The 1,102,849-nt window shown below is 40.9% G+C and overlaps 1 protein-coding gene and 3 long non-coding RNA genes across 14 annotated transcripts; 2 read left to right on the forward strand and 2 right to left on the reverse strand.

Moving 5' to 3' along the window:
• Positions 1-207,264: 207,264 nt before the first annotated feature.
• Positions 207,265-702,805, reverse strand: LOC311521126. The gene is made up of 15 exons (XR_014711803.1): positions 702,717-702,805; positions 553,403-553,500; positions 487,807-487,909; positions 486,464-486,537; positions 486,165-486,351; positions 485,369-485,467; positions 473,307-473,412; positions 472,599-472,674; positions 464,917-465,156; positions 449,321-449,396; positions 446,872-446,949; positions 361,339-361,442; positions 321,886-321,962; positions 208,941-209,812; positions 207,265-208,533 (listed from the first exon to the last, which is right to left on the reverse strand). It is a non-coding gene; the product is annotated as an uncharacterized lncRNA (long non-coding RNA).
• Positions 702,806-768,300: 65,495 nt separating this feature from the next.
• On the forward strand, positions 768,301-771,871 carry LOC311520564. The gene is made up of 3 exons (XR_014711642.1): positions 768,301-768,376; positions 769,093-769,142; positions 771,629-771,871. It is a non-coding gene; the product is annotated as an uncharacterized lncRNA (long non-coding RNA).
• Positions 771,872-848,539: 76,668 nt separating this feature from the next.
• LOC311521381 lies at positions 848,540-1,009,607 on the reverse strand. Of its 10 annotated transcripts, XR_014711870.1 has the most exons (10): positions 1,009,468-1,009,607; positions 1,004,277-1,004,422; positions 918,384-918,452; positions 897,703-897,785; positions 890,127-890,219; positions 868,100-868,232; positions 864,878-864,977; positions 855,147-855,342; positions 853,431-853,533; positions 848,540-849,474 (listed from the first exon to the last, which is right to left on the reverse strand). It is a non-coding gene; the product is annotated as an uncharacterized lncRNA (long non-coding RNA). The 10 variants fall into 10 exon arrangements; XR_014711869.1 differs by lacking the exon at positions 897,703-897,785; XR_014711871.1 differs by lacking the exons at positions 918,384-918,452; positions 1,004,277-1,004,422; positions 1,009,468-1,009,607 and adding an exon at positions 866,559-866,639 and having other exon boundaries at positions 897,703-898,177.
• Positions 919,842-1,073,553, forward strand: LOC311521380 (uncharacterized protein). 2 transcript variants are annotated; one of them, XM_084629689.1, is made up of 4 exons: positions 919,842-920,119; positions 949,326-949,598; positions 1,070,465-1,070,551; positions 1,071,357-1,073,553. In XM_084629689.1, exons 1-3 carry the CDS (start codon positions 920,093-920,095, stop codon positions 1,070,525-1,070,527), a joined length of 363 nt encoding a protein of 120 aa, XP_084485815.1. In that variant the 5' UTR covers positions 919,842-920,092; the 3' UTR covers positions 1,070,528-1,070,551; positions 1,071,357-1,073,553. The 2 variants fall into 2 exon arrangements, 1 of the variants encoding a protein (XP_084485815.1); XR_014711868.1 differs by lacking the exons at positions 919,842-920,119; positions 949,326-949,598 and adding an exon at positions 1,065,704-1,067,177.
• The last annotated feature ends 29,296 nt before the right edge of the window (positions 1,073,554-1,102,849 follow it).

Raw genomic sequence — 1,102,849 nt, forward strand, 5'->3', positions numbered from 1 at the left:
AGACACACCTTAGATGATTTTTATCCAGTTTGCCTTTAGTACCATAGGAGGGTATTATAGTGGGGATTACTGTTGTAGTAAGGTTTTCTTGTGGAGATTTAGAGACGGTCTTGTTTTATTAAAATATTTGTTAATGGCTCTCTCTTATTGGGGCTGAGCTATATTTGATATTCCTGAATAATTTAATGTTACACATTTATATTTTTAAGATCCGATAAAGGGACCCTTGATTGCTCATACTGAGTAACACTTACCCCTCTAGTACTCCAAATGAATAAGGGCTTCAGAATTGGGTCCAATATATGTCATACCCCATGCACACCACTACTTAAAAAGTAAAGAAAGACTCAACATGTAATCATTGTGACCTTCACAATTTAGAAAAGCTGTACATGAGGGTGTTGAAGCACAGAAGACTTCCAGGGAATCAAGAAGAATGTAATAACCTGATCCAGTAAGTAGCATTGAATAAACTCCTCTTTGAATGATGCAGAGATAATTTCAAGGTAGTTTTAAGGAGAATCTTCCAAGTGGGTTAGTTTGAGGTAAAAGTAAATAGTGTTACTTAGTACTGCTTTCCCATTTTATAGTTATTAGAGGCCAGTTAGCCCTCCTTTTGGCCTGTGAAATGTCATGCATGCACATGGTACAGTAGAGATAAAACAGGAGTATGGTCAATTATACTTTTAGTATAATATGTTATTATATTACCTCTTAAAATACGTATGATATTTCTGCTTAAACATGTATCTTCAAATTGGAGGGATTACTAGTAGTTCATCATTAGCTTTTTGGAAGAGCAATGCTCTTGGAGTAGAAGGTATATCATCATCATCATTATCAATAAAGATGCTACCATTTGCTTCCTCTGTAGTTTTCTACATTTGGGGACTCCTCAAAATTTAATCTCGAGTCAGTGAGATAACCTTTATTTGCAGTGATAGCTGCTCTTAAATCTCAGAGAGCATGTGACCTCTGAGGGAAGACTGAAAAAATTGGGTTTGTTTAGTCTGGAGCAGAGAAGACCGAGAGGGGACATGATATCAGTTTTCAAGTATATAAAAGGTTGTTATAAGGAGGAGGAAGACAAATTGTTGTTCTGAACCTCTGAGCATAGGCGCCGACTCCATGGGTGCTCCGGGGCTGGAGCACCCACGGGGAAAAATTGATGGGTGCTCTGCACCCACCGGCAGCTCCTCGCCCCGCCCCAGCTCACCTCCACCTCCGCCTCCTCCCCTGAGCACACCGCAGCGTCCTGCTTCTCCCCCCTCCCTCCCAGCGCTTGCTGCGCAAAACAGCTGTTTTACTGTGCAAGTGCTGGAAGGGAGCGGGGAGGAGGAGGAACACGGTGCGCTGAGGGAAAGAGGCAGGGCTGGGGCGCAGATTTGGGGAGGGGTCCAGTAGGGGCAGGGAGGGGGTGGAGTCGGGGCGGGGGTGTGGGAGCCTGTGCCTTTGAGAATAGGACAAGAAGCAATGAGCATACATTGCAGCAAGGGAGGTTTATGTTGGACATTAGGAAAAACTTCCTAACTGTGAGGGTGGTTAAGCACTGGAATAAATTGCCTAGGGAGGTTGTGGAATCTCCATCATTGGAAATTTTTAAGAGCAAAAAATTAGACTAGGTTAGACAAACACCTGTCAGGAATGGTCTAGATAATGCTTAGTCCTGACACAAGTGCAGGGGACTGGACTACATGAGGGGGGATTTGATAGCTGCTTTCAACTACCTGAAAGGGGGTTCCAAAGAGGATAGATCTAGACTGTTCTCAGTGATAGCAGATGACAGAACAAGGAGTAATGGTCTCAAGTTGCAGTGGGGGAGGTTTAGGTTGGATATTAGGAAAAACTTTTTCACTAGGAGAGTGGCGAAACACTGGAATGCATTACATAGGGAGGTGGTGGAATCTTCTTCCTTAGCAGTTTTTAAGGTCAAGCTTGACAAAGCCATGGCTGGGATGATTTAGTTGGGGATTGGTCCTGCTTTGAGCAGGGAGTTGGACTAGATGACCTCCTGAGGTCCCTTCCAACCCTGATATTCTATGATTCTATGATTCTATAATACATGAACTATCAAGGTCCCTTTCAGTTCTGTGATTCTATGAGTGCTGTTGAACAACAGAAACATCATTGGAAGTAGAATTCTAAAACCTTTCTTGGAAGTTTCTAGAATATTTTAAGAGGAGAAACCTAGCCTGTCCTTGGATGCATAAATAACAAACTGCATAAAAACTGTTGAAAATATCATTAAACAACTATTATTTTGCTCGTATAGGACATATTGGCCTCAGAACCTAGATGAAGTTGGTATGGCAAAGTTGCCTCCATGGCAAAGGGGGGCTAACTGTAGGAATGGGTCCACTAAAAAAAAGGGGTGGGGGGAATTCTCTCTATCTTCCAACCTAAATCTTTGTCGAGAACCCACATCCAGCCTGAACAGAAATTTTTGCAAGATTCAAAAAGGTACCTTAGTTAGGATTTTCCCCCTGTTGGCTTTTGTTTTTAAATGTTACTGCTTTTAAAAACTTGCTACCTTTCTGAGCCTAGGTAATTTAACAGAATCTCATATAGATGTCTGTTTTTATGAGATTTCCAGCCCAAGTTCAATTTCACAATATGCATTTTCCAAAGGAAATTGTAGTAGAATATAACATAACAATATTAACATCATAACCATTTCCAAAACAATATGGTTCAGTTATTTTCAGTTAAATAAGTGACTATTTGGGTGCTTATCGCAATCAGTCTGACTTCCTGAGGTCACCCACCACTTGCTTTTATTAGGGTGAATAGAATTGTGCTGATTTTGCAAACTGATCTGTGTATACAATTTGGAAACTAAATAATTTCAGAAAAAAAGTATGTCCACATTCAGACAGTGCACTGACTTGCTGATGCACATCATGATTACTGTGCATGTGGGTTTTTAAAATACCAATATCCAGTTTTAGAAGTACAATGCTGTCATAAATATAAAAGGAAGGGTAAACACTTTTAAATCCCTCCTGGCCAGAGGAAAAATCCTTTCACCTGTAAAGGGTTAAGAAGCTAGGATAACCTCGCTGGCACCTGACCAAAATGACCAATGAGGAGACAGGTCAGAACTCCTGTAAAGGGTTAATAAGCAATCTAGTTAGATATGTGTTAGATTCTGTTTTGTTTAAATGGCTGATAAAATAAGTTGTGGTGAATGGAATGTATATTCCTGGTTTTGTGTCTTTTTGTAACTTAAGGTTTTGCCTAGAGGGATTCTCTATGTTTTGAATCTGATTAGTCTGTAAGGTATTTACCATCCTGATTTTACAGAGGTGATTCTTTTACTTTATCTTTAATTAAAATTCTTTTAAGAACCTGATTGCTTTTTCCTTGTTCTTAAGACCCAAGGGTTTGGGTCTGTGTTCACCTATGCAAATTTGTGAGGATTTTTATCAAGCCTTCCCCAGGAAAGGGGGTGTAGGGTTTGGGAGGATTTTTGGGGGAAAGACGTTTCCAGGCAGGCTCTTACCCTGTTATATATCTGTTAGACGCTTGGTGGTGGCAGCAATAAAGTCCAAGGGCAAAAGGTAAAATAGTTTGTACCTTGGGGAAGTTTTAACCTAAGCTGGTAAAAATAAGCTTAGAGGGTTTTTCATGCAGGTCCCCACATCTGTACTCTAAAGTTCAGAGAGGGGAAGGAACCTTGACAAATGCACTTATTTCATTTCAGAACATGATTTATCATAAGAAAAAATAAACATGAAAAAAAGACATCTCTTCTTAAAAATCTTTTTTAGTTGATGAGTCCTGTCATTCTGAAGTCATATAAGTTGATTTTTCACCCTTCCAATACGCAGATATTTGGGGGCAGGGGAGACAGCAGGAACGCACAGTTTTAGCCTGGCTTTCAGAGAGTTTTTACAAAGGTTTGCTCTTTCCAGGGAGGGGTAAATGCTAATTCCTTTTTAGGGTGGTCTCTAAACTGGATTTCAATTTGTGGTTAGTGCAAAAATACAGTGTCTCTCACAGGTGGCTTGCAGTTTCCTATGTATATGCCTTTATTGCAAAACCATTAAGACCACCAATAGAGAAGACATATACAGGCCTTCCCTGGGAAGCTGTCAGCATAATTGCTGGGTTGGCATACGCTGAAGACTCAGCTGTCTTTCCATTCACCTATATCAATATATTCCTCTCAGGCTCCTGGACCCCCTGGCTACTAACTTGCAGCTTCCCTTGCAGTCTATCCTTCAGGGGCTGATACTGAAAATCAACCCTGCTGCTTTTAAAGATAGCATCTCTCCTGAAGGCAAATGATCACCATGAGCTGCATCCGATACTGGAGAAACGAAAGAAAAAAACTCTCCAAAATGAGTTCATCTATTTGCAGGCTCCAATCACCTCTGCAGATCCTGAGATCAAATGTACACAGCTTTTTATGCCTGCAAATCAATCTCTTTTCAGGGAGATTCAAATTAGAGTCCATGAACAGTTAGGGAGACCAGGCAGAAGCATCTGAGCATTCAGTTCTTATTGCTTATCTCTTTTCTGTCATTTGAATTTCTCAGCCTTTACTTGGCTGTGAAGCTGAATCCCAAATACTCTGCTTGTATGTTTTCAAACAGCAGAAAGGGCACCTTAGTAGTGGTACAGTGCCTCCATTTCATTTTGGGTTAATACGTTCCCTATTATACTTATTGTTCTACATTTACTCTATTGCCTGGTACTGTAATACACTGCTCTCAGTATTCTAATGGGATTTCATGGGGTTGCCATCACTAGCTTGATTTGTAACAGGAAGCTAGGACAATAAAGGCTTTGAGAAGATTAATGTGAGAAATGCATGCCTCTGTAGAGGGGCAAAATGAAAAACAACACTGTCTCCCATTGCTTGCTACTGCCATCTCATTTTCACCAGTAAATAACTAGTGCATTTCGCTCCACAATGAACACAAACAAAGGGAAGACAGCCTCTATCAACAATGAATGCACTATAAGAGGAGAGAGAGAGGGCAGCATTCCTTTGGGGCATTTAATATTCACCTATCAACTCTACCCTCTCCCTAGACTTATATGTTTAAAGAAATGTCCTAATTTTGTATCCAAGGAAACACCCTTCTTCCCCTAAAAAACAGCAACTTTCTATCAGAAAATGCACAGCATGTTGTAATTGGTCTAACAAAAGATTGGGCAATTTAGCAGCAGGTTACAATTGTAAGCTCATGTACATACTCTGCTGAAACCACTTTGTCTCCCAACATAGCTTGGATGAGAAATTGCATTTGGTAGCACAGCGGGCACAACTGTGTTGTTGACCTGAAAGCAAATAGCCAGCCCCAGAACAAGGTGGCCCCAAGAAAGCAGCCTCTTGTCTTTCACCAGGTATAAATTATGGTTATGCACGATGCACACTAATAGAAAGTCATTGGGTGTTTTTAGGGTTTCTTAGTTAGTGTCTCTGAAGGTCTTTGAAAATGTAAAGTGCTATATAATTTCCAAGAATTATTAATTATTATCAATTAGAATTTCAGCTATGATATTACTTCTGGACAAAAAGAGAGGGTGGGGGACAGAGAAAGGGGAGAGATGATACATTTACTGTTGTTTTATAAGGAAAGTCTCTGTGGGTATGCAGAAATCATCATGATTACAGTTCAGATCATCGCCTGCAGTGTCACACCAACCCCAGGGTGACCTTCTGTAACTTCTCCTTGAGAAACAAGAAAAAAAAGTTTTCACACCAACGGAATAGTTGACTGGTAACAGACTGATCAATCTGGGCTACCATTGAGCCAGCTCAGAACAGAGCTGATTACTTCTCTGTGGAAGCAGCCATGCCCTTGTTACCTGCAGGTTAGACTACTGCAATACAATTCACTTGGAGCAACCCTGGAAAAAACTGGGAATTTTCAGCTAATGTAGCCCACCTGCTCAGCAGTGTAAGTTGTACTGAACATATTGCTCCACTTCCTTTTTATCTGCTTCTGAGTGCATTTCCAAGTGCTGGTTTTAATCTATAAAAGCCTGTGGGTATGTCTATATTACAAGTGCTAGAGTGGCAAAGGGCTTTTCTTTCACTATAGTAAAACCACCTCTCGGAGGCCATAGCTAGGTCAACAAAAGAGTTGTTCCATTGATCTAGCTTAATCTACATCAGGGGTTAGGTTGACCAAATTACGTTGCATATTTTTCCACAGCCCTGAGCTAGGTGAACCTATGGCTAGGTGAACTTAAATTTTAGGTTTACACAAGGCTTCCAGAATTTGGGTTCAGGCTAATAAGAAGGTCACACCTTTTCCTGTGTGCCATTTCTACCACTGAGATATGTATAGATGCTTCTGTTGATCATCCTTGAATCAGACTCTGGGAATCTGGAGGCAAGACATACTCAATAGAGAATCCTCTTGCTTTCCACTGGTTCACCAAAGTCGGAGTTTATTAACCCATGGTACAAGAGACATGTTTGCTCAAGTATTTGTTTGAGGGTGGGTTGGATTACGTATCAATTAGATCCTCTGAAAAGTTTATATGATGGCTGTATGCTCATAAATTTCAGTGTAAATAAATAAATGATGGGGAATTCAGAGAGCAGAGAAACTTTTGCCTTCTCAATGCCAGATGGCAATGGATGCTGGGAAAAGCATTGTAGGTCCACTCACTAATTACACCAACACTGAGGTATGTGCAGATACCATATTTCTTATGCACCCTGTACAAGTGTTCCCCATCACCACACCCATAATATCTTGTTATGAAAGCAACAACAAACAAGCTGCTTTGTGATACATTCCTTTCCTGAAGTCAGCTAGAGGGATCCTAAATTGATTTAGGTATAACTTGGTCTTTAACTGGATTAAAGTCTGCACTCCATTAAAAACCAATCAACTGATATGCCTTGCAGGAATTTTACTTTATGATCTGTACTCTGCTTTAGAGCCCGCATTTTCCAAAAGACTGATTTTGTCCCGTTTTTTTCCTCATCAGTTTCCTACCCTCGAATGAGGGCATCAGTAAATTACAGAAATCCTCTTGGCTATTTCATTGTTTTTCTGTGTGGAGCAGAATTCACTGCATATTGCACAGGTGTGGTAATGCAAATTGCAGTTGATTAGTATAGTCCTAGGAAAGTTTTGGTTAATAGAACATCATCAATAACCCTTTGAGGGCCTGACCCTGAACCAATGAAGTCAGTGGAAAAACTCCTGATGACTTCAGTGGACTATGGCTCAGCCTCTTAAATGCCTTGCTTCTGATACAAACTTGGGGGGGGGGACAAAAAAACAAACAAAAAACAAACAAAACAACAAAAAAGCCTATAGCAATACAGAACCCAAAATAGACTGAATTTTAAAGGACATTTAGAACTGTTTGTTGATTGGAAACCTATAACAATAGTTGATTTTGTAAAGCAGAAGGTTCTTTGAGGGGGCAGTGTTTGTACAAGCTTAAAATACAACTGAATTCAGAAATGCAGCTCCTCGGTGAACTCTGAGTGTATATACTTGAAAGTGTTAAGTAGAGCATTCCAGAGGAATCAGAAATTGTCATATACCTGATTTTTTGTGTGTGGGGGAGGATGGACCAAAATAAATAAATAAATAAATAACCATCTAGTCCTTTCATTAGCAGGTGGTTTTTACCAAGCAGCAGTTAGAATGAATTTAAGGCTGCATTAATTGCACTGTCATGTGCTTTAGACTGTTCTGGTCGGTTGCCAATTTGTTGCCAAGTGATACTTTGAAGTATGCCTAGCCCGGAAATGATAATAAATAGAACTCCAATGTTTCCCTGTTCCTTTTTTACAGTATTTTTATTGGAAAGTTATTTTTAATTTATTAGTTTTTATTTTTGTAGTTTCTATTTTGCTTGGTAAATAAAGTACATCTTCCAGAACTGAAAAAATTTAAATACAAAAGCCTTGGAAAGAATAAATGGTTTGCATACAATTTCAGGGAGACAATTTCAGGAATTCTCTGTTGAAGGGGAGCGCTTCTCTACTACCTTTCACTTTCTACATGGAATAAGATCTTTGTACACCTAACTGTACCTTTGTTTACAGCACTTTTCTTGATTACATTGTTTTAATGGAGGAAAAGAAATTTGTATCCAGAAAACCTTCTTCTGCAGTTAAAAAGAGTGGTCAGAAACATATCACATTACAAAGGGAAGAAGACGACTCTGTGTGTTGCTTTGGACCAAAATCCTCCAGGTTGCATATACCTATCTACCTAGGTCCGCGTATGGCCCCCCAACACCACAGCATCTGAGTGCCTCACAGACATTCATGAATGTATCCTCACAAGATGCCTTTGAGGCAGCAAACTGAGGAACAGACACATTAAAGGCAACATTTTCTAAAAGACCTATGTGATTTAGGAGCCTAGGGCCCTATTTTTGAAAGAGATTTACGCACCTAAGATTCTATATCCTACTGAAAGTCAGGCCAAGTGCCTAAGTCACCTTTGAAAATAGGACGTAGGCTCCTAAATCGTGTGTGTGCTTTTGAAAATGTTACCTAAGTGACTTACCCAAAGTCACATAGGAAGTCTGCCGAGGAGCCAGAAGAGCTGGGTTCTGTTCCTGAGTGCCAGTCCAGTTCCTTTCTAACTAAGTAATTCATTGTATTGCACAGGTGTTATAATGCTGCCATGCATCCCCTTCTCCCATTTATCCTTTCCTATATGAATAACCCTATGCACTTGTGTATATAGGGGTTCTCACTATTCTGGAAGGGTACAGGCCTCAGCATGAGTATCAAACATACCCATAGGGATTTCTGGAGCAGAGGCTGTGTGCGAGCCTGGTTTTACAGCACACTCCCAAACGGCCTGGAGGACACCTTAAAGTTTTGGATAACTGGATGTTCGGATAAATGGAAGTGCTATTAACTATCATAGGGTTACATGTGTGACACACTGGATCTGGATAACTAGGATTTTTGGATCAAGGGAATTTGGGTAACTGGAATTATACTATATATGCAAAGTAGATTTTCATCTGATATTTCACCCCACCCCCTTTTTTTTCTCAGTCTCAGACTTTAAATAGTGACCTCCAGAGGCGGTGCTAGCCTATTTGGGGCCCTAAGCAGGAATATTTTTTGGCCCACAATACATCGTAAAAAAAGCAAATGGGGGTAGGGGGTGGGGGTAGGGGGTAGGGGGTTGGCCTTGAGTGGCTCAGGGCCCTGAGCAATTGCTCTGATGACCTCTTGTCTGGTCAGGCAGCACCTGGAACATCAGTGGTAAGAATGAAGCACTGCTCTATTTGGAGAGCCTAACTAAAATCCTTTGTGCCAAGAAGGGATCATATGTCTTTCCTGGGTATATTGAACACTGCTCTAATTACTGTACATTTTGCATACATTCACAAGTTCTGAAAAGCTTTAATTGGTTTCTCAGGATAGTTCTCAAACTGAAAGCAACTTCATATTGAGAGAGCCTGGCCCTGTTATACAGACAATCTGTTATCATTTTTTTACATGCCTCACAAATCTGGGGGATTAATTTTTTTAAACTCTGTGATACAGCAGTTTTAATGAACATGAACTAACTAAATAAATAAATTAAACCACTAAAAGCCATTGGCATTCTCATGTACTCAGAATGCTTTGATAGTGCCTCTGATCTACCAAGGGGATTATATATACCAAGAGCGTATGGTCTAACTGCACTTTTAAGAGTGCACGGATTATTCATATCTATAGACTTGAGTCTCCTTTCACAATGCTGACATAAATCAGCAGTTACTCCACTGATGTCAATCAAGGTACACAGATGTAAAACCCATTTTAAATGAATAACGCTCATATACACCTGCATACCTACAAATATATTAGGTCTGATTCTCCTTTCACTTATTCTGGTTTTATGCTAGAGCAAGTCCATTGGCTTCAGTGGAATTTCTCCTCATTTACACTGGGATAAATTAGGGGAGAATCAGGCCTTTTGTTAAACTCACAAGAACAGATTCTTTGCCATTGCTCTGCTCCATTTGTACTGCTCACGTGGTGCAACCAGGAGTGCAGACTGTCTGCAGCCCCCCAGCTGGGGATACCCTTGGCACGAGGATGACTCCTGTACATAGTGATCCAGCATAACTAGCTCCTATGTCTCCCTTCCTACTTCCCCATTACCAGGGTAATTAGGGGTGTGTGAAGGGGCATGCTGGGGGCAGGAAGGAGGAATGGCTAGCCTGATGTGGTCCATCAATCCCAGCCATGGGGACCATAGACAGCTGCCACCGGCTACAGTAAACCCCAAGCTACTCAAGCCTGTGTCTGGGGCTAAGGAGAGAATCAAGGGGTAATAGTTAGTTCCCTCATGGTCTCTCTTCACTGTTTCGCTAAATATAAGCCAGAGAGATTCTGACCTATACTTTCTGAAAATATGGCTTTATAACTGGAAATATTGGCCCTATTTTAACTATAGCAGTGTGTAGTGTGAACAGTATCACTGCAATATATGAGGTTAAATATCTCATTAATGCACAGCTCAAGTTTTGTCACTTTTAATAATAGAGGACCTAACTTGGGACCTTGTAGCTTTACCGTGCTAAAATGATCAGATTTTTGTTCTGTCTTGACTGTTTTCGGCCTTGCTGTGTGTCCAGAGTATAACTGTTTCTCTGAGATACTCTACCTGTTCAACTGATGGAATTGAGCAGTTGCGAGATCAGTATTTACTAGCTAGGCTTCAGATGCCTGAGAATGTGGCAGTGCATTACTTTAACTGCTCCTTTTGTTAATTAGCATTCTTCAGGGAACGATTGCTAGGTGTGTTGTGAAAGAATCAGAGATTTTGTAATTAAAAAATACCAACAACTAAACCAGCTCTTTAATTTCTGTGAAAGGCTGGAGCTAAGAAGTGAGCTAGCTACGGGCAAGTGAATGTCCTTCACTTAAGCTAATCACACAGGGACAGATTCTGATAGTTTTACTCACATTAAATTGTACCCTGTTCTGGGACACACACCACTGATTGCAACCAGACCGCTTGAGGAGAAGGGAAACAGTCTGAGTAAGGATATCAGAATCTGTCCCTTAATACTTCTTTGTGGTATATAAAGATATTGGGCCTGGTTCACCCTTGGGTTACTTGAGTTTTATGTCAGAATAACTCCACTGAAGTAATGGAATTACACCAGCATAAAACTTGGGTAACATAGGGCTGAATCAGGCCTAGTAAATCTGGAAGTTGGTTTCTTTCTTTCCTTTTAAATGTAGTGGCTTGTGAAAGCAACCAGCCTGACAGCTTTGGACACTGTGGATTAGATCCTCCACTTGTGTATATTGGCCTAAGTCCATTGACTCCAACAGAGCTAGGCTGATTTACCCCAGCTGCGGCTCTGGTCGCCTGAAATTCTAATTATCCAGCATGGACTCTGGAGGGACCACCTTTGATGCTGAGGGTTCAGCCTCAATCTCATTTCTGTCCTTACTTTCTGCCAAGAGTGTAAAGAAGAGTGCATCAAAGCTACCACCTCGTTTCCCATACTGTAAGCCACCAGACAGCCACTGATACTATCTGAAAGTTAGTACTATCAGGTAAAAGGCTCTGTATCCCATTACCCATTCCTGGAGCCATCCAGTCCCTCCATCATGCAGTTTTCTCTAAACTCATGTTTGCACATACATGCCGCTATATAATGTATATTCCACAGTAGCTTTTAGTTTAATCCATCAAATATGTCTCAAGGTCTGGTGCTTTTTGCCTCTCTGTAAAATTGTGAATATATTAGAGACGTTATCCCTAGGTTTAAATCATGCTTTTTCAAGAACTCTAGCAAGTTTTGTTTTCAGACTATCACATTTCTGTCCTACTTTCTTCCTTCCTAATTTCACCTAATTAACATCACTACCAAACTTACAAATAATGTAGAAAGCTTAGCGACATGAGGGGTCAGATTTCTTCTTGGTCTTCAGTTTCTGAATATTTAATACTCAGTTCCTGCTTGAACAGAAAGCTTTAATCTTTCCAGTCCAATAGTAAAGTGACTTATTTTTTTTCTTTTCAGGTACATAATTTGAGAAAAGAATCATTCCCACTGCTGATGACTAGCACATAATCTAGAACTAGGAGAATTAAAACATGTATTATGATAAATTTAACTAGCAGTTTGAGTACTGTTTTATTTCAGGCCTTGTCTATGCAAAGTTTTTGTAGGAATGTAAATAGTTTAGTTAGGGGTGCGATTTTCTACCAAACTAGCTGAATCAGTACATCCCCTAGTATGGGCACAGTTACATGAGTCTAAAGGTGCTTTATGCTGGTATAGTTTATTCTCCTTCCATTATGAGAATAACCCATACAGGTATAAGTACTGTCATAGTAGTACAACAGCCAGTCGAGTTAAAGCAGCATGATTTTTGAGTGTAGACAAAGCCTTAGTTTTCTCTTGGTCTCTTTTTCTCTCACATACACAATACTAACTAAAATTATATATGGCATACATATAAGCTTAATTAAAATGCAGTGGTATCCTGTTAAAAGGAATTTTTAAAAGGAAAAAAAAGATAAAATGGAAGTTTAATTTTAAATCAACTAGCAAACCGGAGCTGCTAATGGGAGATTTGCGAAGGACTGCTCCAGGTGAAGGAGGAGCGATTATGTGATCTTTGGGGTAAGTTTGTTGTCTGTTGTGTGTGTGTTTGTTTGTGTTGTGGTGTGCTTGCTGCTGGACTGAAATATACCATGTGGTCTGTTTGTTTGGGGGAACCGTGTGCTGACTGTGTGGGTGCAAGGCTGAGAGCTTCTTAACGAGGCTTTGATCCCGATGCCCTTTAGCACCCATCAACCCTTAACAAGGGGGTGGAGCTACTCAGGAAGACCAGGGATTTAAAAAGCCTGCTCCTAAGCGACCAGAGGAGTTAGTGAACAGGGGAGTTTTGTGAGGGGGAGGGCCTACATACACTTAACATTCCTTAAACTTCTTTAAACTTAAGGTAAAAAACACCCCCTGATAGAAACAAAACAACAAAGGAATCAGCTGCAGGAGTAAAAAGAGAATGCAGGCAGAAGTCCAGCAACAGAGTGGGGGCTACTCAGTTTATTGCACCCAATGCAGCATGTATGATTACCTGCCCTGTGGGCAGGTGACGTATGTGTGCATTCAGTGCAAGGAGCTCCTGGCCCTCAGAGACTGTGTATGGGTTTTTGGAGGCCAGGATGGCTGAGCTGGAGGAGCTAAGGGGGATAGAGAGGTACATAGATGAGACTTTCTGGGACACAGTAGAATGGTCCCACCCCCGGTCTGAGAGCCTCTGTGCTGTTGAGGAGGATGAAAGTCTTAGGGAAGGAGAACATCAGTTAGAGATGAGGGAAATGATACCACAGTTGGGACCCTCCTTCCAGATGATGTTGTGGTATCCTCTCGCACTGAGGATACCCCTCCAGGGGAGGGAACTCCATTTATTGGGAAGAAACAGGTAATAGTAATGGGGGATTTGATCATTCGAAACATAGACAGCTGGGTTTGCGATGACTGGGAGAACCTCATGGTGACTTGCCTGCCTGGTGCAAAGGTTGTGGATCTCTTGAGACATCTAGATAGGCTTATGTGGAGTGCTGGGGAGTAGCCGGTGGTCGTGGTACATGTAGGTAACAGTGACATAGGGAAGAATAGGAGAGAGGTCCTGGAGACCAAATTTAGGCTGCTAGGTAAGAGTTTGACATCCAGAACCTCATGGTAGCATTCTCTGAAATAAGTCCAGTTCCATGCGCAGGGCCAGTTAGACTGAACTGCAGGGTCTCAATGCGTGGATGAGACGATGATGTAGGGAGGAGGGATTTAGATTTATTAGGAACTGGGGAAACTTTGGGGAAAGGAGGAGCCTATACAGAAAGGATGGGCTCCACCTAAACCAAAATGGAACCAGATTGCTGGCACTTAATATTAAAAAGGTTGTGGAGCAGTTTTTAAACTAAGGGCTGGGGGGAAAGCTGACAGGTGTGGAGGAGTATGTGGTTCGGAAATCCCTTAGGGGAGGATCTATAAATGGAGATTCCCTATGTCCTAATAAGGAGGAGAGGATGGAAGATGATAAAATACAGGTAGGGTCTGATGAGATACAGTCAAATGAAAAAAAAATCCCATTCAATTACATCATGTAATGGCAGGCAGCTAAAAAGTAACAAGTTTTTAAAATGCTTATATACCAATGCTAGAAGGCTAAATAATAAGATGGGTGAACTAAAATGCCTCATATTAAATCAGGATATTGATATAATAGGCAACACAGAAATTTGGTGGAATGGGGATATATCAATGGGACACAGTAATATCAGGGTACAAAATATATCGGAAGGACAGAACAGGTCATACTGGTGGGGGAGTGGCACTGTATGTGCAAGAAAGCGTAGAATCAAACAAAGTAAAAATCTGAAATGAACCAAACTGTATCCTGCAATCTCTATGGATAGTAATTCCGTGCTTTAATAAGAAGAATATAGCAGTAGGGATATATTACAGACCACCTGACCAGGATGGTGCTAGTGACTATGAAATGCTCAGGGAGATTAGAAAGGCTACTAAAATAAAAAAAACTCAATAATAATAAATGGAGCACAGGATCAGGTCCAAGAGGTGAATATAGCTGGACTGCTTGGTGATAGTGACCATAATATAATTAAATGTAACATCCCTGTAGTGGGGAAACCACCACAACAGCCCAACACTGTATCATTTAATTTCAGAAAGGGGGACTACACAAAAATGAAGAGGTTAATTAAACAGAAATTAAAAGGTACAGCATCAAAAGTAAAATCCCTGCAAGCTGCATGGAAACTTTTAAAAGACACCATAATAGAGGCTTAACTTAAACGTATACCCCAAATTAAAAAACATAGTAAGAGAACCAAAAAAGAGCCACTGTGGCTAAACAATGAAGTAAAAGAAGCAGTGAGAGGCAAAAAGGCATCCTTTAAAAAGTGGAATTTAAATCCTAATGAGGAAAATAGAAAGGAGCATAAACTCTGGCAAGTGAAGTGTAAAAATATAATTAGGAAGACCAAAAAAGAATTTGAAGAACAGCTAGCCAAAGACTCAAAAAGTAATAGCAAAAAAATTAAGTACAACAGAAGCAGGAAGCCTGCTAAACAACCAGTGCGACCATTGGACGATTGAGATGCTAAAGGAGCACTCAAGGATGATAAGGCCATTGTGGAGAAACTAAATGAATTCTTTGCATTGGACTTCATGGTTGAGGAAGATTCCCAAACCAGAGCCTTTCTTTTTAGGTGACAAATCTGAGTAACTGTCCCAGATTGAGGGGTCAGAGGAGGTTTTGGAACAAATTGATAAACTAAACAGTAATAAGTCACCAGGACCAGATGGTTTCACCCAAGAGTTCTGAAGGAACTCAAATGTGAAACTGCAGGACTACTAATGTCGTCTGTAACCTATCCTTTAAATCAGTTTCTGTACCAGATGACTGGAGGATAGCTAATGAGACACCAATTTTTAAAAAGGGCTCCAGAGATGATCCCGGCAATTACTGGCCAGTAAGCCTGACTTCAATACTGGGCAAACTGGTTGAAACTATAGTAAAGAACAGAACTGTCAGACACATAGATGAACATAATTTGTTGGGGAAGAGTCAATATGGTTTTTGTAAAGGGAAATCATGCCTCACCAATCTACTAGAATTCTTTGACGGGGTCAACAAGAATGTGGACAAGGGGGATCCAGTGGATATAGCATATTTAGATTTTCAGAAAGCCTTTGACAAGGTCCCTCACCAAAGGGTCTTAAGGAAAGTAAGCGGTCATAAGGATAAGAGGGAAGGTTCTCTCACAGATTGGTAACTGGTTTAAAGATAGGAAACAAAGGGTAGGAATAAATGGTCAGTTTTCAGAATGGAGAGAGGTAAAGTGTGGTGTCCCCCAGGGGTCTGTACCGGGCCCAGTCCTATTTAACATATTCATAAATGATCTGGAAAAAGGGGTACACAGTGAGATGGCAACATTTGCAGATGATAACCATCTTGAGTAGTTTTGTAAGTCCTAGGCAGATTGCGAAGAGCTACCAAAGGATCTCTCAAAACTGGGTGACTGGGCAACAAAATGGCAGATGAAATTCAATGTTGATAAATGCAAGGTAATGCACTTTCGAAAAAATAATCCCAATTATACATATAAAATGATGGGGTCTAAATTAGCTATTACTACTCAAGAAAGATCTTGGAGTCATTGTGCATAGTTCTCTGAAAACATCCACTCACAATGCAGCAGCAGTCAAAAAAGCAAACAGAATGTTGAGAATCATTAAGAAAGGGAGAGATAATAAGACAGAAAATATATTGCTTCTATATAAATCCTTGATACGTCCACACAATGAATACTGTGTGCAGATATGGTCGCCCCATCTCAAAAAAGATATATTGGACTTGGAAAAGGTTCAGAAAAGGGCAACAAAAATTATTAGGGATATGGACCGGCTGCCATATGAGGAGAGATTAATAAGACTGGGACTTTTCAGCTTGGAAAAGAGACAAATATGGGTCGATATGATAGAGGTCTATAAAATCAAGATGGGTGTGGAGAAAGTAAATAAGGAAGTGTTATTTACTCCTTCTCATAACACAAGAACTAGGGGTTATCAAATGAAATTAATAGGCAGCAGATTTAAAACAAACAAAAGGAAGTATTTTTTCATACAACGCACAGTCAACCTGTGGAACTCCTTGCCAGAGATGTTGTGAAGGCCAAGACTACAACAGGGTTCAAAAAAGAGCTAGATAAGTTCTTGGAGGATAGGTCCATCAATGGCTATTAGCCAGGATGGGCAGCAATGGTGTCCCTAGTGTCTGTTTGCCACCAGCTGGGAATGGGCGACAGGGGATGGATCACTTGATGATTACCTGTTCTTTTCATTCCATCTGGGGCACCTGGCATTGGCCACTGTCAGAAGACAGGATACTGGGCTGGATGGACCTTTGATCTGACGCAGTATGGCCATTCTTATGTAGTTTATTGACTTAAAAAAATACTTCAGCCAGCTTTGTACTCCAGATCTGAGGTGCACAGCAGCTGAAAGGATATGGGCGATAAGACTTTAACCTATATTTTTGGCATGGGCAATAGACCAGCTCCCAATGGCCTCATACTGTGACAAGACTCATACAGAGAAACACATAGGCCCCAAACTGTTCCCCAACTGTATAAGTCATCAAAGGAATTTTAAAATCAATTTGATGTTTGACAAAGAGCCAATGCAGCTCCTTCAAGATTAGTGACCGCAGCATTTTGACAGTGCTGGAAGCTATGCAGCATTTTCTCAGGAAAGCCATAAAGTAAAGCAGTATAATAGTCTATTTTTTAAGAGATCAGGGACACATGCACTACATCAGTCTGTGATGATAGCATTGGCTAAATTCCAGCTGTGTTCTGTGAGTGACAAATCAGACAGATAGAACAGTCTGTAGCACAGCCTTGCCCACATTTTAAACAGCAGAAGGAAGAATATGATCAGTTTCAACAGATTGTTTATATTGGGGACCTCCATTTAGTCACGCTATATGTAGGGAGCTGGAAAAATAAGAATAATTTTGATCACCAATTCAAGCTCAAATCCTTTTCTATATTCTTATTGGATTGGTAGTTTGGATAAATATAACTCTATGCTAGCAAAGCACAATTCTTTCCATAACGACTCTGTACTTATGCCAATACCCTGCAGCTTCCATTGCAGCATCTGAGCAAATCTGATATCAGCTAGTCCAATAGAGATTACATCATGTGATAATATTACAGAATCACCAAAAGCTGCTCCCTTCTAACACTGAAGAAGGAATTTTTATTAGAATAAGGAAACAAAAAGCAGTGTAATTGCTCTTACTCAGGCTCTGTCTGCTTTACTGTACACACAGCATCTGCTTAGAACCTTCCCCAGCTTCTTCCTCATTAGCTTTGTGTTACAGTTTTAAATGAACAGTACGCATCCTCACTGCTATTTTCAGATCTCACAGGCTCAGAGTTTTCTGCAGTAAAAGCTACGTCAGAATCATTATGCACCTCTGACCAGGGAGACAGCTCAGAGAATGAGTGTTTAGAAATACAAGGGTCACACACTTGTGCTGGCCAGCTGCATATGAAATAAACAAGGGAAGGCCAATAAAAGAAATTTCCTCTCCATTAAACCTAGGCAAATAACTGCAGACATGTTTTTGTGAATATCTGCTTGACTTTCTTCAATGAACTCAGCCTTGGCCACGTTTGTAGCCCATTCTGAATTTGCTTTTCATGAACATTCATGCAAAATTATTTGTCTGTTGAGACCGGACAATAAAGTATTTTTAAAAAATTATAAAAAATATTGTGAACTATTAATACTGTTGAGGAAATCATGCTATTCTCACCAATAATCCAGAAGCTAAAAAAAAAAAAAATTGAAGCTGCAAATTATTTCTCTGCTCACATACATGTTCTAGATTTCCCAGGAGGATTCTATAATCAACTGTGTTAAATGTCGCTGACACCACTCAAACCAATACTGAGTCAGAGATAACAGCACTTCCTCAGTATTTTGTGCTCATTGCTATTGTACACTTCTGAGAATTCAGTTCAGAATTTTCCAGCCTGGATTTAATCAGATGAACCTCATTTTTAAAAGAGCATTGATTTTTCTTCCATCCTTGTTCCCATATTTATAAATTCAGATATTCTGCAATACTAAAGCTTTATGAGACACATTCATATGGATTCTCCAAACAGTATGATGGCTTGTTCAGAATATGAAAAATGTAGTTTTGAGAGTTAATTATCAGTGTTATTCAGAGAATGTTTGAAAGCATTATTCTAGGCTGGCATCGTGGTAAAGAGGTAGGGCTGGTTGAGATCCATAGTCAGAACTGCCAATTATTTTTAAGCATTAAGAAGATGGATAGCAGGAAACTAACTAAATTGAAGTACAAAACAGTAAGAGTTAAGTAAACATGATAAGAAAGTGATCAGCAAATCTATACGCAACACAAATTAATAGAAGCAGAACCAAATATCAAAATCATTTCAAGACTATCCAGCGTGTAGCGTGTAAGGCGAATGGGGAACATCATGTGAAATCAAGCCATTTCATAAATAAAGTGAAGTATTTTGACAACAAAGTTGTGTTATGTGTCAACATGAAAGATGCAATATTTTAGTACTGAAAGAGTAGAAGACTTCATAGCATTCATGGGAATAAAATCTGATTATTTTTATATGACTCATAAAGGACTTTAGAGGGTGTGTCATGGAAGGTTAAAGGCAACAGGAAGTTATTAAATATTCAAAGAGCATGTGAGGAAGATGCACAGTAGAAATAATAATTGTAATAACTTTACAATAAAAACAATCACAATCTATGCAAAAAATACAGGCAAGTAGAACATGTCAGATAAAAGGAAGATCATTAAATGACAGTCTAGTTGTTTGAGTGTAATCATTTATCAGTAAAAAAAATTTTTGATTAGTGCTAGGCAATATCAGACTAGTCTTAATGGTGATTAAGCAGGAGGATGAAACTCCATGGCCAGGCAGGGCTCTATGGTGAACTCTCAAGTACTCAAAGGACAAGCAGTATAAATTATTGCAGAGAGAATCTTCCTTCTACGTGTCATAGAATCATAGAATAACTGAGTTGGAAGGGACTTCTGGAAGCCATCTAGTCCAACCCCCTGCCCAGAGCAGGACCAATCCCAACTAAATCATCCCAGCCAGGGCTTTGTCAAGCCTGACTTTAAAAACTTCTAAGGAAGGGGATTCCACCACCTCCCTAGGTAACACATTCCAGTGTTTCACCACCCTCCTAGTGAAAAAGTTTTTCCTAATATCCAACCTAAATCTCCCCCACTGCAACTTGAGACCATTACGCCTTGTCCTGTCATCTGCTATCACTGAGAATAGTCTAGATCCATCCTCTTTGGATCCACCTTTCAGGTAGTTGAAAGCAGCTATCAAATCCCCCCTCATTCTTCTCTTCCGCAGACTAAACAATCCCAGTTCCCTCAGCCTCTCCTCATAAGTCATGTGTTCCAGACCCCTAATCATTTTTGTTGCCCTTCGCTGGACTCTCTCCAGTTTCTCCACATCCTTCTTGTAGTGTGGGGCCCAAAACTGGACACAATACTCCAGATGAGGCCTCACCAGTGTCGAATAGAGGGGAACGATCACGTCCTTTGATCTGCTGGCATGAATAGAGGGGAACGATCACGTCATGTCATGTTTTCCCCCTTGAGGATTCTTCCCAGAGGCAAGTCAGGTTGGAGAGCTCCTGACAACATGTCTTCTGGGAGAACGGTGCTCTCTGTGGCAGCCAAGGCCAGGCGGCAATGCAGAGGTAAGGAGTCCAGTTCAGAAACCCGTTCCCTCTTGGGGTTCTGCAGCTGGGGTGGGGGGGAGAAACTGCCCCAGTACTTCTCCTAGATGAGAGAGAAGGCAAAAGCACCTCTCCCAAATGAAGGAATCCCCATGAGTTGAAACCCAGGGAAGGTTGGGGCCTTAAATTACTAGAGATATCTATTAGAAATATTACTGTAGCCTTTCCTAAGGAGAAAGGCTGGGGTGGAGGAATAGCATCATATGTAAATCCATAGAATCTGAAACTATGACTCTGCCCATCTACACCAGAAAAATGGGTAAAGCACAATGATAAACTGTGTATGTCAGCCCTTGCCGTCAGAGAGTTGCTGGATGTCTGCTTTGTAGGGTTGGGGGAGGAGAGGGGGGAGAACCAACAACCCACCAAGCCCACAGAAAGGCCCCAGGGTTGGGGGGCGGAAAGATGTTGGAATTTGATATTTAGTATGGAAACCCAAGGAAACTTAGCTAACATGTGTGTCAGAACAAGAAATCCTCCACTCATTTCAATTACTCAAAATCTTGGTTAGCCATTGAAAGTGCATTTTTGAAACTTATGTAATTAAAAGGAGAGCAAGAGCCAAAAGGGAAATTACAAAAACTTGTAAGCCGCATTGAGAAACTAAAATCACGATTCCTTTACATATCTTGCCACCTTCTTATACAGATTTAGACAATCAGAAGAGAGCTTTTGATGGGCCAGATTTAGACCAATGTAAAACTGCACTAATTCTATTGGTTTCAGAAAACTTTACTTTGCACTTACACTACATACCTCACATCATAATCTGCCCCATTGTTAGTAGAGTGCTTTGAACATGTAAAGCATTATATAAATGCTCAGTTTTACTAAACTGGAAACACAGATCAGGCCTGTTGAAAGGTTTGTTAAGGTTTACAAACTTTTAGGGATGAATCTGTAGAGCACATTGGGAAATGCAGAGACAATAAGACAGGGCTTACCACACACCTTTCTGCCCTCTCCAATATTGGGAGCAGCTGCGAGTCCTGTTAGCCATGTCAGAGTTGCTCTGAATTGTGCCATCTTGTATCATTCCCTCAAGGACTATCAAGCTGGTGGAGTCTCCTTGAGCACAACGCACTGCATCTGTGCTTTGACCCCTTTCCAACACTGCCACTATGTTGGGGGGCTGGGAGAAATCTTCAGCCTCTCACTAAGAGCAGTTTTGATTCCTCTGTCTGACAAAAGGGACTCCGCGGGGCCTAGTATCTCGTGAACCTCTCGGAAGTTTGAGTGAATCTGGGCTGAGTTATAGTTTTATGGAAAGTTGCCACTGTGACAGTATTTAGCCTTGAAACTTTGGGTTAGTTTGAAACCCGCCTGAATTGAAAGGGAAGAAACAATTCTGCTGACACTCTGCAAACAGAACCACAGAACTTCACTCATAAGTTTACCTAGAAGTCACACTTACAGGCAAAACTACAGTGTTCCCACAAGGAAGAATATTCTTTATATTCTTCTGCTAAAAGTGCAAGAGAAAAACTGTACCAAGTTCTTCACAAAGACTGTCACCCTTTATGCACTGATAATTACATCAGCTGAAAATTAAAAATCTAGATTACTAAAAGCACGTTTTCCTCTGCTGTTTTCAGTGGAAGGGTTTGATTTCTTTCTGGCTTTGCAGCATTTCATATTTGTTTATAGAATTAGTAGAAATGACAGACCTCTCTCTTTTTCCATAAATAAAATTAATTAGTAAATGTAACTTGCAGAACAAACAAAGACTCATTTTGGGTAAATATTAGAAGAATGGGAGAGAGAGAGCTAAGTGGTCTCACCAAGCACTGTGTACAAGCAGAAATGATAAGATGCATTTTATACCACACAATGAAAGCTCTCCAGTTACACACAGTATTTATTGTTTGAGTTTCTGTTGGTGAAATGGACTGCTGTTTTTTTTTTCTAGTTCATATCTATTTGATTGCTATTTTGTTTAGTTGCAGTTTCAGTGCATTTGGTGATTAAATCTTCCTGTAGGATGTGTTTTCCAAATGCAAACAGGCTAGCGAGGCTATCTTTGTGTGTTAATTTAGATTTGGTATATTTTGGCAGGTGGCAGTTTTATGTATTATTACTGTATATAATGAAAAGAATGTCTGGACTGTAGATTGGGAGAATTACTGGGTCAAGTTGTCTGCTGCTATAAATAATCAATAGAATTACGCCCAAGGGAGAATATGGTGTGTTGAGTCCGAGGGCCTTATTCTATCTCACTTACCCTTCAGTCTGCAGAAACTTAGCTGAGTCAAAAGAGTTACACTGGGTAAAACTGAGGAAAATGAGATTGGATTCAGGTCCTGAGTGCAGTACAATCAACTTCCAATTACGGAGCGCACCCATTCACAAAAGAGCAAAATTTAGCTTTTACTATGTGGAGTCAGAGATGGGAGGAATGGACCAGTGTTGACTAGTTGTTAGACCTCAGAACCATCTTTCCTGTGCAGAGCACTCATTATATGTCACTGAGCATGGGGATAGGAATTAGGAGGGCAAGGGGGAAATGAGGCAGTCAACATGATGTGAAGTACAGCTTACCTTTTAAAATAATCAGTGTGTACAACTGCCTGGTGTTTGCTGCACACTATAGCATGCATGCAGGGGAGCTGATCATTCACCCTCTCAAACACCTGGCTTCACCAGCCAGGCAGTAGCCACTCTCTCTCCCTAGTGTTTGATGGTAAACCTGATACGTTCCTGGGTTGGTGGGGGTGGAAAGTGGCTCCCTTCACCCTCTTCCTCAATTAGGGCACCCATGCAGCATCAGAGGACTGGGATGTGCCATTACTGTTGGGAGAATTACAAAGAGCTCCTTCATAATTCAGGTATATTATAATATACAATTATATATCATTAAAATGGTATCACATCATTTTAAAGTGCAGGAGTTATCATGTAATTAATTTGGGATAATATGGAATAAATTGTAGGTTAATATCCTAGGGCTTTATTGACCAGGACATTTTTCCATTCTTTCTTGGACTGATACCTGTACAGTATGACACTGTTTCAGGAAATAATGGGCTTTCTTTAGGGTGAGCACAGAGGTCTTGCCTTTTCTACCCTCCCTTCTCGCTCAGGTTGGCTGTGCAAATCTGCTTCTAGCTGTTAGGTTTTCCAGACAAAAGAGCTACTATGTACTTTCAGTCCGAATGCCACTTATCTTAAAGAGGAACAATAAAACAAGATGGACCAAGTGGAGCTACACCACCGTATATCAGCTGAGGATCTGGGCTAAAGTCTCTTTGTATGGGTCCTCTCTGCAACTGGGCACATATGAGCTCAACACAAAATGGCAGAAAATCATAACAATTACAAAGCTATCGACATCACACTCATTAATTAAAAAAAAACTTACAGAGCCAGTAGCAATGCATTATTGAGTGATTTGCAATTAATTTTACAATATACTTCTCTATACGTGCAGCCAGATATACCTCTCAAGCTTGAGTGTTGTCAGGTTTCGACCCATGCAGACTCAGGCCAGGTAAATGTTTGCATAGGGACAACTTCTAGGAGAAACACAGTGGCCGGAGGAAGTAGTGATAGTGACTCAGTGGGAAGTACTCTTCCCTACAAGGTGGGGCATTAGTTAAAAGCTTTCATGGTGGTTGGAGGTATCAGGGATGGCTACAGCAAATGGGTCAACCAAACGTTCAATAACTATTTTAATTTATTAACTTTTTAGTACCTGTTTGTAGGTGTTACATACTGTGGGCTCAGTTCTCAGCTGCCCCTAATCAGATCTGACACAGATGAGGAAGGGAAGCTGTGAAGGTGATTGTGCTGTTCCCTGATCTTGCAGCTGGTTCTACTCTGTCCACATGCCCAGCATATTTTTACCAGCCTCAAGGCTGATCTCATCAGGTGGGGTTTGCCAGAGAGCAGTGGTGCTCCTGCTACAATCCCTTTCTTTCTGGTTATATGCCCAACACATGCCATAGGGGGATTACTGAAAAATGCTTGATTGTGCAGGATGATTTTCTGACCCTGTTGTGTTACTGGAGCAGTGAAATGGGTGGGAGCAGGACCCTGAGAATCTGACCTAGCATTTGCCAGTTTGCCTAGAACATAGAACCCCTGCAGCTGACACAATGGTGTTTGTTTTTGTATGAGTCATAAAATTGTGACCCTGACTACTTGTGGTAATTAAAATCCAATGATTGAAGAGCCCAAAGATCCTTACAAACTTCTTCTTTCTGAAGGAAGCACTTAAATGTAGACATCTCTGGAGCAAAATGCACCAGCCCGTTGAAGGTCGGCTCTGACTTCCATTGACTGGGTTTTGGATCAGGTCCAAAGCAATGCTGTTCCTCAGTTGTGGACAGGAAATGAAGAACACCATATCCTATTAAAATTTCAGGGGAAATTTACTGGAAGTGGGCAGAACATAATTACCCAAACTGGAATTCGACTATGGCACTAGGATGAAAGCCGCTACTTTTGTCAAAAATGCCACGGGATTTTAAGTAACCACAAGCGTTCAAGACCTCTGTTTTACCCCTCATCCAAAAAACAGCACCACTATGCCAGCTATAGCAATTCTGCTTCCCTAGGCAGTCTGGCAAACACGTAGCTGCCACAACTGGCCAACAGTCTCCCACAGCATTAGTGAATGCTCCAATGATTCCGAGAGTCAGCATCCCACCCCTTTAGTTACCATCTGATGGGGGGAAGAGCCATAGCTCAGGTTACAGCTTTATGTGACATCACTATGGACAGTTCCAAGAGATTCCCAGAATACCTCCGGCAGAGAGAGAAATACAGATCAAATATTTCTCATGGAAAATGCAAACAGAAATGTTTTAAAAAAAACATACTTTGCCCAGCCTCTATACATGTTAAAGAAATAACAAAGGAAAAAGGAAAAACCTTATTTTGCATTGCATTTCACTCTTAAAACTTTAAAGCTGCAGAGAACCTTAAAGTTTATATGAAGCCTTTTATAGTGACAGTATATTTATTATGGGTGAGCCAGATTCTTTGTTGGTGTAAACTAATGTAGCTTCATTAAAGCCAATGAACTATGCCAATTTGCATTAGCTGAGGATCTGGCCTATTATTTGTTGATAATGCTCAAAATGGACATGGTACTGTCCAGAAGACACAATCCATGGCCCAAACAGTTTACAGTCTAAGGCCCCAGTCTACAGTCTGAGCTGCATGAATGGACTTTTGCATCTGTGGGTAGGGTCCTTGACTTCCACGGAACTCTGTCTGTGCACAATGGTCTGACCTTATGGATCAGATTGTGGAACTGGGGTCTAAGAAGAGAGAGAACATATGGAGATTGGTGGGAAAGATAAAGTCAAAATATGTATCCATATTTTATATGCATTAAATACGTTTTATATACATTGTTGGCCTGATTTTCACAGGTGCTAAACACCACAGTTCCCATTGACTTCACTTGGAGTTTTGGGTAGTCAGCACCTTTGACAGTCAGGCTCTACATAAAGTTTTTTGGCTAAATCAATTTGCATGAGCTATATCTTACAGCCTCCCACCAAGATAATTATTACAGCATTACAATTTTGTGTACCCCTCACAGAAAGAGTGGATCTGAAAAAGCTGTTAATTTACATACACCAGTAAAAATAGAAACATACCAAATAAACAGTCATCCTGATTAGCAGAGGTTCACAGACTGCATTGTGCTGTTAGATGCTCACTCTTATTTCATTAATTGTTTTAAAGATACACATAGTTGAAATCAATTAAAAATAAATGTTTATGTAAAATCAGCAACAAGTCAGTCATAGCATGATTTAGCAGCCACAACTGAACTAAAAAGCAGCATAGAATCATAAGGCCTAATTCACCACTGAGTAACTCATGTCATGCTACTGTAACTCCACTGACTGAAGTCAAGAGGGTTACACTGACACAAAAGTAGACTAAGAGAGTGGTGAATAAGGCCCATAGAATCATTTAGGATACAAAGAGACCTCTAAAAGACTAGTTCATTCCCTACCTTGTGGCAGGATCCTAATATCCCTTAAATCATCTAGATCAGCTGATCAGAAGGGTCTTGACATGAAGACATCCACTGATGATTATTTCAACATTTCTTTTTCAACCCTTCCATACCCTAACTAATCCTCTGGTCCTAAAGCAATGATGTGCTGAAGAGGTGGGGAGAGGGGTGTCCTCAGGGCCCCTTGCTAAAATGTTACCACCAAATAAAAGGTGAAATTTCCCTGGGTAATTTCCTGATTCTAATAGAGTTTATCTTCAGTTACTACTAAATTATCCTTGCTAAGGAGAGAACATTGTGATATTGCACCACATATTCTTCACAGTGATATTATGATATGATTATAGCATAATTATGATATATTTAATGCAAGATGGGTAGTGTGAGGTGTCATTGGAAAAGTTATGATTTGCTGAATATGATTTTCCTATTTGTATGCATGTATCATTTTTGTATCTGAAGTTATGATATTAACTAGGGATCTGTAATTCAAATGGTCTTACTCTGGAAAACACCCACAGCCAGCCTTTCAGGTACAACAATGAAGCCCATCAGCAAAGACAATGGACTGTGGAATAGCTTAATCTGCCTGTGGGCATTTTGACCAGCCTGTAAGGAATGGCTGCTATAACTCTACAAGGATACGTGGCCAGGTCACATGATGCTGCACTCCATCTTGGAATGTCAGTATTTTTTCACAAACTGGTCTGGGAACCAAAGGGTTCCCACCATATGGTAAAGCTGTATAAGGCAGGGAGTGACATCATTTGTTGTTCTTCACTTCACCCACAAGAGGACTCCTGGAAACACCTGACGAATAAAGACTGAACTAGGGAAAGTGCTGGGCCCAGGCTAAAGGAATTTCTAGCCTGTATATGAAGACCTGAGAAACCCAAGCTCTAACGCTAATGCAGCTTGTGCCTTAAGAATCTACAAGTCTGCCTGTACCATCAATTAGGGTGAAAATCTGCTAATTCATATCCAATCTATCTAGTATATTAAGCTTAGTTTGCATTTTTGTTTATTTGCTAGGTAATCTGCTTTGATCTGTCTATCACTTATAATCACTTAAAATCTATCTTTTGTAGTTAATAAATTTATTTTATGTTTTAATCTAAATCAGGGAGTTTGGAGTCAAGTGTGTGGGAGTCTTAGCTCAGAGGGGCGGTTGCACTTCCTCTCCACATTGAGGGGGGTGAACTCAAGGAGCTTGCGCTGTACAGTTGTGCAGTGCAAGACAGCATTGTGACATTCTGTACCTTGGGGGAACACCTAGCACCCCCATGTTCATCCTTATAATATGATTGTGTGGTATCTAATGCAAAGTTTGTCATGTCGGGTGTCTTCAGAAGGCTCATGATTCACCGAACATTGTTGTTATAGTAATGTTATAGGTTGTAATTTCATGTATATAGTTATGAGGTGATATACATAAGGGGCAGTTCACACCTCATCAGGGCATGTATGGGACAAACCCAGCCCAGCCTCACAGAAACAAAGAACACTGGCCTAGGCAACAATAAAGGATTTATTGGACTCTTGAGTGAGTCACCCCCCTTCCTTTGGTCAGTTTGGGACTGTGATGAGGTAATGCTCACCTGACTCTGAAGGGGGGAGAGAGGGCAAAGCCAAGAGTGAAGAAAGGACATGATAAAACGGAGAGATGTTTGCCATGCTCTTCCTCTCTCTTCCACCTACATCTACAGACATCACCACTGAGCGACTGAAGCGCTGATCAAAGGGGAGAGCCTGCCTGAAGGGGCAACCAGCTAGCTTGTGGTGAGAAGCATCTAAGTTTGTAAGGGCATTGAAAGTCTTAAGATCAGCTTAGAATGCATTTTGCTTTTATTTCATTTGACCAAATCTGACTTGTTATGCTTTGACTTAAAATCTATCTTTGTAGTTAATAAATTTGTTTATTTATTCTACCTGGAACAGTGCGTTTGGTTTAAAGCATGTCAGAGACTCCCTTTGGGATAAAAAGCCTGGTGCATATCAATTTCTTTGTTAAATTGACAAACTCATATAAGCTTGCAGTGTCCAGTGGGCATAACTGGACACTGCAAGATAGAGGTTCCTAGGGTTGTGTCTGGGACCAGAGATATTGGCTAGTGTCATTTGGTTGCACAATCCAAGGAGCAGCTTACATGTCAGAGGCTGTGTGTGAACAGCCCAGGAGTGGGGGTTCTCACAGCAGAGCAGGGTAAGGCTGGCTCCCAGAGTCAAGGATTGGAGTGACCTGGCAGATCACTGGCCCAGATAACACCAGGGGAACATCACAAGTATAATTTTGGGTTTATGCTCCAGAGAGGGTGCATGATTGAGGAGCTGAGAGTTACCTTGGCTTTAACCTTTCTGCTGTTAGTCCTAGGCTGGAAATCTGGTGGTTATTTTGGCAGTAGCCTCTCTATTGTTGGTTTGTGCAGAGGCTGGTCAGAGAGCCTGCTTGTAACTCCACCTGGGTGTGTCCCTACCTTTATGTATGCTGGTGAAAGTGTAAGAGTATGTCTACACTATGAAATTAAGTTGAATGTATAGAAGTCAATTTTTAGGAAGGGATTTTATACAGTCAATTGTGTATGTCCCCCCTAAGCACATTAAGTTGGTGGAGTGCGTCCACAGTACTGTGGCTAGCATCAAAGTTCAGAGTGTTGCACTGTGGGTAGCTATCCCACAGGTCCCGCAGTCTCCGCTGCCCATTGGAATGCTGGGTTGAGCTCCCAATGCCTGATGGGGCAAAAACATTGTTGCGGGTGGTTTTGGGTACATGTCATCAGTCGCCCCTCCCTCCATGAAAGCAAGGGCAGACAATCGTTTTGTGCCTTTTTTCTGTGCAGATGCCATACTGCTGTCAGCAGACGGTGCAGTAAGACTACTAACCGTCATCATCCACCGCAACTCTGCTCTCCTGGTGCCATGAATCCATTTTGCAGGTCCTCTCGTTGCTCTGTATAAATATCTATTCTCATGGCATCCTTCGTCATCCACTGCTTCTGCTGCAACTCTGCTCTCCTGCAGACGCCATACCATGGCAAGCCTGGAACCTGCTCAGCTCACCACTGCTGTTGTGAGCATTGTAAACACCTCGCACATTATCCTGCAGTATGTGCAGAACCTGCAAAAGCAGGTGAGGAGGCGACGTCAGCACGATTACAATAGTGATGAGGACATGGACACAGACTTCTCTCAAAGCATGGGCCCTGGCAATTTGGACATCATGGTGGTAATGGAGCAGGTTCATGCCGTGGAACGCTGATTCTGGGCCTGGGAAACATGCACAGATTGGTGGGACTGCATAGTGTTGCAGGTATGGGATGAGTCACAGTGGATGCAAAACTTTCATATGCATAAGGGTACTTTCATGGAACTTTATGACTTGCTTTCCCCTGCCCTGAAGCGCAAGAATACCAAGATGAGAACAGCCCTCACAGTTGAGAAGTGAGTGGCGAGAGCCCTCTGGAAGCTTGCAATGCCAGACAGCTACCGGTCAGTCAGGAATCAATTTGGAGTGGGTAAATCTACTGTGGGGTCTGCTCTGGTCCAAGTCACCAATGCACTCACTGAGCTGCTGCTATCAAGGGTAGTGACTCTGGGAAATGTGAAGGTCATAGTGGATGACTTTGCAGCAATGGGGTTCCCTAACTGTGGTGGGGCGATAAATGGAATGCATATCCCTATCTTGGGACTGGACCACCTTGGCAGCCAGTACGTAAAATGCCAGAGGTACTTTTCAATGGTGCTGCAAGCACTGGATGGTGGATCTTTTGGGATATTTCACAGACATCAACGTGGGATGGCTGGGAAAGGTGTATGAGGCTCACATCTTCAGGAACTCTGGTCTGTTTGAACAGCTGCAGGAAGGAACTTACTTCCCAGACCAGAAAATAACCATTGTAGATGTTGAAATGCCTATAGTTATCCTTCAGGACCCAGCCTATGCTTTAATGCCATACACAGCCACCCTGGACAGTAGTAAGGAGCAGTTCAACTATAGGCTTAGCAAGTGCAGAACGATGGTAGAATGTGCATTTGGATGTTTAAAAGCTCGCTGGCGCAGTTTACTGACTGCGTTAGACCTCAGCGAAACCAATATTTCCATTGTTATTGCTGTTTGCTGTGTGCTCCACAATATCTGTAAGAGTAAGGGGGAGATGTTTATGGCGGGGTAGGAGGTTGAGACAAATTGCCTGGTGGCCGATTATGTGCAGCCAGATACCAGGGCGATTAGAAGAGCACAGCTGGGCGCCCTGCGTATCAGAGAAGCTTTGGAGTTTCATGACTGACCAGGCTACAGTGTGACAGTTCTGTTTGTATCTCCTTGATGAAAACCTGCCTGCTTGGTTGACTCTACTTCCCTGTAAGCCAACCGACCTCCCCTCTTCGATCACCACTTTCAGAGGCAAAAAAGTCATTATTGTTTCAAAATCATGCATTCTTTATTAATTCATCACACAAATAGGTGGAAAACTCGCAAGGTAGCTTGGGAGGGGTGGGTGAGGAGGGAAGCACCAGGTGAGGTGGTGAATGAGGGGAGGAGGGAAGGACAATCCTTCCCTCCTCCCCTCATTCACCACCTCACCTGGTGCTTCCCTCCTCACCCACCCCTCCCAAGCTACCTTGCGAGTTTTCCACCTATTTGTGTGATGAATTAATAAAGAATGCATGATTTTGAAACAATAATGACTTTTTGAATGCCAATATTCTATTGCTTGGGCAATCCTCTGGGCTGGAGTGGCTGGGTACCTGTAGCCTCCCACCCCGTGTTCTTGGGTGTCTGGGTGAAGAGGATAGGGAACTTGGGGAGGAGGGCAGGGAGTTGTATGGTGGATGAAGTGGTGGTCTGTGCTCCTGCTGCCTTTCCTGCAGCTCCACCAGACACCTGAGCATGTCAGTTTTCTCCCCCATTCGCTCAGCATTGCATCCTGCCTCCTCTAAGTGTGCTCCTTCCTCCTCTCCTCGTGTTCATTTAACACTTTCCTGGACTCTGCCATTGTTTGCCTCCACTCATTCTGATGAGCTCTTTCAGTGAGGGAGGACTGCATGAGCTCTGAGGACATGTCATCGCGAGTGCGTTTTTTTTGCCTTCCAATCTGTGCTAGCCTCTGGGACGCAGATGATAGGGGGAGCGTAGAAACATTTGCAGCTTTGGGAGGAAAAAAAAAGGGAGAGTAGTATTTAAAAAGATACACTTTAGAGAACAAAGGGAAGACTATTTCACACTGAATCAAGTGATTCACATTACATAGCATATGTGCTTTTGCTACAAGGTCGCATTTTGCTTCTTATATTGAGTGCCTGCCGGTTTGGTGTGAGACATCACACATGCTCAGCTGGGCAACAGAATTCAGCTTGCAGGCAGCCATGGTAAGGCAAAGGTTTTTGGCTTCTTCAACCTTCATAACATGTGGGAATGGTTTCAAACAGTAGAGCCCTCCTTTCCCATACCAAGCAAAGCCCATTGGGTTGGCCATTTAAAAGGAGGGATTGCGGTTTTAGGGTGAATGTGCAGCACAATCCAAACCGCCTCCCCAGCAATACTCTGGGATGATTGCCTCCCCTCCCTCCCCCCCGCCCACCGTGTGGCTAGTATCATGGAAGATCCCTGTCAGCCAAATGCGAACAGCTCAGCACGAATGAGCCTCCCCCCACCACGTGTCTAACAGGGGGGGTGATTTCTTTTCAGCCAAAGGCAAACAGCCCAGCAGGAACGGGCACCTCTGAATGTCCTCTTAAACAAATTTCCCATATTTCAACTAGGTGACCATGAATGATATCACTCTCCTGAGGCTAACACAGAGAGATAAAGAACGGATGTTGCTTGAATGCCCGGGCCCATTCGCTGCAATGCTTTGTTCTGCAGTGATTCCAGACTACTTGCTACTGGCTTGGCGTGGTAAAGTGTCCTATCATGGAGGACGGAATAAGGCTGCCCTCCCCAAAAACCTTCACAAAACCTTTTAGAGTACCTCCAGGAGAGCTTCATGGAGATGTCCCTGGAGGATTTCCACTCCATCCCCAGACACGTTAACAGACTTTTCCAGTAACTGTACTGGCCTCGAATGCATCCCAAGTCTTTAGGGCAAATTAATCATTAAACACACTTGCTTTTAAACCCTGTATTATATTTACAAAGGTACACTCACCAAAGGTGCCTTCTCTGGCTTCATGGTCTGGGAGCCTGCCTTGGGACGGTCGGGAGGGTATTGGCTCCAGTCTGATGAACAGTTCCTGGCAGCTGGGGAGAAGGGATTCTCCACTTGCCTGCTGTGCACTATCCTCAACCTCCTCCTCCTCATTTTCCTCCTCCAAAAAAATCCTTGTCCCCGTTGTGTGAGATTCCCCCCTTGCAAGTGTCCATGGATAGTGGTGGGGAAGTGGTAGGGGCCCCCCCGAGAATTGCATGCAGCTCATCATAGAAGCAGCAGGTATGGGGCTCTGACCTGGAGCGACCATTTGCATTCTTTGTTTTTTGGTAGGCTTGCCTCAGCTCCTTAACTTTCATGCGGCACTGCTGTGTGTCCCTGTTGTAGCCTCTGTCCATCATGCCCTTGGAGATTTTGGCAAATATACTGGCATTTCGTCTTTTGGAATGGAGTTCTGCCTGCATGGATTCTTCTCCCCATACAGCAATCAGATCCAGTTTGGTCCATGCTGGAGCTCTTTTGCAGTTCTGGGACTCCATGATTACCTGTGCTGATGAGCTCTGCATGGTCACCTGTACTGATCAGCTCACCATGCTGGCCAAACAGGAAATGAAATTCAAAAGTTCCAGGGGCTTTTCCTGTCTACCTGGCCAGTGCATCTGAGTTGAGAGTGCTGTCCAGAGCGGTCACACACTACCCCAAATTTGAGCCAGCAAGGTCGATTTTAGCGCTAAACCCCTCGCCAGGGAGGAGTACAGAAATCGATTTTAAGAGCCCTTTAAGTCAACAGAACAGGCTTGGTCATATGGACGGGTGCAGGGTTAAATTGACCTAATGCTGCTAAATTTGACCTAAACTCGTAATGTAGACCAGGACTGAGAGTGGGTCTGCAGCTTGAACAGCAGCAGAGTGAGAAAGGGATCCCAGGCTGGTAGGTCAGATGGCTCAGCAGTACCCCAGTTCCAGGTGGCACCCTGGGGGAACCCATCACAAACATCTCTGGAATTAAAGTATATCTGGATAACAAGTTTCTTGCAGTTGGGATGTACTGGACGGTTTTGAAAAACTGACCATTTTTTTGGTGCCTCATTGATAGCTGAGCTCTTTTGAAAATCTGGGCTTGATTGTAGAGGCTGAGCTCTCGTAAAAATCTAATACTGTGCTTCTTTGAAAATCTAGTGCCCATCAGCAGTATCAAAGCTTCAGAAATTTGATACCAATGTGCACTCCTCAAGTTCACTTGGAGGCATCATGAAGTTATTTTGCTCTGAGCTAGTGACAATGTAAGCTTCTGTAATGGCATGAGAGTATTTGTATTTGCAATACAACCATTGTACCCAGTTATGTTAGCCTAGACGTACTGGATTTTGGTCCTGTACCTCTCTAGCTACTTAAATATTTGCATAAGAAAACCAAAAAAGTATTTTCTGAGAGATTTGAAGGCCCATTGTTGTCATCCTTACTCATGAGTAGTCGGTTGGAAGTCAATAGAACTACAGGCATTGTAAGTTACTATGCAATTTTAGTAAGGCTGGCAGAATTGGGCCCAGAGAGATTATATGGTTAATTGTAGTCTGTAATCAAGTATTATCCTAATCTCGCAGAAGGTGGATTGCACAGAATTTACATAGAATTCTGCAGTAATCCCCAATAAATTGTCAATTTTACAGGAATTGCAGATATATGTCAGTTACTGGCTAATTAAAGAGAAGGGGCATCTGTGTATAGTACTATAATGCCATATCACATATTCATTGAAGTTCAATGATGTGCTGTCTGACTTGTTTCCCATAAGACTCTTAAAGAGAGAAGATATTGTGGAAAAAATTTTCAGTGCATCTTCATTGTCAGCTAATTTATAACATATGGGGTGAAGGAGCTACATATATGGCGAGTAGGATCTCTTCCCCCCCCCTTCCCCCAGCTGCATTTTCAGCCTGTTGAAAAAAATCAAGCCCACAGCAGGGTTTAAGTCATTAATACATTTATTAGAATATATCTCCTATTTGAATGGTTATAAATCAAACCTTGGAAAAAACAGGGAAACTGAAAATGGGCACATAGAGTTTCATTCTTTCTGTATTCACAACTAAATGTATACTGTAATCTAAGTCAGGATTTAAATAGCTGATTGTTGCTGGGTGTGTTTCCTTTTGCTATCACTACCTATATGGATTTCAGAACTATATAGTGTTTTCAGCCCCATAAATTTCACAATCAATAGCTGTTTGTTTTAGAAAAGACCAATATACAATAAAAAGAGCTTCCTCGTTGAACGTTAACCACTTCTGTCCAATAGAGGAGAACTAATACAGTCCTACGTATACACACTAATCCAACATCACCCTAATTTTGAAAGGTATGGATTGGTGCCAAGGGCAGAAGAAAGGGTTTAAGATGAAATAACTATTAATTTATGTTTACCATTGTGAAAGTGGCCACCAGACTTCTAGGAACTCAGCAAAACAAAACAAAATTCTGTGATCTCCATTTATTAGAGGAGTAGCAAGGGCATGTGAAAGACATCCTAGAAACACTCCATACCATAGTTCTGACTCCTAATAAAACGTGTTACCCTCACTCTAGCTGGCACAGCATTTAACAATACATGAGGAGAAAGATGCAGAAATAGGTTTCTCGGCTGATTTCTCAGTTTTTCATTCATTCACTGTGGTCCGAACAATGGCCTTGTCACTTCATGCAACTGTATGGCCCACACAGCCTATGCCATGTGCTTTGGATTGCAGGAAGGATTTAAGACTAGAATGTGCTGTGTGTGTGGCAAGCATAGCAGTTTACAATTCATGAGCGGTTGAAAATCTCTTGCTTGCCAAAAATGCTGTGCCTTTGTTTGAGACGGCCAAAGGGGATACTACTGATTCAAGGGTCACTAGCTCAGCAAGGAGCAAATACTTGCTTCAACAATAAAATAAATACATGATTATAAAATGCATTATCTTTACTGCACACTGTGTTGTAATGTTGCAGCCTGCCAATAATTTGTGGTCCCTTACCTCACATTCATAGGAGGTGTAGCAGCTGAGTGGTTCAGGTGCTTGGGTACAATCCTGGATGTTGTAGGTTCAAGTCTTGCTGATCTCACGCAGAAGGACAGACAGTCTCCTTTGTGTACTTGTGGCTTTAGAAGCCAGCATGCCTTAACGTTATCAGCCACGTGAACTGCATGGGACAGACTGACTTTTTGACCTCATGTTCCTGTCACTTCATGAGGTACCATGTATTACAGGGTATAATGGCATGCCTTTCGGGTGGCTCAGTGAGGAAATGTCTGTGTTGCTTGTATTCTAGAAAGCATCAGAGTACTGCTGCCACAAGTCATCTGTTCCTACATGACATTTGTTTCACTAAATAAAAGCGGTTGATGAGCAGTAGGGCATTATTGATACCTGAAACAACCCCCCCCCCCTTAAGAAAAAACCACCCACCCCATTATTCTCCGTGAAGTGCCTTAGCCAGAACTCACTGAAGTCAATAGGAATCTTTCCATTGACTTAATGGCTTTGAATCAGGTCCTATTTGCACAAAACGTTACAGTGAAATACGGCTTTACTTTGTCAAGTGTCATTCCTATGAATTATATCCCACAAATGATTACAGATTCAATAAATCAATTACAGAGATAAATATTACCAAAGGGGGAGAGAAATGAAGAGTTACAGGCAAAGGAGGAAAGAGACTTTCAAATCTCAGCTAAAACTAAGGCCTTGTCTACATGCAAATTTGTGAGTGGCAGGTTAAGAACAAAAGAACATCCATACTGGGTCAGACCAAAGGTCCATCTAGCCTAATATCCTGTCTTCCAACAATGGCCAATACCAGGTGCCCCAGAGGGAATGAACAGAACAGGTAATCCTCAAGTGATCCATCCCCTTTCGCCCATTCCCAGCTGGTGGCAAACAGAAGCTAGAGACACCATCCCTGCCCATCCTGGCTAACAGCCATTGATGGACCTATCCTCCAAGAACTTATCTAGTTCTTTTTTGAACCCCGTTTTAGGGCTTGTCTACACTGGCAACTGCCACGGCAGCGCTTTAACATGGCTTGTGTAGTTGTGGCAGAGAGCTGGGAGAGAGCTCTCCTAGCGCTCTAAGAAAACCACCTCCACAAGGGGTGTAGCTCCCAGCGCTGGAGCACGGTCTACACTGGTGCTTCACAGCGCTGAAACTTGCTGTGCTTGGGGGAGGGGGGTTCACACCCCTGAGTGAGAAAGTTGCAGTGCTGTAAAGTGCCAGTGTAGACAAACATATAGTCTTGGTTATAGTTATCACATGGCTGCCTTCTGGGAGATTCTACACCCTCCTGATACATCTAGTACTTTCTACTGTCAGAAACAAGATACTGGACTCAATGGCATTTGAGTCTGGACCAGTATGACAATTCCTAAATTAAACTGATTTAATTAATCTGGCACTAGTTTGTGTGTAAACACCCTTATTTCAGTTTAAGAAGAGTTTATTTTGGTTTAGCTTAATTAGTACAGGAACCAATTTAAAAGTGACACCCTTGATCAATACACTCACAGACCTTAATTTATGTTAATTTAAACCACACAAACTCAAATCATAATGTCTACACACAAACTTGCACTGGCTTAACTAAATCAGTTAAAAATATACCTTTAGTTTGTATGTCAACAGCCCTTGGGGTTAATGAGGTTGAGATGTACTTAGATTGTGAGCTCCTTGTGGCAGGACCTATCTTTTTTGTTACACTTGTTTAGTGCCTTGCTAAATTGGGTCACAGTCAATGGTTGGGGTCCCTATGTGCTTCTGCAATACAAATAAATTCTTCTTCATAATAAAAATAATAAAGGGATTCTCAGATGACAAGAAATGCAGAAGCAAAGGCTCTTGCACTGCCAGTGGCCAGATTACACAGTGACAGAGAGGAAGCCAATGGTAAACGTATAGTGGGATGTGGAAGGGAAGTAGAGAGAAGGACTGGGAATTCCCCCCACCCTTTAAATTAAGAAGGGATATATTAAATTGGATCCTGCAATCAATGAGGAGCCAGTAAAAGTGTCAGGGGATGGGAATCATATGGTCATGCTTACTTGCATGTGTGAAAATGCCACTAGAAGCAATTCACCACATGCTGGTCAGTGGAAATATGAGATAAGAGAGAGATTTTTAATAGCTAAGTAAAACCATATGATTTTACCAAGTGTTCTACCTCAGTTCCTTAATCTGTAAAATCGGGATAATAATACTTACTTCCCTATGTGACAGGGATTAATTAATGTATGCAGTGTTGTTGCTTCCAGACTATTAAAGAAATAAGGTGGATGAGGTAATAGCTTTTATTGGACCAACCTCTTCTGGAGAGGGAGGGAGAGAAACAAGCTTTTGAGCTTACATAGAGCTCTTCAGGTCTGTGAAGAGCAGCTCTGTATAACCTCAAAAATTTGTCTCTCACCAACAGAAGCTGGTCCAATAACAGGGATTAATGAGTGTTTCAAAAGTGCTTTTAAAAGGAAAAGATGATGCTATAAAGTAGTAAGGATTATTATAGCTTTATTAAGTATTATTTTTAAAAATAAGTGAATCTTTTTGTGAGCCAGGGCTTCCAAAAGCCTGAAATCTCTACATTAAAGAGTGAACCAAATGGAATCAGCTTGAAAGTACAACAGTTAAATAAGCAAAATTTCTACCCCCATAAAAATGCCTTGTAACAAAGAGTAAAAGTCTTATGTAAGCATAAAGCATCAGCTGTATGTCTTGTTTAAAAGGAGGCAGTTGCCAAGGCAAGTACTCTGCATTTTTGTGTTGATGTTCATTTTCCACGTCAGCTCTAGCCCATAAAAAAGTATGTTGACTACTATTTGTGAGCAGCTCATTAAAAAAAAAAAAATAAGGAGGAGCTTGTAAAATTTACAGAGTCCAAAAAGCCTTTGTGCGCCAAGCTGAATGTTGGGAAAGTAATTAATTGCAGGGCAGCTTGAATACCCTGTCCCTTTTGTCCAGACAGTTCGGCTGTGTTCTGTCCCAGAACGTGGAATGGTACAATCATCATTTATGGCCTGATGATTCTGTGCCTTCTTGACACTTGAATGTTTTACATTGCTAATACAACTTTAATGCAATATAATTAATTGGACAAGGACCACCGGAGTGAGTGGTTACAGCAGCTCAGGTGGAGGAGTGACTTCCCCTCTCCTTCCCCACCATCTCTCTCACTTTCACTCCTGGATTTTAATTATGCTACAACACCTTGCACAGAGATGTGAAAATGCTATAAAAACCCCTATGCTTGCAAATAAAGTTAACCAGACACAGTAATTAAGGAGGAGAGGAGAATAGCTGCAATGTGTGTTTTCCAGGGGTTAGGGCTCATGTGTGGGGAAAAAAGAAAAAAAGATCAAACCCCTCCCACCCCCAAAAAACAGACTGATTAGAACATCTGCAGCCAATCAAGAAGCAGCTAGAATCAATTAAGGCAGGCTAATCAGAGCACCTGGGTTTTAAAAAGGAGCTCACTTCAGTTTGTGGTGCGCATGTGAGGAGAAGGAAGCAAAAGGCACTAGGAGCTGAGAGTGAGAACACAGACTGTTGGAGGGCTGAGGTGTACAAGCATTATCAGACACAAGGAGGAAGGTCCTATGGTGAGGATAAAGAAGGTATTGGGAGGAGGCCATGGGGAAGTAGCCCAGGGAGTTGTAGCTGTCACACAGCTGTTCCAGGAGGCACTGTAGACAGCTGCAGTCCACAGGGCCCTGGGCTGGAACCCGGAGTAGAGGGCAGGCCCGGGTTCCCCCCAAATCCTCCCAACTCCTGGTCAGACACAGGAGGAGTCTACCTGGACTGTGGGTTCAGAAAAACGGCCAAGCTGAGGGCTGCTGTGAAGCTCTAAGGTGAGCAAATCTGCCAATAAGCACAAGACCCACCAAGGTAGAGCAGGAACTTTGTCACTATATTATATATATATACACACACACAACATGAAAAAATGGGTGTTGCCAATACACACTATAATGAGTGATCAATTAAGGCGAGCTATTATCAGCAGGAGAAAAAAAACCTTTTGTAGTGATAATTAGGATGGCCCATTTCCAACAGTTGACAAGAAGGTGAGAGTAACAGTGCAGGGGGGAGGGGGATAAGGGGGCTCCCCCCCACTGTCAGAGGCTCGTTCACCTGCACATCTACCAATGTGATATATGCCATTATGTGCCAGCAATGCCCCTCTGCCATGTACATTGGCCAAACTGGACAGTCTCTACGTAAAAGAATAAATGGACACAAATCAGACGTCAAGAATTAGAACATTCAAAAACCAGTCAGAGAACACTTCAATCTCCTTGGTCACTTGATTACAGACCAAAAAGTCGCAATATTACAACAGAAAAACTTCAAAAACAGACTCCAACGAGAGACTGCTGAATTGGAATTAATTTGCAAACTGGACACCATTAAATTAGGCTTGAATAAAGATGGGGAGCGGATGGGTCATTACACAAAGTAAACTATTTCCCCATGCTTATTTCCCCCATCCCCCCCGCACTGTTACTCTCACCTTCTTGTCAACTGTTGGAAATGGGCCATCCTGATTCTCACTACAGAAGTTTTTTCTCTGAGGTGCCACAAGTACTCCTCGTTCTTTTTGCTGATACAGACTAACACAGCTACCACTCTGAACTCTGTATGTGTGTGTTTGTCTACACATGAAATAGCGAGTGGGGGTGGGGCTGCTCACAGCCTTAATTCAAGATCCTCCTTTTTATCAGAAGAGAATAGCAACATCTGCTACTTTGTCCACTGAGTGCCTACTCTAATTTTCAGTCTCATTCCTTTCTACTTTATTAATATTTATATCTTTAGATACAAAAAAGTGATCTCAAAGCAAAACAGCTATTTTCCACCTTATTTTTCTTTTAATTCTGGTTATCATGTGTCATCATCATCTTGTTTCATGACAACAAGAATTATTGTATTATCATCCCATATACCCTGACTCCTTTGGGGGTGGGATACCTATATTCACCAAGCAAAAGGCAAATTAAAACAACTTACAATCCATGATTTATAGTCCAATTCTTATTAACCTGATCTAATTTTGGACTGTGAAAATCTTCTACAAACTATAATTTTGTGTTAATACTGGATTTATAAAGATTAGGGGGAGAAAAATCCACTTGGGAGCAGTTACTACTGCCACTGGAATTGTGCTGAATTTCTCATTTCTGTCCATTTGATTGGAAATTTAAATCATCTTGCATTTCAGGATATTGGTAGCTTCATAAGATACAGAATCTGACAGTTTATGGCCTCAGTCTATATCTTGCTGTCTTTAAAGGAAAGGTAGTAAAAAATGAAATTACGGAAAACAGATAAATGCCAAAATCCTTTGATGGTGTATCTTGTAATTATCACATCTGCTGCAAAGCATCTGAAAAATGGCTCTGGAAGCCTGCCATGCTCCAAAACAACTCACACAATGAAGGGGAGCAGGACAGTAAAGGACAACTGATAATGAGTTTTTTAAATGAAAGTTTAACCTTGTAGCAGTAGGTCTTGCTTGCTCCCTTTTTTGTTGTTGCTTCTGTTGGATTTTCAACTAAAATCCATGATTCGCCCCTCCCCCCCCACATTTTGCAATGCCATCTGATGGCATGTTTAGGAAATGTAACATGGGAACAAATTCATCCTTGAAGAGGATGATGGGCTGGGGGGGGGAAAGAGAATGAGCTTTGTCTTTTCATTCCCCTAAGCTGCATTTTTTCAATATTATAAACTCATCTGTAAAGCTAGAATCTGGCTGAAACTTCTCTGCAGTAATTTTTTAAATTTTTTGTTACATGTAGTTTAGATTGGCTAAGCGTGTGTGTGTGTGTATGGGGGGGAGGGACGGGACGATGATTTAAACATTATGTGATTTAGAGTCTGCAATAAGAACAGCCATTTTGGGTCAGACCAGTGGTCTATCTAGCCCAGTGTCCTGTCTTCCAACAATGGCCAGTGCCAGATACTTCAGAGGAAATGAACAGAATAGAGTAATTATTGAGTGATAGAGGTTTAGGGGGACACAGATCATGGTGTTGTGTCCCTGACCAACTTGGCTAATAGCCATTGAAGGATCTTATCCTCCAAGAACTTATCTAGTTCTTTTCTGAACCCATTTATAGTTTTGTCCACTGGTTGACTGCTCATTGTGTGAAATATATAAATAAAAGCTTATGCTTCTAAAGGGGCTGGAAAGCACTTTATTGAGCAACTTTCTTCAGAGGAGCTATCTGAGGACGTGATACTGAATTCACTGCCCATGGATAAAGCTGTTCAGCCACATGCAATGAATTGCAGGATCAGGGCTGAGTGTAGAGTACAAGCTATCAGTTCAAAATATATACTAATGCCTCTGAGTATTTTCAGACCAAAAAAAGTTGGTTGAGCTACTGTAGTATAAAAATCTGCCATATGTATCCATAATTCCTTCTAGGAGGACTTATACTTCATCTATTTACTGTTGGCCTAATTCTGCCACCCTTACTCAATGGAACTAACTAGGGAGCAAGACATTACTCATCCTTGAGTAAGGGTGGCAGAATTAGGCCTCATGGAAATAAAGAGTTGAGGAGATAATGGAAGTGGGTTGTAGACAGTGGATTTAAATATTATAGGTGGGGCAGGAAGCACCACCTATCATTAATGTTCTTAAACTTCCCATTATGATTCCCTGTTTTCAATTGCTTATAGCTAACTGTTTAGGCTGAAAGTTTCCAGCTGGGTGTCTCCCTCAGTCTGAATACTTTTGGAAAGTTTCAGCCAAACCAGTTCAGCCATTTCTGACAACAAGGCTATTTAAAGCAAGTCTGGCAACCTTTCCTTTGAGAAGTTCTAGCGCCCCCATCATTTCGGGCAGGGATTTGAAGTTTGCAAGGGGAGTGGCCTTCAGATCTGAGACATGACTTTTGCTGTTCCTGTGAAAATTCTGCCAAATTTAGCCAAGTTATAAACCATTGAAAAAAAGTCAGTTTATACATGCTCACTAGAGGCAGAGTTTGGCAGCTAAAACCTCAGAATATTTCATCCTCACTAAGCCTCTTCCATCCCCTCACAGCTCCTAGCGCTGACCAGACTGTCGGTTGACTTGTAGGTGACCAGAAAAATCGTTTGTAGTTTTCAGTGGGTGGGATGTAGACTTCAGGGGACTGCCGGAAGAGAAAGGATGGTCTTGGGTTTATCAAGCAGTTGAATAACACCTTACAGTTTCCAGAGAATTGGAATCTATTCCTGCCACTGCCAAAATTTTGAGAGATGGTCACTAATGGTATGTCCCCATGCCTGATTGGCACTCTCAGCTGTAACTGAATTCAATGGGAGCCGTGTTTTGAATGTATGAAATGTAATATAATGCTAAGTAGTCAGGTCCTAATCACCTCCAGTTGGGTACCCAAGATTAGTTAGTAGACACTTTCAACCTTAATTTCTCCGCTTCCATTCCCCATCTGTAAAATGAAGATGATACAAACACATTTATTTTCACAACACTCCTGTGATATAGGGGGTAAGTCACGTAGAAACTCTACAGAAATTCTGTCTTCACAGTAGGGTTTGAATCTTGTGTAGTAAATAAGGCATGGGGAGGAGAGCCAAAGGTTGAAAAATAAACAGAAAACAAAACATCGATTAGCTTTTTGTTAACTGAGCACCATCCATTGCCTGCACTGAATGAGGCAGGACTCCTGTGGAAAATATAGTATGTGATCATGTAATTAAACACTGTATCATAATGCATAGGCAAAAGGGGCTAAATTAAAGTTGAAAAGCTAAACAGCCATGTAGGATCAGACCAATGGTCCATCTCGCCCCGTAGCCTGTCTGACAGTGACCAGGTGCCGGATGCTTCAGAAGGAATGAACTGAACAGGGCAATTTTGAGTGATTCATCCCCTGTTACCCAGCCCCAGTTTTTGAGAGTATAACCTTAACCCTAGCATTCCCTAAATTTTGAGTGCTTGATATTGCAAAAATTAATAGTGCTCTTGTAATTGGTGTACATAATATGTACATAAAATGGTCTACACTTTGAAATGGAAAGGGTGAAATTGTAGCATTTTGCTTGCAGCACAAATAGGGAACAGTGTGCTGCCATATTGTCCCAAGTGGTCTGGTACACCTCTTTCTCCTTCCTTTATTGCCCCTTGTGGGGTGCCAGACACTCCCTGGGACACACTGAAGGAATAGTCTAGGGATTGCAACTGTGGCTAGCTCATGTGGATTCATGGAGGTGTTGAAGAGGCTCTTTCCTTCACAAACCCATGTGAGGGCATGTCACGTTCTGGTGCAAACAGCATATAATCAGCACTGTCCAAAGCCTCTGAAGCCATTATTAGTGTATATGCTGTTTCAATAAGCAGATTTTGGGGAAAGATTTGGAACATTCTGGTTGTGTTCTTGTGTTTTGTCTTCATTTGCATATTTGCTTGTTTTATTACATTTCAAAATATGACTAAAATATTAATATGTAGATTAAACACTAGGTGTGACACTCTGTACTTCAAAGTAGCACCCTGGAATCCCCATATTCACTGCTGTCATATAATTATGATGTTTTGTACAAAGTATGCCTCATGAGGTATCATTTTAAAAGTATTTATCTGTTAAACATTAATATCCTGGTGGACTTTATGTGCTATCATTATATGTGAACTTATTTCAGTAGCACAGATAGTAATGTTTCATATGTGAGAGGCTGGGAGATGTCCACAGCCAACCTTTCAATTGCAACAAAGGAGCAGCCAGACACGTGCTGATGGCTCATGCAAGGGAAGCCACTCTCTTAATGGCTATTCCAGAGACTTCTCAGAGAAAGCATGTATGCAATGGAGACTGCTTGACTAATGGGGACTGCCTGATCCCCACATCACAGCAGACCTTTCCAGCAAGCTGGAAGAAAATATGAAAGAGGGGAAGTAATATCATCACTTGGTTTCACTCCCCTCTGGAAGAAAGAGACTTTGAACTCGTACCAGGCTGGAAAAAGAGTCCCAGTCTGCGTACTGAGGAACTGCAACCTGCTTGTGCCATCTGTCAGGGTGAGACACTGCTTGATTCAAATTCTGTTTGGTTTGAATAAAATAAAAATAAATTCACAGTCTAAGTTCTAAAGTGACCAACTTTGATCTCTATGCTTGCTTATAATGGCTTAAAATCTTTCTATAGTTAATAAATCTGCTTTATATTTTACCTAAAAACTGTGTTTTGATGAAAGTGCTTGGGAAATCTCAGCTTACAAAGGCTGGTGCATGTCCACTTTCCTTTGAAGAAGTGGCAATCTAGGTAATGAGCTTACACTGGCAAGGTTTCTGAACAATGCAAGACAGTACAGTTCTGGGGTGCAAGGCTGGGGAGCTCAGAGGAATTAGCTGGAGCTTCTCTATTGATTATTCATGAGTGACTGGGAGATCATTCATATAACACAGTTGGGTGTGTCCCTGCCTTTGGATGTCTGTGTAAGTGCAGTGCCCATCAGAGATTTATAGCTTGACATCCGCATCACAGTGTGAGAGGCAGGCCAGGTTGGCGGGCTCAGCAGTCCCACAGTCCAGGTTGCACCCTGGGGGCCCATCACACGAGGGGGTCTGATTTTGAACTCATTATACTGATGTAAATCTGGAATAAGTGCACTAATGACAGTGGAGTTACTCTGTATTTACACCAATAAAACAGATAGAATCTGTCCAGCTGTCATACACTTCTTTGAAATTGAAGCCATTGCATTCTCAATGGGGGAATAATGTTGTTCATAATAAGGTGCCATACACTATCTCAAAGACAATTTTCCTCCCTATTTCTTTTGTACAACTCTTTCTCCTCTCCCAAATGAGATTAGACACAAAAGACCAGATAATGCTATCCTTATAATGGGAACTTGCAGAGTTGAATGCTACCGAGCATGCTACTGGGCTCAGAATCTGCCCCAAAACAGAGTGGTGAAATAGCCTTACAGGCATCCTGTGAAAGGCAGGAAGCTTATGTTTACAGGGTCTTTCTATTTCCTAGCCTTTCATGCAGAGGTGCTGCAGGAATCAAAGAAAACACTGTTCTTCCATACCGTATGTTACAGCACAACACCTTCTGCCGTGCCATGGCTGCAATGGTGTGAGCACAAGAAGGCAGGAGAGCCATAACTGTGAATTAATTGGCTGTGTGCAGAGCTAAACCAGACAACATTCAGCAGCTTTTCCCCTGCTTAATTATAGACACAGAATAGGCATGGCAACATCAAGCAGCATAGCTCAACACAAGGGAAAGAGAGTGTGTGTTATCAACTGTGTGTGGCAATTTGGGGGTCAGGGTCTGTTTATATTTCATGTGTGTGAAGTGCTTAGCACAGCCTGGCCCCTGCTCATTCACTGTGGCCTCTAAGCATTACAATACAAATAAATGATAATGCTAATTGGAGCTAGGCAGTAACACTAATGCTGTTTTAGCAAAGGCCGAAGTTGAATAGTAAAATCAGGATGTTCCAGGGCTGGTAGTGTAGGAGGGTTTATTTTCTGCAGTAACGGTTGTGGTAAAAGTGTATTTTTGCTGCTCCTTCAACTTTTTATGAGAAATCCTAAAAGCCACCTCTCCAAAACTAGAGACTTGGCAGCAAGACAAGAGAGAATGTTGCCCCATTCTCATCCAAGTGGTTTCTGAGAAGATGGCCAAGGGAATCATTGTGCATGATAAAGGAGTCAACCTTTTGATTTTAATGTAGTAAGTAAAAATCCTAGAATGAAATAAAGATGTTTGTATCTCTCTCCCACCATTTGCTTTCGGGAAACACTGAGCACCTCCTTGTAAATGATCCTGAGTTTATACAGCTGACAAAGGAAAAAAAAAAAAAGTGTTCAACTAATTCTTTTAATTGATGCAGTACAGACAGCACAGGCACCCTTTATGAAGCCTGAAGTGAATAGTCAGGATGTTTCTAGAACCTATTCTCCCCCCTTGTTTTTCCACTCGAGAGGCTTGGTGAAGATGCATCTATGACATCAGAATGCTCTCAGAAAAGCTGATAGTGGTGTAGCAATGAAAACCTGCTTGAAATCATTCCTTGATAGGTCCGCTCCGGCTTCAGAGTTCCCATTGTAACATTAATCTTAGTGGTGTTTTCTGTAGCGTACCAAACAAAGCCAATCTGATAGGAAAGCAACACTGATGCTGTATTTGGTTGCAAAACAATAATCAAGGTAGAAATAGAAGATAAATCACTTCCTCCCCACAAACATGTGGCAAGCTTTGTACTTTTACCATTTTGCATTTAAGTTGTTTGTCTCTCATCTATCTAGATTGAGAGATCTTTGGGAAGGACTCAAGGGGCTAGATTTTTAGATGCCGAAAAATGCAGATAGGCATTTAGTGGAATTTTCAACAGCAGAGTGAGTTTGGGGGGTGGGGAGAAAACCTGGATTTGTGTTGGAAATGACCCACCTTGGTTATCATACACATTGTAAGGAGAGTGATCACTTTAGATAAGCTATTACCAGCAGGAGAGTGGGGTGGGGGGAGAGAAAACCTTTTGTAGTGATAAACACCCATTTTTTCATAGTCTGTGTGTATAAAAACATCTTCTGTATTTTCCACAGTATGCATCCGATGAAGCGAGCTGTAGCTCACGAAAGCTTATGCTCAAATAAATTGGTTAGTCTCTAAGGTGCCACAAGTACTCCTTTTCTTATTAGGTACCTAGGTACTTTTGAAAATAGCACTAGGTACCTCTCTGTCCCTTTAGGCACAGTCATCAAGCTATTGCCTGGTGGGACAGGATGACCTGACCACTGTAGGGGAAAAAAAAAAAAAAAAGATAGGAGGAAGGAAAAGTAGAAATAAGGTAGATACTTATAAAAGGGTATATCAATTTTTAGTTTGTCATCTACACCCAAAGTCTTTAGTCATTTCCCCACAAATTCTCTTGCCTCTCAGGCAAGTCCACACTTTTCTAGGGAAGCAGGCCCCACTTGATGTCCCACCCTCCCTAAACTCAGTACCTTCATCCTAAGACAATGAGCTCTTCTCCTTCCTCTTTCTGGAGCTACCCACCTTCACACTTCTTAGGACTCCCAGTTTTCACCCTGACCACACCACACCATCCATCGTCTACAGCCAAGCTCTGCGATACAACCGCATTTGCTCCAACCCCTCAGACAGAGACAAACACCTACAAGATCTCTGTCAAGCTTTCTTACAACTACAATACCCACCTGCAGAAGTAAAGAAACAGATTGATAGAGCCAGAAGAGTTCCCAGAAGTTACCTACTACAGGACAGGCCTAACAAAGAAAATAACAGAACGCCACTAGCCGTCACCTTCAGCCCCCAACTAAAACCCCTCCAACGCATTATTAAGGATCTACAACCTATCCTAAAGGATGACCCAGCACTCTCACAAATCTTGGGAGACAGGCCAGTCCTTGCCTACAGACAGCCCCGCAACCTGAAGCAAATACTCACCAACAACCACATACCACACAACAGAACCACTAACCCAGGAACTTATCCTTGCAACAAAGCCTGTTGCCAACTGTGTCCACATATCTATTCAGGGGACACCATCACAGGGCCTAATAACATCAGCCACACTATCAGAGGCTCGTTCACCTGCACATCCACCAATGTGATATATGCCATCATGTGCCAGCAATGCCCCTCTGCCGTGTACATTGGTCAAACTGGACAGTCTCTACGTAAAAGAATAAATGGACACAAATCAGACATCAAGAATTATAACATTCAAAAACCAGTCGGAGAACATTCAATCTCTCTGGTCACGCGATTACAGACATGAAAGTTGCGATATTACAACAAAAAAACTTCAAATCCAGACTCCAGCGAGAAACTGCTGAATAGGAATTCATTTGCAAATTGGATACTATTACTTTAGGCTTAAATAGAGACTGGGAGTGGCTAAGTCATTATGCAAGGTAGCCTGTTTCCTCTTGTTTTTTCCTACCCCCCCCCCCCCAGATGTTCTGGTTTAACTTGGATTTAAACTTGGAGAGTGGTCAGTTTGGATGAGCTATTACCAGCAGGAGAGTGAGTTTGTGTGTGTATGGGGGTGGGGGGGATGTGAGAAAACCTGGATTTGTGCAGGAAATAGCCCAACTTGTTTATCATGCACATTGTGTAAAGAGTTGTCACTTTGGATGGGCTATCACCAGCAGGAGAGTGAATTTGTGTGGGGGGGTGGAGGGTGAGAAAACCTGGATTTGTGCTGGAAATGGCCCACCTGATGATCACTTTAGATAAGCTATTACCAGCAGGACAGTGGGGTGGGAAGAGGTATTGTTTCATATTCTCTGTGTATATATAAAGTCTGCTGCAGTTTCCACGGTATGCATCCGATGAAGTGAGCTGTAGCTCACGAAAGCTCATGCTCAAATAAATTGGTTAGTCTCTAAGGTGCCACAAGTACTCCTTTTCTTTTTTCAGTTTTCTTGAGTGTCACTCATCTTCCTCTCTCCCTTTGAAATGAGCTGGATCTTATTTATTTAGGTTCAGACCCCTCTCATTCCCAGCAGCCTCGGTGAGGACTGGCTAATTGAAATCAGCTGCTTAGGGACTGGTTTTCTCTCCCCCACCCTCATGTGACATTTCACTGAGGTCATACCTTTAGCAATCTGGCCCCTACCTGATAATCAGTCCTGAGTGCATAGTTGCACTGCCCCCCAAGCAAAACAGATTTAGTCACGCTTCAACCCCAGCTTCTCCCATACTCCAGAAGAGAAGTAAACTACATGAGCTCTTTTCCTGGCACAGCTCACTTTCTTCTGTTGCTTGTCTCAGCTACATAAGGTAGTTTGGTAGGGGTCGAGCTAAGGCTCAGCCCACTACCACCCCTGCTCTCCCACTCATTGCACACCTGTTCAGGGCAGTGCTTAGCAGCCCAGTGGCAGCTCCCTTCCCCACTGCCTTATCACTCATGATACAAGTAGCCTATGCAGGGGCATGAAGTGGCTTCTTCTATTCACAGCTTCCTCTGCACAGGAATGCAGCCAGGGTTACATTCTGCCCCTGTGTTTGTACAATGCCTAGCATAATGCTAACTGCTACCCCATAATATTGATTAGAGACTATGTTTATTAGTTTGATTACTAGAGTTTCCTATAGATGAGAATGTTGTATCTCTTCGGGCATGGCTACACTGGAAACGTTAAAGCGTTGTCGCGGGCGTGCTCCCATGGGTGTGGTCACACTCGAGCACTGGGAGAGAGCTCTCCCAGAGCTCCTGGTAATCCACCTCCACTAGGGGATCAGCTCTGAGCACTAGGAGCCTGGCTCCCACCGCTCAGAGCCTGTCTACACTAGCACTTTAAAGTGCTCTGACTTGATACACTCAGGGGGGTGATTTTTCACCCCCCTGAGCCAGCAAGTTAGAGCGCTATAAAATGTAAGTGTAGCCAACCCCTTAATATCAGTTAACTAACCTATGACTCTTCTGAGAAGGAATTTGCAAATGAACTTTAGAAATTTCAGAGGAGGTGATAACAAGCAAGATGTGAGCACAGTGGCATTTACTGTATATTTGTATAATCAGCATTTAAAGAGCATATCTAATTGCACAGCTTCACCTACTAGGCAGGTCTGATCAGAAGGAGAACAGATGGATTTTTCCAGATTGTGGGTGCACCCTGGAGTGGCATTGAGTGGGGTTATTGCAAAGAGACATCTTACACACTGTGCAAGAAGCAAGCAGAATTCCACTTTCTGAGCTGAGGAGAGTGGCATCTCACAGCCAGGAGACAAACACTGAGTGTAGGGGGATGCAAAGGTGCTGGGGAGAGATCTCCTTTTCCCAAGAAGCCAGGAGATATGGCCAGGTTCTGCCCCCTTTTACATCCTTGAGAAGTGAGAAAGAGAGTTGTGGGCCAGGGAAAGGTGGGGTGTACAGCCCATGCTTAAAGTGGTCTGTAAGGAGTGATAGTGTGTGTGTGTTTGTATGGAGCCGGGGGGGGAAGGAGGGAGGAGAGGGGTTCTCTCATAATCTAGGAGCAGTGACATTGGTAAAACAATGCTTAAAGTACACTCCCAGCTCAATTAATAAGGTTCCTTTGCCCCATGTCTGCAACCCCCTGTGACACCCTCTTTTACTATTTCCTCACCCCTCACAAACTGTAAGTGCCGGGAACATGCACCAGAAAGTTGAGAGGATCAGACTTCTGCCTTCCTGCAGGGGACAAGGAGTGACAAAGTTCATCGTCCTTGCAGGCAGCCAAGGAAACATGGGGGAAGACAGAAAAAGTGATCAGACATTTATTCATTAAAACCAATACATTAGATGGAGTCTCTGGGCAAAGTTAGGACAGCCCTCCCGGTGGGAATCCCAGTGTTTCTCTCCCAGAAACCGGAATTTTTCACCAGAGCTCTGCCCCTGAACTCAACTGGTGGAGCTCCCATCTTTCATATCTGCTAGGCTACTAGGCTTGGGGTCCAGGTGTGTAAGCCTGAGTTCCAGGGTTATTCCTTACTTACATGAGTAGTTGCATTGAGATAGAGTCCCATTGGGGCTACTCATGTGAGTAAGGGTACCAGGACTTGCACCAGGAAAGTTTCTCAGGCCTTGTCAATAGGAAATATAAATGCCTTTTCTTTGTAAAAATTAGGAATGTGAAAAATGTCTTCTTACTAATTTACTCACCTTATATATCCTTTTCACAATATTTCATAATTAAACTCTCCAGTAAGGAACAATGTTCCAACATTTAAGCAAATACTTTGCAAACCAATGTATTTCTCCAGAAAATGGACAAGAGAGGTGTTGTGAGATGCTGTGAATAAGAAACAACCTTCATGACATTGGCAATAGAGTGGACATTTAAGAGGACTGGATGGCTCAGGAGACTGGTAATAGACCGTACAGCCTTTCAGCTTCAAGACTGGGATTCAAATTCAAGCTAAATAAGAAGTGACTGAGCTTGGTTGTTTGCTAACCTTTATGAAATGAGTTCTGTGGTCTCAAGCCAATTTCCAGTAGTCAATGGCCTGGTCCAAAATACCTAAAAGATCCTCACCGACTTCTTTGGGCTTGACTAACAAATAATATTGTGTCCTGTTCCCTAGTTAGGTGAACTAACATTATCAGAAAGGTAGCAGCATGCTCAGCTCAGCAGGCCTTTGAGGGGGGAAGTTGGGAAGACTTCAGGAAGATAGAGAAAAGAGGAGGAGATGAGACTTGGGGATTTTAGGAAATTTTAAAATCTTCATCATCCACCTTGAAACCTTAACATTTTGTTGCTTATTTGAACCCTTCATTTTAATATACTTGGATTCCTTCCTTACCCTGAGAGATATAAACCTCTTTATACTGACTGGTAAGCAGGTAGAGTTTTAATATTCAATTTTTCTCTTGTCACACATCAAGTGGTTGCACTGTGTTTATGTGTGCATAATCTCATTTGCAAGAGTGCTCTGCAGCTCACTATAGCTCTCTCTGAGTTGATACATTGTCCCAGGAACTGTTTCTGGGGGCAGAACTGGTGTATTGTGTTCTATCCCCATCCTACAACAATGGAGTATTCCTGTGAAGTTCAATGACTGAAAGACTGATCTCCATTTCCTGTCACCACTCACTGCCATCATTTTTATGTAGTGTAGTAGTCACATGTATGAGTGTGGTCCTATCTGCAAAAAGCATGGGGATCAAATGAATTTATAGGGTCTATTTTTTAAAAATACCTTTTTTGCAGTGTTTGTTCAAGTTTATCTGATGGAGACAAAGAACTTAGCAGGCTTCAAAAAAGTAGACATTTATATGTATAAAAATAATATCCACACTTACACTAGTGGGGGGGAGGGCAAAAATTATAAAGTAGAATCAGTCCTCTTGCTTTAGGAGATCAAACATAAGAGATTAGGCTTAGAAATAATAGATTTCCCCTCTGGCACATTATTGCCCAACTGTCTCTTACACCTTTCCCTAAAGTATCTGGTACCAACCTCTCTTGGACACAGGCTACCAGATAAGATAAATCATTGGCCTCATCTGGCATGGAAACTCTTATGTTTTTAGCTCCTGACAGGCTGAAGTCCAGAAAGGAAGAGTGGAGCAGGGTGCTGGAACAATTTGTATAGTGGGGGTGCTGAGAGCTATTGGCCCAAACTTTAAACCCCTTATATGATGGAAACCACTTCAAGCCAGGGTTGTGTGGCACTTTTCACCAGTGCTAAGTTTACACCATTGAAAAAAAATAAATGAAGAGTTGACATACTACACAGGGAACATTTAATATGGTGCAGTTAAGTGAACACTGTCATTTGGGATTTGTGCACAGGACACACAAGCCTACATTTTCAAAAGTGACTCGTAATTTTGCAGGCTCAGATTGAGACACATTAAAGAGACTTAATTTTCAGAAAGTGCTGAACACCTATACACTGAAAAACATCTGGCCTTTTTTATGATGTCTCAAATCGAGCACAGAAAAACAAGAGCACCCAAAATTACTGTTCACTTTTGAAACTGTAGACCTTTAATATGCTTGCATTTCTAGGGACTTCATCTGTCACTATAGCTGAATCATGACAATGAAATCTCCCCACAAAGGAAACAATTTCAAGAGGATAACCAGGAACAGTTTATTGTGTTCTGAAGCTGATGCTCTTGCACTTGCATCAAAAGCCCCTAATGAGCATGCTGGCTGGAGGGTATCCTCTCATGGCCACCTGTGAAAGATTAATGGAATCAACTGATGCAGCAAAAATGTCATCACCAAACCGTATGCTTTTACTACTCAGTATCATTTAACCCTCCCAAAAATGTGAATGAATAAACAAACGCTTCTTCCTCTGCCTAACTTAACACAACAGTTTGAATCAAATCCCTTATCCTTTATTTTAAATATTCAAAAATCTGATTTTCAGGCTTATTTTCTTCATTATAGCAAAAGAAAATAATTGCTTATTTGATTCGTAAACTGTTTGTGTCACTGCTCCAGTTTTATTTTTATATATTATATATATGAAAAAATAAGTTAGTGCAGTAGTGCACACAAATCAAATAAGCAATTATTTTCCTTTGCTATAATGAGGAAAAGGTAGTGTATAGATGGCGAGAGTTTAGGCAACAGATATGTGTGCATGTCCTATGCTCTGCCACCTATACAATTAATCAAAATATATACAGGCATGGTCAGAACACAAGAGAAATGGTTTGACATGCTAGATTCCAGAGCCAGGATCCGTTCATTAATTTTAGGAATACTTTTAAAAACCTCCCTTCACACAAAACCAGGACATCATGGCTGGCAGACACTTTAACCCTTTTTGTTGTTGAAAGTGTATTTCACACTAAAGGTCACTTAACCCCATGCCCCCGGGGTTCTTTATGTTTAGATGTTGACTCTCTCTTTACAAAGAGGAGTTCTTCATTAACTTGTTTCCCATCTTGAGTTAAATCTCAAAATGAGAAAGCCAAGAAAAAAAGGCTACAAACCCCATGATGACCTCTATGTTGGTCAGAGTGTGCACAGTCTGTCTTTGGTGTTCCTATTTCTTCCTCTTGTTGGAAAGGGGCTATGAGAGTGCACTCAGCAATAAACATCCACATAAACTTGTGTATCAGCATAACGCACAAGCTCTGACTCCCTTTCCCATTTTGCTGCACTGTGTATCCTGTATGGCAATTTAATTTTGTCACTCAGTACTATATTTAATATGTAATCCCTTTCTGTGGAAGTTTATCAACCTTGGCAGACTTATATGAGAAGCCTTTTGGCAACTTTTGGTCCTATGCTAGCTCTGAAGACATGTCAATATCGTACAAAGCATTTCTCAGGATATGTCGTGACCAGCCATACCCAATTAGCTACCAGCTGAAAAGCCTCAGAGTAATGAATTGGCTAATCAAGATGAAACTTCAGAGAAACTCTCACTTAGGTTAATTGTCATCAATATAACTCTTTCAACTGACTTGTTCATTGTCCTGCTTCACATTGATTAATGCATCCCCAAATGAATTAGTCTGAGATACCTTTTACTTGGATTTTCTCCCATGTACTGTATCCATTCTCTAATATGTCTCTGTTTACACACTAGGAATAACTGGGTGATGTTCTGCTTGCTACACTGTCAACACATTTCCATTTAAATGTAAACCCAGCTGCCTAAATACATTAATTAACTTGAAAGCAAACTGGAAACCCAAAAGCTAGAAGTCAATTAATGAACATCAGTTTCATTCAATACATGGGAATATTAGAAAAGCACTTAAAGACATCATGGTCTGCTAGAACAAACCCTTTGAATCCATATACATGTTCTTCTTCATGACAAGCAAACCTATTGTTAATGGGTACTATCCCCTCTATTTATAAATGCAGCAAAAGATTCTTTTCACAGCATTCCCCTTTGTAAGATGAATATTCCATCCCCTTTTCACACTAGGTATAATTATCTTAGGGAATGTTTACTACTAACTCTCAGAACACATTTTTAAAAGGAATGGAAGGCAAGCAGTTAAATGTCTTAACTTCTCCAGTTCACTCATATCACCCCACTTATATATATACTTCTTGAACAAAAGGAGCGCCAAAAGGTATCCCTACAGAGAGTCAATCTGTCCCAGCTTCTCTAAGCAGACAGGTTACCATAAGTCAACATATGGGATAGAAAATAATTAAAAGACCTTTTGAGCTTCATAGTACTTTAGTGTGAATAAGCCAGTGGACCAACAAAGCAGGCCCCACAGCACCTGGAAAAAGGAAATCCCTCTGGGACGGTCTACTATGGCCAGTTTAATGTCTCCTTCAAAGTGAAAAAAATCTGCTCACTGTGAAAAAACATTTAATATGCAGTTGTGGTTCTTTAAAAGTGCATGATGAATAAACTTTAAAACAGGTTTCAGAGTAACAGCCGTGTTAGTCTGTATTCGCAAAAAGAAAAGGAGTACTTGTGGCACCTTAGAGACTAACCAATTTATTTGAGCATGAGCTTTCGTGAGAGCTCACGAAAGCTCATGCTCAAATAAATTGGTTAGTCTCTAAGGTCCACAAGTACTCCTAAACTTTAAAACAGTTTCCATTAGTTGATTTCTTTCACCTTACTTTAGAGGATATATACAGACAGCTTAATACAAATCAGCAATCAATGCATTTTGCTAAAATGTGCATGCACAACCATATATTTAATTTACAAGTATCTCTTAAAAGCATGATTAGTAGTTAGATTGTTTTTTGTTGGCAGTACAGAATAGGTGTTAGCATGACTCTGTATGCTTTCTGCCCCTGGATGTCATAGGTTCCTGTTGCATAACAGGATTTGGGTTCATATCCAGAGTTTATGCTGCCCTACAGTACTAGAGGGGTGCCAAGCTCTTTGTTGAGAAAAGACAAAGTTTACTAAAGAAACCACCCATGCATTTATGACAGTCAGCGTGATCTGGGGAAGCTAGAAATGCACTGAAGTCAATAGCAATGGTAGTTGATAATTTATTCAGGTGCCTAAACATTGGTTTAGGAGCCTAACTTTAGGCATCCAAGTTCAGAAATTCTGGACCTCACCATTTCTTTGCAAAGATAACCTGGAAAATGCAAACCAGATTAAAATGATATATATCAATTACAAGGTCTGAAAGAACAGTAGCTTGTCTCCACTTTTTGATGAGGAGGAAGAGGGGGACCTAAGGATCCCATGCACACTTTCTTTAAGACGGATCAGTTAACTTTGGTATCTATCCCCTAATAATCATCTCACTGATTCTCAGCATAATTCTTAGTCTAGTTTTATGCATAGCAATATGATGATGGTGGACAGGCAGGGGTGACATTTGGAGATGGACAACAAAAATACGGTTTCACAGGCTGTCCAAAAATGCTAAGGGGAGCTCTGTAGGTTAGCATATCTAATTACCACAATAGCATGCACAAAACATATATTTATATTGCACATTGGGATTTAAGTGTTTAAAAACCCTTTGAACATGTAAATACCCAATGAGCATATTCAGTTATGTTAACTATATGTGAAAATATAAGTGCAAATGCACCTTTCACCTCTATAGTACATTAAAAAGAATCAAAGAATCAATCCTGAAGCACTTGCATGAGAGGAAAGTGATCAGGAACAGCCAGCATGGATTCACCAAGGGAAGGTCATGCCTGACTAATCTAATCGCCTTTTATGATGAGATTACTGGTTCTGTGGATGAAGGGAAAGCAGTGGATGTATTGTTTCTTGACTTTAGCAAAGCTTTTGACATGGTCTCCCACAGCATTCTTGTCAGCAAGTTAAGGAAGTATGGGCTGGATGAATGCACTATAAGGTGGGTGGAAAGCTGGCTAGATTGTCGGGCTCAACGGGTAGTGATCAATGGCTCCATGTCTAGTTGGCAGCCGGTATCAAGTGGAGTGCCCCAGGGGTCGGTCCTGGGGCCGGTTTTGTTCAATATCTTCATAAATGATCTGGAGGATGGTGTGGATTGCACTCTCAGCAAATTTGCGGATGATACTAAACTGGGAGGAGTAGTAGATATGCTGGAGGGGAGGGATAGGATACAGAAGGACCTAGACAAATTGGAGGATTGGGCCAAAAGAAATCTGATGAGGTTCAATAAGGATAAGTGCAGAGTCCTGCACTTAGGACGGAAGAACCCAATGCACAGCTACAGACTAGGGACCAAATGGCTAGGCAGCAGTTCTGCGGAAAAAGACCTAGGGGTGACAGTGGACGAGAAGCTGGATATGAGTCAGCAGTGTGCCCTTGTTGCCAAGAAGGCCAATGGCATTTTGGGATGTATAAGTAGGGGCATAGCGAGCAGATCGAGGGACGTGATCGTTCCCCTCTATTCGACATTGGTGAGGCCTCATCTGGAGTACTGTGTCCAGTTTTGGGCCCCACACTACAAGAAGGATGTGGATAAATTGGAGAGAGTCCAGCGAAGGGCAACAAAAATGATTAGGGGTCTGGAACACATGACTTATGAGGAGAGGCTGAGGGAGCTGGGATTGTTTAGCCTGCAGAAGAGAAGAATGAGGGGGGGATTTGATAGCTACTTTCAACTACCTGAAAGGGGGTTCCAAAGAGGATGGCTCTAGACTGTTCTCAATGGTAGCAGATGACAGAACGAGGAGTAATGGTCTCAAGTTGCAGTGGGGGAGGTTTAGATTGGATATTAGGAAAAACTTTTTCACTAAGAGGGTGGTGAAACACTGGAATGCGTTACCTGGGGAGGTGGTAGAATCTCCTTCCTTAGAGGTTTTTAAGGTCAGGCTTGACAAAGCCCTGGCTGGGATGATTTAACTGGGAATTGGTCCTGCTTCGAGCAGGGGGTTGGACTAGATGACCTTCTGGGGTCCCTTCCAACCCTGATATTCTATGATTCTATGAAAAATACCAGCCCTTAACTTCTCTGTCCCAGCTTCCCCATTGGTAAAACAGAGATAAAACATACTTTATCACAAAGGTTTGGGGCCCGACTGGGAACCTTTTACTTTCATGCCCATAAGTAGTCCTATTGGAAGTAAAATGACTCATTGTGGGAATAATTGTTCACTTTAGGGAGTAGGGGTTTCACAGTCTTTGTGAGGATTAATGCATTGTTTGTAAAGTGTTTTAAAGATATTCAGCTTTGAATAAGTGCTTTATTACTGACGATGATATGCCCTGCAGTTTCCCCTGGCTCTGCCACACAATTAATTGCATGCATACTTTAAGCCCCTGTCCCCTCATCCGTGGTGCTTGTCAGTTGAAAGACAAAGATCCAATTGCTATTTTCTAAATGGACTGGTGACAGCACCACAACCCTGGCCAATGTTCTTTCTCTCAATAAAAGCAGTTTCTAATGTCAGCATCTAATGTGTGAGCTATTGTTGAGTACATAATGACTGCTGCGTTTTGCTTGCATAGTCACCGCACTTTTAAGGCCTAATTCTGATCTCACTTTCAGCAGTACACAGTGACTTAATTCCATAGAAGTAATCTGTGGTACACCTGATTTACATACCAGTAAACAAGGAAAAAGGCCTCTAATATTTAACTCATCATTTTGGAAAGCAGTATATAAAACCTGTCTATTTTCTTCTCTTCTACTATGTCACTGCATGATGTCTATTAGTATTTTAGATGAGAATGAAAATTTTAATGGTCAATAAAGGTGCCCAGAACATGAAATGAGTTTTATTGATTGAATGCATTGTTTACAAATCAAAATAATTAACTCAATAATTCAGTAGAAACTGATAAATATTTAAAGGTAATTTTTTAATTTGATTTATGGAGGAGATTTACATGAATAAATCCACAAGCAACCACATCAGATTATATACTGCACAGGTCTGTGCAAAACTTTGGTAAAGAAACTTCTGCTTTTCATTGTGAAAGTGGATTTTGCTGAGGTTCAACAAAAGGCCTACTGAACTTGTACTAACTAGTAAGCAAACTCCATGGAGCTTCACACCAGGCTCATACAGAAAAATAAGTGAGTTTTACCTGGTTAGATTTAGACCTAGCCAGCCTGGGATCCCAGCATACCTTTGTTTCTCAGCTCTAACAGTTAGCAGGCAACTAAGCCTGCCTACTCAGAAAATGGGAAAAGGTAACAGGAAAAGTCAAGGCCTGTTACGTATAAGGAATAAGACTTGTGACTCAAGTCTTCTTACCCCATGTTGTGGACTGGGATATAGGTGGTCAACAGCAGTGGTCAAAGTAGGATTTGGCATCCTGGAGTCTCCCACTGGAGTCAGGGGTCAAGACCAGGGGTGGGACATAGGAGCACAGATATGGAACAAATCAGAAGGGCAGGATGCATGAACCAGGAAGAGAACAGAACTGGAAGGCAGAAATCAGGAACAAGGCAGGTCTCGAGAGTCAGGCAAGAAAACAGGATCCAATGTAGCAGCCAGACAGGAATTTAACTAGTTGCTCAGACAACTTCCTGTGCCTCCTTCTGGCACAAATAGTGAATCTGAGCCAGAGAGGCTGGGTGTCTCCCCAAATTATGAGCTTCATGGGTGGTGTCTCTTGTGAGCTAGGGTCTACTAGCTGACACTCCCTGCTGGTACCAGCAAGTTGCCAGGTGGTGGCTGCTATTTGAGGACTGCCTAGGGACCTGTGATCCCTCACTCCCCAGCCCCTTTGTGGGTCTTCTCCTCTGTTCCTGTTGATGGCTGCTCAGGGCTGTTGTAGATGATAAAAACCAAGAAAAATATGGTGGTTTTGGTTAATTAATACAATACAATAAGAATAATGGGAATGAAGATCATATTAACAGTGGGGATAATCAAATATTGCAACAATTTACAGAGGGATATGGTAGATTCTCCATTGCTTGAATTCTTTAAATCAAGACCTGATTTCTTTCTAAAAAATATGCTGTAGCTCAAAGAGAAGTTATTGGCTCAATGCAGAAATTACTAGGTGAGGTTCTTTGGCTTGTTTTATGAAGAGGGTCAGACTAGATGTCAAAATAGTCCCTTCTGACTTTAAATGCCATGAATTGCAATTTAAAAATGTTGGGTAGTTTTGAACTGGAAAAAAAAAATGAATTGAACCCAATATAAAAGGAAACAACATCATTTTCCCCAGCTGTAATTCTATCCATCAAGGTTCTGTCTATGAACAACTCAAGAACTTTACACAATGGGTTTCTAGTATAATGTGACCATAAGAAATGTAATATCCACAAATACATCCAGACCTGCTATTCCTAGTCACCATCCCTATGAGCTCTGTCTAACTTTGCTCCTGATGAATGAGAGTACACACTTTAAAAGGAGAAACAGGTTGTAAATGTGACTCTCCCTGTTCTCATGAACATGCCCTCTTTCTTCTTTGAGTCCCATGCTGATGTCTGCTCTGTAGGACCTGAGGATTGGTGCCAGCTTGCTCATTAGCATTATCCTTGTTCCCAGGTCATATTCTGAAATTCATAAGCTGAATAATCATAGAGAAACTGCTTAGATACTGACACTGTTTTGGAATAATGGTGCCATATATCCCACATAAAAGGAGATTTGTGTTTTACTAATTAATTAATCAGTGGAAGTGTGCTTTGATGACAGATTTTTTGGATGAGGTTCAATGGCTCACTAGCATTAACCATATTAACCTAGTGCATTTATTTATATCAGGCAGAATAAAGTGTGACACTAGATCACAGGAAAGTCTTCAGGAAGAAGGACATCATTTAGGAGGAAAATGAACCTGGACTTCTCTGATATTGCCTCTTCTTGCTAGTTAAATAGCATGATGCAATAAACAAACCAAGAAGAAATCACCATCCATGCCTCTTAGGGTTTGTCAAGAAGCAGCTACATAAAACCAGCATTGAGGCTGAGAGTTCTGACCTCCCACTTTCTGAAAGATAATAGTTAAACCTTATTGGATTACCTTAAAAGTAGACACTCGCATATTTAATTTTGGTCTAGATACAGCGTACAGCTGACATCAGGGTTCTGGACCTCAGCATCTAAGGGTCAGTACTCACGAGCCAAATCCAGTGTGCTTATGAATTTTGCCCACACCCCCAATAGGTCCAGTAAATCATCTACTTGGGGTATGGAGTAAGGATCAGGCTGGGTGATAGCACTTAGCTTCCTGTAAATCTACACAAAAGGTTTTGTCCTTTTTAGGTACCATCACAATAGGAAACATCCAGGGGCTTTTTGACTTAGTGATTAGCCCCATTTTCAGCATGCTTTCAGCCTCCTGCTGGATCTGCTTCTGCATTTCCCCTTTGGCTCACTATGCTCTGCTAGGAGCAAGGGCAGGGCCCAGTGGTTTGAATGGAGTGTAGAATCTTGTTAGTCAAATCTGGCCAACTGGAAAATACCTCTGCGTTGTGCTTTAAAGGGGCCAGCATTTCCTGCTTTTGGGTTAGAGTTAATCCCTTCCCAAACTCAGTGCTTTCCAGAGGAGTTTCTCCCCTGCTCTCTTTGACTGAATAAATTAAAGGGGTGGAGAGGTTTCCTCATCAGTACAACATATCATGTTTACTGCTATCTCCCTTTAGTGGTAAGCTTTTAATCTGTTGAGATGCACTGTTTGCACAGATACTCTGGCAATAATCGGCAAACGCTTCTGATGTAAATCACAACTTTTGCAGTAATTTTTTACTGTTTCAAACATAGGAGGCCAATAGAATTCTGCTTCAGCCTTTCTCAGGTTTTTTCCACTACCAGCTGTCCTGTGAATGGGCTATTAGGGCCAATTCTCTCCTATATGCCTCAGGCACAACTACTTGCTTGCAATTCTCACTCTTCTTCCCCACAGGGGCTTCTCAATACAACAAACCTTCTTGCATAGAAAGAAAAAAATCTACCCTTTCCTTCCCCAGATGGGGTATCATTCTGCGCTGCACATCTCTCATGTTCCAAAGTAGGATGAGTTTGCTGAGCAGATACAAATTCCCTTTGTGCTTCACTTAAGTCCAGAGCTGATTCTGGCACAACAGAAGAACTTTACAATTCCTTCTCAGCAGGAAACTGCTATTCTCAACAGACAAAGGCTTGAGGGGATTTTGCTCCCCTTCACAGCCTTCTTCGCTGACTACAGAGAAAGCAGGTGTTTCCCTGGGACCTGATTATAAAACATTAATATGCTTAGACATTGCTAAAATGTTATTACCTAAGATAGCAAATTCCTAATGCCAACCACAACATCACCCTTAAAATCTTCCCACTCAACATGGCTTTAGCTGGAGGAACAGTCACAGAAAATTCAGCCAAAGCTAAAATATTCTGACTTGCCAGGTAGTCTGTCTTCTTACCTCACAAAACTTTTCTTAATTAAAGTGACTTGAGAGGCAGTGTCCCTCCACCCAGTACACTCTCACACTCTTAATAAATTCTTCACTACCACCCCAAGACTCAGTTCTAATATAGTTTATGAGGTCACCCTCCTACTCCACAATTTCCTTTGGGATCAAGGTGGTAGCATTGGCACGTATGGTGAGGGTTGGGGGTGTAAACCGTGGGGTCATTAAGTTTGAGGCAATTTGGTTTTATATGGCCAGGAACCCCAGAATGATGGCCGATTGTCTGTTTTCCCTTAGAATAACAGGTTCTAAAAAATCTGGATTTCCTTGAGGTTTTTTTTTAACAAAGTTGGGGTTTGAGAATAAACCTTTCATCCCTTCTAATCTGGAGAACAGAGGGATTACCCTTCCCCTTAGGTTTGCAGCCCTCCCAAGTTCTTGAATCAACATATTCACAAGCAATTTCTGCTGCCACCAAAACCCTGGAAGGTTTTTTTGTCACAGGGTATGTCTATACTGGCAGAGTTACATTGCTGCCAGTTACAGCGCCACTCAGAGCGCGCTGAAGGGAAACCACTGTTGTGGGTTCACACTATCAGCTGCCTGCGCAATAATGTCTCACTCGCGGCACTAATCGGAGCAGTGCACTATGGGCAGCTATCCTACAGAGCACCTCTTTCTCTTCTGCCGCTAAGACTTGTGGGAAGGCGGAGGGGGTCGCAGGGCATCCTCGGTCCTGTCCCAACGACCCGTGATGCATTGCTTCGCATCCCAGAAATCCCTGTGCTTCCGGCTGCATTTGGTGCCGTATTTCAACGATTTGTGTACTGCGTGCCCTGCCTCTTTTGGCTGCAGGAATGGATCCCAAACTGCTGACCAGTATGCTGCTCGCTCTGACCAACCCGTCACGAGTGGCAGTGGAGTTATCCTTAAGCTACAAAGGCAAGAGGAGTGCGACATTGATCTCGCTATGCATAGTAGCTATGACATGAGATTGCTTGTGGCATTCACGGAGGTGCTGATCACAGTGGAATGCCACTTTTGGGCTCGGGAAACAAGCACTGAGTGGCGAGATCACATCGTGATGTACGTCTGGGACGATGAGTGTGGCTGCAGAACTTTCAGATGAGGAAAGCCACATTCATGGGACTGTGTGTGATGAGGTCATCCCAGCCCTGCGGTGCAAGGACGTGAGAATGAGAGCAGCCCTGCTGTTGGAATCAACCAGGGGCCATTCTCCTTTTGACCTGCTGATTACAAACAGGGAAGAATTGGTAGGGGAAGTAGAAGTGGGTGGCAATCTGGGCAGCAGTGACCATGAGATGGTTAAGTTCAGGATCCTCACAAAAAGAAGAAAGGAGAGTAGCAAAATACAGACCCTGGACTTCAGAAAAACAGACTGACTCCCTTAGGGAGCTGATGGGAAGGATCCCCTGAGAGGCTAATATGAGGGGGAAAAGGAGACCAGGAAAGCTGGCTGTATTTTAAAGAAGCCTTATTGAGGGCACAGGAACAAACCATACTGATGTGCAGAAAGAACAAGTATGGCAGGCGACCAGCTTGCTTAACAGTAAAAGTTTTGGTGAGCTTAAACTCAAAAAGGAAGCTTACAAGAAGTGGAAAACTTGGTTAGACAACTAGGGAGGAGTACAAAGATATTGCTCGAGCATGCAAGGGTGTAATCAGGAAGGCCAAAACACAACTGGAGTTACAGCTAGCAAGGGATTGGAAGGGTAACAAGAACTGTTTCTACGGGTATGTTAGCAACAACAACAACAAAAAAAGGTCAGGAAAAGTGTGGGACCCTTTATGAATGGGGGAGACAACCTAGTGATAGATGATGTGGAAAAAGCTGAAGTACTCAATGCTTTTTTTTGCCTCTGTCTTCACAGACAAGGTCAGCTCCCACACTGCTGTCCTGGGAAACACAGTATGGGAAGGAGGTGAGCAGCCCTCAGTGGTGAAAGAACAGGTTAAGGACTATTTAGAAAAGCTGGACATGCACAAGTCCATGGGTGCAGATCAAATGCATCCAAGGGTGCTGAGGGAATTGACTGATATTTATTGCTATGCTCAGGAATGCAGTACTTGTAATGCTAGGAGGTGATTGTGATTGGTGCAGATGATGCACTATGAAGGTTTAAGAAAATTGCCTGTTGCTTTGCAGGGGTCTGTTTGCTTTCAAACCAAAACAATTTTATTAAAAATGCCACAACCAACAACTGGAAGAGAGAGAGAGAGAGAAACAAAAACAAAAAACACATCAGCACTGTGGGGAATGGGGGGAAGGGAGGGTCCCAGGAGGAGGTGGGGATCTCGGGATGATTAAAGATTTGTATATGTCCAGTACCATATGCAACCTTCTCCTTTGGAGTACAGGACAGCGGGTTCTGTACTTCAGCAGGGCTAAACTGCAGTGGGTAGTGGGAGTCCGCAGGGCTGGAGTGGAATGCAGCGGGTACAGACTGGAGCCAGGAGGTTGATAAGAGTATGTTGGTGGTGTCTGGTGGGAGCATGGGAAAGAGTTTTGCGACAGCAGCTGCACGGGAGGGCAGGCGCGGAGCTGCTTGGTTTGCAGTGCTAGTAGTGCCTGGAGCATGTCCACGCAGCGCTCCATAATATTTAAGAGCTGCTCTGGGGCTTTGTTCTGGTGTGCCACGGTCTCCTTTTGGTCCCTCTTCTTACTGTCCCGCAATTCCTTCAATTATTGTTTTTCGGATGCGGTGTGCATCATGACATCATGCAGAAAGTCCTCTTTAATTCTTCGTGGCCACTTTCTAATTCTGCACAGCCGTTCAGCCGGCAACAACAAAGAGGGAGGCTGGGCTCCCAAGGTCATCTCTGTAAAGCCAAAAGGTAAAGCCATTTTACAGAAGCAGTATTGTTTGCCGCAGACAGATCACTGGTTCAGTGATTTAAAACACAGCCACTATTCACACACACCTGTCACTAACTGGCTGACCCCAAGCAAGCACGCATGAGCCACAAGACCCCAAAATAGTGAGTAACTGCAGGGGCAGGAGAAATCAGTGTTCCAGGACTGCACTGTACACTGGACACGTGGCTCTTAGAGAGAGCCAACACTGTAGGATGGGTCTGATAATCATAACTGTTCCCATATTTTCCACAGGCTGTGTTCATTATGGAAGATATCTTGCTGCTGAGGGTGAGCAGGGAATCCAAGGAGGGTCTTCTCCAAGACTGCAGCTTCTGCCCTGGCCCTTATGCAGCTTGCTTGTGTGCAGCAATGGTTTCCCCCCTTCCCCCCACAGTGATGGCAGAGCGGTACGGGAAAGTCATCCTTAATGGGGCAAGAAACAAAACATCTCTGCCAAAGAACCTGTGGCAGCAAATTGCCCAGTATCTCCATGAGAGTTTTGTGGAGATCTGAGGCAGATTCCCATGAAGCGAGGGAGTAAAAACACCCTGTTCTGCCACTCAGACTAGACATGTTGTTGTACGTACATCATATAGACACAAGCCTGCTTTCTGCAACCCTCTTGCCCCCCAAAAAAGTTGCTTCAACTTGCTTCCCAAATTCAAAGCTACTTACCAGGGGCCTCCTCTCCTGTTTAAGCTTCGCTAAGCTGGGACAGCTGTGACTCGCTAGACTCCTCTGGGATAGAGAAGAGCTCCTGGATGCATGCATCTCTGACCTCCAAGTCATCCTCTGCCTCTGGTCCCCCTCCACATCCTCGTCCAAGTTTTCCTCCTCCTGGCTTGGTCCACTCTCGATTGGCACACAAGCCACTGAAGTATCCACAGTGGCCTTTGCAGTGGAGGTGGGGTTACCACCAAGTATCACTTCCAGCTCTTTGTAGAACCAGCAGCTCATGGGCACAGCACTGGAGCAGTGGTTTGCTTCCTGCACTTTGTGGTAGGCGTTCCGCAACTCCTTCACTTTGACACTGGACTGCAATGTGTCCCAGTCATGGCCCCTTTCTGTCATGCATCATGAAATCTGTCCTTAGGTATCATAATTCCTATGGCTGGAGCGCACCTGGGACTGTACAGCCTCCTCTCCGCAAATGCTGATGAGGTCCAGCAGCTTGGCATTACTCCAAGTGGGGGAATCACCTGGTGCTTGGAGCAGGCATCACCACCTGCAAAGATGCACCGAGACCACTGCACACGTCACCGAGCAAACAGGAAGGGGACTTTCAAAATTCCCAAGGAATTCAAGGGGGGCTCATGGTTGGTCACTTGAGGGCAAGGCAGTAGAGTTCAAACTGATGACCAGAGAGGCGAGAACAGGCATTGTGGGACACCTGCCAGAGGCCAATTGCAGCGCTGTAATCGACCAGGGTGTCTACACTGGCACCGTGGCACTGTAGCCCTGGCGCAGAAAGCTATACGCCTCTCATCAGGGTGGGTTTTTTTTTTTTTTTTTTTTTACAGTGCTGCAACTGTGCAGTTTCTGCGCACTGAGTGGCTTGGCAGTGTGTACACCTCGGGAGTTACACTGCAGAAAGCTGCTGTACTGCACAGAAACTCACCAGTGTAGACAAGACCATAGATGGCCACTTTTACTTCATCAGTGACCACCAATAATAATTGCTGTCTCACCAAATCTAACATCTTGTCAAAGCTACCATCAGCCCCTGTCTGAATCATCCATTTTTTTTTAAACATAACTACACACTTAATGCACATATTCCATGAGTACGTGAAGTTATGAGATTTTGCTGTATGGTTGTTTACTGAAATATGTTGTAAGTTTGAGAGTCTATTACTAGGTACTGATTCACTCCCAGGGAGGGTGTTAAGTGACCATTAATCAGCAGGGGAGCTGTAAAAAGGGATTTTCAAACTTTAAGAGGGCTGCACAAGCATCACACAATGGGGGATTGCTCAACTGTGACTCGGTAAAGTCACAGTAAAGTCAGTAAAGACATGTCTGGGCTACAGTCTTCCAGACTAAAGCTATAGAATAGGGGACAGTGGCATCATGTGTTGGGCTTTCTCCTCCCCCACCTACAATGGAAGCAACAACAATGCTGGGAAGACAAAGACTTGAACTGAGGACATTGACCTGTTCACTTCATTCTAAAAGTAGCAGCAGTGTGACCATACATTCCACATTCTGCACCTGTTACATGTTTGTACACCCCCCTGCCACGACCCAACTCTAGGAGGAGCCAGAGGGACCTGCCAGATGCTTCCTGGGAGCTGCCCCAGGTAAGCACTGCTAGGACTCCCCACCTCGCCCCCCGGCAGGTCCCTCTGGCTCTTAGGGTCAGGTCAGGTGGTGGTGGGGGGAGGGGCGGAGGGCTCTCTGCGCACTGCCGGTGCCTGCAAGCCCCACTCTGCGGCTCTGGCAGCTCCCATTGGTGCTTTCCCCAGCCAATGGGAGCATGGAGCTCACACTTTTGGTGGGAGCAGCACATGGAGACCCCTTGGATGCCCCTGATCCTAGGAGCCAGAGGGACCTGCAACAGGAGGGGTGAGTAGGCGAGTGGGGTGGGGTGAAGAGGTGAGCGATGAGCCAGCAGTGAGCCGGGGGCGGTGGGGTGGAGAAGAGGCGAGCGGCAAGAGAGCCAGTGGCTGGCTGGCAGGCAGGCTGGGAGGCAAGTGGCGTGTGGGGAGGGTGAAAAGGCGAGCGGCGAAGGAGCCAGCAGTGGGTAGGGTCCAATGGGCATGGAGGGGGTGGGGACTTTGGGGAAGGGGTTGGAATGGGGGCAGGGAAGGGGCAGGGGCATGTGAGAAAATACCACCCCCCTGGAGTGTCCTCTTTTCTGAATGTTCAAATATGGTAAGAGACAAAATGCCTCATTGTGCTCCTCCCATGCACTTTCTGCAAGGCAGAGCAGTGGCTAAATGCTACAATATTACCCTAAACAATACAAAATATGCCACAGACCTCTGCAATGTATTTGAGAGGGGACTAAGGACTTGATTTTACCAGACTTGCTCATACGGAGAAGTCCCCTATTCTGTGAAAGGTCACATTGAATTAGGTACTATTCATGCATCAGGGCAGCAGAGTGAGACCTAACATTTGAATTGTTTAGTTATCCAACATTAAGCATTAGTCTGCAGGGTAGCAGTGTTCAATGACCTTTATAATCAGTTCTTCATTCCTCTGAGCGCTAAAGTTGGGCTTCTTTATGTTTGGGCTGCAAAGACCCAAACAGAGACAAATGTTTTGCAGGCCTGCACTGAGGGAGAGCAAAAACAGCAGGAAGCTTAGAAACAATGGAAAGCAATAGGTAGAACAGGCTGCAGAACTGAATTCTTATGTGAGAATGCTTTGAGCAGTGCCTGTTCAAGTGCTCTAAAAGGGTAACTAAATGAAGAGAAAAGATATTTCATAGAAAGATTTGTGCCCAGTATTATAAGTTTACCTTACTGATGCTTTGTCTTACCTATATTTTATTGGTTTGGCACAATCACTAGTTAACTGCTTTCAGCCTTACATGTCTCCCTCAGCAGCAGAAATGTCAAGGAATTCTGAAAAAATGGGCATGGCAAGAAACAAACCAGTTTTCTCCAATGCACTCAAGCATGATCTGCTTTTCTTCCCTGCAAATCTTACCCCTCACGGCATACGAAGGGCCTGATTCTCACCTTCTGTATGTTGCTGTAGGTCAGTCGTGACTCTGTCGAGGTAAAACTAGGGTACACGTTGGGAGTTTCTCAGTGGTATTGATTCTAAGTAGATACAGGTGTGGTAAGTTTTGACATGTTAAAATGCAAAGAAAAAATCCTTTACGAAAAAAGTGAGGCTCTTTCATGATATTCTGTCATTCCTTGTTTAGATCCTAACGGCAGTGCACAGTTCTCAAAGGAGAGGGGCTGGAAAGGGCAAGAGTGCATCTAAAACTACCTCTACACCTCCCCTAGTCCTGGTGGTGATTGAAGCTGGTGGTGATGCAAGCCACAGGGCCATTCTAAGATAGAATAGATAGAAAAGCCTCCTAAAGACAGTTTCACTGGCCATGGTTGGGTGGAACACATTGTGATTCAGCTCTGCCTCTTTTCACGTCCAGAAAATACCCACTTGGTCCTGAGTGGCCCTGACATCTCAACAGCGGTGGAGGCAGTAGGGACTACATATATAGTCAGCTCTGCCAGCTTTGGACAGCTTCCTTAGGAGGAGACAAGCATAGTGAGGGATGGCACTCAGAGGGAAATGGACCTGCCCAACATTGTTTGGGGGTGTCCTCAGCTGCCCTTTGAGAGCAGCTTTAGCTGAGTAGAGAATCTGACTTGGCGTTTTTGCCCATTACGACTGCTTACAAGTGAGTTTCTTTTCATCCTCATGAACGGTCAATGGGCCACCTGTCTGTAGTGTTTGAGCAGCAGTCACTCTCTCCCACACACAATAGGTCCTATAAAGGTCTTGTCTTCACTTCTAAAAAAAAGGTTTGTAATAGTTACCCTGAGGTAAAAAAAATACATGAGACAATGAAAACCAGGCAGTTTAGTTTTACCATGAGGTAAATTCATTGAGGTCAACCCATGGAGAAGTAGAGGGCTTTTTACCTCAACATAAAACTAAAGTGCCTGGTCTTCATTGTATTTTTTAATGTCTGAATAGCTCATACAGGTTAGTTGTCCCAAGCTGTGGGGTGGGGGAGAAGAAGAGAAAAATCACACCTTTTTAATCAGTGAAGACAAGGCCTAAGACTTTGACCTGGTGGGACCTATTTTAGTGAAATTTCTCTTTCTAGCAGAAAGAGAGAGTTTACTGAGACTGAAGATGTTCCATACACCCAAAAGCTCAAAGAATTTGGCATGTGCAGCACAATTATTAAAATGCCCAGAATAATCATAAAGACAACCATTATCACCCCTAACTGTGAAACCTGAATCTCCTACTGGCTCACCAGCGTAGCCATTTTCTGCGGGCAGTTGCTCTTTTCCAACTTGCATCCTTATAACAGGGTGGGCTGTTTAATCAGTGGGCCTAGTGTTCCAGGCCTGACTCCAGTCTGTCATATTGTCACAGGGTGCTTTAGTCAGCTGGCAGGCCCGCTGGCCTTGGCGTCCGACTCCAGCCCTTTTATTAGTCTGAAGCAGGGTTGCGTGGGTAGTCAGCAGGCCCTTTGGTCTGGGCCTCCAACTCCAGCCTTTAGTTCATGGTATCCCCATCCACTGCATGAAATCTTAGGTGGACTGGCCTCTTTGATGGGAACCCCCAGCCCTTTCCTCCTTGGGATCAGAGCTGTAGTTCTAGGCTGGGTAGGGGGACCTGGGCCCTTCCTCTCCACCAGGTCCTGGCCCAGCACCCCGAAAGTCAATCTGCATGCACCAGCCTAAGTTCAGATGGTTCACTTAGTCACCTTCCCCTGGGCAACTTCCAACCACCCCTGCATCTCAGTTTGGGGGGTGGTCACAGTGCACTTCCAGCCCTCCCAAACTATGGCTGGTGCCTGCAGCCTTCTCCAACTCCTGCCCTTGACTCTTCCTCCCTCTTGAGGCATGACTAAGAGGATGTGGGAGGCTCACAGTCAGGTCCCCAGGATAGAAGCTTACTCTCCTGTTGCTACAGAGCAAAACTCCTCTAGGAAAGGGCCACCACTACCTGGGAAAAAGATTTGGGGGTCATGGTGGATAATCAGCTGAACAGAAGCTCCCCATGTGACACCAGCCAAATGAGCTAATGTCATCCTGGTTGCATAAAGAGGGGTGTCTCAGAAGTTAAGATGTTCTTTTACCTCTGCATTTGGCACTGATGTGATTGCTGCTGAAATACTTTGTCCAATTGTGCTGTCCAGAGTTCAAGAAGGATGATGATGAGTTGGAGAGTGTTCAGAGAAGAGCCATGAGAATGATAGATGGTATAGAAAAAACATACCTTCTAGTGATAGACAAAAGGAGCAATCTATTTAGCTTAACAAAGAGATGGCTCGGGGTGACTTGATTAAAGTCCATCAGTATCTACATGGGGAACAACTTGATAACGGGCTTTTCAATCTAGGATTATGTTGTTACACCTTTCTTTACAATGGTTGGAAGCTGAAGCTACACAAATTCACACTGGAGATAAGGCCTAAATTTTTAAGTGAGGGTAATTTGCTCTTGGAGCAATCTCCATCACTGACAATTTTTAAACCAAGATTGGATGTGTTTCTAAAAGATCTGCTCAAGGAGTTATTTGGGGGGAATTCTATGGCCTTGGTTATACAGGAGGTCAGACTAGATGATTACAATGGTCCCATCTGGCCTTGGAACCTGTGAAGAGGTTAGAATTATATTAGGGATATCGCCTCATGCTTCAAGGCATGTTCAAGCAGGCTTCTAAACTTGCTCCACCAAATGTTGTGTGCTTATTCAGGCAAACAGGGGGGTATGAGAGTTTAGAGGCTCATTTGAAAATCTGGTACTTACTGTCTATTTTAGTATGTTTCACTAAAAGCACTCTCAGCAGCTTTCATGATGGGTTTCACAGCTTCCGTCTTAGAATGTGATCAACAGTCCAGATGCTACCTCCAAGCAGAGAGAAAAGGTGATGGTTCTTAGTCTGGGAACAGGTTCTGATTTGCATGAATATAACTGCAATCAGAGTCTAGCCTTGTATGTGATAGATGGGGCCTGATCCTAAAATGTGCTGAGGAACTGTAAAATTTGAGAGAGCTCAGAACCAGTCTGGATTGGTCTTCATATGACTACGGAGTCACTCCCTCACAAATGTTGGCAAGGAAGTTTCTTTTTAGATCCATCCTCTTTACCATCCTAACAGGCACATTCAAGCTTTGTGAAAGAAGTTTTCTTCATGGGAAAATAGTATTTAATTTGTGAACTTTAACAGGATTGTTTTCCACAGTTTGCTGTAGAGGTGAACAGTTCACTGAAGCTTTGATGCTCACCCAAACTCACCCACATGCAATTATGCGGATTACTAACAGCAATTCTTAATTTTTAATTGCGTGCACACAAACCGTGCATTCATGTTTCACCATAGATCCAAGACAGAGAATAACAGAAATTTTTCAGATCCATGAAGCCCATGCAGGGTTGGAAAGGTCAGAAAAAGCTAGATTTTTTTCCCCCACACAGCAGATTCAGATTGACTGTAAAAGAGGTGGATTTACTACAATGACAAAAGGACCCCTTCCATTGATGTAGTGTTTTACACTACAACGGCACAGCTACAATGCAGCTGCTGTAGCATTTCTAGTGTAGACATGCCCAAGAAATTTAAAGTCTAAGATGCCCAAACTTGCACTTTGATCCCTGTGTCTAGATCCCTGTGTCTACATAGAATCCCACTGTGGTCAATGGGGCCGCAGGGGTCAGGCTTTTTGGATTAGATTGCAGAATTGGGAGGTGTGTCAGACAAGAGGCAGTGGAGGGGTACAAAAAATGATGTGAAGCAGTTATGGGAGAAAGTATAAGAGCTAAAGCAATGAGGTTAACAGAAGCTAGCATGGTGGGACACAATTTTTTTTTTAAAAAAAAGATCTAAAATGCCTTTGACGACTCATTTCTTGCGGGTATCATGGCAAACAAACGTGACTGTAGCAAACATACTTAAATGAGGAGTGCATAGTGGGAAGAGGGCAGGGAGGCTAGTTAACAGATAACTTTTGCTCCTTGTATTGGACTACAGTGCAGAATGAAGAGTCACTACATACTTTCTGGGAAACACCCTTTTCCTTACAGATTATAATTGAATAAAATACTTTTATTGCTTCATCTTAAACTACCCATGATTGAAACTGACTGCATAAGTATCCATTTTAATCCAAACAATTACCTTTTTCAAATTAAAAATTGCCAATATATTTAGCAATATCTTCATACTAAGAATATCTATGTGGCTAAAGTGATCTGCCACATCAATGTTTAATATGTGTGTGTTTATCAGAAGCACAGGGTACATCTTTTGGTTTACAGTATCTTTCCTTAATATTAGTATATTGCCTAATTGCATATGATTGATTTTATTGTCCTAGGTTATGCAAGGCATCAAGGGCAGGAAGACAGGCTGTGACTCTAAACTACTCCCATAACTATGCATGGACAGACAGCTGTAGCTCAGTTACAGCTCAGTTGGATGTCATCGTTAATTGAAACTGAGAAAACAGATTATCGGCAGAAACCATTATAAATAGAGAGACTTAACATAAATTCCTTAAATATTTTGTGTTATACTATACAAACTAATTGGCAGGAGCACACACACAACTACATTTAGAAAAGCTCAGAAACCAAGTGATTTACAGCTTGTGTGTGTGCACAAACAAGTCCCAGATTCTGCCCTGAGTTATAATATTGTGATTCCTTGACTTCAATGGAGCTCACTTTCTCTCCCTTTCCTCCTGGGTCTCAGGCCCACTCTTTCTCCTTGCAATCACAAGTTGGTCAGCTCCCCACTCCCTTTGCCTCTACTTTCTCCCAGTTGAATCCCACTGCTGCTCCAGAGGTGTGGGCAGAGAACTATACTGGGGCTGTGCTTACACCATCACTCCTTGGGGATACCCCCCGATTCTGCCCCAAAGAGGAATGAGAAGGCAGCCAACGTGCATGTGCAACTCTTAGCACTGTTGTATACTTTCAACGGAGGGAGGAGCTCTCAGGGACTGGAGTGTACTAGTCCTACTTGCTCCTCCATTCATGGACTGCATTTTATGGTACTAGTATATTGGATATGCTAGGAGAGGAAGTCAGCCCCTCCTTCTCTGACTGCATTCTATGGCACATATTGAAGGGGCTAGAATCTGTCATTCCTCCTTCCACCCTTTGTGGTACTGCTGGTGAGGAGAAAGGAGCAAATTGTCACCAAGGGGTTTTCTTTAAAGAAATAAAAACAAGTGGGGCTTAGCTCCTTGTTACAAACCACCACCACCACCGAAAGGGGTGAATTTCACCCTTTAAGGTGTATTGTGGTGATGCAACCATGTTGGTAAAAATATCAGAATACTTTTTGCAGACCGAATGACACTGAAAAGCCCCTCACCAGGTTTCTTACACCACAGTGGTCACAGTAGACTCAAAGCAGTGAAAAAATATTTCAGTCAAAACAATTCATTAAAGTCACTTATGAAAAACATCTAGTTATTAGGCTCAATATAAGGCAAGTGAGTGCTGTTCTATGGCCTATATCAGAGTAGATGATCTAATAGTCCCTTCTGGACTCAGGTATAGGCATCTCTTAATCTCTTCATTGACTATGGTGTTTTTCACCAGCTGATGATTTGCCCCTTTGCCTTTGGTAGAGCTGAGCAAATAATTTCTTGGTTTCATTTCCCCTTTGTTTGTGAAAAGTCGAGAAGCACCTTATGATTGTCTCAGATTTATTTGCTAGTCAGTCAGATCAGAGCTAAGTTTATTCTTGAACTGGTACGCTGTACTGTGAGCATTTAATATTCAGGAGCAGAGCTGAGTGGCTGGTCACCTACATCACATGGTAGGCACCTGATCAGAATTTAAGATTTGCCTTTTGTGATCATTTTCCAATAATTGCTTAGTTGTCTATTTCCAAGAATATTCCTGCCAGCAGACTTATTCACTAGACTATTTTCAGAAAATGAACATAAAAGGGATGTGTACACCCCCAAGGTGAATCTCTTGAAAAATATGAATATATGCTTAGCTCTAACTTTATGCTAACGATGGTCTCATGTTAAGGTACTAGTAGCTGAAAGCCTGTGCTGTTGCTTGGTTGTGGTAGTTGGGCCAAGTAATCCAACATTTCCCTCATACAACCAATGAAATTATTGCATGCAAGTTAGCTATAGGGTAAGGGTGGTGATTGATTGAGTTACCTCTGATATCAGAAGGGTCTAGAACTCTTGGCATGGAATAGATTCCTGCGTTACAGAAGTACACCATGTTGGTGTAATTTCAAAGCAAAAATGAGAGTGTTAAAATTGGATGGCAATAGATAAATCCCAGTAATGATCGAACCCGGTGATATTCTGAACAAAGAGCTCTTAACCATGCTTATACCCGTTTCCCTTACTTCACAGACTCCGACATTCTAGGCTTCAGAGTGACGCACAGACAGGTATAGAGTCTATTAGGAATATTTCTCCTTTTATTATAGGCAGAACTAATAGAGACACCTGTAATGAAGGCTGCCCTACACTTCCATCATAAGACACTTCCCAATTGCTTACAACTTTCGCCAGAATGTAACCATTTGGGCTGCATAAGGGGCGCCATCCTCAAGTGTGCCCTCTTATGGCCCTGAAGGCTTGCTGCTCTCAGCTCCCTCTTGGCACCTGCAATCCTTTACTCAGAACCAAGAACAAGAGGACCCCTTTGTGAGTGCTGATTTATTAGCTCCTTTCACAGAATACAAAAGACCTCCTTGTTAGCCCCCCAAGTCCCTTTTTCTGTCCCTAGGCAAGTGACAAGTTCAGGAATCCCTAGATTTCTGCCTGGAACTAGGTTATCATCCAAAGTCTCACTCTCCATAATAATCATGAGTGCCCAGAACTGAATGATGCTTCAGATCAGCTATAGCACCCAGTCAGCTGCTTCCTAACCGACCTCTTTTTACTCACTCTTTTTGCCTGTCAGCTTGGCAAGGGGCAGGGGAATAAGTCTCCAGATTCTCTGCCAGCTCCTGTCCTTAAGAGCACTTCTCTCTTAATGGAGCACTGGTACTCTTAAATAGGTCCAGGTGCTTGTTAATCAATTAACTGCCAATCAGCCACTTAGTCAATAAGTTGTTTACAAGTGGACCAAGATGCACTTGTTCCTCTTAATTTAGCCCATCACAAGTAGACTGGGCCCTGGCTTCTCTTAAGGGGGTCAGCCACCTGGTGGCAGGCTGAAATTGTCCATGCTGATGGACCTTAGGCTGGGGTTTTCTGGAAAGTTTCAGTAAAAAAATCCAGACATTTCTGAGTGAGAATGGTGGGAAAAAAATTTGTTTTTATAATACTTTGACTGATAAACTCTAGCAACTCTGTGCTTTGGAGCAAGGACTTGAAATTTGGCAGGATGGTCCCCCTGGTGCCTTTTGCTGTTTCTGTGAAAAACTGCCTAAATAGAGACGAGTTAAAAGCCTTTGAAAAATCACAGTTCACATATGCTCAGCAGAGACTGTTTAGGGTTTGGCAGTTAAATTCTTGGAAAATTCCATCTGTACTGAACATGCTCCAGCCCAGGGCTGTAGGGGCTAAGCAGAACTCTGTACCATTGCTGTTCCTAGCAGCCATTGTGGCACTGGGCACCAGGACACAGAGCAGTGAGGCTGTTGCTCCATACTCCCACTGCTGGCATCCAGGCAGTGAGGAGGAGGAGGAAACACCCTGATTCAGCTCTTGACCTGATGTAGGGGAGAAACTGGGACTGAGAGCTGGTGGGTTGAGGGTGGAGTCTGGGACTGGGAGCCAAGAGGTGAGAAAACAGGGGAAAGGAAGGCTAAGATTGGAGGAGGACTCCTCTAGGGTCAGAGGAGGAGAGTGGGACTGGGTCGGCTAAGAGACTGGGAGAAGGATCCTGGTGAGGAGACAGGGACAAAGAATTGGGGCATGGAGACAGGATGGAGGGAGGGAAGAGACTTGGACTGGCTGGCCAAGGAAACTGGAACAGAGTTTTTTTGGGGGGCAGACTGTAATGAGGATCTTGAGGAAGTGGGGTGGGGGGGGGTGGAAGGATAGCTCAGTAGTTTGAGCACTGGCCTGCTAAACCCAGGGTTGAGAGTTCAATCTTTGAGGGTGCCATTTAGGGATCCAGAGAAAAAAATTGGGGATTGGTCCTGCTTTGAGCAGGGGGTTGAACTAGATGATCTCCTGAGGTCCCTTCCAACCCTGATATTCTATGATGTAGACTGGAATAAGAATCCAGGGTGAAAAGAGATTGGGATTCAGATGGAAAGTACTGGAGGGAGAATGGGACTGGCTGGGCAAGGAGGCCGAAAGTGGAACAAGAAGCCTGTGGGATGGAGACTGGGACTGGCTAGGTGAGGGTACTGGGACTTGGAGCCACGTGGGTAGGGGGAAAAGAGACAGGAATGGGACATGAACAGGGACAGAAGGGTCTGTGGTCATGAAAGAACACTTACTTCCTGAACCTGGAATGGAAACCAAGATTCCTGACTCTCACCATTTCTCTGCTGTGAGCAAATATTGATGAAATACACTGGCAAACAGTGGGTCTCATGCCCATCTAATGGCTGGTCCACACAGAGGATGACAATCTACTACTGCTATCAATTACTTTGTTAAAATGCTTCTAACTGGTGTTTTTGTTAAAGCCTCAGATATAGTAGTCATGGCATTACCTAAGAATCTCAGCTTTCACTTTTTTAAAAAAAAAAAGTTTGTGGTTTTCCCTCCCAGTTATATAGAAAAGCTTGGAAACATGACCTGAGTGCCCTGCAAAGGCTCAGAAAACAGAAGTCAAATGAAAAGAACCCCAAATGCATTTAAAAAAAAACAAACACAAGATGTGATTTTAGGACAATCTCTTGATTTTTTGGGGCCCTGACTCATGCATTTTGAACACTTGAGGATGGCAATTCTGCCATGAGCTTGGTACCAGAGGTCTGAGCTGTGGATCTAAAGTTCCAGTCCTGCTTATGACCAGTGTGGGTATCATGCCACATAATGGCATTTCTGTTTGCTTTTCTAAAAACCTAGAAAATTATGTCCAAAAAAACTACATTGAAAGAATTGTAAAATTTCTAAGTCAAGCATTCAAAAGTGAGGAAATGCCAGCATTAAAGGTTGTCCGTGCATATGCATTAACATATAGTCTTTAATTACACGATCATAGTTTATTTTCATAGGACTCTGCCTAGCTCAGGATGGACCCGCTGTGGGGACGAATCAGAGTTATGTAGTGAAGGAGGCTGTTGTCTGTAGGACTTCTGCCTCCTTTGTTGCATAAGTTGGAAGGTTTCTGGTGAATGAGCCAGGAGAATGCAGGAAGGGAAAGGATGGTCCCCTAGTTAAAGCAAATGATGGCACCTGGATAATTGCACAGGAAATGCCAGAACTAGTTGCCCATCTTTGAGACATTGACTTTGCAACCTTACTATTTTAACAGTTTTCTGGGTGTAATTGAGATATACACTGGGGCTGATTCTGCTCTCACACTGATATAAAATACTCTTAAAGTTACAGTATGTTATTCCACAGTGAGAATGGAGTAAATTAGATTAAGATTATATTATACAAACATCTCATAGACCCAGTTCTCCCTTGCAGCTTGTTCCAAGTGAATGCAGGGTAAATGGAAAACACTAACACTGATGTGAGGTGAAAATTTTGGTTTGGTAGATTTACACCCAGGTGCAAATGACTACATAGTGTGTGGGGCAGTGAAGATTCGAGGCCAGAAAGAGCATTTGGTTAGGAGAGCATGCTCCTTCTTCAAATGATTCATGTCAATGTTTTTCTTGCTAGAGTCAGTAAAAAGCTGTTTGTTTTTACCCTAGTTTCTGCCAAACTTCTTTTCCTGTCTCCTGCCTTGACTTTAGTTCAATGTTTTGCTTCTGTCTGCTGTTCCAGCTGGTAGGCTGCAGTTACCTCAATGAAAGAGGCTCTCTTCATACGCATATTACCTACACCCACACCACTTTCCATGCACACACATGCTGTGGAACACAATAGTTTTACGTACAGGATGCTCTGCATCAAGAGGGCAGGTCACACAACCAAGGGCCTGGCAGAACCAAGTGTATTGCATGTTTTAAGGAGTAAGTTAGTTGCTATCAGTAAAAATCAGTATCCTGGAAAAGGAAACCATAGTCCCTACTTCAGCAGCAGGAAGGAATCTCCCATCCTGAGGAAGAAAGATTACATTCTCTCTGTGTATGATGCCCTGGAACAACTTCTCAAATTACAGTGCATGAAAAGTTCCCAATTTAGTATGTTATCAGGGTAAGACTATTGAACTGCATGCAGAATAAAGAACTCACATTCATTATTATTAAGAAGTCTAATTTTAGTAACAACTGTTCTACATGAATCAAAGGCAGAGCTATGTTAAAATTGGATAGAAAACTGAAGAAAGGTCATACCTACCTATGCTTTAGATATAGGACACAGTAATAACAATGTGATTAAATATTAAAATGGCCTGTGTTGATGGAACTGGGAGTTGAGTACATTTCTCTCTCTCTCTCTATATATATATAGATGAACACACTAATGTGCATGTGTGTTTATGATTGAATTTTACAGGATATTTTGATGACTCTCAGTCTTGTCGATGATTAAGTCATGTATGAGGAAGGTAGAGACACCAGCCTCCTCTTTGGTAGATAAGAGTCAGAAACCCCAGCTGTCCAGGCTGTGGAGGTTGTTGAGAGAATAATCATGGAGAATAATCTTGGGAGAATTGTTCTGGACGGGCACCGAAAATAAAAATATAGAAACAAAGGACCACATGATATGAAACTCAATGGCGCTTCTGAGAAGATATTTAGGGGGAAGTAATCCAGCTCACCATTTTTAAAGGTGTCTTCCCAAGTTTTGTATTGTCATTAGGCCTAAGTAAAACAAAGAATTCCCTCCCACCCCCCGCTGTTCCTCAGACGTTCTTGTCAACTGCTGGAAATGTCCCACCTTGATTATCCCTACAAAAGGTTCCCTCCTGCTGGTAATAGCTCACCTTACCTGATCACCCTCCTTACAGTGTGTATGGTAACTCCCATTGTTTCATGTTCTCTGTGTATATAAATCTCCCCACTGTATTTTCTACTGAATGCATCTGATGAAGTGAGCTGTAGCTCACGAAAGCTTATGCTCAAATAAATGTGTTAGTCTCTAAGGTGCTACAAGCCCTCCTTTTCTTTTTTCTGCTACAAGAGCTCAAAATCTTTCATATAGTCTTTTCTTCATTACAGAAATTGTCTACTCTTTCTGCCTAATTTGAGAATGTTAAGTCAAGCACTTGAAGATGGAAGGTGTATATATATACACCTACTGCTTGTAACAAAGCCAATGACTATTAAGGTTGGCTGATTAAAGCCATGGTTCTTGATGATAAATGGCTTGGAGTGTGAGATAAAGCAAAGGTACTTCCAGTGAAATCTTTCATGCCATAGAAGAGGAAGCAAGATTGGCAAATTTCAGAGAGGACATAAATGATTGTGATTGGATGCTATTTATAACCCATGGCACAGGAAGCTAATTAGTTGCTTTTCATTTGCACTCAGTAAGCTGAATCTGATAAGACATACGTTCATACAAGGTTTTCTCAAAAGATAAATAGAAAAAGGAAGCATCATCACCACCGACATGTACACTACCTCTAATGTCAATACTGAGTGAAGTCAGAAAGGGAAATTAATTCAGTTGCCACAAACTATACAAATATCTATTGGAAAAATCACTGCATTTCATTACCTTTGGAAAATGAATGTGTTCTATGTAGGAAAAAAAAATCATATATTGGATTCAAGGTACCCTGCAATATCAAATGAAAAAAATTGGGACTTTCTAGAAGAAGCAGTGATTATACACTGTTGTAGGAGAAGAAAAAATATTTCATATCATAAGTAAAAATTTTGAATCTGAGAGACTGGAATAGAAATGCTATAGCAAGATGAATGAGAAGAGGTGCAAAAAGCTTAGATAGGAGACTTTCTTCTTACAGTTTCATGCATCAAATTACTTTTTACAAGAGAAACTGGTAGGAAATACATTTTCTGCTTATATAATATTATGTACGAATGAATGAATGCAATGAAGGTAACATACATCTGTTGAGTATATTTGATTCTTCACTGCCTGGTGCCATGCATTGTCATTTACATCTATGCAGAGTTTGCATAAAATGCTATCGTCAGTAGTATTTTGTACCTACTATGAGTAGGTGTAAATGACTACACAGGATTCAAGGTGGTAGATAATCAAGCCCACATCTTCTCTTGTCCTTCTTGTTTTATATTAGACTAGTGCTTAGGAAGAATTTTCATTACTGGAAAATGGAGGCTATCTTCCCTGCGAGCTGGTGTATGCTCCTGAAGTAGTTCTGTTCTTTATGAGAGAGGGGGTCACAAGCCCTGGTCAAGATTTTCACTGAATATGGAATGCATCTCTACAGAGAATTTCAGTCTTATTTCTCTAGGCAGCTGTCAAGAGAAATGCAGCCACAGCGTGTCCCAAACAAATGAATGCAAAGCATTTTCCTCAAATTTCAACTGATTTATGAATGCATCAGTGAATTTTTAATGTCATTAAAGATTTCAGATGAGAGAAGTCATTCAATAAATCAGAACAACCAAACGATTCAAATGAGAACATTTTGGCTCAAAAAAATGTTATTGCTTTTGATGAGATTACATTTTAGCCTTTCACTTCAGCTAACATTACATTTTATTCACCAGGATTCTATAAACAAAATGCATTCAGTTAGGATGATGACTAAAATGTAATATTTAAATCAGCACAATCTATAACAGATCCCCCATAATAAAATATATTATCCATCTCCTTTAGCAATATGCAGAAGCCAACATAAAGCAGCTGCAAGAATTAATTTTCTGAGTTGGTTGACATTTCTGAGCCGACTGCCTCTTAGAGAAAATGATCTCATTCTCCAGCAGACTAATGACAGTTGCCAGACTGACAAAACACACTCTGGTAAGATTCATTGCCCACCCAGCCCTTCCCTTTTTGTTGCAGTTAGAAACTGACCCAAACAAAATCCTGCATCAGAATATCAAAATCTGTGAAAATTCATACTTGGACTTACATTTTGGGACTATTTGTAGTGACAGTGGAGATTTCAGTGGAACGTATTAGCATTTTTGTGTTGCTTTTTTACAGGAGAGAATTTCACTATGTAGAGGGCCCACACCATGGCTATGCACTATTTAAGGGCTTGTCTACACAGTCAGTTAGAGCACAACATCCAGGGTGCATATCTACAGCGCTCGAGCCTGCCACGGCCTAACTAGTCATGTGAAACCTGCTAATGCGCACTAAAAGTTCTGTAGCATGCTTGGACTTACTGCTGTTTCAAAGAGCAGGACGTCAAAATGCACTACAGAATATTTAGTGCATCATAGCAGGGACACAGACTTACTGTATGGCAAGCTAGTCTGCTATGCAGTTCAAAGGAAGCTACAGTGTGACTAAGTCTCCATGTGGAGAAGCCCTCTGCCGTTTACATCCTCAAAAAGGGGCTTGTGTAGGAAATAAGTGGAGCATAGGCCTTATTAACAGGAGTGGATTGCATTCTTACTGCACCATGAAAGGGACAACAATTTTTGTGGGGAAATCAGCATAAAATATTTTTCTTGTGTTCCAGACAAATTAATTCCCCTAAAATTTTGCTTTTCTGCAAATTTTGAGGAGAAGGTTACTCTTTTGCTTGGTAACAGGCAAAAAGCTATTTTCCACTGAAATTTGTGCTTGTGTAATTTTGTGTGAAAGTGGCTTATTTTTTAGTTCTCTTTTTATAGGGATTCATGAAAACAAGTTTACAGTGAGCACACAGGACACTAGGTAGACAAAGCCCCCATCAGACACCACACTGTTTAAGGCATGTGTACACTACAAACTTAAGTCGGCCTGTGTTAGGTCTACTTACAGCCACCACAGTTGTTCATGTCCATGCTGCCTTCCTTCTGTCAGTGGTGCATGTCCTCATGAGGAGCACTTCCACCGAATTAAGAAGGGCAAAGTGGGGGACTGAGGGCCCAGGCCCTCAGCTCTGTGCAGCTCCCTGCCGGGAGCCTGGTTTCCTCTCCTCCCCACAGGCTCTCGGCTCCCTGCAGGAGCCCAGCAGCTGCCCGGGTTCCCGATGGGAAGCTCCGAGTCTGGGCACAGGGAATCAGAAGCCTACCCCAGGGGCAGCTGGTCTCTAGCTGGAGCCTACCCCAGGGTGACAGCCCAACCTGTAAGTGGCTTTCTTGTTAATTTCATGGCTCCAGCATGAAGGTATGAAATTGATAGCTATCAGCAGTTGTAAGTAACCCACAGTGTCTACATGGACACTGCGTCGCCCTAACTACATCGACAGAAACCCTACACCTCTCATGGAAATGGAGTTATGTCAGTGTAGTACAGCACTTACATCAGCAGGAGCATGGCTGTAGTGTGTACACCGACATAATTAAGTCTACGTAAACTGCCGTATGTTGACCTAACTGTAGCGTAGACCAGGCCTTACTTTGTGGCCTAAGGTCACAAACTCAGGGAACAATGAGTAACTGGTCAACCATGCATCTGTTGTCTCACTCAGCTCATGCAACAGATTACATGAAATGGGCCAGATTGTCCCTAATCAGAGGCCTGCATTAGGGATTGTGTGGATCGGTACAATCCCAGTAGGAGCTGGGCAGGGTTGTGTGTTTTAGGAGACAATAATCCCTCCCTGACATGGGTGGCGCAGAGAGCACAATCTCAGAGAATGGTGTGAATTGTACTCCTCACTTTGAAGCCAGCCAGATCCACTGACGGATCTGGAGGATAATCAGAGATGTAAGGCTGGAAGTGACCTTGAGAAGTCATCAAGTCCAGGCCCCTCTGCTGTGGCAGGACTAAGTAAACCTAGACCATCCCTGACAGGTGTTTGTTTAGCCAGTTATTGAAAACCTCTAGTGTTGGGGATTCCACAGCTTCCCTTGGAATCCTTTTCCAGAACTCTACCACCCTTGTAGGTAGAAAGTTTTGCTAATATCTAACCTAAATGGCCTTTGCTGCAGATTACACCCATTACTTGTCTCACCTTCAGTGAACATGGAAAACAAGTGATTACCAATCTCTTTATAACAGCCTTTAACATATTTGGAGACTTATCAGGTCCCTCTCTGCTGTTATACTCAGCTGGCTAACTCCCTTAGTCTCCCAGCTGCCTTTGTCTCACCAGCCACATGTCTGGTGGCTCCAATTCCTCTCATCTCCCTGTTTTCCTTGAGTTGGAGTATGTCCTCTGTGGGACAAGTGAAATCTTTGCACTCCCATGAGTGCAGTAACTGTGATTATACACCTGGATCTTGCCTGGCAGGGTGCATGAAGTGGAATGGGTTCCTTGTGCCATACTCTTCTCCCTCGTTTGCCCTACAACCAGTGGCCAAGCATAATCACAGAAAATGTACAGTGAGGCCTTGTGACGGGGTTGGGGCTCACCACCACGGCACCTCCTGTTGATAACTCTGGGAATTAACTCCGTCCATGTGGAGTGCCCTCCACTGGTGGTGTGCAGTCAGTCTCTCGCCCTTTGTCGGCATCCAGACCCACGTTGCTCCCTTCTTTTGGCAACCTCTTCAGGACACTGCCCTTTGGTAGTGCCCCCTAGTCCACGCTCACCCCCTTCCAGGGGCGGGGTTAACAGCAGTCTTTTTGCTTCACCCCAGCCACAGTGGCTAACCACATCCCCAAAGTCTAACCCCTCCTATCAGGGGTTGGGTGCAGTCCGCTATGGCCACTTCTAACAGACAGGTGTAGTACAAGGGGGTAGGGGGGACCCAGGCCCACTCTACTCAGGGTCCCGGCCCAGGGACCCTCTGGCAGCAGCCTCTCTACCCTCCTTGTCAGCCTCTCCCTCCCTGGACCGCTTCCCCTTCAGCCCCCTTGCACCTTGTGGGCCCTGGCCCCTTCACTCAGGAGACAGACCTTCTCCCTTGAAAGTGTGAGAGAGACTGCCTGCCTCTTGCCTGGGCAGCCTTCATATAGGGCCTAGCCTGGCCCTGATTGGCTCCCCACAGGACCTCTCTGACTGCCTGCACAGCTGCTCTGGCCTGCTGTAGCACAATCTGGCCTGGGCGTGGGCACCGCCCCACCACAGGCCTCCTGCTGAATATTGCTGCTGTTGCACTATGGCAGTAGTACCCCTTCTCCCTGTTCAAATTTCAGCTCTGAAATCTGGCCCTGTGGCTGCTGACACATACAAGATTAGAAATCATCCAACAACCAGCCCATATGCTAGGGTTGTGAAGTGAATTTCCCCCCACCCAACCCTTCCTACATCAACAAATAAAGATGGCAGTAAATTGAATACCAGCATTCCTGTTGGTCTGCCAATAAACACAGAGTCCTGCACAGGGTCCTGAGTGGGTATAATGGAATTAAGATCAGGCAAGACATAGTGATCAATAGGATAACTCTGCTGCAGACAGCAGCTCCAGAAGGATGAAAAGAGCATGCAGAGATTACATGAGAAGACATACGTACAGTTTCACAGGCTGAACCAGAGCAACTCTTCAGGGAAGTGGCTGTGTCTTCGTATATGTTTGTACAGTGGGGCTGTAGGCTGCTGGCATGTATCTCTAGCCCAGGAAGGATTAAAAGCTCCTCCTAGATCTTTGAGGCCCTTCCTGGAGGGTACAATTCAAACAAAAAACCCTCAAAGTAACACAAAGCAAAGCTATTCTGTCCTGACCCGCACAGGCTCCAAGGGCCCAGAGGCCTTTCACTCTGTGCCTATCTCTCTACTCATTGGGCAACCTCCCTCCTGCAGCTCTCTTCCCACTGTCTTCTTTCAGTCCCTTATAGGGATGTTGTGAGCCCTTCCCAGCTGGGTCTGACAACTGGGTAGGGCTCACTGTCCCCCAGCCCTTAAGGGGCATACCACTCTGTTACAGGGCGCTGTTCCTGAATGGGGCCTGTCATAAATATAAAGGGAAGGGTAAACTCCTTTGAAATCCCTCCTGGCCAGGGGAAAGCTCCTCTCACCTGTAAAGGGTTAAGAAGCTAAAGGTAACCTCGCTGGCACCTGACCAAAATGACCAATGAGGAGACAAGATACTTTCAAAAGCTGGGAGGAGGGAGAGAAACAAAGGGTCTGTGTCTGTCTGTAGTCGTCTTGGCCGGGGACAGAACAGGAATGGAGTCTTAGAACTTTTAGTAAGTAATCTAGCTAGGTATGTGTTAGATTATGATTTCTTTAAATGGCTGAGAAAAGCATTGTGCTGAATAGAATAACTATTTCTGTCTGTGTATCTTTTTTGTAACTTAAGCTTTTGCCTAGAGGGGTTCTCTATGTTTTTGAATCTAATTACCCTGTAAGATATCTACCATCCTGATTTTACAGGGGGGATTTCTTATTTCTATTTACTTCTATTTTTTATTAAAAGTCTTCTTGTAAAAAACTGACTGCTTTTTCATTGTTCTTAGATCCAAGGGTTTGGGTCTGTGGTCACCTATGCAAATTGGTGAGGCTTTTTATCCAACATTTCCCAGGAAAGGGGGGGTGCAAGTGTTGGGAGGATTGTTCATTGTTCTTAAGATCCAAGGGTCTGGGTCTGTAGTCACCTAGGCAAATTGGTGAGGCTTTTTACCAAACCTTGTCCAGGAAGTGGGGTGCAAGGTTTTGGGAAGTATTTTGGGGGGAAGGACGCGTCCAAACAGCTCTTCCCCAGTAACCAGTATTAGTTTGGTGGTGGTAGCGGCCATTCCAAGGATAACGGGGGTAATATTTTGTACCTTGGGGAAGTTTTGACCTAAGCTGGTAAAGATAAGCTTAGGAGGTTTTTCATGCAGGTCCCCACATCTGTACCCTAGAGTTCAGAGTGGGGGAGGAACCTTGACAGGGCCTTTGGGCATTATTGCAATAACTATAATAAGTACCAGGAGGGTTGGATCCTCCCAGCATTGTCCTCATGAAAGATCCCACTCTTAACGGAAGCATCAGTGACCTGTGCATGGCACTCAGTGAGTGGAATGAACAGCTGCCACTACATCAGCAATGATTCCGAGAATGAAAAGCAGAGAAAGAGAAATGGCACCAACACATGTTTGAAGGATGTGATGCTGCTGGTGCAGTTTTTCCTCTGCTTTCTCAGTAATGGACATGTCTGCTGTGACATACAACATCTGGGTAAGATAGATTCAGCTCTACACCACCTTTTTTATGGGTTCCAACTCCTCACTGTTTCCCTCCTCCTCCATCTGAACAGCTCTTGCACCCCCATTTTTCATATTAGTCCTGAACCCTCAAAGGAGATACTATCCAGCTTTCCAAGGAAGGAGACTGGAAAAAAGACTCCATGAAGACCTATCAATCAGTATTGCTCTAGAGTTGGCCACATGGGTATTCTCTATTCCTCAGGAGCAGAGTGCATTGCCATAGTACTCCAAACTACTATCAGCCAGTCAGAGAGCAACCAAATTCAGATCTCCTGAGCCATAAGTAGACCACCAGACTGACAAAATGGTATGGGCCTTTAAGAAAAAAAATAAGAGGAACTCACTTGCACGTTTGGGGTAGAGGAGAACAAGGTTGTTTATAGCAATTATGTCAGAGAAGATATTAGACTAGACTGTTTCAGCTGGAAGTCCCATTGTGCACCAGGAAACCCTCAAGTATGATGAATACTGAACATTTGCACTCCTGAATCCTTTACAAGGAAAATTACTGATTTTGTGTAACTTACTTAAAAGTCAAGCTGTTTATAAATGTTGATATAGCGCCTTTCACAAGCATCAAGACCCTTTACAGAATGACAAAATAGATCTGTCTATGCAGTTTTTACTATGCTCATCACCTTGGTATCTGAACATCTTATAAATCCAAAAGATGCTATAAATGATCTCTTAAACAGGGATTGTGGTACTCATTTCATCCACTGCTAATGCCACTAGCATGGCAGGAGGCAGGGTGGCTAGGTGTCCGGTTTTTGACCAGAAAGGATGGTCAAAAAGGGGAACTGACAGAGTCTAGTCAGATCGACTCACCAGACAGGCAGGCATCACCTGCGCCAGCCTCTGCTAAGCTGGGGCAACCTCTTACCTGTGTCAGGCAGCTGCAGCTCACAGCCCTGGCTCCGCAGGCAAATCCCTCCTGACCCAGGCAGAGGGGAGGGAGGGGGAGAAGAGAAAAGCAGCGAGCGATTGGGGAGTGGGGAGAAGAAGAGAAAAAGGAGAGAAGAATGAATGGGGGGCAGGGACGAGGTGGCCTGCTGGAGTGGCAGGTTTTTGAATATTACAACGTTGGCAGCCCTAGAGGGGGCAGCCATTATAACAGCTTCAGCAATACTACATAAATTAAGGACAGGAAGTGAAGAAATATCTTCTCCAGTTAATGTGACAGAGGAATTTAGGTTGGCAGAATGTATTTATTCATAAAGGGGGCAGAAGTCATTCACCCCTCTCCTTCTGCCCCCATACGGTTGCACCTCCACTGTCCACACACTTCTCATTTCCTAGGAGACCTATAAGTATTGGATGGACAGCCTTCACTGAGAAAGATTTCTTTGGTGCAAGAAAGTCTAGCACACAAGAACAGGAAAACTTAAAGCTGTTTCAAGGACAGGTGGAAATTCCGATCTTAGAGTATTCAGTAACTCTAAGAATATCCTTCACTCAATAAAACAGCAGAGCTTCCTTTCTCTCTGATTAAAGGAAAGGTTTTAAATTGCTCAGGTAAAAAGAACTATAGTGATGCCTTCCTAATCATAGATAAGTATCAGCTACTTCTGATCTGCTATATTGTCAGCTAAGTAATGACTCATTTTGTGCATTGTTCTCCCAGTACTGAAGACAACAGAAGAGTAAACCTTATCCACAGGCTCCTGTTACACTTAGACATTCCTCTCAATCAGAGGTAGGCATTACGAAACCACAGTTACTGCATTCACAAATTAAAAGGAGAGAAACAGTGAACATTTACATAGGCTCTTGATATACCTATCTGATTGTCCCATTAAACTTCAAGGCTGTATTGGAACATTTGGTTGGCTTTAAAAAAAAGGCAAACCTAGGAGACAGATGTATTAAGTGGGCCTGCAAGCCACATTAGTGACTGGAAACTATTTTTCATTTTAAGCCTGGTCCCATCCCCTTTTTTTGTAGATATAACCTGCACCTTTTTTTAAGGTGGGCAGGATATAATTTTTTGCAACCTCATGTTGCTAATGCCATTCATATGCTGCTGAAAGCTCAGAGAGGTCAATAGCAGGTGAACCTTCTTGTGTACCATAGACCACTCAGACTGCATACATCACTTTTATGCTACTCAGACAGAATCCCCACCAGCCAGAGAAATGGGAGCACAAATTGTGGCTCAGTCACCATGATTTCCCAGTACCCATGGCCACAGTGGTCACTATTAAAGAGTCAGCATTTGCCACCGGTTACCACACACTTCCATCTGAGATACCACAATTCCCCTCTGCACTTAAAATGGGAAATCTCATCATCTCCCCAAAAGGGCTATACACAAGATTCTCCTCATGGCTCTTCCCTGTCCCAGAGAGATGAAGTAGGAGTGGTCCAATAAACTGGTGATCTGTGGCTAGGGGGAGGGAGGCTGAGGAATTAGATGGGTAACCAGAATTCCACTCTGCTTCGGAGACTCCCTAGAGGGGGGCTTTTGGGGCAGCCACTGGTTTAGAAGCCCCTAACAATGGTGTTTGAATGGACTTGTGGTGCCCAGGAGCAGGAGGTCCCTTGAAGTATTGCAAGAAGCAGCACCTCTAGGTATACAGCTCTGAGCTCCTGAAGAAGCCATTGGACCTGTGAGCCTTGAGGGCTGAACTGCTCCCCATTTGGAGAGGGCAAATCTCTCTTCCAAAATGGAATGATTCAGTGAAAATTCCATGTGGAATGCCTGAAGAGCCCCTCCCCCCCAGTTCTATTGCAGGGACATTTCCTCAGGAAGGGGTGATTTAAGTCTATGGTAACTGTGTGGGAGTTATTGGCAAATGCCAAGTTTTTAATACTTACTGTATATATAGTAGCAGTGGTTCAGCCTCCTCTACACAAACTCCTTGTATTTTGAATCATGCTCAAACATGAGGCTTTTCCTAACTGGAAAAGAGTGGTTCATAGTTCTACCCAATCCTTTAATTTCTTACATTTGAAACCAGAACTGATGTCACATCATCTGCTAAATTACAGGATTAGATTTCAGGTTTCCCACTGCTCAACTTCATTTCCACTCTCTGCACTGGAATAACACAGGAACCAGATATACCAGATTACAAAAACTGTATGTGTGTCAGTCTCACTTTGCTGTCACATTGCATTTTACCCCCGGGTTATAATACATATCCTGTTTAAGATGAATTGGTTCCTTAGTGTGTTCATTTTCAGAGATTCACAGCTAACTAAACAAACTGCTGAATCTTGTTCTGCAAGTTTAACATGGTAACTGCTATCTCTTGCTTATACTGCATAAAAAAAGTTTTTATCCTGTGGAACAAGACATTTTAAAAAAGAGGCAGAGCAGTTTTGAAGCTACTGTGTTACTAGTGCTCTCTATGCTGCCAACTAGAGTATGCTTTACTGGCAAGAAAACAGGTTATGGTTATTTATATGGAAACATTCATTTATTTTCATTCAGAACTGCAAACAATTATTTAGATAACCAGTAGTGAAAGCAAGTAAATTTCCACCTCAATAGTTTGCTTCTACTTGAGAAGAAACTCAAGCAATTTTGATAATGCATTATGTGTCTACTGAAGTAATTTCTCTGTTCCTGGCTTTCAAAGAAGATTTGTAATTAAATAACTGTGGAGGAAAGTACTGAAAGGAAAACACAGCAAAGAGTAAAACATGTATTTGCTATATGAATGCCAGTATGGATGGTCACTCAGGCAGCAATGCCTAATCCTGCTTTATAACATGGCATCTGTACACTGTCCAAGTTTTGCATGCATACCTCAGAATTGGCAACACAATGGCTTTGTAGACCTTCAGTTTTGTTTGACAACTAATGCCTCTGCACTCTCACATTTGCACGTAGTCTGCCATAGGCCACACTTTGGCAATTCTGGAATTGGTTTAAGAGTCGGTCTGAACTGCACCTGACAGCATACTGCCAAGGTAAGTGAACTTGTCCACTGCCCGGAGGGTTTGACCATTCACTGTGATAGTGTCTACATAAGGCTTTCCTGGTTCAGGCTGGTACATCACTTCTGTCTTCCTGATGTTGATTGTGAGACCAAAAAAGTGTCAGAAGCTGAAGAGAAATAGTCCATACTCCTCTGCATGTCAAACTCTACTCCTTGGACCTTTACCTTGTTATGGTGGAGAGGCGTGTGTATCCCAATGACCCTCAGAACTTAGTCATCTGGAGTCTTGTACTCCTGGTAGGTCACCCTTGATGAACAGGTCTGAGGTGTGATTCCAGATGAAGCACAGTTCAAACTTATCAAGACAGGTCAGGCTACGCCTGCTACCGTAAGTAACAGTAGACAGTACTACCTGCGACTTTTGACAAGAGTGGACAGCTACACCTGGCTCCCTCTAGAAAGATTTCTCTGATGGACCAAGCAATCAAGCAGATATGCTTATCTCCCCAGCCATGAAAGTGGATGGTAAGAACTGTGTAGCCAGCCTAGGGCATCAGTTCAGGTGCAGTAGGACTTGATGGCCTCCTACCGCATCCAGACCTGTCTCCAGCCGTCTTGACATCGTTGTGCCAGTGGATTCAGACAGGCCTGGATGAGAGAGAGGGCGAGACTGTACAACTTTCTGTCACTTAAATCCAATTCACGTGCTAGTCATGACATCCAACTACTAGACACCTACAAGTCTCTTTGACTTCAGGATTGGGTCCTAAAACAGCTAAACAATCAGACTTCAGTTTCTGAAGGTGATATTACCAGATAGTAGTAGTAGCATTGTGTGGGGTTACACAATCTGCTATTTTTCCCATGAGTGGCCTGATCCTATAGCCCTTAATCATGTGAGTAATCCCATTTAAGCTATTCACCATTTGAATGAGAGCTGCGGAAAATTGTTTATGGAAGCAAAACTCCTATGCATGTATTTATGCAGGCAAAACATCCCATGGGAGTTCCTTGGGTGCCATTCACCTCTGTGCAGAGGCTCAGCACAAGACTTATGCAATACTTAAGGACTCAACTGGGATCTGAACAGTGCATAGGCTTTGTGTTCAGAGATGAATTGCACCCAGTATGCTCATGGACTGCAGGATTGGTTCCGTCTGATTAAACAATGTACAAAACCAAATCAGAAAGATCAAGGAAAAATATTTTTTTAAAAAGGAAAATGCTCCATTGTTTTCTCTTTTTGGGGGGAGGGGAGCTACAATGTAGTTGTAAAGATTAAAAATAAAGCAGTCATAAAATTAATTTACTTAAAGATTTTGATTAGATTTTAAGAAAAGTTTCCTTTGAACAAACAAATCAGGGGAGGGAAATACGTTAAACATTTGAAAAAATATGCACCTAAAATTCCACTTCCTTCTGACTTTGTTTTGCATGTATCATTAAGAAAAGGGCTATAAATGAATAGGAGACTCATTCATAATGAAATATGATCAAAACTAGATTTATTACAAACGATGCAAAAGTTCAGGAAGCCATCATTAGGGTGTGCAAAGTGAGGCCTGCCATTCTATTGAACTGGTGAGGAGTGTTCCATTCAGCAGAAAGGTAGGGAGGCAGAACTCCGCCTAGCACACCAACAATCATTCTTATTCTCATTATAAGATGACCCAAGGCTTAGCACAAAACTTTTTTTGCCCCAGAACATAATGAGCTTTGTACCATAATGAAAGTGCTTGCCATTGATTTGACTGCAAATGTTATAAAAGTATCAGATCAAAGAAATCAGCAAACACCCCAAAATGGGGTTAAAATGTACTTTCAAAATGGGAAGGTGTGGTGCTATTAAAAAAAGTAGGAAATATATCACATCAGGCATGTTGATCCTATCATGTTTATTGTGGCTAACTGTATATCACTCACAAACTACCAGAGAGTGCCAGATGAATCCAAGGATCATTAGTGAGAGGAATATTCTGAATCCTGATTCCATTTCAATCTCATTCCGTAGTGGTTTTGCATTGGTCCTCTATCCATGTCCTGGGGTGCACCCCTCCTCCCTGCCATGCTAATTTGTAAAACAAATTTTACTGAATGCCATCTAATCGTATTGCCATAGTTACAACCAAGAAATCGAAGATTGCTGCACTGAGCTGAAAATAGCTGACTTTATACAAGAAAAGGACTAATTCTTATGCAAAGCTCTGTACTCAAATACAATCTCTTATTCAAAGAACAATGGGAAGTTTGCTCTTTGGAAGCACGACCTTCTAATGTCTTTTCTTTCTCCAGCACTATGCTGCAAAAAGGGCTGAATGAAATGTGTAAAAATGATGGGAGGTGTGCATCTCTGAAGCCCAATGTTCAGAATACATATTATTCAATCATGAAAAAAAATTAAAGCAACAGTAGCACCTACCTTTATAAGGGACAGAGTTTAACCATTCAACTCCTAATGACTTTAATGGGTGTCAGCTAAAAACCTTGCACGATGCTTTAAACAACTAGGGATAAGGGGCTGATTTAAGCCTATAAAAGTCCAGAAATTCAGCATTTAGGCTGAAGTTCAGTTCTTATTCCATTTCTTCAGACTTTTGTATTGCAGTAGTTTTAGTACATTATGAAGAGGATGCAAAAATGGTGCTGCATATTATTCAAATTATCCTTGATTCCAGTGGTTGAAGTTCCAGAGGAGAAAGGGCCAAATCACCCCACCCTGTGCAAAGCTTGTTTTGAAAGCTCTGTGTGTCTATAGATTCTTTGGGGAGACCGATGTGGGAGAAGTACTCTCCCCCAGGCTATGAAGTGCTAGTGGAGTACCTGGGACTGCAGCCAAGGGACTATTGTAGTTTCTGCAGTCACTGTAGCCCCCCACTAAGTAGGGGATTTGGTCCATGGATCCAACCCCTGAATGCAACCAAAAGCTTGCATATAATAAAGGGAGGAAAAATAATGAAAGGAAACTGAGCAGAGGGGAAAAGAAGCGGCTGAAGGGCAAGGCAAAACTCACAGAATAAAATATGTCTTGGAGAAGAGAGGAATAAATACTCTTAAAGAAAAAAAGATTTAACAATTCCTTTAACATTAAACATTTTAGATAGATAATAAAATAAGTAAAAAATACCTAGCATTTATTTAGATCTTTTAGACCTCAAAGTGCTTTACAAAGGTGGTCAGTATTTGTGAGTAAAGCGAGCCACCAAAAAAGGAGCCTTCCCTCACCTGAGGATAAGATAGACAGATCTAGGAGTAAAGAAAACAGATAGTACTGTTGCCTATATAAGTGTAAGATTTTAAAATCCCCTTTATATTTTATTATCATAAACAATACTATTTTCTTGTTGGAAGAAATCTGGTTACACTATGTGGAATAATCTAACAGCTAACTGAAATGTTACTGTAGCCAGTTTAGAAAATTATGGGTTCAATTCAGCAAAAGGCTGAGCACTTCCGGAAGACAATGGGAGTTGAGGGCTCTGGGAAGGAGATCAGTACCTCACGGGATCAAGCCCAAAGCTAGAAAATTGTCTCCGTTTTATTCAGTGCAGTAGCACATCATCCTCGAGTTCTATATTTTTGTGCTAATAGCACCACACTTCATGCTTTAAATCTCTTTCATAGTTCAAGAATCCCACACAGCAAAGGGAAAAGAGACCAGAAGTTGTGAGGCGCAGGCATTCCTTTAAATGTGTGACGCAGTACGCCAGACTTTCAAACTAAATTGCTTTGTGCCCAGCCTGAGTGTGTGTCCCTAAAGGGGTATTTCGGAGTATAAAAGGAGTTGATTGTGCCCCTATGGGTTACTTTGCCCATACAAATCCCTTTTAATGTGCACCAATGTATATTTTTGAGTACAAATGTAAGATAAAATGTAAGATATCAGAGTGGAATTTTGGGTAGTTTGGACTCAATAGATCAAGAAAAAAATCATAAAATCATGCAGTAGTGATAGTAAAAAAAAGGCATAAAGCTATTTTTAATGAAAATGGTGCACTGCACCAAAATGATTTGGTGAGAATATATAGTACCATTCTGTACATTCCTTGGGAAACTATTGCATGGTATGTATTAGACTGTTTATATGGGAAAGTTATACTGCTTTAACTTAAATTGGTTTTTAAACTGGTTTAGTTAAACTGAAATAAAAGTATCCACAGAGGGATTTAAGAGTGGCTTACTTAATGCTTTAGCTTAAACGGATTCCTACTTGGTTAAGCTAACCTGAAATAAACCTGTTTTAAACTGAAATAAGAGTGGGCCAGTTTAAATCAGTTCAAAAACAATGCCACTTTGTCAGGCAGAAAAGGCCTTAGAAATCTGTCTGTAGTTACATGTAATATGAAATGCTACATAACATGAAACTCCAAGGCAATGACAAAGGTTATAACAGTTATTGCCATTGTAGGCAGTATCAACCAGTGTTTGGATAGCTGTGCCTTGCATATTCACATCAAGATAACATAATGACTAGCCAGGTGTTGACTTCAATTTCCCAGGTCTAAATGAAGTCATCCCCATGATATTGATTTCAAGTAGCTTTGGTTTGTTGATGACTGCTGTCATTAATTTATTCACAGGGGTGAAATTCTTCCTCGCACAGAACCCAAGCAAATGAGTTTTGTGCTGGGAATTAAGCAGGTGACGGGAGAGGAATAAATGGAATCCCACCTTCTCCACTCTCAGCTCACCTCCCAGTCTGCTGCATGGTGCAGGGCTGCTGCACAACCCACTGACTTAGTTTCAGACTTTTGGCAAGAATTGTGGCTGCTGCCCTTCAGAACTCCCAATAGGGGATTTCACTGTAAGCATAAGTCCAGTGGCCTGTTTGCAACCTCTGTCCATGTTGGCCAATTTCAAGCCTTCAGAACACAAGGGGTGCGGAAACTCCCTTGTGCACCTACTTCATTTTTGCCACTTCAATTAAGGCAGCTGGGGGGCTCCCATGGCATAAGGATAATGTGGAAGGGGGTGAAGTTTCCTCAGGAGGTATTAGTGAAAGCCCCTAAAACAAACAAAAGCTGCTTAGAAATGTTGTTGCATTTGATGGATGGATTAAAAATGGACTAAGATTGCTTTAATTTCATGAGAAATTAGCTGGAAGCTCTAATTCCACAGATGTTTACATTTATGAAGATAAAACAAACTATAATATGACATTCAAAGCATTGGGTGGGGGGGAACAGTGAGTTTCTTTATATTTTATTAGTCAAAACAAAAATTATGAAACTAATCTTTGAGAATGTGATAAGATTTATCACATTATGTAGCTCACCCCTTCAGGATAATTAAATAGCTTCATTTAAGTTTTACATATCAGAGCTAGTGGGAGAGAGTGAAACAGATGTTTGGATAACAACGGGTAGCTATGCAGGCTCTTCAAACAGAGCCAATTATTCATGAATTTTTAGTAGCACTTTGTATTGTAGAGACTTTAATTACACTGTTACTGCTCTGACTAGCATTACATACACGTGTATGAAGGAAGGGAGAAGGGGCATTAAACTGAGGAATAAGACAGAGTGAAGATTAATTCTTTACCACAATATTCTGTCCTGAATCACATAGTTAGAAATAAATCTTATCCTCCCCTCTCCCCATCTTGGCTCAAAAAGGAAGGAAATCTCTATTTTAGACATTGTGTTCTCTGTATTTATATAGTTTTTATTTAGAAACTGAGAGATTAATATTTTTTTAAATACAGACTCCCCTAAGACACCAATCCTGAAAACATTTAATCACGTGTTTAACTTTTCACAGCTGAGTACTCCTGTTGAAGTCAATGGATATTCACATGTTTATAATTAAGCACATACAAGAATGTGTGCAGGATCAGATCTAAGGGCCTATTAATAACTAGCTCGTATGAGGGGTAAGCTTAGTTTTCATTATGTGTGGACAAAGCTGCCTCTGACAAGTAGTAGGTGGATTTTCACTTAACGGCTTTCTTCCTTTGCATGCTCTGGGTCTTCTCCTGTAAATGACAGGCATTCTATACTTGCAGTCAAAATAGACTTTTAAAGATTACGAGTCTTCAATCCCTTCAATAGGTCCAGATATGCAGTTCTAACACCTGCTGATTGCTGCCATTTTAATATGGGGTCTATGTAATCCTACTAATAATAAACCTTTTGACTCTTAAAGACTTAAGGAGCTATGTGTCTGGTCTCATAACCATTGTGAAAATGCTTGGAGCAACCATTAGCAATATCATTACACTCCATTGTTACAGGAGTCATTTCAGAGAGAACGTTAGGAATCACTTGTAACTGAGTGCATGGAGACGCTGAGGAAGGCTTTACTTGAGTCCATATTTGCTAGGAAAGTCCTTTTGCAAATAGTACTTCAGGCCTGGTTCTCATTTACACTAAAGCCTCTTTATATGTTGCAGCAGTATAAAGTAGCTTAGTGTAAGTGAGACCCAGATCCAGGGACTTAGGTCTTTGGGATTCCCCATGAAAAACAGCTGGGTAGTTTTGAATTAGTTTGGAGGTTTTATGTTTAAAAGAGATGAAAGCCCTCAGTGGACTTGCAAACTATTAAACTGGTGTTTATCAACTTCTCTGAGGGCTTGTCTACACTGCGAAGTTGTCTTTCCTGGGTACTTAAAAGAGCCCCCCCACGAAAGACAAAAAAGTTTTGCCAACGCAAGTGGCAGTGTGAACGTGGCTTTGTCAGCAGGAGCACTCTCCTGCTGACAAAGCTAACGCTGCTCGCAGGGTTGGAAGTATTTGGTCGGCAAAAGTACCAACAAAGTATTTACACACGCTGACGCTTAGCGACAAGGCTGTGTTGACACAGCCTTGTCGCTAAAAGCCGCATGGTGTAGAGAAGCCCTGAGTATCGCTTTTGAGTTTCAACTTACCATGTCTACACTTACAGCACTTCAGTGGCATAGATGTACCAATAGTGGTGAAGACACTATGCTGATGGGAGAGAGTGTCAGCATAAGAAAAAAAAAACTCCTGTGAGCGGCATAAGCTATGTCAGTGAGAGAAGCTCTCCTGCTGACATAGCACTGTGCTCACTAGCACTTATGTTGGTGTAACTTATGTTGCTCAGGGGGTGGAATATTCACACCCCTGACTGACATAAGTTTTGCCAAAATAGGCGGTAGTGTAGACATAGCCTCAGTCTCTGAAGATATTCTCCTTTAGAAGGTTGTGTGTGTCTTAGTTTATTTGAGAAAGCAGAAATTTGCAGGGCCAGAGACTCAAAATTGGTCCAGTATATGGAAGCAAAAGAGGCAAATTAAGCTATTGTACTGCCCTCATAACCAGGGAGTTCTTCAAAACAGAACTGGTCTCAATTGAATGTTTCTTTTTTGTTCATGCTTAAAAAGAGTTGCAATATCATTATCTGATTAGATATTTGACATTGGCTGTTTGGGATGTGCTGGCCAGACAAATCACATGGTATTTGCTTCTGTTCTGAGCTTAAAGTGACTTCAAATTTGAATATCCATGTGTGTGATTTTTAAATTCAGTTTCTATAAATACCAACATGTGACTGAAATTTCCTTTTCACAAATATCCAGGTCAGTAAAACTTCAGTGTTTGAATATTTGTTCTCTGCAAACACAAAGGGTATGTCTTCACTGCAATTAAACATCTGTGGCTAGCTCTTGTCAGCTGAATTGGGTTTGTGAGGTTAAGGAGCTGTTTATTGCAGTGTAGACATTCGGGCTTGGGCTGGAGCACACACAGGGTCCCCGAGCCTGGTGTCCAGTTGGACCCCAAACATCTACACTTCCAATTAAGCAGCCCCTGAGCTCAAGCTCAAGTCAGCTAACACCAGCCAGCCACAGGTTTTTAATTGCAGCATAAACATACCCTAAAGGAGGATTATTGATGTGATTTATTTTTAAAATTTGAATGAAGATTTGTGAGAAACTGCTTGCATAATATAGGTATGTGGGAACAGGGACTTTATCTTCCTTCATGTTTGTCCTGAGTGAGCAGATTATGGCACTAATGTATTGTAAATTATTATTCCCTCCAACTGTAAACATCAGCACAAAGTGGTTTGACAGTGATATGAAGCATAGATGTTTTATCTAGCACTATTGGAGAGCGGATGAACTATTTTTGGGTCCTGAGCCAATGCCCATTGAAATTAATGGACAAACTCCCATGGAGTTAAATGGACTTTGGATCAGCCCCTTTATAATTAATAAACTATAAAATCTGTTAAGATTTGCTTTGCTTCCTTATCGGATCAAAAGGAGATTCCTTCTGCCAGCATTATAAATGCTTAAGTATAGGGTCAGGCAAAGCCAGCCCTGTTGCTGCAATGGTGCCACATATTTTGGGACTTCAGGGGATGAATATAGTGTTGCCAACGCATCCATCTGTCCAAACTGAAGAATCATGTAAAAATGAAGATCCACCCACATAAGTGATATGTTGATGAGCAGGGTCCTAAGTGTTGTTGAAACAAAATTTCACAGGGCAATTGAAAGAGGGAATTATTTATACAAAGCGGCTTGTATTTGCAATAAAAATATTTGTGCTCTCTTGTCGCATTGCCCACTTTCTGTAAATGTGTGTTTACTGCTGTTATTTCACACTGAAGGAAAAAGGTCACACAATGCATGCTGTGCTTTTTATCCTATTAGTTCTGTCATGGAGATGCAATAGACTAAAACAAATCAAAGATGTACAGCCCAAGCATTTGAAGGGTATTCAGTGAATTTAGGAGTGAGCAGGTGTTGGTTACAGTGATGTCACGGGCACATTAAAAACCTTTTGTTAAGCAATTAACTTGACATCCTCCAGTAGCATGAAATATGGACAGGTTTCCAGTATTTTGTAATCGTTCCTTTGTAGGGAGGCAGAATTATCTGAACTGTAGTGCAGTCACTCAACTCTAATGATTACAAGGGATATTACATCTCATGCTTCAGGGCCTAAGCCAATCTCTATTAGAGATCAGAATAAAGACTGGATGTGGGAGGCAGATTACCCCACACCTGCCTACCACTGGGTAGTTACATCTTCCTCTGAAGTATAGGATACTTGCCACAGTCAGAGACAGGATACTGTGTAGATGCATTTCTGATCTCATTCAGGACTGCATGTCTGATGTTCCTATGTTTCTATGTTAGATGGAAAAATAGACCTAAGAATAAGATATTTATATTAGCACGAGGCAAATATTGGAAAGATATCCTGAAAATATTCCTTTCCCTTTTTAAAGGAATTCACTTTGACTATGTTCATGCCCTTGTTGTGACTATTGGAGGCTGTTAGTGAGAAGCACATTTGAAATGATCTTTTTGAAGAGAATTCAAACAGAAAATCAGACTCAGAGTCAAGCAGAAACCTATGCAGGTGACCAATCATACAGCTCACATTTTAAATATCAAATTCTTTCAACAAAGGGCTTGCAAATGAATTATAGACCAAAAATTATTCACAGAAATTTGGTGAACAATTTCAAATAATGAATAAGTGAGGGGGAAAAAGAAATAATTCTCCACTCATGGTCAATTTGCAATTGCAACTTGAAAAAAAATGCAAGTTTTGTTGATTACATTATTGTGAACTATTCATTTAGCTCAAATTCAGATATGTGGTAGGCACACACTATTTTTATCTATGCATATGCACATGGGTAAAGAGAATGAAAGTGCCCCTTCTTAAATGAATTTATGACAAAGGAATAAAAAACCCTAGGAATTTGTTCACTCAGGTAAGTGCTCAAATCATATGGACTTGCTCAAGCAATAAACTTGATAAATGTTGCCTTTTACTGACCATGAAAGTTCTTTTTCAGCATCTGTGTTATAGATAGAAGAGCTTTCAGCTTTGAAACATATATGCTTGCTGGCTGGCTGGTTGGTTTAAAAACAGACAAAACACTAAGATTTTTATGAATGAATTTCCCACAGCAGATAAAAGCAAGAGTCCTGACAGTGATCTACACCAACAGAAACAGACACAGAAGGATGAAGAAAAGGGATCAACTTCTATCACATGAAGATTGAGTAGCTGCAGCCTGATGATTGCACAACATGAAGTTTACCAAGCCGTATTGGAGCAAATAATGCAACCAGAGACCAGTGCTGCTTGGAAGAAATTATGCCAGGAGCATACTACTGGTTCAAGGAAGGCAGGGTTTTCTTGATGACCCACTGGTGATTGTAAAAAGATAAAAGAATTTGGGTTCAGCTGGAAAGTCTAGAGTCCTGACAGCTAGATTACCCAAATTCAAAAAGAGTGCTCTGCAGATACCCCAGGAAGAACCAGTTTATTCTCTGATCAGTCCAGGAGGAAACAATCCTTTGAAGTCACTACCAAGACAGTAAGAGTTCAAGGGCTATTAGGAGAAAACTTTTAGGACTGACTTTGGGGTGTGTGTGTGTGTGGGGGGGTGTTAGGTTTTTGGGGCTTGCCATCTTCAGGAGTTGCGCTTTGGTAAAAATATTTTAGGAACCATCATTGTCCTCTCTTCCCCAACACTTCTAATTCAAATGTCTGAGTTGCTTATCGCTACATATTATCATAGTATAGTTGTAAAATACAGTACAGAAAATTTGTCCCCTGCATTTCCCTAGCAGGGATACTTGGTGGTATATTTTTTAAGTCTTTGTGTGAATGTATGTGTGTTTTTAAAATCAAGAATAAAGTGCTCCATGATGCAAAGAATGATTTCTTCCTCTACTTCCTCCCCTCTTGCTCTTGGGCTGCAGAGCCGAAGGAGAGCTATACATCTTGAGGAACTTAAGGAATTGATGCCTTAAATAAAGGGAAAAGAAGAAATGTGTTTGTGAACTTGATTTCACTGAAAAATTGAGACAATTTAATTTAAGAGAGCCATGATTATAGATTCATTGGCTATACTGCTGGTCATAATGAATTTGTTTAGTATTCATGAGATGCTATATTCATTTCCACAGATTATACGCTTGTGAGACATAGCCTCACTTAACTATTGGCTATTCCTAGCTAGAATGTTAGAGTAAACAGTTTCATCAAATGGTGAATTCCATCTATTGCCAAGTATTTAGAGTGCAATTGTTCTGCTCAGATAGCCAGAAATTTAGCTTCTTTCTGCTATGGAAGTGAGTGACCTCCCACACAAATATACGATTAACCTAAGGCTATCAACAAATGATTAGGGTTGACCTTTTTAAAAAACAAAAAAACAAAAAACCCTCAATCATTTAAGAATTTTGGCTATATTTAAAATCACTGTGATTACTGTCATCCTGACAACCTAGCATGCACAGATGCTAGAGCTGGATTGCTTAATGTTGTTACTGAGGAAGTCAAGTGGTGCTCCTTGCCATCAACTCCCCAGTCTTCTCACATGCAACATAGCAACGTTGACACTCTTCTCTATCACTGTGATAGTACGGCCCCACCATGTGAGTTTCTCTGGAGTTGGAGGATTTTTTCCATGAGACAGGGAACTTGTACTGTGTATTTTACTTGCTTGACAGATTTGTATATCAGTCCAATCAGCTAGGGCTCACTCCCTAGTCCTGGACGTAGTGCACAGAAGCTGGAAAGCTGCCCTTAAAGAGTAGCAGATGATTCCTCGAGTCTTGACAAAGAGGAATTCTCAGGCAAAGTAGAGCTGATGTTATTTATAGCAATCCGTGAAGGACTGTTCTGTCCCCTGGCCAGGTCACAGGTGGCTTAAAGCCCCTTTCCCCCCACCAATTCTCTTCAGCTGCACCAAGAATCAAGTCAACCCAACTGAGGACTGTGTGCCTAGAGTAGCAAAAGAATGAAAGCACCAAGGGTAATTGTAAGCTAGACCTTGACAACTGTCAGGAACAAGGGCTTGCACATTAACCTGGGACTAGCTGGCTTAGTCTCCAGCAGCAGATGATCACAAGTTCCTTGATGATGACACCTGCAGTTGAACTCATTCCTATGTTTGCTTTGTTTCCAGCCTTGCTCCAGGCATTCTCCTGATTCCAGCTATGAGCCATGGCTCCAGTTACTGGCTTCTGATTCTGGCTCTGACCTTTGGCTCCAAATTCTGGTTCCTGGCCCTGGCTCTGGCTCTAACCTCTAGGCAGGACTCCAGCTCTAATCACTAGTGCAGACAATCCACATCCTGCTTGTGAACAGCACCTGAATATACTGATGCCCCATCCTGTGAAGGCAAGCCCCCTCCATTCTCATTGACTTCACTCAGAGCAGAGAGCATTTAGCATGTCTCAGAAAGTTCTCAGCACCTCACAGGATCAGGCCCATCATGAGTATTTTGAATGCCTCTTCTTCCTAAGTCTTTGCAATAGACCACCCGCTATAACTACATCCTTGTTTTCTTTCTTGATGCTCCATGTTCACAGTTGAGTTGCAAGTTCAGATATGCTGTTGAAAGTACACTTTTGTGGAAGTACTCTTTTGTTCTCATTGTGTTTGTCCCTTATCTGTAGGCTATTTTCTCCACCCAGCCACCCTTAAATTCACCAAGAATATTCCACTGATTGATAGGCTTCCTTTCAAAGACAGGAAGCCTATCAGTAGTTTACTAGTAGGAAATGGAGCATAGGTGTCTTACTGCTTAAGGGCCAGTTCCTGAGACTGAGAAGTCATTAGACTCATGAGCTCAACTGAACTACTTATGTAAGTAGTCCTTACTCAAAGGCAGCAAAGGCTACAGCATCAGGCCCTGAAACTTTAAACTTAATTTCATGTGTGTTAATGAATAAAAGTCTAATCCTCTATGGACCAGATGTCTTAAATCCCCTACTCCTTATTTTAAATACTGCTGCATGAATGACTGTTGTCTAGGTAGCGTTTGTCTACCTACCTATGCATTTATCACTGCCCTATATGAGCATCCTACAGAAGAGACAGGAAGGTAACAGGAATTCCGCCACTAAGTGCTGATGGCCCAGTGATTTATGTTTGGGAGGTGATCAGCCATCATGCTACTCTCACACTGCACTAGTACCCTAGTTTAGACATTTGTATGTGAGCAACCATTGTAATTTCAGTCCTGAGTAGTGGCATCATAGTAATTACCTTGCGTGAAATTCATTCCACTGGCATAAGGTCAGAATAATCAGGCTCACCTCTGTATGAGAGTGAAATGAGAAGATTTAGGGTGGTGAAATCCACACTTCAGGACAGTTTCAGTGAGAAGCCCTGGCCTGGAATAGCAGTCATAACACCTCTGTGCCAGCTGTCTGGGGTACTGGGGTCTTAGAATCCATGTTTACATGGATCCTGCAGCCCCTCCCCTACAAAAAGGTAACTCACCTCCATCATGGCCTTGTACTTCCTGCCCCTTTCCATTGCATGTGCAGATGGAGCACCACTTACTGCTGCCTAGCTACTCCTCATATATGCCACTGAATAGCCCCTCTTTGGGATTAAGTGATGGTAGGGCTTTGCGCTGGCCTTTTACATCACAGAGATATTTCACTTCTTGATTTTATGCTTATTAATGAAAATATAAAATACTGGAGTCCAGTCTCCTGCCCTCCACGCTTTCCCGTGTTTGTGTACAGAGACTGGTGTATATTTAGAGAAAGTTACATTAACCCTATCTTTAGGCAACTTAAAGAAACTGGTTGCTTAAGACAGATTCTCTAATACAATTGGAACAAACTTTGTCCAGCAGCAGCCTCTTCCTCCCCAGTTTTAGCAGAGCAAGACTGGAAGTTTTAATACATTCACCTACTGTCACTATGCTTCTCTAAAGAAGATTAGTGTGACCAGTTATTGGTTTAACTACGACAGCATCTCTCTCTGCCAATAAGATCAACTGGCAAAACAAAGGGGATACCTTTGATGGCAGCTGTGAGGCTGGTAGACCACGTGCCAGCTCTTGCCAAATCTGTAGGTTTCAGCTGAGCACTGACAGATTCATAGCTGGAAACCAGACCAGCTCACCTATATGCTTGTATTGTTCAAGATAGGTGTTAGATTTATAAGGATGTGTTTAGACTCTATAAAATGCCTGTAAGTTGCTGCATGCATTAATCTTCCTTGTAATGTCTGTATCCTTTGATAAATTAATATGTACATTTTGCTTTATAACTAAAAATGACCGCTCTGACCTGGCGAACCCATTCAGGAAGAGGGGTTCCCCCACCCCTCAAGAAGGGCTATCAAAATTAAATGGGCCATTGTGGAACATGATACAAAGTCTTGGTTAATGGCCCTTTCACATGCATCAAGGTGCTACTTGCAAGAGAACCCATCCCATCAACTTGAATACTGGAGGAAGGGGATAAAACATGGACACAAGAAAATCCCCTCTCTCTTTTGATGTTTGGACTGTGACAGGGCCAGAGACACTAAACTGAAGCATATATACCCAGGGTTTCCTTGGGTCTGCCCTGAAAGACATTTTGAATTGGCAGATTACAACTGTCACTTTTTAAAACAATAGATTAACTTGTTTGCGTATAGATGTTGCCTTCTTTAACCTGTAAATAAGATTTCTTTTTCCTAGTTAATAAATCCTTAATTTATTATAGGATTGGCTACAAGTGTTTTTGATGAGACATCTGACATACAAATTGACCTGGGGGAGGTAACTAGTTTCTTGGGACTGGAAGCAACCTGAATCTTTTGTGATCTTTACAGACATGCCAAACCCCTGGGGAAATACCCCCTTCCCTCCCCACACACAGAATTTGGGCTTGTTTTTGGTTTATGAGTTGCTTGTTGGCTAATTTGTAGCTTGTAGCATGTTTGGTTTGCAGCTTGTTGCAGGTTCTGTTTTTTTGGATTAGCTCCCAAAAGCAAGGGCAAGGCGGGGGAGTCAGGGGTGCACAGCAGGCCCATCGCAGTCCCAGACTGCACACTGGGGAGGTGGGGGGAGATCTAGTCACACAGAGTGTTGGGGTTCTTAGAGATTGGCTTGTTTTGAAATGTGATTAGCTTGATTTTTGGCTTATTGTGAAAGTCAGGATGCTTATTGACTACATTAAAGGTGGCAACTGTGGATCTTTGGAGTATGCCAACCAACTATTACTAAGTGCAGCTTGCTTGGATAACAAGATAGACGGGAGTGCCCAATGAAACTGTGTGACAACATGGTAAACCTGTTACAGTGCTTCAGGAGTTCACATTTGTTACTGGGTTGGTGCAAATCTAATTATAGAACATAAAATCAGTTAGCCCTGCTTTTTGACAGTCTGCTGTGAGGTTGGTACTCATGGTTGTGAGCCACTCCAGACATTGTGACAGTGACTTCTGGCAGGTAGTCACAAGCTAACAGTGGTCCATATTACGAGTCTGTCTATTCATGTTAATGATTGATTCACATTAGAAAGAGCTTTATTACTACTCTGTTGTATTGCCAACTGGTGGGCATGGCTTTGTAGTCCAATTCTCAGTTTATAGAAAACCCTGGACACCATGGCACTATTCGCTCAACCCTTCATTTTTCCAAGGTAGACTGTGTTGGGCCTTACAATTTTCTTTGGGGGTGGAGGGAGAAGTCTTTCAGATGAGACTTTAACGGCCAGGCTCAGTTCTCTGTTTCTGGACATTAAGATTGCCCATGACACTTTTCATAAGAATAAGTTTATCCTGATATGTTTGGGCAACTTCAGGGATGTTGCTAAAAAACTCAGGCAAGCAAGAACCCATTTTATCCCTGCAGGTAGATTACTCACCATATAAACCTTAAACAATAAGTCCTTAAACTTTATCCTTTCAATGATTTTGCACAGACCCAATTACTCTCAATTCCAGAATCATTTTAATTGGTGCCACCTTTTAGCTATAAAAATCTCCAGAAATGTTGGGAAATCATTATTCTTCATCTCCATCTCAATTTTTCTAATTAAATAAAACACAGATTAATTCAATTTATTAAATTTTGTACACACAGAAGAACAAACTAAGGAATATTCTTTATTTGAATGCAGCACTTATTTGACTTATTAAATTTCCCTATAATTTTCAATATTCTCTTTAGGATGATACCTCTATATATCCCTATGGCTGTTAGCTGTGCAATATGAGCAGCCTAGTGGATAAAGAGACCCTATATATTACAGTGCTCTTACAACTGGGGCAGCTGCATTTTTATTAGACTTTCCATTATCAAACTCTACTTCATTACGCCAAAATAGGCTGTTAAGGGCCAAATCTTGCTCCCATTGAAGTCAGTAGCTAAATTTCCATTGGCTTAAATTGGACTAAGATTTGTCCCTTAATAAAAATCTTCAAACATTTTTCTTCAGGCAAAACTGACTATTCTCGCAAGTTTAACTTTCATGACATTTTCTATGCACTTAGATCTTTATATGAATTAGGGAATAGGCTTTGTTTGAACTGTGTCATTCTTATATTTGATTTCTTAATGATTTAACTTGTTATACTCTAAAGATTGGTTATAATGAGGGAATGTAGGTGCAGCTAGCATACCACCCAAAAGCTCTTCGAGCTAGGATAAAAGACTATGTAGCCATGTGGATAACATACCCGTTTCCTATTTCTAAGGGTGGAAGTTTAGAATTGCAGTTGTACTTTTATTAAATCTTGTATGAATTTTGTTTCCATCTAGGCCGTTGTAGATTAGTCTCTGCCACTATTGAAAAATTGCTCATTTGCATTTAGGGTTGGGTAAGAGTTTTTGTACATAAATTAGAAGAAAAAAAATAGAAGCAGGTAGTATATCTACATTTGGATCCAAGCATAAAACAATGCAATTATTTAACAGAAAGAATAAAGCAACAAACTGATTTCTAGGTGTTGTAGATTTTAGTACAACAGCCTGAAAAGTAGAAATTCATCATAGCTGAGTATTCATGGACTTGTTGCTCCCCTTCTCTTTATGCTCATATAGGGAACTAATGTGTAATGCGTAGTAGGGGTGGTAGCAGCAGATCTGCAGGGAAAGGAAGCTGCGATTCTCCATCATACTCCATCCCCTTACCTGTAGCAGCCCCTTGACATTAAAGACCTGATTTTCAGGGATGCTGAGCACCCCTACCTCCACTTGTATTGGAGCTGTAGCTGCACATCAGTCCCTAAGGGCTGGTGGTGTTCGAGCCTGGAGCATAGTCAGTAGAAAGAGTCAGAGCTAGATAGTGTAAGCAGCTTGCCCTCCTGGGAAAAATGCTATATCTGTGGAAGATTGTAGCAGACAATGCTGGTTGGGCGGGAATTAACGCTTTTGCTGTGTCATTAATTTACCGCAGTGGGGACTGCATTATACAACTGCAACCGGGGAGCATATGACAGCATAGCTTGGGAGCTGGACCCGTGGGGACAAGGGTTGTCTGACTCCTGAAGCTGTGTCATCAAGCATTTGCTGTCTGAGCCTGATTTTACAGCAGATTCCCCACCTAAGCCTCCCTACCTCTAGCCTGAGGCTATCATCAACTCATATCTGAAGGAATGGTGCAGAAGACAAGACATGATGAAGCACTCATTTTTAGGGTGACTAGATGTCCCGATTTTGGGGGGCTTTGTCTTCTATAGGTGCCTATTACCCCCACACCCCCATCCCAATTTTTCACACTTGCTGTCTAGTCACCCTATTCATTTTAAAAATATCCCCACCCCACATTCTGTGGTAGTTGTTTTAGGGGCAGCGCTATTCTACTTAACAAAGGTATTAAGATGCAAATACAGATATATACTGCTGGAGAATACACTACATAATTCCACTAAAAATAAAAATTAAGTTCTTTTGCAGAGCAGAACATGCTGTATCAATGATCAGAAGTTATAGAGCACAGGCATGCTTTGCTATCCAGTATTCTCCAAGAGACAGATGTTTTCCAAGGGTTCAAGACTTAGTCTCAGTGGAGAAAATTGCCTGTCAAAAACAATAGACACAATACACTTTGCTACTCTATATGGAATCCATGTGTTTTTGATGAAGACTATTTTCATGTTGTACAACCTACTTTGAGTTCAGATGACCAGGACTGATATGCAATATAAACCCAGGTTAAGGTTTAGTGTTAATATGTCTAGTACATGTACCATTTTTCCTAAATAAAAGCAGACCCAGAATATTTAATATGCAAAACAGATTCAAATTAGAAGTAGATCAGTTCAGTTATATCAATATGTGATCATTGCGACAGCCCCTTGCAAGAGTAAATGGTCAAGTTAATGTGACAAAGTTAGAGATAAGAGAATTAAATAAGTTAAGGACAGTGCCAAAGCCCCTGGAAGTTAATGGGAGTTTTACTACTGATTTCTAGGACAGTTGGGCTGAGTCTTGAGGCCCTGATCCAAATATTACTGAAGTCAATGGGAACCTAGTCATTAACTTTTAGGGGAGTTGGACTGGATCCGTAGAGTTTAAAAGCCCACATGTTAGAAGGAAACACATTAGCATGAACGGTGTTTTGATTACAGAGCTTGTAAAGTGTATCTGTTTTTAACCAGTTAGATGTTTACCTTCTAATTTCTATACATAGTGCTCTATTAAAGATCACTTAGTTTAAAATGCCTCCAGTTCTTATGATTTAAGTATAAGACAATATAAATGCCCCATTTTGCTAATTTACACTTGTGTGTGAGAAAGATTTTAAATGTTTTATTGAATATATAATTTTCTCTTACACACATTCAGAAATTAGATAATACCTAAGATAGTATAACTAGTAATCAGCTTTGAGAGATCTTGTGAAAGGACTAGTCTTTTTCTTATGTCTTCCTATATTTTCAGCCCACTGGAAACCTACAGGGTTTTTTGTGATTCCCCCCCATTTTGGCTGACTAATAAGAGGCAGTTCTCTTAGTGGTATTGATTGAGCGTCACTTTTATAGCATTTAAGAATTTGAACTCAATCTTTGATCTAATTCCACCTATATTTAACTTGGTTGCTCTAACCATGAAGGAGTCCTCCCCCACCAGCTATTGGCCTGGTATGTGCCACCACAGTCTCTCAAACAGGTTTATACTCTTTCTCAAGCACATAAAACAAACAAACAAACAGAAACTCACTCTTTGCTGTCAGGACCACCCATCCCAGGGGTCTCCAGCGTCCTGCTCCTGAAACCTTCCCAGTTCTGCTCCCTTCCTGGAGCAGTCACACTGGGGTTGCCTCCCTAGACACCTAGCCCTTGCTTTAGGATCTCTCCCTTATGGCTTTTTCCTTTTCCAGATATAGATTAGCCCTATCACTTACTGCCTCTAATGCCCTTTATAGGTTCAGGTGTAGCCCCTTTTAATTGGTTGGATTGGTCTCATCTGCTCTGACACAGGGTGTGAGTCCAGTCTACTCACAGGGGCTAGCTACCCTGTGAAAGTTGCCCAAAAGTATAACCACAGCTTAGTCAACGCTTGTTGTCCATTTTTCTTCAAGAACTGTAATGACATCCTGGTGCATGACTGCAATACAAATAATAGATAATGCTGTTTCATATGACTCTTGAGATGTGCTTATCAGTTAAGTCTATCTATTTCTGGGGTCTTTGTAGTACTCTGTATAGTTTATTCTTGAAAGAACTTTCGTTTTGAATGCTTGTCTGCTACCTAGTAAAATTAAGAAAAGAACATCCTGTCTATTTGAATCATTGTTTATTTTTAGGGATAATTTACTGTAATTTTACTCAGTGTGAATTCCTTTAGACTCTTTTAATTGGCTCATAATATAAATATCCTCTGGATTCCTGCCACTTAGAACCATACATTGTCTTTGTTTAATTTATCTTCCTGTCTATCCAGAAATGTAGCCATAGCTTTATTGTTTTTAACAGTCCTGGGTCTCAGCAGAAACAGGCAACTCCCTCCTAAAGGGATCTTCCTTCCCAATGGAGTCTTAGTTCATGGGGGACAGGCTGAGTCACAACCAAGTAGCAGCTCTTGGCCTAACTACTGGATTTTTGGGGTCTTTTATTTTTATCATCACTCCGTGTATTTGTTGCTTCTTAAGAATGATGCAAAATGATGGACTTCTATAGGAGTTGGGGATGCTCTGTACTTTTGAGAATTGGGTTATATATCATCTCACATTGTCATATTCAAAACATGCACCTGTCCCAGTCCACTGAACAGCTCAGACATGGTAAACAAAGATAGTGGCCAATCCTGCAGTGTAGTCTCTTATGCACCTAACTAAACCTTACTCAAGCAAGTGATTTCACTGACCTCCAGGAATGACGAGGATAATGTGAAATAAGAGTGTCAGGGTTGGGCCCTATCTTTACTTAGCCTGTCCGAGTTGTTTAGTTTTTAATACTAAGAAAATCAATTGACTCTGAAGGGACACCCTTCTTTCTCCCTAAGTATGTGCTGCTGCGGTTAGGTTCACACCTTGTTGAGCTGCACACTTGCAGTGGCTTGAGTGTCAGATTGCTGCATCAAACCCATAAATCTTCACATTTGTCCTTCTATAAAAAAATCTGGACACAATCTGCAGGGACAAAAGGATGAAAGTTAGCTGAAAACAAACTACAAAGTCTTCTACTTTTTCTGCAGCACTCATTGAAGTGCACAATGAATTTCCTTTCATCCTATTTTGAGCCAATTCCTGACAAAAATATCAGCCTCCAGTTTCTTTAATAGGCTTTATTTATGGTTTTTTAATGTTAAATAAAATATAATTATTTTTAAAGTGCCAGTTTATAGTTGTGTTTAAAACAAAGTAAAGTGATTCTGGAGTATCTGAAAAACATTGGCATTTTCTTTTAAATGTTTCAAGACTAAATGTTCAGGAGTGACAGGAGATACAGAAATGTTCACAGCCCTCAGATAGTCCCTCTCTCTTTTTAAGTTGTTCAAGTACAGTAGCTGACACAATTTCATATAACATGTCTTGAAAACACTTTGGTACATGTGACTGTGTACTGCAAATAGGAAGTTTTCACAATAAGGGAGGCAAATATTTGGCTGGAATACAGCTATCTTTGCTTTCTCTGACTCAATTAGGAGACAACCAATGAGCTTTGTTTCAGTGTAGCCATACATTTTCTTATTCGCTTCCTGCCTGAATTAATATTACATTAAAAACTGTTTGTTCCCTGGATAGGAAATTTACTCACATTGGGCTTAGAAGTACAAATTGGTTGTTGGATCTGGAGACAAAGATGAAGAACACTTCAATTAGTTCCAGGAAAATATGAAGGAAACTAATTTTGTCATATTATGTGTACAACGGATACCACAGTGAACATTGAAGAGTTAAAGCAGAACTCTTCATGAGCCAAGGCTGCAATGCCACAAGGCTGGTTAGAACCAGCTCTGCTAAGTAAAACCATAAAGGCTATCTCTTCCCATCTGTTTACTTTTACTTATCACACAGAACTTTAAGAAAGGGAAGAGACTAGCAGGCACAGCACAGATTGTGACAGAAGAGCGAAAGAGGCTAGAAGCATAAAAATACTGAAAAGAGCTTCATCAAAATAGTTGGAAAATGCCACTTCGATGAAAATGAATTTTTCCCATAAACTTGTACAGATTTTGACATTTTGTTTTGAAAAAAAAATGGAAAAAATATTTTGAACTCATCAAAAAAGTCTCATTTCAACATTTCAGAATGAAACGTTTTGATTTTCTGTTTCAAAAGTTTTATATAATCCTGAGATAGATGCTTTGCGGGAGGAAAAACCATTTTCCCAACCAGATCTACTTAAGATGCTCCTGAGCACTTATCGGCTGAGCATAAATGCACTGTGCCTTCCGTGTCTTCTCAGTCCTATTTATCCTTATGTAGTCATGTACAGCCGAACTGTGTCATGCTGTTCTGCAGGTGCCTAGGACAAGGGAAGGGCACAAAGCGATTCTGTCAGGTTGCACTGATTGGCAGCAGGGCACATTAACAGTCCCCGTGCTTCCTGGAATGCAGGGAGTACTCCCTCTGTGTACTCCTTGGGGTTCAAGATGTCTCAGGAGTGGAGGAGCCATTGCTCCAACCCCTACACATCAGCCAGAAAAGCTAGGTAGTCACACAAGAAGGAGTGTTTTGCACCTGCTGACTGGGTTTAAGAGAGTGCCTCCTCCCTCTGTGCACCAGAAGCTCAGGAATCAACCTCCTTGAGAAATAATTCCTGCAAGAGCTCCCCCTGAGAGGGCACATCTCTCTACCAACCCCAAGTGCTGAGCACTGGAAAATTTGATCCTGAGTGCTTTTGAAAATCTTGCCCCCGAGGTACAATTAGGCCCTTAATTATTATTATTAATCATAATTAATTGTTTCTCCCCATAATCTAAAATGGTACTTATTATTTATAGGGTTTCAACATATTGAGGACAAACCAAAGAATTAAGCACGGTGAAGTCTCCTAAAAATATGTTTTTTAAAAAATTATACACCATAATACCTGAGGGTTTAACTTCCACAGCTCTTAGTAATAGGACTATTTTTATAACCCAGAAGCTGCTCCAAGGATTAGAAATGAAAGAAATTGCAGTGACACAAAGACTTGCCGTGAATTTTTTTTTCAAAAATGTGCATTGATTTTTTTCATGAACCATCCAAACTATGGGCTATTAAACAAAGTCCTGAATTTCTCAAGGAGTCTGCCTAGGACTTGCACTACATTCTGTATTCCAGGCCGTAGCTTTTTTTTAGAATTTGTTAGATCCTGAAATGTTGAGAGTCACTTTTACTAATATTTGTTTTTAAAAGAGCAAGGATCATCCATCTACTTCAGGGTTCGTTTGGTGAACTTTTAAGTAGTGATGGATGAAGCTACAACAGATTTAGAGGTTTTGGTATGAATTGGAGGAACCCCTGAAAAATTTAGATACTTTCTATGGATGTGAGATAGTATTTACTATTCTGAATTTAGGATGATTGTGATACTCACAAAAGCTGAAGCTGTGACTGAGTTATGAAGGTCATTCAAATTGGTATTGATAAATTATTTCTCTCACAGCATTATTTTTTGTCATACTTTAAAAAAGAAGTTATTTTTGAAATGTTTAGGGAATTAAAATATATTTGGTTTAAGTTTTTTTTATCCCTCCACTTGTAAAGCAAATACCTTAGCACTCGTATAAAAGAATTGTAGAAACAGAGGGAGGAAAAGTGAAAAATAATATTTAAATTCTAAAAGTGATATAAAATAGCTGAATTATCTCATGACTGATGAGGGCTAGAAACCAATCACTGCTCAGCATGGAATTTCAGCTCCCAAATAGGATAATTAGGTAGATGTTTCTAGCTGGAACGGTTTACAAGATGTCAGACCTGTTTCAAATTTCAGTAGGTCTATGGTTGAGTTTTTTCAAAATCAGCCTGGAGAAGAAGGGATATTCCAATCTTGGGAGAAAGGAAGATTTTGCTTGGTTCTTTTTATCAAACACAGTAGCAGCTGTTTTAAGTTGTCCAGAGGTTTGAATTTTAGTATCATAGAAATGTATGTCTGGAAAATACCTCATGATGTCATCTAGTCCATCCCTCTGCACTGAGGCAGGACCAAGTATACCTAGATCATCTCTGACAGGTGTTTGTCTAACCCGTTCTAAAACACCTTTAGTGATGGAAATTCCACAGCCTCCCTTGGTAACTTATTCCGGTACTTAACTATCCTTATAATTAGAAAGTTTTTCCTAATATCTAATCTAAATCTCCCTTGCTGTAGGTTAAGCCCATTACTTCTTGTCCTACTTTCAGTGGACATAGAGAACAATTGATCATCATCCTCTTTATAACAGCCCCTAATATATTTGAAAACTGTTACCAGGTCCCCCCATGTCTTCTTTTTCCTGGATTAAACATGCCCAGTTTTTCTTAATCTTTCTTGATACGTCAGGTTTTCTAAATCTTTTATCATTTTTCTTGTTGTCCTCTTGACTTTCTCCAATTTGTCCACATCTTTCTTAGAGTGTGGCACCTAAAACTGAACACAATACTCCATCTGAGGCCTTGCCAGGGCTGAGTAGAGTGGAATAATTATGTCACCTGTCCCCCATACTCCTCCTCCTCTTCCTTGTCGAACACCTCCTCACTGATCACTTTGGGGGCATGAATCCAGCTCACCTGAAGTATCCATGGGGCTCGTTGGGGTAGTGGTGAGGTCGCCGAGGAGGATGACATGAAGCTCTTTATAAAAGCAGCATGTCTTTGGCTCTGCACCAGAGCAACTGTTAGCTTTCCTTACCTTCTGGTATGCATGCTGCAGCTCCTTGATTTTGATGTGGCACTACTGTATGTCCCTCTTGTAGCCCTTCTCCATCATGCCACAAGCTAGCTATTTGTAGATATCTACGTTTCTGTGGCTGGATCAGTGGTGTCTGCACAGCCTCTTCTCCCCACAAACCCAGGAGATCTACCACCTCCTGTGTACTCCAGGCAGAGCACGTCTTCAGTGTGGAGCAAGCACGGTCAGTTGGGCAGTTGCTAGGTGAGTGCTCCACGTCAAGCAAACAGGAAATGGAATTTCAAAAAATTGCAGTGCTTTAAAAGGGGAGGGGCATGTACCTGTGTACCTGGCCATTGGGCAGCGGAGTTCAAAATGGTAACCAGAGTGGTCATGGTGGGGCATTGTGGGACACCTCCTGGAGGTCACAAAAGTCGATGCAAGTAACACAGTGTCTACACCAGGGGTGGGCAAACTTTTTGGCCCAAGGACCACATCAGGGTGCAAAACTGTATGGAGGGCTGGGTATGGAAGGCTGTGCCCCCCCAAACAGCTTGGCCCCCTGCCCCCTCCCACTTTCCGCACCTTGACTGCCCCCCTCAGAACCCCTGACCCATCCAACGTCCCCCTGCTCCTTGTCCCCTGACCACACCCTCCCAGGCCCCCCTGTCCCAAACTGCCCCCCCCCCAGGATCCCATCCCCTATCCAACCCCCCCTTCTCCCTGTCCCTTGACTGCCTTGACCCCTATTCACACCCCCGCCCCCTGACAGGCCCCCCCCGGGACTCCCACACCCTAGCCAAGCCCCCTGTTCCCTGTCCCCTGACTGCCCCACCCGAACCTCCGCCCCATCCAACCGCCCATGGCTCCCTGTCCCCTGACTGCCCCCTGGGACCCCCTGCCCCTTATCCAACCACCACCATCTCTGCCCCCTTACCATGCTGCTCAGAGCAACAGGACCTCGCAGTCCCACTGCCCTGACAGAGCAAGCTGTGCTGCCTGCGCAGGAGTGCAGCTGCGGGGGAGGGGGGACAGCAGGGAAGGGGCTGGGGGCTAGCCTCCCCAGCCAGGAGCTCAAGGGCTGGGCAGGACAGTCCCACAGGCCATAGTTTGCCCACCTCTGGTCTACACTGACACTGAGTCACCCTGACTGTGTCAACCTAAGTGCAATGCCTTTTGTGTAGGTGGAATATTAAGTCAGTGTAGTGGGCAAGTTACATCAGTGGGAGCAACATTTTAGAGTTGACGCTTACGGAGTTAGGTCAATGTAAACTGCTTTGTGTTGACCTAACTCTGTAGTGTAGACCAGAGATCTGACTTTCCTGTTAATGAAACCCAAAAGGTCATTTGCCTTTTTTGCAGCTTAATCACACTGTTGGCTCAATGTGTGATCCACTATAACCACAAGATTATATTCTTTCAAAGTGCTTGAATCCCCAGACTCCGAAGCATGGTGTCATCTAAAAATTTTATAAGTATACTCTTCATTCTATTATCCAAGCCACTAATGAAAATATATAATGGTACCAGATACATGTGGGAGTCTATTAGAAATCTCCTCCGATTTGGACAGTGAAATATTGATACATACTCTCTAAGTATGTTTTTTCAACCAGTTATGCATCCACTTTATAGTAGTTTTAACTTGACCACATTTCCCTAATTTGCTTATGAGAATGTCATGAGGCACTGCATCCAAATCTTTACTAAAATGCGGAGAAATCATGAAGAAACTCCAGGTTGATGAATAGACAGAGTGTAGGTGAGGAGGTGCAAAACAAATGGAATTTAGCTCATGATACCATGAGCACGTGTGCAGTGTGTACAGTATAGTTAATGGGTGCGGTTGTGTGATATATAGACTGCATTGTATGTGGACTTACAAGTTTTACCTGCTCACCAGCTGGACTAATTTTTGTAAAGACAGAAACCCTCTGTGTGCTCCTGTAGATTTAGTGATAAATACATTGAGAGGCAGCAAAGAACAGCGAACAGAGCATGGGACTGGGAGTCAGGAACCCTTGAGTTGTAATGACTGCACTGGCATTGACTTGCTGTGTGGTCTTGGGTAAACTCACCTGTCAGTGACTCTGTCTCCCTCTCTGTAAAACTGGGACAAATATACCTCACAGGGCTACTTTGTTTGAAAGTGCCAAGCCCTATATCACTGGATAGTAATTCCATGCTCTAATAAGAATATAACAGTAGGGATCTATTATCAACCATCTGATCAGGACAGTGAGAATGACTATGAAATGCTAAGGGAGATTAGAGAGGCTATCAAAATAAAAAAAAAACTCAATAATAGTGGGGGATTTCAAAAAAGCATTAGAAAAGGTTCAGAAAAGGGCAACTAAAATGATTAGGGGTTTGGAACGGGTCCCATATGAGGAGAGATTAGTCCTACAGAGGCTAGGACTTTTCAGCTTGGAAAAGAGGAGACTAAGGGAGGATATGATAGAGGTATATAAAATCTTGAGTGGTGTGGAGAAAGTGAATAAGGAAAAGTTATTTACTTGTTCCCATAATATGAGAACGAGGGGCCACCAAATGAAATTAATGGGTAGCAGGTTTAAAACAAATAAAAGGAAGTTCTTCACTTAACGCACAGTCAACTTGTGGAACTCCTTGCCTGAGGAGGTTGTGAAGGCTAGGACTATAACAGGGTTTAAAAGAGAAGTGGATAAATTCATGGAGGTTAAGTCCATTAATGGCTATTAGCCAGGATGGGTAAGGAATGGTGTCCTTAGCCTCCATTTGTCAGAGGGTGGAGATGGATGGCAGGAGAGGGATCACTAGATCATTACCTGTTAGGTTCACTCCCTCTGGAGCACCTGGCATTGGCTACTGTTGGTAGACTGGATACTGGGCTGGATGGACCTTTGCTCTGACCCAGTATGGCCATTCTTATGTTCTTATGGCCTAGTATAATTAGTCATCAGTATTATTAATGGAGTATTTGTCTCCTTGCCTGTCCTCTTCCCCTCTGGCAGCAGCATTGATGGCAGATTTGAGGGGGATCCTTTAGAGATTTGCTTTTTCCACTCTGTTCTCATAATACTGCCAATATCTACTACTTTTATTTTTTCTTCACCGTTACAAGGTCCTCCTACCCTGCTCCCACACCATCCGCACTCTCACTGTTTCTACAACCACCCAGCATCTTAGGCTCTCCAATGACCGACCCCATAGACCATTCCTTGCTTGGTTGGCTTACTGGACTCACTATGAAGGACCAGAACTTCAGAAGACATTATTTTCTTTTAAGTGAAGACTTTCACAAGTCGGACAGGAGTTCAATGGGTACATGGATGTCCGGACCCTGGATATATATTTTTAGGAGAGGGCTGTTCAGAGTTTGAAGGAAATCTCACTGCAGCTTTAAATTTAAATCAAATTACCCCTTTGTTATTTATAGTTTGCACCAATTAGGGGAAACCTAATTGCAGCTTGCAGAGACAGGTACTTTTGTGAAAAAAAAATAATGTGCTAAACTATGCTTAATATATACAACTGCATGTGAAAACATTTAGTAAAATAGAGGCCACAGGCCACATTAGTTCGTAATTGGATCAGTCATACTGTAAACATGAGCTTAATTTAAAAATGTACCAAAAGCCACAGATGGAGACCCAGATTCTTGGCTGTGCTGTGGCTGCTTCATGCTGACAGACCAGCACAGGGGAGCCATAAGCCCAGCAGATCCCACCTGTGGAGAGTTCCCTCCTGAAAGGGCAATCCTCAGGCGATATGGGGCTGCCATAACAACTCCTGTGGTGCCCCTTCTCCAACTCTCTGGTATAAAAATGTATAGTGAGGGGAAAAAGGTATGTCTGGGTTGCCTGAATGGGTTATGGAAGCCATTGGAAGCTGGCATGAAGTAAAGAGCTGTGAAGCTGCTTTTCCCTGCTCTCAGTACTGGACCAGCAGTCAGTCAGCACCAGTATTGCGTGGTGTTGAGCACAGATTGGACTCAGCCCAGAATCTGGACCAGACTCTTCATTTTATAGAGTAAATAAGATTTTCTCCTTAATATAAGCTATTGGCAATCATTCCCCATCATAAAATCAGAGTCACAGGAATTAAAATAGCTGATTACATCTCAGCTAAGTGATATCAGTCAAAACCCTCAAAGAGATCTGTACTAATTATTGTGCTCACTGTCCTGCCACAACAAAATGAGAATAATCGGACCAAGCATCCCCCAGATTCAATCAACTTACTGATTTATTTACTTATTTTTGGTCATGGCTTAATATGTTCCTACAGGACACACATGTAGGTGCTTCATTGATGTCTTTCATTTCCTTTACTGAATTTAAGACCTTAAAAACCAACTTATTTAATGAGGCCTTCAGTAAGTAATTTTATAATTAAAAAACACATCTATATCTCCCTGACCTCTGGATATCCTCGAGTCCCTTCCTTTTAGATTGTAAGTGCTTTGGGAAGGGACAGTATTTTCATGTAGCGTATAATGCTAAACATGTTGTCCTAACAAGTAATAAAGAATAAGTAACTTGCTGTTTTGAGATTACATTTTTGACATTTCATGACCTATAAAATGTAAAACAAAGAACAGAAATGAGTGACTCAGTACAAGCGAGCAGAGAAGGAAGCTTGCAATTAGGTGGGATTCTTTTTTCAAAGTGCAAGAATATTTCTATAATTTGGCATTTGTTCTCCATTTACAGCGATAGATAGTCAGACAAGACTAGTTGGGAGGGGTGAAGAGAAATTTCAGTCTAAAATGAATCATTGTTACATGTTCAGCAGTATGTCCACACATGCCAGTTGTAAGGAAAAGGTGTACACAGGATTAGATACATTTTTATACAGTACTCTTTATTTCTAAGTTAGAATCTACTAGTGAAATGCATTTATTGGCAAAACACTATCCAACAGATGTTCATACAGAGGTGTGCACATTAATAGGTGCATTGTGTCTTGTACTACACATCTGCTCAGGGGAATACCCCCAACCTCACCCATACCTCTTAGGCCCCAGTGTAGGCTACCTGGACTTTAGTTCTGGTGGCATGCGGTAAAAAAGAGTGCCAGATATCTGCTTACTCCCTCCATCGGGCAAGCAGAGCAGTGGGTTGATGGTCAGGCAATGAGTGAAGCCAGGACTCCACCCTCCTGTACTTGCTGGCCAGTGCAACTGCGTTGGCACAGTAATGGTCATAATGTGCTCAGGGTTGTGCCTAAAGTCACATCTAGCTCTTAGAACTTGACCTGAAGGAGGACAGATGTTGGTTAGCAGAGACGAGCATTGAGCCACTAGTAGAGTTGCTACTGTGCATGGACTAGGCTCTTTAGAACCGTCAGTGAAGAAAGATCGTGTGTATCCATATAGTGTGTGAAGTTTCAGCAAGAATATTGTAGCCCTGCCCATTGTGGCAGATGCCATAAAGCTTTCCAGTGTTTTGAGACATTCACTACCAAAGTTGCTAAAAGCTGCTGGGTAGTATTTTGCACATTTTGAAATAAAGTGTTCAGCAGAGCTGAAATTTACAAATGTTGAATACTTAGCCATCTGGAGCATTAGATACTTAATTACAGCAGAAAGAGTTGTGAATGAACAATAGGAGACAGTTTCCACTTTACATTGCAGGTTACTGATTAGTTTTGAGCCTTTTATGCCTTATTAAAAAAACAAACTATGCAAATGATCATGTTTTGCTACTCTTAAGACTTTTGTGCTTCTTTTTCTTTTCACAAAAGCTTAGGTTAAAAAAACCTATCTAACAGTGCTAAAATGCTCTCTTTTTACAAAGCAGTGAAGACTAACAATCACATATAGATGGATTTGGAACAATAGTCAAAGAAAGGTATTTTGTTTCTTGGTTGTAATTACACTTCATGTAATTCTTCTCCCCACCCCACACTCCCACCCCCATTGTAAATTGCTTGCTTTTTTGTGCTTTCACCATTTTCAACTATGGGCTTGTCTTCACTACCTAAGGGTAAGTCAATCTAAGTTACACTACTCCAGCTACATGAATAATGTAGCTGGAATCGATGTAGCCTAGGTTGACTTACCATGGTGTCCTCACTGCCCTGCGTCAATGGCAGACACTCTCTGGTCAACTTACCTTCCTCTTCTTGGAGAACTGGAGTACCAGGGTTGACAGGAGAGCATTCCGCCGTCGACTGAGTGCGTCTTCACTAGACCTGCTAAATTGACCCCTGCTGCATTGATTGCAGCAGTGTAGATCTTCCCGTAGTAGTGTAGACAAGCTCTATTTTTCATCCCTGGGCCAAACTCTTGAAACAATATCAAATTAATGAGTTTACTCTGATTGAAATAAGGAAGACTTTGTCCCATATACCCTAGGCAAGTCAAAGTATCATACCCGTCCCTTGTTTGTCCATGTGGAACAACAATTAGGCCTAACGCATTCAAACATGACATTTGAAGTAGAAGGAGCATTGAGGTGTATGAACTATGCACTGTAACTATAGATAGTTCTTTACAATACAGAGATAAATTTACAAGTTGTTGCTTCAACCAAGCACTTGTCATTGTTGTTTTTCTTTTGTCATTATTTTGTAATAAAGAATGAAACCTACAAGTTGCTTACAGCAATTTTTAGTGTTTAGTATGGGTGAGTGAAATTTACAAGTTGCTTATTCAGGACTGCCATACAAAGCATACTGGCTTTTCTTGGTTTTCAGAAAGTGAATTTTACTAAATATCTTACAAACCTCTTTTATTTTCAGTGTGATCATACTGTGCTGATTATTGGACTCTCCCACAGTGGCCCAGGGCATATCTTGGGACTATGAAACAGTCCCCTGCCTGCATTTTGATAAATGGGGAACACTGCTAAAACAGGTTTTTCCCGAAGAAAAGTTGTCTGATAAAGCAGATTCCTCTAACCTTCAGTGCAGAGTTTCAATCCAAGAGTCCCAAAATGGTGATGCATTTATTTTGTGGTGTCCAAAACACAGTATTTGAAGTGGCATAAGCTGCCCACAACCCCCACTGTACTGGGGTATCAGGAACCGGCAGACCCAATCCAAAATGAACTGAGGCCAGACTGGCCAGATGATGCACTGATTCTGCACATCTACTGGGGAACACTGAACATAAATTAAGCTCCCTTGGAAGAATATGAGGGAAAGGTTTGGTAGTACTGCCATCTGGCCTCTCCCAAGAATGAATATCCCCACTAGGCAGCTGCTTCATCTGTTTGCAGACCTCCCATCTATGCTACTAGGAGTGCCATAATCTGGATCAGTGGTACTGTGTAGACTATAATAATATTAGCAGGGAAGTGATAGTTCAATATGGTAAGGACATCTAGTTGACAAAAATGAAGCATATAACAAAATACTCTTTTTATGTATCAGAAATGGTCCACAGGCCATTTTTCCCCCTTCAAGAGACAAAACCACATACTGTATATTTTTTAAAAAGCAGTGCAAGTATTCCAGCGGTACACAGAGAAACATACTTTTGCTCTAGTTTTTGGCCATTCACTGATAGAGAGGGGTTTTGGGGGTAATACTTAACTTTGTAAATCACTCATCATCACTTTATGAATAGGGAAAAGTAAGAGATGTAAAGTGACCAGCCTTATTCAAACCACTCAGCTGGTCACTGGCAGAAGCAGAGGTATAATTTAGATGTTTCCTATTCTCCGTCCTGTGCACAAACTACTAGTCCAGGCTGACTCATATTTCGCTATCTAACAAATCTCACAGAATCTTCTATGTTCTCTTCTGTGGCAAAAGGTTCTTAGTGGATTAAAAAAGCTATATGGTGTGAGATATTAGGTTACACTTTTTTGTTAGCTATTAGGTATTAGTACAAAGGCGGTGTCTTCTGATAATGGTAAAATGGTTTTGTTATATTTGCACATTGCACAAATTGAGGGAATATATTTTTTACTGCTGTCGCCCTAAATCCTGAGATACAAATTGTGTGCTAACTGCCTTGGGCAGGATAGTGCAAAAATTTAATTTGCACTCACTAGCCTGAAACAAGGGGAGTGCAAAATATACTTGTCACACCAATTTCACATTTTACAGTAATTCACCCAGCATGACTTCCTGGAGTTGAACCAATTGTCTTAAAACATTCAGAACTAATGCCACAGCATACAGTAACAGACAAACTCCCTAGCAACACAAGAGACCTCTAAGAGAAGACAAGAGTTTCTTAAAGGCCACTGAAGAGTTCTCTAACAGATCTCTGAAATAAAACATTGTAACAGGCATATTACATGTTATGACAAATATTTAACAGGTACAAACATTTTAGGTGCCAGATATCCAGCAACAATCTGAGTTTTGCCGGGCATCCTGAAGGTATGGTTGGGAGTATGGTGGGGAGAGAGAAAGAAACCTGACATTTAATTGACTGACTATTAGCCACATTCAGGGCATGAGCCCCCTTCCCTCACTTTATCCCCTTTTCATTTGCTACCCTTCCCTACAACTGCCTTCAAATTGAATCATATGATCAAATATTCAAAAATGGAGGCGCAAAGTCCATGTACAACAAAACTGCCCCTGTAATTGCACACGTGGCTTCTGTCAGTATAAGTGCAAATGGGGCAAACGAGCATGTAAAATGCTAGTTCAGCACTTCTCACCCAGTGAAGCATTTAAGCACATGCTTATTTTTAAGCATGTGAGAAATCCTGAAGTCAAGCGATATTAAAGTCAATGGGACTACTCTCATATCTAAAGTTAAGTACATGCTTATGTGCTTTACTGGATTAAGTACCTAACCAGCAATTTGTCCCACTTGCTTAATCACCCACATTTTTTTTTTTGCACACTGATTTTGTGTTTATGAAAGATGTAACCATAGTGCTTAATGCTGCCACTTTGTAATACCTGAGAGTTCTTTAGCTCTTGAATTTCCTCAGCGTGGTTTTGGTCTATTTTTTAAAACTAGTTCATTTGGTTCTGCAGGAGAGGAAAAAGAAAGGGAGAGTGTTTGTATTACTCAGCAGTCTCTTTGGTTTTTTTAGACTGGCAAACAATGCGACTGCTAAGCTTTTCTTCAGCATGTGTCATTTTGCTGGATATTGCCCAAGTGAGAGTGGAAATAGCAGTAACAGCAGGAAAGGTTTAGCAGCAATAGGATTACCAGATTTTCCATGACAGTTTTTGGGGGCTGATCTTTCCATTGTGTTCCAGGAGAAGAGAGCTGTGACCTGCTCAGGAAAGTCTCAATTTCAATTTCTCTTCATCAGTGTCCTGGTTTTTCTTTCAGTGTGGCACAGATTGCCATGTTTTCCTTCCCACCTGCTTCACTCTTGCATGACTCATTTCCCTTATTCTGGTGCTGGCACACACATTGTTTGATCTCTTGGATTATTATGCTGTGTTCTCTCACTCTCCATTTAGAATATGTTGCTTAGTGCTTAAAGTAGTCTGAAACGTGACATGTCTATCATCACTCCCACATCTCCCAGTCCCTCTGGCCAGCAATTAACTCCTGCCCTCCAAAGCCCAAATCAGTCCCTGAATCAGTGCTGTTCCCTCATCAATTCTGTTCCTCTAGCCTCACTTCTGCTCATTCTTAGATTCTTCATTCCCCTTTCCCAGGCCTGGGGTGGTTGCAGCAGGATCTCTCTCCCCTCCCAGGCTGCGTGTTGCAGGGAGGGAGGAACAGAGGAGTTGTCCCAGTGCTAACAAGTAGGGACAGGGAGAAGGGAGGGAGCCACCTTCTTTCTGCTTCTCCTCCACTCCTGTGAGAATGGTGTCCATTCCAGAAGAAAGGGAGAGAGAGCACTGCCTAGTATCAGAGGGGTAGCCATGTTAGTCTGTATCCACAAAAACAATGAGGAGTCCAGTGGCACCTTAAAGACTAACAGATTTATTTGGACCAAGAAGTCACCGACTACAGAACAGGCCCAACAAGGAAAATAACAAACCACCACTGGCCATCACGTACAGCTTCCAGCTAAAACCTCTCCAGCACATCATCAACGATCTACAATCTATCCTGGAAAATGATCTCTCACTCTACAGTCCTTGGGAGGCAGGCCAGTCCTTGCGTACAGACAGCCCCCCAACCTGAAGCAAATACCAGCAACTACACGCCACACCACAGAAACACTAACCCAGGAACCAAACCCTGTAACAAACCTCGTTACCTACTCTGTCCCCATATCTACTCTAGCGACACCATCAGAGGACCCAACCACATGAGCCACACCATCAGGGGCTCATTCACCTGCACATCTACTAATGGGAAATATGCCATCATGTGCCAGCAATGCCCCTCTGCCATGTACATTGGCCAAACCGGACAGTCTCTACACAAAAGAATAAATGGACACAAATCAGACACCAGGAATGGTAACATACAAAAGCCAGTAGGAGAACACTTCAATCTCCCTGGACATGCTATAACAGATTTAAAAGTAGTCATACTTGAACAAAAAAACTTCAAAAACAGACTTCAAAGAGAAACTGCTGAGCTACAATTCATTTGCAAATTTAACACCATTAATTTGGGCTTGAATAGGGACTGGGAGTGGCTGTCTCACTACAAAAGCAATTTTCCCTCTCTTGGTATTGACACCTCCTCATCAATTATTGGGAGTGGACCACATCCACCCTGATTGAATTGGCCCTGTCAGCACTGGCTCTCCACTTGTGAGGTAACTCCCGTCTCTTCATGTGTCACTATAGTTATGCCTGCATCTGTAATTTTCACTTCATGCATCTGAAGAAATGGGGTTTTTTTTACCCACGAACGCTTATGCCCAAATAAAACTGTTAGTCTTTAAGGTGCCACTGGAGAGCTCTGTCAGTTTTCTACAGCACCTCTTATTAGTTGCTCTACCCCAGGAGGCTGGCAAGTGTGGAAAGCAGCCAATCAGAGGGGTTTTTCCTCCAAGTGGTGCTAAAAATGGGTGCCCCTCAATGACCTGGCTCCAGTGGCACCCACAGCTATATGCAAGTTACACACAGTATATACAATAGGCAGGGGCAGAGCTAGGGAGGGCAGCAGCTTCTCCTGCTCTCTCGAGCATACTTAGTGGCTGCAGAGTTGCTCAGGGAGAGAGCACTTGGGCAGGCAGGGCTGGAAGGAGGGGCTGACTGTGGCATGGACTCAGGTGGTAAGGTGCTGGGGCTAGCAGTTGCAGCAGGGATGGCTCCACAGGGATTGGCTCTCATTCCTGGGATCTCCCCGGCTCCCCCATGCAAGGCTTGGGAACTGCTCAGGGGGTGGGTGACTCCATTTTGTTTCCTTGCTCTGGGTGGGAGTTTTGTGGGAGAAGAGACTTTGAGCTATAACCCCTGGAAGTTCCATGTGTCGTGCGTACCATATGAAAAATTTCTGGACAAGGCCTTGCCTGGCTTACTACTTGGACATTTGATTTTCCAGGTCAGTGGCACTGACATTTCCACATCTGCCATCTTGCTGAAAAGTGACATCATGTGAACAGCCAATGCCCTTGACTACCATATTTTCTTTCCCACCAAGAGAACGTCTTTATGTGGAAATTGTCTTACTGGTCTCATCCAAGTTCTGTTTTCAGATTTTCCAAACTACCTATTCTACTAATGGCTGATCAGTGAATAGCAACATGCCCCCAAATACCCCAATTAAACATCGCCTTACCTAAACTTTTCTAAGCTTGTTCCACCGGCCTATTTTTGCTTAGACAACTCAGACTGCTTGGTGTCTTTTTCAGCATTATCAGTTCTGAAACATTACCCTTCCTGTTTTTTGGAGTGATATCTGAATTTGAGTTTTGACATTTGAAGCATAAACACAGGGTTAAGCCTTTGGCATCTGGAGAAAAAACTTCCCATGCAATATGCTAATGTAAAGGGAATGACTAGTGCACTAGCAGTGGAAATGAACTTCCGTTTGACTCAACCGTTGCCACTTCCAATGTGATTTTATTTAATAGCAAACTATAATTTGGCATTAAAACCTAAAATTAGAGGGACAGGGAAAGGAAGTCATGCTTTAATTCCGAGCAACGTCCAAGCCTACATAATCCTAATATCACCCCCGAAACACTGGAACAAAAAGGTTGATCCCTATATTGACTTAATCTCCGGGGGTCTGTGGCTAAGAATTCCATATCCATGCTATTCCACTTACTATGACAGATTATTTGGATTTTTTTTTAAAATTGCTGTTGTTAAAAACAGTCTCTGGATGATTGCCTCAAGAGGTTACTCAATTATTTATGATGCTGATGCAGAAAAGCAATATATCCTGAAGATGACATGCCATTAATTAATGTATCTTTGTGCTTATCACTGCCTTTTTCACATTTTAATCCCATTGTCAAGCCTGTTCTAATTCAATAACAATATGTTTTACCAGCAACATTTATTGTCTGGTATAAAAATAAAAGTGACTGGTAAATTATCTCAGTTTGAGGAAGAGTCATCGTTTTAACTTGATGGCATATGCCATTACACCCTCTGCAGTCTTTCTTCCTGTTAGTTGGGTATTTATCTTGACATACAGTGGTAGGCTAGACTTAAGCAGTGGTTCCATGACATTGTACATGCTGGAGAGAAATAAGGCTGGAATAAGTCCTCTGCCTATATTGTAACTTTTTTTTCTTTAGGGAATTGCATTATTGATGGCCCTCCCTTTCCCTAAGTCACAAATCACTCATTTCATTCAGATCTGCAATCGTATTGCCCAGACTAATCAGTCCCAAACCACCAATTCAATCAGTGATGCTGAGATAAACTCATTGCCCTTGTGTGCTGAGCCAACCGTTTCACCAGCTTGCATTTGATTTGTGGCTCCCTAAAATGTTTAGAAAGTTGAAAACGTAACGTTTCCACTTGACATTTTATATATTAAGAAAATGTCAATTGTTCCTTTTAGCTACTTAATCTGTGTTAATTTAAATGGGGATAAAAAGCCGCCAGCCACCTGAGGGCAATAACAGACTCTATGCAGAGATGTCTTCATCCTGTTCCATAAACAATGCACAGTGGGCTCAGACCCAAATGAAACAGCATTTAGGACATTAAAATGAAAAGAGACAGCATGTTTTGGTCCAAACTTTTTGCAAGTGTGCCAGAGGATGAATAAGGATGGCAGAATCTGGCCTTTTCATTTTTTTTTATTCATCCAGATAATCCCTAAGACTGTACAGAAATTTTTACTTGGAAAAATAAAATGCTCCAGATAAAATGGGTCAAATTCTGTTCCCCACTGCAACCCCTTCAAATCCCCCCCTTCATAATGGAATACAGGAGAATATTATGGTATATTTTCTGGTGCTAAGAATTCTACAAAAAAGCCAATTTCCCCACACAGAGTTTCTATTCTCTTTCAGGATAGAGCCACAGGATCTATGCTGCATAGAGAAGAGGAAGCAGATAAAAGAGTCCTGAGGTAGTGCAGAAACACAGGGCTTCTCTCCAGATCCTGAGGGGGCAAACTACTTATTCATGCCATGCTAATGCAGACCCTGTTCATTAAGGAAATAATCCGAAGGAAACTCTGCAAATGGAAGCTCATGGAGTTCTCTGTCAAATATGTCATTCCTGCCTAGGGAATGATCTAGATCAGTGTTCCCTGAACTCATTTTTTAAATGGACTGAGAATAACACAGGTTTAAAGGTTTAGTTTGTAGACAAGACAGCAAATGTACATTAAACCTATTTTGATATCATCAGGATAGCACCCAGCAAAACACCATATGCCGAAGAATAGCCTGATTGAAAGACCCTGCTTTCACTGATACCAGTCCTTTAAATTTATTCAGGCCACAGTATTATAACCTCCTCACACACAATTTCTTCCCTGAGCCTTCCTTTGGCCTCAGGGTCCTAAGGGCCCAAACAATCTGCTGATCATTCTAGCACAGTGCAATATAATGGCCCCATTGGAACAGTTACAGTCTAATATATCAAGGCCTTGTTGGGGACATTTGAATTCCAGTATTAATGACACAATCGGTTGTAACTGTTCTTATGGAGCCATTAAGATCTACTGTGTCAGACTGTCATGTATTAGCCTTAACTCTGTGTACTCAGGAGCCATTTTATGTTCCCAATTAAAATAAATAAATACATAAATAACGTTACTGGGCATGAAGTGTAGCTGCTTTTCCAAATGAAGTAACCTGATCAATTTTAATTTATTTTCCAAAGTAGGAAAACCAATTAGTTTCCCATGGAACCAATCACCTGCAAAATTCCATTAAAAAAAACCCAAACAAACCCATTCCCCCCCAACTGTTTTCAAGTTTTCTCAGCACAAAAAGCACCTGAAACCATAAAACTTTCACAGAGTTCAAAAATAGGCCAAAGAGATTTAAACTCAGTTCATAAAAGAATATTTCATTCACCTACAGAAACCATGGGTTCAATTGTCTCCTCAGTGATGTTTAGTATGACTTGATCACAAATATAAATGGGAGGAGATATATAACTACAACAATCCTTTCAGAAATGCACAGAGTTAACCTGATTTTCAAATTTGGGATTGGAAAGAAATTTCTCTCCCAGCCACATTGGCATGGGCTTTATTTTTTCTCTATTCTCCTTTGGAGCAAAAGGTAGAGATTAGGTCAATATATCCCTCAGAGTCAATTTCCTACATTTACAGGGGGATGTGAACACTCCTGGCCCTTGGCCCTTCCTGTTTTTCTTCTTCTATATCTCCAGTGAGAGTCATGTGTACATATCAAAGGGATCATATTTTAATATGCACTTTTGCATGCCAAAGCTGAGCCTCAAGCAAATTTTTATGATTGTAACCCCTGAAAATAAGAAATTCTGATGGAAATGCTGACAGACCCTTACTTGTAGCATCATGAAAGGGTGGGGTTTATGGCAATATTTTTAGCACAGTGCTTGGGAAATAATTAGACCATTTCTCCCATAATCACTTCTGATACTTTCAACTGAGACACACCTTTCTTTCCTCTAGGGGTGAAAATGGTATATAAACATCTCTTCTAATACAGGGATTACAGGAGTTTTGAATACAATAGTAAAATCATCTGGGTCTGTTTCCTGTATTTATTCCCTGTTAAAGACCAGGTGGCTAAACTATAAACTGGATAGCATGAAAATCCAAGATGATGACTGAAAAATAATTACAATATAGCTTAGTACAGTCTCACTAAATACAAACTGCAGACTTTCTCTCTCTTGATTCAGTTTGTCTTACAGCTCACCTATGCTTTTCATATTCTATGCTCAAACAGTCCCAGCATGCATGCAATGCAGTTAATCCTTGGCTACTATCAAATGTATTTCTGGAACATTTCACTTCTACTCAAAACATATAGCTTTTTGTTGTTGTTTAAATCTTGAGTGCTTTCTAAAGTTTGCACCTTGGTGTTAGTACTACAGTTTTAATTAGCTGCATTTTTGGCACTTATTAAATGAGTCTTTTACTCATCACAGCATGATGGACTGCTGCACCATCTCTCCAGCATATGCAAAACCATGCATCACAAGAGATTGTAAATTGCTTTTCCCAACTACCCTAACAGAATTGCAGCTTGACATTTTCTGTTATCAGAAAGGCAGCTCCATTGAGCTAGAGGTCAGGAGAAAGTATGTACATAGACTTGGGACCCTGCCCTATCTACCTCAACCCATTGCTCTTCCAGTAGTTGCTTATTTAAATGTATATTTGGAGCATCAGACTCATATGTGCATGTATCTATGACTTAGTATTGCTAGAAATAGAATTTTCCTCAGTTGTTTCGTTCTGATTCTAAGAGGGATGACTGCTTTTTTCTCTATAATCTTTGGACTTAATCTATGACTGTCTGTGTTTGGCAATGCAAGAGGGAACAATATCAGCTAAAACACCTCCAAACCACCCCAAATATCTTGTAATTTCAGCATTTTGAGCTATTTACAGTAGTAGTCATATCACTCCCACTCAGACAGCATCGATATGTCCCTCAAAAGGCAAGAAAACATGTTAAAGTTTCTCTATATGGTTTGTTTTCCCTATTTTCAATGTGTATAAAACACTGGCACCCAGGCCTATCCATTTAGTGACAGCAGATTGTGCTTTCATATGATGTGAATTTGGATTCTGAGCATGGTCCCTTATTCCTGATGCTATAAAGAAGCTCTGTGGAAGCAAAGTGATTAGCCCTGAGGATGAGGCAGGCTCTCTGTCTGGATGCTCTCAAGTGACCCTTTCTGACTGATCCTGGAGCAGTTTAACAGGCTATGAAGACACACAATTAGTGGCCAAATATCCCTATTGTTTCCCCACAGGATCACTGCCTCATTCAGAGCACAGGATGGACTGTGATCACGATGTGTAACTATTCAATATTACTTTTTGTATTCATCAATGTGGGCTCCATCTCTAGAGTACTTAAGGCATATCATCCAAACCCTACACTGAATACAGAATTGTTATTTTCCTCATGGGCTTTCCTATGGTGCTTATCGCTCTAGAACATCTGAGTGATTCACAAACGTTAATAACTTTATCTTCGCAACACCTGGTACAGGATGTGGTTTTATTTCCCTCATTTTACACCCAGGAAACTAAGGCACAGTGATGGTAAGGCAAAAGTTGTCAAAAACGTTCATTAATTTTGGGTGCCCATTTTGAGATGCAAGGGGCCTGATTTTTCAGAGTACTTACCATCATTAGCACTTTACATTTCAGAGCCGAGCTTCCATTGACTTTGCTGGCAGTTGTGAGTGCTTAGCACTTCTTAAAATCTGACCTTACATATTTCAAGTCAGGCACCCATTAAAACAAGGAATACACAATTAGTGGCTACCCGTGAAAAGTTTTGATTTATGTGACTTGCCCAGCATCACATAAGGACTTTCTGTGTCAGAGGCAGGGATGGATTCCAGTTCTCTAGAACAGCATTCCACTTGAATGGGACAGGAACTAGCTTTTCCATTTTGCAAGAAATTCCAGAGTTTGAATCCCCTCCTTTCTCCCCAATTTTGTGTGAAAAGAAATTCTGGAAAAATATTCATTTGGGGTTGATCAAAGCATTTTGTTTCAATAAAAGCACCGAATATTGTTCAATCATCCCTGTAAGAGAAGCCTTATCCCTGAGGCTCATTAAAATAATTCTTCAGAACACACAAGTATTGGCAGGTATTTAAAAAAAAAATAAAGTGGGAGAATACATTTAGACCCACAGATCCATCGTTAAAGTTCACAAACTAAATGCTGTGCTAGAATGTCAATACAGTCAGTCGATTTTTCAAGAACAAGATATAAACATTTTCAGCATGTGGCACTTAAGGAGTGGTTTTCCAAGTGGCAATTTTGACTTCTTTTGTAATGAGATAGGAGTTTTGTTTAAATTAACAGATACGCACTACTGGTCACAGGGAAAATGTATGGTAACTATTGTTAAAATACCTGCACTTCATCTCTGCAGTACTAGTGCACTAAGGAGAAGTGGTAATGACATCTTAAGGTTGCACACTGGAAAGTGTAGGATCCAGAATAATATTTTTGGATTTTTCCCCCGAAGCAGTGTTTACTCTGAGCCCAGAGATAAATTAAATGATTCCAAGATACCTCCAGAAGTTCTCATAACAAATTTCAAAGATGAATGAAAAATATGAGAAATATGGATACTAAAAACAAAATCATCCCTCCCAAAGAGAAACAAATATTTGCTTAGGACTGTGTCTCAAAAGAACATCTGGGGAATTTGGATGATCTTTGATGAGAAAAGTCGGGCACACTAAAGATTTTAGCCATCTTAGTGCCAGAGTTTTTTCTTACCACTCTCAAATCCCTCTTTAATACAAAATCCGCCACACACTAATCCTGGAACCAGAAAAAGCAGTAGATTGGATGGATTTTCCTAGGAGAAAGGGATAAAAAGCAGTAAGTAGCCTTTTGGGGGAAAAGCCATAGACTTGGGAGGTCTGTGTAACAGTAACACTATCCACTAGAGTCAGTAGATGCTGACCTCTGCCATATAGCAGTGGTATAAACTTGTCATGTGATTGGGGTTAGCGAAATAAAGACTAGTCTCTTACCAGCATTCCTGTCTCTTTCACTCTTACAGGGGCGGCGAGTTATATGGGCCCATGGTGCCCATGCTCCAGCAATATTCAGGGCATGGGGGCTCTGCTCCACCAATGTTCGGGGCTGAGTCTCTCCCCCGGCCCTGCCTGCCAGCCCTGCGCGCCACCCCCAAGCATCCCTGCCTGCACCCTGGGTAGAGGGCAGCTGTCCTTGAGCTCCACACTGAGCTCTATTCTGCCGGCTCCTGGCATCAACTGCTGCCGCAGGGTCCTAGCGCTTCCCAACCACTCATGCCAGGGCAGGCTGCCCCGGGCTGCCCCTGCCCTTCTGCCTCGGACAGATGGGCCCTTCCATTTTCTGGCGGGACCCTCCACCAGCACACGGGCCCCCCCGCTTGTAGTCACCACTCCTGCCCCACGCTAGGCAAGGGGCAGCCCCATCCTCTACCCCCAGTGAGGCTACATTGAGGGGCAGCAGCAGGGGAGGAGGTGCACACATGATGGCAGCTCCCCCCCACCCACACTCACCACAGGGGAGGTGAGGGGGCTTCCTGGACCTGAGAGGGGCTCTAGGAGCACATGCAGTGATAGTGGTGTGAGGTGAGTGTGTTGCCGGGCGGAGAGGGGGGTCCCTCCCCCGGAGCTCGCTGCTGCCGGCAGGAGAGTGCTAAGGGTAGTCCTCCTCTCTGACCCCAGCTGGGGACAGCCTGCCTGTACCCCAAACTCCTCATGCCAGGCTCCGCCCCACCCCACAGCCCGCACTCCCACCCTCTGCCCCAGCCCTGAGCCCTCTCCTGCACCATGAACCCCTCATCTCTGGCCCCACCCCGCAGCCCTCATCCCCACACCCCAACCCTCTGATCGAGCCCCTCCCACACTCTAAAACTAAAGCCCACCCCAGAGCCCTCACATTTTTACATTATTTTAAAAAATATATATTGGCTTACAAGGCAGGTGTGTGGGGGCAGGACTTGGACCTTGCACCCTTATAATGGATGGAATACCCCTGGAATCATTGAAACCCAAAACTTAAAGCAAAATGTGAAGGTGAAAGAGACGGGTGCTGCAAATCCACAAGCATAAGAAAGGAAGAAAACACTGGCAAGTTTACAATGCTGGACTCAGAAGGACCCTGAGGTTCTTATAGCTGTCAGTAGCTTGCTGAACTTGCTTCTGGTACATGCCACAAGCTAAGCTACTGTTTCCTTAATATATCTTTGAAAATAACTCAGCTACGAATGAAGATTCTCTTAAAAAAATTAATAGTAATACTGTTTTTTTCTTTCATCCTATAAAAGCTTCCTCCCTTTACTTATTGCTCAGTTTAACTTTGACAGTTACTTACTTTTAAATAAGAAAAGAACAATGGTTCTGGTATGTAGCCAAGTTTACTGGAGGCTTTAGGATCCTCAGGGTCCTGTGGCCTCCAGTGCATTTAAATTAATTTTAAATATTTAAATACCATTAAAATTCAAATATATAAACATATGTGTTCTCATTAAACCAGATCATTTTATAAAATATACAAATGTTCAGAACATTTTTAAAGCAGATATTTTACGTTTTCAGAGACCTACTCTATATTAAAAACAAAACATAGCAAACAAACAGCATTATTCAAGATATGAGGCACTGGGTTTTTATCTTGTGCTTTTCAGTACACTCAAGGAATATTTATACTATATTAAAACAAACTTCATTTATCTCAAAATGTAATGTGTAGGGTTATATCCTTCTGTAATATGATGTATATGAATGCCCTTAACTCAAAGGCCACTGAAATTAATGGAAAGGCTCACATCAATTTCAATTCAATGTTGGGTCAGGTCCTAAAGACTTACAAAGTCCTATGCTTACCTGAAGTCTTATTTATCTGAATTAGTGTGAATTTGTTCAATGTACTGCATGATAGTTATAGTATGAAATAACTTCACACTGGTAAAACTAAACTGGCTCTTTATTAAGAGAACTCTTTACAGAAGTGCTGGAAATACAGCTAACATTCCAATGATGTGTACATAGACTGACTTTCTGTTGTCTTCTCCAAACTCTTCCCTTCTGCAGTCTGTCCTTCTCCCTCCAAGTTCCATGCAGCTTGCTACATCTTTCCCTTTAACAATGTTTGTTGTTATGTCTTTTGTGCAATGAATTGCTGACTTTCTGGGGCCTGCAGTTACTATTATATAGCCCACCGCACTATGACTTGTTAGACCTTATATTCCTTCAACACAATACTGCTCTTCGAACCAGTCTCCCACTTCCTGTCTTACTGCCATTCATGGGGTACTTGCTTCTACCCAGTTACGGCCTTTTTTCTGTTGGATGGTGTCCTGTTGGTCCTCTGTGTTACTCATACCTTGTTTTAATTAGTTACTCAGCGGTTTGCCGCTTCTCCCCTGTTGGTTGGAGGGCCGGACAAATGGAAGCCCTGGGCCAGATCCGGCCCGCGGGCCATAATTTGGAGACCCCTGACCTAGACAGTTATTCTCCATTTGTAGGTGTACATTTTATTTTTCCTTCCTAAGTGAAGTACTTTGCACATGTCTTTACTGAATTTCAACTTGTTGAATTTAGATCAATTCTTCAATTGGTCAGGGTCATTCAAAGTGCTTGCAATCCCTCCCAGTTTGGCGTCACCTGCAACTTTTATAAGCCGACTCACTATTCTATTATCCAAGTCATTAATGAAAATATTGAAGAGTACCAGACCCAGACAGATTCCTGTGGGACCACACTAGATTCGCCCTCCCAATTTGACAACTAATCATTGACAATTACTTTTTGAGTACAGTCTTTGAACCAGTGTGCACCCACCTTGAAGACCGCATTTCCCTAGTTTACTTATGAGAAAGTCATGTGGAACTATGTCAAAAGCCTTACTAAAATTAAGGTTTCCCCCTATGCAGTAGGTCTACTGTTTCCCCACTATGCAGTAAGTCACCCTATTATCCTCTAGGTGTTTACAAATCGATTGTTTAATAATTTGCTCCAGTATCTTTCCAGGTGTTGAACTTCAGCTGACTGGTCTATAATTCCCCAGGTCTTCCTTTTTCCCTGAAGCCTTTAAGCTGGTACAGAGGGTTCTGGGGGATGTACCAGAATCCAGGACAGTTAGGAGGGATGTGAAAAAGCTTTTGCAGATAAACTTATGTACTTAAGGTAAACAAATGTACTTAAGTTCATGGGAACACAGCCTGCTGCCCAGCAGTGCATGGTACTCATGTGTCAACAACTATAAACACCAAGCAATAATGTCTCATTTCATGGTTTTCTTATTAACAGCTGGCATTTGCCCACTGGCCTCAGAGTGGGGTTTTTTTGTATATCACTGGCCCCTAGTCACATTTCTCCAGTCTAATATTGCTGTTTATCAGTGTTACTGTAGTCCAGCTGGAATTTAATTAGTCTCTAATATCATAGCTGTGAATATGGCAGTTTAATGGGTGGCAGCCTTCTTTTGCAGTGTGTGCACATTAAGCATCTTTGGATCTGCTGAAGTCACACTGCAGGGATCCTCTACACTGGAAGTCTCTATATCCTCAATTACTGCAGATACTACTGCTTTTTATTTCCTGGGATAGTTAAAGCACTGGGACAAATTCCCACAGTCCTTGTACCTGTGCCCATAGGCTGGGCATTTTTCTTTCTGCCTTTCATGCTGCTTTTCACAGTATACACACTAGACCAGGATGCCAGCTTTCTCAGTAAGTCTCTCGCTGTCCTGCTGCCTGGGTTCCTTTAGGTTATCCATATGTATTTGTTGTGCGCTAGTGGCTGTTTTTATTTTTATCTTCTCCCTTTACCAGTTCACCTGCCCTTGCTGTTTGGAGGGGTTTCTCTCAGTTTCTCCTGTAAGCAAGTATCAGCCTCCCTTTAATTTGGAAATCTTTCATACTTCTAAAGTTGCATGTGAATTCCAGAGTTCTAAGCTCTGTAATGTAAGTATTTATTCCCTCTTTCTATTCTTTGTTTTGGTAACACCCCCCCACCTCCCCAAAACAGTATCTCGCTACAGTACCATTCTGTCTTGTGGGTAACAGTCTTCAAACACCTTTATCAGCTATTGCAATGTCTAGGGCATTATTCTTGGCCCTAGAGTCTCACTCACTTTTCATTTTTTTACCCAATAAGATAATAAAACAGTTTTATCTTCATTGTCTCATATTTATCCCATTTTGTTATCTCTGTTTAGACTACATTCTTGCTTCCATGTTTATGTAATGTCTTGTCTGGAAATCCAGTATTCCTGGTGATCTCTGTCCCTCATGCTACCTGTTTTCTCTGTTTCTGGGGGTGCTTTGTTTGCCTATTAATCACATTCTCTTCCTTGCTGAGAGTCTCACTACACTGACTGCTGCCACCATATTTCAGGTGCTGCATAAAAACATGACAGGTGTCTCTGCTTCCGAAACTAAACTGGCCCTTTATTAAGAGAACTATTGACAAAAATAGTACAACTACAGCTAATATTCAAGTCATGTCCCAATAGAGTTCTTGGTACTTCCTTGAAACTCTTCCATCCTGCTACCTATGCTCTTCCCTTCAACTGCCATGAAAGTTCTCTCAGTCTGGGGCTTATCGACAGGGTTTTCAGTTGACAGAAAGAAGGGAGAAATGCAATGGGTATTCATTCAACAGATGTCACTTGTCATGCCAACATTCCCAGAATTGCCTAGGTTTGACACCCTCTCGTCTCATCTACCCACTGCTGATATGAAAAGAAGGGAGCTCTGTACTGTCTTGGCTACTGTTTGTAGCTGGAGGAGGAAGTGGGAGATTTTCCTCATTTCTCCTGCAGTTTTAAGTGCTGGGAGATGAGGAAGCAGTTTCTTTCTCCATCTTCTTTCTCCTTGCTCTCTGTCTGTGTGTGGCATCTCTCTCTCCCCCTACCCCACTTCATTTCTTGAGCTGTTCATGGCTCTGAGGGTGGGAGGTGTGCATGGGTACTCCATCCTACAGGTGGGAGTGGAGTGAATGATTCTCATATGTTTAAATCAATGCTATGCACAGTGTGCCTGAAAGGAAAGGGGTTGTTCTAGTGATAGGTCTTGTGCTTGTGACCGATCAGCAGAGCTCTCCCTTGTACTGCATTAGGAGGTACAAGCTGCACTGGAGCCAGTCCAGCTTCCCTGCACTGTTCTGAACAGATGGGAAGCTGCTGTCTGGGAGTAGATGGCTCTGCTGCTGCAGCTTTTCTGAACTCCCTCCTACTCGCTCCCCCTTAAGAGGTGTGGGAAGAAGCCTGGGGGATGACAATATTTCAGGTAAGACAAAGGAGGGGCCAGCCAACATTCATCAGGGGGAATGTGGAGAAGGAAGCAAGATGGCTCTGAGCTCTTATTAATCCCCCTTTGCAAAAGTCAGCCCAGCAGACATGCTCTCTTCCTCACCTTAAATTTACGGTTGGTTCCTGAGCACTTCCCCTCTTTTTCTGCCAGGTCTCTCTCTGCTTGCAGGAGGGAGATGGGCAGGTAGCCAAGAGTTACTGCAGCAGCAGCTCCTTCTTCCTGGAGAGGGACAGAATCCCTGAGCTGCAGGCTGTAGTAGAAAGAACGGCAGCTGCAAATATGGGGCCCCAGTCTGCCCTACAGCAAGCCTAAGACGGGGGATAGAGGCAACCAGTATTTACTGTGTGTATGCAATGTGCGGGAGGGGAGAGGGATTGTGGACAGAGGCAGCCCATTTTCATGAAAGGCTGCAGGGAGGACTGGGGCCAGCAGCTATTATTCATTTGGGGATGGGGTAGTTAATAGTATTAATTGTATTGGGTGTCAGAGACATTTCATGGGGTAGGCCTGTATGAAGTGAGGTTGAGGGAAACCGTATCAGGGCCCATCCTTCTCACCCCTTGCACGCTCTCTCCAGTGTATCAGCAGAAGCATGGGCATGGACCCTCCCTCACCCATCTTCCTTAGTGGCCGAACTCGGAGAGAGGAATATTTTGTTGCACATCAGGCTATGAATGACGGTGTAATAGATATTAAATGATAAAACCTCATTTATAAGGATGGCCTCACTAGGTGTATGAAAGAAATCAGTTTAGCAATCAGTAACAGGCACCCCACCCCACAAATAACCTGGCCCAGTTTACAAAACTGCTTTCTTTCATTCATACATGGAAAAAACATTTAGAAACAGCTTTTATACTTGCATTGCACCATAACTGGCAGATTAAAATGCTTTTTAATAGACACGTTCCACATTTGGGTAATTTGTCACGTTGCAATGTTTTCTGTTACACAGTGGCACGTTTGAAAGTTAAGAGGTATGCTTGTCAGTATTCACCCAACAGCTCACGAAGAAATGCCCATGCTTTGGGAGAGAGGCAGGGAGTACTTATTTAAATCCACAAATTAAACCTATTAACTCAAAGGGCAGTTTCTGGGATGGCAGGTGGGTATCAGTATTTTATTGCTAAACTACCGATGGTGCTCAACAGAATAGAAACATCTAACCAGGAGTGTTCTAGGGACTTAGCTAGGATACCTTGCTTCTGACCAGCTCCAGTTATTAAGGGTAGGTCTACTCTACAATGCTACATGCTGTTGTAGCATAGACATTTCCTACAATCGATAAAAGAGGTTTTTCCATCAGTGTAGGTAATCCCCTGCTCCAAGAGGCGGTACTAGGCTGCTAGAAGAGTCCTTCCATTGGCCGAGTTGCATCTACACCTACTGTGTTTAGGACACATTTTTTAACAGCTCTGAGTAATGAGTGACATTGACATATGTTTTAGGTATAGCCCAGACGTATGAAGGTAACTTCCAGAGCTGGTCAAAAGACTTGTCAATTTGTTTCAAACACAAAATGGCTTTTTTTCTTAACAAAAAAAAAACAAAAACAAAAAACAACAACCCACACCTGACATTTTTGCAGTGAAAGGCAGTTATTGAAAAATTTTGGGTTTTCAATTAATTCACCCCTCCTTTCCCCCCTCAAAAAAATGAATACTAATTCTTTGCCAACATTTTTCATGGGGAATTTTTTTCTAAATAGTTCTACTAATTTATCAATTTATGGTAATACAATACATACTTATAGAGCTGTACAATGACAGCACTTTACAAACCCAAAGTAATATGTTTTCTACCGCTAAGACTCTAGAATATAAAGATGGAATACCGCTGTCTTTCGAATCTTCATCTACTTTAAAGCCTAGAGGGGAAATTAGCACGTGTTAAAGGCAGTGTGCATTGTCTACCCATGACTTTTCAAGGATGTTCGCTAACATCACACCTTTTTTACCCAAGCCAGACAAAGCCATTTACATAAGCCTTATAGTGGGGAACTATATATAATAAATAATTTGCACACATACATTTGTCACATTGCCACTGAGAGATAGGTTTGTTTTTCCATCTTTTGGCAGATGAAGTGGGGGCAAGCAAAGTAAAACCCACCCTCTTGAAAGAGCCTACACCAATCCTACTATACTCCACTTGAGTCCCATGCACAGCCTGTGTGTGGCTCTGCAAACCAGCCAGAGTTCACTACATGAAAGCAGGAATTAAATGCACATCTCCTGCTTCCCAGTCCTGGGCTTGAACCACTAACATGCTCTAATCTCTACCATACTCTCTGCTGTTTAGTACGGAGATCTGAGGATCAGCCTTGCCAACTAGGGAGGGAATGTAATGTTTACAATGCATACTGTCATATCTGATGAATCTGAATGGTATTTGTACATCAAGCAATCAAAAATATAATTGTTTATTCATTCCACTATTCTGTAAAAATAGTCAATTTAACTTAAAGAGCTGAGATAAATGACATTAACTGTGACATGTGTGTGACTACATGTGGATCATAGAAGGCATATGGCAGAAGCTAGAAGTTTGGCTCGCAGTTCAAAGGTTAAAAATCCTTGTGCAGACTCACAGAGCATTCACATTAATTACTTTTCAAACATCTGAATGTTAGTTGGAAATTTACTTGTGGGACTGAAACTTTTTTTAAAAAAAATTGTTTTATGACCACAGCCCATTTAAATGTCAGAAGAGCTTTAATAGGAGGGCTAACTTGTACTAAACTCCAATGAAAGCATGGGTAGTTCCTTGAGAACAAAAAATAACCCCAAAATTGTGGAGTTACCAGGATCAGCATGGGAGATTTTATGGCACATAATAAGGTGGAGTGATTAGCTCTGCTGTAGGGAAGGAGAATGGTGAGGACAGAATTGGTTTTGTGGAGGACAAAGAAAACAACCTTGATATGTGAGAGTGAGGAAAGAAGGAGATAAAGGAATGTCATAGATGGGAAGGAAAGTTAGAAAGAGGGGGGCTCTAAATCCAATGGGAAAGGTCTCTGGAAGTAGGGCTCATACTGAGCCATGGACATGACAATTGAAATGAATATTTATTAATTTGGGCCTGATCCTGATCTCACTTCCTTTGGTTTTCTACTGGAGTCTATTGATTTCAACGGGATTACTCCTTATTTATAGCAGTTAAGTGAAATTAGAGTAACTTATCTCAGACATATGAAAATATGGTCCTTGTCCCAAAGAACTTACAAAATCCACAAAGAAGCACGCGTGAAACTAAGATCAATTTACCGTGGTACCTCAGAGTCCTTAATGGTGGGTATTTTCAATAATCAACCCAAGAAATATTTTGGGAGTACAAAGTGAAAATAAGCGGCATTAAAGACAAATAACTTGCTTGCAATAGATTTGGTTTTAGATACTAGTTTGAACCAGAATATTAATGATCTGAATGTCCTTCTAGAAACTTAGTATCCCTCCATAGCACTAGACTGTTTCAGTAAGAAGTGAAAAATTGAATTAGGGTCTTCTAAAGGACGGTACAGAATGTCACCCCAATTAGCAGGGAGCAGAAGTTGGTCCACAATAAATATTTGGATATCAATTTAAACAGTCTAAGCAGTAACAGGGGTTACTGTATATGCTGTGTTGGTGAGTTAATAGTCAGGGCCTGCAAAATATTTCCATCATTCCCCACCAAAAAATGTAACCTATTCCTGTCCACAGTTCCCATACTCCCCCACAAAAATGTGATGTATTCCAGTTCATACAGCATATGGCCAGCCTTGGAGAGGACTTGGAGAGGTTCTTGGGAAGATTCTTTGGGATGCACTCCAGATTTAACTAACTCCTCTTTAAAAAGTGTGTTTATTCTATAGGACCCTATCCACCCACCTGCTACAAAAATAGATTCCAAACAGCTTGTTTCTTTCAATTCTAGTTATAAGGGTGGTATTTAACTGGTTTACATTTCTGAATATCTCAGCAAGGAAAAGGGCTAGGGTTGTATTTTTTTCATGACAGCAGAGATTTCTCTTTATGTTTCTAGGCCTCTATTCCACAAAGGAAACTGTGCAGGCAGACCCTTTGCAGCATCAGTGTCCCTATTACCCCCAAAATTAGAGGGTTCCACCACCGTAGGTTTCATGGTGTAATAGTGTTTAATGGTAGTACATTATTAATCTGCTAGATGCTATGTGCTGTATAGAATTCCAGGTAGGCCATGGTCTCTGGTAAACAGCAGAGACAAAGCTGTGTGAAATCTGTAGCTGTTTTCTTTAATACACTTTCTGTTTAAGATTAGTGATTCCATATACAATTAGAAGGCAAGCTGTGGTGTTCGTCTTAATTTTTTCTTCATTTCTTGAAATGTATGTTTAAAGTTGTATCCCTCATGTTGCATTAATATTGTCTCTGTATTATCCCAGATTTAGGATTGTGCAGAAATACATTCCGTTATCACTGCTGTATCACAGTTCTGATAATCTGGAACATTGCAAAAATGAAAATCAAAATTTTATACCACATCCTATATGTTCCAAAGGGACTGACTTTTAAAAAGGAAACAAATCATTCATTTAGAAATTAGAGACCAAAATCATTGTCTATTTTTCTAAGTATTACTTAAGATCTTCTATAAACCTGAGTCATTTGTTTTTCTTGCTGGCTTCCTGTTGCTTTGGTCTTTGTTTAGGTTCACCATATGTACTTCATTATTACACTTCCAAATCCCCTGCAAGATTCCTGATACAAAGGGTTGCCAACCCTCCAGGATTGTCCTGCAGTCTTCAGGAATTAAAGATTAGTCTTTATTAAAGTTTGTCATGTGATGAAACCTCCAGGAATATGTCCAATCTAAACTGACAACTCTACTGATAGAGTCTACGTTAAATATACTCAGTTTCTCTGTTTTATGAGAGCAAGCTTTCTGTTTTACCCTGCGGGGTGGGGAAGATAGTTATCACCATTTTGTGAAATTCAGAAAACTTGAACTGCTCATTGTGGAATATGCAATAAGCAAAGAAATACCAAAGGGAAAGGGATTAAGTTTTGAAACAATAAATCCAAGAAATAATCTTACATTTTAAAGAGTTGTCTGAGATTTATCATCATCAGCCAGCCATATACTATACAGTCTAGTCTGCATAGTGCAAGCTTTCTTAGTCTATTTGCATCCTCAGAATACACTGAAAGTAGGATGACAAAAGAAATCAAGGGTAATATTTTTATCTTTAAGAAACCATATGGCAATGTTTGCAACATGAAGTATTCAAGCTGAGAAAGCAAGAGAGTGGCATGAGAGAAAACATTGCATAGTTGAGATAACTGCTACATAAAGTAGGTGGGTATAAACCCCTATGCTTAGAGAAGTGTGATTTAGAGACCAGCTCTGCGTCATTGAAGTAAAAGGAGAGTTTTTTCATGGAGCTCAAGGAATCATGATCAGGTCTTTGCTGTGGCTATGTTTGTGATCAGTCAGGATTACCAACTGCATAAATCACCACTCTACATAACACAGTTATATAGTCCTCCCCCCATATATTTGTTCTAGGTTTGATCAGATACATTTTGTCTAAATGTGTGTATACATTCTATGGCATATCCAGCTAATCATGGCAGAGTGTTTAAAATATATAGTAACTGTACATTTTCTAATCAATAATATGCCTCTTTATATTCAGAAATGATTGGCCTGAGTCTCTATTTGCTTTCTAACCACCCAGCACTCTTGTGGAATGAATTGAAAGACTGTGTATATTTTCTAATTAAAAACCCCATTAGATCATTACCATTTATTTTCATTAAAACTTGAAATTAATCTTGCAGTAAAATGCCTAGGGACAGCTTGGAAACCATTGGACATTTGCTTTTCCCAATCATTCATTTAGCCTCTGATCCTGGCAGATGCTGAGCACCTCCCATGAAGTGCTGAGCATTCTCCATTCCCTTTGACTTTCCTAGGAGTTGATGGAGCATAGCACCATTGAGGAGGCCCTCAGCACCTGGCAAAATTGTACCCTAAATAGTAAATTTGCATTTGAGTTTTTATCCATAGCAGATTTTTTTTTAATCTCCATGTGGCTGCAAATATGATTTACTTCACATCCAAACTACAGCTTAACCAGTTACCAGAGGAACAGAATTTTGCCTCTGAATGAGAATGTGCACACACATACCGTAGGGCAGTGTCTGGATTTAAAAACAAAAGCAAACAGCAAGCTTTGTTTTCTAGTGGTTATAAATATTTTCTTGCATTAGACCAAGTTCTGTTCACCTTACTCATATTGAAAGCAATGGGGTCAAGTCAGTGGAGGAGGGTTTGGTTTTATGACTACACAGTCAGTTTTTAAAATCAAAGATTATGGGGGAAAAAACATGGGCTATCTTTGGAAGATCTAGTCCCATACCCAGCAATATGACAATCGGATTTCCCTTTGCTAAAATTCCTCCCCCAAACAGGAAGAAGGTTGGGGTAATTTCCCTGGCTCTGACTGAGTTGACTCCACTCTGGCTACTAGATAATTCCTGCAAGAGGTGAATTATCTTTGGAGTTTATTATAATACTTCTGAAGAGCATATTCTCTAGTTTGGAATCAGTTTTCACCAAATTATTGATCAAGCACCCAAACGTGCAATAGGCAATTGACAAGTATAAATACAGACAGATTGTTGCCCTGAAGATAGAGCAGATGGTATTATTCAGGGAGGAATTGTACCTTTTCACCTCACCCCATCCTCCTCCAGTGTTTGCAAATCTACAGAATAAGCTAGATGGTCAACATATCTAGTGTACCTTTTTAGGAACAAAGTCTGAATGTTTCCAATAAGTGGCACCTAAGGTATGGGTATGCCCAGCGATGCAGTCTGCTTCCTTGGTTGTAAGCCAGTGAATGTTTTGTATATGAATAGATTCTGCAGTCATGCATCCAAGTAAATGGGGTTTGTCAGAGTCTTAGCCCTGGTCTACACTAGGACTTTAGGTCGACTTTAGCAGCATTAAATCGATGTAAACCTGCACCCGTCCACACAATGAAGCCCTTTATTTCGACTTAAAGGGCTCTGGACAGCACTCTCAACTCAGATGCACTGGCCAGGTAGACAGGAAAAGAACCGCGAACTTTTGAATCTCATTTCCTGTTTGGCCAGCGTGGCAAGCTGCAGGTGACCATGCAGAGCTCATCAGCAGAGGTGACCATGATGGAGTCCCAGAATCGCAAAAGAGCTCCAGCATGGACCGAACGGGAGGTACGGGATCTGATCGCTGTTTGGGGAGAGGAATCCGTGCTATCAGAACTCCGTTCCAGTTTTTGAAATGCCAAAACCTTTGTCAAAATCTCCCAGGGCATAAAGGACAGAGGCCATAACAGGGACCCGAAGCAGTGCCGCATGAAACTGAAGGAGCTGAGGCAAGCCTACTGGAAAACCAGAGAGGCGAACAGCCGCTCTGGGTCAGAGCCCCAAACATGCCGCTTCTATGATGAGCTGCATGCCATTTTAGGGGGTTCAGCCACCACTACCCCAGCCGTGTTGTTTGACTCCTTCAATGGAGATGTAAGCAATACGGAAGCAGGTTTTGGGGACGAAGAAGATGATAATGATGATGAGGTTGTAGATAGCTCACAGCAAGCAAGCGGAGAAACCGGTTTTCCTGACAGCCAGGAACTGTTTCTCACCCTGGACCTGGAGCCAGTACCCCCCGGACCCACCCAAGGCTGCCTCCTGGACCCAGCAGGCGGAGAAGGGACCTCCGGTGAGTGTACCTTTTAAAATACTATACATGGTTTAAAAGCAAGCATGTGAAAGGATTACTTTGCCCTGGCATTTGCGGTTCTCCTGGGTGTACTCCCAAAGCCTTTGCAAAAGGTTTCTGGGGAGGGCAGCCTTATTGCGTCCTTCATGGTAGGACACTTTACCACTCCAGGCCAGCAGCACGTACTCGGGAATCATTGTACAACAAAGCATTGCAGTGTATGTTTGCTGGCGTTCAAACAACATCCGTTCTTTATCTCTCTGTGTTATCCTCAGGAGAGTGAGATATAATTCATGGTCACCTGGTTGAAATAGAGTGCTTTTCTTCAGGGGACACTCAGAGGAGCCCATTCCTGCTGGGCTGTTTGCCTGTGGCTAAACAGAAATGTTCCCCGCTGTTAGCCACAGATGGGGGGGAGGTTGAGGGGGTAGCCACGCGGTGGGGGGAGGCAAAATGCGACCTTGTAACGAAAGCACATGTGCTATGTATGTAATGTTAACAGCAAGGTTTACCCTGAAAGAGTGTAGCCACTGTTTTATAAAATATGTCTTTTTAAATACTGCTGTCCCTTTTTTTTTCTCCACCAGCTGCATGTGTTTCAATGATCACAGGATCTTCTCCTTCCCAGAGGCTAGTGAAACTTAGAAAGAAAAAAAAACTGCACTCATGATGAAATGTTCTCCGAGCTCATGCTGTCCTCCCACACTGACAGAGCACAGACGAATGCGTGGAGGCAAATAATGTCAGAGTGCAGGAAAGCACAAAATGACCAGGAGGAGAGGTGGCGGGCTGAAGGGAGTAAGTGGCGGGCTGAAGAGAGTAAGTGGCAGGCTGAAGACAGGGCTGATGCTCAAATGTGGCGGCAGCGTGATGAGAGGAGGCAGGATTCAATGCTTAGGCTGCTGGAGGACCAAACCAGTATGCTCCAGTGTATGGTTGAGCTGCAGCAAAGGCAGCTGGAGCACAGACTGCCACTGCTGCCCCTCTGTAACCAACCGCCCTCCTCCCCAAGTTCCATAGCCTCCACACCCAGACGCCCAAGAACACGGTGGGGGGGCCTCCGGCCAACCAGCCACTCCACCACAGAGGATTGCCCCAAAAAAAGAAGGCTGTCATTCAATAAATTTTAAAGTTGTAAACTTTTAAAGTGCTGTGTGGCATTTTCCTTCCCTCCTCCACCACCCCTCCTGGGCTACCTTGGTAGTCATCCCCCTATTTGTGTGATGAATGAATAAAGAATGCATGAATGTGAAGCAACAATGACCTTATTGCCTCTGCAAGCGGTGATTGAAGGGAGGAGGGGCGGGTGGTTAGCTTACAGGGAAGTAGAGTGAACCAAGGGGTGGGGGGTTTCATCAAGGAGAAACAAACAGAACTTTCACACCGTAGCCTGGCCAGTCATGAAACTGGTTTTCAAAGCTTCTCCGATGCGTACTGCGCCCTCCTGTGCTCTTCTAACCGCCCTGGTGTCTGGCTGCGCGTAACCAGCAGCCAGGCGATTTGCCTCGACCTCCCACCCCGCCATAAACTCTCATAAACCCTTACTCTCACAGATATTGTGGAGCACACAGCAAGCAGTAATAACAGTGGGAATATTGGTTTCGCTGAGGTCTAAGCGAGTCAGTAAACTGCGCCAGTGCGCCTTTAAACGTCCAAATGCACATTCTACCACCATTCTGCACTTGCTCAGCCTGTAGTTGAACAGCTCCTGACTACTGTCCAGACTGCCTGTGTACGGCTTCATGAGCCATGGCATTAAGGGGTAGGCTGGGTCCCCAAGGATACATATAGGCATTTCAACATCCCCAACAGTTATTTTCTGGTCTGGGAATAAAGTCCCTTCCTGCAGCTTTTGAAACAGACCAGAGTTCCTGAAGATGTGAGCGTCATGTTCCTTTCCTGGCCATCCCACGTTGATGTTGGTGAAACGTCCCTTGTGATCCACCAGAGCTTGCAGCACTATTGAAAAGTACCCCTTGCGGTTTATGTACTCGCCGGCTTGGTGCTCCAGTGCCAAGATAGGGATATGGGTTCCATCTATGGCCCCACCACAGTTAGGGAATCCCATTGCAGCAAAGCCATCCACTATGACCTGCACATTTCCCAGGGTCACTACCCTTGATATCAGCAGATCTTTGATTGCGTGGGCTACTTGCATCACAGCAGCCCCAACAGTAGATTTGCCCACTCCAAATTGATTCCCAACTGACCGGTAGCTGTCTGGCGTTGCAAGCTTCCACAGGGCTATCACCACTCGCTTCTCAACTGTGAGGGCTGCTCTCATCTTGGTATTCATGCGCCTCAGGGCAGGGGAAAGCAAGTCACAAAGTTCCATGAAAGTGCCCTTACGCATGCGAAAGTTTCGCAGCCACTGGGAATCGTCCCAGACCTGCAACACTATGCGGTCCCACCAGTCTGTGCTTGTTTCCCAAGCCCAGAATCGGCATTCCACAGCATGAACCTGCCCCATTAGCACCATGATGCATGCATTGGCAGGGCCCATGCTTTCAGAGAAATCTGTGTCCATGTCCTGATCACTCATGTGACCGCGGTGACGTCGCCTCCTCGCCCGGTATCGCTTTGCCAGGTTCTGGTGCTGCATATACTGCTGGATAATGCGTGTGGTGTTTAATGTGCTCCTAATTGCCAAAGTGAGCTGAGCGGCCTCCATGCTTGCCTTGGTACGGCGTCCGTACAGAAAAAAGGTGCGGAATGATTGTCTGCCGTTGCTCTGACGGTGGGAGGGGCGACTGACGACACGGCTTACAGGGTTGGCTTCAGGGAGCTAAAATCAACAAAGGGGGTGTCTTTACATCAAGGAGTATTTCAGGCAAGACTTCACGGAGGGTTCCAATAAGAAATGGTGCACCTAAGTAATTGTTCTTATTGGAACAAGGAGGTTAGCCTGGCCTCTGATTGATACATGGCTAGATTTACCTCGCTGCACCTTCTCTGTGAGTGACTGCAGTGTGACCTAGAGGAATGAGTCCCCTAGACAGGGGAGGAGGCAAATGAGAACAAAACAGATCTGGTCTATTTCTTGTTTTGATCCACTCCATCTATCTTTTACATCTTTGGCTAGCAGCAGACAGTGCAGAAGGACTGCATGCCATCCACATCTCATGGCTGCTTGGCAGAAGATGGTACAGTACGACTGCTAGCCATCCTCATCTCTTGCCTGCCCGGCAGAAGATGGTACAATACGACTGCTAGCCATCCTCATCTCTTGCCTGCCCAGCAGAAGATGGTACAGTACGACTGCTAGCAATCCGTATCGCCTGCCTGCTCACCATAAGATGACGGTTCAATAGGACTGACTGCAGGACTAAAGAGAATGACCTGGTCAAGTCACTCCAAATTTAGTCCCTGCACCCATGTCTGCCCAGGCGCTCCCAGCCGACGTGGCCAGGAGCACCTCGGACACGACGAGGACAACTACCATTCGTACTGCACTGTCTGCTGCCAGAAGGCAATGGGTTGCTACTACTGTGTAGCAATGCCGTACCGCGTCTGCCAGCACCCAGGAGACATAGGGTGACGGTTACCTGAGCGGGCTCCATGCTTGCCGTGGTATGGCGTCTGCACAGATAACTCAGGAAAAAAGGCGCGAAATGATTGTCTGCCCTTGATTTCACGGAGGGAGGGAGGGAAGGGGGGCCTGACAATATGTACCCAGAACCACCCGCGACAATGTTTTAGCCCCACAGTGCTCCATTGTGACTGCTCTGGACAGCACTCTCAGATGCACGATTGTTTGCCGTTGCTCTGACGCAGGGAGGGGCAACTGAGGACACGGCTTACAGGGTTGGCTTCAGGGAGCTAAAATCAACAAAGGGGGTGGCTTTACATCAAGGAGTATTTCAGGCAGGACTTCACGGAGGGTTCCAATAAGAAATGGTGCACCTAAGTTATTGTTCTTATTGGAACAAGGAGGTTAGCCTGGTCTCTGATTGATACATGGCTAGATGTACCTCGCTGCACCTTCTCTGTGAGTGACTGCAGTGTGACCTAGAGGAATGAGTCCCCTAGACGGGGGAGGAGGCAAATGAGAACAAAACAAATCTGGTCTATTTCTTGTTTTGATCCACTCCATCTATCTTTTACAACTTTGGCTGGCAGAAGACAGTGCAGAAGGACTGCATGCCATCCACATCTCATGGCTGCTCAGCAGAAGATGGTACAGTATGACTGCTAGCAATCTGCCTGCTCACCATAAGACAGTTCAATAGGACTGACTGCAGGTCTAAAGAGAATGACCTGGTCAAGTCACTCCAAATTTAGTCCCTGCGCCCATGTCTGTCCAGGCGCTCCCAGCCGACGTGGCCAGGAGCACCTCGGACATGACGATGACGGCTACCAGTCGTATTGTACCGCCTGCTGCCACAAGGCAAGGGGTTGCTGCTACTGTGTAGCAATGCCGTACCGCGTCTGCCAGCACCCAGGAGACATAGGGTGACGGTTACCTGAGCGGGCTCCGTGCTTGCCGTGGTATGGCGTCTGCACAGGTAACTCAGGAAAAAAGGCACAAAACGATTGTCTGCCCTTGCTTTCACGGAGGGAGGGAGGGAAGGGGGACCTGACAATATGTACCCAGAATCACCCGCGACAATGTTTTAGCCCCATCAGGCATTGGGATCTCAACCCAGAATTCCAGTGGGCAGCGGAGACTGCGGGAACTGTGGGATAGCTATCCACAGTGCAATGTGGAAGTTGACTCTAGCCTGGGTACTGTGGAAGCACTCCGCCGAGTTAATGCACTTAATGTACTTAGAGCATTTCCTGTGGGGACACACACACTCGAATATATAAAACCGATTTCTAAAAAAACGACTTCTATAAATTCGACCTTATTCCGTAGTGTAGACATACCCTTAGAGGAAGGAGTGATGGGAACCACTTGCAAAGATAGTTGCGAGTGCTATCTGATCAGATGATTTAAGATCAAAATTCTTTGCTCCATATTGTGGGGGTCACATTACAAACATTGAAAGATTCCATTCTTTAAAAAAATAAAGTTAATTTATTGTTAAAAAAAATTGGAAGGAGATTGACCTTTTGATTGTGCTATGAGTGAGGTAGGATTTGCTGCCTCCCCACTTGCAGTACAAGAAGTGGCTTTACCCCCTAAAGAGCTATGAAATCGGGACTACCATGGGGCGGGGGGAATCTGCTTGCGGCACAAGACTGTGCACAAGGAAGCCCTGTTCTTCCACATCAGCTCAGGGCTTCCCAGCGCCTCTTCTTGCTCCCTGGCAATACAATTCCACTGGATCAGCCAGTGAATATTCCAGGAAACACCCACACTAAAGTTGGTGTCCTCTCAAAGTGGTTTCTGAAGGGGATATAGAGAATAATTTACATATTGCCCTATCCCTTGTCTCCTTTTCCAGTGTGCATCTCCAGGCCTATAGAAGTTGTTGATGGACTTCCCTTTATACCACAAGTGAAGGCAGGGGTGGGAAGGGAGATCTACACATACAGGGTCATTTTCACATAGAGATTCTTGGGAATAAATCTCCCCTTTCCCTCCAAAACACTGTGTTTAAGGGACCTGTTATTTATTTCATGCAATTAGGGACAATTTCAGGATTGGCAAGTAAAAGATGAATGTGCTATAAAGGTGAAATACTTAGTCTTTGGGTTAATGCCAGCTTTATCTCTGTAGAAATCCTTCACTGAAATGCTTGGATTTTGAGTCCTTTGAAAGGTCTGTAAAAACAGGCAACATCAAGGCAAGACACAGGTAATAAATATGGGTAAAAGATGACATAGGCACATGAATATTTTATGTAAGAAGTGGAATGTGTTTTAGACATGTTCATATAATTAATACAATCAAGTACAGTGTTTATGCTATTGTTTTGTTTGTAACATTGCAAAAATCTGTTCTACTTAAAAATAGAATTATGATGATGTGTTCCTGTCTTATAAAGGTATCAACCATAAACATTTTGGCACAATATGTAGGAGCACTTCTGAAGCTGCTGTTACCAAAAACCAGACGGGCACATTTGTCAAGATGCATGAGAGAGAAGCAAATGAGCAAAGTGAAATAGCACTTTTTTAATGTTTACACTGACTATTCAAAGTGATCCAAGATAGTTTGCTCAGCATGGAAGACAATTAGAATCTCTGTCTTTAAAATCGAGTAAAGTAAGCTCACAACAAAGACGAGAAAGATTGCTATTTTTCAAAGTATGTATAACCCATTCATCAAAATTAAGCCCCAGCAATGACTGAGCCCAATCAAATAGAAGGGGTGAGCAAAACCACGTATCTTTTCAATCTCCAAGTCAAATGTATATAAATACAGCACATGCTATCTTTGATGCTTTTGAAATATAACTAAAGATTATTGTAGGCCTGCAGTATATACTTTGCAATTCTACAGCACCAGTTCATAACAGTGAACCCATCTAAAAAATATATACATAATGCTCACATATTCTATTTTTATTTTATATTTTTGCCTCTGCCGATAGTGTGAACACTAATGCACAGCCAAGCATGAAGCCTTTGTTTTCAGGAGAATCAGGATCCTCTGAAGTCTCACCATGACTAACTATTTGTCCTGTGACAGCACTCCAACCGCCCCATTCAAGAGTAACAGCCGTGTTAGTCTGTATTCGCAAAAAGAAAAGGAGTACTTGTGGCACCTTCGAGACTAACCAATTTATTTGAGCATAAGCTTTCGTGAGCTACAGCTCACTTCATCGGATGCATACTGTGGAAAGTGTAGAAGATCTTTTTATATACACACAAAGCATGAGGTATTTTTTCATGCTTTGTGTGTATATAAAAAGATCTTCTACACTTTCCACAGTACGCATCTGATGAAGTGAGCTATAGCTCACGAAAGCTTATGCTCAAATAAATTGGTTAGTCTCGAAGGTGCCACAAGTACTCCTTTCCCATTCAAGATTGGAGCCCCATCATACTAGGTGCTGTATACATAGCAAGACATGGTACCTGCTCCAAAGAGTTTACAGTCTAACAACTGTGTCCCAGAATAGGACTTTTACATTTGAAGTCGTGGACTAGAGTAGCCAAGCCAAGTCATGTAGAGACATTGCCTCATATCACTCTGCCATAACCCCACTAGCTGATTCACAGGCTCCAGGGGGAACTGCATTCAACACTCCTCTTCAATAGTAAAGATGGTCACTATGATCTGGGGTTACAAGAAGGGGAATCAAAGCAAACTCGGGTGTGATCCTTGAGCGTGCAAGATAAAGTGGAGTATTTAGGGAAGAGGAGACTGGTTAGGAAACAGGTAGAGGAAAGAGCTGTATAATGCCCATCCCTTGATATGATCTCACTGTTACCTTGTACTCTCCCAGTTTGTTGTATCCACACATCTTTTATCAGATTTTTAGATAGTCCTAGTGCCCAGAATGATTAATCTTATATGTATGAACAGCACCTAGCACAATGGGGCCCCAGTCTCTGATTGGGCCACTGAGGAGCTGCTGTAGTAATACAATAATACAAATAATTGCTTTTATCTAGCCTTCATAGTTTAAAAATAATTTTATTTAAAACCTATTGCTGAAAGGAGTAGCCAGTCTTCCCTTTAAAAGTAAATCATATGGAGTATGGTTACCACCAGCAGAGCGGATCTTTTGGGGCTACCCAGGAAATAAGGCTTTTTAATACCTATCAATTTTTAATGCTGATGGATATTGCTTTAATACACAATATATCAAACTAGTAATTGCCCAATACTTGACTGACAATCTGGCAGGTGAGGACTAATTTGTTCAACTTGAAACACCTGACAACTTTTATGGTTGTTGAGACATTGCATTTGTTTGGCTAGAGCGCCAAACACACAGTATGAATGATGCCAAAAGCCAAATGTGAGACAAAAGAACCACCCTGCAAAGAAAAACATTGAAGAGGAATGTTTGTAATCTCTACTGTTTGAATAATTTTAAGGTCTTGATAATACCACAGGATATGAATGCTTTTCAACTGAAGTATGTGTAACAAAAGGTTATAGATATGCAAGTTATCTCTGCTGGATCTCTATACTAATTCCTTATGAAAGATAAAGTATTGTGGGATCACTCAAGCTATTTTTAATCAGTGAACTTGGATATTATGACAATATTCAAATTATGTAGCTTTATTAAAGGGTTTATCCCAGCACAAGGGGCCTGCTCAAGACTTAAAAACACCAAATAAGCTGTTCAAGAAATATCTTTCTTCCCATCTCTCCTAGTATACAGAGTTATATCACTTATACTGTGCATAATTGAAATGGCTAGTACATACATGTCAGATATCATACAACTAATTAGACTGAGATTATTGGACCAGATCCTCAGCTAGTGTAGTTAGGCATAAATTGAGGTCATAGAATCATAGAATCATAGAATATCAGGGTTGGAAGGGACCCCAGAAGGTCATCTAGTCCAACCCCCTGCTCGAAGCAGGACCAATTCCCAGTTAAATCATCCCAGCCAGGGCTTTGTCAAGCCTGACCTTAAAAACCTCTAAGGAAGGAGATTCTACCACCTCCCTAGGTAACGCATTCCAGTGTTTCACCACCCTCTTAGTGAAAAAGTTTTTCCTAATATCCAATCTAAACCTCCCCCACTGCAACTTGAGACCATTACTCCTCGTTCTGTCATCTGCTACCATTGAGAACAGTCTAGAGCCATCCTCTTTGGAACCCCCTTTCAGGTAGTTGAAAGCAGCTATCAAATCCCCCCTCATTCTTCTCTTCTGCAGGCTAAACAATCCCAGCTCCCTCAGCCTCTCCTTATAAGTCATGTGTTCTAGACCCCTAATCATTTTTGTTGTCCTTCGCTGGACTCTCTCCAATTTATCCACATCCTTCTTGTAGTGTGGGGCCCAAAACTGGACACAGTACTCCAGATGAGGCCTCACCAATGTCGAATAGAGGGGAACGATCATGTCCCTCGATCTGCTCGCTATGCCCCTACTTATACATCCCAAAATGCCATTGGCCTTCTTGGCAACAAGGGCACACTGCTGACTCATATCCAGCTTCTCGTCCACTGTCACCCCTAGGTCCTTTTCCGCAGAACTGCTGCCTAGCCATTCGGTCCCTAGTCTGTAGCTGTGCATTGGATTCTTCCGTCCTAAGTGCAGGACCCTGCACTTATCCTTATTGAATCTCATCAGATTTCTTTTGGCCCAATCCTCCAGTTTGTCTAGGTCCTTCTGTATCCTATCCCTCCCCTCCAGCATATCTACCACTCCTCCCAGTTTAGTATCATCCGCAAATTTGCTGAGAGTGCAATCCACACCATCCTCCAGATCATTTATGAAGATATTGAACAAAACCGGCCCCAGGACTGACCCTTGGGGCACTCCACTTGATACCGGCTGCCAACTAGACATGGAGCCATTGATCACTACCCGTTGAGCCCGACAATCTAGCCAGCTTTCCACCCACCTTATAGTGCATTCATCCAGCCCATACTTCCTTAACTTGCTGACAAGAATACTGTGGGAGACCGTGTCAAAAGCTTTGCTAAAGTCAAGAAACAATACATCCACTGCTTTCCCTTCATCCACAGAACCGGTAATCTCATCATAAAAGGCGATTAGATTAGTCAGGCATGACCTTCCCTTGGTGAATCCATGCTGGCTGTTCCTGATCACTTTCCTCTCATGCAAGTGCTTCAGGATTGATTCTTTGAGGACCTGCTCCATGATTTTTCCAGGGACTGAGGTGAGGCTGACTGGCCTGTAGTTCCCAGGATCCTCCTTCTTCCCTTTTTTAAAGATTGGCACTACATTAGCCTTTTTCCAGTCATCCGGGACTTCCCCGGTTCGCCACAAGTTTTCAAAGATAATGGCCAATGGCTCTGCAATCACAGCCGCCAATTCCTTCAGCACTCTCGGATGCAACTCGTCCGGCCCCATGGACTTGTGCACGTCCAGCTTTTCTAAATAGTCCCTAACCACCTCTATCTCCACCGCGGGCTGGCCATCTCTTCCCCATTTTGTGATGCCCAGCGCAGCAGTCTGGGAGCTGACCTTGTTAGTGAAAACAGAGGCAAAAAAAGCATTGAGTACATTAGCTTTTTCCACATCCTCTGTCACTAGGTTGCCTCCCTCATTCAGTAAGGGACCCACACTTTCCTTGGCTTTCTTCTTGTTGCCAACATACCTGAAGAAACCCTTCTTGTTACTCTTGACATCTCTTGCTAGCTGCAGCTCCAGGTGTGATTTGGCCCTCCTGATATCATTCCTACATGCCCATCATTCCTACATTGACACAGGTCAATGGAGCTATGCTGCTTTTCACCAGCTAATGAGCTGCCATTCTATTTCCACTGTGATTTCACAAAAATCTTGTTATATCTAAGCTTCCTGACAACTTCACTTACACTTCAGAATTGTAGTACTTTGTTCCAAGCCTGGTTTTGATTTCACAGCATTCTATTCCCTTCAAGGTTTAAGTCCAGCGTTGTAGATATTGACATCAGAAGGTTACTCTCTCGTGCACTAAAACTAGGCTTTATCTCCTTGACATGTGACAACCCCAAGGTTGCACCTTGAAACTCATGCCTAAATACATTCAATGGCAATGGCAGCACCAGATGTGGCAGCAGCTGGAGAAGCCTTTGTTCATATTTGAAACTGATATTCAAGTACATGTTGAGCCAGACTCCTTGAGACAAACGTGAATTTTTGATGATGCCTTTAATTGTGCACTAAAATAATCTTTCTATCTATCATTGATGCCTGCCATTGATGTAAGCACCCACTGCAAAGAAGAATTTGATAAAAAATGAAAACATACAATTGTATACAGATGTTTTGATCTACCATGACCTGGAACCACTAAGTGTGTCATATTGTGCTAGTGCAAATTAGCTGGTATAAAAGGCTACCGAAGCGTTCCCTTAACATTAAAGGACTTCACTTCCAAGATGCTATAGAACCAGCATAATGGCTCTTTGTCGTCATCCCCCACACAACCCTTGGTGGAGGGTGGGAAAAAGGGATCCCCAGCTCACTGCTGAAATGGCTCTTTGGGGGATACTACAGCTGGACAGAACAGAGCAGCTCTAAGTAGTGCCAAACTAGACCCTGGCCAGCCCCAGGATGAGGTATACACAAAGGCAGCCCAAATAAAGATTTAGCCCAAGGAGTTCAAGGCTTTATTTATTTCCCCCTCTTTTTTTTTTAAGTATAAAGGTTTTATACTTGAACATACAGTGGTACACAATTTTACTGACTGAGCAAGTTGGGCAAGACCTGTATGATGAAGTCTCATTTTACATGAGCAAACAAAATGGTTGGAAAACAAAGGACAAAAAACCCCCAACCCTTTAACAGCTGGCACTGACAAAGACCCCCAGGGAACAGACAAAAATGCTATCATGCTTTTATGCATCAAGGATCTGCATACTCCCCCACACCCAATCCTAGAAGTAGCTCAGGGCTAGTTCTAATTTTTGGCCAACTGCAATGCACTTAGAGCTAATTTTGGTAGCATGGCTCCCGTTTCCCAGCTGTGCACCATACACTTTGAGATCCCTTTCGCTGGTGAAATTCTACTGGTTTCTGTTTTTGCTACAAATCCCTAAACTAGGCAAAGATTTCTGGAAGGCCACCATGTTTTGAGTAGCACTGGGGTAGGACCAAACAAACCATGTATGATAGTGAGGTTACATGAGAGGCTGCCCTTTGAGCAGGCAGGAGATTCTGAAGGTGGTGTCTGATAGAATTGGTTTAATATTTTGTTCTGAGATTGAGATAGGTTGGGCAAAGAATCCTGTAAAAAAAAAAATCTCATAAATGCTTGTCTGCTAAGATCCAGCATTTGAGAATTTAGGAAGCAAGATATTTGAGCACATTCTACTTTCTGGTAGAGATTTTACGTTTGTTTATTCCTCCCTATTTTCTTTTTTAAAAAGCAACAATTATGAAAGATTAGACTTACTGCTGGAACACCTCCTTGTAGCCATGGGTAGTATAACAACTGTCTTCCTATCTGGTGCCACCTGCCAATGGCTGCCCTGGTCCTCCAATAGTCCACCTCTTCTCCTGACTCAGCCCTCTGGCCAGGTCACGATTTAAGTGTACCCTTCCAGGATAACACAGAGTCCAACAGAAAATAGTCCAAACATCCTCACACAACATCTGTGGCTCCAGCTCTGGGCCCCATGGATCTCAGCTTTCTAACATTCTTATCTCCTGTCAGGATAGATAGCTGCATGCTACCTTCTCTGGTGGTTACTAGAGGAACCTGGACCCTCCCACTACAGTGGGTTCCAGCCCAGGGACCCTATAACCAGCAACGAAGGTCAGTTCCTTTCAACTCCTTGCTGCTACCTCCCTGGGCATCTTCCTACAGTGGCCTATCTGAGGCCTTCTCCCACACGACCTTTCTAGTTTCACACTTCCCTCAAGGCCCTCTCCTAGAATCCCCCCCAACAAAGTCCCAAACTAAAAGTACAAACCTCAACCAACCTTTGCTCTCCTCTGGCTTGCTCTTTTAATCATCTGTACTACTTTGTTTTACCCAGCTTTGTTTCTCAACCAAACTCCTATGACTCCTTGGAAGGCCCTAAGTCTCTTCCAGCCTCTTAATAGACTTCCCTACTGAGGATGGGATCTCAGGGCTAACTCTCTTCCCCCGCAGGGCTTCCTCCTCAGAGCCTCTCTAATCCCAGAAAGTAATTACAGAATTTCTCTCCTCCCTATAGCCCCCTCCTGTTCTCATTTTCCTCATCTTATAGTCCTCTCCCAGCCTCTCCTCATCTGAGCTTCATTGTCTGTTAAGGCTGGCCCATCCTTTAGGTGCAGCCTTGTATGTTAATTGGCCTCTCAGGCCCATATTAATTGATTGAGGGCATGTGCAGGTATACACCTCATCACAGTAATCTTAACTGAAAATCTATGGTTTGTTCTCTATTTATGGGAAACACAGAAGATACCTACTTTCTTAAAAATATGTTTTCTTAACTTTTGTATATTTGCAACACTACTAGAGCCTTAAGTACAGCAATTGTGACTACAAGTTTACGGCTGTAATAATTACAGATTAAATCTTGGTTCCAATGAATTCAATTGCAAAACTCCCATTGACTTCAATGGGGCTGGGATTTCACTGTGCCTTCTCTGATCCCCAGACTTTCATGGTCATAGTCGGTGTAAGAGGCCAGACAGTGCAGCAATTGGTCACATTAGGAATGAAGCCAGCACATAATTTTTGGCAGCTCAACGCCTAACAAATCGGAAAGCCCTTCCCAAAGTTTAGAGTCTACACAGAAACAATCCATGCTGTCTTTCTTCCTCCTCCTCCTGCTGCTGCTGCAGCGGTGGTGGTGGTGTTATATTACCCTGGGACTTCAGGTACCTGGGGCCAATTAGACGTGTCCACATTTCCAAAGGCTGCCCTGATATCCTATTAAGATGAAGTGATTCATTGCATCTACAGCTGCACATGCAGCTACAGGTCTTCTGGCTGTTAATGACATGTAATTAACCCCTTCCTTTCCAGATATCATGCCAGAGTACTCCACCCCATTGAATCAAGTTAAAAAAAATGAGAGTCAGAGACTTGGTTTTATATCCAGTGTTGCTGTGTGACCAAGGACAAGTTACCTAATCTTTCTGTGCTTCAGTTCCTTCATCTATAAAATGGTGCTAGTGGTGCTTACCATACTTTGTAAAACACTTTGAGGTCCTAGGAATAAAAGTGCTGTAAAAGAGCCCAGGGTGAAATCCTGGTCCAATAGAAGTCAATGGGATTTTGGCCACTGACTGCCACAGAACCAGGATTTCAACCCAGTTGGTTTCATTAGTGTATTATAACAGGGATACTCTTAAGCATCATGGTTGTCACAGTCTGTATGCAGGTTTTATGAGTGAAACATCTCTACCTGTGCAGAATTCTGGAATCATGCATTTTACGCCTTCAAAATAAACAAAATCAGTGATGGAACCACAGCCTACTCAACAACTTTTGCCTTCCACTCTGGGATTCTAAAGCCATCTTTAGAAGTGTTCAGCTTTCTTTGTTCAAGATGGATGCTTACAACAGAGGAAATCTTTCCCAAGGGTGAAACAACAGAGTCATTCATATGAAAGGCAGCTTTCCATTTCATTTGGACAGCTTTCTGAGTTTTCATAGTGGAATCTGTGACAAAGCTCTGTCCTTGCCTCCGTGGGTCCGACGTTTCATGGCAGATTTCGCTAGACTCAGAGGCTCACTGTGACCCTCCACATAACCCTTCTTTCTCTAGAGACAAGGGCCACAGTCTACTGAGCCATTTTCATCATAAGCCAGCAAGGGAGGTGAGGAGAAATTATCCTTCCTTGCACAGTCTCTGTTGTCTCCCAGTCTCAGTGATTAACCAGGGGGGCAAAAGTGGGGGGGGGAGCCCGGGCCCACCCTCTACTCCAGGCTCCCTAATAGTATCAGCTATGGTAGATAGCCTTTTAGAAACATGACATGTACAATTCCCTGGGCTACTTCCCCCACAGCAGCCCTCACTTCCTCAAGCTCCACTTCACCCTTACCTCAGGGCCTCCTTCCTTGTGCCTGATATGGTGTATACTGCTCAGCCTCTTCGACAGCGCAACTTCCTCCCACAGCTCCTGACATGCACACCCACCTGACTAACTGGGAGGCTTTTAATTAGTTTCAGCCAGCCCCTGATTGGCTTCAGGTGTGCCAATGAACCTAGTATTCTCCCTGCCTTCTGGAAAGTTCTTAATTGGCCCCAGGTGTCTTAATTGACCTGGAGCAGCTTCCATTTCACTTAACCTGGTACCAGGGATTTGTTTAGCCTGGTGCTACTATATCTATCTCCCACTACTTTTCTATAGCCATCTGGCCTTGCCCCGTCACAAATCTTAAACCTGGTTAAATGGTGCTGGTTTCCATTTTTGTTGCAAACTCCCCAAATCAAGCAGAGATTTGAGTTACACTGGGTCAAACTTAAAGCACATCTGGGCTGAGTTTCTAGTCAACTTGGCACTACGTATGGTTTATGGTAGAAATAAAACTAAGGCATTTTGCACAGGTCAGACTCCAAACCAGACAGGATACAGCATTTTTGGCTGTTTGGAATTGTATATCAATGCATTACTTTAAATTTCTAGCATTTAAGAAAAATTGGTCCTTGCAAAGCCTTTGTGAGGCAGAGAAGTATTATTCTTAACAATTATTATTCCTATCTTGCCAATCAGGAAACTGAGGCACATAGAGATTGTGACTTAATCACAGGCCATATGACAAGGCAGTCTTCTTAGGATATGCGCAATGTGCCTTGGGTGGCACATGACCAGGATTCACCACTGAATTTGGTCTGCTGGTTGGATTATTAGTTTTTCCAGCTTGGGCCAGGTGCTGATGGGGAGTGCGTCATGAATGCTAATCCATGCCTGAGGGTGGTGCCTTAAATAAAACCCAGAACTCCTAATTTATTGTCCCATATTCTAATCCTTTGATGATATTCCCTTGTTTTTCATTTGACCTTCCTCTTAAAATCCAAAGTGAAACTCATGTACATACCTATGAAGACAAAAAGGAAACAAAGGTTCATGCAAGCCCTGTGTCAGCTAAGAGTTCCACACAAATCTTTACTCCTGTATGCAAGGATTTCTCACATAAATAAGGATTTACACAATCTGCCTCTAAGTATTTCCCCACTCCCCTGATATAACATAGACAATGAGCCTTTTGATCAAGAAATAAAATTTAAATCTTTGAGTAAAAAAAGGCCCAACACTGGACACTGGCATCCATGTTCCAAATGTAATATAAATTAGACGTAATAGATACGAAAGCTATTGTGTGATACACTTCAGTAAGGTAGTCATCAGTGCAGTCAATGGGGTATTGCAGTGCCAGGATTCATTATCACTCTTTCCAACAAGCAGAGGCTTTTTCAAAGATGCATGTTTTTATTTCTGTAGGAAAAAGGGGGTCAAAACACATCTCTCAAGGGAGAAACATCTCTGCGGAGAACTGCATAGGATATGCAAAGATAAAAGAGTTCAGATAAACTCTGTGTATGCGGTTCAACAAGAACGCTGTTTTAGTGCTGTAAACTCATTTGTCAAGTGGAGGAGGAGATGTAAGTTTACTTCCTCCATGAGTGACCCTTATGTCCTCTCATTATCCCTGAGTGATTAAACAGCAAAAAGTTTAGCATATGCCAAGGAAATATCTCAACACGTTATGGGTCATACATATATACATGTGGCGATTCCAGATCTTTCGGTCACATTGTTTTCATAGTTGTTACTATAATAATTTCTATGTCTGAACTGCTGGGGGAAAAAGAAATTCAAAGAATTATCTTCAGCCATGTTTGTGCTGTGATCTCAACTATTTATCTATATATAGCAGATAAAATGGGTTAACAATGGATATGCAAATAAGCTGATTCTACTCTGGCATAAATCCATTGACTTCACTGGAATTATTTCTGATTTACATGGATGGAAGTGAGAAAAGTATCAGGCCCAGTGTAATCATTTATACAAATGCAAAGGGATTTACAGAGAAGAAAGAAGAGCTCATAATCCCATGTGTGCTGGGGTTCTCTGATTCTGGAGCTTTCTGGGAACTGAATTGGTCCCTGCCATATATCGGAACAAGCTAACAGCTGTTCTAATTTATGCTGGATGACAGCAGCCAGTGATGACTGGAGATCATATGACATTTACTTTGTGAAGCAACAGCAATAATGTTGACCATGTGTCATACTTCTTACCTCTAATTTTTTGTGGTGTCCATACTATATTATGTAGCAACATACATTACCTCCTGCATTATTGTGATAATGTAAGCCCACAGTCCAGCAGGCCAGCTTCATTTGTCATTGCTATGATTTCCTATAAATGCAATACCTTTCCATGGAGGTGCTGCTGGATATGACTGGCATACCATTGGCACCAGTGCTACAGGGGTCATTTTGGAAGCACAGACTCTCCAAAGCTACATATTGAAAGAGTTTAAATGGGAGCCCATTGCAGGTGACTGGGCTGGAGACAGCTTGGTTTCACTGGGGTCCAGTATTGGAATATCCCAAAGGAGAAGGACAAGACATGTGAATGTTCTAGCCTAGTACAAACCTAGGAGGTACCTTCATGCCCCTTTGGTACTTGCAATGCATGTGTTCAGAACAAAGAGATAAGGGGTACACCATAGTACCAGAAAAACAAGGTAGAAAGCTGATTGGTTAAATCTAGTTTCAGATGACGTACTCAGTACCTTTTACTTGTAAAGAGTAGAGTATACAAAGATAGCTTTAGGGGTGTAACTTTGAGAGCACACCTACTACTTAAGGGGAATGTAATAATGCTGCAAGAGACGGCTTCCTGGAGACTGGTGTCATATAGAACCCTTTTTCCTGTAGTCTGTTGTTGGCTTACAGCAATCAACCTGACTGACAGTGGTTGCTTGGTCTCTTGAATATATTTCATAATGAATCAAAATGTGGTAAAGCAATTGACTATACAATATATCAACATGTGTATACATAAAACCTACTGCTGTTTAAGGGACAGTTGAGGAGGACTGAGTCCTGCATTGGCAGTTTATTTTGTTCAACACTTTTGTCCTTGCTATTTTTAATTATAGTTTTAATTATTGGAAAACAGTACAAAGACAAAATAAATCAAATTAACTTTTTTATTTTCCACATTCTATTACATTCTATTTCTATTACCTCAGAGTTATCAAATAGGAGATGATAGCTCTAATTACCTTTTCAATGTATTTGTCACATTGGATTTAGTTTTCTTGGCGGTTTTGCCCTTAATACAACGGATTATGAGGCGACTCTGGCTACTTGAGCGTGCCTCTGAATCCTATGGGTAACTGAAACATTGTTTGGGTGCCTGTAATGGTAATTACAGATAAAGTGAAGATATATGCAAAACTTGTGTAAGAGAAATTATAGGCCAATGTTGTTTATGTCATGCCATTTCCACAGTGATGAAAGAAATTGCAGTTCATTACCAGATTATTAGCATATTTACTTCTGATAATTCTAGGCTATCAAAACAATATTTGGAAACACAAATCATTATTTTGTTCTTCCAGCAAGGTGGCAGTACCGCTCCTATATCACTAGCTCTAAGAGTGCTGTCATTTTTGTTAATGAATTAATTTTTCTTCCTTATAGCTGCTATTCACAGATTAAAAATTTGCCTTGAGAAGTTAAACAGTTTCCCATCTGAGTGATTTACTGATTCGCATATGCATATTTTCTCTTGAAAGCATCACTTCTAAGTTTCAGTGTAGTTATTGCTCTTCTGGCTACATTCTTTGGGATTGATACTGCAGAGTGGGAGTTGGCAATATTCGTCAACTATCAGGCAGAATTAGGCTTCCATCGCTACCAAGAGGTATAGCTCCAAGTCTAGAAATAGAAAATTTCCTTCACGCTGTTGTTGGGAAGACAGAGCTATGACACAAGAGTAGTACTGGGAAATGGATCAAAATAACTCATTTTTCATTAAGACCTAATTTGAGAAAGCATCTCTATTCAGCAAAGCACATACTTAACTTTAAGCACCTGCAGCCAGACAGGGGGAAGTTGTACTCAGGAGTGGGAGGGGGCAGGCCAGGGGGAGCTGGAGCTAGGAGAGAGTATGCCAGAGGTGTGTTGAGTGTTAAAAAGATTTTGCAAGGCTCCAGACTGTCAACCAGCCCATAGACAGCCCAGTAGAGGAAGGGAGAGAGATGGGTCTGTAAATACTATTTTTGCTACATGAACCACAATGGCAGAAAAGCTTGAACATTGGTAGAGAAATTTGCCCCAAATAATTCATTAAATGTGAAAGTGAAATAAAAGATATTAAATACTTTTTGCCCAAAGTGGGATGTGACATAAGCATTACCTTGTGCTGGGGATTCAGTATTTTATGTTGAATGATCATGTGGCTCTGACTCAGGTAAGGAGGACATATTCAAGAGTACCTAAGAGATTTAGGAACACAGTGAGCTTTGTATCCCTAATGTACTTTTGAAAGTCTCATCTGAGACAGGGCCCAAACTCACAAGGTGAGATTCTGAGGAGATTTAGAGCCATAGAGTTTAAGACCAGAAGGGACCATCAGATCATCTAGTCTGTCTTTCTGTATAACACAGGCCACCAACACCACCCACACACTAAACCCAACAACCAAACTTAGGCCACCAGAGACTAGACTATTATGTGCCACAGGCAGAGGCCCCTGCAGTTTCAGGAGGTGCAGCACAGAATGCGCAACCCAGTGGGAGTGGGGCGGGGGGATTTCAAGCCAGAATCTCAACCTGCATGTTTGGGGTTTCTTTACCTAGGGGATTTAGGAGCATAAATTCCAGTGACTTTCAAAAGTGGAAACAACCCAGGGTGCTACAATTAAAAGGAACAATTTTAAACTTGTCAGGTGTTGCCGAAGAATGTTTTGAGCCACAATTTCAAATTGATTACGAGGACCTACTGTATAGCAGGTGACAGAAACCAAACCTTTCTCTAATATGTATCTGTGGTGATTGTGTCTATTATTAGTTCTTCTATTACAATTACTTTGCACTTACATGGTCTTTTAATCTGAAGGTCAGGAAGTTCTTCACTGTAAATATTATTATCTCTGCTATGCTGATGGGAAAACTGAAACACAGGGACGTTAGGCAGTGACCTTGTCCAGGTCACACCGGAAGGCTGTAGCAAAGCTGGATGTAGAACCCTGATCTCCTATTTGAATATCGACACTGCAAGTGAGAAGTGTGGTTGTAGCACACAGACATATCAACGTTAGGTTCAGAGTAGCTAGTGAAGGTAACAATAGAAGTTCAGATATAGGGCAAGAGCTTCAGCATTGGCTTGCAACCTGGGTACATACCCAGGATCTCAGGGCTTGTACTTGGGTTGCTAGCCCATGCTGAATCCCTCACCACTATGTCTACACTGCTATTGATATCCATGTTAGCTGGAGTAAAACTGGCATGGCTATGCCTATGCGTGCTACAGTCACACCTTTCACTTGACATAGACATAATCAGTTCAGTCTATTGAAGTCAATGGGAGTCTTTCCATTACTTTCGTTGGGTTTTAAATTAAGTCTGAATGGGGTAGGCTGCCTCAGATAGAGAATCTACAGCAGAATGTAAACGTTAGTTAGAGAATCCTCAGCAGAATATAAATGAAGCTTCTGTCCACAGATACATTTTAAAGGCAATAATAAAACACAGAAAATACAGTTTTTAGTTTGTGGAAAGCTAGTGCAAGGCACAATAATTCCCTTAGTTTACTACTTCTGGAATAAGATCTTATTGTTGATCTTTTTTTTTTCAAAAACCAAGAGTTTTCTACTATAAACCCCACTCACATGTCACATTAGAAAATAAAGTGAGTGACACATCCTTAAATACTGCCATAAACCCGAGCTCTACCCACTCATGATGCCAACATGAGATGCCACTAACAGGATGATTCTGGTATTAGAAGAATAAAAAAATTGCCCCTCTTCTGTCTTCTATGCTTTGATCAGCAGTGAAGCGAGTTAACAGTGATGACATCTGAATTTATCCATTAGTTTTCAGAGTTAACATGTAGTTGACTTACACATGGAAAGTTCAGACTTCTCAGAGCTATTTTTACAGGTTGACATCACACTCAAGCAAACAGCACTGCACCAGTTTTCATCCAGTTCAGATTTTTCTCCCAGCATAAAGCTGAAATATCATTTTTTAAATTATAGTTTAGATTCTGGATCATAAAATGAATCCTGCAGAGGAAACTTAGGCACCACTAACCGGCCAACTCATCCCTCAGTTTATTCCAAACATTCTATATAGGTGGTGATTTTTACTGTATTATACAGAAGAAAATTTTAAACACTTAACAAGGACTGAAAAAAATTATTTGCTGACAAGAAAAAGCAAACCTAGAGAAATAATTAATCACTGAGAATTTTTTGTGTATGTGTGGTAGTAGCAGAAAAGTTAAAAGCTGGCTAACACACAGTGAAAATACTTCAGATTAAATTTCCATCATTAGAGATGATTTTTGTACCCTTCTTGCATCTCATCAGAAAATGGTGAGAGATGTGAGTTATACCCCTTGAGTAAAATATTAAAATTATATATTCCATCTTCCGGTGGGTTTGAAACAGACACTGTGAAATCCTCTATTATTGTTTGAAAGGAGTAAGGGATAACTACCAGAGTGCCCTTGTTTATATTCCCTCTGAGTTAATAGCACTATAGATTAATGTAGATTGCACTAAAACAAATGATCCTCACTATAAGTGGGCACTTGCTGAATATGCATTGGTCGCTGCATGGGTTTCCATGCAATCAATTCATATCAGACTAAAAATACCCACAAAGTGCTTTGAGATGCAGTATATGAAAAGCACTATAATACTGCAAGCCAGAACCATATATTATACTTTCCAGTCTTTAATTCTTGAATGATTGAGATCAGTCCAGTACCTCACAGTGAAAACACACAAGCTTAAGGCCACTCTGGTTTCAATGTGCCATGCATGCAAGCTCCTTGCAAAGTTGTCATTGTTACACCTCTGCTAACAGAATGATGAATTGACTTACATGAGCTGGAAATCAGTTTCTTCAAGTGTCAGTGCTCCAACAGCCAGTATAGTTATTTTTCATCATTTTGCTAGAAGTTTAATTCAATTCTAAGATATTTTGTCATGGTTTACAGTTGGGTCTTAACTCTTAGTTGCATCTTTTTGCTGACTCTCTCTCTTCTATTCATTTGTGATTTCCATTTATTTTCATTCTGTATTCTTTCTAGTAATTATCCAGCATGCACATGAATTAGAGTTCTTTGGGTGCACAGGCTTAATAAAAAGGTCATGAAAATTACACAGATGATTTGTTGATTGTCCATAACTGAATTTTTATACAAATCAGCATTTACACTATCCAGATAATCTGGTCTCTTCTGGAAATACAATTTTCCATCTGTGTTACAAAATTATAACTATGATTAAATGTATTGAGCCCAGTCTACCTGCAGTTCACGTGAGAAGGGGACCCTCCATGGATGGATCTTCCCCCGCAAAACAAAAGTGCAAACGTCTGTTCATCGCTTCCCAGAATCTTGTGGGATCAATTGCAGTTGGACCGTAAAGGGTGAGGGGGATTGGGCAAACTGCGGGTGCATGGCCCTATATGAAGTGGTGATGGAATGTCCCATGCTATGTTTCCCACAGCTTCCATCTACAGTGGGTGGTCCCCATAGTAGCCTTAGCTTTCTATTACAAGGTGTATATAAGAAGCTAATTAGATTGATAGCCCATGACAGTGCTCAGTGCAGGGATGGCGGGTGGAGGGGTAGCATTGGAAGTAAAGATCTGGTGTAGAGACAGAAATTCTACCTGGAGGCCCTGACTTACCAGCATCTGTAGCATTTAGGGGTGATCCCTGTGGTCTATTTCACAAGGCACACTTCACAGTAATTTCCTGTCCCCGTGCTCCATCCGGGACATGGATTTTAATAACAATCAAAAGTAAGTTCCCAGAATGATGTATAAATTGTAAAAAAAAATTATTTCATCTGATATTAACAAAATTACTAAAGAAACCCATAGCGTTATAACAGGTTACAACTGTTACATGTTCTCAGTGGTAACTACATAATTAATAATAAATAGAACCGTAGAATCGTAGAATGGTAAGGGACCTCGAGAGGTTATTTAGTCCAGTCCCCTGCACTCACGGCAGGACTAAGTATTATCTAGACCATCCCTGACAGGTGTTTGTCCAAACTGCTCTTAAAAATCCCCAATGATGGAGATTCCAAAACCTCCCTAGGCAATTTATTCCAGCGATTAACCACTCTGACAGTGAGGAAGTTTTTCCTAATGTCCAACCTAAACCTCCCTTGCTGCAATTTAAGCCCATTGCTTCTTGTCCTATCCTCAGAGGTTAAGAAGAACAATTTTTCTCTCTCCTCTTTGTAACAACCTTTTATGTACTTGAAAACTGTTATCATGTCCTCTCTCGGTCTTCTCTTCTCCTGACTAAACAAACCCATTTTTTTTCAATCTTCCCTCAGAAGTCATGTTTTCTAGATCTTTAATCATTTTTGTTGCTCTTCTCTGGAATTTCTCCAATTTGTCCACATCTTTCCTGAAATGTGGCGCCCAGAACTGGACATAATACTCCAGTTGATGCATAATCAGCACGGAGTAGAGTAGAAGAATTACTTCTTGTGTCTTCTAACAATACTCCTGCTAATACATCCCAGAAAGATGTTTGGTTTTTTTTGCAAGTGTTACACTGTTGACTCATATTTAGCTTGTGATATGCTATGACCCCCAGATCCCTTTCTGCAGTACTCCTTCCTAGGCAGTCATTTCCCATTTTGTATGTGTGCAACTGATTGTTCCTTCCTAAGTGAAGTACTTTGCATTTGTCCTTATTAAATTTCATCCTATTTACTTCATACCATTTCTCCAGATCATTCTGAATTTTAATTCAATCCTCCAGAGCGCTTGCAACCCCTCCCAGCTTGGTATCGTCCACAAACTTTATAAGTGTACTCTCTATGCCATTATCTAAATCATTGAGGAAAATATTGAACAGAACCGGACCCAGAACCGACCCCTGAGGGACCCCACTTGTTATATCCTTCCAGCATGACTGTGAACCACTGATAACTACTCTCTGGGAACAATTTTCCAAATACATAATAAATAAGTAATATTTCCTAACAGAGTGCTCTACTTTCCATTTTCAAACTGCTTTAAAAACATTAGGCGCCCTACTCCACTTAGAGATGTTGGGTGGGAGGAAAGGAGAACTAAACCCAAGAATGTATGAAGACTGGGCTAACCAGAGCTCTCTCTTCAGGAAGAAAAGGTTTGTAGCTTCACAGAAGAGGCACAGTGATGTTTTTCCAAGGCATTGAGCTTAAAGCTTTGCATCATTCTTGTGAATCTCTGACTATTAGCATAGAAAATCAGTGTCTTCATGCAGTGTCCTGCTGCCTAGATCGTCAGCATGTCTGGCTCTGTGGCAAGCTGCAGTTGGCTCCACAATCTGCAGCTACATGCTATCCTTTCTCTGTGAAAGGTGAAGCATTACCACCCACTGGAAATTCCAACAGAAAAGACTCACCTCTCTTCTAGCCAACCAAAACCTGCGGTGCTCATTTATTTTAAGAATATAAATAGTCGGGCTTTGTGAAATATTTGCATTGGAACATGAAGTGCTCAGCATTTGAGATTTTCACATTTTATTTTGTGTTCACAAAAATAATCCATTTTTAATGTGTATCAGACATGCTTCCTAAGTTTTACTCAAAAATAGAAGTAACCATTTTTGAATGCTAATGAACTATTGGTTCTCAAAAATGGCCCTGTACTAGACCAAAATCCTAATTTCAAAATTTTGTTTTGAGAAAGGCTAATTTTTATATTGAAATGCAAAGCCTTTCTTAAATCTTGCATGTTTTGACATGAAACTACTATTTTGAAAAACAAAAACCAAAAAAGCCCAAAGTGAAATCTTTGAGCTGCAAAATGGTCTAGAATAAAACAGTGAGGGGGAGGGGCAGGGAGAAGAGGGGCCATGCCATTTTGCTGTTAACATGTAGGTTTGATTAATGTATATTCTCTGGAAAGGAGTGAGGCCCACAACCTTTCCAACACACACGTTGGGTTAAATCCTGGCCTAGCCAAAGTGAAGGGCAAATTGCCTTCCAATTGCCTTCAGTGGTACCAGGATTTCCCCCATTAACTTTATGCAGGCGAGTAGTGCCACTGAATTCTTATAACTTCAAGGCTTTATTCTTTTCTGGTTCTTTGCAAACATATTTTGTAACTTGACAGCGATATGAAACCTCAGCTATCTGACGTATGTGTAACTAATGGGAAACCCTCAGAAAGATACCGTCCTGAAGCCAGGCAGAGCTTTAGACTTAATTAATTACATTAATTTTAAAGCCAATGACATGAACAAATTCATTACAGAACTTCTAAAGGAACAGAAGTGGAATTTATGGCCCTCACTGGTCAAAGACCTAAACGAGTGCTTAATTTTACACTGATGGTTAGTCTCATTGGTTTCAATGAGCCTACTCACATGCATAAATGTAAGCACATGCATAAATCACTGCAGGATTGAGGCCTACTATTTTTACAAGCCTACTGTAAAAGATGTTATGATTGGATATATACTGGAAATAAGGTGCACATTTTTAAAACCAAGACTGGATGTTTTTGTAAAAGATACGCTCTAATCCAAATAGGAGTTATTCTGGGGAAGTTGTATGGCCTGTGTTATATAGGACATCAGACAGATGATCACAGTGTTCCCTTTTGGCCTTAGAATCTATGAATCTGTGAAATATTACATGATGGCAGAGAGTGTAACTAAACACATATGTCAAAAAACAATTTTTTTGAAGGTGTTGGGTTAAAATCTCCGCACCACTGAAGTCAATGGCAAAACTCCTATTGACTTCAGTGAGGCCAGAATTTCAAACTTTGAAAAAACAGTCCCCCAATCCTGTTTCTATTGAAGGCAATGAACTCTAAAAGCTTGATCCAGACAGCTTGTGTCAAATATTGTATCGCTCAATTTAGTCACATGGGTAGTCCCAGTTGAAATGAGTGCGACAACTCACATGAGCAAGGGTGTGTCTACACTAAGAAATACGGTCGATTTTATAGAAGTTGATTTTTAGTAATCGATTTTATACAGTCGATTGTGCATGTCCCCACTAAGCGCATTAAGTCGGTGGAGTGTGTCCTCAATACCGTGGCCAGCATCAACTTACGGAGTGGTGCACTGTGGGTAGCTATCCTGCAATTCCCACAGTCTCCGCCACCCATTGGAATTCTGGGTTCAGCGCCCAATGCCTGATGGGGCAAAAACATTGCCAAGGGTGGTTTTGGGTACATGTCATCAGTTGCCCCTCCCTCTTTCCCTCCGTGAAAGCAACAGCAGACAATCATTTCGCGCCTTTTTTCCTGGGTTACCAGTGCAGATGCCATACCACAGCAAGCATGGAGCCCGCTCAGCTCACCACTGCTGTTGTGAGCATTGTAAACACTTCACACATTATGCTGGAGTATGTGCAGAACCGGGCTAAGAGACACCAGGATGAGGATGATTGTGAGGAGGACATGGACACAGATGTTCCTGAAAGCACGGGCTGTGGCAATTGGGACATCATAGCAGCAGTAGGACTTGTTGATACAGTGGAACGCTGATTCTAGGCCCAGCAAACAAGCACAGACTGGTGGGACTGCATAGTGTTGCAGGTATGGGATGATTCACAAGTGGCTGCGAAACTTGCTCATGCATAAGGCCACTTTCCTTGAACTTTGTGAGTTGCTTTCCCCCTCCCTGAAGCACAGGAATACCAAGATGAGAGTGCCCTGACAGTTGAGAAGCGAGTGGCAATAGCCCTGTGGAAGCTTGCAATGCCTGACTGCTACTGGTAAATCAGGAATCAATTTGGAGTGGGCAAGTCTACTGTGGGGGCTGCTGTGATCCAAGTACCCAGCGCAATCACTGACATTCTGCTACCAAGGGTAGTGACTCTGGGAAATGTGCAGGTCATACTGGATGGCTTTGCTGCAATGGAGCTCCCTAACTGTGGTGGGGCAATAGACAGAACACATATCCCTATCTTGGCAGCAGACCACCTTGCCAACCAATATATAAACCACAAGGGGTACTTCTCAATGGTGCTGCAAGCACTGTTGGATCACAAGGGACGTTTCACTGACATCAACGTGGGATGGCTGCTTGCTGTGTGCTCCATAATATCTGTGAGAGTAAGGGGGAGGCGTTTATGGCAGAGTAGGAGGTTGAGGCAAATCGCTTTTAAACCCTGTACCCTGTAGTTACAAAAGTGCACTCACCGGACCTGCCTTCTCCGGCTTCAGGGTCGGGGATCCCACTTTGGGAGGGTATTGGCTCCAGGGTGAGGAAAAGGTCCTGGCTGCCGGGGAGAATGGATACACCGCTTGTCTGCTGCGTATTCTCCTCCTCCTCCTCTTCCTCTTCCTCAAAGTCCTCCTCCCTGTCTCGTGAGACTCCCCCCTTGCAGATGTCCACGGACAGTGGTGGTGTAGTGATAGGGTCTCCCCCTAGAATGCCATGCAGCTGATCACAGAAGCGGCGTGTATGGGGCTCTGACCTGAAGTGACCATTTGCTTCCTTTGTCTTTTGGTAGGCTTGCCTGAGCTCCTTAACTTTAACGTGGCACTGCTGTGTGTCCCTGTTGTAGCCTCTCTCCACCATGCCCTGTGCGATTTTGGCATATATATTAGCATTTCTTCTTTTTGATCGGAGTTCAGTCTCCACAGATTCTTCTCCCCCTACAGCAATCAGATCCAGTGTCTCCCTTTTGGTCCATGCTGGAGCTCGTTTGTGATTCTAGGGGGACTGCATGGTCACCTGTGCTGCTGAGCTGGCCACGTTGACCAAACAGGAAATGAAATTCAAAATTTCCTGGTGCTTTTCCTGTGTACCTGGCTAGTGCATCAGAGTTCAAAGTGCTGTCCAGAGTGGTCACATTGGAGCACTCTGGGATAGCTCCCAGAGGCCAATACTGTCGAATTGCGTTTGCACTACCCCAAGTTCGACCCAGCAAAGTCGATTTTAGCACTACTCCCCTCACCAGGGAGGAGTACAGAAGTCGATTTTAAGAGCCCTTTAGGTTGACGGAACGAGGTTGGTTGTGTAGACGCATTCATTTTAAAATCAACCTAACGCAGGTAAATTTGACCTAACTCCATAGTGTAGACCAGGGCTAAGAGAAGTAGGGTTTGGGTCTTTGTTTCTAAAACTCTATTGCCAAGCAGTGAAAGAGAAACTGTCAAGAATATTAAAAATTGAAAATCTGGTTAAAAATGATCTATACTTTTCCTTTACTGGAAAAGTCTGAAAAAATACTGCTAGTGTTTTATGTTTCCATTATCTGGCTAAAAAGTTCATTTTATTGCATACCAAATGGCCACCGTTTACCTTTCCATACATTCACAAGTTATTTTTCAGCTTTTATGTCTGATTTATAATCATTTCCATGTGCTTAAATAAAATTAACTATTTTTCTAGCTCTAACCAATTTGCAAAAAAAAATCTGTACAGTCACACAGAAATAGTTTTTCACTTCTAAATACTTTGATTGTGTCTTTTAGGGAAAATAAAAAGAGTCTGAGCCAAATGGCTGTCAATGACTGTGTGCAATTACATCACCTGTTGTGGCTAATTTGTCTCCAGAACTGACAGTGAATATTTTCAAAAACTGAGCTTTTTGTTCATTACAATGATGACAATGTATCTTGACACAAAGACCATAATTTCAGGAGAGACGGCCCCATCAGGCAATGCACTACTTCTACAAGTAATACAATGGGCTTCAATGGGAGTATTTGCATGAATAAGGACTACTCCTTAGATGAATAATGATAGCACAAAGAGACCCATAACCTCTCCAACTACTGACATATTGAATAGGGATTTTCATAAGGGAGAGTTTTGTTTCATCCTCCTACTAATACATTAAACATAATTTAGTGGCCTGTAATTCTACAAGTAGATGACTGTAGGGGTGAGTTCTTCACCCCCTACTCAGGCCCTTTAAGCTGGGTAAAAAGGGCCAGAGTGGCATAAATGGCCCTAAAAGCTCCCTGTCCAGGTGAAGGAAGATTCCCCTAGTGCAGGCACTGTGGAAGACAGCTATAAGGCTGATTCCTGAGGACACTTCTGTAATCCACAACATAGAGGGCATGCTCCGTGGTCTGGAGGCAAGAGTGGTGTGACAGCACTGCAGCCCACAGGGCATTCATATATTAGACAGCCTAATTAGGGGTGTTTAAATTATGCCAGAGCCTTCTGAGCAGCCCAGGATTGGGAGGGTGCAAAAGTGGTTTAAAGCCAATTTAGTGCCTCCTCCCTCCCTTGGCTGCGAGTTCTGTGCTGCATGTCTAGGAGGCGCAGCACAGAATCTCACCCTTGAGAAATGCATCCTGGAAACTATTTAATTCAGGTTCACCTAAAACTGAAAAACAACAGCAGTAAAAATTAATAACTATTTCATTGAAATAGAAAAAACTATGGCCTTATATATTCGGAAAATGTTACAACTGCACACTTAAACATTTAAGAAATGGAAAAGTTAAGCGCAGGTTTCTTGCCTCAGGAGGTCTACAGGAAAAGTGCAACCTCTACTTATTCTGTGGAGCATAGATGCTCTGCAGGAGCCCTCTCTTATCCCCTTACGCAGTGCATATGGGCTGAAGCAAGAGCTCCTAAAGAGCCAAGCACACCTTCAAATCTCTCTTTGAGATGCCACTAAATAACCCATCTATGGATTTGCCCTGCAACCTTTCGTAGCAGGTGAATTTACAGGCTTAGCAAGAAATTCCATTCAGAACCTACTGCACAAGTTCCAAGTGCAATTTTCAGTGGCTTATTGCTCACTGATATCCAAACTAATTTTCATGTAAGCACTTAAAGACGCTTCTCCCCAGTGAGCGCTATTTTCGGTCTGTCCATACAACCCCGCGCTGGCTGCTGTAGGCTCTACCTCACCACACCTACAAGGCATTCGGATAAGGTGTTTAAATGGGGAGCACAACAGCTCACTTATGGGACAAGGAGGGAACAGAACAGACCTTCAGCTCTCAGATTCCGAGGAAAGGGCTGACTGAAGGCAGGAGCTTCCCAGGCAACTACTGCCTGAGGTAAGGGAGGGACCTGATTCTGAGAGGGTGGCCTCTGCCTGCCACTCCGCCCCTTCACTAACTCAGTTTGCGTGTGTTAATCCACCTTCCCTTTTATTTCTGGATGGCCCTGGAAGGGGAGAGACTTTGAAGTGACCTTGCCAGAGGGCCAAGTCATAGGAAGAGGCAGGCCACTGCAGAGGCACAACAGCCAGCAGCAGCAAACCTCAGTGAAGAGAGAGCTGCCATATTGTGACCACCCATGAGGAAGTGCCAGAAGTGAGTCACCCCCTTCACACCACCCCAATGATCCATATTGAGCAATTCATTAGATATGTGAGTTTCCACCTACTGGATGTGGATGGATACAGAAACAAAGGAAAGAATGATAGAGCCCTGAGTTATTAGCTCTTGAAACTTGCCTACTATGTTTTAATTTACCTGCCTTTGCAGTGTCTGTCCAAGCAAACCTACAAAACAATGGGATTTTTTACCTATGTTACGATGGCAGGTTATCATATGTTTCTTGTCACAGCAGAAGTGTCACAGTGCATTTTCTCAATAGTGAAATAGTTACATGTTACAAAAACATTAATTCCTGGATATTGTGCCTTGTGGTGTATGTCCTGACAATCCTGGAATACTGCATTCAGTTCTGGGCACTACATTGTCAGAAAAATATTGACAAACTGTAGGGAATTCAGAAAAGGGGTTGGGGGGCGGGAAATGGATCAAGTGGCTGGAGAGAATGCCTGATGGGAAGAAACTAAAGAGCTACATATCTAGTTTTATTAATTAGTGATTAAGAGCAGTAGGAGGCAGAATAACAGACTACACATATTTGAAGGATATATGCACCAAGGAAGGTCCTGATCTACATGTGAAAAAGGACATTTATAGATTGGATTGGGGCCTAAGGCTTTAAAACAATTACCCAGGGGTCTGTGGTGGACACCCTGGTGCTTGTGGCTTTTTGGATGACCCTAGACAAAATGATAGAAAATGAACTGTAGGTAAAACCCTAGTACCAGCATGCAGTGCAGGGTAGTCTAATGCGTCTTTGCGATGTCTTACTTCTGTGCTTCTACGGAGTGATGTGATTCTAATTAGCAATCATCACAGTATAGAAAATATGGCATACGTCACAGTGAAATGTCATTGAAATAATTGGAAACATACCAGCTGTGATCATTATGGTCCACAGAGGATATTTCTAACATTTCCACTGAAATCATGTTTCACTGTTAATACATATTAGTTTGAGTATGCAAAACCTTTACATAATAAATCAGTAAAACCATACTAAAAGTACCAAAAACTAGAATCTACATGGACTTACGTCCCTGCACACACTGACGTCAATGTGGTTGCACAGGCTGTAAATCAGTGAACATTTTGGCCTTACAATGTGGCAAAAGATTAAAATGACAACTGACTGTACCTCATTAATCTGATAAATAAGAATGTGAGATTTTTTTCCTTATTTATTTTAACATTGGAAATTAAAATTAAGCACGAAAAGCAAAATAAAATCAACATGAAGGTTCATGACCTTATTGCAAAGAAAGACCTGTCTAGAATAAGAAAGATCAGTAAATTAACAACAGTTGGGAAAGGATTTTGAGCCTGATCCGGAAGTCAATGGTAGTCTTTCATTGGGCTTTGGATCAGACCCTTAGGGCATGTGTACACTGCAATAAAACAGCTGTGGCTGGCCCAGGTCAGCTGACTTGGACTCATTGAGCTATAAAATTGAAGCATAGCTGTTCGGGCTCAAACTGGAGCCCAAACTCTGTGATCCTGCCCACTCGTGGGGGTCTCAGAACCCAAACTCCAGGAGAAACCCAAACATCTACCCTGCAATTTTATAGCTCCATAGCTCAAGCCCTGCAAGCCTGAATCAACTGACCAAAGACCAGCTGTGGGTATTTTATTGCAATGTAGACATATCCTCACATACTCCAAACTCTGCTTCCATTGACGTCAAATGCAAAACCCCCTTTGACTACAGTGGCCACAGGATTGGGTCCATATTGACAAATAACTCTTAGACTATTGTGGGAGTAAACTCATGCTTGTTGATTTGGGCTGAATAGATTTTTGGGGACAGTGGGAGGGTTGACGGAAAGATTTTATTTGATATTTTGGGTCATTAACAATAAGACATTACAATTACATTGTCTTGACACATATAGGGACAGATCATACAGCATTAACAATATTAAGCAACATATTGTATATTGACCATATTTTGTTATGTCATTAATGTTTCCCTTTTTTCGTCTCCAAAATTATTTAGACCTTAACAAGGGGTAGGGTTAGTGTGTGTGATATAACCTTTTAAGGTGTTTTGCAGTAAGCTGAATGTTATCTGGGCCCGATAGGGGAGAGGAAGTCTAGAGAATAAAATGAAAGGAAAGCTAAGGGAGGGAGGAGGGATGTAATTAAATTATTTTCCTCTGTGTAAAAACAACAAGGAGTCGTTGTGGCACCTTTGAGACTAACAAATTTATCTGGGCATAAGCTTTCGTGGGCTAAAACCCTTTGCCACAAGGACTCCTAGTTGTTTTTGCTGATACAGACGAACACAGCTACCACTCTGAAACCTATCCTCTGTGAGTATCCTTCTTGACTATACTGTAATATAGGATAACTGTGTCTAAATCAAAGCTTCTCAATTATTTTAGTATTTCTACTGTATTGTTTTCCTGTGCAACGTATGCTATTACATTTATCCTTTTGTGTGTGTGTGTGTGCACTCGTGCATGTGTGACCTTCTTTAGCATTGTTCTTACAAAATGTGTTAAGTCTTCCATTACAAAGCTATTCTATTAATAGCTTTCTCCAGTAGGATTTGTTGCCTGTGTCCACAATTTAAGACTGTAGCATAAAAGCAAAGAGCGCAATCCTTATTCTTGGTTTGAATCATTTTAAGAGGCCAACGCCCAATACCTTTCTTTCAATCCTGTTCAAGTTCTCCTTCTTTATTTCTTTCATTCAGGCTGGTTTAAAAAAAAAACAAAACGATCCAGCAATCCCATATCATGTGTATAAAAGAGGGCCTGACTGTTTTGCATTTGTGGGACAATACTATGTATTTTGTTATATAGAGATGGAGAAACGTACATTCTGCAAACTAAAAAGTACGGAAATTGTACTACTTGTGTAATATTAGAGCCAATATAAATCAACTGCATTATCTGATTCCATTCATTGGCTGTTATTTCATATTTACAGTCTGCTCTCCATCACTTAATAGCTTTGTCCTTTAAAACACAGTCATGAGATCACACATTCTAGACATAACCTTGATTGCTGAAATTTAAAGCAGTTTTCAAATATAGACGGGAACCAACTAAACATTCTTCTCTGAAAGTTTTTTTTTTAAATAAAGTAAGCAATTTGTATTAGCTTATATTGTGCATGCTTTCTCTTTTTAAATACATCAGCTACATCTGTTTGTTTTAAAGGGTTGACACCCCTAAATAAATCCTTCCACTTATTTTATTCTAGGGCAGGGTTCCCTCACCTTGCTCCAAACAGTCATGCACACCAGTGGCAAGTTCAACAACACCATGTGCTTGATTTTCAATGGGCTTTACAAGTGTTTGTTCCTCACAGCATATGGCTTTTCTCCAAGTAGTAGGCTTTTATCTACTACCAGAGCACAGGGCAGGAGGGGGAGCAAAATCTCACCTGTCTGAGATCCCCCCATCTTTTGTCTTTTCTTGTCTCTTACCCATCAGCAGCTGAGGGAGTTGAATCCCATTGTTGAGTGGTTAATCACTTGTTACTTAAACAATGATCATAATTTTGGCTCATTTGGGGACACTTAGCAAGTGCAGTCAGCCTTAGGCTACTCACACTCTGGCACATGCCCCAACATCTAAAATCTTCCTTACTCAGTCTCAAAGCACTATTACTTCTGATTTTTGATATCACTAACCTATGTTCTTTTTATTTGGGTGCCGGAATGTTGGAAAATGAGTCCAGCATTCAATTATATAGTGAGATCAGGTTTGCCACTTTCTGTTTTAACAGTATCCATGATGGATTCTCTCTATTAGAAATGCATTGCAGTACCAGTCTAATTTGCGCCACCCTATAGTATCTCCTGAAGTCTGGTAGGTCTCCCATCTCAACTGAATGTTCCATCCATTCCATTTTCATTCTCAGTTTCTGATTTGATTATAGGAATGTTTGAATAGTTTTTTTAAAATTTCTTCAAGAAATTTTTGCCGGGTGTAAAGGAAATCATGGAAAAAAGATACAAGACCCTGGGCAGGACATTCATTCTCCAGCCACGCTGGATGAAAGACAAGAGGCAATGGATGTGGTTTAATTAGGCTGCAACTTTATTCACTTAAAATTTCTGGGAGTCCCCAGAAATAAATTGCACAGTACAGGTCATCATCTTTTCCCTAATAATTTCCACATAATACCCAACCTGGTCCCAGCCAACCCATTGCTGGGATGCCGCCAACCTTTTCTTGTATGAGGATTAAAGGTGGCTGGATAAGGAGGTGGGATTGGCTTGCCACTGTGCCAGGTGCAGGAGACCTGGACCCCACTTCCTTAGCACCCTTAAGGGATGCTTTCCTTTAAATCCTTCTCTGAGCCATTTTATCCGATAACCTTATCGCAGCCATGAGTACCTGTACTGGACACCTGCCATGAGTTTTACGTACTAAGTTGCAACATTATAACCAGAGGTGGGCAAACTACGGCCCACAGGACCATCCTGCCTGGCCTTAGAGCTCCCAGCCAGGGAAGCTAACCCCCAGCCCCTCCCCTGCTGTCCCCCCTCCTCTGTAGCCATGCCGCCAGCGCTCTGGGCGGTGGGGCTGCGCACTCCTGCAGGGCAGCACCGCAGTGTGTCTGGCTCCGGCCAGCCACGCAGCTCCAGACAGGCTGCTCTGAGCTGCATGGTAAGGGGCCAGGGCCAGCGGGTCCTGGGGGGCAGTCAGGGGGCAGGGAGCAGTTAGATAGGTGTGGGAGTCCCGGGGGACCTGTCAGGGGATGGTTGGATGAGGCAGAGGTTCTGGGGGGGCAGTCGGGGACAGGGAACAAGGGAGGTTGGATAGACGTGGGAGTCTCAGGGGGCCTGTCAGCAGGCGGGGGTGTGGATAGGGGTCATGGCAGTTAGGGAGCGAGTGGGTTGGATAGGGGGTGGGAGTCCCGGGGTGGCCTGTCAGGGGCCGGTGGGTCCCGGGATGGGGCAGTCAGGGGAGAAGGAGCAGGGGGGATTGGATGGGTTGGGGATTCTAAGGGGGGCAGTCAGGGGGCGGGATGTGGGAGGGGGCGGATAGGGGGCGGGAGCCAAGCTGTTTGGGGAGGCACAGCCTCCCCTACCCAGCCCTCCATACAGTTTTACACCCCGATGTGGCCCTCGGGCCAAAACGTTTGCCCACCCCTGTGATAACCCCTGTTATAACCTAACTCCCACCCCTCCTCACTGATTTCAGGCAGGTTTGTACTTGGCATAGCTCAGCCATGCCTCCACTGCTATCTGCGCTACTGTGGCTACACTATTTGTTCTCGTACTAGCTTGGTGAGATCTAGTGTAAGTGTGTGTACACAAGCAGGGAAACCACACCCCTAGCTCATGGTGAAGACATAGCCTTAGAGTAGTTTAGTCTTTACCTTGGTTCCTGACCAACCACTTCAATTATTTCTTGAAATACTGGGGAACTTTTATTTACATCTTGTATAAAAAGCATAAAGGTGTCAGCATATAATGAAGGCTGAATAGAATTACTTGATCACACGGATAATGTTTGTTATGATGATGCTTCATATAGTCTAATATTGTCCTTAAAAACAAACCTGTGCTATGAAGCCTTCCAGTTAGAATGACCATGAGGTGTTTATTCAATTCAGTGTTGTTTCCACACGTCTTCAGAAAAGAGGTTCTCAGGATAAATTGTTCGTTTGCCTCAGAGTGCGGTCCCCGCCAACTCTTGCTGGTGGCCACTCCCCCACTTTTCCCTAAAATACTTAATTAGCTTTAGGAAAATCATTCATGTACACACATCCAAATCACTGTAATTTATTTATTGCTAACTAGAAAGTCTGTTGTGAAAAGTGATATTAACAAACATGCAAGTATCACTTTTTACAGCAGACTTACTCAGCCTAGCTAAGCCTGGGGACAAATTAAGCCCTGGATTGGGGGTAGGGGAAAGCAGCCAGGGCCAGGGGCAATGGAGGTTGGTCGGTGGGGAGTTGGGGGAGGCAGTGGGGGGCTGGAGCCCGAAGCCCCACAGCCAGATCCCAAAGCCCCGTGGCTGGAGCCTGGGGTCTGCCACCCTATAGCCAGAGCCTGGGGCTGGAGCCCTAAGCCCCTTGGCCAGAACCTGCCACCCTGCCAAGCCAGGGCGGAAACCCAAAGCCTGAGCCCCACTTCCCCGGGAAGGTGGAGAATTCACTTGCTGTCTGCTCCTCCAGAGTTGTGTCCTAGGTGTCTCTAGAGCGGGGCGGCCCTGGCAATCAACACTAAGGCTGTGCATCCAGGAGCAACAGGGAGGGAGGGGGCCAATATTTTGCCACTCATCCTCACCCCATCACAGCCCATGAGGCTGAGGCTGCAAGAAAAGCCCCTAGTGGCCACATGCAGACATGGTGGCCGCATTTGAGAAATGCTGCTTTAGACTGTAATCTGTCTGGGCAGGGATTTTTTACAGCACCATCTATATGTTTGGGGCTACTTAAGGTCCATATGTGGTAGGGGTATTGATGGGAAGGGGTGGATGATAGGCAGCGGATAGCGTATCAGGGAACATACGTTGCATCAGATAAAAGGCTGGAGCAGTGTATGTTCCTATTCTGTTGTAGAGAGGTAGGACTGTGAAATTATGCACTGCCTCATACACAAGTCTTCTGTCAAAGCTACGTTTTATCTCCAAATAAAGAAAAATGATACTCCTGAATCATCATTGGCATTTTAAAATATTAGTGTGTTTTTTATAATACACTACAATGTATACAGGGAATTTGAAGCAAAGTATCATTTGATTCTGTATGCTTCAGTGAGACAGAGGAAGGTGAAAAAACAGATGACAGTGCAGCACAAAGTATTAGAAAGATTATTACACTTTTAAGACTCTTGTAGTATCTAGAAACAAGTGAATGAAGTAAAGACGGGGCCTGATTCTGATCTCATATATAATAGTGGATCCTAACTATAGCCATTGACTTCCATGGAGTTACTCTGGGCCTGAACTGGTGTAGCTGAGATCAGAATTTGGTCTTAGGTGTTCATTGCTAATTGTTTTTAAATTAAGAAAGTCACACTTAATTTTTTTGATCAGCCATCTCTGTAACTTCTATTTTTCCTCATGATTTGATGAGTTAAGAAACAGCCTCATGTGTCCTTGAAAATAGAAATGCTGACAGTGTGTTTTTCTTTTTCTGTTTTTTTTTAAATGAAGATTGTTATGATCATCATTGCTGAAACGTCAGGATGTATTTAACCAAGTGCAAACATGTAGCCTGGGACACCCTAGCAGATAAAATATTTTAAATTGGAATACACACACACACACACGTAACCACACTTTTAATTGTGACACTGGGAACTTTGCTTCTAAGTCAATAGAAGTTCTTACAGAAATAAGTAGTCTGTGATTTTAATAACCATTTGAAACAAAGGGGACAAGGAATGAAGGGTCATAGCAAAAACTAATAACAAAATTTAAAATTTTTGTCAGATGCTGGATTTTGACTGAACCCCTTTGGCGTTTCCTTTGAAAGTTTAATTTTGACATTCCACTGATATGGATTTTTTTTAAAGTACTCCATAGCTGAGTAAAGCTCACATGAACATCTGTTCACTGTCGTAGAAGTTTATAGTGACCCGTGAATCTGAATTTTAAATCAGATACCATTTCAGGCTATAACTTTTAGATTAGAAAGAAACAGCATTACATTCTAAATGAACCAATGTTGGCAGAACAATTTTTAACATAACTACCTTTTTACCTTAAAACAAAAAGCATATGGGCTTGATGTTAGCCAATGTCACTTTCTTTTTGATACAATTATATACATCTGTTATTGCAATAAAGAAAATGGTCCTTCAGCAATACACATCTGCTGGCAGGAAATTTTCCAAACTACTATTAAACATGTAAGACCTGCTCTTCTGCTAATATTTTTCAAAAGTCATGTATTTTTTTTCAAAAGAGGATGTCCTCTTCATATTTCAAATGTCCTCTTTGTATTTTCCTCCATTTTACTGCTGCTGATTTCTCTTAAGTGTGAACTATACAGCACTAAGTCCTGCTCACTTCACTCACACAAATAGTCCCATTTGGCATCCAATATAGACTGAGGCCATATCTTCACTGCCCCCCCAAAAAGCGAGTTTTACAGTGAGATAACTATGCACGATAGCTATCTCACAGTAAAATCCTAGTAGAGACAAGGCAGAGGGAGTTTTTACCAAAATGTAGGTAGGTGAGCTCAGGATATACTGTTGACCTTGCCTAGCTACCTAAATGGAAAAACTGCCTATGCCTTTTCTCCAGTAGAATTCAAAGTGTGAAAACTAATTCATGGTAGTTATCCCAATGTAAAAACCACACCTTTTTTTTGGCAGTGAAGGCATAAGTTATGCTTTCATTTCCCAGGCTGATATACAATAGTGATTCTTTTACCATGTCAAATCACTGAGTGACACATAGTCCTGAATCTCCAGGCCTCTCAGTGAGGGGCATCATTCATTTTAGTCCTGAAGTTACTTATATGCCATACAGATTAGGGGTTCCCTCTCTTTTATGGTTCATAATTACATGGGAGATAGAGAATCATGAGATTGAGGGTATAGAAAAAGCCATTTACACCAAAGGAAGGAAACCCACATCATTTTAAGTCTTCTGCACAGATACACTTTCTGTGCCCCTCATTTGGGGTTTTTGCCGCACATTGAGTCCCACATTTGGGCCTTGGCAGGTTGGGGAGAGGAGAGTCTGCATTGCTTCGAAGCTGCTGCTGTAAATGCTGACCCATGATTTCATTAGTTTATGCTCTACAGTTTGGCATTGTTTCATCTGGACCACTGACAAACTTTATTGCCCACATAAATCATTTTCATGAAGCCTTCTTTAGTGTAAAACTTTTCAACAAACCAAGAAGCACCCATCTTATAACAGATAATTCTAGGTATTTCATATCTGGAATAAATCATGGCGTTTTCTTTGTCATTTAAGTTATTATTACACAGTTTGTTAAATAATCTTCAGCCCTAACATTTTTACAGCTAGTCTTTCACTCCACTACAGAATAAACCCTGTTTATCTAATGGCATTTTTATAAGACATGTATTTTGCACCTTCAAAATAAGGTGATTTATATATATATATAAATATAATTGTAAATATACTGATTTATATATATATATATATATATATATATATATATATATATATATATGGTTAAATAGTGGATACAATTATTTACTGAAAAATATAGTGAATATGTTTTTCAATGGACATTTTTCATCCAGCTCTTCAGCTAGTCAAAAACCCCCAAAACTTATTTATCCAATATATTTCTTGACACTTAGTATTCAGCCTGATTTAATTCTGTGTGACAGTCTGTCACTTGGCATCACATGGTTTTGTAAGTGTGCATCAGTGAAACATTATTCTGAAGCCTGTGAAATGTAGATCTGCCTTTTAAGTTGCACTGCAATTGTTTTTTCTAACTTTTAAAAACATCTTTTGATATTGTCAATGGGTTTAACTTTTCCATTTAGGATCCACTACGTGTGCGCCCACACATACAGAGCGGTAGCCGTGCTGAGGTGTTCGGGTAGCGGGGGAAGGGCAGTGTGGCTATTCCTGGAAATAATCTGTTTTCCTGTAATTTTCATATAATAATGAGTGCACACATCTTCACAATCAGGATTTCACTGTGCCTGGTTCCACATATAGCTAGTCTTGAACTAACTAAGCTTGGGGCTGTCTAGGTACTCTTCAAGCATCCAAGATTTTTGCACTATGGGGAATATGCACTAAAATAGTTGCTTTCCTATTACTAATTCTCAAAAGCTGAAATTCACCCCTTACCTGAACAGAACCGAAATAAGAAGGTTTTGTACATAGAAAGCATCAGTACTAAGATGGACAGATCTGCCCCTGAAAACTCACAGACAGTGTATGAGGCTACTGTGCAGCTTTGCTGATTGTTAATTTTTTCATGGCTTGTCACGACATCCTAGGATTTGCTGGAGGTTCTGTTGTCCTAATTATGTGCTACTCAAACCTATGTAACCCAAAGAAAATATAAGCAAACTTTAGGGCGAAATGGTAGTGTGTAGTGCCGTATGTGAAATTATTTGGCCTATGTATCTGAGGTTGATCCAGAGGGCTCATCAGAACCTAGAGGGGCATTTGTAAAAAAGGAGTTATAAAAAACAATCATATTTTATGTTATTCCAGGAATGCTACTGGTTCCTAATCAGACATAAAACCATTACATCATTTGTAATTGGGGGCTTGATGTATAAGGGTGGAGAGCTCCAGCACATAATTACTGCAATAGCACTTTCAAATCATCTGATCTTGTCTGAAGATTTATTTGACCTTGTTTAGACTCTGCATTAATTCTGTTTGTTTACTTTTAGCATTAGCAGTCTAATCTTCCATTAACACCTGTATGCTGCACCAAAACCCACAAAGTTGTACATTGACAGTGCATTGTAATAAGGTACAGAGCTTCTTACTATATAAATCCTGACAAATGGAACTATTAAGACTTCTGTACAGAGCAAATTGTTAGGGAATAACAAATAATAATGATGAAATGAAAAAAATGTAATGAAAAAATAAATTTTAACTTTCTTTGTCATTATTATTTATGTGCAAATAACAAATCTTCCTTCAAAATGGAAGGACATATGAAAATAAAGTTCACAGATAATCACTCATGCAGACACATGATAAGAAGTCCTGAAACAACAAATAGAAAATATAGTTATCTACATATGACAGAGTTCCTAGCTTTCAATTGGAACATAATTTGTCTTCTTGTAAACCTTTTCAAAAAATGGTAGACTATATTTTTGGAAGCTTTCCAGAAATAGTAGACTTTTTCAATAATAAAAGGAGCAGCCAAAGGATTATAAGATGCACCACCAGTATTTCAGCAGAGATAAATCAAGCATCCCATCAATGCGCTCTAACTAACTTTCTGTGAAGAAACAAATAGTCTTGCAATTCTGATCAATCCATTTTTAGTGATCTGTGAGCCTGTACAAATACTCATTATGTATATTATATATACTCACACATACACGCTATAGGAACACTGCACTGTATACCTATCTATAGATATACATGGCTCTGCTATAGTGAATTTGTCTCACTATATTAAATAATAAATGAATGCATAATTTACACGGGCTGCCATGTCAACGCTAAAATTTATCATAAAGTTCAGATGGACTCTAAAGATTCATGACAGTAAAATATAAACTATGGAAAATTTATTTCAACCTGAGGGAGCAAGCCCTGGTAAAGTGCCTTGAAGAAGATTGTTCAGACTTTTTTTTTAAGTGAATGAGTGTTTGCACATTTGACAGATAAGGCAATAGCCCTACAGTCTCCCTTCCCAGAGCATTGCATGTGACTTCAGTGTGATCTTCAGGAACTACAGTCCTTCCAGTCATCTCATCCCTTGGTTTCTGCCATGAAAAGACCATTGTTGCTAAATTGTGCAGTATTGTATTTGAATATTTTGTAAGGTGGATATTTAACATACCGTATATAGGCCAAATGCTGCTCCTATTTACACAAGTGTAAATCCTAAGAAACTCAAAAGTAGAATGTTTCCCTGTAGCCTTTTCAGTACTGCTTAACAAAAACTGATGGTCCAAATTCAGCTCTGATGTAACTTCATCCCACTCCCTAGTCAATAATAAAATCACATTGAGTTAAAAAAATGTGATGATCCTGTTGTTTCTATGAGAAAATAAAGTTTAGGGGAAAAAAGGCTATAAAACTCCAGCAACAGGAACTGTGATGTTTTAAGTGGTCTTATTGATGTTTGAAATTCAGTAGGCTGTGTAAAATCAGTTTACATAATTTGTAAGTGACTGGTTTCAATTTCTTTCACAAAAATAACCCAAGAATACAGTTGGGTTACATTTCCACTATATAAACTTGAAAAAGAAAAAGGAAGGAAATAATTTGCTGAGTACTTTCCCCTATGAAAGCATATAGGAAAACAGAAACTTATATAAAGGTTGGGGAGAGTATGTGGAAAAGCTAGACCATCCCTTTTTTGATGAAAATAAGAGGGGAGGCCATTGGCTAAATCTTAGGCTCTTTTCTGATGGCAGCACAAAGTCACTAGAAAACTGCTGTAAAGGAGCAGCTAAGGATTCACCATGACCTAGGGGACTCCTCAGGGGCAGCAAAGATGGCATGGAAGGAAGTTTGAGGGGTGGGAGTGGGGGTGGAGGGGCAGGAAAGCACACAGTGTTCCATAGATACTCAGATTGGGAAACTGCTGTCTGTAGCTGGGGTAATTTAGAGCAGCCTCAGAGCCACTTCAGCTCCCAGTCAGACTGGGATTGGGAGAGTGGAAAGCTGTTTTAGAGCTACTTTTCCACTTCCACCTTCTCAACTGCACTGAGTGTGACAACACCCTCTGCCATGTGTTTTAAAGAATAGGAGCATCAACTCGCAGCAGCTGAGGAGTGAGCCCCACATTTCTAGATTGGAGGTGAATGGAGGCATATACCTGTGCGTATTTGGTGCAAAATGCTGAGCACCTTCAGTGTCATGGAGTTGAGGGAACTTGCAGATTCAAGCCCTTATAACCCACATCTGCACTCTGAATGCACATGCCACTAGTGTCCTAAGAGTTTCAACATAAAAAAAAGAAGAAATGTGTGCTTTGGTTAAAATATGCCTAGCTACAAAGCCAATGAGCTCTGAAAGATGTGCATTACAGCAAAGTAAACCAAACAAGGTGATTGTTATTCCTGTTGTTAACAGAGCTAAGATAAATGACTGAGTATTACCACTTTGAACAATTATTAGAGGAGCTATAGAAAACTCTGCAGGATAAATCCATATTAAAAACAAAGAAAGCTTCTAGCCCAAGAAAAATGAACAGAAGAGTTTGGATGTTTATGAGCTGTGAGTCTGTAGAGAATCAGCCTAATGATTTAAAATGTACAGCGCCTAATTCATGAGGTAAACTAACACAAGTAAAATGTTGTCACTGAAGCAAACAAAAATATCCATGTGATGTATGTTGTTATACAAATGCAAAATGTCATGGGATTGGACACTTTAGGTGAACACACAAAAAAAGCAAATCAGCACAGAAAATAAATAAATGCCAGCTAGGAAGAAAGAAACAAAGCAAGTTTATACAACAAACAAACAAAAACATCAAGGTATCCAAACTAAAACAAGTACAGACTAATAGCAAGAGTAAAGAAACTTGCTGAGAAAAGGGATTCAGTGAATTGTCTACTCCTATTTTGAAGACTGTAAAATCAAAAGGTTACACAAGTTATTACTGAAGATAGAACAGAGAGCCAGCCCACTATTACGGAATTGGACACAGGAACATTTGCATCATTCCTTCCTGAAAAACTGTATAAGAAAAGTTTAAGAAAATGCCACTTCAAGACTTGAATGACAAGCTAAAAATGTTTATAGTTCCAGCAGTGTCTGAGATTGGAAAACTAGAGGTGGCAGTGACCTTCCACACTCATATGACAAGGTTGCCATGACAAATAATGCATTGGCCCTGTTAGAGCCAATTTCTGCCTATCTTCTAGTTATATCATCAGAAGGTTAAATCTCTATATAGAAAATATTGCTCTGCAGATACTATTGGAGAAATCTTGGCCCTACAGAAATTAATGTAAGCTTTGTCATTGACTTCATTGGGTCCATGATTTCACCCCATGTTTTGCACAATAAATTGAATACTGTTAGTACATTTCAGTATGTAAAATACTGCAGAAGTACATCAATGAAATATTCCAAATTGTTTAAAACCATACTCTGTGCCATATGTTCTAAAAAATAAGAGAGCAAAACAGCCGAGAAGGCTGAAAAAGTTCAGATGTCACAGGGAAAGCAGGTTATTTAGAGTGGGCTATACAAACAGTACTAGTCAATACTACACTGGTCCACTCATTTATGTAGTGACTATAAAGTGCATCAGCCTGGACCTGGAAGTGCATCAAAATCTATATCCACACCAGGGGAAGTGTTTATGGGGGACAGAAGTCCTCTGATTTAAACTCTCTGGTTTTTTTATATCTATAAAATCAATAATGATTGAAAAAATCCACAGATACCGGTGACATAAACATTCATATAGATCTATATCACTGTTTATATCACAAACTACCCTATGGTGTGGCTTTGGTACCAACTGTTTTCCACTTATTAATAGATAAGATTCTGAAAGGTCTTCCAGTGAGATGCTACACTGGTCATTTTAATGGTTGCTGAACAAAATGGTTGCTGAACAAAAGCACTTCAAAAATTTGGAGGTAGCTTAAAAACATTTACGTAAGTATGAAAATAATTATTTTAAAAGTCCAACTGCCTTTCTACAAAACTGTTGAATATCCTTGATTCATTGGCAGTTCACAAGAAAACCACCCAGTGTCATCTTCCGCAGAGGTTGTTGCAAACCCCAATCATTGTGAAATATTGAGGGCTGTGAGAATGCAGGGCTGAGCCACTCGTAGTGCTATGGAACATAATGCTTTGTTCCTCATGAACCAATAAGATGAAGTAAACTGAGGGAAAATAGCACTGAAGTCTGGTGAGACAAATGGAGTATTGTACTGGCTTACGTCATGAGTCACTGAGCTGCTGGATGTGAGAAGTTCTGTGACGCAACAATGGTCAATTTTAAATGCAGTGTTTAGGCTAGTTGTCAGTGCTTTTGAAAATCCCACCCCATGGCTTTTTTAAAAAAAAATATGGCATTTAGTTCTGACAAGAGAGTGGATTTTAACATATTACAGAAACCAAGATTTGGGGAGGAAGAAGTTAAATGTTAGGAGAATCAGCAGCGGTTTTGGCACTGCAGGTTGACTTTGGTAAAAGAAAACAGTTAAATAGAATTCAATTCAATTGAAACAGACAGTTCTGACATTTAAATGAAATTTCCAAAGCATGTACTGTAGCTAAACAAGCAGGGTGGCTAGTTTCCAGATACATATGGTAATTGTGAGGAAGCAGTTTTATTGATGACAATCTAAGCTGGCAGGAGAATTGCTGGGCCCAGGAAGAAAAAGAAGAAAAAGCCAGGACCCCTGTACATAATCTACGTCCTCTTCCTTTCTCCTTCAATATCTTCCCCTTCCCCTTACTTTTCATCCCTATCCTTCCTGTAACACTCCCATGCCCTTCTTTCTATTGCTTCCCTCTCCCATTCCTTGTCTTTTGCTTACTCCACGTCATTCTCTGACCCTCACTCGTTCCACTATTCCCCCTGGCATTTCTCCGGCCCTGCTGGAAATGCTGATAGACCTGGAATGCATTAGCACAATATGTAGGAAAGATCATCTGAATCTTAATGGGATCACCATACTTGATGAAGACGGAGGTAAAAAAAAATCACATGTTTAACAGCGGCAATCAATCAGACATATGTCACCAGGAGCAGATTGATTTTATTTCTACCTGCAGCACTGAGCCTTTTCTTCAAGCACACACGGTTCAGGAAAGTGTCATGCGACACAACTGCTTAAAGATCAGTGTTGCCACACAAAGAGCAAATGTAACGAGCAATGTTAGACTGCATTTGGAAACTCATTTGTAACCAGTTATTTTACTCTATTATGTATTTCTTTTCCTCCTATTCCTTTCTGTGATGGCAATCAGCGTAGCATGTGGGCTTCCTGTCTATGATACTGAAACACAGAAATTCTCCACCGTGGTGGAACGTGAGCACCTCCTCCTAATCTTTGTTTAAAACTGCTTATGTGGAAAACAGAACAAAACATGATAGCATCCGATAGCATTGGCAGGGCCACTCTAAAATGCAGGAAGGGGAAAGACAGAGCAAAGAGATGAGTCTTTTATTTTATCCTACACTTTTGCTCAGATGGATCTCCAGTTGGAGTGAATTCTAGTCAGTGGGGTGCATGTGCATCCTGCCCCTGCAAATTCTGCCTCCAGAATCACAGCCAAATCCTCCTTAGGAGAGTGGAAGAAGACAGGCAGGGCCAGATTTAGGGGCAGGCCACCCAGGCGACTGCCTGGGGTGTTGTAAGATATTCAAAAGTTAAACAAATGGAAGGGGGGGGCACCAAAGACGCTTCTCACCTGGGGCACCATTTGATCTAGGGCCAGCCCTGGAGACAATCATTGTGAGACAGTCATCTGTATAGCCCTAAAAACCTAACACCAGAACTTAGAATTAAACACTGAATTGAACTGGCAGTCAGTGGAGAGTACAGAGCACTGGAAAGATGTGGTCTCATTGATCTGCCCTGACTAGAAGGAAAGCTGCTGTATTCTGAAACTGTAACAGTTTCTAGGCAGACTTACAGGTAGCACTGGCTAGGATGTTGTACTGTGGTGTAGTCTGGAAGTGAAAAGGGTATGAATCTTTATTGCTAGATTTCAAGGAGAGAGCCAGTCTTTTTGCTTTCTGAAGTTGGGAAGAGAAGTAGTGGGGGGAGGCATTCTTAGCCCATGTTGCTATCTGTGAATTCCAGGAGCAGAAGGGAGTCTAACAGCACCTTGAGCTTACTCACCATCTTGACAAGGGGAAAACAAATACCCTAAAGCTGAGTGTGAAGCCAGAATTCCTGTCAGTTCTTCAAAATGCTTCCCCATGCTGGCCAGCATCACTTCAGTCATACCTAGTCGAATCTGAACCAACTGTCCAATCCCTTCTTCACTCAGATACTGAGACAGAAAGCAAGCAGGGATACCATTGCTTGACAAGGATCACCATATTATATAAAATAAAAATGTGTGTATCTTATTACCTAATTGTGACTTTTTTCCAGATAACATTTGGTAACAAGTAAAGTGATATATAATTTCAATCTCCTCTTTGGAACATTGATGCCTGTACCAAACTGGATTCTGATAAAGAGAGGATACAGCTTCAATGAAACGGAAGCAGATTCAGCTGGGAGAGACTATTATGAATGAAGTAGAAATAGATGCACACAATTCAATGAACTCTGAATACTTCTGTAAATGGGGAAATAGAGGAGTCTGTGAGAAGCACAGGTATTTAGCTACCAAGCAAACAGGTCAAACTTGCCATGAAATGATTACAGAAAAGACGAACTTTACATATCCCCCCTTATTTCTGCATCTGTGGAGTTTTTCTATGATGTCCTGGAAACTCTTGCTAAGTTTGTCTATGATTGTGAGACAAGTAATCATATTACGCTTATGTTGTTGTGTTAAACATGGCCAGGCCATCCTGATCCAAATCCAATCTTAAACTGATCTCCTTGGAAAGCTACATGTCAAGATTGAAATCTCTGATCAGGAAGAAGCAGAATTTAGAACCTCTAGCCCTGGTAGTCTATGGCTTTACCTACAAACCCAATAGCTCTCTCCAGAAAATTAAATCTAGGCTTCAGTCTGCATTGCCACATAAGACTAGAGAATATCTTCCAAATATCATTTTATTTTTTACCCATATTCACAATTAGAATGCTACTTTCAGGAAAGGTTGTCTGGGCACTGCTGTCTATTGAATGTAATCTACACTCATAAACCATGGTCATCACAGTGTCTGTGTGCTTCAAAAAGTTATAACATGTACAGACCTGCTCAGATGTGTCTCTGCAAACTCTCATGCCACTTCAAATGAAGGAAGAGATTCTCTTACTTATCCTTTACCTCTGTTCATTTGGGGAAGTAATAGCTGAGCTGTATCTCTGCTTGTGACTGAAAAATCCCAAGTGACCCTGTTGTAGAGTAAAATGATGACTATCAAGTCTTAGGCAACGGGGGGGGGGGGGGGAAGGGGGGGAGCAATTACATAAGGTACATAAAAATCCTGATAGCAAATAAGCATGCTCTGATAGTCTGATATTTAAAACTATGGTCTGATATTTAAATATAAGGCATCAACTTAAATAAAATTGCTGCAACTCTCCTTATCTTTTCCTAAACCTGTCCTGCCCGGTTTATATAGATGACAACTAATACTGTAAAACTGAACAAACCTTGTGTGAGGCAGATAGGCCTGCATATAAAAATTGAGTCCTGATATAGAGTGATTAGGAGGAAAAGACTTTTTACTCCGATAAGGTATAGTCTAACATTTCACCCAGACTTTCGGTTTAAAAATTATGTTCAAAATTGAGTCAAAGTTGGTATTTGGGTATCAAAATATAAAAGAAAGTTTTATGTATTGATTATGTATTGATGTATTATGTATTGATTGTATGTATCAATTTATTTAGTTTACCAAAGAGAAGGTCTTCACCTTCTTAACCTCCTTTAGGGTGACAATTACAATCTTTAAGTACCGACATGGGCAATAAATATTTGCTAGTGGACTCTTCAGTCTAGCAGAGTAAGGTATAACAAAATCCAATGGCTAGAAGTTGGAGTTAGACAGATTCAGACTGGAAATGAGGCATACATTTTGTTTTAATAGAGTAATTACTCACTGGAACATACTAATGGTTGTGGTGTCAAGATTGGATTTTTTTTAAAAGATCTGCTCTAGGAATTATATCAGGGAAGTTCTATGGCCTTTGCTATACAGGAGGTCAGACTAGATGATCACACTATCCCTTCTGGCCTTGGAACCTATGAAACTGGTGCCCAAATGGGAACACAGTTTGTTTTGGCAGGAAAGTTGATTTATGAATCAATCAGTTTGTTCAAAAAACAAAATGGGTTGCATAATCTCAGAGGGACTGGGCTGGAGGAGACTAGCTAATCAATCCAAAGGCTTACTAGTTCCCTATAATAAGACTATGCTTCTCACAGTTAGAGTATTTATCTTCCTGGTGGTCTTCTGCTCCTTTTTTCTGGCAACAGAAGATGGTGATATCCTGATAAAACATCCTCATTGTTTCTTTTTAAAACATACATTATTGTGCTATGTGCTCAAAGTGATATGAAATTGCACTTAACTTGCCCTCCAGAGCCATGCATTTTCTTTATGATGATGACCATCTCATGAAGGCTAATAGGCCAAAATGTTGATTATAGCCATTATCTCCACAGAGAGCAGAGTTCATGCTAATTACCTTTCTTCCTCCTGTTTGAAGGATTCTCATTGTTAATATGTTAAATCTTTAATTGCCCACAGCTGGAAGTTCCCTTAGGTAATTATGGGACTTTTTCTTGCTTTGTCTGGTTGATTGTCTTCTCTGCAAACATAGTACTCTAACATATTTCTCAACCTTCTAAAGCTCAAATGTGTGACAAAGACCCACAATGTAGGCACAAAAATGTATTCACATCTATTCTTATATGTATCTATTCTTATAGCCACATTTTCTGATGAATGAACAAGAGGGGTGATCAGATTTCTGTGTGATGCAGGTAACTTTGGGACTAAAGTGCGTGATGATGTCCCTTGAAATGAGGCACAGTTGAGAGTTATGCATCCTAACATACACATTCATGAGTAGAGCTGACCCATGTCACTATATTCTTCCTCAGACTATCTTCTCCATAAAAACTAAGTAAGTTTATGGAGCTGCATGGAAGAAAGCAACACCATTACATTCTCATCACCACAGGTATGTGAACTAGCTCTCAAACAGTCAGTATCTTTCTCTGCTGTAGTACAGAGGACAAGATGCCCTGCATAGTTTTTAAAAAGCAAAGTTTCAAGAAATATATAGCAGGGTGAATTAAATATTTTTCAGGGTTGGGGATTCACAGAAATGAAATTAATGCCAGGATTGGTACATTGGTTGTATTTGATCCTCAGGTTTCCGAGGTTGTGCTTTATTTTCAAAGGCAATAATGTCAATGTAATACAATATACAGTAAGTAATGGTGGCTATGTATTAAAAGGATGGAACTAGACAACACAGCAAATTGTCTACCCTACATCCAGATGCCTCCGAACTAACACTTGGTAGTAATTAGTTACCCAAATGGCACAACAACAGACGTGGGATGGGTGTTCAATAATAGATATTAATATAGAAGCACAAAAATCCTTCAGCTGACATGAATAATTCTTTCTTACGTAAGAGAGAAAGCATCCTCCTAACCTCTCCAAGTGTTCCTAGTTCAATATTTGACCTCTTTCACTACTCAGCACTTGTACTTTTTATGGGAAACATGTACATGAATTGGGAGCTTCTTCAAAGGTTAGTAAAAGCCTTGTTCTCTCGCGCTCTTTCCACCTCTTAAATATGCATACAAAATCCCATCAAAATGAATGAGGCCATTATTCTGTGTATCGGGTCACATAGCATTGTACCAGCCAACCCTAAAGGGAACACCAGACTCAAGCCATGTGCTTGGAGTTTAGTATTCTGCCATCATTCCAGAAAAAGAAATTAATCATAAGTAATGCCTATTCATATTTTACTTGAAAGCCCCCTTCTCCTCTCCTGATAGGTTAATTTGATTATACTTGTCACATCTCGATCGGATATGGAGATAGATGGGCTGACTCATTTACTTAATTTTTTTTATATAGTTTTATAAATATTTTAATGTGTCATTTTCTCATGTGGCAGGTTTCAGAGTAACAGCCGTGTTAGTCTGTATTCACAAAAAGAAAAGGAATACTTGTGGCACCTTAGAGACTAACCAATTTATTTGAGCATAAGCATGTCTTCTGCAGTTTCCACAGTATGCATCCGATGAACTGAGCTGTAGCTCACGAACGCTTATGCTGAAATAAATTGGTTAGTTTCTAAGGTGCCACAAGTACTCCTTTTCTTTTCTCATGTGGGTCATTTTGATATTTTGTTAGAAGAAGAAAAATTGAAAAATACAAATTTGAATTTGCATGGTTACTTGAAGTACATAGTATAAGGCAGAGCTATCAAACTATTCATTACGAATGATATTCGCTATGAATGTTGCACCTTAATATAGTTAAATCATTTCACAGGTGATCTTGATCTTCTTTGAATATATTTTTTATTTGTGAGTATTCAGCAAAGTTTGGGTGACTAATTTCCCATTAGGATAAGTCTGTGGACTGGTTATGTTGGCTGGTCACTATTTATTTGTTGTGCATGATTGGTTGCCCAAGTCACATGACACTATTTCTTCTCTGTAGGTGAATGACACGTTTTTGAAAAAAGAACAGCAAATAAAACACTACTAGTACGAATTTTGGAGAGAATAGTCATTAGTGCTAAACTTTGCAAAACTTTCAGGGTTTGCTAACATTTTTACAGCTAGCTGATTGCTGTCCAAGTACTCCCAATTAATGAATAATGTGATCCCACCAATCACAAAAGGCTGGTTGTTACTATCCAGATGAGATATTTAATTAGTATTTAGGAGTATTATTAAATGTCTGTTTACTTAAGATGGGTCCAAATCAAAACCACAGACTGGAACACCTCTGAAATTTGGAAAAGTTTAGATCTGGTTCAAATTTTGCACCTCAGAACTACCTCTGATATTGACAGAGCTGTTGGTTAATAATATGATAAACAATTTAAAATACAAGACACTATTTTCTCTATTAGCTAGACTCCTGTTCCCATTGGGTTGAATTTCAGACAGATGGCATTAACAGCTGGGAAGTTAGCCAGTGAGGAAATATTACAGACCCTGCAGCTATGTTTTCAATAACTTATGGTCATTTCAGTGGTAAAGCATGCATGGATAGATTCCTGATGGTGAGTTAAAAGGCACCACTTTAAAAAAAATCATATATGAGAGGACAGTCTGAAATGGAAACTACTGATTGATATGAGAGGAATGGCAAATTTCTTCTTTATTCCATTTAAAAGAGCGAGATGACTTATTGTTTTCTTTCTTTCTTTTCCTTCTTTTTAAAGAAGAGCTATTGCTGACCTCATTATCAGTGGTCTTGAAGCATAAAAGACAGTCACTACTCAATCCACTGTTCATAATACTTGTGCTTTCCCCTTTCACTTGATCCTGTAATCCAAATTCTCATGTTGCATAGCACTTTACTCCAAGGGTAGTCACATTGAACTTGCTGCTTGAAAAGTGAAGTATTACTCAATCTGAGTATGGACATCAGAATCCAGCCCTTAGACAAAACTATAGAATTGATTCCTTTAGAGGTTTTCTAAAGTAAAATGTAATATACTAAATAAATTATATCTATATGACAAAGAAAACATCAAAATGTGACAGAGAGAATTGCATAGAACCACAAACCCAGCACCCAAGAATTTGTTTAATCTAACAGACCATGGATAATTTATTCATGAATAGATCTGCAAGGATACTCAGGTAAACAATCCAAAATAGTCATGAGGCATTTATTAACTCTGCAATTCCGATGGAATGTCTTAGAGTCAGTAAACAGTATAATGAAGAAATGCTGTATACAAGATACATGAGACAGTGAGATAGTGTGGTGAGAAAGAGGGCCCCTTTAAATAGCTCAAGCATGATTTACATCTTTAGAGCTGTGTGTGTAGTAATAGAAGGTGTCGAGCAGTCATTAGTCAATTCCATGATAGTTCAGTACAGGCCTAGACGTAAGGGGATCTTGCATGGTGATACTAGGAACCACACATATTTACTCAACCTGAGAGCCAGAGAAAATTGCAGAGTTTCAGGCGGTGTCCATTAGCCTAAAGAATCACAATCACATTCACTATAATGGAGTCCTATTTTTCTTCTCTGCCACAAGGTGTGCATGTGTGGTGGGGGTATGGGAAGGAGGGAAGGTGCACAGCTGTATTTTGAGTGTATATATATTAAAAATAGCATAGTCATCATTAATCATTAAAGGTAAAAAGCAAGACTTAATTATATGACTGAGTAGTGAGAGATCTTCCTAAAGGAACAGAGAACCATGCCAAAAATGTAAAAAGAAAAGTTCAATTAGGAATTACACCTGACAGGTAAATAAGCCAAAAATACCCATTAACTATTTTATCTGTATAGCCTTTTCCCAAGTGAGCTCATTAAAGATAACACATTTTCAGCCCATGCTTTGGCAGTACAATTAAACTTTTAACTCTAAATATTTAATTTAATATAATCTTTATGAAAGGTGCCCAACTGATAGTGTTGACAAGTAAAGTCCTTTATATATGCACAAAACAGGTACAACATTGCTGGCATTGGGACAAGCTTTCCCACATCACCTTACCAATGTACCGCAGTCCTAACTGACAGGCAACAGAATATTTGAGTTTCCAATGCCCATTTGATCCTTCACTTCTTCACAGAGAATGCCAATAAAGTTGCCATTTGTGATGTGGATTCCTGTCTCCTAAAAACTGGACTGAAACTAAAATATTATGCTACTCAGGTCACTAATCAGCCATCATATGTATCATCAAAAATGGTAACAAGTTTGTCGTTATTGACTGTGTCCTCATTTTGGCAAATTGACTTGTAGGGGAAAGGTTTTTGTTTGTTCGTTTTTGTTGTCTCTCCCCCCCCATCTCTTTAGCAATTCCCTGAGCCATAAATTAAATTTACCAACTAGCCCAAATACTGCAGTATATGTGCCACTGCATTAATGCCACAGTTGAACCAGCTTCTTAAGGATATAAAGGTCATAAGTTGGTGTTCTCTCTTTTTTCTTATGTAATCATTTTGATTTTTGGATCTAAAATTTAAAACCAAGAGACTGTACAAAGAAGCACAAGGCTCTGTAAAATTCACGAGTGACTAGTTTGTTCAGTTCTACAGGGAAAATGTATAAAAATATTTTTTCAAAAGTCTAGGGAGCGCCTCAGAGCAAATGTTAAAAACAAAAGTGGGGAGGAGTCTTTGAAAATACTAAAGTCAATACAGAAGAGACTGAACTCTTTTTTTTATTTTATTTTTTCAATTTTTTCCCTCCAGGGTCAAGAGCAGGTGGTTCTTTTGATCACACAAAATTAAGCTCTCTTTTCTTTTACCACTGAATATAGGTGAGGAAATAATCTTCAACAAAGCTTGTACCTTGCTAGATTAGGTATTAGACATTTGGATGTGTGTTTTCACTTTTGTTTGCTTGTAACCCTTTCTAACTTTATTTCTTATACTTGAATTCACTTAAAACCCTATATTCTTTTGTTAATAAATTTGTTTTACTATTAATCTAAACCACCAGCACTGCGTTTGAATTGAAGTAAATGTTAACTCCAGTTAATGTGGCCAGCTGGTGGGTTGTGTGTCTTTAGAGGAACAAACAAATTTTTTTATTTCTCAGAACTTCCTAGGAGAGGGCTGGAAACTACAGAGCTCACAGGTTAGGGAAAATTCAGGACCGGGAGTGTGCTGGGGTCACCCTACAAGTAGTCACCCAGGGTGGTGGAAGTCAGAGTGGGGCTGTAGGGTTGTAGACAGGCTGCTGGGGTCAGGGCTGCCTAGCCTCACAGACACTCAGGCCTGCATGCTTGTAGGCTGGCTGAGAGCATCTCAGGTTGGAAGCTACAGCAGCAAGGTATTGTGAGGCACCCAGGGCTGTGGAATAGGTGGTGATTCAACCCCTCACTGGTCTGGAGTGTTCCACTGAATACTGTGACAAGCTCACAAAAGGAGAGATAGGAAAAAAGTCAAAGAGAAATTATTAACTTGAGCATTGTTTTGCTGAAAACATTTTTTTCAGGTGAAACTTTCCAAATTGATAGTGATTTTCAACAGCTCCCACATTTTAAAATGTACAGAGATCACTTGGCTTGTGTTTATTTCTAATAATAAGAGATACAATTCCCAATATGTGGAGATAATTTTTCAATTCTACAGTACCCATAGCTTTTTCATAGCTATTAAGGAACAAGGAACATCTGTTTCCTGGTATAAATCTGTCATGCAACCAGTAAATCCCAACAAGATGACATTACCAGTTTATAACTCAAAACACCGCAGTTGCATAGATAAAAACAATATATCCTGCTGAACAGCTACCATGTCGCCTCTAGTTTATTTGAAAATATGACAGCTGAATAAAACACTTACCTTTCTCACTTGCAAGAATTAAATTCTACTGCAGATACTGTATATAAGCAGATTTCAGAGTAGCAGCCGTGTTAGTCTGTATTCACAATGCATCCGATGAAGTGAGCTGTAGCTCACGAAAGCTTATGCTCAGATAAATTTGTTAGTCTCTAAGGTGCCACAAGTACTCCTTTTCTTTTTGTATATAAGCAGGCGGTCTTATACCATAGTTAAGAGGCTGTACTTAGTCACTAGCTACTATAATTCCAGTATTTTAAAGGGAGCTACCAGTTTAATGCAGTCATGTATTACCATCAGTTTACTTGTCAAAGATGGAGGTGACCAGATGTCCTGATTATAGGGATAGTCCTGATATTCGGGCCTTTTTCTTCTATAGGCTCCTATTACTCCTCACCCCTATCCCAATTTTTCACACTTGTTATCTGGTCACCGTATTTCTGCTTGCACAACTGGGGGCCTACGTTTTGTTATTTTATTATTTATTTTGTTATTTTTGTTATTATTTATGTCTATTACCGGCATCATTTTTAATGTAACCTATTCATAACCTCTGAAAAATACTATGAAAATGCTCTCCAGGATGTCTAAGACATTTGCTTCCAAAAATTACATAAAATTGGACAAAACTAAGATTTTCCATGTAGGCAATTCAGTATATTCTCCCTTACATGAAAAAGAGCTAAAGAAAATTTGCTTGGTGGTCAGAACAAAGTAAGAACTGTCTTTCATAATCTCTTATTCCTTGATTTATCTTCTCATATGGTACCACATACAGTGCTTGAATCGTATTTAATTACAACAATATATGTGTAGTCTGTGGCCTTAATCACTGGTTAGTATGGGGGATGCAGTGGAAAAATGGTTCTGCCTAACATATCTGATTCACAGTTGTAATGTCACATGAAAAACATAAATTAAAGTAGGACTGTAGCGGAGTGGTCACCCGCTCCTTCCCCGAAATCAGCCCTGGGAGAGGGCTGATGCTGGGAGCAAGCAATTCCCAGGCTGACTGGGAGAAGCAGGCTCAGCTGTGGCCACCTCAATCAGGGCTCAATCAGGCCACCTCAATCAGGGCTCAGCTGGCCCTTATAAGACGGCAATGGGCCAGGAGCAGACAGAGTCTCCTCTAGCTGTGAAGGGAGATTGGCCTGGCTTCTGGGGAGCTTGAGAAGGTACCTGGAGCGGAGCTGGGGAAGGTCAGAGGAGCTGGGAGGCTCCAGACTGGAAAAGCCCCAGGCTGCAGGCCTGGCAGATGGCCTAAAAAAGGGTACTGAGGTTGCAGGGGGCAGCCCACGGGTAGGCAGAGGCAGCAGGTCCAAACCCTCCTTGCCTGTAATGATTGGCTTATACACTGCAGTCTGCCCCAGTGTGCAGGGGCTCAATGATGACTGGCAGTAGCCAAAGACTGAGGGGAGGTGGGGATAGTGGGTGAGGGTTCCCTGGAGAGGGGAGATCCAGAGACTGCGGGGGGGGGACTGCCAGGGGGCAGCACCCTTGGTAAAAGGGGCACTATGGTCCAGGAGGGACACGGGGGCCAACGGCAAGTGGGACACCGGCCTGCAGAGATGCTTTGGAGGCTGGAACACTAATTCCCTGGATGACCAGCAGGAGGCGCTGCAGAGGTGAGTCCCATCCCGTGACATTGACTAATGAAGTTTAAGCAATCTTTAACACATCATTTAGATGAGTGGTGTTATTTTTACCTGAATGTTGTGGAAATACATATTGGAAATACTCATTGGGCTAAACTATCTCTTACTCATTTTTCTGGCTAGACTCATGGTAAACTCTCCTCTCAGGAAGATCAAAAAGTGTACTCAGAAATAAAAATGCTATTTAGGGAAACCTGTATTTGTAACAAGTTTTCATGAACTGGATGGGGAGGGAGAATTTATCTGATGAGAAACATCCAGGAACTTAATGTGGGTATTTGTTTACTCTTTAATTTGGGAGAACTTCTATACCTCTTTTTTTTTTCTTCGATGAACCAATGAAATTCAAGAGAACTGGGGACATTTATTCCAGTGGAACTGTTTATTCCATTAATTCTAGTGGTGGCTTCAGCACGGGATTGCTAAATTGCCAAAAGATTGCACAAACAAGCTCTTGTCTGTGTTCTGGATTTGTTTATGTTAAGTTTTAAAAACTATGGTTATTTTCAGCTGTGACAATTAGATCTATAGCTGATTGATTACTTAAGATGTTTCTGAGGTTAGTAAGTATAGAACTCTCTCTGGTATTGTAACATGCTGCCTCTGGAAACCATTTTCCTTGAAGCACCATTCATAGTAGAGGATATATTCTCTGTTGCATGTGTGAGAATAAGGAACTATACAATGTCTGAATGAGATTCCAGTACACAGAAGTCAAATTTATCTTTTACATAGCTATTGCGATTGTGAATGCTGACAGTCAAATTAGCAGTTTGTTCATGCTTCTACATTTCTTGTATGTTTATGTACAAAGAGAACAACGGGAAAAATACGTCAAGAATGCCATTTACTACCCATTGTTGTTTTCTCATTTTCACTGTACTAAATTTACAAAGTATTTAATATAACCAAGTAGCAATATAACTTTGCTCCCTTCCCACCCCACCCCGCAACAAAAACATAGCAAAAGTACAAAGTGGTTCCCGAGCCACTGTTGATCAAACACAAGGTATGATTAACTTTATTCAGCTCAATGATAATCATAAATATTAATAGCATTTGTACCACTCTACAGGAATTCAGCTTGAATTATTGAAATTGACCTACCAAGTACTTAAAGCATGGTTTTGCTAAGCCTATCGATGCAACCACAGGTAGTCAGAGTGTACTTGAAAGCATGGGGTTCCTCAATTGTGTAGAGAGAGGGCTGTTGTTTGTCACAGCAGCTTGTAACATCACTGTTCAGATTCTTCAGACATCATGCCAATTTCCACACACAATAACAGAAATTTGCTTTCTTCTTATTGCGCATGTAATGGAAGAAAACAAATGATTAATGATGTTGAAATCCCTCTTTATACATCATAACTGATAAGTAATGGACAGAAACAAAAAACTCTTGCATTCTAGTTTATTTTATTAAGGAAAAACAAACCAGGTCACTTTTTTGTGTGTATTATTTCTTTTATACAAACATTTAGAATGTTAACAAATTTCAATGTTAATGAATTTCAAACATATACAGATTTTTTTAGAAGTGAACATGGAAAGTACTTAATACATAACTTTGTGGTATCTTCTCCCCATTTTGTACATGCACCATAGTACTTACTCAACAGAGTAGGTATGACACTATTCTTCTCATGCTCTGGAGGTTTTAAGGGAAGACAATGTTACATATCAGCTACGCAACAATATTTCAGCAACAATATTGCTGTGAGAAGATTTCTGGTGATGGAGGTGAAGTATTAACAACATAACCATATTCCATCCTCAGTAGATACACAGAATGCATCACTGTCTCATAAGAGAAAGTTCTCTTCTTCCCACTAGTCCTCTACCTCTTTGAGGCACTAAATTCTTTGACTTGTTAGTACATTGCTCACGTTAATGGTTTAAAATAGCTTGAGTTGGACTCTCTAGTATGCGAAGGCCACCACTCATGATATAGCAGCATACAGCAGCCTTAAACCAGCTGAAGAGCCAGTGGAAAATTCCTTCTTCACAGGAGAACTCTCAAGGCATAATGATTTCTGTCTAGATGTGTTCTCTCTCTAAACCAGGAAGGGCCAGGCCTTCCTGTCACAGAGTCTTCTGCCTGTGATTCAGAAGCTATTGTAATGAGTATTAATTAGGGGAATTCCCTTATTTTTTCTCTAACATTGGGAATAGATGTTCTGATTTTACCTAATACAAAGCACAAAGTAGTATTTTTTCAGACTTTTTTTATTATTTTGAATTGGGATATAGTTTCTTAATGGAAAGTTTGATAAAGCCTTGAGTGCAAAAACAAACAAAACTTTTCATTCAGATATGACAATGTAATAAGATTATAAACACCATACTTCAAGTTGTTTTTTCCTGAATTTCCTTACTAAAAAGTGGGATGGGAGGCCATTAAGATAAACAATAGTTATCTGCTTCTGTCCTTCACTAACAACTTCCACATGTACCATGCTGACATATGTATTTGTACCTTAGAACAAGGTTGGCTGCTAGATGGCTTTAGGGAACATTCCCCACTGCTGGAAATTGAACAATAGAATTGGAAGGACTGCAAGTTTTGAAATATATATATATTTTTCTCAGGTGCCAATATACACAATGCTACAAAGTTACATTAATCAGATTTGGACAGAGATTCAATATAATAGTCAACAATTCATAATCTATATTTTCCTTATTAGAGGACTGGCAAGCCAGAGACAGCAGTTGCAAATGAAATAGCTTGTAGCCAGCAGGCTGGCATATGGTATGATCTAAGTTAGCCAAGTTCTTGTAAACACTGATTATGCCAAAGCAATAAGTAGTGCTCAGTCAATGGAGATAGGGGATATTAATGGCCCTGATCTAATCAATCACTGCTTTGTTCACCAGAAGTCTCAATACTACCAGTCTCTCTGGGTTTATTTTTCTTTTGCAATGTGTGTTTTTTGTGTTTGTTTGTTTTGGTAATGTAAGACCTACCATGTGTCAGGGTCTGACACACAGGCCTCTGCACCTGCTTGAACAAAAGATTTCTCTACAGGAATAACAGCATCTCATGACGGGCATAGGTCACTGGCTGACATCAAGGATAAAGGAGGGCCTTTTCTCAATTATTGTTAAGTTTAGTGATACCATGGTGCTTCAAATATCACTGTGCTGACATTTAAAGGTTCAAATTAAAAGTGTGGAAAAAAAAGGAAAAAAAAAAGCTTTCCTTCACTTGGTCAGAGAGGACATTTGTTTAGGATTCCTCTATCTTTTAAGTTGGGGATAACTCTAACTTAGTTACTGGAGTTAGACTTTAAGAATATTTGTTGTCATAAGCATTTTCTGTTGATTCCAGATTTCCCTTTTCTTACGGATAAAGACTTCTCTTATACTATTGTCTACAGCTAAGAGCAAACAAACACAAACAAAGAAAAACAAGAATCAGCAGTGACCTGGGCCCCAAACACAAATTAACTAGTTAATCTCTGCCCAAAAGCCTGAATGACATCATTCAGAGATCCCCATAGAGTTGACAGTCACTCTTAATACTCATTGGGTCCAGCTGAATTTATATGCAGTTTAGGTGCATCAGTATAAGAAAGATATTAACTAACTCAAGGGAATTCAGAAAATGATAAAGATGATTAGGAATATGGAAGAACTGAGGTAGGAGGAAAGGTTAAAAGAACTAAATATAGCTAATTACCACTAAGAGGGAATATAACTGTGTACATATATTTGAAGGCCTTTATGTAAGGAGAGCCATTTCAGAGAATGATTTGGACTGAGAGAGGGAATAAATAGGTGTCGCAAGATGAACATGCTGATTTGGCTGGACATTAAGACATGTTGTTTCATTTAGACTATGGAATTCTTTCCCAAGGGCCCAATCCAGCGTCATCTTATGTGGTTTTGTTAGCACGACAAGCAGCAAACAACTCTCTTTCAATTGTGCTGTTGGGTAAAGCAGCAGACAACCTGTACAGTGGATCTCTACACTCACAGCTATGCTATGGATATGACCTTTGCGGCAGGTTTTTGCAAGGGAATTTAGAATGAGAAAGGTGAGTGTGACCCCCACAGGCAGAGACATTGCCAATGGAAATCTTGTCTGGCCCAAAACTGGCATCTGCTTCTCTACACCTTATATCTTATCCAGCAGTAGCTGCCAGTTGGCCAGCCGTGTAGGTGGCCTGAGCTTTATTACAATGGTGTGGCTGTGGTTTGCAGGTCCATAAAATCACAGCCCTTTTAACAAAGGCATGCTTTCTCAGAATGAGGCCTAGGGGAAGTAGTGACAATTCTATCACTAGCCAAAAGTAGACTGGATAAAGCACTCTTTAATGCACTGTAGAAAACAGTCTTTCACTGGCAGGGGGAAGGATTAAATGACCTAATTGTTCTTTTCTTTCTAATTTCTATCATTTCTAGCTATCTGAAGATAAAAGTGGTAAGCTAGATGCTTTGAGATCTAAGTATCCCTTAACATGGGACATCATTAAGGAAAGGATGCTTACTACATCAAGGGGTTGCTGGCAATTCTCTATACTGTATGCAAGAGGGATCTAAACTCCAATCATCCCAAAACAACTCAATGAAATAACAATCAGATCTACTGCAATCTAACAAGAAAATGCTAAAACAAGAAAAGGCATAGTAAGTTCATACAAGAAATTGCAATTTGTACATCAACTTTAAAACAAGAAAAATCAGATCACTTCACTAGCAAGCTATGTGTATTATAACTGCTTCAATCTCTATCAATAATAACCCCTTAAAGCTTACATTTTTTGGTGTGAAACTGACTGGTTTTGGTATTATTCATATTAGAATGAGAAATACAACAAATATATGGTAAATGTAATTCATAGAGCTGGTAAATGTCCATTTTGGACAGTCAACTGTAAATGCTCTCTACTCAATATAGCATTTATGTCTTGTTAATAGTAATGAGAGACATCTTGGTGACTAGTGGAAAGCAGGCTTCTGTGTTTTTGTCTGATTATATCCTGTTCTGACACACCAGATCATGGGGTACTAAAAATTTGTTAAAATCACCATAAAGTTTGATGCATAGCAGAAATACTGTACATACAGACACATGATGACACTTTGTGATATTTATTTATCAGTAGAAATAGACTTAATAAAGGATTTGTCTTCAGAAATAACAGTTTAATTACTGGTATCCTGATATTAATACATTAAGGAATATACAAATTTAAAAGTTTAAATGCAAAGGCTTTATCTCCAAACTACAGAATGAAATGGGATCCCTAAACCAACAAATATGTATCAGGCTTGCTATTATTTGCATGATTTCACAATGTGAGAGAGAAGAAAACAGGAACAACTGTTAACATGACTCTCAGTAGCTTTCAAGAAGTAAGCATGATAGACATGGTAAGGTAGAAAACCACATGGTTGATTCTGCTTTTGTTATGCCAGTGTTTCTCCACTGGGCTTCAGTTTCTTAAGTCTCTCTATTGTCATATGAGCTTAATGTAGTGGAGATTCAAACCCAAGAAAAGTCAGGATACAAATTAAAATGATTTGGCAATATAGTTGCCAAATTGAGACATCTGAAAAGCCTTTGAGTTTCTTTCTACCTGTGAATATTTGTTCCCTGCAAAGTGAAAAGCCAAAACACGTTTGCGGTCCTCGAACAGGACACTACAACAATGTTCTCCGTCTGCATGGAACACAGCAGTAGCAGTTAGCAAGAAGAGGGGAGAGAACGCTGATGAAAATTTGGTGTTTATGAAGGAATCCTTAAAGAGAAATGTCAGAGCCAAAGAAACACAGGGCCAGATCCTCACCATTTATACCAGTTGAGGATCTGCTTCACATTGTTAAAAAATACAACAACAAATAAATGTGAATAAAAACCAGGGTTGAAGAGAGGTAGATGGTGATGTATGTAGGAGGAAAAATTTGGAGAGGAGAAGGATCATACCAGAAATAGACCTAGAGAAAACATCTGCAACAAGCTGTGCCAGTTTAAAGGACTGAAAGGAATGCGGCAGAGGATATAGGAAAAGTAGCAGCATTGGGGTAGAATGTTTTTTTTCTCTTTAAATCATTACTACAACAGAAACACAATCTCTTTATTTCTGTAGAAAACGTGCCAGAAAAGTGAAGGAGGGCCTGCTACACACGGGAACACTGTCTGCTCCAAGAAGTCATTCAAATGAGAACCCCCATACCGGTGTGTGTGTGTGTGAGAGAGAGACAAACAGCTGTAGAGTACATAATCAGAAGCAGGAATAATGGAGTTGGAACATAAGGAGGGTGAAAATGAGACTAGAAGTATCTCAGAAGGGAGCAACTGCATGTGCCTTCTTGAGCTCCTGCATTTGCAATACGCCAAACTTACTTTTCCATTAAAGAGATGTCAGAGTTCTACAAAACCCCTGCCAGCAGCAGTACCCAAGACTTAGAACATTTCAGAGGCTCATGTATTCAGAGGCTCACAGTTGCTTTAAGAGGTTGGTAGAGCCATGGCTCTCAGGAAATTCTGCAACACAGGAAAAGAGGTACTTACAGTACATGGCCATTACTAGAGGGTGCAAATCATTTCACGAGGGTGCTTAACCTCTGGTACAGCAAACGGTGATGGCAGTTCCTCGGGTCATATCAAAATACTATACCTACCATATGAGGCAGAACCTCGTGGCATTTTGTCCCTCACAGCTGGGTACAATGCTTATCTGTCAAATGATTATAAGGCAAATTTTGTTCTATGTATATTAAAATACATATTTAAATATAGATCGCAGGACATTCCATGCATGATAAATGGCACAAAAGAAGTGCAAAGATGTTTGTAGGAGATGTAGACAAAGACCACTGATGATGGCAACATAAGCTGAGTTAAAGGGGCACTGCTGTTTTTATATTTTTTGATGTTATTCAAATATTTACCTTTATTGGCAAGATCCTTGGCCCTTGATCCAGATGCTCCATGCTATTGATGTATAGCCAGCTCTATGCCACCTGTTCTGACCCTCAGTGTAGGAGTTATGGAAAGTACATGGAGAAGGTGAGAGGAAGCCATTGTCACTGACATAACTCAGAACAACCTAAAGATCCAGACCTACCCCAGGACTGGGTGAGGAGATGGGTGGATCTCAGCAACCTTACTCCAACCCTTCCTCAGCTGCTGTCCAGTGTAAGCATGACTGAGCTGAGAACTGAGGCCTATGGGAATGTATTTTCACATAGCTTGTTCTGTTTAAATCTTTGTGAATATAAACTTTGGAGTCTGCCTTCTCCTAGGCCCCATCCTATAAGATTTGTGAACAGGCATTTAGGAAAAAGTAAACACTTGTTTTTGATCTTTGCAGAGACTTATTTTAAATTTTGCCTACAGATGGTAAAACCCACTGCCAAGTCTGAGTGCAGATAATTTTATGGGATAATTACCAACCTTACTAAAGTTTTTAGAGGCTAGTTATGAGGAGACTAAAGAAGTCTGAATTATAACTAACCACCTAAAATGGACAGGTAACTCCTTTTGACATTGGATCAGATTCTGGGCTGCATCTGAACTGTGCTTGGCTCAGCTTAAAAGGAGCAAGAGGAAGGAAACATTTTCCCCTACCTCAGTCCTTGGATGAGCCAGATGCTGGGTTGCTCTCCTGTCCTCTGTAAAGTAGTGCAGCATCAAGGTTGAGCTGTTTTATGCCAGTTGCTAGAGATCCCTGAAGGGCCATTCCAGCAGCTGATGATCACTGGGGGCAGGGACACCCCAGCCACACCTATTTCCCCATAGGTGCTCTCTCTTCACAGGGGAGCTGGAAGAGAAGATGCAGAAAGGGTAGTTGTGGGGATGAAGAGCCACTATGGCAGTCCTATGCTACAGGAAGATTTCCATATACAGGGGAGATCTTTCACTGGCTGGGTTTGCCAAGTTTACAGCTGTCTGTGTCTGGTAGACAGACACAAAATGGCCCCAGTGCAGCTGGGAATCTGAGCTTTTATTCTGATCTGCAAATTCATCATCATCATTATCACTCCCATAACTGTATTGGTCATTGGGGCATCATCACTGATGAGCAATCAACCAATTGTCTCCACTCCTGATGATGGTGTCTCAGTGCTTGAGTCTCCGTGAAGTCCACTCCTATGCACTCTTTTATCTTGTCAATCCATCTCTTCTTCTGCCTACCTCTTCTTCTCTTCCCCTGTACTGTCCCTTGGATGATCTTGGATAGGCCAGATCTTGTTACATGGCCATACCACTTCAACTTGCGCTTCTACGATTGTCAGAACGTCTTCATATGACCCCGAGCATGGGGTGATAATGTTGCGGACCTCTTCATTAGTGATGTGGTCAAAGTAATAGATGCCAAGGATTTTTACGGAAGCATTCATCTCTACTACCTGTATTTTCCATTCAAGTTATGCTGTAAGGGTCCATGTCTCACACGCATACAGAAACATGGAGATGAACAATGCGTGCAGCAGTTTCAGTTTGGATTCCAGGGAGATATTCTTATTCCTCCAAATTGGCTTTAGCTTTGCCACTGCTGCTGTTGTTTGTGCAGTTCTTGCCCGAATTTCTGCCTTGGATCCTTCATCAGTGATGATTGCCCCCAAATACTTGAACTGTTTCACTGTCTCCAGCTCTTATCCATTGATATGTGAGCTGATCCCATCATGTTTGTCATCAGCTTGATTTTCTCTGCACTGATTTCCACACCATATTTTGTGGCTAAAAGGCAAATTATTTTGACAATTGCAGGTTGCCTTTCTTTGACAGAGTGGTGATTAGTGACTGTGTCCACGTGGAGGGACACTCACCGGTCTGCCAGATCTTGTTGCAGATCTTGGTGAGTACATCTATTAATAATTATCCTCCAAATGTCATCAGTTTGGCTGGGATTGTTGGAAATACCTGTAGCCTTTCTGTTTTTGAGTGATTTCACAGCTGTCTCCACTTCTTCATGTAGTATTGGAAAGTCATCCTCTGTTGAATCTGGGCTGTCTAAGACACTAGGATCTCCATTTGTCTGGTGGTTGTATAGATCAGAGCAGTAGTTTATCCACCTATTGATGATATCCCTTTCTTCTGTAAGACTGTTCCCTTCTTTGTCTTGAATTGCATTAGTTTTGGTCCATCTTTCCTTTGTCAGATCTTTTACAACCTCGAAGGCTCATTTGCTATTTTTATTATTGATACACTCCAATTTTAGAGCATTGTTTTTCAATCCATATCTCCTTGGCCACCTTCATACCTTTTTTGATCTTTCTGCCAATAATACTGTATTTATCAGTTCCCTCATTGCTGTTCTTGACTCTCTTAAGTTCTCTTCTAATGTCACACATTTGTAATATTTCATTTGTGACCCATGGTTCTGTTGTCTTACCATGTTTCCAAGGATGTCCATTGCTACCTCATTCATTACAGCATTGAAATTGTTGGTCATTGTTTCTATGACTTTCTCTAGAGCAAGCAGCAGGGCAAATTTTCCATCGATCATTGCTTGGAATGTCTCTGCAATGTTTCGGTCTCTGAGTCTTTCTAAGTCAAACTTGATTCTGGTGGACTTTGGCCTGACGATTTTCCTTAGCCGCAGCCAAAAATTTTGCATCACAAGTCATGAACACTTCCCATATCAGCACCGTGAAAGCTCCTTGTTTTAGCTCTGTTAATCCCAGAACGAAATTGGTTTTGCACCATGATGTAGTCAATCTGGTTGTGATGTAGACCATTAGGTGTGTGCCATGTTGATCATCTGGATGCTTTATGTGCTCCTAATGTGTTTGCAAGAACCAGATCGTTATAGCAGGCAAACTCAAAGTCTCAATCCTCTCTCATTGGTTACCGCATTACAGAAAGGGCCACAATAATCTCGCCAATCTGCCTGTGCATTGGTACCCACTTTAACACTCCAATCTCCTTGTACAATCAGGATATCTTTCTTGTGTACTGTATCGATGATGTCTTGGAGCTGATTGTAAAAGTCTTCAATTTGCTCATCATCATAGCCTGTTGTTGGGGCGTAGACTTGTACCACTGTGATATTAAATGGTACTGCCTTTAGACAGATGGAAATAAGCCTGCTGGACATTGGGCAGCATCCTAATACTGAATTCTTGATATCTTTATGCACAAGAAATCCTACACGGTTGACATGTTTGTCCTCTCCATTGTAATAGAGTACACGGCCTTCTTCTGTTAGTGCCTCTCCAAAGTTCTTTCATCTGACTTCAGAGATTCCTAGGAGATGCCAGGTGTGTTTCATTTCGTACGTGAGTTCTTTCAACCTCCCTATTTGTCTCAATGTCCTTACATTCCATGTGGCTATGGTGATATCTCTTCCATAGATCCTCTTTGTTGGGGTTACACCAATAGTATACTTGTTGTGTCCGCCCTGGTGGGAGATAGATGGCGTGGTCATTATTAACCCGGGCTGCGATCAATCCAGTATGGACATCCTTGATGCTCATCATATGGTGTGTCTTGGGTAAATTTCTAACCTGGAAGAGCCCTTCCTTCTCCAGGTAGCCCCCTTTTAGTCACAATAATTTGCAAATTATTTCCTTGTTAAGAAGAAAAAACTTCAGAAAGGATCAAGTCACACATTCATTTACAACAGTTAAAACCATTTCCTTTTTGGACACAACAAGCTGTTTCTACAGTCAAGTTTACCTGTTACTGTGAACAGTTCTTATCTCTGAACAGTTTTGAAGTATTAAGTTCTCTAAATAATACATGCTTTTTTAAATATAGCAAACAATCATTTGCAAGTGCATTTGTTCCATTAAGTGAATCAAAAATATTTTCCCTTCTCTCTTTCTCAGGATTAAAACCTTTGGTGCAATATTCAAGAAGCATCTTAAACTAGTCCTATGATTCTAACCATTTAAAACCATTACAAAGTCTGCCTCTGACTTAATTATTTATCTGATTTAGATTATTTCAGAATAGGTGACTAATTCTCAGCTATTAACATTAATAACTCTTCCAAACTAATTAACATTGAAACTGCCTGGTTATCCCCAAATAATCCAACTCTCCATTAGAATCCTTCCAAAATAATCTGCACTGACTTTGACAGGGCTTTTTGTTATTTTGAAAATATAATGTGAGGCAAGATTTCTTTTCAGAAGTATTGACAATAAGGACTTCAGTTCTCTCACTGAAGGTTAATACAAAGGCTGAGATTGAAAGCAGTCTCCAAAACAGTACAGAACATTTTTTTTTTTACAAATTAAGTGGTTATTCTGCTTTGCAAAGTCTTCTGATGGAGATGTTCAGCTGACATTTAAGGATCAGCTGGCAACTAGAGCCGCAGATTTGTGTAGCAGATATGAGATTGGAGCTATATCATTTCTAGTTGTCCCCCTGATTTCTCAGTCTGAACACTTATCTCTGTCCCTCTCAAAGATTGTCTGGGATGATCTCTGGCACTCCATATTCTGGCTTTCTTCTCATCCTCAGACATTTTGAGTCTTTGTCATGCCAAGGATATGCCTCCCAGAACTCAGACCACCTCTTTGCCAGTCACATCTGATTACACATCTGCCTCTTGTACCATACTCCACCACTGGAGTCCACTCTGAAACTACACTCTTAGAATGCCTCATGCCACAAGAGGCTAATCTTTGATTCACTCAGAACTCCTCAGGTTAACATGTGCAGGTTTAGGAGTTTTTCTTTCCAATTTCTGGCAATTTCTCAGAAGCATACACTGTTTTTCTTGCTACACCTATATTCCTCTTAAGTTTATTTACATGTTCAGGCAATAAAATTTCTTTGCCATTTTCTCAAATATCCTTTAACCGTTTTCCCTTTATGTATTATAGTGTTAACCTGGCACCTAGGAGTCCTAGTCATGGACCAGAATCCACTGTGCTAGGTGCTGTACAAAGACAGAACAAAAAGACAGGCTCTGCCTCAGAGAGCTGACAATGCAAGTATAAGACAACAGGTGGATACAGAAAGACCAGGGAGTACAAAGAAACAACAAGACAACATTAGACTGCACGATAGGCAGTGGTATCTGTACACCAGCAATCTAATTGTAATTTTTGTAGGACTTATGGCGAAGAAGAATTTTAAGGAGGGCTTTGAAGGAGAAAAATGAAGTGGCTTTGCAGATATTTACAGGGTGCTTCTCCCAAATATGAGGGGCAGCAGGAGAGAAACCACAAAAGTGCTTTTTTGAAAACGTAACCAGTGGGCAATAGAAGTTGCCATTATTGGCCAGTCAAAGACTGGGAACTGCTCTCTCAATAGTGAATGAGAAATGATAGGTAGGGTGGGACTGGGGATAGGACATGAAGGCCTTTGAACTTGAAGACAAGGGGGCAGTGGAGGGATGCAGAGAGGGTGACATGGTCAAAGGAACGGTCTAGGAAAATAATCTTGGCAGCAGCATCCTGAAAGGATATGGCGGGGGGGGGGGGGAATGCATTTGTCAAGGCTAGAGAAAAGGATGTTGCATTAATCAAGGTGATGGCAGCCTGACGAGAGTTTCAGCTGTGTAGATGGATAGGAAAGGCCGTATCTTTGAGGTGTTATGCAGATGGAATCTGCAATATTTAGTCATAGCCTGAATGTGAGGAGTTAGAGAGGTTTGAGTTGAAGATGATGTCTAGGTTACAGACCTGAGTGACTGGCAGGATGGTGGTGTTGTCTTTTAGTGTGAGGACTTGGGCTGGATTTAAAGACTATCATTTACATAAACTGTTATAGAGCAAGATGTTACTGATGACGATATTTGAGCATCTCTCTTTTCTTCACTGGTCACCTCTGGTTTGCTGCTAAACTTAGCTGAGTCCATTTTAGCCTCCTCTCTGTGAAGAGATGGGCTAACAAACAAGACTCTTGCTGCTGACCTTTTCTTTCTTTATTTCATTTTGTTCCTTTCTTCTCTACCTAGTGCACCATAACACATACTTTCTCCAGGCTTCCATCTATTATTACAATTTATTTGTATTAGAGTAGCACCCAGAGGTCCAATGAGGTTGGGGACCATATGTGTTAGGCACAGTAGAAATAGTGAGTGCCTCTGGTCTGTATTTCCTTCTATAGCCGATATCTATAGGGTCAATTTCTGCCTTCATGTGTGTACACATAAGCCCTTTTGTATACAAGGGAAGCTGAATGCTTAACTAGGGCAGGGTTTCACCCATAGTACATATTTCATGGCATAATGTCTGTATTTCATTATTAAAAGTAAGTATTTTATTATAATGTGACTATAATTTCCATATGCTATCTATGAATTCCCCAAAAGCATCTCAGACTTTTCTCAGCTGAAATATCATACTCTACCAAAATAACTAGAAATTCAGAGCAGCTGGCTTGTTTGCAGAGAAAGATGCTTCATGTTGAATTTTTGAATGAAACACAGCCTCAGAAACGTGTAGCAGTGTTTCACTTGCATTTTAATACTGTGGCTAATATACAGCTGTGATGTGTCTCAACTCCAATCTCACCGCAAAATTCCTGAAAACAGTTTTACAGAAATTTTAACACCTTCTAGCACATGTACAATTTTCCGGTGATTTGGAAAAGTATCAAATACTCTCTCAAGTCTCTGAAGCATTCCAGAGGAACTCCGAATACAGTATGAAGAAAAGTATATTTCAGCCATTGTGTCCACCAAAGAAGGACAAAACACTGAATATGGATTTCCCCCTAAACCAGAGCTCTCAGAGACATACGCTATTTTGCCATTAAAACTAAGCACATGGGGCCAGATTTTGGCCCCCACTAAGCTTTCTGTATGCTGCTCTAAGGCCAGCAGAAAGCTAGCTTAACCAACTCCTTGGAGATTTCCTCACTGTAGGGAATAGAATGTAGCCAATGAATTGCAGGTGAAGGAGGCATGACCGGAGCATTAATCTCCAGCTGTTGGAATGGTCTCTTGGACTGCTTTAAATGACACTGGGAGGTGAACTGGCTTCTGCCAAGATTTGGGGGTGGGGGAAATCAGTGGGATGTAAAGGTATCCTTAAACCACATTTTGCCCTCACTCTTCAGCTGAATGACAGGTTTCAGAGTAACAGCCGTGTTAGTCTGTATTCGCAAAAAGAAAAGGAGTACTTGTGGCACCTTAGAGACTAACCAATTTATTTGAGCATAAGCTTTCGTGAGCTACAGCTCACTTCATTGGATGCATACTGTGGAAAGTGTAGAAGATCTTTTTATACACACAATGCATGAAAAAATGGGTGTTTACCACTGCAAAAGGTTTTCTCTCTCCCTACCCACTCTCCTGCTGGTAATACCTTGATTATCATACACATTGTAAGGAGAGTGATCACTTTAGATAAGCTATTACCAGCAGGAGAGTGGGGTGGGGGGAGAGAGAACCTTTTGTAGTGGTAAACACCCATTTTTTCATGCTTTGTGTGTATAAAAAGATCTTCTACACTTTCCACAGTATGCATCCGATGAAGTGAGCTGTAGCTCACGAAAGCTTATGCTCAAATAAATTGGTTAGTCTCTAAGGTGCCACAAGTACTCCTTTTCTTTCTTCAGCTGAAGCTGAGGATTCAGCCTATTATTCAGATTTAATTTAAAACAGGGTGCATAACTCCTCTTAGCAACACAATATCTCGTTGCTGTTATCTCAGGTCCACTGAAAAGTCATATTTTCTTCTGCCTTTTAGTTTTCTCTGCTAGTCCTTGACTCTATATGTGATTTCTAAGGATTCTCCCAGGACTTTTATGAATCATTCTAGTTGTGGTCTTATGGAGAGGACACTGAAGAAATCTCTCTGGGTGATAGGATCTGAATGGGGTCCAAACCAAAACTTCAGATCAGAACTGCCCTAAGCTTTGGGGAAGTTTACATCTGAAGCCTATGACTGAAACTCGGGTGACTTGCTGTAAACAGTGAGCACACAGACCCAGCTGAACATTCAGATTTACAGACTTTTGAACTGTTCTAGAAATTGTTAATGAGTTCCAGTGGAGTTAACCCAACACACAAGTAGGAAAGTCAATGATCTAGTATCAAAGTCTATGTGCTACTTGTATCTCTAAATTGTTTAGACTACTAATATGTTTACATGGAAAAATATTTTTTACTTTATCAGGACTATGCACATGTGCTTGTATGGAATGGGCCCTGGATTAATCAGAAATATACTATTCCTTAATGCCCAAGGCTACAGTATGTAGGAACTACAGTGAGCAAGATTAGCACTCATATATGATATGTATCAATATGAAATATTCATATTTTAATACCTTACCAGTATCTTAGCAACTTTTCTGGCCCCTTTATTAGCTCAGTATGATATAGATCTTTTAGATCTTTTTAGATCAATGCCAGTATGATATAGATCTTTTCCTTGTCACTTTCACCATACTGCTGCACTATACAAATATAGTAGTAAGCAATTTATACAAGTAAAGAGCCATATCATGCTAATATTTTGATAGTAAATTAGTAAAGGTTTATGCAACTGATTCAAGAGTGAGGAAAAAATGGTAATTCAATAATTTGTTTGATTGATCAAAACCACCCAACTGTGCTGCTGTTAGCATAAGGGTTGTTTGTTGAAAAGGTGTTGGAAGAAATCTGGCTGGGGGGTAGCTTAATTACTTTGAATGGCAAGATAGATTTTTCCCTGGCTGACTCTCTGAAACTGCCAACACCTTGCAGTGAATGCACTAACTTGTCACCAGTGGTGACCTGGTTTTAATCCATTTCAAGTGAAATGGTTTGGGAGGTCTCAATCTATCCCCTCCTGTCATATTTATCCACATTCTAAAACTACATACCAATCTGAAACAGTAGACAGGACCTGCTGTAGGTAAGGAGTAAGGTAAAGGGTAGGAAAGGTAAGGTGCACTTACAGAGATGTGGGGGGAAAGTTGCACAATGCCATAACCTGCTCTCTGCCTCTGATTTTCAATAACCCCACAATATCGTTGAATAATATTAAGGAGATTCTGGACATAGTGCTCTATCATATCTACAAGCATTTCATTGTATTCTATTATACTACTGAATCATGTTTGTAATAAACACAGCTTGGAAAATGACTCTTGTATTTTACAAAAATATGTATGTACAAGTAGTAGTACAGGAACCACTTGGACAATTAAAGTACAGATGTTCTTTTTCTGTTACTTGAGCAACTGTCATATTTTGCTGATAAATTTAATCTTATTGTCCCTTTAGCAAGTTGTTTTTTTTAAATAACAGAGACTTCAATCTTCCTTTCCCACTGTGTTAAAATGGAGGTTTCCTTTTGTGCATACAATCATGTAGTCAAACCGCTTGGCTCACACTTGGATGTGTGAGAAGAATATACATACAATCCTTGAGTGTAGAGACAAAAATAGCTTCTTGAATCCAATACGCTTCCCACACCTACTGCTGAACCAGTCCCATGGCAGGCAGGCCTTTCTGGGGCTGTGGAGAAAGTGGCAGGCTCTTTCTCAGAGGAAGTAGGGCTAGAAAATACCACTTTGATTAACCTGGATTTTACACGCTTGCTCACTCCATCATTCCCACTAGCGGTACATTTAAGGTTTTTTTTTTTTTTTTTCTTGAAAATTTCCATTTAAGGTGTCTTTCCCCCCTTCCTTAGTCAGTCTGTTCTGTTGCCCAGTTGTGCTGAAAATATCCTTAATATCTGGGGTGATCATATTTTCCCAAAGGGAAAACAACACTGCAAAGGGCTGGTCTGAGGACCTCTCTCCCCGCCATGCTCAGCGTTTGCCCTAGCCCCTCTGCCGCCCACCTGCATGGGGCCAGCCTGAGGTTCCCTTCTCCCCCCGCCCCCCTCCATGCTTGGGCCTGGCCTGAGCCCCCCATGCTGCCCCATCCACATTGGGCTGGCGTTGTTGCTTCCCCCAGCATGTTCCTTTGCACCGTGCTAAGGGTTGCACCCCAATTTTTTGACAAAACTGTGCATTTCTCCAGTTTGCTTTTGCCAACTGATGATCAACTGGCAAGAGTAAATGGGACAAATGCCCAGTTTTGCCAAGGAATTTAGGCTGAATTTAACCTTGAAGGAATTTAAGCTGTGATCACATGGACCCTGGGCCTTCTTTTTTCTAGACTATAAAAATTTAGTGTCTTCAGTCTTTCATCTTATGACATTCTTTGAGCACTATAACATCTTTGTTGCCTTTCCTTGTATTTTTCTTGTTACTTTTATCGCTCCATTCAGACTAGTGCGGATCTGGGCCGCAGTGTCTCGTCTGGCCAGTTCTTGGATGCTAATTCTCCAAGGAAAGCACAGGTGGGATCCTTTAAGATGAATGGCAATATATAAATGTAAACTATAATTATCTCCTCATTTTTATTCATGGTGATCCCCTATTGATATTTCTGAGAGCAACACTGGCCCTTTTTTTTTTTTTTTTTGCAATGATTTTTGCATTGCAAGATTGTTAATCCGAGTCCTCAAAGTCAATGTATTCACTCCATGATAACTTTTTATAGTATTTCTAACTGGCAGCAGAAGCCCAAATTCTATGTCTATACTACAAAGATAAGTCGAACTATGGTAGGTCAACTTATGGTCACCACATTAATTAGTGGAGTAGCTGATGTCTACACTACCCTCCTGTCAGTGATGTGCATCCTCAACGGAAGAGGGCAGTGTGGGGGGCTGAAAGCCAGGCGTTTCAGCTCCACACAGCTCCCCACCGGGAGCCCAGCTTCCCCTCAGGGTTTCTCACTTCTGGGGTGGAGCTTCATATCGGGAGTCAGGTCCGCTGCCGTGCTCCACGCAGGGAGGCGGGACCTCGGGGGCAGCAGGGCTCCCAGTGGGGAGCCCAGGTGGCAGCTCAAACTTGGAGATTGGACGGCTGCCCGGCTTGAGGCAGACAGCAGGTGGCAGCCCGGGAGCCGGCTTTCTTGTCAATTTCACGGCTCCAATGGAACTCTTAAATTGACAAGAATGACAGCCAACAGCCCATGTAAGTAACACAGTGTCTACACAGATACTGCATCACCCTAACTACACCGACATAAGCCCTACACCTCTCATCGAGGTGGTTTTATTATGTCAGCATAATAGGGAGTTACATCAGCAGGAGGAGGGTTTCAGCATGTACACCTTTGCTGCTCAGTGGACAAAACCTTTTGTTAAGTTTCAGAGTAACAGCCGTGTTAGTCTGTATTCGCAAAAAGAAAAGGAGTACTTGTGGCACCTTAGAGACTAACCAATTTAGTTGAGCATAAGCTTTCGTGAAAGCTTATGCTCAACTAAATTGGTTAGGCTCTAAGGTGCCACAAGTACTCCTTTTCTTTTTGTTAACAAGGCCCACCTTTCCTCTCCTCTCTCCTTTTCTGATAGGCTTTTTATTACATTGCCCAGTTTGCTGACTGATGTATGAGGCTTTGAGTTATTTCCTTCCTCCAGAAGCAAAATACATTGAAAACAGACTCTGTAACAAAATGATCCCCCCACTACTCAGTCCTTGATGTATGTAGATGTTGGGTCTGAGTTCTGAATGGTTAACTAGATCTTGCCTAACTAGCCTGTACAGCCTCACACTCTCAGCTTCCAGATGCAAAAAGCCAATTTACTTGTCATGGCTTTGTCCTGAACCCCTGTAAGTGCCTTCTAATGACAGCTTGACAGTTTTAGTAGTATTTTTAAATTGCTAAAAACAGGCCAAGTCTGTCTAAACATAGCCTATTCACCAGCTCTCGTCAAAACAATTCTGTTTTTTTTCTACATGACGATCCAGCAGACCATGGAAACCGGCTACACAGATTCTATTTATTTTAGTCCAAAACTGGGCCCTCAGGCTAAGAGCAAGTCTACCAAGCAGTGGTCACATTAAATACTGTTTCACTGTCTCATACAGAAACAGGGCCTCTCTTTGAGAGGGAAATTGTCAGCAAAAGCAACACAATCAGATGCCATGGAGCAGACTATAAAACATTACAGGCCAGATCTCCTACTATAGCTGAGGATTGCTTGTGTAGCCAAGTATGGAGGGGTGCCAAGGTGTCTGTAATCTATTTTTGCCCCCTCCCACAATCCTCCTGTAGCCTGTCTGCATTCCACTAATGTTCTGGTGCAAGTTAGAGCTGCCTAAAAGGCAGTTGCCCAAGAGAGTTGTATACACTTTAGTTCAAGCTATTTCTTCTAGTCTCCCCGCTAAGTAAAGGAAAGGGAATGAAAAAGGAGACCTCTATTAAGAAAAGTGGAATAGAACATACAAATAATGTATTATTGCTTTAGTGCTGGTCCGGAGAACCTCATGTAACCAGGATCCTCCTTTGTGCAGGGGAATGGAATCGTGGTTTAATATTAAGAGCTAAATTGTCAGATGTTCTGTACATGTGGGAAGCACAACAACAGGCTGCCCTCAGGAGCAGCCTTGCCTCCCTGTTCCTTCCCTGTTCTGGAGAGGACATATGCTGGGCCAACCCTATAACTATCTCAGTGTGTGCCCCCACACTCACTATGGGGTGAAGTCAAGGCTCTGCCTATTCCTCACTCCTTCCTCTTGCTCCCCAAGCATGGGGGTGAGATGAGGTAGTAGAACTCTATGGAAGCTGTTTTCCCCCATGCGTCTCTCTGCAATGTTAGTAGCTGGTGTAACACAGTAAGGAAGCACCATATGCCCCCATACTATCCAGCATGGGCACCCAGCACAGGCCATGATCTGGCCCTAAGGGAACATCTGGGTTATTTTCTTACTCACTGCAGCTTATAATAGTATATGTTAGTAGCTCCAAGTGGCAACAATGGACATATGTTGAGGAAAAAAATAAGGCCTGAGGTCTAGATGAAAGACCATGTGCACAATTGCATACTTATATATTTTAGGCAAATATCACAAATGTGCATGCAAATACATCTTAGATATCTGATAGGTATGAGAGGCTTTGAGCAATTTCTTCTAAAAGGATACTGTTACTTTATGGATTATGTTATACTCCTTTTTATGAAGCACCAAGAGTTGGAGACCAATTTTCTAAATAAATAAATCAATTAATAGCAAAGCCCAGTTTTCCAGTTTTCTGCATTCAAACTGAGCAACTCTTCCTCACAGTATCTGATGCACATGGTTATATATAACCACCTGAGAGCTCAATCCAGCACCAATAAAATAAAGGAAGCTTTGCCTTTGAATTGTATGGGAGCAGGATCAAATACAAAATGTCCATGTGTGAGTACTTTGTCTAATCCATAATAATTGGCTATGCAATTATTAGGTGTAAAATTGTGTGCATATCACAGATTTTTTCCCCAAAATGGCTAGAAATGATTACAAAACCTCCTATTATTAGTAAGTAAAAATGAATGCTCAAAGTTAGAGATAAAATAGACATGCTTGGCCATTGCCTTCTTCCCTTTGCCAATTCATTTTGTTGGTGGAGGATAGGGAAATGATAACATTTGCCAGGAGAAATAACCTCCAACCCAGACTGGAAAGCATGCTTGCTGTTTCACTAGGTTCTAGAAAAGAGAATCAAGGAGAAGCCTCACAAAAATCATAAGGAAGAGCATGAGATCCCAAAGGAAGTGACTCCCAGGAAAAGTTGAAGAGTCTGCACATAAATATAGTGGAAGGGTAGACTAGACTGAAGTCTAATACAACACAATACAATATTAATTTTATACAGATGAAAAGCACTAATATAAGAGATATTGGAATCATACCTATCAGAGAATAAGTAAACAAAGCCAAAATGTAAATGAATTTCATTGTTTTGTTTTAATTATTTCAAATTACTTTCACGACCATGGAGACCCATTAAAATTAGTGGAGCAGTTGACCCATTGCACAAAGCATTTTTGTGAACATCTTGTGGTTTTACAATGAAACTCTAATATGGGAGTTGGTAGCAATAAATACAATAGACACATTGATTATATCCACTCTAACTGAAGGACATAGGTGGGATTGGTTGCATATTTCTGTGTGTAGAAATCAGCTCGAGGCACAGATGAAAACATTCCCCACTCTTGGCTGGAATTTTATTTACCATTTTTCCATGTTCTCCTGCCAAATAACAGGACTAAACTGGAGGAATGGCTGACTCATATGTGGGTTGCATGCTGCCCTTGTCAAAGACCACTGAAGCAGTGCAGGGTAATTAGAAGTAAAATAAAGCAAAAAATTATTTCCAGAGGAGGACTCAGTTTTCAATGAATTGGCTTTATCTTTTACACCCTCTGTGCAGGGAACTCCTTTTGACTTCAGTTGGAATTCTGCATGTGCACACATTCCGAGACCAGTCCCAATGCCTACTATGTGCATTCCTCCCAAAAAATCTTATTTCCTTAAACACAACTAAAATGACTAATGCAGCTGAAAATAATAGGCCAGTCCTGCTTTAACTGCTCTTGTCCCTGTTCTGATGAATACCCAGGTGGCATAAAGCTGCTGTAGCAATTCACTAATGTCTGACTGACGCATTGTATTGTACTTGTGTGTAAGTAAAATTGAGAATATGCCATTCTCTAAAGATTACTGTTGTTGCTTGTATTCTGACCTCAGATGAGTTACTGTCATCATTCAGATACAGTGACCAGAGGATGTGAAAACACACACACGCTTCCCTATAAGGAAAAACAGTTAGAGGCTGCACATTGTTTAGGTGCGTAGTTTTGTTCGATATCATACCCTCCTTAACCCTGAAAAATGTAACCCAAGAATTCTTAGTAAAAACTTGAATAGAGTTTTTTTCTCCTAAAAATACTTTTGATCTTTTCCTTTCCCATATCCATGTATCTGGATTCCATGCAATAGACATTCAACTTTTATACTATAGATGCTTTAAAAAACAAACAAACCCTGAGACATACATGATTTTCAAATACAGTTGTGGGGGCACAGGTCCATAAAGTAAGAAGTGTGCAAAATCCAGATGGTGATCATGTTACAAGGAATGAAAGGAAAGCATAAAAACCAAATGCTAATATTTTCTCCCGCCTCCCTCCCCATTCAGAAGAACAGGTACATTGTGCTGTGAAAAGGCTTACTGAAGCATGCAACTTGATAATGCTTTAGGCAATACATCAAGTTCATTGAAAATTTTTTATAAAGCACAGCATTCAAAAACACTTCCTTTTTTTGTCTTCAATGTTTTTGCTTTGAGACAGATTTAAAAATAAAACCAACTAGAGATGGGTTCAGGTTGCTTGAGATCCAAAATATTCCCCAGTTCCCCCAGACTTTGGGAAAGTTTGCATCTGCATCCAAACTTGGCAATTTGGGCACATCTTTAAAATTAAGATTTCTAAAATAGTTACTAAATTCCGACAAACGTTACATTTTATGTCATGTGTTTAATTGGCTCAATCCTTCAAGACCCTGGCCTGTTCTGTCCCCAGTCCAGCAAAACACTTAAGTTCATGCATAACTTTATGCACATCTCAGCACCTTGTAGAAACAAGCCCTGTGACTCCAAAAGTCTCTCAATAATTTGTCAGAAGAGATTACTTCCATCAGTTTGTCTTCTTGATGATCTAGGGCTATATTCTCCGATGCATACTTACACTGAAACTAATAAACCTAGTAGTGGTGGAGTAAGATAGACTCAAGTAAAGGTGAGTAGATTCTGGCCCTTAAGAAAAGTACTGTTGCTATATCCCTGTTGCTATTGAAGTGTTTCCTTCACAACTAGTTTGTGAGCTCACTGCTGTTAGCTGATTAGGCTTGCTCTTTTCTTTATTAGTTAGATTGTGGAAGCAGCCAAAAATATGCTGTCACTTTCCAAACACAGATGTTGACAGAGTCCCCGCCCTGATGAGCATTCTGTCCAAAATGACAAGACACAGAAGGCTGGGAAAAAGGGATACATCATCTAAGCAAAGTGATCATGGTGCAGAAACTGGTAGGAACACATGCTCTCAATTATGAGTAGGATTTTCAAAAATACCTGAAAGAATTATGTGTCCTGCAAGACAATGGGAGTTGGGTGACTAACTTCCTTAGTTGATTTTGAAAATCTCTACTTATGTGATTGCTTGTTATTTTTATTTTCAAATAGATACAGGAAATTCCCTTCTACATCTGAAGTCTTAAAGTACCAATGTGGCTTACCATTAAATTTGGATTGTCAGGAAATTCAGACTGACACCACTCTGGTTTATCTCATAATTTTTCTTTTTAAAGAGTATCTGGCCTTGCTGGATCTCATTAGAAAGAGTGCAGGTCATTTAGGGTCCAAACCAGCTTCACCTAGAGTTAATGGAAAGGATTCCCATTGATTTCAAGGAGAGTCTGACCCAAATGCAGCCCCTGGAATTTGAAAATCCAGCCCAATCCTTTGGGACTGGAGCAAAGACACAGAAATACACAAGGCTGAATCACACTAATCTAGCATAGAGGGAGTCAGGCTCATAGAATCACTGAAATTGGAGAGAGAAACAAACAGCCATCTTATCCATTCCCTGCCTATATAGGATTGTTCCCTCTAACATATGTTTGAGCGCTTGTCTGTTCCAGTTTTAAAATGTTTCAGGTAATGTCACTTCCACCAAATCTCTCGGAAAGCTACTGCAGTTTCATACAGCTCACTATTTTGAAACATTTCCTCATAGCCTAACTTTTGCTCAGATTCTTTCAATTATTCCTAAGCAACTTCTTTACTATCTTGGCATTTTCACCCTTCAAATTACTTGTACACACTTAAAAGCTGAAATTATCTTGCTCTTTCTTACTTTCCTCAAGAGTCCCCCTCCCCCGCCCCCCCCACAGTGACTATCATTTCTGTTGCCTGAATTCCCCAAAGGTTGAACATACCTTGCTGGTGCCCTGGACTGCTGTATTCTAGGTACAGTGACACCTGCTGGATCCACCTCTGACAAATCAGTAGGGAAGAGCAAGCAGTGGGGACCAAGTGGAATCTTTTCAAGTCTTTCCAAAAGGGTTCTGACAGGTGAGGACTGAACCTCAACTCAGCATTTTTAATGCTTTTTTGACATGGTAATTTCTTTGCAAAGAAGATACCAGGCAGGGAGAGAAAAGGATTGAATTATTTAACACAGTTTGTAGAAGCACCACATTCAACTACTTCCCTCCCTCCCCTGGTCGGGGGGTTAGTTTTGTTATATCCATCATTAATCAAGGAGAGGAAAGACTTACGGAAGCCTAATAAACAATATTTATATTTACTTACCTACCTGATTTTCTTTATTCTTGTCCTAGCCCATTCCCTATCTCCATGAGCAAGGTGATGGTCAGAAACCACTTAGATGTTAGAGTACAGCCAGGATTTGCATAAACACCAAGCCTCACTGTTGGAATTCCCTGTTCCTCAGTGGGTGGTTTGTTAGGGTTTCATACCTTCTATGATTCTATGAATACATGTACATGGAGAGTCTTCTCTAGTCTGGCCTATAGATTCCAAGTCTTTTCCAGGATTCTTACTTTTATCACAAGATTGAAGGATGAAGCTCTCTATGCACAATCAGTGCCCTGACTCCACATGTACCTTGCTTAACATAAATGCTGTTCACAGTGCTACTGTGGCTAACTTCTCACGAAGGGCCAAATCTTTCTTCTGGCAGACTCCCACTGAAGTCACTGGGAACTTGCCTGAGTAAGGACTCAGGAAAACCTGACAGAGAACCTCAGAGTCTGGTCCAACATGAAGGGATGGTCCTTAGCTTCCTAAAAGGCACAATAATTGATAGAAATTAATTGTCACAAATGCCAACTGGCACCTGGCCCTTCTGGACTTATTACAAACAGGCTGATTTTTTGTACACGTATAGATTATTTCTTGCTGTCCTAGTGTTTTCTCACTTTTAATTTTTAGTCTGATTTTAATAAAACTCACTAAGCAGGTTTTCCCAAGTTACCATAGCGGTAGTAATAACTTTCCTCAGTCTACAAGGCAAATCTATACTATGCTTCCTATGGCAGTCCTGGGGAATGAGACCATTTGGATAGAAGTTGGTTCACAGCATGATTGAATTGAAGGTCTCTGATTTCAGTTGCCACAAGTACAGAAAAGGGTACCAATTTCCCTTAAAGTTTAGTTCATGACCTAACCTATTTTTACTTGTTATACCAGTACATCCACATAAAAACATTCACCTCCAAAATGGTTGGTCAGCAAATAATATAAGATTATATTACATTATATACATTAATAAAGAGTATTTAATCAACCCCTGATGTGGGTTTACATTTGGATAAATAATTGGGATATTCAGCTGAACACAAATTAACATTCTTGCCTTTCACAGTTTTAGCTGTAATGTGCATATTGATATTATAATTTCATCTTTTTATATTTGAGATCTTTCAAACCATTGCGAAGTTGGATAAATCAAATGTATACGTATACCGCAGGGTCTCAGTGTTTGGAGGACGTTTCTAGCAGAGATCCATGTGGGTCTGATACCATGCAATATTTTCATTAACGGATCTTGGAGTGGAGAGTGTGCTTGAAAAATCTGTGGATGACACTAAGTTGGGAGGAGTTATAAGCACTTTGGGGGACAGGATTAGAATTTAAAATAACCTTGACCAGTTATCCAAGAAGAATTCAATGAAAACAATTGCACAGTATTACACTTAGAAAGGAAAAAAAAAAGCACAAATACAAAATGGGGAATAACTGGCAAGGTAGTAGTTCTGCTGAACATTATCTAAGGGTTACAGCAGATCACAAATTGAGTTTGAGTCAGAAATGTTATGCTGTTGCAAAAAAGGCAAAATACACTCTAGTATAATAGGAGTGCTGTATGTAGAGCATGGGAGGTAATTCTTCTCATCTACTCAGCACTTCTGAGGCCTCAGCTAGAGTATTGCAGTTTGAGTGTTGCACTTCAGGAAAGACATCACTATAGGGAGGCTGCCTCCAAAGTGAGCCCTCATGATCTCAGAGTGGCCCAGCAAGTGGCCCCTGCCTTGATTTCCCTCTTCTAGGGCACTCACAGTTCCCCTCTTCTTAATTGGGGATCACCTACCTGAATTTTCCACCATATGTGAAAAGGCGACCCCACCTGGAACAGCCTCTAGCATCTGGCTGCGGCAGAACAGTTCTGCCTCCGTTTCCCTGCACGTGGAGTCCCCAGTAAATCCGTGTAAGCTTCCTAAATATAAATAGCCTGTTGTGGGATTAATTTATTACAAAAATCCTCGAACCACAATTCATAATTCTCAGTAAAGTCCAAACAGTACATTTAATCTTTCCAGTCTCAAAAGTCCATCAACATCACGTACAGCTCTGGCATCTCATGCCTCATTTCTCACATACAGCTCTAGTATCTGTCACTATGCATCACCTCAAGCTCCCTAGTTGGGGTGCATCTTTGCCCCCTTTCATTCTCAGGTCTGCCCCTAGCCCTCACCTGGAGACATCAGTGGGTTCACCACTCTATCATTCAACCCTCTCTGGCCCTCTGACTTCAGCTCTTTGGCTCAGAGAAACAGCATGGATCCACCTCTACTGCTTTCAGCCCTCAACCGTCTCTGGCCATGGCTGTCTGGCCTGGGAAAGTTTGTAGGTGACGCCCTGACTACCTTCTGCTTTCACCAGCCTGACCTGGATCCACTGTCTAGCTAGGGACCTCTCACCTCTCCCTCCTTCAGGGACATCCCTTTCCTGAAGCTCTTGGCCCAGCTCTGCTCCTGAGCTCCCTCTCTCACTCTCTGCTTCTCTAGATATCCGCATCTCTTCTCTTGCTCTCTCTGGACTCTTGCTTCTGAACTCTCTCTTGCTTTTGGGTCGTCTCTCATTGATAATTCCCAGGGACAGCCCTGTCCTCCTCATTATACCAAACTAAGGCACACCTGGATTGCAACAAGAGAGCCGAACCCAATTTTGTTTCAAGGGCCAGTTATGCTGTTACTAAGGGGACAAATTGGAGAGAGGCCAAAGGACAGCAACAATATGATAAAAGGTTTAGAAAACCTGACATATGAGGAAAGGTTTAAAAAAATTGTACATGTGTGGTCTTGAGAAAAGAAGACTGAGTGGGGACCAGATGGCAATCTTTAAATATGTTAAGGGCTGTTATAAAGAGAAAGGTGATCATTATCTCTGTCCATTGAAGATATTACTTCTTGTCCTTGGCTTAATCTGCAGCAAGGGAGATTTAGATTAAATGTTGGGAAAAACTTTCTAACTATAAGAATAGTTGGCCCTGGAATAGGTTATGGAGGGAGGTTGTGGAATCCCTGTCACTGGAGGGTTTTAAGAACAGGTTGGATAAACACCTGTCAGGGATGGTCAAGGTTTAGTGGTTCTGCCTCAGTGCAGGTCCTGATTAGTGCAGGAGGATGGACTAGGTTATCTCTTGAGGTCCATTCTAGCTTTACATTTCTATGATTCTGTGCTGCACTTTGTAGTGGGAAAGAGGTCCCAGTACCTGGATTATATTTCTCTCCCTGTGAAACTTGCAGTCCCACCCAGCCCAGAGAACAAGAGATGGGGACTGGGCAAGTAACTGACCTACATCAAATTGTTTTCAATGTTTAAACAATAATCCCTGTTGTTGGGGACTCTAGTTTCTATAATCTTTTAAAGTCCCTCAGAAGAAAGGGAGACCTTATTTTATCAGGTGGGGAGAAAGAATCTAAGGGATTGAAGTTTTGTCATCTTCAGTCCTTTCGTACACAAAATGGAAAGTGAGTATATGCATTCTAGTAGCCATCCTTTGAAAACTAGGCATCTTTAAGATGTCTCAAACTGGGCCCCCCGAGCTGAGACTCCCCAAATCATTAGTTACTTTTGAAAATGTGGAGGCCTCTCAGTCTGATATGGGTTAATACTGAACTTTTCCCTTTGAAGCAAACTATAATGAAGCAAAATCCCAATTACCCAAAGATCTCGGGGGAACCCAAAAGCTTCAGATTGGCTATTCTGATTATTTAAACCTCAGTCTATGTGTTAGTGGCCTGCTCCCTCAATTATTTATGATGGAAGGTGCCCAGAAAGATGAGTTTGGGAAACAGGGCCTTACTAAATCACACTTGGTGCTCAGACTCCTTCTCTGCATCCCAGCCCTTTTTCCTTGGGAATCTCTCCTGGCAGATAATTGGAAATTGGCCAGTAGGATTTCCTGGTTATTCAGATTTAATTTATCCAAAGCCCCCGTTGTCCAAAACAATGTCACATCCTCAGCTAACCCAAGAGAGCATGGCTCTGCTTCAGAGAACGAATGTTATATGTGTGATTCACATAATCATGTTTGCGCTGTAACTAAACCGTTGCTTATGTGTACATAAGAGGGGGAGGATGAGGCAATACCAACTTTCAATTTCTATTGCAGCCTTAATTCCTCCACCCTGCGAGTGATAAGTCACAAAGTACTTCCTCTAAATCCAGCTTCTAACATGAACTAGCATTGACTAGATATGCACAGGGCCAAGTGGGTTTGGTTTCATTCCCAGCAGATGGAAGCATGAATCCTGCAAGAATCGAAGCAGTTCCCAAACTAATCCCTCTTCCCCTCTCTGCAGCCCTATATCATTGTGTGGTCCATCTGGTGGATATCAAGCTTTGGCAGATTTTTCACATTTTTAAAATATTAAACAAGCATTTTTGCAATAAATTGAATTTGATAATATGTGAGTACATTGGTGTATTTTGCAATGATGTTTTGGATGCATTCAATGACTAAAAATACATTGTGTACAATGCAGTTACATTTATTTTGTTCCTTTTGGGAGTCACCCCCCTTGGAACAGCTCACCTTAACCACAGTTTTTCCATCACTTTCACTGAATGTACAGTCTTTAATTTTACCTCATTTTGGCTAACCAGTGAGTATCTGACATTCAAAAATGTTACCCACTATAAATAGAACATACATTTAATCTGCCATTTCTATTAAAGATGCTATTCTGTGCAGTGAATTACCAGTGAAGTATTACATCATAAACTTGAACCAGATGAAATATTTACTGCTTTCCTTAAACTTAAATGTAAGATCTCAATAGCAAATTAAGTTTGGGTTTTGCCAGATTAGAGATCTGATCTGTCCTAAAACTTAGAGCTGTGAAAGTTTCCAGATTTCATGATGATTTGACTAAAATATATTAAGCCCATTATCACAGTTCCTCCTTTATACATCTACTGATATTTCAAAGACTTTAGAAAATGTATATTTGTTCTCATTAACAAATTCTTCATTTTATTTTGATATTAAAGAAATAGTGGAGAGGGACTAATACTAAAATATCTTCTGTTTTAGTTTATCTGTGGTTATCACAAAAATAGCCCTGCATTCACCTTTTTTCAAATAGTGACATAATTTACAGAAACAGCCTATTCATTCTGGCCTACATAGTAATTTTCCTTTCAGAAATGGTATCTCCAGCTATGACATTTAAAGGAATTATATAGAAACATGGTGCTGGATACCAAGGTATTTAGAGACTGTGAATGTCCAAAGAACTGCTGTATCTAAGTGTAAAATCAATAGGTAAAATTGAGAACACCAAAATTTTAGAAGCATGTGTGCAATACTGTATCTCTAGGGAACAACTTGCAGATTTTTAAAATGCAGCATTTTAATATTTGTTGAACTGTGAAATATTGCAACCGCATTTCCTTTCTGCTTCTTACAACCAGTGTTGCATTTACCTTTTCTATGAATTTGTGTGCTGTAATGGGAGGGACTAAATCACAATGCTATCCTGTGAAGATGGCTGACTCCAGCTGTTTAGGCTGGCTGTAAGTTCAAACCCATCCATTGCTAGATAGCTAAATGCTTTTTGGTGAATTTTTCTCTTGACCTTTCTTGTGGCTCAGGATTAAGATTCAAGGGTTTGTATGCAGAAAGATCAATACTAGTGCTCCTGGAGCAATGAGCTGTAGAACTACTGCACTGCCTATTTTAACTCTAATTAGACACATTAAGCATCATTAAATAAGAATCCTCTGGCCTGATCAGCTAACATTTGAAAGTCATGTTAACGCTGGTTCATGAATTCTGGTGAATGTTTTGTAATTAATTCTGGGCATACCTAGTTGTGCTACATGAGCAGTGCACAAGTCCCTTAAGTAGAGCAAGGCAGAACGTGAACTTTTTTCTCATTTTCACCATTTCTTTGGTTGACACTCAAAGATTAAATTATATCAGTCTTCTGAAGTGTTATTATCCCTTAGAATCTAAAACCATCCTGTAAAGGTTTCCATTCGATGTATTATCTGTAAAGAGCTCATTTTCTTTAGAATGAATTTACGAGAATCTTGGATATTAATTCCAAACACTAAAATACTTGTAAAAGACATCATGTCAATCTTGCCTTGTATATAAAAAGTTCAAGTTCAGTCAGAGCAAAATTCATCTTCACATAAAGATTTGATGTTGGTATTTTGAAGGAGTTAGACTTTAAAAAAAATGCTACTGGAAATCTGAAATGCAGTCAATTAACAGAGAAGACACTATACATAAGTCCAACAAAAGAAATATCAATATTGTAAGATAAAGGTAATTTATCAATTAAGTGTACAATTGTTATAAAAATGTATTCATAGGTCCCAACATAAATGCAGTAACAACCTATCTCTTTGTTCTCCTTAAATATGTTTAATAGGAATAGAAGTACCACTCTACAGTCTAATTCCTGAAAGAGCTTGACAGCAAGCATGGTAGTGAAGAGGATAGGTCCATCAAGGGATAATAGTCAGGATGGGCAGGGATGGTGTTTCTAGCTTCTGTTTGTCAGAAGTTGGGAATGGGCGATAGAGGATGGATCACTTGATGATTACCTGTTCTGTTCATTCCCTCTGAAGCACCTGGCACTGGCCACTGTCAGAAGACAGGATACTGGGTTAGATGGACCTTTGGTCTGACCCAGTATGGCTGTTCTTATATGGTATTGTGTTAAGAGAATACATTACTCTTTTGGCTAGCAAGGGGGAATGCTAAGGGACAGGTTACCTGTGAAAGCATAAAGGAAATTAGAGGAAACTTTGCAAGCTGAGGCTGAATCCACATAAAACCAAGATTATATTGGTAGACTAGAGGAAGATGTGGGGAAGATGTGCTGGGGGACATGGAGCTTTGTTATTGTAGTGAGTGGGTAATTATCACAGTGAGATAAGTAGATTATTATATTGTATCTTGAATTTGTTCAGCTATTAGGCCTGATCCAAAGTAATTAAAGTCAAAGAGAGCCTTTCTATTAACTTCAGTAGGCTTTGGATCAGGCCCATTGTGAGTTTTAAAAATGTAAAAGTACATACAGAGTTTGAGATGAACACTTAGGGCCAGATCCTAGTTCACTTACTCATCACGTTGAGGGGTCCCGTACTCCATAAGTAGTTTCTCTGAAGTCAGTGGGGCTACTTGTTGAACAAAGCAGTACTTAGTGTGAGTCAAAGTACAGAACTCCGACCCTAAATAAAAAACTTTGTGGAAGTACATGTGCAAGGTCTAAGGAAAGCTCTCTCTTTAAAACAAAAAACAAACAAACAAAAAACCCACCCCACTCACTGAATTAGATAGAGCAGCAGCAAAACTGCTGAAGATTTAGGTAAGAGTGTCCAAATTATTTTTACTTTAAGTTTGCCTGGAATCACTTTATCACTGTGCTTCATCATTTCACTTGGAAAGTTTGTCTGAGCCCAGGCATGATCTTAGGACTCAAGTTTTCCTAGCACGTGGAAGTAAATATGATGGTCATTGTGCAGGGTAATGATCTTATATTTCTTACAGCAGCTCCTGTGGCTTGCTAGTTCTTGGGAGTAAGTCATACATCCTGCCTTCTAGGCTGGAGGACATAATCTCAACATGCCAGTCATGAAAAATGACTGTCCTGTAAGGAATAAAGATGTCTGATATTTAATTGTGTAGGGGCCTTAAAAGAACTGTACCAGCTATGTGATTTATAGAGTTAAGTTAAGAATGTCCTTAGTGGAAACACAATTTGTATGTGATTATAACTATATTTTCAAATATGATGTATGATGTTGTGCTGAACTTATGGGCAAGCCCTGACGTTTATATGCATAAAAATTGAGGACAGAGTATACAAGCAACTCTTTCTTTTCTCACAGTTTGGAAAAGGATAGCCAACAGAGGATGACAAAAGCTGCATTTCAAAGGTGTTATGTTCCCTAAAATCAGACCAGAAGGAAACAAAACAACTTTTCTATAAATCCGGGAGTCACTTCCAGGATAAATTGGGAAAGAAGGGTGCACAGAGACACACAGCACTTGGGACATTTGATATGGAACTAACAGGACACAGATACTGAGGAGAGACAGCCTTACCTCTCAAGAAGATATAAATGATATTGCATCTAAGTTATAGGACTGTGATATCCATATCTGGTAAATTAAGGCTTTTGTCTGCTCCATGATATTAGTCTGAGGTTTGTTTATATTAACTAATTTTTATTTTAATTCTGCTTTGATTTCAAACAATCTGAATTTGAATTGGTGACTGTTAAGCTAGATGATATTCAGTGCTAGGCACTCCTGGAGGTCCTCGGTACAGTCCTGAGATGGGCTACACTCACACTTTGTGCAAGGGAAGGCAAAGATGCTGCTAAGCTTCACGTCTCCCCCAGTGCTTGTGACGGTGGTGCAAGGCAGAGCAGTCACAGGGTGCTCTAGTTCCTGACAACAAGAATGGCCCCTTAGGGACCATTCTGGCTGCAAGAGATCAGTCCTTGTGGAATTGCAAAGCTAAGGATTTCCCCTTACTGGGGAAATCTTCAGATGTCCTGATAGGGCAACTTTAAAGTCATTTTGCATCACACTGGTGGAATAAAGTAACATGAGTAGGGGCTGAGGATGTGGCTCAGCATCTATGATTCTCCACTGCCTTGCCCCTTAGGTAGTTTCTCTCCTCTGGGCAAAAAGTGCATGTAAGCTGCTACCAAAAATGGTCTTAATTTTACAGTCAATTCTAGGGGGAAGGAACTATCTATCTGTGAGCACTATCCCCAACAGAAGCCACAAGGAAGATGGCATAAGCCACTATGTACATGGGGAAAGCTGTAAGGCTGAAAGAGTGGTAGGTTTGGAGAGATGACACATACTAAACTTTATTCCTATAAGTGACCTGATTTTCAAATATTTCTAATTTGCAATGTACTTAATAAACTATCTGACTAGTTTAGGCCAAATCCAAACTTTTAACAGTAAAGGCAAAGAGTGTTGAGAGGCTGATGTCTCAGCACCTGTAGAAGAGAGAGAGGAAGGTTTTAAGTGCACATCCTACAACTTTTCACCATCTGCATATAGAGTAGAACAATACTGGCTGAAGCTGTTTTCCCTTCAGTCTGCATGTAGAAAAGTGAACTCACCACAAGAGCCCCTCCTCATGCGTGGACCTGGCATAGCAGCCTCTCTCCTCTTTAGCACCTCCAGCTGATGGCTACTCTGGAGTGATCTCTCTTCCTATAACTCAGCCTTCCAGCCAGGTCATGATTTAGTCCCACACCATTCAGATTAACAACATCCAACAAATAAAAGTCCAAACATCCTTTCAAAAGGAGAATTCGTCCCCAGCTTTGTGCCACATGGTCTTCATCCCCTATTTGCTCAAGGTTTTCCCATGTTCTTAATGGTTTCAATCAGGGGACAGAAGGGACTTAACACCTTCCCTGATACTCGTACCTGTAGTGAGCAGGCAAGGTCTTCTGTTCATATGCACCCTGCTACCTCTCTGGGCTTCTTCCCCTCATAGCTTTTTACCAGGCCTATTCCCCGCTACTTTTCTAGGTTTATCCTTGTCTCAGGGCCAGGACTCACAACTGGAATTCCCCAGTAAATCTCCACCCAGAAATACAAACAAACTTCCTTCTGTGCTGCTCGGGTTTCACCTGTCATCCCTCTTAAGTTTCCCTTGAGCAGTTTTTCAGTTAACAACCTCCCAGAGCTCTTTCTCAGGAAATCCTGATCCTATCCCTTTTATCAGGGCTTCCCACCAAAGCCTACTCCACTCCAATAGCTGCCTTGTCTTTCTCCTGGTGGCTTACTGGCATTCTGTATTCCAGAAAGGATCCCAAGTTTTACTCTTTCCCCTTGATTCTCCTGATTTCCCTATTCTCTAGTCCTAGAGAGTGACTGCCAAGTTCTTCCCTTTCCTCTCTAGACTTCCTCACTTTAAACTAGCCACCCAGCTCCTTCCTCAACTCGGACTCAACTTTCAATTAGTCCTGGCCCATGCTCCAGGTGCAACCTGGTAAGTTCACCGGCCTCTCAGGCCCACATTAACCCTTTTATTGTCTGTGCGGAGTAAACACCTCATCACACTGTAAAGTAAAACATACATGACAAGAGTTGTATAAGAAGGGCAGCTCTGTGTTGTGTAATGGTGCTTAGATGCCATGATTTGAATAGATTCATAGATTATAAAACTAGAAGGGAACACTGAACATCTAGTCTGACTTCCTGTTTAACACAGGCTGCAGAACTTCCCTGAATTAATTCCAGATTGAACTAGAGAGTAGCTAGTAGCAAAATGTTCAATCTTGATTTTGAAGTGTTCAGTGGTAGAGAATCCATCACAGCCCTGGTAAGTTGTTCCAATTGTTAATTACCATTGGATGTTAAAAATTTGCACCTTATTTCTAGTCTAGATTTCTATAACTTCAATTTCCAAACATTGGATCTTGTTACACCATTGTCTGATAGTTTGAAAGCCTTCTATTATCAAATTTATGTTCCTCATGTAGGTATTCACAGACTATGATCAAGTCACCCCTTAATCTGGTCTTTCATAATTAAATAGATTGAGCTCCTTGAGTCTTTCAGTATAAAGCATATTTTGAAACCCTTTATCATTTTCATGGCTCTTCTCTGAACCATCCCCAATTTTTCAACATCCTTCCTGAATAGTGGACATCAGCATGGGACACAGTATTCCACCAGTGTTTGCACCAGTGCTAGATAAAGACACAGTAGAGCCTTTCTACTCCCTTCTTGATAATCACCTGTTTATACATCCAAGGCTCATACCAGTCCTTTTGGCCACAACATTGCACTGGGAGCTCATGATCAGCTGATTATACACCAGGACTTCCAAGTCTTTTTTCAGAATCACTGCTTCCTAGGATAGTGACTATCTTTTAAGTACAGCCTGCCTTATTTGTTCTTAGATGTATGATGTAACATTTGGCTGAATTGAAACACATTGTTTGTTTGTGCCCAGTTTGGCAAGCCATCTAGATTGCTCTGTATTATGGACTTGTCCACTTCATTATTTACCACTTCCTTAATATTTGTGTCGTCTTTAAACCTGATCAGTGATGGATTTCATAAAAGTGTTCAATAGCAAAGAGCCAAGAACCAATCCCTGCAGGACCCCACTTACAATCATATTTTATGGCCTATCAGATAGTCCATTTTTAATCCATTTCATATGGGCCATATAGATTTTGTATTGTTTTAGTTTCTTAATTGAAAATGTCATGCAGTATAAAGTCAAATGCCTCACAGATATATACACAAATAGCCCAGGAGAACACGCTTCCATACAGGAAAAAAAAACCCACTGACCCCATGCTCCTAGCCCCTCCCCTACCTAGAACCTATATGTAGTATCAAACAATTACAACCAATACCTGACGAGGACCACATCCCAAGAGAAATCTTTTCTGAACACCTTCTTCTGGCCTTAAAACAATCCCTGAACCTTGCCAAGCTCATCATCAGAAGCAAGTTCCCCACAGACCAGAGCAGACCAATTCAAAGAGGCAGCAGACCCTGTCAGAACAACAGATGCAAAACCTACAGACACATCTCCACTCCTGCAATGATCAATACCCATCCCAACACACCTTTCAAGATCCATGGGCCCTACACATGCCTGTCATAATATGTGTTGTACCTTGTCCAATGCACCAAATGCCTCAACAAATATGTGGGTGAATCAATCTCTACACTCTTGAATGAATTCACACAGAAAAATGATTAAAAAAAAGACAAAACCCCTGTATTAGCCAAGGGCATACACTTCCCCAAATGATCTCTCCATAACTGACCTATCATTCCTCATCCCCAAAGGAAACCTGCACAACACCTTCAAAAGATGAGCCTGAGCATTTAAATTCATAACTCTGCTGAACACAAAAAAGGACTTAACAGAAACACGGGTTTTATGGCCCATTACTACAACTTAGCTTTTAAGGTCAGAAGGGACCATTATGATTGTCTAGTCTGACCTCCTGCACAACACAGGCCACAGAATCTCACCCACCCACCCATTCCTGTAACAAACCCCTAACCTATGTCTGAGCTATTGAAGTCCTCAAACCGTGGTTTAAAGACTTCAAGGTGCAGAGAATCCTCCAACAAGTGATGCATGCCCCACGCTGTAGAGGAAGGTAAAAACCCCCAGGGCCTCTGCCAATCTGCCCTGGAGGAAAATTCCTTCCTGACCCCAAATATGGTGATCAGCAAAACCCTGAGCATGTGGACAAGACTCACCAGCCAGACACCCAGAAAAGAATTATCTGTAGTAATTCAGATCCCACCCCATCTAACATCCCATCACAGGCCACTGGGCATATTTACCTCTAATAGTCAAAGATCAATTAATTGTCAAAATTAGGCTATCCCATCATACCATTTCCTCCATAAACTTATCAAGCTTAGTCTTGAAGCCAGATATATCTTTTGCCCCCACTGCTCCCCTTGGAAGGCTGTTCCAGAACTTCACTCCTCTGATGGTTAGAAACCTTCATCTAATTTCAAGTCTAAACTTCCTGGTGGCCAGTTTATATCCATTTATTCTTGTGTCCACTTGGTACTGAGCTTAAATAATTCCTCTCGCTCCCTGGTATTTATCCCTCTGATATATTTATAGAGAGCAATCATATCTCTTGTAACATGCTCTGCTGCCTACTAACCCTACATTGTCGTGTGACTCCCCATCTAGTTTCAGGGATAATTCTTCAGTGTTCACATTATTGAAATTACCTACTATATACTTTGTTTTTCCTTGGCTTATTCTGAGCCCATGACTCTCTAACACATTTCTCAAGATCTTCTTCTAAACTATCTTTCTTCTCACTGCATAGAATGATGTAATCTGCAAACGACATGAACCAAGGTGCCTCCTTTTGTATGTTCCCTCTGAGGGTATCCAGATTGAGACAAGAAAGGGCTTAGTGCTCATGCACTCCCACCTTTACCAATAATTTGTCTGTTTCACCACTAGAAGTTCTGACTATTGACTTTGCACCTAAATACATGGTGTGAACAAGCCACATGAACAATACTGGTACCGTTTTCTCCCTTAAATACCACCAGATGACTTCTCTTGGAACTTGCTCAAAAGTCTTTTCCAGATCAGTGAACACCATGTGAATATTTTCCCCTTTCTCTCTAAATCATAGTGACAAAATATCATAACCAAAATAATTCTGATAATGCTGCTTGAGTTTTAGAACATCTCAAATATATTCATGCCCTTTGTCCAGAAGCATACACCTTCCACACAACATTCATTTCATGTGGCGGGGCGGGGGGAAGCAATGATTACAAAATGTAAGTAAGTTATATTACAGTTTAGATATGTCAGTTTTAACCTGGGTGCTCAATGTTTGCATATCCAAGCAGTTGAAAGCAACCCGGAACAATGTAATAATTCTTTTTAGAAAAATTGACTAGTTGCCACAGGGAATTTGTTTCTGTCATTTGAGGATATATGGAAAATAGCTGCAACCTGTTATAGCTTTCAGTTCAATGCAAGCCACACAGAACAGGCTGATTAGGTATTTACCACTGACTGAAAATAGTTATGTGCATATTCAGGACAACCAGCACAAAATTTATAAAGTATTAACATGGTGGTGGGAATGGTGAAGAAAGAGAAAATAAATCTGCTTCCAAATACCTTGCTGAATGCTTCTTGTTGAATTTTTGTCCTTACCATTCTGAGAAAAATAAATGACATCATCAATAAGGGACTCTTCACCAATGAATCCATTTCTAGATTGTTATGGTATTGTAGAAATATATGGAATATATTAGTCTTTTAGTCTGAATCCAGAGGTCACAAATCCCTCACCAATGTAATTACTCACTAACTGGAAAGTTCTAATTCCACAGCTGCACCCGTCTGGCCAGAATGACCCGCCAACGACTGAATGAAGTGTCTGTCACAGTGTGAGACGGCTGCAGCTTCAGCATTAAAGGAGTTTGTTATGTGGCTTTTTGAGAGAGAATAAGAATTAAAGGGAAAATATATTGAAAGTCAGAGGCTAAGAGAAGCAATGTCTGAAACAGAAATATGCTATAGACACCACAAATGATATCTCCCCCCTCACACACTGCTCTGTTTATAGCTTGGTAAGAGAAAGTGAATCTGTGGCATGGAAATGAAACTGGCAGTCCTGTAGAACCAGAGAGATTTTCAGCTTCTAAAGAGAAAATATGATCAATTTAAAATATAAGTGCTAGTAAGTTTTATCCACAGTTTGGGATATTATGTTGGCAGTAGCCAATGGCAGAATAAATTCAAGCACGTTAACTGGAATGAATATTTTCCCCTTCATCTGGAATGCAGGGAAATCCTTTACCACAGGGAATGAAAGGGAGGACATGCCTTACAAAAAGGGAAAGTTTCTGTGGATTTCACTGGGAACTGGAGAGTGGAAATAAGGAATTTCATACATCTCATGAGTACTGAATAGAAATATCAATATGTAATATGATGTCCAGCCTCTAAACCCAGCTGTTTAAATAAGGCTTATAATAGAACAGCAGTAAACTGTTTCCCAGCATGGTAAATTTAAGTGACCAAAGCATCCCAGTTCCAGTTAGGTTGTCTGGTAGGTTCTCTATTTGTTATTAACTTTAAGAAGTGCCATAGACTCCTTATGCATTGAACTGTTGGCTGAGTAAGGGTCCCATTCTGAGGAAGGATCGTCTAGAGAGCCACAATTTACCTCAGGCAGTGTAGGTTCAATTCCATCTCATCCCAGTTCCCCATTTATAAAATAGGGATAACGCTTCCCTACCTCACTACTGTCTTGAGATGATAAAAATCAATTAATGATTGATATTCAGGGGATATACATAGAAAGCTGCTGTAAATATGGTTACAGCTAAACTGATTTTGGCCAACTTCTGTGGATGAGGCGGAACCGTGTTAAAATGTGCTTTCCCCTAGGACCTTAGCTCGGCCACACCTGCTTATCTAAACCATGTAAAATGTAACGGAAATGTTGTTTAAATATGGCTCTCTAATCCAGTGAAGGGCCTCAGTGCAGGTGGGGGGAGTAAGGGCTAAATGAATTGAGGAAGTTATACCCTATGAGGGATTTAAATATTCATAAGCACAGGAGGCAGTGGAAGAGCTGAAGAAACACACAGAGGGTAACAACAATTACAGCAGCCTTGCTGTGTCATGATTTCTGCTTCTGATTTAGAATGTGATTTATTTTGGTGACTGTGAAGTAAGCGGAGGCCAGAAGAACAGACTAGCAGAGGAAGATGGAACAGAGGGGAAGTATGTTTAACTTCCATACAAATTTTTGAAGTACATTCTTGTTTTATAATTATCTAAGATATAAAAAGAAAAAGAGGGAAAAGTGGGAAGTCCCCAAAACAGCCCTGTCAGTCTGATGGCCTCAGAGAGATTATTTTGTATAGGTTCTTATACTGCCCTAATCCTGGAATCTGAGTGCCTTGCAGTATTGCAAAGTCACAAGACTAACATCTGTCATGAGTGGTTTGTCCTCTCTTCCCCCAAAAGAAAAACTTTGTGTGCGGTGGAGTGTATAGTTTTGGTAGGGTTTTAGTTTTTACATGTACAAGTTGCTGTGTTTTAGATTAACTTGGGCTGTTTCAAGAAGTTTTATCATATGTGACTGGGATACAGAATGAGACAATTCCTTCCCCATTCTGTCTCCTACTGAAACAATTACACAGAGCACTTCAGAGATTGGGATATTTTTACTTTCATTCAGCTGCTTTTAGCATGAGCAAAGCAGTATTGAGGAATAGTGCAGAGCATACATGGAGACAGACAACTACTTTGTGGAAGGAAAATCATATAGCAAAGGAGAAGGACAAGAGGAGGAGGGAGAGAGAGAGACACACACAAACATACAAACACAAAATGAGGGAAGAAGAAAAGATACAGAGAGAAAAAGGATTTTCCTACCTTGAGTGGCTGAGCACAAACAACCTGCTCTCTTCCCCTATTTTGTCTCTGCCCACATCCCCATATCATGTTGTTCCTTCCTCCTCATCACAATGCTAGAATAATCCCCAGGCATCAATGTCTGACATAACCATCATTGTGAACCTAGATAAAAGGTTCTAATTGTATGGCAATTTTTAACCCCACAGATGTCATTCAGTCATTTTCTGGTTTGTCACTTGCTTGGAGGAGCACTTGCTGACAGTACTCCTGTGAATGACACTAAAATTCTCTTCCAACTTCCAATACAATACACTTCTGTTGACTTGTCACTGATCACATCAGCACTTTCAATCTTTTATGAAACATTATTACTCCTCTTATGAGGCATTCAGCATGAGATGTTTGGGTTCATTTCCTTAGAACTTAGTTGAAACATGCCAGGCTATTTTGATTACAATATATACAAACCTCAAGGATCAAAAAGTAGGAAAGACAACAGCAATAATGACAGGTTTCAGAGTGGTAGCCGTGTTAGTCTGTATCAACAACAACAACAAAAAAAAAACCAAGGAGTACTTGTGGCACCTTAGAGACTAACAAATGTATTTGGGCATAAGCTTTCGTGGGCTAAAACCCACTTCATCGGATGCATGTAGTGGAAAATACAGTAGGAAGATATATATACACAGAGAACATGAAAAAATGGGTGTTGCCATACGAACCGTAACGAGACCAAACTAATCAATTAAGGTGAGCTATTATCAGCAGGAGGGGAAAAAAACTTTTGCAGTGGTAATCAGAATGGTCCATTTCAAACAGTTGACAAGAAGAGGTGAGTAACAGTAGGAGAAAAAAATTAGCATGGGGAAATAGTTTTTACTTTGTGTAATGACCCATCCACTCCCAGTCTTTATTCAAGCCTAATTTAATGGTGTCCAGTTTGCAAATTAATTCCAGTTCTGCAGTTTCTCATTGGAGTCTGTTTTTGAAGTTTTTTTGTTGGAGAATTGTGACTTTTAGGTCTGAAATTGAGTGACCAGGGAGGTTGAAGTATTCTTGGTGCCGTGACTCGGATGTATTGCATCGGATAGGTGAGTGGCAGCCTGTAAGTCCCCCTCCGCAACAGTCCGCACAGCTGCTTGGAGGGGGTATAGTGAACTCTTGTGATGGTAGTTGCAAGTTCTGGCAAGCCAGGGTAAAGGATTTTTTGGATAAATGAATAAAGAAGAACCAGGGCCCATACCAGGCGCAGGGGTCAACCTGGGATGAGATTAAAAAGGAAATGGAGGCAGTGTTAGGGGACCTAGAGGGATGGGGGGTGGCTGAGGAGCCCACCCTCCTTTGGTATATGGGTAGTGGAAGAAGGTCCCTACCCATAAGGACTGGATGCCTTCCAGGGAAAGGAGGCACTTCAGTCCACTTGTGAGAGGTCTGAAGTAAGGGCAGCATTATGGGAAACTGCCAGGAATCTTTCAAGTTTGGTGCTTCAGCGAGGGCTGCTGAAGGGTTGTAAATTAGTTAGGGGTGGTTAAAGATTTGGCACAACAGGGTTTAGAGTCAAAAGCAGAGTTAACAGACTACCTTTAGAGACTGGAGCTGTGACTTGGTCCTGGGGGAGTGGAGAAAAAAAAAGTTTCAAAGTTAAAAAATGGCAGGGTTTGCAGGAGCAGGTAACAACCCCCACTCTTCTCCCGGACCCAGGATGAAAATCTGGGGCCTGGGGGTAAGGATTCCCAACTGTTTCAACCCAGGGAGCCTCCTCTTGGCTCAGAGCTACCTATATCCTTTTCTTCTTTTCCTTCTTCTTTTTCTCAGTTTGCTTAATTTGCTGCTGGTAGCCTATACTTTAAACTGACCTGATAGGCGTAATTGGTTTCTTTACACCTCTTCCCCTTCTCTTCCCCTGCCTTTCCACCCTTTTGTTTTTCTGAAGTTTTAATTGAGAGTACTTTGGATACTTATGTAAAATGTTTATGGTTATTTTGGACAAAGTATGACGGAGGTCTGCTGTATTCCACTGGAGTGGAAATAAAAAGTAAAAGATCCATGGGTAACCATGGAGACAAATGTTTTACTGCCTTTTTGAACTGTCTCAGGGTAAAGACAGCACAGGTTAAGGCAGCTGTGTAGCAATAATTGTACTTGGTGGCTAAGTTGTTACAGACAAATTGCACAACCTTAAAAAACTAAATGTAGGAGTAAGTGATTTAAAGAAGTGAGTGAAAAGTTACAAATACTTTTTGCAAAAAGTAATAATACAACGTTTGGAGGAAAGTAAACATTTGGAAGTTGTGGAAATGTTAAAAGGTAACAGTTGTGAAGATGTTAAAAAGTAACAGTTGTGGTGTGACAAGAAGGGAGTTTTTGTTTAATGATAAAACCCAGTTATATAAATGTAACTGTATGTGCAACTCTGTGCAGTCACATTAAATTATCCAAAGGGGTCAGGTAGAGTGGCTACTACCACCACTATGACAGGTTTCAGAGTAACAGCCGCGTTAGTCTGTATTCGCAAAAAGAAAAGGAGTACTTGTGGCACCTTAGAGACTAACCAATTTATTAGAGCATAAGCTTTCGTGAGCTACAGCTCACTTCCTCAGATGCATATCGTGGAGACTGCAGCAGGCTTTATATATACACAGAGAATATGAAACAATACCTACTCCCACCCCACTGTCCTGCTGGTAATAGCTTATCTAAAGTGATCATCAGGTGGGCCATTTCCAGCACAAATCCAGGTTTTCTCACCCTCCACCCCCCCACACAAATTCACTCTCCTGCTGGTGATAGCCCATCCAAAGTGACAACTCTTTACACAATGTGCATGACAATCAAGTTGGGCTATTTCCTGCACAAATCCAGGTTTTCTCACATCCCTCCCACCCCCATACACACACAAACTCACTCTCCTGCTGGTAATAGCTCATCCAAACTGACCACTCTTCAAGTTTAAATCCAAGTTAAACCAGAACATCTGGGGGGGGGGGTAGGAAAAAACAAGAGGAAACAGGCTACCTTGCATAATGACTTAGCCACTCCCAGTCTCTATTTAAGCCTAAATTAATAGTATCCAATTTGCAAATGAATTCCAATTCAGCAGTTTCTCGCTGGAGTCTGGATTTGAAGTTTTTTTGTTTTAAGATAGCGACCTTCATGTCTGTGATTGCGTGACCAGAGAGATTGAAGTGTTCTCCGACTGGTTTATGAATGTTATAATTCTTGACATCTGATTTGTGTCCATTTATTCTTTTACGTAGAGACTGTCCAGTTTGACCAATGTACATGGCAGAGGGGCATTGCTGGCACATGATGGCATATATCACATTGGTGGATGTGCAGGTGAAAGAGCCTCTGATAGTGTGGCTGATGTTATTAGGCCCTGTGATGGTGTCCCCTGAATAGATATGTGGGCACAATTGGCAACGGGCTTTGTTGCAAGGATAAGTTCCTGGGTTAGTGGTTCTGTTGTGTGGTATGTGGTTGTTGGTGAGTATTTGCTTCAGGTTGCGGGGCTGTCTGTAGGCAAGGTATTGTTTCATATTCTCTGTGTATATATAAAGCCTGCTGCAGTTTCCACGATATGCATCTGAGGAAGTGAGCTGTAGCTCACGAAAGCTTATGCTCTAATAAATTGGTTAGTCTCTAAGGTGCCACAAGTACTCCTTTTCTTTTTACCACCACTATGCTTCTGTCCCCAGAAGCCTTTACAGCTATTCTGAGGGAAAATGGGCCCCTTTTCCCACAGAAATGGTCTATAAGGGATTGCTGCAGGCGGCAGGTGGAGAGATAATCTGATCAAAATTATTTGACTATTGGGTAATGTAATCAAAATCACTAAAGGAATGTAAGGGGTTTCTATTGGAACTTAACTTGGCTGCCCATGGCTGTCTCTAATTGTACAAGATGGGAGTGTAATCAGGGTACAGTTGTGTAAAAAAGAGTAATCGCAGTGCAAGGGATGTTAGGCAAAAGAGAATTTTGTGTCTGTGCACAGGAAAAAGAAAAGGAAAAGGGAAGCAACGATGGAAACACTGAGTCTTGTGGGGGATTGAACTGTCGCTTTGGTGGGGGTGCATGAAAACTCTGTGGGCACGGGGGAGGCAGTTACACCTTGTGTAAAATTAATATGACTAATATAATGGAGGTTAAACTATGGAAGGAATGTGCATTTTCCCAGGACGTGTGCAGTGTATATTAGAGAAGGGGTAAAATAAATACAAACAAAACATGGTACTTAATTAAAATCCTATTAGGGCCCCAAAAGGAGCCACAATAGGTTGTGCTTTCTTTTTCAGATCTCTGTGTGTTTTGGAGCAGGAGATGAAAGTGGAAAGTAATCAGAACTCTGGTAGAAGTAAAATGTTTCCCTTTTAAGACAGTCTCTGAGCTGCTCATGGCTTTGGATCCAAAAGCAAGCCAGAAAGCCTCTGTGTGGATGCAGTTACCTAGCTGATGAGGAAAGGGAAGAACTGCCCATAAGTAGCAGCACAAAGGACCTGCAAATAATAAATACATCTGATCAGCAAACCAGCTACTAGCTGTCTCTCAGCTATTACCTGAGAATAAACTTAAAGCTTGGTACAGCAGAGAAACTATTGCAAACCTGGTCTGTTGTACAAGAGGGGAAACTGAGGTACACCACCGCATGAATTTCATAAATGACCAGTGAATGGGGTAATTCACTAGCCTGGAGGTAATTCTTCTAGTTTTCCTGCAATTAGCCAGGAGATTTGTAAAAGGAAGTGGTATTATTATTATTAAGCGATAATGTGTCCCCACCAGGGGGGGTGGAAATTGTTTCTTTTGTTTTTCAGACACTCTACAAGCAAGCTGGCGCAGCAGAAGAATAACCTATAATAGCATGGATCTATGTTTTGTGTTGTTTGTCTGTGGTGTTTGTCTTGTTGCTAGCATTGTTGTGTTTTAATTAACAGAAAACCTCATGATGTGGGTGGGGTGGCTTCAAAAGGCTGACCTAGCAGGGGAGATGTGTATGGGAATGCAAAATGCTCAACTAGGAGGCTAGCACCTGTGTAATAGCTACCATGGTATGTGGAAATGGAACGGCAACTAAGGTGTTCCCCACAAGCCCTATGGGAATAATGAGAAGCAGAGGAGCTCACTGGGAATCAATGGAAGGGTGTGTAAAATGGTGTAAATCAAGAGAAGATGTTTGGATGTGCCCCTCTCCTATGGCTATGGAGGAGCAGGATCAATGGCCTATGGCAAGGGGTGCACAATTGGGTGTACAGTATATGAGGTGTTTTGCTGGGAATGTACATATTACTAGGGGGCACAATTACACCAGCCCATAACCAAACTACACAAATCTAAACGTGGCTATCTGAACTTTGGTACACAAATGGATCTGTGAATCTTATTGCTTTAAATAATCAAACCAGTGCATACTGCCTGATTCCATACCAAGTGGTTAAGTTGGTTTGGACAATAACCCATTTCTCTGTGGACATTCAATTAAATTATGATATGGAAAAAAGCATGCAAAATCTGTAGGGGCAGCTTGTTGCAACTGCCAGCAACTGGACACATTAAGATTGTGACCCTGTTGAAGGAGGAGAGGCAGTGTTTTGGTGGTGGTTTGGATGTTGGACCATACTGCAGTGGTCAGAACTCTTGGTGTTGCTATGACTTATTATAGCAGCTGGTGTATTCTTAACTGTATTTGTGTGTTACGTTGCATATGGAAACGATCAAGGGGGACACAACCCCCTTGAAAACAGCGACTAATTATAACCTATAAGTAATGTAGTAAGCTCTCCCCACCCCACAGTGTATGAGACAACCCAGACCCAACCTTCTTGGGCCTAATATAATGGAAAGTCTGGAACACTAATTGGAATAGGTGTGGTATGCCCGTACGAAAGAAGGTGCAGGGCACTATACTACACAAGGGGCAGTGGGACAAATGGAATATCGACACCTTCCACCTTGATGCAATGACACATTCCATGTCTTTATCTTGATTTTAGGTGAAAAGGCACAGAAGTAAGCCATGCACTCACCATGGGCTTGGTCCCTCCCTGACTCTCTTTTCACTTGTTATAAGGAAGGAGTGGAAGTGTGTGAAAGGGTAATCGATGAGCCATTAATTATATTTAGCACTATGAGAATGAGCGTTATTCCATTAGCCTGATGTCTGTTGCCAACACTTTCTAACCTGCTCTTTGTAGGCAGGATATCTTGCAAGAAAATGTCCATCTCAGATTGAGATACCAAATTATTGGTCCATGATGAGCCAGCACTCTGGAATCTATAATTGGACAAGGTGGTCTCTGAGGCAAACCCAGGGGAAACTGAACGCTACAAAAGAGTCTAACCATATGGAAGGAAAGTTGGTGTGAGTGGGCCCCCCCGCATTACCACCTGAAGTTCTATCTTGCTCTCTTTCATTTTTCCTCTGGACTGGCCATCCAGAGGAAAAATGAAAGACCCTAACTCTGAAGCCCACAACTAAGAGAGAGAAGAGACGAACCACCTTCTGCATGTGAAGCAAGATGATGATATTTGCAACATCAGGACTAATTTGCAGCTAAGACGAATCACAAGAGTTAGAGACTCCAAGAAAACATGAGTGTGCTTTTGCATTGTATTCAGAGCATTCTGAATTCACCGTTCCATTAGAAATGTATTTTTATGTGTCACTCACCATTCCTCCAGCTAGACACTAACCCCGCCTCCCCCACAAATCAGTTATCTAATTAGTAAGAGATTAATTTGGGTTAATAGTGTGTTATTCCAAAGCTGCTATAACAGCCTGACTTCTGCATCTTTGTAAGAGTTTCAGAATGATGCAGACATTGAATTAATTTGGGAAGGAGAATAAGCTAAGTAAACAGAGTCTAACAGAAATTGTAAGGTGGAACAAATTGCGAAGCTTTAAACTATTAAGAAGTCATTCTAAGTGTTGTACTTCCTTAAAACAAAGGCAAGAGTCAACTGCAGACTCTTAATCTAAATTAGATTAGAAGAAATATGTTCTTCCTTAACTTTCCTATAAAGTATTAAAGTAATTCTTGTATTAACCTTATACATTGATTTAACTACTCATTGTAGTAACTTGTGAGCCAGATACATTGAACCTTTGATCTACTGATTCAATTTCAAATGTGCTGTTAATCTGATCATTGAATTGTGTTATATTTGATTAGTTTAGGGAAATTAGAAGTAAATTAGTATCATATTTGCTTTGCTTTATATTTGTTTGTTTATTCTTTTAATAAATCCATAAAAGCACACTATACTGGTTTCTCAAAAACTCAGTGTAGGAAAACAACCTAATTAGAGGTAAAGGTAAATACATTGAATAGCTGCTGGACCTGTTTTTTAATTATTTGATTAAAATCCTATTTCCATTATATACAGTAGGAGCTCCATCCCTCTTGTTAATTATAATCTTCCAGCCATTCTTGCTCATTACAGTCACAGACAGCAGGAGGGAGCACTTCACTGGATTGAAAGCCAAATGTTACACTGTAAGCTAAATTCTGCTTGTTTTCTTTTATTCAAGTGATGCCCATAAGTTTTCAAAAACATTTGAATAAGACCATAAAACCGGCCATCGTACGTCAGACCAATGGTCCATCTAGCCCAGTACCCTGTCTCCCAACAGTGGCCCATGCCAGATGCTTCAAAGGGCATGAACAGAACAGGGCAATTATCAAGTGACCCATCCCTTGTCATCCAGTCCCAGCATCTGGCAGTCAGAGGCTTAGGGCCACTCAAAGTATGGGGTTACATCCCTAACCATCTTGGCTAATAGCTATTGATGGGCCTTTCCTTCATGAACTTGTCTAATTCTGTTTTGAATCCAATTATAGTTTTGGCCTTCACAACATCCCCTAGAAACAAGTTCCACAGGTTGACTGTGTGTTGTGTGAAGAAGTACTTCCTTTTAGTTGTTTCAGTTAATAGGTTGGGCCTATTAATTTCATTGCATGACCCCTGGTTCTTGTTTTACATGAAAGGTATAAATAATACTTCCTTATTCACTTTTTCCACACCATTCATGATTTTATAGATCTCTATCATACCCTCCTTTAGTCATCTCCTTTCCAAGTTGAATATTCTCAGCCTTTTAAAATCTCTCCTCATGTGGAAGCTGTTGTATACCCTTAATCACTTTTGTTGCCTTTCTCTGTATGTTGTCCAATTCTAGTATATCTTTTTTGAGATGGGGCAACCAGAACAGCAGACAATATTCAAGATGAAGGCATACTATGGATTTATATAGTGGCATTATGATACTTTCTCTTATCTCTCCCTTAGTTACTAACATTGCTCGCTTTTTTTGATTGCTGGACACACTGAGTGGAACCACATTGCGGATAGTTTTCAGAGAACTATCCACAATGACTCGAAGACCTTTCTTGAGTGGTAACAGCTAATTTAGATCCCATCATTTGGTATGTATAGTTGGGACTGTGTTTCCCAATATGCATTTGTATGCACTTAACATTGAATTTCATCTGCCATTTTGTTGCCCATTCACACAGTTTTGTGAGATCCCTTGGTAACTCTTTGCAGTCTGCTTTGGACTTCTTTATTTTGTTGCATAATTTCTAACAGTGAGGCAAGGTTGTACCTTGGGCTATGTGGCTGCTCAAGGGAGATAAGGTAATTAAGAACTCCTCTGATGCTCCTTCCTAGGCTACCTGGACTTTGGGTTTGGTTATTATAGTTCTGCTTCCTGTTAACTCAGAGCACATGAGCAGAGAGTGGGGGGAACGGTGGAGAATAGCAGTGGAGCTTTGGATTCACTGCCCATTCTCCCAGGGCAGTACTTCTGAGGGGTTGCCAACAGCTTGATTAGGAGGCTCTGTATCTGTGAGACTGTTCACACATCTGGGCAGACCTCCATTGGGCAGCATCCACTGACTCCCTTGAATCTTTTTGGAGTGATAAATATTGTCTGGGATTCTCAGCACAGGCCCACTCCTGTCATGCCTCTGACCTCACTGCCAACCCTCTGTTTTTTAGTTTGCTCTGCAAACAGTTTACCTAGCATTCTCTTTGGTTTCTCCCCTCTTCTGAGACAGAGGGTATTGTTATCTGTGTGGTATGGCCCTTTCCAGAGCCCTGCCACTGTCAGCTAGCGGTCAAATATACTGAGCTGGCAGAAGGGCAGGAGTGTCCGTGCACATATGCTAATTTACGGTTGGAATAGGACAATAACAAATTACCACCCCCATCACAGAGAGAAGAAAGCAGGGGAGGAATTGTGATTTACAGAGGGTGTCTCCAAGTTACAAAGCCTCCTGGGGCTACTTATGGAAGTTATACCTTATGATAGGATGCTCTAAGTATTGCTGGAGCAGTTTTAGCAGTTACACCCCATCAGTTTCTGCTCTGAAGCCCCTTTCTTGCTCTCAGGAACAGCAGCTATTCTCTGTGACTCAGCCATCCAGCCATGTCACTATTGTGGTTTCCCCTTGTGACATTATCTGATTAAAATATGACCGTGCAAAATCATGGTTGCTACCAATGTTATATAATTGCAACAAATCTTATATCAAGTGTGACACTTGGCCAGAAAGGGTTAAGCAGCTTTCAGGATAAATGGCCCGAAGTCAACCATTAGAGACATGTTAAAAAACATATATGAAAGGTAGAGCCATTCCATGCTAGATAGGATAGAACTTTGAAATGCAAACCTGTATTGTTAGAAAATTGGAGGTGACACTAATTGTATGTGTGTACTTATATCTTGTAGGATGTTAGCCATGTATACAGACAGTTCCTGTCTGTCACTATAACAATTGATTCAGAGATCAAAAGGACATACTAACATTTAGATGAACTGTAAACATAGTAACATCACTGTATTCATCTCTCTTTGAAATGTATAGCAAATCATCTGCAAATGGTGGGAAAATGGGCAACTGCCTTATGTTAATACATGTAGCTTATTACCAGTAATGTTTAGGAAATAGGTCCATTTCAAAGTATCCACGATTGCCTATTGTTCGCCTAGGGACTCTGAGCTGTCAAGGAAGACCTGGAAGTGCATAAGAATGTCTGGGGTCTTGATCCTTTTTATCTCAGATCTGCTTGATGCTTCATGCAGGGAAAGCTTAAGCCCAAGATTGAGATCTCTAGTCCTAAAATGGAATATTCTGAATATGAACATTGGACTATAACCCATGGACTAAATCTGAAAGAACTCTTTGGAACTACAAAGCACACCATCTCCACTATGAATCTGATCTCAAACTGTACTCATGTCTGTATGTATACTTATCTTTTAACCAATACTCTCTCTCTCTCTCTCTCTCTCTCCTTTTTTTTAAAAATAAATGTTAGTTTAGTTAATAAGAATTGGCTGTAAGTGTGTATTTGGGTAAGATCTGGAATATTCATTAACCTGAGAGGTAATGTGTCTGATCCTTTGGGGTTGGTAGAACATTCGTATATGATGAATAAGATTTTCAGTAATCCTCATCATACTTGACTTCAGTGTCTGGGTGGAGGCCTAAGGCTGGGTTGCTTTAAGGGAACTGTGTGGTTGGCTTCTGGGTAACCAGTAAGGTATTATAGAAGCTGTTTTGTGCTGGCTTGGTAAATCTAAGTATTGGAATATCCACCAGCTTTGGGGATTGTCTGCCCCATTCTTTGCAGTTCACCCTAATTGAGTGACCTCAGTTGGTTCCCCCGGGAATCCAGGTACACCCCTTCTCGGTGGAGTGGATCAAGATTCCTGCTCTCCAGCAGCCTCCTGCTTCATGTCGCCATTTCCACAGTAGCTGGCAGGGGAACATATGCCCACCCTCTACTCTGGATTCTGGCTCAGGAACCCTTTACACAGCATCTAAGATCCATTCCCTGCACCTTGCTGCCTTTCTCTGAGCCAGTTCCATGCCTACTAGCCTTCCTTACTCCTCTGGGTTTGCCAGTCTCTTCACTGCCTCCTCCCAGAGAGTAACTTTAGGCAAATTGTCTCTTTAGCCCCTCAAATACACCTCCCTTCTCCCAAGAAGTAACTACAGCCTTCTCCCTGCTACCCCCTTCCGTTTCCATTTTCCTGTCTTTTATAGGAGGCCTGCCTGTCTCTCACAGGTGAGTTTATCTCTAATTAGCTGCCTCCAGCCTAAAGCTCCCCCACCCATTGCAGACAAATTAGCTGACCAGGCCTACCTGGTCCAACTCAGCTCTTACAGGGCCAGTATGGAGTGCACACCCCATCACATACCTGCTCAGGACTGGGTCTAAAGTCACAATCTAGCTATTAGATTTTAACCTCTTCAAGGAAGGGACTTTGCCTTTTTCCTCATTCTGGAATATAGCTAGCACACTATTGGATACTTTAAAATTAAGACATAACAGTTGAAAGGAAGAATAGTGTGTGTTTAATTTTAAAGAATCAGCATTTACCAACAGCATTCACACAGTACTGAACTGGTCACCCTTAAAAATGGCCAGACTTGATTTAAACATGTTTCCTCCTACAGAGGGGAATATATTATTTTTTAAATAGGGAATACCCAAACTACTGCAAACACTGAGATCAGGCTATTTAGCTAGAAAGGAAGGAGGGTCTAAGAGAGGAAGGCTAATCTTTTGGTTAAGGCCGTTGTAAAGATTCAAGAGATCTGGCTTCAGTTCCCAGCAGTTATATACTAAAGATGCAGACAGATTCCCAGTGGGATTTCAAAAGTACTTAGGCACCTCACTCCCATTGATTGGGGTGGGGCAGGACATACTCTAAGTAAGAGTTTATAGAGCACATAGTGTCAATGGGTCTCAGGCTTGGCTGGAACCCACGGGTGCAGTTGCAATAAAAATAATAAATAGATTTGGACAAAAACAGACTAATGATTTTTGACCTTTTCAATGAAAATTGGGAGAGTATGTTGGCTAAATTTTTGTTGCAAAAAATATTTCTTTTTTGACCATCTCCAATAATCATCTCAGGCATTATTTGGCAAGTGGCAAGTTTTTAATGGTGACCAATACAAGAGGGCCGGGGCTCACTGGTTCTATTGGGTATTGGGAAGTGGGTGGGCAGCAAGTTTCAGCTGGCCTGACCTGATCAGTGTACTCCACTTCATTAATCACATAACTTGTATCAAAAGTGTGTCATATAAGATATCAATAGAAAGCTAATATCATATTGCTCATTAATATTATTGCCTGGTGTATATACAGAGGAAAAGATCAAAATTACAAACATATTGGGAATTATGTTCTTAAGGCTTGTCTGCCAGGCAGGACTAAAGTTCCCCACCCTAGAAAAGGAATGTGGTTCTGCCACCTTAAAAGGTATTTCGTAGGTACATTGAAAGACAATGGTAATGCAATTTACATAGAAGGTAAACAGGAACAGCATACCCACAACAGGAGGAAATAACCACTCAGCAACATGCCAGGGGGAAGAGATTTTAGGAAACAGATCATTTTGCATTTTAGCAAATACCAGCAGGGGAAGAAACCACCATGAAAATTTCCTTCATGAGCATACTCCATGTTACCTTCCTCACAGCTTGAATGAAATTGTGCATGTGGTGGGGGGTAATCTTCAGAAGAATCCATTTCCAATGTTCATTGGACTATAAAAAGAGAGGGGCAAGGAATCTAAGATGACAAAGCAACCAAGCATTTTGGACCTTTTAGTCAGCCATATTGCTGGAAGATAGATTGTTAAGGAAACTGCCTTGAACAAAGGCTTATAACCATTTCTAAATCTACCCTTTATAGTTGAACTTACTTAAAATCCTATATTATTCTGTTAATAAACTTGTTTTACTTTTAATCTAACCCATGCCAGTGCTGTGTTTGACTTAAAGTGATTGCTATGGTAGCTATGCATTTTGTCTCTTTAGAAACCTTATAATGCCACTAAATGGTCCTGGAAAGGGATAGATATTTCCCAGCACACCATTTTAGGAAAACTCAAGACTGCGAGTGTGTGGGGATCACCTCTGCATAAGGTAACTGGGTGACAGAGATTAGAGTGGGGTTGTTGTGTTGTAGACTGGATGCTGGAATGAGAGTTGCTGAGTCAGACCTTCTTAACACACTTAGTGCATGCTTGTATACTGGCTGGCAAAGCAAAACATTTTCAGACACTCAGGATTACAGGACAAGTCGTGACAACCCCTCACTAATATGGATAGCACCTCAGAGTGTGACACCACTGTATATGAGATTACCATACATTTCCTTACATTTAGAATTACATATATGTAGGACTTCTTTGGCAATGATTGGCAAATGTTGACACTTAAATAATTGTTGGGTTTTTTATGGAAATAAACCAGTCAGAGAAAACCTCAATCTCTCTGGTCACGCGATTACAGACATGAAAGTTGCTATATTACAACAAAAAAACTTCAAAGCCAGACTCCAGCGAGAAACTGTTGAATTGGAATTCATTTGCAAATTGGATACAATTAACTTAGGATTGAATAGAGACTGGGAGTGGCTAAGTCATTATGCAAGGTAACCTATTTCCCCTTGTTTTTTCCTACCCCCCCCCCCCAGACGTTCTTGTTAAACCCTGGATTTGTGCTAGAAATGGCCCACCTTGATTATCATACACATTGTAAGGAGAGTGATCACTTTAGATAAGCTATTACCAGCAGGAGAGTGGGGTGGGAGGAGGTATTTTTTCATGCTTTGTGTGTATATAAAAAGATCTTCTACACTTTCCACAGTATGCATCCGATGAAGTGAGCTGTAGCTCATGAAAGCTTATGCTCAAATAAATTGGTTAGTCTCTAAGGTGCCACACGTACTCCTTTTCTTTTTTCATCAAATTAGTGAAGCTGAAAGAGTAGTTAATGTTATGGTAACATATGGACAAGCAGCCAAACAATTCATACCTTTCTACAGCACGCTGATTTAGCTTTGAGCCTAGAAATAAGGAAAGGGTGTTATTTTTAACACTGATTGTTAGCCTGGCATCAGCATTTCTGTCACCTCCACTACAGTGACCACTACCACAAGTAAAGAAAGACACCTGCCACACACACTTAGGAAAAAATGGCTGTGTTCCAGGTAAAACATTTTCTGCAAATGCATACAGCTGATAGCATTCAAAACCAGCTGGAATGTCTAGTTACTGCTTCGATAATCAGTCAAACCATTGTACTGTGGACTATAATAGCAATGTAACACACTCAGTGAGGACCTGATTCTGCAACACTTGTGTTGAGTACTACTTTTTATTCACATCAGTAAGCCAGTAAGATAAATAACACTATTTGTGTGAAAGCCAATGAACAAGAGTAAGGGTTACAAAACTGGGCTGTGGATGACTCTAACCAATGTCCATTGCTTTATCCATTAACTTTATTTGTCCATCAGTAGAACTGGTTGGGAATTTTACATTAATATTTTTCTCTACAGAAAATGTGGCTTACTGAAATTTTCTGGAGGAAAATGTTGGTTTTGTGTAATTCTTTCAATTTGCTACAGGGAAAATTGAAACTAAACCTTTTGTTTCAAGCCAAGTTGACCCAAATCAAAATATTTCAGTTGAGATCAGTTCAAACTAATCTGGGAATCTGACTGAGCAGCTACAGCCCCTCAGGGGAATGGTGGTTTGTGTACCTCATACCCTTACTATGCCCAACTGGACTACATCTCCCAGGACGCACCAAAGAAATTCATCCAGAGGGAGAAACTGTGGTTTATCATGGAAGACATAGTCTGGCCAAGTAGTTTGATCTATAGTGGGTGCATGAGATATCTGAACTGCAACTTCCATAAGGCATTGTAATGACTTAAGTGGATGCTGAGTAATCTCAAGCCAATCTCAAATGAAATGTTTCTTCATTTCCAATTTTTTTGTTCTCAATTTTTTTTTTAGACTTTCCATGCCACATTGGGAAAAGAAAACAAATCTCAAAAATATTGAATATCCTGCAGGACTGGGATTTCATTTTTCACTTAGCTCTAGTAATCTGTGATGTTTCTGACAGGGATGATAGAGTGAGCATTATAATATGTGCAACATAAGGATTTACTTTCTTTTTAACCCCTCAATGAAGGGCCATGAGAAAACTTGCCATAAGACAGAAAGCAAGCTCTTTTACTTCAGCATCCCATTCTTGATATAAAAGCTAGTATAAATTCTACCTACTATGGTATATATTCAACTGCTATGTAAATTCAGCAAAATCTGATTAAATGTCACTCACCTGAAGTAGCAATAAATGACTGTATTATGACAGTATGAGGTAAAATTCCAAAGTGGGTAGACAGAATTATTTGTATCAGAACAGTTGGGGGAAAAGAAAATTCACACACACTAGAAGCTTTGATTAAAACAAGTTTAATTAAATTTATGTGGTCCCATGGGATAAGTCTTCACTGCAATCAGACACCCACAGCTGGCCTGTGACAGCTGAGGCTGGCTCATGCCAAGGGGCTGTTTAATTGTTTTGTGGACATCCAGGCTCAGGCTGAAGTCCAAGCCTTAGGACCCTCCTCCTTCACAGGGTCCCAGAGCTTGGGCTCTAGCCCAAGCCCAAATGTCTACACTGCAATTAAACAGCTCCTTTGCCCATATCCTGAAAGCCAGAGTCAGCTGATCCAGGCTGGCCACAGGTTTTTAATTTTAGTGTAGACATATGCATGGTGTCCAGCTGTTGCTTAATAATCCTTCCACCAATGAGCCCCCCTATGCAGGGGGTAGCTATAATTGCCACAAGCAGGTGGTCCCCTAAGCACAAAATTTGTTGAAGTCTAACAAAGGGAAGCCCCTGTCTTCACCCCACTCCACACCTGGCAACAGAACAAGTTGGTCTCCTAAGAAGGTAGGGCTTCAGTTACACTTTCTAGGCATTCCAAGAAGCATCATGCCTCCCTGAGGAACAATGCTTCCAAAAGTTCCCAGTGTGTCAATGCAGCTCTACATTGTCCACTACTACAGATTGTACCTTATTGGCACCCTGTGACCCAAAATAGAGATGAAAGGTCAACTAAGATGTGCTTAAAGAATGAGTTTGTTTTAAATGAAAATCTCAGATGAGTCTTCAAACATTTGTTAACTTTTCTTGGTAAAGTACTTAAGAGTGACAAACATTTTAAGTATTTTTAGTCAATATTAAAGCGCCTACATAAGCCTAGACTCCAGTGAGGACCTTGAAGTGCTGTATGGATGGATAACCAGCTAGAAGGATGGTAAATGTTTTACTTCATTATTATTTTTAAAAAAATGCACAACTTTATGTATTTTATCTATTCTTTTTCTTATAAGAAAAAGCTCAACCACTAAATCTCAGGCTTAAGCCATTTGAATCGTCATACAGTGAAATGGTAGAATAGCTCCGAGAAACGTTTTATTTAAAATAGGTGATTGGTTTGGGTTTTTTTAAAAATCATATACGATGTGTTAGACCATAACCCATTTTATTTGTTATTCTCAGAGCAGGCTGTTGACAGAGGAAGACTCCAATGTATGTTGAAATTGAAGGGCAAATTTTTTATGGACAATTGCCCATTGTTAGGATATAGATATTCAGGCCTGTCTGCAAAGGCCTGTACTTTAAGAATTTAGGTGCATCACTTGGCTAGTTAGAGGTATAAAAGAAAGAATCAAAATCACTGTCTGCCAGTGTAAGGTCCTTCTCTCACTGTGACAGTCTGAGGACCTGTTCTTAGGCTAGGGCCTTTGGCTAAGCAACAGAGGCAGCCATAAACTGGGAAGCGACCGGTCACATCCTCACATTCCAAACTAGTCACATATAAAGAAAGTGCTATTGCGCTGTTAGGAATACAATCCTGTCCTGATAATGCCTGTCACCTCCAGAGAAAGGGAAGTGCCTAGAAGATGTAAAAGTAAACTTCGTTTGATAGCATCCTCTCTGGCAAGAACTCACTTATCAATAGCTGGGATGTGAAATCCTCACTTCTGTATTGTTTTGTCATTATAGTTCCCACTTTGCTATTGTTTGTCTGTATAATCTCTGTCTGGTTCTGTGATTGCCTCTGTCTGCTGTATAATTAATTTTGCTGGGTGTAAACTAATTAAGGTGGTGGGATATAATTGGTTACATAATCATGTTACAATATGTTAGGATTGGTTAGTTAAATTTCAGGAAAATGATTGGTTAAGGTATAGCTAAGCAGAACTCAAGTTTTACTATACAGTCTGCAGTCAATCAGGAAGTGAGTGGGTGGGTGTGGGGAGGGAAAATGGGAACAGGGAATGGGGGTAGGGAAATTGGAATCATGTTTGGCTAAGGGCAGGAATGCGAACAAGGACACAGGTGTAAGGCTCTGTGGTGTCAGAGCTGGGAAGGGGGACACTAAGGAAGGAAACTAGAATCATGCTTGCTGGAAGTTCACCCCAATAAACATCGAATTGCACCTTTGGACTTCAGGTATTGTTACTCTCTGTTCTTGCGAGAAGGACCAGGGAAGTAAGTGGGTGAAGGAATAAGCCCCCTAACACCCATTTTGTGCAAGCTCACCTGTATGTGAACTGAAAACCCAGGCTGTGCAAATGTAGATCTAGCTACTTGATTTACATGCATAAATACAAGTTGTGTGTTCAAACCCAAGCCCAGACTAACCACTATGTAGTTGTTGCAATAGATCATAATGACATGCACTCAAATTCGGCCTGACCCACTCTCTGTCATGACAGAGGAGCAACAGGGTCAAACCTGAATGGTGTGGGGCAGTGTGAATGTGGGAAGTCTGGGACTGAAAGGAGCCCCCCTAACCTTGGATGGGTGTGGATCGCTGAGCAAGGTGAGTATCCACGAAGGTGGTAGTGGGTAAGGAACTGGGAACAAGTTGTTAGTGGGTTATGAAGTGAGAGGGGAGAGATGTATGTCAGGGCTTCTGGGATGCATGTGGGGCTGGTATGGGGCAGTCTCCATAGTGCATAGAGCCCCAGAATTCTTTAAATTGGGCTTGTGCGAATCTCTACCTAATATCCAAATTAGGGCCAGATTTGCCTGCACATTGATCTAGATTATGAAATGTTTGAACCTGGACAAAACTATAAGCCAATGGGTACAAGGTAGGATTTATTAATGAAATTCCAAACCAGACAAGTTTTATGTTTTGTTACAAAAGGCTTCCAGAGCTCTTGAAAATATCTTGTTGGAGTCTGGTGATGGAGATGGTGATGGAGTCTTGTTGGAGACTGATGATGCACTATAAAGTGCATACATACACACCCAAAAAAAAAAGTCCTTCAAACAATTATAGCTTATGATTAAATTTGAGAAAGAAGGCCAAGCCACAATTTCAGACCCAGACTCTGATTTTGAATACCTATTATTTGAGGATGTTCAGATCTGGAGTTTTAGATTATAATAAGGCTCATTTGTAAAACTTGTAACTGAATCCAAATTTTGCTTTTAGTACTCCCAAAGTTTGCATATGCTGGGATCTGTGGTTCAGACCATGACCCATCTCCACTTAAAAAAAACAAAAACAGGTGAGGGAATAGATGCTCAAAGAAAAAAGAACAAGCCACAGGACATTGAAACCCTCTTTAAAAGAGACAAAGGAAGCATCTTTGTGGTTTTAGATTCTTATTGAGTATGCCAGCTTTCAGGCAGTTTGGACAATGTGAGAATGTCCATTCTGGTTTAAGAAAGAAGTTTTCTTCTCAAAAATAGAATTAAGGTACAAGGTCTCAAAAGAAAATACCCTGGGAAAAATTGTTCCGATGATATTTTTATTGGCAAGCAGATTAGAACAAAATTTGTTCTGGTTTATTTGGTTTTACTCCATAGGAGTTGGGGCTTCTGATTATAATCTAAGGGCAAGATTTTGCAGGGGTGTTTAGGTGCTTAAAAGACTGGGGAATTAGGCACTTCCACTAAGCACCTAAATACTGTAGAAAATTTGGCTGTAAGTAACGTTGCATGCTCCCATTTATAAGCTAATTCACATGGAAGCAATGCTTTTTTGATTATGGCATCAAAGTGCTTACAACTGAATCACCACAAATATATATATAAAAGATGAAATGCTGGGCCCATGGAATTCAGTGGCAAAACTCAACAGGGCCAGAATTCCTCCCACAATGCATAAATCAAAGAAGAACTGGATATCAATCTCTATTTAAAATTAAGGAGTTACAAAGCCGCTAGGCATTTCCCATGGTGGCACAGCCCTTCAATGGTTTTAAAACAGTTACAAACTGACCAGTCAACCACACCCTCATTTGGAAATGGAAGTACACAATCAGACAGCAGCAGCAGAGACAAAAAAAAAAAGCACAATACTGTTAAATGTAACCTATTAAAAATAAAAGGGAAAGCAGCATTTTTGTTCTGCATACTAAAGTTTCAAAGTTTTATTAAGTCAATGTTCAGTTGTAAACATTTGAAAGAAGAACCATAATGGTTTGTTCAGAGTTACGAACAACCTCCGTTCCCAAGGTGTTCATAACTCTGTGGTTCGACTGGAGCTTTAAGCAGTACCCATAGCTCTGTGTTATTTCAGGGCCAATAGTGGGTTTCCATGTATTAAATAATTACTCTCAAGTATGCATAAATGAAGGCTGTAATTCCATTTTTGTGGATGAACACTCTCTAGCATCTCCAACTTTTGTTTTATGATGTTTGAAAAACCCCTTGATGGTACTGGATGTTCACTGTATATGCTTTATGGTTATATGCTATACATTTGAGATACACCTTATTCCTTGGGAATGGTAGTGTATGTAGTGAGAATTAGATTTAAAAATTGAAACTCTCAAGCCATCAAATTTTATTTGAAATGATGATGATGAGTAAAGTAACAAAAGGATCACTCCAGTATAAGAGAGAGTTTTCTGATGGGCCACATAGAATCTTCTACACTGTCATAAATATAAAGGGAAGGGTAAACACCTTTAAAATCCCTCCTGGCCAGAGGAAAAACCCTTTCACCTGTAAAGGGTTAAGAAGCTAGGATAACCTCGCTGGCACCTGACCAAAATGACCAATGAGAAGACAAGATACTTTCAAAGCTGGAGCGGGGGAGGGGAAACAAAGGTTTCTCCTTTGTGTGATGCTTTTGCCGGGAACAGAAAAGGAATGGAGTCTTAGAACTTAGTACGTAATCTAGCGAGATATGCGTTAGATTCTGTTATGTTTAAATGGCTGATAAAATAAGCTGTGCTGAATGGAATGTATATTCCTATTTTTGTGTCTTTTTGTAACTTAAAGTTTTGCCTAGAGGAATTCTCTATATTTTGAATCTGATTACCCTGTAAGGTATTTACTATCCTGATTTTACAGAGGTGATTCTTTTACTTTTTCTTCAATTAAAATTCTTCTTTTAAGAACCTGATTGCCTTTTCATTGTTCTTAAGATCCAAGGGTTTTGGGCCTGTATTCACATATGCAAATTGGTGAGGATTTTTATCAAGCCTTCCCCAGGAAAGGGGGTGTTGGGTTTGGGAGGATTTTGAGGGGAAAGACGTTTCCAAGAGAGCTCTTTCCCTGTTATATATTTGTTAGACGCTTGGTGGTGGCACCAATAAAGTCCAGGGGCAAAAGGTAGAAGTTTGTACCTTGGGGAAGTTTTAACCTAAGCTGGTAAAAATAAGCTTAGGGTTTTTTTCATGCAGGTCCCCACATCTGTACCCTAGAGTTCAGAGTGGGGAAGGAACCTTGACATACACCAATACCTCTTGCTTCCTGAAAAGGTAACATGACTTGGGCTTCCTTACCTCACCCTATAACCAGCTACTGCATTGGCTTCTTGGGCCTGTGGACAGCTGGTGAAATTCAAGCTAGGTCTATGGTGGTGACTTGGCATGGGTCCATGCATGTGGTTGTGCCAGAACCCCTGCCCCCTTCCACATCTTAACCACATATGCATGAGTTTCAAGGCATGTACTGGGTAAGAACTCTAGCATTTCTGAGGGGTATAGCCATGAACATGCTCTGGGCTGTGGCATGGCTCCATACTTGTACCATTTTGTAGCATGGATGGAATAAGGGGTGCATACTGTTTCCTAAGTTCAGTAGTCCTCCAGCCTTGTTCCCACAATGCACTGACCCTTTCCTGCTTGACACTTACCCAAATCTATAAAAGGTTCCAGTCCTCCCTGTTCTTATTAGTACTAGCATGCTCTGATGACCCCTTCTGAACAGTTATTCACTGTACTCTTTTCACCAGTACAATGTGTGGTGAAATTCACTGTTATCCATGAATTCTCCCACCATAAACTTACATTTGTAGTGGGAAATTTTGGATAAGCTGGCTCAGGTGGACATTATCCATTCCCGGCACTGGGCCAGAGTATGGGGAAAGTACCTGAGATGCTAGTACTGGAAGGTAAAAAAGACTCCAGCAATCACTCCAGGAGGGGTCCTCCAACATGATCGTTCTTTGAGAAGTGAGGCAGGGTGCTTGCCAGGGTTCCTAGTATTAAGTGTGAGTTGATGCAACCCTGCTAACCTTATGATCTGATGGGATGACAATAAGGGCCAGGGCATGGAAGCAGCAGACACCAGGGAGGAGGCAGCCCTAGAAGACCAGGAGGAAGAGGAGCACTTTATCCTTCATCTCTACCCAGAAAAGCTGGCTCAGCAAGCCCTTCCAGGTTAGCCAATAGGGACCCTGAGATTCAACAGGACCTGGAACCTGAGGATGCTAAATTAAAACCCCACCTCCATGGCAACATCCCCTCCCTCTTTCTCTGAAGCTGTATGCAGGAGTGGAAAGCTCCCCTCCCACTGGTCCCCATCACAATGTCAATTAAGTAAGCAGGTATGAATTTCAATTCAGAAGAGAAGGTGTTGCATAATGACTTAAAAAAAGTCCCTTTTCAGAGCAAAACTGCACTTTAAAAATCAATATAAAAAAGCAGGTAGTGAAGAAATTTAAGAGAATAATATGCCAATTTGCTTTAATATCAGGAAGAAATGTATGTGGCATTTCAAGCCAGTTACAACTCATATCTCTATGGAATAGCAGAATAGTGAGAGGTTTCAGAGTAACAGCCGTGTTAGTCTGTATTCGCAAAAAGAAAAGGAGTACTTGTGGCACCTTAGAGACTAACCAATTTATTTGAGCATAAGCTTTCGTGAGCTACAGCTCACTTCATCGGATGCATACTGTGGAAAGTGTAGAAATCTTTTTATACACACAAAGCATGAAAAAATACATCCCCCCACCCCACTCTCCTGCCCCACTCTCCTGCTGGTAATAAGCTATTACCAGCAGGAGAGTGGGGTGGGGGGATATATTTTTCATGCTTTGTGTGTATAAAAAGATTTCTACACTTTCCACAGTATGCATCCGATGAAGTGAGCTGTAGCGCACGAAAGCTTATGCTCAAATAAATTGGTTAGTCTCTAAGGTGCCACAAGTACTCCTTTTCTTTTTGAGAATAGTGAGAATTACAGACCCCAATCTCCAGAGAACACAAAACTATCTTCCTAATCTATTTTAGATAGCATATGTCCAATCCACAAAGTAGTCAAAGATAGTAAAATAAATCTGAATATTGTTTCAATCTTGGAGGAAAGATACATTGAATATCTTTGATTTCTTTATTTTCAGCTTCGAAAATGAATTAAATAACTAAAAGCAATGAAGACAAAATATTTTCCTACAGACTGATTGTCAGATTGTAATTCCCCAGCTGCTACTTATGGCACTGTCTAGCTGTACACAAATAACTTCCTAGGTATGGAATTACTTGTTTCTTGTCCAGTTTTTCAGGCATGCTCCTTGTCAGGGAGTTAAAATTCCCCCTTTTCCCCCCACAACCACTCCAGTGAGTAATCAATGTGTCTATAAAAATTAAGATCAGCAAAACATGCAAAAGCTTGCAATCGTATTTTAAAAGCCACTTGGTTAAAATATTGATGATGGCTTAGAATAATAGACCTCTTGTGGTGAATTTTTATTGTCAAGCCTTATCCTTTGCTAGGTTAATCCATGTAGAATTGTAGAGTAATTCAGCAGCACTGGAAAACAAAATAAAAGAAAATCTTATCTTCATTTCAATGTTTTCAGAAAGGTTTAATTCTTGTTTTTGTGATTATTTTTCTCTAAAAAGCTTTAAGAACAACCTGTGTGTGTGTGTCAGACATTAGAAAGTTTTGTTGAGAAGGGCAAAGAAGATGCCTCTTTACCTCAACTAGAATTTAGAAGAGGACAAATGGGCAGCAACTTGAGGTTTTGATTCAGGAATATTGAACATTTCATTTTAATTGAAAATGTGTACAAGTTGGCCTACTTCTATTTCATTTCTTAGCTGAACATGTGGACAAGGGCGATCCAGTGTACATAGTGTACTTAGATTTCCAGAAAGCCTTTGACAAGGTCCCTCACCAAAAGCTCTTACGTAAATTAAGTTGTCATGGGATAAGAGGGAAGATCCTTTCATGGACTGATAACTGGTTAAAAGACAGGGAACAAAGGGTAGGAATAAATGGTAAATTTTCAAAATGGAGAGAGGTAACTAGTGGTCCCCAGGGGTCAGTCCTAGGACCAATCCTATTCAACTTATTCATAAATGCTCTGGAGAAAGGGGTAAACAGTGAGGTTGCAAAGTTTGCAGACAATACTAAACTGCTCAAGATAGTTAAGACCAAAGCAGACTGTGAAGAACTTCAAAAAGATCTTACCAAACTAAGTGATTGGGCAACAAAATGGCAAATGAAATTTAATGTGGATAAATGTAAAGTAATGCACATTGGAAAAAGAACCCCAATTATACATACAATACGATGGGGAGCTAATTTAGCTACAACTAATCAGGAGAAAGATCTTGGAGTCATTGTGGATAGTTCTCTGAAGACGTCCATGCAGTGTCCAGCGGCAGTCAAAAAAGCAAATGGGATGTTAGGAATTTTTAAAAAAAGGGATAGAGAATAAGACAGAGAATATCTTATTGCCCTTATATAAATCCATGGTATGCCCACATCTTGAATACTGCGTACAGATGTGGTCGCCTTATCTCAAAAAAGATATACTGGCATTAGAAAAGGTTCAGAAAAGGGCAACTAAAATGATTAGGGGTTTGGAACAGGTCCCATATGAGGCGAGATGAAAGAGGCTAGGACTTTTCAGCTTGGAAAAGAGGAGACTAAGGGGACATATGATAGAGGTATATAAAATCATGAGTGGTGTGGAGAAAGTGAATAAGGAAAAGTTATTTACTTGTTCCCATAATGTAAGAACTAGGGGCCACCAAATTAAATTAATGGGTAGTAGGTTTAAAACAAATAAAAGGAAGTTCTTCACTCAGTGCACAGTCAACCCGTGGAACATCTTGCCTGAGGAGGTTGTGAAGGTTAGGACTATAACAGTGTTTAAAAGAGAACTGAATAAATTCAGGGAGGTTAAGTCCATTAATGGCTATTAGCCAGGATGGGTAAGGAATGGTGTCCCTCGCCTCTGTTTGTCAGAGGGTGGAGATGGATGGCAGGAGAGAGATCACAAGATCATTACCTGTTAGGTTCACTCCCTCTGGGGCACCTAGCATTGGTCACTGTTGATAGACAGGATACTGGGCTGGATGGACCTTTGGTCTGACCGAGTATGGCCATTCTTATGTTCTTAGGAACCAGTGGAGTTCTGGACTGATCAGCACAGCTTGACATGAGATGACTTCATAGGGCAGCAGAGGCAATTTGCAGGTTAAAAACTCACTGAAATAACTGATATTTTGTGAGCCTTGTAATGTTCTTGAAATTACCATAAGAGTCTAAATCCTTAACCACACTTAATAAAAGTCAAGTTTCTGCCTCCTTTAGATAAGACTTAAGCCACAGTTGGTTTTGCTTAATATGTTGAACTGAAGTCAGACCAATGTTTTGATGATAAGAACAGACATTAGCCAAAGGTCCGCTGAACTCATGAGAGGTGTAGCTCAATCTGGCCATTTGAAAAGTGGCACACTTAGTGAGTCAGCAGTGCAAATGTTTATGATATTGACAGAATCTGTATATAATCCTCATCTGTTTACTTCAGTGGAGTATTTTAGCTCTTTCACCATTTCTAAAAATTAAATCAGAATTTATTTTAATATCTTGTATTACAGAATACATTAACTCTAAGTATGGACACAATACAGGTATCCTGGGCAGAGGAACCGCTATCCCTATCGCTATGAGAATTAACCCTGAACCTTTGTCCAAATCCTGAACTCAACCTTTGCTTTTTCATATCTGAAATTGTTTAGTTTTAATGTAACATTTATTCCATTTTCCTTTGCCTGTATGCTTTCCTGTTCCATCTGTGGCTGAAACTGACCATTCCAAACTAATGTGAACCGCCATTATCATGGTGTGTCCGACTCAACCAAAGCCAGAGACAACCTTATTAAAATACAGCAACAACATTCTAATATGACTTTCAAAATGGCTAGGACAAAAGAGCAACTTCCATCATCCTCTACATTTCAGGTCTGTCAGGGGTAGATTATGACCCCCTCACAATGATGAACAATTACTTACAAAAATTAGCTATTTAAACCCATCCATTTAAATTAGGGTTTAAAAACAGTAAGTGACAGACTGAGCACCTACACACATTGGTGAGCTGTAGCTCACATGGGTAATAACAGTCACTTTTTGACTGAGCAACAAGCACAATACAGACAAATCTGCACTGGAGATAACATACACCTGCACGTGTCAAGCAGCATCTATTCCAATGAGTACATGCTCTAGTATACACATCTTTTAATTTTGTTATGCAAGAGATACAAAGAATGGAAAGAATCTCATGAAGTAATAATAATAAAAAAAAGATCATCGCGGGACAGAAGATAAGAGAGACCATACTCCACAAATACCCATGTTCCCATTCCTTGTGATGACTGTAGGAAATTGGTCATGTGGAATGTGCCCACATTAATAGGTGATACTCATTCAAAACAACAGGTAAGTCCTTTAAGTTACTTTCACCCCTGAAGGCACCCCTTCTTTAACACAGAAGAAGCAAAGGGTTGTCACCAACATACTCTTAACAATCATGCTCATTGGGTAGTAATAAATTAACTTACAACTGTCCAGTTTATTTGAATGGAAAACAGCAGGAGGCTCTGAGCTACAATCCACATGATCATCAATGCTGTTAATATCTGTTACTGTATTTCTTTAAGTTGATTAAATGAATGAACCAGTGGTCTTTCCATGTTGTAAATTATGGATTCATTTACTGTGATGTTGCCTCTAACATTACTTTGGAATAGCATTGGCTTCTTGTTCAAATCTATTTTGCATTTTGTGATTTCACTGATGTGATCCAGTTTGATCACATTTTTATCCCAGTAAGTTCTAGCTATTATTATCTGTTAATTGCATAGCACAGTTAATAATAGGGTTCTCAGGTCAAGGGCCAGTGAAACAATAAACATCTTCTTACTGACTTTTAAGAAACAATCAGGATATAGAACAAATCTCTTTGAAGAGATCTGGTTGCATTGTCCTCAATCATATGTGAAAAAGCCTTCTTGGGTGAAACAGTGCTACTTCACTTGGGCAGGGATTGGAAAACAAAAGTGAACATCAGTAACAATATTTACTTTTGATCATTTGATCATTGCACTGTGAGGATGCTGGGGCAAACTTATCACACTATTCCAACAAATGATACTTTTACATAATGGGCGCTACTAACATCATTCTAGGCATATTTACTCCATTATAGATTAGCCTCCACTAATAAAAGAATGTGGGATAAATCATGTGACTAATCAAGCTAAGCAAATTTGTAAAAGTAATCATTTTATTTGAAAAATACTGTGTAATTTGCCAAATGTATATAATTACTAATCAACAAAGCTGGCAATAATAAAGGGCAAATATTCATCCTGTGACCCATGTGACATAATTCACAGAAGTGTTATGTTGAAAGAGACACTTCTAGAATCATATTTCAACAAGGGTATTTTAGATATACCATAGGTAGAAGTTTATACGTGGGGAAATAAATACCAAGACATCAGTAATCTAGACAGGTTTGTCTTCAACAAAGAAAAAGAAAATTAACTTGAACCAATCCTGCGAAGACCATTAAGCATTTTTTTAAACCAAATAAAGCATGTGATCGGTTGAATAAAAAATTTCCTTCTGCTCCCTGTCATATAAATCCTTTCCAAACTTAACTTAATATTTTAAGCCACACACAAAAAATTATCACAAGGAAATGGGACGTATTCATTTCAAGGATCATGCCCTCACCTGTATAATATCGTAGCCAATAACTGAAGTAGTATGTGAATGGAAGTACCATGAATATGAGAAAGGTCTGCAAAGCAGCCACAACATTATTTTAAATTTTAGAAATTGAAAATCAGAGTTAAAAGAAAAACAAAATCAAGAAGCAAGAACATGTAAGTTAAGATAAAAGTCTAATGGAAGAGCAAAGATGCTTAAGGCGTACTTGAATGTAATAGGTCTTTTTTCTCGCTCAGATTTTCTGACAACCTTTATGTAAAGGTTGCCATAGACTCTCACCTAAATCTGTCCAAATCCAAGGGCGAAAAAAAGAGACAAACAAGAAATGGAAAAGTCAGACTGAGGTAACCAAGCGCAGGTGTCTGGCATATTTATCTCCATTACCTCCTCGCTTCTAGACTTTTCCTTAGAGACACTAAACAAATGAGCAGTAAGTTTTAAAGAAGGTATGAAAGTGAAGCAAGGAAGTACACTGGTTGCCATTTGAAAAGCTTGTTTTCAGACAGGACCTACAAAGAATACAAGGCAAAAATATAACTCTGTAACAGATTGGTAGCTTGTGCACTTTGTTGGGCCTTGATAAGAGAGACTGGAACTGAACATTAAAAATGCACTTTCGCTGAGTACTTCACTGATGTAAGAACTGTACTGAAACATATTTCTTCTTCTACTACTGCTTTAAATGATTAACTCTAATCTCTTAAAGTGCCAGGTTTCAACAAATAGGAAAAAAATGTTTACATTATGGACCAAATTTTCAAGAAGCCTTAAAACTCAACCTCTATTATTGTTTTAATTTGCACCCATGTTTTTGCACTTGCAAAAGAAACTGCAGAAGCAAATATGAGCACTTGTGTCTCTAACTACCCAAATTACAACCACAATCAGTTATTTAGATGTGCAAGTATTCAGATTTATGTCCACAATTCAACACTGGCTGCAAATTTGATGGATGAAAATGGTGTCTGGACAAATGGAGGCCTTTCTTTTAACAACTGATTCCCATCTGTCACTTTTTTTGCAAGTGGAAACTGGCCTGCACATTAAATTCTCATGTCAATGAAGACAACACAATTTCATATGGCCCACAGTAATCGGGGTTTAGAGCAGAGCATTTCCTTAAACAATACAAAATGGCCTGCAAATAAGGATAGAAAACTGAGTGCAAACATGCTTGCTTTCTTACATAAATGTTTACCAGTTTGTATTAGCAATACACTAATGATTTAGATGGGTTTTTCCTCTCCTTTATATCAGAATGTCATTTTTGGGGCAGTGAGCAAGGGACAAGGAAAATGTATTACATACAGATGTGTGGCCAAACTTCAGTGTCTCCTTTGGGTATTTAGTATTCTAGCCACAGCATGTTCCTTGACATTTCTGCTAACATCCCTTTGAATCATAATTTTTCTGAATATTGCTTGGCATTTCAGGTAGCAGGGAGTTACAGCTGGGCCACAAGGTTGCATCAGCAGAGCTGGGAAAGTGATCTCGATAATAGTCTGGGTGCAGGAAAGGAAGGCGGAGGGCCAACGTGGCTTTAAGCTACCTCTTTACCTCCTGAATTCTGGCCCTACCCACAGAACTTCTTAAAGCAGCACCAAGTCTGCTCTAAATTGTACTGATCTGTAATGACCTCCTGTGGATCAACCCTGCTGAGACTAGCCATAGTGCAAAGTGACCTGGTCATGCCCCCTACCACTCCAGCATACCACATACACCATTCCACCAGATTTGTGATGCAAGGAAATCCCTTTATTATGGGTGGGGGATGTGTCCCCTTTATATTGCTGGTGTGGTTTAAAGCTTTTCAGTGCATGGACTGTGTCCATATGTGCTTGTACAGAGTGACTGATACTTTTTGAGAACTCTGGGCACTCCTGTAATGTCCTGTTATTTATCATATTTAATATTTATATTGCAGCAGTGCCTCAGGGCCTCCACCAGGTCAGGGATCCATCATGTACAAACATATAATAAGTGACAGTCCCTGCCTAAAGGAGCCTACAGTCTAAAAGACAAGCCATAACAAGGTGGATGAGACAAGTGGAAAGGAAGGCAAAGAGTAGCAGTGAGGGTGATCTCAGGGCTTGTTTCCACACCAAATTAGCATGTGGCAAGCTAGAGTGTGAATCTACAGTACACAAGGTTATCACACACAAACTTGCATCCAGAAAATTGTTATATGCCAAAAACTACTTGTGATCACTGCTGCTGACTGGCTAAGGCCTTGTCTACATAGCAAGTTAGTACACAGCAATCCATGGTGGGCACGAAATGTTCCCTAATGTGTTTTGATGTATTCCAGTTTGAAACTAGCTATTGGCACAGTTTCTGGATGCAACATAGCAGAGGTGAATTTTTCCAGAGGATAAGGTGATGGCTTTATGGATTTTGAGTGGTTGCTTGTCTCACATATAAGGGGCAGGATGAGAGAAAGTGCAAAAGTGCTTGTGGGATAATTATAGAAATATTAAATAAAAATAACAGTAGTAAAAAGCCTGCATTGGAAAGATTAGCGATCCATATGACTGTGAAAAATCAAAATGCCATATACAAAACAATGTTGATTGTTGATTTTAAAGAGACCCTGAAAATCTTGTTCATGTCTATTCTTACAACATTCATGGATATTTTGGACCTGATTTTTCTCTCGCTTACACAGGTGAGAATCAATGGAATTACATCAGCATTAAAATATGTAAGTGGGATCAGAATCTGCCCCTTTCTACTAGGTAATGACCTTGATCTAGTTGTGTAACTGTATGGATGAAGTTATTTAATATAGAAGTCAGCCTTATTTTGAGTAATTTTGCTGGTCTTTCGGATGAATAATGAAAATTGAAAACAAACAAAACAAAAAATTGAAAACAAAATGTAATAACATATTGATTTTACCCCCAAACTAAATTAGAGAAATGCTGGAGACAAACCGATGGAGAGGGGGGAGAAGGAAATCCTGGAAGAGGAAATGGAAAAGGAAGAACAAATAATTCAGTTACTCAGCCCTGGATTCTCTGGATTCTCACTCATAGCTCCACATGTCCCTCATTTATCCTATGTGCTATGTGGAGAATGTCGTTTTATGAAGCTACAAATTGTAGGGAGGACACTCTGCCTCCTATATGCACACATAAAGGGCAGAGCAATACAATAATCAAAAGTGGGGAAGAGGTCTCCCCTCCATTGACTTGATGAGCATTGCAGTACTGTATATTTATGGCCACACTTCTGATTTGCATTGTCCCTTTACTCATTTTATGTGGAGATATTGTATCATTCAGCCCAATAAATCACTGGAGAAAAATACAGTGAGGAGCAGGACTGAGTTATGGACTCATTCAATTAAATATTCTGGAGGGTTTGATTGCTTTAGGCCTGAAATTGAACAACATCTTAGTAAAACTAAAGACATAAAGGAATGAACTCTGGTAATTGCTTATTAAATTTTCAAACCCCAATGACAACAACAAGTTTAAACTGATTGCTCAATATGTTTAAAATAGACATTGCTAAACATTCAACAAAACCACACCAGCACAGCTTACAACTAAACCTTATTGAATAGATAAGTATGACACTACTTTGTTACCTCTGGAGAGTTTAAGACAATTCAATAAGGCTGACTGGAATGGATCAGATTAAATTGCTCTGTGGCAAATGCATATAAGCTCAGTTTTTGTAGTGAACCTTAACTCACTTTAGTGTTTAGGTAGAATAATATAAAACCTAAAATCTCCCTATATGCACATTATGGCTTTTAACAAATGCAAATCAGTTTGAAAACGCTCCCTACCTTATTTCCATTTTAAATACATGGTACAAGCTTTCAGATGACTTGCATTCTGTTAGCTATTGAGAGGAGCTGCTGCTTTCACTAGAACAGATTTCAGCATAGCAGGTGGGGGGGGACGGGGACGGGCAGTGGATCAAGGATAACTCCAAGCAAAGCATTTTAAAAATCACTTTGATGATGGGAGAAGGAGAAGACAGAAAGGCAGATGGAGGAGTAAGAGGAAAAAATATATGGGAGAAGAGAAGAATGGAACTGAAAATAGATTGGAGGGAGATTTCAAAAAGCACCTGAGGGATTTAAAGCCCAAATTCCATTGAAGTCATTTAGGAGCACAAGTCCCACTGGTTAAGATGTCCCACTTCTCATCTGCAGGGAGATTTTCAAAATGCCTAAAAGATAAGGGGAGCAAAAGTCCCACTGGTTTTCAAAAAGTACTTTTGCTCCTAACTCCCTTAGGGATTTTCAAAATCTCTCACCCAAGTTGGGAAGAAGTGGTGAAATAAACAAGGAAAGAAGGAATTGAGAAAGAGGACAGGAAGACATATGAAACCATGCACATTTCGATAATTAGGCACAAAGGGGAAGCTAGAGTGCTAGCCGTAACTACTGGTATTTTTTTTTCTTGACATATCACAGCCTTAATGGAAATCAAATACAGTTTTCCTATAAGTAAGCAGTGTACAGACTCTCTGATCAAGCCTGTGAAGCTAAATACATTTGCTTGACTGTTCCTCACAGGACATGCTATATGAGACACTGTCCAATAAATATAACAAAAGATATGAAAGAAATAAACTTCAGCTCTGCCAAGTAAACTAAGCAGCTTGAAGACAAGAACCAACATGCACTCCATTGTCACAGCAGGAATACTTCCACTGCTTTGAACATACCAAGGACTGAATTATTTGGCAAGCAATGTGGGGAACTATAGCTTGTTGCCAACTGCTGAATTTAAGGCTGCTTTAGATTAGATTGCAGATGTACAGCATTTAAAGTTCATTGTTTAAACATGGATTCATGGATCACTTTAAAGGCAGCCCAACCTGTAAAGTTAAGAAGTGAATGTTGACTAAATTACAGATTAACTGGATGTCTAAAATGCATCAGAAATTGCTTTGCATTTATAGTAAAGACAAAACCTTTTGAGCTTTTGCTTTACACTCTGGTTCCTGACAGATGACCCAGATGAGTTTTTATGTACAACGGTGGAATGAGTTGTCTACAAGGATCATTCTCTCTTTTTAACTCTTTTGTATCAAGGAATGAATAAAATTGCTAGTATAGCTGTTTAGGAGAAATTAAACTTTCTGCACAGAGGAGAAAAGGTAACAGCCTTCTTATGTTTTTATTTTCCTCTGATAGGACTCCACATAGGAAGATTAGGATATTGATTTCAGTTTTTCATGGCTGACGTATCAAGGGAATGTTCAGTTTGTTATTAGGCTGACATCTATTATTTTTGACATTACTGGTTTGAGAAAGAGCAAGTGGCAAGCATAAACTAGAATCAAAGTCTAATTTTTAAACATAAATTGAACTATTATTCTCACCCTCATGGGTCAGAATATAGATTTCAGTGTCTCAGTAGATCTGTATTTTATGTGCAGTAATTCAGCTACAGAACAGTTAGGAGCTTTCTTAGGTTATCCATGTAAATGGTTTTTAATCCTCTTCCTTTAATGACTCAGACCTTAAGTCCTTTACCAAGTTTCCTCCCTCACCACATCTAAATAAGTCCATCTTTTCCTTGCAAAGCGGTAATTGTATCACACTGTTGCCAGCTCTCATAACACTGGATGTTTTACTTCAAGCCCCAGCTTGTGGAGATAAGTGATTACAAGAGAATTTCAATATTCATTTTTTTTTAAAAGTAACTTTCTAGCCTTCATGGTTGTGGAAATAAGCTTGAAAGTGTGACCCTATTCCACCTTCAAGACCCAGAAACCAGAAGGCAAATAAAAAACCTAAAGTGTGTTTAAAAAGAAATAACCTTCCATGATTTTTAAACCAAACTCATGATTTTTTAATGTTAGCAATACTGTGTTATACATATTTTGGGAATTGTACGTTCAGAATGTAACCCCCTCCCCCTTTCAGTGTTGCTTCCCTCCACTGTCTTCCTTCCTTATTGTCTGGGTACACCGCAAGAAGGACAGGAGACACTTGTAATGGATTTTAATCAGGCCGCAACTTTATTACATAGATGTCTGGGACTACCTGGCAGATAAAGTGTACGGTGCAGCCAAATCCATGTTTATTCAAATCAATTCTCCAAGCTTTTCACCAGCCCCCCTTTGTTTCCATCCAGGTCCCCCAGCCGACCCATGGTTTGGACCTTACCATCCACCACCCTCGTAAGAGGGTTAAGGTGGGCTATGAGAATGGGGAGGGTGGAAAAGGGGGTTGGCTCCCTGCCGTACCAGACTTGCCCCACCCAGGTTACGTACCTTTATGCCCTTCGGACCTCACATTCTTGGGGGAGGGAGGGCGAGTCACTGCTGCAAAGCTAACCACCGAGCACCTTTTTTACAGCAGTTTCTGACCTCCTTTCTCCCCCCACACCCATGCATCATAAAGCAGAGCTGTCCTTCCTGGGTAAGCCCCAGACAAACTCTGCCCCACCTTAGTTGTGGTGCAGTCACTCTCACCTTTCACCAGATTCCTGCCCCTCAATTTCACTTCCTTCCTATTTCTGTTTTGGGAAGGTAGCCTTTCTGCTTCCTGCTCCATGGTCATCTATCTTCTATCTCTTCCTGTCATGATGTGTGCTATTCCTTCCTATCACTTGACATAAAACACAAGCTTAAAGTCTCCTCATTTAACTTCTTTTTAGCTATAAACCCAAATGACAATCCCAGATCTCAACGTCTCCCAAACTTTGGCTAATTTTTAATCTGAACTTCATAGCTCAGGTTAATCTCTGCTTTCTTTCTTGGACAATAGCATTGATCAGAGTGAAAACTCAACATCACACCTTTCTTAAGAATAAGAGAAATTCTCCCCACCCTTCCTCCTACAAATACTAAGCTACATAGAATATAGCTTCTCATCTCTACAAAAGAGGGAAGTTGTGTTTCAGTAGTACCCAAGAGTTTTTTATTTGCAATACCAAAAAAGGTGCAGTTCAACTGGCATTTAATATATAGAAAGGAGAAAACAAAAACCCCAAACCACACTGCTCTCATTTGATAACATACACAGGGACAACTCATTGTAAGCAACAGCAGGGGAGCTACCTCTCAGACTGAATTATTTTGACAGTAGTCATGGCCTTTGAGAATAAAGAGTTTGAAAGAGTGAAGTAAAAATGGAACATACAGTAGTCAGGCCAAGAATGGAAAGCTGCATTTTGTTGTGTGCCTTTCAAATCTTAGGCCAATGGAATCTATAGAAATCTTTACTGGAACATTTTACCAGAGTGGTATTGGCCTGAAGAGGATATTATTTTTATTACTCAATTTAGTTAGAAAGCTCCAAGTTGTGTCAGTGGCAGGTTAAGTCTGAATTAAGTGATATAGCGGTGCTTCTCTCCTGGCTTAGCAGGTAAAAATGTGTTTCCTCCCTTCTTTCCTTGCTTTTGATTAATATTTCCTCTCAGGTCCAGAAAAAATATTTCAGGATTCGGCACAGCTACTTATACTCTTAAGAATTTCCTCATTTATGATTGAAATCAGAATTTCCCTGAGTTGGATTCAGATTTTACATATGGTATATACTAACCTTAATTGTAGCAAGTGACTGGAAAGGATTAAGTATTTTCCATATCAAGGATATTCCATAAGTGAAGTTCAAAACCAACCAAGCATTTTGTGCTAACATGAAGGATCTAATTTAAACCTATAAAATCAGGGAGAGTTAGTTATAAATGGTTTCAGAGTAGCAGCTGTGTTAGTCTATATTCGCAAAAAGAAAAGGAGTACTTGTGGCACCTTAGAGACTAAGCAATTTATTTGAGCATAAGCTTTCGTGAGCTTTTGTGTTATCACCCATTTTTTCATGTTCTGTGTGTATATAAATCTCCTCACTGTATTTTCCACTGAATGCATCCGATGAAGTGAGCTGTAGCTCACGAAAGCTTATGCTCAAATAAATTGCTTAGTCTCTAAGGTGCCACAAGTACTCCTTTTCTTTTTAGTTATAAATGAGACTCTATGCTTAACTCATTCCCCTGTGTCCCTTTTTAAAGTAAGAAATAAACGGTTTAAGAAAACATCAACAAAATTGGCATTGAAGGAAAGGTCTCACTATAGTAGATGACAACAGTTTGTTGTAGGCTTTCATGTAATTTCATGAACTTCCTGAGATGATTGTTTACCTAATTACACATTGACAGTACACAGAGGCTTTTTAAAATATGGATTGTTGACACAATGGACAGTAATGGCTGTATAGTCTCGTGTATCCCTGCTGCTTACTTAGGGACTCTTTAATAAGACTACATTTCATTCCTTAGCTTTTGTACTATCAACTGATTATGAACACAAAGCAGCTGGTCTGGTTCATTGCATTAGTGAAATACTATGCACATGCTACAAATACTCACGAAACATTTGCTGAAAACAAATAATTGGACATGGAATAAAATAAGGGTCACATTCAGCGAATCTCACTAATGCTTACTCAATGAGTAGCTCAATGGTGAGTTTTTAATCTTGTCCACAAGGCTATATGCTGAGTATTACCTCACTCCGAAAGAGTAATTGTGACAGGATCTACACAACACGAGTTAAGGTGCCAAAAGCCATACATTTCTAAGGGTTTTCCCCACCTATCCAAATGCACTGCATTTAATTGAGAGTGAAAGTAAAAACAACACAGACTGAACAATCTCATTTTAGCAAAGGGTCTTCCAGATCCTGAGATTGCTAGAATTAGGAACATGTTACACTTATTTTTTGTGTCAAGCCTGCTTTTCTTTTCCTGGTGGGTGAATGGTTAATAGGGAAAGGGTTAGTACTGCTACCCAATATAGACAACTGAAAATGAATGTTTGTTTCTTTGTGATGCCTCCAGATGCCAAAGTAATGGGCACATTATAAGTGAGTCAGTAAATATATAAATGATAAGTGCCTTGCAAAATTTGACCAATAATCAAAGACATCAATACTTGGTTAAAAATAAATAGAACTTAAATGTAAGAGCTTTAAAAATGCCCTCTGGGAGTGAAGTCCCATCAATAACCTCAACTCATTTCCAGTATGGCAGAAAAATGTCTCCACTAAAACAGAAGAGCAAACATGAAAGTGGTAAACATTAAACCAAATTTACATAAATACTAGGTCCTTGAAGATCTTTTGCTTTTAGGAAGATGGAGGTGCAACCCAGGTTGAAGTTGAGCCAGAAAACATAACAGTGTTTATTGTTCACAATTGTAAGGATCAGGTTGCTGGTTTTCAAGGTTTCAGACATTAAAGGCACATTTCTAGGGCTCACCTTTCCTAATTATCTTTTAAGCAGCAGTCACTGAGCAGAAATAAAACTGACAGGTTTAAGAAACAGATAAGTCCCAAGAAGGTCTCAGATTCATTCTTCAAAGGAAAAAAAGCAGTCCTTCAGGACAAGACTTACATAGCATGACCTTGTTTTCTATAATCCCCCATTATATATGCTGAAAATATTTTAGAAGTCTTTCATATGATGAAATAGACTGGCCCTGTGATCACTGGATGAAGGTCCTGATCCAAAGCAGATAAAAGTCAAAGGATAAGACTCATTAAACCTCATTGTCATCAATAAAGTAGTAATAAATAAGAATAATAATGCTCTTATACCATTCAGAATGCTGCTGCAAAGATTATTTTCCTAGCCTGAAGCTTCAACCATGTTACCTCTTTCTTTGTCTCCCTCCAGTGGCTGCCTCTTCTCTACCATACTAATCACAAGCTACTTAGCTTCACTATCAGGGTTCTTCATGACTTAGCCTCACCCTACCTATCATCTCTCATTCACTATTGAAAGGTCAACTCTGGCCTCTGATCAGCCAACAATACCAGCCTCCATTGCCGACTTAAGTTTTCAAATAAGTACCTTTGTATTTTCTCCCCTGCTGCCCCTCATGCTTGAAAGGAGCTCCGCGTAAACATCCACAAAACTCACTCATTATGCACTGAGATCACTGCCTGTCAAGTTGACCAGTATTGTCTCACTGTTTGCTTATCCTCCCCTGTGTGTATCCATCTGTTCTCTCTTATCTGATACTTAGAGTATAAACTCTTTGGGGCAGGGACTGTCTTTTTGTTCTGTGTTTGTTCAGTAACTGCCAAGGTGGGGTCTGCTCCTGGGGCTTCTAGGTACTATGATGATAAGTGATCCTGTGCTTTCCATCCGTAGATCTCTAAACACTTTAAAAAGGAGTTCCATATCATTATCGCCATTTTATACATGGGGAAAATGAGGTACAAAGAGGAAAAGTGATTTGCCTAAGGTCACTCAGACCACTGGAAGAGCTCAGAACAGAACCCACATATTCTGAATCCCAGTCTAATGCTCTATCCACTATACAATGCTGCCTGCCAACAGGAGCCTAAGTCTCAAGCTCAGCTGCTCTCAGTTTTACACTGGCAAAATTGTCTATGTTCATATCAATTATATCAAGAGAGTCTTAGAACTTAAGTTTCTGAAGAGCCTCCATGCTGTAATCTTCAGAACTACTTGAGGTACAATCTTTCCTCTGTGGAAAGCACTGAGTAAGTTTTCTTTAAGAGCATAATCCTTTCCAATTGCTGATTTTCTGATGGCTTTCAGGGGAACTGAGGGTACCCACTTACTTGGAGAGTTGGGGACTGAAGTTATTTTCTGTTCTGTTACTCTCTTCAGTATTATATCAGGCAGGTCATTCAGAAAAAGTTGTGGAATTATAACTGGAACAAAGTAAGTATAAAATAAATGAGAGAACTGAATATTCAACTATCCAGATGCATTCATGGTCTTACAGCTATTAAGCTAGCAGGCTGAAAACTATGGTGGGTCAAAAATTTCCATTTAAACTTTTTCAAAGAAAAATTGAGTGGAAAAACTGATTTTTCATCAAAAACTGAACACGCAAAAAACCACCCCAAAATACTGTATATTTGGCTGAATTTTTTTTTTTTTGTGTTTCTATTTCTGCCTCTTCTCTCCCCACAAATCAAAATTTTCCATAAAAAATGCAGATCAAAATTATTTTTGTTGTCACTATCCAGATTTTCCATGGATCAACAAAACCCAACATTTTTCTACCCACTCTACTGAAAATAAAATGGGGTAAAGCCAATACAATGTTCAGACCTTTATAAATGTAATAAGAAGGTCGACATAATTTTAAAAATATTTCATTATTTTTAAAAAGTCACCTCAGAGACTGCACAAGTGGCAGAAGTTGGAGCTGCAGCTTGTCCTCCCCACCACCTCATTGTGTCTGAGCTCTGCTCACTCACGGTCAAGAATCTGTCCCACATGTATTTTACTAAATATTATGTTCTTGAATTAATCATGTTTAAGTGATACCATCCTCAATAGTTTAATCTGGTTCAATGGTTCTAAATACAGATTTGCTCCCTGTCTTGCAAGAGATAAGTGGAAGTTATCTGCTGTTGCCCTTGTTTAATGTTCTGACTTCAAAGGACATAAAAAGGGATGCATAAGTCACTTGAGAGTGCTGTTGGAGAATCCCACTTGAAACATATTCATAAACCATGAATCATGTAACATAATCTTCAATGTGAACTTGGAAAACCATGCCACCAACCTCAGACTGATGGCAGACTAGACAGATTAGTTTATTTTCCACTGATCCACCCATGGAAGATACAGGATAGATATTTATATAGCACATATTGGAGTGTGCAAAATCTCAGATGCCACATTGTACATTCTCAAATAGCTTTATGCTTACAATCACTTCCCAGACCAACCCATTCTTCTTTATCTCTCTTGTCTCTTTCTCAAAGCACAAGAGTCTTCAAAGGCAACCACAACATCCTGTCATACCGCAGTTAAATAAAATGATACTGCACCATACTGTAGATTCAGTGTGTATATTTGGGAGTCTCCTTTGGGTCTTGGCAGCCTTTAGAATGGAAAAGCGACAATTATGTATGTAGCTAATGTTAAATGGGAAGAAACATTTCAAATTACCATGATGATATTAGTGCTTTATGTCATATACCTGGAAGGAGAACACAGATATGTGGTTTCACTCAGCTCCAGCCATATATCTCTAGCTATAAAGCTAAAGTGCTTTATTAGGCCTTGTCTACGCTACGGGGGGAGATTGATCTAAGTTACGCAACTTCAGCTACGTGAATAACGTAGCTGAAGTCAACGTACTTAGATCTACTTACTGCAGGGTTCACACTACGCGATGTCGATTGGAGACGCTCTCCCGTCGACTCCCCTTGTGCTTCTCGTTCAGGTGGAGTACAGGAGTCGATGGGAGAGAGATCTGCAGTCGATTTAGCTAAATCAACCTCTGATGCATTGATTGCCACTCGTCAATCCCTTGGTAAGTGTAGACAAGCCTTTAGTAAGAAATAGGAAGGGACACAGAAGCATCAACATTACCTCCAGGTTTACTGAAGCCTACACTATTAACCATTTAAGGAATGCTTAATTTTGCCATGCAGTCATTTCAAACAAGACTCTTGCTACGACTCAGTATCCTTTGCCTTCAGATATTTACATGGCTGCACTGCTAGCTATCACTACATCTATTAGGAATTATTTTATCTTCCTTACAAGTAACATAATTGAGAAGGGGGGAAAAAAGCTGTTTTTTGTTATGATGAGAAAATAAGACAAGATAACTCAAAAGCTATGTCTAATAGTTTGCTGGATGTCTTTGTTCACTGCATGACACATAGCAAGGATATACTGAAAGCAAGGCAGATGTCATTAAAAGCACAGGCTCAGATCTGATAGGAACTTATTTCAAATAGGCTAATTGGGAATGGAGACTTTTTGCTAAAATGAAAATAACCAGTAGATTAAGATCACTGGTAATCTATTCAGGTGAAAAAGAAGTAATAACATAACAAAAAGGCCCAGATTTTGAAATCTGCCATGTACTGTATAAGATACACATAACTGTATGAAGTTGCAAGAAAGGATAGAAGCCTATGAAAACCCATCTCTCCACTTATGTGATTGCATTAATTGGCAGAGTTCTCAAGTGTAATTGAACCTGTGTGAAAATATGTGGTCACTTTGTATTTCAATATAGCATAATGTAAATAGTGTATGATAACTCACTGCAATTCACTTCAGATTTCTTTCTAAGCAGAAACATGCTTGCCGGAATCTGCCAAAGTCAACATCTGAAAAAAGGGGGCGGGCTTTTACATATTAGACACATAGAAATATCACTTATTTATCTCTTTGACAATTAGAATGAGTAGCTCTAGCGATAGATTCCAAGTTTCTTCATGTGCTGAAAAACAATACATAATAGATATAGATAATAGCACTGTTCAGCCTTTGCTATGCATTTTTTCCCTAAAAGTATAGCTTGTATCTTATCTCTAAAATTAATTGAAGATAGAAGCTATGAATTCTAGGTTTGAATTAAATACACAATTTGTGATCCCTCTGAAAAATCCATTTCAGGCTTGACATGATGGTAAAATACATCTGAAGATAACAAAACCCAGGATCCTCTGAGGCTAGAGACATTGTACTTCGAAACTCACAAGCACTTCTCTTCTAGTTCTTAATTGTGTTATATAAATAACAAGGACACCTACGGTATGCAGAGTGACATCACATACAGTATGAGAAAGGGTGATCACAGCATTACATTAAAACATGGCAAGTGTAATAAACAAGCACCTCAAAGCTATAAAGATACCCTTATTACACTATATAAAACAGATGCTACTGATGCTTTTAAGGGGTAATAAGATGATCTGAAGAGAACACCACAAGAAAAGAGATGCAGTAAATATTTTGGCCTTTGTAAAATGATTACAAATATAAATTACTTTTTCCTGGTGAGTTATTATTTAATAACAGTTTTATGTCCATGGATGTGTGCTGACTACAAATCTGACCGCTTTCCATATACACGGTTGCCTTTGAAAATAGACATATTTGTGAAGATTTACACTATTAAAATTATGAAACTTTTCTATAAAAAATCATCATAATTAATCTTGAGAGCAGCACATGGTTTTAAAGATCATGTGTAAAGTTCTTCTTAAAACCTGTAGTTCCCACTGATGTCATAAGAACATACATTGCCTTCTATGATGAGATAACTGGCTCTGTGGATATGGGGAAAGCAGTGAATGTGATATAACTTGACTTTAGCAAAGCTTTTGATAGGGTCTCCCACAGTATTCTTGCCAGCAAGTTAAAGAAGTATGGACTGGATGAATGGACTATAAGGAGGATAGAAAGCTGGCTAGATCGTTGGGCAAAATGGGTAGCGATCAATGGCTCCGTGTCTAGTTGGCAGCTGGTATCAAGAGGAATGCCCCAAGGCTTGGTCCTGGGGCCAGTTTTGTTCAATATCTTCATTAATGATCTGGAGGGTGGCGTGGACTGCACTCTCAGCAAGTTTGCAGATGACACTAAACTGGGAGGAGAGGTAGATATGCTGGAGGGTAGGGATAGGATACAGAGGGACCTAGACAAATGAGAGGATTGGGCCAAAAGAAAACGGATGAGGTTCAACAAGGACAAGTACAGAGAGTCCTGCACTTAGGATGGAAGAATCCCATGCCCTGCTACAGACTTCAGCACATGGCTAGACAGCAGTCCTGCAGAAAAGGACCTAGGGGTTACAGTGGACAAGAAACTGGATATGAGTCAGTGTGCCCTTGTGAACTAGGTCTTATTGTGATCTTATAATTCACTTTTGTGAGTGTTCCCACTAGTAAAGCCAAGTACTTGAATGGTCCCAGAAGGTAAACACAAAGAGGCTGCAAATGTAGCCAAATAAAATGTTGCTATAGAACTACTCACAGAAGTTTCTATACCTATTTGTTGAATCCTAACAAAACACATAAATAGTGATTAGCTGCACATCTTGCCTTCTGCCTTCATTTATTTTCCAGGTAATATTTTCAACAGGAACTAGCTATGACAGCAATGGTGTTGCACAAGCCTTCATAACTTCCCTCCAGTCCATCAGTGAGTGATTCACCATTTACCAAAAGCCCATACATCACATCTACCAAAAGCCCCTACATCATCACAGTTATTTTCTGTTCTAAGTCTGCTAGACTAATTCAAACACCAATGTTGTAATGGCTGGAAATGTTACTTTTCCCAATCACAAGCTTGGTAAGACTATGTCTTAAACCTACATCTTTCTCCCGTGGAAGTCAACTGCAAATTTTCAATTGACTTCAGTAGGACAGGGTCAGGTTTAGGTGCAGGACCTATTAGGATCAGTGTTGAAAGGGCCATGAGTTTTTAATAACCAGAGGCTTGTGACAGACTAGAGGACTTTTACAGCAGGTCAAATACCAGGACAAAAAATATCTCTCTATACAATATTTAATAAATATTCTGTCATTCATTGACTAATTTATTTGACAAAGAGCACCTGTGCCACTATAAAGCTGGTTGAATATCACAAATAAAATTATTTGAACAAATTATGTGTATAATATTGGCAACATTTGTGCTCTTCCATTGCTTTAGAAAGATAAGAAATCATGTAAAGTTGTTTTTAGAGAAATGGGGATCTCTTGTATTCACTGAGAAGCAGAGGTGTGAATGCAAAGGTTTAGTCACGCAAAGAGAATACCCGAAGAAGTTCTGGCTTATTATGATTTCTGCTTGGGTATGGAAATTTTTGCTATTAAAGCAGGAATTTTCAGATAATTCTGTAGAAGAAATCCTTTGCCTCTCACATATCCCTGATTTCAAACAAGATTTCAAAACTCTTTATGGCATGGTCTGTCAGACGAGATACAAGCATTCTGCCACCAGTGGTCTAGCCATCTCCCCTCCCACCTCAGTTGTCACAGATTTTCTGTAAACCAAACTGACAAAGAAGATATTTAGGTGCCAATTTACTGATAAACCCATTATAGGGTCCTAACAACCCATTAAGAGAGTGAACAATGGAAAAAAAAGGTCTCCCTCAGAACATTCCAGAAACACTCTAGTTTTATTAATCTCCATGAATGGATCATCAAATCAGGCCCCTACCCATAAAAGGAGAGGTGTTCCCAACTCCAATGGCAGGAAATAGACTCATAGAATTTAAGGACAGAAGCAACCATTGTGATCATCTAGTCTAACCACCTGCACATTGCAATCTACAGAACCTCGCCCACCCACTTCTGTAATAGACCCCTAGCCTCTGGCTGAGTTTCTGAAGTCCTCAAATCATGGGGGGAAATTCCTTCCCAACCCCCAAATAGGGTGACCTGTTAGACCCACCAGCCAGACACCTGGGAAAGAATTCTCTGTAGTAACTTAGAGTCCTCCCCATTTAGAATTCCTGGCCATAGGGCATCTTGGGAAATATAGTTTGGTTGGGAAACTGGCCCATAGAGGAGAGTAGGAGCATAAGGCACTCACATTACATCTCCCAGGAAGCACTATAGCAGCATTTCTGAATAATAATAAAAAGTCAGTTTTAGATAAAACCCCAAAACTGTGTTTTTCAGGTGTTTGGTATTTTTTTCTCTCCAGAAAGCAGATACGTCACGTACAAAATTAATGTAGTTCGTTTTAAACCCAATTATCTGTTAAAAACAGTTTTGATGAAAACTTTTCATCAAGTCCTAGTAGTTTGTTAGCTTCATGTTGAGAGTTACACACAATTTCTTTATTTCTTTAAGGTAAGCTTCTCCTTAATGCAGAGGCATTCAGAAAAGCAATAAGGAACCAGCTTTTCTAACCTATTTATCAATATGCTTGCAGTTTCCATTTCAAGGTATTGTAGACAAAGCAGTAATAAATCTTGGGCAAATCTTTACCCAAGGTATTTTGATAGAATGTTTTTTAAAAATCAGTTCATACCCATTGACTCTTGCCAAATTTTGTTTCCATAATCTTTCTTTTGTTACTGAACACTTTGGTCTTGTGCCAAACAATACAAATGTTAAATGTGCATGATATCCTTTTGGCTTTTTTGCATCCTTACAGGTCATTATCTGAAGCCATCCATCAAAGGAGCAGAGATCTGTGCTTGTACTATAATGGGTGTAAACAAAAAACATGAATAAGAAGATTCTAAACTACTGAAGGAGCTTTTTTAAAATCTGAATCCAGGATCTGAATTTCACGATCAGTTGACTTAAAATCTGAGAGTCAAACTGTCAGAAATTATGTGGAAGAGTCCACATGTAACTATCGCAGCCCAGGCCCATAACTAATTTTGAGTTTGTTGTGATGTGCAATTCCGGATTTTAAGCAAAACAAATACTATCAAGCTTGTGCATTTCTTAAAAGTGTAAGTGTCACATAAAAGTGCTTCAGCTCCTGACACTCTTTTCTGTAGCTTCCTGGCCAGCTGATATGTTCTGCATTTCACATCTGTATTCTACATTTTATAGGTTCTAATCTATCTCTGGCAGTAAAACTGTTCAAGAAGTATTCACCTCTATTATCAAAGATACTGCACGTACCCTAGAAGCACTGTCTCGGGCAGGAATATTAAAACTTAGCCAGAGATTTTAAATAAAATTAAAAGAAAAAAAAGCACTCCATAAATAACTGTAAATAAGACTGTAGAAGGTTCAGGACAATGGATTCACAAAGAAGGCTTACAGTATGAGCTACAGAATATGCCTCCTCTAGAGATTCCCTGACATTAGCTGTTTGTTTCTTTTTATTAGGAAGTTTTATGATGCATATAGTTTGCTTGCTTTTTTTGCTATCTTATAATTATTACAGAGATTTCATTTTGGAGGATTCATTTTTTTGTGGCTCCCACTGTGTACTTAGGCTTCCTCCTTGGGTGGTATCATTCTGTTATATATTGATTCTGACCCGGCAGGATACTGTGGTATCTTGCTTTGGATTGGATTACATGTTAAAATGGATAATGTAATGCTGTAATGCCATTTAATCCATAAAAAGGATAGGCCAAGACAGAGAGAGATAAACATTTAAAGTAAGATAAAAAATAGTTAACCTAAAGCAATTGAATGGCACCAACAAGCCATATACCATCTAAGGCATCAACAAAAGTTCACAGGGGGAAAAAAGTGATTGAGTCTTAAACTATACACATGCCTCACTCTAAGCTCAAATGGATTTACCTGATTTAGCTAATTAGATAAGAAGAGCAAGCAGAAGTTTGACAGCCAGCAAAAACATATCATTTGATTGCAAGAGTTCTAAACAAGGCAATGGAATTCAGTGCTTTCTAACAAAAGATTCTATATGAATCATAATGGTGGTATTGTAGATCTGCAGATGAGATATATCTTAGTAATTTGGCCATGTTGTTATGTAACACCTTGTCATCCTTCAGGCCATTTGGCTGTCTCAATTCCGCTAGTTTGCCTTATAGCACCGTTTGGAAAGAAGGTCACAAACCCTTTCTCCTTTGACTATTCCTTCACTCCTGCTTCCACCCTCCTTAAGGTCAGAAGTAATTTTCTCCCTTTCTGAAGGATCCAATAGTGCTTACCCTTGCTTAGTTAATGTTGCCAAATCCAGGTATCTCAAATAGAAGAGTTTAATGGGCATAGGAAAAAAAACAAAGGGAAAAAAACCCAAAGTGATAGTTCAAGTCAGATACTAGAAGAAACACACTGCTGGATGGGGACAAAGTCTGTGTTACAAAAGTCATTACTGTGAGCATAGATGAACAAAACAAAAAAATCTCACTCTGAAGGCTGCCAGGACACTTCTCACATTGTCACCTTAGAGTGCCCCTGTGCTTTATACCTGAGCAAGGTACGTGTTATATGCTACAAAGGAAAGGTGCATCTCACCCCTCCCTTGAGATCTCATCCCATTCCATTTCACTGGATACGAAAGGCCAATCTGCAATTACTTTGTGTGTGGATGAAAAGTGTTGAGGAGTACAAGGAGTCATCCGTCATCTTGCAGAGCAGTATCTATACCCAAAGGGGGTGTGGAGATGGCACAAAGCCTCTCCAGTCTCCCTTTGGGTCAGGGCAACTCTTACTTGGTAAATAGTTCAGGATACATTGTGCCAGACACAGACCCTATTGTGGAGGGATGCCACTAAACCCTGCACAGTAATACAATGTGCTTCTTCCTGTTGTCCAGACACAGTTCATGTTACCTCACCAGTATTTCTCATGGGTTTTATATTACGTTCCTGTTCCAATATTTACAATAATACTGATTTGCACTGAATAAAAAATCCACTGTCACCCAGAGTTTTGTGTAAGGGAGAATGTCCAGCAGTTGATTCACAAAATCTCATTAGCCTCTTCGATTTTTTTGACAAGTCTTGGAAGAGAACTGTTCGTTACCATGCAAATGTAGATAACCCCTATCTCTAGGCTAATTGTCATACAGTACTTCTTTTCATTCCAGTTAAATCTGGCAATTTTCAAGCCAAATCAATTTTCCAAGTCTCAGATGTAATGGACTAAAATAGACATTTAAATTGGAAGATGGCTGCAACCTTAACTACGGTGGTGCTACTGACTCTCCATGGAACAACTCCATAAAGAAGCTTATTTGTACATGTCTTTGCCCCAAAAGCCATACAGTTCAAGGGGGATAGGTGCTACTTAACAAGTTTAAATGTTACTCCCAAAGTACATTTATAGACTTCAGTGGGACTTCATGAAAAGTAAGCATATCAGAACCTGGTTCTAAATAAGACATGACAACAAAGAGATGACAAGAAATACTAGATATTAGAAGACAAGCATTACAGTAGTGACAGATCATGAGTTGTGCTTAATATTATATATTTTTAAAGTTTCTTTATAAAATAGTCTATTATATTAGAGTTTGTGGATAGAAAAGGACAGAAGACAGACTATGATTCCTAATAAAGGTGTTGCACATAGCTTTTAACAGAAGGCATAGGAATGCAATTAACGGTTGCAAAAGATAATTTTCATATAGAAAACACTGATGCTGCCTATTTGCCAATTAGGAAGCTAAACTCTACTTTCCATGATCACTTGGGCAAGCAGATCATTTACATAAATGTTTGTGGAAAGTGAACACAAAAGGGATGTGTGTATGGCAAAAGCAATTTCATTTTTAATGTGAGTGAATGTTAATGGCATTTTTTTTTACAGTTTCCCTGACATAACTGTTACCACTGGGGCCGTGATAAGTTCTGACTGTAAGGTATTTTCAATTCCTTTAGGATAAAAATCTCAGAAACCACAAGAAGGTCCTCAATGCAGCAGAATCACTGCATTTCCACTTCACAAAGGGACTAAGAAGTTCCACACAGAATAAAGAGAAAGCTCCCTGGTGTCTAAGGGGTTGTTGGTCAGTTGGTGAGTGATAGCAGCATTGCCCTAGGTGAGACAACAAGCAGTCTGTATGGGTGGCTTGGCTTATGTTTGTATTGGTAGATTTATTCAGGCTCTTCTTTGTGTAAAAGATTTTTTTCCTGTAATCAAAAATATTTTTAGCTAAACAAAAAATATTTTCCAAGTATATGCCTCCCCATAATAAACCACCCTGTCAGATTCTGATTACAAGATGCTGCATTAATAGCACTCCATATGGTGTCATGTTTTGCTTGCAATGGTACATGTTGTTTCTAAGGTTTGTGAATGCTCAGATTTTTATATATTCTAACTCTCTGCCTGTCCTCGGTCTTTGGAAAAATGTGACACTTTTGGAGGTTTACCCAATGCCATCTAGAGCTGTTATATGGAAATGATTGAGTTTTTAGACAAGAACTTAAATTTTTGACAAAAATGAAGGATTATGTGCTACTGCAATTTACATCTTCTACAGCTGTTTTGGGAATGATGGCTTTTCAAAAATTCTACATTATATTCACCTAAGGAATTTGTAAAACATTTTACTCTTTACACAATGACTGGTTCCAAAATAAATCAGACTTGGTTTAGCTCTTATTTTCCATCCAAAACCCATAGATATTTTTATTCCTTTATGGTTTATTCTTTTTGTTTTAGAATTTATTTGTACTGAAGTTCTTAGTTAAGCAATGTTATTAAAAAGTATAAGAAGTAAGATGCTGGCAGAACATAAAAACCCCAAATAATATCACTGGGGTGTATGACTTCCATGAAACGGTCCCTCCAAAATTTAGTTACAGTATCATACCATCAGAGGAAGATTAGCCAATGAGCATTTTACTCAGGGGGGAAATTCTGCGCACCCACTGATTTTTTTTTTCTCAGCAGAAAATACATTCTGCTGGAGAGATGCTGGAGTTATGCCTTTCGCCCACCATGGGCTGCTGTGGCACCAAAACAGCGGACAGCTGCTCACCAGCAGTAACAGCTGATAGAGAGAGAGCAGAAGGGGTGAGGACAGAGTGGGGCACATGGGACTGCTGGGGAGGGTCACAGACTGGGATTCAGAAGAGCTAATGTGGGGGCAAACTGAGGCGGGGCAGAATGGGAGTGGGGGTGCAGGGCCACATGGGGTGGGGGGGAGAAGGGGTTGAGTGGGGGTGCAGAGACATATGGGGACAGGGAAAAATGTGTCTGACTGAATGGGAAAGGTTAGGAGTCAAACAGGGTCTGCATGGGAGAGGTTCCCCAACTCCCTAACAATCCTTTCTCTCCCCCCTCAAAAAACCTGTTCCATACTTTTCCCACTCATACCCAACAACCTTCCAGGTTCAAACCCAGACTCCTTCCCAGAAATTACTTCCCTCTCCCTCAGTTCCTCCATTCCCCAAAGCCTTTGCACTGCTTCTGAGGGGTGCAGAAAATACGTTTCTGTATCGTAGTTTAAATGAATAATTACGCAAAGTTCTGTATTAATATGCCTAGCAAGGACTATATTTGTCAACAACAAAGACACAAAAACATTTTCTGAATCTTTTTCATTGCTTGTATTGTTATAGATATACTTGCTGAAAAGGTCTTTTGAAATAAATTACCAAAATAATCGAAACTGGTGTGATTATATTGTGTTATTTTGACCAATAAAATATGAAGAATTTAAAAATAGTGTGTGCAGAATTTTTAATTTGTTGGTGCAGAATTCCCTCAGGAATACCCTTTGTTGTAGTGATGTGTTAAACAGAACATCACTGCTATTGCCACCTAATGACTAGGAATGCATGTTACAGGTTTTCTTCCTACCAGATGCTTCCCTTTCTTACTACTGCTCCACTCTGCAGTGGACTGTCCTTTCAGGGACTCAGCCCTCCAGCCAGGTCACATGTTCAAGTCTACCCTCTCAGAGAATATATAAAACAGGACAGTCTTGGAGATTAATCAAGGGTCTCAGGGCTTTCCTTTTGGTTGGGAGTCATGTGGTCCAGATCCTGTATTTCCCCCAGCTAGATTCCCTGCATCAGGGAGAGACTTCTGTAGTTCTCCCTCTTTAGGGTTTGGTAGAAGAACTCACACCCACACTCTCAACCAAGCTCTGATACAGGACCCAATGGTAGGTAGCTAAGACCTGCACTGTGGAGTACTATGCAGCCACCTCCTTGGAATATTTACTACCAGTCCTCTCTCTTCCCACCTTCTAAAGTAAAGAATTAAACTCCAAGATGAAGTTTTTAACCTTCAGAGAAGCAAGGTCCTTCCTTTGGTGGCTTTGTAAGGTCACTATCACCAGGCCTCACCTAGCAAGAGCTCCTCTAATGCTCCTTTCCAGGAGCTCAGGATGTAGGTCAGCTCATCTCCCCTGTCTGCCAGCTTCTAAACTACTCTGGTCCCCTTCTTAACTACTCCTCTAGCCTGGGCATGCTTTCCAGGTGAGTAGGGCAAGGCCACCTTGGCCCAGAGTAGCTCTTTAGCCCTTTCCTTTCCAGAGTGGAGTTTGTATACCCCATCACATGATGTAATGCTTGTATCTTGACATTGTAATGTATTGAAGAATGCCCTCGACTGGAAGGCATCAGAATTTCTCAAAGTATGGCATAACAAATACTACTACAGAGTAGAATCCTATGCTATTGCAGCAGAAGGATCTGATTTCTACCCCTGCTGTCACTATGAAGTCCTGAATGTCATGGTGTGCATTATAGTGACAACTATGACAGTGCAGGTGCGGATAGAACTGTTAAAAAATTTTCTGAGGAGGTTTAGTGGATGGACCAGGCAAAATTGGAATTCTTCCTCTCCAGCTGAATTATGTAGATTCAATTAAGTTCAGTTGAATTAGTCTCTTGTTGTTGATAATGTTGTTGTAGGTTTTTTGTTGGTTTTTTTGTTTTGTTTTTCCTTTCTGTCTCATCTCTGGACTCTTTGGGCCAGATTTCAAATCCTGACCTCTGTATTTGCCCACACTGTACCCAGAGTTTTGTCATTTAGGTGGCTAAGTAGCTAATTATGCCCACATTTCAGATAGTAAGAAGCATGAATCATCTGAATTGCACCTGTAATTACTCAAGTGGAAAAAGGGAGGCCTAGTTTAAGGCCAGACTGAAAATTGGGCCCTTAAATACCATTATTCCAGCTAGGTATTCAATGATATGTGAATCAACATGTAACAAAATAAACAGAGTTCTGAAATAAATATCTCATAATAAATGACTATGCAAAAATAGGACTGATTCAGAAATAGAGTATTTAGGAGTCAGGAACCTTTTTATGAATAATATTGTACTTATGACAAGGGAAGAAAAAGAAGTGAATGTGGACACCTATTTCACCAGCCAAATCAAAAAATAATTCATGAAGTAAATCATAAAGAGCTGACACTATCCTGCTAGAACACAAAACTTGTGATATGTGAGAGAAAACATATAGCTAGGTAAATGGTGGGGCCAATAAATCAGTGCAAAAATCTAACGATTGCTAAGCTGACAAGAATGGAAAGTAGTGCAGCTGACAGAGAAGTGTAAATGACTGCACTGTTTAAAGCTCACATTTCACTCAGTTTTAGTACCATGGAAGATATAAAAAGCAGGGATATTTACAGCTGTCTTATCTAAAGAAAACAGATTCAGAGAAAGACTTTCCAGCTGTTTTTAAAAAAACTTTTCCCTCTACCCTCCTTTGCATTAGTGCAACTTGCTCACTTTCAGGAATCAGAGTTTTGGTGCCTTTGCTGAGATTTCAGAGCCAACAAAAAAAATTCGGATGTGGAAGTCGTGGAGGTGGGTAGGCAGTGGGTCAAGGGCATGCACAGACGAACGTGCTCTCAGGCTGTACTGCGTCTGCACTATTTGAGGGTTTATCAAAAAGTAAGAATGGCAGACGTGAGTGTGTCTTTGTGATTAGTGCTGGGGAAGAGGGGTTCAAATCTGTGAAACTGCTATGGCCACAGCTGGGTTGGTACATGAATTTTATTCTTTTGTGTAGCCTCTTATAAACCTTACCACCTGTGAATTAAAACCTATGCAGAAGATCCTGCTATAGAAACACTAATCATGTGACCTGTAGGAAACGAGCACGATAATTTGGTTCCAGTCAAAAGATTTTCCTTTGTTTTGTTTTTTCGGGTAGCAGTTTGATTTTGTGTCTTACTGACTTAAGTGTTCTGTACTGCCAAAGTTACTGCTGGATTATGTGATGTACAATTTTCCCCACTGTGCTTCGTCCTATTATGTTACTTTTAGAATGAGCCCACTAGAGCATGAAGCCATTTGGGGCCTCTGCAAGGGTGGTCTTGATGCACAAGCTACTGTACTACTAAAAATCAAATAGCCTCTAATGTAACAAATTTGTAATGTCCAAACAATCTGAAACAGAGCCCTCTGATAATGTTTTAATGTGCATGAGGCTCCTATAAAAAAATCTATGATGGCATGGGATATTTGTCTGTTAATTGACTTCCGAAATAATGTAAAATGAGAGAGAATGAGAGAGAATGAAAGTTAGAAAATATGTGGTTAGACTGTTAGAAAATAGGGATTCTCTTGTAGTACTGTAGAAAGCTGGAAGTGAATAGAGGAATTGTTTTAGAAAGGATGTATTTAAAATAGGGCAAGCTTTTTTGGCATTGTTCACATGTTTTATAATAATGGAACATCTTTAGCATTAATATGACATCCATATCTGGCAACAGAAGACATGCAAGAATCAGAGTTGTGGTAGAATGCAAATCTTAGCTCGGTCATATTCAGATACTTTACAATGCTAGAAGAGGAAAAGATCAAGCAAAGACCATTGTCTGCTCAGAGTCCTATCCCAGTTTGTGGCCAGGAATTAAATCTGCTGCAGCCTTTTGCAATTAATTGGCCAGTAACGTTATTGGGTCAGTCATGGTACGCTTTGTGTGCCAGGTCATTTTCCAACCAAAACCTAGGGCTTCAGTTTCAGTATAAAACTAGCCCCTGACCTGTGTAAACAGTGCAATTCATCAAAAGCCATCAGTATGCTGAAATTGTTTTATCTACCTCTATATATGAATTTCATTGATCTACTGTTTATTATGATTTGATTCTCTCTGTTGACTCTGCTACGACTGCTAAGTACTTGTCAGTGCATCAGTTAAATGTCACCATTGGTGGTGAGAAACGATAACAGCAAACTGCAAATGTCTTAAATGTAAACATGTATCTTTTTTTTAAAAACCAACTACTTAGTTTTTAAAATATTGCTGTATTTTAAATATTGATATGTTTTAATTTTAGCCTGAGGAAATCATTGCTCCAATGTATTTTTGGACGAGAGGTTAGTAGGATTAAATAAATTATCAGACCTTTTCACAGACAATGAGGAATGTCCACAATTAAACAGGTAGCTGAACATTTTCACAGAGAACATAAAGCCTTATGCTTCACTGAGGATGGTACTGTTGTTAAGGCTCTAGCCTGATGCCCATGAAATCTACATTCCATTCCTGATGGCTCTTCCATGAACTTACCGTGTGGTCTTTGATAAATCACTTAATCTTTCTGTGCCTCAGTTCCACATCTGTAAAATGATATTTATTATCTCAAAGGAGTGTTATGAGAATAAGTTGTGACAAGGTGCAGTGCTCCATTAATGAGGGCCACAGAAAAAAGTATAAAAATGAATTCAGGATATAAGCCAGCTACTAACTGCCTGGGGTTATGAAGAAATTTCCCCAATGGCAGGGGTCATGAACTTTCAACACGTGGCCCATCAGGGTAATCCGCTGGCGGGTCACGAGACATTTTGTTTACATTGATCGTCTTCAGGCACGGCCCCCCGCAGCTCCCAGTGGCTGTGGTTTGAGATCTGAGTACAGCTGACCTGGGGTAAGTGACTGGTCCTTTGGGACTGGGAGTAACCTGAATATTGTGATTGTTGGTATAAAGTGACCATCTATCCCATAATCCAGCTTGCTTGGGTGGCAAGATAGACTGGAGTGCCCAAGGAGTTCACAGTGTTACAGTCCTTTAGGAGTTCACACTTGTTACCGGGTTGGTGAAATCTAATTATAAAACATATAACCGGTGTGGGATTTCTGCCCTGCTTTTTGACAATTTGCCCTGAGGTTGGCACTCACGATCATGAATAAGGTTGCCAACACTGTATTTCAAAAGTAAGGGATTATTTTCTCAGCACCTCTGCCTCAACCCTCCTCCTGATATTATAATTATCATCAATAATAATAAAATAAAGAAATAAAGAAGCAGAGCTCTCAGATAGATTCAACAGGAGTATTTATTGCTGCTTTTTGCAGCACTCAGCAACTCCTGATCTTGTTGTATGGAGATGTAAAAAGAAGGGACTGTTGGCAATCCTCGGGAGCCACTCCAGACAGCAAGATACCCACATGCAGAGGAGTGGTTGGGGCTGAGACCCCCTCTTTGGGGGTGGATCTGAGTCTCCCTGAAGAGTGGAAGGTGTGGCCTGGGAAATGGGAAGGCTCAGTCTGCTCAGATAGAAAGATGTTGTGCCAACCCCCAGCTCAACAGATGTCTTTTGTAGATTGTCCCTGCTGCTGCAATCCTAAGGGCTAGGTCCATGGTGTGGGAGACATGCGTGTGCTAAAAGGGCATTGCCAGTTATGATAGGGCATGGTCTCCCAGTGAGGTATATCTAGGGCCCCAGATTGCCTTAGTCCACACTGGTGTGATCTGGTTTGGCAATTCCTATAAAAAAAAATGAAGTCCCATTTCTGTGCGTGCTATAATGTATGTGCAATATCTCAGCTACAGTTCCATGTCCAATTCCTACTGTTGTATAGACACATCAGATATACATACAGCCAGGTGGCCAGTTAGGCTTCTAAATAATCTTTTTATTAATGCATTTGTCCCATATGCATGTGTGATAGCGGTAATTGATCTTACCGGGGGCTTCTTTTATTAAAAAATAGGCAATGGAAATTATGTTCACCAGAACTGGTTTTAAAACCGTGCCTAGCTATTATATGGATAGTTTTCATTGAATTTGGCATTGTAGGTGCTGCATGTGGTTATGTAACAGCTAGGGGATATTATTTGATTTTCTGTGTACTGCACCCATAAGTATACAACAGTCGCTCTCCCTACTGCACGGGTAGCTGGTCGTTTTGTATTTCAGTTCAGATGCAGAATGTTTAGAGCAAATCACAGTACTCCCTCTCATCTTGACTGATGGTGTTTTGTTGTTGTTGTTGGGTTTTTTTTGTGGATGGCCAGGTTCTGGCCCCGAAAATGCACGAGGAGCAACCCCCATCCATTGCATTTCTACAAAGGGACAGATTGTCATTGAGGATGCAATGGTTATCCCTATTTGCATTCTTGAAGAAGCTAATATTTGTATCCTGGGACGTGTCCATACTAACTTTTACAAAACTGTTAATTCTCTCAAGTTAATTGGCAATCAGTCAGTGAAGGTTAAAAAAACCTACCCTCTAATGAAGACAAGCTCTTAAAGGGAAGAACTGAGAATGGAATTAAAGTATCTCTAAAACTGTGAACCACCCTCTTGTGTGAGGAGCATGTTGCCACCTCTGACACACTGCTAGAAGCGTCATTCTAGCATGCATCCCCAGGAACCCTTGGGAGGAATTTTGGCTGGCTGAGCCAAATTTCTCGCCTCCCTTCACAAGACCTCCCCCCACTTACCTGTGCTGAGGTGCCTAAGGGAAGAATCCTATCCTTAAATTTGTCTTTTTCCATAATCTAAAAGAAATGTCCCTTAGACTTAAAAATGTTTGGCTTTTTATGGCTGGGAAAACAAACAGTTCCTGTTAATTACATTGTAAACTGAAGACTATACTTAAAATGCTTATTTTACATGGGATATTTACCCTAGAATACATATGCTCAACCTATTTGCTGAAAAAAACCAGCATTCAGCAAACTGCTTGAGTGTGTGTATCTGTGTTTCATTTTCAGCTTCTAGAATACAAGGTTAATGTATCTGAGTCACTGAAATAATCTACAGTTACATGAAATAACTGGACTGTATGATATCACATTGTATATCAAGGCAAGTCTTGTAATTTTTCAATAATTACTACTTTAAATAGTTTCTCATGGAGAATTTTTTCCTCCTCAATGACTAATTGACTGTGATTTGTCTCCATTTGTTATTTTATTTTTATGACCCTAAGTTATTTTCCATATGCAGCTTGTTGAGATATCACTTTTTCCAAACATGGAGCATTTTTTCTACAAAGAGCCTTTTGACTCATTCCAAAACAGCGCAGACAACATTATGGTTGTAATAGGAGATATACTGAACTTCTTCCTCTTCATTCCCAGACAATCACTTTGGCACGTAGAATATTTTGTTTATTAAATTCAAATCAGTTCATATTAATGATAGGCCAAGTGAAGACCCTCAGGTATGAACCCCCTACAATTTCAAAAGTTAGGATTTGAATCTATGCATCTGATCCCACCCCTCGGGTTTGGAATGGGATATAGATCAGATCCTAAAGAGACCCCATTTTCTTATTCCACTTCAGACACAGCCAAGAATGCCATACAAATAATTGTTCTCTTAATGTTTCAATCCAAGATGTCAGAAATATTGCAAGATAACTGAGTTCATGTCATGAGATTATCTTACTCTATCTTAAACCTTCCCTTTCTATCTCTAGTTAATATGAAGCAAGCAGTTTTTCACTGGAAAGTCATATTGCTTATAAAAAAGAAAACAACCTTTTTTCCCCCCTAGTTCAAGTTTTTAAATGGTGAAGCCAAGGGCCAGTACAAATTACAGTGCAACATCTAGAAGTATCTTGCATTTTCAGAGGAAACTTTTAAATGAATTCCCAAAGCCGAGTTGACAGCACACTATATGCTAAATTGCAATCCAGAATTTGATTTTTAATGGGTATGCTGGGAAAAAGTCACAAAATTGAGTCTATTCATAAGCATTCCACCTCCTTTCCTATCCTATCCTTGCAAGGATAAATGTATTCAGGCTTGAGAAATTCACAAACAGGCCAGACAGATAGATGCTGTCCATGCTAAATCTTCTTTATCTCAAACTTGTGTCCATGATTCATGTTACTATTAAAAGAAATATACTTGCATATACGATAGTCTTCTTTGATACTATATAAAAATAGGTATTTCCTGTCACTGTAGAATTCCTTGAAAGTCTAACTAAAATAGAGATCTGATTTCAGGGAAAATGCTAACATACTGTAAACTATGAATCACAATTCATTTTTGTTTGGTTGGTTTTGTCTGTTCATTTGTATTTTTGCTGGTCTTATCTGACATCATCAACACTAACTTTTTGAGCTGGCATGCTGTTATCCACGGATGAGTTGTTGAAAAATGCTGTTTTGATTTGATAAATACTGTGGGAATATTACCCAATACTGTAGAAAAATATTTTGATGCTCGTTCATTTCTCATCTTTGCCAGAGTTTTAATATAAGAAGGCCCACTAGGGATACTAAACCTGATGATGTTGCTGCTGATAAAATTTTTTACATGTTTGGCATGTTATGGTTTCTTCTATCCTCAATAAATGTAAATAGAATTTGCACAATGGAGTCACTTTGGGTGGCAGCCTTTTATGTTTTCACCTTGCTAGTTTCAAGTCCATAACCCTTTAAAAGATTCAAGCAGCATATGCAGGTTCCTCTTTGTTAGCTGTTACTAGATGCCAGGATATAGGATGTCAGTAAGAATTATGACCCTGGTTCTGCACATTTTCTTCCTGCTGCCACGGATGGCAAAGGAACTGTACCATCCAGGCTTTTTCAAAATGTAACCAGTGGCTGAAAAGATGGGTCAATAAATGGTGTTGGCCAAACTCATAACTCAATTAATTTGGTTTTGCAGCTGAATAAAGCACTCAGTAAACAGGATACCAAGAGTGGCACATTGCTGTATGTGAAACAACATGTTTTGTTCATCTCAGATACTGCCACCATCAGCACAAGCAACAAAACAGTATTCCCGGATGAGATGAGTAAATTATGGCATGTTATGCTGCTTACATGACTATGCAGCATTTCTTAAGTGTATATGATTCTTACAAAGATTGTATGTTCTCTTTAGAATGGTGATGTGTTTAATAAGCATGTAAATTATTTCTGAAATTAATTATTAGATATGTGAATTGCATAATATATTTACTTAGTAACTAAAGGGTTAATTAGTGCACATGTTACGCATACTTCCTAAACTAGAGTCCACTCAGCTGGATTGTTATTCACTAGAGGAGCCAGGGAACTGTAATAGGGTATTTTTATTGCAACTAATGTTATAGTCTGCACCTTTAGCAGTGATTTTGTCCAGAGACGTAGCTGTGTAGAAGCAGAGCTTGAAAAGAGCAATGACAATTGTAATCTTTTTAAACTGGTTAGGCTGCTGGTTTGATCTCTACCATGCTGTAGAAACCTTTACTTCATTTAATAAGCATGTGTTAAAAGAAAAACAAGTATGCGCTTTTGTGATTGAGTAATATGCAGAACACTATCAGCCAGGTTCTCTCATGAGGTCAGCGCTTTGGGCCCCTCAAGGGGTACAAATAGGCTGTAATCTGATTGTTAGTTCCTAGAATTCCCCTGGTGAGGCGAACTGTCTGCTACTTGTAACTGTGCCAGATCCAGTCCGTACCTCAGGAGTATAGGGAGCATGCTACAGTGTGGAAGGAGCATGGTAAAGTAGAGCTCCATTACCTCAATCCTCCACTAGATTAAGGTCTATTAAGAATGCTACATGTGTGATGCAACTTAATACTGTCCAACTTAACAGTAGCTCTAGGTGGTGTCAAAATGGAAGCCAGTCCTCATACTCAGAGAACTGTAACCAGCAGTTAAGAGTTGCAGTTAGTGCTCATATATATTCAATATACCACTTTGTATATTGAAAATATTGATGTACCCCACAAAGCGCTGTTGCAGGGAAACCGCTGTATGCCCAGTCAATTCTTTTGATCTTTAAGTCATTTTCTTGACATTGCAAATTACCATTGATCCTAAAGATGTGCCAAAATAATTTCAGTTCACTATCTTATGTTAAGAAGAATCAGGAATTCAGCTAACCAATTTAAACATTCTAAATATATCAAATCATACATTAGCCTATGAATCATATTCATACTGAACCTCTCTCAGGGTTAAAAGTCCAGAGCCATAAGAAAGAACAAGATTAAAAGCTATTTTCATCAGTGAGAGATTTCCCAACATTTCCATATGGTTTGACATTGTACTTGTTTACTCTCCATAGCTAACACTTTGACTATTAGGATTCTTAGAGTCTAAACCTGGTGGCTGAACTTTGTGATTTTGTCCTCACCCATAACTATTTCACATTTCGGGACAATGTATACCTTCAAGTCAGTGGCACTGCTATGGGTACCCGCATGGCCCCACAGTAAGCCAACATTTTTATGGCTGACTTAGAACAACACTTCCTCAGCTCTCGTCCCCTAATGCCCCTACTCTACTTGTGCTATATTGATGACATCTTCATCATCTGGACCCATGGAAAAGAAGCCCTTAAGGAATTCCACCATGATTTCAACAATTTCCATCCCACCATCAACCTCAGCCTGGACCAGTCCACACAAGAGATTCACTTCCTGGACACTACGGTGCTAATAAGCAATGGTCACATAAACACCACCCTATACTGGAAACCTACTGACCGCTATTCCTACCTACATGCCTCCAGCTTTCACCCAGACCACACCACACGATCCATTGTCTACAGCCAAGCTCTACGATACAACCGCATTTGCTCCAACCTTTCAGACAGAGACAAACACCTACAAGATCTCTATCAAGCATTGTTACAACTACAATACCCACTTGCTGAAGTGAAGAAACAGATGGACAGAGCCAGAAGAGTACCCAGAAGTCACCTACTACAGGACAGGCCCAACAAAGAAAATAACAGAACACCACTAGCCCGTCACCTTCAGCCCCCAACTAAAACCTCTCCAACGCATCATCAAGGATCTATAACCTATCCTGAAGGACTACCCATCACTCTCACAAATCTTGGGAGACAGGCCAGTCCTTGCCTACAGACAGCCCCCCAACCTGAAGCAAATACTCACCAGCAACCACACACCACACAAAAGAACCACTAACCCAGGAACCTATCCTTGCAACAAAGCCCGTTGCCAACTGTGTCCACATATCTATTCAGGGGACATCATCATAGGGCCTAATCACATCAGCCACACTATCAGAGGCTCGTTCACCTGCACATCTACCAATGTGATATATGCCATCATGTGCCAGCAATGCCCCTCTGCCAGGTACATTGGTCAAGCTGGACAATCTTTACATAAAAGAATAAATGGACACAAATCAGATGTCAAGAATTTTAACATTCATAAACCAGTCGGAGAACACTTCAATCTCTCTGGTCACTCGATTTCTGACCTAAAAGTGGCTATTCTTCAACAAAAAAACTTCAAAAACAGACTCCAAGGAGAGACTGCTGAATTGGAATTAATTTGCAAATTGGATACAATTAACTTAGGCTTGAATAGAGACTGGGAGTGGTTGAGTCATTACACAAAGTAAAACTATTTCCCCTTGTTTATTTCTCCCCTCCCTCCACTGTTCCTCAGATGTTCTTGTTAACTGCTGGAAATGGCCCACCTTGATTATCACTTCAAAAGGTTTTCTTCCCCTCCCCCCCCACACTCTCCTGCTGGTAATAGCTCATCTTAAGTGATCACTCTCCTTACAGTGTGCATGATAAACACCCATTTTTTCATGTTGTGTGTGTATATAAATCTCCTCACTGTATTTTCCACTGAATGCATCCGATGAAGTGAGCTGTAGCTCACAAAAGCTTATGCTCAAATAAATTGGTTAGTCTCTAAGGTGCCACTAGTACTCCTTTTCTTTTTGCGAATACAGACTAACACGGCTGCACTCTGAAACCTTAGAGTCTTTCCTGTATGTAATATCTCCAGAAACACCAGTACCAAAATTAATTAGTTGAACTCTAATTTACTGGGGTGTTTATTACTTTGGTTAGATGACTGGACATAAATTCTGGTTGAAAGGTACAATCCTGCTTCTATTGATGTCAAGTGGAATGTTACCATTAACTTCATGGGGCATGCGGGATCAAGTCATAAGTGACTGGGTATTAAACTAATGCTTAGCATGGACTACCCAACAACTTCTCAAACTTTATATAAACTTTAACAATTTGATTGAAGTTACTCTCTCTAAGCATCCTACACTTTTTGCCATACATCGGTACAGAGAGAATTGGAATAGATTTATTTTTTTAAAAAAGACTTATTGACGTTATTGATTTAATGGTTCAAGTTAATTACAACTTTTAAAATAGACACCTAATTTAACATATTTTCAAATTCTTCACCATTAATTTCTACATGTCTGGCACTCAAAATAGTAAGCTTAAATGGAGGTTTCTCTTTCATGGGGAAAAATATGTTGAATTCGTGAAGGTTTAGAAATTCCAAGGCTGCTTTTACAACATTCATGAGCAGATTTCTTTAGGGAAAGCCATTTTCTGTTTGAAATCTGATCTTTCTTGACAGATATTTAAAAAGCAGCATATCAGATGTTTTCAAATCCCCTTGTGCTGCTGCTTCTTCAATTCTATACGTATGTGGGCATAACAGGAAAAAGGAAGATTATTTATGCTCTGTGAGGAAATACTAAATAAGAATCAGACCCCGTTGCTGACTTCTGCAGATTTTCCCAACATTTCCCACAAATATTGAGTATTTGGCTCTTGGCATGTTAACAACCACCATAATGGATTAGGTGTACCTGTAATAAAACAAAGCAACCTGCATGAATCCAAACGGATGATTTTTCAATACTGCAGAATATTTAGTCTGAGAAGAAAATACATTCTTAACCTATGGGATACCAAAAAAATGGAATTTATAATATCAGCCCATAATAAAAAGTCTCATGGTTTCTTGTACATATACAGTGAGCATAATTAAAATATTTCAACTGGGGTGTAAGATTTTACCCATTTAAGAGTTATTTCTCTCCCTATACATATAGTTCCTGGATTAAGAAAGCAGCTATGCACATGCTTAATTTCATGTGTATGCAGGACAACACTTAAGCATGTGCTTAACTGCTGTAGTGAATAGTGATCTTTTCCTGAATATCAGTAGAATTGATATCTTTCAAAGCAGTGAAAATATACTCAGTACATATCACAGTTACCATCTCCACTTGCTGCACTTGTTAAAAGAAATTATTACATTTTCTATTTTTTCAGTAAGAGACTATAGAAATTATAGGGAAAGCAGCATGACCTAGTGGGGAGGGACCTGGCCTGGAAGTTAGGAGACTTTGATTTTATTTCTGGCTCTGTCACTGGTCCGCTAGGTGGACTTGGGCAAGTTACTTCACTTCTACATGCTTCAGGTTCCCCATCTGTACAATGGGGATAATGCTCCTGACCTCCTTTGTAGAGGGCTTTGAGGTCTACTAATGAAAAGTGATATATAAGAGATACATACTGTTATCATTGCTCATCATATAACCGTAAGTGTGAGAGGCCATAGACTTCCAATCAGCAGCTATATGGCTACGTTCAAGGAGTGTGGATCCCTGTTGTTGTTTTGTGATAGGAAATTTGGACAGGAGGATACACGTTTATTTCAACCACCTACAAAAAATATCTCTCCAGCTAGTGAGGGATGATCAAAATAACTCTAGCCCATTTTTTTTCTTTTGCACACCTTGTCTGAGGACAGTAGTAGTAGGAAATAAGTGCAAAACTACAGCTCAAACTGCCATTATTTTTGTGACAATGTGTCAACTACTTTGTATGCTGGTTCCTGGAGATATATATTTGTTCATGGGGCTCTCTGCAGAGGTGAATAAGTTGATTTTGCTCTACTCAAGGGAGTTCATCAACCTGTGTTACACTGAAATCTTCAGGGCCAATTATTCTGTTAGAAGAGACTTCTCACTCAATTTGTATTTCAAGTACCTTCCACCTGTATGTTTGCAATTTGAATATGTGCTCCTGTGCTTTCTGGAGTTGTGGAATTGTTTCTTGATGTGGTAAAATACTTTGAGACTCATTTTTGGATCAAATATGACACCATGGTTGTATCATCTGTAGTGACTAGGACATGTTGATTATCATGAAATGGATGTAATTTACTGCCCTGAATTGCAGGCAATGATACTACCGTATTTCACATCTCCAGATCAAGCCTCTGCATTGCCTCTCCACCCTGGTAAACAGTCATCTGAAAATCTGATTTACATACAGGGGTCACCCATACTAGTGAATCTATCACTGTTCTGGGACTGGTTTCAGGGTGGTAGCCATGTTAGTCTGTATCAGCAGAAAGAACGAGGAGTACTTGTGGCACCTTAGAGACTAACCAGTTTATTTGAGCATAAGGTTTCGTGAGCTAAAGCCCACTTCCTCAGATGCATGCACTGGAAAATACAGTAGGAAGATTTTATTATATATATATATATATATATATATATACACACACACACATACACACACAGAGAACATGAAAAAATGGGGGTTGCCATACCAACTCTTAACAAGACCAATAGATTAAGGTGGGCTATTATCAGCAGGAGAAAAAAAAACTTTTGTAGTAATAATCAGGATGGCCCATTTCAAACAGTTGACAGGAAGGGTGAGTAACAGTAGGGGGAAAATTAGCAGGGGAAATAGTTTTTAGTTAGTGTAATGACTCATCCACTCTCAGTCTTTCTTCGAGCCTAACTTAATGGTGTCCAGTTTGCAGATCAATTCCAATTTTGCAGTTTCTCGTTGGAGTCTGTTATTGAAGGTTTTTTTTTTTTGGAGAATTGCGACCTTTAGGTCTGAAATTGAGTGACCAGGGAGGTTGCAGTGTTCTCCAACTGGTTTTTGAATGTTATAATTCTTGACATCTGATTTGTGTCCATTTATTCTTTTGCGTAGAGATTGTTCAGTTTGCACAAGGCAGAGGGGCATTGCTGGCACTCTATGGCATATATCACATTGGTAGATGTGCAGGTGAACGAGTCTCTGACAGTGCGACTGATGTGAATAGGTCCTATGATGGTGTCCCATGAATAGATATGTTGACAGAGTTGGCAATGGGCTTTGTTGCAAGGATAGGTTCCTGAGTTAGTGGTTTTGTTGTGTGGTTGCTGGTGAGTATTTGCTTCAGGTTGGGGGGCTGTCTGTAAGCGAGGATTGGCCTGTCTCCTAAGATCTGTGAGAGTGAGGGATCGTCCTTCAGGATAGGTTGTAAATCTTTGATGATGCGCTGGAGACGTTTTAGTTGGGGGCTGAAGGTGATGGCTAGTGGCATTCTGGTACTTTCTTTGTTGGGCCTGTCCCGTGGTAGGTGACTTCAGGGTACTCTTCTTGCTCTGTCAATCTGTTTCTTCACTTCAGCAGGTGGGTATCGTAGTTGTAAGAATGCTTGGTAGAGATCCTGTAGGCGTTTGTCTCTGTCTGAGGGACTGGAGCAAATGCGGTTGTATCTTAGAGCTTGGCTGTAGACAATGGATTCTGTGGTGTGGTCCGGATGAAAGCTGGAGGCATGTAGGTAAGTATAGCGGTCAGTAGGTTTCCGGTATAGCGTGGTGTTTATGTAACCATCGCTTAGCATTGCAGTGTCCAGGAAGTGGATCTCTTGTTTGAACTGGTCCAGGTTGAGGTTGGTGATGGGATGGAAATTGTTGAAATCATAGTGGAATTCCTCAAGGACTAATTTTCCATGGGTCCAGATGCTGAAGATGTCATCAATGTAGTGCAAGTAGAGTAGGGGCATTAGGGGACGAGAGCTGAGGAAGCATTGTTCTAAGTCAGCCATAAAAATGTTGGCATACTGTGGGGCGATGCGGGTACCCATAGCAGTGCTGCTGACTTGAAGGTATACATTGTCCCCAGATCTGAAATTGTTATGAGTGAGGACAAAGTCACAAAGTTCAGCCAGCAGGTTTGCCGTGACATTATTGGGAATACTGTTCCTGATGGCTTGCAGTCCATCTTTATGTGGAATGTTGGTGTAGAGGGCTTCTACATCCCCAAATAAATTTGCTTGTTCTGGGACTGATGCTTATAAGTGCATGGAAATACATGTTTTCAACCATTTTGTTAGCATGATTCTCAGAGGGTTTGAAAGCATTTACAAAAAGGAATAGTTGGTGCTTGACTCATGTCCCCAACAAGTAAAGATGATTTTATCCTGCAGCTTATATTGGAAGATATTAGGGTTATCACTACCTGATCTTTGAGAAATCTCTCCTTAGTGAAAGGTATGGCATGACACCCATATTAGTTTTCTTCTCTACAATTTCCACTCCCAGATGAGTGACTGAGATGGCACCAGACTGCTCTTCTTGAAGTTAGTGCAGAACCCTGGCTTCACAGTTATGATTAGGGTCAAATCCATGGCTAAATGGGAGTTTATCCTTGACATGTCCCACGTAAAGATGCCACCCAGAAAAGGATGTTTTCCCTGTATCTGCAAGTAAGCAATAATTACTACCTGCACCTTGGCAAGAAACTTGTGGGCGGTAGCCAACTTCGCAGAAAGGTATGGTAATCAATGCAGATGTGTAGGCAGGAAGAATGAGCTTCTGGAGGGAAGATATGATTAGAAGATGCAGGTACAGATTCTGTTTTTGCGAAAGATGGATATCATAAAGTTATCTGGCTGGATGTTGGAGAGGTTAGAGATCAGGGGTTCCACTCAGAATTTCCCATATATGATAGATTTGCTCAAAATACTTAATATCCAGAATTGTTTTTATTCTACCTGATTTCTTAAGAGCAGTCTCTTATCTTGTTAAAATACTGAAAAGTAGATTATCCAGAATCTCTTAATGAGGACCTGGTTAAATTTAAGCTGTCTGGATCAGATGATTGAATCAACACATGTAGTCCTGGGTTCTAAGGTGTTCTTGATCATCTGAAGTGAGCTAAGGGCAGCTGAGTAAACTCTGTGACAGTGTCTGCTCATAATTTCTAGGACCTGTTTGTGACCAGTTTTTTCTCAGTCGTACAACAAGGAGGATCATCTCTGGGCAGAATGGGGTGCTTATCCACTTCAGCGATATTTGTGGTGAATTCTTTTCTGATACGAAGAAACGATGGGATCTTGTGAATATCTCACTTCTGTTTCCTTTGTATCAGGGTCTACTCTCTCTACTATTGGTATCATTTTTATGGTATCTGGTACTGTTGTAGGGGCAAAAGGACCACCATTTTTGTTGAACTACTGATGACTTCTCAGCTTTGGAGGAGGAGTATATGTAATGCTAGTCCTTTTCTGAATTCTCTACCATCACTTTGTCAAGGGATTCCCAAAACTGATTTCTTATCTAGAAAACCTGACAGAATATTGAAAAAAATACAGATCGGAAAAAACACCTGTCAAATAAATTATTCTCCTATTACTATGTGATCATCTATGGGCTAGCTGGTTTGTCAAATACTAAAAACATGTGCAAACAAATGGTTTGAAAAAAATCATATAAATTATCCTTAATGGATAATTTGACAGGCTATGGCCCCTGAAAAAGAGCTGTTGGAGCCAGCTGGTTGTCTGAAAATCTGCTTCTGCAAGAACAGCCACAGATAACTCCTTGCAGCTGTGTTTGTGGCTAGAGAGCTGGGGGAGGATAGTATCCTGTCTTACCTTGGATGCATTGGTGGTGAGGGACCAGATCTTTTATTGCTGGATGGACTCCACCTCCGTAGTATTAGAATTGCATTTACCACTGATTGACAGTAGCTGTAGATGCCTATCTTCACTACAGTAAAGGCACCCCATGTATCTATCACAAATTAGCAGACCTTATATTGGGAGAGAGAACCAACTTACAGGCAAAATACTGTGGAGTTTCAATTATAATTCCTTTTAAAATCATTACTGATATTACTATTGAGTAAATTAATAGTTTATAACTAATAGCAGTGGGAGGCTGGGTATATATAAAAATGTTTTTGAAGCTAATTAAATGCAAATCCAAATTATCTGTGTATGGGTTTTCTGTAGCTCTCATCATTGTAGTATCTCTTCCCCTTATGTATAATGTCTGTTCTTTCTCATTCAGAGCAAATACCTGGAGACTGCTACTGTAGTCTAGTCTGCCTCTACCTCCTTCGGACTCTCTTTTTCTGTCTCAGGTACAGAGTTGAAGACAATGGGGCTTATATTTAGTTTGGCTATGTCAAAATTGATTGGGAAGGTAAAACACCTTGACTCTTGATGTCTCAACTATAATGCAATGAGTGGTAAAAATCCAGCCTGATCCCATGTCACTCAGCATGACAATTAGAGACAGCTAGATTTATATTTACAAGGCTTTGGTTATATACAATACCATGGTACCTTCCTTCTTTTCTCTTGGTCTTGTAACAACTGTCTCACTGTTGTTACACTGTTACATGTGAAGAACTGAGTAACTTGCCTTATTTGAGGAAAAAAACTTAGCATAGTTCTAAAGACTAACACCTGAATCTCTTAAATCTATCAATTTGTCTTTCTTGTGAGCTCATTTGTTTGACTTGGGGTTTGGGCTGTTTCCAGTAACAGAAACATACCTGTTTGGTTTTTTATTCCTATTTCATTTGTTGGCTGTTGTTTCAAATGTCATTTGTCTCCACACGTGTTCAGGGACTTATTTCTCACACCTCTTTCACCACTGATACAGAGAAGTCTTTCCTGACCTTAAAGATGGCCTGGGAGGCAAAGTGAAAATTGGCTTGTGACCTCTTTTTTTTTTTTTTTTTTTTGTCATTTATGATGAATAAAGAAGGTCTGAAAGGTTTTTTTGTCAAAAGAGAAATTAAATAAAATTATAATTCTGCTTGTTTTACATTAAAAATTTAGGACCAGCTGGGAAGACCTTATGTGATTAGAGAACTAGTAAAATAACATCACAAGAAATAAGAAACAAACCTGAACAGTCTAAAGGGGAAATAATTTTTAATCAAACATTTAAAAACTGTTTGTGTTAAATGCCAATTGCTAATGAAGACTCAGGAGAAAAGAGGTCTCTGTTAAAGATTCAATATCCAGGCCCCTTTAATTAATGAGTGAGAGCTCAAAGAATACCTCCCTGAGACCAGCAAAAAGTCCCCTGCATATCCTGAAATGACCAGAATTAGCATTCCTGCTATTTCTAAAAAGGTGTGTGGAGGGGGGGGGAGGCAGAAAAAGTGTCCTCTGTTTAAAATAAAAAGAAACAAAGCTTTCAGGCCTCTTTTCTATATCACAAAGAGCCACACACACACACACAAATATAGGGGCACACAACCCCAGTTTAAAGGAAAAACCTTTGTTGATCAGGTCACCTTTAAAAGTGGAGAAAGACCTGAATCAAAACACTGGATCCAAACATCCCCAAAGTTCAGCAAGATCATAATCCTGATATGGACCAAATTTTACTGTGTAGGTCCATCTCTAATTAAAATGATATACTAGACAAACCTCTAATTGAGTCAGCCCATAGGAACCCCCAAGTCCAAGTGTTGGGTATAAGAAATAGGACAAAGGTGATGCCATACTGAATCAAAGCATTTTTCCATTGAGTCTGTTAATCTGTCCCTAATATTAGCCATGCTGTGATACTTCAGAGGCAGTCAATCCCCTCTTCTTAAGAGACCTAAACAAGTACACTATGCACACTTTATGCACCAGAGGTTAGTAAGTGGGTCTGTCACCCTGGAGAAAAGACAAAGGTCCATCATAGGGACAATCACCAGAGCAATACTTTCCCCAGTAATCCCTGCTCTCTGACCCCTAAGAACAATCCTTTTTCTAGCTTCATTTCTCAGTCTTCTCCTGAGTTGGGGGGAGGGGGGGAAAGGTTACTAAAGTTACTAAAGCTTCAGTAATTTCTGCAGGGCCAGAACAAGAACTGACAGAGGACTTGGGAAGTGTGCAAGGACTTGGTTCATATAAGTTATGCATCCTTCCTGGTGTCTCTATAACTTGCCCCTCTGCAGTCAGTGCAGACCCCACTCCACTCCATTGTTCTGGGGATTGGTTATCCTGATGTGCTAAGGGACGCCTTAGTGCTCTTTTACATAGGGATCGCTTCACCCATTACTAAAAGTCATGTATCCATTGCTGAGGTGGGAGGCAGCAACCGTTAAAGAGTGCAAAGCAACACTATACAAGCCAAATGAAGAATGATTTAACCCATGGAAACTGCAGAAGAATTTTAGGAGCCAAAGGTTTGATTCGTCTGACTTCCTCAACCACCACATTACATCAGCATGGTTTCCTGTCCATTTAATTTCTTTGATGTTTAAAAAGAAAGAAAAAGAGATGCGTGATTGATTGTGCATTCGAATAAACACACATTGAGATCCAAATAAGCACTCAGAGTGTAACTCTTGAACATTCTCACAAGCATAGGGGAGCAGCTGACTTTACGTCAATGTGTGGTGAGTGGTGGAGCTCTGGATACAGGCACACTTCGGCACATTGTTAAAAGTTAGTGAAAAAGCACATATTGTGCATTTGCGTGTTATTTCAATAACTTCATTATTGGTCAACCAAATGCCTTCAAACATGTCAAAGTCCTTGTTCTCCTCGAGTCTAAAGTCCATGGCAAATGTAAAGTCCATGGCAAAGGTTTACAAATACGTACAATGGAGTTATCTGAGCATGTTTCTTAACTAGTGAAAAAGTTTCTTACTGCTTAAATGACAAAAACAAGCTCCTGACATTTTACCAAACTTCAGAATACTCATCATGAGAAATGTCATTACAAAAGTGCATTTTTTAAACGTTAGAAAGGTCTGCAAACAGAGCGGCTCATAAAGGAATTTCCTCATCAATTTTAACAATAATGCTCAAAAGAGTGTAAATCCAGTTACAGTCTAGCTACTTGAGAGTCTGCTACTGTTGGTCTTTAGGTTTAGATGTAAAACAAAACTATATTTTACAGAAGTAGCCCCTAGAGGCCAAGGGGAATACTGACATCTCAGGGTGACTATTCATTCTATCAATCCTCTGATTATTCATTCATTCGCTTTCTCATTCATTCATTTCTGCTAAATCAGTAGGAGAACTTATTCACATGTTATAGCTGCAACACTGACAGATCAGCTATGAATGATTTTATATGTTAGGAAGATGAATACATAGGAACAAGTGAGGTAGTGCAATTAAAACAACAAATTCCAAGCAAATAAGTTACTTCAGAAAATTCAAAAGATTAATCATTTGATTATTTTTTAATAGCAATGTGGAGTTCTGCATTTATCGCCTGATGGAACTCCTGAAATGCATTGTGTAGCTTCAAAAGCAGTCTAGCATTCTGAATAGGACACTATAAACCTGATTTCAACAGATTGAAAACAAGATGTGACAAGCAGTTTGACACTGGCCCTCTACTAATTTCCGCTATTTGTAAAGAGACACATCTGAATGGAAATAGCTCAGCAGAATGGGTCAGTATGGTTGAGGCCATGTCAGTCCACACATAAAAAACTCAGAACAGGGGAAAATAAGCAGGCATTGATTTCCAGTGAAAGCTGCCAGAGTCTGGGGAAAGCAGCCAAAACGAGGCACCAGCTGCTCTCTGCTGGAAATCTTTTGTGGAAGAGTGAGAGGAGGGAGAGAGAAAGCTAGGGAAAGCTGGTGGGTCTGAAAGGGGAAAACAAGACAGAAATCAAGATAGAAGATGTGCTGCTGACTGCCTCAGTAATGCTTTATTCCCCAAGCTTAACATTCTCAGAAAAAAGATCCCACCCCCTCAAATTTTACATGTATGCAATCTATTGGGAACAATTCCAATGGGGATTTCTCATGCTCCTTCACACTCCCTGAATTCAGTTGTGGTGTTGTGTTTTTTGTTTGTGTATTTGTGGGGGGTTTGTTTTTGTTTTTAACTGCTCTGATCTAAACATGCTACAAAAATGGACGAAAATACTCAGTGTGATTGCAGCTCTTCATTTGCATAATTGCATTATGACAACAATTTTAGGGAGATAATAAATGGAGGATATTCTGTTTGAAGTTTTCTGCCTGTAATAAGAAAATCATCCCCAGCTTCTTCTTAAGCACTTCCATAATGAATGCATGCTATAAATGAGAGTGAAAAACTCTTTAAAGTTTTAGCAGTGAGTAATAACTCTTTTGTTTCAATCCTAGACACTGCAGGCAGTACATCCCGCAATGGAATAAAATATTCATGAAAGGGCTCAAAGTGAGCATATATCAGTAAGTTTCAGATGGCCTCCAAAGTTCCAAATGGTTTGCACTCTTACTTCTCTAATTAGGCCAATATATGCTCTCCACAGTACTTTAAAGAAGAATAAGGCCTAAACTAAAACTCTAGTGTCATACACCCAATAATTTTGGATCCAGATCTGAATTTTGAAAATGGGGAGCCTCTGTTGAAGGGACCAATCCATCTGATTAGATTAGACGGTAGTTCAAAAAAGGCCACTTTCATGGTAGGTCTTCAAGACTATTTAACAAAGCTGAGTAATTCCACCCCAGTGTTTGAACTTTGCATGAGAAACTTTCATTATTTTCCTTCACTGGGAGACATTGCTCACCTCTAGTTACTGAAGTTAACAGCTTAAGGGTTTTGTTTGATCTTTTCTGGACCTCTGGAAGCCATGGTGGCCAGAAGTTTGAGATCCTTTCTGCTGGACAGGTATCAGTTTTACATGCTTTTGTCCTCTCCAGATGAAATTACTGCAATACATTGTACTGGGGCTACACCTAAAAAAGCCCTCTGAAACTTCATCTGGTGGCAAAATGTCCCCTCACTTAGTAGTAGGGTTTCCCCACAAGAACATTATGTCTGTGATCAAGTCTGCAGTTCCAAGTGCAATTTAAAGTTTTATTTTTTTAGTCTATGAAGCCCTAACTGTCCTGGACACTGGCTAATTTAGAATCGAACCTTTTTGTCTGTCTGATACCGAGAACTTCAGATCACCTGGGGAACCTGAGCTAATAACTCCTCCCTGTGTGTAAAGGGGCAGGGGGAAGCTGGTGACAGCTCTTTTTAAGTAAATGGTCACTGACACGCATTCACTCCCCCATTCCTTAGCTCAGCAGTTTGTCAAACTTCAGAGCATCCTGCAAGGTCTGCCTAAGGGCTGCTGAATTTGTGCTCTCTTTCTTTTCTTTGGATGGTACAATGGAAACTAATTTAAGCAAGCAAACAAAATATCAACACAGTTAAAAATCTGTCCTTAAGACCTTCCTGTTATGTCTTTTCCGCCCTCCTTCTCCACATCTCTACATTGTCATATATCTTTCCTCTGCTTTCAAGCCTCAGAGCAATGTTTTCTCAGGCTGTAGGCTCACTTGAGTTCCAACCTCTCATGCTTTCTCCAACAGAGCTGCAATATCCTCATAGTGATGGTAAGCGCTGAAGAGAAATATGGAGGCTGCCAGGGAAAGGCAGAACATGAGTGGACCTGCAGGTATAGTACTCCCCCAATTGATAAAAATGATGGAGCCCCATCCTGTTATGGTAGTTTGGGAAGGTAGGTAGGTAGGTGGTGTGTGAGTGTAAATTTTATTCCAGATTCTGCCCTGATTTGAACAGGAAGGCTGTTGCAGTTCATAGGGCTCCACAGAGGTGTAGCAGTCTGCTAACATTCATCTCATTGTAGGATCTGGGCCTCAGGAGAACTAGAGTCTTTAGTAATTCAAGACTTCTGAGTAGCAACAACTGCTATTCACTCAAACAGCAAAAACACTTTGATATGTAAGAATTAGTGCTTATTCTTTTCATTCTCATTCATGCTTCAGGCACCCTGTATACACAATATTAGCGTTAGAAGGTTCAGCCAATCTAGTGACGTGGTTGTCTGAAAACCCCTAAGTGTATACACTGCCCAGAAGGTACTTCCTTTTGTATCACTGGCTTCAGACAATGAACAGTTTGGGTTTTGGCTGGGCAGGTGTAAAATAAAGCTGAACAAATTTTGCTTCAGTAAACCTAAACTGCAAAGAAGAGCAGGCCCAGATTGCACGGAGGGGCTAGGTGCCCTGGGAGCAGTCCAAGTATTTATTAGATAACAATTTAAAGATTAAAACAGTATGAAATACATTTTAATGGAAGAAAGTGGCATTCCCTCTTGCCTCCAGTTCAGACAGTGAAATGAAATATCTCACAATATAGTGCATCACAATACAATCATTTATAAAACTCACAAAACTCCTCCAGAATAATCTATTTCCCTACTGTCTTGTTATGTAGATTCATTGGAAGGTGCCTTAAAAATACTGCGGTTGTTTAGCAATCATCATCTTCATTTTTTTAAAAAGGTGTCATAATACTGTATACTTGGAGCTGCTAGAACATAAAATCCATAACTTCTGCCCCCCTCCACAGATTTTCATGTGTCCACAGTTCATCCAAATTATTTTCCCTATTCACTTTCTTTCTCATCAGTCAGATGACTAATTTGACAAAATATACTACCACCACTTGGCCTCTAGTTTGTCTTTTCATTGCATACGGTATCCAAAAATGGCTGATAAAACTAGCTAAACACTATACTGCAGCTCCTCAACTTGTATAAACTGTTGTAGCTCCATTGAAGTCAATGGAGCTGGGATAATTTATGTCAGCTGAGGGTCTGGACCTATATCAGGACCCAAGACTACATGTTTGAAAATATAATTTGATTGTTGTAGAGCAAATGAAGGTCACCTTTAATATAAGGCCTCTCAGATCAGTTATAAAAATGTTTTCTACAGATTATAGGAAAATAGCTCACCACTCAAAGATAGGTTTGGAAAGGATGGAGTTGGAATTCATAATTGCTCCTTAGACGGCCTACTGTGCTGACATTCATGCCTCTGTCACTAAAATGTTTGTCATCTTTCCAAATTATATTTCTAAAAATAAAATGTCTTGTGCAGGTTAATTTGCCTCCACTTACTTTCATATTTCCCCTCATAGAGGCTTCCTAAAGGCAGAGTCAAGGACTATAAAGGTTAGGGCAGACTAGTTACAGTAAATAGATCAGTTTTATCTAATGGGAAGCAGTTAACTGGAAATATCCACATGAAGCTTAAAAGTATCTTAAAAGAAACTGAAAAAAAGTTGAGCATATTGCAGTATGGGGAAATTCCATGTTGTGCTCCACACTCACATTCAGTCGTTCAGCAAAACACACAGATATTTCAATTTATGGTTGCATTCCTTTTGGACTACAGATGAAAGGATCATCATGAATAGCAGAAGTCAGAGGAATGAAAACAACATGATTTTTTATTAGGTTTATTTTGTTGGATGAATACCTTCCCCACCCTCCGGCCTTTGACTTATCAGCATCAGCTTGTGGAACATGGACTAACACAGTTCCATCTCTTGATCTCAGATTCTTGTAGCATATAGAAGTTTTAAGAGCATCACAAAATTTAGAGGTGTAACTGGCCTATTTTATCACGTCTAACAACAATGAACTCTGTACATCTGCTACAACAAGAGAAAGTTTGTTTTGAATGAAAACAAACTTTATTGAAATTTTTGCCAGAGCCTAAAGTGGTTCCTGAAAGGCAAACTGACATCATGTAATTATCTTGGCTATAATCCTATAAATCCTTGCACCACATAAGGGACTGCAAAGTTGTTGTGGTCCAGCCGAACTGTAAGCAGCTTATGATTAAAATTCTGTGCCACATATCCAGGAGGAGCAGCACAGAAAGCACTGCCGAAAGGAAGGGGGAGCAAAGCCAGCTTTTGGAATTGTGTAGTATTGCAGAGGCTGGTGTGGTCCCCAGCATAAATGAGAGAACACAGGGGCTACTCAAATTTACAGCAGCTTCCCAAAGGCCACCTGCAGGCTGCTCTAGGGCTCAAGAACAGCCCAGAATCCCCTGTACTGGTCTGCACTATGACCCTACCCCTTTAAATCCCCAGCACTTGCCCCTGTTTTAGTATTTATGATGGGGACAGTCTATGAGCATATAGAGTGGCCCTATGATGTGCTTATGGAGAGGCAATTCTCCTCTGCTCCTCTGAAGAACAGTTCCAGCCTTTGAATATTGATGCAGTTGCATATAGGGACCAGATCAGGGAACAGAAACTGTCCCTATGGGTGGGTATGAGTAAGGTTAATGCATCTGTGGTAGGTGGAGAGTCTCAAGCCCCTGGTGATCCCACTCGCTTACACTCAAGAAACAGATTACAAATGGTGGCAGGCAAAGAATGGGCCTGTCTGATGAGGCATCAGCCTGCCAATAAGGGCTTAGTTGTAGAATCATAGAATTGTAGGACTGGAAGGGACCTCAGGAGGTCATCTAGCCAATCTCCTGCACTCAAGGCAGGACTAACTACCCAGCTCCTTAGTCTGTCTCCTGTTAGTAGGCAAGAGTGATTCAGTGGCTGCTCAGTGGCAGTCTCATCAATGCAGGATCAGGTTTCCCTGCACTACATGCTGGGCATCACTTTTTACTGGATACTGTAAGCTTTGTGGGGCACAGAGAGTCAATCCTCCCCACTCTCTACACGGAGAGAGCAGCAGCCACCAGAAACAGCTTGGAGAGGGCAGTTTTGGAGCCAAAAGGCAGCTACAGCCCAGGACTAAGCCTTCCGTCCACCCCCACATCACCCCTAGAGGGACCACATGAGGTATCAGGGCACTGGGCCCAGTGGCCTCCTCATTCCCCTCCACCTGGGGACCAACAGCAGCAATTAGGCAGAGTTTACAAAGGTGGACATGGAAAGCCCCCAGCCCTCAGTGCTCCTTCCCCAAAGCATCTAGCATCAGTGGCAGGGTCAAGTTCCCTTTCCCTACATTAGACCTAGGGCAGGGGACCTTCACAGCTTTCTGACATCATTATACTCCCTCACCTCTGAAACTGGGGCTCTGGATGTATATATTCTTTCACAATTATTCTGTGCCATTGGTTGTTGCTCCTCCTTTATTCTGCCCTTCGCAGGCCACTGCAGCCCTCCATTTGCCCAAACTCTCACTTTTTCTCCACTGTACTTGTCACCCCCTTCTCTTCCTCCTCTCTTACCTTTTATCCTCCCTCCCTTTCCTTTCCCCACTCTCCACTCCCATATCTTATTCCCAGAATCACTTCCCTGTTCCACCATTCCTCTCAAGTGCTGCCCCAGTAAATCCTAGTGGTGCAGTTCTGTGCTGTGCCTCTGAAAGGCATGTTAAGGGGCAGAGGAGAAAGTGAGGATTTCACGCTAGATTCTATATTTTACTTTACACACACACTTACACACACACACCGAACTAACAAGATACGAGTCAGTCATCATCCTGACCACTTTGTTTATATATCCATGCCATATCCCTTTCTCCTACCCTTCATCTGTTCTTTAGATCACAAGCTCTTCGGGGACATGGAATGTGTCTTCCTATACTGCATGTAATGCACACAGCACATTTTGGGAAATACTGCATTACAAATTAGCAATAATAATGTGCTTATAAACTGCTATGCATATATATGGTGCTAAGTAATAAATAATCATGAACGATAACTTGTGTTTATACAAGCAACACTCTCTACCTGTGCTATGAAGACTACATGGTACTATGATGATGTGTATTTCAGCTTCCATTTCAGATTGTGCAGGGAATATTCATCAACAGAGGACAGCAAAATTACATGCTGTAGGAATCATAATGTAACTGCTTACAAACAGAAGCAAAATGCCTTCGAACTCTGACACTGTAATAGAAGCTACTGGCAGAAGGTTCTTCCTGCTGCATTACCCCTACCTACTTTATCAAATTGTTGGATGCAAATATTCTATATTCCATTCTAGCTCTTCATGATTTTATTTTCAGTATATGTGGTCCTTCAGCCAGTTCTTATTCAGATAAGATTTCATTCAGGGTGATGAGAGTTTTGCCTAAATAAGAAGGATTCAGGATCAGGCCCTCTCTTGCGATTAAAAGTCAAGCTGAAAGAAACTCTAGAGAGAGACATTATCTTCCCTGACATGCATTCCATTATGACTAAACATTCTACAAACTATACTTTAGATGGCTATCTGAAAATCTCCTGGGATTCCAGCCAGAGGTCTCATATTATTGAAGCTACCTAACCTCCTGCAGCTGGCATTCCACTCTCCCTCCTTTCCAGATAGAATTGTAAACAGAATGGGACTAGCTCACCTGCAACTTTGAAAGGTGCCAGCACTGTAACATATTTAGGCATTTAAGCAGGACAGCACTGACTTTCACGGGATTAATAATTCATATATTTGATCTCATTCAGGGCATTTCAGAAAGTCCATTATACCTATATTTTCGGTACAGTCAGTAAATTTTGTAGCTCTTAAAACCCATGAAATGAAAAATAGGCTTGAAAAGCCATAACACTATCAATACATTAATATTTATGTAGCTCTTTTCACAACAAACATTCCAAAGTGCTCTACAGTAAAAATAAAATGAAATAAAGCATGACCAGAATGCAGATGATTGCAAGTCAAAAGGTCACTTAAAAAGACAAATCAAATGAATCTGTTTGGCAAAGAGATTGACTAAGTTCACACAGGCAACAAGAGCAAATCCTGTGCTCCATCCTCAAGCTTCAGCAAGCCAAGTTCCAAAAACAACCTGTCGATAATCAAAAAGCAATCATAATGAATAAGGTGGACCAGCTGAAACCATTTTAGTTCAGACAGATAAGATGATGCTGTTCCAGCCACCCTATAAAACATAAACAGTACTTCTCTCCCTGGGTCATTTACATAACTCTATTAATATGGCTTTGCAGCACCAAATATAAATAAAGGTAAATAAGCTGATAAAAATGCAGTCATAAGGGCTTTTTTAAAATTTACAGTGGAATATTATTTTATTCACACATCACTGCAAAATATTATTGATATAAATTATGCTAATTGCTTTCCATGATGCAGTTATTCATGAGTGAAAAATAAATCTAGAGAACAAATGATCTCTAATGTGCACCTCCTGATTCTCTAATAGTAGATTGTCTCTATCTATTTTCCATTGTTTTTTTTTAAAAAGAACCATGCTCCACATAAAAATATCCTCCAAATTCAGATGAGTTTTTCCATCACCTCCTGAAGCTCATGATTAAAGAAAACAAATAAAACCAAACCCCAACAACTTGGAAACATTCATGAGCAAAAAATCAGTTGAGTTTCATTAGAACTCCCATCATGTTTCCCTAGTTTGGCAGTTTTGTGTACCAAAGCATTAGGTTGCAATGATGTATATCCTCACAGTGTATAAAGTCTCTAGATTAGGGACTGGAATTTCTGCATCAGTGGTAGACTATAGATCACGTGTTCCTTTTCTGAGTTAATGCTGAAGCAGAACTAACATACAACGATTAAATCAGTTATCTGTACACATCAGTGGCCAGATGTGGTCTTCTTTTATACCCTGCACACCACTAATGAAATTAAGAGGGTGGCAGGGAAGAAAGAGCAAGGGTAAATTTAGCCCTTAGTATGCCTACAGATTGCTAGAAGATTTAGACTTAACTAGACATATATACAAGTAAATGAAGGACCTGTTTTCTGTTTTTATATAGAACTACGTGAACCATTCACTTTATTATACGTATTGACTTTTCACAGTCAACTCAACTCCCTAATTACTGGTATTGGATTTTGGGTGGGTGTTCAGTAGCTGAATTCAATACCTTCAAAAATCCTATTGAAGTCTAAGGGGGAAAGGTTTCATTCCTTTTAATTGGAGATATTTTAATGATTCTTTGGCTACACAGGATCTCATAGTAGTGAGCAATTCTGCATAATGGGTTAGTGTTGATTTCATAGCTATAACCAGGGATAGAACTCAGACAATCAACTCCAAATATTAAAGCTCATCTGAGGTACCAACCCATCATGTCTAGCTATAGTAACATTAGGGCTTATATCCTCAGCTGTACTTGTACTATTGAAAGTCTGCCTTTCCATCCAGTAGAGGGTAATAGTGGTGCACATACATTCTAGCCAGACTGTTATAAGATATAGTACAAATAAAAGGGGTGAAACTTTTTTGCCTAAATTTAAAATGACTCAAATATTGTGAGTTCAGAAGTTCCATCACAGAACAGTGTTCAAATGGATTTGCTAAGTAAGGGGAAACAACTCCCATCAGCCCCCTCTCCACTACACATGCCTTTCCTCATGCCTGGTAGCAGAAAGTAGTCAGGATGTGCCTGGAAAATGGGAGCCGCATGGCAGCAGGGAGTGAAGAGAAGCCCCAGGAACTTTGAATAAAGCCACGGGTGGAACAGGCTGTCGGTGCCAAACAGACAGGTCTGTTGGCACTTATGGGGGAAGAGCAATGGCTGGGCAGGGAGCCAATGAAGAGGGGCCTCAATGAGAGACATTAACTGAGCCAGGCTTGGAAACCTGCAAGCTCCTATTCACGGGAATGGAGAAGGCTCCCCATACACTAGGTCGGTCAAACCCCGACTCTTGATTGGATTGCCCAGCAGCCCAAACAGAACTGCTATTACTCACTTTGAACTATAACTGTTTAAGCCTCTGTCCCTAGGGTATTTGCAACCTATCCCTTTCCTGCCAGTCTCATAAAATAACTTTTCCACTAGTCACCTGTCCAAGTGACTATTGAGACCCACCAGGGCTAGTGCCTACAAGACCTAGCTGCTGAAACACCCAGAGGGCTTGCCCCTGAGTCATGGTATAGCTGATATGCTACTGGCATGCCTGGAGTTTGAGGAACAGTCGTCCCAGTAATTACAGCTGAGCTCATGTTCTGTTTACAAAGCCCTGCAAAGGAAGGAGCAGAAAGGATGGGAAAAAACTGCTAATGCAAAATAAAAATATAGTGTATATACTGTATATATGACACTCACATATACTGGCCTCTTATTTAGAGGATATTTCCGTTCCTAATGTGAGACATAGCACAAGTGATTCTTTAGTTAGAAAAAAAGACATTATTAAAACTGCATGTGTAGTATTATTTATAGAAGTACTATCCTGGAAGGCTAAAATGATATTACCGCATCAGAGATGATGTGTTCAGAGTGCCGCAGCACATGGTTTAGAATAAGATTACGTTCCCCATGCCAAACCTGAATAGCCAGGCTAAGCTATAGGGTGCTCTTTAGGAGAAGGAATTCTCCCATTTGGGGAGCAGTGGAAAACCATCCCAGAGTTTCTAATGCAGCCTCAGACCTACTACACCTCCCGTTTATGCTGTGCTATGCTGATGTTGGGGTAATGACCAGTGGATGTGCATAAGAATGGATCTACTGCTATGTCTCCATGAACACACTGGCAGTGTAGAAAAAAAATCCTCTCTACCTTTATTTATAGTACTGCTATTTTATTATTTATTATGTATATTGTGGTAGTATCCAGAGGTCTCAGCCAGGATTGGGATCCTGTTGTGCTACGTGCTGAACAAAATGGAGACAAAGTCCACTCTGAAGAACTTACAATCTTAGGCCCCCATGTTGCAAAGACTTATGCACATTCTTAGCTTTGTTCATTGTGAGTTGTTCCTCTGAGGTCAAGGGAACTAGTTATTCACACAGTGTAAGGTTAAGCACATGAGTAAATCTTTGCAGGATCAGAGCCTAAAAAGACATATGATAGACAAAGGACATATGGAAAGAGATGCAATCATATATACAAATTTCTGTATATTCATATATACATTTACAGGGTTTAAAAATAAAGCAAGTGTCAACTCACCAAAACTGTTCCTCAAGCCATCATGGCTATTGCTGTCTGAGCACAATGCACATGCAGACTCCTAGCATCCTGGTCGCCTGCGTAACAAAATCACAATAGTGCTGCTATGAATCAACAAAGGGGCAGGTTTGTCCCTTAAAAACTAAAGGGTTTCAAAGATGGTACCCCAGGAATAATAGTAAAGAACATGGTGTCATCTCTGCAGGTGCCATAGCTTCTGGTCTATACATTGAAAAAGATCTGCTTTATCACTAAGTCAATCTTTGGTGGCTGTGTACATCTTTGGAATTACTTGAATACTTTTACAACATCATCTGGAGTCTATTTTTTATTCATTACAATTTTGAGTGTATTGCAAATGTATGGTGCTTTTAATATTTTATGTATCAGCTCCATGTGGGAAACTTTTTAAAAATGCAACTTGTATAATGAATATGCACGATACAGATATTCCTACAAAGCCGTATGTGGGAGGGTTGCCACATTGCCAGAAGGGTTTTGGTTTGCCTGCAGAGACTCATTTTTTAAATGTGGAAAATGTGATAAGAGAGGCACAGCATCTCTGAGTACAAGAAAGTAAATTTCAGGAGTTGCAGATTCTCTGCTTGCTGAATTGGTACTTTGATGACCACTCCACAAACATACGGCCAGATTCTGAGCATCATCAGCACCAACTTAATTCAACATCGTGCTGAGCATGAACACCACCACTGAATTTAACTGAGCTCAGCTCCCCGCAGGATCCGGCACAAAAAACATTTGCAAGTATAAGAGCAGGACAGTATCTGAGTTCCACCTTTCAGAACTGTTCATTTTCCTTTTCATATTTGTGCTGCCAGTAAAAGAAAATAATTGAGGCAATCCAAAATGTCCTGGCACAAAACACCTATTTTAGTGTCATGATATTAGAAGCATTTTAATGTTGAAAGCATGGACATTTATATTTCTAGGGCCTGATTCTTCCCCCTCTGAATTCAATTTCCAAACTCACATTAAGTTCAATAGATGCTGGATTGGGACCTTCAAACTTAAATTTAATGGTGAAATCAACTGCTTTCAAGTGAACGCTTACTTTCTTATTTGCCAAAAATACTAATGCCTCTCATAAAGGAATAGAAGCATGCTCCTTTTAGGATTAGGCAGACCCAGGGTGCTTAAGGAAGCAAGACTTTTTTTTTAATGGGAAACAAAATATCAAATGCAATGAAGTTCACTCTGCAATGCATATATTTTAGATATAGCCATTTAAACTCATTTTTAGACTAAACACTTTGTGCTGCCCTCCAGCTAACTCCTCTAGAGATGAAAGGCACCATTTATAAACCAGTCTCTTTTGCCTTTGAGGGCACAAGTTCTCACTCCTTTACATATCTACTTGAACACAAAAGATTGGTCTATCTAAAATGGGATTTTTGTAAATGTTGGATCTCTTCTGGTGTGATGCAAACGGTATTTTGGGTACTTTTTTCAATACAAAGATGAAATTCCTTCTTCTTGTATTACTGTTTGACTCACACTGCTGTTGTGAAATGATATTATTTATTAGTGCAATACTTCTGATAAACCTTTGCCTGTCCTCAGAGAAGGCTTTATAATCTCCCAAGACTATTGAACTATATGTTTCTAAAGTCCTAGGACAAGTATGCATTAGCAGGATTTATACAAGATGTTTTGAAATTGTAGGTGCAAAATGTATAATGCAAGTTTGAGTTTTCTTACACGAGATTCCCAGATCTGGGGCAGCAATTTTGAAGATGTATAATGGTCCCAATGCTCCCTTTCTCCCTGCCCCCTCTCTCCTCACATCCTCATCATCAAAAATGCAGAAAATAGTGCATTCAGATTTCCCTCTGGCAGAATAAACTACAGCTGAACCTTCACGTGATTATCCCAGAGTGAGTCACTTAAGCACGAGACTGCTTCATAAACTTCAGGGACTTCATTTGCATGTGAATATTGATTCTTCTTACACCAATGGTTCATCCTTTTATGTTTCTTTTGCATGAATTTCCCAGCAAGAGTATTGATTTTTTTTCTCTCCGTGCTGCAGCAGGGTGTTACTGCTGTTCCAGTCAAAAACACTTCCCTTAGCTGAAGCTGAATCAAATGGAGACTGTGTAGATTACTCACAGTTCTTCCCCTGTCAAGCATAAACAATTCACATTTCCTTCCAAGGAACCAGTGAACATTTGACCTTTCTTTTTTACATCATCAGATAAGCAAGGAGGGGAGGCAGGAAGATGCCCATCATTTACCAAAAGTAATTAAGGACCATATTTCTTAAGTGGTCCGGACCTGCAGTACTCTTTGATCACTAAACCAACAGCTATAAAGTATTCTTGTTTTCATGATTCACCCAAGGGCCATACTCACCAATTGCATGGAATAATTATACTGTATGGGCCTGATCCCAGAGCCCTTACCCATATGAATAATCCTAAATCATGTGAATATTCCAATTAAAGTCAGCAGAACTTCTCAAATGTAAGGATTGCTCACATGGGTTCTGGTTTCAGGTCGCATTTGTTTGAGGGAGCCAGAAGGGGACAGACATTCTGTGTCAATCTGCTCCCCCCTGCACAATGTGATACTTGGTCAGGGGAAGGAAAGTTCTGCCCAATTGCCTTGTGGAGTTTCCGCAGATCATTTTGTCAGGGGACAGTATTTGTCCTCACAAAATGTAATCTCAATGTATCTTCTAAAGCACAGAGCCACCATCACTGTGCCTCCACATTGGCTCCAATGCCTCCTGGCCCCCCTCCTCTGGCTTCCAGCAGATTCCTGTGAGGGCCCTTAAAGGAGGGTTCCCCAGCACGGAGCGGACTGGGTAGGAAAGTTAATGTATCCTCAGCTTCATTCTTTGTGCGGTTGGTGGGGTAATAATGAGCATCTCCTTTCCTCTCCTCTGTATGCCGGGACTCTCTAGGCTCAGCGTAGATGGGGAGGGGCTTTGTAGGTGTTTGAATCACCCTTCCATGAATATAGAGACTAATCTGGGTGAAAATATAATCTGGATTTTTGTTACTAAATGATAGCACAATATAGTGAACATTTATTCCACCATTCAATAGATATGCTGTACTGGATTATGATTGTGTGAGATGCTGTGATGATACAACACTAAGTGGCATCACATTGCTATGACTCAGACACATAGTGGAATGAGACTATTCATTTGGAGTATCAGACTTGTCTGTGAAATAAGGACTAGAGTAGGGCTCTTGCATTTCACCATGGAGGCATACCAGAGGAGCTGTACAGAGAAAGCTATGAAAACCAGTTAGCTCTATCCTGAATTATGCATTCACTCATTTTTCATAGGAACTAAAATTCACTACCATTTTAAAACATGAAATTCTGTTGTCAATACTAATGTCTATAAAATATATGGGAACAAGCTGGAGAAATATTTACTTTGTTTCTGAATCCAGCTGTTAGTAAATGATAGCTGGGCCTAATAAAAAAAGTTCTTAAATTCAGATTTATTGGAGGAAAGATAGCTACTGTATACTTTCTTCCTCAGAACTGGTTTCCAGGCTCCACAGCACTTCACTGTATTTATGTATTTTGTTTGGAGACCAGGTACCTGCAAAAAAGAGCCACAGTATATAGCACCGAAAAATCCATAATAAATTACAGAACTATTAGTGGTTATTGGTTTACAGTTCTACATGTGGTTCTTAAGCAATTTCTTATATTTTCTCTGCCCTTTCCCATGCTGCTAGCCAGATGGTATTTGACATTGTTTTGCTAAGAGTACTGTGGATTTATGAATGAAAAACAAGGGGGGGAATTCTCTCTTTGTTCCATATCTGTGTTCATGGTTTCACGGTCAATAAATCTTTTCTGGTTTTATAACAATATAATAAATTGTCTCCACTTTCTTCTGTGTTTCTTAGGTTCCTTTGTAACTCTAGAGCTCACAAATCTCTTACTTTCAAATGGTAATGTTGTTATTTATTTATATTACTATAGTGCCTAAGAGCCCGAGTCATGGACTAGGACCCCACTGTGCCAGGTGCTGTACAAACACAGAACAAACAGATGGTCCTTTCCCCAAGAGCTTACAACCTAAGAGTAAGACAAGAGACAACTGATAGATACCAAGGATGGACATGATAACAGCCTTCAAATATGTAAAAAGTTTTTATCAAGAGGATGGTGATCAACTGTTCTCCATGTCCACTCAGGGTAGAACACGAAGTAATCAGCTTAATTTGTTGCAAGTTAGATATTAGGAAAACTTTTGTAACTATGAGCATAGTTAAGCACTGGAACAGGTTATGTAGGTAGGTGGTGAAATTCACATCCTTGGAAATTTTTAAGAACAGGTTGGACAAACACCTGTCAGGAATGGTCTAAGTTTATGCAATCCTGCCTCAGTGTAGAGGGATAGACTCCCTGATCTCTTGAGGATCTTTCCAGCCCTAGATATACAAGGGAGTACAAGGAAACAACAAACACGGGTAAGCGGGATAGGTAGTAATGGCAGCACAGCAGTGGCCTTACCATTGTTGATTGTTTTGTATGCATCACAGAAAAGTAGAGTGGTAAGAAGGGTTTTGAAGGAGAATAATGTAAGGGATGTTTTCTTGTGAAAGAGTTGACCCAAGGCAATATATTATACATTTATTTTATATATACATGCACAATGTATATGCAAGATTCAATTCAAGTAGCAGTGTTGCTGGGATAAATGTAAATATTAATAAAAGATGCTTTTCAGAAGGGAATATTCAACAATCCCTTTTCACCTGTCACACCTGATGCAATCAGCTCACACTTTTTGCAGATCTAATGTTTACAGCATCATAAATTACTTTTACCCGACAACTTCTGTATCCCTTCCAAATGTCTTCATTTTCTACTGACATTTCAAGGATCGATTTGAAATATTAGCACAATATTAAACAAGTAATTTCTTCAAATTTACCTGTAAATCTAAGATTAACTCTCAAGAGTAGCCCCTTATTTTTTGGGAAGATACATTAACTCTGTTTAAAAAGTCATTCCTGATTAAGCAAACTGAGATTAAGCCTAATAAAGAATCTGACTATATATCCTATGATTCCCCACAGAACTGACATCACTATAGATTCCATCACTACAGAATAGTACGGCCATGCTACTTTACTCTCCTTTAAAAAAAAAAAAAGATCAATTGCTATATTCTCCCAATTAGCTGCGGTAGGGATTCAGTTGTGCTGCAGGCTGGGTGGGGATTGAGAAATTTAAAACTCACCAACCTCTCCAACTGGTTGTTCTACCAGTTTCGTGGCCTAAAAATCACGGTCTTGAAAGGAGTGTACACCCCCCCCCTTTTTTTTCCCCACCAGTCCTGCCCCCATAGGTCCTTCTCAGGGCAGTAAATGTTGGGTTGGTATGGACATGGATAAGGTTTGGGAGCATTGATTTCTGCTTACATATACAAAGCGAAATCAGAAACCTGAAATCAGGAAGGGATTTCCCCCGAACAATGTAGGGTGAGGGCAACCATCTGGGAATTCATCTTCTGGTGCATTCCTTGTGGGGCAATAATCAAGGTGAGGTAGGTATGTCCTTAGCACTTCTGATGTTTTCATGCAATGTTTTTTGGCTGTCACACTTTCTTGTCAATGCTGGCGCATTTCCATTAGTGTGCCCTTAACAGACAGCAATAGCTTTGTTCAAGTTAGCTAATAATGTAATCTTTCTTCTTGGTGGGTAGAACTTTCACATTCTAGACACTGGGTTGTCTTTGCCTCTTCTTCAAAATTTTGGTGTAGGTGTGGGGGAGAGTAAGACCATATGATCTGACATGGGTACAAGGCTTCCCTCAAAGGTGAGCCTTGTCCCCTCAAGAGAAGAGTTGCAGTCTGCAGCAAAAGGAGGTGTGATTCCCATTGTTTGGGGCTGTGGGGGACTTTAAGGTGTTTGATTTCAAACACAGAGACCAAAAAGTCCTGAGTAATTCTGAGCTTGTATGAAGAATATAAGATTTACCATACAAGATCAGATGAATGGCTCAATTAAGTTCATATCCTGCCTTTGACAGTGACCCATACCAGATGCTCACTGTTGGACAGGTCCCTGCTGGCTCAGGACTCAGTCATTGCTCTGGAAGATCAGGCCTCTGGTGCTCTTCTCTGTTACAGTCTGATCACCTCAGTTGCCCAATTCAGTCTACTCACTCCTGCCCATTCTCTCTTTGGTCCTCTGTTCTCCTCTGGCTGCTAATCTCCATGCTGCCTCTCTGGACTGAGCGTCCTTTTTCCCACTCAAAGTCATAAACTGGGGATGGGAGCAAGAAGGAGAAGAGGCAGGAATGTGTGAGGAGCACCAGCTGAGAACTGCAATACCTGCACTCCTTGAGGTATTAGAATGTAGCCTGTTGATGGTATCCTGCCCACTGACCTGTCCTAATTTTCCCTGGGAGAATGAATTACTCCAAGGCCTCCATGTGTGCACGCACATCCCGTGCTGTAGTAATACAATTAATATTTCCAATTATGAATATGTCTTTGTAGGGCTGGAGTCCTCAAGCCCTGTATTGGTGCAAAAGATTTTCTTCCACCCTTACAGTGATGTCAGGATGTGAATTTCAAAGTGTGTTTCAGACATGAAAGGGCAGCAGAGCTGTTGCTACTGTGGATAACATGCTTCTTGAAAACATTAACTTTCCAAGTAATAGGCCTGCAATTTTCTTTATTTATATTTTTATTACACCGAAACAAGATGCTGCTTTCTTCTTTGCTACCATTTTCTCTCCTGTAGTCAGGTTAGGGCTTACAATTTAAACTATTTTTGCAGTTTGTGATTTTACCATTATTAGAAAATTAAGAGGCTTTTCAAAACCTGCATAATGGCAGAGGACCTGGGTAATTTACTTGTTGACAATAAATGCATAATATGATTCCAACTGACAAAAAAATTATACTAATTCCCCTCCATATTGGCACTCCAGAACAGCTTTATCTGGTCTTACTATTGCAGTTAATAGTTACCTGGATTTATTTCTCCTGCCCCTTTTTCTAAGTGTGTTGCAGGTAGTGCTATCCAAAGATGAAAGAATATGCAATTGAAAATGTATATACATTCATATACCTTCATTTTTTATGTGAATCCCAAATACAAAATCTACTTTGCAGACCATTTCCCAACTATTTTAACAGGATATAAAACAAACTTAGTATAGTACTTGGATTGTGTTGTATCTACCTCAACACCTACTTACTAGAAAAAAAGTGACACAAAACCTGCTCGATTTACTTTTCCACCGCCTTCTTCTCAACCAGTACTGGATTATCGTAGATACTTGTAAGAAGTTACATTGACTACAGTGGTGCTGTCTGGTGTCAGGGCATGACACTGCAGTCTTCACCTCTAATGACCGCTGGATCACCTCATTGGCACTGCAATGGCTTGATTCAGTCTATGAAAGTACTCTAACACCTGCCATGGGAAATAAATAACTGTATATTTATTCCAGATTTGTGGTGGTATTTCTACTTTTACCAAACAACCAGAGTGCAGGTTAAGTGAGATACAGTAACTCCATGGCACTGCCTTGTTCTATATCCTCCTTCCACAAAATATTAAAAGAGGAGCAAGATTGAGACGTGAAATGATAAAGATGAGAAATTCATATGCTATATGTTCTCCAGCATTAGACACAACAGGATATGTCAAGAGAATAGCTGCGGGGGCATCCAGCTGTGTCTCAGTTCTGCAGAACCTAGGAAATGTTTCACCCTTATCTGTATATTTCCTGCTGTTCACTGTTGTGTGTGTCACTGCTTTGCCATTCATTAGTACAGTTTTTGGATGGTGGAAATTTGTAATATACTTTTAAATGAATACGCCAAAATATTTTAATACAAAGGCAAACATTTCGTGTATGGATGATTCTCTCTCTCTGAATGAAGCAAGAGCTGATTAATGATTTAAGATATAGTCAAGACGACAGAAGTTTACTTCACAAAACAAAGCATAGCTATAGATAAACTAAATCTTTAGTGTATGGATGATACCTGCAAAGTAGAGTTGACCTCTTATGATAGTGAATTTAACTGGTTAAATACATGCATAAAGCAGTATTTCCTTGTATTTATTTTAAATATTAATTTCATCAGGTGTCCCCTTCTTTTTACACTGTGTGACAAGGTGCCCAGCTGTAAGTGTCCACTGACACTTTTCTTTTCCAGTCTAAATAGTCTGCCTCTAGATTTTTTCCATTTTAAAATATTTTAATAATAAATAAAGCTAATAGCTTAGGTAAAAAATAAATACTGTTTCAAGAAATAATGTAATTTCATTTTTAAATTATGAGGGTTTTTTTTTAAAAAATGCATATTTCTTGCATGTTTATTACTCAAAAATAGTAAAAACAGATTTTCTTCAAATTCCATTCCCTTCTCTCTCAGACTAGGGAAAAAAAAATAAGTCTGAAATATGAAGTTACAGTCCAGAGAACATTTTTACAACTGACACATAAAACCCTGGAAAGAGGTGTTTTTATGATGGAAAGTCTGACACTACCCTAAGTCCATAGAGCCACAAAAACAAACACTAGAATACATGTAGCTTAATAAAAACTGATGGTAGATCAAACCTGAACTGAAGGTAACTAGCAAGTTGTTACACTAACATCTGACAACAATACTATATTTGGCCCAGTCTTGCAAATAAAGCTTCCATTGGAGTCCTTGAAGCCATCAAATTCAATGGGAGTTTTGCCTGGATCAAGACAAACACTTTTCCCCCCCTATAGCGAATGAGGTCAAAAATCCTGGCCGCAGAACACAGCTCTCTAGCAACATAGCTTTAATAGATCTGTTCTGCCAGCGGCCTCCCCTTAAAAAAGGATATTTCCCAAGGCAGAGGAATTCCATAGAAAAGCTAACACATTTCTGTCAATCCAGTCCACAAAACATTCATCCAGGCACTTTTCATCTCCCATCTTGAGTACTGCAATCTTTTTCTCTTAGGTCTTCCTGATGCATGTATTGCTCCTCTCCAATCTATGCAAAATACAGCTGTCAAGATAATTTCCCTCCAGATTATGATAAATAAAACACAGAACAAACTCCCATCACATTAAGCAAAGTATGAAGTGCTTGTCTAAAAGAATTATGCAGGAGAAAACCACTATGGTTAGAGAATGCATAGCTTCTATCTTTATAGCACTATACAAGCTCTCAGTACAATTCCCAGAACAGAAGTTTCATCTTAAAGGCTAATGTGTTTGCAATTAACCAGATATAAGTTAAGGCCTTCCCTCTGAAGTAATTATTGTTATAATTCCTTTTTTTAAAATCAGCTGGTACACATTGTGTTCAAAACCTTTGCATTTTTATTTAATGGGAAAATCAAGGAAGATGTTTATTGTCTCCGTCACATGGTTTCAAAGTGCAATTTTCAGTTACAGACCTCCATGTAGTGCAGTGCACTAGTTTCAATGCCTGTGGATGTATTAGTTCAGAACATGGGCCAGAGATTTCCCATTTCCCAATTTACAGCCTCTCTCTTCTACCTAAGCTAAAACGATTTGAATATAAAAAGGTGTGATTACTGTCGGTATTGCAAAGTTCAAAGTAACTAATGTGTCTAAGGGAATTCAGCTGAGGTTTTTATTCTTTATTTCTATGACAAGACCTTTAAGCTCTTGGCATCATCCCCCACAAAATTTCTATCAAAGGAAGGTGAATTTCTAATATGCAGTAAACTCATCATTTGTAGGCAAACATTCCATTTGTTTAATCATCTATTCAGAAAGAACTTTCCACTCTATGCTTACAACTACAAATCACACCAGCTTCTTACCGCAAGCAGCAATGAATCCTGAAGAAGTTTAGCAATGGATACAGATTTACAAATGGTTGAAAACTCCCTGAAGTGTGTATGTGTTTGCTAACTGATAAACTACAAAAATAACGCAAGAAAAAACCTAGGCTTTAAACATGAATAGAGCTTACTGTGTACAATTGTCTACGATATAAAATATGAAGAAAACACTGAATATTCATGCATTTATAGGGAGAGATTTTCAAAAGAACCCAAGTGATTTAGGAGCAAACATCCCATTGATTTTCTATTAGGAGCTTTTGAAAATTTAAACAGTGCTGATCAAAATTGGGATGCTTAAGCATTTTTTGGCTTACGTTTGCATCTCTCTCCTACTCCTATTCTAGTGAATATTCGTTATAGCAGACAGGTGCATCAACTGCATGATACTCTCCTGACAGATGTTACTGTATACAGTACCCATTCAGAGTTTGTTTGATGAGGTACTGGAACACAGACTTCAAACATAAGTATATCTGGCTACAAGGTATGTCTGCAGGCTTAGAGACAAGTATCGTTTTCAGATGCATTATGAGTCAAGGCAGGTGTTGGTGAGGAAGGGCTCAATTGTAGCATCCAAACTGTGGTGGTGGGAGTGATTAGATAAAGTTTAGCCCTAGTGTAAGCAGATGTCATACCACTCTAGTCAGTGGAATTGCATCCACTTACGGCAAGTCTGAATTTTTGCCATTATGTCTATACAAGACACAGTGTGCCATATTTTGAAGTGAGGTGAATGATTGAGTAAGTTGTATGTTGGTAAATCAATGTATGTCAATGAAAGTGGGTCTTATTCTGATCTCATTAACTGAGATCAGAACCTGACTCACTGAGTATGAATGGGTGCATATTATATGCTGAGAGGGTAGAAGGATGGGGTTACATCAGGAAAACCAACTAACAGGAAGGTGGAGAAGTTATAAGATAAAGCGGGCCATCATTATTTTATGTTATACCCTCATGCTTGCTTTTCTTGATGCTACCCTAGCCTCCCTTCATTTCAACATGTAAGTTACAGCAACATACACCAACACGCACAGATTTACCCCATTTTACAGATGCATATAACTCATACCACCCCTTTTAGAACCTCTGAACATTTGGTCCAGTGCCTATAGGGTGCTGGGGAATGAGCTCAGTAGCGGCACTTGCTACTTATGGAAGTTGTAATGTGCACTTCATGTGGCAGTGCCCTCCCCTAGGATAGCTGGTGAACATGGGGTTTAGAGCTATAGCCACTATCTGACCTACTCCAATATGACACATTCTCAGTGCATGGTATTTGCAGCATTCAAGCAGATTGCCCTTCATCCCTTTCCCTTTACTAAAAAGAAGGGCCAACCATCATATTATAGTTTTCCCTCTCAGTTGGATGGATGGGGGCGGGGGGTGGGCAGGGGAGGGTGTGGAGGGAGAAAGATGCTCCCTGTGCCCTCTCTACAACATTCACAACCATGAGCAGCACTGATTTGTCCTTCAACATACACTTTTCATAGTATTATGCTATTCATATGCAGCCCTCATCAGTGAGTGCGCACAATACCTGCGTAGATGTCCGGTAAATAAATGGTGGAACTGCTTTTCCAACCCCATCCCAAACATATTTTTGTAATGCCTAAATAGTCTGCACATGCTCATCTGCCAACATATATGTTTTTTAAAGAATTAAAAAATAAACAAAATATTGGAACTAGTCATAGAAAAGAGAAAAAATAAATGTGGAGAGACCATGACAACATTTGGATTTTTGGTTGTGCCACCTTCATAGCCCACACAGCAGAGAATGACTGATAAATTACAGTTACCCACAGATTATCTAGTGTGATGACTTGATTCACACTGTTCCACAGAGTGTTGCTGACTAATTCTGTATGGAGTTCTAGGGGTCATGAAATATAATAAGGTGTGTTGTGAATGAAAAATATCCAACTTGTGTGGTGTGTCCAGTTAAACTAGCAGCTGGTTCTGCAAACAGTTACTATGGTGTGCAGTGCTTACTCCTGTCTCAGTGGGGACACTGCCTTCATGTGGAATGACAACTGTCAAAGCCCTTCACTCATCTGTGTTTCCTTGGTGAGGACCTTGCTTTGCTATGATGGCTAATTTTCCTAAAGTTTAAGACTAGAGATAGCCTGAGACAAAATGTGAATCTGGAATCAGCTCTGAATGCCCTCATAGAAAACTTGTAGAGGTTCAGACCTGGAAGTTTGATTCTGATGAAGTGAGCTGTAGCTCATGAAAGCTTATGCTCAAATAAATTGGTTAGTCTCTAAGGTGCCACAAGTACTCCTTTTCTTTTTACAGAAATAGTGGCTAAGTCCAAGGTTCATATTTGGATCTGGATTTAGATTTAAATTTCTCCAAGATTGGATATGTTCAGATGCAGCATTGTGGTGTAGGCTTCTCTCTATTTAAAATTATCTCAAGCATTTAAGTTTTTATTCCTTGAAGAGGTTTTTTAGTCACTAAAAACCTTGTTTTTAGGAAAAAAAAATTAGATCACGTTAATTCAGAGCTGGCTGCAGTCTGCATCCTTCTCACTCCAACTGTTGCTGTAATGTGTGCAGCCTAAGGAGCAGGTAGACAGGATATTAATTCTGAGTACGCTAACCTCCTATTATCCTGCACTGCTAGATCTGAACAGTAATAATTTAGCGACCTTAATAGTACTAAGTGAAAAGATGTGTCCTGTCTGGTTGTGCAAATAGGCTGGTGAGTGTGAACAGTTGAAGCAGTGAAGTAAAAGATCTTGGCAAATCATCAGAGTCAGTCTCTCACAAACACCCATTCAATGCTCACCTGGAGAAAGTTCTAAACTCCTTGACACTTGCCTGTCATGCATACTTGTCAGAATGAAACCCAAGCCTGAAAGCTGCCAATATTTCTAGCTTTCATTTTGGAGATTCATTTGTTTTATCTGTAAAATAAAACCAAAAGATGGATTTGTCTGCTAGGAAGAAAACCAATGAACAGTAATGGGGCTCAGCTATTGTAAACATTGGAGTGTGCGCTGAGGTGAGGAGGAGTTGCTGTGTGAATGTAATTAATCTCCCTTTCGCCTTGAAAGCTTGGGGTGCTTCAACTTTATTTACTTATTTATAGATAGAAGCACACTCTTCAGGTGGGATTTCCTGACTCTCAAAGCTTCATTAATCCCAATCACCCTCGATTGATCTGGTCTTACTCCTTACAAAATAAATCCTGTTGGGCAAACAGATGTTAATTTTAGTACAAGTTGTGATCCACTGAAAGGAAAAGCACTCCATTAAAAATGTAGGTATGGCTTTTAAAGCATGAAGTGCAGTATGTACAATGCTTAAGGATTTAAAATAAAATTCTTCATCACCAAATTCCTATTGGTTAGAAAATGTTTAACAAAGCTGACAGGCTTTCAGTTAGACACGTGCTCAGTCATCTCAGGATGTGAACTAGGAAAGCGGCACAGGACAAACATTCTCAGTTCACAGACCACTCATGGTATGACTGTGATGGCATGTATACACTGCTTACCCAGGGAAGTGAAGAAAGGATTAAACTGCTTCTCTACAAAAGAGCTGCAAGGGATTAAGATTGGGTCGGTTGCGGGAAATCAATGTTCTTAAACAGAGAGCAGACATATGGCTCCTTTTGGGCAGTGAAAAACACTCCTGGGTGAGTTGGTTTGCCGTGGAAATAGTCTTACCCCTAGCCAGGTAGGCTGAGGCAAGCCCCGCTCATTTTCCTTTCTTGATTAAATTTACATTTAGAGGGCTTGGTTTGATTCCTTAAAAATACAGGACACTCTTTTAGCTTTGTTACTTAATTATACTTCATAACTAGTGACTGAGGAGGCTTGGCAAGTTTTATTTTTTTATTTTCCAGATCTGCATGTGTCGGCCGTTGTTCAATGTTCAGCAATCGTCACTCAAATGTGACGATGATACAAATAACAAATGTATTAAAAGAAAATCTGTGAATGATTCGCTAAATGAAAAAGGGGGCAGATTCATGATTATTATTCAACCAGTTCTACTCATGAGGAAGATGGAAGTGTTGAGTTACTTTTTGAGTACAATTTACAACCTTTAGAAACTCACTTTCATAATTCTTCATGTATTTTAATATGGAGATATATAGATGCTATAACATTCATCATACCTATAATAAGTAGATATTAACTTCCTTTGACATGAATATTACAATCTATTGGCCCAGAAGGTAAATATTGACTGAGTGAAGCTAAAGTCAAGATTTATCTCCATGCATAGTTAATCTTGATATTAACTGAAACAAGAAATTAATGTTAATATTGATATATCCATTCTAACAGCCTGATTCATTACAAGTGTAATTCATTACAACTGACATTACAAGTATTAGGATCAGACACTTAAAATTTTAACCAGAGGTATGTGGAAGCCTCTCTTGTGGTTAAGGTTTTTCAAGAAGCAACAATTTTGCCTTTAAAAATAAAATGAAGGAGAACAGCACAGTGACATCTAGGGGAAAAATACTGACCTCCTGAGAGGCAAGAAGTATGCAGTTAGAATGAACTTATTATACATCAACAGATTTCATAAGCTTCTCTTGAGAATAATATGTTGGTGAAATTTAATGGAAAAATGAAGTTTGGGGTGTGTGAAATACCTTAGAAAGAAATGGGCAAGACATTTACAGAAAAAATGTGTCACCACTTTCATTCAGCACTGCATTTCAGTTAATTTTGGGTCAGGGATGTTCTTTCCTACCATATCCATTAATACTATACACCTCATTTTGCTATGAACATTCTGGGTCCTTGAATTCCATGTCTGTTTACAGGAGCTCAGTGTTATCCAATGCAAACAGAAGGATAAGAACTTAAATTTGACTATGTTTGCACATTTTGCCCATATTTTATTTTCTATAGGTCTGAAACTGCACCATTCAAGGTAATAGGAGTTTTGCTGCTGATTGCAATGGATGCAGCATTGAGCTTTACCTATTGAGTTTCCAAGCTTTCCTAACATAACTAGTCACTAAAAAGAAGTGTGTAGCACAAATGATCAAATATTTGCCAAAAACTAATTTGAATTGTATTTTTAATTATAACATTTTCTATTCAGTTTGTGTTGTGTTGGTTACTTATAGACACCATATTGTAATTTTATTGATAACTGATTAGATGATTTACAAAAATCTTCACAGTGTGAATATGAATATTACAATTAATTGAATATATCATTTGAAATTCAGTGAGTTAGGAAGTTAATTACGTAAATTATAGTTGCCTAGATTATATAAATTCCAGTACAAATTACATTCATTTGTGATAATCACAATTTAAATAAGCTGTAGAGTAAGACTATTTCACTGAAGAAATTCAGGAATAATTCTAATTAATATATTTGAGAATTTTGAAATCTGTTTCCAAACAATTCATTAATAGAACAAAAGGCTAAATTAATTGTATAAAATATTTATTTGCTCAAGCTATAAATAGAATCAATTCTTCAGATCATGGGGAAGCCCATGCAGAACACGTAGAATTTGAAGGATCTAGGACTATATTTAGAATTCACATTAGAGTGAGCTGGCACCATGAAAAATAATTAAGGGTGTTTAAAATGTAACTATTTAAAAGGAAAATAAGTCCTTTGTGGCAGTGGGTATCATAGAATCATAGAATATCAGGGTTGGAAGGGACCTCAGGAGGTCATCTAGTCCAACCCCCTGCTCAAAGCAGGACCAGTCCCCAATTAAATCATCCCAGCCAGGGCTTTGTCAAGCCTGACCTTAAAAACTTCTAAGGAAGGAGATTCTATCACCTCTCTAGGTAACGCATTCCAGTGTTTCACCACCCTCTTAGTGAAAAAGTTTTCCCTAATATCCAACCTAAACCTCCCCCACTGCAACTTGAGACCATTACTCCTTGTCCTGTCCTCTTCCACCACTGAGAATAGTCTAGAACCATCCTCTCTGGAACCACCTCTCAGGTAGTTGAAAGCAGCTATCAAATCCCCCCTCATTCTTCTCTTCTGCAGACTAAACAATCCCAGTTCCCTCAGCCTCTCCTCAGAAGTCATGTGTTCCAGACCCCTAATCATTTTTGTTGCCCTTCACTGGACTCTCCAATTTCTCCACATCCTTCTTGTAGTGTGGGGCCCAAAACTGGGCACAGTACTCCAGATGAGGCCTCACCAATGTCGAATAGAGGGGAACGATCACGTCCCTCGATCTGCTCGCTATGCCCCTACTTATACATCCCAAAATGCCATTGGCCTTCTTGGCAACAAGGGCACACTGCTGACTCATATCCAGCTTCTCGTCCACTGTCACCCCTAGGTCCTTTTCCGCAGAACTGCTGCCTAGCCATTTGGTCCCTAGTCTGTAGCTGTGCATTGGGTTCTTCCGTCCTAAGTGCAGGACTCCGCACTTGTCCATGTTGAACCTCATCAGATTTCTTTTGGCCCAATCCTCCAATTTGTCTATCCTATCCCTGCCCTCCAGTGTACCTATCATTCCTCCTAGTTTAGTATCATCCGCAAATTTGCTGAGAGTGCAATCCACACCTCCTCCAGATCATTTATGAAGATATTGAACAAAACCGGCCCCAGGACCGACCCTTGGGGCACTCCACTTGACACCGGCTGCCAACTAGACATGGAGCCCTTGATCACTACCCGTTGAGCCCGACAATCTAGCCAACTTTCTACCCACCTTATAGTGCATTCATCCAGCCCATACTTCTTTAACTTGCTGACAAGAATACTGTGTGAGACCGTGTCAAAAGCTTTGCTAAAGTCAAGAAACAACACATCCACTGCTTTCCCTTCATCCACAGAACCAGTAATCTCATCATAGAAGGCAATTAGATTAGTCAGGCATGACCTTCCCTTGGTGAATCCATGCTGACTGTTCCTGATCACTTTCCTCTCATGTAAGTGCTTCAGGATTGATTCTTTGAGGACCTGATCCATGATTTTTCCGGGGACTGAGGTGAGGCTGACTGGCCTGTAGTTCCCAGGATCCTCCTTCTTCCCTTTTTTAAAGATTGGCACTACATTAGCCTTTTTCCAGTCATCTGGGACTGGTAGGTAAATTTGAGTCTAAAATGAGAAAGATCTTCCGTAATGAGGGACAATTTGGGCACTGACATACAGGGTTACATGGCTCTATTGTGTCCCTGTCTGAAATACTTGTGTGATTTTCCATGAGATATCTTGGTGCCATAAGACTTCCCCCCCCCCACCCCCGCCCCAGGTAGAAATAATGTCACATGACCACAGTCACCACCAGGAGTGAGTGATATTCCTAATGAAAGATTTTGTGACAGGAATAAAATAATCACTCCAACCTTGAATCAAGTGGTGTATAATTTGTCTAGTGATAAAAAACAGAAGCTGCTGTATCAAGTTTCATTAAAGATGTTAAATTATGCTCCATTTTGAGTTGAAAAATGGTTCCAAATGTAATCTTCAGCTCATAGCAAAGCAATTCCAAGTGTGAATATCTAAACCAATTTTTGTAGATAATAATCAGATACATTGTTTGCAGTAATTGGATAATTTCTTTGTCCACAGATAATTCACCAGTGCAGCTATTTCACCATTTGAATATATCAGCTGCCAAGGTTCTGTTATCATAACAGTTTATGCAATATATTCTATACAGTAAACTCACTAAAAGTGGACTGAAGACTAAGTAAAGTACTTGCATCTCCTGTTAATTAGCTTACAGTGATTGAAAAGGAAAATATACTTGCAGGCCAAACACATCGGATTATTTCATTTACTTATTTAGGTCATCATGGTGATACTGAAATGAAAAGTGTGGCTGACATGACATTGCACATGATTAAAAGTTACAAGTAATCAAAATTAATGAGGAGAGCTGTCTAATGTATGGTTTAAAAAAAAACAATAGTTAATGCTTTTTGTGACACTTTGAAAATGGATATATAAATGCTAAAAATTATTATTTAGTTCTTATGAAAGGTGCCGAACAGACAGCACTGAAGTTTGAAATCCTTCATTTACAGAACAGATAAACACACACTTTTCATGGGGAGTGATTTTGTAAGCTTCTGCATGCTATTTTCAGTGGGGTGATCCAAAGCCCAACAATGTCAGTGGACCAGGCTCAACATGCTTCACTTGTGTTCTTGAAGGGCTACCTTTGGATTAGAGGGGGGAGTCCAGTCTCACAATCATCTGGCTGGTCTGTCTAGACAGCCAACAGAAATACTTAGGAGTGAAGATCCATACCTCATACAGCATACTAGACTTAATATATGTTCAGAACTCCAGAATTATTCCGACACTGTCCCTCAGACATCTTTGTCCCATACTGCCCCACTACTATGGTACAGTCAAGGCAGTATTGCCTTTTTATTTAATTTAGATATAACATTCAATTTTAGACTGACTGAATTTTCTAAATTATGAATTTTTAATTTTTTATAAGTTGAAAATTCATAAGTATGTAGTGAGTGGCCTCAAACAGTAGGAAAGAGAAAGGGAGGGACAGAAAAATATCAATATTTGTTAGAAATCAGCAGCAAAGTGCTAAGAAAAATATATAGTTAACAAAATTCTTGTCATAATCCTCCTCTTTGGTCTGTTTATGACTAAGGCCCTGATGTGACTTTCCTGCTCCCCTAGTCTTGCTTCCTTTCCTATATTCTTCTCCTTTAACACTGTCATGCCTGGTCTACACTAGAGGGGGTGGGAAATTGATCTAAATTATGCAACATCAGCTACATGAATAACGTAGCTGAAGTCACCATACTTAGATCAACTTACCGCAGTGTCTTCACTGTGATAAGTCGACTGCTGATGCTCCCCCATCCACTCTGCCTATGATTCTCACTCCCGTGGAGTACCAGAGTTGATGGGAGCGCACTTGGCAGTCGATTTATCATGTCTTCACTAGATGCGATAAATCGACCCCCGCTGGATCGATTGCTCCGGAGGTAAGTGTAGGCATGCCCTCAGAGACATAGAAGTTTCTTGGCTACTCTTCTAACCCCTCTATTTGCTCTAGTGATCTCATTCCAACATCCCCCTCACTCCCATACTTACCCCCTCCATTACTCTTTCTCTTACAATACAAGGGTGCCTTAGCGTTTCTCCCACTTTAAAAGCATACTTTTGGTTTCACGTTCCCTCTAACTACTGCCCCAAGTCCCTTCTCCCTTTCATGTCTAAGCTCACAGAATACCTTGTCTGGAATTCCTCTCCTCCAGTTCCATCCTAGACCCTCTCCAATCTGGGCTTCCATCCCTTGCACTCCACTGAAACTGCTCTTGCCAAAGTCCTCCTTCAAATCACTCCTTAAAACCCTCCTTGACACGATACCCATAAAAATCTCATTAACGGTTAGACTATTTGTGTGCTGAAACCACAGCCTATCATGCTGACCAATATTGTCCTACTGTTTCCTTGTGTCCACCCATCAGTCTGTCTGTATTCATCTGTTGTCTTTTGTCTCATTCTGAAATGGCAAGCTCTTTGAGACTGGTGACCAAAATATTGTTCTGTCTTTGTACAGTACCTAGCTTAATGAAGCCCTGCTTCTTAACTAATGCTCCTAGGTGCTATGTATGGTAATACAATAACTACAACAGTAAGATACTTGAGCACATGCCTAATTTTAAGCATATAAGTAAGTGACCCTAAAGCTCCAATGATAATTACTATAAAAAAGATGCTTCAATATTAGCACTTCACTTCATTCTTCTTTGTCAATGACCTCTCTCTTACCGCCTCCTTGTTATATGAGGTAGGCTGAATTGAGAGAGTCTTGTATAAAGAAGTTGTGACAATAGACTCCATCTGACCCATGCACCAAAATCCTAACTCACTCAAGTAGCGCCATTTACTTCAATACTACTGTTCAAGTGAGTAAGGCTTTGCAGGATCAAATACATTTTATAGTCTACTTTGAAGTGATATTTTTTCCTGGCACAGTGAATCCAAAAGGATTTACGGAAATGAAGTCAGCACACACTAGTTTGTTGAGCTAATAAAAGCAGCCTTGATATGGGATTGGATTCTCTTTACAATGGGAATGAGAAGTTATCAAAGAAAAGAGGATATGGTTTATTTCAAACCCTGCCCTCCTTCTGGACAGCCAAGCACAGTAGAAACATCTCTTTTTACAATGACAGTCCTGTGACATTATTGACATGAACTGTGACCGTATAGATCATTGTTGCAACCAGGGTCCTATGGTTGCACCAGGTCGTGTACAGAGGAGGTCAAGTGGGGTGTCTATGGAAAGGTTGTAGTTTTGCTAGTTATGATTACGCAGTCTGTATGTGTGTATCATTTTTGTATTTGAAGTTATGAATATTGGCTATGTACGTGTATCTCAAAGTGTTTGATTCTAAGTAGCCTCAGAGAAGCATTTGGTCAGCTTCTTGAGAATGGGCACTTACTGAGAATAGTCCTATCAAGAAGCACTTAACTGACAATGGGCTTTGGGAGATGCCAATCCACACCTGAGCTTTCCTGGGAGCGTTCAATATGTAAACAATGTAACGTGTAAACAGTAGCATTGGCCTGCAAAAAGCTGAATGATTCATGGACATGTGACTTTCCCAGGTGGTTACAAACTCCATCTTGTTGCTGTGATTTTGCACAGGAGAACAAAGGGGTTTCTGCCCACAAGAGAAATAATATAAAAGGCCCTGGAAACCCCTCCATTTTGTCTTCAGCTAGCTTAAGAGATGGCCTCTCCACCCCCAAGAGATGCCTGAAAGAAACTGGAACAAAGGACAGTAACTACGAGGATGAGAGTGATTGCTGGTCCCAGACTAGGAAGGAATCTAGTCTGTGAAAGAAGCTTATTGGAACATCTCTAAGGGTGAGATTTATCTGCAATCAGTTTCTTAATGTATTAGACTTGCATGTTTTTGTTTTATTTTGCTTAGTAACTTACTTTGTTCTGTCTGTTATTACTTGGAACCACTGAAATCCTACTTGTTATACTTAATAAAATCACTTTTGTTTATTAATTAACCCAGTGTAAGCAATTAATACCTGGGGGAGCAAATAGCTGTGTATCTCTCTCTATCTGTGTATCTCTAGAGGGCGGACAATTTATGAGTTTACCCTATATAAGCTTTATACAGAGTAAAACAGATTTATTTGAGGTTTGAATCCCATTAGGAGCTGGGCGTCTTCGTGGTAGAGACAGGAGCACTTCTTAAGTGGTTTTCAGTTAAGTCTCCAGCTTTGGGGACACGGATCAGACTTGGGTCTGGGTAGCAACAGGCTAGTGGGTCTGGCTCAACAAGGCAGGGTTCTGAAGTCCCAAGCTGGAAGGGAAAACAGGCTCAGAGGTAGTCTCAGCACATCAGGTGACAGTCCCAAGGGGGTCTCTGTGACCCAACCCATCACAAGTTCACCAAAGGAAACAGCAAGAATCAAAAGTAAGATCAGCTAAGTTTGATAAGCAGAATGAAAAACATGAATCTCACCTGAACTTTAAAAAAAAAAAAAAAGAACTGAGTACCTAATTCCATTTCTATTTTTTCCACTATCATAAGTTGAGTGCAACAGTTTTTCCTCTTGTCCGTATGTTACTGTGTTTCTGATTACTATCAAAAGCATTGTGCTGACAATAACTGTTCACTGTAATTGTGTCCAATGTGAATTTCAACCTCTTGATCTCAGGCTATTCATTCTTTATTCGTATCTATTAGCGGCATGTGTTGAAGCTATCCTGTTATTAAATCCTCCGTTGCATTGAAGATGAATGGTTCCACTATGCTCCATTTTACTTAGCACTCAGTGGAGAAGACACCATCTCTTGTTTTTGAGTTCCCTTATGTCCAATTTGTACACTCTCAAGGATTAAGAAAAACACACAATATTTTATTGGGAACTTCTTAAAGTGCTGCTGGCATAATCCAAAGATAGTGTTCTTTAAAGAAGGTTCCAAACCTCAATTCGGGTTACACATGATTCTGGAGACCATCTTTAGAAAGACTGAAGACTCATAACATGACCTGAGTATCCAGTGAGATCTCATAGTGTGTAACATACACACAGCAAGTCATTTTTGTATAAAGTAAATACTCAACTCAGTTCACAAATGTATCCTTATTAAGTATGTCAAGGTTCCTTCCCCACTCTGAACTCTAGGGTACAGATGTGGGGACCTGCATGAAAGATCCCCTAAGCTTATTCTGACCAGCTTAGGTTAAAACTTCCCCAAGGTACAAACTTCTACCTTTTGTCCTTGAACCTTTATGCTGCCACCACCAAAGTGTCTAACAAAATAACAGGGGAAGTGCCCACTTGGAAACATCTCGCCCCCCAAAATATCCCCCCAAGCACTACACCCCTTTTCCTGGGGAAGGCTTGATAAAAATCCTCACCAATTTGTACAGGTGAACACAGACCCAAACCCTTGGATCTTAAGAACAATGAAAAAACAATCAGGTTCTTAGAAGAAGAATTTTAATTAAAGAAAAAGTAAAAGATTCACCTCTGTAAAATCAGGATGGTAAATACCTTACAGGGTAATCAGGTTCAAAACATAGAGAATCCCTCTAGGCAAAACTTTAAGTTAAAAAAAACCCACAAAAACAGGAATATACATTCCATTCAGCACAAAACTTATTTTATCAGCCATTTAAACGAAACAGAATCTAATGCATATCTAACTAGATTGCTTACTAACTCTTTACAGGAGTTCTGACCTGCACTCCTGCTCTGGTCCCGGCAAAAGCATCACACAGACAGAGAAGACCCTTTGTTTCCCCTCCCCCTCCAGCTTTGAAAGTATCTTGTCTCCTCATTGGTCATTTTGGTAAGGTGCCAGCGAGGTTATTTTAGTTTCTTAACCCTTTACAGGTGAAAGAGTTTTTCCTCTGGCCAGGAGGGATTTAAAGGTGGTTAGCCTTCCCTTTATATTTGTAACAAAGTAATATAAGCATTGTCAAGGATACCCTTTGGAAAACTTTAAAAATCATTCAACATCTACATTGTATGGTCTATAATTCTCCTCCTCATACACTTCTACTTAGGGTATTTACATTAAAACAGGATCTTTGGACTAGGTTTTTAAAGGTATCTAAGTGTTTACAGAGGCAGATAGATGCCAAAAGGGAACGAGTTAGTTCCCTAGACCTTTAGTAATTTTGAATGACTATGAATTTATTGAGACCAAAAAGGAATAATTTGCATGTCTCTGTTATTCAATTTTCATAGCTTTTTAAGAATTGTTATGGTCAACCTACAAAACAGATCTGATCACTCTCTAAGTAACTTATCTTTTCCTTTAGTGAAAAGCATTAGCTCTGAAAGCAGACTTAATATCAAAACATATAAATCAACTACAAAACAGCACCAAAACAAAATAACAAGAGTGGCGTTTGAGCAGAGTTTCATGGACAAACCAGATTTTTGTACCCATACCATACTACTTTTCATTCTGCATATTTCCTCTCCCAGCACTGTTGTAGTTGGATCTGGGAGCAAACAAACTCCCCTAAAAGAAGTGCTGCAGGCAAACTGATGGTTTCTGTGGTGAGCAGCAAAATAAAAGGGTTGGAGCTGTCAATATTTCAACAAAGGTCTCACACAAATAACTGTATTTTAGGTTACTAGATCATCCACTCACAAGCACTTCCTATTTTTCCCCTCCCCATACCTCTCTCCCCCACACTTTCTCCACCATGGTAGCTGCTCTCAGTTTTTCCTGTTTTGTTCCAGAGTGAGATCCCAAGTGTGTGAGGTCCACCTCTTTTCCAGAATATTATCTGCTTTTCCTTTGTACCATAGTTAGTTTTTTTCCTTTCCCTGATGGATGTTTGCCCTTTCCTCTCACTTTTCCCTCTGTTGACTATTACTTCCCTTGCTTCCTAAGGCCTAAGGCCACAGAGTAATATTCATAATGCTGCTACCTGGCAGGGGCCAGCGGGCATGCTATTGACTGTGTTTTAGCTAAGTGAAGAACAGTGACTGAATTACATTACTTCTGTGAAAGATGTGTGACCCTGGTTAAAATGTATCTGTAGAGGGGGTCCCTGCAGTGAGGCTTACAAAGGAGTAAAGTGGGAACCACAGGATTCTATGCTGGAATTTTTGTGACCAGACCCTACCTACCTGTTTGGAGAGGAAAGAAGAAGAGAGAACAGAGTTTCTTTTGAAAAGAGAAAGCAAAAGCACAAGACAGAGAAAAGAAAGCTCCTTTTGGAGTGCATGACAGCACATGCATGGGCTGGCTAGAACTGGAGTGCTCCAACCTCTAGAGCCAAGTCAAAACCTTACAGGGACTTTCCAGGGACTGGGACCTTACTGCAAAATCAAGGGAAACTCTAGATTCATTGGCAACAGAGTTGTGAATACCATTACCACCAGAGACTCTGGATTGTTACACCCTACTTCCTTCACCCCAGTAAACCCCCTTTTCAGTGGAGACTAAGACTCTTGTGTTTGGGAAGTCAGGCCTGGCTGAAAGACATTTGTCCTTGACACTGCAAAATACCAAGAGGGCTGGAGGTACCATCACATGTAAAAAGCTGTAGAATCCCCCCAGAGGAGAAGACAACTAGCTGGGTAAGGTGGTAGGGAAGGGCAAGAGAAGGGGAGGGATACTAGGGATGATAGAGGAGTAGGTAACTGCAATCTGCAGCTACTGCTGGCTCCAGAGGCACTAGACTGAAAATTTAAATCTCCCATCTACTTCCAGAGCTCTCCTACTGGCGGGGCCACTGTAAGACAGGCTTCCCTCTTCCCAAACTCCCCTCAAGACCTATATCTTGGCCACTGAAATGCTGTTTATCTACCCTAACAATAATACAATAACACCCTGTGCCAGGTCAGCACCTTGCTGACCTATGGACTCAAGCCCCTCTTATACCTGGTGGAATAGAGGCTACAAATAGTTTTCAAAACTGACAGATTTGTGATTCCTCCATCTCAAAGAGTCGCGACTTAAATCTTACTCTGAACAATTCATCAAGAATTTTCATCAACCTACTTAAGTTTACTGCAGGACAAGATCCAAAACTCAAGGATGCTCTGAAAACCATTCCAAAAAACCCAAAGTATATCTCCACTGAAATTCAGAATGAAATAATTCATCTTATGAAGAAAATGGACTAAAATTATTGAAGATATTCAGAAAAAAATGGTGAGGTCAAGTTCTCCTGCCTGAAATGTGACACTACAAGGGATGCTGTGAATGGAAAAAGTTTGTCCACTATTTTGTGCTACTTGATGATGAAGGCAGACTTTCTAGGGTAGCCCAACTTCTATGGCCTCACTGCTGAAGATATTACACACCACATTTTGAAAGACTTCTATGAACAGGGTCTTGACCCTCAAGATAATTTATGTTCTTGCTTTAATGATGCCAAAGTTACATCAGGGTGCAAAGGAGGTGTGCAAATGCTTTTACAAGAGAATTTAAACAAGTAAATATTTTACACACACTGTTTGACTCACCAGTTACATCTGCAAAGACCAGCACTCCAAAGATTCATAGAAACAAGATGGCCTTGCCACCTGAAAACATTGGAAATAATTTGGAAGAGATTCAGAGTGTTCTGTCAAAATGGGTGTGTGTGTGAATGCATATGGCAATTTGTCCATTGAAGCAGGAGGGCTGTTGATTACAGAATCATTCAAATTCTTGTTCTTAGCTGAAGTTATGAGACTGGTTCTGAAAGTTTTTGTTCCTTTGAACAATTACTTTCAAAAGGAACTAATGCACCTTGCTAAAGGAGTTGAATTGGATTACTGTTGTTGCCAGTGAAGAACGTCAACAAAAGAGAGCAGTTTTAAGATTTTTTTGCATAAATTTAATCCACGCAAGCTGTTTTGAAAGATGCATATGATGAAGCATCAATATAGGATCTGCCCCCTAAAGAGCTAAGGTATTGCCCCCAAAGCTTCCAGATTCCATGGTTACAGAGCACTTACCAGGATTCCAAAGTGTAGCATCAATTATCCCAGATTTATCATGAATTGATGAAACCAGTGGTGAACTGCAAAGGACATTTTTTGAAATGGTAGTCACTTGCATACTTTGATGGACTTGCTTGGATTAGATACAAAAAAGGAAACGTTGAAATGGCTGTATTTAAACCACTGATAGATAAGAGAAACTGCTAAGAATCTGAAGAAGTTCTAGGTGTTGTCAAGGAATTGAACGAGGCTTTCCCATGTATTTTTGGGATGTTTATAGTGATCTTGTTTGGAGCATCAACTGCACCTTGTGAATTCCTTTTCTTGTGTGAAGAGAATTTTTTGGCACCACAGGAGAAGCATGCCCAATGAAAGAAAGAGAAACCTAATTCTGCTGTCATTTGAAAGTGATTTCACTTCAAAACTGAACCTGGATGTCCTTGTGGAAGAATTCAGACATCATCATCTAAGACTACTTCAATTTTGGTTTCATGAACGGACTTTACATTACATAGCACTTTCATGTTCAGATCTGTACTTTTATATTTCTTATTTTTTTTTGAATTCTTGAATATTTGTTATACTGTACAATCACAGAAAGAGGTATATTTTTTCTTATTACATAAAAATAAAGTTTTTAAAAGGCTTATGACTGAGGCTGCATTTTTCACTAAGTACGTGAACTTCTGAAGGCAAGCACAACTTTCCCTTTTGTCATGAAGTCTGCTCCCCATGTTGATGTCTTAGCTATGGACATCTAGATTCAAGACTTCACTTCTTCCTCCCCACAATTAATACTTAAACTATATTGGGATGACTAAAGAATTGACTCCTCTTGGAAAAGAATTATTCAGACTAGCACATTTACTACCAGAGAAAATTATTCACACTGTACACAAGTACTTAAAAACACCTTATTTAAAAAAAAACATCAATTGCTGGAATCTGTATATGCAGTTATAGGTTTAAGTAGTATAACCTTGGCTGGGATGTAATTAGAAATGGGACCAAACTAAAGGCTTTGTGAAAGCTTGCATCCATGTCCAAATACTGTGGCTGGACCCTAACTCTGTAATGTGCTGACCCAAAACCCTGATTCTGAACAGTCCTGAACTATGGGAAAGTCTCCATCTGGCTTTAACTATTTTGTTTCAATCCCATCTGTAAAGATAACTAATTCATAGCAATTAACTCGTAATTTCGACACATTCTGCAGTGTCATGTTGTCAGTTAAGTTCACTCCAGGTGACATCTGTACTATAATGCTAATGATATTTTACAAAATCCCTACTAAAAACAAAACAACCCCCCCCCCCCCAACAACAACAACAAACCCCCACACACATTATGGCAGTATGTCAGAAACCAATGAAGTCCTTTATGGCTTATGGCTACAGAACTTACTGACGCCTAAGATACAAAGTATATTCTGTTTAGAAACACTTTCTTGCTTCAGATTTTTTCTGCTGTCACATAAAAGTTGTTTTTCTCCAAGCAAGAAAAAAAAAGAAAGATGTGCCACAGAAGTGCTATGCCTGCAAAATCAGAAACATTTTACTCTTTTCAAGGAAATATTTCATCCTAATAGCAGTAGAAAACTATAAACAGGCTCCACTATCTGGTAATGACCTTACTTGTCCAGCCACATTAGTCATCATCAGGTTGGTAGAGTTGAGTGAGCCCCTAAAGATATAAATACAAGTTTTTACATCTTTCAAGTCTCATTTCTGTTTTCTGTGTTGTGTGTTTTGCCATCTCACATTTTCTTCTTGTAGGCTAACTAATGATGATGACAGGTCAGTCTGCTGCGAACCTGTCACAAAGTTATCATCTAGGAAAGGGACTCTTGTATTCATGGGGAAAATTTGCCTAAATTCTTCACTTTATACATTGATCAGTCATTCCTTATTGAGACACCACAAATAGAACCTGATTAGGATCACAGTTTCCAGAAGTCTTGTTGTCATATGCTACAATTATCAGGTTTGACCAAATGGAGGATATGCAACTGAACCACATTGTCTGGTGTAACCACTATACCATACAGGTTTCAGAGTAACAGCTGTGTTAGTCTGTATTCACAAAAAGAAAAGGAGTACTTGTGGCACCTTAGAGACTAACCAATTTGAGCATAAGCTTTCATGAGCTTCACGAAAGCTTATGCTCAAATAAATTCGTTAGTCTCTAAGGTGCCACAAGTACTCCTTTTCTTTTTGCACTATACCATACAGTTCTTCATTCTTCACAGAAACCAGATTTCTGACTCCTTAACCAACAGCTCAATAGAGTCTTACTGTGAGCAGCTGACTTTATTAAAGTATAACTGCTTCTGAATTTAAAAGGATATCTGGCCCAAGCAATATATAAACAAGGTAATACAAAATATGGACAGGCATAATTCATGTTCATATTGATATTGCATTTATTAACATGGCACATCATGCAACACAGATACTCTGGCATCAATGCTGGAACATTCAGCATATTCCCATAAATGTCAGAAGCACCAGTACAATTGCAACAAAAGTTTTCTTGCTTAGGATTCTAGATTTGCCCCATCTGTCCTAGGTTCCACAGTCTCACTCTGACTGAGTCAGAGATGGAAACTCCTGGCTGACTAAAATACTTACTCAACATCAGTCAAATGGGTGATAAACTTAGAAAGTTTAACTTAAAGTTTAAACGATAACATTCGGAGGGCTACTTCAAACTATGGCTGCTGGCTTTGTTTGACCCTCTTTTCTATAGGATGTCAAACTTCCAAGCAAGATATTCTCAGAGACACCAGCTGTTATTAGGCCTTTATACTCTAATAGCTCTGATGAATCTGTTTCATCTGTGTAGAAACCTACGGAGATGCTAGAAAACCCCCTATATTTATGTTTAATTTTTGGAAGCCTAATTCCATCTCTCCTGCCTGATCTGGCCGTGATAATATCAAGGCTTTTATATAAATACAAAAACAAAAATGTCCCCTTGAAGGATCTTCCCCTTGTAAAAAAACAAGCAAAAAAACCCTCTGACAATGCAATCCCCAGTCATGTGTCATTGAATGTATCAATTACAAGCACCGGGGAAGTCTCCAACTTTAAATTTACTCTTCCCATTTTCTCAGTGCATCTCCACTTCATCTATGTTTAATTTCTTGGTAGCCTTACATCTTTTCTGCCTGATCTAGGCATGGTAATAGTTAAAGTTTTCATACAAATAAATATACAAAAATTATTTTTGTATATTATCTCACACTTAAGAGTAGATGCTATCATTAACTGACTTTATTTTTAAAGGTTTTACCTTCAGCATTTGTCTCTTTTTCCAGGACCAAAAGAATATCCTTTGTGTAGTTTAGTGTGGGATATAAAGGCGTCAGCACAAAACCCATCAGCCTAGGTTGATTGGTGCTTCTGCTTATCATGTTATTTATGGTAGCAAATCTCATAATTCTGAGACTGGCATAATGGACACATTGACACTTGTAAAAAAACGTATTTCTCACTCAAGACACAAAACATTTGGAAATGTAGATGTCTGAGGCAAAGATCCAGATCCTCAAGGTACTTAGGTGCCTATCTGCCTCTTTAGGTGGCAAACTCCACCATTGAGGCACCACTGACATTTTCAAAACTGCCATTCAGCTGCTGTCCTACCACATAGGCATGTAAATCCCCCTAAGTGCCTATGTTTCTGCCAGTCAGCATTTCCATTTAGGTGGCTACCTAAACTCAAATGCTGTCTCACAGCTAACAAGGAGCTCAAAGCCCTTACTCTAGCTTAAACCTTGGAGGTCCTAAAATAAGATGCTCAGACTAGATGAGGGAAAGTCTATTTCACAAATAGGGCCTGATTTTCTAGGTGTGCTCAGAGCACACCTAAAGCCTGACATGTTTCAGACCCCAGAACAGGAAGGTTTAATGCAGGCCACCAATAGGTGAGGTGGCTGCACATCATCCTCAAAAAGACACACAGGGAACCATAGGGTGAGCATAAGAGAAGTATTGAGCATGAGCAAGAGACGGCTTTTGCTACATAAGTGGCTGACCTAGGTTAGGTGCCTAACTCCAGAAGAGCGTTCACAACTGAAGATCCTGACTGAAGGGAGCTGCCCATCTCTGGCCAGTCAGCCAGATACGTCAAGTTAGCTACTTAGGCATCTAAGCCCCTTGCCTCTTCCATTTCCTCTTTGTTATTTCACTCTGGCTAGGTTAAGTGGCTTCCCACTCAGCGTCCTCAATTCTTTTCTTTTGCACTTAACTTTCCCCATGTCTTGTATGTGGAGGCTGGCTGATGAACCCACAAGGCGGCAGGTGGCCTAGGGGTCAGGCATTGCAACTCTGAGTGAAGCAATGCCCAGTACTTTTGAGGACCTGGGCCATAGCTCACGTTAATAATTATTCCACATGTTGCACATTAGTAACATGCCACATTGATTTTAACTATTTTTCTAGCCATCAGTAGTCAACAAGTGACTCTATAAACGTATTAGTTACACCACTGATTAGAACTGAATTGCAGTTAATTCTCACCACAGTACAACAGAGGGCTGAATATTCATACCTACGTAGTTGTACGATAGAAACAAGACAGTGCTTCTCTGAAACATGGAACAATTTTTCTGCATGAACCCTCACTAATAGTATATGATATTTAAACTGCCCTTTTAGAAAAGAAACAGTTTACCGCAATGATTCACTGGGGTTGGGTTGTTTTTTTAAAATGCTTTCTTGGGCTTTCATAGTTTTGACACAGATCAAAGCTAGATGGCAACAAAATAAAATGTCTTTGATATACAGACATCTAAAATGTAACAATAGGCCTCAAATATGTAAAGAAAGAGAGGTAGTCAAAGTACAAGTATCCTATATTACAATAAATTTTATACTATTATATGTTCACCTTTCAGGCATGGAGCTTGACATATCAGGTGACAATGGGACAAAATTGTTATTTTATTTACTAGCAATTACAGTATCCAGAAGTTTGTTACTTTAATATAAAGAAAAACACTGAATGATGCTTTTTAACATCTGCTATTAAGGTTAATCATGGTAGATCTAATACTCCTCTCACTTAGACCAGTTTGCCTACTGTTTTACTTTGTAAAAACATTCTCTTCTGTCTTCAGAGCAATTTTTTGTCCAAACCGATTTCCCAGTCCATGGTTATGGGAAACAAAAATATATCCATATAATGGAAGCTGATTACATCTTTAACAGTGGAGAGGCTTCCCTCTCTCCATGGTGTACCATTTAAATATATAAGAAGAAACTGTAGTCCCACTGAAATCAAAGGGAGTTTTGCTACAGGATTTCACCAATAGTGCCTATAAAGAATTGGTTAAAAAATAGTGAAAATGTAATAGAAATATTTTCACTGACATTTCAGAAAGTTGAAAAAGATTCAACCAGCTTTGGTTTCTAAACACTGAGCCTCCAAACACTGACAGCACAATGTTTGCACATTGTATAGCTAACAGAGTACCTCCAGGGTAGGCATTTTGAAGCAACTGAAAAATATACCTGTGGAAATGTACTTACACCGCATGCTGAGTTTCTGTAATTGTGACACAGTACATTTGGAAATTTCAATGTTAAACTGCCCAGATCCCCATGCACTTCCATGTAGCACAGCGATGCAGTGTTACTCTATTAGACCATACCAATAAGTCAAACTAGCTCCTGGTTTAAGAACTTCTGCAAGTTATTCTCTCTCCGCCCCTCCCAACTGCCCAAACATTGTCTCTATTTTAATCCTCTGTACTCTTTTTCATTCCTCCCTCCCTCAAGCACTATCTTTCTTCCATTCCATGCTAAAAATGACTTGCTAAACTTTACCTTATGGGTTCTTTTTTCTTTCTTTATAAAACACTAGTTACAAAAAATGGGGTAAGAAAAGCAAAATTTGCTAGGCTGACACTGACCCTGAATCTCTCTCACACTGCAAAGGAACACATTCTTTACAAGCAGCAGGTGAATACCACATGAGCTTGTGAAAATGGGAATTGGAGGAGTGTGATGAGTGGTCTTGTCTATAATGCATTTATCTCACACAGCCCTTGTAAAACTGTTATAACTAGCCTAGGCATATTAGGAAATTGCTAATAGTTTTGGCAGTGCAGAGAAGAAAAAAGAAATAGTTGGTATAAATAGGGCAGTTACAGTCTAGCATATCTCAAGTGTTAATATGTTCTGAAAAAATGTACTTTTGTTCCTGTGTCTCCATCTTTCTTTTTCCAAATTTAAAGCATTGAAGCTTATTCTTGATAGCAGTACTACAGCACCTCTATAAATCCCTTCCAGTGCCTTGTCAATACTTGCCATAATAAAAGAGGAGCATTTCAGACTCCTGCTTCAGGATATGCCCCAATTCCCCAGATTATCCAGAGCACTATCATTCCATCTACAAACAACTGCTTGTTTTATTTGAAGTTGTATGTAGAGAACTTGGGTGATCTGTAAGTAACTATGCAATGCAAACCCCCAAAATAACTGACCTACTGCATTATAATGCTAGAAAGTATATTACCAGAAAATTAAGCCTTTCCAGTTTTGCATCATCAAAGAAAGGAATTCATGAGGAAGTTATCCATAACATGCTTCCAAGAAACTGGAATTTCTGTGAACACTGTGGTTCAAGTATTGTATTAAACTACAAAAGGTGATGTTCATAATTTTCCATAATGGAAAAAAATGTAAAAACTAATTAAATTAATTGCAATTAATTGCACAGTTAAACAATAATAGAATACCATTTATTTAAATATTTTGCATGTTTTCTACATTTTCAAATATATTGATTTCAATTACAACACAATACAAAGTGTACAGTGCTCACTTTGTTTATTTTTATGACAAAAATTTGCACTGTAAAAAAATAGTATTTTTCAATTCACCTAATACAAGTACAGTAATGCATTCTCTTCATCATTAAAGTGGAACTCACAAACATAGGATATGTACAAGAAAGCCTGCATTCAAAAACAAAACAATGTAAAATTTTAGAGCCTGCAAGTCCACTCAGTCCTACTTCTTGTTCAGCCAATTGCTCAGACAAACAAGTTTGTTTAAATTTATAGGAGATAATGCTGCCCGCTTCTTGTTTACAAAGTCATCTGAAAGTGAGAACAAGCATTCTTGTGTTACTGTTGTAGCCGGCCTCATGAGATATTTACATGCCAGATGCAGTAAAGATTCACATGTCCCTTCATGTTTCAACCACCATTCTAGAAGACATGCATCCATTGTGATGACAGGTTCTGCTTGATAACAATCCAAAGCAGTGCGGACTGATGCATGTTCATTTTCATTATCTGAGTCAGATGCCACCAGCAGAAGGTTGATTTTCTTTTTTGGTGGTTCAGGTTCTGTAGTTTCCACATCAGAGTGTTGCTCTTTTAAGACTTCTGAAAGCATGCTTGTAGTGGGGCGGCTGCCCCACTCTCTGAGAGGATGGGCTAGAACAGGCCAGAGGGGCTGCGCTGATCAGCAGCCAATCAGCAAGGGCCTGTGGAGAGCCAATCAGGGCTGGGCTGGGTCCTATATAAAGGCTGCCTAGTAGTAATGAGGGCAGTCTCTCCCTGACTAGAAAAGGAGGTAGCACCTTGGTCAGAGCAATGCTGGACAGGCTTGGGGGAGCAGAGGAGAGCTCTGGCCCAGTTAACTGCCAGGCTGTGGCCCCTACGAAAAAGGGTCGAGAAGGTGCCCGGGGCCAAAGGCAAAGTGGCCCAGGCAGGATAGGCGGACAAGAGGGGAGCAAAGGAGGGCAGAGAGAGGCTGCCACTAGAGGGTCCCTGGGTTGGAACCCAGAGTAGTGGGTGGGCCTGCCCCCCCACCCCTTACACTGCATCTGGCCACAGAGGAGTGTGGCTGAGACAGACTGCAATTTTCCCTTAGGTGAGAGCTAGACCTGGGGTTGTGGTTGGCCACTGAGGCAGGTGCATGACGAAGGACTGTTGTTACCCCTCCCCCCCCCGAACGGGGTGAGAATGGAGTAGTGGGCACTACTGGAGGGCAGTGTCCTGAAGAGGATGCCGCTGAGCGGGGAGCAACGCAGGTCCCAGGGCAGCAAAACAGACAAGGGGCGAGACAACATGTGTTGAGGGTGCTCTGCAGCTGATGAGCTAATTCCCAGAGCAACTAGCAGGAGGCACCAGCGGTGGTGAGTCACGACCCTGTTCCAAAATCTGAGAGGGATGAGGTGTGGAGCATTGTAAGGCACTTCAGATTTTTAAATCTTAGTTACAGCACTCAAACTAACTTTAGAAATCTTACATTGGTACCTTATTTGCGTTTTGTCAAATCTGCAGTGAAAGTGTTCTTAAAACGAACAACATGTGCTGAGTCATCATCAGACTTCTATAACATGAAATATATGGCAGAATGTGGGTAAAACAGAGGAGGGGACATACAGTTCTCCCAAATTCAGTCACAAATTTAATTAAACACATTTTTTTAATGAGCATCATCAGCATGGAAGCATGTCCTCTGGAATGGTGGTTGCAGTGTGAAAGAGCATACGAATGTTTAGCACATCTGGCACATAAATATCTTGCAATGCCGGCTACAAAAATGCCATGCAAATGCCTGTTCTCACTTTCTCGTGACATAATAAGTAAGTGGGCAACATTATCTCCCTTAAACGTAAACAAACTTGAACAACAAGTAGGACTGAGTGGACTTGTAGGCTCTCTTTTACATTGTTTTGTTTTTTTAGTGCAGTCATGTAACAAAATATCTACATTTGTAAGTTGCACTTGCATGACAGATTGCACTACAGTACTTGTATGAGGTAAATTGAAAAATACTATTTTTACAGTATTTGTAAGCAAAATATACGCTTTGATTTCAATTACAACACAGAATACAATATATATAAAAATGTAGAAAAACATCCAAAATATTTAATTTCAATTGGTATTCTATTATTTAACAGTGCAATTAAAATTGTGATCAATCATGGTTATTTTTTGTAGTTAATCATGTGAGTTAGCTGCAATTAATCAACAGCCCTAGTAAAATCACTTCTGAACAATGTATCCCGAGGAGATTTATTTCTTACCAACTGAGGAAAAGTGAGTAAAAGTAGCTATCCTTAATCTCATACAAGAAAATGGAAGTGCAGTTTATAGGAGCAGAAGTACCAGCACACAGACATTATAGGGTCATTTGTTTCTGTAATGATAGAGAGGAAATAAAGTTCAGGCAGTGTTTGATTTAAAAGGTCAGACTTTACATATTTCCAGATATCATGCCACAATATTGGTTTGAATTTTCATTGCCTCTACACAAGGCAAAAAACATGTCCAACAAACCAGAAGACACACTGAATATTTTCTTAGTCATTAAAAATTAGACCCTTAACGTGGTACCTAAGGGTAGCAGAATTCTAAGTTGTGAGTCTAAAATACAGAAATATTTTTAAAAAAATTTCCTGAGTTACAGATGTTAACGTGCAGTTTTCCACATCTGAGTGTTTGAGAGTCATGTGTTGTCTTATTGCAAAGGGCCAGTTCTCTGAGACCCACCAAAAATGAGACCGTCCGATTCATCAGGAAACATCTGTGAAAATCTCTACCAATTACTGGAGAATGATGGTGAGTGCTACATCTGATTGTTAAAGTGTCTTTCGGGGCCCTTGCTCCTTCATAGTCAACACTTCTCTGGAGGAGGGGAAAATGAGTATATGGCCAAATACATGTCTTGCTTCCCTCATCTGTAGAATTTTAATCTCATGGACTTCAGTGAAATTTTTAACATGCTAGAACTTAATCACATGTTTAAGTAATTTGGTGGATCAGGACTTAAGAGCTCAAACCTGCAAATAGAATTGGTTGAAATTTTCTCATAAAAAAACTTGTCTTTTTGGATGAAGTATTTGTTTTAAAACAAACCACCATTGACTTTTCTTTCTGTTACCCCCTATACACACATCTCCTCGCCTCTCTTTTTCAAAAGAGGTGGGGGAAAGAGAAGTATCTTTCCCCCCAAATGCACACCCTGGAACTGTGACATGAAGCAACACACCTAATTCATAGACAGGAACATAAAGAGGTGGTTATGAGTGAAGATCAAAAGGTTCAGCTTTAATTCAGTTTGGTGAATCATCCAAAAATTCAGATACTTATCCAAACTTAATTTTGGAATCTCTCTTTGGACTCAGGTCAAGCATTTCCAAAGATGATCTATGCTGGCTGCTTGGGAACAGAGTAAGGGGGAAAAATCCAATGGAAAATGTGGAGATCTAGAATAGGGCAGGTATTTATACCCCTGGCAGGTGATGTTCCACAAAAAGCCAGTAAGTTATTGGGAACATTCTGCTGGAACTTTCCTCTGGAAAGCTTATTCCAAAATGGAGTGCAGACCTCCTCATGTTCCCTTCTCCAGAAATCTCAGGTTTTTAAACTACTGCAATATTGTTAATCCTCATTATGTTAATCCATTATGGCACAAATCATATATTCTAAAAGTATAATTCCACTGTGGCATAAATCTAGAGATGACTTTTTGAAGAACTCTCTTAGCAGTCATCTCTTATAAAACCATTGTGTTGCAAATCATTGAGTCTAAAAATCATAACATTATGGAGACTCTTTACTATCAATGACAAAATAACAACATCATCATGGGAAGAAACAGTAAAATGCTGCAGTTGTCCTACATCTTTATTAGTGTCATGAATCATATTTATGAAAATAGAAAGTTATAAACAGTTAGTGAACAGCGGTCCATTTCAAACTCAGTATGATTTTATTACTTCAGTGGACAAGCATTACAATTAAATAAGAAATTACAATATACACTTTTTTGGGCGGAAAAAACAATGGGTAACAAAAGGTCAATATACAGTACTGTGTGGATTTTTTTTTCCCCATGAGCCACAATAATCATACTGAATACTTCCAGAAATACATGGTCAGAACTGTTCCATAAAGGATATCTGACCTTGACTCCACCAGAGGTAAACTAATATGGACTATATTTTATCTGAAATAGACCTCTCATCCATGATGGAGAAACATGGGTCAAGAAAGTGAAGAAAAACCTGGCTTCAGTCTTCATGATTCTTCCACTTATTCAGTAGCATCCAGCCATTTGATCATTTCTAGCATTAGCAATTTCTGTTAAATTATTGGAGTCAATTATACATCTTGGATTTATGACTGAACTTATGATTCTGCATTTCAACATGCCAGTCACTTTTCATCTAGAAAATAGGAAATGTTGTCTTCTGTCTCCACTTTTCACACATTCAGTGGTCACTTGTCTTGGCTGAAGGTTCTTAGATAATAAAGCCATGGCATTGTATTCCATACCTAAAGCTCCGACAGTGTCTCTATGCTGTTCCTTGAAGTGTTTTTCCTGATATAGCATTGACTCAGGTTATACCGCTGAAGAGAGGAATGTTTGGCTCCTTGACTAAAAAGAACAGATGTTCTCCTAGAACTGCATAATGTCTATGTATTACAACAATGGGTATGTGAAAACCTAACCATTTGGTGCTGATCTATAGTAAGGCCAAGAAGTGGTATCTTGTCAGACCTATTTTCCCTTTGTATATCTGACAGCCTATTTGTATGTTGTTCCACAGGGAGAGCTGACCTTCACTACAACTTTACCTTGAAACCTGACTAATGGCTTTGTCGTACCAAATTAATGTGTCTGTGGCAAGTAGGTTTCTTGTCAACATTGCAAAGAAATGTATGGCCTGGCTATGGTGTGAAAGTTGTATACATCCCACTCCTCTTTTCTCAACAAATATGAGTCTCCTGAAATGTGTCTTTCATGCTGTCCATTGTCCAATATTCTAGAGTTGAGATATTATACGATATAAGTGGCAAATCATTAGAAAATAATTTAGACTCTTAGTTTTTGGTCCTTTCTTGCCCAATCATTCAGAGATTTGTCCAACTTTTCAGGACAAGCTGCAAAAAGGGTAATTTTCTCCCCATCAGCTACCAGTTAAACAGATTCCTCATGCCCTTCTATTTTTCTGTGATTCAGTCATTGATTCCATCTTCTCCTGCTGCACCTTATTCCTGACCTGCTTATTCCTGAGCCGCCTCTGCATCTTATCCATCTGCATGGATTCAACTAGCATCTCTGTTAATGATCCACAAATCTGCTTCTCCAGATGTGACTAGTCTTCCAGTCCAGCACATCTGACTGTGTCCCTGACATTTTGCAGGGTAGCTGTCTGACAAACAAAACAAATCTCTTTTCCTCCTCCCTTTCACTATCTCACGTCTCTATTGTGATGGACAATACCATCACCCTGCATGCAGTCTTGTATTTCTGAGGTCCTCTTTAAATCCTCACTCTCCTCCTTTCCGCATATCCAGGCAGTCACTAAGTCCTTCCACATTTGTGATACTTGGTACAAGGGTAATCCTACCAATATCATATTATTTCCCCCCCCCCCCGCCAATTCCTTACATTCTGCCAGACTGTAATGCTAACCTGCAACCAATCTACTTTGAATCATTCTACAAAAACTCCTGCTTCGGTGCTTTCTTCCATGCTATCCTCCATCCACATAACATCCCATTCCCAGAGTCCCAGGCCCCCACCCTCTCCTCATTCAAACCCATGTTAAAGATTCACTTCTTCCAAAATCCCCAAACACTAACTCTTGCCAGTCAAATACCTTCTGCTCCCAAGATTAAAAACCAACCAGTAAACAAACCCTAAGTTAATACAGCTTCCTCTGGGTCTCCTTTCTTGAAGGCAGATTCAAATAAACCCTAACACCACACAAAAGCAGCACCCCCTCCCCATGTAGACACTCAGATTAGTTTACACATACTTATATGAATGTATCAAATAGATTCCTCACTCAATTGATTACACTGATGTAAACTGATTTAAGAGTCTACACAGGAGTCCACACTGGTTCAACTAAATTAATTTAAGAAATCAATTTAGTAAACTGGTAAAACTTTTGTATGTGGACTGGGCCTTCACCTGTAAGCTCCTTAGGATAGTGCATGTTTTTCTTGGTTGGGCCTTGTGCAGTAATCAATGCTTAACACATAGAGCCCTGCAAAGATACAAAACTTGTATCTGCATCAAATCCACAACAATGGTCCATGGATATCCCTGGATTTGCAGGGCTCTACTAATACACGTATACATGCCCAAGTATACTTGGACATAATTGTCCACTGAAGTCTCTCTTACACTATATTCAGCATTATAGTTTCAATTACAACTATTTTTCATCTTTATTGCAGGTTTCATCATAGTCTGTGGGCAGAATAATATTTTATCCAGTACCTTTAGGTCTATATTTTGAAGTGATGAGAGAAATTTTGTACTGATCTTTTGACCAAACCTGGGATAAAAGATCAACTCAGGGGAAGTTATTATCAGCACAGTATAGTATAGCACAGTACTGCCTGTTTTGTGGCCCATCCTTTGGAAGCTGCAAACATATGGTGCTTACCATTTCTGAGTAAAGAAATATTAATATTTCAGAGTGACTATATTTTGGGGCTTCCAAAGCACCAGCACTGAATGTTAGTCACGTCAGTGTATTTATTTATTTGTAAAGGAATCAATGTTTTTGTCATGGAACTGCTCCCAACCCTGTATTTGATAAGCTGGAGAGACAGGAATAAGAACAGTACCATGAAACCAGCATAGTGCAGAGGCACTTGATATAGACAGATGGGGAGTTTGATCCCATGTCAGAAACAACTTTTCTGTGCTAAGACTGTTAGCAGGGCTGTGGAATACAAAAGTGAAATTCCCACCTCTTTTCAGTAGGTTGTAGAAGTATTTGAAGTACGACTCCCCTCCTATTTGTCTGCAGCTCCTGCTTCCTTTATCTTACTGTCTCCACTTTCCAGGCTCCTCTCTGTAATCAGAAGAAATATGGCAGTGGGTGCTACTCATATGCCTGCGCCTGCCAAGGGACCATCAGGAGCACAGCTATATACACCCCATGGGAATAGATGCAGGCTGTTCTGTTTTCAGCTAATTGCTCTCGTGGCGAAGTGAAGATTATCAGCATAAGTGATACTTTACTTTGTATCCTATGAGCAGCTCACTCAAAATTTACCATCCTGATATACTTTTCCCTCAATTTCCTGGAATAAAATGTTTCCAGTTCATATTGATTGCAAATGTCTAGCTTTGAAATAAAACCCAGATTAGAGCAGACTGGGATAGACAATTGTTGTTGACTATGCCACATCTGCATTAGTTTTCCTAGATGCACTTAGGAGTGATAAATGGCAAGTGCCTGTGTGGGAAGGTGTGGATGGGGAGGGGAGGGGTGAAGAGCCATTACTAATATAGTAAACGAGGGTTGAATTAGTTTTCTCTTTATCTAGTGCAGACTATAACTCCCCCTTCAGAGCTACAGGCTGAACCAACCATTAGGACTGGCAAGGAACTCTCTGATCTCAAACAACCCATTTGGAGTGTCTTCACTTTTAAATGGCCAAATCTCTTCAATGGAAAGCTACTCTGAGCTTATGAATATGGAATAGCAGAAAGAAAGGAGGACCAGCCCCACCAATTAAAATAATCAGTGTTGCAGAAATAAGTCTTCCATTGTGCCATAGAGGCTTTAGCCTTAATCAAACTAGTGACAACCTAGGGAACTGGATATTAGGGGGCTCCATGTCCACCTCTGCCAACACCACTGAAGGTGATTTTGATAGTGTTTGTTCATACCCGTTCCTGTGGAAATAAACCCAAAAAACTACAGAAACAGGGAATTAGCCAAAAAGAGGGGAAGGAGGGATGTAGCTTTCTGAGTCACTGACATGGCACTTTTTGACTGACTCATAAGAAGTGTCGGCACCTTATCCCACTCTCAATTCAGTCTCCATCTTTATCCTACTACCAAGATGATGGCCTGATTTAAGTAGCAGGGAACACAGGGCCAGAGAAGAGTAACTGAACTGCCAGCACTGAAGAACCTGACAGGTTCGGTGTTGTGTGGTTTTTGTTTTTTAAAGGGGGGGTGGGAGAACGACAAATATTTAAGAGGAAAAATTAGGCCAAGGCCCATTTGGCCCATTTGCCCTGAAGATCCTTGCACTCCTTCCCTTTCTGGGAGTAGGGGGTACTACTTGTAGGAATGCAGACTGACTACAGGTGAGCTGCCAGCTCTGAAAATTTCTGAGCTCTGCAGGGCATGGGCCTATACTGGTTCCAAGGGCAGACTCATCTGAACCAGGTAACTTTGGGAAGTTGAGAGGATTGTGTGTGTTTTGTGTTAGATTCAGGTAAGATGTTATGTTAGGGATGGACAGGAAGATTCAGGATAGGAAAGTTTGTGTGTGTGTGCCTCAGACACATAGGGAAGGAGTTGCTTGTCTTCCTGGTTTTGGTCATGCAACAGCCCTGAAAGAGAGGCCTGACTTGCTTGCCAGAATAAAGAACTCCCATTCAGGATCAGACTACTGAGCATGAAACTTGATGAAAGTATGACCACTCGGGTAGTAATTGTCTGTGTTTTTCCAGTTAGGGAGCTCATGGGATAAAGGAAAGAAGTTGCCCTGATGTGGAACCCACAGTTCAATTGAGAGTTTGTAGCCATTCAGCATTCATCCTAGCGCTGCATGCTACTAACCCCCTGAAAGCGGTTGTCTAGAGTGTGAGAGAACAACATTTTTGAAATATCAAACCCAGGAAACACATGATGCAAGAAATAAATCCCTCCATGAGGAGAAAAAGCCTCTGGGAGATTCCTTTCAAGACAAAAACCTGCAAGGGAAAGTGCTTCAGGGAAATGTCTAAACAAAATCCCTTCTCTAGCTGTCTCTCTCAGCTTCCAACTTGAGGCTTTAGGAGACTCTTCTCAAAACACTGTTCACTGCTTTTACAAACTGCCTATTGGTACAGTATATCACTCACCCCCTCAGAAATCTCTGCAGTGATCCTGCACAGTTGGCCCTGTGGCATAAAACTCCATGCTGCCATATCAAACAGCCCGCAGGTGAACAAAGTCCTCCTTATTGCTATACTCCAATTAGGACTAACAAGAGCCCATGGAAAACTGGGCTCAGTTGTTCTCCTATGCCTCTATTCTGTACCCAGAAGAGTTGGCAAGTTAAAGAACCACTCAATAGCAAACAAGTTTTTTGGTTTTAAAAAAGAACTATGGGATTGTTTTTAATTACTTTAGAGAAGAGAGGGACAGTACTATACATTTTGCACACTGAAAAGATAGAAAATTGCCCAGAAGACTGAGTTCTGAGATATAGTGAGCTGTATGGTATTACTCTCCTGAGAACATTTCCTTCAATAAGTTGCAAATGGTAAGAGAGGAAACACCACCATCAAAACCAGGAAGGCTTACTTAAGTTGTAAAAAGAAAAGGAGTACTTGTGGCACCTTAGAGACTAACCATAACCCATCTTTAACTAAGTAGCTACCATCTAACCAAAGTCAAAGAATTCACTATGTGGCCTTTGGAAATTGGAACCTCTGTAGGTGAGCTTGAATTTATTGTTCCTGTTTGTTTTTATTGCAGTAAAGTATGTCTACACAGTGTTTTGGAGACCAGGGGAGTTAGCTTCCAGCCCTGGCTGACAGACTTGAACTAGCAGATTTCACACTAACATTCTAAAAATAGCTGGGTAGACAGTGCTTTGAAGCTGTGGCTTGGATTGGAACTTGAGCTCTGAAGCCGACCCCATTCCTAGGCCTCAGAACCTGAGCTCCAGCCTGAACTGGAATTTCAAAGTGCTGTCTATACATCTATTTTTAGAGCACTAGCAGGAGCCTTGCTAGCCTGAGTCTACTGACCTGGCCTAGAAGGCTCACTCTTGCGGGCTTCACAATGCTGGGTAGACATGCCATAGGAGCCCCAGTCATGGACCTGGAGTTAAATTTAGAATTATGCTGCCCTGGAGCTGCTGGGTAAAGCATCAGTAAACATTAGTTGGGACACACACAGGGTATGTTGAGAGCTAGATTATTAGTTAATGAATTAAACAATCTTTTTATTCTGTAGCTGGCAGACTGTGATAAAGCAAAGCTTTATTTCTCATGGTGTCTTGAATGTGGTGACTGCTACTATAGAATATTGTAATTTCTGGCCATTGATCGGAGGTAATGGGCAGGCAATGAAGCTACACCAAACTGGTGCACAGAGGTTATGTGATGTACCACCATACACACACAAACTCACTGGTAATTACCAGCAGGAGAGTGAGTTTGTGTGTGTATGGGGGTGGGGGGGGATGTGAGAAAACCTGGATTTGTGCTGGAAGTGGCCCACCTTAATTATGCACATTGTAGGGAGAATGGTCACTTTGGATGAGCTATTACCAGCAGGATAGTGAGTTTGTGTGTGTGGTTTTTGGGAGGGGGGTGAGCGGGTGAGAGAACCTGGATTTGTGCAGGAAATGGCCCAACTTTATTATCATGCACATTGTGTAAAGAGTTGTCACTTTGGATGGGCTATCCCCAGCAGGAGAGTGAATTTGTGGGGGGGGGGGTGGAGGGTGAGAAAACCTGGATTTGTGCTGGAAATGGCCCACCTGATGATCACTTTAGATAAGCTATTACCAGCTGGACAATGAGGTGGGAGGAGGTATTTTTTCATATTCTCTGTGTATATATAAAGTCTGCTGCAGTTTCCACGGCATGCATCTGATGAAGTGAGCTGTAGCTCACGAAAGCTCATGCTCAAATAAATTGGTTAGTCTCTAAGGTGCCACAAGTACTCCTTTTCTTTTTGCGAATACAGACTAACACGGCTGTTACTCTGAAACCTGTAGTGAAATAATTTCCTGGTTCTCTGTGGTGAGATTCCTTTGTATCACTGTGGACATCAGCACATTAGAGAATAGTCATGTGTGTATATAGTACCCACTAGACTAGAACAGAACGTATAATAGATTAGAAGGACAGAACTGCTCCAACATAAGCAGCAAAGTAGCTTCATGAATAGCATAAATATTATTCACCATACATTTGTAACCCATATGATTTTGAAACTTTTTGTCCTTTTTACACCTTTGGTTTTGGTCATGTACCCAGCAGCTTTGTGCTCTGTCAGATATTGTGGCATGTGATAGGGTTTAGCACTCATCTGATATTTTATTCTGAAGCTGAGTTTGCCACCAGGTTCTCCAGTTATGAAATTTTTGGACCCACATAAATGAAAACAGCATTTGGTATAATTTCTTTTACAGGGCAACAGGGCACCATGTGTCTCTGGGACATCCTATTTAAATTGCTGAATGTTTTCTTAGATGAACTACAGTAGTTCCTTTTCTCCCTAGAAAAAGATTGCCAGTATGTGCCTTTACAGCATGCTCATCAAGCCTTTACCCCTAACACAATGACTTCTCATGGTGAACATCCTCCAGCAACGAGAGGTATCATCCAGCAATGACAGGACTTACCTTTCCCTTTGTACCAAACAAAACCCACAATAGTAGCACTTACACATGATCTTTGGCCATGTGTAAGTGCTCAAATATAACTCAGCTCAATATAACTAATTAACAAACTGAGTGATAGGATAGCAAAGGAAGGAGCACAGAAATATTCTAATGGCATCTGTGCCCAGTGCCAGCATAAGTAACCTGTCTGTAAATCTGCTGAAGTTCTGCAGTTTTCTCTGGACTATTTATATAATTACAGTTAAAAAAAACCCCCTATGTTAGAGGAACATTAAGGTTGCAAAGTCCAACACTCAAAAGTTAGGAAACTTGAGAGAAGGTTGTTTGCGTAACCTTAATTCAACCCCATTGTTCAGAGACATTATGATACAACTTTTAATTACATGAACAAAAGCTTGTTCCTTCTCCCCCCGCCACCTCATGGGACAGTGCAAAGAATACATGGTACTTGGGGTATGAATCAAAGTTGTGAGGTGAGTGAAGCTACCTTAAAGACCCCTGCCACATTTGTTTCAGAAGTTGGAATGTGGGGAGTGACTGAGGTAAAGGAAAGGATGATCTTATGGTCGAATCCCAACCCTGGAGAACTGGATTCTAACCCTGCCTCTGACAAAGTTTCTATATCATGCTAGGCAAGTCACTGAAACCAAAAACTTATCACAGGTGGCCACTTCTGTCATTTATACAGCAGAACTGAACACCACAAGCAAATATGATTTAGTTTTTTAAGAAAAGCAGAAGTTTTGGAGCTTTAGCAAAAATCTGTCATCTTGGCCTCTCTCATCATTCCTCCAGAATTACATATGATGATGGATAGAACTGGTCAAGATGTTTTTTTTTTTTTCAGGGGGTGGGGAGGCAAGGACAGAAAATGCACTTTCCACAAAATAAAAAAAAAATACTGATTTTGCTGAAATATCTTGATTTTCCATTTGTAAATCTTAAACAAAATGGTTTTGGATCATTTTGACCCAAATTGAAATATTCCAGTTTGTTGAACTAAGCTGCATTATTTCATTTGGCACCACAGTTCACTATACCACACTGCCAAGATGTTGGCTAGGTTGTGGGTGGGCGGGGGGAGAGTTAGACATTTAATCTATGGCAGAATTAATGCATTTTGTACTACATCTGGTTACATACAGTTGCTGTCCTAAGTTTAAAAACATTTGGCTGCCAAAATGCATTATTATACTATGTTGTTCATCATACATATTCTTATAAACTGAAAAGGTTTTGTTTTTTTAAAAAGATTACTTTACATGCATTCTGCTCAACATTGTCTCTCCACCATAAGTTGTTGTTACCCCTGGAAATGTCTCTGGCCTGTCATTTTTCTTGCAGAAGGAGACAGATGCCTCCAGGAGTCCCCAATATGTTTCTGCAATTGTCCTTTGGTGCAGTAGATTTCCTTAAATACCATTTCTTTTTAATTTATCAGTGATTTTTTTTGTTTACAACTAAAGCATTAAACTCCTGAAAGTTTATGTACATTTTGATGTGTGCTTGAAAACCATGGTCATGTTACAAATAGTGAGAATTATCTTCAATTTGTTTAGCTTCTTTCATCCCAAAGTATCACACACTGACACATGAACTCAACATAGGATTCACATTCATTCACTGTTGAAATGCACAAACACTCTAAAAAACAGCACATCTCAAAGCAACATATCAATTTTGGACAGGAAGAGAAAGTGTCCTTATCCAATTAATTTGCAGGTGTAATTTTAGTAAACAGAATTTAAACAAACAAATTTGTCCAATGCATAACTCTTTTACACTTGCAAAGAGTCCTTTGGGCTCTATAATGGCCATAAGAGGTAAAGTTTTGGTTTTACATCTCATACAAAGTATGGCCCTTCCACCAGTACTTTGTCCATACTGCCAGGCTCCAGGAGAAGACTGACACCTACTGAGTCATCAGCACCTAATGTTCATTAGAGGTCTCCTATCAAACTACTGACATGGCCTGACCTTAGCTTGTGAAATCTACAGAGACTACTGATCCTCTTCCTACTGTTGCCCTTTGTTCCAGGCTACCATTCTCTTCCCCACCCCTTTACTACCTTTTCTGGGCACTTCCTCTACTTTCCTTCATCCACCCCCATGGATCACTTACTAGACCCTCCCGTACTCTCTTCCTTCCTTTCTGCTGCTGTCCTCTAACCCTTATGTAACTTACCACGTTCTCCATTGGCCCAGATCCCATCATTCAAGAATTTGAATCAAGCCTGCGTATGATTTCTGTAATCTTTACACTAAATGCAGTATTTTAAATATAGCAGTCCATGTGAAGGAGCTACATGCTGGGCTGATAACACTTGAATTTACATCTACCTTTGTCCACCCATACTTGGATTTGTTACCTTTTGGACACTACAAGGCTAATCTGTTTCCCAGGGCTTTTGTGATAAGGTCAATGGATATTGGGAGAAACCTGGTGTTTAAGCGGATAATTCAGGGTCTTAAGAATGACTGACTGATTTTCTTAACAGATTTTAGGCAGTCTATTTGACTATATCTATAAATTATATAATGTGCTAGTATGTATTTTAATTATAGCTGGTGGAAAGCATTCAGATGAAAATTTCTTCTCAGAAATTAGTTTCATTGAAATCCATATTTTCCATAGGGGAAAAGTCAATTTCAACAAGCTTTAAAAAACTGCAAAATTAACATTGCAAAATGAAACATTTCATCATTTTGAAATGTAGATTTGAAGTGAAATTTTGTTTGAACATGTTGATTCAATTTATGACTTGATATAATTTTAATGTGATTTTAAATCAAAGTCCATTTTAAAACAAAAATGATCATTTCAAATGAATATTTAGAATCTACACTTGCTTTTGAACTATTGAAGCATTTTATTCCAATTGAAATGTCATTTCCTAAACTGACTTTTTTTCTGAACTTTTTACTCCGAAATATCAATGTTTAAAATTTTGGCCTGACAAAGGACAAAAACAAATTTCCCATAGGACAAAAATTCCATTTTCTGACAAGCTCTAATTTTAGTATATTGTTGGGATGCCAAAAAACATGAGATGGGTGCCTATTTGCACTACTTTATAAAAGAAAATTAACTCCAAAAATAGTGAGAATACAACTTCAAAAGGAATTTCATGGAATCATAGACATTAAAAATAGAAATGTGATTACATTATTGAGTGTCTCCCTGCCTATCCTAGATAGGCCCCTCCCTCCCCCGCAACTAGTTTTAAAAGTTTAAAACAAAATCTGCTACCTTCCTTGGATCATCATTCCCCAAATACAGCGTACTATCAGGAAAGATCTTGCTGTTGGGATATATGCATGTGGTACACAAACTAACATGCTAAATTTTCAAGGGCATCACTAAATTTTTATGCCTTATTCATGATATTCGCATGTACAAATCAGGTACAAAACTTTTTACAGAGGCGTTAGAAAATTATGACCAGTACATTAAAAGAAACAGAAGTATGCCTTTAATGGGAAACATGCTACAAAGCTCAACTAAGGATTCAGGAATTTATCTCCTGTAATATTTGTTGCTTTGATATCTCACTACTTTCATTGCTGGGAAAGAACTACACTTCCCCAATAAACTAAACTACACGTGATAATACAATAAAATACAAAAAAAAAAAAAATCACAACCACTAACCACAACCACTTTGTACAACTCAAGATTTCTTCAGATTAAACATATGAAAAATCAGCACTTCCATCTCATGCTCAAGGACACCCTAACACTACAGCTTGGCTCCCCACCAAGAAATGAATCTAGACCTGGTGAATCTCAGAAATGCTGCCCTATGATGAGAGCTTCTAGGCCTATGAAAAACTTAAACTTAACTCAGTGGAAAAAAAATTCTCAAACACTTAAATTCAGGGTTTGGAACCAGAAAACACAACATTGCTGCAATACGATATATTCATCCATTCCTGTAGGTGGGATTTGGCTTTCAAAAATATTCCACCTCTCAGCCAAATCTACCCTGTTTCTTCACTCCCTAAAACTCCTTTCTGTCTTCAGGGGCTAATTTGACCAAATAGAAAGAGAGTATACATCTGAGGGAATGATGGAGTCCTAAGTGTCTCTCATTGACACACTTCAATTCAGCTTCAGGCTAACTGGCTAACCTCACACATGTCAAAATAGTCATTTGTTCAGCAGAATGATCTCTCATGATTTAGTGATATCATTCAGAACATTATTGTACTTTTCATTTTAGCAGCTCCATTAGTTCCTTTTCTTAGAGCACTTTGAATTTCCCTGTGCCTTACTGGAGCTATTCTCAGCATTATCTTTTTTAAGCTTGCTCTTCATCCTTAGCCTAATGGCCACATTGTGACTTGAGCAAGCCCACAGGGCAAATACCTGTAGACTAGGCAGGCTAACTTAGCTCCTATATAGCAGTATCGTGAATAGAACAGGTATGTATAGCATTATAGGCCTTTCTTGAAAATTCTGGAAATCTCAGATGATATTTCACAGTTCAGGCTTCTTTTCACTACCATTTTTTTGGTAACTGTCTGCTACTGTAACAGAACCTTAGGTGTCATTATGGCTCTGTATACAAGTATAAAATATTTGGTTTCACTAGAGGAAGATCAATTCTCTTTGTGGAAGAAAGAGACCTTATGTGATTTTTCTAGAAACTGGATACTTTCTCTCCTGTGGCACCTTAGAGACTAACCAATTTATTTGAGCATGAGCTTTCGTGAAGTGAGCTGTAGCTCACGAAAGCTCATGCTCAAATAAATTGGTTAGTCTCTAAGGTGCCACAAGTACTCCTTTTCTTTTTGCGAATACAGACTAACACGGCTGTTACTCTGAAACCTCTCTCTCCTGTGGCATTGGGGACTGAGGCTTTAAGGGCTGAGCTTCTCAGACAGGGTGTGGACTGAGCACTGTGAAACTCGTTACACACAGCCACCTGGAACAGGATACAGAGTAAAGCAGATCTCTTGCCAGTACCTTAAGCACTGAGTGATCACTGACCACCACATCCCCAGCTCTACCATGGCCAACTCCCTGCCATGGTGACTTAATTTCATTTCAGCCAGCAGGTAGTTACTGAAACTCCTTAATGTGGACAGAGATCCCCTTCCATACATAAAATGTGAAGGGATGAGATGGTAGCAAAAGCTAATTTCTGTACTAATGGCAGAGAAAGAGTTTGAGAGCCCAATAATTCCTGTAAATTTTGTCATACAAAAAACATTGTTCCACAGAAGGATGGGTTTCTCATCATTTTCTTTCTGCACCCAACTTTGTTTAAAATAATACAGTATTTCCCTAGCCACTTTAAAAGTCTAAATGGCAATGGGTTGCTGGTTAAGGAGGATGCCCTCTTCTACCAATCAAAAACAAAAGTTTTGTATAAGAAAAGGACTCTTAAAAATTCCTGCCTGCCCCCAAGCAGGAGATCCTTTCACTGATCACTTGCCCAAAGCATCTTTAAAGCCCCATGAGTGAGGCTGCTCTAGCACCATAGAGTGAGTCAGCATGTTACATCAGGTCAACACACCTTTTTTTATTTAATCTACATTAACACATGAAAGTTAAGTACAATAATTCTATTTTTTTCTTTTCTGTTACTGTTTTAAACACTTTATATTTAAAAAAAATCATGCAGAAGAAATTTCCAAACCCGCAAAAGGTTTTATTTAGGGTTGGTTTATAACATAGTAGCAGTGTTTCTTAATTGTAGCACCTAGAATCACCAGTTGGATCAGGTCCTTAAAATTAAGTTGCACTACATGTAATGGTCCTGGCCCCCAAATTGGTTACAAACTAACTTAGGTCAAGATGGATTAAGTAGGTGGACAAAATAAACTGATAGGGTCTGGTTTAAAATAATAGCTTCAGTGGTGGGCTTCTCCTTCAGGGCTCCTCCCTATTTATATCAATTGATATTAAATAACTATTCTTACTATTATTCGAATTCATCTCCTCTTCCAGATGACCCACAAAGTTTATCGCATGTAAAATCTCACATGTTTTAGTAGGTTACAGTTTAATAGAGGTTAAATTCTATCCAAGCACTGTTCCAATGACACCCCACTTGACACTTGCCCCTGGATTTTTGTTACTATTAATCTCTTGTTTATACTCCTGCAGCCAGTTTTCTGCCCATGTGACATGACAGTTCATGTTCAAGCCAATTTGAATTAAATTTTTCTAGCGAGATTCCTTGAGGCCATGTATCAAATGCTTTCATGAAGTCTACATTTGTTACTGCTATGGCATTCTCTTCTTCCCATAGCTTAATAATTCAACCAAAAAAGCAATCAAGCGTGGCATGATTTGTTCTTTATAAACTCATGATACTTATTATATTGTTATCCACAGAATGCTTAGGAATAAATATTTTCCTAATATTGGTTCTAATTTTAATAATTGTAATTATGGTGTATCTCTGATATAGAGCATATCATGTGTATGTTTATAAACTTGTTAAAAACAGCCACTTATTTAGCACAGGTTTCAGAGTAGCAGCCGTGTTAGTCTGTATCCGCAAAAAGAAAAAGTACTTGTGGCACCTTAGAGACTAACCAATTTATTTGAGCATAAGCTTTTGTGAGCTACAGTTCACTTCATTGGATGCATTCAGTGGAAAATTCAGTGGGGAGATTTATATACACAGAGAACATGAAACACCTTAAAGTGATCACTCTGGTTACAGTGTGTATGGTAACACCCATTGTTTCATGTTCTCTGTGTATATAAATCTCCCCACTGTATTTTCCACTAAATGCATCCGATGAAGTGAGCTGTAGCTCACGAAAGCTCATGCTCAAATAAATTGGTTAGTCTTTAAGGTGCCACAAGTACTCCTTTTTCTTTAGCACAGTAGCTGTACATGGTATTTTGTAAACTAAGGCCTCAATCTTGCAAACTCATATGTATGAGTAGACCCACTGAAATGACTGTCTCTACTCTCTGCAACCCCTTTTACTGCAACCCCTTTTATGTGCAAATCAGGATGTTAACCTACTTATATATTTCTCCTTTAAAATTAGTCTTCTCTTCTTCTCCCCCCACAAAAAAAAAAAAAAGGCTGCAGTGTGTTGAATAAAACCATTTCCCTGCCCTGCAATGGGGGGCAGAATTTTAAATGATCGTAATAGTGAATTGCAGAGTGATTAATCTGTGGTCTCTGAACATGCTGGATTCTCCCAAAGGATAGAAAGGTAGCCCAAAGTATAGCTGAGAGTCTGATTCATCGCCAATCTGTACACATGCAGGCCATTACAAATAGCTGTAAAGATGGCAAAATATGAGTGGTTACATGACATCTGGAGAATGAGAGCCATGAATTTTCAATCCACTATGTTTCTTTATTCCTTCTTATACCATTCATCCTGCCCTATGTGTCAGCACTATTTAAAATGTATTAATTTTTTTTGTTCTAAAAATTTATATTTTCTTTGAAGCCAGGCAAACTTTTGACATAAACTAAAGTGTTGCGATGCTTGATTTGAAGTGATTTGAGACAGCTATTAATGTGTAAACCCTAATGTCAGAATAGTTTTAATTTATTGTATCATTTTAGGTCCATTTGTACGGAATATGACAATCTCTCCCCAGTTTGTGGTTGCTCCTGCAAAACTCTTGCTCTATACTTCAAAAATGTCATATTTTCCTTGTGTGAGTGATATAGCCCTACAAGTAAAAAGAAAAGGAGTACTTGTGGCACCTTAGAGACTAACCAATTTATTTGAGCATGAGCTTTCGTGAGCTACAGCTCACTTCATTGGATGCATACCGTGGAAACTGCAGCAGACTTTATATACACACAGAGATCATGAAACAATACCTCCTCCCACCCCATTGTCCTGCTGGTAATAGCTTATCTAAAGTGATCATCAAGTTGGGCCATTTCCAGCACAAATCCAGGTTTTCTCACCCTCCACCCCCCCCCCCACACACACACAAACTCACTCTCCTGCTGGTAATAGCCCATCCAAAGTGACAACTCTCTACACAATGTGCATGATAATCAAGGTGGGCCATTTCCTGCACAAATCCAGGTTCTCTCACCCCCTCACCCCCCTCCAAAAACACACACACACAAACTCACTATCCTGCTGGTAATAGCTCATCCAAAGTGACCACTCTCCCTACAATGTGCATGATAATCAAGGTGGGCCATTTCCAGCACAAATCCAGGTTCTCTCACCCCCCCGCCCCACACACAAAAACTCACTCTCCTGCTGGTAATAGCTCATCCAAAGTGACCACTCTCCCTGGTCAATTTGGATGAGCTATTACCAGCAGGAGAGTGAGTTTGTGTGTGTATTGGGGGGGGGGTGAGAAAACCTGGATTTGTGCTGGAAATGGCCCATCTTGATTATCATGCACATTGTGTAGAGAGTTGTCACTTTGGATGGGCTATTACCAGCAGGAGAGCGAGTTTGTGTATGTGTGTTTTTGGAGGGGGGTGAGGGGGTGTACCTTAATAAATTGTACCTTAATGTATTTATCTATTTTAATTTAGGAAACTTATAGTAATTGTCTAACATACTTGCTTTGTTTTATATTTACTTATTTTAATAAAATATATAAAAAGTACACCAAACTGGTTTTCCCCTCTCAAAACTGTAACAGAGGTCAAACCCAAGGGCAAGTCTACCTTTGCTAAACTGTTAAGTTGGTTGGCTCTGCCCTAAATTAAGATCTACATCTGACATTTTCCACTAGTGTATTTTACTAAATCAGGTGTGAACTGCATTGGAAACATGGTATTTGTGGCCATACAAATAAACTAGTATTCCCTGAGTGATATTTGCATGTTCAGTAGATACATTAACAAGGATAAACCTATTAAATAATAGGGCTATCCTAAAGCAAAAATTATATTTGTTTTTTGCTATTGCTGCATTATTCAGACTTATGCCTCTAAGTATTGCTTTCTTTTTTTAAAAAAAGCAAAACACTATTTCGTTCCCAGGCTGTAGGTGGGTGATTAGTGCAGTTGGTACTGCATGCATTTCTTCTATAAATTATTGGGCTAGAACCTCAGCTGTACATAATATCCACTTGGTATAATAGTGTGTGATGGGGGAGGCAAAGGGGCAATTATAGTTTATTTCTATATTAGTAGCAGCATAATTTAGTGAAGTCTCTTCCAAAACACCACTTTCTCTCCTTTTCCTAGGGGCTGGAGAAGGGCATGGTCTAGGGACAATCTTGGAATGCCTCCATGCCCAATGAATCCTCAGCTAGGAAGATTTGTCAGCTTTATGCCCAAATCTGGCCAATTCTGTTTGTACAGTCACTCAATTCTTAATTTTAGTAGATAATTGAGTGCTCAGGGACAGTGTCCAATTTTATCTTCCTTTTCAGCATTCTCCTTCCAGTTGATTTTAGTGACAAAATAATATATACGTGTTGGATAAGTGCCAACCAGTAAGAAACCTCCTAAAGGTTCTCACTAGTGAAAAACATATTTGAGACCTGTCCAAGTTCTTTCTGGTGGTCACTATATTATTTCTTTCGGTGATCATATTTTTTCCTGAGCCTCACAGCCTTCCACCTTGCCCTTCCATGATTTCCCATCCATTGATTTCTCTACTTTCCATGAATGTCTTTATTCCTTCCTTATCTCTCTCTCTCTCATTAACTTCTTGGTCAACTCTACTACTACCTCCACTCCTCTTCAAACTTGTTTTCACTTGCCCATCTCCTCCTCACCTGCTTCCCACATTGTTCATAGCTCTCCTCTTTTCCCCAAGTCCCTACTGGTATTGCCTTGCCCCTGAATCTGCCCACGTACGTGGATATCAGACAAAAGAGAATGAGTTGGAAGGCAGTAGGCAGACAGACATGCAGGCAAGCAGCTCCAAAGGATGCCAGACACTTTCCCATACCTTAGTACCAGCTAGAGCTTCTGGCTGCTGTGAAGGTAGAATAGGAGAACTGACAAAATGTAACTTTGGTAGAATAATGTCATTTTATGTTTTTCCAGATAAATAAACGCTGGACTAGTATGAGCTTGCTCATTTTTTTCCCACCCCCCCACAACTTCAAAACTAAGCCCCTCTGTCTGCCAGAGTATAATGGTGTTTTGAAATATTTTCAAGAAACAGTGAACAAGCATTGATCTTGGTGACAATAAGGAAACTGGCAGTCAAAATACCAGGTTGAATGTGTACACGTCTCCCACCTAGTAGTCACTGATAACCTATGATTGATCATGGCTCTGGTTAATATATGGCTGCTGACTACAACATTTTTTGCAATTTACTTTGCTTTTGTGATTTACAGAACAGTCCCATAGGTAAACTTTACCTTCAGCATTATGGTCTGATGCTTACTTGCAGCATATTTAATTCAGTTTTTAAAACATCCAAAAACAAAGAAGCATCAGATTCATCATTCAAAAATTTGACCTTTAAAATAATTAGTAGGCATTCCAAATTTTCAGGTTTGAAATTTCAGACTTAAAAGGTCATCTGTGTTTATTAGGAATACTGACTTTTGCACCAAAACATTTAAGTACAATTAAGGTACTTGACTGCCAAACTCATTTGAACGAACTGTTAAAAATGGCTTTGGTGGAGTCATGATGTATCCTGGTAAAACTTGCAGTATTAAAACAAAATAAAATTTGATTTGTGGCTGGTATGAAACTGGTTTTAGCTTGTGGCAAAGTCAATTGGAAGCTACTTGGCTGTTGCTATGCAGATTTAACTGAAGATTCAAAGTTCTTCATCTCTCTCACTTACTTCAGTCACTATTCCACTTTAAGGTATCATTTAAAATATCATGGCATTTCTACTTTACCCATGAGACTTCATCAAGGCTTCCTCTTCAATGAGATGTGGAAGCCTTGATGGAGAATTTTCCTTGGTAGCAGGATGTTAAGTAGCAGGTGTACACAAAACCAGCAACAGCTTCAGTTACATTTTCAGAAACTTATTGTAAACCTGAATTCCTTGGCTACTCCTTAAAAATTAACCTTTGGTTAACCCTATCTGTCTCTCTTTTTAGCCTTTTTGACCTGAGTGCTGCATCTTCTTATTTCAATGCACAGCATATTTCTTAACAGTTTGCTTTTATACAGTTTATTGAAACATTGAGGACCTCATTTCACCTAGCTTCTTTCATGGGACTAAAAAGTGTCTACTCTGTGCTCTTTTAGGTTGTCTTCCCCCACCCCTTCCTTACTCATTCCTTTTCCCTACTTCTTTTGTGAATAAAAACATTCTTCTCTACTCTGGCATTTCCACTACTTTGGCTGTTTCCACACTTTCAGCCTGCTTTGGTGACTATTCTGGGCATGTATTCAGAGTAGTAGGCAAGAAGAACAAGGAGAGTCAAGAGTTGAGGAAGTGGCAGAGTTGCTCAAAAGAGGCAGTGGGAGTGAGGGTGGATGGGATGAGACTGAAGAAGTTCGAGGTGGAAGAGAACTCAGGGAAGTCAATAGACTGGAAATCATGAAGGAAGCAAGTGGGAGGGTGAACATAATTGTAAGAAATAATACAGTGATCAACCACCAAGAATCTGGGAGGAAACAAGAAGCTGCTTCCATGATAGGGCACTACTACACAGGAGGCGGCACAGAGAAGCTACTCTCCAGGACTGAACCAAGAACTGGAGTGGCCAGCATGAGAGGAGGGAGGAGGGGAAAACCCAACCAATGGGATTGGCACCAACATCCATACAGGTACATCCAGGGGAGAAGGGAGCTGGGTAGAATGTGCAAGGGAATAGTGAGGGGAAGATGACTTGGACCCAGATCTGTAAAGGTATTTAGGCATTTGTGTGCTCAGTTTTGCAATGGCTAACTGATTTATGATCCTAAATCTCATTTTCAAAAGTTTTCTGGGCACTTAGAACCTTAAATCCCAATGACTGACTGAGATTTAGGATCCTAAGTACCTAAATCACTTTCAAATAGGAGACTGGCATCACAATGCAAAGCCTAAAACACCTTTAAAAATCTGGGGCCTGGTGCCTAGGCAACATGTCCAAGGGAATAGGGAGTCAGGCAAGTAATCCGTATGCCCAGGGAGTGGGGAAATCAGGCATTATGTAGAGACATGGGGAAATAGGGAAACTTGCTCAGGGAATTGTGGAGAAGAGAGAAAGGAGCAGATGAATACAGGAGATAAAAAATGAAGAGCAAAAGAAATGGCATGATATTTTTCAAAAAGGAAAACTTCCCTTACAAACTGTAAAAATACATTAGATACTTCCCTAATCATTTTTTCCCACATACACAATTGTTGCAGCTGCCATAAGGATGTTGTGCTCTCACAAATAGAGTTATGAGTGGGGAAGGGATCTGGTCTATAAGGGAATCTCTATTAAAATGTGTTCTGCACTGTGGAAAGATTTGAGAACCCCTGGCCATCCAGGAACCAAATTGTGAAATATCAATAAGATGAAACTAAAACAAAAACAAAAAAGCATTTATTATGTTTGATTTCAGTTTGCCCTTAGTTGATGGATTCTTGTTCTGTGCTCCAACCCCTATAGTGTGTTTGACAAGTAGAATACTGAAATCTCAGGCTTTTCAAGTGATTTAACACAGGAGGACAACCCAGTGAGACACAAGGGCCAAGACCTCTATTTGGCATGGTTTCAAAGGCCATTTGTACATTTTTCCTTAGGCTAAAAATCTCACGGATGCTACTGTGACAGAAACTTTTCTTAGAAGCCTGCCTGGCACTACAGTGAGCCTCAGGATGAATATATGAAATAAACAAACTGCCTACAGAGTGAAGGGACACAACATTAAATTAAAAAAAAATTAGTTTTTCCATTATTGGCAAGATTTTGTCTAATCCCTAAATGCTACTAAAATTTAAAGAGGGGGAAACAGTAAAAATACAGTCAAATTTTCAGAAGCGTTGTAGCATTTGTAATAAACATTACATATTAGTCTCAATGGCATGAATTCTGAATTTGGACAAGTTAAAATTGGTTTATACAAACAAGGTAAGTGTTACACTGCATAAGGAACTGGGTGTAATTGCTTTACTGCTGCCAAAGAAAACAGGATATTCAGAAGATTGGAAATCAAATCTACTGTCTGGTGAATTCCCTCAGCCATTCTGTCACATGAGGAGAAAGTATTGTAAAGTGGTTGTCACTGTGCCGCAGTGGGTCACAGCTGAGAATATCAGATTCAGGACAAGCCACTGAGAAATAGGGCAGACTCACCCCAAATCGATGGTTATTCTAAATAAAAGATATCAAGCCAGTTTAAAAAAAAATACACACTTCTGTGCCACCACACTGGCTAATGAGAAGTCAAAAACTGTCTCCTTAAACACTCATTTCACCACTCAGACACTAGACTTTACGATGAATGTTTTTTTTTTAAACTCCATTTAATCCAAGAAAAGGGTCCTTCTAATCCCAAGAGATCAGCCACACAGCCAGGTCAATATATAACTCAGATCTTGCCCAATAATCATGCTGTTGCCAATCCTTTAGTATCTAATATCTAAAGGTTTATTTATAAGAGAAAAGGAGGTGGCAAGAGATAAAATGGTGAAACCATATACCTGCAATCATTGCAAAGTTCTTGGATCAGCTTTGTAGCAGCAATTTTACAGACTGCTGGTTTATAAAAGTCTCCAGTAACTTCCAAAAGATTGGAAGGTTCTCAGTCCATTCGTTGGAATGCTCCTTTTAGTGAAAGTCCATAGTCCAGAGATCAGAATAGGAAAAAGGCAAAATTTAGATGCTTCCAGCGTCCTTTACACATTTTCCCATGTGGGGGGACTGCTTTCAGTTTTAGTTTGTGGAAAATTATGGGGACAAGATGAAGTCTAGAGTTACATGAGCTAATCACATTCCCTTACATAGTCTGATGACTCGTAGGAGCAGCTATTACCCATATTCTGGCTAAAATGTCCACAGGAAGGCTCACTGGGTGGAGATGAGCTTTTTCTATGACCCATTGTGAGAGCTAAGTATTCTTTGAGGGGTCATCAAGTTGAATAGTTCATTCACAAAGTGCTGGCCAGACTGGATGTAAAACATCTACCAGGTAATACCACAGGACAGACATTTGAAATACTAATACATAAAACTTTAGATATAAAAGTATAAATGCATATAAACAGGATACTTATACTCAGCAAATCACAGCTTTTCCATTGACACCTTACAGGACATACGTCATACAAGATTTGTTACAACTGTATAAACAGTGGTAGCAACAGTGATAGACATGGTCGTATTTCAATCACACAGCATCACAGTAGTTTGGGAAACACTCATATATAGTAAAGCCAATAGCTTCCACAAAATTTTGAGATCCCCAGAAGAAAGTAGGCTTATAAATGAAAAGTATTGTTGCTTTGAAAAGTAGTAATCATGGATTGTTCTAAAATTAACTTTCAGATATTCTGCATGTGTGACCATTTAAAATAAAACTACCATATTTATGTATGAACTAAAAAATTACTCATGGAAAACAAAGGAAATTAAGCTAACATTTTTAATGTTGTGCATGTGAGTGATCCTGTTGTCTTCAATGGAGCTCCTCATACTGGTAAAAAATTAATTACACAAGTAAGTGTACACAGGATTGAGGCCAACATTTGAATGATTCAAAGTCAGAAAATGCCAACGTGAGGATTACTTGTACCCCAGGATGGGTGGGAACTGGGAGGCATGAAGTTGGAAGAGCGAGCCACTCTTTGGGAACCTCAGAAATCAAAATTTGGGAGAGGCAAGAGACATGTTGGGAACACACATGAACAAGAACGTGTGTCTCAGTTGCGAAGGGTTTGTGAACCTGAGCAGTGAGCAAAGATTAACAAATGCAATAAACCTTGAACTCATGTGGCATTAAAGTTCATTGTGAATGTTTTTGAACAGCTCATTACAAGAGATCCATGGTTCCGCTGTCAACCTTTGAAGAAGGTGGTAATAATAAATAAAATACCAACTGCCTCTTAAAAAGGTAAAGGAATGATTATTTTTCCTCAGAAAAAGGAAAAGAGCATAATGGTGGTAATTTAATGGTCTCCTCACATAGATACCCTTGCCAAAATATTCTACACATTGACTCAAGAGAAGGTCTAATATATTAGCAGACAGCCTTTAGATCACATGCCTACTAAATATTACACCTGAAATCTACTTTGGAAAGTTGGATTTCTCAGTTGATTTAAAGAAGTCAAGTTTTGTAGACACTTTTCTGAGTAAAATGTACCACAAAAAGACCGAGGAATAACATTTATTTATTTCTCTATTTACCATTTTTCCCCTACACGAATAATACAGTCACTAGCATAAAGAGCTAATAAATGCAATCTAAATTCAAAACAAACAATGTGCTAATTATAAAAATAAAAAGAAAGGCAAAATGAAGAGAGACGACAATCCTACTAAAAGTACTTTGAATTACATTACACTAATTAACTTAAAATCTCAGCCACAGATAATCCTAGGATGAAGATGTAAGCCTAGGGATGTTCTACACATACTCAGTACAGGCAATAATTTAGCCAAACATGTGAGCACAGGCATAATCTTATTGATTTTAATGGGACTATTCACTAAAGTTAGGCACATTTGCTTTGTTGGATCAGGACCCAATATCTCTAAAGGTATTTCACAAAACCAGTACTATGAAGAAAGATTAGCAACCCAATTAGAGCCTATAAGGAATGGTGGTCAGTGTTGCACAGTGGTGACTTTCAACCCAGTTCTAGTGGGGAAAAAGTGAATTGTAAAAAAGTGCTATATTTTGAAGAGTGATCATGCACTTTTGTTTTGCTTGATTTTTGTGCTCTCAGTGCCCCAATAAGCACGCACAACTCTAGTTCTCATTTCCATTGCCATAAAGTAAAGATTTCCCTAGATTCTGGTCTTAGATTTGAAGAAAAGACTAGTTAGTGATTGCATGTGTCTGTTTGGTGGTAGGGTGTCTAATTCAGTGCATCTAAAAAGGGTCCGATTTTCAGAAAGCATTTAGTATTTCTCTTGTGGAAATCAATCCCCTTTAAACTGTTCAAGTGGGTCACTATAAATTAGACGGTCCACAATTGCTAGTCATTACTGAAGATTTAGCCCAAGATTTTCAGCATTGTAAGCTTAGATTGATTCCCAAATCTAGGCATTATGGTCTTACCAAACCATCTACAGGAATTTCTCAAATATTCAAAATGAACCCACATAACCCTAAATGTTTCACAGGAAGTGTCCCCCAAATGTTGTTTACACATCAGAAGAGTCTTCATATATGCAAACTCCCACTGAGTTGTAATAAGAGGCTTGTGCGTCTGCAACTCCTTGCAGTAATAAAAACATTGAGGACATTGCTTTGGGGAGGGGGGGAAGATTACACTTATCCAAAGAACTGAATTCTATCCTGCTCTTTTTTTCAGCCATGAGTTGAGAATCTATGCCTTCTTTGGAAGGAAAATGCAAAGCAAAGCTACTTTGTATTTCAATTAAAACAGCAACAAATGCTAATATGCTGAAGAGAAATGGAAAGGAAAGGAAAGGAAATGTAATATAGGAAAGATCAGTTATATCTATGGTCTAATTACTGCTATTTTGCAGTGCTCTCTCAACTACCTATATATCTCTCCGCTCTGCTCCCTAGCTCAAGCAGCACCAGGTGTATATAGAAGCTCCTCCACTTTTACTTTGCATTTTGAGTGATGATCAGATATTTGGATTTTAGAAACATTAAGCTAGATTTTGACCTGCAGCTAAGCTGCACTTGGTGCAGGCAGGATGACCAGACAGCAAATGTGAAAAAAATCAGGACAGGGAGTGGGAGGTAATAGGAGTCTGTATAAGAAAAAAGACCCAAAAATCGAGACTGTCCATATAAAATCGGGACATCTGGTCACCCTAGGTGCAGGGGATGTTAGGGAGCCAGTTCCACCTCCCTTATGTTATGCCACCTTGCCCTGCCATACATTAGAGCACCCGTGGAGCTGCTGTGACTCATGCCACTAGTGTAAGTTCCCCCAAGTGACCTTATGCTAGTAGTGGAAAGGCATAGCAAGTTCTGCTTCACTACATCCTCTTCAACCCTTGACACACCCCTGATGTGGAGCTGGGAGCCAACTACGCAACGTCTGCCAGTGTCACACCAGTGCAGAGTTCCCTTATACAAGGAGAATTCTCTACAGGCTCTCTCCTGCCAGAATATGTTTTGTGCCACTGCAGCAAAGTGAAGTGGACCAGAAATTCCATGCTCTGGTTTTCAGTTGTTACTGAGCGAGTTTTCAGTACGAAAAATGTTACTAAACTCAATGCAATACCTCGGTTACCAAAAAACAACCCTCAGTTTTAAAGTATCTTCTACTGGAAATTCCATGCATTAAAACAATTGTGTGGAACAGGCCTCTGCTTTTCTTGTTATGTTTCCTGGGAGATTTAGGGCCAAATTTTAACACTGGATGAATATGAGGCCACAGCTGACTCTAATGGGAGCCAGATAAGTGCATCACAGAGTAGAATCTTGCTAACACACATTTTATCACAAGCATTTGCTCATGGTGATCACAGGAAAGGGGAGGAAAAATCACTTAATTTGTCATGGGAAAACAAAGAATTAGGATGTAAACCTTATCTGAAAGGGATTCCCTTCCAGTTAGCAATTTCCAAGGGACGTACAGTACGAGGTCACCATTCAGAAATTCTACAGAGGATCACCATTGGGGTCAAGGTCAAAAGAGATTGGGTTTTAAGATTTAGAAAGTGTGATTGGAGATTTAATGCATCTGAACCAAAGTGAGAGTAGTAAGAGATCCTGAGAGATAAATATATTTCAGTTTTATCTCCTCAGCATGGGGAGGGGAGGTGACGAGAGAGGGCTAATGCAAGAGCTCTCAAACTTATGACCTTGCAGAGACTCCCCAGGGTCAAATTTATTGCAAATTCAGATGTTTCACAGTTCACTCTGCCACTTTGAGTTCTTGCAGTTAACAAGATTTACATCTATGAACTAGAATCTGTACATTTCCATAAATGCCACTCAATAGGATATCATTCTGGTTTGCTGATAGTTCATAAAGAAGTCAATAAGTATCTGTTATTTATTGAGATGTCAACTGCACAAACCTTTGTGTAAATGGTAAGACTAGCAAGTCTTGTTCTTTTTAAAAGACCCATTGGTCTCCTGCAGGGAACACTTCAAGGAGTTTCATTCATATAATCAATATATTTCTATATTTATGCACCTAATCAGGGCACATCTGCTTTCCTGCTAAAGTACTATTCAATAAGAGTCACAATCAAAATTATTAGCTTTATTACATTGATTTTATGTTCTGCTGGTTACTCAAACCACAAAAATAATTAAATAAATATTTTTCTTTCAATTACTACAACTGGACACAAAATCATTTCTGTAGAAAATATTTCCCTGGTGTCAAGTTCAAGGCATCTTAAACTACAAATGCTGCCATTCCTCATTTTAGTTATTAGAACTTAACAGTTCCATGGGTTATTTATTTTTAAACATATTTTTCTATTCTAAAGAGAATATCTGTTTCCCAGTATGTGTAGAGAAAAGCCTGTCACTGCTGCCTCCACCAGAACCTGATAGAACCACCAGGAACAACTGAGGGACTAGAACTGGCCCTTTCCTCTCACTCTACAATGTAGCTTCACATAACAGCCAGCTCTTGCAGGGTCAGTTACACAGATTGCTTCCTTTGTTAGTAGCACCTTGTAAGTGTCATTAATACAGAGCACTGATAAAAAGTGCAAAAATTGTATTAAGTTGTCCAGAACCTGTTCTCAGGTACACTGGGTAAATCCAGAGCAACACCTGGAGTAAGACCATTAACTTCAAAGATTTGCCCCAGTGTACAAGTGGCAACGTGCACTTTGCTGCAGGGGTTGAATGTGTTTTTATACACTGCACATAGCTCTGACAATGTGTGCTCAGCTATTTTAACAGCTCATACTAGACCTACACGTGGAGAGTACCCTGCGGCCATCTAACTTGTACACTGAAAGTTTGCTTAGTCACATCTCTGGTACCATCCTACCCCTCTGGAAACTGGGGAGGTCCTAGCCAAAGCTAGTACAGAGGCACGAGGCCTCCACACAGGTGCCCTGGCCTCTTGTGGACCCCTGGGATCATCACCGTTTTTCCACAATCTAGAAAGTTTGATAGGGCCTGTTTTATAGTAGCCAAGCCACTCGGAGGAGGAAAGATGAAAAGTTTGTATTTCAAGATCAGTTCAGTATCTTAAAATGATAAACATTGGAATATTTTCGAGTGCATTAGAAGACATAATAATTCAGAGCACATTTAAGCTCCATGGCTATAGAACAATGGGTATGTACTAGACAGTGTAGAGAGTGTTGGAATCTGTTCAGCAGAATGTCTCCTCCATCCCCCCAAAGATGCCATTTCATGGACACCAAAACACTTCAAAACTTCTGCTGAAATCAGTATATTTTGTGATGGATGTTTTGCTGGTTCAGAAAGTCCATCCTGAGAGAGGGGAGATGGGGCAGGGATGGGTATTGAAAATCTTACCTGTTCAATCTGAAAACAAAAATACTGTATCATTTCGCAAAACTTCAAAAAGATTTTGTTTTCATCCCAATGCAGAATAAAGACATTCTGAAATCTTGAAAGTTGCAAGGGATTGCCTCATGCAACAGAATTGTCATTCTCCAATCAACTCTAATGTGTACATTTAAAGGTACTTAAGTTAAGGCTGCTTTAATTTAGGTCATTGATAAAAATGGCACATTGTTAGCTGCAATTAGCAACAATGCAGTAGCTTTTAAATATATTTTCCACTGCTGAGGTGCTTCTAAAAATCTCTGTAGGGTTTTACTTTATGGAATAGGTTTTGAAATTATTCATACTTCAAAAAATTACATTAAGAATCAAATCGGCAATTTCAGCAAACATGCTATGGGGTCAATCATCAGTTCCATTGCATGCCCATTCAGAGGATTAAAGAGGCCCCCCAAAATCCCCTTAGTTTCCTCTGTGGTCTACTCAGCACTGATGGACACAGTGCTGTAGGGAAAGCAGCAGCCACCATGATGCTCATCTTCCTTGGACTGTATTGTCAAGTTACTATCCAGTCCTGGATGATCAGTTTCAGAAGCTATCACACTGGATTGGGAGTCCGAATACTTCCCTGTTATTCCCAGATCCATCATTAGCTTGCTCGGTGAATTTAGGCAAGTGTTTTCACCTCTGTGCCACAGCTTCCATATCTAATGTGATGATAATACTTTGAGATCTATAAATGAAACATGTTTTATAAGTGCTAATTCATCACTATTATGGGTCCAACTAGATTTGACAAGGTCAGATACTTTGCATGCACGTGGGGTGTGAACCTATGGGGCAAGAGCCTTTTGTTGTGAGGCCACACTTTCTGCTATGTAAAGCATTTCTGATGTATACCTTTCCCATCTCATTTTGTGACAATTTAAGAGACTTGTGGAAAAATGTAGACATAGCTTTCCAAAAAAAAAAAAAAAAGTTTTTTAAAGTACAGTAAAACCTGTACAATATTCCACCCTTAATAGGCAGTCTGTCTTAAGCCTGCCCAAAGCATGGATTAGGAGTTCTCCTCCTCCTAATAGGAAACCAGTTTGATTCAAATCCAATTTTTGCTGATCCTTTGAATAGTTGCTTAAGGCAGTTGGCACTGTATGTTCTAGGGGCCAAATCCTCAAGTCTTTGCTCAGTTTTTACTCCCCTTGCTCAGGCAAAAAACTGTTAAAAACTCAAGCCTACTCAGGTAAAACTCCTAGTGATATCATTAAAAGACATTAAGGAGACAGGGAGGAGGTAGTACAGCTGTGTCAAAGGAAATGACCTCTCCTTTAAGAGGAGAAAAAGAAAGTTGTTGGTATTAGGTGATGCTGTAAGGAAGGGAGGAGCACTTCCTAAAATCACTAAGTATTTATTTTAATAGTTTGTTTTGGTAGTCAGAATTGCTGGATTGTCTGTGTCTGATCTAATAGCCACATCTGAATATCCATGTCATATGTATTCCATATATGGCACACAGCAAATAGAGCAAAGCTATGGGTAGTGGCTCTACATCATTCAAGGATTTTTACTGCACACTGAAATACCAGTGTTCCAGATTTGCACCTGTGTTGTAATCTTGCTATTGGGTTTAGGAAGGCTGAGCAGGATTGCCTCGGGTGGAGCGAAGGTCCTCAATGCACTGACAAGGCTTTTCCTTCATCTTCTCTGTGTTGGAGTGTGTATTTGTATATGTGCCAGCAGACAGCTGCAGTAGCAATGTTGATTGCTAACTAGGCAAAGTTGGGTGTAACGCCAAGTAACCGTTTTGCATGTAATTTTTTTTTGATGACTGAATACCTAGCCTGCCTTTTCACAAGTATCAGGTCAGTCAAAGTCATAGCCCCACTCATCCAATATTCTTCCCAATGGGAAATATTTGGCCTTTTTTCAAATCGTGATTGTGGTGTCCTTACAGGGATTGTAGCTTCTTTAGCTGGAACAGCCTCTCAGTGTAATTCTTTTCACCTACCTAGCTCAAAGTCGACTCACTGCCGTTCAACCATTATTCAATAATCCACAAGACCGACTACAGAGCCAAAAAGATGAAGTTTCCCCCTCCTATTTAGGAGATGATTCTTTGTTTGTTCCATGAGACTCCCACTTGCAAACAGACCAGGCTGGTCTGGTGAGAAAAGGGTTTCACCTTAGAGCTGGTAAAAAGAAAACCATTTGTGAATTTAAAAAAAAAAATCAATTTTTCCTAACTTTGAAATGCAACCCTTCGGCTACATTTCCAACACTGGCTACTGGTTTTCGATCTCTTGGTTTGTGGGAGCCCAGAGGGAGACAGTAGGTGTCCTGATATTTAGAGGCACTAACTGCAACGGATCCTATTAAAGCCAATGAAAAAGTGACACCCAAAAGAAAGTTCCAAAGCATCTCAAGGTGGGCTCCAAAAAGTTGGCACCCTTCCCCTCCCCACAAAAATTAGAATCCATGCTAGCAGGAAGCAGCAAATCCAATTGGACTTTATCTTTATGCTCCGTTCTAATAGCTGTCTTCCACATACAGAACTATGAAGTAACACATCAGGCACCATGTTTCCAAGAGTCGTTCCAGTACACGACTTCATGAGGCACAGCATCTGCCGGAGTGCACCACAATGAGCTCTGCTCTGTCCTTACGGTGATAAGTGTAAGGGCAGGAGGGTAGTTTTCTCCATGAAAATAGGTCACGAAGTCGTGGAATTCACAATTCCTATAAAGTCTGCAGCTGTCATTCACCTACATAAGACATGTATTTTCTGCCCTGTTCTTACAGATGAAAAATGAATGATTCCTGCAGTTATTCTTAAAGGCTTATATTCAGTGGAGCATTTCCGGATTTCACGTACGGCAGTCAGTCTATGTGATTTTAATTAACCAACCAGTGAATTGAGCCTATTTACTAGTTTAATATTTTTCCAAAAGGTTAGAAAACATCTTCAGACTATTGATTAGATATAAAGATATGGGCAAATTAAAATATTTTCCAGAACATTTATTTTAGAATTTGAAGTTTTACAAAAAGCGGACATGTTAAAGATAGTTTAAGCATAGAAATAAATTAACATTTCCTGATACTCCACAAATGTCACATTAAAATCAGTTGTATGCAGTGTTGCGGTAGCCATGTTGGTTACTAGGATATTAGAGAAACAAGGTGGGTGAGGTAATGTCCTTTATTGGACCAACTTCTGTTAGTGAAAAAGAGACAAGCTTTCAGGTTACCTGAAGAGCTCTATGTAGCTCAAAAGCTTGTCTCTTTCACCAACGGAAGTCATTCTAATAAAAGATCATGCCTCATGCATCACAAACCAGAAGTGTCTATATTTCATTTAATTTAGTTTCAAGCTCTTTAGATCAGGTTTTCTTAAAAATGTTTGTTCTATAAGAACCTCCTGCCTTACAAAATTTTACATATAACCATCACATTCAGATAAATAAGGGATGTTTAGAATACACTCTGTCAGTGCCTCAAAGGAGAGGCAGACAAAACCAAATTAGAAGTCTGGAGAATTAGGAGCTTTTGTCCCAGTGTTAGCATCACTTCCTCTCCCTGGGTCAACAGAACTATAGGACTTGTACTCTTGCTTGTATTATTTCATCTGGCACATGACTGTCTGAAAGGGTTTATTTTCCACTTTCTCCACCTCAGCTCCCAAACAAACAAGCATTGAAGATTAGGGTTGGAAGAGGCCTCAGGAGGTCATCTAGTCCAACCCTCTCCTCAAAGCAGGACCAACACCAACTAAATCATCCCAGCCAGGGCTTTGTCAATCCGGGTCTTAAAAACCTCTGAGGATGGAGCAACATAGTGCTGTCCACACTGGTGCTTCTGTCAATGTAACTTATGTCGCTCAGGGGGGTATTTACGACAGAAGTGGTAGCATAGACAAGCCCATAGTGTAGGCCAGGATTTTACTCCTTGTGGGTGCGTACACTATGAACTTCATTTACACCCGATATGGAATATAGTGTTTTGCCTTGTCTGTACTGTGTCATTTATTGTGCTATTAGTTTGATGTTGGGACAGAATTATAGGCCACCCTGCATCTCTGTCCCTATTTTTGTTTTTTCAGTGTTACTCTCAGGTGTGTGTAGGGGGGGGTCTTTTGCCACTCCTATTTAACTAGAGTGGAAACCCATGACTCTCCACTCTTAGAATGACACCAGAGTATAGTGTCTTGGTTCATAGGCCCTTGTAGCTTTGCAGGCCCTCTGGGTTGGGTACCTGTTCAACACTCTCCTAAAATGAATGACCATCATGAATTTCCCAAACTAATGTCAACTCTTATTTTTAAACTAAGTTACTTATTTTGTAGTGAACAAAGCATAGACAAAAATAATTTACAAACAAACTAAAACAAACATTCCCTTATCAAAACTTCAGTTTTACTATAGGCTTTCTAGAGAAGGTATTCTCATAAGTTATATAAATGAAGATATACAAACTAGTAACATACCGTTAGAGAGCAAAAGGTCATCCCCCCATCCCCCATTCCCATAGGTCCAGCCCACAATCTTATGCTGGGTTAGAGAGAGAATGTCTTACTCTCCCCTTGTAGGTTTGTTTCTATGAAGGAGCCTGACTATCCCCTCTGTGAATCCATCACCAAATGTCCCAATCTCATGAAGATTTACCATATTTGAGAATCTTACCCCTCACTCCTGAAAAGTCATCTCACACTAGTCTAAGCATTCCTTTCTGAATCAACCTGTGTAATATCCCTTCTGATGTTTTTGTTTAGTGATAGTCCCTTCTCTTGATGTTGCAGAAGTAGTTCACATGTCTGGGGGTCTGTCCATAAGCAACTCTCATCTCTTGGTTTATAACACACTATATTAGAAATTCAGCATAGACTTCACATTTTGATTACATACCCAAGTACTATTTCACAAGGGGTCCCTCTATCTCAGTCAGGCATGGTGGAATTTTTATGCAAATTTTGGAATTCACTAATACAATCTTGGAGCCCATAGACAACAGATGGAGACTAATAAGGAATGCTTGCACAGTCCATCCCACTGTCAGTACTCCATTATTTCCTACGATCTATTCTGATATGCTCTAGGCACTCCAAATTTCAAATGACTCGCTGATTGGATGGGGCTTCCATCAGTTTGCTTCAGAGTCTATTTTAAGTTCTAATAGATTTCACTATGTAGAAGTATTTCCTGATGTTCAGTCCATGTTTTCCTGGGATACATGTACTCATTACCCCTATTCATACCTGTTTCAATCACTAGCAGATTTCATTTATAAATATTTAGTTATTTTAATTTTTTCTCATAAATCCAATCTTTTTGTCAATCATTTACATTGCACCAGCAAGAATTGCTACTAATTAGCTGTCAAAGGGACTTAATGAGACTCTGGGTAATAGTGCTTTGAAGGTGGGAGAATATTTCTTGAAATAGCTTGGGGGGGGATATACAAAAACAAAGTCCATTTAAAGCCCAGATTCTGCCTTCTTTACTCTGAGTCAAATGCACTCTGTGACATAAATGAGACCAAGATCTCAACCTTTAAGTAATCCTTCATTCCACAATAGACCTATCAACTTCAGCGAAGTCCTCCTGAAAATCAAGCAGGCAATGATTTTAACGTAATGTTGATGGTGTTCAGATGGACAATACAGTGAATGCACTTCTGGAAGCCAAGCTTTGAGTGCCCCAGAAAGAGGCATAAACCAGACTGACCAGGTTCAAGGGGCCCAGGACTAGGAGGGACTTTGATAATGATAAATAAGTTTTAAAAAGAGCCTGTGAAAATCAGGAGAGACAAATGGGGGGGGGGCGGCACTGGGAAAGGAAGGGTGAAAAGAGAAGGGTGTCAGATTGAGTGAGACTGCATGGAAGCATTCTGTGTTTCTCAGCCCTGACTCTGAGGAGACTGCTGTGACAAGTGAAGACTCACGCAAGGAATGGGTAAGATTTAGTCAAGGTAACAAAAGACCTTGAAAGTATGTTATTTTAATCGTTTCCGTTCTATATGTTCTATTCCTATGGATAACTAAATACTACTTAGACAACAGCTTGCTGAAAACAGTCACTGCATTTTCCAAACTGATCTTGTAAGTCCCAAAGGGAAATCTATAGCGGGTGCCAATATTAAGTTGGCCCTGCTGAGGAATCACACATGGTGAATTGGGGTGCTGTGACTTGGGTATCCTGTCTAAAATTTGAGTAGATTGTGAAATTCTATCCTGAGGAGTGAAATGAAGGCACAGGCCTACCACTTGGAAAAGGTGGCTACAGAGAGACTAACTGATGGATCAAAGGCACAGTTCACCTTGGAACTGGGACGAGGGGTGTAGAGGGGAAACAGGCTTTTAAAAAACAAAAAAGTGAGACACTTCTAAGGAAAAAAAATAGCTGGAAAAAATGGAAGAGTAATCCATTCACAGTACAGCCTGGCTAATTGCTAAGATGAAATTCTTTCAAAATATTACTAAATTATGCCTATCCCTGTGAAACTGCACTAGCCTGGGCAGAGAGGGAACAACAAGATCTTTCTTCCTCTACATCAGCCATACAGGAGCCAGGCATAAACTTGCCTCATATTAAAGGGACAGAAATCAAGATTGCTAGTGCTGCCAGGATTTCTGGAGGCCTCAAAAGGATTCTAAGTGGGTAAATGGGGGCAGGGGTGATTAGGGTTGCCAGTGCTCCAGGATTGGCCTCAAGGCTCCAGGAATTAAAGACAATCTTTAATTAAAGATGAAATATCCCAGAATACATCCAACCAAAACTGGCAACCCTAGGTGTGACCCACTCCCTCCCTGCTTTAGGGGAATACCTGCTGAATTGGTATACTGGGACACAGCTGTCCATACTTCCCTAAAAAGTCATCATTTTTCCAGGCTCTGCCCATGCCTCCCCCTCTCTTTGGGAAGTCTGATTTCCAGTGAGAGTAATTAAGCTCAAATGAATAGTTCTACAGAACTGCTGTTCAACTGGGCTTTACACAGAGAAAATCAAGTTTTACAATGTCAGCCTTTTCAATGCAAACATTTAGGCAAGGGCAGATGAGGCTAGCACCCCTCCCCCTGGAAAATACTGCAGGGAGAGGATCTATTTGTCCCCCAAAAAATGTTTTACACCCCCACAATCTCTCTGAGGCTAGAGCAGGACCAGCTATGTAACATACAGTCACCAGGAAGGCAGGGGAAGCGGCCACTATAATGCAAGACGTAAAGCTGCCTGCTGGGAAGCAGGTATGACTCCTTGGCCCAGTACAGTCTCACATTCCAGACGCTCCAGGTCCTGGTGGAGACACCTGACCCAGGGGAGGGGCAGGAGCATATGCGCCAGCTGCAACATGGCTGTGGGGCATATCATCACCCCAAGAACTCTGGTGAGGAACGACCGGGACACCTTTTCCCCTACAAACTATCTCCCTCACCTCCCCCACCAGAGTCTCAGGATCTCCCCTCCTATCCCTTGACCTCCCATTCACAGGAAGCTTCCACCCCAACCCCACCTCCTATATTTTTAAGGTACAGCCCATATAAAGAAACATTCAGAATGTTTTGTTGCTGTTGCTAGAGCTCAAGTATATAAAATTATAGCAAAGCAGAGCTCTCCCTCTCGCGCTCCACCCCCTCTCCGTTAGATGCATGCCCAGGAACAAAACTATTTACCTAAAAGAAAATGCAGTACCACAGGCTCTATTACACCATTTTGCACCTTAAACACACCCAACAGCTTTAGCATATTTGAAAACCCTATATAATACCTTCTATTAATGCTATCTTTTTCTTTCCTCTGTAGGCATCACTGCATGCCATTTTTATTGATATCCATTAATACACAAATAAAATATTGAATGAGAAAAAAAGTCTACACAATGGAGCTAACACTTTAAAATTTCTTAACAACTAAAACCACCAAATCCCAGACCCATTCTTATTGACATAACCTAGTGGCTATGGGCCAAATTCTGCCACGCACATGCACTCTTAGGGTATGTCTGCACTACGAAATTAGGTTGATTTTACAGAAGTCGATTGCGTATGTCCACACTAAGCGTATTAAGTCAGCAGAATGTGTCCTCACTACTGTGGCTAGCATTGACTTGCAAAATGGTGCACTGTGGGTAGCTATCCCACAGTTCCTGCAGTCTCTGCCGCCCATTGGAATTCTGGGTTAAGCTTCCAATGCCTGATGGGGCAAAAACATTGTCGAGGGTGGTTTTGGGTACATGTCATCAGGCCTCCCTCCCTCCATGAAAGCAATGGCAGACAATCATTTTGCACCTTTTTTCCTTGATTACCCACGCAGACGCCATACTATGGCAAGCATGGAGCCCACTCAGCTTACCGTCACCATACGTCTCCTGGGTGCTGCTGACAGACGCGGTACTGCATTGCTACACAACAGCAGCTCTTTGCCTTTGTGGCAGACACTGCAGTAAGACTGATAGCCATTGTATGTCTCCTGGGTGAGGTCAATCAGGGGTGCCTGGACAGACATGGCTATTCTTCTCTTAGAGCACCAAATGGGAGCCAGAGGCTCCAGGTCATTCTCTTCTTTAAGTTTCCTCTCATGGAGATTCAGGCCTGCCTGGAATATCCTATGAGCAGGAGGCTTCACCTCAGGCTGCTCTCCCAGCCTGCAGCATCATGCTGTCGCACCTACCCTTTGCTCCCATGGCTCATGAAGCCTGGACAGTAGTAAGGAGCAAATCAACTATAGGCTGAGCAAGTGCAGAACAGTGGTAGAATGTGCCTTTGCACGCTTAAAAGCTCGCTGGCACTGTTTGCTGACTAGGTCAGACCTCGGCGCAACCAACATTCCCATTGTTATTACTGCTTGCTGTGTGCTCCATAAGATCTGTGAGAGTAAGGGGGAAGACGTTTAAGGCAGGATGGGAGGTTGAGGCAAATTGCCTGATGTCCGATTTTGAGCAGTCAGACACCAGGGCAATTAGAAGAGCACAGCAAGGTGCATTGTGCATCAGAGAGGCTTTGAAAACCAGTTTCATGACTGACCAGGCTTCGGTGTGACAGTTGTGTGTTTCTCCTCGATGCAAACCCTCTCCCTTTGTTGATTTTAATTCCCTGTAAGCCAACCACCCTCCCCTATTCAAAATAAAGTAACTATTGTTTTGGAGACCATGCATTCTCTCTTTTTTTTTTTAAATTTAATAAAGAGATAACAGACAAGGTAGCCCGGGTAGGGTGCAGGAGGAGGGAAGGACAAGGCCACATTGCTTATTGTAGCCACACTAAAAATCAAATTGTTTGAATGACAGCCTTCTGTTGGTTGGGCCATCCGCTGGAGTAGAGTGGCTGGGTGCCCGGAGTCCCACCCTCCCGCATTCTTGGGTGTCTAGGTGAGGAGGGTAGGCGGTTATACAGTGGATGCAGCGGGGGGTCTGTGCTCTTGTTGGCTTTCCTGCAGCTCCAACAGATGCTTCATCATGTCCATTTGCTCTCCCATTAGCCTCAGCATTGCATCCTGCCTCTGCTCTCCATGCTCACTTAATTCTTTCCTGGCATCTGCCACTGAATGCCCCCATGCATTAAGCTGTGCCCTATCAGTGCAGGAGGACTGCATGAACTCAGAAAACAGGTCATCATGAGTGCATTTTTTTCACCTTCTAATCTGCGATAACCTCAGGGATGGAGATGATAGGGGGAGTGTAGAAACATTCTACACTCTATGATTCTGGGCAGACTGCATGGTCACCTGTACTGCTGAGTTCACCACGCTGACCAAACAAAAAATGAAATTCAAAAGTTCCCGGGGCTTTTTCTGTGTACCAGGCTAGTGCATCGGAGTTCAAAGTGCTGTCCAGAGTGGTCACAATGGAGCATTCTGGGACAGCTCCTTGAGGCCAATACCATTGATTTGCGTCCACACTACCCCAAATTCAACCCAGCCAGGTCGATTGTAGTGCTACTGCCCTCATCAGGGAGTACAGAAGTCGATTTTAAGAGCCCTTTAGGTCGACAGAATGGGATTGTTTTGTGGATGCAGTCATTTTAAAATCAACCTAACCTTGTAGTTTAGACCAGGCCTTAGTAATACCTTACTGCTTGAGCAGTCTCACAGGAGTAATGATTTCTCAGAGGGAAATACTATTCAGCATGAGTAAGGGTAGTAGGATCTGGTCCTATTTTAAACAATTGCAAGATAAATAAATATTTGTTTCCTGTGTACTGCAGTTCTGCAAATCACACTGGTTGACATTCCCTTTTCTGGGAATAAATGGGAATTAGGTTGTATATAAAAACTTTGCGCTAAACATGTTGTGTTTCTGCTTAATGTTAAGGATGATACAAGAGATATCCTTGAGGATAGCAAGTCTTTTGTAATATGTACATACAATGAGGTTTATTAGTCTGAAACAGTCTAAATCAAGTTAGAAGTGTTGTGTGACAATTGTTTCAAAAGGGTGTTAGGCATAGACCTCCAAGTGTGGGAAATGTCCTGCAGACAGGCTCTCTTAATCCATCTTGATTTTTCTGATGAAGAAATAAAACAATAATGGATATTTCTCTTATGTAGGTCAAATTGTGATCCAACATGACAAAAACTACCAGTAAGCCTGTCAGTACCGGAAACTAGGAAACACTGTTCCCAGAACTATGTTAATATCATTGACGGTAGTACTCAAGAATTCAGGAAAACAATTGCTTCTTCAAACACTGGGACAAAAGCCTGTTATCAGATCTGCAGTGCAGACCTCACATACAATATGCAACAGAAGCCCACTTTTAAAACTTGGGAGGCCTCAACTTAAGCAAAATCACCTAAATACCCATCTTAGACACACCCATTTGATTTCTAGAAACCTAAATCATTACTTATCCCTAAAATGAGTATTTTAAATACCAAATAAATATTTAGAGAGAGACAACTTTGAAAAATTTGGTCCTCTCTTCCATAAAATGGACTCAATCAATAATCCATATTTCCATACCAATGGTAATGAGAAATTAGAGGTATAAACAAAGTTTGCACCTAGCAAGAGTTGGTTTGCAGATACTTTGTCTGATGTACAAAATAGATGTCTATGGGACCTGTAAAACACTTTGCTCTAAATCACCCATGACTTATGTCGTGACCCCCCCGCAACTCAGATGAAAAGGTCTGAACCATCACATCCTTGTGTGAGGCAGAAATATTATTCTACTTGATCAGCAGCACTGCTATGGGTACCTGCATGGCCCCACAGTATGCCAACATTTTTATGGCTGACTTAGAACAACGCTTCCTCAGCTCTCGTCCCATAATGCCCCTACTCTACTTGCGCTACATTGATGACCTCTTCATCTGGACCCATGGAAAAGAAGCCCTTGAGGAATTCCACCATGATTTCAACAATTTCCATCCCACCATCAACCTCAGCCTGGTCCAGTCCACACAAGAGATCCACTTCCTGGACACTACGGTGCTAACAGCTAATAAGCAATGGTCACATAAACACCGCCCTATACCGGAAACCTACTGACCGCTATTCCTACCTACATGCCTACAGCTTTCATCCAGACCACACCACACGATCCATTGTCTACAGCCAAGCTCTATGATACAACCGCATTTGCTCCAACCCCTCAGACAGAGACAAACACCTACAACATCTCTATCAAGCATTCTTACAATTACAACACCTACCTGTTGAAGCGAAGAATCAGATTGACAGAGCAAGAAGAGTACCCAGAAGTCACCTACTACAGGACAGGACTAACAAAGAAAACAAGAGAACGCCACTAGCCATCACCTTCAGCCCTCAACTAAAACCTCTCCAACGCATCATCAAGGGTCTACGACCTATCCTGAAGGATGACCCATCACTCTCACAGATCTTGAGAGACAGGCCAGTCCTTGCTTACAGACAGCCCCCCAACCTGAAGTAAATATTCACCAGCAACCACACAACAGAACCACTAACCCAGGAACCTATCTTTGCATCAAAGCCCATTGCCAACTGTGTCCACATATCTATTCAGGGGACACCATCATAGGGCCTAATCATATCAGCCACGCTATCAGAGGCTCGTTCACCTGCACATCTACCAATGTGATATATGCCATCATGTGCCAGCAATGCCCCTCTGCCATGTACATTGGTCAAACTGGACAGTCTCTATGTAAAAAGACTAAATGGACACAAATCAGACGTCAAGAATTAGAACATTCAAAAACCAGTCGGAGAACATGCCCATCTCTGTGGTCACTTGATTACAGACCTAAAAGTTGCGATTCTTCAACAAAAAAACTTCAAAAACAGACTCCAAACGGGAGACTGCTGAATTGCAATTAATTTGCAAACTGGATACAATTAACTTAGGCTTGAATAGAGACTGGGAGTGGATAGGTCATAAACACAAAGTAAAACTATTTCCCCATGTTTATTCTCCCCCTCCACCTCCCACTATTCCTCAGACGTTCTTGTCAACTGCTGGAAATGGCTCACCTTGATCATCACTACAAAGGTTTTTTCCCCCCTGCTCTCCTGCTGGTAACAGCTCACCTTAAGTGACCATACACACTGTAACAAGAGAATGATAACACCCATTGTTTCATGTTCTCTATGTATATAAATCTCCCCACTATATTTTCCACTGAATGCATCCGATGAAGTGAGCTGTAGCTCATGAAAGCTTAGACTAACAAATTTATTTGAGCATAAGGTGCCACAAGTCCTTTTCTTTTTGCGAATACAGACTAACGCGGCTGCTACTCTGAAACCTATTCTACTTCTGGTACCTTTCCTCCTATTTAAAAAAAAAAACAAAAAAAAACAAACACCACACCACATCAGATTAGTTTCTTAAAAGCAAATGCATGCCAACATTATGGAACCCCCAAAACAGCAACAAAATGTGAAAGATCATAAAGTCACGGAATCAAAAATCTCTGGTAAAACTGCGTAGCCTAGCATATTCCATTTATATGCTCCAAAGATCATTGTCACTCAGAGCAATTCTTTTGCTCTGAGAACAGTTGGCCAGTGGCAGTCCTGCCACCAACATATCTCCCTTGTTTATCAGCAAGAGCCAAGTTTTCCTATGAAATATTCATTCAGTAGATCAGGCTGCTCCATCCTGTCAAGTGGATGATGGTAGGCCTCGAAGGTAGCTGTACATGTAAATTAATCACTGTTTTTATTAGCTCCAACTACAACTCTCCAGGGTGGGATTTTTCTTTTAAATATTGTCTATCATTCTTCAGTCCACCTCACAGAATGCAGGAATACAAGGCCTGAATTGGCTGCAGGAGATTTGTGCATATGATAATTTCCTATCATTTGGTATCAGAAAGGTAAGAGACAAGACCCCCCCCGCCAAAAAAAAAAAGTAGTTTAAAGGGAGAAAGTAAAACCTGGATGTATTTTTGAGCTCATCTGTGATCCAATTTTACCAGTAGAGCTGCTGGGGATTAGTGTAGCTGATTACTTGCATTAGGGAAAGTTGAGATATCCGGTACTATAGATTTTGTCTAAAGAGAAAAAGCTTTAACTTTTGTTGTTAGCTAACAATGTAAAAGTATCACATTGGGAAATTGTAATTTCTGTTGTGGGGGAGGGGAGACAGCGACAATAAGATCTATGTACTATTTTCCTGGATATTGCCTATTAAATCAAAGTGGAAAGTCTTGAAGGCAGATATGCTAATTGCCATCCAGCTGTCATTAAGCAAAACTTTATTTATTCATTTTTACTCCCATTCAAACACTCTTCCCCCTGTGGTTATACTGTCTGAACTTGATGTAGATCTGTGATACAACTTGAGCTCTTGTTGCAAAGCAACTTGACTGACTACTATATGGGGAGCTATAGAAACATTTTTTGCATATTTATGGGGCTAGATTAAGCCCAGGGTTATGTTGGCTTCTGTCAATTGTAGGCAGAGAAAACAGAACCCAGAGAGGGGTAGCAACAATGTCCAGCATTTGCATCCTTCTTCCCATCATTAAACACTCTAAAGCAGGTGATGGTGACCATTGAAATAAGCTGACCAGGGCAGCATGGGGAATTGTTGATTCAGCAGTCTGTGGGCAGCTTCTGCAGGTGAGGTTCTTATAGTAGCCTGATCAAAATTTACAGCTGCTTTCCCTTGGCAGAACCCCCAGTAGAGAACAGTGGTACAAGCATATCCTCTTCTGGAGTGAGTGATTCCTGCACTTTAACAGTTCTCATTGCTGCAAGGAAGTATAAATTGCACCTTCTTGCAACAGCATCTCTTTAAGCCTATTTAAACAAGTATATTCAAAATATGGAAGACTTCTCTCCCTCCACCATATTGTATCTTTACATACAACCCTGGGGGCCTGATTCTACCTCCCACAGAACATACTTGACTCTGCTGTAGTTCCAGGTCTTCTTAAAATGATCTCAGGTCCTGTACCTGAGACAGCAGCCAGAGCCGTTAAATAAACTGTCCAGAAGCAGTTTTCAAATGGTATTTGCATTTGGGCACATTTTTTGTTGTACTTTGCTTAATTGTACCAATCACAGTGCCATAGTATGACACTTTCACTACATTGATGTTACAGGCTCTCTTAAGTAGACAAGTTGCAAGACAGTGACTTGTACAAAACCAGACTTGATATGTATGCCTGCACAACATTCCATTTCTTTCATGTGTTTTTTCCTCTTGCTTTCAGTCTTTGTGTTTCCTCCTGTCTTAGTATGCATGCATGAAGTAATGATGGCTCTCACGTCTTATGGTTGTGGAGTGCACTTGCACTGAGACACTTCAATTATTGTATCTTTATCTATTGGACTTTAAAATCAACATGTTAGATATTGATTTCTAGCACCACAGTCTGGGCTACGGCTTTAGCCATTCCATCATACCCAAAAGTCAATTCCACACCCCTCTTTTCTGTCTCTTGCTGACTGCAGTATCAGCCACCATGAAACTGCTGGCACTTGTGTGTATCAGCACAACATCTGTAAGATAACGTGAATTCCCAAATTAAAATTGCGATGATTAATTACAAAATTCAAGTCTGGAAAGTGTGATTTTTATGAGAATCTTTTCTTTTCGATGAAAGATTTTAATCATTTCCAACATTTCTTAGAAATAGTTTGAAGCTAGAGTCCAAAAAAGAGATACAGAGATGCTAAAATGTAGAATATTTATAGCTGCAAATAAACAATCAACTAACTGGTAGATGCATACCTGCAATATGCGGTGCTGGCCCTTTAAGGCTCAGAAAGGAAGCCTCTGGGTATGTCTACCAAGCAAATTAAAACCCATGGCTGACTTGGGTTCACACGGTTTCATCACTGTGTGGATGTCCAGGCTCAGGCTGGAGCCCTCCTAAGTCTCAGAACGCAAGCTGGTGCCTGGAAGTCAACACAGCAACAAAACTACCCCACTAGGTTTGAGCCTAGGTGGCAGGCACTGGCCAGCCATGGTTTTTCTTTGCTGTGTAGACATTGTCTAGGGCCTGTTACTGTGTTCCAGGTGTTTTTCTGTGAAGACAAACCCATTAAACAAAGGAAACAAACTAGTGAGAAAAAAAAGTAATCCCAAGAGGACAGTTTGTGATTTGAAAACCCATGCTGCTAACTCTGTCCAGAGCCTGTACCTGGAGCCTTGAAATATGGGTGGATCAAGGCTCCCTTTTTCTTAGGTGTACTTTGACTTCTGTATTTGGGGTGGGGTGGTGAAGGGAAAGGGGGCTTAATACTGTTAAGAATAGGTATAGGTCAAACGTCCAGATTTACCAATTGTTGTGGCACATAAAGTTACAGTGTACTTAATGAGTGAGCTGGGGCATGGAGCAGCCTAGCATTGCTGCTCACCCTGAACATTTCTCCATGCCCCCCATAGGAGAGGTGTGCCCCAGTTTGAAAACCTCTGATATATAGTTGGGGGCAACACCCCTCAAATCTCTGCCCATGTTCTTCTCTGCCAGCCAAGCAGAAGGCAATTGGGAATTGTAGTCCCAGAGCTGCTAGGACCTGTTCGCTTCCCCAGTGGTGTACGATTGTTAATATCCAGCCACTCTCCTCGTCTCTTTTCCTTATAAGAGGATAAAGTGGAAGGATTTCGACCTACAGGCAGGATCTCCTAAAGAAAATGAAACTGAAATGGAAAGATTCTGCACTGGCCCCTAAGAGTCACAACTCCAAACTCACAGCCTAGGGGGGAGGAGGCTAAGGGATCTTTAAGCCGTTGTCATGCTTAAACTGAAACATCTCTGGATTCTATTTAGGCTACACCTACACTTCCGCACTTACAGCTGGATCTAAGGTTTTTAAGAACTATGTTATGCTGCTGCAGTTCCTCTATATTGTGTCAAGTGCCACAACTGGGATGAGAATTTTAAACAAGCTGTCTCCTTTTTACTTTGACTACTAGATCCAGTGAAGAATCTGGACTCCCAGCAAGAATTCATGGGAGAACGAAACCCTTGAAAAGGAGGCTTTGTTCTGACTTTAAATAGAAGACATACTTTTCGTGGCAAGATGTTGCATGGGAGCTATCATGATCCACATGTGATGCTAAATTTTGAGACCCCCCCCCCGAAACCAAGAAGCACATCAAGTTATTTAGGACAGGAATTTCCAGCCACCAAAACTACATTTACATTTGGAGCTGCGGAGTGAGATTCTCATCTTGAGTAGATATACTAGCTTGATGCTAATGCATTAACAATAATAGTGTAGCTCCAGTACCCTGGGCAGTGGTGAGCGGGGACATAGGCTAGCTGCCTTGCACTGTGTGACAAGTCTGTTCTGCTCGTTACCACTATCAGTGCTGCCAGCATATGCTATTTTTAGTGTGCTAGCTCTCCTTGAGCTAGCATAAGAATGTCTACTTGAGCTTGAAGAAGGATTCCAAGTGTGGACGTAGCCTAAGAGTACAGTTATGATGGTTGTGTATCAAACCCTTCAAAAAGTAAAGTGCCAAGGAATGTTTGTACAAAGGAAGAGAGTGACCTGAATCATGTACGGAACATGGAATGTAGGGGGGAGAGGAAAAAATCTCACCACTGTGACCAAAGAATTGGAAAGATGTACAAAAGATATATGTGGAATCTGAGAGCTGTGACAGAATGGTTGGGGTCATTTCATGATAATGGATGAGTGTACTGTTCAGTTTTCTCTCACTTTCTCAGATCCTGAGTTACATTTATCTTATCCCAGGAGACAAAAGTGTGATTGTATATAATCCAGTGACAGAATCATTACAATTTGCCTTTGGAAAAGACAGTTAATGTCAATCATATTGGTTGGTGCTCCTATGACTGCAGCTGACAATGACACAATTGAGTTCCATGAACTGTTTGAAGATACCCTTAGTGTTTTAATGAGTGTATGGCTACACTTCAGAGCTTACAGTGGTGCAGCTGCACTGATGCAGCACTGCTAATGCAGACGCTCTAAGCCAACAGGAGAGAGCTCTCTCGTTGACTTAATTACTCCATCCCCTGCAAATGGTGGTAGCAGCTGTAACAATCGGTGAAACTTACCTCACTCAGGGGGTTGATTTATTCACTGCCCTGAGCAACTCAAGTTTTACAACCTAAGCTGCAGCACATAGCAAAGTCCTGACCCTTGTAAATGGAGACCTGAACGCAAAACACCTGAAGCTGTAAGCGATCAAAAGGGTGTTGGAAAACATTGTCTGGTTTTATGAGAAGGAGACACACATTTGGTTGAATTCTCCTCCTCTAAATCAGCTGGTCATTACAAATGCTATCTTCACCCAACCTTCTAGATGTTTATATGCATGGAGGTCACCTACTGTGAAAGGACCAAAAAATTGCCAGTGTAATGTTACAGAGATGCTCGAGATCAAGAATCCAACGGACAAAGACTTTCCTGAGTGCAGACTGCAGGTCAGACCATCAAATGCCGCCTCAAGCACAAAAAATAAGAGAATATGTTTCGCAGTTTCACTGAGCCTGGACATGTCCAGAATCAATTCAAGCTACACAACTTCTGTCCAGAATGGGTTTAAGGCATTGTCACAGGTGAATGAGACCACCACCCCAAACTGTTTTTTTTTGGGGGGGGGTGCCCGCAGGGCTGTTGAGAAGAGTGAAAGAGTGGCTTTGAATCTGAAGAATGTAGGAGACAGTCTCAAAGGCAAACAAATTGAGACAAGAGTGAACACATCAGAGCAAAACGTGGAGAACTTCAGAATTAGAAAGATAATACCGAAGGTATATTCACAATGGTCAGACTACTTAGTAAAGAATTTTCCTCATGACTGAGCACAATAAAAAGATCATGATGGCAGATGGAGCGAGATTACTGTACTATTTGTAAGTGGCTCTGAGGCATACCAATACTGAACGATGTGGGGGGAGGGGGAAGAGCATGGAGCCAGAGCCATCAATCCTGCAAGGGGAAGTGGTGCATGCTGTTATGAAAGAGCACCAGGTGTAAATACCTGACCAGTAGAATTGCTAAAAGCAGTTGGTGACTGCAGTACTAATCTCACATAGTTTTCAATGATGTGTGATTGAACAGAAATTGGCTGGATGACTACACAAAGGGAGTCTCTGTCCTTACCAAAGATGGGGATAGTTATGGCATTTTGTTGTATCTCCTGGAGATCACACATGAATAAAGTGCAGGGCCACATAATTCAGGAGTGCATGAAGCGAATGAGCTGGTTTCAGAGAGGGAAAAGGCACACAAGGAAGTTGCAAATAGCCAATCATATTCTTGAAAAATGCAGAGATTGAAACACACAAACAAAGGGTGTTTATGTAGATTGTTCCAAAACATTTGATACCATCTGACAGGATAGTCCCTTGGGAATACTGGCAAACATGGGGATTCCAGAGCATTCTCTGAACTCATCAGAAGTCTCTACTGTCAAACAGGCTATGGGGCAAACAGCAGTGAGTGACGAGTGGTATTCCACTGGCCAGGGTGAAAGAGACAGGTGAGACACAAAGGTGCCTTTTGTTCCCAAATATTTTCAATATGTATGCAGAATTTTATATGAAGCAAATCCTTGAAGGTTCTGATAAATGGAAAGAGCTGGGATTTCCATTGGAGGACACCTCTTAGCCAGTCTCAGATATGCTAAATGATACAATGCTCTTTGCTGCAACTATCGAAGCGATACAACAAACATTGGAGTCTGCAAAAACAGGTTTGATGAACACGGACTCTCTCTGAAAGCGGTAAAACAAAATGCATGTATGTTCACATGATCAAGAACAGCAACTACTTGTTATGCTGTAGACTAATTTAATTATCTGAGATCATAAATATCCAAAGAGGATACTTTAAAGGAATCGGAAAGTGACCAGGGATGGCTTACATAGCCATGACCTTTCTTTTGAAAATGTGAAGAAAACATGCCATCTTGAAAAACAATTAATTGTTTTCCAGAGCAACTTATGGATGTGAATTCTAGGAAACTAATGCCGCTGACAAAAGGAAAATTGAGATGTGACACTCAAAGATGCTGGCATATATCCCAGACGGAAAACAAAAACAAATGCTTATGTTAGAAATATTATTGGAGAGAAACTGACTCCGCGGTCAGAAACAAACAAGTACTTTGGTCCCATCAGGTGTACATATGGAAACAGAAAGTTATCATAGTAGCAGATGACCAATGACATGGCTATATGGTGTGGAGCAAGTAACCAGGAAGTCAGCTACTGGGCTTGTGTAGTTAATGACAGATCAAGAAGTCTGAAATTTCTCTTATGTCAGTCTTTACCTCAGAGGAAAATGAATAAGGCCCAAAATACAGCAATACCTTTCAGCTGCCTGACCCAGGGCCTGTTCTTGTGTCCACTGAAGTCAATGGAACAACATTCCCTTTGACTTCAATGAGTACTGGCCCAAACCTGTTCAGATAAGGATCAGCTCCGCAAATACAGAAATAAGGGATACCATCCCTCCTCTCTCCCCCCCCCCCCCAAAACAACCAAAAACCAATGGCAGCCTTTGTCAAAGAATGACAAAAGACAGAGGCTATTCATTTCAGTTGTTAGATAAAACAAGCCAATACACTCAAACCAATATCAGTTATCTCAGTACAAGAGGACATTTTTAAATCCCAGTGATTAGTGAGGGACTCTGGCAGATGAAGGAAGCTTTAATACAAAGTCAGGGTGGTCCAATGTGTCAGAACAGGTACAGGTATGGAGCACAATAGGATCTGTGTCTCTCTCATCACAAAGCATAATAGAAATTAACTGAGCATTGTGAAATATGATGTAGTGTTCACATCTGCTTTACATTTCAGTTAATACTTCGGCAGATACTCTAAACATTCATGTATAAATTAAGGCCTTCTGCATGTTACCACTGTCTTAGTTTAAAAGCTGTAATAAGATTCTGCCTACTGCATTTACTGTTTTTCAAGTGAGTTTCAGTCAGCCCATTCCCTAGCAAATGAGGACAAATTCCATAATTATAATAAATTTATAAAAAGTACTGTAGACAATTTAATTTTGAAAGTTGGCATAAATGTTACCGTATTCACTGTCAAGCATTTTGCTTTGTAAAGGATTTTTTAAAAATAGTGTGCTCAAAAAAAAAAAAATCAATAAGTCTCAAGAGGCAGCCCGAGATCAATTAAACTACAAAGGATTTAATATAGATTTTCAAAACAGAGTTCCATTACCAACATGTCATATATAATAATTGTGGTTCTTCAAAGCAATGTCCAATGGGACTTACAAAACCAAATATACACCCAATAATGAAAATAGAAGTAGGCAACATTTTCTACCAGACCTTATTGGCAAAAATACAGATTCTGTTCCAGTGAAATATGTCACCATTGTGTGTTGATTCTGCCAAATAGTTTTAATAAGACATTTATATTTTTTTAATCTCTCACTCTCTGTATCTATAGATAAAATATATAGAGAAATCAGGAAAAATCTAAATGTTTAGTATTGATATTTCTGAAACAGTTTCATTTTTCTATTAAAAATGTTTTCTAAATTTAAATTAAAAAAAAAGTTAAAATGCTCAAAAATGGACCCCAAAATGTTTACTTTTCAATTTAAAAAGTATCCAAAAATTTTGAGTTTTCCCCAAAACAAATCCCCCTTCCCCCCCCCCCCCCCCAAAGCCAACAATCAGTTATTTGCCCACCTCTAAATGAAGATGTTAGAATGGATGAGCAAGGAACTCATTTGTAGGATTTTATTTAACAAAATTAGTTACATAGAAAAACTACTTTGATAGATGGAAGTTAAATATTTTGGAAGGTCAATAATTTCTTTTTAATACACACAATTTGACTTGTTAGAGATACTCTTTGTTAAAGTATGGTTATTCTCTGGTAATTGCTGTTAAAATGGCATAAAAATGGTATTGTAGCCTGCATGTTTATTGTTTCTGTGATTTTACATATCAAGTGTGCTTAGTTTAAATGGAAAACCACAGGTGTGTCTCTTAACTGCCCTGAAAACCCAACCTTGATCTGAGAATCTAGCTTGGTCTACACTAGAGAGTGATTGTAAAAAATTTCTCCATTTGAAATTACTTCTACATGATAGGGAAGCCACAGTAAATTTATATTACCCCAACATCATGCTGGGGTAAAGCTTCAGTTGACTGAGGTTCAAATCATTGTACACCAGTACACCCCTCACTGGCTCAGTCAATTCAGTTTACAGACAGCTGTGTGTGACAGCTGTCAGAGAAATTAGCACTCTTAGACAGCACACTGAAGGGTTTAGAGTTAGGCAGCTGAGAGTTTCCTCTGCCCTTCTCAGAAATGCCTCCAACTCCAGTCCCACATGTTATCTTACAAAATGCCTCACATAGCTGTTGCTCTGCAGCTCCTCCTTACCCAACCTCAGCCTGCTCACCCTAGTCTATAGTGTACTTGCTTTCCCTGTCCCGCTTCAATGTTCCTGCTGTAATTCCTGTGCACCTCCTGAGAATGGAGAATCTGATCTTCAACCTCTCAAGACAGGCATGTTCTAGAAAGGTACTGCTAGGTTTTGTTCTTGTGATAATATCCCTGCCTGGGTACACAATTCATTTCCCCAAAAATATTAAGCAATACACCAGGGAGGGGAACAAATTCCACAAATCTAAGTCATCTGTGGGATTTTAATAGCTTCCTGATAGTTTACCGGTTCAAGAGAGCAGTTTCAATGAGATTATTATATTGCTCTTACATCTTTATATGTTCTGCATACTCCAGTATGACAAAGTAAGTAGTTTAAGCTGGCTCTCAAAGAAATTCTACAGTGTTAACATTTGCCATTTTATCATTTAGACAGTTTCTCTAGAAACTTGAGGCCAGTGAAAGGCTGCTTATCTGAGATGGTGATCTGGGTACAGTATGTCATACAGCTAATGTACACATTCCACTATACAGAGGACTGTGATGTTCTGTACCTTAGGGGAGCACCCTGTAACGCCCCCATATTCCTCCTCATCTGTATATAATTGTGATCTTACATATAAAGCATGCCTTGGAAAGTACCAGGGGAAAAAGTTATGACCTGCTGAAAGTCATTTCTCTATCCATATACGTATATTATTAATGCCTGTGAAGTTGAGAGATTGTATTGAATTTCCTTGACTTTAGCAAAGCTTTTGATATGGTCTCCCACAGTATTCTTGCCAGCAAGTTAAAGTATGGGCTGGATGAATAGACTATAAGGAGGATAGAAAGCTGGCTAGATTGTTGGGCTCAATGGGTAGCGATCAACGGCTCCATGTCTAATTGGCAGCCGGTATCAAGTGGAGTGCACCAAGGGTCGGTCCTGGGGCCAGTTTTGTTCAATATCTTCATTAATGATCTGGAGGATGGCGTGGACTGCACCCTCAGCAAGTTTGCAGATGACACTAAACTAGGAGGAGGAGTAGATACGCTGGAGGGTAGCGATAGGATACAGAGGGACCTAGACAAATTGGAGGATTGGGCCAAAAGAAATCGGATGAGGTTCAAACAAGGACAAGTGCAGAGAGTCCTGCACTTAGGATGGAAGAATCCCATGCACTGCTACAGACTAGGGACCGAATGACTAGACAGCAGTTCTGCAGAAAAGGACCTGGAGTTACAGTGGACGAGAAGCTGGATATGAGTCAGTGTGCCCTTGTTGCCAAGAAGGCTAACGGCATTTGGGCTGTATAAGTAGGGGCATTAACAGCAGATTGAGGGATGTGATCATTCCCCTCTATTCGACATTGGTGATGACTCATCTGGAGTACTGTGTCCAGTTTTGGGCCCCACACTACAAGAAGGATGTGAAAAATTGGAAAGAGTCCAGCGAAGGGCAACAAAAATGATTAGGGGACTGGAACACATGACTTATGAGGAGAGGCTGAGGGAACTGGGATTGTTTAGTCTATGGAAGAGAAGAATGAGGGGGGATTTGATAGCTGCTTTCAACTACCTGAAATGGGGTTCCAAAGAGGATGGATCTAGACTGTTCTCAGTGGTAGCAGATGACAGAACAAGGAGTAATGGTCTCAAGTTGCCGTGGGGGAGGGTTCGGTTGGATATTAGGAAAAACCTTTTTCACTAGGAGGGTGGTGAAGCACTAGAATGCGTTACCTAGGGAGGTGGTGGAAACTCCTTTGAGGTTTTTAAGGTCAGGCTTGACAAAGCCCTGGCTGGGATGATTTAGTTGGGGATTGGTCCTGCTTTGAGCAGGGGGTTGGACTAGATGACCTCCTGAGGTCCCTTCCAACCCTGATATTCTATGATTCTATTGCATGGCTGACACTAAAACATGCTGTAAGTTAGGGAATCAGCCAGATATTAGCTCCCAGAGGCAATAGCAAGGAAAGTAACCAGTGTCCGGGCGGGCTGTGAAACAACCCATCTGCTGCCATTATCAAGCAAGGGAGCTACAATTCAATGACTCACCTGCATGAGGCCACACCAAGGGGATTGCTGAACCTTGCCTGGAAACTCAGCAATGCCCCCCAGACATGCCTGGACTTGTGTTCTACAAGCAAATAGACTGAGGGTATAAAACTGAAACACGGAGTCCAGACTTGGCCCTTCTCCTGCCCCACCTATGCTGCAGGCAACTAAGACACTGAAAGACAAGACTCCAACAGAGGAGATTGGCTCAGGTTTAAGGAAGGACTGCAATATCCAGTGGGGTGAGAAACTTCTTAATCTAGATGTTGCCCAGTCTAACAGGGTTGGGAGTTTAGACTGCATGCTTACATATTTTATTTTGGTAACTGACTTTTTGCCTTTTATAGTCAATAAATTTAATGGTTTATATCTTTACCGGGGAGTCTGTGTGCAGTGTGTGGCAAATCTCAGGTTTTGCAAAGGCTGGCATATAACCACTTTCCATTGCTGAAATGGTGAGCCAATAAATAAATCTGCAGTGCCCATCTTGAGCAGTGCAAGAGGGTATATTCCTGAGGTACAGTGCTGTGAGCTGGGGGGGAGGGGGGGAGGCAGCACGGATTTGGCTCTGGTGCCTCTCTCTGTGAGATTCAGGAATGGCTCTGGGAGCATTCATGCAATCTGTCTGGGTATGTGGGGCTCCTTATGCTGAGTGATCACAGTGCCTGGTGGGGCTTGCTGCTGGTCACTTGCAAGGCACTGAGAGAGTCAGCCCAGGCTGAAGAGAGTAAAGGGGGCACAGCAGTCCCACAGTCCCAGGCTGCACCCTGGGGGATCCCATCACAGGACATTTCCTGGTAATCAAGGCATAGAATCATAGGACTGGAAGGTCCTTGAGAGGTCATCTAGTCCAGTCTCCTGCCCCCATGGCCGGACTAAGTACTATCTAGACATTTCATCAGCATAACCCCAAAATGCTTAGAATCTTTGTGGATATTTCCAGTGGAGGGAAAGAAGAGGAAAGGTGTCAGATATTTTCCTGACGTGTATTCAGTGTGTTATTAAAACATGACTAAGCCACTGAGACTCTGCAATACTTTCAAAATGAATTTGTCTTTGTTGTATAGAAAATTCTGAATGAATTCTTGTGCTCTCCCCATCAAGAGTTTAATTTAATCCAAAAACATTTGCCCTGCTATGCTTGGAGGGAAGCAAGCTAAGCTAAAACTAGTAGTTTAATTTTTTTCTGGCATTGCTTGCAAAAATACACAGCTTTATTGAATCATAGGATCCTACATAATCCTAAAAAAACCCTGATTTTTCTTTATATCCACATCTTGGGGTTTACACTTTACCTCAGAGAGCTCAGTTTAGATCCAGTGTGTACATAGCTCTAGGAAGTAGTGTTCTGAACCAGAAAACAGAAAGGAATATTAATCAAATGTGAAAAGGTTGCTGGAAAGAACTCAGAAAATGCTTTTAAAGATCACTTGCCTCATGAACGCTATTATTTCTTTGTTCTATCTTATGGCCAGCTTTTGAAGAAAATGACTGCAAATTTTTAATTCCAAAGTACAGTATGTCTGTGTATTCAATGGTCTGCAGTGTTGTTGTAGTTGTGTTGGTCCAAGAATACTAGAGAGACAAGGTCCTGTAAAAGATATTATCAGCAAAGGTTGGTGGGTGAGGTTAGAAAAACAAGCTTTTGAGTGGCACAAAGCTCTTCTCCAGGTCTCCAGATGTATTCCAGAGACTTTCTATAAATGGTTGTCCAATGCTGCATGAATTGAGACAATATGGTGAATATTTTTATGTGATCCAAAAAGATGTAATACTGTTGATAAGAGACTATCATGAATGTGTCTGATGAGTAACTAGCAGTTGTAGTCTGCATCAGGAAGACTACTCAACATACCTTAGCAGGGCTGATACTGAAGCTTTAAGTGAGAGCAGTTCCTATCCTAACTCAGAGTAGTGCGAGGGCCTAACTGGCTTTAGAGCTGCTTTGTACTGGAGGAGCAATGCAAAAAAAAACAAACACACCCACACACACACACCAAAGAGCTCTGATACTGGGGAGAATTGGGCTCTCTCTCAAGTAGCTTCTAACACAGAAGGCAAGAGGGGTTGGTTGCACATATGGAATGATGAGCCTCATTTCCACCGCAGATAGGTTTACTCAACGAACAGCAGTTCATGTGCCATTTTATAGAAATACACTCGTGATACAGAATTAGTGAAACACACAGGCCTACATAAACACTACAGAAATCATAACTACACCAGCACTAAAATTTAAAACTTAACACTGGTCAAACTATCTTGATTTATAGCACAGTAGAAACTTTGCCTGCTGAAAAAGAAAAGAGCAACTTTAAAGCCTTTTGAAGTAAGAACCTCTACAGAGTGTATTTTATTTTAATGTACTGTAGCCCCATCTCTGCTTATGACCTTCCCTTCACATGAAAAAGTCTGCATTACACATGGTTACCCATTTGGTGTAACTTTAATTTGTTCTCACTGGGCCCTATTCTGCCTTCCACTACTCATATGAATAAATACTAGTAAATGGAAGAAAGTATTTACTGCTCTAAGTGAGTAAAGATGGCAAAATGAATCCAACGTATTTACAATTTCTGATATCAGCTCATGACAAATGATGCCTCTTCCTATTTGATTCACACACTGCTACTTGAATAGATCGTGTTGTCTGTAATTCTTTATGTCTCCCATGAGTACGTGTTAATTAGCCACACAGTTGTATGGCTAATGACTTTATAACACTTTTGTAGTTGTTGATTATTGTGCAAAGAGCATCAAAATAGGGAAATATCTTTAAAAGAATACACTGGTATATGCACAATTCAAATTAAAATAATTTAGACAGAAAGTTAAAAGAGGGAAAGTATGATAGGTGATTATTCCTGCTCTCTCCCTTCCCCTGACCCCCCATCCCATGTTCAAACATATCCAGGAATACACTGAAGTTTCTCAACTGTTGCTCAAAATGATTCATTGTTCACTCACTCATTTGCAAGCAGTTGATTATGAGCATGCAATATTCTAAATTTGCCCTCATTTGATATATGAGCACAACACTTTTTTGCTTCCTGATATGTTGTTAGTTATGCTCATCTTAACTGCATAAATCAGTGCCAATTTTTTAAATATTCAATAGTTGCTTAAAATTCACTGAAACAGTGAACTAACATTCCCTAGTGTTCCTCAAAGAGAGCAAGCTGGAGAGAAAGTCACGTCAGCTGTTAAGACGTAAAGAGCAATATTTTGCTGACCTCACATTTTTCCAAAGGTTTTCCACAAAATGAAAGGCAATTTTCAATGGAAAGATATGTCTGTCTTCTACAAACATTCTGAAATGTCACTGCATATTTTTTCCTGGACCAAGTTTGGGTTCATTTTAAATTTTATTCCAGGATTCAATTTTTGCCTTTAGCATAGAATGTTTGGCTGTGGGAATATGGAAATATATCTGTTTTAATATTGAGTAATTCTTCACCTTTATGGACATATTGGGGCCTTTTAAATTAGGCCCCAATCCCGCCAAGAGTTACACACAAATGTGCATAAAGTTAAGGATGTGTGCAAGTCTTCACTGGATTGGAGATTTACTTTGGAACTTTGAAGTGTGAAAAATAAACTTTGCAGGTCATGGAGATTTAGAGTGAAAAGTTAAAATGCGAATCATCCTCATCTACACTGTTTTTGCATCTCCTACCGTTCTAGGTTATGGATGCCAAACAGGGCAAGTGAACAACATGGGTCTCAAATTCTGTTGCTTCACTCCCTCATGGTTCAGCTGAGTCTCTGATTGTGCTATCTTGACAAAGGATTGATTGTCTGCACACAGAGTGGCTGCAGGCTGTGCTCTCATGATACATGCTGTATTTACTGACACTCCAAGTGGTCTTAATGAGTTTTCAATTCACCAGCTGCAATACAACCTGTCTTGTTGGCGGTCAGCTGTGCCTACGAATTCCGTGTCTTCATCTTCCCCTCTTGGCTTGGCTTTTCGTTTTTGGCATTGGAATATCAATAGGTGTGAGGAGGCATGCAGTGCCAGTGCTTCAGCACTGGTGCCACGGTGGGTCTTCCTACAAAGGCGAACGCTGGCAGTATGAGCAGACTGCCCATCTAAACCCTCACTGCTTGGCAGGGCGCATATTCCTTGCGAAGGATGCCAGGTCTAGGCAGATGTATATGGAGCAGAGACCATGTACAGTATGTGTATTGCCACCGGTATCAAAATTATTCCCCCATCAATAATATTTAGATAGCTGTCTGGCTTGGTTTTCATAGTGTATGACTGTGCCATTAAAAATCCATCTGAGTTGGATTAAATTTCAATAAAACAATGGGTCTCACACACACACACACACACACACACACACACAGAAAAAACCTCTCTTCAAGACCCTGCATTCATCCCAACTCCTTTATGCAGCACTGCTACACTTCGTATGGATGAACTGGCAGAGGGAAGAACCCTGCACACATTCTTCCATAGACTCATTACACAGAAGGAATGGGGGACATCTCTACCTCTCCAAATATCGCATTTCTGAAATTTAAGTGCAAACTCCATAAAAATATGGGCGGCCACGGGTATATGTTTGGCCAAAGACATCTATCCAGCATTTTTCCATCTGTCCCTGCTCCCCACCAAGTCCCTTGGTCTACCTACTTCCTGGTATTAGCTCTCAACTGAATACTTTGAACTGTGTCAAGACCGTGGCAAACTCTGCATGTCCAGCTACCATAGCTTAATGCAAGCCCTCCATTTAATGGATAATTGGCTGAACACCAAATACTGAAATATCCAGCTGTTTGAGTCAGGGTTGTTATAAGCTCGATGTTAAGAGCACAGTGGGGAAAAAGGGATCGTCAGGAAAATGAGAATGTGGTGAAAACCACAACCCATTTATGTCAATGCAGTAAAGCATGCGTGGCTTTAGTCAATTTAACAAGAAAATGGGACCATATGAACAGCAGCAAACAGACTCATTTAGAAGAGCCTCAAAGGGGATATGTTGATTTTTGCAAATTTTTGCTGAGCAGTTAGGGGGGGGGAAAAAAAAGGACAGGCTAACTGCTGCTGACTTTACTGTTGTAAGTAGTCAGAGCTGAACTTGCAAGAAACTTTTGACCTACTTTTGTATCACTAATAACCCTCAAACTTCCAGATACTAATCTTAGTCAAAGAAGGGAGTATAATTAGATAACCAACCTAATGTAACTATCTCTACAAATGTGCTTAATAGGTATGGAAAAAGGTCTCTGCCATCAGAACATATATATGTTAAATTGAGCCAATGGAATGAAACACCTGCCGTTTATTAATCACAGGTATCATATGGCACACAACATTTGTCAATATAGTCATAAGCAGAACACTAATCAGGTGTAAGAGATTGAGTGTTTAAGACCTGTGCTTTACTCTACAACATACAATGTTGTTCTTTGACTCAGTTCTGTCCTTGGATACAAAATACATTAAGTTGTAAGAGATTTTTCAATATCCTTGTAACCCTAACAGCACCTCTCAGAATAAATTCCTTTAAAACTCCAATGAAATACATAGCAGTAGTGTTTTAGGTCATGCTATTGCCACTTGTAAGTCCAATGAACATGAAAACACCTGGCTTAATTGAGATGGAAATGTGTCATTTTGGTTACAATTCAGAACAAGCAAGGGTATGGGAAGAGTTTTTAATAGTGGGGGTGCTGTGAGCCATTGAACCAAACTGTGAACCCTGTATTTGATAGAAATTACTTCAATCCAGGAGATGCAGCTGCACCCCCAGCACCCCTAGTTCCAGCACCTATGAAGACAAGTGTTCCTTGTACCTGGTGAACAGAAACTGAGTAGTTTGTTCTGTAGACCCTCTCTTCCTCCAACACAGATAGCTTGTGAGAGGAGTGGGGGCTGAAAGAGGTTTTACAAAAGCGGTGATAAAATAAGTATCTCAGAAATAGGAGGCTCACACTAGGCTTTGTGAGGGGCTTTGCAGCCAATACCAAATCACTGTTCAAAGAAATGGATTGTGCTGGAAGTTTAAGAAAAAAAGAAAAGGGGAAAAAAACCTACAACCCCAGCTCCACACCCCCACACATACAGCAGCCCCAGCCCACACATTTAAAAAAAATAACTACAGCACTTCCTTTTAATCCAACTGTAAACAAATTAACAGATTTGGGCATAGATGCATCTGAAGAAGTGAGTTTTTTAACCCACGAGAGCTTATGCCCAAATAAATCTGTTAGTCTTTAAGGTGCCACCAGACTCCGTTGTTTTTGTGGATACAGACTAACATGGCTACCCCCTGATACTTGTAAACAAATTAATGTATTACAAATCCATCAGAGGAAGCTTAATTGCCAGACTAAACAGAAGTGATTGATGTTCGTGCCAGGAAATTAAATATATTGACCGCTCCACCACACTCATTTCTATAGCTGAGCCCTGATGGTCAGATTCGGATAGCTTTTACACCACTGTAAAGTCAGAATGTCCCCACTGACTTCAAATGCATGAGATCAGATTTGGCCAGGTATGTGTAACAGAAGAGATTTTGAAAATCTTACATTTAAAAAAAAAAAAAAAAAGAAACACCCATCCCCACCCTCCATTAGAGGCTAGAGGCAAAATATGAGAACATTTGTTTTATATATCTTGTCATTTAGGATCACAGGTCTCCTCTTTGTCATCTAGAGTGGGTCAGTACACTGGTGCAATGAAGAATGAATAGTTAAATTTTTGAGATAATGGAAAATTTGAAGCTGGAGTGATGTCTACTTATATAAGCAGCGTAAAAACTCGAGAGAGACTGAGGGCTTATCTACCCAGGACGTTATTGCACAGCAAACCTGGGTATGAAACAACCACTTACTAGATTGGCACTGTCACTATGTGGCAGAGTACTCCATGGAACTTTTAGTCTGCATGGGATGTTATTGTGCTGCAAGCTATTGCTTTGTAGTTCACACTCTAGTTTGCTGAGCAGTAAAGTCCCATGTGGGCAAGCCCTGAAAGAGCAAAATCAAAATCTTAAGTACATAATCAATGGTGAAAGACACATGGAAGAAACAGAAGTTAAAAAACAAACAAAAAAAAAAAACCACAAAACACAACCCCATACTACCTATAAGGCAACACCATTGACTAGATAGCAACAGAAGAGCAGGTGGAAATATAACATAGCTACAGACAGACAAAGTGTCAGCATCATGTTCATATCGTAAGTTTTGGATGGGAAGCTTCCAAATCAATGCTCTTTGCTGAAATATTTTCTAAATTGCTTGATCTAGAGATTGTGAGGACTTTAATATATTAAGTGTCTTTATAGACCTGCTGGAAAAGTATGTCAAAATAGCAGATATTAACAGATTAAAAACAGAACACAGAGGACCCAATTCTGAGTTTACACCAATATATTAAATCAGCAGTAGTCCCATTGAAGACAATACAGTTCACTAATTTTTACACAAGTATCAGAGCAAAATCTGGCCCTGAATTAGTGGGCCAGGAATAGTGCAAAGAATACAAAGGACATACAGTTCCCACATGTCTATTAACCAGATTGGAGAAGAGGGAACACACACACACACACACACACACACCAGTAAAGCAGGATTTCCCAGATTAATACATCACATTTGCTCAAACAATCAGGTCACTTACCAAATTAAATTATTTTGGAGACAAAGACAACATACAGTCTCAAACAAATGAAAACTGAACTCACATTAGATGGACATGGACTTTTTAAGTTAATGCAACAACAACAACAAGAATTCTTGGTACTGTTTGCGGCATCAGTTCCAAGTTAAATGCTTACTGCTGTGATGGGCATTATAGAAAACCCTAGACCTTGAAGAGAGGTTCATTGACTTCAATAAGATTATTCATAACAATAAACAGTACAGTCAGTTGACCAGTGTGATATAAGAATATTAGATTGTTAGTACTGTATTAGAACACAAATCACTTTAGACACTATCTATATATAGAAAATTAAATGCCTTACAGTTGTGTTGAACTGTTCAGTAGTTAATATCTTCATTTAAATGTGAAGCACCCACTGTAGATGTCAGACTTTATTCCTCTGCAACAATATACTAGACTATTAACTTCAGTTCTTGGAAGACTGCATAAACGGAGATTGGACATGTTCTGTTGAAATGCTTTCTGAGTTGGTTATATTTTCTGCTCTCCTATCTTGCCCTCTGCATTAACAGACTGCTTGAAAGCCCTATAAGTGCCAACATGTTTGCAATGCCATATGTTTCAAATTGTAATAGAGGAAAAACCAATACTGTACTGTGAGCCTGTACTATAAATTTTACAAAATCATAACAATAAGCTTTAAGAAAGCAGCCTTTTCTGATCACTATATTAAATAATGCATTTTCTTTAGTCTCAACTGTGAGAGCAGAATTTCATAATGTCTGTCTTCACTTTTAATTCTTCTGGATGATCTGTTTTACTCAAGGTGACAAAGGAATGCAAGAATTTGTGTTCTTGCATTATTGAAAATTCATATTTTTTGCAAGACAAATGTCTACAAGCTTCTCTGAATCTGGTCAGTTGTGCTTTTTACCTGCATAAAGCATGGAAATACCCAAAGATATGGTATGAGTAACGAAAAGATCTATTGTTAGTATAAAGATGACAAAGATGCTTGTGTCAATGTTTTATTAGCTTGGTCAACAGTCAATACCATTGACTACAAAGCTCCATTGACTTGTTTATAGCCATCACTTGCCAGGATAGATAGAATAGCCCTACAATTGTTTCACTCCTTCCTCTTGGAATGGTCCCAGAAGATAGCATCAAGAACAAACTGTGACCTTAAAAACGCCTCAATGTCAACTGGCAAAGGGTTCACTGTTCTACAACAGCAACTCATCAGGTCTAGCTAGCTTATTACACTGAACAACTTAGTATTGATGCAAAGAGGGCCATGTGAGGTGTAAGAAAAGCTTATATCATACTGATCTTAATAAGGATTGTGAGAAGTATGTACAGATATTTAAGGAGTTGTGTGGAAGTATTGAAATGTGGGTCGAAAACAGAGCTGACAAACCGGTTGTGGGGACAAAAGATGTTAATTCAGTGGTTGGAGTCAGCTATGTAGATAAAGCATGATAAACCAGTACGATGGAAGCCAAAACTGCATGTGGAGTAAACAGGAGTATATGAAGATATCTTGGAGCGATCACCACAGGAAAGGAACCAAGGTTTCATCCAGGCTCTGGGGACAAAGACACTTTGGGGTCTAAGAGGAAGGCAAAAGGACACCTTTTTAATCCATTCATGGAGAAAACCCCTTGAGAGGCACAGTGTTCATAAAAACTGGACCCTGGTTTTGACTGAAAACCAGCAGTTCTGTCAAAGACTGAATCCTTGGGAGGAAAATATCCATATTATTAAATAGGAAAGGTAATCACTGATAAGTGTTTACCTAGGATTGTGTGTGTGTAACCATTTGTTTTCACTTATTCTTATCAAAGGTAATGCTTTGAGATAATGGGCAATAAAAACTGATTGTTGTTTCACTATAAACATATTTCAGTGTTGTAATGTTATAAGGGACCTGACCCAGAATTGTGCCCATCAAGCAATGTGTACATTGTCTCTTCAGGGGCAGCTTACCTGGTAATTACTTTGAATGTCCAGTATCCATGCTGCAGGGAGCACTTCAAAGCCTCAGGGGTTGGTGTGCACCTACCACTAGGGCGAGGTGACCGAGGAGTCAGTTCTTGTGTGGCCTGAGGCTGGTGGTTTCAGGGTACTGAGCCACGGCAGGCACAGACAAGACTTCTTCATAATAAGATTCATACATTACTCCCCAACCTACCTGCACAGGTGGCATGAAAGAAAGAGGGCATGGCCAGGACATTTTTATTTCTTGCCATTCCTGCTTGTTGCAACAGCTCCTGGGGGTGGGGGGGGAGGGGGCGCTGAGCAGCAAGTGTAATATAGAACAGATGAATCCAAGCAAGACAGTGAGGCTGGAAGATTAGGTAGAGGAATGGGTCTTCCATATCAGTTGAGATCAGACAGTCACCCTTTCCCAGTAGTACATGGACTCTCAGGTACTGTTGGAATTCTTGTTCTTCTGGATATGCAGTCAGCCACTTTGCCCTATAGTCTTCTTTTCCATTTGTAGCTGCCTCCTAGATGGTGACCTATCTTTCTTTATAGATGCATCCCTTATCCAAGTGATGCAGGCCTTTGTCACTCCCAAAGATTATTATAAGGAGTTTTAGGTCCTTGATTAAGCTCTGAAAGTTCAAAAGGTTGCAAAGAGACAGCAAACCTATGACAGGCTCATTTCCTAGTTTTCATTTAGCCATGGTTGGCAATGAGCTATTCTCAATGAAGGATGCACTCTTTTGGAGACTCACTCCTCTGGGTTTGGAGAGATTCAGATCATGGTGCAAGACTGAACACTAATTATTGCCTTGTGATAATGGCAGATGAGATTTCTATGATGAGTGGGACATAAAGGCCAGTAGTCTAGCAGAATTTAAATAAAAGTTATAATAGGAAGAATTTAAAACAAGCAAACAATGTTATTTGGAAGGGATCTGAACTCTTATGCTCACATGAAAGCCAACCTTTAACTATTGGGGATTAGGAAAGAGACTCAATTGTGGAAAAGCAGCATCACTTGCCCCATAACCTCAGCTGTGCAGAACACAACACCATCCACAGCCTCAGAAACAACTCTGACATCATAATCAAAAAGGCTGACAAAGGAGGTGCTGTTGTCATCATGAATAGGTCGGAATATGAACAAGAGGCTACTCGGCAGCTCTCCAACACCACTTTCTACAAGCCATTACCCTCTGATCCCACTGAGAGTTACCAAAAGAAACTACAGAATTTGCTCAAGAAACTCCCTGAAAAAGCACAAAATCAAATCCGCACAGACACACCCCTGGAACCCTAACCTGGCATATTCTACTACCACCCAAGATCCATAAACCTGGAAATCCTGGGCACCTCAACATCTCAGGCATTGGCACCCTGACAGCAAGATTGTCTGGCTATGTAGACTCCCTCCTCAGGCCCTATGCTACCAGCACTCCCAGCTATCTTCGAGACACCACTGACTTCCTAAGGAAACTACAGTCTATCGGTGATCTTCCTGAAAATACCATCCTGGCCACTATGGATGTAGAAGCCCTCTACACCAACATTCCACACAAAGATGGACTACAAGCTGTCAGGAACACTACCCAGATAATGTCACGGCAAATCTGGTGGCTGAACTTTGTGACTTTGTCCTCACCCATAACTATTTCACATTTGGGGACAATGTATACCTTCAAATCAGCAGCACTGCTATGGGTACCCGCATGGCCCCACAGTATGCCAACATTTTTATGGCTGATTTAGAACAACGCTTCTTCAGCTCTCGTCCCCTAATACCCCTACTCTACTTGTGCTATATAGATGACATCTTCATCATCTGGACCCATGGAAAAGAAGCCCTTGAGGAATTCCACCATGATTTCAACAATTTCCATCCCACCATCAACCTCAGCCTGGTCCAGTCCACACAAGAGATCCACTTCCTGGACACTACAGTGCTAATAAGCGATGGGCACATAAACACCATCCTATACCAGAAACCTACTGACCGCTATTCCTACCTACATGCCTCCAGCTTTCACCCAGAACACACCACACGATCCATTGTCTACAGCCAAGCTCTACGATACAACCGCATTTGCTCCAACCCCTCAGACAGAGACAAACACCTACAAGATCTCTATCAAGCATTCTTACAACTATAATACCCACCTGCTGAAGTGAAGAAACAGATGGACAGAGCCAGAAGAGTACCCAGAAGTCACCTACTACAGGACAGGCCTAACAAAGAAAATAACAGAACACCACTAGCCGTCACCTTCAGCCCCCAACTAAAACCTCTCCAATGCATTATCAAGGATCTACAACCTATCCTGAAGGATGACCCAACACTCTCACAAATCTTGGGAGACAGGCCAATCGTTGCCTACAGACAGCCCCCCCAACCTGAAGCAAATACTCACCAGCAACTACATACCACACAACAGAACCACTAACCCAGGAACCTATCATTGCAACAAAGCCCGTTGCCAACTGTGCCCACATATCTATTCAGGGGACACCATCACAGGGCCGAATCACATCAGCCACACTATCAGAGCCTCGTTCACCGGCACATCTACCAATGTGATATACGCCATCATGTGCAAGCAATGCCCCTCTGCCATGTACATTGATCAAACTGGACAGTCTCTACATAAAAGAATAAGTGGACACAAATCAGATGTCAAGAATTATAACATTCATAAACCAGTCGGAGAACACTTCAGTCTCTCTGGTCACGTGATTACAGACATAAAAGTTGCGATATTACAACAGAAAAAACTTCAAAACCAGACTCCAGCGAGTGACTGCTGAATTGGAATACTATTAACTTAGGCTTGAACAGAGACTGGGAGTGGCTAAGTCATTATGCAAGGTAACCTATTTCCTCTTGTTTTTTCCTCCCCCCTGTTCCTCAGACGTTCTTGTTAAACCCTGGATTTATGCTGGAAATGGCCCACCTTGATTATCATACACATTGTAAGGAGAGTGATCACTTTAGATAAGCTATTACCAGCAAGGAGAGTGAGGTGGGGGAGAGCAAACCTTTTGAAGTGATAAACACCCATTTTTTTCATGGTCTGTATGTATAGAAATAGCCTCATTGCGTTTTCCACTTTTATGCATCCGATGAAATGAGCTGTAGCTCACGAAAGCTTATGCTCAAATACATTGGTTAGTCTTTAAGGTGCCACAAGTACTCCTTTTCTTTTTGCGAATACAAACTAACATGGCTGCTACTCTGAAACCTCTTGGTTGGCAATTTATTCCGTAACTGCCAACTGTTGTGTTTCTTGCATCTGCCCCTGACACTGCTGGTACTGTCCACTGTTGGAGACAAAGTTACAAACTAATCTAAAAGAGCAGTTTGTAGGTGCTATATGGTAGGAACATACGTTTTAGCATGTACGACACCTGGTAAGTTCCATATTGGTAGTATTCAAGGTACTGTATTGGTTAAAAAAAACCTGTAAAATACTCAGAGGACAATAAGAGAAATAATTTGTAAACATTCTGTATTTGAAGTCTGCAAAAAAAAAAAAGCGCTACAGAGCCATTATTCAGCCACATTTTTAGTAGTTCTGCAGCCTTGATTTCTGTTTAAAATTGAGAGCACACACATTTATGGCACTATTCTGCCTATACTTCTTTATCCATAGTAGTCCTAACTGACATCAGCTAAATTCTTGCTTAGTTAAGGACTCCTCATCCATGAGAATTTTGAGATATTGGTTCCTAGCAAAATGTTACTCATAAAAATGGTATTCCTGTAAAAGTAAATTCTGTTGGAACCCGGGGAGGCTTGCACACAGACTCCTGAAGTATTGAAAAAATACTGTCTCTGGTGGAGCTGAAACAAAGAAACTTTAACTTGCTCTGTGTGATCTAGAATACATTGAAAACATGCCAGAAGCAAAGAGGTCAGTCACCTTAGCTTCAGAGAACTGAAAACTGTCCCTCAAGACTGACAGCTCAACTATTTGGTATACTCCTCAGGCAACTCCTGCCTGGTCTCTGTTCATTTATTACTGAAAACAAGACTTGTGCTAGGCTGCTGAGAAAAGACCTCGATGTGTTACATGCATAGATACGCAAACACATGTCAACATGAAAGCTTCACACTTGTAAAATAAACACTGACATTGCTATTTACATACATAGGGTTTGGAGGTTTGTTTGTTTACTTACATAAGCTGAAACAGTAGTTTTGAATAGTGGAAAGGGAATTTTGCAATAGTACAGGTAATATTCCAAAGAAGTCAAAGAAACAAGGCCACTGAAATCAATGGGAGCAGTAGAGAGCTGAAAAGAAGGCTAGCTACTTAGGAATGCTTAAATAGGAATCCAAGTTTAGGTAGCCACACAAACATTTTGGTGGAGGAGCCCACAATGAAATACTGAGAATTAAGTGTAAAACAAAATCTATTCATTCAAATTGCTCAGTCAAGCAACTGGTAGTCAGAAGTGTGCAGATTAGAGTTCTGTGCTCTCCCCTTCTGTATGTACAGAGACTAGGCAAGTTAACTCTTACCATTTAAAATTTGCCAGAAGAATACAACCCCAACAGCTAGTTTTCTTGAACAGAAAGAGTGAGTGGGATACAGAATCTATTTCCTCTTTGATTCTGAACTCGAGAGCCCTTTAATGGCTGAGCAGACAGGTTTTGATGCTGAAAAGGTCCAAATTCCAAGTTTGGGTTAGAACTCTCTAAAGTATATCCTTACTCCTACACTGGTAAAGACGACAGACTACAGTGCTTTTGCCTGCTACCTAATATATAGTCCGATTCCAAAAAAGCATCCCTAATCAGAACAGCATGCTTAGACACATGCCCAACTGAATGTGCTTAAATTTAAACATATGCTTAAGTGATGTCCTGAATTGAGATGATTTCCTGAACTGGGGCCTAAATGATTGCGGAATTATGATCTTTCTTCCTTTGGCTTTTTATTCTGTTCTGTCTGTTTTGGGCTATCTGGGGTGATCTGTATGGCCCAGCAGCAAACCAATGCAATGCTACACGAACCTCATCAACTGCCAACTGCTCCCCTGCATACACAAACTCTTCATCCTTCCAGTAACGACAAGCTTCTGAAAAATGAAACTCCTCAAAATGGGGTTTGTAATCAAGTAAGAAGTAAACAGTTTGGAGACTCCCTTCAAACCCTATTGGGTGGGTAATATGAACTACATTTCTCAAGGTATTTTTGCTTGCCACTTCCTTACCTGCCCCCTTTTTATTTTGCAATCCATGTTCTGGGGTGTAAGCAGTACCTCTGCTCCCCTAGAGAAGAGGGAGCATGGATAGTAATATTGCGGGAATCCTGTAAAAAGTCAGGCAAAAAGAGAAGCTTCTTCCGTGCTCCCAGTTTGGCCAAGGAAGGCCAACACATTATGGCTCCTTATTTTGCATTTAATCTGTATAAATCTAAATAAAGCTCCTGTCCAGGGCTCAAAGCACCCATAACAAGCATTCCCTGTGCAATCCAGAAATACAAATCCAGCACTGTAGCGTCACTGTGTCTGAATTTACTAGCCAGAAGAAAAAAAACACAATGATCTCTTCTCCACCCCCAGCACTGGCCCTCAACACTCCACCCCAAAAACCAATAATAGAGAATGAAATGCTATTTCTGGGCAGCAGTTTCAAGGGGTTGTTTAATATTTAGTGAGGATTTAAAAAAAAAATGTACAGCACATCTGGGCATCACTGCACATTTTTAAGGGTTTTCATGGCAATCACAATGTTTCTCTTCAAAAGACTGTTTGAGGCATTTCATTCAGAACAATTTACTTTATCTCCACAACCCCCAAAGATGCCAGTGTAATTACAGGTGGCATGTAACCTGCCTATTGCTTCACTCTTCATACATTTATAAACCAAAAATCTTTAGGCAGTGTGGATACTTTATGAGCAAGACACTTAGAAACATATTCAAAGCTACTGGTGAACATTATGAACTTCTTCCAGAAGAATTTTCAATATGCTCAGCATTGCCCTAACTTTGCTCCCATGGAAAAAGATCAGTGTTAAAACTCAGGCCAACAGTGAGTGCGACTTAAAATCCCACCATTCGTGTTTTAATCCAAAGCCTTTTTAAATATATGCAACCAATAAGAATCAAGTGTATGTTTTTAGTAATCCTGTACAAAGTAATGGACAAAACACAAAGAAAATAGCCCCCACACTAATTGTTGTTATGGCAAGCTTCAGCCTGGAGGGAGTTTAAACATAAGAATGGCCATATTGGGTCAGACCAATGGTTCATCCAGCCCAGGATCCAGTCTTCAGATAGTGGCAGGTGCCAGATGCATCAGAGGAAGTGAACAAAACAGGGAAATTTATTGAGTGATCAGTCCCTTGTTCTCCATTCCAAGCTTCTGGCAGTCAGATGTAGAGGTGCCCAGAGCATGGGATTACATCCCTGGCCATCTTGGCTCAGAGCTATTGATTAACCTGCTCTCCATGAACTTAATTCTTTTTGAATCCAGTTATACTTTTGGTCTTCTTTGCACACCACACAGTCAACCGGTGGAATTCACTGCCAGGGTGATGTGATGAAGTACTTTCCTTTTTATTTTTTTTATTAAACCTGCTGCCTATTAATTTCTTCAGGTGACCCCTGGGTTCTTGTGTCATGTGAAGGGGTAGACGCTCTTATTCACTTTATCTACATCATTCATGTCATCTCTTTTCTATAGGACTAGTCAGCAATGCTTTTAATCTCTTGTATGGACTCCTAGCCATTTTTGTTGCCTTCTTTGTACCCTTTTCAATTCTAATACATCTTTTTTGAGACTAGGCATACTATGAATTTACATAGTGGCATTATCTATCCCTCTCCTAGTGGTTCCTAACATTGTTAGGATTTTTTTTTTAAATACACACACACACACACACACACACACACACACACACACACACACTATCGAGCAGATGTTTTCAGAGTCATTGTGCCTAGTTCTCAGAGATCTTTCCAGAATGGTAACTGCTAATGTAGACTCCTCATTTTGTATGTATAGTTGGGATAATGTTTTCCCAATATAGATTAGTTTGCATTTCTCAATATTGAACTTCATCTGACATTTTGTTGAACAGTCACCCAGCTTTATGAGATCCCTTTGTAACTCCAAAGCTGACTATAAAGAGTTAACTAGCCTGACTAATTTTGCATCATCTGCAAACTTTACCACCTTATGTTCACCCCCTTGTATACATCATTTCCGAAGACGTTGACCAGCACTGATACCAGTATAGATCCTTGGGGAACCTCCTATTTACTTCACTCCACTGGGCAAACAGACCATTTATTTTTTGTTTCCTGTCTTTTAACCAGCCACTGGATCCATTAGAGGATCTTCCCTTTTATCCCATGACTGCTTACTTCGCTTAAGAGCCTTTGGTGAGGGACTTTGCCAAAGGCTTTCTTGAAGTCCAAGTATACTATATCCACTGCATCACTTTTGTCCATATATGTTTGTTGACCCCCTCAAAGAATTCTAATGGACTGGTGAGACATGCTTTCCAACAGCAAAAGCGGTGCCGACTCTTGCCAAACATATTGTGTTCATTTAGGTGTCTGATAATGCCATTCGTTAGAGTTTCAACTCATTTGTGAATTAATGCTCCTGACACTTCATCTCTAGCGCAAAGGTTTCCAGATGGCTCCTACTGTATGTTGCACCTTACTATACAAGAATTTTCTTTGTAAGTCAATCCTTTATCACTTATATATATATTAGATATAGTGCTATTTAATAAGAGCTTTAACAACAGCAAGTCTACCTTTAACCAGATCTCCTAAGTGCTTTTTATTGGGGCAGAAAAACTGGAAATGCTTTAATTGTTCTTCCTACTTTTCTTAAGCCAAGCCTGTTCTGTGGTGGTGATAGCAACTCTGCACCTAAGAAATTATTCCAGTCAGAATGGCTCAGGCTTTAATGGGGACAACTTCCCCAGAAGAAGTGTACCACAACTACATTTCTTCCAAGATCTGATTGTACATACATTTAGTTCAACAGAACTTACAAAACTATCTACAGATCCCCAATAAGAGTACATCAGTCCCTTCCTACTGGGAGGCAGCTACAGTCAGTCACTGATTTCAATTGATGCTAGGAGCCTAAATACCTTGGAGGATCTAGGCCACTGGATGTACAGAAGCAAAAAAAAGATGAAGGAAGCAACCAGTAAGGGAACGAGACTATGAAAAGTTAGGGATAGGCATAATTAATGTTTTGTGCTATTGGAATCAGAAGTAAGTGAAAAAGTTACTAGCATGTGTTATTCTTTTACCAATATGAAAGCAAAGATAACTTGATAAAGCCAGATTTACAGGTTCTGAAGTTTTATTGCAGTTAAGGAAATTAAAAGTATGGTTATATCACTGAGAAGGCGGCTAGAGATAGCAGATACTGAATCAGAGGCTAACTTTCTACAACACTATTTGCAGGTCTCCACTACATATTTGGGCCTGCTCCTGCTACCATTCAAGTCAAAGTTTTGCCATTAATGTCAATGGCAGCAAGATTGAGCTGAATAGGAAGTAGTGAGGTGTGCTCTTAGGTAACTAACTCTTTGGTTAACAGCCAGTATAAACAGGGAATCACAACATTAGTAATAATGTGTTTGCAGCCTTAAGCTGAATAGTGCAAGTGACATAGGTGCTTTATCAGAATCATGCCAAAGCACCCACTGTAGTCACTGTCTGATCAAAAGGAGCGACTCATCTGGAGAGAGGTAGTGAGGAGGAAAAAAGCTTTAAGTTTCATAAATTTAGTTTAAGCCATGCTACAATTTAAAATTCAGACACTAAAATTATAATAGATTGAAAAGGTAGGAACAGGATATTATAGGCATCTCCTTACTTTCCTGATCTGCTTACCTTCCATTCTCACTGCCTTCAATTCTAGCCTAGTGATGCTGTATTCACTTTTCAGTAGATCCTCCATAGGGCTTGGAGGTAACAATACCCTGCCCCACTTGCTCCCCATAGACAGCTGATCTTATCATGGGCCTTCTGGAACAGTGCAGAAGGTATCACTGCAATAGAGGCAGTCCATCACTCCAGCATACATAGGAATGGGGACTACTTGCATGAGAATACAATCAAAGGGCAGAATCCTATTAACAATTTTGGGACAGGCGCATTATACGTATAATCACATGCAAAGCACTTAGCACTCATTTGGCATTATGGAAATAAAAACCACCACTCATACAGCAGTCCTCCACCTCACCAAAGAGGAGGTTTTTATGACAGCAAGAGAGCTGGTATTTTCACTGGAAAAAAAAAAAGGATTCTTAAATTATAATTTATATGCTTTTCTTCTCAAGGGGGGAGAACAAAACAAAAAAAACCACAATAACTGTAGTTCCCTCCATGTTTGTGTTTTTGTTAATCTGGTCAAGACAAGTAGACTAGCTGGCTGTTAATCCCAAATCATACATCATAAATTGTAATATTTCAGCATCCCTGATGATAATCACATCAAAATAAAATGTAAGGCAACCTAACAAGATAGTTCAGTTACTGTTTTACAAAGGTAAGGATCTTTGAATGCAAGCATTTTTGAGTTATATTGTATGTAACTATTCTAAATACTACTTCTTCCACAATGGTCAGCAAGAGGGACTGATCCTGCAAACACACTTACACTTGTACTTGACTGAACACGAATAAGCATTGGGACTACTCAGCCACATCAAAGTTCGTCATGTACTTAAATACTTCTCTGAACTGGGGTTAGAGCTCGTCAACAGTTGCCTCCCTTCCCCCATAGAAAATTGTGATTGAGTGGAAGTTCAAAAAAAATTGAAGTTGCATCCAAAAACCCAACAATTTCGTCTGAAAACTAAATTATCCTTTGGAAATGCTTCCATGGTGCCTCATGGGAGCTGTAGCTTGGATGCCTCTACCTCCCATTCTCTTCCGCAGGCTGAGCTCCCTGGTCAGATTACATCTCCCCCACAAGTTTTTCTGAATTGGAGCCCCCCCCATTTGTGTTAGGGTTTGCAGGATTGTGGGTAATGTCTGCATTTGAAATGTGAGTATGCTCACGCAGACATACCCCATCTCAGCTCTGCTCAGGCTAGCGTGCTAAAGTTAGCAGTGTAGCACCATGACAGTGATTCAGGCTAGACACCCAAATACACATCCAGGGGATCCGGCGGGGTACGTACTCTGCTGCCTGTGCTACTCCAGCTACACTGCTGGCATGGATACATCAATGAGAGCTATGATTCCCAGCTCCTAACTAAAATATAGATGTAGCTTTAGAACCTACTATAGTCCCCTGCACCTATGCAGGGCCCAGTTAAAATAATGGGATTCCACATAGATGCAGGAAGCTGTGCTAATAGATCTCATGCAGGACGGGGACCATGATTTTTCATATAGACCTTAATAATTTATCCGATTTTTAAAAAGTTCTGTTTTCTGAATATTACAAAGCATCTAAAGAGATAGGATATGGATAGTAAAAACTAAAAAGAATGACTGTAGAATTATGGTAAGGGTACAAAATGTCACCTAGTTTAATACTATAGTTGCAAAAAATGATAAAGATATGTCTATTGCATGATATCTAGTGTATTAGAAAACCCAGATTAGGGCTTCTTGCATATTACATTGCTATTTATTATTATTTGACAAATTAAAGTGTGTTAACTGACTGAATATATTCAATATACAATTTTTGGTGGTGACCATCAGTTATGTGGCAGATCTAATATTATTTAGTTAATATATGAAATATACACCTATACATATAATGTACAAATATTAAAGACATAATACACATTATATGGTAAAATATTTTACCATATAGTCAATGAAGATTCAACATGCTCAGACTCTAAGGTCTCATTGCAGTCCATAACAAAGCTCCCCTTCACTTCAGGGAGAGACAGATCAAGAGACAGATCAAGAGAACACAGACTGATTCCGTCCTGCCAAAACTTCTGCATGTGCTTAACTTTTAATGCACAAAAAAGAGTTCCATTGAAGTCAATGAGACTACTCACATGCTGAAATTTGAGCACGTGAGTAGGTGCTGGCAGCATTGGGGTCCTAAACATATCCTTTAAAAAGTGAAGGCTCTTGTAAACTCCCTCACATGACCAGTCCCATGTAAGTCACATGAATAAAGGTTGAAAATACTGCACCTGTGTGTTTCGATTTAGATCCAGTCTATTTATTAAGTCCTAAATAGAAGAACCAGGCCAAATGTTTATCGCAATCATGCTTATTTCTTATATAGTCCTATTCGTCACTAGATCTCAAAGGACATCAGTATTATTCCTGTTTTTTCAGATGAGGAAAGAGGAAGAGAGGAGAAGTGAGATGCCCAAGGTCACCCAGGCAGCTGGTGTTGGGAGACCTGGAGTCTATTCTTGGCTCTAAGTCCTACTCCAGTATTCTAGCCACTAGGTACCATTGTCTCCCTATTATTTCCAAGTACCGAAAACCCAAACTGTTGGCCTGATCCTGCAGGAGTTTCACATAAGACTGTTATTGGCTCCTCTGACTATTTTACATGTGCAATTGAACTGTTTCCCCACCCCTGACTGGATATAAATATTCATCAGTGACTTAGCTGCTTCTTGCATCTCAGTTCAAATTTTTATGATAAACATATTACTGGGGACTTCTGTTGGGAAATATATGTGAAGCTAGAGTAATTAAATGTGCAGTTTGGCTGCAATATATTTTTTTAAATGTTATACAATATCATAAAAGTGTTATACACAGCACCATCTGTTGGCCGAGGTAGCTATAAGATGAAAAATAGGTTATGCAGATTATATAGGAAGTACATTAAAGTTTGGATTTGGAAGGGGGAAAGAAACCAAGTTTAGAACAGTGAATTTAAAAAGTTACTCAACATGTCCTTTTAGTTAGGAAATATATTTTAAGTGCTACTGAAAGTAAGAAGCTATTCCACTTTGGAAAAGTTTGAGAAGCTATTAAACTCATCTTCATGTCAAATGATAAATAGTTGAGAGGAAAAAATTAATCTACAGTATTCTAGATCACTGTGTACTTTGCCTCTGTGGATCTTTAGTGCTTTCAAATGGCAATAGCAAGTTTTTAAAAAAAAAAAATTTAACCACCACATACCTATCCTGAGAATTTGTAAGAATTGTCTATAAGTGTTTCTTCCTTCTGTAGGCTTAGATTATGCCTGGCTATGTAAGAGTGGTCATGAAAGCAACCATCTCCCTCTTATGCCTCTGTACCTATACAGTGGCCAGCCACAACTGCAGCTTCACCATAATTCTTGCTCCAGGAGATTGTTAATAGTTTCCTTATGGATACCTTTCCCGTAGCCAAACAACTTTGTTTTCTTAATGTAGCTTTTCTCCCAACTGTGGGAAATACATTAGTGAGTGTAGCCCACACTCCTTGCACATGGGTCATCTAAATTCCTAACGAGCTTCATAGTTCTGGCCAAACATGCTCCTATAGTAAGCAATATACCATTCTCCCTGAGATTAATGTTAGTCTTCTTAAGGAACCAATACAGTTCTGCCTATGGCTCAATTTTCCATGCAATAAAAAAAAAAAAAGTGTAGGTCTTCTTCTAGGATAACTGAAACAAAAGCTACAGCACAACATGGTTTCTCTTTGATTTTACAATATTGCAATTCAGCAGTTTGCCAATTGATTCAAAACATTAGGCTGCAGATCTGTAACGTATCACTGAAATTGATCATTATGTGCCATGCAACATTTGTGCTTCAGTAATCTTAAATCCACTTATGTTAGCACTCAAACACCTGCAGAGATCTGCTCAGGCTCCTTCTTCCCTACAGGACACCTTTCAAAGTCTTGGCTCCCAAATATCTAGCATTTAGATATTGCTCACCCAGTAGCCCTTCACTTTCCTTCCCAAAATAAACTGAACAGTTACTTAAATTATTCATGTTCCAGCCATTGTATTTATGTATCTGACTATGATTGATGGAGGCTGGATCAAAAATTCTCTTAACTCCCTACACATCTAAATATGTGGGGGCAAGAGAACTAGAAGGGTCCTTATGTATTGGTCAGTAATATTGTGGGTCAGCAACTCTCTCTTCCATTTTACAATAACACCAAGATTGTTTTTTTTCTGGACACTTCAGAACAGCAGCAGCTAAGGTAGCAGTAATAGGGCTATGCTTCTGTAACTCCACTTTAACATGACAACATGGCTATTAGACAAAGCTATTTGTAACAAGTGTGAGGTTCAGAACCCATAAACCACCACGGATGTTTAAATCCTAACCTAGGGTGACTATTTCTAGAGATGAAGACAATTAAGTCATCATACCACTATTTCTTGAACTCACTCCTTAAGGCTCCCAACCCCAAAGACAGTTTAGCCCAATTATACTGAGGATTCTTTTCAATATGTGGATACTTACATTGAGCACAACCAATACTTTCACGTGGACTACCAAACAGCCATCATTAGATATTGGCTATTTGGAGACATTATAATTGACTGAGATTCAAAGCACTGATGGAAAAACCAAAAGCTTTTGCAATTCTATTTAGTCAATCTCTGGACCCAACCAGAGCCACCATCAGGTTTTCCTCCGCCTGCCCCAATTAAAAAAGGGCTCTTTCTTTTTTTCCCACCCCAAAGCCACCTGGATCTACTGACTTAATCTAGGACCACTGCCTTATAGAGGAAAGGTCATACATATTAAAGTTAAGGGCTGATGTACCCTAGAGGACTGCACTGTATCAGTTTTAAGGGTTTTGCAAGTGTCAAAAAGAATCAATGATTGTGTCTCCTGACTGTGTACCAATACAGCGTGGTGGAGATAATCTGTGAAAGGAATGATTTTTGTCCTCTCCCTTCCCTATCTCACTTAGGGATCAAACGAATTGTTGTCACCCAAATCAAAGACCAGGATCTGGCAGCAATAATAGTGATGGATTTTAAATCCCTGCTATTGTTGTGTCACATCTCCACAAGCCACCCCAATCACTTAATAACACTGAACTGAAGAGGGAATGTAAATTGAGCAAAGCAGCATTGTTCAGCAAGGTGGAAAATCAATTATTAATGTTTCTCTGGTATATAGGACAGCTCTGATCCATTTTCACTGTAAGTAAAATTCTTGAATCCTGCAGAAAGCCTGAGTGCAGTGATTGAGATTTATGCAGCTGTCCTGTTCTGGCAAAGATGGAGAGGAAGTGTGAAATCCACCTTCTAAACAGAGAGCAGCCTGTGGGGCTCCAGTATGGTTTCATTGATGCAGATCAAATGCCTAAATTTATGGGGTATAAGTGTGGTTCCTCTCCCAGCCTGGCCCTAATGCTCCCCTCCAAGCATCATAGTCCTAAATGGGCACAGAGCTGGGCTCTTTCCCTGCTGTTACTCCTGCAGACTACATTTTGAAGCCAGGACTGGAGAGCAGTAGGATCACATGGCTTTTTGAATACTGCCAGGCCCATCCAGACTGAAGCATTGCCTCTGATCTTTCTACTTCTAGATTTACTAGTGTATATTAGTTGGCCAATTTCTTATACACACACACCACAGAACTAGTGGGCCTTGAGGAAGGAGAGTATATATGCCTTACAATTTGAAACATAGTTGGACTCTTCTCTTTGAAGACCCTCACTTTTCAGCAAACCCAGGGATAAAAGGAATAAGTGTGTGATTTGGTTTGATGTGGGTTAAAAAAAAAAAGTAGTCTTTTGGGTGGGCCCCAAGTCACTTGCTGCATTTTCCACCTGGAAGCCTTGCCCCTGCTTTGAAAGATGTGTTTGTCAGCATGAGGGCAGAGGCTACTTGAAAGAAAGCAAGCTGATTTCTGCATCAAAAGAGCTGCAGCAGTCTGATGTACAGGGGGAGGGATGAGGTGGAACCCTATCTCTGGCCTCTGCACACATATTCTAAAAGATCCGAGTGAGGGTAAATGGCAAGAGTCCTTTCCCTGTCAAAACTAGGAGACAGATGACCACCACATGATTTCAGGGACGAGGAGGGAAAAAAAAAACAACTCACCACACATATTCTACTTCCACAGATACCTTGTAGTCTGGTTGAGGGTTAAAGAGAAACAATGCTCCTCTGACCCCAGAAATATAAGCCACACAGAAGAGCTGGCTGAGGAGAGAAAGTTCTCCTGATTCCCCTTTACCCCCCACCCACACATCCTGCCTGAGAGCTGGCCACCTGCCTCTGTTCTCTTCCAGGCAGCCCTTTGATCTGCTACTGGCAGGGAACTTTGCTGTCAGCAGCACTTCCTTTCCTGTTCCCACAGCCACTTAACACTCCCTTCCTAATGGGCGAGAGGCAACACTCCTGCTCTGCGAAGCAGCCAGGGTGGGGAAGTCAGAGTGCCTTGCAGCACAACAGCCTCCTGGTAACAAAAGAAGCAAAAGCTGATCTATTATCTGCATGTTCTTCTTGTCTCCTGTTTTACCTATAAGCCTGCAATGTCTGAGGCAGAGTGTTTCGTAGCTAGTTCAAGGAAAAAATTAATTTGAAGTAGCGCATTCACTTAGGAATACCTTCCATTTGTTCCACTAGGTGTGTCAGTGTGGATATGATTTATACTTCATTTCTTAAGCCAAGTAACATTAGTTTTTTCTGAACATCTGGCTGGCATCTGGGAGATCCACAGTACGCATAATTAATCAGAACATCATTGTGAGGTTTGGTAATGACAGATAGAAACGGCTAGGTTTACTATATTGATGTTCAGCAGGGTACAGCAAAGCAGCAGTTTTCAACATATATTAAAAAAAGAATTGCTTTAACAGACTAAAATGTAGTACTTGTATTTAACAAAATCATTTAGTGAACACCTGTCTACCTTTCACATTTTTTTTAAAATAAAGTGGATCTGATCATCTTCATTTCCTGTCCTAAAGTGCTATGCAGTGTTAATGCCCATTGTTGAACAGCTACCATATTTTAGGCCAGAAGTGGCTACTTCTCTGAAGCAATTTCTATATACAGACCCTGTTCCTGCAAACACAGACTTTTGAGCAACTTTCTGCGTGTGTGCTTTAAGAGCTTGCAGGATCTGAGCTATAGTTTTTAAAGTTCTTTACAAAGGGATCTTTTAGGATGACGGACTATATATAAATGTAATATTTTGACTAATAATAATGAGGCCTAACCAGTAACCAAAGTTTGAAAACAGTTTTTCTTCCTATATTTCACTGTCAAGACCAACATGAATCAAGGCCCTTTTGATTAAAGATAGACCAGAAACAGACAGACCATCCTGACAGATCACCCATCTTACCAGATCTGATCCCCTTTTCTCCAAAATACAGGATTCAGTTTAGTATCCAGTGACCAAGCCTATTACACACAGAAATTGACTGAAAGGAATATGAAAGGATAATGTGGTAGCCTCTGAACTGAGTGCACTATTTTACTCTTTTAGGGTCACCACACAGACTCTCAGCCCTTTGTGAGCTTCTCTTTTATGTGATGGTATGGGAGATGGAGATGGCCACTTGCTTACATATCTCTAAAGTTACAACTGAAGACAGAGCCATCCCTAGGGTATGGCGAATCGGGGCAACTGCTCTGGGCCCCGCGCGATCAGTCCTGGAAGTGACAGATTCATACTTCCGCCCTGAGCCCTGAACCTGCCCCCCTGCCCTGAGAAACAGCCCTGACTGAAGAGTATCTAAATTCATAACAGATTAACAATTGCACTGGGGGGCGGGGGAAGGGGAGAAGAGTCACAACTGTGGTGCCCATCTCAGAGATATTGGCAACATGCTTCACATATGGAAAAGCAAATTTCTACAATTAGCTACATGCTGTATGAAATGTGTTGTAGGTATATTTCAAAGGAGACTGTAAACTATCTAGAAATACAGTGTTATAGAATTGGCCACTTATGTGGCATGACATAGTAAAAACACTATTTTAATACATTTGTTTTGGTGCCCCAACTGTGCATTTCTTTATTTCAAGAAAGGTATACCTGTCAAGCTTCCCATATCACACACAAGCATGCATTCCAATCAAAGTCCACATCTAGCATGATAAAAGACCAACTACCAGCTTCTCCACCCATGCCAGGAAAGATCAACCAGGTTATAATCGGCTCTAATTGGCACTCCTATGGGTTGTAGCTTTATTTACTTGCAGCCAAGTGGAACTCAGATGAAGTAATTTCTTTTCAATCTTTGAAAACATCAAAAAGTTTGCTCCAGTATACTAAATCTGGCTTATCAGTGATGAGCAAATATTTGTCGACAGAAAAAGAGAGAGAGAGAGAGAACCTGCACTTATCTTTCATGTCCAGAAATATTCATACTAGTTCATTTGACACCATCTTATTTAAAGATTTTTCAGAGATCTTATTTTAAATTGGTATTTACCTTCAGGGCTAGGATCACAGTGGTATAGCACACTGCTCCCAAACACCCTAAAATCGGACTTGTTCTGTTCCCTCTATTACTACAGCCAATCCTTCTCTTGTGGGTAAGAGATAACTTCCCTCACAATACTGTCACTCCCTTGTCACAGGTGACTACCCTAGAGGTTGAATGTAATTTCTCTCACAACATACCGGATAGTAGGTAGGATCTTAGCTCTGCTGGAGGGATGACATTTATAACCAATATACAGAAAAGTGATACTTCTGTCTTTCTGGCACGAAGAGCTGCAATCATAGTGGTAGCTTAAAATACAGAAGCAACTATTGATTAATACAAATGTCAAAGATAATACTGTGAGAATACATTGTGGAATGTGAAAAGGAATACAGAGGGAGACACAGCATGCAGCAAACAGTTTCAAAATAGCCACTATAAATTGCAGCTGCAGATCACTGAAAAATTTAAAGGGCCTCATAAAAGGGATGCTGGGAGAGAGTGTTCCTATAAGAGGACAATTCTCCACTGGGGAGATTTCAGGCTAAGTAACGATGAAGGGAAAGGGTTTTCAGCTGCCTCTATATTTACTTTAGCACCAATACTCAATTTGAGTCTACTTAAAAATACTCAGGGTGAGAGAAATTAATTTTTGTTTCTGAACATTAGTTTTCTGTGTAAACAAGCTACTATGAACAAGCCTAACGCTAGTTTAAATCCCTGTATTGATCATTGTTTAAGTTGGAGCAGGTTGCATCTCTCTAGTGTTGAGGAAACATTTACTATAAAAGGTTATATTATTCCTCCCCTTTATCTTTAAGTGTCAGAGACCTGAGCTGCCAAATTATGACAGATGTTCTTCTAGAATCTTCCTCTAGTTTCTTGAGGATTTACAGTGACAATTGTAGTAGAGCACTGGAGCTAGAAATGGTTTCTCTCTTAGAGAGAGAATCAAGGAAAGAATGAAATAGTGGTGCTGGCTGATTTCCAATAAGCCAGGCAGACATTTTTGCAAAATTATGCCCAACTCTATGCCAAGAAATCCTCTCTCAGACTCTGCATCGGCCCTTACAGCCTTTCATAGCCGGATATTACCACTGTCTCACAAAGAGACCATATCGAAGAGGAATGTAAAATAACCAGACTTTCTATTATAACTACCTATTTTGATGGGTCAATGTTTAAAGTGTTTCTTTGGGAATAAGCCTCCCATAGTTATCTTTAAAACTTTAACATGTAGTACAAATAATGGTAGTCTGGGAATCTGTTACACAGAATTCTAACTTCATCTGTTACAGAGAGCAAGCTTTACACAATGCACCAACACATCACAAACACTGCATTCATTTGAAATGCTAAAAAGGAATATCCAAAACAATAGGGGGAGGGGGAAGGGGAGGGAGAGAGCAAACAAGAATAGTTACCAATACTATTTTGCGGTTATAAATTTGGAGGTGTTTTAATATCCAGACTCAAACTGAGTACCCAAACTGAGTACTGCAAATAGGCCCTTTATAAAACAGACTGAACCAAAATGTTGGCTCTGAAAATTTCATAATTTTAAGGTGTTCAATATCCAGACCTGATTTCATGGTTTGAGCTCATCCCTGTCATTTGTTTTATGTCAAGACTGTCAAAGATCTTTACTAATAATTAAGCAGCACAATAGCCCTGTCAGCAGCACTAGGAAATAGCATATTCATTTCAGAGAAGGGTAAAATGAGACATGGCGTAGTTAAGTGACTTGTCTAGGGCTATATAGCAGTACTCAACAAAACTAGAGTCCTGGCTCCCAGTTGTTTGCTGTGACCAAGTGAACAGTTGAATTTGTCATTGCAATACCAAGACAAATGATAGATAAAAAGTATTGCCATATTTTTATTATTTTGCACTAGCAGACTCCAAACTAAAAAAAAAAAAAGTGTTCAGAGGTCAGGCCCTCACAAAAATATCTACAACTGACTGATTGCTCTAATGCTAAGACTGGGCTTCTGCCATGGATTCCAAGGTCCCAATCATAGCAACAAGAATCTCCTCTTCGTAATCAAAGGAAGTACTTATTTTTGAGAGCAATGCTTTAAAGAACGGAGTCATTGCGCAATAGAGTTTAGTTTAACATAGCTTTCCTGGTACCATATCAAAACACTTTAGCGAGTTTGATACCATCGGTCTCAGCAGCAGCAAGTCTCCTACATCAGTGAGTTGGGTAGAAGTAAAATATAAATCAGTGCTGAAATATGAAAGCAGAAGAGGAGAGACATGCTACTAAGTATTCCTGAAGTTTAGTCAGATAGCGCAGACTAGAAGGATTCAATAACAGGGGAAGGGAAAGGTGAGTAGGGTTAGAGTCAACGTACCTAGAAATATTTTGGTGTGATAGCATATCTGGAGAAGTAGTGAATCAGTGGCCTGAAGGGAGGGAACAATTAGAAAGAGAAAACCTCCCAACTGTGGTTAATTCTTTAAAAAAAAATAATAATAATAAAAAAAGGAAACCCATGTTTTAGGACTAGAAATAATGAGTATGAATATGGGACTGGGAGCAAATTAACTGGTGGACAAGTACATACTACAGGTGCCTACTCAATGAATAATGATTGCAAATAAGTCTACCACCACCCATTTGTGAATTTGGCCTGAGTGCCTATGTGAGGTACTATGTTAAGTGAAAATGTGCATACGTTTTTGTAACATGCACAAGATCAAATGGACAGTTGTCATACTATATGCAATATTTCGGAGCAATAGCATCTGCTCTGATCGGTCACCAAACCAAACCAAGGAGTTGCAAACCAAAATTTTAAAGAGGTACAAGTACTTCAGAGGTTTTTTTTAAATATACTAGTGATCGAAATTAAGGTCTACCTTCTTGGAAGCTGCAAGAAAGAAACATTTCATCTGTCTTAGTCTCTCAGCTGCAAAATTTCTTGAGACAAGCCTTTGCACACTTGTAGCTTCCCTCTAAAACTGAGTCTTGAACAAGACCCACACAAACCATGTGCTTGGCATTTTAACAATATATATACAAAGACAGTCCTGGACCTAAGAGATTTACAATCTAAGAGACAGACACATGGATAAGGCAAGATGGACTGGAAGATCCAGAGGATGAATATAAGGCTAGATCACTCACCAACCCAACTCCAGAACCACCACAGAAAAGGGACAGGGAGTACGAGGCTCTGGGGAAAAACTATGCCATTCACTTTGCAGATGTTGTGTCGTCATTTGCCACAATCCCAAACCGATATTGGATTCATCTACCCAAAGCAGTAGACCTACAGAGGATCTGCCTAGGAAAAGGCTATCTATGGAGATGGATTCCACTCCAAACCTGGGATTTCTGATTCCTAATAGTTTGCTCTGCTAGAGTGCCCCAGCCATTGCTGTCCCTGGGAACTTGACAAAAGAGGTTGGCCAAGGGAAGGGTCCACAGCATGGAGGGGATTTAATACAGATGGAGTAGAGGGATATCAGCTTCAGGATGATCAGTGAGAGAGGAGGCGGTCATAATCCAGGCAGAAGAAGACTAGTGTATGGATGTTTTATGAATTTTAGTGTGACAACACTGCAAACTACATAGCAAGCAGACTAAACATCTCATGAATAAAACTTCAAGCATTCATGAGCTATGTCAGCCTCAATATTAAACTAATCATTTATTTTTATTTTGAAAATTTTAGAGATTTGAGTCCATTTGCCGGACTAACAGAACACACAATTTACTGAAGAGTTAAAGCTGTCAAGTCACCTTCATAGAAGCGGCTGGTTGAGATGGAAAATATAGCCATTATAAAAAGATCCCTGTGACTTTTTGGAGATGACCTCACTTCTCCATTGTTTGCAACAAATCTCCTTGGGCTACAGAGTGCTTTTTCTTTCGTCCCACCCCCCTCAATCGTATTCCATTGGAATGTCAATGTTAAAAATCCCCCATCTCCTTTCCACATGAACAATATTGGCAGCATGAAAAAAAATTGACATTTGGAGGCCAGGCCCACTTCACCAAAGCAATAGCAACGTACTACACTAGGAACCACCACTAAGATGGTAGAGCAGCTGCACCAACAGTAGCGGAGAAGAGAGACGGCTGGCCTCCTCCCACTATGTAAGCCGTTGGACCCAACACATGCCCACTGCCGTGCCTCTCCCTCCTGTCCCATTTACCCGTCACCACCCATGGTCACTACATGGGCAGGGGCAGAGAGAGAGAGACAGACATACAGACTGGCTCACAGGCCTGGCTCCTCCTAGTCACCTTCTAAACCAAGCATATTATGCCAGTGACCAATCCCATTCTGGGCACAACACCCAGGGAAGGAGCTCACTCAATTCCGGACAAAAAGGAGAGACAGCATGGCCAGACTGAGCTCCCCAAGCCACCAATCCAGCTCTTGGACTCAGGAATCCATCCTCGTGATGGGAAAATCGCCTTCTTGTACTGCCAGCCAAAGTTGCTAGACCTGTAGCTCAAATAGCAGCAGCACAATACGGAGGACTCTTGACTCAAATTCTGCACCCTAAGGCTGCAGGGGTAAACTAAATCTGGCATGTCCACCGTGCTTGACTTATAAGTGATGCTCTTAACAGGTTTGGGACTCTGTAATTATAATATTTATATTGCACTTTGCATTATTATTTATTATTGCACTTAAACATTGTCATGTACATTTAATCCAAGTCTGACTCCAAAACAAGTGTTCGGACCTTGTTAAAATTTCTGGTCAGCTAATATTTGAGGGAGGATTTGAATCCTCCCCTCAGATAATTACAATATAGCTTGTAATTTTGAATGTCATGTTTGCTTGGCTTATGGGAAATAAAAATAATAAAAAAAACCTTGCCCAAAAAAGCTTATGCCCAATTAAATCTTAGTCTTTAAGGTGCCACTGGACTCCTTGTTGGTTTTGTGGATACAAACTAATACAGATACCTCTCCGATACAAGATTTTCAAGAAATCATATATGTAACCATGTGAGCTTGTGCAATTACTAAAGCCTTTGAAATTACGATGTCCAATTGCTACATTCCAAGACTATGATGGAAGAATAGAACACCTGTGTGTTGATTTAAGCAGTGTGTGGCTGATATGCAGTTTCCAGCTTATCACACTGTATAACATTCTAGAAGTTTATACCTCTGTCTTGTTTTTCCAAATATCAAGACTCACATTAAAAATCAAGTTCTAAAAAGAAACACCATTGGTTATCAGAAGCATCTGCAAAATTCAGTGTATACTCAAGTGGATTCTTCCCCCCGACCAGAGCAATGTAAATGAACATTGAATTCACAGGGTGACAAACAAGCTCATTGCCTAGTTTTCAAAGGTGCTAAGCTTCCACTGAAGTCAATAGGAACTGCAAGTACTCAGCCCCTCTCAAGCTCAGGCACTAAGTGAGAATATGATTCTTCACCAGCAATCCCAACACCACAACTAAAAAATAATTTTGTTTCATAAAATGAAAGTTTGACAGCCTATGCCAGGCAAGAAAATTCACAGTTAATGGGGTAGATCCTGAGCTGGTGTGAATTGTCAATGCAATCAGTGGAGCTAAGGCTTTGACCTTAATCTCATTCTTTTGTGCCTTATTACTGCAAGGAGTATTGTATGCAATTATGAACTGCGGGGAGTACAGAGATTCCTGCACTCTTTTAGCCCCAGCATTTCTGCTTTTTCAAAGTTGCATCTTGGCATTACTATAGCTAGCAGACATCTAACAACCAGTGCATAGAAGATGAATACCCCATGTAATTTTGATGTGAGAAAATAGCCAGACAGAAAGAGAATGCGAAAGAAAAGAAAAAAGATAGTGCTGAGCTCCATGAAATTACATGGAGTGACAGCAGCAGACCACTGATCCATCTGGCAACTTTAATCTATGCATCTGGCAGTTTATGGGCAATAACTCCACCAGTCTTGATAAAAGGCAGAAATATTTCTTATCACCTCTGAACAAGACACCTTCAAGCCCAGAATTAGCCCTTATAAATCTAGATGCAAAAGTGTCAGCTGGCAGTCCACAGTCCATGTAAACAGCCTATATTGACCTTTAAAGAATTAGAAATTACCATTAATCATCCAGAAAGAAAACAGAAGATTCTCACTTGTGATGGTACATTACCATGTTTAACATTTCTAGATTTGTATATTTATTTCTACGTACAAACATACAGAAAAAGGAGTGTGTATTTACCTTTGACAGAACACAAAACCACCCAGTTGTTCAAACCAATAACTAATCCCAAACAAATTAAAGTAAAACCTAGCCTAAAAGAAAGAGGTTCCCCTCCACCACAATCCTCACTTTCATCAGAAACCCCCCTCTTCAAAAGCCTACATTAAAAAGTAGTTGGCCATGCAGTATGTCAAATGACTGAGTACTTGAGAACCAGAGTGGAAGCTGGTTTTCAAGCTGAGGGCTCCTCATGAAGAATATTCTACTGCTAGCCCTTGCCTTTTATATCAAGTGATATTTAAAGTGCCTAGCTACCACAGGAAGAGACTCAGTAGAGAACAGTTATAATTATGCTCAATTTATAGAAGTGTCAGATCTTCAGATGCCACACAATTTTAAGTCTGCAATTTTTCCAAAAAAGAATAGAATATGAGCAGGACAGTGGAAAGACTATCACACTTTTCAAAATAAAAAATAGTGAATGAAAGTCAACGTTAGTTTCATAGACCACAAAGCTGTCTCTATTGGTACTACTCGTGAGCCACTTAGCTTTAACTCCTCAACTTTAGCTATCCAAGAAAACCACAATATTGTTCAGATTTCCTTATTCCACTCAATGTTTTTGTCTTTTAAAGTTTGGACAATTTCACTTTTCCATCCTAAACTGGAGCACAGTCCAAGGATGTAACACAATATCTCAATTGTTAGTTATAACAGGACTGTGTGATTATTTTGTTCTGCTTTTTCTTGACTTGATATAGCTGTAGTGAGTATTCAGACAGCTAAATCCAAGTCTTTTTTAGACACAGAACAATTTTACAGATATCTTTACAGGAGAGAAGAGACATTTAGGGAAAGTATAATTATATTCAGTCAAACCACGTGTAAATCAATCTACTCACTAGTAGGCAACCCCTCATAGCCAGGTGTAGTGTAGCAGCTCTTGTTTTTCTGGCACCCCCAGCCAGCAGTCTCTCCAGCATTGTGATGCTTTTCTTCCAGTGACTCATCCTTGAAGCCAGCTCACTAACTTAAGTCCACCCCTTCCAGGAGGACAATTATCCAAACTTAAAACTCCAAAAAAGTATCATTAACACAAGTAAAACCCATCTGCCTTCACTGGGGCTATTTCTCAGCCTGTATTCCAGGCTTAGCCGGCAACACCCTGCTGGGTTCAATAACCCTTGCATTAGGCTTTGTATGCCACATTCCTTAGCACCAGTAGGGGAACCTTCTATTCTAGGTTCCAGGATCTCTCCCAGGCCACTGTCTGAAGAGCTTTTCTTTACTCTTTGAGGTTTCTTCTTAGTACTCTTTCCCCAGCTGGCCTTCATCATCACTTAAGCCTGGTTCTTCCTCTTTATTGCATCCATCTTCTGCTCTTTATGGGGAATTGCCAAATCCCTCTCAGGTGGGGCTCATTCTGTAATCAGGTTGGCTTAGCCCTAGGCTCTCCATATGTTATTCCACCACAAGTATGAGAATGTTGAGCAATGTATTTCTAAAGGTAATGAAATAGTGCATCTTGACTGACCTTTTTGTTTGAGACAAGTAGAAATATAATCAACACACATAAAATTACAAGTTCATGAGGCCAGAGATGAGTGCTGCAAACATTAGCCTGCTTAACAAGAGGGGTTACTTTACTGTGTCTTTGTACCTGGAGCGGGCATGGTACTCTCCTGGTTCCCTGGTCCAGAGTCCCATGGAGGTCTCAGCTAGCTCTCGTAGCCAGAGCCAGGTTGGAGTTCGGTCACTCTGCAGGGCTGGTATTGCCTGACCCATACACAGAAATCTCTGGCAGTCATTATTGTTGTAGTCCATATGGCAGGACCCCCTACAGGCTCAGGCCAAAGTTCCAGGAGCTGGCAAACTCTAGCTGGGGTTTGTATTTATTTCTCTGACTCTTAACTGAGTTGATTTATAATTCAGTGATTCAATGCTACTTAATGGCTTTATCTGCATATTTATGGATGAAACCTCAATGCTTCCCACCATTTTCTATTCATCCAGAGGAAGAGCAATAAAAATTGGTGGATCCCAACCTACTGCATTGTAGAGAAAAGCAATGGCTAGCACTGGTGTTGGAAAGCTTCCTGAATTAGAAATTATATTCGATGGAATGGCATTAAAAGTGTTACCCAATCTAACCTGGATAGTTTATTCTGATCAGTAAATCGAGATTGCTATATATAGGAATCCATTCAGAACTGAAATTGGGAATGCCGTGGCCACCATATTCCTTCCAATCACCCATCAGAAAGTAGCCTCTTGAGTAACTGACCATTATGCAGCCCAGAAAAAAGACACTACAACCAAATGGAAAACCAAACAAACCACAAATAGACACCCTGATTCTGAATAATTCTTGATGTAAAGGACCTAATCCATTTGGCTGTAGGAAACTATCTTCCTCTAAGGAGATTAAGCTTTTTTTATTCCAGTCATATAGGTAGTGCATATGGTAGTGCAGACAAACTCATACTAAGTGTGATTCTATTCACCATATTGTGGATGCACTTGGCCCATTGAACTGCTAGTCTTGTCTTCACTCTGTTCTAGTTCTTTGCTATTTTATCCGGACTACTTAACAGATTGCAACCAATTTTCAAACAATACCAACTTGGGTAACCTCGGAAAAGGGTGAGCAAATTGAAATTTGTTTCCAACTTGTATAAAACAGTTGAGTATGGACAATCTTTGTTCATTTACAATTTATGACTTCATTCTAATCAAAATCCAAGAGACTGAAGTCCCTTAGTTGTAATCTTCAAGAGAAATTTTACCAGAAAATGTAAGAATATGTGCAGGAATTTTTTTACTTTCTTTCTCAAGAGACAAGGACATAATATTGTTAGTGCATGTTATATACATCATACAATTTCAGTATTTTCCCCGAAAATTTAAAAGTCTATTTTAAACTTGTATTTTTCTATGTCATTGGGGAGCAGAGGGAAGCTGTGGGGAGAGGGGAGAATTATAAAGCTAATACAGTTCTGCAGCTGAAAGCTAAATCCAGTGCTTGTGATTAAGGGCCCTGATTCTCTCTTGCCCTGCACTTTCTATAGTCATTTCCACCAGTGCAAAGAGAGTCTGAAGTTGGTGTAACCATTCAGATCAGGAAGCATTTTATACTCATTTTGCATGGGAATAAACGACTGTACAAAGTGGTCCAGGTCCTTATGGACCCAATTCTTCTCTCACTTACCCTGATGTAAATTAGAAGTAACTCCATTGGTGTCAATAGAGTAGCATCTGGGTAACTCCATTGCTTTACATTTACTTTTCCTAGGAACATACTAGTTTACTATGTTATATACTACATTGAAGATAAATGTTCAGACTAGCGATTTAAAGATAATTGCTTTTGTCAGCTGAAGCCATGTCCCCTTCCCTTCTTCTGCATCCCTGTGACAGGTACACGTTCCATGTGCGCACAGAAAAAAAACCGCAAAGAACTGATTAAGTTACTTAAACAATCGGCTGTTCAGAATGAACCTCTTTAACATAAAGAGGAGTTTGGCAGGTAGGAGAGATTCTATTGATTTGTTTCTCCACAGAGAGCTGGTTGCAAACTTCTTGAATGTAAGGCTATTACAGTTCAGCACTGTGTGGATCAATTTTATCAATCCCTTTTACAATTTAAAAATCTCTAAATTAGGTCATTACGAACTCTCCTTTCCTCCAGTGAGAATAAGTTCAACTTTCTTAATCCTTTCTTATAAAGTAACTTAAGGAGACTTGCTATCATGCCAGACTATTATATCTATGGTGAACAGTGATGTATACTGTTCTTTATAGTGTTTCTTTAAATCTCGTCCTTCTGTATATTTCTCTAGCAATATTTCTGACTGCTTTCTTCATTGCAGCTGACAATCTGATGACTTTTAATACAACATTTTCGTCCAATTTCTTTCAAATCTATTTTCTTGTCAGTTTATTACCCTGCCTTACTATTTATCTCATATCTTGTGGCTCTTTACTTCAGAATTTACTAATATTTGAATCTGCAGTGAACTCCATTTGCACTCTATTAGTCAGGTACTTAAACAATTCCAGTCATTCTGAATCAGATTACATTTTACATTGTCCTTTATTAGTTAATGAGTCTTCCAGTTCAGTATCATCAACAACCTTGCCTGTGACATTATCTGTTGGAGCTTTTCTGTCTTCCGCCTTTTCTTAGAGGGCTATAGGATGCAAATTGTTTACACTAAATGTCTTGTCAGGCTTAAGAGCCTCTTCTGTTTTCAGAAGCATTCGCCAGAAAAAACTGGAAACTCTGAGAAGCAATTTTGTCTGTTCACCATCTCTCTTCCGCTACAAATGTAGTGTACAATGTAAAACATCCTGGTATGTTATTGACTCTAGTGTGTCCTGGAAATAAGGAAACTGAATTTTGGTAGAACGAGTCCAGGTGAGATATTACAAAAAACACAGTGTTCTCTTGTATGTGGAGAGAAAGTAGCAGCCCCATGATGAAGAGAAAGAGGAGGCTTCACTTACTTGATCTTATTCCTTTTTCTGATTATTTTCCCCTCTGGTGATACACATTGTTCTTATCCTCAGCGCTGCTGTCTTGATCTAAAATTTAAAACTAAGATTATAAAAGAGCAGAAAAAGATTTGCAGAGCACATTGCTTAATTCATTTGCTACGTCGGGAATCTACATCAATTTCAATTTCCAGCCAAGTATCAAACATGTATGGACATGAAAAGGTAATGTGATACCTATTCTACATTGCCAATACAGAGTTTAACAATGGCTAGTTACATGTAGTTGTGATTGAACCAGTTTGGCCTGGTCAATGTGAATGGATATATATGTGTTATTAACCAGGTTAAAAAAAAAAACACTATTCACTATCTTAGGTGTGTACTTGAGCAAAATCATGGTATGGTCCTAGACACAGTGTCTGAATACAGTTCATTCGCAAACAAGTTTAAAAACTAATGTTAAACTCAATAGATTTTATACTGTAGTTGGGAGATTTAGTGAATCTCTGAGACTATATAATACTTTGTTAAAACATAAATGATTTCTTCCCCCCCCCCCATAATCTGCTGAGAAAAGAAAAGAAAAGAAAAGAAAAGAAAAGAAAAGAAAAGAAAGCTTTCAGGCTTTTTGGTGAGATTTTAATGAAATTAGTATGACTTTTTCTAGAACATTCCCTGACCAGGAAAATTTTAAAATACTGTAGGTGAGATTTTGTGCTGTGCCTCTATGGTCCACAATGCTGCCCAGAATGTCTACAGGGCTGTATGGTGTAGTCCCGCTCCCTCCGTTGGCATGAACCTTATGCCATGGCTTGCAAGGGGGCCCTTGGAAGACACCCTTACAGCTATGTCTGTGGCTTGGGATCCTCCCTTAGCTGGGACAATGACTTTTAGATCCCCTCTACACTGCTTAGCACTAATACATGTAGAAATATGTATAAAATTATATTATATATTTTAGGTTAATAGATAAAACGTTACAAATAGTGAGAGGAAAATCACACAAATGATATTTTTAAGGAATTCTATAACAGAGGTTCTGAATTATTAGCTGCTTAGTGAGTTAATACAGGAAGTAAATTTGCTGTTTTTAAATGTAATTTTAGTTGACTATGTTACAGCAATACTTACAAAGTCAGTGTTAAGCATTTTCCAAATAACAATATCAACGGGACACTACAACAAGCCAAAGGGAGACAGGGACACTTCTCATCTAGTAAGTCTAGAAAGTTAAGCAAGTGAAATATGTCTTCCATATCCCCTCACTAAACTAACAAGGAAATATAACGTGACTTATTCAATATCCCTTCCTGCCCCTTATAGCAGCTCTAGCACAACCTAGAGGAGTTAGTATTGAGAAAATGTACCAAAATATCTCACACATCCATTTTATTCAGGTTGTAACATTTCTCTCTCTTTCACATTCATCTTTATACATATGTATGGATAAGTATAGTGAGATCCAGGTTCAGAAGAAACATAGAACTAATTGCAAAATGGAAAAACAATTCCCAAAACATCTCAAAAATTTCAAAATCATTTTCATTCCACAAGTTTCTAAACAGATCTTATTTTATTGATTGAAATGGTTTCATGAAAACTATAATTGATATAGAAAATGTTCAATTTGGAAAAGTTTCAGTTTGAAACAATTAAAATTTTCCTGTTTGCTTTGCTTTTTCCCCAGTGAAGAAAAGAGAAAGGGGAAAACAGTAAAAAAATTGAAAAACAAATTAAAAAATAACCTGAAAAACTTTTTTTTTGTTTCCAGTTTAAAAAAAAATTGAGAAAACAAACAAAAGAATTCATAAAAATACCCAATTTTGAAAAAAGCTTGGTATATTTATTTTTTAATAATTGTATGAAAACTTTCTAATAGCTTTTATCTCACCTAATGTAGCTGTAAATAGGCTTTTAACTAGGGCTGTTGATTAATCGCAGTTAACTCACATGATTGATTCAAAAAATTTAACTGCAATTAAAAAAATTAATCGTGATTAATCGCACTGTTAAACAATAGAATACCAATTGAAATATATTTAATATTTTTGGATGTTTTTCTACATTTTCAAATATATTGATTTCTATTACAACACAATACAAAGTGTACTTTATATTATTATTTTTTATTACAAATATTTGCACTGTAAAAATGATAAAATAAATAGTATTGTTCAATTTACCTCGTACAAGTATTGCAGTGTAATCTCTTTATCCTGAAAGTGTAATTTACAAATGTAGATTTTTTTTGTTACATAACTGCACTCAAAACAATGTACAACTTTAGAGCCTACAAGTCTACTCAGTCCTACTTCTTGTTCAACCAATTGCTAAGACAAACAAGTTTGTTTACATTTACGGGAGATATTGCTGACTGCTTATTTACAATGTCACCTGAAAGTGAGAACAGGCATTCGCATGGCACTTTTGTAGTGAGTGTTGCAAGGTATTTACATACCAGATATGCTAAACATTCAGATGACCCTTCATGCTTCGGCCACCATTCGACAGGACATGCTTCCATGCTGACGATGCTAGATAAAAAATAATGCGTTCATTACATTTGTGACTGAACTTCTTGGGGGAGAATTGTATGTCTCCTGTTCTGTTTTACCCGCATTCTGCCATAAATTTCATGTTATAGCAGTCTTGGATGATGACACAGCACGTGTTTGTTTTAAGAACACTTTCACAGCAGATTTGACAAAATGCAAAGAAGGTACCAATGTGACCCAACTTGACCCAACGTTTAAGAATCTGAGTGCCTTTCAAAATCTGAGAGGGGTGGAAAATGCTTTCAGAAGTCTTAAAAGAGCAACACTCCGATGCGGAAACTACAGAACCCGAACCACCAAAAAAGAAAATCAACTTTCAGCTGGTGGCAACTGACTCAGATGATGAAAATGAACATGCGTCAGCAGGGGCAGCTCATCCATAGAGGCGAACTAGGTGAGCGCCTAGGGTGCCAACTTAAATGGGCTGCCAAATTCGAGGGGAAAAAAATCAAATAAAAAAAAATAAAAAAGCTGAAAAAAATACAAATAAAATAACAAATATGTCACTATTTCAATTCCTGTGTGCGTACGGAGGAAATATGAATTATAATTAATTTTTCTACATTTCTGAGAATTTATTAATATGTCAAATCTTTTATTTACTGAAAAAATAAATAATATTTTAGCAAAAAAAATTTCAATCTGTGACGTAGGGTCAAGATGACTCACTCTGCAATTTCAGTAAGCAATAACTCAGCCACAATGAAACACATCGGCCAGCAGCAAGAGCTGTAATGTTAGTGACACCTAACTTGAATATACATCAATGTCGCATAGACGAAAATTCATGTAGAGCAAAGATATTGCAAGTTGATACATGTCAAATGGTCATTTTAACACACTTTGCAGGTAGATGGTTAAGAATTGAGCAAACACTGTGGAAAATTGTGTTTCTTGGTGCCAAAGAATAAAAAATAACATCTTTTAGCATTATAAATCCAAAATGTAAGTATCTTTAAACCTTAGTGTTATTATTGGGCTGCATAATTATTAACTTTTCTTTGTTATAACTAGTTCACATGTAATAAATAAGGTCCATAAAGGAAAAAAAACAACATTAATGCTTAATACACTACAAAAGTGATGACATCACACTCCAATCGGGTAACTGTGAGGGAGTGGATTACTTTCCAAACAACTGGTTTCAGGTTATAACATCGAAAAAAGTCATTTTGTTCCTGAGTAAACGCTGTAACTAACTGTTTTGATAGGTAAGTGAGTGTATGTTACTAATCATTGAACCTTTAAGCAGTGAAAAGATGTGTTGGGATGGCTGCAATGTGGTTTAAATCGCCAACCATGTGGTGTGTCAGCCATCCTTAATGCTAAAATGCTTGCAGTCAGGAGCACAATTAGTACATAACAATATTCAAATGCCCCATGGCAGAAAGAGGAAAAAGAAAACCCTCAGGAGCTGAGTATCGTAAAAGAAAGGCTGAGAAGGAAAAGGACCAAGCAAAACAGCAGATATCCTTCCTGAAATATCTTCTCTTTAATCCAAATAAAGATGGAAGCAGTTCACAGCATCCAGATGAAGGAATTTTACTTGGATAGGAGGTTAGCTCACATCTGCATGGAAGCAGTTTGGAAACTCAAGATGATGGAAACTGATTTCTAGATGAAGGCAGCTCACAGCATCAGACTGATATGGAAGTGGAGAAAATTTATTCACCTTCAGAGAGACATGCAGAAATTGAAGTAAATGAAGTAGAAGGAAGAAAGGATGAGGAAGTTACAAACAAGTTACAGTATGGGGACCCAGCTTCATGGCCCAGATGTGATGACAGCGTGTGGCAAATTCTCATGGAACATGGACCTGAATAAGTTCATTAATTTCCCTTCCCTAAGGATGGAAATAAAAGAAAATTCTCTGCTCAGCATTAAAAGACGAAACTCATTAATGGGGAAGAAATTAATCAAAACTGGTTACAATATTCAGTGTCAAAGGACTCTGTGTTTTGCTTTTGCTGCAAGTTGTTTAGAAATCAAACAATTGGTACATCACTTACTGAAAATAGTTCAAAGGACTGGAAAAACATATCTTCAATTCTTTCTTCACATGAAAGAAGTACAGAACATTTGGAATGTTTTCAAAATTGGAAAGAACTTGAATTAGGATTAAAAAAGGAAAAACTATTAATGAAGAAAATTTATGTGTGATCAAGGAAAAAGAATATTGGCAACAAATATTGGAGCATCTGATTGCTTGAGTGAGAGTTCTCGGTGGGCAAAATGTAGCATTCCACGGCCACAGTAGAAATGAAAAATTATACACTCCAGGTAATGGAAACTTTTAAAAAATTGTTGAATACTTAGCTTTGTTTGATCCAGTCATGAAGGAGCATCTATGTAAAATAACTGATCATGAAACACAGGTTCATTACTTAGGAAAAAATATGCAGAATGAACTGATTCAAATCCTAGCAAATGTCTTTAAAAAGAAAATTGTAGAGCTGCCCATTCTGCAAAATACTTTTCAATAATACTGGACTGTACACCAGATGTGAGTCATGTTGAACAAATGACAACGATCATTTGTTTTGTGGATATGGAAAAGTCTGCAGATGAAGATAATGTTTATGTCTCATAAAGGAACATTTTTTCGGTTTCATACCACTGAAGGACACGACTGAGCATTTATGACTCATCCTAATCTATAAGAGCCTGAAACAATGTCATTATCTGTTCAAAACTTACATGGCCAAGGCTATGATAATGGGAGTAATATGAAGGGTAAAGACAATTGTGTGCAAAGGAGAAAGATGGAAATCAATCCTTTTTCGTTCCTTGCAATGCTCATTCTCTGAATTTGGTTGTCAATGATGCAGTTTGGAGGCAAGCAGTTTCTTTGACCTGGGGCAACGTGTTTATGTGTTTTTCTCAGGCTCAACATGTCATTGGGAGATTCTGACTCGGCATGTGAATTCTCTAACTGTGAAACCACTTAGTCAGACAAGATGGGAAAGTCACATTGATGCTTTGAAACCTCTTCGCTATGAACTTGGAAACATTTATGATGCCCTAATTGAAATTTCTGATGATACTACCTTTACTGGATCATCTGGCAATACAGCACGTTCAGATGCAAAGGCTTTTGCAAATGGCCTTTCCAAGTTCTAATTTATGACTTCACTCATTTTGTGGTCCTTTTCGAGATTAACCTAACTAGTAAGCAGCTTCAGGAAAAGAACTTGAACATACAGTCTGCTATTCAAAAACTGCAGCAAACTAAAATATTCTGGAGGAATTCAGAAGTGATGAAGGGTTTGAAAGAACACTGGTAGATTCTCTTGAGCTTGCTGAAGAAATAGACTTTCTGACAGAATTTGAACCAGAGCCAGTTCGCATTCAGCAAAAGAAACAGCAGTTTTCATACGAAAGACGAGACACACCCATTCAGAACCCAAAACAAAGGTTCAAAGTGAATTTCTACTTCGCAGTCCTTGATACTGCTATTCTCTCAGTTGAGGAAAGATTTCAACAGATGCAGCAGCTAGAGTCAGTATTTGGCTTTCTATATGATATCCACAGCTTGCAAAAGAAAACAGCAAAACAGATAAGAGAATTTCGTATAAAACTGGACTCGGCATTGACTCATGACAATTCAAAAGACATTGATGCTACAGATTTGTGTAGTGAGCTTCAGGCTTTTTCAAGATGACTTCAGAAACATTCCACTCCTGAAGAAGTACTGGAGTTTGTCTGTAAAAATAAACTCACAGACAGTTTTCCAAACATTTTTATAGCTCTACAAGTTCTTTTAACTTTGCCAGTTTCCATAGCTAGTGGGGGAACATAGTGTCTCAAAGTTAAAATTGATAAAAACATATCTGCGCTCAACAATGGTGCAAGAGAGACTTGTTGGACTTGCCACAATGTCAATAGACCATGAAATAGCTGGAAAACTGGATCTAAAAGACCAAGTGCCTGAATTTTCAAAACTTAAAGCAAGAAAAGTCATGTTTTAAGAGCACAGAGTGTTTGTTTTGTAAACACAGGTTAAAGTTCATTGAAGAGTTTCCTTATTTCTTTCTATATTGGATGTGGTGGTAATGGCAGTTAAAGCAGGATAGTGTAATGGATGATTTTGGATTTGTAATAATAAAATTATAATTAACATTTTTAATGCATTTTTATTTGAAATCGGACTGAAATATCATCTAGCTGTCGTGTACAAATCTATTCTGAAAATGTCATGTCTCTATTTTATCTGATCTCAGAAACATTGGTTGCACAGACTGATGGACGGACAAGCCGAATAATTAAGCCTCTGTTTAAAAAAAAATGCTTAAAAAACATTACAAGGAAAAAAGGGGCAAAATGTTTCCCAGTTTACCAAAAACCTCAGCCTAGATCTGCCAGTTTGGGTGTGAGGGTCATTGATTGCATGGTTTGCCTAGGTGTCAGTTGCTGGCAGCTAGTCTAGGGCCGCCTCTGTGCATCCGTCCACTTTGCTTTCTATCATTATCAAGCAGAACCCATCATCAGTATGGACGCGTGTATTCTGGAAGGGTGGCTGAAGCATGAAGGGACATATGAATCTTTAGTGCATCTGGCACGTAAATATCTTGTGATGCCGGCTACAACAGTGCCATGCGAACACCTGTTCTTACTTTCAGGTGACATTGTAAACAAGACATGGGCAGCATGATCTCCTGCAAATTATAACCAAACTTGTTTTTTCTGAGCGATTGGCTGAAGTAGGACTGAGCGGACTTGTAGGTTCTAAAGTTTTACATTGTTTTATTTTTGAATGCAGTTATTTTTGTACATAATTGTACATTTGTAAGTTCAACTTTCATTATATAGAGATTGCACTACAATACTTGTATTTGGTGAATTGAAATATACTATTTCTTTTGTTTTTTACAGTGCAAATATTTGTAATAAAAATAAATATAAAGTGAGCACTGTATGCTTTGTATTTTGAGTTTTAATTTAAATCAATATATTTGAAAATGTAGAAAGCATCCAAAATATTTAAATAGATGGTATTCTAGTATCGTTTAACAGCATGATTAATCACGATTATTTTTTTGAATCGCTTGACAGCCCTACTTTTAACTACCACTGGTAATCTAAGCATCCAGTAGCAGCTTTGGGTACAATAAGACCCCTTCAAACCTGTGTCACAATTGACAGCGGCACTCCCTCAGACAAGGATGTTGACAATTCTTGCCACCTCCTCTGGCTTCATTCCTTACCTACCAACATTATTTCAGTTTCCGACTAGCCCTTGCCTAAATCTAGGTTGCCAGCATGCACTGGGTAATCCTACCCAACTGTATTGGCCAAGTCAGATGAAATGGAAGCATAAAGTTAGGTATCAACTGCATACCAAAAACAGCACATCCCAAATCTCTTTTTAACCTCATCCTAAATGGCCTCATTGCTCATGAGCATAAAACTCCATTATACTGAGCTCAAGAGCTGCCTTGGGGATAGATGTGCAACTACCTATAATTACCCTCTAGTTCCTATCATATTAAAAATAATTGAGTCATTTCAAAGAACCTCCATCTATCCCTGCTAGGGACCACTACAGTCAATGGTATCAACTGCTGCTTACAGATCTTAAAGACTCAGCATGGGTACTGTGTCCTTTTCTATTCTTAGAAGATCTATCAGTACAATATTATATACAATACTATACTGTTATTTTTAAATACACACTGTTATTTTAAAAAGTTAATTAATTAAACATTTTAACCTTAATTAAATTTTTGTGTACATATTTATTTTATGTATTAATTATTATTATTAAAAACACCTATCCAAAGCTCAAGAAACCCTGATGTACATTGGCAAAGCACTTCCAGCTATTGCAGTATTAAAACAATTCATCTGGAGCTCAGCCAGTCACCTACAAACACTCCTTTCTGCTCCTTTATTGTCTAGGCAGTGTACCCTCAGTCTTCTTCAAAATGCAGGCAAAAGGTGCTTTTTGCAGAATGCCCAGAAGGTCACCAAATTTGAGCTATTCCTGACTGTGGGGTGAAAGGGGAATGCCAGTTCCAGAGTCTCAGAATACTCACAGAGAAACCCCAGCCACCTGCTCCCACTCTTTTATAATGAAAGGGCTCTGTGCTAAGTGCCCTGGCTAGCAGCAGATGTGGCAGGATGGCCTGGAGCGAGAGGCAACGATTTCAATGAGAGTTAGGTACCTAACCTGCTTAGATCCTTTTGAAAATCCCACTCAGCACAATCTACATCTTTACACACCTGAATACCTTTGAACATTTGGCTGCGTCATTTCAAAAATTGGACTTCAGCTCCTAAATCATTTAGGCACTTTAGAAAATTTTACCTTATTTTTCAGAAAAATGGTTTGGGAGCCACAAAAATCTTGGGTTCTAATCCTAGCTGAATTTAAGAAAAAAGTCTCTTAAACCCCTTTTGCCACAGTCAATATGCTTTTTAAACAGGGGCTTTTTGATTGTTTTTGAAAAAAGTGATTTCCTTAAAATCAAAAGTTGCATCCGTGCTTCGCTTTCCTGTGTACGTTAATCAAATTTAAAAAATTAAGAAGAACTTGGAGTATCATGATGAAAATATATGTTCAAAAAGGTTGTGGCTGGGGGCATTGCATAATGATATCTATTGATGGTAGAATTGGTAGGGAGTCTTTTATCTTTTTTTATTTCACTGTGTTCACATGTTTATGCAATTTACCTTGAACATATGGCTGCTGAAAGAAATTGAATGATGCAAGTATACCAGTTAAAATAGACACTTAAAACACTTGATCATTTTCACAATTATGTATGCTCAGTTTATTTACATGCATTGGCTACATTTAATACTTTTGACTATAAGCTGTTGTTGAGACATCTGTACGTCTCAGATGAGATGGATGGAGGGAGTCACTGCTGAATAACATGGCTCACTTTAATGGAGAGGATCCCACGGGGTATATTTGGGCAATTCTTACTCTTCACAGAATATCTCTTATGGGGGTTCCTACACTCTTGCATCTTGCTACTGCTTCTGTTCAACATGTATGTGAAGGTCTTAAGGAGATGTGCTGGAAGGCAACCTGGGCTGTGATGTCATCAGTATGCTGATGATACTTAGTTCTATACCATCATCATTGCTGCTGTTGCTAGTGCTTACATGAAATGGACTTGACTAAGGGCCAGCTGGCTGAGGCTCAAACCAGAGAAGGAGGAAGTAGTGATGATAGGTTGGGAGGGAATCATCTGGATGACTTGGTGAAGGTTTTATCTAGACTCCTGATTGAGGAAGTATGGCTACCATTTGTAATGAAGTTTCATAATTTAGGGGTCTTATAAATGCCTCTGCTGATCCTAGATGCGCCGGTAGCATCTGTGGCTATGAGATGATCATATGCACATGGCAAAAGAAAAATGACCATTTCTCTCTCTCTCTCCTTTGCTGCAGTTATTTATGCCTTTGTTGATGAAAGACTAGACTAGTGTGATCTCCTCTGTGTGGGTCTACACATGAGATCACCCGGAAGCTGAAGCTAGAGGAGAATGCAGTGCCTCACTTATATTATGGGCAGCTCATCAGAGATACTAGGAGCTAGCAGCTAGATCCTTACTACTTGATCTAAAGTTAGCTAGTAGTAAAATAGGGACTAGTAACTATGTGAACTATGGAAAACAGAACAGCTATTGTGATTCTATTCAGAAGAGGGCAGAAGAACACAAACACATTAACTATTTCCCTAAAATATTGTATGAATTCCTCCATCTTATTGTGTCAGTACAGAACCAAGAAATTCTCTCTCATGTTAACTAAAATTTTAGGAAAAAGAATATAAAGTGTATGAGCAGATCCTAACCCAGTACAGACGGACATATAACTCCACAGAAATCAGTAGAGCTACATTCATTTGTAATTACTGAGTTTTGCCCCAGATATGTTAAGGAATGAGATACAAAGGTGAAATTTTAAACAGACTTGTAACATATTCCTGATTTTTTCCTGCTACTACCTGATTTTGTTGATGATGGTGACAGGACTTTATATTATTATAGTTTGATTATATAGGACAATGTGCTACTGGGATTTGTTTACATAAAACTAGATAACCCCTTATAATATCTTTCCATAATATACTTTCACAAATACAACATTCCCCTTCCTCATTCCTACTGAAAACATATCAGAGATGAAGAATGCATTTCTCTTTCATAAAGAGAAAAGGGGTTTGAACTGACAAGATGTTTCTAAACAAATAATAGGTTGCAGAGTTTTACTCAAGAATTCCATTGGAATTATGGAGAACTTTACATGTAAAATGGAACTTATTAGAAACAAAAGTAGAATTATGAGGATTTTTTTTCTGTGCACTGACATATCTAATGCATTCTGCATAAAAAAATAAGCAATAAGGAGAAAAATATTTTATAAATGTTGGTTTTTAGTATGCATAACTATAAGGAGCTCAGAGTTGCTTCAAATGAAAAATCAGTAAATCCCTAATGCTAGAAATTCATACCCATGCTTAACTTTAAGCATATGATTAGTTCCACTGAGAACTTGTGCTTACACCTTGACTTATCTAGTGATATGTTACACACCTTAGCCCTTCCTTGCAATATCCCAGTGTGAGAACTATTACCTACTTAAAGTTAAACATACGCTTAAACCTTTGCAGGATCAGAGCCTAAATTTCTAAAGGTGGGGTTATGGCATACCACTTTTTAAAAAAATTCCTCTCTATTTTCAGAGTTCCAGCCTCCTTTTGCTCCTTTTGTAAATTTTCTCCCCACCCTGCCACCCCCAGTTAAAGGAAAGACTCAAACATTCAAAATTCAAAAGTGGAAAACCAATAATTTCTGGTTTCAAAAGCTGAAACAAAATGTCAATTTACATATAAACAAAAACATTTGCATTTTTTCACATTAAAACTTCCCATGGAAAACTGAAATTTTAAATGAAGCTATATTAGTTTAAATTTTCTTGTGATATATATATATATTAACTATCTCTCTTAGATACATATGGACTGGTGGGAGTTCTGTTTCTTTAACTCTGTGGCTGGAAGCCAGGCAAGAGGAATCTATGGAAGACACTCAGCAAGGAACAGAGACAATGTGTATAGCTTTAAGGATATTATTTTCCTTATTGTAATAAAGCTCCAGTGTTAGAAGAAAGCATTTCTTTTCATGAATCTTCACCATTGACACATTACAGAGATCTACAGCCAGGAAAGACAACAAGTAGTGTACTGTGCTCACTAAATAAGTTTGGGAGAAAGATACTTGTTTCTGGAGGGGAAAAAAGTTTTTATTGTACAGATGATTGTTTATGTTTTGTCAGAAGGAACTGTCACCATGCTTATGGATATTAGTGATTAACGGACCTGGCCCTGTGGTCAAGTAGGCACTTTAATGGGTGGCAATGGTAGATTTCCAGATTAAATCATTTAATTTATTTGTGTGAACAAAGACTATATTAACTCATCCAAATGTTTCCACTAGTACAAAAACATAATGGTGGGGAGAGAAAGGAAACATCTGCTGTATGTAGAAGCAGCTTGTGGGCTAATTTCCATCACTGAAGCCAAGCCTGCAGTTAATCAGCTCTGCCCTCACCAACAGATGCCACTGCAGCCAAAAGGAATTCATTGGTGAGGTAGGTTATGGGGCTCAAGGAGCTACAAACCCTCCTGAAAATCCAAATGTGAAAGAATTTCTCTTTTATAGCATATGGTCAGATCTCAGTTCCTCTACCACAAGCTGGGAATTGGCAGCAGACAGATTTGTAAAAATAACAAAAAAGAAAAAAAGTTCCAACTTGAAGCAATGTGAAACAACTGAAATACATCAAAGCATAAGGCAATACTCTGCTTTTAATTTTGTGAATGATTGAACTCTGAAAACTTAATCTGTTCATTCATTATGTGTTGTTTCCCCAAGGCACAATGTAGAAAAGTAGCCATTCCCATTCATTTGACCCTGTGGGAATAAAAGGGATAAGGAAAGTATATGTTTAATAGTAGTATGTTGGATTTGAAGGTTACAAATATATGTATATAACTGGGCATAAAAACGGAGCAGAGAGCATGACAAAGCTGTAAAGTCAAGCCCCTGAAAGTTAGGAAATGTCAGAATTAAGGTTGCTTGTGCAACCATAATTTGCCCCTGTTGTGCATATGCATTATGACACAGTCTTTAATTACATGATCATATGCTATTGTTTCTCTAAAGCAACCCTGCCTCATTCAGTTTTTTTGTGTAATATCCTAGATTTTAAAAAAGCAAACAAAAAAGAAAAATTCTATCATATAGAAACACATTAACTCCCAACATGATTAATCAGTAAGGTTTGAATCTAGAGCCAAACACAGAGCTCTGCTATTTGAGCTAACAGAGCAATTGTTAGCAATACTAGGTTGCCATTCTCTGTGTGGCCAGTCACTAGAGGAAGATGAGGCAAATACTTTGCCAGTGGATTTCACAGCTATTTGCTGATAGCAAAGAGATGGTAAGACTCAGGAATTTGGGATTTCATTTCAGGTTCTGAGGGAAGTGTTCTCTAATGGTTACAGATCATTCTGTCACCAGGCCCCTTGGCTCCTTGTCCCAATCCCACATTGCCCCAGACCCCTTTATTCCAGTCCTCATCTCTTAGCTCTGGTCTACACTAGGACTTTAGGTCGAATTTAGCAGCGTTAAATCGATGTAAACCTGCACCCGTCCACACGATGAAGCCCTTTCGTTCGACTTAAAGGGGTCTTAAAATCGATTTCCGTACTCCACCCCTGACAAGTGGATTAGTGCTTAAATCGGCCTTGCCGGGTTGAATTTGGGGTACTGTGGACACAATTCGACGGTATTGGCCTCCGGGAGCTATCCCAGAGTGCTCCATTGTGACCGCTCTGGACAGCACTCTCAACTCAGATGCACTGGCCAGGTAGACAGGAAAAGAACTGTGAACTTTTGAATCTCATTTCCTGTTTGGCCAGCGTGGCAAGCTGCAGGTGACCATGCAGAGCTCATCAGCAGAGGTGACCATGATGGAGTCCCAGAATTGCAAAAGAGCTCCAGCATTGACTGAACGGGAGGTACGGTATCTGATCGCTATATGGGGAGAGGAATCCGTGCTATCAGAACTCCATTCCAGTTTTCGAAATGCCAAAACCTTTGTCAAAATCTCCCAGGGCATGAAGGACAGAGGCCATAACAGGGATCTGAAGCAGTGCCACGTGAAACTTAAGGAGCTGAGGCAAGCCTACCAGAAAACCAGAGGGGTGAACGGCCGCTCCGGGTCAAAGCCCCAAACATGCCGCTTCTATGATGAGCTGCATGCCGTTTTAGGGGGTTCAGCCACCACTACCCCAGCCGTGTTGTTTGACTCCCTCAATGGAGATGGAGGCAACACGGAAGCAGGTTTTGGGGATGAAGAAGATGATGATGATGAGGAGGAGGTTGTAGATAGCTCACAGCAAGCAAGTGGAGAAACCGGTTTTCCTGACAGCCAGGAACTGTTTCTCACCCTGGACCTGGAGCCAGTACCCCCCGAACCCACCCAAAGCTGCCTCCTGGACCCGGCAGGTGGAGAAGGGACCTCCGGTGAGTGTACCTTTTAAAATACTATACATGGTTTAAAAGCAAGCATGTGAAAGGATTAATTTGCCCTGGCATTCACGGCTCTCCTGGATGTACTCCCAAAGCCTTTGCAAAAGGTTTCTGGGGAGGGCAGCCTTATTGCGTCCTTCATGGTAGGACACTTTACCACTCCAGGCCAGTAACACGTACTCGGGAATCATTGTACAACAAAGCATTGCAGTGTATGTTTGCTGGCGTTCAAACAACATCCGTTCTTTATCTCTCTGTGTTATCCTCAGGAGAGTGAGATATCATTCATTGTCTCCTGGTTGAAATAGGGTGCTTTTCTTCAGGGGACATTCAGAGGAGCCCGTTCCTGCTGAGCTGTTTGCCTGCGGCTGAACAGAAATGTTCCCCGCTGTTAGCCATGGGCAGGGGAAAGGGTTGAGGGGGTAGCCACGCAGTGGGGGGAGGCAAAATGTGACCTTGTAACGAAAGCACATGTGCTATGTATGTAATATCAACAGCAAGGTTTACCCTGAAAGAGTGTAGCCACTGTTTTATAAAATGTGTCTTTTTAAATACCGCTGTCCCTTTTTTTTTCCTCCACCAGCTGCATGTGTTTCAATGATCACAGGATCTTCTCCTTCCCAGAGGCTAGTGAAGATTAGAAAAAAAAACGCACTCGTGATGAAATGTTCTCTGAGCTCATGCTGTCCTCCCACACTGACAGAGCACAGACGAATGCGTGGAGGCAAATAATGTCAGAGTGCAGGAAAGCACAAAATGACCGGGAGGAGAGGTGGCGGGCTGAAGAGAGTAAGTGGCGGGCTGAAGACAGGGCTGAAGCTCAAATGTGGCGGCAGCATGATGAGAGGAGGCAGGATTCAATGCTGAGGCTGCTGGAGGATCAAACCAGTGTGCTCCAGTGTATGGTTGAGCTGCAGCAAAGGCAGCTGGAGCACAGACTGCCACTACAGCCCCTGTGTAACCATCCGCCCTCTTCCCCAAGTTCCATAGCCTCCACACCCAGACGCCCAAGAACATGGTGGGGGGGCCACCGGCCAACCAGCCACTCTACCACAGAGGATTGCCCAAAAAAAAGAAGGCTGGCATTCAATAAATTTTAAAGTTGTAAGCTTTTAAAGTGCTGTGTGGCATTTTCCTTCCCTCCTCCACCACCCCTCCTGGGCTACCTTGGTAGTCATCCCCCTATTTGTGTGATGAATGAATAAAGAATACATGAATGTGAAGCTACAATGCCTTTATTGCCTCTGCAAGCAATGATTAAAGGGAGGAGGGGAGGGTGGTTAGCCTGCAAGCGAGTGAACCAAGGGGCGGGGGGTTTCATCAAGGAGAAACAAAGAGAACATTCACACCATAGCTTGGCCAGTCATGAAACTGGTTTTCAAAGCTTCTCTGATGCGTACCGCGCCCTCCTGTGCTCTTCTAACCGCCCTGGTGTCTGGCTGCGCGTAACCAGCAGCCAGGCGATTTGCCTCAACCTCCCACCCCGCCATAAACGTCTCCCCCTTACTCTCACAGATATTGTGGAGCACACAGCAAGCAGTAATAACAGTGGGAATATTGGTTTCGCTGAGGTCTAAGCGAGTCAGTAAACTGCGCCAGCGCGCCTTTAAACGTCCAAATGCACATTCTACCACCATTCTGCACTTGCTCAGCCTGTAGTTGAACAGCTCCTGACTACTATCCAGGCTGCCTGTGTACGGCTTCATGAGCCATGGCATTAAGGGGTAGGCTGGGTCCCCAAGGATACATATAGGCATTTCAACATCCCCAACAGTTATTTTCTGGTCTGGGAATAAAGTCCCTTCCTGCAGCTTTTGAAACAGACCAGAGTTCCTGAAGATGCGAGTGTCATGTACCTTTCCCGGCCATCCCACGTTGATGTTGGTGAAACGTCCCTTGTGATCCACCAGAGCTTGCAGCACTATTGAAAAGTACCCCTTGCGGTTTATGTACTCACCGGCTTGGTGCTCCGGTGCCAAGATAGGGATATGGGTTCCGTCTATAGCCCCACCACAGTTAGGGAATCCCATTGCAGCAAAGCCATCCACTATGACCTGCACATTTCCCAGGGTCACTACCCTTGATATAGCAGATCTTTGATTACGTTGGCTACTTGCATCACAGCAGCCCCAACAGTAGATTTGCCCACTCCAAATTGATTCCCGACTGACCGGTAGCTGTCTGGCGTTGCAAGCTTCCACAGGGCTATTGCCACTCACTTCTCGACTGTGAGGGCTGCTCTCATCTTGGTATTCATGTGCTTCAGGGCAGGGGAAAGCAAGTCACAAAGTTCCACGAAAGTGCCCTTACGCATGCGAAAGTTTCGCAGGCACTGGGAATCGTCCCAGACCTGCAACACTATGTGGTCCCACCAGTCTGTGCTTGTTTCCCGAGCCCAGAATTGGCGTTCCACAGCATGAACCTGCCCCATTAGCACCATGATGCATGCATTGGCAGGGCCCATGCTTTCAGAGAAATCTGTGTCCATGTCCTGATCACTCACATGACCGCACTGACGTCGCCTCCTCGCCCGGTATCGCTCTGTCAGGTTCCGGTGCTGCATATACTGCTGGATAATGCGTGTGGTGTTTAATGTGCTCCTAATTGCCAAAGTGAGCTGAGCGGCCTCCATGCTTGCCTTGGTATGGCGTCCACACAGAAAAAAGGCGCAGAACGATTGTCTGCCGTTGCTCTGATGGAGGGAGGGACGACTGACCACATGGCTTACAGGGTTGGCTTCAGAGAGCTAAAATCAACAAAGGGGGTGGCTTTACATCAAGGAGTATTTCAGGCAGGACTTCACGGAGCATTCCAATAAGAAATGGTGCACCTAAGTTATTGTTCTTATTGGAACAAGGAGGTTAGTCTAGCCTCTGATTGATACATGGCTAGATTTACCTCACTGCACCTTCTCTGTGAGTGACTGCAGTGTGACCTAGAGGAATGAGTCCCCTAGACAGGCGGCGGGGGGGGGACACAAATGAGTACAAAACAAATCTGGTCTATTTCTTGTTTTGATCCACTCCATCTATCTTTTACATCTTTGGCTGGCAGCAGACGGTGCAGAAGGACTGCATGCAATCCACATCTCATGGCTGCTTGGCAGAAGATGGTGCAATATGACTGCTATCCATCCTCATCTCTTGCCTGCCCGGCAGAAGATGGTACAGTACGACTGCTAGCAATCCGTATCGCCTGCCTGCTCACCATAAGACGGTTCAATAGGACTGACTGCAGGACTAAAGAGAATGACCTGGTCAAGTCACTCCAAATTTAGTCCCTGCGGCCATGTCTGCCCAGGCGCTCCCAGCCGACGTGGCTAGGAGCACCTCGGACATGACGATGACGGCTACCAGTCGTATTGCACCGTCTGCTGCCAGAAGGCAATGGGTTGCTGCTACTGTGTAGCAATGCAGTACCACGTCTGCCAGCACCCAGGAGACATACGGTGACGGTTATCTGAGCGGGCTCCATGCTTGCTGTGGTATGGCGTCTGCACAGGTAACTCAGGAAAAAAGGCGCGAAACAATTGTCTGCTGCTGCTTTCACGGAGGGAGGGAGGGAATGGGGGCGTGACGATATGTACCCAGAACCACCCGCGACAATGTTTTAGCCCCATCAGGCATTGGGATCTCAACCCAGAATTCCAATGGGCAGTGGAGACTGCGGGAACTGTGGGATAGCTACCCACAGTGCAACGCTCCGGAAGTCGACGCTTGCCTCGGTACTGTGGAAGCACTCTGCCGAGTTAATGCACTTGGAGCATTTTCTATGGGGACACACACACTCGAATATATAAAACCAATTTCTAAAAAAACGACTTCTATAAATTCAACCTTATTCTGTAGTGTAGACATACCCTTACTCCCACTCTCAGTTCCTTGTCCTAGTCTCCATCCTACACCAAAACCCTTTCCAATTCTCACCCTTTACCGTGCTCCTAATACCTGTGCATTCCATACAGGCTGTTTTCGCCTTCTCTTCTCCATTGCCTTGGCACCAGCAGAAGGACCAGTGAGAATCGTCTTTCTCCTCTCAGTTCCTCGGCCCAGCACCACAGCAGGCCCTGGCTTCCAGGATAAACCTTTTCAGGAAAAGTCCTCTGGCTGGAGCATCCTCAGTGCAAATGGTGTCTTTGGAAAAATTATCTGCCAAACTCTAACAAGTCTTTATTGAGCATCTGTGAACTGAGGTTTACAGAAGGTCATAATTTGGCTAAATTTGGGTGGATTTCCACAGGGAAGGGAGGGGGGAAGAGAGAGATCCCAGTCACCAAGGGACCATACCCCTTGCACATTTCAAGTCCTTGATCCACAGTATGGAAGCACTACAGCTTTAAAATGAAATTTTTGTGTACATTTTTCAACATTATATATATTTAGCTCAAATGGTTAAAGTCTGGCAAAGTCATCAGGATCTGAAAACAAGGTTTTACAATAGAAAGTACTGGCAACATTATGCTAGATGTATCACCTCTAATATACGTAGCCAAGATTTTAAAAATGGGAACCTACAATTAGATTCCTAAATATGTGCCTGAACGCTAGGAGATCGTTTTGGCTTCAGTGGGAACCCCCGGGGCTCTCAGCACATCTGAAAATCTGGTCACTTAGGCCCTGATCCTGCAGACAGCTATTTACATAAGTAGTTCCATTGATTTTAAAGGGACTACCCACATACATAGCATAAAGCTTGCTGGACTGGGGTCTGACTTAAGAAATTCTTCTTGAAAATCTTTATATATCTCACACACACACATTTAACTTGCACACACACACACACACGTGTGTGTTTCATGAACACTTTATATAATGATGACTTTATATGGGATACAATAAAAGATGATTTTTCTCACTGAACATCTGCTTTATGTCTTATGATGGGACAAAATAATTACATGGAAAAAAATCAAATTTACATCTATATGTATTTCCCAGATCTGAAGTCTGTGAGATGCTCTAGGGCCTGAACAGGAAGCTGGACAATTGTTTTCTCCTACGGTTTTATATTTATGCAGTGTATGTTTTTTCTTTTCCATCTCTTCACTACCATGAACACCCCCGCCCCCATGTATGTTTCCTTCTCAGCTGCCAAGCAATAACCAGTTCTGATGTCAGGCAGCTTCTCTCAATGCTTAGGCTCTGCTTACTGACTTTTTTCTCCAAGATTTAAGGGGGGGAAATTGTCAGGATTCCAGCCAAAGCTCAGGAACATATACATTCATTGGTACTTTTTAACTTTTAATTATTTCCTATCACAAGACATAAATCAGTAGTTTAGTAAGAAAATCATCTTGCTATTGTATCCCACATAACATAATCATTTAAATAAAGGTCTACGCTCTTTCCCAAAGTATGCCAGTTTTCTTCATTTAAACAATGCTGTGTAAGTTATAACTGGAATTAGTGATACATTTCTCTTGCAATTTTCCAAAGACCTCAAAGGAAATTATTGTACATCAAAGAGTTCAGACACTTTGACATATCCATTTATATATATAAAAACAACCAGTAGAGCTTCAAACAAAAATCTTTGTTCTCCCATGGAGGTGGAAAAAAAGATGGCATCTGTATCAATGTATTTGTTTGTCTATTTAACAAAGGAAATCAGGCTGTAGTTTTGAAGGCTAACATTTTCAAAAGCTTATGTTACTGAATTTAGCAGCTTGGGTGGCTATAGCATTTTTGTTGTTGTTTGGTTGGTTGCTTTTTACTCATATGGGTGTTTGGGGCATTTTCAGTGCAGTTATGGCATTCCTTTAAAATAGGGACAAGAGGTTGGGTGCTCTTAATGGGATTTCAGAGCTGCCCAACAAATGCAACAAGATACTTCTCTGATAGCTATGCCTAAGGAGGTGCAAACAGACACCTCTATAGCCATCACAGCCTCCCACCTTTTTCAGATCTTGCCCAAGAATATACAACCATATCAAACTACAGATATGTGACATTAGGGAAGGTAATTCCACATTTCAGGAAGAATTAGGTTCTGTAAATTACAAATAAAGTGGCAGCTGTTTGGAGATGCTCAAGTTTTGAAATATTAGAAGGCAAATGGATTAGTGGACAGAGTGCAGGTGAGGTGGTCAAAAGCATAAGAAAAATGCAGTTTATCATATGGATGTCACTACAAAGGTTTATGCACACACTTAACTTTCAGTAATCCCTCTGAAATCTAGTAGTCACATTAAAGTGAAGCTTTTGTGGGATTGGGAGCTAAAACTGTATTTTTTCATGGAAATAAAATCTTTTGCATGGAGCAAAAAGGCAAATTGCAATGGTGAGCATTACATTTTAGACCCTGATTCAGCAGAGCATTTAAGCACATACCTAAGTCCCACTGACTTTAATAGGATTGAACGCGTTCAAGTTAAGCACATATTTAAAGTTCTTTGCTGAATCTGTGTCGATGTGACCATTATCATTAAACAATGCTTGTTGAATGCGAGAAATGTTTCAGTACGTCCCTTCAGAAAAAGGCAAACAATTTCATGTGTTTTGTTTTTTTGCTTGTTGGGGCTTTATAGTGTTAATGGAGTCATTGTCTCTAGTGGACTGTGGAATGTGAAAGGGATGGGTCCTGTTTCTCTTAGGTTCTTGCTTTATTTTATTTTAGTTAGTTAGTTTGGCTGCACAAATTCTGAATGGTTTAGTCCCCATCATGCAGCTAAAAAAAAAAAGCAGGCAGCTTTACGCATCAGATGACAGAGATGAGCAGAAAGATGCAGGAAAAGAAAACACAATCATTTAAGAGAAAGCGGTCCAAGGGTTCCCTTTCCCCCAAGAAGATGGTACAGAGTTATTTGTTTGTTTTTGGAAAGTTAGGTCTCCTTTCTCCTCAACTTCTATTTCCTTTTCTCTCTGTCTACCAGTGGGCTGGAAGCTCAGTATGAGAGAGCATAAAAACTAGCCAGCAGGCAGCAGACAAGGCAACCTCTATACCTGTTTCCTGCACTAAGATCACTCACTCAATGGCATCCACATCTCAGGCTTTTCCCTACACATGTACAGTAAGCAAGAAATCTGATAGAAATTTTAAATTTCACATCTTTTACAGCAAATAATCAATTTAAAATTTCCTCTGCAATCCATGATGACTGTGAAAATAATACAGCCTTAGACATCATCACAACATGTGTATATATATATACGAGATCAGAATTTGGATCCAAATTTTGTGTGTGATACATAAATGTATGTAAATAGAGAACTCTAAACTGATTGGAAAGTTCAGTTACTTCTCTCTGAACATCTGCTTTCCCATAATCTAGGCAGACTTCTTCCCATTTGTGTACTAGACAGTGATTATATGACAGACTGATTCAGCTACCATCACACTATATATGCCTAAAACATGGTTACATTTTCTTGATTGAAAGCTTCAGTCCATCTGCCTATTTCTCACTAAAGTTTATTTTACAGCATTTCTGTTTCCTTCTAAGAAAAGAACTCAATTTGGACAGTTTTCGTTTGAGAAACAAGGTCAATTTTTTGACATCCATTACCCTGGACAAAAAGATTAGAGTGATATAAATGTCAGCAAGGGGCCTTTTTTCCTTGTACTAATTCACAATATCTAGTAATGCCAGCTTGTTGTGTCACTGTTTACCACATAAAATATGTGTAGAAGGGTCCCTAAAAAAAAAAAAATCAATAGCCATTATCATTGTTATTTACCATCATCATAATCCATCATCTGCTGTTGTTTCACACCACATTTTCCATGCCAAGTGTGGGCGTGCAGTACCATGCTGATGAATAGCTGCAAATTGCCATTCCAGGACTGCTGAGTTTCTGCTAGTTGGTGTAGCAAAATGCTTGCCTTCATGGTGGGAAGCATTGCACTGTGCTATTAAGAGGGACCTCAGCTGAGATTTTTCTCAATTTTTACACATTCTTCTTGCAAGACACCACAATAATTAGCCCCTGTATGTAGTAAACAAGAGACGTAAAATCCTAGACCAAAATGTTGAATAGGGAGAATAACTTCTCAGTGTGAAAAAAAGTTAACCAGTTGGAATTCTTTGGTTGGTTAACTGTGTCAAACAAACAGTAAGCTCTAAGATATCAAATCAAAAGATAGAGTGTGGGGTCAGGGGGGCGGGCAGGTTGCATGAAAGAATCTTTGAACTGGCTCAAGAAAAATAAAAAAGAGGAAAATTCAGCCCCACCCAAATCTTGAACGTAATGCAAAATTCTACTCTGAAAGATCTGAAGTGCTTGGCTAAGGTCATGCATAGGTGGGAGTTGGGAGAGGGTCCAACATATCCTCAGCAGTTTACTATTATTTTGCCTTCTCCACTTGTTCTCAGTTGGGACAGGGCTTTTGGAGGCACCTGATGGCTTGCTAGCTCACCAGCCTTACGTTCTTCTCACCTGCAAGGTTAGTTTACTGCTATCCTTCTTGCTGTTCACATCATTACTCCATGACCAATTCCTTACGCTAGCCAATCCATGGATTGGCATGGAAGCCTTAGAAAAGGTTACTTGACTCCTCATCTCAGGAAGAGGGAGAAAAAAAAAGGCCCTGATTCAGCAAATCATAGAATCATAGAATATCAGGGTTGGAAGGGACCCCAGAAGGTCATCTAGTCCAACCCCCTGCTCGAAGCAGGACCAATTCCCAGTTAAATCATCCCAGCCAGGGCTTTGTCAAGCCTGACCTTAAAAATCTCTAAGGAAGGAGATTCCACCACCTCCCTAGGCAACGCATTCCAGTGTTTCACCACCCTCTTAGTGAAAAAGTTTTTCCTAATATCCAATCTAAACCTCCCCCACTGCAACTTGAGACCATTACTCCTCGTTCTGTCATCTGCTACCATTGAGAACAGTCTAGAGCCATCCTCTTTGGAACCCCCTTTCAGGTAGTTGAAAGCAGCTATCAAATCCCCCCTCGTTCTTCTCTTCTGCAGGCTAAACAATCCCAGCTCCCTCAGCCTCTCCTCATAAGTCATGTGTTCCAGACCCCTAATCATTTTTGTTGCTCTTCGCTGGACTCTCTCCAATTTATCCACATCCTTCTTGTAGTGTGGGGCCCAAAACTGGACACAGTACTCCAGATGAGGCCTCACCAATGTCGAATAGAGGGGAACGATCACGTCCCTCGATCTGCTCGCTATGCCCCTATTTATACATCCCAAAATGCCATTGGCCTTTTTGGCAACAAGGGCACACTGCTGACTCATATCCAGCTTCTCGTCCACTGTCACCCCTAGGTCCTTTTCCGCAGAACTGCTGCCTAACCATTCGGTCCCTAGTCTGTAGCTGTGCATTGGGTTCTTCCGTCCTAAGTGCAGGACCCTGCATTTATCCTTATTGAACCTCATCAGATTTCTTTTGGCCCAATCCTCCAATTTGTCTAGGTCCTTCTGTATCCTATCCCTCCCCTTTTACTGAAGGATGTTCATAACTTTAAGCAAATGAGTAGCCCCAGTTAAAATCAAGGAGATTTCAGTTGGGACTATGCACGTGCTGAAGTTGACTTCTTTTGGTCTACGTATGTGCTTTAAAGTTACATGCACAGTTAAGCACTTGCTGAATTGGGACCCAAACCACTGCCAAGAGAAGAAAGGAGGGAATGGTTACTGCTTAGAATGAAAGAATGTGATGCCAGCCTCAATTAGACATCAAGGAAACATCCTTGAACGGCTAAGAAAAAATTCATTGCCAAAACCACAATAATAATAAATAATAATAATAATAATTATAAAATAACATTTTACAATTTATTCATAAAATGAGTTATTCTTAATTCAGAATATGAAAGTACTTTTCAGAGAGGGGTAGAAAGGAAAATAGTCTTTAGGGGCAAGATATAAAGATAATGCCATCAGGATCAGCGTTATGTTAAAAAGTCTGCATTTCTTATGTATATTCATATGGCAGCAGAGTTTACATTTTCCTGGCACCTTAATCTGGCTACGTTCAGATCTTCAGGGCTGCTTTTCTCAATGCTAACTTTAATTAATTCAAAATGATAATAAGGTAATTCACTGCCCCTGCAGAGGCACAGAACAAAAGGGCCTGAACCATGAATTTATATTTTAGGTATATTATTTTGGGGTACAGCATTTATCATCAACATTTAAACTCAGTCATAAATTGAGGCCCTAGAAGCTGATTAAGTATACTAAAAAACAAAAATCAGCATCTTTATTAATCTATGATAGTAACCTGTTCATAGTAGAATGGATACAGTATGGCACAAACATTGTTTGTTGCCTCCTGTAAAGGCATAAATAAAACAAAGTAGGAACATGGAAACTTTTTCTGCCATATCACTTAAAGAATGACCAGCATAGGGTGCAAATTAAATATATTTCCCTTCTTAGAGTTGAAAAGTGGATTTTTCCCCCCTAAGTAATGGCCATGATAGTGCTGAAAAAAATAATATTTTGGGCCAAGGAGCTGTGCTTTATAGCAGCTGAGCATCTGGCCCTGAATGTTTAAGGTTTATAAATTGAAGACACAATGTAGTAAATTGTTTTTAGCAATTACTGTGCATATCAACTGGCAGAATGGATGTATAAGAAATATCCATCAAGGACCACAAGTTTGCTATTTAAAGACTGAAATGAGAATAGAATAAAATTACTGTGGTAATAGTATCTTTCATTGCCAAGGTGTCAGAAAGCCTGAAAAAAAGTCATACAGTGATGCTTATTTGTTCAGTTATACAGACTGATTTAAGGGCCTTTATTTTCTGACTTTGTCTTCTAAATCTATGGGCCAGGGTGAAAGAGTCAGGTAGGCCTTGAACTGAAGAAAACAGGAAGACTACAGGGTATGGGGGGGAAATAGTTCCCCTTATTAAAATGGACTGGTTAATATATTGGGATAGATCCTGAGCTGGTGTAAATCAGTGTAGTTCCATTGACTTCCCTGGATCTACACCTATTTCAGCTGAAGGTTTGGCTCTAAATGTGTAATGTTAGAAGAAGACGGAATGGAAGGCAAAAGTTCTCTTTCTTAAATGTTTACCACTTGTTTTCTGGGGTCAGCCAATCAAGATTTAGAATGTTTACTTTGCAGCATGCTGAACTGTTGCCTTTTACAGATTACACTGGGCATTGCATTCACATATCTATCATTCATCACAAAGATTGTCAGAAGAATGGGAAAAGGAACAAAAGGAACATTCTTAAAGGAAAACTGCAGTGATTAGATAGATACCTGAATAAATATTTACTATATAAGGACACACATTTTTAAAATGGCTCTTAATGACAAGTCTCCTTTATCAGTTAAAAAATCATGTAAGTGGATTGGTTTGGACATCTGGAATATTCTGTTACATTTATCATTTGTAAATGGATAACTCAACCTTTGTTGGTGACAAAGTGTTTTAGGGGAAATTTCAATAAGGAGAGAGAGTGGTGACTTTGCAAACAGAAATTGGGAGGACTTTCCATACATGGGGGCAGCATGCAAAAAAAGCCTCGAGATGGGTGTGGAAAGAGAAGAAAAGGGAAATAGTGTTAGTGCAGCACAGGGAGAGAGGAGAAATGTGAGAGAAGAAAAGGTCTCCTCAGTTAGCCAAAGACTCTCTAAGACTTTCAGGAGATTGACTTCTATGTGTGTTCTGTCATCCACTGTGCTATGAACAAGTTTATGAAAAAGATAAAACATACCTTTAAATCACTTTGAAACTGTCTGGCCTCAGTTCCACTCCATTATGTTATCCTACGTCTTCTCATTCTTCCATTCCTAATATGGATAATCAGATTAGCAAATTGGTCATATCTCCTTGATTAATTATTTTTGTTATATTTAAAACACTGAATGTTGTACTGATTTACTGCTCTGGCCCTGGTGAATAAAATATCTGTTATATTATTTTGGAATTTTCCTTTGGAATGCAACTCTGATTTAGAGTATGTGTACTGTGGAGTCCCGGAGTGTGATTGCAGCTTGTGTAGACATACCAGACCAAGTTTGAATCCACCTAGTTTGTGTACCGTAGCAGTGAAGCGATGGCAATATGTGCTTCACCACAAGCTAGTCATGTGAGTAATTGCCCAGGGTTCTCAGTGGACTTATACCACCCATACGGCTGCAGCTTTACTGCTTTGGTACCCAAGCTAGTAGTTCGATTAAACATAGCTGGGGTATGTCTACAGGAACTGCAATATTTAAAGCACAGTGGTTTTATAGACACACAAGTGATACAAAAGCAGGTGAATTTTGGAGTTTGACCAAGAGTGAGGTTTTTTTAAAGGTTTTAGATTTGTTCAACTCAATATGCAAAGTGAAACCCAGTGATTGTGAGCCCACATTGATTAAAACCACTGGAAAGCTTCTCCTTGAAATGATGCCAATGAGTATGTATGCAAATTAACCTTCTGAAGTCCACACACTTCCAGTCAGGATGATAGCGATCAGTTGAACAGTATCTGTCTCTTGAAAACACCATGGTTTATACAGTCTTCCCTTTCTCTTTTATTTCTATAGTAAACAAATAGACATAGGGAAAGAAAAACAATTTATATCATTTGGGTACAAACCATCTGACAAAGTCCATAAATACCTGCTGTTGGAACATGGCTGAACAAACAACTATACATATAATTTTAAAGGCATATAAAGCAGCACTATAATATAGTTATGTAATTGTTTGGGGAATTATATTCCTTGCTGATGTGAACTACTATCAGTTAGTCACTGATCCCACCGGGCATTTAGTATGAAGTGGAATTAGTTAAAAGGTAGCTTTCCTATTCAGGTATTAATTTCCAGGGCTCTCCAGCCTATGTTTTGAGACATTACAATTACAACGGTCTTTCATTTCTACCAAAACAGACTTAAGTAACACTAGAGTTTAAAAGAGGAAAGAAGAGGGAGAGATAGAAAGAAGGAGGAGGGGGGACTGATGGGACAGCTTGTTATTTTTATTTATTTTTCCTCCTTTAATAGAATACAATTCTTGTCTATCAACCAGACAGTTCAGCCCTGCTTAAGGCACAATCTCTGTGAGAAAGCTCTGAGGCTTTAAACTTTAAACATAGCTGTCACAAGTTGATGCACACACACACATGCATACACATACACACAAGTGATCATTATTGCCTGGCAGTGAAAGACCCTGCATCCAACTGACCTAATGGGTCACTCACTGTATGAACTATGTCATTTAATTTCAATAGAGGTCTCTTTTTTCATATAAGCAGTAATACAGCATACATTATGCAAGTGGACAAATGCAAGACATAACCATCATGAAGGAGAGCTTTAAAAAAATGTACACAGCATAGCCAGAGTCAGTTGAAAAAGGATTTATATCTCTTGAGTGTCTGGCCTTGAAATAGATGGGAAATGTCAATCAATTAGACAGTGGTGAATGATGGGTATGATAGAAGAGAATCTAAAGAGATAATACATGTTAAATACAAAAAGGCTACAGCATACTGACCCAGGAAGAGATCTGGGAGATATTCCTGAGATTGCCTGAAGCCCTGAGCCCAATCTGAAGGTGAGGAAGACACAAAAAGTGCTGGTGTGTTATTCTGTGAAACTAAGGCTTAGTCTCTACTACAAACTTAATGTCAGTATTATTACATCGCTTGGGAGTGTGGAAAATCCACACCCCAGAGCGAGGTAGTTATTCAGACCTAACCCTAGTGTAGACAGCGCATGGCCAATGGGAGAAGCACTCCCATTGACATAACTACTGCCTCTTGCAGAGGTGGAGTACCTGTGCCACCAGGAGAAGCTCTCCCATCGGTGTAGGTAGTGTCTTCACTAAGCGCTACAGCGGCACAGCTGACCCGGTGCAGCTGTGCCGCTGCAGTACTGTAGGTACAGACATGTCCTGGGATGAGAAGACAGTATGTACTACATAAACTGCACCCAAGGGAACAAAGCACCTAGTGAAAGTCACCTTATTTAAGAACAGAAAATACTTTGCACTGCCATAATATCTTCATCCTAAGGGTCTGATAACTGGACCTACAAATGTACCCTAATTGTGACCTCAGCTGTGAAAAGTGAATGTAAGTTCATCAAAGGTCACAATAACTGTAATAACAAATGTTGATGGTAAAAGGTGCAAAAGCAAGACAGAAAGACTGAAATAATCCAAACAAAAAGGCCTACTGATATAACTCAGGGACTGTGTTAAGATCCTGGTTGGTAGATAAGAAAAGTATGGAACTGGAAATCAGTGAACCAAAACTGGTCTTTCAGAAACTAGGCCTAATTGGTGGACAAAATAATGAGAGGACAGGGTATTCCACCCATCACTCCTATGGGTATCCTTAAAGAAAAAAAACTTAGGGAGAAAAATTGATTACTGGAGCAAGCTTCACCATCATGGCTGACACTCCTACGATTTCCTGGGGCCCCGGGCTTCATCATCCTGACCCTGAGAGATGTCCTGACCAGACCTGGCCAAAGAGAGGGACCCAGATGACATTGCCACCTCTACCAGCTCCGGATAAATCCCAGCCACCACCTGGAATATGAAACTTTCTCACACAGCCCTCCTTGTGTTTTTTCTTTTCCTTCCCTACCTATGTCTTCTCTTTCCTATCCCTCTACCTTTTTCCTTCTGTCTAACAACTATCTGTCTTAGCCAGCCAATATTTTTCAACACTCAGTTGGAAAGAGGCAGCTAAATGCCATGCCCTAAACAACCCAGTGCTGGTACAAGTTTTCCAGACCTCAGAGTGGCTGATAAGACTATGTGCTCAGCCCATGTTTTTCTTGCATTCAGGCTGCTTCTGAGACAGAAGTTGTGTTTTCTGTCCTTGCTGTTCTTTTCTCTCCCTCTTTTGTGTGTGTTTATCTTGTTTTGTCTTCTAGGAAGTGGGATCAGTCTTCAACAACAACAACAACAATTACAACAGCTCTAGCCCATCTCAACTAACTTTTTCTCTTTTCCCCAAAGGGACAGTTATTACAATCTTTGATATCATCTAAGAGAGGGTCAAGCAAGGGTTTTTTTTCTTTCTAAAAACTCTCTACAGCCAAAGTTAAAGGGAACAATGTTGGAACTGAAAACCTTACTTAATACTTTATATTTCAAATGCTTTAGTTGTTTTCCCCTCTTTTCTATATCTTTAATAAAAAGTTTAAATGATTTTTAATGGTGTGTTTGCCATGGCAGTGAACAGGCTGAGGACTTTGTATTCTAAACCCCAAATCTTGTTTAAAACGTTTTAATGTTGGACAGTCAGAGCCATGTTTACACCTTTGACTCTTTGAGCCTTTTTATTCCATCTAAATTAATACTATAGATCTCAAAGCATTTTAAACATTAAGGAATTAACTTTTACACTCTTCACCCTTGTGAGCTAGGGACTTATTGTCCCTATTTTACAGATGGAGGTGTGAGGCACACAAAGGTTACACAACAAATCTGTAGCACAGCTGTAAACAGACCCCCCTGACTCTCACCTCTGTGCTTTACTAAGGCCCGATCTACACTACAGACCCGTAATTGGTATAACTACCGTACATCCCTCAGGAATGTGAAAAATCACCATGTCTGAACGACATAACTATACCAACTGAACCTAACCCTCTGTGTAGACAGTGCTATGTCGACAGGAGACCTTTCATAGGCCATCCTGGATGCTTCCTCACACTGGAATTGGCCACATAGATTAATAGAAAGTTAGAGCAGCTAAGACCTATTTTCTTTAATCAGCTGCTTGTGGGTTCAGAGAGTTAGCAGGTTTTGCACTTAACCCTGTGGCCCATGCGTTGCTGCGGTTGATGATGAATGTGGAGGGTGTCTATTGATGAAGGCCTTTCATAGGCTGCCATGAAGCTATCCCTACTTGGCCTGCTCATGTGCATGTTGGAGGTGGGAGCCATTTTGATTTGGTGCCTGAAGGTAGCTTCTGGCACGTCTGGTAAGGGGATGACGGAAGGAAAGGAAGCAGCCCTGGACTTAGCCCCACTTCCCGATGGCTTCTGTGGGTGATGGTTTTAGAATTAAAATTATAAAAGTGATTCAGATAAAGCTCTGATGTTTGTAACCTTTATAAAGTCATGTCTGTTTAAGTTATGTGGGAAAATAACATTATCTGTTTCTACCATATAAACTAACAATGAGAGGACTCCAAAGCATTTTCTTTGGATAAGGGCCCAAAACTACAGATGCTTATCTAAGCCCTCTCAGCTCTTTGCTTTTCCTTCTATCTTCCCCCTGTGTGTCATCCTTTGAAGCACAAGAACAAATCCACACAGACACACCCCTAGAGCCCCGACCAGGGCTATTTTATCTGCTACCCAAGATCCATAAACCTGGGAATTCTGGACGCCTCATCATTTCAGGCAGTGGCACCCTGACAGCAGGATTGTCTGGCTATGTAGACTCTCTCCTCAGGCCCTATGCTACCAGCACTCCCAGCTATCTTTGAGACACCACTGACTTCCTGAGGAAACTACAATCCATTGGTGATCTTCCAGAAAACACCATCCTAGCCGCTATGGATGTAGAAGCCCTTTACACCAACATTCCACACAAAGATGGACTACAAGGTATCAGGAACAGTATCCCCGATAATATCACGGCAGACCTAGTGGCTGAACTTTGTGACTTTGTCCTCACCCATAGCTATTTCACATTTGGGGACAATGTATACCTTCAAATCAGCAGCACTGCCATGGGTACCCGCATGGCCCCACAGTATACCAACATTTTTATGGCTGACTTAGAACAACGCTTTCTCATCTCTCATCCCCTAGCGCCCCTACTCTACTTGCGCTATGTTGACAACATCTTCATCATTTGGACCCATGGGAAGGAGGCCCTTGAGGAATTCCACCATGATTTCAACAATTTCCACCCCACCATCAACCTCAGCCTGGACCTGTCCACACAGGAGATCCACTTTCTGGACACTACAGTGCAAATAAGTGATGGTCACGTAAACACCACCCTATACTGGAAACCTACTGACTGCTATACTTATCTTCATGCCTCCAGCTTTCATCCAGATCACACAATCCATTGTCTACAGCCAAGCCTTAAGATACAACCACATTTGCTCCAGTCCCTCAGACAGAGACAAACACCTACAGGATCTCTATCAAGCATTCTTAAAGCTACAATACCCACCTGGGGAAGTGAAGAAACAGATTGACAGAGCCAGAAGGGTACGGAGAAGTCACCTACTACAGGACAGGCCCAACAAAGAAAGTAACAGAATGCCACTAGCCATCACCTACAGCCCCCAACTAAAACCTCTCCAGTGAATCATCAAGGATCTACAATCTATCCTGAAGGATGATCCCTCACTCTCACAGACATTGGGAAACAGGCCAGTCCTAGCTTACAGACAGCCCCCCAACCTGAAGCAAATACTCACCAGCAACTACACACCACACAACAAAACACTAACCCAGGAACCAATCTCTGGAACAAAACCCGTTGCTAACTCTGTCCGCATATCTATTCAAGGGACACCATCATAGGACCTAACCATTTCAGCCACACCATCAGGGGTTCCTTCACCAGCACATCTACTAATTTGATATTCCATCATGTGCCAGCAATGCCCCTCTGCCATGTACATTGGCCAAACTGGACAGTCGCTACGTAAAAGGATAAATGGACACAAATCGGACATCAAAAATTGTAACATTCAAAAACCAGTAGGAGAGCACTTCAATCTCCCTGGACACTCAATAACAGACTTAAAAGTGGCCATTCTTCAACAAAAAAACTTCAAAAACAGGCTTCAATGAGAAACTGCAGAACTGCAATTAATTTGCAAAATTGACACCATCAAATTAGGCCCGAATAAATACTGGGAGTGGCTGGGTCACTATAAAAAGTAATTTTCCCTCTGTTGATATTCATCCCTTGTCATCTGTTGGGAATAGGCCACTTACACCTTGATTGAATTGGCCTCATTAGCACTGACACCCCCCCCCCACCACCACTTGGCAAGGCAACTCCCATCTTTTCATGCGCTGTAATATATATACCTGCCTAGTGTATTTTTCACTCCATGCATCTGATAAAGTGGGTTTTAGCCCACAAAAGCTTAAGCTCATGCCCCAGTAAATTTGTTAGTCTCTAAGGTGCCACAAGGATTCCTCGTTGTTTTTGCTGATACAGACTAACAGAGCTACCCCTCTGAAACCTGTCATCCTTTTGTTTGAATGCCCTGGCATAACAAGAGAGACAAGGTGGGTGAAGTAATATCTTTCATTGGATCAACTTCTGTTGGTGAGAGAGACAAGCTTTCAAGACACACAGAGCTCTTCTGCAGGTCTGGGAAAGGAACTCCCAGCATCACAGCAAAATGCAAGGTGGAACAGATTGTTTAGCTTAAGTAGTTCACATTAATTTTGTCCTATGACTGCAGAGGTGTTAACAGGTCACATTATCTTAAATGGTCCCTTACAATATGTGCTAACTATTTATGCTAAACAATCGGTTCTACCTTGCAGTTAGCTGTGCTGCTGGGAGTTCCTTTCCCAGACCTGAAGAAGAACTCTGTGTGGCTCAAACACTTGTCCCTCTCACCTACAGAAGTTGATCTAATAAAAGATATTATCTCCTCCACCTTGTCTCTCTAATATCCTGGGACTGACACAGCTAGAACTGCAGTGCATCCAGCGTAATAAGATATTTTTCTCTCTCCTGTTCTCATTCTTCCATTATCAAACCCAACTATTTCCACAAGTTTCAGTGATTCTCTAGGTTCTTCCATCCTTTCTGAAGCTCCACAGTCCCCATCTTTCCTGGTAATTCTAATAGTGTGGGGGTCTCAGATCTGCAGTCTCTCTCTTCTTGGTCTTCTGTTCTCTTCAAAATGGGATGCTCTGGTTAGAAACTCCCCCGCTTCAATGCATTGAAACTGCAGAGTACATGGTATTTTAATAACAGCTGGCCAGAGACTCTGGTCCTGATAAAACCCTTTATCTTTCATTTGAGTGTATGTTGCAGAGGAAGACCAGTAAGGGCTGGATGGATATGAGGGACAATTAGGTCTGGAGCCTTTTGAGGAAGATGGAATTTGAGGTTAGTAGAGTGTTTGTTCCAATTGATTTAAATCTTAAATAAACTCATCTTAATATGGAATAAAATACTTAAATTTGGATTAGTTTTCTTTTTTTTTCAAGACAATTCACTGATCCAAACCAAAAATATGTGTTTATCAATACAGGCTGATGGGCACTGGACTTGTGTGTAGCCTTGAGTAGGTGCAAGGCCAAAAAAAAAAGAGGCATAGAAAAATTGAAGTTCTAACTCATACAACCAGCTCTTAGGAGATAGATAATCCTTCCTGCAGCAGACAATGAACTATACAACATTACAAGACTAATCTTTACATACTGTGCAGTGGTTTATGTTTAAAAGGAAGAATTTATTTTGTCACATGGCTATCAACTCATGATAACATTCTAGGAAGAGGAAGATAACACAAATTAAAAATATTACATTAAAATAAGTATGTCCTTTTAAATATAAACCAGTGTAGTCAATTTATTCTTCAGCACTGTATTAAGTAAAAACTTTCTTCACTTCAATTTGTGTTGAGTTATTATTGTTCTACTCTTTGCTGTTAAATCTATCTGTTCACTACAATATGCAGGAAGCTAACTCAAGTCAAGTGTAAAGTGTACTGCAGAGATGGTGTAAGAAGATGATGACTGGATCCTTATCAGGACTAGAGCTAGACTATGGTCCAGGTGCAAGATTGAACCACGGTTACAGTTAGGGTTTGGGATTCACAAGTGCTGAAACCTCCGGAGAAGTTTTTGTGGGATTTTGGTCCCCACTTGAAGAAATCCATGGGTTTATCTATCATCCAGAATGTTAGGAATCTTGTGAGAATAACTGCTGTTGTGCTATTTCTGCCTTTTAAACTTATTGCAAGTTTTCAGCTGCATCCAAACAAGAAAATAGGCCCTTCTACTTTTGGATACAGTACGGAATGAAAATCCATGGGCTGAATTCCAAACTGCTCTTTACCCCCAAATTTTGTGGAGATTTGAAGTGTTGGCTTTGGACAACACTCTGGGACAATTTCTAGTACACAATTAATTTTTCAGTGAAAAGGAAGGGATCCCTTCTGCCCATACTTGAATTCTTTTCATTTGATCACAGAGCCAATCATTCCTGTCCACACTCTCACACCATATACAGATGTGTTTCGGGTTCCCTTTTGGGTGAATAGCATGGAGCTAGTGCATTCACTCAATCACAAAGAAAAATCAAATGAAAATGACAATGGGCTTGCAAAATACAAGCAGTTATGGCTAGTTTTTACCCTGGCCAAATACATCCATAACGAATGAAAGGGCATAAGATAAAAAAAAGTGGGGAATAAAATGTAAATTTTAGTAAATATTTTCTATGTGACTGCTATGTGTCCTGCTCAGCAACTGATCTTACAAGATATGAGGTGATGCATAGTTCTGTATCTCAAAATAGGATCTCTTAGTTTTCAAGCAAGATTCCTGAACATTGATATATAATTATGTATTACAGACAAACCATTAACTAAAAGGGGTTATTTTTGGAGGAGTTTACAGGGGTATGGGGAAAAGGGAAGGCATTTCTCCTAGATTTAAGTCCTTATTACACAACAGTACTTTGTTCTAGTTTCCTTTACAAAATATATCCACGTTTCACTGCAACTTCTATTTCCGACCTTTCTGTATGTTTTTTCTACAAAACCATTTTATCTTTCCCCCTAACATATAGGGCGCACACAGCAGATTTTTTAAATCTAAAAGTGTATTATTTTCACAGTTGTTATTTTCGTCACATAATGCAGCCAATAATATTTTCCTTTCTTTGTTGATTTCCCTTCTGTGTCACAGAATCATAGAATCATAGACTATTAGGGTTGGAAGAGACCTCATGAGGTCATCTAGTCCAATCCCCTGCTCAAAGCAGGGACCAACACCAACTAAATCATCCCAGCCAGGGCTTTGTCAAGCCAGGCCTTAAAAGCCTCTAAGGATGGAGATTCCACGACCTCCCTAGGTAACCCATTCCAGTGCTTCACCACCCTCCTAGTGAAATAGTGTTTCCTAATATCCAACCTAGACCTCCCCTACTGCAACTTGAAACCATTGCTTCTTGTTCTGTCATCTGCCACCACTGAGAATAGCCTAGCTCCATCCTCTTTGGAACCCCCCTTCAGGTAGTTGAAGGCAGCTATCAAATCCCTCCTCACTCTTCTCTTCTGACTAAATAACCCAGTTCCCTCAGCCTCTCCTCATAAGTCATGTGCCCTAGGTCCCTAATCATTTTTGTTGCCCTCTGCTGGACTCTCTCTAATTTGTCCACATCCCTTCTGTAGTGGGGAAACCAAAACTAGACACAATACTCCAGGTGTGGCCTCACCAGTGCTGAATAGAGGGGAATAATCACTTCCCTCGATCTGGTGGCAATGCTCCTACTAATAAAGCCCAATATGCCATTGGCCTTCTTGGCAAGAAGGGCACACTTCTGACTCATCTTCTCATCCACTGTAATCCCCAAGTCCTTTTCTGAAGAACTGCTGCTTAGAATTATAGAATTGGTCCCCAGCCTGTAGCGGTGCATGAGATTCTTCCTTCCGAAGGGCAGGACTCTGCACTTGTCCTTGTTGAACCTCATCAGATTTCTTTTGGCCCAATCCTCCAATTTGTCTAGTCACTCTGGACCTTATCCCTACCCTCCATCGTATCTACCTCTCCCCCTAGCTTAGTTTCATCTGCGAACTTGCTGAGGGTGCAATTCATCCCATCACCCAGTTCATTAATAAAGATGTTGAACAAAACCGGCCCCAGGACCAACCCCTGGGGCACTCCGCTTGATGCCAACTAGACAACGAGCCATAATAATAATGACACTGAATTTTGCCTTTCAAGCTGCTATTTTGTGGAAAGTTTGCCTATAATCGTGAGTGAAGTTATTTCACAACAAAAATATGTCATATGGCCACTGTGACAGGGCACACTTGTCCCGCACTGGTACTGAGAGGATTAACTCCACTCTCTGGGCTGAGTTGGCCACAGTCCTGTGGCCCTGCTGGGAATGCTCTAGCTGGAGACTAGGTATAAAAGGGAACAGCTGAGCTCATTCAGGGCTGACCGCCGAAGAGAGAGGATACACATTGCGAGCTCCAGCCCAGGAACCACAGAAGCCCCAGACAGTGAAAGCCAGGGATGCTGAGACTCTGGAAGATGCCCAAGGAGTGGCAGAGCTGTTGGGAGCCGCACTGACTGAGCAGCCCAGAGACCCCAAAGATGCCAGGACCACAGCATCAGGAACTGGGGAGGAAGTAGCTCAGGGAGACTAGTTGTGGTGCTGAGTGGGGTCAGCATGTTTCAGGTGGATTCCCTGCTGACCCCATGGTGGGCATACGTGCCACTGACTGAGCTGTAACCCAGTGGAGCAGGGAGGGCGTGGGTCCCGCTACCCAGCCACCACCCATCCTGGGGTGATGGCCCACTCCCCTGACAGGCCACCAGGCCACGCAGCCCCATGGAAGGGGCAGTTATACTGACTCTGGCCACTAGGCCATGCAGCCCTGAGAGAGGGAAACCTTACTGACTCTGGACACTAGGCCATGTGGCTCTAAGAGAGGGCGACCTTCCTGACTCTGGACATTGGGCCATGCAGCCCTGAGAGCAGCCCTGAGAAAGGGCAGCCCTACTGACTCTTTCAGCTAGGCCATATTGCCTTGAAGAGCCATATGGCCACACCAAGTCTGACCACTAGGTAATACATCCCGGACGAACCGGGAAGCCATATTGACTCAGGTCATTGGGTCCCACAGCCCTGTGAGAAGGAGCTGCCACCCTGACATTGGCCATTGGGCCACACAATCTTGAGAGCGAGAGAGAGAGAGCAGCCATATTGACTTTTACTGCTAGTCCACACTACCCCAAGACAAGGAATGATCATAAGAATGCAATCACGGGGAAGTAATTACCCTGCCCCAAGAGGGGACGAAGCGCACTTGCCCTGTGACATCAAATAAGATGAATCTTTCTCCTACTAGTGAAATCAAAAGTTCTTACTGTTCACTCCTTTTTTAATTTTTATCCAAAACTGAAAGGGAGTTTAAGGTTGAACATCTGGCTTTGTTTTCCTGTTGCTATCAGTATCCTCTCCCCAAGCCTTCAAGCTAACCATTATCATTGTCTTTGGAGAGCTAAGAGAAAACTGTATTTCTCAGTCAAAACAGAAGTTAAAACTCTGTTGTTTTTTTCCACATTATATTTTATAACATGTTTTATTCCAAACTCAAGCAGCCTGATCTCTCTTACATCTCTCTAAGTTCATTCACCTTATTGGAGTTACTCCTAATTTGAACCACTGAAAACAGGGTCAGAATATTTCCTCCCTCCAACACGTTTGTAAACTCCATTCACATAAATGAGACTGGTGTCAATGTAAGAATGGAACCCCAAGTCTGATCGCATACTAATTCAACACTGGTGTGAGTCTGTAGAATTCAGTGGGTTTGATCCTGGTTAATACATATATACATACATACAGATACACTTTGTTTTGAAAACAAATAGTTACACAATGACTTTTCCAATTCCCTTTGGAAGAGAAATGATTTTGAATGTAATGTCGGCTGCTATGATCCTTCAATCAAATTCAGGCCTTCTCCCCCAAAGCCTCCCCCTGTGTTAGATTACTCTTCCAGGAAGGCGGATTGAAATGGGTAAGAATATTTATCAGCTGCTTGATACACACAGTGCCAAAGCACAAGGTCAAACTACTTTCAGTACAAAATACAATTAGAGAGAACCTTAGGGTTTAGTGTTTTTAATTTCCTTTTCTTGTAGAAAGAGATTGTTTGAAGAGAAGAATTTAGAAAGTAACAAAAACCCACATTTAATTCTTAAAGGGGCAACTGGAGAAGAAATAAACCTTAGAAAAAACTATTTGAATGAATGTTCTGTAAATGTTTGATAATTTTCAGGAGAGATAAAATTTCAATGTCTTGGGCCAGATTCTCAGTCCCTGGTCAAAGTCCCTGGCACCATGGGAGCTGCCTAACAAGGCAGCTGAGGATTCTCCTTGTTTAAGAGAATCCTCACCTAGCCTCCAGCAGTATGCCCGACAGTGGGTTGGGGATGTCAGCTTTGAAAGGGACATCAGTGGAATCACTGCATTGGAAGAATGACCTCTATGGGGCCATTGAAATTGGAGTACGTTAAAGCAGCCGGGTCATTGTACTAACTTACACTGGGGAGCTGAATCAGTTTCCAGCTGCTCCCAGGACTGAGGGGAGTGCAAAGGTGGCTTTAAACAGAACTCAAACAGTGCAAAGGATCACGTCAATTTTTTTAAAATCAGCAATATGTATAACAATCTTTAGTGGGAGACTCCAAAATACTTCCAAGAAGAACAGCATTTAAAGAACAGTTTTATATTAGATTGATACTTAATAATAATTCCTCCTTTATTCAGAATGATACTTACTGGTAAAATTACAGTATCTGTTTCTGCGGGTTGTATGGCATAAAGGGTCATGGTTCCAATGAGCTTATAAAAGTGTTTATTTGTTCCTGCTGTTCATGACTGTAAACCAATTGAATTTGCAAAATGAAAACGATTAATCCACCACTACCATCACAACAAAATATCTTACTCCTCCTCCGGTTATACACATTTTCTCCTACAGACTTGCCCATTCCTCTTTCCAAAGTTTCCCATTTCTCATCCCTAGCACCTTGTTTTCTGACTCAAATATAATAATAGTAACTTAAACAGCTCATTCTATAGGATGTTAATGGCTTATAAGTAGAGCTGTGCGAATAACAGGTTTTTCAGTTTTCTGGCAATTCGGAAAAATCAGGGGAAAATAAATTTGAGACAAATAAAACATTCTGTTTCAATATTTTCTAAATGCAACATTTTACTTTTGACCATTTTAAACTGTTTTGGTAGGGGGTTATTCAATAAAGTTAAAGGAAATTTTGGAAAGAAAAATAAATTTTGAATGGAAATACTGAACTATTTCATTTTAAAAAGTCAAAATGTTCAGATTGGGGGGTGCTATTTTGTGGAGGGTTGTTTGGGTTTGGGTTAGGGATTTTTATTTTGTTTATTTTTGACTGAAACAATCTCACAAAATAGACAAATTTATTGTCACCAAATCTGCATTTTTTGTTAGAGAAAAATTTCATCAGAAACATTTCACCCAGCTGTACTTGTAAGTGTTGTAGTAGGACAGTCACTCACTATGGTGAAGGAACAGCTTAGTAACAGTACTTACAAAGGATTGAGAAATGAAATTGAGAGACTTCAAAAGGTGTCCTGTCCGTACCTTCTCAGCCAGAAAGGTGATGGCTCTGATGTGGGCCACTGAATATGGGATGAAGGGTGGTCTAAATAAGGTTGGATGGCGAAGAGGAGGAGAGAAAAAGAACCTTCAGAGCCCTGAAGGGGATGTGGAGGAACACCTGGAAAAAATGGGAGGCAGGAAAAGGTAAAAATATATTAATCTGACTGCTGGAGCTGCACCTATAAAAATTACTTTTCAAAGTCTTTATCTTTTTCTTTAGTCTTACTCACCTTGTCTTTTCTTAAGTCAGTTTGAACTCTCTCTCCATATACATATATAAAATCCTCTCTTACACTCTTCTTGACTTTAAGAAAGAAACAGATACAAGATTATTCTCCATAGTTTCATCAGATTCTCCATATAAATATCGCTTTCTGTTTCTCCTGTGCAGCTATCTGAGCATCTGCAAAGCATTTGGCATTGTCATACTCATAAAAAAAACACTTTGCAATTCTAGTAAATTATGCAGAGTTTAGCGAGGTATAACAATGCCACATCTGTTTTGATTCTAATAAATTCCAGTGTAAGGGTGTTAAATCCACAGAGTCTTGGCTGAGCTGCCCATGCCATGTCTGGAAAAAACATTTTTTTATTCTTTGGCTCTATCTACTGCTTTCAATTTGCCTTCACAATCGTACAGTACAGAAGAAACAAAATAATCAGCCAAAGTTTCCTCTTGATTATGGGTGGGGTCTGATCTGTTCGGAAGCTTTAGTAAGACATGATGCATGGATGGGGAATGGGTCACAAAGTACTAACAGTTAACTATTTTGGATCACTGTTTGTGATCATTAGGCATTTATAAAGTCCTATGAGATACAATACTGCATATTTGTTATGGGCTATTATATGTGTGGGGGGGGTTCAGATAAAGAACTGGAGTCAGAACCTTTACAGTTTGCTATTTCTGGGTGAAGATTGGGTCTGATCTGAAACCTAATGACATCAATGGAAGAACTGTCATTTTCTGTTACGCTGGAAGGACAGGAGAAACTGGATGTGGTTTCATTAGGTCACAACTTTATTCTTAAATCTCCGGGAGTACTTGGAAGATAAAAGTGTACAGTTCAGGTAATTTCAAAATCATTTCCATATATACCCAGGGGGCTTCTATCAGCCCTCCACCTTAACCATCCTGGTCCCCCGCCAACCCATTGCTGGGACCTCACCCCCACCTCAAATGAGGGTGAAGGGGAGTGTGTAAATTAAGGGGAGTTGGATCACTGTCATATCAATCGTAAGAGCCCCAGCCCCCGCATTTTCTTTCCTTTAAAGAATACATCCTGTAAATCTTTTACCAATCCATTTTATCTGATCACTGTATCCCTTCCCTATGGAGTACCTGCCCTGGACATCCACCCTACATTTACATAATGAGCTGAGACATCCTACCCTAACTCCCATTTCAAGTTCACCTCAGTTAAACCCCCCTGGATCCACTGTGGGGAAGTAAAAAAACAAACAAAAACCACTCTACCTTGGCCAGTCTAGCGGCGAGGTAAAATACCTTCCCAGTCCCCCATGAAAGGAACTAGCACAGTGCCCACAGCAGTTCCTGTATTTCACCACTTACATGGTTGGGAGGGTGGGTGCTGCTCTGTCTTATCCAGGCTTTTCTTGCACCAGTATGGACCTATGCAGTCCTCCCCCTGCCCTCCTGCCTGTCTTCTGGTCACCTGGGAGGGAAGGATAGGTCAGCATCCCCATGCGCACCTGGTCTTCAGCTGCAGCAGAAAGTCACTCCCTGGTTCTTGCACACACTTTTTCCAGCAAGCCAGACAATGGGCCCCCACCACTTAATCTGTAGTGAGGTCATTGTCTTTAATGGGCTTTGGAACAGGTCCATTATGAATTTGCTTGAGTTCACTATGCTTCTCTGCTAACAGCAGTCTGTGTGCAAAAGGGAGCCTGGGGCCAAAGTGATAAACAAAACCATTTCCATTTTGAACACTGGAACACAATAAGTTCCCAACATTCCACACAAAAAGCTCTGATTCATTCCCATATTGTATCTTTTTCTCTCTTCCTTTCACCTGAGTAGGGAATCACCACTATGTAGGTAACCACTCTATCACTGTCAGGCTGTGTTCTTTGAAAACTCCATCAAGCTAAAACATTGCTCTCTTTAATCAACACTCCCCTCCCTATCACTGTTAGTTAAAGTGCAGGATCTACACTGGATATTGCCTACTGCTTCATGGCAGCCACTCTAATTTTCATACCTTTCAGTTGTTGGAAAAATGCTATTTTTATACTTTCCAGAATGTGAATGGCACTGAGGATTTTACTTTGAGTCCAAATGGATCATCTGGACTCCTAACTTTGTACAGTGCTTTGGGAGTGTATAGAGGCAGAGGAGCCCCTATGACTTGGTTTTGCTCCCCTTTCTCTCCCAGCCTAATAGGAAAATAACAAGGCCTTCACTTAGCAACATTTCTTGAGTACTATTTGTTAATATATAATCCAGGAAGAGGCAGAAGGAAAAAGCTCTCAAAGTGACAAGCTGAAAAGTCAGTCGTACTGTGAAAACAGTAAGATTTTCCAAACATTTCCCAAGCAATTTCCAAATACACAAAACAATCCCCTATAGCCACTTTCATGCAGTCTTGGATCATTCTTCCTGGAGTGTTAACAGAAAAAAAAAAACTGGCACACTCTCTTGTTTTTGAAACAGAGCCTTAGCAGAGCACTCCCTATGCACTCACACACATAACCATGACCCTCTACTTACTCTCCAAAAAATACATATTTTAATGAATGTACTCTACCTTGTAATGTTTGCTTCATTTTAAATTTCTAAACTGTCATCCATTTCTTCTTTGTCTTTCCTCCCACAACTCCCCACCCCCGCCCCTCCACAAGTCAGATCCAACATTTATTGAAGTCAATTGAAAGACCCCATTTATTTCACTTGGGTTTTGAGTCAGACCTCTAACAAATATAGTTTTGAAAGAATATGTAAAATGTGTTGTGTTGAGAAAGAATGGAATGTGTGAGGGACCAGCTGAGGGAGGAGAGTAGTCTAAGAATGTAGCTAATGTGTGGATAGTAGTTAGAGAAATGAACCTTGATACTATGAAAAGTGGTCTTCCTCACTCCGCAGTATTCCCCTCCCCAGCCTTTCTTCACCATATGTCTCCCTTCTTTATCCCTTTCTTCAGCTTTCCCTTCCCTCTTTGCTTGTTTTTCCCCTACTTTTGTTCCCCGCCTCTAGTGTTAATCCAGATGTTTTTGTTCTGCTCCTAATTTTGACAGTGACCACAGGGTGTCAAGTGTAGTGATTTGCTAAACCAGGTGAGGCTAGCATGAAAAACTTGAACCAACGAAAGGGACAAAAATACCTGTTACTTGTTTCTACCCTGTTGGTATCACTGGTACTGGCTGTTGGGAATCTTCCATCAAAATGAAAAATGTGGTGTATCATGTGAGTCTCAAGACACTTTGTTCATCATGGGAGATCCTGTCTATTCAGAGGGAAGAATACTGACATGAGGCAACAGAACTACAACTCCCATGGGGTACTATGGCATCCTGAGGCAGAAAGAGTTTAATGTCAAACTGACTCAAAATAATTCTTTCAATATTCGGGTCGGCTATGAGTGTCATTCTCTGCTCTCTATCCTTGTGTTTACATTCATGCTTGAATATGCTAAAAGCAATGATGGTTCCAAATATCATCATGTAAAGCAAAGTTTCAGTGTGTCCAAACTGCCCTTTACCCCTTGATACTCCCCCTGTGTATTAGTGGACACATTCGGTCTGTGATATCTTCTGTAGTGTGCATGCACTAGAGTGGCTGAAGGGTCCAGAGCAAACAGGAGATGAATTAAATCATGCTCATCGTTCTTTCTCGGGGCCCTCATCGAGCCCATACCTGAGGTCTTGTCTATACTATTGCTTAAGTTGATGTAACTTACGTCGCTCTGCAGTGTGAACAAACCAAGCCCCTGAGCAACACAAGTTACATTGACTGACATGCTGCCCACACCAGCACTGAGCTGGCAGGAGACCCTCTCCTGCTGACATAGCTTTCACCTCTCATTGAGGTGGAGTAATTATGCCGATGGGAGAGTGCTCTCTCATTGGCATAGCATGTCTTCACCAAACGTGCTACAGTGGCGCAGAAGCATCGGTGCAGTTGTGCCAATGTAGTGCAGTAGTGTAGACTAGCCCTGAGACAATTTCCATATTTAGTCTACTCCCCTTTTCTGATGGTGGATTTTGTTGAAGTTCAGGTACAAAAATACCTGTTGTTTCTTTCTATCCTGTTGGTATCACTGGCACTGGCTGTTGTGATAAAAACACAGGTGGTGAAAAACACAGTTGGTGAAAAATCACAGGAAAATCCACAGGAAAATTTTTGTTTTGCCAATATTTTTCAATTTCCCAGCCAGAAAATTGAGATGTGGTTGTATCGTGTCTCAAGCCACGGAATTCATCGTGAGAGACATGGTCTGTCCCACAGGAAAAATAGTGACATGAGGCACCTGACCTACAACGCCCTTGGGGCACCAGGGCATCCTGAGGCAGATGTAACTGAATGTCAAACTGATTCAAAATTAAACATTTTGATTCCATTCAACTAACTAAATCAAAATCATGAATGTTAAAACATTTCATTTTAATAAAAAAAAACTGAAATAAAATGTTCCCACTTTGCCAAATCTAAATTTTTGGAACTTTCTGATCTGTGAAAAATGTAGCTATTTTGAGGTTTTTGTTTTGATGGGGGGGAAAACAAATTTTGAAATATTGGAATTTCTGATGGGACACAAATCTGATTTTCACTCCGCTCTACTCGATGTGTTTTAGAGAGAGTAAGCTGGTTTGGATAAAAGCCATAATGTTAGGCATAAGTTTAAGCATCTTACTGAATCAGTACCATAATACATTTTTAAAGTAATGAAGTATGAAAAAACAGATGATGCTTTTTGCAAAAGTAGAAGAAAAAATCCATAGTTAGTTTAGAAGCCTCAAACTTTCTGATGATTCTATATGTACAGCACTAAAGATTTTACTAAAAACAAAGTAATCTATCCATTTCATTTTATCATAATTAAGGAACCTATTCTGGCAAATAGATAGCTCATTAATTCTAATATAGGTTTGGTCAGAATTAAGCATACAGGTATCCTTTGATAATCGTTCAAGTTCAGGTTGATGCCATGATGTAAACACTCTTTCTATTTACAGAGTAGCAGCCGTGTTAGTCTGTATTCACAAAAAGAAAAGGAGGACTTGTGCCAGGAAGTCATTGCAACAAAACATTTCTGACCAGCTCTACTATTTGCATGTATTTCCCCCTAGATGTTTGGATATTTGATCCGTTTGGTCAATTAAGGCAGCAAGAGCCCTAATTATAATTTTTTTTTGCCAGAACAATTTTCTGAAACCAAAGACCATCAAAACCAATGGAAGCACTCACCATTGACTTGAATGGGGTTTGGATCAGAGCCATAATGTTCTGACATCCTACAGAATATAGAGTAAAATTATGGAAAAGCACATATACTGAAAATAACATAAGAACAGTCATATGGGGTCGACCACGATCCATCTAGCTCAATATCTAGTCTTCCAACAGTGGCCAATGCCAAGATCTTTAGAGTGAATAAACAGAACAGGGCAGTTATCAAGTAATCCATTCCCTGTCATGCACCTCTAGTTTCTGGCAGTCAGAGGTTAGGGAAACCCAGAAGACAGGGTTGCATCCCTGACCATCGTGGCTAATAGCCATTGATAGACTTATCCTCCAGGAACTTATGATATAACAAGATGAAAAATGCTTAGTAACTTAATATGTAAGTTTTATTGCTACTTTATCTATTGTACTGTTTGTTAATGCTAAAAATGCTCTCTCTTACCATATTTTCATCCATCTCTCTGGTGAATAAGGGAATTGTATAGCAACAGGTACCTTCATAAATAAAGTTTCTTGCATGTTCCACTTGCCATTACAGTGCCAAGCTGCCTGTAGCTGCTTTTTACATTAATGTGCACAGAGGTTTCTGCTTCCCAGGAACCTGTTACTTGTCACTTACTAGCCAAGATTTCCTTTATAACTCAGTCAGGAGTATCAGGTACAGGCTCAATGCCCTGCAGTGAACCAGAACAGACTTTCATACTGTCAGCTATAATGATATAGGTATTCTTTTTCATGGAATAAAAGTTAATAGAATTCTTTCCACATAGGATAGAAAATTCCAAAGAAACTGCTTGCATATATAAAAATCAAAAATCTTCAAATAAAGACTACTACTGAGGTATTATTGGCTAAAATAAAACAAAGACATTTATCACCCCTATGTGATCATTCTAAATGCGAAAATGTTAGCATTCTTTGATTTGATCTATGCAGTTTAATTTATTACTTCCTGAAAATACTAATATAAACAGGGGATTGTATCATTTTTATGAATCAATCATAGTAAAATTTTATTGTAGTATGTTTAAGCAATTAACTGACACACTAATTGACTGCACTGTGTGTTAAAAAGAGAAGCCAAAAAAATGAGAACTGTTTTAATGGAGCAAAGCACTAAGAAATACTTTCCTGCCAAGCACTGTTTCCTTTGCAATAAGCCCTTGTGAGGGGACCTAGCCAGAGTAAATATTTTCCTCACATGAGGAACAGATTGTGTAATAATGTGGCTGAATCAGAACAGTGCTGGTCCCAAGGTTACAAAACAAAACCTTTCCCTCTCTTGACATTTTTTGTACTTATCATAGACTTAGATTTTTGTTGAATTCGTGCCCTAAATCTCCAAACTCCCAGTTCATAGGTTACATTGAATGAAACAGGTGCCAATACTACTTAGCCTTGAAGTTGCTCTGTGCCTCAGGTACACTGAAAAGCTTTTGGTGCTGTTCTACAGGGCTATTAGAGTAATTTCCCTTGGCACTCAGAAATCTAATCACGACAAAAAGGTGATGTTTGGCCTTTGCTGCTTTTGAACGTACTTAACTACATAGGATTAAATATTGTTCCTGGTTTGCCAAAAAAATGTGAATTAGATCTTTATACATAATTCAAATAAAGCCTTTTGAGATTGTGCTTATTTTTTGCAAGATTAATACCAGCTGTGATCAGTGAAGTCAAACTTCACCACTCTAGTCACTTCTAGTTTTGAAAGTCCAATAGATTCAAGAGAACAATTGGCTACATTAGGAATACAGAGCCAGTAATGATACTTTTTGGATAATTATGATGCTAGTGTTCACATGCAATTGCTGAACTTAAATGACTCAATCTTAAAAAAAAAAAAGTGTTGGTGGCCGGCTTACTACTCACATGTCTACCAAAGGAGTTAACACTATACTTTAAAGTAATCATCCTCATTTAAAACATTGTGACAGCAGCAGCATATCCATGATTACATTGATATAAAGTAAAGGCACACAGTCTGTGTAATGATAAATGGCCTGAATCAAAATCCATTGAAGTGAATGGAAGATTCCCATTGACTTCAATGGGTTTTGGATCAGGCCTGAAGTGAACAATCCTTTGAGCCAGTGTTATGCTGGATGGAAAGCTTTGGGTCTGTCCTACATGAGGCTTTCAGAAGGAAAAAGACATGCTGCATCACAATCAAGTGGATGGGACAGAGAGTCCAGAGACCTGAGTTACATTCCCAGCTCTGCTACTTATAGTTTGTGATTTGGGGTGAATTACTTGAACCTCTTGGTTCAGTTTCTCATCAGTGAAAGTAAAGTAATAATACTTTCCCACCTTTGTAACTGATCTATATGTCTAGGTTCTTGCATAATATTCTACTGCACTTCTTTGCCACAGGGATGAATTTGGCCCGAAATACACTGGTTTTAAGTTTTATGTATTTGTTTTTCCTCCTCTCCTTCTGAATTGACTAGTCCCACTCAGGCAGCTGAACCAAGGAACCTGAGGTTCAGAGTAGACTACTAAGAGAAGGACCAGCTGAAGAGGGGAAAACAAAAATAAAGTATTCAGGAATTCTATTCATCATATAAACAAGCTCCTTAAAGTCAGTCAAAATTGTTTTTTGAAGATGAGAACAATGCTGGAGATATGGTAATTAATGGAATGGAAGATGCTGGGGATGATTGCATTGTAAATAATTCTGAAGCACTTCAGTGATTATTGTTGTTGTGTTCATAGTCCTGACATCATAGATCTGTTCAGAGCTGACCCATACCACTCACAAGTTGATACCTCTCATGGACAGAGTGTAAGAGGAGCCCTGATGATATGCTATTACTATTTCAGACTAATAAAAAACTAGATTGTGACTCGGAACAGATGCTCATGCCAGGAACTAACAACCCATCTTTATGCCCCTATTCATGTGGACTGGACCTCAATTTAGGCAACATAAGAGGAAATTGGGATGTTTGCCTATGTGCTCCTTCTCTAGAGCATGAAGGCAAGAAGTGGTATGTGTGGGAATCCACCTTTACTTAGATCCACCTTTACTTTCTGGCTACATCATCTGAGGCAGCATGGATGGGCCCGTGATCTGCTGTTAGAATAGGCTAGCAGTAAATTACTAACTCGTGTGAGCAACAAGAAGAACTGTAACTCAGATGGATGTCTGTGGCACAATGCCCCCAAGAGCTGTATTCCTAGGTTAGTGCAGTTTTTTCAGCACTGTTCCTAAAGTAACAATCTAGTAAATCTGTTTACTTAAAACAAATAAAGTAAAATATGCTTAATTTTTTCTTCTGTGCTTCTTAATGTTTTTAATGGCCAGTAGTACTGATAATAAACTGACACACACACTCTCACTTTAATAGAGAAAAAGACCTGAAGAGCTCTGCGTAATCTTGAAACTGTGTCTCTCTCATCAACAGAAGTTGGTCCAATAAAAGATATTACCTCATCATTTTTTCCTCATTTAACACAGTTTTTGTTTTTGTTTTTCCAGTTTTTATATGCATCCATTCATGTGATCTGAACCTTGGAACGATTTGAAGTTCACTCTGTAGATGAACAATTACAAGGAATTTGAAATGCTCTGACTCTTTTTGTTGCTCTGGGCCTCATAAGGCTTAGCACAGAACCCCCTATATTTCAGGCATTTACAAACAGTAAAAATGCTCTGGCCTGTGACCTTGTTTCAGTGAACTTCTTGTCATCTGAAAGAGGCATTTCAGTTTTGAAGTCACTGAGTAAAAGCTCTGGTCAAACACATTATTTGTCATGTTAATACTTCAAATGGCTCTTTATATAAGCTTATATGCGTATACAACCTTATAAATCCTGTGTATGACAGTAGTGAAATGCCAGTAAGTCCCCACTCAAGCCTACTGAAGGATCCATATTTCTTTATTAACGTTTCATTTAGTAACCTTTATATTTAAAAATAATTATTTGTATTTTAACAGACACTTACAGATAGATGCATAGAAAAACTTGCATGTTGTAATATGATAGATCAGTTCAAAAGCGTGATTTTTGTAGGGCATAGGAGTGAGACAGTGCGTGTTCAGTGTGGTACTATTATATATGGGTAGGTATCAATACATGGATAACATGATGCCATGCTCAAAGGGTTCAGTATAGTGTGATTTTAAGTTCTGGTCTGTTGCTAATTGTTCTTCTCATTTATATGTTGTAAATAGAGTATTGACTAGAACCTAGTAGTCCACAAACAGTCCTTGAGAATGTTGAACTCAGTTGTGATTCATTCCATTGATTTAATTTCTTAAACCAGACTCAATTCAAGGGCTTTCTTTAATGATGTGTAGTAATACAATGCATTTTCTTGCAGCTATTCATTAATATTTTGAATACCTATCATCACTTGGCTGTTGTGAAGGTTTGGGGGAATGTCTCCTAAATATCTGCTGGGACAGATCCTCAGCTGGCATAAACCATTTAGCTCCACTGAAGTCACTGACATTATGCTGATTTATACTCGCTGAGAATTTTTCCCAGTACATATTTAGGACTTGAAACTTCAAGATGTTATGCACTCAAGCAACAGAATTACTCATAGGTCTAAAGCTGATCAGATGCTTAACTTCTTTGTTGGACCATGGTCAGACTGCTTAGCAAGATCAATCTCACAGTAACTTTTTGAAAAAAACAAAACAAAACAAAAACATGAACCTCAATAGACTCCCACTATTTTTGCCTCTGTCTAAGATGTTTGTATAAAATAAAAAACATAGAGCAAACACTATGCAACTCCACGGAAGTCGTTGGGGTTGCCCAGGGGGTATACTAGTGCTGAATTTACTCTCTTATTGTATTGTTTTTATATTTTATAACAAATATATCACCTCCTTTATTTTATTTTACCAGATCACTCACTTGTCTTATGGTCATGAGGGTTTATCTCAAAACTAAATAAAATAAGAAACCCAATTCTGTGCTGCTGCATTGCAAATATATATTCTACAGTGACTCACTTATCCTGTAGCAAATGTTTATAAAATGTGCCAGTTCATTTAATCTATCTTGAATGTACAATTTCGTCCACTCTTCTAGCTCAAACACTAGGACTGATCTCTGAAAAACAAGCACACCCTGTAAGGGAGCTGAATAGATATATTTTGTTGAATTATTTTTCCTCCCAGCTCTAATCCTTTTTCTTAAACTATACTTTGAGTACCCAGAGTATTTTAAACCCTATTTCCTTCCATCCCCTCACACCAAATAAAATTAAAAGGTAAGGGTTTGGGGTTTATTTTTTTTTATTCACACTGGAATTTCTAGAAAGGAAAACATACTTTATTTTCATCTGAAACTGTTACAGTAATATAATATTGTATTCTCAACCAGTAAATTATGAAGCTGTATTATTGAAGGCCATCAGTTTAACATCACTTGAGAGATTTGATTCATAATTATCTGGATGAAATCCAGTAATGACATTTTTGTGTACACATCTGTGCCAACAGATGCTGACACACCTCATTAAAAGAGTATGGATTAGTGTATATCAATTCATATTTCAGACTGCACAGAGAAGCCAGAGGTGGGGTAGAACACCTAAGTCGCTACCCTTCCCCAATTCAGTGTCCTGCCAGTTCATAAAAGCCAGAGATGGGAAAAGGTTCATTAGATCATTCAGTCAATGAAGGATTGTTCTATTCAGCCGAGCTAAAGAAGCAGTCATATTACCAGAAGAAATCAGGGACTCTTTTTTCATCATCCACAATCCTTTGCAGTACTGCAAGCTGATGTATTAATTTAACGTGTAAAACCCAGTGTTTTTTTTCATTTATTGTGCATTCACCTATAGTAAACATTGAAAAATAACCAATAAGAGAGATGGGCAAGTCAGATCACATAAAACAAGGACCAAATCCTACAATCTAAGTCTCTGAATAAAACTCAATATAAACCCAAACCAATTTCTTCTGCAAGCTCATAATGATTTGAATACATTTTTCCCGACTTTGTTTCGTTATCATGTGCGTTGGCATATACTGGCTCTTGCTGAGATCAGAAACTGTAGAATGTGGAAGCCTGTTCTTATAGTTATTCCTGCCCAAGTGGAAGCAGAAGTTTTTGGAAATCTTGCAAAAACATTTTGCTGAATTTCTTACTAAGTATCTCTTCTGTGATAAGATGGAGAAGGTCTTACAGACCATATATTATACATATGGCTCCATGTTTGTTGCAGAGGTTGTGGAAGTCATGGAATGATGTGGCTGCCCGGGGACCACCTGAGCAGCAGTCCTGGGGGTCGGTGGGAGTAGCCACAGCTCAGCGGCTCCGAGCACTGATCCCGGGGCGGACGGAGCAGTGCGTGGGCCCAGGCTCCTCCCCATTCCCCCTGGCGGCAGCAGGAGTGGCAGCAGCCCTCCCCGGGCTCCCCCCGCCCCCGGCAGCAGTGCTCTGGCCACAGCTGGTGCTGGTGACTCCCCCCACCCAGTTCCCCCCCCTTACAGCACCCCGCCTACAATTCAATCAGGGGTATTTATGGTATAAGTCATGGACAGGTCATGGGACCGTGGTTTTTTGTTTCTTGCCTGTGACCTGTCCATGACTTTTACTAAAAATACTCATGATTAAATCTTAGCTTTAATTATACAGAAATAATTGAAGGTGTGTAACTCACAAACTCATAACTGTGTAACTCATGGCTGTCTCAACAGAGACGTCAATGATTCTATGGACATGGATTATCATACCATGAACAACTATTCATATTCATAATAGACTTTCACTGTGCAACAATCACTTATAAAATCCTATCTTTACCAGTCCTTCAACCAAATCAACATAGGCAGTTTGTTGTATCACTATAGAGCCTGCTGATGTCAATGCAGCTCTACACAGACACAAATAAGTACCTGCACAGATTCAGTTTCAGGATTGGTACCATATTTTATCCTATTAGAGAGAGTGAATATGCTACAGATCGTAGAGGAGCTTGTTCAGAAGGAAGACTGCAAACAGGAAGTTCCATTTTAGTAGATAACTGTCATTTTCTGAACACATCAGTATAATAAGAGTTATCAGAGTTATCTCCAGAAAGTGAGAGAACCCTTTTCTCCTATAATTCTGGATTCACCATAGCGAAGATATAATTTTGTAATCTTGCTTAGGTTAATCAGACCAGTCACTTTTATCACTTTTCAGGCTGATGCTCCCCAGTTCTGTTTCATATGGATATTGTGTTTTCCACTGAACTTTTACTTCATTCTTTATAGTTTTTGCTTTCAAGTCACCTTCCAAAGTTTAGCAAATATGTTCAGTAAACTTTCAGGTCTGAGGTAGTTTAATGACAAGCTGAACATGCTGCAGAGGTTGCATATTAGTTTAAAGGAATTGTCAAGACTTATTAATAACAAGAAGTAGATCAGATAGTCTCTGACAGGAATAGCATGCTTTTTGTGTGTGTCAAAAATGCTAAGCATTCTTCTTTTGAATACGATTCTTCCTTCATTGCATTGTAGTACTGGATGACCACATTGGCCAGTTCAATAACTATGTTACACTGGTTGTGAATAAAGGAGTACACAGACTCCACATAAGAATTTACACCCATATAATACTGTATGTGGACAAAACAGGTTAGAAATTTTGTCATATAATTCTGTGTGGCTGGCCAAAATGCATTATGTGTAAACACATCTTAGTGTATTATGATGATTCAGCAAATGGACTCATTTTACAAGTCGCACTAGAATTAGTCAAATGCTAACAGAGTTCATTTCATTTTGGTAAATAGGCCTCACTAACCAAAAGTCTGTTTGTGGCATGCGTACAGAATAGTTTATTAAGGGTGTTGAACTAACATGAGCCTTGTACTCAAACTTTAATATATCCTTTGTACAATATGTAAGAATTGATTGGCAATTTATTTCTTATTCACTATTAAGAACACTATAATCCTGATATGAATGACAGAGGCTTAACAAAAATACAGTTACAGACAAGACATTTGATGTTATATGGAAGATTCACTCTACTGTCAAGGGGAAGATCAGACACCAAAGGATGAAAATATACAATTCCTTATAGATATAGTTTCCCTTCACAACAGAAATTAACAGGTGGGATTTTCAAAAGTACCTAAGTGACTTTCTAAACTCCCACCATACTTCAATAAATATACACCCGGGAAATAAAACTACTGTAAGAACAGTATAAGACATGAAAAAGTAACATGCAAGAGACTACACAAAGATGATGGATGGTCCAGTGGCTAAGGTGCTAACCTTAATCTCAGGCGGCAGATTCATTTCCTGTCAACTTTGCATTAGTCGTATAATCTATCTGTAAAATGGAGATAGTAGCATTTCCCAGCCCAACAGGGGTATTATGAGGATAACTGCATTCAAGATTGTGAGGTACTCAGATGCTATGGTAATGGGACTACATATGTATCATAGCTAGATACATACATATCTCCAGTACTGGAAAAAATATTTCATATTATAAACTTTATTTTTATTATGTTTTGATTTACCAGTGCAACAATAGCAAGTCATTAAATATACAAAGTAATAACAAATGTATCACACATCCCCCCTCTTCCCCGCCATCAGAAATACTAAGAGAAACATCCTTAGGCAATAGAAACAGAGAGTGGCTTTCTCCGCTCAAGAGAAAGTTTTGGCAGTTACAGATATCCAGTAGGAAGGCAATCTAGTCAATAATGCCAACTAAAATTAAATGTGCTAGCCAATACCCTATGCTGTAGTCCCTTTGAACTGCCAGAATGATACAAAGGGACTGTACAGCTGTCCTAACTGGATAGTTAAGATTTCCCTCGGCCCGGAGGGAAAAAAATCCAACTAGTGTAAATTCAGCATTTCCAGTCCTAGGCCCCTCCCTTTTCATCCCCGGCAGTAGAGGGAGAATGTCAGAGGAGTGCCTGAAGGAAGGAGTCTTTCAGAGCCCCGCATCTATCAGCCAGCATAAGGAAAAGCAATGACCCCACCAGGCCCAGGAATCAGGGGAGGGTGAAGATGGAACAGCCACCTGCATCAGCTGCAGCTAGGCTGAAACTGAGGAATAGGGAACAATATTCTCAGTGATCCAAAATATAATTAGAATCCAATTATTATATCCACAAATCAATATTAAATGTTAAACCATCCCTAAGGTACTTGCATATCATTCAAAGGATCAGCATCAACAAGTTCCTGTTTTCATAGAATCACAGAAGATTAGGTCTGGAAGAGATCTCAGGAGTTCATCTAGTCCAACCCCCTGCTCAAAGCAGGACCAACACCAACTAAATCATCCCAGCCGGGACAAAACTAAATTTGTCAAGCCGGGCCTTAGAAACCTCTAAGGATGGAGATTTCACCACCTCCCTAGGTAACCCATTTCAGTGCTTCACCACCCTCCTAGTGAAATATGGCACACATTGTGTGTTATGGGCATGCCACACAAAGCACAAGTTTGATCATTTAAAATCTCTTTCAGCTGATTAGGACTCTAAAGGCAATAGATTTTGTTGTCAAATTTTATCTGACAACCAGGATAGTAAAGTTGAAACTCAACCTTGGTCTGATTAATTTGAGAAATGAATGCAATCAAGAGCTTATGATGTCATAAGCTCTTGATTTAGTTGGGGATTGATCCTGCTTTGACCTCCTGAGGTCCCTTCCAACCCTGATATTCTATGATTCTGTGATTCATGATTGGCTGCATAATATCTGGCATATCAAGACATTATGACCACAAAAGAGTTTGATGGCCAAATCTCAGAATACATTCCCTGCCCACCATTACAATCAAATAATGAATATTTTCATTAAAATATATTGCTGACTTTTTTCTATCTATCTATAGGTGTGTGCACATATGTACACACACATCTATGTTATTTTATATTTCAGAGTGTTTTATGGCTCCCTCCGAGTCCCATATAGCCATTTGTTCTTTCAATACTTTAAATGAGGATCTCCCTCCTACATTTTCCATCCATCCCTTAGCAGCTGTGGATGATGGAGGAGTCGGTTTCCATTGGCTAGTGTCTGGGACTTTGCCCTGGCTGGTAGGTGAGAGAATAACACTACAGCCTCCCTCCTAATATAGATTCTTCTGACTCTGAGGTGAGGCTAAGCAGACAGATTCTGGTGGAAAGAGAGTGGTGAGCTGCAGTGGCTGGACACCCACTTAGTGCAGCAACATCTTGGCTCTGCCTTTTATCCTTTGCCAGTGTTGCTGGCATGGTAAGCAATGGAATAGTGGGGGATTCATTATCAAGACTATGTGATGCATCTCCCCATGCATATTAGAGGTCCTGCTGCTACCATCAAAATAAAACCATTTTTGTCTAGATTATCAGGCCACTATGCACAGTGACAATCTGACTGTGGGGAGGTTCAGTGAGACTATTCTTTGGAATTTCACCTGAAATTTAACATGCCACATGTAACTGGCTCATTTTATATACAAGTCTGTTGTGGGGAAAATCTTTAGCTTTCCCCTCCCTGACAAGCCACCTGGTGCAAAAGTGGAACCCAGTTACATGTCCCTTTCCAACTTTATAATTGGTTGACTTTAGCTTATGGTTTCAATTCCATCTTCACAAAGCAACAGACCAGAGAAAAAAAAGAGAGAGAGAGAGAGAGATGAAAGCGGAGGTTGTCCTTCACAATCTGAAAGGATGGTTCTTTTAACAAGAAGCATGCAGTAGTCCCTCCAAGTACCCTCTGATTAATCAGTCCCATAGAGATGAGTCGTAGCTTTATCAACAGAAAGAGAAAATAATTCCCAAAATATTTTTAAAACATTTTCAAAATATTTTTTCCATTACATATCATATTTTATGTATATACCACATAAGTGGTGAGGTAGAAAGGTTTTATCCGTACTTCTTTGGGATTCACCCATCATGAATAGTGTGCAAACTAATATGGAAAAACTTTAAAAACTCATTACACCATGATACATTATTTTCTCTCTCTGTATATCATATGTATATAAAGTGTGTGCACGTATGTATGTTTCTTTTGTTTTCCATACGAGCGGTTGGAAATCTAAGACTTAATGCTTAAGTCTCAAATTAATCCACCCTTCTAAAGCTATATAGAGATCAAAGGAAAATGGGAAATTGTTGGCATATTTGGCAGATCATCTACAATTGTCATTAAAAAGAGAAGGATTATGAAAGTGTGAAGATTAATTACTTATATTTTAAAAGGGCATACTCTGTTTTTCATGGTTTTGCTTTAAAAGCATGTTTTGAATAAGGTTTCTGTTGTTCTAGAAACACTAGATTCTTTTGCACTAACAGTTTTAGATTGTCCTGCTGTCATTGGTTAGCAGCAAGGAAATAATATTTGACTAGATTAAGATGCACAATTCAATATTGAAAATGAGCATTCTAGCATCTTGTATTACAGCTTGAGGAGCGGCTTCACTAAATTACTTGGTGCCTATAAGTGTCTATCTTAGTTCTTTCAAAAGTACTCATGTTCACATATGACATTGACCCTGAAATCCAAATTCAAGATGATTATGTGAAGAGTGATCAATTTTCAATGTAGCAACAGAGCAGAAAATGCAAGAAAAAAAATAGTCTCATGTGACTTGGCTGAACACTTCAGAGCTGTGTCTTTAAAAAGTGAATTGTTTATGATGCCGATTAGGTATTCTTCATATTTATTTTAGAACAAGCAGCTCACTGCAAAATCTTTAACAGGGAAAGACAGAAATCATGTTGTTGGTAAGATCCTGATAGATAACCTTTGCTTTCAGATTGCTAGATAGCAGCTATAGCCCAAGGTGCCTTTTTTCTATATTTACACATTCTTATATGGCTCCCATCACCATGGTATCTGGGTGCCTTTTTTCATCCATGTCTATTAAAGAGTTTGCTCTATTTCCTTTTAAGTAGGGACTTCTCTATGTATTTATTCCTTCAAATGTGGATTAATGCAATGGACTTCATTTGGGGCTGCAATTGCAAAGCACTACGTCTCGTATAGAATTTGGCTCTCCACTTACCTGATCTTGTTTTTTCTGCGATCATCTGACAGGTATGCTTCATAATCTATACTGTCTGAATTTACCTGAGACATCTTCAGTGTTGGTTAATGAGGGGGGAAAGAAGGTGGTCATTTGAGGAAACAGCACTAGATTCACTAATGAGGTATATCAAACTTGATGACAGTGGGAATAAAGCTACACAAAACCTAACGTGCAAGAATCCCTACAGAAAGGGACAGAAGATGCATCAATAGAAGAGAGAGAGAGAGAAACCCAGTGATAACCCCAGAAGGAACAACTTCATAATCAGCTAGATTCTGACCTCATGTATACTGGTGTAAATCCAGAATAACTCCATTGGCTTCAACGGGATAAACTAAGATAAGAATCTGTTCAGAAGTGACAGAACAGAAACTAAAATTGAAATACTTTCTATTTATCCTGAATATTTGGCATTGTTTACATTTTATTACCCTAGTTTACCCAGGATATGCAATTTATATTTTGAACTGAAGTATATTAAATTGGAATCCCTGAAAATGATAGGTCCTAATTAGAAAGAAGGTGAAGCAATAGCACTGCACAGTGTCAGAATTAGCACGATATTTGAGAACAATGGGCTAGGCCACTAACCCGCACGCCACCCCAGGTTTAAGTTTCAACATCGTCCTTTCCTCCTACAATAAATCTGACAATATTTCATGAACAGATGGAGGAAGTGGTGCAGAATGAGAAAGTGATCTTCATGTTACAAATAGTGACAAAATGATAACCAGTGGCTCAGATCCATCTTGCAGCACTTTTACTCTCACCCTTTTACTCTGCCTTGCTCCATACCCCTTTCTGCTTGAATTAGTTCAGGTAAGGCACCAAGGGTAAGAGAGTTTGTGGGTTCAAGTTAACAGTACTTTCATTGTTTTGGGGAGAGAGATACGAGTTTCTGGATGGCTCCCCACAGATAGCCCCCACAAATTAAAAGGGTAAAGTTGGACTGGAAGTGTGTTTTGAAAAATGTTCATTTGCTTGTATATAATTCTTATGACGTGTAGGAGTGATTTATGTATATATTGGGGAGAGTGGATATTCATGGCTGGTCTTAGAGAGTGTGAACAAGAATATGCACAACAATGTGTGTGTGCTTGCTTTACTGTCACATTCATGTAAAAGGGGGAATGGTTAAATTAATCGAGTGTGGGTTCATTTGCAGGATAGGAATAGCTAGGAAACAAGTGTCTCAAAAATGGCTCAATTCATCCTTATAATATACAGCTGGTTCCTTATGAAATCAGCTACCGTAAAATTGCAAGCACAGTAGCTGACTTTTCAAAATACTGCAATGTGTGCTGGCTATCAGTCAGCAGGCTCAAGTCTATATTGCTTCATTGTTACCTTTATTCGGGTCTCCTTTGCTTGGGGCAAAGCAAAAAATTAAACTCTCCCTAAACAAAAATGTCTGATGTATTTTCATCTTTCCCTAATAATTTTAGAATGCATGTTTACAAATAGTCTGGTAAGTGGGTCTTTTTACTTCCATGTACTTGTTGTCGGTAGCTAGCGGTGTGGTCTGCTCTTGTTCGATGATGATAACAGGCTGTGTGCATGTTCTTTCTGTGTGCTGCCCCAGCTCTGTGCAGATAGCTAACACAGCAGACCCCGAGAGAACCCCCCAAAACCACAGACGCTAGTAAGGTACGGAGGAACCCGAGCCAGGTTTATTGTCAAACGAAGCACAGTAATAGTTCCCTATAGACTCTACAGGGCATCCTATGAATTTGTGCTCCCTGGCACTGGATACAGCTCAGTCAGTGGCGGGACACTCCACTGCCCCCTAGGCTGGACAAAGATGTGCACTCCCGGACCTACTTTTATACAGCTGCAGGACAGATTACTCATCATAGTTCAAATGAATCTATACATCATGTTGTCCTTTTGACCCTGTCTTTAAGATGCACCTGCCTGTTCCTTGTTATGGTTGTGGAGTGTTCTGATGCCGTCTGGGCTCAAGTTCCTCTCATTAGCACTTGTGTGTGTGCACGTGCTTCTAACAACCTTTTCTTGCCAACTTCTGTGAGTGGGACCTGCCTCTGGCTCACAGCCCAGCTTTGCTTAACATTGCCTGGAAGTACTTTGATTCAGGCTTCAGGCCTCAGTCTGGGCCTCTGATACAAGAGTTTATGTTTCAGGGTCTCCTCTTACTACAGAACTGACAATGTTTCTAATGAGGACTTCAATACTGAATATTTAGACTACATCCTTGTTTTTACAGCTATTTGTATTACATACTATGTATTTTTTTCATATTCACATGTATGAATCAGCTAGCAATGTCTCTTACCTTCCTATTCTTGTGCTTCTTGAGAATTTCCCTCTTTACTGATACTGAGATCCCAAAACTGCTAGCTGCTCTGAGTAGGCAAATGTCTGTACCCATTGAATCAGTGGGGCTCCATCTGGTCACAGTGGCTTATCTATGCAGAAGAGAGTTATGCATGCTTGCTAGGAAACAAAGTCAGTGGATTAAGTTCTGATCTAATTTATAGAGATATAAATCTGGAATAAGTCCACTGAAATCAATGAAGCTACTCTAGATTTGCACCAGTGCAAATGAGATCATAATTTGGCCCACTGAGTTTAAACAGTGCTCATAAAATGTGTTATGAACTTTTTCAGAACATAGGAATGGCGATACTGGATCAGACCAGTGGTCCATCTAGCCCGGTATCCTGTCTTCTGACAGCAGCTAATGCCAGAAGCTTCAGGACAATTAATCACATGATCCAGCCCCTGTCATCCAGTTCCAGCAGCTGGCAGTCAGAGGCTTTAGAGACACCCAGAGCATGGGGTTGCATCCCTGACCATTTTGGCTAATAGCCACTGATGGACCTATCCTCCTTGAACGCATCTAATTCTTTTTTGAACTCCGCTATAGTTTTGGCCTTCACAAAATCCCAGGCACAGCATTCCACTGATAGACTGTTCATTGTTTGAAGAAGCACTTCCTTTTCTTTGTTTTAAACCTGCTGCCTATTAATGTCATTGGGTGACCCTCGGTTCTTGTGTTATGTGAAGAGGTAAATAACACTTCTTTATTCGCTTCCTCCATCCATGATTTTATAAATCTCGATTGTGTCTCTTTTCCAAGTTGACTATGGAAGTTGTCCCACACCCCTACTCATTTTTTTGCCCTTCTTTGTACCTTTTCTATTTCTAATATATCATTTTTTGAGATAGGGTGACCAGAACTGTATGCAGTATTCAAGGTTTGGGCATACCATGGATTTATATGGCGGCATTATTATATTTACTGTCTTATTATTTATCCCTTTCCTAATTGTTCCTAACATTGTTAGCTGTTTTGACTGCCAGTGCACACTGAGTGGATATTTTCAGAGAACTATCCACAATGACTCCAAGATCTTTCTTGAGCAGTAACAGCTAATTTAGACCCTTCATTTTGTAAATATAGTTGGGATGATGTTTTCCAGTATGCACTACTTTGCATTTGTCAACAATGAACTTCATCTGCCATTTTGACAGGTTTCAGAGTAGCAGCTGAGTTAGTCTGTATTCGCAAAAAGAAAAGGTGTACTTGTGGCACCTTGCTGACGAAAGCTTATGCTCAAATAAATTGGTTAGTCTCTAAGGTGCCACAAGTACTCCTTTTCTATCTGCCATTTTGTGCCCAATCACCCAGTTTTGTGAGATCCCTTTGTAACTCTCTATGTGCTTTGGACCTGCCTATCTTGAGCAATTTCATCTGCAAACTTTGCCACCTCACTGTTTACCCTTTTTTCCAGATAATTTGTGAATATGTTGAACAGCACTGATCCCTTACAGATCCTTGGGGGACCCTGCTATTTACCACTCACCAGTTTGAAAATTGACCATCTATTCCTGCCTTTTGTTTCCTGTCTTTTAACCAATTACTGACCCATTAGAGGAACATTCCTCTTATCCTGGGTCTGCTTACTTTGCTTAAGAGCCTTTGGTAAGGGACCTTGTCAAAGGCTTTCTGAAACCAAGTACACTATATCAACTGGATCTCCCTGGTCCACATGTTTGATGACCCCTTCAAAGACTTCTAATAGATTGGTAAGGCATGATTTCCCTTTACAAAAGCCATGTTGACTCGTCCCAGAAAATCATGTTCACGTATGTGTCTGACAATTCTGTTCTTCACTATAGTTTCAACCAGTTTTCCTGGTACTGAAATTAGACTTAATGGCCTTTAATTGTCAGGATCACCTCTGGAGTTTTTTTTGGCCTCCCATTAGCTATCCTCCAGTCATCTAGTACAGAAGCTGATTAAAGTGATAGGTTACATATCACAGTTAGTAGTTCTGCAATTTCATATTTGAGTTCCTTCACAACTCTAGGGAGAAAGACACCATCTGGTCTTGGTGGCTTATTGCTGTTTAATTTGTCAATTTGTTCCAATATTATTTCAGGTAAATTTGGAGGAGATTTATTTATAAACTGATCATTATCAATAAGATGGTATAATACCATCTGAGTCACTAATAGCAAAAGAAAGGAAGAAAGGATTAATGCAAAACTAAGAACCAAAAGTGAATCTTTTTCATGTCCAAATACTGGATTTCATCTAGTTAAATAGTTGTAAATATAAATAAACAAAAGACGACTGAGTTTTCCCTGAACATCTGAGTTTCAGCTGAATGTGATAGCAATTGGTCCTTCACATAGGACCAATGTGAGATTCTTAATCCAGGTCCCTACTGTTTGGTCCCTTCAGTAAATTTGCTACCAGACCCTTAATCCTTACAGTCTCCTACAAAAATGGATTTATCTTCCTTTCCTATTTTTTCCGAAGCAAGAAGTTCTGCCCTCTGGCTTCACATTTTTATCTTGGCTTACAGCTTTTCTGACTGTCATCTCCTGCTTGTTTTTGCTACTTTTCCTACAGACTGGGAAGTTTGGTGGTTTATGACTTCCTGGTGTGAGGTGAGCATCACAAAGTGGTGACAAGCAAGTTATTAGTACATAACACAGTACATTATCAAATCCCACTGAATTTTAGTAACTTCTGAATGGGAATGATAGCTTGTAATAATATGACCCATCATGTGCGATTCTGACAGATGACTCTAATGTTGCATGCCACCAACACAGCAATCATTCTGTGGATTACACTATATTAGCATTCCATTGTGCTTCATTGATCAACATGTGAAAAGTACTGCTCCTTCCACAAGGTGCCTCACACATTTCATCTTGAAAGTATATCAAGATTTTTTGCACTCCCTCAAATGCCAGTAGAGAAAGATGCCATACTGGCACAGAAAAAAAATAATAATAAAAACTGGAAGTTCTTTCAAGGTTTTTAGGTCTTTGGTTATCACAAGAGCTTGGCAGAAAATGAATCATGACAAAGTCGAAATCATGAACATTTTTGCAAATTGAAAGTCTGAAAAAAGTTTTGGATCAGGTCAATAAAAATGTTTTGTCTAAATAATATAAAAGTGTTTCATTTTGATTGACTTTAACCTTTTTAACTATAAATTAACAAATTGTATAATGAAAGGTCAATTTGACCTGAAAAACAAATGTTTCATTTAGAAAATGTCAAAACATCTCATTTCAACAATTTTGAAACTTTTTTCAAAATATTTTTAAAATGGGAAATTTGTTGAAACTGACCCTTTCTTGTGAACAGGTTTCTGTTTCAACAAATCAGAATTTTCCAAATGAAAAAATGTATAACTAATACAATACCCAAACAGCTCTAGTTATCACATTTTTAGTGAAGACTACCTGTCCAATTCCAGTTTGCTGCTCTCCTAAAAAATTTAATATCTTATATGGTTCTAGGGTAGCAATTTTATCTTGCACAACTTGTATGGTAAATAGAGTTGGATTCTGATGTCTATAATTTGCTTCTACATGCTTGCCTAAACTTTTACATATCATGGGGCTTCATTCTAAAATCAGGTTAACATTGCATTCACAAAACATTACAGTATTGTAAATGCCTGTTTTATAGCTATACCCTTACCTAGAGGTGTGTGACCTGAATGTCACTATACTTAGAATTCAGTGTGAAAAATTACAAATGGATTATTCTGGTACGTCCTAGATACAATACTACCTATAAAACTAACACTGCCAACTCTGCTCCATTCTCTGTACTAAATAACAAATTTGGACTATCTGATAATGAAATCTAACTCCAAGAAAATTTTAATTTGGGGAATTCAGTAGGAGATTAATTCAGTTGAAACTGGTATGTCCTGTAGGTCAGTCCTTGGACCACATTTTTGCCCCCCAGTGGTATATTAATGACATACTGAAAGTGTGCTCAGAATCAAATTTACTACCCTGAGCAGATGATACAGCAATTCTTTATTCACCTAGGTCAGCTGCCTCCTACCATACAAAAAGTGCTGTCAGATCAAAAATGCTGAAATATCTTGTAGATGAATATAAATACCTTAGACTTACAGTTGACCAAAGTTTGTTCTGACATCTTGCATCCCATTCATCAAGCAAGATTACATAGGAGTCTGAAGAATTCCACACAAAATATTCTAGAAGTTTCACACAAATTAGAATGTTTAGAATTTTTCAAAAATCATAATTTTGATTAATATAGAAAATATTCTCATTGGGGTGGCAAAAAGAGTACATGATGTTGTAATAAAAATGGTATTATATATATAAATAAATGAAAAGAAAATATTAAAATTTTTCAGAATCTGCTTTCTTAGTATTAGATTATGCAGAGTAGCCTTTTGTATTTCTCTTTATAGGTTATATTTTCTCTATTTTCAGTTCTCTCTCCTTTTCCTTAAAAACATACACATGCACATGCACACACACTTCTACATATCATTATTATTTTAAAAATGGATATTTTGCATTTATATAGCATCTTCCAGTCAAGGATCTCAAGGCCTTACATATATTTTTGACAAAAAATTTTAAATGAAAATGAACAAAAAAATCCTGTTTACTGGAGAAGTGGGGGAAGCATTAAAAATAATTTAAACATGACAGAAAGTAATAATTTCTCTTACTTTTCCAAAGGTAAACATTTTTTAAAAAAGTTTTAAAAAAGGGTGAAGAAATCTTGAAAAAACTACAACAATTTCTGAATGAAAAAAAAATTAAGTGTTTGCAAAAATGTATATAAAATATATCATTTCTAGTTTGATATGTACCCCAAACCTTCTCTCACTAACACCTCCCTGCCCCTTCCCTAATACTCAGGCCAATGGTATGATCATGGTGGATAAGAATCAGTAAATATTTTTTGAGAGGCAGAAAAGATGGTACAAGAATCAGAAATGTATATGTGTAGGAGTCATGGGAGGTGCCATGCTGGCAAAAAGGGCAAGACTGCCCCTGGAAGTCCCTTGACTCCTAGTCCTCTGCTTTTACCATATCACGTTGCAATATGGGAAAATGTTTCAAATACATCTTTTGCAAGGCAATTCCTGCTTGGATACAGTGGTTTTTTACTTACTCTACATAAGTATCAGGCGAGGTGGCATGTTAACACATCTGGAAATGCTGTTGCCACATTATGTTACTGCAGTTCTATGGAAGTTGTAATATTATTTACACTTCTCTAATCTTTGAAAGAACACCAAGCGATAACACATTTTTGGTGAGTGGAAATAAGGATTTTTTCTTTTATGTCATTATCAGAAGAGTTGGGAAATTAATCCCTAACAAAAGAGTAATTATGTCAAAGGAAAAGATAGCAGAAAAGGGAACTATTTTTTTCATATTAAGGACCAGGTTTTCAAAAGGTCCAGCCTCTCCGTTTGTTTGGTAGTACAAGATAGGATGGGAAACAAAGATATAATCAAGAGATCCTGAGGCTCCACAAAGATATTGAAAACACTTCTAACCTCACAAGAAGAAAGATTATATCAGATGACAAATGATAAAATAACTTTTCAGGTTTCAAGATCTATTGGGCTGACTGAGAAGGTCTGCACTTCAAATATTTGGGAACTGAAAGTCCTGGAATAAATTTCTAGAACCACACAATACAGACGATTCTGTTGCAGGAAAGCACACAGTACTGTTGAAATCTTACTTTTGTGTCTATATCTGCAGAGCCAAATTCAGTGGGACATAAGCGGAAGCAACTCTCATTGCTCCAGTGAAACTCCAGTTATACCTTATTTACACCAGGGCTAAATTTTATCCTAAAGAAAGATAGGAAAGATATAGGGAAGGGTAACCACCTTTCTGTATACAGTGCTGGAAAATCCCTCCTGGCCAGAGGCAAAGTCCTTTTACCTGCAAAGGGTTAAGAAGTTCAGATAACCTGGCTGGCACCTGACTCAAAATGACCAATGAGGGGACAAGATACTTTCAAATCTGGAGTGGGGGAAAAGGTTTTTGTCTGTCTGTGTGATACCTTTGCTGGGAACAGATCAAGGATGCAAGCCCTCCAACTCCTGTAAAGTTAGTAAGTAATCTAGCTAGAAAATGTGTTGGGTTTTCTTTGTTTTGGCTTGTGAAATTCGCTGTGCTGGAAGAAATGTTTATTCCTGTTTGTGTCTTTTTGTAACTTAAGGTTTTGCCTAGAGGGATTCTCTATGTTTTGAATCTGACTGCCTGTAAGCTGCTCTTCCATTCTGATCTTACTGAATTGCTCTTATCTTTTTTTGTTCTTCTAATAAAGTTCTGTTTTTTAAGAATCTGACTGGGTTTTTTGGGTCTTAAAAATCCAAGGCTGGTTTGTGCTCATCTTATTTATTCTCAAGCCTCCCTAGGAAAGGGGGTTTAAGGGCTTGGGGGGATATTTTGGGGAAATAGGAACTCCAAGTGGTCCTTTCCCTGATTGGGTGTTAAATCACTTGGTGGTGGCAGCGTTTACCTAATCCAAGGGCAAAGACTTTGTGCCTTGGGGAAGTTTTAACCTAAGCAGGTTAAACCTAAATTTAGGGGTCTTTCATGCGGGTCGCCACACCTGTACCCTAGAGTTCAGAGTGGGGAAGGAACCCTGACAGTCATCAAGTCAGCTCCTAAGCTTTTCTTGGATGATGTAGATTGATTAGAAATTTAGAAAACATAATTTACAGTGAGAGATTAAAGAAGTTCAATCTTTCATGACTTTCTTTATTGAATTCTCTCGAATTTTGAGACCCTCTTTGAAGTATAAACACCAAAACTGGACACAGTATTACAGAAGTGGTCTCACTAAAACCATATACAGAAGTAATACCACTTCCCTATTCCTATTTGATATTCCCTTCCTTATACATCCAAGAATTGTGTTTGCCTTCTTAACCACAATGTTGCACTGGGAGTTCATGTTCAATTGACTATCTACAATGAACCCTGCATCCTTTTCAGACTATTGTTAGCCAGGATACAGTTTCCCATCTTATAAATAAATGTGACCTACATTCTTTGTTCCTAAATGTTTGACCTGGCACTGACCTCGAATACCACTCCTGGGACCAGTACAGAGCATGAAGCCCTGCCTGCCTGAGAGGCTGCTTCTTTCTCTATGTATTAGTCACAATATAGTTGAAATCAGATAGGGCACTTTTGCTAAAAGTCCCTTGATTGAAATGTCTGGGACTGGAGGCAAAGTATTCTCTGTGGAGGTAATGTGTTAATGACTGAACTTACATTTCTTGACAATCGTTCAAGGCTCATGTATTTACTCAGCCCTTTGCTTGAGCAATGGGTAATGTATAAAGCAGCATTCTGGAGTCAGAATCTATAAGCTGACTTTTTGTCAATAATGATTGAGTAATTTGATGAGAGTACATGGCTGCTTTTCCCTCCCCCGGCAACCCCATGGTAAATTTACTTCTCTGTAGTTGCCTCTATTTGAACTCCAGAATTGATTTCAGGAGAGGGAGTGTTCTTGTATGGGTTGCTGGCCAGGTTTATCATAAGGCAAACCTCCTCTTAAATAGGCTTCTTGAGGGATCCTAGAGTGTCCAGCTGCCTGTCTCCCTATTGGCCCAGGTGACTGAGCTTTCCTCCACCATTCCAAATTACCTTTGCCACTTCAGATCATTCAAACTGTGGAGAGGGCACTTGAATACAAGTTCATTTTGGTAGGTCAGATAGGCTCCCCCTCCTCCAAAATATACCTCAGAATCCCAATAAGTCATTCTTTGTTCCCCAAAACTCTGACCAGAAATGTAGAGCTGCACTTGTTGCAATGACATTGCACTATTGTACAACACAACTGTTTGGGATATTCTATTTCATGGGGTTACACAGAGATATTGTGCTCCTAACAGGTGGCACCTAGATAGTACAATAATGAAGATATTTCTAATATCTTACCTTGGCTCCTGAAACCTGGGCTTGGCTTGCCAAAAAGGCTGGTGAACCTTTGTCAACTTGACCTTAGCTTTAGTCAGTTTGTTATTCAAAGCCCAAACCAGACAAATGTTATCTGGTTTGGGTTTCCGTACAGAAGTTCTACATGCCTCTAGTTGTGATATGTATATCAATTGCTGACGATAGAATTTGAAAAAACAAAGACCTGGTGAATTGCTGACACAAAGGGTCACTACTCTTGGCCTAGTATTAAAAGGAAGAACCCAAGAGTATGGTATTTCCTGTGAGTGCAGTTCACGATTTGAATAATGAAAGATCCATTTACTTGTCCTGGAACAAAATACTACAGTACTACAATTTTAACCAGAAGTCTATAATGAATAAGATATAAAAATAAATTCAATGAATAAGATATAAAAATAAATTCAAATCAATTCATTAAAGAAGAAAAAAAAATCCCCACACATTCAACAGTCTTGCTAGTTATACATAAAGATAATTGTGCTCTCCTTGGTGGAGTGAAATAAGAGCATTTTATGTTTTTATAGGATAAAAAGCTTTTGAAAATTAATGTTTTCCAGGAAATGGGGGTTGATTCTGCTGTGTATGTGACCCAGAGCTGAGAACACATCAAGTAATTTAATTAGCCAAATATGGTCACATTGTTAAAGAAAAGTACACATGGCCCATGTTCAAAAATGTGCTCCTATAGTACATTTACATCTCCAAGTGAAATACTGTGATGGCAGAAACAAGCCAGATATTTGTTCATGCATCTGTAAGTGTCCCAGAGCAGACATACTTTTCTTATGGACCTCAGGTCTTCTCATTAAAAAGTTGTGACTCTGAGAATACTTGCCAAACCATATACATCAATGTAATAGCATGTTTTGATCATTCTGGCAGCAAGAATTAGCTTCCTTTTTTCCATTTTAAAAGTATTTTTCATTATCTGATTGGCTAGTCACCCACCAAAATTAATGGCTTAGGTTATTTAATAAGTTACCAGCTCAAAAGGTGACCAAATTTTAAACCATACATCATATTTTAATATCCTTTTCCTAACTATATCGCCTGTGGTGTTAGACACTGGCATGATAAGTCCATACTGGATTGAAGAATGTAAATTTTGAAAACAGCTGACAAACCAAAGCTTTTAGGTTTGTGACTTTGGCTCATGTGCATAATGGCATCCATTCAGTAAGCTTTGCTTGCCAGAGTAACCAAGAAAGCACCTGATCCTGAAGCTTCAAGAGAAAATTTTGCCTCTGAGGTGCTAGAAAATTTCCAAATAGCCATTCAAGACTCAACATATTTGCTGAAATGTACAATAACATTTTAAATAAGATCACTACACCATTAATTGTGAATGTACATTTTTCTATGAGCTAAATTCTGTCACATCTCCAGGTGCACTAGGACCAAAGAGAACAGAGGAAGCATCTTTTCACTCACCACCAATGCAACTGCATGGAGCCATGCAAATTGGTGTCTGGAGCCAATGGGATCTTACAGAGATGCAACTGGACTGAGATTCAAAGATCTGGGTTGTCTTCTCATTTCTGCTACACAGACCTGCTTTGTGACCTGGGGCAAGTCACTTTCCTTCTCTTTGCCTCATTTCCCACATGTAAAATAGAGATAATGACAATGACCCTTTGTCATAAAGTGCACTGAGACCTACAAGTGAAAACCCTATATCAGAGCTAAACATTGTTATTATTGAGTGCTAGGCCAGAGGCCTGGATAACTTGTGTGGCAGAAACCCTGACCACACTCTTGTCTACTCTAAGAACGTGATAGTACCTGGAAGCATTTGCAAGATGCCAGCCAATAGGCTTGTCATCAGAAGGGTTGCTGAGGAAGTTACCCTCCACCACCCAGAGTCAGTCTCTCTGGATTGACCAAACAAAGGCAGCATGGCTCAGAGAACATCTTCATAGACTACTGTTCTTTTTGTCCCCTGTAGGTCAGATAGGAAGTGCCAGAATTTAGTCCCATAGCCAGTACTTATCTGAAGATGAGTCTGTGTCCAGACTACTAAGTACTCCACTGAAGTAAAGATGGGTCTGAAAAACAAAGTTCAGATCAAGATACAGATCCACAGCATCATAAATTTCAAGGGTAGTTGAGATCCATCTCTGTATGCAGATAACTAGAGATAATTGTTCTTTTCTAGCACTTTCCAGCAGTGTAAATTGTAACACTTCAAAGGAAAGAGTCCCATCATGCACCCAACAGCACTTGACACATGAGCAGGACTCCATGTGGTTCATTGTTTGTGTTATTTATTTTATAGCACCTTACATTAAGCTATGTGCCTCATGATACTTGTTTCTCTCTCTTTTCTTTAAACTCTCTTCAAGTGTTTCATTATAAAAATAATTCAGTAGATTGTAAACACAAAAACATCTTTGCCATACATGTGATATGTCAGACATAGTTGGAAGGGGGTTGTTATTTTTCACTGAAGAAACGTATGACCTCAAATAAGACAGGTATAAAAAAATTGATAATATTTTATGATTTTGTTACAAGAAATGTTAAGAGTGTGCTCATTTTTCTTTTCAGCCTCATTTTTATTTTCAAGCTGCATTTGATTTACAGTAATGGCAATACCCAGACGTTATCCATTAGGTACCAAGAGGCTGAGGCTAATGAAAGTAACACACGCTCAAAGTAAACCCTGATGCAAATCCACACTGCCACATGTGATTGTAACATGCTACTTAACACCCTCAATGGGGACACTCCAACCATGGTTCTCACAGCAATGTTAGGAGAATGCCAGACAACTATTTGGCAAACAATTCAGACATGCACTTAGAAAACAAGACAAATGACGGTGTGGCCTGCTTGGCTGGATAATAACAGCAGCCTTCTGTGAAGGTTCTCAAGAGGCAGGAAAGGTGTTGTGTTTTACAAGCTATCAATATCATATTATCCTCTAACCTCAGATCTCTGAAACATACAGTCACACATTTTTACTGGGGCCTTACAACTCACAGTAATATATAAAATTATTCAAGTGCAGTGTTTATGTTTCTTTAGGACACCTATGCTATTTAAGTGTAAAAACAAAAACAATGGGTTAGTCTTTGCAAAGAGGTGATTTCTACCTCTTTCTAGAGCTACTAGGGAACAACTGAATGTATTTATTATTTTTACTAGAAAATAAATTGTGGCCCAGTAAAAACAGCAAATAAAGAATTTTTACCCAAATATGTTCATTCAGTTGAATGCTATTCTCACCCTCATCTCCTTTCTTAGTATTAAGATTAAATCCTTCAAGCCATGCTGCTGTACAGTTTAGATTGTCACTACTCTATATATCCAGTGACTGATGTAATCATTGTGCAATCAGTGGGGTCTCCTTGGCAAATTGTCTAACACCCTAGAGCACAGTATAGCATTGTGCTGTGAAATACTGTTTAACTGTTCCTGTTTTCAAATGATATCTGCAGTCCCCATTGTATCTTTGAGAACTGACTACATGTATTTCCATGGATGGATTCTCCAATCTCAAACAGAGGCCTGTCACAGCGGGTACACTAAGACATCACTTAAATCTATTTTCAGTGGATTCTTATGAAACCAAGAGAGATTCCTGATCCTTACAATGTACAGCCTGCAGCTGTTGTGTAAGCTTTGTTTCAGAGGAAACAATTTAATTGTGAGCTCCCTGCAACAGCACCCTTGTTTCATTCCATGCACACTTGCAACAGTAGATAAATATTACTACAAGTAATATATGTGTCACTTTTTAAGGTAAGAAGATAAACCATTTTATACTGCTGTCTTCCTTACTATGATTAACAATGGACACATACAAAGAAAATCATGTAACCTTCCTTTTTAAAATTTTCTTGTGCTATTAAGTTTGTATCCTTGAAGATTCTTTTTGTGGAAAAAGAATAGTCCCATTCCTCCTTTCTAGAGGTAGCTCAAGAGTCAGTTCTTATGAAACATGAAAATGCATCCTGGGATTTCCATATGGATGGTCAAATGGAGACATTAATGGAATCTTACTGACTGAGACCAGATGATAATCCACAATTAGAAAAGTAAAAACACAGCATAAATGAAGAAAAGCAAATATGATTTTCAACATTTTTTCAGTATTAATAAGGTGGTATTAGTTGTACAGGCAGGGAGATTTTTGTGCATGGGTATGATTAGATTTTTAACTTGACAGTGTTTCTTAAAAGAGAAGAAAAATATCAATTGGATTTGTGTGTGTTCCCTTAAAATAATCTAAGTTCCCTAGCAATTTTAATTTAAAAGCAACCAAGTCCCCAGTTCAGCAAGGTACTTAAGCAAATGTTTAATATTAAACATGTGAGCACTGCCCTTGAAATTAATGGAATTGGGCATGTGCTTAACTGCTCTCCTGGATTGGGTCTGGAGATTTTTGTCTGTTAATATCAGGGATGAGGAACTGATTTTCTCTGCAATATGGGGTGGTGATGGGTTCGGTCACAGAAACCCCCTTGAGACTGTCACCGGATGTGCTGAGATTACCTCTGAGCCCATTTTCTCTGCCAGTTTGGCCTCCAGAACCCTGTCTTGTTGAGCCAGATATGCTAATCTTCTGCAACACAGACCTATACAACGAGTGGGGAGACAGGCACCTAAGAATGCAACCAACAAAAGCCGGCACTTAGGTAGAGAATGGCCTAAGCTTGCCAATGGGAGCTGCCAATGAGAGGGGTACATCTTAAGCCTCCAGTGACTATTAATTGGAAGTGAAACAGTGTCAAGGAGTGATTGAGGGAACTTCACATTAGACTATCCTATAGCCAAGTGGTTAGAGCACTCTTCTGATGGGTGTGTGGGAGACCCCTTCTAATCCTTTCTCCCCATCAAGCAGAGGTAGGAATTGAAGCTCGGTCTCCCACATGCTGAGTGAGTGTTCTAACCTGTGGGCTAGTTATAAGGTGGGCACCAGGACCTTCTGCTTTATCCAGCTTTTGAATGAGGTCTGAGCTGGTAGGCATGTTTTCAGCAATCAGATTAGGCTATGCAGGTAAAATAGGCGCTCTTCTGCATATCTTCGCCAGTATGTGGAACATGCTGAGGCTCAAGCAGGAGATAAAATGCCTGGAGTGAAGAAGCAGTGCACATACCTAGAGGCAGAAACATCTGCGCTTGGGGAATTTTTACTGCAAAATTTAGCTGCAGAGACTTAGTTTATGAGGCTACAGGGTGGCAGCAGCAAAGCGGGAGTTTTGTGGATAGCAGTGGAGACTAAAACTGGGACTAAGGCTCCTAAGATTGGGGGCAACTAAGTCCTTTTGTGTCCCTGGGCCTACCTCTCTAAATATTACAGGTCATATTCAGGTAAACAGCGCTCAGAGAGCTAGTGACATTTGTAGTTTGCACTCAGCATCTTTACCTCAAAACTACAACTGGAAAGTAAGTCTATGACTAATACTTCAAAATACCATTAATATCAATGGAGCCTAGCTAGCCTTTCACCTTGGAAAAGCTGCATTTATAACTGATGCATGCATGCATTTATAACTGATTAAGTGGTCTGGCTATGGCCCACAGATACCAAGTCAAAACTTGACCATCTCTACATTGCCACACACACCGTGGCACAATTTGTTACTCATGATTGTCCACCAAATAAGCTGAAGACTAGAATACCAAGGGCCAGATCCTATGTGAGCATGCAGAGAAGGGAGTAGTAAGGAGTCTCCCTCACCATGTGCACATCCTAAGCTAGGGCCTCTCACAGCTGGAAAAGTGCAGAATCTGTTCCACCAGGGCTCTCCAAAGAGGGCAGAGTGAAATAGGTAATGCTCTAGCCCCACTCCCACGCAGCGCTAGCTTAGCACACAGTGGGGAGCAGTAGTCTCCCTGCACATGAGGCTGCTCAGGGAAGGATTGTGCCTGCATAACCTGGGTTAACTCCAGGTGCTGTAGCTTAGCATTTCTATGAAATGTTCAACAGCTTAGAAACCTTTGTATGAAGAAATGGAGAATGTAGCATGAACATATAGAATGCATCACAAGAATCAGGAATGCTTTTCCTGAGATGGATGGTAAAACAAAACATCTACGTTAACAGGCAAAGCATAGGAATAAGCAATGTTGCAGTTGAACTGTCAGCTTTGAAAACATGCAGTGCTCACGTAGGAAATAGCACTAGTGGAGGACTGTCTCTATGGGTTTCCCTCAGTTTATTAAGCTGAAGGACCTTAGCTCACCTGTGCCCTAATGATATTTTGCAAGTTGTCTTCCCTGTTCAAAATAAAACAAAAGAAGCATTCTTAGATGAAGTCTGAGGAAGATCTCTAGGGCATTTACTCCATATGAATTTGGTGATGTTATAGAGAACGTCTTAATTGGAGACCTCAGTAAGATTTCCCCCCCCCCAATTCCGTTAGGAGCTCTTGAAAAGTTCTGCTAGCTTCTTTCAATTCAAGTGGAGGAGGCTGCTAATTTACTAGAGCAGGAGATTCACAAGGGGCTCCTAATATTTCTACAATGGCATGTGTTCTAGAGTAAGCCCAGGAGGATTGTGAGCTGGGGAGAGGGCTTGGCAGGTTTTCTACATTTTTGTTTTATCATGTCTATTTCTGTCTTTACAACACTTATTATACCAAAAATTTATAGGACCTAAGAGTACACACAATGGGAACTGTTCACTGTATTGCCTTACTGCACTGCAAATGTATTGTACCTAATCCATGTTTTTATGCAATAGGTACCAATAAAGATTGTTTTCCCAAATCAGTTTTATCCATTTTGAGTTACTTTTTTAACTAAGCTGGCCCTTGTCCATAATCTGCTGGGTGTATTGGATGAACATTTTCAAATTACATGGTTTGTAGTTCCTAGTTCCTCTGAATTTAGAACTGCTTTCAGACACAGTGAGCTGCATTTGATAAGGCTCTATTTGGTCCAGAACCCTTCTTTAGGTACATAATTGAAACTGTTCTACCAGATCTGTTTCACTTAGACAGAACTATATTCACATCATTCTGCCAGCCACTCAAAAATATCTGATACAGCCATGAACACTTAGGACAGTGTTATAATGTCATTTAATCATTTTTTCTCTAAAGCACTGGCACATATGAATGCCACAATGCAAACCGTGTAGGTGTCCAGACAGAAGAACTGGATATTCCAATGTGTGCTGTCTCATAGTATTATAATTATAAATTCAGAGACACAGATGTCACATTAAGGGGTAGTCCAGCCTATCCATTGCCATTTAGAGACTAGCAGGTGTCTGATAAAGCACTCAGTGGACTCTTCCATCTGTTTGACCATCACAGCTCATGCAGCGTATAGTTCTCCCCTTCCAACAGTGGTATTATAAAACATCAGAGGTTTTTAAGGGCTGTATAAACATGGAGTATGATGAAGGTGCTTTATGAACATATTTTTGCTTGTAGAGTCTCAGTGTGATTTATTTCTTCCCTAAGTCACTCCACAATAATACATTTAGCCCCAGAGTTTATCGCTGTGCTGAATAACAGACATTTTCCTCCCTAGGTGATTTCCAGTTCTCTTCCAGCAACAGATGTTAGTGAAAAAAGAAAAAGCTAGCTCTATTCACCATTCCACCAGAGGAATTAATAAAAAAGGGCTTAGTGAGTGTTTTTTTCCCTGTTTGTTTTTATAGATCTCTTTACCAAGGTGTACAAGAAGAAAAGTGGATTATGATATTATAGTCAAAGTAAATGAATGAAGGACGGATGGAGCACTATCTTTAGATTATAGCCATTAGAAATGTTATAGAAGAACAAGCAGCAATCTTCCTAGATAAAAATGGGAGTTCTAGAGGTCTAATTCTGTCTTCTATATTAAGAACAGTAATGCTACTTTTATTCAATTTTGAAAATAAATGTATTTAACCAGATCATCTGATGGTATGTACTATTTGAAGAACCAAGGAAACAAGATGTGCTGATGCAAGGCCTTAGGCTTCTACTCTTTCCCATGCCATCATAATTAAGAATCACTTTATTATTTAAGCCAAGGACATTTGGGTTAATTTTTGTACAGTGAAAGGGATTTTCAACAGTGCCTAAGTGACTTAGGAGCACAAGTCTGACTAATTCCATGGGACTTGTGTTCCTAAGTCACTTAGTGCTTTTTCAAAAAGAAAAGGAGTACTTGTGGCACCTTAGAGACTAACAAATTTATTTGAGCATAAGCTTAAAATACAGTGTGTATGGTAACACCCATTGTTTCATGTTCTTTGTGTATATAAATCTCCCCCCTGTATTTTCCACCGCACGCATCTGATGAAGTGAGCTGTAACTCTCGAAAGCTTATGCTCAAATAAATTTGTTAGTCTCTAAGGTGCCACAAGTACTCCTGTTCTTTTTACGGATACAGACTAACACGGCTGCTACTCTGAAACCTGTCATTAGTGCTTTGGAAATACCACTCAGTTAATTATCTAACAACTGAGCATTTGAACACCTTAGTTCCAGAGAGAAAGTGCCAGTTGTCCTAAGACAGTGAGCAGAGCTGTACAAATAGTTCACAGTGAATAATTCAGTTGAAGAATTTCACCAGTTTGAAACCGAAAAAATGTTTGTGAACAGACAGTGAAATTCTCACATTTATTCTGTATTCAAAGCTCTCTGTGAATTTCTTCAGCAAATAATTCTTGGGCTGCATTCTTGAGAAGACAGAGGCAACTAACCAGCATAGTGCAAATTGCAGAGCTGAATGTACTATTTTCAGTTTCCTTTTAGTAATTGTCAAGTATTTGATCTTAAAACTCATTGTCTGTGAGTATTTGTAATAATAAAGCTTGACAGTTTGGAATGCAAACATGACAGGGTTGCAAATACATTCAAATAGAAATAGACTTTTGAATTTGCATATCTATCCATGAACAGTTGCCCTAGTATCAGAATCAGAACTGGTTGTCAAACCGTGGTCCATAAAGATTGCATTCTAGATAATGAGACATTTTGAGAATGATGAAATCAAGGGCTGAAGGGTGAGAAGATCTTGCAAAGTTGTCTACAAAATCCACAGGTTGGAAGAACCATTGCCTCTAAAGTATGAATCCATCACTGCTCGACCCTCTCCACAGTACTCTTTCTTTTGGGAAATATAGTGCACTTGCACTATGGGGCATGCAGAGATAAGAACCCCCCACAACCCCATTCACAGCTTTATAGAGCCTACTCCAAAGATGGCTTGGGTACAGTGAGGGGAGGGGAGGGACCATAGGGGTTTATGTTCAGTATTCCCAATCTCAGTGAGCAGGTGGTTGGACAGGGGTAGTAGCAGAAGCTCTCTGGTTGCAGAGAGGAGAATTAGGTACATCCAACATAAGGGTGTTGCAACTTACTTCCTCTGGAGTAAGAAGGGAGCAGAGGAGGAACTGGGTCTGTGCATCACTCAAGCTAATGTCTGAGACAAAAAGCTCAATTTAGCCCTTTTTTTAAAAATTAATTGTATATTTATACATGCAACAGATTTGTCATGATCTCATTATTACAATACCACAGAACTGATTTTGCATACTATCTTTTATACAAAAAGTATCACAAGCATTTCAATTATATCACAGCAGTGGCATCTGCAAATATTGTGGGGCGGGGAGGAGGGAGAAGGGATAAAGGGTAAGAGAGATTGATTGAGTACCAGGAAACTGAGGATAGGATTTGATTGTTTTAGTAGAGAGAAGGTTAGGGGTTATAAGACAGGGAGAAAAGATAGTTCTCCAGATGGAAAATGAAGAGAGTCATGGAATCAATTAACTGCACAGAGGTGGTTCCAGATGGTGGGGGCAGCGTGGGAGAAGAGTCTGCTGCTAGAAATGGGAGGAGGAGGGAAAGGGTTCAAGATGAGCTTATCAGCACAGTAAATCATGGATATTGCTTCACTTCCACAGAATAAAGAATGAGGTCAGTAGTTGGGATGTGGGGGGCCTTGCTTCATGCTACATGCATTTTTTTTACCTTTTCATTATCCATCTATCTATCAGGATCCTGCAAACAACATTGTCTGTCACAGGCTGGATTTGTTAACCTTCTGGACATGCTGAAAGGGACATTCCCCCCGCTGCCCAAGAGTTCAGAGAGGGAGATAGGCTATGAGAAGAGGTATGAAGGGAGGGGATACTTAAATATGGGCTTGATATTATGATTGTGGTTATAGGGATATATATATATATATATAAATATTTCTGTGGTGGGAGAGGTTATTTTGTGTATGTATAATTATATCTGAAGCTCTCTATAGAGAGAGATATAGCTCTCTTTTCCCATCGTCTGAAAACATAACATTAGGCTGAGATTTTCCAGTTAATGGGAATTGGCTATCCACACCCATGATGTAGCTTTGATAGTCTCACCCTTAATGTTTGCAGTGTCCAGTATATTTTTTGTAATTGAGTCCACAGTATACAATGGGGCCTTGAAGTAGAGCCTAAAAACCAACATGAATACAACCGTATAGTCACATTGATCACCTGTATGTGTTACTGCCATATGGGGAGAGTGTAGATTTTTCACAGAGCTCCCTCTGTGTACCAAACCTCTCCCGGTGGAGCAGGAACACATTCAGGTAGCCAGGACTGTATCCAACCAAAAAAAAAACCCAACACACATTCTATCTAAAAATTAACCCAATTTTGGGGCAGGGTTAAAAAACAAAACAAGCCACACTTCTGCTAACATGATAAGTCACTATTATCTTGAGCAGTAGTGGCATCCACAGATATAAATCCATATGCAAGATAACATTTTTAGCAAATCAGAATAAAGTCAAATGCACCATTATTCTGGTACTGGAATTGGGTGCAACCAGAATCTTTATGTTGTGGCAGAGTTCCAACCTTGTCTCAGTGGGTCCCGTGCTTCCTGGCAGATTACGCTAGCCTCGTAGGCTCACTGTGACCCTCTACGTAGCCCTTCTCCTTCTAGAGGCAAGGGTCACAGCCTACGGAGCCATTTTCATCATAAGCCAGCAAGGAGGTTGGTGAGAGAACTCCCACAGTCTCTGTTGTCCCTATGGGCTTATTGCAGAACAGTTTAGCCTCCTGTCCTGACAGGGGCCCGTCTTCCCCTCCCAGGAGGTGTTTCCACAGTGGCAAGTTGGGGGGAACCTGGGCCCATCCTCTACTCCAGGTTCTGGCCCAGGGACCCTAATGGCAGCAGCTGTTGGCAGCCAACCTTTCACTGCCAGAGTTGCTACTTTTCCCTGGGCCACTTCCCCACAGCTCTCCCGATTCTCTCTCTCAACACCTTCTTCACCCTTACCTTAGGGCTCCCTTTCCAGTGGCTTGAGCGTGTCTTCATTACTCAGCCCTTCAGCCACACTTCCTCTCCTCTGGCTCCCCTCAGCCTGAGGCTGGAGTGAGCCCTTTTATAGTATCAGAGGGGCCCTAATTAGATTCAGGTGTTCACATTAGCTTAACAGTCTCACCTGACTCTTTGCAGGTTAATTGGAGTCATGTATCCACCCTAGCCTGGAGCAGCCCCTGCTCGGGTCACTCAGGGAACAGAAAACTGCTTATCCAGTGGCCAGTAGATCTGCCTTCTAGTAGATCTGCCTTCTACTACTCTGCTGTACCTAACTATCACAATGTTAACTCTTGTCCCCCCAAATCTTTCACATTCTAACCAACACCTATATGACTCTGAATGGTACAAACCTATAAAAGGACAAAACACCCATGTACCAACCTTTACTATTTCCTATTATCCTCATTATTTTGAGTGTGTTTATTAAAGCTGGTAAAACGGGAACCAGATAGGAACTAGCAGGATGTGATAATATTTAAAGGCTTATTTAAACCTTGGTACATTTGTCAATATAACTAAAAATCACAAGTGTTTCTAGTGGTTAAACCATGACACTGAGTCAAGACAACTTGGTCTTTTCCTGGATCAGTCACTGAATTCTTGTGTGATCTTCATGTTTTGATGACTTAACAAGTTTGATTGAGAAAGGTAACTGATATATTGAGACTTTTTTGACTTGGAGTTTGACTTGGCATGAGATTGATTAAAAATTAGCATCATACACTAGAATTTAACACCCATCAAATGGATTTAAAAGCGAGTCAACTGACAGATCTCAAGAAGTGGTTCTTAATGGTGAATCAGCATTGCTTCCAGATAAATAATACAAATATTGAATAGTGTCAGGCTAGAACCAATCCCTATGTATCCCTAGGAACACCCTCATTAAAAAAAATATCACTGTCAAAATTGGCAGATGGCACAATTAGTGAAGCAGTAAATGATAAGGATAGGAAAAGTTATACAGAGCAACCTGAATTACTTCATGAACTGGGCCCATTTAAACAAAATCCATTTTAATATAGCCAAATGCATGGCCATACATCTAGGAACAAAGAATGCAGACCATAGCTACAGAGATGGGGACCGTGTCAAGGAAAGCAATGATTTTCAAAATGACTAAGGGGTGTCAGGGGACAAGGAACTCAACATGAGCGACCAGTGTAATGCTGTGGCAAAAGGTCTAATACACTCGTTAGATGTATAAACAGTAGAGTAGTGAGGAGGATAAAAGAAATAATATCTTTGTGCATGGCGTAATGAGAGAGATACTGGAATGCTATGTTCAGTTCTGATGTCTACCTTTTTAAGAAGAGACAAAATGAAGAGGGTTCAGAAAAGAGCCACAAAAATTATTTAAGAGGTAGATAAAATATCTTCCTAGTAAGAAGTTCTAAAAAGAGCTCAATTTGGTTAGCTTCTCAAAGAAGATGAAAAGGTGACTTGATGATAGGGTATAAGTACTTTCACAGAGAGAAGATACTGGATACTAAAGAGCTCTGTACTTTAGCCAAGAAAGTTGTAATAAGAACCAATGGCTAGAATTTGAAGCAAGACAAATTCAACTTAAAGATAAGGTACACATTTTTAACAGCAAGGGTGATTAACCATTGGAACAAACTATCAAGGGAAGTGATGGATTCTCCATCCCTTGTTATCGTCAAATCAAGTCTGGATGCCTTTCTGGAAGATTTGCTTTAGCCAAAACACAAAAGTTATTGGGTTCAATGCAGGGGTGACTCAGTGAAATTCTATGGCTTGTGATTTACAGGAGGTCAAGCCAGACGTCGCATGGTCTCTTCTGGTTCTAAAAGATCTATGGATCTTTGACAAGATGTAATTTATTTAATGCTTGTGGAGTTCTCAGAGATCCTCAGATAAAGACTGATCCATAAGTAAAATGTATTATAAACATTTAAGTAGTCTAATCAAGTACTAAACAAACATGATACAAAGAGGATACCTAAGAAGTACATGTGTGTACAAACTGTTTACATGCACCCCAACAAGCAAGGAACCTCGACTATTATGCCTCATCAAAGAGTCATAGCATTTTATTGCATGAAAAGTAAAACTAAGTATCAGCCTCTGGCTTTAGTTTTCCCATTCTTTTCTTTTGTATGGAGCAGTGTGACTTCTTTCTGAAAGGAAATGAAAACATCCACAATCTAGTCTTTAATGGAATACTCAAGATGTATTGTTTCATTATAAAAGATAACAGTTGTAATTTTCAGTCGGTACTGCTAAAGAGTGGCCATCTTATTACAGACTCCAGGTACGCTCTATAGCAGCTATAGCTGCAACTTCCCAAACGTACAATGCAGCAGATCCTCACAGGAGATGTAAAACCATACAGCACGAATAGGCTCCCTCAGAAACTGTCGAACTGTGAGTGTTTCCTGCACGAACCTCAGTGCTGACAATTTCCAAAGAGAATTCTATCTGATCCTTCTGGCTAGGGGCTGTGTAGGAGTGTTGTTGGAACATGACAGAAAGAATACCTTTAAAGGAGATTGAAATGTTAGATTCCTAATGATTTATCTTTATTATGCGTGTTTTCCATTGATCGAACAGAGACCTTTCTAGGGGAGTATGGAGGGAATTGTGGCCCTCTTGAGATTTAGGGAAGAGGAAGAAGTTTTCACGTGTGAGAGAAGAGAGGTAAAAGTTGATGGGGGAGCAACAGCAAAATCTATTTGAACATGGAGGAAGGTGTAGGGCTATATTGTGCATTAAAGGCACAGACCTACTTTATGCTAAAACAAAGCAAGAGACCCAGGAAGGATTCACAGGTGGGTTCTAGTTAGCTAAAACATCAGAAGATTCCCCTCCTATTAAATATATACAGCATGTTCTCCTTTTTCTGCCTGGCCTGCTCTGATGGGGGACAGGACCATGGCACCCTTTCCCCTTTAAGGAAGCTGGTACTCCACTGTTCCTAGTATGGAGATGCATTTTCATACCACCCACATTATATATTTATAGTGACTGTATCCTGTGCAAAGGCACAATGCTGGGAGGCAGGCTCCTTGTGCCAGACAAAACCAGTATGGCCCTCACAGTGATTTACAGCATATTTGCAAGACTGAGATAGAATAAGAACCTATTCGATCCAGTTCTCCCATCCCTCATAATAGCCCTGTGGAGACTCAGAAGTAAAATCTGTTACTGAAACAGTTTATTTTTTCCCCATTGAACATGAATTCTAGGTGGTTATTATAGGGGTGCTCCTATGTGCGAGGCTGCAGCCCCCTCCCTTTAATAAAAACCTAATATGTATAAAATTACATGGATTTTAAAAAGTATGTCAATTAGGAGTATAAACATCCTTGATGCTGTATCTTTAACATTTACACTGCCAGGCACAGACTATTCTCTTCTCGACTGGTAGAGTTTTGATCTATTTTATCTAATGTAAAATATTAGGGAAAAAAAAAGGTTGTAGAATAGATGCACTCTATATCCCAACACTAGCAGAACCACCTACCCAGAAATATTTAGGATGCCACTCTCCAATAAATAATTTTGAAAGTATTATATTTTAAAACATCAGGGATATCCATGTTCCCTTTGGACTGCAATTTCACCGTCTTATTTTAGACAGATTTATTGGAGGCATGATCACAAACTGTACTGCCAGTGGAATGATTTTAGCACTCATGCTAAATAAAAGGAATCAGAAATCTAAACCACCCTACATTTGCAATGTGAAAGAAATTTAAATTCACTGAATGACCTTTTAGGTCCTTTAATGCCCTGGTTAACATGTGACAGTGATTACGTTTCATAGTATGTTAAATGTAATTCACAAAGGTTATGTAGCTAGCACATTTTAAAATAGCCTGGTAGTTGATAATACCCAGCATATGTGACATTTAATCAACTTCAGTCTGATGAAACTGTAACAGTGTCTGTCCCTCAGGCGATTTGAATGAGCAAAAAAGGGGGAAAAGTGCTGGAAATGTCTTGCCGTTAGGCTGCTAACTCCCCGTATTCTCTGCTAATGCACTTGAACCCTAACCTACAGTAATCACAGAATGCACACCGAGAAGGTAATGGAGTTTCACTCCGTTCAAGGTTGCTGTACAGCCCCACGCCATAACTTGCTGTTTTAGAGATGCGGATGTGAGACCGTAGTAAACTAGATGAAGAGGAGCTGGATTTATTTGCCCCTAGCCAGAAGTAACAGTTACACAGGAAAAACTAAAAAGTCAAGAGGAGAATATCATGCATTAATATTTAATCATAAAGGATAGTAAAGCAATCGAACGGCAATTGTGATGCACAGAAAAATCAGAAAGAAGGTTTCCAGGAAAATACTATGGGTGAGGAGAGCCTCCAGAATGACCTACTGAAACAACAACAATATATACACTGTATAATAGCTGCTTGTTTATGAATCAGTATTATGCCTCTCTCTTTATAAGTGTGGCAGTATGGGAGCTGTCAAACAAAACAACCCTTCAATTTCAAGGGTATTTCAATGAAGCACTCACTCAGAACAACACTGTTGGCTTTTTGATACAGAAATGAGTCAGAAATATAGTTCATTCTACAAGGAAGTATTTTTTTTCCTTCCTCCCCCTCCTTTCTTCATTTCTAGAGCACATCTCAGCATGAAACAGCTACACCCTGAAAAATGGCACAAAGAACCTTAACAGTGGCATTTTAACAAGCCTAAATGATTTAGAGTCTGTACAAATCTTATTGGATTGGGTACAATTAGTATGAGGGGAGCATTGCCTGAGTGCATTGAGTTGTGAACTCTCTAGGTCTGACCCATTAAGAGACTTTGCTATGTACTGTATGCTGCAGTACTGTGGGAAGACAGGGCATTCATTAATTTCAGTGGCATCACTGAGTAGGACAAGAAGAGGGAGGCACTCAGGTGATCGCTCATTTAAAAAAAAATGCACTTACTTTTATCTGTTTTTACTGTGTCTATAAAATCCAGGAATGATGTATTGGTGAGTAATGTGGAGGGAACCAGAACCAAAAGGGAAAAAGTCATACCAAGCTACTTTACATAGCTCAGAAACAGGAGCATAATATCATACTATAAATAGAAAACTGGCTTTTTAAAAAAACGCACTATAACACTTTCCCCCTCTCTCATTTCATCGAAGCCTTGGTGTACTTTTAGCACTTTGGAGATTATTTGTTTGTCGTCCTCTCTTTTTCAAATGGGTTGGAACTGGAAGTGTCAAAATATATCAGAGAAGTGACATGCCAAGGATCAGAAAAAACAAATCAGGTTTCATGAGAAAGCCCGATCTTATGAGATTTCCAGCTCAATTCTGTGGACTCCAGAAGTTCAGATTGTTAGGTTACTGTCAGGCTGCTAGCATGCTGAGACCACTGCCTGTCATGCTGACCAATATTGTCTCATTGTTTCCTTGTAATCTCCCTTTGTATACATCTATTTCTCTTGTCTGATACAGAAATAAATTTCTTTGGAGCAGGGACAGTCTTTGTTCTGTATTTTTACAGGGCCTAGCACAATGGGGGTCCTGGTTCCTGACTGGGGCTCTTAGGTGCTACAGTAATATAAGATAAATAATAGGCCAACTCTCTGGACTTCTGGATGCTTTTCAAATTGCATGCAAATCTATCTCAGGGTGTGAGTGTATACGCTCCCCACATAAATTATATTATAATTTTTCATTGCTTTACTATGGCCTCACAGTTCTTTAAAGCCCATGAAAATCACCTTCATAATCCTACTCCCACTTTACAACAGACAGCATGCTTCACTGATTATTGTGTTACAAAAGCTTCTGATTTTCACCCTTGCAACTCCATTGTCCTCTCAGAATTTACACCTGACTTTCACTGGTGTACTTGTAATCAGAATCAGGTTCTAGCAGTGGATCCCGAGTCCTCATTCACCAACAGGATAAGGCTCTAGAATATGCTAGGTCTCTGCCCAGGGGTGAAAGGTGAAGATATTTTCTTGTTTTTTCTCTGCTTCCCTCCTTGGGCCTCCATATAGGGCTAGGCCATAACCTACACACATCCCCAACAAGTTATCATGAAGCCTTTCTGTAATTTTGCTTTAATATAACCTAAGATGGACTATGGCAATATAGGCAACTCTGGACAATGGCAATGCAGGGATGTAAAGGGGTACAGGCACCCTGGGTAGCAGTATGGCAGTTGAAGTAGGCTGTGTCAAGCTGTTATTTCTTATCCCCCCTGCCACAAATGGACTGGAGGGGGCAGAACTGGCCTTAACTTTCTGTCCCACCACTACACAGGGCTGTATAGCTGATCTTGGCACATCAGGCAGTGTGAGTTGTGGTGGGTATATAGACCTAAAGCGGTTTACTCCCTCCCCAGACCAGCAGGGGGGAACCAGAAGGGAGATTTAATCAACTCGGAGCCAGACTCCCTTCCGGGGCTGCTCCAACAGTGGCAAATTAACACTCTGGCCTTTACTCTGGGCATACAGTGATCTCATGATCTAGCTCTAGATTAGGCTCTCAAAGAACAAAGCAGCCAGATGGAGAAGCAGGAAAACCGGTATCTACCATATAAACGTAAAGAGAGCCAAAATGAACAATTCTGTACAATAAGAAAAATAAAATAAGTAGGGAAAAAGCCACTTAAAAATTTGTAAAATCATAAAATTGCTTGGTAAATTAGGATGATATCTTTCACTGTTGTTTTCAGCATTGTAGCCATAGTAGGCCTATGAAATTAGAGAGACAAGGTGGGAGAAGCAAACTTTTGAGCTGCTGACAGGCAAAAAAAAAAAAAAAAAAAAAAATTAAAAAGCTCTGGCAGTCAAAAGCTTGCCTCTTCTACCAACAGAAGTTGATCCAATAAAAGGTGTTACCCCACCCACCTTGTCTTTCTGGTAAATAGGCAGAAAGCATGTCAGAGACTTAAAGGGGGTGGCAGGCAGAAGGTGGAAAACTGAACTGACTGTTCCAAACCTGAAGAGCTTTAAAAATATTAATATTTGGGTAGAATGATCATAGCAGGCATTTGTTCTGGCAAGGGTTATAATTATTGCTCTGAAATTTTCTGAAAAACCTGGGGGATAATTAGTTGCAATAAGATGGCCTAATAACTGCAAACATTTTTGGAGATCTGGTCCCAGCCTTTCTGAGTGGTGACTCCCTCAGACCCTATAAATCTACTAGGCTTTCCTGCATTGGCAATGGGAGCACAAGTATCCTGTTGGATTATGCTCCATTAAAAAAAAAGAAAAAATAATGCCTGCCTGGGTGATTTCTATGAATACCTGTGTCTCAAGAAGAACATAAAAAATGAAAAATCCTGAAAAAAATAGCTACTCATGAATTAGAAGATGTTAGTTTTCCCCTTTAAAGCCAAAAAGTACATCAAACAAGATGTACTGTGAAAATATGCTCATAATCCCCACGATCTTTGTCCCTGACCCCATCCTATGCCAAAGTGAGTTGTGTTCCTAATCTGTTATAGATGGGATGAAAATGAAATTGTTTCAATCCAAATTCCCCTTAAAATACTGGTTATTCAGCTGTCATTAACTCCGATTGTTGGGATCCATCAGCCATTAAGAAAGCAGCATGTGTGTGTAAAAATTGGGAATGCTCAAAGTAATTGCACCAAGCAAGTTTGGCGTGTTTCTGTTGACAAGGTAGTCGGTCAGGTGTAACAATTTGTAAACTTGCCTGAATAAAGACTGGGAGTGGCTGGGTGACTACAAAAAGTAATTTGCCCTCTGTTGATATTCAGCCCTTCTTGTCAACTGTTAAGAATAGGTCACTTCCACCTTGGTTGAAGTGGCCTTGTTAGCACTGACTGCCCACTTGGTAAGGCAACTCCCATCTTTTCATGTGCTGTAATATATATACTGTTTACTGTATTTTTCACTCGATGCATCTGATGAAGTGGGTCTTAGCCCAAGAAAGCTTATGTCCAGATAAATTTGTTAGTCTCTAAGGTGCCACAAGGACTCCTCGTTAATTTTACACTTGCTGTCCAAAAACTAAGTATAGCTAACTTGATTTCATTAATTTCTCATGTTGCCATGTTGTACAGGAAAAAAAAAGCGAGAAAGGAGACATACGATGCCTATTAAATAATCACCTACAAGGAGCAATTACATAAACTGAAAACTGAATGTGGATTCTACTGCTTGCAGAGTCTGTCATGTTCTCATGTTACTAGGCAGAGCACTGATTTTCACTAAATCTTAGGTTTCAGAGTAACAGCCATGTTAGTCTGTATTCGCAAAAAGAAAAGGAGTACTTGTGGCACCTTAGAGACTAACCAATTTATTTGAGCATGAGCTTTCGTGAGCTACAGCTCACTTCATCGGATGCATACCGTGGAAACTGCAGCAGACTTTATATACACACAGAGATCATGAAACAATACCTCCTCCCACCCCACTGTCCTGCTGGTAATAGCTTATCTAAAGTGATCATCAAGGTGGGCCATTTCCAGCACAAATCCAGGTTTTCTCCCCCCCTCACCCCCATACACACACAAACTCACTCTCCTGCTGGTAATAGCTCATCCAAAGTGACCACTCTCCCTACAATGTGCATGGTAATCAAGGTGGGCCATGTCCAGCACAAATCCAGGCTCTCTCACCCCCACCCTTTTTTTCCCGGGGACACACACACACACACACACACACAAACTCACTCTCCTGCTGGCAATAGCTCATCCAAACTGACCACTCTCCAAGTTTAAATCCAAGTTTAACCAGAACATCTGGGGGGGGGGGTTAGGAAAAAACAAGGGGAAATAGGCTACCTTGAAAAAAAAAAGGGGGGGGTGAGAAAGCCTGGATTTGTGCTGGACATGGCCCACCTTGATTATCATGCACATTGTAGGGAGAGTGGTCACTTTGGATGAGCTATTACCAGCAGGATAGTGAGTTTGTGTGTGTGTTTTTTTGGAGGGGCGTGAGGGGGTGAGAGAACCTGGATTTGTGCAGGAAATGGCCCACCTTGATTATCATGCACATTGTGTAGAGAGTTGTCACTTTGGATGGGCTATTACCAGCAGGAGAGTGAGTTTGTGTGGGGGGGGGGGGGGCGGAGGGTGAGAAAACCTGGATTTGTGCTGGAAATGGCCCAACTTGATGATCACTTTAGATAAGCTATTACCAGCAGGACAGTGGGGTGGGAGGAGGTATTGTTTCATGATCTCTGTGTGTATATAAAGTCTGCTGCAGTTTCCACAGTATGCATCCGATGAAGTGAGCTGTAGCTCACGAAAGCTCATGCTCAAATAAATTGGTTAGTCTCTAAGGTGCCACAAGTACTCCTTTTCTTTTCACTAAATCTTACTGTACTTTCCTTGATCATGCATGTATGGTATGCAGGATATCCATTTTTGTTTTGTGTTATAGATCCAAGTTGCATTCAATGAAGTAACATACATACAGCAAAAGCACTATTAATCCTTTCAGCTCTGTGGACACCTAAAGCTGTGTGATCTGACATCAGTGTGTGTTTTCTCCATTCTATATTTAAAGCACTTTCTAAATTTAGTAAGCAGACCTTTAGATCTCTGCATCTTTTCTTTTGGCAAACTAACATTATCGACCTGAAATAAAGAGGAATTGAATAAGAAGTTATCTGTAGTAAGACCCATCATTAACCTATTCACTCACTGCTGACAAAAAGCAAAATCTTTATGTGCCATATTATTTTTGATAATCCAAGCAAGGGCAAAGAGCTTCTTTTAAACGGGTTATACTTAGATTCAATAGGTGATATCAGTGAAAAATAATCCAGTGCTTTATCAGAAGCATCCCAGCTGATTTGAAAGGCATCAGAAATCAAGCTACAGGACTGATTTACATCTTCAGTTCTACTGAAATTGATGTCTGTCTCACAGATGTTTTGCCAGCTGGTTGGTAATGGCTATTTATCTTTAATGTGTAATTGATACCTATAGGTCAAAGCAAAGCACAGTAACTTGTTTATTACTTCAGGGCTGTGAATTTGTTTGTCATTGTCTCCATCATCAGCTTTAGAGTTTCTTTGCATGGCAAAGTAGGTGATGCAGTAACTTTGTTTCCCCCCCCCCCACTTAAGATTTTGTGCCTGTATAGAAGAAAATGTCAGTGTTGATTTTCCATGTCGAAGTCTAACATGTAGGTATAAAAACAGATGTAAAATATGCAAAAATAACTTAGTTTGGCAGCAAACTAAAGCAGAAAATTAAAAATAACTGTCTAAAATTATACACACATACTTTTCTGTATACGCTCTCTCTATACACACACACACACACACACAACTATGTTAAAAGAACATTAAGGTTGTGAAGTCAAGCACCCAAGTTAGGAAATGTCAGAATTAAGGTTGTCTGTGCAACTTTAATTTAGTCCCTTTGTGCATATGCATTATGATAGTTGTTAATGACATAATCACATCCTATTTTTTTTCCACGGAACACCTGGCTCTTTCAGTGCTCAATTAATGAACAGCTATTCAATATTGTGTTTTCTTCTCATTGTTCAATGTATGGCCCTATGCCTTATTTGCTGCACACTATTCAAACCCTGCTCTGAAGACAGACGTATTAATTTCTTCATGGCTTTTCTAGGTCTTTCATCACTCTACTATTTGAGTTCTTCACACATGTCAATGAATTTATTTTCAAAGCGCTCCTCTGAGATGGGTAAAATTAGGATGATGATAACAGGAGAGGAATTGAGCAACAGAGATATTAAGGTAAAAAGTATCCAGTAATTTTGAGTGCCTGATTGAGATGACTGACTGGATTTTTTCCAGTTACTTACCCTTATATAGCATCAGAGCATCACTCCCACTGACTGCACTTGCAGCTGTGAGCACTCAGTATTTCTGTAGTTCAAGCACCAGGGTCTCAAGGCAGGCACCCAGAAAATGAAGAGCACACAATTAGTGACCACCCACAAAAATTTGGTTTAAATGATTGGCTTGGCATTAGACAGGAAAGGTATTCCCACACCTTGAATACTGCATGCAATTCTGGTTATCCCGTCTCAAAAAAAGATATATTAGAATTGGAAAAGGTACAGAAAAGGGCAACAAAAATGAGTACGGGTATGGAACAGCTTCTGTATGAGGAGAGATTTAAAGTACTGGGACTTTTCAGCTTGGAAAAAAAAGAGGATATGATAGAGACCTATAAAATCATGAATAGGGTAGAGAAAGCGAATAAGGAAGTGTTATTTACCACATTCACATAACACAAGAAATAGGGGTCACCCAATGAAATTAATAGGTAGCAGGTTTAAAACAACCAAAAGGAAGTATTTCCTCACACAGTGCACAGTCAGCCTGTGGAACTTGTTACCAGGGGATTTTGTGAAGACCAAACTATAGCAGGGTTCAAATAAGAATTAAATAAAGTCATAGAGGACAGGAGTCAAGGTGGTCAGGGATGCAACCCCATGCGTTGGTCCAACTTCTGTTGGTGAGAGACAAACAGGCTTTTGAGCTTCAACCAAGCTCTTCTTCAGGTCTGGAAAACTAACAAAGAGTTACTACTAAATATAAGATTTGAACAGATTGTTCAGCATAAGTAGTTAACACATTTCAAGGGTTGTCACCTACCACCCCACACTGGATCCCCAAAAAACTTCAAGCCATACTCGATGGGGATCCCATCCTGAAATAAATCTTTTCTAAACCCCCACTTCTGGCCTTCAAAAAATAAAGGGGGGGGGAAATAAGACACCTAGCTCAACATCAGAAACAAGCTCCTCATAGACCAGGACACCAACACAAAGCAGACCAGACCCTGCCAGAACAGATACAAAAACTGCAGTGCTACAATGATCAACACCCCCCACAACACTTTTCAAGATCCCTAGGTCCTACACATGACTATCACAACATGTGGTATACCCCATCCATTGCACTAAATGCCCCATTATCAACTATGTGTCTGAAACCAGGTAAACACTATGCTCTCTAATGAATTCACACAGGAAAATAAGACAAAATCATCTGTGAGTGAACATTTTTCACAAAACAATCACTCTATATCTGCAAAAAGAAAAGAAGTACTTATGGCACCTTAGAGACTAACCAATTTATTTGAGCATTAGTCTCTAAGGTACCACAAGTACTCCTTTTCTTTTCGCGAATACAGACTAACACGGCTGCTACTCTGAACTCTATATCTACAATTCTCACTCTCAAAGGAAACCTGCACAACACATTCAAAAGACAAGCCTGGGAGCTTAAATTCATAACTTTTCTAGACACTAAAAATCATGGACTGAAGAGAGGCATTGGATTTGTTGTAATAAACCGTAATAAGTAACCGATTTACAACTCCCCCCAGCTGCTTTCCATTCCACCCTTCCTTTGCGCCTTATGACTGGAGGGGTGTTAATGGGCCACTTCACCTTGAATGGTCCCCTGAAATATGTGTTAACAACTCACATTAAACAATCTGTTCAAATCTTGTATTTAGCAGTGATACTAGTTAGGCTATGTCTACACTACAGACCCTACTGCAGCACAGCTGCGCTGCTGTAATGTCTCCCATGTAGCTGCTTCTAAGCGGACAGGAGAGAGCTCTCCTGCCGGCGTAATTAAACCACCCGCAGTGAGCGGCAGTAGCATCTCCCACCAACATAGCGCTGTCCACACTGGTGCTTTTGTTCGTGAAACTTCTGTCAGTAAAACTTTTGTCGGTCAGGTGTGTGAAAAACACGTCCCTTGACTGACAACTTACACTGACAAAAGTGCTGATGTAGACATAGCCTTTGTTTCTCAGACCTCAGGACGAGCTCTGTGTCAACTCAAAAGCTTGTCTCTCTCACCAACAGAAGTTGGTCCAATAAAAGATATTACCTCACCCACCTTGTCTCTCTAATATCCTGGGACCACTGTTCCCTCTAAGCTGTGTGCGTGCACACACAGATCCTATACCCCACGCACATGGCAAAACACCGTGCGCACAAAAATTTGCACAGAAGCACAACAATTTGCACAGAAGAAATTTTTTGTGCACACAGCCTGTCAAAAATTAGAGGGAACATTGCCTGGGACCATCAGGGTTACAAGAACACAGCATAAAGGAACTATGTGGCTGAGGCAGGGATGGAATTCAATTTCCTAGGGCATCATTGAACTGCCTTAAGTATGAGGCCTTCTTCTCTTTCTGAATCCCCTGCCTCATTCACTGGAGGCCTTTCAATTTTTGCAACAAATGAGACAGGGTACAGCTTCTTCTGCCTATTCCCACCCACTCCCCAAGTTTTACTCTCTGGCCTGCATTCAAATGATGCAGCACGTGCTTCAGCACTAGCAGGGAGATCATTGAGGGTATGTCCACACTGAGGGGGTTTGGGTGAGAAGACAGTGAGTCTCAGAGCCCAGGTTAACACAATGGGGCTAAAAATAGCCATTAGCCATTCCTACTTAGCCTTGAACCAGGCTATGAAACCCAGTTAGGGAGGGAGGGTCTCAGAGCTCAGGCTGCAGCACAAGTGGAAATTTTACATGCTATTTTTAACCTCGTAACACAAGCCCAAGTCAGTTGACCTGGGCTCTGAGACCCACTGCTGTGGGGGGCTTTTTTGAGGGGGAGAGAAAGAAAAGGGGGTTGCAGCATAGACATATTGTGATAAATGAAGGGGGGGAGCTACCTTTTATGGACACCCAGCCAGCCAGTTCCCATAAGATCCCTGTTAGTAGCTGTGCTCTACTTGCTTTACCTGTAAAGGGTTACAAAAGCCCATAGGTAAAAGGAAGGGAGTGGGCACCTGACCAAAAGAGGAAATAGGAGGGCTAGAACTTTTTAAAATTGGGAAAAAACTTTCCCTTTGTCTGTCTGTTGTTGTTCTCTGGAGAGAGAGAAGACACACAGCAGGAACAGGGCTGAACTGTGCTGTAAGAAGCTTTAAACCATGCAAGAAAAACCATCAGATCATACATAGAAACTACTTATTTGAAACCCCCAGATATGTAAGTAGATATGGGAATGTCTAAGATGACGTGATTAGGTTTATCTCTTATTTCTTTATGGCTTGTGGACTCCTCTGCGCTAACTCAGGTGCTTTTGTTTTGCTTGTAACCTTTAAACTGGACCTCAAAAAAACCATTATTGATGCTTAATTATTATATTTGCTCTTTTTAAATCTAACAATAGCCTAAGTTCCAGATGTATTTCTTTGTTTTTAATAAAAATTACGTTTAAGAACAGGATTGGGTTTTTTTGTATCCTAATTGGTTTGTGCATGTTGTTTAATTAGCTGGTGGCAACAGCTGATTTCCTTTTTTTCCCTCTCTCAGCTCTACCCCGGGGGGAGAGGAGGGGAGGGGTGAAAGAGCTTGAGGGTACTCCACAGGGAGGAATTCTCAAGTGCGCCTTCCTGGGTCAAAAGGGGTGTTTTTGCACTTGGTGGCAGCATCTACCCATCCAAGGTCAGAGAGAAGCTGTAACCTTGGGAGTTTAATACAAGCCTGGAGTGGCCAGTATTAATTTTTAGAATCTTTCAGGGCCCCCACCTTTTGCACTCAAAGTGCCAGAGTAGGGAATCAGCCTTGACATATACCCTGACAGAAGAAGAAAGGAAACTACCCTGCTCTCAGTTCTGGAGCATGGCCCTCGCAGAGCCTAAAGCACCCCGGAGCTGTAGCTGCCAGGAAAGCTTTGCTCTGCCCTAGCTGGGAGCATGTGTAGTGCCAATGGAATCTTCAGGGATTTTAGCTAAGAAGCTCAAGCAAGTCTCTATTGAGTAAGTGAGACCTGTGATTTTTCAAAGGCTCATAACGGAGTCAAATTTAGGTGGATTTGCACATCCCTGACAAAGACTACCCCTTGCCAAATTTTGACTCCCTGCTCCAAAGCATGGGGCTACTAGAGCATCTCAAAGAAAAGGTCACCAGAATTTTAATGTGGGCAAAACAATGTATTATTCACTGTTCTCATTCTCAGAAGTGGTCAAACCATAATGCCTGAAATTTTTCAAAATGATTGAACCTGATGCAGACATTAGGCTGATATTTTATATGCACAATCAGCTAAAATTTGGCAAAGTTATAAGCCACCAAAGACAGGTTCTTATAATAGGAAGTGCCAGGCAACCTTAATAGGCCTATAATAAACATGTGTGATTTAAATACTGGCTGACAGTCCTTTGAGCAGATACAGCTAGCAACAAGATGCTTTTGTTCCATTATGGGTGCTCAGCTGATTGGAACTGGGTGCACAACTGGTTGAAAAAATCATACTCAAAAGAGTAGTTATCAATGGTTCTGTTGAAAAAAGATAAATCAGATAGCAGACACGATAAGTCTTCAAATATGTAAAAGGTTGTCAAAGAAGTAGTGATCAATTGTTCTCCGTGTCCACTCTGAGGGTAGTAATTTGCAGTAAGATTTCAGTGGGATTTCAGGAAGAAAATTCTAGCTATAAGAATAGTTAAGCAATAGAACAGGTTACCAGGGGAGGCTCTGGAATCCCCTTCATTTAAGGTTTAAGACAGGTTAAATGATCTGACAGGTGTTTGTCTAGGTATAATTCTATATCAGCATTGGGAGAGTTAGATGGGAAAACAGACTAGATGACTTCTTGAGGTACCTTCTAACTCTACATTTCTAGGATTATCTCTTCAGCCTTTTAGTAAAGCCGCTTGTGATTTTAGCATATGAACCAAATGGCATAAAATCAGACCTTAAAACAGTGTATACTGGTAGTCACAAGTACATATTAGTTGTGGACAAAATTTATGGAAGGTCTGTGTTGGCTGTGATACCATTGTTTTGCCACTAAAATAGTGGACCAGATTCTCAGCTCCAATCCAACCCCCATGCACTGCTCCAGTGGTGGATAAGGATAGAAAGCCAGCCATCCAGGAACTCCTGAAAGGTGTAGAACCAGCATAGCAACTTAGTCCTCAACACACTTTACATCCATCCCAGGGGAAGAGGTCATGGTTGATGAACATTAAAATGAATATAAATAGCTATATGGTTAATGTTTTTACACACACGTCTAATTTAATTGTAAGAGAACACTGTGTGTGCAATAATTCATTCCCACCATTGAGTCCATCAGCACTTCTCCAATGTGTCACAGAAATGAGGTATATATTCTGATCAGATTTTCAAAAGAACTGAAGGCCAGCACTCATCATTGGGATCAGATTTTCAGAAGACCTCAGCTTCCATTTAGGCACCTAAATAAAGGCTAGTCTTTCAGAAGAACTCAACACCCAGTAGTTTCCTCTGTGACACATTCAGAGATCTGGAATGTGTTATTGTTTACATAGTGTTAAATCCTGCTGAATCTTTATCCTGAAATGGGTTGTGTAAAGAGAGGTTTTGCAGGTATTCCAGGGAATGGAATCCTCCCTTAGAGGAAAGAGCAACCGCAAAGCCATTCCACAGATACTAGGTCACCTTCCTGTCCTGTACACTTCAAGACCGTCTCCAAATACCCCACATTGGAGTGGATGGTCCACTCACTGACTAGTGCCCTATGGCAGGTAAGGATCATGGATTGACCTGACTGGACAGTCCATACTGCTCCCCTCACCCTGACACAGCAGAACAACATTAGTGGTAAAAATAGTAATAAATATATTACTTCTGCTGCATGAACATGATGGAGGTCTGAACTTAACCTCAGTTTGATAGTTTGTCTCAACGTGTATGTGTGTGTGTGTGTGTGTGTAAGTAAATAGGTTCAAGGTATAGCAGAAAACAGTTCTCCCACTACAGTGCCTCATTCTGACCACTGAAGTATATGTCCCCACCCTGTTGGATCATATTAAAGAAGTTCTGTATTAAAATCACAAATGAGTTTGATTCCCCATAGTTTAAATTCCAGGGTATTACGAATTAAGAGGGAGGTCTCTTGGTTTTTGGCTGCTAATTGTGTTAGTACATCCTAAACAGAGTCTGCTCTCAAAGCAATACTTTGTAAAAACAGAAACAGCACACAGAGACTCCCCGCCCTTTTGTTGTATTTATCTCACTTTGTTAACAATCGTGATTAAAATAGAGATAGAGGATGTATGTGGATGGATGCTTGGTGTGGATAATAAATGAATGATCAGGGAAGTGCCAGCCTAAGAATCCAGTATCCATCAGCCAAAGAAGGCATCAAGTGGAAACAACCAGAGGACCCCGGAGGGCAGACTGGAATCTACCCAACAGTCTCAAGGATGGGAGAACTGAAGAACAAGATAACATCTGGCAACACGGAGCCATCAGGAATATGACATCTGCTGATTGATTCAGCAACCAGCATGATGAAGCAATTCCCATAGACTGGTATAGGAATAAATTCCTATAAAAATGGACTGTAGAAACTGAGAACTTTGGGGTCTGATTCTGCAAACCAACTTCCTGGAGCATCAGATGAGCATCTGACAAGGCCCTGCTCCCTCCTCGTGTCCAGGCCACCTGGCCAGTGACTTGGCACGAGCAACTCTAAGGCTGGTGTCAAGGTTCCTCCCCCACTCTGAACTCTAGGGTACAGATGTGGGGACCTGCATGAAAAACCTCCTAAGCTTATCTTTACCAGCTTAGGTCAAAACTTCCCCAAGGTACAAAATATTCCACCCGTTGTCCTTGGATTGGCCGCGACCACCACCAAATTAATACTGGTTACTGGGGAAGAGCTGTTTGGACGCGTCTTTCCCCCCAAAATACTTCCTAAAACCTTGCACCCCACTTCCTGGACAAGGTTTGGTAAAAAGCCTCACCAATTTGCCTAGGTGACTACAGACCCAGTCCCTTGGATCTTAAGAACAATGAACAATCCTCCCAACACTTGCACCCCCCCTTTCCTGGGAAATGTTGGATAAAAAGCCTCACCAATTTGCATAGGTGACCACAGACCCAAACCCTTGGATCTGAGAACAATGAAAAAGCATTCAGTTTTCTTACAAGAAGACTTTTAATAAAAATAGAAGTAAATAGAAATAAAGAAATCCCCCCTGTAAAATCAGGATGGTAGATATCTTACAGGGTAATTAGATTCAAAAACATAGAGAACCCCTCTAGGCAAAACCTTAAGTTACAAAAAAGATACACAGACAGAAATAGTTATTCTATTCAGCACAATTCTTTTCTCAGCCATTTAAAGAAATCATAATCTAACACATACCTAGCTAGATTACTTACTAAAAGTTCTAAGACTCCATTCCTGGTCTATCCCCGGCAGAAACCAGCATATAGACAGACACACAGACCCTTTGTTTCTCTCCCTCCTCCCAGCTTTTGAAAGTATCTTGTCTCCTCATTGGTCATTTTGGTCAGGTGCCAGCGAGGTTACCTTTAGCTTCTTAACCCTTTACAGGTGAGAGGAGCTTTCCCCTGGCCGGGAGGGATTTCAAAGGGGTTTGCCCTTCCCTTTATATTTATGACAGCTGGTAACTATGATGATAACCTTGCAGAACCCCTGTGTGTGTGTATGAATGAATTGTGAATAAAGATGAAATTGAATGGAATGTTATAGCTATAACTAACTGCTTACTATGATTCTTTCTGTATTCACAATAAATGTGGCATTTTGCCTTTCCCCCTTTAATAAGATCCTGCTGGTTTTTATTTTATTGGTATAACAACCCCACACGACACACATATCCAGTGTGACACACAAGACATTTTACTTTCTGAATCAAGAATAAGTTCAACAGAAATACAGATGGTTTGTAAATCCTGACAAAACTGGTGAAGTGGAAGATCTTTCTTCTTTTTTTGGACTCTGGTGAGACCTTTCATCAAGTGGTAAAAATGGGTGCAAAGCCTGAATTATGCAGCTAATATGGTCACCACCTTATGGATATTATCACAAAGACCACACAGGATCAAATTAATACGGCGTCTGAAGCAATATACGAATGAGACTAGAACTCCCTCTGTGCTCTTATTACACTGCTGCTATTGTCCACATTCAGGAGGCCACACATGAGGGAAGCTCGGAGGTGATCCAAACATTAACCAGACCTTATTGCTGACTTTGAATGTTCTCAGTGTGTTTTTTGTAGCTAATGTGTTACTTGGACTGCACACGTGTGCGTGCACATGCACGGTCAGTGTCTTTTCTTATGGTTGCAGTGACTGAAATGTTGATCAACATTCTGAAGCAGTATGAGAAATACTCACCCCTTTGCATATATTTCCCTAATCGTATACAAGACAAACTTCAAGCAATCTGTTTGACTGCTTATCCAGATACTGGTAGGAAATAGGACTTCACTGATGGACTACGAGTGCATCTCTCATTTGTCTGGCCATGCGAGAAGACAGACAGTAGGCAATGAATGTGGTTCAATTAGGCCAACTTTATTCACTTGGCGTACCCAGGAATAAGTTGCACAGTGCAGGTCATCTTCTTCCTTAATCATTTGCATATATTCTCCAAACTGGTCCCAGCTATCCTGCTCCTGGGACCCCCACTGGCCTCCCTTTACATGAGGCGAATGAGGGCTATAAAAGGAGGGGGGTTGGCTCTCCACTGTTCCAGATAGAGAAGCCCAAAACCCACTTCCTCAGATCCCATGTGGGGGTGTATGCATGCAGGACTGGGGAGGTGGGAGGAAGGGCAGTCAGCTCCCTTCTGTAACAGATGTAAGAGCCCCCAAACTTTCTTGATCAGCTCCCTTCTGGGACACTCTTTCAAATCCCTTTCCAATCCATTTTATCGAATAACTGCATCCTTTCCATAATATGCACATGCACTGGACACCTGTCACAAGTAGGCACCAATAATTAGGCTTGGCTGGCTTCCCCTTCATCCCACCCCAGAGTTCCCAAATATTCACTGATTCCTTCCTTAATACCAGACAAAATTATATCTGCTCCCTGAGCCCTATCAGGTATACCCCATTCTCCCTGAGTAACTCTGATGCTCAATATGATATGCACCAATGAAGAATCACCAAAGTTCCTTGGTTACTATGACAGACACTCAATATCCTAATGAACTTATTGAATTAAGTTTAGTAAACTTGGGGTCAATTATAGTAAAATTGCAGTTGTGAATGTGTTATTATGGAATTTTATATATGCACTAGTCATCTTCCTAGAGAATTTACAGTCTGTGGAAGGTATTAGGAACTTAAAAGGACTTTTTGGAACAATACCTTGGCAGAGAATTTCCTGGGAAGTAGTTGAAGGTAGGGAAAATACAAATGACCACTTTGACTCCACCCTTTTGAAACTATGCCCTGGGGAGGAAAAACATATGGTGTACTAATTACCTGGTCCTGGAAACTCCAGAAGGGCGCGGAGGCAGTGCACGGTAGCGTGGCTCGACCTGGCTAACGCCTTTGGGTCCATGCCCCACCACCACATCTTTGCTACGCTCCAGGAGTTTGGGATGCCAGAGAACTTCCTTTGTGTGATCCGAGAGGTGTACGAGGGATGCAGCACCACCATTCACTCAGTCGAAGGGGAGACCGCCAAGATCCCAATCCGGAGTGGAGTTAAGCAGGGCTGTCCCCTCAGCCCCATCATCTTAAACCTCGCCATGGAGCCGTTGCTGTGAGCGATCTCCAATGGCACAGATGGCTTCAACCTCCACGGTGAGAGGGTGAGCATTCTGGCTTACACGGCTGACCTGGTCCTGACTGCGGACGACCCAGAGAGCCTCCAACGTATGCTAGATGCCACCAGTTGAGCTGCCGACTGAATGGGGCTCCGCTTCAATGCAAACAAGTGCTTAACTCTCCACATGGACGGCAGCAAAAAGGACTCGGTGCAGACGACGGGGTTCCAGATCCAGGACGAGCCCATCATCCCCCTGGCAGAGGGGCAGGCGTACCAGCACCTCGGCACGCCGACGGGTTTCCGTGTCTGGCAGACACCCGAGGACACCATCCAGGAGATCTTGCAGGATGCCGCCAAGATCGCCGCCTCCCTGCTAGCACCGTGGCAGAAGATAAACGCCCTGAACACCTTCCTGATCCCCCGCATCTCATTAGTCCTAAGGGGATCCACCGTGGCGAAGGTACCCGTCAACAAGGCAGACAAGATTGTCAGGCAGCTGGTGAAGAAGTAGCTGTTCCTTCCCCAGAGAGTCAGAAACGAGCTGGTCTACAACGCCCACAGGCACGACGGTGCCAACGTCCTCCGCATGGGCGATCTGTATGACATCGCGGTGATCACCCACGCCTTCCACCTGCTGACGTGTCCAGACGCCATGGTAAGGAACATCGCGGCCAACACCCTCCATGACGCGACAAAGAAGCGGATCGGCAGAGCACCCTCCAACCAAGACAAACGTTGCAGGAAGTGCGGCTACTCCAATGAGACCCTTCCCCACATCCTGTGCAGCTGAAAGCCCCACTCCAGAGCCTGGCAGCTGTGCCACAATGCCATCCAGAATCACCTGGTGAATGCCATTGTACCGTGCCTGGGGGAGATCACCGTGAACTGCGCCATTCCCGGGACTGACAGCCAGTTGCGACCTGACATGGTAGTCACTGATGAGGCCCAGAAAAAGATCATCCTCGTCGATGTCATGGTCTCCAGGAACAGGACCCTGGCTTTCCACAAAGCCCAAGCTTGTAAGCTGGAAAAATACGCCCTCCTGGCCGACACCCTGAGAGCAAAGGGCCACGAGGTGCAGATGGATGCCCTGATCGTCAGAGCCCTGGGCGCTTGGGACCCCTGCAACAAGCGTGTGCTGCAGACCTGTGGGATCGGTCGACGCTACGCACGGCTCATGCGGCGCCTCATGGTCTCGGACACCATCCAATGGTCCAGGGACATCTACATCAAACACATCACTGGCTACTGTCAGTGCCAGGAGGTGTGAGCCGGAACGACATCGTGCATCAACTATGAAAAAGGGACCGAGAGACTTTTTCCATTGGACCATATGAACTGGAAACTTAAACTCACTGAACATTAAATCTCACCAAATGACGGTAAATCCATCATCATCCTATCCACTCATTATACTCCACACCTGAACATAGCCATTATATGAACAACATACCCCCATATCTCAATGTCTATACTTTGACCCATTAACCTTTTACCCCCAATCAGGGAGATTGCAGATTATGTATTCCGTACGCCACCCGTTCCTAAATCGAATTTCGCACCCCTTGATAATTTGTACCTTATTCCCTGATAACCAGAAACTTCTGTACTGTTTTCTTTTACTTCAACATCATCTTAATAAAATTACCTGGTCCTGGAAACTCCAGATCAAAGACCCATGAACAGCATAAAAGGTGAAAAAAACATGTTATGGGTGTGCTTGTTTTGTGCTGAAGCAGTGATGAACTAGTGATCACAAAAGAAACCCCCCTGGGTGGGGTTTGAAAGGACTATTCCAGCCAGAGCCCAATTTAGGGTTGGTTTGATCTCTGGGAAGATTATTAGCATGTGTGTGTAGATTCTTTTATTGTTTTTAAGGTTCTCTCTGTACTGCTTTTGTTTTGTTTTTTTAAAAAGGTAGGTTTGCAATCACTCTGTTATCAGCCTCTAAAGAGAGCAAGTAAGCATTCTTGGGGGAACCTGCCTCTGCTGAGAACAAACACAGTGAAGCCAGGGAACTTTGCAGCCTGGAAATACCCTAGTCAGAAGAGAGAGATGCTGGTCTCCACTCAAGACAGACAATGGCTAGGGAGCAGGAAGCCTGGGAGTTGGTACCCTTGCTGGACCACTGAGGGAAAACAAAGGTGCAGTTGGCCTGAACTTGACAGGTAGGTATGAATTTAGCCACCTCTTTATTTACGGGCCTCCTGGTCAGATTACCCCTTTGAGGCTCCACAGCCCCCCTGCCTACCCTACACTGCTACATGTCAGACCAAATAATTGTCCCCCAAAGAACAATTCCTGGATCAACCCTAAATCCCACTTTGCTCTGACCATCAGTTTGACCCCCTCACACCTTCCCACATTGTGTTAACCAAGGTGAATAATAATGGCATCTGGTGTCTCCTCTTGGCCTTTACTTTTGCTCAGGCTCCTCCTGTTGTAGCTGTTGTTGCCAGTCCTATTAAGCTAAGAATGGGCTTCCTGATTTTTCCCTGTACATCTTCTCCCCCACTTCCCCTACAGTACGTAGTGTAGCGGGGGTTGCCCTCAAGGAGGCAAGGACCCCCTTTTCCTCCAGCAAATCAGTCAAGGACTCACCCCATGGAGACTGCAGTGAGCACATTTGCTGATTATGGCATTGGCCATGCAAGATACAGAAATAGTGGAGAATAATTTTCTGCTTGGGAGTTAATATGTTAGTATGGCTCAATATCTCTAAGCCTTGGAAGCCAACACTCTTTACAATTGAGTATGGCTGTAGACAGGTATAGTCATTCTTTCTATTTTCCAGTCAACAGTGAAAAATGTGTGTATTAGAATATATTGAGAGATTAATCTGCACCCCCTAAATTCCTTGTGAAAAAAATTATTTTTGCTCCATAGAACATAGCAAAACTCTATTGGACTTTGAGGTATCGATGCTTGATGCCTATGGTAAAGCAGAAATAGGTGATACAGTTGAACTGTGACTGCAAAGACCAGTTCCTTCCTCCTCAGGCTCTTGTGTCAGATCCTCAGCTGGTGGGAATCAGTGCATCTGTGTTTATTTCACTGAAGCTACACCAATTTACAACAGCTAAGGAGATGCTCTGTGTTCCTGTTTCAGTATATATTCTACTGTATTACAGTAAGAGGAAGACAGCTATCATCCAAAGAAGCATAGCCAAATATTTAATTTGGATGATTACACCAGGAAGTCCAGATAAGCAACTAATTTCCCCTTGATGTATGTGCACAGAAACCAAAGTGTAATTTTCCCACATGAAAAAGCTTTGAAGGTCACTCAACATTTAATGCCTCAATGAACCAAATGTTCAGTACTCTGGTATTACTTACGTTTGGATTTTTTATCCCCCAGATGCAGGCATTACAGCCAAATAAGAATAAAATCATAGTGTTGTCTAATTTATATATCAGAGAACACTTAATTGAAATGGCTTGGTGAAGGATGAAATAAAACACTCTATTAGTTGGGAAGTTCATACCATTAGAGTTAAAGTTGTGTCAGCATTTATGTTTCCCTTATCAATCCTGTTTTGCTGGGGATTGTAACAGCCATGAAATTCATATGGGTTGAAAAGGTGTTTAAGGTCTCACAACTTAGCCACAAACCGTGCTTTTAAATTTAAGCACAACTGATCTACTGGCCTAGTCAGAGCTCTGTATTGCCCTGTGGGAAGACTTTGGTTCACATAACCCCTGCTATTCACAGGTCTAAATTATAAGTCTAGATTCACAGGTCCTGCGATGAGTGCAGGGGACTGGACTAAATGACCTCTCGAGGTCCCTTCCAGTCCAATGATTCTATGATCAGAAAAGTCCTGCTTACATGCCAATTGAGTAGTTACAATGCAGATCCTTTGTCCAACTGGAGTGCCATTAAAATCAACCGTCTCCCACCTATGCAGTTCAGCTTGTAGGGTCAGGGCTTTAGTGAAGAGTGGGGTAACTGGCTAGGACATGGAATCTTAAGGTTGGGGTTTAAAATTGAGAAGGACGTGAAGGAGAATCTCAGAGCTGCATCAAAGAAACAGAGGATCCTTGAGCGGAGAAAACCCTACTATTTATATAATTAGTTTGGCTGCCATTAAGTTGTAGAAATAAAAATTAAAAAAAAAACAGAAAAGGGAGGGGGAGTAGATACTATAACGCTGGCTTTTATATTCCTAAAATTCCCAAATTCCATTTTTTTAAAATGCAGTTTTACAGGGAAATTGCTCCACAATGTGGATTATTGCATTGGGCAATTGGGGGGAGGGAACGGGGACTAATAATGATTGAGTTAAATATGATTTCATATACTCTAACATTCCTCAGAACAAGTTTCCTAGGTATATTTAGTAAAAACATAATGCTAAGGTGCAGGAGCCTTACTGACATTATGGAACATAACAGAGCCTCAGGTCAAAAATCTACATTCTAGCTAGAAGCTCATGGAATACATGCTTATGCAACAAGTGAAATACAGTAATGAAGGAAACTGTCTCACACTGATGAAATGACAGGTGGGGATTATATTTTCATGAATTAGTCCAATCAACAGTTTAAAAAATATTTTCAACTCTTTTGCAAAACCCAAAAGGTAGAAATATTAGTTTTCACATGCAAATAGTCACCAAAGAAAAATTAAAGGTCGATCCAAAGAGTATTTGTTTGATCGTTAATTTGTCATAGATAAAACAAAAATCTATAAAACATCTTTTCTTATTCATACAGTTTATGGAGCTGGGCAAATAGTTTGCTAGTGACAATAAATTTACATGACTTTTAAAAAAAATTCAAATAAAATATTTGAAATGTAAATAACTGATTTTTCAGTTTGCTGGAAGTTCTACAATATTTTCAAACAATTGAAAAAGTTGGAAAAAATTGTTTTGGGTCAAATGAAAGATTGTATTAGGTAGTTTTAATAAATGCAAAGGAAATGAGACACCACTCACAAAACAGAAGTGGCACCTCTTAAAAGCTAGTATTTAGGGCACTCACCTGGGATGGGGAGACTCAAGTCCACACAAGAGATCCACTTCCTGGACACTGCGGTGCTAATAAGTGATGGTCACATAAACACCACCCTATATCGGAAACCCACTGACCACTATGCCTACCTACGTGCCTCCAGCTTTCATCCAGACCACACCACACGATCCATTGTCTACAGCCAAGCTCTACGATACAACCGCATTTGCTCCAACCCCTCAGACAGAGACAAACACCTACAACATCTCTATCAAGCATTCTTACAACTACAATACCCACCTGCTGAAGTGAAGAAACAGATTGACAGAGCCAGAGGAGTACCCAGAAGCTACCTACTACAGGACAGGCCCAACAAAGAAAATAACAGAATGTCACTAGCCATCACCTTCAGCCCCAACTAAAACCTCTCCAACGCATCATCAAGGATCTACAACCTATCCTGAAGGACGACCCATCACTCTCACAGATCTTGGGAGACAGGCCAGTCCTTGCTTACAGACAGCCCCCCAGCCTGAAGCAAATACTCACCAGCAACCACACAACAAAACCACTAACCCAGGAACCTATCCTTGCAACAAAGTCCGTTGCCAACTGTGTCCACATATCTATTCAGGGGACACCATCATAGGGTCTAATCACATCAGCCACACTATCAGAGGCTCATTCACCTGCACATCTACCAATGTGATATATGCTATCGTGTGCCAGCAATGCCCTCTGCCATGTACATTGGTCAAACTGGACAGTCTCTACGTAAAAGAATAAATGGACCCAAATCAGACATCAAGAATTATAACATTCAAAAACCAGTCGGCGAACACTTCAAACACTTTGGTCACTCGATTACAGACCTAAAAGTGGCAATTCTTCAAAAAAAAAAAATCTTCAAAAACAGACTCCAACGAGAGACTGCTGAATTGGAATTAATTTGCAAACTGGATACAATTAACTTAGGCTTGAGTAAAGACTGGGAGTGGATGGGTCATTACACAAAGTAAAACTATTTCCCCATGTTTATTTATTTCCCCCTCTTCCCCCCCACCGCTGTTCCTCAGACGTTCTTGTCAATCGCTGGAAATGGCCCACCTTGATTATCACTACAAAAGTTTTCTCCACCCCCTGCCCCCGCTCTCCTGCTGGTAATAGCTCACCTTACCTGATCACTCTCGTTACATGTGTGTATGGTAACACCCATTGTTTCATGTTCTCTGTGTATATAAATCTCCCCACTGTATTTTCCACTGAATGCATCTGATGAAGTGAGCTGTAGCTCACGAAAGCTCATGCTCAAATAAATTTGTTAGTCTGTAAGGTGCCACAAGTACTCCTTTTCTTTTTTCAAGATTGCATCTCACTCTGGAGCAGGTATTTGAACCCAGTGTCCCACTACTTAGGTGAGTAACTACCAGGCTACAGAGTCATGTTCACTGTCTTTCTTTGTGCCAGTTACTATTCAACTATTTTCTGCAAAGTGGAACAGTTTAAACAGGAAAGAACAGAGGTCCACCCCACAATTGCCTGGTTAGGACTTAGTGTTAGTGGTTTGGGCTTATCTGGGAGGGGGGACACCTGGGTTCCAGTTCCTGCTCTAATTAATATTTAAGTGTTTTAATAAAGTGGAACAGCTGCAACAGGAAAGACTGAGAAAGACACAGCCAGTAGCCTGATGGCTCTTCCAGGGTAATTGTGACTTGAAGTTGATGCCCCTGAAAACATAGTTGTACTAGCTAAAGTTTACAGGTATTAGAGTAGCAGCCGTGTTAGTCTGTATCCGCAAAAAAAAAAAGGAGGACTTGTGGCACCTTAGAGAAATAAATTTGTTAGTCTCTGAGGTGCCACAAGTCCTCCTTTTCTTTTTACAGGTATTGTGCAAGCTATCCCATAGATTTCTGTCAGTGCACTTCAATCCTGACCCACAATACTCTTGCTGTTTAAAAATGATGCACCCTGTAAGTGGACAATGGCAAATTATATGGTGTATGACATGGACAAATATCCAATAGGAACTGGTGTGAGATAACCAAACTCATTCTCAGATATGATCTAAGATGGAATCTGAACCCAGACTTCAAGAGTAAAAGGTCACCACTACAGCTGGTGGGGAATTTTTCAACAAACTTTTTTGGTCAAAAAGTGCTAAATTTGTCAAATCCAAAACTGTTAGTGAGACAGGGTCAGTTTAGACAAATTTCCCAACTTTTAGACAAATTTCCCAACTCCAACATCAAAAGGAGTTTCACAGTTGTCAAAATGTCTGGTTTCTACATTTTCAAAGTGAAAAGTTTGGGATGGGATTTTGGTTCAAAGTGACTTGTTTTTGAAATTTTATCTAATTTATACTAGGAATTTTTTTTAAAAACAAACCATTCAATTGAAATGAAACATTTAAAAAATGTCACTTCAATTGACCTGAACTGATTATTTTTGTTTGTTGGGTCACAAAAATTTGAGGTTTCAACTTTGTCCCAATTTGGGTTTAGAACATTTTTCAAAATCTCAAATTCTCATAGGGTAGGAAAAAAGTTTCCCAATGAGCCCGAGTCTTCACCATGCAATAGCAAAGATCTCAGCAATGTACACTATTTTCCCTGTTGTATGTGCTGTAATATGTTGGTAAACATGCTGCTGTAAGAAATTTCTTGTAATTTTGATACAAAAGGGGGAGACAATTCCTTTCAAAAAAGAAACTAAAACCAGCTGTAAAGGCAACACAGTGTTTCTGTCATAAATCTCACCCCATAACTGTGCTGGAAGGGAATTTCAAACCTGATAATGGAGCCAGCAGGAGCATAGCAAGTCATTTTCTTAGCTATTAGGGAAATGAAGACAGTGTTTATCCACGATTTGGCACACACTTCCAGATCCTGAATGAAACAAAAAATAAAAAAGCATTTGGAACTGGGAGTGGATAACTAGTTCATTAAGCCAATTTTTCAGTTAAGTTTTTCTGGTTGTTATTCAGAAGGAGCTACTAACAATAGTCTAGATGAATGACTACTGTATCTAGTCCAACTCCATACAAAATTAAGGGTTTTTTTAAAGAGCTATTAATTCAGCTCAATAAAGTGAGCTGCCTTGCTCAGTATGTGATTTAGAAAGCTCTGTTGACCATTTTTGAACCCGATTTAAGGCAGTATTCCTCATTTTTAATAAGTTAGATTTCCAGTTGATTTTTCAAAAACCAAGAAGCCAGCTGGAGGCTTATCCACATGCTAATAAAGCCACAGAAGTAGCACATATCTGAAAAATTTAAAATCTTGTACCCTATTCTTTTAAGAATCACACTGACTTTAGGAATCCATTTTCTAGCTGTTGGAAGATACAGGAAGCCAATGCACTAATTTGCTTATCGTTATTCTTTGTTGCCTCCTGAGTATGTCACCAGCAGTTCATCAAGTAAAAAAAAAAAAAAAAAAGCTAAATAAGCAAGGAGTAGATCAGTACCTAGCTACCAGTATTGAACCCTGACCAAGGTTATTTTGTGAAGATGCTGTAAACGTTCCCCCACCCATCCAAAGGTTTTCATTTCCTGTACATGCTTTCCATGTTTCAAACCAGGTCTAAAGAAATTCAGACCTATTCCTTCCCATCCAAATCCCTGTCTGCATCCTGTTCTCCATTGGTGTGCAGAGCCTGAAATGCTTCCACTGAATTGAGGAGGCCAAGCCACCGAGGACTGTGGCTTGATTTACAAATTTATATGAGGGGAGAAGTGGGGGGAGGAGGATGGCTGAGGTAGCTGTGCATACGCTACAGAAATGGACAATGCACATACCTTCCTACCTCAATGCTGAAGATGGATATGATTCAACAGAAACATAGGAATTAACATACAGGATTAGACCAGTGACCCATCTAGTCCAGTGATGTTCCTGATAATGACTATTACTAAATACTTCAGAGAAAGAGGCAAGCAATTTTAGTGGAAATACCTTGTTCAGAGAGTAAGAGTAAGTCACTTATCCTCTGTGAAATACAGACAGGAATGCTTAGCCACATCTGGGGAGTACTTTGAGCTTCTAGCTACAGATGAACTGACCTCAACTCCCAGACTTTTTGAAGTTCAGCCATTTACTACTGTCCCTCTGCCTTGTCAAGACCATGGGAGATATACAATCTGTCCACATCATTACAATGAACCACTATTAGTTTTCATTTCACTACAACCAACAAGAGAGGTGAAGCGGAAACTTAATTTTGTTTTTTTCTATTTGATAACCTTGTACATCTTAGTAGCAGAAAAAACATTAGAAATTGAAAACACGATTGTACATAGCAGGTGAGTAATTTTTACCTCAAAGATTGTTAGCATAAAATGAAACCTACTTTTACTGCATATTTTTCATCACAAGAACATATTCTGATGATTTGTCAAATTAGACAATGGGAGAGGAAGAGCACTGTCAAAGGGACAGGAACCTGAAGAAGAGCTAGGTGTAGTCTGAAAGCTTGTCACTTTCACGAACAGAAGTTGGCCCCAATAAAAAGGTTTTGCCTCAGCCACTGGTTTAAGTTTTTTTCCTTTTTACATAGTTTACAAATAATTTTCCAAAATATACACAAATTCATTAAATGCTTTGGTCAACCGAGATCTGCATTTTCAGTTAAATAATGTTGTGGTCAAAATATTTCACCCAGCTCTATTTAACACCATGTTTTTAAGACCTGATCAGAATACAATTATGCACACATTAAAATGTAGGAAGCTAATGTATAAGTGGACCTTTATCAATCCCAATCCATTACTGGGAAGCATGAAAGGGGATACTTTATATGATAATTTGAGGATCAGTTCACGTTTCTTCTCTGTCAAACACACACAAACACCCTAGAATCCTATTCAAAGTGAGATCCTGGGTATGACAGCTTTTAATGCTGGTTTACTGTCTTTTTCAGCAGCTCAGAGCAGCTTTAGATGAAATGGTCATAAAAATGCCCGTAGCCAGTCTCAACTGGTGTTCTCAGCAGTGGAACTGTGCTGGTAATAGACCAATGGTGGGGGGAAAATGTTTAAAATTCTCAGTGAAGACAAATCCTCAGGGTCACAGCTCCATTAGTTCAGTTGTGATCAAAGTCAAGGTCATTGACTTTACTAGAAAATCTATTTACCAATGTAAATTACATTTGGTGCTCAGGAAGTGTATTAGATTTGGTAATATTTTTCTTTCCCAGTCTTTTAAAATAGGGCGCACATAAACTGTATTTAGAGGGCCATTCCTCTAATATTTCTTTTAGATAGCTCACACCCTGGAGATTTTACTATCATTTACTATATGTTTATACAGTGACTAGCAAAATGGGGCCCTGACCTAGCTGGGATAACAACTATCTAGTTTCAGCACTTTCAAACCCTGCTGGAAGTAGGAAGTGCAGAGGTGCACAATTATGAAATACAATGTAGTTGTGGGGTGGGGTAGGAAGGAAGCCATTTTTTTCAGCCCTCAGAAAGTTTCTGTTTGAGTTTAGGGAAAGTTCTGGATCCATCCTTAATCAAACAGATTCATCCCTTCTTTACCTATATGACCTTTCATTGGTTGCTACTACATATAAATCCATGGTTGATCAACTCAGAGAAATTCAGTAACAGAGAATTCTGTTCTAGCCACTTATACAGAGAGAAGAGGAAGAAAGTGAAAATACTTCACAAACATTCACTCGAGAATGTGGGTTTTAGCCCACGAAAGCTTATGCCCAAATAAATGTGTTAGTCTCTAAGGTGCCACAAGTACTTCTCGGTTTTTTTCCAGTTTTCATGAACTTTTTTGTTCAGGTTCAGTTGTTTGCAATACAGCCTGAAGAGAGGTCCTTATTTATGAGGGGAAGAACTCTCAGTCACCAGTGATTGTAATCCTGTGCAAAGTGGTCTTTTCAAGCCCTGCTCATGAATACGTCTTTGTTAGACCAAATGAGAGCTGCCTACACAACATCTGCCCATAATGCACGAAACTCACCTTTTGATCTCAGCACCCATTTTGGATGGCTAAAAGACATCTGTGGTTTGAGAGGCCATTTCCATGAATTATTATGACTAGTCTTTGTTCTTTTTCTAAAACAGGAAGACAATTTTTAACAAAATGTTTCCCTTTGATTTCCATGTAGGGTACAATGTTTAATTGGTATAGAAACAGAGATTCTAACTTATTAGGGATTTTTTTTATTATGAGTTTTATATATGGGAAGTAATGAAGTATGATAAAACATCCAATACTGTAGAGAAAGCAATAATTTATTGTATCCTTTGGGACACACAAGCTTGTTCTAAATTCATTTTTCCATGTAAAAGGGCTTTTTTTTTTAAAAAAAAGGATTAAATTCAATGCTGTTATTGTTATTCATTTGAATATCAAACAAATTTCATTCTTTGACTTTCCTTAATGCTAGTGTCCAGAAAAAACAAAATCAATTTTACTTTTTTCATTCATGCATCTAAAATAACTTAAGCTTACTGCAGTTTAAGGGATTTGGATTATTGGACTGTCTGACAAAATATATTTTGTACATAGTCATTTAAAGGAGGTCACCTCCCTTTACTCGAAGTTTAGGACTCAGTAGTCCACTAATCCATCCAAATACTGCAGGTGAGGCAGATAACTTCAGAAATTAAGAAAGATGCATTTAGTACCATTCTTGATCTCATTCTCCTTTCTGTATTTAGAAGGATTTTAAGGTACAGCCACAATGAACTGTAAACCCCAGAGACTTGAACTCTGGCCAATGGGCTCCTCAGGAGCTGTTCTGTGAGCCAAGCTATAATTATCTCCCTCATGAGCAAAAAGATGATGTGAATATATATAAAATGGAGGAGATGGTAGATAGGGATGCCTGTGCTGCAGGCAATGCTTCTCCCTCTTCCTAGGGATATGCTGGAAGGTTGGTGGCTGATAGGGCTGAATGTAATAAAAGTGGGAGTGTGCTGAATTTGCCCTTTTCTTCTAGCCCTTTCCTCAGAAGCTTTATAGCAAATGGGTGTACCTTGTCCTCATGCAGCAACGTGTTAGTAGAGCTCCTTCCTGGTACTCATCTACAAAGCTGGGGCAGTGTAGTTGCTGAAAGGGACAGTAAATTAAATACATCACGGTCACACTCAGAATCAGACTCCTAATAGGATTTTAGAGTGTGTTTTAAGGGACTGACTGGCCAGCAAAACAAAAATATTTAGGGTTGCAAGATTTTGGCTGCATTTGTACAACAAGAAGGCCAATTTCAATATGTCCTGAGACCAGAACCATGGGGCAAGCGCTAATTGCTCCCTCACCCTGGTATTTGCAGAGGTTTAGAAACAAGGTTCTGATTTTCTCTTAATTTAAGAATGTCAGTGTCAAAAGGCAGAGCTTCTCCCCAGCTTCCAAGCATACACTGCCCCACCCAGTCTCCTTTAAAGAAGTTTAAATCCAAACATAAGCAAAATGAACATTTCTCAGTTCACCCAGCCCTTACTCAGCCCTCTTTGCTCTCCACCAGCTCTGGTGTTCTTCTGGAATAGCAGATCCACAGCAATCTTCCTGGGCACCTCACCCTTTGCTCCACAGAAGTTAACTCCACTCCTCTGTGGGTCCTCTCCCCATACACAACCTGCTCCCAATCAATCCTTCTCTACCTGCTGTAATGATGCTGGTTCTGGCAAGATCCAACTGAGAGTGCCAATTCAGGACAAATTGCTTAAAGGCTGGGGTTTCTGTGCACATCAAGGCAAACCAAACTAGCCAAACAGGGAAGACGTTGGTTTTACACCACTTGCTAACCACAAGTCACACCAGCAATTCCCTTATACACCCATTTCCTAGTATCACCACCAGTGCTACTCGTTATGGGAACAAATGGTTATGAAAACCAATACTTCAGTAAAAGAAAAATGGTTCTCTCGATCCCAAAGGACCAAGCCCCAGACCCAGATCAATATACAAGTCAGATCTTACCCACAAATCACGCTGTTGCCAATCCTTTAGAATCTAAAATCTAAAGTTTTATTCATAAAAGGAAAAAGATATAGATGAGAGCAAGAATTGGTTAAATGGAATCAATTACATACAGTCATGGCAAAGTTCTTTGTTCAGGCTTGTAGCAGTGACGGAATAAACTGCAGTTTCAAATCAAGTCTCTGGAGTACATCCACAGCTGGCATAGGTCATAGAATATCAGGGTTGGAAGGGACCTCAGGAGGTCATCTAGTCCAACCCCCTGCTCAAAGCAGGGCCAATCCCCAATTTTTGGCTCAGATCCCTAAATGGTCCCCTCAAGGATTGAACTCACAACTCTGGGTTTAGCAGGCCAATGCTCAAACCACTGAGCTATCCCTCCCGCAATCAGTCCTTTGTTCAAAGCTTCAGTGCAACAAAGTTCCTTCAGCAGTATGAAGCAGGATTGAAGAAGAGATGGAGGAGCTGCAGCAGCTTTTTATATTCTCTTGCCATGTGGTCTCTGCTTTCTTTGTCCCAAAGACAAGCTGTCCCTCACATGGCATAGAAAAACCTCAGAGTTCTATCCAAAGGCATTTCAGTGCATACCTTGCTGAGTCACAAGGCATGTCTGCCTTCTCTCAATGGGTCAATTGTATAGCTGATGGTCCTTAAGGGGCCATCAAGCAGGCTAGGCAGAGCTGACACCAACTTGCCTGGGGTGTCCCCTAGAAGCATAGCATAAGTTTGAAATACAGACAGTATATAGCCAGTATTCATAACTTTAACTACAAAAGCAATACACACATATAGACAGCATAATCATAACCAGAAAACCATAACCTTGTCTGAGACACCTTATTTGACCCCCTTTATACAAGATTTGGTGCCACTACAGGACCTTGGTTGCAACCATGTTCTATATGGTTCAAGTCAATAACTTGACACCTGCTGTCTGACAGACTTTTATAACCCCAGGTGTAATGCTTCCCCTCCCACCCTACACACACATAATTGACTAATTGGGACCACCAGCTCTGATACAAACGTGCTGGGCCTTGTTTACTCACAGGGACCAGATACCCTAAACACTAAAAAAGGACAGAGGGAAAATAAATTCAGTAATGCTCATGAAACATAATTTACAACCAATATGAATGGAAAATTCCATATATTACTTACAGGGACACTGACAAGTAATTTAGGCCCACAATTTGTTCTGGCTTTAATTAAATACAGTCTCCTAACATACCAGGAATGTCCAGTTCCAAATTTGAACAGTATATTCTATACATTTGAACTACCCTGGTGCTTGAAAGAACATTCCATTTAAAAATGCAGCATGCATGCCCTTTCATCAGTGAAAGAGTTAACTGTAGGTGCAAAAGAATATAAGTTTTTGGGCTGTCAGACTGTAGCCATTAATCATCAAGATCCCCCAATCCAAGAACACTTCTAAACAAACTTTTACAGAGGCACTTGAAAAAACAAATGTATGTTATGCCCAGATGGGTAAAGTCACTGATGCCAGCCTTATTTCTTTAGCCTTCTGGATAATATACTAGAAGTCATATGCTACAGATAATTTGCAATGATCATTAATTGTTGATGTGTTCTGACAAGCAGATTCCTCAGCAAAAAACATAAGAAGTTGTGAATGGTGAACAGATTCCTAGAAAACCTGTAACAGTTTTAAAGGCATTTATCCCAAAATTTTATTTATTGCTTTTATGTACTCCACCCTTTTAAATGCATCCAACACGTTAGTATCTGAGCAGCTTTAAAAAAAAATGGAATGCCTCTACAGGAGTGGCGCTCTCCTCTCTCCCCTCCCATGCAGCTTATAGAAGGGTCAGACTCCAAGTGGTTCCACTCAGCTTTGAGATTGCACATGACATCTTACAGTCTCCATTAGTGGACTCTCATAGATGTTAAAAAAGAATGTTGACAGGATTTAAGCATGGTGGTATGTCAGGTTAAAGCCCCTAAGAATAGGTCAAAGATGTGTCCAGCTGTTAAGTTCCTCCATAGGATACATGGGAGAATCTGACAGTCACCATAGAATTTAGCAGAAAGTGTAGTATGCCTGGGTATAAAAGTCCCCAAACACTATACATTTAATTTAGGAATTCCCTTGCTCAGCTAGCTCTGACAGCCCTTGACAAACTCTAATGTAATCTGAGAGGTTTCAGAGTAACAGCCGTGTTAGTCTGTATTCGCAAAAAGAAAAGGAGTACTTGTGGCACCTTAGAGACTAACCAATTTATTTGAGCATGAGCCGATGAAGTGAGCTGTAGCTCACGAAAGCTCATGCTCAAATAAATTGGTTAGTCTCTAAGGTGCCACAAGTACTCCTTTTCTTTTTTCTAATGTAATCTATATACCACCATGAGTTCTGCATTGGCTCTCACCAGGGATTCTCATTCTAAGTGGATGCACTTGATTTTTTTTTCTGGGAGTGGGCTTCTATTATATACAAGGTCAGATTCAAAATATATGCCAGTTTTCTTCCACTGCCTCCTCTAGGCTCGTGTAGCACTGAGTAAACAGTCAGAAATAGCTATGCAAGCACAAGTCTAGCTGAGTCATTCAGCCAGGTTTCCATAACATAGGCAAGAGCAAGAATTTCACCAAGCATCAGGTCATGAATGATGAGAAATTTGGTGATCTCACATTTTGCATTCCTCACACAAGTAGCAGAAGACACTAGTGCCACATTGCTAGCATATAGTAGAAGTTGAAACCTTTGTCTCAAAAATAAAACCCCACAGAATATGCCCCTTTCTTAATCTATGTCCTTCCACAAAAATATAGTCTCTTGCATTTACACACACAAACATTTTGCAAAAGTAGACCACAATGTTCTTTCTATTTGTGGAATCTGTGGAATTTTTCTGGGTACTTTTCCAGTGGGCCATATGATTTAACAAACATGGTATTGGTTCCAGTCCCCAACCTATGAGTACATGAATGTGGGCAATTTACATCTGTAAGGGAGAAACTGTATTTAAGTTGCTCTCTGCAAGCTTGAGTTAGTCTCTGCTACAATTAGATCAGAACTAAAAATGAAGAAAGGCAAGACTGTAAATCAGAATTATGTGACTTGTGAATTATGTGAAGTTCTGATATTTTGTGAAGCACTGGAGCTAGAAAAAATACTTGCAAGTGTTGTTTTTCCACTTTCCTTGAAATATAGTAATTTACAGTGTAGCTTACCTTAAAAAAAGTAACTGTCCCTTAGACAAGGCAAAATATCAGAGCATTTACCAGATGCTTCTAGAATCCCATACATCCTGGACCAGTCTGTCCAAGAATGTGAGAATTTATTGAATCTCAAGAAGTGAACTGATGAGTGTGTAACACTGAATTTTAAAATTGAGATATCATGACATTGACACTTGGGCTGCTAATCTACAGTATATGTTTCCAATGTTTTAAAATTAAATAAAAGAAGGAAAATAGAACACCCTGACTTACACAAAGAGATTGAATTAATTAGACACTTGCCTGTCAATTTCCATAATGGCACAGAGAAAGTGCAATTATCTTTCTGTTCCACATTTTAGAACTATAATTTGTAGCAAAAATGTTTGATGTACTGAAGACCCTATTATTGTAAAATATACTTTGATTATAGTGAAGCATAGCAATACATACATACACACACAGAGGTCCAATCCTACAAACCCTAACCATCCATCATCATAGTCTCTGAGCTATAGTTTGATAATTCCCTTTAGATTAACTAACTTGCTTCTCCCGTTCCCCCATTTCTTGTACCCAGCAGGTGGAAGAAAATAGATGAGTGGCTTGGGTTGGGTGAACTGATCCAGATAAAAGAGGAACTGACCTGAACCTTTGTTAAAAATACAAAGTCAACTTTTTCAGCAGTTTTGTAAAAGTTGAGTTAATTTTTTTGTTATTTTTAATTTTTATTTTCAGATACCTCTGCTTGTCCTCATTGAGGTGGGAAGAAGTTCATTAACACAATGAGAAAAGCAGTTCTCACTGAACTAGTCGAATTGGCTCTATTCTCCCTCCACTCAGCCTCCCACTGCAGTATATGAATAATTCCCATTGACTTGGGGATGACTGGGACTCCAAAAGCATGGCAAGACAGCCCTATTTTACAGACCCACAAGATTCAGAAAAGGATATTTTGGGTGTTTTCAAAACTTATTTTTTTTGTTCACCCATCTCTGGTCCCCATATGATATTCATTAAACCGAGTTCTCACTCACAGCACATTCCTTATGCAGAAGACAGCTACGTTGTATTAGAATGGGATGTGATGGATAGATATAAAACATGAAAGTCAGTAGCTGACAGAAGCATGTTCTCCTTTCCATGTCTTTTATACAGCATGTAAAATACTTGAATTTGTAAACTGAGTTAATTCTGGCTTCAAGTGGACTTTTATCTTGAAAAGCCCTAAGTGTTTGGTTCTGCCTATAAATTGTGGTGTCTGGCACTTCTCATATTCAATTAGCTTCAATTCTGGTGAAATCATAAGCAAAAACTTGCCCTCATAAGCTTCTTTGTATATGTTTTTATGCATGAACTGTGTTCATGGACAACATCCTCATAGGTTCTGACACAAACCTGTCGCTGAAGAATTTTCAGTGTTAGCACTTCTGTTGCATTATGGACACTGGTTTGAACACAGAGAATTGATGCTTTTCCTCTTGCATAAGATATAAAGTTACAACAAAGAATAAATAGGTCTGTAGCAGACAGGAACCGTATGAAGTGCTCTTCTCATTTAGTTCATACCTCTCAACTTCACGACAGGTGTTTGGAAAAAAGATGACAATTTATAATTAAATACATTGAACCAGTTCTGTTCTAATCTACCTCTAAGTAGCCGCAATGGTTCCAGTGGGGCAGTCTGGATGGAAGTGAGAGCAGAATTGGCTCAATATGCTTTATTAATTTATTTAAACTTGCCATCTTTATTCCAGTTAAACATATTGGGCCAAATTCTGCTCTCATTTACACTTGTGCAGCTCCATTAATTCCCCTGGGACAACACAGTTGAAAATAAGAGTAGAATGTGCCCGCAGGAATTAAAGAAACAATCACAACTAGAGCTGATGGAAAAGTTTGTCAAAATTTCTGACTAACGTGGTTTGCAGTGTTGTTGTAGCTGTGCAAGTCCCAGAATATTAGAGACCAGCTGGCTAAGGTAATATCTTTTATTGGACCACCTTCTGTTGGTGAACAAGATGAGCTTTCGAGTCATGCAGAGCTCTTCTTCAGGTCTACCTGAAGATGTTAACTAACTTTTTGCAAAAAACATCCATTTTTATTAAAATGATTCAAAATGGGTAAAATTTCTGTTTTTGTAATAAAAGACTGAGAATGATCAGTTTTAATTTCCCCCTTATTAAAACCTGAATGATTTCAAAGAAAAATATAGAGGGAAATGTGTATTTTGTTTTTGTCAAGATTTTTATGAGGGGGGGAAAATAGATTCCCTACCAGCTAGAAATGCAGGCATATTTTTCCCTTTAAAATATAATATAATGCTTACATTAGTTCCTAATGCTGGTTTGATAGAAGACAAATTAAAGGGAAAGGAAAGCAGAGGAGGAGCCATCAAGACACAGGGCATGAGGAAAGAACTTCCTTGTCACCTGCCTCCTGGAGTCATCTAAGTTTCAAAAAATGCTGTCTGTTTAAGAGTCATGGAAAAAGGCAAGTAGGGCATAGTCATGGCACAAGTAAAGGGTAATAGCAGAAAAGGCCACAACACAGGCTGCCATTAGAGCATTAGTAGCAGAGATATGGCAAAGGAACAGAAGAGTCCAAAGAAAATGCTGTAATCATGGCAGAAGCAGCAAAGTAGGTAATGACAGCTACAGCATTCACAGCATAACTAATGCTTCAGTCCTGCCAGGGAAATAACACAGACAGGAGCCACACAGAACATCAGTCGAGGCATGGGCAGATACTGTCATTACAGCAAGAACAGGAACAGGAGTAGAGGCAGAGGGAAATGCATCAGTCATGCCAAAAGTATGAGCCATGGCATAAGCTCTAGTACATAGGACATCGCCTCCTCTTCCCACTACTAACTATAGCTAGTGGAACCATGAGAGAACTTTCCTGCTTTTTGATCAATTAAAATCATTCCAATAATCCACCTGTCAGCCGGTCTCCAGTATCATCTTTTGTGCTGATTTTTCAGCTACAGTAAATAAATCACCTACTCAGTTTATTAGTAGCTTCTGTTTACTTATGGAGTGATCACTGATCAACTGCATAGAGTCTGAAGTCAGCCTGAGCCTCTGCCTTAACACCTACAAGTATTAGCTATTGTAGGTCAAAGTGCCTAGACTTGATAAGGACCTGATTTTGTAAGCCAGTAGACAAGGCCAGAAATTACGGAAGGGGCTCCTACTGCAACTCTGGAAAGAAATTAAGAAAGTTATTTGGTGTGTTCATGGCTTTACTGCTGCTGTTGCTGAAAAGACATTAGTGAAGAACAAAGTGCCTGAAGAAAATGTATTTTCACCTTGGGCATTGCTAATTAGTGTCATATAATTGTGCTATCTTGAAGTTTTCAAGAGTATTCCAAGTAGTTATCTCTATCTCAGCAGTGATAATAATAAACTTATCTTAAGTTACATATAACTTTAATTACTAGCAGTAATTCAACAAAAGCATATTTGCAACGAGAGCACATAATATGTAAAAGAAACCAGAAGGACCAAGGCTGACATATAGCATTACAGAAGGCAGCCAATAATATGCCCAATCTCTACTAACAATCAGCATTTAATAAGCAAACTAAGTCCCAAACAAACAAACAAAAGCTCTCGTCAAGGTAAGGACCTGATCCAAAGCCCACTGAAGTCAATGAGAATCTTTCAAGTGACTTCAATGACTTTGGATCAGGCACAAAGGGGAAAAGCTCTTATAAACTTTGTATTGCACATTATTGGAAAAATGTGACCTCTCCTCCTACGGACTTGAGGTACAGTAAAATATGGACTGTCCTTGTAATAGAAAAGCTTTCACACCAAGTACTTACAAAAGAGAAGTGCCAAAAAATAGGATATCTTCATTGTTGTTTGCAGTGTTGTTGTAGCCATGTTGACCCCAGGATATTAGAAAGACATGATGGATAATACATTACCTTTTATTGTACCAACTTCTATTGGTGAAAGAGACAAGCTTTTGAGCTACACAGATTTCTTCTTCAGGTCTGGAAAAGGTATTCAGAGTTTCACAGCTAAGTACAAGACGGAACAGATTGGACAACCTAAATTCCCTTGCAGACTTCCACCATAACTTCACTAGCCACTCTACAGACAACTAAACACAAAAGAAACCCATAGATCACCACACCTACCTTCACAGATCCAGTAACCACCCCAAACACACCAAAACCTGTTATCTACAGCATGGCCCACAGGTACCACAGTATGCTACAAGGAGAAAGTCTGGTATACACAGCTTAACACACTTAAAACTGGCTTCACCAAACAAGGACACTCCACCAGAGAAACAGAGGACATGATGGAACAGGCTACTCAAATATCCCGAGAGAACCTGCTTCAATAAAAAAATAACCCTCTGACCACATACTTCTAGTTGTTACCTATCACTCCATAGTGGAACCCATGTGGGATACAATTAAACTATTTCAACCCATACTAGATGGGGACCACATCCTCAAAGTAATCCTTCCCAAACACCCTCTTCTGGCCTTCAAACCATCCCTCAGTTTTACCAAGCTCATCATCAGAAGCCAACTCCCCACAGAGCAGGACCCACCAACAAAGCAGCATCAGACCCTCCCAGAACAACAGATGCAAAGCTTGTAGACATATCTCCCTGCTCTGATAATCAATACCTCCTAACACACCTTTCAAGATCCATGGATCCTATACTTGCCTGTCACAACATGTGGTGAACCTTATCCATTGAACTAAATGCCCCAACAACAACTATGTGAGTGAAACCAGACAATCACTATGATCTCAAATGAATTCACAAAGAAAAATGACAAGACAAAAACACCATATTACCTATGAGTGAACATTTTTCACAAAATAATCACTCTATATCTGACCTCTCAGTTCTCGTCCTCAAAGAAAACCTGGACAAACACCTTCAAAAACGTGCCTGGACCTTAAATTCATAACTTCGCTAAAAACTAAAAATCTTAGTCCAAATAAAGACACTGGACTTTTAGATTATGACAACAATGTGTAACCCACTAACCCCCTTTTTTGTTCTATGACTATAGGGGTGTTAATGGGCCATTTCACCTTGAATGGCCCCTTAGAATATTTGGAAACTACTTATGCTGAACAATCTGTTCCACCTTTTATTTACCTGTAAAAATCTGAGTACCTTTCCCAGACCTGAAGAATTCTGCATAGCTCATACGCTTGTCTCTTTCACCAGCAGAAGTTGATCCAGTAAAATATATTTCTTCATTATTATAGATTACTACTTGAAAAACATTCATTTCCACTGAATGCATCCGATGAAGTGAGCTTTAGCTCACGAAAGCTTATGCTCAAATAAATTTGCTAGTCTCTAAGGTGCCACAAGTACTCCTTTTTTTAAAAGGAGGATGTCTCTCTAGCTACCAAACCTGACTTTTTAGCCTGGTTTGTTGAATATTAACCTGACCCTGAATAAGTAATTTTATTACACCTTTGCCTTAAATAAAAAGAAAAAAACAAAAATATAACTTCGTAATATTACTAAAAATATAGGGGTGCTCCAATAGACCAGCCCATTTAACATCCAAATGATAAAGGTTTTGAAGCTATTCATATAAGAAAATTACAACTACAATTAGGACTCCATATTTGACTTTCTGGCTAAAAGGATAACTGTATTAAATATAAACATTAATGTTTAAGCTATACCAATTTGTGAATGCCCTTTCTCTCCTTGAGTTCATTAAGCCTCTAGAGAAACTTTAAAAGCTCATTAGTTTATTTCAGGTTGGGTTTCCCACCTCTGAATTTCAAACAGCAAGAAATGAGATTTAATGATTTTACAGGCCATGACCTCTGTTTCACCTAGAGTATCTTGAAATGGTGACACACTTCATTATGACCTGAACTTCATCTTCTGTTTATTCTCAAAAACCAAACCTTCCAAACCTAAATTACCCATATTTACTTTCCATCTTAAATAGTTAATTTTTTTCTCTTTCTTGTTCAGATATAACATGTAGATATAACCTTGCAAGTTTTCACGGGTTTTTAGATCATACTATTAAAGACAATAAAAACATGCCAGATATTAACCTTGTCCAGGAAACAATTTTTTTTAAAAAGAGTATTTTACTCTATCGGGTTCAATTAAGAGTTATTCTGAAACCAACCTATTTGATAAGCAATAGGACATTCCTTTTGTTTGATGACTCTACTCCCTTACTGTTGGAAACCCTGAATTTATGCTAGCATTATCATAATGTATCATACTCAGATTAGACAAAAGTGAAGAAATTTGGCTCTCTTCGTGTACCTCCACAAATGATGGCTTTTAGAAACTTGAACCGCTCCCTGGTTTATCGGAAGATATTACTAGGTTGTTCATCAGCATTAGAAATACTTTCCCCAAAACTAACTACTCCAGGGATTTTGTAATAGAATTACCTTCAATTTTTTATTGCTTCGTGGTTGTTTGATGTTGTCCTTTGACAGGTAGTTTTTTTATTTCATTTTGAAGGTGTTTAAAAGTATCCAAAGGTATGAAGATATATTAAATCTAAGCTGAAATTTGACTAAAGAATCATCAGTATTATGGTATTCTGATGATCCAATAGTCTAATGAAAAAGCAGTATTTGCCAGAAATCAACATATTTCCCACGTATTTAGCATGGGTTCTTTGACATAGCACTTTCTCCTTTTACAGAGAAACATTGTCAAAAAGTCAAGCTGGCTCAGGAACTGTGGTACAATCCTACCCAAGTGTCATGCCAAGGATGTAGGCAGTCTGACATAGTGGTCAGACCAGAAGTCAGGCTGGATCTGATGCCAAGAGATCAGAGTACAAGACAAGCCAGAGGTCAAACCAAGAATAAGTCATCAGGAGGCAGGCAAGGCCAGGTTACCTGTAGATTAGGGTCAGGCAGTGGGTTACAGACAGAAACCCAATAGCAAGGTCAAGGACAAACCAGGGTCAGAAGCCAGAATCTGGATTTCCCTAAGGGTTCATGTTGGTCTATACACCTCAGAAGAGTTAAAAACTTGACAAACATTGAAAAACATAAGCTTGGGCTGTGAAACAACTATATATTTCCCAGGGGAAGATAAGTGAATGGATGTGAGGCTGATTAAGGACCCCCATTCCCACTGCTATCTTAACTCTGCACTCTCTCCCTCCTCCAACTTAGATAACAGATAACTGCATAAAAGAAAACAAGGAAAATGGACAACAGGTGGAATGCAGTGACTGGACTCACTGCAGAAGTCAGTGTCCTATGTAGATCAAAATCGAGAAATACAGGTAACAGATTGCAAATAAATTTGTTCTGTGGGATCAAGGGTGCAGTGCCATGATATGATTATTACTGAGATGCGAGGGAATAACTATTGAAAAAGGAATACACTAAATATAGGGCACCCACTTCCTCTCCCCTCTTCAGAGATGTGGGGGAGAAAATCATACTCTGAGAAGGGCTGGGAGGGGAGGCTGGACACACACAGAATTCAACTCCATTCCCTTCCTGCCATGCTTCTAAAGGAGCTCTTCTGCTGCATGGGAAGGGTGGGGAAAGAGTAGAATCTGACTATAGCAGGAGTAAGAGATCAAAGCCCAGACAACCGGTTTGACTATGACTCACCCTTCTTGTTTCACCCACGACCCCAACTCCCTGAAGAGTAGCTCTTTTTTGTGGGAGATCCATGCCCCTGCCCCCCTTCCATTGCTTCTTCAGGGAGAGATATTGTTCCCTCCTTGCCTCCCAAACCTCCTCTTTCTCTGCTTTCTCTGAGTAACTCAGAGGGGATTCTTCTCCAGCCTGCCTTCCTGTTCCCACACATTAACACAGGGCTTGAGGTTGCCTTGGAGAGGCTCTACCTCTATCCTACAGTGGCAGCTACTAGACTTGTCAACCCTGGCCACCTTGCACTGCTGCTAGAAAGGAGTCTGGAGGTGGATGGAGTTTAGTCAGATATAAGTAAGGGATTTAATCTTGGCTTGGATTCAGGAACACCCACGGAGCCACCAATTATCACATTTCAATTAGGTCAACACTGGGAAGATAGAGACCCTAACTCTCTTTTTTAAAAAAGTAAAGAGTGGCACTTGAGTCAAATGCTGGTACTAAAATACTAGTGTTGACTGGTCTTTTAGGGATTGATACAAAGCCTGCTGGAGACAATGGAAAGACTCCCATTGATTTCAATGGGCTTTGGATCAGGCACTGGAAGTATACACAAAAATTTTAAAAGGAATTTTGATTATTATGTATAGCCTCATTAAGCTCTTATATGTCAGATATTGGCATATGTTCCATGTGTTTATATTCTGATCTAGACTGATTAGTTAGGGCCAAAAAAAATTTTAAAGTACACACAAAAGTGCATCCCTGGTTTCCCATGTACCTTCACTTTAGTTTGCAAACACCATACAAGATCCCAACCCAGAAAAGTACTTAAGCACTTATGTTCTCTCATTGGAGTTAATGGAGTTATTCATATGCATAAAATTAAGCCCAATTTTTTTTTTCTTAAGGACATTATCATAAGCTCATTGAAATGACTGGGAGTCTGTGTATCTCCACGGGCTCTGGATGAGTCTCAGAGCAACTAATTACCCATTACTGTACAGTTGCCTAATTTGTCCATGCAATCATAGGGTCGCTTTTGCTCTTGCATATATTTAACATGGCTCTGGACCGCTGCGACTAACTTTTGTTAGTCGAAGGAGGCCCTTGCTCTCATAAAATATGCATAATTAATGGACAAAAGCATGTTTATTTAAACTTCATTTTAACTTTCTTTCTTTGCTATCTATAAGAGCAAGGAATTCAAATATGCTATGAAGCCTTTTAGGCATCACTAATCTTTTAATAATCAAATAACTGTTTCAGTCATGGCAGGTTCATTTTTGCTTTCCATCATTCAGTCCTTGATGACTCAACTCCCCTACATCATCATGTTTACCAAACCATTTTAAATCCAGATTTCAAAAATCCCTGAAATTCAGATTTTTAAAAATTGCCTGTATTTAATATAAAGGATCTCTGAACAGTTGTTAGCATCAAGTATGAAATCAAAGAACTCCAAAAAAATTCTGTGTTTTATTTCTACTACACAATATATTGACTACTAGATTTCCTACATGAGATCTTGAAAAGAATCATAATACTCTAATCTACACCATAGCGATTAACAAAACTAGAGCTTCAGACCGCTTAGCGCCATCATTTTACAATTGCTTGTCTCCACTCTAAGACCACGTTTTCTGAAAAAAAAACCCCGTTGTCCCTCATTACTATTACTAGTTATTATTTATTTACTTATACACAATGCATGAGAAGCCAAGGTCTCTGCCACAAAGGGCTAGGAGCATAATGTTAAAATGAAAATACTGAGGATTATGAACAGAAAGCTTAGGAAGGCTAAGAAGGAAATGATTGTTGTACAGGGGGTTGAAGGAGAAGAGTGAAGGGAAGAGGGACAGTGTATTAGACTTAGGGATTGATGTAAATAAAAGCACAAAGTCAAGAGTGAGAGAAGGAATAGTAAGGAGAAAGAATTAGCTAATTATAGGACATGAAAGGAGGGTGTATAAGAAACAAATGCTGACTCATAGGTATGGCTTTTCAATAGTCTCTAAGACAAGGATGTGGAAACTAGACCTGAAGCAGAAAATGCATCTAATGAACGTAATGGAGCCATCTGCTTTTTTCAGACATGATTCATTTAGTAGCTTCCAAGTATTATTTTCAAGTGATGCCAATTAGAATATTAGCACATTGTATGTGGGAGATAAACACCTGTGCACAATTTTTAAAAGGTTTAATACCTCATGTTGACTAACCATAGAGATGATAAACCATTTTGAAAATACAATACACAGCAACATGAAAGAGTGGGGGCTCCTTTTCCTTAGGATGCCAAAAAAAAGATCCAGGGTAGGTGGCTATTAAAAACAGGAGGTACTCTGGGTTTGTGCAGGTTTTTGACTTTTACTGGGCGTAATTTTCTGGAAAAGTCCCTTCCTTGTTTTGCACCAGGACTTTGGAACCGCTGAAGTAGAGACAACCCCTGAATTTTTTACTAGGGGTTCTACATGAAAACCATTACATAAACCGAACACTTTAATATTGAACATATCCAATAAACAGACTTATTCTTTAATACTGAACCTACCACAGCATAGGATTTAATTAACGGCACCAAATAAGCCTTCTTCATTACACTATGCACTGTGGTTAAGCCTCTTCTATTATCTTCATTTGTTGACTAGCTAATCTGTATGTTGCGAATGAATTTCTGGGGCTTTTGGTTGTTTTGTGCATAAAATGGTGCTTTTGTGAGGCTAGACTTATTAATAGAGTGCCACTATTTGTGGATTATTTGTGGGTGATGCAAATGTTAACCCCCTCTTTAGGTAACATTTTCAATTCTCTTAAGGGTGGGCTGAGAGAATGCTGACCAGAGGCCCCACCTTAGCAACCAGAACTGAAAGAGAGAGATCTCCAGCTCCTATTTTATGGTGTGCATATTAGACTAGATTCTGAATTCTGAGTATACTCCAGATATATTTGTTATACCAGTGTAGATATCAGAATCCATCCCTTTTGTGCATTCTAGGTTGGGACCCATTAATTCAGTTTATTTCCATCTCTACCCATTATGGCCCTAGCACTATAAAAAACTTATGCATGTGATTAATTATGACTAGTCCCAATGATTTCATTAAGATTACACACTTGCCCACTTCAAAAAGAATTAGAAAAGAATCATTCTGGGGCAAAAAGAAATTATTTTTTAAATTTTTAAAAAATTTTTTGGCAAATCAGTGTTGAAAAAAATGTTTTGACCCAAAACAAAATGTCATTTCAATTCTGAGCATTTAAAATAAATTGAAAGCCATTTCAAAATGAAAAGACATTTTGAACCCCCCAAAAATCATTTTTAAAAAGTCATAAGAAAAAAACATTTCAGCTTTTTAAAAGAAATTATTTATTTTTTCACAAAAAATCCAGTGAAACCAACGAATTCCCAAAACATGTTGGTGTGGTCAAATCTGTCTCACATAGAGAACTTACCTAAAGAGGTTTTTATTGTTCTTTTAATTCACATATATTATTAATTATTATTATTATTATTGGTAGTTCTTCCTGTTTCCTGTTATAAATCAGTGTTCTTTCATTTGTTGTAAACATTTAAAAAATAAGATGAAGTTGCTGAGATACTGTTAAAGGGCCTGATCCAGTCTCAGAAAAACTCCTATTAATGTCACTGGACACTGCATGAGGCTTAGGGGCCTAAACTGGTTTGCTGTCCATGAAGTGTCTAGGAAAGAAGTGCGCTCAAGAAGAAGACTGATTGAAAAAGACCTTAAAGTTGGTGATACTTGGAAGAAGCCATCAGTTTAGATGGAGAATGTGTGCAAGGATAATAAACAAACTGATGATGATTAACAGGCACAAGGTAAGGAATGAAAAAAAACTGTTGACGACACTAACTAATTCTAAAAGTTTTGGGGGGGAGGGATAGCTCAGTGGTTTGAGCATTGGCCTGCTAAACCCAGGGTTGTGAGTTCAATCCCTGAGGGGGCCATTTAGGGATCTGGGGCAAAAATTTAGGATTGGTCCTGCTTTGAGCAGGGGGTTGGACTACATGACCTCCTGAGGTCCCTTCCAACCCTGATATTCTATGATTGATTCTATGATCTATGATTGAAAAGGCACGTCTCCAAAGAGTGGGCAAGAAAAGGCAGAAGCATAAGCAACTTGAAAATCTGGGAAGCTTATTCTGAAAAATAGTTGTTGTTGCTGTTTTCAAGAAGAAAGGAAAAATTGAAGAAAGAATGACCCATTTTATTTACTTCCCAGTCATAAGTGTGTGAGCATCAGTGATCTCCCTAAACTTCTGTGTAAGGAGATGCCTCAAAATGACAGCATTAGTACATTCGCTAAGAGCATCTAATAATGACTTTCTGAGCATTTAATGTGGTTCTTATAGCATTATAATAACAGGACAATTATCCTAACCTGCTGTGTAACAGGGGAGTCCCTGCTGGTAATTTGTTTCACCAGTTGGAGCTACCCCCCACCTTGGTTTCCTCTCAGTGTAAGCCCTCAGGAACACTGATCTGTAGTTTACTGATTGTTTCCATTGAGTACGATCATAAATCAGATCTGAAAACAAGGACAGAGCTTGATGTGATTTAAATGAGACTCACTAAAAAAAGAGAGATAATTAAATAGTTTTCCAACAATGTTAAAAGAGAACTTAAAAACATTAAGGTGATCATTTCTGATGTAGTTTGCAGAGAGCCCTCATCCACAAATACAGCTGTGCATTGTAATACAAAGTGCATATAAAGCAAAACCTTGCATTTTGATAACTTGCTAATTGAAGGATTCCTTCATTCTTTAAGAATATATATTGCACCTTAATGTGATATGCACCATTAAATAACAGGTGCCTGGAGGACAAGTTGCTTAACAGCAACATATTTTTAATGTTGTCTAACTCTTAAGTAAGAAAATGTATACCATCTTAATGTACCCAATGCTTCTATTTTGCAAAATAGTTTTTCAGCAGATAATGTTATAAATTGTTTATCCACGTACCTAAAAATAATTTAAATCTAAACACAAATTCAGCCAACCAGATGACTGGAATCGTTCAATGTGTCTTATCCTATAATTTTCTGCAATGTGGATGCTTCATGCTGTGACACTAATCATTCTGAGATTGCTTCATTTTAACTGTTGGGTTGTTCCATTTTAAGATTAAGCCAAATCCTGCTTCAGTTATACAAATGAATGGCTCCATCAAAGGCAATGGGACTACTCATGTGAATAAGATGAAAAAGACTTGGCCCAGAAGGAGACAAAATACACTTAGTTTTAATAACATAAGCTTGATTACGTGCATTTTTCTTTCACACATTTTAAGCATTATACAAGTTGTGCCTGATTTACTATAGTCGTTATAATAATTCATCATAAAATATATTAATGATAAAGAAGGATATAATGTTGTGTGAACTGATCAAAGGTCCTACTGACCAATTCCTACATCTCTGGCTGAAAACAATGTGATCAAAATCATAAATATGTAATAACAAATGAACATTCTGATTGCTTTGATTTCTGTGCTATAATCTGATTGAATTATGATTCCCCTGCATAAACCATGGAAGTGAAAGCATGTTCCCTACTTCTGTTGTAATGAAAAAATAGGTAATATAACAAAGAAAGGGAAGTGAGATTTGGGTTGCAGACAGTTTTTGATCTCTGTGGTAGAAATGTTTTACAATTGGTTGTCTCTCATATTTCAAAAAGTGAGAACTTATTCTAGGAGCAGAATTTTATGTATAAAAGATCATTTCAATATTAGATCATTTTTATTATACTATTATGCTTCATGTAAAAGATATTAGAACTGGTTGACATTTTTCTGATGGAACACGCTTACAATGGAACATTTCCTTTCCAAATTGAAACTCTCTATTGGAATGTTTTGATTTGGATTACATTTTCATTAGTAAATTGAAACCAAGTGTTTTGATAAGGTTGAAAATTCTATTTTAACCTCGTCAGAATTGAATGATTTAATTTTTCATGTTGAAATGACTTTTCATTTTGAAATTTATTTTAACTTATACTATAATATAAAATAAAAAAGTCAAGGTTAAAATGGAAATGTCTTATTCATCAAAACAAAACATTTCAATTGACCAGAAATGAGGGTTTTTTCCCCCCCAAAAAAATTAAAAAAATACATTTAATGAGACATTTAAATTTTGTTTGTTTGTTTGGCTCCAAATCACAGTGAAAGGAAATTTTAAAATGTTGGAAATTTCCAAGAAACAGAAATTCAGAGTTTCAACTATATGTAGTAAGTACAGATGGCAGGTAAAATGTCCACTGAATATTGGGGTTCTGATCCTATAATAATCACTCACACTCAGTGCTCATGGGATTTTTGGGGTTATGTGATATAATGTCCCAAGAGGAAGAATTTGGGTTATCATGGAAAGGAAGAGAGTTTTAAAAGAGAACAGATGCAGGGAATTAAGAGGGCACCCCTGAAGAGTGACTTCCTTTTCAGCAACTCAGCTGCTGATGCTGCCATACCCACTGTAAGAATGGCTTCAGATGAGCCATTGGTTAACCTGGTCTTATATGCTTCCAAAGGGCAGGGGAAGGCGAGAGGACAAAGGATACAGAGATACCACTGCTTCTACCATCTGTAACTTTCAACTGGATTTACTGTGGAAATAGACCCAGGCCCACCTGCAGCATAGCAGAAGGAGCAGTTGCCCTTTTCCACTAGTCCTCCACACCATAGCAGAACCTTAGTCAGACACAGTTGGATCAGAGCAGAGAGGTCTGTGGATATAATACACAGGAGAGCCTTTGATCTTGCCTTTCCATCTCTTTGGGATCTTTTCTGACACATTTTGTTCATCTCTGCAGTGCATAGCAAAGAGGCACATGTGGTGTCTTTTAGTATTTTTCTTCCATTGAACTGTTGGTTTGCTTTGGATTTGGAATGCCCGCATAACTGGATGATTATGATGGAAATTCTATGTTTTCTTCCTTAGAGGGCCTCATTACCAGGAAAGTACGCTCACAAGAAGATTTGGTGTCAGCACTGTGTTAAGATTGGATGCTCAATTTGTAAATCAATAAGTATAAGCTAAATTATTCTGTACTTTTCCCTGGGCTTTCAAATTGCACTGAAACTTTTGAAAAAATAAATCTAAAATCCCAGATTTTAGATGTAAAAACTAAGCAGTTGTAAAATGTTTGTCTCCCCAAACAGTGGCCCATCCAAAACGGAGATATATACATTTGAAGGGAGAATAACATTTAGCTATTTATTTGAAAGATAACGCAAGGTGCAGGGTGGGGGGAAGGCTTCTTGCTCCCATTCTCTGATTCCTTGCATTAAAAATCAATGCTCTCTCACTTCAGGGGCTGGGGATAAATCAGAGGAATGAATTCAATATTATACATAAACAGATTCCTAATCTCCAGTTGGAGAATGCTCCCTGTCTGAAAGGGAACTAAAGCAATCTAAAACTTTAAGGAACACATGCTGGTATCATTTAGTAAAGCACAGGTGGGAGCTGCTTCACTAAGAATAATAGAAGTACTGAAGTTCAGAAGTCATATTTAATCAAAATTAAGGCTAGTGTATGCTGTTAGCATGCAGGACACCTGACAGATGGGTCTCAAAGTTTAAATTATTTTTTTGTTTCATTTTTAGAGAGAGAGAGAGAGAGAGAGAGAGAGAGGTTAAAGTGCATTAAGCATAACAAAAACAGTGTTATGCATCAGGGTGATCTATCCAACAGACAACAACCATGAACATGTTAACCTCATGCTGGTGTTTTCAAAAGACAGAGTCCACGAGAGATCTACGGAAATGAGAATACCAAATGTAGCTGTGTATGATGATAAAACCACCAGTTGATTAGAATATAAAACTTCCTCATTTTTAACAGTTTTTAATGTATTGGATTTAATAAATATAAAACAAAAAAGGACTCGATGGAAAGCATTTGCACAGAATAACAAAAGAGTAACACATAGTTTTAATTATGACAAATGCTATTTTATGTAATTGAATGAAATTATGTATATTTAGTCATAAATGTCAATAAAAGAAAAAAAGAATGGATATTGCTGAATGACTGCAATATACAGTAGTTTGGAAATAGTCATACATAATTGGCCCTCTTGTTACTTTTAGTCTATCCAGTGATTTTTATAGAGAAAGTGGTTTATACTAAAATAACTGTAGTTTAAAATTTACCTTTTTGAATTATTTTAAATAATTACTAGACTTCAATAAATCTAAGGTGATTTTGTCTTGTAATTTTAAATATCTATGTTGGTTAATTAATTATATGACCCCAATTACTATAATATGTGAGTGCCTCATGATTTAATGTATTTATCCTCACAACCCACTTGTGAGGAGGAGAAGTATTATCCCCATTTTACAAACAGGGAACTAAAACACACAGAGATTTAGGCCTGGTCTACACTGGGAGGGGGGGAATCGATCTAAAATATGCAACTTCAGCTACGAGAATAGCGTAGCTGAAGTCGACGTATCTTAGATTGACTTCGAATCCTTACTTCGCATCCTCGCGGCGTGGGATCGATGGCCACCGCTTCCCCGTCGACTCTGTTTCCACATCTCGCCCTGGTGGAGTTCCGGAGTCGACGCCAGAGCGATCGGGAATCTATTTATCACGTCTACACTAGAAGCGATAAATCGATCCCCGATAGATCGATCACTACCCGCCAAAGCAGCAGGTAGTGTAGACGTGGCCTAAGTGTATTGCCCAAATATTGCCCAAAGTCACACAAGTGGTCTGTAGCAGAGCTGGGAACTGAATCCAGGTCTTTGTCGAGTGTTCTAGCCACTGGACCATCCTCCTTCTCATCAGGTCAACCCAATCTAATTTCCTTTTTTAACAGGGTAACCAGAGGAGTGGATGAGGGAAAACATTAGATGTGATATATCTGGAATTTAGTAAGGCTTTTGACAGTATCACATGACATTCTCATAAGCAAACTAGGGAAACATGGTCTAGACGAAATTACTATAAGGTGGTGCAAAACTTGTTGAAAGAGCATTCTCAAAGAATAGCTATCAATGGGTTACTGTCAAACTGGGAGGACATATTTAATGGGGTCCCCCAAAGGTCTGTCCTGGGTCCAATACTATTCACTATTTTCATTAATGACTTGGTGATGGTGTGGAGTGTATACTTATAACATTTGCAGATTACACAAAGCTGGGAGGGGTTACAAGCACTCTAGAGGACATGATTAGAATTCAAAATGATCTTGATAAATTGGAGAACTGGTCTGAATTCAACAAGATGAAATTTAATAAAGACAAGTTCAAAGAACTTTATTAGGAAAGAAAAATCAAATGCACAACTACAGATTGGGGAATAATTGGCAAAGTAGTCATACTGCTGAAAAGGATCAGGAAGTTTTACTGGATCACAAATTGAATATGGGTCAACAATGTGATGCAGCTGCCAAAAAGGCTAATGTGGGGTATAATAACAGGATTGTCACATGTAAGACACAGGAGGTAATTGTCCCAGACTACATGGAACTGATGAGGCCAATTCTCGGTGCCACACTTTAGGAAAGATGTGGACAAACTGGGGAAAATCCAGGAGGATAGCACCAAAAATGACAAAAGGTTCAGAAAATCTGACCTATGAGGAAAGGTAAAAAAAACCTGGACATATTTAGTCTTGAGGATGAAAACTGAGGGGGGACCTGATAAGAGTTGTCAAATATATCAAAGGTTATTATAAAGAGAACAGTGATCGATTGTTCTCTGTCCATTGAGAATAGGATATGAAATAATCAGCTTAGTCTGCAGCAAGGGAGATTTATGTTGGATATTAGGAAAATATTTCTAACTATAATAATAGTTAAACATTGGAACAAGTTACTGAGCAAGAGTGTAGAATCCTCTTTATTAGAGGTTTTTAAGAACAGGTTAGACCAGTGGTGGGCAACCTGCAGCCTGTCAGGGTAATCTGCTGGCGGGCTGCGAGATAGTTTGTTTACACTGACCGTCTGCAGCTCCCAGTGGCCGTGGTTCGCCGTTCCCAGCCAATGAGAACTGCAGGGGTGGAGCAGGCCACCAGGACATGCTGGCTGCTGCTTCCCGCAGCTCCCACTAACCAGGAATGGTGAACCATGGCCACTGGGAGCTACAGGCAGCCGTGCCTGTCAATGTAAACAAACTGTCTTGTGGCCCGCCAGTGGATTAACTTCTCGGGCTGCATGGAGCCCATGGGCCACAGGTTGCCCACCACTGGGTTAGACAAAAATCCGTCAGGGATAGTCTAGGGCCTGGTCTACACTAGGGGGGGATCGATCTAAGATATGCAACTTCAGCTACGAGAATAGCGTAGCTGAAGTTGACGTATCTTAGATTGACTTAGAATCACTTACTTCATGTCTTCACCACACGCGGTCAATGGCCGCCGCTCCCCCGTCGACTCCGCTTCTGCTTTTTGCCCTGGTGGAGTTCCGGAGTCGACGGCAGAGTGATCGGGGATCGATTTATCGCGTCTACCCTAGACACGAACGATCGATCCCCGATAGATTAATCACTACCCGCCAATCCGGTGGGTAGTGTAGACGTGGCCTAAGTATACTTAATCCTGCCTAAGCACAGGGGGATGGCCTGGATAACATCTTGAGGTCCCTTTCAGCCCTACATTTCTATGACTCTATGTAATGAAGGTCATCTCATGGATCAGAATCTGGTTAAAAGTTGGGAAACAAAGGGTAGGAATAAATTATCAGTTTCAGAATGGAGAGATGTAAATAGTGGTGTCCCCTAGGAGTCTGTTCTGGGACCAGCACATGAAACATATTCAGATATGATCTGGAAAAAGGGGTAAACAGTGAGGTGACAAAATTTGCAGATGACACAAAACTTCTCAAGATAGTTGAGTCCAAAGCAGACTGCAAATAGTTACAAAGGGATCTCACAAAACTGGATGACTAGGCAACAGAATGTCAGATGAAATTCAATGTTGAAAAATGCAAAGTAATGCATATTAGAAAACATATTCCCAACTATACACAGAAAATAATGGAGTCTAAATTAGCTGGTGCCACTCAAGATACAGATCTTGGGGTCATTGTGGATAGTTCTCTGAAAACATCCACTCAACGTGCAGAGGCAGTCAAAAAAGTAAACACAATGTTGGGAATCATTAGGAAAGGGATAGATAATACAACAGAAAATATCATATTGCCTCTATATAAATCCATGGTATGCCCACATCTTGAATACCGCATGCAGATGTGGTCGCTCCATCTCAAAAAGGACATATTGGAATTGGAAAACATACAAAAAAGGGCAACAAAAATTATTAGAGGTATGGAACAGATTCCATATAAGGAGATATTAATAAGACTGGGACCTTTCAACTTGGAAAAGAGATGACTAAAGGTGATATGATGAAGGTCTATAAAATTATGACTGGTGTGGAGAAAGTAAATAAGGAAATGTTATTTACTCCTTCTCATAACACAAGAACTAGGAGTCATCCAATGAAATTAATAGGCAGCAGATTTAAAACAAACAAAAGGAAGTATTTTTTCTCACAATGTATAGTCAACCTGTGGAACTTTTTGCCAGAGGATGTTGTGAAGGCCAAGACTATAATAGGGTTAAAAAAAGAACAAGATAAATTCATGGAGGATAGGTCCATCAATGGCTATGGGCTATGAGCTGGGATGCAAAACCATGCTCTGAAGTGTCCCTAGACTCTGTTTGCCAGAAGCTGGAAATGGATCACTTGATGATTATCTGTTCTGTTCATTCCCTCAGAAGCATCTGGCATTGGCCACTGTTGGAAGACAGGATACTGGACTAGATAGACCATTAGTCTGACCCAGTATGGTCATTCTTATGTAATGCAGTATACAATATAATTAAGGATACAATTTAGTCATGGAGATCACAGATTCCATGACTTTACCAGACCTCCATGACTTCAACTTCAGCTGTGAGAAGTGGTATCAGAGCTGTGCACCCCCACCTGCTTCCCTCACCCATAACAATTTTACATTCAACAACAAACACTTTGTCCAAACCATGGGAACAGCCATGGGTACTAGGATGGCTTCCTAATATGCCAACCTTCCTCTTGAAGAAGAAATTCTAGACAAATGCACCATGAAATCAAAGATATACTTGAGATACATCAATGATATTTTCATCCTCTGGACAGACATCTTAAATTCCCTCAGATTTCCACCACAAATTCAACAACCACCACCTGTCCATTAATCTCTCTCTGGAACACTCCCACATCAGCATCAACTACCTAATCACCACAATCAGCTTCAACAATGGAACCCTACAGACAACCATACAAAAAACTGATGGAAAACCACACCTACCTTCACAGATCCAGTAACTAATCCAAACACACCAAGAAATCTGTTATCTACAGCCAGGCACTCAGATACCACAGAATATACTCCGAGGAGAAAGGCAGAGATATACAACTTAACACACTCAAAATTGCCTTCACATCATGGAATGGGTCACTGAAATACCTGAAGAGAACCAGATTCAATAAAGAAATGAAACCCTTTCTGACCACACACCCCTAATTGTCATCTACCACCTCACACTGTAACCCATATGGAATATCAAACAACTACAACCCATACTTGATGGGGACCCTATCCTGAAAGAAATCTTTCCTGAACCCCCATTTCTGGGCTTCCAACAACCTCCCCAACTTCTCCAAACTCATCATCAGAAGCAAGCTCCCCAAAGACCAGGACACACCAACTCAAAGTGGCACCAGATCCTGCCAGAACAACAGCTGCAAAACCTGCAGACATATCTCCACTGCTACAATGATTGACACACCTCACAACATAGTTTTCAAGATCCATGTATCCTACAGATGCCTATCACAGCATGTGGTATACTTCATCCAGTGTACTAAATGCTCCTCACAACAATTATGTGGGTGAAACCAGACAATCACTAGGCTCTCGAATGAATTCACACAGGACACTAAAAATCATGAACTGAACAGAGACACTGGATTTATAGCTTATTACAACACTAACCTCCCATTTGCCCTATAACTGCAGAAATGTAAATGGGCCACTCTACCTTGAATAGTCCCTTAGTATATGTGCTAACTATTTACGCTAAACAACCTGTTCCACCTTGCATTTAGGTATGATGCTCAGAGTACCTTTCCTTAGACCTGAAGACATGCTCTATGTGGCTCAAAAGCTTGTCTTTCTTACCTGCAGAAGTTGGTCCAATAAAATATATTACCTCACCCACATTGTCTCTCTAATTTATTACCTTTGATTATTTTGTCTGTGCATTTTCAAGCATGCAGCACAAATGTGACTAGATCTTTAATCAGCTAGTTTCCTTTTATAACATGCTACTTTAAAATTAAGGTTGTTAAAAATATTTTTCTACTTCTTGTAGCATTTTCCATGTTCTTAATTAAACGTTACAGATTAACTGACTTTATTTGTCCCAACATACAGTATAACTTGAGCTATTCATTTTATCTGACACTATGAACACATTTGATTATTTCTATCACCTGTTACTCTCACAAGTACTTAATCATCACTTAATTCATCTTATTTTAATCCTGGAGATATTACTATGCAAAATCTGGGATTACATTTTCCTATTAGTGGGATTTTCTTTTACAAGCTAAAATGCATAATTTCAGGCCATCACTATTTAAAGTTATCTCTAAACAGTTTTAAATCTCCCTCGAGTTGTTCTGAAGACAGTTTAATGAATTCTCATTTATGTTAATTATATTAATTATTGTACATGAGAGTTGGTTTTGTCTGTAGCATCTTAAACATCGGAAGATCAGATGAGACTGTAAACTCAGACATTTGCCTCTGCAAATACAACACGTTGTTTTTAAAAAAGCCCTCAGGTAATTCCACTTCTGGAAACTAGAATCAACAAGGCAGAGGTTTTATTGATGGAACCATTTAAACATTTCTTGTGGGAATGTCAGATTCTGTAGCTCTGTTGAAACAGAATGCCACTTACAATTTAAGAAAAATTACTGTAGAATGAATAATAGCTGCTCAAGCCACATGTTATCTATTTCTGCAATTAGCGGAGAAATCCTGTTGTAGCACTCATTTAAAGCATCAGTTTTATTGCCACAGGAAAGTAACAATGCATCTTATCTGCACTTGGCAGCACCACTGTGCTGTAGTTAAGGGACTGTCAGGCTGACTGGTATAAAGCTTTATCTTGAAACTATTGTAACTCCTGGTTGCAAATTTTCTCCATACAAACCTCTGTATTCAAGATTTCTGTCTGGATAGAAATCTCTTTTCATAAAATATAACTGGTTAAAGGAGATTGGACTTTTAAGAAACATTTTTAAAAGCCTATAACTTAAAAGTGCTGTTGTGTTTAAGAAGGGATTAATTAATATCCTGTGGGCACTTGATACTGCATGATGCAAAGGGTAACAGACAACATCTTAGTTTGCAAAAATGCAGTGACTCAGATCATAGATCATTTGACCCAACAAAGCCATACACAGAGATAACCCTACCTGCACAGATTTCTCATCTACCAGTCCTTTGGTCTCACCATCTCCTTTTCTCCAGGCTCCATGCAGAGATCTCTCAGTGGTTGCAGTGGCTGAACTTAGGGAGGGGAGTGAGCGGTAGGGGCCTAGAAGAATATGTCCTCTCCCCACCTGTCCTAAAGACATTCCCAGGGAAAAGTAATACAACCCCAGGCATCTACCCAAGGGCATCTAAAGTCTGGGGAATCCCTGCTACCATGGCTGTGTTGGAGCATTCTGTGAAGGGGAGCTGCCAGTGTGCAGGCACTGTGCTTCCATGCTCCTGGCTTTTTGTGCACTCTTGAGAACGTGCTAGCTTTGAAGCTTTCTATTATTTTTCTTTATTGTATTGCAATAGCACCTATAGGCCTCAAACAAGACTAGAGCCCTATTGTGCTAGGCACTGCTCAAACACATATTTAGGATGTGTCTAAATGGCAAGATACCATGTCGGTAGCTAGGTTGTCAAGCTACAGTGCACTGGCATGCTGGTGTGCTGTAGATTCATACGCACTCTTGCCGCACAGTAACTTGTCCAAAGAGTCAATCCCTGCACTGAATAGTTTACACTCTGAATAGACAAGACTGATCAAAAGCATGTGTGTGGGAGGAGAAACAAACACAGAGGGGTGAAATTACTAGCCTAAGGTCACACAGCAGGTCAGTGGCAAAGCCAGGAATAGAGCTCCTAACTACAGTTCCCTCAACCAATAAATCACACAGATTCTCTTTTGTAGGGAACAGACCCTGCTCCCCTCCAGGACAATGTGAAGGGAAGCAATATGAGGAGACTCTTGTGGAGACTTCCTCCCCAATTACCGCCGATTGTGGATTATACCATGAGTTAGCACAAGTTAACTGAGCAAAGTAATGTCTATAACATATATAGTTATAGTGTAAGTAGATTTCCATTGTAATTTGCAAACAGTAACAGGTACACAGTTACTAGAGTTCACAACACTGAGCAATTGTCAATACTGAACACAGGCACCGGCTTCCAACTTTCTGTGGGGATGCTCAACCCCTACTCAGCCACAGGCCCAGCCCACATTACAAGCCTTTCCCCAAGTCCCCACCCTACCCCTTCCCACCCCTGTCCTGCCCCTTCCCCACCTCTCCCCTGAGCGTACCCATCCCTGCTCCTCCCCCTCCCTCCCAGCGCCTCCTACACGCTGTTGATCAATTGTTCTGTGGTGGGTGGGAGGAGCTGGGAGGGAGGGTAGGAGCTTGGCTGCCAGTGGGGGAAGCACATAGTATGCCTATGGATACTGAAAAAATGTGCAGACTACAAATAAAAGAGTGCTCTGGTTAAAAGAATATTCATCTAATATTAACTTCAAGTTAATGAACTTCAAGAAATGAACTTCAAGAAACTGACAGAAAACAAACACTCCCTCCCCCTAGGGAAATATAGTTAAGATTCCTCTGATATCTAGGCACAACCTTTTAACTATTGCCCGAGGTACTGGAAGTGCATTTCTAATTCTTGTCTGACCTCCTGAAGTGTAGGTAGTGCTCAGTCAATTGCATCAGATTTGTATCAGTTAGGGTGGTCACTGTGTTGGTATTAACAAACATACATTGTGCAAGCTGCTAAATATGATGCAATGTGTGTCTGTCTGAGAGGGAAAGCGGGGCCTGGGCAAGAAAGAATCAACCACTAAATGTTCGTATAACATCATCTGAGAAATTAATACAATGTGATGTGTCTTTCCCTGGGAGAAAGTCTAATACAATGTGATGTTCCCATCTTATTAAACTAACATTATATAGTATTAGATTTTCATACAGTAGGATGTTCTCTAGGTTGGCATCAGCAAATATTGTATCATGTTAACTTCAATCCAGGTCTACAATAAATGGCACTCTATAAATGGCACCTGTTAGTTTGGCTTCTGAGAAGCATTACCTTATAAAGCCCAATAGAGCATTAAATACAACATTATGCCCATAAAACATTGGTGCCCCTGAATCTCAGTCCTGAAAAATTAAGCTTGCTCTGCCCTCACAGTACAAAGGGAAGCTGAGCCTCAGGAGGCATTCACCTGAAGGGGAAATCCACGCAGTAATAGGACATTAAGTTAAAGCATCCTAATAACCTTAACTTTGCCGTGTAGTGATGTACTGAGAAAACACAAAAAGAAAAGGAGTACTTGTGGCACCTTAGAGACTAACCAATTTATTTGAGCATGAGCTTTCGTGAGCTACAGCTCACTTCATCGGATGCATGCCGTGGAAACTGTAGCAGACTTTATATATACACAGAGAATATGAAAAAATACCTCCTCCCACCCCACTGTCCAGCTGGTAATAGCTTATCTAAAGTGATCACCAGGTGGGCCATTTCCAGCACAAATCCAGGTTTTCTCACCCTCCACCCCCCCACACAGATTCACTCTCCTGCTGGTGATAGCCCATCCAAAGTGACAACTCTTTACACAATGTGCATGATAATCAAGGTGGGCCATTTCCTGCACAAATCCAGGTTCTCTCACCCCCTCACCCCCCGTCCCAAAAACCACACACACAAACTCACTATCCTGCTGGTAATAGCTCATCCAAAGTGACCATTCTCCCTACAATGTGCATAATTAAGGTGGGCCATTTCCAGCACAAATCCAGGTTTTCTCACATCCCCCCCACCCCCATACACACACAAACTCACTCTCCTGCTGGTAAGCTATTACCAGCTGGACAGTGGGGTGGGAGGAGGTATTTTTTCATATTCTCTGTGTATATATAAAGTCTGCTACAGTTTCCACGGCATGCATCCGATGAAGTGAGCTGTAGCTCACGAAAGCTCATGCTCAAATAAATTGGTTAGTCTCTAAGGTGCCACAAGTACTCCTTTTCTTTTTGCAAATTCAGACTAACACGGCTGTTACTCTGAAACCTGAGAAAACACAGAAATTCTGAGACAACCATAACCATCCTTAACAAACAACTTAATCTTGGAAGTGCCCACAGACCTTAGAATGCCCTACTCTTCATGATATAATTATGGTGCTGATTCCAGCTGTGTTTACATTGTCCATATAAAAAATGTATTTTATAAATTCGTGATTAGACAAAGAGCATTCAGAGAACAGCTTTCCCCCACTCTTCATGAAAGATGAAATCCAGAGTATTCATGTTCACTTCTGGTAGAGTACGGAATGGCTGAAGCAGTGAAATTCATTTTCGCTGACCCAAAACTAAGGTTCTGGAATGCTATATAGCCCCATCTCCCTCCTCTCTTTTTCCCTCTATGGTTAATATTTCACCCTATGGGTTAGAATAGAGGCTGTAGCCTTCTGCACAAGTTGCATGGCTATTGAGGTCACTGGATCCATGTAAATATGAAACCACAGCTCTTTTTGTAGCTTCCTTCCAACACATCCCCAATGTGGCCTTTTGCACTAGCACACAGGAGAATGGGAAGCACTCCCCGTGCAACTATTCAGCAGGCAGATCCCCCCTATACACCCCCCAAAATATTGATTTAATGCTGTGGAGAGCCTGGTGCCAGCGCTCAAGATTGGAACCATTCTACCCTTTGAATCCATGTGGCCCCAGTATTAGCACACGCCAAGTGCATGTACATACGACAACCTCCTTTGCGTCCTTTGCACAGATCATAATATTGTAGCACTTTCCTAAAACGAGCAAGGCTGAGTGTGGTGACAGTCACACTTGTTATCAGCTATGTATGCATAAAACCAAATATAACTCCCAATACTTAATGGTGCACATTTTTAATACTCCATCTACATGCTGTACAAGTACAGTGTCCTTTCTGAATTTACGATGAGCACAACCATTGACTGAAAACATCTTATGAAAAAAACTGTTGAAGGGGAGAGGGGAGGCTGATGGTGGTAGGTTTACTTTATCAATACAAAAAGAACGAGGAGTACTTTTGGCACCTTAGAGACTAACACATTTATTAGGCCATAAGCTTTTGTGGGCTAAAACCCACTTCATCGGATGCATGCAGTGGAAAATACAGTAGGAAGATATATATATATATACATACACACAGAGAACATGAAAAAAATGGGTGTTGCCATACCAACTCTAACAAGACTCATCAATTAAGGTGGGCTATTACCTTCAAGTCAGCAGCACTACTATGAGTACCCGCATGGCCCCACAGTATACCAGCAACTTTATGGCTGACTTAGAACAACGCTTACTCAGGTCTCGTCCCCTAACGCTCCTACTCTATTCGCGCTACATTGATGACATCTTCATCATCTGGACCCAGGGAAAAGAAGCCCTTGAGAAATTCCACCATGATTTCAACAATGATTTCAACAATTTTCCATCCCACCATCAACTTCAGTCTGGACCAGTCCAGTCCAAAAAAGAGATCCACTGCCTGGACACTACAGTGCTAATAAGCGATGGTCACATAAACACCACCCTATACCGGAAACCTACTGACCACTATACTTACCTACATGCCTCCAGCTTTCATCCACACCACATCACACGATCCATTGTCTACAGCCAAGCTCTAAGATACAACCACATTTGCTCCAATCCCTCAGACAGAGACAAACACCTACAGGATCTCTATCAAGCATTCTTAAAACTACAATACCCACCCACTGAAGTGAAGAAACAGATTGACAGAGCCAGAAGAGTACCCAGAAGTCACCTACTACAGGACAGGCCCAACAAAGAAAATAACAGAACGCCATTAGCTGTCACCTTCAGCCCCCAACTAAAACCTCTCCAGCGCATCATCAAGGATCTACAACCTATCCTGAAGGATGATCCCTCAATCTCAGAGATCTTGGGAGACAGGCCAGTCCTTGCTTACAGACAGCCCCCCAACCTAAAGCAAATACTCACCAGCAACCACATATGACACAACAAAACATTAACCCAGGAACCTATCATTGCAACAAAGCCCATTGCCAACTCTGTCAACATACCTATTCAAGGGACACTATCATAGGACCTAATCACATCAGCCACATCATGAGGGGCTCGTTCACCTGCACATCTACCAATGTGATATATACCATCATGTGCCAGCAATGCCCCTCTGCCATGTACATTGGCCACACCGGACTATCTCTACGCAAAAGAATAAATGGACACAAATCAGATGTCAAGTATTATAACATTCAAAAACCAGTCAGAGAACACTTCAACCTCCCAGGACACTCAATTACAGACCTAAAAGTCACAATCCTTCAACAAAAAAACTTCAGAAACAGACTCCAATGACAAACTGCAGAACTGGAATTAATTTGCAAACTGGACACCATTAAATTCGGCTTGAATAAAGACTAGGAGTGGATGAGTCATTACATAAACTAAAAACTATTTCCTCATGCTAATTTTTCCCCTACTATTACTCACCCCTTCTTGTCAACTGTTTGAAATTGGCCATGCTGATTATCACTACAAAAGCTTTTTTTTTCTCCTGCTGAAAATAACCCACCTTAATTGATGAGTCTCGTTACAGTTGATATGGCAACACCCATTTTTTCATGTGTATAAATATATATATCTTCCTACTGTATTTTCCACTGCATGCATCCGATGAAGTAGGTTTTAGCCCATGAAAGCTTATGCCCGAATAAATTTGTTAGTCTCTAAGGTGCCACAAGTACTCCTCGTTCCTTTTGCTGATACAGACTAACACGGCTACCACTCTGAAACCGTTTACTGATACGGTGGCTTTTCCAAATTCAAAATGTCCTTAAAAGCTCTGTGATATAAGTGCCCCTACATGCATACCTTGTGAAGTCAATAAGAAAGGAAAAAAGAAGAAGTGATAAGAAGCTGGCACCACTACAGGGCCAAAATTATGATTTGAGTGCCTTACTTGTGCATAATTTCAAATATTGGGGTTTATTTTACATTCAACCATAACCATAATATCCTGAATTTTGAATGGTATGTGGTGGTGGGGCTTGGGGTTTTGTTTTTAATTTTGTTTTGTAATTATAATTTTCCTGTGAGTTTTTGGTTTTACTTTCAAATAGTTGATGTATACTGTCAATGTCAAATTCAGAATTTTTGTCTGGGGATTAAAAAAAATATATATTTGTTTCACAAAATTAAGGTGTTTTTAAAAATAAATATATAATCTTCCTATAAGTACTCACTGCATCTAATGTGATACCTACAGATTTCTGTTTATCTGTCAATAACTTTCTATTTGCCACAGGGTAATAAACATAGGGGAGAAGTAAATCATTTTACTGACTTGAAGGATGGAACCATGCATGGAAATGGTAGCCACTTAGATTGGATTCTCTCTAACTTTCCATTCTCTCTCTTCCTCCCATAAATACTCCCAGTCCAACATAGATGAGAGGGGGATATGAGTCAACAGTGTGTGCCTGTTGCCAAGAAGGCTAATGGTATATGGGGCTGCATTACTAGGAGTACTGCCAGCAGATCAAGGGAAGTGATTATTCCCCTCTATTTGGCAATAGTGAGGCAACATCTGGAGTATTGTGTCCAGTTTTGGGCCTCCCACTACAGAAAGGATGTAGACAAATTGGAGAGAGTCCAGTGGAGGGCAAGGAAAATGATTAGGGGGCCGGGGCACATGACTTATGAGGAGAGGCTGAGGGAACTGGGCTTATTCAGTCTGCAGAAAAGAAAAGTGAGGAGGGATTTGCTAGCAGCGTTCAACTACCTGAAGGAGGGTTCCAAAGAGGATGGAGCTAGGTTGTTCTCAGTGGTGGCAGATGACAGAACAAGGAGCAGTACTCTAAAGTTACAGTTGGGGAGGTCTAGGTTGGATATTAGGAATAACTATTTCATAGGAGGGTGATGAAGCACTAGAATAGGTTACCTAGGGAGGTGGTGGAATCTCCATCCTTACAGGTTGTTAAGGCCTGGCTTCACAAAGCCCTGGCTGAGATGATTTAGTTGGTGTTGGTCCTTCTTTGATCAGGGAGTTGGACTAGATGACCTTGTGAGGTCTCTTCCAACTCTAATCTTCTATAATTCTATGATGTTCCAATAGCACTAAAAGATGTTCCCTTTTTCTCAAAAAGGGCCCCTATTTACTGTATAGTTTTCAAAGGTATGCTCTAGTGCACTAAGTTATAGGACCTGTGTACATGAAAAACTGCTTTTCCTTCTTGGTGCTGTCTCAGGTTGAGAACTGAAAGCACAGTATTTTCAGTGTGACTCAATCTTTACACAGAGCTATCCACTTAAATGCTCAGTTTACATACCATGGATCACAAAAGCACCCTCTGATCAATGCAGAATGGGGTCCAGCATCAAGGACCTGATGATTTGTATACTCTTGCTCCAAGACCAATAAGGAATCAGGCCTTAACTGAATTCTGTTTTCTTGCTAAACACTGTTTAAGTTAGGTGAACTCAAAAACCACCTTTTGGTATAGGGGGAGATTTGTCTTTCAATGGGATCTGTCTCTTAAATCCTATAGGGGCTTTTGAAAATCTCCCCCACAATTATCTAAGCTGACTAGAATCCTCCAGAATAATTTAAAAAACACATACTGTAAAATATGCAGATTAGTGGATCATCCCTGACCATAAAGCACAATCACATTATTCCTGTCAAAAACAAAATGTATAGACATATTTTATGTATACTTTTTATTTAAAAAAACATTGACTGGTAATGAAAGGCTGATCTCAAGGCCAGATCCATACTCACTGACTATTTTAAAACAGAAGTATTATAATAGCATGGTAGCCTCTGTATCTTGGCTGCCTGTCCCTTCCGCATGATCAGTTTACCTATTATCTTTGGAGACCTATTTTTCATGTTAATGGCCCTCCTTTCTCTCTCTAAATTGAGCGTTTGTAGACATGCCACACAGTTGATCTACTAAACATCCTATATACAACATAATTCTCTTCAGAGGTAGCAATCTTGCTTGAGACACTAATATAATTATGTTAAGCCTTAAATCCTCCATTAGTCCTCCCATCAGAGCATATGTTTCCCCAAAATGCTACTGGCGCTCCCCAATAAAGTTACATGCAGGACATTTAATACCAAATTGAACAGTTGTAAAAGCTGATGAGGAAACACTTGTTTCTGAATGTTGCTTTCCCTGTATAAAGAAAAGGAGGACTTAGTCTCTAAGGTGCCACAAGTCCTCCTTTTCTTTTTGCGGATACAGACTAACACGGCTGCTACTCTTTCCCTGTATAGTGCATTGTAATAGCTTGCCTCCCTGAGGAGCAGAATTGAGCAGAGACCCCCTGCCAATACACAAAGAAATGCTCAAGGAAAAAGCTTGTTTTATCCTCCTTCTGTCTTCCTAATTTTACCACCATCCAAAACCAAGCTGAATGAAAGAAGAGGTGGAGTGAGCAAGACAACTAATGCAGAGAACAAAGAAACGCAGGGGGAGAAGCATCCAGAAGAAGAGTTGATACAAAGCATTCAACATCTCTGCTGAAATACCTAGGTGTCTGTTTCACTGGTCCAATAAGAGGTGCTATACAATGTGAATGTGTAGGTATGTACAGTATGTATCCATCTGCAGTTTTAAGTAAGATTTTGTACCATGCTCATCACCATAGTATCTGGTGCACTCTGTTTTAACTCAGCTCCTCCTCTCAGCTGCACAATGCACAAGGTAGGAGTTAAGTGAATTTGAAGTAACAATGTAACGTCTTTAAGGAAACGGATGTTCTGCAGCATTAAGCCCTGGTGTTGAGAAATGCCTTGATGCACACTGTAGTTGCGCTGGGGACTTAGTTGACAGGCACATGGAAATGCAGGCCTTGGAAGAGGACCTCAAAGTACTGTATTTCTCTGTGCATTAGACAAGGATTGACAGGACAGCTGAGCAACATTTTCTGGACAAAACTTTTTTCACCAAAAAAATGCAGATTCAGGTTCTCCAAAATATTTTGCAAATTCTTCTCAGTACCATCCTCACAAAAAGAAAAAAAATCCAGACAAAAATAAATATTTCATTTTGATTTTTTTCATAATGAAATGTTTTGACTTCTTGATTCAGACCAATTTTTCATTTCAAATTTTTCTTCAATTTTATTTTAAAAAAGGTTAAAACAAGGAAACAAAACATTTCATTTCAGGCCATACAAAATGTTTTGTTCCACTCAAAACAATTTGTTGGACTTTTTCAGTTCACCAAAGTGAAATTATTTAGATTTTTCATTGTGGCCAGTGTGTGGGTAGTCAGGCCTATTGGTCAAAGCTTGAGTCAGGCCTAGTAGTCAGAGCCAGAGACAGCATCAGGTGCCAGGCATAGGTGCAGAGACCTTAAATAAGGCAGGAAAGCAGGTATGGGGAGCAAACGTGAGTCTGCATTAGGAGGACAGGAACCAGGAGCAGGCAGGAATACAGGGTTCAGAAGTCACATAAGCAGCAGAGGTACATAGTAGCAGTGAGTGTTACTTCCTGGTTTATATAGCGCTCCTCAGGCAAACTGGGGGTGCTGGATGTTTCCTGCAATATGAGCTAGCACTTCACTGGTTACCTTCTCTTGTTACTCAGATGAGCTGCTGAATGGAGGTGATGGCCTAAGCACTGCCTGTGGGTCAGGGTTCAAGGCCCACAATCCCATACACAGTGAACCAAAAAGTCAGTTGTTCCCATACACAGTGAACCAAAAAGTCAGCCCTGGTTCTTAGACATCTGGCTCTAGCTTAAATTGCTACCTTTCTTTTCCACTCCATCAGGGCATGTGTGCCGGCTCCCATGCTGATGTCAGCTGGCCAGACCATAAACCAGCATCAGCAAGGGCAAGATAACTCCAATGACAAGCTGCCAACATAAGTCCATTAACATTCATTTTATTCTACATGTCCTCTTCCTTTTACAGGTACTGGAAATTGGAGGGCACACAATGAAGAATGAATATATTTGCGGGTGTGTTTATACTTTTTAAATTGTCAAAGATAATACTTAATAATCCATGTTGTTGGATATGATTTTCTCTGTGAATCCTGCTCTTAGATTTGTGTATAGTTCTGGTAGTTTAATACCATGTTTGTTGCCACAAGAGATGCCACAGGAGTATAATATTCCAAGGAGATTGATGCACGGTGTCTAGGATAGGAACCTGGATTTGTTTTGAAGAAACAGGAAGCACTAACCATTTCTATAGTATGCTGTTGATACATGAATCCATACCATTCACACTCTCTGCATTAGTTTGGTAGATACCATTAATGACCAGTGGAGAACACTGCTAAGAAAAAAAGCATTGACCCTTGATAATAACCATAGTTACTGTGGTGATCTTCTTACCATTTCTGTTTTGTGGTGTGTCTTGGCCTCCAAAAAACCTTATAAGGTGTGTTTCTAGATGTCATCATGTCTCCTCCTACCTTCTGTTCTTTCTGCTTTTCCAGAACAAGGAAGAAGGATGTACAGCAAGCTGTGCCTTCCAGTTGTGGACATTTTTGGGTGTTACCTCAGCCAACATGCACACTTTTTGTGCAGATTCAGAAAATCAGGATCCAACTTTCTTTTCTTTTACTAGACTCCATCTCTACATGTCATTTTCCCTTTTCTAAGACTCTGCATCCAACTCTGTAAGGTTCAGGTGGTCTCATTCTCTCAAAAATACACACACACACACACACACACACTTTTAAGAAACTTCATCTGAAAATAAACTGTATTGCATGACATGAGAACACACTATTCTTGTGAGAATAAAATCCCATCTGTGGAAGATACATTCCTAGTACAGGATTTCCTCCTCGTTTTCCCAGAGCAGTCATGGACTGAGGAAAGCCTCCTTATCTCTCTTGATTTTGTCCTTTGTATATTGTGTTAGCTAAATCTTCCCTCATGACAGCCATAGGGAAATCTCAGACTGAAATTTCGTGCCCAATTGAAATGCATTCTGGTTATGCCCCTGTAATCCTACATTATAATACTTATCTCCTTCACCACCTTTGGGATGTACAGATTTGCTGTATCTTCAAAGTCCCACACCCTCCAAAAAAATGAATATAATCCCATCAACAAACATTTGAAGAACAAAAAAAGACTAGTTTTGGACTTGAAGGAACACTACTGAGCTAATCATTTGCCCTGCAGATGTGCCCATCTTTTAGTGCTTGCAAAAACTTTCTATTTTATGTGCTTTCATTTAATGTCAGATGAACCCAATGAAGTGAATTGACAGGCAGATTCAGTTCCAAAGCAGGCTTGTTTCATAGCCTGCAACCTCATATTATTTCCAGGCTTTTTCATATGTCAACCTTTGTAAATGTGTGTAGAGATAACAGCAAATATCAGAGTTTTGACTGAGCTAGGATTGCAGCTCGCAGCCCAGCTCCTTGAAATGTTCATGTTTATGCTACATAAATAATGTATGTTCTGTACATTTAAAAAAATACAAATTTTGTTTAATGCCTTGCAATGTGTGAAGCAGTGAGGGAGAAAGGGCTTTCTGCCACACATTGGCATATATTAATAGTGCTTTAAAAATTAAAAAGATTAACAGAATGTATTTGACAAAAGTGGGTCACACATGATTTCAGGGAGCACTAGGGTCTTTCAACCTGTTTTGTCCATTTCAACTTTCATATAATATTCCTCAAAAATCCTTATAGTTTAAGTTTAGACATTTAAAATGGTGTACATATGTTTAATATGACATATTGCACGAAATAGCGGAAGTGATGGATCAAATATTGTAGACATATAGCTTTCTCTTTCTTTTCTTATTTAGTTCATTTGAGTAGTTTCAACCATCAACATCCATTTAAGCGAAGGGGGAATTGTCATTGTTTGTTTCTTTGTTTTTGTGTGTGTGAATTGGCCCAGGGACAAAGTAGGAGAGCTCATATATTGAAAGGGCCCAGGCTGAAGTCAGAAGAAAGATTCCTATTGACTTCAGTGGGCTTTGGGAATTCAGAATCCTGACAGGTGCTGAAGATTTGACACAAAAAAATTTGCATTGGTTGTGCAGCTCTTATGAGCACAAAGAGCACAAATCATACATCAAATTTGGCAAAGTATGAGATCCCAAGTGGGGACCAAAATAAAAAAGTGTTCAGTGGGTTTTTTTTAATGCCAGTGTCAATTTTCTGTAGATGAAGAGTTCCAGGTTTGAAACTGTTACAATCTTCTGTCTTACTAAATTAGATCATCTACATTAAATACAATACAAAGTAGAATTTATAATCTAATGGTCACACATGCATTATTTCAGATTTTCTGTACCTGACCCAAACTTTCCATTGGGAAACTAGACTGTATTTGTGCAATGGAGTATCATTCCATATTGTGATGCATTATCTTGTTAAACACTTGCCAATACATTCCTAGAGAAGCTTGACTTGAAGCTTTGGGTTCTTATACCTCTGCTGTTTACATAGGAATATGAGTCTAACTTTCTTTGAGTTTATTCAGCTTCTGCATTATGACATAAGTAAAACTACTGTCCCTAGAAATAAACAAAAATAAAATATGGTGTTAAGTTATAAAAGCCTGTTTGTCAGCCTAAGAACAATTTTGGGTTTAACTATTTGATACTCTTATATCTCATACTAATGTGTGTAAACAAAGCCATTGTGTTTTACATCTTCCTACAAGCAGACGGGGTAAAAATAAAATAAAACTAAAGTGTTACAGGGTATGGTAAAAGTGTAATACATGAGCATACACTGAAAGGCTGCCTGGCTCATCTCTCAAGGCAAGGTCAAACAACCAGTCAGGAGGGGCAAGGAGGGTTTGGGGAGAAGGTATAAAACACTACAAGGCCAAAAAAAGCCTGTCTCTGACCGTAGCACAACTTCACTCCTCACCCCTCTCATGGAATACAAAAAAGGTGGAACAAAGACCCTAAACTCACGACCCTCCAAAACGGAACATGATCATAAGTTGTAAGGGGTGGGACCAAGGGCGTGCATTGCAGGTATATTTGGGCCTTCTAGGAAGAAGGAGGTAGGAAATGGGAATGGGGACACAAGCAAGGCTCTGCGGTGTCAGAGCTGGAAAGGGGGGACATGGGATAAATGCTCTGCGGCATCAGAGGTGGGAATGGGACACTGGGAAACCAGGCTCTGCAGCATCTAAGTTATGGTATACATGTTTGCTGGAAACTAACTCCAATAAACATTGCATTGCCTGCACTTTGGACTTTTCTCTTTCTGTCTGCGTGACAAGAACCAGGAAAAAGGGTGAGACCTGATCTGGAGGACTGGCATGTGCACATCTGAAATACAAGGGCTGTGTAAACTTTCTCTTTTATGATTGTGCATGGAGACAGAAGAAATGTTACATTTTTAACGGGAGCACTTGACTGCAAACCTGCTCTGTTCTTCCTCCCAAGACCTTCGACAGCCCTCCAAAGGGTTGAAGTATTAGTGGAAACTAGCAGGCTTATTGCCACAATAAACCCCTGCTTGATTAAAAATAAAAGTGCTTTGGCTACAAAGTCAATCTAAATAAATACTGTATAAACAGAATGACTGGGCAGGATTTCAACTGGTCTCTAATTTCAGACTGTTTATTCTCATTGGGCCCAAACCTATACCCATCTCTCTCTTTTTCTCAGTTAAAGGTGGCACACAGATATAAATGGACAAAAAAAGATATAATAAATGAAGAAATGTCCCTGCTATTATAGATGGTAGTAGAGTGTATACATTAGTAAAGCTGAGTTTGTGTTTCTGTTCTTAATACAGGTTTCAGTCTCTTCAGCACTTAACTTCTTAAACTATTTCTAATCATATCACAGTGGTGTGTCAGCCAGATGCCTCGGGTGTTTTTTGTTTTGGGGGCCTGAAGTTTGGAAAAGCATTTGAAAATGTTCTGCCTTTTTCATTTAACAAAGCACACAATGTAATTTGTATACAATTTCAAAACACTACATAAAATAAGGGGCAAAGTGCAAAACTATCACACATAAAATTTGGAAGTGAGTTAATTCTTAACATGAGTTGCTTCTAGAGCCGTGCATGGGACTATTTTTTTAATCCTGCTCCTGTCCTGCCCCCCAGTACCCATTCCCACATTTTTTCATGAATTTTTATCTTGTTCCCACCTGCAAAAACTTTAGATCCTGTAAGAGAGGCAGATTTCCCTATGCTACTAAAAACAAAAAGACAAAAAAACAACAGTTGATTAATATATTATATAAACGGAAATCATTCATCATTTTACCATGTAAAAATTGTGAGAGATTTAGTGTTTTCCTGCAAATTACTGCTGTCTGTTATTTGGCCCACCCAATGCCAGCTGCAATAAAATATATTTTACCCATTCCTGCTATTGTGGGAGCAGATCCTGTGGGACTGCGGAATCACAGTCCTGCTTCAGGGCTCTAGCTGTTTCCTTTCTATTTGGAAATACTCCCTTTTGAAATGGCACAAGATATAAATGGCAAAAAAGAATTAGTAGACAGAGCATTTATAGCTGTTCCTGCTTGGAACCTTTTGTGAGACAATTCCCCATTCACTTAAATAGGACTTGGCATTGTCACATGCTGATATCTATTCAAAGCCAAAGAATAGATATTCTATAACGTCAAGGAAACACAGTGAAAACTTAATGTGGGTCTTGAGACCATTTTACAAGTCCAATTATGATGAGAAAATGATATCAATCCACATCTAAAATGACAATTTTACTATGTCAAGAAGATGCCCCAATGATTTTAATGTAAATCCCTGGAGACTGCATTATAATTTTTACATTGGGAAAACATTTGTATTGTAAAGCTGGAGAGTCGTGTGGTGTCAAACTCACAGTACAACAATGTCTTGAGTTTGTCTTCTGCTAAGAAAGGAAATATAATCCCCATTGGACTAAGATACAACTAAGATTGATACATTAAGTACACCATTATCTACTATAAAATTCCTATTCCCAATTCCCAATCTTTTTAATTAAAAGTTTCCCTTTTTATTTCTTTTCCTGTTTAATAGTAAAGCACTGTATTTTCACAGCACTATTTCTGTTGCCTAATTTGACTGCTCCACGGTCACACAGGATATCTGTGCTAAAGCTTAGATTAGATCCCAAGTTGTCTGAACTTCAAACACAGACAAAAGCAGGGTAAATAGTTTTTAAAATTTCCTAAATATTCTTTCAAATTTCCATATAATTTGCTTTGGCCATGTGTTCACTCTTTTTTTGTTTGCTTTCTGTGAACTTTCAACAAACTTTACTACCATAAATGTTCACAGAAGGCAATTTTCAAAGTCATTCATGTGAGTGTTCTGGGAAACAATTTTTTTTAAATTTACACCCAGTTATATTATTCACTTGGAAGTGGGTTGCATGCATGGCCAGTTAGGGAACAGAATTATTAACATGTGCCTTAAACAAACAATCACTTTCTAGGAAAAACAAGTCAAATTTCAAAGATTTGTGATCAATCCATAGGCTAAAAAACATATTTCCTGAATTATTTGAAAAACAAATACATTTGAGGAAATTTAAATTACATTGTGAAAGCAGACAAAAGCTTGATCAATCATATCAAGTATTTGTTTTGAATTATTTCCTTAATTCTACAGAAAAACATTTCTCTGCCACGTTTATCCCTTTCCCATTACATATTCTCTGCTTAACTGAGTTATCATCATTATCCCTAATCCAGTTTCTGTTGCATATAATTTGTTAACAAAATGTTCTCAATCCTCATTTTCTTTACATTTTTATTGGTCCTTAGAATTAATAATGTTATTCACATTTTTTAAAAAGCTCTTTTATACCCTTCATTTTATGTGTGTTTTTTCCTATTACATGCAAAAACATTACATTTTCAGAGACATGCTACCCTTGAAAAGAAGCAAATTTCTAGCATGTTCTTTTTCCTAATGAATAATTTGACACCGTGTCTCTTACATTAAATATGACTGCAGCATTATGTTAAATATACATATGTGATAGTTATAAAATGTTATGATTGGCAAATGATCTAACATTATAATAGCATTGTGTGCACTTAATATGTAATTGCCTGTCTAATCCTACATGCTTATGGCCCTGATTGAGAAAGCACTTAAGTATGCGTCTAAAACCATTCCTATTCATGACAGCATTCAAGCACATACTTAAGCCTATTTAAGACCCATTGACTTTAGTGAGACTAATGCACATATTTAATATTAAGCACCTGCTCAAGCGTTTTACCGAATAAGTATGCTTCCCTGAATCAGATCCTTATTATAGATGGAGCTGGCAGTGCTGCTTATATTTAAGGTGCCTAACATTTTCCATTATAAGGCCATTTTCAATTGCTTATAATATTGCCAAAATGCAACTGATGAGTCTGAAAGTATCTATACCAGGTGCCTGCCGAAGCTGAATTTTTTGGAAAAAGTTTGCACATAAGCAGTTCAGTTTTTTCCAAGAACAGGCTTAAGGGAAAATATGTTAAAACAATGTTAAAATTCTGACATCTATGCCATTGAGAAGATTTAACATACCCATGCTTTGGAGCAGGAACTTGAAATTTGGCAGAAGGAGTCACCCTCAGGTCAGAGACCTGCCTTTTACCATCCCAGTGCAAATCCACCCAAATTTGGCCAAGTTATTAGGGTCTGGAACAGTGGTATTGGAACACTTTTAATAGTGGGGGTGCTGAAAGCCAGCCCCCTTACTCCTGTCGACCCCTCTGCTCCCAGACCTGAGGCTGGGAGTAAAGCCCTGGGCACGGGGGGTTGAGAGCCGGGAGCACAGTCGGGGCATGTGCGGCTGGCAGCTGGGTGCCCAGGGGTGCTGCTGCACACCCCGCACCCCTAGTTCCCGTGCCTATGGTCTGGAATTGCCATTTTCGCATGCTCAGTAGAGGCTTAGAATTTGGCTACAAAAATTTCTTACAAGTCTGTCTATATTGAGCAAAGTTGAGCCAGACTTTCCCTGTAATTGCTGTTCTTGCTGCTTTGGGCCACTGTGGTGCTTGGCACCAGACTGAGAGCAAGTAGACTGATTCCCCTGTACAATCAATGCTTTTCCTGCTTTCACCCAGGAAGCAGCCTGTCTTGAATGCTGAGGAGTGAGGAACAGAGGGGGAGCAGGCTGTGGGAGGAAAAGCAGGCAGGCAGAGGCAGATCAGCAAGACCCTGGGATCACTGGGGGAGCGGGACAGGTTGGGTGATAGAATCAAGAGAAACAGGAGCAGAACCACAGTCTGAGGAGAAATTAGTTTTGTGCAAAAAATTTCAACCAGCTGTATTCAGCATAGCCGAATTTCTGTTTCTGCTATGCAGCACTAAAGTATCAGAGTGTTTCACAAATATTTATAAATTTATCTTTGCAACAGCTCATGAGGTATGATAGTATTATCCCCATTTTACTGAAGGGGAGCTGAGGCATAGACTATTAAGGACATTATCACAAGTCAACTAAATATGGTGCCCAATTTAAGATGTCTAGGGACAATTTTTCAGAGTCCCTAGCATTTTTATCATTTTGTATGCTCAAAGCACAGCTCCAATTGACTTGAGTTCTAGCTGTGAACGCTCAGAACTTCTTCAAATCAGACCCAAGGTGTTTCAGGTTGCACACTCAAAATAAAACAGACATAATTAAATGACCACCTGTGAAAAGTTTGGTTTAAGTGACTTCCCCAGCATCACACAGGAACTCTGTGTAGAGGCTAGACTCCAGTTCTGCATGGTGGCACTCAACTGCCTTCACCATAAGAGCAACCTTCTTGAATAGAAAACACAGGGGTTAAAACACCAGCTTTCTCACCATTGTTCACACCACTGAAGACACACTAGTGGTAGCAACTGTGTGGATTTTCTTTGTTAAAATGGTCTCATGTGCACATAATATATGTCTCAGAATTTTGGATTAGAGAAATTAGTTTTTGTTTTCCACTTTCAGTGGCTTTAATATTAAAAGGAAAAGGAGTACTTGTGGCACCTTAGAGACTAACAAATTTATTTGAATATAAGCTTTCGTGAGCTACAGCTCACTTCATCGGATGCATTCAGTGGAAAATACAGTGGGGAGATTTCTATACACAGAGAACATGAAACAATGGGTGTTACCATACACACTGTAACAAGAGTGATCAGGTAAGGTGAGCAGGAGAGCGGGGGGGGGGGTTACGGACGACCTTTTGTAGTGATAATCAAGGTGGCCATTTCCAACAGTTGACAAAAACGTCTGGGAAACAGTGCGGGGGGAGGGAATAAACATGGGGAAATTGTTTTACTTTGTGTCATGACACATCCACTCCCAGTCTTTATTCAAGCCTAAGTTAATTGTATCCAGTTTGCAAATTAATTCCAATTCAGCAGTCTCTCATTGGAGTCTGTTTTTGAAGCTTTTTATTTGAAGAATTGCCTCTTTTAGGTCTGTAATCGAGTGACCAAAGAGATTGAAGTGTTCTCTGACTGGTTTTTGAATGTTATAACTTCAAAAATAGACTCCAACGAGAGACTGCTGAATTGGAATTAATTTGCAAAAAAAAAGAAAACTAAAATTGAACAGAAAAAAAAATAAACATAGCAACTATAAAATAAAAAAGCCATTTGTAATTACTCTTACTCTAAGTAGGCAGCAGGCCAACTTTTCATGCAGTTTAATGGCTGTGCATCTTTTCTTTCTGTGTTAGGTTTAATGACTGTGAACCCTCCTCCACATCCTCCTTAATTTCTGTATGTTTGTCTAGTCAGTTTAGATTGTAAGCTCTTTGGGCCAGGAACCATGTCTTAACTTGTTTACTGTGCTTTCTAAACCACCATGTACACTGAAGGAATGTTATACACTGATATACACAAAAATATACATACAACTTTTTTTCTAGAAGATTCCAGGCAATCAAGATGCTCAGCTATCAATTAGTTCTCCCTTTTCCCACAACAGGTAGCATTAGCATGAAGTAAAGTGAGTAATCAAAATCTTTAAGTGGGCTTACTAACAGATGACACCATGATGAAATTAAAAAGGTAGGCCACTGCCTACATCAGGGCATTCTTGCTGGAATATTCGACATTTGACTATGATCAAATAATAGATGGTCAGTTGACCAATCAATTGACATTTGACCAGTCAATTGATCAGTCTACCAAGCATAGCTCCTTCATATACTTACTCTGTCTACCACAAGCCTCCTCATGCTTTCTCAACAACAAGCCACTGATGAAGTAATCGTAGTATACTGCTCTGTTTAAATCTGTACAAAATAAATTGTCTGTCTTTCTTAGTCTTCTCTGAGACTCCTGGCAAATACAGTGAAATAGCAGATTGTTGCGAGCTGTTCTTTTACAATTTTGCTAGAGGACCCTGTATAGCAGTAATACAGATGTCCATGCACTGCCTTCCAGAGTAACCCAGTGGTACAATATAATTTTAATAATAACAGGGTTGTTGTGACTCACAAATGTAGTAACACTTTAAAACACTTTATATATTTACCTTTATATACGCTAAAATAATATGTTTTTATTTATTAGACTTTCTTGCTCAAAACATCACTATGTTTCTAAATAACGAGGTACCTAAAAACTATCATTAACCCAATGGCAATGTGCCCCAGTACACAGACAAATTCTAGCACATGCCTGCACACACACACAAATAAAAGTATCTCTAGCTTTTCCCAGAAGAATGTTGCTGGCTAAAGGCATTTTTTAAAAAAACAACTCTTTTTACTCATTTGAGGAGCCTCAGGGAAGTTAATGGCCCACTTTCGTGAGTAAGGCAAATGGGATTTGGCTGTAACTAGAATATGCTGTCTGAGGAAGGAGCATTCCAAAACCACAGGCCCTCTACAGAATATATCTTACCTCTCATTCTCTTGAAATTACATCATGCAACAGTTAGCAGTTCCAGCCCTGTCAATCTCAGATGGTCATTCAGGTAGATCGGTCCTGTTTAATTTATGGCTGTACCAGAAACATGCTTTACATTACAATTTCATTTTATTTTATATTTGAGCAAAAACAGGATATTGTGGTTACTGTTCAGAAGAGACTTTATTTCTGTGATAAACATTAACCAGAGCTACGTCATGTAAAATCAAATATTAAAGAAGTTTAAAAAATCATTTACAACTGTCTTCATATGAAATACAAACAGTTCAAACTAAGCTACATTTGACTGCACTGTGTTACACATTTTAAAACTTTCAGAGCCTAAAGTATATTCAGATTCAAATTAACTAAATCCTTGCAGTAAGTCTTTGATATTTTGCCCTAAGTAGATAAATAACTATGAAGGGGGTTTCATTCTACCCTAGTCAGCAGTTGCTGGAAATAGATACTTTTCAACTCTGTTTTGATAAGAGCTGCTCCAAATGGTTCACATTAAAAATCAAAACTGCTGTGAACTCTGTTTGTTTATTTGTATGAGCCCAATTTAATGTGTTCACTGAAAGGACTGGCTGAAAGATGGCTATTGTATTTTCAACAAGATGGCATTAGAGGCAGAGCTGATGCCACACAGTCACATGCACAGAAGAGAGAATCTATTATTTTTCTGCTTGCATGAAAATTACTTCCACTGACATTTATGGAACCCCTCACAAGAAGGGCTTCCCATGTGAGTAAGGGTTTCAGGATTGGGCCTTTATCTTTTACAGTAAAAAAAGAGGTTGTTGAGAACACAATTTACACCTTGTAGTCTCCTCTTGCTGTTATCCCACTGGTTCAGATGGATATTGATTGTATACTGTAAGTTATCAGAATGAGGTAGTTGCTTTGCAAAAATGACATTTCTGTTTGCTCTAGAAATCTTATTCCTGTATAGATGATCAACATCAATAACTAGAGAAACATTTTAATCAGTTAAAGTTTATTCTTCTTCTCCAAAGGAGCTGTTGTACAAAACATGAATTTAGCTAGATGATATTTGTCCATTCATTCTTTTTAAAACAATACAGTTTACCAAATTCGAGCTCTTCAGAACCAAAATAATGTAACATGCTGTTTCAACTTATAAAAATCTATGCAGCTCTTTTCAAACATAAATTGCATCTAAAGTCAGTTGAGTAATGAAAAATCTGCCCTAAATCTGGCCTGTAGATGACTTTTTATGAAAAATGTCTGCAAGACTTCCAGCTGCTTCTGTAGAAGGTCTATAAAAGTTACCTTTGATGTTTAATATATGTGGCAGAGGTCAAGATTAACAGATTTCATTTCATTTTCTGATAATAGCTTGTATTGTTCTATAAATTCAAAGGAAATTTGGTAATGTCTCATACCAAATGAAAACAAGGACTTTACTCTTGAACGGGATATTTACAGTATAGGTAGCCAGGTTCAAGTATAGAGCCCTGCTAAATGAAGCTGGTAGCATTGCAGGAACATCTTGGTGTGCCAGAGAACAAGATTTCACCATGAATTACATGCCTCCTCATGTATACCCTGAGGATAACTGAGATCACTATAGAGGCTGTACATGAAGGGCAACAATCAACCACACTGATGATGAAGATACGGAGCTGCAAATTGCACCTCCCTGGACCAGCGAACTCCACTGTGACTAACTGGCTCCAAGATTTGATCCACACTATGTGTAAGTAAACAGGAAAATGCAATAACCACCAGGACTTGAGGGGAGTTGTGCACCCATGTGTGTTAGCACAGGCAGCTGCTTCTCTCTCAGACACATACTATGCCAAATTTGCTGCCAACAGGAACCCAGGCTGTCCATCAGCAGGGTAACAATCTCCTGGAAAACAGCTGCCATGGCACAAGCTATCCACATTCCTCACTCTGCCAATGGTCAGTTCCCAAAGTATTTGTGGCTGGCTTAGGAAAGGAGTCATCATGGCAAAGACCCTCAGGAGCTCCCCTGGAGCTTCAGCCACAACCTAAAGAACCACCAGCTCAGAAGAAACCCAATGGAGGACAACTGCAGTTCTATTTCTTTCCTGGGACTTATTCCCCCTGCAATGCAGTTGCCTTTTCGGTGCTGGGTGTGCAGATTTCAACCTGTGCACCAACAAGGACAAATAAAATACACTATGTGCATGTTCTACTTTTTGTCACTATTAACTTTTGGGTCTGAGATCAGACAAGGCTTATACATTATTATATATTTGTATTGTGCTAGCACCCAACAGTCCAATCGAGACCAGGAATCCATTGTATTAGCCACTGTACAAGCACAAAGGAAGATATGGTCCATACCCTGAAGAGCTTATTGTCTTTGCCATATATGACTCCCATACACTAAGATCATTTTAAAACTCCCCACATTATTTATGTTATTTTACTCATTTATCTACATATTGAACCCTAATAATGTGGTCAGAGATGTAGAGAACACAGAAAAGGACATGAAAGAAAAGCTAACTTTTTTTAAGGGTAAAAAGAGAAAAATTTATACAAGAAACAAATGACCAGGCCAGTCATGTTCTTTTTGCCTTTATTGCAGAAAGATTTTCAGAAGTGACTTTGTCAACTTCAAATGTTGAGTGTCCAATTTGAGACACTTTAAAGGGGCAGGATTTTTTGGAGCCAAATGGTCAGCACTCTCTGAAGATCAATTCTGAATCTCAAAAACTCAGGAACCCAAAATCACTAGTCACTTTTGAAAATTGTGGCATCACAGTTGCCATGGAAATGAAGGTTGTAAATTCTTCATTATCACTTCGCTATGTAAGAGGGTTACATAGATTTAAAAAGTAAGCCACATAAAGTAGAATTGGGTGGGAAACAGTTTTCCCATTTCACAAAAATTTCAGGGATTTCAAAAACGTTTCCCATCCTGAATCAGGATGAAAAGTTGAAATCTGAAAATTTTCACAAACTGAAAATCTGAAAAACATTTTGGTTCAGGTCAGTTGAAAGCTTTGTATTTATTTAGTTTTTACTAAAATTTGTTTAGATTTCTACATGAAAAATAATTTCAAACTGGAAAACTAAAATTTTTCCATGTAGAAAATGTCAAATTTGAAACATTTCAACAATTTGGAATCTTTTTTTCCCTCAAAAATTTTCAAGTCAGCAAATTAATCTAAATTGACCTTTTCCAGTAATTTTTTTCCTTTTTGACGAATCAGCATTTTTTGACAAAAAAAGTTTCATCAAAAAATTCACAAACAACTCTAATTCTAACCTAATGTCATAGCTAGATAGTAAACAATGCAATAAAAATTACCAAAACACAGTGAAAAAATAAAGGAATTCCTCTTCAAAGCTCATTTTAAAAATATACACATTATATATATATATATATATATATATATATATATACACACACACAATATATATCTCTTTTAGCTGGTTTCTGACACACTGTGAGTCAAACCCAATTACCTCAATGGGAGTTTCCCTGAATAAGGAAAAAATAAATGTTGATTATAAATGTGATAAGGAGCTTCCATCCTTTAGAAATTACATTAAACAGATGCAAAACCATTGACTTCAGGGCAGAAGTGATCACCAGCCTGGCTCATGACAAATTTTGCTTCTGTGAAAGTATTACACCTTCCTCTGAAGAATCTAAGGCCTTGTCTATGCTACAGAGTCAGGTTGATATTAGGCAGCTTACTTCAAACTAACTCTAAGTATCTACACTACAATGGTGATTCCACCGATCTAAGCCACCCACTCTATTGACTTAACAACTCCTCCTCCGTGAGTGGCACAGCGCTTAAGGCAATGCCGTTAGGACAACACAGCGTCTGTGTAGACTCTGCAGTACCTACACCACCTGCTGGCTGCAGCGGTGAGTCTCTGCGTGCCCCACACTGTCAATTACATCGTGGAAGTGCTCCTGGTGAGGAAATGCACTGCTGACAGAAAGACCTAGCATGGACATGATGTAAAACTGCAATAATTACTGTGGTGGTTGTACATCAACCTAACTTAGGTCGACTTAATTTTGTAGTTGAGACAAGGGCAAAGATAGGTCACTGGCAGAGAGATGTTTGGGCTAAATGGATCATCACAGTGTTCTGGATTTTTGCTATGGCAATTCCTAGAGTCCTAACAGGAACAGAAAGTTTTCCATAATTTATGTCAGGACAATAGTGAATGCTGCTATTGTTATTACTTGATATGTAGATGGATAGTCATGTGATTTTAATGGCTTCCTTGGCCTCACTTTGAAATGAATGAGGAGAAAAGTCTTGCGGGGAGAGAGGGAAAACTTCGTAATTTGCTGTTTTGGAAGGACTGTGCAACAAAGTTTCCAAACTGAGCTGTTAAGCCACCAGTAGCACACATCAGCGTAGAGAAATAATACACAACAGCATGCCAGGCACATTGAAAGAGGCGAGAAAGAAGCAACTGTTCATTTATTTAAACTATGCAAAGCATCTCTAGCTTTTTAGATATTTATAGCCTTACAACAAATGTCAATGGAGTGATAATGGGGAAGAAAATGAAAACCCCATATACTAACTATATATAATGGCCCATTCTTAAGGTGACTACACTCCAAATTACAGATTTGTAGGCTTGGGGAAGACACTGAATGTCACCCCATGCTGCTCTAATTTATGACTAACTATAGACTAGATTTTTTTTTAAATTGAGAACAGAAAGCATGGGGTGTTTTGAAATGCAAATCCTGACCTGGTATTTTTCTCCTGTACACACTATTTAATCTTTCAAAAATGTATGAATAAAACCACAAGTCAGCACATTCCTGCTTAATTTCAAGACATCAGATTCCTTTCATTTAAAAAGCAGCTCAATTATTATTTGTTTATGGGCACACTACAAAGACATCATATAACTGTTCACTGATTAGCATATATATATATATTAATAAATAAAGTTTACTTCAAAATTATGGGTAGCTCTCTTCGGCTATGAAGAAAGTTGCTATCCCTTTCTTGACTATACTCAGACTATAGAAAAGGACATACAGAATTACTACTTTTAGTGGAATATTTTCCTTGTTCAGTATTCCCTGTTCTAACATTTACTTAAAAACAACTAGTTAGATTCAACTTGGTTGTGGGTAGCGTAGTTTTACAATTATTATTGGTCAATTCCTTGCCAACTTTTAGCAAATGTACTCATACAGCAGAGATAAGTATGCCTGATTTTCTCCTTTAATGAAAGATAAATAATTTGGCAGTCCTGCCTCATCTATTTTTCTATTTCAATACAATTCATTGTTTGAAGGTGGTGGGGGTGTTTGGGTTTTTTTTTGGTATGGGTTAGTGTGCAGAATGAAAAATTTCTTTAGATCAATTATACAGCTTTTACGGTAAGGCGCTGCTATTAATATTAGAGGCTTGTACCAGAGCATTAAACACGGACATTATATTATGTTCTGCTCATAATGATGTCGCTCTTTGTTTACTACTTATATAATTTGCTATGGAGGCAGAACATTATCAAAAGAGGAAAAAAGAGCAGAAGGTACATTTATGGTTTCCAAATAGAACAAAGAGCCCTGGTCAGTCCTAATTTTCATTAGACTCTGTTTCTTCCTGTCAACAAGCCTCTCAGCCCTTGAGCCAAAGAGACCCGAGTCCTCCAATCAGGGACAGGTATAATTTGCAGAAATATTTTTTAAGAATAAGAGTGTTTTGCTAGATCATAAAATAACTGCACAAACCCCAGTTAAAATATTCTCATTATTTCAACACTGATGTAGAATGACTAAATCATTTAGCAAGTAGACACAACATACATACATACATTTAGAGACAACATAACTGTAATTCCTCACTTTTAGTTTGTTAATTGTTGGAAGGGAAATTAGCAGTTTGCCACAAAGTAATTCCGCTCCTTTCACAGGCTCCTCAGTGACTGTGAATAATGCTGGAAGACATCAAATGCCGCCCAGAACGGACAGCCAGAAAAGAAGAGGGTCAGTTTGACAGTTTTGGGTTACGTTGCTCCAGGTTTTCAGCAAAAGAGGGACACTGCAGAATGGATGTAAGACAACAAAGAAGAGGGAGAACCTTGGTCACTTGAGAGGTCCTGTTTATTAGTCACATTTCTTCCACCACTGCAGAAAAGATCTATGCAAACAGTGAGACTGCCTGGAATGGATATCAACATTGCAAGAACTGAGATGTCACTGCTGGTACTTATAAAAATATGTATTAGTGATCCACTAGATCTTCAGCTAACGTCAATCAGTGAAGCTTTGGCTTCAGTGTAGCTGCACTGATTAACACCATCTGGAGACCTGTCTATAATATGAGATGGGGGATGGGTCTGATAATATGTAATTCATTAAAAGGAAAAACAAAATGTAAAAGTTATAACCATTCTGAAAGAGAGAGTGAAGTGGAACTTATGCAGCAGGGAAGGGCCTGATTCTATGCTGCAATCCTTTCTCATGTGAATATACATTCAGCAGGTTTACACAATACTTTTACATAAGCCAGTGGCACTAAAAGGTGTAAGAACTTCATTCAGCAGGTTTAGAGGCAACCAGACTATCAATAGTAAGACAATTACCACGTTGGAGGCTATACAGGCAAAACGAACAATAGGAAAACAGAGGGGAAAAAGAAAACAAAGTCCTTAGTCAGTTTTTATTCTTTCTACTTAGTCCTCACTGAGGCCGATTCCCACTAGATTCAATAGGAGTATGCTGGAGTAAAAACAGAACATTGGCGTTTGGCCAAAGGAAAAGAAGTTCTGGTTTAAAAGGATAAAAAAAGAAAGAACATGATAAGAAAGGAGGATAATGCTGAAAATAGGGAAACAACACTTAGAAAGGAAAAGTCCAGTTGAAAACAAGTATTGAAGCTTTTCTTAAACATTCACTATTACTTGGAAACTTCAGTAAGCTCAGTATATTGTGTTTGGTTGTTTGATTTTCTGTAGTCTGTGGCAAGTGGAGCAGGTATCAGAACATTTCTGGCGGCAAAAGAAACATTTCTACAGGTGACAGAGTCTGGACACACAATTGAGTAAACCATTGGATTAAAGAGCTGCTGTGCAACAGCTTCTTGTACATGAAGTCAAGCTGTGTTGCGGAGGCTTGGAAAAGGAAATTCCAGACATGTAGCTGCCTGGGGCCCTGCTGGAGTAAAACAGAGTTAACTATGAGGAGGTCACGGAAGAGTCAGTGAAAAGAAAGCAGGAATAATTGCTGGTTGCTTGACCAGCTAATGTCCGACAAAACTAAAACTCCATGGGACCTGGTAGCCAAGCTGAAAACTGGATTTCAAATATTACATGGGGATTAAAGACAATGGAATCTGGCAGCAATAGTAGAGAGGGATTAAGTCTACAAACCAAATAATTAGGATTAAAAACAACACTTCTTTGGCAACACACAGCATGAAGAAAAGTCTTTAAGTGACAAAAGAAAAAAAATCTAAATATAATTTGTAAGCCAGAGAGGCTGCAGAACATATTATCCAGGTGGAGAGAAAATACATTAAATTATCAGGAGTTTCTCTAGTGTGTCAAACAGTTAGTATAACAATGCACAGAGGGTATTTCAGACAGCACTGAAAATTAGCACAACTGGAATTCCCCATTTTCAGATGAAAGTACAATTAACTTACTTCAATAAAATAAGGTAAATAAGAGAGGAAGTCTTAATTTTAACACAGCATCTGGAAGACTGTACGTGCCCATGTGAAATAAAAAAATATATGCAATGTACGTCATACAAATGCTACCACATGTTTTACATATTTGACTTATGGGAGGTTGTATATTGACTCATATGTAAATAATATGAAAGTGGCTCCTTTTTTCTATTGCAGTCCGTGTACCCATATAACTTATATAAAAATATATAACATATGACATACGCTCGGTGTTCAGTATATGGAACACATATGCCTTTTCCATGTGGTATTGTAAATAAATGGAAGAAAAAGTTATTCAAATTGCTGACTACAATTTACATAGTTTCTGTTGGGAAATGACTAGAGATCAGCAGGATCCTAGCAGCTAAAAGTTCTACCAGGGCTCACAAGAACACTGATTCCACCAGGCTATTACAGAACTAATAGAAATAAGATGAACCCCAATAAAGACAGAAATGCCATTGCTGAATCAAATTCCTATAAAGCAGAGGTTAAGCTGGGGACAAGAGCCAAGAAGCCCAATGGACTTTCTGAGGTCTTCTTCCTCCTTGTGACTGGCTTTTTTTATTGTTATATAAGTGAAATTTTCCTATGCTCACACATTCTTGCTTGCTGCCACCAATATTCAAAAAATAGAATATTTTTAGACAGTGTCTGTCAACTGCAGCCACCTCTCACTGCCATCCAGGAGGCAGACTCCTGGAGCACCTTTTGGTAACTTTTACACCATCCTCAATGTGGGGCTGTGCCTATATGCCCCAACCCATCAGTTAGTTTACAAACTCCTTACAATCTTCTCTTCCTGTTTGCCTGTAAACTGCCTAGCACATTTTTCATGCTGTATAAATATTAATACTGTTTAATCACTTTAAAATTCTACATACCATATATCCAGAGGTGAAACTGGGACCTAGGATTGTAAGAAGGCTCTAAAAAAAGTACATCTTCAAATAAATAAATATTTTGCACAATTATTATGTCAGATACTTGAGTGCAACTTCGATTTACACTACAAATCTGAGGGCAGAAATGAGCATAAAGTGTTTCAGTTGAATATCTAATATATTTAGCTAGGATCTTTCACAGTTTTCACTAATGGCAATATTAAAAAGAAAAAAAAAAGACTGAAATTTGATTTGCCCTTGTCCCTAATAGTGCCACTGCTTGGTTGTTCAATCCCACCTGTCTCATACCATCTTGCATCTCTCCCACCTCCTGCTTAAAAAACAAAACAACAACAACAAAAACCATACACACTTTCCCACCTGCCCCTATGCTTTGTTTTGTTTCTGGCATACCCCGAAGACAACACGTTTTTTCTGTATTTTCACTACAGTAGGTCTTAAGAACCCTGGATGGATGCTAATCCCTTTGCCACAGCTGACAAATGTTGCAACAAGCCAGAAGCAGCTGAGCACTGATTTTCGCTGTAAGCATCACACTGACAACAACAGCTGCATGGAGACTTATACCACCAGTCCTGATTTGATGTGAGTCTGGGACAAGAATGGCAGAATCACTGGCATTTGCTGTGATGAAATAGAGGTACAATAGATTGAAGCAGGCAAGAAGATTTGGGCAAGAATGCTAATTCTTTCATTTTAGCTCTCGTACACACACAGACACACACAGTTTGTGAAATTCAAAGAGGGTATAATTTTCTCCTTTGCAGAAAGCCAGCACAAGGGCTATGCAATACTTAAGTCACTTTTAAAGATGCAAGTAGCATTTAAACTTCTCAGATTCTGAACTCACTGAGGCATCTTATAATAAGATGGAAGTGCATTATGGGCTCTGCTGCAATCTACATCATAATCTTATGCTGTTCTCTGTTGAAGCTATGGCCAGTATTTGATGCTACAGAAGAAAGAATGAATCTGACCCACTCTACAAAACTGTGCCATAGGGAGGACATTTTCACACTGTATGTTTTTATGGTAAGCATTTTATGTTCTGCTGTATTTTACACTTTGATATAATACAGTAAGGACTAGATTGTGGCTTTTAAACCAGAGCTCTGAATAGGACACAGTGCTTAACTGCATTATCCCAGAAAGAACACTGGAGAGATTGTCTCAGGCAAATTATGCCTCACAGTCTCTCACTATACTGTCCATTTGAATGGATCATGTTTCTCTCCTCTGTTCATCACCTCTGCCTTTCAAGCAGTGCTATTGTGAGATGCCCTTACTTACCCACACAAAAAGAGGCGGGGGGAGGGAGGGGAGAAGAGTAGCTGAGTTTTTGCTTGCCCGTCTTTTGCCCCCACTGAGCAAGAACCCCTCAGGCTCTAGCTCTAAATGCCTTCAAAAGCATATCTAAAAACCTGTTCTCTTGAACTGAAATGGTACCTTCTGAGTCCTTCAAAGGCAAGAGAGAAAATGAGCCCACTGCTGAAATTAGGGATAAGCAAACCTTGTGCAGTTCAAGACTACTGACTTTGTAAAATATTGTTTGAGTTCAGAGGGTTTACAAAACTAGTATGAATTTGTAAACAATCTTCCCTATTATTTAAACCCATTTCTCTTTAACAGTGATTACATTTAAAACCAAATGGTTTCTGCCGAAAGCGAAGGCACTGCTCCCTATTAGCGACCAAGCAAACTCCTTAAGTGGAGCTGCTTGAAAAACGGTAAGTCATTTTTGTGGAAATTAAAAAAAAAATGATTTCAAAAATGTCTGCAAAATATTTTCCAGTTTTCCTTCACCTCATCACTCCTCTCTCTCTCTCTCTCTCTCTCTCTCATTTCCCCCTCTTCCTTTTTTCTATTTTGCAACTGGAAATGGGGAATGGGGAACTAATGAGAAAAGGGGAAGTAAATGCAAAAACTGAAATAACAAAAAACATTTTAGGTTTTCAAGACTGAACATTTTCCATTTTATCATTGAAAAACATTTTTTAAAAAATCATCTAGCTCTACTTCTAAGCGGTGGTTAGCACAAGCTAGAGCTCTCTGTGTACGTTATAAGGGCCTGATTTATTGACCAAGTTTTGCTGCCTTCAGGCTACGTGCCCCAGATGGGGGCAGGTTAGAAGGGACAGAGTGCAGCCAGCCAGTGCAGTTCAAAAAGTGGGCAAGGCAATCAAGGTGGGATTAAGCCACCCAAAAGACTGCAGTAATTCAACATATAGCCTTAATTTCAATTTAAGGCTGTTCTCTCTGGTGAAAAGCAGGGCAGGTAACAATGCCTGCCCTTCTCTCAGGAACGAATACCCCTCAGTACAGCTACCCCCATGGCAAAGGAGGTATAGTTTCCCTCCCACTTCCACATGGGGCAATCCTAGCTTATTGTATTCATTTTTCTTTAGACATTTTATTTTTCCCCACCTGCTACTGTCGTGTGTCTGTGTGCTTTACTTTTCTGTTTTTCACTCTATCTATTTATCCAATACAAATATGTGTCAGACTTGGAACCCGCAGTGTTTGAGTTGGTTTGAAATGAGGTAAGAAAAGTTTGCCTCTCCCTAGTTAAAAGCCAAGTCCAAATCACAGAGTTTATACAAGCATCCACTTATCCTCTCTTAACTTTTACCCCCACTACTTTCTTAGCACATTTTGCAGCCATCATTTCAAAGGTTCTAGATCATTTAAGGCTCACTATTCATACAAGTCCCAGTCAGTTCATCTATAAGAGGGATGGGCAAACTTTTTGGCCCGAGGGCCACATCTGGGTATGGAAATTGTATGGTGAGCCATGAATGCTCATGAAAATGGAAGTTGGGGTGCAGGAGGGGGTGAGGGCTCTGGCTGGGGGTGCAGGCTCTGGGGTGGGGCCAGAAATGAGGAGTTCAGGGTGTGTGGGGGGGCTCTGGACTGGGGCAGGGGGTTGGAGTGCGGAGGGTGGGGGTGATGGCTCCGGATGGGGGTGTGGGCTCTGGGGTGGGGCTGGGAGTGCAGGATGATGCTCAGGGCTGGGACTGAGGGGTTCGGGAGGGCGATCAAGGCTGGGGTTGGGGCGTGGGAGGGAGTCGGGGTGCAGGTTCCGGGTGGTGCTTACCTCAAGCAGCTCCCAGAAACAGCAGCATGTCCCCACTCTGGCTGTGGTTCCTGGCCAATGGGAGCTGTGGGGACAGTACTTGGGGCAGGGGCAGTCTGTGGAGCCCCCTGACTGCCCCTATGTATAGGCAGCGGAGGGGGGACATGCCGCTTCTTCCGGGAGCCACGCGGAGTGGGGCAAGTCCCTGATCCCGCTCCCTGACAGGAGCTCAAGGGCCAAATTAAAACATCTGGAGGGCCATAGTTTGCCCACCCCGATCTATAAGGTTGTTTTTATAAAGGTTGCGATCTTCATTTTATAATGAAAATACTTTTTCCGCATTGTTCCTGAACCCTAGATATATATCAATTTTGCTTTTAAAAATATATATTTTTAAAAAGCAAAATTGTTTTTGCTCGGACTTTCTTGACACAGTAGTGGCAGAGGGTGGTGATTTTTTTTTTATAGGATCAGGCTATGTGGGACTGTGGAAAATACATGGTAATCAAATCAAAACTCTGCCAGCAAAATTGCTCCCTTATTCCATGCCATTTAGGCAGATCCATTTTACTCTGCAGGTTGTAAGGAAGGATTTAGTTGAATGATTTTTATTATTTATTATAACCATCATTTGCAACTAAAATGATTACCTCCCTCCAGCTTTTCAAAATGGTGAGATTATTTGTTCAGTTCTCACTACTGCATTTAGTCTGCTGGCTGGCAAAAGACATCAAGCAACAAATAATCAGGACAACACATCATAATGCACCAAACAAAAATGGAGAGTACTGAATATCCAGCAAAATTTTTCCCTATATAACACTTCTGCAGGAATATGAAAGAACTTTAGTGGTAGAGATTTGGAGCAGTGAAAATTAAATTTCAAATCCTAATAATTCCCACGCATAGAGTTTTCATTCCAAAGCAGCAGAAAAGATTTAACCACAAACCATTGACTCAAATTAATGCTGAAGGCTTAGCATAAAGGAGGCTCAAATAAGAAGGGTAAATGTACTCCTTTCAGGTAAACACAATCATCTTTTTCAGGGCCAGTAATTCATGTTTCAAAAGGAACCCATAGCTTCCATAGTTTTAAGCGCTCCACTAACATGATATATTTGAAGTATGATTGATTTACAACATTTTTTTCTGTCAATTAAAGTACACTGGCATAGAAGTCATGCATTTGTTGAATAGCGAGTTATAATCTATTTCCGTAGGCAAACCTTATGTTGAAATACACATGAGAAGATTTTTACCCCACTCTGGCCTCTTTGAGCTTCTCTGGTGTAGAAAGGGGCCAGAAACAGGACAGATCCTGCCAGCTTAGGATTCCCCAAGGGGAAGTTTCCAACAGTCCTTGAGTTGGCATAGTGAACTCCTACCTTAGGAGGGGTCTTAACAAGTGAAGCATGCTGGGAAGTTGAGAGGCATCGCCAGAATGCACTGTCTTGCTGCAGTCCCCAGCTGATTACTGTCCAACTGATATATTTCAGAACAGCCCCCAAACTGCTCTAAACTATATCAAGGCTAGGAATGGTATAGAAAGGGCCTTAGTGTTAGGGAGGTGCAACCAGCTCCTTTGTGCATCTGTTTCCTTAGATTCTCTGCCACCTCCCCATTTTCAGTTAAACAGCATTTGGGCAAAGACTGAGCTGTTTTTTGTTCATTAGATTTTTTTGAAAGCTTAGTTTGGAAAGTAAATATGAACATAATTTAAGATACAAAACACTTTGGAAGAAGAAATCCCAGTGTGAGGACTTTTATCTGGTCTTAAAAGATGCTACTCAATACCCATAGGACCCTGCGTCTATTAATAAACTGTACCTCATCCACATCTCAGGGCATATCTACAATGTCCTGTCAATCATGCTATAGGGTTGTGAATAGCAGCATGGCTGTAACCCGCCTGTATGGATGCTTCAGGTGTGAACTTTAAGGTTCCTACTTTGCATTAATGTAGTCCAGTCCTAAATGCAAGGCAGTTTAGACATGCCTTATGTCTCTCTCTAGTCTGTCTCTTTTTCCTCTTAGGGCCAAATCTTGCTCTGGTCACATATATGTGTAGTCCCACTGATGTCAACAGAACTATATATGAGTATATGTAAGTAAGGTAAGCAGGATTGCTCTTTTTTCTTTCCATTCTCTCCCACTCTCTTTGTATCTCTTTGCTCCTTCTTTTCCATCCTAAAATTGATTCTCATGCTGTCCTCACTATCCTTTCTATGCACCAACTTTTGGTGCACTCTGTCTGTATATATGAATAATTACATGTCCTTCATCACCATAATATTGAAAGCGTTGTGTTCTGCCCCCATGTTAATGAAACAAGATCTCCCTTGTGCTGAGTCACCACAGGTTAGAGCTGTAGATAAGAAAATAAAAGTGATTTTTTAAAATTTATTTCCGTAATCTATATGTCTGCTAATATCCATGAAACTTCATCACTACGGCTTTATAATCACACCATGAGAGGTCATGCTAAGGAAGATTCCTCATGACCATATCTGATAGTGCTGGTTACGCAGTTTCAGTACCAACCAACCCCCAAATCCTAGTGGAAGGACAGTGTATTTGTCAATAGAGATTAAGGAACATCTTTATATGAGTACCAAGCGGGTAGGGCCATAAAGGTAAAGTCTAGAGCAAGGAAATCCCATCATGATATCATGCAAATAATCTGTATGGGTACATTTGAATACAAATCAAATGTATCTAAACCACGACCTTACTTTTCTCATTTCACAAACAAAAAAAAATAGTGGAGGATTTAATAAAGCAAATTCTGTATTATTGAACAATATTGAATATATTCATAGATTTCCCAGCAATGATCCCTCTACAGTTTGTGATCTTCTGATTCGTGTTTCTTGCCCAACAAAATATTTTAATATGAAAATTAGGATTCATCTACCACCGCTAGATCATGAACCCTCTAAATCAGAACGCCATACAGATTACAGGTGATGCTACAGTTATAAGGAAATAACCTAAGTTCTGGTCAGGTTGTTTAATTTTCTCGCTAATGGTATTAACCACTTTAATCAAGGAACCAAATGACATGAAGAGAAGAAATTACTGAATTGTCTATACACCAGTGCTAGAAACCTGGGTAACAAATGAGGAATTTGAATTCTTCATTTATGGGCATAAATTCTATCTAGTTGGAATTACAAAACCTGCTGGGTTGATTCACACCACTGAAATGTTGAAGTCAATTATTATAGCCTATTTAGGAAGGATCAAGTGGGTAAAAGAGACAACCTAGAAGAAAATGATCTTGAATGCATACAGGTAAATATTCTAACAGATAAAGCATGAGAAAGGCTATTAGCTGGTGTATGCTACAGACCATCATATTATTGGGGGAACCGATGACAACCTCCTTATGCACCTTTATATAACATGTAGGAGAAAAAACTGCATGACCATGGAGGACTTCAATTTGTGTAACACATGCTGGAGGTCTTATGCTGCCAGTACTAAAACATCCTTGGAATTTCTAAACATTATAGATGGCAAAATCCTAACTCCCAAAGTGCTGCCACCTTTACCTCTGCGCTGCTGCCTTCAGAGCAGGGCCCTCTCTGGCCCAGCAGCCACCACTCTCCAGCCACCCAGCTCTGAAGAAAGTAGTGCAGAAATAAGGATGGCATGGTATGGTATTGCCACCCTTACTTCTGCACTGTTGCTGGCAGCACGCTGCCTTCAGAGCTGGGCACCTGGCCAGCAACCGCTGCTCTCCAGCCACCCAGTTCTGAAGATAGTGCAGAAGTAAGGGAGGCAATACCACAACCCATCCCTACAATAACCTTGTGACACCCCCATGAACCTCTTTTGGGTCGGGACCCTCTGTTTGAGGAATGCTGGTGAAATCTGTATAGTATAGGGTAAAAATACACAAAAGACCAGATTTCACAGTTGGTAATGCATTTTTCACAGCCGTGAATTTGGTAGAGCCCCATCAATAAGTCTTGGAATTTCCCCAGTGCTCCAGAAGACTGGAAGAAAATTGAGGTTATGCAATTTTTTTTAAAAGGTAAACAGGAAGACCTAGGTGATCATATGCGTCAGCCTGACATCAATCCTGGGCAAGATAGGTAGTATTGCAATATACTTAGACTTCTGTAAGGCATTTGAATTGGTAGCACATAACATTTCAATTAAATATAAAATTAATGAGGAACACATTAAATGGATTAAAAACTGGCTAACAGATAGGTCTCAAAATGTAACTCTAAATGGGGAATCATCACTGAGTGGATGTGTTTCCAGTGGGGTCCTGCAGGGTTCGGTCCTTGGCCCTATGCTATTTAACATTTTGATAAATGATCTGGAAGAAAACAAAGTCATCTCTGATAAAGTTTGTAGATGACACAAAAATTGGAGGAGTGGTAAATAAAGAAAAGGACAGGTCACTGATACAGAGTGATCTGGATCACTTGGTAAACTGGGCATAAGAAAACAATATGTACTTAAAATGGCTAAGTGTAAATGTATACAGCTAGGAATAAAGAATGTAGGCCATACTTATAAGATGGAGAACTCTATTCTGGAGTCCCAACTCTGAAAAAAGTTTTGGGCTCCTTCTGGATAATCAGCTGAGCATGAGTTCCCAATGTGACACTGTGGCCAAAAGAGCTAATGTCATCATGGATTGGACAGGGGAATCTTGGAGTTGGAAAGGAGAGGTTATTTTACCTCTCTATTTGGCACTGGTGTGACTGCTGCTGAAATACAGTGTCCAGTGCTGATGCCCACAATTCAAAATGTTGATAAATTGGAGTGGGTTTAGAGAAGAGCAATGAGAATGATTAAAGGGTTAGAAAACAAGCCTCATAGTGATAGACTCAAAGAGCTCAATCTATTTAGCTGAACAAAGAGAAAGCTAAGGGGTCACTCGACTATAGTGCATAAGTATCTAATGGGGAACAAATATTTAACAATGGGCTCTTCAATGTAGCAGAGAAAGGTATAACATGATCCAATGGCTGGAAGTTGAAGCTCTTAAATTTAGACTGGAAATAAGTTGTACATTTTTGTCAGTGAGGGTAATTAACCATTGGACCAATTTACCAAGGATCATGGTGGATTTTCCATCACTGACAATTTTTAAATAGAGATTGGATGGGTTCTTTTCCAAAAGATCTGCTTTAGGATTAGTTTTGGGGAAGTTCTATGGCCCCTGTTATAAAGAAAGTCAGACACACTTACTATTTATATTCAGTTTTCAGAGTAGCATCCATGTTAGTCTGTATCCACAAAAAGAAAAGGAGTACTTGTGGCACCTTAGAGACTAATAAAGTTATTAGAGCATAAGCTTTCGTGGGCTACAGCCCACTTCTTCGGATACTCAGGCACTCTCACAATAGTAATACAGAAGAGACAGGATCAAGCTGATTTAGTTCTGTAACAATAACACAAAGAATATGACAAATGGTCTCTTTGTTCTGAAAAGAAAACTAAGCCTCCCTGTTTCCGAAGACCATGATATGTAATATTCATAACCACTCATCTTCACTCGGTCAAGCCACAAGATGAAATAATAGAAGAGCTCATCTAATATACTGGCAGCAAGCAGCACACTAGGAAGAGATTGGAGCCAATGGTTTTTGACATGTACTTACTTCCTACCATCCCTTTTACATATAGAGGATACACAGTAGGGAAAAGTTGAATTAATATTTAGCCCTTCTTCATTGAAAATAGCCACTTAAACTAAAATACTAGCATGCCTTTGAGGATACTAGCATTTCTTCTTTGTCATTGAGCAGGCTCTTGATTTCCACACCTATTATTGTGCTTCTTCACATATTGTAACTCTTGCAACAATGTATTCATCACCTTGTTGTGAAACATCTTGGCATAATTCTGAATAAGATGCACATTTTCCATAATAAAGGAATATGTGTCTGTAGGGACAAGGTTGCAAAAAATTGGCGAGGAGCTAAGTGGTGGACTGAGTATGTGACTGGATGTAAGAGGAAGATGCAGGCAGTTTCAATGAACTTTGTCCGACAGATCCTGCCAAAAGATATTGTAGCATAGCTCAGCATATTTTTGCCTGTAAACAAGTTAGTTTATGTAATAAGCATAAATCATACATATAAGAATGTAAACAGCTATTGACCCCATGTAACCCCAAGATAAGCGCAGAGAATATAGCCCCCCGGCGGAGTCCTGCCTGGTCAGCTGTCCCGAATGGCCAGAGTCCCCTGCAGCCCCTCCATGCGTCCTAGGGGCTCCCCGCGCAGATTGGAGAGTAAGTTCTTCCTTCCTTCCTTCCTTCAATAAAGCGGAGTTTACCATTCTTAGGCCTGAGTGTCCTCCTTTCACTGGAATCTTCCCCCTGGCCCTTGCGGGCACAGTGTCACACACATTTTTTTCCTAAGACCTACATACTAGCAGGCTTCTATTTTTGTTACTGAATGGAGACTCAAGCAGGGTGAAAGAAGAACTTTCTGAAGATGACATAGGGCTTAATCTGTACCCTAATATTAATATCTCCTTAGCATAACACAAATGCAGAATAGTGTCAATAAAGTCTTTGTTATATGATAAACTGAACTTTTTCTCCCTTTAGGTTAGTTTGTAAATTTGTAGTTATTAGAACCGGAAAGATACCTGATAATTAAATCTATATTCCTGGCAGTGTCTGTCCAATCAGAACCTCTGGTATACATTAAAAGATAGATATAATAACTATACTATCATGCCATAGGATATTAGTCTCTCCTCAATTATATTCAGAAAAATATAGACCTTTGCACAGCTAAAGTATTTCACAAATATGATTCTCAACTTTTTTTTTTATAATTGGTAGATCATTAATTTGTAAACAGCCTACATTCTCTAACTCTGCTCTGTGCTGGGTATCTAAGGGTATTTGATTAAAAAAATAAATTAGCAGCACTCAAAAGTGTGGAAGTTTACATTGGACAATTAACCAGGAATTTGAGATACTTATTCAAAGCTTATCTGAAATATCAAAAGTTTATTTAGTCTGCAAAATTGGGTTGAAAACATGCCTTTTCAATGTATTTTCAGTAAGGGAGAACATATCACAATCTATCTGTGATACTTATAGGACCCCCATTTCTATAGAATCTGAGCATTTCTCATCTTTAATCTATTTATCCTGATAACACTCTTGTGAGGTACTGAAGTACTAATAGGTTTCAGAGTAGCAGCCGTATTAGTCTGTATCCGCAAAAGGAAAAGGAGTACCTGTGGCACCTTAGAGACTAACCAATTTATTTGAGCATAAGGTTTCATGAGCTACAGCTCACTTCATCAGATGCATGCAGTGGAAAATACAGTGGGGAGATTTATATACATAGAGAACATGAAACAATGGGTGTTACCAAACACACTGTAATGAGAGTGATCAGGTAAGGTGAGCTATTACCAGCAGGAGAGAAAAAAAAAACCTTTTGTAGTGATAATCATGGTGGGCCATTTCCAGCAGTTGACAAGAATGTGTGAGGAACAATAAGGGGGGGAAATAAACATGGGGAAATAGTTTTACTTTGCTTAATGACTCATCCACTCCCAGTCTTTATTCAAGACTAATTTAATGGTGTCCAGTTTTCAAATTAATTCCATTTCAGCAGTCTCTCATTGGAGTCTGTTTTTGAAGATTTTTTGTTGAAGAATTGCCACTTTTAGGTCTGTAATCAAGTGACCAGAGAGATTGAAGTGTTCTCCGACTGGTTTTTGAATATCATAGTTCTTGACATCTGATTTGTGTCCATTTATTCTTTTACGTAGAGACTGTCCAGTTTGACCAATGTACATGGCAGAAGGGCATTGCTGGCACACAATGGCCTATATCACATTGGTAGATGTGCAGGTGAACGAGCCTCTGATAGTGTGGCTGATGTGATTAGGCCCTGTGATGGTGTCCCCTGAATAGATATGTGGACACTGTTGGCAACGGGCTTTGTTGCAAGGATAGGTTCCTGGGTTAGTGGTTCTGTTGTGTGGTTTCTGATGAGTATGGTGACAGCTTCAGGTTGGGGGGCTGTCTGAAAGCAAGGACTGGCCTGTCTCCCAAGATCTGTGAGAGTGATGGGTCGTCCTTCAGGATAGGTTGTAGATCCTTGATGATCCTTGATGATGATGACGATGATGGAGAGGTTTTAGTTGGGGGCTGAAGGTGATGGCTAGTAGCTCACCTTACCTGATCATTCTCATTACAGTGTGTATGGTAACACCCATTGTTTCATGTTCTCTGTGTATATAAAATCTCCCCACTGTATTTTCCACTGCCTGCATCTGATGAAGTGAGCAATAGCTCACAAAAGCTTATGCTCAAATAAATTTGTTAGTCTCTAAGGTGCCACAAGTCCTCCTTTTCTTTTTGAAGTACTAATAGTCTCACTTTACAAATTAGGAACTGAGGCTCAAAGAGACTATGGGTCAGATTTTTAAAGGTATTTACACACTTGAAGATAAAGATTGGGAGTTAGGCCCTTAGTGCATTTTTGAAAATCCCACTTGGCATCTATCTACATTATTAAACTTCCTAATATTTTTGAAAATCTGACCCTAAACAACTTGCCCAAGGTCACACAAAGTCTGTGGTAGTGCAGGAAATAAACCCCTGGTCCCTTGAATCCCAGTTAGTGCCCCAATCATTGGTCCATCTTTCCTCTTATAAGAACATATGTCACATTACTAATCACCCCTACTTCCTGTTCTGATTGAAACCAGGAATCTCAGTAGTCTTGTAAAGGATGAGCTCTGGTGAAATTTTCAATCCAAGTTTGCAATACAGAATGTGTCAGAAAAGCACCTGAGCCAAACCCCAGTTCTGAAACTTTTGCAGTTTTCCCATCATTACTTGTTTTATATATATCTGAACTGGGTCAACCAACTCTAATTTTTAAAAAACAAAACAGTACTGCTTACTCATATCCAGTGCTACACCATTTAGGAAATTTCCACACTAAGTCAGTATTTATTTGAAATTTTGTCTGGGAAATAAACTAGTAGCACTTTTGGTGTGGGAAGCCATGTACTGAGACATCTGCCGAACAACACACTACAGGTCTGTGCCTCAGAGCATTCCATAATACTTGCATACCAAAAGAATGCTGAAATACAACAGCATATCATTCCTCCAAAGAATGGATTGCAGGGACTTCCTTTAGGGAAAAAAAATGTATTGTAATAGTCCAGCACAGACCATCAGTGACAAAGGTTATCTGTAAAATGCAAAGATACCTGTGCAATGGTGAGGGTACCAGATTCTCTTCATTCTGTTTTGTCCATATATCTACTACTGAATCTGGCATAGTGCCTCTTTCTGTCTAAACCTAGTACTATACTTGATTTAAATTAGACAAAAAACCTCACTAAACAAACTGGCTATTTCTGAGAGTTAATTCAGCCTAGGGATGGATTAGGGTTAGCATAGTCCTTTAGGAATAGGTACTAATTGTTATGTCCAGCTCCCAGCATTAATGCCCATCTGTTTGGATGAGATGGTGCACACTCTTCAGTTGGTCAAATCTTTATCCTAGGGCAGAGGTGTCAGACAGGCAATGAAGGATGGATAACATTTCATAATCTCTAACCACGGTCATCTTAAGAACACAAGTAGGTCAACACAGCAGGCTGCAGCTATTATGATCCAAAATCAAAACATTAAAATATAAACCAGGTATACAGAAGCAGAATACAAGCAAATATAAATCAAACATATAAAGGTTTCTCTTTAAAGATTATTATTATTCATACAGCAACATAAATATGCATAGTTCTTTACAGAAAAGAATGAAAGACAGTTCCTGCTCTGAAGAGATTAGACACAGCACAAAGTGAACAAACAGCATGAAATTAGGGAGACAAGAGGACAAGGGTTACTACAGTATTATTACTAGTTTTTGTGTGCATTACCATATGACCATGTGGTTGCTTTGATTTATTGTGTATGCATTTTGATAGTCCCCATTTTTCATAATGAAAAAACTGGTAGGGATGACATGAAAGGAAAAAGAGCATGGACAAAAGGGCCAGGCAAAATTGCTTGATTACTAAAGGTAATCAAATAGTAATATGACTCATTGGGCAGTGAAGAGTTAATTAGCTGATGACTGTGAACTGCAGTGTAAGTTGGTAATGATTGGTAATATAAACGTTAGGAGACAGTGTAGATGCACCCCTGTAACGCTGCCCTTGGATTGGCTGGCAGCAGAGCAGCTCTATGCTGGGAAAGAGGATTTCTGTAGGGAAATCCTGGGCTGAAACTATGGGATATGTCAAAAAGCTATGTGTCCTACCAGTCATACTTTATTATGATTTTTTTTGTAAATAAGGCTTTTACTGTCTTATTATGGTTAAACTCAAAAAACTGTGCTTGTCTGTTTTATTATATCTAAAACAAAAAAAAACCCTCTGCAGCTTTGTGACAACTGTGACAGATCAGCATTAATCAATAATTCATATTTGAGGTACAGTAGAATTAATGTTAAGAATTAATTATAAGACTATGTAGCTAAACAGATGCAAGTCAGAAAGCAAATTGGATTTAGATAAATACCACCAGTGAAGAAAATTAACACATGAAAATAAGATCATTGAGCTAGAACAAAGAGCAGACAGTCCTCTGAGTTATGTATGTGTATAAGGAAATAAGACGTTAATGTTGGCTGGGAAGTAATGTGGATACACTTGCAAAAGAAACTTTATCTTGTAAAAGTGTTATAGAAAAACAAGATCCAAATTTGTTTATCTAGAGCAGTGGTGGGCAACCTCCAGCCCATGGGCCGCATGCGTCCCATCAGGGTAATCCGCTGGTGGGCCGCAAGTCAGTTTGTTTACATTGACCGTCCACAGGCATGGCTACCTGCAGCTCCCAGTGGCCACGGTTTGCTGTTCCCAATGGGAGCTGCGGGAAGTGGCATGGGTGGGCCGCACGTTGCTCACCACTGATCTAAGCAATCTATACAATCCGGGATACTTTCATTGAACATTCCACAAAAGACGGTCATCGTCCCCAGGGACAAGAAGATTTTTGTTCTGTTTAATTTTTTTTTTTAAATTGATTCAGATTAACAATTTCAAAATAAAATGACAATTCTAGCTTTGTTTCAACTTAAAATGTCATTTCAGTTCCGTTTTTGGAAACCTAAAATTTCAGTTTTCCATTTTGGGTTTTCCTCTCCCATTTTCTCTCCTTTTTCTACATTTCCCTCCTTTTTTGCAGTGGGAAAACAAGTAAAATAGAAAGAAACATTGAGGAAAATCCCATTTTTCAAACCGTTTTGTTTTCCAAATGGAAAAAAGTTGGACAATGATAAGAAAGTGGGGAAGAGAAATAATTTTTACACACTTCTTACTGTTTTCCAACTTTTTTGTTTGGAAAAGTGTAAGGAAGTGAGAAAAGTGCAATTCACACCTCTTTTTAAATTCAAATTTTCCCACTGGAAAAATCAAAATTTTTAAATTAGAGTTGAAATTTTCCCCATTAAAAAAATCAGTTTTAAGAGGAAAATTCTCTGATAAATTTCTAACAGCTTCAGTAAATATCTTTTTGGGTGAGATCAGGAGAAGCAGATAAAAGTAATAGAGGTATAGCTGAGGACCTCAGGGACAAAGAAAAGAAGGGAGCCATGGGACCCAATCGAGTAGACATTCTCAAAGCATGCCTTACCACACACAAGATGGCAGGTTTGGCGGGGAAGGAAGAAGAGGAGGTCTCTCTTATAATCTTTAGTCTACCCTCTTCCTCCTATGTCCTATTGACTAGCTCAGGCAGCCCACTACTCAGCATGCTGGTTTTTGTGGATCCCCATTCTTAGGTGACTATGCATTATATAGGGAGCTGAGGTGCCTAATTCAGGGCTGTGGATTCCACTGGGTGGCAAGATCGTTAAAAGTTAAGCACTGCAATGCTGAATGTTTCAATGACTAAGGCCTAGTTTACACTTTAAATTTAAATCAACCTAGCTCTGTTGCTCAGGGATGTAAACTGTTCACACCCCTGAACACCATAACTAGGTTGATCTAAATTTTAAGTGTAAACATGGCTAGTTGATGGAAGAATTCTTCCATCAATCTAGCTACCACTGCTCAGAGAGGTGGATTACCTAAGTGGAAAAATCCCTTCTATTGCTGTGGGAAATGTCTACACAGCATAACTGCAATGCTGAAACTGTATTGCTGTGGCACTCATACTGAAGATGTGGCCTTAGTCTCTCAGTGGATTTGGACCCCAGAGCTTTAAAATTCACCTGTCTTGCGGGGTATTTTTTATACAGGAACTCAGTGGGTCAAATCTTTGCCCACCTCACCTCACAACTTCCATGGCCCAGCTTGACTGCTCTGTACTGCTCAGCCATCAGTTATTTTCACATATGAAGCATTTTACAGTGCAGCTGTTATGAAAAAATGCTGCTTCTACTACTTTAGACTGCAGGGGTTTCCCTTAGGTAAAGACATTGCAGCATTACTCTTGATTAAGTTCCCGGTCAGTTTGAGACAAACAACTTCCTTAAAGTTACAGATGCCTGATTATTTGTATCTAACATAGGAAATGTTGTGCATTAAAGAGAGCAAAATGAAAAATCCTTACAACTGCTATGGGATATGGGTGAAAAAGATCTAACAAAGCGCGGTTTTAATCCAAAACTAGCACATGTATCTGCCCTCATCATGACTAAAGGCATATTACAGTGGAAATTTTTACTCATCATGAAGGTTCTAGAAAAGCCTAAGAACACAGGACTGAAGACAGGCAGGAACAAGCAGTAGGGACGATTTAGTCCCAGTACATTACCAGAAGTAATGCATACCAATTAAGAGGTTACAAAAAGAACTATGATCTTCTATCCTGTTGAGTTGTCATATGTTGACCTAGTTACAAAATACAACAGACACAGCACAGTTTTAAATAAAGTTAATTAAGAGACTACTAAAATGAGAACTTGGATAAAGGATGTAGAAAATATATGAATGAGGTTTGTAGGCTGTAGTATCCAAGTAAAGAAATAGGCACTGTTTTCACTGCCCAGTAAAAGTTCTATGTAGAAACAACATCAAATGGAGGTTTAAGTCAAGTTAAATACCCACAAAACAGAATAGTATTTGAATGCTGCAGCATTGCTATACAACAAAAAATAGCTAAAAGCAATGGCGGAATAAACATTTGTCATGATGGGGAAAAATGTACGAAACTTCTTTCTATTTTTATTGTTGATAAAAATAGAATTAAATTTATCAGCTGGTCAAAGAAGACTAGTAACAGTAGCAAACAACGGTTGTAATTTTCAGTCCTCATATTGTAATCATTCCTGTTCATCGTCATCAGATGGAAAATGCCTGACAGCCAACCTGCTTCCAGTTCACATTTGCAGCCCCCTGTTCATCAGACACTAATTAAATTGTGCACATTCTTATCTGAGCCCAACACCTGAATAACATTTTGGTTTAAATACTCTATCAATGAATTGGTTTTCAGGTCCAGCAACTGGTAAAAGATTAAATGGAAAATTAAAGAGAAATTTGATTATAATACCAAAGAGAAATCAGCAGGGCACAGGTAGAAAAAGGTAAAAACTGCAAGACTTCATTCTATCATCTGCATAGCAGTTAACTGTTAGGAAGTTATTACTCAAACCTAAGAGGACTCAGACCAAAAATTGCCTGTTCCAGCATTCATCAATAAAATGGGGGAGGGAGGCCTAAAGGACAGATGAAAGAAGAAAACCAGGCCTTCACTGGGAGCTGTGGCTATTCAACTCTGAAATACAGGCCACTTCTCACTAGGTAGCTAAACATGGATTTATTAGCCTACTTTTAGGATCTGTTTGAAAAAAAAAAAAAAACTGGCCTTTACATCTACAAAAGGGCTGGGTTTTTTTTTACCAGTTTGTGTGGTAGAGGAGAAGACACAAGGAAATGCGACACTTTGAATCTTAAATAGTATCACAAGTTTTTCTTGGATTGGCAACCAAGATCATCAGTACCTTGCTTTGCATCAGTAGGTGTCATTTAGCTTATTTTAAAGCACGTATTTTCTCTTATGCTTATCTACCAAACTGGACTTTATCTCAATATCTCCCTGTCTCTCTATTATCCTTGGGACGGAATGATTCAGCTTGATTCTCCATACATCTTTGTTCTTTTGTAATTTATATGATATTCACTTGCATTATATAATTCTTTAAAGTGCAGTTTGTCTGAAAGTCTTTATACACAATACAATTGAACTGTACTAGACTAGATTAGGTAGTGCATTACCTACCTCAGAATCACAGATACAGATAAGATATTTACTGAAGCGATGTAGTTGAGAATGAAAGAAGCTGTGTACCGTAATACAGGGGAAAAAATGTGTTGAAATATTCAAAACCTTTTTTTTTCTTACCTGTCTTGTGTTGTTAGCTCAAATGGGCATGAATATAGGAAATGGCATACTGGAAAAAAGTTATGGTCTACCTAATGCGGTAGCCTTTCTATAACACTGACTTCCCATAGCTTGAATTTACCTTAATTATCAATGGCAAAATCAGGATAAAAAGCAATTGTGTAGCCACGATAGGAAAGAGTGCAATCTCTGAAAAGCAGTAGCTGCCCTCCCACAAGATACAAAAACAACCAATTTTTATAAACACCATTCTGCTAACTTGGCTTAAAGTACTGTTGTAGTGCATGAATATTCTTGTCTTTTGCTGTCCCATTATCACAGCTGCTAACCTTATGACCCTCTCTGGCAGGCTTGTCAGCTAATAAGTAGCTCTCGACAGGTCCCTTTTGCCCTTCTCCTGGTGGGAGAGAGTAGCAGAGGACCTGCTGAGAAATAAATGTAAGGAGGAGCAAAGCAGTGGCTAAAAACTGAAAAACAAACATGGAAAATTCCCCATGAAGGTTGTGAACCTTCTAAGAGCCAGAGCAACAAGTGACCTACAGCTGTTCTCAAGAACAAAGGCCTGAGCAAGAAACAGAGAAGGGGAATATCACAGCTACAAGGGAGGTATGTGCAAAAGATCTGGAAAACTCCTACTGATCCAGATGAGAAGAGACAGGGAAAAAAAACAAACTAAAAAACTTTCCCATACGTGCTCTGCACTTTTTAAAATGATTTATATATTGTCTAACATCTGCTTACACTAATACAGTATTCATTAAATCTAGCTATAATGTCTTATTATTTATACAGCTGAAAAATGTGCTAGACACCTTACAGAGCAGATAAAAAGAAATACCTCGGTCCCTACCCTAAAGAGTTTGTAATCCAATTTTAGACATAATGCAGCCAGCAAGAATAAAAAGCAATGGGAAGATGCCAATACAGTGAGGAATGATAAGGTTTACTGTAATAAGATCACATCGTTATTCAGTTTTGATGTGTGCATTTAATGGTTCTCTTAATTACGCTAACTCACTTTTTGTGGGTATGTCAGAATTAAGGGTCAAATTCAACAATAAAATTTCATTGATCTCCATGTTTTGCAAGGCTGCAGGACTATGGTGGGGAGGAAATATTGAAGTAGAGGCTTTGAGCTGCCATATATCAGTTTCCACAGTATTGACACTGCATTTTATTATTCATGAAATGGACCATTAGGGCCCTATTCAGCAGTGCATTACTCCAGTGTTGAGTCAGACCTTGGTTTCCAGTAGACTCAACCAATGGCTACCTTCACATACATCATCAGCTGGACACCAGTACCAATGCGCTCACTATGGATATCCTTTGCTCAGGCAAGGGATATTCACATTTTATCCAAATCTGCTTCAGTCATGTCATAAAAAGGAATGGTTACTGTAGGTGAGTGGCTTTTTCACCCAATTATAACTTCAATCTATCATATGTTCTGCCCACTTTCAGGTCAGAGTTCAAAAAATAATGTAAAAAAACAGACAACGCATACAATGTAGCTTCCATATGAAAATGTGGTGTACAATTAGAAATGAATGCAAATCCTTCAAAACCGATAGCTACTTTATCACACACCAGCACAAGTTTTAAAAGAAACTTCAAGTTCTTTAAAACTGTCTCAATACCAGTGGCATTGTAACATGAAGTAAACCTGCACTGCAATAAAGCTAGCTGGAAACTATGTCCATCATTTGGAGTCAATCCTAGCATCAATTTTCACTATGAAATTAACGGTCTTTGTTTCATTAGCTGAATGAGACCCAGAAGCGGTTTCTCATTTCTTCTTTATAACTGACCCAACATATTTCAAAAGACACGTCTTAGACTGCTACATTTCTCCATGCTTCACATCATTCAGCCTTTCCTTGTTTCTTCTGCATATTTAGAGACTCAGTCTGAATTTCATCTCTGTTCTTGAACCCAAACATTTTTAAGGTTCAGATCAGTTAGGGAGCCACTGTCTCCCTGGAAATCTTCTCTGCCCTCCAGATACACATCTTCACTAGGTAATTTTATCATGTTTAAACATGACAGTAAGTAGTTAGCTGATGTTGCTGACCATGACTGTCTAGTCAGTGTAGATGGAACAAGTCATGTTCAACATTGTATCAGCTAGTTGTGGTATGAAGAAGTCAGCATGGACTAGAGTGGGTTCAGGTCTAACCACAATTACTTGACACAGTTTTGAACATGATTTGGCCTTGTCTACCTTGTCCAGACATTTATGGTCAGCATTGTGACAACTACTCAGCTCCTCACAACTGTGTGTCATCACAGTAAGATTTTCTAGTGAAGGCAAGTCTTAAGATGCATTCTCTCCATCCCACCTGCCTGCTTAGGTCTCTCTCCACAGACTCTACCTAGGGACAGTTAGAGGCATGCCGTGTATGGCAATGACAGATGGCTATTTTTGCATTACACTTCTGAACATTTAATTTCTGCATCAGTAATATTGTGCTTCTGTTCCTGGGCCAAGAGCTCAAAGCAGTGCCAGTGTGAGCAAGCCCACACAGGACCTGCTACAGATGGACTCAGGAAGTCATTAACTGAAACAAAAGTAGTAAAAGATGGCTCCGTATGTGGACTTCAATGAAAGGACATTAGAGAAGAGATGGCCTTTTGTTCCTCCTGCGATTGCTTGGCAAAAGATAAGTTACCCAAGAAATTAGTTTAAGCAGAAGATAGAGTAGGTCATTTGGAGAGAGACAGAGCCCCTTATTTCCCATATAATATACCATCTTCCTAGAACAAAGATATACAATAAAGTTCAGATATGTGACCTTGAACTAACAGCATCTGAGCTCTGAGGCAAATAAAAGAATTTGCAGCTGTGCTGTAAGTTACCTTCCATGCTCTGACACAAGGCTTTTTCGAAACTAGTGCTATTTTAGCACTATTAGTTTATGAGTGTGTATGGACTTTTATTTTAATGATTTCTGTATTTTTCTGTTATAAACTTATATTTTATTAAGACAACCAGCAGCTCTTTGGTCTTACATGGCGACAATCGCAGTCACTAACAAACCAGAGGTTACTAATAAACCTGCCTTTAAATCTTTAAAGGAAGGCTTAGATGTTCATAGACGTTCTCTAGAGCATTGGGGCATAAGTCTGTGAACTTCAGGCCCATCTGCAAGGAAGCTGGCATCAGTGATGAGCTGCCAAAATCTTAACAACCGGTTCCCTCCTCACCCCACGAGGGGGTTGTGGCCCACCCCTGCCCCCCGGGACTCCTGCCCCATCCAAACCCCCGCGTTTCTTGATGCCCCCCCCAGGACCCCTGCCCCATCCACCCCCCTTCCCTGTCCCCTGACTTCCCCCAGAACTGGGCAAGAGGGTCTTGTGGGCCACCATAGTGGGTCCCCACCCTGCCCCTAACAGCCAGAGGGACCTGCCGGGGGGGGCGAGGTGGGGAGTCCTGGCATTGCTCACCTGGGGTAGCTCCCAGGAAGCATCTGGCAGATCCCTCTGGCTCCTAGGGGCGGGGTAGCATAGCTAGGGGGAGAGCAGGGGGAGCGGCTGCTCCCCCCACTGATCACATCAAAAGTGGCGCCTTAGGCACTGACTCCATGGGTGCTCTGGGGCTGGAGCACTCATGGGGAAAATTTGGTGGAGAGCAGAGCCCCCACCGGCAGAGCTCCCTGCCCCGCGCCTGGCCCCAGCTCACCTCTGCTTCATCTCTGCCTCCTCCCCTGAACATGCCGCCCTGCTCTGCTTCTCTGCCCCACCCGCGCAGGCTTCCCACAAGTCAGCTGTTCACGCAGGAAGCCGGGGGAGGGCTGAAGAAGCAGGTGACGACTTCGTGCTCAGGCCCAGGGAGGGGGATGTGAGCTGGAGCGGGGAGCGCTTCCCCTGCACCCCCCAGATTATCTGCTGCGGTGCGGGCGGCCCTCCTCTCGCCCCCCACCACAGCTCACCTCCGCTCAGCCTCCCTGGGCCTGAGCATGAAGCCGCCACTTGTTTCTCAGCCCCATCCCGCGGCTTCCCGCGCGAACAGCTGATTCGCGGGGGGAGGGGGCGGAGAAGCAGAGCAGGGAGGCGCGCTCAGGGGAGGAGGCAGAGCAGAGGTGAGCTGGTGCCAGATGCGGGGAGGGGAGCTGCTGGTGGGTGTTTTGCACCCACCAAATTTTCCCCATGGCTGTTCCAGCCCTGGAACACCCACGGAGTCAACGCCTAAGGCGCCACTTTTGGCCAGCTGTTAAATTTAGAAAGCCCTTTTAGAACCGGTTGGCCCTCGAGGTTCTAACAAACCGGTGCAAGACGGCTCCAGCTCACCACTGATATGGACGTGGGAGATGGGGGGAAAATCAGAAGATTATGATGGTCCTAGGAGTGATTCCGGTGGCATTCTATGGTAGCTAAGGAGGGGTACTTAACTATTATTGTTAAGGCTGATTCCCCACTCTGGCACTTTGAGTGCAGAAGGTGGGGGCCCACAAGGATTCTAAAAATTAATACTGGCCACTCCAGGCTGGTATTAAACTCCCAAGGTCACAGCTTCTTTCTGACCTTGGTTGGGTAGATGCTGCCACCACACAAGTGCAAACCCCGCCCCCTTTGAGAACTCAGGAAGGAGCACTTGGGAATTCCTTCCTGTGGGGTACCCTCGCCCCCCAGGAAAGAGCTGAGAAAGAAAACAAAGGAAATCAACTGTTGCCACCAGCTAATTAAACAACATATGCACAAACCTCTTAGGACACACACAAAAATCCCACTCCTGTTCTTAAAAAAGGCAAATTTTATTAAAAACAAAAAGAAAGAAAATACATCTGGAACTTAGGCTATTGCTAGAATTAAAAAGAGCAAATATAATAATTAAGGATCAAGAATGGTTTTCTTGAAGTCCAGCGTAAAGGTTACAAGCAAAACTAAAGCACAGATGGGGGTGAGCACAGAGGAGTCCACAAGCCAATAAGAAATAAAAGAAATAACTCTAATCGCATCTTCCTAGACATTCCCTGAGTTACTTACATATCTAGGGTTCAAATAAGTAGTTCTAGGTGTGATCTGATGATTTTCCATATCTGGCTTAAAGCTTCTTATAGCATTGCTGCTATGTATCTCCTCTCTCTGGAGAAGGACAGACAAAGGGGAAGGGTTTTTTTATTTTAAAAAGTTCTAGCCCTCCCATTGGCTCTTTGGGTCAGGTGCCCACTCACTTCACTTTACTTATGCATGCAGCGAGACTTTTTAACCCTTTGCAGGTAAAGCAAGTAGAGAACAGCTACCAACAGGGATTCTATAGCTAACTGGCTGGCTGGGTGTCCACAAAAGAGAACTACCCCCTCTGTCATTTATCACAGTTATAACAGGAAATAGTCTTTGTTGGTGCGGAAGACAAAAGACTTGTAATTTTTTTGAACATTTGTAACATTTTTGAACAGCTCTATAATAGGAATAGTCAGTGAAAACTGATATGGAAATAAAGTCCACTGAGATATGCCTTTTGCCATATGTACGCTAGAGTAATGAACTGTTGGTATTTGAGCCAATGGTATAGATTCATAGATTCCAAGGTCAGAAGATACCATTGAGATCACCTAGTCTGACCTGGTATAACAAAGGCCTTAGAAATTCCCCAAAATAATTCCTAAAGCATATTTTTGGAAAACATCAATCATGATTTGAAAATTGCCAGTGATGGACAATAACATAACTTTTGGTAAATTGGACCAATGGTTAATTGGACAGCTCACTGTTAAAAATTTAACCTTATTTCCAGGCTGCTGTAAGTTCCCGTGGTGACTGGGGTATGGAGCCATTTTTCCCATTCTATCCACTTTAGGGACACAATAAAACCTGGACGAGTTGGGACAGCAGACAGGGTAATTCCTGAACTTTTAGGCCTGGGACTGCAGTTATGCCTCACTCTTATACGGGCCATGCAAGAGGAAGAAAGAGCTCCATCATACACGTTTAAGGGTTAGACACAACATGGATTTATATTATTAAAATACATAATTATACAAAATAAAACTTGAGTCAAATCTACATCAATAAATATATATTGAAACATTAGGAGAATTAATACAGTGTAAGTATGCAAGAATAAAAACATTACTATGTATATCTAGAAAGAAAAAAAATCAAGAAAAAATTTTGTTACATTGCAGTTGAGAAATAGTATGTGATCTTTAATAAAAATTGTATTTGATACATACATACAGAGAGACAGAGTTAAGGTTGTGCTAGCAGTTTTAATTTTGTCATTTCATGATTTCATTGTTTATGGATGCAATCTGAAAGCACTCAGAACTCAGTTTTCTTTATGCTTGTTTATTTATGGTATTAAATAATTTAAAGATTTAACTATTCCTTCATTTCTTAAACATACCAAAGCAGAACATCAACTGGGATAAATTGATGTGCATCATTCAGGTCAACAGAGCTCTGTTGATATACCCTAGCTGAGAATCCAGTCTCCTGAAACAAATTTATCCCCATCCTAATTCCATTGACCTGCAAAGGAGTTACATCATGGCCAATAGAAGTATAGTTCAGTAGTTAACATATTTCAAAAGGTTTTGTCAAAATATCGACTAAACAATTTTGAAATAAAATGTCCCACTATTTAAGTTAAGATTTTGATTTGCTACACTGTGAAAATATGTGCTGAACACTTGCAAAAATATCACTTTTACTAGGTTATTGTGAAGAGTTAAAAAATACAAATATAGCACTTCTTTTCTGCAGTGGCACTAAAAAGTTACTGCAATTAAAACTCAGAAGTGTCCTTTGAAAAGAACTTGTTCACCATAGGTAGAGGGAACAATATTTTAACATTCCTCGCCTTGCTTAGCATCAGCCATTACATAATGCTAGACAAATTAAATGATTTGTGCCACTGTTTGTTACTGAACATCCAAAGGGATTAAATTTCATATATTCAGCTATGGATTGAAGTTGCCTGAAGAAAAATGTGAAGCCAGTAAACTACTAGATTATACTTTATGATACCATATATAATGAGGGTGTGCAGCAGTCTCTAAACTGTCTCATAGGCAGCAGAAGCACTACATTCAGATGTTCAAGAATGAATGCTGACTTTAGAATATAGCATCTGCATTGCCTTCTAACCTGAGCACAGCTCTGACACCTTTTCAGCTTTTGTCTCTCTAATACCAAACAAGTGATACCAAGGTGCCCTGCAACTTGTGCTTGGCTAGCAATGAATTGCTTAAGTAAACAAGAAAACAAAGTTTGGATTATAAGGCCCTTTAGTAGCTATGAATCAATGAAGAGAGATTTTTTTTAATAAAAGCCCTTTTACTTGGAGGAGGAGAACTGGCCACATACAGGGTAACCCCAAACAAACAAACAAACAAACAAACAAACAAAACAAACAATCTCCAGACTTTGGCTGCAGGGAATTAAACCGGTTTGACAAAAGCGGATTCATTTAATAACTCACCCAGCCCAAAAAAGGAAAACTGGATATGTTGTGCTGCTCTTTTTTCCCCTCTTTTTTTTGCCACAAGCAGTTGCATTTCCCCATTACACACATGCAGAAAGATCAGCTTCATTCTGACTGCTGAGCACATACAGTTCTTTACTACAAACACATGAGAATTATGTTTCACATGCCAGTGTTTGCTTTTGTGATTTTAATTTGTCAGTTATTCTGTAGATAATAGATTTGTCTTTGTTCCAGAGCCATTTTGCAATAATTAAAGCAAATGAAAATGTTAGCAGCAGGCCTGATGTAAGGGAATTTCATTAAAATATTCATGGCTTTTTCAGGCCGGTTGAAATCACTCCTATACTCCTTGTTTGTAACATGTTTATTAGCTACTAAATATCTTCTTCTAAATTAAGAGGCAACTTCTTTCAAAATACAAATCAATATCACTTTAAAGGAATTTACCTGTAACATTGGTCTATATACTTTATCTGTTAGCTTAGCTAATATCTTTAAATATTCTGCATGGCCACATCAAAAACAGAATTAGATTAATCCCACCTAAACCTAAATTTCCATTGCAGAGTATAGCGGGCCTAGATAATCAGGGATTTGATGCAACTATCCTGTCTGCAATCCATTTCATGCATTTTCTTATGCCTTTCCTTTATGATTCTTAAATATATTTTTATCCCCTGTGGGATTCCAAATCACATTAATAACTTGAAATGCAGCTTTTAGTCAAGGGAAGTATTTATATCGTGGGGAGCTGACCCTAATCCTTCCCTTTTCTAATTTTTACAATATTGGTGGTGATGAGCCCCCAGCCGTACCACAGATTATTTCCTTATAACAATCCTCTCAGGAAGACAATGGGAGCAATGACAACTAAAGCAGCAGTCACGTTCTGAACTAAGACTCCTTTTTTGATTCTCTTCTAAAAAAAGAAGGATAAGTGAATTTAAACTAGGGATTTTCAAAGGAGCCTTGGGAAATCTGGTGAAACCCATTGAGTTGTGCACCTAACTCTCTTAGGCAACCTGTCAATCCCAGTCCCAGTGATCATAAAAATAAACTTGAGCCAAAAATAGTTGAGTATGAGCTAATTTGCCCCACACAGCTCTGCCAATACACCTAAATCCTGATGAGCAAGGTCATTATTGTAGCAAAAATTCCTGAGATTGTGGTTTGAAGTGTTTAATGCAGCTCAGCTATGTTCACACCCCTCTTTGCATTCACGATCTGTGAGCATTCATGTGACTAGTTTTGCAGCAAGTTTTAAACTTGCATACTTAACAGTGAAATAGCATCTTCACAAAAACTGACTACAAGCAGCAGCTGCAGTACCTGATCAGTAGCTTTTTGGAAGTTTATCTTCATTGTTCCAGTCTCTGCAACGTTACATTCAAATGCCATGACCACTTTGTAATGAGACCTCTTGTGGGTACAGTGGATACTTAGACAGTTATCTGCATATGGGTTTCATAGGCGAGCTTTTCACATGGGCAGAGACCACACTAGCAGATGGCATTTCAGGACTGTAGCCTGAGTTGATAAGATCAGCTGGGATTGTAGCAAAAATGGGTTTGGTTGCTGAAAATGAATGGAAATTAGCTTGTGGGGAGTGCTCGAACTGCAGAATATTGATTTTATAGATTGTACTTGGCAATGGTTAGCTAGATGGTGCGCTATCAACACTGCTTATCACACTGTTCATAATCATCTTAATGTGATTTCCTCTTGTTCCTGCTTGTTGTCTTGTATATTATGCTTGGATATAAACTTTTTTGGAACAGGAACCTTCTTTTTATAATGTGTGCGTACCGAACCTAGCAAAATGGGACTGCGACCACTGACTGCGGCCACTGGGCACTACCACAATACATCTAAGAAATAATAATCTAAATACCAAATGAATAAGGAAAACTGTTGCATTCATAAAACGTCACAAGCAAAAAGCTATAGAATATCTGCTTTGTTTGGGGAATTTTCAAAAGAACTATGGAATTGATCATTGTTACAGTTAAAACTATTTTCACACATTTGATTTTTCAACGAAAACTACAAGGATATTTCTTGCTACAACCTTCCCCCTGCCCTCCCATTTAGTTATAGGTTATTAGCTATATCACACCATAAATGTCTCAGGTGCTGAACAACATGCAAATGAAGTGCATACCCTCAGGAGCATATTTAAAGCACAATCTGATACAGTGCAGAGCTTGACACAACAGAACAAGCACAGAGCCAAATCCTCAGGTCCTAACTCCGTCCTTGACTTCAGTGTGATTTTGTTTAAGTAAAGACTGAAATTAAACTGAGTAAGAACCACAGATTTTGGCTCAGAAAAAGGTAAAGTCTTTATCAGTTGAATTGTGTATACAATTTTCATCTAAGGTAACTATACTTTTTGGCTCAGAGGAAGTGTAACCATATCAGTTTAATACTGGATACAACAATCCTGTCCGGGGACAATATCCTGCATTTTCCGAAAGGCAAGAGTCTATTTTCTAATGGCCTTTACCAGCTCTAACTTCTACGATTTTAGGTCTAAGTGTAATACAATTTGAAATGGATAAAATATTACATTTTGTCAATCAGGATTCTTAGTGACAATGTCATCTCAACTTTTCACACACTGTTTTGCGTAATACTGTTGCCAAGAAAGCAAAGTAGAAAACTATTGGAAACCAATTCACTGTTCATACTGGAGACTCTGTTCTGAATGTACTGGGATCTTCCTGTCACTAGCAAACTGTTTTTTTCTTTAATGAGTTTGTTACCTGAATTATCCTCACTTCCATTTAGAAAACCGTGAACCCAAATTTATCCTAGTATCAAAAGTTAGGCTGCAACAGAACTACTGGAATTCTAAGACAAATGCTTAGCAACAACTCCCATTCCCCCATAAAAATATTCTAACTGGGTATGTGGTTTATGAATGATGGTGTGTTTCTGACACTCTAAAAAGGAAAAAAAAATGCTTTGTCCATACATTCGTTCATAAGGATTCAGCGCACTGAGTGAATTAATATGAAGAGTTTACTGGAGTTGAATTTTGAAGTCTATAGTCCTTTCTAGTTACTGAAACCACAGTTATATAATGAGCAAAGCTCATGAAATAACAGAAACAGTTACTCACAAATAATCAGTTATTAACAAAAATGTCAAAATATACAACAAATTTTCCATGGATTATCCAGTCAGCTCCAGTGATGAGTAACATGGATTTTGGTTTTCATATGTCATATTTGCAAGGTCTGCTTTACCATAGTGCTGTGAGGGTGGGAGAAAAACATTTTACTGGGACTTGAAAGGAGTTAGATTAGACTCTAGAGGTAATCTGCATCCACATTAGCAAAATGGTTTTTGAAATGCTTCTAAGCCATATTTTTCTCAAATGCAGGCCCTGCTCTGTAAGGAATGCCTCTGGCATTTCTGAAAAAAATTACTGCAAAAAGATATCTTTTACAACACAAACCCAGTTCAGGAAAAAGTATTATTGCACTATTTAAATTATTTGTTGAGCAGTCAGAATGGCTGTTCCTACACTGGAGTGGACAGGGGCAGAATTGAACACTTTAGAGCCTGCCCTAGATTCTAAAAAGTCTCATGAATGCATTTCTTTTTGATGTTTGGTATCATCTACAATATGGCATCACCACTTTTTGGGTGTTTTCAACAGCAAGTTCAGTTTGAAACTGGCACTGCATACTACAGAAGGAATGGAAACATGAATATTTTCTTTTCACTTTCAGTAGCATAAAGTATATTTGTGTTTTAGTTATGGATAACATCTGCTATGAATTTCACAACCCAAATTTTAAGTAGTTTGATCACTTTATCTTTACAATAAGGACTAAGTAACATGTTGGATATTGTTGTATAATTCAACAATGCAACCGTGACTTCATTGCCATGGATTTAGAAGGTCAAAATTTGTTTATCTTTTCCACATTATGACTCTCAGTTGCATATTTTTGTACTTGTTTGAATGGGAGCTGTGCCCCTCCCTCTTTAACCCCCTCTTCCCATCTCAAAAAATCCAAAAATAGAGGCATCTCTAGTGTGAATTAGCAAGGAACATTTTTTCTAATGTTGCAAGTTTAAAAGGGACCTCATGGGTCATTTATTCCAGTGCCCTATTCAACTCCCGACTAAGAGTTTTCATTTAAGAACTGTTACACTTATAAAAAGTTTCACAGGGACTTTTTTTAACCTTTTAAGAGGAGCCTTGGACCTACTGGTTCTCAGATGCAGAAAGATAGCATGCTGGCTTTTGTTAGTTTTCAAATTCATTAAGTGGACAATAACATTTGAAGTATTTTTTTAAACATTGCAGCTATCTTCTTATACTTATCACAAAGGTAAGAATGATCAAGAAAGGACAGACTGTTTCTACATATTTTTTTTCCTCAAAAGACATTTTAATATTAGCCCTACACAAAAACCCTTTAAGGCCAAATTCTGAAAAAAATGCATAGCCTAAAGTGACTTCACTTTGCACTGGTGATTTCTAAGGAGACACTGTGGAAAGGTGTCCGCCCCTTCAAGCCAAACAATGGCAGTAGATGCTCTGCGATCTCTTCCACAGTTTCAAAGCTGCAGTAGTCCCTACAATTGGTGAACTCTCTGATGGAGACAGTGGCCAGTGAATCCATGTAGTGACATATCTGCTATGTAATTATTGTGGCTGCCCAGTACTTCAAGCTACAAGTGTGCAAGTAGCATGCCAGGTGTACCATAACTCTGAGGCAAGCCTGTGGGTGCTTTAGCAGCTAGATCTAAAAAAAAAACCACTTAGACACATGGCTAAGTGAAACCCTATTTTACTAGGCCTCGCAGGAAAGGGAAAGGTTGCAGATACCCTTGGTACAGAGGACTTAAACAGTTCTTGTTTGGGTCCCTGGGACAGTCGGATTGAGAATTTTGGCTCTTTAAGGCCTAGTGCCTGAGGAGCTCTCTTCAGTCAGTCTCTGTTAAAGCAAATAGGCACCTGGGGATTTCCAACTCAGGCTCAGTTTGTCTCTCATCAGGGCCCTCTGCACTAGCTCCCTGCCCAAATGCTGCTGCTCCTCCATAAACAACACACAGACCTCTGTCCAGCCGTAATGTCAGGCATTCATAGCCTGTTCGGCATGTTGCTCTAGCCACAGTTCCTGGGGCTTCTCTTCAGCTCCCTGCTGCCCTGTGGCTCCCGCTCCTCAGCAGAGCCTGGCCACTTCCTGGCTCAGGATCTTTCTGTGATGTTGCACTCCATATGCTTTATAAAAATATGCTTGGAATGTGAATATAATGTAACTGGAATATGCTTTATGCAAAAGATCTCTTTTGGGTATCATTACAAAGCTTCAGCGTGTGTTCATCCTATCTGTATGTATGTATGTATCATTCTTGTATCTAAAGCTAGTAATATGAAGTTAACTCTGAGGTTCTATTGTAATTATGCAAAGTGTGGGCCATTAACAGTGGTTTAGAATCTTGATAACAGCCAATGACTAGGACAATTGGCTGTAGATGGTTTATTTACCTGCAAGCCTTCTTGTGGACTTGGGGCCCAGCCTGAGGTCTTACAGTGACATGTGACCATGTCACCTGGTATTGGAATCCACCTTAAACCTGGTGCTTTTCCATTTAGAAGGAAGGGTGGGAACCCAGAGAGACAAAGGATTCCCGCTTTGGGCCAAAGCTATAAAAGGGGGTGTAACAGAACAAAGGGGGGTGCTAGTCATAAGAAATCCCCTAGCTACCATTTGAGCTGGAAGAAGTACTGTACCAGGGGAAAGGATTGGGCCCAGAGTAGAAAAGAGACTAGTTTGTGAAAAAAGCTTATTGGAATATCTCTGAGGATGAGATTTACCTGTATTCAGTTTCTTAAACGTATTAGGCTTAGACCTCCATGTTTTGTTTTATTTTGCTTGGTAACTTACTTTGTTCTGTCTGTTATTACTTGAAACCACTTAAATCCTACTTTTTATACTTAATAAAATCACTTGTATTTATTAATTAACCCAGAGTAAATTATTAATACTTGGGGGAGCAAATAGCTGTGCATCTCTTTCTATCAGTATTATAGAGGGCAGACAAGTTGAGTTTACCGTGTATAAGCTTTATACAGAATAAAACGGATTTATTTGGGATTTGGATCCCATTGGGAGCTGGGTGTCTGGGTGCTGGAGACAGGAGCACTTCTAAAGCTGTTTTCATTTAAGTGTGCAGCTTTGGGGGCGTGGTTCAGACCTGAGTCTGTGTTGCAGCAGGCTAGTGTGTCTGGCTCAACAAGGCAGCGTTCTGGATGTCCAAACTGGCAGAGAAAACGGGCTCAGAGGTAGTTTCAGCACATCAGGTAACAGTCCCAAGGGGATCTCTGTGACCGTACCCATCATACTTTCCTCTTCCCTGGCCAGGAGGATGGAGATGAGCAGTGAGGAGGGAGCTGGTAGATGTTTTACTCCCACACTCCATAAGGTCCATTACAACCACTTATACCCCAGTGCCTTACTGGCCAGTCTGCCAAACCCCTTGAGCATTGGGGTACAAGAGAATCCCCAAAGAGTAGAGCTCTGCAGCATGCAGAGAGTACAGACTGCCTCCAGGGCATGCCCAAGTCCTGCCCTCCCTTCCACAGGAAAAATATACTGGTTCCAGCATGTCAGAATCCTCTCAAATAATGGAGGACAGGTAGGAGACCTAAACTGCAAAAATACCTCAGGTACAAGATGACTGTTCGTATCAGAAATATAAAGCCAATATTTGCTCTGCAAAGAGGTTCCTGAACTGATAGGCACTGACCTTGCCTTTAATGTGCAATTTTTCCCTCCCTAGGCTGACCATAGATACTGTTTTGGCCGGGACAGTCCCTTTTGTAAGCCCTGTCCCAGCTGTCCGGACTTTTTTGGCAAAAGTTGACATTTGTCCCATTTGCTCTTGCCAACTTGATCAGTTAGCAAGAACAGACAGAACAAATGCCCACTTTTGTCAAAAAAGTAGGGTGTGATGCAGAGTAATTTGCCGGGGGAGGGCGTGAAGATGCCAGGCCATTGCAGAGAGGAAGGTGGGGGGTGGCAAGCAGGGTTGCAACAAACACCAACAGCCTCTCGCGGGTGGGGGAAGGGGCAGGTAAAGTTTCTGCAATCCCAGCCTCTTGTGGGGTGGGGCAGGTTTCCAGCCATCTGAGCTGGGCAGGGGGTGCCTTGGGCCAGATCCACATGGTATCCCCTTTTCCCTTTGGAAAATATGGTCACCCTATTCCAGCCTGATCCACGTGGCAGATCTCAGCTGCAATATTCTAGTCTTCTTTTCTTGGCATGCAAGGTTTCTCTGATATCATGGGGAATTCTGCACATATAAGGAAAAGCAGAATGCTCAGAGGAAGTTTGCACTTGTGGGTAAGGCACTGGATGAGTTCTCAGGAGATACAGAATTAGTTTCCATCTCTGTTACAGATTTCCTATGTGACCTTGGGCAAGTCACAACCTCTATCTGTCTCAGTAAAATAGGGTGATAATACTTCCCTTCTTTCACCATTTGTCTGTCTTGCCTATTTAGGCTACACATATTTTGGGACAGGGAACCCCATTACCAGAAGAGATTAGAAAGACCATAAATTTCACAACTTTCAAAATATAGCATACAACTCACATTTCTCTGACTTCAACTCTCACTGTGACAACTCAAAACAAAGACCAGGAATGAAGGAGAAAGTGGAGAAAAGAAAAAGGGAAATGTGAGAAAGACCCATAGAAGAGATGGGAAGAGAGAGAAAAGGAGGAACTGAAGTATAAAAACCCAACACAACCAGGGAGAAAAGTTGACAATTAGACCACTGGCCTATTGTGGTTTTAGTTATCTCTTGGGGTGTTCTCAGATATTACAGTGATGGGCACCACTGTAAGAACCTAGATATACAGATTCAATAAACTAATACATAAAATATATGTATAACACATTAGAGTCTCTTTACTTTTAAAATTCTGGCTACAGGATATACACAATATACAAGCTGAAGACATTTTAATACATTTTATAGTGGTGATGTGATATTTTCTTGAGTGGTATGATGTGGCAAGTGATGTTGGAAATAGAGAGAGAAATGGCAACTAGAACAGATAAGTGATAACTGGTGGTGACACTTCAGAGCAGTTCCAGTCCATGGACTAATGTATTAAGGCAGTTTTCTAAAACAGGTACTGCATTATGTATATATCACTAGACCAGAACAGCTCAGAAGACCCCGTCAATTAAGTGAATATATACATGGTTTTCATAAGACACATTTAGTAGTTGTAGCAGTATAATATTCTGCTTTCAGATGGTTAGTCAATGAAAAAAGAAAACCCTCTTTGTTCTTTCTTTATCACCGATGAAAAACACAAAATGAGCTAAATCCTTCTCATATAACTCTTGCAAAATCTCCTCTCGTGGTAAAAGGAGTTTTTGTACAAGGTGAGTAGGATTTGCCCTTACATCTGTAATTACTGCTGTTACAGATCATATATGATACAGTTTCTGCCAAAATAAAGCAGATATTTTTCTGTGTTTAAGGATGCAAAATAGTAACTGAGCATGTGTGAGTATGTTCTAATATGTTCATGCATATTTATATATGTACAATATAAAAACAAAAGCCTCTCTTGTAGTTCTCACTAGTTCTGCTTTAACAATGGTTTTCACAGATAATTTCAAACAGCAGTATCATAATAAATTCATAATTTCTAGTCTAATGCATTTATATTTCAGAAAGGCACACTCAACATACATAATTTCTGTATAAATTGTATGAAATGTGTATCTGCAGCGCTGCAGAAATGGCAAAGGCCCAGGTTACTGATTCTTTGCTTCACTGCCTTTAATACAAGCTATCTACCAAGGTAATGAGGTAGATGACAGGAAACTTAATATTAATTTTGCATGGCCTATTCAAATCTTTTTTCCACAAAAAACTCTCATTGTTTTACGTAAACTAATATAATCTAGTCAAAGACATCACTTACCTGGGTCTATTTACATGAAACACTCTAGTGCACTGCAGCATAGAACTTGCCATATCCAACATTATCCCTTGCCTAGAGCAAAATAATAAAATCTTGGCTTTCTAAAGCAAGACTGTTTTTATATAATGCTGCAGTTGATTTCCTTTTCTACAATTGATTTTTATTATATTCCAGTCAAGCACTTTCAATAAATTTAAAGACTATCTGCAATATGCATTTTTGGAAGAAAATTGCTGTAGTCATAGAGGCAGTTCTGCAAACTATTACTGTAAAAGCATCTCACAATTTTATATTTTCAGATTAAAGAACGCATTGTGCCTTTAATGCTGTGAGTGGCACTTTTTTTTTTTTTTACAATGGACAAATCATAGAATATCAGGGTTGGAAGGGACCTCAGGAGGTCATCTAGTCCAACCCCCTGCTCAAAGCAGGACCAATCCCCAACTAAATCATCCCAGCCAGGGCTTTGTCAAGCCTGACCTTAAAAACCTCAAAGGAAGGAGATTCCACCACCTCCCTAGGTAACCCATTCCAGTGCTTCACCACCCTCCTAGTGAAAAAGTTTTTCCTAATATCCAACCAAAACCTCCCTCACTGCAACTTGAGACCATTACTTCACCTCGTTCTGTCATCTGCTACCACTGAGAACAGTCTAGATCCATCCTCTTTGGAACCACCTTTCAGGTAGTTGAAAGCAGTTATCAAATCCCCCCTCATTCTTCTCTTCTGCAGACTAAACAATCCCAGTTCCCTCAGCCTCTCCTCGTAAGTCATGTGTTCCAGCCACCTAATCATTTTTGTTGCCCTTCGCTGGACTCTCTCCAATTTCTCCACATCCTTCTTGTAGTGTGGGGCCCAAAACTGGACACAGTACTCCAGATGAGGCCTCACCAATGCCAAATAGAGGGGAATGATGACGTCCCTGGATCTGCTGACAATGCTCCTACTTATACAGCCCAAAATGCCATTAGCCTTCTTGGCAACAAGGGTACACTGTTGACTCATATCCAGCTTCTCATCCACTGTCACCCCTAGGTCCTTTTCTGCAGAACTGCTGCCTAGCCGCTCAGTCCCTAGTCTGTAGCAGTACATGGGACTCTTCCGTCCTAAGTGCAGCACTCTGCACTTGTCCTTGTTGAACTTCATCGGATTTCTTTTGGCCCAATCCTCTAATTTGTCTAGGTCCATTTGTATCCTATCCCTACCTTCCAGCGTATCTACCACTCCTCCTAGTTTAGTGTCATCTGCAAACCTGCTGAGAGTGCAATCCACCCCATCCTCCAGATCATTTATGAAGATATTGAACAAAACCAGCCCCAGACTATCTTCAAGATGGTAATCACTGGTAAGCATTACAGTAAGGTTTATTGAGAGATCAATATGTATATATAGTATGCAGCATTATAGGAAATTGTATTGAATTAACTGAAAACGTTGTTCTTGGAAATCTATTTTTTTCCTTTACTTGTATTTTTCTTTATCATAACAACAATCTTCTAATCACACCTTGTTCTGCCTCTGTTTATACAGAGAGGCCATCTGTGAATGAGAATAAATAGCAGTATTGACACAACTTCAATTCTCATTTCCCAACATTACAATAAATAGGTATGGCATCTTGTCTGAACAGCAGAAGATAGGCTAAAGCCTATTTCAGCCTTCCATTCAAGCAGCCATTACAATTATGGCATTTCCAGACAAGCATGCTGAAATTTAACACAATTGCTACTTGCCACATCAGTGACTTCTGCCCTGAAGTCAAAAACCCAAAACTGAATCAGCAAAAGTTAAATAGTTGAACAGTGATCACAGATGGCCTATTCTTAGAGTGTATTTATTTTGTACTATATTGTATACTCTAAATGAGAGCATATACCTTGGAAGAAATACTCACACTCATTTCTGTATGTTTTTAGCACTGCCAGTCATTTCTTTGCAAGACAAAAATGATTTAAAATAGCTTTTTTAAAAAAGTAATTTTGTTGATACTGCCTTAAAAATTTAGAAAATTTTTTCATTGTTCCCTCTTTTTACCCAACTAGCCAAGTTTTTTCTTTTTTCCTTTAATTGAAGAGGTGCTGGGTTTTTATTTTTTTTTCTACCTTTCAGTTACTGCAGTTCATTAGCAGAGCAAAAGACTTGAAGCTATGCTGGTATAATTTTTTTTTTTTTTTTTTTACAGAAGTTCACCTTTCTCAAGGAGCAAATGAAAAGGGCAAAGGCATGACATAATTTCTCATTTTATAATGGGAAATTTATTCAAGCATTTTTTACACCATTTATCACGGAGGACACATTACAATTAAAAGACTCCATTTGCACATAAGTAGCCTAAAAGCCTTTTTAATTCCCAAGGTGCTTAGTCTGGGATTTTTTTTTTCTTTTCATTTAATCCCCCAAATCACTGGTGCAACTGGGACTGCTCACACAAGTTACACATATGCATGTTTGCAGGATCAAGTCCTTAATCAATAACAGTGTTGTCAAAAACGCAAGTGGAAAGTAGCTACTTTATGGATATGCTCAAGTACACATTGCCAAATTGAACTGAGACAGAAATCACTGAAACAATCCATTTATTTATTCTCCCAAAACTCTCAGTATTCTGGTTAACTGAACAATTATTTTCACTGGGATGCTGACAGAAGATCAGCCTGCTAAAAAGGATAAAAAAAAAGTTAATGGATGATATACAACAAGTTTAGGTGAATATGACATGTTCATGCCCAGGAAGCCAGAATGGTCCCACAATGCAAATGGATTGGTGGCACATATTTATATACATATGTCCTCATTTAATAGGTTCCCATTTAAAGCCATTACCGGTTACACCACTGTCATTAAAAATGATACTATAAAGGTATTTTTCATTTGTTTTATAAATTAGTTCTTTCCCTACAGCTCTTTATTTTAAGTGGCTCCTGAAAAATCTGAAACGCATATCTATCCTCCTGATTATTTTTCTTCTATCATGTGCTTAAAATAGGTGGTAATGTAGAGGTGCTCATCCTGAGCACTGGACTACTAACACAGTTATTTTGGCATAAAGAGCACTGCAGTATTTATTTTAAGTTGATTAACAGTTATTAACACCATAAAGAAATACTGTATAACGAGGCACACCGGTCATCTCAGCTGGGCCTAGATTACATGGAAGGCCCAGGAAAGTGACCAAACAGAGTGACATTGCAGTGACTGCTGGCCAATGATAGCCCAGCTATGGACAAGAGTTTTTACTAGTGCTATAATTGACCAGTAACAAGTGCTAGGATTGATGGACAGGCAGAAGGTCTCTTGCTCGGTCAACCACCGCTGCAAACATCTGCACTCATTTCTCTTTCCACTTCTGTCCAGCCTTCTTCCATCCAACCCTGCACTCAGCCATTCTGTCAGCTCTTCTTGAATGCCTCACCTCTAATTTCTACTTAAACATGGCCAAAACTGAATTGATGTCTCCCATTCACTGCCACTGAGAAGAAGGAATATAAAGACAGTGGAACTGAAGCTGGGGAGTGCTGGGAGGGAAAGACAAACAGACTGAGTGGTGCTGAGAGAAGGGATACTAAAAGACACATGCTTATCACCTCCTGATCATTTTGTTTGTATGATAGCCATCTTATGTATTCACATGGCCTGCCTATAAATCTGTATCATCACTGTATATCTGAGCACCTCACAATTATAAAGGTTTTTTATCCTCAACACCTCTGTGTAGTAGGGAGGTATTATCCCCCATTTTACAGATGGGGAACTGAGGCACCGAGGTACACTAAGGACTTGCCCAAAGATCACAGAGGAAGTCTGTGGCTATGTCTACACTTGGAGCTGGGGGATTTGATTCTCAGCTTAAGTAGACATATTTGCGCTAGCTCTCATCAAGCTAGAATGCTAAAAATAGTAGCTTAGCCACAATAGCAGCAAAGGCTAGCTGACCAGAATACAAACCTGCCCAGACTTAGTGGGTGTGTGGCTGGGGTGGTTAGCCCATGCTGCCACTTGCAGCTGCCTATGCTAGTGCAGCTACACTACTATATTTAGCACATGAGCTCAAGGAGAGCTAGCATTAGTATTTTTACTTATGCTGAGAATCACACCCACAGCTCCAAGTGTCGATAGCCTGTGGCCAAGCCAGGAATCGTACCTAGATCTCCTAAGTCGTAGGTCAGTGTTCTGTCCACTACACCATTCTTCTTACCATACTAGCATGCTGTATTTCTTTCCTCTGTCCTTCAACTGTCTTTATGTTAATGTTTATTTTAACATTAAAAATGTTTATTACAAAATTAAAGATATAGTTGGATTAAAACATGACTTGTGATGTTGGGCATTTTTTTAAAACTATACATTTGTGATTTTTGCCTTTTTACCATTACAGGACATTTTGCACAATTTACAGTGTCAAACAACGAGTCCTGGCAATTCCCATTACTACTTGCAGCTATTCCCAGATAACAGTAAATTGAATGGATTTGTATTCCTCTTTGAGAAAATTCCAGGGGATTATAGAATTCATTAAGATATCAGGTTTCAGAGTAGCAGCCGTGTTAGTCTGTATTCTCAAAAAGAAAAGGAGTACTTGTGGCACCTTAGAGACTAACAAATTTATCTGAGCATAAGCTTTCGTGAGCTACAGCTCACTTCATCGGATGCACTCAGTGGAAAATACAGTGGGGAGATTTATATACATCGAGAACATGAAACAATGGGCATTACCATACACACTGTAACGAGAGTAATCACTTACGGGGTGGGGGGCGCTTTTGTAGTGATAATCAAGGTGGGCCATTTCCAGCAGTTGACAAGAATGTGTGAGGAACAGTTGAGGGGTGGAGGGGGGGGAATAAACATGGGGAAATAGTTTTACTGTGTGTAATGACCCATCCACTCCCAGTCTCTATTCAAGCCTAAATTAATTGTATCCAGTTTGCAAATTAATTCCAATTCAGCAATCTCTCGTTGGAGTCTGTTTTTGAAGGTTTTTTGTTGAAGAATTGCAAATTTTAGGAAATGGCCCACCTTGATTATCACTATAAAAGGTTCCCCTTCACCCCCCACCTCCAGCTCTCCTGCTGGTAATAGCTCACCTTACCTGATCACTGTCGTTACAGTGTGTATGGTAACACCCATTGTTTCATGTTCTCTATGTATATAAATCTCCCCACTGTATTTTCCACTGAATGCATCCGATGAAGTGAGCTGTAGCTCACGAAAGCTTATGCTCAAATAAATTGGTTAGTCTCTAAGGTGCCACAAGTACTCCTTTTCTTTTTATTAAGATATCAGAAACACTGACGCAGGCCCATTCATAAGTACTAATGGTGTAGTGGATATTTGAGGCCACTACTCCTCTCTCTGGGCTACTGGTTCAGGTAAACCTGAAATCCCCAAAGGAAACGCAGCACATTCCACCTACATACACAATTCAAAACCATCTGCAACAGGTCTCAGTGTAGCATAGGCATGGATGGTCTCATCCTTGTCCCTTCTGACCTCAAGGACCAGTAACTATATAAGCTGAAAGACAGCAAAACAACAGCATACTATTAGTGCAGTGTAAACACTATCATGCACCTAAGGAAGGTGGGCACCACCATGTTCTGGGCAATGACATGGATTTAAACTGGGAGCAAGAGGAATTCTCACATTTCAGCCAAATTATCTAGGGTTTATCATAGGCTTTTATGAACACTATGCAGAACTGTACTACAAGTCATACTATACTCCTGTTTGTTAACACAGTTCTGTAAGCTATAGCATAACATGAATAAAAATTGAGGTTAAGAGGCTCTGTGTTACTAGCAGCCATAGAATTCTTTGATAAAATTAGGAGAGTACCTAACCAGATTCATCATTAAGGATATGGGAGGGTGCTTGCAGGACATATCACTGCATCCACAGAGGCAGCTGAGTTGGTGGAATATTCACCCACTACAGCAGGCAGTGGTACCTTCCAAGACTCTTCTAGTACCACTGCTGCTGTCATGCTTACTGCCTCTTTGAGGTTGCATTGGCAGAAGTGAGTCAGGCCTATTGGGTATATCTAGAAAATTGATGTAGTTGTGATCTGATCCTTCTCCCCTTGAGGCCAACTGAAAAATTGTGCCAACTCCACTCATCTTCATGTGTCCTTTGCATTGTTCTCCCACACTGCCCCCTTCAGCTGGAATGATCTTCCTGGTCTCCTCTCTCAAGCAGTGCCCCTTTCTTCCTTAAATCCACCCACAGCATCTGTTTCTTTCAGTACATTTCCAGCAATAACCCACCACAAATCCTGCAAAATGTTGTATTTTAAAGGAACTAGAACATTATGTACATTACAAAACCATCTCATGAACATTTGTCTCCCCTTACCCACCGCTGCCCCTTGCTTGATCTCATTTCTCTCTATGTCATGCCAGACTACAAAATTCTCAGAACACAGGCCGGTTACATTTTTTTCTATATATGTAATGTGATGCATACCAGTGGTGCTAGAGTTTTAATATTATGTTCCCATTTCAAGCTTGGACCATGATGTTACCTTTCAGATGGTGAATGCAATAGTCATTTGTATGTCCACATCTTCATCATGTTTTGTTTCTATAATCTCAACCATCATCTGCCTTCCTCGCATATTGTTAGTATTTTGAACTTTTTTAGACTCCATACAAATGAAAGCATTGAATTGGCCTGGTCATCTCTTTCATCTTGAAGCCCTCAACCCTGTTCATTTATTCCCTCATAATTTGTTTCTAGATAGCCAGATGCAACCTTTTCAAGTAAGCCTCCTCTTTGATTTCTGTGTACAGAGATTTCAAATTGTAGCCATAAACCATGCAAGCACCCTGCAAGATATCCCATTATAAGTTAAACTGAAATTGTCTCATCTTGCCTGCAGATGTCTGGTTGTTTGTTTTTTTAAACTTATTCCTGAGTAACATACAGTGTTATTTCTACAGATGTACATGTTGGAGAATATGAAATACAGCCTTCCTTAAATAAAAATGGCTCTCCCTTTAGGATAGTAGTGCATAGGGAAAGTAAAAAGGGAGAAAGAAAGAAAAATTTCAACAAGCAACACACACACACACACACACGTACACTCTTCCGTTGTGGAGTGGAATGTGATATTTTAATGCAAACAAAGTCAGAAATTTCCATGTGTACTTGTAAGCAAACAGTAGCAATGGCATGACCTTCCCTTTCTTGTTTCACATGGGAAAGAAATATCAACAGCGCTAATGCAGACATCTGAATCTACTTACCTAACAAACAAATACCGTTGTTTTAAAAAAAATCTAATAGATCATTTCTTACTATAAAATACAGTAACTACATGACAGATGTTATCTTTTTAAATTCTGTTGTACTTACACTTGATTTAAGAACAAGGTTCGTGTTTTATTACATTAGTTCATTATCTACTACTAAGGGATTGATTCCAAACTGACATTTGCCAGCTTGTAATGCCAAAAACTGGCACAACCTATGCAGAGGAGACATTCGCAACAATCTATGCTCAAAGACAGCTGCCTTTGAACAGTCTTGTGATAAATTTGGGTCAGACACTTGGCTGGTCTAAACTGAGACGTAAAAGAGAAAACTGGACTTTTCCCACTATTCCAGAACAAATTGGAAGTGCTTTTTTTTATTTTTTAGGGCTGTCAATTAATTGCAGGTAACTCACACTGTCAAGGTTCCTCCCCCACTCTGAACTCTAGGGTACAGACGTGGGGACCTGCATGAAAAACCTCCTAAGCTTATCTTTACCAGCATAGGTCAAAACTTCCCAAAGGTACAAAATATTCCACCCTTTGTCCTTGGATTGGCCGTTACCACCACCAAACTAATACTGGTTACTGGGGAAGAGTGGTTTGGACACGTCTTTCCCCCAAAAATACTTCCCAAAACCTTGCACTCCACTTCCTGGACAAGGTTTGGTAAGAAGCCTCACCAATTTGCCTAGGTGACTACAGACCCAGACCCTTGGATCTTAAGAACAATGAACAATCCTCCCAACACTTGCACCCACCCTTTCCTGGGAGATGTTGGATAAAAAGCCTCACCAATTTGCATAGGTGACCACAGACCCAAACCCTTGGATTTGAGAACAATGAAAAAGCATTCAGTTTTCTTACAAGAAGACTTTTAATAAAAATAGAAGTAAATAGAAATAAAGAAATCCCCCCTGTAAAATCAGGATGGTAGATACCTTACAGGGTAATTAGATTCAAAACATAGAGAACCCGTCTAGGCAAAACCTTAAGTTACAAAAAAGATACACAGACAGAAATAGTTATTCTATTCAGCACAGTTCTTTTCTCAGCCATTTAAAGAAATCATAATCTAACACATGCCTAACTAGATTACTTACTAAAAGTCCTAAGACTCCATTCCTGGTCTATCCCCGACAAAGACAGACTATAGACAGACACACAGACCCTTTCTCTCCCTCCTCCCAGCTTTTGAAAGTATCTTGTCTCCTCATTGGTCATTTTGGTCAGGTGCCAGCGAGGTTACCTTTAGCTTCTTAACCCTTTACAGGTGAGAGGAGCTTTCCCCTGGCCAGGAGGGATTTCAAAGGGGTTTACCCTTCCCTTTATATTTATGACACACACGATTAAGTTTTTTAATCATGATTAATTTTTTGGGTTAATTATGATTAATTGCAGTTTTAATCATACTGTTAAACAATAAAATACCAATTGAAATTTATGAAATATTTTGGATGTTTTTCCTACATTTTCATATATATTGTATTCTGTGTTGTAATTTAAGTCAAAGTGTATATTATTTTTGATTATCATTTTTTACAGTGCAAATATTTGTAAACGAAAGAAATAGAATTTTTCAATTCACCTCATACAACTACTCTAGTGCACTCTCTTGGTCATGAAAGTGCAACTTACAAATGTAGATTTGTGTGTGTTACATAACTGCACTCAAAAACAAAAGAATGTAAAACTTCAGCGCCTACAAGTCCACTTAGTCCTACTTTTTGTTCAGCCAATCACTCAGACAAACAAGGTTGGTTACATTTACAGGAGATAATGCTGCCCTCTTCTTATTTACAATGTCACTAGAAAGTGAGAACAGGCATTTGCATGACACTTTTGTAGATGGCATTGCAAAGTATTTACATGCCAGATATGCTAACCATTTGTATGCCCCTTCATGCTTTGCCCACCATTTCAGAGGACGTTCTTCCATGCTGATGATGCTTGTTAAAAAAAAAAAGTGTTAATTAAATTTGTGACTGAACTCCTTTGGGGGAGAATTGTATGTCTCCTGTTCTGGTATACCTGCATTCTGCCATATATTTCATGTTTCAGAGTAACAGCCGTGTTAGTCTGTATTCGCAAAAAGAAAAGGAGTACTTGTGGCACCTTAGAGACTAACCAATTTATTTGAGCATGAGCTTTCGTGAGCTACAGCTCACTTCATCAGATGCATGCCGTGGAAATCTGGTGGCATCTGACTCAGATGATGAAAATAAACATATGTTGGTCTGGTTTTGGATGGTTTTTGAGCCAAACCCGTCATCAGCATAGATGCATGTCCCCTGGAATGGTGGCTGAATCATGAAGGGACATATGAAACTTTAGTGCATCCAGCACGTAAATATCTTGCGAACCAGCTACAACAGTGCCCTGAGAATGCCTGTTCTCACTTTCAGGTGACACTGTAAACAAGAAGCGAGCAGCATTATCTCCTGCAAATGTAAACAAACTTGTTTGTCTGAACAAGAAGTAGGACTGAGTGGACTTGCAGGCTCTAAAATTTTACATTCTTTTGTTTTTGAATGCAGAGGGTTTTTTGTTACATAATTCTACATTTGTAAGTTCAACTTTCATGATATTGCACTACAGCACTTGAATTGAAAAATATTATTTCTTTTGTTTTTTTACAGTGCAAACACTTGTAATCAAAAATAAATATAGTCAGCCCTGTACACTTTGTATTCTGTTTTGTAATTGAAATAGATATATTTGAAAATTGTAGAAAACATCCAAAATATTTAAATAAATGATATTCTATTATTGTTTAACAGTGTGATTAATCATGCAATTAATTTTTTTTAATCTCTTGACAGCCCTAATTTTTTAAATAATTAAATAAAGCACTCAGGGTACTATTATTCAGCATTTTTCCACTCCAAATTGTGCTAGGTACTTCACAGGGTCAAGACAATAACTGCAAGATCTCTGGTCTGAAGAGGTTACAGTCTAAGGCCCAAGACCTGAAAACTCATGCATAAGTGCTTAACTTTAAACACATGAATAATATCCACAAACATAATAAAAGTTAAGTATATATGTAAGTGTTTGCAATATTGGGTCCTAAATTGAGACCTGACACTAATGAGGGTAACAAACAAACACAGGGCTAGACTGTGACGTGGAGTCCACATCTGTTCAGGGGAGTAACAGGGGCATCATTCACTATGGGACAAGGGAGGCAGCTGTCCCCCAAGACTTTTCCTAGGTCTCTGAGCTCCATTAGGTCTTCCACTTTCCTCCCCATTTTTTCAGGATATAATAGACACAAAACTCTGTCTCCTGCTCTTCACCCAATTTTTTTCTGACATGACATCCCTAAGTAACACTCTCTAATAAGCCCCAACACAGGCTACCGAGAATTTTTGGTCCAGACATCTAGGAGTTAGCACAGTTACATATCCATTTATTTCCTCCCTTGGTGCAGGAATTGCTGGAGTTTTGGCGACCCAGCTACTGTGCAACACCACATAGCAGAGTCAGTGTAGGAAAGTGGAGTAGTAACTCATTGGTACTACTCACAAAAAGAGGACCAGGGAGCAGGGAAGGAAGTGTCATTCTTGCTCTGGGATGCTCTTGGGGTAGCGTAGTAATGTGCAATCCTTTATTATGGGCTGCGTCTTCATGGATAATACAGAAAGTGGAGTAAGATGAGTTTCAACATATCAGAAAGGCCTGTGCACACTGATAATTCTGTTCAATCTCTTTATCTTGGTTTGTTTGTATTACCATATTTCACTTCTTATACACTATCCTATACATTTGAGAATTGACCCATCTTTTCAGGGGAGTAATTTTTTTTTTCCTCCCACACCCTTGCTGCATACTGCTAATAAACTCAGCTATGTAGTTTTGGCTCTAGCCATCCCCCAAATATAGATACTGAGTGGATATGAAAGATTTTGAATTTGATTCTAATTGCCGTTTGTTAAACTGGAACTCATATTGACAATGTGATAAAGCAAATGTGTCACTTGTCAGTTTATTTTGCAATGACTGTTGAAATCAAGTAAATAGCATGTTGAAAAGAAAGGTGCTACTTGTATGTATTTATGCTTAGCTATTTTGTGTCCAGCACAATACTGGAAGGTTCTTTGCTGTATATAATAAATAGACGGTCAAGATTTCAAGTTTCTAATCTAGTGAATACAACTTCTACTCTGGAATAAAAAGATGTATTGAAATAACTGATCAGTACAACAGGGAGTCTTGAGATATGTTCCTCTCAGGGAAGTTTGTGCTGTAACTTATTGTTCTCAGGGACTGTAGGAGGAGAATTTATTCTGTGTTTAGCTAACAATTTGTCCTCAAAACCACACTGTTTTTCACTTTCAGATTGTATTATCTTCCTGGAAACAAAACACGCATGATCTATAAAACTCTTATTCATGTTGGTTTTGTAAATAGTATAAAGACAGTGAAACAGGCTATAAAAACAGGCTTTTCCTTAGGCAAGTTTATGAAAAATATTACAAGGAAGTAATGCAAGGTCTTCAGAAAAACTCCATTAACACCCAGAAAAGAAACAAAATGAAATGCACTAAGATCCTTCCCTTGAGTTCAAAGATCCCTAAAAGCTCCACTTAAGAACCTATGAATATGGGTTTCCCCAGAAGAGGAAGAAGATTGAGATGGTGCTGCTACCAAGAATGTCCTTCACTGTTAAAAGATGTACTGCCAAAATAAGAGAAACACGTAAATGAAGGCTCCCTTTAAATGTCTATGACAACCTCTTTCGAGATTCTTTGTAGGAACAGAATTCACAGATTCCAAACTGGTTTGCCCTGTGCTTCACAAATCAGCCACCAAGAAAGTGCTGAAAGAATAAAGCAAAATGAGTCAAATCTGAGAGGCTGGGTGGGTCAGCCAACAAGTGCTAATGATATAACATTTATTTATATCTCACCTTTACTTACAAATACCTGGTATCTACCTGGCATCTAAAATTTGGTTAAAATTGGGATGAAAGAGATATTAAACTGAAAGGCGAATTGCTATGTCTGCTGCTACGAAAGGTGGCAACCAATTCTATAAGAGGAGAATATTTTTAGGTTAACTGTTCTGAATGATTTACCATTTGCTTCTTTCCAGGATAGCTGTGTTTCTGTTGATAAGAAAGAACAAAAACTTATCTTTCAGACAAAACGTAAAGCTGAGGCTCTGGTTACCTGTGGGGACAAAAGATCCCTTAGTACATTTAGGGGTGTTAGTCCTGGTGTCCTAGAAAATTTCATCTTGAGGAATGAGGGAGTTACATTCCTGCCTTGTAGTTTCAACTTTATTATTTATTCTTCACATCCTGTCCTAAAAACAGTTGTGTAGAGTTTATGTAGAGCTGTTTTAATGTTTCACTCTACAAGTGGGTGCACTGGTGCATTTAAGTGGTGTGTGAAGTGATCCATATAAACACACACACACACACACACACATTTAGGACAGTGCTATAACAGCTCCTTTGACACTTTCCACCTGCCTGCAGACACAGGAGGGGGGACATGGAAAAGTGGGCGTAATCAGAGTATCCCTGCAGTCTCTGATCTCTTGATGCCATAAGGGCCTTTGTCAACCAGCATAGGTTAGAAATAGCCTGAAAGATGTTCTCATTTATGCCAGGGACTAAATAGACCCTGGCTGGCCCCATGATTAGAGGAGCACAAATGTGATTCAAGCACTCCTCAGCTGGACCCTGACGTGAGAGAGCGTGAGAGAGTGAGAACTGAGGTCCATAGGGTCTGTTTTATTTCATAACACTAGTTTATAGTGCCTGGCACAATAGAGCCTCTATTCTCATGGAGGCCTTTGGGCACAACTTCAATAAATAATTTGCTATTGGTAATCTCCACCTGTGGGGGAAAATATGAATTAACCTTAAAACAAATAATTCTTATAACTGTATTCTTAATATAGCCTATAACATACAGCCTCAATTCTGAGCTATTCACTTATTCTGTGTACCTGGCAGGTTTTTTAAAGAGCTAATTAGAGAAAATAACTTGTACTACCAAGAATTATGTTAAACTTAAATAAAAAATTAGTATTTAATATTTACTCCATCTCTTTGCTATATCGCATTTGAACTTCACTGTGTTAAACCTAAATCAGGATGGAACTCAAAAAATGATTGTGCTAAGCAGATGAAAGAGCTACAAGGAACAGAAGTGGCTTTCATATTGTTTTTCATTTTTTTATAAAGTGACATGAAATATTGAAACACATTCTTTGAAACTGCAGGATTATTCCTAGGGAACAGCAGATCTGTAGGAATGGCATGAATGTTTTAGAGCAGATTTGAAGTCTGTGTATGAGAGACAGAGAGAAATTGAGTGCTTTCCATGCTCCTGTGTCCTGTGTTTCTTCTTAAGAAACAAAGACATATAGTATGGCAGATGCCCATTCAACCTTCTCTGAGCTGTAGCAACAATAATAGGGACAGCAGCTTCATAATGGTGTACCATTTGCACTAGCTAATGAAGCACTGTGGTGAGCAATCAGCCTAGTAACAAAGATGGCTCTGGCATGGCAGAAATCCTCTTATGTCACTTTGCTCTTGTTCTGTGAGTTTTGTAAAATGATGATATGCACATACACATATCTCTGCCTTAGGTGTACTGCTGAGACCTTGCCATTTTCCTACTTATGGACCATTCTGCAACCTATACTCATTTTATTGCAGAGTCCACCCCACACTGGTGTCTCCTGTGGCCCTGGTCCAATGGAGCTGGCTAGAGATTCAGCTTCCTGCTCTAGGTGGTGCAAATTCTGGAGTCACAGCACTGCTCAGTTGTGCCCCCACTTCCTGTGGGGGGCCACCTAGGTCAATTTGTTTGAATGTCATTGTGACCTAGTGCATGGGGTCTTAGCGCCAGTCACTCAAATTTGGCCCAGCTGGGCCAAAAGTGAGTGGCGCTCTGACGCTGGAGATGGCAACACCAAGAGAAGGGAGCCAAGCCCAGCCAGTCCCATGGGACCAGAACCATAAGAGATGCCCTGGGCTCCTTTGAAACAGTCTGCTGACACAATTTGGGGTTGGGAAGCCCTGCTTTATACCATCTGTCTACCATAGTATGTTCATCACAGTATTGTATGTAAGCAGTGTCAGGATGAGCTCCACCCTGACATCTGGTGGTGAGGTGTGGCAAGTTGTGGAAAAGAACTTCAGGGGCCGATCTCATTTGCATAGGCACACCCACCACGCCTAGAATGAGACCATAGCTGCCCAAATGGTCACTTTGGCTGCTGTGGGATCCCCAGTGTCTCTGTTATTGGGGCAGGAAGAATAAATTGTTATTACCCTGATTATGGGAACTGTGCTTGGAACTGTACGTGGCCTTTTGTTACGATGGAGGGATTCACCATCATCTAAGTAGCACTCGCTAGGCAAGGGTCATGGGTTCCAAAACTGTGTGAAGGGAGAGAGGCTGGGGACAAGTATTAATACTTGGTGGCATGGGCCCCTTGGTGAGGGCCTTACATGCTGATTGCACTTCCTCCTCTCTCCACTGTGGAATATCAGAGCTAATTTTGATTTCATTAGAAGTCTAGTTATAGGCTGCTGAGCTCACTTTGGGCTGACAGTGCACCAGCACTGGGGCTCCCCTACTATAAGCTGAATTCACCTAAGAGCTGAAATCACTGGGTGTTGTGTTAAGTAGTGGGGGAGCCTGAAGATATATTGTGGAGCAGTTTGCGGGACGGCTGGTGAAGCAGTTCGACACGGAGCAGTGTGTGGATGGCAGGAGCTGCTTGTGGGCCGTGGAGCTGAGTGAAGGAGTTCGTGGGGCGGCTGGCGGAGCGGAGCGCAGCTGAGCGAAGGAGTTCGTGGGGCGGCTGGCGGAGCGGAGTGCAGCTGAGCGAAGGAGTTCGTGGGGCGGCTGGCGGAGCGGAGCGCAGCTGAGCGAAGGAGTTCGTGGGGCGGCTGGCGGAGCGGAGCGCAGCTGCGCGAAGCAGTTTTGTGGGGCGGCTGGCGGAGCGGAGCGCCGCTATGGAGCTATGGGGCGGTCAGCTTCAGATCACGTAAGGTGCCTCTTACCCCCGTCCCATTTCCACCCAGGTTGGGAGGTAAAGCTCCGCCGATAAACTTTCGAACTCTGGGGCTGCCCTGACCAGGGACAGAGACTTTTGGGGCATTGGACTTTTGGGGTTGCTGGACTCAAGAACCAAAGGGAAAAGGGCATGCCCCAATTTGCCTGGGGTGGGGTTGTTTTTGCTCATGGGTTGTGTTATGAATCCGGTTGGTGGTGTTTCCCCAACATAATGCCACATTGTTTCTCTCTGTTATTAAAAGACTTTTGCTACACTCACACTATGTGCTTGCGAGAGGGGAAGTATTGCCTCTTGGAGGCGCCCAGCGGGGGTGGTATATATTTGTCCCAGGTCACTGGGTGGGGGCTCGAGCCGGTTTGCATTGTGTTATTGGAATGGAACCCCTAGATATTGAACCCGGCCCTTGTTGCTGCCAACTCTGACGGGCAGAAGGGTTACATGTATAAAAACCTGTGTAAAATTCTGGTGATTTCAATAGGCCAACACAGGGTAGTGATTTCCAGTTGGTTCTGTCTAAAGCTATAATCAGACTTGCAGTTTTATTATAGTTGCTTCTTTAGCTGAGTTGTAGCTGAAATCCAGGAACTTGCAGGATATTTTCCATTTGGGTGAGAAATAGGTGACATGAGGTCACATTTTCTTAGTGCAATTTATTTACAAATGTATTTACCAGATCTGTGTTCCTCAGCAGCTGTATAAGCAATCCCATTTTTATGCATAAAGGAAACCCATTTTTGCAGGAACTCCAGGTAAAGAGTCACTGCCCTGTCCCAAGAATGAAGCTGGTTGGGAATTCTCCATCAAAATATTTTTTCACTGCAAAATGCCATTTCCACAAAATTGAAATTACTTACAGGATGGGGTACTCTAGCCTGGAAAGCAATGACTTGAAAAGATTTTGGAGTTGTGGCACAAACAGCTGAACATGAGCTCTCAGTGCAATACTGTGGCCAAAATGGCTAATGAAACCCTCGGATGCATAAACAGGGGAATCTAGAATAGGAGTAGAGAGTTTATTTTACCTTTCTATTTGGCATTGGTGTGACTGCAGCCAACATACTGTATCTAGTTCTGGTCTCCAAAATTCAAGAAGAATGTTGATAAATTGGAGAGGGTTCAGAGAAGAGCCATGAGAATAATTTAAAAATTAGAAAATATGCCTTATAGTAGTAGACTCAAGATGTTCATTCTATTTAGACGAACAAAGAGGAGGTTAAGCAGTGACTTGATCACAATCTGTAAGTACCTAAATGGGGAACAAAATATTTGATACTGGGCTCTTTAATCTACCTGAGAAAGGTTTAACATAAACCAATAGATGGAAGCTGAAGCTAGACAAATTCAGACTGGCAATTTTGAAACCAAGATTTGATGGGTTTTTAAAAGAGTCCTGTGGCCCGTGTTATAGATGATCAGACTAGATGATCAAAATGGTCATTTCTGGCCTTTGAATCTATGAAGTTTTGCATAGTATAATTTTGATTTTGCCAAAAAATTGATTTTTCTAAGAAGATTGAAATAAAATACTTTTGTATGTTAGGTCAGTTCAACATTAATCTGTGTCTGCCTGAGCTGTTGTGGTGCCTCATGGGGAGTTGTAGTTTGGGTGTCCTCAGGCCCCCATCCTCTTCCATGGCCTGGGGTCCCTGTCTGAACTACAACTCCCAGCAGGTAATGTGGCAGCTTAGGGGGACATGGACTAATGTCAGCCAAGCTGAAACAAAATGTTCCATCTTAATTCAAGAGTATTATCAAACACTTCTATTTGGGAACACCAAAAAACTTTTCCTTCCTTCTCTTGGAAATGTCAAATTGACATTGCTCAGAAGTTTCCATTCTGTGAAAAACTTGGACTTTTCATCTCTACTCAGGAGAAAGCAAGACTGAAATATCAGTTTCCCAGAGGGCAGAAATTCTGCTATTCAACTAACTCTACTCAAAAAGCAGCTATTCTTAGCCTCTATCTCTCTCCAGGTACTCACAAAGACTCACTGTCCAATGCAAACTGGGTCCTTCCAGGGACTACACCAAACTTGACCTCTAAACTGCATAACAGAGGAACACAAGACTTTTCTGGGTCACCGAATCTAGTCTCTTGCTATCAGAGCCAATTTTTAATCCTATTCATAAATGTCTCAAGTTCATAACTTCGTTCCATTTTCCTTCCCCTGAGTTTGAAACCTAGAAAACCTGTTAGCTCCACACTTGCCCTGTGGACCCCATGTTCTCCCTGGTAACTCCAGGTGTGAGCCCCCTCCTTGGAGCGCCTGTTTTATACTACAAGAGGGGTCTAGCTCCTCCTGCTGTAAGGCACAAAGGAAAGTGCTGTAGACACCTGTTCACAGAGGTCTGTGATCAGTTTACCATCCAAGATCTCTAAAGGCAGCGAATTAATGCCTCTTTCATATCAGTAATAGTACATGCAGTTGGGAGAGAGTGTAGTTCACTTTGTACTCCCACATAAACTTTTTCACTTTCCTATACACAAACAACCCTCACATTTGAGGCAGCCAGCTATGCCATCATTATTTACAAGACAATGGACAACCCTCAGATATCTACCTCAAACATTCATCCCCAGTCACATCAAACTCATCCATAACAATTTTATATTCGACAACTAACACTTTTTCCAATTGAAGAGGAAAAGCCCTGGGTACCAGGATGGCTCCCCAATACGCCAACCTCTTCAGGGCCATACTGAAGAGGTATTTCAGGACAAATGCACCATGAGATGTATTCACAATATTTTCATCCTATGGATAGACAGCTTAAACTCCCTCATTGATTTCTACCACAACCACTCATCCATTAAACTCTCTCTGGAACACTCCCACACTAGAATTGACATCCTGGACACCACAATCAGCTTCAACAGAACCCTACAGACAACTACATACAAGAAACCCCTGGATCACTGTACTTACCTTCATAGAGCCAGTAGCCACCACAACCACACCAAAAAATCTGTTATCTACAGCCAGGCACTCAGATACCACAGAACATGCTCTGAGGAGCAAGTCCAGGATATACATAAGAACAGAAGAATGGCCACACTGGGTCAGACCAAAGGTCCAGCCAGCCAAGTATCCTGTCTGCCGACAGTAACCAATGCCAGGTGCCCCAGAGGTAGAGATCAAGTGATCTCTCTCCTGCCATCCATCTTCACCCTCTGACAAACAGAGGCTAGGGACACCGTTCCTTACCCATCCTGGCTAATAGCCATTAATGGACTTAACCTCCATGAATTTATCCAATTCTCCTTTAAACCCTGTTATAGTCCTAGCCTTCACAACCTCCTCAGGCAAGGAGTTCCACAGGTTGACTGTGCTCTGAGTGAAGAAGAGCTTCCTTTTATTTCTTTTAAACCTGCTGCTCATTAATTTCATTTGGTAGCCCCTAGTTCTTATATTATGGGAACAAGTAAATAACTTTTCCTTATTCTCCACACCACACATGATTTTATATACCACTATCATATGCCCCTTTGTCTCCTCTTTTCCAAGCTGAAAAGTCCTAGCCTGTTTAATCTCTACTCATATGAGACCAGTTCCAAATCCCTCATCAGTTTAGTTGCCCTTCTCTGAACCTTTTTTAAGGCCAGTATATATTTTTTGAGATGAGGACACCACATCTGTACACAGTATTCAAGATGTGGGCATACCATTGATTTATATAAGGGCAATAAGATATTCTCCATCTTATTCTCTATCTGTTTAATGATTTCTTACATCCCGTTTTTTTGTTTTTTTTGACTGCTGCTGCGCACTGCATGGACCTCTTCAGAGAACTATCCACAATGACACCAAAAATCTCTTTCCTGATTAGTTGTAGCTAAATTAGCCCCCATCATATTGTATGTATAGTTGGGGTTATTTTTTTCCCATGTGCATTACTTTACATTTATCCACATTAAATTTCATTTGCCATTTTGTTGCCCCATTACTTAGTTTGGCGAGATCTTTTGGAAGTTCTTCACAGTCTGCTTTGGTCTTAAGTATTTTGAGCAGTTTAGTATCATCTGCAAACTTTGCCACCTCACTGTTTACCCCTTTCCCCAGATCATTTATGAATAAGTTGAATAGGATTGGTCCTAGGACTGACCCTTAGGGAACAGCACTAGTTACCCCTCTCCATTCTGAAAATTTACCATTTATTCCTACCCTTTGTTCCCTGTCTTTTAACCAGTTCTCAATCCATGAAAGGATCTTCACTCTTATCCCATGACAACTTAATTTACGTAAGAGCCTTTGGTGAGGGACCTTGTGAAAGGCTTTCTGGAAATCTAAATACACTATGTCCACTGGATCCCCCTTGCCCACATGTTTGTTGACCCCTTCGGGGGGGGGGTGCAGGGGGGGGGAAGAAAAACCTGGATTTGTGCTGGAAATGGCCCACCTTGATTATCATACACATTGTAAGGAGAGTGATCACTTTAGATAAGCTATTACCAGCAGGAGAGTGGGGTGGGGGGAGAGAAAACCTTTTGTTGTGATAAACACCCATTTTTTCATGATTTGTGTGTATAAAAACAAACATCTTCTGTATTTTCCACAGTATGTATCCGATGAAGTGAGCTGTAGCTCACGAAAGCTTATGCTTAAATAAATTGGTTAGTCTAAGGTGCCACAAGTACTCCTTTTCTTTTTGCGAATACAGGTTAACACAGCTGTTACTCTGAAACCTCTAATAGGTTAGTAAGACATGATTTCCCTTTACAGAAACCATGTGGACTTTTGCCCAACAATTTATGTTCTTCTACGTGTCTGACACATAGAACATACTCAAAACCACCTTCACCAAACAAGGGCATTCAACCAGAGAATTAGATTGCATCATGGAATGGGCCACCCAAATACCCCCAAAAAAGTTGATTCAATACAGAAATAAATCCTCCCTCCCCCCCCCCCCCCGACCACAAACCCCTAGTTGTCACCTACCACCCTGAACTGGAACTCACATGGTATATATATCAAATAACTACAACCCATACGTGATAGAGACCCCATTGTGAAAGAAATCTTTCCTGAATCCCCATTTCTGGGCTTCAACACACACACACACACACTCACTCTCCAAGCTCATCAGAAGCAAGCTCCCCACAGACCAGGGCACACCAACTCCAAGGGGCACCAGACCTTGACAGAACAGACGCAAAACTTGCAGACATATCCTCAGTGCTACAATGATCAATACCCTCCACAAGTCCCATGGGTCCTATACACGCCTATCACAACAAGTGGTGTACCTCATCCAGTGTACTAATAACCCCAACAACAACTATGTGGGTGAAACCAGACAATCACTACACTCTCAAATGAACTCACAGGAAAATAATAAAGTGATCACTCTATATCTGACCTGTCAGTCCTCCTCCTCAAAGGAAACCGGCACACTACCACTTTCAAAAGACAGGACTGGGAGCTTAGATTCATAACTTTGCTAGACACTAAAAATCATGGTCCTAATAAACACACTGGATTTATCATAGAATCATAGAATATCAGGGTTGGAAGGGACCTCGGGAGGTCATCTTATGGCTTATTAAAACAATCTGTAACCCATTTAACCTCCTTTTTAATCTTATGAGGATAGGGGTATTAACAGGACACTTCACCTTGAATGGTCCCTTAGAACATGCTCTAACTACTTATGCTAAACTATCTGTTGGATCTTAGCTGAAGAATCTGCATAGTTCAAAAGCTCATCTCTCTCTCCAACAGGATTCGAATTAGAGAGATTACCTCACCCAGCTTGTCTCTCGAATATCCTCGGACTGACATGGCTGCAACTACACAGCATACACAAAATCTTGGTTATTCTGCCGACACTACCCATAAGAGGAGTAGTGATTTTTGTGAAATGTAGATATCTGTTCATTTGAAACTGTACAGAGGATCACTGTCTATTTCACACAGATAGCAAAGTCTTTTGTTCTTATTTAAATGCTTCTGTGTCTGGTTTGAGTCTGTTGAGCTATGATTGGAGAAAGTGAAATGTAACAGCTATTCAGGAGTCTGACAGGATAAATCCACATTGACACAGCCACACATAATAGGCTGCTGTTCTCCAGGATATGTTCTTTCGATCATCAGTGCTCCTGTTTCACCAGATGCTACCACCTCTGGTTTTGTTCTATGTCCTTCCAAACAGGATTTGTTGGATGGCTTAGAAAACCTGCACAGCGCATGAGAATTATGCAAACTTGAAAGTCCAAAAGCACCTTAGAGATATTAACCCATACAAATGAGCTTGGCTCTTTGGGTTTGCCAACACTATAAGAATCTAAATCTGGTTTTGCAGTTATAACTCAGACCTTAAGAAATACTCACAATTGCCAAATTTCTCTTCTGAAATTGGCCGTATTCCTCTTATTATTTTGTATGACATTTTTTAGACTGATATGAAGAACTGTGAGGCCTGTGCAGTGGCAGTCCATAAAGATGGAAAACACATGAAAATGAATAGACGTGCAAATACTCACATAATGGAAAACAAATTGGAAGAATAAAGTTGCTTTGTTAACTTGTAGAGGCATCTTATTTTTGTGTGATGTTCCCCATGAAACATGCGTGCAATGTACCTAGACAAAACTGAGCAGCCAGTAACAAAAACATAATCCCTTTAATTTTGTTCCAAGAAAGGAAACAAAAGGACATTTTATTTCTCAGAAGGGAGAACTTGGTGCACCTTTGCAGCTAGCTGTAAAATATCTGAACCGGAAAAGAGAATTGAAAAACCCCAGCCCTGCCTAGCGCACAGTGGTATCCTGGGCTATTGGCGGCATAACCCTCTGTAGGTGGAAACAGAGAATGGGGTGAGCTCAGCATGCCGCCAGAAAAAGCACCTAAAACCCAGCCGTTTAAATAGGAAAAAAAAATTATCCTGAAAATGAAACTATTGAACAACATGTATGTACTGAAACTTTAACTATTTTTTTTAGTTTTCCTTTTCTCAGGTGTCTTCACAGTGCAGCCTCAGCAGGGAGAAATGATTTATAGGCAAAACCCTCCTCCTGACTCCTAAACTAAAGTGTTCGGGGCTAGGTTGTGTGTAGTCCCTGTAAGGGGTAAGCAAGAAGCTTTTCTGCCTTCCACAGCTGTACATGGGCCACACCCAATGGTGTTTCCTGTACTCCCCCAGCTCTGGAAAAAGGGTACCGATAAGTGAGTGGGTTTATGTGGGGAAGAGGCAGAGTCATGACTCCACCTATCCCCTACACATGGATATCAGAAAAGAGCAGAATCAATTTGCTCACCTTGCCTTGTGGAAGGAGCACACCCCAGCAGAGATTGCATCTCACCCAAACACACTTTTTCCAATGCTTCTCCTGGGGCAGTGGCCCTGTGCACTGTTCCCTCCATAGGATGTCACTTCAAAGCCACAATCTAGCTCTAAAAATTTAGATTTGATTCATTTTGGGTTTTTTTTTTCTCCTTGACATGCAGGACAAAGTGTTGCCTTTCTCAAAAAGCAGCCAACTAAAATACTTGCCTGTAGTATCAGGAGTGAAGAAAGATCTTATGACCCAGATGAACTTTCTGAAGCAGTGAGAAACCTTTCAGTAAGTGTCTGCACTGCTAATCACATCAAGACATGTTAGATACGTGGTATGTTGTCAGTAAAATGCCAACCAGATTAACGTACCCAGGTTTATTGAGACAAAGGAACTTTATCAAACAGGCTCAGCCCATCCTAGATAAAATTAAGGAAAGCATGTGACAGTGTGTCCAGTATGATTTTGTACCTTATTTTCTCAGAAAATGTATTTGCACTTATGTAAATCTTCCAACATCAAAATTCTCTTAGATCATTTGTTAGTTGTTCAATAACAAAATCCTGATTAAGATTTCTGGGAAAAGACAATTGAAAAGTGAAATCCTACACTTTTGTCTCTGACACAATTTTATCAGGTACACAGCAATTAACCATTGTTACCTAGCAGCTCTGTGTTCTTGGGGAACCAGGGCCCAGTACCCAGCCTGTCTGACTCAGGAAAGACCTTCCCCTCCGCCCCCACCCCCAGCCTCTGCTTGAACCAAAACTGATCAGAAGGAAGACTTACAAAAAGCAATGAAAAGGCAATGGAAGACACACCTAAACCCCTGGAATAAGGGTGACAGGATTAAGGAAACTCCCCTAGCCTCATTTGCATTGAAAATAGAACAAGGAGGCATCACCATTAGCATACAAAATGGAAAACAGAGATTCCAATGCAAGAACCGCACGGAACTTTAAGACCAGAAAAGCAAGGAAGCACTGCATGACGGTGGAAATCTCTGCTCCAGGTGTTAATGAACCCATGCCTGCACACACGCAGCTCAGTAGTTATCAAACCAATTCTAGTAATAAATCGTTTATTGGTATCCAAAATAGTTAAGCTCCCAAATTGCATTGTGAGATCCCTCCAAGGAGCACCACCCATAGTCAGGAATGATCAGCTCCCATTGTCTAACCTGAACAAAACAGCTTTTGTATACTCCCTTGAGCCATCAAGTTTACACATAAACAAATCTAGTGTTCTCCCTTGAACCACTGAGAAACTTAACAATAACAAGTCACCAGGACCAGATGGCATTCACCCAAGAGTTCTGAAAGAACTCAAATGTGAAATTGCGGAACTACTATCTATGGTTTGTAATCTGTCCTTTAAATCAGCTACTGTACCCAGTGACTGGAAGATAGCTAATGTAACGCCAATATTTAAGAAGGGCTCTAGAGGTGACCCTGGCAATTACAGACTGGTAAGTCTAACATCAGTACCAGACAAATTAGTTGAAACAGTAGTAAAGAATAAAATTGTCAGACACATAGAAGAACAAATTGTTGGGCAAAAGTCAATATGGTTTCCGTAAAGGGAGATCATGTCTTACTAATCTATCAGAGTTCTTTGAAGGGGTCAACAAACATGTGGACAAGGGGGATCCAGTGGACATAGTGTATTTAGATTTCCAGAAAGCCTTTGACAAGGTCCCTCACCAAAGGCTCTTACGTAAATTAAGTTGTCATGGGATAAGAGTGAAGATCCTTTCATGGATCGAGAACTGGTTAAAAGACAGGGAACAAAGGGTAGGAATAAATGGTAAATTTTCAGAATGGAGAGGGGTAACCAGTGCTGTTCCCTAAGGGTCAGTCCTAGGACCAATCCTATTCAACTTATTCATAAATGATCTGGAGAAAGGGGTAAACAGTGAGGTGGCAAAGTTTGCAGATGATACTAAACTGCTCAAGATAGCTAAGACCAAAGCAGACTGTGAAGAACTTCCAAAAGATCTCACCAAACTAAGTGACTGGGCAACAAAATGGCAAATTTAATGTGGATAAATGTAAAGTAATGCACATTGGAAAAAATAACCCCAAATATACATGCAATATGATGCGGACTAATTTAGCTACAACTAATCAGGAAAGAGATTTTTGGAGTCATTGTGGATAGTTCTCTGAAGAGGTGCATGCAGTGTGCAGCGGCAGTCAAAAAAGCAAAACGGGATGTTAGGAATCATTAAAAAAAAGGGATCAAGAGTATATAAAGTCATGAGTGGTGTGGAGAAAGTGAATAAGGAAATGTTATTTACTTGTTCCCATAATATAAGAACTAGGGGCCACCAAATGAAATTAATGGGTAGCAGGTTTAAAAGAAATAAAAGGAAGCTCTTCTTCACTCACAGCACAGTCAACCTGTGGAACTCCTTGCCTGAGGAGGTTGTGAAGGCTAGGACTATAACAGGGTTTAAAAGAGAAGTGGATACATTCATGGAGGTTAAGTTCATTAATGGCTATTAGCCAGGATGGGTAAGGAACGATGTCCCTAGCCTCTGTTTGTCAGAGGGTGGAGATGGATGGCAGGAGAGAGATCACTTGATCACTACCTCTGGGGCACCTGGCATTGGTTACTGTCGGCAGACAGGATACTTGGCTGGCTGGACCTTTGGTCTGACCCAGTGTGGCCATTCTTATGTTCTTAACCATTGTTGTTTCTCTACAGAAACCCCTAACCATGCTCAAGTAAGTGTTCTGATGCCTGGATCTTCATCTGCATCAGTTCCATTGGGACTTCATCTTCTCCTGATTGTGCTGGGGGCTCTGCCTGACTTCAGCACTCCGGACCCTCAGCTACCACCACCTCCTAGGACCCAATCAATTCAAGATTCACGGAGTGGTGAGAAAATGTGTGTGTGTGTGTGTCCATCCTTCTGACCCTGACTTGTGTGATCAGTTACAGTTTCCTAAACTTGACTTTTATAATCAAATTTAAGTTAGATTTAATATTATCACTGTTTTGTTTCTCTCCTATGTTTATTACCTGGCAATAAATAACTTTCATGATTAAGCTGGTTGCTTCTCTTTCCCCCTTGTGGGTGTTTTTTGGTTTCCTCATTCACTCTGCAGCCATGCTCCTCGTACCTAAGCTAAAAGATCCCTGCAGCGCCCAAAAATCCTGTGGGGTTTGCTCATCAAGTGGGTTACTACCAGAACAACTGTAACATGAAAGGGGGGACAGGGACATGCTTAACCTGGGACATATGAGGGTAGCAGCTTGGAAGTGCTGTTTGACTGAGCCCGTTGAATCCAAGGGCCTATGAGGGTGACAGTTTGGAAACACTGCTCGACCCAGCCTGCTGAATCCAGGGACATATAAGGGGTCAGCTTGGGAGTGCTGATTAACCCGGTCCTCTCAGACACACTCTGTTAATGTGTATGTGTGTGTGTGCTTATCTGATTCTGGGGCTGGAAGAACCCAGCCCTGGGGAACCTAGGTCCTGCAGGATAGCTCCATTGGGAGGAAATTTGCAGCAGGGAGATGTAGAGCTCCGTATGAGAACACAAGTGATACAAGCAGTACATTGATAGAAGTACAGAAACCCTCTCCCCCAGAAGAGTAAACCTAATTAATGAGCATACCCCAAAGTAATGGTAAAGCTGGTAATACCATCAAGGGGGAATGATTAACTCAGACTTGTTTGTATTGTCTCAAAGCCAACCCAGACCTATAACTGAACTTAAACTATCCTGCTTATGCCTAACTGCTGGATCATCCCTTTCCATATTAGGAACTTAATCCATTATGCCATTAGACAAAAGTATTACTGATTCCTTGAAACCCTGAGCAGCTCTTCCTAAGACTAATTCTGAATAACTCAGAAAGTCAGCATCTGCAAACCACAATAAAGTTCATGCATGAACCATCCATCTACTGATAAAAATCTGAAGGGTTCACCAGTAATCAGTTATAAGAATAGTAACCAGACGACCTGGACTAGTATTGTTTACTCTAACTCAGTGTCCTAAGAAAACATCTTAATAAGTACATATTTTTATCATTCAAGTATGTTTAATTGATTTGAACTGAACATTCAGAAAAAACTACCACATAAAAAATATTTGATGCAATCCACACATTTTTCTTAAACTAGCATGTGTTTAAAATATAAAGCATAACATTGTGAATAATTTGTTACAAATTAATTATTAACTACACAATCACTTTACAATGGTGCAAAAACCAACATGCTGAAAATAACCTTAGTCAATATTAGAAAAAAATATAATTATTGTTTGACTCAAAGCACTTAATAGATTTTTTATTATATGTAGGTCGAAACAAATCACTCATGTTCCGTGTGCTCATTACACAATGAAAGACAAGACAAGCATAAAGATGTGCACAAGAAACAAAGGAGTATTTGAGTAACAAAGGATAGATGTCCTTAAACTGAGCGAGAACATTGCTAAGTTCTCTCAGCTGCAATATTTCTAATTCCTACTGGAAACTCTCATTAACTAGTTCTGCCATCTGATGGGACGTTCACATGTACATAAGTGAAAGAAGGAGTTTGTCTAGGGAGAACGCCAACTGGATAAACTGTCGCCTAAACACAGGCCTATGTGATTTACTGAGAAAGAATGAAACAATAAAGGGGGAAGATAATGGAAAGGAAAAACTAACTATAGAATCATAGAATATCAGGGTTGGAAGGGACCCCAGAAGGTCATCTAGTCCAACCCCCTGCTCGAAGCAGGACCAATTCCCAGTTAAATCATCCCAGCCAGGGCTTTGTCAAGCCTGACCTTAAAAACCTCCAAGGAAGGAGATTCTACCACCTCCCTAGGTAACGCATTCCAGTGTTTCACCACCCTCATAGTAAAAAAGTTTTTCCTAATATCCAATCTAAACCTCCCCCACTGCAACTTGAGACCATTACTCCTCGTTCTGTCATCTGCTACCATTGAGAACAGTCTAGAGCCATCCTCTTTGGAACCCCCTTTCAGGTAGTTGAAAGCAGCTATCAAATCCCCTCTCATTCTTCTCTTCTGCAGACTAAACAATCCCAGCTCCCTCAGCCTCTCCTCATAAGTCATGTGTTCTAGACCCCTAATCATTTTTGTTGCCCTTCGCTGGACTCTCTCCAATTTATCCACATCCTTCTTGTAGTGGTGCTTTTGACACCTGGTCATTTTCTGAACAGGGGCCAGTAAAACTCTGTTCTTGCATGAACTATGGTGCTCCATGGTTCTGAAATTGAGTAATATAGGTAATGACAATCACTGGATAAGTTTTTTATTTCACTTTAACTTCATAGGACAACAGTCTTGTCTGCAACTTTCCACTCATGTATGTTGTCTTTGTTAAATACATAGTGATAGCCTGTCTCACAGTTCACTGTCATGACTGTGGTGTGGAGACAGTTATCAAAAATAATTTTGATAAGGAAAAAAAATCACAAAAGTATGACAACCAATATTCACTACAGCCACTCCAGTAGGGTCAACGTTGAGTGATAAGAGGCTGGTTAGTTCCCACCTATACTACAAAAATGCCATTTTTAAAGCCTCATGTCTAGTACAAGAATGGTATGTTCTCTCTTCTGTGAGCACTATCCTCCTAAATAAACTAGAGACATTAGCAAACAGCACCATTGGGTCGGTCTCTCCTTTTTCCTCCAAATGATCATTACAAGACCAAAAACTGTTAAACAAAAGAGGAAGCTACAATGCTGTACATTTTCTTTGTTAACCATCAAATCTGATGGATCAATATAGACACTTAATATTTTAGAAACTCAAAATGAAAGTGACTATAAGAAGCAATTGTGAATTGTAGAAATATTTTTTTCACACCTGACAGTTCTGAATAGCACACACTGCATTCTCATTTACTCCTTGGCAATGGAATATATACTGTACTTTTAAAAAGAAAAAAAAAACAGGATACTCAGTAAAGTATTGGAAAATTGCAGAAAGTGCTCTTTTGACACCTGGTCATCTTCTGAACAGGGGCCAGTAAAACTCTGTTCTTGCATGAATTAGGGCATTTCTACATAGCAGTTACTAACTTACTTAATCAATTATGTAACTAACCTAGTTTTCATTTCTCTCTCTTTTTTTAGAGGGACATCGAGACTGTACTTTTCCATTCACTGTGATGCAAAATGACACCACCATTACATAATTAAGTGACATTGCTAAATATATTACAGGTAATGCAATGGTAGCATTTTCTCATCAGCAACACACACGTTGTACAGCTAACACTGTCCCTCACACTGGAGGCCACTATGTCTAATCTAATCAATCTATCTATATAAAAATCTAAGATAATATAGCATAACCAAGTAAACCTTGCTCTTAAGCAGAGATGGTTGAACCATGTGTTGCAAACAACTTATTCATTGGCTTTCACCCTTTATTTTTGTTCATTAACTCCGGTCATGCTTTCCTGAATCTGTATGGGGTTTTCAGTTGTTCAGATGCGCTTGGGTTCATGAGTTTTTCTACAAGTCTTCAACTCAAGCACTGCTCTGTGTTTTCAATGTTTGGAATAATGGCTATATGATTTGGTCACTTAAATCACATGGTAGAATATTTATTATTAGATTGAAAGACATTAATGACTGCCATCTAACCCAGTCTATGATTAAGCTGAGGGGTATACTAAGCCACCCATCAGGCTATGTGGAAGGAGTAATTAAATGCCCCTTTGAGTAGTGGTAGCTGAAACAATAGAAGCCACAGGCCAATGCTTGGGCAACATGGCTAGGCTAATCAGAAGCAAAGCTGTATGATGGAAAGATTTCTCAGCCAACTGGCTGCAAATGCAGGAGCTGAGGATTGACTGGTTGCAGCTGTGTGTCTGTATGCTTACGAGACAGAAAGCAAGAGAAGCACTGGCGAGTATGGCTCTGGAAGAAAGCCAACATACAGTATTAGTTTTGAGCACAGTACTCACTGAAAAGGCAGATTTGGATTCCTGAACAAGAAAAATGCCTTCTGTTTGTTTCTGCTGTGTTAAAGGAAACAGGACTTTTTGTATATTCTTTGAAAATAAAACAGGATTGTACGACAGAAATACCTGACTTATAATCACTTTTCTTCTAATGAAAACCACCCAGCAAGGCTCCACAGCTAGAGCTTCAGCTGAATACAATATTATAAGTAATGAGAAATTCCTGAAGATATTACTGTGTTCCATTTAATGGACAGATGTGAGGAATAGTGTAGGGACAGAGACACAGGAGTTAAGGAAATGGCACATTTCAATTATTTTCCTGTTCTTTTTGTAGAAGAACAAACATTGAATTTGGCTATATGTGTGGGGCCCAGGTTTAAAAATAGCTTCATTCTTTCCTTAGTGAGAGAAGGAATAACATAGGACAGATACATTCGCAATCTAGCATATTTCACTTTTCCTTTTCTCTTGTCAAATTCCCACCAAATAATTGGAAGCATAGTATACATAGGATATCTGGGAAAGTACTTACAAAATCCTTGTTTATGCACATATATAATTTGTTTGTGTAAATATATCTGTATTCACTTTTGTATCAAGCTCTTCTCCAAACATTTATCTGAACAAAAAGCAGTTGCTTTAATGTCTGTGGAAAAGCCAATACATAAAGAGTAAAACACAACTGGATAAAAATCACAAATTGGATTTAGCTACCATATTCTCAAATACATTTTTCCATTCTTCACCCAGCTGAGCTCTTCAAAATAGAATGTAGCTCATCTGTACAGAAATACCTGGTCTTCTGGAGACTTATGTTCTGTATTCCACAAAACTGATACAATAGAGGCAGGAATAGTGGCAGTACAAACTTCCCCACATGGCCCCACCAGTGTATATTAACCATGATATCCAAATACTCAAGGGTCAGAAAATAGTTCATGCCCATTCAGTCTCTGCCAGAGAGACTCCTAGTCACTACTGGGCTCCTCTATACTAAGCACTATAGAAACATATGAAGACACAGCCCCTACCACAGTCTAAGATGACACAGCATATCTGAAGAGTGGGATGCACACACGCGCCCGCACACATGCACACACAGGGAATTGAACTGAGTTTCACATAAAAAGGGAACTGGATATTCATCAGATATTGACAAATTCCCTAGGGACCTGGAATAACTTTAAGCTTTGCAGAGACTATGTATTTATAGGGGTGAGCAAAAAGTGCACAACCCAAAATATAAGTTTTTCCATTTCACATGAACTCAAAAAATGAGTAATTTGTTGAACTTCTGACAGAGACACACAACATTTGAGATGTGTTAAATCTATTGAAAATAAATGTCACATGTTTTAGTGAAAATTTTTCCATTTCTTTTCAAATCTGTCACTAATTTTACACAGCCTTAATCAATTGGCTGAGCCACCCATTCCTCCATATCTCTATTGTATTTATCTCATCACTGGGCTAAGTATCCATCTATTAGTACATGAGCAGTTTCTGGGCAATAGCTTTTAAGATATCAATTCCTTTTCAGTTCATTCCTTTGATGGGCTGCCCCCACACAAGAAGGGCCCAGAAGAACACTACATGGCTCATCACTGAGCCAGCCACCAGGAATGCAGAGGGCTATCCTTGGGTCATCAATTAACATCCAACTATAGTTTCCTTCTTTTAGTAGCTATCTGTCAGTAGCCACACCAAGACAGAGCCTGCTCCAACTGAAGTAAAGGGTACAATCTATCCAAGTTCAATGAGATCAGCTCTGGCTTTCATCTGCCATACTGCCTGCTACCTTATTATTTGTCAGATTACTTGCTTTTTTTCCCTCCCATATTGATTTCTGTCTTATTACCTGCTATGTTAATTGTTTTTCATCTCCCATATTGACTGCTGCCTTTTTACCCACCAGAGAGTTTGTCTTTTATCTTCCACATTGACTGCTGCCTTATTACTTGTCATACCATTATTTACCACTTTGTTTACTGCTGTCTTTCTGAAGAATTGTTAGTTACTTTCCTATTCCTCATAATGATCAGCTGCCATCTGGCCTGACTCTACTATTTTTTACCGTTGCCCCCACAGTTACCTCATTTCTCTCTGCTCCCTCACTGTCACACTAGCTAAGTTTCCTATAGTCCTGCACTGCACTGCCTGCACTTACACTCCTTCAAGGTCTCTCTACAAGTCCATTCCTCTCCCCACCCTAAGTGCATCATCACCTCTTCTGTGCCCCACGCCCTTCCTGCACCTGCTGACTCCATGTCCTCCTTTTAAAAAAAAAAAGTTTTTCTTCTTCTCAACTCAGTACCGCTACCTAGTTTTTCTCATGGATCCTTGTTTCCATTTTCCTTTGCATCTTCATTTCAGCTACTAGAAGAGCTGTGCAAATCTTTTCAGACTAGTAGTTTATTAGCCAAACATTCAGTTTTGATTGACCCAAAATTATTAATATTTTTACACACTTTTGGCCAAAAATATTTGGCAAACAATATTTTTTTCAGGCTCCGTTCAGAAGGGGACTTAGGCGCCATTCACAAAATGGCTGGAATCTGAGGAGGAGGAAGAAATGCCCCCTTTATTAATGTTTAGCTCAGTGATTAGAGCACTCATCTGAAATGGACTTTTCCAATTTGCCAGAAATATAGAAAAATTCCAGATTCGGTTAGGGTCAAACCAATTTTTTATTTCAGTTTTTTAGAACTGCCAACAAAGGGGAAAAATCAGCTATTCACCTGGCTCTCGTCTCCTAAGTAATACCAATCAAAACCAGGTGCACCTTTCGTGCCCACCCTCTCCATCTTCCATGTTCTTCCTTGCCCTTTTCTGCTCCCTACAGACTCTACACCAACCTACCTTATTCCCATTCCAGGCCTTTTGCCTACTTTTCAGCCGTTCAGTTGCTATTAAGTTGTTTATCCTTTGTAGTATTTTAAGGAGTTTTACCGTGCAGACAGCTGAAGTAGGCATTTAATACACAAAGAAAATAATAAAATGAAAATACTAAAAAAGCTAATTCTGTGCATTGATTACTTAAGATACACTTAGAAGAAATTATTATAAATACGGGAGCTACTTCATTACTACATCACAGCTATTTGTGAATCATTGTTAGAGTTGTTCAAAAATCGCAAAACTAGTGTTCAGGAACATTTAACTGAACTGTAAATGGTTATTTGTTTTCACCATTTTTATATGTTCAAAAATTATGATTGTAATGGCACTCTCACAAACAGGTTTTGGAGAAAGGCTTGTTCATGTGAACAAGGCATATTTGTCATTCACAATTTGTTATTCTCTTTTTTTAAAAAACTATTCTTTCAACCTAACAATATCATGTGACTTAGTCTATGGATAATAAATAGCAAAAAGTCAAAAGGGACAGCTCATATGCAATCTAGAGACTGAAATGTGCTTGAACAAATTACTCAAATAAATTCAAAACAAAGTCTATCTGAGGACAAATAACCAGAAACAAGGTTACATTTATCAGATAACATATTGGCAATGAAATTATTCAACCATATCTAGTCATTGTTCAAGATTATCAAGCTTTTTAAGTTAGTTTCTTGGGAGTCCAGCCTATATGGCCAGAGAAAATATTTTCTCAGATGACCTACTTTTATCTGTGGTGATGTGCACGTCAAGTGCTGCATATCAAGCACAGGAAAGGATAACTTGGAATTAAACTGGTGGCGGATGTCTCTTGAACAATGATGAGTTCTGTGTGATTATGAAATAATCTCAGTAGTAACATGACAACTTCATTACTACAACTTGATGATAAATGGTCTTGGATAAAACAAAGTAGCTAGTGTATTTTTCAAGATTGCATTAAATGTATCTGGTTACCTTTCTTGGGATCAGTTGTTTCTTTGTTGATCATTGTCAATGTTTAGCTTGGACTTTTGTCGTCCTCCGATATTTGCTCTGAACTGACATAGCTAGGCTTTAGGCAATGCAAATTTTCACTTCTCAGAAACTTTAGCAACATGGGGTCCCATTGGCCATTACATATGTGTAGGCTTACATATGTGCTCAGTGCACAAGTATGATGGACGCTTATTTTTGAACTTTAAATATTCATCTTTTTACCTAGGTAGCACATGGCTCTCTCTTGCACATTCTGTTTTTATGATCTCGTTTATATGCCAATGGAACCTCTAGAAGTCCTGACATGAAGTCTCACTGTCTGTTCTTTGTCAGGAATGCCAAGAAAATAGAAAGCTTTCCTCAAATAAAATGTTTCACAAAAGATGCCCTCTGTCTGGCCCCTCCCCTTCCACCCACTCAATCTCCAAAATGCTGCTAATAAACTGTTCTCCTTGTCCTGACACTTTATGTTATTCACCTCATTGAATTTCTCCATTGGCTTTGTTCATTCAGTCTCAGATTCAGCCTCCCCATTCTCACCTTCATTCTCCCAATCTCACTTTCTTCATACTGTCTTATATGGTCAGAACTCTGCCACTGTTTGCACCAAACTACCACTACCTTCTCATTCAAGTCCCTGGATTAAAACCACTAGTTCACCCAACCTTTCAACAATAATCCATGAAAAGGGAAAAGATCTATACCAATTGTCTGTTATCGGATATATTATGTGTATGTAATGTATTATTTCTAATGCCTTGGGTCTTCATCTGTGTTTGTAGAGTACCTAATGCACTTCTGGTGCTCTGTGAGTAATACTAATGACAATAGTAGACTGAGTTTGTATATACACAGACAGCTTTCTTTATAAACTCTATCATACACCTTTCAGGGACATACAATTATGAATAATTCTTTGGGACCAATAGCATCTATCCCTTTAGAAGTCTTTTTCAGAGATGTGAATGGGATCCATTGAAAAAATAAAGCGGGTCTCATTTCTAACTTAATGAGCAGTCTAGGGGACTCATCTTTGAAGAAATCATGTGTGCCTGTTCACTTAAGCAGTTGCTTTGTTTAACCCATACGTCCAGTTTATGCAACAAGGTTTATAATGTCACATTTTATCATTTCAGATCATTTGATCCATTTACCAGTAATTAAATGTAGTTTAAAGTGAGAGCAAGTCTCATGCTATGATCAGACATTTAATAGGAATTATTACATGCAATCACAGCTATGATATATTTAACCTCTATCAAGATATCATGTATGTCATTTGTTCCCCTACATATACCTTCTCATGTTAAGTACATGTCTTATTTTGTCATGACTTACAAGCTTTTAGATTGTGTATAAAATAGAAAGCAACATCCTAACGACCTTTCCCTTGTGTTGGATACATATCAGAAATGACAGAGGCCATGAAGAAAGTATAGAGTTAGGATTCAGCAACTACTTAGTTTTCATCCCAGCTCTGTTGCACTGACTTCTGTGTGACCTTATGGAAGTAATTGCACCTCTGATTCAGTTTTCCCTTCTGTAAAATGTTTGCTCACTTACCTCGCATGACCAGTTTCCACTGCCCCTTTCCAGCCCAAGAAGGAGTACGTGGGGAGGATTAATTAGCTAATGTTTATAATAGATTTTGACCATGTAGTGCTGTATTATTTTTATTATTAATAGAACCATAAGGAACACTGTAGCTCTTAAAATATAAAGCATAACAAACAACATGTCACCATTTTATGGCTCCTGGACTCTAACAATGTTTTAATATATTCACGTCTTTAGCCATTTTCTGCTACAATTTTATTTTTATTGCCTGATAGCATTATTGTGCAGGGAACATGAAACTAACAGAAAATCCAGATTAGGATATATGCCCACATCCATTCATTGTCTTGTGCTTTCTCAGTCACATTGTGTGACAGGCAATAAACAGAGTGTAAGGGCTGTAACTGAATAGCTGTTGCCTAATCAATTCATGGATACATTCACAAGTGATCCTGGGTATGGCACAGGAGGATCATCATACTTATAGAATAAAATTTATATTTTAAGATTAAAAAAAAAGCCCGTGACCTGTTTCATCTGCACCTTTGCTCCCAAAGTAATGGTGCTGCTATGACAACAAGCTAATTGACAGCATGAGTTCAGGAAGATCAAGAATTCCCTTTAATATGGCAGGTAGCGGACAGACAATTGAACTCAGGTATTCATCCACAGGGAAACTTCATTGGTCCAAGCTTTCTTCAATAGAAATATCCTTAATAACTTGAGCTCAAAATAAGTTTGGCTTTAGGAGAAATCATATGCAAATGCGCACAAAGGGTGTGTGTTTTTAGTTCTCTCTCAGGCTGGCATAAGCAAAGGCTTCCACGGCTTAGCCCTAGCCTAATCCCTTTTAGCTAAAAGCTCCTTTAGCTGGAGACTCATCTGCCAGCTCTCCATCAGTCCAGCAATTTCTCATGTCAGCTAGTGATGAGCAATTACTGACACATTAATCCTGTATCACTTCCTCACAGGACTGACCTTTGGCTGAGTTTCAATAGATTTAGATGAGATATATCCACTACTTGGGACTACCTGAGGAGGGGAGTTGGAGGAACATAAAAAGACCGAGGTTTTATTTAAAATCAAGATTTGTCAAGATCAAAGAGACATAACCATCATCACATTTTTATAGTTCATATTTAAAAGATAGAGCTTACTTCTGAGAACTAAAGAGAGCAAAAGCCTACCTTTAAAAAGACAGTTACATGCTGCTAACAAGAAAGAAACATCTGAATCACATCCAGTGATTATAATTGTAGAATTTCTATTAGCAACATCACTGGCATATTACCTCAGATTTGCAACTGTACGTTGTTTTTGTTTTTTCATTGGTCGGTGTTTTGTTTGTTTGTTTTTGTTTTTAAGTTACATGTGTTACAATATCCAGTTTTTAACTTGATGGCAAACTGGGTCCTGGATCGAATTTCCAACTGTCTAGCTTTTGAACTATTTTAAATGAAGAAATAAAAACAAGGTTTATTGTCCAAGGTGAACCTCATAAAATTATCTAATATTTGTAAGGGGAATGTGTCAACTTTGTTCCACTTTCTATTCTTATTAAAGTGGTCAACCCATGAAATAAGATTAATGTTGTGCTAGACATGAAAATGAGATATCAAAAATTATACTGTCACATGCATTTGATAAAGTATAGTGCTTTGACCTTTTCAATATTCTGAAGTGTGATTGGTTTTCTATTCCTTCACTGGCAGTGAGGAAGGAGGAGAATGGCTGAGCAATCAACATACATAAAAATGATAACGACAGATAATGGAACGCATTGTTCTAGCTATAAAATTCTAAAGTCCCATTTTTGTACCAAAGACTAATATGGAAAAAATGTAAAAGCATGAATCAGTTTTCAGAATTGTAATGAGAAAGATAAGTGTTACATTAGCCTTTTTTGACAGGGAAGGAAAATATGAGGGGGGACTGAGTCTTTATGCTGTACACTTGAAATATGTGCTTCAAAATTTGGCATAGAACTTCAGCTTGTGTAAATCAGCATAGCATACCTGAAATAAAAAGAGGTACATTGATTCACACTAAGAGCGATCTGGCCCTGTCAGTGCGTATGATACACAAACTCAATAAAATGCCTGTCATTATGTCAATTATAACTTCTTTTCAAGGTCAGTTACAGCTACAGACATTTTCTCTCATCTCAAATCTTGTGGTCTATCTCCAAGTCCTCTGACTTCCAAGGAAAACAATATCATACACTAATGACCTACCTAAGCATAACTGGATAATGTATAAAATAATCATAGAAGGAAATGGAATTGCAACAGTTATTGTTTTCGCAAATGAAATTAAAAGGCCATTTACCAAAAGAATGACTTGCTTATTCCCTAAAATATCCTTGTACATGCATCCTCTGTTTCTTGAAAAGATCTGTAAGGTTCAGTGTTTCTATGGAAGATATTGCTATGATGTTCCAGTAGATGCATCTTTAATAAATATCACAACGCTGGAGGCTCCTTAAAGGACTTATTCCTCAATGCTGCACCAATTTACACAAGTGCTTAATTTTCAACTTAAGCATGTTCATACGTCTTTGCAGGATGTGGGCCTTATTTTCCTAGAAACTTAACAGAATTAATCTGATGCTTAAAAGGATGTTTGGAAAAATACGTTTAGATAGTCTTTCTTTAAAGTTAGAATAAGCTATCCTACTGCAAAAAGCATTCAGTTATATCATACCTGAACATTAAAACCATGTTTTTCAGAACTTTCCTTGCCCATTTAGACAATTATTAAAGATAGCCACTAATATTAAAACCTCTTACATCATGCTGATATATCAAAATGCAAATTCTGTGACAACCATTATCCTAATATCATATAATACTTAGTCTTGGCATGAGTGCAGGGGACTGGACTCGATGACCTCTCGAGGTCCCTCCCAGTCCTATGATTCTGTGACAATAAAGTGTCATATCATAAACACAGAATTATACAGTCATGCAGGATCAGAGAGGAGGACAAGCTGAGTGACAAGAGAGGATCGTTTATGAGCCACAACTTCAGCAATTAAAAGGGAAATATCAAAAACTCAATTCAAAGTAAATTACTGTTTATACAAGTGCTCTTTTGTTTTAAGGTTCCCCAGTGTGCAAGTGCTCTTCAAAGCTGGTACAGTTGTGTACCGCATATAATTTTTGTTTGACACAAGGGACTTCTTGGGTGAAAAAAAGAAGTGCATTCTGCTGTAAAAAAAAAAATCACCTGAATTTAGCCTGTGTTCATTAATTGTAATTTACCTAAATTATTACACTAGAATAAGCAGAAAAATTGTAAGCATGTGTTCTTCTATCCTAACCGAAGGCGATATTGTTTTAATATTACAGGACGTATGTTGAAATATACTGATTGACTGACTGATCTCAGTGTGTTTTACAGTAGTTTATCATATTGACAAATGAAATAGTTTAATCATGCATGAACTTAGAGGTGTGAAATGCTCAAAGAAACAGAATAAGTAAATATAAATAAGGGGGGGGGGGAGAAGGAGTTTTCTGCTCAATGATCAAGTTACAATTTGCTTGAAAAGAGCATCAAAAGCAGGAATATAAATTGCCCTGGCAGTAAAATATAGCGTTTGCAATATCCCAATAGTTGGTCAGCAAGCTATTCATCGTAAACTCATGAGCATTCAGGTTCAAACCTCTCCCAGACCTGTCCCCTTTCTCAGCACATGGCACTGAATTGCAACATAAGAATGTGGAGACAGCTCATGAACTTCTTTCACATTGGTGAGCAGCAACTTACCTGAGCAGCACCTGTGACTTGAATAGAATCAGTTGGGTGAGTAACTGCTTGAGGTTCATAATATGGCACTTCATTGAATTTAGCATTCTGTGCACAACCCCACTGTTTACTGAATTCATCTGCGCCGTGGTCTCAACCCCACACGGTGGCTACGACTGCAGAGTGCTAAATCTGCTGAAATTGCTTTGTGACAAAGTAACACCATATGCAGCCTCTCTCTTGTGCAAAATGAAATGTGCATTTGGGGGACTTATGTCTGCATAATCCATTTTCTTGTGAATAGAGCCCTAAGTTCTTAACCTGGATATATTACTTTCTATGTGAATCCCTGAACACACCAATTTTTAACTCAGACTTTATAATAACCAGTATTCTACAGTTTGATGACAAGTGTTCAATTTGTTATGCAATTTAAGTTGGCTGAAACATCAGTTAAATTTCACATCTATACATAGAATCCGCAGAGAAATAAAAGGCTTCTGGAAAGGTATTACTGTATCTCATGGGCCAATACAGCCCACAAAAAATCAGGCAGATTCATTAAATATACCTTGGACTTCTATTAGAATTTCTTATGGAAGGGTGTCTTTCTAGCAATTAACTTTATTTCTGATTCTTTTTCTTTTTTTATAAGAGTCCATGTTAGAGTTCACTGTCTGAAGACTTTCTAATTCTGGTGAGATGTCATTTTCAGAAATAATTGTTCTTTCCAATACTAAAATTGAGACAGCACACAGACTTTTCAGTACATGGGTTTGCAACTCCTAATGGTGATAAAGGAGTGGAAGATGGTAGCCTTCATGTGACCCACTCTGTTAAATGATAAATCACGACCAATGCCATCAACCCAGCGACCAAACATTGATCCACGATCTCACAGTCTTCAGAGCAACAACAACAACAACTCAAGCTACCATAATTAACCACCTAAATGTAAAATTACAGTAGTTGTTCTAAATCAGCCACATGAAGAAGATGGTGATAAAGAGCAGTGAATTATGGCCCAAAGCTTGGATTGTTTGCATTAAAGTTTATGGAGTGGCTCAATTTATGACAACATTTGTCTTCAGGACAGATCTTTAAGCACAAGTGTAAGTGCTTTCCTGAATCAGAGCCCTAATCCCAATATGAATTTCATCAAGAACAGACTTGTAAATATAATTATGAGAGTGCTGTGTCTCACATGATCTGACATCAGCCTTCAAAATAAGTATAAGTATGTAAATAAGTGTTTAAAACAAATGTTTGATTCAAACTGGGTATTTATTATTTATTGTGTGCATGCCTTTGTACAGAAGACATTCTATGCACCAAGAAGCTTACACTCCCTGGGACAGGTGATGACTTTACCCTCCCACCATGGTTAGAAGTCTAAAGCATCCTGTGTGTGTTATTGCTTGTAAATTCTTAGAGGTCCTTTAACTATCTAGCAGTAAGAAATATGGGGCACTATATGTTCCTTCTCATTGTCTCAAAAGAGTTTCATTCTGGTTCTTACAGACCATTGGGGGGGGGGGAGAATCCCCAAAGACATTTTTTTCTGGATTTATTCTTGTCCAATACCACTGAAAAATATGTAGGGCAATAATTGCCTGGCAACCCCTTAGCTTCCCAGAGATCTGTGTAGGGAATTCCAGGTAAGAGTGAGACCAGCTATGGTGGTCTGGGGGAAGGTTGAACAGGCGGTGCTAAGAGACAGGGGTTGGACCCTTAGACAATTGGGGAAACAAGGTTTCCCTTGGAGGCTCATTTTACCAAAACCCAAACTTACATGCAAACCAGGAACATGGGAACATAGGTCAACCAACTACCACTGATAGTGTTCTGATCACATAAGAAACAGGAAACAAGAACTGCTGTGTTCAATTACTCAGTCTGTTTTTGTATTGTACCCCAGCTCACTGTTTTTTCATAATATAGTAAATCCCTCTTAGGAAAGTTATTTTTCACAGAACTTCATAACTATAACGTTGCCATAACCCAGGGGTTCCCAAACTTGGTTCGTGGCTTGTTCAGGGTAAGTCCCTGGTGGGCTGTGAGATGCTTTGTTTACCTGAGCGTCCACAGGTATGGCCGCTCGGACCTCCCAGTGGCTGCAGTTTGCCATTCCCAGCCAATGGGAGCTGCGGGAACAAAGCGTCTCGTGGCCTTCCAGGGGCTTATCCTGAACAAGCCGCAAACCAAGTTTGGTAACCTTCAAAATCAGATCTGCAATTTAAACTTATATTTTTGATGTGTTACAATGTATAAGTCCACTGTAACTTGTTCTTCTGTATAATAAAATAGCGATCTGTTTTTGCTGATATTGAGGAGAGATTAAAGAGACTAGGACTTTTCAGCTTGGAAAAGAGAAGACTAAGGGGGGATATGATAGAGGTATATAAAATCATGAGTCCATTAATGGCTATTAGCCAGGATGGGTAAGGAATGGTGTCCCTAGCCTCTGTTTGTCAGACGGTGGAGATGGATGGCAGGAGAGAGATCACTTGATCATTACCAGTTAGGTTCACTCCCTCTGGAGCACCTGGCATTGGCCACTGTCAGCAGACAGTATACTGGGCTGGATGGACCTTTGGTCTGACCCAGTATGGCTGTTCTTATGGTGTTGTGTAACCATAACCTAAGATCTGGATCTGTGTGATTTTGACAGCAGGATGTTTTCCTCATATACTTCAGGAAGAGTTCAGGAAAGAGTATATCAATGATCATTAAAGTGTCAGTATATGCAAGCAACCACCACAAAAGGTACCACAATTACTTCTTTATCTACACACAGGAGGGAACTGTAGCAACTCCAGTACCACCATGTGGTAACTTCTAGCAAAGGACAATCTCTTAATGGCAACCACCCTACAAATTCCAGTTACAACCCTTTGAAGAGTGGTGGAGGAATTAAGGAAGTAGGATGGGAGCTGTTACAGCCACATCCAGCAGTGTATTCTGGTAAATTCAGTTCATGTTATTAACTGAATTCACAGCTGATAGCAGAGTCAAGGTAAAATCCCAGCCTACATGCCAAGATTTCTGCCTCAGAAGGTATTTGATGCCTGGGTGCACAGTCAAGCTGCAAGCACATTGCCAGCTGGTGACAGAAATCACCATAATTGTATTATCTACAAATAAAACTAAGATGTTACCTGTTTTTCCAAAGTGTGAGGAGCCTCCAACTACCCAGGACTCAGTACATAAAGGATAAGCTAAAGAACCCACAAGTAGACAGTAAATATTGTCAGTTTTCCATAAGAACAATGGATGCTCTACTGCAGGGAAGTCCTGTTAGTTATGATCCACTTCGAAGACTAATTATTTATTATCAGAGATAACATTAGAGTCTACATTTTGGATTAGTTGCATGGTATATTTAACAGACAACCATGGACTACTCTTCCCCTGCGAGTCCCTCTGCTTTAGCAAGATGAGAAAACATTATCAGGATAACAGCATGAATAATGTAATGCAATATTAATATAACTTTCACGGGAAGCAAGTAACATTCTAGAACTATAACACGCTTACATATTTCCATTTGCTAAATAAGGATATTCATTAGACAGAAATATTTATCTAGTGCAATTCATTAGTTTACTAGTTTCCCCCTTGTTGCATTGATTATACATGGTTTCCCAAAATTGTTGTGTTTATTACTATTTGCTCATGATTTTCATGGCTGTCTTTTTTCTTTCCTCATGGATAAAAATACAGATTTATGCTCCCAGAAGTCAATGGGAGTTGCAGCTGTGTTACTAAATGTAGAATTTGTTTCACTATACTGTATTTGTATTTGTGTTTATTTTAGTGGAGTGTATTTTCCTCACAAAGAGCTCCAGACCCTGATTTTCCATTGCATTTCTTCTTGTAGCAATTTACACTTGCACATAGTGGGTATAAACTGCTTCCCTTCTCATTTAGAAGCATTTTACACTCCCTTTACAAAGGGGTACATTGACATTATTCAGCTTCCATTATAGGAAGAGGTGTTACAAGAGTGCTCTATATCTCTATATGTGTAAACAGAGAAAAAATGTGCAAATAGATGGCATTCAAGAATATGTAGCCTTGTTCCTGGGTTCTGTAGGTACGAAAAAGGTTTGTTGTTGTGGTGCACTGCAAATAGCTTCCTGTGCTGTTCTTTATAACAGGGGTTAGTATAAATGACTTCACAATGTTAAGGACAATGGAAAATAAGGACTGTTATCAATGCAAATGTTGTACAAAAGATTGATAGGGATATTAGATGGCCCATGTTGACATTTGAGCTTAATTATTTGCTTTTCACTGATTTTTGATGGGCCACAGAGAGTTGACCTAAATAAATTAAAGTAGTTCCATTTCCTGTAAGTTTCATCTAACAAAGTTATCTTTCCCCAAGCAGAATATAAGCAATGGGATAGAAAAATCATAGGTTTAAAATGTACCATATAAAGAAATAAGCATTAACAATCAACAAAATGCAAAAACTTGTTTGAACCCCATTATCCATATGGCTAAAGAGAGAGTGTCCTCCAGTGTGATATCAAGGAACATAAAAGCAATCCAAAGAAGGAAAGGTAATTTGGAAACTACATTATTTCTTCAAGTTTTTTTTTTTTAATTAAGAAGTTCAAATTTTATTTGTGAAGGAATTTAGTGCCCATGGATGAATATGAGGAAATAATTGTACTAGCTTAAGCCAGGCATCTCAAATTTTGACTTTCAACCTACCTATTATTTCACTCCTGGCTTACTGCTAATTATGCTGATTTTTGCCAAAAGTTACCATGAATGTGTGCCACAAGTATGAGAATAAAGATGAGACCAAACTACTTTCCTTCACCTAACCAATTTAGGAACCACTGCATAAAAGCCTTTCACATAAAAGCCTTTCAACAACAAGAATGACGTTCTTAACATGGACATCTCATCTACCCAACATCGCTTCGCCCCAAAAAAGAAATGAACAAGTGAAAATGCAAAAACTGGGATCAACCAACTCAACCACTAAATAAAATAAATAAAATCCTAGAAGAATATTGTTTTTACTTCAAAAAGGGAAGGGAATCTGAGAATTCTGAAAACTACTAAGGACTTCACTATTGCTGTTGATTTTATATAGAAGGCACTCAGATACAGTGACCTACCAATGGGAGATATAATAGATCTACAAACAAAAGAAAGAATGTGATGAAACATCAAAGCACTTATGCATGTGTAATTTTATGCATGCAGTTATTCTTGGTCCCAGGATATTAAAGGGACAAGGTAGGTTAGACAATCTTTTTAGTGGAGAGAAACAAGCTTTTGAGAAGAAAGCTTCTCTCTCACCAACAGAGGTTGGTCAACTAAACGATGTTACCTCACCCACCTTGTTTCTAACTTTAAACATGGGAGTTGTCTCATTAGGTCTGTCCTGCACCACTAAAGTTAATGGATGTAGGATGGGTCAATGGGACTACTCTTATGGTTAAGGTAGTCCACGTGTTTAAGTGCTTTGCTAGATTGAGGCTAAAATACGGGGAAACATCCCGATGTACACAATTTTTTATTGCTGAGCAAGTGACCTTTCTCCCACAAAGATTTAAAAACATCTTAGAGCCCAATATACCCAGTTGTTCCATCTGTCACATGGAAGGTCTGTGGGTGTGAATGGTAGGGCACTGCAACTGTAAAATTTCAAGTTTCATTTTGTTTGCAAACATTGCAGTATTTAATATTGATTGTTTACCAATTAATAATGCTCACTTTTCTACATAGTTCTGTGTAAGTCAAAGGCTTTTTCCCCCCTCTTAAGAAAAAAAAATGTCTTATGCCAGAAAAATACATTTTCTTCATAAAACACCAAATTGAACATTTTTATAAGTCCACATGGAGAAAAAAGTGTTTTGTTTAATCAACAGAGCAATACTTCCTGTACATCTCCTTCCACGTAGGACTCCAGAGATGAAATGATAATTTACTATCTTGCTACATCACCCACCTACTTGATGACAATGTTTACAATAAAGTACACTCTATAAAAGTTTAAATGAACTGGCAGAGAACAAGGACACTCCTGGTGCCTAGAGTGTATATATGTTTTATTAAAGAATTGCCCTCCGGTCACAACACTACAGGTACAAGTATGGCAGCATTTATATTATAAACCTTGTTTTTCCATTTCTTTTACAGCTTGTCTGTTTCAGATTGCATTTAGTTGAAGGTGGGCATAGAAGCAGACATTTTAGATGTAAATATGCTCTATCAGGAACATTTCTTAAAACGGCCAAGGTAGAAAGGTACAAAGGATTAAGTAGCAACCATTGCTGAATCAAGCTGCAGACTAACACTACTAATGGGGAGGAGGATGAAATCATGGCCGTTGAGGTCAGTGCCAAAACTCCCATTGACTTCAATGGGGCCAGGATTTCAGTAAAGAACTAGCAGGTGGGCCCCACAAAGATTAGGTTATGGGTAGCAAAGGGGTATCTGGGTGATTTAAAAAATTTTGAGTCCCTTTCCAACAACCCTTCCTCCCCAGCACCTAATGCGCAGCATGATTTAACTACTCTATAGGTGAAAAATTTTCAGGATGTGATGCAAGGAATTTAATACTGTGGTTGTTTCCTTCCCTTCTCAGTCCCTAAAAAAAAAAAAAAAAAGAGTACTTGAGAGACAGCACTAGTGAGAGTGGGGAGAAGAGAACTTCTCTTTAGTGGGTGAAAAGCAGGATAGTCAGAGAAGCCTAATTTAAAGAGGGCAAAAAAAGTTTGTTGTTGTGGTTTGGAAGAGCTCTATCCCTAAATGGGGAGTTCCACCAAAGGAAGTTAAGGAGGCTCCAGGAAACGTCACTTTAACAATTGCTGTTCTATTACAATACTGCTCAGCTACACATGCAAGAGTTTCTGTCCCTTTCTATTTTAGGGTTGCCAGACCTCCAGGTTTGCCCTGGAGTCTTTAGGCATTAAAAATTAATCTCCTGGAGACTGCTGTGAGAAACCTGGGGAAAAAAAAGTCATAGGGAATTCTCAAAATGAATATTGAAAGGCAATTGAGATTTATCTCATCAGCTTCTTATTAGTTTCATTCATTACTGGAGACTCTATACGCCAGCCTGTGTTTGAAATGTCAAATCAACACGTGCTTGCCATCTCTCAACCATCTTATTGGTATACACATGCTGTGAGATATGTCTCTACAGCAGGGGTGGCCAACCTGAGCCTGAGCAGGAGCCAGAATTTACCAGTGTACATTGCCAAAGAGTCACAGTAATACATCAGCAGCACCCCATCAGCTCTCCTCCCCGCCCCTGCTCCCAGCACCTCCCACCCACCAGCAGTCCCGCCGATCAGCGCCTCCCCTTGCCTCCCCACACGTCCCAATAAGCTGTTTCGTGGCATGCAGGCAGCTTGGAAGGGGAGGACTGAGGGCACGGCAGGCTCATGCGGGAAGGGGTAGAGTGGGGGCAGGGCCTGTGGCAGAGCCAGGGGTTGAGCAGTGAGCACCCCCTGGCACATTGGAAAGTTGGCACCTGTAGCTCAAGCCCCGGAGTCGGTGCCTATACAAGGAGCCGCATATTAACTTCTGAAGAGCCGCATGTGGCTTCGGAGCCACAGGTTGGCCACCCCTGCTCTCAGTAAAGTCAGTGCTGTCTCAGTGACCACATGTAACTCTGGCTCGTGAGCGGTAACAGCATTTTACACTTTCAAAAGGAACAGATCAGTTTTTCAAAATGGATGATTTCAGTGGAGACTCTTCAATATCAGCTCTGAAGGCATTGTGAAAAGGAAAAAAGTATGATTGTACTTACAATGATGACTGGTGTAAGGACCCAGAATATAAAAACTGGCTTCACATAATAGATGAATTGACACAATGTGTTTTGTGTCAAGCATTTTCCATTTAATATGAAGGGAGTTGAGCCATTGCCATTCGTGCTGAATGTACAAAACACAAAGATGCTGTGAAAAATCGGAAGTCAATCTCCTCCCCCACCCCGCCCCAAAAGAAAGGAAACCTCAGGAAAATCTAATGACAACTGAAAAAAATAGGAGAAGTTTTCCTAAACTGAGATTCATCATTTATGTTATTCTAGTCAAAACTGCAACAACAAGTTGCTTCCACAGTTTTGACTGGATTCAGAAATTGAAAGAAGGACATACAAAAGCATCTAGTATTACTGAAAATGTTTTGGCACCAAAACCACAGCAACTTTAGTTAATGATCTTGAATTAGCGCTGATTGGAATGGACTCCTCAAATAAAGTTTTTCCCTGTAACTGTTCTTTATTTTTCAAAAAACCAAAAGAGATTATTTTATTTGTACCATGACAATGACAAGACTTGCTCCACTCATTTCAAACAAATAAAACAGCCTTTGTATGAACTGTGCGTCAGCCTATTTAGCTGATAATACCTGTTAATTCTGGGAAACACAGGTCAGTTCACCACGAGCTGAAACAACTGAATGACAGAATGATTCAGGATGGCTGCAAATACCATCTAATTCACAATTACGTTAGAAACAGCATGAAAGGTTTGAGGCTGAATGTCTTATTCTGAATCATAGTGAAGTCTCTTCCTCCACTAAGACAGAATCTCGCAGTTCAGTTTTTGATTTTGTAGAAAATGAGTATAAGGAACTTCTGCCTCATGTGCCAACATGGCTATCCCTTTTGCCTGTGATAGAATGAGTCCTACAGTGCTGGCTTGCACTACAGGCATTTTATTTCAGAGGGGAAAGAAAAATATATCCCGTTATATGGGAAGAATTCAGTGAAGATGATCAGGAGTCTCTTCCTCTTTGTTGCATTTATTTCCTTTATCAAGCACTCAAAATTTTAACTTTTTTTTCCCTCTCCCTCCCCCCACGCCAATCAAGCACTCAAACTGTAAAATTCAGCAATGCCAACTGTACAGAACTAGACTGTCACAGAAGCTCTTTATTCTAAATTCCATAAAACTAAAAAGGACAAGTTCTGTGGGTGATCAGCTCAGGATATTTTGTACAATGTCTCTCAGTGGAATAGGAGAAAAATTGGGGAAGAAACAGATCCATGGTTGAGCTAATAAAGGTATGGGGACTACCCTCTCCTAGCCTTCACCCGCAGCAGCTTTTCGATAAATATTATGCAGTCAGAGGATGCTATATAGGCATAGGTTAGGTAGGCAGCTCCTGGGGAGGCACAGCTGTCCATGGCGGCAGATTCACAGCAAGTTGGGGTATGATCTACCCCACACTATCTTGTCCCGGAACAGATTGTCAGTGGGCACCCTGACATGCATTAACTGTTCCTTAATGTGCTTTGATCATTAACACAGGTACAGAGACCTCAGCACAGACCATGTGACTGGAGGGCCTGGCCCAGCAGGAGTGCACAGCCCAGCTCCTGATGGGCTCTCCCTGAACAAGACTAAGGATGAGGGGTCTGAGCAGTGACTAAGTGGCCTGCCTGTTCCCATCTGCCCCCTGCCAGACCTCCTGCTGTTCGGGCCTATTTCCAACCCCCCCAGCTGCCACAGGCCCCCATTTCCCCTGTATCCTAATGCACTGCCCTAGTCTTTCTGCCCCCATTGCCTCCCTGTGTCCTCTAGACCATCTGCTACCAGGGTCCTGCCCCACTGTACCATCATCCCCCTTCTCTACCATCCTGCTCCACCTCCCCACTTTACCTGCACCATGATCTGCTCCCTGTTTTCCTAGCCCGCCCGCCCGCCCACCTCCTCTGGCCCCTTGGTCCTGGTCTCCCCAGGGTCCCTGACACCCATTCCCCACCCTGTGTGCAGACTCCAGTCTCCCATATTATTTCCCCCAACACACTGTTCCACCCATGTACCGCTTGCCTTCCCGCAGCTTCAAGTCAGGGACCCTGCTCCTCTGCCTTGCTCCTAATGCACTCTAGGGTGCCCTTTGGATTGATGCTCAGCATTAGGGTCAAAGTCCAAATGTATGTCTGTGGTGGGGAGAGGGGGCATACATGAATCTCACAGTGCTTTTGGAGGTAAATCCCTAATGAAAGGCTGCTGTCTTCTGGGATGGCACATCCAGTGGGGGTCCTTCCAGGGAAGCCTGTTCATGGAGGAGCACACTGCTCTATTTGCCACTCTGTCACCCCAAAAAGGCAATGGACTTTGGCAGGTCAGGAAACTGCAGGGGGTCACTTCTGTCTCCATAGGGTGTCCTTTTTGTTGTGTGTGAGTTTGAAAGGAGTCACTTAGGTCCCACACACCTTTATACTCAGACCAGGGCTGTAGCCAGGGTTAGCACCACAGTTCAATCCAGGTTGTGTGGGCCAGATTTTCTGTTGGACCCTTAGCTTCAAATAAGACAAGTTTGCTATGAAAAGGTAACAGACATTTGCAAGGAGAAAACACTGAAGGAAAAACAGTCTGAAACTCAGAAACTCACGCACCCTACCGGATATATTCCCCACTTTGTCCATTAAAAAACCACCACACACACTATACATAAGTGTTATTATATCCCATACCACCATAATTTGTCTTCTTATACTTGGTCAACTTGCAATACAGTACTAGTTTGCTGGTCACAATAGAGAGGCATGATAAATTTGTGTGGAATCAGCAAGCCAACAGGTATAACTGAAGGTGGCACCACCAGTAACCCCTTCTCTGTACCCTCACCCCCTGCAAAACCTAGCTTTGCCACTGAAGTAGATAAGGCATTGTCAAGCTGCATCACACACCTTGAGAAATGTTTTCAAACAAATGTCAGTCCTCTCACTGGACAATGGTTTGATATTGAGAAGTTGGTTGAAGACTTTCACAATTGAGATTGATTTTGACAAGCTTATATATGATGGCTCCTGCACTTTACAGCAAAGAAGAAGAAATAATTTCAAAGGAGCAAAAATTTTAGTCAAAGATGGATGAAAGTTTTCAAACATACACTCTAGTGAAAACGGGCATTTTCAAACTCATATCTTTCACACTTGGAATTCCAATATCAAATTTATTCTGTGAAAGGGTTTTCAGCTTAATGACTCAGCTTCAGAGCAAAGAAAGAAAAAAAAATTAAGTGAAAGTGTTGTGAAAGCAGAGTTACCAGTGCAGCTGGTACTCATGTCTTACGCTGACTCTTACGAATGTCAAAAAGTCTGCTGACTTGCTGAAAGCAGCAAGCAGCCAACTTATCTACTGGTTTAAGAAAGAAACTGGAGCAAAGGCAACTACAGGAAATCCAACTTCCATAAAATAAATACAATTCCATTTACTTTAAAGTCTAAATAATGCATTTTTGCTGTATCAGTCTTTTGGCATTGGTATACTATTAGCTTTTAGTTATTTTTAAAACAGAATACACACACAAAAGTAGCTTGAACCCTATCACCCTTGTAATAATGTGAACCTTATTTTTAAAATGGGTGATTTTTCAATATTACTTATTTTGTAACATGTTTGAACTTTGCTTGCACATGAAAGAGATACACATTACTCCTTGTTTTCCACTGGAGGTAAACTGCAGACAAACTGCTTGCTCCATAGTAAATGGATTTTTGAAATAGCTCAGTCCTTAAAGCTATTGTGTCATGTGATGACACCTCCCAGAATGCATACAACCTGCGTATATGCCCACCAACTGTTCCTTCCATCCAGGGTGCAACCAATGTAGGGGTTCTAAGATCATTCCTTTTATGGGCAATTTGGGAGGTAGTCACTTGTTTTACACAGACTCTTACAATGGAAGAATAATGAATGAGGAACAAAAAACCTTATTGTAAGATACGGACAAATGACTGTCCACTTAAAGCACAATATGCACACAAAGCAGTCAAACAACGGGGGCTTGTATTAGTAGGAAACTAAAATCACTGTGCTCTGATCAGAGCGGCAGTTGATCACTTAGAGAACAAGAACATCACTCAATTAGAAGATCGTGAAATGTACCTGCTCCTGTTATTAAAGGTTTTCATGATTGTGGCACAAACTGAAAAACCAGGCTGCTGTAATGACTCTTATACAATCCCCTACCCAAGATTCTGGTGCAGTAGTATAGCTGGGGGAAGGGGGGGAGGGGAAATAGATGTGGCCAGGGCATTATTATGGTACAGCAATACCCAGTTGCAGGCCCCTGGAAACAGTTGGCAGTCAGCAAAATTTAGAGCCACCTTTACACTACTCTAATATAAAACTAGCACATCCCAGTCCTGAGCTGTGGCAAATTCTCTTCAGGTACAGCTCAAGATTGGGCCCTATCCATTCAACAAAGGGGTCCCGTTTGACACAATGAATATCTGCCATGTGTACCACATAGCAAATCAGTACAGCTGTTTGGATTTGGGTTTCATGTTGGTGTGAGAGGCATTTGTAATGAGTTATTTACAATTTCGGCATATCCCATGGTTTCACCCTGCAATATCACTGAATTAAAACATATAGATGATTATGTATGTTTTTATTTTGAAGTACATGTGGTACGGTACTGTACATATCTGCAATTCCTTTGTTAAGTTGGAAATCACACTGATAATTTCTCCATGAATCCAGATGTTAAAGTGGAGTGTGTAGTAATATTGACAATTTTAATGTCTTGGCTTTCTTAATTTCATTGTAGTTTTTAGCCTGCTAAATCAGATAGAGGTCACATATTCAGAGCTACTGATTTTGCGGTGAAGTAAGCATCTCTTCAGATGGTATTGACTGTGGAGAGCCTAGCAGACTAACAGTATGTTTCATTGTTGTTCAAATTCTGATTGGCATGCTGTATTTTTTCCCCCTGTCTTTCATAGTAGAGATTGATTGCCACAGAAAAGCAACTGCAGGAATCTCCAAGTAAAGGTAAAGCTGTCAAAATAATCTAATCAATTTCAATAGATCAAAAACACCTTTCCAAAAATGACTGATGAGTTTTACAAGCAAACATTAAACATTCCCACTTAGAAATAACTCAGTGAAGCAGAATTCTTTATAGTTCATTCTGTATTTGGTAGAATATTTGTTTATTTAACCCAGCAGGAAGTTATAATAGAACAGTCAAATAATTACTTCACATAATGCTCTGCTGATTAAATATTTAGATGTTCTTGGCAAATAACAGGTGGAAATTCTGGTACTACCCTCCTCCCCAACCCACCCATTATCTGTGGTGTGGTTGGCCTGGTAGGATGGGGAAAACAGTATAGTTATGATGCATGGGGCCAGGACAGCACACAGGGCTGTCTGTACCCTTTATATACACCATGCAGTCATGCTTTGTGGATCTCAGTCTGCCACAGTGTGGAAAGGGGTGAGGGACAGCGGAGATACTTATTGTAAGTAGTATTATGTTCAGTTAACTTTAACTGACATGATACGGAGCAATGTGCATCTCCTTGTATCAGCTTGGGGATGTTCAGTCAGCGAGGCCATTCACCCATCTGGCCTTCTACATTACCGGCCTTCTCCAACGTTCCACTAGGGAAGGGTAGCTTTAAATTCTGAAGAGGGTCTATGTGAGCCCAGACATTGGAGACTTCCCAGGACATACACGTAATTAAGTGTATCTTCCACATGTTGCCCCATCTGCAGATCAGTCAGGCCTGACTATTTTCTGGGCTGCACTGGCAAGCCCTGGACCTAAAGCAGAGTTTCTGGATAGCTGTTCCTGTGTTGATAGCAGAGTTAGCAGATATTGCAATCACAATACCTTTGAGTGGAGAAGCCCTCTTAATGCTTGTTAAGATGCAGGCTAGCCTGTTAAAAGCTGTTTGCTTGCCATGTTGTAGTTGCCTCTGCTTCCAATGTACTAACCTGCATCTTTATAAGCACTGAGTCATTTCAACCTAACTCAATTGAGCTAACGGGGCTATTCAGTGGGACTACTCAACTGAGCAAACGTTTGCAGGATCGCACCCATTGCCTGTTAATATACAGCATGCTTGTCCGTAATACAAGTATTCAGTTAGCAGTATAGGCATCAGTGCAGTTGAGACCATTAAAACTTCCATACTTCTTTATTTGATATAATATCAATCCTCAAAAGCAACAGGGTTTGCGCTTTAATTTTTCAGCGGGCAAGACATGGTTCAACTTCTGCCAGGATTTCTGTGGGGTGCTGGAACAATTTTTATTGTGGGGGTGCTGAGAGCAATTGAACCAAACTGTAAACCCTTTATATAATGTAAATCACTTCAAGCCTGTGGGTGCAGCAGCACTCCCAGCACCCCTAGTTCCAGCAACTATATCTGTGTTACAAATAGAAAAATTGTAAAAAATTCATAAAGCAGAGAAACCAGAAAATGGGTCAGTGTCAGTGATGTATTAATTTTTCAACACAAGAATGTAATTCTCTTGCACATCCTTTCCAGTAACCCTTTGAAGTAAATAGCAGTAAAACTGGAATAAGTTTGCATTTGAAATCTGCATATGCAGCAACATTAAAAATTGCAATATGAGCACAAAGAAAATTAATGAGTCTTTTAGAACTACACAATTTTATGTTTTGCTTTGAACGTGCGGTTACATGGAGAAACAAAGTTTGTGCTAATCTAGTATAAACAAGAAAGACAGTGTCAGCAGCAGTGTCTCAACAGTTCAAAGGAATACCATGGGGGTTCTGCAGCAAAACACAAAATCCCCATCCTTCATTACCATTGTCTTGAAACAGGCATTTGAGGGTGGGGGTGTTTATGAGGAAGGGATTAGCTTGCTTTTTTTTATTTAAATTAATGTGTAGTTTTGAAACTCTGCAAACCAGGATCAGACAAGTGTATGGAAAACAAAACACCTTATCGGCAGCATGACCTTCAAAATGTCATCTACACTATAACAGTTCAAAGAATTTCCAGATTCATAAACTGCAGTGTGCTGCCTTTGACAACTTTATCAAATGTTTTTCTAAAGCACTTTTGGAAGAAGGTTAATCTAGTCTCTCACATTCAATGAAATACAAAGGAAGGGCTCACTCTACAGATCCATTTTAAATAATCCAAAATTGTAGTCTAACTATACTATTGCTCTAACACTGGGATGTTTATGTTTCAACTAAAGGATCAAAGGAAATGTAAGTACATAAGAAAAAAAGATGGTTAGGTAGTGTACATGACTGTAGGGGAAATGACAGTGATGTGCTATATTATGTATCTTGTAGTACAAAGAATCCCAGATGAAGATTTAGTGGGAAATTTTTCCTCCCCATAATTTCTTCCCCAATAACATCCCCAGCCACCATAATCTGTGCAATAGTTTACATTTTGTTACAACACCACACCATGCAGAGAACAGGCAGATATGACCCATAGATAAACCCGCTCACTCTACAAGTCAATCTCACAGAAATTAAAATAGATATATTTATTTTTATTCCGTTCCCCTGCCCCCCTTACAGGTGGGAAGCAACAGGATAAATGCAAAAAGTAATAACTTTTGATTACAATTATTACCTGTAATCTAGCTCTGTCAAGCCTTGATTCTCCTCTCACTTATACTGGTGTAAAAAAGGAATAATACAAGTGAATTCCATGAATTTACACTAAAGTATAAATGGTGTGAGATCAGAACCAGGGCCCATATTTTTATCCAGTCAGCTTTTGAGAATCCCTACTTGTCCATTCACACAGAGTGGGTGACACTTTTGTATGGGCAAATAAAATACTCTTTACACATTAATAGTCACAGTAGTACAGGAATTGTGACTAAAGTTTGGGTCTCAGCCAGAAAATGTTCAAGATAGTTTTTCTACATACAAACATAACAGCAGAGATAGGCTTCCTTTACAAGCAAAACATGTTAACTGTCATTAATAAATAGTATTGCAGGACAAGTTTCATCTCAGTACATTACTGTTGGGTTGAAGTTCATCTTCAGCTCCCAGGAATTTTTTCTTCTTTTTAAACTTTCTGCTAAATATAACCCAAACCAAGTTTATATGTCATAACCTAATCTAAGAGAGGAAGCCATCTGTAGGTTTGATAGTGTAGTTCAGACTTCATTTCCATTTCTGCTTCCCTACTGAGACTTGGCCAGGGTGCCAACTAATACCAGTTGTAGTAATGCTTGGTTTTGCGATGAGGAAAGTTGCCAATTGGTAATGGAGAATGAACAGACAACAGGATTCACAGTCATCAACTATCACTTCATAATGACTTTTGCTCACTGTTATCCCAGAAACTATCTACAGATGAAAGGCTCTGTAGGTGATTGACAATTCCCTAGCCTTCCTCTTATTTTTTTCCACTGAGGTCATCTGTTTAGTCTAAGAGATGGAACGAAGCTGTGTGTTACAATAACAGTGTATCATGGTCCAATGGTTGTTACTGCACCATTGATATAGTTAACAAATAATCCAATTTGCACATTGAAAAACCTTGACCTGGATTCTGGTTTCAAAGACATCATTGTAAATCCACCAGAGTCAATGAAATTACATCATGTAAAAGTGTAAGAGAAATCAGAATCCAGACCCCTTATTTTCATAAACTGCAAGAATAAATTTAAGTAAGACTGCAGTGAAGAACTATTTGCCAGAGTTTTGAACATAGGAGAAAAGCTCTTTAAAAGCTCGTCAGCTTTCAGCCATTTGTTCACAGAAAGGACAGCTGGTGCTCAAGTTTAAATATTAAGTATGGAAGCTTGCCAATCTGCCCTTATTGCAAAGTAGGCTATACACAGTAGATATTACAAAATAATAAATACTTCAATTTTAAAGTTCGCTGCAGATTTAATTATCAAACATAAAAGAATAACTTATTTCCCCTCCTAGGAGGAGCCATGCAAAATTCTCTCAGGCTCTTACAACAAGAATCCTAGTCTGGACCTTCCATTGACAAGGGGTAAATTTCTCCTAACCTCCTAAACCAGGGGTGGGCAAACTATGGCCTGTGAGCCGGATCTGGCCCCTCAGGGCTTTGGATCTGGCCCACGGCATTGCCACCCCTGTGGCGCCGTGGGCTCCGTGCTGCTCCCAGAAGCAGCTAGCACCATGTCCTTGCGGCCCCTGGGGGAGGGAGGAAGGGTAGAGGCTCTGCGCACTGCCCTTGCCTGTGGGTACCTCCCCCGAAGCTCCCATTGGCCAGGAACAGGGAACCGCAGCCAATGGGAGCTTTGTGGGAGGTAACCACAGGCAAGGGCAGTGCACAGAGCCCTCTGCTCCCCCCATGGTGCCGCCTGCTTCCCGGAGCGGCGCAGGGTCAGAGCCAGGGCAGGCAGGGAGCCTGCCCTGGCCCCGGTGCATGCTGCTGCTACTCCAGAACTGCTCCAGGTAAGCAGTGCCAGGCTGGAGCCCAAACCCCTCCTACACCCTGCCCCTCAACTCCCTGCCCTGAGCCCCATGCCTGCCCCCCATCCCCCTGCTGCACCCTGCACCCCAACCCCCTGCCTTGAGCCCTCTGCATACCCCGCACCCCTCCTACACCTCAAACCCCTTCCCTGAGCCCCCTCGTACAACCCACACCCCTCCTCTGCCCCATCTCCTTGCCCTGAGTCCCGTCCTGCACACCGTACCCCCTCCCACACCCCGCACTCCCTCCCATACCCCAACCCCTTGCCCCAGTCCTACATTCATGGCCTCACATGCAATTTCCCTACCCAGATGTGGCTCTCAGGCCAAGAAGTTTGCCCACCCCTGTCCTAAACCATTCTCACAATGCAGTCTAAACTGAGATTAAGTTCAGAGTCTCCTTTATTAGGCAAAGTTTTCCCACTTGGTAGACTGAGAGCATTTAATTTCTTACTTATGAGTTGCTCATGTATCCTTGCAGAACAGCCTTCCTTTCTATTTATATTTTACTGGGTGAAGTTGCTTGTGTGCTGAAGATGTGACCCAATACACACTGAAAGAAATGAAAAGACTCCAACTGATTTCAGTGGGCTTTAGATCAGGCCTCAAGGACCTGATTTTCCAGTGCCTTTACTTCATGCAGTCATTTATACCTGTACAAAGGAAACATAAAATGCTACTTGTAAAAGAGCCCCCTGAAGTTTCTCACCTAAATGAGAGAATCTGACCACATCAGTTACTGACACTGGGTGTCTCCAGCACAGGCCCCAGCTCCTTACAACTTGCAAAGACCACTTGTAGGCCTTTTTAGGACTTTCTGGCTTACCCTGGGAGTTCACAGCTATCTCAGGGTGAAGGTGTCCTGGCTGGAAATTCCCTCTGTGGCTCCAGGAGTCCTTGCAGCAGTCTCCTGCTTCACACAGTCCTTCCCTAACTGACTGCGGTTTCCTCCCTTTTAAAGGCATCCTCCCTACAATATATGACGGACAGGTCAGGAGGGGTGGGGCTAGCCCTACTCCCAAAGCCTGTGTGGCACCTTCTTCATCAGTGTGGGGTCTACTCCCCCCATCACACTACCATTCTGAGCTGAACATATTTTACATCCCTTCTGAATTAAGTGGAAAATGACTCCATAAGATACAAGTCTGAAGAGAGTGAGGCTTTGCATTTAGGGGCTAACAGAAATAGCCTATGGCTTGATACGATTAAAAAAAATCTTTTTCCAGGCTATTGCTGTTTCTGTTACAGAGCTTAAAAAAAAAAATCATGTGCAGTAATCTTTCAAAATCCCTCACCCGTGTGTACAATTGTTTACTCAAGGTCACCCATATAGACAGACCATATAACATATAAGACTGAAGGGGAGATACAAAAAGCTGAATCACAACCCGCAGTCATCAGTGTTAACTAGTGGGTCTCACAGTATGGTTGGGAGACTCAGTGTTGCACGCATATATTACAATATTTTAGACTAAGAAAATCTTATTTCAGTGCCATAAGAACATCTTCTTCAGGTAAGCTGTCTTTTTAATTACTTTATAAAAAAAATCTATCCATAAACTGCAAAGTTCATTGTTAAATCACTGGAAAACAGATCATACCATTTTCCTATTATTCTATCAAATCTCATTCAATATGGATGATTTTGTTTTATGGAAAAATCCATGTCTATTTTCTCTAAATCCATAAATCAATGGGTAGGTTAGATTCTGATGACCATATTAATGGTGGAAGAGTGGGGAAAATGAGGCTTTGGTGGTTTTTTTTTTACATTTTGATTGCACATTCTCATCTGAAACGAAATGAGTATCGGTCTCTGAGGAAGAAAAAGAAAATCTGGAATCAGCCAAGGCTGCCCTGTTTTCCCAAATGCTTAGGCACTAAGGAAAGGAACTAAATACATCACAGTATTACCATTAAATGAATTATGCAGCACCTTTGATAGACAGGATTTGTAATTCTCTCTCTTTAAAAAAAAACCCTCATATAGTTCTATTCCTATGATTATGTGGTGGTTATGCTGAAAATAAGTAACCCTTTATTGTTACAAATACACAATCATATGGGATTGTATGAAATGAATATCTTTGCAGAACTCATTTTAGAGGCACATTAGCTTTAGGGCTGTGCTGATACTTCCAACATCAACCTTATTTTCAGAGGTTTATAATTTGGCCATAAATACTCAGTCCAGATTGAAATTCAGTGTCAGGTAAAATGCGCTTTATATTAATCTTTGTATTGCAGGTTTCTCTTGATTTGTTCCTTTAGGATACTGAATATTTTAGAAAACTATCTTTAGATGATGATTAAAAAGTGAAATAAACCAATGCAAGCCAGAAGGATTCAGTCAAGACTGACACTCTGTACTCTATTTATATTGCCTTTTCTTTCAAACAGATGACTGAACTTTTCATACCAAACCATAATTTTGAGGGATTTATCTCCAAGGGTTCATGATACCATGCCTCAGAAAATCCACATAGCCTTTTTCTACAAATCTTTATCAGATTTACCAGGACAAAGACTCCTTTTACAGAAGATTTATCTACACTGTATTAACAGATGTAACAGAAACGATGAAAGGCTAGCATAGTAATCATGGAAGCTTGAAAGATGGGGTGAAACCTCTGCTTTTGTTGTTTCCAGTCTTAGTCATGGCAGCACTTATATAAAATAAAGTAATCTTTGCTGCTTACACACACAGCTCTCCCGGTGCTTCTCAAAGCATTACTCTTCTCGTCTTAGAAGCGGAGAAACTGAGGAACAGAGGGTGACATCACTTGTCCAAGTTTACACAACAACAGCAATGGCGGAGAAAGGACTAGAATGGAGTCTCCAGATTCCCAATCTGTTGCCATTTCCACTGAACTATGCTGTCTCTTCATATGTGATTAGATTGTGGGAGTTAATCACAGCCTTGGATAAGGGGCAGCACATAGCTGTGCCACACCAGGATGAGCTCTGAGAACCCTTGTTTTTCGGGAAAGCACTGTGCCTCCCAAATCTCCCTATTACACTGGGAAGGAGAAGTATTATGTTTCACCTTTTTAGAGGTACATACGCTGCCCCTGTCTCACACCCAGCCATGGCTCCAGTTATACCCACTCACTGTCCATTCCACCCCCCGCTTAGGGATATGGGGAGCAGCATTGGGCACACAGCTCTTGTTCTCGTACTCTCACCCAGAGCAAAGATTCAGGCTGTCCTGTCAAAGTCACAAGGCGAAGCAGTGCTTGATCTCCTATGTGACTATGTCATGGCTAAGCACAATATAGCATACAATGAACCTTCCTCCCACTCTTAAACATTTGCCTCAACTTAAAGCAAACCCCCATTTGGTTCCTTTTTCCCATCACGGTTTGTTTTTCTGTGTCTCTGTCCTTCTGTATTCCAGCCATGCTAGGAAATGGAAATGCTAAAATGCAGTGAGATAAGCTATTCTCAAAGTATTTATGGAACGATTAGAAATAGGAACTATCCTAACTGTCAAATATCCAGCCTAATTTTTTAAATAATTGCAGCAAGCGCTGCTCAAGAGTTCAGATTTAGCTGTTTATCCAAACCAAACTTTTTCAAATTCAACCATTGAGGTTTAACTATCATAACGGTTATCTACCATAGGTACTTATATGGTCACTATCACCACAGTGTTATGTGGGGTGTAACCCACGCAAGTCCTGAGTGGGCTAAGGTGGTCCTGAGATGACATTTAACATACCAGGCTGCACCCAAATGGGGAGCCAGGCTTAAATGATCATGAAGCCCAGCTTGGCAGCAGCAGGCTGATTTGTATAACAAGAGGAAGTTTAGCGCAGAAAAGTGCTGCAGGGACAGAGTCTGCAGTCACTCTCTGGGAATAGAAAGGAAGTGAGGAGGAAGCCAAGGGGGACAGAAAGGAAAACCAGGGATCCTAGCCAGATGAGGAGAAGGCTGGGAAGAAAATCTGAGCTGCAGGTAAAGGAAACGCCCCTGGGCACGGGATGACAAGGAAGGGCAGGACTGTGTGAGGGTTTGAAAAATGAGTTAAGCCCCGGAAGAAGGCAAAGCTAGGGACTGTGTTATGGAAGAGGCCCCAACTAAAGGGGAAAGAAACAATAGAGGGGCTTGTAGGATGGAGCTTGTCCCCTGAGATTGCCCCTGAAAAGAGAAGGCAGCTGAGGAGGAGACTCTTAAAGCAAGCTTGGAAGAAGAGAGGTTCCAGAGAAGAAGACCTGACAGTCAGTGGTCCAGAAGGGGCTGGGCCTCCAGGGAGAAGGTCTATGAGGAGGAACTCTGCAGAGCCTAGGAGTGGGCTGAAGAGCGTGAAGAGGATTGATTCTAAGAATAGAAGAGGTTTTTATTCTTTTCTGTTGCAACATTATTACCTGAAGCTTTGGGACCATCCCACCACCTCACATGGTCCTAGAGCCTGGGCTCCAGCCTGAGCTCAGAAGTCTACATAACAATGAAACAGCTCTGCAGCCTGAGGCCCATGAGCCCAAGTGAGCTGGCATGGACCAGCCACAGGGTTTTCTTTGCTACGTAGACATACCTCAGTGACGTAGCCATACAGCCAAGCCAGAGAAGACCTGGTCAGAGCAGACGGCCAGCCGGAGGTTCTGGAGATGGGGCCCTCTTGCACCATGGCATCCTGACACAAGGGGGCACTATAGGTGGTGAGTACACAACCTTAAACGTAATATATGAGCACCTTACAACGCCGGATGTTTTATTCTCATAACATCCCCATGAGGTATGGAAGTACTGTTATCTCCATTTTACAGATAGGGAATTGAAGCAAAGAGAGACTACATGACTCACAAAAAATCTGTAGTCCCAGGCTGCTGTCCTAACAGCTGGACCAAATATCTATCTACCTACCTCTCTTAAGTAGTTCTATGATGGGTATGTCTACACTGAAATGGGAAGTGAGACTTCAGCTTGTGTTGGCATACGCATGTGAGCTTTAAGCTAGCTAGCACAAAAATAGCAGTAAGAAGAAAAGGAGGACTTGTGGCACCTTAGAGACTAACCAATTTATTTGAGCATAAGCTTTCGTGAGCTACAGCTCACTTCATCGGATGCATTCAGTGGAAAACACAGTGAAGATGTGACACCATGGGCTTCAGCATGTCCCAGCCACACAAGAGTGTACCCAGATTCCCCAGCAAAAGTGTGCTGCTGTATCTACACTGCTATCTTTAGCTGTGCTATTGTAGCTGCTATCACACCTCAAATTGCAGTGTAGACATACCCAAGGCCCATCCTTGTCTCAGTGGAGTCAAAGGCCAAGCTGTCATTGATTTTAATGTGAGCAGAAGTAGTGCTTTATAATCTTTAACATACAAAATCTAGACTAACATCAATCTCTAATCAAACCCTCCCAAAAAGTACATGAATCAATGCACATAACATAAGGGCTAGATTAAGATGTACCTCCTGTCTATGGATTCACAGTACATGTTTTCTTATTTTGAACGAATTTCATGGAATCCCCACTTCTGTGAATTATAGCAGAGCAAGAAAGACACATAGCCAAACACACAATTTTGACAGCGAATTCGGGTCTCTTGTCCAGTTAGAATGGCTGAAATTCTTTTCTCATTTTAGCACAAATATCAATCTAGTACTAGCCAAAGTCTTTCTTGGAAAAAAAAATACAAGACTGAAACATTTTTTTTCTGCATGTAAAACTTAAGGCTTAGGACAGCCTTTGAAATAAAGAACATCAGTGCTAGAATGGTCCTGGTTTTGTCAGTATTTTACATCTTTTTATTCTGAGAAACACAGACCTCTGAATAAGCAGGCCTTGGCTTTCTTGTTCTTTCCATTACATTTATTGGGATTTATGCTGCAGAGGAGATGTTATTAATTTTCAAATTTCTTTTGCATGTGCAGCAAATTCCTGGGTGCTGTGCTGGACACATACAAGCAGTGAATGTAAATTTAAATAATGAAAGAAGAGTGGGGTTTATGATCTCTGCAGAGCAGGAAACCTCATGAAGTATGAATGTTTTGTATTGACATGTGAAAGGAAAGGCAAATGTTGAGAGTGATGATGTCTATGTGACTCTGCCAAAGTTTGATATATTATCTAAGAGTGACAATTAAAACAATACCCTTATTCATTCAGTTTATACACTGATTCCTTAAAAAAAAAAAACCCTCACAGTTTGTGATCTTATGTTACATTACATTAGGTGCCATTTATTGTTTTAATCTGGGAGGCGGGGCGTTTATAAGACTAAACGGATCCTGTAAGTCTCACAATAAAATAAATGGGGGTGAGGGATAAAGTAATGCACTGCTTTCATGTCATGATTTTTTGCTTTGCACCAACCCTTACTGGACACCTTCTAGGACTGGCTCTGAGGCATTGGCAAGGGGACCAGAATTCTTCTGCAATAAAGCCACATTATGAACAACCAACCCAAGCCATTTCTGGCCCCTCAATTATACAAGCTTAATTTATTAATACATTTTCCCATACCACATATAGAGCAGGGACTATTAATTAGCATAAATTTTGCAGAATAAAAAAATTCAAATTACATAATCTAGCACTGCTACCTCACAAAACAATATTGAAATTAACCTTCACCCTCTCCCACCCAGATAGTGCTTATTTGTAACTCAGATGTACTCAGTAGCCACTAGCTACCATTGGGCTGTGTCACGCCAGAGGGACCTGGTCCCAAGCCACAGAGTCTGGATCTAGAACCTAACTTCACAGAATTTGGGGTGAGTTTAGAGATAGTGGTTTGCTTCTGTCAAGCTGTATGCAGTGGCTCAAGAGCATAGTACCAACCTCAGAGCAGACTGTTAACAAGCAGGGCACAAACCCCAAACTGGTTGTGAGTTCTGAACTTAGATTTCACCAACCAAGCATCAAGTATGAACTCCTGAGAAATTATAATAGCCTTAAAATGGAGTCACAGACAGTGCCCTTGGGTACTCTATCTTGCCACCTAGGTAAGCTTGTCTTTATGATAGATGGTCTCTCATACCAAAAATCACAACAGTATTCAAATTACTCTAAGTCCCAACAGACCAGTCACTTACCCCATGTCAATTGCATTTTAGATCTTACACCAAAGACAACACTTGTAGCCAATCCTATAATAAATTAATTAAAGATTTATTAACTAAGAAAAAGAAATAAGAGTTATTTACAAGGTTAAACCGGGTAAACATACACTCACAAATGAGCCACAGTCTTAGGTTTCAAAATATAATACAAGCTGCTGTAATATGCAAGCTTTTAGATGTTTTTTTAGAGCTAGCCCCAGCTAAGTAGCTGAGTATCCCTTGCTTATGTTTCAAAATCTTGCCCTCCCAAAGTCCAAGCAGCATAGAGAGATCCAGTTTTTTCTCGTCAGGGATTTTTCTTCCCTTTCCCCAGGAAGTTCAAGTTGATGGGACAAGTCCACCTACATGTCCCCTCTTCACTGGTGTAGGGGGAGCAATAAAAGTCTTTTGTCCTCTGATATTCCACAAAGGTTGCCTGGTGTCTATGGGCCTTCTGTTGTTGGGCAGGAGACAACACCCCTTGTGGCAAACAAGTATTTCACACTTGGTAATTCTTCTCTTCTGACTGGTAGATTCCAGTTTCAGAACAGACATTTTTACAGTTACAGAGCAAACATTTAAATATTATCTTATAACATGGGATACCAATATTATAAGTGAGATTGACCCATGCAACAAGCGTTTCATAAAGTCTAAACACATTTTTATAAATCTAACAATACTAACACACAGGTAAGCCAGACTGGTTTCTAGCTGAGCATTTCTCAGTGTTCAGGTGAAGCCTTGGGCTCTGGCATGAGCTGGCACCTGGTCTCCCAGAGTCACAGTTTCCACCCTATTTCTAAACAAACAGCTGGATGCCAGGGTGGTGTAGAGTAGGTTGGGTGTACTGGAGGTACAAGCTGGGAGTGCATCTTAGGCCATGTCTAAACTACCATTTATGTCAGCAAAACTGATGTCTGTCAGGGGTGTGAAAAAACATTCCCCTGAGTGACAAAAGTTTCACTAGCATAAGTGATAGTGTGAGAGCTTCTCCCACCATCACCACTACCACAACTCATTGGGGTGGTTTAATTTTGTCGATGGGAGAGCTCTCTAAACTGGCACTAAACTGGGAGGAGAGGTAGATATGCTGGAGGGTAGGGATAGGATACAGAGGGACCTAGACAAATTGGAGGATTGGGCCAAAAGAAATCTGATGAGGTTCAACAAGGACAAGTGCAGAGTCCTGCACTTAGGACGGAAGAATCCAATGCACCACTACAGACTAGGGACCGAATGGCTCGGCAGCAGTTCTGCAGAAAAGTACCTAAGGCTTACAGTGAATGAGAAGCTGGATATGAGTCAACAGTGTGCCCTTGTTGCCAAGAAGGCCAATGGCATTTTGGGCTATATAAGTAGGGGCATTGCCAGCAGATCGAGGGACATGATCGTTCCCCTCTATTCATCATTGGTGAGGCCTCATCTGGAGTACTGTGTCCAGTTTTGGGCCCCGCATTACAAGAAGGATGTGGAAAAATTGGAAAGCGTCCAGCAGAGGGCAACAAAAATGATTAAGGGACTGGAACACATGACTTATGAGGAGAGGCTGAGGGAAGTGGGATTGTTTAATCTGCAGAAGAGAAGAATGAGGGGGGATTTGATAGCTGCTTTCAACTACCTGAAAGGGGTTCCAAAGAGGATGGATCTAGACTGTTCTCAGTGGTAGCAGATAAAGAACAAGGAGTAATGGTCTCAAGTTGCAGTGGGGGAGGTTTAGGTTAGATATTAGGAAAAACGTTTTCACTAGGAGGATGGTGAAGCACTGGAATGGATTACCTAGGGAGGTGGTAGAATCTCCTTCCTTAGGGGTTTTTAAGGTGCGGCTTGACAAAGCCCTGGCTGGGATGATTTAGTTGGGGATCGGACCTGCTTTGAGCAGGGGGTTGGACTAAATGACCTCCTAAGGTCTCTTCCAACCCTGATATTCTATGATTCTATGATCAGCATAGAGCAGCTACATGGGAGATCTTACAGCAGTGCAGCTGCATCGGTACAGCTGTGGCTCTGTAAGGTCTCAGGTGTAGACATAGCCTTAGTGAATCGTATAGCCAGGGCACATGCTGGGAAGCTCAGGGAATTATTTCTCCCACAGCTTAACCTCTCCCAATGCTCCTACTGGGATGGTATGACTCTGCACTGCCCCCTTCTTGGGTTGCCACCTGTCAAGTACAATTAGACCCCAGACAATTCTTTTCTGGGGACTGATGCAGTTTTAGCAGACACATCCTACAAAACCATGCAGAGTCATGTATATTGAGAGACTACTCTAGAGATAATAGATCAGCCTTTGTTTACTCTATTTTGTAAATGACACTTAGGGTCCTAGAAAAAAATATAACTGGACTCCTGAAGTCTCTTTGTGTGCCAAGGAAAACCTAATACATCATTGTAACTACGAGCAGAGAGTAAAAAAAAGAGTTATCTATCAGACTTTAAACAAATGCTGTCTGAACAGTTGCATGAACAGCACAATATAACATCTAGTCATCAAAGTGATGAAGTGTTGCTTCCCGTTTACAATAAAAGCTTTAGATTTATATCATACCCATTCCCTTCTCCCCCATCCATTTATCAAAAAGGTGTAACCTTTTATTTTTAAAAAGGACAAAGACAACATTTTTAAAATGTTACACAAAATGATAGACATTAACAGAATAAATGTCTATGGCAGAATAAAGTGGGAATCCAAGATGGCAAGCAGACTGCCTTTAGTAGTGCGCTGCTTTCAATTGCCCTATTTTATTTGCAAGTTTGATTCTTTTGACTATGTGATCGTATGGTAATAGTTTTGGGAAAGATGACCTGATATGTAAGCTCCTTGGATCTGACACAAATTCTACTCAAACTTGTACTCGCACCTTCAAGACCCTGAATAACACCAACCTGTATCTTGAATCTCACATCTAATCATGCCCACCATGCTATCCCTTTGTGCTCAAGACCATTGATGCCATTCCCAATGCCCCCTTCATGTTCTTCATTTCACATCTTCTTAACTCCTTCCATGTTTGGAACAATTTCACAACCCCAGCAGGCCAGGTTCCCTCCTTAGTCAAATCCCTCCTAATGATTCAAAGCTTCTATAAGGCGTACAAACACTGACTTGTTCCTCTTCACCCCAACATAATAGAGGAGGGAAAGTTAATGAAGGAGAAAAGGAAGACATAAAAGGAGAAACAGTGGTAACTTCACTATATGAATGTAATAAATCTCTCTTACTCATTTCACCCCTCCCCCCGCTTTTCTTCCTCTCCTACTACTACACAATCTCTCTCTCTTTCATTGAATCATATCGAATGTGAGATTATAATCTCATAGGAGCAAGGATTATGTTGTATTTGTTCTCTAATGCATGCATCATAAATTAGTTTCTATATAAATAATAATACTTCATAAATGTTTAGACACGGTTATTCTAGCTGTAATGGAGAGAGTGTTGATTTAAGCAGGCAAGACTCTGAAAGGCAACCTGAAGACTTGGAAAAAACTGCATACTCTGAGTCACAGCTTTCCATAATGGCTAAATCAATGTACATGGTGGTATTTGACTGAAGAATATTGACAAGGACAATGAGATGTTGAATTGGTAATTGGTTACAAAAGCAGATTTATACATTATATATATATAATATATATATGTGGTGCTCATCATCCAGGCACTTGGGTGCCTTGCAACAATATAACAAACAGTAGAACATGTTGTTAATTATTAATTATTATTATTATTATGTGTATTACTGCAGTGCCCATGAGCGCCACTCATGGCCAAGCACCCCATTATGTTAGGCATTGTACAAACACAGAAAAAAGACAATTTATGCCCCACAGAGCTTTGTCCCACTTCCAATTCTTGCTGTTTTATTATTTAAAAAAGTCAATGAAGCACCAGGCTAATCAAGTCATTGAAGATCACTAAACATGGACGCTGACAGATCACCAGAGACAGCAGATACCTGAGCCATCTCCTGAGATTCAAAAATATATGAGATTACTGGTTGGGTTTCATGAGATGGAAGGAAAGCACAGGTTCTCTTTCACACACACCTTTTTCTTTTTATAATTAAAGAATGTGCTGGTTGTCTACAATTTTGGATTTCCTCTGCAGTGTATCAATACGTACCATTTTGGAAAGGTCTGCATAAGACGAGAGGAATATGCCACTGATACTATGAGGCAAATATTGTTGAAACTGGCAAGTAAGTTGAGTTTTTAAAGTTCAAGGGTTTTATATTATCTGCATTTTCAATCCTTTAGTTCTTTCAAATTATTTAGAGAGCATTTATGACCATAAAATAAACCAGTAGAGTTATGCCTGTTTATACCAACTGAGGATCTAGCTATAAATCTGAAATATATTTGACTCTGTCATTACAGGATGAGGGTTTCCTGTGGAGACCAGATGTACAATATACATCTTTTCTTATAAACAGATATTGTAGAGTTTCTAAGAATAATAATGACTCTATCCCAAAGGAATGAGACAGCTTCAGATCTTTTACCCTTTAAACACAGATATTTTCCCCCCGGATAGATTTTTTGTTTCTGTTTTCTGGATGCTACTAAATTGGTGTGATAGAGCACACAGAATATTAAAAGTACTTTATCAGTGTAATTGTCATACATGACTACTTCTGTCCAGGGGAGTATGGCAAGGGAATGATATAGATGGGAGGCACAGTGTGCTAATGAATTATTTTTGCAGTTGTGGAGAGTCTCAGAGAATAGTTCTATCGCTTTAAAATATTAGAGCAGCTAACAGAGTGAAACAGGAAACAAGGGGCTGGGAGAAATTTCAAGAACGATTCAAGCTGTGTAACTTGTGAACTTAAATTAAAGACCATTTTTGAACCACTTTAATCTATCTTGCCTTCCTAATCCTGCATTGGTCACAGCAAGTGCAAATGAATTTGATATTCCCCACCTACAATAACTTTCCACAAAATGACCACATAACTTGCAGAGTTGATATTATGCATGAAAGAGGCCTAGGATTAGAATAGCAGAGGTGCTGCAGGTTAGCACTGATATATGTTTCAGAATAATTTTATGGAGAGGTTTGCACAGCAGCTCACACATACAGGATGGTTAATTTATTAGCCCTTTGCTTTCAGAAGCCATATGTTTACTCACAGTTTTAACAGAAAATTTCTGCTCATAAAAAACTTACTAAGGGCAATGAATGCATTTCTTGCTGAAATGTACATTCTTCTGAATTACTCACATACATTACTAACTGAAAATGTTATAAGCCCTAATTTAGTAAAACGCATAGAATCATAGAATATCAGGGTTGGAAGGGACCCCAGAAGGTCATCTAGTCCAACCCTCTGCTCGAAGCAGGACCAATTCCCAGTTAAATCATCCCAGCCAGGGCTTTGTCAAGCCTTACCTTAAAAACCTCTAAGGAAGGAGATTCTACCACCTCCCTAGGTAACGCATTCCAGTGTTTCACCACCCTCTTAGTGCAAAAGTTTTTCCTAATATCCAATCTAAATCTCCCCCACTGCAACTTGAGACCATTACTCCTCCTTCTGTCATCTGCTACCATTGAGAACAGTCTAGAGCCATCCTCTTTGGAACCCCCTTTCAGGTAGTTGAAAGCAGCTATCAAATCCCCCCTCATTCTTCTCTTCTGCAGGCTAAACAATCCCAGCTCCCTCAGCCTCTCCTCATAAGTCATGTGTTCCAGACCCCTAATCATTTTTGTTGCCCTTCGCTGGACTCTCTCCAATTTATCCACATCCTTCTTGTAGTGTGGGGCCCAAAACTGAACACAGTACTCCAGATGAGGCCTCACCAATGTCGAATAGAGGGGAACGATCACGTCCCTCGATCTGCTCGCTATGCCCCTACTTATACATCCCAAAATGCCATTGGCCTTCTTGGCAACAAGGGCACACTGCTGACTCATATCCAGCTTCTCGCCCACTGTCACCCCTAGGTCCTTTTCCGCAGAACTGCTGCCTAGCCATTCGGTCCCTAGTCTGTAGCTGTGCATTGGGTTCTTCCATCCTAAGTGCAGGACCCTGCACTTATCCTTATTGAACCTCATCAGATTTCTTTTGGCCCAATCCTCCAATTTGTCTAGGTCCTTCTGTATCCTATCCCTCCCCTCCAGCGTATCTACCACTCCTCCCAGTTTAGTATCATCCGCAAATTTGCTGAGAGTGCAATCCACACCCTCCTCCAGATCATTTATGAAGATATTGAACAAAACCGGCCCCAGGACCGACCCTTGGGGCACTCCACTTGATACCGGCTGCCAACTAGACATGGAGCCATTGATCACTACCCATTGAGCCCGACAATCTAGCCAGCTTTCTACCCACCTTATAGTGCATTCATCCAGCCCATACTTCTTTAACTTGCTGACAAGAATACTGTGGGAGACCGTGTCAAAAGCTTTGCTAAAGTCAAGAAACAATACATCCACTGCTTTCCCTTCATCCACAGAACCAGTAATCTCATCATAAAAGGCAATTAGATTAGTCAGGCATGACCTTCCCTTGGTGAATCCATGCTGGCTGTTCCTGATCACTTTCCTCTCATGCAAGTGCTTCAGGATTGATTCTTTGAGGACCTGCTCCATAGGCACATTGTGAGGGGTTCAGTCACAGATACCCCTTTGGGACTGCCACCTGATGTGCTGAGACCACCTCTGAGCACATTTTCCCTGCCAGCTTGGGACTTCAGAACCCTGCCTTGTTGAGCCAGACACACTAGCCTGCTGCAAACACAGATCCAGGTCTGAACCACGTCCTCTAACAGCTTCAGGCTTAACTGAAAACAGCTTAATAAGTGTTCCTGTCTCTAACACCCAGACACCCAGCTCCCAATGGGGTCCAAACCCCAAATAAATCTGTTTTACTCTGTATAACGTGTATATGGGGTAAACTCAAATTGTCTGCCCTCTATAACACTGATAGAGAGAGATGCACAGGTGTTTGCTCCCCCACATATTAATCACTTACTCTGGGTAAATTGAAAAGCAAAAATGATTTTATTAAATATAAAAAGTAGGATTTAAGTGGTTCCAAGTAATAACAGACAGAACAAAGTAAGTTACCAAGCAAAATAAAACAAAGCTTGCAAGTCTAAGCCTAATACATTAAGAAACTGGTTACAGATGAAATCTCAGAGATGTTCCAATAAGCTTCTTTCACAGACTAGACTCCTTTCTAGTCTGGGCCCAATCCTTTCCCCGGTACAGTCCTTGTTCCAGCTCTGGTGGTAGCTAGGGGATTTCTCATGACTACAGCCCCTTTGTTCTGTTCCTCCCCCTTATATAGTTTTGGCACAAGGCGGGAATCTTTTGTCTCTCTGGGTCCACACCCCTCCTTCTAAATGGAAAATCACCACGTTTAAGATGGATTCCAGTACCAGGTGACATGGTCACATGTCCTGGGAGACCCCAAACCTTCATTCTTCCTGGCCTGACTCAGAGGAAGGCTTGCAAGTAAACACAGCCATTTACAACCTAGTTGATGGGAGCTATCAAGATTCCAAACCACCATTAATGGCCCATATTTTGCATAATTACAGTAGGACCTCAGAGTTATATTTCATATTTCTAGTTTCAGATACAAGAATGATATATTTATAGAAATTGGATGACCACACTCAGTAGATTATAAGCTTTGTAATGATACCCTACAAGAGATCTTTTGCATGAAGCATATTCCAGTTACATTATATTCACACTCATTAGCATATTTTCATAAAATCATATGGAGTGCAATGTCACACACATAATTAACTTTAATCACAGTCACATGCTTAAAATTAAGCATGTGCTTAAATTCTTGGCTGAATTAGCACCGTAAGTGGCAAAAGAAAGTATGGGGCTGCAACTGCAAGTTTTTTTTGGTAGAACAGATTAAAAGCAGTATCAGCTTAATATAGGCACATAATGTAAGATTTCATCAAGAAGATGTTACATCATGAAGATATATTTTATAGTTGTTACAAAAAAGGGGTTGGAGATCTTACAAAACATAATATGTACAGAAAGTTTTTCATTATTGTTTTGAAATTCAAAGGCTAAATTGTTCCTATAGAAGCTCTGGGATCCACAGACACTCATCTGAGGTATAATTCCCTCCCTGCTTCCCCCTGGTTCCATTGTAGAATAATTTGTCCCTGGCCTAGGTCAGCAGCAAATTATAAGATCCCATACCAGTCAGTGGGTGGAACCTTAGACTTGCTCATTCCCTGGGACTCTTCCATCCACTCCCCCAAAATTTGTTCTTCAGGGACATACCTGCACACCTCTTGTCTGGGTCAAGGTAGCACAGTCAGGAATGTAAAGGGGTTCTTAATTCCTGAAAGTATGTACCAGTAGTACATGTCACAATCTATCTGAAAGAAGATTGGGATTTTTAATTTAAATAGGCAGTGGTATTGTGAACTCAAACAAAGAAAGCAAATATATAAACAGACATGACACTCATCAGTTTAGTTTCATGGTCCAAGCTCTGGGAAATGCAAAAGGGACTTGTTATCAGTAAACTCCTTTAACTCTCACTGCTCTTTGGGATAATTAGCATGTTCCAGAATTAACTGCATATGTTCTGTATTGTATGAAATATACTTTATTTAAATGATGTGATAATGGGTAGCTTATATATTAACACACCTCCTATTGTCATCATACAAGCTACTTTACTATGCAGAAAGAAAAGGAGGACTTGTGGCACCTTCGAGACTAACCAATTTATTTGAGCATAAGCTTTCATGAGCTACAGCTCACTTCAGAAGTGAGCTGTAGCTCATGAAAGCTTATGCTCAAATAAATTGGTTAGTCTCGAAGGTGCCACAAGTCCTCCTTTTCTTTTTGCGGATACAGACTAACATGGCTGCTACTCTGAAACCTGTCTACTATGCAGGTAGTTCAAAGTAAGTTTCTGTATCCTGAAATTTGGAAAGGACTTCATAAACACACTGTATGCCATAAAAGGCATCTAATAATTTTAAAGACTTTGACGCTAACTGGGCTTTATATTGTTATAGTGCTCATACATTAGACTCACTGATTATTTAATTAATACCATTTGTAATGATTATTCTGGTATAGGGATCTAATTGTACTTTACAAAACCCAGTTCCCACTTAATCCATTTATACTGATGTAGTTGCCACTGCTTATATTGATCATCGGGGCATTTGGTTGTAAAGATCAGACTGGATATGATTCCTTTGGTTTACTGTGATATTTTCAAAAGTAGTAAATAATTGTACAACTTTTTAGCATGCAGCTTGAATTACAGGAGCCAGTTAAAGCCATTGTAAATTGACTGACTAGCTAGTAGAATTCATGGTTTTTCTAAAATGGAAACTTCACTACTATGCATATGCCTTATTTGGGAAGTTCCATATTGAATGGATCTACCTGTAGTGATCCTTTGGATGTTACATTCAAAAGCGGGATTGCCCAGATTGATTCTGAACATAGAATTCACTTTATATGATGTATTATTGAATGACTATGCATGTATATATCTGAAAATTTGACAAAAATGTATTCTTGAGGGGAAATTGCCAACCTAAATCCTTAAATAAACCATCAATCCCTATTGGTATGTAGATTAATGGTTTAAAAACAGACAGGGGACATCTGATCCACAAAAGAGTAGTGGCCAGGCACATAGTAGAGAGGACCTAATTGTTCTCAAGGGGAAGGTGTACTGATAACACTGTTCTTATTATCCATTACCCTCCACAATAATAATGCATTGAGAAGATAAGATTCATAAACACTTTATTAAGTTATAATAGAATCAATACATTCACCCCTGCAGATGAGCACTGATTTGTTACTGTTTGTATTCACATTAACTGAAATAACTCCTTTTTCATCATGAAATTGCTTTGTACAGTCTTTATATTTTCCTTCTTCTAATTTAGATTTGGGTTTTCAGAATGTCTAGTTCCTATCATGCTTTAATTTCCAAGCTAATCAACTCACCAATCTACAGTAAAATCAAAGCACCTGCTTTTCATTCATTTAAAATCCCCTAAGAGGCATATTTCAATCACATTTAATGGGTACTGCTGCTACTCATTGCCTTGTGTTGGGCTTCTCTTTTAAAAAATAGCAAGAGCTCATTTCAGAGACATGGTTACCATAGAATTCAAAGTAAAGGATTAAATACAAACAGTCCCCACATGACTTGATCATTGCCTAAAATAATGTACACTCTGAATATTTTAGAGATCAAGTTTGCTTTGAAGATTTTTTAATTCAAAACTTTCAAGGACAGGAAGTAGTGAATTAATTCCTAAAGTGGTGAAAATAACACTTTGAAAGTGGAACTGCGATCAGCTTCTATGCTAGAAAAGGTATTTATAAATTGCATTAAGTTGTGTGTGCATGCACACACCCACACAGTGCATGCTGACAGACATAGTATTGCTTGGAGGATTTTCGGACTGGAATGGAACTCAATTCTTGATTCAGTGCGACAATTTTCTTTTCACCATTTTTCTCCTCTCCTTGGCAGTGAGAGGAAAATTGAAAACTTACCCCACCTTCCTCAAGTCTTATAGAGATTAATAGTTCCTGCATCAGACACAGGGTTAGGAAAGTAGACTTTGAAAATCAGTAGTCAGCACAGAAGGAGAGCTTCCTACCCGCAATAAAAACAACGCTGCATTTCATTTCCCAAGCAAGAAACACTGGGAAACCAATTTTATTAAAACTGAGGAAAAACTATAACTATACGTTGCAAACCACATCCACTGCCAGGAGTCCTGGTGCAGATAAATATGCTGAAAGATAAAAGGAGTTGTGTTTTATCAAGAATGTAATTATAATAAAGTTAAATATATTTGGAGTGTCAGTATAGTTTTAAGAACTCCTTCTGTATCATGTATGGTGGAAGACCATACAGAAAACTCTCAAGTACTCCTCACTAAGGGCCTGATCCGCAGCCCAGTAAAATCTGTTGGAAAATCTCCATTGACTTCAATAGATTTCAGTTACAGGAACCAGTTAAAGCAATTGTAAATTGATTGACAGGCTAGCAGAATTCAAAAGGCTTTGAGTCAGGCCCTGAGTTGCCTGCACTGATCCTCTCTTTGGAGTTATGACCCCAGGAGCCACTCAGTGCCAACTAGCAGAGGGTCCCCTCATGCCTGATACACTTATTGGTCCAACACACTGTTGTCATAACATATATTCCAAGGGTGTCATGTAAGGTATTATATGTAAACTAGTGATACACTGGTCCCAAAAATCATTCCTTGATGTATGTACAGACTGTATGCAATGAGTTATCGATGTGTGCTGGAAATGTGTCTTTAAAATATGTTTGGGCGGCAGAACATAAACCCAACCTGCCTTAGACAAAGGAATGTATATTTACGTGTCTCACCAGCTTGGTTACAGGCAGTGGACAATAGAAGTACATTTACGTGTAAGGTAAACAAAGTCATCAAGCTAGACAAGTGGGGAAGAAAACTCGTTAACAATCAGGCCAGAGGACAGAATCTGCACCTCAGGAAGCCTTCCTGTGTCTTGACACAGAGAGAATAGACTTTGGGTAATGTAAGTGGGACAAAGAGACATTTTTGTTCTACATCACTGAGGAGACCATAGGGCACAGCACCCGTTGAGCCTATGAAAGCTGGATCCTCTTGACCTGAAAGGCAAGAGATGCTGGTAACTTGATATAAGTAAGAAAACTGCTTAGGCAATAACTGTAACTCGCTAAAATTAAGTTTTAGACACTAGAAAGAGTGTTTTGTTCTGTTTTCTTTGTTACCATACCTGTCTGTTTTATTCTTGCTTAGTATAACTTAAATCTCCATTATGTGCTAATAAACGTATTCCTATTTTATTACAAAACTCATCCAGTGCTGTGTATTAATCATGGAGGGTGAGTCCTCAGTTAACCTTCCAGGCTGGTATGTATCTTTGGAGGCAGATACTTAATATCTTCTGTGAGTCTCCAGTGGACACTGCAGGAAGACGTCTCTGGGGAACTCTGGAACTGGGGTTCACTGACTGTTATCTGCAAGCCAAGGTTTGGACTGGCAGACAGCGGAAGAGTTTCCTGGCAAGGCAAACAAGTTTTTGCACCAGGAACTAATGCATAGCTTAGCAGCAGCAAAGCTCATACCTGCTAAGGGACAGTAGTAACACAGTGGCTCACATCACAGGAGTCCACACAACCTTTGAAAGCACTGAAAATAGTTAGCTACAAAATGGTTGTATCCTATCTTGTGTGTGCCTCTCAGCAAAGAGACTGATGCTCTAAACAGGTCTGCAGATCCTATTCCCTGTTTCTTATTTGGTTGCTTTTTAAGTATTTTGTTACCTGATCTCAAAAACCATTGAACGATCTCTAAAACACGTGGTGGGAGGATGGGATATAATCTGAAGATACCAAAATTTAGGAATATGTTCCTCATCTTCATTCATTAAGTAGTATTTTTCCTTTAAATTGTTTTACTATTAAAAAAACTATTTGTTTTTACTTGTCTTCAGCACATTATGGCTGATGGAAATAAGAATCCAGTTCTTAAAAGTTACAATATGATTCAAAAACATAGAAATTGCCTTTCGTATCCATTCCAGAAGGGAAGCTGACTACACAGTGAAAACCTTTCTCCGTTTGAGCTTTCAGCTATGCTTTGGTTACAAGAGATGGTCGAAATGGCGAGTTGGAAACTTTTTATTTATTTATTTATTGCAAAGCAAGTCCTATTTTTAAAACTGATATGTTGCACTAAAACCTTTTGGTGTTTTCAACATTTTTCAGTTTTTGGTCAAAATTGACATTTTTGCAATTTAAAAAAAAATTAAAACATTTTGAAAATCTAAAAAGGCGGTTCCAATTTGAAGCCCATGAAATGGAAACAACTTCTGAAATGTCAGAACTTCCCATCCTCCCCCCCCGCCATTTTTTTTAACACTTCTACTGGTTACATATCCTTGTGTGGTACCAGTCATCAGAGAGTACATGCTTTTGAAGTTGGGCTTGTTCTTGCCTTCCCTTAAAGTTCATCTTTCCTGTAGATGTGATAGCCATCTTTGCTCCAGGGGGCTGTACATAAGGGGATTTTGCCTAGAGTAAGATTTTAAAAAGTGTATTATAGACTCCATGCTAAGTTAAAGAGAGTGGTTTAGTTATGCGCACCTTGTGAAAAATTTCTGAGGGTGCCCTTACAGGCAGGGATTCCTCATCCTGCCTGCATCAAATCTCTGATACTAGCAGCGTGGCTAGATAGAGATCAAAATTAACTTTTATCCAAAAGCTCAAAAGCTAAGGCTAGATCAGAAGCCCATTTTCAGAGAGTTGTCTTAAAACTCCTAAACCCCCTTCCTATGATGGACTACTGCTGGAATCTATAGATCTGATTTCCTGAGGCAGATAAAAAGCTTGCTTAACAGGTCTCTGAAAATATTGCTCTCTCAGATCCACAAGCATACTTCCCCATTGCTGCTTCTGTGGAGGCACTGTGTTTTCCATACTGAAAGAGAGGTTTGTGAGTGGCAGCAAGTGGCTCCAGCTAGTGATAAGTGGATTCAATGGTTCTGAGATTTACATGCCATGTTGTATGGATCTATGGCAGCAATACATTCAGAGTACTCCAGTTAAAGGTAAATACCAAGTTAAAGATATTTTTTAATTAAAATGTAGTTGATAAGCTCTAGTGTTAACTCCAGGGACTCTATGAATTACAGTGGAGGACAATGAGAAAAAGCCTTGGTAATTGATAGCTTAACAGCTATCAATACAATTGCAATCACTACTATACAGTGAAATTTAGCTCTAAGAAGGAACCCAATACTCAATGTCCAAGGGTGCCAAAGTCAGATGGTAGATGGTGAAGGAATGAAGAGATGACAGTAAACTGAAGTCACATTAATCAATATATCAGCTACTCTTAAGAGAGCTGTCTCAGTCTTACCAACCTCCCTTTCTGAAAACACACGAGAACTCCATTCTGAAATTCAGTTTTCTGGGATGTGTGAGTAAATAATATGCAATGGCAGGTTTATGTGTTTTACTTCTTTCCACTGACACAGAGAATGTAACTGGCAGAATTTCAAACAAACTAGAAGGACCTCCCTAGTTTGAAATCTACTCCCAGATCCAGCTCTGTGAAAAAGCAATCTGTTTCATTAATGCACTCCTTTCACATTTTGGGTGGCACCAGTACTCCTACCTGACACTAGCTTTACTGGTACTAAAGAAAGTCATCCTAGTAGCATGCTGAACATGTCATTGAACCAACCTCAACCCAAGATGAATGGTGTTGACACAGAAATGGAGTATGGCTGAACAGTGACTGGAATGAACATAGGAAGAAATAAAAGTTTAGTACATTTGGTATGTAACAAAGCTGTATAACTTTAATTAGTTTGTGAAATGAGCCAAAGTATAGACCTACTAATGTCTCCATGGTTCTTATGCCTAGGGTCTAAGATGGAGCAAAGGCAAGGAGGAGAACAGGGAGGGACTCTGAACAGGAGAGAGAGAGAAAGAAAGCGTGCGCGCAAAATAGACAATATTTCTGGAAGAAAGGATAACCATGGGTTTGGAGAAAAGGAAGGGAAAAATATACCTGAAGGAAAATGCATTGTTTTGAGATCTTGTAATAAGCTGTGGTCACTTACGTAAAGTGTTGTTTAATGTGGTGCTTGCAAACCAAACTCTTCAAGGATCAGTTTGTGGGATTTGCAAATTTGGCAGCAATTTTAGCACTTGAATTTGCTTCATGTTTTGGATTCAGTGAACCTAAATCTTCCATCTTGTGACTAGGTCCTATAATCGTTGCATGGACATTGCTGTTCACTTGTTAATCTCTCTGCTGCTGGGTGTCAACTTCTGCAGGTGCTCTTACACCCTTCCCCTTGGTACGGCGCACTGCCAACAATACAGTAGGGTTTTCTGGAGGGCTAGCAGGAGCAAGGAGGACCTTCCACTTCTACTGTCTTTATCCATAATATTGAGAATTTGGACAAAGCTACCCCATACCAAGGTGCTACGTGACCTAGAACTATATGTAATAAAATAACCCTGTTATAACACATTTGCTAAGAGTTCACAATCTCATACAAGGGGTTATGGGCTTTGTACCCCATTTTAAATATGAGTGGCTTTGGCATCAGGAGTGCTTCTGTTCCTACAGCAGTATGGAGGTGAAGTGTGTGAAGTGGATTCACCAAGGGAAGGTCATGCCTGACTAATCTAATCGCCTTTTATGATGAGATTACTGGTTCTGTGGATGAAGGGAAAGCAGTGGATGTATTGTTTCTTGACTTTAGCAAAGCTTTTGACACGGTCTCCCACAGTATTCTTGTCAGCAAGTTAAGGAAGTATGGGCTGGATGAATGCACTATAAGGTGGGTAGAAAGCTGGCTAGATTGTCGGGCTCAACGGGTGGTGATCAATGGCTCCATGTCTAGTTGGCAGCCGGTATCAAGTGGAGTGCCCCAAGGGTCGGTCCTGGGGCCGGTTTTGTTCAATATCTTCATAAATGATCTGGAGGATGGTGTGGATTGCACTCTCAGCAAATTTGCGGATGATACTAAACTGGGAGGAGTGGTAGATACGCTGGAGGGGAGGGATAGGATACAGAAGGACGTAGACAAATTGGATTGGGCCAAAAGAAATCTGATGAGGTTCAATAAGGATAAGTGCAGGGTCCTGCACTTAGGATGGAAGAATCCAATGCACCGCTACAGACTAGGGACCGAATGGTGAGGCAGCAGTTCTGCGGAAAAGGACCTAGGGGTGACAGTGGACGAGAAGCTGGATATGAGTCAGCAGTGTGCCCTTGTTGCCAAGAAGGCCAATGGCATTTTGGGATGTATAAGTAGGGACATAGCGAGCAGATCGAGGGATGTGATCGTTCCCCTCTATTCGACATTGGTGAGGCCTCATCTGGAGTACTGTGTCCAGTTTTGGGCCCCACACTACAAGAAGGATGTGGATAAATTGGAGAGAGTCCAGCGAAGGGCAACAAAAATGATTAGGGGTCTAGAACACATGACTTATGAGGAGAGGCTGAGGGAGCTGGGATTGTTTAGCCTGCAGAAGAGAAGAATGAGGGGGGATTTGATAGCTGCTTTCAACTACCTGAAAGGGGGTTCCAAAGAGGATAGCTCTAGACTGTTCTCAATGGTAGCAGATGACAGAACGAGGAGTAATGGTCTCAAGTTGCAGTGGGGGAGGTTTAGATTGGATATTAGGAAAAACTTTTTCACTAAGAGGGTGGTGAAACACTGGAATGCGTTACCTAGGGAGGTGGTAGAATCTCCTTCCTTAGAGGTTTTTAAGGTCAGGCTTGACAAAGCCCTGGCTGGGATGATTTAACTGGGAATTGGTCCTGCTTCGAGCAGGGGGTTGGACTAGATGACCTTCTGGGGTCCCTTCCAACCCTGATATTCTATGATTCTATGAATTATATTGTTTCTCTCTCCTGAAGACCTTTTTCTGATGCAAAGGCCAGTACTTTGCTGGCCTCCCAAGCAAAGAACTGGGGGCAGAGTAACCATCCAGCAACCCCCGATACTCCATGAGGAAAAGGCCATCTTGGTTTTGAAAGACGTCAGATCCAGGGGATTATGGACAACAAAGTTAAGAGGGTTTGGCAATGGCTTGTGCTGAAGAGAAGGAAAAATACTGACTGGGGATAAAAGTGAAAAGTCAATGAACCTGGGCAAAAGTTTGGGTTTGTAATGAACCACGAATTCAAAAGTAAGTATAAGCAGGATTAAGGTTTGCTGCTCTAGCAACTATCATAAGCATCTGGCTTTGAGCTGTCAAATCATGATTGTCACCTTGGAGATGCAGCTGTATATATATATATATATATGAATATCACTGATTTTTGTGGTGGTTTAATTAACATTCTGAAAGTTACTTTAACTTTAACCATTTTTGTGGTTTAATTTTGGAGTAGGGCTTGTTTTGGTGAAATGTCTTTTTGTTATGTATGAACAAACACAAGCTAAATTTCTTGTTCCAAGCCTGAATTGAGAAAGCCTGTTATACAAAAATACATGACAGGGGTGCCTCCTATAACACAGTTACGGTTAACCCTGGGTCAGAATTTGAGTTAGAGAGCAGTTGGAAAATAACTGTGTAAACTTTTCACAGTTCACTTAAAACTTTATAAGGTATTCTACACTGCACAGGGCAGTACATTAAGCATTTTAAAACAGTTAAGTGTTGTGTTTTGTTATTTGGCCATGTGGTTTTTGTCATCACTGCAGCAGCATGTTGTCAATTTTATTTATTTTTTTAATAAAGTTAGAAAATGAAAACTTTTAAGTTCACTTATAAAGGTGTTTGAACAGCATGCTATGCACATACCACAATTTACTCTGCTCCTTCTGGAGTCAGTGTGTGGGACACCTTATTCAAGCAGTCGTCATTATGCAATGGTTCAATATTGCCCCAAAGAAATTCAGAGGGCAATTTCAAGTGTTACCTCCCACTGTGATTAGTGTTCCTCGGGAATCACATGATATTTTATTTTCCTTCAGTTCCCACCATGGCAGCAAAGTTGAACCCTTCACGTTGTACAAAGCCGTTTATGTGGGAAGAGAAGGGAAAGTATCCTGGTGATGTTGATGTGCTGCTGCTCTGGCAATTAAACTATATTTCACTGACGAGGCATTTTAAAACAAATGTTCCCAGTAGCTGAGTTCTAGATCTCAACTCAGCACAAAGAGATTCTTTTCCAATACACAACCCCCTTGTCCATGAATCAGGGTCAGAAGCATTCACCAAGCTATTTTGTCCAACTATATGTTGGCACCCAAAGTGCAGTCTTAAGCTCAGCCTCCAAATATTAAGGCACCAATCCTGTTCCTGCTGAAGTCAATGCCAAGGCTTTCATTAATATCAGTGATGGAGGATTGGGTATTAATTTCAGCCTGGAGTAAATTGTAATTTGAATAACTGCAACAGGCAAAGCCCCAAGAAGCTTTTCACTTCAATTTCGATAACACCGAAAGCTCAGGTACTGTACAAATCTTAATCAAACAATCAAAGCCCCACTCAGGGAAAATGCCATCCCACATGCAGACCTCCAACACCTTCACCAACCTCTGCCCTGACTACCTTCCATCTGATCTCACAAGGCTTATACCCTCCTGTTTTGAGGTGTTGTGGTAAATTTGTACAGGCACTGCACATAAACAGGTAACATTGTACAGATCCCACCTCTAACATTTTTCATGCCAGGAAGGACTATAAAATTTAGACCTTGAAAAGATAAGAAAGACTTAATTTGATAGTTATGCTTTCCCATACCAAGCCATTTTGTAACAATAAGGTAAATAATTTATGTGCTGCTGACAATAGACGCAGTTATTGTTATACATTACCTCACACACACAGCTAGGACTAGATCCGGATTCTTCAGTAGAAAAATGCAGGCCTCTATAACTTGATATAAAGGCGAGCTCCCATAACAGCTGATAGTAGTAAGTCATTGTCCACTAATCCAACCTCCTATGGAGGGTGAGGTGGGGGAGGTTGAAGGTAATGGTCCCCTTCTTGCACCTTCCTCTGAAGCATCTGGTAATGGCCATTGTCAGTAACAGAATATGAAACTAGCTAGACCTGGCCTGATGCAGTACAGTAATTCATAAATTCCTATGTCCATATCCTTCCTATGGGCCAACCATTAGAGAGCAATATTTTTACTGACACAAAGCCAGTTCCTTACATATAGCTTGCTCAACTGTTTCTTTATTTTATTTTAAAATCTGTATCATCTAAGAAGGTTTTCCCTTTCCCTCTGTTTTATGTTCAAAAACTTTATAGTGCCACGTTTTGTCTGAGAATTTGGGAACACAGTTAGATCCCATTGCACACATTTGAAACATATGAAACATTACATTTGAAACTGATCCAACAAGTACTTTGACTATTGTGGGGGGGGAGGTAAGATAAGATTTTTATCCTGCTCAGATTTTTGTTTTTACTTTTGTAAATTTACCTCAGCGTATCAACACTGAATTTGTGTGTGTGTGTGTGAGAATGATAAATATTAATAGATAACTTTAAGCAGTACCACAACAATGTAATGGCAGTTAACTAAATATACATCACGAACAAACTACACTCTCCCCCTTGACTCTCTCCAGAACAAGGCTGGGGAGCTTTCAGTACTGCTTACGTTATCACTTACCTCTTGTGTGGATAAAGGAAAGATTTCAGTATCCAAGGTTGTCAATCCACCTGCTACTATTACTAAATTCACTGCTATAATGTAAAAACAAACAAAGGAATGAACAACATGATGACAAGACTGGATAACTTGTGCCACAGGGTGAAAATATATTCAGTTCATAAGTATTCTAAATGGTATAGTTAAATGCTATACGGGAAGAATGATATTTAATATTTTAAAGTATTATTTCAGCTGTCAAGCCAATCATGATAAATTTAAAGTTAATGCAGATTGGTTCTCTGCACCTTAAGTCACTCTATAGACTTCAGAGGACACTGAACATTATTTGCAAACATTACAGTGAAAGCAACAGAAGCTTAATCAATTAAAATAGATCAGGGGTCTAATGAAAGGCAATACATTCAGAGGAAGGTGGCTTGCTCAGCTGGTTTCCATTTAATCAAATTAGCAGTACAAAGCTCCCCTGAAAGAAAAATGTTTTTTGCAAAGAACAAAAAATATCTCAGGAATTCCACACTGATAAAATTGTTTGCTTGCTATAAGAATGCTGTAAGAAGAATGTGTTTAAATATAATATTCACATTATAACATTTTAAGAGATTTTGACTTTATTTCTGTTTCCTATATTGAAACATTCTTCAGAATATTCATTAGTCAAGATCTGGATTTCAGACACTCCAAAGTTTGAAGATATTTGGATTTGGGGTTTTGGCTTGGACCCATCTCTACCACTACTTCTATCTTACATTTATGGTTTACATTTAGCACCTTTGATCCTGCATGACCACTATGACTTTGGGCCAGATTTTCAAATGTATTTAGGCACATAAAGAGGTAGATAGACACCTAGTAGGATTTTCAAAATCACCTAAGCAAGTTAGGAACCTATTTATCATTGAAATATCTGATCCCATACACCAATTCTGCACTCCTAGGACACATAGGGCAGGCCTTGGTGTAGATTAGGCACATAAAGAGGTAGATAGACACCCATGGCCACGCTGCAACATCTCCGTTTGTAACAGTCATCGAGGCACCGTAATTCCATCTGGGCATTGCTGAAACACATTTCAGGCTTGCCCCATCCCTCTCCCTCTACTTATTTGGAGGTCAACAAGAGGTGCAAAGAGCTGGCCATGCGAGCTCTACACCAGCCACAGATTCCCCCATGCTTGAGGGAATTCTAAGTGCCCAATTTATGGCAGCTTTACAGCTGTTTTGCACCATAAGAAAGTAAGAAAAGAGCCAAAGCACAGTGATGTATTGCATCCAATTTAACACTATGGGAAATTAGGGTTTGTCTCCTTCAACATTACCTTGGATTCTGTCCAACCTGCATTCCACCCTTCACACTGCACTCAAACTGACCTCACCAAGGTTTCTGCTAAACTCTTCATGGCCAAATCTCAGGGTCTGTACTTCATCTTCATTTTCTTTGACTATTCCACTAGACCTGGCCAAAACTCAATATTTTCAGTCCACAGGAAATTTCAATACTTCAGAATTTCCTGCAAATGAGAAATTAAAAAAAAATGGAATCATCAACACATGTCATTACTAAAAGGAAAGATGCTCCCCAGGACCTCAGCAGTTGTGAACTGAAACTAGCATGATAAGAATCACATCAATTTTGGTTAGCAATTGCCAGGGCTTCCAGGATCTGAGGCTTCATGACAGCTGGCTCACCAGGCTTCCGGAGTCAGGCAGACCAGGGAGCCAGCTGGCCAAGGAGTCTGAAAGCCCTTGGTACCCTGGCTAGAGGCAGCCCACAAGGTAGGGCTGCCCAGAGCTGCAGAACCTGGAAGCCCATTCCAGTACTTTGAGGCTTCTGTCTCCATGGCAGAGCCCCTGGAAGCCCTCAGAGCCCCAGCTTGAGGTACTGTTGGAATCCTGCCTGCAGTTTGTCACAAGTCTGTTGAACCCAATATTTTCATAACACATTACAGGTTTGACAAATCAGCATTTTCCCAATCAGCTCTATACTCCACCGTATTTGACACGGTCAGTCATACCCTCCTCAACAAGAACAAATGGTTATAAACTGGCCACTAGGAAATTTAGACTAGAAATTAGACGAAGGTTTCTAACCATCAGAGGAGTGAAGTTTTGGAACAGCCTTCCAAGGGAAGCAGTGGGGGCAAAAGATCTATCTGGCTTTAAGATTAAACTCAATAAGTTTATGGAGGAGATGGTATGATGGGATAACATGGTTTTGGTAATTAAATATTCATGGTAAATAGGCCCAATGGCCTGTGATGGGATATTAGATGGGGTGGGATCTGAGTTACCCAGGAAAGAATTTTCTGTAGTATCTGGCTGATGAATCTTGCCCATATGCTCAGGGTTTAGCTGATCGCCATATTTGGGGTCAGGAAGGAATTTTCCTCTGGGGCAGATTGGAAGAGGCCCTGGAGGTTTTTCGCCTTCCTCTGTAGCATGGGGCACGGGTCACTTGCTGGAGGATTCTCTGCTCCTTGAAGTCTTTAAACCACGATTTGAGGACTTCAATAGCACTGACATAGGTGAGAGGTTTTTTGCAGGAGTGGTGGGTGAAATCTGTGGCCTGCGTTGTGTAGGAGGTCAGACTAGATCCTCCTTGGGCTTGGAGATCCTTACTCTCCAGGATCTCCTCCAACTTCTGTTTTTGCTCCTGTAATGTCTCTTTTGGCAATTCCATGAATCTGCCATTCTCTGTAGAGCGGCCTACTTCCAGACATCTTTCACATTCCTCTGAAACCTATAAGACTGCTCCCTCTTGATGACAGGACTCAACAGTATACTTTCTGATGTTGTATGGCACTTCCTTCCTTCCTATGTTCTGATAAACAACTGCATCTTTTGCTAACATGAACTCCATTTAATTTAAATAGAACTCATTAAGAATTTGATGAAATGTAAACCAGTTCCTTGAAACACTGGAAAAAATCATCTAGATGCATTGTGGAAAAGATCCAACATGCTGATGGTTGAACAGTTGCTGGGGATGGAAACATTTTATACTGTAGTAACATTTTCTGGTTACCAACTGGTGATCAATAGACTTAAGTTATTTTTAGTGACCCAGAGAAAGAGCTAACACTTGAGGCTCTTTGTGTTCTGAGCAGTACGTACTTCTTGAACTAAAATCACGTACTGTAATCAGTCTGTCAGATCTTCCTAGCACTGCAGCAGTTTATACTGGATACAGACAAAAGCTCTAATCTTGCAGCCCTAACTCACATCAGTACTCCTTTGTTGCATGCATAGTACCTTTCACCTTAATGGAATTAATTGTGAAATTAATGAAATATCACAAAAATGTCTATGACTGCAGCTTTTCCAGTCCATCAAGAGCTAGGAAATACCAGAAGTCACATGGGAAAGCTTGGGCGGGTTTTTTGTTGTTGTTTTGGTTTTTTGTGAAATTTCCTACCTAATTAGTTCAAATAAGTATAATCTTGAATAAAAAAATAAAAAAACAAAAACCCATTTTGAGGTTCATCCATGACTACTGAATCAGAATTATTCATGTGGGAAAGGCTTGAAGGCCCCAGAATCCACATTTTTACAGCATCTAAATCCCTTAAACCATTACCACATTTTCATGCACATTTTTCTGCATCTCTCTCTAAAAGCAGGTGACTAGCTCATGGCCATGCAACACTTAAACACATTAGGCAAGCTAATGCATGACATAAGCCTTCCATATAGGAAAGGACAGAACATTTGAAACAAAATAAGGACTGAGCTGTACCTTCACCCAAAATTAGAACCTCTTTTGAGGCGCCAAAAAGGTCACATTGAATTTTTCCTCTGTCTCATGTTCTTGTGCCTCTACACTTCCTGATTTGGGGCTGGAAGTGAAATTAATGAAATATCAGAAAAATGTCTATGATTGCAGCAATAGGATTATAGGAAATAGCAGAAGTCACATGGGAAAGTTTGGGGTTTTTTTGTTTTGTTTTTTGAGATTTCTTACCTAATTAGTTCAAGTAAGTATAACCTTGAATGTTCATCCAAATCAGAAAAAACATTTTGAGGTTCACCCATGACTACTTACAATACTCTAATACTGCATTATGACTTTATATCACAATGAGACTTGATCACCTGGGTACTGTACAGCTTGTAACATGAAATTCATGAAAGTAAACTGCTTAATCTTTTCTTAAAATAATCAACACATACTTTAAAAGGACTATGTTGCTGAAATCAAGGTTTTGCAGCATGTCCTTGTCTTCAGATTTTCATTTTTTCTTTCTTTTTAAAAACACTCAGGAAAGTACAGCTGAGATGCAGCATCTATTTCTCACTAGGATTCTACTGAAGGCTTTTATTACGCCTCTTAAGTTTCTTTAAAGATATTTACATACTTTCCTGCTCAGGTCCTCTACTAACCTACTTTTTACTGAGAACAACCTTTCCGTTTGGTTATAATACATTGGATATGGCTCTTTTTTGCCTACTTAATTATTTATAATTTTAGAAACTTTCAGCAAGAATGTCTCAACAGTACACGCATCGCATTCAGTGTCCCCTGAATAGATATGTGGGCACAGTTGGCAACGGGCTTTGTTGCAAGGATAGGTTCCTGGGTTAGTGGTTCTGTTGTGTGGTATGTGGTTGCTGGTGAGTATTTGCTTCAGGTTGGGGGGCTGTCTGTACGCAAGGACTGGCCTGTCTCCCAAGATTTGTGAGAGTGTTGGGTCATCCTTCAGGATAGGTAGTAGATCCTTAATAATGCGTTGGAGGGGTTTTAGTTGGGGGCTGAAGGTGACGGCTAGTGGCGTTCTGTTATTTTCTTTGTTAGGCCTGTCCTGTAGTAGGTGACTTCTGGGAACTCTTCTGGCTCTATCAATCTGTTTCTTCACCTCCGCAGGTGGGTATTGTAGTTGTAAGGATGCTTGATAGAGATCTTGTAGGTGTCTGTCTCTGTCTGAGGGGTTGGAGCAAATGCGGTTGTATCGCAGAGCTTGGCTGTAGACGATGGATCGTGTGGTGTAGTCAGGGTGAAAGCTGGAGGCATGTAGGTAGGAATAGCGGTCAGTAGGTTTCCGGTATAGGGTGGTGTTTATGTGACCATCGTTTATTAGCACTGTAGTGTCCAGGAAGTGGATCTCTTGTGTGGACTGGACCAGGCTGAGGTTGATGGTGGGATGGAAATTGTTGAAATCATGGTGGAATTCCTCAAGCGCTTCTTTTCCATGGGTCCAGATGATGAAGATGTCATCAATATAGTGCAAGTAGAGTTGGGGCGTTAGGGGACGAGAGCTGAGGAAGCGTTGTTCTAAATCAGCCATAAAAATGTTGGCATACTGTGGGGCCATACGGGTACCCATAGCAGTGCCGCTGATCTGAAGGTATACATTGTCCCCAAATGTAAAATAGTTATGGGTAAGGACAAAGTCACAAAGTTCAGCCACCAGGTTAGCCGTGACATTATCGGGGATAGTGTTCTTGATGGCTTGCAGTCCATCTTTGTGTGGAATGTTGGTGTAGAGGGCTTCTACATCCATAGTGGCCAGGATGGTGTTATCAGGAAGATCCTGAGGAAACTACAATCCATCGGTGAAGTCAGTGGTGTCTCGAAGGTAGCTGGGAGTGCTGGTAGAATTGGGCCTGAGGAGGGAGTCTACATAACCAGACAATCCTGCTGTCAAGGTGCCAATGCCTGAGATGATGGGGCGCCCAGGATTTCCAGGTTTATGGATCTTGGGTAGTTGATAGAATATCCCAGGTCGGGGTTCCAGGGGTGTGTCTGTGTGGATTTGATCTTGTGCTTTTTCAGGGAGTTTCTTGAGCAAATGCTGTAGTTGCTTTTGGTAACTCTCAGTGGGATCAGAGGGTAATGGCTTGTAGAAAGTGGTGTTGGAGAGTTGCCAAGCAGCCTCTTGTTCATATTCCAACCTATTCATGATGACAACAGCACATCCTTTGTCAGCCTTTTCGATTATGATGTCAGAGTTGTTTCTGAGGCTGTGGATGGCATTGTGTTCCGCACGGCTGAGGTTATGGGGCAAGTGATGCTGCTTTTCCACAATTTCAGCCCGTGCACGTCAGCGGAAGCACTCTATGTAGAAGTCCAGTCCGCTGTTTCGACCTTCAGGAGGAGTCCACCTAGAATCCTTCTTTTTGTAGTGTTGGTAGGGAGGTCTCTGTGGATTAGTATGTTGTTCAGAGGTATGTTGGAAATATTCCTTGAGTCGGAGACGTCGAAAATAGGATTCCAGGTCACCACAGAACTGTATCATGTTCGTGGGGGTGGAGGGGCAGAAGGAGAGGCCCCGAGATAGGACAGCTGCTTCTGCTGGGCTGAGGTATAGTTGGATAGGTTAACAATATTGCTGGGTGGATTGAGGGAACCATTGCTGTAGCCCCTTGTGGCATGTAGTAGTTTAGAAAGTTTAGTGTCCTTTTTCTTTTGTAGAGAAGCAAAGTGTGTGTTGTAAATGGCTTGTCTAGTTTTAGTAAAGTCCAGCCACGAGGAAGTTTGTGTGGAAGGTTGGTTTTTTTATGAGAGTATCCATTTTTGAGAGCTCATTCTTTATCTTTCCCTGTTTGCTGTAGAGGATGTTGATCAGGTGATTCCGCAGTTTCTTTGAGAGCGTGTGGCACAAGCTGTCAGCATAGTCTGGTGGTATGTAGATTGTAATGGATTTTTTACCTTCAGTCCTTTTGATACGATGTCCATCTGTTTGCATTTGGAAAGGAAGATGATGTCTGTCTGTATCTGTACAAGTTTTTTCATGCAGTGGATAGATATCCACTCCATACGGCTAAATGCAGTGCCTTGCATAATGACAGGTTTCAGAGTAACAGCCGTGTTAGTCTGTATTTGCAAAAAGAAAAGGAGTACTTGTGGCACCTTAGAGACTAACCAATTTATTTGAGCATAAGCTTTCGTGAGCTACAGCTCACTTCATGCATCGCTATTTTACAACAAAAAAACTTCATATCCAGACTCCAGCGAGAAACTGCTGAATTGGAATTCATTTGCAAATTGGATACAATTAACTTAGGCTTGAATAGAGACTGGGAGTGGCTTAGTCATTATGCAACGTAGCCTATTTCCCCTTGTTTTTTCCTACCCCCCTCTTCCCCCCCCCCGATTTGTGCTGGAAATGGCCCACCTTGATTATCATACACAATGTAAGGAGAGTGGTCACTTTAGATAAGCTATTACCAGCAGGAGAGTGGGGTGGGAGGAGGTATTTTTTCATGCTTTTTGTGTATATAATAAGATCTTCTACACTTTGCACAGCATGCATCTTATGCTCAAATAAATTGGTTAGTCTCTAAGGTGCCACAAGTACTCCTTTTCTTTTTGCGAATACAGACAAACACGGCTGTTACTCTGAAAATTGTCATGCTGTAGTAGTAGGACTAGCCTAAGCTACGGTGCAGGAAACCAGATGTGAATTTCCCTAAAGATGTGGGGGAGACAGGGTCAACTGAGCCTTGGGAAAGGCCTATTTCTTCAAGGGTTACCTCAGATTTATTTAATGTATACATATACGGGATGGAGGATGAATCACATGTAATAGGAGAGCTATGTTCTAAACAGCATTTCTTAATAAGCTGTGTCTGGGTCTTCTTCCAGTGGCGGAAATATGATGAATATCTCTGAGACACAATTTAATACTGCAGAACTTCAGGTGTCAGCAGGCACCCCACTGTCTGTATTTTCACAACTGTAGTTTTTCTTCCTGCAGCTTTTTTTATTTCATTAATTCTCCAGCTAGTAACTAACCAACTCTTCCATTTTTCATCACACATCATTTTTTCACAGAAGTGCAACCTTTCCTTTTCTTCCCTGTTATCCCAATGTCTTCTTTTAATTTAAACTGATCATTTTATCTTCTATTTCCCCAAACAATTTGAGATGCTAGGAGACTGTCTATGGTCCAATATTTAACTATCTAGAAGAAAATTACATGTCGTTGCTGCTCTGTTTCCCCCCCATTTCATTTAAAGTTATTTAGAAGTTGTCCAGAAAACCCTATGAAGTTGCACGTATGCAGGTTATTTTTATCATTTTCCTGAAGGAATAAATAGTTGTTATGAAAATCTTTAATAGTTCTAATCACAAAATATAATACAATATATATTGTTCTATGTATTGTATATTAAATATTAATATTTTTGTTTTGCAGTGTCACCTATAGGCCCCGTGGCAACCCACTCAGAGCAAGATGACTCATACAATGAGCTCTGCCTCAGTCCTTTAATAATTAATTAAACTTTAAACTTGCCTTTAAAACTTGCCACCAAACAAAAAAGTGACCACCTGATCTAAGCACTTAAACAAAGGCCCGGACTGGTCAGAATTCCAGGACAGGACTAAGGAGGTCCACCCAGCACTCTCTCAAGAGGACGCAGTCAAGTCATCTTAACTTATCTTAATTGGTTAGCATGTCTTCCTGGCCCTTCTAGTCCCTTGGAGGGCAAAGTCTTGTTGGTACCCAGGCCTGCGCATGGGGAGGTGGAAGGAGGCGTTTCCCTAGTCAAAGGGTTTTAGGGCACTGATGATTCCAGCAAAGGACAGAAGACCTGATAGACCCTAGCACTGGCCCCACTAAACAGATTGGGCCCCCAATGTCCTAGGCGCTGTACACACAAGAGAAATCTAAACATATATTTATATTAGGGCCAGATCTCCAGTTCACTCAAGCTGTGCTTTTCCCAGTGAAGTAGGAAGAGTGGGGAAAAAGGTGGCTTTAACCAACCAAACCATATTTTCTTAAAGAGACAAGGTGGGTGAATAATATCTTTTATTGGACCACTTCTGTTGTAAAAGAGACACGTTTTTGAGCACACCGATCTCTTTTTCAGATTTTCTTCGGTCAATTGTCCTGGCTGGAAGTGTTATCCATGCTCCAATTTAATTTCTGCCTTCCATTTGAGCTCAGAGAGACAAGGCTCATATCATTCTTGCAACTCCTCCCTACCCAGACTAGTCGTCTGTGCTACACATGAATTATTGACAGGTTGATGGCGGTCTGTCACAGAAGCTCACATCATCATTTTCTCCTAATTCTGTTCTGCTCCAGGGTTGCCCTTTCTGTGGAACTCATTATATGAAGCAGTGAGCAGACAGTAGTAGGCTGATACTGATGTGAGGGCTGTCTTCAGCAAGCAGTCATTGCTCTGGAGGTGCCTGACAGCAGTGGTCAGTAAATAGTAGGCTGCCGTTGCATTTTGAAATAAAAATATTTTGTTCGTTCAGGCTTGGATTTATGTAGTGTCCTAAGCCCTGCCCTTCTCAGGAAATTCAGCACCTAAGTTCAAGATGGAGAGAGGTGCCTGTCTTTATTTGGAATCCACAGCTGTGAACTCCTCTCCTGGGGTCAAGCACCTAAGCCACTTCTTGAAAGAAAGGTGGCAGCCAAAAGGAGCACAAAAGGGACCAGTGGCAGAAGGACAAGAAGAAGGCAGGCAGCCTCTCTTATGGAACATTCTGGTATGGGTCTCTCTCAATTTCTCCTGATTAAGCCACTTTGTACAAAATACATAAATATGCATTGGATCAGCGAGGATGATTCTGTAGTCCAATAGGCACTCACCTGAGAGGTAGGAGACATCTGTTCAAAACCCTTCTCCCCATCAGGCAGATGGAGGAATTAACCCAAGGTCTCACATATCCTAGGTGCATGCCCTAACTACTGGGATAAAGGAGCACATACGTACCAGCTTGGGTCCCACAAGTAAGATAGGCAGGACAATGCCTAGTTTGAGAATCCCACGGGAGCTTAGGCATGAGAAAAGCAGTGACTGCTGGGTGGGGTCAGGACTGATGCAGCTCTGTGCAGGCCCAGACACCAAAACATAGGCACCTAGGACACTTTCACAGCAGTAACTTAGCAGCTGAGAGACTTAAGGTGCCTCCAGGGATAGGTGGCAACTGAGCAAGGAATTTTGTGAATGCCACTGGTATCTAAATGTTGGATTTAGGTGCATAAATCCAAGTTACATGCCTAAGCCTCTTTGTAAATCTAGCTCATAGAAACTCAGTAACTTGCCTAAGTCGACACAGAAAGCCTGTAGCAAAGCAGGGAAATGAATCTTGGTCTCCTGAACTCTAAACTAGCACCCTATCCACTAGACCACCCTTCCTCCAGCCACATCGGAAACTCCCATGTATGTTAGAAACCTACAGTGAAATCTTGAACCACTTGAAATTAGTGGCAAAACTCCCATTAACTGCAATGGAGTTAGGATTTCACCCTTAGTATGAATGCCCATAATAGCACTTGGCCTTCAATATCTTAGTATTCTCAATGCAAGTATGTCATTTAGCTGTTAAAATATAACAACATAGTTTTTTAAAAATTCTCTTTCCTGCCGTAATCATCTTCCATTTTCCCACATCTCAGGTCTTTCTGTTCCATTTCCTTTCTTTGTGTTTCTTCCCCCATTCAGTGGAAAGAAGGATGACCTCTAAAGAGCCAATACAGAACACTGCAACCACGGCAGAGAGAAGTGATCAAAGCAGCTACAACAGTAAGTATGTTTAAAACCAAGAGCCACTATAAAAGGTATGGACATTAAACATGTACCTTACTACCGTAATAACTACCCTAAGAATTTGGAATTGATAGTGTTCTCACGGACTCCCACATTATCCACTCATGGTTTCCTCCATCAGGGAAAAGGTCATCTTATCTCAAATAGATAAATTCCAGTATCCTCTATATTTATCCTCCTTAAACATTTTCCTTCTATATCCAAATTTACAAGGAGATTGGCTATAAAATAGCTTATATTAGCTGATTTTTTGCAAACCACTGACATTTTTCAACTGTTCATTCATTTCAGTCTTTGTACATTTTCTTTCTTTATTCTAATGGAGGGAGGAGTTGTGTACAAAAAGTGACATCATGAAAGCTGCTTATTGATTATACTTGTCCACTTTTAGTTATCAAAATCCCCTACAAAATCAAGAGTAAACTGAAGCAGCAGATGCAACTGGGCAAGTTTTTGGCTTCCACTATATTTCTCTAACACAGAAATTGGAGATAATGGACACCTAAATCAGACACAGGGGAACAAAATTAAATTTGGTATGATGTACTTCTTGTGATACCATTGTACTGTAATAAGATTAGCTTTGACTATATAACTTATCTAACATGGTTTAAAAGCCTTTGGTGTACAATTAATTTGTGCCATCTAGTCTATTTTTAAAATCATGGGCCAAATTCTTGCCTGGTGTAACTCCATTGACTTCAGTAGAATTTCCCCAGGGATTAAGTAGGTATTACAATGGGCACTTTTAAAGCTTCCATTTATTGTTTTTGCCATTTACAGTTTTATAGTATTCTCTGTATTCCTTATATTTAGAATGCAGAATTGTTCAAATTATAAGGGCTAAATTATGGCTTTGTCACAAGCTCGGACCAAGGGACAGCAATTAGTTGCATTACTCCAGAGTCACCATCTGGTTCCCCCTCCTTGCTGTGGGAACGGCAAGCAATGTGAACCAATCCAACTCTCAGTAGAGATTACTTCCTCTGGTGTGCCAATGCAGAATGAACACTCCACCCACTCCCTGGTCCTGCCTATATGTGAAGGGAGGCTGCCCTCCCTCTTGAGCTGAAAATATGAAACCTACTGTAGTAATGTTAGTACTGAGAATGAGGGACAATCAGCAGGTTATATACGAATGCACAAAGCCTTGGAAACAAGCAGGGAGAACTGGAGGTCCTGGTGATGTCAAGGAATGATGACGTGATTGGAATAACAGAGACTTGGTGGGATAACTCACATGACTGGAGTACTGTCATGGATGGTTATAAACTGTTCAGGAAGGGCAGGCAGGGCAGAAAAGGTGGGGGAGTAGCACTGTATGTAAGGGAGCAGTATGACTGCTCAGAGCTCTGGTACAAAACTGCAGAAAAACCTGAGTGTCTCTGGATTAAGTTTAGAAGTGTGAGCAACAAGAGTGATGTAGTGGTGGGAGTCTGCTATAGACCACCGGACCAGGGGGATGAGGTGGATGAGGCTTTCTTCCGGCAGCTCGCAAAAGCTACTAGATCGCATGCCCTGGTTCTCATGGGTGACTTTAATCTTCCTGATATCTGCTGGGAGAGCAATACAGCGGTGCATAGACAATCCAGGAAGTTTTTGGAAAGCGTAGGGGACAATTTCCTGGTGCAAGTGCTAGAGGAGCTAACTAGGGGGGGGAGCTTTTCTTGACCTGCTGTTCACAAACCAGGAAGAAGTAGTGGAAGCAAAAGTGGATGGGAATCTGGGAGGCAGTGACCATGAGTTGGTTGAGTTCAAGATCCTGACACAGGGAAGAAAGGTAAGCAGCAGGATACGGACCCTGGACTTCAGGAAAGCAGACTTCGACTCCCTCAGGTAACGGATGGGTAGGATCTCCTGGGGGACTAACATGAAGGGGAAAGGAGTCCAGGAGAGCTGGCTATATTTCAAGGAATCCCTGTTGAGGTTACAGGGACAAACCATCCCAATGTGTCAAAAGAATAGTAAATATGGCAGGCGACCAGCTTGGCTTAACGGTGAAATCCTAGCGGATCTTAAACATAAAAAAGAAGCTTACAAGAAGTGGAAGGTTGGACATATGACCAGGGAAGAGTATAAAAATATTGCTCGGGCATGTAGGAATGAAATTAGGAGGGCCAAATCGCACCTGGAGCTGCAGCTAGTGAGAGATGTTAAGAGTAACAAGAAGGGTTTCTTCAGGTATGTTGGCAACAAGAAGAAAGCCAAGGAAAGTGTGGGCCCCTTAATGAATGAGGGAGGCAACCTAATGACAGAGGACGTGGAAAAAGCTAATGTACTCAATGCTTTTTTTGCCTCTGTCTTCACTAACAAGGTCAGCTCCCAGACTGCTGCGCTGGGCATCACAACATGGGGAATAGATGGCCAGCCCTCTGTGGAGAAAGAGGTGGTTAGGGACTATTTAGAAAAGCTGGATGTGCACAAGTCCATGGGGCCGGACGAGTTGCATCCGAGAGTGCTAAAGGAATTGGCGGCTGTGATTGCAGAGCCATTAGCCATTATCTTTGAAAACTCGTGGCGAACGGGGGAAGTCCCGGATGACTGGAAAAAGGCTAATGTAGTGCCAATCTTTAAAAAAGGGAAGACGGAGGATCCTGGGAACTACAGGTCAGTCAGCCTCACCTCAGTCCCCAGCAAAATCATGGAGCAGGTCCTCAAAGAATCAATCCTGAAACACTTACATGAGAGGAAAGTGATCAGGAACAGCCAGCATGGATTCACCAAGGGAAGTTCATGCCTGACTAATCTAATCGCCTTCTATGATGAGATTACTGGTTCTGTGGATGAAGGGAAAGCAGTGGATGTATTGTTTCTTGACTTTAGCAAAGCTTTTGACACGGTCTCCCACAGTATTCTTGTCAGCAAGTTAAGGAAGTATGGGCTGGATGAATGCACTATAAGGTGGGTAGAAAGCTGGCTAGATTGTCGGGCTCAACGGGTAGTGATCAATGGCTCCATGTCTAGTTGGCAGCCGGTGTCAAGTGGAGTGCCCCAAGGGTTGGTCCTGGGGCTGGTTTTGTTCAATATCTTCATAAATGATCTGGAGGATGGTGTGGATTGCACTCTCAGCAAATTTGCGGATGATACTAAACTGGGAGGAGTGGTAGATACACTGGAGGGCAGGGATAGGATACAGAGGGACCTAGACAAATTGGAGGATTGGGCCAAAAGAAATCTGATGAGGTTCAATAAGGATAAGTGCAGGGTCCTGCACTTAGGACGGAAGAACCCAATGCACAGCTACAGACTAGGGACCGAATGGCTAGGCAGCAGTTCTGCGGAAAAGGACCTAGGGGTGACAGTGGACGAGAAGCTGGATATGAGTCAGCAGCGTGCCCTCGTTGCCAAGAAGGCCAATGGCATTTTGGGATGTATAAGTAGGGGCATAGCGAGCAGATCGAGGGACGTGATCGTCCCCCTCTATTCCAACATTGGTGAGGCCTCATCTGGAGTACTGTGTCCAGTTTTGGGCCCCACACTACAAGAAGGATGTGGATAAATTGGAAAGAGTCCAGCGAAGGGCAACAAAAATGATTAGGGGTCTGGAACACATGACTTATGAGGAGAGGCTGAGGGAACTGGGATTGTTTAGTCTGCAGAAGAGAAGAATGAGGGGGGATTTGATAGCTGCTTTCAACTACCTGAGAGGTGGTTCCAGAGAGGATGGTTCTAGACTATTCTCAGTGGTAGAAGAGGACAGGACAAGGAGTAATGGTCTCAAGTTGCAGTGGGGGAGGTTTAGATTGGATATTAGGAAAAACTTTTTCACTAGGAGGGTGGTGAAACACTGGAATGTGTTGCCTAGGGAGGTGGTGGAATCTCCTTCCTTAGAAGTTTTTAAGGTCAGGCTTGACAAAGCCCTGGCTGGGATGATTTAATTGGGGATTGGTCCTGCTTTTGAACAGGGTGTTGGACTGGATGACCTCCTGAGGTCCCTTCCAACCCTGATATTATATGATTCTATGAATGTTGTGTCCTACCTTAGATGCCAAAGGCAGCTGCGTGGTTGTTATGGGAGGGGTCAGTTTCTCCAGCCCACCCACCTTACATGAAGTTGCTTGTGAAATATGTCACCCACACCAAAAGTAGTAATTTTGGTTTCCTGTTGGTTAAGATTCCTCAGGCCAAGTTGTTCCATGGTTTAATTCTACAAAGTCAGTGGAGTTACACCAGGGATCATTTCAGCCCCTTGTTTTTAGAGAACATTGTTAGTTGATTGCCAAAACAAAAATCAAATCATAACCTACAATATACATATTTAGAGTAAATGTTGTATGGACGGTAAGGACCTGATTCTCACTTATGCTCTGGCAGTGTAAAGGGGCCCTAAAGTGGATGCAACTAATTTACATTCATGTTAAGATCCATTTATACTGCTAGCGTGGTGGAAAGGGGCCTTAAAGTAAATGAGAACAGACCCTGTGTGTTGTTATTATATGGATTATTTCACCTTACTGTGTTTGACTCTTTTCCTTACTCTTTAACTGATGTAGCAGTAAAATAAATGCAGATATTGTTTTTCCCCTGAATCTGAGCAAGAATAAGAAGTCTTATAAAAACTGCTTAGAAAAACCTCTTCGGATTAGTCAGAGATAAAACTTATTTTAAACATCCTGATCTTAAATCACCATGTAATGCCATAGGCAGCTAAGTAGGTATGACATCCCAGCCACTATAGGGTGACCAGATGAAACAGACAAAATATCGGGACACATGGGGGAAGCAAAAAAAAAAAAAAAAAAAGTGACCGGAGCAGCCAAAGCCGTGATATCGGGACAAATGGCGTCCCAACAGTGCATCAGTTGGGACGCGGGACAAAGAAGTAAAAATCGGGACAGTCCCGATTTTAATCGGGACGTCTGGTCACCCAAAGCCACTGTGTCTCAGCTCTTGAACATGCACACTAATCCAGCCACTACAAGTGCATTGAATGGGGCTGAGAACTTGTTCAGGAATGGTTAATGTTAGTTCTATGTGAGGATCAGAAGGGGGGTGGGGAGAGGAGCAGTTTCCATGCTGCTCACTACCCTCAAGTCCATATATGGGGTATCAGCAATTTGTGTCTGCTACTCCCCTCCTGCAGTAGGAATCATACAGATGATCAGCACCAGCTATTGCAGTACAGGACGTCAAGATTTCATTCCTCAGCTCCACATTTAGCTTGACGAATGTGGAACCCACTTTCCTGGGGTCCATCCTTTTTCCTGGGATGTCCCACTCAGTTCAATTTATATTTTCTGTCTCAGAAAGCAAATATCCTGGCTTAGATCCTCCCAGAAGGCCATTTTGTGCTGCATCAGCAGCACTATCTGACCAGAAAACCAATTTAACAGTCCTGGAGATAATTACTCAGGATACGGGTGGTCCTCCCACTGGTGTAGTGCTCACAAATGGGCTCTTAGATCACTCATCTTCCCTGTTCCTAGCACAGCAAGTTGTAGAGTGCATGACTAGAAGAAAGGAGAATTCCCCAGGATTCCCCTATTGCACACCAATCTCCAGCTCGTTGTCAGGCCTTGTGGCTGTTGCAGTCCACTGTAAACTACAGCAGACTCAATGCCGCTCTAGAACACCACCATGCACAGTACAGCATACCACTAGAAAAGCTGATCTTAAAGTCCCCTTTGCCCACCACCACCTGACTTGTTCTCTGCAATTTGGCTGAAACAGAGGGACTGGCCTACTACCTCTATATCTACAAAGGATTTGCCATAGCTCAAAAGTACTGCTAGGCACAGCCCTAACTGATAATCCATCAACATCATAACTGTTGCAAATAAATACTCTACTTGTGTGAAAATAATGATCCTGCCTAAAGAGTTTCTTCTTAAAATATATGGTATTGCATTTTATTGTCCACATATCACACTTTACTTCTAGTTTTTGCTACTCATAACCAGATACACAATACTTAATCAACTGTCAGAACAATAATGGTTATCCCTGTAAATCAAGTTTTACCCCAATGCCATTTATAATGAACAAGAATATATCTAATCTGAAATCCCGAAAGCCGCTGTACTGTATATTTATTTTTCCTGCATTAAGCAAAGGTGTTATTTTGATACTTCAGTTAGTTTGCAATGTAAGTAAGTGCTACTTAGTTTTAGATCAGGAAGAAATGCTATTGTTAATATTCAGAGGATCCCACTGTCGTCTGTGTTGTAATTAACTGTAAATAAAATTGTTTACATAATTACAGTGTGCAGAAGCACTCGTGCTGCTTCAGTCTCTATGAGAGATGGCAAGTGAGCTGTTTGAAAGTGCACGCACCTGCTGTTTGAGAATGGAAGCATAGGTCATTAATATTGTATTGATGTATTTCATATAATAAATAGCCTTTGTACCAAAGGTTTTCAGTGAAGCTGATTGTATAAGCTGGATGGTTTCAGGATTTCACTATGAAACTATTCTAAGTGGGTGTTTCCTTCATGAAAGTGTATAACTGTTGTATGGATAATACAATATCAAATTCCAAACTGTGTGGGATTGTTGCAGAAACAAAGTCCAGAGGAGGAAATGACATTACCAGAACAATGTGCCCGCACAAGAGGAATTTTGCCTGCAGAATTAAATTGGGGTTTCTCTTAAAAAAATATGTTTAAATTTTTTATATATAAAATGTGCAAACATTTGCAGGAATGAACAAAGACCACAGATATTTGTCTTGACTTGGTTAAGATTATCTGAACAATTTTTTTAACTGAGGTAACAATGCAAAGAACTGTATAAAGAATAGTACTTGTGAAAGCTAATAATGAGATAGTTTCTAAATACTTGGAGCTAAACTATGGCTTTAAACCACATCCTTTGGTAGGCGGCAGGATCTGTAGGTGGTACAATGCGTCTTAGGGCATAGGGCAGTGCGACTACTTTGGCATCATTTGAAAAGTTTTCCTCTATGTGCGCTCTCTGTTTTTTCCATGAGAAAGGGCTGATCTGGCTTAGGGCCCAAATTCCAGGAGAGCTGGAGGCCACAGCTAAGAATCCTAAGTGGAGAGAAGCACATTTCTCCAACCTTTCAGCCAAGCACTCAAGTACCTTTCCAGATCTGAGCCCTAAGCCCCATCTTTCCTCCTTTGCACTTCACTCCTGGCTGGTGACTCCCCACTCAGCTTGCTGACTGGCTTCTATAGTACCTGGCAAATATAGTGCCCATCTTTAAAAAAGGGAAGAAGAAGGAGAATCCGGGGAACTACAGACCAGTCAGCCCCACCTCAATCCCTGGAAAATCTAGGGGCTGTGAATTCCTAAAAGTTACCTAAAAGTTAGGCATTGAAACCATGTAACCTTTGTGAATCTAGCCTTTGGTGACTACATCTATGACATTATAGCTGTGTCATGAATCACACACAATTTATAGGACAAATGAGAGAGAGAGATTTTCTTGCCCTTCCAGCTCTCCTTATTCCAGCTACATTGTGGTTACATGTGTTTTAATTAACTTCAGCTTGGAGAAGCTGCGTTCTCCACTGGCAACTATTACAGGAAGTGTTAGAAGTATGCACAGAGCAACAAAAGCATTTGGAAAGAGGGTGGTCATCTTATCTGTGCACATATATTCCAGAACAGCCTTTGGAGTTGATCCTGCTGAAATGTTTCAGAGTAGCAGCCGTGTTAGTCTGTATTCGCAAAAAGAAAAGAAGCACTAGTGGCACCTTAGAGACTAACCAGTTTATTTGCTGAAATGTATCTTGAAAGGTCTTTCAGTTCATTACCTAAATCACTTGCATCAATATCACGCATGTCATCATGTGTCACTGTCTCTAGTGCCCTGCATTGCTGGTGTAGGTCTTCTGCAGGTATAGTGAGGAGTTTTGGAATATCACACAACATCCCAAATATACTTCTGTGTTTCTTGAGCTGCATGAAACGTTCTTCAACTGACTGTACTGCACAATCTAGCACCTGGTTAAAGAATTCAGCTTTGAATTGTTGTTTGGGATCTCTTATGGGATTAACCTGTGCCTCGTAATCAAAATGTCTTCTTCTTTGGTGACTCTTGTATTCTTGAATGGGTGGGAAAATAGCTTCAGTGTGAAGTTCCTCTGCCAACTTCTGTGCATTCTTCAGAATGTTTTGAAATCCCTCATCTGACCAGTAAGACTGTAGGTATGACTTTGCTTTGTCCTGTTGTTCCATTGCTACAGACATATCAAGGTCAATACCTTGGAGTCTCTTGCTTACAACATTTATTTCAAACAATATGTCATCCCACAACACTAAGTCACACAGAAATTTGAAGTTATGTATGTTTCTCGTGATTCCATTTCCCTCTGCCACTGTTCTCCCATGAACAGTTCCTGTCATAGCATTATCCTCCATAATGGCAACCATGGCATCATCTATCTTCCCAATTTGGTGTTTGATAGGCTTTATTGCCTCCACTCCACTTTCCCATCATGTGACACTCAGTGGTTTCAGTGTCAGAGAGGATGTTCCCAGATGTTGCTTCAAAATTTATCAATGAGTTGATGCAGAGAAAAATACATAGATGCTTTGAATTACATTAAAAAATTCAGCAGCCTCACTAGGAGCTGATGCTGCATCACTGACCACCAAGTTCAATGAATGAAAACTTCATAGGACAAAAAAAGCTCAAGGGTTTAACTCTCGGATTCATGTCTGCACTCCTCTCTTCTTTCCTCTCATGTTGGCACCATTATCGTAGCCCTGACCGCCCATGTCAGCTATCGCAATTCCTGTATCTTCCAGCTTTTTAAGAAGCACATTTGTCATACCAGCTCCTGTAGTATCATCAATGTCAATAAATTCTAGAAAATGCTCTGACAGTCACCATTGCAAGGACATTTTCACTGGGTTCTGCTCTTGTTACAAAATGCACCATTAAAGTCATTTGTTCTGTATGGCTGATGTCAGGTGTGCAGTCCAGAATAACAGAGTAATATCTTGCTGACTTCAGATCTGCCACAATCTTCTGTTTGACTTTTGTTGCCAGTAACTGTATGATCTTGTTTTGAATTATTTTTCCAAGGTAGTGGTGTGTGTACATTTCTTGGGTCGTGACTCTTCTTAGATGCTCCTGGAGTACAGCATCAAACTCTGCCATCAGCTCCACAATTTTAAGGACGTTTCTATTGTTTGGCACGTACAGCTGATCTGAAGTGCCACGCAGTGCTAGGTTTTGGGGAGCAAGCATTCTCACAATGGCAATGAGCCTTTTCAGAACATTTTGCCAGTAGAGAGACTCTGAGGCAATCTTCTCTTGATGCTGATCATCTATGGTGGCCTTTAACCTTAGTCTCATCTCAAGCTCTTTCCACCTATGGAATGCTCTCCAGTGATTGCTTCCTTCTCTTGGCATGCCAGATTTCTAGCCAGATTTTTTCAGTCCTTTGTTCCTATAGAACCCAATGTGGCTGGAACATTAGACTGGAAGAGTTTGCAACAAAAACAGTATGCAGCATTCTGGGTTTTTGAATACATAAGCCATGGCCTCTCCACTTTGTCACCATTAGGGATTTCACAGCAGTAATGTGTTGGACGGAAATTTCTATTTTCATTGTCTTTCGGGGAACATGAAGTTTTTCACTTGCTGTGGTCCATGCAGTACAAGGACGTCCCTTAGGCTACTGCTCAAGTGGGTCCACAGTCCTGGATCATCGAGACTTAAGGAACTAAACTCAGCAGCAGCTGTTTCTTGTGCCTCCACCACACGCTTCTCTGATCTACACTTTTCTTCAGGAATGTGCACGGTTACATCCATTTGAGATGGAGATATGGATGCTGCAGCAGCTGTCAGGTCACCTGCACTCTGACTAACTGGAAGACCAGGCATCTCCTCACCGCTCACCGGAAGGCTCACTGTGAACATTTGTGTCTATCCATCTCAGGAGAGCTCCTTCCTGCTTAGATAGAAAAGCTTCCTTTGCTTTCTTTCTTTTTCTGAATGCTTCCCCAGAGGGGCGTTTTCTTCTTTCACTCATGACTGCTGTTCTGTGCCAGCTATAGCGGCTTCCAACACTCAGTTGAAGGGGACAAATAAGCAGGCTGGTAGCAGGGCCTGAGCAAGGGAAGATATCAGCGTCTTACGGGCCTAACTGGCTCCTACTACTTCAGTTGACTGCCTGTTCTCCTCAGTTGGGTTCAGGGAAGCAGCAGGAAACAGGAAGCTCCTTGAGAAGCTGGTGTTAATCAGTCCAGGCTCCTGAGGGTGCTAGACAGGTACATAAGAGGTTCCTCCTCCTCTCTTTCCCTGCAGCTCCTGCTGCTTTCTCTTATTCCCTCTCACTTTTCCTCTTGCTGCCTGTTATGTCTCTTGTGCCCTCCTTCCTCCAGCACAGCACTCCACCATCTCTGTGCATCTAGAGCAGAGAGAATAAATATGCACCAGCAGCAGACACAATTTTCTACACTCTGGGTCCTAGTGGCACCCCTCCCCCACAGTCTGGCACCTGAGGCGGTTGCCTCAGTTCGCCTCATGGTATGGCCAGCCCTGCTCTTACAAAGTGACTGAGCATGACCTCCAGGTGGATCGATCACAAGGAAAACCTTGTATACAGATTCAGAAACTTCCTGTACAGCTTCAGAAACAGCTACTGAACATGTCCAGTAACTACCACACTCTATTTCTGGATGATTCTGGGCCCTTGTAGCTGAGTTGACCTGCCTTACCCTCTGCACTTATGCAGAGACTCAGAGTATTACAACTAAAATCCATGTCCCCTCCTCACTGCTTCTCTGCTTCTCTTTGGTCCAAACATTGGATAATATAAAGCAGTTACCGTGGGATTTCATAAGGGATTATGCAGTACACTCACTCCCCTGGATAATACAACTCTGCACCACACCTTGCTTTATCTAAAAGCTAAAAGTGAGCCCAATAGATTGGTGCTCTGGTAGCTTTCTGCTCCTAGGATGGCTAGAAACTTAACTGTCATGGAATTCACATTCTGCTTGCTGCTGCTGAGACTCCATTGTAAAATTATTGTTAAACAACAATTAGTTTCATGAGAACTCCATCTAAGCCAAAATCATGCAAGGTGCTCTGTGCCTTCAACTCTATTATTGGCCTCAACAGGGGTAGTGGGGACTCAGCACATCCCAGGAGGCACTTAGCAACTTGGAGTCTATCTAAGCACAGTAAAAAATACCTGGTGTGACGTTGCACCCCATAAAGCTTTACAGAAATATGCTTATGAGTGTAAATATGACTAACTGGAATATGTTTTATGCTAGATATGCCATGGAACATCTCTGCAAATGTTATGATCTACCAGATATATTCATCCTATTTGTATGCATGTACCATTTTTGTATTTGAAGTTATGAATATTGGCTATGTACTTGTTTGATTTTAAGTAGCCGCAGTGAAGCATTTGATCAGCTTCTTGAGAAAAGACTATTCTCAGTAAGTGCCTGGTCAAGAAACACTTAAGCTGACAATGAACTTTGAGAGATGCCAACCCACATCTGAGCTTTCCGGGAAATATGGCATCGGCCTATAAAGAACTGAGTCGTGCATGGACATGTGACTTGCCCAGGTGACTCCAAAACTCCATCTTGTAGCTGGATTCTGCATAGGAGAGGAGAAGCGGTTTCCACCCACAAAAGAGAAACTATAAGTGCCCCTGGGGAACCCCTCCATTTTGTCTTCAGCTGGCACAAAAGATAGCCTCTCCACCCCAAGGAGATTCCTGAAAGAAACTGGAACAAAGGACAGTAACTACAGGGGTGTGAGCGATTGCTGGACCCAGACTAGGAGGAAATCTAGTTTGTAAAAGTCATATTGAAACATCTCTGAGGGTGAGATTTACCTATATTTAGCTTTTTTACTGTATTAGGCTTAGACTTGTGTGTTTTATTTTATTTTGCTTGGTAATTCACTTTGTTCTGTCTGTTATTACTTGGAACCACTTAAATCCTACTTTTTGTATTTTATAAAATCACTTTTTACTTATTAACCCAGAGCAAGTATTAGTTCCTGGGGGATCAAAGAGCTGTGCCTCTCTCTCTCTATCAGTGTTATAGAGGATGAACAATTTATGAGTTTACCCTGTGTAAGCTTTATACAGGGTAAAATGGATTTATTTGGGGTTTGGACCCCAATGGGAGCTGGGTATCTGAGTGTTGGAGACAGGAGCACTTCTTAAACTGTTTTCAATTAAGCCTGCATCTTGTGGGGGACTTGGTTCAGACTTGGATCTGTGTTTGCAGCAGACAAGCGTGTCTGGCTCAAACCAGGCAAGGTAGTGAAGTCCCAAGCTCTCAGGGAAAACAGGCTCAGAGGTAGTCTAGGCACATCAGGTGGCAGTACCAAAGGGGTTTCTGTGATCCAACCCATCACACCTGGTACTGAAGAAAACTAACATTCAATTGTAGATGTTAGTATAACCGGACAGTAAAGAGTAGTTGAACTTCTGTAGACTATTATTAAATCATGTTGTTTAACATCATAGAGATACAAATTTACACTCATCTTGAAAACACAAGTCCACCCCAGGAAATCTAGAAAGGCGAGCCCAACTCTCAAATATAGAGAGTACAGTAAATCTACTTTATTTTACTTCACTCATTCAGCTTTTAGAACATCACCTTCTCTGGCATGCACACCAGATGGGCAGTAGGAAATAAACAGATGAATAAAAAAATCTCAAATGTGTAGAACCTTTACATTGATTGCCATGTTAGTTAAATTTAAATACCAAATGACTAATCTGCATGTACAAATTTGGAGCTGAACTGAAGAAATGCATTTTGTTTAAAGGTCTCATGCACAAGAATGTTTTGTCTGTCATACCCTCTCCTGCCCAGTTCTTTACACACACGTTGACTTGCAAAATATGCGAACAGGCACATGCAAGTCCATCGAAATAATCCACAATTCCTTGTACAATTATTTTCAGCTAGAAATAGCACATGTAGCCTTTATGAATAAGAGGTATACTGACATATTAAACATCACAAGTAAGAATGTCCACTGTGCTAACTTTCATGAAGTAGAATGTACTCTGGATTGATCCCCATTGCCTATGTGGCACTACAGTCCTGCTTATGCAAAGCTAGTACATGAATATGTATTCAAAAGTGATTGCTCAGGCCATGACATCCTGAAAATCAGGCACTCTATCTATTACCCTCATTTTATTTCTGAAAAGGTCTCTGATATCAGACCATATACATTACTCTGCATTACGAAGTACATAGGTTTCCTGTAGCTTGGTATAGGTTTCTAGAGTCAGACTCAGGCTTGTTTTGGACTGATTTCATACAGCCAGAGTATGGCTTATCTGGCACACCAGCACAAGAAAGTAGAAGAGCCATAAGGTACACCGCTGCTTCCAGCAAGTGAGGGGAAGCAAGTTCCTCAGAGCCACTATATGTCCCTCATGTATGCGGGTGGAAAGTAGATGAAGCTTTGACTCATATCCTCCTGCACTTCCCATCTACACATCCAGCAGTTTAGTTACACCAAGGTGTCAAGGCAAGTATATTAAAGTTTACTCTTCCCTCAGAGCAACAGGCAAACCCCTACTCACTGAGGTGGCAAGTTTTCCTGAGTCACATTCTTCTTCCTGGGTTACTGTGGGGCAACACAACAGAGTGCCATCCTCCCATATTAAGCCACAGACTGGGGTGTGGCAGGGGGAAGACAAATCACACTCATTCCTTCAGCTTAATAGGTACTACTTGAGGCAAGGGGAATAGTGGGGTGTGATCCAAGTCCCACCTGTCAATGAAAGTGCTTGTTTCCTTGTAATACTATCATTAGCTGACAGACTTATGGGCTGCCAGCTGCAGAGCCCCTTCTATGAAGTACAGAGCCCTCTCTACGATCACTGATTCAGGGGGAGTTGAGGAGGTCTCAGTAACTTGTAGGATTGGGTCCTTCATGCCCCCTAATTGTTTATTTTTGTGGGCATCAGAAGGATTTAATTATTAACATTAAGTAGTTGTACAATATCATAACAACAATCAGAATAAGGCTCCATGGTGCTAGGCACTGTACAAGCATGTTTGAAGACATGGTCTCTGCCTCTAAACTACTTTATTAGACCAGATTTGTATTTACACTAAAGCCTCTTCATTCCACCCTGGTGTTATAAAAGGGCCTTACCAGTGTGAGTAAATTACAAGTATACCCTCTGTAACACTGCCAAAGCAGTCACCTGAGAATTAGGCCTGGTATCTTTTCTCTTATATGAAGTTGGTTTCATGATCAAAATATCATTGTTAACTTTTATTTTCTGTTTTCATCACAAAGTTTAATATAACACCTTGATTCCATTTGCTCTTCATATGTTGACACTGTAATCCCTCCCAGCACTTCTCTCTCCACAGCATTTGTTCTCAATCAGACAGGACACACCGCTTTATAAACATCAGTTCACCTTTCACCTCCAATTATCCTGTGCTTGTAGTAGAGAAATTCATATCTTAATGTAGCATGGTCACTGACCTAGTCATGAGGGGGGAGGGGTAGCTCAGTGGTTTGAGCATTGGCCTGCTAAACCCAGGGTTGTGAGTTCAATACTTGAGGCGGCCATTTAGGGATCTGGGGCAAAAATTGGGGATTAGTCCTGCTTTGAGCAGGGAGTTGGACTAGATGACCTCTTTCTAACCCTGATACTCATCTGCTTGCTGCTTATTTAAAATAAAAAGCAGGATTAAAACCATTAGCCTGTGAGGCTACATAGATGCATTTTTGCCTTACTGGTTGTTGACATTTTTCTCAAGATGACATTCAACTATTAATTCTTGAGTTTGGTTTGCACATTAATCTCTGTAGGAAAATATCTTACCATCTGACAAACCATAAAAAAAAAAAAAGGACAAGAGTACTGCAGCTTTAAAATTCAAGGTTTATTTTAGGTGGAATAAGTACACCATGATTCATCACTCTTGACAAAGTATTGGGAAAGAGGAAGATGCAACACATAGCAGGAAAGGGTTTAAAGTTTTATAGCAGGCTAGCGTAATTCTGCTTTGGAAGACTTTCTGTTTAACACCAGTTTGTATTATATAGAGTCTTGTCTCTTTTCTGTAAGTCCCATTTATCTCCCTCTGCCCCTGTTCTTACCTCATAGCATTGTTGGGCAATCTCGCTTTTATTTGTCACTGTTGAATTTCCTGTATAATTTTATTCTTTTGTTGTCAGTTTTCTAATTATTGTTATTTGCAATATTGTCTCTTTTTAGCTTCTTTTTTGTGTGTGCATGTTTTCTATTTAAGTTTTGGCTTTCAAAGGCTTTGGCAGCCCACTGCTATAAAATTACAAGAGGTTTGGAAGCTCTGCAGCTGGCAAAAGCAGAGTCGTGTACTTTGGTTCATTATGGGTTTGTCTTATTATAAGAGCGAAGCTGCTCGGTCTTATTTCACTGCCCATTTCTGACATATTTAAAACAAGACTACAGCACAGAGTCAAAGGCTGACTGTTTCCTGAACTATGGATGCACTCTAGCACCTATGACTTTGGAAAGTATTTTGCTTAATTTTTTTTAAAGATAAACCTTAATCCTTAGCAGAATCAAGTTTACACTCAGTGCTGCTGAGGAAGGAAAGTGGCTTTAAGCCACCTTTTCTCTCCCTTGTTGCTGGGCCAGCTGGGGCCAAAATGGCCCCCCAGCATAATTTACAGCAATTCTGGTCTAAGGAATGCTCTAAATTACACCAGCTATAGCAGTCCTACTTCATCAGCCAAGAATAAAGAAGAGCAGCACATTCTGCTCTGGACTTCCCCTGGCATGCCATTCGCACCTCCTTTAACAGAGAACTGTAGATTTCAGAGTAGCAGCCGTGTTAGTCTGTATCCGTAAAAAGAACAGGAGTACTTGTGGCACCTTAGAGACTAACAAATTTATTTGAGCATAAGCTTTCGTGAGCTATAGCTCACTTCATCGCATCCAATGAAGCGAGCTGTAGCTCACAAAAACTTATGCTCTAATAAATTTGTTAGTCTCTAAGGTGCCACAAGTCCTCCTTTTCTTTTTAGAAAAGTGTAGAGTAGCTAGCTCTGTGATACCCTACCTCAGGGAAATTATCAGCTGCCTCCTTAATGCAGTTCTCCAGCAGCCTTTTTCCTGCCTCAGCTATGCAAAGCAACCTGATGGGAGTACCAAGAATCGAGTCCATTATGTCTAGAAATTCTATTGCTAATCAAGTTGTTTGACATTTTGATTCTTTACTCTGCTTTCTATCCTTGCCACTGTCATTCTCTTCATTTAATTTTGAAATTAATTAATTAGATCCGTGTTAAAATAAACTGGCTGTTATTTTTCCTTTTTCTTTAGTGGAATGTGGAATTCCTTTTCTTTTTGCTGTTATTTCTTTATGTTTCTTTACTCCATGCCAATATACTTCATTACAACGAGACATAAAATAGAGCACATTAGATATCAGCAAAAACTTAACATGCCATCCAGCATATCTTCTTGCTGTGGTAATGGCCTCTTCATGACCAGAAGAGAGTAGTATCAGTTTCAGTTAGTAAAGAACAAATATCTTCCCTAAGAAGGAAGGAAAGAGCCAGATTTTCAAAGGTATTACAAACCTAACAGTGCAGATAGAACTTAGTATGATTTCTTTAAGTGTCTAAGTAGGTTACACATCTAACCTGCTTAGGCATTTAAGAAAATTCCACTGGGCGCTATCTGCATCTCTAGGCACCAAAATACCTTTGAAAAATTGGCCCGAAGTCCCTATTCTGAAAAGAAAAATGATCATGATCACAGATTTAACATTAAAGTAGTTACGGAATGGGTCCCCTTCCAAACCATTTAAAGTTAATCACATGCTTAAAGGCCAGTTTGTGATAAGCCAATTTACCATGAATCACACCCAAACATGAAGAGTAACTCCAATGATGTCAATAGGATTACTAATGTAGTACCTAAAGAGACTCAGTCAACCTGACTCAGAAGTCACCAGTGTTCTGACCTGATTCAGAACAGCATTTATGGTCAAAATGCACAAAAAAAAAACAACTAATACTGGTGGTTCTTGAGTGAGGTTGACTTTTTTGCATATGAAAGGAATAGAATGTGCATCAAGAACACCACTTCCCATGTAACAATTTAGAAAGAAGTGGGAAAATCAGGAATAGGCTGTGAGCTGAAAATTAGCATAGAAAGAACTGTTAAATATTTTCTAGAATTTGATCACTCTGACTAAACAAGTAATTAGAACTTTACATCTGGATTATGAGATACAGCCCCTTAAATTCAGATCCATTTATTTTAGTATAATTCCCTAGGGGTGCCTCTCTGTTATGAGTCATATTGTGAGAATTACTAAAAAGATGAGTGTTTCTAGTCTCCAAGCTGCCAAAGAAAGGATGTTCAGTTATCCCAATGCCATGGATTCAACTATTACAAATCTCTTTCTATGCTATGGCAGCGTTAGTGTCCTTGCTACTTTTTTTTAAGCTTACATACATGTTTAAATGCCAAAATGTCATTATTTCCCAACAGACAGGAAAAGGATTACCCTCTTCAGCAGCCCATAAGGATTCTGAGCGATACAAGGAAAGTGTGGGCCCCTTACTGAATGAGGGAGGCAACCTAGTGACAGAGGATGTGGAAAAAGCTAATGTACTCAATGCTTTTTTTGCCTCTGTCTTCACTAACAAGGTCAGCTCCCAGACTGCTGCGCTGGGCATCACAAAATGGGGAAGAGATGGCCAGCCCTCTGTGGAGATAGAGGTGGTTAGGGACTATTTAGAAAAGCTGGACGTGCACAAGTCCATGGGGCCAGACGAGTTGCATCCGAGAGTGCTGAAGGAATTGGCAGCTGTGATTGCAGAGCCATTGGCCATTATCTTTGAAAACTCGTGGCGAACGGGGGAAGTCCCGGATGACTGGAAAAAGGCTAATGTAGTGCCCATCTTTATAAAAGGGAAGAAGGAGGATCCTGGGAACTACAGGCCAGTCAGCCTCACCTCAGTCCCTGGAAAAATCATGGAGCAGGTCCTCAAAGAATCAATCAATCCTGATGCACTTGCATGAGAGGAAAGTGATCAGGAACAGCAAGCATGGATTCACCAAGGGAAGGTCATGCCTGACTAATCTAATCGCCTTCTATGATGAGATTACTGGTTCTGTGGATGAAGGGAAAGCAGTGGATGTATTGTTTCTTGACTTTAGCAAAGCTTTTGACACGGTCTCCCACAGTATTCTTGTCAGCAAGTTAAGGAAGTATGGGCTGGATGAATGCACTATAAGGTGGGTAGAAAGCTGGCTAGATTGTCGGGCTCAACGGGTAGTGATCAATGGCTCCATGTCTAGTTGGCAGCCGGTGTCAAGTGGAGTGCCCCAAGGGTCGGTCCTGGGGCCGGTTTTGTTCAATATCTTCATAAATGATCTGGAGGATGGTGTGGATTGCACTCTCAGCAAATTTGCGGATGATATTAAACTGGGAGGAGTGGTAGATACACTGGAGGGCAGGGATAGGATACAGAGGGACCTAGACAAATTGGAGGATTGGGCCAAAAGAAATCTGATGAGGTTCAATAAGGATAAGTGCAGGGTCCTGCACTTAGGATGGAAGAATCCAATGCACCGCTACAGACTAGGGACCGAATGGCTAGGCAGCAGTTCTGCGGAAAAGGACCTAGGGGTGACAGTGGACAAGAAGCTGGATCTGAGTCAGCAGCGTGCCCTTGTTGCCAAGAAGGCCAATGGCATTTTGGGATGTATAAGTAGGGGCATAGCGAGCAGATCGAGGGACGTGATCGTTCCCCTCTATTCGACATTGGTGAGGCCTCATCTGGAGTACTGTGTCCAGTTTTGGGCCCCACACTACAAGAAGGATGTGGATAAATTGGAGAGAGTCCAGTGAAGGGCAACAAAAATGATTAGGGGGTCTAGAACACATGACTTCTGAGGAGAGGCTGAGGGAGTCGGGATTGTTTAGCCTGCAGAAGAGAAGAATGAGGGGGGATTTGATAACTGCTTTCAACTACCTGAAAGGGGGTTCCAAAGAGGATGGCTCTAGACTGTTCTCAATAGTAGCAGATGACAGAACGAGGAGTAATGGTCTCAAGTTGCAGTGGGGGAGGTTTAGATTGGATATTAGGAAAAACTTTTTCACTAAGAGGGTGGTGAAACACTGGAATGCGTTACCTAGGGAGGTGGTAGAATCTCCTTTCTTAGAGGTTTTTAAGGTCAGGCTTGACAAAGCCCTGGCTGGGATGATTTAACTGGGAATTGGTCCTGCTTCGAGCAGGGGGTTGGACTAGATGACCTTCAGGGGTCCCTTCCAACCCTGATATTCTATGATTCTATGATTTAGCCAAGTCCACTAGAACTGCTTTGAAGTTGGGAAAAACTGATAGCTGATGGTTTGATCTGGCCTCTGGAATGCCCAGTCTTCCAAATAGTCCCAGCATCAAGGACTTTCCTTCTCTTAAACAGAGCTTAAAATCTGTTTACTCTTAAATTTTTGGCACTTTTAGTGATAGTAAAGATTGCCAGTACTGAGTATTAGCCATGGTTAAAATGGGTTATATTTTGTATGAGCTTCCTGGAATATTTTGGCAGTGAGAAGCAGAACAAATAAAATGTGTTATCACAGACTACAATATATGTGTCTGCCATCATTGATGGAACAACTTCTGTACTCTAGAATACTTTCCAATAGTAGTAAAATGGTAAGTACATATGTGCTCACACAGTCCACTGGGACTTATTAAATTCCAAAATGTACTTGATGCCTCATAAAAACAATATACAGTCTTTGCCCTGAAATGTGTATTATCTTAGAATTTGTCTTCCCTACCGCCAACGCAGCTGCACTGATGTAGCCCATCTGGTGAAGACACGCTACGTCAAAGGAAGAGCGCTTTCCTGTCCACATAATTAGCTTCCACCTCAACGAGAGGTGGAAGCTATGTCGGTGGGAGAGTGTCTCCTGCCAACGTAGCGCAGTGTAGTAGATGCAACTTATGTCACTCAGAGGGGTGATTTTTTTTCCACACCCAAGTGATGCAAGTTACTTCGACTTAACCAGTAGTCGAGACAAGCCCTTAATTATACATGATGTGATAAATGACAGACACACCAACGAGAGGGAAGTAAAAGGCTGGATGTGGCTGACAAAAATCTAGGAATCATGATTTGACTTGTTCAGACACACACACACACACACACACACACACGATGAATGAAGAGGACCTGGCGAAGACAGCATGGCAGGGGAGCGTGGTAGGAAGGAGAACCTGAAGAAAACCAAGAAAGTGATGAATGGATTGCATCAAAGAAGATGGCAAGCAGGGGGACCTTAGTGCTATCTTGGACAGATGAAGATGGTGGATGCTTGCACAATGATCCACTTAAGGGGAAGAAGAAGAAGATAGTCAGATGGGGTTGGGGGAGGATGAGGGGAAAATAAAATTACATGGTTACTCAGTGGGATAGACATATCTTGATGGTTCACTTTTCACAGGCAAAACATCAAGCCCAAATGTCAAGTGGCAAAATTTGGATCATTGTCATAAAACAGACAATCTTTGCATGGTTAGTTTTCTTGGGATTCAAGAAAAGATTTTATTTACAAACATTTTCTGCTTTATGTTGACACATACTGGCATGTTATTCCTATGGTGTGCACAGATTACTCAGTGTAAGGTGGTTTGCTCTTTTGTTACCTTCTCTTCTGTGTGTTACCTTTTTGTGCTATATATTATTGCTTGTGCTTGTAAACTGTATGTGAGACTGATGGTATATTGTTGTACCTAACAAAATGCAAGATTGGCTTTTGAAATAAAAGAAAAATGTTAAATCATAAAAAGAAGAATGTTATCTACAGGCCTTTCCTATTCAGACTAAGTGGAAATGTACTCTTCATGATGGCTCTCTTTTATTACAGTAGTTGCCTGGTGGCATCTACTATATTTAAGTTACCTTGAGACTTTTTATATGCTAATAACTTTCTGAAAAAAATTAATCTTTCTGGCTGAAATTTTCTATGCTTTGTCTCTGCCTAGAAGTACATTTTATTTATTGTGAGCAAACCTCCTACAGTGATGTGCGAATTATGGCAAGTGAAAAGTATATATGTTAGACTTCTACTCCGCAGCCACTTGATAACAATGGCCAAATAAAGCCCTCCAAACTTTGCATGTATAGTGTCTTGCTACACTTTGGGTGAAAAATTCAAAGTCATGTCAAGTAGCATTTATCGGCCAGATCCTTAGCAGACATGTCAGCATAGCTCCATTTACTTCTACAGAGCAACACCAGTTGACAGCAGCTGAGAATCTAGTCATACTCCTGCACATATGTATCTTCCTGTGTGCAGGACAGTAGTTCCTAGATCCCACAACGAAGACTGAGGTCTCCCCCACCTTGTGCTAGGCGCTCTACACACACAGTAAAACGTTCTCTGCCTTGAAGAGCCTGTAATCTTAAAAGACAAGACATGTCTTATTTCCAATTTACAGGTGGGAAACTTTATTCTGAGTGCTGTCTGAATCAAACGTATATGGCTTTGAGTATTTTTACCAAAAAAGAAATATGAAGAGGCACTGAGAGTAACATGTCCTCAGGAGGTATTTCCATTCACACGTCATGCACTCATTTCACATATCATTGATGGTGCTAAGAGTTCTGTGTAGAATACACAGAATTGTCTGATCTGCAGCATGGGTAAGCAGATATCAGTGCAGATCACAGAGACGAATTTTGCCTTCAAGAGACTGCCAGGGGGTGTGTGGAAGATATGGGAATTGAACCCAGATACCCATATGTGCCACACACAGTACAAAAAAGCTATTCTGTATATTTAAGTTTTAAAGATAAACTTACTGGGACTATTTTATATCCCTCTGCTTGAAGTCAATAGGAATAATGCTTTGAGTGGTATATAATAAGTACTCTGAAAAATCTGGTCCTCGTTGTCCTAAATTGAGCATCCAAAAGCAATGGATATTTGTTACCTTAATCTCGGTGCCTCTATTTGCCTTCTGTAAAATGGGGATAATAAAAGCCCTCACCACACAGGAATATTGTGAAAATTAAAGTCTGTGAAGTACTTGATATTATGATAAATGCCATAGACAACCACTTAAGGAAATCAATAGTTGTGTCTTCTGAGCAGGGTTTGAATAATGTATAGTAACTAAGGCACAGAGACCACATATTGAACAATAAAGATTATGCAAAACGTTGAATAGCTACTCATTAGGTCAGCACCATCCATCTATGCACTAAATGAATCAGGTTTCAGAGTAGCAGCCGCGTTAGTCTGTATCTGCAAAGAGAAAAGGAGTACTTGTGACACCTTAGAGACTAACAAATTTATTTGAGCATAAGCTTTCGTGAGCTACAGCTCACGTCATCGGATGCATTCAGTGGAGAATACAGTGGGGGGATTTATATACACAGAGAACATGAAACAATGGGTTTTACTATACACACTGTAACGAGAGTGATCAGGTAAGGTGAGCTATTACCAGCAGGATGGCGGGGTGGGGGGGCGGAGAGGGGAAACTTTTGTAGTGATAATCAAGGTGGGCCATTTCCAGCAGTTGACAAGAATGTGTGAGGAATGGGGGAGGGGGGAATAAACATGGGAAAAGTTTTACTTTGTGTAATGACACATCCACTCCCAGTCTTTATTCAAGCCTAAGTTAATTGTATCCAGTTTGCAAATTAATTCCAATTCAGCAGTCTCTCATTGGAGTCTGTTTTTTTTGTTGAAAAATTGCCACTGTAATCAAGTGACCAAAGAGACTGAAGTGTTCTCCAACTGGTTTTTGAATGTTATAATTCTTGACGTCTGATTTGTGTCCATTTATTCTTTTACATAGAGACTGTCCGTTTGGCCAATGTACATGGCAGAGGGGCATTGCTGGCACATGGCAGCATATATCACATTGGTAGATGTGCAGGTGAATGAGTCTGATAGTGTGGCTGATGTGATTAGACCCTATGATGGTGTCCCCTGAATAGATGTGGACACAGTTGGCAACGGGCTTTGTTCAAAGAATAAGTTCCTGGGTTAGTGGTTCTGTTGTGTGATTGCTGGTAAGTATTTGCTTCAGGTTGGAGGGCTGTCTGTAACGAGGACTGGCCTGTCTCCCAAGATCTGAGAGAGTGATGGGTCATCCTTCAGGATAGGTTGTAGATCCTTGATGATGCGTTGGAGAGGTTTTAGTTGGGGGCTGAATGTGATGGCTAGTGGTATTCTGTTTCCCCATGTTTATTCCTCTCCTCCCCCCCACCCCTGTACTGTTCCTCACATGTTCTTGTGAACTGTTGGGAATGGCCCACCTTGATCATCACTACAAAAAGTCCCCCCCCCCACCACGCTCCTGGTGGTAATAGCTGACCTTACCTGATCACTCTCATTACAGTGTGTATGGTAACACCCATTGTTTTATTTTCTCTGTGTATATAAATCTCCCCCCTATATTTTCTACTGCATGCATCTGATGAAGTGAGCTCTAGCTCACAAAAGCTTATGCTGAAATAAATTTGTTAGTCTCTAAGGTGCTACAAGTACTCCTTTTCTTTCTGAATGAATCAGGGATCCCAGGGATAAAATGTGATCATGTAAATAAAGACCATATCATAAGCATATGCATAAGGGATCTGAAATAAAGTTGCACAGGCAACTTTAAGTCTGGCATTTTTTTACTTCAGAACTCTTTACTTTGCAACATAAATGTTCTTTTAATCTTATTTTTATATGTGCAATATACACTGAGCCACACAGATGAAGAGAAAGTACTGGATGGTGATGTATACAGTTATCTGTAAGATTTTACTATGATGTGACTTTAAAAATATATGTAAAAAAGGTATATTTTACTATGATTATACAGATATTGTCTGTCAATCTTTTTTTCTTTCATATACCTACTGACCATCTGCTTTTTTCTCAAAGAGCTGTTCTACTAAATCAGTATTCATATGTGTTGCCTCTGAACAGCAGAATCTCACTTGCAAATACAAAATGACTTAACAGCCCAATGCTCATTTGGATTTCAAGAACCTTGTAGAAATAAATCTTTACACTTCCAGCAACTATCCAGAAAGTTAAATCCAGGGCGAGTTTTTTAAAAAAAAAAACAAAAAACAAAAAACAATCAGTCCGCCAGCACCAGTTCTTTTCAGGTTCTCATTGTACTGGGAAGGAGCAGATGAGAAACTAGCAGCAGGAGAACCTGGTCCCACTACCTGCCTTACAGCATGGTTAGATCTGACCCCTGGAGCTCTGGTAAAAGGAGTATAGGCTTTATCAAAAGCATTTTCCATCTGACTATACTTGAAAGTGTTCATTTGGTTCAACCACTTCTATTCCAAGTCAAGTATTAAAACGTGCGGATAATTCCTTCCTTTAGTTGCATTCTTGGGAGAAAAATGCACTGTGAGAGCAGGGAAGTACTTTTCTGTTTGTGAACAAATCCTGGGCAAATGTTAGGCAGGTTCTGTAGGGTATAGCTATTAGACATTCATCTCTGGTCCTCCCTACAAGAGCATTATGCTGCATCTCTGTCCTCTCAAGTGGTTTCTGATGAAGTTGATTGAGCCCTAAAGGTCACTCAGGCATATGCCTTGTTAAATCCTCCATCTTATACTTCCATAGTGACAAATCATTCCTCTCCTTTCTTGGAAGGCATTTCAGTGGAGTATCCAGCATACCAGTCATGCACTGCCAATACTTTAACATGAGGCTCCCACAAACAAAAAACAATTCCTCTTAGCCAGTGATAAATCTCAAACACCAAGGGTGCATTTTTCTTGTCAAATGAGCAATGAGAGATTGTTCATTTGTTCTCCCAATGAAATTGGGGCTCCTTCTGATAACCACTGAAGGAGGCAACAAGCTTCACTTAGCTGCCCTTTGCTGGAAATGTTTACACTTTGTTCATTAAAATTATACTGAGTATTTTAATAGCATAGCAGCATTCAAACTGCACAGTTCATTGTGCGAGCTAGGTATGAAGATCTTATAGAGCTGTAAGAGGGATCCCTCCTTGGGGATGTTTTTTAGAAATACCAGCCATCTGGTGCAATATGTTCCATTTCACAGGCAACAAAAAACCTTGCTCTTCAGAAGTGTTTATGAACCCTAGGGGATGAATTCACTCTGGGAGGAATAATATAGCAGTGTCTGGAGAAGGGTGAACTGTCAGAGGCCAGGAAATCATTGTAATCTTCCTTAATTCAGTTTGGTGGCAGAATAAATAAAGGGGCTCCTGGAAATCTGGAAGGTTGCCCCACTCCAACATCAATGTTTAAATTAAAACCACCACAATGACAGTTTAACTGTGCAAAAATTTTTACTGTGGAAGAGTAGAACTAGTTGAATACTTTAAAAAAGGTTTATGAAATACATCTAATAATGTAGCGGATCAATTTTACTGTTATTCATTGAATAAATTAAAATGGTAAAATGGAATGAATAGGTGGAGCAAAGAGTATCCTGTAGATTCCTCCTGTACTGAAGGCATTTTGAGTTACTAGATTTCCTTATGTGCCCAAACTATTTTATCTAATGGGCCCAAAGTGCTCTAGGGCTTATTTTAGCCTCCAGTTGCCTCCACTACTGGGGTGCTGCAGAGATCCCACCAGCCACCCTGTCCATGTAGTTATTGGGGTTGATCTATAATCCAAAACAGTGCCCAGCCATAATAGCCATAGATCTGTCCCCTTTTCAAGGCCAGAATCATGAAATTGCTACATAATAGACCAGGCCCTTGGGAATGATTTGGTGGGGCGGGGGAAGGAGGGTGAATCCATGCTGAAGCTTATGAGACCCAGAAGACTAAGTAAATTTTCAGATGGTTAGAGACCTGAATACTGTTTTTAAATGGATCCTAATATGCTTAACTTTGAGACTCCATCTCAGCAATGCCTTTCAGATGGAAAACTCACTCAAGCATTTCCTTCAGACCATATGGTGTTAACAAGAATGAATGGCTCTCAGTCTAGGATCAGGACCTAGTAAAAGACTACTCTTGTATAGCTTCCTTGGTTGTGCTCTTTAGTGCACAGCCAGAGTGTGGCGGCATAAGTGGGAATACCAACAAGTGGGATTGTCTGTGGCTGCCAGATGAAAAATGGAAACAATATTGAAGAAGAGGGGAATGAGGAAAATGGAGGGGAAAATAGATACCAACACATTGTGGTGATAACATTCCCTCCACCCCTAGTCTGAACACTGATCTTGGCAATTGTGGGGAGATTTGAATGCTTTCAAGGCAAACATCTATCCTATCACCCATCAAAGCAATTTGTAAAAATCAAGCAATTGTTTTGTATTGACTAGTAGAATATGCATCTGAATAATAATTTTAAAGATTTGAACAGTTCTTTTAAAGGAAACATACATATTTCTGCTTAGAAAATATGTTACCATTGAAACTCATTTGTAAGTGTACAGAGGAATTTTAAACCCTATAAATAAAACAAAAATTTAAAGCTTGTCCAGACATAATTACTGAAGATTATTCCGGAATTTAGAGTTGGAATGTAATGTTTGGTATACAGGATCAGAAACATATCAGAACACAGCTCAAGATCTTGCAAAAACTGAAAGAATCAAAGTGATGTAAGACAGTGAACCTAAAATAATTCCAAATGAAAGGCTTTTGAATATTTCAACATTGTTAATCATTTAGTGATAAACTAGTGTAATGAAAACTTGCAATCTTTACAGTAAATTGATAAACTTGTGCATATACATATATTCATATGCAAACTCAGTTTTCTAACAAGCTCATAGTAGCCAAGTCACTTTTTAGCTATACACCAACCATACACAGTTCTGCCCTGAGAAATGATGCAATCATTTATATGAAGAAATTACCTCCCATGAACATATACACGGCTAATTCAAATTTACAGGTATCTAAATTCAGTGGGACTTACCCAGTGCTAACCAATGCACAAACAATAGATAAAAAACCATTCTACAGAAAAGTGAAAATAATCTATAAAACCATATGCATAAACTGGTCCTGAGAGAGAGTGTACTATCCCTGTAATATCTCCCTAACCTTTTTTTACATCAATACTTTTACATAACATTATCTATTAATTTGACTAGAACCAGATGGTAAAAGAGTCCATTTCTGCCTGTTGAAAAGCAGAACTCCCTTTTGGCTATTGCAAAAAACTTGCTGGCAGTGTGGGAATTAACAGAGATTAAGGTTGTTGCCCTGTTACATATCTCCTGCAAAATCATCAATACCATAGCACAGTTTATGTGGAATCAGTTTCACAGTGCAGATGTGCTGTGAGACAGCAATATGAAAAAGGGCCAGCCCACACTGGATGGTTTGCTATTGATTCAGTAAGGCTAAGGCTGAAATAGAGGAGTGGAAGAAGGTGAGGACTTTTCCCAGGGTGCAAACAGTATTGGGAAAGGGATTGGCATCCACCTCCCCACATCTCTCTGAACCCACATATGCAATGCACAACAGAGGGAATGAGGCATGAAGTAGGGGGACAGGCTTCTTGTTTTCTCCTCTACTCACAAAATGGGGCTGCAGCACTAGCTAGAATCAAGGCTAGAATATTTACATTTTTGGTTTTAAAATAAAAGCTACTAAAAAAAAAAAATCACATGAATGCAGTGTAGGCATCTATGTCATGATGAGACTTTATAGTCCCAAATGTTCACTGGTTGGTTCTGCAACCTCTTCAGAAAGTTGGTTGCAAATTGCAGCATAAATTTTTTCCCCTGGAGATCCTTTCCCTGTAGCATCTATTTCATTGTATATTGGTTCGAGAAGGAGACCTGAGTCAAGATTCTTTATCTCCTGTATTAGATCAGCCACTGACTCCCCATGTATTATTGGATAACTTTTCTGTGCATTAACCTCTCTACACATTAGTTTCCACATCTGTAAAACAGGGATAATTCTTACCAGTATCTACCACATAGATATGTGGTGAGTCTTAATATCTGTAAAGGTCTGTGAGAGCTGATAAAAAGTGGAATAGAACTGAAAAGAATTACTTAGAAAAATTAACATATTTGAAATTACCTAGTGAGATTGTAATTTGTTTGGAGAAACACCACAATATTGTTTCATTAATGTTGATACTCTGGCCCGTATGTGTCACTGTAGTGGCCCCTACAGGAGCTACAAGGAGCCAGTGGAGAGTTTGTCCCAGCACAGGAGCAGCGTAACACTGATAAGTGGTTCTGTGCTGCTGCCTCACTCCATCCCCATTGCAAGCCTCAGTAAACGGGCCGGGGGGGGGGGGGGTGGACGACGGGCGCAATACCGACAGCTCTGAGTAGGATGAGAAAGTGAATTATGGGCTGCTATACAGACCGTAGGCCGCTCAGGGGAGGCTCCTCTAACTTACCCTGGAGTCATTTCAGCCTCACAGGAGCCCAGATAGTACACAGATGTCATAAAGGCCCCCAGGCTACAGTTTTGGGGAGGCATTTCTCAAGAGGCACAGCATGGAATTTAGACCATTAATTAACAAAGGCAAAAGCTACAGTTGCATAAAAGTTTGGAGCATGAGTCAAACTATAACACAAATTCAGTGAGTCCAGAGAGCTCAGTTGTTCTGGGTGAAGAACACTAATGAGAAACTACATGAGATTTCATTCAACAGGGACTAACATCAGAACATCACAAAAAACGAACTGTTGGGCTAGACAAATCACTGTAGGCAAGAGTAAGTTTATCTATCCCTCTGCCTCCTCCTCCTCTTTGGCAAATGTAGCAGGTAACCTTGGTTTGTCTACCCACAAGGAACCTCTCATCCTCAAAACAGCATAATCCTCTTATTAGATGCCAAAGTGATTGACAATAGTGTTTATCTGCTAGAGAAACAATAGGAGTCCTACACAAAAAATAAAGCAGATAAATCAGTGTTTGATCCCTACAATAGCTACAAGATCCAAAGCAGCAATGGATATAAAGAGTTCTATCCCTTTCTTCAGCAACTGCAATATAATTTCCATTATTTCTCCAGGCTCCCATTCTGAATTCAAAGCAATTTATCTGAAGTTCAGACACTGTCAGTGTGATTTAGTTTCAGTTTTATGGCAACTGCAGGTCTCTAATAAGTATGCTCCTTTCATTGATTTTGTTCCCCTTCAGCTGCTACTGTAAATGTAATTGAAATTTTTGTTTTTTCCCCTGACCTAACTTTTTTTTTTTTAAAAACTGACAGAAGAGCAATCAGTGCAGTGTCCTATGAGTTTTATATAACCTATTAATAAGACATTGTTTCTCCTAGAAACAGACTTCCATATGAGGACACTTTAAGTGAATAGAGAAATAGGATATGACATTCATATCACTTAATTTTGTATGTATAATTTGCCATTTGTTAGTTTTTTCATAACTGTACAATGTGGCCCAAGATTTTCCATTCACAAACAAGATATGGATATGAATAGGATATACATGTTAGTATGTATACTATCACTAACAATCTCTCAAGTATTTCAAATTAAGAATAAAAGTAACAGTCTAGCAACCTTTTTCTTCCTTCTCAGCCTGTTGAAGTAGTTTGATTAATTTATAGCTGGGATGAGCGTATGTATGGGGGCAGGGAGAAAGGTGTACGTGTGCATGCATATATGAGTGTGTGTGTCTATGTGTGGGGGTGTGTGTACGTGTGGGGGGTTGAAAAACTTGTCAAAGGAGACCTGAATGAAATAACTAAATGAAAAATTCATTTCTGAAAGTTATCTGGTCATTCTTACTTTTTGCAGGAATATGTTCCACTCTCTAGGATCAGCTTCTATCAAAGTCTAGCTCCAGTGCTTATGAGCTACCCAGTTAATCATTGAACCAGTGGAATATAGCTGTCATGACAGGTCATGACCAGGAAGGTAAGAAACTTTTAGCTAGAAGCAAATCCCATGGGAAGTTTTGAAAATGATGGCAGAAGCCTGGATCAAGAATATTAATTTAATGGGTTGTGAGCGCAGAGAACAGAGTAGCAGGTCGATATATTCATCGTGGCAACTTGGGTAGCTAAGTAGATGGGTTGACTCTTGCATTTAGTACCAGCTGGAGTCTTTTCAGGACATGTGACTTTGTTGCTAGACATAATTGTTGCAATAATAAAGCTTGAGGCCATGAATGATCATTGTGGCCAGGCCCATGTCCAATAGGATGGGACTCTTCTGTCCAAGTGCTCAGAAGGACCCCAATACTACAGAATTAAAAACCTGAGGGCAGATGGCCTCCATAGAGGGAGAATGTTATACAGGAAGTAATTTTCTTCAAAGAATTTCCTTTCCTACCAGGATCACCTGTCTTGCTGTTAGCTAGCTACTTCTTGTTGCCTAGACAAATCAGCACCTGGATAAGAAGAGTGGGAGACAGTGCCATTTTCCTCTGTCAAAGGAGAAGTACAGCTGGAAGACTTAAGTGTACTGTGGACATTTCAGGCTAGATTGTCTAATAGATGTGGAATAATATGGGGGAGATGATTGAGCATTGTGGGGATTTGGAGGTGGAAGAAGAGTTGCCCATAACATTCTGTTATCAGTTGCGTGTAGCCACTTGAAGCATTTCAAGTAATTTCCATTCACCTTTGCAGCTTCTTGGAGTGAGAACATGAACACCAAAGGCCTACATAGGTCCATTCAGGTGAGTATTGTTGTATTTCCTTGTTCTTTGTGGACAGGATATTATCCACCAGAGCAACAGGTGTTCTCTCTACTCTGGCCTGAAGCCAGACTGAAAGGGATCCAGGTAGCTGAAAGCCAAGGGGACTGGTTTTTGATAATAATGCACTGAGATGTTATTAGACAGACTGTTGCAGGTTTCAGAATGGGTGGTTAATTCCACTCATCAAGAAGTGGAAACAGCCTTTGATAGCAGGACCCCAAATATTCTCTGCTCTCCAACAAGGATAGGGGTCAGAGTCATGGGTTATAGCCTCAATTGCCCTCACAGCTTCCATGACTACTTTTTTTGTGTGTGTGTGTGAGAGAGAGAATGGGCTAAGTACTTGAAAGGAAAGCATTGTCCTTCTGGACCTGCTTTCATCCGATTGCTTTGGGTGGGCTATAAGGCAATTCTGGATGTGAATGATCTTTTGGAGAAATAAGAGGATAAATTCCTCACAGCAAGTGTTGATGGGCTCTGGCATTAAACGTGTTTATGCGTGCACATGCATGTGTTTGAGAGACAGTGAATGTGTCACACGTTGGGCTGCTTATTGCCTATTAATGAGAAATATGTCTAAAATTAATATTGCACACATTATAATGTCACATGAGTGGCACATCAGGAACTGTTACCTGTAACTTATAATAGTTCATTGAACAAGTATACAAAAATACAAGAAAAGACTAGTTTGGTTAACTTCATGTTCAACTGAAGAGAAAAAAATCTTATTACATTCAAAAATAATAGGTGTCAGTGAGATTATGTCAGATTATAAGAGATCATTTCTCTGTCACTTAATTGCCTTATTCTTTCTGAACTACCATTCAGTTTGAGGATTTTTACATGATTCCAGACTGACCTGCTTTGGGTCCTGTAATTAGAGATCTCCTGATGGGAGGAGATACTCTGGCACTTCAGTCTACACCTCCCAGGAAGAGGCAGTTATCCTTGACATTGGGCTACTAACAGACAAGATTGTCAGCTGCCAAGACCCAGACATCAGCATTTTCAATATCTTAATTCTTGGCTACATAGAATCAAAGTGATAGCACACAGAGTCTCAGTCCGGGATACATTTCATTTACACAATACCTGTCAAAACCCCAAGAAAAAAAAAGTAATAGGAATGAGTAAATAATTAGCTCACACGGTGTTTGGAAAACACAATGTGTCCAACAAATCTTTTAACACAGATTAGTTAATGGTCCCTTTGGTGTGGATCTTACCATAATGGATATTAATGCTTTGATTTTTCCTTTTCCAAGCACAAGGAGAAAAGGCAAGCGAACCAGCAGATTATCTCAAGTCACTGATTCTTTCAGAGACTAATCATGGTCTCAAAGCACACAATGGGTGCTTCTTTTTTTTTCTAGCAGTGGAAAGCAAGTATGATCCTCCTCCTCTCCGGCCTGCCTTTTGTTAGCTCCCTCTGTGCCCATCTGTCCTTTTTCTCATTTTCCTCCCTTAATCTCAGAATAATATCTTGTTGTGTCTATTGCCCTGAAGGGTTTGCTTTATAGTCATAAAGAACTGCCAGCATATTTTAAAAGAGATAGAATATATATATAAAACCATGTTGAGGGAAACCTGAAAACAGTCTGCACTGGTATTTAATTAAACTTGTGTCTAGTTTAAAGGTGAACTGAAACGAGGTCTTTAAAAAAAAAAAAAGAGAGAAATACACCTCACTAAGGATCTGATCCTGTAAGGTGAGGAGTGTCTTCAACCCTAATTCCTGAGCCATGTGAAGTCCATGGAAGTTGAGGGCATACTTCACCTTACAGAACTAGGCCCTGATACCCCAATTCACTAAGTAGTAAATCCTCCCCATCTCCCAAACCTGTGTGAAAGGCCATGGCACAGGAGATCTTGACGTTGCAGGTAACAGTTCCTCCTTCCCATGCTGTATGGGGCAGCAAAAAGTACTCCATGGCCACTACTGCTGTATCAGTGCTGCAGTCTCTTCTGTAGCCCATACACCCCTGTTACATGGAATTAGGGGATAGCAGATGAATCCCTTAGTCATGGATTCACTGACCCGCCATCAAACCCTTCCTTGCAAGCTGAGGGGACTCCACAGCTTGCAAGGGATGCCCACTTTTGGGGAGCCTGGGATCCTGCCCTGCAAAGAGGAACTAATAGGGTGACCAGATGTCCCATTTTTGGGTCTCTTATATAGGCTTCTATTACCCCATCCCCCACCGCTGTCCTGATTTTTCACATTTGCTGTCTGGTCACCCTAGGAACTATACTAGCATTTCGATGATCTGACTTTTCATCATCAGAAAAACAGGTTCAACAAACCTTTTGTAGTACAAGTGCCTGTTTGTTGTACATCATGGATGTAACATCAAGCTCCAGGAAACAAGCTTCTGCATGGTAAAAGTAAAAATAAATGTGAAAGCACAAATCTATGTACAAGCAAGTCATATCTTTTTGGTCTAAACCCCTTTTCTTCACAGCTCCCCAACTTTGTGCTCAGGTCTGAAATAGACCTGCTCAATATAGTTACATAATGACTGAGGGACTTTGTCCTGGGATACTCTGAGAGCTGCATGACCTCTAAGGACAGAGGACTTATGGACCATTTGAGGAGCATCTAGCGCCAGAGAAGAATTGCCTACAGCAGTCAGATCAATACAGCCTCAAGCAGACATAGCCTGACAGATTCGTGTACTGTGTTCCTCCTAATGAAATACCATCCAATATTTCCTGGAACTTTGGAAAAAGCCAGCAAACATTTATCAAAATAAAAATCAAGGGATGAAAAATGCTGCTTCAAAGTTCAATGTGAATATTATGAATAAATTGCAGTGACCTTGTTTGCAGCCTTGGTCCTATTAATTTTATATTGTATCCACATTAATGTATAACCTTATAACAGCTAACATCAAGCTATTAATTTAATGACAAGTACTGTATTGGTTACAGTATGTCATAAAATTATGCACTTTCATATAAGATTAGTGTCTTAATATTCCATTCCCACTACACAATGTATATGGTTAGCTACTATTTGTTGGAAGCAAATTGACTCATAAATCACTTACCACTAATTCAGTGCAAAGATTAAGTAGAAATCTCAGTTACTGAACAATAGCAACTTCAAAACTCTGGATTCAGCCAGATTGCACACTAATCAGAGGTATTTTCCTATGATACATAGCAGGATAATAAGGATACAGCTTACAAAACTGTTTATACAGGAGCTCAGAAAACCATTTTCCCCTTAGAGTAATGTATACTGATTGTGCTCTCTGCTATACTGGTGTATACCAGTGTAACCCTTCTGCCAGTCAGAGTTGGCAGCAACAAGGGCCAGGTTCAGTATCTAGGGGTTCCTTTTCAACAAAGCACAAAACCAGCTCGACCCCCCACCCAGTGACCTAGGACAATTACCCACCATCCCTTGGGTGCCTCTAAAAGGCAATACTTCCCCTGTCCCAAGCACAGGAAGTCTGAGTGTAGCAAAAGCTTCTAATAAAAGGAGGGAAATAATGCTGCATTAATTTGGGGAAACACCACAAACAGCGTTTCTGAACAAACCATGATCACCAAGTTGAGCAGTGTCCTTTTCCCCTCAGGTTCTTAAGTCCAGCAACCGAAAAGTCCCTTTAGTGTGCCCGTCCCTTCTCTGCACCTCATGCATAGTTGCTGTCCTTGGACAGTGCAGGCCCAGAGTTCAGAGGTGCATCTGCAGAGTTCCCCTCCAATCCAGGGGGAGGAGCAGGTAAGGAGGCACCTGACTTGCTCTGCTCCTCAAGCACTCACTAGACGCCCCTCTCTACAGGGCCCTGCTGGCCGCTCACCACGTCTCCCCACCTGATGCCCTGCTGGCTGCTCCAAGATGTCTTCAGAGCCCCCCCCCCCCATTAACAATGGAAGTCACTGAGAGCTGTGTTAAATGGGGGAGCCTCACTGCTGATGCACACTGGGCAGTCTCTTGCATTTGAGACTGTCCCAAAGCAGGTCTAAGTATTAAACTTAAGTATCAGTGTTTTCAGCTCTGCAGCATGTAACAAGACTCATCTGAGTCTAAATTAGCTCTATTACACAGTGGAGAAAGGGTCAAATGGTATCCGGGACCCTTAGGCAAGGCTTATGCCACCAGGTAAAAGTACCTGCCCCCACCTTTCTCTCCACTCACTGGAGTTTGGAACCCATGTCCCCTGCCTACTGGGTGCCATTTAGTTGAGGGTGAGTCCCTCAATTGGGAAATGCCAAGTACAGTTCTGCTGCCCCTGGGTCACACAACAAGGATAACAGCCCTTTATTACTCCTGCCTCAACAACAAGGAAACTGGGGATCCCACACCTGCCAAAAGTGACCATTTGGGCAAGCAATCCCATCGTGCTGAGCACCTAGATGTTAGGGGAGAGCTGCTACATCTTCCTCCAGTATTAGGCTCTGCCCCAGAACTGGCAAAAACCTGGTCCCACTGAGAATGAGGAGAGGTTTTGTGGGGTCCACACATAGTCAATCTCCTGTGGAAGAGGATGTTTGGGATGGGCCACAATGGTTCAGAGGAGGGTGGGGCAGATAATCTGATCTAATATAGATTCCCCATTCATTCCCTTCTCCTCATAGTGGGGATGCAGATGTCATGGGAGATACTACAGCTTTAGGAATACAGCTGGGATCCCACACAGCAGATCCACTGGTGCTCCTAGTCCATGAGGTTAATTCCTTTCCCTCAGCCAGAGGAATATTCCTTATTCCAGTGTCAAGCCAAACTACATGATCTGGCCACAAGTGGGAAGATTTGGCCATAAAACACAATTTATTGTTGAATCTGGCATTCCTATGTGTCTGGGTACACAGCAGCTGCAAAATGGGAATGTCACAATAAGCTGGTAAGAGATTACACATCAACAATAGACTAGAAGTAGAATGGTGATAGCCCAGGTGTGGACTGCAGAGAACCCTTTACATCCATCCAGCCCATGCCTAGGATATGAATTCAGTACAAACAACCAGCAGATCAGAGATGTGATGACATGGCTGTAGAGAAACATGACCACAAAAAGGAGCATAGGAATTGCCTTACTGAATCAGACCAGTGGCCAATCTAGCCCATTATCCTAAATCTCTACCCCGCATCAGTTAATTATAGGTAGGCTTATACCCTGAAGCATGAAGGCTAAATCCCTTCTAAAAATGTAGACAAGCAGATTAGAAAAGTCAGATATAAAACTAAGACTTAAGAAAATATAACATTGATTTTACTTTTACTCATTAGCACCACCTCTGTGAAACTCAGAGATTTCACCTCACTGGAGTTTATGCAAACACATTTTCATTTGCAGGTCTCATTGGTACACACCCTCAAGTTTCACTTTGAATTTCAGATTGAAATATACCCAGCAACTACACCTAAACTATGGAGTTTCACTACATTGTGTGTTAAAACTATGCCAAATTCATGAATTTGGCATTATTTCAATCCTAGACACAGATCATTACAGCTTCACTCAAAACCAGGCACAAACTCATCCAGAAAGCTAATAAAATTAAGATCAGACTCTTCAAAGGGTTCATGTTTGCAACAAAACTAGATATCAGGTAAGTTGTGTGGCGCATATGGTCCCCTGGCAAGCGTGGCTCTATCATATTGTTCATGCTGCTATTTCCCATGATCTAAAAACAAGTCCATGGATAACTTTTTAAACATGGATACAGAGGATATTACATAGTCAAAACGCAAGAAAAAGCAATCAGATTTATTTTCCAAGATGTCAACACTTGCCCAATTTATTGCTCTAAGTACTACAATCTGAGCAGTGCCTAGTCACCTCCTAATCAAAACAAGAAACATGTACAGTGCAATTACATAAGTGGTGTTGGGCTATAGTACAAGTACTTATAAATCATTCTTCAGTTTTTAATGAGAAAAAGAGAATTATATTCATTTCTTTGTGGGTTGTAACAAAGACAGTACAGATAATTTAACAGTTTGTTGAAAACAATAGTGTAATGGAAGCTCTCTCAAAACGGTAGTGCTTCGCTGGCCTAGGAAAGTTAGCATGTAGCTGCACCTCCTCCTGCTTCACAAGGAGAGATCTAGGAACTAGAAAATAAACACATTTAAAATAATGACAAGGAGATAATGGTTGAAATAATGTGAGAATGTGCCAGGTGATTAAAAGTCCAATTTGAGACACTTATCATAAAAGTGCAGAATGTCTTTGACATTGCTATTTTTCTTGCATATTTTTTTGAGACTTTGGCAAACATAGCCAGAGGTTAAACCTTGCTACCAGATGCTGCCCAGTAGCTTCCTACCGGCAAACTAATCGAGGCCCCGATCCTACACATAGCCCCACTGATTTCACTGTGGGCATATGTAGATGCAGTGGATCACCTAATCAGAGACAATTGCAAGATCAGCTTAATAGCAGTGTTTTGTTGAGGTGAATGTGTCTGCCACCCTTGCCAGTGTCTAATAAGAGCATAAAGTTACTAAATATCACTAATTTTAGTGTTATCCAAATTTCTCTCCCTGGAATGTCACATCAATCAGTCTTACTTTACACTAATTAATGAGTTGCATGCTTCCTTTAATAAATAAGGAAATATGGCCTGAGTTAGCCAACACAGGTGCTGTTTAAACCCCCCCACATAGGATTCAAAGGTATTCAGGCACCTAACTCATTGAAATCAATAGGAGTTAGTCACAGATTCACAATGATGTTTTGATGCCTATCTAGACCACCCCATTTCCAAATTAAAGACAAAATCTTCTCCTTGGTGCCCAGGCCAAGGAATTAGAGTAGGGGCTAGATTTTGAAAGGTATTTAGGCACCTAGCCTCAGTTACCTAGGCTCTCTGTGAGGAAAGAAATCCTTCTCAGTGATAACAGCATGGGAACAAAGCCAGCCTGCAAAGGCTACTTCAAACTAATGGCTGTAAGAGCCTCCACAACCCTTGCAGGGAAAGAATTGGAGGATTTATCTTTCAGTCAACCCCTACTCTGCCTGAAAATCCCCTACGTGTGACCATTTAGGAAGCTCCTTCAGGGTCTGGATCTACTCCAACCAGGAGGGTGCACTAGCCTCATAACCTCCTTCAGACCCCATGCACCATCATTGCACAGGTTCTTCTACTAGAGAGCCCCCTAGAGGAGGCGAGGGAGGAGGGAGCCTGATTTGCCCCCCCCCCCCCAACTATTTAACTTATATTATTTTCCTGGATTCCCCCAGGACTGGAAGGAGAAGTTCAATACTCTGAGGCTCATATTCAATAAAGATATCATTTAGCAGTTAATTGATACTGTTCATATCTAGACTGCTTACTATCTCATGCACAGGAGACTATTTTCTAATCATAATATGCCACCAGCAAGCTCCCTCTGAGCATCTAAGGCACTCTACCCAAAGTTTGGAAAACTTTGCAGTAGGCCACACTTCTTCCATTTGGGCTAAATCTGCCAGCTCAAGTAAAAGCTTTGAAAGGCCCTGAAGGCAGCTGTCACAGGGTCACTCACCACACTGGCACCTTCTGCTGTTGGTTTCAGGAATTAGCTCTGGTCAGCAGAGCTGCTTTCTGGTGGCAGTGGCTCTCCCATCCTTGTCTCTGCCTGCAGATCCATCGCAGTTCCAGTTGCGCTGCCTTTGCTTCATGGCCAAGACCTTCAGCCATGTCACTATCCGGGTTCCCCCCTTCCAGGGGACTCCTCCACAACAGTCTAGCTACTCCTCACAGCAGCTTGGCAGTCCATAGCCTGGCTGCTTCTTCAGTGGCAAGTGGGGAGGGGGGCAGACCTGCCCACTACTCTGGGTCTCAGCCCAGGGACCCTGTAAACAGCTTGCTGCTGCCCATCCTTTCTCTCACCACCAGTCTGTCTCAATTTCCTGGGCCACTTCCCCACAGCCCCAGCACCTTCAGCTCCTGCCTCTAGCTCCTTCACCCTCTTCCCAGGGCCTCAGGCCTGCAAGTCCTAACAGCCCTGTTCACAGTGCTGGTTTCTACAGCCCCCTAGAAAGCCAGTCTCCTCCTTTAGGCTTCCTGCCACAGACTGATGTGCTGTGGCCTGCAGCTCCCTTTAATATGGGCTGGCTGGGCCCTGATTGGCTGGTCCAACCACCACCCTAATTGGCTGCAGCCACCTCCCTAATTGGCTGTTTCCTTGCAGCTCTCCAGGCTGGGTTTTAACCCTATCAGGGCCAGTGTGAGGCTGACACAATATCACAGCAGCAAAAGTACTGAAGTTCTTCTGTATGAGGAGAGGCAGGATGCAGAGGTACTACACAGAGGGCAGCATGTCACATGTGCAGCTATGCAGCAGTCTTCTGAGCATGTCTATGGAAACCCTGGGGAGGATGGCAATGGCTGTGGCTGTAGGGATCCATTGAGCCTCTCCTGGATCTAGAGTCTGAGTAACAAGCCATAGACACTGCTTTAGTTCTGAGGTGGCAGTACCACTCACAGACAGGCTGTGGGGGGATTTCAGCCAGCGTTGGTGGGAGAATTCCAACCTTTTCACCACCTGCCACTATATAAAGGCTGAGCACAGGTGTGACACCAAGACCTAGTCTGGCCTTTGACGAGGAGCATTGGCAGCATAGCATACGACCGTGATATACAACAGGCAGCCCGCTGGCCTAATGTGGCCCACCAAGGCTTCCTGCGTGGCCCACCGGCTCACCTTAAAAGACGTTTATAATTAAATATATAAACAGCGATGTGCTATCATTTGCCTATGACTTCCTTAGTAAGTAACTTACTGGTGGTGCTTGATTTTAATGTACGAGATGCTAGGGCTCAGGAGGGGCTGGGTGGCTGGAGCGTGGCAGCTGCGGGCCGAGCACACAGCTCTGAAGGCAGCGTCACTGCCAGCAGCAGTGCAGAAGTAGGGCTGGCATGGTGTGGCATTACCACCCTTACTCCTGCACTGCTGCTGGTGGCAGCGCCTGCCTTCAGAGCTGGGTGGCTGGACAGTAGCAGCTGCTGGCCAGGAGCCCAGAGGTGCCAGGGCTATGAACTGCCAAGCCTAGAGGTGCCCGGGCTGAGCCCTGGCAAGCCCCAGCACAAATTAAGCACTGCTTACTAGATCTTAAGTTTTCACTATAGCATTAGCTATGATTGAGCTAGGATGCCACGCATTTTTCATCAGTGAATGTGAGTGGGAGTAAACATCCCAAAGTTGACAGCAAAAACCAAGTTTTTAACACAGACAGGACAGTGGATTTTCTTTTTTTTATTATGCCACCTCATTTAAAAGCAAAATCTTTTTTGTTTAATATGCCAAACTACTGTATCCATCTGTAAGGTCGTCAACATGAAGCACCATTTTGAATCCTAGCACGGTAACTTCAACACGGCCTCTCCTCCTGGCAGCGTTGCAAGACGTGACAAAATTGAAAATCTGAAGTCTTCGTATCACACTTCAAATGTCATTCTCACAACACCAGTGACTGTACAGAAAAAAGCAAAGCTGCTTCTCTTCGGATAATGTTGGTCCTAGCTAAAAAGAAAAAGCCTTTCCTGGATGCCGAGCTTGTGAAGAAGTGCACATTGAAAATACTGGAGAACCTTTTCGCTGGAAATAAAAACAAAGATGACACTGTGAACCATGTGAAGCAAGTTCTCCTGTCTGATTCCACAGCAGTGTGAAGATTGGAGGTAATTTATGAGGATTATCTGTCAGAACTGCTTTCCGATTTAAAAAAATGCCAGATACATGTCTCTTGCAGTGGACAAATCAAGTGATTTACATAATACTGCCCAGCTATTGCTGTTTGTTAGATTTTGTGATTGTGAAATTTTCAAGGAAAATGTTTGTGCTTAATAAATACCATTAGAAACCTACCCCAGAGGAGAGATCATTTTTGAAAAGGTAAAAGGCTTTTTTGCAAAAACTGGTTTAGATCTGTAGAAAGTAAATTTGCTTGTTACAGATGGAGGTCAATCCATGACAGGGAAAGAGTGGGCTTTGCTTCATGTCTGGCAGTGATACACTTTTCATTAAAAACACTTCACTGCATCATTCACCAGACTGTCCTGTGTGGTATGTCATCTGAGGACTTGTGGGGAAAAAACAACCAATGGGTACTGTGAGAAGATTAGTGAAATATATAAGCTTATCTTCTAGTTTACAAGGTCATCTTTTTAAAGCTCTTTTACAAGACATTTCAACCGAATACAGCGACCTGTTGCAGCACAAGGACTATTTGTTGGTTAAGTAGGGGGTGCACGTTAGAGAGATTTTTGTACGCTTCAAAAAGAAATAGCATTTCTTTCAAATCCAAGACCAACAAGGCTTGTGAGTTCCTGGAATTGATGAATGATGTTCCCTTTATGTTACAGGTAGCTTTTCTGTGCGATATTACTGGGCACTTGAATTCCCTCAATTGCAGCTCCAAGGCTGGGCAAGCAGTGTCGGGGATCTGTTTGAAAAAGTGTGTGAAAGGAATCTTGAAATCTTTCAGACAGACTTAATGGGAAAGATATTGCACTTTCCCACATTGTGTTGTTCCTTCAGATGAAACTCAGAGAAAATGATGCAAGAATTCCTAAACAATCTGATCAAAAATTTTTAAAAGTGATGTGAGAATTTTAAACTTCCAAAGAATTTGCTTTTATTTGTTCATGATCCATTTGTTGTCTCTGCTGATGGACCTTGTCCTTCTAAAACAAAGAATATTCTTGATTTAATTGATGAAGGTACCTTTCAATTAGAAATTGTAAGGCTCCAGAGCTCAGATGTTTTACAGGCAAAATTCAGAGGGGTGGGATTTTGTGATTTCTAGACTCAATATGCTGACTGGTTTTAGAATAGCCAGGATCATGCCATCTATCAGATCAATGTACCTCTGTGAATCTGGGTCTTTTACCATGAATGTTACAAAAAATCAACACCACGATTGTCTGACAGGTGAGCATCTTCACCAGTGCATGCCTCTTGCCCTGGCCTCCTAGAAACCACTCTTCAAAACGCTTGCCAGAGATCGTCAACGTCACCTCTCCCATTAGAGATTGCCACAAACACAGGTAATAATGTTGATTTACAAACTTTATTAAAAGATAGAAACATTAAAACTTATGTTGCAATCAAGGTCTTTATTTATTCGCAGCTGAAGGGGTTTTTCTTGTTTTTTTTTGTCAGCCTTCTGTGCAAATGGCCCACCTCTTGTCATAAAATTCTCAAATTGGCCCACAGGTAGGTCTAATTGATTATCACTGGAAAAGAATATAACAGAAATCAGCAAAACAAACTTTTATAAATTGTCTCTGCAAAGCAAGTAACTGGTATTTAGAAGACTGACAGAGCTGGCAAACCTAGCACAAAGTGGAATCCCATCCATATGTTCTTCAAAAGAGACAAAATACATCACTTTCATGAAGAATCACAATTCATTTAAATCTTAATTGCCCAGATAGTCAATCGTATGATAAATGTTTCCTTGTAATGAATTAATTAATAATTGTCTGGCTAGTTAGTTTTGTGATGATCTGTTACAAATAGTGAAATATAATAACACTCTGCATAAACAGCTATTTTAAAAAACTATGCCATTGTTGCTCAAATTGCAGAGTGCTTTAGAAGCCATAAATCAAAGTTAACATGGTTTGAAGTCAAAATGATTATAATTACTCATGGTACCCACAGGTCTTCCGATTCATCATAAGAAAAATACATCCACAATAAAAGGTGAAAAAACCAATATTTATTTAGTCCATTTAATTTCCATCTTGTTCCCAACTTTCTAAATTATCAGCAAAAGGTCAGATGAATTACAACTCCAGCTCTGTTCATGACATCTAATTTACATCAGTAGTGTGCAAGATATTTTAAACAGCTACTTGCCCTGAACAATTTGATAGAACTGAATCCTGACAGCTTTTGAGCATCTGGAACTCCCTGTAACTTCACTAAGAACTGTATGTTCTATCTAGGGATGAATTTCATCCCTGCACAGAGGCCCTGCACTAGAAATCCTATTTTTAGGGTTATGTGGAATTGTAACCAGTGCTAGCCGGCTTTGTGATAGCTTCTTGATATTGTTCTGCCAATGTACTTCAGTATTGAGCTCACCTGCAAAACTCTTTCTTTTCCACTCCTGGTCATCTTTTAAACAGAGATTATCAGATGCATTATGGCTTTGGAATGTGAAAAATGGGATCAAGGTTAAGATAACCAAATTAATTCTCACTGGTAACTTGAATCCAGATCTCTAGCAATACAAGGTTATTGCAATAACTCAATGCGCAACTTAGTTCTCCAATGTGTACCTTTCAAAGTTAATTACCCTTTCTCATCTACTTCATACTCCATATGCACTTTTCTATAGTTTTAAACTATACTTTCCAGCAACTAAACTAATGGTGAAGAGTACAAATTTACCAAGCAGTACAAATGTTCCAGTTATCCCCAAACATCCCAAAAGCCTAAAACCCTGCTCCACTACCCAAAACTTAGGACAGGGTACTTGAAAACTGATTTATTTTTACTCTAAGCCGATCTGGGTTTCAATTATGAAAAATTTGCCCAGCTATATTCAGAAGTTTATCTCCTAGCCTCCTAGATTGGCCTCTGGAGGAGGGCCAGGTATGTTATTCACACAGGGTTCTCTCCCTAAACTCTTCCCACATTTTTCATATATGTAAGTAGAGCATCTCAGTTCCACACATGCCCTGACCCAAACAGTACACAAATCATACAGCCACCTCCACATAATAAATAGCTTTTTTTGCTTTATAGGGTTTTCTTCCCAGTTTATTATTTGCTATTTCCTACTCCATATCTAAGCCATAATGACACTCCTGGAATTAAAATGAAAACATACCAGCTTTTCTTTAAAAATAGAATTCTATGGATTGGAGACAGCTTTTTGTTAACTCCTCTTTAATTTTCTCATACTTCTAAGGATACTTGATCCTCATTTCTGTAGATGGGCAGAAACATTTTGCCATGCTGCCATTTATTGGAGTATCTGGCTCTCCTTTGGCCTTTAGCCTGTGTGGCACCTAATTAGAGCTGAGCACTCTGGAAAAGAAAAGAAAGGCTGTACACTTTCAAGTTGAGGCCATCTTCTATTCTTGTGGCTGTGCTCTAGAAAGTTACAATTGTTAAAATTAGGATTTTCCTCCCCACTTCTAGCTGGTTTCCCATCATATCCTTTTCCACAGACCTTACAGAGCATGAAAGGGAAAATGGTGCAGAACATTATTTAAATAAACCACTTACTTTTCCGTACTAATCATACATGTGTGGAAATCTAATTGGAGCCTAAATTTTGCTGATGTCAAGTCTGAGAAAGTTTAATGGTATATTTCTAAATTAAACTAAAAGACATTCTGAGTGCCCTCAGGACAATTCAGGTGCTAACAGACAAACCATAGGTTTAGTGGTTAATTTGATACCTGCACTTTTTTATCTATCAACAAGAGAAGTACCATGTTTGAATCCAGTGTTCCAAGGCAATAATAAGAAGTAAATATAGGAAAGACCTCCTATGTTATCTATTATACCCTTACCCCAACAGTGCATGATTGTTCCTAACCATATATCTTCTAAATAAATTGTCTCAAGCAAAGGGGCTGCTATCCTTTTCTTAGGAGACTGCTCAACAATGTACAGTAATAGGTGTCTCTTTTAGGAAACTTTTCCTGATGTCCAGCTTACATTTCTGTTACTTTTGCAAATCAGATTAAAGAGCGTCTCGTACATGGGTATCATCTGGGCATCTGCTGTTAGACACAAGAACCATCTCTGCAACTAAGTCATGGCCTTTTCTGCTCTGAGAATACAATTTTCCTTCGTCATAATAGACTAAAACAGTTTGGTTATGGAAAATTCTATATAAAGGCTTTAGAAGTGACTAAAAACACTGTGCATGGATAACTTATGTTCCATTTTCATTTATTTGTATGACAGTAGTTATACAGAATAATTACAGAACATATTCTTGTGAGTAAATAAGCACTCTGTCATTATGGCAGACACTGTTTTTCCAGACATTTGGCACTTCCAGGACACATTATGTCCCATGCCAGGTTATTACTGAAGAGCAGCTGGAAATGTAACTGGCTAGGCCAAGACCACAGAAGACAATTCCAGGAGAGTACCTGGGAGTGTCCAGCGGCTGATATTGTAGCTGATAAAGCTGTTGCAGCATCACAGAGAAAATCAGGAAAGCATCATAGATGCCCAGCAGAGTTTCAATGGAGCTCCAACAACAGAGCAGAGCACCCAACTAAGATGAGGAAGCCAAGAGACAGGGCCAGAGAGCCCAAGAGTTCATCAGTTTGTTTTTTTATCAAGAGATGCTTGTGAGGGAGTAATATGGAATGGAGCATGCCTAATGGTGAGAGCAGAGACTGGAAATGGGAGTGCCAGTGACTCTGTGTTACCTTAGGTAGCACATGTTGGGGTTGCCTACTTTCTAATCACACAAAATCAAACACCTTGGCTCTGCCCCTTCTCTGAGGCCCCACCCCACTCACTCCACCCCCCCTCCCTCCATCGCTCGCTGTCCCCAACCCTCACTCACTCACTCATTTTCACCAGGCTGGGGAGGGTCTCTTTTCAACCAGGTGTTCCTGTTGAAAACCAGACACCTGGCAACCCTACGATTTGTAAGAGTGCTTCATCAGTCACCAGGGAATCTAAGGTCAGCAGGCTCACATTAGGCCAGGATGAATCCACCTCCCATCTCTGACACCTGCTAAGATTAGAGCTGCTACTGCTTCCAAACCTTGGCAGTTGTTCTGGCCCATTTTCCATCTTTGGGATTTAGTAGGCCCAATACAGTTTATCAATACTGGGGAAAACCCCAGCACCCACTCCAAGAATCTTGGCTGGGTATTGGGGAGATCTGCAAGGGAAAGGGAGAAAGGAATCTTTCCCCAAAGCCACCGAGTGGTCGCAACCTTCATGTGCCCTCGGCACCCCCATAGAGCTGGACTCTGCACCATTCAAGGGCCTATTCCTTCTGAAATGTTGCTCCTCCCCTTGTGCATGACAACTACATTGCCAAGGGATTCTCCACACCTGCAGAGTCAAGGTCAAGATTTGCGCCATGGAGAATATATAAACTGTTATAAGTAGATGTATAGAAATGTAACACTATCTTACAAGTCCTGTTCCAAAGCCAACTATCTGCCACAAGGTAAAATACTACTTATCTACCTCCCGGGGTGTAGTGTGGCTTAATAACTAAATGTTTGTAATGCAATTTGAAATTTTGAAATTCTCAGATGACAGGTGTTATATGAGTGCGAAGTATGATTCATTGCTATTATTCATCACACTTGTCCAGTACAGTATGTGACAGCGTCTGCTTAACATTAGCACGTGACAGCTCAGGCACCAGTTATCAGAGATTGTACCCAATATATCGGACATTGTATCCTTGTGTCCTGTGTAGTAGTCTGCATGCTTTGCTATTCTATCAATTGAATGGAGGACAAAGGTGCACTTTTGGTATGTCTCCTGTCCTCTTATTTTTCATACCGTAGACCCTAATTTTCAGTTACACACACACACACCCCACCCCTGAATAGAGAGGGCAATACTGTGGTTTGCTTTTGCATGATGGATGCTTAAGGATGAGATCACGGATGGACAGAGTAGGTAACAACCCCTAGGATGCAAACCATCCCAGAAGGGTCAGGAAGATGTCAGGACTATGGTTCCACTTCTGCTCTTCACCAGTCCATGGAGCTTAATTCTGTCCAGTTGTGCATATACATGAGATAATCTTTAATTACATGATCACATACCAGTTTTTCCACAGGACCCCTCATTCAGAGTACAGCATGGCCCTGTTTCGGGAATGAATCGTGGAACAGTAGTGAAAGAGATTGTTGGCTGTCGGATGTGTGCTTTATTGTTGGAGAAGGTGGAAGGTGTGTAGTGAATGAGGCAGGGGATGGAAGGATGAGAAAGATAGTATCATGATTAAGTTAATCATATTCTTCCCTGCAGATTTGGCATCCACCTCTGACCCTGCCACACAGTTATTGAGTGATGCTGGGCAAGTCACTTAAACCACACTTTCATAGGTGGTCACTGATTGTGTGTTCCTTATTGTTGACTAATATATGCCAGCTCAAATATTATGTATATATTATCTGCACCATATATATATTAACATGCATTAAGCACCAACAATTAAGCACAAATACTGTAACATGGATATAGCCTAAACTGGCCTATACCATTACACAGACCTTTGACAAAAAATCCTGTTCACTTATGCTCCGTATCCCATAACACCTTGCATTTGCTGAAGTAAGCATTTGGCATAAGCAGCTAGGAAACTTGTCAAAAATCAAGATACATTAATTCTATGTTTTGGTACAAGCCAGAGAAGTATCTGCATGGACTAGAACTGGGAATGTTAGTATCCAAAACAGAGATAAGGAAGGAACAGAACAAGCTAGGGAACTGGGACAAACTGATGAGTTGGATTTTAGTGACATCGAAAGACATGTGTAACTTGTAAAATCATCATATAAATAATACCAACTGAAATGTGTAACTTTGGGAGCACACCTTCTGTGTAAGGTGAATATAACATCACTGCATGGGACAGCTTCCCAGAGACTGGCATCATAGAGAACCTTTTCCCTGTACTATACTATTATTGGCTTAGAGCAATAAACATATAGAACAACAAGACAACAAACCATTGACTAGCTCCATCCTGTTGTACTGAATGAGGCAGTGGTGCTGGGAAAAATAGTATGTGATCATGTAATTTAAGATTGTATCATGCATACACACAACATTTGCTAACTCATGAGTGCTTGAATTTGAAGACTTAACAATGTTTCTTTAATGTAGTTTTGTGTGTATCTATAAATTCAAGGCAAAACTGAGCTGAGATGGTATGTCTACACTGCAATTAGACACCTATGGCTGTCCCGTGCCAGCTGACTCAGGCTTAGGGGCTGTTTAATTACAGTGTAACATTCTGGCTTGGGCTGCAGCCCAAGCTCTAGGACCCTCCCCTCTCACAAGGTCCTAGAGTTCAGGCTTCAGCCTGAGCATCTTCACTGCAATTAAATGGCCCCTTAGCCCAAGCCCGGGACCCCAAGTCACCTGGCATGGGCCAGCCATGGGTTTTTAACTGCAATGCAGACATACCCAGAAAGTGCAAAATATTCAATGTATGCGGGACTGTTTGAGTTTTCTTTATTTTCTTTATTGCATGATCCATCTTTATAGTTTCAAAGCGTTAGGATAACTGGTAGTATTTGGTTAACTTATCTAACATATTGCTATCTCTTCTTGTTTCACTACTCCATAACATATGGGCGTGTGGGGGAGGGGGCGGGGGGGAATGCTGCCCCATCTCTGCAGAAAGCATTCAAGTATTCCCTAACTTTTTATAGGATTCTTTAGTGTGAAGTTTAGGTAAATTTTTTCTCTGCCATACCATGGTAATCTGTGTCACTGCAACATCAGCCCGTGGCACGAAAGATAAGATTCTATCACAATGAGGGTTGTGGCTATCTGTGTGCCCCTGCATCTGAGAACATAATATTCAACATGCCATCCTGCATCTTGATTTTATTAGTTAGTATTTGTAAAAGAAGACAAGTGCTAAGAATTAGTATCAATTGATTTGCTGGAGAAAATGTTATAAAAAAATATGTTTTGGTTTGAAGGCTTACAGAGCACATAAACTTTGGCTGGAAAAGGTGGTAGTAAAAATGCCCATATTAAAGAAAAAACACAACAGGGAAGGGACTAGTGCCTTTAAGATGGTATTGTAAAAGTTTTATGATTGTAAAATTTAAACAGCAGTAGAGTTAAACATAGAGTGCAGTACATTTACAGAGGCATTTTCATAAGGGAAATTAGAAAAAATTGAAAGGTACTGAATATGATTCCAACTCCTCTTTAGTTAGGAAACAGCATCCTTTAATACATAGTTTAGCAGCCTTTGCAAGGATCAGAAAGGACAAGGAATAACTAATTCCCCCTTATTCTTAGCAGGGCAGTTTTACCTCTTAGTAGATAAAGGATCTGAAATACGGTAGTGAGCAATCAGCCTCTTACCAGTTCTGCCAGATGTCATTAACAAGAATTGCTGCAAAAGCCTTTTATGTGCACAAAAGCCATAAAATTCCCCTCATGCTTGATGCTGACTGTGTTTTATTTGAATAACCTTAGACAACATATTGAATTCTAGAACTTGCACTTTCGGATTGGAAATAATGAATCCAGTAGTTCCTGAATTAGGAACAAACAGGGAATTTTGTGAGAAACTTGATTTGTTTGTTACTGCAATAGCCCCACAAAGGACTAAATATGCAAAAGAAAACTAAATGTCTGCCTCTTAAATGTGTGCCTATATTTGAGAGTGCTATTACCAAAATAGTGTGTCCAGTCTGGGTGATTTCATATGATTTCACACACAGTCAAATGATTTGCACATGCAGTTTCACTAATTGTGCACATATAGGAAAGGAGTACTTGTGGCACCTTAGAGACTAACCAATTTATTTGAGCATAAGCTTTCATGAGCTACAGCTCACTTCATCGGATGCATACTGTGGAAAGTGTAGAAGATCTTTTATACACACAAAGCATGAAAAAATATCTCCCCCCCACCCTACTCTCGTGCTGGCAATAGCTTATCTAAAGTGATCACTCTCCTTACAATGTGTATGATAATCAAGGTGGGCCATTTCCAGCACAAATCCAGGGTTTAACAAGAATGTCTGGGGGTGGGGGTGGTAGGAAAAAACAAGGGGAAATAGGCTTGAATAGAGACTGGGAGTGGCTAAGTCATTATGCAAGGTAACCTATTTCCCCTTGTTTTTTCCTAACCACCCGCCCTCCCCCCCCGACGTTCTTGTTAAACCCTGGATTTGTGCTGGAAAAGGCCCACCTTGATTATCATACACACTGTAAGGAGAGTGATCACTTTAGATAAGCTATTACCAGCAGGAGAGTAGGTGGGGGGAGGTATTTTTTCATGCTTTGTGTGTATAAAAGATCTTCTACACTTTCCACAGTATGCATCCGATGAAGTGAGCTGTAGCTCACGAAAGCTTATGCTCAAATAAATTGATTAGTCTCTAAGGTGCCACAAGTGCTCCTTTTCTTTTTGTGAATACAGCCTAACATGGCTGTTACTCTGAAACCTGTGCACATATAGGTAGACACAGTGACAGGCACCTCTTTGCTCATGGATCTGAAATATTCTTCTAAAAAATTGACCCAAAGTGTTGAGATGTTAACGTCAACCACCATTACCTGATTGTTGCTGTTATTGCATGGGGGTGGGAGGGAGAAGAGTAATAGACAATCTTTGACTCTAACATCAATAACTTTTTATTAACAGGATACTGAAAAGGCTAATTCATTTGGTAAAACAGATGTTCTGACATCTCTTATTGGATTCCCCACAATCACCTTTATGTATTATGTGTTAGTCTCCTTAGGCTAGCTGAGTTTTTGGCAGGAAATAATTTGAAATTTACATGTATTTTTTTCAGAATAAGATTCTTGTAAATCAATATATTGCTTACTCAAGATCAGACACTTCTAGTAAAGAAAAGTATTAACAGAAAAATGTGTAGCATGTTACATGAAATCTATGTTATATCTACAATTGTCTATAACTTTGGCATTCTGGTTCATTATTACATACATTTAATTATACAATGTTAAAAAATTAGTCCACATTTCTGTAAAGATGTCCATTTTATCCATTATCTTGAATGATACACATCAGCGATTTCAACGTTCCAGTATTCAGTGCTTGGAATAAAAAGTGATTACCACTTAAGTAGAATTAATTTCTTTGCCCGAAGAGTAGGTACTATTCATCTTGCTAATGGCTTTAAAGTCCTTGGGTTAATAGGTGGAGCTCCCAAAGTAAACAAACAAGAATCTCATGAAAGGAAAAGATCTGAAATCAGGGGGTATATTTTCCCCTTAGTATTCACTTCATCCTATGGTATTTTATGTGCGCCCATAGTGTATATAGTAGGGGTCCAGGAGCACAGGTGCAAATCAAGGATTTTTTTAACCTTACACCCATTCCTAGATTGCAAACAAATTTGGTACTTGAAAAGTGAAGTTTTGATATAGTCCGATCTACACAACAGATGCCATATGGATTGCAGCAGTGAAACTTCCTAATTCTGTCACACTAAAACACCTCAAACCAAATTCAGCAGAGACCTCATCAAGGGATGAAAGGGTATTTCAGTCTCCAAGTCTATTCAGTATTTAGCCTTTCTGCTTAAAGGCCAACAAAAGTAACAAGTACTCCCATTTTTAATTGTGGTTTTGTTTGTCCTTGTATGTTAGGAACTACTTCATTTCATACAGGATGACAACAAGCCACCAGCCAATGAATTTCAGTTACTGCAGGGCTGGGATGAGTTCAAACTCTTGTCTAGAGCTCTTCAGAAAAACTTTGACAGAATGCAAAAAGAAAAGGAGTACTTGTGGCACCTTAGAGATTAACAAATTTATTTGAGCTTAAGCTTTCGTGGGCTACAGACCCCTTCATCGGATGCATAGAATGGAACATATAAATATATCTACATACAGATAAGTTGGAAGTTGCCATAAAAACTGTGAGAGGCTAATTAGTTAAGATGAGCTATTATCAGCAGGAGAAAAAAACTTTTGTAGTGATAATCAAGATGGCGCATTTAGGCAGTTGACAAGAAGGCATGAGGATACTTAACTTAGGGAAATAGATTCAATATGTGTAATGACCCAGCCACTCCCAGTCTCTATTCAAACCCAAGTTAATGGTATCTAGTTTGCATATTAATTTAAGTTCAGCAGTTTCTCATTGGAGTCTTTTTTTGAAGCTTTTCTGTTGCAAAATTGCCACCCTTAAATCTTTTACTGAGTGGCCAGAGAGGTTGAAGTGTTCTCCTACCAGTTTTTGAACGTTATGATTCCTGATGTCAGATTTGTGTCCATTTATTCTTTTGCGTAGAGACTGTCCGGTTTGGCCAATGTACATGGCAGAGGGGCATTGCTGGCGCATGATGGCATATATCACATTGGTCGATGTGCAGGTGAATGAGCCCCTGATGATGTGGCTAATGTTTTCACAGAATGGTTTTCCTTTTAAGAATGCAGTTCTGCTGAAGTCAATACGCTGTGATTGTCAACAAAATGATTTGATAAACATGAAATGATTTTTCTCCTGAATATTTTCTGGGGAGAATTTTTTAATTACCAGTCTCATTCCTAATCAGAATGAGGACAAATGCTGAAATCCATCATGAAACAGAATTTCCATTCAATGCACAGTTCTACAGGTACTTTAGATCTATAGGTGAAAAGTTCCATAGCCTACTAGCATTATTGTTTTTGTTGTATTTTTTACCCACTTTTATTGCAATAGAATCCTGATGGTGCATATTACTACTCAAAATGTCCATATAAATCTAGCTCATCTGAATCTTCACTTTTAAGTCTCCACCTGCCACTCTGGGTAGGATGACCTCTGGTGCAATGAGACTCACTGAGTCCAATTATACAGGTAGCAAAACAAAGTGAGTTTTCACAAAAAGACACAAATTTACACTCAGAATATCAGGCCCTGGCCAGCACAGAATTATCCCCTATTATACAATTACTAGTATTCTTCCAAATCTAGTCATTAACTATTACAAAGCAACAAGACTTCCCCTGCTCTTTTTTGTACAGTATAACAATCTAACGCATCCCCCTGCCAGAAGTGTTTCATGCTATTCAGCCTAATTTTTCTCTTTCTTGATTTCAATTTTTACTCCTACTTATGCCCTTTTTACTAAACTTAAATACTTCTTCTCCTGTTCTGGCATTTGTATCCTGCCAATATTTGTAAACTGTTATGTTCCTCCACCCTCACAGTAATCCCTTACCTAAACTACACATATTGAACTCTTTCAGTCTTTCCTCATAAATCAGTCCCAGTAGTCATCTAATCTTTTTTATTAACCAGTCAATATTTCAATCATTTCTTTTTCTTTTAGTTGCTTATTTTAATATCTAATCAATCAATATATTTCTGTACAGCAATGTTGAGAGGGACTGTGCTAAGCCCTGACATATCCTATGGTTACATGCTGCTCTGAATTTCTCTTTTTACAATCGATTACATTGCAAACTCAAGTCTAACATCCAGTCTATCGCCCCTAGTGTAACCTGTCAGCATTGTTGACCTCTAGGGTTCTTCCTCAAATTCAATGTGTTCAATCAAATATTGCAATTCTCTCTCTACATGCCCATTGTTTTCTTCCATATGTATTAATTTTCATTTCTCCAAAGTGAATCTTTGCTGTCCATATTTCTAATCTCTCAAGGTTCCTTTATATTCTCTCTCTGTCTTTGCTGGTACTCGCAATTCCTCCCCATTTGTTATCATCTCTAATTTTCAGTATGTTATCTCCACCTTTCTTTTAGATCACTACGGAACATTTTTAAATAAGACTGAACTAATTCAGATCCCAGTCATTCCCCATCAGACACCCCTCCACGATACTTCATTTATCATAAACTTTTATTTATAGTCTTTTTAGTAAGGCTGCAATGTATATTATGATGTTCATATCCAAGTTGATCTAAATCAGCTTTGAGAGAAGGATTGCACACTATCAAATGCCTACTAAAATCCAACTATTGTCTATCTTCTTCTTTCCTTTCACCCACTAATATTGTAATTCTATAAAAAAAATCAGCTTTGTCTGGCAAGATCTATTATTTATAATGCCATGTCAGGGACATATGGCCTCATTATTATTTCTTGCTCTACTTGCAATAAAGTACTTTCTTTCTTTAAAAGGAAAATGATTTGTACAACTCCGGAAAATCTCCAGCCATGCCTTAGTTAAATAGACTAAAATTTATTCCTAATATTCATTCTTTCTATAATTTAATAGCATGCTAACAATATCCAACTCCAACATTTTGCCTCAGCATATAAAAAAAAGATAAGGTGAAGGAGCTTTTAGCAGAGGATAAAAACTTTATGTGCATAAAGTCTCTAGTTAAATGCTTGTGGATGCTTATTTTGCCGTTTTTCTTCATTAAATGTGAATTATAGTACTTTAAATGCTGATTTGGAAATCAGAAAGGTTTAGTTTCACTCTGCTGCTTCATATCCACAGGCAACATAAATCTATTTAAAAGCTGATTTAAGAGTGTAACTTGAAAACGCAAATTTGTGGTGATCTGATCCCTTAAATCCTTACATGCTGTATAATCAGAAGCAGGTTGTACTTCATCCAGAGAATACTTTATCTCAATGTGCTTAGAAAATATATTTATTTATTTATGAGTTGTTGTTTAAGTTTTTGTTCAGATCCCGACCAGGGCAGTCAGGACCAAGAATCAGAGCAGAGGCAAACCTAAGGCAGGGAGTAGCATGTCGTCAGGTTCCAGGCCTGGGTCGAGTCTGAGTCAGGTTTCAGGGTCTGTGTCAGGAGCCAAAGTTCAAATCAAGCTGAGGTCAAAACCAGGAGTTCAGGAGCAGGGGTCATGGCATCCACAGGAGATCCACAATGTTACCTGGACATTTCCTGAAATGCCCCTTAGGTTTATATAGGGTGGAGAGCCAATCAGGAGCCATGAGGCTGCTGCCTATCCGATCCTTTGAGGTGGGACTTCCCATGTTCTGTCCACAGTGGGTCATGGGCAGTGGAGTGCAAGCTGATTATACCTGCCAGTCAGTGGCAGTATGGAGATGTTAGCTGCCTGGTAGGCCTGGGTTCTAGACCTCTGGGGCCTAAGAGTTTGCTTATTCACTCAGAAAATTGCGTTAGTTTGAAGCAGGTGGAGCTAAAGTGTTAAATTGTTATCCAAAGTCAACAACAGATGATCCTTCTAATTTGTCCTTTTGCAGCACCCTCGTCCTCTGAATCCCTGTGTCATGATACACACCTCCAAAAAAGAAAAAATTGTTTTAAGAGGGACAATTCGAAAGAATGGGACTTTAACAATTTTATAAACAGTTTTGTGGGCAGACTATCATTACTGGAAACCTGTACAGTCAGATATGATATGGCTGTCAGTAAATTTTCAATAGTCACCAACAGCAGACACGCTGAGGGAATGAAGGCCCCAATAATCCAATAGAAACACCTGGATCTGCTCCACAGATCCTGTCACAGGACTGGGACCTAATGTACCACAGTTACTTACAAACATCAGAAAAATATTGAAATAGCTGAGGCACCACTGTGTAAAAAACTGTTTTAAGTGTTGCCTTTTCAATGGCAAAAACTATATCCAATTAGCTTGATATATTAAAATCTATTTCATAGACACCGGGCACGTACATTTCTGTCAGTTCTGATGGCAAATCTGCATGCTTCATTAATGTTACATTTAAGCATAATTCATAGTACAGTAATAAGTCACAATGTTCCTCGCATATTGAAAAGCACATAAAAAGGCATCTTTAAAGATTATTTTTAGATGAATTCTGCTATTCTGAAGATAAATCTGTTAGATCAGCCTATCATTTTCCAATTTTTCTTGGGTCAAAGTAAAGATAATTCACGTGTCAATCATTTCATTTTAGAGATTACACAACAACAACATAGTAACCAATGTGGCATCCGAATTGATGGACATGAAAAGTATTGTGTTGTATTGATAGCATTATTTTAAATGTTTCCTTGTTCTCAGTAGAGTGGCATAAAGTAATTTACTTTCCATTTGTCTATAGAAGGGAAACTGACTTTTCAGGCACAATGAACTAACAAGCAATAATTCTTTCTAGCAGCATGTCAACTTAAATGATATAAAAATTGATTTAGTTGGGGATTGGTCCTGCTTTGAGCAGGGGGTTGGACTAGATGACTTCCTGAGGTCCCTTCCAACCATGATATTCTATTATACTGTTTTTCCTAAATTTATTTATGAAAATGTTCCTCATCTGTTGACCAATAATAGAATATTTTACTAGGTACTTCATTTTGGTAAAATAACAGAGAGGTGGTTTTCTATGATCCAATCATTTTCTATCGTATTTTGAATAGACACAATCTAAGGACAATTCCTCACATTTTCAATGGCTTCACTTTAAGAAATTTGTGTCCTAGAATTGTGCATTCAGTTCTATAAACCTCAGTACCAGAAAGTGGTTAATAAACTGGAGGGAATTCAGAAAAAAAGCAACATCAGCAACTCAATAACCAGAACAATTGACTCATTAGGAAATATTAAAACAATTAAATATGTTAGGGTGAAAAAAGGGGGAAATGAAAGCCCACTGCAAGGATATGAAGAAGAATTATTTAGAGCAGGGGTTCCCAAACTTGGTTCGCGGCTTGTTCAGTGTAAGCCCCTGACGGGCCGTGAGACGCTTTGTTTACCTGAGTGTCTGCAGGTACGGCCACTCGTAGCTCCCAGTGGCTAAAGTTCACTATTCCCAGACAATGGGAGCTGCGGGAAGCAGCAGCCAGCACATTCCTGCAGCCCACGCCACTTCCCGCAGCTCCCATTGGCCAGGAAGAGTGAACCACAGCCATTGGGAGCTGAGGGTGGCCGTGCCCGTGGATGGTCAATGTAAACAAACCAGAGTATATGGATTTAAGCTTTCTTTTAATGTGTGTATGTAAATATAAATAAATACTGCAACAAGCAATTCTACACTGTCAGTAAGCTGGACTAAATTTCTGTGGGCCACTAGTGATTCGTGGACAGCAGTTTGAGAACCACTTGCCTAGATAACCTATTAGCTCTTTTCTATTTCATATGTATCTTATTTTTAACTCAGCCCCATTGTGATTATGTATAGCCAAAGTCTAATAACTCTTGGTTGGGTTATTCAATAAATGGTTGAATACCATACTACATGGTAACACGTTCTATTTTATTACTAATATAGGATTTCCCTACTATTTCAAACAATCTGTCCAATTTGATGTGGTAGCTTCTCTCCAACAGAAACCAATGCCTGATGTTGCAGGGGAAGGTGATAATCCCTGTAAATGCACTTACCATAATTCGGTTTGTAAGGAGGAAATTTTGTTAATCCAGTAACATGCCTAGATCATTGCCTGCAGCTGGAGTATCAATTGTTATGCTTACTGCTAAAAGCAGCTAGAAAGGCCTTTCTGAAACATTAACAAAACTAACAGGCCAGGAGGGGATGGGGGAAGTGAATGATCACAAGGAATAAACATGACCCTGTGCCCTCCTCACTTGAGCTTTTTGTTGAAGCATGCAGTTGTACAAGATGGAAAGTCTGGAAATAGTTATTTCACTATTGCTGTGTGAGATACAGCTGGTTAACTGACGGAAAATTCCACACATCAGGCAGGAAAATGCCACACTTAACTTAGCTTCTGTTCAGCTGTTGTTGTTTGTGTGTGTTTGTTTTTGATGACCAAGCTATGTAATACTAACAAATTGGGTATAAAAAGAGGAAGAAATCTGAGCTCAATGGACACCTCTCAAGTTCCCCTGCAGACAGAAGGCTGCCCACTGGACATCTACAGTTAACCATTCGAGACCTCCTCAAGACCCTGGGCAAATATGAATCTGGGGGTAATTTGGGATGCTTTACTAACCTGTTGCAGATATATGTAAGTGCTGGAGATTAAATAAAGTAAAATCTTTGAGTGAAAGCACTTTTGTTTACCTGCTTGCATCAACTATCTGCAAGGATATGAAGAAGAATTATTTAGGGCAGAATTATTTATTATCTATCAGCTGGACAGCCATGTCCCCATTGATTTATTTCCTGCCACCACCTCGCAAAAAGTAAAGTTACCAAGAGCTTTGGGTTCAGCAAAACCCCGGCTGACAAGTTCTCTACATGAAGGATAAATTTCCTTCATGGCCCTTATGGAAATCAGCTGATGTCCTGAATCATGATATGTAACTACTCCTATCTTAGGCCCTGATCCAGCAAAGCACTTAAGCATGTGCTTAATGTTAACCACGAGTTTAAGAGATTTGCTAGATGCATAACCACAAATCTTAGTCATCTGATGCAAGTGGCACTTCCAGTTGCCATTGTTTCCTATATAAGCAATGGTTTCTGATTTTTGTCAGGGACATATAATAGAATGCAAAAATCACACATATTAAGAGAGTATCTGTGAAGACACAATGAGATAAGTCAAGCTTCGAGTTGGAACTTGCACTGTGAATTTCCTTGCTTTCTTTTTGTATATTAAGTTTCAACATTAATTGAAAAAATTAAACTATTTTTATTCATAGGGTTTCACAATAATCATTATTATAATTCATTGAATGTTTTTAATGGACACTATAATACAAATCTATGAATCATGGGTCAGAGAGCATAACTAATATTTCTGTGTACTCTGGGTAACCATTAATCTGTGAATTATTGATATTATACTGCTTTGATTGATGGGAGTTTGTGTTCTAGAAAAAAAACATTATTTTACTCTATTGTGCTTGATTCTGAACAGAGTAGGAATGGAGTATTTTATGTCTGAGCCAGAGAAGCACGTTATAACTTGATCCTTCATCTAGGAGAATGCTGCTGCACAGCCACAAAGTTTTTGGACCACACACAAAGAAGAAAGCAGTTATCGAAGTGGGTCATTTGTATGTTTAATACTACTGTTAAATCAATATCTCATCAAATGTGTTCATTTAATTCTATGACTTCACTTCTTTAACTAGCCCTATGCTCTTGAGGGTAGGGGAACAGGCACGCAAGGATTTTAAGATTTACTTCCATGCAGTCAACAGAACTATGGCTAGTATTCAACCTTACTAAAGCTTATGCCCACTCATTTGCATTGGAGCACAGCAACTTATTACTCACTTACTTACAACTTACTACTCCTCCTGAAGGTCGAAACAACAGACTGGACTTCTACATAGAGTGCTTCCACCAATGCGCACGGGGTGAAATTGTGGAAAAGCAGCATCACTTGCCCCATAACCTCAGCCGTGCAGAACACAATGCCATCCACAGCCTCAGGAACAACTCTGACATCATAATCAAAAAGGCTGACAAAGGAGGTGCTGTTCTCATCATGAATAGGTCAGAATATGAACAAGAGGCTGCTAGGCAGCTCTCTAACACCACATTCTACAGGCCATTACCCTCTGATCCTACTGAGAATTACCAAAAGAAACAACACCATCTGCTCAAGAAACTCCCTGAAAAAGCACAGGAACAAATCTGCACAGACACACCCCTAGAACCCCGACCTGGGGTATTCTATCTGCTACCCAAGATCCATAAACTTGGAAATCCTGGACGCCCCCATCATCTCAGGCATTGGCACCCTGACAGCAGGATTGTCTGGCTATGTAGACTCTCTCATGAGGCCCTATGCTACCAGCACTCGTAGCTATCTTCGAGGCACCATTTACTTCCTGAGGAAACTACAATCCATTGATGATCTTTCAGAAAACACCATCCTGGCCTCTATGGATGTAGACACTCTCTACACCAACATTCCACACAAAGATGGATTACAAGCCAACAGGAACAGAATCCCCGATAATGTCACGGCAAACCTGGTGGCTGAACTTTGTGACTTTGTCCTCACCCACAACTATTTCACATTTGGGGACAATGTATACCTTCAAGTCAGCGGCACCGCTATGGGTACCCACATGGCCCCACAGTATGCCAACCTTTTTATGGCTGACTTAGAACAACGCTTCCTCAGCTCTCATCCCCTAACACCCTACTCTACTTGCACTACATTGATGACATCTTCATAATCTGGACCCATGGAAAAGAAACCCTTGAGGAATTCCACCATGATTTCAACAATTTCCATCCCACTATCAATCTCAGCCTGGACCAGTCCACACAAGAGATCCACTTCCTGGACACTATAGTGCTAATAAGCAATGGTCACATAAACTGCACCCTATACTAGAAACCTACTGACCACTATACTTACCTACATTGCCTCCAGCTTTCATCCAGACCACACCACACGATCCATTGTCTACAGCCACGCTCTAAGATACAACTGCATTTGCTCCAATCCCTCAGACAAAGACAAACACCTACAAGATCTCTATCAAGCATTCTTACAACTACAATACCCACCTGAGGAAGTAAAGAAACAAATTGACAGAACCAGAAGAGTACCCAGAAGTCACCTACTACAGGACAGGCCCAACAAAGAAAGTAACAGAATGCCACTAGCTGTCACCTTCAGCCCCCAACTAAAACCTCTCCAGTGCATCATCAAGGATCTACAACCTATCCTGAAGGATGATCCCTCACTCTCACAGATCTTGGAAGACAGGCCAGTCCTTGCTTACAGACAAATACTGAAGCAAATACTCACCAACAACCACACAACAGAACCACTAACCCAGGAACCTATCCTTGCAACAAAGCCCATTGCCAACTCTGTCCACATATGTATCCAAGGCACACCATCATGGGACCTAATCACATCAGCCACATCATCAGGGGCTTGTTCACCTGCACATCTACCAATGTGATATATGCCATCATGTGCAGCAATGCCCCTCTGCGATGTACATTGGCCAAACCAGAGAGTCTCCACGCAAAAGAATAAATGGACACAAATCAGAAGTCAAGAATTATAATATTCAAAAACCAGTCAGAGAACACTTCAACCTCCCTGGTCATTCAATTAGAGACCTAAAAGTCACAATCCTTCAACAAAAAAACTTCAAAAACAGTCTCCAGCGAGAAACTGCAGAACTGGAATTAATTTGCAAACTGGAGGCCATTAAATTAGGCTTGAATAAAGACTGGGAGTGGATGAGTCATTACACAAACTAAAAACTATTTCCCCACGCTAATTTTCCCCCTGATAATAGTCCACCTTAACTGATGAGTCTCGTTAGAGTTGGTATTGCAACACCCATTTTTTCATGTTCTCTGTGTGTTATATATCTTCCTACTGTATTTTCCACTGCATGCATCTGATGAAGTAGGTTTTTACCCATGAAAGCTTATGCCCTAATAAATTTGTTAGTCTCTAAGGTGCCACAAGTACTCCTCGTTCTTTTTACTACTCACTATTGTGCCTATGCAGGGCCCAGGCCATTATAAATGAACAACAAGGATGTGTATTGAATTTCCTGATGAAAATAAAGTTGCTGAGCTTGTGCAGTGGACCCCATTTTAAACCTTACTACTTAGTACTGTACAAAATATTTACTGCAAAAATGAAAACACTACTCCTTTTCAGTGAAATTGTGATGAAATTCTCAATGCAAGACCATTTTTTTCCCACTAGTTGAGGGTTTTTCCACTGATTGGATACACAGAAGAAGTTCAAGGCAGCTTAGTGCCTTGAAAAAAAGACTGGAAAAAGGCTAATGTAGTGCCCGTCTTTATAAAAGGGAAGAAGGAGGATCCAGGGAACTACAGGCCAGTCAGCCTCACCTCAGTCCCTGGAAAAATTATGGAGCAGGTCCTCAAGGAATCAATTCTGAAGCACTTAGACGAGACAAAAGTGATCAGGAACAGTCATCATGAATTCACCAAGGGCAAGTCATGCCTGACTAATCTAATTGCCTTCTATGATGAGATAACTGGCTCTGTGGATGAGGGGAAAGCAGTGGACATGTTGTTCCTTGACTTTAGCAAAGCTTTTGACACTGTCTCCCACAGTATTCTTGCCAGAAAGTTAAAGAAAAATGGGCTGGATGAATGGACTATAAGGTGGATAGAAAACTGGCTAGATTGTTTGGCTCAACTGGTAGTGATCAATGGCTCCATGTCCAGCTGGCAGCCGGTATCAAGTGGAGTGCCCCAAGGGTCAGTCCTCAGGCCAGTTTTGTTCAATATCTTCATTAATGATCTGGAGGATGGTGTGGATTGCACCCTCAGCAAGTTTGCAGATGACACTAAACTGGGAGGAGAGGTAGATATGCTGGAGGCTAGGGATAGGATACAGAGGGATCTAGACAAATTGGAGGATTGGGCCAAAAGAAATCTGATGAGGTTCAACAAGGACAAGTGCAGAGTCCTGCACTTAGGACGGAAGAATACCATGCACCGCTACAGACTAGGGACCAAATGGCAGGCAGCAGTTCTGCAGAAAAGGACCTAGGGGTTACAGTGGACGAGAAGCTGGATATGAGTCAACAGTGTGCCCTTGTTGCCAAGAAGGCCAATGGCATTTTGGGATGTATAAGTAGGGGCATTGCCAGCAGATCGAAGGACATGATCGTTCCCCTCTATGCGACATTGGTGAGGCCTCATCTGGAGTACTGTGTCCAGTTTTGGGCCCCACACTACAAGAAGGATGTGGAAAAATTGGAAAACGTCCAGCGAAGGGCAACAAAAATGATTAGGGGACTGGAACACATGACTTATGAGGAGAGGCTGAGGGAACTGGGATTGTTTAGTCTGCGGAAGAGAAGAATGAGGGGGGATTTGATAGCTGCTTTCAACTACCTGAAAGGGGGTTCCAAAGAGGATGGATCTAGACTGTGCTCAGTGGTAGCAGACGACAGAACGAAGAGTAATGGTCTCAAGTTGCAGTGGGGGAGGTTTAGGTTGGATAATAGGAAAAACTTTTTCACTAGGAGGGTGGTGAAGCACTGGAATGGATTACCTAGGGAGGTGGTGGAATCTCCTTCCATAGGAGTTTTTAAGGTCAGGCTTGACAAAGCCCTGGCTGGGATGATTTAGTTGGAGATTGGTCCTGCTTTGAGCAGGGGGTTGGACTAGATGACCTCCTGAGGTCCCTTCCAACTCTATATTCTATGATTCTATGATTAGTGCAGTGTATTTTTGAGTTCTGAGCTAATCTGATTGGGATTGGCCAAACAAATTAAGTCATATGGATATTGTTTCTGGTCCTCCAAATGGCAGAGTCAGCCCCATGTATCCAGGAGACTTAGCAGAAGCCATTTTGACTCTGTTTTATAGTTAGACTACTGTCTGTAAACCTGTGAGGGAAAACATTGCGTCTTTTCTTTTTCTACCCCTTCAGTACAACAATAAACATCCTGGGAATTGTTTATCATTTATTAGGGTACCTGGGAACTGATTTGTTATTAATAATCAAAATCAATGGAAGGTTTTACAATTTTACAAGGGAAATCCACAGGCAGCAGAAGCTCTGAGAAAGATCAGAGATGCCTGCACTCCTCAAGGTTATTTTATCTCATGATTTATACAGACAGGGAATGGTTGCATTTTCCTCTGTTTGGTATTATTTTATATTTCTTCATCACACTGTAGTATAACATATCCCAAGGGCAACCATGTTCTGAGATCTGAGAATTTGTTCCATTTTGCCTGTCCAGATCAAACAGATCTATATTGTATGTGTTATGTGATTGAAGCCTGACACTTAAGTAAAATATGTAGGTCAAAGCCATGTTAAATCCCCTTTATCTATATACTCTTTGATCAGATTTGAATCTATTTGACATTATAATTAAAGTATCATATTTTGTTTACACTTTAATATTTGGAACACAGTGTCCTGAGAAATATTACCCATCAAAGTGCTTTTTTTCTGTTTGATAATGGCAGTTCTACATACACTCAAGCAGTACATGACCAGCAGTGAAGAAAAAAAAAAGAAATGATTCCATGAGATGGGATACAGCTGCTGGAGATGGGAAGCTGCAGAATACATACATCATCTGTAAGCACCTCCTAAACCAGCCATTTCTGTTTGCAGACCTTTGTTTGCTGCTTAAATATCTAGTGCAATGGGACATAGATGATAACCAGAAAGAGGGGAGTAGGTTGTCCACATGGAAGATTGTGCTGATGTCCTAGAATTGGAAGTGTAGTGTATTTCTGATAATCATTCATTTGTGCCTGATGCCAGTGTAGGTGTGTTGTAGTAGCCTGGCAAGGTACGAACAAACTTCAACAGGACTTTATTTTTTTAAGTGGAAGCCCCTTTTCCAAGCTGCTGCTGCCCCCTCAGCAGCTCTCCCTCAGCCTTTTCAACTACTCCCCCCTCCTTCCTGTTTCCTGTCCTTTCAGACTCCCAACAGCCAGTGCTCCCAGTTCTAATAATTACAAGCAACATCTAAACACCACATTCCCTCCTCTCTTAAGAAACTCTCCCAATTACAATAAACATTGTTGTTCTAACCACAGGAACAAATAGGAAACAAGGCACTATACTGTTGACAGAAATATTACACTGAAAACACTAGATATTACATAACATAGTCTCTAGTCCAGACAGGTGGTCGTCTGGGTATGGACAGGCCGTCTCTCAAGCCCGGGTTCCAGTGCAATGTCTTCTTGTGTTGATACTATGGTGAAGTCATCCAGAGCAGACTGGGTGTTGGCATAATCTCCTCTTGTTGCACAGGCAGGTGCAAGATAAGAAGCATTCCATACCCACCCATCAGAAAGTCGATAGGTGTAAGGTCCCTTCTTCTCTATGATTTTAAGAGGAGCTGTGAATTTATGGTCCCCTCTGCGTAAAATTCCAGGTTTTCGTATTCTAACGAAGTAACCACACTCAAACTTTGGTTCCTTAGTACCCTGCCGCTTGTCTGTGAAAGCCTTATACTTTGCTTGGTTCTGTTCAACTGTTTTTCTCACATCATCCTTGGGTGGGGCACCAGGTCGTGCCTTTAACAATCCAGCAATGTTCAGTTTAGTATTCATTGTTTCCCACGCAGTAACTCTGCGGGTGATCTTTGCATTGTGGCATGTCGTGTAGCCCGGTATGCTTGCAAGAAATCAGTAGTGAAGGGTATCCACAATCGCCCTTCCAGTTTAGCCATTTACAAACTCTCTTTCAAACTTCTGTTAAACAGTTCGATTTCCCCATTGGCTTGAGGGTAGTATGGGGATGACCTTCTGTGTAAAATGTTCATCTGTGCTCGAAAAGTTTCAAACTCCAGGGAAGTAAATTGACTACCATTATCAGAAAGCAGTTCTTTGGAGTTACCTTCCCTGCTAAAAACTGAAGAGAGGAACTTAATTACTGTAGCAGAAGAGATTTGCAATGTAAATGCTACCTCAGGCCATTTACTGAAATAGTCTTTTAAGGTGATGGCATAATGACAGTAAATTGGAGCAGTATCAAAGGGTTCTGCAAAGTCAATCACCACTTTTCCCCATGCAGATTCAGGAAGAGGAACAGGCTGTAATGGAGGGGTACATGTCACTGCTGTCTTATCATGCATTTGGCAAGTGACACAGGATTTTATGAGTGCTTCCGTTTGAGAGTCCATCTCTGGCCACCAATACAGATCCCGTAGTCATTGTTTGGTTCTGACAATTCCTTGATGAGTATCATGTGCCAGGTGTATGAGTTTTGACTGTAATTCTTCTGGCACAAGTAGCCGGTGTGTACCTCATAGCACACAGCCATCAAGCAAAGAAAGTTCATCCCGAACTCTAAAATAAGGCAGCAAAACTGGGTCAAGGTTTTTAGGGTTACTGGGCCATCTCTTTATCAGAAATTCCCATAGTTTTTGTTGAATTGGACATGCTGAACAAGCAGCTTGAAATTGTTCTCTTGTAACTGCAGTAAGAGTGCTTGTAATAAGCGCAACTACTACATCCTTATCCTCCGGTGGACCATCTGGTGAAAGCAAAGGGAGGCGAGAAAGTCAATCAGCTACCACATTTTGGTTTCCAGGCTTATATTCCAGTTCATAATTAAAAGAGAGTAATCTTGCAGACCATCTAGCAATACGATATCCTACTCTTCCCAGTCCTTTCATGGTTGTCAAAGGGCTGTGGTCTGTTCGGAACTTGAACGTGAGGCCCAACAGGTAAGTTCTCCATTTTTCAGTAGCCCAGACATAAGGAAGTGCTTCTTTTTTGACTGTAGAATATTTCCTCACAGCATTACTTAGTGTCCTTGAAGCAAATGCAACAGTCCTCTCTGTGTTGTCCTCATGAAGTGGTGTGAGGACAGCCCCAAGTCCATAATCAGAAGCATCAGTAGTTACAATTATGGGCAATACAGGACTGAATAGTGAAAGTACTGGACTATGTACAATCAAGTCTTTCACCATTTTGAAACTAGCTTGTGCATCCGCTGTCCACACTAAGGTTGAACTTCCCCATAGTAATTCTCGTAACAGTTGAATGACAGAAGCATAATTGGGAATGAATTTTGCATACCAGGAGGTAAGACCCAAGAAGGAACGTAAGGTTTGCAAATCTGTTGGAGAAGGAGCATTTGAAATTGCCAGGATATGAGCTGGATCAGGTTTTAGTCCAGCCTGTGAAACTGTATGCCCCAGAAAGGAGAGTTTAGTTTGTCTAAATTTGCATTTGGACCTATTGAGCTTGAGGCCTGCATTGCTGATGCAGTTTAGTACAGACTGCAGGTTATTGTCATGCTCCTCTGAAGTATTTCCAAACACGATAATATCATCCAAATAGCACTGAACTCCATTTTGATTCTTCAAAATCAATGACATCATTTTTTGGAAGGCACTAAGGGCTAATGCGAGACAGTATGGAACACGTTTAAAACGGAGTAGTCCCTCATGTGTAATAAATGCTGTGAGCTCTCTGCTATCTTCATGCAACATAACCTGGTGGTATGCGCTCTGCAAATCAAGAGTAGAAAACATCTTTGCTCCACGTGTCAAGGTTCCTTCCCCACTCTGAACTCTAGGGTACAGATGTGGGGACCTGCATGAAAACCCCCTAAGCTTATTTTTACCAGCTTAGGTTAAAACTTCCCCAAGGTACAAACTATTTTACCTTTTGCCCTTGGACTTTATTGCTGCCACCACCAAGCGTCTAACAAATATATAACCGGGAAAGAGCCCACTTGGAAACGTCTTTCCCCACAAAATCCTCCCAAACCCTACACTCCCTTTCCTGGGGAAGGCTTGATAAAAATCCTCACCAATTTGCATAGGTGAACACAGACCCAAACCCTTGAATCTTAAGAACAATGAAAAAGCAATCAGATTCTTAAAAGAAGAATTTTAATTGAAGAAAAAAAGTAAAAGAATCACCTCTGTAAAATCAGGATGGTAAATACCTTACAGGGTAATCAGATTCAAAAAATAGAGAATCCCTCTAACCTTAAGTTACAAAAAGACACGAAAACAGGCATATACATTCCATTCAGCACAGCTTATTTTATCAGCCATTTAAACAAAACAGAATCTAATGCATATCTAGCTAGATTACTTACTAAGTTCTAAGACTCCATTCTTGTTCTGTTCCCGGCAAAAGCATCACACAGACAGAGAGAGCCTTTGTTTCTCTCCCCCTCCAGCTTTGAAAGCATCTTGTCTCCTCATTGGTCATTTTGGTCAGGTGCCAGCGAGGTTATCCTAGCTTCTTAACCCTTTACAGGTGAAAGGGATTTTCCTCTGGCCAGGAGGGATTTTAAAAGTGTTTACCCTTCCCTTTATATTTATGACAGGTCTCTGCTATCTTCATGCAACATAACCTGGTGGTATGCGCTCTGCAAATCAAGAGTAGAAAACATCTTTGCTCCACAGAGTTCTGCAAATACTTCTTCTATGTGAGGAAGAGGATGGCTGTCAATCACAATAGCTTTATTTGGCTCCCTTAAGTCCACACAAAGGCGAATGCCTCCACCCTTCTTCTGCATCACTACTATAGGTGAAACCCATTAGAGGAGTCGATCTCTTCAATAATGTCCTCTTGAACAAGTTTTCTAAGTTCCTCTGAAACACCTTCCCTGACTGAAAATGGTAAGCGCTGTAATTTCTGTTGTACAGGCATCACATTATTTCGCATTTTAACTTTATGCAGAAACCCATAAGCACAGCCGAGTTTCTCCTCAACCTGGTGTTGGGTCCCAGCTGAAACTGGTGTGTGTACCGCAAGAGTGCTTTGCTGAGAAAGATCAATTCGTCCATTAACTACCCTGAGATTTAAAGCAGCCAATAAATCTCTGCCAAGGACAGGAGTGCCTTTGTGGACAATGTAGAACTCTGCAGTTACACAGCAATCACCAAAAGTAACTATTGCAGGCAGCCACGTACTGGAATATGGTTTTTCAAATAGCACAACACGTGAAGCTTTGGTTCAGTAAGAGGCACATCTTTAAAGTAATGCAAATAGATGGAATCAGGTAGTATAGATACTGCTGAGCCAGTGTCCAACATTAGCTAAATAGAGTGTGGTTTACCTGAGGGTATGGTGGAAACATTTACCGTGCACTTTATTTGTTCTGGAATATGTACAGTAGTGATTTTGTCCGCGTTCATCACAGTAACATCTGGCATTGTAACTGCATGCACCTGTTGACTGAACTGGCTGCTGCAACATACTTTAGCAAAATGCCCAATATTTTCGCAATGATTGCACTGAGCTACTTTTGCCGGACATCCTGTGTAGCTTGCAAGGTGTTGTGGGGACCCACAGTGAAAGCATGCTTTTACTGTATTTTGAATTTGATGATTCAGTGGTTTTTCATTAGTTTTCCTCTTGTAATCGTTTGTCTGCAGTGATAGTAAACTTTTCTGCAAAGGAGTCACAGCCTGGACTGTGCCTCCTGTATCCAGGCTCATTATTTTGGCTTCAGCTGTAGCTGACTCAATCTGGGTAGCAATGGTTACTGCTTTTTCTAGTGCACGTTGTGGTTCTAGAAGTAACCATTCTCTTACACGAAGCATGGCTGTTTTCTCAATGAGCTGGTCTCTAATAATCTCATCTGCCATATTCCCAAAGTCACAAGTTACAATCAGACTCCTCAGGGAAGCAATATACTGCATTATTGTCTCCCCCAGTTTCTGCTCATGCTGGCAAAATCTGTAGCGATTAGCTACTACATTCACTTTTGGTACAAAAAAGTTCTTTAATGCAGCGAGTACAGTCTCATATTTATCGTCTGCAAGGGGAAAGTGTAAAATATACGCTGGCCTTCTGCTCCAAGGCAGTGGATTAGCAGAGCACGCTTTCTTACTTCAGAAATCTCTGTAGCACTGATTGCAAGCAGATAAGTCTCAAACATATAGATCCAGGCAGTAAAAGCAATTGGAGGCTCACCTGGGCTTTGTAGAAAGGGTGCAGATGGGTTCAGAGGCAGAAGATCCATCGTTGTCGCCGATATGTTGTAGTAGCCAGGCAAGGTACTAACAAACTTCAACAGGACTTTATTCTTTTAAGTGGAAACCTCTTTTCCAAGCTGCTGCTGCCCTCTCAGTAGCTCTCCCTCAGCCTCTTCAACTCCTCCCCACTCCTTCCTGTTTCCTGTCCTTTCAGATTCCCAACAGCCAGTGCTCCCAATTCCAGTAATTACAAGCAACATTTAAACACCACAAGGTGTTGACAGAGTCTATGTGTGATGAAATGGAGAAGAGGCAAGGGGTTGCCAAGGTAGAGGAATGCCAACTGAAAAGCAGTGTGCTAGTTGGAGAAACTGGCTTACCCTTTGTCCCATTGTAGCCATGGGACACTGCCAAATCCCTTTTCACACTTATTCAAATATGAAGTAGCCAGGTTTTCCAAAAGGGTGATGACGCTAAGATTCACAGCAGAAAGGCTCAGTGTAGTGGTAACTCTGACACTCATGCCTCCTATCAGCAACACGCATCAGCAGCAAGGAGTACAAGCTGTAGAACACTTCTAAGAGGCCCAAAGCAGAAACCTAAGAGGTGCAGTTTTTCCCTGCTTGATGTCATTAAGATAACATGTGCCATGTTTCCTCTGTCACAGAGGTCTAGCCTGGGTATTGATGTGAAAGTGTTGGATACCTTGGGCTCTCATAAACCACACTGAGAACAGACAGAGAGTCAAAAACCAGGTGATGTCTGAGCAGAAAAAGAAGAGACTCTCAGAGGGTTCTGGGAGCCCCTTGTTGAAATTTCACCACCAAACTGAAAGGAGCTTTGGGGTTATTTCTCCACCTCTGATGGAGAACCAACTCCTTCCCTCAATAGTGTTAAATCACCCTTGCCAGGTCTGACAAACTTAGGGCTCATTAAAATACTTCTGGCAAATTTTTGTCCTTGGAATGGACAAGATTGCACCTTATATGAGATATTTACCCCCTCTTCCCCCCCCCCCCCGAAAAAAAATCCTGGAGGATATTTCTGGCTCCCCTGAACTGCCCTTCCTCTCTTTTGAATTCCACAACTTGAACCACTCCCGCTCAGAAAACAGAAGCTCTCTTTCAGTCATGTTCCATTCTAACTCAGCAGCAGCAGCAAAAAACCAGAGTGCTGAGGCACAAAAGGACTTGGCCAGTGTTTTCCAGCAAGCCAACAGCAGGGCCACTCAGGAGCAAGATCATAGATCTGTTTTTGCCGCCTCATGTTTCTGGTGCTAGTTCCCCAACCTGCTGCTCTATTTTCTTCTGCCACAATCTATTCTCCTTCAAAAGGACAGCACTGTCACTCTTCTTTCCTTGTCAAGGCATTCTCTGGGAGCATACACTAAGAGGCCTGACGCGAAGGTGGCAAAGTACAGTCATTCTGACAAAGAACAGTCTTTCTGGGTCTTAATTTAGCACTTTGCAACACTGAAGGCACAGAGCAAAGTAGCTACAAATTTTTCATAACATTGTTTCGAGCTCTAAACTGACCCAGATTCACCATGAAGTTAGTGTTCTAAGTGAGTAATCAGCAGTGAATAATTGATTGGATTAATTTGTGTGTGTGTGTGTGTGTGGATTGTATGTGCGTAGCTTACAGTCTTCTTGAATGTATTTATTCATCAAAATTATATGCTAAATAATTTCATTGAAATGTTTGAAAATCTGACACCATAGATTGTTTATAAAGAGTTTTTTGAGTATTTGATACTCAAAATCCAAGCTTCAAGGATTAGTTATGATCGGCTAGGTTGATTCCATGGGATGTTTCTAATTAGATACATAGAAGTCTTATATGTTTCCAGTGCATATACTCACACACAATTTAAAATTCACCTTCTGTTAATGCTTTCCAATTTGTAGTTAAAATATGTTTTTGCAAATATTTCACCCAGTAAACTCACTCACTACAATCGTCAGGGAAAGTAAAGGGGATGCAAGCCAGTCAAAGTGAAACTGATTTTTTTTTAATTTGACTAAACAGTCACATGAATTTGTATAGCATTCTCCCAGCTCTTCTCCCAAAAACCATGGCTTTATGTGATTTTTTTCAATGAAATCCTCAGTCCAAGGACTCTTGCCTATTTCAGGTATTATTGCAAACATTTCTAATTTCAAACCAGTTATTTCAGCTCTGCATAATAGTGTAATCAGGCATGTTTGTAAAGTGACCAAGGAAAAGTAATATTTTAATTTAAGGTTTGTAAGTGACAACACTATTTCAATTTTTAATATTAGAATAAAAGTTATGGTTTAAAGCTGCTAAATGTCCATCAAATTGTAGGTCAAGAAGAGATTAATTTAATAAATTTCTTAAATTGCTGAAGAAACCCTATCACAGGTGAAATATGCCATTGAAGGATTATCGTAGGACTATACAAGAAGATTTCTTTCTGTGGGGATGTAATGTCTGAGTAAGTATTTTAACAGCTGGGGGCAAAAAATCTGTTTTTCATTTCATTATTGGGAACAAAAGTTCTGATCTTTAGAACAGAGTAAGATTTCCACCACTATCAAAGTAAACCTCTAGTACTCCTTGCTTGTTGCATACATACACTGACCTCAAAGTTTAAGGGCAGTTTAATCATTGTGAGACACATTCCAAACAACTGGCCTGATCTTGCAAAGTGCTGAGGGCTTCCTGAGGTGGCCCAGCGCAGTGACTTCAAATGGAGTTTAGAGTACACAACACCTTGTTGTACTGGGCACAGTAGAGATCAAATCTTTAAAAAAGTGCTGAAAAATTAAATCTCCCATTGACTTGCAGCACTGTGCATCTTTCAGGATTTTGTCCAGGAAAAATATATGTCTTTATAAATAGAGATTTGTCTGTCAGACTAACCATCTTCCCTCCATTGTTTTCCCATTAATATCATCCAGTAGAAATGGAGAAGGCCACTATTATAGCATATATTCCCCAATGCAACATCTTAGTCTCATTACCTGAGTGTTTACCCATGTACATGAGCACTCAAACAACTTTCACTCTTTCTTTGGTTACTCTTCATTCCCTCAAGGAGCCTCAAAGATTGACTCATTGGCCTGATGGATCAAGTAGCGTGCACTCATAATTGGTTCCAGCTCTGGACATACACATGAGACCAGGCCATGGAGAGAGAAACTCTGCACATCCTCACCTCAATGATAGCTGTGCACCTTGTTATCAAAACGCATCACTCTTATAAAATCTGTTGACAGGGAAGGGCAAGAAAGTTTTATATAATACAGAATCTTTTACAAACTACAGAGCGGCTGGAGCTCTCAAGGCACAGACTTTTAAGCTCGTAAGAGTGCTTCACAGCTGTAACAATTTAGTGACATTTATTAACAAGAAATATTTCTTCTTAAGCCTTTGTTTAAAATGCTTGTTGATGCCTGACATTAATGGCTTATTCTGATTTGTCATCAGTTCACCACTATTTTAGATAAATTGGAACCGTGACATCTAGTTATCAGCAATGCCAACATAAGTAGGGAGCATTTTAAGTTATTAATGTGCTGAGATACACACTGGAAATCCATATCTTAAGGGCTGAGAGATGTCAGACAGAGTAAGTTACCTTTCACTTACATATTAATATGTTAAATAAACTAAAGAGTATTGAGTTCTCTCAGTCATAAGTTTTCATCATAGGCAGAATTAAATGTTAAATTACTTATAAGAAGCTTGTAAATTGGAGCTGCCCAATGGGCTTCAGATGATGCAGTGTAACTGTGGCAGAGGAAAGCTGCAGAAGATTGCTACCCACATTTAGAAAAATAGCTCATGGTCCATCAAAGTCAATGGAAGTTTTGTCTATTATCACTTAAAACACGTTTTCTGCTTTCGTTTTCCTCATGTGTCTCAAATCACAAAACCTTCAATACAATCTATCAATCTATAGTATATCCCTACTCAAGGTCTGAAATAGGGAAGGGGTTTCAAATAAGGATTTTCAACCACTAGAAGAGCGGTACAGAGAAAAATGCTCAAACCTTCCCATACTGTATCCAAGAGAAAACTCTTTGAGGCATAGAGAGTCTTTCCATTGACTTCATTAGTCATGGGTTCAGACTCTCTGGTCCAGATCCTCAACTGCTGCAAATAACTGTAGTTCTAGCTGTTTGGCTACAACTCAGCCCATCTGACGTGAAGCCACAGGATACTGACCTTAATACAGCTGTGCTAATTTACACTAGCTAAGGATCTAGCACATTGTGTGCAGCTTGGAGATATGCTGCTAGTTACTCAATTTCATGAGGACTATCAGGACAAATATTTTAGGTGACAGGGGACAGAAACATGCCCTTATTTCATATAAAATATATATCATGTAAAATTAAATATATACATTTCTATTTTTTGTTAATAATGTGTGTGTATGTATTTCACAATTGAGTACCAAACCTTATGGTAGATGAAATTAAATACCTTGCACATAGGAATGTAGTACATCTGGACAAATATACGGAGACTGTGGGTTAGATTTTCAAAAGGGCTCAGCTCCCATTTAGGCACCAAAATAAATAGCCAGATTTTCAAGAATGTTCAGCAGAGTGATCACAGAGGGATTCACAAGGGGGGCTTTGGCACCTATATGCCCTTTTAGATGCCTAAGTCTAATATTTAGGCACCATCGGCAATCACTGAAAATCCCCACGAAGTTGGTGCCTTATCCTGGAGGTGCTTAAAATCCCAAGGTACCTAAAGTTTAATGACTGAGTATGTATGCACATAGCTGCCTCAGTTCTGACACCACCACCTAGCAGCTTGGCTTCTAAGCTGCCATAGGATCCACAAACTAGGCATTTCCCCACCTCTCTGTTCTTCTTCAGTAGGCATGCTCAAGGCACATCTAAACATGCACAAAATGGCCAGAGGAAGAAGAGGAGATGGTGGTGGCCCCTTATAAAATTTTAGCCCAGTGATTAAAGCACTCACCCAGGATGTGAGAGACATGTTGAATTCCCTCATATGAGGAAGGAATTTAAACATGGGTTTCCCCTTTCCCAGAAAGAGCACTATACCCCCTTAATTATGGGAAATTCTGGTGCAGGTCTCTCTCCACATCTTCTGTTGAAGCTGTTCCATGGTGTATAAATAATAAAATATGCATTGGAGCAGGGGATTGGAACATAGGTCTTCCACCCAACCCCTGTGTTATAGAATCATTCTCACTCTCTGATCACTTGAAAATCTGGTCTTGAGCTTTTTGGAAATCTGACCCTACATGTTTTCTAATGTGGGACTAATAATGCATTGTCCCTTTAATGCTTCCCACTGTCACACAGTTCAGTACATGAAATTTATTATCAATGGAACTAACTGCATGAGAATATATCAGGGAAAATACAAGCATATAAATGCCACTTCAAATTAATTACTACTACTAAAAATGTTCACTTTCTCTCAAATCTTGTGTTCTTACAGAATATTCATGGCACTGAAAAAATATTTATGCATAATTGCTATTGAAAGTTATGCACAGCAGATTGGTATATAAAATATAATTATCTTAAGTAAATTGCCAAATTATATACGGAAGAACATGTAACTAAGAAACCCCTTGGAATATATTTATATTAATAAAGTGGAAAAAGTTTGTTCTCATTATCTAAATAATCCAGTCATAGACATTTAGAGTATGATTGCAGCTCATATATAACATACCAACTGCCAAGATACAAGAGATGCTTTCCTAGGGGTGGTATCTGACTCTTAAAGCACATCTACACTAGCAAAGTTACAGCACCGACAGTTACAGCGCCACTCAGAGAGTGCTGAAGGGAAACCACTGTTGTGTGTTCACAGTCAGCTGCCTGCACAATAACATGTTCACACTTGCGGCACTTGCAGCGGTATTCAGAGCGGTGCACTATGGCAGCTATCCCACAGAGCACCTCTTTCTCTTCTGCCGCTAAGACTTGTGGAAAGACAGAGGGGGCTGCAGGGCATACTGGGTCCTGTCCCAATGACTCGTGATGCATTGCTTCACATCCCAGAAATCCCTGTGCTGCCATCCACATTTGGCGCCATCTTTCAACTGTTTGTGTACTGCGTGCCCTGCCTCTTCGGGCTGCAGGAATGGATCCCAAACTGTTGACCAGTATGCTGCTCACTCTGACCAACACGTCATGAGTGGCAGTGGAGTTATTCCTTAAACTATAAAGGCAAGAGGAGTGCGACATTGATCTCGCCACACATAGTAGCTACAACACGAGATTGACATTCACGGAGGTGCTGACCACAGTGGAACACCGCTTTTGAGCTCAGGAAACAAGCACTGAGTTGTGGGATCACATCATCATGCACGTCTGGGATGATGAGCTGTGGCTGCAGAACTTTCGCATGAGGACTGTGTGATGCTTGCCTCAGCCCTGCGGTGCAAGGACACAAGAATGAGAGCTGCCCTGTCACTGGAAAAGCGTGTGGCGATTGCACTGTGGAAGCTGGCTACTCCAGACTGCTACCAATCAGTCACTAACTAGTTCGGAATAGGAAAGTCAAACATAGGACTCGTGTTGATGGAAGTGTGTGGGGCCATTAATCACATACTGTTCCGAAAGACCATGGCTCTGGGCAACGTGCATGGCATTGTGGATGGCTTTGCACAAATGGGCTTCCCTAATTGCGGAGGGGCAATAGATGGCACGCACATTCCAATTCTGGCACAAGACTACCTAGCCACCAAGTACATTAATCGCAATGGGTATTTCTCAGTGGTTCTCCAGGCGCTTGTGGATCACCGTGGGCATTTCACAGACATTTAATGCAGGCTGGCCTGGAAAGGTGCATGACACACACGTCTTTCAGAACACTGGCCTGTTCAGGAAGCTGCAAGCAGGGACTTTCTTCCCAGACCAGGTCACCATAGGGAAAGTAGAAATGCCCATTGTGATCTAGGAGACCCCACCTAACCCTTAATGCCATGGCTTATGAAGCCATACATGGGGCAACTTGACAGCAGCAAGGAGCGGTTCAACAACAGGCTGAGCAAGTGCAGAATGACTGTTGAGTGTGCTTTTGGCCGCTTGAAAGCCCGCTGTGGATGCCTCTGTGGGAAGCTGGACCTGGCCGATGACAATATTCCTATGCTTATAGCCGCATGCTGTACGCTCCATAATATTTGTGAAGGGAAGAGTGAAAGCTTCACTCAGTGCTGGACCACAGAGGCTCAGTGTCTGGAGGCTCCGTTTGAACAGCTAGAGACCAAGGCTATTAGAAGGGCACAGCTCAGGCCATAAGGATCAGGGATGCCTTCTGGCAGCAATTTGAAGCTGAAAGCCACTAATATTTGTTGTTATGCTTGGGATTGCAGTGCTTGTAATGCTAGGAGGTGATTGGTGCACATGATGCAGTAAGGGGGTTTAACATAAATTATATGTTGCGTTGCTTTGCTTTGCTCTTTTTGCTTTCAATTAATAGAATAAAGATTGCTTTCAAACCAACACAATTCTTTTATTAAAAGACAACAACCAGAGGAGAGACTCAAACGAAAAAATACATCAGCAGGTGGAGGGGGGAAGGGAAGGTCCCAGGAGGAGGAGGGGTCCCGGGATGGCTAAAGATTCGTGTATGTCCAGGGATCATATCCAGCCTTCTCCTTTAGAGTACACTGCAGCAGGTACTGTACTTCAGCAGGGCCAAACTGCAGAGGGATGGGTGTTGAGTGCAGTGGGTAGTGGGAGTCCACAGAGCCGGACTGTGAGGAGGGAGGAGTGGAATGCTGCAGGTAGAGACTGGAACCAGAAGGTTGATAAACGTGTTTTGGTGGTGTCTGGGGGGCGCATGGGAAAGAGTTTTGTGACAGTGGCTGCAGGGGAGGGTGGGCACGGAGCTCCTCGGTTTGAAGAGCAAGTATCGCCTGGAGTGTGTCTGCTTGGTGCTCCATAACTGTTAAGAGCCGCTCCAGGGCTTCATTCTGGTGTGCCGCATTCTTCTTTTGGTCCCTCTTCTTGCGGTCCCGCCACTCCTTCAATTCCTATTTCTCGGTGGTGGAGTGCGTCATAACCTCATGCAGAAAGTCCTCCTTAGTTCTTCTTGGCCGCTTTCTAATTCTGTGCAGCCGTTCTGCCGCCGATAACAAAGAGGGAGGCTGGGCTCCCAAGGTCATCTCTGTGAAGTTTAAATGCAACATTTTACAGAAGCAGTATTGTTTGCAACACAGACAACACTGATTCAATGCTTTAAAACACAGCCAGTACTCACACACCTGTCACTAGCTGGCTGGCCCCAGGCAAACACACATGAGCCATAAGACGCCCAAAATGGTGAGTAGCCACCGGGGCAAGGTAAATCACTCTTCTCTGACCCTGCTGTACACTGGGCAAATGGTTCTTGGGGAGAGTCAGCACTGTGGGCGGGGGGGGGTGTTTGATAATCATTCCTGTCCCCACACTTTCCACAGGAGGTGATCATCATGGAAAATATCTCGCTGCTGAGGGTGAGCACGGAATCAAGGGAGGGTCTTCTCCAAGCCTTTGGTTTCCGCCCTGGCCCCTATGTGGCTTGCCTGTGTGCAGCAATGGTTCCCTGCCCCGCCCCCTCCCCCACCCCCTGTGACGGCACAGTGGCACAGGAAAGTTAATGGGGCAAGAAACAAAGCAGCTCCGCAGAAGAACCTGTGGCAGCAGATTGCCCAGTATCTCCATGAGAGTTTCCTCCTCCTGGCTCAGTCCACTCTCAACTGGCACACGAGCCAACAAAGTATCCACAGGGGCCTTCACAGTGGAGGTGGGGTCACTGCCAAGTATTGCTTCCAGGTCTTTGTAGAACCGGGAGCTCATGGGCACAGTATCGGAGCAGCGGTTTGCCTCCCGCACCTTGTGGTAGGTGTTCCGAAGCTCCTTCACTTTGACCCTACATTGCAAAGTGTCCTGGTCATGGGCCCCTTTTTGTCATGCATCGTGAAATCTGTCCATAGGTATCATAATTCCTATGGCTAGAGCACAGATGTGACTGGACAGCCTCTCTCCCCAAATGCCGATGAGGTCCAGCAGCTTGGCATTGTTCCAAGCAGGGGATCGCCTGATGCGTAGAGCAGGCATGACTACCTGAAAAGATGCACTGAGACCACTGCACGCATCAGTGAGCAAACAGGAAGGGGACTTTCAAATTTCCAAAGGAATTTACAGGGTGGGGATGACGGTTGGTCACCTCAGGGCAGGGCAGTAGAGTTCGAACCAATGACCAGAGAGGTTAGAACAGGCATTGTGGGACACCTCCTGGAGGCCAATCGCAGTGCTGTAATCGCCACCGTGTCTACACTGGCACCGTAGAGCACTGTAGCCCTGGCACAGAAAGCTGTATGCCTCTCGTCGGGGTGGTTTTTTTTAAAGCACTACAACTGCGCAGTTTCTGCTCACTAAGTGGCTTGGCAAAGTGTACACCTCGGGAGTTACAGCGCGGAAAGACGCTTTACTGAGCTGAAACTTGCCAGTGTAGACAGGGTTTTAGACAGATGACTCAGACAGTTTTCATGGCATATCTAGTATACCGTCTGAATCATCATCATGGGATTGGACAGCTTAAAAGCTTTACCCTTCTGGTCACAGTTTACTTGGATTCTGAGATATGTATATATTTTCCACATTCAGGAGTTACTCCTTAATCCAGGTGATGTTTTTATGTAGGCCGTTCTTTTCCTCTCCATCTAGCCAATCTCTGATATGATATTCAATGCAAAAATCTATTTGTGTTGAATGTCTGCCTCTGCCCTCCTACAAAACTGCATACACTGTTTGAGTGTGCTGCTGGCATGCAGCAAGTATCTTATTGACCTGGATTGTAACTGACATGAAATTTCTGCTAGAACAACGGTGTGAAAGAAGAAAAGGAGTACTTGTGGCACCTTAGAGACTAACCAATATATTTGAGCATAATCTTCCGTGAGCTACAGCTCACTTTATCGGATGCTGAAGTGAGCTGTAGCTCACGAAAGCTTATGCTCAAATAAATTGGTTAGTCTCTAAGGTGCCACAAGTACTCCTTTTCTTTTTGCAAATACAGACTAACATGGCTGCTACTGGTGTGAAAGAACTAATTCTAAAATAAAGAGCATTTTACATTTCAGCTTTTTTTTTTTGATGGTAAAATTTATAAAAGTGAAAAAGGTCCTTAAATTAAAAAATGCTATTGCAGGACAGATTGAAAAAATACATTATATTTCAAATTTATCAAAGCTGTTTGCCAATAGTCATCCTTCACCTCAACCCAGCCATTTAATCTATATTACCACAATAAGCTGTCATATAAATTATATATAAAAAGCAAATTAAGGTAATAAAAGTGAAACTCTACTTTCTCTTTGATAAAGGAAGTTTTGTTCTAAGAATTAGGCTCAGGAATGGCTGTTAAAACACTTTTAGGAAAATAAGCACTGTGATGAACATTCAAAACACTGCCATTTAGTTGCTGATGAAGTTATAAACTAATTTCAAGTGTAAAATGCAGGTTTGGGATTTTATGCCTTATATAAAACATAATCAAGTTTCATTATTTTTCTGAGTCATTGCATTTTAATCTTTTCTAATTAGATGTAATTACCATTCTTTCAGACAGCAAGATAGCACAGGACCAGTAAAAACATAGTTACAGAAAAAAACAGGAAAAAGGAATTGATAGCAAATTGCATTTTTTTTGTAGGTGGCTCTAGAGCTTTTCCCTACAGAAGGAAAATGCACGAATGGTGGCAAAGCATGCCAGGCAATGCTACTGTAACTGAGATACCAGGAAAAATATGTACCACTACTGTTACACTCCCCTTCCTTCACATCAGCGGAACAGTCATTTCTGGGGCACTGGCCAGAGTTCTTTCTTGTCAGAAAGCATTATGCCATGTCAGCCCAGGGCTATTATATTTAAACCTTGGACTGTAGTTTTCATTAATATCTCATAATCAGCTTCAAGAGAGGAACTGCTACACAACTGCTTAGCAAACAAATATTTACACTTAAAAAAACCAATCAACTTATAAAATTAATATATTCTAATATATAAAGTCTGTTTCTTTCATATAAAAGCAGACTTCCATATAGACACTTTTTTGGCCTATAGGTAATGCTGGGATCACCATTTTGAACTCTCAGCATAATATATACATTACTAGTGCACACCCATGTACATATTGTCTGTCTATGGGTCTTCTTGTTTTCATATTTTGAGTGCCCTAAAATGTAATATGTGTCTCATTTGAATTCCTCAGTTTTCTAATCAGAACAGTGATGAAAGCTAGGTTGTATCTCTTAGTCCGTATCCAAACACCTCTGCCTCACCAGTAAAAAGAAAGTGCTGATCAGAGATGTGTAAGGTGCAGGTCACTCCGTGTCTGCTTTCTTCATGTCCTTGCTCTCCCCTAACCAATCCAGGTTTTTTTGCACCCCAGTGCAACCCCTTTATGCTGCTCCCCCAACCACACAATTCCTTTAGCAATAGCCTGCCCCTGGAGTAGGGCCAGAATATCCCTGCCATTTGTCACTTATCTTCAGACACTGAAATAGACAGTACGGTAAAGGAGGGATAACACTGGTGAGCAGTAGATTAATGTTAAAAGAAATTATATGTAACCTGGAATGGAACTCAATAGTCTTAATATTCCCCTGCTGTCAGCAAATAGCTGTGAAACCCACTGTCAAAGTATGTGCCTCATCCTTCTAGAGCATCTGACCTATGTATAGGATGACAAAACTCTCATCCAGCTACTTGCCTTCACTTTCAAAGCCCTTCATGTCCTATCCTCATCCTACCTATCATCTCTAATTCACTGTTAAGATGTCAACTCCTGCCTCTGATCTTTGATGCCATCATCCACTTATTAATATTTCAAACAAGCACCTTTCTTCCATGTTGCCCCTCCCACTTGGGAGGAGCTCGCTGTAAACATCTGCAAAACTAATGCATTATTGTCCCTCAAAACTCTCCTTAAAGGTCTCCTTTTTCTTGAAGCCTACAAATAAATTGACAACAGTCAGCCTGCTGAGGTCTTTGCCAATCATGCTGTTCGCTATTGTCTCATTGTTTCCTCATACCGCCAGTCCGTCTGTCTGTATCCATCTGTTGTCTTTTGTCTTTTTCTTAGATTGCAAGCTTCTTGAAGTCAGGACTTTTTGTTCTGTGTTTTGTATCGCACCTAATACAGGCCTATGTCCAGGTCTATGACTCGGGCTCTTACACACTACTGTAATAAAAGTAGTTAATAACAATATTCTGACATCCCTCTAAAAAGAATCTTGTAAGTCACTCAGGAAAATGTGGCTCCCAAGTACTTTGAGGTGTTGGAAATCTGCTGGTACTGTTATCTTCTTCAAAGCTATAACAATTATTTTTAAGATATTAACTGTAAAATACTAGTCTTTAAACTTTCCTCAAAGTTCACCATTATTCTTTCACAAATTTGTTTTTAAACTGCTCTATTTTTAAATTCCTTGTCATGCCAAGAAGTCTCTTTAGAGTCCTCTTGGTGAGTAAATACTTATGATGTCATCTCTGAAATCAGTCTACCATAAAAAAAATGTTGGTGTAACCTGTGAATTCTTTTGAAAAACCCTGTTATGATGCACAGCTGCAAAGGAAATTTCAAATAGACTTCAAGAAAGCAATAATTAAAGATATTTAAAGGTTTTAGAAAGTATGACTCAAATTTTTCTTTACCTCAGTAAAGAATAATCACACCCAAGTCCTCATGTCTAAAGTGAGCATTTGGCATGACACTTTCCTTTTTAAGGCACCATCCATATTTATTCCAAGTTAATGTATGGACATTCTACTTAAAATATATCTTCTTAGTGGCTTGCCACATGCACAATTACAGTCAAGAGTTCTAACAGTAAGATAAATCATGGTATTTTTACGCAGACAGGTAGAATTATCAAAGGAAGTTTCCATTGTCATTTGTTTTTTATTGTACTTGCTCTTTCAGTATTTGCTTTCTAGTTTATGAGTCAAGATTTATTAATATTACAAAATAGCCCTGATTTGTCTAGAAATATGTGGTGTGCTAATGTACAACAAAGCCTGACTGCTGATCCATTCAACGCATCATGGAACAGAAAGTGGCAGAGAATATAAATCCTGCAAAATACTCTAAAACTTTAGCAATGATAAAAAAAGTTTGGAAAAGACAGAATTATTTAGTTCTACACATTTTCAGCTTAGATTAGGAGATACCTACTATGGATAATAAACTCTTTATAACATCATTTTTTGCTCCTAGATATTGCCAAGAGCATCATAAACTTGCTATTCACACTTTCTGAGGTTACTGGTGTTATTAAAATTATGCCTTCTTTAATGCCCTCTGAACCTTTCCACTGAGATCCTACTTTCACAGAAATATTTTCAGAGATATTTTCAGGTACACATTTACAGTGAAGAAAGTGGCTAAACAGTTCTTTGAATATCTCCATTTCTGTGAACAAAAGACCATTTTCAAAGCTTGTACACATGCTATTCAGTATTTTGTATCGACTTATTTTTACTTAGTAGTAGGTAGGACTGTATGGAATGACATTTGTAGCAATTCATTTATTCTTAAAGCATATATTGTAATGAACAGCTGAAAATGTCCAGATAACATGCGGGGGGAAAGGGGAGGAGCGTTATCTAACTTAGTGGGAATCGGTCTCCTAAGTACCCCGAAGATCTGGGCCCACATAATTTCCCCCGTGGAGCTAGCTGTGCAGATTTGTTTTTTATTTATATTTATTTATTTATAGTTGATTCATCGTCAATCACAAAAGAAAGTAAACTTCAGTCTCAATCTGAAATTCTTTGAGCTGGGGTTATGTGCTGGGCAAAGTATGAGAGGAGGTATGGAACAGAGTCTCAAAAGCATGGCTAAAGATTATTTTTGAGAGCAATTAGCTTAACCTGTAAACAAATATTTTTGCTCGAAGCTAAAAATAATACTACTATATTGTCAGAGATCCCAATTAAAATCCTAAATTACGGCTACTCACTAGAGAAGTGCAAAACTGGTCTGTTTCCATTTGCATGAGTTTCAAACAAACATTTTTGTGTGTTCCATGGGTTAAAATCCTTATAGTTTCGCTTTGTCATTTGAGTTTAAGTGGTCCCAAAAACTCAAAGTGTAACTCAGCTGGAGCAGCCAAATTTCTCATACTTTTAGACACAAAACTATAAATTCCTCCCTAGAACTCACAGGAGGAAAATGGGTTGGCTCAAAATTCAGCATGGATTCACTCTAAATCTTCTCTGATTTGGAGAACTTGAGCTCAGTTCGGGGGTTTGTTATGAATCAACATGCCAAAAATGTTCTCAACGACCCTTAAAATTAAATCTGTGCGTGCAAGGCCCGGAGAGGCCTTACTGCACCTTGAAGTAAAGCTTTGACCCATCTTTTGTTAAATTCCTAAATATTTGTTATCTGAAGCAGTGGTTTTGTCTCCAGAAATAAAATGGAAATAAACTACAACCCAGTATAATCGTTCCCCACACTCACCCTGAAGAAGTTAATGTAGGCTAGAGGGACTAATTATCCTATTAGGCTGCTAGCTGGGGGACAGTTAGTCTGCAAGGAAAGCCCTAATTAGGGGAAGCTCATCTGTGCAGGAACAGGTAGGGCTCCTATAAAGCCAGGGAGCTGGGAGCAGAAAGGGGGCTAAAGGGAAGCGGTCTCTTCCTGTGGAGAGGGAGTGTGTCAGGGGCTAAGGAATTTAGTCTGCAATGATTCCCTAGAAGGAGGAAGTTTGGACTGTCAAACCCAGAATGTGGGGAGCCAGAAGGAAGCAAGGTTTAAGATGGTATAAACTTTGGTTGCTGATTAGAGGGTCCTTGAGCTGGAACCTGGAGAAAAAGGCAGTTCTGAATTCCCCTACTAGCCACTGGCATAGGTGCCAACTTCACCTCTGCCTAGTGGGTGCTCAACATGTGCCCCCCCTCTGGCCCTGGCCCGACCCTTGCCCCTCCCCCATTCCACCCCTTCTCCAAAGTCCCCACCCCGCCATCAACCCCACTCCCACCCCTTCCCACCCCCATTCCACCCCCTTCCCCCAAGTCTCTGCCCCTGCCCTACCTCTTCTCCGCCTCCTCCCCTGAGCGCGTGGCTCCCCACTTCCCCCCACCCCTCCTAGAAAGCCCTAAGCTCCGCCAAATAGCTGTTAGGCAGCAGGGGGCGGGAAGCACTGGGTGGGAGCGGGAGGAGCAGGGACACGGTGCACTCGGGGGTGGTGGGGGGAGCTTGGCTGCCGGTGGGTGCAGAGCACCTGCTAATTTTTCCCTGTGGGTGCTCCAGCCCCTGAGCACACACAGAATCGGCACCTATGGCCACTGGGGAAGTGACACCATTGGTGCAGTAAATGAGAAGACTGCCTGGGACCATTTGTGAGGAAAGACTGTGATACCCTGGAAAGGGAGGACTGTAGTGAACTGGCTGAGACCGAAGCCATGAAGACAGAGCACCCCGAGTTGCAGAGAGCAAGAGAGACACAGCAGGGTGCACAGTGAGCAGTGGAAGCGGATGCTGGACCTGGAAAAAGCTCATCCCCAGAGTGGCCATGAGGAGGCATCCCTAGTGGTGAGTGGACACCCTGACACCAAGATAAGATGTTTTCTTCCTCCAAGGTTTTAGTTATGATCAGCTCCAGAAACTACCATGTTTTTGAGGTAGTTCCAGGCTTTCCTTAAACTCAAACAGAAGTAGTGAATTTTATTAAATCAAATGGCCTGAAATCTGTTGAATACCGTTGAGCTGGAGGGGAGTCATGCAATCCGCTCATTAATAGAGCGGCCTTTGGAACATCTGAAGAAGAATCTCCACTGTTTTTAATTTATTTTTTTCTTTTGAAAAGGCCTTTGTGTTTGTGACGATGATCTGGACAACACAAAGCAATGCAAACAGAATCTTTATACGGAAAGGAATATGCAGCTGGGTCCCACTTCTGCAGCAGTGACTGGGGAGGACCTGAAGTTACATGTTTTTCATGTAAAACAATTGGGTTGTGTTTGGAATGTATCTCAGAGTTAGCACACTAATCCACAATCCCTAGTCTAGCCCATATGTTGTGCTGCAATAATTGTGGACAAAAACTGATTACATAGTGTATTTAGGTGCCTGTGGGTGATGCACCACATACTCCCCTGCAACCGCCCCCTCCCCTGCCAACTCTTCCAGCAATGTAAGAGGAGGAGATAGGGACAGGCTACTGCTACACTGGGTGGAAGTACTGTAGAAACTTTAATTTGCCTTTCTCCCTTTCAGCACCTGCCTACCGAGCCCCAGCCTAGTGCCAGAAGAGCTAACTTGTCCTAGGAGAGAGCCTGGAGCCCTGTTCCTACACTCTGTCAGGTTCCACTCTTCCATCTTCCACACCAGCTGGGAGAGACCTCAAATAGTCAGGGAAGATATATCTACCTCAAGAGTTAAAGGGGATTGTCATTCCCTGACCAACCACCCAGGCAACCACTGGCTGGAACCCACTACCTGTCTGACAAACAACCCCACAGGGATCACTTGCCTGATGCCACTTCTGCCAGCACAGTCTGCAGGATGCCGCTACTGATGTTACTATGAAGAAGAGCTATAGGCAAGGGGAGCCAACTAGAGATGCCTAATGAAGTACTGGGGCAGGGCGGGAGAATGGTGGGTTGGGAGGTTTTCAGCCAGAAGATCCAGGAGGTTTTTTGTTAAGGGATTGAGTAAGGAGTTAATGAATTTTTTGATGGGTTTTGGGTGGAGGAGGGAAAAGAAAAGTATGGAACGAATGGAGTTTTGGGATGGTGGGGGAATAGGTATTTTTTACCTAAGAATAGTGCATTACATTTTCTCTTCTTCCTATTAAATAGGAAGACCTGTCACGCCATTGCTTTTTAAACAGAAAGCCCTATTCATTTCAATGTGGCTTTCTGCTCTAAAGCCTAATCACATGGTCACTGGAGTGAGATTTCTTCTACTTGAATGTTTTACTCAGTTATCTGTAGGCTTGACAGGACTTGGTAAAGGTTGATTTCCCTGGCACACAGAAATAGATGGAAAAAATTATCCATTGATAAAGAGTACCATCTCCCTTGCACCCACCAGAATCCACTATCCACTACAGGTCCCACGGCTGTAGAGAGCCGTCTACAGTCCCGCTCCCTCATTCATCGGCTGGGAAGTATGGGCGCTGTCCCTGGGTCAGGACTGCAGGAGCAGTTCAGCGGGGGAGGGAAGGGGGCTCCCCCGTTGCTAAGGGCTCATCCTCATTCTTGCTGTCCTGGCTGGGAGTCTCTGCACTGCTCTACCAGGACTGCAGCCTTCCCTGCACTTTGCATCTGCAGGGATCCAGTGTCACCAGTTCTTTGCCAGGCAAGGAACCCCCTGGAGCCCCACTGTGGAAAAAATATTAAAATTGATAAAAATCAGAAAAAAATTAAGTAAACCTCTATATTAACCATGAAAATTACTACAAAAAATTGAACTCTGCCAAACCTAATTATGTATTAACAGCGGACTTTCCTTTACTCCCAAGTGTTCCATAATGCTCTATACAGTTCTACTGGGGTAGTTATACTGCCACAACTATCTTCTACTGGTTTTCATGTTTGTAAATTTATTTAGAGAATAATAATTTGACTCCTTCACAAAGGTTCTAGACACCATGACACTCTCATTAATCTTACAACACAATACCTCGAGCAGCATTAAAAATATGTACATATGTTTATCCCAATATCTTTACTGAGAATAATATTTACTGGCTATGTGAGTTGTTGGGTTGTTCGTTTTTGTGTTTAAATCCTTCCAGCTTCTAGTAGTCAAAACTCTTCATGCCACTTGGGAAGGACATTTGCCTCTTGGGAAATTTCCCACAATAGTGCCAAGTTGTGACCCATTTTTGAGCTTTACAAAAGAAGGATTTAATTTCCTTTTACGTTTATTTTACGTTTTAGTTTTACTTTTGTCAGCAATGACACAGCCTAGGGGGTCATTCCAAAAGTACCATTAAGTAATGTGCAAATACAGAGCTGACAAGCATCCACTAACACTTTGCATTAGAACTGCAACTGCATATCTTCAAAATGACTTTTGGTGGCAGACTAAAGATCAGACCCATAATGTACTTTTCTATTTTTTTACTTGACATATCACTCTCATATACAAAAATGAATTGTTGCTTGATTTAAATGTTTTTCTCATATGCCTCACAAGATGGTATAGGGCCAATTATCATGTCAGATCATGCACTGGTCTATGAAGTATTGTCTGGACTGAATATTTCAGCTGACATATGAAGATTTTGCTGTGAAGTTGAATGTCTCACACTAAAAAAAGTGAAAACTCTTACAAGTTTACTTAAACAAGAATAATAATTACAAGGATGTTTCCTGCAATATGAGATACCTTAAGTTTTTACACAAGGCCATTTCATTTTGTCTGCATTTCAAAGGAAAACTTTAAAATGGAGACAGAAAATATTAATGAGAGAAATCATTCAACATATTTTAAACACTCAATGCTACAGATAAATTCAATGTGCATATGAACAAAGAAATAAAATTCATAAGAAATTTAAAAAACTTATATTTTGAAAAAAAAAGAAAAAACCCAGAAAGGTATTTTTCTATTCAAATATTTAAAAAAAAATTATCTTCCCTCTACCATCTGACATTTGCCCTCTCCAAGTATTTTTGTTTAAAAATCAAACTACTGTACTCACCTTTTTTACTTTCTTATAAAGAGGTTACTATGATAATCACAGTGAGCTTTGATTAATGTACTGCATATGCTTTTCTAGAGTAGACATTTTTGCTCTTCATCTTGCATTTCCCACTGTGCATTTCCACTCCCATGCCTTTTAACAGTCCTGGTTCACAGAAGAACACTATAGAAAAATTCATCCTTCCCTCCCAGTGATTCTTGGAAGCTGAGTGACTGTTTCATTGGAACCAAATACAGCTTATTATAAATATTCCAAGTAAAATGTCTTCCAGTTTTATTTGCTGATTTTTTTCTATTTTATTGGGATCATTAGAGTTTAAATAACTGGCTTGGGGGGGGGAAGCGGGGGAATGGGGATTCCACAAACTCCCTTGGAAGCCTATCCCAGAGCTTAACTATCTTCATAACTAGACATTTTTGCCCCCCAATATCGAACCTAAATCTCCCTTGGTGCAGATCAAACCCAATATTACTTGTCCTACCTTCAATGGACATAGAGAACAAGTGATTCACCATCCTCTTTATAATCGCCCTTAACATATTTGAAAACCACTATCAGATTCCCGCCCCGCCCCAGTCTTCTTTTCACAAGACTAAACATACCCAGTTTTAACCCTTCCTCAGAGATCAGGTTTTGTGAACTTTTTTATTATTTTTGTTGCACTCCTCTGGACACTTTCTCCAGTTTGTCCACATCTTTTTTAAAGTCTGGGGCCCAAAACTGGACACAATACACCAGCTGAGCCTCACCAGTGCCAAATACAGTGGAGGAATTACCTCCTATATTTTACATATGATACGCCTGTTAATATACTCCAGAATATTAGCCTTTTCTGCAAGTGCATAACATTGCTGGCTCATATTCAATTTTTATCCACTATAACTCCCAGATCCTTTTCATCAGTACTAATACACAGATAGTTATTCCCCATTTTGAATTTGTGCAATTATTTCTTTTCCTTTGGGGATAGTACCTTACATTTGCCTTTATTGAATTTCATCCTGTTGATTTCAGACTAATTCTCCAATTTATCAATGTCACTTTGAATTCTAATCCTATCCCCCAAAGTGTTTGCAACCCCTCCCAACATGGTGTCATCTGCAAATTTTAGAAGCATACTCTCCACTCTCTTACTGAAGTCATTAATGAAAATACTGGCTAGACCCTGGACAGACCTCTGTGGAACCCCACTAAATATATCCTCATGGTTTGATAGTGAACCATTGATAACTACTCTTTGGATTTTCTGCCAGTTGTGCCCCCACCTTATAGTACAATTCTTTAAGTTAATTTCACACCAGACATTGTGTGAAGGGGTCTGCTCCCCACAGACTCTGCCTTGTGGTCAGATGGGGGTGTGACAGGTACTCTTCTGTCTTGCCACTCTCTGTTAATAACCTGCAGTTGTCCATCCTCTCCACTGGCTTCCAATCCAAGGCCCAGAGATAGGAGGCTGAGTCCTGCAGTGATATGCAGCTGCCTCCCCAGATCACTTCCTACCAACCTTCCCAAGCTAGAAGGAACAGCAAAGACATTTAAATAAAATACATCAATGATGTCGTCTCCAACCTTGCAAATGTAGACCATCAGTAGTTAGGGGCCCCAGCAGCTATGCCTCCTACAGGGCTACTTTTGCAGAGCTTCAGATTGTAGGTCTGGCTCACCTCCACTGGTTGCCTCCACGTGAGCTACACTGTTCCCCTTTTAAGCTCTTTCAACCCTGTGCACGCATTGCAGGTGTGGCAGGGTAGAGATGCCTGGGAAGGGCCTAATCCCTTCCTCTCCAGTGTGGGAATTTCAAATTGACATTTTTTGTTGTAATTTTCTGTTAAGCTTTACTTAACAGAAACATCAGGGCTTTACTGGCTTCAATACTTGTGAAAAATCAATTTCTCCCCCAGTATGTATTTTACAATCAGGTAGAGTATGGAGTTCTGCCTTGCTTTTAAGCATAGTAGAGAAAATCTTTGAACTCGCTGAAAAAAATGGGAGTTTGGCCACTGGCATCAGTTGGGGCAGGATTTCACCCCAGGTGTAGGCTGTTGCTGGATACCATTTCTTCCCTTTAGACTTTTCATATTCAAGCTATTCCTTTTCTTTACATATGCTCGTCTCACACAACAAAGAACCTACATTGGAGTACGTCCCTACTGCAATTAACATTTGAGGCTGGCCTGTGCCAGCTGACTCAGGCTCACGGGGCTCAGGCTAAGGGGCTGTTTTAACTGCGGTGTAGATGTTCAGGCTCAGGCTGAAGTCCAGGCTCTAGGACTTGGCAAGATGGGAGAAGGGCCAGCCATGGGCTTTTAATTGCAATGTAGATATATCTATATGGCTCCACATTGGGAGACCCTGACTAACAACTCCAGTATTGCCAAGTCATCACAAGGAGGATATCACTACCTAGACAGCTATCATTAACTCTACTGTGCTGTATTTATAGGTATGAGTGGAAGGTACTAATCCTTAACTAATTGATTGATGATCTGTATCTGAGACTGGCATACTAAGGGAGCCTTCTATTGTATTTTTTCTATTCTACTGCATTCTGCAAATCAATTTAAAAAAATTCCCATCTCATTTGCCTTTGAGATCTGAGCCACAATCTGAATTAGGTGTCAGAAAGCTTTTTAAGTTTTGGAAAGGCATGGATGAAGATTCCCTACTCCTACAACAACATACATAACTTGACCTCTTTTGTTCCTTAACATTTCTGGGTTCCCCCAGCCTGGCCTCCAGGTTTCTTCTGCCACTTTTCCTTGTTGAGACCTGTCTAATCCGCTGCTAGTTACCAAGAATCTCCTCCCTCCCACCATGACACATTCATGCCCTTTCTCAACTGTTTTCCCTCACTGCTCTATACCTTTGAGATCAGTAGCAATGTTCAGCCTCTTTGCTGAGCTTCCATTTTATATCTCTCAGTTGCCTTGACTTTAAACCTTCTGTCATTTCACTTGCTCAATGTACTGTGGAGTTTTCTGCCCCAGAAAATGTGAGAGTTTATGAGATTTAAAGTGTGAACACCGAAGCCACAGTAGAGAGGATTCTAAACAGTGGATCCTACAGTAGTTCTTAAAAGGTAGACGTCTTAAGAGGTAAGGGCTGGGGGTAACTCCCAGGAAGGACAGGGATATAAGGAATGAGCTTAAGGGAGGTTTGAAGGAGAGGAAGATAACTAGGTCCATAAGAGGAGGTGATAGTAGTGGTGGAAGGGCATATGTTAGGGAGTAGAAAAACTGAATGGGAGAAAAAAACATTCTGAAGTCTTGGTGATAGTTTGGATACACATGTGAACATTTGGATGTTTATCTGAACTGCCAAACCTGTGATGGAGTCTGATCAATATTTTGAACTCCTCTTCTAAGAGATGAAAAGATAATGCACTAATCACCCAGACCTTCCTAGAGAAAGCAACGACTACATTTTTAAAGAAAATAATGCTTAAATCCTACCTGCAGAAAATTAACTTGACTTGAGCTCATGTTTTCCAAACAGTTTTATTGTTTGAGAATTTAGCACCACTCCACAGCCTTAAGTGGCATCACAACAATAGTTTAACCATAGAACTGTCAGAATGTAATATTGCATCTAATAAAATCTAATAGTTAAATAAAGTTTAAAAAGGCAAACATTATTTTCTTAGGGGCAGTAGAGTGATACTTCAACATGATATTTCTGGTGCAAGATACAAATATCTTGCTAAGTATATTTATTTGCAGGCTTGGTGCTTTCTTCCCTGTTCAGTAAATTATTATGCTTAGTTAGGTTTCCTTTACTTAAAATTATAATATCTATAAATAAAAAAGTATTAAACTTTGTTTCCTAATCTGGTTCCAGCAGAGGTTATACCATAGTTCTCTTATATAACATGTAACTATGTTGGATTGGATGGGTCACAGAGTTGCCAAAATGATCAAAGACTAAATCAAATAAAATGTTTTCTTCATTACAACAAGGTGACTTTGAGCACTTTTATTCCATTGTATGCACTGAACATTCTTTGTTTTTCTTCCAGGCTTGTCCACCCACCCTCCCTTCCTTGATTCACTCTGCAATCTTGAAGCATGAAATAGAGTGTGGGCCAAACTGAAACCAATCAAGTAACACCAGGGGTGAATCTGGTCTTATTTGTTTCATTCTTTGCTCATTCTACAATATTTCATTTCACTTAACAGAAGAAAGTAAATCTGAAAGGCTGGGGAGGTTTATTTCAAAAGTCACATAACATCTTTGTAGTTTTTTCCTCAGATTAAAAACAGTACTAGAGGGGTTTCCATCCCAGAATTTTAGGCATTCAGAAAAAATAAAAATGAAAAACAGAAACCATCTTAAGTCCTTTTGAAAGCAAAATCTCATTCTAATAATGAAGGGAGCTGAACGGGGGAGAGTGCGGGGGTGGGGGGGGGTGTTCCTGAGCAGTTCATTTAACCTGCTTAGACTGTATTTCTATTCATTGATGCTGCCAATAAAACATTTCAGAGAATATTTGCCAACAATGCTTTTATTTGTTCAATATCAACAAGATCCAGCAAAAAGTGCCTAATTGACAAATACTGTATTATTTAAGAAATCCTCTTAATTATTTTTGATAGTCACCGTTTCTGTCATTAGTAGGGCAAACTGACAAATTATCAATGACATATTTATGTTACCATTGGCATACCCTGGCAGGCAAGATGTGGGATCAACATACTTGAATGACAGTATGTACAGAATATACTTGTTTGCCATCTAGTTATTTACACTGGATGCTGCATAAATTCCTAAACATTGCTTTTATTTTAGTTTTAAGCAGGAAAAGCCATGGGTGTTAGCTATTTTGTAGATTGTTTCTCATACATTTTTCATTGCTTCTAAACTGTAAGTGCATCACTACTAATTGCATTTCACCTGACTTGGAATCCCTACACTTTAGAGACAAGCCTTGTTCACTTTTTTCCAAAAATGTGATCATCAAAAGGGAGAGAATACTTAAAAATGAAGCTTAACAGACAATTTAATTTCCACAGCCTCCTATATGAAGAGATCTGATACGTGGCTGTCTTGAAGTGTCTTTTCAGTCACTACATCTTTATTATGCATTTGGTATTCATGCAACTGCTTCAGGTTTCAGACTCTTGGGGATACAACAAACACTTCTCAGTGAACTGAGTGTGGATTAATTTATGCACTAGCAACTGTCCCAGTTGTTTGGTATAATAACAGGAATGTTGCTTGTACCCTCGACCTTACTGAGGATCACTTGCTAAATTCATTATAAAACAGAGAGTGCCAATATAAATATAGTGGGCCAAATTCCCAACTGGTGTAAATGAGTACCATTCTAGTTAAGTCTAGTTAAGTCAATGGAGCTGCAGCCGTTGGTGTGTGCTGTAAGTACCGCATAGGTAATACAGTATTACACATGCAATAGATTGGTTAAACCAGATTTCAAAAACTTAAACAATGCCTACATTGTATCAAAATGTTAAACTGAGATATAGTGGGCCAGATTCTCAGCTGGTCTAAATTGGTGTAGCTCTATTGATGTCAGTGGGGGTATGCTAATATACATCAGCTGAAGATGTGGCCTAGAATTTTCAATGGTTTCTTAATAGAATACAGACACGGCTTCATACAATGAGAAAGTCACATCTTACAATACATCTTGCACATGTGCATAAACTATGCTATGATATCTGAAGGCTAAATAAAGTGCAAAAAGGGTGGGCGTATATTCCATGTTTGTATTCTACTACATGCTGTGATTATATCCTCTCTTCTCAACATTGTGCTGTGTTTGATAACCAAGCAGCACTTACTAACATATTTACGTAGTATCCCTCTCTACAGTGAAAAAAATCATTACATTTTTTAATAAACCTGGAAGCGAAAATCCACCTTCTCTCAAGACAACTGTAACTCAGGGCATCTACTTGCAGATGTAAAGCGCTTTGAGTTAAACCAGCCTTCGTAGAGCGCAGCAGGGAAAGCGCTGCAGTCTGTCCACACTGACAGCTACAAGCGCTCTGGTGTGGCCACATTAGCAGATCTTGCAATGGCCACAGAGAGCAGTGCATTGTGATAGCTATCCCGGCATGCAAGGTGGTTTTCAAATGGGAGGGGTGGAGTATGTGGGGAGAGAGAGAGTGGGTTTTTGGGGGGGTTGAGAGCATGTTGGCATGCTGTCTTGTAAGTTCAGACAGCAGCAGGCCCCCCCTCCCCCTCGCCTTTCTCTCAGACACACAGCATTCCACAGTAATGGTTGTTTTGTCTTGGAGCTTTCCGATAAGCATGCCGGCTGTCGGAAATGGAGCTTTCCAAGGGCATATCCGCATTCCTACAGCGAGTTCAAAACAATGAGAAGAGTGGCCACTTGACTCAAGTGGATTATGGGATGTTTCCGGAGGCTGATCAGAGTGCAGTAATGCAACACCTCATTCACACTGACGCCCAGGAGTTTCAGCCAAGGCGTAACAAGTGTTAATCTTCTTGCCGAGGGGGAGTACCAGGAGCGCTCTAGCCGTGGAGTCAGAGCGCTCTATGTGCCTTGCCAGTGTGGTCGGGTAGTGAGCTAGGGCACCCGGGGCTGCTTTAATGTGCTCTAACTCGCAAGTGTAGCTAAGCCCTCAGAAAGCTCAGTGACAAGCAGACTGTATTACCATATGTTTCATTCAAAAAGCAAAGAGCTTAGACTCTTCCCTGCTTTATATTAGCTGTGGTGAGCTATGAGATTCTTCCTTTACATTAGATTTGCTGGTACTTTTAAATGTTCTCATTTAGCTTGGATATGTCAACTTGGCTCCTGAGACCAACTCAAAGTCTGCTATTCATTAACTGACGGAAAAGACCAATAGAAAGTTCTTGGAGCCTCTTATTAGACCTACTGTTGGTTTGTGGACAAATTGCTAGAGATCTAGCACCAGATTTTGTCTAATACTATGTAGATGTGCAAAGCTGAGAAAGGACACAAGGAATTTTCTTTTTGCCTGTGTATTTGCACAGCAGCCGATCACACTGTAGCCAAAGGCACTGAAATTGCACCAAATTTGCCTGATCCAAAGTCCACTGAAGTCAAAGGAAAGGCACTGTAAGGGCCTATAAGCTAGTCTCCCCTTTGAGAGTGCCAGTTTCCCCAAAGGGGACTGTGACAGATGTATAAACTCCACACATACGAGAAAAGTGCCAGAGAAGCCCTGGTGGTAGCCCCTACCCTGCCAATCACATATGATAGGGAGGAGTTCTTTAAAAGGGATGAAGCTGCAGTCGGCAGGGGAGGGAGGAGCAGTATTGCCCTAAGCAGCAGACTGCAGGAGTGACTCCTGAAAGAGCAGAGGGAACTCCTAGTCAGGAGACCCTCACCCCAACCCTGAGGAGAGTACAGTGGACTCCCAGGATAAGATGGACAGGCTGAGCCTGACTCAGAGGCTTACTCGTGGTGGTGGTGGGCAGCTCTGCGCTTGCAGAAACTGGTGGGGCAGGGGCGCAGGCACCAGACTCCCCACCACCACCACTTTGCTGGGGTCAGAGGGAGAGAGTATCCTCACATGCCCTGGAGTTTGTGACTTTTATTTTGACTCCCCCATCTGGAAAGACTTAAGGCCCACAAAGGGCAGAGGGTACCAATACAAATAGTAAGGAAATGGGGACTATGCTGGGACCACACAGTGTAGATAACTGGTCATGGTCAGCCTCCTCGGAGGGAGGACTCACCAAAGACTCTGTTACAGGGACCAGTGATCTGCCTTTTCCTTCATGACTCCCAGCAGAGTTGACTAAGCACAGAGGGGAGCATACAGTGCACACTCCAGCTGCAATGTACATTTCTATCTTGTTGAGTCTGACAGAATTCCTCCTGGAACTCACAGTGACATACACCTCTCCTCATACACCTCTGTCACAGGGCTGTACCTTTAAGGCACAATTTAGCCCATACTGCAGAGTATAAGCATACCACCCTTCAATCTACATTTTAATAGTTGTTAATATCCCAATATGTTAATTATAAGTGCAAAAACCAGTAAACCAGGTCCTCAGTTGGCATAAATTAGCCTGGCTCTCCAACTGAAGATCTGGCCCAGTGGTTAGAGGGCAATTATGAAGACAACAGAAACTTCACTATGAATGTGAAGTTTTCTGCATTGTGTTTTATTCTCATAATGTAAAAGACAGGGATACCAAACTGGAACTGCTCCGCATCCAGGGTGACTGCAACCTCAGTAGGGTCTCTCTAGATCAGTGGTGGGCAACCTGTGCCACGTGGCCCACCAGGGTAATCTGCTGACAGCCCACCAGCGGATTACTCTGATGGGCTGCAGGTTGCCCTCCACTGCTCTAGATATCTGCGTACGGCCCACAGGCTGTAGGTTGCCCTCCACTGCTCTAGATATCTTCATACGGCCCACGGGCTGCAGGTTGCCCTCCACTGCTCTAGATATCTGTGTACGGCCCCCGGGCCGCAGGTTGCCCTCCACTGCTCTAGATATCTGTGTACGGCCCCCGGGCCGCAGGTTGCCCTCCACTGCTCTATCTATAAACAGGTTACTCCTGGGGGGATTCTGCATCACTGCACACCCACAGAAAACACCCCTCCCCTCCACCTCCACAGAATTCCTGTGCTTCCCTGCATAAAACGGCAGGGAAGCTAAGGGAAGCCATGCAGGGGATACGACCATGGGCACAATTTTTGGGGGGTGGGGATTGCCCCCTCAAACAGAGGCGAGGTATGGGGAGACACATGGGGTTACATGCTGCTGCGCCCCCGCCCTGCCAGTTTCTGCATGCACAGAGCTGCCCAGCTGAAGGAGGCTGCTGCTCAGCTCTGCTCACTGAAACTGAATGGCATCTCCTGGGTCCTAGTGTTAGTCTTGCTCCCCTTCTGTGTGCTGGGAGCCTTCCTGTTTTCTGTGCAACAGTGAATGCCCATGGTGGGGCTGCGGAAATGAGGGAAGTGGACTATGCGGGGTGTGGGGAAAGAGGCAATGGGGAAGGAAGGGGGTGGAATAGGGCAGGGAGAGGGGAATGTGGGAGTGAGAGGAGTGAGATGGAGAAGAAAAGGGGATGGGGAATCATGGGGGAAGTGGGATCCTGGCATGCAGCATCCCCTTGGCAGCAGCTGGGGCTCCCCCATAAAGCAGACCCATTGAATCCTCACCTTGACAAGCCCTACCACCCTACACCTGGACTGCTCAACACTCAGACTCCCACTCCACTGAGCCCCAATCAGCTGCACCTGGACCCCCACCCCATCAAGCCCAGCTCCCGCAGCATCTGGACCCTCCCACTGAGCCCTGCACACCCAGACCTCCCACCCTGCTGAGTCCCATCTCCCCACACCCAGACCCCCCCCCCCCACTGAGCCCCAACCACATTAATCTGGATCCCCTGCAGAGTCCCATTTGCACCCAGAACCCCCCAACAATCCCCTGTGCATCCAGATCTCCCACTAAGCTGCCTGCACCCAGATTTCCCCACACAGAAACCTCTCACCTCACACCTGGATCCCCCATACTAAGCCACTCCACATTTGGGTCCTGCTGGGCTGAGCCTGCCTACCCACACCTGGTTCACCTGGCACAGAGGGGCAGAGCTCCAGGATGTTTCTGGACAGGGGCAGCCCTTGCACTGTGTCAAGGTCGGGTGCAGCCTCACTGCAGAGGCCCTGTACTGGAGAAGGTGGGGGCTTCAGGGTGATCTCCCACCTCAATGCAGCCAGTGGCCTGTGCTCCCCACTGCCTTGCTGGAGCCACATTTATTTATTGACAAAATAAAATTTGCAGAATCTTGCAGAATTTTAAAATATTGTGGGCATAATTTTTAATTTTTTGGCACAGAATTTTTTTTTTGCACAATTCCCTTAGGAGTAGCAGGGGGATATTAAGTAAGAGTATACAGGTGGTATTCCTGTATATAGGATTAGTGAGGCTGGACTCAGAACTGGAATACTCTATCCATTTCTGGTGTCTAGACTTTTGAAAGGATGTAGACAATTTGAAAAGAGTCCAGAAAGGGTTATAAGAACTATTCACTGTTTCGAAAACCTGATTTACAGCGAAAGACTAAAAGAAGCTCTATCTTTTTAGTTTATCCAAGAGAAGTTTAAGAGATGATTCAAATCACAGACTAGAAATACTTACATGGGGAGAAGATTTCTGATATTAAAGGGCTCTTTAATTTATCAGACAAAAGTAAGAGGCATTTTTTAAATAATGAGGGTAATTAACCATTGGAGCAATCTATTGAGGGAGGTGGTAGATTCTCCATCATTTGAAGTCTTTAAATGTGTGACTTTCTTTTTCTTAAAGTTATGCTATATCTCAATCAGAAGTTATGGATTTGAGACAGGAATTAGATGGTTCTATGGCCTTTGTTATGCAGGAGGTCAAATTAAATGGTCATAATGGTTCCTTCTGGCCTTAAGATCTTTGAATGCTTATCAGATTGCAAGTAATGCAAATACCTTAACATCACTGCCCATCAATCCTAAACATTTCTTACATACACTGATATCATTTTTAAACAAAATTTTCTAGTTTCTAACAGTGTTTATTTAAATACTTTGGTAATACATACAGCAAATCTGGCAACAAATAAAAGCACAAAACAGACTATCAAATTTAACAAGAAAAATATGATGCTACATAACTAGTAAAGATATTATTGTGTAAGCAGTGTCAGGATGAGCTCCACCCTGACATCTGGTGGTGAGGTGTGGCAAGTTGTGGAAAAGAACTTCAGGGGCCGATCTCATTTGCATAGGCACACCCACCCCGCCTAGAATGAGGCCATAGCTGCCCAAATGGTCACTTTGGCTGCTGTGGGATCCCCAGTGTCTCTGTTATTGGGGCAGGAAGAATAAATTGTTATTACGCTGATTATGGGAACTGTGCTTGGAACTGTACTTGGCCTTTTGTTATGATGGAGGGACTCACCATCAACTAAGTAGCACTTGCTAGGCAAGGGTCATGGGTTTTAAAACGGCTGGAGTGCCTTGTGGACAGACTGGTGGAGCAGTGCGTAGGACGGCGGGAGCTGCTGGTGGGACGCGGAGCAGTTCGTGGGACGGTGGGAGCTGCTTGTGGGCCACGGAGCTGAGCGAAGGAGTTCATGGGGCGGCTGGCGGAGCGGAGCGGAGGCCTATGGAGCTGTGGGGCGGTCAGCTTCAGATCATGTAAGGTGCCTCTTACTGCTGTCCCATCTCCACCCAGGTTGGGAGGTAAAGCTCCACAGATAAACTTTCGAACTCTGGGGCATGCCCCTTTCCCTTTGGTTCTTGAGTCCAGCAACCCCAAATCACCCAAAGTCCCAAAAGTCCAATGACCCAAAAGTCTCTGTCCCTGGTCAGGGCAGCCCCAGAGTTTGAAAGTTTATCTGTGGAGCTTTACCGTTAAGTAAGTTAACCGTTTCACTGGTTTTATCACCCTGTCTCATCTATTGAGAATCTCTGTTGCCAAGGTAGGGGGAGCATCCTCTTGAGTGACGGATGGAGAGGCTTCCCTGGAGGGTCCCTCGGCTACTGGCATAGGCCCCTGCACTCCTAGTTCTAACGCTGGAGGGTCCAAGGTGCCCAGGACATCCTCTACCTGTGTGTCTCCATTGTCCAATAACCTGTGTGTGTCATCACAGGGGGGTCTCATCAGCAGCACCGGGGTGTCAGAAAGGGGCCTAAATAATTCCGCCATGGGGTTTAGGGCGGAAGAGGGAAAACTCTCGTTTGGTTCAGCTGATCGAGACTGAAATCTTGTCTCCATCCCAGGATACACCAGGGTTGTGTCTTCCTCCTCAGACTCACTCTCACATGTGCAGAATAGGGGTAAGTTAGCTGCACGGGGCCCACTGTCTGTGTTGCATGGCGGCTTTGGTCTAGCACCTCTGTTCTGCCCAGCTGCCCTGTCATGGCCCATCTCATAAGGGGTGCTTACCAATTCCCCCACAGGGAGCAAAAGGTTTCTATGCACTGTCTTTATTTGCCCTGGACCATCTTCAGGTTTGATCTTGTAGACCGGCAGATCTCCCAGCTTTTCCATCACCAGGTAAGGTATTGCCTTCCATCTGTCAGCTATCTTGCGTTTGCCAGCAATACCCAAATTTCACAGCAGGACTCTGCCCCCCGGCTGGAGCTCCTGCGAATGCACTCTAGCATCATATCGATGTTTGTTGTGGTCTGTGTTCTTCCGAGCCGCAGCGGTAGCTAAGCGATAAGCATCCCGCAGCTTTTCTCTTAGTCGGGATACATATTGCTGATGAGTTTCATAGCTATCTCCATCCTCTGATACACCAAAGCACAAGTCTATGGGTAATCTTGGTTCTCGCCCAAACATCAAGAGATATGGGGTGACTCCCGTAGCATCGTTCTTTGTGGCATTGTAAGCATGCACCAGAAATGCGACATGCTGGCTCCAGGTTGCCTTCTGCTCTGGTTGCAAAGTTCCCAACATATCTTATAGGGTTCGGTTGAACCTCTCTGGCTGAAGATCACCTTGGGGGTGATAAGGCATTGTCCTAGACTTTTTAATTCCTGCTATCTTCAGCACCTCCTTCAGAAGGTGACTCTCAAAATCCCGCCCCTGATCAGAGTGTATCCGAGCCAGAAATCCATAGACTGAGAAATATTTGTCCCACAATACTCGAGCAACGGTGGTGGCCCTCTGATCACGTATGGGATATGCTTGTGCATACTGTGTAAAATGGTCAGTCACTACTAGAATGTTCCCAACATTCCTCTTGTCTACCTCTACAGACAAGAAATCAATGCATACCAATTCCAAAGGTTTGTTGCTGGTGATGTTCTTGAGATATGCAGCCCTCATGGGCAGAGTTTTCCTTTGAACACATCGAGCGCAAGTCTCACATTTCCTGCGAACATCTTCAGCCATTCAGGGCCAATAGAACCTACTACGAATAAGTTCCAGGGTCCTCTCCATCCCTAAATGCCCAAAGTCATCATGCAGGGCCCTCATGGCCAGGGCTCTGTACTTTTTTGGCAGTACTAGTTGTGCTTGTTGTTTTTGTAAAGGGTCAGTGGTCATTCGGTGTAGCACTCCCTGAATCAGTTTTAGTTTGGTCCATTCTCTCAATAGTAGTTTACCCTCCGGGTTAGGTGGGACAACCGCAGCTGGGCTTCACCCCTCCCTTTTGGCAAGTAGTGTATCACGAATGTCAATATCTTGCCGCTGGGATTCTTGCCAGTCAGCCGCATTGAGCATGGCCAAAGGAGATTGGTCCAATGCAATATAGTTCACTGAAGCAGAAGGCATGCATTCAGGGGGCAAGCCCAAAGCTTCTGCAACACATCCCTGAAGGCTCTCACGGGCGTCTGGCTCTCGGCGACTCACACTGCAAATAGCTCTCACTCCATCTGTGGGTATCACAGCAACTTCTGGAGCCTGCAGACGCCTGGACAATGCATCTGCATCTACATTGCTTCTCCCTGATCGGTACTGAATGCTGAACTCATAGCTAGCCAAGGCGGCCACCCATCTCTGCCCTGTAGCATCCAGCTTAGCACTTGTTAACACATACGCCAGTGGATTGTTGTCTGTCCACACCTGGAACTGAGCACCATACAAGTAGTCTCGAAATTTCTCAGTGATGGCCCATTTCAAGGCCAAAAATTCCAGCTTGTGGGTGGGATAGCGAGTTTCACTATCAGACAATCCTCGGCTGGCAAAGGCTACAGGTTTACGTTTGCCTTCCACTTCCTGGTACAGGACTGCTCCCAGACCCTCCAAACTGGCATCAGTATGCAGGATAAATGGTTTGCTTGGGTCAGCAAAAACTAGGACTGGAGCATGAGTTAGGCAAGTAATGATTTCTCGAAAATCCCTTTCACATCTCTCATCCCACCGTGGCCCAAATGGTTCAAAGGGGCCATAGTGTCTCTGCACAGGAGGCTTTGGGCACCTCCCTTTATTCTTGGACTGAGATTTGTTCTAGCTGGACTGATGTCCCCTGGTAAGATCGTTCAGAGGCTTTACAATCGTAGCATAGTTTTTCACAAATCTGCGGTAGTAGCCACTAAATCCAAGAAAGGTCTTGAGTTCTCTGTAGTTACTTGGACGTGGCCATGTAGTGAGTGCTTCTATTTTATCAGGATCAGTACTCACACCCTCTTGGGACACGATGTGACCCACATACTTCACTGAGGTTCTGCAGAACTGGCATTTGTCAATTGAAAGCTTCAGACTATAATCCTCCAACCTATCAAGCACTTTAAGAAGTCTTTCTTCATGCTCCTCTAAGGTTCTTCCAAACACAATCAGGTCATCCAAATAAACTAACACTTGCAGTAAGTTCATGTCTCCCACAACTTTCTCCATGAGACGTTGAAAGGTGGCAGGTGCTCCAGAAATCCCTTGGGGCATGCGTTCGAACTGATAATGATAAACCCTAATGGGCAGATGAAGGCTGTCTTCTCCTTATCTTCTTCTCCCAGGGGGATCTGGTAGTATCCACTTCGAAGATCCAACACAGAGAACCACTGCCTTCCCAGCAAACAGTCTAAGGCATCTTGCACTCGAGGCATAATGTACTGGTCGACCACAGTACGGCTGTTTAGGGTGCGGTAGTCAATACACATCCGGATTTTCCCATTCTTTTTACGGACTACCACAATGGGTGAGGCGTATGGGCTGCAGGACCTCTGTAATGATGCCATTCGCAGCCAGCTCCTGAAAATGATGTCGCACATCTTCCATCTCAGAGAGAGCAATCTTCCTAGATCTCTCCCTGAAAGGTCGAGAGTCATGTAGTCTGATATTGTGCTCTACTCCTTTTGCACATCCCACATCCCACTCATGCAGTGAGAACACCTTGGATCTTTCACAAAGTTTCTTCCTCAGGCGATCTTTCCAGTCCTCGGACACTGGTGAATCTCCAATGTCAAACTTTGCTGGGTCTATTGTCGGAACTTGAGTTTCACACTGGGGTTTTACAATCGACTCAGGCTCAAAGAGGTCTGCTATCTTTTGTCCTTGCTTCACAACAACATCACGACTCGTTTCATTAGCAATCAGTATAGTCACCCTTTCCTGGGCTTCAGCAGGTAGAGTTATGACTCCACTGGGGACCAGCACTCCTTCAGGGAGCTCTCCTCCCATCGGCTGCTCTATCATTGCTAACGTCCGTTTACTGCCTTTCAGACAGGTACTCATGACAAGCACTTCTTGCTCCGTCCTTGCAGGCACTACTAAGGGGGTCGTGCCCGCGTACTTCAGTGCCCCAAGAGGTAGCTCAGATGTGTCCCTTTTAGCTCTCTCAATTTTCCTATAGGCTTCGGCACAAAGCGTATGGATCATCAGGGTATTCAGGTACTGGTCCCCAGCCCGCCTTCTGCAGTAATCCGCGAGTACCTTGAAGAGACTGGAGTTGGTCCCTATCAGCACAGACACATCAGAAGTCCCTTTAGGGTCAGGGCATATTAAGGCAGCTGTGTCTACCTCTTCTCTTACCCCAGCAACCTCCTCTGGGAATTCCAGGTGCACTATGACATACCCTTGATAGGGGTATTCATCATGCTGAGGCCACACAGGCCAAGGCCAGTCAGTGGCTGTATAGGCAGGTGCCTAAGCATCTGTTGGTAGAATGACTGAAATATAATAGTCACTTGAGATCCAGTGTCAAGCACTGCTTTACACTCCACCCCTTCATTCCTCACCGTGACCTCTGCTCGAGGCCCTATCAGTCCTGCGGGGATCCCAGCTGGACAGTCTTTTCTGGGGGAATCTTCAAATCCTGCAGACCTGGGGGGTCCCCGTCCCCAGACCCTCTGGCAGCTACCGGATCTCTCCCAACTGATCCTCAGCTTTCCATACACTAAGGAGGGGTTTTCTTCATTACAGCACTTGGCAGCACTGTGTCCATCCTGACCACATCGGTAGCAGAAGAACTGACCTTTCCCCCTTCGCCTGGGTGGGATGGTGGCTCTAAGTGCGGGCTTCTCAATCACCACAGTTTGAGGCTTCTTATTCCTGGAAGTCTTAACTCAGTCAACGGTACTTTACAGCTCAGCTATGCGTTCCGTCAGGACCTGCATTTGTTGGGCAAGTTCCTCTCTGGTGCTCACCATCAGTACACTGGCCGTTTGCAGTGGTGTTGTGCTGGCTGGATCCGATGTTTGGTCTTCCCAAAATTCACTGGCACCCTGCCTTTCTTTCTCCTCTCTGACCTCTTTTATCAGCTGGGAGTAACTTGGGGGATGTTCCCATCATTCTCTTAGCTGGAGATGAAATAGAATCGGGTTCTGATACTGAGTTCCTCTTACAATTTGAGCCAGTCTGGTCTGATCCATCTGCTCAGCAGTCACTGCTCCCCTCATGACAGCTCTCTGAAGCAGTCTCTCCAGTCTCTGTATGTAGGCTGAAGCCTTCTCGCCCTTTTGTTGTCGGGAATTAAGGAACTTACAGTAGCTGTCTTCAGGGCCCTCTACGCTCCCAAAGTTGTGTTCAAGGGCCACTAGGCAGTCCTTCACACTGACCCCAGGGTCAATGAGCTTCAGGGTGCGAATCACATCTAATGCTGGGCCGCCAAGGCTCTCTATGAGGCATCTTCGCTTTTCTGCATCTGGTACGGCCCACTCTTGCAGCATTTCAGTGGTATGCTCTAACCAGGGTTCAAACTCCTCCTCCCCAGCAAATAATCTTAACTTACGACAAGAGTTTGACACAGCATGGGACAGCACAACCTTTTCCAATGTGTGCCCCAGAGCTTTTGTCCAATCCTCAGCCGAGGCTGCAGTCTCTGAGCTAGAAGCTGCTGAGCCAGGGCCCAACAAACCTGACATATTAGCCATTATACAAACAGTAATTGCCTCAAAATATAAGCACAAACAAAAAAAAATATAAATTGTTTCCCAATGTAGTGGATCACTCAACAGGTGCTTGCAAGGGGTACTGACCCAGGCATCCTGGACAAGCCCCCAAAAATGTAACCCTTCTGCCCGTCAGAGTTGGCAGTAACAAGGGCCGGGTTCAATATCTAGGGGATCCCTTCCAATAACACAATGCAAACCGGCTCAAGCCCCCACCCAGTGACCTGGAACAAATATATACCACCCCCGCTGGGCGCCTCCAAGAGGCAATACTTCCCCTCTCGCAAGTACATAGTCTGAGTGTAGCAAAAAGCCTTTTAATAACAGAGAGAAACAAGGTGGCATTATATTGGGGAAACACCACCAACAGGATTCATAACACAACCCATGAGCAAAAAACCCACCCCAAGCAAATTGGGGCATACCGCTTTCCCTTTGGTTCTTGAGTCCAGCAACCCCAAATCACGCAAAGTCCCAAAAGTCCAATGACCCAAAAGTCTCTGTTCCTGGTCAGGGCAGTCCCAGAGTTCGAAAGTTTATCTGTGGAGCTTTACCTCCCAACCTGGGTGGAGATGGGACGGGGGTAAGAGGCACCTTACATGATCTGAAGCTGACCGCCCCACAGCTCCATAGGCCTCCGCTCCGTCAGCTGCCCCACTAACTCCTTCGCTCAGCTCCGCTCCGTGGCCCACAAGCAGCTCCCGCCGTCCCACGAACTGCTCCATCAGCCGGTCCACAAACTGCTCCGCGTCCCACCAGCAGCTCCCGCCGTCCTACGCACTGCTCCACCAGCCTGTCCACAAGGCACTCCAGCCGTCCCGCAAACTGCTCCACAATATATCTTCAGGCTCCCCCACTACTTAACACAACACTCAGTGATTTCAGCTCTTAGTCAGTTCAGCTCTTTGGTGAATTCAGCTTGTAGTAGGGGAGCCTCAGTGCTGGTGCACTATTAGCCCAAAGTGAGCTCAGCAGCCTGTAACTAGACTCCTAATGGAATCAAAATGAGCTCTGATATTCCACAGTGGAGAGAGGAGAAAGTGCAATTAGCATGTAAGGCCCTTACCAAGGGGCCCATACCACCAAATATTAATACTTGTCCCCAGCCTCTCTCAATTCACAGAGTTTTAAAACCCATGACCCTTGCCTAGTGAGTGCTACTTAGTTGATGGTGAGTCCCTCCATCATAACAAAAGGCCAAGTACAGTTCCAAGCACAGTTCCCATAATCAGCATAATAACAATTTATTCTTCCTGCCCCAATAACAGAGACACTGGGGATCCCACAGCAGCCAAAGTGACCATTTGGGCAGCTATGGCCTCATTCTAGGCGGGGTGGGTGTGCCCATGCAAATGAGATCGGCCCCTGAAGTTCTTTTTCACAACTTGCCACACCTCACCACCATATGTCAGGGTGGAGCTCATCCTGACACTGCTTACAATTGTTATTCCCATGAAAAGTGCCAAACTGCAAAATATCTGAGAACATGACATGGATTCTTTTTGCTCTAAAGCTTTTTTCCAATGACGACTAGCTGAAGCATAATATCACTGTATATGTGAAAGCAAATTATCCTGTATAGCACAATGAGCAGGGTTAGACAGTCCAGAGAGCTCTTCTGCCAAATGTCATCCAGACCAACACGAGCATTGCAGCTCATTGGCTTCACGCTATGTATCCATCAAATTTAGCCATAAAGAATTGCCTGTGAAACCAAACATAATTATGAGTTATGTGTTAGCTTGTTTAAAATTGTATGAATAATATTTTGTGCCAATAAATTTCAGCCTACTGTTTTCTTGCAAACTCTTTAGCCTACATGTTCATTTGAAAGATTGATATTCATTATTCCTATTTGCTCTACTTGACTGGGCACCTAAGCCATATGGTGTTATTTGTATTCCCTGATTGGATATCCTAACTTCTATAAAAATAAATATAAGCAGTGCCTGGAAAATTTATCTGGGCTTTGACACTTCAGAGAGAGTGTGGAACACATTTGTGGGAACAAACAGGGGAGAGATTGAGATAAAGAGAAGAGGAAATCAGATATCAAGAATTTTAGGACATTTTAAGGTTTTTTATTTCTCTTTTTTTAGAAGAAATCATTATTTTTGTCTAAATACCTGATCCTAGTTTTAAAATACATAGGTTCTGTCCTGACTGAAAGAGACACATGCGTCATACACTTAATGTTCTGAACAATCAACATTCTCTTTTTATAGTTTCACCAGTCGTACATGCCTGCACATGAACAGCAATGTATCGATTTTCTGTTTTGTGGAAAATGTCATGGTTTTGACAGTTTTGCTGTTACAAAATAGAATGAAAACAAAAAAATTTGAAACCATCTCTGAAACAAAGTTCCTGAAAAAAATCATTTTGGGTCAATCAAAATATTTGATTTTTTTAAATGAAATTTAATTTGAATTTCACCCTTTATTTTATATTATATACAATTTTAAAAAGTAAAATGAAAATTTGTTTTGAAATGGTAAAACAAAATATTCCACTCCCAGAAGCTGAAAACCTTATTCGAATGCTCATTTCCTTTTAACAAATCAGCATTTTCTGATAGAAAATGCCTCCATTGGAAAATCTGAGACCAGCTCTATTAATTGCCTCAATGCCAGGGCTCTGGTATGATTGCGTTGAGGAACTGCTGTGCTAAATGGCCTATATCATATGCAATATTTATTATTATATGGATAAATACTACTGTGGAACAACATTATTAAGGTTGCAAAGTCAAGCACTTAAAGTTAGGGAATGCTGAAATTAAGGTTGCTAGTACTCATAACTTGGCCAGGTTTGGGCATATTTTCACAGAGCAAGAAAAATACATCCCTGACACAAAGGCCACACCATGTCAAATCCTTTCTCCAAAGCATGGGGGAGCTAGAATTTCCCCCCAAAGGTCACCAGAACTTTTTAACATGTGTAAAACAATGTATTTTAACCTGGCCCCATTCTCAGAAAAATCTGAGTTGGAAAACCTTAATTTTCCAAAAATTATTCAGCTTGAGACAGACAGCATGTAAAATGCTCAGCCCCAAATAGTTAGAGTTTGGCAAAGTTATAAGCAACTGAAAACAGGTCTTATAATGGGAAGTGTCAGGCAATATTAATAACTAGCATTGCTACCAGGCCCTCCTATAGTATCTTCCAAATCCATAAACTGAATTCACTGGTCTTCCATGTTCTATTATTACTCACTACACTTGCCATGCTAAACAATGTATGTGCATGCTCAGTGCTAGTCTCAAATACCATCATTTGCAGGAACAAAAGCAACTCATTAAATATTGGTGCGATTAACACACACTGCATAAATATTTGGAGAACAGTGAAGAAAACATCTGTTGCCAAAGCTATCCCACATGGTAGTCTCATATAGTGATATAAAATTAAATGGGTATTTATTGTGACAAACTCTGGATCTTTCATTTGTTAATGCTATCTGGTACACTAGTCCACCATTCAGTTTCATGAATGGTTTTCCTGGTTTGGATGCACCCGTCTGATGTATTTCCAGGACCGAGACAATCCTTACATTATTACCACATGAGCAATAGGTTTCATCTGGTTTACTGGTTGATTTATCTGGTGCAGTTTTTTTCTGAATTATATACATTCTGTATAGCATTCACACTATCCAGCCTTCTAAGCTCTTCTGCTTTTTTTACTCTTTTAGAGCATATGGCTGTTGGAAAAATTTAAGAGTAGCAATTTTCTTCACTTTCAATATAACCTGCATGCCATGAACTATCCATACAATACACAGTTTGTCAGATATGGTATTTGAGAGCAAATTTTCAAGGTTACTTTTCTTATATACAGATTTAACCTTCTGACAATTTATGTGGGAAAATGACACCCACTTTCTGCCAAACAGGGCCAATGCTAACCCCTTAGTCTGCAGACCATGGCAATTTTACAACCCCTAGTATTCCCACAACTATTTGATCTCCAAATATTTTAGCTTGATATCTGGGTATCAAAGTGGTAATTCTTTAAAACTTAGAATATGGTGTGCTCTACCTAATAATGGAGAGATTATCTCATGGACCTCAAGAAGGTAGGGACCACATTCATGATAGCATAACTTCCCTGTGGCAACTACAGCAATCTTACATAGAAAAGTAATATTAGGAGAGTATTGATTTAAGTTGTCTGCAGCCCAAAGTGTTTTGAAACAAGTTAATCACAACTGTCTATTTTTGCTCTTCCTGTGGTCTCTGCCTGTTTTGTTTGAACTGGAAAGGTGGAGAAGAGTGAGCATCCAGTTCTCCATGATCAGCCAGCAAGTCCTCTGTGGACTGGCCCAGAAAGCACACTTTGTGAATTTATACCTTAAACTTTTCCTTACTGTTTGTTTTCAGGTGGCAATAGTACTGATACATCTATGTCCAGTTCCATAATCATTAATTGGGTCTCTTTCAGCTTCATTAAGAGTTTCCAGATGTGATTCTATAGTAAATTAAGGGCCAGATCCTTAGCTGCTGGACATCAGTTTAGCTTCACTGAAGTCCAAGATACAGCAATAATTGCAATTTCAATGTGAACTCTTTATATAGTTCTAGAGCAGTTCACACCAAACATTTTACAGTGTTGATAATATACTTACATTAGTAAAGCAAAGCACAACAAGAAGGTTCTAGAAACAATTTTGAAGCAATTGAGGGTGATTGAGGAGAAGTAGGAGATGAGGAACTAACTACCCTTTCCTAGTTTGGTAGATTCTCAACTATAGGCCAAAATCATGTTGTTCCCTCCAGCTCCTGTGAACAAGGAAGCAATTTTGTTGTGGTTCCCCTCCACAGAGGAACAGGTAATAGAGAGCACCCCAGCATGAAACAGCATGGTTTAGCTGGGGATTGGTCCTGCTCTGGACAGGGGGTTGGACTAGATGACCTCCAGAGGTCCCTTCTAACACTGATATTCTGTGATTCTATGAGAGCACTTAATCTATGACACCATACAGATGGGAGTTAAGGCTGAATAGGAGCTTGGTCTATCACCACAGAGATTCACTGATCCACCCTCTATAAAGGGGAAGCCAATGCTCTTGGCCAGATAAGAAAGCTTCCTCTAAAGGAAGAAGTCAAAATCAATTCCTAAGGGGGAACACTGAGTCTATGTATTTTGTCAAGTAGTTCTGGCTCATATAAAAATTAAATTTGAGGACTGGGATACCATGTTTTAAAAATTCCTAATGCTCCTTATAGGGCTACTTGCGAATCATTAGCCTAGGACTGACTAAAAGGCCAGAGCAGCTTGCAACTAGTCCTCCAAAGGAAGATAAACTCCATCTCCATAGCCACCACTAGCGTTTGCAAAGACTGCTCTAACTGTACCCCATGGATGTTATGATGAGGACTGCAGAGTAGGTTCTGATAAATGATAAGTGCAGGGAGCTGGTGAGTGCAGTTTTTTTCCAGAGAATGAAGAACAAAAAGTAGCAGTGCAATAAAACAAAGTCGTCTTTTTGCGGTTCAGGTGCTCTACTTACTTCATTACTCCTGGGGAAACTGAAAAGCTCTTAAAAATAGAAGGTGGGCAATCTCCTCTTTTCTTTCTAGCTGTGATACTCTACATGAATTCTTTATAATTGAACAGAGTAATTCATTTATAATTCATTGTCTACATCATTCATTTATAATGTAACATTTACTTCACCACAGCAGTTTCATAGTACAAATTTGTCTCAGATTAAAAGTGCACTTTTAATTTGTCTCGTGTAAAGCTACTAAGATCTATGGCATTCCTTTATCAAAGGAATTTGCTGGGTTTTTCCACATAGGCCCACTTCATGCCCTGTGTAATGTTCTTCTTTTTTTGTTGTCATTATCTCTGCAGCTGGCAGATAAAATGGTGCAGCTTAAAGGAGTTTGAGTCCAAAATCAATGGTAAGTATTCAGCACGGCATTTTTCTCTCCTACACAGGCAGACCAGAGTTTGTAATCAGCAGCACCTTCCTCTTTTTATCCTTCAAGCTTTGCCCCAAGATCCATGTTTTTTAAATTAATACCAAGCACTTGTATTAAAAATAAGACAAAATAAAATCATTCTGCGATTGCTGTAGTTTTTCTCTTTCATGCCCAGAGCTGGAGAATTGTGTGGAAAGTGATCCATCGTCCTCTGAACTGCAGAGTTCTCCACTTCCCTAGAAGTGTTACAGCAGAAATACTCTTTGCACACATGGATACTAATAACATATGTGTATTCCCACATGACCGAATTCACACTTGCATATCTGGGTAGGCGTCACCCCACAGGTCCTTAGCTGCTCTTCTCCCTACACCCTTCGTAACTGTAACCCTTCTGCCAGGCCAAGTTGATAGCAGCAAGGGCCGGGTTCAGTACACAGGGGCTCCCTCTCATCAAAGCAAATGCAAAACTGGCTCGAGCCCCCACCCGGTGACCTGGGAAAATCTTACACACCCCCGGGGCGCCTCAAAGAGGCAATACTTCCCACTTGCAAGCACAGAGTCTCGGTGTAGCAGAGAATCTTTAATAACATGAGGTAAACGACATCAGCATTAAATTGGGGAAACACCACAACTAGTGTTCATTAACCAAACCATGAGCAAAGATCCACCACAGCAAATTGGGCCACATCCTTTCCCTCGGGTTCTTGAGTCCCAGAACCCAAACGTCTCTTGAGTCCAGCAATCCACAAATCACCCAAACTCCAAAAAGTCCAGCCCCAGAGTTCAAAAGTTCATCTGTAGAGTGTTACTCCCCAGTCTGGCTAAAAATGTTCCTGTGTGGGGGGGAAGAAGTAAGGGGCACCTTACGCAACCTGAAGCTGACTGCCCCACAGGGCTCCGCTCTGCTGTCTCACAAACGGCTCCGCTCTGCTCTGCTCTCTCACGAACGGCTCCATGACATCAGGGCACAGCACTGCATTGTGCAGCTCTTCCAAATGTCCAAACCCTCCAGCTGTTTTCTTCCATCCCCAAAGATTTCTCCAGTGAGATTACAGTAGTCCCTCTGCACAACAGAGATTAAGGGATCAGGATGCAGAGGCATGATAAATAGGATCTGACTACAGAGCAGCTGTGGAGCTCTTCCGTGCCAGCTTCCATGCCATCCTGACCATCCAGGGAACAGTACTGAGCTCCGCTGCATGGGGATGAGAAGCCTGTGCACCCTGACTCTCCAATACAGATTTACAATGAAGATTTACAAGCCAGAATTAAGATACCAGTAATGACAAAAACTGAGCTTTCCCCCTATTTTAAGTGCTTATGCAGTCTATATAATCAGTGTCCATGCACTTCTGTCTGGTCCTGTTATCCATGAAATATAAATAGCAGCAAATGACAGAAAGACAGTTAAATGGCAACAGCAACTGGGACATGATGGCATGTCCACTTTCTTCTTGCAGGCTTTTGCTTGAGTGGTGGGAGTACTGTTTGGATGAGAAATTTATTTGGGGGAGAAGGTCTCTTCTGTTTAAAGATGCAGGGGGTGTGTTTCCTTCTGGATTTTATTCATGTGCCCATGTTTTTTATGATTAGGTGCATTTTATACTTTACTTAGGAAACTAATTAATTTGATAAGTAAACTGCTGGTGCACATAAGATGAATCATTTAAGGGGTAGCACATAGTCAAAGCAAGTTTCACCATTCCTGGCTATATTTTTACAGGGACTGGCAGGTTGGGAGAACACATTATTATTAGAGATAGACTTACCAGTATTTTATTGTTTACTCAGAAGTCCCTCATACATTATAGCATGCCAGTATGTGTGTTACATGTTCCATAGTACGGAGTGTACTATACAGTGGGTCAGAGTTTGCAGGCCTTCCTCTGATAGAACTCCCATTGAAATATTATTTAGCTTGCCAGATCTTTAGAACAGGGACATAGGATGGAATGTTTCCCTGCATCAGTGTAGAGTTCCAATAAAGGGGTTGGGGAACAGGGTGGAGCAGCTTGTTCCCTGCTAATCCTTGGAATGCTGGGCTATCTTAACATGTGCCTGACTGCCCATAGCTCTTATGGGTTTTGTGGCAGAGGAGGAGTTGTAAGCATATGAGAGCCATGACCACATCCTCTTTGATTCCAGAATGTATCTCACTGTTCCTGAGATGCCCATGGTGGGGAAGGCTTTCTGTGATGGGGCTATTCCCTGAGGGGATTGCGGGATGAAGTTGTCTGGCAACCATCTATACTGGCTGGTGCAAAGTGACTGCAGGACAGCCACGAACAGGCCAACTGTTTCTATCGTCTTACATGTCTTATACTGACAGTGCTGTGTAAGAAATAAATAAGCAATAATGATGACTGCAGACTCAGGCTCCGTTCTGAGTCAATATCAAAAAGATTTTAAGTGGCTAAGCATGCAAAATTACAGGTTTCAGAGTAACAGCCGTGTTAGTCTGTATTCGCAAAAAGAAAAGGAGTACTTGTGGCACCTTAGAGACTAACCAATTTATTTGAGCATGAGCTTTCGTGAGCTATAGCTCACTTCATCGGATGCATACTGTGGAAACTGCAGAAGACATTATATACACAGAGACCATGAAACAATACCTCCTCCCATCCCACTCTCCTGCTGGTAATAGCTTATCTAAAGTGATCATCAAGTTGGGCCATTTCCAGCACAAATTCAGGTTTTCTCACCCTCCGCGCCCCCCCCCACACACACACACACAAACTCACTCTCCTGCTGGTAATAGCCCATCCAAAGTGACCACTCTCTTTAAAATGTGTATGATAATCAAGGTGGGCCATTTCCAGCACAAATCCAGGTTTTCTCACCCCCTCACCCCCCTCCAAAAACCACACACACAAACTCACTCTCCTGCTGGTAATAGCCTATTTCCCCTTGTTTTTTTCTACCCCCCCCCCCCAACGTTCTGGTTAAACTTGGATTTATGCTGGAAATGGCCCACCTTGATTATCATGCACATTGTAAGGAGAGTGGTCAGTTTGGATGAGCTATTGCCAGCATGAGAGTGAGTTTGTGTGTTGGGGGGGGGGGTGAGAAAACCTGGATTTGTGCTGGAAATGGCCCACCTTGATTATCATACACATTTTAAAGAGAGTGGTCACTTTGGATGGGCTATTACCAGCAGGAGAGTGAGTTTGTGGGGGGGGGGCGGGGCACGGAGGGTGAGAAAACCTGAATTTGTGCTGGAAATGGCCCAACTTGATGATCACTTTAGATAAGCTATTACCAGCAGAAGAGTGGGGTGGGAGGAGGTATTGTTTCATGGTCTTTGTGTATATAATGTCTTCTGCAGTTTCCACAGTATGCATCTGATGAAGTGAGCTGTAGCTCACGAAAGCTCATGCTCAAATAAATTGGTTAGTCTCTAAGGTGCCACAAGTACTCCTTTTCTTTAAGCATGCAAAGTTTCTTTTCAAACCACATCTGAAAACTTCCAACTTCTTAAGTCTTCAAAATAGGGCTAGAAACATCACAAGACCAGATATTTCCAGGTTCCAATTGGCCTGACATATTACAAGAACATGCTTTCTCTTTGTATTTCAGGTCTTCCACTTCATTGACACACCTAGATCTGATCAGTTACTAAAGGAAATGGGAGAATTCAGATTTTTTAAAAAATACAGCATGTAGCTTCCTTTTCATACAAACCGCCACCTAATTTGCCATTCAGTATCAATTTAAAATGAAATGTTAAGTCTAAACATAACTACCATAGGTATTACACTTAAAAATTACAATGTAAAAATATCTCCTTTGTACTCCACAGGCCTGTTCCCTGTTAATATTCAGAGTCGTATCTACTTATCCCATTGACATAAATAAGTTTATATTTCGTTTTTACTTCCATTAGCCACATGGAGCAAACTATGAAAGAATTAGGTGGATTTGTTCTTCCTTTTATAGTATCAAACACATTGATTTACTAAATTCCAATCAGTCACATATCTCAAATCCCTGGTTGAGTTTGCAGGACAGGCCGTCAAAAAAAACATATTTCATTTGAAAACAGAGCACATTAGTATGGAAATCACTTTAGAGGCAATAAATGTAGAATGCACTCTATACTGTTTTTACAGAGCCACTTTTCAGAGCAGAACCTCATTTTCTACTGGCTCATCCAGTGTTTACTAATGCAAAACTGCAGCTGAATAGAAATGATGGGCTTCTGGAGATCCAGAAAGAAAGAAGAAGTGAGATTAATGAGTTGTAATCAGAATTTGACTCATTTCAGGACATGCAGATAAAGCAAAAAGTACCAGCATCAATTTATTTTAGTTACTTACAGATGCATACTGAATCCCTAAGTTTTATTCTAACATCAAGTTTTATTCTAACACCAAGAATATTGATCATAATCTGGATATTAATTTTATATCTTGGAAAGAAACATGATTTGCAGGCAGAAATCTGTTAATAAAAACAAACACACACACATCTGCATTACTGCTTTTGGTGTCTGGTTTGCTTTGGTTTTGCAATATACTGTAAATGAGATTATCTATCATCAGTAGTATATTAAGCATTTATAAGTTGCCTAGCACACATCTTACCATGCAAGCATAGACTATGTTGCCACTGTTTCCCTGCCACTTCTTTCTGAAATGTAGCAACACTAGAGTAATACTTTTTCATGTAAAGTATTTATGCAAAGAGCTACGAAACTTCTGGAGAGGGGTGATACAGCACAATTAATTGAAAAGCTCTAGGAAAGATCCTATGAAGTCATGCCCCCAGACTCTGCCAGTGCTCAATGCTTCTCTTGCTCAAAAAAACAATGTTTTTTTAAAAATGGGATACAGATTTTAAAGCTGAGTCTGTGTAGCCTCTACTCAAAAGCTTGATGACACACTCCTAGCCTAATTTCCAGTTACAGCCTCAGCATTTACTAAGAAAGACTCAGTGTCACCTTGAATTCCCAACTGTTGTCTGAGCTGCACTGGAATCAGAGAGGAAAAATATCATTTTTTGTCATCTGAGAAATATTACCTGACTGGAATCCTTGCCTTCTCCTGCTGACTTTACTTGTTCATGCTTTTGTCACCTCATGTACTGATTATCACCCATACCAGATGGTGTACCTGAACTTGTCCTGAAAAAAAATATTAAATGGTTCAAAATGCCGAGACAAGGTTAGTTACCAACACAAAGTATTATCATATTTCACCCATTTCTTGTGAACCATTACACTGATTTCCCATAAAATCCCAAATGATGTAAAAAAGATTGCCTTAACCTACAAGGTCCTTCATGGTTATAGCCACACTTATTTAACTGATCTTTATTCTCCTTATGTTCCACCTCATATTTTGTGGCCCTCTAGTATTCATTTACTAAATATCCCTAAATTCAGATTGGAAACAGGAAATTATCAAGGCCTTTATTAATTATACCCCTGGGGAATTGGCCTTCTCTGCCCAATACCATCAAATTTGCCTCCCTTTGTTCATTTTAAACGTAGTAATATCAGCACATTCGTCTTTCCATAAGCATTTCAATCAGCCTTCCTTAAACTCTTTAAAAAACAAACTTTCTTTGAACAGCACCTGCCCTGAGGGTTTTGTCAAGAAAGGCAATTATAAGCACATATGCAAGTTCTTTGGACCTGGAGAGAGAACCATATAACTTTACAGCACTACATAAAGGTTTTATAATAACGATTATTAATAGTGTATTGCTGTGTTGTAATCTCACTCCTACAACAAATAAGCACATTTATAAATAATCCTTGAATCCAATGGACATACAATGTATTTGTTGAAATAACATATGTTTATTTATTAAAGGTGAAATTCCCTTCTCTGGCATAAAACTGAAATAACTTGAGCTCTTTGTGGATGGAGTATGGAGGGTCTGGGAAGGTGAAATCCTCCTTTGGTTTAGGACCAGACTGTAGGGTCTCCACAATGTTCCCTCTAATTTTTGACAGGCCGTGTATGCAAAAAATTTCTTCTGTGCAAATTATTGTGCTTCTGTGCAAATTTTTGTGCACGCAGGGTTTAGGATCTGTGTGCACGCGCCCATGAGCACAGCTTAGGGGGAACAGTGGTCTCCACCCCCACCCCATACTCATTACTGCTATTCTATCCCCACTACAACAGTTAGTGGAGCACCAAGACCACTGTATCCACATACATATGGATCCATATCCTTGCTTTGCCTACCTCCATCAGAGTCATCTGCAACATTCCATGAGGTGCATAGAGTATGTGACTGCTAGTAGCAAATATCCTCAACTACCAGTGATAGGAGTCAGGGGGGAGCTGGGGGGGGGGGGCTCTGATTTACTATAGATAATTCTTTCCCAGGTGTCTGGCTGGTAGGTCTTGCCCACATGCTCAGGGTCTAACTGATCACTGGGATCAGGAAGGAATTTTCCCCCAGGTCAGATTGACAGAGAGCCTGGGATTTTTTGGGCCTTCCTTTGCAGCATGGGACACGGGTCACTTGCAAGATTAAACTAGCATACATGGTGGATTCTCTGTAACTTTAAGTCTTTAAATCATGATTTGAGGACTTCAGTAACTCAGCCAGAGGTTATGGGTGTATTACAAGAGTAGGCGGGTGAGGTTCTGTGGCCTGCAATTTGCAGAAGGTAAAACGAGATTATCATGATGGAGTCTTTTGTCCTTAAAGTCTCTGAGTCTATGCGATCCCCTCCCACAGATTATATAGCCCCAATCCAGCAAAGCACATGTGTAACACCTGAAGTCAATGGAGCTACTCCTATGCTGAAAGTAAAGTACATGGTTATGTGCTTGATTGAACTCAGGCTTATGTAGGTCCAAAGTGGAGTGATGAGGTTTGCTTTGGTCCTCTTCACTACATTTGAAATTCATCCTGGTTTAGTACAGGGAAGACACGTTGAAGCACAACCATCTCATTGCCAAGGAGGAGGGTTCTGTGAAGAACACAGAAAGAAAGAAAAAAGCCAAGAATGGTGGTAGCAGTATAACCATATTATTAAGGATACAATTTTGTCATGGAAATCACAGATTCTGTGACTTTAACAGACCTTAGTGACTTCTGGCTTCAGCCTCAGCCACACTCAACAGTAGGGCTCTGGCTCAGGCAGTCAGTCCCCCACGCTGCAATGGGGCTCAGACAGTCAGCCCCATGCCACAGGGCTGGGGCTCCCATGATTTATTGTTTATTGCCCAGGTCCTGCCTCTGGTTTTAAAAAAAGCCCCATGCCAAAATCTTAAACATTACACATTATACAAAGCATTAACATTCAGAATTGAATTAAACAGTGTATAGCTTTCTGTTCATCGCCAAGTTAGATTTTTTTTTCATAAGAACGGCCATACTGGGTCAGACCAAAGGTCCATCTAGCCCAGTATCCTGTCTTCTGACAGTGGCCAATGCCAAGTGCCCCAGAGGGAATGAACTGGTAATCATCAAGTGATCTATTCCCTTTCACTCATTCCCAGCTTCTGGCAAACGGAGGCTAGGGACACCATCCCTGCCCATCCTGGCTAATAGCCATTGATAGACCTATCCTCCATGAATTTATCTAGTTCTTTTTTGAATCCAGTTATAGTCATATGTTGTGGGTGTGGGGGTCCCAGCTTGCCAGAGAGGATCTAAAAGAAAAAGTGTACTCTCCTGGACAGTGTTGAGGAGTAAAACCATTCAAGGCATTAATACATTTTAAGGTGCACATGGAATCCCAACACATCTGAAAAGCATTGTGCTGATAAGTAATTCTTCATGCCCTCACCAGTCTTGAACAGAGCTGGGCAAGTAATTCACAACAAATAATTTTGTTAAGAATGTCATCCTATACCCTCTATGCAGATTGTCTGCAAACAGACCATAAAATTTGCACATTATGGTTTTACTTCAAAATATTCATAAATTCTTCCATGATTTTTTTTTTGTGGTGGGTGGGTTGTTTTTTGTTTGTTTGCCTGCAGATCATTCACAAACATTTCATTTGGGATATTTGCAATTCATGCTGTGTTGGTTAATTATTGACAGGTGGTATTTTTTCTGTTCGCTGATTAGATAACATGTTGTTACGTTTTCTGTACATAAAGACTAGCCATATTCATTCACAGTAACCTGTATCATAAATTAAGAAAACACCAATACCAGAATACAGGAACAATCTGTAAGCAAGAAGGCCACATACTGGTGGATGGCAGAATAGACCACAGGACTGAATTCTGGCTGGGGGTATCTAGAGATCAGTACTTAAATTACCCTCACGTGATGAGATGGAGTGGTATCCCAGGAATTAGACTAAGGGTATGTCTACACTACGAAATTAGGTCGAATTTATAGAAGTCGGTTTTTTTGAAATCGGTTTTATATATTCGAGTGTGTGTGTCCCCACAGAAAATGCTCTAAGTGCATTAAGTGCATTAACTCGGCGGAGCGCTTCCACAGTACCAAGGCAAGCGTCGACTTCTGGAGCGTTGCACTGTGGGTAGCTATCCCACAGTTCCCGCAGTCTCCGCTGCCCATTGGAATTCTGGGTTGATATCCCAATGCCTGATGGGGCTAAAACATTGTCGCGGGTGGTTCTGGGTACATATCGTCAGGACCCCGTTCCCACCCTCCCTCCCCCCGTGAAAGCAAGGGCAGACAATCATTTCGCGCCTTTTTTGTCTGCTGCCAGCCAAAGATGTAAAGGATAGATGGAGTGGGTCAGAACAAGAAATAGACCAGATTTGTTTTGGACTCATTTTCCTCCTCCCCTGTCTAGATCACACTGCAGTCAGTCACAGAGAAGGCGCAGCGAGGTTAATCTAGCCATGTATCAATCAGAGGCCAGGCTAACCTCCTTGTTCCAATAACAACGATAACTTTGGTGCACCATTTCTTATTGGAACCCTCCGTGCAGTCCTGCCTGAAATACTCCTTGATGTACAGGCACACCCTTTGTTGATTTTAGCTCCCTGAAGCCAACCCTGTAAGCCGTGTCGTCAGTCGCCCCTCCCTCCATCAGAGCAACGGCAGACAATCGTTCCGCGCCTTCTTTCTGTGCGGACGCCATACCAAGGCAAGCATGGAGGCCGCTGAGCTCATTTTGGCAATTAGGAGCACATCAACCACCACACGCATTATCCAGCAGTATATGCAGCACCAGAACATGGCAACGCGATACCGGGCGAGGAGGCGACGTCAGCGCGGTCCCGTGAGTGATCAGGACATGGACACAGATTTCTCTGAAAGCATGGGCCCTGCCAATGCATGCATCATGGTGCTAATGGGGCAGGTTCATGCTGTGGAACGCCGATTCTGGGCTCGGGAAACAAGCACAGACTGGTGGGACCGCATAGTGTTGCAGGTCTGGGACGATTCCCAGTGGCTGCGAAACTTTCGCATGCGTAAAGGCACTTTCATGGAACTTTGTGACTTGCTTTCCCCTGCCCTGAAGCGCATGAATACCAGGATGAGAGCAGCCCTCACAGTTGAGAAGCGACTGTCGATAGCCCTGTGGAAGCTTGCAACGCCAGACAGCTACCGGTCAGTTGGGAATCAATTTGGAGTGGGCAAATCTACTGTGGGGGCTGCTGTGATGCAAGTAGCTCACGCAATCAAAGATCTGCTGATATCAAGGGTAGTGACCCTGGGAAATGTGCAGGTCATAGTGGATGGCTTTGCTGCAATGGGATTCCCTAACTGTGGTGGGGCTATAGACGGAACCCATATCCCTATCTTGGCACCAGAGCACCAAGCCGGCGAGTACATAAACCGCAAGGGGTACTTTTCGATAGTGCTGCAAGCTCTGGTGGATCACAAGGGACGTTTCACCAACATCAACGTGGGATGGCCGGGAAAGGTGCATGACGCTCGCATCTTCAGGAACTCTGGTCTGTTTCAAAAGCTGCAGGAAGGGACTTTCTTCCCAGACCAGAAAATAACTGTTGGGGATGTTGAAATGCCTATATGTATCCTTGGGGACCCAGCCTACCCCTTAATGCCATGGCTCATGAAGCCGTACACAGGCAGCCTGGACAGTGGTCAGGAGCTGTTCAACTACAGGCTGAGCAAGTGCAGAATGGTGGTAGAATGTGCATTTGGACGTTTAAAGGCGCGCTGGCGCAGTTTACTGACTCGCTTAGACCTCAGCGAAACCAATATTCCCACTGTTATTACTGCTTGCTGTGTGCTCCACAATATCTGTGAGAGTAAGGGGGAGACGTTTATGGCGGGGTGGGAGATTGAGGCAAATCGCCTGGCTGCTGGTTACGCGCAGCCAGACACCAGGGCGGTTAGAAGAGCTCAGGAGGGCGCGGTACGCATCAGAGAAGCTTTGAAAACCAGTTTCATGACTGGCCAGGCTACAGTGTGAAAGTTCTGTTTGTTTCTCCTTGATGAAACCCCCCGCCCCTTGGTTCACTCTACTTCCCTGTAAGCTAACCACCCTCCCCTCCTCCCTTTAATCACCGCTTGCAGAGGCAATAAAGTCATTGCTGCTTCACAGTCATGCATTCGTTATTCATTCATCACACAAATAGGGAGATGACTACCAAGGTATCCCAGGAGAGGTGGTGGAGGAGGGAAGGAAAATGCCACACAGCACTTTAAGCACAGCACTTTAAAAGTTTACAACTTTAAAATTTATTGAATGACAGCCTTCTTTTTTTTGGGCAATCCTCTGTTGTGGAGTGGCTGGTTGGCCGGAGGCCCCCCCACCGCGTTCTTGGGCATCTGGGTGTGGAGGCTATGGAACTTGCGGAGGAGGGTGGTTGGTTACAGAGGGGCAGCAGTGGCAGTCTGTGCTCCAGCTGCCTTTGCTGCAGCTCAACCATACACTGGAGCATTCTGGTTTGGTCCTGCAGCAGCCTCAGCATTGAATCCTGCCTCCTCTCATCACGCTGCCGCCACATTTGAGCTTCAGCCCTGTCTTCAGCCCGCCACTTACTCTCTTCAGCCCTCCACCTCTCCTCCCGGTCATTTTGTGCTTTCCTGCACTCTGACATTATTTGCCTCCACGCATTCGTCTGTGCTCTGTCAGTGTGGGAGGACAGCATTAGCTCGGAGAACATTTCATCTCGAGTGCGTTTTTTTTTCTTTCTAAGCTTCACTAGCCTCTGGGAAGGAGAAGATCCTGTGATCATTGAAACACATCCAGCTGGTGGAGAAAAAAAAAGGGACAGCGGTATTTAAAAAGACACATTTTATAAAACAGTCGCTACACTCTTTCAGGGTAAACCTTGCTGTTAACATTACATACATAGCACATGTGCTTTCGTTACAAGGTCGCATTTTGCCTCCTCCCACCGCGTGACTACCCCCTCAACCCTCCCCCCTCCCCGTGGCTAACAGCGGGGAACATTTCTGTTCAGCCGCAGGCAAACAGCCCAGCAGGAATGGGCTATACTGAGTGTCCCTGAAGAAAAGCACCCTATTTCAACCAGGTGACCATGAATTATATCTCACTCTCCTGAGGATAACACAGAGAGAGAAAGAACGGATTTTGGTTGAATGCCAGCAAACATACACTGCAATGCTTTGTTCTACAGTGATTCCCGAGTATGTGTTACTGGCCTGGAGTGATAAAGTGTCCTACCATGAAGGACGAAATAAGGCTGCCCTCCCCAGAAACCTTTTGCAAAGGCTTTAGGACTACATCTAGGAGAACCGCAAATGCCAGGGCAAAGTAATCCTTTCACATGCTTGCTTTTAAACCATGTATAGCATTTTAAAAGGTACACTCACCAGAGGTCCCTTCTCTGCCTGCTGGGTCCAGGAGGCAGCCTTGGGTGGGTTCGGGGGGTACTGGCTCCAGGTCTAGGGTGAGAAACAGTTCCTGGCTGTCGGGAAAACCGGTTTCTCCGCTTGCTTGCTGTGAGCTATCTACAACCTCCTCCTCCTCCTCATCTTCTTCGTCCCCAAAACCTGCTTCCGTATTGCCTCCATCTCCATTGAAGGAGTCAAACAACATGGCTGGGGTAGTGGTGGCTGAACCCCCTAAAATGGCATGCAGCTCATCATAGAAGCGGCATGTTTGGGGCTCTGACCCAGAGCGGCTGTTCGCCTCTCTGGTTTTCTGGTAGGCTTGCCTCAGCTCCTTCAGTTTCACGCGGCACTGCTTCGGGTCCCTGTTATGGCCTCTGTCCTTCATGCCCTGGGAGATTTTCACAAAGGTTTTGGCATTTCGAAAACTGGAACGGAGTTCTGATAGCACGGATTCCTCTCCCCAAACAGCGATCAGATCCCGTACCTCCCGTTCGGTCCATGCTGGAGCTCTTTTGCGATTCTGGGACTCCATCATGGTCACCTGTGCTGATGAGCTCTGCATGGTCACCTGCAGCTTGCCACGCTGGCCAAACAGGAAATGAGATTCAAAAGTTCGTGGTTCTTTTCCTGTCTACCTGGCCAGTGCATCTGAGTTGAGAGTGCTGTCCAGAGCGGTCAGAATGGAGCACTCTGGGATAGCTCCCGGAGGCCAATACCATCGAATTGTGTCCACAGTACCCCAAATTCGAGCTGGGAACGTCGATTTAAGCGCTAATCCACTTGTCAGGGGTGGAGTAAGGAAATCGATTTTAAGAGCCCTTTAAGTCGAAATAAAGGGCTTCACTGTGTGGACGGGTGCAGGTTTAAATCGATTTAACGTTGCTAAATTCGACCTAAAGTCCTAGTGTAGACCAGGGCAAAGAAATACTCTATAGGACACAGTTACTCTTGTACCCATCTATTGGATTGCCCTCTAGTGGCTGAATTAGATCTACTACTTTGATCTTCTCTAACCTCTAAGACTTGTAGCTAGGACATTTGCACCTTCTCTTTCCTACCAGCCCAAGTAAAGAATTGTATTTTATGTACTAGGACTGTGTGACCGTTCATGGGAACCCACCAAGAGTCTGTGGAGCGTAATGGCTGGAGCTCCTACAGCACTTGTCTCCAAGCTTGTGGTGCATATAGCATGCCACCAGATGAACTGATGCACTTCAGCTCTCACAGGAACACCCTGGAGTCAGTTGGGTCAGTTCCAATACCTTATAAATAGTCCAGGAAGCATGCAATATTACTGTATTGGAGTATTGTATTAGAACTACAATTGAGCAAATACTTGATTTTTTTTTGTTTTTTTTGGGGGGTCAAACCAAAAAATTCAAGGGGGGAGGATTGGATTGGTTCGAACTTAAACAAAAAATTTTCAGTTTCTCACCAAAATGAAAAATTCAAAAAATAATTTGTTTGATTCAGTTTAAACCAAAACAATTTTTTGTCTGGTTTTTCATTTTGTTTCAGGTTGATTTTGGGTGTTTTTCACTCTTTTTCAAAATTAGCAACATTTCTAAATGAAACTCTATTTCAAGATGAAATGTTGAAACATTTACTACTTATTATTTGCCTAAACAAATTCACCCAGCTCTAATTATAGCAGAGTAGTGCTCTATGTAACAACATGTCTTGGTCTTGCCTGCATAGACAGACACACAGATATACAGAAGGTCAGACTAGAAGATCCTATATTCCCCACTGGCCTTAAAATGTATGGGTATGTCTACACTGCAAAAAAACACCTGCAGCTGCCCATGTCAGCTGGCTTGGGCTAACAGGGCTCAGGCTGCAGGGTTTTAAATGGAAGTGTAGACATTCAGGCTTGGGCTAGAGCCCAGCCTCTGGAACTGGAATGTCTACACTGCAATTTTATAACCCCTTAGCCCGAGCCCCACAAACTGAAGTCAGCTGGCATGGGCCAGCCGTAGGTGTTTTATTAAAGTGTAGATGTACCCTCTGAGGCCACAGGGAATACATTCTTTGCATCTCAGTCACAATATAGTTTTAAAAAAAAATTGCCAAAAGTATCTCAGCACTGAACTGGGGGATTTTTCTAATAGTTATTTTGGACATCTAGAGAACATTTTACACTTCATTTTCAGAAAGGCCAACTGTGAGAGTTTAACATTTGGATAGTGTCTCTTGAATGAAACCACATTATCTCACTTCAGTGTATAAACAATAAAGCAATAACATACCCAGTCACTTACAACACCTATGGGTTTGCATAGGACTGTGACATCCCATTTGTTTGGATAGAAGGAGCTTTCATACCTCAAGTAAGATTGGCAAAGTGCATAAGTACTGAGCATACCTCTAGGAACAAATGACATTATTTTAATTTAATGCTTTTAGACCAAAAGATGATTGTGGTCTAACAAACTTTTGAGATTGCACACCTGTAGCTTTGTATTTAGAATTCTGTCTTGTTGCTCAATACATATTTTTTATTGAGAAGTCCAGATGGTGACTATCCACTTGGATAAGTCAACTCACAAGAATTTTAAAATTCATTTTCAAATATAGTATGGACTATTTTGTTGTTGAAAAACAACTTGATTTCTGGTCTTTGTAAATAAAAGAATAAATAGACATGATGTAATTTTTTTAAATTGACCAAAATATGTATCAGTGTATCAGAATGGGTGCTGCTGGGTAATGTGTTGAACTTCCATCTTTCTCATGAGACTGGCCCCATTGGGTCCTTAATGTATACAATGCCCTTACTTAAGCAAAACTCTAATAGACTTCAGATGGATTTTTGGCTGAGTAGGGATATCAGGATTTGGCCAAATGACTAGTGGGATTACTCAGATAAAGCAGGTGAGCTGGATTTAGCCCATTCTGTACAGTGCCCTTAAAAATCAGTCCCTCTTCCTGGTACTTTCCACTTATACGTGATTTTGGCTTTGTACCTCTTTCTGCTGGATGAAATAATGAGGACTGCTGGTAACAGAACCTTCTGTAGACAGGAAGCTTGCAATCTTGGGCCCAATCCTAATATTCTAATTCTCTAACACAGATGTGGGACTTAAAAGCAGGAAGACAAGCTATGTTTTGTTTTAAATTGGACTTGGAATTAAAAAAAAAACTGCACAACTATTAGAGATACAACTTTAATACTTTAAGCTATAGGCTGGTAATTTTTATAATGGAATTTAATGGGATTAGAAGGAAAGTCTTGCAGATTTAATGAAATGTGTCCATTTAGAGTTCAATTTGATATAAAACATTTTAAATTGTACATTAAAAACATTGTCTTGCAACCACTAGGATAGTCATACTGCATAAAAATAAACACTGACTCTCAAAGTGCTCTTTTCTTGCTCATTAAATCGCAATTGTTTCAAGATGAAAATGCCAACCTGCAGAGCAAGGCTGGCTACCTCTTTTTTAATGGACCGATATTCTCTGCCATAAAATTCTTAATAAAAAAAGAAGAAAGAGGTTTATTCTGAAAGCTGAGAAACTGTTAATTGTGTGGAATTCAAAAAAAAATCATTATTCGTTTCGAAGTCAGCCAATTTATAATGGAACGGGCATGCAGAATGCGCACAGCAATCATTCTTTTGCTCTTGACAGTTGGTCCTTCATTTCTGTTTTTCAAGCCAAATCTATACCATTGATGTTTGTCACTTTTTGTCGCAATATTGAACTTTCTGATGCTTTAGTTTTTCCCAGACTGTTCATGTGAACAGAAGCCAGCGGCAACGCCCAGGTAACCGAATGATTTGGCAGGGCCACAAAAGGACCAGCCACAAATCTGACATTTATAAGCTAGTGATATTATCAAATGCACACTCATAGGAAAATTAAACTTGCTTTGTTCAGGGGCTGGTTTTGGGTTTGTTTCTGGTGGGGTTTTTTTGTTGTTGTTGCTGTTTTGTAAGGGGAGGTTCTTTGTTATACTTTTAAAATTTTATTTAGACCCCAAAGCAACCTGAAAAGCCAATAGGGTAAGTGAAACTGAAGTTTTCTGTTTATGCCTCTGTCTTTGTGAGATAAAGGTCAGCGATTTACTGTTTAAAAATTGGTTAATTAAATGTGATAATAATAATAATAATAGGCCTATTATATCTCCATAAATTATAAGAATATTTAAATGGTCTCTTTTCCCTTCCTCCTTGGGCTATTTTTACATTGCTATTATTTTAAGTCCTTTAACAAAAATGAAAAACCCCAACCATTTGACAGTAATTGGCTTCATTAGTTTAAATTCAAAGGCAGCAACTGGAAGGTATATCATAATTCAGTTTTCATTTTTCCTTCTTGACAAGCTTTCAGCATCTCTCTGGGCCAATGTCTGCAGTCAATAGGCTCAAACTCTTGTCCTTCTGGTACTCCAGCAACACAAAGAAGACTTAAAGCTGCTTTAAGGCAGCAGCTGGAGATTCTTTCAGCATAGGGGAATTCCAGCAGGGCCTGGGGGTGGCATTTTATAAAATAATTTATTTTTAGCCTACTGACTGTGAATGTGATTCTGCTCCCACTGAAGTCAATGAGAACTTCATAGGTTATTCAGACAGGATGAGGTCCTTATTCTTCAATCAAACTTTCTCTGAAAGTAGAATTATGGAGCAAAAAGTACTTTCTATGGAGCATTGGGTTGCCTTCTTCACTATTCAACAGAACAGGCTTAAAAAAGGAACTGACAGAGCCAAGAGACCACTATAAGACCACTTACTTACACTGGTTTAAGTCAGGAGTAACTCCACTGAAATCAATGAAGGTGCCATGATGTAAATACAGTGTCACCGAGATCAGAATGGGGTTCAGGAAGTCCTTTGCCTATAGAGAATAAATTATGTGATTTTCAGATATCATCAGGAGACCATCTCATTGTCTGTCTTGTTTCTCAAAAGCCAAATTAAAAAAAAAGTGACTGGAACATTTTGCCCTGCATAACAATAGTAGGTGTGTACAAGAGAAGCTGTCCAACAGAGAGCTGGTAAATGGAGAATCTAGAACTTTTAGCTGTATGACTTAAGCACTGGAAAGCTGTTAGTGATAATCTTGCATAAATCAGGACATTTATTTAAATGTATCCAGGATGCTTTATGCTGATCCCTTTATACATTCTTCTGCAGGAAGAGTCTGGGACGGTACACTGACTGCTATCACTGTTTGTTCCCCAAACCAACAGTATTCACTACTGAACTTGAAAACAATATTAAAGCATCTTCTCTCATCTATATAGACTGTGGCCCAAAAGAAATCTTCGTGCAGCGTAGTGAGGGGCAGAAGGGAGCACACACATGCAAGTGCCAGTGGAGGTGGCCAGTGTACACTGGAGGGATGGGGCAGTTTCATATAGGATTTTTCTTCCTGCCCCTCCGCAAACCTGGGAACAAACAAAATATGTTGAGCCCCCACAGTTTAAGGGATATATGTCAGGCTGGCAGCGGATCAGATAGAGAGACCATGTGGCATGTTCCTCCACTTACCCTGTGAATTTTCTACCACTAAATGTTATAGAAATTAATGATTCTTGGAGCAACACTACCTTCCACTCTATGCTCTGAGAGACCCACTAAAACAATGGCAGCATGGCCACTGAGATGGCACTGCTGCGATTGGACCCAATGAGTTCTGTGTTTCCTGTGGTTTTCCTTATATCCATGAGGCTGGGGCAATGGGCTGGTGCAAGTGAGAAGCCACCCTCCCCTATGAGGGGACAATTAGCCAGAAATTCTGAATGACACAAAGGGGCCATAGTCCAGCTGCAAATGCTCAGAGAATTCCTATGGCATAGGGAAAGTTCTGGCTGGTGTACCTCTGCTGTAGATGAGCCCTGTGACTATGTTCCACTCACACTCCTGGCGGAGGGGGCATGTCTGTGGCAGGTCATCTCAGACCTGCCATAGGAATCCTCCACTGGTGTAAGATCTGTTAAGCACCCTGTGTCAATGCACAAGTTAGAACCGTCAGAAAGCACCTCTAATTGCATGAAGGGTGAGGCCAGCACTGAGATTCCTTGAGCCAAAACCAGCTTGCTGACACACAACCCCACACGCCTCCACTGAAGCTCTGCTCCAGCCTATAAGAGAATCAAGCCCTGCGAGCCTAATGCAAGAAGCATTTAAGTTAACTTTCCCTGGTTCACCTTCTTTACACAGAAGGGCATATTTTGGTCCTTTACTACATCTTTATCGCTATACAAAAAAAGGGGTAATTTTAACCACCACCACTGAAATGCAGCCAACTTCTGCAAATGAGTCCTAATCTTTCAGCCTAATCAGTGAGAAAATTGTTTTTCTTTGCCATGTGAACAATTTCCTGACAACCACAATATATGCAACAATTTACTCATTATATATTTACTTCACAATCTATCAGAGCACCCATCCACATCCCCATAAGCACACTTACCATCGCTTATAAATACTATAAACAACTCCCTTCACTGTTACCACAGTTCTAGAATTCCACCTTTTCCCCAGCCAGCAATCCCTAGACAAAATCAAATGTAAAATAAAGTTTTACCTCTTCTACAACTAGTCACTCTCATAATTGTCCTCTCTCTTCAAAATCTAGGGAGAGCAAATATTTTTTGCAACTTGCCATAACAGTCAACAGAAAGGGAGGCGAGATCTCTGCAGTTGAGGGGCACTTATGAAAAATGCCCTGCCAGCTACTTCTGTTTTTCTTACTTTACGGGTCTCAACTGAACATGGCAACTTCACTCTCTTTTGTGCAATATTCCTTTTTTCATTGTGCATAAATATCCCACTGTTTTTGTATTTATTTAATTTTTCTTTTATTGTCTTAACCATCAATGTCAGATGCAATGTTTTTCCTTAATAAACTGGGTCATTTTTAAAAGATCTAGATATTGTCAGGATCTTGAAAAGTCTTGATGTATATTTCACAAGCTGGAAATTATTCACAAAACATTACAAATGAGGTAAAAACTGAAGTTTGACTATTTTTTCAATATTGATTGAGAGAGAATTTTAGAGGGAATCGCTTAAGGGCTACCACAAAATGATAAGTAACGTACATCAATTTGTTCCTGTACTGAGACTATGCTTTAAGCTGTTATTTTGCCAGTATAAATGGGGTCTCTTTTTGTAAGGTAAAACCTGACATTCCCTATAGCACACACATGCAATTTTATTATTTTAAATTTTTCTTTATCATTTTTATTAATTTTCAAAGTTTATCACCAATAACATCTTATTTATAGAGACTGATGAGTAAAAAGAGTTAACAGAAAAAATATGCAATATGAACAATCATTAGCCCTGGTGAAGTCCACAGATCACTTTGGACTGCATCTATAAAATCAGAAAACAAGAACCAAATATTGTTAAAGACAGTCTACAAACAAAGAGAAAAGAGAAGAATAAAGCCACAGTAACACAGGGTGTCTGCAAAATCCTTTCAAGTTTGGTATAAAATAAAATACCACAGCATATAACAAACTGACCGCTAAATGTCAGGAAAAATAGTTCTGCCAGAAGGTTATCCGCAGATCCATCTAAATCTTCTTTACTGAACTTCTCCTCTACACTATTCAGTTGTGTTGTGAGAAAGCTTTGGAAGAATCATAATTTTAAAAAGTAACTGCTTCCCATCAGCAAACAATCTGAGGTTACCAGAAAATGCACAGGAGCCATTATAGTAGGAGATGTGAACTCTGATATGAACAATGCCATTTTTTCCCCTGTGAATCTGTGGTGCTTTAGATACATCTGGGAATATGTAAAGTATTTTTACTTAAATATGTCAAGTTACCTTCACCTCTCACACTTCACTTATTAACTCTATCTTTATGCATTACTGAAATGAAAGTCAATAGCAAAGTATGACATAAAACAGCAGAACCAGAAAGAGGGTTCAGAGAATTTGACAGTTTAAACACTCCTCAAAGATTTCCCAGTTATATGCTATATTGTACTTCAGTAGACCTGGTCATGGAGGAGTCCTTCATATGTGGCTCCTTCTCTTCCATGGGGAAGGAGGCTTAGCACCTTCCAAGGCACCGTCTTGCCTCCCTACCTGGACCCAGCAGATTCCCCTCCACATGGTCAAGAGCCTGTGCTAAGAGAAAAACAAAAGGAGTACTTGTGGCACCTTAGAGACTAACCAATTTATTTGAACATAAGCTTTCGTGAGCTACAGCTCACTTCATCGGATGCATACTGTGGAAACTGCAGAAGTTTCATAGAATCATAGAATATCAGGGTTTGAAGGGACCTCAGGAGGTCATCTAGTCCAACCCCCTGCTCAAAAGCGGGACCCATCCCCAATTAAATCATCCCAGCCAGGGCTTTGTCAAGCCTGACCTTAAAAACTTCTAAGGAAGGAGATTCTACCACCTCCCTAGGCAACGCATTCCAGTGTTTCACCACCCTCCTAGTGAAAAAGTTTTTCCTCATATCCAACCTAAACCGCCCCCACTGCAACTTGAGACCATTACTCTTTGTCCTGTCCTCTTCCACCACTGAGAATAGTCTAGAACCATCCTCTCTGGAACCACCTCTCAGGTAGTTGAAAGCAGCTATCAAATCCCCCCTCATTCTTCTCTTCCGCAGACTAAACAATCCCAGTTCCCTCAGCCTCTCCTCATAAGTCATGTGTTCCAGTCCCCTAATCATTTTTGTTGCCCTTCGCTGGACTCTTTCCAATTTATCCACATCCTTCTTGTAGTGTGGGGCCCAAAACTGGACACAGTACTCCAGATGAGGCCTCACCAATGTCGAATAGAGGGGGACGATCACATCCCTCGAACTGCTGGCTATGCCCCTACTTATACATCCCAAAATGCCATTGGCCTTCTTGCCAACAAGGGCACACTGCTGACTCATATCCAGCTTCTCGTCCACTGTCACCCCTAGGTCCTTTTCCGCAGAACTGCTGCCTAGCCATTCGGTCCCTAGTCTGTAGCTGTGCATTGGGTTCTTCCGTCCTAAGTGCAGGACCCTGCACTTATCCTTATTGAACCTCATCAGATTTCTTTTGGCCCAATCCTCCAATTTGTCTAGGTCCCTCTGTATCCCTGCCCTCCAGCGTGTCTACCACTCCTCCCAGTTTAGTATCATCCGCAAATTTGCTGAGAGTGCAATCCACACCATCCTCCAGATCATTTATGAAGATATTGAACAAAACCGGCCCCAGGACCGACCCCTGGGGCACTCCACTTGACACCGGCTGCCAACTAGACATGGAGCCATTGATCACTACCCGTTGAGCCCGACAATCTAGCCAACTTTCTACCCACCTTATAGTGCAATCATCCAGCCCATACTTCTTTAACTTGCTGACAAGAATACTGTGGGAGACCGTGTCAAAAGCTTTGCTAAAGTCAAGATACAATACATCCACTGCTTTCCCTTCATCCACAGGACCAGTAATCTCATCACAGAAGGCGATTAGATTAGTCAGGCATGACCTTCCCTTGGTGAATCCATGCTGACTGTTCCTGATCACTTTCCTCTCATGTAAGTGCTTCAGGATTGATTCCTTGAGGACCTGCTCCATGATTTTTCCGGGGACTGAAGTGAGGCTGACTGGCCTGTAGTTCCCAGGATTCTCCTTCTTCCCTTTTTTAAAGATTGGCACTACATTAGCCTTTTTCCAGTCATCCGGGACTTCCCCCGTTCGCCACGAGTTTTCAAAGATAAAGGCCAATGGCTCTGCAATCACAGCCGCCAGTTCCTTTAGCACTCTCGGATGCAACTCGTCCAGCCCCATTGACTTGTGCACGTCCAGCTTTTCTAAATAGTCCCTAACCACCTCTTTCTCCACAGAGGGCTGGCCATCTATTCCCCATGTTGTGATGCCCAGCGCAGCAGTCTGGGAGCTGACCTTGTTAGTGAAGACAGAGGCAAAAAAAGCATTGAGTACATTAGCTTTTTCCACATCCTCTGTCACTAGGTTTCCTCCCTCATTCAGTAAGGGGCCCACACTTTCCTTGGCTTTCTTCTTGTTGCCAACGTACCTGAAGAAACTCTTCTTGTTACTCTTAACATCTCTCGCTAGCTGCAGCTCCAGGTGCGATTTGGCCCTCCTAATTTCATTCCTACATGCCCGAGCAATATTTTATACTCTTCCCTGGTCATATGTCCAACCTTCCACTTCTTGTAAGCTTCTTTTTTATGCTTAAGATCCGCTAGGATTTCACCGTTAAGCCAAGCTGGTCGCCTGCCATATTTACTATTCTTTCGACACATCGGGATGGTTTGTCCCTGTAACCTCAACAGGGATTCCTTGAAATACAGCCAGCTCTCCTGGACTCCTTTCCCCTTCATGTTAGTCCCCCAGGGGATCCTACCCATCCGTTCCCTGAGGGAGTCGAAGTCTGCTTTCCTGAAGTCCAGGGTCCGTATCCTGCTGCTTACCTTTCTTCCCTGTCTCAGCATCCTGAACTCAACCAACTCATGGTCACTGCCTCCCAGATTCCCATCCACTTTTGCTTCCCTTACTAATTCTTCCTGGTTTGTGAGCAGCAGGTCAAGAAAAGCTCCCCCCCTAGTTGGCTCCTCTAGCACTTGCACCAGGAAATTGTCCCCTATGCTTTCCAAAAACTTCCTGGATTGTCTATGCACCACTGTATTGCTCTCTCAGCAGATATCAGGAAAATTAAAGTCACCCATGAGAACCAGGGCATGCGATCTAGTAGCTTCCGCGAGCTGCCGGAAGAAAGCCTCATCCACCTCATCCCCCTGTTTCCACAGTATGCATCTGATGAAGTGAGCTGTAGCTCACGAAAGCTTATGCTCAAATAAATTGGTTAGTCTCTAAGGTGCCACGAGTACTTCTTTTCTTTTTGCGAATACAGACTAACACGGCTGTTACTCTGAAACCTGTGCTAAGGGAAGAATTGCAAACAGAGCATGCCACAGATTGGGGGCCGAGAAACACACATTGGACACCCTTAGGTCCTGTACATTTGCTTGCAAAAATTAATGTGGCTCCAGGCTGTATTACCTTTTCCACATAGCCATCTCCTGAGGTCCTGGGGGCTATGGTAGCCAGCAGGAAGTCCCTGGTAGTGCAGCTCTTCTGGGAAAAAAGAAGGGACAGACAGGGCAAATGTGGAGCACACACAAACAGCCCTGGCCTCTCACAGATCTATGGCATCCACTATGTTTTGGGGATGGTCCCATAGTGTTGAGGGGGAGATGATCTTGTGGATGGATGTTTCCTCCTCAAGAATCCCTTCCCACACCTTTTAACACAATAGGAGATGATCTGTGCCATCTAAACATTCAGATGAACCTACCATTCTCCCTGATATTAGCATTATCATCTAATGCCACATACTAGGCTTAGGGCTATCGGATTGTAACTGTTTTGTGTAATTCATCAGCTTTTTTTCTCCCAGCTTCTAAACATCACATCTTAGAACCTTTGCATAGGTATAATCCTTCTTTTTGAAATTTTCTACTCTTTCAAGTGCTCAGATGTTATAGTGGTGAGCAGCGTATAAAAATCTAGGTTGAACAGAATATAACCACAATATCTAGTTTATACTCTAGAATCATGCTCTGATTTACTTAAGTATGAAAAGCCAGCAACACTCTATCAAGTCATGCTTTAGATGTTGAAGGTAAAGAATGAGGCGAGGACGCCTATCTGCATCATTAACAGCACCTACAACTGCTCTGGCCAGAAGGTTATGCAACAGTGATGGAGAACAAGAGAATGTCTCCATCTTATCCCATCACTTTAGTGGAGTGTGGTCTGAAACTACACATTTTTCTATAGTTAGGGTTTCTCTACCCAGTGTTGCAATGCATGCTGTGGAGGTGTGATTTCTAAAGCGATCTAGCATGTTGCACATTAATTGGTCTGTGTAGACCCTACTGGTGCGTACTGCAACTTGCTATGCACTTTAACAAAGCAGTTTGAAAAGGTACTACATTAAAGCACACGAGGGAAGTTTTAGTGCAAACCAACAGGGTCTACACAGACCTCTTAATACACAACACATTAGCATGGTTTAGAAATCACACTCCTGAAGTGCACATCACAGCACCATGTAGACATGCCCTGTTTCAAAGAAAAAGGGTAACTGGAGGAAAAAAGAAAAGGAGTACTTGTGGCACCTTAGAGACTAACCAATTTATTTGAGCATAAGCTTTCGTGAGCTACAGCTCACTTCATCAGATGCATACTGTGGAAAGTGTAGAAGATCTTATTATATACACACAAAGCATGAAAAAATACCTCCTCCCACCCCACTCTCCTGGAGTCTGGACTTGAAGTTTTTTTGTTGTAAAATAGCGACTTTCATGTCTGTAATCGCGTGACCAGAGAGATTGAAGTGTTCTCCGACTGGTTTATGAATGTTATAATTCTTGACATCTGATTTGTGTCCATTTACTCTTTTACGTAGAGACTGTCCAGTTTGACCAATGTACATGGCAGAGGGGCATTGCTGGCACATGATGGCATATATCACATTGGTGGATGTGCAGATGAACGAGCCTCTGATAGTGTGGCTGATGTTATTAGGCCCTGTGATGGTGTCCCCTGAATAGATATGTGGGCACAGTTGGCAATGGGCTTTGTTGCAAGGATAGGTTCCTGGGTTAGTGGTTCTGTTGTGTGGTATGTGGTTGCTGGTGAGTATTTGCTTCAGGTTGGGGGGCTGTCTGTAGGCAAGGACTGGCCTGTCTCCCAAGATTTGTGAGAGTGTTGGGTCATTCTTCAGGATAGGTTTTAGATCCTTAATAATGCGCTGGAGGGGTTTTAGTTGGGGGCTGAAGGTGACGGCTATTGGTGTTCTGTTATTTTCTTTGTTAGGCCTGTCTTGTAGTAGGTGACTTCTGGGAACTCTTCTGGCTCTATCAATCTGTTTCTTCACTTCCGCAGGTGGGTATTGTAGTGTAAGAATCCTTGATAGAGATCTTGTAGGTGTCTGTCTCTGTCTGAGGGGTTGGAGCAAATGCGGTTGTATCGTCTTGGCTGTAGACGATGGATCGTGTGGTGTGGTCAGGGTGAAATCTGGAGGCATGTAGGTAGGAATAGCGGTCAGTAGGTTTCCGGTATAGGGTGGTGTTTATGTGACCATCGTTTATTAGCACTGTAGTGGATCTCTTGTGTGGACTGGATCAGGCTGAGGTTGATGGTGGGATGGAAATTGTTGAAATCACGGTGGAATTCCTCAAGGGCTTCTTTTCCATGGGTCCAGATGATGAAGATGTCATCAATATAGCGCAAGTAGAGTAGGGGCGTTAGGGGACGAGAGCTGAGGAAGCGTTGTTCTAAATCAGCCGTAAAAATGTTGGCATATTGTGGGGCCATGCGGGTACCCATAGCAGTGCCACTGATCTGAAGGTGTACATTGTCCCTTCTTCCTTTAAGCCCAGCTTGATACCACATAACAATACTTGAGAAAATATATAATGTGTTCAATTGCCGAAAGAGGGCCCTGTCACCACTTGATACAGATAACTACTTTTGGGTCTTTTATTATAGTGGCATGGGGGTGCCACTACAGTTGAGGTTGAATTACGACATCTGTTTAAAGGTTAACATTTCTAAGTCTTCTAAAATGGACACGTTTATCTGGATTTCTTTGAAATCTGGTTTGCCTCCAGAGGGCACAGGATAGGGCTAGAGACCCAAATTTGGAGTCGTTTGTTCCAGGGTTTCCAGAGATATAAGTCCTGAAATAATTATAAGATTTTTTTAAAAAGTTCCTAGATGGTTTGTTTGCTTGCCCAGAGATCATGCTATTGGTGAACTCTGGATCAAAACGGTCTCAATCTGTTGAGCTTTTTCCCCAAGGTAGTGCACGGCCCTCACTAAATTCTGGAAGACCCAAACTGAGAATGGTATTCAAGAAAATGAACATTTTACATTGTGCATGAGCCAATAGAGAAAAATGGCTAGTGGGTTTCCATGACTCCCATTTTATATGCTTTAAAACTCAACTCTTGTAAGTGCTCTAAAATCTGAACAGTTAATTGGATTGCTTTGAAATTTGGTATGCCTCATGGAAGTGTGCAGTAGCATTAATGAACCAAAGTTGGGGTGATTTGACCCAGGGGATCCCAAGTACAAAAGCCCCCCACACACACACACACAGTTTCATTCTGCTGTCTTGTACTATTAAACTGAGACGTACTAATAACTGGATGAATCACAGACCTGTTGCTGGCTGTGAACTCACTGTTCAATTAACATATCTAAAGATAAAATAATCACAAGCCCCCACCTAAGACAAATAGAGTTTTAGAATAAGTGGCTGGAAGTTGTTACAATTTGTGAGTCACTGACTGTAATTTTATTTTGGAGTAAATGTAATCAAAGTTTTTTTGGGGAAAAATTAGATATGTGAATGCTTTCTGGGAAGGGAGGAGTATTAGGGACAGAGGAACAGGGAAATAGGGGAAGGGCGGTTACGGGCTGCCGTGGGGGGAAGAGTATAAATGGGAATGGATGGTAGGGGAGGCAGGAGATTGGGGGCTCAGGTGAGGGAAGCATGGCACCCCCCACCAGTACACCCCAACCCACCTGCACCCCATCTCTGCCAGTTCACCCCACCCACCCTATACTGCAAATTTCCCATAGCTCCAACTCTACCAGTGCAACCCATCCATCCTGCACCCAACCCCCCTGTGATAGTCTCTACCCTTATGTTCACCCTTTTTACAAGACTGTGATAAATTTTGCACAAAGTATGCCTTGTGAGGTATCATCTGAAAACTCAATATTTGCTAGTCATTGTCCTTGTAAAATATGAGCGTCAACATTGTATGTAAAATTATAAGATTCTACCACATGACTTTACTGAGACATGCTCCAAGTTTAGAAAAGCAGGCACTAGCAAGTTCCTCAGAGACAAAAAGCAAACTGACGCTCAGCCAGGTGTCAAGAAAATCAATGAACTATCACCTGGTTAAGCAGGCATTCTTTGGCAGGAAGGAGGATGCAAGTAAAATTTACATTTTGGAAATGGAATACCTGCAAGTTCCCATGTAAATAGACTGGCTTTCACCTGAACCCCAGCTGGAGCTGATTCTCAAAGAGAAGGAAAAGATATAAAAATGAGAAATCACCTCTCCCCCATCAGCTCCACTCATGGCATCAACAATGTTTGAAGGACAAAGGAAGCATCATTGAACTGTGGAGGGGTCCTGGCTGAAGGAATCCAGTCAGATTCCTGTAAGCATGTGATGAGAGAAACCTCTTTGCTTTAAATTCACTTGCTTGTTAAGTTAGGTATTAGTTTGTGTTTTACCTTTTATTTCATTTCTTGTAACGAATTCTGACGTATGCCTCATTACTTGTAATCACTTAAAATCCATCTTTCTATAGTTAATAAACTTGTTTTAGCTAAGCCAGTATGTTTGGATTGAAGTGTTTAGGAACCGCCATTTGTGATAATGGAAAATTGTATGAAGAAATCTTATTAACAACATGCCAGCTTTTCTATAAGCCTGAATTTTCCAGAAGGAAAGAGTTAGACAGTACAAGATGCACTTTTCTGGAGACAAGTCTGGGACTGGGAATTTAATGGTGTCACTCTTCAATACAATGCAGCAGTAGCTGGCTAGAAACACCAATAACTGAGCTGAGAGTAATTTACACGCTAGAAGCTGTGTATGAGCAAGGCCAGGAGTAGTTGCGCTCAGAGCAAAGCTGTGTAAAGGTACCCCAGATTGGAGAATTGAGGGGATACAGCTGTTCAGCACTCCAGATTGTACCCTAGGTAATGCCACACACTGCCAGCTCTGCCAGTGGACCCCAAACACCTTCACCGCACAGCTCTGCCAGTGGGCCCCAACCATCCTGTTCCTCAACCCCCGGTACCTGCCAGTGCACCCCAGCCTCCCTAGTGCACCCAGCCCCCACAGCCCAAACTACCTGCACCCCCAGTTCTGCCAGTACATCCCAACTCTCCTGCACCCCATCATTGCCAGAGTACCCCAACCCCCCTGCACTTCAACTACCCTGCAGCCCCAATTCTGCCAGTTCACCCCAGAGCACTGACAGTTCATCCCAACTTTCTTATACCCCAAGCTCTTCCAGTGGCACCTCAACTTCCTGCACCCCATAATTCTGCTAGTGTACCTCGCAGCAAGGGTGACCTTAATCCTGCATTTCCTGGTTTTCAGATGTTTGAGTTTTGCTCAACTCAAGTTCTGCAAAGGGATCACATTCCACCAAGCAACCTTAACTCTAACTTAAAGTATTTTTTTCCATTAAAGATCATTACAGGGAGGAAAATTATCTTTAATCATCCACTGCTACAAATGACACTTGTAACATAGAAGAAATAATATCAGTCCCTTAGAAAGGATAAAAACAAAAGTAATGAAAAAAATCAATGCCAGCTTCCCAAATGCTCTAAATGGGGACATAATCTAGGTTCTCTCTCCTCAAAAAATGTCCTCAGGCCATGTCTCTAGGGCACCCCCTTGAGGTGCAGGTACCTCACTTGCCCCAGGCATCCCACTATGGCTGCAGATGTTGCTCTAGCACTAGTCTGGAGGGCTGGGTGAAGACTCCCATCTGTAAATCTTAAGGAGGTTCTCCCACCCACTGGGCATGAATGAAATCCAACACAAAGAAAAAGGCAAACAAAATAATCCTGCAGCCCACAAAACAGTCCAGGCTCATCCCACCATTCCTCACAAGGCAAAAGGTCATCTCTGTGAAGGGGCTTGGTTCCTAATCCCCTGAGAGTCTGAAGTTACACTTACACTGCAAAAAAACCAAAACCCACAGCAATGAGTCTCCGAGCCTGGGTCAAGTGACTAAGGTTTGTGTGACTCTGTAAAGGGGGGGTGGCACCCACTTCTCATGAGCACACACTTGTTTGGGCATGTGTCTGCACCTCTTTCAGTCTGGGGTAACCCCATCTGGCAGTTTCTAGTGACTCAGCCTTCCATCCAAATCACACACAATCTGTACGAAACATAACACAGACCCCTTGCAGGGTACTAGTCCACCAAAGTCTTTAAGCAGGCCTGACCCTGGTAGGGGGCCATTCCCCCACAGCTTCCTCACGGGAGACTTTGTGCCCACTCTTGTCTGTTCTGGCCCCAGCTGGGCCTCTTAACAGTGCTATGTTCAGGCCCAGCAGCTAGGCAGGAGCAATTTCTTGCTCCCTGCCAGCAATGAGCTGTTGATTCAGCCCTTCAGCCCACTAAACTCCAGTCCACTCCTCAGGTTCCAAACAGCAACTGATTGTGGGCTCCACTGCAGCTTTTTTTATACTAGCCTGCAACCCTCTGATTGACTAGCCCCTTGCAGCCTCCCCCTGATTGGCTGCTTCCCCCACAGCCTCTCTTGGCTGCTTGGAGGACTCCTCTACTGCTCCTTCCCTGGAATAGGTATAGCAAAACCTGAGGTCTCCAGCAGGGCCCTCTGTGCCAAGTCCACACCATCACACGCTCACTCTATACGGCTAAAAATAGAAGTGTAGATGTGCCGGCTTGGGCTGGGTACCAGGCTCTGAGACCCTCCCATCTCACCAGGTTTCAAAGCCTAGGCCCCAACCCAAGAAGGAACATCTACAATGATACTTTTAACCCTGTAGCACAAGCCCCACAATCCCTTCTCAGTTGATCCAGGCTCTCAGACTAACTGATGCAGGGTTTGGGGGGGGGGGTTGTTTTGTTTGTTTGTTTTTGTTTTTTGCCGTGTAGATATAGCCCCAGAGGCCCAGGCTCAGTGTCCTTCTCTACTGAGAAGAAAAACAAAATAAAGATGGTCCTTCTATCTCTCCAGAGGGCCCAGACAACAGAGCCTCTTCAGCAGCTTTCTGGGTAAGCAGCCTCTCCTCTCTGTTCTCTACCTCTACTTCCTCTGAATGCCACCCTGGACTGAACAAGAATGCTCCTTTTAAAGCGTCCGCCCAACTCTAGACTTGACATGCCTCACAGATGCGGCAGGCTGAGGCTGATTGCGCCCAGAGGAGCTTTCCTGACTGGGGTGGGATCCTCCCACTGTAGGCTAGCAGAACTAATGTATAGCCTGGCAACAATTTCAGGAGAGAAAAGAATCAACTTCATTAACCCCATTAGGTCTTCCAAGTGGAGCCAGTAAGTGGCCAAACAACAGCCCCTGTAACTGTGACCTTTTTGGTATTATGACATCCAGAAAATGACTGCAATATACTAGGTACATTTGCATCACAGTCATTAAACAATTTTAGAACGATAAGCTAGTGGTTAAAATGCAGGACTTGGAGTCTGGCTCTTTTACTGTCTGTGACTTTGGTTTTTCCCTCAGTTTCCCCATCTCTGAAATAAAAATAATATGTAACCACCTATGCATAGTGCTTCAGATGAAAACTCCAGAGAAGTGCTATGCGTTATCATTATGACTGTGGGTTGAGCTTGAAATGTGCCATAGTATTTCAAATTATTGAAGAAATTATCTTATAGGTAAACTCCCTAAAAACAAACAAAATATCTAAAAATAAATATTTAGGCCAAAATGTTCAACCTGGGTGCCTAAAGCTAAGCTCCTACATCCATACTTATTCTCCTAAATAAAGTGGTCTGATTTTCAAGAGATGGTGAGCTCTGACACATCCTATGATCTGATGCTCCAACCAAGTTCCACTGCAGAAGAAAACAAGTCTAAATTAATTATTTTTCACCTGCTCTGAAGTCCAGTAACTCACAAACAGAATATTATCATCCCTGATTATGATTCCAATTTTCTTCTTCCACAAAAGAAAAATGTGGGAAGGGAAAAGTCCATGGAAGACCTTGGAGAGTTCCTGTTTCTTGTTCCTGTAAGGGAAGATGCCGAGCAGATATGCAACAAGCCCCTCAAATCATTAGGGACCCAAAGTGTGGTGCTTCCTTCCTTATGCATTTGCAAAGCTACCCTAACCCTGGGAGGTGCAGGTAAGAGAATGGGAGTTATTGCTGCTTGGAACAATACTAACTTGGCCACAGGGCTACACACTTAAGGGGGAGCAGCTGCCCCATTCAGCATGCTCACCTCATGAACTTCCACAGATCGTCTTCTGGCTCCTCACAGTATGGCTCGGGAACAGGGAGAAATGTGCAGTGGAGCTGCTGCTATTCCACCACAACCGCACCCCAGTTCCACCTACTTCTGCTATCCACCAGCAGAGGAAATTGAGCACAGCATCAAGCTATGTATGCCTGTGATGGAATCTCTTTGATGTAAAGAGGCTTAATAAGATTACAAGGCTTCAATTTTCACCTAGTGACATTAACTTTTCTTAATGAAGCAGCATTATACTATTATCAGGCAACAGAGTAGATGAAATTCAATGTCCACATTCTTGTCCAAGTGTACAAGGGCCGCTATATCTACTTCAATAGCTCGGAATCAGAATAGACATTACAGTGATCATAAACCAGGTGACGACTGTAGTTTTTCTGGAAAGTCTGGTTTATAGAGCTTGCCAAGCAGGATTTGGGGAAATGAAAAAATGATCGCAATCACAGCTGCATAAATATGTTTCTCATACTGCCTTGTGTATTTAGCACTTGAAGATGAATGGTGGTATGTACCATGTCTAGGATGCCACGTATTTTTCTTATGTTTTGGCGGGGTCTGCACTTGCTTCCTACGCTATGTTTGCATTTTTGCTATCAATTGGAACCACATGCTCCTCCACTGAACATCATTAAAAGATAAAATACGGATGATTGGTGAGTCTAATGAATTATACAAAATCTGATTTCATACAAAATTTTCTTTTCCAAAATGGACAAGATGTGCCATTGACTGAATTATTGGATGTTAAGGACTAATTAAAAAACCCAATGTCCTGGCCATGTGACAAAGTACATACATTCCTAGTAAATGATTACATGCATGTACTATAATATGTCACAATCTCACAACATACAGTAGGTAGACTGTATAAATCTGGGGAGGGGGAAATGCTCACAATTTTTTAAGTAATCCTCTGACTGGAGCTGGCCATGTGCCAGCCAGTTCTCCAGTTTGATTTTCAGGCACTGCCAAAGTGGGTTAGTGAGGTTTATTAGATTTCTCTTCCATGGAATGAAGGAGTGCAGGTGAGGTGTTAAAAGTAGAAAAGAGTAGTAGTTTGGAAGCTTTCTTTAACCCCTTGTCTATGTCAAGTACAGCTTCAGAGAGGACGACTCCACAGTCCCTCCAGCCCTCTCCCTGCTGGCAGCAGTGAGCTCTGGGGCAGGAGGCCCCCTCTCCCCCTGGCAGCACACTCACCCGGCACCATCACTGCACGTGCTCCTAGGGGCTGTGCCCCTCTCACCCACCCTGTGGTGGGTGACAGGGGAAGAATGGGGCTGCAATCACATATGGCCTCCTCCCCTGCTGCTGCCTCGCACTGTAGCCTCTCAGGGGATGCGGCTGCTCTTTGCCCAGCACTGGGCAGGAGTGCTGGTGGCAGGCAGGCGTGGATCACATGGTCGGACACTCACCCAAGCCCCAGCAGCTGCTCAGGTGAGGACCAGACTCCGTCTCCTGGAAGCCCCCTCGGCATTGCCTCCCGGTGGGTGCCAGGGGAGGGGAGGGCTGCCAATCGTGTTTGCACCTCCTCCCCTCCTCGGGTGCAGCAGCCACCTCAGCCTGCCGCCAGCGCCACTTTTGTGTTGTAGGCAGCAGCAGCTGGCGGCAGCAGCGAGGGAGCGCAGTGGCAGGGCAGCCGCCCACTTGAGGCAGGGATGCTCCGGGGCCCGGGGGAGGCGCGTGGGGGGAGCAGGCGGGGCCGGGGGAGAGACCCAGGAGCTGGGCCCCCAGGCCCTGAATATTCCTGGAACTCGCGCACCAAGGGCCCATACAACTCGCCGCCCCTGTTCCCATCACCAACCCCGTTACAGCGCTGTATCTTAAAGAGTGTTTAGGAATTCAAATAAATGTCAGTTTAGAATAGAATACTTGTAAAAACTAGCATTATGTTTTACTACATTTACAGACATCTCTTTGTAGTAGCCTTCACTTTATTTTAAACCTGGTAAAGTTACTATTAATATAGCACCTTAAAAAGGAAGGTGACATCATGTACCTTTTTTTTGTATCTAATGTAGCTGATTTTACTATCAGTACAGTCTGTGTTCTAACACAATGTACGAAATCCTTTGAACTTCATCCATTATAAGAGCCAGAATAGGAGGCAAAGCATGAGGCAAAAAATAGTGCATCATAATACAAAATAAAAACACTCAAACATTTATAGAAAGATGTCTTTTGGCATTTTGTAAAAGTTCTATTCCAATTTTTCATGTTGGTCATGATTAATAAAATTTTATTTTAAACTGCATATTCTCTGTCCAAATGTGTTTTGCTGAGAACTGAAGAAAAAAAGAAAAGAAAAGAAAAGAAAAGACTGATTGTCTGCTAAATTTTTACTGTAAAAGATGCCAGATTTTTTGCTACTATAGGAACTCTGCATAATGTGCCTGGAATTCTCATTGTGCACATATATCATTAGGGTTTATCTGATTTATTGTATGAATCAACCATTGCAGGGCACCTATTGAAACTCTTCAGCAACTTCTGCCAAAGAATATCCTAACCCAACCAATATTTATAGACTCCATGAGAATGGGGAGGGGGGGAATGTCTTGGTTCCAATTTACTTGATGCAAATGAACTGTATAGCCCTGTTTGCTGTGTATTACTTCATGGCAGTGGTATTTATTAATTAGGTTCAAATGAACCTCATTTGAAAAACAGGACTTTCAGTTCCAATTTTCTCATCACTTTCTCTTAGTGGCAATGTTTTGATAAAAAAGAATCATCAGAGCAAAATGGTACAACATTTAACCAATAAGGATTAATTTCCTTCATTAAAAACAAGCAGCATATGTGACTTGAAGCAAAACATTTAATGAGCATTTTGCATCAGCTAAAAGTTATAAAGAGTATTGTCAGCCAAAACACAGATATTTTTGATGTTACATCTTCACCAATCAATGTGATCACAGGTAGATTTTTATTTTTAACATTTCAAATGAAATTCTAACAATGAATCCAATAAGCTCTGATTTAGTAGGATTAGATTCAATATATTTTAGGCAGTCCCAGGGGGGAGGGGGGAGAGGGGAAGATATATAAGATATAAAATAGAAGCTTTGGGTCATGTGCTTGCAGTCTTGCTACAATCCCATAAATAAAGCCACCAGCTATATTTGGAAGAGAAACAAATGACTTTAAAATGAAGTGACATTCCATCTTTGTAAGGAGGCAGTATGCATTCCTCAGCTGGTTTCTTTGATTTTATGTTGAGAAAATTCTACTGCCAGAAATGTGATTTTTTTTGTCTCAGATTATTATTGAAATTATAAATTATTCACTTGAGGTAAAACTTGAACATGTTTTTAATTGTGTGTTAAGCCTTTGCCTTTGTTTTTCTTAACAATATTCTTCTAAAGCTACACTTGCTCAACTCTATTAATAAAGAGTATTTTATAGGATATTTTATGGGCTACAGCTCATCAGCCACACAGGCTAACAATAGGGTACAAGTATAAAATTTAGTTGCAAGACTTCAGTGTTTGTCTGTGTATAAATGTAATTTTCATAGTTCACAATAAATTGATAGAAATGTACTGAATATCCAGAAAAAAACTTGGATTGTCACTTAAAGAAACTAAGGCCAATTTTCTCTCTCTTTTTTCCATTGTATTTATTTGTTTATTTTTTATTTTGGGTGTTTAATTTGATTCACTTGGAGACTCTTAAATTGGGCACTCAAAAACTGAGACCCCAAAACAATAGCCTATATTTGACTGTAGGCTTTTATGGCTTTGGACTACAATATACACTGGTTTTCAGGGTGAGTTACAAAGAGACGTTCATCTTCACACAAATGTGCCTAATCTGTAGTTCTTAAATTACCTTGAAGGCATAGTTCCCCAATTTAACTAGAATTTAGTGGTGTGAGAGGGTTTAGTCCCCAGATTAGCTACAGTGAAAAGGTCATCATTGGAATGAAGACCTTGGGGCACACAGGTGAAAAAACACACCACTTTACATACTGTCTTTATACACTATCTTTATTTCCAAGCCAAACCAAAGTACACTCAGTGCAATATGGCAAAGGAGAGAGAAATAATACAGAACATCCAGCATTTGCATTCCTCAAATAATCCTTTGTAAGGTCCCCCAAAGTAGTAGATGAGATTGGGTGATTAGTTGGTGGTCATCATCCTAGTGTCTCCTGAGACATTTATGTTTGGAAACATTCATTATACTAATGCCCACTTTATCTCATGAATATTCATGGTGATTCCAACCCCCATTATTTATCTGAACTGCCACCCCCACTTATTTTGGTGTCCCCAATTCTGATAGGATAACTAATAATTTATTCCATAATCATTAGCATGTACATCAACTAGTTGCTATGGCATTATACTGGTTAACATTTTTGACTTTCAGTTGTAGATATTCCTTAAAACACCCTAAAATATCAGTAACCCATGTTTGTGGCTTCTCACTTCATACCAGTAAAAACTGACTTATTACACATTTATTACTCTACATAATCTTATGTCTTAAAGTCACTAGCTTGTCATACTATAACCTAGGCCTTGATTAGTTATGCTAAGCTAGCTATTTTACAAAGCCCTGGATGTGATGGTCCTTTACTTGCATTATGGTATCAATCAATACTTACACATTTCCTATATAAGCCACACAAATATAAAATCATTCAGATTTGGCCAGATCTCACTGTACTGCAAAAAATGTGCTACATTTATTTGAAACTTCTTGTATTAAGTGGCGAAAAGGCTAAAGAAGCACACCCACCTCACAGGCTTTAAAAAGAGTTTGTTCCACCTCTTCAATACCTGTTTCATCCCTGAAATGCTAGTGGAGTCTCTGTTATCTGGTTAGTCACTGGCTAGTTGCTTCCTGCGAGATCTGACCTTTCAACAAGCCATGAAAGAGGCTGTTTGTTCTATGCAACTGCATTTACCCCAAACTTTTGTGTGCCATGATCTTCCTTTAATCAAGCATTCACCAGAGTACTGTCTAAATGATACAGTAAGATATTTTCCTTCTCTAACTTCTGTGACTTACAATGTGGGAGGTTTTTCTCTCAGTTTTTCTCTCAGCATAATAAGCCATAGGCCTGAAGCTCTAGAGGATATAAAACATTCTACTGTTGATGGACAGAAACTCCATGGAGCTCTCTGTCACCATCTGTTGGTGAACAGGGAAAATGCAGCTATAGGGTGTGTTTATTTGCATAAGCTTTCTCCAAGTGACAATTGGGGAGTCACCAGACCTGCATACAAACTCCAAATTGGTGGGGTAGGACTGAACTGAAAGAAGAGGGAAAGGATTCCTATTTTGCAGCAAGGACTCGGCTGAACTATCCTATATAGCCCCCCTGCACTGAAGACTTTGCAAAGAGAACATGCAGAGATGACTTTGCGGCAAGAGGTGGTGCAAAGGCAGCAGCAAGGCAGCTCTTCATAAAGTCACAGAGGGCAGCAATAGAGCTGAATGACCACTGATGACAGCTCCCCCAGTCAGCACCAATTAAGCTAAAATCACTATATATGTGTGAGATGGTAATGGAGCCTCAGGTTTGAATCAGATAGGGACTACTGCCAAAGACATGGTGGGTATGAGTAACATAAGAATGGCCACACTGGGTCAGATCAATGGTCTATCTAGGCCAGTATCCAGTCTTCTGACTGTGGCCAATGCCAGATGCTTCAACAGGAATTAAACAGAACAGAGCAATGTATCAAATGATCCATCTCATGTCATCCAGTCCCATCTTCTGGAAGTTGGAGGTGTAGGGACACCCAGAGCCTAGCATTGCATCCCTAACTATCTTAGCTAACAACCATTGATGGACCTGTCCTCCATGAATGTATCTAATTTTTTTAAATGCAGTTATACTTTTGGCCTTCACAGCATCCCCTGTCAACAAGTTCCATAGGTTGACTGTGTGTTGTGTGAAGAAGCACTGCCTTTTGTTTGTTTTAAACCTGCTGACTATTAATTTAATTGGGTAACCCCTTCTTCTTGTGTTATGTGAAGGGCAACATAACATTTCCTTAAAAAAAGAAAAGGAGTACTTGTGGCACCTTAGAGACTAACCAATTTATTTGAGCATGAGCTTTCGTGAGCTACAGCTCACTTCATCGGATGCATGCCGTGGAAACTGTAGCAGACTTTATATATACACAGAGAATATGAAAAAAATACCTCCTCCCACCCCACTGTCCAGCTGGTAATAGCTTATCTAAAGTGATCACCAGGAGGGCCATTTCAAGCACAAATCCAGGTTTTCTCACCCTCCACCCCCCCACACACAGATTCACTCTTCTGCTGGTGATAGCCCATCCAAAGTGACAACTCTTTACACAATGTGCATGATAATAAAGTTGGGCCATTTCCTGCACAAATCCAGGTTCTCTCACCCCCTCACCCCCCTCCCAAAAACCAGACACACAAACTCACTATCCTGCTGGTAATAGCTCATCCAAAGTGACCATTCTCCCTATAATGTGCATAATTAAGGTGGGCCATTTCCAGCACAAATCCAGGTTTTCTCACATCCCCCCACCCCCATACACACACAAACTCACTCTCCTCCAAGAGTGGTCAGTTTTGAAGGGGTTTTACCAGCAGGAGAGTGAGTTTGTGTGTGTATGGGGGTGGGGGGGATGTGAGAAAACCTGGATTTGTGCTGGAAATGGCCCACCTTAATTATGCACATTATAGGGAGAATGGTCACTTTGGATGAGCTATTACCAGCAGGATAGTGAGTTTGTGTGTCTGGTTTTTGGGAGGGGGGTGAGGGGGTGAGAGAACCTGGATTTGTGCAGGAAATGGCCCAACTTTATTATCATGCACATTGTGTAAAGAGTTGTCACTTTGGATGGGCTATCACCAACAGGAGAGTGAATCTGTGTGGTGGGGGGTGGAGGGTGAGAAAACCTGGATTTGTGCTGGAAATGACCCACCTGGTGATCACTTTAGATAAGCTATTACCAGCTGGCAGTGGGGTGGGAGGAGGTATTTTTTCATATTCTCTGTGTATATATAAAGTCTGCTACAGTTTCCACGGCATGCATCCGATGAAGTGAGCTGTAGCTCACGAAAGCTCATGCTCAAATAAATTGGTTAGTCTCTAAGGTGCCACAAGTACTCCTTTTCTTTTTGCGAATACAGACTAACACGGCTGTTACTCTGAAACATAACATTTCCTTATTCACTTTCTCTGCACCATTTATGATTTTAAAGACCTCTATCATATCCCCCTTTGCTAAATTGAACAATCCCAATCTTTTTAATCTCTCCTCATATGGAAGTTGTTCCATACCCTTGATAATTTTGTTGCTCTTTTCTGTACTTTTTCCTTTTCTAATATATTATTTCTGAGATGGGGGGAACAGAACTGCACACTGTATTCAAAGTGTGGGCTTTTATATAGTGGCATTATTATATTTTCTGTCTTATTATCTGTCCCTTTCCTTATGATTCCCAATATTCTGGTAGCTTTTTTGACTGCCACTGCACATTAAGTGGCTGTTTTCAGAGAACTATCCACAATTACTCCAAGATCTTTTTTAAGTGGTAACAGCTAATTTAGTCCCCATCATTTTGTATGTACAGTTGGGATTATGTTTCCCAGCGTGCATTACTTTCCAACACTGAATTTCATCTGCTATTTTTGTTGCCCAGTCACCCAGTTTTGTGAGATCCCTTCGTAACTCTTTGCAGTCAGCTTTGGACTTATCTTGAGTAACTTTGTACCATCTGCAAACTTTGTCTCCTCACTGTTTACCCCCTTTTTCCAGAAAATTTATTTAGATGTTGAAGACCTCTGGTCCTATTACAGATCCTTGTGGGGCTCCACTAGTTATTTCTCTCCACTGTGAAAATAGACCATTTATTCCGACCCTTTATTTCCTATATTTAAACCAGTTAATGATCCATAAGATCACCTTCCCTCATATCCCGTGACTGCTTACTTTTCTTAAGAGCTATCCATGAAGGACGATGTCAAAAGCTTTCTGAAAGTCCAAGTACACTGTATCAGCTGGATCATCCTTGTCCACATGTTTGTTGACTACACTCCTTAAAAAAATTCTAATAGAGTGGTGAGGCATGATTTCCCTTTACAAAAGCCGTGTTGACTGTTCCCCAACACATCACGTTAATCTATGTGGCTGATAATTCTGTTCTTTACTATAGTTTCAACCAATTTGCCTGGTACTGAAGATAGGCTTACCAGCCTGTAATTGCCAGCATGGCTTCTAGAGCCTCTTTTAAAAATCTCCCTTACATTAGCTATCCACTAGTCATCTGGTACAGAGGCTGATTTAAATGATAGGTTATATACCAAGGTTAATAATTTTACAATTTCATATTTGAGTTTCTTCAGAACTCTTGGGTGAATACCATCTGATCCTGGTGACTTATTACTGTTTAATTTATCAGTTTGTTCCAAAACTTGCTCTACTGATACCTCAATCAGGGATATTTGCTATCTAAAAATAATGGCTGAGGTGTGGGAATCTCCCTCCTAGCCTCTGCAGTTAAGACCAATGCAAAGAATTGATTTAGCTGATCCTTAAGGGCCTTCATTTCACTGAGTGCTCCTTTAGTACAGCAATCATCCAGTGGCCATACAGATTGTTTGGCAGGCGTCCTGCTTCTGATGAATTTTAAAAAAAAATGTTGCTGGTGGTGTCTGTGTTCTTTGCTAGTCACTCTTCAAATTCTTTTTTGGTCTGCCTAATTATACTTTTACACTCAACTTGTTAGAAGAACAGTTTAATATTCCTTTTTATTTTCCCTACCATTTCTATGTTTGTACTTTATAAGGGTCTTTTTCTCTTGAATGGAAATACATTGGTTTGGTGTTTAAGACGGGCAAAGAAAAGAATTGTGGAGTTAATATTTTTATGCAAAGCCTCTATCCAGCTAAATGAACAAATTAATCTCTCCCTTAGAAATTGATCCAAAGTTTAATTCTTTGTTTGAAGTCATGAAAATCCTTTGAAACTATTCGGAAACAACATACATTAAAACAGGAAAGGAACAGGAGAGTTTTAGCATAAACCAATAAAAGGAAAAAAATTAATTACTAACTGGAAACTTACCTGATCTTGGCTGGGAAAAGGTGGCCTTGTGATGTTGGGGTCTACTGCCCAAAGAATAGTATCTTACACAGAGTAAGATTTGGTATGGAATTTTCAAAAGAGCTTAAGTGGCTTTGACACATAAATCCCATTGAAATAATGATAATAGCTACCTCTTATATAGCGCTTTTCTTCAGTAGCACTTTACAAAGGCACTTTAAAAAGGCAGTCGGTATCATTATCTCCATTTTACAGATGGTGTAACTGAGGTACAGAAAGGTTAAGTGACATAACCCTGGTCACCAGCAGGCCACTGGCAGATTTAAGAATAGCACCCACATCTCCCAACCCCCAATCTAATACTCTATCCACTAGACTATCTGTCTTCCATGCTGTTTTGAAAATCTAATCCTTCCTTTCTATAATGGAAAAGAGAGGACTATAAAACGACCGCACTTCCTTTTTGGATTATGGGATTAGATGAATTAATGAGTATGAATTACAGATACAGCTACTTGAGGCAGAACAAAAAGATATGAGGAAATCAAATCTCATGCTTCAAGGATGAAAGGATCTATAAAATGATCACCAGCTGGGATCAGGAACAAATCCTACCCTTACCTCTACCCTCACCCCACTCCTTGTGTAGGATTCCACAAATGGCCTGGGATATTGCAAGGTTTGCAGGGGCGGGGTTGCTTTCTTTGAGGTACCCAGTGTAGGCGATTTCTTAAGGTCAAATACAAAACATGATGGATCGATGATATAGATTCGTTATGGTCACTTCATACATGTTCTCTAAGGACAACATGCAAAATCTATCAATTCACATGGGGAATAACAAACACACTCTTAAACAGCCAAACTACAAAGACAATTGTACTTTCCATGATAACTATAAAGTGAGCTCAATACTGCAAATATTCACATGAGTAGTCCCTACTCACTCTACACATCTCACCCAATGGAGCGGGTCATGTGACTAAGGACAATTTCTGTGGGTGTCCATTGCAGGACTTGAGTATACGCTGTTTCTGAAATGAGTGCACCAGCACATCTTTATTGGGTTTATATAAATATGTTATAACATACTTATTAACCTTTAAATTACATAGGGCCAGATTCTACCACCCACTGGGGCTACTTGTAGAGCAAAAATGGCAGAATCACATCCATATGTATTTAGACCATAACAATTTGTTTTTAAAAAGAATCTTTTTGCAAAAGTCCATGTTGATTTTATAGAGAGAGTATGACAACAAAAAGACAAATACAAATAAACAACAAAAAGAGCTACATAATCTGTCATGATAGTAATAAAAACCAGTTGAAGACATGTTACTAAAATGGTTCAAATGCACTCATGGCTACACACACTGTAGAAATGAAGCACATCTCCTACTCAGACACAAAGGGCCTTTAAACCACGATCTGAGTACTTCAATAGCTCAGACATAGGTGAGAGGTCTTTCGCAGGAGTGGTGGGTGAAATTCTGTGGCCTGCGTTGTGCAGGAGGTCAGACTAGATGATCATAATGGTCCCTTCTGACCTAAATATCTATGAATCTATGAATCTATGAAAAACCCAAGGATTATATACATGCACTGGGATATACAAATAGGAGAAACAGTTTTAGGCTGAAAGAACAAGAGAAAGTGGATTTATCTGTGAATGCAGGATTCAGTAACTTTTTAAAATTCCATAATTAAGTTTCTTGCCATTTTAGTGATCCTTTCCATAATATACATGCAGGTGTGTTTAGTCTTTTAAACGACTGTATCTTTTAACTAACTGCTTTCTTCTATGTCTGTAAAATTGCTAATAAAAATAGAATTTTGCAAATGGAATTGGACACAGTTACTAGGAGCAGTCGCTAGCTCATGCATCCAAAAGGCAAACGTTCTGTAGCTTAAAGAGGGACAGGGAAAAAAATAAAAATACCTGAGCATGGGGAGAACTAAACCACTTGAAGTCAGTGTTAGAGTCATGACCACATCCCTCCTCCTTCCTGAATTTCTCTTCTATTCCTTTGATCTGCAAAAAAGACAAATTAAACAATGCTAGCATTTCTAGAAAGCTCAGCAACTAATGAAACACAAGCCTCCTTATATATTACTTCATTTGTCTATTCCTTAAACACTACTTAAATTCTACTATTATTTGTTCTTGCCTATAAAATTTGTCTTCTCAGAACATTACTGTGATAGAGGTCAATATCTAGACATCTGATCCTTAATATCAGATTTCTGAATGCTTATATACTTTCTGTTCACATAACTTACGCTATTGTTTTTGCCAAGCTTAGAGATATTCTGACAGGAACAAGCTTAGACATATTCTAAAACAGGAACAAGATTAGACATATTCTGACAGATGAGGATGATTTCTAAAGTCTTATTTATCTACCCGGTGAGCATGGAGAGGTGATCAGAGTCAAATATCCTGCTCGCCTTATTCAAACTGAATCTTTCTTCTTTTTCTTAGGAGCAGCTAACACCATGGAAAGAGACTATATAAGCAATATTGCCAACTCTCTCAATTTCATTATAAGTCTTGTAATATTTGGTGGTTCTCTTTTGAGTGACCTCTGCATAGTCCCACTCATGGAATCCTCCAAACAGTGCAGCCTGAATGGTAGAATTCTGGCTACTAGTAGCCAATGGAGCTCTCATGTGCTGCCTCCACCCATCCCATCAGTGCACATTGAGCTTTCCAGGGTGAGGGTATTAAAGGGGCATCGTGCTCCAGCCACCTCAGTTCTGTCAACAGTGACCCATGGATCAGTTTATAAAGTTGCTTCAGGATTCTTCTGGATCCGTGTTAAGTAGTTAATTAGTAGCATCAGTTACAAAAGTTAATTACAATATCAGTTACAGAAGTTAATTAAGATACCAGAACCAAAAAATTCTGGATTAAAGAGATGCATCTCATGTCTAGCAGCATTCCCAGCACTGGATGCACATGCTAGATGCCTGGTGTGTTTAGGAGAGTGGCACTCTCCCTCCAAATGCTCTATTTGCTCAACTTTTGACTGAAGAACAAAAGACAGAATAGATTCCAGATAATTTTACTGCATGAGGCCCTGTCAGTGACACCATCCAGAATGGAAAGATCACAGAGCTTCGCCAGATCTCAGAGAACTGTTTTAGATCCGAATGATTCATCCAGGAAGAAGGACAGATCCTCCTTGTTGCCTAGTACTACAGGATCCAAGAAAAGTAAGGTGAGAAGAAGATGACCAAGGCATCAGCCTCTGTTTCCAACCCAATTCATGCTCAGCACCCTAGCTGTCTCCTTCTGAATGTCTGGTCATTTTCGATGTCGGCCTCTTTGCAAAGATTCAGTCCACAAGAGAAAGTCTCATCTAGATTGTTCCCTAGATTGTTCTTGGGGAACCAGGGCACAGAACTGAGCCTGTCTGACTCACGAAAGACCTTCCCCACCCCCTCAGCCTCAGCTTGAACCAAAACCAATCAGAAGACTTACAAAAAGCAACGAAAAGGCAGTGTGAGACACACCTAAACCCCTGGGATAAGGATGACAGGATTAAGGAAACTCCCCTAGCCTCATTTGCATCCAAGATGGAACAAGGAGGCATCTCCATTAGCATACAGACTGGAGAACAGAGATTCCAAGGCAAGAACCGCATGGAATTCTGGGACCAGAAAAGCAGGGAAGCACTGCATGGTGGAGGATCACTGCTCCAGACGTTAATGAACCCACCCCTGCACACACCAAGCTCAGTAGTTATCAGACCAATTCTAGTAATAAATCCTTTATTGGTATCCAAAATAGTGAAGCTCCCTAATTGCATTGTGAGCTCCCTCCAAGGAACACCGCCGAAAGCCAGGAATGATCAGCTCCTGTGGTCTAGCCTGAACAAAACAACTTTGGTATACTCCCTTATTTACACATAAACAAATCTAGTGTTCTCCCTTGAACCATTGTTATTTCTCTACCTATGCTCAAGTAAGCGTTCTGAGGCTTGGATCCAAAATCTGCTTCAGTTTCATTGGGACTTCATCTTCTCCTGACTGATCATGCTGGGGGCTCTGCCTGGCATCAAAACTCCGGAACCTCAGCTACCCCCACCACCTGGGACCCCCAATCGATTCAAGCTTCATGGAGTGGTGAGAACCCAGCTCTCTCTCTTTCTAAAACTATAGCCTTCTGACCCTGACTTGTGTGATAAGTTATAGTTTTCTAAACCTGACTTTTATAATCAAGTTTAAGTTAGATTTAATATTATAACTGTTTTGTTTGTTTGGCTCCTCTATGGCTATTACCTGGCAATAAATAATTTTCATTATTAAGCTGGTTGCTTCTCTCTTTCTCTCTCTTCCCCCCGCCACCATGGGGGGTTTTTTTTGGGTTCCTCATTCTCTCTGCAGCAACACTCCTTGTACCTAAGCTAAAAGATCCCTGCAGTGCCCAAAAATCCTGCGGGGTTTGCTCATCAAGTGGGTTACTACCAGAACAATTGTAACGTGAAAGTGGGGAAAGAGACGTTCTGAACCTGGCACATATGATGGTAGCAGCTTGGAAGTGCTGCTCAACCCAGTCTGCTGAGTCCAGGGACATATTAGGGTGGCAGATTGAAAGTGCTGCTTGATCCAGCCTGCTCAGGCGTGCTCTATTCCGGTGCAGTACCGATGGCATATGAGGGTGATAGCTTGGAGGTGCTGCTTGACCCAGCCTATTGAGTCCAGGGACATATAAGGGGTCAGCTTGGGAGTGCTGATTAACCCAGTCCTCTCAGATGCGTTCTGTTAATATGTGTGTGTTCATTTGATTCTGGGGCTGGAATTTAGGTCCTGCAGGCTAGCTCCATTGGGAGGGAACTTGCAGCAGGGAGAAGTAGAGCTCCGTATGAGAACACAAGTGATACAAGCAGTACATTGATATACATTGAACCCCCCTCCCCCAGAAGAGTAACCCTAATAAATGAGCATACCCCAAAGTAATGGGCAAATCTGGTAACAAGATAGACTTTTAAGAAATCTGGCTTGGATACATGTCCTCAAGATAGGATCAGGAGACATTCCTCTTTGGAGCCAATCATGTTGAATCCAGATAAATGGGCTTCAAAAGCAAGAGCTCAGGAACTGACAATGAAAAGAACTAATAAAGATTTAGGAATTGGCACCAGCACAGTACCACAACAGATAACAGTTAAGGCAATGGTTCATTGATTGGCTCTGTCTCCAATTCAGCCAATAACTGAGCCAGGCATTTCTTCTGAGCAGATACTGGATGTTTGGTTACAACTGATCCCAATAGCTGCTTCCCCCGGGAGTCAGCAAAAAGCTAGAAGAAGTCAGTGTTTCTCCTCTACTTCCATCACCCAAGACCCCTTCTGGATCTCAGACAAAGTTTTCTTTACACTCCCTTTTCATAGGGGATTATCGTCTCCAGTTCTATCTGAACCATAAAGGTACTGGGATTGGGAAAGAGATGCAGATCAGAGGTCAAATTACAAAGGATGAATATAAACAAATAACACAAGTATGTAGGGACAAAATTAGAAAGGCCAAGGCACAAAACGAGATCAAACTAGCTAGAGACATAAAGGGTAACAAGAAAACATTCTACAAATACATTAGAAGCAAGAGGAAGACCAAGGACAGGGTTGGACCATTACTCAATGAGGGGGGAAATACAATAACAGAAAATGTGGAAATGCCAGAGGTGCTTAATGACGTCTTGGTTTCAGTTTTCACCAAGAAGGTTGGACAAGTTAAAAATTACTTAGAAAAATTAGATGTCTTCAAGTCACCAGGGCCTGATGAACTGCATCCTAGAATACTCAAGGAGCTGACTGAGGAGATATCTGAGCCATTAGTAATTATCTTTGAAAAGTCATGGAAGACAGGAGAGATTCCAGAAGACTGGACAAGGGCAAATATAGTGCCCACCTATAAAAAGGGAAATAAGGACAACCCAGGGAATTACAGACCAGTCAACTTAACTTCTGTACCTGGAAAGGTAATGGAGCAAATAATTAAGCAATCAATTTGCAAACGTCTAGAAGATAATAAGGTGATAGGTAACAGTCAGCATGGATTTGTCAAGAATAAATCATGCCAAACCAACCTGATAGCTTTCTTTGACAGCTTTCTTCTGTCACAAGCCTTGTGGATAGGTGGGAAGTGGTATATCTTGACTTTAGTAAAGCTTTTGATACTGTCTCACATGACCTTCTCATAAACAAACTAGGGAAATGCAACCTAGATGGAGCCAATATAAGGTGGTTGCAAAACTGGTTGCAGAACCATTCCCAGAGAGTGGTTCACAGTCATGCTGGAAGGATAAAACAAATGGGCTCCCACAGGGATCAGTTCTGGGTCTGGTTCTGTTCAATATCTTCAGCAATGATTTAGATAATGGCATAGAGAGTACACTTATAAAGTTTGTGGACAATACCAAGCTGGGAGGGGTTGCAAGTGATCTGGAGGATAGGATTAAAATTCAAAATGATCTGGAAAAACTGGAGAAATGATCTGAAGTAAATAGGATGAAATTCAGTAAGGATAAAATGCAAAGTACTCCATTTAGGAAGGAACAATCAGTTACACACATACAAAATGGAAAATGACTGCCTAGGAAGGAGTACTGCAGAAAGGGATCTGCAGGTCATAGTGGACCACAAGCTAAATATGAATCAACAGTGTAACGCTGTTGCAAAAAAAGTGAACATCATTCTGGGATGTTTTAGCAGGAGTGTTGTAAGCAAGACACTAGAGTGGAAGAATTACTTCTTCTCTGTGCTGATTAGGCCTCAACTGGAGTATTGTGTCCAGTTCTGGGCGCCACATTTCAGAAAGGATGTGGACAAACTGGAGAGAGTCCAGAGAAGAGCAACAAAAATGATTAAAGGTCTAGAAAGCATGACCTATGAGGGAAGATTGAAAAAATTGGGTTTGTTTAGTCTGGAAAAGAGAAGACAGAGGGGACATGATAACAGTTTTCAAGTAGGTAAAAGGTTGTTACAAAAAGTAGGGAGAAAAATTGTTGTTCTTAACCTCTGAAGATAGGACAAGAAGCAATGCACTTAAATTGCAGCAAGGAGGGTTTAGGTTGGAAGTTAGGAAAAATTTCCTAACTGTCAGGGTGGTTAAGCACTGCAATAAATTGCCTAGGGAGGTTGTGGAATCTCCATCACTGAGATTTTTAAGAGCAGGTTAGACAAACACCTGTCAGGAATGGTCTAGATAATATTTAGTCCTTTGATGAATGCAGGGGTCTGGACTAGATAATCTCTCTAAAGTCCCTTCCAGTCCTATGATTCTATGATCAGATCCAGAGAAACAATATTATAGACAGTCTCATACATAATTGCCAGATCCATATGCAAAAGGTATTTCCAACCAGATCCATCTATGGGCTTTTGGCCTCAAAGGCAAGTATCCCCTGGGTTAAATGACCCACTGGCCATTTCCTGCACCTGTATAGGAATAGAGCTTCACCAATTTTCTGCCAAGAGGACATTCAATTGTTGGATCCAAAGGATGTGGAACTGCCAATGCAACTAATTCTGGATAAGTTACCTACAGAAGTAAGGGAGCTATTGTCTGAGGAAGAATTATTGGAGCTCAAAAAGTCTGATCCAGGTTCTGTGGATTTGTCTTCTCCAGATGAAAATGTGTGGGACATTTCAGCATCATTGCCCTCACAGGATGCTGTAGGTATTCCCTCAGTTTTTGATAAGGAATTGTCCCATTCTGTTTTTGACATTTTTGTGGGCAGCCAGTAGGCATAGTGTTTCACTTCCTTTGTTGGAAGGGTTGTTTCAACCAACAAAAACAATCTGGAATACTCCCTCATCTGTTCAGTCTTTATCAAGAAAAGCAGACAAATTATATCAATTGTCTTGGGAAGGGCTTGCTATGTTTCATACTCATCCATCTCTTTATTCATGGTTGGGGCATCACTTCAAAGACAGAAGTATCCAAATCTATCTCCATCTAATAAAGAGGGGGAAAGTTCAGATGTATTTGGCAGAAAAATAATTTCTTCAGTTACATTAGTTATGCACATATCTAATTATGACACTGTCATGGCTAGGTACCAATCTCATCTGTGGAGAATAGTGTCTTAGTTTCTTAATGCCCTACCAGAGAAACATAAAGGGGTAGAAAATGCTATTTTGATGGAGACACAGACTGTTGCTAAACAGCAGTTGAATGTGGCATTTGACTCTTCAGATGTTTCAGCTAGGGCAACAACATTGGCTATTGCACGAAGATGACATGCATGGTTAAGTCCCCACTTCCACATGAGACAAAGATGATGATAGATGATCTTCCTTTTGAAAGAGAGGGTCTGTTTAGTGTACTTATGAGGTTCAGGAGAAAATGAAAAATGTAAGATCTACAGTTAGATCTTTAAGTTTCTTTAATACAGTGAAGAGATTGTATTCAGCTCCACTATTTAGATACCAAAGACAATACCCCACCTTCTTCTTCTTCATCAATTCCTTATCATTATCAAAGAAGGACCTATCATTACCAGTCTCAACATCATGCTCCCAACATCAACAACAGAGAAAGAGGCCATTTAAACCTGGTAATAATAGAGGGAAAGCTTCCACTTCATTTTCTGCAATTTCTGCAAGATCTCAGATTTGACATGAGGACGTGGAGCTACAAAACAGTCCAGTTGGACATTTTTACCCACAGTTTGGGGACCACTTGTCCGGTTTTTATAAGCCATGGGAGTTAATAACATCAAAGAGGTGAATCCTGGAAGTTATTGCATGCAGGTACATGATTCAGTTCAGGATTCTTCCCTCTCTCTTCCTATCAATCCCCACTCTCCCTGCCCCCATTAAATCCCTGGTCAGAGATTGAGTTCATCTCAAATTTTTAAGGAAAGGGGTTCAATTTCTACTGCAGTCAGGAGCAATAGACATGGTGCTGCGAGCTCAGAGAGGAAGGCGTTTTACTCATATTATTTTCTAATTTGAAAGAAAAGATGGTGGCCTTTGCCCTATTTTGGATTTAAGGAAATTAAACACAAATAAAAAAAATTTGTTTCTGCATGTTTTCTCTTTCCCTTCAGGACTGCTGCTCTGGGCTTAAAAGATGCACATTATATATTTCAATAAGACCATGTAATTGGAAATAGCTATGTTTTGTATGAGGAGATGAGCATTTTCAGTACAAGATTTTCTCTTTTGGGTTGTCCACAACACCCAGGTTGTTTACAAAATGCCTGTCTATAGTGGCAGCGTACCTAAGAGGCAAGGGATGTATGTATACCTGTACCTGGATGACTGGTAAATAAAAGTATCATCCAGAGGACACATCTGATTACATGTAAAATACATATGTTCTTTATTTGCCAGTCTGGATTACAAATAAATTAGGAAAAGTCATTCCTAAACTCAACTCAGAGGATCCTGTTTATAGGGGCCATATTCAATTCAACTGTGGCCAGAGTTTTTCTCCCAGACGAGAGATTTATAAAAATAAAAACGTCTATATATCTCCTTCAATCCCCACAACAACCAGTTCACCTTTTTCTCCTCCTGCTGGGTCTTTTGGCATCAACCACATCAGTGACACCACATGCTTGTCTTCAGATGAGAGATCTTCAACACTGGTTAACAATACATTACAAATCAGGTTTAGTCACCATGCATTGCAAAACAGTAATCCCACAGCAAGTGTTAACATCACTAACAAGGTGAACAAACACTCAGTGTAATGAGGGGTACACTTTTCAATTCCCCTCTGCCATCAGTAATACTTTCCTCCTCTGCATCTACATTGAACAACAATTTGTTCGTCACAACTCATTGGTCACCAAAAGAAAAGAACCTACATATCAATACATTAGAGCCAAGAGCAATCAGACTGGCTCTAAAGGTCAAACACAGAGCAGTTCACATGGTAACAGACAATATGACAGCATTATATTATCAGAACAAGCAAGATGGGCTGATTCCCTGAAATTATGCATGGAGACAAAGAGCCTTTTGAACCAGTGTACAGACACAATATTCACCCAGTAGTAATCTATGTAGCCAAGGAATAAAACTCCCTTGCAGATCATCTGAAAAAAATCAAAATATCAGATGCACGAGTAGATTTCGAAGGACAAAGTAGTAATACACCTCTTCAGTTTATGGGGGAATCCAATAATAGATCTTTTTGCATCCATCAGCAACAGGAAGTGTCACAAATTTTGCTTGAGAGCAGGCAGAAGCAGGGACTCAGTATCAGATATCTTTCTAATATTCTGGAGTCAGGGCTTAAAGCATTTCCCCCATTTCCCCTCATTCAGAGAGTGATCAACAAGGTAAGACAGGACAAGGCCAGGGTAATTTTAATAGTGCCAGTATGGCCCAGAGAACAATGCTATCCAGACTTAATTCACTTGTCAAGAGAATTAATGAAGCCTCTGCCACTGGTACCAGACTTCTTGTTGCATGGTTTATCATTCAGGATGGTTTATCATTCAGATCTTCAGTTTCTTCATTTAACAGCATGGGAAACAGGATTCCGGAACATCTCAAAAGCAAAGTTGTTCGTTAGAGGTGCAGAATGTATTGTTACATTCCTGGAAAGAGTCCACAAGAAAATGTTATAGTCATATATGGAAAAGGTTTATATTGTGGATTTCTGTGTATGGTATAGATCCATATACAACATCAATTGCTTATATATTAGAATATTTGTTGTATCTTGAGAAAGCAGCCATATCAGCATACCATGTACCTGTGGAGGGCAAATCAATTTTTACTAATGATGTAGTTAAAAGGATCTTAAAAGGCATTAAATAACTTATACCCCCCAATAAGATGCCCTATGCCATCTTGGGATCTGATTTTAGTGCTATCACAATTGATGAAACCTTCTTTTGAATGTTTGGGGAATTGTTCATCTGGCTATAAAGACAGTATTTTTATAATGATCACTTCTGGCAGGTGTATAAGTGAAATTCATGCATTAATGGCAGATCCACCATTTACTGTTTTTCACAAAGACAAAAGTTCTTTGTAGACACCCTTGGTTTTTACCAAAATTGGTCTCCGATTTTCACATAAACTAGTCTATAATTTTGCTCCAAACCTCTTACTCAGGAGGGAGAGGCTAAATTACATACTGGATATTAGAAAAACTTTAGCTGTTTATTTAGATGTGACTAAGCAATTTAGACAGTCCCCAAAATTGTTCATTGCATTTGAAAAGAAGAACAAGAGAAAAGCTATTTATGTTAAATGCTTTCAAGATGTGTTAGATTATGTATTAACGAGACTTATAAATTGAAAGGGTTGTCCCTTCCTCAAGGAATTAGAACATATTCTACTAGATAAAAAGCCATAGAAGCCACCTTCTTTCTAGGCACATTCCTCTAAGAGAGAGATGTAGAAGCGGCAATGTGGATTTTTGATCACACCTTTAGTAAACACTATACCTTAGATTTAGCATCTAGATCTGGTTCAAGATTTGGGAGAGCTTTCCTCCAGTCCTTATTTAATTGGGGGGGGGACTCCAGGGGCCCCACCATCCTGATTTAGAATACTATTTATTAATCTATCCCATGAGTGGGAATATGTTGAGGATACTCAAAGGAGAAAAAACGGTTACTTACCTGTAACCAAAATTCTATGAAATGCATTCTGCATATACTAACTCCCCGCCCACCTTTCCTCACTACCTCAGAGTGCTACCTAACACAGGGCTTGGGATTGCAGGGGAAGAAACTGAGATGGCTGGAGTACCATGCCCCTTCAATACTCTCCTCTGGAATGCTCAATGTTTACTAAAGAGAAGGGCATGGGAGGAGCATGAGCTCTCCAATAGCTACTACTAGCTAGAATTCTACCCATTCTGGCTGCACAGGCCAGAGTATCCCATGAGTGCATCTCAAAGAACCTCAGAGTCCATCTCAAAGAATCTCAGTTACAGGTAAGTAACCTTCATTTTTCTTTAAGCCCCAGCACCTGGAGTCAAGTGACTTTGTGATAATCCAGACTTTTTTTTATTAAGTGTTCAGCCTTCATGGTGGTTGACAAAAGCCTTAAAATGTGAACCAAGTATATCCTAAAGGCTTAAATGCTAGAACACATGTTAAAAAGCCCCAACATTTATTTATAAAAGTCTTGGGATTTTTAAGTCCATACTATGATTTTGTGGGGCCTGCTTGATGCTTTTAGATTGTTTGGAGTTGGCAATACTGTACAAGGAATTTTTCAGAATGTGAATTCTGATAATCTCCTTAATTACAGATCCAGTTTTCCTTCCCAGAGGTGCATGCATAATGCTGCTGATTATGGAGGTGGAGAAAGGGTGATGGGCAGATTTTTTTTCACAAAATGTCTGAAATAATCAGTAAGAGACATAACACAGCAGAAAGTATGAAAGGATTAGATCATTGATATATATCACAAGTTTTTAAAGAAAACATATGTTATTAAAGGAGTCCCTTGTAGATTGTATGAGGAGCCTACTGTAGATGGTACATTCAGCACTGTCACAGACGTTGGGACAGATGTTAAAATCAGTCAGAGTCTTACTTTTGTCTCAATCTTATATTAGTTACCACATCAGGACTCTTCCTACAGCATCTGTACATTTTTCTAAATGATTGCAATGTCAATTCTTGTTGCTGTCTCTTTCTCCCCCTGGGCCTGATTTCTTCAACAGCAATATATGGTATGATCACGGATATTTTCACTGTTAACTATTAGAAGTTTGCTTTTCACATTATAAATTCAGGGTAAACCTGTGTTCTTATTCTTTACCGATTCATTTCAAAGATAAATAACCACCTATATCAAAGGATACAATTTTTGGTATGACCCAGATTATAAATCAACTTTAATTTACAGTAACCTGTTATCAGTTCTCTTTGATTTCATGAGTTAGCTTGGAGCCACACGTCTTTACTTCACAACATTAAATCTTTCTCAAATGCTGACAGGTATTCTTTAAAATATTTATGTTTTCACATGACCTTTATGCCTTAATGCAGTTAGTAAATCATGCTTCTCAGTTGGTATTATGGTAGAACCCAGCAGCACCACCAGAGTTAATGCCTGTCAATGATTCCCTCTTTAACCTGTCTGTTTATGAGGTTATAAATAAAATAACACAATTCACTCTGAGCAGAATCTTTGCTTTCAGTCGATGCCCTTAAGAACCTGCTAAGGTTACTTCAGTATTTCCTACTTATTCCCTGTGGTGAATATAGTAACTTTATCTAAGTAAGACATGAGTGGCTAGTTTTAACCATCAAACAATATAATAGATTAGATAGATAGATCTGCCACCTTTGGCCTTCTATGGATTTGTAGATTTTAAGGACCAAAAGAACCTTTTAGGATAACCTAGGTTGACCTCCTGGTCATATAACTTCACTGGTCATATAACTTCACATAGCAATTCCTGTAACAATTACTTGTGACTGAACTACAACATATCATTTAGATTTATGGACTCCAAGTGACAGAAAATTGACTACACCTCATAGTAAGCTGTTCCAATGGTTAATTGCCCTCTGTGTTAATAATTTTCTTTTATTTCCAGTTTAACTGTTTTTAGGTTAACTTCCAACCATTGGATTTTATCTTCTTCTGCCAGATTAAAGAGCTCTTTAGTGTCCATACTTGTATGGATTGTCTCCCTGTATAGGTACTTCTAGATCATGATTAAGTCATATTTTAACCTTCTCTTTGATAATCTAAACAGATGTGAGCTTCTTAGGTCTCTTCTTTAACATGAATCATTCCTGTAGATGTTTTTTTACCACTTTCCAATTTTTCAGCATTCTTTTTAATTGGTGAACACCATTACATTAATTGTTCCCCAGTGCAGTATGCAGAGATAATATCACCACCTACTCCTGCTCAATATGCCCCTGTTAATACATGCCAGAGATTGTGTGCCAGTCTCTACTATTACGGTCACCACTTTTACAAAATTATGATAAATCTTGTGCAAAGTATGCCTTGTGAGATATCACTGGAAACATCATAATCTGTTGACCATTACTGTCCTGTAGAAATGTATCATCATTGTATATGTAGTTATGAAATTTGCTATATGTTTGTCACTGAAACATATTGTGAGTCTAGGAAACGCCCACAGGCTAGCCTTTCAGAGAGGACAAAGAAACTGTAAACGCAGAGGCCTTCCATGCCAAATCTCACGTAGACAAAACGCTCAAGCCACAATTAGCAACTCATATGGAGGATGACGGGCTAGGTAGATAGGCAATGGAACTGCCTAACCCCATGACACAGTAAAGATTATTCCAGCACCTGGTGTAGAGTATAAAATAAGGGACAGCGACCTTGTGAGTCCACCTTTCCTCCCCCACCTACACTGACTGCCACAAGATCGCTTAGAAGACAAAGAAACATTTGAACTGGGGAGAGTGATCCTAATTGGAAAAGCTTTTCAGTTAGCACAGACTATTGTAGATTTTGGGTTAAGATAAACCTTATTACTTCACATTTGACTTAGCTTGATAAAGTTTAGGACTTAGACTGCAATTTTATCTTTTATTTCTTTTTTGTAACCAATTCTGATCTTCTATGCCACTATCACTTCTTAATCTCTTAAAAATCTATCTTTTTATAGTTGACCAATCTTTTTTATGTTTAATCTAAACCAGTGTATTTTTGGCTGAAGTGCTTGGGGTATCTACTCTGGTTAACAAGGGCTGATGCATATCTATTTCTCTTTGATGGAAAGATGAACTAATTAATTAGCTTACTCTGATCAAGGGGGTCTTGAGCAGTGTAAGATGCACATTTCTGAGATGCAAGGCTGGGGGAATTTGCAGGTGTCTTCCTGTTTACAGTTCATGAGTGGCTGTGAGATCCTGCATTTAACTTTGCTGGGTGTGCCTCTGCATGATGATGGCTGAGTGAACAGAGCCTAGAGACAGCCTGGACATCAGAGTTAAAGGAGTCTCAGTGGTTCCACAGTCCTGATTCCTTTAGGCCTTTGAACCACTGCTTCACACGAGGAGCTCAAGTTCATAATCCCTAAGTCATTTTTCTAAGTAATTACTTTCCAGATGCAGTCGCGTATCCTCTAAATATGGGCTGTATTTTTCTTCCTAGACATATGATTGTCAGTCACCATAGGGTCTCAAACCCAAGCTTCTTGGGCAGGTGCCTTATCCTTTGCACCAGCAAGCTTATTTGTGGCTCTTTACCTTTCTCAACTGATATGTGACAAACTATGAAATCTGACATGTGAAGTCTGGCATCCCTCTGTGATTTATATGGGGGCTGATTAGTGCAACCGATAAATACAAATGAAATTCTATTCTGCACTTCAGACCTCAGTGAAAGTAAGAAAATTAAACATTTTATTTTGTGAGATTCAATCACTGTTTAAGTACAGTAGATGCTCGTTAGTAGCAACATATTGGTGCCCTTTTCCTGTATTGCTCCTAAGCAGCTGTTGCTGTTATGGGGAGTGTTGTCTGACCAAAGCATTCGAAGAGTTAAGAGTGTTTCGAAAGGGCTGGGGAAGTCACATTGTGCAGGAGAAGCTGGGAGGGGATCCCAAGTGTAGGAGTAATGGGGCAGGGGAACCCTACGTTTGGCAGGCGAGCCCTCAGTTGGCAAAATGGCTGAGCGAGCCTGGATGCCGGGGACAGGCTGAGGGTGCTCCCATTGGCAGCTTTATGCTCCACCGTAGTGAGGGATGGATGGATGGGGAGAGCACCATGCACAGCTTGCAATGGAAGGGGGGTTGGCTCCTAGCACAGAGACCAGAGACGGGAAGGGGATGGGTCAGTGCCCTGGGGAGGGAGCTTCCCTATCCTACCCCCCCTTTAAAAAACACCACAACCACACCACACCGCCGGCAACTAAGATGGAGAGGACAGCTCAGTGTGCGGGGGGGGGGGGAGGTTCCCCAATACTCTACACTGCAAAATAGCAACCCTCCATCCCCTGCTGTCTGCAAGCCAGATGCTGAAGAATGGAGGAGGAAACCTTCCAGCCAATCCTCTGCTGCTCCCCCAGCTTCCCCCCCAAAAAATCCCTCTTTTCCATACTCTGCCCACAAACTCCCCCCTACTCATGCTCTCTACTCAGGCTCTGTCAGGCAGGGCACGTGGATGGGGTTGTATGCCCTGGAGCTGCGTTGAAGGGCTAGGGTCAGGAGAGGAGAAGAACAATACAGTTTGAGGGGTAACACCCCTACATATCCCCCAATCTCCACCCTGGATGTGATATCACGTCACAAACATTGCTCTTATGTGGCGGCTATGTTGCTGTTACCAAGTGCACAATTTGTAGTTGGGACAATGTTCCCAGGGGAAATGTTGCTCACAACTGGTGGTTGCTTTAATTAGGTGTTGCTGAAAACAAGCATTTACTGTACCACCACATGCAAAACAATTTACTTCCTACTGTCTCTGTTTCATGATTGTTTCCTGGAAAGATCACCTCAAAAGAGTAACTTCTTATTAGCACATTTGAAATACATATAGTTCACTGCTGTACATGTTCCAAATTCAAATAGAGTTTATGTTCAGTTTGACTAGTGGGACAAAGCAACTGAAATCAAGCAACCAAAAAGAAAGACCAATAAAAAAAACAAACACCCCTCCCCCAATTCTGAATAAAGCAATATCTTAATTTCCCTTAAAAATCTAAGGGCTTTAGTTCTTGAAAAACAAAGACATAGTAAGAACAAGATGTCATAAATATCTATTTAATTAACGTGTCATTGCTCTGAGGGGTTTAAAAAAATGAAAAAAAATCCCAATTGGCAAAGAAGAAACAAACAAACCATGATCCATTTCTTTGTAAGAAAACAGTGATTTCCAATCACAGCAATACCTACAATAGTATTCATCTTGTGACAGGAAAAAAGATCTCTCTGGGATTTAACTTTAGAAAAGCAATCAGATCCTGCTGGGTTGCTAAATGAGTCAACCTGTCTCATTTTTTTTTTTTTACTAGAAATATATCTGCATTCCAGCACCTTGAAACTATTGTAAAAACACAAACACAAAAAGTAAAATTAATCCGCAGGGGACTGTAATGGTTGTTGTTAATAATACTCCTCTGAACTTAAGGGCTCAAGTGTTGAATGTCTGTCAAATAAAGGAGAGAGACAGGCAGCAAGGAAAGGAAGCAAGGCCAGGCACAAAACAAGGGGAGCATTTTCAGCTTCAACAGGTACAAATTGTAAATGGGAAATGGGTTGTTAGCAAAATAAATTACATCCTGCCCTCCTCTAATTTTTCACAATCTGTGTGGTACAGCCTTCACCATTGATTTTGCTAACCTAGTCTTTGCATCTGTATTCATTTATCAAGACCTAGTGGGTAAACCAATCCTGTTTTCCCTAATAATTTAATGCCAGAAGCACACTATGCCATGCAAAAAACCTCCCACTTTCCCACATGTACTTCCAGTTAGAGAGAAAAAGAAAAGCAGTCAGGGTAATGTTTTACTAAACAAGGTGGTTATGTGGTGAACAAACCTTTATGAAACTCTTTCTTGTTTCGAAACCTCTGGTTAACTTAACACCAAACCCAAATCTAAAGTAATCTTCTACAAATATTTTCAGGAAATGTAATTTCTTCTTAGCATTTCATAATTTCTTCAGTAAAATTATATTCAACAGTTAGTCCCTTCACTGCTACAGCATTATACTGTTCTGGAACTTTTCTTTGCAGTCATTCAAATTAATGAAATATTAAGATTTTCAAAGTATAAACTGAATAAGCAACTTTCACACCAGACATGCTATTAGTCCTGATGACTGAATTCAAAATACACTGTGTTTCTACCAGTAGATGTAAGTTTTATATGGAATGGGAAAGTGACACACTGGGCGGAATCCCCAAAATATCTTTCGTAATCCCTGACAAATATACGCAAGTATGCAAGCCAGTCAAGGATTTAACCACACCCTTCACAGCTAGCTATAACTAGGACTGTGCATGAATGCACATGCAGTTATTGTCTGAACTACTGTGATGATGACAGAAAGCTACACATTAGTCAATGAAACGTACTTGGTATATTACATGGAATGGGAAACTGCTTATTAACATAGCAGGGGAACGGGATTCTCAAAATCCTTCACCAGAGCCCTGACGCAGAGCCGATTAATTGAGCCAGAGAATGGATCCTTATATCTCTTTTGCAAGAAGGGTCATGCATGTACCAGTATTTCAAGTCTCAAGAAAACAAAAAGCATGAGTCAGATCCCCCAAAAATCATGAATTTTTTTTTAGATTATATTGTGGGGGTTTTTGGTGCTCTTTTGATTTTTTAACTCTCTGTGCCACTCTCCAGTGTATGTGTGTGTGAGAGAGAGAGAGTTAGTTAGTGTTCCCCATTCTCCCAACTTTATGGGTGCGGTGTTTTGAGCCTTTGTTACACGATTTCTCACCCCACCTCTGCCCACCCCCGCCAGCAATTTAATTCTGCCCTCCCCTCCCACCATCTCCAAATCAATCCAGTTCCCTTGAGTCCCCAGTCAGTTCTGTCCATCCTCGACCTGCAACCAGCCTCTGTCTCATGTCAGGTTTCAGAGTAGCAGCCATGTTAGTCTGTATTCGCAAAAAGAAAAAGGAGTACTTGTGGCACCTTAGAGACTAACCAATTTATTTGAGCATAAGCTTTCGTGAGCTACAGCTCACTTCATCGAAAGCTTATGCTCAAATAGGTTAGTCTCTAAGGTGCCACAAGTACTCCTTTTCTTTTTGTTTCATGTCAGTTCAGTCCTGCCACCAATTCTGCTCCTCCCAGCATCACCTTTGCTCCTTCTGGGGCTATTCACACACACCCCTTCAAGGCCTGGGGGTAGGGCAGCTGCATGATGGCTCCCTTTCCTCCTTTCCCAGACCAATTGCTGCACGGAGGGAGAGGTGAGAGAGATGAGTGGAGGAGTTGTCCCCATTGATCACAGGTGTGGGGAGGAAGAAGCAGTACCTGTACCTCCTCCCGCCCCTCCTGTGAGAATAGTACCAGTTGCTGACGGGAGACGGAGAGAGCTCTTCCTGCAGGAGGTGGACAAGTGGGGCAGGCAGCGAGTTAGAGGCTGTTTTCCTCTAGGCAGGGCTCAAATTTGCATGAGGACTGGAGCATTTCAGCTCATTGTAGACTGGGCTCCAGCCCCAGCCCACATCCCTTCACTCATGAAAAAAAATTGCAAGTGCTGGCGACACTGATGTACATACAACTATTTTGAGTAATGAGCAAAACTAAATTTAAACTCTGCACTCAGAGTACTTTATATGTGCCTTAAAGCAGACACTGTCTCTTATCTGTGAGACTGTTTCTTGTATGTTCATGTCTCGTGTCACTGTATAGCCTAGCAAACAAGGCCTTGAACATGACTGAGACTTCTGGGCATTGGTGCAGTGTGAATGAATGATAAATTCATAAAATAATAAAACAATAAATAAACAAATAATTCTTAGAGTGAAATGATTGGGCAAGGACTGCATGACTTGGAAAAGAATATATAGATCTCACTCTGCCCTAGAAGCAGAACCTGGATTAAATTGCTGCTCTTGTTCCCATGGGAATATAATCTATGATAACAATTTACCAGGCCCATGTTGCTTCCCCTTCACCTGTGACTGTCATGGATTTGAGGGAGGCAGAATTAAGGCTCTGCCCACTGCCCACCTGCACAGGAGTAGCAGCAGCAGAAGTGTCTCTTCCCTGCAATGCTCTATGATATGAGTACTCAATATAGGGGAGACAGGAGTGGGCACCTTATACCCTGTTACTCCTCTGCATAGGTGTAGCGGGCAAGTTACAATCTTCTATAAGGGTGTACAATTACCCAGAGATGAAGAGCACAGATGGTAGATGACAACATTACTATCAAGAACAGGGAAGATTGATATATTCTGCCAGTGAGTTTTCATATATTTGGATGGAAAAATCAACAAAAAAATTTACAGCAGATCCCCAAACGATAACACCATAATCTTTATATTTTCAATTTCCTCTATGTCAATAGACCATGTAGACAGTTAGTCCAGTGTTGAAATTTGAACGACTTAAAATAATAATTATTATTATTGTTCTTTCTGAAACATATCAGAAGCCCCTCAGGCAATCACATTTTTGCATAAGCACACAAAAGCCATTCCCCACTGAAGCAGTTGTCAGTTTCCCTTTTAAAAAAAAAAAAAAAAGCAGGAACATGGAATGTAGTAGGTTTTTATTGTAAAACCTGAAGATAATAAACGAACTTTAGTCATACCAAAGGTGGAATATAGATGGTATAACTGACCAAGAATATGATTAATATAAAACTTAAGAAGCAGCTCCTCTCCACTAAAATTAGAAGGAAGCACTGAACATATTGGGGACTATCATAAATATAAAGGGAAGGGTAACACCTTTCTGTATACATTGCTATAAAATCCCTCCTGGCCAGAGGCAACATCCTGTTACCTGTAAAGGGTTAAGAAGCTCAGCTAACCTGGCTGGCACCTGACCCAAAGGACCAATAAGGGAACAAGATACTTTCAAATCTTGGGGGGGCAAGGAGGGAAAAGCTTTTGTTTGTGCTCTTTGTTTACGTGTTTGATCTCTCTTGGAACTGAGAGAGGCCAGACAGAAATCCATCTTCTCCAACCCATCCTAATCCAAGTCTCCAATCTTGCAACTGGTATAGGTAAGCCAGGCAAGGCGGATTAGTTTATCTTTTGTTTTACGTGAATTTTCCCTGTGTTAAGAGGGAGGATTATTCCTATTTTCTGTAACTTTAAGGTTTTGCCCAGAGGGGGATCCTCTGTGTTTTGAATCTGAATACCCTGTAAAGTATTTTCCATCCTGATTTTACAGAGATGATTTTTATCTTTCTTTTTTTTTTTTATTTTTTATAAAATCCTTCTTTTAAGAACCTGACTGATTTTTCCATTGTTCCAAGATCCAGAAGTTTGGGTCTTTGATGATTTTGTGACAAATTGGTTAGGATATATTCTCAGGAAAGAGGGAGGATAGGGCTTGGGGGGATATTTTGAGGGAAGTCATCTCCAAGTGGTCTCTTTCCCAGTTCTTTGTTTAAAACGCTTGGTGGTGGCAGCATACTGTTCAAGGCCAAGGCAAAGTTTGTACCTTGGGGAAGTTTTAACTTAAGCTGGTAAGAATAAGCTTAGGGGGTCTTTCATGCAGGTCTCCACATCTGTACCCTAGAGTTCAGAGTGGGGAAGGAACCCTGACATGGTGGCAGAGAGGTGGGATCATTTTGAACCAGAGATCATTTTGAACCAAAAGCACAGACCTGAAGAGGGTTTTTTTTAAGCTGAGGGCAGCGAGAGAGTTTTCTATTTGCCTGGAGACTGAGATGTTAGTTTTTTTACAAAGGGATTTTTCTTTTTTGAGCTGGAGTTTTGTCTACCTAAAGGCAGGGTAGTTAACATCCTGCAGGGAAATTCACAAGGTTTCCCCCACACACACACATCTCTTGGCCAGAGTTAAGCACAAGAAAGCAGGAAAATGATTACCAGTGAAGCAGCTAATAAACTAGAGCTGGCCAGATTCGAAGCTGAGGAGAAACAAAAAGAGCATGATAGACAGATGGCCTTAAGGCACTTGGAGGTGGAGGCAGAAAAAGCCGGGTGGAGGTAGAGGAACCTGCCCACAAGAGAGCTATGGAGGCAGAAAAAGCCAGGGTGGAGGCAGAGGAAGCTGCCCACAAGAGAGCTATGGAGGAGAATGAAAAAGAGAGGAAGCATGCACTGGAGATGGAGAAGGCAAAGGCTCAGCAGAATATACCAACAAACCCTAGCAATCCTTCTCCAGGTATCGCTTCCCATTCCAGAAAGTTCCCCACCTACAAGGCAGGCAATGATACCGAGGCCTTCTTAGAAAACTTTGAAAGGGCCTGCCTTGGGTACAGCATCTCGACAGACCAGTACATGGTAGAGCTGAGGCTGCAGCTAAGTGGACCCTTAGCACAGGTGGTGGCTGAAATGCCTAAGGAACACATGAACAGTTATGAACTTTTTAAAACCCAGGCAAGAGTCAGAATGGGGCTAACACCAGAGCTTTCCCATCGGCAGTTCAGAGCCCTAAGGTGGAAACCAGACTTGTCATTTACCCGACATGCCTACCACATTTTGAAAAATTGGGATGCCTGGATATCAGGAGCAAGTGTTAAATCTCCAGAAGAGTTGCCCTTTCTAATGCAAATGGAGCAGTTCTTAGAGGGTGTTCCTGAGGAAATAGAAAGGTACATCCTAGATGGGAAGCCCAAAACTGTAATCGAGGCGGGGGAGATTGACGCCAAATGGGTGGAGATGGCAGAAAAGAAAAAAAACTAGTAGCAGTTGGAGTGAATATCAGAAGGGGCAACCCGAAACAAAACCCTATCACCAGGGGCAACCAACACCCCACCTACATCCTAAGGAAAACCCCAGACACCTTATCGTCCCACCACACCATTCTCCAGCAACCCACCGCGCCCCAGTGATCAGTCAACTGGGCAATGTTTTAAATGTAATGAGCTGGGGCATGTGAAGGCCAACTGCCCCAAGAACCCCAACAGATTACAGTTCATTGCATGGGGATCACACCAAAGGTCCTCAGGCCCAGATGCCTCCCAGATACCCTTAGAGCGAAGGGAAACTTTGAGTGTGGGCGAGAAGAAGGTTACAGCATGGAGAGACACTGGAGCGCAGGTGTCAGCTATCCATTTGTGGCATTCATACAAGGTTCATGCACTCGGCAACATTCAGGGCACACCCGGAGTGTTGTGTAGGAGCTGTGCACACACAGCTCCTCTCAAGGGCATGAACCTTGGAATCTCATCCAGATGACATGAACCGTGGGAAGCCTCCCAGGACTGGGCTCAAGGCCCGAGAGCAAGGAATGCGGTAGATAGAAATTGGTAAATAAGAATGTTAAACAAAGCCAGTGTATTCCTTTTATCTGTTGGAGAATGTAATGTGCGGGGGGAGAGAAAGAATAAAGGAGAGGGTGGAAAGCTGACCGGACCAGTCCGTTGGCAGACCAGCCTGTTTGCTTGCTAAAAGCTTTGTGCTGTCTTGTATTTGAACCGCAACATCCATTAATCCCTAGTGCACCCTGACTTAATCAACCCAGAGGCCCAAGTGATGATTCAACCCTTCAAGTCCAACTCTTTCGATTTGCCTACAGCCAAGTTGCCTGTCCAGTACAAGGGCTGGTCAGGAACGTGGACTTTTGCAGTCTATGATGATTATCCCATTCCCATGCTGCTGTTGGAAGACTTGGCCAACCAGGTAAAGCTGGCCTAGAAGGTGGGAATGGTCACCCGAAGCCAGACGAAGCAAGTTTCCATACCTATCCCTGTTCCTGAGCCTTCCACCATGGCCCTGTCTGTGTTACCAGAGACCCAGACGGAGGTGGTGGAACTGGATCCCCTGCCAACGACTGCAACGGCCATAGTGGATCCAGTCCCAGAGACCCAGCCAAAGGCAGTCCCCAAACCGAAACTGGCGAAGCAACCAGCACCAGAACCATTCCCAGCACTGAGTCCAGCGCTTGCAACCCTGTCTACAGCTCCAACACCAGAAGGCACCACCGAGCTTGCACTGGCAGCAGCAGCAGCAGATGACCCTACACAAGAGTCTCATCCAGAGCCTGAAATACCCCATAGTGCACCAGCAGAGAGTGGTTCACCAGCAACGGAAACAGCCCCATCACCTGCAGCGCTTCCAGAGGGACCAAGCCCAGGTCCACAATCCAGTGAGGAACTGATGTCTCCAGCATCAAGGGAACAGTTCCAGGCCAAACAGGAAGCAGATGATAGACTCCAGAGAGCTTGGATGGAGGCACGGAGCAACCCACCACCTCTCAACTCTTCTAATCAATCCCGGTTTATTGTAGGAAGAGGACTTTTATACGAGGAAACTCTTTCTGGTGGGCACCAGGAAAACTGGCATCCTCAGAGTCAGTTGGTAGTTCCAACTAAGTACCAGGGAAAGCTCTTGAGCTTAGCTTATGATCGTCCTAGTGGCCATGCTGGGGTGAACAGGACCAAAGACCATTTGGGGAGATCATTCCACTGGGATGGAATGCGCAAGGATGTTTCTGCCTATGTCTGGTCTTGTGAGATATGCCAAAGAGTGGGAAAACCCCAAGACCAGGTCAAAGCCCCTCTCCAGCCACTCCCCATCATTGAGGTTCGATTTCAGTGAGTAGCTGTGGATATTCTGGGTCCATTTCCAAAAAAGACACCCAGAGGAAAGCAGTACTTACTGACTTTCATGGATTTTGCCACCCAATGGCTGGAAGCAGTAGCTCTAAGCAACACCAGGGCTAAAAGTGTGTGCCAGGCACTAACAGACATTTTTGCCAGGGTAGATTGGCCCTCCGACATCCTTACAGATGCAGGAACTAATTTCCGGGCAGGAACTATGGAAAGCCTTTGGGAAGCTCATGGTGTAAATCACATAGTTGCCACCCCTTACCACCATCAAACAAATGGTATGGTGGAGAAGTTTAATGGAACTTTGGGGGCCATGGTACATAAATTCATAAATGAGCACTCCAATGATTGGGACCTAGTGTTGCAGCAGTTGCTTTTTGCTTACAGAGCTATACCACGTCCCAGTTTAGGGTTTTCACCATTTGAACTTGTATATGGCTGCGAGGTTAAAGGGCCATTACAGTTGGTGAAGCAGTAATGGGAGGGGTTTACACCTTCTCCAGGAACTAACATTCTGGACTTTGTAACCAACCTACAAACCACCCTCCGAACCGCTTTAGCCCTTGCTAAAGAAAACCTAAAAGATGCTCAAAAAGAGCAAAAAGTCTGGTATGATAAACATGCCAGAGAGCGGTCCTTCAAAGTAAGGGACCAGGTCATTGTCTTAAAGGTGCTCCAGGCCCATAAAATGGAAGCATCATGGGAAGGGCCACTCACGGTCAACGAGCGCCTGGGAGCTGTTAATTATCTCATAGCATTCCCCACCTCCAACCGAAAGTCTAAGGTGTACCATATTAATTCTCTAAAGCCCTTTTATTCCAGAGAATTAAAGGTTTGTCAGTTTACAGCCCAGGGAGGAGATGACGCTGAGTGGCCTGAAGGTGGCTACTACAAAGGGAAAAGTGATGGTGGCGTAGAAGAGGTGAACCTCTCCATGACCCTTGGGCATATGCAGCGACAGCAGATCAAGCAGCTGTGCACTAGCTACGCGCCGACGTTCTCAGTCACCCCAGGACTGACTGAATGGGCATACCACTCCATTGACACAGGTAATGCTTACCCAATTAAAGTCCATACGCATACGCATACGCATCCGATGAAGTGAGCTGTAGCTGTAGCTCACGAAAGCTCATGCTCAAATAAATTGGTTAGTCTCTAAGGTGCCACAAGTACTCCTTTTCTTTTTGCAGAAATTCTGCATCTTTCTATGTTCCATGAGTATTATTGGATGTGTATTTTTTTATCATGAAGTGTGAATGCACACATACCTTATCGTTATTTCAAGTTTTTAAAAGAACAAAAATGTAGTTATTAAAAAGAAATAGAAAAAGACCTAATTTTTTTTCTGTCGTTTCAATAATCATTTTGTTCCAGACAAAAGGCTGCAAAATATTTGGAAATCTGGATCAACGATATACTCTAACATGCTAAGTATATTAGGCTGGAAAAAGCCAGCCTTGTTACCATCTTTCTGGACGTAATTAAAACTGTCATGGTCTGAATGAGCATGTCTTGATCAAAGCTTAGCAAAACAACACTAGTTCTTTTAACCATGAAAAGATAGACATATGAAATACAGAAAGACATGGACAAAAAGATGCCCAATGAGATGAAAATAGATTATTTTTTGAAGACTAATTTTAGTTTATTTTTCCAATAGGTTAGGTCAACCACTGGAAATCTACAGAAGCTGACATTTTTATATTTGGCATCCACAAAATGATTTAGTAAACAAGCAATAGAGAGGCTGACCAATCTTCAGAAAAGAGAAATACGTATATCAAATGCAGATTTTAACAAGCAAAGGAGGGAAGCAAGATTTTTATGTAGATCACTGAAGGATTAGGCATCTTTTCACAACATCCATTTCAGTCAGAGCCTGATCCAAAATCCATTGAAGTCCACACAAAGACTCCTGCAGATCACAGTGGGCTTCAGTGATGGCTTTGCTGAGTAAAATGTGCAATAGACCACCCCCTCCCCCTCCACACACACCCTCCAGAGGATTTGGCAATAGGAATTTCAGATCTTTCATTTTCTATCAATATTTTCACATATATAGCAAAATTCCCCTCTCTGAGTAACACTTCAGCACTCTGTTATATTTCTTTCACACTATTAACGCTGTACAGAAGCAGCAAGAGAGAGACCCTACTGAAAAGAGAGGAGAAGTTGCCTTTACTGGTTTCTAGTGAAAATTTCAATTCCATGATGCCAGAGTTCCTTATATTGGAAATTCTAGAGTCAGGGACCATTTTTACCTCTATATTTGTAGAGTGCTTAGCAGAATGGGGCCTTATCTGGACAAGGGCCTCTAAATGTTACAGTAATAAAAATATTAAGCAACAATAATAAACATTAAGTTACTCATTTGTTATGCTAATCTAAACTTCTAAGAAGTGTGGAACCGGAAATTAGCAAACCAAAACTGATGTTTTGGAGAACCATTTTCCTCATCTGGTCTGAGAAATGGAATTCCTTCAACTTACATATGACTTCGTTGATTCTTGCACACAAATTCATGACTTGCCCAGTTTTGGAAACCAGACTTAATTGGCAAACAAAATAATGAAGATTGGGCTATTCCACCCACCACTCTCCTTTGGCGTTGTCATAAATATAAAGGGAAGGGTAACCACCTTTCTGCATACAGAACTATAAAATCCCTCCTGGCCAGCGGCAAAACCCTTTCACCTGTAAAGGGTTAAGACGCTAAGATAACCTTGCCGGCACCTGACCAAAATGACCAATGAGGAGACAAGTTACTTTCAAAGCTGGAGCGGGGGGGAACAAAGAGTTCTTTCTTTCTGTGTGATGCTTTTGCCGGGAACAGAACAGGAATGGAGTATTAAAACTTGTTAGTAAGTAATCTAGCTAGAAATGAGTTAGATTTCCTTTTGTTGAAATGGCTGGTAAATAAGCTGTGCTGAATGGAATGTATATTCCTGTTTTTGTGTCTTTTTGTAACTTAAGGTTTTGCCTAGAGGGATTCTCTATGTTTTGAATCTGATTACCCTGTAAGGTATTTACCATCCTGATTTTACAGAAGTGATTCTTTTACTTTTTCTTTCATTAAAATTCTTCTTTTAAGAACCTGATTGATTTTTCATTATTCTTAAGATCAAGGGTTTGGGTCTGTGTTCACCTATGCAAATTGGTGAGGATTTTTATCAAGCCTTCCCCAGGAAAGGGGAGGGTGTAGGGCTTGGGGGGAAGACGTCTCCAAGTGGGCTCTTTCCCTGTTCTTTGTTTAACATGCTTGGTGGTGGCAGCATAGGGTTTAAGGACAAGGCAAAGTTTGTACCTTGAGAAAGTTTTTAACCTAAGCTGGTAAGACTAAGCTTAGGGGGGTCTTTCATGCAGGTCCCTACATCTGTCAACCAATTCTCTAATTCGTCAAGGTTGTTTTGAATTTTACTGCCATCCTCCAAAGTGTTTGCAACCCCACATAGCTTGGAGTCTTCTGCAAATGTTATAAGCATATTCTCCACTCCATGATTCAAGTCCCTGCAAGGGCCACATCCAAGTGGTCCTACCCTATTAACAAAAGTACAAATATTCAACCAACACTCAAAATTTTCAAAATGATTACTAAATGTAAAGATTGAAATCCCCTTTCTAGAACTATAACCCTCAGGGCTGGCCAGAAAACAAGAATTCCATTTCACAAAATTATTGGCGTTTCAAACAGTCGTTTCCATGCCAATGTGGAACAAAACAGGCCTTTCAAAAATGTTTGCAAAAGAACACAAGAGTGAGAGACCCACAACAGACTAACCCAACAGTTAGGGCACTTAAGTGGGATGCAGGAGACCCAAGCTTCAAGTAAGTCACTGCTTCAAATCAACAGACCACCCCTTTTTAAATGAATATTAGTTTGAAGTTTCATTGGGAAGGTTTCTCAGGTCTAGTCAAACCCACAGTGTCAGTGACCGGGGCATGAGCTGCTGTGCCAAGGTGTTAGAGCAGGAGTCAGGCCTACTGGGCAGAACACAAGAAGGTAGCAAGGAATTGGAGCCCAGGGTGAGAGCCTGTAGACATGCAAGGCAGGAGCAGAAATGATCACAGCCCTGGGCAAATGCTTTGAGCAGTCACTGAACTGGGCTCCAGGGCTGATCTGCTGACCCTTTCAACCACTGAGGCAGTGTAGCCAATCAGACAGCCTACTAGAGGCCACCTGTGCTCATTGGGTTGCCCAGAAACTGGGTGTACTAAAAGCCTGCCATCCTGAAACAGAAAGACCCTCTGCCTCATTCAGAATAGGGATTTGAACCTGGGTCTCCCACATCTCAGATTAGTGCCCTAACTCCTGGGCTATTGACTATCCTGGGATAGAATATTTCCTTCTTGGACCTGAAATTCCACCCTGGGCCAGAGATCCTTTCCCAAAGAAAGTTTCATTGAAACGGATATGTTTCTGTGATAGACTGCAGAATCAATAAATTGATATTTTCTGATGAAAAACATTTAACCGAAAAATATTCCAGGATCCTCCCACTTTTCCCAACTCCATGCTTGTAAGGCAATTGTGTGGCAATTTTGCAGCACATAAACTCTATTAACAGTTGTTTATAATTCTGAGAAGTCTCCTCATTTGCAACCCTTCTGAGCAATTTACTCAAAAAATCCCTGTCCAGAGATTTCAGTAAATTGAGCCCATGTATTTTTTAATCATGTGAAGATTAGACTTATGTTGGCACAAATGTGTGCACCATCTTCATAGACTGCAATAGTATGAAAAGAAGAAACCCTAGACAGATATCCAGAGATTTGTGATACAATGAGGAAGTATTATTATGAGGGTAGTCACTTAATCTATGACTAATTATTATATTAATCCATGTTCACTGCTGCTCTATTGTCTACTATACTTGCTGTTCTCCAGGAGACTATCCAACACAACATAGCCCTGCTTTCTAATGATTAAAAACTTTAAAGTACTATAGTAAACACCTAAATAAATATGCCTGAGAAATGGTAAATCCTTGATGCAAAGTCCAGCATTGTACCTGTGCATTTAGAAAATTATCCTAATGCTTCTGAGAAGCAGCAGTAATTATGGAAAGAAAACATAAATTAACCTATGTGTAGTCTGATCCTGCTCCCTTTTAAATCAGTGGTGGAAGTCCCATTTATTCAATGGAAGCAGGATCCTTCTTGGCTCTTCACAGTTTAATGGGTGATATGATATTTTAAAAGCTATAATTTCTCACTTTTTGGGACTGGCTTTAGGAAACAGCCACTAATTCTGTGTTCATATTTTTGCACCCACAAATATTTGTGGGAGCATGTTATAGCTCTTATACATCTAATTACCTCATTTGTGAGTCCAGTCCAGTAGGCCAATCAGTCTGAATGCCATAAAATGAACTAGTGAGGGGAAGCCTGGTCTCAGCTATTTGGAATGTGAAAGTGACATCCTAATCTGTCTTCAGATCAGCCTGTCTGCCTTAAAAGGTACCTAATCTTATTTTTAAGATGAGCAGGCATGCAGAGATAGTATTGCCAACCTCAAGCATTCAAAAATCAGGAGTCAAGCCCCTCAAAATCATGACAGTGGCTTAAAAAAAATCATGACATTATAAATATATATATATGACTGTGGGATTCTCTTTATTTGTAACCTAGCTTTGGTACCTTTAGGGCTTGCTCCGGTAATAATTTCAACCTTTTCTTCTCAACGACAATGGCTGGAAAAGCAGGTGGGGAATGTTTAAATGACACGCACAATCACATGACACTGGGAGCTGAGGCTTTTGGGACAACCAATATTGTGAGAGTTATGATAAAATCTTGACAATTGGTGACTTTGTAATAGGCATTTTACCTCTGCAGCTGTGGGAAGTGGATCTGCAGTAAGTGAGGCAGATAGTAGATAGATACTTGTAAATTTGTGATGAGATTTCATCATTTGTCCTCTGTGACTGTTCCAGAAATGGGATCTCAACAGTTTTGAGTAACTTTTTCCACTTTACTGACCACATACAAACTTTGTATGTTCAAATATCGGGTTTTTGAATGAGGAACTAATTTAAACAAACAAACATACTTATCTTTTTCACAGGACTTTTGAGGTATGATATCCTGAATTGTTTGATTCCATGGATACAGGGAAAATCTATAAAGAAAAGGGAAATAGAAGCAGGTTCCAATCTCAACAATTTTAGAATTTGAAGCATGGACATTGTGAACATGTTTATGAATGTATAGCTATTTTGCTCTTATATCCCAGATACCTAAAATACCAAAATAGCTTAATTCATGGGAACGTCTAGCTGTATTTATAAGTCTTCAACAAACAACCACCAAAGAAAAAAAGCCTCATCATGAAAAATGTAACTGCTAACATAATATATAACAGAATATTAGCTGCTGTAAATCTTGCCCTTTGCATTAATTGTAGAATGATCAAGGGTAGCAGGTCAAAGGTTTATTCCAAAATCATTTGTTGTAATTTAAGGTAATTGAGTTTTTTATGATGGTTGCAATAAAGAAGGAAATATTACTTTGATGTAATGTATTCTCTGCAACAGTTTTATCAATTACATTTCCAACATAAGTGTATATGCCACTCCTGTTAATTTATAGCAACACATTTGTTCCACAATCATAGATCCACATAACATATGCACAAAGGAAAACAAAAATACCCTCTGGCTAAATTGGGGGATATAGGGTAAAAGTTCAGCACCATTTTAATAAACTGTACTTTTCAACTATATATATCAACCAAGAATGTAACACAGCCCTCTGAAGTCATTCTGATTATGTTAGGCACGCTGAGTTGCCAACTTGCTTGGAATGCCCACTGTCAAAAAAAGAGTCTTAAAACATGGAAGAATGTTAATTAGTATAGAAAAAAGAGAAAAAATACACTTTCTATTAATAATTGGGCAGAATATGAATGCTGTTACAAATGTTCACTAAGGTCACCTACTCATCAATGATACATTTATTGCAGGTATAGCTTGTCAGAAAGCTGCCTTCTTAATATGAATCATATTTGGTCTCAAAAGGCCTCTTCAAAAATGAAAGGTGTAGAGCCATTTTATATCTCCCCTTTCTAGTGGCCCCATTGAGTTTTTGCCACTGTAATTAGACACTCGCTTTTAGTGAAATGCATTGTATGAATGCAATTACATTTTTTTCTTCTTGATTTACTGCTTTAATATTAAGTGGATAGAAAACCAATTATCTTGCAGAATCTTACTTTTGCACTGCATTGACAAGTTTTTGGTATTTTTGATAACAACTTTTAAAGACGTGGTACTTCCTTTGTGTGTGGTAATGGAAGAGATTATAACTAATGAAAAAGTCCTTGAAACAATCTGCCTAAGCACAGTGGATTCTGATACTGACCTGAAATACATGGAAAAAACATTAGAACAAGGAAAGGGTGGGAGGAGAAGGAAGGAGAGAGAGTGGAATCAGTTTCAAACTACATACGTTGCTTTTAATATCCTCATCCTCACAGTGAGATTAAAAGAATTTTAGTCTTCAAGGAACGTGCAAGCCTTGTGCTGAAGGGTTTCTGCAGTGATGTAGCTGTTGATGACACAGGGAAAGAGGATGGAATCTAAATGTTGAGACATGCAGCTTAGAAAGTAGAGGCATAAGTGAATTCATAGAATCAAATTCCAAGGCCAGTAGGCACCATCTCATCCAATCTCCTATATAACACAGGTCACAGAACTTCTCAAAATTATTTTTAGAGCATATTTTTCAGAAAAACATCCAATCTTGATTTTAAAATTGACAATGATGAAGAATCCACTACAACCCTTGGTAAGTGACTTCATTAATTACTCTCACTGTTAAAAATGTATGCCTTGTTTCCAGTCTGAATTTGTCCCAGCTTGATCTTCCAGCCATAGGAACGTTATACCTTTCTCTGGAGACTGAAGAGCCCATTATTAAATATTTGTTCCCAATGTATATAATTATAGATTGTGATCAAGTCACCCTTTAATTTTCTCTTTGTTAAGATAAATAGAGCTTTTTGTATCTATCACTATAAAGTACATTTTCTAATCCTTCAGTAAGTCTCATGGCCCTTCTCTGAACTCTCCAATTTATCAACATCCTTCTTGAATTGTGGACACCAGACCTGGATGCAATATTCAGCTGCAGTTGCACCAATGCCAAAACAGAGGCAAAATAACCTTTATACTCCTAGTCAAGATTCCCATTTATGTATCTGAGAATTGCATTGGCTCTTTTGGCCACAGCATCACATTGGGAGCTCGAAGCCTGCTGATTACCCACTATGACCCCAAAATCTTTTTCAGTCACAGCTAGCCAAGATAGAGTCCCCCATCCTGTAAGTATGGCCTATATTGTTTGTTCCTAGATGTATACATTTACAATTAGGGATATTAAAATGCATATTTTTATCTTGCACCCAGATTATCAAGTGATCCAGATCACTCTGAAACAGTGACCAGTCCTCTTCATTATTTACCATTCCCCCAATCGTTGGGTAATCCACACCAGAAAAGGGTATAAGAATCCCATAGTACGCAGATATGGGAGAATAGCTCTCATCCTGATCTCTAATATATTAGTTTAAGCCTTAAAGCACAAGGTTTAGAACATAAGAATGGCCATCCTGGGTCAGACCAAAGGTCCGTCTAGCTCAGTATCCTGTCTTCTAACAGTGGCCAGTGCAAGGTGCTGCAAAGGGAATGAACAGAACAGGTAATCAAGTGATCCATCCCCTGTCACCCATTCCCAGCTTCTAGCAAACAGAGGCTAGGGACACCATCCCTGTCCATCCTAGCTAATAGCTTGACGGACCTATCCTCCATGAATTTATCTAGTTTAATATCCCTTCCAAAAATTCATTAATTATGATAACCCTGCATATTCCTGTTATCCACAGAAATATTCACTCTCTTTTAAAATCTTGTTAAGTGTTTGGCCTCTACTACTTCCTGTAGCAATAAATTCCACAGATTCATTATGCAATGTGTGAAAGAGTATTTCTTTAATCTGTTTTGAATTTGTCACCTTCTAATTTAATTGAATAGTCCCTTCTTCTTGTGTTATGAGACAGGGAGAACTGAAATTTCCAGTCTACCTTCTCTAAACCATTCATTACTGTATATACTTATCTCATACCCCCTCTTATTCAGCTCCTTTCTAATGTAAAAATCCCAATCTTTTCAACCTTGTTGCTAGTCTTTGAAAACATGTCCCTTCCCTCCATTTCCTATCTCTGTCATTAGGTGTGGCTGAAGAATCAGAACATTTTAGAGGTTCCATTTGAATGGGATATTGTAATTTATTCCAGGGTCAGATTACCACAGTTCCTTCTTGTGCCTGAAAAACGGGAGAGGGAGAAGAGTCCTTTTAGAGAGGCAGCCAAAATATGTCTGAAGAACACTTGGGAGCATAGGCTGTGGAGTTGGCTGGCTCTGTCAACAATTCCAGTATGTCCAGATGGTGCATATCTGAGCAAGGTGAGGCCTGGCCCCCTCCAGGCTAACAGCTGTGCTGGTGGGAGCACTGAATGCACTTTTTAAGAAGTGCTGCTTTGAAGCGCACTCCCCACTCCCAGTGACAGTTAAGTCTTCTAGAAGAATGTTTCAAGGCACCACCGAATGACATATCTTCTCTCCTCTTGCCCACTGCCTTTTAGGAAGTTTCCTTTTTGCCCCAATTCTGTTTGGTGTCACAAGAACAGAGTCTCTCTTTGACTCTTCTTCTTTGAAGGATAAGCATCTCATGGCTGTTCCTCTAAGGACACAAGTTTGTTAGATAAGGTAACAAAGTGAAGTGCCATGTATACAGTTAAAAGAGAAGTTAGAAAAAAGAAAAAAAGATTAAATAATTTGAGAAACCATCAACCTCTAGAAGGTGGAACTGATTTTTTTTTTTGAAAGGGTAAGGAAGGTTGAGTTATGAAGAAATCAACAAAGGAAGGATTTCATTATCCCATCAAGAAAACACCAACAGCTGAAACTAAAGTATACCAGAGAAATAGAATCAGTTATAACTAGAGATGGGCCAAAATTAGAATTTCAAATGCATAGAACCTTCAAATTTAGGGTAGGACTCAAATCCTTGGTTATGGGTCTGTAATAAGTCAGACCATCCTGAAGCACCCCCTTGTGGTCATGCATGTAAACCCTGCCTTGATTTCCCCTCATGCTGGGAACAGACTGCTAATACTAAATTGTGCCCCCTTTTGGAGGCAATTTGGAGGCAATTTGGAGGCAATCAACAATTTTGTCTGTTTCACCTCAGTCCACTCCTTGCCTATGTCCAGGACCTCTACCAACAGGGTCTTTATTACTCAGCTCTTTGTCCCTGCAGCCATGTCTCTTGTCACTACACAGGTGGAGTCCTTCTTCAGAGTCTGGGGTCCATGGAGAGCTAGCAACAGCTGCTCTTCCCGAGAACAGTACATATACACTTCCTGCTACTGTTTACGAGATTCCAGTGGAACTGCAAGAAAAGAGAACTTGAAGGTTGTTTTTGAGAAATGGAATAATTAACATGAAATTCTCTCTAGTGAGATCTTCCAGGTCAACATAATGAGTGCATTTGAGGAACAGGTAGTAACAGTGACTGCATTTTACTGAGACTGAAGATGCAGGGACGATTCTACAAGACAGGTAGACACTGAAGGTAGCAAAGTGTTTAATAACTGTTTCATTGGATGACTGTGGGCTGATACTAGTGGGCATTTACGTGTTTGCTACAGCAGCAGAATTCCTGGTGTTCTTTCAGAGCTTTAATTGGAGGATTCAGGTTGTGGGTTGAATGAAGTAGTGACTGGGACTTAGGCCAGTAGTTTGTATAATCTCCCGCAGGTATCTTGGTGCCAGCACAGGTTTTCTGAGATTCAGTCTCTCGGGAGGTCAGTCGTGTTTGCACCATTGCCTTTTCCCCAGGCTTCATAAAAACCTTCACCAGAAGAGATTACGTGGTTTCCACATTGGCCATGCCCATTCCATGACCAGAGTTACCCTAAAAGTGGGTAAGCACTGGATTTCTATCTGGGCTGTGGTGGAGTTTAGGCTGCAGGTATTTTGCACCATTGACTACTCTCTGGCTGGAATTTCAGCCACCAGGGGATGAAAGATCTAGGGTCTGCCATCAAAACTGGGCCTGATAAATCTTAATTTTTAAGCATTTTGTTTTACAAATGTTCGTGATTTGGATGGAAGATCTATCATGTGGTGTAGCACCAGCCCTGCTAAAATTACAGTGAAAGATGCTGTTGAGAAATAAGCTAATATACCAGTATATTAAAAATATACCAGTATCTTCCACTCACTGTTTTGATCCCCAGGCAAAGTAGCTGCTTTTAATAAATGGTAAATAACTATTCTTTCAAAAAGTGATATTGATATAAAATGAGTTTTGTATTACACTGGGGACGGCACATTATCTTTTTTATCTCACTAAAATATTTTGCCAGGACTGCAAAAATCCACAAAACTCATAATACAATACTATAAAAAGTTTATATAAAAGCTCAAGGATGGATAGACTACTCTCCAAATTAGTCAGCTTGGTTTAGCAGAGTTTAAGTGGCACAATGAGAATATGAAGATTTAAACAAATTAAGTATGTTAGTTTACTAATTCTCTAATTCTTGATTAACAGAAATTTGGCCCTAAATTTTCAGAAATGCCTTCCACTATTTCCAGAACAAGGCTGCACCCACTACATACCTAATGAGCTGATTGGAAGGTGCAACTAAACAATAAGAGTCCTCACAATACAGTTTGAGGCTTGGATAAAAATCAAGACCTCAATGTTTTATAATAATTTTTAAAGAATAATAAACACAGTAAAAATACATAGGTTTTAAAAATGTACTGTTTTTTTCAATCCAGCATATCACCTCTAATGATATCCTCACATAGCAGACCACACAGAAAAACTTTTGTCACCTGACACTGCTACAGCAACAGAAGGATTTTATAATAATAGTCTTAAGAGTATCACTGAGCCTTTTTGCCCTCCTTATATATCACTCTATGGAAATCACTATACAAAGCAGATAATTTTCTGTTAACAAATTTGCAAGATTGTTTTGAAAGGGTATTAGAATTCATTCAGGAAATGCTGCACACAAACACACACCGCCCTCTCAAACTGACTCAGACTACTGAATCATGGGAACCAAGTTTCATCTGAGCCTGTGTGTAAAAAGGTGATGACTGATGGAGACTTCCATGCCACAGCTGGCTCCCAATCACACAGAACCTCCATAGAAAGAGACACCTTTAACTAACAATCAAGGAGCTGTTACAAAATGCAGCATTCACAGGAAGGCATCAATCTGCACTTTATGCCAAGATAGCACAATATCCTTCTTGAGGGCTTCTCTAACAGGACAGAGAAAGTATTTGGAACATAGAAACATGTTCTACATCTACCCCTCCTCCACTCCCCTTTCCCTGTTCACTACAGAAGCTTAATGGTTTACAAGAAAGAAAAGGATAAAGCAAAAGCCTAGTTAATTTTGAAAAGCTTGCAGCCAAGATGGAAGGGGGATGCCACAAAGCAACTGACTGAGAGCCCACAGCATCATCAAACAAACTAGTCAGGAAAAAGAAAGGTTCACTCTGGATAGGAGTCAGACTACTCTGAAAAGAAATTTGCAAGTTGAGTAATGTACTCAGATAATGCAAGTTTCCATGTCTTGCATATTTATTTTAACCTCATATGAGTCACAATATATAATGCACCTACTGTTTGTTCACCTAAGTCTAGACTGCAGAGGTCAGTTTTTCTGGGTTTAAAAAGCAGCTGTTCATGAATTACTGACACAGGGGTAGATCCTGCCCCTCCCTCTGAGGAGAAAGTCCAAAGGGCAGTGGAACCAAAGTGCTGTGCTCAGCAATAAGATACGGAGAAGTAGAGGGACTCCAATACCCCTGTGCCTTGAAGAGCTGTGCTATATAGGCTCCAATCATAGGAATGCAGAACAGGGGATGCAGCAGGGGTGCAGCCATTGACTCCACAGTTATAAGATTCTGTCCTCCACCCATCTGCCACAAAATCCCCAGCAACAACATCCATTTTCTCCAGCTCTGTATAGGAGTAAGGACTTAGGCCAAAAAGAAATGGTATCAAAATAGCCAGGAATCATGAGTTAAGACTCATATTTACCCCATCTGTAAACTGAGGTTATTGATACTTACCTCATATGCTTGGAGTGCTTGGAGATCAAATGGATGAAGAGAGCTGTAACAGCTGAATATTATTATTTATTATTACTGATGCCTCATTTTTCTTATTTCACAAGCATGCCATACATGACTTCTAGGAATAGTAGTACTTCTATCAGGTGGCAAATATCTTTAAAATAATTGAAATTGTAAAGGAAAAGCAGAGAGGATATTTTAAAACATATTTCAAAGTTTAGTTTAATCTCAGTACTAAGAAAATGTTAGGTATAATTCAATGCCAAGCTACACAGCACCACTCTTCCTGCGCCTCCCTTCTCTTCATTCCTCTTTTTCTCATTAAAGATGTGGAAGATCTGATGCTCCAGTGAGATCTGAACACAAAGAAAAATTTGTTGGCATTAAAGCCTGACTTGCAAAAGTCCCACTGACCCACTCATTTTACAAGTTTTTTTAATCAAATGTATAATTCCCACGGTAAATGCATAATGCACGTATGCCTTAGAATCATAGAATATCAGAGTTGGAAGGGACCTCTGGAGGTCATCTAGTCCTACCCCTTGCCCACAGCAGGACCAATCCCCAACTAAATCATCCCAGCCAGGGCTTTGTCAAGCCTGACCTTAAAAACTTCCTAGGTAACACATTCCAGTGTTTCACCACCCTCCTAGTGAAAAAGTTTTTCCTAATATCCAACCTAAATCTCCCCCACTGCAACTTGAGACCATTACTCCTTGTCCTGTCATCTGCTATCACTGAGAATAGTCTAGATCCATCCTCTTTGGATCCACCTTTCAGGTAGTTAAAAGCAGCTATCAAATCCCCCCTCATTCTTCTCTTCTGTAGACTGATCACCATGAGTTTTCAAAGATAATGGCCAATGGCTCTACAATCACATCGGCCAATTCCTTTAGTACTCTTGGATGCAATGCATCTGGCCCCATGGACTTGTGCATGTCCAGCTTTTCTAAATAGTCCTGAACCACTTCTTTCTTCACAGAGGGCTGGCCACCTCCTCCCCATGCTGTGCTGCCCAGTGCAGCAGTCTGGGAGCTGACCTTGTTCATGAAGACAGAGGCAAAAAAAGCACTGAGTACATTAGCTTTTTCCACATCCTCTGTCACTAGGTTGCCTCCCTCATTCAGGAAGGTGCCCACACTTTCCTTGGCTTTCTTCTTGTTGCCAACATACCTGAAGAAACCCTTCTTGTTACTCTTAACATCCCTCGCTAGCTGCAACTCCAGGTGTGATTTAGCCTTCCTACGTGCCCGAGCAATATTTTTATACTCATCCCTGATCATTTGTCCAATCTTCCACTTCTTGTAAGCCTCTTTTTTGTGTTTAAGATCAGCAAGGATTTCACTGTTAAGCCAAGCTGGTTGCCTGCCATATTTACTATTCCTTCTACACATCGGGATGGTTTGTCCCTGTAACCACAATAAGGATTCTTTAAAATACAGCCAGCTCTCCTGGACTCCTTTCCCCTCATGTTATTCTCCCAGGGGATCCTGCCCATCAGTTCCCGGAGGGAGTCAAAGTCTGCTTTTCTGAAATCCAGGGTCCGTATTCTGCTGCTTTCCTTTCTTCCTTGTGTCAGGATCCTGAACTCGACCATCTCATGGTCACTGCCTCCCAGGTTCCCATCCACTTTTGCTTCCCCCACTAATTCTTCCCGGTTTGTGAGCAGCAGGTCAAGAAGAGCTCCGCCCCTAGTTGGTTCCTCCAGCACTTGCACCAGGAAGTTGTCCCCTACAGTTTCCAAAAACTTCCTGGATTGTCTGTGCACCGCTGTATTGCTCTCCCAGCAGATATCAGGATGATTGAAGTCGCCCATGAGAACCAGGGCGTGTGATCTAGTAGCTTCTGCAAGTTGCTGGAAGAAAGCCTCGTCCATCTCATCCCCCTGGTCTGGTGGTCTATAGCAGACTCCCACCACGACATCACCCTTGTTGCTCACGCTTCTAAACTTAATCCAGAGACTCTCAAGTTTTTCTGCAGTTTCATACTTGAGCTCTGAGCAGTCATACTGCTCCCTTACATACAGTGCTACTCCCCCACCTTTTCTGCCCTGCCTGTCCTTCCTGAACAGTTTATACCCATCCATGACAGTACTCCAGTCATGCAAGTTATCCCACCGAGTGTCTGTTATTCCAATCACATCATAATTCCTTGACTTTGCCAGGACCTCCAGTTCTCCCTGCTTGTTTCCCAGGCTTTGTACATTTGTATATAGGCACTTGAGATAACCCACTGATCGCCCCTCATTCTCAGTATGAGGCAGAAGCCCTCCCCTCTCACACACTCCTGCTCGTCCTTCCTCCCGGTATCCCACTTCCCCACCTACCTCAAGGCTTTGGTCTCCTTCCCCCAGTGAACCTAGTTTAAAGCCCTCCTCACTAGGTTAGCCAGCCTGCTCGCGAAGATGCTCTTCCCTCTCTTCGTTAGGTGGAGCCCATCTCTGCCTAGCACTCCTCCTTCTTGGAACACCATCCCATGGTGAAAGAATCCAAAGCCTTCTCTCCGACACCACCTGCGTAGCCATTCATTGACTTCCACAATTCGATGATCCCTACCCCGGCCTTTTCCTTCCACGGGGAGGATGGACGAGAACACCATTTGCGCCTTATACTCCTTTATCCTCCTTCCCAGAGCCATGTAGTCTGCAGTGATCCGCTCAAGTTCATTCTTGGCAGTATCATTGGTGCGATTGGGTCTTCAGAGATATTACTATACTTTGGTGCTGGAAATGCTTTGTATCCATTATTTCATAGTACATCTTCTAAGACAGATTGCATTAAATAGTTTTTATTGTCTCTTATTACATGCACTGTATCTAATTGCATATCCTGTCTGTTGTGCTATAAACTGATCTTATTTCTCTATTTTTGTAATATACTGAACCATCAGGATACTCAAATCACTTTTATTTTTTAAATATTGCCAAATACTGAACAAAGGAGAAAAACTTGAATAAAAGCATACAGGACTGAAGAAAGGACTCCTAAGACCCAGTAGTTGTTTCAGAACCCATATAGTTGTCATACAGTCAGTACTGAAGGATATGGGGAAGAGTAAAGGAGACAATAGACTTTTCCTATGTAGAATGTGTGTGAACTTATGGGCCACATCCTGAACATGCTTACTACTCTCCCAGCACTGCTGTGTGGAGGGTGTCACCATAAAAAACTTCCTATACAACTAGTCAGAAGTGTGCATTGTGATTCTCCACTACAGTGAGCCCTGTAGAATGTTTCATTTCCTAATGATGATGGCTCAAGCTGCATTCTTGTAAATAGGAAAAGAACCACCTTCTTCCAAATTAGGTCGGGCATTTGACAAAGATGCATTACAGACATAGAACTCGTCAGTGGCATCATAGACTACATACTTGATCGGACACTAAGTAAATGCATTTTAGGCATATGCCTTGGTAAATACCTCACCAACACTGATTTTGCTGATGACATAGCACTGGTTGTTGAATCAATGGACAAGCTGGTTGAGGCACTTAAAGCCCTGGAAAGCTCCGTTGCAAAAGTTGGCCTGAAAATTAATTGGGGGTAAAAACAAAGTTCTTCTGGTCAGTAATTTTAAGCACGCTGTGGACTTTAGCATCTTGTGGTGGATGACCAACCAGTTGAAATTATTGGGGACTTCACCTTTCTCTACTCTGTTAATAACATGGGTGGCATCAAGAAAGAACTTGAATCGAACACTGCAAAAGCATCATCGGTAATAGGGCACCTCATCAAGAACATCTTTTGCAAACCAGACACCTTAATAAGTAAAGAGGTGAAGTTAAAGATATATAAAGCTTTAGTGGTCAGTGTTCTGATCTATGGGACTGAAATATGTCCCCTCACTGTCAAGTTTGAAAAAAGTTGGACACCATTCAGATGAAGCATCTCTGACTGATTAAAATAACCAAATGGGACAAATTACAATCAAATGAAGAGATCCATCATCTAACTAAACGGGTACCACTCTCTCAAATGGTCATCTGACACTCTCCAAGGTGGTTTGGTCATCTGCTCCAAATGCCTACCATCTTGGACTTTGACGCAGGATTTAAAAGACCCTCTGGAAGACCTAAACTTGACAGCAGGACAGATGTCAATAGACATCTATCCCTCACAGGCATCCTATTCCATAACTCACCAGATTTGGCTCAGAAGATTAAAGATTAGAGATAATTTAGGTATGGCCCAACACCTAAATTAGTACATCAATGCAAGGAGCCAGGGTAACAAAATGGAGGAACTAGAACTACTGGTGCAGGACATGAAGCCAGATATTATATGGATAACAGAAACATGGTGGAATAGTAGTCAAGACTAGAGTACAGGTATTGAAGGGTATGTGCTTTTCAGGAAAGGCAGAAATAAAGGCAAAGGTGGCAGAGTAGCATTGTACATTAATGATGAGGTAGACTGAAAAGAAATTAGAGGTGATGGAATGGATAAGAGAGGCTGTTTGGGTCAAAATCACTTTAGGGGAAGAAAGCTACTAGAGGTTCTCCTGATATAGTGCTTAGGTTATGCTACAGACCACTAGGATCCAATTTGAATATGGATAGAGATCTCTTTAATGTTTTTAATGAACTAAATATTACTGGGAATTGTGTGATTATAGGAGACTACCTTCCAAGATATAGATTGGAAGACAAGTACTACTGATAATAGTTGCGCCCAGATTTTCCTGGATGTGATAGCTGACAGATTTTCTTCACCAAATAGTTGCTGAACAAACAAGAGGTGATTCCATTTTAGATTTGATCCTGCTGAGTAGTGGAGACCTCATAGAAGAGCTGGTTGTAGAGGACAATCTTGGTTCGAGGGAATTAGTTAGGGAAGTGGACTGGACTGAAGAACTCAAGGATCTGAATGTGGAGGAGGCTTGGAATTACTTTAAGTCAAAGTTGCAGAAGCTATCTGAAGCCAGCATCCCAAGCAAAGGGGGAAAAATCATAAGGAAGTGTTGCAGACCAAGCTGGATGAGCAAGCGTCTCAGACAAAGCCTACAGGGAATGGAATGGATCAACAAGGAAAGCCAACTCTTGGAGTTCATAAAGTGCAGGGATAAAGTGAGAACTGCCAAGAGCCAAGCAGAGTTGGCCCTTGCAAAGGGAATTAAAACCAATAGTAAAAAGTTCTATGGGCATATAAATAAGAAGAAAACAAGGAAAGAAGAAGTGAGACTGCTAAACACTGAGGATGGAGAGAAGATTAAAGATTATCTAGGCATGGCTGAACACCTAAACAAATAATCTGCCTCAATTTTTAATGAGGCTAATGAAAATCTAAGGGGTAGTGGCAGGGTGGCTAATGGCAACAAGGATATGGAGGTGGAAATTACCACATCCGAAGTGGAAGTCAAACTCAAACAGCTTAATGAGACTAAATTGTGAGGCCCGGATAATTTCCATCCAAAAATATTAAAGGAACTGGCACATGAAATTGCAAGTCCAATAGCAAGGATTTTTAATGGATCTGTAAACTCAGGGGTCTACCCTATGCCTGGAGAATTGCTAATATATTTCCTACTTTAAGAAAGGAAAAAAAGGGAACCAGGAAACTACAGGCCTCTTAGTTTGACCTCAATTGTATGCAAGGTCTTGGGACAAATTTTAAAAGAGAAAGTACTTAAGGACATAGAGGTGAACAGTAATTGTGATAAAATACAACATGATTTTACATGGTAGATCGTGCCAGACCAATCTGATCTCTATCTTTGAGAAAATAACGGATTCTTTACACAAAGGAGATGCAGAAGAACTAATCTACCTGGATTTCAGTAAGGTATTTGATACAATTCCACATGGGAAATTGTTAGTTAAATTAGACAGGGATTAATATGAGATTGATTGGGGATTAATATGAGAATTGAAAGGTGGATAAGGAGCTAGTCAAAATGGACACTACAACAGGTCAGACCTAAAGGTGAACTGTCAGGCTGGAGGGAAGTTACTAGTGGAGTTCCTCAGGGATTGGTCTTGGGACCAGTCTTATTTAACATTTTTATTTACTGACCTTGGCACAAAAAATGGGAGTGTGCTCATAAAATTTGCAGATGACGTAAAGTTGGGAGGTATTGCCAATATGGAGGAGGACCGAAATATCATACAAGAAAATCTGGGTGACCTTGTAAACTAGAGTAATAGAAACAGGATGAAATTTAATAGTGCAAAGTCATGCATTTAGAGACTAACAACAAGAATTTTTGCTATAAGCTGGGGGCTTCTCAGTTGGAAGCAACAGAGGAGGAAAAAGACCTGGGTGTATGACACACAACTGGGAGGTACCTCCAAAATGGAGGAGGACCAGACCTTGAAAACTGGAGTAATAGATATGGGATTAAATTTAATAGTGCAAAGTCATGCACTACTAACAACAAGAGTTTAAGTTATAAACTGGAGAGATACCCATTCGAAGAGACAGAGGACGAGGAAGGCCTGGGTATATTGGCTGACCACAGGATGACTATGGACCACCAATGTGATGAGCCCATGATAACTGCTAATGCAGTCCTAGGATGCATCAGATGAATTATTTCCAGTAGAGATAGGGAAGTGTTATTACCATTGTACAAGGCACTGGTGAGACCTCATCTGGAATACTGTTTGCACTTTTGGTGTCCCACATTTAAAAAAGATGAACACAAACTAGAACAGATGCAAAGAAGAGCTACCAGGATGATCAAAGGAATTGACAACCTATTTTAGGAGAGGAGACTTAATGGGCTGGGCTTTTTTAGCCTAATAAAAGGAAGGGTGAGAGGAAATATGATTGCTCTCCATAAATACATCAGAGGGATAAACACAATAGAAGAAAAGGAGTCATTTCAGTTAAAGACCAATGTTGGCACAAGAAAAAAATGGATATAAATTGGTTTATAAATATAAAATTTGGGCTTGAAATTAGATGATTGATTGTTTCTAACCATCAGAGAAATGAAATTCTGGAACAGCCTTCCAAGGGGAGAAGTGGAGGCAAAAATCCCAGACTTGTTTCAAGGCTGAGCTAATTAAACCACTGCAGGAAAATCGTACACACAAAGAGTATGATGTGTATGGCTTCCACATGGGACTAAATAACCTTAGTTTTAGCTGAAGTACTGTTTGAGGAAATAATGAGTGCACCAAATGCAGTTTTGCCATTTTTAAGTCCTAAAAGCAATCTTTGATGGTCAATCGGTTTAAAAAGTAACAGGAAGGGTATATCAATATTACTTACATTTTCTCAAACTGTTGCTGGATACCACATTGCATAAATACAGAACATAACACAATATTTAGTTTCTCTTCATTATACACCACAAGCCAAAGAAATATTCTCTCTCCTAGCTGGCCTACTAAATGCCCTATTCGTATGCGGCTTTTTTAGCACTTCCACACAGAATTAAATTTAATCATAGGATTTGCTCTATCAAATTAGACCATTCATCCATCAAGTCTAGTATCTTGCCTCCAGCACTGGCCACTATTCAGTGAGTCAGAGGGAAGTGGGGAAAAGACAAAATAAATACTGCTCATAGGCAATTGTGCAGGCCTGTACATGGGAGAAGTGTCTGCTGACTTCTGCAGTAGTCAGTTTCTTCCAAGGGCTATGTAAATAGGTTCTTATAAAATCCTCCCCCAAAACTGGGGTGTATTTATAATGCTACTTCCTTTGTTAAACTCAGATAAAGGGAAAACTTCCAGACCTGGGCTGAAGCGCTTCACACAACTCTAAATCTTCTGCACAGGAAACCTTTGCCAGCATTCTCTATCCCCCAGTCCCAAAACCTTCCTATTTCATTGTATTACCTTCAAAGAGGACTATTGGCCCAGCCTCCTCCTCCTGAGCCGGGATGTTCTCTTTCCCCGCACAGAATGCTCTTAGGGAGATAGTTTGTTATGTGCCATTGCCTCCAAGTCACTAAGGATCTTCTGGGAAGGGCCAGGATGCATCTACTCCCCGCTCATATAACAGCAGAAGAAATTAAACACTTACTCTCCCATGACCAGTGACTCCCATAATGGATGTGGTTGTTCTATAATTTCATGCTGTTAGACAGCAATTTTTTAGCATCTCAATGGTAGGGAAGAGCAGCCACACAGTTCCTAGTGTGCAAATACTAAGGAACCCAAGAAATGACCTATTATTGTGCTAAATATTATGATTTTCATTCAGTCTTTATTAAAGCAAACCTCATATTGGCTTCAATGGGATTTTTGTCTGAAGTAAAACTAAATAATGACCTCAGAATTGAAAGTTAACTTTGTCAATTAAAATGACTTAGATCGATCCATTTCTCTTTTTTTTCCTAGATGACAATTGGTCCTCTGTCTTATAAGTTACTGCTTGTCTCCTTTGTTTTCTTGCTGAGGAACACTAAGGAGCAGCTGTATATGGCAACTTTAATTACTCCAGACCTGTAATTGATGGATCTTTTGGCATTTCAAAAATTTGTCTCCAATGCTTTGATAGAATTAGTGATGTGCCTTCAGCTGGCAGAAATAAATGTAGTAAAACACTTTTTTCCTCTTTTTGTGTTCTGCATGCTAAGTTAGAATTCTGTATAAACCTCACCTATATTTCATTGACTCATATTTATGTGTTATAAAAAAAAAAGGACTCACGGTAGCAAGCCCCTTCTAAAACTATTGCTTATTGCTGACACTATTATTGTAACTTTGTGACAGGGTGCTGTTAACAGCTATAAATTGAGCCCTTTGGAAGCCAGCACCCTGGTCACTTTCAACACTCAATATACTGCATATGGTTAGAGTACGAGGGCCTTACATAGTTTGGGTTTGGAAACATAGAAGGGATCACTTGCACCTGTAGGGAGCCTGGTGAACTAATAAGATAATAAGCTCATGAGCTGGGCACCTCTTAGAAGAAAGCAAGGAGTATAAAAGGCTGAGCCAGGGAGCAGGAAGGGGGCAGTTGGAGGTTAGGAACACAAAGAGCATGAGGTAGTGTCCCTGACCATCTTGGCTAATAGCCATGGATAAACCTAAATAACGTATCTTTTTTTAAATCCAGTTATAGTTTTGGCCTTCACAACATCCCATGGCAGCAAGTTCCACAGGTGGACTGTGCACTGTGTCAAGAAGTACTTCCTTATGATTGTTTTAAATCTGATGCCTATTAATTTTATCAGGTGACCCCTTGATCTTGTGTGATATGATGGGGTAAATAACACTTCCCTATTTACTTCCTCCATACCATTTGTAATTTTATAGACCTCTCTCATATTCCCCTTTAGTTGTCACTTTTCTAAACTGAACCATCCCTGTCTTTTTAATCTCTCCTTTTATGGAAGCTATTCCATACCCCTAATCATTTTTGTTGCCCTTCTCTGTATTTTTTCCAATTCTAATATATCATATACTTTTATATGAGGCAACCAGAAGTGCATGCAGTATTCAAGGAGTAGATATACCATGGATTTATATAGTGGCATTATATTTTCTGTCCTATTGTCTCTCCCTTTCCTACTGGTTCCTAACACGCTGTTAGCTTGATGACTCCCTCAAATAATTGTAAATGATTGGTGAGGTATGATTTTCCTTTACAAAAGCTGTGTTGATTTTTCCCCAACATATTATGTTTATCTAGGTGTCTGATAATTTTTAATAGGGCCATAAGCTAGAAATCCCACTCATCCATATATTAACAACAATATGGTGGCAGAAACTTATGAATGTCCAGCTCCAGCATTTGCTTTGTTGATGGTTCTGCAGCCATCTGCTTCGCAGGGCTGTCCCCAGAATGGTCTATACCTGCTCCAGTAGCATAGCCTCTTTGGATACCAGAATCAGTACCAGGGTCACTTCATCTGGCTCTCCTCCAGAATGCCATCCCTGCTCACCAGATTGTTGTGCACCACTGTGGACTCAGTGCTCACTACAATTCCTAGTACCCAGTCAAATTTCTCATAAAATAGGCAGGAAGACAGGGCATCCTCATTAGCTGTTAGCATTCTTGACTTTGCAATAGTCTGTCTTCAACCTCTTGATTTATTCTCTACATTGTTCTGCTGTGCGGTCAATTCCCTAGTGCTGACAACTGCTTAGATATAGTTTTGAAGACAATTATTTCTTGTGCTCCTGCTGAAATTGAATGTCTTGCTTACCTCACACCAGAGGTTAACCGGAATCTGGACAGCTAGCAGAGTACTTGTTGCAGGAGTTCTTTTTAGTGCTGGCCATGCTAATACCTAGGAGGGCTGACTGTGTTTCCAGTTGAGCAGTCCATGTGGAAATGAAGGGGGAAATGCCATGCAAATTGCTGAAATTGAACCAGGAGATTGATTCCAGTCCCTCAGAATTGCTTTGGAAGTTTGGGGATGGAAGGACTTGGATGCACAGACCTAGAAGGGTGTGGGATTGTGTTAGTGGACTTTCCAGACCTGAGTCTGGCAACCCAAACTTGATTGTGACATACACACTGCAAAATGCCTGGGCTTTGAACCATGGCACAGTGGGATTCGGGCTCTGACCAGCCTCCTAGCAGGATTTGAGGGCCCAAATCCAGAGGGGCTCCTGGCCCAAGTTAGACTGATCTGTGTGTGAAGGGAAGCGTGGCTTAGGCTTAAACCTGAGTTAGAGCCCAAGCTTAGTGTGCTGTGTAGACATACCCAATGTGGTTTATTGCAATGACATTGCAAGTATTTCACTTGTGTTAGAAAATTGTTAGGAGACTATAGTATAAATATAGCTCCTTACTACTGTAAGCAAAATCCATTCTAAAGGCTATCAACTCCAAGACAAATTGTTTAAGGAGCCCACAAGTTCCCCAAGGTCTTTTCCTTCTGTTTGGTAGTCAAAACTTTAAGTATAAATCAAAAGACACTTTCAAGAAACCTCTGATCTCAGTCCCTTAAGTAGTATGTTAAGATGTTTTTCCATTATGTACATCAGCATGTTATATTATTAATAATTATTTGAATTACTGTAGTGCAGGGATCGGCAACCTTTGGCACACGGCCCATCAGGGAAATCCGCTGGCAAGCTGGGATGGTTTGTTTACCTGCAGCATCTGCAGGTTCGGCCGATCGCAGCTCCCACTAGCCACGGTTCACCGTTCCAGGCCAATGGGGGCTGCGGGAAGCGGCGTGGGCCGAGGGATTTGCTGGCCACCACTTCCCGCAGCCCCCATTGGCCTGGAATGGTGAACCATGGCCAGTGGGAGCTGCAGTCAGCCAAACCTGAGGATGCTGCAGGTAAACAAACCATCCTAGCCCGCCAGCAGATTTCTCTGACAGACTACGTGCCAAAGGTGGCTGATCCCTACCATAGTGCCTATGAGCTCCAGTTATGGACCAGGACCGCATTGTGCTAGGAGCAATACAAAGATAGATTGTAAGCTCTCTGGGGAAGGGACCATCTCTTTCATTCTAAGCCCTGGTCTACACTAGGACTTTAGGTCAAATTTAGCAGCGTTAAATCAATGTAAACCTGCACCCGTCCACACGATGAAGCCCTTTATTTTGACTTAAAGGGCTCTTAAAATCGATTTCCTTACTCCACCCCTGACAAGTGGATTAGCGCTTACATCGGCCTTGCCGGGTCAAATTTGGGGTACTGTGGACACAATTCGACAGTATTGGGCTCCGGGAGCTATCCCAGAGTGCTCCATTGTGACTGCTCTGGACAGCACTCTCAACTCAAATGCATGATTGTGTGCTGTTGCTCTGACGCAGGGAGGGGCGACTGACGACACGGCTTACAGGGTTGGCTTACAGGGAGTTAAAATCAACAAAGGAGGTGGCTTTACATCAAGGAGTATTTCAGGCAGGACTTAACGGAGGGTTCCAATAAGAAATGGTGCACCTAAGTTATTGTTCTTATTGGAACAAGGAGGTTAGTCTGGCCTCTGATTGATACATGGCTAGATTTACCTTGCTGCACCTTCTCTGTGAGTGACTGCAGTGTGACCTAGAGGAATGAGTCCCCAGACAGGGGGCGGGGGGGGGTTGCAAATGAGTACAAAACAAATCTGGTCTATTTCTTGTTTTGATCCACTCCATCTATCTTTTACATCTTTGGCTGGCAGCAGACGGCGCAGAAGGACTGCAAGCCATCCACATCTCATGGCTGCTCAGCAGAAGATGGTGCAGTAGGACTGCTAGCCATCCTCATCTCTTGCCTGCCCGGCAGAAGATGATGCAATAGGACTGCTAGCAATCCGTATCACCTGTCTGCTCACCATAAGATGGTTCAATAGGACTGACTGCAGGACTAAAGAGAATGACCTGATCAAGTCACTCCAAATTTAGTCCCTGCACCCATGTCTGCCCAGGCGCTCCTGATCGACCTCACAGAGGCGACCAGGAGCACCTCAGACATGACGTTGATGGCTACCAGTCCTATTGTACCGTCTGCTGCCACAAGGTAATGGGTTGCTGCTGCTGTGTAGCAATGTAGTACCGCGTCTGCCAGCACCCAGGAGACATACGGTGACAGTGAGCTGAGCGGGCTCCATGCTTGCCGTGGTATGGCGTCTGCACAGGTAACTCAGAAAAAAAGGCGCGAAACGATTGTCTGCCCTTGCTTTCATGGAGGGAGGGAGGGAACGGGAGCCTGACGACATGTACCCAGAACCACCTGTGACAATGTTTTAGCCCCATCAGGCATTGGGATCTCAACCCAGAATTCCAATGGGCAGCGGAGACTGCGGGAACTGTGGGATAGCTATCCACAGTGCAATGCTCCGGAAGTCGACTCTAGCCTCGGTACTGTGGAAGCACTCCGCCGAGTTAATGCACTTAATGCACTTAGAGCATTTTCTGTGGGGACACACACACTCAAATATATAAAACCGATTTCTAAAAAACCAACTTCTATAAATTCGTATTTATTTCGTAGTGTAGACATACCCTAAGTATGAGACAAGAGACAATAGATGGATACAGACAGGGGAGTAGAGGGAAACAATGAGACAGTATTAGTTAGCAGGGTAGGCAATGGTCTCAGTGCACCAGCACCCTAACCACTGCCAAGCTTTTTGTAGGCATCATGACTAAAGAATTTTAAAGAGGGTTTTTGAAGGAAGATAAATAAGTAGTTTATGGATTTTTATGGGGAGGTCTTCCCTAGCATGAGGGGCAGCATGGGAGAAAGTACAAAGGTTAGTGTCTGAAAATTTAACAAACGGGCAATGGAGGTTGGCATGATGGGTCAACTGTAGTTCAGCGTCAACATTCTCGATAGTGAATAAGAGAGGATAGGTGGGTGGAGATAGGCCTTGGTGTACCTAGAAAGTGAAGCCAAGCACACAAAATATACTTAATCCTGCCTCAGTGCAAGGGGATGGCTTAGGTGACCTCTTGCAGATTCCTTTTAGCTCTACATTTCTATGATTTTACAGTTCTACAGTTCTATCATTGACTTATCTCTGATACAATAGAGAAGGATGATCCAGTGGAGAGATGCAAAAAAAGGGGTGACATGGTCAAAGTTCTGGGCTAGATAAAGCATCTTTTCATCAGCATTCTGAAAGGAAAAAGCATACAGATTGAATGAAGAGATGAGGACTTGGAAAAATGAAGCTAAGGAATTGGAGGGTCATCAACATGGAAGCTGAAGTCTCTGAGGATGACTGTGGAAGATTCTGAGACAAGGGAGGGGAAGAGAGAGAGAGAGAGAGAGAGACAGGAGTTGAAATTAGAGAGTAAAGCTGTTAGGGAGGACCTGGATGGTAGATGACACAGCAAAAGTGAGGAGGACAGGAGACAAGAGTCAGATGCAGTGCTGTTAAAAAGAGGCGAAGGAACGGAGGAGGGATGGGGTGGAAGTGGCAGGAAAGGGAGAGGAGAAGCCCAATGTATATAAAATATTATAGCAAATACCTTACTTGTTGGAATTAAGTTGTTTGGTTCTGATATACTTTAGTAACCACTGCACACTTTCTGAATGAATACAGCCAACACAGCATTCTGACTGCTTAGCCTTTAGTGGAGTGAGGGAAAGGATAGTGCACATAGATGAATAAACATGCACCACATATTTTACTCTCATATGCTGAATGTTCCCAGACATAGATTTTTTTATGCTTCAGTTAAAGTTATAAGCACAAAGCCCCAAACTTAATGGAATTCTGAGCAGCAGTAAGGGTCCATATTAACAGATCCCAGTGCAAAATCAGGACCAAAAATGAATACATATTTTAAGTGAATATAAGAGGAGCTGACATAAGAAAGATTTAAAAGATTTGTTCATAATCTGAAAACTAAGATATTCAAATATCTAAATCCCCAGCCCAGCCAGATCTCGAAGATTATCATTATTCTGCAGACTCTGCATGAAGATATCAGAAGGCCCATATCAGACAACACAAACATCATTGACACAGTTCCCGTCAAGCTGACCCTTGGTCACTTGCTAGCCTGATGTGAGGGGATCTAGTTGCTGAATCCCCAACTGCTTTAAGCCTTGGAAGGCTCAGGAGAGGTCATGTATGGTCCTTATTTTGGGGCCTCTAGGCACTCCCAGGGTACAGACCTTGTGTCCAACCCCACATCCCTGAGGATTGCAACAATGTGGCCCCACTGCCCAGTTCCTAGGACCAGCGCCAAACACTCATACTCACCCCATATCTTAAACACGCCCTCTCCCACAACTCCACCTGCGCAGAAGTTCTGGGCCCACAGTTTCTCTCTTCAAGGAGCACATGAATAGTGTAATACATAATACACAGACAGATTTAGGACACGATTTAAAAAAAAACAGAGCTCTCTACCTAAATCACACAAGAAATATATAGATCTAATAATAAATCCTATACTCATTTCCCTGCCTCAGTTTTCTCACCACTTCACAGCATTCTTTGTGTTGGGAGCAGAGTCCTCTGGAGCCACCCAAGATCCTTCAGCTGCCATGCATGGCTTGGGTTCTGAAACATGGAGCCTTCTCTTCCCCCCTCCCCTTCTCTGGTCTGTCCCCTTCTTCTCTCCTACCCCACACTTCCTATTCCCAGCACAGTGAGTCTCAGCTGGTTACTCTCCACTCTCCCAAACCCTCAACCCCTTTCAGACAAGCTGGAGGAAATGGCTTCTCCCAACTTCAGGCAGCCTCCTTAGCATATCTGGACTTTGCAAAAAGCCTTTAACAAGGTCCTACACCAAAAGCTCTTACGCAAAGCAAGTAATCATGGGATAAGAGGGAAGGTTAAAAGATAGGAAACAAAAGGTAGGAATGAAAGGTCAGTGGAGAGTGGTAAATTGCAGGGTCCCACAAGGATCTATACTGGGACCAGCATTGTACTACACATACAAAATGATGCGGTCTAAATTAGCTGTTAACAATCAAGAAAGATATTGGAGTCATCGTGGATAGTTCTCTGAAAACATCTGCTCAGTGTTCAACAGCAGTGGGAAAAAATGTTAGGAAAGGGAAAGATAAGACAGAAATATCATAATTCTATTATACATATCCATGATATACCCACACCTTGAATGCTGCATGCAGTTCTGACCTCCTCGACTCTAAAAGGACATATAAGAATTGGAAAAGGTACAGAGAAGGGCAACAAAAATTATTAGGGGTAGGGAACAGCTTCCTGTGAGAATACATTAAAAAGAGTGGGACTGTTCAGCTGAGAAAAGAGATGACTAAGTGGGGATATGACAGACGTTTACAAATGCTATGGAGAAAGTGAATAGGGAACTGTTACTATCCCCTTCACGTAACACAAGAACCAGGGGTCACCCAATGAAATTATTAGGCAGCAAGTTTAAAATAAATATAAGGAAAAACTTAATCACACAATGCACAGTCAACCTGTGGAACTCAGTGCCAGGGAACATTGTGAAGGCCAAAAGTATAACTGGGTTCAAAAAAGAATTAGATAAGTTCATGGATGATAGGTCTATCAGAGGCTAATTGGCAAGATGGTCAGAGGAACAATCCCATGCTCTGGGTGTCCCTAAGACTCTGACTGCCACAAGTTGGGACTGCACGACAGAGGTGGCTCACTTGATAGTTGCCATGTTCTGCTCATTCCCACTGAATCATCTGGCACTGATCACTGTCAGAAGACATGATACTGGGCTAGATGGCCATAGGTCTGACTCAATATGGCCATTCTTATGTTCTTATGATGAGTCAGAATATAGTCATTAAAGTTAATGTACATGCTACAGGTCCATCAGCCCATGTTGGATACAGGCATTCCATGATACAGCAGTTTTTATAATATCAGCCAGAATTCATAAATTGTAGAGACAAATTACCCAAATGTTACAATTATAAAACTTTTCATGAAACATTCATAGACCTCTAAGATTTTCCATAACCAGAACTAATCATCCAGTTTTTCCAAAATCAGTCTAAAGCAGTGGACATTGAGCTTCTAGATAAAATAGTTAATTTTAATATACAATTCTATTCTAAAACAATACTCTAAAAATGGCATTATGGAATAACGTGATTCATATATCATGAGTTTCCATATCTAATGCGTTCATTTTACAAATAAAGAGATCATTTTTTAACTCCTTTCCCTGCAAACTGAAGCTGGGCTCTGAGAGTCAACTATGGATCTTACATTCTCAAGCATCATCACCAGTAATAAATATTCTACAGGCCAAATTATACCCCATTTTCACCCCATTTTCCTCAAATTATATCGTCAATGCCTCCGGTACAGCTGCATTGCCTCACTGTAACTGACTGGAATTTCTTAAACAACTCTCTTGGTGGTACACAGAAAAGAACATGATCCAGTTCAACCTTCTTAAATGTGTTGGCTCTGGAGAATTAACATGAGTCAGAAGTAGCAAAACTTAAGTTTCTCACTGAATGCAACAGATTTGATTTCTGAATACACACACTGAAATCAAATCTGTTTAACACAAGGTGACACTTTTACACAGTCACTTTTTAGAGTACACACACACTTTCACAACATGATGTTCCAAAAACCAGAACAGACAGGAGGTGAGAGCAAAATGAGCAACAGTCATCATCCCAGGAAACCATCAGCACTGAAAGCAGGAGAAACATGAGATCAGAAGGAATACATCTTCTAACAGACACGCCAAATCTGTGGGAAAAAATGCAGAAATTGGGCTTGTTTGTGGTTTAATTGGCTTGTGAGTTGCTTGTTGGTTAGTTTTTGGCTTGTAGCTTGTTGCTTCTTTTCTTTTCTTTTTTATTGGCTCCTGGCAAGAAGGGGAAAGGGGGGGGGCAAGCAGGGGCAAGGGGCCGGGGGGGGGGAGAGAGAGGCAGAGGTACACAGCGGGCCAATCGCTGTCCCAGACTGCATGCCAGGGGAAATTTATTCACATAGGGTGTTGAGGTTCTTAGGGATTGGCTTGTTTTGGCCTTGTTTTGAAATGGGATTAGCGTGATTTTTGTCTTATTGTGAAAGTTGGGGTGCTTATTTACCACATCAAAGTTGGCAACTGTGTCTTCTAGGTACAGCACACCACTTAACCACTATTCTTGGCATCAAAGGTACACCTGTTAATTACATTTGTGCCAAGTCCCTGCCCAAACTGCAGCTAAAGCCTTATAGTATGACTCTAAACCACCATTTCTGCAGATTGCTGTATATTTACCAAGAATGTAAAAATAGGTTAGATCCTCAGGTCTGGGTCAGATAAGCTTGGCATACCGGGATGTGTGAGGGAGAGAGAAGATGGAAATATGAAGAAACTTATGTTACATCTTCTTACAAAATGGCTGACAACTGAAGGAATAACTGAGGAGATCCCATTTATACTGGCCAATGTTTATGTCCCAAACATATACCAGAAAAACGATAATACTATGACTTTACAAAACTACCTGTCTTTCTCAACAAAGAGCTATACAATAAGCAATGTATACTTAAGCTGCTATATTGATGGAAAATTAGATGACATCTTTTTCAAATAAACCTCTCACTGCTAAAGCTGCAGAACAATCAGGAAATTGGTAGTTGTAATATTTGGAAGCAACATGCAATAGCAGAACCTATAAATTCTATTGAATCCTCACCCAAGATGATATCATATTCATCTTCTTAATACCTAGAATTTGCAGAAAATACACAATGCATTACTGATATTGGGAACATTATTAATTCAGATCATGCACCACTCTATTAGGGACTAGATTTCATGGCAAAAGACCAGAGTGTGGGCCAAATCCTGAAGTTTTTACTCCGTCAATACACAAAAAAAAATTACAGATGCAGGCATAAATATACTGACACGTATATTTGATACGTATACTGACGTGTGAATTTATGCCTGCATCTGTAATTTTCACTCCATGCATCTGAAGAAGTGGGGTTTTTTACCCATGAAAGCTTATGCCCAAATAAATCTGTTTGTTAGTCTTTAAGACGCCACCAGATTCCTCATTGTTTTTGTGGATACAGACTAACACAGCTCCCCCCCTCTGATACTTAACACTTGAAATATTAATCCAGCTGCCTGCTACAAAACACTCAAAACTGTAAGAGGCTAGACAATCTCTCAGGGCCCAATCCAAAACCTATTCAAGCCACTGGGAAAAAACTCAGAAAAATTATATTTCTTTGAAACAAAATTATAACCCTACTTTTCAAAAGTAAAAAGCTGCAAACAGCTAAACACATTTTAGAAACATTATTGATGTCTACAAACTAATACAATCTATTATCCACAAAATAAAATCTTTATGAAAAAAGTACTCCAATGTTTCTAGTCCTAGTCAGACCTTCGTTGTGTGGCTCTCCATGACTATTCTAGCAAATGACTATTATTCACCAAAACGGTGAATCCTAACCGAATATTGGACAATATTAACAAAAGTTGATTTAAAAAATGAAAATAATGTGAGTTACACTCATCCAAGTGGGGGGAAAAAACAACCACGCTCCATGTGTACAATCTAAACAGCTTCAATTTTAGATTGCATATTCATTGTCAACCGTTCACAAAGAAGTTACAAACCAAGAGATTATTCACGAGAATTATTCAGTGAATACTATAAATACCGACTACTTATAAGAAAATTGTGAACTGCTCATGGACAATTTGTGAACAGGGAGGTAAAAAAGGAACTCAATTTTTACCCATTACAAATTGAGTAAATTATCCATTACAACCCAGCTCTAAAACATAGGAATTTTTAAAAAGTCAAACTATGGGAAGACGACTTTTTCAGCAAAATATAAACAGTTTTTTTGTTAGATCTGTTATGCCAATTGCCATCATTTGCTTGTTTTTGTTCTTTCAGAATCTTTAGGATTCTAGATACACAATATACATATGGTTCACATATAATAGTATATAATAATAATTTGCATTTCTATAGCATTTACCATCAAAAGATCTCAACATACTTTAAAATAGTAAAGAATCAAGCCTCACAATACCCCTGTGAAACACCCACAATGTGAGATCAACAAATATTAATATGCCATTTTACAAATGGAAAAATTAACTGAGGCACAGTTAATAACTTGCCCAAGGTATGGTTGCCACCCATCCAGGATTGGCCTGGCGTCTCCAGGAATTAAAGATTATGTCATATGATGAAATCTCTAGGAATATATCCAACCAAAATTGGCAACCCTAGCCCAAGGTCACACAGGAAGTCCGTGGCAGAGCTTAGAATAGGAGTCAGTTCACCTGTTCTTCACTTCTGGCCTTAACCTCAAGAGCATCCTTCCTCTCTTATTCTATTATTCAACAATTAGGAAGCAAAATCAGGTTTCATTATCAAAACAAGATATGAAGGCAATAATGGGAAAAAGTATGCCAGACACTGAGGCACTATGGTTGGGGTGGGGGAGAAGGTATTAATTATATGACAATGTGGCAATACCCATTCACTGAGATGGGACACCCTAGGTAAGACTGATTACCTACTTTGAGGAAGTAAGAATTCCTTGGTAACTGCTCAAGCAGCCTCTCTTTTCTTCATATCATTAATCCTACTTTCTAACTACAAGAAATAGTTCTGATTTAATTTTCTGTTTTAGAGGAGTAAACAATTTCAGTTTACTATAATATCTCCCCTAGATTATATGAATACAACACAAGGATCTTCAGTCTTTTAACAACTGTTGAAAGAGACGTTAGTTGTTGGACCCAGGGGTATTGCGGATTTTTTTTTTAAATCAGCCCTAGATTGGTGTCACCACAGGAGAATCCAGCATTGTTGAGGGATTGCACTGAATATAAACTCTTTTATTTAAACTGTAATTCAAATCTGTTGGTAAGGCTGAGCCTTAAGGGAGGTTAGTGTGGCTGAAACTTCAGTTCTGCTGATAAATGGAATAGTTTGTCTAAGGAAGTAAATAAATAAAATCCTTTAAGAAGTAATGCTCTGAATTTTGCAAGGTTTTCTTAATTTTTCTTCACTATCCTGAGGTAGCAGTGCAATAAATACTAAGTAGTACCTGGAAACTTAAAAATAATAATAAAAAAAAAACACTGAAAACTTTGGTCAACCTCTTAGACCAAACCTCTTAGAGGTTTACACTTCTTTCTAGTCACAAGTCCCAGGTAAAAAATATCGAGGAGGTCAAATGCAGTACGGCAGTATGACAGACCAGTAGCCCACTCCCATTCTGGTGTAGTAGAACAAACTCTAGTAAGACAATACTCTGATGCCTCTGTTTCAGGATACCATGTGAGATCTGGACATCTGGAACCATCAGCTGCCAGAATCAAATTAATACCTTCACTTGACAGTGGCAATTAAATTAAAGTTTTCTAATGGACTGCCAACCTTTTGAAAACTCAAGGCCAAGAGAGCAGCACAGAAGTCTGCAGTCTCACAGTTTGCTTTGACATTGTGTTACCAGTGGCATTTTATGGCCATATCCTCAGCAGTATAAATCAATATAGCTCCATTAGTTTACACTGATTTAAGCCATCTGAGGATCAGATCCTTAAAGTTCAAGTTGGGTGAGAGAAGCATGTATCATTCATGATGCAGATGATTGATGTCAAGGAGTTTAGGGGAATTCTGCATTACTTACTATTAGGAAAAGAGACCCCAAAAGGAATGATTTCCTGTCTCCTATTGTGTTTAGCATAGCAACCTGACTGGAAACGGCCTTTTCTCAAAAGACTCTTTAATAGAAATCTATGATATCTTAGCATACAAGGGAGTTTAAGCTCCATTACTGTCACCTACATTAAAATGTTTCTTTAAACCATTTTTAAAAGTGCTTAATTCTAGGAATAGTAAGAATCCATTTCAAATCAATTCAAACCTTCTAGGTTTCAGAGCATCCGATGAAGTGAGCTGTAGCTCACGAAAGCTTATGCTCAGATAAATTGGTTAGTCTCTAAGGTGCCATGAGTCCTCCTTTTTTTTCAAGCCTTTTAGTTTCAAGATCTCCTGATGGTGTGAACCTTTTCAAATTTCATTTATGCACTATATCTTTAAATGAGCTTAATATCAGAAAGTAGACAGAATGGAGAGAAAAAAAGTAAAAAACATCATGGCATCAGGCTGACACAGTCCAGCAATGATTGTACAGCAAGTAGTATATCTAAGCAATGACGGCATTCAGGATCTAAATGTTCAATCCTTATTTACATCAGTGAGCCTTTACTCATGTGAGTAACACTGGCTTCAAAAGGACTATTCATGTAAGAAAACACACATACTAATGTAAGTGTTGGACACTCAGACCCACATTCAGTAGCAGCATTCTTTTAGTATCAAGAATATACCTCAAAAAGGAGACAGCAGCTAGGAGATGAAAAAGTGAACCATGGGAAAAAGAGAAAGAAGTAAAATTTGGAAGAGAGAGGACAGAAAGAAGAGATAGGGAGGCTCTGGAAACAGAAAGGGAGCGAAAATAGTTGATTATTTTTAAAAAAAAAGAGAAGAAGTGAGAGGCACAACTGTAAAACTCTACTGGACCCTATTGAATCAACTGGAGTTTTGTCACTGACTTCAATGGGGCCAAGATTTCACCCTGAAAAAAAACTCTGGTCAAAATGCACCATCATGTGAGCTCCACTAAGCCAAGGAGGTGTTGAGTTTTAGAATGATTAAAAATGTAACTACCTAACTTAAAATGCAGTTGGCACCTCCTCCCACAAAGGACATTTACCACCAGTTACCACATAGTGGTATCTGAGATACCTCCGGTTTTGCCTATGATAGAGGGAGGCCTGAGGTGCATCACATACCGAACTGTGATCAGTCGGTAAAAGTTGTTTTTATGGTTTTTTTAAAAAGCATGTACTGCCTTAGAGGGCAGTTTGAAAAAGTGTTTTCATTGCAACTTAAGCAATTTCCCATTAAAACATATATGAAGCATTTCTAAACAAGGTCTGTGCTGTGTAACAGCTAAAACTTTCTGAACAGAAATTGAATTAAATATTGGACTTGGTTCTCCTCTTATTTATTCCTGTGTAACACACTGAGATCAATGGAATCACTTCTGATTTTCAGTGGTGTAAGTGAGAGAAAAAAATAAGGCCCAGTATTAATACTTTCACAGTAGCAAATAAAGTAAGGGCTTTTAGGCTGAGATTCTGTATGGCACCATTAGCGCAGCACTTGCAGCTCAGGGAGCTAGGCAAGTATGGTAGCTTTAAGCCACCCTTGTCCTCTACATCTCTTGGGCTGTTCTAAGATCTGGAGAGGCCTCTGGTGCAATTTAGACAGCCTGGTTCCAGTCTGTTACAGAAGCCTCCCTGGACTGACCTGTGGGCTGCATCACTGCCTGGAATCTACTCAGTACTGTGCTGCCCCCACTATACCCCCTACACTAGGACATATGAGGGGGTTGTCAGGAGGCAGACTTACAGCTGTGTTCTGCCATGCCTATGCCAACAGGAACCTCCCTGGCCAGATCGCGAGCTTTCAGAGACCCTTGGGGCAGGGGGAGAGGGCAGTGAAGGGGACTTCAACACCTACCCCTAAAGACCTGAAATGGAAGGAGAAGGTTGTTTAAAAGTTGTAAATCAGCTTTCAGTTTAACTGCCTTGAAGTTGCAGGAAAGATACTGTATAGCAAACAGACTAAAACTAATAAAAGGAAAAATGAAGGGTAGAGAAACATGAATAGTAACAATTTCATCAGCCACACAGCTTAGTACTACCAAGGGGGAAAATGAAATCAGCTAGTGTTTGATCAGTGTTTTCTTGATAACATTAGCTATATCGCTTATCCAGTCTCCAAGGAGCTAGTTCTTGTTTTCCTTGCTTGTGCAATTCATTTATTAGTTAAAATTTACAGCTGTCAACATAGTTTAGATTCACTGCTATAAATCTAACACAAATTCTTTAGGTTTCAAGGGCATGCAGTTAAAAACCTAACACAGTAAAATTTTCTCATCAGTTGCTAATAGATTTCTATTTCAGTCATGTCATGGGAAAAAAATTCCACTACAAGAATATTCTTGTCAGTTCTTCTGAATTTTGTTCTATATGCTTTCTTTACCAGAAATATAGTTGTGCTCTCTGTTAATAGCCTTAGTTGATATGCCATAGCAGAAACTTCCCCCAGTCTTCAGAAATGTTTGGTGAATTTAATCTCATTCCTTGCACAAATATTCCAGGGATAGGTCACATCTTTGTGTGGTTTCAGGTTGGTTTGTATATATATTCTGGCAATTTGCTGAATTTTCATTTATTTCTAAAAACTGATGTGCATTAGCTTATGTGAGAGCCGCCATCTTGGCTGACACACCAGTGTTTGACCTGGGAACTTCCAGCAGAGCGGCTAACAGAGGGAGTTTGCCTGGGAGTTCACCCAGGGAGAACCCGCTGAGGCTTACATCTTGCCGGCTTTTCTGAGTAGTTACTACAACTCCTGAGGAAGCTAGTAGAAGGAAGGTAATATGAATGTGGAGTGTTCAGCTGTTGTGACCTGCACTGGATTTGCCATGTTTGTCTTTCTTCCACAGGACAGAAGCGACTTTGTCTGTACAAAGTGCAAGCTGGTCTCCAGACTGGAAGAGAAGGTTCAAGGTCTAGAGCAACAGGTATCCACCCTGCGTTGCATAAGAGAAACTGAAGATTTCCTAGACAGACGTCAGGATATGCTTCTATGGACACAACGTTCTGAAGATTCAGAGCAGGCTGCGCAGCAGGGACAGGAGGATGGTGAAGAAATTTGGCAGCATGTGACCTCCAGAAGAAGAAAGGGGGGCGTCCATGTACCAGCAACACAGATAGAGGTAAGTAACCGTTTTCATGTTCTCTCCACAGGTACTAATGCAGAAAGTGGACTAGAACATACATCTGAGGGAAGGGAACAGAAGCAGACTCTGCCGATTGGAAGGCATGAAATGCACTGTCCTAGGGTTGAGGGGTCCAAGACTACCGCTCCCAAGAGAAGGAGGCAGGTGGTGGTGGTCGGGGACTCTCTCCTCAGGGGGACTAAGTCATCTATCTGCCGCCCCGACCAGGAAAACCGAGAAGTCTGCTGCTTTCCAGGAGCTAGGATTCACGATGTGACGGAGAGACTGCCGAGACTCATCAAGCCCTCGGATCGCTACCCCTTCCTCCTTCTCCACGTGGGCATCAATGATACTGCCAAGAATAACCTTGAGCGGATCACTGGAAGAAGGATAAAGGAGTTTGAGGCACAAGTGGTGTTCTCGTCCATCCTCCCTGTGAAAGGAAAAGGCCTGGGTAGAGATCGTCAAATCATGGAAGTCAACGAATGGCTACGCAGGTGGTGTCGGAGAGAAGGCTTTGGATTCTTTGACCATGGGATGGTGTTCCAAGAAGGAGGAGTGCTAGGCAGAGACGGGCTCCACTAACGAAGAGAGGGAAGAGCATCTTCACAAGCAGGCTGGCTAACCTAGTGAGGAGGGCTTTAAACTACGTTCACTGGTGAAAGGAGACCAAAGCCCTCAGGTAAGTGGGGAAGTGGGATACCGGGAGGAAGCATGAGCAGGAGTGTGCGAGAGGGCAGGGCTCCTGCCTCATACTGAGAAAGAGGGACAATCAGAGAGTTACCTCAAGTGCCTATACACAAATGCAAGAAGCCTGGGAAACAAGCAGGGAGAACTGGAGGTCCTGGCACAGTCAAGGAATTATGATGTGATTGGAATAACAGAGACTTGGTGGGATAATTCACAAGACTGGAGTACTGTCATGGATGGATATAAACTGTTCAGGAAGGACAGGCAGGGCAGAAAAGGTGGGGGAGTTGCATTGTATGTAAGGGAGCAGTATGACTGCTCAGAGCTCAAGTATGAAACTGCAGAAAAACCTGAGAGTCTCTGGATTAAGTTTAGAAGTGTGAGCAACAAGGGTGATGTCATGGTGGGAGTCTGCTATAGACCACCAGACCAGGGGGATGAGGTGGACGAGGCTTTCTTCCGGCAACTCACGGACGTTACTAGATCGCAGGCCCTGGTTCTCATGGGAGACTTCAATCACCCTGATATCTGCTGGGAGAGCAATACAGCGGTGCACAGACAATCCAGGAAGTTTTTGGAAACTGTAGGGGACAATTTCCTGGTGCAAGTGCTGGAGAAACCAACTAGGGGCAGAGCTCTTCTTGACCTGCTGCTCACAAACCGGGAAGAATTAGTAGGGGAAGCAAAAGTGAATGGGAACCTGGGAGGCAGTGATCATGAGATGGTCGAGTTCAGGATCCTGACACAGGGAAGAAAGGAGAGAAAAAGACAGGCTAGCAAAGGAGAAACAGAGCTCAGGAACAGGTTTGCAGAGTTGGAAAATGAAGAAGGGGCACAGCAGGTGGTCACTGAAGGTGAGAGGGCAAGGAAGAAGAGAAGAGCAGCTAGTCCTATAGGAAGAGGACAAGAGTCAATGGAGATAACAACACCAAATATGAGCCCCAGGAGTATACGGGATGGGTTGCAGAGGCTTGCAAGGGACAATAGGAATCGAGAGGATTTGCAGCCAGAGGGAACAGGGGATAGACTGGAGAAATCGCACCATGACCAGGAAAAGGCAGGTCTACGTGACTGGGGGCTCCTTACTAAGAAGAATAGACAGCTCTGTAACAAGATCTGATCCAGAGAACAGAAGGATGCTGTCTGCCAGGTGCTAAGATATGGGATGTGGACCTGAGGCTGAAGAGGATCCTAATGGGAGTGGAAAAGAATCCACTCATTGTCCTTCATGTGGGAACAAATGATACGGCTAGATTCTCGCTGGGAGACTGTGCCAGGCTGGGGAAGACACTTAAGGAAATCAAGGCTCAGGTGATCTTCAGGGGGACTCTGCCTGTTCCTAGAGAAGGGCAACAAAGGTGTGACAAGATTATGATGCTCAACAGATGGCTCAGACACTGGTGCTATACAGAGAGCTTTGGGAAGTATGGCCACTGGGAAGCATTCATGGACAGAGGACTGTTCTCTCGGGATCGACTTCACATGAGTAAGGAGGGAAATAGACTTCTAGGATGGAGGATGGCACAACTGATCGAGAGAGCTTTAAACTAGGCATCTGGGAGAGATGATTGGGAGATGTCCAGGGAATCTCCATGCTGGATTTTAACATTGAGAAGGAAGAAAACGAAATAAGAAAGGATATAGCTGTGGGTAGGAGAATGCACATAAGGAGGAAGGGTTGTGTACATACCAGTCTAATAGGTGATACTGGTGGTAGAATGTCTGTGCCTAATCGGGTAAGGAATGTGAGCAAGGCCGAACAGCAAAAATTAAGAAGTTTGTACATTAATGTGAGGAGCCTAGGTAACAAAATGGAAGAACTAGAGCTACTGGTGCAGGAAGTGAAACCAGATATTACAGGGATAACAGAAAACATGGTGGAATAGTACTCATGACTGGACTACAGGTATTGAAGGGTATGTGCTGTTTAGAAAGACAGAAATAAAGGCAAAGGTGGTGGAGTAGCACTGTATAACAATGATGAAGGAGACTGTAAAGAAATTAGAAGCGATGGAATGGATAAGACAGAGTCTGTCTGGGAAAAAAAATCACATTGGGGAAGAAAGCTACTAGAGCCTCCCCTGGGATAGTGCTTGGAGTGTGCTATAGACCGCCGGGATCCAATCTGGATATGGATAGAGACCTCTTTAATGTTTTTAATGAAGTAAATACTGATGGGAATTGTGTGATCATGGGAGACTTTAACTTCCCAGATATAGACTGGAGGACAAGTGCTAGTAATAATAATAGGGCTCAGATTTTCCTAGATGCGATAGCTGATGGATTCCTTCACCAAGTAGTTGCTGAGCCAACAAGAGGGGATGCCATTTTAGTTTTGATTTTGGTGAGTAGTGAGGACCTCACAGAAGAAATGGTTGTAGGGGACAACTTTGGTTTGAGTGATCATGAGCTAATTCAGTTCAAACTAAATGGAAGGATAAACAAATATAGATCTGTGACTAGGGTTTTTAATTTCAAAAGGGCTGACTTTCAAAAATTAAGGAATTAGTTAGGGAAGTGGATTGGGCTGAAGAATGTATGGATCCAAAGGCAGAGGAGGCCTGGGATTTCTTCAAATCAAAGCTGCAGAAGCTATCAGAAGCCTGCATCCCAAGACAGGGGGAAAAATTCATAGGCAGGAGTTGTAGACCAAGCTGGATGAGCAAGCATCTCAGAGGTGATTAAGAAAAAGCAGAAAGCCTATAAGGAGTGGAAGATGGGAGGGATTAGCAAGAAAAGCTACCTTATTGAGGTCAGAACATGTAGGGATAAAGTGAGAAAGGCCAAAAGGCATGTGGAGTTGGACCTTGCAAAGGGAATTAAAACCAACAGTAAAAGGTTCTATAGCCATATAAATAAGAAGAAAAAGAAAGAAAGAAAGAAGAAGTGGGACCACTAAACTGAGGCTGGAGTGGAGGTTAAGGATAATCTAGGCATGGCCCAATATCTAAACAAACACTTTGCCTCAGTCTTTAATGAGGAGACTAGGAATAATGGTAGCATGACAAATGGAAATGAGGATATGGAGGTAGATATTACCATATCTGAGGTAGAAGCGAAACTCGAACAGCTTAATGGGACTAAATCAGGGGCCCCAGATAATCTTCATCCAAGAATGTTAAAGGAACTGGCACATGAAATTGCAAGCTCATTAGCAAAATTTTTTAATGAATCTGTAAACTCGGGTTGTACCATATGACTGGAGAATTACTAACATAGTTCCTATTTTTAAGAAAGGAAAAAAAAGTGATCCGGGTAACTACAGGCCTGTTAGTTTGACATCTGTAATATGTAAGGTCTTGGAAAAATTTTTGAAGGAGAAGTAGTTAAGGACATTGAGGTCAATGGTAAATGGGACAAAATACAACATGGTTTTACAAAAGGTAGATCGTGTCAAACCAACCTGATCTCCTTCAGAGCCTATGGATGGTGTGAGGCTGGCAGCAGCCCTAGGCATACCAGGATTGGGTCTTCTCAAAGTCAGGTTGCCTGGGATTGCAGCAAAGTGAGTGGTAAACACCATTTAATGCTAAATATTGGCATGAGACTGGTAGCAAAAAAGTACCTTACAGAAAAGTTGAAAAGAACTTTGAAGAGAGAATTAAAGAGGGAGAGGAGAGCCACAGTCTTAATAAAACCTCCAGTAATGGAGGGAAAGGGGGGGGGGGGGAACTGCCTTCCATTAGAAAGGAAGGGCGAAGAAAAAGAAGCCAGTATGACTGGAGTAAGGGGAGATTTTTGCATTCAGAGATCTCTTCCCTCTCTTCTCCCTGGCAAAAATGCGGGAGGTGATGATTGTATGGCACTGTAAATAGAATTGCTGCATATTTAGATTTTTTTAGACAAAGGAACACAGTGGAACTAATTTACCTCAATTTCAGTAAGGCATTTGATACAGTTCCACATGGGTAATTATTAGCTAAATTGGAAAAGATGGGGGTCAATATGACAATTGAAAGGTGGATAAGGAACTGGTTAAAGGGGAGACTACAACGGGTCACACTGAAAGGAACTGTCAGGCTGGAAGGAGGTTACTAGTGGAGTTCCTCAGGGATCGGTTTGGGGACCAATCTTATTTAATCTTTTTATTACTGACCTGGGTACAAAAAGCGGGAATGTGCTAATAAAGTTTGCGGATGACACAAAGCTGGGAGGTATTGCCAATACAGAGAAGGACCGGGATATCATACAGGAAGATCTGGATGAACTTGTAAACTGGAGTAATAGTAATAGGATGAAATTTAATAGTGAAAAGTGCAAGGTCATGCATTTAGGGATTAACAACAAGAATTTTTGTTTTAAGCTGGGGACGCATCACTTGGAAGTAACAGAGGAGGAGAAGGACCTTGGAGTATTGGTTGATCACAGGGTGACTATGAGTCCCCAATGTGATATGGCCATGAAAAAAGCTAATGTGGTCTTGGGATGTATCAGCTGAAATATTTCCAGTAGAGATAAGGAGGTGTTAGTACTGTTATACAAGGCACTGGTGAGACCTCATCTGGAATACTGTGTGCAGTTCTGGTCTCCCATGTTTAATAAAGATGAATTCAAACTGGAACAGGTACAGAGAAGGGCTACTAGGATGATCTGAGGAATAGAAAACCTGTCTTATGAAAGGAGACTCAAAGAGCTTGGCTTGTTTAGCCTAACCAAAAGAAGGCTGAGAGGAGATATGATTGCTCTCTATAAATATATCAGAGGGATAATACCATGGAAGGAGAGGAATTATTTAAGTTTAGTACCAATGTGGACACAAGAACAAATGTATATAAACTAGCCATCAGGAAGTTTAGACGAGAAATTAGATGAAGGTTTCTAGCCATCAGAGGAGTGAAGTTCTGGAACAGCCTTCCGAGGGAAGCAGTGCAGGCAAAAGACATATCTGGCTTCAAGACTAAGCTTGATAAGTTTATGGAAGGTATGATATGATGGGATAGATCTTCAGCTATTAACAGTACATATGCCCAATGGCCTGTGATGGGATGTTAGATAGGGTGGGATCTGAGTTACTACAGAGAATTCTTTTCTGGGTGTCTGGCTGGTGAATCAGGGTCTAGCCGATTGCCATATTTGGGGTCAGGAAGCAATTTTCCTCCAGGGCAGATTGGAAGAGGCCCTGGGGGTGTTTTCACCTTCCTCTGCAGCATGGGGCATGGGTCACTTGTTGGAGGATTCTCTGCACCTCAAAGTCTTTTAACCACGATCTGGGGACTTCAATAGCTCAGACATAGGTTAGGGGTTTTTTACAGGAGTGGGTGGGTGAGATTCTGTGGCCTGCGTTGAGCAAGAGGTCAGACTAGACGATCATAATGTTCCCTTCTGACCTTAAAGTCTCTGATTCTATGAACCTGGCTCTGAGAAGACCCAATCCTGGTATGCCCAGAGCTGCTGCCAGCCTCACACCATCCGCAGGCTCTGCAGACCCCATCCATTTACCTCTTAATCGTTTCACACCCTCTTGATCCTGAACTCTTTGTTTTCTTCCTCCTCTCTTGCAATTCCTCAGGGGACTTCTCTGTCATTCCTCTCTCTACAGCTTGTAATTTCATGTCCAGATTCATCCAGCTCTTCTGCGGTTGTTTCTTCCTTGTTTTGCCCTGCGGGTTTTATTCCCACCTGATGGCGGAGGAGAGGGCTGCCTAGACTTTTTCTTCCCTAATGGGAAGGGCTCCCAATCCATGCCCAGTACAAGGAGGTGAGACAATCCATACACAACTCCTACATGTTGCCACCTAAACTTCCAGGGACACCTCTGCCACAGGGCATAATTTCTTGTCCCCATGTACACATTTTGACCCTAGCTCCAGGAAATAGCCAGTGAGGCTTCACTAGCTCCCACCTGATTAATAAACAGGCTGAAGCTATATCCATTATAGCCCTTTGGTGCCTCCTCCCTACTGTTACCAACACAGTAGATACTTTCTTATTTTTCCCCCTGCCTGCAGGTCTCAGCCTATCCACAAAACTGTTCAAATCCACAGTCCATGCATGGACAGTCTCTTTTTGCATGTCCTTCACATCCACATAGGAAACACAATGTGGCCAAAGCCCCTACAGAGTTCCTCAGAGCTCCTCCATCTTCTTCTCAGTGCCCCTTCCAGCCATAGACTCTCCAATACTTCTTTCCAGATCTAGTCCCTTAAACTGCTGACTCACTCTGGGAATGCCCACCTCTGCAAATTCCCCTGCAAATTTACTCCTGAGACCAGATGACCTGGCTGATGTCCCCTACTCCTTACTCAGATATTATCAGGGAGACTCTGAAGAAACTGTTCCAGAATCACAGAGTCCACATTTTCTGGATATCTGATCTTAACCAACAAGTGGCGCAATCTATTAATTTCTGAACAAACACATGGGACCATACTCCCCCAGTCCATCTTCCCGCTTTAAATTTCTGGCCAGACTTTTCCTTGGACAGACCCACCAGGTACAGGATGGCTGCTTTAAACATATAGTCTCACATCATCACTTAGAGACACATAAATTGCCTAAACTTCCACAGTTAAGTAGGGTGCTAGCCGTAGCTCCCTTGCCCCAATCTACACTCATAGCTACTCTTACAAAGCAATCAAGAATGTGTCAGGGTCATTCACATGGCCCATTTTACAGAGGTCTACCACCTGAGTAGCTGCTGCTGTGCATAGACTTGCTCTCAAATAAAGTCCTGTAGGCTTTCCTATTGAGCAACCTGCCAGACAAGTAAGGACTGTCTCATAGACTTTAGGGCCAGGTGGAACCACATGATCATCTAGTCTGACCTCCTGCACATTGCTGGCCACAGACCCTCAGCCACGCACTCCTATAATAGACCCCTTACCTCAGGCTGAAGTCATCAAATCATGCTTTAAAGACTTCAAGTTACAAAGAATTCACCATTTACACTAGTTTAAACCTGCAAGTGACCCATGCTGCAAAGGAAAGCAAAAAAAAAAAAAAAAACAGGGTCTCTGCCAATCTGACCTGGGGGAAAATTCCTTCCCAACCCCAAATATGGCAATCAGTTGGACCTTGAGCACATGGGCAAGACCCACCGGACACACACCTGGGAAAGAATTTTCTAGTTGCACTCTTCCCTTCCTCCTCCAAGCACTTCCTTCCTTTGTTCTTTTTAAACAATTTACCTGTTTATGGGCTATTTCATTCATTAACTTTCTAATCCCAGTCTGGCCTATTAATTAGGCATACCCCTGACTGATTAGGCCTTATTCAGGGGAATCTAATTGGTGCGAATAGTGATCAGAGTGCTGGCTCAAGCTCCATCTCTCAGCCCTCTGTCAAAAACCTTTAAAGAGAAATATCCATGTACATTGTTCTTGATCCCTCTGGAAATTAAATGGGCACTGGTGGGGCAGTAGATGCTGCAATCTGTATTATGCTGCTCATGCCATCTTTTGCAGAAAGTCTGACAAAGTGCTATGTAAAATGGCAAAGCAAAGGGTCTGTACCTAGAGAGAGATTCAAATTGTATCTACTAATAAAACGCATCAGGGGTGTAGTTGCATTAGTCTGTATCCACAAAAACAATGAGGAGTCCGGTGGCCCCTTTAAAGACTAACAGATTTATTTGGGCATAAGCTTTTGTGCATAAAAAACCCACTTCTTCAGATGCATGGAGTCCGTGCATCTGAAGAAACGGGTTTTTTACCCACAAAAGCTTATGCCCAAATAAATCTGTTAGGCCTAGTCTACACTGGGGGGCGGGAGGAATCAACCTAAGATACGCAACTTTAGCTATGAGACTAGTGTAGCTGAAGTCGACGTATCTTAGGTCGACTCACCTCACGTCCTCACAGCACAGGGTCAACTGCCGCTGCTCCCCCGTCGACTCTTGTACTCCACAGCGGTGAGAGTGATCGGGGATCGATCACTACCCGCCAATCTAACGGGTAGTGTAGACATACCCAAAGTCTTTAAGGTGCCACTGGACTCCTTGTTGTTTTTATTAATAAAAAGACATCAACAGTCTCCATGGGAGATTGATTATATCCCCAAATCCTTTTGTGGGATGCTTGTCTGATCATTTGTGCATCATTTGATTTGACCACTATATGCCAACACCACTGTGCTCTTCCAAAATTCAGCTATTTCACAGCAGTGATTTTGTCCTGAGCAATGGGGAGAAGCCAAAAGGACTGTGCATATACAGAGTTCTTTTCTACAGTTTTATTTTTGAAAGACATCTGGACACTAGTCACCCGCCTGTTTAAAGGAAAAATCCTATCCCACCCAGGCCACTTCCTCATGCACTTTGATCTGTCCATATTTCCACTAGAGAATGGACACAGGGAATAGAAGGGAAGAATATAAAGTGAAGAATAGTAGGAAAGGAGCAGACAGAAGAGGAAGCAGGAAGAGAGGTCGAGTAAGGAAGGAAGAAAGGGAGAGCAAGAATTAGAAGTGAGGACAAGAGAGGAAGGAGAAGTAGACAGAAGCAGTGTTGTCATTTGAGGAGTGATAGTCCCTACTGACAATTTTCTCCCCAGGCCAGATGCAGCAAATTTTCTGGTCTAGGGGGAGTTACCACTAAAACTTTTCCAATCTCTGGGAGCAGTCCCTTCCAACTTCATTCAGTCTGCCAATTAAATTATCTGCTGCTCTAAGGACCACCATTAAATGAATCTGTCCATTTTTCTTTCTAAACAACCTTGTATTCCTGGGTTTGATCCTGCTTCCATTGAAGTAAATGACAAAAACTTCTATTAATCACAGTATAGCAGGATCAGGCCCCGCATCTCATATTACATGCAGGATAGTAGCTGGAAGAGAACCAGAGTGAGTTCAATAGCAATCACTGGTAGTACTGGTCAGAAATGCTTGTGAAAGAGCTTGTTAGTCACAACTTAAGACAAGGGTCACTTTGCCTATTTACTCTCAATTTTCCTCCAAAAGAGAAGAATTTATTTTACTCATTCACGAGAATTGAGATGCCACCTCTCCTACATATTATGGACCTGGTGGCAGTGCCAAGCCATAACAGTAAAAAAGTAATCCGGTTACACAGCACAATACGAAATTATAAATTAAACTCAGTACCAACAGAAAGCGTAAAGTACCAGGATTAGTATTCAGTGACTTTGTCATATGGAAAAAACTCAAATGATCTTGCAAACTAGTGAGAGGTTCCATTGCCTTCACTACAGTAGGCAAGTTACCACAAGAGACAGCAGAGTAAACAAAACAGCATTTACGTGCATTCAAACAAACCCCGGGTCAGTGATAATTTCCATGGTAGACAGATCTAGTGTTAACTGAATGAACTGAACAAATCTAATTTAGTTTTCTGGTTAAGTACTCAAGAGACATATTTTTTCCTACATGTAAATGTTTGCATTCAGTTTAGCCTAGAAAATACTTTACAATGACATCTAAAAATTACTTTCAGATTAGGCTCAATTATACAGTATTTTAATAGGCTTTAGTGGAGTCTTGTGGTCACATGGATCAAAGATCTGTGGTACAGTGGATCAAATCTCAGGATTCCAAGTGGAAAATAGCCAGTTCAGAAACCAGACTGCGCTAACTCTGGCCATTTTACTACCATTTTATTTGGCATCACCTTTCTCACAGTGCTGGTGTCATGTGTGCTAATACCCATACTAGTATCCCTCAAAAATTACTCTCTGGTATATTGTTGTGCTTCTCTATTTCCGTTTACATTGACACTCATCAAATATTATGGTTATTGGTTGCTTATTAGTGAAACATACACACACTTTGTTTTTGGGGAGCAGAACAGAGAAAAGAATGAAAAAGTAGAAGGAAGGACAGAGGAGAGAAAGAGGAAGAAAAGATGGGTGGGAATAAAGGACAAAGAAAATAATTTGTAGTTTATAGCCCTATTTTTAAAAGCTCGCTAGCACATTTGAAGTTATTCTTTTCAGTTCCCTTATAAAAGGGTGTGTTCAGGGGCCTTTTCAGTAGTTGCCTTTAATTTCTTTTGCTTAACTTTTCATGGAATGTTCAGCCTCTGTGGGACTGGAAATTTTTGTGATCAAAGAAGCCTCCAGGTTCCTTTATCCAAAAATACTCCAGTCCCTTCATGCTGACTTCTGACCTTCTCTGTCAATTAATTTTACTGTAACACAGAGACAGAGAACTCAGAAGGAAATAGATAGATAGATAGATATGGTAGTAAAATAAATAAGTGTAGACCTATGACATGAAGATGAGATTTGTTCACAAAAGGTGTGGGGAGGGGAAGGGACCCAGTCCCCTAATGCTGACAATACCTTTCCAATCTGAATGTATTTTTGAGGGATGTCCTTGGCCATGTTAAAACCATTTGGCCTTTCAGAAGAATGACAAGCAAACTTGTCAGGAATTTTCTTACAAGGACAAAGAAGAAAAAGATTGATTTGAAACTTAAAGTCGTAGAGGGTTTTTTATCACCTCTATTTTATCACAAACACATGAATCCCCTGGGGCTCTGATGACCTCGTATGCAAAGCAGGGAAGCTCTCAAGGTTTCTAACAGGTGCTGTAGCAGCACATTAACCTTACTCATATTTTATCTGATTTGATTTTAACAAGCAAGCGCATGACTGTTCATTTTGCGGGTTGATGCCAAAAAAGCAGCTGATTTTCAGGGAAGCCTCACTTGGAAAACTGTTTTGTTTTTGTTTTCGTTTTTTTTTGGGGGGGGGGATGCTAAAAATGGTGAATCTCAATTCTAGTAGTGTCACTATGCCAAAGTTAGTTTAATTTACAGTATTTTTAAAACACAAATAGAATCATTATTCCATGAAAAAGTAAGCATTCTTTCAATTGTTAACTTTGTGGAATAAAATGTCCAATGTCGTCTGTGCATAAATTTGAGATGAATTTATACATTAAGGCCAGTTTCTGCCACCATTACTTGCACAGAGTAGTACCTTACTCTGAGTAGTTTTACTGATTTCACTAGAACAAATTGCTCAGTATGGCCTCATTCCTGCAAATGACTCCAGATGGCAGGCCCCTGAGACCACAAAGAGCCTTGCTGAAGTCACAAACTGCAGGATTAGGGCCTTAGATACTATTCTTTGTGAGTAAGAGAGACACGATATGGCCCTGAGTCTGTGTCACAGGCTAGTCATATCATTCCTTTTTCTGAGAGACGTGAATTTTCAGGAAATATTTACATATATATACACATATAGTTTCTCTGTCTCTGGAGTCCCCCCACGCCCTCCTGCTTCTCCACCTACTAGACTGGGAGGGGGGGAGCTCAGGGCTTCTGCCCAGTGGGAAGGGGGGTCTAGCCCTGTGGGAGGCACTTATTGGGGCTCGGGGCTTCAGCCCTGCTCTGGCTGAAGCCCCAAGTACCAGCAGGCGCCTCCCACGGGGCTGAAGCTCCTAGCCCCATCACCACACTTAGGGCAGAAGCCCTGAGCCCTGGCAGGTGCGCCTGGTTCTTGAACTTCTGAAGATTATCATATGCGGCTTGGAGGATCAGTAAGTCTGGCTACCCCGATATATATCAACATGTTTCCTTCCCAGTTTCCTCCTTAACTCACCTACCATGCGTCATGCTCTGTTAATTTCCATGTATTACACCTTTGCATTGTTTTCTGCATAATTTACTTTACAGTTGCTTAGCAACATAGAATCATAGAAGATTAGGGTTGGAAGAGACCTCAGGAGATCATCTAGTCCAATCCCCTGCTCAAAGCAGGACCAACACCAACTAAATCATGCCAGCCAGGGCTTTGTCAAGCAAGGCCTTAAAAACCTCTAAGGATGGAGATTAAACCACCTCTTTAGGTAACCCATTCCAGTGCTTCACCACCCTCCTAGTGAAGGGTGTTTCCTAATATCCAATCTAGACCTCCCCCACTGCAACTTGAGACCATCGCTCCTTATTCTGTCATCTGCCACCACTGAGAACAGCTGAGCTCCATCCTCTTTGGAACCCCCCTTCAGGTAGTTGAAGGCTGCTATCAAATCCCCCCTTACTCTTCTCTTTTGCAGACTAAACAAGCCCAGTTCTCTCAGCCTCTCCTCATAAGTCACGTGCCCCAGCCCCATGATCATTTTCGTTGCCCTCTGCTGGACTCTCTCCAATTTGTCCACATCCCTTCTGTAGTGGGGTGACCAAAACTGGATGCAATACTCCAGATGTGGCTTCACCAGTGCCGAATAGAGGGGAATAATCACTTCCCTTGATCTGCTGGCAATGCTCCAACTAATATAGCCTAATATGCCATTGGACTTCTTGGCAACAAGGGTACACTGCTGACTCATATCCAGCTTCTCGTCCACTGTAATCTCCAGCCTCTTTTCTGCAGAACTGCTGCTTAGCCAGTCCCCAGCCTGTAGCGGTGCATGGGATTCTTCCATCCTAAGTGCAGGACTCTGCACTTGTCCTTCTTGAACCTCATCAGATTTCTTTTGACCCAATCCTCCAATTTGTCTAGATCACTCTGGACCCAACCCTGCCCTGCAGCATATCTACCTCTCCTCACAGCTTAGTGTCATCTGCAAACTTGCTGAGGGTGCAATCCATCCCATCATCCGGATCATTAATAAAGATATTGAACAAAACCGGCCCAGGACTGACCCCTGGGGCACTCCGCTTGATACCAGTGCTTGTTTTCTTAATACAGTGCTTGTTTTCTGTTTATATTATTTACCAGTTCCTTCTCCTTTGCCCTATTGCTTAATTTAGTTTCCCTTGTTTTCCTCTCAGCAGGGTCCATTTTGCCTCTCATTTTATTTCAGAGTATTTTTCTATCAGTTTTCTTTCTGAGATTCCTATCTTCCCCATCCTCAGTGAGTGCTGTGCTAGTGACATTCTTTTCTTTTCCCCCTTAAACCTGCATTACTTTCTGCCCTCAGTTCTGCTTCTGCTGACTACTCTCCCTCAGAGCTTGCACTTGCCTTCAGTCTCTGTCCTAGCCTATTAACCTACACTGATTCACAGTTTGGCTGCCTTGAGCTCTGCACCTGCTCCTATACCTGAACAGTATAAACTCCTATGGACTCTCTGACAGAGCTTTAGAAGTATCAGTATAATATACCGTACAGTGTTGATTCTTTGGGGCCAAATACTCAACTGTTGGCATTTCAGTTTCACCTACAAGTTGTGGGCATGCAACCAATGGCCTAAAATATGTGCATGGCCCAAACCTATATTTGCATATCCAAACATTTGTATACACAAAACAGGCCCATTCAGACCTATATGCATGTTTAATTGGCTGCTTTGCATATGTGTATAAGCTCTGGACATGGTTTATTAATATTTATGTATTTAGACAGTGCCAAGAGAGTACAATCTGCTTCACTAAACACTTAAAAGACAAGGTTCTTGCCCCAAACAGTTTCAAGCCTAACACATGCAAGCATGATTCCTGGGGCAGCAGTTCAAATGAAAGAAGGAATGGAGGCAATATAAGAAGGCTCTGGAAAAAAAAGTAGGATTTAAGGACCCATTTGATGGCTGGGATGTGGTGCATAGGTTTTAGAGGCAGTGAGTAAGAAGGTACAAGTTGAGAGCAGAAGAAACAGACAAAGGGAGCAATTAGAAAGGAGGCTAAAAAGAATTATGATGAGGTTCAGCATAAAATAAGGTGTAGGTAGTGCTACGATATAAATAGGAAATGAGGATAAGCAGCATGAAGAGCCAAGGAGCCAGGAAAGAGATTCAAGAGAGGGGATGATAATCTCAGCTGCAGGGTTTTCGACACACTGCAAGGGACCAGCTGAAGTATCGGAAGGAAGGTCAGGAGGTAGGAGACGGTGGGATCAAGGGGTCACATGGAAGGGTAAGATGAGGAGAGCAGAGGGTGAAGTTGTAAAGATCCGGTATCTAATTATTACCCAGCATGTACTAAGCCAGGGGTGGCCAACCTGAGCCTGAGAAGGAGCCAGAATTTACCAATGTACATTGCCAAAGAGCCACAGTAATACATCAGCAGCACCCCATCAGCTCTCCTCCCCACCCCTGCTCCCAGCACCTCCCACCCACCAGCAGTCCCGCCAATCAGCACCTCCCGCTCCCTTCCCACACCTCCTGATCAGCTGTTTTGTGGTATGCAGGAGGTTCTGGCAGGGCAGGGGAGAAGTGAGGGCATGGCAGGCTCAGGGGAGGGGTGGGAAGGGGTGGAGTGGGGGCAGGACCTGTGGCAGAGCCAGGGATTGAGCAGTGAGCACCCCCAGCACATTGGAAAGTTGGCGCCTGTAGCTCGAGCCCCGGAGTCGGTGCCTATACAAGGAGCCGCATATTAACTTCTGAAGAGCCGCATATGGCTCCGGAGCCACAGGTTGGAGAACCCTGTACTAAGCAATGTCTGTTTTCACCTTGCCTTTGTGAATCTTTGGGAAAAATCCTGACTCCATTGAATTCAATGATAAAACTCCTATTAACTTCAATGGGTCCAGGAGTTCCCCCTTGGTTTTTAGATCTTTTGTAGGATGAAACTGAATAAGCCCCACAGTCATACTTAATTCCCCAGTCCAGGGTCTAAGTAATGCAAAACACCCTGTGAGAGCCCTCTGAATTGAGATATATATGACACACATGTATATGAATGGAAGTCAGTATCGGTGCTCAATAAATTGGCCACATTTGGCCCACACTTATGCCTATGGAACTCCACTGAAGGTTTATCTGAGGACCAAATTTAAAACATAGTATTGTAACCAATCATCAACCATTAGAAACAATGCCTGGATTATTTTTTCAATATTGGTACTAACTATATAATTATCAAGGCAGATGAGGTTTAATCGCTTTAACAAAAATATAGCTGTGTTGTTGTGGGGCTGTCGTTTCTTGCTCATTAATGATTTTTTTTTTTAACAATTTCACAAGAACAGCAGATTAAAAATAAAGAATTCACTAATGGGCATGAAGGGATATTAATGAAGGAAACCTTTTTAAAATCTGCCCAGCACATTTGCATTGTGATTAGTGTTAAATATGTATTATTGCCCCTATAGCAGTGGAAAACCACTTTACAAGTAGTGTCAGGTAGGTTGAAAAAAGTAAAAGAACATTTGAAAAAAAATGTTTTAAATCCATTTTTGGTGCTGTGAAGCATTGATTACATTTTATAACAGCAAGTCTTTCCCCAAATAATTGCCTCTACTATTGTCCAGTTTGTTAAAAGGTTGACTGACCTGCAGGTATGGATCAATTTTCTGTTGATTGTCAATAATGAGCTATTGAAAAAAAACTTGTAGCTATTCCTTCCTCCTTGCCGCCCATTGTTAAATATTGATTCCTTTCACAAATTGCACACTTAATTAGAGATGAGTCAGAACTTTATTTTATTATCCAAACTTTACTTCTCCTTCTGCTAAAGAATACTGGTACGCGTCAGCAAGATTTTCCAGGGGATTCGGAATTTGGTTTGTATTACAAAGCGCAGTTCACAAAGCAATCAAGGAAATATATTGAACTACTAGAAAACTAGATTCGGGGAATTGCACAGGGAATTTGTAGTAGGATACACCATCTCTTACCAGTTAGTCTTTGATTCGTGAAAAGAAAAGGAGTACTTGTGGCACCTTAGAGACTAACCAATTTATTAGAGCATAAGCTTTCGTGAGCTACAGCTCACTTCATCAGATGCATATCGTGGAAACTGCAGCAGACTTTATATATACACAGTGAATATGAAACAATACCTCCTCCCACCCCACTGTCCTGCTGGTAATAGCTTATCTAAAGTGATCATCAGGTGGGCCATTTCCAGCACAAATCCAGGTTTTCTCACCCTCCACCCCCCCACACAAATTCACTCTCCTGCTGGTGATAGCCCATCCAAAGTGACAACTCTTTACACAATGTGCATGACAATCAAGTTGGGCTATTTCCTGCACAAATCCAGGTTCTCTCACATCCCCCCCACCCCCATACACACACAAACTCACTCTCCTGCTGGTAATAGCTAATTCGTGAATCACACAGACTTTGTGTCCTGCTGTACTTTCAGGACATAAATAGGCTGAAATTTAGCCTGAATTTTAATGCAATATTTCATTTAATTTTGCTCAGTGTTTGAACGCTAGTATTTCTAAAAAAGACTAAAGAAAAATAACTTTATCTAAGATGTTTTCTTATGTTCTAGTGGATACATAAGCACAGCTATACTATTTTTTAAATCACAGAATATGTATTTAAACTTCAGATACCTATTTTTAAAAGTGGATTTTGACCCAATGGAGAATGATGCCCATTATGTGGATTTTAGACAGCACTATTAAAATAATCATATAGATAGGAATATTAATTCAATCCATGAAACAAACACAAGAGACAGGTACAGAGAACAATACTTTAAACTTATAGGACCACAAAAGACAATGTAAAAGAAATATCAAGACATTCTTTACGTACATCAAGGTACATAAGAACCTCTTAAGCACATCACAAATGGAAAGCCTGCAGCAAAGTCAGTGGGTTCACGAGACCATAAGGACTAAAAAAATAGGTCGGAGTTGGCTGGGAGGGAATGCAAAGAGATTAAGGAGTGTAAAAAGCAATTACCTTATTTATTTGCACTGATTTTAATCAGAGAGAACAGGGGAAATATCTACTCAGGGGTTACTCTTTGCACATAATAAAAATGAAGCAGTGCTGGACATAGAGGTCTAAAAGAAAAAGTGATAGTGGAATCTGAGAAATTATATTAAATAAATTACCCAGAGCAGATTCCATTTGTGCCAGATATCTGAAGGGACTGCAGTACAAATTAGCTCAAAGCCAGACTGCCTAGGCCTTTTATGGGTGTGCAATGAGGGACAAAGGACTTGAGGAGCTTTCCCTATTCCTCAAAGTCCATGTAAGAACCAGACAGATTTTTATTCCCTACAGAGGGCACAGGGAGCAGATGGGGATTGGCCCACAGGACACATGGAGAACGTGCTCCATCTCATAAAAGAGAGTAGTAGCTGGCACATAGCCATTACATACTCACAGTTCTATGAGCCATTCAGCTGTGCACTGCTCTGAATGCAGGGCCAAGAAACTAGTTAAGCATTAAAACAGCAACTATACCAAATGGCTGTACACAGCTTTAAGAAAAGGTATGAAGGGTGACCCTAGAAATTATGGACCAATGAGTGTTACATCAATATTTTAAAAAATCAGACTGTTGAGAAAATCATTAAAAATAAAGCCCCTGACTATAGCCATTAGGTATAGCTGACAAAGCACTTAAGTGCACGCTTAACTTTAAGTTTCAGAGTAGCAGCCGTGTTAGTCTGTATTCGCAAAAAGAAAAGGAGTAGTTGTGGCACCTTACAGACTAACCAATTTAATTGAGCATAAGCTTTCATGAGCTACAGCTCACTTCATCAGACTTAACTTTAAGTCTCATTATTTCAACGGGACTGTTCACATACTTAGAGTTAAACATGTGCTTACATGCTTTGCTAGATAATGGTCAAATATATTAGGAAGAAACCAGCACCTCTTCTGTAAGAGTAAATCATGACTCTGTACCCCAATAGAATTCTCTGTCAGAGGTAACGAAATAAGGGATAATGTAGCACTGACAAAATATTAAGATTTCAAAGGCTTTTAGAAAGTGTCTCACAAAACACAAGGAAGGAAACTTGATAAACTTAGTGTGTGAGGCAAAGTCTTTAAAAACTAGACATGATAAAGGGTTCAAAAGAAGGATTAAATGACTAGTATTCAGCAGAGAAAGAGACTAACAGTACAGCTGGGTGAGCGTTAGAAAAGTTTTTTCCACAAACATTTATTTGAATTCTGAAATTAGTTCATTTCAGCGTTGTTGGTGCCCCTCCTGTGTTCACTTTGTGTGACCATTCATGTGATTGAATTTTACTAGCATGAATTTTTTGAGAAGTGAATATTATTAAGCTTGTACTCTGATGCAAAAAATCACTTTCTATGAACATTTTCACTAGAATACTCCTTAGAAGAATCAACCAACTATATTACAGAAACAATACCATGTGACTGATGTGAACTAATAAGCACCACAACTCAAATGTCTGATTTCCAGTTTCAAACATAAGAACAAGTTGGGTCTCAATAAAATCAAAAGACAATGGACCATGGCCAGCACAGCCAAGGAGTGGGAGGGATTAAAGCCTTTATTCCACCTTTGTGGTCCGCCAATCTCCGGAAAAATCAGAATCTGATTCAGCTGTAGTCAGTTTAGAGCCCCTGCAGGGCTGCTCTATGTTCCACAAGCAGCAATGACCCCCCCACCCCAACAGGCCATTGCATGTATAGGGGATTGTCAGAGCTCAAGGGTGCTCTGATGGGGCCCCTGAAATGGAGTGCTGTGTGCCAGCATCTCTGCCTGGAGAGTTCCCCCATTTGGTGAATCCCTACATAGTGAGATCCACCATCAAGTTTCTTTGCACTGCCAGAATAGTGTAAAAAAAGCCAGAGCAGGAAGAAGAATCTAGTCTGAGAGATAAGTAATTTGTAATGCAATGATTAACTTGTGAAACTCACTGCCACATGATATTATAGAGGCAAAGAATTTAGTAACATTCAGCAAAGAATTAGACATTTATATGAATCAAAGGCGCATCTGTGGTCACAGAGCTAGGATAAATTACCAAGGCCCTCAAACATTATGTTTCAGGACATAAACCAGCTAAAATAAAGGGAAAAAAAATACCTTCTCTGCAAAGAGATTGAAGATATACTGCTGAATAGCAGTGACCATGGATAGAGACATAGTACTGCAACAAATGGACAATAACTGCATTTTGACATGGCAATTCCTACGTTCATATTTTCTTAAAAAGGAGTAAAATCATATATAAATTAAACAATTAGGAAAAACTCTGGGGTGCAATATGGCAGCTTTGCACTCTGCTTGCTGTGAATTCTGCCTGTAACCAACATCCTCATGGAGGGGAGTCCTCTAATGGCATATATGGTGCAAAGAGAGCAAAGGAAACATGACCAGGAATTCCCTATATCCACCATTTTGACCCCTGGGCAGCTGTTACTTATGCCAGGGACCCAGCTCAATTCACAACAGGTTCAGGACTGAGGGAGCATAAAGCAAGAATTAATGCCTTCTTTGTACCCCTATTGCCAAACTTGCACTCCCTGCAGTTCAGCCAAGCCCAGGGTATGCCCGATATCTTCTCCTCTGTTGTACATGAAAGCTTAGTTTCAGCAAGAAGACAGTTTACAAAAAAAGAGGGCTTGTAACAGTGATGCTGGCATACCCTTAATTAAAAGGAGGGCAAAAGGGTGCTACAATAATCTATAGATTTTATATATCCAAAACTATTGATAAAGGGAGTCTTTCCACAACACATCATTAACAGCGACTCATGTTAAATCTGGGCAGCTTGATGCAGCTCTTTTAGTACCAGAATATTACAGCCCTGATTATCATTCCTGCAGTTCATGATTTTAGTGCAATAACAGCCCTTTGATCCTGCCTTAGGTTAGTAATTACCAAATCAGCCTTTATCTACTGGTAACAACTGGTTTGGAGACATTACTCTACATATATTAATGTCACCATAGTAATAAACTTTCTTGTTATAAAATGTGAAAACATATTAGCCTGTCTAATATAGTATAATATGCATCTATTTCTTTCCTAAAAAATAATGATCCACTGACATTTCACATTAATATCAAAAGGGATACAAATAAAGCATAGTAATAAACCATAATATGTGGAGAACATGAAAATATAACAAAACTGTAATGAAATTATTTTGAGTAATGTCATTATTGCTAAGCAGATTTTCACTTATATTACTTTCTAGTTAGCATAACAGACCATGCCAAAATAATGCTGAATATTCCATAACATGCTACACTTGCTCGCTCGGATCTCCTGTGCTACATTGAGTGACTCTTAACAATTCTGACCAGGCTCCTCTGGTTGTCATTCACCACCTAGCGCCACTGCAGTTAAAGGTCTGCATTGTAATTACAGGTCACTTCTATGAAATTCCCATTATAAACTCCTATTTTCAGAGAATTATAACTTTGCCATAAACATTCTTTCTGGACTGACTGAACCAAGAAGTTCCTAGCTGGAAGTGAACCAAGAAGTTCTTAGCCTAGTTGGAACAATTTTTTTGCCCAAATTAAAATATATAATTTGTTTACCCTTTTGAAAAAGGTATGAGAGAACCAAAGAAGAGTGCGATTTTCTGTACATTTTGCTCTCATTTTATATTACCATAACTTTAAAAAAAGTTTACTACTCAAACTTGGCCGGCTGTTGGGTATTTGTTTGTTCTGGCACGTAAATGTGGAGGCAAACCTACTGGATGTACTGAGGAATGGAAGCCTTTTCTAGAACAGTGCAAATGGAAAAATCATAAGCACAAGCCATTTTACTCCTTCCTCACAGCTTGTACCCTGTGGCAGCCATAGATTATGGCCATTGTGTTCTTCCTATTTGTAACCACTAACGCCCCACATACATTAGAAAATGGCCTACTGCTGACAACATGTCCCCTGCTCCTCCCTCAGCTACTTTTGAAAATGGTTCGCTGCTGGTGTAGCCTGAATAAAACCATTGGGGTTTGGTTTTGTCTTTTGTATAATCTTTGTATGTTTTTTTTCCCTAAACAAAGAACTATAATGTATCAGGGAATAAGTAAAGAATACACACGTTAATTGCCATTGCTAATTGCTGCTTAGTAATAGTTGTACTTTATAATCTATCTAGGGCACACAAACAGGTGTTGCGGCCTGGCAAGCAGGGTTGCAGCACCAGTCAGGTTTGCTCCAGCTCACAACACCACTCACTCAAATTTGTCCCAGCCTCCCCTCCTTCATGACCCTACCACAATCTCCTGTCCGGCATTCACTCAGGTCACAGACTTTTATCCTCTGATGCCTGCATCAAACCCAATTACTTGTGGCTGAAATAAAAAAAACATCCAAACTGGTATAAATTGGCTTCAATGGCAATACAGTGATTTGCACCAGCTGTGGAGCTGGCCCATCGTATGCTTGTGTCATATTGTAGAGGGCTTTTATATGTTACCCATGTATATAAATGAATACTGGATAGTCCTTGTTCTGTGGAGCAAGTATTTAATACAGTCTAGTCCGTAACATTGACATAATCTGCACAATTAATAATTTTACATACATTTTGCAGTGTCCTTGTAGGCAGCAGGTAAGCTTATTAATTAAATGGTTCACATTTCCAGGTGTCAAACATGGATTTTGCATTTATCATTTGTGTTTATCATGTGTAGATTAAGTTTTTTCACTACCAATATGGTCATATTGGTAACATTATTTTTTCAGTCAGAGTATTATAGTTGATTATGTCAAACAAACAGAGGTAGAGTGAAAATGAATGACGTACCTGCCATTATTATTATCCAAACTCAAAAATTTTAAATAACGTAGCACTCTACAAACAATGAAATATGGCTAGCTTGAATGAATATATTATAGACAGTTTGATGTTCTAGCCATATTTTATTTGGAATTATACATTTTAAATATTATTACAGAAAATGTTAGTGACATCATCAAGTGTAGACTTCAAAACCAGTTCTTAAATCTCCTATATTTCCTTCCTTTCCTCAAAGTAGATATATTCCTAGTAGTTGTCACAGATGCATGAATGTTGTGAAAAAATATTTTGTGAATAGTCACAAGAATTTTGTCCGGAACTCGCTTTCCTTTGACTGTGTCAGCACCTTTTCTATTCACTTTCTGTGACTATTCTAATCACAGAGTTTTAGTGCCACGCATATTCATAAAAAATGAATATTAAGAATAAATATGGAAATAATCACTACAATTGAATGTTGACTTGCATAACAACCAACAGTGTGAATTTCAAATTGCATAATTACTACATGAATATGCAATTTAATATTCAAATAGTAGCTGGTTAGTTACATAAGTCACCCAACCCAGGGAACAGAAAAATACCCTGACTCAAATTTTCCAAAACAGTGAACAATTTGAATATTTACAATCAATCATTTGTGAAGAATCTGAAGATTAAAAATTATATGTGAAGAAATTCACACGTAATTACAAACACTAGATATATTTTAAAATTTTTCAATTAAGAAATTTTCCTACTTAGTTGTTCATTACAAATTATTTGCTCATTTCTACTAGTAAGACTTGTGTATCACATACCATACTTCCCCAAAAAGAACTCTGTATGAAACCAATTTGTAGTTTAAAAAAAAAGTCTCACTGCATATTTTTTTTGATTTTTATATTAATGTTCTATTTTTATTTTCAATATTTCATAATGAAAATGAATGAGTCTAAGTCATGACTGCAACTCTGGACCATGGATTTGCCAGTTCCTATCTCCCTTTACGTCAGATATCTACAGGCCTATTGTTTCTTATATGACTCTTGTACGCAAAGGGTTACTGGGAACTTAACATAAATTTGGCTATTCAACTTTAGTTCTTTGCAACATAGGAATAAGTGAGTTGCTATCCAGAAATCGCTATTCTATTGAATATGGAATTATATAAAGGCTGTGTTCCAATAGATATAATTTATGCCCAGTGCACACCAGTATGCTTGTATAACCCCAGTTTTCACACACTGGGGGATTTGATTTTCATGCCTAAATCAGCTGCATGCAAAGTCTCACTCACAGTTTGACAAGGCACTGCTGGTAAATGTGTGCTATATTGCTTCAATTAGTCCAGAAGAAATATCTTAATATTTCTATCCATGCATTATTTCTAAATGGAGAAAGGCTCTTAGTACAGAGTCTATTATCATTTAATTTCCAAAGGTCAGATCTACGGGGACTTTTGGGCCAAAGAAAGTACACTGCCCATTTTGGCATTAAAATAGTCATGAACATAGTACAGCTCAAGTCTTGGAAACAAACACTCCTGGGCATTCTTTGAAGACTTCTATAGAGTTAGTCTTTCAGGTCCTCATCGGTAGGGGCATAGCATGGCAAACGTGTCTTTTTTTCTTGAAGCTAAAATGTAAATGTACCGGAGCTGTAATGTTGTTTTGTTAAAATGATTCTAATCTGTCAGTGCTTCTTCAGTGCTCCAGGTTAGAATAACTGCAGCATCCTATTCATCAGCCCCTTCTTCTCCAGACTACAATATGAGAGAATCACATCTATATTTTAATGGTTCTTTCATCTTCACTGATGCTGGGGACATCTTCAGAGCAGCCCCTAGAGTTTTCAGAGCCCTGTAAAAACACAGGCATGTGGGGGTCTCCATCAGACATGGGTAATCTGCATAGGGCGTCTGGGGCAGAAGGGTTTGGCACCCAGACGAATTGGAGTGATTTTTGTAAGGGGGATTTGGATCACTTTGTCTAATTGGAAAGGTATGAGAGCATTTCTCAACTGATTGAGAAAATGGAAGATTTGGGCAGATGAATTGACAGCAAGGTGTTTGGATTGGGGTGCTCGAAATGGTCAGGTATGTGGCCAGTATAGCTACAACTATGCAGATCCATCAGCCAACCCTCTGCTCGCAAGTAGAGAGCTGGGCACAAAGTCCATCTCACAAGACTAATGCAGCCTTGATGCTCAATAGCTGCCACAAAGAATCTCTGGAACAACTTTACACCTAGAGGGGAGAGGGAGCAACTGCTCTCCCATCTCTGTAGAGCTCTCCTGTGCACAGGTGCTATACTGAAGTTGTTCACAAGACCCAGGATTTGACTCAGTGAAGCTGAAGTCATTGATCTGAGCGAAAGCATGTGCATGAATGAGTGCCACTCAAATTCAGGGTTCCTGAATCTGGCCATAAATGTAATTGTTTGCATCTCTTTACTATTCTTTAGTCTATCATTAGCAAACTAAACTACATTATTGTGAAGGAAGGGTAGAATGACAATTCCACCAAGAGGAACAGCAACAGCACTGAATGAAAGGTTCTTTATACAGTCTTACACGTACATTTAAGACCATCAAAGGACAAGTGTATTTTTAAACCGAAGGTTATTTTGACTGATAACTATATTACTCACAGAGTGACCATAAACAACTAGAGTACTATGTGAATTGCAGCACACTTTGTCCTTCACTTCTGTAAAGATGATTGGACCTCCCTGACTGTAAATTTGCGTACACTTGACAGTCACAGTGTAAGCAGTGAAATGATGCATAATAAGCACCACAATGCATCTTGTGGTATCACCTAAGCTTAGGCCTGCTGAAGTCTGGGAAAGAAGTGCATTACGAGGGTGAAGTTACAAAAAGAAGAAGAGGGACATTTTGAACTGGACAAAATCCAACAAAATCTACACATATTTTCCTCTCCCAGCCATATACTCTTGGTATGGAAACATTTTCTGATAATATGAACCTCCTCACTATCCTATTTTTGTTGACCTCAGGAAACTCTAGGAAGAGCAAGGAACATAGGCTTTCATTTCTCCAGGAAAAAGAAAACTGACAGAGGCTTTTTGTACAGGATGGAACAATGATGTTGATGAAAGCAAAGAAACACCCTGTCCAATTCATTTTTTCCAAAAGGCATGAAAATGATGTGAACCACTTACGGCCATTGTGGAATATTACAGAGATCTAAAAACACAGCTTAGAAACATATCTTCTTACTTTAAACTGAACCTGAACATTGTTACCTAATTAAAATGTTGGCCACAGGAAAAAAAAATCACTCTGCTAAAATGATTGAGATCTGCTTATATGAACTTGTGGTGCTCAATAGTCGAAGAAAAAAAATCTTAGCACTGACTCTGCATAGCTTTCTGAAATGCAGCAGCTGGTGTGCATACATGCTTCTGATGGCAGATTCATTATTCACTTGCATTCAGAATGAAAAGCTCGTGTTTTACTCTTCTAAAGAAATTCAACAATGGCAAATCAATGGTGATCAAGGGTGATATGCTATATGGGGATTACCTAAAATGTTGCACTCTCAGATTGAAAATGCTGCCAAAGTACTGTGCATGCTACTGTAGTTACAAAGAAGGAAAAACAGATTAATCATCATATATTAAATTCAAACACAGTCTAGGTATTTAGAGACACCGTCTATTTTTAATCTTCAATTACCAGAAAGTGAAAAGAACAAAACAAATTAAAATAAAAATACATGATCCTACAATCTACCCTATGTAAACTAATTAGAAGGTATACAAACCTGGCAATTAGACCTGAGAATAATTAGTTACAAATAATTTAGGCAAATTGTTTTAGTTCCCAAAAAGTTCATGAGCTGTATCTGAACGTCTTAAATGTATTTATTATTTAGGAATTATTTGCAAATTTCTTTAATGGTACTTTCCCTCTCAAATAGATCATATCCAAGAGACTGAGATAAGTTAGATATTACTTCTACAATCCCCTCAACCTCAAATAGACAATAGCTCATGATTACACTAAGCCCTGGTCTACACTACGAGTTTAGGTCAAATTTAGTAGTATTAGATCGATTTAACCCTGAACCCGTCCACACGACGAAGCCATTTTTGTCAACTTAATGGGCTCTTAAAATTTATTTCTGTCCTCTTCCCCGACCAGGGAATTAGTGCTGAAAACGACATCGCCGGGTTGCATTTGGGGTAGTGTGGACACAATTCGACGGTATTGGCCTCCGGGAGCTATTCCAGAGTGCTCCATTGTGACCGCTCTGGACAGCACTCTCAACTCGGATGCAGGTTGACAGGAAAAGCCCCACGAACTTTTGAATTTCATTTCCTGTTTGGACAGCGAGGCAAGCTGATCAGCACAGGTGACCATGCAGATCTCATCAGCAGAGGTGATCATGGAGTCCCAGAATCACAAAAGAGCTCCAGCATGGATCTGATCGCTGTATGGGGAGACAAATCCGTGCTATCAGAACGCCGTTCCAAAAGACGAAATGCCAAAATATTTGAAAAAGATCTGCAAGGGCATGAAGGACAGAGGCTATAACAGGGACATGCAGCAGTGCCACGTGAAACTTAAGGAGCTCAGGCAAGCCTACCAAGAGGCAAACGCCTGCTCGGGGTCAGACCCCCAGACATGCCGCTTCTATGATGAGCTGCATGCAATTCTAGGGGGTGCCCCTACAACTACCCCACTCCTCCTGCAAGGGAGTCTCACGCAACAGGGATGAGGATTTTGGGGACAAGGAAGATGATGAGGAGGAGGTTGAAGATAGCGCACACCAGGCAAGCGGTGAAACCATTCTCCCCGACAGCCAGGAACTGTTTATCACCTTGGAGACAGTAACCTCCCAACCGTGCTCCCGGACCTTAAAGGCGGAGAAGGCACCTCCGGTGAGTGTACCTTTGTAAATAAAATACACGGTTTAAAAGCAAGCATGTTTAATGATTTATTTGCCCTGAATACTTGGGATGCATTCGCAGCCAGTACAGCTACTGGAAAAGTCTGGGGATGGAGCAGAAATCCTCCAGGGACATCTCAATGAAGCTCTCCTAGCAATGAAATGTTCTGAGTTCATGCAGTCCTCCCGCACTGAAAGAGCCCAGCAGAATGCGTGGAGGCAAACAATGGCAGAGTCCAGGAACGCCCAAAATGAATGCAAGGACAGGAGGGACACGCGCGAGGACAGATGACTGGAGCAACAGGAGAGGTGGTGGCAGCGTGATGAGAGGAGGCAGGATGCAATGCTGAGGCTACTGCAGGATCAAATTGATATGCTCCAGCATATGGTTGAGGTGCAGGAAAGGCCCAGACAGCTACTGCATCCCCTGTCTAACCAACCATCCTCCTCCCCAAGTTCCATAGAGAAGTCTGTGTCCATGTCCTCATCACTCTGGTCACTGCGCTGCCGTCGCCTCCTTGCCTGCTTTTGCAGGTTCAGGTTCTGCATATATTGCATGAGAATGCGCGAGGTGTTTACAATGCTCATAACTGCCGCGGCGATCTGAGCGGGCTCCATGCTTGCCGTGGTATGGCGTCTGCAGGAGAGCAGAGTTGCAGGTGGTTGGATGACCAATTTTGCAGACCTACTGCACCATCTGCTGCCAGGACACAACAGCAGAGCGGGCTGCATGGAGAGCAGGAGTGGCAGCGGATGACAACAGTCATATAGAGGACCTGCGAGACCACCAGGAGAGCAGGACAGCAGAGTTTTGCAGACCTACTGCACCGTCTCCTGCTAGCAGCACCAGGACACAACAGCAGCGATGTCGGTGAGCTGAGTTGAGCGGGCTGCATGCTTGCTGTGGTATGGCGGGACAAGAGCGGGAGAGCAGAGTTGCAGTGGAAGTGGTGGAGAATAGATATTTACAAAGAACGACGAGAGGACCTGCAAGGTGGGTTCATGGCACCAGAAGAGCAGAGTGGCAGCGGAAGCTGTCTCAGAGTCATAGATATTAAGGTCAAAAGGGACCATTAGGATCATCTAGTCTGACCTCCTGCACAATGCAGGCCACAGAACCTCACTCACCTACTCCTGCGAAAAACCTCTCACCTATGTCTGAGCTATTGAAGTCCTCAAATCATGATTTAAAGACTTCAAGGTGCAGAGAATCCTCCAGCAAGTGACTCATGCCCCATGCTGCAGAGGAAGGAGAAAAACCCCAGGGCCTCTTCCAATCTGCCCTGGAGAAAAATTCCTTCCTGACCCCAAATATGGTGATTAGCTGACCCCTGAGCATGTGGGCAAGATTCCCCAAGCCAGATACCCAGGACAGAATTCCCTGTAGTAACTCAGATCCCACCCCATCTAACATTCCATCACAGGCCATTGGGCCTATTTACCATGAATAGTTAAAGATCAATTAATTGCCAAAATCATGTTAACCCACCATCCCGTCTCCTCCATAAATTTATCTAGTTTAATCTTGAAGCCAGGTAGGTCTTTTGCCCCCACTGCTTCTCTTGGAAGGCTGTTCCAGAACTTCACTCCTCTGATGGTTAGAAACTTTCATCTAATTTCAAGTCTAAACTTCCCGATGGCCAGTTTATATACATTTATTCTCGTGTCCACACTGGTACTGAGCTTAAATAATTCCTCTCCCTCTCTGGTATTTATCCCTCTGATATATTTATTTATAGAGAGCAATCATATCTCCCCTCAACCTTCTTTTGGTTAGGGTGAACAAGCCAAGCTCCTTGAGTCTCCTTTCATAAGACAGGTTTTCCATTCCTCGGATCATCCTAGTAGCCCTTCTCTGTACCTGTTCCAGTTTGAATTCATCCTTCTTAAACATGGGAGACCAGAACTGCACAAAGTATTCCAGATGAGGTCTCACCAGTGCCTTGGATAACAGTACTAACACCTCCTTATCTCTACTGGAAATACCTCGCATGACGCATCCCAAGACTGCATTAGGCTTTTTTCATGGACATATCACATTGGCGGCTCATAGTCATCCTGTGGTCAACCAATACTCCAAGGCCCTTCTCCTCCTCCATTACTTCTAATTAATGCGTCCCCAGCTTATAACTAAAATTCTTGTTATTAATCCCTAAATGCATGGCCTTACACTTCTCGCTATTAAATTTCATTCTATTACTCCAGTTTACAAGCTCATCCAGATCCTCCTCTACGATATCCCGGTCCTTCTCTAAATTGGCAATACCTCCCAGCTTTGTTCGAGGACGATGGTTTGCAGTCCTACTGCACCGTCTGCTGAAAGCAGTATGGCGCCCGCACGGAAAAAAGGCGTAAAATGATTGTCTGCCATTGCTTTCACAGACAGAGGGGCCATGGACAACATGTACCCAAAATCACCCGCGACAATGTTTTTGCCCCATCAGGCATTGGGAGCACAACCCAGAATTCCAATGGGCGGCAGAGACTGCAGGAACTGTGGGATAGCTACCCACAGTGCAAAGCTCCAAAAGTTGATGCTAACCTCGGTATTGTGGACGCACTCCACCGACTTAATGCACTTAGTGTGGACACACACAATCGACTGTATAAAATTGCTTTCCAAAAAAATTGACTTCTATAAATTCGACCTAATTTCGTAGTGTAGACATACCCTTATTAAGAGCAACATGGAAAATTTGGCTACCCTTCTGACTAGTTCTTACTGTTCTGATAGGATGAAATTCACCCCTGTGCAAAAAGCCAGCCTGTGCCCCACTTATAACCTCAGTCAAAGGGTTATGTGGAACAAACTCTGTTCTAGCCATCTTCACAAAGCTAAATTTCAATAATAAAAAGACCGCTGTCCAACACACAGCAGATGTGAACCTTAGGTGTACTTGTTTCATATATAGGCACATGATCAGACACAAGCTTTTAGCTTCCAGAATAGCTGTTTTCAAGGTACTTTGTTTAACCATAGAATTGCTCTTCTTTTCCATGTCATCTTCAAAAAAGAACATTAGAATGGAGACCCATAAGAAGAAAAGTTTCCAAAAGTTATTCTCAACCAAGGCTGTCAAACTATATTTTAAAGATGATTGGTATTTTTTAATAAAAAGTAAAACAGACCTACCTCAGAGACAATAGGGAGAATGTTCTGCCAGCCTTGTTGAATCATTCGACAGTTAGAGTGAGCTCTTGACAGTGATAAGTCAGGAGGCAGACAGGCACAAAAAGAACAGCAAGTTTTGCTAAAGCTGGCCACACAACTGCCCACTCAGTCACCAGTTAATAGTAAGGCTCCATGAAACTGTTGTCATGAAAGCATTCTTCCATTGGTAACTTTGGTGCAGCTTTTATTCTGCTGCAGAGCTTTATATTTCACCATGTTGTCTGTGCATAAGACTCTGAGACTAATTGTAATATAGAGTAATCAGACTGTACATTCTTTAGGTGACCTTTTATAACACACTCCTCAGATTAACAAAGAGGTCACACTGTGTTTTTTAGACTCTATTCCTTTTATTTAGTGCAAATGATTGCTTCGGTCACTGATGCTGTTTCTTTAGACCCTTTCAAAGATTTCTTTTTAAATACATGAGCTCTACATTTAATTGGCCATTTCATGGGGGAAGAATGAGGCATAAAGTAGAACACCAATTTTGCACTAATTTGTTTACTAGAAGATCATTTTACTCATCAATGTCTGAACCCTGCTAAAGTACAGTTTCAATTTCCTGTCTCAGCCATGGATAAAACAAAGTTGACAACACATATTTTCTCTGTCAAAACATTTCACTTATTTTTCAGTCTGCAGACAGTTTAAGAGTCATAACTTCTTCAAACATTACAGTAGCATTCTTCTTGTTATCATAACACTGGAATGGTACATGAGAAATACATAACATAGGACCAAGCCAATTTAAAAATGTGCCACAGATAAACAGGGATTTTCCAAACAACAGTGTCAAATGGGCAAAGAGGAATACTTTGGCTATTTATTAGATTTCAGTGAAGGTTAGGGCAATAATGTCTGCCATCCTTAGCCTCTAGTGCTCAGTTATATTCTTGTTCATAGTTTTCAGCTGGTTTAGGAGCCACTCCGGCATCTTATACACGGCGTTTCAGTTATCTAAACTGTCTTGCACAGGCTGACATCTGGACAAATTATTTCTTCATCACAGCTGAACAAGTATTTCTTGGCCTTCACAAGATGGCCAAAGCAGATGCAGATTTTAAGTGGCATCCCCACATATGTACAGCTTTATGCTTTGCTTATTGTCATAGGCTTCAGTGGGTCCATCTACACTGCAAAAACAGAAAAAAAATCCTCCACAGCAGCGAGTCTGAGAGCCTGGTTCAAATGACTAAGGCTCATGGGACAGGACTAAAAATAGTAGCAGAGATGTTCCCAGGGAAGAGCTGGAGTCTAGGTTCTGAGACCTTCCCTCCTCACCAGGTTTCAAAGCCCAGGCTCAAACCCAAGCAGGAAGATCTACACTGCTATTTTTAGCCCTGAAGCACAAGCCCTGTGAGCCTGAGCCAGTTGACCTGGACTCTGAGACTTGCTTCCGTGTTTTGGTTTGCCTTTTTTTTTTTTTCAGGGTAAGTGCACCCACTCACTGACATATTTTTTCAGAGCTCAGTGGGTTGAGGGTAAAAAAAAAATACTGAGATAATTGCTTCTGGTTCCCACAGTGGCATGTTGATTGTAGTATAATCATCTTTATATTGCTTGCTACTAAATGCTGAATATAGGGAAGAGAGAGAGAGAGAGAATGTCAATGGAATGGAATGGAATGGTGTGCCTGAATAATGGCCTCCTGCTGCAAGATAAATGCTGAGGCCAGGCCAGGCCAGGCCAGGCCGGCCAAAGCATTTGCAGAAAACAAATATTAAGGTAAATCCAAGGTAATTATTTTCAAAGCAGAAAACCACTTACTAGTCAGAAGGTTCCATGACATTATTTCTGAAAAACAAAATAAAATATTTGTAAATGTATAAAATAGATAAAAGCAACTTACCGTACCAGTCAGAGTACCTGCGCTCTGAATTAATGAGGACACTTGCTACTGTGCAAATGCACCAGAAGGTCCAGTGCACCAAGGCCAATTTAAAGCTTTAGGGCCAAACTCAGGGAGCTCAGCATACAACCCAAGCAGAGGGCTGGGCATCTCCTTAAGGAGTAAAAGGCAGGGTGGACAGAAAGAATCTTCCCTCTCTGGTAACAAAAGTAGCATTAGAGCTGTGGCACTGAGGCTCATTCATCCTAATGGCAAAAGTAGCTTCCGTGGTGCTAACATTTCCCCGTTCCCCATATCCCCCACCCGGGGGCATGACCAGAGGATCTGCACAGCTGTGAATCCTCTCCTTGTGCACCCCTACCCCACCTACCCGTGGGCTCCATCCCCCTAGTCGCATCTGTTGCGCAGCAGAATGGTACTTTGTTAATGTACCTTGTTCATGTGGCAGTAAGGGGTGCATAGAATGCATACAAGTGTGTAACCTGTGAAGTGTACTGGTCTTGCACTATTCCTGAACGTGTCCAGAAACAATGTGCAGAGTTGGGGAGCTGCTTAGGGAACTCATTGCAAATAAAATTCCACCTCTTTTAGTCAGGATAAAGCCCACATTGGGCCAGGAGTCTATTCACCACTAATAGTCTCGGATAGTGTTGAATGTTTAGATATTAGAGATGAGAAATAGCTACTGCTAGCTGCATTAATATAGATTATCTATTCTATCTACTGCTTCCTTTATTCCCATAGACTACCTAGTCTAGCCCCCACTAATGTATTTATACGTTTACGCCATTTTACACACACATTTTCTAAATAAAGTTGGCACCAAGATCTAAATAATTACCTCTATTACAGATTTTTTGCAGATTTTTCTTCACTTCCCATCCTGCTCTATTGTATATATTTCTGTCTGCTTTTAAATAGCAGCCACGTCTGCATTTCAGTAGAGGATGAAGCAATCCATTCCTTTGGATCAGATAATGCTACAAGGATTTAAATTCTTATTTTTCATGTATTCTTTTCTAAAAATCATTGTAACTGTTAAACACAGGCCTAGTCAGTGAGATGCAGGGTCTTCCTTTTCTCATGTGAAAAAAAATTTCTTCTTCTCTATAGATTGTTTTACCCAGACCACATTAGTGTGTCAATGTCACACTTCATGATACTCATCTGGATTTTACTCATCATGATACTTCATGGATTAATGACTGCTTGTCTATATCTGCCATATCCCTACCTTTTATTGTTAAAACATGCTCTAAATCTAAATCCTCAGTTTTACTAATGGACCTGCTGGATCTTTAAACCTGCCCTATCCCCCATGTCTGTTTTCCCTCCTAGTGATTGCAGTGTTGTTGTCGCATGTTGGTCTCAGGCTATTAGAGAGACAAGATGAGTGACCAACTTCTCTGGTGAAAGAAATGAGCTTTTGAGCTACGCTGAGCTCTTCTTCAGGTCCTGCACAAAACAGAAGTTGGTCCAATAAAAGATATTACCTCACCCACCTTGCCATCTTAGTGTAATTGTGAGACTGAAATTTTCAACCTGAAGCTCCAAGGGCAGAGTGTGAAAGCAGCAAAAGTGATGTTGTTAAAAGAGGGGGCGGGGGGACAGGGAAAGAGATCCAAATGAGTTTCAGGAGAATCATTTCCTGAAGGTTTAATTTTCCTGCCTTTATAGTTCTCTTTGCTCTTAACTTCAGAGAAAATCTTGATTAGAATAGATCTAATTTGCTGTTATCTTATTTTGGGCAATTGTTTATTTGTAGTGTTAAATAACAGCTAGCATTTGGCTTAGGTAAACACCCAAAAGTGGGTCTAACTAAACTATCCAGATTTTCTGGGTCTTCAAATTAAGCTGCGGATCTGCTTTCTCACAAGATTTCCCATTCCTCCTACTTGCTGCTCTCAAGCAGAAAATAGCTGCTATTCAAGAATAGTTTTTCACATGGTGGCCTGCCTATTCTCGTTCAGTCCCCAGCATGAACCATGAAATTAAAAGGCATGAAAATTAAAACTACTTTCAAAGATTTTTTCAATTTGAGTTTTGGCTAATTTTTGCTTTAGTTCTTATTTTTCCTATTGGGTGGATCCATTCCTTAATGCATCTTCCTCGTTGCTCTGTTCCAAAAATGTTGGTGAACTTTGTCACATCTTCCTTCTTTTTGCTTTCTTCGTCAACTTGGTCATGCTGTCTTCCTCTAGTACATGACCCTATTTTTTTAAAGTGTATATGGGCTCCCAGTTCATTCTTCTGTTGCATTTTATTGAGCTTACTGTGTGTCACTCTGTTTTTGGATCGTTGGCCAAATCGAATTTTTTTTTTTTTAAATCCATTTCAGGTCAAATGAAACAGTCTGTCTGACCTGAAACAAAACATGGTTTCATTCAGAGGGTTTTTTAAAAAACTTTTTAAAAAAAATCAAATTTGAAATGAAGTCATTTTGAATAAAAAATCAAAATGTTTCATTTCAAAAATATTAAAACAAAATATTTTGATTTTGGGGTGCTGGTTGTGGTTTTCACAGAAAAAAAATTAGCAACCAAAACTGACTTTTTTCTTTTAAGCTGATATTTTCCAGTTTTCAATTTCTGAGAACAAAAAACTCATTGCCTACAACATTTTGATTGTCACGTTTTCTGTTTTTAGATAAAATGCCCAAAAAGTTGAAGAAAAATTTGGATGACAATGAAAAAAAAAGGAAAAAATATAATAGGATTTTTTTTTTCCTGAGCAGCTCTAGCTTGAACCCTGATCTGGAGAAACCAACCACCTTTAAGAGTGAGATGTTCATTTCATACCCATTCACTTCCCTGCAAGAGTCTTAAATTCAATTTACAGTTCCAGGCTTGGACTCTAAATTCTGTCCAATTTTACACCATTACAATCCAACTTACTTCAATGGATTTACTCCCAGAGTCTCTCACTCCTTGGGACTGTAGGAGGCAGGAGTAATGTGTGGGCCATGTTCTCAGCCACTGCAAGGAGGAAGCATCTGATGTTACTGTAAGAAAGGCAATGCTGGGCTCCAAAAGGGATTTAATGCTGGAAGAATGCAGACTTCAAAGCCTGAGCTCTAGGCTGAATCCAAACATCTCCACAGTTATTTTTAGCTCCATAGTACAAGCTCTGCAAGCCCCAGTTTGTAGCCCCGGCTCTGAGAGTCACTCCTGCAGGCTGACACTCACTGCATAGACGTACCCAAAATGAGGTCCAGGTCATGTCTAATACACAAAGCTAGTACTAGAGATGATCTAAAAAGCCTTAAAAGCAAAAGGTTCAAGATGTACTGATTGCATTGTCTCCTTTTTTCAGTAGCATCTTTCCATAATTGTAATGTAGGAATTTTAAAAAATGATCACTCTTTCTGAAAATTGTTTGTTATAGTTATTCTTATTATTAGTAATACACTCCTGGGTATATATTAATGGACCCTTAATGCACATCTTGGGTGGTTAAAGTCTCTTGGCCTTCAGCCTCATGCACACACTGTACCTGAGGCATGTATTTATAGCCTATTAATGTACCCCGTCATGTCTTATTGCTTTATTATTTTACTTGATGCAAATTTGGAACCAGTCCCTTAGCAATAGCAATCTAAAATGACTAATGTGAGGAGTAGGGGTGGAAAATAAAGCTATGAATTTCTGCTGTGGGCTAAACATCTAAAATAGAATTTTATAATAAATTTAAAAATTGTATGTACTACAGTATATATACACTGCACCTCATAATTCTCATTTGTGTTAAGTAGAGTTATGGAGCAGAAACAACATGAGTTATATAATCGTAAGGCTCACTTACTGTGAGCCGAGCTCTGCTCAGTTACTTCAACGTAAATTCAAAGCAACTCCAAAAGTCAGAGAGCCAGAGAATAGAATTTGTCCTTATCTGCCTTACTCAGAGTAGTATGGTCCCAGAATTTTTTTCATGAGCTACTTTGAAATCTTAACCTACACCCATTTTCCCTGTGCAAACAATAATCACCACCTCAACCAACAATAAGAGGTATCAAATATCCTCCCTATACACAGCTGGTATCTTCAAAGCAGAGGACAACGCCTTGTTCTCCTTATCTTTTTGGACACTTGGGATATCTTGGACATTTTCCACATCCCCCTAGATGCCAGCCCTAGGAATCTATTTTGTTTGATGCATCGTAACAGTCTTGCAAACTGGCTGTTTTTAAATCAGTCATCCCCCATTTTGCTACTAGTGGGAACTCATCTCTCAGTAATGAAAGTGGAAGTTACCTATGTGTATAAGGGCAAGAAGAAACAATACCCCTAGAGTGCTTTCTTGTAAGCACCAACCAGGAAGGTTAATATTGCACTTGCAACTTTAGAATTAAGTATTAATTTAGGGCCAAATCTTGCTTTCCTTACTCATGCAAGCCTTCTCACTGAATTGAATTGCCATGAGTGGGATTTTCAAAAGCACTCAGCATTACCATCTCTCTGCTCCCTCAGAAATAAATGGGTCCACCCCATAATTCCTGTTAATAATGGCATTATTGCCATGCTACACTAGGACACTCACAAAGTTAAGGTGAATCAGCTAAAGGTGTGAAGTCAGTGTACATAAATTAAAGCGTGTTAGATTCCCATGTGGATGCTCTCATTCAGGAGTAAAGTGGCTTTAGTGAATTGTAAATTAGGGCTATAGCCACACAGTTCAGACTACAGGGGTGTGAACAGCAGTGCACCCCAGAAGGCCGAACTGCAAGCCACTTTACTCTTGGGTGAGAGTATACACTTGCGGGTGGGAGGGTGGAATTCACTTTAATTTATCCACATTGATTTCACAGCTTTAGCTGATTCACTTTTACTTTCCTGAAAGTCCCTGTGTAGACAGACCCTCAGGTAATACAGGTGAAAAATGTTGCCTGCTACCATATCACACTGCAATTCACAGCATGCAAAGTTCGACTACTTAATTAAGTAGCCTTTTTTCTTCCCCTAGAATTATGGTGGCAGAGATCTTTAAAGTGTGCGCCTGACCTGAATACATCAGTAAAAGTATTCACAAAACAAAACAATTTGAAATGAATTGTATTTTGGAAAAAATGGCCAAATTTTTCAAAAATTACTTGTGGTTTAGGGTGCCTCACCTTCAGAGTGTGCACCCTAAAAAGACACCTGCAAGACATCTAAGAGGGGCCTGATTTTCAGGAAGCGACTGCAGTCTCTCTGATAAACCATTAGTGTCAGAGCCAGTGCTAGGCATGTGCAGACTAAGCAATTGCTTAGGGCCCCCAGCAGCTCTAGGGGCCCCCCTAGTTGCTTTTTATTATAAGAACTTGCTGATTTTAGTATGGGGGGGAAGGGCGCCAAAAATATTCCTGTTTAGGACCCCTGCTGGGCTATCACGGATTCTGATTATCTTCTTACTTACACCAAAAAACAGGCACACTTTTACTGAAGACTATAATGGAGCTACCCTGGTATAAAAGCAGTATATGTGAAAACAGGCCCTAGATGACCACCACATTCGCAATATTTGTTTCTTGATTAAAAATAGCCACTTGTTTAAAGGTATGTCATTTGTCTTACTGAGTGTTCCATAGATATGAGCTTTACTTCTACTTGGTTAAATCCTATGGGATTCTGGTCTGCACAGCCTGTCTTAGTATTAACAAAATTGTACTTCCATCTCAATCCAGTCAAAAGTTAAAATCTGTTCAACTCACATTCTTTGCTGCTTTGCCAATGTATTCTTCTAACAGTAATTTTTTTCCACCAAGTATTGTTGAACTATATTAAATGCAGACCATTCTATCTCACAATTCCATACCTACCTATCTGTGGTTCAGTATAATTCAGAAACAACACACTAAATCAATTTTTTAAAAATTCTTCTAATAGTGATTTATCCTTTCTCAAGATTAATAGGAGTTAGGGCTTGTCTATATGTTTCAGTGTGCACTATGGGGTGTTATTTCTAAAGCACACTAAGATGTTGAGCACTAATTGGTCAGGGTAGACTTCTGAAAGTTTCATAATTCACTTTAACGTAGTGTCTACAAATAAAGTCTAAAATCATGTACCACAAGTAGTATAATATTCTGTCCCAAGCTCTGCTGAACTGTAAGGATACACTATTGCCATCTGCCCTGGCCACAGGGGCTAAACTCAGTGGTGACAAACAGCGGTGTAAGTCACACGTCATCCATAAGTGTGATAAGTGATGAAGTGCAACTTTCATTGATTTGCCCCCACAGTCACTGCACTGGGGGAAAAATATCAAGTGTAAATTAAACACCAAGGACCTAAATTCAGCTCTAAATTCCATTGGTATAAATCTAGAAAAACTGCGCTGAAAGCAGTGGAGTTACCAATTTTATGTCGGTTTAATTCAACAGGGAGTCTGATCTCATGGGGAAGAAAAGTGGGTGTAACAGGAAAAGCAACAGCCAGGAGGTTAAAAATAAAGGGATGGATTCCCCAGTCTGATCCAGCCCCTTTGCACCACTCACTCTACATGGTAGTATACAAGGGACTAGGAACTAGTCACAAGTCTCCAGCAGAGAATCCCTCTGTTGAAGGGGAACTCCCTGCTGGCAAAAGTGTGCTGAGATCCAAGCCCTACTGTGGCACAGCTCCTGTAAACTCCATTAAGGCCTGTGGTGCAACTTTGCGCAGTGTGTTAGGAGCACAGAGTCATGTACGGAGTAGGGCTGACTTTTGGAATCAGGACGTCAGAACTAAGGCAAAAAGGTACAATTGGGAGCTTTCATCTCACTCCTTGCCTGTGGAAAAGCAAGGAAGCAATGGTTCCAAGTCCATGTATTCTTAATCTTCTGCAGAATTAAGGCAAAAATAAACCTGGCTATTTATTCTGAAAGATACGATAGTAAAAATCAGCAGTCTTTCATTTTAACAAAGGAGACTTTGGGAAAAAAAACTCCCATCTTATTTATTTAAAAAAATGCAGCCTAGAATAAAAGTATGGGCCTGATTCTGAACTCTCTGGTGCAAATCACTAGTAACCGCACTGCAACCCATAAAGACAAAATGGTGTAAGTGAGATCAAAATCTGGCCAATTGTCTCTAAAGGAGTGACCTTCATGGGGAATCTAGGATACTCTCTCAACTCCACCAAATATTTGAAGTGTTATTTTCTGTATTTTGCACCTATCTCATCAGGCCGTCATTACCGCCTATATAAAAAGAGAATCCAGTTTGAAAGGTGCTCTATTTATGGAGCACTTTTTGTCTAAAATGTGCACTCAGGAGCCTAGCAGACATATTTTTCTTATATGGTAGAGGTAGAGAGCCCTAATTCACAACCAGATTCACCCCCAACCTACACAATTTCAGAACTGAAGACTACAGGAACAGGGCATACAATTGCTTTACTTTCATACAGAAAAAATATATCTGATTCAAACTATTTCACATGCAAAACCCATCTAAATTTAACATTCAAGTTAAAATAACTGAGTAAATGGTCAAGGTAGTCTGCACAACATTAACTTCCACCTCTTATCTAAATCCAGAGTTCTCACATGAGGAACTGAATTAGCCCTTATTGGTATTAACTTGACTTGGGAAATGGCTAACCATTTAAATGCTCAAGATGGCTGATCTAATAAATATCATGGGCCTGAGTCAGCTCTCACTTACATCTGTTTTGCACAAGTGCAATTCTATTGATGACAATGAGGTTATTTCTGATTTACACAAGTGAGAAGGTGGATTCTGGCCCAGTATCTTTATAGCTAATGTAGCTGAAATGTAATCTCTATCTAAATTGCTTCATATTTTGCAGTTTTGGATCACATTTAGATCTTCTTAATAAAAAGGGACATAAAAGGCAATATGAAGAGGTTCTTTGAATACATTAGGAGCATTCTTTGACAGGGTCACTGGAGTAATGGACAGGGGGAAGTAGTAGACATGAAACATGTTGATTTTAGTAAGGCTTTTGACACAGTCTCACCTGACTTTCTCATAGGCAAACTAGGGAAATGTGGCCTAGATGGAATTAGTGGGTGCACAACTGGTTGAAAGACCGTACGCAGAGTAGTTATCAATGGTTTGCTGTCAAACTGGGACGATATATTCAGTGGGGTCTGGTACGATTTAATATTTTCACTAATGAACCAGATAATGGAGTAGAGAATATGCTTTGCAAATTTGCAGATGACCCATGCCGGGAGAAGTTGCAACGGCTTTGGATGACAGGGTTAGAATTCAAAGTAACCTTAAACAGAAATAGGAACACTGAGTTCAATAAGCAGGAACCAGGAAACAAAACAGGAACAAGGAGCAGGAAGGCAACACACTCCAGTTTTCACAGTAGTTAAGGTCTGGAATAGGCTTCTAAGGGAGATTGTGGAATCCCCATCATTGAAGGTTTTTAAGAATGGGTTGGACAAATGCCTGTCAGGGATGGTCAAGGTATAATTGGTCCTGTCTCAGTGCCAGGGGCTAGACTTGATGACTTTGAGATCCTTTCCAGAACTACTTTTCTACGATAACCTATTAAAATATTTTTCATGCATTTTTTTCCTGCGTTAACATGTAAGCGAGCACATAATCACAGAACCTCAGAGTTACAAACTGACCAGTCAACCACACACCTCATTTGGAAGTACACAATCAGGCGGCAGCAGCAGAGATGGAAACAAAAAAAAAATCAAATACAATACAGTACTGTGTTAAATATAAACTACTCAAAAAATAAAGAGAAAGCAGCATTTTTCTTCTGCATAGTAAAGTTTCAAAGCTGTATTAAGTCAATAGTCAGCTGTAAAATTTGAATTAACCATAACATTTTGTTCAGAGTTAGAGTTACAAACAGCCTCCATTCCCAAAGTATTCATAACTGAGGTTCTACTGTGTATAGTATGTCTACTCTCCCGCCTCACCCCTCCTTCCCCCCAACCCAACCTTTCCTGAAAATAAAGGCCCTTATTAACATTAGCTGGTATATTACTGCAGTGCTTTCTGAGGAAGGAGCAGGAGATACTGGTGCTCAAACACTTCCCCTGATTTACCATGAGTAATAGGTCTTTGCATAATTATAGTGGAAGAGGTAGAGCGGTAGGAAAGAATTACAGTGTGTGTAATGTTTTGCTTCAGAGAATGCTTCGGTTCATTTTCTTGCTGCCTATGTATGCTGCAAATGAGAAAGTACCCGGCTGGCAACTTTGCTTCTGATTTATAGGAAAGGTCAGTTAATCCCAAGAAGGCATTTTGCTAAATATCAAGATATCGCCCCATGTGTTTTCGCTGTTTAGCTCAAAAGAAGTTGGAAGCTAAAGCATTAGCAAGGCTAATCACGATCACTCAAAGTAATTTTGATTCACAGAGTTGAATACTTTGTGGATTGTAATTAAGATTATAAATTTACATTGTTTCCCTATTTGTCTCAATACCCCACAGCTTGACAGAATGAGCATGCAATCTTTATCTACAGTGTGACTGATACACTGCCAGGCAGATGGCATTAGGACAGGTGAAGTACATTACAATACCAATCCTATAGTTCCTATTCACACAAAACTCCAATTGAAGTCAATTGGAAGAGTTGTGTGAGTAAGGACCCCATGTGGGACATGCAAGTACTTTTCAGTTATGTCTACTACCTCTAAAATAGCATAGTTTTCGTTCAATTCCTCATCTTTGGGCTTTAGAAACTTCAAACAAGATTTTAAATTCAAGCAACAGGCACATTTTCTTCCATGACTATTCAGATACTTAAAGGAGAAAAGGTAGGTGAGGTAATCTCTTATATTGGACCAGTTTATGTTGGTAAAAGGGGCAAGATTTCAAGCTTCACAGAGCTCTTCTTCAGGTCTGGGGAAGGTAACCAGAGTGTCTGAGCTAAATACAAGTTGAAAAGTTTGTTGGGGATAAGGTGTTCACACATGCTGTAGGAGACCATGTCAAATGAAGTGGGCAAGTAAGGGATAGCAGGCAATAGAGGTGAGTGACAAATTGTTGTCATGAGCTGTAAAACTATGGTCTCTGTTTAGTCCACAGTTTTTAGCGTCTAACAGAATCATGAATTTAAGTTCCCAAGCTTGTCTTTTGAGGTGTTGTGCAGGTTTCCTTTGAGAGTGAGGACTCAGAAGTTAGATGTGGAGTGATCACTTTGTGAAAAGTGTTCATCCACAGGTGACAGGGTGTTTTTGTCATATCATTTTTCTGTGTAAGTTCATTCAAGAGCATAGCGATTATCTGTGGAGCTTGAACGCTTGTCTCTTCTACCAATGGATTATGGTCCAATAAAATATATTACCTCATGTACCATGTCTTTCTTATATCCTGGGACCAATACGGCAACACCACCACTACAAAAAATACTTAAAACCACAACCTGAAATCACAGGCTGCTTGCAACAAGAGTGGCAACTAACTAAATTAACATCAGCACATGAGGAAACCTACATGTAACCTCCAATGCTATGAAATAAATGGACCAGAAGTATCACATTTACATTTGTTTAAGAAAATGTGCTTCAGCAGGAAGGCAGAGTATAAATAAAAGCAGATAAAAGCTCTGTAGTACCCTCGAAAAAACTGCTGAAGTGTCCAGAACCTAACACTCCATAACACTTCCTATATTAAAATAGTACATCACCCCTAGCAAGAGACCAAAGTGAAAAGACAAGGTCACTAGAGATCTTTTTAGTTTGCTTCAGTTTTTTGCCAGAGAGAAAAATTACCTGTGGCATATGGGTAACTCTTCCTGCAGAAAATGGGATCCTGAAAGGCTTACAGTGGTGAAGTGAGCTCCAAGGTGTGATGCTGTATGGATTCTGGGGGGAAACTTGAGGATATTATGAATATTCATATTGTAACATTGCAATGAGTTATGCCAGATATGCCATGTAAGATATCTGCAAAAATGTTATAATTTGCCAGATATGATAATCTCATGTATGTGTTTGTATCACCTTCCTATTTTGGGTTATAGATATGTATGTATGTCTGTATTTCAAACATAGGCTATGTTTCTGGGTGACACCCCCAGACAGTTTAGCATCAGCACTGCTTGATGACCCCAAGGACCATCAACTGACCCATTGAGAGAAGGCAGATACATCTTATGACTCAGCAAGGCATGCAGGGGCATGACTATGGACAGAAATCTAAGGCTTTCAAGCCATGTGCTGGGCATCTTGATTTGAAACAAAGGAAGCACAGGCTGCATGGCAAAAGACTGTAAATGGCAGCTGCATCTTCTCCATTTTATCTTCAATCCTGCTTCTTAACTCTGGAGGAACTTTGCTATTAACTGAAGCTCTGAACAACCAATCCAAGCTGTGGATGTATTCCAGAGGGACTTTCAAGCCAGCAAACTCACCAATACTGCTAGGAACCTCATATATGGACTTTGGAGTCTTTGTGTGTATGTGACTCAGTCCCTGGAAAAATCATGGAGCAGGTCCTCAAGGAATCCATTCTGAAGCACTTAGAGGAGAGGAAAGCAATCAGGAACAGTCAGCATGGATTCACCTAGGGCAAGTCTTGCCTGACTAACCTAACTGCCTTCTAGGACAAGATAACTGGCTCTGTGGATGAGGAGAAAGCAGTGGACTTGTTATTCCTTGACTTTAACAAAGCTTTTGATATGGTCTCCCACAGTATTCTTGCCAGCAAGTTAAAGAAGTATGGGCTGGATGAATGGACTATAAGGTGGATAGAAAGCTGGCTAGATTGTCGGGCTCAACGGGTAGTAATCAATGGCTCCATGTCTAGTTGGCAGCTAGTATCAAGCGGAATGCCCCAAGGGTCAGAGATGCGGCTGGTTTTGTTCAGTATCTTCATTAATGATCTGGAGGATGGCGTGGACTCACTTAGGATGGAAGAATCCCATGCACTGCTACAGACTAGGGACCAAATGGCTAGACAGCAGTTCTGCAGAAAAGGACCTAGGGGTTACAGTGGACGAGAAGGTGGATATGAGTCAGTGTGCCCTTGTAGCCAAGAAGGCAATGGCATTTTCGGCTGTATAAGTAGGGGCATTACCAGCAGGTCGAGGGACATGATCATTCCCCTCTATTCGACATTGGTGAGGCCACATCTGGAGTACTGTGTCCAGTTTTGGGCCGCACACCACAAGAAGGATGTGGAAAAATTGGAAAGAGTCCAGTGGAGGGCTACAAAAATTATTAGGGGGCTGGAGCACATGTCTTATGAGGAGAGGCTGAGGGAGCTGGGATTGTTTAATCTGCAGAAGAGAAGAATGAGGGGGGATTTGATAGCTGCTTTCAACTATCTGAAAGGGGGTTCCAAAGAGGATGGATCAAGACTGTTCTCAGTGGTAGCAGATGACAGAACAAGGAGTAATGGTCTCAAGTTGTGGCGGGGGGGGAGAGGGCAGGAGAGAGACCCTCCTCTTTCCCAGCACAAGCTCGGGGGCTGCTGTAGCAGGGGAGAGAGGGCACATCCATCGCATTAGAAAGGTAAGACTACTGGTATTAAAATACAAGTTGTGTGCTTTTATTGGTAGAACAAAAAACTTTAATATATAGTGTTTTTATCCAAAGTGCTTAGCTAACTATTGTAAAATGTTATAAACAACATTTGGAAAGATCATTAAGTGGTCTGCTGAGACCCTCAGCAATTTTCAAGTGGTCCATTAAAAAAAATAGTTTGAGAACCACTGTACTAGAGGATTGGCTGGCAGCATGGTATTTGGAGTAAGATCCAAACCTATAATGGCCTGGTAATGTGGCTGACCCTTTGGGGTCAAAAGAACATTTTTGTATATGTGAGCAGAGTTTAAAATAAATTCACTGTTCTGCACCTAGGTGCTGATTGGGAACCAGAAAACTGGAATGCAATAAGGGGCTGTGTGATTTCCAAACACTATGTGACTAGATCCCCCTGGCATGTAGTCTGGGACTGTAGTGGGCCTGCTGAGCATCCCCACTCTCTCCCCCACCTCCCTTTGGCCCTGCTTGCTGGGAGTCAATAAATAAATAAAAAAACACACACATACACACGCAGCAACAGGCTATAATAAGCTGCAAGCCAAAAACTAGCCAACAAGCAACTCACAAGCCAATTAAGCCCAAAACAAGCCCAATTTCTGCTTTTTTTTTTGGTGGGTTTGGCATGTCTGAGGAGGGGGCTATGCCACCATAGCCTCTGTAGTATAAATGTAGCCTTGGTGAGAAGATGCCACATCACTTTAACCTCATCTACTAATATCTCAGTAGCTTTACCCATTTCTAGGTATTATCTTGAGTTTTAGACAGATGGAAAGCTCAATGAAACTTGGAGGCAAAGAAATGCTAAGTACCAAACACCAGATACATATGAAAGTTTCCTTTCCATTTTTCTTTTTAAAGGGAAACTCAAAAAGAAATGCCTCTAAAACTGCTATGTCTAAAAATTATATGACCAGTTAGTTCCAAAAATGAGATCACAAAAAAATGCTCACCCTAAGTAAAAAAGTAAACAAACACCCATCTTATGTATGTGTGGATTGATCTCTCCATGTTCTGAGCTATCCAATGTTTCCTATACAGGGTAAACCAAGCTCCGTTCAGCATCCTTCAGTCTATGCTTTTGTTGTCAAGTCAGTGGACATTTTGCCAAGTATTTTGAAGCCTGGTAAAATATTCAAAAATTTAACCAAAAAAACCTTTGCACCTTCCTATCACTGCGCACATTTAGTATCAGCATATTGGGTCTAGAAAGATTCTTGCCCTCCTGCTTTTATTAAAATCTCTTCCCCTGAATCCTCACTCCAGACAAAACCAGGGAATGTGGCTCATTTAGAGCCAATTTCCTGCTCTTAATGCCACTCTCCTCCCCCCAAAAAGAGACTATTTCAATAAATTTGACAGGTAGCAGAATTCTTACTATCCTCTACTTGAATTGTAACAGTGCAAAATCAGATTACAAATCCAAAAAAAGTCTCAAAAATGCAGCAGAGAGATTTGCAAGTGGTTTTTCTTTTGCATCTTAAGATAAGAACTGGCTAAAAAAAGAAAAACTTCTGAGATAGGATGGCCATTACTGTCATAGGTAGCAAAGCATCCAGGCTGTTGCATCTGAACTGTATGCCCATGCCCCTCCCCACTTCCCCACCTTTATTTTTCTGCTATCCAAATTAACAGCAGGTACTCATGATAAGACATCTCTGCCCAGAAATCTGGGGACATAAAATCACCATGTCATGCATTTAAAAACAAGTGTCACTTGTCCCCTGATTGAGTTATAAGACCTGGCAGAGTTGCCTTTTACAGTGTTTGATGGTTTCCATAATCTTCAAGCATCAGACTCTTTTTAAGTTAATTCAAACTGGCCAGCTGTAAATTTGCCGTGAGTTATTTCCAGCATTATGTAGTTCTCAGGGAAAAAAGATGAAGAGAAAGGTTCAGTTCAAGGTAACCCTCAAAGCATATTTCAGTTGAGGGTCTGAACAACTATGAGATTCCAGCACAAAACTATTCTCAGGTCCTGATTTTTTTCTGAGCTCCTTCAAAAAGTTTGATACACGTCAACCTGGGCTGTTCTCAGTCCTGGTTTATTTAAAACAGTTCATACAGTGGACACAGAAGAGCATGTGCATCTCTTATTGGCCTCTACTATGATTACACCCAATCCACTAATTAAATAAAAAATTTGGGTCAGGGGTTCACTGCCCAAGTTAATTGGCTTGCTGACAAAAAGGTCTTATTCATTAATCAAATAATAGTTGCCATGAATAAATAAAAAAAGCCTAGAACAGAGATGTTTGCAATAATGTTTCCCAGTGATTTCATCAACCCTTTCCCTCTCTGACATCCAGTACGTTTTCCTCCCAGGCTCACACACAGAGTAACATATTACTGCTCATCTGTAGCTTTTACACCACAGTGGAGCAAAACTCCATGGAGGAAAGGAACAGATGAGACAAGCCATAGCTAAAAGGTGTATACATCCCTATGTCTGACCTAAAAACAACCCCCAAATTACAAAACATTCTGGTACAAAGTAAGAGGATTTAACCAATGTAAGTCCCAAAGCAGCAGTTCCAAGGCAGAGTGTTAATGTGGATGGCAACTTTAAAAGCGATAACCCAGCAATAGGCATTAATTTAAAGAAAGCTGCATGGAACTGGAAGACAAATAATGGGCCCCAAAGATTCATTATTCCTTGGGGAAGCTGGTTTCTCTTCATGGAATGTGATTATATTGTGCTGATTATTACGTGCCAAGGACCTGGCTCCTTGCTTTCTGAAGGCAGCAGATCACTAGATTTGAAAGTTTGCTATAGCACTTTTTGGTAAAAATCCATTGGTTGAGTTATGAGACCTGTCAGAGTTAGATTTTTCTCAACTGTATTCCCTGTGCAAGATATGGAAGACAAACGATGTGCCCAGCATCAGCAGGAGTCCAGCTAGAAGAGTAGGAGTTAAAAAAAAGCAGAAATCTTAGCAGAGGGAAGAGGGAGAAATGTGTGTGTGTTTTAACACAGGATCAAGTTACTTGGAGTTAACATACTCACAAATTCCCTCAACAGCATCCCAGCTTTATAAAATATTCCCCCAATTACTGCCCAAGAAACTGACCACCATGCAAAAATGTGGAATTTAGCAGTTACTAATGTTATATCCCGTCAGCAGTTAGGTTTTGAGAACCATAAAATTGTACCACAGTCTGTCTCTCTTGGGAAATATGTAGGTAACAAGATACATGTGTGGATCCCTACCACCTCAGGTATCCACACACTACGTGTGATTTTTTTTTTTTAGCATACATGTGGTAGGATCAAAATCAGATGTGGGATGCTTACAGAGTGTCACAGTACTTGTAAAGCAGTATTTCCAGTGTCATGATGCCATCGCCAATAGTACCATCTTCCAGAGATGATGCTTCTGGGAATGATGGCAGAAAACATGGTACCAGACAGGTAAATCAACTACCTGAAAGGGGGTTCCAAAGAGGATGGCTCTAGACTGTTCTCAATGGTAGCAGATGACAGAACGAGGAGTAATGGTCTCAAGTTGCAGTGGGGGAGGTTTAGATAGGATATTAGGAAAAACTTTTTCACTAAGAGGGTGGTGAAACACTGGAATGCGTTACCTAGGGAGGTGGTAGAATCTCCTTCCTTAGAGGTTTTTAAGGTCAGGCTTGAAAAAGCCCTGGCTGGGATGATTTAACTGGGAATTGGTCCTGCTTCAAGCAGGGGGTTGGACTAGATGACCTTCTGGGGTCCCTTCCAACCCTGATATTCTATGATTCTATGAAATCAAGGGTTATCACAAAGCCATATCCTCTGTGTCAGAAAATGGCAAGTGCTCCCGTTTGGGGAATTACTCAAAACTTGTTTATAGTCCCAACCAGCTTTGTTAAGATTTGTTTTAAGGGAAACGATGGGTTTGATATATCTATCATTGGATTGATTTTTTCAGACTACAATAAAGCTACTATAGCACAAAATAGGTTGTTCTAGGTAAATATGATACTTGATGGTGATATGGGAAAGAAATAGCAAATTTCACAAATGACTCTCATTCAACTCCCACGTTAAAAGATCTGTCCTTTGTCATACAGATTTACCACCATGTCTTCCGTAAAGCATACAAGACATTAGCCAACTCTAATATTTGTTTAATTCCTTAAAAAAAACTTCTTTGCACTTCCAGAAATTGCACTGCTCTTGCTCAGTCAGGTTAGGTCTTCACTGGGAGCTGAAGGTGTAACTCCTGGCTCAAGTAGGTATACTTGTGGTAGTTCTCATCAAGTTAGCACACTAAAAATAGTTGGGTAGCCACAGTAGCTCTGGCAGCGGCAAGTGGAGGCTCGAGTTGCTTGCTCCAAGTACAGGTTTGTATTCAGTGCAGCTAGCCCATGCTGCTGCTCACCCCTGCCCATGCTACCATGGCTGCACTATTATTTTGAGCTCATGAGCTCGATGACAGCTAGTACAAGTATGTCTAGCCAAGATGGGAATCATACCCTTAGCTTCAACCATAGACACAGCTTAACTGTGTAATTTTATTGAAGTTACCCTGGCCTACTTCTCCAAATCCCTCCTACTGTCTTTTTACCTGCTACTTACACCACATCTGATATTTCCAGTAGCTTAATCTTGTCCTTTTATTTGTATTGCTGGGACCGAGCACATTTATGGAAGCTGAGAGACATACATTAATAAAACTAATGCTTCTACACAGGAAATCCACCCATTTGCCTCTGGCCAAGGACCCAGTCTTCTGGGTGGCAGTGGTCAGGCTTCCAACAGGAGATCTGTGTTTACTGGTATCCCATGCGGGCTCTCCAAAAGAAAAGGCCAGTTCCAGATTAAAGAATGTATGATGTTTCCACACCTTAAGTGCACGCTCTGGTCACCCCAGCAATGTTTACAGTCCAAAGGAATCAATGAACATGTACACTAGTGGTTCTCAACCTATTTACCATTGTGGGCCACATATGCAGCTCTGTGTTATGTGGGCTGCATCTGCACAATATATATATACACACTACCTGTATGGTCCTGAGGATATCACATGGGCCGCTGCTGTGTGCTGATTGGGCCGCAAGCAGCCCATGGGCTGAGAACCACTGATGTACACAATGGACAGAAGGTGGGCAGGTGACCTGAGTGGCTTTATTTAAACTAAGAAGGGGATAGAAAGTGAATAGAGAATTGCAAGTAGACTAATAAAATAAAAACCCTCACACAAATGAATCCATAATTTCCCCTCTGTTCCCCCAAATGGATCCCACTTTTGTAAGGTCCAACTTCTAACACACGTTAAAGTGTGCTGAGAAGTCATTGAAACAATCTGTCTGAAGTCTACAACTGTTGGCCAGTATAAAGACAGTTGGAGCCATTCTAAGGAGTTCAAGTGATGGGGCATGCCAATATGCAGAGATGAAGGGCATGAAAAATTGGTAGAGTAGAGCCCTCACAACCACTGTGTCTATGTGCACAGGTGAGGTTGAGGATCTTGATTTAGTTAAATTGTTATCAACCCTTAACTTGTTCACTCAGTGTTTCCTAGTTGTAATGGAGGTGCACTGCCAGGCAGTCCTGATGAGGGCAGGGCCAGGCCATTCCTCACTTCTGAGAAGGGTCTCTCTGCTCTTGCTTCAGGTTGTGCATCTGGATCAGGAAGATGCTCTGACCTGGAGTTTTGCCTGTGGTCCTTACTGGCACCACCAGACAGGATTTCTGAAATCCTAAATGGGGCTTTTGGTGCCTAAATTTCTTGAGCAATTTAGGAAGCACAATTGTCAATCATGGGTGCTTAAAGTCAGGCACCTAAAGCCCCATTTAGGCACCAAAGTGAAAATTGTTTTGATCTAAGGTGCTGATACCCACTGCTCCCACAGGCTGCAAAAGCAGGGCATGTTCTTACCAGAGATGCCTAAAAATTTGGATTTAATTGCCTGAACTCAGGCACACAATCTGACAATTTTGGTGAAAGCATCAAACCAAATATCTGAAGTGGCCAGTGGAGGGAAGTCTATCCCTTGTTTTAAGGAACCATTATTTTAATGAACTTTACTTTTTTCCATATCTGACCTTTGGCCCAGATAAATGTTGATATGCAAATATTTACTGCCCCTCTCCTCATTCCCACCCAGTCCCTGATAGCTTTGTCTTTCTCCTCATCACCATCTCTAGTTAGTCTGTGATTTAGAAAAAAAGATGCCATTTCTCTATTGTTATGTCAGCTTCTTCCTTGTACTTCTCCCACAGGCAATCACTCCAAAGTTTCCCTTGAAACTGAGGATGGAGAAACAGAGGGACAAAGGAGCCACCAGAGGCTGCCTCTTCCTCCTGCAACAGCAATGGGTTGTTGTAGGCCTCCAAGGAGAACTAAGGTGCATGTATACAACCCATTCTTATAAAATGCAACTTTTTATAAACATGTTTCTGAAAATGCAATTGGGAGTGAGTTTCCATAGTGATGTTGTGTGAGAGAGCAAAGGGAATAAGGGGCTTCCTGCAGGAGACATGAAGCCTAGAGCAGATAACCAGACACTCTTGGCATAGGGAAAAGAAAAGGAGTACTTGTGGCACCTTAGAGACTAACCAATTTATTTGAGCATAAGCTTTCGTGAGCTACAGCTCACTTCATCAGATGCATAAAGTGGAAAGTACAGTGAGGAGATTTTATAGACACACAGTCCATGAAAAAATATACATTGTAAGGAGAGTGATCACTTAAGATGAGCTATTACCAGCAGGAGAGTGGGGTGGGGGGAGAGAAAACCTTTTGAAGTGATAATCAAGGTGGGCCATTTCCAGCACATTTCCAGGCGTTAACAAGAATGTCTGAGGAACAGTGGGGGGGAGGAAGGGGGAGGAATAAACAAGGGGAAATAGTTTCACTTAGTATAATGACTCAACCACTCCCAGTCTCTTCAAGCCTAAGTTAATTGTATCCAATTTGCAAATTAATTCCAATTCAGCAGTCTTTCGTTGGAGTCTGTTTTCGAAGTTTTTGTTATAATTCTTGACATCTGAACCAGGAACCTATCCTTGCAACAAAGCCCATTGTCAACTGTGCCCACATATCTATTCAGGGGACACCATTACAGGGCCTAATCACATCAGCCACACTATCAGAGGCTCGTTCACCTGCACATCTACCAATGTGAAATATGCCATCATGTGCCAGCAATGCCCCTCTGCCATGTACATTGGCCAGACTGGACAGTCTCTACGTAAAAGAATAAACGGACACAAATTATAACATTCATAAACCAGTCGGAGAACACTTCAATCTCTCTGGTCACTCGATTTCTGATCTCAAAGTGACTATCCTTCAACAAAAAACCTTCGAAAACAAACTCCAACGAGAGACTGCTGAATTGGAATTAATTTGCAGATTGGATACAATTAACTTAGGCTTGAAGAGACTGGGAGTGGTTGAGTCATTATACTAAGTGAAACTATTTCCCCTTGTTTATTCCTCCCTCCTCCCCCCCCCCCCCCCACTGTTCCTCAGACGTTCTTGTTAACGCCTGGAAATGTGCTGGAAATGGCTCACCTTGATTATCACTTCAAAAGGTTTTCTCTCCCCCACCCCACTCTCCTGCTGGTAATAGCTCATCTTAAGTGATCACTCTCCTTACAATGTATATTTTTTCATGGTCTGTGTGTATATAGACAGGTTTCAGAGTAACAGCCGTGTTAGTCTGTATTCGCAAAAAGAAAAGGAGTACTTGTGGCACCTTAGAGACTAACCAATTTATTAGAGCATAAGCTTTCGTGAGCTACAGCTCACTTCATCGGATGCATATCGTGGAAACTGCAGCAGACTTTATATATACACAGAGAATATGAACCAATACCTCCTCCCACCCCACTGTCCTGCTGGTAATAGCTTATCTAAAGTGATCATCAGGTGGGCCATTTCCAGCACAAATCCAGGTTTTCTCACCCTCCACCCCCCCACACAAATTCACTCTCCTGCTGGTGATAGCCCATCCAAAGTGACAACTCTTTACACAATGTGCATGACAATCAAGTTGGGCTATTTCCTGCACAAATCCAGGTTCTCTCACATCCCCCCCACCCCCATACACACACAAACTCACTCTCCTGCTGGTAATAGCTCATCCAAACTGACCACTCTTCAAGTTTAAATCCAAGTTAAACCAGAACATCTGGGGGGGGGGTAGGAAAAAACAAGAGGAAACAGGCTACCTTGCATAATGACTTAGACACTCCAAGTCTCTATTTAAGCCTAAATTAATAGTATCCAATTTGCAAATGAATTCCAATTCAGCAGTTTCTCGCTGGAGTCTGGATTTGAAGTTTTTTGTTTTAAGATAGCGACCTTCATGTCTGTAATTGTGTGACCAGAGAGATTGAAGTGTTCTCCGACTGGTTTATGAATGTTATAATTCTTGACATCTGATTTGTGTCCATTTATTCTTTTACGTAGAGACTGTCCAGTTTGACCAAGGTACATGGCAGAGGGGCATTGCTGGCACATGATGGCATATATCACATTGGTGGATGTGCAGGTGAACGAGCCTCTGATAGTGTGGCTGATGTTATTAGGCCCTGTGATGGTGTCCCCTGAATAGATATGTGGGCACAATTGGCAACGGGCTTTGTTGCAAGGATAAGTTCCTGGGTTAGTGGTTCTGTTGTGTGGTATGTGGTTGTTGGTGAGTATTTGCTTCAGGTTGCGGGGCTGTCTGTAGGCAAGGACTGGCCTGTCTCCCAAGATTTGTGAGAGTGTTGGGTCATCATTTAGGATAGGTTGTAGATCCTTAATAATGCGTTGGAGGGGTTTTAGTTGGGGGCTGAAGGTGACGGCTAGTGGCGTTCTGTTATTTTCTTTGTTAGGCCTGTCCTGTAGTAGGTAACTTCTGGGAACTCTTCTGGCTCTATCAATCTGTTTCTTTACTTCTGCAGGTGGGTATTGTAGTTGTAAGAAAGCTTGACAGAGATCTTGTAGGTGTTTGTCTCTGTCTGAGGGGTTGGAGCAAATGCGGTTGTATCGCAGAGCTTGGCTGTAGACGATGGATCGTGTGGTGTGGTCAGGGTGAAAGCTGGAGGCATGCAGGTAGGAATAGCGGTCAGTAGGTTTCCGGTATAGGGTGGTGTTTATGTGACCGCACACAAATTCACTCTCCTGCTGGTGATAGCCCATCCAAAATGACAACTCTTTACACAATGTGCATGATGTTCTGGTTTAACTTGGATTTTAACTTGAAGAGTGGTCAGTTTGAATGAGCTATTACCAGCAGGAGAGTGAGTTTGTGTGTGTATGGGGGTGGGGGGGATGTGAGAAAACCTGGATTTGTGCAGGAAATAGCCCAACTTGATTGTCATGCACATTGTGTAAAGAGTTGTCACTTTGGATGGGCTATCACCAGCAGGAGAGAATTTGTGTGCGGGGGTGGAGGGTGAGAAAACCTGGATTTGTGCTGGAAATGGCCCACCTGATGATCACTTTAGATAAGCTATTACCAGCAGGACAGTGGGGTGGGAGGAGGTATTGGTTCATATTCTCTGTGTATATATAAAGTCTGCTGCAGTTTCCACGATATGCATCTGATGAAGTGAGCTGTAGCTCACGAAAGCTTATGCTCTAATAAATTGGTTAGTCTCTAAGGTGCCACAAGTACTCCTTTTCTTTTTGTGTGTATATAAAATCTCTTCACTGTACTTTCCACTTTATGCATCCGATGAAGTGAGCTTAGCTCACGAAAGCTTATGCACAAATAAATTGGTTAGTCTCTAAGGTGCCACAAATACTCCTTTTCTTTTTGCGAACACAGACTAACACGGCTGCTACTCTGAAACTTGGCATAGGAAGGGAACCTCAAGCAGCTAGAGTCTTATATATATATATATATATATATGAGTCATATATATGAGTCATATATATGAGAGCTAAAGCAGCTGTTGGACAGGGCTGACTCTGGGAAGTCTACAAGGGAGTCAGCTCTAAGCAGGACAGCTGCAAGCCAAACCGTAGGGCAGCCCCCTAAGAACTGAACAAAAAGGACTCCATGAAGGAATCCTTTCACTCACCCAGGCGCTGAGGTAAAAGTCAGGCCTTGGGACAGATTTTTGGGACTAAGTTTTATATTTCAGTTACTTGTCTGAATAAACCCAGACCCCAATAATGGTGGTTGGTGACTGGATGAGCAAGTGTGTGCAGTTTCTGTAAAAGGACCTGGAAGAGAGAATAAAGGGCAGGGCAGTGCAGAGGTACCCCAACCCCAAGATGGCACATGGGGGGCAGCCAACTTGTATACACGTTATCATGAGGTCAATGGGTTCTCTTCTGTATCTGGGGAAAACAAGGGAAACGAATAGGAAAGCAAACACATTAAACTCTATTCCAGCTTATTCGATCCTACCTGGAACACAGCAGACACTACAAGGCCTTGCCTACTTTCTTCTTATTGGCACAACCCAAGACATTCTTCCGACTTGCATCTTTCAATACTGTGCATGCTTCAAACGTTCCCTGGGGGCACAGCACACATTTCCAATGTCCATCCACCTGTAAAACAAAGTCTATTCAGAGCCTCAAGGCACAAGTGCACTGAGAAGGTTAGAGTTATCACTTGCCTTCACGGAAAGAGAGAGGAGCATCCATAGGGAATCTCCCCCCTCCCCCTTGCCTGATTTGAAAAGATAATTATAAAAAGAGATCTAGGTCCAGGAGTGACCTTAGCATTCCTGCTGTCCATGCTGGTGGAGTTCCGGTGAACTGCAGAAACAAAGTTTTTAGGACGTAATTCTACAATGTACTGAGAGATTCACATGACAGCTCCCAATGACTCCCATTAGATAGTGTTAAGAGGATCTTACAGGTATAATTCTTGCCAATGCAAAAATATGATCAGGACTACTCAGAGTTTCCCATATCAACCTCAGCTTTCACTTGGCTAGATCAGGCTCTTAATGTCCTGTCAAGGTTCCTCCCCCACTCTGAACTCTAGGGTACAGATGTGGGGACCTGCATGAAAAACCTCCTAAGCTTATCTTTACCAGCTTAGGTCAAACTTCCCCAAGGTACAAAATATTCCACCCATTGTCCTTGGACTGGCCGCTACCACCACCAAACTAATACTGGTTACTGGGGAAGAGCTGTTTGGACGCGTCTTTCCCCCCAAAATACTTCCCAAAACCCTGCACCCCACTTCCTGGACAAGGTTTGGTAAAAAGCCTCACCAATTTGCCTAGGTGACTACAGACCCAGACCCTTGGATCTTAAGAACAATGAACAATCCTCCCAACACTTGCACCCCCCCTTTCCTGGGAAATGTTGGATAAAAAGCCTCACCAATTTGCATAGGTGACCACAGACCCAAACCCTTGGATCTGAGAACAATGAAAAAGCATTCAGTTTTTTACAAGAAGACTTTTAATAAAAAATAGAAGTAAATAGAAATAAAGAAATCCCCCCTGTAAAATCAGGATGGTAGATATCTTACAGGGTAATTAGATTCAAAAACATAGAGAACCCCTCTAGGCAAAACCTTAAGTTACAAAAAAGATACACAGACAGAAATAGTTATTCTATTCAGCACAATTCTTTTCTCAGCCATTTAAAGAAATCATAATCTAACACATACCTAGCTAGATTACTTACTAAAAGTTCTAAGGCTCCATTCCTGGTCTATCCCTGGCAGAAACCAGCATACAGACAGACACAGACCCTTTGTTTCTCTCCCTCCTCCCAGCTTTTGAAAGTATCTTGTCTCCTCATTGGTCATTTTGGTCAGGTGCCAGCGAGGTTACCTTTAGCTTCTTAACCCTTTACAGGTGAGAGGAACTTTCCCCTGGCCAGGAGGGATTTCAAAGGGGTTTACCCTTCCCTTTATATTTATGACATGTCCCAACTGGATTAATTCACCCCCTGAGTGAATACCCCATCAACCACTCAGCACTCACAAAAATTTCAGAGCAGGACCTAGGCCAGAAAGGTCAAAGAAGAAAGATGACATCCATTATGAAGAGAGGTTCCAGATAAGGAGCTACAAAAGGAAAGAGGGGTAGTCACAGAATAAATAGACAAAAACCATACTCAGATGCTGGGGTGGATGTGAATCTGCCAGAAGAAGAAAAAAATGACCCGGGGGGCAACGAGAAAAAATCTAAAAGTAGACACTAAAATAAAGTGAAACAAGCAATTAAAATCTCATCTTCATTCTGAGACATGTCATCTAGTCTGACAGGAAATTCTGAGTTAGCTTAATCACTTTTTTGCATAGGTAAGAATTATATTTGCACAATTCCTTTGTCTCTCCTACACTCGTGGAACTAGAGGAGGCTACAGCCAACTGACTTGCAAAGATGTGCTTGCAAATTTGATATGGTGTTGTGTCAGTGTTACTGAGCATCATATTGTGAAGGTTGATTAAGGTGGACAAATTGATCACAATTATGTTGGGCAGCAAGCAAAGCTCTACTGACAATGAAAAACAATTACTCTGATATCATTTTATAAAAAAAAATTAAATGTCCTGAAGCATACAAATTCCTACTGATATCTTTACTAAGCTTCTCACTGTGATGGAAGCAAAACTGTCCTAATAGGGGAACTACACAAAATTTTAAAAATTAATGTACAGATTAAAAGAGATAGTCATGCAACCTGTTTTAATAGTGAGTAAATGAAGATTGACATTCCTTTGAATTAAAAAAAATTTCACAATAGTCTTTCCTTGAATCACAAGCTTGTTACAACATTATGTGATGATAGCTAAGTCCATAATATAGATTCCCATGTTCATAGATCATAAAACCAGTAGCGATACCCCTGTATAACACAGGCCATAAGATTTCCCTATATTAATTCTTGTTTGAACTAGAGCATATTTTTTACTAAAATACCCAATCTTGATTTTAAAATCGCCAGTGATGGAGAATCCACCTTGTCCCTTGGCAAATTGTTCCAATGGTTAATTACCTCCATTTTTAAAAATTTACACTTTATTTCCAGTCTGAATGTATCTAGCTTCAATCTCCAGCCATTAGATCTTGTTATACCCAGTCCTCCTAGATTATCATTTTTTTCTTCCCCATGTAGTTAGTAACAGGTTGTTTCCAAGTCACCCCTCAACCTCTCTTTGTTAAGCTAAATAGATTGAGCTCTTTGAGTCTCTCATAAGGCACATTTTGGGTCATTTAATCATTCTCATGACTCTTCTCTGAACCCTCTCCAATTTATTAACATCCTTCTTGAATTGTGGGCACCAGAACTGAAGACAGTATTCCAGCAATGGTCACACCAGTACCAAATACAGAAGTAATATAACCTTGCTACTCCTACTCTAGATTCTCATTTATACATCCAAAGATTGCTTTTGGCCACAGCATCACATTGGGAGTTTGTAGTCAGGTGATTACCCCAATGATCCCCACATTTTTTTCAGAGTCACTACTTCCCAGGACAGAATCCCCCATCCTGTACATATGGCCTACATTCTTTGTTCATTGATATATATCATTTTACATTTGGACGTATTGGATGTATATAAACATATATTGTTTGCTTGCTCCCAGCTTACCAAGAGATCCAGATTATTCTGGATCAGTGACATAGGTGAACAATTTTTCTAGATTATGGGGTTGAAAACACTCATTGGCTGCAGTGGCAACAAAAATAGGCATAAAGAGTAACATTTTCTAAATTATGTAAGTGATTTAGAAGCATAAACCCTATTTTCAAGAGTGACTTAAGAGCCTAAGAGTTAATGAAACCCAATGGGATCCCATTGATGTTCACTTGTGCTGAAACTGGGACTTACCTAAATCATTTAGGTGCTTTGAAAACTAACATATGAATTACTTAATTCATGTTGGATTTAAAATTACACAGTAAGTTGATTCAGATAGTAGTATTGTAGTCATTTTAACGTTTGCATACATTCACCATGTTCTTGTGTCTTTTACTGATCATTACTAGTCAATACACCCAGTCAGAGGTAGTAGACACAACTCCATTAGGGAATTAAGAGTTTGTGATATGCAGGTAATGCTCAATAATATAATTTCACTCTATTTGTCCTTTGAGTGAGAGGTCTACCAATAGAAATGAGTGAGCAATTCATAACAAATATTGTATTTCATGAATTTAGCTTTTTTCTGTTTGCAGATTGTCCTCTAACATTTTTTCAAATTTATCCTTTATTCAATTAAATGTTTAGCATATTTCATTTACTCTAGGACTTGCTCTTTGAAAACTGAAATGTAAGTTGTCCTGTTTCACTGTAATGGACATTAGTGAAATGATATTGTTTGATTCCTGACCAAATCAATGAAACTCTTATTAAAAAAATTATGGTGTAAATATTCACAGAAAGCAAATTTCACATTTTGCAAGTATTCAAACATGTAAGCTTAAAATTCACTTTGCACAAGCTTTTTTGCTAGTAAAACTCAATCACATGAACATTCAGACAGCAAACAGTAAAAGGGCATATACACAGTTACTATGGTGATGAGAGCCATTATAAGAACCTGAACTGAATAGAACACAGCTAAACTGAACTCATTTTAAAATTCACATGAATATTCACATTTTTGCAGTGTTCACTCAGCATCCTCAGCTGGTGTATCTTGGCATTGCTTTATTGACTTCAGTGAAGCTGTGACAATTTACACAGGGTGAGGGGCTGACCCATCAAGTTTTAGAAAGTAACTGAATTTCCATCTAATTATTTCAAACTCCAGAATTTTATTTTCATGACCATCTCACTCATTTTACTCGACTGTACCCACTGAACATTGGGGACAACAGAAAACTGCTGGCTGTCAACCAAAACTGTTGTGAACAAATGTCCAGGACAAAAGAGTGACGACAACACCTGCTCACATCTAGGTCCTTTAAACTGCCTGCAAACCAAACATAAAGGGGCTAAAATGGGACCTTATCTGCTCAGTTATCGTTTACATCCAAAAGATAGCAGAGTTTGCATTACAATGTCACATCTCAATGGAAAAGAACGTGCCTACTTCTCTGAACAACATATGCAGAGTATTCTTCTATTCAGAATACTCAGTTGGAGAGTAATGAGATGCAGAGTCAGAAGTTCAGTTTTTCCAAAGCAAGAAAGCAGCGGTAGCCTGAGCAGTTTTTCATAATCTATGACAAAAAATGTGATATAGTTACAGAAATCATAAACCCAAACACAAATACATCCAGAAGTAAAAAAATGTCTGCACTGCTTCAGACTATATTTTCCTTTGCACAGACTTAAGCAATTCAGGATAGTTTGGTTCATCCAATCAAACTTTTTCACATATTCAGAAGAAAATAAAGTACTATTTGTAAAAAGCTGAAAAACTAATAATCATTTGCAGAATGCCTATTGACTACAGATATGTAACCAAATGACAGTCTGCCATCCAATGACATTTATGATGAGAAAATATTGATTTAAATATGAAGGCTTGACATTAGAAGCATTAATAGGTTCTTAAAATGGATTAATTTTTGCTCTTCTATAATCTGACCAACCACTGTAAAAAACAATATTTAATTCATGTCTCCAAACTATCCTATTACAGTTACATGCGTGCATGCCAAGTACTCACCAAATCCTCCAGCAGTATTTGAGATAAAGTGCAAGGCAGTCACTACATTCACTATAATGAGGGAAAGATAGAGTTTTATTTACCACTCCCCTCTCAGAGCTTTCCTGTGGTTTGTAAATCGCAGCCCAGAAATGGGGAATCAAAAGTGCACCACCACAGGAGAAGCTTCTGGAGTCTAATGAGTAGGACTGGTCAAAACTTTTTTTAAATAGAAAATAGGGGTTTGGAAAAAAAAATGAAATTTTTCCATAAGAAAAGTGTCTGCTTTCCATGGAAAATTTCGACTTTTCATCAAAAAACTGAAAATCAAAACTTTCAATTCAGAAATGTTGTAACATTTAGTTTTGACCATTTTTGACTGCAACAAAATATTTTGCTATTCCCAAATATGGGAGAGGTCTTGACCTGTACCTGCAAAACTTGTGCTTGCATATGTTCACCCACATTTGTTCATGTAAATCTGTTAATTATGAAAACTGGGTATTTAGGGATGCGAATATCATGGGAGACATATATATTTATGTATTTTTATACATCACATATTTTTTCAGGCACCAGAAGCCCTCTATCTTTTGACACACTGACTGTAAAGACAGCACACAGATTTTCAGAATGTAAAGACCAAGTTCCATGCAGACCTATGTTATTGAAATGCACACGAGTCAGCTGATTGCATAAAAAAGGAGTCTCGGTGCCTAAATATCCATATGCTCATGATGTGGCATATAGCTGCCTAATTTGCATGCACAATCACTATCACTGCATGCACAAATATCTGTGCAATTGTATGTGTGGACTTTTACCTTCAAATTTTAATATGTGGTCCTATATGTACACTATCATCTGTTCTCTCTTCTTAAACCATGTTTAATTATAAAGAAACAAATAAGTATGATTTTGAAGGAGTGCATGTGACAAGTAAAAGTATTTTTGAAATAAATAGTTTATGGAGCCTATATATTGTGCATAGCATACAGTTTGACTGTTAACAGTTAGAACTCTGGCAGCACTGAAAATTTCTCACTGTTCCATTCTATTCTTTATTAGTTTCTTATACTACTCTCATCCATCATCAGATTATCTTCCAGAAGTGCATTAAGTCATATGACTAGCATTTGTCCTACATTTGTCCCTTTTCTCCCTTTGCTTCTCCAGGGGGGAAATTATGATTTTTAAAATTTGTTTGGATTTTTTAAAGTTACTTATCTCTATTGTTCTATGTGTGTGAATGTATTAAAGGTGTGGTCACAGAAGCGCATGGAATGGTGAGTGATGACGGTTGAGGCGATTCTTGTATGCTATGGGATTTTATTCCACAGCCTCAAATGAACCCCTGAGAAAGCTCAGACTCAGGAAGTCACTTTACCTTTGCAGCTCCATTGGGCTAAAGTGCAGAGTAGTCAGTTATGGTCCCCATCCTGGAGCCCAGGGCAGTGGGCATTTGGAAGGACAGAGATGCTGAATTTGTCTGGATATTCTATGGGAAGTTGGTGGAGAGAGTGGACGACAGGTGTGATGAATTTACAGTGAATCTGTGTTGCTGAGTAGATTTGCTCACTGGCTTTCAGTGGTCAAAGATGCTTTACCCATGTCCATAATCCACAGGCATGACTCTTTTTCCTCCTTTTGTTCATTCCCATTTTGTAACAGCAATAATTTACTGCCTGTAACACAAAACAGACTTTGTATTCCTGGATTATTGTCCTTCTTGCTCTCATGCCTCAGCCCACACCCAAAGCATGCAATATTCCTTTAGAAATGCACTGCTGGTTTTGTTTTAGTCTGAAAGGAGCATCTTCATTCTCATATTTACAATCCCACATGTAAATGTCATGCATGCCTAAATTCCACACACAGCCTGTTACAACTTTCTTAAACATGCATTTTTCTTTTCAAGACACAGATGAAATGTGCATCCCAATAGTCACAATTTACTGTATTTATTAATAGAGTTATTCCCACTCATCTGTAGTTACTCAGAAAAAATCATGATCCTATAAGTGTGTGTGTCTGTGTAATTTGTGATAAACATATATTATGGAAAAATTGTATCTGCCCACCATACATCTTTCAAAGTCTATTAACTGTAACATTTTTAAAGAAATACTGTACTATGATTTTATAGACTTAATGTACCAGTACAGTAGCTAAACACTTCCTGAAGAGATAGCATTGTTAGCCTCTCCCATTATAACTTCTCAGTCTTTAGTCTAAGATCAAGTGTAGTATCAGTTGAACGTCTGTCTATGTAGAGTCTATATCCTGCAAACAAAAGGCATGGACAAGGCAATCTAATATGCCTTTTTTACCTCTAACGTCTAAATTTTCAAGTGGTTTGGGGGAAAACTTAGGGGGAAAAGGGGTTGCTACATTTTGTACTTTTAATTATAAGCCAGCAGTCAATTACCTGACACATACTGATGTCCAATATATGTATGGGAAGCTAGCCAAAGAGTTAGTCAATCATAAATATCAGCATTTCTGGCCCAGCCATATCATTTCCTAAAATATAGGAACAGTACATTCTTAAATAAGGTATTCACAAAAATAGTATAATTCCCAGTGCACCTAAATAAGGTAATAGCAACTGGGTAATTTCAAAAGATTTGTAAGTTTGTCTCAGATTCACATCAGTGTGGATGCGCTTAATCTCTTCAGAGCCTAAAGCTAATATTAGTTTTAGAAAAGTCCATACCTCCACCTTCAGGGCCTGCTCCTAATCCCAGCCAATAGGCACCTAGTCCATAGCCAATTGATTTCAATGGAAAGACTCCCATTGACTTCACTGGACTTTGGAGCAGGTCCTAAATGCAGACATGTAGAACTATTTGGCCCTATTGACAGCAATGGGAGTTTTGTCATGGACTTCGTGGAGTCAGGATTTCACACTTTAAAAAACAAACTGCCCAGTGATTGCTTTGGAAACTCAGCAAAGGCTCTAATTTCAGTTCCAGCCACAAGTGTAGATTTCTGGGAGAAGGAGGGGTGGGAACCAGCATGACCTGAAATAACAGCTTCAGCAATGGACTAAATATCCCCATATGGAGACTGAGAAAGTATGGCCCAGACAACAGCTCAGGGTAGTGCACAACCAGTCCGGGGATTAATAATTTATAAGAAGCTCTTCCAGTTTGTTTGGAATATAAATGAACATAGCCTTGTCATATTTAAGGCAATTTCTCTCACTTGCAATAAAATGGGAGCCCATCTTTCCTGTTTAGGCTACTACCTATGGTAATATAGTTATGCAGAGTTCTTGGTGACTCAATCCCTTTTCAGCTATCATCCAAAATAATTTTCTATCATATTAAAATCAAACAGCTAGAGCAGATTCCTTCTATTTGAGAGATAGCATCAGTCAATAAAGGAGTCAATTCTGCATATGAGACTTATAGCTGTCAGGCTTTTCATACCATCTACTTCAAGTTTCCAAATACAATATTCATGTTGGTATCAGGCATTTGACAGCCACCTGTCGCAACATCTAATGGGATTTTCTGATCATAACAAAGGTCTGAATCCTGTCCAGGTGTCTGTTAATTGACCTAGAGAGGAAGCAATTCACTGTGTGCAGCCAGCTGGCCTTGTTTAGATAAATCAATGCAGAAGAGTGAGTTGGGGGGGGTTAAGCAGAGATCAGCATTAATCTGCAAATGTGTTTTAGTCTTTGAAGGATTTATATTAATCCAGTTTTGCCTCTGAAGCCACTGATTTGAAGTAATCATTATAACAAAGCTTTATTTGTGTGCAATACAGTTCAAGCCATTTAATAGCATATTATTTATGATCAATAAAACTGTGGGAAGATTTCCAAATGCAAATAATGACAAAAATATTTTAACAAGTGAGAGTGGTTTTGTTGTGGGGGTTGATGAGGAAGGTGACATTTAATAATATAACCCTATTTCCTTTTTCTTTTTTTAATTTCTGCTTGTAATCTTGCCCAATACACCCCAGAAGAAAAAGAATGAAAGAGGAATTGATAGAAGGATATAGACAGGGACCACCATCCACAAAAGGAATTCAAAACAATCTTCACATCTTCAAGATTAAGACAAAAATTAGGTTTACCTCTAAAATCCCAGATATTAGGGAGATGATGGGATTACAGTTTCAAGGTAATCTACAGAGTGCAATCCATCCATTTTAAACATTTGAGGTGATAGATGTTTTGGTTAGAAAGCCAAAACGACACACAGATGTGAGGCAATTGCTGCAATTAACCATCCTTTATTTTCAACTAATCTTGATAAGAATGCTGTGGAGGAACGAAAGTCCGGTTTATTTTCGCCTTCTCTGAGACAACCCTTAAGAACATAATGTTCTGGGAACAGTATTATCAAAACAATATGATTAGGTGATGGTTCTAATGCCACAGTCCTGCTCTGAAAGAATACCATTTTGTGAAAGATTAGGGACATAACTCACACAAGTCCACCTATCCCAAAAGTTAGGCTCAAAGGACCGACGTTCTGGAGACAATTTAGAGATTTTGGCTTCTGGTCCTTGGCTGTGCTAATACACTTTTGTAGTCTTCCAGTGTCATTGTCCAGCCTAAACCGGTATCGGCAGACATGGCAGGTGTTAGGAAAGTTGTGTGCACTCTTAATAGGAGGACGACCCCAGCCTAGGGAAATCCTTAGCAGATATAGAGCTAGAGTGATAGTGTGACTGTGGTTAACGGCGTGGCTAGTGGTCTCCTGTGCTCTGATGTGCCTTAACTACTGGCAGCCTTTAGGCTGCTCTAACTTGCCAAGGGATATTGTAGTATAAACTACATGCATGCAAGGCTGGATGCATGTACAATTCAACCATCTCAGTCTGCTATGGTCTCTGAAACTCATGCCTCCCCTCAGTTGATATGAATGCACTCATTATGGCATTTACATTGTCCATTACATTTGGACAGCCTTTGGTCGCTTTCTAGAACTATAGCATGTAAATGAATTGTCCTTCAAAGGCCCTCTTGCAACTGCTACTGGTCTCTGTGCTTGTACAAGAGGTGAATGCATGTCTAATGATTCAGTGAGGTACTGTATCAGTGACAGATGTGGATCATAGGTCAGTTACTGTGCAATGTATTATTCCACTTTCAATCTTAAATTGGAATTCAATTTTCCTTTCAAGAATTCTATTTATATTGTAATTTTAATTAATAATTAAAGAGTATCATTATAATCATCATCATAATTTCTTGGTGCTATATAGCTAGAGTCCTCTGGGTGCCCATACAAAATTTAGAAAACTAAATTGCAAGAATGGTATAAAAGTAAGGCAATAAGCCCTCAAACAAGTCTCCAAAGTCTGAACGTACTGTATATGAAACATCCAACTCACAATGAATAAAATGAACTGGCCAAATCAAAACCAGCCTTCAGTACTGCTTTGAATGATACCAGGGTTGTGATCAGTCAATATTCAAGAGAGGTTTCTACATGCCCTCTCAAAGTTATGGGCCTTGATTCGAGCCTAGGCTACACTGACTTCCTCTGCTGTAAAATCCAGGCACAGGGTCTCTGTCAGTGCTTGATATGAGGTTGCACTGGTGGAGGTCAACATGGGGGGCCTTGCAATCAGGCAGAACAGCCCCAAAGCAGGCCCCAGCCATACTTTAAAGCTGCCCTGCCATCAGCAGATTCCCCAAGGCAGGACACTCCATTGAAAACACTCATTCAGGCACAGCAATCCTGCTATTATAGAGAATAATAATTTGGACCACTCTGCAAGAGTGGGATAAATTGAAGCTCACCATCTGATAGCAATCAAACACCACAGTCCAGCTGATATCATTTGCTGTATTAGAACAGCAGATAGAACTGGCCCCATAGTATACAGCTTTTTATGTGCAAAACAAATGGGGGTTTCAAAAGTGCTTTACCATTGACCTTAATAGGACTAAAGTTAGGGCAAGGCTGAGTGCCTCTAGAAATTTCACCCAAGGCATAGAAGTATATTTGACTAGCAGATACTGTATTTTAATTATAAGTATTTCAGACTAGTATGAACTCCTACAGTGAGTTCCATTAAAATGTTTGGTGTATACCATATTGCAGTATTACTTGTACCTTTGTGTTTGTGGTATTTGTGACAGGGTGGGACCCACCACTATGGCACCTCCTCCTGGCTGTCCTATGGATTAGCTCTGTTCATGAGTGTGCCCTCTTCTGGTGGTATCTCACTGCCATCAATTCTCCTCCTGAACCCATGTCACTCCAAGGACCACACACCCTCTGGTTGTGTCACACTCAGTTCTCACCCCTTCCAGGGGAACTGCAGTCCACTGTCCAGCCACTTCCTTCAGTGGCAACCACAGTCTACTGTTTAGCTACTTCCCCAGTGGCAAGGAGTAGGGGAGGGGGAAGAAGGACCCAAGCCCACCCACTACTCCGGGTGCTGGCCCACGGATCCTGTAGATAGCAGCCACTTGCTATGTCCCCTCCAATCACTCAGTCTATTTCCCCAGGCCACTTCCCCATGGCCCTAGAACCTTCTTCACCCTTACCTCAAGGCTTCAGCCACCCAGGAGCTCACTCTCACTCCCCTGATCGTGCCCCAGGTGCTAGCTCTCTTCCACCTAGAAGGCAGCCAGTCCACCTCCCATCTCAAGCTCCAGAGCATGACTAAAGCTGCTCTGTTCTGCAGCCCTTCTTATATGGGCCAGCCCAGCCCTGACTGGCTGCTCCTCGCAGCCCCTCTCTGATTGGCTGCCTCCTGCGCAGCCTCCCTACAGCTGTTTTTAATCCCTTTTCTGCCGGTGTGGGGCAGCTGCCCCATCATATATTCTCTGTATTTAAAAGGGGAAATGCATCAGTACATTGGTAGTTAGTCTGAATAGTAAATGTCAAGGTCGCAGTGGTGCCCACAGTGGTTTTTCAACACAAAAAGTTTACACAATAATATTCCAAGTTTGGAGGAGACTGTACATGCCCATCCAACCATGTTATTTGCTGGAGGTTGGCTTGTGCACCATCTGTGTCCCTTTCATATACTTTTCTTTAGCATGGTAACAATTTCATTTTTATTTCTCCTTTGGCTAGTCTGTTCCAAAATAGAACTACCCTCATTGTAAAGAAACATCTCCTAGAGAGGCTGGACCTTTCTGAGTTTCAGTTCATGCTCTCTTGTTGTTGAGCTTCACACACTCTCAAGCAAACAATTTTAAGGAAGCCATACATATCTTCAGTTATCTCCCTTCATATTGTAAACCTCTTTTCAAAAAGAACCAGGTATTTTAAACTCCTGAAATACTTTATCATTCCCCCTGGCCCTTTTGTACTTCATGCATTATATTATATTGTAGCGTCCAATCAGGATTGGGGCTGAATTGTACAGCACTCTGCACAAACACAGATGAGGAGATGGTCCCTGCCCTGGATAGCTTAGATGTTTAGTATTTTCTTCAGGGGCCTTCCTGCAGTATAGCTTCCAAAAACAGGCATGGTACTCCAAATGCCATCTTATCAATAGTACTGGCCAACATTTTTATTTTTCACTGTGGACATTTTTCACAGTGAAATTGTTTGAGATATTTTCCATCAGCCATTTTTGTGGTGCCATTTTAGGACAATTTCTGGGCTCTGATTCTGCAACTGGATCTTTACAGGTGGATCCCCTTCCTGCCTGAAGCCCTGTGCAGATCATATTGCAAGATCAGGGCCAAAGTTGGGCTCTGTTCCCGCACTAATACATTTGTTCTTTTATGATAACCAGCTAAGCGGGTGGAGGGGATAGACATTCCTGCTAGCAGCTTTCACAATCTGTTCCACTAGAGCTGCCTACTGCATATTACCAAGAGAAAGGGGAGTCTCTCATAATGCTATTGTACTAATCAAGCGTTCGCTGGCAAACACCAGTGTGCTCTCCAGAAACATGACACTGCAAGATAAGACTTACACACACCGAGAGGCATCAACACAGCCCACTTGTGTTAATCCTGTAAAAGCACACTTTTATTACAGCAGCATGCTGTGTTATGGCTCGCTGCAGTCTATATTTCTCTGCTTCAGTCTCTCATGCTCAAAGTGATAACATGAATGTAAGTCTGTCTTCCTTTCCTAACCCGCACCCTCTGTATGAGGTATCACTTTTTTGTTTATTAACATCCATGCTAATTAGATTGTGTAAGACCCACTTTCAGTGTATACAGAAAACAACATATCCATTATGTTAGCAATCAAAGCTATACAAGATTGAAGACTGTCCAGAGATCAAAGATGATCTGTCAGATTTCATTATAAGGGGGAAAAAAGCAGCTCTAACTTCAAAAGATACCTTATTGTCCTTTGTTTCCTCTTGAAAAAATAATTTCTGAGAAGGTGGTGAGCCACTTCAGAGGGATCTAAATGAATAAACCTTTTGACAGTATCTTCTAGCTTTGACTGCAGATTGACCTTCCCTCCTGTTCATCATTTCTTCCTTCTCTTTTCTTCTACCATGAGTGAAAGTTAAATTTTGTAGCTTGCCAGCTTAGCCCCAAGAGATGCAAAGAAATAAATGCTTAAGTGGTTCTTCAATCAGCAAATTATCTAATGCCCCTCTTGCTTTCCTCTGGTCACCGCAGGATCAAGAGCATCTGCAAGAAGGCCAGTTGACAACCTCTTGTTGGATTTCATATCACTGTTACTGAACTGATATTTTTAGTCATACCTTCGTTCAACAGAATTACACAAATCTAAGCATAGAATTTTTATTCTGACAGATCTTACGTTGTATTTATTTTGTTTGTGCAAAAGCAGCAGCAACATTCAAAGACTTTGATCTTATGTTTCTTTATCTGATTCAAGAGTCCCGGGCCAAAATTTCACCCCTATGGAAGAGCTCAAATTGCCTTGACCCCAGTTCAAATTATTTAAAACCATCAGACAAGTGAACTGGTATATATGCTAAGCACAATAGCTCAAAATCTGAGTCTGTTTACAAGGCCTGCCAGGACCAAAAGCAGTCAAAATACATTTCTATTTTAAGGGAGGCCTAAGCTACTCTTAACCCGCTGAGTGGGGTGCTGTATTGCCACATGAGCCTGAAGGAGATCTCAACAGAGAGTCAGTCATAGAGTTTCAGGCCGGAAGGGACCATTAGATCATCTAGTCTGACTTGAATAGCAGAAGCCACTAACATCATCCAGCACCCGCACACTAAGCCCAACAACCAAAATAAAACGTAAGTGTCATAGCCCATAGGAGACTACACTATTATGTGCCACAGGCAGAGAATAGTAAGAACTGAGGTGCACCAGTGCCCGAGGCCTCTGCAATGGTAGGGAAATGATTAAGTGAGATATACTCAGACAATGCTGGCAAGTGACCTGAACCCACACACTACTGGGGCAAAGCTAGCAAGCTAATACACAGCATGGACCTGCCTGGCCCCAGTTCAGCACTGAGGGAAGCAGTGGGCTTCATCCACTCAGTCTGTCTGTGACCAACAGCATAAAGACACCACTAGCATGCCCCGGGCCTTATTTTCATTTGGGACTTACCTTTCCACCTCCCAGTAACCTCAGAGCTGCATATGAGCATACTCTTTCACTAGAGCTGCACAGTTAGACTTTGTGTTTTGGACAAGGCATTGCATCATGTTCTCTTTGGTCCTTCCCCAGTGGCTGTTGATGATTCAGTGTCATTTTTCCAAAAGAAGTATGGGATCACCCACTGTCCTGAGCAACATACCCACGGTCAGCATTACAGGGTTAAAGTCCCACACTTTTTCTGAACTATAAACTAGGCACACAACTACTTCTCAGTCTGCCTGCACATACAGTGCATTGTCAAGTATCAAAGTCATCACTCTGAAAGTACTTTCAATTAAATACCTGGAATATAAAGCTGCTATATAACTCTAAATTCTATTTTATTTGAGAAACTGCATGCTACAAAGTATGCTAAAACTATAAAACAAAAAAGTACACACAATGCGAAGTGTGTCACAAATACAGGCTGTAAATAGAGACCTCATAAGCACCCATGACCAAAGTATGCAACTGGATTAGAATGCAGTAAAGAGGCATCTACTAATAAAGCAATAAACCAACAAATGTGCAGTATAGATAAGGCAGATTAAGAAAACATTCAGCCAGACTGCTTTGGGCTGCTTCTTTCTTCCCGTCTCCCCTAACGTTGCCTTTGCATTCTGTGCTTAAAACAAGTGCTCTTGCAAAGAAATAAAAACTGATTTCTCCTTAAATCGTAAAAGTAAACACCCTTCTTAATGAGAATATTTTGTTGCATGCTACTGCAGCCCACACAGGTCAGATTTCAATCTGGTTCACAGACAGTGATTCTACACTCCATTATTCTTTAACAGTCTCTCCACCATGAGATACTGAGGCAGCATCTGGAACTTGACAGCAAAGCCAATAATAAACAGGCAAAATGGGGGGAACAAACCCCACACACTGAACATGGAGCTTTGGACTTTGGCTACTTCTTGCTTTCTTGCCTCCCCTCAGGTCTGCTCTGTCTCAAATGCTTAAAAGAGAGACATAAAACAAATCTACACCCTTAAGCTTTCCCCCCTCCTTCTCCTTTCTTTCTTAAAATGCTTCTCTTGTTCTCACGCCAGGATGGCTGGATCTTTCCCAAAGTTCTGGACGGTTGATTGTATGCCGCATTAAAAAAAATACCCACAATGTCTCCCCCAATCCAGCTGAAGTACTCATTGAATCTAGAAACTTTAATAGCTAGAGATGTGCCCCGGGAACGCTCACTCATGCTGGAAGGGACACAACGTGGCTGTGCTGCAGCTTGTGCCCTTGGGTGGGTCACTCAGCTAGAATTCCCCCTTGGCCCAGATTCACAAAGGGGATTTAGACATTGCAACCCCTAACTTTCAGGCACCTAAAATTCAAAGGCTTGACTTATGTGCCCAGGCTCCCCGTACAATGAATGGGGAGAGTTAGGCTCCTGAACAAGCGATTCACAGAAGCCAGCACGTTGAGCAGGAAGTTGCCTAAGCTAGCCAGTAGGAAAGGCCAAAGGGAAGAGGGGGGGATGATGCTGACCCCCGCTTTATACTCTTTAGTCCAGTAGTCAGAGCACTTACTTGGAATGTGGGAGACCTGGTTCAAATCCCTCCTCTGCCTTGGTCTCCCATATCTCAGGAGAGTGCCCTAACCACTGGGCTATGAGGTTTTTGGGGACGGGGGGGTCTCTCTCAACCTCTCCTATTGGAGCCATTCCACTTTGTATAAATCAGGGGTTCTCAAACTTCATTGCACTGTCACCCCCTTCTGACAACAAAATTACTACATGACCCCAGGACGGGGGACCAAAACCTGAGCTCACCTGAGCCACGCTGCCCCGGGCGGGTGCAGAGGGATCAAAACCCAAGGGCTTCAGCCCCAGGTGAGGGGCCTGTAACCTGAGCCCTGCCACCCAATGCTGAAGCCCTCGGGCTTCGTCCCAAGGCGGTGGGGCTTGTGCTTTGGCTTAGTCCTAGGCCCCAGCAAGTCTAATGCCAGCCCTGGCGACCCCATTAAAATGGGGTCGTGACTCACCTTGGGGTCCTTTCTTACAGTTTGAGAACTGCTGGTATAAGTAATTAAATATTCATTTGAACAGGGACTGAAATCTGCATCTTGCCCCTTCCAAGTGAGTGATCTAACCACCAGGCTCCAGAGTCATTCTCATGCTCTGCCCCCACCCCCATGAATATTTAAGAATTTATGCAAAATGGAACAGTTTCTCCTCCTCCTCTTTCTCCCATCCACTCTTTTTGTGAGCTTTAAGAGCATTTGAGCATACTTACAGGATCAGGCCCTGAAGGCGAGAAAGGCAAGAGAATGTGGAGTTTGTAAATCCTGAAGTCTTTACCCACCTTTTGCCCAGTCCTTACTTATGCATTCCCATGAAGTCATTTGCAGCATAAGTCAGGACCATTCAAAAAGTGGGTAAGGATTTCAGAATGTGGTCCACTATTTGTAAACATCTATTCTGTATGATATTTATATTATTTAGCTCTTTATTAGCAAGCATGGATAAACGTAAAAAGGAAGCAAAACAAGGATCTAATCATCTACTTCCCTGTGTAACTACAATGAAGCTTATTATTTAGCCTTAAAAATAAGTGACAATGTTCTTTCTGTCTCAAACACACACCACTCAGTTCATGTCACCCACACTACAGTTGTCTCACTTTCTATATTTGTTCAGACAACAGCAGAGAAGCAGCACCCTCTCCTACGAGCTAGTTTATGTCAGTGGCCATTCAAATCTGGAGCTTAGCATCAGAAATTCTCACTGGCACCAAAACCATCAAGGTGTAGCAAGGTTTTGTGAAATGTGAAACATTTGAGAGTTTTTGCTATTTTTCAAAACGCAAAAGGCAGATTGCTTTCTTACGAGTGAAACTAGCTTTGTGCCTTGCCTTAGGCATAATTCTGGCATTCTCGCTGAAAATGATGAAAACAGCAAACTAAACAATTTTCACCATTTTGTTGCACAACTAGGGCCAAGTACTGGAGCCCCTATTTAGGAAAGCAGTTAAATACATGCTTAACGACATATCCATTCCAGACACCAGTTAAGCACTTACTTAACTTTAAGCAGGTGCTTAAGTCCCATTGAAGTTGTTAAGCAGGTGCTTAAGTGGTATCCTGATCAAGATGTTTTCCTCTTTTGGAACCTAGTTTTTGCCATTGGCTGCACTGCATATTACATTCACATGGCCATTAAAGGTGGCCCACAAAATTATTCCTGCCTAAAAAGAAAGCTGCTAGTTTGTCCTGACTTCTCTTCATGCTTCTGCGCATTCTCCCTTCCATGCAGTCTTCTCTTGAGCTAGTCTGACCCTTAAGAAATTAATTACGGAACTTATCTCAAGATTTCACATCTGTTCTTTATGTCAACAGTACTCAATTCCCAAATAATTGCACCATTCCTGAGAAATGAAGGCAGTTTGTATACATCAACACAGAGCAATGAGCAGAATCCAAGCCTAAGGGCTAGCCTGTTCCTTAGCACAAGCTTGTCGAATGGAACATCCTCTTGAGAACAAATCTGATTTTGCTGCCTGTTAGATAATACACTAAGACATGATTCTGGTTACTAAAGGACATCCTGGTGCCACACCAGGGATATCCAACATGGGGACCTGTTAAATGGGCTCCAAAAAGACAGAGAGATTCCACATTTTTTAAAAGCTCTGCTGAATCAAGACAATTATTAACAATGAAGGCTGAGGCTTTTGTGAAAGTGCTTTTCTGTGGAGATCCTTATGAGTTCTAGAGCAGAACTTTAGATTTAATGCAGTTGCAGCCCCCTGGATCCTTGGTGGGGCATAGCAAATATTTTGTTACTTCAGTCTTCATGACAGAAAAGCAAAAGGTGTTTCCCCTCCATCATCCATTTCCCAACATGGCTCAGATCTATCGCCTCCCAGCAAACAATAATACTGGAAAACTCTTCAACCCTTCTTGGCTCTTGGGCATGGAAAGAAAGAGAGCCACTTGCCTCCAGAAATATCTTGAAAACACCAGATGTTTGAATAGGGAATCTCACAAACAAGGAGCCCTGTCTATGTAAAAAGGCTATTTGTAGGCAGCTCATCACAGATGCGTTTTGTATAGCAAACAAGAGAGTTACTGCTCTTTGCAAAATGCCTTTTTAAAGTATTCTAATGAATCTTTGACTGGAACCCGTAATCAGTAGAACAATTTTTTCTTTTTTCATATAAGTAAACACTATTCTCTCATGAATTGTTTGACACTTTTTAAAAATATGAACTTTGAAATGAAAAGGATATTGAAAATATTTTTAGAGGGAAGCCATCTGGCAACTACACAATCATCAAAAACTCGTAAATATCTGCAAATACTTCACCTACCAACACAGGATCTCTGTGATTGCTCTGGGAAAGATGTCTTGTTATTAGCAAGTCACTAATGCTGCATTGTCATTCCTGCTTGTGACTGAGAACAAAATAGTGGGGCTCACTAAATCCTGAGGGATGATACAAAAAGACCAACCTGGGAACAAATTCCCACACCATTCACCAGTCCTGTCTGCAACTTCAACTTGAGGTTCAGTCCTAAAAGAATACGTCAGCAGAAAACATGCAATAGATAAAGGACTTCAGCTCCTAAGGGACATAGGAACTTTCAAAATTTTTACTATCTTGTGTCAATTGCCCTTTTAAAAGGTAGTCCATAATGCTCTCAGTGTAGTTTTACATACTTCAGATATACTAAAAGTTAAAGTTACCTTTTCCTCAGAAAGCATGTTTAATATATGGTTAATGCTCCTTTTCAGAAGCTGACCCATCTCAGAGGGCTGTAATTTCGTAGTCAGATCTGTAATCCAATTCACTTTAAACCCTAGCTGAAGGTCAGCACATTCTGGCTCCTTGAGTCAAAGTCAAGGGCTTTCCATTGGGAACTCCTTGTCTTTTGTCCCCAAGATATGAAGGTACTCAGATGATAAAGTGATGGATGCTGTAGAAGTACCTGTATATATCTCTCTACAAGTCTCAGTGTATGAGAAAGACAATCCCAGTTGGTTTCAACTGCCTAGAGAAATAATCTTTCGCTCCTGGGGGAATTCTGCACCAAAAAAATACAAATTCTTGCACCCAAACATTAAAAATTCTGCACATAATCTTTTTAAATTCTGCAAAATTCTGCAAATTTTATTTGTCAAAATAACAGTACATGATCACACCAGTTTCAATTATTTTGGTAATTTATTTCAAAATACCTGTCAGCAAGTATGTCTGTAACAATACAGACATTCACAAAAAATTCCCACAGGAGTAGAGAGTTAAAGAAACTCCCTATGACAACCCAGTTCCTGTTTCTCTGCCCCCTCCCATTCCGAGATCCCAGCCGGGGGGTAGATACTCATAACCCCTCCCAACCAAAGCCCAGCCCAGACACCTGCCCCCACTACTCCTCAGAGGCCAGGGATCCAGAGAGAGAAACAGCCTGATGCTGGGTCCTAGGTTTGTGTGGAGTTTTCTGTCTCCTTCCCTCAGGGCGTGTGGGGAACTTCAGCTGCTGGGAACTCTCTAGCTCCCTCCCCTTTCCCCCGGCAATGTCTTCTATGTGCGAGTTGCACTCTGCTGTGTCCTGTGGCCCCCAGTGGTGACCAGCAGCACTGCAGCCAATTTCTGTGGAGGAAAGAAAATTCTGCACACACAACATTAATTTCTGCAAAATTCTGCATTGCACAGTGGCATAGAATTCCCCCAGGAGTAATCTTTAACATAGTCAAGATCCAAACCATAAAAGGCTTTATAGATGAAAACCAATACCATGAACTTCACACAAACCAAGGCAGTCTATTGAACACAGATGTAACATGCTCCTGGTTATACGTGGTGGAATACAATAGGTGAACTGGGGCAAATAAGTAGCAAGTCCTTGTACCAAAAAACTTAGAGTTTCAGGGTAAGAAACAGTGTATACAAGTTAATACAGGACAAGCAGGGAAGCCACATGGGGTGAAATCTTGCTGCCAATGAAGTTAATGGGAATGCCATTTTCCCTGAAAAGCTGCATGGAAAAGGCAGGTTTTAAAGTAAAACTCTAATGTTTGAGGGCTGGAGATGGAAACCAGCACCAACATCAGAAGCAAGATCATAGTGGTCACCATTACAAAGCCAATATTTACACAGAGTTCCACATTCATTCCCATTTAAAATATAAGGAAATGCTGTGATATTTCAGATACCATTGTGTGTAAATGCTGACTTTTAAACTGTGGCTGCTGTAGTTGTCCTTCTGATTTCAGTTGTAACATTTTTTCTATATTTTAATGAATAAATAATTTAGTGCAAACATAAGAGAGCATCACCACAGGAATATCCATATAGGGTCTAAACCAGCAGAGGTTGGCATCACTCTGGACTTTGCTGTAGGTAGGCATTATAGGCAGGGCTGCTAGCCAAGTCTGTTATGATGGGTTCTCAAGATGTATGACCCTATTCTCAGTTTCTTATAACTTTTCCAAATTTTAACCATAATTTCCCATGACATATGTCTTCCTCAGGCTTTCAGGGCATGGGGGTTGGGGGGAAGAGATGCTATAATGGCTCAGCCATTTCTGAGAAGGAAATTAGGGAGAAATACACTGTTTTACTCATGTCAAAAAAATTCTTAGGCTCTTTTCTTTGAGAAACTCTAGCACTCCCATGAGTTGGAGCAGGGATTTGAAATTTTGCAGGAGGCTGGCCTTTGTTTCAGGATGGAAAACATAGTGTGTGATCCAATAACTAAAGCCTGTAGCATAATCCATATGCACAAGGGTGCCGCATTAAGGATGCACAGGCAACTTTAATTCTTGCATTTCCTAACTTTTGATCTTTGCTTGAATTTGCAACCTTACTGTGTGTGTGTGTAATATAATATATATGCCACATCCTACACTATTTTCACTTTCATTGGAACAATATTTACTATTATGGTTACTGTGGGTATGTGGATGGGACCTTTTATGAACTCATTGCTAAATGTCTCTGACTGTGTCTGAAGTCTTAATATCTGTAATTTATGCAATGCATGTATGCAGAGACCATTTGAAATGAATAGCTACACTCTTGCCTGGGAAGGCGGCATGTACAGCTTCACGGGTGGGGGAAGGAGCAACTTGTCCCCTGGGCTTTTTCTCCCATGGGGGAAAATGGAAGATATTCACACACCCCACAACTAAAAATCATTTTCTTCTTCCAGAATTTATACAGGGTTTTTCTTAGTTTGTTTTGAGGAGTAATATTAGATAATAAATTAAATGAGCAAGAAACAGCTCTTAAAATTATTTTGAATATTAAGGGGGGAAAAGAGCTTAACAAGTAGAAAAAGATGGTTGGTTAACCAGCATTTGACTTGTTCTCAGAAAATGGAACAAAAGAAAACTGCACGCAAGAAAACTCTGGGTCACTGCACTTGTAGGGAGAGATGTGTGACTTCACTGCACTTCATCACTTATTAGATTTGATTGAAAGGAAGCCAGAGACAGACAGAAAAAGATAAAAAGAAACAAAATCTTTGATTTGAAACTTTACTTCAGTAAGCTTCCCCTGGCGAGTTAACATGACAGAGTTCTTTCCTGGTCACATTACTTTAATCAAATTGCTTTTATTTACTATATGAACTGTTTAATTTGAGAAAGCCCTTAGCCATCAGTTATATGATCTGTCCAATTGCTCACACAAAGAGGGGAAAGGGAGTCTTTATCGTTAAATTATAACACCACATTACTTCTGGAGAAAGCCTGAGCTGACCTTGAGAATCCTTCTTCACAAACATGAGCCACTGTGGAGGGGGATGGCTGTCAAGCACTATCACCATTTGGCAGCACAGGTGCTGTTTATAGCACTGAGACTTTGGCAGCTCTTTGGCATGCTCTTCACACTACAAGTCTGTGCATGTGCGCTGGGCTACATTTACAATCAGAGCAAGATGCTAAATCTGTCATTGTCTGTCTCTAACTCGACTGCAACTGCTGTCTGCTGGCAAATGCTGATACCCAATGCCTGAATGGGGTCCCTGTAAAGTGGGCACTTGTTAGTGCCTGCTCCACCCCGCTCATATTTCATGCATTGATGAGATGTGAAACAGTCTTTCAGGAGCTATCAGCATTATATTAGAGATGGCAGCCCTCACCAAGTGCAGCTGGGCAGGCTCCATTTAAGGATCCATAGACAAATGATCAGTCAGCAGCTCTTCAGAATCTCCTGTAAACACAGTGCACCCAGTCCATCCCCACCACGCACACACTCAGTCCATGTACATGTGCATGCATATCCCACTACCTCTACTGGTCTCCTAAAAATATCCCAAAAACACAAGGAAGGGGAAAGGTTTTCCAACAGGCTCATTGTCACTGATGTGCTACTAAAACCACAGCAGACTGAAACTGCATGGCATGTTGTGCCATAATGTTTGTGTCCGGATTATTCCCACGTTCAGTACCTATCAAATATAGTTTTATCTTTTTTAAAGTAGTTTTTGCTGAGTGGAAGTAATACAGTCCCTTTGAGGCTTCTGAGGCTTATAAAAAGGAATTTTATTTTTTCATCTGTGTGCACGCTCAGGATTCCTAGATGTTGTGCTCAACCAGTAAAACTGAATGGGAATAAAAATGAAAAGGGGAAGATGTAAAGCTAGCAGATTTACTTTTGTCTTGAGAATCCTCATGAAGTAAGATTTTTCAGCTTCTAATCTTAATGATACAGCAGTCAGGAGGAGTGATTATCTCTCTGAGCCTGATGCACTGTATATTCTTGGTATGAAGTATACTCCTTGGGACTGGTGCCTGTGAATGTTTCCTTCAGAAAATAAAGATCCTAGTTACAAAAGAAGGCTCCCATTAAGCAAGCAAATGAGAAAAGGCTGCTGGAGCTTAGCACAGCTGATTTTACAATGGATTCAAGCACAAAATCTAGTACAGAAAATGCCTGATCTATATGTTTATAAAACGGGCTCTACAAAGAGTAGAATTCCTGTGCCAGACCCTGTACAACCACACAGGTCAGGAGGCTCATTAGCCAACTGTTACAAAAAAGAAATAAGACATTTTACAAATGCAGTTTTGTTAAATATCCAAAGCATTTAAGTAATCCAAAGACCTTGGCTTTCAGCCTTTTGGCTCACCATGCAACCAAGTCTATCCTGAATAAATGCTCATGATGTCATGTGTTAATGCTTACGTACACATGTCCTTGTGTGGGGGAGCAATTTGCCTCTAACACATGTATTTATTTAGGTAGCAAACAAATGTGCCTGGGGAAAACATCACATTTTTACCATTTTTAAAACAATGCATAAAAATAGGCACAAATCACAGATTCTTCAGCAGTTCAGTCACCCCCTCCTACACTCATCTTTCCAACAGTCTCCCAGCTCTCCCCATCTAGTTGCACCAACAAACCCCAGTCCCTTCACTTTATGAAACTGGCCCATCTCCCAATCTTACGGTCTTCAGGAGGAGTCCTCGGAGCCTTCATTCACCCAGATTCATGTAGCAACTCAGCTTTGAGGTAACCCCTGAGACCCCATTTTCGTCATCTCTTCCTTGGTGTTCCTCTGATGTGGCAGGTTTTCTTCCGGGAAAGGATTCAGCTAGCTTTTATTACCCATCTTACCCATATAGTGCCCGCATTTTAAAAAGAGAAGAAAGAGAACCTGGGTAACTACCAGACCGGTCAGCCTCACTTCAGTCCCTGGCAAAATCATGGAGCAGGTCCTCAAGAAATCCATTTTGAAGCACTTGGAGGAGAGGAAGGTGATCAGGAACAGTCAACATGGATTCACCAAGGGCAAGTCATGCCTGACCAACCCGATTGCTATCTATGATGAGATAACTGGATCTGTGGATATGGGGAAAGTGGAGGATGTGATATATCTTGACTTTATCATATATCTTGACAGTATTCTTGCCAGCAAGTTAAAGAAGTATGGATTGGATGAATGGACTATAAGGTGGATAGAAAGCTGGCTAGATTGTCGGGCTCTACGGATAGTGATCAATGGCTCGATGTCTAGTTGGCAGCTGGTATCAAGTGGAGTGCCCCGGAGGTCGGTCCTGGGGCTGGTTTTGTTCAATATCTTTATTAATGATCTGGATGATGGGGTGAATTGCACCCTCAGCAAGTTCACAGATTACACTAAACTAGGAGGGAGAGAGAGATATGCTGGAGGGTAGGGATAGGGTCCAGAGTGACCTAGACGAATTGGAGGACTGGGCCAAAAGAAAACTGATGAGGTTCAACAAGGACAAGTGCAGAGTCCTGCACTTAGGATGGAAGAATCCCATGCACCGCTACAGACTGGGAACTGACTGGCTAAGCAACAGTTCTGAAGAAAAGGACCTGGGGATTACAGTGGACGAGAAGCTGGATACGAGTCAGCAGTGTACCCTTGTTGCCAAGAAGTCCAATGGCATATTGGGCTGTATTAGTCAGAGCATTGCCAGCAGATCAAGGGAAGTGATGATTCCCCTCTATTCGGCACTGGTGAAGCCACATCTGGAGTATTGCATCCAGTTTTGGTCACCCCACTACAGAAGGGATGTGGACAAATTGGAGAGAGTCCAGCAGAGGGCAACGAAAATGATCAGGGGGCTGGGGCACATGACTTACGAGGAGAGGCTGAGGGAACTGGGCTTATTTAGTCTGCAGAAGAGAAGAGTGATGGGGAATTTGATAGCAACTTTCAACTACCTGAAGGAGGGTTCCAAAGAAAATGGAGCTCGGCTGTTCTCAGTGGTGGCATTTTACAGAACAAGAAGCAATGGTCTCAAGTTGCAGTAGGGGAGATCTAGATTGGATATTAGGAAATACTATTTCCCTAGGAGGGTGGTGAAGCACTGGAATGGGTTCCCTAGGGAGGTGGTGGAATCTCCATCCTTAGAGGTTTTTAAGGCCCGGCTTGACAAAGCCCTGGCTGGGATGATTTAGTTGGTCCTGCTTTGAGCAGGGGGTTGGACTAGATGACCTCCTGAGGTCTCTTCCAACCCTAACGTTCTATGATTCTATAAGCAGCAGTAGGAGCTAGGTCCAACAACTCCAGTAAGCTAGTAACCTGAACCACCCTGTAAACTATAAATGTCATACAGTTTGAATCTGTATCCTCCAGAATACACTGCATATTTCAGAACATGAGCAATGTATCTTTAAGAGCAGTCAGAGCTCAACAGAGAGACAGGGAAAGGAAGGAGATGGGCTTTCTTAACCACACTTTTCAAACCTTACAGAACACTTGATTTGAACAATGAGAAAAGGTTCAGCCATCCCTAGTGTTACTTATTCCAGTGCACAACAAGGAAATGGTTACAACTGCAATCCTAGCTGCTCTAGAGTTTTAGGAGATACCAATGGAAGGGGAAATGGGGTCTCCTTACTGTTTCTACAATTTTTAAGTTTCTGCCATATCTTCAACCCAGCAATTCCATAAAGAACATTTTCAGCTGGATATCCTGTAAGAAGAGATGAATCCAAAATGTCACATGTTTGATGTGACTCCAACAAAATAAGACACCTTACATAGATACAAACTTGCATGCTTAGCCACCAATGAAGGACATGTTATTGAAGTACAACAGACACCATTGGTTAGCCTTTCTTATGTGATATACAGAATTATCTTTAGATCAATCACAGCCCATTGCAGTTGTAAAGGACCTTTTCAGTCTGTCAGTACAATCTTCTTATATATGAGCCACTTCTGCAGCACATACTGCTAATTTTTTATTTTGCTTCAAGTCAGTGTGGTATGATGCAAGATTTCCAAGCTTCTAAGATGATGGTGGCCTAGTATTTTACTGGGACATATAGCAAAGACTTTTCTTTTTCACAATTGTTTTCTTATGTAGAAAGTAAGTTTAACTTAAATATACTTAAAAGTTCTCCTGAACCAGGTTCCTCGAGGCTATGTGTTTCATTTCATATGTTCCCAGAGCTGTCTCTGCTATTGGGAAACATGCTACCACGCTACCCTATCTTGATAGACTTAGAACAACAACAAACTGATCATACCACAGAGATAGAAATGGATGCTGCAAGCAGAACTATGTAAAAATGGTAATTTTTTCCCATAAGATGTCACACACAATTTTTCACCAGTTCATTTAACATGTTTTTGCAAACTTTCAATTTCAAGGGCCCATTTTTTCAGAGTTTTGTCATAGCAGCATTCTCAACCATTTCAACATAACCATAAAAAGATAAGTCCTCCGGAGTCCCAGAATTTTCACCAGCAGTTCTCAGCATGTGTCTACACAACCTATCCCAGTTGTCTGGTCTTAAAAAAGCATGTCCACCCAACGACCTTCTGGCTTCAGGCAAATTAGCCATTTGCTTATCTGTGGCATCTATCTGAGGTCTGCTGCAAGTGGCGTATACTAAATGTGATGCAGAAAAGAGAAGTATCAAACCAGTGGTAACCCACTGAACTCTTGTCAGATTCAAGTCATAGAGTGACTGACCCTAAGACAAGAACCCATACGCACAAAATGTCTAGCAAATTCTTTAAATCTCAAAGGCAGGGGAAGAGGGTCAGTTACCCCACAGTGGGACTGACCCAAAAAAGTCAAGAAATTACTTTACTGGCTTGCCAGAAGGATTCAGCTCTTGGCTTCTCAGAAGTGACCTAAACTGATAAGTGAGGCATGAAATAGTGACTCAGCCAAACAGAAAGGAAGTCAAAGTAATAATGAAATGCCAGAGTGCTCTCTAGGATTTGATTGCCTTCTGATCAGTTTCAGAGCCCTTCAGAGACATTTCTTCCCTCCCCCCTTTCTTTTCAGTTCCCACTGACTCTGTAGCCATATTGTACTGATGTCAGATTGAATTTAGAAATAGGACAATTATCTTTTTCCCATCCCACCCTCAACCATGGACAGTCTTTCCAGTGATTTTACCATATTCCTGACCAGAACACTTTCCTTATTCAAATCCCCCAAGGCCTCTTTTGCCAGGATGCCTAAAGAAGTGCGCCAAAGATAATTAATTAATTAATTAATTAATTAATTAAAACAAAAATATTGAACTAACAAGACATCAGCCAATTGTCCCCCTGATCACTTTGCTTGTATACCATACCCCTCTCTCATACTCTGGGTTGTTTTCTTATTTTTATTGGGGGGGTGGCATTTTAAAATGTATAAGTTCTTTGGGCAGGGATGGTGTCTTCCTATATGTTTAGTACAGCACATCGCCCATTTTGAGGGCTGTCATAACAAGTCATAGATAATAATAAATGTGTTAATTATTTTCCCACTTTAAAACCAGTGTAACTGTATCAATTTTGCTAAGTTATTCCTGATTTTCACCAGTATAGGAGTCAGACTCAATATCTGCATTTAACTTTAGTATTTAGCAAAGATGGGCACTCAAAAGTCAGAGTATTTTACCACACACATCTCCACTAGCTCATAGAAAGCCGTACAATCCTTTCATCAGTTTTGCAAAGCGATTGAAGAAACTGGTCAGACTTACAAGAAAGAGACAGATATTTCTCATTAACTTCAGTTTAGTTAGTTTGAATTAGCAGATGTTTGCCTACATTCTTGTCTCCAATTAAAATACACCCAGAATTCAATCACTGCCCTATCGTGCTCTGAATTTCCACACTCTGATTATTACGTGAAATATGTCATTTTCCTGTCTTCCATAGATAGTATTGTACATTCTGTATCTACTAGAGGATTAAGATAATTCAAGTAATATTATAACCATTACTTCTTCCTCCTCCTCCATGGAATAATAAATATAACCTGAACCAAGTTCTTATTTCTTTTTATTGTTTTAATCAGGGCAGATATGCAATTTTCTTTTCTCTTCTTATTTAATGGGAGACAGGAAAGCTATTTTGAAAGTTCTGGTTTTACATTCTGGTTAAATCAAAATGTTACATCTTTACATTTTAGACATTGCCAATCAAGTTAACACAGCCTAAAATATGAGTCACTCACTGCTTTAGAGTGCTTTGTGTTCATGTTGTTTTGCTATAAGCAGAATATAAGGAAGAAATCACCCCAGATGCATTTAGCACTTGTTATGTGCAAGACATTAAACTACAATCAAGCAGAAGGAAGTGACAGCCATACTGAGAAACAAGTATGTGCATTTAATAGTGGACCCTCAGGCTGGCTTGTGACCTGTATACTACTAACAATAGCACACAAGCTTCAGAAACCACTGGTAACAATGACAGAGGATTATATTTAGTGGAAGTTCAATAAAATGAGTGATGCTCAGCCTCTTCTCAACTAGCCATTTTCAATGGTCCATGCAGAGCTGTATCTAGCGTACTTCGAAACAGACCAGAAATGTGAGTATGGTATAGTGTTCCTCCTTAACAGAACCAGTCATCATCTTGACAGTGTACAGACTGATGAGTGCTAAGATCATTACACTATTGCTTATATACTGTATATATAAATGAGCTCCATGTATTTGCCCATCACTAACTGACATAGCAGAAGTTAACAGCAGTGAAGATTTTAGTCAACAGTCTCAGAAAGTGTCTTTAAAAGACAAGATATACTCATGGGATTGTATAAGGCAGGATCCTTCTATCATTAGTATCTGGGGTGCCTGGTCAGTGATGAATGTTGCCAGCTAGTTTTCTGGGGGGGGATTATGACTGCCTCACTCGGGTGGAAGATCAAGCACTCAAGACAGGAAACAAGAAGTTAGAGAATTTAGAGATGAAGAGGTCTAATTGATATTTTAGTCCATCTTCCTGCCATTCCTGCTTTGGAGGAAAATGATGGTGGACTGGGAGTAAGAATCTGTCTGGGAGAAGAGAGGAAGACTCATCTAGGGGTGAAGAGAATCCAGTTTCGGTGTCTCATTTAGACAAATTCTGGGGGCTTGAGTATAAAAGTTGATGCTGGCTGAAAGAAAAATAAATATTGACATCTATGGGATATAGGCTAGAAGAGTTACATACACTTATTTCTAACGTTTGTTTCAGAGAAGCAATATTCAGGGACATTTTTCCCCACCACCAAACATTCATCAAAATATTGACTCCTCCTTGAAGGACTTTCAGAAGAGCAGATGTCTCTCTGCTATCAGAACAAATGTCAAGAGCTAGTAGGAACCTTAATTTAAGAACCAATATGAAATATCGGGTGACATTCCACATTATACCGGTCATGAAGAAATAGCCGTAAAAATATCCACTAGCTGAGGTACAGACTGAACTTGCAGCGAACTATAGAAAAAAAGACAAGAAAAGAAACTTCTGGTCCATTCTCCTTGGAGTGGCTGAGCCTTGGCTCCAGTTAACTGAGTCATCATTTCATTCCTTCTCTGCTCTGGGACAGAGTAGCTATGTACTGTCCCTTCCTCAGGCCAGATTGGAAAGTGCCAATCCACCACTAAGAGAAGAGGGCCTGATTTTGATCTTTCACTAGCATATATCAGGAGTAACTCCTCTGTTGTCAGTGGAGTTTCACTAGTTATATACCAGTTTGTGATCTGAATTGGGCTTATTACCTTGGCAATGCTTCTTCCTAGCCCTAGCCCAGGAAATTAGAATAGCAAGCTCACTGTCAACCTCATGTAATGGCTACATGTGCCACTAGCTGAGTATCTGAACTGAGACTGGCCATTTTCTAAGTGGGACCATGCTAGCGGATTTGACTTTTCCCCCCCCCCCAACATTTGTCACCTTTCTAGAGTTTTATAGAATTATTCCTGGTTACATCCTTTCTATTTTTTTAAGGTTTCTGTGAACATATTTGGAAAAGTCTGTTAAGCAAATAGAATGTGCCTTATATACTTTGTATTTTCACAATTAACTGTACAATATTGATGATAATTTCCTGTATGGAAACACATGCTTAAAGTCATGCCACTAAATAAAACCATGCACATTGGGCCTATTTGCCACTGCCTTGGCACCTTGTGTAAGCGTTACATCTGTGCGAAATGGAAGTAAAAGGCTACCATTCTCAAATGGTAGCTACACAAGGTAAAGACAGTGAAGACTCAAATTCCAAGGTTTTGGAAAGGGCATCTTGCATATCATCTGGAGTTCTACAATGGAATGCAATTTTCCATTGCTTTAAAACTCCTTCTGAAGAGTTATGTAATCAAGATCATTCTGATGTCTCTACTGATCAATGGCACTCCCTTTGATGACTTCAGCATGTCACCAGTGGTTAAATGCATTCCTTTTCCATAAAAACACTAAAGAGGATACATTTTCCTATTGCTATACACACACACACACACATTTCTCTAACATTTTTACTGTTGCTTCTTTTCCCCCCAACTCAATCTCTTCTCCCTTCTTTTTCACATCTCAACAGTCTTTCAGAAAATGTGAAATGCATTTGTCTCTCTGTAAGAGGTTTTCCCTTCTTCTATGGCAGAAGCAAGTTTTAACCTTGGAAAAGTTTAAAATAAAGATTCATTTTATTACCCTTTGTTGTTAGAGGAATAAAAGCTGACATGCCTAAGGGACTATGCAGTGTAGTCATGTCTTGTTGGTCCCAGGATATTAGACAGACAAGGTGGGTGAGGTAATATCTTTTATTGGACCAGCTTCTGTTGGTGAGAGATAAGCTTTTGAGCCAAACAGAGTTCTTACCCAGACCTGAAGAAGAGCTGTGTGTGGCTTGAAATCTTGTCTCTTTCACGAGCAGAAGTCCAATAAAAGATATTACCTCACCCACCTTTTCTCTTTAATATCTAAGGTAGAGCTTTTTCTGATACATTTTAATAGTACACAGTAATGCTATGAAATGCATGAGTCTTAGGGAAAATGCCCCACCTTCAGTAGAAAAGCAAAACCCGAGATTTGCCTGGTATCAAGTGTGAAGTAGGTAATCTATGTTTCTTTACCTAGGAAAATTCTGAAACAGTTGAGCTCAAAATTGACACACAAATAGCTCTGGATTATTAGAAGGAACTGATGGGTTATTAGCCAGGGAACACTTTGGCCTGCAGATTCATATTTTTTATTTCTTGTATGTGACCTGTGAGTTTTGTGTGTGCATCCATCTCTCACAAATCAAATTCAATTGTGAAAGAGTTTTCCTCCATGTATACTTAGATAATGAATTCTTCCTGTTGCAAAGTGACCTCTAGAGTCTGAGAAGTACTTTCATTTCAATTTGTGTCAATGAAATACTTGACAAATTGCTCTTTTTAGGGTCATGTATAACTCTGGATTTCAGTAGTGAGCATTGTTACCATTCTGACAAAGATAAATCATGCTGTAGAGTGCGTTCTGTATCTTCATGTCATGACTATAATTTCAGATATAAGTCTGTAGTGCAGTCTGTGTGCAATCAAAGTAGGATGCATCATAGTGGTATAATTTACTTTCAGAACTATTTTAGGTGTCATGCAACATCTAGAGTATGGAAAGTGTTAAAAAGTTAAACAGAGCATGAGGCTTCATTTCAAAAAATGTAAACACACTAAATAGTTAAACACATACCTGTTTAAACAACAGAAAAGAAGAATTTGTATCAGTAACTTACTCCAGTAAGTCAGCAAGCAACGAGGCTATTACTATAGCTCAGTTTTTACTCTATAAGGATTATTATTGGAGCAAAGCCACATCTTGGCTTCTTTTGTGACTCCCTGGGATTTTCCTGGTGAACCTAATGTTCTTCATTAACCAAAACAGTAACAAAATTTGTGTGCTGCTCATCTGAAAGCATATCCTTTATCACAGAGATGATGTAATCATGTGCACATAAATTGCCCTTCCAAATGTTGCACTGACACAAGCCAGTGTTTCTTGGAGCAGCTGCCACTTGTTCTTTTTCTCCTTGATCCTAAATTATTTGAGCTTCACCTGTTCACATCTCAAATTAGTCTAAAATTGTTTTTCATTTCTAGGCTTATGACAGCAGCAGCAACTGTACCAACTGGTACCCAGCTTTCAGGGGCCCAAGATCAACTAGTGACTCATTTCTGACACAGTGTGCTCTAAACTCTGTTGAATGTAGTCAAAGCTTCATAGAATTAGCTAAGGGATTTCTTCTTTGTTCTGGATGTGATTTCCCAGCCAGGTAACTCACATTCAAATGAAAAATTATAAGTAATGAACAACAGAGTACGGAGTTCCACTTCTGGGAATTAGAACAATTATCGTTGGTTTTTAAAAACAAAAAACATTTTCTTCAAATTAGAGTGGGAACTGAGCACGTTTCTTTTTAGGAACACCAGAATCCTAAATATAACTACTCCCAACTATTAATAGTTTCAGAATCCACATACATTCCTCTATTATGCACAGCCAGTTGGAACCTGACACAGTATAAAGCAGAGCTTTTGCAAGCACCTTAAGCAGTGAATGATCACTGAATACCACACCTGGCTCTAATTCTAATGTCTTTAGTGATAGAAAACATTCACTGTCTCTAAAGCTGGCAATAAATTTCCTTAGGCCTTGCTGGAAAGATCGACTTAGCATCACACTGTTATGTGCTTTTACAGTCAGAATTGAATTTATAACAATGATAGCATTTTTCTTTCATTGAGATAAAGGTTTCTGTGCATGTAGAAATTTGCACACACATGCATAATATATAAAGAATACATGTATGCAGTAGAATTAGAATCAAAATCACAAATAAATTTGTTTTCCTATTTGAGAAGATGAACGCATGTAAAGTTTGTAATGTAATGAGAACTAGTCCAGCTATACGGTTATGTCTTCCAGTATATTTACAATGTATCTGTTAATTAATAAACAGAAGAGTTAAGGAAGTGTAGCATTTCTTTTCTTTAAATAGCTCTGGTTTCTCCCTATAAAACTGAACTCCTTTCTGCCCCAACCTGAAGTAATGTCAGATGGAGGCTTCTAGTGTTGTACAATACGGAGCCCCTGATGCAACTAACTAAAAGAATGGAAAAGCTCTCACTGAGTTTAATGGGAGTTGGGTGGGCCCCTAGTCCCTGAAGTAAATCTTGTAGCCTAAAAGGCTGGGGAAAATACCCACCACCACTCCACACCCTGTCTCTATCATTTAAGACCCAGCATACATATAATTCCATCAGTCAAGATTCAGGCTCCCTATGATATCTTCACCCATATCATTAAGCAGAGACTCTAATTGGACCCTAGAAATAATCTTTAGCAGACAAGTGGGCTAAGACTGCGCTGTATATACATGGTTTCGTATTTTAGTAGTAGGGTGCTATTAGTAGAGATTGTCATGTGTTTAATTTTAGGCCCTGGCACACAGTTAATAGTGGGGGAAAAAAAAGATCTCTACTAGCTTTTTCCTCAGGAACTGTGAAACATCAGTTGTGAAATCCATGTCTTACTCATTTTAAAGACTGCTTGCAAAAATGTACAGCAAAACTTCAATATATTCCAATCCACTGCCCGCAAGGACTTACTGGAAAACACAAGATTCATTATAAGCAATGCTGCTAGTATTACTGTAAAGAGGGAAAGAACAGAAACCAACCTTTCAGAAAACATGGCTCTGTAAGTGTCCAGCTTTTAACCATACAGCCACGGTAAATCAAAGCTCACTAGGTTATCTTTAGAAAGGAAAAGATTGAGCTTTTTAATAAATTTGTGAATGCTATTAAGAATTCAGCTCTTACAGCTGATATTTGTTTTATTTATTTATTTGGGGTTCACATTAAGGAGTTTTAAAATTATATTAAAGTAAAAATTGAGCAAAGGGCCAGATGTTGTTAAGCAGGATCACTAATCAAACACAGCCTGGATAATGTGTTCCATGCCTTGGTCGATGGAAAGTAATTACTATAACATTAGATTTACAGTGTTTAAACAACCATTTCATTATATTTTTTCTACACTGATTAAATTTTCCCAGCGTTTATAATGCATCATTACATCTGCTTTGTGCTCAGATAACGTACATCATAACTGCTCATTAAATATTCCCTGCTCTCTCTCATCATTTTTAATAAATCTAATTTGACTGTATTTGCATAAAGTATTTTAAAGAGTGATTAGTTCTTTTATTACCACCGTCCTTAGGTATGAAGCTACTTAGTTACTTCTTGCCAAAAGAAGTTGCTTGCAGTGTCAAGCCTAGACTTAAATGCTTAGGGAATCGTATGCCCTGGAGGTAATTAAGAATACACAATTCCAAATTAAGACAATTGACCATTGGCTAATTTTAACCATAACAACTATGATCATATGATTCAAACCACTTTACTTCCAGTTCCTGTAATATATTGTCTCATGAGTACAAGCATATCATGTCTTCTGCTTTAATATTAACATTTAGCTTCACAGAGGCCAAGGACATTTCAGAGTTCACCTAAATAACTAGACTGTTAAATAATCTCAGGAAGAGTCTGGATTAACTAAAATGAACACAACACTAGCACTATCAGATGAATGCTGTGCCAGGAAATGTGTCTCATGAGCTGAAAATGCAGAGTTCTCCTTAACTCTCCAACTAAATGGATTATTTCCTAGAAACACAGCAAGCTTGAATCCTTATTTTTAATTGTTGGTTTGGGTAAGTGAAATTCACCCTCATTAGACAAGTGTCTTTTGGGTTAAACCACAGAGCAGAGAGTATGGTGCAAATTTAGTCATGGGTAATGTCAGTTTGAACCCAGAGTACTACATTATGGATTTAAACATACTGATACTGGAGATGGCATGAGATGTCCTTTTCTTATCTCATTTACTGCTAAAAGTAAAAAATAAACATTCACACTATCAGCTAAGCACTTGTTGATGGACAGCAACATACTGTATATGAAAATGGAGGGTATATTAAATGCCTATAGATAAATAATGTATTGAAAACCTTGAATTAGAAATGACCTCTAAATGACTCCTCTTTACTCTGGTAGAAACCAGTAGTCTTACCCAACTCACATTAAAGTCAATGAGAGTGTCAAAGCGTGGCTGGCCCTTTATGGGGAGTTGTGACTAATCAGCAGCCTCCCAAATGATGCTATGAAGCCAAGGATCAGGCGACAGCTTGAATATTGCCCCTGGTGAATGACCTACAGAGCGTAAATCTGCAGGGAGCAGGCTAGGAAACAGAAGGGAGCAGAAAGGTTTGCACTGACTCTCAGGCAGACCTGTGGAGTTTAAGAGCTGCAGTGAGTAGGCAGGCTCCTGCAAAAGACCCTGGGTCTGGTGAAAAGGACATGACAGATGCTAATCTTGTGTTAAATAGTTTTATTATGAAGAAATAGGGAGGAAATCCAGTGGCTGGAGAGTGTTCTTTGGTTCAGGGGCTGATGAGTTAGCCTGTCAGCTTAAAGTGAGTCTTCTCATTGACCATAATGGACTTTGTATCAGGTACTAAACGCATGATGGGAACAAATTATAGGAATTGCTCTACCAAAGCAGACCTTTTTTCTGCATTCATTGGCAGTATCTCTTCAAGGAAGACTAAGCAGCCCAGAATATGCCTGGCTAATTGTACAATGAAGTATCCCGAGAAGGTGAGAGCAGAATTGCTTCCCAGCCTCTTGCAGGTGATTTTATTGCTTGAAGCATGAGTATTGCTGGTGGGAATTTCTTATTGCAGCAACACATTTGTATTAGGCATTATTGGCTACAATGATCTCCATCACCTCCTACTGGCCAGCTCTCTTATATCAGCATCACTTGCCATCACCCAACCTGCCAGTCCATGGTAGGGTTCTGAACTAGAGACATCTAGTAAGGAACAGGATCAGTAACAGGTTAAAAAGGGAAAGGTCAACAGAGTGAAATCCCTTTATCCTTTACACAGCACATCTGTACAGGGGAAGTGTAAAACTCTGTGATCTTATGCTGGGTCCTATCATGACGAGGAAGGTAATCTGAGCTAGTTTCTTTATCACAAACAGATTCTGTGCATCATGCATAATCATTCTGAATTAGAATTTATTGTTTCACTATAATTCTTTAACTAATCAGCCTTCTAAACTTCACCATTCACCTTACCATTACAAAGTAGAGAATAAGAAACTGAGACCCAGCCTAGGAACAACTTTGCATATTTCTGATCTGTGACCTCACAGGTTCCAGGGTAGGGATTTGTAATTTATATAGGCCATAGCAGATAAACAAGTTTTACTCTATCTGTGTTTTACACGGATTTGGATTAACACTGCAAGCAAGGGGAAGATGATACAGCATCGAATTACCGAAAGAAAATTAAAACAATGATAGCTTCTCTTTTTTAGAAAAATGAAGTTATTTAATTATTTTTCTACATTTGTTTTCATGTTTCCCCCATTTCCATTGCATTCCTTTTCTCTTTAAAATTATCCACAGACCCATTTTTTCCCTAACAGATAGAGGAAACTCATGGAGACTAGACTGCAGTGCCTTAAATAATCAGATTGCTTCACTAGTGAGCTGGTAATAGCTAGTGAGGAGTACAGCTGGTTAGAAAAATTCTGGCAAAACATTTTTTCGTCACAATTTGATCACTTGTTGGAATTGAAATGTTTGATTTTGATGAAGTTCTAAAGGAACACTGGCAGCTTCGGCAGCTTCCTCTGAGACCTGCCTGATTTCTTGCCAGCTCGCCCACCTGGCTCACCCAACTGACAAGGAGCCCTGGCTCCATTCCCTTTCACAGAGAATTTTGAAATTTTGGGTTTTAATTTTGATATGGAATTAAACCACTTTCCAAATGTCAAAATCCTCCATAAATAATTACAGATGTTCAGAAATTAGAAGTTGCAATGCAAGCCAAATTCTGCTCTCAGTTACATCAGTGTAAATAACATCACTAACACCAAGAGTTTGGCACTGCATGTTTAGTATCACTATTATGTATGCTTTAGTAGCTCCCAAAATGTGCTACTGATGGTACTACACAAATACAAGTACAACACAAACTCTCTCCTGTCTTCCATTTCAGTGCCTTGGATTTAAATTCACCTGTTACTACAAGGAAACGCAATGTTGCAAAGCCATGGTGTCATCACTGTTACATATTTTTTAATGCTGTTCAAATCAGATATTTTTGAGGCATAACTGCAAGGCTCTTTGTTATAGCTAGAATGAAGATACTGAACTAGAAATGGTTAACAGGTGAGGTAGAGTCACTTGCCCACTCTAAGGCAGATGAATAAACAAACATTTCATGTTGCTCAGTCAGATCTATTACTAGGATTGTAAAAATAGGAAAGTTGAACAGTGACGGCGGCTTAAGAACTATTTTTCATAAATATGAGTTAAAAGACGGCTAATTATGATAAACAGCCCTAAATTGCTGTATCTGTAAGTTCAGAGATACCCGAATTATCAGTAGGCACTGCCACGAAACCTCACGTTCTAAAAGCATTTATGTGATGGTAGCTATTACCTTCCAAAAATTCTCTTATCCCAACCTGTTTTCTTCTGACAGCTTGGTTGTGTGCAAACTAAAATGTGCTAGAATTGCTCTGCCTACTGTCCATGCAGTTTACAGTAATAAAAAAGAGAAGGCTTGTTCTGGTCCTGCTAGTCGCTGCATCTTTTCTCTTAGGAGAATTCAGAGCTTGTATCCACCCAATAAATTATATCCTGTCCCTCTGTGCACACTGGTCTGAGATTTCTCTCTTTTAATGGGAATTAAAAAACACAAATATTGCATTAGACATACCTAATCTATACTAACTAGATAGCAGTGGAGTTTTAGACCCAGATATTAAGGCCTAACATCAGTTTCAGCCTTATGGGCATGCTTCCAATAATTACTCCTCAGCAATCTTTGTCTCAAGAAAGATCAGTCTTCCATCCTCCCCCAACTCTGTGAGCCAAGGTTCCTACAGACCTTTTAGTGTATTTATACAACACTATCATTTCAAAAGAAAGTGCTGGCCTGTGATCAAAGAGAATAAATACCCCCACTCCTGCAAAGGCCCACAATATTTGAAGTTTCCTAAATAAGAATAAAAGATTGTAATGAGGGAAATGTGTTCAATGGCAGGATACAGTAAATGTGAAAAAGTGGGAGGAGATGGGGAACACACTGGTGAATAGCATCTAAGTAACTGTCTTAAACATGGAACAGCTATTCAGTCCTGAAAAGAAATAAAGTTTTCAAATGCTTTCATTGGCTACATTTGTAAGTTTACTTTTATAAGGCCAGAAGACCTTGCTTCTTCAGAAATATTTTATTCCTTCTAATCTCAGACAAATAAAATATATTGAAAATAATCTGAGACAGGAAGCAAGTAAAGGATTTAAGAGCTCCCAAGTACTATCAAATCAGGGCCAGATCCTCAGCTGGTATAAATCACACCTTCTTATCAGAAACTATGAGTGCTCAAGTCATTCGGGCTCTGTTTGGAAATCAGAGAGGAAATAGTTCCTCAGTCTCACATGAACCCCAACAAAGCCAGTCTGCCAGCCGTATTTTTCTTTTCAGTTCGTGTGTGAATGTTCAAATCTGGCACCTACCCACTGTCTTAAACAGATAGTGGACATTATTTCCACACCATAGGTGTGTTGATGTATTCTTAGAGTCCACTATGTAATACACATTCCTATAAAGAAGTAAAGTCAGTGTGATGGGTGTGTATTTTTGTTCCTTTTCTTTTTTTCTTTTTTGTTGTTGTTGCCTAACACCAATGAATAAGAATCAAGACTTCTCCACTGCCCTGGCACATACCCAGAGTTCGTTGGTTAAAGCTATGAGGATATTTGTATATGGATGTTCTGATGCTATCAGTACTGGTAAACCAGTCTCTGATACTCACTCTGTCAGACTCCTGTAAATCTAAGAAGTTAATGTCAGTCTCTTTTCTTCCACTTTTAGCAGAGCAAGAAATATACTTTTGTGTTTAATTCTTTGCTTAGTCTTTACAGAGGAAGCACAGGTGAAGCATATGCATTTGGAGCAATTATCTTGTGCTCTTACAAAAGATACAGAAACAAAGGAGAACCAAAGCCACCAAACACTGAAATAAAGAACAGGAAGACATGGTCAGCTAACAAAGAAAATGGCTCATTAAAATCAATAAACATGCTAGATAGTACAATGAACCATTAGGAGCCTTGTTTAAACCCAGGGTGCTAGAATGTTTTTCTATTATTGTTTTATTATTGTTTTTTTCCAGTGGGGCTTCTTTCTGTTTCCATATCTGATGTTCTACTGGAAAGTGATTAAGCCCAGCACTGGTTGTCAGGTGATCAGTATCCTGGATGCAACTCTGCCACAGACTTGATGTGTGACCTTGGGCAAGACACAAACTCTCTGGGCCTCACTTTACCCATTTGTAAAATGGAAATAATAGCTGGCTTCTTTGCAGAGGTATAGAAAGGCTTCATTCATATTTGTAAGATACTTTGAGATCCTTGATTGATAAGGCAACAGATTATCGTTCTGCAACGTTGCAGAAATCCTGTTGCAATGACATTGATATGGAGAATGGGAGTGTTAAGAAGGAAGTAATAGATGAAAGTTTAGCTATATCAGTGAATATAAACCGCTAAATTTCAAAGCGGATAAGGCAAATGGGACCAATAATGGAGAAAACTTGGAGTTCAGAGATACTTTTTCGCTCTGCAAAACCAACACAAACATTAACACTATCTAGTGCAGAGTAGCCAAGAGATCAGATACATAGTCAAACATAGAATGTCCTCCAGCTTATTAAGGCAGCATGGATTCCAGCTTAGCCCTATGTGTTCCCACATGAACAAATACATTATCTTCAGAATAGAATTATCCTATGAATTCTATACTTCCTTACTGAATTCACATCCTCAGCTCATAAAATACCTTTCCAAAAATATATCTATTATGTCCTGGTTTGCACTATTATACATGGAGCCATTATTCATCACATATCAACTGTGGAAGTGTGACCTCTTCTCTTCCTGCCCGTCCCCACTTAAGCAGCACCCTCTGCATTCCCAATGCTGGGTTCAAAGTACTTTCATGATAAGAGACACCAGTACAACCTGTGTCTTTTCAAGTACAAGCAACTAGCTAGGCAACTTGCAGACAACACTACAAACACAGATAAAGATGACTTTTTTGCAATACTTAATATTCAGAGTTCATGAAATATTTGCCAGAATCTAACAGGATAACCTTTCCAGTGTAACATCTCATTCAAACCAGAGAGAAGTCTATGACTGAGCATATGCTTGATCAGAAAGTGACCCTAATGAAACACATCATTTACGATGGCATTGGGGAAGACAATTTTCTAGTCGTATATTCCTTTCTGATCCTAAAACTCTGGGATTACCACCATCAACTTTGATAAAGTATTCTGATGCCAAGTTATGCCACTTATCCAGCTGTTGAAAAAACTGGAGAAAAGTTTTAAAAACATTAGACATCTGCCAACATATATCTGCAGAAATGTCAATTCCTCTTCACCTAGTCCTTCACAGATAATGAACTGTTGATTTTTTTATGTCAGCATATTCACTTTCAGTTGTATTGTGGCCTCTTTAATGCATGTAGGCCCAAAAGGTTTGGATACTTTGCATGAGTATCTGAACTTGGTGTCTTTTAACTGAGCAGAACCATCAGAGTTGGCCTATTACTACACAACACAGTCTCCATGAGACTGGATGTAGGTCTGGAGAGAGCCCACAGTTAGATGGATAAAAGAATACCTTTACTATTAACAACTCCACCTTTGTTTAAAGGAACAGATTTCATAGTGTGTTGCTATTTAGAACATTCAAACTGAACAGAAGAGTTTATAAAAGAAAAGCTTCCCACAGTCCATTTTCTTCCCCTGACATGCAAGCAGCATTGGGCTACCATGATTAAAATCCAACTGCAAATATATCAGCCTTTTGTTATTGTCAGGATTTTGTGGCATTCTGTAGAAAGCTGCACAGACAGGTCCAGGAGGCTCAGGCTGACATGAGATTGTCTTACGGCAAATCGGGGGCTGCTATTCTCTGAAGAACTCATCTTTCCTTTTTGGTCTGCTTTAGCAGTTGTGGTATTTGGTCAGGTTGGAAAGCTGCTAATATGTTTTATTATTGTTCTGTTCTGCAGAGAGAACAGCACAGAAGAAAAATAGAATTGGGGGCAGGGATAAGAGTACTTGCTAGCAGCAAGGATATTAATTTATTTTTGAAGGATAATAGTAATCTGTCAAGATATTCCCACAAGGGCTTCACGTTCTCCTGTTCCTCTTCCCCACATTTAAGTGGAAAGGATCAGAGAGATTTTTAAAGGACTAAGCTAAAAACATGCTCTCTATCCTGGTTTTTCTGAGAACGAAAAAGGCGAGCAAGCCAAACAAGACAAAAAGAGGAGATAAAGAGTGAAGGGGAAACATGAGAACAGTCCACAGTGCAGGCTCAGGGTATGGCTACACTTAAAATACTATGCTGCTGTAGCTGTGCCATTGTAGCACTTTAGTGTAGCATTGCCGTGTAGATTCTCCCATCAGTGTAGGGAAGCCCCCTTCAAGAGGCAGTAGCTAGGTGAAGGGAAAAATTCTTCAGTTGACCTAGCGTTGTCTTCAAGGGGACTTAGCTCAGCTTCTGCGGGTGTGTGGAATTTTCACACCCCTGAGCAACGTAGTCATGCCGACATAATTTTCTAGTGTAGAGCCGGCCCCGGGGTACCTTACTGAAGGACCTCTGCAGGCAGAAAGGCAGGCAGGCTAGTATAACAAGCTAAGTTTATGACAATTCCCCTGTGTGTATGTCAGGAAGAGCAACAAAATGCAGAGCAGCGGGTAACTACTGTGATAACACCATTTTAAATTATTACAGTTTTAAAAGCAAACCCATATTAAAAATTCCAAGCTGATCTTAGGTGCTGCTGCTAAAAAGTAAAGCTATCCACAGGGAGTGCTCTTTCCAAGAGCAGTAAATCACTCTGTCAATTATAATGACAGGTTTCAGAGTAACAGCCGTGTTAGTCTGTATTCGCAAAAAGAAAAGGAGTACTTGTGGCACCTTAGAGACTAACCAATTTATTTGAGCATGAGCTTTCGTGAGCTACAGCTCACTTCATCGGATGCATGCCGTGGAAATTGTAGCAGACTTTATATATACACAGAGAATATGAAAAAATACCTGTGTATGGGGGTGGGGGAGATGTGAGAAAACCTGGATTTGTGCTGGAAATGGCCCACCTTAATTATGCACATTGTAGGGAGAATAGTCACTTTGGATGAGCTATAACCAGCAGGATAGTGAGTTTGTGTGTGTGGTTTTTGGGAGGGGTGTGAGGGGGTGAGAGAACCTGGATTTGTGCAGGAAATGGCCCAACTTTATTATCATGCACATTGTGTAAAGAGTTGTCACTTTGGATGGGCTATCACCAGCAGGAGAGTGAATTTGTGTGGGGGGGTGGAGGGTGAGAAAACCTGGATTTGTGCTGGAAATGGCCCACCTGATGATCACTTTAGATAAGCTATTACCAGCTGGACAGTGGGGTGGGAGGAGGTATTTTTTCATGGTCTCTGTGTATATATAAAGTCTGCTACAGTTTCCACGGCATGCATCCGATGAAATGAACTGTAGCTCACGAAAGCTCATGCTCAAATAACTTGGTTAGTCTCTAAGGTGCCACAAGTACTCCTTTTCTTTCTGTCAATTAGTTCTTTTATTCCTCTAACCACCTCACACCTCTGCACTAGAATGCTGCATTCACCAGAGTTTGTTAAGCTGTGTCTCCTGAGCAGCAGTATAGGCTTTGTTTTAGCTTATAAATGTGTGTGGGAATTAGATAGCACACATAGACTACAGATTGACAAAGTGAGGAAGGATCATCTTGTGGTTAAGACCATCAAATGGGGCTCCTAGGCACTACCTCAATACAAATCAACAACAGAGAGACATGAAACCTCGGTACTGTGTCAAAGACTTGGTATGAGACCTCGGCCCAGTCACTTAATTTCTCTGCCTCCATCTCCTCTGTTGTAAAATGGGGTTTTATTTATTTATAATTATTACACATTTATAGGGAACTTACCCCCACGGCATCTCTGACTTGGGAGATACAGGGCTCAGTGATTTACTCTTTGTAAAGCATTTGAGCTGCTCTAAGTTCCTGTGCAGTACGGTAGGTACATGGTATTATTATTAACAACATGTAACCATAGGACTATAGCATATGATAACTTCAAGTACGTGAATACTTCCATTCAAGTAAATAGGACTGCTCTATGCATGATTGACTGCCTTGCTGGATCAGAGCCATAATGCCTAGAAACAGTAGCTGAGAGAGATCACTTTTTCCAGCCAAAAAGGTATTAAATTCAATATTCCTATCTACCATCCCAATCCTGTAATTGGATCAGAGTGGGAAGAGTCCTGCACCCACACTGAGTCTCACTGAAGTCTGTGTGACTCTGGCCACAGGACTGAGATCTAAATATGTATTTCTTTGCTATAAGTGTACTTGCCGCTTCAGTCATCTTCTGCTGGGGCTTCTCTGTTGATCCTTTCTATCAGCCAAAGGGTTCCAGCACCAGCACAAACAAAGACCTGGTCTCTAACTCAATCTCTGAGCTAAAAACTGTCCACCTTTCCCCAAACACTGTCCCAGCTCCCCCACCCTTCTCTGCATCTCTCTAATGGCTCTTCTGTCTTCCTTTTACATCAGTATATGCTAGACCTGCTGGATCACAGAGGATAATGAAAGGTTGGGGAGGGAAGGCAGAAATGGGAGTGTTAAGGACAGCAGAGAAACAGGGAATTATTGGAAAGTCTGTATTGTTGGGAGCATCTCTGAACATAGCCCCATAAGCTTCTGAAATTTGTCTATGTTTTCATAAGATGTTAAAAAATGCAAATGTTACATAACTATAGAAATTAATTATTCATATGAGAGACTTTAAGGGGAGACAATCACAGGCTCACAAATCTTGCCACTTTTCCATAACCTCAAGTAATGCAGCACACCCTTGCATGTCCCTGTAGAAATGATTTGCTTCTTGTGGAGGCAGCTCTGTTTATGAGCTGCAAAATGTTTTGGATCAGATGTTTGCTGCTCAAATCTGCTACTTTTGGCAAAGTTTTTCAGTGATACCTAAGGGGGCAGTTTTAGACAAGAAGAAGAAAAAGGTTTACAAGGGGTCATTCTTTTCACATAGCCGATGTGACACTTTATCATTTTGTACATTTTCACAAATACAGGACTCCCTCTCTATGGGCCTCGCGCCTCATTCAGCCAACACTTTGTCAGGCTACAATACCATTTTTTAGTTGATCAACCCTGGTAAACCTGGTGCTGTGAGCCTCAGGTATTTTGGACATCAGAACATGAAACCCTTTGAGGGTTTGAGTCTCTTTTCCTACAGTGGCTCCTTGACACCATTCTGAAACGTAAACGTAAACGAAATTCCTGTTGGTGTAGATTACATTTATACGCACTTTAAGGTCCCTTTACAGTGCAAGACTGACATAAAAGGGACTAAGAGTAACTGGGAATTCAGTCCCATAAGCAGAGGGTTACCCGGATTATATTAATGGAGGAAACGAGCTAGGTCAGTTGACTACAGAACTAGTGAAGTGTCCAAGCAATCAGAGAAGTCACGGTTTTCTATCTATGCATTTCTAATGTGCCCATCCACTCTTCAAATCCTAGATTCTCTATCTTTTCCAAACAGGAATCTCCAGGAGGAAGTAAGAAGAATCCTTGTGGTACTCAACTGAGACATCATCTTGACATTCAGCAGTCACCGCAATGGAACTTTCAGAGAATGTAATGATATGAACCATGTAGATAGGGAGGAGGACTTAATACCTAGGGGAAAAAATTAAAGCTTTATGAAGGCTCAGGTTTAATCTGAATTCCCTCACTGCTCACATCCTGGATTTCACAACCCCATGATGTATTACATCCTTTGAGACAAGCTCCCGCCCTGGAAAGGCTCCAGGCTCTAAAACAGGAGTTTATGTAGTGACTGAGTCACAGTGGAAAACTAACTGCTGTGGGATAGCCAGAAAACAGAATCAGAAAAAGCAAGTTATATTGTAAGGCCATTTTTTTACTCTATCAGAAATAACTGTAACAAGGAACCTTAAAACACTTTACAAATCTCATTATATTAGAAATTACCAACGATTATAATGAAAGAAATTTATGAAGTATGATATTTTTCTTTCCTACTACATTATATACAGTCAATGAATTCTGGCATATTCTTGTCATTTTCATATGCCTTCAGGGTGTAATTTTGCCTTCTTAGCGTATTCAGATCTCCCAGTGACTTTGCTGAAAGTTTGGAAGTATAATCAGTACAGGATGGTGCCAGGATTGCAATATATGAATTTATATGTGGATATTTTTAAGAGTTCTGGTTGGTTGGTATAGTAAGAATTACATTTGCAGAAATGCTTTACATGCTATACAGTACAATAGATGTGATACACTGCCCTACATTTTAGAAGCATAAGATTTTCATGCTCGATCAGAAGCATAGAAGCATAGCATATTAGGGTTGGAAGGGACCTCAGGAGGTCATCTAGTCCAACCCCCTGCTCAAAGCAGGACCAATCCCCAACTAAATCATCCCAGCCAGGGCTTTGTCAAGCCTGACCTTAAAAACTCCTAAGGAAGGAGATTCCACCACCTCCCTAGGTAATGCATTCCAGTGTTTCACCACCCTCCTAATGAAAAAGTTTTTCCTAATATCCAACCTAAACCTCCCCCACTGCAACTTGAGACCATTACCACTGAGAGAAGTGGTCCTTCTTGGCCCACAATCAATGGAATTTTTGCCATTGACTTCAATGGATGCAGGGTCAACTCTTTAGTCCATTATCTTGTCTGTGACAATGGCGAGCACCAAATGCTTCAGAAATGTCAAGAAACCCCATACTGGAGTATTACAGAATAATTTTAATAATTTTAATAAAAAGTAGATCAATATGTCTTTACAGTGTAATTCACTACTTGAATATACCTGAATACACACTTTTGCTTGAGCTCTAAAAAGAAAATTCTCACCGCTAGAGCAATTGTGTAAACATCACAGCATTGTAGAAAAAAAGCTAAACAATTTTTCCACAAAACCAAAAGACAATTTTTACTGGTGTAAAACAGATTATCATCAAAATATATTCTAATCTCCAAAATGGCAAGTTTCTCCCAAAGTCAAAAATCATAATTTTACCTGAAAGCTCGGTACTTTTCTCCCCTAATTTCACATATTTGCCCTGGGCAAAATACTCAAGAATAAAAGTTTTTTTCTACAAACACTTCCAGAGAAAAAATTACTATTCTGTTCTGCACCCATATATTTAAACTTTCTTCTAGCACTCTCGCCTGATCAAATTTCTTCTTTTGACATTCAACTTGGGTTTAAATCTTGTAATTAGTCTTATTATGACGTGAGACTTATGCATTACACTTAGAAGGCAAAGCTCCAAAACCTGAAGTCTTAATACATGAGAGTTTCTGATTTTAAAGGTAAATTGAAACAGTTTCAAAACTAGACTGATCAAAAAGAAAAGGAGGACTTGTGGCACCTTAGAGACTAACCAATTTATTTGAGCATAAGCTTTCGTGAGCTACAGCTCACTTCATCGTATGCATCCGATGAAGTGAGCTGTAGCTCACGAAAGCTTATGCTCAGATAAATTGGTTAGTCTCTAAGGTGCCACAAGTACTCCTTTTCTTTTTGCGAATACAGACTAACACGGCTGTTACTCTGAAACCTTAGAGACTAACAAATATATTTGAGCATAAGCTTTCATGAGCTACAGCTCACTTCATTGGATGCATTCAGTGGAAAATACAGTGGGGAGATACATATTCACAGAGAACATGAAACAATAGGTGTTACCATACACACAGTAACGAGAGTGATCAGGTAAGGTGAGCTATTACCAGCAGGAGAGTGGGGGGGTTGAGGGGGAGCCTTTTGTAGTGATAATCAAGGTGGGCCATTTCCAGCAGTTGACAAGAACGTCTGAGGAACAGCGGGGGGGGTGGGGGTGGGGAATAAACATGGGGAAATAGTTTTACTTTGTGTAATGACCCATCCACTCCCAGTCTTTATTCAAGCCGAAGTTAATTGTATCCAGTTTGCAAATTAATTCCAATTCAGCAGTCTCTCCTTGGAGTCTGTTTTTGAAGTTTTTTTGTTGAAGAATTGCCACTTTTAGGTCTGTAATCGAGTGACCAAAGAGATTGAAGTGTTCTCCAACTGGTTTTTGAATGTTATAATTCTTGACGTCTGATTTGTGTCCATTTATTCTTTTACGTAGAGACTGTCCAGTTTGGCCAATGTACATGGCAGAGGGGTATTGCTGGCACACGATGGCATATATCACATTGGTAGATGTGCAGGTGAATGAGCCTCTGACAGTGTGGCTGATGTGATTAGGCCCTATGATGGTGTCCCCTGAATAGATATGTGGACACAGTTGGCAATGGGCTTTGTTGCAAGGATAGGTTCCTGGGTTAGTGGTTCTGTTGTGTGGTGTGTAGTTGCTGGTGAGTATTTGCTTCAGGTTGGGGGGCTGTCTGCCTGTTCACTCTCGTTACAGTGTGTATGGTAACACCCACTGTTTCATGTTCTCTGTATATATAAATCTCCCCACTGTATTTTTCACTGAATGCATTCGATGAAGTGAGCTGTAGCTCACGAAAGCTTATGCTCAAATAAATTTGTTAGTCTCTAAGGTGCCACAAGTCCTCCTTTTCTTTTTGCGAATACAGACTAACACGGCTGCTACTCTGAAATCTGTCATTATGCAAGGCACTGAATTTAGCCGTATGGAGTGGAAATCTATCAACTTCATGAAAAAACTCATACAGAAACACAGACATTATCTTCCTTTCCAAATGCAAACAGATGGACAACATACCAAAAGGACTGAAGGTAAAAAATCCATTACAATCTACATACCACATAGACTATGCTGACAGCTTGTGCCACACGCTCTCAAGGAAACTGCGGAACCACCTGATCAACATCCTCTACAGCAAACAGGGAAAGATTAAGAATGAGCTCTCAAAACTGGATACTCTCATAAAAAACCAACCTTCCACACAAACTTCCTCATGGCTGGACTTTACAAAAACTAGACAAGCCATTTACAACACACACTTTGCTTCTCTACAAAAGAAAAAGGACACTAAACTATCTAAACTACTACATGCCACAAGGGGTCACAAGAGTGGTTCCCTTAACCCACCCAGCAATATTGTTAATCTATCCAACTATACTCTTAGCCCAGCAGAAGAATCTGTCCTATCTCGGGGCCTCTCCTTCTGCTGCTCCACCCCCACGAACATGATACAATTCTGTGGTGACCTAGAATCCTATTTTCGACGTCTCCGACTCAAGGAATATTTCCAACACACCTCTGAACAACATACTAATCCACAGAGACCTTCCTACCAACACTACAAAAAGAAGGATTCTGAGTGGAATTCTCCTGAAGGTTGAAACAACGGACTGGACTTCTACACAGAGTGCTTCCGCTGACGTGCACGGGCTGAAATTGTGGAAAAGCAGCATCACTTGCCCCATAACCTCAGCCGTGCGGAACACAATGCCATCCACAGCCTCAGAAACAACTCTGACATCATAATCAAAAAGGCTGACAAAGGAGGTGCTGTCGTCATCATGAATAGGTCGGAATATGAACAAGAGGCTGCTAGGCAGCTCTCCAACACCACTTCCCTCAAGCCATTACCTTCTGATCCCACTGAGGGTTACCAAAAGAAACTACAGCATTTGTTCAAGAAACTCCCTGAAAAAGCACAAGAACAAATCTGCACAGACCCACCCCTGGAACCCCAACCAGGGGTATTTTATCTGCTACTCAAGATCCATAAACCTGGAAATCCTGGATGCCCCATCATCTCAGGCATTGGCACCCTGACAGCAGGATTGTCTGGCTATGTAGACTCCCTCCTCAGGCCCTACGCTACCAGCACTCCCAGCTATCTTCAAGACACCACTGACTTCCTGAGGAAACTACAATCCATCGGTGATCTTCCTGAAAACACCATCCTAGCCGCCATGGATGTAGAAGCCCTCTATACCAACATTCCACACAAAGATGGACTATAAGTCATCAGGAAAAGTATCCCCGATAATGTCACGGCAAACCTGGTGGCTGAACTTTGTGCCTTTGTCCTCACCCATAACTATTTCACATTTGGGGACAATGTATACCTTCAAATCAGCAGCACTGCTATGGGTACCCGCATGGCCGCACAGTATGCCAACATTTTTATGGCTGACTTAGAACAACGCTTCCTCAGCTCTCGTCCCCTAATGCCCCTACTCTACTTGCACTACATTGATGACATCTTCATCATCTGGACCCATGGAAAAGAAGCCCTTGAGGAATTCCACCATAATTTCAACAATTTCCATCCCACCATCAACCTCAGCCTGGACCAGTCCACACAAGAGATCCACTTCCAGGACACTACGGTGCGAATAAGCGATGGTCACATAAACACCACCCTATACTGGAAGTGGATACTGACCGCTATGCCTACCTACATGTCTCCAGCTTTCATTCAGACCACACCACACGATCCATTGTCTACAGCCAAGCTCTATAATACAACTGCATTTGCTCCAACCCCTCAGACAGACAGAGACAAACCCCTACAAGATCTCTATCAAGTGTTCTTACAACTACAATACCCACCTGCTGAAGTGAAGAAACAGATTGACAGAGCCAGAAGAGTACCCAGAAGTCACCTACTACAGGACAGGCCCAATGAAGAAAATAACAGAACGCTACTAGCCATCACCTTCAGGCCCCAACTAAAACCTCTCCAACGCATCATCAAGGATCTACAACCTATCCTGAAGGACGACCGTCACTCTCACAGATCTTGGGAGACAAGCTAGTCCTTGCTTACAGACAGTGGCAATTCTTCAACAAAAAAACTTCAAAAACAGACTCCAAGGAGAGACTGCTGAATTGGAATTAATTTGCAAACTGGATACAATTAACTTGAATAAAGACTGGGAGTGGATGGGTCATTACACAAAGTAAAACTATTTCCCCATGTTTATTCCCCACCCCCCCATCCCCCCCGCTGTTCCTCAGATGTTCTTGTCAACTGCAGGAAATGGCCCACCTCAATTATCACTACAAAAGGCTCTCCCTCCCCACCCGCCGCTCTCCTGCTGATAATAGCTCACCTTACCTGATCACTCTCGTTACATTGTGTTTGGTAACACCCATTGTTTCATGTTCTCTGTGTATATAAATCTCCCCACTGTATTTTCCACTGAATGCATCCGATGAAGTGAGCTGTAGCTCACGAAAGCTTATGCTCAAATAAATTTGTTGGTCTCTAAGGTGCCACAAGTCCTCCTTTTCTTTTTACTGCAATCAGACATTCCTCCCAACATCTGTTTTTCTCTCTCTGCATCATTATCTTCCCATAGGCTTGTGCTGTTTCATATGCTGAGAAGGTGAGATCATGGAGCAGTAGCCAACAGAATACTACAAAGACCAGAAGTAATAATTCATGGAAGAAAAATTTATTTGCTAGATTTTAGCAATTTTACAATTCTTCCTTTGTAGAAGGGCACAAATTGTGTGCTGGAACCCAGAATGCTTCTTTAAGGTAATATCTGCAGAACCTTCCTTTGTACTGCCTACTCCTGAAATGTACAGTTGGGATATGGTATTTTTATCCCTTCATTGGTAAGTTTGGGCTCTTGTAAATACAGAAAAAGAGAATGTGCATAATTTTTTTATGCAGGTCCATTTCAACATGATAATTCCTTGGCTTTTTCAAGCACAAAATATGTGTGAGGCTTTCAAAATGTAAGTCTGTCACTAATTTCAAAATGTAAGTCTGTGTATATAAATCTCCCCACTGTATTTTCCACTGAATGCATCCGATGAAGTGAGCTGTAGCTCACAAAAGCTTATGCTCAAATAAATTTGTTCCGTCTCTAAGGTGCCACAAGTCCTCCTTTTCTTTTTGCGAATACAGACTAACACGGCTGCTACTCTGAAACTAATTTCCAGTGACTCTGACAACCTTCTCACCATAAGGAATATCACCATTTATATGGCTTTTGTTTTGTCAACAGTTTTAAATCATTCATTTAGTATTTCATTGCAAACTTTTTACAGAACATGCAATGCTACAAGGAAGATTGAAGCAGCATGTTTTTCTACATTTTTCTTTTGGTCAGTCGCTAAAACTAAAAACAGATAGACAGAGATAAACCGGTATGGGACAGGGATTAATTCCAAAAATGAGTTCAAGAAATGCACTTAGAGCATTTGTTGTCCCTTGCAGCAAGAAGGGAGCGTTGGAAACTCCACTGTTAATATGGACAGTCTCTCTACTATGGAAAGTGCTTCTAGAAAATGAAATAGATGGAACATCAACCTAAGTCACACAATAAAGTGATGGGAATATTTGTTTTGGCAGAATTTATAGGAAAACTATTATTGTTTTGAAGGAAATTTATATATATTAAAAAAAGATTTGGCTCATAAATATAGTAAACTTTTAACAGTAAGCAACCCAGGAAGCTAAGCTTCCTTTATTAGCCCTTTTTTGTTGTTGGTTTTCCACTCAGTGGTACTGATCTTTTAAAACTGATAAGCAATAGCTCAGCAAAACAGAAAAGCTCCTGATAAACAGAAGCTACCGGAGGGCAGGAAATTTTAGCAGAAATTGATTCTAATGTTATAAATCTTCAAATGCAAATGTTACTAAGTCTGAATATATGTCTACAATAGTGCCCCCAAAATGACATACGGGGTTTAATACTGTGACATAAATGAACACAAATATTACTGATGCTATTTTTTTTGTTTGTTAATATTACAGCAGCATTTAAAAAGAAGTTAGATTTTTGGTGTCTACTGCTTCCACTCCTGATGGTTTGCATCGGCAATTCATCCTCTACAAAATCTCCAACCTGCACATACGAACATCAACACCCAATCTTACTTAAGCACTTGATAAGGAAAGAGTGGGTGGTGAGGGAAAGATGCTAAAGAACAATTTCCATTTGTGTTTTTGATAAACAGTCCAAAGCTACTATGTAAAAAGAACTCTGTTTAGTATATTGCATAAGGCAGATTTATTAGACAATGTACAGGGGCCTAATCCTGCCAATGCTATCAGTGCAGGTTTAATAGTTTGGCAATACTGGAGTTTGTTTGTTTTTATCATTGACAAAGCAAGGGTGCTTAACCAACAGAGTGGATGAAAAACAGGGGAGAAAACATCAGCAACTATTTATTTGAATGTTTTCATGAATTTGCTACAATCCAGCGTGTGCGCCCTTTTTTGTTCACTTTCAACAAATAGTCTAGTAAATGAGTTTACACTGTTACGAATTGTTTGCCAAAAGGGAAAATTTTAATCAAATATTGCAAAAAGAAAAATTTTCCTTGTGACTATTTGTGATAGAAACCTGATCTGAAGAGTTCTGTTCATTCAATCAGGCAACAGAAATTTACCGGCCTTGATTCTCAGTTCCTCCATTTCTACACATGGAGCAGGGACTCAGTGGAGACTCAGAGGCCTGCCCAACTCCAGAGGAAATATCAGGGCTGCTCTGATTTATGTTTTGCTTCCCATGGCTACTAGGAAGCCATAATGCAATGCACTTCAGCCACTCCTCCCTGCACTGGCCTGCCACCTCTGACATGACTTCATATCTTGGGTCCTGGAAACTAGATTAGTCTAGAGCTCTACACGCAGGGGGCCCACATGTGGTCAATGAGAGCAATTTATTCTGCGAAAGTGGTATGAAGAGATTTCTGTGTGAGAATCAGAGTCACCTTGTATCCCTGCGGAGAAGTGCAAGATAATGTAACAGGGATTAATCCAAAAAAGTTCTACTGAAGATGAAGAAAGATTTATAGAAATTACACTAAACCTCTAAAATTTAACAGAAAATTATATTATTTTTATAGTTAACCCATAGAATTCTATAAGTAGGGATATCGTTCTCTACTAAATTCTATAGGGCTTTCTGTGAATCATTGCAAATAACAAATGAAGTCAAAAAATGATGGTCTGCTTACAATCAGTTCAGAAACACAAAAAAGTTCTTGATTAACATATTTTTTTATGAATTATTCATCCTCCTCTGCTTAGCAAGCAGTAAATGGAATCCTAACAGCAACAACATTATTACTTAGCAGTTACATTGCACTTCAAGGGCCTGATTCATCAGTGAATAACTCCAGCTTTATGTACGTGTAATCTCATTGGTTTCAGTGGCATCACAATGGCATAAAACATCAGCCACACAGAGGTTAATCAGTCCCTGCATTTTTAGAGTGCTGTACAAATATTCTAATAAGGATCAATCCTGCAAGGTGCTGGGAGCATGTTGCCCTTGAATCAACAAAGCACTTAGAGACATAGAATTACAGAAACGTAGGACTGGAAGGTACCTCGATAGGTCATCTAATCCAATCCTCTGAATTGAGGCAGGACTACGTATTATCTAGACCATCCCTGACAGGTATTTGTCTAACCTTAAAAACCTCGAGTGATGGAGATTCCACAAGCTCCTTAGATAATTTGTTCCAGTGCTTAACTACCCTTACTGTTAAGAAACTTTTACCTAATGTCAAACCTAAATCTCCCTTGCTGCAATTTAAACCCATTACTTCTTGTCCTGTCCTCCATCATTAAGATCAATTTACCAACCCCTTATGTTCTTGAAAACTTATGTCTCCTTTCTGTCTTCTCTTCTCCAGACTAGACAACCCAATTTTTTCAATCTTCCCTTGTAGGTCATGTTTTCTAGAACTTTTATCATTTTTGTTTCTCTTCTCTGGACTTCCTCCAATTTGTTCATATCTTTCCTGAAATGTGGTGCACAGAAGTGGACACAATACACAAAACTGGACTGAGGCCTTATCAGCACGGAGTATAGTGGAAGAATTACTTCTCATATCTTGCTTACAATACTCCCGCTAATCCCAGAGTGATATTCCCTTTTTTTGCAACAGTATTACATTGTTGACTCATATTTAGTTTGTGATACACTGTAACCCCTAGATCCTTTTCTATGCTACTCCATCCTAGGCAGTCATTTCCTATTTTTGTATTTGTGCAATTGATTAGTCATTCCTAAATATAGTACTTGGTATTTTTCCTTATTGAATTTCATCCTATTTATTTCAGACCATTTTGCTAGTCTGTCAAAACCATTTTGAATTCTAATCCAGCGGGTCCCCGGTGTATGTCGGGGTTATGTGCTTGAAAAAGGCAACAGATACTGAAACGACATATACCAGGGACCCACTGGTACAGCAGTGGCGTAGACAGGAGGGGACACTCGGGTGGGCCCCGGGTGGGTGGGCAATGATGGGGGGGCAGAGGGATAGGAGCAATCAGGCTGCCTCTTCCCTGCTCTAGCTGGCCTTGCGAAGGGGGTGGGGGGGAGTGCTAGATGGTCTGGCCAGTGGCTCCCATAAAAATGTGTGTCCCTGGACCCACACCTACTCTGTCCCCCCGCTCCCCCTCCTGCCTGGTGCTTGGGACTTGTCCCATTCTGCCTGTCTGGGGCTCCTGCAAGGGAGCAGGATCAGGGCACGGGAGCTTGACCCACTCCGCCCAGCAGGGAAGCGGGGGTTGGGGGCTTGGAATCCCTCCTCGCCCCAACCCCGCTGCCCAGCAGGAGGGCCGGGCGAGTGATGTGGGGTAAGTGCTGGGGCAGAAGCAGAGCCAGGACTGGGGGATGGGGTGAGCCTGGATGTTAAGTAGGTGGGCCGCGGCCCACCCATGGCTATGCATATCTGTCGCATATCCGTCGCTCATCAATAGGAGAATGTGTTCCGATTTACATCAGTCCCAATCCACATATCCATCGTTTTCAACTTACAGTACAATACTGCAAACAATGGCTATGCACATCGGGACAGTAATGCAAATGACGGATATGCATTTGGTACCGACGTGAATTGGAACATGTTCTCCTATTGATGAGCGACGGATATGCGAAACAATGGATAATGGGGAGATGTATACCAGGGACCCGCTGTCCTGTCCTCCAAACTGCTTGCAACCCCTCCCTGCTTGGTATCATCCACAAACTTTACAGTTGCACTCCCTATGCTATTATCCAAATCATTCATGAAGATATTAAACAGAACTGGATATAGGACCATCCTTGTTGCTCCACTTGGTATGTCCTTCCAGATTGGTTGTAAACCACTGATAACTACTCTCTGAATACAGTTTTCCAACCAGTTGTGCAAACACCTTACAATAGATTTGTCTAGGCTATATTTCTCTAGTTTATTTATGAGAAGATCACGTTAGAATGGGGATGGGAAAACTTTTTGGCCTGAGGGCCACATCGGGGAAGAGAAATTGCATGGCGGGCCATGAACGCTCACAAAATTGGGGTTCGAGTGCAGGAGGGGCTGAGGGCTCTGGTTGGTGGCGGGCTCTGACGTGGGGCTGGTGATGAGGAGTTTGGGGTGTAGGAGGGTGCTCTGGTCTCGGACAGCAGGGTTGGGGCATGGGTAGAGGCTCAGAGGTGCAGACTCTGAGCAGCACTTAACTCAAGGGGTTCCTGAAAGCAGCCCCTTCTCTGGCTCCTATGCATGGAGCGGCCCTCGACCCTCAGAATGAGGCCATGCAGCTGCTTCCAGGAGCCGCGTGGTGCAGCCCCCGCCCCAACTGGAGCACCGGAGCGGGGCCAAGCCTCATGGTGTGGCTCCCAACCCAGGGCCCCAGCTGGAGCTCGCAAGCAGGCTTAAAATGGCTCATGGGCTGTAATTTGCCCACCCTTGTGTTAGACAATATCAAAAGTCTTACAAAAGTACAGATATATCACATCATCTGCTCACTCCCCCTCACAATCCACAAGCTTGTTGTCTTGTCAAAGAAGAATATTAGGTTGGGTTTGCATGATTTGTTCTTGACAAATCCATGTTGACTGTTAATTATCACCTTACTATCTTCTAGGTGCTTACAAATTGATTGCTCCATTATCTTTCCAGGTACCAAAGTTAAGCTGACTGCTCTACAATTCCCTGCATAGTCCTTATTACCCTTTTTAAAGAGGGACAAATATAGTACCTTTTGCCAGTCCTTGGGTATATCCCCAATCCTCCACAAGTTCTCAAAGGTAATCACTAATGGCTCAGAGATCTCTTCAGCCAGTTCCCTAAGTATTTTAGGATGTATTTCATCAGACCCTGCCAAATTGAAGACATCTAACTTGCCCAACTAATTTTTAACTGGTTCTTTCCCTATTTTAGCTTCAAATCCTATTCTATTACATTGATGTTCACTATGTTAGTCATCCAATCACTGCTAACCTTTCTGGTGAAAATTGAGACACTGTTCAGTTGTCGTCTCTCTCTTAATAGACCTACCCTGTCCTTGGTCCTTCTGTTGCTTCTAATGTAATTTGTAAAATGTTTTCTTATTACGCGTTATGTCCCTAGCTAGTTTAATCTCATTTTGTGCCTTGGTCTTTCTAATTTTTTCCTACATTCTTGTGTTGTTTTTTATCTTTGGATTTTGACCTAGTTGAGTTTCAGGTGTTGAAGACCTCCTGGTTAAGCTAGGGTGGTCTTTTACCATACTTCCTAACTTTGTTATGTATTGTAATAGTTTGCTCTTGTGCCCTTAATATCTCTTTAAATAACAGCTAATTCTCATGCACTTTTTTCGCCTTCGACCTGTTCCCATGGGATCTTACCTGCCAATTCTCTGAGTTTGCTAAAGTCTGCCTTCTTGAAGTCCATTGTCTTTATTCTGCTGTTTTCCCTCCTACTATTCCTTAGAATCATGAACTCTACCATTCCAACTCTATCACCCAAACTTTCTTCCTCTTTCAACTTCTCAACCAGTTTGTCCCCATTTGTCAGAATCAAATCTAGAACAGCCTCTCCCCTAGTCACTTTTTCCACCTTCTGTAATAATAAAGTGTCCCCTACACATTCCGATACCTTGTTAGATAATCTGTGCCCTACTGTATTATTTTCCCATCAGATATCTGGGAAGCTAAATTCCCTATCACCAAGTCCTGTGCTTTGGATGATTTTGTGTTAGTTGTTTAAAAAAGCTCCATTCACCCTTCTTCCAGGTTAGGTAGTCTACCATAACATCACCCTTGTTTTTTGTTTTGTTTTGGTGGTGGTGTTTTTTTACCAGTTATCCTTACCCAGAAACTTTCAACTGGTCTGCCTCCTGCTTCTATTTCAATTTCATTGCAAGTGTATACATCTTTGATACAAAAGCCGACAGCATCTTCCTTTTTCCCTCTGCCTATTCAGGAAGGACAAGCTGTACCCATCTGTAGTAACATTCCAATCATGTGTATTACCCCACCAATTCTCTGATGATGATAATTATGTCATAATTGTGATTATTCACTAGTATTTCTAGTTGTTCCTGTTTATTCCCCACACTTCTTGCATTAGTATACAGGCATCTAAGATGTTCAGTCGATTTCCCCTCATATCTCCTACTACAATTGCCCATGTTCCCCTAAGATTCTGACCCTTCACCCACATCTCCATGTTTTGGACTTACCTGGGGGCTTTAGTCCCCTGCAACCACTGAACCTAGTTTAAAGTCCACCTTACTAGGTTAGCCAGTCTGTATCTCAACATACTCTTCCCCGTCCTTGATAGTATACACCATCTCTGTTCAGCAGTCCTTCTCAAAACAGCATCCCATGGTCAAGGAAACTGAGTCCTCCTGCTGACAGTACCCATACAGCCATGCAGTCACTTCCAGGATGTGAATGTCTCTGCCTAGGCCACTAACCTTGACCAGAAGGATCGATGCTTTACAGTAAGAACATGGGCAGTACTATTGGTTTCAGGTGCTTAGCATCTTACAGGATTGAGCCCATATTTCTTCCATGGACTCATGCTGGGATCTGCATTTCATAACATGTGAATCCAAGTATGGGGAGCTGTGGGTGCAATTTCATGAAGGAGATTTTAAAATATACATATTTGCAAAAAAAATTAGGACTTTTTTACCCGCTGCAAGAGGAAGGAAAATTTACAACAGTCATTTTTTAAAGCTGAATATTTGAAGAATTAGCTGCTCCAAGTAATTTCTCAAGACCTGAGATTAGTAGTTCTCTCTTATAAAAGGCTAAAAAAAAATAAATTCTTTTTTATTTATTTAATTATTTTAAAATATTTTAAACACACTTATACTGGGGGGGTGCATATATTATTCTGGTCCATTATAAAACAGGTCAGACTGACTGGCTATAGCTTCTTGTTCTCAAACAGCTAAATGCAGGTGAGTGAAACAGCACGCTTCTGTGTGGGCATTAACAGAATTGCTGACTGTCTTTCTGTTGAGCTTTTTACTCAGTAAAAGAAAATCTCAGGTAGAGGCTACAAACAGAGTTCTGATCAATTTTTCAATTCTACTCATAGTGGTTCACACTAAAAAAAATCAGATCTATTTATGGATCAGATGGTTAGTCAGGTGGAAGCTGTGTTGACACCATTTAAACCAAACTGTAAGATACATTTTAAAAGAGCTACCAAGACAAAAAGTATGTTTGCTTGATAGCATCATCAGAACTCCCAGAATGACAAGTCAATGTTCAACTCTGGGAAAAAAACATACAGAAAGGGGGTAAAATTGATGCAAAAGCAGGCACGGGATATCTTCTTTCCCAGCAAGTTTTAAACCCTATTCTTCAAAGCCTCAAAGAAAAGAAGGCGCCCATGACAGGCATCAAATCTCAAAAGAATGAGAGCTTGCAACCTTTGAATTCATTCTGGTTAACACTGCAGTATTACAGCAACGGGCGCTTCACATGGTTTGGGCAAAAGCATACAGCCATTAAGGCTTTTCCTTTTAGAACAGCATTAACAATGTACAGCTGTCTCATTTCTATAACAAGTTCCAGGGAGGCAAAGTTGCATTATTTACCTAATGTTTCCTGCTATCATCACAGTGGAAATACTTCAAGTGCCACCTTCTGGACATTTGAATCTATTGCAGTACACTGGCTCTATTTCAAGTCTTACTTCCAAAATCTTGTAAATATGTATTATGTAAATAAATTATGTTTTGCCTGAACAGTATTTTTATTCTATAGCTAGAATATTTCATTTAAGTTTTAAAAAGGATCCAGTGAGATGGCCTAGCTCTTCATTACAAACATGAGAGTTACAGCTTAGTAGTTTGATTCCTCGTACCCCAAGCCTGGAGCCAGAAAGGATTGGAAGCAATACATAAGCAGTATGCTTAGGCTGGGTGAGGAGGGGGCCAGAACCCTGAATCCACCAGTAGTGATCCATCTAGCTGATTAAAGGATAATGTGAACTACAAAGGTAGTTCTATCTAGTGTCAGATAAAACCAATGTGGCTCCTCTTGGGGTAAAAGTTAAAAAAAAAAAGAAATCCATGCAGATCATCATCAGCACTTCATCAGGGATATGGTGAATAAAATTTATTTAAAAAAATATAAGGTGCTCAGAATTAATCTATATTATTTGTATGATTATTATGTGTACCTCTGTCTATAGCTTAGTGGTTTGAGCATTGGCCCGCTAAACCCAGGTTTGTGAGTTCAATCCTTGAGGGGGCCATTTAGGGATCTGGGGCAAAAATTGGGGATTGGCCCTGCTTTGAGCAGGGGGTTGGACTAGATGATCTCCTGAGGTCCCTTCCAACCCTGATATTCTATGATTCTAATTTGATTACTACCATGCTGTCTGCTACAGTCCTGGGTAGTTTTTGCACAAAGTGAGGAACAAAATGTAATGGCTGGAGGTAGGCCAATCACCAGTCCTTACCTGACAATACAGATGTAAAGGCCTTTGAAATTTTATCTCTGTATAAGAGGGGTACAATAACTCCTAACTTGGGAGAGGAGAAGGGCCCTTCAGGTAGGAAACCTTAAACAAAGAACTTGGAAACTGTCAAGAGTGCATCCTTAATGCACAGAGGTAGAGAAGTGGGGTCTGTAGAAAAGCAGATGGAGCCTCGGTCCCCAAATGTGGGCGGGTACTAGGATAAGGTGGGCCTACCTAAATCTAGGGAGGAAATGCTAAGCTTCAGGTAAGACAATACGAGTATAAGCCTTTTGTTGTTTTGATCCTTTTCTCTCTAATTACTATGTTCCTGTGGATAAATAAATACATTGTTTTGAACAAGTTGTTCTGACATACCACTGATCACAGTGCCCTAAGGAAAAGTGATAGCTGGAGACAAATGCTGAGAAACCAGGGGTTCTGTAACCTGTAAAGCCAGTCTAAAAGTGGGGAGAAGTTCTCTTACTGAGCCTGTCATTTGAAAGCGGTAGCATTGAGTGAGGGATCACAGGTACAGCTAACCCTGCAATCATGACAAATGATGTGGCATAATTTCCCTTTCACACACACAGTTGCTGCTCCATTCTGAGATCCAATTTCTTTATTCAGAATTAGTGTTATTGCTAAGGTGACCAGATGTCCCAATTTTATTTGGACAGTCCCAATATTCGGGGGTTTTGTCTTATATAGGCACCAATTACTCCCCACCCTCTGTCCCGATTTTTCACACTTGCTATCTGGGCACCCTAGTTATTGCTGACAAGGAGCCTCCAAGGCTCCTTGTCTCTCAGTAAGAGTAATCCAAACTTTTGGATACAGTGGCATTGAGGAGTGAGTGCAGGCTCCCAGGAAATCTGAATTCTTTAGGCTGCCAGGATGCGCTATTCAAAACTCCACGTTCATGGACCATAAGGCCAGATAAGCAGAGCAGCTGATTTAGTTTTAGGGCTGACACAGAAGCAGTAATGTTTGATTGCATTATAACATATTGCATTTACTTGCACTCAAGCAAGACAACAATTTCTAACGTTAAAAAGTGCTAATGTAACACAGTAGACTATGATAAAAATTGCTCATCCACTAGAAAGTTGTTTTCAGACCTTTTGACATACCCTTTCTGTATATTATCAATAACCCCATCTTTCTTTCCAAGCGTGGAGACGATTGAGTCAGCCAGGGCCAAGGCTAGTAGCTGAACAATCTTAGTGTAGAAAGGAGAATGAGCCTTAGCCATGGGAGCATAAAGTGATGAGGATCCTCTACAAAAGCCAATTTACCCTCCCTCCCCTCAGGTGTTATCAAAAACATTTGATGAACTAGATGGGCAAGAGATGGGGTGGGAGGCGGTCAATAAAAGTTATAATAATCAGAAAGGTAAGATTAGAAAGATAGTTTATTGTTACAGATTCAACAAGAATTTGCATCTAGCTGCTATTATAGGATGAGTATTTTCCCTTCTATTCAGGTTGCCTAACATTTTCATAATAGAAGATTCTTGCAACTTCTTTTTAAGAGGTCCAACACCTCCACTACTAAATTTCAAAGGCCTGCTGCAAACAGAGAGATAGCTCTAGGGTCGGGAGGTGCCTTTTGCTGATCCCATGTAAATTCTTCAGATCTGGCAAAGTTTAAACATACCGTACCTTTAAGCAGTGGGGAATTTGTCTCTCTGGCTGAATGAAGGGAACAGTGCTTTATGGCTAGAGAGAGGTCAAAATGCTGCAAAAGGGGACAAGGGGCAACACTGATTCATCCCTGGAATCCAGATAGGTGGGAGGGCTTAAAAGGGGCAGCCTGTGCAATGAAGCCCCTTTTACATGGAGCAGGCTGAGGCAGCAGCAGGGAATGAAGGACTTTGGCATGTCTCAGCATGGCTCCATGTAGGAAAAGGACTGTGAGAATGGGGGTGGCGGAATGGGGAATGGTTGTTTCCCCTCTTAGAATTATAGAATATCAGGGTTGGAAAGGACCTCAGGAGGTCATCTAGTCCAAACCCCAACCTTCCCCTGGTCTGGGTAGGGCAAGGCAGGCAGAGGAAAGTAGTTCCAGAAGGGGAGGGGGAATTGACAGAGGCAGCCCCAAGGGTAGAGAGGCATCCCCAAGTTGGATTTTGTTCCCGGGTATAGAGCCAAGGATGGGAAGGAGAGGGAATGTGGCCCCTCTTGTAGCAGCTGTGCTGTGGGTATGGATGTAGGGAATCAGGTTTCAAGTTTTCCTGCTCTGAGCAGGAGATAGCAGGGGGGAATTTCACTTCTCCCTCCAGGTTGGTCTCGCTGGGACAGGGAGGGGGGCAATCAAACCCTGCCCAGGGCAGACAGAGCAGAGTTGTGGGGCCCATGGGAAGCCAGGGGCAGGATCCTCACAACAAGAGTGAGGGACCAGTGGAGCCCGCGGTAATGTGTTTAATTACCAAGGGCAGCCCCCCAGGCTTATGGAAGCAGGGGCGGGGCTCCAAATGAAGCCAACACCCACACAAATGAGCTCGCTGCATTTGCTGAGGATTTGATGCAAGTTGTCAGGGTGATTGCATCTGAGGTTGTTTTCTCAGCATTACAGGGTGAACAGAGTGTAAGGGGTCAGCCAGAACCAAGATGTTTGACTCAGGTGATTGCAGGAGATGGCACTGAGGGCAAAGGTGAGTTGAATCAACAACAGATAGAGGTTCCTGATTGCGGGGTGCTTGGATCTGCATCGGGCAGAGGCTGCAAGGACAGGTGGTACAGGTGGGCCCCTACCACACGATGTGGCCATAGTTGTGGATTGCAGGGCCCTCAGTGCGGCACAGAGTCCATACACTATTGGTTCCTCTGAGGCTTTACATGGGGGGGAAATGGGGATGGACCAGACGGGGTATTGAATGGACCACTGGGGCAAGGATTGGGAGTCTTAGAAGCTGTATCAGCTCATCTGGTGAGCACACCCCTGTAAAGAGGCTCATGGTATCGCACAGCTGCAACAGGCTAACTTGCAATTGTTGCAATGCCTTGGGACACTCACAGGAGAGGTATCTTGCCAGGGTGGTGACAGAGGCATAGGGAGGGCACGAGTTGTGGAAACAAATAGGCAGGTGGGGAAGACCCCCTGCACTGGTGTGGGGGTCCTCAGCAGGGGTGGGGGAGAGCACTGGGAAGTTTTCTGCTCTTCGACTGTCAAGGACTGTAACTTCATGGGATAGCGTTGCTGTTCTGCGGATAGCCAAGGGGTAACAGGGCAATGAGGGTGCCACAACGGTCAGTCCTGAATAGGGTTATGCCGGGGTCACTTAGTTCATCCTCTCAATACTACTAGGGATAAAATCCTGAGAGGTGAAGAGGAGGTTACTCACCCTGTGCAGTAACTGATGTTCTCTGAGATGAGTGTCCCTGTGGGTGCTCCACTCCAGGTGTTGGTGCGTCCCTGTGCCTTCGCTCGGAGATTTTTACAGCAGTACTCGTACCGGCCACACACGCGCAGAGCCTGCCCCCCTGCTCTGAGGGTACCTTAATAGTACGTGTGCACAACTGGTCTCCTCAGTTCCTTCTCTACAACAGAGGCTACCCCAACTCTGAAGTAGAGGGGAGGAGAGTGGGTAGTGGAGCACCCACAGGGACACTCATCTAGAAGAACGTCAGTTACTGCACAGGGTGAGTAACCTCCTCCTCAAGAGAGAGATGTCCATGTGGGTGCTCCACTCCAGGTGACTTAAAAGCAGTGTATCTCAAGGAGGTACGGACTTTGAATTTGGCAGGAATGCAGTAGATAATACAGCTCTGCCTAATCGTGTATTAGAGAGAGGGCCTTGAGTAAGGGCATAATGCTTAACAAATGTGTGTTCAGAAGTCCAAGTGGCCACTTTACAGATGTCAGCCAGAGGAACTTTGCGTAGAAAAGCCACGGAGGTAGCCACAGATCTTGTGGTGAGTTCTGATGCCGCTTGGAGGCGTAACTTTCTTTATTTGATAGCACAGTCGGATACAGTCAGAAATCCAGTTTGAAAATCTCTGGGTAGAAATAGGTGTCCCTTTGGAGCACTCCACAATGGAGACAAAGAGTCTGGAAGAGTTTCTAAAGGGCTTTGTTCTATCTAAATAGAAGGACAAAGCCCTGTGTACATATAACATATGCACTGTGGATTCAAAAGAGTTTGCACGTGGTTCAGGTAAGAAGGTTGGTCGGTGTATCGGCTCATTGATGCGGAATGACAAATGCACCTTTGGAAGAAATTGGAGTGTAGTTGGAGGATAACCTTGTCCTTAACAAACAGTGTGTACGTTAGGTCCACCATGAGAGCTGCTATTTCTCCTGCACGTCTGGCAGAGGTGATTGCCACTAAGAATGCTGTTTTCATAGAGAGGTGTAAGAGGGAGCTAGGGGCTCGAATGGTTGTTGAGTTAATCAGGATAATACTAAGTGAAGGTCCCACGGAGAGGTAGGAGGTTTAATGTCCGGGTATTGGGACTGGAGCCCTTTGAGAAAACACTTGGTGATTGGATGAGCAAAAACAGAGGTATCGTCAATCTTGTCATGAAAAGTTGTAATAGCAGCTAAGTGGACCTTGATGGAGCTGAAAGAAATGCCAGATTGCTTAAGGTCTAATAGATAGTCAAGTATGGGTGGAAAAGGTGCAGAAGTAGGAGGAAGTTGTTTAGTTGAGCACTATTGTGTGAATCGCTTCCACTTTCGGAGATAGGTGATGTGAGTAGATTGTGTTCTGCTATGTAGGAGAACTCTTTGAACCTGTTCAGAGCATGCTAGTTCGTTTTGGGAAAACCATGTAGGAACCAAGCTTTGAGGTGAAGCATGGACAGGTTAGGGTGAAGAAATCGGCCATGTTGCTGCGATAAGAGCCGGAGAGAGGGGCAACGAAATCAATGGGTGAATTGACATTCTGGTGAGGAACGGAAGCCATGGTTGTCTGGGCCACGATGGGGCAATCAGAATTACCGTGGCACCATCTGTCCATATCTTTGTCAGAACTCTGTGGAGAACCGGTATTGGAAGAAAAGCATACATTAAGTGTTGAGCCCATGATATCAGGAATGCATCTCCTAGGGAATGTTTGCCCAATCCCTCTCTGGAGCAAAATTCGGGACATTTCTTGTTCTTTGCAGTTGCGAAGAAGTCCAGGGTTGGATAGCTGCAAACGTGGAATATATTGCATATAATCATGTCATTTATCTCCCATTCGTAATCCCAGGGAAAACGTCTGCTTAGTTCGTCCGCGGTGGTATTCAGGGCCCCAGGAAGATAGGTGGCTGCTATCCAGATGTCATTTGTGAGGCACCAGTTCCAGAGCTTCATGGCTTCTGTGCAAAGCGAGTGAGATCGAGCCCCTCCCTGCCTGTTGACATAGAACATGCCTGCGATGTTGTTTGTCATTATCTGAACATATTGGTTTTGATAAATGGGAGGAAGTGACGGCAGGTATTGCGTACGGCTCGCAGTTCTAGGACGTTTATGTGTAGGGAGGCTTCAGTGGAAGACCATAGCTCCTGGGCTGTGTGGTGGGACATGTGCGCTCCCCATCCCGTGAGGGATGCATCGGTAGTCATTATGAGTGATGGGGAATCCTGGAGAAAAGGGACTCCTGAACAGAGGCTGGAGGAAACTGTCCACCATCGGAGGGAGTTTTTGACTCTGATTGCTATGGATAGAGTCTTGGTTAGAGTGCGTATGTTCCATCTGTAAAATGTGGCCAACCAAGCTTGGAAGCACCTCTTCTATAGGCGTGCATTTTTGACCACGAAAGTACACGAGGCCATGTGGCCTAATACTTGCAGGCAGTCTCGTGCAGTGATCTGGGGACTGTTGTAACCAGGAGTTTTATGGTGTTGAAACGATCGAGCAGAAGAGATGCTATTCCTGTTTGGGAATCAAGGTGCGCGCCCATGAACTCCAGTTGTTGGGTAGAGATAAGGTGGATTTGTTTTTGTTTATTTGCAGGCCAAGGCAAAGAAAGCATGCGATGGTAAGCTACGTGGATCGAAGAGCTTCATCAAGTGTTGAGGCTTTGAGGAGACAATTGTCGAGGTAGGGAAATATTATAACCCCCTGTTTCCTGAGGTGGGCAGTAACCACGGCTAGGAGTTTGGAGAAAACTTGGGGGGCGGTAGATAGGCCAAAGGGCAACACTCTGCACTGAAAATGTGTCGAACTGAATGTAAAACGAAGACAACATCTGTGGGCTGGGTGAATAGTAACATGAAAATAAGCACCCTGTAGGTTGAGGGCTGAACAACAATCACCCTGCTCCAGCGCTGGGATTATGGTGGTGAGGGTAACCATTTTGAACTTTTGCTTTTTGATAAATTTGTTTGTTGCCATCCCCTGGTTTTCTTTTCTGTTAAGAAGTAATGGGAGTAGAAACATTTCCATCTGTGTTGTTCAAGCATGATTTCCACTGCCCCCAATTGAGGGAGATGTTGTATAGCCTGGAGGAGCAGTTGCTTGTGAGAGGGGTCCCTGAAGAGGGACGAGGAGGGTGGGTGGGTGGGAGGCTGGGAGAGGAAAGGGATAGAATAGTCAACTGTGATGACCTCTAAAGCCCACTTGTCAGTGGTAATATTGCACCATTGATAGGAGAATGGGCATAGGCAGTGACCAAAAATAGGGGCAGGGGTGTAAGCGCTGAAGTGGGAATATTGTTTTCTATACCCTCGACCAAGGCTTCAAATTTGCTTATTGGTCAGAGGGGGTTGAGACACTGCTGAGGAGTTGGGACAGCGGCGTTGCTATTGTTGCTGTTGCTCGTGAGATCTATGGAATTGCTGGGTGTATGTGGGGTAGTGTGGTTGCTGGTAAGGCTGATAGCCATATTGTCGTCTTCTGGTCATAGGGATTTGAATTCCTAGAGACTGGAGAGTTGCTCTGGAGTCCTTCATGGAGTGGAGTACATCATTTGTGGTGGAGGCGAATAGTTTGTCACCGTCGAAGGGGAGATCCTCAGTGGTACTCTGAACCTCCCAGGGAAAGGAAGAGGACGAGAGCCATGACCCTCGGCGCATCACGACTGCTGTGGCAGTGGACCGTGCCACAGTATTTGCCACATCAAGGGCAGCTTGAAGAGCAGTGTGGGAGATTATTTGTCCCTCAGAAACTATGGCTGTAAATTGTTGTTTCTTTTCTTCTGGAATGTGATCAATAAAGTCCATGAATTTATTGTAATTTTTGTGGTTGCACTTTGCTAGAATGGCTGAATAATTAGCAATGCGAAACTGCAATGTGGAAGCAGCGTATAACTTACGTCCGAGCAGATCTAATCGCTTACTATCCTTGTCGGAAGGGGTGGATCGGGGAAATTGCTGTTTGTTCTTTTGGTTAACTGCATCTACTACCAGCGAGTTTGGCGCTGGGTGAGTAAAAAGGAATTCTGAGCCCTTGGAAGGAATAAAGTGCTTTCGATCCGCTCTCTTACAGGAAGGCAGGCTTGCAGCCAGGGTTTGCCAAACGGCCTTGGCAGATTCTAAAAGGGCTGCGTTGATAGGTAATGCAATTCTAGAAGAAGAGGGCTGCAGAATGTCAGTTAGCTCATGCTGCTGTTCAGGAACTTCCTCCAGGTTAATTCATAGCTCATTGGCAGCTCTTTTAAACAAGTCTTGAAATTTTGAGAAGTCGTGCGAAGACGTCGGAGGAGGAGGAAGCAATGCTTCATCAGGCGGAACAACTGGTTCTACCGGGTTAGAGGCAGGCCGTGCTTGCTCTTGCGGTAGTGACAGGGCTGCCTGGTGTCTGGAGTCAGTGGCAGGGTCGTCAGCTGGTGGTACTGAGCAGGTCTCACACCTGGCTGCATTGGTATAATGAGTGTGGTCCTGAGTATAAGGAGCCCATGGAGCCCAATATTGCCACTGTGGTGGGAAGGGTATGGGTGATGCCATCCAGGGGTTCACGCATCATGGGGCAGGACCCTGGAAGTAGGATGAGGCACTTTTCTATGACCACTCTTGACTGGGGTCTGTGGACGGGAAATCTGGTAAGGTGAAAATTTTCCCTGCAGCCCAGATTCCCCATCACTGGAGGAAAGCTGTGCAGACCTTGCTGGAGAGAAGCAGGTGTGATTGCAAGATAGGTGACACCAGGAGGTCCCTTGAGTGCGTGAATTGCGGTGCCGCAGTGCCTCTGTGAGGGGAGGGCTGAGCGAGAGGAATTTGTTGTGAGGAGGGATTCCTCTGCACCTGTGTCCCAAGTGTTCTGTCACTTCCGGCTAGTTCAAAGGCTGACGGTGCCGGGAGAGTGAGAGGAGCCTGTGGGGGGTCAGGCAGGCTGGTATGCATCAGCACCACTTTCACTGCGGTGCCGAATGGTGCCGTGTGAGAGGCAGGCAACTGAAAGCCTGAAGCCTCAGCACCGGAGGTTAGTGTGACCGCAACGGTCACAGGCGGGTTTCGCGTGGCGTCGGAGGAGCCCGGTGCATCAAAGGTACTCAGCCAGGGGAGCGCAGGGAGAGAAGCAATACCTGGAGAAGGCTTGTCCCTGAGAATACCGTTTGTGGGTGAGAGAGACTGATTTTTTTTTAAGTTTTCTTTTGTCTCTTTGAAGCAGGGGGGCTGCGGCGTACAGCAGAGTCCGAGAGATTTTTGCAGCAGGAGCAGTTTTAGCTGTAGCTCCCTGTCTTTGCATGCCCTAGATTTTGACTTGCTGCAGTGGGCACATTTTGGGGGGATGTGGGACTCCCCCAAACATTTAATACATTTAGAATACATCTGAAAGAGGGATGGCATCATTACAGTTAGAGCAGCACTTAGAACCTGGAGAGCCAGGCATGTCGGAAGCAGCTGTGCTGACAGGAACAAAAATGTTTTATTTTTGTTTGTTTGTTTTTTAAAAGAGAAGAGAAGGGAAAAGGGTACCTAACTATTGCTGGTAAGCTAAACGAAGAGGGAAAACAAGTTGAACAAGGGAGAGAAGAAATTATCTAACGAGTCTGTTGAGCTCCTTCTCAGGCCAGGATGGTAGAGAAGGAACTGAGGAGACTGGTCACACACACATACTATTAAGGTACACCCAGAGCTGGGGGGCAGGCTCTGCGCATGCATGACCAGTATGAGTACTGCTGTAAAAATCTCTGAGCGAAGGCACAGGGACGCACCAACACGTGGAGTGGAGCACCCACAAGGACATCTCTCGAAGAATACATGGCAATATTATCACTGTTGCACAGGGAGATGATGGTGGTCAGTAATTAGTGACTGAGTAAACAGAACAGAGAAATGCCCAAGCAGCCAAGGGTCCATAGAATGAGGGAAAAATTGTGAGGCTGCCTTCCTTATCAATGCAGGTGTTATAGCTGAAGCTTAATGCTGACTGTTCCTGATCACTTTCCTCTCATGTAAGTGCTTCTGGATTGATTCTTTGAGGACCTGCTCCATGATTTTTCCGGGAACTGAGGTGAGGCTGACTGGCCTGTAGTTCCCAGGATCCTCCTTCTTCCCTTTTTTAAAAATTGGCACTACATTAGCCTTTTTCCAGTCATCTGGGACTTCCTCCGTTCGCCACGAGTTTTCAAAGATAATGGCCAATGGCTCTGCAATCACAGCCGCCAATTCCTTTAGCACTCTTGGATGCAACTCGTCCGGCCCCATGGACTTGTGCACGTCCAGCTTTTCTAAATAGTCCCGAACCACTTCTTTCTTCACAGAGGGCTGGCCACCTCCTCCCCATGCTATGATGCCCAGGGCAGCAGTCTGGGAGCTGACCTTGTTAGTGAAGACAGAGGCAAAAAAAGCATTGAGTACATTAGCTTTTTCCACATCCTCTCTCTAGGTTTCCTCCCTCATTCAGTAAGGGGCCCACACTTTCCTTGGCTTTCTTCTTGTTGCCAACATACCTGAAGAAACCCTTCTTGTTATTCTTGACATCTCTTGCTAGCTGCAGCTCCAGGTGCGATTTGGCCCTCCTGATTTCATTCCTACATACCCGAACAATATTTTTATACTCTTCCCTGGTCATATGTCCAACCTTCCACTTCTTGTAAGCTTATTTTTTGTTTAAGATCCGCTAGGATTTCACCGTTAAGCCAAGCTGGTCGCCTGCCATATTTACTATTCTTTTGACTCATCGGGATGGTTTGTCCCTGTAACCTTAACAGGGATTCCTTGAAATACAGCCAGCTCTCCTGGACTCCTTTCCCCTTCATGTTAGTCCCCCAGGGGATCCTAGCCATCCGTTCCCTGAGGGAGTCGAAGTCTGCTTTCCTGAAGTCCAGGGTTCGTATCCTGCTGCTTACCTTTCTTCCCTCTGTCAGGATCCTGAGCTCAACCAACTCATGGTCACTGCCTCCCAGATTCTTTTGCTTCCCCCACTAATTCTTCCCGGTTTGTGAGCAGCAGGTCAAGAAAAGCTCCCCCCCAGTTGGCTCCTCTAGCACTTGCACCAGGAAATTGTCCCCTACGCTTTCCAAAAACTTCCTGGATTGTCTATGCACTGCTGTATTGCTCTCCCAGCAGATATCAGGAAGATTAAAGTCACCCATGAGAACCAGGGCGTGCGATCTAGTAGCTTCTGTGAGTTGCTGGAAGAAAGCCTCATCCACCTCATCCCCTTGGTCCGGTGGTCCATAGCAGACTCCCACCACTACATCACTCTTGTTGCTCACACTTCTAAACTTAATCCAGAGACACTCAGGTTTTTCTGCAGTTTCGTACCGGAGCTCTGAGCAGTCATACTGCTCCCTTACATACAGTGCTACTCCCCCACCTTTTCTGCCCTGCCTGTCCTTCCTGAACAGCTTATATCCATCCATGACAGTACTCCAGACATGTGAGTTATCCCACCAAGTCTCTGTTATTCCAATCACGTCATCATTCCTTGACATCACCAGGACCTCCAGTTCTCCCTGCTTGTTTCCAAGGCTCTGTGCATTCGTATATAAGCACTTGAGATAACCTGCTGATCGCCCCTCATTCTCAGTATGAGGCAAGAGCCCTCCCCTCACAGACGTTCCTGCCTGTGCTTCCTCCCGGTATCCCGCTTTCCCACTTACCTCAGGTCTCCTTCCCCCGGTGAACCTAGTTTAAAGCCCTCCTCACTAGGTTAGCCAGCCTGCTCGCAAAGATGCTCTTCCCTCTCTTCATAAGATGGAGCCCGTCTCTGCCCAGCACTCCTCCTTCATGGAACACCATCCCATGGTCAAAGAATCCAAAGCCTTCTCTCCGACACCACCTGCGTAGCCATTCGTTGACTTCCATGATTCGACAGTCCCTACCCAGGCCTTTTCCTTCCACGGGGAGGATGGACGAGAACACCACTTGCGCCTCAAACTCCTTTATCCTTCTTCCCAGAGCCACGTAGTCCGCAGTGATCCGCTCAAGGTCATTCTTGGCAGTATCATTGGTGCCCACGTGGAGAAGCAGGAAGGGGTAGCGATCTGAGGGCTTGATGAGTCTTGGCAGTCTCTCCGTCACATCGCGAATCTTAGCCCCTGGCAAGCAGCAGACTTCTCGGTTTTCCCGGTCAGGGCGGCAGATCGAGGACTCAGTCCCCCGGAGGAGAGAGTCCCCGACCACCACCACCCGCCTCCTCCTCTTGGGAGTGGTGGTTGTGGAACCCCCAATCTCAGGACAGTGCATCTCATGCCTTCCAGCCAGCGGAGTCTCCTTCTGCTTTCTCCCCCCAGACATATCATCTGGTCCACTCTCCGCAATGGTACCTGTGGAGAGAACATGAAAGCGGTTAGTTACCTGTGTCTGAGTTGCTGGAACCCGGACATTCCCCCTTCTTCTTCTGGAGGTCACATGTTGCCAAGCTTCTTCACTGGCCTCTTGGCTCCGCTGTGCAACCTGCTCTAAATCTTTAGAGCTTTGTGCCTGTCGAAGCATATCCTGACTTTTGTCCAGAAAAACCTCAAATTCTCGTATGCAACGCAGGGTCATTATCTGTTGCTCCAGACCTTCAATCTTCTCTTCCAATATGGAGACCAGCTTGCACTTTGTACAGACAAAGTCACTTCTGTCCTGTGGAAGAAAGACAAACATGGCACATCCAGTGCAGGTCACAACAGCTGAACTCCCCCCTTCGATATCACCTTCCTACTATGAGCTTCCTCAGAGAAGTTGGCAAGATGTAAGCCTCATTGGGCTCACTCCAGTTGTTGGATCATATTACAGAAGTTCTGTATTAAAATCACAAATGAGTTTGATTCCCCATGGTTTAAATTACTAATTAAGAGGTCTCTTGGTTTTTGGTACTGTTTCTCTCCCTCTATGTGTGAAACTTGCAAGCTGCTAATTGCGTTAGTACATTCTAAGGCAAGTCTGTTCTCAAAGCAATTCACACAGAGAGAGACTCAAAGCAATACTCTGTAACAACAGAAACAGCATCCAGAGACTCCCCGCCCTTTTGTTGTATTAACAATTGTGATTAAAATAGAGATAGAGGATGTATGTGGATGGATGCTTGGTGTGGATAATAACTGAATGATCAGGGAGGTGCCTGCCTAAGAATCCAGTGTCCATCGGCTGAAGAAGGCGTCAAGTGGAAATAACCAGAGGACCCCCGGAGAGCAGACTGGAATCCACCCAACAGCCTCAAGAATGGGAGAACCAAAGAACAAGATAACAGCTAGCAGCATGGAGCCGTCAGGAATGTGCTATCTGCTGATTGATTCAGCAACAGCATGATGAAGCAATTCCCATAGACTGGCATAGGAAGAAATTCCTATAAAAATGGACTCTAGAAAGTGAGAACTTTTGGGTCTGATTCTGCAAACCAACTTCCAGGAGCATCAGATGAGTATCTGACAAGGCTTTGCTCCCTCCTCATGTCCAGGCCACCTGGCCAGTGGCTTGGCATAAGCAACTCTACGGCTGGTAACTATGATAACAACCTTGCAGAACCTCTCTCTTTCTCTCTCTCTCTGTGTGTAAATATGAGATTGAATGGAATGTTATAGCTATAACTAACTGCTTACTATGATTATTTCTGTATTCACAATAAATGTGGTATTTTGCCTTTTTCCCTTTAATAAGATCCTGCTGGTTTTTATTTTATTGGTATAACATTGTAAGTCACATTAATTTGTTGTAACCTCATTCCAGATATTGAATGACCAGCTGTGCAGTCATTGGTGTGGATCTGCAGGCACAGTGTTGTTTTTTGAACGCATAGGAGTGCGTCCAAGTTGTCTGAGGGTTCACAACTGGGGTTCGGCAGTGAAGCAATACTGAGTTGGCATGGAAAGAGGAGCATGTTATGGGATCAGCTGATACCACTGCTGAATGCTATGGGGACCTGTCATAAATATAAAGGGAAGGGTAAACCCCTTTGAAATCCCTCCTGGCCAGGGGAAAGCTCCTCTCACCTGTAAAGGGTTAAGAAGCTAAAGGTAACCTCGCTGGCACCTGACCAAAATGACCAATGAGGAGACAAGATACTTTCAAAAGCTGGGAGGAGGGAGAGAAACAAAGGGTCTGTGTCTGTCTGTAGTCGTCTTGGCCAGGGACAGAACAGGAATGGAGTCTTAGAACTTTTAGTAAGTAATCTAGCTAGGTATGTGTTAGATTATGATTTCTTTAAATGGCTGAGAAAAGAATTGTGCTGAATAGAATAACTATTTCTGTCTGTGTATCTTTTTTGTAACTTAAGGTTTTGCCTAGAGGGGTTCTCTATGTTTTTGAATCTAATTACCCTGTAAGATATCTACCATCCTGATTTTACAGGGGGGATTTCTTTATTTCTATTTACTTCTATTTTTTATTAAAAGTCTTCTTGTAAGAAAACTGAATGCTTTTTCATTGTTCTCAGATCCAAGGGTTTGGGTCTGTGGTCACTATGCAAATTGGTGAGGCTTTTTATCCAACATTTCCCAGGAAAAGGGGGGTGCAAGTGTTGGGAGGATTGTTCATTGTTCTTAAGATCCAAGGGTCTGGATCTGTAGTCACCTAAGCAAATTGGTGAGGCTTTTTACCAAACCTTGTCCAGGAAGTGGGGTGCAAGGTTTTGGGAAGTATTTTGGGGGGAAGGACGCGTCCAAACAGCTCTTCCCCAGTAACCAGTATTAGTTTGGTGGTGGTAGCGGCCAGTCCAAGGATAACGGGTGTAATATTTTGTACCTTGGGGAAGTTTTGACCTAAGCTGGTAAAGATAAGCTTAGGAGGTTTTTCATGCAGGTCCCCACATCTGTACCCTAGAGTTCAGAGTGGGGGAGGAACCTTGACAGGACCCATCAGCATCCACCAGATATAACTGCAGTACACCTTGGGGAAAAATGATTTAGGAACGTGTAAAGGGGTGGAAATAATTTCAGAACAAGGAGGGACTTGAGGCTGACCCTTGAACTTTTTCCACGAGTTAAAATTGTACTGTCAGAGATATTTCACTGCAGGGTCTGATGGGGAGCCATGAGGCCCCCCAGGGTGGACAAGGCAAGGAGATATGTGAACATGGAGGTGGCCAAATTTCTTGGGACCATAGGAAGGGCAGTAATTTCACATCTTGGCATAGTATATGGGGCACCAGAGTTATTTCAGGAGGATAGGGTTCATGTCTCAGACTTGTTTTTGGCTGATATAAGAGAGGGCATTGGAAGATGTCCGGGAACCCAGCTGGGTTTGGGGAGGAGGCAGCCAAGCTAATGGCTGGTGCCTCCTTGTGGCAGATGTCCAGTACAGGTACTCCAGAGGAAAGGTATACAGTGACCGGATAAATGGCTTGGAAAAGGACTTAAAAAGAAGGAGTTAGTTAAAGGAGATGATTGGGGCTCCTATGATTGGTACAGTAGGGCATCAACCCCCCTTTCTTATAGCCCACCTTAACCCTCCTAAAAAGGGGAGGGAGGATGGTAAGCTCCCAGCTGGGGATCTGGGTGGAAAAAATGGGAGGGACTGGTGGAAGCCTCCAGGGAAGTTACTGAATGAACATGGGGTTTACCTGCACTGCATACTTTTATCTTCTGAGTAGTCCCTGACAACTAATAATAAAGTTGCAACCTGATTACAGACAAACTGTTGGAAATTACCGTTGCCTATCTGTGTTTTGTGTATCTGGCAGGACACAAAAATCCCTCCACTTTCTACAAGCACTGTGCATGCAGCTTACCCCTGCATTTACCAAGCAGAAACACTTCATCCTCCTTGGCTAATGGGACTAGGTTCTTGGAAAATTCTAGCCTGTTTCCTTATACCTATAATTCTCTGAACTGATGACCCTTGAATTTACCATGGCTCTCTTTTCCAAGTTCTTTGCTTTGGCACAATGTAGATTCTCACTGCACTGATCACTTTGGGCATCAACAGAGCATAAACATTCACAAATGCAGTATATGTACAGGGGTCAAATAATTTTAACAACTAATCCTCCTAGGAGGACCAAGGTTTGCTATTTGGTCTTCTATACAGTCTGCCATTCTGTCAAGTTCTTTCTTTCACACCAGATTGCCTTCCCCAAGACTCTTTCCTCCCCACCCTTGAACCCAATCTCTCTGCAAGGCCCTCACTGTCCACAAGCTTTACTCTCTGTCTCCCCTTGGCTGCTGCTAAACAGCTCCGTCCAGTGTGGCTGGCTGGCTTCCATAAGAGAGTTGTCCTTAGTAGTCGACCCTGTTTCTACTCCCCTTCCTCTCCTACCAGCTGTTATAAATATGTGCCACTCCAACTGCAGATGTTGATTAGATCAGACAGCGTCACCTGTTTTATTCAGACAACTGGTCTGTTCTTACTTAGGAAACTATTCAGCATGCAGACTAGTTATCTGAAGCAAGGCAATGTATACACAGATGCACAATTTTATAGAGAAAATTACACACATGCACTCCTAGCATGGACTAGCAATTGTGGGTGCTTCCACTTTTGGTTCCAGCTTTCCATGGGACCTGATTTTCAGAAAGTGATAAGCACCCACCCTCTGAAAACCACTCTTAAAATATTTCAAGTTGGGGACTACATATCATTAGGCATTTTTGAAATCATAGGCCTACATACATAATACATACATACATACATACACACACACACACAGTACAGCAATTTGCAAACTGGTTTGGAATCATTCCTGATTAAATGTTTCATATAAATACATTAGTAATGTACAACACTTCCCAGTGTTACACCTCCCTAAATCTCTTACATATTCGTGAAGTTTAGGGTGGTATGATAATTTTCTTGTAAGCTGTAAATCAATTTTCATTTAAAACTCCCCCCAGTTTAAGTCACCAGCCTTGGATTGAATCTTGAGGGTTTGGCAAATTTTAATTAACCCTCCTCCCCCCCACCCCACCCCGCATACTGCAGCCATTCACATAGCACTGAGATGAGGCATTGTTGGATGGAAGAAAGCTGTTAAGGCTTTCCTTTTGATTGAACATAAAGAATCTATTGAAACTGAGAATCCTTTTTCATTTTTAGGGCTGACCTTGCTTTCATTTTCTACTGCTCTTTGCCTGCACTCCACTGAGGTATGTCACTGAAGCAGGGGAAAAGCCTTTCAGCAGTTTTATGAAAATGAAATCCAAGAATCATGCATGTTATTTATATGCAGATCAGTGGCAGATTTAGAGTTAGTGGGGCCCTGTGCTCAGCTTCATCCCCGCTCCCCCGCATGGGGGGAGCATTCTCTCTTATCTTCCCCCCATTCCCCGTTTTTCCATTTTTTTTCTGCATTCTCCTCCTGGGGCTCAGGGCTGGGGGTGCAGAGTCTGGGAGGAAGTTAGAGTGCGGGAGTGGGCTGGGGGTGGAGGGTCTGGATGGGAGTTATGGTGTGGGAGGAGGTTCAGGGTGGGGCGCAGGGTCGGGAGTGGGTGGGGGTGGAGGGGCTGGCCAGGAGTTAGGGTGCGGGAGGGGGCTCAGGGTTGGGGCAGCGGGTTGGGGTGCAGAGCACTTACCTAGGGCAGCCCCCGTTTGGTGTGCAGGGAGTTCAGGTGGCTCTATGAGTCCCTGTGCTTGCCCCGCAGACACCGCCCCCCCGCAGCTCCCATTGGCTGCCATTCTCGGAGCCTCCTCCCCTCCCGCCAGGCAGGGCCGGAATGCAAGGGCTTTAGGGGCTGCAGCCCAGGGCTCAGGGCTAAGTGGACTCTGGAGACCTGGGCTTCAGCCCCTAAAGCCCCGCCCCCTTTTTGAATCTGGCCTGCGAGCACAGGCTGGAGGACTCAGGAGGAGCAGGGGCAGCCACACAGCCAGAGAGAAGCAGCGCTTCTCTCCGGCCAGCTGGGCGGCTGACCTGTGATCCTCCTGAGTCCTCCAGCCTGTGTTCACAGCGCTCCCGTCACCTGCACCTCTCGCCTGCTCCCCTGAGGCTGCAGGTGAGCCACCCTCCCTGCTCTCCTGCTCCCCACAGCTTCTACCTCTGCAGCCCTCCTCCCATGGAGCAGCTCCCCCCTCCACAGGGGGTGTGCCGGTGTTGAGCTGCCCGAGTGCCCAGCCCTGGGGCCCCTGGTTGTTGGGAGGCACTGTGCCAGGGCACTGTGTGTTTCATGGTAAATCCGCCCCTGATGCAGATCATTGCTAGCATGCAAAATTCACAAGATTTTTTCCCCCTTCCAACTACACACGGTGCACAAAAATAAGAGAATAAAGCCTGGTATGGCTGATCTCACACCAGTCTACTTACTCCACAGCAAACTGCTGAAGGCTCAGTTTCTCTAAACTCTCTTATAATGTACAAATTCTACCTGGGAGTGCAATATTTTATCGCAACCTTCCAAGAAGATGTATTGTCATCATTCTGACGTCAGCCGGAGCTAAAGATTCCCTGGCCTGGTTAACCTTAAAATCAGTTTCTCATTCCATTAGCTTCTTGTGTTTCATCTACACTACCCTACTAGGCAGTAGTGGTGCTTTGTCATATAACAATGGAAATATTAGCATTAGACCCTGACATTACCCATAAATAGTATTGTTCTCCTCCAGAAATCACTGTAAGGGAAATATAGGTGGCATGAATTAAGGAAAATACAGTGTAACAGAGTTGCAGGATTCAATATATACACAGCTTATTTTACTGGCTCATCATCCAGATCTTCAGGTAAGACCGTTCAGAATTTATGTCCTATGACCTTGAAGACTTCATAGCTATACAACATCAGTCAAAGCAAGATCAAAGTTTTAAGACTGGAGGCAATAACTTTCTTGTCTCAGCTTGACTGGCTTCAGAAATGAAGTTGCTTTGCAAGAGCCGAAGTACTGCACTTGAAAATTCACCATGCTGTTTCTTCTAGTTAGTCATCAGGATGCACAGAATTCATTTTAGTAATTTCCAGCATTCAGTATGAGTTAAAGTCATTGGTATCTCAAGATCTTTGTTACACAGTGAGGCTGAAGGGAAGTGGTGGTGGGTAATTGTCAATAGAAAAGGATTTCATTGGCTTCTAATTGTCAAAGTAAACTCCGCTGGTTGTTCATTAATTCCACACACCATCTTTTTATACATTAAAGACTGGAAGAATAAACAAAGAAAAGTAGAGTTCTCTATGCTAAGTGCTTAAAAATCAGATCAGTAACAATTTTCTCCCTGCATTTTTGTATTTTTTCCTCTTATTAGACTATGCAAAGTACACACAAATATTTCTATCCTCCTTAATGACCTAGAATAGGGGGTAAATGGTGTGTTAATTACATTCACTGATACTATACCTGTAGGTGTTGTAAACGCTAGGGAGGACAGAGAAATGATAGAAGGGGATTGAAAGTGGTTAGAAATATTGGCAGGAAAAGCAAAAATTAGATTCATACTTGAGAACAGCAGGCTAGACTGGATTGGAAATAATCTGAAATACAATATTCAATGACAAGTATTAAAACTTGATGGTGAAAACTGGCCCACAAATTTATGGGTGCCAGGTTTGTATAATTTTGGTGGTGCCCAGAACGGGTCCAGGCAGAGCCGTCCCGTCCATAGGACGTACTAGAGCAACCACCCTGGGCCCCATGCTTTGGGGGGCCCTGTGCTTCAAGGGGACGCGGGGTCCAGGGTGGCCTGGAAGTTTAGCAGGCGGCCTGGCATCGGCAGCAGCAAGCGACCCATCCCCAGACCGTCCCTCTTCTGTCCCCTCCCCCATTCCACCCTTTCCCCCAGTGATACCTCTTTCCGGCTTCGGCTCCCTCCCCGAGGGACACCAGGAGCCGACGGGTTGGGGCAGGCTGGGGCCAGGTCACTCGCTAACCTCCTGGACACCACATCCCCCTGAAGTGTGGGGCCCCCCAAACTGCAGTAAGCCCAAACATTGGTGGAGCCAGGCCCACGTTCCTAAGTATTGGTGGAGCATGGGCACCATGGGCCCATATAACTTGTCGCCTATGAACAAACTAGGATATGGTATGGCAGCAAAGCGAGAAAGTGTGTTTTGGAGCCTGCATGAGAAGAAGGATCACATGATGGAGCAGAGAGGCCATAGTCATTCACTATTTGGTATTAAAGTGACAGTACCTACACTCCTGGGTACTTGTCTGGGCATCTTTGAGAAAATTTCAGACAAATTGGAGAGAGATGAGAGAAAGGCAACAGCAGCAATAAAGGGCTAGAGGAACTGATTTATGAAGAACACTTGGAAGAACTATATATGTATAAAAAACTTAGCCAAATGTAAATTCAGGGCAAGTAAGATAACTGGGTACAAATACTGGAAGGACAGAAACACCAAGGAAAGAGAAGAATTGTTTGTTGTAGTCCATGAGGTCACTCTAGGAGTCATGTTATGAAATTAAGCCCAGGAAATTTAAACTGAATATTAGGACAAGTATTCAGTGGTCAAATCTATTAGACTCTGGGAAGATTCTCAAGTGAAGCTGTGAAAACTTCAATCACTTCAGTCATTTCAAAGTGGACAAAGTAGTAACTTCACTGTTAGAAACAATCCTCCAGTGACAGAGATTAATCAACACCAGTAGATTCTTCTATCAGTAATTTCTATGATCCTATGAACTTTTTGACAGAGTACGTATATCTAATTTCACTTCCAAAACAACAGCTAGCTCTGGCCACAACTGAGTTCTCAAAATGCAGGATGCTTGGTTTGCTCATGTTCATGTTGACGCCTGGAATATTCTTCCACCTTATGGTAGCAGCATCAAAGCACTGGGAAACAACAAATTGTGTACAGAGTGTTCTTTTATATGCTGTCAAGGTTCCTTCCCCACTCTGAACTCTAGGGTACAGATGTGGGGACCTGCATGAAAAACCTCCTAAGCTTATCTTTACCAGCTTAGGTCAAAACTTCCCCAAGGTACTAAATATTCCACCCTTTGTCCTTGGATTGGCCGCTACCACCACCAAACTAATACTGGTTACTGGGGAAGAGCTGTTTGGACGCGTCTTTCCCCCCCAAATACTTCCCCAAACCTTGCACCCCACTTCCTGGACAAGGTTTGGTAAAAAGCCTCACCAATTTGCCTAGGTGACTACAGACCCAAACCCTTGGATCTGAGAACAATGAAAAAGCATTCAGTTTTCTTACAAGAAGACTTTTAATAAAAATAAAAGTAAATAGAAATAAAGAAATCCCCCCTGTAAAATCAGGATGGTAGATACCTTACAGGGTAATTAGATTCAAAACATAGAGAATCCCTCTAGGCAAAACCTTAAGTTACAAAAAAGATACACAGACAGAAATAGTTATTCTATTCAGCACAGTTCTTTTCTCAGCCATTTAAAGAAATCATAATCTAACACATACCTAGCTAGATTACTTACTAAAAGTTCTAAGACTCCATTCCTGGTCTATCCCCAGCCAAGACAGAATATAGACAGACACACAGACCCTTTGTTTCTCTCCCTCCTCCCAGCTTTTGAAAGTATCTTGTCTCCTCATTGGTCATTTTGGTCAGGTGCCAGCTAGGTTACCTTTAGCTTCTTAACCCTTACAGGTGAGAGGAGCTTTCCCCTGGCCAGGAGGGATTTCAAAGGGGTTTACCCTTCCCTTTATATTTATGACATATGCTTTACAAGCAAAAATGTGGAAGGTTTTCTCCCAGTGTGAGCCTCCATACTGAGTGTAGGTTGCACTCATCAGAAAAATAAGATAAATCCTTTACTACACTGTATAAGTTCACAGAGAGCAAAACCAAAAAGTAAATCTGCTCTGAAGCTCTGACTAGCTTTGTGTGTGACACGAAAGACCAAACTGAATATCTGGCAAAGAAGACACACCAGCTAGCCTCTCTGTTTCTCTGTGACACAGGCTTTTGAGATAAGAATATGATCCAGACCATACGAACCAAAATAATTTTCAATGGCATTTTACTATGCTTAAAATAGAGACTGTGACAAAGACTGCAGCTTATCAGACAGATTTGTGGAATATAGCAGCCAGAGCTTGCCGCCTGACTCTGCACAGGATTAAAATGAGCAAGCCACAGAGGACATATCAAGTCCCCTCTGACCTTAATGCTGTTGATGTTTACGCATGAGCCTCCCCATTCAGCTGAAGATAAGGAATGACAGACAGTACAACAAATTAGTGAAGGTCAATAGAGCGGGAGGCAGCAGTTAATCAATTAACAAAGCAAACCCTCTGTTACAGTATCCAGTCCTGTGTTTTGTCAGTATAATCAACTGCCTGACTCATGTAGTCTAACAAACTTGACCTGTTTTTGCTTTGTCTAATTGACTGTTGCCTTGAATTTCATAAACTTCTGGTGTTCTAGAATTTAAGACTTAATATCATGCTACCAAAAGGCAGACATCTAATTAGCCCGTCTCCAGATAACTCAGTAAAGTGGAATTCCATCCAACCATGACAAAACCCCTGCTTTGAAGAAGGTGTTTACAAGCTATTTATTAACTCTATTGGGTGCTAGTAAAGTCACTGTGGTGAGAGGATTCTCCATGCGTGAACAGCAAGCACTAAATTACAAAGAACTGCAGAACACTTAAGACATTCTTGATTTGCTCTTTTTTTTGCCAGAGAGATGAAGGAAACCATGACATTATTTTTGTCAAGTAGCAAAAATATTTTCCTTCCTTGATTCCGGCCCCACTGAGATTCTAAATAACCTGCCTCACACCTTCTGCCCTTAAAGACTTTACACATCTAGTGTGGTAACTGTGAGGGGGGCACTCACTTCTTGAGTACCTCCTATCAGATGGGGGTTGTACTGCAGTTCTTTTCTCACCCCAGTATCCCTTGCAGGTTGTTAGCTAAACCCGGTGGGTCTTCTGTGGCTTAGCCCTCCTGCAAAGTCATTACCCTGCTGGGGTAGTAAAGATTCCAATAAATTAACAATCCCATTGCCCTCAATAGGGTCTTCAAACCTTGGTTCATGCTCTCAAATAAATTCTGTCTCCTTCTTGGGATTTATGCCACTGTGGCTGGTAGGGGAACTACTCTGGGTTCCAACCCAGGGATCCTATAAACAGCAGCTACACCATTGCTTGATTTCAGTTCATTGCTGCTTCTTCCCTGGGCCTCTGCCCACCTGGCCCCTTTTAGCTTCAGTCTTACCTAGGGCCAAGGTTCTTAGATTCTTTCTCTCCCTTCACACCCATCTTAAGTAAATGTAGCCAGAAACAAGCTCTGGCATAGGTGCTGGAACTCAGGGTGCTGGCGGGGCTGCCACAACCCCTGGCTTGAAGTGGTTTCCATTATACACAGGGTTTAAATTTTGGTTTAATGGCTCTCAGCACCCCCACTATCAAAACTGTTTCAGCACCCCTGAGCTCTGGTTATCCCTCGTGCTCCTTTGGCCAGAGAGGAGCACCCTTCCTTATCCCTTGGGTAAGCTCTGAATGGCTGCTTACCTGAGGTCTCTCTAGGCAGGCCTGGAGAATCCACCTTCACTGCTCCTTTCTTGTCACTTCACTTGACGCAGGACGTAGTAGGACCGGGAGTCTCCTATAGGGAGCTGCAAAGGCCAGGTACACCCTGTAACAGTAAACAACTTATCACAGGATGGGGGAAGGGAGAGAGAGAAAAAAAAATCTAGTTTAGCTTAGGCCCCTTTAAAAGGTCAAGCATTTATTCATTTTTGAGACAGAAAAAAAGTATGATGGAGCTAATAATATTGGCTCAAACTTTCAGGAATAGCCTGTTGTAATCATTAAGATCCAGCAAGCCTACTCCAACTGTGAGCTCAGTTGTTGGAAGGCAGGTGAACGTTAATACAATGTTAAAGTAACCTGTACCAATAAATTCTGGTAGAGAAAGGTACAAAAAGACGACCAACTGAATTAATCCAAACAAAAAGATCTACTGATATTGCCCAAGGACTCTCTTGAGATCATGAATGGTAAACAAGGAGAATAGAACCGGCAATTAATGAACCAAAATTGGTGCATCAGAAATTAAGTCTAATTTGTGGACAAAATAATGAGAGGATGGGCTACTCCACTCATAACACACTTCTGGGGTCCTTAAAAAGAGACTGGGGGCAGGCAGGAGAATCAAAAGGATGCAGACAGATGAACCAAGAGGAGTGAGTTTCACCATCATAGCTGCCACCACCACCTTCTGGGACCCCAGGATGCACCATGACGCTATTGGACTTTCATCATCCTGATCCTGAAAGACTTCCTGACCAGATAGGCCAGGGAGTGAGGACTCAGATGATGTCATCAACTCCAGCTAAACCCCAAACACCACCTGGATATGAGATGAGTTGCTGCTGTCACCCTCTCCCTCGTGTTTTTTTCCTTCCTCACCTTATTTCTTCTCTCTCTCTCTCTCTCTTTTTTTTTGTCCTCTGCTTAATAAGAGTCTAGCTTAACTTGCCAAGGCTGTCTCTTTTGCAACACTGCTGTAAGCTTGTGACCAGAAAAGCAGCTAAAGCTATGTCTTCAACAGCCCTATGCTGGTACAAGTTTTCCAGGACTCAGAATGGCTGATAAGACCATGTGGTGGGCCTGTGTTTCTCTAGCAGTGAGATTGCAAGTGAAAGTCAGCACCAAAGACAGAAGCAGTATTTCCTATCTTTGCTGGTTTTTTCACTTCCCTTTTATGTATGTTTGTCTCGTTTTGTCTTCTAGGAAATGGGATCTGACTTTAACAACAACAACAACATTTCCAGACCATCTCAACTAAACTTCTTCTCTTTTCCCTGGAAGGACAGTTATTACCATCTAAAAGATTGTCTGATGGGGTTGGAGTGTTCCTTATAAAAACTCTCTATAGTTCAAGGGAAAGGGAATAAGAAATATTGTAAAATGAAAGCTTTTACTCAATATTTTACATTTCAAATGCTTTAACTGTTTTTTCCTCCCCCCTCCCGTATCTTCAATAAAATGTTTAAAAGTTTATGAAGGGTGTGTTTGCCCTGGGAATAAGCAGGTTGAAGGCTCTCTGCTCAAAACCCTGGACCATGTTTAACTGTTTAGTGTTGTACAGTGACAGGGTCATGTGAACATATTCAACTCTCTGCACCCATTTATTCCAGCCCAACAGCCCCTAGTTTGGGTGCCTCCATTTTTTGGTACCCAAACTCTGATATCTAAGACCCGCTTTCAGAGCATCCACAACTTCATCTGTAGTCAATGAGAGCTACAGGCACTCAGCACCTTTGAAAGCCCTGACACTTACCTAGGTGTCTGGAGTATAAATGCGTGTGCCTAACGTTGGCTATCTGTGTTCAGAAATGTTAGTCAATAGTCTCAGTTATTATAGTAAACCTGAGATTTTCAAAGGACCCTAAGAGAATTAGGCACACAAATCCAACTGAAAGTCAACATAAGATCCCTTGAATTTAGACCTCTTGAAAACCCCAGCACAAACCAATAGGCACTTATTATGCCATTGTTGTCCATATCTCTGGGAGTGAAACATTGCTAGATGCAAAATATCTACTGAATTGACTTGGATGCACTATTGCTATGTCTAACTCACAGTTCTGAAACGCACTCTGAGAAGTTGTGTCCATTCTGTAAATTATGTGCATTAACATTAGAAATGGAACAGTAACTGCAGAATTCAACTCATCCAAGTCTTCTTTCAGTATTCCAGGTCAACAATCATCCCAGAATAGAAAGTGATACAATAATATAAAAAGAAAATACTGAAGATGACTTTAGGAATACATTTGCTAGAATTTCTTCACATTTCACTCTTCTGCATAATGCCACGTATATTCCTTACAATTAAACTGTGCAGTTTTTTGTTTGAACAAGGCAATTGATATTGATATTAAACACTAACTACTTCTCATTAAAAGTTAATATTAATTATATAACAATATATTCTATTACAAATAGGGTACCTCCAGCTGAAGACCATGTGATTGCAATTCCATGAGAGGGAGTTAATCAGTAACTATAACAGCGAAGCATGAGTTATGTATTCTTGTCACCAGAAACTCCAGATGGAATTATAGCTTTAATTTATGCATACTTTGGTGGAAAGGGTATGCTAGTTACTTCATTATAATATACAGTTTAAAATAGCTCCTTTGCTAATCTGTCTAATCTCCCATTTTCCACTGAGCATCTCTCTGCTGCAAGAGCCCCCTAACTATGTTTCTCTATAGCTCTTCTCTTCTGGGCGGGGGGAATAGCCAGCTTCTTTCCTATCTTCAGCTGCACTCCCATTGAGGATTTACCAATGAACTTGTGACTCCTCTAACTCCTACTGTTCTTCACTTTCCTGTGACTTTGTTCCAAACCCTATCTCAATCACTCCCTCCTCCCTTTGCACCTCCATGCCATAATGCCATTCCTTGATTGTAAGGTACCTATTAACGTCATGCAAGATTCATCATCCCTCTGAGGGGAAACTTCAAACTCATTTGTAATCACCTCCAACTCCCGTTTACCACTAGGCTGATTAGAAAAAAAAATTGGTTCAATTCTTAAGAACTAGTGCACTTTGTAAAAATGCGCATTGTGGCAGAGGAGGTTACTTACTTTAACTGGAGGTTCTTTGAGATGTGTGGTTCCGATTTGGATTCCAGACGTGGGTACACATGTGTGCCATGTGCCGGAGCTGGAACTGTTCATAGTAGTGTCAGTTGACCCCCATATGCATCATGCATCAGCCACGTGGTGTGCCTGAGGTTTTAAGAGGTTGGGTGGGTCAATGCCACTTCAGGTCCTTCTTACCAGCAAGCAGTGGAATCAACAAAAGAGGGGATGGAGGGGGAGTATTGGAATCCAAATAGGATGAGTGGGGAGAGATCGGACTGTAAAAGGTGGAGAAGGTAGTCCAGGCAGATGGGAATGGAGATGGAATCCAGAGAGTAGCAACAGCAGCACCCCCAGGCAGTGAAGCAGCACTAGCTTGGTAGCAGGGTCTAGTAGATGGTTTTCTGCTGTAAGCGAGGATAATGCGCATGGGGGCAGAGCACACCCTGTCTACATGCAAGCTCCACCCAAATACCAGGTCGTGAGGTGGAGCAGCCCCAGGCTGGGACACTGCAGGTGGCCGTGTGCCTGTGCGAGAAGATTCAGGAAGGTGGGAATGTGGATCGAGGGGCAAGCAGAGGTGGAGGAGATCGGTGAACGAATATTGGCAAGATCAAGAGGGGGCTATGAGAATAACTGTTGCACGAGCCCGTCGCACCTTCCACAGGACTTGCAGGAGCAGGGAATGGGCGGGAAGGCATAGCAGAGTTCGGTGGTCCAGGGAAGGAGATGGCCGTTGCCTTGTGAGCCTGTCCCTTGGGCTTTTCTGGAGCAGAAGAGGGAAAGTTTGTGGTTCAAGGCCCCAGCTTGACGTGCTCCACTGGTGAAAGACTGAGAGGAGAGTGGGGTCATGGAACTCTCATTCATGATTTCCGTAGAAGGCCCTGCTGAGCATGTCTGCCAGATAGTTGCTAGTTCCCAGGAGGTGCACACCATGGAGGGTGACTCTGTGCCTGTGACACCAGTTCCAGAGGAGGATGGCCTTCATGCAGAGGGAGGGGGACCGGGCACCCCTGCTTGTTGATATATACAACCACCGTCCTGTTATCAGACAGCAGTTGAATGTGGCGGGATATGATGAGCGGCAGGAATGCCTAACAGGCAAGGCGGGAAGCCTGCAAATCCAATATACCGATGTGCATCTCTGTCCAGACGCCATGGGTAGCAGAGGAGAAGCTAATTGAGATATGCAACAAAAGGAAGCTCGGCACCGAGGACTGGACCAAGATACAGCTAGTAGATTTGATATGTTCTAATGATCAGAAGAGGAATAATGGTCCAAGTTTGCAGGGAACTTCCAGTCCATTGGCAGAGGCCAGCAGGCGAGAAAAATCTTAGAACCAACTTCCTGAAGAGTAACAGGGAAGAGGCTGACAGAGGTAGCAACCATGTTCAGTCTAGACTGAATGCACCACTGCAACAGGAGTTGTGGTCAGATCTGCAGCTAGAGCAAGAAAGTTGCAGCTGGAGAGAGTCAGTGCATGTAGAAATCCACAGCAGCTTGCAGTCCTGGAGCAAGAGAGAGCAGACCAGAAGCATCAGTATGAGAGAGACACATCTCCATCCAAGAGAGATGATGGCTGGGAGCTGGAAGCCTGAGAATGGGTGACTTTTGATAGACCATAGAGGGGAAGCATAGGTGCAGTTGCACTGAACTGTGACACTCCCCTACATGAGAGAGATATGTCTTGAGCATCCTTCAAGATTCGCAGTATAGTAAGTGCTGGTGGAAGTTAGGTTCTGTTAACATACCAATTACACACTATAGAGGTCCTAAATGGACTTGAGCTTTGATCAACACCTCTCTTGTGGTAGCTCCTTAAGTGAGGAGGAGATACAAAATCTGAAGGGGATGGACAGTGTTCCTGAATGGCCTACATAGCAACACTTGACTCTTCTGAATTCAGGAGGAGAGTATCCACATTCAAATGTGTGCTAATGGCAAGAGCAGGGGACCAGGAGCCAGGAGATCAGGGCTCTAACCAGATCACTGACTCACTCTTTGACCTTGGATGATTTGGTTGATCTCTCCATGCAATCTGTGAAATGGGAATGTTACTTTTTAAAATACTTGTAGATCTTTGGACGAAAAGCTCTGTGTAGTGCAAAGTATTATTCTATTTTAACTACTAAGCAGAACTGACTCTAGGCACCAGCAAAGCGAGCACATGCTTGGGGCAGCACAATTCCAGGGGGGGCCGCATCATTCCGGCCACCTTTCTTTCTTTCTTTTTTTTTTTTTGCTTGGGCAGTTACGCTCTCAGAGCTCGGGGCAGCAAAAAGTCTAGAGCCAGCCCTGCCACTAAGGCATATGTAGGGCTGGATTGTAGGTGTCTTACACGGACAGCAGGGGAGATATAGAAGGAGTTGGTTGGGGCAATAAATATAGGGATATTTATATAAAAACCAGGTTAGAAAAAATAAAAGCCAACACTGGTTTCTTAACTTCTGAAATACTGCTTTGTTCTATTTTTGCATTTCCTGACTTTTGTTTCTTTAAGTCAGATCCTGCATGTTACCCTAACATTGATTTTGTAATTAATTTCATGTAAAAATAAAAAATAAAAAGAGAACCCCTATCACTAACATTGTATATAAGATACTATCACCAAAACTGTAATTTAATTGCAGTGGGATTATTACATCTATTTTTCTGAGATCATGCCATACTATATGTTACAATCTCAAGGATCCTTGATCTACAGATCACTGACAAATCACTGTCTCACTGCTGTATCATTTTTACAATCAGAGACTCTTGATCCAAGAAATATTGACAAAGACACATCACCTCTTTGACTGTATCAATGTGCTCTAAGTGTCCTTAACTGGGAAATTATTGACATCATAGAGCATCATTAAAATCATTTGTGTCAAATTGAGTTTGTGTAATTAAGAAATGTTATATTCTGTAACACATATGTTGTAGCAGGAAAGCAGACTACTGTAATTCCTATTGACTCAAATTGCTAAGCAAACTAAGATGCCTCAATCTTGACTGCTTCAATTTAAAAATAATAATTAAGAACACCCAAATGCTAGACTATAATATGGATGTCGAGTAAAATTATTAAATTAGATCAATTACATTTTGGATGTATAGGAATTTCTTTTTAAAAAAGCTGAAATTCTAAACTAATTTCAACCAAGTTATTTCAATTAATGTTTTACTAAAAAAAAAACCACACACTCCTGAACCCAGGATTTTTTCTACTTAAAGAACAAACTAATTGTGTGCATGCATGACCTGTTGATGAGAGTGTTTCTCTGCTTTAGTTACAATCCTAGGCTGTGCTGCATTTGCTTTAAGCTGCACTGCTGGCATAAACCCACCCTAAAGTTGGCATATAGCAGATCCTCTGATCACCCCTACAAGAACTCCTCTCTCTGCAGCCAAATTAGAAGGCTTGGCAAGTGAAAAAGAGGGAGTAGCTAATGCTTGCCTGCACCCCAGCTACCTCTGGAAGCTGTATCAATCTTTTGAGGCCATAGCAAATTAGAATATTCTGGCTCCATACCCCCCACTCCACTGCTCCCCCTGACTGGTGAATGGCTGCAAAGGGGTGCCCAGCCAACCTTTGCATGCTGCTATCACCTTTGCTACCCCTGTGTCAAGGCTGATTCCCCACTCTGGCACTTGGAGGGCTGAAGGTGGGGGCCCGCAAGCATTCTAAAAATTAATACTGGCCACTCCAGGCTTGTCTTAAACTTCCAAGGTTACAGCTTCTCTCTGACTTGGATGGGTAGATACTGCCACCACGCAAATGCAAAACCCCTTGGAACCCAGGAAGGCGCACTCGGGAATTCTTTCCTGAGGGGTACCCTCAAGCCCTTTCATGGCCCACCTCCCCCCCTCCCAGGGGAAGCTGAGAAAGGAAAACAAAGAAATCAGCTGTTGCCAACAGCTAACTAAAAACCATGTGCACAAACCTCTTAAGACACAAAAATCCAAATCCTGTTCTTAAAAAAGGTACATTAAAAAAAAGAAATCTGAAAACTCAGGCTATTGCTAGATTTTTTTAATTCCAAAAATTAAGCACCCAAAATAGTTTTCTGGGGGTTCAGCTTAAAGCTTACAAGCAACAAAAGCATCTGGGGTTAGCACAGAGGAATCCACAAGCCATAATAAAAACAAAATAAACCTAATCCTGCCTTTCTACACATTTTGTGATCTATTTACATATCTGAGTTTCCAAATAAGCAATTTCTAGGATGATTCTGATTCTTTTTATACCTGGCCTTTAGCTTCTCACAGCATAACTGCTGCCGTTCCCCTCTTCCCCAGAGAGCAACAACAGAAAAAGAGGGAGTCTTGTTTCAATTTTTAAAAGTTCTAGCTGTCCCATTGACTCTTTTGGGTCAGGTGCCCACTCCCTTTCTTTTACCTATGCAGGGAGACTTTATTAACCCTTTACAGGTAAAACAAGCAGAGAACAGCCATCAAGAGGGACTTTATAGCTAACTGGCTGGCTGGGTGTCCATAAAAGGGAGCTAACCCCTCCTTCATTTATCACACCCTGCCAGTGCAAAGGCCATAGTGAGGAGGTGCTGTGGATCTGAATCTACGTGATCCTGGTACCCCACACTACCAATGCACAGGGGCTGTGTCCACTATCCACTTGTAGGGACAACTCTGTCAACCTTACTGAATGGGACTACTGGCATAACAAGATATCATTCAAGGAGAGGGTGGCAGAATTGGACCCTTGACCTATCTGTGCCTCCTGTTTACTCGTCTTTAAAATAGCTATATAAATGCACTTATGACTCTCAGGTGTGCTAGGAGGCATAAGTAATCTTTGTAAACTGCTTAGAAATCCTGGGATGAAAGGCACTATTATTATTAATCATTTATATTATTATAGCACCCAAAGGCCACAGACAGAACAGGCCTTATTTGGGCTGGCTAAGTGCAATGGAGTCTCTGTTTTCTGGGGCTAGAGCAAGTGCCTTTTTGACTATATTTAACATGTTTTATAAATCAGGAAAATAACACATTTTCCCTCTTACTGCGTTACTTTTGCATAAGCTTCCACAATCCATTTCAGCTTTTAAAAGATATTTGAGGTCTATGAATCTCTCACATTCCTAGTTGTTCACACTTAACAGTAGCGGCACCACAAAGCCCAGAAGAACATGTGGACAGAGTTGGAAATGGAGCGTTGATTTTTTTATTTTCATGCCATTCCAATCAGTAGAACAGTTTCACTTTACGAGGCAATTCTGTTTTCATGTCAAGAAGCATTTTGTGCCACTTCAGGCTAAGCAGTGCATCTCCTTTTGGTTCTATTCTAAAACAGACTATATATGACAGCTCCAATAATGGCTCACAAAATTACTGTTCAAGAACCTAAGCCTACTGTACCTCCGACTATCCTACAGGACCAAACTTATTAAAATTTAAACATGAGCATTAAGACTGTCATGCATTTTACATAGGATGTTTTGGTTCCAACATGATTTCCTCATTGGAGCCATTGGCCAGTCAGGCACTTGCTTCTGTCTCGCCTGAATTATTCATTAGACATTTTCATTTAGAAATCATCAACTTAACTGGAACAACCACTCTGCAGAAAAATATGTCAACATATTTTATTTCCTTCCCTGAATTAAATTCTGATGTTAATCAAGTGCACTAAGTAAAGAAAAAGAAAATTAATTTCTTCGTAAGAAACTATGGCTGAGGCATTTATTCATGGATGTCTGTTATCTGCCGCACATGAGGAGTAGCATCCTGAATTAAAGAGGGGAAAAAATTAGATTTTTCCATGGAGTGGCTGCTGTGTAAGTGACAAGGTTCCTAAAGAAAAGAATGAATAAACGGACGTAGAAAGATTTGGACTGCCATTTTAATATACTGCAGATAGAATACAACTACCTGCAGAAACCTTAATTCCAGTGACTGGTGATTATCACAAAAGCAAATACTGTACTTGTGACTCCAAATGAAATTTAAGAAATGAATACCAGGTGGTATGGCTGAATATACACAAAGCAGTCTACATTATTTTAGCAGATTGAACTTTCATTGTGAAAGCCTGCGATATATGAACAGGTATAGTACAGGAACCGGTTTGTCTTTCTCCTATGGATGCTGCTGGCTAAAAATGTGACACAACATACTTAAAGTGTTACAGACAGCGTGAAATCCTGGCTCTGTTGAAGTTACTCACATCAAATTCAGTAGGTCAAGATTTCACCCACAGTTTCAGAGGACAAAATCCACACTTATGCTAAGTGCCAGCACAAGGGCCTGTTTTAAGTTTCAGCAGGACTAAAATGATGACTGATTTTGTGCTGGTCCTCTGCATGGGGGTGAATTTCATTCAGAACACTCATTTTCTTTTTAACTTTATATACCAAAGACAATAGGATGTAAAGGTATGAGAAACACATTCACATCACAGCTTTAACGATGAAAATGCCAAGAACCCAAGCAGATGAAGAGCAACAGGCACAAATTACCTTGGCCTAGCCTCTCTGAGTTTCTGTAACTTGACTCAGTTCTCTTCTCAGGTCTTAGACCCAATGTGACATTTCCCAGGGTGCAATCTGAATGGCTGGGTCCTCTCAGCTCTCCAGCCTAAAATGCCTTTTACACTGTTTTGCAATGGACAGCACGCCCCCTGCCAGGCTCTGCTCACTCACAACCACCAGCATGCAAAGTCACTCCCAGCTAAAAAATTAATGCTATGCCCAGCCATCCACTAATTACATTGCCTGTCTGGGGCTGCCAGTGTGCCTTTGTCTCTGAAAAATGGGTTTGTGGGCATTACCCAGAACTACAACGTTTCAGTAATAATCATATAGCAAAATTTCGTAATTTTACATGCAGTGTTGCGACACACATTTCAACAGGATAATAATATTCAGCAGATTATGAGTTTTCAAATGATACCTGACCAGGCATATTTTATACAAAATATATCTTACAAAAGTGTGAATACAGGGTATCATATGTGGTACAGCGTATCACAACATCTATTCCCTATAGGTGTTTAAACTCATTCAGCGCCTACATTTTCAGGGTAAAAGTTCCCTAGACACCTATGTGTCTCCCTCTGAGCATGTGCACTGCTGACTCCTCTCAGGACCCAGGTGCCTATCTGCTACCTAAGCTCCACAGTGATACCCTCCTCAAGATAACCCATTCCTCAGTGGTTATACAACTCTCCTGCAAGGTGGGAGACCCAAATCGAAATCCTTTCTCTGGGCGGGTGTGGTGGGGAATTGAACTTGGGTCTCCCACATACTACGCAAGTGTGCTAAGCACCACCTCCTCCCACCCCAACAGCACAGGCACCTTAACTCAAAAGGCAGTTCCCAGCTGAGACTTGCAGACAGAGATAGGTGCCTCCCTGCAGCCTGGACTTCAGTGCCTATTTCCTGACAGGGCTTAGCACATACCCCGGTCATCAGCATCTCTAGAGTTCTGCACGGATACAAAATTTATATCTGCAGATATAAAATAGTATCCGTGGAGCTGCAAGGCTCTACTGGGAACTGCAGTGGCAGAAGCAGCAGCATGTTGGGCTGCCAATCCCAGAAGCCAGCGCCCAGCCCGGGCAGTTCCTCCGGCATGACTGTACCACTCCCAGCCCCGCCCACTGGGGTGGGCACCAGGCTCACCGGGAGCTGTCCCTGATCACGCTAGTGTTTGCAAGCGGCTCACATGCTCCCGCACAGGAGATGCGGATCGCTGCGTGGATGGGATCCCGTCTGGGAGTGTGTGAGTACGCACTAGCGTGACCAGGGACAGCTCCCAGTGAGCTGGCGCCCACCCCACTGGATGGGGCTGAGGGCGGTACATCCATGCTGGAGGAGCTGCTGGCATGGGGTGCTGGCTCCTGGGAGCAGTGGCCCAACATGGTACTGCTTTCACCTCTGCAGTTTCCAGTAGAGCTCTGCAACTTCCACGGATACCGATTTATATCTGCATCTGTGGATATACATTTTGTATCCGCGCAGGGCTCTAAGCATCTTCCACTGGCTATCTTAGGCAGCTACCTGCCTAGCCTGTTAACTTTTGTGATTCACAGTGCAAGTTACCAGTCTCTCCCCTTTCACTGAATAGGAGTGTAGGTGTCTAAACTCAAGCTTTGTGAGTTTTACAGATACCAAAAAGTTAGTCATTGTGACATGCCTATATCCTTTCGAGCATTCAGCCCCAGTCCTCAGAGTACTTTCCTTCCTGGTCCTTTATGTGGTCCCAAATTAGAGTCTACTACTGATCATGTTGTTTTCTTCCCTGTAAATTAGTAGCCAAACTTTGCAATACAGGAGCATTCTTTAACTATTTAATCCATTCTTGAATTACATATCCTAATTCCAGTAAAATGCAGATATATGTGGACTAGAGCTGTGTCTATCAACTGGGCCACAGGAGAGATTTTGCCCTTTTAAAAAAAAAAACCCAGTATATTTAAAAAACATTAACAATATAAAGCAAAGAAGGAAAAGAATCCAAGAAGCTTTCTGCATTATATAATGACAATTTTAATGCTAACTACCAGTTGTTGTCCCTTTAAAAATAGGTAAAGAAAATTACATTTGGAAACTGAATCCTTTGCACAGGAAAAGATCAGTATTACAAATTACAAATGTTCAGTTTTTAGCTCATCACTGACTATCACTGCCTTCCATTAGCAAATCCATTAATAATGTGTTCTAATTAAAAATTATGACAACGTTTCTGTACTGTGTAATTATACTCAAGTGAAAAACCAAAAGTCATAACCTGCTTTACCTACTGTGACAAAGCTCTGTCCTTGCCTCCGTGGGTCCTGCATTTCCTGGCGGATTTCGCTAGCCTCAGAGGCTCACTGTGACCCTCCACGTAACCCTTCTCTCTCTAGAGACAAGGGTCACAGTCTACTGAGCCATTTTCATCATAAGCCAGCAAGGGAGGTGAGGAGAAGCTATCCTTCCTTGCACAGTCTCTGTTGTCTCCCAGTCTCAGTGATTAATCAGGGGGCAAAGGGAGAGGGGGAGCCCAGGCCCACCCTCTACGCCGGGCTCCAGGCCAGGGACCCTAATAGTATCAGCTATGGTAGCTGACCTTTTAGAAACATGACATGTACAATTCCCTGGGCTACTTCCCCCATAGCAGCCCTCACTTCCTCAAGCTCCACTTCACCCTTACCTCAGGGCCTCCTTTCTTGTGCCTGATATGGTGTGTACTACTCAGCCTCTCCAACAGCACAACTTCCTCCCACAGCTCCTGATATGCACACCCACCTAACTAACTGGGAGACTTTTAACTAGTTTCAGCCAGCCCCTGATTGGCTTCAGGTGTCCCAATCAACCTAGTATTCTCCCTGCCTTCTGGAAAGTTCTTAATTGGCCCCAGGTGTCTTAATTGACCTGGAGCAGCTGCCATGTCACTTATCCTGGTCTTACTGGGATAGATTTGTTTAGCCTGGAGCTAATATATCTCCCACTACTTTTCTATAGCCATCTGGCCTTGCGCCGTCACACTACTCCCAGTCCAAACATACAAACTTCTGTGAGAAAAAAAAATATATATTTAATTGGATTTTCTCATCTAAACTTAGAATTCCCCACAATACTGCTTTATCGAAGAATTGTTGATTACTGCTTCCAGCTTTCTATTTGTCCACTGTCCAGGTTAAAATATGTAAATTTAGATGAAAAATGACATGCTGTTAATTAGTTATGTAGCACACATTTAAATCCTATCCCTATCCCCTGCTCTGAACAGAACAGGGAAGTGGTTATCATGTAAAATTTAAATCCCTTAGAGGATTATTGTTTTCCAGAATAATGAGGTATCATAACTTGATAAATTTACACACCATGGCATCACTTCTTTTCTCATTAAAGAGTATTAACAACAACTGTGGAGCCGGAGCAGGTTTAAATTTAGCTATCTAAAAATTACATAGAAACTTACCTTTTCTTTAATCCAGAACTGTATTTTGAAATATCCTTACAACATTTGTGGGAAAAGAGAGACATGAAACTAAAAGAAGAAAAATCTATTTTTAGAAACACAAAAAGTAATGTTAGAACATGATATTTAAACACTGGCAATGTAATGTAATGACTGTGGCTCATATTCGAGTATGACTATGACTGGAAATCAGTTTCCACATGTAGGGTTCAGGAAACTTGCATGGGCATGCTGGTGTCTACATTTCCTTCTGCTGTCGACTGAGGTGGCACAACAATATTCTGTTGCACGTTCTGCTTCCTTAGTCGCAGAATGCCAAGTTCACCTGTCACGGGTCATATCCTCCCAGGTCATTACATTACATGTTCTTTTTCAAAAGACCTGTATGTATTTTTATAGCGTTTCTTCCTTCATTAAAAAAAAAAATCCACATCAAAGACCTAAACCTTCAAACACTTGTTCATGTGAGTAATTTCACTCAGGTATATAGCCCCTCATTGCTTGTTTGCAGGATAGAGCCCTGAGTTTGGTTATTATGGTCACAATTGTCACCTACTCCACACAGTTGCATTGTACCACAGAAGAGCACATGGTTCATTGGGACAGGTAGTAAGGACTCTGAATTGCTGCTTACATGCTCAGAGGGACTTGTGCAATCCTGCATTTGGCCTGCATACACTGTCCAGGCACTATGAACCAGGGCTGGGTGACAGGCTGCCACTTCCTCCTCTCCCCCAACCCGTGGTAACCGGACTTTTAGTGTCTGTTTTTTAGTGTCTCTTTCAACCACACTTTCCGGTCAAAAACCAGACACCCGGCAACCTTAGGCTGTAATAGTTTATCAGCTCTTCAATGAAGAACACAGCTGCCCACATAGGGGACACTGGTCAGCTGACCCTTAGCATCCACCTAGAAACAGAGAAGTTGGTCCAAAGAAAGCATTAATGGATCCAAAGCCACACCAGTGAGACAAAGCAGTTACGCAGGCCTGCTCTGTTCAAATAAAACAAAGATGCCAGGGCAAGCCTAATGCTGAAGAAACCATTCAGGAAGGGCAATAGCGGTACAGGTCAGGCTTTCCACCAGCTACAGCCCAGTCGTGGAAGCAGCACCCCACAACTCGCCGCTCACTTATATACATGTAGCCTTGGTGACGAACCCTCCTCTACTCCAAGGGGTTCCAGAGTCCCAACACTGTCCTACTGAACAGTACTGGGCAGTTGCTGACATGACTCCAATGTTTTGAGGTTCCTGTCACCATACTATGACCCACTCACTCACCCCCACAAAAATCTTACCATAACTTGATTGCAGGCTGCACAACCAGAAGGCATAGAAATTATTTTGCTCCATCTCTGACATACAGGGATTTGGGATCCATGTAGCCTTCAATGGGTCACAATACCAAACCTACCCCTTTCCTTTCCTAAGGGGGTGCAGGAGTTGACACACATCCTTCTTACACACAAGGCATACTGCAAGGGCATGATTTAGGATTTGTCTTACACTGCACTGTGGGTGCAGCCTATGTGATGTGTGTTGGCTGTATAGGACTAATGATACAGTCATGATAATCTTGTTTTATCATGTGTAAATGGAAAGTATAAAGTATTTTATGTGAATGTATGGATATAGATGTTAAAGAATTCCACATGCTACTCAAGAAGAAAATTACTGAACCCAGATACCTTTTTAAAGAGTTCAGTTTTTTAATTCTATTTCTTTTTCGTTTAGAAATGTAAAACAATACAGTATGAACATCTTTTTAATCCATTTTAGCAATACAGAAGAAAATCCTTTAGTCTAAAAATAAAATTTTGTCTTTTATCAAATCATATGAACATTTTTTTAAAATAGAAAACTAATGAAACACTAACTGCTTTCTAATATTTTGACAACACCTGGAATGTGTAAGATGTTAGAATGCAATGGGTATTAAGTCCTGCAGGTAACAAAGCATGTCCTGCTCTTCCTGGACCAACTTTATCTTGAAATCTGAAAACTTTCTAGAAATATTCTTCTACAAAGAGAAAATAAAAATAAGAGGGTTCAGAAATACCTATTTTTTTTTAAATGAATATATTGTTTACGCAATCACATACAACTTTTGTATCCAACATCTTGTACTGGAAACTTTGTCACTTTATAGTATTTTATGGCATTACAATCTTTTTCACCAAAGTTTGATATCAATGTTGTCAGCATATGTACGGCAATGTCACCAATTCCCCATGGTACGATTCAGTGGAACGTAGAGGGCAGACTGTATTTATACCGCAACATTTAAAAGTGCAAAGCTGACAAGGGGAGAACAACAAACATTAAAAGAAAATACACTGTATGAAATATGTTTTTAGAAGTTCACTTCTATGCTAGACTGCTGTTTTAAACTCCCAAGAATCTTTTGCTAATTTACAAATGAAAAGTGGATGACCATTAAAGCAAATAATAAAAATGCAAAATAAACTTATCCTAATTAAAATTTCTTACAGAAAGCAGGTAACAACTCTTCAAGCTCTCTCACAATCAAAAGAGTTAAGATTTGGGTAGTACCTTTTCTTGAGATAACTGTCATACATTAAAATATCACTTTCAAGTTTGATCCCCATTGGCTTGAAGACAAGATTGTTAAATTCTGAAAATGTTTGTTAATACACATAATTTTGTTT

This window comes from Lepidochelys olivacea (assembly GCF_965140295.1).
Source record: "Lepidochelys olivacea isolate rLepOli2 genome assembly, chromosome: 5".
Classification (NCBI taxonomy): Eukaryota; Metazoa; Chordata; order Testudines; family Cheloniidae; genus Lepidochelys; species Lepidochelys olivacea.

Bases quoted from the DNA above. Each gene is read 5' to 3' on its own strand.
- LOC311521380 (XM_084629689.1), top strand. From the start codon at position 920,093: ATGATGAAGAATCCACTACAACCCTTG. The intron at 920,120-949,325 runs GTAAGTGACTTC...TTTCTTCCACAG, and splicing joins AGAATCCACTACAACCCTTG to GACAGAAGCGACTTTGTCTG. The intron at 949,599-1,070,464 runs GTAAGTAACCGT...GTTTATTTGCAG, and splicing joins TACCAGCAACACAGATAGAG to GCCAAGGCAAAGAAAGCATG.